This window comes from Anabrus simplex, chromosome 2, assembly GCF_040414725.1.
Source record: "Anabrus simplex isolate iqAnaSimp1 chromosome 2, ASM4041472v1, whole genome shotgun sequence".
Lineage (NCBI taxonomy): Eukaryota > Metazoa > Arthropoda > Insecta > Orthoptera > Tettigoniidae > Anabrus > Anabrus simplex.
This window is the reverse complement of record NC_090266.1, coordinates 1006645337-1007798769: the sequence shown is the minus strand read 5'-3', so window position 1 is coordinate 1007798769 and position 1153433 is coordinate 1006645337. Positions and strand designations below refer to the sequence as shown.

At 40.8% G+C, this 1153433-nt stretch overlaps 1 protein-coding gene across 3 annotated transcripts; it reads right to left on the bottom strand.

The window, feature by feature from the left end:
- Nucleotides 1–183772: 183772 nt before the first annotated feature.
- On the bottom strand, nucleotides 183773–1126596 carry tay (tay bridge). Of its 3 annotated transcripts, none has more exons than XM_067141886.2 (17): nucleotides 1125980–1126596; nucleotides 912773–912889; nucleotides 743894–744013; nucleotides 713623–713658; nucleotides 627388–627414; nucleotides 411147–411189; nucleotides 383037–383701; nucleotides 365904–366003; nucleotides 350964–351132; nucleotides 330374–330538; nucleotides 319520–319740; nucleotides 282833–283038; nucleotides 267549–267710; nucleotides 251649–251681; nucleotides 233774–234041; nucleotides 186234–186381; nucleotides 183773–186107 (listed from the first exon to the last, which is right to left on the bottom strand). In XM_067141886.2, the coding sequence occupies exons 1-17, from the start codon at nucleotides 1126217–1126219 to the stop codon at nucleotides 185159–185161; spliced, it is 3669 nt and encodes a 1222-aa protein (XP_066997987.2). In that variant the 5' UTR covers nucleotides 1126220–1126596; the 3' UTR covers nucleotides 183773–185158. The 3 variants fall into 3 exon arrangements, with proteins under 3 accessions (XP_066997987.2, XP_066997988.2, XP_066997989.2); XM_067141887.2 differs by having other exon boundaries at nucleotides 251649–251678; XM_067141888.2 differs by lacking the exon at nucleotides 251649–251681.
- Nucleotides 1126597–1153433: the final 26837 nt, after the last annotated feature.

The following is a 1153433-nucleotide window of genomic DNA, read 5'->3' as shown; positions in this document are numbered from 1 at the left end:
TTAACTAAGCTATGGATGTCTGAACGGTAAACATGCGTTGAACAGGTGTCTTAATTGGAAGTTACCTTGCTGTAGGGTGGTAAGTTCCTTTCTACTCCCCTTACTAGACTATCACAGATGTTTTTCATGTATATAAAAATTGTATAACGAGAAACTTCTAATTACGCTCTTAGACTCAAAAGACTCTTACAGACACTTGAAGTGCACCTGCGCTATGAGTTGAATGTATTTTCTGTTTGAACATTGGTTGTTCTCCCTCCTGTCCCTTCCCCTTCCCTTCTCAAGCGTAGTCTTGGTGGCTGGTTGTATCCAGCGTTTGCTCCTCATTATGTATTTGTTGCTCTACCAGAGCATCTACTTTGGGGTTCCTTTCGAACCCAAGGCTGCTAGGCTGCGAACATCGGAGCGTAAGTCGTGAGTGAATGTTGCATGTGTATATTGAGTGAAAGGTTCATGCTTGTGGCTGCGAATGGGTGTGTAATTGGGTTTGAGTTGTACTTCTGTGTGTGCTGTGCTGTGTGGATGTGCGGGGTTCGTGGCCCAGGGGCCTATGGCCAGTTGAAGGCCGTTTCTTTTTCTTTAATGTTAAGGTTTAATATTACATTCTAGTACTACTTGTTTTTCTTTAATATTTCCTGGGGGTAATAGATCTTCTGTTCTCTCTTGTATATACGAGGCCAATAGAAGTTTATTGGTTTACTTTTGAAAGAGTGCTCCATTTATAATGTTGTAAATATGTTGTTACCATTGAATAAAAGACGTATGAATTTACGGATGGAAGGCTCCCTAACCACGGTCCACCTAGCTCCCTCTCTGGGCATGTTCCTGTTTCCGTAGGCCCTAATGCTTGCACCTTCTCAAGACTTAAACTACATATATCAACAAAATGTTTTGCATCACGTTGGTGCTAAGAGGGCCTAAAGCTTTTCATATAAATGGAACAGAGATATACACTATGAGCATTTTAGTTCTCTTTTTGTTCATGGAAACCACACAGCTACCCTTTCTGAAGATGTGGTCAAGATTAAACCATACACCAGTACCTCTAATATCCAGTGGCACGTCCTCTTGCATTTATGCATACCTGTATTCGTCGTGGCATACTATCCACTAGGTTATCATGACACTGTTGGTCCAGAATGTCCTACTCCTCAACGGCGATTCGGCGTAGATCTCTTAGATTGGTTGGTGGGTGATCTAGTCTAAAATAATCCCTTTTCAGTGTATCCCAGACATTTTCGATAGGGTTCATGTCTGGAAAACATGCTGACCACTCTAGTCGAACGATGTCGTTATTATGAAGGACCTCATTCACAAGACGTGTACGATGAGGCGAAAATCTTTACCCATGAAGACGAATGCCTCTCCGAAATTCTGCTAATATGGTTGTACTATAGGTCGGAGGATGTCATTTCTGTATTGGATAGCCGTTTCGGCGCCTTTCATGATCGCTAGTAGCGTACTTCGGCCCCACATGATGCCACCCCGAAAACATCAGGGAACTACCACCTTGCTGCACTCCCTGGACAGTATGTCTAAGACGTTCAGCCTGACCAGAGTGCCTCCAAACACGTCTCTGATAATTGTCTGGTTGAAGGCATACGCGACACTTATCTGTGAAGACAACGTGATGCCAATCCTGGCGGGGTCCATTTAGCATGTTGTTGGGCCCATCTGTACCGCGCTGCATGGTGTGTTGATTGCAAAGGTGGACCTCGCCATGGATGTTGGGAGTGAAGGTGCGCATCATGCAGCCTATTGCATACAGTTTGAGTCGAAATGCGATGTTCTATGGCTGCACGGAACGCAATATCCAGCATGATGGCGTTGCTTTTAGGCTTCCCCCGAGCTGAAATCCGTAAGTAGCGGTCATCCACTGCAATCGTGGTCTTTGGGTGGCCTGAGCGAGATACGTCATCGATAGTTCCTGCATATCTGTACCTCCCCCGTGTCCTAACAACATCGCTTTGGTTTACTCGGAGACGTCCGGAAACTTTCCTTGAAGACAGCGCCTTCTGACACAACGTACTGTAACAATGCGGATACGATCAAACTGCGGTGTTGACCTTCTAGGCATAGCAGAACTACAGACAACGCGAGCAGTGCACTTCCTTCCTTGCGGAATAACTGGAAATGATCGGCTGTCGTACGCACTCCGTCTAATAGGACTTGCTCATGCATGCTTGTTTACATCTTTGGGCAGGTCTGGTGATATCTAGGAACAGTCAAAGGGAGTATGTTCTTGATGCAATATAAACATTCAGTGTCAGTGTTCAGGTGATTTTGGAACCGAGGTGCTACAAAACTTCTTTTGGTGTATGTATTTTCATAAAGATTTACAGAGTTGGAATTTAAAACCAGATCCATCATCAGGATATTGTAAAATAAGTCCGAACCGTGACATTTTGAATATATATGTTCGTAGGACAACCAGGACGCTAGAAAATAAAGACAGCCATAAACATCACTGCAAGGGTTGTAGCCTTGCCTTACCAAGATGTAGCCAGTTCTTTATAACCCTCACTGAGGGCTCCAGCATCAACTACTTAAAGCGAATATATCAAACAAAATGTATACTGAAGATAAGCTCCACTAAGTTAACTATACTGCTGTACGTAAACTCCCATCATCAACATACCGGCGATGTTTGCAAGCTCGGATTATAAGTATGTCTCAGGGGTCTACTCTCCCTTCGTAATGGGCACCGCGCAGTCCAGTTAAGCTTTAGAGAAGCAAGCATTTTGACAATTATTCTAAGTCCACAGTAATTTAGAAGGGAAAACATTCGACGACAATACAAGTTAGGTTCAGATGAAAGAGGATGAAAAGTTACGAATTTTGCACTATATACAAAAAAGTTGTTTTTAATTATTTTAAGTCCCCAGTAAGTTCGAATGGAAAAGTTTGACGAAAAATATGCGTTAGGTTCAAATGAAAGGCAATAAAAAGTTATGAAGTTTGGGCTATATATGAGAAAAAGATTTTTTAATTTTTCTAAGTCCCCTGGTAAATTAAAAGGGAAAATGACAACAAAAGTAAGTTAGCTTCATATGAAAGGGAATAAAACGTTATAAAATTGGGGCTGTATGTGAGAAAATGATGATTTTTTAAAATTATTCTAAGGTCCTCTAATAAATTAGAGGGGAAATGATGAAAATATAAGTTAGCTTCAGATGAAAGAGAAAAAGGTAAATTTTTGAAAATGTTTCTAAGTCCCCTGGTAAATTAAAAGTTATGAATTTTGCACAATATCTTTGAAAAAGTAGCCTTCTTAAGAAAATTATTCTTAGTCGCCGGTAATTTATAGGAGAAAAAGTTGGTTGTACTTCCTCTTAAAACAATAATCACCACCAGTAAGCAGGCACTATGTTAGCATGCATTATAAATAAGGTTATTGTATTGTACTTACCTTTAGAGAGAAGCTTCGTTGTTGACCACACGAGATCAGTGATGAGGGCGGAGCCCAGATCCTTTGAGCATATTAGCCCTTCGGCCTTGTGGGCCTTGAGTGCTGCTTTCGGCAATATGGGGTTTGGAACAGAATGGTTTTAAGGGATGGTGGTACCTTAGAAGAAAATCAAATTGGCCAGAATATGGCCTGCACCACTAGGGGTGAGAGGTGGCCTTGGGACGTGCCCAAGGTTGTCATAATTTGCCGTTGGGGGATGTGTAATTTGGAAATTTTGGTATCTCTCTGCAAAGGTAGAGGAGCAGATGGAAGGTGAATGGTCACCCATCCAAGTGCTGACCAAGGCCAATGTTCTTCGCAGACTTCGGGCTCTTCTTTGCTGTCTTCTTTCAGTTGATCTTGTGGGGTTGGGGAGGTGGGTGCTACAGTGGGAGGGAGGGGCAGTTTTGTCGGTTTTCAATCTCGTAGAAAGTATAACAGTCATCAGGGTTAAAAGGAAGAATAAGGATATCATGATTGGATTCTTTTTCAATACTGTGGATTAAGTGGGTAACTGGGAAGAGTGTAGTAGCAATAAATTGTCTATAGTTGAGGAGATAGGTTGGGGATGTGTCTGAAACGGATCGCGCCGGGACAAGACACGAACAGGCAACTGTTGTAACCAAGGTTGAAGTTTACAAAACACAACTTTTATTGCTTCACTTTATGATATTTACACAAATAACTGAAATTTATTTTGAAGCAAAAAGGAATATTGAATCTTGAGAAAAGTCTGTCTTTATACAATATGTACAGGTTTGCAGTCTTTATATACACTTCTATCTTGAAAAGATAGTCTTTGTGAACTGACACGTTGATAGTCGAGAACTATCTGGCACACTAACATAAATGTTCATGAGAGTCCTTGTTTGTTGAAGTGCCTGAATTCCTAAAAAGCAAGTTCAATTGATTGAAGAAATTCCACCTAGCGAAACTAAGGGAGCTTGCATAAGTTAGGGAATGAAAATGGCTTGTAAAAGAATTACGGAACATAGGCAGCGGAAACAGGTAAGGGAGCGGTGACCAGAGGTGAAACCTCGTACTGCCAGAAATTCAGTCCACCTGGTCGAAGCACATTTTCAAGAGGAGTAGCCTCCGTGCTCGACGTAGGGTGTATTCTGGAGCTGGACACCGGGGCAAGTGGGCAAGTGAGCAGACAGGGAGCTCCTATTTATAGTACACTCGATGGTCAGGCACGCGCACTGAGGGCTGCGCGTCGAAGTTAGCAGAATGATACACAGGCGCGCGTGCAGCTGGCTGGCGGAGCGAGAAGGGAGCGCCGGACATACGACACCCTCCCCTCCTAAATACGCCGGTATGGCGTGAAACGGCGGCGGCGCTGGCGGCGACTGCGATGCTGGGGCGGAGCTGCGGATATCTCGGTTGTATTGTCCGGAGCTGGAACTGGGCGGAGTGGCGCTGTCTCGTCCTGAAAGGAACCCATTGTTATTAAATGATCTAAAGCGCGTTCAGCAATAGATTTATCTGGTTTAGCAATAGCATCAATAGCTGGACAGGGGCGGTAGCGCAGACGTATCTGATCTTGATGGCGGCAGATACGTTTCTCCGTAGTCTGTATCTCGTAGAGACGATGACCCAAAGATCTGCAGATGACTCCAGGTATCCAGAGTGGGTTGGATTTGAATGTCCTGGTGTAGACCTTGTCGTTGAGGGAGAACTTCGTTGGTGAGGTCTTATGCTGGGCCGGAAGAGGCTGTAACAGAGAAAGTAAAGTTCTGTGAGGTCGTCCATGGAGCTTCTGTGCAGGAGTGATATTATCAGCGCCTGGTAGAGTTCTGTAGTTGTTTAAGAGTTGGAGCAAGGCTTGGTCTTTAGTTAAGCCTGAAGAGACAGCTTTCTTCATACTTCGTTTAAATGTTTGTACGAAGCGTTCAGCTTCACCATTAGATTGAGGGTGAAAAGGTGGTGCTAGGATATGACGAATGCCATTATGTGTACAAAAGTTCTGAAAAGCAGTAGCTGTAAATTGAGGTCCGTTGTCCGAAATGAGTACTTGCGGTAAACTTTCTGTAGTAAAGATTTTCTGGAGAGCACGAATGGTAGCTTCGGTTGTAGTAGTCGAATGCATATCCACGACATATGGAAAGTTTGACAGTGAATCGATGACTATTAACCACATGGAATTGAGGAAAGGACCTGCGAAATCGATGTGAACTCGTTCCCATGGAGTAGTAGCAGGAGGCCATGAAGCAAGATCAGAAGACGGGGCGTTCTGATTCGTTTGACATTGCTCACAATGACGTATTAGCTTTTCGATGGCGGCATCAATACCGGGCCAGTAGCAGTGTTGACGGGCGAGTTGCTTTGTTCTGGAGATACCCCAATGGCTTTGGTGTAATAATTCGAGAACTTGTTTCTGTAGGCTAAGTGGGATAACCACTCGGAAGATGGTGCCTGCTTCTAGTAGTACAACTCCGGCACGAGTCGTGAGACGATGCTGCATACGATGATAAGGTGCCAGGTGGGCAGGAAGTGTGCTCTGAAGAGGCCAACCGTTGCGGATGTAAGTACGTACAGTAGCAAGTGTACCGTCCTTATCCGTAGCTTTAGCTATGCAGGTAGCATCAATAGGAAAACTGGATACAGTATCTTCAAGTTCTATGTCCAACTGAAGACATGCAGATTCTTGAGAATCGAAGGCAGTATCAGGACCAACGGGTAAGCGGGAGAGGGCATCAGCATTACAATGCTGGGATGTGGCTCGATATACAATCTGATAGGAATAATCAGAAAGGAACATGGACCATCGTTGAAGCTTTCTGAGGGAATTCTCTGGGATCTTATTACCAGGATGGAATAAGTGTACGAGAGGCTTATGATCGGTAATGATCAGGAAATGGTTGCCATAAAGATATTCATGGAAACGGCGAATACCAAAGATGATGGCTAAAGCTTCTTTCTCTATCTGTGAGTATCGACGTTGATGGTCATTAAGTGTTTTCGAAGCGAAGGCGATGGGGCGTTCTTGTCCATGACGATCCTTCTGGGAGAGAACGGCACCGACACCGTAGTCTGAAGCGTCAGTAGCTAGCGTGATGATCTTGTCGGGCTGAAAATGAGTGAGTTGTATAGCTTGAATTAAGGCGTTGTTGATTGTTTTCCATGCCTGTTGGCATTGCGGAGTCCACTGAAACTTAACACCTTTTTTACGTAGAGCATTTAATGGAGCTGCTACTGTAGCGAAGTGTGGAATGAACTTATTATAATAGTTCGCTTTGCCGATGAAGGACTGAAGCTGCTTGAGGTTCTGAGGTGCTGGCATGTTTACTATCGCGGAGACATTCTGTATACTAGGACGAATTCCATTCTTATCAAGTATATGTCCGAGGTAGTGAACTTGAGGCTGAAAGAAGGTACATTTAGCGAGATTCGCTCGTAGTCCATTGTCTTTCAATTTCTGGAGAAGAAGGCGGAGATTGGTTAGATGTTCCGGATGATCTTTTCCAGTAACAATAATATCATCCAGGTAGTTAGCACAACCGGGAATGGAGGCGGTGAGTTGAGCCAAATAGCGCTGAAAAATAGCCGCTGAGGATGAAATACCGAATGGGAGCCGCTGGAGCTGGAGCAGTCCTAGAGGAGTGTTGAGTGTGAGAAATTTCTTAGATTCTTCGTCTAAAAGTAGCTGTAGATATGCTTCTTTAAGATCAACTCGAGAGAAGAATTGTCCACCAGAGAGACGACGGAATAAGTCTTCTGGACGTGGAATAGGAAAGATATCGGTTTCGAGTTGTGCGTTGACTGTAGATCGAAAATCGCCACAAAGTCGAACATTACCATCAGGTTTCTTGATTACCACGAGTGGAGTAGCCCATTGACTAGAAGTAACTGGTACTACAATTCCAGTTTGTATCCATCTTTCTAATTCTTTCGTGACCTGGACTTGAAGTGCTAGGGGTACTGAACGTGCTTTGAGGAAGCGAGGCTTAGCTCCGGATTTCAGCTGTATGTGGGCTGTATAGTCTTTTGCTGTTCCGAGCTGAGAGTCGAAGACTTCAGGAAACTGCGCTAGGAGAGCGGTAACGTCAGAAGTAGGATGCAATGTAGATACGACGTTAATGTTGTCATGTATCTGGAAACCAAATAAGTTAAATAGATCCATGCCCATAATGTTTGATGCAGTGTAGTTGTTAACTACGAGAAGAGGAATGGCCTTCTGAATTCCTTTATAACTAGCCTGGAGCTTAATTTGACCTTTGATGTCAATTTTCTTCTTGTTAAATGTCACGAGCTGGATGTCAGCTGGAGAGCATGAAGGTGAACCTAAGTCGTGGTAGGTAGTCAGGTTAATAATAGAGACAGGTGATCCAGTGTCTAATTGAAAATCGACAGATCGATCAGAGAATGAGAGAGGAATGATGATTTTGTGAGAATCCTTTGTGGGAAGAATAAGATTGATCTGATCAACTTCCATGTCTTGGCGGGGCTGTATATGCTTCCGGCGCGCTGCAGTAGTCTTAGCAGGGCGGGGCGAACTTTGACAGACAGTCTGAATGTGTCCAAGTTTATTACATCGTTCACAAGTAGCTTTGAAAAAACGACAGTCACGACGTTCATGATGCTTGAAACAACCTCGGCAGGAAGGCAAGAGCTTCGAGGTGCTTTTAGAATTGGGCTTCCGTGTAGCATTACGAGAGGGAACCTGGCGAGAATGCTTGGTTGAGAGCGCCTTATCCGTACGGTTCACTGTAGCAGAGGACTTGCGGGCCTGAGGCGAGACTTGTGCAACTTCGTGTGGAGAAGCTATGGCTGCGGCAGTCTTGGTAGTAAGCTCATAAACCGTAGCAATACGCTGGACGTCTTCTAATGAAGGGTTACTGTGCTTGACAGCGTCAAAACGTATTTTATCTTCAGGAGTATGTAAAATTATCATGTCCCGAATGAGAGAATCAGTGTAGGATGAACCACAACCGTCCTTGGAGCAGATGAACTGGCAGGGTTTAGCTAGACCACGCAATTCAGTTATCCATTCAGTATGTGTCTGATGGGGTTGCTTTCTGCTCTGAAAAAATTTATAGCGAGCAGCCACTATGTGAGGAGCTTTGGCATAGTGTTCCGTGAGACGGGCCAAGAGCTGCGTGAAGGGTACCTCAGATAAGTGTTCTTCTGGACTTAATTTACGTAGTAATTCACACGTAGCATTGCCAACCGAACTAAGAAATAGTGCGCGGCGGCGTTGATCATCTGTGACAGAATGGCAGATGAAATGCTGTTGCAAGCGGGCTAAATAAACTGACCATTCTTCCTTAGCCGGATCAAAAGCAGAGAACGGAGGAATAGCTGATGGCTGTGTAGAGACAGAAATAGCTTGAATAGCCTGAATTAATGCTGCCTGTTGTTGTTGCATAAACTGTTGTTGTTGCTGCTGTAAGGCTTGGAGGACCGTAGTGAGTTGTTCCGCAGTAGCCATTGCGAGATGCGTGCAAGAAATAGTAAGGTAAGCTGTGTGTCAGAACTGGTTGGAGTGTCGTTGCTGTTTAGCACGTCGCCGTAGAGTTGACAACTGGGCCCGTTGAATTGTAGTGTTGGTTTCGTGTGTACCTCGTCGCTATAGAGTTGGCAACTGGGGCCGAAGAATTGTAGTTTCGTTGCTTTTTTTTTACCTCGTCGCCAGAGAGTTGGCGACTGGGGCCGATGAATTGTATTTTGGTGCTTTTTTACCTCGTCGCCATAGAGTTGGCGACTGGGGCCGAAGACTTGGAGTTTGTGGCTGTTTTTACCTCGTCGCCATAGAGTTGTGTTGTAACCAAGGTTGAAGTTTACAAAACACAACTTTTATTGCTTCACTTTATGATATTTACACAAATAACTGAAATTTATTTTGAAGCAAAAAGGAATATTGAATCTTGAGAAAAGTCTGTCTTTATACAATATGTACAGGTTTGCAGTCTTTATATACACTTCTATCTTGAAAAGATAGTCTTTGTGAACTGACACGTTGATAGTCGAGAACTATCTGGCACACTAACATAAATGTTCATGAGAGTCCTTGTTTGTTGAAGTGCCTGAATTCCTAAAAAGCAAGTTCAATTGATTGAAGAAATTCCACCTAGCGAAACTAAGGGAGCTTGCATAAGTTAGGGAATGAAAATGGCTTGTAAAAGAATTACGGAACATAGGCAGCGGAAACAGGTAAGGGAGCGGTGACCAGAGGTGAAACCTCGTACTGCCAGAAATTCAGTCCACCTGGTCGAAGCACATTTTCAAGAGGAGTAGCCTCCGTGCTCGACGTAGGGTGTATTCTGGAGCTGGACACCGGGGCAAGTGGGCAAGTGAGCAGACAGGGAGCTCCTATTTATAGTACACTCGATGGTCAGGCACGCGCACTGAGGGCTGCGCGTCGAAGTTAGCAGAATGATACACAGGCGCGCGTGCAGCTGGCTGGCGGAGCGAGAAGGGAGCGCCGGACATACGACAGCAACCGCTCTGGTGCAAGACAAATTTGCTGTTTTCCTGGTCTACTGAGTGTGCCCGCACAAAGGCAGGCTGGCTGTGGTTTGGCTGAACGTCTCTGGCTGGGCTGACGATGAGGCTGGGACGGTGTCGTTGGAGTGACTGGCGAAGGCTGCTGGCTGTCCGCTCCGAGGATATCGAAGAGGACGGACCGCGCAGGGAAATCTTGGCAGGTGGCCTATGTAGGCGAGTACAGGGGCTGGCTGCGACGACTGGCTACTGCCTTGGCGGGATCACTGATGCTGGTGTCGGTGAGCGCGATCTTTTATAGTCGACAGAGTCGAGCCCCGCCCGAGCTCGTTTTAAGAGATTTATCCAGCTCTAGCCAGTTTAAGATGTCTAAATATTTTCTTTATCACCGCACATCGATCCGGCAAATACATTGTCTTCATGATAACATATTTTCCGCAAGCTAATATAATGATCATAACAGTAGTTTGTCCTTTTACTTGCATTTTGTTTTACAGCATTCCCACATTCTTCACTTGTTAGTTTTATTTTAATTTATTTAGTACATGGCGTTTTAAACCACGAGTGTCCGAGGATATGTTCGGCTCCCCTGGTTTAGATTTTCTATTTGACGCTACAGGGGGACCTGTGCATCTGAGTGTGGGATGATGACATTGAGGTACAGAGACGGCGAAAGTCGGTGTCGGCACATAGCCTACTCGTGTGGAAATAAAGCAGGCGGTCTCTTCAAGGTTTAACGTCTCCATCTGACGGTCGAATCACCATCAACAGTGTCATATTCCCTCACTCCATATGAAAACTGTGGAAATGTTTGGAAATGAATCGAAGCTTTTGACACGCAATCTAGTGTGATGGTACATATCACAACCGCACACTGGATTTATTAAGACATATTATTATTATTATTATTATTATTATTATTATTATTATTATTATTATTATTATTATTATTATTATTATTACGGAAATTCCGTGGTTTACAGAGATTTAAGAAGGTGCCAGGGTGAATGAGTGGACAGCGAAAATATCAATGCATAATTTAAAACACTAAATTCTGAAATGTTATTTCTTTTCCTTCTTTTCTCTGGCTTTAAACGTTGATAGATGATCTGAATCAGCAACGACAAATAACAGTAAAGAGCTCGTCAACTCAGATAACAAGGGTGGACTATAAGTCCAAAAATCAGGTACAATACAGAAAATTGTCGACACAATAACTTACAAAGAAATTATCTTTGTAGTTCTAAAGTTACACGCACATTCCAAAATTTTACTACAGTCCAGCCTCTCAGGGGCACAAGATTTCTCGAAATGTTACTCTAGATAAACTTCAAAACAGTGTTTACTGTCATTTCTGCTCGACAGTCTGTTTCACGCTCGCCTATGAATAAAAAAATGTTTTTTGCTATTTTTCTTTACGTCGCACCGGCACAGATAGGTCTTATGACGACGATGGGACGGGAAATGTTTAGGAATGGGAAGGAAGTGGCCGTGGCCTTAATTAAGGTTCATCCCCAGCATTTGCCTGGTGTGAAAATGGGAAACCACGGAAAACTATCTTCAAGGCTGTCGACAGTGGAATACGAACCCACTATCTCCCTGATGCGAGCTCACAGCTGCGCGCTCCTAACCGAACGGCCAACTCGCCCGGTTAATAACAATTTAACAGGGGCAATGAGTGCCTGTACTAAATGGCCTAGAAGTACAAAGAAGAGTTTTAAGAGGATCGGCCATGAACAAAACGCTAGGAGGCGGAAGACTTGTACTCCTTTTGAAATACTCTTTAAATTCTACAATGGCCTATGGCCTGAAGTTACACAGGCTAGTCCTATACTACAAAGGGGTGACTAGATGCGAAATATTAAATTCCACAATGGTTTGAAAAATTTAGAATTTTAGAAAATCATAGTCACTCCCATATCAAGTTGAATGAGAATTAATAGACGGTTAACCCTCTTTATTCCCTAAGTTACATATTTCCCAGTAGGGATTTAATCAGTGTCCTTAGATTTGCCTGAAAATATACATTTAAAAGGTGATAACAAACCTTAGAAATTTACATTAACAAAGAAGTTTGAAATCTTTCCCTCAAGTTCACTGTCTGGAGCTATCACATATTTTAAAAGATGTCATTACATTGAGTTGTTGGGCCTTCCGACGACGGCAAGGCTACCCCTGCCCCCAACTATGCCGCACACACAATTAGACCGGAGCGATAAAGATGACAAAATGGCCTTTTTTCTAGTGAGATCAAGTACATGGGAGCCCCAGGGCGAAACAATATGCCCTCTTACTCATCTGTTTCCGTGGTTACCTGATGAGTCAGAAAAAGTCGCGTGTTACCTACACTGGTGGGAGAAAAATCACTCGTTCCCACCGGAGAAGGTGGATCAGAATTGAAACCCCTCATCGCTGGGCCATAACATGATTTCAACTAGGAAGTGGATCAGTCTTATAGAAACAGAATTTTGTACCTTTTAGTGATTACCTGAAATGTTGTCAAATTTGGAAAAGGCCGAAACTACAATTTGGAATACAGGAGCCAAGGGCCGCGGATTCGGTAACGTGTTGTTGGGTTCTTGGTCCTGATGACCCGTTTAAGCAAGGAAATACCCTCATCATTCGATTGCGCCAGGGTGATCCGAGATCTTGTCATCCCTACCTGCTTGAATAACTGCTGCTGATCAGTGGGGATTTGAAGATTCTGACGAATCTTTAGATTGGATGTGTACCACGGTGAAGCGGTCATGCGCCGCAGCACCTTGTTCTGGAACTCCTGGAGTCGCCGAATGTGCGTCTTGGCAATGTAGCACCAGGCCTCACAGCCGTAAAGAAAGATGGGTCGAACGCACGCAAGGTACAAAAGACCTCTTGATACGTTCGCCGAGATGCCTATTCAGTAACAGAGGGCGCAATGCTACTGTTCTGGCGTTGGCTCGCTGTAATGCCTGGTCCACATTCCATCTCCAGGTTAGTGCTTTGTCCAGGATCATACCAAGGAACTTGACACGGGTCAACCATGGCAGCTCGGTGCGCCGGATTTTAAGATGACAAAACCTCGGTCGCCGCTTCGAAAAGAGGGTCGCCTGGGTTTTGTCCGGGTTAATTTTGACCTTATTCTTGGTACACCAGGATAGAAATTGGTTAATCCAGGCTTGCATTTTCGCTGTGGCATCACAATATCTTCGCTGTGCGGTATAAACTGCAATGTCATCAGCATATTGTTGAATTTCTATTTCCGCTACCTTGGGGAGATCGTTCACATATAGGGCGTACAAGGTGGACGATAGTGCTCTCCCCGAGGCACTCCTGCCGATAAGCGCCGAGGAGTGGAGTTTTCACCATCGCAAGTGACAAAAAACTGTCGATCTCGAAGATAGAACTGACTAGTTTTGACTAGGTAGAGGGGTACTTTGTATAATTCCCCCAGTTCCACGATTAGATTATCGTGCCAGACGGTATCGAAAGCTTTATCGACATCAAAGAAGACCGCTGCCACGCTACACCGTAATGTGAACGATCTCGTAGCATATTGGACCAGGCGCAATACCGCCAATGGAGCTGAGCGTTTGGCCCGGAAACCAAACTGCTCCGGTCTCAATATCCTACTGGATACAAGGTAACAACTGAGGCGTTTGAGAATAAGTCTCTCGAAAATTTTGGACAAGTGGGAGAGAAGGCTGATAGGGCGGTAATTCTGTGGAAAAAGTCTGTCTTTCCCCGGCTTAGGAATCAGGCAGAAATTTGCCGTCTTCCATGCCGTTGGGTAGTAACCCAGGGAAAGGCAGGCCGTAAAGAGGGCAGCTAGGAATACCGCAGCCCTGTAGGGGAGGGACTTGATTTCCTTAACGGTGACCTTCTCAGCCCCGGGAGACTTATTCTCACTAAGTCCTTTGATACACCTGCGGACCTCCGCAGGTGTGATGTCAGTCACTGTGTCCCTTGCGGTCCTACTGAAAGATGAAGCTTTTTGTTCTATCTGTCGGTCTGTACGGTCGTCATCGTGGCGGGTGTAATGTACTACACACTGACTCTCAATTGAGTCAGCGAAAGCTTCAGTTTTCTCCAGAGGGGAGAAAACGAGACCCCGTTGGCCATGAAGTGCACGACGGGGTTCTCGTGTTCGAGTCAGACTACGAGTAACCCTCCAAAACTCGCGGTCTGAGTCGTTTTCTGTGAGAGTGCGACAGAGTTCTTCCCATTTTTCAATCTTGTGTTCCAGCAACCGTTGGCGGACGACGCGGGCAAGTTCCTGGTATTCTGCCTTGTCATCTGGGTCGCGGTAGAGTTGCCATCTCTTCCAATATAGATTTTTAATCTTGATCAAATTCTTGAGGAGATCCGGAAGACCCTCCTCAACTTGTGGACCGCGGGCCGAACGAGAATTTCGGGCAGCTTCCTGGATGTGTTTCCTTGCATTGAGAATCTTACGAGTAAGATGCTCAACTGCCCTGTCAACGTCATCCCGGGTGCGTATTTCGAAAGGTTTAAAATTTCTATCCACATGTTTCCTAAACTTGTGGTAGTCCAAGTTGACATGAGGGATCGAACGAGATGGCCCCTCCAGTCACTCCCAGACAAGATTGAAAACAATGGGAATGTGATCAGAGTTTAGCTCATGGGGAACAACAAAGTCAATTGTTGTGTTATAATATTTGGATACGGTCACATTAATGACGTCAGGTAACCCATTAGCCGGGTATATTGTGGGCTCCGTGAGAGCACACACCTTGACGTCACTGTCTCTCATGTAAGCACTTAATATTCTCCCCCTAGGATTGGCCACCCTAGAGTTCCAGTCTTGATGCTTGCAATTGAGGTCACCAGCCACTATAGTGGGTACGTGGCCAGGGTTCTCCAAAAGAGCATTTAGTTCCACCAGATTAAAGGGTACATTAGGTGATAGATATGCTGTAAAATACGATAATGGTAGTCCCGATGTCGGATTCCAATCCCGAGGGATTCCAGTACGAAGTGGTGGAGGGAGTCGAGGACGTGATGGGTAAGGCTTGACTTAACCAGCACGGGAAAACCCCCACCCTTCATCCCGACTCTGTCTTTCCGGTAGACTACCATGTTCTTAATTTTAAAAGGCAGATGCTCTTTTAGAAACGTCTCACCCAGTAGCATGATGTCTAGGTTATGGTCAGAGATAAAAGCCTCAAGCTCATACCTCTCACCGATAACACTTTGACAATTCCAAGCACCAGCCCTTAAGTCCATAGTCCGTGGCGTCAGTCTAAGGGGCTGAGAAATACCGCATAGCGGCATCAATCAGCACCATGATTTTGTCGAATGTACCAGTGCACGTGCTCAATTTAGTCAGAGTCTCCCTCAGGAGAGGGATGAGTCTGGAAAAGTTGATTTGCCGTAGCAAAGCAACGATGTCAGCTAAACCACCGAGGTCGGGGAAGGAGTGTCCGGTACTACTAGGGGAGGGAGTGGGAGCTGGTGAGGGGGCAGCAGCGCCACCGAAGAGGCTCGCGAACGAGACCCCCTCGGTCACAGGTTTCGAGGGTGGCAGTGCACTCTTCTTCTGGGCTTTGAGTTGCACCGCGGTTTTCTGTTTAGTAACAGCCTCCCGAAAGAGTTGGCACCCTCTCCACGAAGCTGGATGTTCCCCCTTACAGTTCACGCACTTGGCGGGAGCCTCCAGTTTGAGCGGGCAGGCCACAGCCAAGTGGTTCTCTCCGCACTTAACACATCTCAAGGGCATCTTACAACAGTTGGCAGTGTGCCCCAGACTCTGGCACTTGAAATATTGGGAAGGTCCTTCCCTGCCTCGGACCCACACAAGTAGTGAACGGAATAAATTGTTTCTGAAAATTCCTCATTTGGAAGCGTCGCACTGATCACGCTAAGAGGGATATCCTTTTTGGTGGTGACATCCCTCCTGGTGTATTGATAAATATCCTTAGGTTGATAGCCTAGCGCAATCAGTTCTTCCCTGACCCAATCGATACCAACTGTTGATACGATATTCCGAATTATGACCTTCAACAGCCGCTGAGAGGGCAGCTGGTGAGTGTAAAAGTTAGCGTTAGCTGCATCAAAATATTTTACCAACAGTTGGTAGTCCTGCTCGTTGTCGAAATGATACTTAAGGGCTACCCTAAGGTCACCAGTGCACCGCTGTTGCAGATACCAAAAATGCTGCTGGTAGTTAGTCCTGTCAAAGACAACTACCGGCGGCAGCGACTTTTTCTTAGCAGGGGGGGGGGGCGTGGTATCCATATGCTCGACCTCTCCACCAGGAGCGGTTGGCATGGCAGTCCCATTCCCGTCACACACAGACGGTGGTTGCGCCGAACGGGAGGCGCTGGTCGAGGGGGCGGCCGCAGTCACCGTCAGGGGAGTAGGCGACTGGGCAGGCACTAGTGCCTCTGGCCCGTTGCTACCACTGGTGGGTAGGGCCGAAAGGGGTGCGTATGAATTTAGATCTTTGTTATAAATTAGCGTTTGGCCGTTAGAAGTCCGTTTCTTAAGTACATAGCGGGCTCTAGACTTGCCCTTCACAATCCGAACCGTTTTCCACTGACTCTCTTCAGCAGCTGTAGCACCGGCAAAGGAAGCCAATAATCTAGCCTGGTCTTCTAATGTAGTGCCTTCTGGCAGAAGAGTAATAGTGGAGGTGCTGGTTGATGGACCAGCAACCTCCGTCAACTTTACCGAACCGTTGTCCTTGTCCGTAGCAGGGGTCGTCATCGAAGCCGGGGCCCGTGTCCTCTTGGTATCCCCGCCACCAGGCGGGGGACCAGCCGTGTCCATGGTTGGGTCGCTCGGTCGTACCAGATATCCAATGGCAGCGCGGGGTGACTATCAAGCAGGCAACCCGCAACACACCAATCTCGTCCGTCAATACAGCTCCCACTCTGCGCACTCACCAATTACACACGTACAGTAGATACGCTCACTTCAAAAGACAGATCTCGAATCGCTGGCTGACAAAATGGCCCAAATGCGCTCAGCTTATATAGCAACTCAGGGGGAAGGCTCTCGAACTCTCTTGAGCCAGGAAGAATACCTGCACATACCCCCAATTTTAATTGGTTACAAAAATATATACAAAAATTTCTTATTGGTCCATGACATAAGGAAGAAGGAAGCCACAGTATTACTGGCAACTTCAGCACATACAGAAAAATTTACAAAAAAATAAGGTTTACAACCATATAGAATAGACATTTCCCTTGAAAAGTTAATAGTCCGTCCTCCCGACAGAGGGGGACATAAGTCGATAGCAGAGACATCTAACGACTAAAGGTCTAACCTTCTTCAGATACATAATTCAGGGTTCACAGTACAGATATCCTTCCAGAAAGTGCGTAGTTCAAATGAACGGAGAAGGTGTACCCCCTGTACATTTATTATTATTATTATTATTATTATTATTATTATTATTATTATTATTATTATTACCGTGTTTTGGTGGATCAGCAGAGGTGAAAGAAGGTGCGGGCTGGAATGGATCTAACTACAAGGCCGAAAGATGAATTAAAATTTCAATAAATGTTATATTTTCAAAACTTAACAGTTTTCACATACAAAATTTTTCGGATTTTTAACAAATAACAACAAGTCAAATCAGGTACAAGACCAAGAAAGCCGAGATTAGCCCTAATTGTTACAATTCCTGAGCTCTCAGCTCACAACCAACATATTACCAAAGAGCAGAAATTCCCTCAATACAATGGAGCGTTTGCTCCCACCTTTAAATCTCAAGCCTCTCTGAGGCACATTACCACAAGTGAAAGAGCTAACCCGCTCTCAATTTTCCGAGCCTATCAAAGGCAACAACCAACATTACTATCAACTGCCCTCAAGGCACACCTACAAAGAAACAGGGGTATCTAGTACCCAATCTACTGGGCCTTCGTTGAAAAGGAACAGACTAATTAAATGGCCCCAAAAAATATCAAGATGAATGGAGGCGTGTACTTGCACTCCTACATGAAAGCATGTTAAAAACCTAAGTGGCGCTAAGCCGATACACAGGGGCTATTCCCATACTACAGAGGTGACTCGTATAAGAAAAATGTTAACACATTAGGGAAAAGTAGAAAATGAGTTACGAAAACATAGTCACCTCAATTCAGAAATGAAGGGGAGCTCGAGAGTGTAAAGCACTCTCTATCCCCGATTTACATTTAAAGATATATGAAGTCTTACAAAGATGGACAAAATTTACATGTTTTAAATTATATGTTACATATTAAAGGTTTCGGGCCTGCCCCGCGGGTTAAACTGCTGAGCTAGCAAGGAAAAAGGAAGATGTTAAACGGCCATTACCTTGTTGAAGAGCTGCTGGCGGATGAAAGAGGCGCTTCCCGCCTCCTGCTATACACTAAGCTAGATGTACGAGTGGCCGAGAGCCCGGAAAATCAGCAGTTTTTATACTCTCGGGGAAGATTCGAGACCTTTCATGAATAATTAAGACACACCCACATGCGTTTATTGGTCGGCTAAAGTTTACACATCAAATATGAAGAAGAAGGACACGATTGGTCCAAAATTAATTAAAGAAATTCGGAATTGGCTAAGTTCAAAACTGGCGGAAAGAAAGATTAATATTGCCAACCTACAAATGAAAGAACGAAATTTAGTTATAGGAAAACTTATGAAGATAAAATATCTTCAAGAAAAGTTTCATCACTTCGCACCAGGGTGCATGATCATAGTTTTTGGTAGAGACATCTGTGAGAAAATGTCCACACTTCTTGATAATTAGTAAACAAAAACAATTCGAAATTAACACAGTGACATCTTCAGATAAACGGTTGAATTAATTCAGTTTTAAAGTTCAGAGTTTCAGCTGTAGAGGAGTACTTTAAGGCGGAAAATTCAAATGTGCGGCGTATAGGTGTACCAACCGGTACAATTATTATTATTATTATTATTATTATTATTATTATTATTATTATTATTATTATTATTATTATTATTATTATTATTTCAATGGTGTATTAATATCAGAATATTTGAAGCTGTAAGATCTCCATGCTGGATATTAGTCATTTACACTGACTGACAGAGCAAATGCAACACCAAGAAGGAGTGGTTCGAAAGGGATGAAAGTTGGGGAAAAAACAGAGACGGCACGGACGAATAATTGATGTTTATTTCAAACCGATATGCAGGTTACACAATGCGCACGGCATCGACTCAGTAGGATGTAGGACCACCGCGAGCGGCGATGCACGCAGAAACACGTCGAGGTACAGAGTCAATAAGAGTGCGGATGGTGTCCTGAGGGATGGTTCTCCATTCTCTGTCAACCATTTGCCACAGTTGGTCGTCCGTACGAGGCTGGGGCAGAGTTTGCAAACGGCGTCCAATGAGATCCCACACGTGTTCGATTGGTGAGAGATCCGGAGAGTGCGCTGGCCACGGAAGCATCTGTACACCTCGTAGAGACTGTTGGGAGACGCGAGCAGTGTGTGGGCGGGCATTATCCTGCTGAAACAGAGCATTGGGCAGCCCCTGAAGGTACGGGAGTGCCACCGGCCGCAGCACATGCTGCACGTAGCGGTGGGCATTTAACGTGCCTTGAATACGCACTAGAGGTGACGGTGACGTGGAATCATACGCAATAGCGCCCCAAACCATGATGCCGCGTTGTCTAGCGGTAGGGCGCTCCACAGTTACTGCCGGATTTGACCTTTCTCCACGCCGACGCCACACTCGTCTGCGGTGACTATCACTGAGAGAACAGAAGCGTGACTCATCGGAGAACACGACGTTCCGCCATTCCCTCATCCAAGTCGCTCTAGCCCGGCACCATGCCAGGCGTGCACGTCTATGCTGTGGAGTCAATGGTAGTCTTCTGAGCGGACGCCGGGAGTGCAGGCCTCCTTCAACCAATCGACGGGAAATTGTTCTGGTCGATATTGGAACAGCCAGGGTGTCTTGCACATGCTGAAGAATGGCGGTTGACGTGGCGTGCGGGGCTGCCACCGCTTGGCGGCGGATGCGCCGATCCTCGCGTGCTGACGTCACTCGGGCTGCGCCTGGACCCCTCGCACATGCCACATGTCCCTGCGCCAACCATCTTCGCCACAGGCGCTGCACCGTGGACACATCCCTATGGGTATCGGCTGCGATTTGACGAAGCGACCAACCTGCCCTTCTCAGCCCGATCACCATACCCCTCGTAAAGTCGTCTGTCTGCTGGAAATGCCTCCGTTGACGGCGGCCTGGCATTCTTAGCTATACACGTGTCCTGTGGCACACGACAACACGTTCTACAATGACTATCGGCTGAGAAATTACGGTACGAAGTGGGCCAATCGCCAACGCCGTGTCCCATTTATCGTTCGCTACGTGCGCAGCACAGCGGCGCATTTCACATCATGAGCATACCTCAGTAACGTCAGTCTACCCTGCAATTGGCATATTGTTCTGACCACTCCTTCTTGGTGTTGCATTTGCTCTGTCAGTCAGTGTATTTTACACAGGCAGTTGGGAAGCACACAGCTATTTCCAGGTTTGGAAAACATCCTGTGAAACTTTGGTGAAATATACGAAGAGTCAAAGTCATGAGACATGGGCATCCTGAAGCCAGCCTCGTAGGTAGCTACGAACCCAATGTGAAACTTCCGGGCGTGGTCGGGATATAGCCACGTGTTACCATAGCACGGGAAATCTCTCGCTCATGATTGGACAGTCACTTCTGGATATCGAGACGGTATGGGGATAAGGAAGTCTACTTGTACTTCGAAAGGACGCGATACAGCGACTTTTACTCGGGAACATTACTATTACGGTGAACTTGAACGAGTGTACAATTGATTCTGGACGAACGGGGCAGTGGTGTTCTTTACTTGTTAATACTTATGAAACTATTGTACTAATGTACTGATCTAGTACATGTGCTCTGTTTTCTGTGTCTCCTGGCAACTTTCGGTAAAATATTGCCCGTTTTTAAGGTATAGAGCAACAGCATGCGTTTGTGCAAACGAAAATATCTCTAAATCTAAGTGTTAGTATCAGTGCTTAAAGAGGCACGATACCAAAGTGTTATACCAAATGTTGATGGCAAGTGACGGCAATTTGTTTGGATGCACAAAAACAGTGAAGGACAATCTCTATAGTGTAACTACTGGTCATCGGGTTCATTACAAATAGTAGTGCAGTCCATGATGTAAGTATAATGGTGTGTCAGTGCGCATCCAGTCTACCGCAGTGACGTCACGCTGGTAGCAAAGCAAGGAAGGCGGTAACCTTTCTCTCTCTATGAAGAGAGTGCATCGTTCAAAATGTATTCCTTTACAATCGAGAGACCACTAATATGTTACTACAGTCAGTTTATTATTATGTCATTAATATTATAAGTATTTTACTCTTACATTTATGTAATGAATGCCTTACACATAAGCGTTATACGGTAGCTCCAGCAGTTCATAATGTTTGACATTTTCTTGGACGTTTATCTAATTTTCTTCCTGTTTAACTGTTTCAAGCGAATAAAATATCTTGTGCGCGCTAAGGTTAAACTCACTTCTCGAGGAATTTTCACCGTTGGCGGTAATGGCTTCATGGTTCTCTCTGTTAGTTTGTCAAATATGTGGGGTTCCCCGCAAAGATAGTTACAGTGAAGGTCATTAAATTCTTTCTCCAGTATATTTGTAACTTTCAGTATCTCGTAACTGGGTCTCATTAAATTTCCTCTTGAGACACATTGGAGCCAGTTTGTTTGTTTGTTTGTTTGTTTGTTTGTTTGTTTGTTTGTTTGTTTGTTTGTTTGTTTGTTTGTTTGTTTGTTTGTTTGTTTGTTTGTTTGTTTGTTTGTTTGTTTGTTTGTTTGTTTGTTTGTTTGTTTGTTTGTTTGTTTGTTTGTTTGTTTGTTTGTTTGTTTGTTTGTTTGTTTGTTTGTTTGTTTGTTTGTTTGTTTGTTTGTTTGTTTGTTTGTTTGTTTGTTTGTTTGTTTGTTTGTTTGTTTGTTTGTTTGTTTGTTTGTTTGTTTGTTTGTTTGTTTGTTTGTTTGTTTGTTTGTTTGTTTGTTTGTTTGTTTGTTTGTTTGTTTGTTTGTTTGTTTGTTTGTTTGTTTGTTTGTTTGTTTGTTTGTTTGTTTGTTTGTTTGTTTGTTTGTTTGTTTGTTTGTTTGTTTGTTTGTTTGTTTGTTTGTTTGTTTGTTTGTTTGTTTGTTTGTTTGTTTGTTTGTTTGTTTGTTTGTTTGTTTGTTTGTTTGTTTGTTTGTTTGTTTGTTTGTTTGTTTGTTTGTTTGTTTGTTTGTTTGTTTGTTTGTTTGTTTGTTTGTTTGTTTGTTTGTTTGTTTGTTTGTTTGTTTGTTTGTTTGTTTGTTTGTTTGTTTGTTTGTTTGTTTGTTTGTTTGTTTGTTTGTTTGTTTGTTTGTTTGTTTGTTTGTTTGTTTGTTTGTTTGTTTGTTTGTTTGTTTGTTTGTTTGTTTGTTTGTTTGTTTGTTTGTTTGTTTGTTTGTTTGTTTGTTTGTTTGTTTGTTTGTTTGTTTGTTTGTTTGTTTGTTTGTTTGTTTGTTTGTTTGTTTGTTTGTTTGTTTGTTTGTTTGTTTGTTTGTTTGTTTGTTTGTTTGTTTGTTTGTTTGTTTGTTTGTTTGTTTGTTTGTTTGTTTGTTTGTTTGTTTGTTTGTTTGTTTGTTTGTTTGTTTGTTTGTTTGTTTGTTTGTTTGTTTGTTTGTTTGTTTGTTTGTTTGTTTGTTTGTTTGTTTGTTTGTTTGTTTGTTTGTTTGTTTGTTTGTTTGTTTGTTTGTTTGTTTGTTTGTTTGTTTGTTTGTTTGTTTGTTTGTTTGTTTGTTTGTTTGTTTGTTTGTTTGTTTGTTTGTTTGTTTGTTTGTTTGTTTGTTTGTTTGTTTGTTTGTTTGTTTGTTTGTTTGTTTGTTTGTTTGTTTGTTTGTTTGTTTGTTTGTTTGTTTGTTTGTTTGTTTGTTTGTTTGTTTGTTTGTTTGTTTGTTTGTTTGTTTGTTTGTTTGTTTGTTTGTTTGTTTGTTTGTTTGTTTGTTTGTTTGTTTGTTTGTTTGTTTGTTTGTTTGTTTGTTTGTTTGTTTGTTTGTTTGTTTGTTTGTTTGTTTGTTTGTTTGTTTGTTTGTTTGTTTGTTTGTTTGTTTGTTTGTTTGTTTGTTTGTTTGTTTGTTTGTTTGTTTGTTTGTTTGTTTGTTTGTTTGTTTGTTTGTTTGTTTGTTTGTTTGTTTGTTTGTTTGTTTGTTTGTTTGTTTGTTTGTTTGTTTGTTTGTTTGTTTGTTTGTTTGTTTGTTTGTTTGTTTGTTTGTTTGTTTGTTTGTTTGTTTGTTTGTTTGTTTGTTTGTTTGTTTGTTTGTTTGTTTGTTTGTTTGTTTGTTTGTTTGTTTGTTTGTTTGTTTGTTTGTTTGTTTGTTTGTTTGTTTGTTTGTTTGTTTGTTTGTTTGTTTGTTTGTTTGTTTGTTTGTTTGTTTGTTTGTTTGTTTGTTTGTTTGTTTGTTTGTTTGTTTGTTTGTTTGTTTGTTTGTTTGTTTGTTTGTTTGTTTGTTTGTTTGTTTGTTTGTTTGTTTGTTTGTTTGTTTGTTTGTTTGTTTGTTTGTTTGTTTGTTTGTTTGTTTGTTTGTTTGTTTGTTTGTTTGTTTGTTTGTTTGTTTGTTTGTTTGTTTGTTTGTTTGTTTGTTTGTTTGTTTGTTTGTTTGTTTGTTTGTTTGTTTGTTTGTTTGTTTGTTTGTTTGTTTGTTTGTTTGTTTGTTTGTTTGTTTGTTTGTTTGTTTGTTTGTTTGTTTGTTTGTTTGTTTGTTTGTTTGTTTGTTTGTTTGTTTGTTTGTTTGTTTGTTTGTTTGTTTGTTTGTTTGTTTGTTTGTTTGTTTGTTTGTTTGTTTGTTTGTTTGTTTGTTTGTTTGTTTGTTTGTTTGTTTGTTTGTTTGTTTGTTTGTTTGTTTGTTTGTTTGTTTGTTTGTTTGTTTGTTTGTTTGTTTGTTTGTTTGTTTGTTTGTTTGTTTGTTTGTTTGTTTGTTTGTTTGTTTGTTTGTTTGTTTGTTTGTTTGTTTGTTTGTTTGTTTGTTTGTTTGTTTGTTTGTTTGTTTGTTTGTTTGTTTGTTTGTTTGTTTGTTTGTTTGTTTGTTTGTTTGTTTGTTTGTTTGTTTGTTTGTTTGTTTGTTTGTTTGTTTGTTTGTTTGTTTGTTTGTTTGTTTGTTTGTTTGTTTGTTTGTTTGTTTGTTTGTTTGTTTGTTTGTTTGTTTGTTTGTTTGTTTGTTTGTTTGTTTGTTTGTTTGTTTGTTTGTTTGTTTGTTTGTTTGTTTGTTTGTTTGTTTGTTTGTTTGTTTGTTTGTTTGTTTGTTTGTTTGTTTGTTTGTTTGTTTGTTTGTTTGTTTGTTTGTTTGTTTGTTTGTTTGTTTGTTTGTTTGTTTGTTTGTTTGTTTGTTTGTTTGTTTGTTTGTTTGTTTGTTTGTTTGTTTGTTTGTTTGTTTGTTTGTTTGTTTGTTTGTTTGTTTGTTTGTTTGTTTGTTTGTTTGTTTGTTTGTTTGTTTGTTTGTTTGTTTGTTTGTTTGTTTGTTTGTTTGTTTGTTTGTTTGTTTGTTTGTTTGTTTGTTTGTTTGTTTGTTTGTTTGTTTGTTTGTTTGTTTGTTTGTTTGTTTGTTTGTTTGTTTGTTTGTTTGTTTGTTTGTTTGTTTGTTTGTTTGTTTGTTTGTTTGTTTGTTTGTTTGTTTGTTTGTTTGTTTGTTTGTTTGTTTGTTTGTTTGTTTGTTTGTTTGTTTGTTTGTTTGTTTGTTTGTTTGTTTGTTTGTTTGTTTGTTTGTTTGTTTGTTTGTTTGTTTGTTTGTTTGTTTGTTTGTTTGTTTGTTTGTTTGTTTGTTTGTTTGTTTGTTTGTTTGTTTGTTTGTTTGTTTGTTTGTTTGTTTGTTTGTTTGTTTGTTTGTTTGTTTGTTTGTTTGTTTGTTTGTTTGTTTGTTTGTTTGTTTGTTTGTTTGTTTGTTTGTTTGTTTGTTTGTTTGTTTGTTTGTTTGTTTGTTTGTTTGTTTGTTTGTTTGTTTGTTTGTTTGTTTGTTTGTTTGTTTGTTTGTTTGTTTGTTTGTTTGTTTGTTTGTTTGTTTGTTTGTTTGTTTGTTTGTTTGTTTGTTTGTTTGTTTGTTTGTTTGTTTGTTTGTTTGTTTGTTTGTTTGTTTGTTTGTTTGTTTGTTTGTTTGTTTGTTTGTTTGTTTGTTTGTTTGTTTGTTTGTTTGTTTGTTTGTTTGTTTGTTTGTTTGTTTGTTTGTTTGTTTGTTTGTTTGTTTGTTTGTTTGTTTGTTTGTTTGTTTGTTTGTTTGTTTGTTTGTTTGTTTGTTTGTTTGTTTGTTTGTTTGTTTGTTTGTTTGTTTGTTTGTTTGTTTGTTTGTTTGTTTGTTTGTTTGTTTGTTTGTTTGTTTGTTTGTTTGTTTGTTTGTGGCTGCCGAACAGTTGTACCTTTCTTTTTTCTTAATGTGTTTACCCTCGAGGGTTGGTTTTTCTCTCGGGCTCGGCGAGGGATCCCACCTCTACCGCCTCAAGGGCAGTGTCCTGGAGCGTGAGACAATGGGTCGGGAGATACAACTGGGGAGTATGACCAGTACCTCGCCCAGGTGTCCTCACCTGCTATGCTGAACAGGGTCCTTGTGGGGGTATGGGAAGATTGGAAGGGATAGAGAAGGGAGAGGGAAGGATGCGGCCGTGGCCTTAAGTTAGGTACCATTCGGGTATTTGCCTGGAGTAGAAGTAGGAAACCACGGAAAACCACTTCCAGGATGGCTGAGGTGGGAATCGACCCCACCTCTACTCATTTGACCTCCCGAGGATGAGTGGACCCCGTTCCAGCCCTCCTACCACTTTTCAGATTTCGTGGCAGAGCCGGGAATCGAACCCGGACCTCCGGGGGGGAACCGCAGCTAATCACACTAGCCACTACACCACAGAGGTGGATTTTATTTTATTTTCACGGTTCATTAAAAATTTTATTTGCCTTCGTGAAAAAAATATGTCCGAACATTGAAGTAATTATCTCAGAAATGCCATTTGCCTTTTTAGTTGCTGTAGTAATTAACATTCATTCTTCAGTAGCTGTTCATACTTTTCCTTAAGTCACTATTTTCTCTTTCCAACAGTAGGATCTTTCTTCTCAAATCATCCAACTCGTTAGTTCCATTTTCTCCGTTTTAGCCCACCTTTTCTTCAGTTTCATCTTCCCTAAAATTAACATGGATAAGTTATTTATTCCTTCAGTTGAAGAAAAATGGAATGTTATATAACATTTAAACATGTATTCATTGTGTTTCTTCACTCACCTGTTGAAATCAGCAGCCGGCGATCTTATAGAAGTTCAGCTACATCCTTGTGTCGATTTCTCTGTTTTTTCCTCTCAACCCTCCTGCCACTATTAGGAGTTAATATATTTCCTCCTAGTGGTATAGTCTCATACATCCGGTTTTAATTCACGGCTGCTTTTATTCCGATAATTTAGAAGTTGTTGTCTTAATGGGATTTCAAAGCACGTCATAGCGAAATAAAGCGAGCAAACTCGACCTAAAGTAATAACGTAATAACAAACTTTGTATTAACACAGCACGTATTGAATAAATACAATAATAATTTATCGTGTATTATAAATACGTACCGTGTTTCACACTAAATTTATCATTGCGCCGAGAAGCATTTTCCCACAGTCTGACAAGATCTTCGTTTTTCGGGAATAAAAAATACTTTGTGTATGATCCTTTGGTTTTCCTGTAGTAGTTTAAACAACCTGCTACTGCACAGCCCGGCGTTTTCAAAAGTGTGATCCGTGCAGATTAATGAAAAGAATAAAAGAGCTGCAACTTATGTACGGCACGTTTTTAATACATAACGCATGTTTAACACGTTAAAAATACAACCGCGACAAGCCATGTAGCCGCAGAGCCAGTTTCACACAGTGTTCCCCGCGTGACGTCACCTGCGCAGAAGCAACGCGTTTTCGTCTCTCTTACTGACACCCCATTATACTTCTCACATCACGGTGCAGTCCTCACTGTTGTTTCCTACTGCTTTTCTTTCTAGGATTATTGAATGTACGTAGGACGTCTTCGTGTAGTTGTAAATACTTGTTGAGTGTGTTGCTAATTTATATTTATTATGTGTTGATGATGTGCTAATGTACGAATTATGGTTAGGTCAGAATATAGATAGTGTATTTTCAATTATTGGAGAACCTAGGTGAAGTTCTTAACTGTTTGATCGTTTCAGAGTGTTAGGTAAGGAGGGAAGCAGATGTACCAGGTTTATGTAAACGCCTTGGGAGAGAGAATTATCATGCTCTTTCAAAATTCGAGGGATCAATTCTGGTGAACTCTGGCTCCCAAATACCGGACATTTCAGTTAATTATTTCACTTATTTTATTTTATTCATTTGTATTATTTATTAAATTAAAATTGACGCCCAAGCGTAGGCGTGTATTTATTCATATATTATTTTATTAATTATATTGCAAATGGCACCCAACATTGGGAAAATGGTTATTAATGGTTATTGGAATATTACACTAGTGATTATAAATTGTTTACCACCACTTCTACTACCCTGCCGGCCAAGATTCTGATAGTGAACATTTTTTCCTCCAATGGTACACTAACCAGCTAACCACGGTGTTAGATCATAGAGACCTGACGCCTTATCGATCATGGCTACCAGGCGAGCTCCGTAGCATACCGGTTAGCGACATTATCCGCCGTACTCGGAGGCGCGGGTTCGATTCCCGGTACTGCTAGATATCTAAGAATGGCATGAGGGCTACTATGTGGTTAAAATTGTACATGGAGTTGCACCACCTCCGGACTTGTTGGTGACAGTGAGTCGCACTTATTATTTTGATAAGCCATTTAAATATTTCAGAATTTAATAATGACATCCGTTATTATTGTTGTTTAATGAAAGGAGCTTGTGATTTCGTTATCATAATGATACCGTTATTTCTAGTAACGTCACTTCAATTGCTAAAGGTTTTAAGAGGTACGAGGAGTTCTTCAATGTGCCTATGGCCAACGACACGGAGTTGTCGCGTTGAATGTTCACCAAATGCCATCGACCTCAGGCAGTAAGTAACACGATACTTTGGGAAAAGAAAGACAACAAACTGATTGTGCCACTGAAATCGGCGTTCCTTGGTCAACAACGTCTTGTACTAAGAGAGGAGGGGGGGTAATAATAATTGTTGTTCTTGTTAATGATGATGATGATGATGATGATGATGTGTGTGTGTGTGTGTGTGTGTGTGTGTGTGTTTGTGTGTGTGTGTTTGTGTGTGTAATTACGCTAGGATTGGGATGAAAGCGGTCGTTGCCTCTGCCATAGGTCATATACATCCAAAGGCATGGCGGAAAGCCACACAGACAATATTCATGGAAGGCGGAGAGTGGGATTTTAGCTTTCATGTCATTTGAGCTATTTGGGGCTGAGAGCCGATCAAATCAGACTTAAATTCGTGCAGGAATCTGGAATCGAACCCAAACTAGTCATTCTTGCCCTTAGACAGCGGCCGTGAACTTCACGAACTGAAAATGAGTATCTGAGACACGAATTTTCTCTTAGAGTTCGTTCCTCCAATCACAAGCTCCCGCGACTGGCTGGCTGATGGATGCTTTATTTGTCCCCATTACCTCCATCCAAGACGGGTCTGCACAACATGCCATCAATTCACGTTCTTCCTGAATAGGTGGAACTCGTGCAGAGCGCCAACTAAATGGTCTCAGTAGTTCTACGAGAAGACGCGGTTAGTGAAAATAAATACTTACTATTTTGTATGTACACTTCAGACTCTGTCCCATACTTCGCTTTTATCGCGGTTTACATACTTAAAAGTCGAAAGTGCATTCAGCTAAATTTTTGTCCTTCTTCCTCTTTGTTAGTTAGTTAAGACATCAGAGAAAAATTTTTACCAGAGTTTCTCCAGAATCGATATTTATTTTAGGGATATCCGGTTTGTGCATTGGGCTATACATAATTTGAATACCACATTGTGGCGTAGTAATATTAAAGGGAATAAAATAGGATATGCCAAATTTCTCTTTTAATAATAGCTGTACATAATAAAAGTTGTGAAAATAATAATTCACTCGTTTATATTTCAGGCATTGTTACCGTACGAGGAATAATAACAGAGATATTCATGATTATTTCATTTTTTTTCATAAACCTCCAAATATCTCCAGAAACAGTAGTTCCATCCAAAAAGGGTAATTAGCAGAAATTATATGACCGAGCTCGATAGCTGCAGTCACTTAAGTGCGGCCAGTATCCAGTAATCGGGAGATAGTGGGTTCGAGCCCCACTGTCGGCAGCCCTGAAGGTGGTTTTCCGTGGTTTCCCATTTTCACACCAGGCAAATGCCGGGGCTGTACTTTAATTAAAGCCACGGCCGCTTCCTTCCAATTCCTAGGCCTTTCTATCCTATCGTCGCCGTAAGACATATCTGTGTCGGTGCGACGTAAAGCAAATAGCAAAAAAAATTATTAGAAATGTAAGCATTCAAGTTCTTGAGACGTTTTCAAACTTCCGGCGTTTCAGCCCAGTGTAGCAGAGGGTTTATCAGTTGGATTCTTAACATTATCCAAGACGGTGGTGGCTAGTGCGCCGGTGAGAGACCACTACAAGCCTCCTACGTGGGACTATGCTGTGACGGTGGATATTTTATGAATGAAACGGCCTACAGAGCGCGAATGTTTTTAACAATTGCACTCGATGAAATTAAACTATGGTTTCCTTCTGGAAACTTATTTTTGACATAAAATCCAAAGACAGGCATTTATACAAGCGGAGGTACATACTTACCCTAGTTCACCGTCACTCCATTGTCCTGCTTAGTAGCCTCGTTGTGGCGTCCCAACGGCGCTATAGAACCAGCGTCTTGGAAAGGTGTAGCAATCCACCTGATGAGTCCACTGCTACACTGTGGCAAAACGTTGGTGGTAGGTTAAATTTGGGGAGCCGACGGCCTCCCCCCAAGTAACTGGTTGCCCTTCCCTACGAAACCCGCGGTGGAGTGATGTAATAACTGTGGCTTGCTTTCTCTCTGTGGGTGGACGGGGTGGAATACTGTCGTAAGAAGCGACTAGAAGGGGAACTCGGAAACTTTCCTCTTCGGAGCGTCGGTTGGTGGCCACGAGACTTCTAGCTAAGTCTGGCATTGCTTTATTTGTTTAACCTTCTTTGAACAGAGTAACGAGGTTTTGGCTGGGTTGCAGATCTTAACATGGCGAGGATTTGCTGGCCCACCAGAAATTTTGGAGATGAATTACTAAGACAGTTAGTATTAGGAGGTCAGAGTATATGAAGAGAGTACTCGTTTGATTTGCAAGCTCGTCGCGATATCGGATACTCACCGCCAAGCGGTTTCAGTAATGCGCTGACGTATGTAGACAGAGAAGCAATGTCAGAATATCCTTGAACACAGCTGCCAGTAATAAAAACCTGGTGAGCATCGGCGCCCACAGGATCTTTTCCAGGGAGGGGGCACATCAACAATTTTCTTGAATATAAAAACCAATATAACGTCAGCAACATTAAATTGTTTACAGAAATTTCCGGTTATAACAGATGCTAGATGACCGTCAGTAAGTTCAGCTTATGAAATAATCTGGTATGATATAAAACAATTGAACATCAACCTTTTTAGAATTCCAGGGGTGGGCAAGCGTTCCCCCCCCTTGCCCCCTCCTTGCGAGCGCCCATGCTGGTGAGGAAGATAGCTAGTTCATTATTATTACCTTGCATGAGGTTACAATTAACACGAATGAAATCTCTGACCCGACCGGACATCGAGTCTATGTACTATGGACAATGGACGTGGAACACAACGCTTTGTAATATCACAGTATTTGTTGGTACGAAGGGGCCTATAGCTGAGCCTGGCATTACTTATACTTATTGTTTGCAGAGCTCTTCTCTTTTTGCATTTATCCTGTCTAACCTTGTCTGAATTGGTAAATGGCAGCTTCAATTCCTGGCCGGGTAACGGACTTTAACTCTTCTGACTCGAGGACTGGGGCTTTGGGGCTAATGGAAAAGATAGCTACCGCGCATAAATTAAATATCATTAGGTGTCTCACAACCTGTCACTTAGTATCTAATAGTACAGGGGCTAATGGCGATACATTACTCTTCAGGGGCCTAACTGTGGCGAGCTATTTTGAAGCCTCGGAGCCTTATTAGGTCTACTGAAGAAGATAGCTGCTATGTCTTGGTCTTACGGAACTAACTCCAGCGAGCTGGAGCATGGTCTAATGGATGTAAGTTGCTCATATGGAGCTAACTCTAGAGACCTAGCACAGTGCTAACTCAGGGTCTCAGAGCTGAGCTATGACTACTGACAATGATGCTCGCTATACATTGCTCTTATGGGACTTTCTCTGAGCAGCAAATGGTGATACACTGATCTCATGGGACTAACTCGACCTTAAGTTCAAAGTGTCGATTCTTGTATGCTTCAGCTAATTCTGTTACAGGAAGGGACTCTTGTTCGATCTTCGGCCCAAGTAATTCGTATAAGGACAAAAGACACGTATAGGCCGAAAGGCTACATGGCGCTTAATGGGCTAGAGGGCTAAAGGACACGTATAGGCTAAAGGGTTAATGGGCTCTAAATGGCTGAAGGGCATGAAAGAGCTAAAGGGCTTATACGGGATAAAGAGCTAAGGGATTCTATTGGGCCAAAGGGTTAAAGGGCTCTAATAGGCTAATGGGCACTAAAGGGATAATGGTCATAATGGGCTAAAGTATAATAAAGGGATAAAGTTTTTATATGGCAGCTAAAATGTTTATATAGGCCTAAGGGCTCATAAGGTCTCAGAGGTTCCAATGGGCTAAAGGACATGATTAGGTTAAAGGGATAATGGGCTCTAATAGGCTAAAATGCTTGTATGGGCCAAAGGGCTCTAATAGGCTAAATGGCTCTAATGTTCTAAAAGGCTTATATGAGCTAAAGAGCACTAAAAGGCTCATATGGGCTAAAGGGCTCATATGGGCTAAAAATCTATTATAAACTAAAGGGGACGTAAAGGTCGAAGGGCTAAAAGGCTGCGTTTGAACGTTTGGAAGTAGATCACTAGTGCAGATCAGAATATGTGGCGAGTTGCTCATTTTGCAAGGTCGTTGCAATGCCACCTGCCAGAGCACTAGCCCTAACTATCTGATGACCACAGTCTCACGAGAGGTAGCAGCTGACGTACGTAATTTCCATACCGTTAACATTTAGAATTATTATTCTCAAAGCAAGACATACTTAGAAGGCTGGGATTCAAGTCTCTAACTTGAAGATTCAGAGTTCGAATCTTAACAGCGGGTTGATTTTTATCAGATGGAGGGCATTTACTTTTAATCAGAATGGATGAGATATAAAGTTTAACAGCAATTCATTTCGGTATTCTTGAAAAGATGTAAGTTCGATTGTCTGTTAGGTAGTTACAGAGATATATCTGAGTTTTACCCAACCTTCAGCAGAAATGAGTACTAGGTTAATTTATGAGGACTGACAAAGACGGCTGGTTGAGGAATCTTTACAGTGTAATTTCTTAGATAGAACAGAGTAGGGGCATTTTAGTTGCGTTTGATACAGACCCGCCTGAATTTTTGGAAGTGAAATAACAGTAGACTCAAGCTATTTCATGAGTGAGTAACAGAAGAAAAATTAGGCAAGGAAGATAAATGTACTGTTTGAGATCAAAACGCAGGGACTACTACTCTAGGTGTCTTCACCTTATCAGTCAACGTATTGAAAACCACTGGGTCATCAGATTAAAAGACGGACACAGATGACATTGAAACCGAGCAGCTCAGCAGCTGATCAAGTTTATTCTAACACTGCAGTTAGTCAGTTCGAGTTCTTTGTTGGTAGAAAAATTCTTATCGGCTGGCAGGGTAAGAAAGTTACCTGGATTTAATTCAAAACTTCTCCGCAATGTCCATATAGCGCAGGGTCAGCCAACTACGAGTACGTGTGATGTCAGGTAACACGTCACACACTCTGCTCGGGCAGCGAAACGAAGTACTTAGTACTGTAACTGAGAAGTGATGGCTAGAGGGGCGAGGGGAAATGCAACTTCATTCGTAGAGGGAGGCCCAAGGGCTGCAGGTAGTACAATGCGGTATGTGTAGTACATATTTCTCTCCACATAATTTATTGTAACGTAACTTTGTTATGAATTAATATAAAAGTTATAAAGCAACTTTATTTCTACATATACAAACTAAACTAACTTTTTCCGGTGAATCTTCAGAATTGATATTGAACACAAAATTGCTGTGTTTTACAATATCACCCACTGTAAAAAACAGTGCTAATAGTAACAAATAGCAGAGTTTTACAACAAAAATAGTACAGAGAGTAATCTGTAAACTCGAAACATACGTTTTATCTCATGATATCGATACTCAGTTGCCACTCGTGGGTTTCTTTGATTTTTGTAGTCTTGTTTCGTTTATTAGTTTTGCAATATTTGGAGTTAATGTTTGAGGAAACACTAAGTTTAAGAGCACTCTTCAAATCGTGATCTGACAACTGGCTTCAATATTTTGGTTTTGTTGATTTAAAATAGAAAAGATTCGTTCACAGGCATACGTGGAACCTAATATACTCAACATTCCCGCTGCAAACCTATGCAATCGGGGAAACCTTTCTTTTTAATATTATGAGCCCAACTACTCCAGAATTGCGCCCTACCATAGAAGGTGCACCATCTGTTGCTATTGAAACTAGTTTGTTCCATGGCAAAGAAGCATTTTCAACAACACTTACAATGCAGTTGAGAATGTCGATGCCTTTCGTGGTATTCTTCATAGGCACTAAATCCAGTACTTCCTCCCAAATTGTTAAGTTTTTGTCAACCCCTCGTATGAAAACGGCTAGCTGGGCCGTGTCAGAAATATCTGTGCCCTCGTCAATTGCTAAGGAGTATGCCCGGAAGCTTTTTGTCAGTTCTGATAATTGTAGGTGGACATCATCAGATAGGTCTTGAATTTTTGTCGACACTGTGTGCACGGACAAGCTGGTAGCTTCGAACTCTTGAATGATATTTAGACAAAACTCCTCACCGGCTAGAATTAAACATTCCTTTATGAATTTACCACCACTGAACGATTTAAGTTTCTTTGTAATTAAATATGAAATTTTATAACTCATTCGAACTGCTGACATACTGATCGAATGCTCGACATGGTTATTTATTTTACCTTTTAGTTCTGTAATTACACGTACCCTTTCCTCGCCTTGATACTGATCATAATCTGCAGCGTGATACAAACTTTTAACCACGCCATTTTCAGTTGTAGATAACGTTGATCTAGACTTACAGTTAGAGTTATTAGATTTACAGTGTGATAGAGAACTAAGAGATAAATTTTTAAATAAGAAGGATTTGTGTGGCTTGTTGTGGAAAGTGTCTATAAAAGCCGCAGCCACCAGCATGTATGGCACTTCACGTGTTTACTGCAAAGCGAGGCTGTCTCTTCGTCTCCAGTCTACGATAGCGGCTCCCCACCTTCTGCGCTCTTACATCACATGGTCTCTCCGACGTCACACGGTCTCTCTTACATCACACGCCAGCCAGTCGGCCGAGCCTGATATAGAGTAACGCCGTTGATGATGATTCGTCTATCTGATGGGAGCATTAGTCCTTGAGCAAACTATTTAGTGCAATTCGACAGGTGTGCCAACACCGGATTTTACCCTCTCTGTACTTTATAACCAACATTTTACAATCGGAAGCGTATGAGAAAGAATAACACTAGGTTGCAGTCTACGATAGGACTGAGATGCTGCTTGTAATAGCAACTACTTGTTGACTAGGAGTTATGTACGCAGTTAAGCCTATGAGTTACCTGATGGTTTAGTGCACGCTTTCTGACCTAGAATTCAAAGGTTCAATTCTTGTTGGATTCAATCAATTTTCGATGATTCAGTGTCCGAGTCTTACTGGTGGCAGGGTTTAGCAAAAAGTTTAACAGAAGAAGAAATGGAAAAAAGGTATAAAGAGCGTACAAGTGCTGTTGCTAGTCGGAGTTTTGAAGGGTAAAATAGTTAGTTCACCTGTCCTTACGGTATATTAGCGTATAAGATAATAGTTTCTCGTTAAATATACGGTGATTTCATTCAGTGCCTATATGACTACGTTTACATAATATTCAATACTCAGCTTCACCCTTCAAAAATTATTTCGTGGGTTCTATCAAATTTACAGCGCGCATTTAACGCCTCAGAGCGCACAGCAGAGCGCACCTGCATGACGTATTACATACCCTTAGAGTGACCTTCAAGTAATTACACACGTACACAAATATTTCTACGCGAGATGCAACTTCTTGTGGTAGCTGACAGTTCCTAGTCTGGAAATGTATTGCTAATAATTCCTAATGCAGCCCTTGTAAGGTAGACCCTCCGATGAGCGTGGGCGGCATCTGCCATGTGTAAGTAACTGCGTGTAATTGTGGTGGAGGATAGTGTTATGTGTGGTGTGTGAGTTGCAGGGATGTTGGGGACAGCACAAACACCCAGCCCTCGGGCCACTGAAAGTAACCAATGAAGTTAAAATTCCCGACCTGACCGGGAATCGAACCAGGGACCCTCTGAATCGAAGGCCAGTACGCTGACCATTCAGCCAACGAGTCGTACAATGTATCGCTTAAAATATATTTATATATAGCCTTCAACCTTATAGCTCGTATGAAAAATGAAATCTAATTTGCTTGCTGTACTTACCTACAAGAGAATCTCCTCAAAGTGAACTGGCCTTAGATGACTAATAACCTGGATGCGGCACTTTATTACGAGTATTCCTATCTTTCTTACTTCTCATTGTAAAGACTAATACGATTCTTGTAATACTCACTATAATACATAATTAAAGAATTAATACGTTCTAACAAGGTTTCGCATTGTCCGGCTTCTAATTATCACTCTTGCTGAGTCCGACTCCATGGCTAAATGGTTAGCGTGCTGGCCGTTGTTCACAAGTGTCCAGGGTTCAATTTCAGCGGGGTCGGGAATTTCAACCATCATTGGTTAATTCAGCTGGCACAGGGACTGGGTGTATGCGTCGTCTTCATCATCATTTCATCCTCAACACGACGCGCAGGTCGCCTACGGGTGTCAAATCAAAAGACGTGCACCTAGCGAACCTAACCTGTCCTCGAACACTCCCGGCACTAAAAGCCATACGCCATTTCATTTCATTTCATTACTCTTGCTGAGATATGATTTTTAAAATTCTACTTCATACCAAATCTACCCAACGACCAGAGCACTCAAGTACCGACCTAACCGAACAGCATGTCTATACATATGACGTAATATGTCTGACTGCTTTGTAGCTGCGTGGTTGGCACACTTCACAAGACGTTCCTCTAGGTTTTTAGTTTACATTATTATTACTTTTGTTGTGATTATTATGAGTAGTAGTATTATCGTCATTATCACTGCACGCAAAACCTCATCGATCGGGGATACCACACACACACACACACACACACACACACACACACACCGTTGGTGTAAGTTATAAGCTCGTAACTCATTTGTCTCACCTACGTAATTAAAACATCACCTTGACATTTGCCTTCAGCGGCATTTTAACGTGCCTAAACATTTCAAAACTGTTATGTTAAAGGGTTTGCTCTTAGTTTGCTATTCAAAAGATTATTTTTACAAGTTGCTTTACGTTACACCGACACAGATAGGTCTTATAGCGACGATGGGACAGGAAGGGGCTAGGAGCGGGAAGGAAGTGGCCTTGGCCTTAATTAAGGTACAGCCCCAGCATTTGCCTGGTGTGAAAATGGGAAACCGCGGAAAACCATCTTCAAGGCTGCCGACAGTGGGGTTTGAACCCACTATCTCCCGAATACTGGATACTGGTCGCACTTAAGCGACTGCAGCTATCGAGCTCGGTATTCAAAAGATTAAGATAATTATTATTATTATTATTATTATTATTATTATTATTATTATTATTATTATTATTATTATTATTATTATTATTATTATTATTATTATTATTATTATTATTATTATTATTGTGCATAAGGCTATTTCCGTGGCTCACAGAAGAATGGGAAGCGTCTGGGTTAGATAATTATTATTATTAGTAGTAGTATTATTATTATTATTATTATTATTATTATTATTATTATTATTATTATTATTATTATTATTATTATTGTGCATAAGGCTATTTCCGTGGCTCACAGAAGAATGGGAAGCGTCTGGGTTGAAAGGCTGGACGGAGGATTACTTAGAGCAAATTTTACTTTAACAAATTTATACATTTTATTTCTATCCTTTCTTAAAATTCGGACAGAGAAATTTAATGGTATAACGAAGAACAGTTGAACATATTAAAAACGAGCTCGCCAGCTACAACAATGTATTGGACTTAGAAGTCCTGAATCAGGTACAAAATAAATTGGGAGAAACTCCCAGCTGTTAGATTACATAGGAAAGAGCATAATTGCTCCTGACAGGTACAATATTATTAAAAAGCATAGTTGCTCCGAACAGGTAAAATTTATAGGAGTATCAGCTCCAAGATAGAAGTGGTTAGCCTCAAACAGACAATCAGTTGCTTGTTACACTCTTAATTACACTAGATATCTCCTAGGGTGACTCCATTTCAAAGTGTTCATAAGCGGTTGCCCCATGGTGGGCTTATCTACTACTAGGTTCCATCGTTTTTTTAAGTGCCGATACTGTTCACAAAGGGGACCAAAACGCAGGCACAGTTACCCTCAGAACTATAAAGAATAAACAGGGGCATAATTACCCATACTACAAAGCCTTAAGAATAAAAAGGAAAGGGTACACAAAATAGGCCATTAACAAATGGCAAGGAGACGAAACACCAGCACTCCTTAAAGAACATTCTGGAAGAGACGAGAACCTAAGTGGGCGTAAGGCCCAATGACACAGAGGCTAATCCCGTACTAAAAGGAGGTGACTAACGGGGGAAATTTAAAAGCTGAGACAAGATTTCCAAAATTTAGAGGTTGAAAACTTTAGTCACCCAGCTCCAAAGTTGAAGGGGAGGAAACTGACGGTCACCACTCGTGCTCCCTTACATTAACTATTTTCCAAGTAGGGAATAGAAATAGAGTCAGAAGTCCGCGCAGAAAGTCCTACATTTCAACCTGAAAAGAAAATATTACATATTAAATATGAAGAAAACTGTTGAAGCCTTCCCCTCGAACTACCCCCAGGCACGAAATTACCTTGTAGCGCTAGATCTTTTTCAAGCCGGCCGCGCCCTATCCCCTAGCCCTCTATCGCCTAGAACTCTCAAGAACTGGAGCAATTCAGACAAGACGGCCCTAAAGTGCTTTTCTTAAATAGTTCCGTAGGGCAAATGTTCCAGATTAAATTACAATGCAAAACGGTTATAGGCTTGATTTCCATACACGCCAACAGAGGAGGAACCAGCTGAAGTGTTGACAACATCGATACAAAAAAGCAGTCGTTAGAAAAAAGGTTTACCAACAACAAAATCAAAATGTCTTCAGCGATTACTTGTGTCTAGCTAATAGATGTCGCTAGCAAATAGATGGCAGAGCTATCTAACCGTCGAAGAAGAAAGTATTTGAAGGTTTTTAAAAGTTCATGTTAGATGGCCATAGAGCAGGTGCGTAGTGTAAGTAGTCTGGGAAGGTGTTTTCGTGGTACAATTATTATTATTATTATTATTATTATTATTATTATTATTATTATTATTATTATTATTATTATTATTATTATTATTACTGTATTATTTTTACCATCAGGCGGCGGGAGAGGGGGAAGAAACGGCAGGGCCTAAGCACTGGGCAAAATCACACCAAGAAAAATGTTAGAGTGTATTCCCCGAATATCTTTTCTTTTCATTTGACTTTTCTCTCTTTTCAAAACCAACAACAATTTAACAAATTTTAACAAGCAGAATATAGCAAGAATATTTACAATATAATAAGCTTTAACAGAGTAGAGGAAGCTCCCATATTACAACACACGACTTTGTAAGTCTTCGCCGGACTAATAAGTCCACATAATTCTTTGGTTTGTGAGAGACAAATGAGCCGTTGTCCTCTACTAAGAAATTACGCTTCAGAAGGGGCAATCGAACGTTAAACTTTTTCCAAATAAGAAAGCAACAAGCTAGAGCTTTCAAAACAAGTTACTTATCAGAGGGGAATGGAAAACTCAGCTTCAAATAGTAACAGAACCGTGGGGAATCGAACCCTCTGTTTCAAGTAATGTCATGTCGGAGGGGTCTCAAGACCTGAACCACAACTTCAATTTTCAATGGCCTAACGGGCCTATGATTTACAGCAGAATACCTCTTATTACACCAAAAAAGTTCACTAGATTTTATGCCACGTGAATGCCCTTGCTTGATAGGGGAGCAACACACAATATGAGGATCGGAGGGATCCGGAAAACAGGAGCCGAAGCTCATACTGAACGCCCAAGAAAGGCAAAAACAAAAGGTAAATAGAAAGGCCGAGAACAAAATGGATCAGGATGCTGAACCTACTCAAGCAATTCCGAGACATTACTTGTCATAAAACCTAACGTGGCAGAAGGCCCGGTGACAAAGAGGATAAACCATACTACGTGATGACTAAGACAAGAAAGTTAAAAACCAAATCGCAGGATAGAAGAGGTATTTAAGAAAAGCTTAGTTCCCAGAAAGCAAACTGAATAAGGGAAACGAGGGTACACACTCGCACATTTTTAAATTATATTGCACCCACAAAGGGGATTAAAATCCGTCCACAGACAGCCTAGAAACGTACACGATACAACAAAGTAAACACTAGGAAACACTACATTAAAACCAAGGTAATCGCACACCGCATTAACTGTTACATGCCTGAGGTGTACGCTGCTTTCTTCATGTCACTACACGCAGATAATTTCACGTTTTAGTTCAAATAGCTGCCTACATTATTTCTGCCCCATCAAGTTCGTTGTCTCCTGGGAGAAGAACCTCATTTAAAGCCGCACAATTCATGATCCAGATAGATACATAAGGCTCAAGTTTACAGCGTATATAGGGAATAGCTGGGCACTGTTTACATAGTTTTAAATGAAGAGGCAGTAGTTGCAACATACAAACAAATGACTCAAGCCATCTTTGAGCCAACCCCTAAACAGAAGGCCGCTCATCCCACCGAGGAACCAGGTTGAAGACCCCCGTGTGGTAAAACACCGTGTCCTGCTGCGTGAAGAAAGTCCGTAACCGCCTGCTGCTCATCCCCGTTCGACAGGAAGTGTCGACCCTTCAAGGCCTTTTCGAAGGCGTGATAAACGCTGATGTCGAGATCCATTGCTAGCGCACGAATGGTTATGCATCGGTCCGCCCTTATCGCCTCATCCACCGCTCGCTTCTTGCTGTCCATAATGGATGAGGCTGCCTCGAATATCGACCGGCGTCTTGTGTCGAAACGCGAACCGCACGGAACTTGTTGCACCATTCCACAATGGTGGTTTTCGACAGACCTGCTGCCCCATACAGTCTTCATTCTCCGGTGGATATCCACCGGTGTTTGTCCTTCGGCAGCAAGGAAAGAAATAACAGCTCGTTGGTCCTGTTTGGACGCATTTGGTAATAATGTTGCCTTAGTTCACGTGACCGCATTTAAGACATGCACCTGCTGTCGTTTACCCTACTGATGGCCAGGTGTTCCAAACAGATAAGAAAATCAGACCTCGCTGCCAGCCTCCAGACTTCACTTTTAACAAATATTAAACGCACCTGATTGTAATACAGGGAGAAACTCAGCTACGTATTTTAACCAACTACCTAATACTTCAAAGTTATCATCTGCGGCAGTTCAGGAAAATTTCTAGCACCTTTTACTTTAATATTCCACTTGAACCATTGGCACAAATATGTAACAAGTTACTTGGAGAACAAAACCCCACACTTTCTTGCAGACAAATGACGTGGGCTTCGCTGTTCAGACCATCAGACAGAGGGTGTAAAATATGCGGAGGGAGATTTCTTTTATACCCTCTGGGAGGGACGCCACCCGCTCCACGAGGCTTGATTGCACAATCTGCTAATTCCACATCCCTTGGACCAAATTTCTTGAAATTTGTTCCATAACTTCGGACAGACTTACGATTCATTACGGTGTTAATTTCATATTTTCCCCTACTTGCAACGGGCGAAATGAGTTATTCTGGCCTGGCGTTTCGCGGTTATTTCGTCATCCATTGGCCTTGCCACGTGCCGCTAATTCGAGAGCCGGACGCAAACTTTCCTCCAGGCTTAACTGCATTGATATTTACCCTGGAGTTTTATCTTCACATGCGGTTTATGAATAATTTAGATCCTTTATTAGTCGATTTACCATGTCGTCAAAATCTCTCGTTATGAAGGATTTCTTGAATTTGACAAATTATCCAATACTCGAAGTCCACCGTAGTGTCCCGGCATTTCACGAGCTCGCGGCTCGCTCGTCACGGAGAGTTCGTTCCCACGAGACAGAGAAGCTCTTGAAATAAAAACATGGCTACTCTCAAAAACTTGTTTGTAGCTGAAATAAATATTTATTTTCATCGTAGAATTATGGGTTCTATATGTATAATTTATATGTAGCAACGATATTGTACAAATGTAGCCTATAGCCTAATGTGATGGTTTTTAGTAACCTGGTAGATAGCAAATGGTAATCCCTTCTGTTAGGAGCTTGATATTGTTGGAAATAACGAGTGAAAGATTAATAGCTTCCTAGTGTTGGAAATGCCGAGTGAAAGGTAGTTGGAACACATGAACATCCTGTCTTCTGATGAAATGGTAATTGCATGGAACTGTGTTTGGAATATATGTGGTAAATATGAAGAAGATGAGGAAGAGGTTGCGTCTGTTAATGCTTTATAAACAGCTGTCGTGAGTACACTCTTCACCAGTCACGTCCATATTACACTGACTGACAGAGCAAATGCAACACCAAAGAGGAGTGGTTCGAAAGGGATGAAAGTTGGGGAAAAAACAGAGACGGCACGGACGAATAATTGATGTTTATTTCAAACCGATATGCAGGTTACACAATGCGCACGGCATCGACTCAGTAGGATGTAGGACCACCGCGAGCGGCGATGCACGCAGAAACACGTCGAAGTACAGAGTCAATAAGAGTGCGGATGGTGTCCTGAGGGATGGTTCTCCATTCTCTGTCAACCATTTGCCACAGTTGGTCGTCCGTACGAGGCTGGGGCAGAGTTTGCAAACGGCGTCCAATGAGATCCCACACGTGTTCGATTGGTGAGAGATCCGGAGAGTACGCTGGCCACGGAAGCATCTGTACACCTCGTAGAGCCTGTTGGGAGATGCGAGCAGTGTGTGGGCGGGCATTATCCTGCTGAAACAGAGCATTGGGCAGCCCCTGAAGGTACGGGAGTGCCACCGGCCGCAGCACATGCTGCACCTAGCGGTGGGCATTTAACGTGCCTTGAATACGCACTACAGGTGACGTGGAATCATACGCAATAGCGCCCCAAACCATGATGCCGCGTTGTCTAGCGGTAGGGCGCTCCACAGTTACGGCCGGATTTGACCTTTCTCCACGCCGACGCCACACGCGTCTGCGGTGACTATCACTGACAGAACAGAAGCGTGACTTATCGGAGAACACGACGTTCCGCCATTCCCTCATCCAAGTCGCTCTAGCCCGGCAACATGCCAGGCGTGCACGTCTATGCTGTGGAGTCAATGGTAGTCTTCTGAGCGGACGCCGGGAGTGCAGGCCTCCTTCAACCAATCGACGGGAAATTGTTCTGGTCGATATTGGAACAGCCAGGGTGTCTTGCACATGCTGAAGAATGGCGGTTGACGTGGCGTGCGGGGCTGCCACCGCTTGGCGGCGGATGCGCCGATCCTCGCGTGCTGACGTCACTCGGGCTGCGCCTGGACCCCTCGCACGTGCCACATGTCCCTGCGCCAACCATCTTCGCCACAGGCGCTGCACCGTGGACACATCCCTATGGGAATCGGCTGCGATTTGACGAAGCGACCAACCTGCCCTTCTCAGCCCGATCACCATACCCCTCGTAAAGTCGTCTGTCTACTGGAAATGCCTCCGTTGACGGCGGCCTGGCATTCTTAGCTATACACGTGTCCTGTGGCACACGACAACACGTTCTACAATGACTGTCGGCTGAGAAATCACGGTACGAAGTGGGCCATTCGCCAACGCCGTGTCCCATTTATCGTTGGCTACGTGCGCAGCACAGCGGCGCATTTCACATCATGAGCATACCTCAGTGACGTCAGTCTACCCTGCAATTGGCATAAAGTACTGACCACTCCTTCTTGGTGTTGCATTTGCTCTGTCAGTCAGTGTATGTGTGTTTGAGTATTCTCTGTCAGGCTCCTAAGTGGAGCGACTTGAACAATTTCCCATTCGTCCCTCTATTTGTATCTATATCTGGCAAATCTTCAATAAGTACTCCAGCGAGACCGACCAGCCGTGTGCTTATCGAAAGTACACAAAGAGTTACATTCGCTTTTAACTTTATTAACATTTCTCGTGTCTCCAAATGTCCACACATACTTGCTGCAGCAACGAACGGTTATCAGCTTAAGATAAGTACGATGATGATGCTTGTTGTTTAAAGGGGCCTAACATCTAGGTCATCGGCCCTAAGATAAGTACAGAAAACATTCCCAAATTTACAAAGGTGACAGTGGAGGACTTTTGCATTCATAATTCTATCTCACTTGTTCATAACACCAATTCACAATCGTTGACAAATTTCTTTTCTTTCTTTCTTAATCCGTTTACCCTCCAGAGTTGGTTTTATCCCCTCGGACTCAGCGATGGAACCCACCTCTACCGCCTCAAGGGCAGTGTCCTGGAGCGTGAGACTTTGGGTCGCCCAGGCGACCTCACCTCCTACGGCGAACAGGGGCCTTGTGGGGGGAGATGGGAAGATTGGAAGGGATAGACAAAGAAGAGGGAAGGAAGTGGTCGTGGTCTTAAGTCAAGTACCACCCCGGCATTTGCCTGGAGGAGAAGTGGGAAACCACGCAAAACCATTTAGAGGATGGCTGAGGTAGAAATAGAACCCCCTCTACTCAGTTGACCTCCCAAGGCTGAGAGAAACTTGTTCCAGTCCTCGTACCACTTTTCAAATTTCGTGGCGGATCCGGGACTCAAACCCGGGCCTCCAGGGATGGCAGCTAATCACACTAACCACTACACCACAGAGGCGTTGTCAAATTTACGCAACGTAAACAATATCGTTCATATATACATACGCATGGTTAAAAGTAATATAATCTGAGAATGTTCTTGTATAACGAAACATATCATTCTTTGCTGATTAGTGTGTTATATTTTTATAAAGTTATATGCGATACAATGTGTGTTTCAACAGACTAACAAGCTGTAAAGTTAGATTACTGATAGCAAGTTGACACCGAAGAACATGCGTCTTAACCGAGTGAGTTGGCCGTGCGTTTAGGATCGCACAGCTGTGAGTTTGCATTCGGGAGATAGCGGGTTCAAATCCCACAGTCGGCAACCCTGAAGATTGTTTTCCATGGTTTCCCATTATGGAGAAAAAAAGAGAACCTGATTATAGAACTTCATTGTATCATACACTACCAACACCAGATGGCAACAAGAATGAACTCTCAAGGGCCAAAGATAAACAGGTACCAAGAAATCATCACGTAGCATAAGTCGGAAAAGGGGAACATTATCAGTCACCATACACACGCAGCACCTTACTCCGATTAGTGTAGCCGTACGCTCAGCATACGACTAGCATTCTTGAAGGCGAGAATCGAAATTTTCACTTCTTAAAACTCACGATGTTCAATCGCCAAGCACAATCCTTATGTCACCTCAACATACGATTATGTTTCCGCACCAACTCACTTTATTTTGAAAACTCAAAACATGGCTGCTTTACGTCGCACCGACATAGATAGGTCTTATGGCGACGATGCGACAGTAAGTGGCTAGGAGTGGGAAAGAAGCAGCCGTGGCCTTATTTAAGGTACAGACCCAGCATTTGCCTGGTGTGAAAATGGGAAACCACGTAAAACCATCTTCAGGGCTGCCGACAGTGGAGTTCAAACCCACTATCTCCCAAATACTGGACACTGGCCGCACTTAAGCGACTGCAGCTATCGAACTCGGTTCCCCTTTATGAACTTGCCTCCGGAAGGTGAGCTGATGTCAGGCATACAGCCCTTCTATGTTATTCTAGCTCGTTGATTCAGCGCTTATGTGCCCTCCCCCCCCCCTCCCACATCTCGCTGGAATTTCTAATAGGAGAATATATGTCTCAACATACTAGTGCACTTTCAAAAGAGTTGCCCTCTTTCTCTACTAGCGTAAACATACAGTACTTGTCCTGTAGCGCGAGTGTCGTTGAGCTGTACTTGTTTTCCTTCAGTTTGTTAGTGAATATGGCAGGGAAGAAACATAAAACTCTATCCTTTGCTCGTAGAAACAAATGACAGTCAGAACCACTCAGTGATGTGGAGAAACAAAGGTCTATGATACATTTTCTTAAGAGAAAGGAAGATTTTTTTTGCTAGGGGCTTTACGTCGCACCGACACAGATAGGTCTTATGGCGACGATGGGATAGGAAAATCCTAGGAGTTGGAAGGAAGCGGCCGTGGCCTTAATTAAGGTACAGCCCCAGCATTTGCCTGGTGTGAAAACGGGAAACCACGGAAAACCATTTTTAGGGCTGCCGATAGTGGGATTCGAACCTACTATCTCCCGGAGAAAGGAAGAAGGAGGAGAAATATATTAAAATAATGATGATGATGGTGCTTGTTGTTTAAAGGGGCTTAACATCTAGGTCATCTCCCCCAATGGTACGAAATGAGACGAAATGGAATGACAATTTTAAAGTTCAAAATCATCCACTGAGCAGAATAAAAAAACGTGATAATGAAGAATTAGTGGATGGATATGATATGAATTTAAAACAATCAGTGGATCCGATCCAAAAACTCTCATAAATAATAGTAATAATAAAGCAAAATCCTGAATCGAGGATGCTTGTTGTCTAAAGGGGTCCAAAATCTAGGTCAACGGCCCCCTCATAATGGTAATTATCGCTAGTAAAGTAGAACCATGGTATTTGTCATGTTGCAGTACTAATCAGAAGTACCGTAGACTCACGGTGTTCCACACATTATGGCACTACTCACAAGTATTGTACTTCGCACAGATAACGCAGACCTATGGTGTTTCTCACATAATGGCGCCACTCATAGGCAACGCAAACCCATGGTGTTCCTCACCTAGGTATACTAACAATGGGCTGTTCTTCATATAGTGGGTAATATTCAGAGGCAACGCAGACCCACGGAGTCGCTGATATAGTGGTACTAATCACAAGCAACGTTCAGACCCGTGGTGTTTCTCAGAATGGTACTGGAAAACCCATACCGTCTCGCCTTCTGTTGCTACTAATCACAAACCTATTGTGTACCTAACATAGTGGTACTACTCGCAAGTAAAGGCGAACCCTGGTGTTCCTCGCATGATGGTACTAATCACAAGTAATTTCATGGTTCTAATATAATCATCCCTTGGTCGCCCCTTTTAGTCACCTCTTACGACAGGCAGGGGATACCGTGGGTGTATTCTTCATCTACGTCCCCCACCCACAGGGGGTAAAGAGAGAAAAAAGCTTGTGGCTTTACGTCACACCGACACAGATAGGTATTATGGCGACGATGGGATAGAAAAGACCTAGGAGTTGGAAGGAAGCGGCCGTGGCCTTAATTAAGGTGCAGCCCCAGCATTTGGCTGGTGTGAAAATGGGAAACCACGGAAAACCATCTTCAGGGCTGCCGACAGTGGGATTCGAACCCACTATCTCCCGGATGCAAGCTCACAGCCGTGCGCCTCTAACCGCACGGCTAACTCACCTGGTAAGAGAAAAAAGAAGAAAAAGAAGGGATCCATGGCTTCGAAGAATGAAGTAACGGACGAAGAAAGTCAAGGGCCACGAAGGGCGTGAAAATGAAAGACTCCCTAGGCCTCGAATGCTCTAATAAGTTATCATCGCGGTCGGAAAAGAACAAGAGTTGGCCAAGGGAGGTCGGACAGGATCGAGGAAAGTAAGGAGCCTGGCACATGTAAGTGGAAGCAATGCCAGGACTCAGCTAAGGGCCCCATGGACGCCAACCCAAGTTGAGAGCCCCTAGGACCACTTTTAGTCGCCTCTTATGACAGGCAGGGGATACCGTGGGTGTATTCTTCTTCTGCGTCCCCCACCCACAGGGGGTGATATTAAAATAAATCGAATACAGTAGTACAATTCAACTCTCCAAATTCTATTTGAATTGAAATAGGAACACAGTAAGCTTAAAATATTGGTTAACCTTGCGTAGAACAGAAACCATCTAAACTTCTAAAATGGAAATACTTTCTGGTTCCTCACAATTCCAGTTTAGACAGGTTTTATTGTATCCTGGTTCCAGGAAAGAAGTGCAACAAGTATTTCTTTCTTCCTTTCTTTCTTTCTTTCTTTCTTTCTTAATCCGTTTACCCTCCAGGATTGGCTTTTCCCTTGGACTCAGCGAGGGATACCATCTCTACCGCCACAAGGTCAGTGTCCTGGAGCGTCGTACATTGGGTCGAGGTATACAATCGGGGAAAAGGACCAGTACCTCGCCCAGGCGGCGGGGGGGAAGATAGGAAGGGTAGACAAGGAAGTGGGAAAGAAGCGGCTGTGGCCTTAAGTTAGGTACCATCCCGGCATTTGCCTGGCGGAGAAGTGGAAAACCACGGAAAACCATTTCGAGGATGGCGGAACCCCCTCTACTCAGATGACTTCCTGAGGCTGAGTGGACCCCATTCCAGCCCTCGTACCACTTTTCAAGTTTCGTAGCAGAGCCGGGAATCGAACCCGTGTCTCCGGGGGTGGCAGCGAATCACACTAACCACTGCACCACAGAGGCGGACGGTTCAACAAGTATGACTCGAAAATTAGATTTTCTGAAACGGGAAGGGAAGAAACCTTCTTCATCGACCTCTTTTTCCCCGCACCTGTGGGGCCGCGGCTGCGAACTGCGCCGCACATGTGGATTAAGCCCTATTTTACGGCCAGATGCCCTTCCTGATGCCAACGCTATGCAAGGATATAAACACTATTGCGTGTTTCTGTGGTGGTTGGTAGTGTGGTCTGTTGACCAAATATGAAGAAGGAAGTGTTGACACAAATATCCAGTCCCCGAGCCAGAAGTATTAATGAGACGCGATCAAAATCCCCGACACGGCTGGGAATCGAACCCGGCACCCTCTGAACCGTAGGCCACAGAAAGGAAGAAAACTAACAATATATAACGCCATTAGAGTTAGAAGTCAACTATTAAAACATAATCGATTCAGTTGATTTTGTTTTCTGAAAGGCAATCACTCATGTCAGAAAAATACAGTTGTATTTCTACCTGAAGAAAGTTCTCTGATTTGTATCCCTAAGAGTTCATGTGGAATAAACCTTTACCTCTCTGTAAGTTATCAAATTAAATGAGGGAGATTCTATGGATGACTCCCTAGTTCGAGACCTTTTAATGTGATAATACTTTATGTTTTCTTTATTGACTCATTATTCAATTTGTATTATCATTTGGATATTTTTTGGACCGTTTGTTAATAAATTTAATGGAAAATAGATATCAGTCTATTATTTCAAGTAGTAAGGGAGTAGATAGGAACCCGCATGGCCCCTCTGAAGACGTGGCGGACGATGCACCCCCTGGGGAGACTCACAGGTAAGTAACTACCTACACCGGGAGAAAGGAACTTAACACAATCTACAGCAGTTCCGAGGGTACTGTAATATAATGTAATGTAATGTATGTATGTATGGGAAGGTGAGTGTTGCACATTGGAGAAAATTGAAAGTCATGACTGTACTTTCCCCTGTAGTCTTGCCTCTTCGAGAGCCGTTTGCAGCTCAATTGAAACACAAAAGTTGATGGCTTGGGCTGATAAGTCACGTTCTTCCTCAGGTCACGTGACAGTGCGATTTTTAACTGTCGTCTTTAGACACGACTTACTACTCAACATCACTGAGTGTCTCTAAAACAAATATGGCATATGCAAATCATTGCTCAAATTTCTCCTACTTTGAAGAGAAGACAGAATGTGCACATTAATTAAGTTCTTCATTCGCAGTCATCCACACTCCATAAAGGACCACCAAGCCAACGTCAAATGGCTTCATATCAAAATCACAAGGAATTCTAGCCGTTATCCTGGGAATATATTCCTGGTTTCTGCATATACGGGATGGTCGCAAACAACGTGAACCAGATATATGAGCGGTAAACGGTTGGTCATACTGATAAATACACTGGCGGAAAATGAAATCCCTACACAAAGAAGACATTAGTGTAGAGAAATGCAATTTAGGCTAAGCAATTGTCTAGCCAACATATTTACTTGATTAAAGATTCCAGGTGACAGGTTCAAGTATGTGCGAGAAGACATGTGACATTGTGGTACATTTACAACCACTGCAGTTGCCACGGTTTAGAATGCAAGCATGCAAACGTGTATGCATTGTGTGGTGCAGGTCCCGAATGTCATTTTGTGGATGGAGTTCCATGCCTGTTGCACTTGGTCAGTCAAATCAGCAACGGTGAATGCTGGAATTAGATGACGCTGGATTTATCGCCCCATAATGTCCCATACCTTCTCAACGGGCGATAGTTCTGCTGATCTCGTAGGCCAAGGCAACTGGTCCACACACTGTAGAGCACGTTCGGTGACAGCAACGGTAGGAGGACGTGCTTTATCCTGTTGGAAAAACACCCCACTGAAACTGTGAATAAATGACAGTAGTAGGACAATGTATGTTCTAAAACAATGGGAGCTGAATCAGCATTTTCCAACTAGGTCATTGACCCCTGGCAACGTCATTGGCCCCATGACGTCACGGCCACGTGCAATTGTTTACAAACAAGACCACGTGCTCGTGTTTTAACAGCTGTCACCCCACGTGCTTTTGATAGGTGTGAGGCGCGGAATTTGAAGAAGTGGGCGAGGCTAACCTCACAGCTGTTATCTTGACGGGACTTAGCCACACGCCACGTGCTCTTGACAAGTGTGAGGAGCGGAATTTGAATAAGTGAGTGAGGCTAACCTCACACCCTGTCATATTGACGGGACTTAACCACGTGCTGAGGCGCGCAAGAGTGCAAGGCAAACCTCACAGTATTTTTCTGCTTTGTTGATTTCGGGGGGAAGGGTAGAGAGGTAGTCCTCTCTTCCCAGCCCCCTTCCCAAAAATAGGGGATGGGTGAGTGAGAGATGTGCTCTCTCTCTCTCTCTCTCTCTCTCTCCCTAGAGGTCCACAGCCTTGACGATGAGTCCTCTACCAAAAATATTGCTCCGGCTAAGTTGCCAGAGCACAGCCGCCTCTCTCGAGGCGACCGAGTGTTTTCTGCCCGAGCATCTGTATTTATAGCATCGTAGAGTGGGTAAGGGTGCGCAGATCCGCAACCAGTAGAAAGGATAATGCGCGCGCATCGACTGACGATTGTAGCGCACTCTGGAAGAAGAGAATGTAAACTCATCTCGAAATTTTACGATAGTCGATGCGCGCGCTTCGACTGGCGATTGTTGCGCTCTCTGATAGAAGATAATGTAAACTCGTCTCGAAATTTTTCGATTGTCGATGCGCGCGCATCTTGACGGAACTTAGCCACACACCATGTGCCTTCGACAGGCGTGAGGCGTGGAAATTTGAAAAAGAGAACGACCCAAACCTCACAGCTGTTATCTTGACGGGACATCGCCACACACAACGTGCTTTTAACTGGCATGTGCTGCGGAATTTTGAAAAAGAGAACGATTCTAACCTCACAGCTAACCTTAGAGGGCTTTGTTTTACGGGCAGTTGCCCTTCCCGACGTCATCTTGCAAGATGTCTTTCCCGACGCCATCTTGGAGGGGCATAGTTTTATGGTCAGAATCATTTCCCGAGATCATCTTGCTAGATGCACTTTCCGACACCATCTTCGAGGGGCCTAACCTCACAGGGCCCTAGTTTTACGGCGAGATGTCCTTCTCGACGTCATCTTGCCAGATCTTCCTTCTCGACACCATCTTGGAGTCTTTACGTCTCCATCCGACATAGATGTGCACCTGTGTTATCGTGAGGTCTGCTTAAGGCTTTTCGTCTCCATCCGACAGATAGATACCCTCTTCGTCCTCATCGTCTAGCCCTAGTTTTACAGACAGATGCCCTTTACTTCTTCTCTTTATCGTCTGCCCCTAGTTTTACGGATAGATGCCTTCCCTCCTCCACCTCAACCTCATCGCCTGTCCTAGTTTTACGGATAGGCTACTGGATGCCCTTATGACGCAGGGAATACAAAAAGATGAAATGAATAACGCAAAAAACTGGTTCAATGCTCTTTTCAACTGTACGTTTCCTTGACGCCATTTCGTTTTTTGGTTCTATCCTGTTGCAGAGGACCAGAAATACAGGCCTACCATACAGCGCATTGTTTTATGGCGAGATGCCCTTCCAGACGACATATTGCTAGATATCTCCTTCCATACACTATCTTAAAGGCTGTTCGTTACTATCCGACAGACAAATAACTATGAACACTTCTCCTCGAGAACGCATCTGTGTTATCGTGAGGTCTGCTTAAGGCCTTGCGTCTCCATCCGACAGATAGATGCCCCTCCTTATCGTCTGGCATTGATAGATAAATAACATGTTGTAAGGGAGAGGTAGTAACATATACCCCTTCTCCTATCGAATAGCATTGTAAGGCTAGGACAAGGATTTACGTCCCCAGCCGACAAACAAATAAATATGAACAGCGTCCTCTCGCTGCGGAGAGGATTTTTAAAAATTTAATCATGACACACACAGAATGGTATATACTTACTCTGTTGCGCTGAATGGCTCGGATAACGGTGACCTTATCGTTGCAAGAAAAACTGGTCCAATCCTCTTTTCAGCTTTGTGGGTAGAAGGAGGGGAGAGGGACTATAAATGTATTCGGTAGTCTTAATTCGTATTAGCAGAAAGAAGATCGTCCGCTATTGTTACCTTAAGATTTAAAAAATAAAGCACTGATTGTAGTTATAGTCTGTTCTTACACAATCACATAGCCACTGAGCTTGAATAAAAAAAATCTCTATCACAGAACCTTAAACTCTCTTTGAAGTAAACAACGAGAAACTACCTTACTGATTTTCTTTGTATGCCTCTTCTGTGCTGCCTACACAATAAGAAAGCATTTTACTTACGCAGCTTGCAACCGGCTGTGTGGCAGCCAGAAAGAGGATTGTTGCCTAAAGATTTTAAAAATAAAGCATGATTGTAGTTATAGTCTGCTCTTATTATGATAAATATGTAAAAGAATCTCCTGTCAATATTCGTTTAGAATATAAAACATCCGAAAATATTCTGGATAACACAACAGCCTATTGTCTTATTATTCATTTCTGTGATGATACCACCTAACGAATATCGTTACAAGAAATTAAATAAGGCGATTCGAAATAGCTTCTTTCGCTACAGTAAAGAATTAGTTAAACAATGATTGCACTTTTTAACATAACTGAATGCGATTTTAACAATATCACCCCTGTCCTGACTGGGAATCGAACACGTGAATACTTTCCTACTTAGTTGTGCAACCACAACGCTGCAATAACTGACAGGAGGGCTGTGTGTGCAGGTAACCTGGCTGGGAATCTAATCCGGCCTCCGCGAACTAGCCCATAGTAAATACCAAGCAAATTCTAGGACTGTATAACACAGCACCCCGACAATACTGTTCCGTATCCTCTGTAAAATTATCAGCGACGTTACCATGCAAACGCTCCCTCTCCCTAATAAGGAAAAAATCCCTTTCGACTAAACAATCACATAGCCACTAAGCCTGAATAAAAAATATCTATCAAAGAACATTAAACTCTCTTTGAAGTAAACAACGGGAAACTAGCCTTATTGATTTTCTTTGTATGCCTCTTCTGTGTTGCCTACACAATAAAAAAGCATTTTACTTACGCAGCTTGCGACCGGCTGTGTGGCAGCCAGAAAGAAGATTGTTGCCTAAAGATTAAAAAAACACTGATTGCAGTTATAGTCTGCTCTTATTATGATAAATCCATAAAAGAATTTCCTGTCGATAGTCGTTTAGAATATAAAACATCCGAAAACATTCCGGATAACACAACAGCCTATTGTCTTATTATCCATTTGTGTGATGATACTTACCATCTTTTAACGAATATTGTTACAAGACAATAAATAAGGAGATTAGAAATATCAAGTTCCGCTACAGTAAAGAATTAGTCAGTTAAACAATTATTACTCTTTCTAACATAACTCAATGTGACTTTAACAATATCATCCCTATCCTGACTGGGAATCGAACACGTGAATACTATCGAACTTAGTTGTGCAACCACAACGTTGCAATATTTGACAGCAGGCCTGTGTGTGCAAGTAACCTGGCTAGGAATCGAACCCGGGCCCCGCGAACTAGCCCACAGTAAATACCAAGCAAATGCTAGGACTGTATGACACAGCACCCCGACAATATTGTTCCGTCTTCTCGGTAAAATGATCAGCGATGTTACCGTGCAAATGCTGGGGAGGTATGTCTGTAAAAATTAAGGGACCCACCTACCCTCCCTCTCCCTAATAAGGTTAAAATCCTTTTCGACTACACAATCACACAGCCACTGAGCTTGAATAAAAATCTCTATCACAGAAACTTAAACTCTCTTTGTAGTAAACAACGGGAAACTAGCCTTACTGATTTTCTTTGTATGCCTCTTCTGGTTTGCCTACACAATAAAAAAAGCATTTTACATATGCAGCTTGCGACCAGGTGTGTAGCAGCTATTCACAACAACCACAGTCGTGTGCAATAAAAATAATTCTACGTTTTTCTATATCGTATTGTGTTAAGGAGATGGATTTACTCCCATTTACGGTACGAATGATAATAAACACAGATATTAAACACATTACATAGCACACGTATTGGACTACGTAGATTTGCTCCTTTTGACGGTACTACACGGTTATATTAAACACACAACAATAACACACGCATCGGACAACGTCACATAATCTTCTAACGTAGTGAAGATATGAACGGAAAAATACACACATTTTCACAGCTTTTATGTACATGTTTTAATTCTGTACATAACATATACTTACATATAAAAAATAAAAAGAGGATTTATTCATGTTTTGAAATGATGAATGTAATCTCTGCATTGAGGTGGTCTTGTGTGTGCGTTGTCGTATCAAATGAATCCATGTGCCCCGCGCTGCTTGAGCGCGTGTCTCTCTGCTGTCCACAACAGGAAACAGGAAGTTTTAAATTTCTGAGGAAACAGCGCATACCTACATACCGCTGCTTGTTCGTTGTGTAACATTCTCTAACATATAGTAGAAAAGGGAATTATAAAATTGATCAGATACGATTTAAAAAGAAATGTGGCACCGGCCGTGTAGTGTAGGGGGTTGCGATTATTATCTAGAGGGCTCGGGGGTCGATTCCCGGCCAGATTAGAATTTTTAACCTGCATCTAAGGGGATAGTTCGTAGCCGGGAGTTCGATTCCCCGGTCAGGTTAGCGATTTTTCTAAGTAGTCTTCTCCGCGCAGAGTGGACTTCGAACCAGCCCTTAGAATCAGGCAAAAATCCTTGACCCCGACGGGAATGGAACCCGGGGTACTCTGGGTAAGAGGCAGAAGCTATTAATAATGACAATAATAGTATTATATTTGCGAGGTCTAGAAAGTCCTTGAATTTCTTACAATTCATACGCTTTGCTATTCTTTTGTACTTACTCTCGTTTTTCTTTCGTTTTATCGAAACACGTTATCTTCCCTGTTGGTAGAGACAAAGAATGTATTATCTGTACCCCCTGCATGTCGTAAGAGGCTACTAAGAGAGGAATAACCAAAGAATATGTTCTCGCTCTTTAGTCTTGTAAGTTCAAAAAACAACCACGATCCTATGATTTTCCACGTAGCGGGGGAAAACGTACGAATGCGAAGTATTTTTTCTTTTAAGAACTGGTTATGCAATAACTCTGCCTTTGTAGGGGTAAATAATTGAATGGTGTGTAGCCTCAAAGAAGGCCCGGCGAAGGTCTTTCGAGTTGACACCATATAGGCGACCTGCGCGTCTATGACAATGGCGCCCTACCTGTAATGTACACTGACTGACTGAGCAAATGCAACACCAAGAAGGAGTGGTCAGAACTTTATGCCAATTGCAGGGTAGACTGACGTCACTGAGGTATACTCATGATGTGAAATGCGCCGCTGTGCTGCGCACGTAGCGAACGATAAATGGGACACGGCGTTGGCGATTGGCCCACTTCGTACCGTAATTTCTCAGCCGATAGTCATTGTAGAACGTGTTGTCGTGTGCCACAGGACACGTGTATAGCTAAGAATGCCAGGCCGCCGTCAACGGAGGCATTTCCAGCAGACAGACGACTTTACGAGGGGTATGGTGATCGGGCTGAGAAGGGCAGGTTGGTCGCTTCGTCAAATCGCAGCCGATACCCATAGGGATGTGTCCACGGTGTAGCGCCTGTGGCGAATATGGTTGGCGCAGGGACATGTGGCACGTGCGAGGGGTCCAGGCGCAGCCCGAGTGACGTCAGCACGCGAGGATCGGCGCATCCGCCGCCAAGCGGTGGCAGCCCCGCACGCCACGTCAACCGCCATTCTTCAGCATGTGCAAGACACCCTGGCTGTTCCAATATCGACCAGAACAATTTCCCGTCGATTGGTTGAAGGAGGCCTGCACTCCCGGCGTCCGCTCAGAAGACTACCATTGACTCCACAGCATAGACGTGCACGCCTGGCATGTTGCCGGGCTAGAGCGACTTGGATGAGGGAATGGCGGAACGTCGTGTTCTCCGATGAGTCACGCTTCTGTTCTGTCAGTGATAGTCACCGCAGACGAGTGTGGCGTCGGCGTGGAGAAAGGTCAAATCCGGCAGTAACTGTGGAGCGCCCTACCGCTAGACAACGCGGCATCATGGTTTGGGGCGCTATTGCGTATGATTCCACGTCACCGTCACCTCTAGTGCGTATTCAAGGCACGTTAAATGCCCACCGCTACGTGCAGCATGTGCTGCGGCCGGTGGCACTCCCGTACCTTCAGGGGCTGCCCAATGCTCTGTTTAAGCAGGATAATGCCCGCCCACACACTGCTCGCATCTCCCAACAGGCTCTACGAGGTGTAAAGATGCTTCCGTGGCCAGCGTACTCTCCGGATCTCTCACCAATCGAACACGTGTGGGATCTCATTGGACGCCGTTTGCAAACTCTGCCCCAGCCTCGTACGGACGACCAACTGTGGCAAATGGTTGACAGAGAATGGAGAACCATCCCTCAGGACACCATCCGCCCTCTTATTGACTCTGTACCTCGACGTGTTTCTGCGTGCATAGCCGCTCGCGGTGGTCCTACATCCTACTGAGTCGATGCCGTGCGCATTGTGTAACCTGCATATCGGTTTGAAATAAACATCAATTATTCGTCCGTGCCGTCTCTGTTTTTCCCCAACTTTCATCCCTTTCGAACCACTCCTTCTTGGTGTTGCATTTGCTCTGTCAGTCAGTGTATTCTAATGATGAAGACGGCACTATTCAGCTATAGAGCTGGACGCCTTTGTATTGAAACCTAATATTTGCAGTGTACTACTTTTTTCTGAAACAGCCTCCGTGTCTCAGGCGGCAGCGCGTCTGTCTCTTACCGGTGGGTTCCGTGATTCTAATCCTGGTCAATGAATGTAAGACTTGTGCTGAACTAAGCGGAGGCACGAAGGTTTTTCTCCGGGTACTCCAGTTTTCTCTGTCATCTTTCATTCCAGCAACACTCTCCAATATTATTTTATTTCATCTGCTAGTCATTAATCATTGCCCCAGTTGTAAGCCTGCATGCGGGGATTTGAACCCTACTGTTGTTAGCTCTAAGGATAGATTTCCGTAGTTTCCTACTTCCACTACAGTCATATCATGATAATTAATTAAAAAGCAATTTCTAAATAATAATATTGGCATATAGCCTCCCCCTCGGAGAAGGTCTGGTGCAGGTCTGTTTTATTTAACGCCCTTGTAGGCGACGTGCATGCCGTGTTGAGGTTGACTCAACTGAGCGAGTAACTGAGTGTAGTTAGGCCCAGGTCTTTTAAAATGACGCCCCGTATGACGTCCTGCGCGTTGTATTAAGGAAAACACGGTAGGCTGTGTGGATAGGGGCGCAGCTATAAGCATGCAATCGGGGTTTCAACACTATTGTTAGGAGGAACATCGAACCATAAAACTGAGCACAAAATAGTAATTGAGTGTAGTTAGGCCCTGGTCCCTTGAATTGACGCCCGGTAACGTCCTGCGTGTTGTACTAAGGGAAACACTGTAGGCTGTTTATATAACCGTAAAAATTGTGGTCCCCGATCTCGAGAGCTAAGAATAACGGTCGAGAAGATTTGTCGTACTGACCACACGACACCACGAAATCTGCAGGCCTTCGGGGCTGTGCAGCGGCCGCTTGGTAGGCCAAAGCCAAGAAAGGGGTGTAGTACTATAGAGTTTGGCATTGGACATCACAATGTGCAGGTCGCCACGGTTGGGCAACATGCCTAAGGATTTATGAATACCAGAAGTTTCCGTTGCATGTGAGTTTGAAAACGGCTCGTAAGTTGAGGTGCGTCCTATTATTTTCTGCCAACAGTAAAGAATTAGAGAGTTAACAAGTATTTTTATGACGATAAGAGCAATTTCTAAATGACAATAATAATAATAATAATAATAATAATAATAATAGCATGCGGTCTTGGAGAGGGACTAGAGGGTCTGCCATACTTGAGATACAGTACCATAACAGTGACTACTCAGCTATAGATTTACCCACCGATAGAAAGTTAGCGATCCCGGTTAGGTCCCGGGTTTGATTCCCTGGGCAGGTAGGGAAAACTGAAAGGATACCCGATAGAGAGGTAATGGAAATTGAACAGTATCAGAATAGATTAACAATACAACATACAGTCATGTTGTAAATTTTTATGTTTTTCACATTTTTTTAACACTGCGACGCAAATGTAATAATTATTTTAATATAATTCTCAGTACTGTACAGAATCGCTACTGCGTGTGCGTATAACACTAAAGAAGTGTACAAGCGAAAATGAAAAGTGGTGTAGTTTCCTGACCTAATGCAGTGCGTTTGTTATCATGTATAGTCTGTTGTTATCTTACACATTCTTTACACATTGTTTTCCACTACACAACAGAGAGTTTCAGTGTTCGAAGTGAAAGATGCTGTATTTGCATGCCGAGTCAAACATCCGGTCTAGCCTCCAGCGACGCACAGGCAGACACAGTGTTCGCTGTATCTCGTTCATTTCCTTTGATGGCTTCGCTAAAAGCATACACCCTCAACAAAAATCTTAAAATTAGATTTAATATTCCCGTTACTTTTTCCACATGTAAGTATATATTGGTAATCTCAGGTAAACAAAATTAAATACAAAAAAGTGAATGAAGAATTAAACTCGTGTGTTTGCTATATCTAACTATTTTTGCTGCGCGCATGTGAATTAAGTGTGCAGAGAATTAAACTCGTGTGTTTGCTATATCTAAATTATTTTTACTGTGCGCCGTAATAAAATATGTACGTGTGTAAGGGCTAGCTCACAGAATTTGCTTGTTTTTTTCTATGTAACAATCAATTCCGTATTTTGTGACTTGTGTTTTTTACGTTAGAGAGTGCTAGCAAATTAAATGTCTGCGTGTGCGTATAACACTAAAGAAGTGTACAAGCGAAAATGAAAAGTGGTGTAGTTTCCTGACCTAATGCAGTGCGTTTGTTATCATGTATAGTCTGTTGTTATCTTACACATTCTTTACACATTGTTTTCCACTACACAACAGAGAGTTTCAGTGTTCGATTCCATGCGTGTAACAGTAACTTTTTATTGTCACGTTGACTATGTGTTTGTGCCATAAATCATGTGTAGACAGTTCGCGAAATAAAGAGTGAGGTAGTTTCAGAGATGTTTTATTCTAGCATTAAACAGAGAGAGATCAGGGTTCGAACCCATGCCTGTAATAGAGATTTTTCGTTACGGTCACTATGTGTTGCATGTAATAGAGATTTTTTATTTTGGCATTGAACAGAAAGATCAGGCATCGAATCCATGTCTGTAATATATTTTTTTATTCTGTTACTGTAACTATGTGTTAGTGAGCTCGCGAAATAAGGACAGAGATAGTTTGCCGCTCAGTTTCAGAGTTCGAATCTATGAAAGTAATAGAGACTTTTCTAACACTAAACAGTAAGACCAAAGTTCGAATCCATATCTGTAATAGCGATTTTTGACACGGTGACTGTGTGTTGTAATAGAGATTTTTAAATCTATCATTGAACAGTGAGATCAGGGTTCGAATCCATGTCTGTAATAGAGATTTTTTGACACGTTAACTATGTGTTGCATGTAATAGAGATTGTTTATTCACGCATTAAACAGAGAGATCAGGGTTAGAAACATGACTGTAATAGAGAGACAGCTCGCGAAATAAGGAGAGAGGTAGTTTGCCGTTCAGTTTCAGTGTTCGAATCCATGCATGTAATAGAGATTTTTTCTAACACTAAACAGTAAGATCATAGTTCGAATCCATGTCTGTAATAGAGATTATTTCTGACACAGTGTGACTATGTCATGCGTGTAATAGAGATTTTTTAATATATTCATAATCAAGGTAAGTTTTTCTGTTCAGAACACGAAGGAATGTATGCTGACTATTCAATTCTTTACTGTTTATTACAAAATACATGAATATTTGCAATTTATGAGTAAGGTAAAATAACAACAGACTATGTATGTTCTAAACACGAAATTGTTACCATATTGCTCTTAGTAGAGGGCACAGCACAAGCATTTCCAATCCTCTGTAACAGGATAGAACTTGTATAGTTTGCTTGAGCCTCGTCATTATGTTCAGACTTGTTTATAAGGAGAAGACAGGTCACGCTGTAATGTCACGTTATTTGTCCGTCAGATGGGGACGTACAGCCTAAAAACATGTCATCAACAAAATAGCGACAAGGATAGGTACAGCTGAAAACAGGATTGACCCAGTTTTTTGCGTCATTCATTTATTTCCCTGCGGGCATCCAGTAGCCTATCTGTAATACCTATATAGACGATGAGGAGGAGGGGAAGGCATCTATCCGTATAAAAACCAGGGGCCAGACAATGATGATGAGGAGGAGGGAGGGCAACTATCTGTCAGATGGAAACATAAAGCTTTACGCAGAACTCACGGTAACAAAGGTGCTCAACTATGTAGAGATGCGTTTAGGTAAAGGTAAAGGAGGTGTGATCATAGTTGTCTGTCGGATGGAGACGTAAATCCTCCAAGATGGTGTCGGGATGGGGAACTGGAAAGATGACGTCGGGTAGGGCATTTGCCCGTAAAACTAGGCCCCTCCAAGATGGACTCATGGATGGCATCTGGCTGTAAAATGTGCGCTGTGAGGATAGGTCCCTCCAAGATGGCGTTGGGACAGGCATCTTGCAAGATAGCGTCCGGAAGAGCATCTGACCGTAAAACTAGGCCTTTTAAGGTTAGGCACCTGCAAGATGGTAACGGGAAGGGGTATCTAGCCGTAAAACTATGCACTGTAAGGTTAGGCCCCCATGAAGACGTCGTGGAGGGGTCTAGCAAGATGGCGTCGGAAAGTGCATCTGCCCGTAAAACCAGGTCCTGTGAAGTTAAGCTCCAGCGTCTGTGAGGTTTGCCTTGCCCTCTTGGGCGCCTCAGCACGTGTTCGTGTTGACAGCTATAAATCAAAGAAAGCACGTGGTGTGAGGCTAAGGCCCGTCAAGATGACAGATGTGAGGTTAGCGTCCTTATCTTTTACAAAATTTCGCGCCTCATATCTGTTAAAACACGTGGTGTGTGTTTAAGTCCCGTCAAGATGACAGCGGTGAGGTTATAGTCGTTCTCTTTTTCAAAATTTCGCGCCTCAGATTTGTCAAAAGCACGTGGCGTGTGGCTAAGTCCCGTCAGGATAACAGCTGTGAGGTTAACCTCGCCCACTTATTCTTATTCCACGCCTCACCCCTGTCATAATCATGTGAGATGAGGTTAGAACCTGTCAAGATGACAGGTTAGCCTCGCCCACTTATTCAAATTCTGCGCCAAACACGAGCACGTGGTCAAGAGTGAGTGACGTTAGGATCCGTCATGATGACAGCTGTCGAAACACGAGCACGAGGTCTTGTTTGTAAACAATAGCACGTGGCCGTGACGTCATTGGGTCAATGACCTTGCCACGCGTCAATGAACTCGTGGGGAAAATGCTGATTCATCGCCCATTGTTCCAGAACATACATTGTCCTACTACTAATGACAGCACAACCAGTTCAATCACCAGTCTGAAGAACAAATCCGCTGTAAAGGTTCTTGGGATAACGACGAGAATGCTCCTGCTGTCAAACGAAATCGCTTCCCAGACGACAACTCCCGGTGCAGGTTCAGTGTCTGGACACCGCAGGTAGCTTTGTTCCAAGCGCTCACCTGGTCTCCTCCTGACCAACATACGGCCATCACTGGCACGAAGACAAAAAATCGGCTCTGAGATGAGAACACAACAGACATCCACTCCGCCCGATAAGGAGCTCTAGCTTCACGTCAATGTAGTCGCAAATGTCATCGATTCGGAGTTATTGTCATGAACGCTAGATGACGTCTAGCTCAGAGCTGTCCCTCAAACGATCGATTTGATACAGTTCGCGTGTTACTCTGGTGCCAACTGAACCTTTAATTACTGGTGCAGATGCAGTACGATCCACCACAGCTATGCGGCAAATACTGTGGTCTTCCCTCTCCGTAGTGGGCCGTGTGCGTCCGGAACCCGGTCCTCTTGAGAAAGTGCTTTTTCCTGACCATTGTTGCTAACACCTATGCGCTATGGATACATCCCTGCCATGTCCGTCTGCAATATTGTGGAAAGAACATCCAGCCTCTCGTAGCCCTATTACACGGCATTGTTCAACCTCAGTAAGCTGCTGACACTGCCTTCCTCGTCTCCTTAGAAGCATGCTTTACTCGCGCCTATCTCACAACGTCAACACCAGACGATGACTAACTCTCACGAAGTGTACAGCGCTTATAAAAAGCAGTCTTGCTTTGCAAGGTCACAGTAGCGCTAGCACCATTCTTCGTCAACTAGCGCGCAAATTTGAATAGGCGCTGTCTTTCAGATGTGTAAACGCACCTTCCGAATTTCGTTTAACTAGCACACTTCCTGGCTGATTTCACCAGTGTAATTTGAAAAAAACAACTCGATGTCTGGCGCTGTTGTCATTTTATCAGCTGGTGAAGTTAGCCAATCAAATACCGTCACGGGCGAATTAAAATTGGCTTTACGAGGCAGTATTGCTAAATCTGCGGAGAAAGCCGGTTTTAGAGCACCAATCGAAGGAAACTGCTCCAGGGGAGAAATTTGAACACGGATCATCGAGCTGAAAGAAACGCATCATAGCATGTACACTGCAGTGACACTGGCTGAAACCCACGGAATATTTGATCTAATTTCTCGGCATGGCTCTCACTACATCTTAAGCTACGTGGAGATACAGCAACACCACCTCGCAAAGCCCATTTGAATTCGCCCGCGAAGCAAACTGACTGGCTATCTTCCGCACCTGATAAAATAAAAACGGCCCAATATATGTAATGATATTTTTCGAATTATTCATCAGTGTGACCAACCCCTTAACCCTCATATACTTCGTCCACGTTGTTTCCAACCATCCTGTATACTGAACGCAATAGTTGATACTGCGTTCACCGAGCTCGATAGCTGCAGACGCTTAAGTGCGGCCAGTATCCAGTATTCGGGAGATAGTAGGTTCGAACCCCACTGTCGGCAGTCCCGAAGATGGTTTTCCGCGGTTTCCCATTTTCACACCAGGAAAATGCTGGGGCTGTACATTAATTAAGGCCACGGCCGCTTCCTTCCCATTCTTAGCCCTTTTCTGTCCCATCGTCGCCATAAGACCTACCTGTGCCGTTGCAACGTAAAGCAACTTGCCAAAAAAAAAAAAAAAAGATACTGCGTTCGTGCTTTGGGTTCACTACCAGCAGAATTAATTGTCAATAAGACAATAAGACAATACAACCTATATAGTTTCAAATCGCTAAAATATGTCCGATTACTTCGGCATGATGGTTCTAAAATTTAATTTACCACATTTTCTTTCCGTAATGTAATAGACACCATGGAAAACACTGATTTAACCTGATGACCGTGTTTTAGTCCATGAACAAAATAATTCTTAATTTATCAGATATAAATGAATGCATTGATGAAACATTGCAATTGTCTTGTAGGTCGTGAACAGATCAATGTATATGTTTATTAGACAGCTAGGATATCACCAATGTTACATTTTGATTATCTTGTTTACGAACTTAAATATACAGTAATGTATTATCGGCCCACTTTATCTTGGTGCATTTGTGTACGGGGGTGAGGAGTAAGGAGGGAGCTGTCCCGGTTCCGATAGTGCTGCCAACTGAATGAAAATGAATTCTGAATTGAATCGAGAATATGATCGAGCTATATGAAGTTTCTAAGCCGTTATTATCTTAAGACAACAACTATGTCACATACACGTTATACAACATTATATAACATTATATAACATTTCTAGATGCGAATCTTGTTCCTAGCATAAATTCTATAGTTTGACTTTGCTGTGTAAACAACAACAGTACTAGTACGTAAGGTGTACGCCAGATGTCGCACAACGATGCTTAAGCGATTCATAGTTTGATTTTCAAAGGTTGCCAGTACGAATCTCGAAGATTGTCGAGGTCGACCGATTCAGCACTAGGGTATAAATGCACCAAGATAAAGTGTGCCCATAATATTTATTTAAGAGACCACAGGAAAAACACTAATGTAATATTGCTCCGTATTTCTACCATTGTTTCTTCATGGTTTGAAGTTAGACTACAAGCGTGATATAGCCCATTTTTGCAATTACTATGCAAGATTTCAGAAAAAATTGTTTATACTGTGTGTCGGTAATGAGTATGGAGAAAAATCGGAGCAAATTTAGGTTAATAGTGTCCCCGTTTACCCGTATTAACTAAGTCGGGAGACACGAGGATCCCTTGATGTGGCCAACCCAAAATTAAGAACATAAGAAGATAGATAGACAAAAGCCTTTATTATCTTTGTCGAAGTTAGGTCTCCTGGCCCTTTCTTATACTTAACCACACCCATATTATTACTTATTAATACTTTGAAAGTGATAAGCTTATAAATACTAAGAACTACAAATAACACTAATGTTTAAGACAAAAATATGAATATTCCGGGCAAGTTGGCCGTGCGTTTAGGAGCGTGCAGCTGTGAGCTTGCATCCGGGAGATAGTGGGTTCGAACCCCACTGTCGGCAGCGCTGAAGATGGATTTCCGTGGTTTCCCATTTTCACACCAGGCAAATGCTGGGGGCTGTAACTTAATTAAGACCACTGCCGCTTCCTTCCCCTTCCTAGGCCTTTCCTATCCTATCGTCGCCATAAGACCTATCTGTGCCGGTGCGACGTAAAACAAATAGCAAAACAATATGAATATATACACACAAAGAAGAAAGAAAGAGAAAAGGAACTGCCTACATAAAACAGACTTGAAAAATTACCATTTCAATACACAACGAAAGAAATACAAAAGTAAAAATACTAGTGAACTTAATAAAAAATATTAAATGAAATTTAACTAATTGTATTCTTGCAATACTACATTTTTTTGCTAGTTGCTTTACGTCGCACCGACACAGATAGGTCTTATGGTGACGATGGGACAGGAAAGGGCTAGGATTGGGAAGGAAGCGGCCATGGCCTTAATTAAGGAACAGCCCCAGCATTTGCCTGGTGTAAAAATGGGAAACCACGGAAAACCATTTTCAGGTCTGCCGACAGTGGGGTTCGAACCTACTATATCCGAATACTGGATACTGGCCGATCTTCAGCGACTGCAGCTATCGAGCTCGGTATACAACATCTAAGTTAAATACTGCAATTACTACCAGCTATGTTTACTTCTAATTGGTAAATACAGTACGGATGTTTATAATTTAATTAAATTATTGATATATACTGTTAGATCAGAAAGTCATTAAGTCCAAAAAAGAGCTTGATAAACCTAGTGAGGATGAAAGTTGCAGATTGAAAAGTTACAGAACTTAATTTGAATTATCATATTAATCCAATATTTTATTTCATTGTACAATAATCTCATAACATCATTTTCACACACAATCACTCGTTCCACTCTTACAGGTACCTTGCTGGAAGCATTTAACGAGGAACTGCTGGTAAGAGGTTTTAAATATACTTTATGATGCAGCATCCTTGATGTCTTTGGGAAGAGCATTCCACCATCCCAAAGCGGTGACCGTGAATGATCGATGGTATGTGGTTGTTCAGTGGACAGGTATTTCTAGGAGGGACACTGAGCGAGTATCATGGAGATATAAAGAACCAAGGTGACGAAAATTTCTGGAGAGATAAGCAGGGATGTCTTCCCAAAGCACCTGGTACACAAGAGTAGTTACCGTAGTTAAAGTAGTTAACGTCTATCGCCTAGTCGTAGAGAAGATAATTGTTTACAGTAGAGAGAAGCTCGAGCGTCATGCCGTAAATTCATAGCATATCTAAGGCAAGCATTTTGAGTGCGTTATAGTTTTAGGTTTAATTCACTTTTATATCCGTAAAAATTACTTCACAGTAGTCGAGAATGGGAAGGAGTAATGACTGAACAAGCTGAATTTTTAGTGATCGAGGGAATACATTTCTTAACCGTTTTAAGGGGTGCAAGCCACAATAAACCTTTTTATAGATATTCGTAACTTGCGCTGACCCTTTTAGAGTTTCCGCTAAATAGTTTAAAGGTTATAAGCTGATTCACAATAAGGTATAACAGTGTTATTTAAATTTATGGGAGGAATGCAATTTTGTTTTAAAATGTGAAGATTCTTTGAAGTACCGATTATAATGGCTTGTATTTTATGGGGGTTTAATTTAAGGTTTTTAAATGCATAGTCATTAATTAGCTCAAGGTCAGCATTTACATTACGTATTGCTTGTTGTATATCGTTAGTTCTAGTGTGGTAATAAATTTGCAGATAATCAGCATAAAAATAGTACATGTGGTGCTTAATTGATCTGGTGATATCACTTATATATATATATATATATATATATATATATATATATATATATATATATAAAGTGAAGAGGACAGGGCCCAGAACTGACTCTTGTGGGACACCAAGATTTTTTGTTCGCCACGTTGATTTATTATTATTTGCAACCATACACTGCCGGCGGTTTGTAAGGTAAGTATAAAAGAATTCTAGCACTTTCTGGCTAAATGTTAAGGACTGTAAGTTGTAAAGAAATAAATGGATCGACAATGTCAAATGCGCTACTGAATCTAAAAGAGTAAGTATTATCACTTGCTTTTTGCCCATTGCATATCTAATGTCATCTGTCACTTTCAGCAGAGCTGTCGTGGTACTATGGTACTATGTTTTTCCTTAAAGCCCGATTGGTAAGAGTCGAGTAAACCATTTTTATGTAAGCACGTAAGGATTTGCTCGTGTACCAGGCGTTCCAGCACTTTGGACAGGGTCGGTAATCTGAAGGAATACTTGGTGCATCCTTCTTCGGGTTTGGGGTGTTGAGGGCATCCTTCCACGCCGTAGGGAAAATTCCCTTGGTAAAACATTAGTTAATAACGTGTGTTATGATCGGCAGAGTGGCGCCAATGATATATTTGTAGAAAGACGGAGGGAGGATAAACAAGGCATAAATAAAAATCACAAAAACAGTGGAGTGGCATTTATTACAAATCATCATCTTGGGTGCACAAACTAACTTTGAATACAAATCAGTTAATGTTGACGATTATTGAGTCTAGTTGTGATTGAAAACATCCCTTGAGTACTTCACACTCACCCCATTCACATTCTAGAATGCAGAACAGCACCGAATTAATTGGATAAATCGCACTATTTCAAAATAAGTGAGGGATGTCCATTTCATCTAATAAAGTCATTAATTCATTTCTTGAAACTATTCTCAAACTTCTAAGCACTCATTCTACAATAATATTCATTTACAGTACGGGCTAATTCGTAGGCTTTAAGTTTACCAAAACCCTCTCTGAGCTTGAAATATTAAATCATAATCTATAAAATTAGTTTCTGAGTAATCTCACTCCAAAAAAACTTTAAATTAACGAAATGAAACTTGTTCCACTTAAAATAAATCTTCCAGGAATTAATGTACTTGTTTGAAAAATTAATCTAATCGAGAAATAATTATTTTACAGAACACAGGGGTAAATCAATAACAGATAAATTATTAAACAAGAACAAATAACACAATAAATCAACACAAATCAAATAATACAGCACACAAACAATCATCAACCACACACTTTGACACAACTATTTACACGATCATTGCATCATTATTTTCAAGTTATGATTTTTATTTTATTGAACTGGGAAATGTCCATTAGTTGATCTTAACGTCAGCCTCTAAGTATGACAATTCACACGAGGAGCCGTGACTGAATTAACGGTAAGTCACTTAAAAGTCCTAATCACATTTAAATGACAACGTCGTATCCATGATATCCAATCTTGATGAAGGATAAGTTAATCAATGACTCATTCACGTTTCTGAAATTACATCTTGACTGGCATGAGTTTAAAGTTGTTAACATCATCTTGACTAAAGTTGAGTGCGATATAAATTCTACATTTAAACAATCACCATAAATTCACAACGTGGTTGTATTGCAACAATTTGATGAATACTAATAAATAAAATCATGAATAATATATAAATAAAATAAGTAAATATATAACATTACTTAAAACTTCATAAAATACTTTAAAATAATTAAATTAATAAAAATAGTTACTCGAAATATCCGTAGTATGGGCGCCAGTGTTCACCCGAATGGATCCCTCGAATTTTGATAGAGCATGTTAAACTTTATATCCCAGGGAGTGTACATAATGCTGCGTACTGGTACATCTGCTGCAGGCCTTACCTAACCTCCTGAAAACGACTAAATAGGTAGGAACTGCACCTAGGTTCATCAATAACTCCACTGATTCTAAAATAGCTAACTATATTATTAACAAAATCCGTGAATGAGCACCTCATCAACACACAAAATTATACATATAATACACACATAAAATATTGCTGTAAGACTCCATATTTACAACAACAACAATGAAAACAGTGGGAAAACGAAAGCGAGAACTAAACTACCCTTTGTAGATAGTCCGATGAACAATGCACATACATGTAGATAAATACCCTTCACTGTCTCTGTATCAATACTACTTGTCGATTCTCATAATCGGCAGTTATCACATCACACAGATACTGTACCTTGTAATACTGTGTTTACATATTTTAACACTTCTTGTAAAGATATATACATTTGAGCAACACACGCCTGTCGATCCTCAACATAAATTATGGAAAGTCTGAGATAGCTTTCACCAACATATAATGCCAGACCTCCACAAGTACTACAACACTTCATGCGTACGCCCTCCGCAATTTGTTGATCAGTCACTTTCCACGAACATAACAAGACTACGTTCCACGAACGTTTTATGTCCAGTCCATTGTAGTCGTGTCACTCGAATACCGTATATCAGCACTACTTCCTTCTCGTACAGTGTGTCAGTACTCCTTCTTGTCCGTACCCAGTGTGGTTCCCGCCGTTTGATCAACCTTTATAGGCATCAGCATTCCTCTTCCTCTCACATAATACGTCTGGATTGGTCCTTGGCAGCCAATCATGAGTGATCCACCGTTCAGGGTTGCCCTCAACTTCTTCATGCTCCCAAGACATAAACAAACGCTGGGGTATATCACATGAGTCATAACTTTCCTATTACAATAACATCAACAAACACATCTCATCAGACACTGGGATGCCCACATGAGTCATACGAATTACCAGAGTCCAAGATAGCAATGTTTTCCCACTCATGTAAAACAAATTACTCATACTACATATGTGGATATCTCCCAGCTTACAAATATAAATGACAAAATATACAAATGAAATACTGATAATAATAATAATAATAATAATAATAATAATAATAATAATAATAAATCAAATACTGACAATAATATCTCTCACTTCTACATATAATTCGAGGGTGTGATATATGTACTATCACAGTATCCACAACCATCGCATTGTGCAAGTGCTTCATAATCACATTCCAAGAGTCATCTACCGAGCTCGATAGCTGCAGTCGCTTAAGTGCGGCCAGTATCCAGTATTCGGGAGATAGTAGGTTCGAACCCCACTGTCGGCAGCCCTGAAAATGGTTTTCCGTGGTTTCCCATTTTCACACCAGGCAAATGCTGGGGCTGTACCTTAATTAAGGCCACGGCCGCTTCCTTCCCACTCCTAGCCCTTCCTTGTCCCATCGTCGCCATAAGACCTATCTGTGTCGGTGCGACGTAAAGCAACTAGCAACAACAACAAGAGTCATCTACTGTAACCGTATCTTCCACAGGCAAATTCATATAACATCAGAGCATATTTTGCATTTCAAATACATCAGCAAATATCACAAGTTTAAACACACAATCTCTCATTCAATACGGTATCTCATTTATTCTGGAGATTGGAAAGTTAAGTTCAAATAATTACTTTTATAATAACTTTATTGCAGCCAATGGCCATGATAACAATTAAACCGAGAGTTATTAGTCATCACTGGTGCAAAACTTCAACAGTGACACCGAGCGTTTCCTACATTCAAACACGTGATATCCCCCACATAATCTTCCACACAGTAAACACTTATATTCTTCATTTGGATCATGAAAACGGGCGTTGACAGGTATCTTGAAGTGGAAACCGTGTACTGCGAATCTGGTCACTAGATGTCTCAAAGTGAGTTGGTTCCTGTCTAGTCCTTCCTTGGCATAAAGTCCGTGATGTAAAAATCTTCCCATATTTCTACTTTTTTTAATGTTCGACAATGATGCTTTCGTATGCTGGTGTGGATAGTAATGGTAGCTGTAAGCGTAGGTCTTCCAGCAGCATAGGCTCACTGCTCAACTCATAGGTGATCCTCGAAGGCGAAAACCTCAACAGATATAGTGCACGCTTTAGGAACATCGATTTTGCCGGGCTGAGTGTCTCAGGCGGTTGAGACGCTGGCCTTCTGACCCCAACTTGGCAGGTTCGATCCTGGCTCAGTCCGGCGGTATTTGAACGTGCTCAAATACGTAAGCCTCGTGTCGGTATATTTAATGGCACGTAAAAGAACTCCTGCGGGACTAAAATCCGGCACCTCGGTGTCTCCGAAAAACCGTAAAAGTAGTTAGTGGGACGTAAGGCAAATAAGATCATCAACATCGATTTAACTTTTTCCAAGTCCTTAAGATTGTTGTTCGTCAGGTGTTCCCAGATATTACAGATTCCATATGTGAGGATGAGAATTATTTTAGCTTTAAAAATTTACATTGCCGTTGTCAAAGAAAGTTTTTTCACGGTTTTTATATCGTCCATTGCGATTACCGCAGCTACTACTCTGTCTCTCTGATATGGGCTGTGTATATGAATCCTTGTTGTTGCCGTATTATACCTAAGTATTTGAATCTCTTCACTATAGTTAGTGACTGACCTTCCATGAAGATTGAGTCGGATGCTGCTTGTTTGCCCCTTTTTTCAATGTCATCATTACAGTTTTCGTTCTGTTCAAACTTAGATCGTTGGGACGAGCCCATACTACTAGTCGGTCAAATGCTTCTTGTAGGGATTTCTGTGAGCGAGTTTCCATAACCATGTCATCTGCATACAGATATATGTTCACTTCACAATTAGATAGATTACGATAAGATGTTCACTTCATATGTTTTCGTTGCCTGTATTACATCATATGTTGCTATATTGAACAAAAGTGGCCTTAGGGGATCTCCTTGAAGTAATCCAGTTGTCTGAACGATTGGGTCAGATAACGAAACATCATCATCAATCTTAACACTGTTCTTTGCCATAATATATCTAAGTTAATAAATGACTCAATCACGTATCTGAAATTACATCTTGACTTACATGAGTTTAAAGTGATTGACATCATCCTGACAACCATTCACCAAAGTCAAAATTATGAGTATACTTTGATGATCTACAAGATATCTCATAATATATAATAGGCATTCTAGAAACGTCTAGCTTGCTTCCATTGACCTTGATCATGACAATCATCATATCTAAATTAAACTGCTTACTTCTCTATTTAACGTCTGCGATTACTATTATGTCATGATTTTTAATGAACAACGGTGACCTAAAATATACTTAATATTCCAAAACATCGCTCTCACATAATATGACATACAACTACGTCAAAATCAACCATAACCAAGATAATTTAAATGGAAAGAATACTATTATACAATGATAACTAATAGAATGTTAATCTACAAGGATCGTACTACATTCTAATAAAGTTTGGAAAGAGATTAGGTTTTACAATCGTACTCATATTTGCTGCCGATGAGGTTCGAACAAGGAGTCTCCATCCTTACGTTCCCGGTAGATCCATTCTAAGGTCAGAACTGCGCTTCCATTTAGAAGTTCATGTTGGAGATGGTTCAGTGACTTGAAATCTTCTCCGTCGAATGGTCCTCTCGATTTGCTCCATAATGAAAAGTGACGGCACAGTGGAATTCTTCTCAGTTCCTTGGAAGTACGCTCAATCACCCGCAAGCTGGGAACTAAAAGGGAGAATTACCATCTATTCACGACTATGCGTGTTCTGTTTCTGCGGAGCTATGTGAAATACTTAACTTGCTGTCTTCAAATGCTAGATTGCCAGTAAGCGGAAAAGGGATGTGAAATGTGTGATAACAAATGTGCGAGCTGCCAATAAATAATAAGTAATCGAGATGTGCTAGAACGAGGTATTTGGACATCAGCTTATACTCACTTCACTAGTTGGAGGAGTGTCCCAATAAAATGTGGTTGGTTGAGATAAGTCACTCGTAAAAAAATCATTGGTCCAAGACCGTGCTTCGAGAATATTCCAGTACAACACGCGCACATCGACTACAGCCTTGAAAATTTCAAAGTCTCTGCCACGTGCTAACTTCTCCCGTCGTAGAGTGTGATAGCATGACAAAACAACAAGCCACTGCGCTCGCCGAGCGAACTGGTTTTGAACACCTGCTCGAGTCGAGGTTATGCATTAAATACACACGTATAATACATGCCAATGAATGATGTCCCTGTGACAAATCTTACACAATTGGAACCCAAGCATGAATGCGACGGGGCATGCAGACTGACGGACGTGCGCGAAATCAGCTCTTTAGTTAAAGCGAATTAGCAGATGTTACTTCTCAGTAATACACGTCAAAAGGTGTGTTCAAGTACGTAATCACGGTCATAACGTGTTGGAAGTGCTTCCTAGACGTGGCTGTGTTTTCCTCAATCTATTAAAATATTCCACTATGCACCAAGATGACCAGGAGCAACAAGGGAAACAGCAAGGAAGCGAGCAGTAGAGCCAACATTGTGAAAGAGACCGTCACAAGGACCCTGACGGAGACTCTCCACTTGTGTAAGTTCCTGAATAAAATAATATAGTGACAATATCGGAACGAGCAACCTCACTTGTCATAAGAGAACTGGAGAACTGAACTCGTATCGGATTTAAAGAAGAAACTCGAGTGCCGAGATAAAGAAATACAGGCACTTAAGAAAGAATTTAAAACTAGAAGCGACTCTCTCGAACAATACAGAAGACGGAATAATATTCTAATATTAGAGGGCCGGGCTGAGTGGCTCAGACGGTTAAGGCGCTGGCCTTCTAACCCCAACTTGGCAGGTTCGATCCTGGCTCTGTCCGGTGGTATTTGAAGGTGCTCAAATACGACAGCCCCGTGTCGGTAGATTTACTGGCACGTAAAAGAACTCCTGCGGGACTAAATTCCGGCACCTCGGCGTCTCCGAAGACCTTAAAAAGTAGTTAGTGGGACGTAAAGCAAATAACATTATTATTAATATTAGAGGTGCAGGAGAGGAGCTCTGACGAACTGACTGCAAACGTCCTCAGAGAGATAGGATATGAATGACTTCGATAGAAGCCACTGTGTTGGGAAAAATCGGCCAATCATGGTTAAGTTTACTTCATATCGTACGCGCCAGGAACCATTCCGTAATAAATGAAGACTAAAAGCAGTCATGTAACCATCCACGAAGACCTCACAGCCTCTAGACCAGAGGTGCTCACGCAGGGTATTCCGTCCTGAGGGCGCCCAACACTGTAAGCGGGCGGCCAGGCAGGTCATGAGCATATGATATTCAACTGCAGTGAAGTTGTGGGCTTCGTCACAGGCCGTGAAGGTTGGGCGAAGTTCTCCCAGTCACTCCCGATCACTACGGCGATACCTGAGTTTGAAAAGGAGGAAGAAAATAATGAAAGAAAGAGGCCAGAAATCCACGTGATTTTCAATTAACGTTATAAGAAATGTTATTTACGTTCATTGCAGTTTAAGTATTTCGAACGGATACAATAGGCCTATAACCTCAAATATTTGTATAATGTACGTAATGAAATATAATTTTCACTATTAAATTTTAAGGGGTTCTTTAGAAACATGTCTAATATAATAAGGAGTTAAGGTGGATAAGCTGTGGCTTGTGGTTGCTTGGGTTTAAATTATCTGATAAACTCAACAGCAATACAATCATCCAATCAGCTCTACCGCCTCAAGGGCAGTATCCTGGAGCGTGAGACATTGGGTCGGTGGATACAACTGGGGAGAATTACCAGTACCTCGCCCAGGCGGCCTCACCTGCTATGCTGAACAGGGGCCTTGGTGGGGTATGGGAAGATTGGAAGGGAGAGACAAGGAAGAGGGAAGGAAGCGGCCGTGGCCTTAAGTTAGGTACCATACCGGCATTTGCCTAGAGGAAAAATGGGAAACCACGGAAAACCACTTCCAGGACGGCAGAGGTGGGAATCGAACCCCCTCTACACAGTTGACCTCCCGAGGCTGAGTGAACACCGTTCCAGCCCTCGTACCACATTTCAAATTACGTGGCAGAGCCGGGTATCGAACCCTGGCCTCAGGGGGTGGCAGCTAATCAGACTAACAACTATACCACAGAGGCGGACAACAATTATTTTACTTTTTTAATGAAAATACTGTCATGCCCATCTAAAGAATTTTAAATCCTACCTTGTACGATTAAACCCTGTACCTTTATAGATAGTAACAAAAAAGTATAACGAGCCAGTTTTCTTTGAATGAATAACAATATAAGAAAATAAAACTGAATGTTTATATCGAGAGCAGTATAAATAAATCCGGGATGTCTTGAAAAGGTCAGGTTTTCTTTCTTTTTTGCGATTATAGCGCTTTATTTTATATCCTGCATCCTAATCAGCATTTCGCTGAGTAGTGGTGTGCTTCGTAATCACAATTGAACGTCAATTTTCCCTCCCTTTTCCCGGGGCAATGTGTGTCCGCTCTCTCGCTTCACTGTGACGTATGCTGGTTACATAAACCGCCAGCATTTACGTCACGCCAGGCCGGTCGCACTGAAATAGCCTCAACGGGCGCCCAGCTGAGCACCGCTCCCCTACACAATCGCCCTATGTTAGGCCAAAAATATGTTGGAGTTGTTCATCTCGCCGCGCATCTCGCCATGCACCTCGCCTCAGCACAGAATACTGAAGCATTTCACCTCGCCACTCTTCCTGCTGTTAGTACTGTTACGGGGTTATCCGTGGTAGTTATAGGTGAAAGAAGGTGCTGGGATGAATAGGTCTCAACTTACGAAATTAAAGTTAATTTAAAACTTTAACAAAGGTTATATTTTCTTTTCAAGATCAAGAAATAACAAGAATAACAGGTACTCAGTAGCATATCAACAAGTTAAGGATGTACAATTACAGTTTATTAATGAATTTTGGGCTTCGAGCCCCAGATTCACAATCCCTGAGCAATGAGCTCAACTTTACTTATGAACAAGGTTCAACAAAGGGGCAGAAAACCCCAATCATACCAAGGAGCACTAGCTCCCAATTACCAGTTAAGCCTGCTCGAGGCACACAAAAACTAAATTTAAGAAAGAGCAGCCCGCTCTCAAAGTTCAAGCCTATTCAAAGGCCACACCAAACTCCACCTTTAAGCTGACCTCCAGGCACATAAGAACAGGGGTAATAATACCCAATCTACTGAGGCCTATTAAGTAAAGAAACAGGTCAATTACATGGCCCCAAAATACCAACTTGAGTGGAGGCGTAACTTGCACTCCTAATACACCTTTTTTAAAACCTAATTGGCTCTTAGACCGCTTATGCAAGGGCTAATCCCATACTACGGAGATGACACGATAGGAAAATTTATTACATTATGAAGCGAAGAAAAACGGTTATGGAAACGTAGTCACCTCAAACAATATGAGAGGGAGCTCGAGAGGTCCCGATTTGTAGTTAAAGAGACAGAATTTATACCAAGTATCTTTTACATTTTAAAGGAAGGCTACATGATAAAAGTTTCGAACCTGCCCCGAGGGTTAAACTGCTGAGCTAGCAAGCAAAGAAGTTATTAAAAGGCCATTACCTGATGGATGAACTGCTGCCTGAAGAAAGAGGCGCTTCCCGCCCCCTGCTACATAAACACACTAGGAAAGATGTTACTGAAGTGGCGAGGAGACCAGAAAATCAGCAGTTTATATACCCTCGCGGAAAATTCGAGACGTTTCATGAATGATTGCAACCCGCCCACAAAATGTTATTGGATAACAGCAAAAACTAATACACCAGACGAAGAAGAAACACCTTATTGGTGGAAAATTAATTACAGAAATTCCTGATTGGCTACATTCAAAACAGGCGGAAAGAAAGGATTATATTGCCAACCTACAACTGACAGAACAAAATTTAGTTAAGACAAAACTTATGAATGTTAAATTTCTTCAGGACAGTTCATTCCTTTACACCAGAGTGCGTTATTATAGTTTTGGTAGAGACATATGTTAGAGAATGTTCAAATTTCTTACTGCAGAGCAAACAAATACACATCGAAACAGGCATAGTTCAGAACACTTCAAAATTTACAGTAGAGACATCTTCTGAGAAACCTTAGAATTAATATGGTTGTTAAAGTTCAGGCTTTCTCCAGCAGAAGAGTATCAACTGGCGCAATGTTTGAATTAGCGGCGTGGAGGTGTACCGCCCGGTACAAGTACATTGAGTAATAATATGTAGTCAGACAGCGAAATAGGAAATTGGAGCATATACAAAACAGAGTGACGCTGGAACTTTCTGGAGCTCAGTAATTTACAAATTAATGGAATTTTCACTAAATATCCCTGCTGAAGAATTTCTCCCGCGTTCTAATATGAGCATTTTTGAAACCATATGCTCCCAAATATCTGGATGAAGAGAAGGGGCTATTTAATAAAATAAAAACTGTCGGTGGCGCGAAAAACGGTGAAATGCAACTTCGGAATTCTATCCGCGAAATGACAATATTGCACAAAGCAAGAGAAACTTCCTCGAACTGCAGAAGCTTTTGTTAAAGCTATTTGATTTCTCCATAATACAGTAAATGACAGAGAGAGAATAAACACATGACACTGCAGAGATCCCATCCTCCAGAGTGATGTCCGAGTTCGGATGTTTCAGTTCATTAATTTATTTCCTACTAAGTAAAAGTTACAATAATCAGGTGCAATTTTCATGAAGTTCTAAACATACAGTACTTTCGCAGGCATTTAAAAGTTTTTTGTGTTTGGCATTATCAGTGAGACCAAAAACGTAATCATTAATTATTCTATTATTTTGAAAAAGCTTGATGTATCGATTGTAGAAATTATAGGATGTAATAGGTTATATCATTACAGCTGATATTTAAATTATATTGCGTTCAATTTACATTTTCACTCAATTTCTCGTTTCATTTTTCCTTAATTGCGTGCATGAGTAAACTGAACGAAATAAATTCAAGCCAATATAGAGAACTGCGGCACTACAGTTGGCTGCAACCTCTTTTCAACATTTATCATGAACGCATCTGCTTTGGTACGAATTGTGACGCCAATTCAATTTAGTAGTTTTGCGGATAGTATAGTATCGCTTATTAATCGCCTCTTATCCACGGGTACAGTTTTACGACACAACCTGACCATCAATATGACAGCAATGCGTCATCGCATAGAGGAGACGATGACGTGACTTTGTGACAACCAATCACAACGCGAGTTCCAGGCACCTGCATCCTGACGTATCAAACCAATTGGATTCTTCGTGAAAGGCGAGGTGAACGGCGAGATGGTAGTGATGGGATATTCGATTCATTTTACTGAACCGATTCATTTCGTTCCATTCACGTTACTGAATCGATATAGTGAGCCGAGTCATGGCTCATTAGAGTCATCGATCCTATTGCATATGTGGAGTGTGTACTTATAAAACAGCAACAACAACATTCAATGCATTCTGCTGCAATCTAGTCTACATTCCATGAGCTGCTTACCTGTACGTCATCTAGCTTTCAGATTCTCGATCCCCTTGCAGCCACTTCTTCGCATCAAGTTTTGATGTTACAAAGCCTTCCCCCGAAAGTGACAACCCCGTTAAATAAATATATACAGTTAGATGAAAAATATTTGTACAAACATGATCTGCATTTAGAGCTGTCGCGCAGGTGGGAGATTCCCTATCAATTGTTTGCCTAGTCTTTTCTTAAATGATTTCAAAGAAATTCGAAATTTCATTATATTCTCGGTAAGTACTGCACCCTTGAAAATTGGTTATTGGTTTGCATGGGAAGAATATTTTATTTCTAGTGTGGAACCATGCATAAATTTATCATCCAGGAAGGTGATTTCAACTCTGCATTGTCTGCTAGCCAGCGAGGGGAACAGGTTTTTCCCGTGCCGTGCATACGAGTCTGGGTTTTTTTTTGTGCCTTGTTGAAGACAGCAGAAGGTGGCACGTGGACAGGAACTCGACCAGATTAAAAGCGATCAATACTTTGAGATTTTGACGTCATGATATTCAACCAATTGGACCGCAAGGTTAGCCTGATCGCAAAGTCTTAGCCAATAAAAATTAATTAACAGACACACCTACGTCTTGAAGGAATAAATACCCATGTACTTGAGGAAATCATTCTCTTTGCGCTCTTTTGCTTTCTTTGCTCATTTGCATTCGCTCAGTGCTCATTTGGTCTTTGCTCAGTTGTCTACGGGAAGAATTGTTCGAGCACATGTGTTACTGGAAGCGACGTATTCGACGTGGAATCTTACCAGTATTCATTTAAGGAAAGACGAGAAATTTTCTGCTTCCGAGGAAATTTTGGGACAAAAAAATATCGGAAACGCCGCAGTTCAGATTTCTTTAGTTTTATAAACCTGAAGAGAATTTATAAAGTAGGTAAAACTGTGCCATCTTGAAGAATCGAGTGTGTGTGGAGTATTTTTTCTAAGACATATCTTTTAGTTTCAGCTTCAACCAGAAGACGCAAGATCCTCAGCAACCCAAAAATAGTTTGGAAGAATGGAACTTCAGCGTTACGACGAAGTGTGTGTTTATCCTAAGTCCTCGCCTGCTGCAGCCATGTATCTTTAAAATGTGAGGCATAATTCAGCCCGGGAGAGAATAACATCAGAGATGGAGTTTGGTTAAATATTCATTGATCATCAGCCGAGTCCAGAAGTCAAGTCTACTACAGCTAAGATTTTAAATTATACTTTTCTCTTTTCTCTGTTGTAATAATTATGTAGACGTAGTCCTTGCTTGAATATTTAAAGTCATTTCTAATAGTCTTTGTAGTTAGAAATTTCACTCTTCTTTCACTGGTGTTGGTAGATTTGATGTGTGTGAGAGTGTATTTGGGACCTATAATTTGTTCTATGTGAGTGAATGCTTCGTGACATATTCTCACTGTCCCATGTTAAGTCTAGGGAAGTGTTAAAAATATTTGACCCACGCGATAATAATTTTCAATTTATAAATTAATGATGGAATAATTTTTGATTTATCTGGGACAGAATATCGACGTGTTCCGTGAATTTAGGATTTTTCCTTGATGTTTTGTGGTTTACCATAGATCCGAAATAGAATAGAGTCATCTATGATTTCCTTAAACCATAGCCTGCGATGACGCGACCGCGCGCGTATAATAATAATAATAATAATAATAATTGACATTATTACGGTCTAATAGAATATTTAAAGGTCATGAGTGTAATTATTGCTGTGCTTATAAGTGATTAATGTGTGCTATTTTGAAGTAGATGTGACCTGGAATATTGGTCGTGGCTTGAATGTCCACAGATTTTGCATTTACTGTTATTGGTAATTTTTGAGACTTGTAAATGGATCTTAAGATAGGATTTTATTTGTGTGTCCATTACATGAGTCAATTAAGGAAGAGAGTGTGTTTTTAAACATAATTTCTTCTTGTGCAGCACATGTTGGTCAATAATTGTGATAATGAGAGATTAAAAATAACGTAATCGTGACTCATAGACCGTATGCGCGAATGTGTATTTATCTGTGACTGTAGGCAGTTCTATGGAATTTTTAGTGACGATTTCTACTACAAAATTATTCTGGAACATCGTTGTGGAATTTATTTCATTGGAAAAGTGGTAATCCTGTCACGATCACACGTCAGACGTTTGTAATGGTAACCCTTGTCTGATATGGTCATCGAGAGAAGTTCTCATGTTTCAGATAAAATTTAAAAATAAAATTCAAAAGATAGGATTCGATAAATTTATTTAATAATATTAACGTGGACCAAAGCTTGAATGTGAGATGGATGAATGATTGATTTTATTTATAATTGTGATTTCCATGGTTATATTTCGTCATGTTGTGTGTACGCTGAGCGCGTAAAGTTTCGTTTATTTTGTTGTTTTGTGGCGAGCATATTTGGCTCAATTATGAATCTTTAAGTGATTTTATGACGAAATAAGATAGATTAGGATCTTTGCTTTGAGAAAAAATACTTAAGCAAGGATCGCGTCAATGAAATAAGCTCACAGAATGTAAAATGTTTAACGCTATAATGCGAGAATTTTAAGCCTTTATTGTGAGTTGTGCACAACACTAGGACAATTGACGTAAGAATAAGAATCAAATGAGTTAGATACTTGATTTCAAAATAATTTTGTTATATAATTTGAAGCTTAAATAATTAATTGAAATAATATTCAATTAATAGAAGGGAGTTATTGGATTTTTCGTGTGACGTAGAAATTTGACTCACAATTTAAATGAACCGCTAAGTATTGTCAATTTAAATTATTATTCAAGAAAAGGAGAAATAATTCATATTTTGAGATTTTGAGATAGGTTTTTCTCAAATAATAATTTGTCTAATTTCTTAGGACGATTTATTAAGGCTTAATTTCGTCTGTTTACAGAATTCAAATTAATGGAGAATTGCGGAAGAATTCCGGCAGGGAAGAATTATTTAATTTTATTTCAAGATTTTGAAAATATTTCTAGAACCTGGAAAGTGCTAATATTTTATTTAATAAATGTTAAAACCCATTTCTTTCTAGTGTTTTCATTTGTCGTCAGTCCTTAGATTGTCCCTGACCCCTATAATTTAGCGTCGCCTGTAAGCGAACGTTCCGCCTCTGGGAACTTTTGCTTACCGGCTGAGCTGCCCGGCAAAACGGGGGCAGGTAGTACAAATTTGGCGGCCGTAACGTGTTTGGCCCGAATTTAATTGACGACGCCAATCTAAGGACTCGATCTTGTAGTCCAAAATTTGGACATAAGCAAGATGCGGCGACAATAGGATTTTTGGGTTATTTGATAACATTTATTAGCCCAGATCTCTGTGGCAGAGAGCACTTTAGTTAAAGTTAGGAAGGGCCATGTTGAATGTTTGAAACAAAATCTTGGAGATTAGGAAAATTTCATTTTTTTTATGCGACTGCATTTGCGCAACATTTCGGATTTTAATAGTTAAGTATTATTGAAATGATATACAAATCTTCCCCTAAGGAGGTGAGCTTAATTCATTAGTAGACGTGGAACTGGACTCTGGTTTATACTCTGATATTATTCTCCCCGAGGTCTGAACTGCCGTTTCTTGAAAAGTTTATTGTTATTATGGATGAATGGCGTGCATTTTTGGAGAATGCGTTAGGGAATTTGAAGGATAGTTTGAAGCAGGATTTAAGTGAAAGTAGTGCTAAACTAAAGCAGGAACTTAGCGCTGAATTAAGTGAAAATAACGATAAATTAAAGCAGGAACTTAGCGCTGAATTAAGTGAAAATAATGATAAATTAAAGCAGGAACTTAGTGCTGAATTTAATGAAAATCAGGAGCGATTAAAACAGGATCTTAGTGAGAATAATGAAAAACTGAAATTAGAACTGAACGAGGGACAGGATAAATTTAAATCCGATCTTAAAAATGCATTGGAAGAAATACAGAATAGGACGGACGAAAACATTAATAAACTGCACATGGACGTGAAATTATTTAATGGGAAAATAGCATCCATTCAAAGTGAACTTGTAGCAGTAAAACAGAATTTCTCAGACTTTAAAGGTGAAATACAGGCGGGTATTACAAGTTCGTTAGCTGAGATGTCGAACGAAGTTAGTGAGAGACTCGCTAAAGTCCAGACAGATGTACTACAGGGGCTTGATAAATACAAAAATGAGGTGGAGAAAAACTTTCAGAATATCGAGGAGAAAATTGTGGATAATGCAGACGACCTTACAGCGACTAAGGCAGCATGGAGTAAGAAGTTTACCGGCCTTTACGAAACTTTGAAACAAGTGGAAAAGGGAGTCATAGCAGAGATAAAAGTTTCCCAAGTAACCACGTCAGAAAGGCTAGAATATTTCTATGAGACTATCGAAGAGACGCAGACAGGTCTCAAAGAAATAAAAACTGAAATGGACAAGGAAATTAGCGAAGTAAAAGCTGAGTCCGAAGCATCGAAGCGTGAACTTCAGGACGGAATTAAGGAGCTTGTTGAAGAGCTTAAGATAATTAAACTTCAGGGCGAGAGGCATAATATTGTCACTTCTGCATTATTGGAAAGGCAAGGTCAATTAGAGAAGCGGACGTCTGGTGAAGTCCCGTCTTCGACTCCAAAAGTGGTGGAAATGGCTAATCCCTTAAATAACACCAACCCTTACATAAATCAGGACAGTAGTGGGATAAATTCGGCAAATGTTTCAGGTCAGACTCAAATTGTTAATATTATTAAACTTCATGAGGAACAACCGAAGAAGTTCAATAACGTTAAAGGCGTTACTCCTAAAAGCTTCATTCGTGAACTTCAGGAATACTTCAGAGATAACAAGATACCTCCTGAACGCCAACTAAGGGTAACTGAACGCTATTTAGAGAATTCAGTATTAACATGGTATGAAGCATTCAAATATTCATTTGAAGATTTTGAAGGGTTCAAGAAGGCATTTCTGGAGAGATATTGGAACAGTGACCTACAGCATAATTTAAAAACAGAACTTTACGCTAAGAGGTACGCTTCTTCTACGCCCACACGCTACGCCGATTATTTTTCAGCCCAGCTACGTAAACTAAAGGAGCTTGATATGCCACCCTCAGAAGCTGAAGTAGTCCGTGTAATAATAAGGCAACTTCCAGCGGACATTCAACGTATAATGATTGCTTCGAACGCGCAGACCGCAATTCAGGCAGAAGCCGTGCTCCGACAGCTCGACCTAACTTCGAGAGAGCAACCAAGGCGTAATCTAGGTCAAGATCAACAGGTGTTACAAACTACAGTCGTCCGAGCCGACAGTGGAGCTTCGTTCAACCAAGGGAAACCTAGCGGTCGAACTACAAAGGAAATGTCATCGAGAGACCGTTCTCCTAGGTCAGGACACAGAAGTGACGAGGAGAGAGATTATTACCGAAGGAATGTACGACGCAGACCCTATGAAAATATTCGAGGAAGGTGGAGAAGAAATAGCGAGACTAACTATACGGGAGGAAGAAAAAGAAACTGGAGACAAGAAGAGAGAGAGAAATACATCCAGGAATTACGCAAGGAAAATCAGGAGAAATCCAAGTGGCGTCACGCGATTCAGGACCAGGACGTGAACCCAGATATAGTAGGAGCGGAAAGCTTAGAATACCAAAGGGCTAAGCAAGAAGAAAATCGCCAGCGCTATGAAGAGGTAGATTATAGCCAAGGGGCTATTAAAAAAAAAAACATCCATCCAACTAGAAAATGATAGTTCGAATCCTAACTCTTGTAATTCAGAGGTCCCGAAGGAATGGATTGTAGTTCAAATTGATTCATGGGTTACTAAATCTGATGATCTGTTAGAAGAGAATCTTGAGACTAGTAGAAATGATGCAAGGACATTACCAATAATATTAGCTAAAATTTGTGGCGTGAGAGTTAAATGCTTAGTTGACACCGGCTCCACTATTAGTGTAATATCAACATCATTTATGAATGACTTAAGAGAAAGGCATGAAATACCTATCATTCCCGTCTCACATGTTAAAATTAAAGGAATTATCCCTGACAAGATTGTGATTTGCAAGCAGCAGACATTTCTCGATGTGGAAATCGGAAACACCAAGTTCCCTAATATATTTTTGGCCATGACAAATATTAAATTTAATATCATTCTTGGAATGGATTTTCTTACATCATACCACGCAAACATTAGTTTGGACTCCAACCAAATAGTATTTCGTCTGGAGGAATTTTCAGAAATTACAGTCATGAATCCTGTTGATGTAACCGACCAAGAGGTGTTCCACATAAATTGCGCCTTACCATCGAGGGAGAAAGAAGACCATGAGGCCTTAGAAGAAATTCATCAGGTTCTGGATGACATCATTGAAGAGGGCGAAAATAGAACGCATCCCTTGGATCTTATAAATCAGAAGGTGAATTCAGCTCAGGGAAATGACAAGGAAAAGGAACAACTACGAAATCTATTATTAAAATATAAGAACTTGTTTGATGACAAACCGAGACAAATTCCAGATTTTAAATATTCATTGGTGGTAACTGACTGGACTCCTTTCAAGAAGAAGCCATACCCGATCCCGGAGAAATTCCATTCTAGAGTGGAAAAATTAATCGAAGGCATGGAAAAGGATGGGATCATAATGAAAGCTAGTACACCCTTTCTTAGTTCTTTGGTCATCGTAAGCAAGCCAGATGGATCCCTTCGTTTGTGTTTAGACGCTCGTGAGATAAACCGGAAGTTGATCCCTGAAAGAGACCAGGCACCTGCTATTAAGGAAGTTCTAAGGAAATTTCGAGGGATGAATCTCTTTACGTCAGTCGACTTCACTTCCTCATACTATCACATTCTCCTGGAGGAAAAATCTAGACTCCTAACTGGATTCATGTTTAATCAACAGACCTACGTCTTCCGAAAATTGCCCTTTGGCATATCTAATGCAGGAAGCGCTCTTATCCGAGCATTGGATCGGTGTCTTACGGAGGAAGTAAAGAGCTTCACGACTAAGTACATTGACGATTTACTGTTGACCAGTGAAACCTTCGAAGATCTCTTATCTAAACTGGAGAAATTGCTGGAGAATCTTTCTAGAACAGGATTCCACATAAATCTAGCCAAGTCAAAATTCTGTCAGACTGAAATTCTATTTTTAGGACATATAATAGATGGTGAAGGAATCAGACCTAACCCGGTCAAGATTGAAGCCATAAGTAAATTTTCAAGGCCCTTAAGAGTGAAACATGTAAGGCAATTTTTAGGAATGGCCAACTTTTTCGCCAACCATTGCCCTAATTTTACGCAGACTGTCGCACCTTTACAGGATATGCTAAAAAATGGAAACAGATGGAAATGGAATGATGAATGTGAGACAGCATTTAATAAGACCAAGGAAATGCTGATACAAAACGTCAAATTGGGATATCCAGACTTTGGAAAACCATTCATATTACAAACAGACGCATCAGGTACTGGGATTGGAGCTGTGCTATTCCAAGAAAATAAGGAAGACCCTGAAAGGAGAATTTATCTTGCCTTCGTCAGCAGAAAATTGAGAAATCACGAAAAGCACTACACGGTTACTGAATTGGAGATGTTGTCAATAGTATATGCTCTCAAATACTGGCAGAAGATAATATATGGTTATCAAATTATTATCAGGACTGATCACAAAGCTCTGACGTTCATGTTGAAAACTACCATGGCATCTGAACGAATATTCAGGTGGACGATGTTTGTCCAGCAATTTGACATCAAACTGGAGCACTGTACTGGGAAAAGCAATTTGTTAGCTGACTGTTTAAGTCGTAACCCGAATGCCGATATTGAGGAAATCCATCAGATTGAATTAATTCCAGAGGACCACGAATTTTTAAGAAAATTACGTTATATTCGGCAAGCCCAGAAGAGAGACAAAGATTTAAGAAACATCATAGACTTTTTGGAGAAGAGAATCAAACCTGGAGAACCTAATTACAGAAGATATAAGAGGAAAGCTTCACGTTACCAATATTTGGATGGAATATTATTTAAATTCATTGCTTCTGCAAAATCTGAACTTAGAGTTGTGGTGCCTCCAAAATTACAGGAATCCCTTATCTGGCATACGCACAGAATAACAGGTCATGGTGGTATTGACAAGACGGTTGCCACTATTCAAGAGAAATTCACTTGGGAGAAACTTCGAACCATTGTTCGTAATGTAGTCCGCACATGTGATACTTGTCAGCGAGTAAAACCCAGCTCTCATCTGCTTCAGCATAGTTCTATTCCCATATTACCTACAGGGCCTAAACAGTTATTTGCAATGGACCTATTTGGACCAGTCCCGATCTCTAGGAGGGGAAACCGACATGTAATAGTCACTATCGACGTATTTTCTAAATATATTGCCTTGTATCCTATCCAAAAGGCGAATTCAAAATCTGTAATCCGTCGGATAATCCGCAACCTGATACCTCACATGGGCAAGCCAAAAGCCATATTGACTGATCACGGATCACAATTTACCTCCGCTGAATTTCGTCAAGCTATGGAACAATTAGGCATTAAGCATATATTGAACTCTGTCCGCCATCCATCGAGCAATCCAGCTGAAAGAGTAATGCAGGAACTGTCAAAATTCTGCCGTATTTTCTGCGGAAATACACATTGGTTATGGGTAGATGTATTACCAATTATGATGGAATGCTTAAATAACACTGTGCACGAGGCAACATCTCAGATTCCAGTTGTTCTTCATTTTGACAGACGACCTTACCGACCTTGGGATAGTATCATTCAATGCCCAGGAAATATAAAACCTACCCTGGAGGAGAATATTGAGAAGGCAGCTAAATCTCTAAAGGAACAAGCTGAGAGAAGGCAACGACGTGTCAGAAACAAGAAGTTTCGTCGTCCATTAAAATTACATGAGCTCGTGTTACTCAAGAAACCAGCTTCCTCAGAAACCACAAGTAAATTTTATGCCAAGTTTGCACCATTATTTATTGGGCCGTACAAAATTATTAAAGTCTATGGGAACAATGCTTATCGCATACAAAGTCTTGATCAATCATACGAAGGAGTTCATAATGGTTCAAATTTGAAGAGTTATAACTGTCCTAAACAATCTGCTGTAAATCAAATAAACGTCATCTTGGAAGAGGAAACGTCATGGAACGAAGATGAGGATCCGATCTACCTTCATGCTTCAACGCAGGTCGATATGACGGAAGAAGTATGCAAAGAATGTCAGGAGTTACAAGATTCCGCCATGAGCCAATTACGCTTGCTTTGTGCTGCGCTGGAACTGGACAATAGTAGGCTACGTGCTGGAACGTCATCTGGAATAATTATGGAATAGTGTGACACAAAACTGTATTTCAAAATTTTCAAGGGACATGTTAATTATATTTCCAGATAATAATGATTTAATCTGCCCATCAAATCATTTTTTCAGCCACGGGAAAATATGCACCCTTGAAAATTGGTTATTGGTTTGCATGGGAAGAATATTTTATTTCTAGTGTGGAACCATGCATAAATTTATCATCCAGGAAGGTGATTTCAACTCTGCATTGTCTGCTAGCCAGCGAGGGGAACAGGTTTTTCCCGTGCCGTGCATACGAGTCTGGGTTTTTTTGTGCCTTGTTGAAGACAGCAGAAGGTGGCACGTGGACAGGAACTCGACCAGATTAAAAGCGATCAATACTTTGAGATTTTGACGTCATGATATTCAACCAATTGGACCGCAAGGTTAGCCTGATCGCAAAGTCTTAGCCAATAAAAATTAATTAACAGACACACCTACGTCTTGAAGGAATAAATACCCATGTACTTGAGGAAATCATTCTCTTTGCGCTCTTTTGCTTTCTTTGCTCATTTGCATTCGCTCAGTGCTCATTTGGTCTTTGCTCAGTTGTCTACGGGAAGAATTGTTCGAGCACATGTGTTACTGGAAGCGACGTATTCGACGTGGAATCTTACCAGTATTCATTTAAGGAAAGACGAGAAATTTTCTGCTTCCGAGGAAATTTTGGGACAAAAAAATATCGGAAACGCCGCAGTTCAGATTTCTTTAGTTTTATAAACCTGAAGAGAATTTATAAAGTAGGTAAAACTGTGCCATCTTGAAGAATCGAGTGTGTGTGGAGTATTTTTTCTAAGACATATCTTTTAGTTTCAGCTTCAACCAGAAGACGCAAGATCCCCAGCAACCCAAAAATAGTTTGGAAGAATGGAACTTCAGCGTTACGACGAAGTGTGTGTTTATCCTAAGTCCTCGCCTGCTGCAGCCATGTATCTTTAAAATGTGAGGCATAATTCAGCCCGGGAGAGAATAACATCAGAGATGGAGTTTGGTTAAATATTCATTGATCATCAGCCGAGTCCAGAAGTCAAGTCTACTACAGCTAAGATTTTAAATTATACTTTTCTCTTTTCTCTGTTGTAATAATTATGTAGACGTAGTCCTTGCTTGAATATTTAAAGTCATTTCTAATAGTCTTTGTAGTTAGAAATTTCACTCTTCTTTCACTGGTGTTGGTAGATTTGATGTGTGTGAGAGTGTATTTGGGACCTATAATTTGTTCTATGTGAGTGAATGCTTCGTGACATATTCTCACTGCCCCATGTTAAGTCTAGGGAAGTGTTAAAAATATTTGACCCACGCGATAATAATTTTCAATTTATAAATTAATGATGGAATAATTTTTGATTTATCTGGGACAGAATATCGACGTGTTCCGTGAATTTAGGATTTTTCCTTGATGTTTTGTGGTTTACCATAGATCCGAAATAGAATAGAGTCATCTATGATTTCCTTAAACCATAGCCTGCGATGACGCGACCGCGCGCGTATAATAATAATAATAATAATAATAATAATAATAATAATAATAATAATAATTGACATTATTACGGTCTAATAGAATATTTAAAGGTCATGAGTGTAATTATTGCTGTGCTTATAAGTGATTAATGTGTGCTATTTTGAAGTAGATGTGACCTGGAATATTGGTCGTGGCTTGAATGTCCACAGATTTTGCATTTACTGTTATTGGTAATTTTTGAGACTTGTAAATGGATCTTAAGATAGGATTTTATTTGTGTGTCCATTACATGAGTCAATTAAGGAAGAGAGTGTGTTTTTAAACATAATTTCTTCTTGTGCAGCACATGTTGGTCAATAATTGTGATAATGAGAGATTAAAAATAACGTAATCGTGACTCATAGACCGTATGCGCGAATGTGTATTTATCTGTGACTGTAGGCAGTTCTATGGAATTTTTAGTGACGATTTCTACTACAAAATTATTCTGGAACATCGTTGTGGAATTTATTTCATTGGAAAAGTGGTAATCCTGTCACGATCACACGTCAGACGTTTGTAATGGTAACCCTTGTCTGATATGGTCATCGAGAGAAGTTCTCATGTTTCAGATAAAATTTAAAAATAAAATTCAAAAGATAGGATTCGATAAATTTATTTAATAATATTAACGTGGACCAAAGCTTGAATGTGAGATGGATGAATGATTGATTTTATTTATAATTGTGATTTCCATGGTTATATTTCGTCATGTTGTGTGTACGCTGAGCGCGTAAAGTTTCGTTTATTTTGTTGTTTTGTGGCGAGCATATTTGGCTCAATTATGAATCTTTAAGTGATTTTATGACGAAATAAGATAGATTAGGATCTTTGCTTTGAGAAAAAATACTTAAGCAAGGATCGCGTCAATGAAATAAGCTCACAGAATGTAAAATGTTTAACGCTATAATGCGAGAATTTTAAGCCTTTATTGTGAGTTGTGCACAACACTAGGACAATTGACGTAAGAATAAGAATCAAATGAGTTAGATACTTGATTTCAAAATAATTTTGTTATATAATTTGAAGCTTAAATAATTAATTGAAATAATATTCAATTAATAGAAGGGAGTTATTGGATTTTTCGTGTGACGTAGAAATTTGACTCACAATTTAAATGAACCGCTAAGTATTGTCAATTTAAATTATTATTCAAGAAAAGGAGAAATAATTCATATTTTGAGATTTTGAGATAGGTTTTTCTCAAATAATAATTTGTCTAATTTCTTAGGACGATTTATTAAGGCTTAATTTCGTCTGTTTACAGAATTCAAATTAATGGAGAATTGCGGAAGAATTCCGGCAGGGAAGAATTATTTAATTTTATTTCAAGATTTTGAAAATATTTCTAGAACCTGGAAAGTGCTAATATTTTATTTAATAAATGTTAAAACCCATTTCTTTCTAGTGTTTTCATTTGTCGTCAGTCCTTAGATTGTCCCTGACCCCTATAATTTAGCGTCGCCTGTAAGCGAACGTTCCGCCTCTGGGAACTTTTGCTTACCGGCTGAGCTGCCCGGCAAAACGGGGGCAGTACATAGTGCAAAATAAATACGCTAAAAATTGAAATGCAGAAAAAATAGATACTTGTGCAATACTATACACGCTTATTACAATACAAAACTTATGTAGATAAAATTAATAATAATAATAATAATATTTCTACCGGGAGGTACACCTCAACGCCGTGCATTTAAATCTAGCGCCTAAATGAACTCCTCTGCCGGAGAAACCGTGAAATTGAAACTGGACCAACTTATAAATTTACTCAGACGATGTCACCACAAAAATTTGATGTAATTTTGTTATTGTGAAGTTTCCTGAACTGACTGCTTTTCTACTTGGTTTGTTTGTCATTCATCAAGAAGTTTGGACATTCTTCCATAGATGTCACTGCTAAAAACTATGATCATGCACCCTGGTGCGAAGTGAAGGAACTTTTGATTTAAATAAGTTTTGTATTCATAAGTTTTTTTTACTAAATGATGTTCATTTATTTTTGGGTTGGCAATATTGATCTTTTCTTTCCGCCAGCTTTGAATCTAGCCAATCCCAAATTTCTGTAATTAATTTTCAACCTATCACAGTCTTTTTCTCCGATTTTGAGTGTAACCTTTAAATTAACCAATAAATTGAGAGGGTGTGGCTGGTTTATTCGTGAAAGGTCTCGAACTTCCCCGAGGGTTTATAAACTGCGGATTTTCACGTCTCTTGGTCAATTGATTGTCAGCTTATTAAGTGTGTGTGTCAAGCAGGAGGCGGGAGGCGCCTCTTTCATCAGGCAGCAGTACACCGACAAGGTAATGGCCACATAACATCTTTATTTCTTGCTAGCTCCGCAGTTTAACCTGAGTGAAAGGTCAGAACCATTAACTATGTAACCTAGTTTTCCTAAAAATGTAACTTCTGCCGGCTTATGTAATAACTTCATAAAATCTTTAACTGTAAATCGGGGATAGAGAGAGTGATGTACCCTCTCGAGCTCCCCTTCATATTGGTTTGAGGTGACTACGTCATGTAACTGGTTTCTTCCTTTCTGTAATGTCTTAATTTATTCTTATACGAGTCACCTCCATAGTTTGGGAATAGACCCTGTTTCATCGGCCTAGTGCCCCTTAGGTTTTAAGAGTTCGTATCTAGGAGTGCAAGTACACGCCTCCATTCAATTGTGTTTCGGGCCATTTTCTTCACCTGTTCCTTTCCGCAAAGGCCCTGTAGATTGGGTATTAGATACCTCCGTGTAATTGATTTCTATTTGCAAATAGTGCCTTGTAAGGCCCGAGATGATTAGAGTTTCAGGCTATGTTGCCTTGAGTAGGCTTGGAAAACTGAGAGCACGTTAGCACTTTTTCATGTGTTGTAAAAGTGCCTGTGGGAGGCTTAATATTGCAATTTTGGGAGCAAGTGCTCCAGGTATTAGGCTGCCCTTTTGTAAATTTGTGCTCCGTTGTAAATTTGATCTAGGAGCTCGAGAATTGTAAAACTAGGGGCTTGTAGCCCGAGAATGTTAAAGTTCTGAAATCTTGGATTTTTGTAAGTCTTGTAGCTGAACTGTCATTGTTACCTCACTAAGTGAAAAGTTGTTAAGTTTGTTGTTTTTCAAAAATATAACCTTCAAATTCAGTTTTAAATTCTTTCTTGGCATTGTAGTTAGACCCATTCATCCCGGCACCTTCTTTCACCTCTTCTGCTCCACGGGTAACCCAGTAACAATATTAACCTCTATACCTCAAATGTTATATACTACATTAAGGCTTTCCACAGTTCTCTGAGTCGCAACTCTACTATATATACAGCATTAGATGTAGAAATACCTCTGTCCACAATAAGTAGCATAAATTTTAAATATAAATCAAATAAGTTGCTTTACGTCGAATCGACAGAGATATGTCTCATGGCGACGATGAGATAAGAAAGGGCTAGAAGTGGAAAGGAAGTGGCCGTGGCCTTAATTAAGGTAGAGCACCGGTATTTTCCTGGTGTGAAAGTGGGGAACCACGGAAAACTCTCTTAATGGCTGACGACGGTAGGTGTCGAACCTACCATCCCCCAAATGCAAGCTCATAGCTACGCGACCCTAAACGCACGGCCATTTGCTCAGTCGTCCTTGAAAATGTCTTTATCACCAAAGGATTTTCTAATTCGGCATATTTTGTACAAGGTACACGAGATGTACAGTGGCCCACTGGTTTTCTGATTAAACATTTTTTAAGCTATTGAATCAGTCGGCTCACTTACACACTGTCCACGTACACCGGTGATTTCACGATTCGATTATTGAAGTATTTTGCAATAATGCGACATACGAACTGAGAGAATACCGAGCGGTTCATTCCAAATATAAAACAGACAATTTCGAGTGGTCATGAGCATGACTCAAGAGTCACAGGTAGGCTAGATAATAATGTTGCAAAGTCTCGATCAAGTAAGCAGTGTGAACGGATAGCTAAGTGAGTGCAGAAGTATGGGGATATTGTTGGAGCTTTATCAAGTGAGGATTGGAAGTTGGCAGTGCAGGAGGAAGAACTCGAATTGTATATGAGGATGAAGGGAGAGAAAATAGAGAAGATGGCAGGGTTGGTTGGTGGTGGTGGTGGTGGTAGAGCTGCTTACAATAGTTGGTGTGGAGATAAACCCATGGCTTGGTCCAATTGGTGCCCTAGGGTGGGAAGAGATTGAGGCGTTAAAAGAAGTGGTGAGGGAGGCGTGTCAGACAGACGAATGAGGAAATGATAAGAGATCATTCCAAGGAGTTAACGGACTTAAGGCAGTGCGTTAAGAATGAGGTGGAAGAGGCAAAGGAAAACGTTGAGAGTAACGAGGAGGAGTTGGGAAAATGCAAAAGATAGTTCAGTTGCTGGAGGGGGAGGTGGCGAAACTGAAGAGAGAAGTAGCGGAAGGAGACCAGAAAAGAAGGAAGAATATGTTTATATAAATATGGAGTTGAAGAAGCTGCGAAGGAAGATAAGGTGACACTAGTTTATAACGTGGGTGAGATGGTACAGAACAGGTTGAAGATAAACTTTAGTGAGATGGATATCGATGATGTCCAGAGAGTGGGTAGAGTGAAAGGGAAAGGTGGCAGGCCTATTAAGCTTACATTAATATCTACCCCGATGGCTGGCATTGTCCTAAGGAACGCAGAGAACTAAAAGGAAGAGAAGATGTGGATGAAACAAGATATAGGCAGTGAAGCGAGCAGAGATTTTAAAGTGATAAGAAGACACATGTGGAGAGCGAGGCAACAAGGACTGAGAGCATTCCTAAGGGGCCAAAAATTGATGGTGGGGAATGGAAGATGGTCAAGAGAATGGTCTGCTGATAAGTTGCAGTAAATGGACAAAATATATCTTCAAGCTATTATGCAAACGGGGGCGGATGGTGTAAGAAGAGATGAGGGGGTTCGGCTGGTGATGACGGGGTAATGGCTGATGGTGAAGAGAGGAGTAAAGTCTAATGTGAAGAGAAAACAGTCAGCAATGAAGACCGCCGGGGATAAGAAGAGACTGATCAACGTGCAGAGACAAGTGGGGGCAGCCGTGCGTCACTGGCAAGTGCTACGGAGGTGGTGGAGGAGAGGAGCCGGAGAGAGGTAATGAGCAGGGTTGGAAATGTAAGTCTAAAGGATCTGTAGGGCCAGGAAAGCAAAGGGCAGTAGGAGAGGAGCCCAAAGAATTTGCTAAGACATCCAAAAAGGCAAAGAGCAAGGAGGAAAAGGAAGGAATGCGGAAAACTAGAACCAAAACGACTAATACAGCGGACGTAAATAGAAATAAGGGTGAGAAGGAGGGTTCGAATGAGAGTAGCAGGTAGCTAGGGAGTAAGATAGGCTTTGTAAATACTGAAGGGGTAGGAAGTAAGTTGGGTAATGTAAAAGTAGGTAAGATGATGGAGAGTTTCGATATATTGGTCCTTCTAGAGACATGGCTTCATGAAGGAAAAATTCTAATCGGAAAGGAATTCGTGGCGAGGAATAAAACGAGGAATAAACAGGGAAGGAGGGGAAGAAATCCAGGGGTATATCGTTATTAGTTAAAGAAGAGTTAAGTGACCGAATTATACAAATTGATAATGAGATGGAAGAGGTTATGTTGGTTAGGTTTAAGTTGGAGGGAGGTGAGAGGAAGAGTGTGTGCTTGGGTTTTATATTCACTCCACCTACGGGGGTCGATATATGCGAATCATTACTTTTTGAGGTTTGCTCGAGGAAATAAATATGGTTAGCGGGAAGAACGAAGAGGATGGATTAATTTTGTTAGGGAATTGGAACGCGAAAACTGGGTGCGCCAGCCCAGTGCATGGTAAAGATAAAACGGGAGTAAAGAGGGGATGTAGGAGAAGTGAAGGTAAACGGAGGAACGGCTACGGGCAGAAGTTGCTAGAATTATGAGGGGTGAGCAACTTGTACATTCTGAATGGATGGTGGAAGTGTGATAGGAAAGGAAAAATGACATATTACGAATGAGGGAGAAAGTGTTACTGATCTGGTAATTAGTTCGGAAGATATGTTAGACAGAATAAGCAGGATTGAGGTGGTGGATTGGGTGGAATCACATCATTCCCCGATACATGTAATCGCGAATAGGAGTGGGGTAGTGGGAGAAAATGGATTAGAAAGATGGGGAAGGAAAAAGGTCGCAGAGTTCCCAAGTGTATTAGGACTGAGGAGGGTAAAGTAAGTCAAACAACTACATTGAAGACACAGAATTTCAGATTATTAGGGTAGGGATCGATGTACCAGTTGAGGGTAATAATATTGATAGGGCTTTAGAGTTACTGGAATATCCTAGTAGGAGAGTGCGATGGAAAAAACATTCAGGAAGACGATTAGAGAATAGGGAAAGCGATGGTACAATAAAGAGTGTAAGGAGAAGAGAACGTTAGTGATTAGAGCGTTGGATGAGTACGGAAAACATGGTGGGAGGTGTTTAAGGGAACAGAAAAGAATTTAAGAAAATGTTAGCAGAGAGGAACATGGCATGGCAGAAGGCGCAAACGGAAGTGCTGAACAGGGAGTGTAAAGATAGGGATAGAGATAAGGTGTGGGAGAGGGTTAATAAAAGTAACAGGGGTGCAAGTAGAGTGACAAATCCTAGAATTGAGTATGGTACATCGGTGAAGTACTTCCAGGAACTATTAGGGGAGGAGGAAGGGGGCAAGGGCAGAAGGAGGCTATGGGGCTGAAAGGGGGATAGAAAGGGGTAGTCAGGAGTTGGATAAAAGAATAACAGGTGAGGAGGTGATAGGAGTGATAAGTAAATTGAAGAATAGGACAGCAGGATGGGAAAATAGGATAACGAATGTTTATTGCTTGGAAGTAGCAAGAAATAGACAGATGACAGAGAATTTGGTTACATTTTTAAACAAGGTATTCGACGGGGCAAATTCCCGAAAGAGCGGGAGAAGGGTATCATATGTCCTATCTATAAAAAACAAAGGAGCTAGGGCTAACCCAAGTAACTATACATACAAACCTCCTGGACTCCCAGAGCAAAGTCTACACGGGTATTTCGGCAATTAGGTTGAGGAAGTGGGCGGAAGTCTATTCTATTCTATCGATATTTCAGAATGGCTTCAGAAAAGGGAGGAGATTGTCGGATAATTTAATGGTTGTGAGAACAATAATAGATAAATGTGTTAGAAAAGAAGGTTCCAAAGTATTTATAGTTGCTATAGACTTTCAGAAGGCTTTCGATACAGTTAGCAGGGAGTCCTAGTTTGAAAGACTGGGGAGGGTAGGGGTGGGGGAGAAGATGGGAAGAGCGACTAAAAGCATATATGAAAGAGTCCATTGTACCATTAAGGTGGAGGTGAGGGTGGTTAGTAGATTGATTGAATCGAAAGTTGGGCTGAAACAGGGGTGTAAATTGTCCCCAATTCTTTTCCTAGTGTTTATTAACGACTTATTAGGTGGTCATGGGGAGGGAAATTAGGCCTGTCCGGTTCTAAGGCACAAGAAATTCCAGGGTTGATTCGTTCTGATATATTATTGTTGACGTTGACAGCTGGGGGTCTGGAAAAAGAGCTTGAACCAGGTTTGCAGCTTTGCGAAAATATGGTCATTGAGGATCAACACTGACAGGACTAAGGTGATGGTCTGTAGGAAAGGGAACGAAAAGAAACCGGGGATGAAGTGGACAATAAATGGGGAAGAAATAGAGGTGGAGGAAAAGATTGAGTATCTGGGGGTGATAAGCAGAAATGGTAGAAGGGTTGAGCAGATTAGGCGAGCGAAATAGAAAGGCCAAGCTACATTCCCGGTAACAAAGATATTGGAGAATAAATTTCGGGGTGTAGGTTATGATACACAAAGCATGGTGTTTAATGCCGTGGTGAAGAGTAGAATGCTGTATGCTTCTGAGGTTTGTGGGTTGAGAAGGAGTGTGGGATACTAGAATAAATAGCGAGTAAGTTCCGCAAGATTGTTATGGGGTTGCCATTGTGTGCCGCGAGTGCAGGAGTGTTATGTGTAAAGAGTATATTAAGATTGACATTTTAAAAAGAGGGCTTAGTTACTGATGCAGATTGAGAGAAGGCGAAGGGGGCCTAATTCTGTAGTCACCAGGCGAGTTGGCCGTGCGGCTTTGAGCTTGCATCCGGGAGATAGTGGGTTAGAATCCCACTGTCGGCAGCCCTGAAGATGGTTTTCCGTGGTTTCCTATTTTCACACCAGGCGAATGCTTGGGCTGTGCCTTAAGGCCACGGCCGCTTCCTTCCAACTCCTAGGCCTTGCCTATCCCATCGTCGCCATAAGACCTATCTGTTGAACCCATAATTCAACGATGAAAAGAATTCTAAATATTTATTTCAGCTACACACAACTTTTTGAGAGTAGCCATGTTTTATTTCAAGAGCCTCGCTTTCTCGTGGGAACGAACTTACCATGACGAGCGAGCCACGAGCTCGTGAAATGCCGGGACACTTCGGTGGACCTCGAGTAATGAATAATCCATCGATTTCGAAAAATCCTTCATAACGAGAGATTTTGGCGACATGGTACATCCAAGAATAAAGGATCTAAATTATTTATAAACCGTATGTGAAGATAGAATCCCCAGGGTAAATATCAATGCAGTTAAGCCTGGAGGAAATTGGCGTCCTGCTCGCAGATCTGCGACACGTGGCGAGGTCATTTTCCTGAAGAAAAGCCGCGAAATTGCATGGCAGAAATAATTCATTACGCCCGTTGTAAGGATGGGAAAAGTATAAAATTAACACCATAATGAATTATAAGTCTGTACGAATTTATGGAATAAATTCCAAGAAAATTGGTCCAGTTGATGTGAAATTAGCAGATTGCGCAATCGAGCCTCGGTGAGAGGGTGGCATCCCTCCCAGAAGGTATTAAAAAACCCTCCACCTATTTCACACATTCTGTCTGTTGGTCTGAAAGGTGAAACCCACGTCACTCGTCTGCAAGAAAGTGCGGGGTTTTGTTCTCAAAGTGACGTGTTATATATTCGTGTCAATGGTTTAAGTAGAATATCAAATGGAAGGTGATAGAAATTTTCCTGAGCTACCGCCGATGAAAACTGTGAAGGTTTAGATATCTGATTAAAATACGTAGCTGAATTTCTCTCCGTATTCCAATTGTGTGTGTATGATATCGTCAAACGGAAGTATGGAGGCTAGCCGTGAGGTCTGATTTTGTTATCTATTTGAAACCACCTGGCCAGCAGTAGCGTGAACGAAAGCAGGGTTCTGGGAAAACAGTGGCAGTCGCCATTTGAGAAGTGTGCTCGTCGCATGTTGAAACGTGAAGAAATTGTGTCATTTGCGGTGTTAACCGATAACGAGCGTAAAATTTAAGTTATATATATCAGAAGATGATGTCAAATGTAGCCATGAAAGGCTAAGCACGAGGGAAGCTGGCTAAATGTGGTCGGAATCTCCAAGATGACAACAATTACAGGTCTGTGTCTATATCAATGTTGTAGTTAGAATTTGTTTGTCCCAATAAATTTTCAGTGCGTGTGTCGAATTAATATTTAATAATGATCAGGCGAATGTGTTACATTTCTGGTCGTCGTGTGAAACTCTTCAGGGCTGTAAAATTCATGTCGAGAAACTATAAATTGCGAAGTTTAAATAATGTGTTAATATTCTTTGAGATAGTGTTAAAATTGAGTAAAGTTAGGAAGGTGACAACGATAACGTAGTCGTGGTGAATGTCTTAATTTCGAATATCGTATGTGTTCAGAAAATTTTGTCGGAATAATAATAATAATAATAATAATAATAATAATAATAATAATAATAATAATAATAATAATTGTTCCGAGGTATCTGTGGAACAGCAGAGGTGAAAGAAGGTGCGGGGGTGAACGTGCCTCAGAATACGAAATTAAAGTTAAGATAAAATGTAACAAGGTTATATTTTCTTTTCAAAATCAAGAAATAACAAGCATGGCAGGTACAGAGTAGCAAGGCAACAAAAGTACAATTACAGTATTTACAGGATTTGGGCTTCGAGCCCCGAACTCACAATTCTTGAGCAATTAGCCCAGCTTTACCCCAAAACAAGTTTCAACAGAGGGGCAGAAAACCCCATTCGTGCCCAGGAGCGCTTGCTCCAAATTACACAGTAAAGCCTCCTTGAGGCGCGCAGAAAACAAAATTTTCAAGAAAGAGCAACTCGCTCTCAAAATTTAAGCCTGTCAAAGACCACACCAAACTCCACTTTCAAGTTCTCCTCGAAGGACATGAAAACAGGGGTAAAAATACCCAACCTACTGAGGCCTATTAAGTAAGGAAACAGGTCAATTATATGGCCTCTAAAATATCAACTTGAGAGGAGGCGTACTTGCACTCCTAATACATTTTATATAAAACCTACTTTGCACTAGGCCGTTACTGCAAGGGCTAATCCCATACTAAAGAGGTGACTTTTAGAAGGAAACAGTTTACATTACGTTAAGGACGAAACGGTTGAGAAAATAAGTTCACCTCAATGCAATATGAGTGGGAGCTCGAGAGGGTTAAGCACTCTCTATCCCAATATGTAGTTAAAACAGAAAGAGTTGACACCGAGTGTCTTTACATTTTTAAAGGAAAGTTACATGGAAAAGGCTTCGGACCTGCCCCGAGAGTTAAACTGCTGAGCTAGCGAGAAAAGAAGTTATTAAAAGGCCATTACCTCGTGGTTGAACTGCTGCCCGAAGAAAGAGGCGCTTCCCGCCCCCTGCTACTTACTTTACACACTGAAAGATGTTACTGAAGTGGCGCGGAGACCCGAAAATCAGCAGTTTATATACTCTCGCGGAAAGTCCGAGGCGTTTCAGGAATGAGAACACCCTCCCACAAGAATGTTATTGGCTAGGGTTAAGCAACATATCCCCGTTGAGGAAGATACACCTGATTGGTCATAAATTAATTAAAGAAATTCGGGATTGGCTAAATTCAAAACAAGGGGAAAGAAAGGGTTATACAGCCAACTTAAACAATAACAGAAAGAAATTTAACAAGGAACAAACTTTTGAAATAAAAATTTCTCCAAAAAACAGTTCTTTCACTTCGCACTAGGGTGCACCATTGTAGTTCTTCAGTAGTGTCCTCTAGAAGAGAATGTTCACACTTCTTACCACAGGCAAAACAAAAATACATCGAAAACGACACAGTTCAGAAACTTCAAAATTTACAGGTAGCGACACCTTCTGAGAAACTTGAAAATTAACACATTAGATAAAGTTCAGACTTCCTCCAGTAGGGGAGTTTCAACTGGCGCAAAGTTTGAATTAGCGACGTGGAGGTGTACCACCCGGTACAATAATAATAATAATAATAATAATAATAATAATAATAATAATAATAATAATAATAATAATAATAATAATAATAATAATAATATTTACCGCGGGATAAAAATTTCCTATGTTAAAAGTATATTTAACAGATATGTTCAATAAGATTTGCGGTTGTCTCGAAATCCAGTGAAGTCTGATAAAGTCATTTGGGGGGGGAAGGTAATTTTGTGACATCGTGTATGTCGGTGATACGGGAAATCACGGTGTGTTATTGTATTCTTGAGGTACGAAAGTTGTAGTAAAAATAAATGAAAAGCATTCTTATAAAAGTTGTTTGTCACGGGAGGATTGAGGTGAAAATTTGAAACAGGAAGAAAATGGATTGTGCCGGTATGATATGTTGAGATAAGAGTTGTATAGATGTTGAAGGCAGAGGAAGCCTGTATTTCATGTGTGATGCCGCCGTGAGAGGCGATGAAGATGAATTTTGAGACAGGCTGTATATTAAATGTGATATTTTTGAGGCAGACTGTAGTGATATTCCGCTAACAATCCGGAACAGCTGACCGGGTGAAGGATGGTTCGAAATGAGTCCTCTCTGACGCATATTATTATTTCAAGTTAAGATCCCCCAGTGAAAAACAATTTCTGTCGAAGATTGTAGCTCTTGGCAGTTAAGTCCAAGTGACGATTATGTAAAGTCAGCATAATGAACATTATAGGCGACCTCAAGGGTAGAAGAGCATTCTGAATACACGGTTGGTGTCATTTGACTGTTATAACAAATTTCCACTCAGTAAATTTCATATATTATGAGACGATAATTTATCATTAAATCGGAAACATTGTGTGATGGGGTATTGGACGTTATTAAAGCGATAGTTTGGCTGTGTAGATTCACTGAATTTTGCTTCACTGGATAGTTATGGATACGATTTGTTTGGAATAGTGAGATGGTAGGCGAAGTTAGGGCCTCACCCTAGAATTATAGTGTGGATTTTTGCGGTGGTGGTGGTGATTACTGTTTTGGCGATATTCACGTATTGTTAGACGTGTTCTGAAATTCATTATTATTTTTTAAACTTCATTGCGCATGTCGAGATCGTGTTTGAGTTGTGGGTTTGTTTGTCACGCGTTATTTAGTTTCAATATCACGTTTTATTAACAAGATAGGGACTTAGTTGCATTTCCTGACTTGCGTTCATTCTGTGGAAAGTTTCATTGTGTGCTATCGTTTCGACAAGGTTTACAGCTAAAATATCTAAGAGTGTGTTTGAAGTTACGATTTCGTCTGGCATTCTAGAGGAAGCGTAGACAACCCAGTTTCCGCTCGACAATAGATTTAGGACGTCACATATTATCCTAGGAGTATACTGATGATAAGACGCCCCAGTTTACGCTCGACGATAGGTTTAGGAAGGGGTGGGTGGGTGGGTGTGTGTGTGTGTGTGTGTGTGTGTGTGTGTGTGTGTGTGTGTGTGTGTGTACATAGAGGTTAGTGTTAGGGTGTGTAGACGTCCGACTGCTTTGCTAGTGTGCGTGTGGACACTTAGTTTATTTCTGTGAGACTTGAGTTACGAATGCGGGTTCGATTCGTCAGCCGGGAATATATTTTAATTTCAATTTTTTCGTTCTTTCATTCTTGTAATAGTTGATTGTGGTCGATCAATAACTTTGTAGTTAGTTTGTTGGGACAAACAATAAGCAGATGGACCTGTAATGATAGTCGTTGTTGTAAAGGAAAGAATTCCTAGATTTTTTATTTTATTTTACCATGTGGACTTGTAATTGTATTAAGCGTAACGTAACCGTTTATAACTGAAAGTCGGTTTTATAATAATATTTTTAAGTAATTTACCACTTTTTATTTAACTTCAGTGTTTGGCATTTCTTCTAAGTGCATGATGAATAAGTATTTCCTGCATTTCGCAGTTTTGCTCCTTCAGAACGACGTAACGTAAGATCCTCTCGGATCGAGTTGTTGTTGGTTCTTCTGAACAGTTGTTTGTGTGATGCAAGTTTCAGCATCGGGATTATTCTATAACTTAAGGGTGTCACGAGATGACAATACATGGTGGAATTTTATTTTCAATTATGAATGCTGCTGTTAACTTGTAGTGAACACCATGCTTTCCAGTAGTATTTCGCAACCTATCCAAAGCAACTGAATGTCAATTTGGTTCGATTAAGGGTCCATTCAGCGGGTGTTCCCATATCCGACAGGGTATTTGACTAGTGAATAACCTTAGCTAAGAGTAAATCTGGAATTCTACTTGTTGAAGTTCAGATTTTCCACGGATCGTGTGGATTAATTCTCAGTTATCGTTTGGATCAATAGGTGCCCGATTTTCAGGTTACTCTTCATTTTTCTAGGTTTCGCTGTCCACTAATCTGTGATATATCTACTTTCCTCCGAAGAAAATTCTTCGATACTGTAACTAATAAAACTAACGCCATGCAATGTGACTGTGTTTGAAACATCAAATAATTAATTTTTTCTTGAGCAATGATTTTATATAATTAAATTTTTGCATTTAATTGATTCAATAAAAGTTAGTAAGCACATATTTGCTCCTCATTTCAAGTAGTTAGGCTCTCTTCTGAACCCCATCGTTTGGTTAAGATCGTGACCGAAATATTCCCGCTACGACCCCAAGATTTAAGAGTTCGATATTGCTCTACTGCAGCAGCTGCGGCCGACCAACGATGGAATGGTAAGTCAAGGGTTCACTGTGTCGGTGCGACGTAAAGCCACTAGCAAAAAAATTCTGCAGTCGGCTTACCAGTATCAAATGAAGTTCAATTATGGTGATCACTGGGTTGATAATGTGAAGAACGCTTTAGACCGTCTGGGGTTAGGTGAGTATTATAATAATGAATGGGGCGGAGAAGGGGTACTTATTGGAAACATGTGATTATGAGGGCAAGAGATATTGTGGAACAAGAGCTGGTAGCTGAATTTAGGAATAGGTCCACTCTAAAGATGTTTGAGGGTAAATCAGGTGTTTAATTTTGGTGTGCCAAAGGTGGATAGGGCGGTGAGAAGAGGTTTGATTTGGTGAGTTTTAGGTATGTATATGAATAGAGGTTGGACGAAGTTAAAAGTAAACTCGCTGTGTGTATTATGTGGTGATGAGAGAGAGGATTTTCATTTATTGACAGTATGTTTGCCTGATTCTCATTTGATGAGGTCTCTTGTGTTCCACCTAATGTGTTAACAGCTGTCTGTTGGTGTGCAGTGCCATAACGGTAGCGGCATCATTGATAAGTTTTTCCTTTATTTCTTTAAGTTTGCTTTCATCCTTCATAAAAACATACGTCTTAAATCTTGGATCTAAAAGTGTTGCTTCCCACAATGTATTTATATTGCGGTACGTGTTGCAAATTTTACTTGTCATTTCTTCATATATCTTGCCAAGGAGTCGAGAAATGGCCGGACTGTCATACTCCATCTCTCACAGCTGTTGGTAATGAGTTCGAAGGTTCCTACTCATCAATCCAATTTTTGAAAGGGTAACGTGCTTTTCACTGCTGACTTCCCTCGTCATTTCATCGATGCATCGTAGAATTTCAACTGATTTTTCAATTATGTACCAGTCTTCATTGTTAAAACTTCCACAGAATTATTGTTCATTATTGCAAGAGTACTTTGGAGTGGTTCATTGGTCTGAATGACTCTATTCATCATCTCGTATGTCGAGTTCCACCGTGTTGGACAGTCCTGCTTTAGGGTCAGAACAGGATAGCCCACCTGTTTTTTAGTGCTGTGAAGTTTCTCCAAGGATTGTGGGCTCCTTTTAAAGAATTCGACAATACGTTTTACCTTCTCTCGCGTTGGTTTTATTTCTTCCAGGCTTGATTGTGCTACGAGATTCAAACTATGCGCCAAACACGGAACGTACCACCAGTTGCACTTCTGAACCGCACTAACCATATATGAAGCATTATCTGTTGTGCAGGCCACGATTTTGTCCTGAAGATCCCATTCTATTAGCAATTTCTCGAGTTCTTCGGCAATGTTATCTGCTGTGTCTCTTCCTACAAACTTCGAGCAGGACAGAAGCTTTGAAGAGAGTGTGCCATCCTTTTTACATATGGAATGAGCAGCAACTGCTATATAGTTTTCATTTTTCAATGAAGTCCACCCATCTGTTGTGAGGGCTACATATGAAGCATTTTCTGACACGTTAGCCTTGACATCTTGCAATGTTCTGTCATCGAGTTTATTTAAGAGACTATTCGAAAGTGTTTTACGGCTTGGGAGACTATAATTAGGATTCAACATCGATAAATATTTCTGAAACTCCTCAGCCTCAACTAAATTGAAAGGTAAAAAATATTTTGCAATCCATTTCAACAAGTGTTCGTCAAGTTTCACTTTCTTAGTTGTTGACAATGGCCTGGATGAATAGGCTTGTATTCTATTTTGTTTCATCTTTGTACCTTCCCTCTGCTTAATATGTGCTTAACTCGAGTGTATGATCGGACGTATCTGTAGTAGTAGTAGTAGTAGTAGTAGTAGTAGTAGTAGTAGTAGTAGTAGTAGTAGATGATGAGACAGCTTCCATTAGCGACACAGGAAGATAGGTTTGTTCAGTTATTACTTGAACAGATGTGGCAGGCACAGGACTTGAAGTTTCAGTTGTTGCCTTTTCGTATTCTGAGTCATGGTGCACCGAAACGAACTTACTTCGGTAAATGTCTGTTGTGGAATGTTTAAGTCTGAAATGTATCGTCATTATGCCGGTTGAAGATCCCTTTGCATACAAAATAGAAAAACATACATTGCATTTCACTCTGTCGGGTTTTATTCTAGTAAAAATAGTCCCAAACAGCACTCCGGTGCGACATCATGGAAAGTTTACCGTCTTTTGTGCGGTATATATTCCTAGGCTTCAAGAAAAACACACGTATAGAACAGTTGAACACAAAACAGAACACATTAAGTTATTCGCATGTACCGATTTACTACTGAAGGCCAGTGGCCGCTGCAACGGAACTCATAGAAAAAAAGAGGATATGACAGAACACGGAACACTCCAACACGAGCAGCACGTGGCGGAACTGGCGGCGGCACGGGCACACTGCACTTCCGTTTAGCACCTGACAATCAGGAGCCGTCATCGGCTATATCCGCTGTCACTTGGCTCATGGTGCCGAACGCATCGTGTCGTCACAACTCCCGCTTACCTTTGATTACTTGCGAATCTTGAAGTGAAACCAATGAAACTAGTGTATTATTTAATTCTAAGATAGTCAAGAATAACTTCGTGTGCCCAGTATGTTCTACCCGTACTTCCTTTTATTGTAGAGAAGACTTTCTTTTCTTTCTTGTAGTGTACGCATTCTCGAAGGTCCCGCGCAAAAAGATCCTCTCAATCAGTAATCTGTAGCTTGCGGTAATGAGGTGAAGTTTGTTAAAACGTCGACTTGAGTTTTTCTTTGAGAATTTTCAGTGAAACTATTACTTAAGCTAGTGCATTATTTAATTCTAAAGTAGTTGTGAATAACTTGGTGGGCTCAGTACGTCATGTTCTACATCCTTTAATTACAGTATAGGAAAACTTGAATCGTCATTTTAAGACGAAACGTTCAGGTGAAGAAGTGATATTTACAAATCACTTCCTCACCTACAATATAACATAGGCCTCCATCGTAACGATATACCTAAATATGATATTATTAATATTTGTAAGTAGATGTGTTTCATAATAATATTAGCGACTTAGTTTCTCTTTAAGGTGTAAGAAATAATGAATGTGTACCAAGTAGCATTAGAACCGATTACAAACTGGGCACGCGATAGCATTGTGAGCGTTCAATTATATCACTGAGCCTGTAATTCTGTTCACAATACACTCTGAACTCGAGGAAAGTGAAAACACAAGTTCTGAAAAGCTCAAGCAGAGGGAGAATGTGATGGCTAAATATCCTGCTACGACGATCATGCACGAACTTAGCCGATGACGGCTCCTGAGTGTCAGGCGCCAGAACAAAGTGCACACTGCCGGTATCGACAGTCAGCTAGTAGGCGAAGGGGAAGGGCAGTGCGTAGTGGCGCCTCTGACGGGATAGCAAGTCAATATCTCGGTCTCGCTTGAGAATGTTTCGGAACCAGTGACACTCCGTGTTCTGGAACAGAGGAACATAACTGTGCACCGGCACAGTGTCCCGAAACAGGGACATAGTGCCCAACCCTAGTATGCTCAGGGTCAAGCCCGGGTATATAAGACGGGCCAATTTCTCCAGAAAGTCAGGAGGCTGCTTAAGTCGGATATAAATAAATTTTCTAATATTTTCATTCCTAAAAATATCAGTAATCCCACTACGCAAACAAACTCAACCACTCCTTATGCTCCCTCTAGGTAGCGACGAGCGCGACTGAAGCATGGAATCGAGAGCGTGTACTCCATCGACCCCGAACACCGGTCTCTTTTCGCATGAAGCCTCGCGACACCAAGCTAACTTGACTCTCATTGCGGGGCCGCTAGCGTGTCGAGGTGTGGAAAATAACATGAAATATCATACATGTTGCAGTTCATTCGCCCATTGGATTTTTAAAGAGTAATGTAGAATGAAGTACGGTATCGTTAACGAAGACGACGAGCGTAATGGTGTACCTGAAATAAAATTAAACGTGTCAAGTCAGAAAGTATCGGCATAGCAGACTACGGGCATTTAATTCTCGTCTTTATTTGTCGTGATCAGGAAACTGATAAACAGATATCGATGGTAAATCATTATGAATTGCACATGAACGATGAAAAAATCTAATATGGGTGAAACTACTAGCATAATTCAAACAGACTAAACCAGTAAAAGCCTCCATGGCTCAGGCGGCAGCGCGTTGGCCACTCACCGCTGGATTCCGTGGTTCAAATCCCGATCACTCCACGTGAGATTTGTTTTTCTCCGGGTAGACCGGTTTTCCCTGTCATCTTTCATTCGAGCAACACTCTCCAACATCTTTTTTTTTTTTTTTTTTTTTTTTTTTTTTTGCAAGTTGTTTTACGTCGCGCCGACACAGATAGGTCTTATGGCGACGATGGGACAGGGAAGGCCTGGGAGTGGGAAAGAAGCGGCCGTGGTATTAATTAAGGTACAGCCCCAGCGTTTGCCTGGTATGAAAATGGGAAGCCACGGAAAACCATTTTCAGGGCTGCCGACAGTGGGGTTCGAACCTACTATCTCCCGAATACTGGATACTGGGCGCACTTAAGCGACTGTAGCTATCTCATTTCATTTCATCTGTCAGTCATTCATCATTGCCCCAGAGGAGCGCGACAGGCCTCGGCAGCCGGTACAATTCCTATCCTCGCCGCAGGATGGGGGCTTCATTCATTCCATTCCTGACACGGTCACTGACTGGAAAACAGGCTGTAGGTTTTCATTATAATTCAAGGACCACGTTAAGTCTTGTTGCATTATTATTGTTATTATTATTATTATTATTATTATTATTATTATTATTATTTTATAATACATCAAAGCCCCTTTTCGCGACAGCCCTGGTGGCCTTGGCCTACCAAGTGACCTCTGCCCAGCTCGGAGGCCAGTAGATTACGAGGTGACTTGTATTCAGCACGACGAATCCTCTCGGACCGGGCGAGTTGGCCGTGCGCGTAGAGGCGCGCGGCTGTGAGCTTGCATCCGGGAGATAGTAGGTTCGAATCCCACTATCGGCAGCCCTGAAGATGGTTTTCCGTGGTTTCCCATTTTCACACCAGGCAAATGCTGGGGCTGTACCATAATTAAGGCCACGGTCGCTTCCTTCCAACTCCTAGGCCTTTCCTATCCCATCGTCGCCATAAGACCTATCTGTGTCGGTGCGACGTAAAGCCCCTGGCAAAAAAAAAAGAATCCTCTCGACCGTTATTCTCGGCTTTCTACACCCAATCTCTACCCCACCGTCATCACGAAACCTGAGATACAGGTAAAAATCCCTGACCTGGCCGGAATCAATCCCAGCGCCTCCCTAGACTGCGGAAGCGGCTATTATGACGCATAATGATTGGTAAAATACTTTTTGTAAAATCATACTCTAAGCACTCGCTTTTTTTCAGTTTTATGCCCCAGGCCAGGGGGTGTTAATCATTCACAATTAAACACCTGACCCGACCGGGAATCGAACCCAGGGCCGCCGGGTGACAGGCGGACGCGCTGCTCCCGGCACTGCGGGAATGAACTCGTTGACGCCAATATTGGCGATTATGTAAAAGTATACTGTCAGATTATCACTACTATTATCGTCATCATATCATCATCGTCGCCAAAATAGACCAACAACATTAACACTAACGATGATAAAATCCCGAAACAATATTTAATGTTTGCTGGCTAATAATCATCCTGTATTCATCGTATCACAAGTTACCAAGGGAGGAACGTGGAACTATATTTCCAAGCAGTTCCGACAATAGTTGCTAGATGGCGTTAGTGCATCAGTGGAGTCGACACTGGAGTCGAGAGTCTCGGTTCCAGGCTTCAATGCGCCGCCCACTTTCACTTCCCCTTCCCCTTACCACTCCCTACCAAAACGCACTCACTCATACAATACAAGGAGTGCTAACGGAGCGACAAAGGGGGTCACAACGCAACGCATAATTTTTTCTTCGGCCGGGTGACTGCTCACCTTTACTTATCACCCCGCCGAGACAACAAAGCATATAGGCTGGCACCACGTAGGAGGTCGGCCTACCCACAATGCTCTACACCTGCCTTGCCCGCAATGTTCCTCTCGTCTTCTCAGACCAAGATGTCCTCACTGCTCTTCGTCCGGCGGGTGCCTATGGTGCCTGCCGGCTAGTCGACGACGGAGCTCAACCACTATCCGATGTACTTCTCTATTTATCCACTCCAGCTGACGTCTCTACCATCATCAAGAATGGCGTACGCATCCACAACCATCTCTATGCAGTTGAACCTACTCCAGAGGATCTTTTGGCTGAGCTAACGGACATCGACGACCCTCCGCCTGGAACCATCGATCTGCCCGCTGCGACCACACCACCTCCCTATTGCTCCCCCCTCCCCCTTTGTCCTTCACTCCTGTTACCTCTGCCACGGCTCTAACCGCTGCTACCACCACCATTACCACCTCAGTTCACACCTCCTCTTCCCTTCCTATCACTACTACTATTACCACTCATCCTTCCCCTCTCATGACATTTCCTTTCCACTTACCTCCCTCCACTGACCCCACACACCCCCAGCGCTCATCACTTCAGTCATCTGAAGAGGGATATTCCCATCAAGATACTCCTGGCAACTTGGCACAGCCACCATTGGTCCCACCGCCTTCCACCAGCACTACCACTTTTAGCTGTGTCGCCTGCGGTGTGGAGCCCAGTCTTCCATCAGCATATATCATCCAGAAACTCCGCCAGACAGGGATACCAGTGCGCCGAGCCTTTAGGAGCTATAACTCCGCTGGACCCACCTATCTCGTCCGACTTCATCTCCCGACTGCTGAAGACGTTGAACGCCTTATCGCCACCGGGATCCACCTCAACGGCCGTCATCATCGCATAGAACCATCTCGCTCACCACCACAACCTTCATCTCATCCCTCCACACCTCGAAGTAGTCCCCGGCCGGCCCCACCTCCCTAACCACCTCATCCATCATTTCATCCTTATCTCTTCCCGCCCCCACCTCCTTACTTTCCCCCACCTCCCTCTTTTGATATCCTTCGCCTTCTTCTAACTTCCCTTGTTAGCTTCTCCTCCTTTTATAACAACCTTGCCCTTCATTTATTTCCCTCTCACCTTGTATAACCCCTCTCCTCTTTGCATCATTGTGCATAGCTCATTTCGACATAATCACAACTGTATTCTAACTTCAATAAAGAATAAATACTTAGGCATAGGCACAATTCCCCTCCCATCTCCTACATATTCACATCCTTTACCCACCTCCTTCTTCCGTCACATCTCCCCAACCTGCCCGTATCTCTTGGCCAGAGAGAGGGCGTTACCCTCTAGGTGGCCCGCCCCACCCCTTCAGGGTGGGGAATGAAAGCATTGTTAGTCTAGTTAGTCTAGCCTAAACGTCGAGAGCTCTAGTTTGGACACATTATACAGCTCTGGTGAATCCTTCTCATTATTTTTGATTCGGCCGGGTGACGTCACAACTTTACCATCGCACCCAACCGACCCAACAAGCATATCGGCCAGAGGCCTAGTTGGAAGTCGGCTATAGACAATGTTCACCTGTATTGTCCTGGTCGTCCACCATTCCATCTCGGAAGAAACCATCCTCTCCGACCTCCGCAAGACGGGAGTGTACAGCGCAACCAGACTCTACGAAGGCTCCGCTCCAGCACCAGAGGTCCTTCTGTTTCTCACTTCTCCGACCGACCGTGACCATCTTCTCGCCACTGGTGCCCATATTCGCAGCCGTCTTCATCGCGTGGAACCCACTCCTAGCCAAGCCCTTGGACAATTACCGGACTACTCATCTGATCTTCCTGCATCTGATGCTTCTACGTCATCTCCCTACCCCACCCCGCCACAACCATTGTCCTCTCTCTGCATCACTTCTACCGCCACGATCACCACCACCACTATTACCACCACCATCTCCTCTGTTCACAACCCCATCACAAACTCTCTCACCACTTCGGTTACTACCCATCCCACCCCTATAATGATTACTGTCACCTCCCCTCCCCTCCCAACCTTACCTCATCAAGCCAACAACCAGCATCTGAAACTGCCACCGACACGACGCCACCATTATCGCCAGCTTACACCTGCGTCATTCTAGGAGTGGACCCGCTCTTATCCACGGACACCATCGTCCAAGCCCTTCGCCAGACCGAAACACCAGTGCGCCGAGCAACCCGGATCTCCAATGCCTCAGGACCTACGCACCTTGTTCGACTTCACCTACCGACTCCGGACACCGCCCAACCCCTCATCGACAAAGGAATTCATCTCCACGGCCGCCTTCATCAGATTGAACCCTCTCGTTCTTCTCCCCAAACTTCCACCCGACCTCCCACACCTCGTCGTCGTCCCCGGCCAGCTCCACCTTTCCTTCCACCGAGTCCACACATCTGCTTTTACCCGCCTCCACCCGATCTCTCTCCCCCACCACCACCCCTATCAAACCCTCTCCATATCTTACTCACTTCACTGCATCATTTCTCTTGTATCTTCCACAACCTAGCCCATTCTTTCACCCCTCTCACACACCCCTCACTAGTCCCACAGCCTCTGCATTATTCCTTTACCCCACCATGCTTCCCTACATGTTTATAATGCAGTGCATAATCTTTGTAACATGCCCCAACCGAAATTGTAAATCTGTAATACCACTGTTGAAAAATTTTCTGTACTTCCTATTGTAAACCCCTTGATATAATAAAGCACCTCGCCATCTCCTACACATTCACATCCTTTACCCACCTCCTTCTTCCGTCACATCTCCCCAACCTGCCCGCATCTCTTGGCCAGAGAGAGGGCGACACCCTCTAGGTGGCCCGCCCCACCCCTTCAGGGTGGGGAATGAAAGCATTTGATAGATAGATATAGAGACAAGGACAGGGACCACAGCTGCTCTGGTTGGAGAGGGGAAAACGCATAACACACGCCCGAAATTTTTCGGCTGGGTGGCCATCACCTTTAATCGCCCACTCAGTGGGCCCAATATAACCATAAACAGGCAGACGCCTAGTTGGCAGTCGCCTACCCTCATCATGACCTACTGCCTCATCCCTGGCGTGGAACTCAACATTCCCGAAGACCACATATATGAAGACCTCCAAGCAGCCAACGTTCCAGTTCTTAACGCCTTCAGACTACTGGACGGCCAGATCGCAGCACCATCTACTCACGTTTTAGTCCACCTAGAAGGAGAAGAAGCCCAACGCCGCTTGTTCACCACCGGAGCAAACATCCATAATAAAACCTACGCAGTGGTGCCAACACCCCCCCCCCCCCGTGCATCCTGAACCAAATAAAAGCCGACCCTTATCACATCCCCATCATCCAGGTGCCCCCATCGTCCCTACCAACCTTACCCACCTTCGCAACAACAACAACAACTACAACTACCCTCACAACCATAACTCCGTCAACATGTACCCCCTCCCCAGACATAGTCACCACCGTCACAACTTACCACCCATCCCCAGTAATGTCATCATCCTGCCTGATATCATTATCCCAGCAGACAGCAGCCACCCCACCACCCCTATTTCCGCCGGACGCCGCTGTCTCACCACCAGAAAACCAACAACAGACGCCCCCACCAGCCGTCTTCAGCTGCGTACTACGTGGGATATCTCCAGAAGTCACCGAGCAAGACATAATCCAAGAACTACGGAAAACTGGAGTCAATGTACTTAGAGCCATAAGACTTCATAACAGCCATGGACCTACACTCATGATGCGCCTCCAGATGCCCAGCAAAGAAGACGCCCAGCACCTCATCAATACCGGCGTACAAGTCTATGGTCACCGCCATCGAGTAGAGCCCTGCCACTCCCCACCCAACCGCCAACTATCAAACAATTCACACCGCCGCCCCCAGCCAACCCTCCCCTGTATTCCCCCATATCCACAACAAACTCAGTTCCCTCTCCCAACTGGACCCATCCCCCTACCTCTCCAAACGTACGACATTCTTCGCCTCCTCATTCTATCTCTCCATTACGTCACCACCACCCTCCAGTTCCTAACCTCCCATAGCTACCCCGGACCCTACTTCCGACTGACTTAGGCATATCATACTCATCATTAAGAATTGTATCACCGCATCCATCACTCTGAATTGTAAAACTCACTAAAATCTCAATAAAGTCTTATATACAAAGCACTTAGACAAGACGCACATCCTCTCCCATCTCCTACTTCCTCACATCCTTATCCACCTCCTTCTACCCTCACATTTCCCCAACCCGCCCGCATCTCTTGGCCAGAGAGAGGGCGACACCCTCTAGGTGGCCCGCCCCACCCGTTCAGGGTGGGGAATGAAAGCATATGATAGATAGATAGATAGATAGACAGATAGATAGATAGACAGATAGATAGAGCGACAAGCCACAAGGACACAGCAACAGCACGCAACACAGATCGGCACACATCGTCTGTCTCTAGAGTGGACTGCATACTCCTTACCTCATCCCAAATTATTTTTGATTCGGCCGGGTGACGCCACAACTCTAACACCGCACCCAGCCGACCCAATAAAGCATATTGGCCAGACACCAAGTTGGAAGTCGGCCACCCCGACATCATGGATAACTGTGTGATCCTTGACGTTGACCCTGCTCTCCAAAACCACGTCATCCTAACACAACTCCAACGGAAAGGCGTCGCAGCTGACAGCGTCTCCCGAATACTGCAAGACAACGTTCCCACACGTCGTGTTTTTGTTCAACTCTACAGGCCAGGCAAACTTCAACGCATCCTCGCCAACGGAGTCTACCTCAACGGCCAGCACCACCGAGTGGAACCAATTCTTCCGTATGCTGATGACGCAGCAACCACATCACAGTCATCCCAACAAACGTTATTGTTCCCTTTCTTCCCTCCTACCGCCACCACCATCACCACTGCCGTTACTACGACCACCACAACATCCACCCCCTTTCTTCCTACGTTCCAATTACAACTGTTGCCACCTGCCATCCTTCCCCACTCATGAGTTCTTCCCTCCATCCCTCCCCCATTTCGGAACAACTCCCGCATCAGTACCTACCAGCTGAATCATCAGGGTCTACAAACGCAGCACCGCCTTCGTTATCGCCACCTGCCGATGAACTAGCAGCCTCCGCACCACCATCGCTGACGCAGCCTTCTTCAACTTGTCACACCATGTCCAATTGTGTGATCCGCGGTGTAGATCCTGACCTCTCCGACCGGGCCATTCTCCGTCACCTCCAAGCTGAAGGTGTCCCAGTTCGTCGCGTCTTCCGAATTAAGAACGCAGCCGGCCCAACCTATATGGTTCGCCTACACGTCCCGAGCGCCGCCGATGCCCAGCACCTAATTAACAACGGAGTTTACATCTATCATCATCACCATAAAGTGGAACCCTCCATCTCTCCACCCCAACCTGTTCGCCATCCCAACAAAAATTCTCATCGTCGCACTCGGCCAGCCACTTCTTTTCAACCTCGCCAATTCGTCAGTCCAGCCCTTCCCCCACCTAGATACATCCGCTATCCACCTACGATGCTTGAAATCCTACGAGCCTTAACATCTTCCATCCTCAACATCACAACGTCGCTGCACCTCCTAACCCTCCATTTTCATCCTGGTAACTGCTCTAAAACTTCTCTCCCAAGCAAACCCTCTCTTCTTCCTGTCACTGCAGTCAAGAGACCCCATCCTCGCCCTCATTCAGTCTGTCAAATCGCTTACCCACCTTCTTCATTTATCGCATCACACGGTTATCTTCACCTCTCTTGGCCCGAGAGAGAGCGTCACTCTCTAGGGGGTCCGCCCCACCCTTCGGGGGGGAATGAAAGCTTACTTAGTTAGTGACAAGCACTTACCGAGGACGAGCTTGACTGTGCTAGCGCGAACACGTACGTGTCTCTCGCTCCGCTGTCCCTCTCCTCGCCAGGCGCTCTGTACTTTTTAAGTATCAGTCAAGCAGTTGTACTTATTAGTACATTTTCGAAAGAGCATTTGTCGGGGCTGAGCACTTTTCAGTGCTCGCTTTCTCTCTTTCAGGATTTCTTTTCAGGAGGACCAGGATGGAGAAGCTATCTGTTCCAGCGAGACCGGCCGACAACTGCGGGAAAGCCGTAGCGAAACTACAGGCGGCGCTCATGGCTGCGGAAGCCCCCGATCTTCGACGCCCGGCGCTGTTGGTGTACGACCGGTGGGGGAAGCTCACCTACGAGGAGACGATTTACATAATTGATCTCCTTAAAGCGATCGAGGAGTTCATCGGAGAGTCGCTCTTCGAGATCATCAGCGAGGTGATCCCTGGCTGCGCGGTCATCATCCGCCCCAGGGATGCAACCAGCCTTAGGAGCTACGAAGAGCTGGCGTCCCAGCGGCACTAAGTGGTCCGACTACCAGGAATCAGGGAGCACCTGGACGTCTCAGACAACCGGGAGGCAGCCACCCAGGCGGAGCCAAGGACCACGACGGTGGCGCTCCCCGGCGCTGCGACGGCGCGCCCCCAGTTGGACCGCTGTACTTTACGAAGTACACGCAAACCAACAAGGCCGCCAACCAGGATCGTCGACCACCTGCCAGGGCGAAGGGGACGCAGACGCAGGCCTACCAGGAAGGTCCTGTTACCTGGGCGCAATCCAGGAAAGCGCCCGGGACGGCGGACGGCTGCACAGCAGTAGAAGAGGACGCCCCCTGGCGTTCTGAGGCTGCTGTCCAGGCCCAGCCAGCAAGTGCGACTGTCGAGCTGCAGACATCGAAGTGCGCCCCACAGGACAGGGAACGCAGTCGAGTGTTAGCACCGACCAACGCCACCGCCGCCAGCCAGGAGAAGGAAGAAGACGGCGACGCAGCGGAGCCACCCGCTACCCTAGGATCACCAGGCCGGGAGGAGGGCCACCAGGAAGAGGCATCTTCGCCTGCCGAGAAGAGATCCCCCGGGGGAAGAAGACGCCGCCCCAGGACCAGGAGGAAGAAGACGACGCTGGCCCACCAGGAGAGGGCCGCCCAGCCGCAACACAGGACTGGTCCCAGGACAGCAGCCGAGCGAGGAGCCAATCAGGAGAGGACTTCAGCGGGTAGCGGCTATCAGGTGAGATCTAAACGTTCCTCTCAACAGCTCTTGCAGTGTTTCCGCTGTTTGAGGTGGGGCCACCGGCAGGAGAGTTGTGGACTCTTAGTGAGGTGCAACCGTTGTGGGAGTGATGACCACTACACGGCCTGTGCAGCACGTAAAGAGGCGCCGGTGAACGCCAACTGCGCGGGGAGCCACCCGGTCTCCCACCGCAGTTGCCGTGTCTACCGGGCCATGGCGCGGGCAGAGAGGAAGGAGGCCCGGCGCCATGACCCACCCCCTTCCAGGAGGCCCCACCGCGGCGGGCTTGGCCTCATTCTCCGGGATCGGAGACTGGGTACGAGGGACCCCAAGGAGGCGGTGCTGTGCGGCGGGCCCTAGTGGTACTCGACGCATGGCTCCGCAGCCGGCAAGGCCCGCGCTAGTCACAGCAGTGCCCAGACGGACTGATCCCCTGGCAGATGGAACGGCGAGACGATGGATCATGGCTGGTGCATGATACCTCTTCTCAACTGACACTCTACCACTGGACCTATCCAGCCCACATCCTTGCATGTGCTATCACAAGATGTCAGGTTTTACATGTAGGCTCTTTTCTTTTCTGCCTATGTGGTTTTTCCCTGACCCTTCAATACCACACCTTCACACAACCTTACCAACACAAACTCTTGCCGTGGTAGCGAGTCTAACTCGGAAACCGACAGATAATCCTTGTATCACTTCCCACTCTTCCCTGCTATCTCTTTCTTCTTAGAAATAATAGCATGTCGGAGGCCATGTAGATTGAGTCGATGATCACGCGGGGGGAGCGGGCTTCGCCCCCCCCCCGAAAAGAAAGGAAAAAAGAAAAAAGGTACAAGCACTTGTCACCAAGCTGTAAACACTACCAGACATACAGGCAACAGTCAGTTGTGTAAGTGAAAATTCCTTTCAAGGCGAGGCTCAAACAGATTAATAGAAGATATTTACACGTAGTTTTCCTTGTTACAGATATATCAACTAGCTCAAGTCTAAATTTGGAGTGTTCACATCAAATTTCAACTTTAAGTTAGAGCGTCCCTTTAGACTAATGCCCCATACAAGCACATAACACTTTGGGAATAAACAACACACAGACTTCTGACATATACCAAGTCATTCCAGCATTAAGTCAATGATAGAGAGAAACTACAATATCATTTATGATAGACATGCTAAACCAAATTAGCTTTAATTCATAAGATGAAGAAGCATGAAGATTTAAAGACGCCTAAATGTTCTAATGAACACAAACGAAATATTTTAGCCAGATCTCAAGTAAAAATTTTAACGAGTTCATTAACAGAGTCTTGTTTATTTTCTGTATTTAAGAGACAATGTTATTTTCAAGATTTTAGACAATTAATGGTTTTAGCTTAAAGAACAAACTTTATTTGCTAGTTTTTTACGTCGCACCGACACAGATAGGTTTTACGGCGACGATGGGACAGGAAAGGGCTAGGAGTGGGAAGGAAGCGGCCGTGGCCTTAATTAAGGTACAGCCCCAGCATTTGCCTGGTGTGAAAATAGGAAACCACGGAAAACCATTTTCAGGGCTGCCGACAGTGGGGTTCGAACCTACTATCTCCCGAATACTGGATACTGGCCGCACTTAAGCGACTGCAGCTATCGAGCTCAGTAACAAACTTTTTAAGACTATAATAGATTAAATTGAATATGTATGAAAGAGTAAAGTATTTTAGATCCATAGCTAAGATTCATACTGGACATTCTAAGTAATTAAGATTCTCAAAGTATTTGGTAAAATAGCATATGTTTTTAAAGTAGCATCAATTATTTCGAAGTTCAAGGTCAAGATACTAATCATCCTAGAGTAACTATAGTGGCTGATGATGCTCAGAAAGAGAGCGAAACATGTATCATGTGTAACAATTTAGTAAGGATGTAATCCTAACTAGCCTAATTATGTATTGAATAGGTGGATTGTAATAAACCATTGTATTTTTACATCATAACTGATCTTCAATACGGGTTCTAAGATGAGAATAGTTACTTGTAACAAACCACTTAGTCGAGCAGCTCGTCTTCTTTCTCCCATTTCTTTCCAGCCCAAACTTTGCAACATTTTTGTAACGCTACTCATTTGTCGGAAATCACCCAGAACAAATCGAGCTGCTTTTCTTTGGATTTTTTCCAGTTCTTGAATCAAGTAATCCTGGTGAGTGTCCCATACACTGGAACCATACTCTACTTGGGGCCTTACCAGAGACTTAGATGCCCTCTCCTTTACATCCATACTACAATCCCTAAAAACCCTCATGACCATGTGCAGAGATCTGTACCCCTTATTTACAATCTCATTTATGTGATTAACCCCATGAAGATCTGTCCTTATATTAATACCTAGATACAATGATCCCCAAAAGAAACTTTCAACCCATCAACGCAGTAATTAAAACTAAGAGGACTTTTCCTATTTGTGAAACTCACAACCTGACTTTTAACCCCGCTGCTGTCCATCTCACAACATTATCGAGGTCATGTTGCAGTTGCTCACAATCTTGTGAACCCAACTGGGTCATGTCACTGGCATATAATTGTAAAAATTGTATAGATGTAATATTATAAGATGCAAAGTCTGTATGAGAACCCGGATGCATGTTGTAATCCAGCTTGCTAAATTTATAAGTCCAACAGCGCACGTGTCGAGTTTGGCGGATATTACACAAGAACGGAGGCAATGGAATACTCCACGCTAGACAGAGAAGTGTAAGAGTTGAGACAGAGTTATCCAAAATTAAGTTGGCATAACTTCTGAACCAGTGAATTGCAGGGGAGCGCGTGAGGAGCGAAGTGATGTAACTGCAGTGACACCAATATAAATGCGCTGTAATATTATCTGAAATCCACACAAAAATATTATAGAAGATGAATAAAATCTCTACATGGTTAGAAAATTAAACTGAAATGTCCTGGCTAATTCTTTAATTTAATTTAAGTGGCCACTGGACGCAGGATATGGTGAAACAGGTCAGGGAATTCCCCGGATGCTGCGCCAGGAGGAACGCGTGTGAAGGAACGCCAAGCTATGAAGAAAAGACACGTTCTCTCTCGTAACTTTGGAACGGGGCGGACATGCAAGTGTGATCGCCGTCGGAGGAACGCGGACCTGAGCATTCCTTGACTGAATAAATAATAAATTGCTAAAGTAGAATTTAATCTGCCGGGATTATACCCATGAGGGAATTTTATACTCAAATTATCATAATTTTGAAATATTAAGTAGCAAGCGCCGATAACCTATTTATCGTGCAGATTATAAACTTGACTATAAGTGAAGTTTCGGGACGCGTTTGGAGTGCAACTTAGTAAGACAAAGTCAAAATGATATTCTGTTGAATTAGTGTTCGAAAGTACTAATGGATCCGGAGTCGTTTTCACGTTCGTTGCTTGTAGATGTGAGGTAAAGCCACGAGGAAAGATAATGACGTAATATCGATGTATCAATTCATGTATAGAAGAACTGTGGTCATAATTGTTTGGATTGAAATGTCACTCAAAATGTAGTTGAGGTATATAAGTTAAACTACGTCAATGATATTTTTTTGAAAACGTTAATGAGTAAGTAATAATGAAATCCGATAGGTGATAATTAAAGGGATGAGTTAATTAAATTGATGTCTGTGGAATTTATTGCAACGAAGTTGTCAAAACAAATTTGTTAAGTGATAAAGTATTTCAACTACTTAAAAAATGCATTCATATGAACTTGGAGTTTACGAAGGAAGATTGTTATTTGTGTTAAAAAAAATATGAGTAAAATAGAATTAATCTGAAATTAAGCCGATTTATGAAATTCAATAAATGAAAACAATGGGGCTTACTTGGAATAAATAATAAGTAGACCTGATCAATTGTACGATACAAAATAATTAGTAAGGATTTCAGTTAACCTAGTGTGCGAGTGACAAATTTACTTTGCCAAAGTTTCTTTCATTTTTCTTTAAATAAATTAGTTTGCAACAAAGGTTCTCATTCATATCTTTTTATTTATTTTTTTCTTCTCTCTTATACTTCCTGCTCAGTAATTTAGGATTGATTATTTTTAGTCGAAGATATCTATGGCCATTACCCGTGTACGACACGGATGTTTTCCCGGGGCCATATTTCAAATGCTAGGGGGGGGGTACAGGGTTGACTTGTAACTTATTTATTACGTACTCTATACAGAATAATATCATCCGCAGAAATCCTTACCTATGATTCTACTCCTTTACTCATATCATTTATATATATAAGAAAATATAAAATCCAATAATACTGCCTTGAGAAATTCCACTTCAATTATTACAGGGTCAGATAAAGCTTCACCTACTCTAATTTTCTGAGATCTATTTTCTAAAAATATAGCAACCCATTCAGTCACTCTTTTGTCTAGTCCAATTGCACCCATTTTTGCCAGTAGTCTCCCATGATCCACCCTATCAAATGCTTTAGACAGGTCAATCACGATACAGTCCATTTGACCTCCTGAATCCAAGATATCTGCTTTATCTTGCTGGAATCCTACAAGTTGAGCTACAGTACAATAACCTTTTCTAAAACTGAGCTACCTTCTATCAAACCAGTTATTAATTTCACAAACATGTCTAACATAACCAGAAAGAATGCCTTCCCAAAGCTTACATGCAACGCATGTCAAACTTGCTGATCTGTAATTTTCGGCTTTATGTCTATCACCCTTTCCTTTATACACAAGGGCTACTATAGCAACTCTCCATTCATTTGGTATAGCTCCTTTGACCAAACAATAACCAAATAAGTACTTCAGATATGGTACTATATCCCAACCCATTGTCTTTAGTCCCCAGAAATCTTATCAATTCCAGCCAATTTTCTAGTTTTCTTATTGTAAATGCCATTGTTACCACATGTAAATTTTAATACTTCTTTAGCATTAGTCACCTCCTCTACCTGGACATTATCCTTGTAACCAACAAACTTTACATACTGCTGACTGAATACTTCTGCCTTTTGAAGATCCTCACATACACACTCCCCTTGTTCATTAATTATTCCTGGAATGTCCTCCTCGGAACCTGTTTCTGTCTTAAAGTACCTATACACACCCTTTAATTTTTAACTAAAATTTGTATGACTGCCAATTATGCCTGCCATCATGTTATCCTTAGCTGCCTTCTTTGCTAGATTCAATTTCCTAGTAAGTTCCTTCAATTTCTCCTTACTTCCACAGCCATTTCTAACTCTTATTTCTTTCCAACCTGCACCCCCTTCTTAGTATCTTTATTTCTCTCTTATAATAAGGTGGGTCTTTACCATTCCTTCCCAGTTTCCCACATACACACTTCATCATCTCATTTAAATCCCTAATCACCCTCCAGTCAGTATCCCTCCTACACAGTATTCCACTGATAATCTCCACTTCCTCAAACTTCACCCGTGCTGCATTTACCAGATCCCACACATCCCCAAATATGCTGGTAGGCTACTTATACCAGCTTGCCTTACGTTGTTGGTACCAACGTGAAACACTACCACTTTCTCCTTCCCCTCCTCCTCTTCTACTTTCCTCAACATCTGCCTCAACCTAACTTCTGGTTAACACTCTACACTGTGTAACCGTACAACTAGGTTACAGATTCCATTCAGTATTTATTATTATTATTATTATTATTATTACCATTATTATTATTATTATTATTAGTATTATTATTATTATTAACCAGATTCATTAGATTTTATATATTCTGTTTCTCATCATTTAGACTGTAATAATTAGGTATCGCGTATATTATTGGATTTAATCATAGGTTAAGTGAATATGTTTGTAATTATTCTGTATTGTAGTAAGTGAGATTTGTTGGTTTCATATTGTCATGCTGTGGCTTGTAACTTTGGCTAGATGAGCTGGCATAGTATTTTGCAATCGAGGCTATGTTTAACTGTGCAAGGAGATTTCCCGGTGACGCATTCGGCATAGTCATTCTCGGACCGCTTGGGTACGCTTAGACGACACATGACTGATGACATCAGTGCGTGGACACGTGATTGCGACCAAGTGTCAGTATTCGCCAGCTACTGTATGTGGAAGTGGAAGGGATGAACAGTGAGTGGGGAGATGAGTCGTCATCGCGAGGTAATATAAGGTGATGCTACGGTAGGGAGAGGTACTCAGTTCATCATATCTATTCAGTTGATGGTACTCAGTTCATAAGCAGTTGATATCGTGCAGATCATATGTAACAGTCAGATGTATCAAATGGAAGAAGTGGTCTTAGTGTGATGGTCAGAGCTAAGAGTTGTGTTTGAAGAGGTAATCATCGAGGAAGTCTACAAGTGGTGGTTGTATCCGAGCAGAGACGGGTACTATGCTGATAAAGAAACATCATCTTCTTGTGAGGATGGACTTCACAAGATGTTTCAATAATATTTTCCAATTATTTAAAATATTTTGAGTGGACGTAATTACATTGGAGCTCCCTACACGCGTACATGGTATGTAGGCCAACTCCTTGTTATATAAGAAGATTACAACAGACGGCTCCCGACTTCAGCTCACAGGTTTTCCCAAGAATTTCAAGTTCAACAGCGGTGTATGCAGACAACAGGTAATTAAAGCATCAGACATGTTATGCATTCATAACATGAAGAAGAGTGTAATCAGCGGCGATATCACATCTCACTTCAAGTTCATGCCAATAGCTTTTTTTGTTTAGATTAAATTTTCCTTTTCTTTGTACCGCAAATCTCACAATATATTTCTTTTGTTAAATTAAAAGACGTAAATGATTGTTCATTGTGACGTAAATTTAGTCATAAACTCAGTTTTATTTTTAATTATAATAAGTGATTCCAGTTCCATGTACAATCCTCAATTGTGGAAATGCAACAGTAATTTAATATTTTCCTGATCCATATCCCTGTATATTGCCAGATATGTGAGTTTATCACCTCACGCCTTGAGATAATTGATATAAGAGGTATGCTCTACCGAATTTTGTTGTTTTTCTTAAAAAAGCAACTGGCGCTCAAACAAATGTTATTTATATTATGTGGAAGATATGAAGGTATAAGAGTAGTGGTCGAGAGTAGCAACAAAGTGGCGCCCAACGTGGGGCTCGAAAGGTTCAGAAAAAGTGTTTCTGAATGGCAATATACATGGATCAGTTCTTTTAATAAATACGCACATGTTAAATTCACCGAGTAATGTTAGGAAGGTCATTTTGTTGAAGTTTGTATTTAAGGGGTAATGTCAGAGGAAGTGCAAGGGGAAATAGCTTTGAGATCGCGAAAAATTAGTAGGAAACCGAAGATGGACAAGGATAGCAATATGCAGTCAGGTGATGAGGCTGAGGTTATTGTGTCCAAGGAAATCCAAGGTGGTAACATAAATAGGAAGTTGGTGACTAAGTTGGGACCTGCTGAAAGTCAGAAAATAGTAGAAAGTGAGGAAAACGCTGTCACGCAAGATCAAAGTAAAGGGGTGATTGACCTGGGTTTATTTAATTTGCTGATGTCCAAAATGACTGAGCAGAATAATGCTATGAGTGAGAAAATTGAAACGGTCATTAGTGAGAAAATTGAATCTCAGAATAATATTATGAGTGAGAAAATTGAATCTCAGAATAATATTATGAGTGAGAAAATTGAATCTCAGAATAATATTATGAGTAAGAAAATTGAAGCGGTCATTAGTGAGAAAATTGAAGCTCAGGGTATTAGTATTAATAAGAAGATCGAAGATGTTAGTAATAAAATAGATCATAAGGTGTTAGAAATAAGTAAGCAAATTAATAATTTAGAAAGTAAGGTAAATAGGGAGTGTAGTGACATCAGAGCTGAGATGGAATTGGGTCGGAGCAATCTCCATACGGAAATAGAGCAAGTTAGTGAGACATGCATTAAACAAGGGCATAAGATTGATGAATTAGGTGCCAAGATCGAGTCTAATAAAGGAGAAATCAATGAGTTAGTAGAAGAAAGGTTTGAAAAGATAACCAATACAGTGGGGCAAGAAACTAGGAAATGTATTAGTAGGGTAGAACATGTGGAAAGAAAACTTGGAGAAGTAGGTGATCTAGAGAGTGAACAAAAATCATTATCACAGAAGGTGAGAGAATCGGAAGAAAAGTTGCAAGAGGAATTAAGAAAAATTCAAGAGAGGGCTGAGGAAACAGTGGAAGAAAAATTTCTGAGTTGCCAGAGAGTACTCCAGAAAGAAGTGCGTGATAGTAGAAATGTACGTGAAATAATTGTAAATAATGGTTTAATCACTAGAGATCATGACTTACCTAAGTTTTCTGGGAAAGAATTTAACCCGATGGAATTTATGAGAGTAGTAGAGAAGAAATTTGCTGTTCAATTAAGAGACAATATTATTAGCTGGGAAACTGTATTGGAGATCTTATCTAATGCTTTCGTAGGAGAGACTAAGTCTTGGTTTCAAGTATATAAAAGCTCGATGTCTAGTCTAACTGAATTTAAGGAGAAATTCATGGCTAAATTTTGGAGTGAAGGTGTTCAGAGTAGAGAGAGAGAGAGAGAGTAATGTTTGGCAGGTATAATTCTAACGAGGGTGTTAGAATGACTGAATACTTTTTGGCTCATGTTTTGGTGTGGAGAAATTTAGAATGTATTGGACCTGAAGCTGATATAGTTAGACTTATGGCTAAGCACTATCCCGATAGAATAAGAGAAGCTGTTTGTATGCAAAGAGTGGAGACTATTAAGGAAATGGAGATTTTGTTGGAAAGTTTTGATGCTTTAGGTAGTAGCTTGAATCATAGTAGGACACTAAATAGGAATGTAGAAGGAAGGGGTAACCAATCTAATAATCAGGACAGGACTATGAATAATCGTAACTACAGAAGAGAATATCAGGAGAGACCTAATAATAATTTCCACAGGGAGAGAAATTATCAGAATAGTTCGGAAAATTTCAGGACTGGGAGGCGTGATTATGGTAATCAACCAGAAGCTGGGAGGCGAGAGAATACAGGCCATAATAATAATAATAATGACGCTAGAGGAAATAGGCAACAGGGGAGGCCGACTGAGGTGTGTAACCAACAAGTCGTAACCGAACCAAGTACTTTAAACGCGCAACGGACTGTATAAACAGGTCACTGAGACAGTCCGTAAATGGTGAGTTCACGTATAAGGTAGATAAGTATGGCAATGTCGACCAGCCTATAGTGGTAAGTGAACATGATTGTGACCTAAGTAGCAATAATTCAAATGTTTTAAGTGACGACTTGATCGTAGACAATAAATTTTATAAGTGTAATTTAAATTTAGATATAAGGCAAGATTTGTTAAGTGATCTTATATTAAGTAATGAGGATAATTTAAGTAGTGTTACTGTTACACCGACGATTGAACTGCTGATATGGGGCAGAAAAGTTAAGATTTTGTTGGACTCTGGTAGTGAGAAGTCATGTGTAAATTCCAAGCTGTATGAGGAAGTTTTGAGAGAGAAGTATGAGGTAGCGGAAATTCCAGTGAGGAATACGTTCATCGTAACAGCTGTTGGAAACAAGTCTCAAAGAGTGAATAAACAAATAGCTGTCCCCATTAGCATAAGTGGAGAATGTATTTTCCAACCATGCTTAGTTGTGCCTAATTTAGTTTATGCCGTTATTTTAGGTACCGACTGGTTAACGTGTCACAAGGCTAAATTAAATTTTGATCTGTGTAATGTCAATCTTATTTGGGGAAAGAGTAGCAGGGAAGTCACTTTACCATATGATGTTTTGTCAGAAATTAGTGCGAATAAAGTGTGTTCTAGTACGGAAGGATCTTGTGAAATTACTAATATGAGGAAAAATATTGATGTCTGCCATGTGTCGATACAGAGAGATTCTAGAGATGAATTGTATGAGACCGTGGAGAAATGTAAGTTAGCGGAAAGTCAGAAGGACGAATTGTGTGAATTATTGATATCACATAGTGATGTTTTTAGCGATCGGCCTGGTAGAACACATCTTTACGAACACAAATTTAATGTTATTGATAACTCAACTTTTGTAGGACCGAAATATCCCATTCCGTTAAAATACGCTAGCGCTGTTGAAGAGCAGATTGACATTATGCTAGATTATAATATAATTGAACCATCATGTAGTCCTAATTTAAATCCACTTGTTATTATACCTAAGAAGGATAACACGGTAAGATTGTGCATGATAATTTTTGTAAGACTATATTGGAGGAATTTGAACTTGGTGACAAGGTTTTACTCAGAGTGCCACTCCCGTCATCAGCAGAAGCTGGTCAATTTTCTAAGTTTTTCTTGTTATATCAGGGATACTTCACCGTAGTGAAACGGATTGGGAAATGTGCTTATTCATTAGAAGACAAGGAAGGAAATATCGTAGGCACATACAATATAAGAAATCTTAAGAAATATATCATGTGAGTTTGTTGATTAATTTTCATTATTATGTTAATTCACCATATTTTATGAAGCTGGCATTGCGAACAGGACTTCAGTGAAATTAGCGTGTGTTGTGATAATAAGTGAGGCACGGCAGTGCAATAAACTCCAGTGCTTGGAGACAGTGTATATAATGAAATGTCTTCGAGAATTACTTTTGAACACTCAATGAACGTTTGAAACGACAGAAGTGAGAAAGAAATGTAATCTGTATGTAAATAATACTGTATAATCAAAGTGAAAATGATAATTGATAAATGTTTTATATGTGTAACAACGAACATCCAGATGGATGATACTATGTACCAAATTTGTAAAGGGCATTTTTATACATGTATCTATGGTGTACTCGATTTCAGGTGATTGTGTAGCTATTTCATGAATCAATCGATTCATTTAATCGATTATTTCATGAGGGAGGCGTTCTGTAACCGTACAACTAGGTTACAGATTCCATTCAGTATTTATTATTATTATTATTATTATTATTATTACCATTATTATTAGTATTATTATTATTATTAACCAGATTCATTAGATTTTATATATTCTGTTTCTCATCATTTAGACTGTAATAATTAGGTATCGCGTATATTATTGGATTTAATCATAGGTTAAGTGAATATGTTTGTAATTATTCTGTATTGTAGTAAGTGAGATTTGTTGGTTTCATATTGTCATGCTGTGGCTTGTAACTTTGGCTAGATGAGCTGGCATAGTATTTTGCAATCGAGGCTATGTTTAACTGTGCAAGGAGATTTCCCGGTGACGCATTCGGCATAGTCATTCTCGGACCGCTTGGGTACGCTTAGACGACACATGACTGATGACATCAGTGCGTGGACACGTGATTGCGACCAAGTGTCAGTATTCGCCAGCTACTGTATGTGGAAGTGGAAGGGATGAACAGTGAGTGGGGAGATGAGTCGTCATCGCGAGGTAATATAAGGTGATGCTACGGTAGGGAGAGGTGAGGACGAGTTCGACTGCGCTAGCGAGAACACGTATGTGCTTCTCTCTCCGCTCTCACTCTCCTCTCACCGGGAACCTCTAGAACTTCAAGTGGATACACTACCTGTCCTAATCGGTTACTGCCTCTCAGTACCTAGGGTTAGATAGGGATTCTGTGGCCCAGGGACCCCCGTAACAAGGGATAATCCCGCGTCCACTAGTTCGTATTAGATGCCCCCACATACAAACACACGGCGCCGGGCTCGAGAACTTCAAAAGAGCAATACGCTTAGTGAAGAGCAAATTGTCAGCGAGCCCGGTGCTAATACAGACACCAACGACGATCCGGAAGAACTGACGGAGAGTGAAGGGCTGCCGTTATTACGGCAAGCTACTCACTCCACGGCCGTCAGCCCACCAGCGGAGGGTATAGCGCTGTTGTTACAGCGCACCCCCCCGCCAACCATCATCAGTAGACATGGACTGACCAGTCCTATCTTTATGGGCCTAACCCATAACACGTCTACCAGGAGCCCAGCCCAGGCGGCCAACGGCCATGCTATGCTGAACACTTCGATGAAAATCCCATCATCGCAGTTAAGCAACATAGGCCTTGGTCAGTACTTGGATGGGCGACCACTAGCGCGCAGCTCAGAGCTAACGGCCCCCGCTACGGCCAAGGATCCGGCCGAGCGGGGACCGGTGGCTACCCAACACAGCGTGCCCCCCGTGAGCAGTGAGCGAAATGCGCCAGAGGAGCACAGAACAGTCACCCCTGATTCTGTGCAAGTAAACCTGGCGCACGAAACTCACGTAACGGAGTGCGCCATGCAGTACTTTGCGCTCACCACCACCACGAACACAACAACCACCACCACTACCAGGACAACCCCCATAGCCACCCCGTCAGTAGCCGCTGGCAAGCACATACCTGTGCAGCTGCTGCCCACTCGGCCGGCTGGCTCTACTCGAGCTGAGCCCCGAGAAAGGAGCGCGCAGCGCGGGGAAAGCGAACCATGCAGCCTGACGTTATGTGCGAGTGAACGGGAACCGGGGTTCGACCCTGAAGTGCCGGAACTCGCACTTGGGAAAGTGACTGGGGAGATACCTGAACACAAACAGGAGACTACTTCTCCCCCCAACACAAACCTTGCCCTCAAACCCAACCTAGTGGCAAGCCAGCTGGACGCCGGGAAAGCGGGACCCAGTTCCGCCTACCCGAGCGAAGAGGCGGCGCCCAAGGGAAGGAAAGAGGGCAAGAAAAGACGGGCTCGGCGGAAGGCGCCACGTAAAGTCCAACCCCCCCCCCGGGCAAGCCGGCGAATCGGACTCCGACCAAGATGAGGCAAGACTGGTGATAGATGTATCAAGTACATCCCAGGATGCCGACTCTGAAGGCACGGAGGGAGAGGAGCCGAGCGAGCGCGGGGTGACCGAAACCTTGGACCCAGCCACCCTGCCGGGAAACCAGGATGACGGTTTTAGGGAGGCCAAGAGCGGGAGAAGGAGAAAAGGCGAGGAGAAAGGAAAAGACACCAAGCCTATGAGCCGCAAGGCCCAACAGGGCGGGAGTCGGAAACCGAATACCCGAGCCGAAAGCTCCACCGACACCTCATACAGCTCGATCATGCCACCACCAAACACTAACACGAGACAGGCACAACAGATAAGACCTCAGCAGACACAAACAAGTAAACCAGCCACCCGTAAGGGGTCGACCCCCCCCCCACCCCTTACGGTCTACACTAACAACATTAAACTCATCGAAATTGAGCTTCTCAAAAAGCTGACACATGAGCAGAGAAATTATTATTTCTCCAAGCCGAGAATAAACGCACATGAAGCGATCCGGCTACATATGTCCAGCTTCGAAAGCTACGAAATCGCTATGAAAGTGCTGAAAGGGCTTAATATCAAGTTTGTACAGATATTGCCCAACTCAGCAGTAAAGCGATTTGTAGTGAGAACGCCCAATAATACGTATGTGCCATATGATATCGGGTTTGCCATGAGAGCCCAAGGTATCCAAGCACTTTCTGTACACAGGATGCGAACAGGAAACAGGCCAGCCAAGGGCTGCCTCTACCTAGTTGCCGTGGCGGATACCCCGGGAGCGGACAGCCTGCGGAAAATGCGGATGCTGAAAAACATGCTGGTGACAGTCGAACCGTACCGCCCGCAAACCACTGGCCCACAATGTGGGGTGTGCCAGAGGCATGGGCACTCAGGGGCGACATGTCAGCTGGATCCCAGATGTCGCAGATGCGCCGCCTCCCACCTGTCCCGCGACTGCCCCCACGGCAATGACCCAGCGTACTCAAAGTGCGCCAACTGCGAGGGGAAACACGCGGCTAATTATAGAGAATGCCCCCGCCGCAGGGACTACGAAGCCGCCTTTCAAGGCAAAGGGCCTAAGGGTAATAAGCGTGGCAACCCTAAAGCCCCAGCAGGCCCATCAGGCACAGACGCTTCACGTGGACAACAACAACAAATAGGCCCCTCAGGCAAAAAGGACCCATCAGGACCTACAGGCCATTCAGGCACCAAGGGCCGAAAGCTAGGCCCATCAGGCAAATTAGACCTTTCAGGTGGAGGCAAAGTAACCTTGCAACCCCCAAGGACGGAGGGTACACACAAAACCGGGCCCTCAGCCCAAGCACCCCCCACCTCCGTCCAAAGTAAGACCTCCGAAAATAAAAACAGGAAGAAGGCCCTACCCCAAAGACCCAACCTAAGGCAGGTCAAGTCCACGCACCCTCCCCCGGAGCAGCCTCAGGGCCCGCCCCAGAGCAGCTCCACCCCCCGCAAGGAACCTGCCGCTAATAAAACAGCATCCGACCCACCCCCCCCCAACCCCCACACAACAACAGTCACACCCATCTCACCACCTGCACATGTAACACTAACACAGGCTCAACAGCCAGAGGGAAACATGGCAGTAAAGGCGTTCAGGGAAAGGATAGAAGAAATCCTGAAAACCTTCTTTCCGAACCTGAACCTCACGGCAGCCATTACCACTGGGGTAATGATGGCCAACATGCTCCCATTTTCCTGGCTAAGGGATCTGGTTAATGCGATCGCTGACCTCCTGTCCCAAGATGCCTGAACAACACGGCGAAGACCACAATAATAATAATAACACGCAGGAGCTTCGAGTTCTAATATGGAACTGCCAAGGCGTCAGATCCAGGAAATATGAGCTTGAAGCCTTCCTAGCCGCGAACACCATACACATAGCTCTCCTAACAGAAACCTTCCTCCCACCGGGGAAGAAGTTCACCATAAGAGGCTATAAAATACACCGAAGCGACAAGGCCAACAGAGTCGGAGGAGTGGCAGTTCTGGTAAGGAAGGACATTAAACATATGGAAATTGACTTACCAGAACTGGTCGAGCTGGAGGCATGCGGAATTGCCATGCCAGTGCGAGGAACACTCGTCAATGTAATATCGGCATACTCCAGACCTAAACACCTTAACACACAAGATATAGAATCGGTATTAAGGCAAAATAGAAACACGATCCTAGGAGGCGACCTAAATTCGAAACACGCCAGCTGGGGGTGCCTGAAACCTAACGCAGACGGCGAAAGGCTGTACAACCACATGCTATCCCAGGACTATGTGGTAACAGCCCCCAGCGAACCCACGTTCCTGGCACCAAACGAACAGGTCGACGATATATTGGACATCGCCCTACTGCGAAATATTCCTCAAAGACACACTATAAAGGTCATTAATGACCTAGGGTCGAGGCATCAACCAGTAATATTTACACTGGAAGCGAATCCGGAGGAATACGAGAATAACCCCAAGCGCCGACTAAACTATAAAGCAGCCAATTGGGGTAAATTTGAAAGAAAACTCGATTCACTCCTACAGGGGACTGAGGACATACAAATAGTAAACCCAGCCCAAACGGATGATTCCCTTAAAACACTCATAAATGCGATCCAGGCAGCCACAACTGCGAGCATCCCGGTACACAAACCTAGACGAAACACCAACATCGAAATACCGGCCCACATTAAAGATCTAATACGCCAGCGCAACAGACACAAGCGCAATTGGGCCCGACACCACCGCGATGAAGACCGGATACGCAAAAATGAACTCAGGGTCGAAATCGAAACCGAGATAATGGAGTATAGGTCTCGGATCTGGAATGACAAACTCAGTACGTTTGACACAAATACCAGACCGGTGTGGAACTTAGCAAGATATTTCACGCGAGAACCACACGTGATCCCAACAATTAAGGGACCTAACGGACCAGTATATGAAAATCAAGACAAAGCAGAGGTGATAGCCGACTCACTCGAAGAGGCCTTTAAGCCCAATGACGAACCGTCGGACCCCGCCTTTATTAGGCAAACAGAAGCCAAGGTAGCGGAATTCCTAACAAACGCACCCAAGCCCGAGGTTAAGAAGACTAATATCCACGAAATTAAGTGGATAATAGATCACCTTAACCCGAAGAAAGCACCCGGCCCAGATGAGATTCAGAACATAATACTCAAAAAGCTAACCCCGAAAGCCCTCGCACTACTCACTAAAATATACAATGCAATGTTCCAATTGCAGTATTATCCCGAACAGTGGAAAAAGGCGAGAATCCTTGTATTCGGCAAACCAGGCAAGGACAAATCTAACCCCAATAATTACAGGCCCATCAGTCTCCTGGACGCCCTCAGCAAAGTATTTGAGAAAATACTGCTGAAAAGGCTCATAGCACATATCAAGGAAAGAGGAATCATTCGGAACGAACAATTCGGTTTCAGAAACGGCCACTCCGCCCCGCAACTGCTTACCCGGGTCCTAGAACAAGCGACCATCGGACTAAACAAGCGCAGAGACACAGGCGCAGTATTCCTTGATATCCAGAAGGCATTCGATAAAGTCTGGCACGAAGGCCTATTAGCGAAATTAATAGACCTCGAATTCCACCCAGGGTACATAAGATTAATTAAATCATACCTGGAAGGCCGAGAGTTCCAAGTAGATGTTCATAACACACTGTCAAGCACGCGACCAATTAGGGCGGGCGTAGCCCAGGGGTCACTAATAGGGCCAATCCTGTTCATTCTATTTACGAATGACATGCCGACAGCGGAACTTACTACCACGCACCTCTACGCGGATGACACTGCTATCACAGTACAACACTTTCAGCTAGCATGCGCCCGAAAGAGACTACAAGAAGCACTGCGAACTCTCGAGCCCTGGCTAACCAAATGGCGTATCAAGGTCAACGTTGACAAATGCCAAGCTGTGATGTTTACTAGGAAGAACAGACGCACACGCATGCCAGCCAATATAAAACCGCTCAAACTGTTCAATCGAGATATAGCATGGCACGACAAGGTCAAATATCTAGGAGTAGTCCTAGATAGAAAACTAACCATGCTATATCACGTCAAAGACATCCAGCGGAAAACAAACGCACGACTGGCACAGCTCTATCCGATACTGAATAAAAGATCCAGTATTAACAAGCGAGTAGCAATAAACATGTACAAGGCCCTAATTAGGCCGATAATAACGTACGCAGCTCCCGCCTGGGGCTACACTGCTATGACGAACCTGGATAAGCTGGAACTAATACAAAACAAATGCATTCGAGCAGCGGCTAGACTCCCGTATGACACACCAATTCGCCACCTACGCGCAATTGCGAAAGTCACCTCCATAAGGCAACACATACGTAAGCAAACACTCCGAATGTACAAAAAGTCATGGGGTAGTAAGGTCAACCCACTAGTCAGTGGAATAGGACGCTATGACGTCGACCTATACACCAAATACCCCACACCGAAACACATTCTGTTCAGGCACAGGGCCAGGAGGCCGGGGGCCCAAAACCGCCCTCGCTCCTAAACTGACACCAACGCAATAAACCGCACCACTTAACAATATGCACACACACCACAAAACCTGTATATATGTACATGCTTGTCTACTACCTACATCCTTGTCCTAGATTATGTTATTAATATGTTACAGATTTAGTCAAGCGAGGGAGGATTGAGAGAAGAAATACAACACGACGAAGGCAACACAGCCATGAAAGAGACGATCCAATCCAACCTCGCCCCCACCAGCGACAAAGGAGTGGACGAAACACCCACGCCTGCTAATACCACTAACTATTAATCTACTAATTGTAATTGTACTTGTTCTACAGGACACGAGAGCGGAAAAGCGGCCCGCACTCTACAGAAGAAAAGTAATAATGTATATATAATAGGATGTGTGTATATATGTGTATATATTTACAGAGACAAGTGTGTGACACCAACACCGCAAAGAAGGGACGTCATCAGGCGGGAAAGAAGATGCCCCTTACAACAAGTAAGGCTTGGCACTACTCCCCTTCTCCTTAAAAGGAGACTTGGCACCAGGGACTGCTGGCTGCTGGACCAAGGGACTAACCTGTGGCCCAAAGCCCAGACGCCAGCGGACCCGAGCCGCACCAGGCAGTGACAAGTAGGACTGATCCCCCATAATAATTGACAAAAGCTAGGTAAATGGTTATGATTGCATGACACATATTCCTAACTAACACAACCTCTGGTCTTTTTTCAGCCCACATCCTTGCATGTGCTATCAAAAGATGTCAGGTTTTACATGTAGGCTCTTTCTTCTTTCTGCCTATGTGGTTTTTCCCTGACCCTTCAATACCATACACCAATACCATATACCTAACACAATCTCGCCTGGTAACGTGTCCGACATGGAAACAGGCAGATACTCCTTGTATCACTTCCCACTCTACCCAGCTATCTCTTTTCTACTTAGAAATTAATAGCATGTCGGAGGCCATGTAGATTGAGTCGATGGTCACGACGGGGGAGCGGGCTACGGGGGCCCCCCGTAAAAAAAAACAAAAAAAAAAAAAAAACAGTAGGGAGAGGTACTCAGTTCATCATATCTATTCAGTTGATGGTACTCAGTTCATAAGCAGTTGATATCGTGCAGATCATATGTAACAGTCAGATGTATCAAATGGAAGAAGTGGTCTTAGTGTGATGGTCAGAGCTAAGAGTTGTGTTTGAAGAGGTAATCATCGAGGAAGTCTACAAGTGGTGGTTGTATCCGAGCAGAGACGGGTACTATGCTGATAAAGAAACATCATCTTCTTGTGAGGATGGACTTCACAAGATGTTTCAATAATATTTTCCAATTATTTAAAATATTTTGAGTGGACGTAATTACATTGGAGCTCCCTACACGCGTACATGGTATGTAGGCCAACTCCTTGTTATATAAGAAGATTACAACAGACGGCTCCCGACTTCAGCTCACAGGTTTTCCCAAGAATTTCAAGTTCAACAGCGGTGTATGCAGACAACAGGTAATTAAAGCATCAGACATGTTATGCATTCATAACATGAAGAAGAGTGTAATCAGCGGCGATATCACATCTCACTTCAAGTTCATGCCAATAGCTTTTTTTGTTTAGATTAAATTTTCCTTTTCTTTGTACCGCAAATCTCACAATATATTTCTTTTGTTAAATTAAAAGACGTAAATGATTGTTCATTGTGACGTAAATTTAGTCATAAACTCAGTTTTATTTTTAAATATAATAAGTGATTCCAGTTCCATGTACAATCCTCAATTGTGGAAATGCAACAGTAATTTAATATTTTCCTGATCCATATCCCTGTATATTGCCAGATATGTGAGTTTATCACCTCACGCCTTGAGATAATTGATATAAGAGGTATGCTCTACCGAATTTTGTTGTTTTTCTTAAAAAAGCAACTGGCGCTCAAACAAATGTTATTTATATTATGTGGAAGATATGAAGGTATAAGAGTAGTGGTCGAGAGTAGCAACAACTGGTTCCCTTTCCTTCACACACATTCCCCCACATGTCAATCAATCAATCAATCAATCAATCAATCAATCAATCAATCAATCAATCAATCAATCAAACAATCAATCAATCAAATCAATCCTGATCTGCATTTAGGGCAGTCACCCAGGTGTCAGATTCCCTGTCTGTTGCTTTCCTAGCCTTTTCCTAAATGATTTCAAAGAAATTGGAAATTTGTTGAACGTCTCCCTTGGTAAGTTATTCCAATCCCTAACTCCCCTTCCTATAAATGAATATTTGCCCCAGTTTGTCCTCTTGAATTCCAACTTTATCTTCATATTGTGATCTTTCCAATTTTTATAAACACCATTCAAACTTATTCGTCTACTAATGTCATTCCACGCCATCTCTCCGCTGACAGCTCGGAACATACCACTTAGTCGAGCAGCTCTTCTTCTTTCTCTCAATTCTTCCCAACCCAAACTTTGCAACATTTTTGTAACGCTACTCTTTTGTCAGAAATCACCCAGAACAAATCGAGCTGCTTTTCTTTGGATTTTTTCCAGTTCTTGAATCAGGTAATCCTGGTGAGGTTCCCATACACCGGAACCATACTCTAGTTGGGGTCTTACCAGAGACTTATATGCCCTCTCCTTTACATCCTTACTACAACCCCTAAACACCCTCATAACCATGTGCAGAGATCTGTACCCTTTATTTACAATCATATTTATGTGATTACCCCAATGAAGATCTTTCCTTATATTAACACCTAGATAATTACAATGATCCGCAAAAGGAACTTTCACCCCATCAACGCAGTAATTAAAACTGAGAGGACTTTTCCTATTTGTGAAACTCACAACCTGACTTTTAACCCCGTTTATCAACATACGATTGCCTGCTGTCAATCTCACAACATTTTCGAGGTCATGTTGCAGTTGCGCAGAATCTTGTAACTTACGTCAACACGGGTTACTTGGACCCAATTTTCAAGTTCTTTTCCACTTTGTTGTTTTATTAGTCAAGTAAAAATTTAAAATGGCCCCATAACTTTTATTTTATATAACTGTAGGTGTTATTTCATAGATGGGGAGTAGTTTTAATTGTATGTATTGAATACAAAGTACAGGAGAGTTTTTTGAAAATTGGGTCCAAGTAACACTCATGTTTGGGCTACTTGAACCCATATCATGTTTTCTCATAACACTATTGTGAGTTGCACTGGGTCCAAGTAGGACTTAGGTTCTTTAATAACACCATTCGCATACACTGAAAAACATACAGCAAGCATTTTAATAACCACCCGATGATAGGCACTAGACAACTTATTTTAGATTTGAACAAGATATTTTTGTAACAAAATCTTAATACCTCTGTGCTGTAGTTTGTCTGTTCTAATGTCACTAATCCATTTCAATCAACTAAGAGTTTAATTTTTATTTTAATACACGGGTTGCAAAGTCTTACAGCTGGAGTAAAAATAAACCTCTTTTAATTAATTTTTAACTTAATGTCACGCCATTTGTAAAGAAATGTGTTTTCCTCTTTTGGCCATCTCCAGGCTTTTTTGGTAGGCTCCATACAATTTACAATTGCACCATCACTGCGAGTACTCAGTACTAGACCTGGAAACTTTCTCATTCCATAAAACAAGAACAAAATCTCCTTCTCCCACATTCTTCACGCCCTGGAAAATTGTCTTTGAAAGCTGTTACAGTTCTATCATGCATAGCTAAGTAAGACTTCACAATAAATCTGAAATCAAATTCATCAACAGGAAATCCAAAACCACACACTTTGTCAAGGTGGTTAGCAAAGGCTAGTTCTTATTCTTCAGTAAACACTTTGGGATGACCCGGTTTCTGACTGGATTTGTTTTTAATCTCGTCTTGAAGGTTGATCAACTTATTTTAAAGACTTCTTCAGCTTGCCTTTGTGACATTTACCCTGACTGAATCATTGCTAAACATTCTTCAAGCTGTTGGTCAGTATAATTTGCATATTTTCAACTTCTAGGCAGTCTTTTATATTTGTACACCATAATGCTCAGACCCGTTAAGAAAAGAGAATGAAGCTACCTTTTAAAGTGTGCAAAATTATATAAACAGGTCAGTTATCACATTCTATAAATTAAATGTTGCGGGCTACTTGGACCCACGTCTAGACATGGGTCCAAGTAGCCCGGTTCTCGTGGTTATGTGTACTCACTCTATAAATCACAAATTTCTACAAAAACCTTACTACATCTGAAAAATATTCCTACAGCATGTTATTGCCATATATGTAATTGCTTACATGTTTGCTTACCAATGGTCTGAATTCCATGAAAATACAGTAGACTGATAAAAGTTTGCAGTGAACAAATCACGTCACTTTAGTCAAACCAGTGCACAGACCATGCTACCACTCAGTGGATTACTGCAAAACTAGTTCAAACATGCATAGTCCTATATTGTGATACCACCTAACGGAAGGAACAGCGAACTACTTGGATATCACACTGTATAACAGGCTTCAGAAGATGAAAACTTTCTTTTTATGTGGGTCCAAGTAACACCTTAAGGGTCCAAGTAGCCCATGATTACGGTATTTATCACTCTATAGAGAATAACATCATCCGCGAAAAGCCTTACCTCCGATTCCACTCCTTTACTCCATCATTTATATATATAAGAAAATATAAAGGTCCGATAATACTGCCTTGGGGAATTCCCCTCTTAATTATTACAGGGTCAGATAAAGCTTCACCTACTCTAATTCTCTGAGATATATTTTCTAGAAATATAGCAACCCATTCAGTCACTCTTTTGTCTAGTCCAATTGCACTCAGTTTTGCCAGTAGTCTCCCATGATCCACCCTATCAAATGCTTTAGACAGGTCAATCACGATACAGTCCATTTGACCTCCAGAATCCAAGATATCTGCTATATCTTGCTGGAATCCTTCAAGTTAGCTTCAGTGGAATAACCTTTCCTAAAACCGAATTGCCTTGTATCGAACCAGTTATTAATTTCACAATCATGTCTAATATAATCAGAAAGAATGCCTTCCCAAAGCTTACGTACAATGCATGTCAAACTTACTGGCCTGTAATTTTCAGCTTTATGTCTATCACCCTTTCCTTTATACACAGGGGCTACTATAGCAACTCTCCATTCATCTGGTATAGCTCCTCCGACCAAACAATAATCAAATAAGTACTTCAGATATGGTACTATATCCCAACCCATTGTCTTTAGTATATCCCCAGAAATCTGATCAATTCCAGCCGCTTTTCTAGTTTTCAACTTTTGTAACTTATTGTAAATGTCATTGCTATCATATGTATATTTTATTACTTCTTTGGCCTTAGTCTCCTCCTCTATCTCGACATTATCCTTGTATGATATAGATGTTGATTCCCATAGGGAATCTGAAATATTTGTTCCGAATGAGTAAATTTATAATACCAATATAAATGGTCCGTTATTGGACATTATAAATTTTCCAGCTAACTCATTCCTGGTTGCCAGCATTTCGCCCTCGTGTGCTAGGCTGGGCTCATCAGTTGGTACCTAGCACACCTACCAAGACGCTGGCTAGTGCATACCGTGGAGGCCACTGCGTAGGTTAATTGTATCCACCGGCAGTGCCAATGCACTATGAGACACTTTGTCCCATTATCAAAAATCAATGGGATCAACATCTATATCATCTGATGGCCAGGCAGGCATCAATTTTTGATAATGGGACAAAGTGTCTCATAGTGCATTGGCACTGCCGGTGGATACAATTAGCCTACGCAGTGGCCTCCACGGTATGCACTAGCCAGCATCTTGGTAGGTGTGCTAGGTACCAACTGATGAGCCCAGCCTAGCACACGAGGGCGAAACGCTGGCAACCAGGAATGAGTTAGCTGGAAAATTTATAATGTCCAATAACAGACCATTTATATTGGTATTATCCTTGCAACCAACAATCTTTACATACTGCTGACTGAATACTTCTGCCTTTTGAAGATCCTCAATCCCCCATGACCTGAGCCTCAATCCTACCCACCTCCTTTGATCCCCTCCCCTGCTGGTCAGCCCTATCTTTCCTGACAACTGCAGAAGCTACTTCCTCCTCCCTTTTCTCCTTTCCATGACCCTGTTCCACCTGGGTTTTCCTCTCCTCTACTCTACATTTCCCTTTCCTACCTTTTCCCTTCCTCTTACTTCTACACATCTCAGCAACAGTTCCCTGTTCCTCATCTTCCCACTGTTGTTCTACCTGGAGTGACTCGTACAAATTTCCCACAGGCACCTGTCCTGAATGCTGATCCTGAATAGAGCCCTTAGCCTGCAATCTCCTTTCCCCTTAGAACATTCGACCACCGGTCTTCTACAATTCCCCCCCTTTCCTTCCCATCCCTCTTTTACACCTACTGTAACCTGTACATTGTTTGAGAGAGGCCTACCTTCCTTCCTGTCTTCTGTGAGAATCCTAATTATCTCCCTCAAACTCTCCAACTCCTCCCTCATACCCCTCAATGCCTCGCCACACCCACAGTTCCTACACTTGCACTCCTTATCCACCTTTACAGAAAAAATGGAAAGTAAAGGAAAACTAATATAACTTATGTGCAAAAAAAAATGAACGGAAAGAAATATTGTCTAGGAAAGTAATCAAAGATCACACGACAATATGGTATTTAATATAATACTACACTACATTACTACTTAGTCGTACCCTATTTTTATCCTACAACACCCTAACAGGATAAAAACTGTTGTTAATTACTGAATACCAAAAGGAATACGCAAGAATTACACAATTCTAAATTGCAGTTAAGCCTATCCTAATTACAACAACAGAATTCTAGTAAGAGAGTTTCTACTGATACCTCTACTATACTACCCAAATATTTTACAATAAAAAAATAAGCACACTAATTTCTAACAAGATTTTACTCTTATACTACTGTACAGTACACTACACTAATTTTAAACTATGTTCAGACCTATCCTAATTACAATACCGGTACCGAATGTCACTACTAAGCACAAACAGAAAAGGTTGCCAACAAAGCTAAATGCTTAGACAGATTATCATTAGTACTATGCTGTAATAGATGCACACGAAAGATACACACACAAACACGAATATAGCAGGCAACATATGGTACTATCTAAATATACCGTATCTACACTACTGAAGTGTGGTTATATGATTTTTACCACTAGTGGATTACTATTACTTTCCCTACTACACGGGTCGGAGAAAAAAAAGTGTCCTTAAATGCTGAAAAATAAGAGGTTGTCTACAATAGTTTCTGTCAAAACTACGCCGGGGGCTTGAACTGCAATATTATTGGCATATAGGAATTTCATTATTAACTTTTACTCTATGAATAAACGAAGGATCAAAGTACAAAGTGTGCCGGGAATTTAGACTACAAATTATCGGAATAAAGTAATCAGTTGATTTTGTATTTGTTACACAACCACCATGTGCATGTAACCTACTCTTTGATCTCATCGGAATGCAGCAACAATCGCCAACAATCCAAAATCTGTTAAGTACCGTAATTATCCAGTGAAATTACCGTGTATCCACTTTAACTTCTTTTTTAAAATCAAAGTTTACAGTTAATTTAATAAATTATTACCTTCCAATCAATAAATGAAAAAAGGTTCCACCTAATCGATACTTTTCCACCTAATAAGAGACAAGTGACGGGGAAGAAAAACCAGAAGCTGTTTTAAGAAGACATAAACACTTCATAAACATTTCAACAGGAGCATTTTACCAAAAATCTCCAAGTTTTTAACAGCAAGTGATTTTATCAGAAAAGCTCTCAGGACTTAGGGTGAACCTAAGACATTTTAATCCAATAAGTGTTTTTAATATTAAGTTTAATGCCCAACTAACAACCGCCCTCAATGCACTCCCCCTCCCCCCCTTTCCCACATATACACTTCTGTTTTTAATGTTTTAATGTAAATTATGAGATTGATTTTATGCTATTTTTACCTAAGCTACATGTAAAACAGCTGATGATGATTGCTAAGCTATCGAAACATGTTCTGTGATTATTAATGTCTTTATAAATAGCCCAAGGCTAAATAAAAAAAGAGAAAGTATCGATTAGGTGGAACATTTTTTCATTTATTGATTGGATTACATTATCGATACGGGAATGAATTGGATAGTTGGTAAAATTATTACCTTCGCAATAGTTTGAACAGATGTCTATACAAAATACTGGAAAAGTTGCAGCAGAAGTTACAATTCCTTAATCTGCCTTTGTAAGTATTATACCAATGAACCTACAGATATTTAATTTTTTTTAGTTAATATTATTACCTAAATTATTCCCTAAACCTAAATTTGAAACAAAGTACACCTAGCTAGCCTACTTAACCTTGAAAATATAATCTACTGAACACCAACAAAATTACTTACTATAAAAATCAAATAAATATCACTACTCCAAATTTCTACCAACAAGCACTGAACATCAATATATAAATAGCACTAAATGGATCGCAAACACACAAAATTAAACAATTTCAATATGTTTTAACTACTTTATCACTACTATAATGCAAGAGCTCTCTCAACAGCCGACCGTTCACAAGCACATCCAACAATGGAATCCTATGTAGCCTATGTATATTCCCTCAGATATTTCGATTTTGTTCATCATTCTGGAACTAGGGTTCGAACACTCAATCCGTTATCTTTCTTCTGAGTTGAGCTGCAGGTGTGTTGTATGTATGTTGGGTATTCAACCCGAAGGCTGGTTGGATCCTCAACAGGTTCACCATTAGCTGTCAGAGATGGCCTAGGTGTCACTGAAGAGGCGTACTAGGGAAATGAGGAGTGAGGTAGTTTCCCGTTGCTTTCCTCACCGAGCCAAAAGTTGCTATTGCACATCAGTCTGCCAAGCCCACTGAAATGCCTGCACCAACCGACCCTATGAGCGACATTTTCACACCATTCATAGCAGGGACTGGCTGCATAAGGAATGGCATTACTAGCATCACTCATACCTCAGCCACTTTCATATTGTCAAAGCCAAGGAAGAGACTAAGACAGGTCAATGAAAGTAACAATTTTATTCTAGCCCAAACCAGAAGACATAGCGCACTGTAAACACTACATCTAGCCAGCAAAGGCATGAGCTGCAGGTATCAATCTTAAAATGTCGCGAGTGCTTTTCGACTTATTGTGCCCAGTTTTCTTATCCAGTGAAGTGGTTCTCATCTTTGCTGCTCTATTAAAATGGTGGGCAAGTAAAACCATAGTTTTTATTCGTTAAAAGATAAAACATTTTTTTAAAATGCTTAAAACGCTTGTATAGAGGCAAACAGGTTATGTCAGGAGAAATCTTGCTACTGTACGTGAGAGTGCATGGTACGACCAGTACCAAACCTGACAACCTAAGGGTGAACCAACGGCTATGGGTGGAAGAGTTTCCTTTAGGATGTTTGATGAAACCTTTGTGTAGGAAATGACACATAAATTCATCAATGAACTGCTACCTTGCAGATGTGGCAGGGGACTGCTAAATTCTAAGGGAGAAAAACACCGAAAGAAAAATCCTCTTCAGCGAGAGGCCTAGTAAGTCAACTGGAAGAGTGCTGTACAAATTGCTTTCAACCAAACGACAAGCCTCAGAGCGAAAAATAACTCAACTGAAGACCAAACTACCGGGAGAGTTGGCTGTGCGGTTAGGGTCGCGCAGCTGTGAGCTTGCATCCGGGAGATAGTGGGTCCAAACCCCACTGTTGCCAGCCCTGAAGATGGTTTTCCGTGGCTTCTCATTTTAACACCAGGCAAATGCTGGTGCTGTATCTTAATTAAGGCCACGACTGCTTCCTTCCAACTCCTAGGCCTTTCCTATCCCATCATCACCATAAGACCTATCTGTGTCAGTGCGACGTAAAGAAAAAAAAGAAAAAAAAGACCAAACTTCGAGTACTCTTGGAAATAATGACAACCCTAGCGAGTCTGAAGCTCATCCAAACAGTATAAGAAGAAACACAAAAAGGAGATGATATAACAGAAAAGCCAGCCTCTGAGTTGCTACCTTAAACATATTAACACTGACTGGAAAATGTAACGAGATAACAGATATGATGAAACAGATGCATTAACATCTTGGGTCTAAGTGAGTCAAAGTAGGATGCAACACAAAACTACTGAATGATGGATACAAACTGAACTGATGCAGAAATAAAACAGAAGCAAGAAATGGCATTGGTTTTGCTCTTGACAAGGACATTGACTGCACTTCTGATGTTACTTTCATATATGAGAGGATTATTAAGGGGAAGGTGGGTTTGGAAGGAGAATATCTAACAGTTGTGCAGGTCTATACCCCACACCAGGGTTGTAGTAAAGAAGAAAAGCTGAACTTCTTCCAACAACTAGAGGACAGTACGACTGCAGTATAGAATTGTGAAATTTTTGTGTATTTCTTTCGGTACTCAGTAATTAACAGTACAGTAGTTATTATCTGTTAGGGTGTTCTAGGATAAAAATAGAATGCGTCTAAGTAGTATTATAGTGTAGTAGTATATTAATTACCTAATTGTAGTGTGATCTTTGAGTACTATCCTAGACTATCTCTCTTTTCCTTCATTTTTTTGGCAAAAAGCAAGTTATTTTACTTTCCTTTTTTCTTCATTTTGTCCATAAAGAATGGCTAAAGAGTGCAAGTGTAGGAACTGTGGGGGTGGCGAGGCATTGAGAGGTATGAGGGACTAGTTGGAGAGTTTGAGGGAGATAATTAGGATTCTCTCAGAAGACAGGAATGAAGATAGGCCTCCCTCAAACAATGTACAGGTTACAGCAGGTGTAAAAGAGGGATGGGAAGGAAAGGGGGGAATTGTGGAAGACAGGTGGTCTAATGTTCTAAGGGGAAGGAAATTGCAGGCTAAGAGATTTATTCAGGATCAGAATATAGGAAAGGTGTCTGTGAGAAATCAGTACGAGCCACTCCAACTAGAGCAACAGAGGTGATGCTTGTTGTTTTAAGGGGCCTAACATTGAAGGTCATCGGCCTGAAGGAACAGAGGGAAGATGAGTAACAGGGAACTGTTGCCGAGTTGTGTGGAAGTAGGACGAAGGGAAAAGGTAGGAAAGGGAAATGTAGAGTAGAGGATAGGAACAGACAGGTGGAAAAGGGTCATGGGAGGGAGAAAAGGGAGGAGGAAGTAGCTTCTGAAGCTATCAGGAAAGATAGGGCTGACCAGGAGGCAGATGCTGAGAAAAGTAGAAGAGAATGAGGAGGAGGCAAAGGAGAACGTGGTAATACTTCACGTTGGTACCAACAACGTAAGGCAAGCTAATATAAGTACCAACATAGTTGGAGATGTGTGGGAACTGGTAAATGAAGCATGGGTAATGTTTAAGAACGTGGAGATTGTTATCAGTAGAATACTGTGTAGTAGGGATACTGACTGGAGGGTGATTTGGGAGTTAAATGAGACTATGGAGTGGGTATTTGGGAAACTGGAGGTGAAATTTCTAGACCCTAATGGGTGGGTAGGAGATAGGGAACTGCACTCAGATGGCCTTCACTTAAACCGCACTGGTACATATAAGTTAGGAAATTTGTTTAGAAGGGTAATGGGGTGGTACATTCAGGGAAATGGGGTTGTCTAGGGAGCGGTGATGAGGGTACAGAGACCTGGAGGTCAAGTAGAGATGACATAAACATGTTAGCGTTGAACTGTAGAAGTATTGTAAAGAAAGGAATAGAATTAAGTAATTTGATATATATATATATATATATTTACCAGATATTGTAATAGGAGTTGAATCATGGCTGAGAAATGATATAATGGATACAGACATTTTCTCACGGAACTGGAGTGTGTATCGTAGAGATAGGAAAGGAATGGTGGGAGGGGGAGTATTCATTTTGGTGAAAGAAGAATTTCTAAGCTACAAAAAAGTTAAATATGAGAACATTAAATTCTAGGTGTAAGGCTCATTTCTAAAGATAATAGGCAACTTGATGTCTTTGGAGTGTACAGACCGGGAAAGGGTAGCGCTGACATGGATTCAGAATTATTTGATAAGATAATCAGCTATGTGGGAAACAACATGGAAAGGAATGTGATTGTAGCGGGAGATCTTAATTTACTAAATGTCAATTGGGAAGGAAACGCAAACAGCAGAAAGCATGACCAACAAATAGCAAATAAGCTAATATGAGAACGACAGCTGATTCAGAAAGTGACAGAACCAACTAGAGGGAAAAATATATCCTGGACGTGGTGCTGATAAAACCAGATGAGCTCTATAGAGAAACCGAAGTAATAGATGGTATTAGTGATCACGAAGCTGTTTTCGTCATAGTTAAAAATAAATATGATAGAAAGAAAGGTTTTAAAAATAGGACTATTAGGCAGTACCATATGGCTGATAAAGCAGGCATGAGGCAGTTTTTAAAAAGTAATTATGATCGGTGGAAAATGTTAAATAGGAATGTAAACAGACTCTGGGATGGGTTTAAAGAAATTGTTAAGGAATGTGAAAACCTTTAAAAAAGGTGGTAAGGAATGATAAAGGCCCATCTTATTATAACAGAGAAATAAAGAGACTAAGAAGGAGGTGCAGATTGGAAAGAAATAGCATTAGAAATGGCTGTGGAAGTAAGGAGAGATTGAAAGAACTCACCAGGAAATTGAATCTAGCATAGAAGGCAGCTAAGGATAACATGATGGCAAGCATAATTGGCAGTCATACAAATTTTAGTGGAAAATGGAAGGGTATGTATAGGTACTTTAAGGCTGACACAGGTTCCAAGAAGGGCATTCCAGGAATAATTAATCAAGAAGGAAAGTGTGTATGTGAGGATCTTCAAAAGGCAGAAGTAATCAGTCAGCAGTATGTTAAGATTGTTGGTTACAAGGAAAATGTCCAGATAGAGGAGGTGACTAATGCTAAAGAAGTATTAAAATTTACACATGATAACAATGATATTTACAAATAAGATACATAAGTTGAAAACTAGAAAAGCAGCTGGAATTGATAAGATTTCTAGGGATATACTAAAGACAATGGGTTGGGATATAGTACCATATCTGAAGTACTTATCTGATTATTGTTTGGTCGGAGGAGCTATACCAAATGAACAGAGAGTTTCTATAGTAGCCCGTGTGTATAAAGGAAGGGGTGATAGACACAAAGCTGAAAATTACAGAGCAGTAAGTTTGACATGCGTTGCATGTAAGCTTTGGGAAGGCATTCTTTCCGATTACATTAGACACGTTTGCAAAATTAATTACTGGTTCGATAGAAGGCAATTTTGTTTTAGGAAAGGTTATTTCACTGAAGCTCAACTTGTAGGATTCCAGGAAGATATAGCAAATATCTTGGATTCTGGAGGTCAAATGGACTGTATCGTGATTGACCTGTCTAAAGCATTTGATAGGGTGGATCATGGGAGACTACTGGCGAAAATGAGTGCAATTGGAGTAGACAAAAGAGTGACTGATGAGTTGCTATAATTCTAGAAAATAGATCTCAGAGAATTAGAGTAGGCGAAGCATTATCTAATCCCGTAATAATTAAAATGGGAATTCCTCAAGGCTTTTATTGGACCTTTATGTTTTCTTATATATATAAATGATTTGAGTAAAGGAGTGGAATCAGAAGTAAGGCTTTTTACAGATGATATTATTCTCTATAGACTAATAAATTAGTTACAAGATAAGATACCCGTAAGTAGGCCTATACGATCACTATCACTACTGATCTGCATTTAGGGCAGTCGCCCAGGTGGCAGATTCCCTATCTGTTGTTTTCCTAGCCTTTTCTTAAATGATTGCAAAGAAATTGGAAATTTATTGAACATCTCCCTTGGTAAGTTATTCCAATCCCTAACTCCCCTACCTATAAACAAATATTTGCCCCAATTTGTCCTCTTGAATTCCAACTTTATCTTCATATTGTGATCTTTCCTACTTTTAAAGACACCATCCAAACTTATTCGTCTACTGATGTCCTCCCACGCCATCTCTCCACTGACAGCTCGGAACATACCACTTAAATGGAAATTCTAAGTTCCCGTGGAGGGAATTAGATATTTTTCCACCAATAGAGCATATAAAAAAATCAGACCAAAAACTAGATGTATGGCTTTTCAGGCATTGGCTCTATTAACCAGCGTTTCGTCTTAGGTCTGACACTAGACTCGTCAGAGTGGGATGTGTCAGACCCTACCCACTGACGCTGGGGTATATGCAGGTGAACTTATCAGAAGCCTATTTAAGAGGCACAGTCTGATAACTGCATACGGGAGATAAAACTCCACAGTGGAAGTAGGGTCTGACACATCCCACTCTGACGAGTCTAGTGTCAGACCTAAGACGAAACGCTGGTTAATAGAGCTAACGCCTGAAAAGCCATACATCTAGTTTTTGGTCTGATTTTTTTTACATACCACTTAGTCGAGCAGCTTGTCTCCTTTCTCCCAAGTCTTCCCAGCCCAAACTTTGCAACATTTTTGTAACGCTACTCTTTTGTCGGAAATCGCCCAGAACAAATCGAGCTGCTTTTCTTTGGATTTTTTCCAGTTCCTGAATCAAGTAATCCAGGTAAGGGTCCCATACACTGGAACCATACTCAGGTTGAGGTCTCACCAGAGACAAATATGCTCTCTCCTTTACATCCTTACTACAACCCCTAAATACTCTCATAACCATGTGCAGATATCTGTACCCTTTATTTACAATCATATTTATGCGATTACCCCAATGAAGATCTTTCCTTATATTTATACCTAGGTATTTACAATGATCCCCAAATGGAACTTTCACCCCATCAACGCAGTAATTAAAACTGAGAGGACTTTTCCTATTTGTGAGACTAACAACCTGACTTTTATCCCCGTTTATCATCATACCATTGCCCACTGTCCATCTCACAACATTATCGAGGTCATTTTGCAGTTGCTCACAATCTTGTAACTTATTTATTACTCTGTACAGAATAGCATCATCTGCGAAAAGCCTTATCTCCGATTCCACTTCTTTACACATATCATTGATATATATGAGAAAACATAAATGTCCAATAATACTGCCTTGAGGAATTCGCCTCTTAATTTTTACAGGGACAGATAAAGCTTCACCTACTCTAATTCTCTGAGTTCTATTTTCTAGAAACAGAGCCACCCATTCAGTCACTCTTTTGTCAAGTCCAATTGCACTAATTTTTGCCAGTAGTCTCCCATGATCTACCCTAGCAAATGCCTTAGGTAAGTCAATCGCAATACAGTCCAATTGACCTCCTGAATCCAGGATATCTGCTATATCTTGCTGGAATCCTACAAGTTGGGCTTCAGTTGAATAACCTTTCCTAAACCCAAACTGCCTTCTGTCAAACCATTTATTAATTTTGCAAACATGTCTTATATAATCAGAAAGAATGCTTTCCCAAAGCTTACATACAATGCTTGTCAAACTGACTGGCCTGTAATTTTCAGCTTTGTGCCTATCACCCTTTCCTTTATATACAGGGGCTACTATAGCAACTTTCCATTCATTTGGTAAAGTTCCTTCATGCAAACAAAAATCAAATAAGTATTTCAGATATGGTACTATATCCCAACCCATTGTCTTTAGTATATCCCCCTAAACCTTAACAATTCCAGCTTCTTTTCTAGTTTTCAACTTTTGTATCTTACTGGAAATGTCATTGCTGTCATAGGTAAATTTTAATACTTCTTTAGTATTAGTCACCTCCTCTATCTGGACATTATCCTTGTAACCAACAATTTTTACATACTGCTGACTGAATACTTCTGCCTTTTGAAGATCCTCACATGCACAGTCCCCTTGTTCATTAATTATTCCTGGAAAGTCCTTGTTGGAACCTGTTTCTGCCTTAAAGTACCTATACATACTTTTCCATTTTTCACTAAAATTAGTGTGGCCACCAATTATGCTTGCCATCATGTTATCCTTAGCTGACTTCTTTGCTAGATTCAATTTCCTAGTAAGTTCCTTCAATTTCTCCTTACTTCCACAGCCATTTCTAACTCTATTTCATTCCAACCTGCACCTCCTTCTTAGTCTCTTTACTTCCCTGTTATAATATAGTGGATCTTTACCATTCCTTACCACCTTTAAAGGTACAAACCTATTTTCACATTCCTCAACAATTGCTTTAAACCCATCCCAGAGTCTGTTTACTTTTTTATTTACCGTTTTCCACCAATCACAGTTGCTTATTGAAAACTCCCTCATGCCTGTTTTATCAGCCATATGGTACTGCCTAAGAGTCCTAATTTTAATCTCTTCCTTTCTTTCACTTTTATTTTTAATTACCACAAAAACAGCTTCGTGATCACTAATACCATCTATTACTTCGGTTTCTCTATACAGCTCATCTGGTTTTACCATCACCACATCCAGAATATTCTTCCCTCTACTTGGTTCCATCACTTTCTGAATCAGGTGCCCTTCCCATATTAACTTATATGCCATTTGTTGGTCATGCTTCCTGTCGTTCGCATTACCTTCCCAATTGACATTTGGTAAATTGAGATCACCCGCTACGATCACATTCTTTTCCTTATCGTTTCCCACATAGCTGATTATCTTATCAAATAATTCAGAAGCAGCATCTGCGCTAAACTTTCCTGGTCTGTAGGCCTACACTCCAAAGACATCTAGTTGCCTATTATCTTTAGAAATGAGCCATACCCCTAAAATTTCGTGCTTGTCATCTTTAACTTTTTCGTAGCTTACAAATTCTTCTTTCACGAGAATGAATACTTCCTCTCCTACCTTTCCTATCCTATCTCTATGACACACCCTCCAGTTCCGTGAGAAAATTTCTGCATCCATTATATTATTTCTCAGCCATGATTCAACTCCTATTACAATATCTGGTAAGTATATATCTATTAAATTACTTAATTTTATTCCTTTCTTTATAATACTTCTACAGTTGAGCACTAACAGTTTTATGTCATCCCTACTTGATTTCCAGTTCCCTGTTCCCTTAACATCGCTACCTAGCGCACCCTGTTTCCATGAATGTACCTCCCTATAACCCTTCTAAACAAATTTCCTAACTTATATGTACCACTGCGGTTTAAGTAAATGCCATCTGAGCGGAGATCCCTATCTCCTACCCGCCCATTAGGATCTAGAAATTTCACTCCCAGTTTCCCACATACCCACTCCATAGTTTCATTTAAATCCCCAATCACCTTCCAGTCAGTATCCCTCCTACACAGTATTCCACTGATAACAATCTCTGCTTCCTTAAACTTCATCCATGCTGCATTTACCAGATCCCACACATCCCCAACTATGTTGGTACTTATACCTGCTTGTCTTAAGTTGTTAGTACCAACGTGAAACACTACCACCTTCTCCTTTCCCTCCTCCTTCTCTTCTACTCTCTTCAACATCTGCCTTAACCTAATTTCTGGATAATACTCTATCCTGGTACCCTTTTCTCCACACACTTTCCCGACATGTCTAACGATAGAATCCCCCATAACCAGAGCCTCAACCCTACCCACCTCATTTGATCCCCTCTCCTCCTGGTCAGTCCTATCTTTTCTGACAGCTGCAGAAGCTACTTCCTCCTCCCTTTTCTCCATCCCATGACTCTGTTCCACCTGTCTTTTCCTATCCACTACTCCACATTTCCCTTTCCTATCCCTTCCGTTTCTCTGCAACAGTTCCCTGTTCCTCATCTTCCCTCGGTTGTTCTACCTGCAGTGACTTGTACCGATTTCTCACCGACACCTGTCCTGAATTTTGATCCTGAATGGAGCCTTTAGCCTGCAATCTCCTTCCCCTTAAAACATTAGACCACCTGTCTTCCACAATTCCCCTATTTCCTTCCAATCCCTCTATTACACCTACTGCATCCTGTACATTGTTTGGAGGCCTACTTTCCTTCCTGTCCTCTGAGAGTATCTTAATTATCTCCCTCAAGCTCTCCAACTCCTTCCTCATACTCCCTAATGCCTGGCCATACCCACAGTTCCTACACTCGCACTGCTTATCCATTTTTTACTAAATAATGAAAAGGAAAGGAAAAATAACATAACTTATTCTGTGCAAAATAAAAATGAAAGGAAAGAATTTAAGGAAAGACCTTCATTGGGGTAATCACATAAATATGATTGTAAATAAGGGGTACAGATCTCTGCACATGGTTATGAGGGTGTTTAGGGGTTGTAGTAAGGATGTAAAGGAGAGGGCATATAAGTCTCTGGTAAGACCCCAACTAGAGTATGGTTCCAGTGTATGGGATCCTCACCAGGATTACCTGATTCAAGAACTGGAAAAAATCCAAAGAAAAGCAGCTCGATTTGTTCTGGGTGATTTCCGACAAATGAGTAGCGTTACAAAAATGTTGCAATGTTTGGGTTGGGAAGAATTGAGAGAAAGAAGAAGAGCTGCAGACTAAGTGGTATGTTCCGAGCTGTCAGCGGAGAGATGGCGTGGAATGACATTAGTAGACGAATAAGTTTGAATGGCGTTTATAAAAGTAGGAAAGATCACAATATGAAGATAAAGTTGGAATTCAAGAGGACAAACTGGGGCAAATATTCATTTATAGGAAGGGGAGTTAGGGATTGGAATAACTTACCAAGGGAGATGTTCAATAAATTTCCAATTTCTTTGAAATCATTTAGGAAAAGGCTAGGAAAGCAACAGACAGGGAATCTGCCATGTGGGCGACTGCCCTAAATGCAGATCAGTATTGACTGACTGATATTGTCTAGGTTAGTTCACAAAGAACACACGACAGTAAGTTATATAGTAAGTAAATTAATATAGGCTACTACTACACTACAATACTACTCAATTGTACTATTTTTATTCCTACAACACACTAACACGATGAAAATTGCTGTTAATTGCTGGAAACAGAATAATACACAAGAATTACACAATTCTTAACTGCAGTTAAGTCTACCCTAATTACAACAACAGAATTTTTTTTTTTTTTTTTTTTTTTTTTTGCTAGGGGCTTTACGTCGCACCGACACAGATAGGTCTTATGGCAATGATGGGATAGGAAAGGCCTAGGAGTTGGAAGGAAGCACTTGCCTGGTGTGAAAATGGGAAACCACGGAAAACCATCTTCAGGGCTGCCGATAGTGGGATTCGAACCTACTATCTCCCGGATGCAAGCTCACAGCCGCGCGCCTCTACGCGCACGGCCAACTCGCCCGGTCAACAGAATTTTAGTAAGAGAGTTACTACAGATACCACAGAAACGGTACTATACTATACAAATATTTCACAGTAATAGAATAAACACACTACTTTCTAATAAGATGCTATAATACACTACAATAATTTTAAACTACGTTCAGACGTATTCTAAATACAACAGGTTATTACCAAGCAAAAACAAAAAAGAAAATTACCATTAAAGTTCGAAATTCGCAAAACTACTCAAAATTATAGAATAGGCACTCTAATTTCTAATAAGTTACCATACTACACTTCATTAATGTTAAAACGACGTTCGGACGTATCCTAGCTTCTTACTAAGCACAAATAGAAATCAAAATTCCAATTAGTCCTAAATTTAGATATTCCCAAGAACTACCGGTAGGTACAGTACTCAAAGATTACCAACAAAGTTAAACACGTATACAGATTTATATTAGTACTACTTTGTCCTACTATGCTTTAATAGAAATGAAACCTGCTGTTTGCACAAAAATACAAACGAATTTAACAGGCAACATACTATCTAATATACTGTATCTACACTACAATTCTCAAGTGAAATGCGGTTATGTGATCTTTACAGATGGTGGATTACTAATATCTTCCCTACTCTGCGAGTCGGAGAATAAAAGTGTCCTTAAATGTTGAAAAATACGAGGTTGTTTACAATAATTTCTCAAAAGTATTTCTGTCTAAACTACGCCAGGGACTTGAATTGCAGTTATTGGAATGTAGGAATTTGATTATTAGCTAACCGCTCATAAATACTGAAATGTCGGGGGTGTGAAATATAAATTACGGATACTTTAACTGCCTACTCAGAACTACAAATGATCGGAATACAAGAATCAGCTGATTTTTATTTATATTTCCTTGATACACTACACCCTTTGTTCACAGACTGTAGCCAACAATGCCAATATTTGAATAAGAAGAGCGACAATAATCAATAACAATTAAGACTGTTAACTATTTCGCCAGTGAAACACTGTCTATTCTGTTGAAATCCTTTCTTTAAACAAAATTTACAACAGTATCGCATTATTAAAAGAATGTATTACCTTTGTGATAGGTGGGACCGTTGAACTGCTATTTGAAATACCCTGTCAAATGCCTGCACTAATAAATATAACCGTTACCGAAGTTACGACTCTTTTTAACATCCCGTCTTTGTAAGTACCGTATTTTTATCAACTAACCTATTGATATTTTAATAATACTATTAAAAAGAAAGATATATTTCTTCTTTCACGCTGACCTAAATTACCAGTGGTAATCTAGCGAACGCCTAAGGAACTACTCAGTGTGAAAACTAAATAAATGCCACTAATCGCAGATTACTACAAATAAACACTAAACACAATTATTTATGGAGCTAAATGTATCACACACACACACACACACACACACACACACACACACACACACACACACACACAAAATTTGGTTAATTTCTACAATTATTAACTATTAATTATTAACAAGATTGTGAACAACTGCAACGCAACCTCAATAATGTTGTGAGATGGACAGTAGGCAATGGTATGATGATAAAAGGGGTTAAAAGTCAAGTTGTGAGTTTCACAAATAGGAAAAGTCCTCTCAATTTTAATTACTGCATTGATGGGGTGAAATTTCCTTTCGGGGATCATTGTAAGTATCTGGGTGTTAATATAAGGAAAGATCTTTATTGGGGTAATCACATAAATGGGATTGTAAATAAAGGATACAGATCTCTGTACATGGTTATGAGGGTGTTTAGGGGTTGTAGCAAGGATGTAAAGGAGGGGGCTTATAAGTCTCTGGTAAGACCCTAACTAGAGTATGGTTCCAGTGTATGGGACACTCACCAGGATTACTTGAATTGGAACTCGAAAAAATCCAAAGAAAGGCAGCTCAGTTTGTTCTGGGTGATTTCCGACAAAAGAGTAGCGTTACAAAAATGTTGCAAAGTTTGGGCTGGAAAGAACTGGGGAAAAGGAGACGAGCTGCTCGACTGAGTGGTATGTTTCAAGTTGTCAGCGGAGAAATGGCGTGGAATGACATTAGTAGATGAATTAGTTTGAGTGGCATCTTTAAAAGTAGGAAAGATCGCAATATGAAGATAAAGTTGGAATACAAGAGGACAAATTGGGGAAATTATTCTTTTATAGGAAGGGGAGTTAGGGATTGGAGTAACTTACCAAGGGAGATGTTCAATAAATTTCCAATGTCATTGAAATCATAAGAAAAGGCTAGGAAAACAACAGATAGGGAATCTGCTACCTGGGCGACTTCCCTAAATGCAGATCAGTATTTATTGATTTTTGATTGATTGATTGATGACTAATGGGTGACTGTAATGCCCAGGTAGTAGATACAACTGGATATGAAGGGATTATGGGGCCTTTTGAATATGGGAAAAGGAACATGGAAGGAGAACTTCTATTTGATTTGTGCTTAAGGAATAACTTGCTGATAAAGAACACATGGGTCCAGAAAAAATAAAGTCACAAGGTAAACCAGCACAGCTGGGATGGTAGCTGTAAGTCGGTAAAAGAATACATAATAACTGACCTGAGGTATGGAGAATACGCGCGGGGTGTGAAAGCTATTCCTAGCGATGTCTTGATAGCGAACTCAAGACTCTGGTGGCTGCCCAGACAAGAATCAAAGTGCAGAAGATAAAGACCAGGAAGAGGATACCAAGGATTAAAGACTGGAAGCTAAAGGAAGAAGACTATAAACAGAAGTTGCAAGAAATGATCAAGAGCAAGTTAATAATGCTCTGCTGAAGTTAAGTGGAATGGAATAATTTTGAAACTAGTTTCATCAGTAGTGAAGAAAAAGTGTGCACAACAAGCAGGAAAGTAATAAATCAAAGAATGGCCAAGAAAGTGAGGGATGTTGAAAGAGCCAGAAATAGTGACAAAGGTCAACTGAGAGTTGGGAAAAAGCAAAAGCTAGCAGGAAATTAGAAGAAAAATAGGACTGAGAGAGAACAGGAGAAGTGTTGGGGTGAATTTACCCTAAATCTACAGGAAGCATGGTTAAAAGCAAACAGGTCAACACAGCACAATCAATCGATCAATACTGATCTGCATTTAGGGCAGTCGCCTAGGTGGCAGATTCCCTATCTGTCATTTTCCTAGCCTCTTCTTAAATGATTTCAAAGAAATTGAAAATTAATTGAACATCTCCCTTGGAAGTTATTCCAATCCCTAACTCCCCTTCCTATAAATGAATATTTGCCCCAATTTGTCCTCTTGAATTCCAACTTTATCTTCATATTGGGACCTTTCCTACTTTTAAAGATGCCACTCAAACTTCTTCGTCTACTAATATCATTCCACGCCATCCCTCTGCTGACAGCTCGGACATACCACTTGGTCGAGCAGCTCGTCTGCTTTCTCCCAATTCTTTCCAGCCCAAACTTTGCAACATTTTGTAACGCTACACTTTTGTCGGAAATCACTCAGAACAAATCGAGCTGCTTTTCTTTGGATTTTTTCCAGTTCTTGAATCAAGTAATCCTGGTGAGGATCCCATACCCTGGAACCATACTCTAGTTGGGGTCTTACCAGAGACTTATATGCCCTCTCCTTACATCCTTGCTACAACCCCTAAACACCGTCATAACTATGTGCAGAGATCTGTACCCTTTATTTACAATACCATTTACGTGATTACCCCAATGAAGACCTTTCCTCATATTAACATCTAAATACTTACAATGATCCCGAAGAGGAACTTTCACGCCATCAATGCAGTAATTAAAACTGAGAGGACTTTTCTTATATGTGAAACTCACAACCTGACTTTTAACCCCGTTTATCAACATACCATTGCCTGCTGTCCATCTCCAACATTATCGAGGTCACGTTGCAGTTGCTCACAATCTTGTAACTTATTTATTACTCTATAGAGAATAACATCATCCGCAAAAATCCTTACCTCTGATTCCACTTGTTTACTTATATCATTTATATATATAAGAAAACATAAAATCCAATAATACTGCCTTGAGGAATTCCCCTCTTAATTATTACAGGGTCAGATAAAGCTTCGCCTACTCTAATTCTCCGAGATCTATTTTCTAGAAATATAGCAACCCATTCAGTCACTCTTTTTCAGTATTCTTTCTGATTATATTAGACATGATTGCAAAATTAATAACTTCATGGAATAACCTTTGCTATAACTGATCTGCCTTCTATTGAACCAGTTATTAATTTTGCAATCATGTCTAATATAATCAGAAAGAATACCTTCCCAAAGCTTACATGCAATACATGTCAAACTTGCTGGCCTGTAATTTTCAGCTTTATGTGTATCACCCTTTCCTTTATACACATGGGCTACTATAGCAACTCTCCATTCATTTGGTATAGCTCCTTCAACCAAACAATAATCAAATAAGTACTTCAGATATGGTACTATATCCCAACCCATTGTCTTTAGTATATCCTCAGAAATCTTATCAATTCCAGCTGCTTTTCTAGTTTTCAACTGACCGAGCTCGATAGACGCAGTCGCATAAGTGCGGCCAGTATCCAGTAATCGGGAGATAGTGGGTTCGAACCCCACTGTCGGCAGCCCTGAAGATGGTTTTCCGTGGTTTCCCATTTTCACACCAGGCAAATGCTGGGGCTGTACCTTAATTAAGGCCACGGCCACTTCCTTCCCATTCCTAGGCCTTCCCAGTCCCATCGTTGCCATAAGACCTATCTGTGTCGGTGCGATGTAAAGCAAATAGCAAAAAAAAAAAGTTTTCAACTTTTGTATCTTATTGTAAATGTCATTGTTATCATATGTAAATTTTAATACTTCTTTAGCATTAGTCTCCTCCTCTATCTGGACATTATCCTTGTAACCAACAATCTTTACATACTGCTGAATGAATACTTCTGCCTTTTGAAGATCCTCACATACACACTCCCCTTGTTCATTAATTATTCCTGGAATGTCCTTCTTGGAACCTGTGTCTGCCTTAAAATACCTATACATACCCTTCCATTTTTCACTAAAATTTGTATGACTGTCAATTATGCTTGCCATCATGTTATCCTTAGCTGCCTTCTTTGCTAGATTCAATTTCCTAGTAAGTTCCCTCAATTTCTCCTGACCTCCAGAGCCATTTCTAACTATTTCCTTCCAATCTCCACCTCCATCTTAGTCTCTTTATTTCTCTATTATAATAAGGTGGGCCTTTACCATTCCTTACCACCTTTAAAAGTACAAACCTGTTTCCACATTCCTCAACAATTTCTTTAAACCCATCCCAGAGTCTGTTTACATTCTTATTTACCGTTTTCCATCGATCATAATTACTTTTTTTAAACTGCCTCATGCCTGCTTTATCAGCCATATGGTACTGCCTAATAGTCCTACTTTCAAGACCTTCCTGTCTATGACATTTATTTTTAACTATGACTAAAACAGCTTCATGATCACTAATACCACCTATTACTTCGGTTTCTCTGTAGAACTCATACGGTTTTACCAGCACCACATCCTGGATATTTTTCCCTCTAGTTGGTTCCATCACTTTCTGAATGAGCTATCCTTCCCATACCCTACACTGCATGGTGGGATGATTTCGGCACATAATACATATTTCACTGTAACTATAGTTATGCAAGATAAAGTGAACCTCTATGGCTGATGGGACGAAGGATTGTGACATCTGAGTATGTAAGCAAGCATTTTCTATATATTTCATAAGGTTGGAAGCACAAGCGGAAGCAAATATTTGAAAGTCCTCCAGAGTGGGAGGGAGTTCATTATTCGCGCTAAAAATCACACACAATAATAGCACGTACTTGTATTCTTGTGCAAATAAGAAATATCATACTGTTACTGGTAAGTCTTCTGCTCATACTCAAATACATGAAAAACCATTTTGGTATTTGTTATAGATTTATTTTAGAAAAATAAATATGTGACTAATTCGTCCCATTATCCAGTCTGATCATGTGGTGGTATGATAACCTCAAACATGGAATGACATATGCTGCTTACCTACTTTATTGCATTTTATGCTTGTAAATGTCAACAAATATATTTATTCCATTTTGAAAAATATTTTAGGCAAGAAACATGATAGAAAATGTCATTCTTGAGAGAGGAGGTATTGCAGGCACTTGCATTGTCGGATGAAATTCCAGGAAGATTTAGCCCTTTCACTCAGTCAAGTGGGGTTATCAATCACCCCAAAGCGAGGACAGCCAAGTTTTGAAGTAGAAGGAGACCTCGTAAAGAAGAGGAAAAAGTCCTCAGCAGCAGTTTACCCTCCACAACCAGTCCGTCAAGATCGTTTGGAATACTGGCCAATTCACAAAGACACTCGACAATGGTGCAAATTTCCCTCATGCAAGGGGAAAACCCTTATATTTTGCAAAAAGTGTGTTGTAGCATTGTGCATTACAAACAAAAAGAACTGTTTCAAGAACTTTCACCTCAAGTGAGCAAGCTGAAAATGGGAAGTGAACCTTCAAAACAAATATGTCGACAATGCATGGTGGGACGAATTAGACACATGTTAGTTTTCATGCAATAAATCTCTCAAAATCATTTTAAGAATTTTTAAACTATTTTTCCCTTACTATGGAATAGATTATAGATGTCTGGAATTAAAATAAAAAGAAAATTAGAAAATCATGCTGTGTAGGGTTAACTTATTTGCCATTTGTTGGTCATGCTTCCTGTCATTCGCATTTCTTTCCCAATCGACATCTGGCAAATTCAGATCTCCCGCTACAATCACATTCCTTTCCATGTTGTTTCCCACATAGCTGATTATCTTATCAAATAATTCTGAATCCGTGTCAGCGCTACCCTTTCCTAGTCTGTACACTCCGAAGATATCAAGTTGCCTATTATCTTTAGAAGTGAGCCTTACACCTAGTATTTCATGTTTGTCATCTTTAACTTTTTCGTAGCTTACAAATTCTTCTTTCTCCAGAATGAATACTCCCCCTACCACCATTCCTATACTATCTCTACGATACACACTCCAGTTCCATGAGAAAATGTCTGTATACATTATATCATTTCTCAGCCATGATTCAACTCCTATTACAATATCTGGTATATATATATATATATATCAAATTACTTAATTCTATTCCTTTCTTTACAATACTTCTACAGTTCAACGCTAACATGTTTATGTCATCTCTACTTGACCTCCAGGTCTCTGTACCCTCATCACCGCTCCCTAGACAACCCCATTTCCCTGAGTGTACCACCCCATTACCCTTCCAAACAAATTTCCTAACTTATATGTACCACTTCGGTTTAAGTGAAGGCCATCTGAGCGCAGATTCGTATCTCCTACCCACCCATTAGGATCTAGAAATTTCACTCCCAGTTTCCCACATACCCACTCCATAATCTCATTTAAATCCCCAATCGCCCTCCAGTCAGTATCCCTCCTACACAGTATTCCAATAATAATCTCCGCTTCCTAAAACTGCACCCGTGCTGCATTTACCAGATCCCACACATCTCCAACTATGTTGGTACCGTAAAATGGGGTAACTTTGGCCACTTTCTCGTATAGGCCTATTTTTAAAATTTTCTAATTTTCTGAAAAATATAATATAAGTTCTGCCATGTTTGTTCTTCATTTCTAAATATGAACATAATTCTAATTGGTATTCAGTAATGAATTACAATTATCGAAAGAGTGGCCGAAGTTACCCCATGTTTTGGGGTAACTTCGGCCGCCATAAAAATATCTCTTAAAACGAAGTTTTCTTCGATGTAGTGTTATTTCGGCCACTGTGAATGTTTTTTAAAACCTGCAAAAAGCCCAGTATCAACAATTACAAACAAATTAAAACTATTTGTAGTGAAACAGAAGTATAGTGATCAAATTCACATTTTTCACAAAGAAGAAACTATTTTATTTAGCCTAAGCATACAAGCATTGTATGATATTACAAATTACGTGTTGCATTGCGTAATTATTCGTAATGGTACAAAAGATAATAAATAAAAAGTACGAAAATAATAAAGCTCAATAGTATGGAGGGAAAGGGAGATCGGAAAAGAAGCAATCTTATAGACTGTTCTCATAATACACTGTCTTTTAAATTAGAAAATATCTGGGCCGTAAATCAAGTTCTTAATTGCGCCTCGTCCATGTCAACTGATTTCCGTCTATTTATCATTGAAAATAGGAACCGTCTTTTTCCTCCCTGTCGCGATAAACTTCTCCATTTATTGTTAATGTGGCTATGTTAATCTCTTCTAAAGCATTCTTGAAGTAAACAGGCTCGTAATTACAAAACTCGCGGCCGCGTAATGTTTTCCTGTACGTTCTTGCTATGGCCGAAGTTACCCCGGAAGTGGACAACTTTCATCACAAAACTATTCCCTGAAGAACCTATTTGAATAAAATGCATCATATTAGGTTGATCAGTTACCACACGTACTTACATTTTGACCACATAAACCACTGGAATGGAGAATCGAATGCTGGGGCTACAGAACAGTTTGTTTTGCGCTGTTACCAGACACGACAATAGTCGGGGCTGCGAAAAAAAATGGATTGACTCAAAAATGAGCCCGCTAATGTTCTTTGGACTACCGAGTGTTAACAGAGCATTCTATCGTACGTGCATTTCAGTTGTTGCAAGTGGTTTATCTTTTTCAGTTTAGGAGGCAGGAGAAAATAAGTGTTGCTATTCGTCAGTGGCCGAAGTTACCCTGTATGGCCGAAGTTACCCCACTTTACGGTACTTATATCAGCTTGCCTTACATTGTTGGTACCAATGTGAAACAATACCAGCTTCTCATTCCCCTCCTCTCTCCCTTCTACTTTTCTCAACATCTGCCTCAACCTAATTCCTGGATAACACTCTACCCTGGTTCCCTTTTCTCCACACACTTTCCCCACATGTCGAACGATGGAATCCCCCATGACCAGAGCCTCAACCCAACCCACCTCATTTGATCCCCTCCCCTTCTGCTCAGTCCTATCTTTCCTGATAGCTGCAGAAGCTACTTCCTCCTCTCCTTTCTCCGTCCCATGACCCTGTTCCACCTGTCTTTTCCTATCCTCTACTCTACATTTCCCTTCCTCCTACTTCCACACATCTCACTAACAGTTCCCTGTTCCTCATCTTCCCTCTGTTGTTTTACCTGGAGTGACTTGTACCGATTTTGCACACACAGCTGTCCTGAATTCTGATTCTGAATAGAGCCCTCAGCCTGCCATCTCCTTCCCCTTAGAACATTAAACCACCTGTCTTCTACAACTCCCCCTGCTTTCCTTCCCCTCTTGTGCACCTACTGTAACCTGTACATTGTTTGAGGGAGGCTTATCTTCCTTCCTGTCTTCTGTGAAAATCCTAATCGTCTCCCTCAAACTTTCCAACTCCTACCTCATACCCTCAATGCCTCGCCACACCCACAGTTCCTACACTTGCACTCCTTAGCCATTCTTTACAGAAAAATGAACAGGAAAATAAAAATAACATAACTTTATGTGCAAAGAAAAAATGAACGGAGGGATATATTGTCTGGGATAGTACTCAAAGATCACAGGACAATAAGGTAATTAATATACCACAACAATACTACTTAGCCGTACTCTATTTTTATCCCACAACACCCTAAAAGGATAAGAAATCTTGTTAATTACTGAATACAGAAAGAAATACACAAGAATTATACATTTCTAAACTGGAATTAAGCCTATCCTAATTACAACAAAATTTTAGAAAGAGAGTTTCTACGGATACCTCTACTACTAAATAACGTTACTATATTTTTCTTTACCCACCTATTCAATACAATACAATCCTAAAAAATTAAGACTTTGTCCTTATCAAAATTGTTAACATAAAATTAATACATTGGATGGTACATCTTCCGCTTATCAATAGTAGGCATCATCAGCCATATTTTACCTTAGGAATAGATCAGGTATCTGATTGGAAATAACTTATGAATACTGTTAAAAAGTAACTATGTCTTGTAAAATGGATTAGAGATAGTTAAACAATTATTACAATCTAAAATGTAGTATACTATTACTTAATAATATTTGTGTTAATATTTTAGTCTAAAAACATGACAATTGTTTGAGAATTATGACATAGGTGGTTGATTCTTGATATTAAAAGATATTACAATAAAGTTCAAAATCGGAAAGCACATTCCAATTGATTGTCAAATGGCGTGTTGTTAAAAACTTGAGGAAAGTTGAGCATTGATAATAGTCCTTAGTTCTTGAAGTTGATAATTATTGATTTTCATTTGAATGTTTATAAATTTTGAAGAATTTTCATTTGATGTGGTTCCTTTTTGATATAATATTAGTTAGAATGCTGTTGTCTTGGGCTATATTGGAGTTTATGTAGACGTCATTAGGCCACCTTCTTTGATGTAGGATTTGTGGGAAGAATTTGTGATAGGTGTGGCTCTTTGTTCTTAGACGTGTTGAAATGAGCGTACTAGTCGAAAGGGAATTTTGTTGTAGTAAAAGTTGTTGTCAATCGGTGGGTAGCCTAGTGGGTGTTGAAATTCTGTAATTAAAGAGTAATTTTGAAAACATAATGAAGAATCATAATTGGAATTAGGGGGTTAAATAGTGGCGGTTAAATGAAAAGTGTTGACACTTACCCGTTCAACCGGTGAGATGTTATGTTGAGAGCTTTAGAGCAACTGGCAGTCGCTGAGCTCATACATCGCGTGTTGTTTTTGTGAAGTTTTGGTGGAGGGGGTTGAGCTTGAGAAGGCCTGGCTAAGGGCTTATTCATTGCGCGTGAAGGGGAGTTGCCAGCAGTGGGAGAAGGGGAGGGGTTGTGTGTGTTTGTTAGATTGGTGGGAGTGTTTACTGATTTGGTGCTAAATATTTTATAAAAATTACTATTCTGAAGTAATGGTTTTTGTAACAGAATTGGAATCTAGTCTTAAAGAGGACCTTTGTTATCTATTACATCATTTAAGTTTTTATCTTTGTTAAATTGTTGATCTAGAAAGATGTATAAGTTTTCACAATCCGTCATGAGCTTACCTTTTTCGATTCTTTTTTAAATTTGTAAATCTCGATCTATTGTAAATTTGTGACCTGCTTCCTTCATGTGGTTACTCATCGCAGAGAACTTGTTATGTTTTTGGGTGTTACAATGTTCTGCATTTCATATTTATGTGATTACCCCAATGAAAGTTTTTTCTTATATTAACACCGAGATACTTACAATGATCCCCAAAAGAACTTTCCACCCATCAACGCAGTAATTAAAACTGAGAGGACTCTTCCTATTTGTGAAACTCACAACCTGACTTTTAACCCCATTTATCATCATACCATTGCCCACCGTCCATCTCACAACACTATTAAGGTCACCCTGCAGCCGCTCAAAATCTTGTAACTTATTTATTACTCTGTACAAAATAACATCATCTGCAAACAGCCTTATCTCTGATTCCACTTCTTTACACATCTCCTTGATGTATATAAGAAAACATACAGGTCCAATAATACTGCCTTGAGGTTTTCCCTCTTAATTATTACAGGGTCAGATAAAGCTTCACCTACTCTAATTCTCTGAATTCTATTTTCTAGAAATATAGCCACCCATTCAGTCACTCTTTTTTCTAGTCCAATAGCACTCATTTTTGCCAGTAATCTTCCATGATCTACCCTATCAAATGCCTTAGATAGGTCAATTGCGATACAGTCCATTTGGCCTCCTGAATCCAGGATATCTGCTATATCTTGCTGAAATCCTACAAGCTGAGCTTCAGTGGATTAACCTTTCCTGAACCCGAACTGCCTTCTGTCAAACCAGTTATTAATTTTGCAAACATGTCTAATATAACTTGTGGAGGAACTGAGAAGTTTTATAAGTGGGACTGTTTCTGCTAATTGTGTATTTTGGGTATTGATCTTGCTGTAGATAATTTCGGATTCATTGTGATCATTTTCTAATGGTCTTGTTCATGTAGTAGGAATATTGGATTTTTAAGGACTGCTTTTAGATTGCCTTGTATTTTTACTTTGGGATCTTTGTTGATTAATGTGTAGGTTTTATCGGAGAAAAAATTTCTATTTCTTGATTTAATCTTGTTTATTCATTAAAACTGTTGTATTGCCCTATCAGCCTTTGTTACTATGATATTATTATTAATTTTACTTTTTAGTTTTATGTTTTGTTTAGAAAAGTTAGAATTGTTATTATATCGTTGAAGAATGTAAGTATTTTCTTCTTTATTTTGTATTTAACATCATTTTGTTTCTCTAAGGGAATCTGTTTGTTAATATTAGATTCGGTCTCGGCGATTGTAGTGATTACATGTTCGACCTTTTGTGGATTAGACCAGTTGTATTTTATGCCTTTACTGAAGAGATCCATTTCACTATCTGAGAAAACTGTGTGAGATAAGTAAATTGTAGTGGGAATGTTAATCAACGAAGGGGTAGAAAACCTGGTGTTCCTGTTCTGATTGAGGGCTTTGGGTTGGCTGATTGTAAACAAGTTAGCTTGTGGTTTAGCATCTTTTGTTTTCTATCTAATATAGCAGTCAGTTTATAGTCTGTGTACCTAAGAAAAGAGCTCCATTCAAGTGGAGATGAATAATGCGAGATGGTCAAATGCGTTCGGTTGAAATTGCAAATTTAGGAATGATTTTTTCTTGTACAATTGTTTAATTTCATTTCTCAGCCATATGTTGTTTACTGTATTTTGGATGCCGTTTGAGTTTTGGTATGAAATGTTTTTCCTTTGAAGTGGTTTAAGGAGCTTAGGTATTAGTCCTAGTTTCATGCAGTCTTTAAGAAACATTGTCTTATTCTAAGGTTCAAATACTTAATCATTGTTACGTTTACCTGGTTGGCTTTGATATTATTTTTGTTTTACATAATAATTGCTTTACTTTCAACAACAAAATATATAAACAAGAAGGCTTAGCTATGGGAGACCCGATCTCCGGCATTTTAGCGGATATCTTCATGGACAACTTATAACACAACAAAATAGTAAAAAACATTAACGGACTCAGTTTATGGCTCTGTTATGTTGACGACACATTAGCAATTATCGATAAACAACCCAACAATAGTGATAACATTCTAACCTTTCTACATAATTTAGACGATTATATAAAGTTCACAAAGGAAAACAAAAACAACAATTCAATCAATTTTCTAGACGTCAAAATCATGCAAGTTTTCGACAAACTTGATTTCCAAATTTACCACAAGCCTTCATTTACTCCAATAACTATAAAAAATGAAACATTAATCCAAATATCCATAAACAAGCCACTTATTACAGTTTAGAATACATGGCATTAAAAATCCTTCGTTCACCAAATAATTTAGAAAGTGAATTAGATTTCATAAAAGAAATAGCGAGATTCAACGGGTTCAATCCAGATATGATCAACAAAATCATTAATAAAGTTAGACTAAAATTAACCATAAACCTTTCTCCAATAAAACTGAACAAACCGAAATTCGCAAAGTTCACACTTACCAACCCAAAAATCCATCAAATTACCAATCCTTTAAAACAACACGAGATAAAAGTCGCTTGCACCACGCAGAATACAAATCAAAATTTATTTTTTAATCATAACTCAGTCATTCCAACTAATAATAAATATTCAAGCTCAGGTATATATAGACTCAGATGCTCAGTATGTAATTTTTCTTATGTTTACCACATTGGCCACTGTTTCTCAACTAGATATGCAGAACATTATAATGCCCAAAAATAACAAGTTCTCTGCGATGAGTAACCACATGAAGGAAACAGGTCACAAATTTACAACAATAGATCGGGATATACAAATCTTAAAAAGAATCGAAAAGGTAAGCTCATGACTGAATATGAAAACTTATACATCTTCCTAGATCAACAATTTAACAAAGACAAAAACTTAAATAACGTAATAGATAACAAAAGTCCTCTTTACGAACAGATTCTAAGTCTGTTACAAAAACCATTCCTTCAAAATAGTAATTTTTATAATATATTTAGCACCAAATCACTAAACACTCCCATCAATCTAACACACACACCTCCCCCTCCCCCTTTCCCACTGCTTGCAACTCCCCCTCACGCGCAATGAATAAGCCCTTAGCCACCCCTTCTCAAGCTCAAACCCCTCCACCAAGAGTTCACAAATAAAACACACGAAGTAAGAGCTCGGCGTCTGCCAGTTGCCCTAAAGCTCTCAACATAAGGTGGCACCTCAGCAGTCAAAGGGATAAGTGTCAACACTTTTCATTTAACCTACACTATTTAACCCCCTAATTCCAATTATGATTCTTCATTAAATTTTCAAACATACATACATACTGCCCCCTTCTTACAGGGCTTGCTCAGCCGGAGAACGAGAGTCTCACGGGTGGACCGTTCGTTGTCTGGCTTTGCTTATCTTTGATCACAGGGAAAGAGACAGGGACTAGCGACAATAATACCAAAAATATCAAACAACAGGTTTTTGAGATTTATTACAAACTAGCACTCAACAATAACAAATTAAATTAAACAAATCTTGATGGTTAGTTATTTTCTCTTCTCTGCAGTTTATTCAATACAGCACTTAATTTTCCAATATCCTTGATATCATTAATTCTGCAAATATACAGATGGATATTAGACTACTTCTGGCTCAACGAAACACACACAAAAAATAATTTTTCATGGGAGGACCTCCTCTCAATAATGTCGTTATTATTTACAAGCTGAAAGAAAATAAAAAGACTGTCTGATTCATATTTGCCTTGAACGCCTAAATATCAGATATATTTCTGTCTACATTCATTGTCTCAAAGGAAAACTTTACTCCTCTAACGTACTGAACTAAACATTATCTCAATTAAATTGAAAAATAAAGAAACCAAAATCTTATCGAAATATTACTCAAAAATGTCTCCATCGGACTTAATTTCACAAAATCGTGCTTATACAATAATTATTACTCTGAAACTTTCTCTAATATTCGATCAAACAAACGTGATGTCAATCTTTAGTATATGACACCTTTAAGAAAAATTTTAGCATCGTAGACTTTACAAAAAGAAATGGTGAACCTCGTCCACTGAAATAATTCTTTCTTATTCATTACTGTATGACACACTGAACCTTCCTCAACTTAAATTCAAAATAAAATTCACTAAAGGTTTAACTCTCAAAAAGTTATATCAACTCAAACAACGATGCTGATAACCAGGAACCAACGTAACGAACACGTGGCCGGGTCAAAACCATAGTCAAAGAAAAATATCACAATACACTAAAATAATTATCAATCACACACACAGCATTCACACTAAGGCACACGAGAATTATTTACATTATTTACAACGAATTCTAGTCTTTGAATATTATATTTGATTTTTATCCTACATATTTGAAATTTCTCGATGACGTTATCCGGTAAAGAAAATTCATTTACGTCCCTCAGAAATGTGATGAAGTCTGGATGATCACTTAGTTAAAGAAGATGAAATTTACAACGTTGGTCATCATGGTAACATCGGCGGTCGATATCTGGAAAAATTGTCGTCTACAGAAACACACAGAAACGAATGTTAGCATTCGCTTTCATGGTTGATGAGTCACAACATTATTATTACTCAACTCCACGTCTATCAATTAACACGAGCTCCACTTGAAGAAATTACATCCAACAACACGTATTCTTCAAATAAAAACTCAATAAATGGATTCACATGTCAATAACACACAGTAAATGATCCATTCTCAAGTCAATAAAATACAATAAATGATCCGTCGAGATTCTGCCATATTCCAGGCTAATATTCATCCTAATTGAGCACACATTAACATCTTACACACAAGATCAAGCAATATTTAAACACATGACCCTTATTCATTTATTTAACCCGAGATGAAGAATTATTATTATTATTATTATTATTATTATTATTATTATTATTATTATTATTAGATGTGCTAGATCTCAAATTCACGTAAACTAGGGTTCGACAATATGCCAGATGACACTAACACGCCTTAAATCAAACAGAAAGAAAATTTTATATAGAAATCTGGCGTGACAAAACATTGCAGGTTATAAACTTCATTTTCCTTTTCCGTATTGAAGATCTACGTGTGATACAATTCCTTTAGTTTTGCCAATTGCCACCTTTTCAATACAATAAAAATATATTACAATCTTACATATTTATTATGATGTTTACATGGTACATGTTACGCTCCTTTTCGTGAGCATCATCAGCCAAACTGTCATTAATCTAAGATTATAATAAGATCATAAAACAATTCTTTTGGTTCAAGATTACTCCTATAAAACTAATTGACGATCTTATAACATTTTAAAAATCACACAGCAATAAAATTATGTCTTAAGTTAACACTTTTTGTCTAAAATCTTCTTCAGTCCAAACATTTTATCGCCGAAACTCATCCGGTGAACATCTTTTAAAATTGTTTAAAAATAAGAATAAAAATAAAAAAACTTTTGAAATCTGGCTAGTTGTGTTGATTCCCGTTGCTTACCTTGCATAATTGTCATTAAAACTTCATAACAGTATTGAATATTTTCTGCACTTGATAATTGTCATTATGGTCGATAGACTTGTTCTCGTTGCTGGAGTAACATTTATAAAATGTATTGGTATTAATTTATATTATCAATGGGGTAAAATTGTTCGTGAACAAACTTGTTGATGAAACACTTTTTGATGTGATATTGGATTTTAAATATTCTCGAACGTTCCATAATGGCTCGTTGGTGTATTTTCCTTTCTGCTGCGTAATTGTTTGGTGTTACTCCTAGCCTCTTGAGAACTACTTGTTATCCTGTTTGCACTTCTTGTGTTGTATGAGTGAATGTGGATGAGTTTACGTCCAAAACGTCACCGGGGTTAAGAAATCCAAAACGGTGCATGGCCCATGAAATCTGGGGCCAAGCTTGCCCGCGAGAACAAAGTTTTTGACCATAACTTGGTCTCCTACCTTTAAATTGGTGGGCCTCCGTCCACGATCATATCTTTCCCTAACCTTTTCATGAAAAATTTTAAGGTTGGCCTTAGCCTTCTTCCAAAGATCTCTAATATTATCTGGATCTATTGTCTCAGATAGAATATCACTAAGAGACCAAAGGTTAGAGAGCGGCGTGTTGGGTACAAACTTAAACATCAAGGAAGCTGGAGTAAACTTATGAGATTCATGAACCGCCGAATTCAAAGCGAAAGCTAACGAATGCAAGGACGTGTCCCACCTAGAATGGTCATCATGATGATAGGCAATTAGAGCCGACCTCAGATTACGATTGACCCGTTCAGCCAAAGATGGTTGAGGATAGTACGCCGATGTAGTCACATGAGAGATGGACAGATCGAAACAGAATTTCCGAAAGAGATTAGAGGTAAAAGCTTTAGCATTATCAGAAACAATATAATGACACGGACCAATAGAAGCCAATATGGAATTTAAACACGAAATGGTGGACTGAGCGGTAGCCAGCTTAGTCGGAAATAACCAGGAAAATCTTGTGAAACCATCTACACACACAAGGATGAATTTGTTGGCGTTCCCCTTAGATTGGGGGAAGGGTCCTACGTAGTCGACGTAAAGACGTTCCATGGGGCGCGACGCTTGGTGAGAAGACAATAAACCTAGCTTAGTGGACTTAGTAGGTATACTCAGCCAACAAGTTTTACAGGTTTTTACCCATTCACGAATTTCACGGTCCATATCTTTCCAAATAAACATTTCTCGGATCTTTTCTCGAGTTTTGAAGATGCCTAAATGCCCCCCTAATGGGGTCTCATGGTAATACTTGAAGATCATACGTACAAGAACAGCTGGAACCACAACTTTCATCTTCTTGTCATGCCTCGACTGGCAACATAAAACACCATTCCTCAGCACATAAGGGAACTACATGTTCCCCAGAAGAAAGGGTTTCCATAATAGGAGCCAGCACTGGATCTTCACGTTGATATTTTTCAAGATCCCTAAACAACATGGGAGCATCCGTTAAAATGGCATTAACACCAGGAGATATGGACTCGGGAAGTGAAGAACTATCTTCCTGTTCAAGAGGCTCTACCTCATTGGAAAACATACGGCTTAGTCCATCTGCCACAACATTTTCAGTTCCTCTAATATGTCTAACATCAAATTGGAAAGCCGAAATCCTGATGGCCCAGCAGGCTATGCGACAAGTGCGACGCGGCCTACCTAAGACCCAACTTAAGGCTTGGTTATCTGTCTCCAAGTCGAACTTGACATCTTCCAGATAGAGGCGGAACTTTTCTAGAGCAAATAAGACTGCCAAACCTTCAAGTTCATAAATTGAATGCTTGGCTTCTTGAGCCGATGAAGTTCTAGACGCATAGGCGATGGGTCGTCTCCCTAGTTCAGTCTCTTGAAGAATGATTGCAGCCACCGCCGCCGACGACGCGTCGGTTTGGACGATGAATTTCTTCGAAAAATCAGGCATGGCAAGAACAGGGGCATTACACAGAGCTAATTTGAGATCTTCGAAAGCGGCTTGTTGAGAGGGCCCCCCACTCAAATTTGACGCCTTTCCTACGAAGTAAGTTCAAGAGCGCCGCTCTATTAGCGAACTTAGGAATAAATTTCCTGAAGAAATTCACCAAAGCAATGAATCTGGCAATTCCCTTGATGTCCTTAGGAGGTTTGAAATCACGGATGGCCTGTGTTCTAGAATGATCTAGATCGACACCATCGGGCGACACAATATGCCCTAGAAATGACATGGAAGGCTTAGCAAAAGCAACCTTGGACAACTTCACCGTTAACCCTGCCTTACGAAGGCGACTCAGGACCTCTTTCAGATGATTTAGATGTTCTTCAAAGCTCTCAGAAAATACGACATCATCAAGATAATGGTATAGATACTCAAATTTGATGTCTGAGAAGACCCTGTCTAGCAGTCTCGTAAGCACGGCTGCTCCCGTAGGGAGACCGAAAGGCACGCGGTTGTATTCATACAAATTCCAATCCGTGGCAAACGCTGTAAGATGTTTAGATTCTTCAGCCAGAGGTATCTGATTATAAGCCTGATTGAGGTCTAAGATGGTGAAGAACTTAGCTTTTCGAAACCATAAAAAGCAAGAGTGAAGGTCGGGAAGGGGCACAGATTGTAACACCACCTTCCGATTGAGAGCCCTATAATCAATCACAGGCCTGAAGCCACCTTGGGGTTTCGGAACTAGGAAAATAGGCGATGAATACGCCGACTTAGAGGGCCGAATTATACCATCTTTCAACATCTGATCTATGATTTCTTTCAGAGCCTTCATTTTAGGTGGAGATAACCTATAAGGAGGAAATTGGACAGGAATCGAATCCGTAACTTCAATCTTGTATTCAATAAGGTCAGTAACGCCAAGAGTCTCAGAGAAAACGTCTGGAAACGACTGACACACCTTACGAATACTTTCAGCCTGCTCATCAGGTAGATATCTAAGGTCTAACAACATCTCATCCTGGGTAGGCGAAACAGATGAACATGATACAGAATTACATTTAAGTAAGAGAATTTTGAAATTACTAGCAAATTTGAAAGTGCACGACTTGCTCTGAATGTCGAGCACTAGACCGGTGTGAGACATGAAATCTGCTCCCAATATAATGGGGCAAGACAAGTGCTTAGCCACAAACAGTTTAACTTTCCAAGTAAATTTAGCAATTCGAATTTTGGCATACAGAAAACCTAAAATTTCTAATGGAGAAGTGTTAGCCGAAATGCATTGAACCGAAGACGAACAAAAATAAGAAAATTTACAAACAGATTTTAATTTGGAATACTATTCAGCCGAAATAATGGAACACACACTGCCAGAATCTAATAGAGCAGTTACCGGTTCATTATTTAATTCAATTTTGAGAAATGGTACAGGAGCGGGGGAATCCGCCGCAATCCTAAGACATTCTTTAGGGCATTCAAATGCGGGGTTGGAAGACTTCCTACCTTGTTCTGAGCCTGAGATTTCGGCTGGTTTACTTGGGGCTGAGCCTCGGAAAAATGAGTTAGTCGACTCAGCCGAAGCCACTAGTCACTTTTGATTGTTGGTGGAAGTTGCACCCGAAGTTGAGCAGGAGGGAGTGCTATTAGAATTCGGGCAATTCTTGGCAATATGGGAAAAGGCGCCGCATTTAAAACAGCCTCGCCATGACCCTGCTCTATTCTTTGTCCCGTTGGATTTGATCAAAGGGCACTTGTTGTGGAGATGGTCTGCAGACCCACAAGCATAACATTTGCGAGTTACGATGGTTCGGCGAGGTGGAGGCCGAAGATTACCAGAAAATGGAAGGGGCTCTTTCGCGACACGTAATGTGTCCGCATATTTAACTCCCTCGGCTGAGACAGCCATAGCTTCTAATTCGGCAAAAGTTTGCGGACGCGACGCAAAACATAAGTATGACCCGTAAGATGGTGAAATGCTTTCCACAACAATAGCCTGTACAATTTTATCTTCAGGGAAATGTAGAGCAAATACCCTTGTGTAGAATTTAATGTCTTGGATGAAATCGGCAAGGTTTTCATCCAGACGCTGTACACGATAATAGTACTTCTTAATTAGAGATGACCTAGCTCGAGCTGGAATAAAATTATCTAACAGATGGGAGTGAAAGTTTTCTATAGATGATTGTTCAGCAATTGCTCTTCCCATCTTGTCTGAGAGAACACCAATGGAATAGGGATAAATAATCTGTAGGATTTGACATGGAGAAAGCGAAAACACTAGAGCGTGATCCTGAAACTCCACTAAAAACCTTAGGAATGAAATAACATCACTGGTGGAGTTAACCGAAAACTTAGCAATACCCCTGAGCAACATTGCTAATGGATGAGGCAAACTACTGAACCCGGGTGACATAGTAGGTAAAGGCCTAAGGGTCGGAGAAGCTGTTTCAGAGCGTGCAATATTCAACACCAAAGGTGGAATGGATGTGCGACGATCGGACTCAGTTTCTAATGGGGCAGATGTTTGTTGAGCTGCCACGGATTTTCTACTTCCTTCACCCGTGGGAGAGTGTTTACCAGAGTGGGTTGGTCGGTTTTGGGGGGTACTGCCCCAGTTAACAATAGGCTAACCTTACTGGACAATTTAGAAAGGTTTTCGAGGACAGCACTAGCCTCCTTCCCTTGAATGTCACTTAACTTAAGAGACAATAGATCAGTAACCCTATTGTAAAAATGGAACAATCTTGCTTGTACACCTTTAAGTTGATTAGGTGATGGATCATCCCTTCAAAAAAACTAACTACAGATGCTAGCTCAGTAGCATTATCAGTGATCGTGGAGAGAGCGTCGTCAATATCTTTCTCCCCCAGGATGGGGATACTAATCGGCAAATCAAGAGAATCTTTAAGCTTAGTAGTGTCGGCCGCAACCGTGCCTCCAGATTCAACATTTCTAATAGTTAATTCATAAATTAATTCCTCCTTGCGCAAATAGCCGGGATGGAGGACATCGCGAGGGCCGGACATGATGACAAAAGATTGACAAATTTAGAAAATAAGAAAGAAAATTCCAGCGACGGAGAAAATTGTTAGAGTTCAAAACAAAAGCAATGTTTAGCCGTCTAAATGGGCAAAATTGAGACCCATTCAACCACGCTCTGCTACCACTTGTTACCGTGTTTTGGTGGATCAGCAGAGGTGAAAGAAGGTGCGGGCTGGAATGGGTCTAACTACAAGTCCGAAAGATGAATTTAAAATTTAAATAAAGGTTATATTTTCAATAGACAACAAGATTGAACAAATGTTTACATAGAATTTGAAAACTTAACAAGTCAGTCAGGTACAAGACCAGAAAAGCAAGGATTTAGAGACAAATTAATGATCTGGGCTTCAGCCCCACCATTTACAATCTCTGAGCTCTCAGCTCACAACCACAAAATACCAAAGGGCAGAAAACCCCTAATTACATGGAGCACTTGCTCCCGCCTAGTAATATCAAGCCTCCTAGAGGCACCTTTCAAAATACCAGAAAGAACCAACCGCTCTCAATTTTTCAAGCCTATCAAAGGCAACAACCAACATTACTATCATCTGCCCTCAAGGCACACCTATCAAGAAACAGGGGTATCTAGTACCCAATCTACTGGGCCTTCGTGGAAAAGGAACAGATTAATTAAATGGCCCCACAAAAAACAAGATAAAGGGAGGCGTGTACTTGCACTCCTACACGAAAGCTTGTTAAAACCTAAGGGGCACTAGGCCGATTACACAGGGGCTATTCCCACACTAAGGAAGTGACTCGTATAAGAAAAATAATTTAACACATTAATGAAGAGAAGAAAATCGGTTATGAAAACGTAGTCACCTCAAATCCAAATTGAAGGGGAGCTCGAGAGGGTAAAGCACTCTCTATCCCCGATTTACAGTTAAAGTAATAAGAAAATGTTTACATAAGTCGGTCCTAAGTTACATTTTTAAACAGGTAGGATACTTTGAAAAGGTTTCGAACCTTCCCCGGGGGTTAAACTGCTGAGCAAGAAAGAAATAAAGATGTTAAAGGGCCATTACCTTTGCTGAAGAGCTGCTGCTCGAAGGAAGAGGCGCAACCCGCCCCCTGCTATACTTCCATACACTAAGCGAGATGATGTTGAAGTTTCTATAAAATAATTTTCCGCCTTGTCAATACTTTATACACTTTATTCTATTTAATTACCGTTCATGTACATGTTTCGAGAGCCTCTGGTCTCTTCCTCAGCGGTGCCAAATACTAATTATCTTAGAACTATGGTTCATTGGTATCATATTTCAATTATATATTAAAATATATGAATTTTAAATTAGTTACAATATTACTCTAAGTTTTTCTTTTGCCCATTTACATTGTCATTTGTCACATATTTTACCAGAATTTTACCAATCATAAATGATAAAATCTAATTAAATTAATCTCTCTATGTTAATTTATGTCCTTATTAATATCTGAAAATAGTAACTCTTTCTTCATCTTCTATAAAATCTATAAAATTAGTCTATGCTGAATTATAAAATAACAAATAATAAATAGCCACTTTGTAAATTAAATTAATAAACTACATTTATGAAGTTAGTCGTTTTTTAAAAATATTTCTTCTCTCTTCTTTCTTAACGTCTGCTTTAATTTTCTAGACTTCTTATGAATCAGAATTTTCTCCTCTTACTCTCTTCCAATTCCTTAAATAAACAAAACCAAACAAACTAAAATTTAGAGACATTTTACGAAAAAGAAAACGACGACTCAGACATTTGGAGAATTTTCATTTAGGTCTACTTACTTCATTCCTTTAATTTATCCGCAAATTGAAATGATGTGATGTTTGTCTGAACCCAAACAATATGTCAGGTTTCTTCTTCTTGCACTCCTCTTCACTGAATTGATTCACCTTGTTCTAGGTCTCCCTCTTGCTCTCTCTCCCTCAAATTTTTGGTATTTTTCTTCCCCTCCTCCATTCTCTTTACATGTCTAAACAATATTAGTTTATTCCTATCAATACTCTCATTTACGTTTTTTATTCTGACTTCCCTTCTAGTATCTTCTTTTCTAAATCTGTCTTTCCTATCATACTTCTTAGGTATTTCATTTTGCTGGCTTGAATTCTACTCACCTCCCTACTTGTAACTGTCCATGTCTCAGCTGCATAATACATTTTGTACATCATCTCTTTTCACCTCCTTGGTATTTCCTTATTCCAGACAAGATTTCTTACACTCAGGTAGAACAGCTTTGCCCTGTTGCACCCTCTTGCTAATTTCCATGTCCAGCCTTGTATTCTGAATTAATTCACTTCCAAGGTATTTGTAACCGTCCACAATTTCAAGGCTTTGACCACCAATTTTCGCAATGTCTTTCCCTTATCTTTCTCCTCTTAATATCACCATGGTCTTGCTTTTCTGTGCGCTAATTTTCATACCATAATTTTCAATTTTCTTGTTCTGTGCATCAAATTGTTTTTGTACTTCTTTGCTGTTTGTTCCTCCGACAGCAATATCGTCTGCAAATAGTAATAACTTAATCTCCCCATTTCCATATTCTTCCTTTGTCTCCTTTACAATTCCATCCATAACCAGTACAAACACAAGTAGTGACAGCACACTCCCCTGTCTTAGTCCAGTCTCATTTCTAGACCATTCCGTCTTTCCAACCAGGCTCTGTACGCTGCTGATGTAGTTGTTGTACATTGCTTCCACTATTTCTACAGTTTGTTTACCAAGTCTCTTTTTGACCATGGTTTCCCAAAACTCCTCCCTGGGAACACCATAATATGCCTTTGTTAGATCAATGAATGTCATGACCAGATGCTTTCCATATTCCCAAATCTTTTCCATTAATTGCCTCATGCTGAAGATTAAGTCCATTGTAAATCTTTGACTTCTAAAGCCATACTGTTCCTCTTGCAACTGTCCCTCTACCCTTCTTCTCATTTTCCTGTCTAATATCCTTTCCAGTATTTTTGCCACTTGTGAAAGGAGTGTGATTCCTCTAGTCATCACACACTTTGTGTCCTCCTCCTTAAAGAATAGTATTATTATCCCATTTTCCCAGTTTTCTGGCATATGTTTCTCTTTCCATATGAACTTGAACAATCTGTACACCAATTGTCAAATAGATCCAGCAGCCTTTATCATTTCTTCACTAATTTCATCCATTCCTGGTGCCTTCCCCCATTTCCATTTTACAGACTACTAATTCCACCTATAGCATTGTTATTTCATCACAGAGTCATAATACCTTCCCCTCTGCACAATTTCTCATATTCAGCAGCTTATCAAAATACTTCTTCTATCTTCTCTTCATTTCTCTGGATGTGTTATGAACTCTCCACTTTCCTGTTTTATCAGCTTTGTATAAAATCTGCTGCTGCTGCTGCTGCTGCTGCTGCTGCTGATGATGATGATGATGATGATGATGTTTGTTGTCTAAAGCAGCCTAACAGCTAGGTCATTGGCCCCTCATGGTATGAGATGGAATGAAAAGACATGATAATAAAAATTTTAGAATATATCCAATGACTAGAATTTAAAACAAATGATGATGAAAAATGATTATGAAATTAAAATAATCAGTGGATCTAATTTGCAATGCCTTATTTTCTGATAAAATTATAGATAATCTAAATTACAATGGAATAATAAGGCATTGCCTTGAAGTACAGAGATATATATTATTCCAATTTAGAAGTTAAAATAACACATTAAAATACACAAACATGAACTAAAATAGTCATTGGGATAAAAGCATAGTTATCAAAAATACACTAATAGATAATACACTTTTACACAGGATCAGATGAAGAGGCCTGCTGACTACTCGTCATCTCGTAGGATGAGGGAAATGGCAAATGTATGAACTTTCTTTCCTATTACTTAATGTAATTCCATACAACATTCTTTTACTGCAAGCTCCATCCATTTCCATCTTTTATGTAAATTCTTACCAAATTTTCTTCTCTTACTAATTTCTTACATTTCTTTTCATTATCAAGGTACTTCCTATTGCTTTCTTCTTTCTTACCTCTATTCCAGTCTTGCCATGCTTTCTTCTTTTCTTTCGCTGCTTGTCTCACCTTCTCATTCCATCATGGTGATTCTTCTTTCAACCACGGGCACTCTCGGCCCCTTTTACAGATGCCTCTTTAGCCCTTCAAGCCAGTATTAAAAGTTGGTCAAGTTTTACCCTACAGTGGTAATAAAATTTAAGCAATATATAACAATTTTATATGCTGTAACTCACATTGCCATAACTTAAAAATGACTTGTCTGATTTTGTTCAAATCAAGTAGATACTCAGTTCACATCATGTAGATATTCTATCTACATACAAAAAAGTGCAAAGTAAAAAAAACGCCTAATTACCTTCTTGTTGGAATAAAATTCGAATCAACAAATGTCCATGACCACTCGGATGAGCATTTACTTACATCACTATCATTATGTACACAGCATGTAATTTCTTGCTGTTCATAATCATCATCACTAACACTTTCATTATCACTCTGATTATTCTCATCACTACTTTCACCTACTATGCGTTCGAGAGCTGCATTAGATAAACACATACCATGCAAGGATGCCGTCATGCTGTTTACAACGATCGACGTTGATGAAAAATTATTTTTATGCCAACACAATGCCGCATTACGGTAGAAGATACTCCCCTGCATTAGGGTTGGGCAGACCGGAACATTCACTTGTTCCGCAACATTAGGAGCTTGAGGCGGAGTGTTTTGGTACAGAGTGCTGGGACACGGGACACAGGACTGTAACTGCCTCCTAGAGAGAACTTCGAGAGGCAACAGGACATGCTCCGCTTCAACTGGAATGTGTCTGAACTGAACGTGCTGTGCCAAGGCCGCACTAGATAGATTAGTTGGCCTTGGCTGTGTGCCTGTCGATACTGGCTGTGTGCCGCCCTGTGCTGGAGTGTCAACATTTTTTCATCCAGTTATATCTTTAATTCCAAAGCGATGACCCATATTTTTCTTGGGCTTAAAAGTTTCCTTAAAGTCCAAATTAATTTTTAACATCAATCCCTGAGAAAGTGTTGAGGGAAATTTGAGATATTGAAGAAAGTAAATGGAAGTTGAGAGGGAAGGAATTTGAAGTACAGAGAGCATAACAGAACGAAAGTACATCAATGTTTTCATCCAGTTATATTTTTAATTCCAAAGCAACGACCCATATTTTTCTTGGGCTTAAAAGTTTCCTTAAAGTCCAAATTAATTTTTAATGTCAATCCCTGAGAAAGTGTTGAGGGAAATTTTCGAGATATTTATTACTCACAATACAGGCCAATACATTCAACTGGTGAAAATATTCTTTAATTGGTTACTTTTAAACACCTGCACTGCCATTGTAACCGTGTTATGTGTATTTTATATTGACCAGAAAAATCTTAACCTAAAAGCAGCCTTTAAACGTGATTATTGGGCGTGAATTTCAGTGTTCCGACTGTTCGTTCACGTTCCCTGCAGCTTTATGCTGGACCATGGCCATAACTACACACAGGCACACACCACACAGCACGTTCCGTACAGGCATATTCCCACTGGCGCGGAGCATGTAATGTTGCCTTTCGAAGTTCTCTCTACACTGTGCAGTTACAGTCCCGTGTCCCGTGCGCCCGCTGCACAGTTCAGCTAGTAGGCGAAGGGCAGTGCATAGTGGCGCTTCTGACGGGACAGCGAGTCAGTGTCTCCGGCTCGCTTGAGAATGTTTCGGAACAATTGACACTCCGTGTTCTGGAACAGCGGAACATAACTGTGCACCGGCACAGTGTGCCGAAACAGGGACATAGTGCCCAACCCTACCCTGCATAGAATGACAATTATATTAATGTTTCTTCTATGTCAATTCAAGATAAATTTGCATTTAAAGAGGTTGATATAAATGACGTGAAACGAGTTATGTATTCTCTCAGATCAAATGCTGCTGGATACGATGACGTACCTCTGTCTTTCGACAAATATATCATTGGTGCCATTTTTCCAATCGTAACACACATTATTAAGTACTGTTTAACCCAAGGAATTTTCCCTACGGTGTGGAAGTCATCCCAATCCCGAAAAAGGATGCACCAAGTATTCCTTCAGATTACCGACCAGTTTCTATCCTATCACTCCTGTCCAAAGTGCTGGAACGCCTGGTACATGAGCAAATCCATTCTTACATAAATATGCTTTACTCGACTCTTACCAATCAGGCATTAAGAAAAAACATAGTACCGTAACAAGTCTGCTGAAAGCGACAGATGACATTAGATATGCAACGGACAGGACAACAAACGAGTGACAATACTTACTCTTTTAGATTTCAGTAGCGCATTTGATACTGTCAATCCAAGATTGCTTCTTTCCAAATTACCATCCTTGAACTTTAGCCAGAAAGTGCTGGAATTTTTCTATCCTCACCTCACAAACCACCGGCAGTGTGTGGTTGCAAATAATAATAAATCAACGTGGCGAACAAAAAATATTGGTGTCCCGCAAGGGTCAATCCTAGGGCTCTCTCCTGTTCACTTTAAAATAAATGATATCACAAGATCAATTAAGCACTGCAAGTACCATCTTTATGCTGATGATTTGCAAATTTATTACCACACTAGAACTAATAATACACAACAAGCAATATGTAATGTAAATGCTAACCTTGAGCTAATTAATAGCTAAGCAATTAAAAACAACCTTAAATTAAACTCCCATAAAACACAAGCCATTATCATCGGTACATCAAAGAATCTTCAAATTTTAAAACAAAAATGCATTCCTTCCATAACTTTACATAATACTGTTATACCTTATTGTGAATCAGTTTCTAACTTTGGAATTATTATAACGGAAACTCTAAACTGGTCAGCGCAAGTTAAGAATATCTGTAAACAGGTGTATTGTGGCTTGCACTCCTTAAAACTGTTCTGGAATGTATTCCCTCGATCACTAAAAATTCAGCTTGTTCAGTCATTATTATTTCCCATTTTCAACTACTGTAATGTCATTTTTACATATATAACAAATGAATTAAGCTTGAAACTACAACGGACTCAAAATGCTTGCCTTAGATATGCTATGTATCTATAGTATGGCACTTGAGTTTCTCCCTACTATAAACAATTATCTTGGTTATGACTAGACAGGAGTAAACTACATTAAAATACTCTTGTATACCAAGTGTTTTCGGAAGACATCCCTGCTTATCTCTCCAGCAATTTTCGTCACCTTGGTTCTTTACATCTCCATGATACTTGCTCGGTGTCCCTCCTAGAAAGACCTGTCCACCGAACAACCACATACCATCAATCATTCACTATCACTGCTTCAGGATGGTGGAATGCTCCTCCCAAAGACATCAAGGATGCTGCATCAAAAAGTATATTTAAAACCTCTTACCAGCAGTTGCTCATTAAGTGCTTCCAGCAAAGTACCTGGATGAGTGGAACGAATGATTGTGTGTGAAAGTGATGTTATGAGATTATTGTACAATTAAATAAAATATTGGTTTAATATGATAAGTTAATTAAATTAAAAACATCCATACTGTATTTATCAATTAGAAGTAAACATAGCTAATAGTAATTACAGTATTTAACTTAGATCTAGTATTGCGAGAATACAATTAGGTAAACTTCATTTAATATTTTTATTCAGTTTACTAGTATTTTTACTTTCGTATTTCTTTTGTTGTACATTGAAATGAGTATTTTTTAAAATCTGTATTATGTAGGCAGTTCCTTTTTCTTTCTTTCTTCTTTGTGTGTATACATTCATTTGTTTTAAACAGTGTTATTTGTAGTCATTAGTATTTTACGTTTATCAGTGTCATTGAATCAATAAGTAATAATATATGTGTGGTTAAGTGCACGAAAGGGGCAGGAGCCGTAACTTCACTACAGAAAATGAAGGCTTTATCTATCTATACCCTGTGCTGCGAGCCTTGCTAAAAGTTCACATTGACAACCAACAGATGGCATGCAGGTGTACATCTAAAACATTACTAGCCTAATCTGTACAGGTATACGTCCAACCACTCCTGGCTTATGTTTTGTAGGTCCGTACACATACACGTCAAATCGGCTTGAGCGGTTGAGCCGTTCTTCTTACACATTTCCTACTTCAGTAACTGGAATTTGTTTTATCAGTGTCTCCATAAATTCTTTCTGTACTTTCTCATCTTTTAATTTCCGCACATTTATTTCACAGTCTCTTGTCTCCTTAATTTACCCCAATCTCATTTTTGCTATCAAAACTCCATGATCTCTATGAAATGCTTTTCCTGGTAAATCTGTTATATCCATCGACTCTCTGCGATTTGTTCCTTCAACCAGAAGTAATCAACTACTGGTTTTATTCTTCTGTCACCCCAACTATATCACAATTTTTTCTGCTGTTTTTTGTCCGAAACCATGTGTTCCCACAATCATTCCATTCCTCTCACAAAACTGAACTAGTTTCCCTCCATTCTTTTTCCCATATCCATATGGGCCAATTTTTTTTTTTTCCTTTCTGTGTCTTCTGTTTTCCTACCCATGAATGTTATTCTCCCATTATAATCACTTCCACACAGGGCTGCCAAGTTCTCGAAATGTGAATAAGGGACAAGTCATGTCGGCATGACAAAACAACATTCGCTCAAGAAAACACTGATATATTATTATTTATTATACTAGGTACGACTACATCATAGGCACAAACTTGAGCAAAGTATTTTGCAGTTTCATTTTCTACATAAAAGTTTAAAAATTTAAAACGCATATTTTTCTCCACTTCCAGTCTTTTTCAATAATGCTGAATCTCCCATAAACACACTATATAACAACACTACAATGAACTGCTTTTTCTCACCACACCACAGCACAACACAAACTGCCAGCATAAACAATTTCTGCTAAAAGCATTTGAAAATGAAAGAATACAGTTTCGTTAATTGTTGATTGACATTAACCAGATGCCAGTGTGTTTCACTCTCACAAGTACCACGCTTAGGCTCGGCGCTGGCAATTCGCTCATCTACCATACATCACGATCATAGTGCAGAATATGTTCTAATGTGTAATATAAGGCCATTTTGGCTGGAAATTTCTTTGATAATTTTCCTTTCACAAAGTTTTGGGTTCAGATTATCCAGATTTTCAGACTGGTGGGGTTCAGATTAGCACGTCTCTGCTGTAATTTACTGTAACATAACAGTTCTCAGTAAAATATGCATTTTTTTCATTAAAAATTCAAAATGTTCATTTTACAGTGGAATATACAACAGTATGCACTATCCAATACCAGCCAAATTATCAGTGAAGGAATGACTTACAAAGTGTATCATTACTACTATGTACCTTGAAAAATATATATATTTTTTAAAAGAACAGTAGAAATTCAGTAACTGCATCCTAAGTTTTAAAACACAATGGATATGAAATAGTAAATATCTTATGTGGAATACCTTGCAGAGGGGAGAAGTGTTCACTACGACAGCCAGGAACCCACCCACCAGCCCCCAGAAGTACATTTACTTGTATGATCTAATGTAATTTAGCACAAACCAATCTACATTGCTGAAGCACGCAGTAGCATTTCCATTGGCTGAGATACAATTGGATATGATGTCATTCTCAGAAATCATGTCAAATGCATTCTGTTACTAACCTGCGCACAATAAAAACACAACTAATGGTTACGTCACTAGCCGGACCTAACCAATCCAGACCAATGGCTTTGTCACTAGCCTGAATGATAAATTAAAGTTAAAGAGTTGGCAGCCTTGCATACTGCACAATCATGTCGACCACGAGAAGTCTGCGAGAAAGAAACAAAGGACAGTGCAATCACGCCTAGATGTCTCCGCTGAAAAAGTGACGCAGTAATTGAACTTATGCCAAAAGAATATGCATTTCACATGCAAATCCAGGCTCTACAGTCATTGACATAGTAAAATGTGATTAATGAACAAGAAATTAAATTGCAATAAGTTTCTTCTTTATTATCCTGAAAGGCAAGGTGGAGTGGAGTAGACCTTGGCCTGTCCTACTACACATGTTGCTCCACTGAGATGAGATCCTAAAATACCTGTCAATACATTCAGTGAGGTACAGGATGCACAACTAAAGGTACTGACTGTATTAATGATACATACACTTAATAACGGAACTTCAGGGCAATAACATTGGACCACTTGTTCGTTATGAAAATCTCCCCTAACAAAAAACTTTCTAACTGTTACGGTTATTATAATTATTTGTTGGAATTGTGTGATCCTTTTACTTCACATTTTTATTCCTTCATCCAGGCATTGTTATATTCATTAGCAATTACTTCAATCCACGTCTTGCATAATATGAATTTGAGTTCAGTCAAAAAGCATGTAATTACTTTCAACTTACGACACCATTGAAACTCCTACTATGTAACAGTCAACATGGTACATGAATTCTTTGGATATACAGTATTTCAACACAGTTCTGGAGAAGAAATTTACTTACCGACAATACTATAAACTAGAACTTGCATAGGTATTATAGGAATCGACTGTGAATTGAAAATCTTTTGAAATATTCCCCCTAAGAGGAATTTCAAGCCATGGCTTGTGAAGTATCAAGGACAGGGAAAGGTTCAAGGCTTAAGATATGAATAATGCAGGAATACAAAGAAAAAAAAATCCACAGATTCCGTTACTTTTGAAACATCATTTTATGTTTCTATTTAGAGAAACGCTATACATCATTTGATCCCTTTACAAAGGATCACATTAAAAATTGCTCACTCGAAACCGCCGAGTTCATTTTTTCTTTTATGCGATTTCTCTACCAGAGAAAAAAATACAATTAATTAAAATTATCTACAAATTGTTGCTTTGAAATACGAAAAAAATTACAAGAATGTTCACATCAAGTCTAAGTCTTCTTTTTACAAGCATTCTTTGTTTGAAAACAATTAAGGGATGTTCAGGCAAGGGAATTTTTAATTCCTCTCCATACTGAGGTCCCAAACTTGTGTTGCGTATGTTGGTGTGTCTTTGTAAACAGCCAAATTTTAGTGATGGAATATAAAACAATACTTAGCTTTAATAACCATTTCAATTTCTAAATACAAAGCATATTACCGATTACTTCATTACATGTATATAACTCAAAATTTTCCTTGGTGAAAAATTCTTCTGTATGTTTACACCACTAGCAATATATGCATTTGGCTGTAAACAAACTGTACTGCAAGTGTTAATAGGTGTACAATTAATGTATGGACCACAGCCTCATTAAATGCTATTACTTTTGAATGTTTCTCGAGATTATAAAAATTGCAGGACGACACAACACAAGGCAGCACCTATTTAAGCAACTAAGAAACAATTTAACTCCATAATTCATGTATGAAGACCAAAAAGTCTTCATCTGAAGTTTATTATCTGAAAGATATTTCTATTATCTCCTTCAAGTCGTTCTGAAAGACATACAGTAAATCTGTGAACAAAAATTAACAATATTTCCGCTCAAAAATATGACTGAGATTACTCACTCGCTAAAAATGTTTTTTATCCTGTTTCTATTATGAACAGAAATCAATAACTATGTTTGAATTGATCGATTTGGTCGAGAAAAATTCAAACTAAAGATTTATTATGATGTATTTACGGGGTGCATAGACAAAAGTCTATTTAACTTATTTATATTCATCACAATCATTCTTCTCGTAGTAAAATAAATAAGCACACAGACGGACACGAGTTCTATTATGTCAGTCAAAAATCACACAATGACTTGGTTAGCACAATATGGGCTTCATGCGGCCCACAGGAAGAATTTGCTGGTTAAAAAAAAAGAAACAACAATAACAACAACAATACTTACTTTTTGTGATAATGATTTTATGGTAGAACAATGCTCGTATAAATAAAATATAAAAATAAATTAACAAAAATATGCTCAGTGGATACGAAATTCTGCTTGATGGCCTCATGAAGCTAAAGTGTGCACACATTCATGCACATACATACAAACAAACATACATACAAATTTGCGCGCGCACACACGCACACACGCACACACACATATTGGAGCGGTTATCATCGAGACTGCGAGGACTCCTCTTTCTTATGCAAGTCCACCACCACATGAGAAGCATCGAGTGGCCTGGCTGAAGGCGGTGTGGGACACGTAAGCTTGTGAGTCCCTGGGCCAGGCCCAGCACGATGGTGGAGATGATGGTTGTTTTGCAGTGGTCCCGATGGGCTTGGTGCCTTAGCACGAAGATGGGGTCCTGCGGGCGGCTGAAATGTCTGGAACAGTTTTGCTCTCTGCTCTTCTTCATCTGCCCTTAAGGCTGCAGCCATAAGTGGATTAAACCTTAGCATAGGCTCAAACCTATATGCACTGTCCCTAAAGGGGTCACTTGCAGGCCAAGTTGCACCAGGACCTGCAGCGAAGTGAGGGGGCATTGGTGGACCTGCTAATGAAGGAGGTACTGCTCTCGAGCGGTCCAAGATCGTGGGAGGAGGGGGGATACTATGAGGGTGGCGGGAAAGGTAATGGTGTGCGTGATAGCGGGCATCAGCTGGTGCAGCTGCCGTGGGCCGGCCAAGCAGAACTACATCATCCTCCTTGCCTGTGCGAGGTTCTTCTTTCACTCTCACGGCTTCGCCATCTGGTGTCGTCCCATTTCGTAGTGGTGATCGGTCACGCGAAATAGCTTTATTATTACTCTCAGCACGCTGCTGATGTAGCCTTTCCAGTTCACGTCTCTCGAGGTCACGTTTCTCCTTTTCACGACGTTCTCGTTCCCGTTCAGCAGCTTCCAATTTTCGCAATTTCTCTTCTCTCTCCCTTTCACGCTGCCGTTCTCTTTCACGTTCTTCTCTTTCCCTCTCCCTCCGACACCTCTCCCTCTCCCTTTCCCTCTCCCTCTCTCTTTCCCTCTCTTCAAGCTCTGCTCTCCTCTCCAGGGCACTAGGTTCAGGTTTTAAACTCCATGGACTTGCAGTTGAAGCTGGAAAACCACCAGCAGTGCGCTGAAGTCTGAAAGCAATTTATAAATTTCATTGTAATGGTCCATAGGTTGAAATCTGAAAGTACAATCATTCTTTATGAACTAAACTACTTTTCACCTATGTTAAAAAATATACATGTCCAATAAGTACATACCGACTCCACGGATCATGTACAGGACCCATTGGGCCTAGTGGTGGAATGTCCCTCGGAGGTGGAAAGACAGAAGCTCCAAGACCAGGAAATGCAGAATTAGGACCACTAAAAGCAGCCGGGTAACGACCAAATGGAGAAACTCCACTACCTGAAGAAAATGAAGATACAAACCATAAAAAAAATTCTTCAATACAGCAGACACACACTATAAATGACTGCATATTTTGCTACAATATCCACTGTTAACATTTGGCAGTTTAAGAGTTTTCTTCCTGTATGACCATTTGATGTGTTACAGACTAAATATGCTAGTTGTTTTACGTCGCACCGACACAGATAGGTCTTACGGCGACGATGGGACAGGAAAGGGCTAGGGAAGGAAGCGGCCGTGGCCTTAATTAAGGTACAGCCCCAGCATTTGCCTGGTGTGAAAATGGGAAACCACGGAAAACCATTTTCAGGGCTGCCAACAGTGGGGTTCGAACCTACTATCTCCCGAATACCAGATACTGGCCGCACTTAAGCGACTGCAGCTATCGAGCTCGGTACAGACTAAATAAATAGTGAGTATATCCCTGAACAACAGAAAAATAAAGTATGAGGAAAAAAGTAACTGTAAAGTGTATTTCTTATTAGTTATCCCCATGTATACTATGAAAGAGTACAAGAATTACCAGTATACAACACACATTGGTATTTGAAGTTCTATTAAAATGACCCATTGGAAATGTTGACTTTTCAGACCAAAGACCAGTTGGATCCTCAACAGCTATGCCATGAAATGAAATGTCTTATGGCTTTTAGTGCCGGGATATCCCAGGACGGGTTCGGCTTGCCAGGTGCAGGTCTTTCTATTTGACACCCGTAGGTGACCTGCGCGTTGTGATGAGGATGAAATGATGATGAAGACAACACATACACCCAGCCCCCGTGCCATTGGAATTAACCAATTAAGGTTAAAATCCCTAACCTGGCCGGGAATCGAACCCGGGACCCTCTGAACCGAAGGCCAGTATGCTGACCGTTCAGCCAACGAGTCGCACAGGTCTGCCATCAGCTGCCATAAATGGCCTAGGCATCACTGATGAGGCTTATGAGGGAAATGAGAGGAGAGGTGATGTACTGTAGTTTACTGCCGCTTTCCTCACCAAGTCAGAAGTTGCTACTGCATGTCAGTCTGCAAAGCCCATTGAAATACATGCAGCAACTGACCCTATGAGCAACATTTTCACATCATTTACAAATGAGATACTAGCATTGCTTGTACCTCAGTCAGTTCCATATCATCAAAGCAAAGGATGGAACTGAGACAGAGCAATAAAAGTAACAAATTTGTTCTAGCCCATACCAGAAGACATAGTGCTGTAAACACTAGGTCTCCCCATCATATTGGAAAGAATGCATTCATTTTAGAAGTTGACTTGCAAAAAGGCCTCTTTAGTGCTCCACATTTGAAATGCTCACAACACCTTTGATAGAAGTCTTATGCGCTATGGTATTACTACTACTACTATTACATAAAGAATGATGGAATGACTACGGTGTGAGTCTACTTCATGTGTAGATTTTGCATAAAATGAACCTGAATAAATTTATCACTGCTTTATTTCAAGGGCAAGAAGATAATTATGTGGTCATCAAACATCAACTTGCTTAGTATGAATACTGTTTTATATTCTGAGATAATATGGTATCTACTAAATTATAACAGTAATTACGTAGGGAAATAATTAGGAAATGAGTCCCTGGACTAGCGGTGCGGAATCACAAAATGCCTAGAGTGTGTTTGGATCAAACTTCTCATCTCAAAAAAAAGGTTGGATTTCTAATTTTAAACATATTTAGAACAGCGAAATACATATGAACGTACCACTTTTCCACTTGAACACTTATTTGCTGCCAAGTTCCAGTGAATGGGATACAAAAGACAAAATATTACAGTAGGTAAGCAGGGAGAAAATAACATTTCTTGTAAACTAAATCGTCCAGGACAGGTAAATATCATCGATGTTCACTTCCTGCAATATACTCACTTAAACCTCAAACACGCGCGTATGGGGTGGAATCCACCCCAGGCCATTTTATTTCCTTGTGAAATGTACAAATAACTTCTCTGCACTCTTTCTGCCCTTGTACCTCTCCAGCTGGTTCCCCACCATGTTTTCCAGTATCCAGTATTCGGGAGATAGTGGGTTCGAACCCCACTGTCGGCAGCCCTGAAGATGGTTTTTCGTGGTTTCCCATTTTTCACACCAGGCAAATGTTGGGGCTGTATCTTAATTAAGGCCATGCCCGCTTCCTCCCCACTCCTAGCCCTTTTCTGTCCCATCGTCGCCATACGACCATAAGCCAATAGCAAAAAACAATGCTTACTGTAAAATGAAGCGAATAATATTACCTGAGGAACTCCATTTAACAATTGAATTTTCTACATTAACACTAGAAGAACCAAACCAGTCATTTCGACAGGAGAGTTCTTTTCTCGCTGCAATAAATCCGACATATCTATACATATAATAAAGAATTTTGTCCGCACATTGCTCCGAAATTAATCGGTCGTGTCCACAGTCACAAGGAAATGCACTTTTTAATTTATTGTCATCTCTGTCTGCCTGTAAGTGAGTGACAAGAAAAGGACTGAAGATAATTTAATGAAAGTAGGTATGTAAAGCCAGGGAATAAGGCACTAAAATCTACAGTATAAATAATTTCATTCACGTTGAGTGAAATGGCAGTTTAGACGAAGGCCTAAAATTTAATTCTCAAAATCTATGTTATTAGTGGTCCTATCAATAAATACAAGTTACAAAGAATTAAATTTCTGATCTTTTATGTTTTATATTCTTTTTATCATACCAGCTATAATATGAGAGATTCACAAATTTCGATTTTTGTCGCTAAGTCCATATCAACAGTAAATCACAAGAAAATGGGTGAGCAGAATTTAATGAAAAGCAATATGTAAAGTCGGCAAATAGGGAACTACAGTGCAGGCTATAAATCATTTTATTCACACTGGATGAAATGGTAGATAAGGGGAAGGCACCTAAAATTTAATTTTTAAATACCAATGTTATTAGTCCTATCGAAAAGAACTACATAACAAAAGTTATAGAGAATCCAATTTCTGATAATTTACGTCTTTTTTGCAGTCGGTTTCACAGCTCCAAATATGATAACAGAATTCATGAATTTGGACTTTTGCTGCTTAGTCCATATCAATGTGGAGGATTGCTAAACATCGAAATATTGTTCAATTGTGTTAACTGCCGATGGTTTACTTTGTCATTCTGATGTTCAAAATAGCATTAGTGGTGGTAAAAGCTCTGTTAGCAATGGTAAATTGCAATTAGCGATGAGCTCTGGCATAATCAGTTCAAATAGTTACAAATTCTTGCAGATTCTTCTTGTCATTTTAGAGACAATAAACATTTGTATGTATTGAATAAGGTGGATATAAAAACAAGAATTTGTAACTATTAGTAGCAAGTTCAATACGGGAAAAAACATTAAATTGGTCTTATGCAATAATCAGTACAGTCGCTGTCTATCAATGTTACCAATTTATAATAAAATTTAAAAAAGAAGAGAATTCTGGTATCATTGTTGTCAGAATACAAATTTATCCTTGTTACATACCCAGTAGTTTGTGGCAGGTAACAGCAATAATTATAAGAAGGTTTTGGGAGGATATGAAGAACAAGAAGTCCAGTGCTAAATGATATTTCTACATGCTCCTTAGAGGGCAAAACTCATAATATGTAATAACCAGCAGTTACCCGTAGCTTTGCTCGCATGGATTTCGTAATTTGATAAAAGTAATTGTTCCTTTGCACTGTACTAACATATTATCTCAAAATACCTTAAAATATAGAAACTCATCAAAAAATTGAGTTTCATTTACCCCACAAACTCTTTGTAAACCATGTTTGTGGCATTGCCTATTGGGGCTAAGACGACCATGCGACATAGAACTCTACATGTGAAAAACAATCTTCTCTCGAAACGAAAAGAAAAAAAATGTTTCTTTATTTTTAAAGGAGATTCCAAATACCTATATCCAAATCTGTAACATCTTCAGCTTTTCAGATGTAAGTATCCTCATAAGAAAAATTCAACCCCTTTATCAACCCTTCCCCTACCCCCATCAAAGTGGATTTTCCAAAAACAAAAAAAGGCATGTTTCCTTATTTTTAAAGGATGTTCCAAATACAATATTTCTCGTCTATAACATCTTCAGTTTTTGAGATGTAAGTATCCTCATAAAAAATAATTCAAGCCTTCTTTTCACTCCCCCTCCCCCCACACCCCTGTGAAGTGCCTTTTCCAAAAACCAAAAAGTACATGTTCCTGTATTTTTAAAGGACTTTCCAAACACCAAGTTTTTGTGTGTAACATGTTAAGTTTCTGACATATACTGTAGAATTACCAGTACCCATTTTTCAATTCATTTCAGCCCCATAAGTGGATTTTCCAAAAACAAAAAAATACATATTTCTTCATTTTTAAAGGAGATTCCAAATACCCATTTTCACGTCTGTAGCATCTTCAGTTTTTGAGATATAAGTATCCTCATAAAATGAATTCAACTTCTTCAGTTCTTTCCACCTCTTTCCCCACTTAAGTTGAATTTCCAAAAACAAAAAATATGTGTTTCTTTATTTTTAAAGGAGATTCAAAATACCAACTTTCACATCTATAACAGCTTCAGTTTCTGAGATATAACTCCTGTACTTTACTAATTTTCAAACACCCACTCACCGCCACCACTTAAGTAGATTTTCTGAAAACAAAAAAATGCATGTTTCCGTATTTTTAAAGGAGATTCCAGATACCAATTTTCATGTCTGTAACATCTTTAGATTTTTTAGATATAAGTAATCTCAAACAAATAATTCAACTAATTTTTCAATTCTTCCCCCCCGCCCCCCAAGTGGACTTCTTTAAAACAAAAAAAATATGTATTTCTTTATTTTAAATGGAGACTCAAAATAACAAATATCATGTATGTGTGTATGTAACATTTTCTGTTTTTGAGATATCAGTATCCTAATAAAAGGGTTTCAATCCCATTTTCAGCCCCTTAAGTGGGTTTTCCAAAAACAAAAACAAAACTACATGTTTCTTTAATTTTAAATGATATTCCAAAATGCCAATTTTCATGCCTGTAACACATTACGTTTCTGAGATATACTGTAGATATAGTCTTTTTCTGTAATTCACTAACTTTGTCACTCCTATTCACCCCCATTAAATGGATTTTCCAAAAACAAAAAATGTGTTTTCCTTTAGTTGTTAAAGTAGATTTCCAGTAACAATTTTCATGTCTGTAACATCTTCAGTTTTTGAGATATAAGTATCCTCACAAAAGTCATTCAACCCCCTTTTCCCCTTTTATCACACCCACCCCCCAAATGGGATTTTCCAAAAACAAAAAAATATGTGTTTCCTCAGAGAGATTCCAAATATTGATTTTTTTTGTCTGTAAACTTTTTTTTGAGATAACAGATATTCTCGTTTAAAAAATTCACCCCCCCCCCCCCTTAGCGACGGAATATCCAGAGATCTTCCCTTGTGAGCACTTACACTCCAGTTTGTATCCCCAAAATTTCATTTCTTTATGTCCAGTAGTTTTGGCTCGGCAATGATGAATCAGTTAGTTGACACACACACAAAATAATTTTAATTTTTTTTTTTTTTGCATTTTGTTTTACATCGCACCGACACAGACAGGTCTTATGGCGACTTATAATAATAATAATAATAATAATAATAATAATAATAATAATAATAATAATAATAATAATAAAAAATTCCATAACATGAGAGCTAGAGAAGCGACTGGGGAATGAAGAAGCATCCATGGTAGGTTCAAGATGACAAGAAAAGTTGAATGAAAATCTCAATTCAACAAGCAGAATTAGCAAAAAATAACAATAATATTAACAAAAAGGACAAAGATTCAAAGTCTGTTCTGAATGATAAACATGTGAATCAAGTTACAATGAGTTAATATTAAGAAAAACCAGCCACGTATAAAAGCAATTATTAAACAACCTGTACGTTGAAAAAGATACAAAAGAAGGAACGATTAAATTTACACAAAATTCCTTCCAAATGAGTCAAAATAACAAAGAATGAACAGCCGGAAACAGTTCAACAAAATACTGAACCCTATAGGCTCTGTGCGCTGATGGGAGAAATGCACCACTGCGCTACGAGTGGCGAATATTGCAAGTTAATGCGTTTCACCGCGCTGTCGTCTCGCCACGTGCTGCCATGGCCGACTAAATATTAACAGTGGGATTTCAGAGTGTTTTATACAGCAAAAATTGGCCACATTATTCCAGACTAGCAGAAAGTGGTCATGTAATTTACAAGAAAAACAGTTCGCAGGAAAAGGCAACAGAGCAATAACTGCAAATGTGATCAGAAAGAAACATTGGCTCCCTAGATATCCTACCATTTCACAGTAGAGGCAATGTAGTAATTTATGTATTAGTAGTGGCGATAACGAGATTAGTGTTCATATACACATTTAAAAATGATGTCTTCAGAAAAATATCCTTGGTCTATTTCTAATACGATATCATGTTAGCATAGGTTAATGCTGCTAGGGAGGCAATTCATTTTAAATTTTAATTAACCTCAAACAGGGTAGAAATGAAAACTATTTATAAACTTAAAACTTGGAGCTGAAGGGCTCTGAGAATTTAAGTCCCAACACAACTTCTGATATTTTATAGCTTTGCTCACCCAGTAGCACAATGTAGCAGTCCAGATTGTCAGGATAAAATAAAAGCATATAAATATACGTGATGCAGCAGGAGCCCTCCATGCCAACACCGGAGTCAAAACTCAACTGAGGTGCAAGTGGAGCAGCTTGGTTTATATAGTGTCACTGAAGGAAAGCACTAGAATATGTCGAAGGTTAAAGTCTTTTTGAGAACATGCTGTGATTTCGGGATGTCATAGCAAGGAGCTTAGAGGAGAAGTGGAACATTCAGTTGATTGCTGGTGGCAATGCGTAGTGGTGCGATGTGTAGATGACAAGGTAATTGAAGTAAATTAGCATATTTTTCTGGATGTGGTGGGGAAAGGTTACAGCACGATTGTTTTAAGTCCATATCGAAAAGGAAAATTGTGAAGATGATTATAAAAATGGGAAGAAATTGTAAAGGAATTATCGCTTGGAAGAACAAGACAAGGAGGAGTCGTGAAAGAAGGAAGAAGTACTCCCTTTACCTTAGATGCTCTATATAGGAGAGTTGGAAGAAAACTAAATTTGAAAACATACAATATCGAAAGCTCATGTGACAATAGTAGATCACTCTCCGAGTCTGAACTCCTGCTTCATCAACTGACAGCAGTGTAATCTAAAGACGGCGGCTTGAAATCAATGATACCAACTAAGTTTTATATAACTTCACTAGATGTCTCCACTGTTGTATCACCCAGTGTATTGAACTGTAATTAACTTGGTCAGGAAATGCTCATGTTTTAGGGTTTGAAAAAACTGAACTCCTTCAGCTGATATTGAGTTGCCACTACTGTTTGATATGGTTATTTATTTTATTTATTTCCAAAGGGTCTATACAGAGGTCACCTCCAACTTGGACCCTGTGTTGTTAGTAGTGAACAAGACAAATATACAGTTAAAATAAACAAACATGCTGTGATAGGTAAAATAGACCCTCCATGCAGCGACCACTGCCTGGGGGGGGGCAGAGTATTGGGTCCCCCATACCCAGATTCTCAACATAGGTTTTAATTTTTGCCAGTCAACAATCATCACACATTCCTTTCAATTCTTGTTTGAATGTTTCCTGTGTCAAAATACCACCTCCTCCCCTTTTTTTTTTTTTGCTAGGGGCTTTACGTCGCACCGACACAGATAGGTCTTATGGCGACGATGGGATAGGAAAGGCCTAGGAGTTGGAAGGAAGCGGCCGTGGCCTTAATTAAGGTACAGCCCCAGCATTTGCCTGGTGTGAAAATGGGAAACCACGGAAAACCATCTTCAGGGCTGCCGATAGTGGGATTCGAACCTACTATCTCCCGGATGCAAGCTCACAGCCGCACGCCTCTACGCGCACGGCCAACTCGCCCGGTCCCTCCCCTTTTAAGTCTCATCCAATAATTCAATACTCTTAACGCAATCCACCTCTAGATACTCTCCGCATATTATTAATGCCCCCACATTAGCTGTACATTTCGGTAAACTCATAACTGTCTTACTAACTTTGACCCTTTTCTTTTTCAATCCCCCTAATTCTACCCCATATAGAGCTCTACTTAGTACTAATGTCTTTAACACTAATCTCAGTACGTTACAGCTTATCCCTGGGTATTTAGCCATGAGAATTTTTACTGCTGCAAGAGCTGTAACCCCTCTGAGTTTACACCTCTTGATGTGATCATCCCACCCTCCTCTGCTATTTAGCAGCACTCCTAGATATTCTAATCTCTCTACTTCCTCAATTCTTTCCCTCTGTATCATGCATTTCCTTCCTCTTTTCGTCCTCTTCCTCTTACTTATAATCATCACCTTTGATTTCTTACAATTAATTTTTAATGACCACTTCTTTGCATATTCTGCTAATTTATTCATACTTCTCTGCAATCCCTCCCCCTTGTTAGAATCATTAACAATATATCATCCGCGAATATCAAACCTGGAATCTCTATATTGTTCACTGCCAGTACAGCCCAATTTGCTCCTCCATGCCCATCCAGTATATCATTTATGAATAATAAGAATAATATAGGCAATAATTTGCATCCTTGTTTTAGACACACCTTGCATTCTATCGGCTTGGTAATTAAATTTTCCTCTAGTCTGACACTGCTAAATACTTTCTGGTATAACGCCTCAATCACTCGGATCATCTTTCTAGGAACTCTCAACCTCCCTAATTTTTGTGTTAACACTCTTCTACTCACTGTGTTAAAAGCTTTCTCAATGTCGATCACTGCTAGAAATACACTACCTCTTTCCCGATCAATGTATCTGTTTATCATCTTCACAGTCATGATGTTATCTATCGTTTGCCTCCCTTTCCTGAATCCTCCTTGAAATCTAGATATTATATCATTCTCTTCAGACCAATCCCTTAATCTATTTGCCAAGACTCCTGTGTAAATTTTGCTCAATGAGTCTAACAGAGTTATCCCTCAGTAGTTATTAGGGAGGCTTTTATTCCCTTTCTTTTTATATATTGGGCAAATAATCCCATATTCCCATTCTTTAAGTACCTTGCCCCCATTAAAAATCCTGTTAAATAATTTTACAATTCCCTCCTCCATATGACTGTATTTACTTATTTCTTTCCAAAATACATTGCTGATACCATTACCCCCCCCCCCCACTGATCTCCTCTTCAGTTTACCTATCACCCCCTGAACTACTACTATTGTAAATTCCCCATCTAGTTCTACTGTTTGATATGCAATGATCAACCTATCACCTTACTGCCTTATGATTTCATGTCATACCAATCAAACGCCTAACTACATCATTTTCTAGAACAGTCACCCAGCCCCTATATTATATTATATATGGGAATGTTTTAATTTTGAACTCAGTTTTCTGAGAATTTAAAATGTTCATAATCTAGGAATGTTTCCTCAGATTCTACTCACTCTATTCTTCTGAAATTTTCATAACATGTTCATTACAGTAGTCTAGATGTACTGAAACAGTTTTATTTAAAAATCTACCATAATTAGACTTTTAGGGGGGGGGGATGTTAAAAAAAGTGTTGAAAAAATACATGCCTGCAAAAAAAAAAAAATCTCGCTCAGGAATGGCACACATAACAAGCTACTGTTTCTGTACAGACAACATATGTTTGCATATAATTTATATTTACAGCTGTATAGGTTTAGGAATAAATGTTCCCTATGTTAGGTATAATTTAACATTGTGAAGATAGACAATTCATTTCCCATTAATGTAAATCCATGGACCCAATGTGAATCGTAGCTCATTAGGCCTATACAAACTGTAAATTGCAATTTGTTGTTCAGGGTTCTAGGCTCATCTGATATGTAACTTTGAATATGAGGGTTCGATTCCCTTCTTGCTCATATGATATCACTTTCTAGAAAGAATGCCTGTCTGATGATGTAACACCAAATTTCTTTTAAAGGTCATAATAAGACACATCAAAATTCATTCCGAACACGACTCGCACAACTAAAAACAAACAGAACCTGGTTAAACGATGAAATTGTACAAAACCCATTTGGAAGTCTCCCATGACTTACCCCATGCCTATTGGGATAACTTCCAGCAGCAAACCTACCAGAAACTAGAAATAAAAAAACTAAATAGGCTCAAGCAATCTCAATCTCATTCCAACTACATTAAAACTACCAATCCAATTTCTTAAAATGAATCTTCCAACCACGTTTTTGAAAGAAATTAGAATTTCATCCCTCAATCAAAAATTTATCAGATACAACATTCAATGAAACAGAACTCAATATACTGAGCAGAGGATCAAAGCACAATTGGACAGATACATCATTTATCAACAACCTCACCGTAATAATTATGGACACTGAACTAGCCATTAAAAAACTTCCAGTCAAATGATGCAACGAAGTAAGATACAAAGTAAAAAAACCTAACTATACCAATAGTCTGAATAATAATAATAATAATAATAATAATAATAATAATAATAATAATAATAATAATAATAATAATAATAATAATACCGTTAACAACAACCAACTCAAATAACAAAATCAGAAATAACGACAGCCGACAAAGAGAACACAACTGTCGTCATGGACAAAAACTAATACCTAACCAAAACTCAGCAATTCTTTTTGGACGACACATTCCAAATCATCAAGCAAGATCCTACCAATACCGGGCAAGTTGGCCGTGCGGTTAGGAGCGCGCAGCTGTGAGCTCGCATCCGGGAGACAGTGGGTTCGAACCCCACTGTTGGCAGCCCTGAAGGTGGTTTTCCATTTTCACACCAGGCAAATGCTGGGGCTGTACCTTAATTAAGGCCATGGCCGCTTCCTTCCCATTCCTAGGCCTGTCCTGCCCCATCGTCGCCATAAGACCTATCTGTGTCAGTGCTACATAAAACAAATAGCAAAAAAAGATCCTACTAATAAAGTTCGGAAAAATCTTAAAACAATGTGTTTAACTACTGTTCTAATGAAGAATCCACACATTTTGCCATGTGCCAAATTTTTAAGTTCATGGCGAGGATTACATTCTGCTTCAACACCAGTATATTTGCACAACCTCAAGTGGAACGTAGTGCCAAGTACCATTATCACTTTATTGACATCAGACAATTTGAGAAAAGTGGCCAACACCCAAGTACAAAACTGTACATGTTTGAGACAACAAATAACATGAAAGTGGATTCACAACTCAGTCAGCTGTCTTAATGAGCTTATGGTGGTGACAGGGTTAATGATTCCAGAAGATTATGTTAGTTAATACAACATTTATCTATTTTCCTTTTAGTATCATTATAGCGAGTAGAAAGCAAAGTGTGATCTCTCCCTTAATTCATCAATTCCTCCACTACGTGGCTCTTCCACCAGTAAATGAGCCTGAGCTTAAAAGTCAGCATACGAATAAAAGACAATCATTGCATGCAAAATACTATGCTTTTTCCTACCAGTATTCTCCCAAGAAATTTTTGTCAGCCGGGTGGCAGGAATGAGTAGCCGGGCAGGGAATACTATGTATAAAATGGATACAATAACATTTCCCCTCAGGGCATTAACAATAATATTGGACAGGTAAAAAATAATTGCAAAATTATACTATTTTAGTGTTAGCTTACCACTCGATTGCTGTGGAGTTCCATACGGGTTCGTGATGTCATGCGAAATCTAGTGCTCGCTTGCGATTCGACGCTAATCCAGATTACATGTGATAAATATCATTTTTGATCTGTACTGATGATATTTGATTGAAATAATAACAATAAGTAAATTTATTAATTTGACCACCTAATCAATACAATAAATCTTGTCTTTGTTGATTTACATTGACATGTTAATTAAAATGGTACATGTTTTGCCTTACATACAGGCATCATCAGCCATAGGTTTAACCTTGAAATAATATCAGGCACCTGACTTACATATAAATAAACAACAATTACTTCACCTTCAATAAGAATATTTACAAACAGGAAGGTGTGGCAATGGGAGACTCGTTATCTGGAATATTAGCTGATACAGTATATAGACAATCTCAAACACAGTAAGATAATTAATAACATCAATGGAATCTGTCTTTGGCATCACTATGTCGATGATACCATAGCAATCCTAGATAAACAAATCAACAGCAGTGATAACATATTATCATTCCTTAACAATTTGGATAACAACATTAAATTCACTAAAGAAGATGAGATCAATAGCTCTTTAAATTTCTTAGACATCAAAATCACAAGAGTATCAAACAAGTTTGACTTCCAAATATACAGGAAACCCACCTTTTCTCCAACAACCATAAAAAATGGTTCACTACATCCCAACTCACATAAGAAAGCCACTTATTACTGTCTAGTGATATGAACATGGCTGAGTAGTGGGTGTGTGACGGTAGTGCTCCTTAATATATTTTGATTTTGGTTGTACGTAGTTTGAATAACGAAGTGAAACCGTGTGCCTCTGGATTAGTAAGGTTTGAAGAATTGATGTACGTATTACATTTTTATTAGATCTTAGTGATGTATTACGAGCCAAGTTTAAATTATTTGAGGAAGAATATGTTAATGTAAACATTGAGGTGAAGTGCTACCAACTTGAACATATTTCCAAAGAGTAGTGAAGAGCAGTTACCGTCAACTTACACAATCGATTCTTATATCGATCGTGATATCATTCTTCGCCACCATGAGCTCTTGTGTAGCATGTCAGAAGGCTGTTTCTAAGCAAAATATAAATTCTAAGATTCAGTGCAGTAACTGTCAAGGTTGGTTACATTGCAAATGTGTTAATATAGGAGACGTTGAATTAAATTTCTTAAAATCTGAAAATCAAGTTTGCAGGTGTACTCGTTGTGAAAAGGAAAGACGAAATAGTGTACATGGCTTGGAACTAGCAACAGCACCATCTATTGGCGACATCTATCAGCTCTTACTTGAGTTGAAGAAAGAAATTGCAGAGGTTAAGAAATCAAGTATAGAGGCTGAGCGAGAGTTAGGCAAAAGTTTGGAGTTAGCTCATGTAAAATTGGATGAGAATGCAACATTCATTTAAAAGCAGTCGGAAGTAATAAATCAGTGCATGGAGAAAATGGAAAAATTGAGAGAAGAACATTTAAATCTTAAGAAGCAACTAAAAGACACACAAATACGGTTAGATGAACTTGATCAGTATGGTCGTCGTAACACGGTTGAAATTTTAGGCATATCTGAACGAGTTAATGAGGATGTTTATGAAATTGTTAAGCATGTAGGTCGAGTATTAAATGTGGAGATCAAGAATGAATCGATTGATGCATGTCATAGGTTGAAGAGGCAATTGCATCAAGCTTCAGGTGCCATTGTAGTGAAGTTTGTACACCGTAGTGTCAAGAATGAACTCATTCAAAAACGCAAGGTTAAAAGGGATTTAAATGCGTCTCATCTCGAATTTTCTGAGTATGAGACGGTGTATATAAACCACAGTTTGACGTCCCTATGAAGAAAGGTCCTTGGCCAAGCTCAAAAAAAGGAGAGAAATTATGCTTTTCTATGGGTAGATCATGGAGGTAACATTAAACTCCGAAAAAGAGAGGGTGATCGGCAGGTGTTTAATCTAAAAACCCTGGACGATGTGAATGGTTTAAATGAGACTGTGTAACTTTTGTGTTTTGAGAAAAATGATTTTTAATGCAATTAATATTTACTACCAGAATGTAAGACGGTTAAACACTAAAATTTCGGAGTTTTATGTTAACAATAGTGAATCAGAATATGATATTCTGTTGATTACGGAAACATGGTTACAATCTCATGTTGCTAACAGCGAACTGTTTAGTAGGGATTTTAATGTGTATAGAAAAGATCGTGGAGGTACAAGGAAAGGAGGAGGCGCATTAATAGCTGTTAAAGGTTCTATAGTATCAAGACAAATAACATTAGATTTTGGTGATACTGAAGCAGTTTGTGTAAAAATTATAATGGTCACAGTTATGTAATAATGTCAGTGTATTTTCCACCTGCAACCAAACTGGAAGCATACTTGGAATTCTATAGATTGTTTGAAGTTAATAAGGACCTTTCCAATTTAGATCTTATTATAGCTGGTGACTTTAATTTGCCATTAATTACTGGTGAGCAAAGTAATCTTGTAAATTTTGGACCTGCATATAGATCCTTAGCTGAGTTTATGTCACTATCAGTTACACTTGGTCAATAATATTCTTAATGCAAATGGAAATACACTTGATCTTATTATTAAAAATGTTAACACATTAACAGTATATAGAGATGAGTGCCCCTTAATTAAGGAGGATAGTTATCATCCTGCAATTGCAGTCACGCTACTATTAAACAGAAAGCGTAGCCATGTTTCACAACAACCTGAACAACCTAAGCAGTTATTTGACTTTAGAAGGGCTAATTTCTTTCAAATGTATAAAATGTTCGAGCGAATGGATTGGTCTAGGATTGTAGAATTTACAGACGCTGACCGGGCTGTTGAGTATTTTTATGCTCAGGTACACTCTGTATTTTGTGAAACGGTACCAATGAAGAATTTTCACACTAAGAAAAAGTATCCTCCATGGTTTACTAAAGACATAAATAACTTGAAACTAAAGGAAATCCACAGAAAGCAAAGGAAACATTCAGAGTATAGCAGGGTAATATTTAACCAGTTAAGGAGAGAAACGAAACATATGATTAGTAAAGCGTATAAGAATTACATTTCTAGACTTTAAGAGAATATCAAAAGTGATGTTAATCAGTTCTGGAGCTATATGAAATGCAAAAGAAATACCAAGGAGGGTCTGCAACAGGGCATGAAATTTAACAATATCTTACTTAATAATAATAATAATAATAATAATAATAATAATAATAATAATAATAATAATAATAATAATAAAAGTATAGCTGATGGCTTTGCAACCTTTTTTGGATCGGTATATTCGAAACCTCCACCAACCTATGATATTCCTGATTCATCTGATGTATATGTTAATTATCCGTTATCTTTAGAATTAGTGGATGAAAAGGAATATATGTTAGCTATTAAAAAATTAAAACCTAAAAGGTCATGTGGTGTTGATGGAATACCGCCGTACGTACTGAAAGCATGTTCGAATGTGTTGGATTTTCCCTTACGAGCCTTATATAACATTGTGGTAAAAACGCAAACCTTTCCAAAAGTATGGAAGATAGCGAAAGTGTGTCCAGTTTTTAAATGTGGGGACAGTAAAAATACTGAAAACTATCGCCCTGTTTGTATTTTGTGTGCACCGGCTAAAGTATTAGAGCAAATAATGTACACGCGTATATTTAATCATGTGAGGGTCGATATATATATATATATATATATATATATATATATCAATCAGCATGGTTTTATGCCAGGTAGATCAACTACGACTAATCTATTAAAATTTATACAATATGCATATGCCGTTTTGAATAATCAAGGACAGGTCAACGTAATATACACAGATTTTTGCAAATCCTTCGACAAATTAGATCACGGCGTTTTAATGAAAAACTTGTCATGCTTTGGTATGACCCCTCCTTGGTTAAAACTGGTTGCATCTTAGTGCACGGAAACAATATGTTTACTATCATCAACATGAGTCTTTCGCATACAATGTTACTTCTGGTGTACCACAAGGGTCTAACCTTGGCCCTTTATTCTTTATTTTATATATTAATGATTTGCCCACTAGAATTAGGTTTTCTCAGTGTTTATTATATGCTGCTGATGTCATCCTTTATAAAGAGATAAAAGATGTTGTTGATATGTTGAAATTACAATATGATTTGGATTACTTATACGCATGGAGTATTGAAAACTGTTTGCAACTTAATATAAATAAATGCTGTTTCCTTCAGATTTCAAAAAAGAAAAATACATTGAATTATAAATATAAAATTAATAATGAAGAACTCAAAGTTGTTCACTCTGTTAATGACTTAGGGGTAATTGTTACAAGAAATTTATCTTTCAAGAAGCATATTAATACAATGGTTAATGATTCCTATAAGAAATTGGGTTTTATAATTAGAAATTCAAGAGACTTTTCTAACATGTATGCACTCACCTTATTATTGAATAGTACTGTCCAATCAAAACTTAAGTATTCATGTATAATTTGGACTCCATGTTATAAATCTTATCAAAATCAAATTGAAAGGGTGCAGAAACGCTTTTTAAGATATTTTTATTATTAAAAATATAGGATATAACCCTTTAGAAATTATGTTTCATATGGATTTTTGTTGAATGAATTTAAATATGCATCGCTAGCCAGTAGGCGTGCAATAGCTCAACAAATTTATCTCTATAAGATGGTTAATGCATTAATTGACAATAATAGTTCGCTTCACGAGTTATGCTTTAATGTTAGAAAAGGAAATTTAAGATTTTGGCAATTGTTTATTATTCCAGTCTCCAAAACTGTATTTTTTAAGAACTCTCCGTTTATCAATATGTGTGAAACATACAATAACTTAATAAGTATCATGTAGATCTTGACTTTGCTTATGAATTTGACACACGCGTAAATATATTAAAAGAATTTTTCTCGTCGAAGTGATTTGTTTATATGTATAATATTTACATGATTTTGTTACAATTTTTTTGTTTGATTTATTAACAGGCTTCTGTATATGATATATTGTTTCATCCATTTCATACTGAGCATTATCATCTCATTTACATAGCGTTTTCACAATTTTTTCTTTTTGGTATTTCTATGTTATTTGTTCAAATAATTTGTAAAAGCCACCTATAATTGGAGCGTGTCTCTGTTGATGGCACATTTATTAAATAAATAAATAAATAAATAAATAAATAAATAAATAAATAAATAAATAAATCCTAATATATATGGCATTAAAAATTCCTATTTCTTCTAGTAATTTAAAAAAAGAATTACAATTCATTAAAGAAATAGCTAAATTCAACGGATTTAATACAGATACAATTAATAAAATAATCAACAAAACCAAATTAAAACTAGCTACAAATTTAACTCCATTTAAACACGTCACACCAAAATACGCTAAATTCACGTTCACTAACCATGGTATTTATCCGATAACCAAGTCCTTAATGAAGCACGATGTAAAAATAGCCTATACTACAAAAAAACACTAATCATAACTTCTTTAATCATAACTCTATTAATGTCACAGACAATCACTACTCTGGATCAGGTATATATAGATTAAAATGCTCTAAATGTAATTTTTCTTATGTTGGCCAAACTGGCTGCAGCTTTTCAACCAGATACGCCAAACATTTCAATGAACAAAGACACAATAAATTCTCTGCAATGGCCAACCACATGAGGGGCACAGGGCATAAATTCACTACAACAGAACAGGACCTTCATATCCTCAAAAGAATCGAAAAAAGTAAACTCATGACAGAATACGAAAATTTATTCATATTCCTCGACCAGCATTTTAACAAAGATAAGAATTTAAATGATATCATTGATTTTAAAAAAGGCCCTTGTACGAACAGATTTTATTACTATTACAAGAATCAATTCCCCTCTCCAATATATTCTTAAAAATTTTCAACATTAAATTAACAAGCACTCCCACATCCTCTATAACTAACACACTCCCCATCCTCTATAACTAACACACTCCCCTCCCTCCCTCCCCCCCCAGCTAGTACCTCCCATACAACCAATAGACCCATAGCCACACCCACTCTAATATCGCTCCCTCCAATGGCATCCCACCGCTACAATATGCGCAGCAATACACTTTCCTCTTTCTCCCCCACGGATAGTAGCTTCCCTCCAAGTGCTACAAACAAGCCCATAGTCACGCCTTTGCAAACAGATCCCCCTCCAATACAAACCTACAGCTATAACACTCGTAGCAAGAGCTCGACAGTCGTCAATAACTTTTAGCTCATAACATAACAAGTTACCCTCACCGTTGTCAAATGGTAAGTGTACAAGATTTCCACCTAATAAATTTATTACGATTTTTTCATACAATTAACACCACGCTTCTGGTTTCCTTTTACAGATTGTACTTCTGATCCAACATTCAACACGTTAGCTACATTCAACTGTCACATTGCCTTTTCGACCAGCATTCAATAAACCCATATTCTCAACAACGTTATAGCATCATATCAAATGAGATGGTCCATAGAGGTCCAATATAAACATCGTATGGTAACCTTCAACTACAACCTCGTACCTCATCAAAGTGAACCACAACTTCACCATATGCTATTGGCTTTTATCTTACGTAAACAAATAATTACAGGTCACTTGACCATCTGTGAACATTATTTTATTCAACATTATGTTTTAAAAAATACGATTTTGATAGTCATTCTCGTCATTATCCAATTCTAATTGCTAGTCGGTCAACATCATTTTATAGCAATTTTACCACTTGTCTATAACAAACTGTTGCTTTATTCATTTTACTTACAATAGTAGCCTTCCAATGTCAATATTGGAAATACTTTCACCAATACTGTCAACTTCTCACTCATAGCAATATCTTTAAAACCAACATTGTACTAGTCTTTACCATATGTTAATTTTTTTCTCTTTGAGGTTTTTTATAAATTAGTTTTATTTTATTTATATGTAAATCAGGTGCCTGATATTATTTCAAGGTTAAACCCATGGCTGATGATGCCTGTATGCAAGGCAAAACATGTACCATTTTAATTAACATGTCCATGTAAATCAACAAAGACAAGATTTATTGTATTGATTAGGTGGTCAAATTACTAAATTGTTATTTCATTCAAGCTAATCCAGATATCGGTCACACATGACACTACCAGACAGTCAAGCTAAACATTTACACTCTAATGTAATTGATGCAATAATGCTGACAATAATGAAGATTTATCATTGAAATAAACGTTTCACAGTATTTTTTTTTGCTAGGGGCTTTACGTCGCACTGACACAGATAGGTCTTATGGCGACGATGGGATAGGAAAGGGCCAGGAGTTGGAAGGAAGCATCCGGGGCCTTAATTAATGTACAGCCCCAGCATTGCCTGGTGTGAAAATGGGAAAACCATCTTCAGGGCTGCAGACAGTGGAATTCGAACCCACTATCTCCCAGATTCAAGCTCGCAAAAGCGTGCCTCTACCCGCATGGCCAACTCGCCCGGTTTTTAGTATTTATGTTTTAATTTGGAGCACCCAATGACTCAAATGTATTAATATTATGTAACTAGCACATATCTAGGTTATGTTAGCCGGACAGTCTGTATAAACTGCAGGGCAGTGCGCCCATTAAAAAGGACCTACGGAGAACACTGCTTACTATTCCAGAAGTCATTTATCAGATAGTTTAGATAGCTTCCGGGTAGACTTTGTGGTCTTAGAAGATATCAGTTCCTTTCACATCAGTTGCTTTGTTACAACATTAAAAAAAAAAAAATAATAATTATATAACGTAACACAAGTTTAGGGATAATGTCAACAACATGGTCATCACAGCACCCTAATTCCTTTGAATCAGTAGTAATTCTGTGTAAACTATCCAAATGCCCATAAAATATCTCACCCCATAGACAATGTTCACAGGAGAGTTTTTGTTTCACTACACTTTCAACTTGCACAACCACATTATAAACTGCTTTTGAAGGATGGGTGAGGAGAGTGCTGTTAATGCTGTATTTATTGTTATAGTCCCTAACAAACATGAGGGCTGTGACAAGAATTTCTTCCATAGGCTTTCCATAAAGCAGGCTGACACATTTATGACATTTTGTGACCTCGGATGAATTTCATACTATATATCCTCCTATATAAAAAAATCAAACGTTCCATAGCAAGACTGTGGCTATCTGTATTAAGTAGGCCTAAATTGTTCTCCCAGTAAAATCTAGTGCTTGCCTTATTTTTTTTGGTGCTTTTTCTGCTACAGCCTTATTTGTCTCTTCTGCCCCTTAGGCAGTGTTCTCATTTGACTAGTGAATGATGTCAATGTCAATTCAAATTTGAGCTCATATTTACAGTGGAACCTCAATTATCCGTTCCTGGAAACGTTTTTCCAGATTATTCGTTCAAATTATGTTGTCCTGCAAGCACCCTAATTAAAACATATTTTTAAAATCCTGGATTATCCAGTCCTCGAAGAAACTAACGTACAAGACTGACTTTTACATTTATATTTTTATGTTAAAATGTCCTTATAAAAACCACAGTTGTTTTATATGTGCAACGTAACATTTAAAAAGATTGTATCATTTCCCACTTATACTGGCTTGTCCAGCAAGAGTCACAATGCAATTTTTCAGTTGAGATCAAGGTCATGATTAAACTGAAATTTGTAAGTTTTGATTATTTTTTTCTCATTCCAATTTGCTTGTGATTACTGATGGGCAGAATTGAATATAATGCATTCACAAACTTTTGAGAATTGATACTTACATTCGAAACCATGTTCGAGTCCAGCATAACCATCAAACGTTGTTGCAGGCCTAATTTAATGGTAAAGCACTTCCAAACCAGTGACCAAATTACAATGAAAAATAAAAAAGAACGGATTTCATTATCATGCATTTTGTATCGGGTGTGCTTTATTTAATTAGGTTTGAGTATTGAAAACTACTCATGATCAATTATTGTTTGGCTTGGTGTTATTTATTAGATATTTTTTTATGAGCTTGGCAAATCAAAGTTGCTGACCTGAAAGAAGTTTCCCCGGCAAAACTGAGTCTTCAATCCACCAAAACTAATTTTGAGTAATAAGTTTATAAACTACCTGAATAAGGAAACATATCATCCCCACTATGGCAGACTAGCGAATGTGCAAAGAAAGTTTGACTGCTCACGTAATATCCATTTTTGTATTTACAATTTTGTTTATTTGTGAAATAAATCTTATTTACCATCATCCATCATGCTTATGGGTAGTTTTGCATTTTGTGCTTTTCTTAATTTTTAGGGCAGAAAAAGCAGTTTTGTTACTTTGCCTGAGTGAGTTTATTAAACTTCTTGTTGATAATCAGTGTAGTAAGGCGTTCATTCTGCACTAAAACTGTTCCTGTTTTACTAATATTGATCTATTAGGTAGATGCAATTGTACTTAAGAGTAAGACAATATGAAGAAAATAAGATGTGTGATTAATATATTTGAACATTTTTACATTAGGAATTGAAGGCACTTTCAGTAGTAACAAAATAATTAAGTAAATATTTGACAATTATTGTTCTGATAAAACACACTTTTCCAATCTATTCAAAGTCGGACTCCTCTGAAATGTTTGGCTCAGGTAGAGCATCTCTCGCTGTTGCTGATGAGGAAAGATTTTCATAAAACCCATGGTATGCCTTTGGGATTTGCAGGTCATCGCAAAGTTTTAGAAGATCCTTCCGTCTGGCATCAGAAAAGGGGAATCTTGAAGAGTAAGGTTTCACTGGTTCATACTTTGATGGGCAGACCTTTTGACGCTTGAAAGTGAACTTTTTGAAGTTGCTTTCTGCATACCCAGTCTTTATCTGAACCGTACATAGTTCATCCTTTGAGTAACAAAACCACACTGTTTGTCGAAAAGCCAAAGAAGTATTTTCGTCCTCAGCTGTAAAATTAGCCTTCTTTGGGTTGAAGTCAATGAAGTCGTCGTGCACAAATGCAGAAACATTGTAGGGTGCTGGAATCTTGCGTGCATTTCTTATCTGTTGAACCCACCCTTTTGGAGTGTGTACTGGATTTTTTTTTTTGGCAGACATGAATGGTTTTATGGTTCATGTTTGTGGGTTACTGTAAACACATCCTAGTTCGTGAACTATGGGCAACGGCCGAGTGGCCTAGTAAGTGGTCCTGAGAGTCGGGATACCAGTTGCTATGGAATGGGAGTGGGCATTTCGGACATATTCCGAGTCATGGCCCTCATTGTACTCAGGCGGCTAGGACTATACAATCCACCGGTGGTCCATAACCCGTTAGAGGAGATCCTAACTTTTTTTTTCCAAAATGGCGCCCAGTAATGACAACGTAGTGTTTTATCCTCCGAGTAAATTAACCGTAAAATGCGACGAAAAGTGCGGAAAATGTCGAAGATTAGTGAAAAATGGAATGTTGTGCGCTTCATGTGATTGACGGTGGCATTATAAGTGCGGAAATTGCCCTAGAGACGTAAAAACTAATGAAAATGTTGACTGGATTTGGGAGCTGTGTGTTCGGAATGTTGTAGTTCGCGACGGCGTTGACGATGAAGCACCGAAAACAATCGATGAGGAATATAAAAGTGCATTAGAAATTATAAACATTCTACGAAAGGATAATGAGGCTCTTAAAGTTGAAAATCAAGAATTAAAAGAAAGACTGCGATCGCTAGAATTTGGGACTGACCATTCTTTGAGTGATATACCGGTACCAGTAACAAACTCGAGCACGTGGTGTCAAGTAGTACATGGATGGCCGGCTAAGAAGAAATCTACAACTGAATTTCCGGAAATAAACATCAGAAATAGGTTTTCTGCCCTAAAGAATTTAATTCTGGAAGAAAGTGATCGCGCGCGTGAAACCAAATCATCGCGATCCGCTGCCGTTGCCGTGCCGAGGTTAAAATTTAGGCCTAGATTTCAGATTCAAGACCCAGTTAGGCCTAAATCAGCAAAGGTAGCTAGCTGTGTTTGGTGATAGCCAAGGAAGGGGAATTGCGGGAGTGATTAACAACGAGAATATAGCAGCAACCGGAGAAATATATCCAGCAGCTTCTATCAGCAGTGTCCTGGAAAACGTAGAAGAAGCAACTAGGAACTTCGGCAGCGGCGATGCAGTGCTCATCATCGGTGGGACGAACGACGTAGCTCACGACGATGCCAAGAATGTAAGATCACAACTTAAACACACACAAGGGAAGCTGACCCACACTAACGTCTTTGTAGTGAACGTGCCCCACAGGCATGATTTGGGTAGAGACTCGTGTGTGAACATTGAAGTGGACAAGGTCAATACAGATATTGTTAAAATTTGTAAACATTTTTGGAATACTCAGGTTATTGAATGCAGCAGTTTCGAGAGATACTGTTATACAAAACATGACTTCCATCTAAACAATTCAGGTAAACGAAAGATAGCAAATATTGTTCTAGATTTTATTAATCTTAAGATATGTACTGTAAAACAGGCAACTCCCTTGAGTTATAATACTGACCAGGAAAACTAGTAGAAAGAGCCAGCTGTACTTCAAGCTGGCTCAGTCAACTAGAAAATGAAACTCAGGAAAGTAAGGAATTTCAAGTTACCCAATTGCAAGAGTCAAGTTTTAGGGAGGCAGGGGGTCTGATATTGCTCTTGGTAAACTGTCAAAGTGTAGTAAATAAACAATTAAAATTCGGTACATTGATGGAAACTTATGAGGCTGATGTGGTGACAGGAGTGGAATCGTGGTTGAGAGAAGGGGTGGGTAATAGAGAAGTATTTCCAGAAGGGTACACAGTCCATCATAGAGACCAAGGAGATAAAAAGGGAAGGGGGGGGGGGTGTTTATTCTGGTGAAGGAAACTTATTGTTCACATGAATGGTTTACCGATGAAAGGGATGAAATATTAGGGATAAAATTAGTTTGTGATAATATGAAGGAGGTGGGAATTATAGGAACATATAGGCCTGGAAGAGAGGAAAGAGACATGGAAATATTTGAGAAAATAATAGATTATACTCATAAAGACAATAATAATGATATGGTAATAATTGGGGGAGATCTAAATTTGCCTGATGTTGAATGGAATGGAGCTGCAAGTGAAGCCCATGAACAGAAACTGGCAAATAAGTTAATTGGGAGGGTGGATTTACACAAGTAGTACAAAAACTGACTCGTCTCAATAACTTACTAGATGTATTCTTGGTTAAACCACAGGAAATTGTTGATAAAACGGAGGTAAATGAAGGAATAGGAGACCATAAGGCTGTAATAATGGATGTAGGACTCATACCCAAAAGGCTTAATAAGAGGGTTACACAAGACAAGAAATTGTACAGAAAAACTAAAGTTGATGAATTTGGGACTTACCTTAAATCACAATTCAGTTGTTGGATAAGTGAAGGGAGTAATGTGGATACACTTTGGGCTAAATTTAAAGGAATCATTTGGGAAGGAGAGAAGAGATCTGTACCTGTTAAGAAGGGTAAAATGACCTCAGACCCTGTTTATTATACAAGGGAAATAAGAAAATTAAAAAGAAAATGTAGAATAGTAAACAGGAAAATCAAAGAGGGTAGGGAGAGTAGAGAAACTAGAAAACAGCTAATGAGGAAACTGAATAGAGTGAAAAAGGAAGCAAAAGAGAATTATATGAATGGCATACTTCAAGAGGGTAATGACCACAAAGTGAAATGGAAAAAGCTGTATTCATATATCAGGAATCAAAAAGGAAAAGGAATCCAAATTCCTACAATGGTGGGAGAAGGGGGTGAACACTATTTAACAGATACTGAGAAAGCAAACCTATTTAGTAGGGAATTCAGAGATTCAGTAGATGATTGTCAGGAGTTGGAAACCGAAACAGAAGATAGAAAGGGAGAGACACAGAGGGAAACAAGAAGCTTCTCATTCACAAATGAAGATATTTTCAGAGAAATCCAACTGCTTCAGCAAGGAAAAGCAGCAGGAAGTGATCAAATTACTGGGGAGGTATTTAAGACAATGGGGTGGTACATAGTGCCTTATTTAAAATTTCTCTTTGACTATTTATTTATTTATTTATGTCTTTCTGTATATGGCGGGGCTCAGGCTATGAAGCCTGCTATTATGCCAAACCATGTAATTGTACACCTGTGTAAACAGAACATTATAACTACTTAAAATTAAAAATAAGTTTAATATAATTTAAAATTAACATGAAATGTAATTTAACTGAAAATGTAAAGTATCATAATTTGTTTTTAACATTTTAAAATGAATTTATAGTATTTACTATTATTAAAACTCTACCTCGAAAATTGTCAATGTTACTAATCTTACACTTACATTTTATTCATTTGACTTAATCTAACATTTGAGGGTACTTCTTGGAGTAAATTATTCTGATTGTAAATAAAAGTTCGAGCACATTCTTTTGAATACCTTTAGGTTGCTTATGTCTTTAATTTCAGCCGGGAGGGAATTCCAGGAACGTATGGTCCTCGGTACAAAACAGTTGTTATACATCCTACTGTGGTGAATGGGGATGGACAACAGGGATCGTGTTGATGACCTTGCTGGTGTTCTGCCTGAGGGAGAGAGGTAGCTGAAATCTATTCTCAGGTAGTCCGGTTTACCTGTTCGCAGTATTTTGTGCAGAAGAGAAAAAGCATGGTGCTTGCGTCTATCGCATAATCTTAACCAGGACAGCTGATGGAGGAATGGGCTGATGTGGGAATGGAGCGGAACATTTAGAATGAATCGAATGCAGGCATTATGTGCCCGTTGAAGTTTGGAACCAAGTGAATAACTCATGTTGTTATAGACTACGTCACCATAATCAAATATTGGTAGAATTAGTCCTTGAACGAGCAGTTTCCTCGTTTTGACAGGAAGAAAGTCCCTCAGTTTGTGCAGTGAATGTAATGAGCCGAATACACGCTGACAAATTTTTGTTACGTGCTCTGACCAACTTAAATACTTATCAAAAATTATTCCAAGGTTCTTAACGGAGTCTTTCAGTGTTATAGGTGTTTCATTGATCTTGACAACCGGTATATTGATACTTTCTAACTTGGCATGCGCTTTTTTAGATCCTATTATGATGGATTGAGATTTTAATGGGTTTATCTTCAGGCAGTGGCTACTAGTCCATTCGTTAATGTTAAATAGGTCTTCGTTTAGTTTCATGGTTGCTTCCTGTATGTCATTCGGCTTGGTATGAATATACAACTGGATATCGTCAGCATATAAGTGATATTTACAGTTTGTCAGTTGTTCTGATAGGTCATTCATGTATAGGGAGAACAGAAGCGGTGATAACACCCCACCCTGTGCTACCCCCATCTCAGTATTTAGCCATCTAGACATATTGTCTCCCACTGATACACATTGTTTACGTCCACTGAGATAGGAACGTACCCAGCATAATACATTATTAGAAAATGTCATCGCTTCTAATTTGGCTAGTAAACTGTCTTTGTCTACGCAGTGAAATGCTTTTGTAAGGTCGAGAAGAATTAGAATTGTCATTTGTCCGTTATCCATTGCTAGCTGAATGTCGTTAGTTACTTTTACCAATGCTGTGTTGGTACTGTAATTCGATCTGAACCCTGATTGATATCTGTCGAGTAAGATAGTCTGTCATTTGTTTGTGTACTAGTTTTTCCAGTACTTTTCCTAGTACAGGGAGGATACTAACAGGCCGGTAATCGTCAAAGGTTATAGGGGTACTATTTTTTGGCAAGGGTCTGATGATGGCATTTTTCCAGTTCTCAGGAAAGATTCCCGTCATAAGAGAGGTGTTAATAATGTGTGTTATTGTAGGAAGAATGATGTCTAGAATTTTTCTTAAAAGCGACAGGTTTATTCTGTCGTGTCCGGTAGACCCTGATTTTATGTCATTGAGGGCGCTCTTTACATCACCTGGAGTCACATGAGAGAAGTAAAATGTTTCTCCACCATGCTTTCTCTTTGAAGATATTTTGTCAATAGTGGCTCTCTTGGTATTTCCGTTCGTCTGGACGTTTCTTGAGCTAAAATAATTATTCAGATCGTCCAAAGGTACATTACAGTTACTATCCTTTGTCTTTGTTTTATTTAGACCCATGTCGCGGAGAGTTTTCCATACAGCTGCAGAGTTATGTGTATTTAAAACTTCGTACGAGCAGCGTATTTTAGCGTTTCTTATCATCTGCGTTGTTTTATTTTGGAGTCTTTTATATTTCTCAAAATTGTCTTGTGTTGGATATTTCAGATAGTAGCTATAGGCTACGTCTCTGTCTTTCATTTGATCTCTTGTATAAGAGTTGGAAGGAAGCGGCCGTGGCCTTAATTAAGGTACAGCCCCAGCATTTGCCTGGTGTGAAAATGGGAAACGGAAAACCATTTTCAGGGCTGCCGATAGTGGGATTCGAACCTATTATCTCCCGGATGCAAGCTCACAGCCGCACGCCTCTACGCGCACGGCCAACTCACCCGGTCAGTTGTATAGTATCATTTGAAGTAATTCCACATACTGTATATCAGTTGACTATATTTGTAAGTAGTACAGAGATATTATAAATAGAATTTTGTAAACAATATAAATTTATTAAGGATGAGCTGTGTGTTTAATAGAAAAGGTTGTTAGCGTGAATTGTATAATATTGTATTACAGGAAAATTTTCTTCTCACTTGCAAATAACGGCTACATTAATGCAACTAGAAACTTGGAACAAGAACGTACAATTTGTTTGCAAGATCTAGGCATAGAAATGAACGATCGAGTTATGTCCAAAAATAGCCATCTTCCCAACGTAAGAAAGGTCCGACAGATACTACGAGACAGAGAAGTTCAGTCATGGACGAAGTTGCCGCACAAAGGAAAGGGTGTTGGACTCTTCCAGGAATACACGCCAGGGAACAAATGGATAAGAGATCACCGAGGCTTATCCTGTGCGGAATGGAGAGAGGCCATCAAGATGACAGCGAATGTGTGCGCCGTTCGCTCCGTGCCAGGAAGGTCCCAGGACAACACCCTCTGTCGACGTTGCCACAGAGAGCACGAAACTCTTGCCCATGTCTTGGGAGCCTGCCCTCACGGGGAGGTATTGAGAATTCCCGCCATCACACAATACGACACATGATTGCGACCTCGCTGAGGGATCACGGTTTCACGGTGCACGAAGAGGTCTCTGGCCTAGCTTCCGACGGGAGTAACAGACGTATTAACATGATAGCCTTTCAACCAGCTAGCAAGCAAGGACTAATCTTAGATCCCACAATACGCTTCGAGTCGCACGTTGGCCAGGCCGAAGAGGTGGACGCCGAAAAGAAGTCAATTTACCAGCCAACTGTAAACTACTATAAAGATAAATATCACCTAGACAATATTTCCGTCCATGGATTCATGATCGAAGCTCGAGGCACAATCCCTAAATTTCTTGTACAGCTATGGGATTCTCTCGTTTCAGCTGGACACGACTTCACGGCATCGCTATCGCCGCAATACGAGGTTCAGTGAGCATACTCCGCCATCATCTATATAACATCTGAAGAACTGTATTGCAAATCTATTCCTGAGCCTTTTGGTGAATCTTCTACCCGGCACACTAGCAAAGTCAACAGTAACTTAGAAGACAAAATACTGTGTAGTCGACATACTTTGTCCTTGTGGCAGCCTCCGCATGGGGAAATTGTAATAATAATAAAATAAAAATAGTGCTTAACAATAGTGTATTTTAGTGTACCATTTGCCACCGAGGTGGACACCTCATTTGCAAATAAAGAGATTTTGATTTGATTTGATGAATTTACCGAGCTCAGAACATTTTAAGCAAGCCTCGGACCTATGGGAGTAACGGAGTCCCACTCCCATTTGACAGGCGAGAGACTCCTTGGAAACAACTTGGCGAACAAAATGGAATTCGATGGGGAGCTATCAATATTAATGGAGCTTATGGAAGAAAGGAAGTAGAACTGGCTGAGTCAGCAAAGAGGATGTATCTGGATGTGCTAGGAGTAAGTGATATTCGGGTAAGGGGAGGTAACGAGGAAGAGATAGGAGATTATAAAGTGTACTTGACGGGTGTTAGAAAGGGAAGGGCAGAGTCTGGGGTAGGGCTCTTTATCAGGAATACCATTGCACGCAACATACTTTCTGTTAGGCACGTAAATGAGTGAATGATGTGGGTAGATTTGTCAGTTTGAGGAATTAGGACAAGAAATGTGTCCGTGCATTCACCACGTGAGGGTGCAGATGAGGATGAAGTTGACAAGTTGTATGAAGCATTGGGTGACATCGTGGTCAGGTTCAACAGCAAGGTTAGACTAGTGCTAATGGGCGATTTCAATGCGAGAGTTGGAAACAGAACTGAAGGATACGAAAGGGTGATTGGTAAATGTGGGGAAGATATGGAAGCTAATAGGAATGGGAAGCGTTTGCTGGACTTCTGTGCTAGTATGGGTCTAGCTGTTACGAATACATTCTTCAAGCATAAGGCTATTCACCGCTACACATGGGAGGCTAGGGGTACCATATCCATAATATACTACATCTTAACCGACTTCGAATTCAGGAAATCTGTCAGGATTGTACGAGTTTTCCAGGGATTTTTCGATGATACAGATCACTCTCCGATCTGTAGTGAACTAAGTATATCTAGGCCTACGGTAGAGAAAGTGAAATCCGTCTGCAAATCAATAAGGGTAGAAAATCTCCAGGACGAGGAAATTAGACAGAAGTACATGGATATGATTAGTGAGAAGTTTCGAACAGTAGACAGTAAGCAGGTTCAGGATATAGAAAGTGAATGGGTGGCATACAGGGATGCTGTATAGAAACAGCAAGGGAATGTCCAGGAACAACTGTGTGTAAAGATGGAAAAAGGCGAACATCTTGGTGGAATGATGAAGTGAGAGCAGCTTGTAAACGTAAAAAGAAGCCTTATCAGAAATGGCTCCAAACAAGGGCCGAGGCAGACAGGGATTTGTACGTAGGTGAAAGAAACAGAGCGAAACAAATAGTTGTTGAATCCAAAAATAAGTCATGGGAAGATTTTGGTAATAACGGAGAAGGGCTAGGTCAAGCAGCAGGGAAACCTTTCTGGACAGTAATAAAGAATCTTAGGAAGGGAGGGAAAAAGGAAATGAACAGTGTTTTGAGTAATTCAGGTGAACTCATAATAGATCCCAGGGAATCACTGGAGAGGTGGAGGGAATATTTTGAACATCTTCTCAATGTAAAAGGAAATCATCCTGGTGGTGTTGCAAACAGCCACGCTCATGGGGAGGAGGAAAATGATGTTGGTGAAATTATGCTTGAGGAAGTGAAATGGATGGTAAATAAACTCCATTGTCATCAGGCAGCAGGAATAGATCAACTTAGACCTGAAATTGTGAAGTATAGTGGGAAGGCAGGGAAGAAATGGCTTCATAGAGTAGTAAGATTAGCGTGGAGTGTTGGTAAGGTACCTTCAATAGTCTACCTTTAATGGACAAAAGCAGTAATTGCACCTATCTATAAGCAAGGGAACAGGAAGAATTGCAACAACTATCAATGTATCTCATTGATTAGTATACCAGGCAAAGTATTCACTGGCATCTTGGAAGGGAGGGTGCGATCAGTCATTGAGAGGAAGTTGGATGAAAACCAGTGTGGTTTCAGACCACAGAGAGGCTGTCAGGATCAGATTTTCAGTATGCGCCAGGTAATTGAAAAATGCTACGAGAGGAATAGGCAGTTGTGTTTATGTTTCGTAGATCTAGAGAAAGCATATGACAGGGTACCGAGGGAAAAGATGTTCGTCATACTGGGGGGGACTATGGAATTAAAGGTAGATAATTAAAATCAATTAAAGGCATTTATGTTGACAATTGGTCTTCAGTGAGAATCGATGGTAGAATGAGTTCTTGGTTCAGGGTACTTACAGGGGTTAGACAAGGCTGTAATCTTTCACCTTTGCTGTTCATAGTTTACATGGATCATCTGCTGAAAGGTATAAAATGGCAGGGAGGGATTCAGTTAGGTGGAAATGTAGTAAGCAGTCTGGCCTATGCTGACGACTTGGTCTTAATGGCAGATTGTGCCGAAAGCCTGCAGTCTAATATCTTGGAAGTCGAAAACAGGTGCAATAAGTATGGTATGAAAATTAGCATCTCGAAGACTAAATTGATGTCAGTAGGTAAGAAATTCAATAGAACTGAATGTCCGATTGGTGATACAAAGCTAGAACAGGTCGATAATTTCAAGTATTTAGGTTGTGTGTTCTCCCAGGATGGTAATATGGTAAGTGAGATTGAATCAAGGTGTCGTAAAGCTAATGTAGTGAGCTCGCAGTTGCGATCAACGGTATTCTGTAAGAAGGAAGTCAGTTCCCAGACGAAACTCTTTACATCGGTCTGTTTTCAGACCAACTTTGCTTTACGGGAGCGAAAGCTGGGTGGACTCAGGATATCTTATTCATAAATTAAAAGTAACAGACATGAAAGTAGCAAGAATGATTGCTGGTACAAACAGGTGGGAACAATGGCAGGAGGGTACTCAGAATGAGGAGGTAAAGGCTAATTTAGGAATGAACTCGATGGATGAAGCTATACGCATAAACCAGCTTCGGTGGTGGGGTCATGCGAGCCGAATGGAGGAGGATAGGTTACGTAGGAGAATAATGGACTCTGTTATGGAGGGTAAGAGAAGTAGAGGTAGACCAAGACGACGATTGTTAGACTCGGTTTCTAACAATTTAAAGATAAGAGGTATAGAACTAAATGAGGCCACAACACTAGTTGCAAATTGAGGATTGTGGCGACGTTTAGTAAATTCACAGAGGCTTGCAGACTGAATGCTGAAAGGCATAACAGTCTATAATGATAATGTATGTATGTATGTATGTATGTATGTATGTATGTATGTATGTATGTATGTTTTTTGGTGGATTGAGTCGCATCCCATCAAACTATACGCCGATTCAAAATAAATATGATCAATCTGCTGAAGTTTTGGGAGTTTTTGTACTGCTTCTATACCCATACACACTAAATTAGTGTTATTTTGCTGTCCTCCACAGCTGTCTGACATCATAATTACTGTCTCCACAATAGGATATTTCATTAGGTAAGCGTAAATGGTACTTGAAATTTCTATGCTTCCTCTCTTTCATTCAGTCTCGTCCCAAATAAAATTTTCCTCTGAGGCGTCACCAAAATTGTAAGCTGGTAAATTATGAACAGCCAGCTTCCGTACATAGAAAAAAGGGCCTTGAGCTCCTTTGGGGGTACTCAACACAGCTTGCAAATCAAATTGAAATGCCAACATTGTCTTGTCACTCTTTGCTTTCTCTTTAATAATATATTTCAAATTTCGGGCCGCTTCTTTCCTTGTATGATTCTTTCTCATCTTCAGTTAATTCAGCTGTTTTTTATTTCTTGATATACAATGTTTTGGAAATTGAATTTTTGTAAGGGAACTAAGAAAGTAAATAAATATAATTATAGAAACTTACCATAATTAATTTTGATGAACTTGGACATCAGCTACTTCCTGGTGACTGAACGTAATCATTTGATGTGTTATTACTGCAGAAGGTATTTGATAAGATTTTCACATAAGGCAAGTTGTAGAAGTGTTCTGCAGAAGGTATTTGATAGAATTTCACATAAAGCAAGTTGTAGAAGTGTTCATCCCCTCCGTATGTGGGTACCTATCCATTTGTGCAATGTCCGCCTCCATGGCTGAATGGTTAGCGTGCTGGCCTTTGGTCACAGGGGTCCCGGGTTCGATTCCCGGCAGGGTCGGGAATTTTAACCATCATTGGTTAATTTCACTGGCACTGGGGCTGGGTGTATGTGTCGTCTTCATCATCATTTCATCCTCATCACGACGTGCAGGTCACCTACGGGTGTCAAATCGAAAGACCTGCACCTGGCGAGCCGAACATGTCCTCGGACACTCCCGGCACTAAAAGCCATACGCCATTTCATTTGTGCAATGTCAGTCTTTCATCACGCGACTGTTTGTAAGAGCTCCGTGTTACAGACTCTTGTCTCCTTGAGGGTGGCGACAGAAAGCAGCAGGTGGTTTTCGTCTCCTAACAAGTGGACAGTGCTACTGCAAAGAAGCACTGTCCTAATCTGTCCTCTGGTGAGGGCTTGCTAAATTCAGGTGAACAAAGCGGCAAAATTAATTCTGGTACTAGTAATCAAACATTCTACTATGTAGAACACAAATGCTTTTAATTCTAAATAAACTGTATATAACCTAAGCTTGGTAGCAGTCCTCACGCATCCAGAAATAAAACGCGGGAAGCAGCGCATTGTTTCACCGCACACCTGGCACTTTCGTTAGTTTGCCGCAGTGAATGTTCCAAACCTCAACTATGGTGACAACTGCAAACTAACAACAATGCCGATTCGCTACTTCTGCATAGTGGACAATACTAACAACACAGGTTAGTGAATTCAACATAGTTGATTATGGCCATATGGAATATGATACAAATACAATACTTTGCCAGAGTGTAGATCATATACCGATAGTAAAATTTAGACCTTCAATCCAGATTCGCTATTTTTTCACTTTTGCTAGTTTGCCAGAGCAGGGACGATGTAACCTGACAAACCCCGGTCAGATATTATTATTATTATTATTATTATTATTATTATTATTATTGTACCGGGCGGTACACCTCCACACCGTTTATTTAAAAGTTGCGCCAGTTGAAACTCCTCTTCTGGAGGAAGTCTGAACTTTATCTACGGTCTTAATTTCCAAATTTCTCAGAAGATGTCACTACCTGGAAAATTTTGAGTTTGTGAACTGTGTCATTTTCGACGTACTTTTGTCTTGCTTGTATTAAGAAGGGTGAATTTTCTCTTCTAGAGGACACTACTGAAGATCAACAATAGTGCACCCTAGTGCGGAGTCAAAGAACTATTTTGTTGGAGAAAATTTAATTTCAGGAGTTTGTTCTTTGTTAAATTTCTTTCTGTCATTGTTTAAGTTGGCAATATTTACCCCTTTCTTCCCCTTGTTTTGAATGTATCCAATCACGAATTTTTTCAATTAATTTCTGACCAATCTGGTGTATCTTTCCCCAACTTGAATCTGTTGCGGGGTCCTACCCAATAAAATCTTTGTGGGAGGGTGTTTTCTTTCCCCTAACGCCTAGAACTTTCTGCGAGAGTATTTAAACTGCTGATTTTAGGGTCTCCGGGCCACTTCTGTTCCATCTTTCAGTGTATTAAGTACATAGCAGGAGGCGGGAAGCGCCTCTTTCCTCGGCAGCGGTCAACAATAAGGTAATGGCCGATTAATAAATTTTTTTCTTTGCCAGCTCAGCAGTTTAACTTTCGGGGCAGGTTCTAAGCGTTCCCCTATGTAACCTTTTCCTAAAATGTAACTTCTCTTTTCTTCTATTCTCTTGTAAAGCGACATACTGGGATAGAGAGTGTTAACCCTCTCGAACTCCCACTCACATTGTTTGAGGTGAACTTATTTTTCGCAACCTATTCTTCAGTAATGTAAGTTAGTAGTTTCTTAAGTCACCTCTGTAGTATGGGATTAGCCCTTGCATCCGTGGCCTTAGAGCCAAAATAGGTCTTAAAGACAAAGTGTATTAGGAGTGCAAGTTCGCCTCCTCTCAAATTGTTTAGAGGTCATGTATTAACTTTCTTGTCATTTAACAGACCTCAGTAGATTGGGTATTTTGCCCCTGTGTATAGGTCCTTTGAGGACGGCTTAAAGGTGGAGTTCGGAGTGGCCTATGATAGGCTTGTATTTTAAGGGGAAGTTGCCCTTTTTGAAAATTGTGTTTCTGCCTCAAGGAGGCTTTTGGATGTAATTGGAAGCCGGTGTTTCTGGCATGTTTGGGGGTTTTCGGCCCCTTTGTTGTATGGTGTTCATTGTAAGGTTGGGCTCATGGCTCAAGAATTATGTTTCCGACTTTTTGAAGCCCCAAATGGGGTACCTATGTAAATGTATTTGTCAATCGTGTTTCGGCTACTAAGTACCTGTTCTATTTGTTGTTACCTAATTTTGAAAAGAAAATATAACCTTGTTAAATTTTAAAATTAATTTCACTTTAGTAGCTTGAGACCCCTTCACCACCCAGCACCTTCTTTCATGCATAACTACCACCAAAACACGGTAACAAGTGGTAGCAGAGCGTGGTTGAATGGGTCTCAATTTAGCCCCTTTTGACGGCTAAACTCTGTTTTGATCCGAACTCTAACCATTTTCTCAGTTGCTGGAAATTTTTTATTGAGGTTTTTTTTTTCTGTTATCATGCCCGGCCCTCGCGATGTTCTCCTCCTTAACTACTTGCGCAAAGAGGAGTTGATCTACGAATTAACTATTAGAAACGTGCAATCTGGAGGCACGGTTGCTATCGACACTAACAAGCTTAGAGACTCCCTTGATTTACCCATTTCCATCCCCAATTTGGGAGAGAAAGAAATTGATGACTCTCTTTCCACGATCGTCGAGAACATTACTGGGCTAGCATCGGTCGTTAGTTTTTTTGATGAAAATGATCCGTCCCCTAATCAAATTAAGCGTGTGCAAGGCAGGCTATATCATTTTTCAAATAGAGTTAATGATCTGTTGTCTCTAAAGGTGAATGACGTTCAGAGGAAGGAAGCTAATACGCTCCTTGAAACTATTTCTGAATTGTCTAGTAAAGTCACTTTATTGTTAACTGGGGAAATTCCTCCCAAATCTGATCAACCCACCATAGTGAATGTAGGTAGCGAGGAAGAGTCTCCTAAGGGAGAAGTAAATAGGAAAACCCCCACTGCTCAAACTATTTCTGCCCCATTGGACAACGAGTCTGAACGCCGTGCATCGTTGAGTAACATCCGTTCTGAATTAACTTCTTTGCCCCTGAAACCTCTACCTACTATGTCACCCGGGTTTAGCAGCTTGCCTCATCCATTGGCAATGTTGCTAAGAGGTATCTCTAAGTTTTCTGTCAACACCACCAGTGAAGTTATTTCATTTTTAAGATTTTTAGTTGAATTTCAGGATCACGCCCTTGTGTTTTCTCTTTCCCCTTGTCAAATTTTACAAATAATCTATCCTTATGCTATTGGTGTTCTCTCAGATAAAATAGTAAGAGCTATTGCTGAACAGTCATCTATTGAAGATTTTCACGCACACTTGCTTGCAAATTTCATTCCTGCCCGCGCGAGGTCATCTCTGATTCAGAAATACTATTATCGGGTACAGCGCTTGGATGAAAACTTGGCTGATTTCATACAGGACATTAAGTTTTATACTAGGGTGTTTGCCCTTCATTTTCCTGAAGATCAGATTGTGCAGGCTATTGTAGAGGGAATTTCACCTCCCTATAGGTCATATTTGTGTTTCGCGGCGTGCCCGCAAACCTTCTCGGAACTGGAAGCGTTGGCCGTCTCGGCGGAAGGAGTTAGATACGCCGATTCTTTGCGTGTCGCGAAAGAACCCCCGCCTTCCTTTAGTAACACTCGGCCTCCACCTCGCCGACCAGTCAATCCCCGTAAATGTTATGCGTGCGGGGCGCCTGACCATCTGCGCAATAAGTGTCCTCTGATCAAGTCTAGTAGGGCAAATAATGAAGCTGGTTCATCACAAGGCTGTTTTAAATGTGGGGCTTTCTCACATATCGCCAAGAATTGTCCCAATTCGAATAGCACCCCCTCCTGCTCAACTTCTGGGGTAACTTCCAACAACAATCAAAAGTGACTAGTGGCTTCGGCTGAGTCAACTAATTCATCTTCCCGAGGCTCAGCCCCTGGTAAGCAGATCGAAAATTCTGGGAACGTTCAATCTGCTAATCTGTCCTTTGAATGCCCTAAAGAGTGTCTTAAGATTGCGGCGGATACCCCCGCACCTGTTCCTTTCCTTAAGATTGAGGTAAATAACGAACCTATAACAGCTCTATTAGATTCAGGCAGCGTTTGTTCCATTATTTCGGCTGAATGGTACTCGAAATTGAAGTCTGTTTGTAACCTACCTGTCTATGACTCTTCTCCTGTGAAATGTGTTTCTGCTAATACATCTCCATTAGAAATTCTAGGTTCCTTACTGGTCAAAATTCGTATTTTTAAATTTACATGGAAAATTAAATTGTTTGTGGCCAAGCAATTGTCTTGCCCCATTATATTGGGAGCTGACTTTATTTCTCACACTGGTCTTGTGCTCGATCTCCAGTCTAGGTCGTGCACATTCAAATTTGCTTCTAGTTGTAAAATTCCACTATTAAAGTGTAATTCTGTGTCATGTTCTCCTATTTCGCCTACCCAGGATGAGATGTTGTTAGACCTTAGACATCTACCTGAGGAGCAGGCTGATAGTATTCGCAAACTGTGTCAGTCGTTTCCCGAGGTATTCTCCGATACTCTTGGCGTTACTGACCTGATCGAATACAAAATTGAGGTCACGGATTCGATTCCTGTCCGTTTTCCACCGTATAGGCTATCTCCACCTAAAATGAAGGCTCTGAAAGAAATCATCGATCAGATGTTGAAGGATGGTATTATTAGGCCCTCAAAGTCAGCGTATTCTTCGCCTATTTTTCTAGTCCTGAAACCCCAAGGGGGCTTCAGGCCTGTAATTGACTACAGGGCTCTCAATCGGAAGGTGGTGTTACAATCTGTGCCCCTTCCCGACCTTCATTCTTGCTTTTCATGGTTTCGTAAGGCCAAGTTCTTTACTATCTTGGACTTGAATCAGGCCTATAATCAAATTCCCCTTGCTGAAGAGTCTAAACACCTTACAGCGTTTGCCACGGACTGGAATTTATACGAATACAACCGCGTGCCTTTCGGGCTCCCCACGGGGGCAGCTGTGCTCACTAGGCTACTAGATAGGGTCTTCTCCGACATCAAATTCGAGTACTTATATCACTACTTGGATGATGTCGTCGTGTTTTCGGAGACCTTCGAAGAACATCTAGATCATCTGCGAGAAGTTCTGAATCGCCTTCGTAAGGCTGGGTTAACTGTCAAGTTGTCCAAGGTCGCTTTTGCTAAGCCCTCTATGTCATTCCTAGGGCATATTGTGTCACCTGATGGTGTAGCAATCGATCATTCTAGAACACAGGCCATCCGTGATTTTAAACCTCCCAAGGACATTAAAGGTATCGCCAGGTTCATTGGTATGGTGAATTTCTTCAGAAAGTTCATTCCTAACTTTGCTAATAGAGCGGCGCCATTGAACCTTCTTCGTAGGAAAGGCATCAAATTCGAGTGGGGACCTTCTCAACAAGCCGCTTTTGAAGATCTGAAATTAGCTCTCTGTAATGCCCCTGTCCTTGCTATGCCTGATTTCTCAAAGAAATTCATCGTCCAAACGGACGCGTCGTCGTCGGCGGTAGCGGCAGTCCTTCTTCAAGAGACTGAACTAGGGAGGCGACCCATCGCCTATGCATCTAGGACTCTATCGGCTCAAGAAGCCAAGTATTCCATCTATGAGCTCGAAGGGTTGGCAGTCTTATTTGCCTTAGAAAAGTTCCGTCTCTATCTGGAACATGTCAAATTCGACCTGGAGACAGATAATCAAGCATTAAGCTGGGTCTTAGGTAGGCCGCGTCGTACTGGTCGTATGGCCCGTTGGGCCATCCGTATTTCTGCCTTCCAATTCAATGTCAGGCATATCCGAGGTACCGAAAATGTTGTCGCTGATGGACTCAGCCGTATGTTTTCAGACGACGTTGAGAAGCATGAACAGGTCGACAGTCCATCACCTCCCGAGTCCATGCTATCTGAGGTTAATGCCATCCTAACAGATGTTCCCATGCTGTTTAGGGATATCGAGAAATACCAACGTGAAGATCCGACGCTGGCTCCGATAATGGAAACCCTTTCTTCTGGGGAACATGTTGTCCCTTATGTTCTGAGGAATGGAGTTCTATGTTGCCCTTCGAGGCATGATAAGATGATGAAAGTTGTTGTTCCAGCGGTTCTTGTACCTATGATCTTCAAGTATTATCATGAGACCCCATTAGGAGGGCATCTTGGTATCTTTAAAACTCGTGAAAAGATTCGTGATATGTTCATCTGGAAAGGTATGGACGGTGAAATCCATGAATTAGTAAAGGCATGTAAATCCTGTTTGCTTAGTAAACCGACCATGTCCACTAAGGTAGGTCTTTTGTCTTCTCATCAAGCGTCGCGCCCCATGGAGCGCCTGTATATTGATTATGTGGGACCCTTCCTCCAGTCAAAGGGGAATGCCAACAAGTTCATCTTTGTATGTGTAGATGGTTTTACTAGATTTTCCTGGTTATTTCCGACTAAGCTGGCTACCGCTCAGTCCACCATTTCTTGTCTTAATACTATCTTTGCTTCTTTTGGTCCTTGTCAATACATAGTTTCCGATAATGCTAAGGCTTTTACATCTAATTTATTTCGTAAATTCTGTTTTGACTTATCCATCTCTCATGTAACTACTTCTGCTTATTACCCTCAACCATCTCTGGCTGAACGGGTTAACCGTAATCTCAGGTCCGCACTCATTGCCTATCATCATGAAGATCCTTCCAGGTGGGACACGTCCCTGCATTGGATAGCTTTTGCTTTGAATTCAGCGGTTCATGAATCTCACAAGTTCACTCCAGCTTCTTTAATGTTCAAGTTTGTTCCCAACTCGCCGCTCTCTAACCTCTGGTCTCTGAATGACATTCTACCCGAGATAATAGATCCGGATAACATTAAAGATCTTTGGAAGAAGGCTAAAGCCAATCTTAAAGTGTCTCATGAAAAGGTTAGGGAAAGGTATGATCGTGGACGGAGACCCACCCCTTTGAAGGTAGGTGACCAGGTTATGGTCAAAAATTTTGTTCCCGCGGGCAAGCTTGCCCCCAGATTTCATGGGCCTTGTATCATTCTCGATTTTCTTACGCCGGTTACCTTATTGTTAAGTAATCCAGCCACCGAGAGGATATTTAGGGTTCACCTGTCCCAGGTGAAACCGGTGTAATTTTGTGTTAACTTGCTTCATATTATTTTGAAAGGTTATGAAGGTTATATTTTTTTTTGAGTTTCACTTTTATGGCATTCTGCCCCTTCTATAATATTTTGGTTTTAGATGTAAGCCTTTTGTAAAACCCGCCCCGATCCGTTAAACTGCCATCCTGTTCTTGCCACGGCCATTACCACGCTCCCGTCTCCTGCTCCACCTTACACTGTGGCTTCATAAGATTAAATGCAATGGATATCTACACGCCGCTGGCCCCTCAACCTCTCCATAATGCCTGTGCCTTCAAAAAGACGATGGTCCAACACAATTCTGCCGCCTAGCCTTAATGTTTCAGTGCCCCCGCAGCCGCGCAGCGCCGTGCAGCAACTGGGGAGGGGGATGGGCCCCCTCCTCTCCAGCGAGGACGACATGTGCACGGCGAGCCGGAGCTCTCCTCCCGGCCAAGGCTGATGTGCGGCGCACGACCTGCTACTGGCCCGCAACCTGTATATGTTCACCGCGGGCGCGGCATGTTTCAACACTCTGCTCCCCTCATAGTGCGGGCGAGCGGTATCTCAGGGTACTTAAGGGGTCCGAGCGGCCTCCTTTTGGACGCAAGCTGCAACGGCCGGTCCGGCCATCCAACTTCATCAACATCAACTACATGGACAGTTACTATAAGAGATAACTACATTTGGGAATTCAACAGCAATATCTGATGGACATTGCAAATTTTTCCTTCACTTTTAAGTAGTAAAAGCTTATCTTCAGACATTCAACTTCTATAAACCTAAAGACTTCACATCACCTCCAACAACAAAATTTTGGAACCGAATTAAGAAATTTCTCAAATACTTCTGGAAGTTATCTTAATATCAACATCAAACTTGGAACTTATTTTCAAATAAAAGTTTATGTTCTTCTGTGTTACCCCGTGGAGGAACTTTTGGGGGGGGAGGTCTGTACCGGGCGGTACACCTCCACACCGTTTATTTAAAAGTTGCGCCAGTTGAAACTCCTCTTCTGGAGGAAGTCTGAACTTTATCTACGGTCTTAATTTCCAAATTTCTCAGAAGATGTCACTACCTGGAAAATTTTGAGTTTGTGAACTGTGTCATTTTCGACGTACTTTTGTCTTGCTTGTATTAAGAAGGGTGAACTTTCTCTTCTAGAGGACACTACTGAAGATCAACAATAGTGCACCCTAGTGCGGAGTCAAAGAACTATTTTGTTGGAGAAAATTTAATTTCAGGAGTTTGTTCTTTGTTAAATTTCTTTCTGTCATTGTTTAAGTTGGCAATATTTACCCCTTTCTTCCCCTTGTTTTGAATGTATCCAATCACGAATTTTTTCAATTAATTTCTGACCAATCTGGTGTATCTTTCCCCAACTTGAATCTGTTGCGGGGTCCTACCCAATAAAATCTTTGTGGGAGGGTGTTTTCTTTCCCCTAACGCCTAGAACTTTCTGCGAGAGTATTTAAACTGCTGATTTTAGGGTCTCCGGGCCACTTCTGTTCCATCTTTCAGTGTATTAAGTACATAGCAGGAGGCGGGAAGCGCCTCTTTCCTCGGCAGCGGTCAACAATAAGGTAATGGCCGATTAATAAATTTTTTTCTTTGCCAGCTCAGCAGTTTAACTTTCGGGGCAGGTTCTAAGCGTTCCCCTATGTAACCTTTTCCTAAAATGTAACTTCTCTTTTCTTCTATTCTCTTGTAAAGCGACATACTGGGATAGAGAGTGTTAACCCTCTCGAACTCCCACTCACATTGTTTGAGGTGAACTTATTTTTCGCAACCTATTCTTCAGTAATGTAAGTTAGTAGTTTCTTAAGTCACCTCTGTAGTATGGGATTAGCCCTTGCATCCGTGGCCTTAGAGCCAAAATAGGTCTTAAAGACAAAGTGTATTAGGAGTGCAAGTTCGCCTCCTCTCAAATTGTTTAGAGGTCATGTATTAACTTTCTTGTCATTTAACAGACCTCAGTAGATTGGGTATTTTGCCCCTGTGTATAGGTCCTTTGAGGACGGCTTAAAGGTGGAGTTCGGAGTGGCCTATGATAGGCTTGTATTTTAAGGGGAAGTTGCCCTTTTTGAAAATTGTGTTTCTGCCTCAAGGAGGCTTTTGGATGTAATTGGAAGCCGGTGTTTCTGGCATGTTTGGGGGTTTTCGGCCCCTTTGTTGTATGGTGTTCATTGTAAGGTTGGGCTCATGGCTCAAGAATTATGTTTCCGACTTTTTGAAGCCCCAAATGGGGTACCTATGTAAATGTATTTGTCAATCGTGTTTCGGCTACTAAGTACCTGTTCTATTTGTTGTTACCTAATTTTGAAAAGAAAATATAACCTTGTTAAATTTTAAAATTAATTTCACTTTAGTAGCTTGAGACCCCTTCACCACCCAGCACCTTCTTTCATGCATAACTACCACCAAAACACGGTAACAATTATTATTATTGTTATTATTATTATTATTATTATTATTATTATTTATTCATGTATATATTTCATTTATGTGTGTATTTAGCCGTCGCGGCTTAGTAACTCTTTTTGGAACTCTCGTTATTATGGATACTCTCTATATTTTATTTGGGACTAGTGTGTTTCGATCACTCAGTTTATCTCCCGGTTGTGTACGTGACGAGTCTCCGAGCGGGGGTTTACGTGTTGACGGAGCTGAGGTGGAAAATTCCAGGAACTGGGCTATTTTAAGATGCTGTTGTGTTGGCTTGGGCTAGTGTGGTGCAAGCACGCGTTGAGAGTTGGAAGTTGCAGCTTGCAGATGTGATACTGGTGGTAATCGGAGAGGTGTTTTGTACGAGTTGTGGGAAGATGTCCCCTGCCATGTTGGGAGTTCGAGATCTGCTGTTGAAGGAACCAGGGAGAAAGATGCTGGAGTGTAACAACATTCTATGGTTATGAATGTTAGCCATATATAATTCTACGGAGAGTCTATGTAAGGTAACGTGTTGGGCCTTTTCAAACTATACCAACGCCATCAGCAAAGTGGAGTCCATTCTTGAAAAATGAGTCATGACTGCGTGTGAATATTTTGCGTTGCGGAATAAACTGAGTACCAGTTATTGAGAGAGAGTTATTTCATAAATTAAGACATTTATTATTTATATCAATATTCTCTTTATTTTGTTATATATGTTCAAGGGTGTATCACGACGAGCTCTGCTCGGATTTCTAGGTAAATACAGGTTTAATTGACAAAGTATATTGTATGAGATTAATATATATTCTGTTTAATTTCTATGGGTTGGGGAAATTACCAGATGGACTCCTTTTCCAATATTAATTTTTTAGGTATCAAGTGATTCAGATCTCCTTGTCACAAGGCAACGACCCTGAAGATGAGTTTCAATAGCCGGCAAAGTTTAAGAATTATTTATTTGTATATTTATGGCTCCCAAATTCCATTAGTCATTATTATTTATATTTATATTTAATAGAGAGATTTCAATGTCGCTAGCAACGTGGGGCAAGACTGATCTGAGTCACGATAGGGTATGCACACAGAAATGGTATAGTTGCTCTCAGATTTCATGATATGTACAGTTGTTGTGGAGATTTCTTGTTCGCTGTGGAGTGTATAATATGTCTTGTGGAAATTTTGCGTATGTGGGAAACGCAAGGTGATGAGTTGGACGAGAGAAAATATTAATCTGTTAAAAATAAGAAATAGGAGTGTGGAAAGGAAAGTGCATATTAATTGTAGTACAGGGGGAGCAAACTATACCGTTGACATGATTAATTCAGAGAGTGAAGCCACAATGGGCGATAATAATTTAAATGTTGTGTTAGATTCGATGGTAACCGGGGACAATGCTTCATCATCTCTATCAGAGCAGAGTAGCGATAATAGTGACCAGCAGCTAGACCAATTAGTTCATATTTTGAGTGAATTTACTAATAAACTTGAAAGTAAACTTAGAGAGCAGAATGATGAGTTAACACAGAAACTTGAAAGTAAACTTGAGGATAATAATCAGAAAATGGAAATTAATGTTGCTAAAATTGAAAAACAAGTTCAGGAAATTAGTGATAGGATGGATAATCAAGTAAAGAGGTTAAGTGAGAAAGTCGATTCAGGTATTATGGAGATGAGGAAGGAATTAAACTATCAATGTGTAGAAATTAATGGTAAATTGTCTGAGCATGATAGGCAAATTGAAGAAATTAGGGGTATATCTGAATCAAATAAAAGTGAATTTAACCGAGTAATTTGTAACGTTGCTAATAATCTTGAAGCTAAACTTGTTGAAAATAATTCTAAATGTCAGGATAAAATTTTAGATAACTTTAACAGTATTCACAATGTGATAAGTAAACAAGGTGTAAATGAACATCAGGTCAGAGAGAACGCTAGTCATATTGATGTATGGAAGGCAGATGTATTATAGAGGGTTGACGAAAAGATTCAATCAGTCAGGTCCTCAGGTGATGTTCAGAGTTCTAGCATACAAAGGCATATTATTAAGGAAATTGAGCTGCCTAAGTTTAATGGTAAGCAGTTCAACCCTCTGGAATTTCTCAAGGTAGTGGAGAAACGTTTTACTACGAGCTTGGAAGAAGGTGTGTTAGAGTGGGACTTGGTAGATGATATGTTAGCAAGTGCGTTTACGGGTGAAGCTAGGAGTTGGTATGATGTTTATAGAGGTCATATTAAGGGTTTAAGGGGATTCAGGGAGTTGTTTATGGATAAGTTTTGGGATGAGAAGATTCAGGGTAGGGAAAGAGATAGGATTATGGCTGGGAAGTATAAGGGTAATGAGGGTATTTCTCGTACGGAGTATTTTCTTGTGCACGTGGCTATTAGTCAGAACTTAGAAGAGAGTTTGCCAGAGCAGGATATTGTTAGGAGGATGGCTAGACATTTTAATGAAGATATTCAGTTGGCCATGTGTATCCAGCAGGTTAAGACCATTAAGGGAATGGAAGGGCTGTTGCAACGTTTCGATTCTTTGGGTAGGCAGGTAGGACATAGGAGTGTGGGGGAAAATAATCACAGGAGAGGAGTAGCATTTGAAAGTAATCGTAGGAATGGGAATGACTATAGCAGAAGGGATCAGGGTAATGGGAATAGGCAGGAAGAAACCAGGATTAATTTCAGGAATCAAGATAGTAGGAATTTTAATTCTAGTAATCAGTCTAGGGATTTGAATGATAGGGGGAGAAGGGATGAGAGAGGTAATAATAGTGGTAATCAGCAGAATCAGAATTTAAACTCCAACGGGATGTCCTAAATAGGTCCGTTAGGAGATCCCCACTTGATGTGCAAATCCATGTTATCAGGGAGGCTTTTGAGATTGATGTTGGTAAGGATTTGTTGTGTGACCAGGATAGTGCTAAGGAAGGTGGTTCGTCTGAATTATTGATCAACCCAGCTATGGAGGCTACCATATGGGGTGTGAAGGAGAAATTGCTTGTAGACTCGGGGAGTCATAAGTCTTGTGTAAATTTTAAATTTTGTGAGGAAGCTCGTCGCAGAGGTGAGATTATTGAGGAGATTCCTGTGAGGAACACATTTATTATCACAGCAGCTGGTGCTAAGAGTAATCGTATTCGTAGTCAGGTTATTGTTCCTATTGAGGTTGGTGGTCAGACCATGTTGCAATGTTGTCTTGTTGTGCCTAATCTGGTATATTCCGTTATACTGGGGAATGACTGGCTATCTGAAACCAAGTGTGTGATTGACTATGATACTGCTGTTTTGAAATTTCTTGTTGGTGAAGAACGTAAACCGATTAAGCTTAATTATCAGGTGGATAGGAGTAGTTTTGTGCTTGATTGTAGTCATATTCAGGTTCTCGAGGAAATTGTTGAGGATGAAGTAAATGTTAAAGTTAATAGTGCAAGTATCAGAATTAATGACAGTATGGTATCGGAAAATCAGGAGTTGGCCAATGAGGTGGAGAAGGCAGTACAACAGACATGCCTGGAAGAGCAGCAGAAAAGGGAACTCTTGAATGTATTGAAGGAGAACGAGGAGGTGTTCTCTGGTGAATTAGGATGTACTACTGTGTACGAACACTCATTTGATATTTTAGATAGGTGCTCTGATAGTTTAGAGGTAGGAGATGAAGTATTGTTGCGAGTGCCTCACCCATCTAACGCTGAGGATAAGACCATGTCTAAGTTTTTTCAATTGTTTAAGGGTCCTTTTATTGTTGCGAGAAGGATAGGGAGGTGTGCATATTCCTTAATTGATGCTAATAGGAAATGTATTGGAACTTATAATGTGTTCAATTTGAGGAGATACCATCGGGATCCCTAATGTTGTATATTGTATATTTGATGGGTAGTTTGAGGAGCTGTCCTTGGGCCATCAGCCACCTGATTTGTGTTGTTTTGCCAACATTTGCATCTGTTGGAAAACAAAGGGGGAGTATTGTAACCTGACAAACCCCGGTCAGATATTATTATTATTATTATTATTATTATTATTTATTCATGTATATATTTCATTTATGTGTGTATTTAGCCATCGCGGCTTAGCAACTCTTTTTGGAACTCTCGTTATTATGGATACTCTCTATATTTTATTTGGGACTAGTGTGTTTCGATCACTCAGTTTATCTCCCGGTTGTGTACGTGACGAGTCTCCGAGCGGGGGTTTACGTGTTGACGGAGCTGAGGTGGAAAATTCCAGGAACTGGGCTATTTTAAGATGCTGTTGTGTTGGCTTGGGCTAGTGTGGTGCAAGCACGCGTCGAGAGTTGGAAGTTGCAGCTTGCAGTGTGCAGATGTGATACTGGTGGTAATCGGAGAGGTGTTTTGTACGAGTTGTGGGAAGATGTCCCATGCCATGTTGGGAGTTCGAGATCTGCTGTTGAAGGAACCAGGGAGAAAGATGCTGGAGTGTAACAACATTCTATGGTTATGAATGTTAGCCATATATAATTCTACGGAGAGTCTACGTAAGGTAACGTGTTGGGCCTTTTCAAACTATACCAACGCCATCAGCAAAGTGGAGTCCATTCTTGAAAAATGAGTCATGACTGCGTGTGAATATTTTGCGTTGCGGAATAAACTGAGTACCAGTTATTGAGAAAGAGTTATTTCATAAATTAAGACATTTATTATTTATATCAATATTCTCTTTATTTTGTTATATATGTTCAAGGGTGTATCACGACGAGCTCTGCTCGGATTTCTAGGTAAATACAGGTTTAATTGACTAAGTATATTGTATGAGATTAATATATATTCTGTTTAATTTCTATGGGTGGGGGAAATTACCAGATGGACTCCTTTTCCAATATTAATTTTTTAGGTATCAAGTGATTCAGATCTCCTTGTCACAAGGCAACGACCCTAAAGATGAGTTTCAACAGCCGGCAAAGTTTAAGAATTATTTATTTGTATATTTATGGCTCCCAAATTCCATTAGTCATTATTATTTATATTTATATTTAATAGAGAGATTTCAACGATATGTTAACAGTATATACTTCAGCTTCGGCAGACTGAAGAACCTAACAGTTATAAATTAAGTAAGTTGAAGGTAAAAAGAGATGGCTTCAGATATTACACAAAAAGAAAGTGACTATGTGTCTTGGGTATTGCCCATAGTGCATACTGAATACATGATTGAGGTACTATAACATATACCATGTGAAATCATAACATGCAAAACTTCTTTTTAAGCATCGTGTATATTTTGTACATGCATGATTACATGCTCTCCACTCTCCTAATCAGCATTTCAATATACAGAGATACTGAAATTGTATCCTTATCTCTATCAACAATAGGTAAAAATATATGAAAGAAAAATACATAAAACTATTCCACAAATTATAAATACCTACCCAAATGGGGCCCTGGTGGATTGAGGAAACTACTAGGATGTGGAGCAGCATCAAAAGGAGGGCCTCTATGAGCTGACAATGATGTTGCAAAGGAAGGCAGTTCATGTGGGCGTGGTGGAGGAGCCAGTCCCCCAGGAAACAGGTGATTTGGTGGCCTCAGTAAGTCAGCTTTCCCTGCACCTGCCTTGGCCTCTGCTTGTTGCTTTTGTTGATGATGGTATATTTCCCAAGCTATTCGAACATGCATGGCATTCCAGCGGCCTGTTTTCTGCAACGAGCAAAATATATATATAGAGAGAAAGAGAGAAAGAAAGAGAGAGGGAGAGAGACAAACAGAAAAGCAAATGTAGTACATATAATTTCAAAAATGATTTCTTTTTGAGAACCTGCTCGAAAAGTTCTAGTAATGAAAGAAAGAAGTTCAGCTTTACGACAGCCAGCCAAAAACTGATCATCATTAGTAAGTACCAAAGTTTAAAAAAAGTATTTATTTAAGTGAAAGGATAAAAGATAAGAAAATTTGTAAACTTCAGTAACAAATACATTCTGAGACCTCCCTAATCGAGCATTACATTATTTCCCTAATATAGGAATCCCTAATGTGCACTATGTTTACTATACACAATAATCACAACTATCACTACCTTCTACGATGCTCTTTTTCTATAATGTTCAATTTGTAACCTGGTACACCTTGATTTTGATGCAGGTCTACACATTTACTGATTCCAGGAGAAAAAAAAAAAAAGGTACACATATACAATAGAACCCTGCTTGACAACCTAAAGGGGGCAGAGCCATTTCAGATATAACATGTTTTTAAAGAACAATGGAAACTATTTTTAGAGCAGAAGGGACAAAAATTTCTATGCAGTTGCAATATTGTATGTACAGTATTTAGACAAATTATTTCATAAAATCAGAAATTTTCTTATGAACTGTATTGTGAACGCTTGAGAGCAGATATATCACGCAACCGTCTTATGAGCACTATATCACCTGGTGTGGATTAGCTGCTTTGTTCAATGAACAGTAAAGCAACCTGAAACAATGAAGAAATTCCTGTTTTTGTTGTTTTGATTCTATCGTAATAAAATCTCACGTTTTATCCTCATAAGATTAGAGTAAAATCATAAAAACTTTCTTAAGAGTTCTTACAAATGAGCTTTTTTCTGTCGTCGTCGTTGACCACAAAAAGTTGTTCATGTGTAGTTTGTTACAATAGAGTAAAATAATATATTATTATTGGTCCACCTTTTCAATATAAAATGAAAATTACATAGGGACTAGTTTCGACCTAGTAATAGGTCATCATCAGCCTGAAGTAAATTAAAGCGTAAATATCGAAGAAAACATAAACAATGTAAACACAAGTACAGTCTTTTTAAAGGTACATACCATGTGGGAAGTTGAGTAGAGATATATTAAAAATAATAACTCTTCCAATTGACGAAGCACTGAGCGGAAGTTATGTAAAGTTCGGTGCGCCGTATATTATAAAAGACCACTGTGCACTAAATGATGTAATAAAGAAGAATAGTAGGTTGAATGCTGGCTTCTTCTTAGCTGTTGTATATTCGAAGAAGATTACGTCGTATTTTATAAGGTATTGATAGACGTCAAAATACATGGATGTTGGAAAGGCTCTTCAGTTTTTTGGAACAAGGCAATTGTTGCGCGTGGAGGCTTAGGAAACCAGAGAAGCGCTATATTATGTTAAAAAATAGAGATCCTTAAAAAAGTCCCGTGCGTCGTAATCTTCTTCGAATATACAACAGCTAAGAAGAAGCCAGCATTCAACCTACTATTCTTCTTTATTACATCATTTAGTGCACAGTGGTCTTTTATAATATACGGCGCACCGAACTTTACGTAACTTCCGCTCAGTGCTTCGTCAATTGGAAGAGTTATTATTTTTAATATATTTCTACTCAACTTCCCACATGGTATGTACCTTTAAAAAGACTGCACTTGTGTTTACATTGTTTATGTTTTCTTCGATATTTACGCTTTAATTTACTTCAGGCTGATGATGACCTATTACTAGGTCGAAACTAGTCCCTATGTAATTTTCATTTTGTATTGAAAAGGTGGACCAATAATAATATATTATTTTACTCTATTGTAATCACAGTTCAATACGGATCGATCATTATGAAACTTATTTCTTTTCATTACTTAGCCAACCAGGCAAAACGTAAAGCCTATTTATACTTAGGTTTAAAAGTTAAAATAGCCAAATTAGGCAACGATATCGAGTTTCTTAAACAATGTATTACGTATAATTTGACACCTAATTTTCTCAAAGGCAACTTAAAAAGATTTCGACCTTCACCTCACATTGCTAAGACCCAAATTAAAACGAACAAAATTTGGCTAAAAGAAGAAATTAAATTCCTATACAAGAAAAAATCTTTCTTAAATCATAGATTATATGAAACTCACCTCGTAGCTGCAAATTCACTTTCAAGTGTTCAATGGAATTTGTTTCAATCTCTAATTGATAATAGACTTTTCAACATATTAGCTAAGAAACAGAAAACCTTGGATAAGAAACTTAGTATACTAAAAGGTTCTAAATCTAATAACACCCTTGCTACTAATAATAGAAATTCCTCTAGCACAACGATTCAATTTCATCCACCAATTATTAATTTATCCAATGTTCCTCTGAATGATGATGATAATTCAATTTTAGCCAAAGGTCCTAATCACAATTGGCCTAATCTTAATAAACTTGACAGCTCTACTACTATGATCTTAGAATCTGAACTAGCCATCAGTAAATTACCTCTCGAAAAACAGGATGAAGTTAGGTTCGAAGTTAAATGTAAAATTAACGACATTCTTAACTCAGGTATGAACCCCAACATCCCTATCGACATTAAAGAATCATTCATTGATCAAAAGTGATTACGCGCTCTCAAAAAGAAGATTTCTGATAATAATCTTATTGTCACTAAGGCCGATAAAGGCAATACCACTGTTATAATGGAAAGAAACAATTATATTAATAAGACTAAAGAATTCTTTTCTGATAGTTCGTTCACTGTTGTTAAAAAAGACCCTACTCAAAAAATCCAACGCCTTCTTAAACAAACTCTTAAAAATACTTCATTCCTTTTAACTGAACAAGAAAAAACTAAATTTATTAGCATGAATCCAAGTCTTCCAACCGCTAAAGCCCTTCCTAAGATTCACAAACCCGGCATCCCTATCCGCCCGATCATCAATTAAAGACCAAGTCCTCTTTATAATGCTTCTCAATTCATTCAAAAGTTTCTAAGAAGATATTATCATTTTTTGTCTAAAAAATCTATTAAAAATACTACAGAGTTGATCGAAAATCTTAATAACTTTCATATCCAACCTAACCATTCCCTTCACTCTTTTGACGTTGTTAATATGTATCCTAGTATTCAAACCTCTAAATTATACCCTATAATTGAAAACAATTTAGGCAAATACAGCCACCTAAGTGCTTTAGAAATACAAGACTTTATGTCTATCTTGAAATTGGTTTTAAACAATAACTGTTTCACTTTCGACGGTATTATCTACCAGCAGGAAGGTTTGGCCATGAGATCGCCGGCTTCGGGCATCTTAGCTGAAATCTACTTAGATTTTTTAGAACATACTAAAATTGATAATAATACTAACTTCATTAATATTCTTTTTTGGGCTAGATATGTTGATGATACTTTGGTAATTCTAGATGAAAGCACAACAGACGCAGCTTCTACTCTTATCAACCTTAATAATATCGACCCACACATAAAATTTACGCTCAAATCTGAATCTGAACAAAGAATAAATTTTTTAGACTTAACCATCATTAGGCAACTATATTCCTTAAAATTCAACATCTTCAGAAAGCCTACCCAAACTTCTTCCACTATTCATCAAGTTTCCTCTCATCCACAAATCCATAAAAGAGCGGCTTATAACAGTATGGTTCATCGAGCCTATACAGTCCCAATGTCTGAATGTGATCTTAAAAAAGAATTAAACAATATCCGTATGATCGCTAAACTCAATGGTTATAATAGTTCTTTCATTGAAAGTATTATCAATAAATACAAACATCGTCCTATAACCACTCTGAAAAAAGAAAAACCAAAAATTTCTTCATTTTCTACCTTCACGTTCAATAAAGATATTTACAAGGTCACTAACGTTTTTAAAAAACATGATGTTAAAATCTCCTTCAGAACCAACAATAATAACGCTAATGTCTTACACAACTCATCATCTATTAATAGAACTGATCCTTTTTCAAAATCTGGTGTATATAGGTTCAAATGCAACAGCTGCAATTCTTCTTATATCGGACAAACAAGAAGAAGCTTTAAAATATGATACCTTGAACATGTCAATGCCCAAAAACACAAATTTTCTGCAGTTGGTCAACACATGAATGATTATAATCATAAATTTACTGACATTAAACAAGATATGACAATTCTCAAAATTATGAATAAAGGACCCCTCCTTAACATAACAGAGAATTGCTTTATAAATTTAGACCAATATTTCAATCCCAATTTCAATCTCAATGACATTTCCAAAAAATCAAACATTCTTTTTGACCTGCTAATTCAACTTTTCAGACAATCAAAATCTAATATTAAAGGTCCGATTGTTCATTCTATTTTTACTACTTTTCTTAATCATTCTTCCATATGCCCACATCCCTCAGCCCCACCTTCAAAATAAAAAATAAAAATAAAAATCTCCTTCCTTCACCTCCTCAAAAAAAAAAAAAAAAAAAAAAAAAAAAAAAAAAAAAAAAAAAAAAAAAAAAAAACCTTTGATCCTTTCCGTTTCTCTCTTCAGCTAAATATATATATATTTTTAAAAAATCTCATACCTTTATTTTCCTTCCTTCACCTTCTCAAAAATTTTCCTTTGATCCTTACCTACCTCCGTTTCTCTCTTCAGCTATAAAAAAAATAAAATAAAACAAAATATATATATATATATATTCTTCTCCTTCCTTCATTTTTCTTCCCTCACCTCCTCAAAATTTCCTTTGATCCTTTCCTACCTCCGTTTCTCTCTTCAGCTCATCACATCATGCTTAAATTTTCCTTTTGACATATTTATTAAAAAAAAAAAAATTCTTACCGTCTTTTATTCAGAATCAAATTTATGGTCCGCATTGAACTGCGAATTTATATCCACCTTTATTTAACTCCATATATGTTATTCCACCTCGTGAAACATCCATCGTCCTTCAAGATTCCAGAAGCAGAAGAGCTTTCTCCTAGTATCATACTTCGCATCGTCTATTAATTCTAGTTTATAAACATCTTGAGAAGACAATGTTACGATTCTTTATTTTCAACTGATCTCTGAATGAACAACATTATCGCTTAAGAACCAAGTTTTTTCGATTTCCATTTCCACAATTTATACGACGCACGGGACTTTTTTAAGGATCTCTATTTTTTAACATAATATAGCGCTTCTCTGGTTTCCTAAGCCTCCACGCGCAACAATTGCCTTGTTCCAAAAAACTGAAGAGCCTTTCCAACATCCATGTATTTTGACGTCTATCAATACCTTATAAAATACGACGTAATCTTCTTCGAATATACAACAGCTAAGAAGAAGCCAGCATTCAACCTACTATTCTTCTTTATTACATCATTTAGTGCACAGTGGTCTTTTATAATATACGGCGCACCGAACTTTACATAACTTCCGCTCAGTGCTTCGTCAATTGGAAGAGTTATTATTTTTAATATATCTCTACTCAACTTCCCACATGGTATGTACCTTTAAAAAGACTGTACTTGTGTTTACATTGTTTATGTTTTCTTCGATATTTACGCTTTAATTTACTTCAGGCTGATGATGACCTATTACTAGGTCGAAACTAGTCCCTATGTAATTTTCATTTTATATTGAAAAGGTGGACCAATAATAATATATTATTTTACTCTATTGTAATCACAGTTCAATACGGATCTATCATTATGAAACTTATTTCTTTTAATGCGTAGTTTGTTGTCGCTGCTTTGCCCTCACCATATAATGCAATGGGAAGAATGCTTCCCCTCTACAGACATTTTCTCGACCACAAGTGAACCACTGTCAAGAGCTGTAATCGATCCCGTCTACTGACCACAACCCGGCTGCAGCGCTTTCCTTTTCACACGGGTGACATTTCAGCCACATCGTGACAGCGGCGACAAGTTCCAGCTGGCATTTCTCATGCTGGAGCCTTTCACTACGGACACATTTATTGCCGACATTCAAGCTTATCCCACTGTATGGAACTAAACCAGTGATACGTACAGCAACAGAATTGAGAAGGTTAGAGCATGGGAGAAGATTTGTGAGGTCTTTCATGGTAACTTCCAGGAGTTAAGCACAAAGGAGAAATATTAAATAGATAAGATTTATAGGCCTACATATATTCACTTAAAAAAATGTTTAAGTATTCTCACATATTCTAGCAGGCTTAAAGCTAGTAACAGTAATTGCTAACTTCAAACATACATGACAAACTCACTGTCAACGCAATTTCAGTCCTTTCTGACAAGTGCATTTCAATCAAATTCTTCTCTATTGTCAGACAACTTCCCCCTCAGCATACACAAAGTAATTCACAAATTCCTCAAGCATAGTGTTCACAGATCTTCTGCTTATAGTGGGACAGTGTCTCACGTCCAGAATCCTTCACAAGTGATGAGGGTGTCATTGTAATTGTACCCATCACAATCCCTTATGAAATTATTCAATACACAACATGCCTTAACTTTAAACTCAGCAAAACAAATTGACACATTTAGCGGCATATGGAACACACTCCACTTATTCGCTAAAATTCCGAAAATGCATTCTACTGTTCTCCTAGCACTAGATCAACGATGGTAGAAGACATTTTTATATTTAAACAAATTTTTCCTTGCATATGGATGTAAAAAAATATTTGAAAGAGCAAATCCCTCATCCCCAATTAAAACAAATGGTAGCTATTCCATCAGGATGCAGGCTTGCAAAGGAACTGATACAAGGACCAAACAAGAAGCATACTAAAGTACTGTTGAAACTCAGCAGAGAAATATAAATGGGTAGTAGGACTGTTGACAGGACACTGCCATCTGAAAAAACACCTACACAGAATAGGAGTAATAAGAGACAACATATGTACGAAATGCAATGAAGCAGAGGAATCAGCTGAACACATACTTTTCGAATGTGAGGCGCTGGATAGAATCAGACTCTCCACTCTAGGACTACCAGGTGAAAAGAGAAAAAAATCCAAGAAGACCCAATAAGAACAATCTGCAGCTTTGTGAAGAGAGCAGGTATATCTAGGTGGGAATGAAGGAAAAACATGGTAACAAAAGATCATAGAGGTCGATGTTAACTAGGAACTAATATTTAGAGGCCCCATGAAGAAGAAGAAGAAGAAATAATTTCTTTCTCTGTAAGTAGTTTGGAGTTTGGAAGATGAAGTTCATTGTTTTGCATTTTATTGTAAAGTGAACTGTTAGAATAAACTGTTGATTATGAGGATCTCCCATAGGATCCTATGTCAATGTAAACAAAGTTACAATTTGAATCGGCAATGGCTAAAAGAAATGCTTGTAATTAAAAGATAATGACCCACTCTCTGTTGGTTTTATTATATGAACGTACTTGCCTTCTATAGCTCCAAGACAGTTAGGAAAATGAGTGTGCGCGCACACACACTCTCTCTCTCTCTCTCTCTCTCTCTCTCTCTCTCTCTCTCTCTCTCTCTCTCTCTCTCTCTCGTCCTAAAGTTAAGCATAATCACTAAACGAGGCCATACCGCCTGATAGGAATATCCTCGTACTGGCCTTCGACTAACATCTCCTGTGTCTTGAAATCATCTCCAAAGCCTGGAAATGGCACTTTGTGGCACATTCAAGGATACGGCGACTTCGGTCTGTGTCTGGCCTGCTTCCAGGTGGCCGAGCATTCTATCTTGCAAATAGAGGTCCAAATGGCGACGTTGTGCCATTACTTTGTCACGTTCACCACGAGACTACACTCTGCACACTATGACAGGGCAAACACGACTAAGGGAATATGGCGCGCAGGCGCTGGCTGTGTTTACGTTCCGGTTGTGCCGCTAGTCAAAGCAGGACACACTCCTTTCCTATACAGAGCGAACACGTAAGGTTGGTAGGTGCAGACGTCGTGCGATTCGCGGTCTATTTCCTGTTGCCCTGCTTACTCGTAACTTATGCTTAACTTACACACACACACAGTAATTTTTTTTGCATAGAGACGTTAAATGGCTACCATCCCTAAGTGAGACTACACATGATAATTTGGAATTATCAAAATTATTTTTTCCCTTAATTTTTTATTTTATTTTAGTTAGTGACTTTTAGAATTTCAAATAATATGCCATTTAGGCATACTTTACATATTAATTGGTTCTTCGCATTTGCCAGCCCTGCAGGGGTGCTTGGAGGAATATCTGTGTTTAATTTTACCCATGCAGTGGTGAGTATTGTAAGATAAGTGTGATTTCTTTGGATGTACTGACGAGGTAAGAAGGTATCTCATCCAGCACTGGTGAAACTACTGGTTCTGCTGTAGTAGAACTAAAAAAGTTATCTTCATCATCACTGTATTTTTCCCCATTTCTGCTTCCATGCAATGTAGTCTATATCAATTACTAGAAAGTAATGATAATTTTATTTCAAGAAGTAAATCACGAGTAAAAATTACATTTTGTAAAAGGAACAATTACAAGAAAAAATTACTGAAAAAGTATTTGTTACAAGTAATTCGATTACTTTTACTCGATTACTACCCGACCCTGCTTGTAATGCACATTCACTACCAGAAACCACTAACCCAGAGCCTTTAAAATGTCAAGTGTTTACCTCTATTCAAATAGATGATAAGCACAATGCAAATCGCAAACCCAATCCCCTTATTATGTTTAGTCACCCAAGTAATCCTGGTCACCAAATTAATCCAACAATTAACATTAACAATAATATATTCTATTCAGTTTTCACAGGTATCAATGGTTGCTTTTCAGTATCGCATGACCTAACTCCTTTGCTTCTTCTTCTGCTCCTCTCTGGCCTTTTCTGTTTTTGGAAACCAATAAACATTAATGCCGGAGGAAAAGCATGGCATACTTTGGGTACCGGTAACACAGTATTAAGAGGTTTTCCATCTTCTCTTTAAAATTTCCACTTATTAAAAGGAAGGAAAATTAACAACTACCATATTTACTCGCGTATTAGACCTCTCTCCCCCCCCCCGTTCTTTTACACCCAAAAAAGTAAAGGGAGGTTCAATATGCGATAACCTCAAATTTTGAGCAGTGAACAAATGACTTCTAGGCTATAAAGAGCTATAAATCGTACATGTAAATATTCTACACTGTTCTTTAACAAACCTATGAATGTATTTAAGTTATACAGACTATTTTTGCTGGAAGGCAGTATTCCTAAATGTAAAAAGTCAATAAATGGCGAGCACAACTTTTAGGGCAGTATATAAAGAAAATATAATCTGTTTTAGTTACTCAAACCACGTCATTGTTTCATCTCATTAATTCCTCTGATGAGGTCGACGTCAGGAAGGGCATAAGGTCGTAAAAACTCGCTACAAAGATTTGTCTCACTTCATGCTCAACCCCGTAGAGAAAGGGATAAGGGTATCATATCGTATTATCATATTATGCAATATTGATACAAAATAACTCAATGGCTAGTCATTTGTCTCTGTCAGTTAAGCAGTAGGCCTACCACACAGTAAACCTGATCACTGATTTTATTTTAATTGTCTTGTGCCGCTAACGTCCCTGCTACTGACATGTCGTCATTCCAAGTGACATCTTCACTCTCAACTCCTCAGCCATGCACTGCAACGGAGACCAAGAGCATTTGAGGTCCCGTCTGTTGGAACCTTTTAAAAATAGTTTTGTTCCTGACTATAGAGTCCAAACTGTGGGAAGCTATTCCCAAATGGTTTCTGAAGATGATCTCTGATATTCCCAGCTGGTGTATGTGTAGCAGAAGCCACTCCTTCTGAATAAAGCCGTGTTGTTGAAAGCGTGCCAAACCACCAGCTGATAACTAGTGTAGGCTATGTTACAAGTTGTATTTCCGAATGTAGTACATAGTATGTGGAAGCATTCTTTCGATAACTGTGGCTGTTGAAAGCAAGAACCTGATTTTTAAGTATATTTCATGCTTGTTCACTACATTTATCACATCAGGATTTATCTAAACAGCTGTAAATGAGATAAGAGAGACCACATTGTTTAAGTTAGGTATGGTATTGCCCTGATAGCGCCAAAAGTTCCACGACGGAAAGAATAAAAATAAATAACAGGAAAGTTTGCCGCATTTATGGCTATCTACAGGTGTGGTGGCAAAGTGTTTTATTATCATAATGTTTAATTTCATACTTTCGTTGTCTCCCATTTTTTATTAATGCATACCCTAATATGTTTTGTTTGGAGTCTCCGAAAGTCGTTAAAAGTAAATGAGGACATTAAAAAATCAATATTATCTTATTTCTTAGGTACGTTTGTGAGTAAAACAAGAGTGACTGGACTGTTTTTATCATGTTTTAAACCCACTTCTCTCCCAAAAAAACCTATATTGGCCTGAGTTAAGAGATATTAAACGATCACTTTGTTAATGATCTTGCCTGCGTATATTAATCGTCCTATCAAAATATCATAAGTACCGTTACGGAAACAGAACTTGCCTTACAGAAAATCCCATATGATATACGAGATGAAGTTCCGACACGAAATCAGTAAAAAGATCCCGCAATACATCAATAACATTCATAATAATAATAACCTAAACATCAATACCACCAATAAATTGCACCTAATAAACTCAAAAACAAAATAAAACAGGACAATCTACTAATAACAAAAGCCGACGAAGGCAACACTATGGTCATTATAGATAAGAATGAATACATAACAAAGACTAAAGAATGTTTCCAAGACAACACTTTTTCAATCAAACGCAGAGATCCAACCAATAACATACAGAGGAATTTAAAATACCTACCGAAGAACACACACTTTCTTTTCACCGAAATAGAATCTGCTAAACTTATAACAATGAACCCTCAATTACCAACCGCAAAAGCCTACTCTAAAATAAACAAAGGAAATGTACCCATGAGACCGATCATAAACTATAGAGCCAGTCCAACCTATAAACTATTGCAATTCATTCAAAAATTTCTGAAAAAGTATTTATTCATTCTTAGCAAACAAAACAATACAAAACTAAATAGATTTTTGCAACAGAACCAAAGAACTAAAGATTGAACACCACCATACCCTTGCTTCATTCGATATAACAAACATATACCCTAACATTCCTATCAAACAAACAATCAAAATAATAGAATCCAATTAAAAAAAATACAGCAAGTTGAACACCTTAGAAATAGATGAATTCATTAATTTACTTGAATTTGCCATAAACAGTAACTACTTCAGATTACATGATACTATATACCAGCAAACAAGGCCTATCTATGGGATCTCCTGCCTCTGGAATATTAGCAGAAATTTATATAGACTACCTAGAACACACGTCAATCAGTAAAATAGATAATATATATTTTTCATGCAGATTTGTTGACAACATCTTTGTAATCATAGATAATAGATCCACTGACGCAAATACTATACTAGACAAACTTAACACTTTCGACCCCCAAATTAAATTCACCAAAGAGACTGAAAATAACCGTACCTTCAATTATTTGGATTTGATAATAACCAGACACGACAACCACTTCTCTTACAAAATCTATAGGAAACCCAAAACACACCTTAAATACCATAAAAATCGATTCAATTCATCCCAACACACATAAAAGAGCAGCCTATTATAGCATGGTATATAGAGCCTTTAATATTCCAATGACCACAGAAGATCTAAATAATGAATTAAAATTAATCCACGACATACCCAAACATAACGGCTAAAGCAAAGAAATGGTCAACAAAATCATCCACAAAAATAAAATCCCAACCTAAAACCAAGTTAACAAAAATAGTCAAACGCAAGAAAGATTATGCCTTATTTACCTTCAACACTACCCACATATATACTATAACTAATATTTTCAAGAAGCATAACCTGAAAATAGCATTCAAAACCGCACACAACTGCACCAACACCATACACAACACCAGGGCAGTCAACAATAACAATAAATATAACCAATCAGGTGTTTACCGTATCAAATGCAAACGCTGTGACACAAGTTATATTGGACGCACAGGCAGAAACTTCGCCATCCGCTACAATGAACATATAAACGCAGTTTAATTTCGTGTGGCTATTTCTAGCCGAGTGCAGCCCTTGTAAGGCAGACCCTCCGATGAGGGTGGGCGGCATCTGCCAGGTGTAGGTAACTGCGTGTTATTGTGGTGGAGGATAGTGCTGTGTGTGGTGTGAGAGTTGCAGGGATGTTGGGGACAGCACAAACACCCAGCCCCCGGGCCATTGGAATTAACCAATGAAGGTTAAAATCCCCGACCCGGCCGGGAATCGAACCCGGGACCCTCTGAACTGAAGGCCAGTACGCTGACCATTCAGCCAACGAGTCGGACATAAACGCAGTAAAACACAACCATTTTTCATCAACAGGCCAGCATGTAGAAGAATTCAAGCATAGTTTCACAGAATGATATGACGATATTAAATATAAACTCTAAGGGCCCCCTAATCAACATAACCAAAGATTTCTATATTTCCCTGGACTAATACGCCAACCCAATCACAATAACAAGGACATTACAGAGAAAACCAGCACCATCATTGATAAAGCCATTCCTGCATTAAAAAATGACTATCTCAAAATAGTAAACAAATAGAACATAGCACGCCTCAAAAGGCCAATGAATCACAAGCCTAACCCCACCCCTACCCCTATAATAGCCACTCCTCCTATCCTTCATATCCCTCTCCACAGCTAACATAAGTCCCAGACACTCGCAGTAGTACACAGCAAGCTTCCAAAAAAACGCTACACGACCTCCACAACAACAGTAAGTACCCTTTTCACCTCCATACACACCTCAGGCATTCCTTCATCCTCAAACTATACTTATACTAGCTTATCTTTACAGATAACAGCAATTTCTACAACATGAATACAGACGAGAGAGAGGTCGCTACCAACAGCACCTTTAACCAAAATTTTTAAAACTCAAGACTTTGCAGTCTGTCATAAAACTTACTGAAGTATATCAACGGTTGAATCACAATAGTACTTGAAAAAAATTTTACAAGGGTTTTCACCACGAATTAACATGACATATATTATCCAAATTGAATATTCTCGAAGATCACTTTATGCAACTAAATTAACATAGACACAGAAGTGCAAGAACTATCAGGAAGCTTGAAGAAGGAACTCCACACAACACGAACTCTCAAATTTTAACAAGTGTTTTAACATACATGTACCTCATATTTTAGTGTATTTAAACTTATCAAGTGTTTTATACTGTGCTTTATGTATTTTAATATGTTTAATGTGCTCAATATGTCTAATGTACACTTAACAAGTTTTAGCTTACTGTAGCCTTCACTGCCACATTGATCATAGATACTATTTTAACCCCACATAGACAAAAAATTACTATAATATATTTTATTTTTAACCCCATTAGACATCTGGATGATCTAATCATAATAATATCTTTCTGACATATGTCTAATGGCTACAATATTGTAATATACCAGCTGATGATTGCCATGGAAGGCCGGAACCGGTGGAACACATTTCTTGTCTGTATACGTGCATCCAATCGATACGGAAATTAAACTTATATATAATAATTAGTATGAATATGTGATTTTGGTGTGAATTCTGCGAAAATGTGCTATTTTACTGGCAAAAACAACATATTTCGGCAAAATTGTCAGAAATACTCAAAATATGATGCATAAATCTTTCAACCGTTCCGATCAATGAAGAAAAGTAGCTGATTGATTGATTGCTGACTTTAATCAATATTTACAATGGGAATAGCAAGGGGAGTAAGATCTGTGTCACCGGGCGAGTTGGCCGTGCGCGTAGGGGCACGCCGCTGTGAGCTTGCATCCGGGAGATAGTAGGTTCGAATCCTACTATCGGCAGCCCTGAAGATGGTTTTCCGTGGTTTCCCATTTTCACACCAGGCAAATGCTTCATCATCATTTCATCATCATTAATTAAGGCCACGGCCGCTTCCTTCCAACTCCTAGGCCTTTCCTATCCCATCATCGCCATAAGACCTATCTGTGTCGGTGCGACGTAAAGCCCCTAGCAAAAAAAAAAAAAATCTGTGTCGATTATTATCGAAATGTAAATTGAGCGTCACGGAAATAACGAGATAGGTGCAGTGTTGTTTTCCTGTTGTTCAAAATTGAAACTAGTGAAGAGTAGAAAGTTGAGGCGATCGTTTAGGTTATGGGGCGCACAACAAAAACTGCATACGAAAGGTCTCAGCAATATGCAAAGATGGTTTATATGCCACAGATTCAATGTCAGTGTTTTGCAAGTATTGTAATTGCCGAGTTGGGTGGGAAAAAAAGATAGCATTGTGAAACATGTTAAATCGGAAAAACACGTGGGTAAGCGACGCGATAACGAAAGTTCAACCCCTGCTGCTAGTACATCTCAAAGAAAGCAATCTTCTGTGCTTACACAGTTAGATAGTTGTAAATGACGAAAAATTTCCAGAGATAACTTCTCAAAACGCACAGTTGAAGTATTTGCCAAAGCAAATAAACCTCTGGAAAAGCTGGAAAGCAAAGAGCTAAGAGCCTGGATTACAGAGTTTTCAAATGAAGAGCTGCCATGTGTGGGAACTACGTGAAGTATATTTACCAGGTAAGTTTTAATTTTCATTGATCGGGTACGTTTTAGGTATTACGACATCGAAACCACGAGCAAAATTGAAGGATACCGAATTTGAGTGTGATTTCCATATCGAACTATCTTACCCGTACCCAACTGATCCAGTAATTTTAAATTATATTGTAACAATTTGAGGTCTTTCTTCCTTTCTAGAAGTTGCATCTGTCCACTAGAAAAGAACAGCAGAGGCTCTAGTGGGGAAGAACATCAACATACTCTGTGATGAAACTACAGATAGAATGTCCGGCTCGATGGCTACATGGTTCGCAAGCTAGCCTTCGGTCACAGGGATCCCGGGTTCGATTCCCGGCAGGGTCGGGAATTTTAACTATAATTGGTTCATTTCCCTGGCACGGGGGCTGGGTGTATGTGTTGTCTTCATCATCATTTCATCCTCATCACGACGCGCAAGTCGCCTACAGGTATCAATTAAAAAGACCTGCGCGCCTGGTGAGCTAAACCCATCCTGGGATATCCCAGAACTAAAAGCAATACGACATTTCATTTTACAGATAGAATAGGCCGTTGTGTTTTTATCATCATATTCCCAGCCGGATCGAAAAGAGAGCTGCACATTGTTTCTGTGAACTATCTCGATGCATGAAATGCTACAAACTGCTCTCGTGCTGTTTTACATGACCCGGTGTTATGATGATGATGATGATAATAATAATAATAATGTTATTGGCTTTACATTCCACTAACTACGTTTTTAGGTTTTCGGAGATGCCAAGGTGCCGGAATTTTGTCCCGCAGGAGTTCTTTTACGTGCCCGTAGATCTACCGACACGCGGCTGACGTATTTGAGCAACTTTAAATACCACCAGACTGAGCCAGGATCGAACCTGCTATGTTGGGGTCAGAAGGCCAACGCCTCAACCGTCTGAGCCACTCAGCCCAGCTCCGGCATTGTGAAACATTAAGTGTGGTCATAGGGGATCATTTAATGCATGTACAGTGCTGGGCACATAAGATCGGCTTGGTTGGCAATAGTTGGGTCACAGTGATGACAGATTTAAATCATGTGGTTGCGATGATAAAATCTGCATTTTTGAACACAAGAAGGCGAAAATATAATTATTTAGAATTCTTAACATCAAAGTATGGTGCTTCAAAGGAAGCAAACCTTTTTCCTGCACCTGTCATAACCTGATGGAATAGCTGGTTTCAGGCTGCATTCTATCTGAGTGCTTACTTTCTTGATGATGTTACATTTTTCAAGATGTCTGACATGAAAGACATCAACAACTGTGGTATTAAGTACCTGACTGATATGAGTGACCGAGAAGTGAATGGGCTTCACTCCCACATGGTTTTTATCACAGATCATGCAGCTGAACTGGTTGACCTCCTTACTGAAGAAGGGTCTCTGTATCCTACCTCTCATTTACTTTACCCCAAACTGCATAACCTTCATGCAGTTTTACCTTCATTTGTGAGGGAAATTTTTCTGCAGCAACTAATGATGCTTTGATTAAGCTCACTCCTCTACAGCAGGCTGCATGTAGACACACATTTGTCAAAGCTGCTCATTCTTCGCAGTGCAAGCTAGCCACACTGAAAGCTAAAGATCCTAACCATAAGCAATTTGTGTCAATTTCTCAAGCTTTGTATCAAAAAATATATAATTTTCAATAACACTAATAAATTAGATGAGCATGAGAAATTGTTTGGAGTAACAGATCTCTCACGAATCTGGTCTGGTTATACTGTTCTCTGAAACATGCAATTCAAACCCAGGTGAATGAAAGTGAAAAATATGTCATGCTTGCATTAACTGCAGTTCAGACAGAGTTCAGCATAATTGCTAAATACTGTCTTGAGTTGTTGTGGACACCCAATGAACAATGTACATAGCGAGCGCATGTAGTCGTGTTACAACACAGTGATTACAGACAGACGGTGCAATGTGGAAAAAGCAATGCCGAAGTACTGACAATGCTTTCATTTGAACAATGAATTTGTATTGTATGTGAACCAAGGACAATAATTGCACTTCATAAACTTGGAATCGTTAAAATGAATAATACCATGCGATTATTTTAACTTGAAACAAATAGATGCTAGTTTTTTTAAGTCCCTATTAATAAGCTTAACAACAACCGTGAATATTGCTTAACTAAGGTAAACTCGTTTCCTCATCCCGAGGTGGTGCAGCTCTTTTCTAGACAGGCCCCCAGTGGAAGGGAGTTACATGTACCATTTTTGCTGCAAATCAGCCTTCCTGCCATTCATAAATCTCCAGCAATACAGTACCGGGAATCGAACTCAGGCCCCTGAAAACGGCAGCTACAGTAATTATGCTAACCATTACGCTGGCAGACATTCTTAACTACAAAACAGAGAGATATATAGGCCTGCATGACTGATGTGTGCTTGTAATGTGCGGGTCGGATACAAAACTATTTGACTATTTGTGAGACGTCATCAGAGCTGCAGTAGGCCTATGCTATGGAGGCGGACATTTCTTAACTACAAAACACAGATGTACCGCATGACTTCAACGTGTTTTCATTGTGTGGGTCGTACGGACGAAACTATTCACAAATTTGTGTGAAGTCATCAGAGCTGCATAAGGCTTGTAGCCACTTTGAAGTGGAATTGTTGTTCTCTGACGAATTACATTGGGGGGTGGGTCCTGTATCTCGAAAAGCCAAGGGGGGTCTAATACACGAGGGAGTCTACTATACGAGTAAATACAGTATTTTAGTCCATCCACTCTTCAATTAAGACCTCAGGAAATAGGTAATTTTTTTATAGTCATAATACAACATTCCAATGTTTCGGTAATGCTGATCAGTCACTTGTCACTATTATTAATGTGTTACTCTTCTAAAAAGAAATCTGAAATTACAAACTATCTCTACCAAATCTCTAAAAAAATGTACAAGTAAACTAGAACACTAACAGAAAAAGGGTACAATCCTTTGGTAAGTAAGTGGCTATGAAAAAGCAGGAATGGAACACCTACCACTGGCTTAGGTTTCGAGGGGTCACCCATCTGCTGCGAAAAAAAGAAAACAAAGCATTACTTGCTGGATATAAGCAACATGCACAGGAATCACCAGAATGATTTCTGGCTAATAAAGGTACAGGCAAACATGATGCAAGAAAGAATGGAGGAAGGTTTTGAAAAGTCATCCGATTAAAACAAACATGCACAAAATAATATCATTAGGAAAACAACCCAAACTTAACAAAAGGTAACATTCAACTATATAAGGAAAATTAGAAAATTTAAAAGTCACCAATTGCAAACAAAACATGTAGCTGTTAAAAGATAAGAACACAAACAAAACATGAAGGAAAAAAACTTCCTATCCAAATGATGTATTCTGTTACAAACATAGAAATACTCAATATTCACCAACACTGCACACCTTGCCGTCGGTATAGTCAATAATACATCATATGGAACATCCTTTAACTCGCACTGTCTACATTTTAGCATATATTAAAACTTATATACGACATTTAAGGCACCAGTTAATACACAGATATATTACAACATATGTTTGCCATTCATACTGTCTGTAGCATACAAACACGTAAGAAAGAACCAGAAAATTCCTAATCTACAGCTTGCCTCGTCCTGAAGCAGAGACCTAACAATAAACAAATGACATTTCCTCCTTACTGTATATCGAAACAACTGTGTAGTTCTCATTTAGTCACAACCAAAAACTGCAGAGTATACTGTACTACCATTTTTCACGAGATGACACAAACTTTCTCTCTGCCAGTGTTAACTAAAATAACCAAGTGTTAATCCACAGAACAAAACTGCTTCCTTCTTCTCAGAAACAAAAATATCCAAGTTACAGCTACCATTCAGTCACCTTACAGGATTATTTTAACTGCAATTTTATTTCCTTTCCTTTCCTTTCCTTTCCTTTCCTTTCCTTTCCTTCTGATATTAACTAACGAACCATACAGTATGATAAACAAGTATGCCCTACTGCTGCTTTCAGTTTAATTTAATTGTGTGTGGCTACTGCTAACCTGGTACAGCCCTTGTTACGCAAACCCTTTAATGAGGGTGGGCGGCATCTGTAGTGAATAGAAAACTGCGTGTTCTTTTGTTGTAGCAAAGTATTCTGTGTTGTGTATGAGTTGCAGGGATGTTATGGACAGCACAAAACAGTCAATCCCCAAACCAATGGAATTAACTGTTTAAGATTAAAATTTGACCCATCCGAGAATAATAATCATATCAGAATCATATCCAGCCCATACACAATAGGTTGACAGTGTACTGGAAAAAAGCTACAGAATCATTACTGAATGCCTGAGGCCTACTCCTGTTGAGAAAATCCACTGCTTAGCTGGTACTGCTCCTGGAGAGATACACTGAGATATAGCAGTGAACAAGAAAATATTTAAGGTATCCACATCACAAACACATCCCACTACAGTAAAACCTCGTTAATTCGAACTCATTTGGACTCAAAAATCAGACTTCGAATTATGTGATTTCGAATTAACCGCCAATTCGCAATTCACAAGTACCAACCCTTGCCGCGTTACAATATATTCTAAGGCCCGTTACTGCATGCATTTAACCCCTTCAGTGGCACGCCCGAGAAATTCTCGGGTGGCGCACGCCTGCCCATAACGTCACCGCCCGAGAAATTCTCGTTTAGCTGCAGTGTTCATTTCGCGATCGCCCAATAATTTCTCGGGTACTCTAATCGTTTGGGAAAATGTTTTCAAGTATTCTCAACAGATGGCGGGAGGATTTCCAGCTGTATTCACGTAGCGTCTGGCTTAAAATATGCCTTATCTTCTCTACTTTACATATACAACCTCTGGCCAACTGACGATGTAAGCAGAAATGGCGAGCGCGAAACGGAAGAGAAGTTTGTCTGAAGACAAAATAAGGAACTACATCAAAGATGAATCACTAAGTGACATTAGTATTTCTGATAGTAGCTATAATGATTCTATTGATTCTTCAGATGATGACCTTAGTAATTCTAGTGAAAGTGAAGAAGATATTACGTCAGACGCTAAGGTGATGGTAGATGTTGAATATACATTCGTTTGGAAAAAGTGTAAGCCTGGGGATAGTGTGTGAACTAATTTTATTCAATTTACGGGAAATCCTGGTGTGAGGCTTAGCTTATTACCAGAGATGAGTGCGATTGACTGTTTTGAACGGATTCTAACAGATGAAGTTGTAAATTTGACAGTGACCGAAAAAAAATTCGTTGCCCCTATGCTAAAAGTGCATTGAAAACCTTGTAAATAAATCTCCGCATGGAAGGGTACAGTTTTGGAAAAAAGAAGCTCTTACAAAATTTGGCAATTTATTGCGTTATTATTGCTGATGGGAATAATACAAAAGCCTGAAATAAAAATGCACTGCTCACAGGACAGTATAGGCCCTACTCAAAACACCAATATTTTATGAAACTATATCACAGGCCTACTCTAAGAAGTGTAAATAGAGTGTAAAGTAAGTTTTTATTAACCTTGAATAATATATGAATGTGTTCCCTTAATAATTGTTACTCATTCCTTGCTTCCTAAAAATAAATAAATTCCTCCGAAAAACCTCACTTTTCTGGCACAGGAGGTCTGCCAAAACCCGCCACCGAAGGGGTTAACCTTGATTCACAGTTTATACCTTTCAAATGCCATGAAAAAAGAACTGTTTCCAAAATATATCCAAGAAGGTGCATTTACAGTATTCAAATAATACACTCGGATATCTCACTGGTAAACATAACCTCACGCAACGAAAGAAAGAAAAAAAAAAAAAGCATGATTCAAAGACGAGGAGAAATCTATGCTCGCTCCCATGTGCAAGTGCTTTATTAATTGGATTACTATACTGTATGCGAAATCTATGCTCGCTCCCATGTGCAAGTGCTTTATTAATTGGATTACTATACTGTATGCATTTTAGATGCCTTGTATTTACACAGAAAGTACCCAATGCCCTTAAAATCGAACTTTCCTATGACTCTATCCTTGTACGATTTCCCGCCATGGCACTTCTCTCGTACTTCAGAAATGTAAACACTTGACGCGTCACGAAGTATTCTAAGACCCATTAATACATGCAATCACCTCGATTCACAGTTTAAACCTTTCAAATGCCATGGAAAAAACTATTTCCGAAATGTATCCAACAAGGTGCATTTACAATGTTCAAATAATACACTTGGATAAATCACTGACAAACATAACCTCGCGCAACGAAAGAAAAAAAATTGCACAATTCAAAGACGAGGATAAATTATGCCGGTTCCCCTGTGCAAATGCATTATTTTTTGGATTTCTTTACTGTCTGCATTATTATAGATGCTTTGTACTGGCATGGAAAGTGCCCGACGCTCTTAAAACATTGTGGCTTATCGAAGTTTCCTATGACGAGGGAATAAAGTATCTCGCTTCCATGTGCATTGCAACGCACTACTATGACCCCCATCCCTCACACTGTACGATTTCCCGGCTGGCAATTTATCCTTTAAAACAATAAGACCGTTTGAGCTCGCATTAAAATAAAGCAATGCAGTTTCACCGGCAATGTCAATATTGTTCGGTGCCTACGAATTTATTATATTTGCCACGTTTTTGCGTCAACTGTCGGCATCGCCAGTGTTTGCGGATTCTGTTTTCCCGTACACTGCATGTTGCGTGATATTATGGCGTTCCTTAAAAGGTTGAACACACAAGAATTATGATTTCATTCAACTTAGCAATCATGAAGCGCACTGTAGACCCACCGAAGTGAGTGTAAGTGCGGAAAGCTACCCCTCCACGTTCTGGAACACGCGTTCTATTATGACGCAGAGCGGATAAATTTAGAGTTGAAATTACTATTGTTTTAAAATGTAAAGGCAGTTTCGAATTAAAAGTCTGAATTTTGGTAATGGGGCCGACATTGTACTTCGAATTACGAATTATCCGTATTTCGAATTAAACAATTGAAATAACATGCAAAACTGTATCTCATGTTTCCGGGAACAAGAGCTTCTTCGAATTAGGCGGGATTTTGAATTAACCGATTTCGAATTATCGAGGTTCTACTGTATTTGGATATTCCCCCAATGGTGTCGACATGAATGCTGATACCACTAGAATAAGAATGTGGAAGGAAAGACCTGGTCATCTTTTTTCTTTGCTAGGGGCTTTACGTCGCACCGACACAGATAGGTCTAATGGCGACGATGGGATAGGAAAGGCCTAGGAGTTGGAAGGAAGCGGCCGTGGCCTTAATTAAGGTACAGCCACAGCATTTGCCTGGTGTGAAAATGGGAAACCACGGAAAACCATCTTCAGGGCTGCCGATAGTGGGATTCGAACCTACTATCTCCCGGATGCAAGCTCACAGCCGCGCGCCTCTACGCGCACGGCCAACTCGCCCGGTGACCTGGTCATCTCTCCAACTGGATGACCCCAAAGGAAAGCCTCCCTCCTGGTCACAAGGAGGACTGGACGCTCAACAGACTATGAACTGGAGTTGACAGAACCAAACTGAACCTGCAGAAACGGGGGCTTTCAAGCAACTCTCCCTTGTGATTGTGGGGAACTACAGACAGCTCAACACCTTTACTAATGCCCCTTGTGTCCACACAACAGAATATTTAATACTTGCCAACCCTATTGTTATTGATGTTGCCCACTAATGGACACGGAACATTTAACAGGACAAGGGTTACCTAGCGATCAGATTTTTTTTTTTTAATGGTTCAGTTGACTTCTATCTCTGTATCATAAATTTATAATGTTAGTTTTAAAATATTTCAAATACTGTATTTTTATTAATAATTCACAGTACTGCATTTTTATTTATGTGTTTTACTTCGCACTGTCCATCATCTGTGTTGCATTTAAAAACAGTGCTTCTGATATGAATAAAGAAAAAAAGATCTGTCTGATTCTCCACAGCAATGCCTATTTCCTGCGAGGAAATATGTTGTATGTTGTTGCTGTAATACTTGTGGGTCTTGTCATACAGGAAATTATATTTGCGAATTAATTTTTTATCAGTTTATTTGTGTCCATTAATCATTAGGTGGATAACTACCACAAAACAAAAACTTCCTATCTCCATACAAGAAACAGCCCAATTCCTCTGGTGATAACCATTCGCTGCCGAGCAGCGCTACAAAGGATTCCGATCGTCAATGAAGTTGCACGGATGTTGATAATTCTGTTAGCATCCTGCTAAATAACACAATGGGTCCACCCTGACTATATTTGTTACATACACAAAAATAAAAGTTAATCTACATTATTATTATTATTATTATGCCCGGCTCCATGGCTAGTTAGCGTGCTGGCCCTTGGTCACAGGGGTACCGGGTTCGATTCCCAGCAGGGTCGGGAATTTTAACCATACTCCGTTAATTCCCCTGACACGGGGACTGGGTGAATGTGCCGTCTTCATCATCATTTCATCCTCATCATGATGTGTAGGTCGCCTACGGAAGTCAAATCAAAAGATCTGTATCAGGCCTCTCCGGAGGCCACACACCATTTCATTTCGTCATCATCATCATCATCATCATCCATTTATTCAAAGAAGGTAGCCCTATTTTACCTAAAAGTATGTATGTTAGGGCTACAGTTTATAACAATACAATAAACAGTTTCTGCAGCATGTCCCGGTTATTTCTGGGGTCGCTGGAGCCATCCAGGCTGGTGGTTTAAGACCAGATGCTCTTCCTAACGTAACGTGATTCTTGAGATGAAAATCTTGACCCAAGATTGACCGGGATATGAACCTCAGCCTTCCGGGTGGGAAGCCAGCAGCTAAGCCACTGACCTAATCACGCTCCCCTTTATAACAATACAATATTAAATGTTACTATAGTGGAACCTCAATATATTTAATCATCTCTGGACCCAAATTTTATTTTTATAAACTGAAATTTTGAGATATAGAGAATATTGTTTTTGAGCATGTGTAGCACATAACTGAATCATATGTATATATGGGCTTATACTGAACACAGCATTCTTGCGAGTATTTAAAAATATACAACCTCCTATTTTACGGCATCATTTTAATTATAAACTTATATTATAGTTAACTTCTTAGAAGACAGAATACAGTACATACAGTAGTGAAACAAGAAACATACTGCCGTTTCCTTTGGAAAAAAATTCTCTTAGCCTCTTCTGCTTTTTAATGGTAACCTTCTTTTCTTCCACATACTTTTCAACAATTATTGCTATGAAAACAACATTTATATTGGTATTATAAATTTACTCATTCAGGACAAATATTTCAGATTCCCTATGGGAATCAACATCTATGTCATCTGATGGCCAAGCAGGCATCAATTTTTTATAATGAGACAAAGTCTCTTAGTGCATTGGCACTGCCGGTGGCTCCAGTTAGCCTACGCAGTGGCCTCCACAGTATGCACTAGCCAGCGTATTGGTAGGTGTGCTAGGTACCAACTGATGAACCTACCCTGGCACACGAGGGCGAAACGCTGGCAACCAGGAGTGAGTTAGCTGGAAAATTTATAATGTCCAATGACGGACCATTTATATTGGTATTATAAATTTACTCATTCAGGACAAATATTTCAGATTCCCTATGGGAATCAACATCTATGTCATCTGATGGCCAAGCAGGCATCAATTTTTGATAATGAGACAAAGTCTCTTAGTGCATTGGCACTGCCGGTGGCTCCAGTTAGCCTACGCAGTGGCCTCCACAGTATGCACTAGCCAGCGTATTGGTAGGTGTGCTAGGTACCAACTGATGAGCCTACCCTGGCACACGAGGGCGAAACGCTGGCAACCAAGAGTGAGTTAGCTGGAAAATTTATAATGTCCAATGACGGACCATTTATATTGGTATTATGAAAACAATGTCATTTACATGGAACTGACTCTGTATGTAGGATCGAAGAATTGCCACTGCACTTAACACCTGGTCTGCTGACTGTACAGGAGAAGGCTGCTTCTCCTCTTGCTCGGCAGCAGCGTTGACGGTATCCATAGGAGGCTCGGTCACTCTGACGTCAGAGTCCACATTTATGTTTTTTTTTTGCTAGGAGCTTTACGTCGCACCGACACAGATAGGTCTTATGGCGACGATGGGATAGGAAAGGCCTAGGAGTTGGAAGGAAGCGGCCGTGGCCTTAATTAAGGTACAGCCCCAGCATTTGCCTGGTGTGAAAATGGGAAACCACGGAAAACCATCTTCAGGGCTGCCGATAGTGGGATTCGAACCTACTATCTCCCGGATGCAAGCTCACAGCCGCGCGCCTCTACGCGCACGGCCAACTCGCCCGGTCCACATTTATGTAAGCATCTTCACAGTTAAACTGCTGTTCAGGTAAAATCCTGCTTTGCGGAAGCAGTTTCATTGTTTCCTGCTTCTCATCGGCCCACGAATTGCTCAACAGGTCTGAGGTAGTTATCTGCGACCCATCAGTGTATATGAAGCAGTGATGTATACTGTTGTAGAGGGTTACCTGCAAGCACTCATCGTACAAGCCAGGATGGTCCCACACCAAAGTGTGACTTCTTTTCAACATCATAGTAAGGCACTTAAAGAGAACCGTTGTAACCTCTGCTTAAATTAGTAACTTCTGCCTTAAACACTGTTGTCAGATAGAGTAGTTCAATTCCAGCGATTATCAGTGCTGCGTCAGTAGAGATTGTGCGACAGACACAAATGATTCAGAGTATGAAGCCTCTCTGAATCTGGCATAGTCTCATTTGAGCCCACTATTTATAAAGGACATCTTGAAAAACTCAGATTGAATTTGTTCTTATGTATGTAATAAATATTGACCCACTAAGAACCCATTGTGTTATTTAGTTGTCACAATTAATATGGACCATATAGGACCAAAAATGGTCAAATTAGTTAATTCCACTCTGAGCTGCAAAAACTGTAGATAAATACTATTCAGTTCAATTCCATTCCATTCCATTCCATTCCATTCCATTCCGCTTGGTGGAAACAGCCCTTTACTCATTCATGCAGAGTAATAATAATTCTGTTTTTCTTTAACCAGAATGGACTGAAATTGACAATAATGTAACTGATAAAGTGCCTCTAGAAGGGACTCTACTTATTGACACCACATGTTAATATGAAAAAAAATTTGCAATTTTTAGACAAATTAAATTTAATCATTTAGAATACAGTATCAACATAAAATATTCATTATAATTAAAATAACAGTGAATTATATCATCAAAATATTAATTTAAAAAATATAATTTAATAATACAAAAAACATTTAAATACTTCAGCTGTAAGCCTTGTCTCTAACTTACATTCTGGTTGTATTACACATACAGTAGTCATATCGGTGAGTCAAACCTTTGTCTCTTTTTTATAAAAAAATATTTACTTTCATACGCTTAATATCTAATAATTATTGTTTAATATTGTACACGCAAATGTTTTATAAGCAAATTACAGAAAAATTTTAAAAAAGGCTGACTTTTTTAAAAAAAGTATACATGTAAACAAGTAAACAAAGCTACTATGTGTATAGTTATTGACAAAAATGCATTTCTTCTGCTTTTTCTTTGACCGCATAGGATCACTTTAGTCAGTCCATGGTTCAGGTCTCTTTGAAGGGATTGTTCGGGCTTTGCGGTCCTCCCAGTACTTCTTCAGACGCTTCGATCTTCATGCCCTTTCATCAGTTGAAAATATGCGTGTTGCTGGTTTGTTTCATATAAGGGTAAAGCGGAGGTTTGTATTCTTGAGATTTGTATTCAATTTTATCTTATTTGTGGTGTCTTCTGTTGTAAGGCCTATTCCCTTCAGATCCTTTCTTACTCCTCTGATCCATTTACATCCTGTTGTGGTATTTTTTGAGACAAGATTGTGTTGTACTAGCTGTTTCAGAAGTCTGGAATCCTGCAACCTCAAGATATGTCCAAAGAATCCCAGGCTCCTCTTACGCATAGTATCTGTAATGGGTTCTAGGTCTTTGTACACAACTTTGTTAGGTTATATCCACCACTGTCCATCTTTCTGGTTTTTGTTGATGCACGTTCTTTCAATCCTCCTTTCAATTTTCTGAAGTTTTTTTTTTTTTTTTTTTTTTTTTTTTTGCTAGGGGCTTTACGTCGCACCGACACAGATAGGTCTTATGGATGATAGGATGATAGGTCTTATGACGACGATGGGACGGGAGAGGGCTGGAAGTGGGAAGGAAGTGGCCGTGGCCTTAATTAAGGTACAGGTGAAAATGGAAAACCACGGAAAACCATCTTCAAGGCTGCCGACAGTGAGATTCGAATCCACTATCTCCCGAATACTGGATACTGACCGCACTTAAGCGACTGCAGCTATAGAGCTCGGTATTTTCTGAAGTCTGTCAGTCTTTGATTATTCAGGTGAAAAAGTGTTTCTGCTGCATATGTAGCTATCGGTTTTATAACTGTGTTGTAGTGTTTTATTTTTGCATTTATTGATAGATATTTCTTTTTGTAGATATCCCATGTTAATTTTTGTGCTATAGCTAATCTATTTGTTCTTATTTGGATTGAGATTTTTTTCATTTAGGTAATGTGTTATACTTCTCCAAGATATTTAAACTGAGTTACTATTTTGATTTTATTACCATTTATGGTAACATCTTTTAGTTGTGTTGGTTTTTGGGGCATAATTTCTGTTTATTTGAATGATATTTTGAGGCCAATTTTATTTGAAATGTTTTGAAGTTTTGATGTCTGGGTTTTTGCTTCTTTTATGTCCACTGCTAGTAATGCTAAATCATTGGCAAAACCCGGGCAATTTGTTTTGATTTTTCGGCCAATCTATATTTATGGGGGACATTTCATAAACCATTCCCTTATTACCACTTCTAGAGCACAATTAAATAATAGTGGTGAGAGCCCATCTCCCTGCCATAGTCCAGTTTTAATTTCAAATGTGTCTGACGTTTCACCCCTAAATTCACTTTTGATTTGGTGTTAGTGAGAGTCAATTTCATCATGTTTATTAATTTGAGGTGTAGTCCAAGGTGTCTTAAAATTTTAAACAGAGAAAATTCTCAGTATTTTGAGCAAATTTAAGGTTTTCCCCCAGTTATTTCCATAATTTTCAAATTGCTGACTTTTTCCCAGTTTTCAAGGTTTAAAACTTTTCTGGCCACCCTGAACAAAGAAGCAATTCAACTAAAGTGATATTCCTTGCATTTATTCAGTGCTTTGTAAGGCTCTCCTAATTCAGAAGAACTCGCTCAACACAAGATCAACTTAGTTTTCCTTCTTATATTCCAAAACCCATTCCCAAGAAGAATTGGGACAGTTGTTGTTTGAGTCATCAGTCCATAGACTGGTTTGATGCAGCTCTCCATGTCACCCTATCCTGTGCTAACTTTTTTTTTTTTTTTTCATTTCGACGTAACTACAGCATCCTACATCTGCTCTAATCTGCTTGTCATATTCATACCTTGGTCTACCCCTACCATTCTTACCACCTACACTTCCTTCAAAAGCCAACTGAACAAGTCCTGGGTGTCTTAAGATGTGTCCTATCATTCTATCTCTTCTCATCAAATTTAGCCAAATCGATCTCCTCTCGTCAATTCGATTCAGTATCTCTTCATTTGTGATTCGATCTATCCATCTCACCTTCAGCATTCTTCTATAACACCACATTTCAGAAGGTTCTATTCTCTTTCTTTCTGAGCTAGTTATCGTCCATGTTTCACTTCCATACAATGCCATGCTCCACACGAACGTCTTCAAAAACATCTTTCTACTTCCTATATCAATATCTGAAGTGAGCAAATTTCTTTTCTTAAGAAGGCTCTTCCTTGCTTGTACTAATCTGCATTTTATGTCCTCCTTACTTCTGCCATCGTCAGTTATTTTACTACCCAAGTAACAATATTCATCTACTTCCTTTAAGACTTCATTTCCTAATTTAATATTTCCTGCATCACCTGCCTTTGTTCGACTGCACTCCATTACTTTTGTTTTGGACTTATTTATTTTCATCTTGTACTCCTTGCCCAAGACTTCGTCCATACCATTCAGCAGCTTCTAGAGATCTTCTGCAGTCTCCGATAAAATAAAAATATCATCGGCAAATCTCAAGGTTTTGATTTCCTCTCCTTGGATTGTGATTCCCTTTCCAAACTCCTCTTTGATTTCCTTTACTGCCTGTTCTATGTAAACACTGAAAAGGAGGGGGGACAAACTGCAGCCTTGCCTCACTACTTTCTGGATTGCTGCTTCCTTTTCAAAGCCCTCTATTCTTATCACTGCTGACAGATTTTTATACAGATTGTAGATAATTTTTCGTTCTCGGTATTTGATCCCAATCACCTTCAGAATCATAAATATCTTGGTCCAATCAACATTATCGAATGCCTTTTCTAGATCTATGAATGCCATGTACGTGGACTTGTCCTTCTTGATTCGATCCTCTAAGATCAGACGTAAAGTCAGGATTGCTTCACGTGTTCTTACATTTCTTCTGAAGCATAACTGATCTTCTCCCAACTCAGCCTCAAATTGTTTTTCCATTCTTCTGTAAACAATAAGTGTTAAAACTTTGCAGGCATGAGATACTAAACTAATGGTGCGATAGTTTTCACACCTGTCAGCACCGGCTTTCTTCGAAATAGGTATAACAACATTCTACCAAAAATAGGATGGGACTTCTCCTACCTCATACATCTTACACACTAAATGGAATAACCTTGCCACGCTGGTTTCTCCTCAGGCAGTCCGTAATTCAGAGGGAATGTCATCAATTCCAGGTGGCTTGTTCCTACCTAGGTCGCTCACAGCTCTGTCAAACTCTGACCTCCAAATTGGGTCTCACATTTCATCAACATCAAGAGACTCTTCTTGCCATACCATTCAGCAGCTTCTAGAGATCTTCTGCAGTCTCTGATTCTACATCTCCACCTAGATACAACTGTTGGATATGTTCCTGCCATCTTTCTGCTTTGTCTTCTTTCCCTAGAAGTGGCTTTCCATCTGAGCTCTTAATATTCATGCACCTAGATTTCCTTTTTCCAAAGGTTTCCTTGATTTTCCTGTATGCAGCATCTACCTTTCCTAGGACAATACAACCTTTGACATCCTTGCACTTCTCCTTCAGCCAGTCTTCCTTAGCTACCCTGCACTTTCTATCCACTTCATTCTTTAATCACCTGTATTCTTTTCTGCCCTCTTCATTTCTAGCATTTTTGTATTTTTGTCATTAATTTATTATTTTATTAACAGACCTAACTTTCTCAGTTTATTTCCAAATTTTTCAACAAAATTAAATCTGAATTATTTTCTATAATCTGTTTGGGCCTGTTCAACTACACCACAAACTGCTCATTCACAAAATTCCTGGTTAGAAACCTATTTTGCATGCTTTCTTACTATATTAACATGTCTTGACTACCATTCCACATGGATACAAGTACTTTTTGTTTCAAAACATCTTATTAATTCTAGTACCATATCTAATGTCCAAATAAATTCATTTCAATACTTTACACTGATCTTATCATCCTTTCCTTGGAATATTTTCATGATTATGCCCAGATGTCAATTGGGAAGGAAATACGAACGACAGGAAGCATGACCAACAAATGGCAAATAAGTTAATATGGGAAGGACAGCTGATTCAGAAAGTGACGGAACCAACGAGAGGGAAAAATATCCAGGATGTGGTGCTGGTAAAACCAGATGAGCTCTATAGAGAAACCGAAGTAATAGATGGTATTAGTGATCATGCAGCTGCTTTTGTTGTAGTTAAAAATAAATGTGATACAAAGGAAGGTCTTAAAAGTAGGACTAATAGGCAGTACCATATGGCTGATAAAGCAGGGATGAGGCAGTTTCTAAAAAGTAACTATGATAGGTGGAAAACGGTAAATAAAAATATAAACAGACTCTGGGATGGGTTCAAAGCAATTGTTGAGGAATGTGAAAACAGGTTTGTACCTTTAAGGGTGGTAATAATTATAATAATTTCATGTGGCTATTTCTAGCCGAGTGCAGCCCTTGTAAGGCAGACCCTGCGATGAGGGTGGGCAGCATCTGCCATGTGTAGGTAACTGTGTGTTATTGTGATAGAGGATAGTGTTATGTGTGGTGTGTGAGTTGCAGGGATGTTGCGGACAGCACTAACAACCAGCCCCCGGGCCATTGGAATTAACCAATGAAGGTTAAAATCCCCGACCCGGCCGGGAATCGAACCCGGGACCCTCTGCACCGAAGGCCAGTACGCTGACCATTCAGCCAACGAGTCGGACTTTAAGGGTGGTAAGGAATGATAAAGACCCACCTTATTATAATAGAGAAGTAAAGAGACTAAGAAGGAGGTGCAGACTGGAAAGAAATAGTTAGAAATGGCTGTGGAAGTAAGGAGAAATTGAAGGAACTTACTAGAAAATTGAATCTAGCAAAGACGGCAGCTAAGGATAACATGATGGCAAGCATAATTGGCAGTCATACAAATTTTAGTGAAAAATGGAAGGGTATGTATAGGTATTTTAAGGCAGACACAGGTTCCAAGAAGGATATTCCAGGAATAATTAATGAACAAGAGGAGTGTGTATGTGAGGATCTTCAAAAGGCAGAAGTATTCAGTCAGCAGTATGTTAAGATTGTTGGTTACAAGGATAATGTCCAGATAGAGGAGGAGACTAATGCTAAAGAAGTATTAAAATGTACATATGATAACAATGACATTTACAATAAGATACAAAATTTGAAAACTAGAAAAGCAGCTGGAATTGATAAGATTTCTGGGGATATACTTAAGACAATGGGTTGGGATATAGTACCACATCTGAAGTACTTACTTGATTATTGTTTGGTCAAAGGAGCTATACCAGATGAATGGAGAGTTGCTATAGTAGCACCTGTGTATAAAGGAAAGGGTGATAGACATAAAGCTGAAAATTACAGGCCAGTAATTTTGACATGCATTGTACGTAAGCTTTGGGAAGGCATTCTTTCTGATTATATTAGACATGTTTGCAAAATTAATAACTGGTTCTATAGAAGGTGGTTCAGTTTTAGGAAAGGTTATTCCACTGAAGCTCAACTTGTAGGATTCCAGCAAGATATAGCAGATAGTTTGGATTCTGGAGATCAAATGGACTGTATCGCGATTGATCTGTCTAAAGCATTTGATAGGGTGGATCATGGGAGACTACTGGAAAAAATGAGTGCAATTGGACTAGACAAAAGAGTGACTGAATGGGTTGCTATATTTCTAGAAAATAGATCTCAGAGAATTAGAGTAGACGAAGCTTTATCTGACCCTGTAATAATTAAGAGGGGAATTCCTCGAGGCAGTATTATTGGACCTTTATGTTTTCTTATATATATGATATAAGTAAACAAGTGGAATCAGAGGTAAGACTTTTTGCAGATGATGTTATTCTGTATAGAGTAATAAATAAGTTACAAGATTGTGAGCAAGTGCAACGTGACCTCGATAATGTTGTGAGATGTATAAATTAATTATATGTGTGAATTTGTAATGGTTTGGACTTATCTGTTACAGTAAGAAGTTACTATAGTTCCATTTAAAGAAACACTGTAGGAGCAAATATCTTTGTCATTAATAATTATATGGAGAAACGTAGCACAATGTTTCAAGATTCTCTTCAAACCATTTAAGAATACAAAACATTCGTTCTTTTTATAGTTAAATTCCTAATCAGTATAAAAATCTGTTGTCCACACAGAACTAGAATGGGACTGACAGCTGTTTCAACATGTGTTCTCCAGCTGTGATGGGAATGGAGTTGGAAGAAACCATTAGCAGGTAGTTTTCGCAGCCCTGAATTTGACCAATCACATGCGACTAACCACAAAAGAGTACGGGCTAGCAAAGAGAAGGGAGGGAAAGCATATAAGAAGGTTGTCATTGTCGTAACACATGTAGTGAGAGAGAGCTTTCCCCAGCAGTGTTCACTGTGCTATCAGTTTCTCAACAGTGAGGGTTACTTTGTGTTTGTATTTGTGTGTCCGCATTTATAATTGTACTGTTATTCAACAGCATCTCTAAAGATGTGTGCGTGTCTGTATAATAATAGTGTAGTCATACTGTAGTTGTGCAATTAATTTTTTTAATATTGCTTGTGTATATTATATGCCTAGATTGCTGTAATTTTAATCCAATGGCGGGAAGTGAAGAGAGGAAACGTTTCAGAAAAGGCAACCCTATAAACGTGCAAACTCAGGACATTATTTGTTATGTATGAGAGTACTCTGGATGGGTGAAAGGTAATAATGGTCCTCTAATTTCTGTAAATAAGATGTTATATAGAACTCCAGCTGCAGCTAGAGTAAGCAAAAAACTGTAGTTAGAATAGGATGACACATGTGATTATTGTAAACGGCCAATTGTCATACAGGAATTATATTTATTGACATTCATAAATATTTGCTCTTGCCGCAAATAATTATTTTAGTTATGCATTACATACGTTTATTTTTAAATTTTACATTGAATATCTGCTTGAATTCTTTAAAATACATTTTTAATGTACGGTACTGACTTTGCCGCTAAGAGGCCTTCGGTGAGTAACACAACATGACAACACCAAGCATTTTGCTCGCTTAAAATTCAATCCTATTCTAATTCCATGCGAACAATAATGAAAATGGCCCATTCCTCCTAGTCTGTATTTTGATGCCGAACTTCTGTTTGTTTTCCATTTTATTTCTGTAAGTACTGGATGGGAAGAGAAAGCACAAACAAATTGCTAAATGGAGCACAATATGTGTCAAAACTGTTTAAGATGTGGAGAAACATTTAGAACAAACAACGTAAACAACTCAGTGTATATTATACGCTTACGTTTAGCAAACAATATGTTTGTTCCCACTTAAATATCCATGTTCAATGAAAACTGTACCAGTTTCAGATTCCTTCTGTAACAGTAAAACTTACCTTTGGTGTAAATGTTGGGAGGTGATTTGGTGGTGCAAAAGGGGTAGAACCCCCAAGACTAGGATGAAGCAGACCAGGCGAGAAGCCAGGGTAACTTGTGAGACCCAGATTCTGGCGGTAGAAAGGAGAGTCCACACCACCCAACTTTGGAATATCCTTAAACTGAAATACAGTATTCTTTCTTGAAATGACATACATCAAAGAACTGTACCATTAAATATGAGAATTAAATTATAAATGTAATGTGCATGAAGAGAAAAATACAACTCAAACACAGTAATTCAAATTGTTGTTCAGAGTCTAGTTTACTTGCCATAAAATTCATCTGATCACAAGGATAAGCCTTTCCTACATTGTAATTTGATAAATTTTAAGGAAATTAAAATATTAAGGACTTCATAATACAACTTTATTATAATCAGTATCATTATTAATGATGCAAGGTATAGCTGATACATAACTTGGGTAATTCTTCACAGAACATGAAAATATGTATTAAAAAATGTATCAAAAGCTATAAAAATGTAATGTGGAATGAAACCTTTCCTCTATCAGAGATTTTTCACAGAACTATAAAGATGTTCAGAAAACACAAGCACTATTCCACATTAGTATCGTGCATTACCCCTTCCAATTCAGATGGCAGTGTGCATTCTGTACAAACTTTCAATTTACCATCCAATAATATCCTCATGAAAGTCTTCCTATTCCTCCAAAATACCTGTTTGGAATTCTATGCTTTGTGAGCGACACTGTGTAGCTCTTGGATTTGTTCCAAGCATACCCTAGATCAGGGGTGCAGAAATCCTGGGTGCCAGGTTGCCATGGCGACTGTGTTTTTAATACTGGTGCCTAAGTTTCAACTCACAAAATAATTCTGTTTTCCATTTTTTCATACTTTCTGTTCTCTTACCCATCAATCTGCAACAAAAGGCTCGCCCTAAACATATGACGAGATGTCACTGAACAAGCTTAAAACCATACTACGATCTTCTCAAAAATAAATCTTCTCAAAAATAAATAACTGAGATGAAAGAGAATATATATTTGTCTGCACAGGAGCATGGATGTATATCGATGAACGAGAGTCTTCGCACCAATGCTAGTGGATAGTCAATGTGCATAATGCAGCTGGCCCTCATCCGTGACAAGTAGAGCCATTGGTGGAAGAAATGAGAACTAATAACTTCACAGTCACGTGTAGTCAAAACACCGCCATCCGAGATGGCTGTAATTCAAAAGTACAATGAATCTGTGGTGGTGCAAGTTCAAAGTTTTTGGAAGAGAAAAACAACTGTTCAAACTGTTGGAATTGGCAAACAGTGACAGATTTTCTATTCTGCGACAGCTACAATCTATTGTGTGTGTTCTTCCAGTCTCTACAGCACCATGTGAGCGATATGGAAAAATTGCTGAATGGTATGGACACAGTCTTTGAGGAGTAGTATAAGAAGAAAATAAATCCAAAACAAAACTAACTGAGTGCAGTCGAACAAAGTCAGGTGATGCTGGAAACATTAGATTAGGATATGAAGTTTTTGAGGAAGTAGATGAATATTGTTACTTAGGTAGTAGAATAGGGGCAAAAGACCCACATGGGTCGACTCCCAAAACAAATAATATTTTAATAAAAATTTTACGTAGTAGAATAACTAACTAAGGCAGAAGTTAGGACATAAAATGCAAACTAGCACAAGCAAAGAAGGTCTTTCATAGGAAGATTCCTAGTTCAACTACTATTAATTAATTTGATTAGTAATACACACCAGGGCCTTGTGGCTAGACTTTTATCTAATCTACGCAATTCTGCAATGAATCGCAAGGAACAGTTTCCCCATGAGACGAAAGGAAAATAAACCAAATACTACGGCACGTAAAAGGTCATTTGAAGAACATGAAGCAGCCACCAGTGGCTTCATCAATATTGCTTCAAAATTTTCCTTTGCATAGGAAGACATAGGAAACCTTTATATACAGGGTTAGTCGAAAGTCCCTCTGATGTCTTAGAAATCTGCAGGTCAGTAACCAAAACACACCGAGTGAAAGAAAGGAGTCTATGTCAAAAACAAAAAGTGCACGTTTCTTTCATATTAGGTGCCATGATGTTGTTGTGCATTTTCCTGCTAGGGATCAGTACTTCCAAGAGAACAGAAAGTATTTTGTGGGTTGCAGTTTGGTAAAAGTGAGTTTGTTGTAACAGTTCAGCACACGTTTCAAGCTAAGTATCATACTAATCCTCATATGGATAAGAAGAGTGTGGTACAGGAAATTCATACTGACTGGCGGTTTGTTTGACATTTAAAAGAGCAAAAAGGACAGGTCCATCACCTGAATCTGTGGATAGCATGAGTAATTCTTCCTCTGTAAGTCCTCAAAAATATAAACAAACTTCACACACAAGCTCGGAACTACAAATGTCTAAGAAAATTGTCTAGTGCATGCTCCATAAAAATAAAAAATAAAACCTTGGTCTTAAGACTACCAGCTGAAGCTAATGCAGGCACTCAATCCCCAAGATAAAAGATTGCGTCATCAGTTCTGTGAAGAACTTCAAGAGAGGTGGGAGGACGAGGATGTCTTTGACAATAAACTTGTGTTCAGGGACGAGGCAACAATCCACATTTCCAGAGTGGCCAGTCAGCACAATGTGTATATTTAGTGCTTGAAAACTTGAGACAATTAGCACATAAATTCAGTTTAATCTACAGAGTAAAGTGAAATAGCAGTCAAACCAGTTTCGGCCCTGGGAAAAAAAATTAGTTTATGATAAATAGCTAGACCTTTGACGTGACCAAGACAAAATATTTTTGACTAGGACAAACTACTCTATTATCTCAGTAGTCAAATACAATAGACTGGCCTAGAAGAACTAGTTATACCTAAAATCGAGTTTGACCAGTAACATACTGTACATATTAATTTCTTAATTTTTGGAGATAAGGATTTCAGGATTATTATTATTATTATTATTATTATTATTATTATTATTATTATTATTATTATTATTATTATTATTATTATTATTATTAATTTTTAATAATAATACGTCCCAGGCATGACGTTAAACTGCGTCCACAAACTGAGTGACCACCGGTATAAGTGGTCCTCCTCTACCAAGTGCCAACGGCCTCTTTGGAGGGCGGATGAGCGGGTAGAGGTTCAGGGCACTCTCCTGCCCTTGGGGTGGGAAACTGACCCTAAAGGCAGAAGAGCCACTAGATGGCAAACGGCATAGGATAATAATAAATCCAGTAGCGTCTGTTCACCTATTTGGTGCGGCAATTGGTCAGCGTCTGTACTCCGAGTCAGAGCGGCTGCCTCAGAAACTTTCAGGAACTCACCCACCGATTGTACTCCCTCAGGATCAACCCAGTCGCTTGACAACAAGCACACCATTAATCATGCAAGTAAGAACAACATTACTCCAGGTGGTAACCAATCCACCCGCCAACTGAAAACGAAGGGGGTAACTGGCCACTCGGATTCTGGAGGAGCCGGGCTAACACGAAAGAGAGAGTCAGAGCTCTCTGGCAAACTTCCCACTAAGAGACCCTTCTACATCAGCAAGCTAAACATCAATACGCTCCTGCAAGAAAGCAAACTTCTCAGATTAATATCAGAATTAGATCAGCAAAAAATCCAGCTACTTGCCATACAAGAGACCAGACTCACTGAGTGAGAGACATCACAATATGGTAACTACAGCATTTTCAAGAACAAAACTACATGAACAGTAGGAAAAGCCACATCAATGTTAGGCATGGCCTTTTTTTGTACACAAAAAGATCGTGAACTCCGTAGAAGAGATCACACCCATCAACAACAAACTAATGACCTTGCGACCTTGCTGTGCAAATCACCACTACACCTTTGTAAATGCCCACGCACCCACCAACGACTGCAAAGATCAGAAACAAATAAAAAACTTCTGGAACAAACTTGAAACCACACTCATCAAAATCCCTGAAAAAGACACAATCATTTTCCTCGGTGATTTCAATGGTAAAATTGGTAAAGAAAAGTGCTACAGAAAAACCGCAGGAAGATTCTCAGCACACAAAAAGACATGAAATGGCAAACGCCTCATCAAGCTCTGTCAACAACACGACCTGAAAATCATGTCAACATTCCTACGGAAAAACCCCAATAAAAGTTCTTCACATGTGAATCGCCCAACATCTGCTGCGGCAAACACCAGATCGATCATGTCGCCATCTCCTTCCCAGCATAAAAAGAAGTACACAACGTCCAAGTTCGCAGAGGAGCCAACATTGACTCAGACCATCATCTGACGAGAATCAAAGTGAAATTTACCCCAAAACGCTTCTACCAGAAATCCAAGGCAAACAAAAAATTGGACACAACGCAAATAAAAACATCAAATCTCAGGGAAACGTGGGAAAAAATCCCAGCCAAAACTTGTAACTAATTCTATGACAAAATCATGAAGAGTGCATCAGAACACATCCCACTACAGAACAGACACCCTTTTTGGAACACCGAATGTGACCAAGCCATATTGAATAGAAAAATTGCATACCAGAAGTTCATCAGCAACCGTACACCTGAAAACAAAGAGGAATTCCGTGAAGTCCACAGACAGACCTCGAAACTCAGACAAACCAAGAGGAAATACCTGGAAGACCAACTGAAGTCGGCCGAACAGAACTTCCGCAACTACAACACCAGAGATTTTTACAGCGTCTTCCACAACAGATTAAATGGGTACACGCCCAAGAACCTCTGCTTCAGAAAACAAAATGGAAAATAGGCACTCAGCAATGACGAAAACACCAAGGAACTTGCGAGATACTTCGAGTCACTACTCAACTGCCCAGAACGAACAGAAAGGTTTCCACATAAACCCACCCAAACTCAAACTCATCCCCACCTACACAAGAGGAAATACACCGACACATACAATGACTGAAAAACAACAAGGCATCCGGAGACGATGGAATCGTAGCAGAGCTTCTTAAACATCTAGGAAAGAATTCACTCCAAGAACTCGCACAAATCATACAAGAAATTTGGACAACGGAAAAACTACCAGAAAATTGGACAAATGCCCTCCTCATTCCACTTCACAAAAAAAAAAAGGTGACCGAACAGATGTGAACAATTACAGGGGAATTTCCCTGGTGCAAGTCGCATACAAAATCCTCTCCGCAGCCCTCCTCCAAAGAACACAGGGACAACCAGAACCACTCGTAGGTGAATACCAAGCGGGCTTCAGGCCCCACAGATCCTGTGCAGAATAGATACTGAATCTGAAAACCGTCTTGAAACTACGACACCCCAGGAAACAACCCACAATCTGCACCTTTGTGGACTTCCAGAAAGCATACGACTCCATTGACCGGCAATCCCTCTTCCAAACACTGAGTGAATACGGACTGGACAACAAGACTCAAAAAAATCATCAGACTAACTCTCATCAACACAACCTCCCAAGTAAAATTGATGGGAAATATATCTGAAAAATTTCAGATAAAAACTGGTGTCCAACAAGGAGATGGACTTTCCCCACTATTCTTTAACATAGCCCTGGACAAAATCATGAGAGACTGGGAACAAGCTCTAAAAGCTCAAGGAAATTGGCAACCATTAAGTATGACAAGAAAACATGTAAAAATATCCTGTCTCGCTTTCGCAGATGATCTTGTGATCCTTGCAACAAATGAACAACAGGCAATCAGCCAAATCAAAACCCTCAAGGAATGCTCAGAAAAATTCGGCCTACAAATCTCCTTCTCAAAAACCAAGGTCATGTGCAACTACTGCAGCCTCCAGAATTTGAACACGAAATTTGGCACAATCGAAAAAGTAACTTGAGTTCCGATATCTCGGAGAAATTGTAGTACCAACAGGAAAAGAACAGAAGGCCCTCGAGGTCCGCATCCAGAAAATGAAGAGAGCCCTCGACCGAACGCAGAACATTTCCAACAAAAAATGCCTTTCAATCTTCACCAAAATTCAACATTACAACACTGTGATCAAACCTGAAATACTATATGTGAGTGAAACACTGGATCTCCACAGGAAAACAATACTCGAAGACATCCTGAAAGAGGAACGTAAAATCATCAGAAAAATTCTTGGCCCAAAACTGTCTGACGAAGGATACCGACTGCAATCTCATACAAAAACGACGAGCTCTCAAACCTTGCGGCCGACATCAGAAAAAGACACCTGAAATTTTACGGACACACATCAAACGCCTTCCAGAAAACAGACTGACAAGAATCTTACTCGAGGCAACAGAAAACATCAAAACAAATAGGTGGACAATGGAAATCCGCCAAGACGTGGAAAAATCAGGAATCAAAGTGGCAGACATCGCTGACCGAACCTACTACAGAATGAAAATCAGCAAGTGGAAAGTAGAGTCAAACAGAAACCACAAGAAGAAGAGAGGAGCTAAGTGGACAGAAGAACGAAGAACCACGACGAAAGAAAAACTGAAGGCTGCCTGGCAAAGAAGGAAATGCACAACTTCGAAGTAAGCTTTGCATGATCAGTTTTCTGGTCTTTTTTGCATATAATAATAATAATAATAATAATAATAATAGTTTCAAGTCCTGCTAACTACTTTTGCAGACTTTGGTGGCGCACACCTACTGGAATTTTGTTCAGGAGGAGTAATTTAACATGCCCATAAATCTACTGGCACAAGACTTACATACTTGAGCACCTTCAAACAACACTGCGCTGGTCCCTGCCAACTTGAGCTCAGAAGACCAGTAATCTACCCATCCCCACCTTTCCTCTATTTATTATTTTAACAATTTGCTTAATATCACACTGACACAGATAGGTTTCATAGCAACAAAGGGATAGGAGTGGGAAAGAAGCGATCATAAATAAAAGCCTTACATAAAGTACAGCCAATGCATTTGCCTAGTGTGAAAATTGGAAAATATAGAAAACTATCTCCAGGGATGCTAACAGTAGAGTTCGAATTCACTATCTTTATTTACCTGGTATCGGTAGCCGTCAACCATGAAGAAAATCACTTGTGCAATTGCACGACCTTGAGTCAGTTCGCTTTAATGGCTGGTATTGTAAAGCATAAAGTGAGGGAAAACTCCGAAAAGTGGAGAGGAGACTATTGTCCTAAATGTATTTAATAAGTTTATGAGAACATATCACGAAAGTTCAATTGATGATACCGTGAAATTAACATACGAATTCACTGGTGTGTCTGTTTCAAGTGTTTATAGTGCACAGAAAGAAATTTCTAGTATCGGCAGTGTTACCACATCGCGTAAAAAGAGGCCATGTGTTAGAAGTGTTTTGGACATGGAGTCTGATGAATTTGTTCATTCAGCTATACGGAGGAAAAATGCACATATATTTTAAAAACAATGAATGCCCTACAATTGACGAAGTGTTATCGGCTGTAAATTTTGATCCCAAACTCCCTGATTAAAAAAAAAAATCCTCCCTTCACACGCTATTGAAAGAAATAGGTTTCAAGTTCATCAGTAGAAATCGAAAAAGCGTCGTAATGGACAGAGATGATATTATATTGTGGAGTAGGTGTTATATCTGCAAGATAATAGAATTTAGACAACAGTGACGGAAATTTTACTATTCAGATGAGGCGTGGATAAATGAAGAGCACACAACATCAAAGGCATTGAGACACTACTGTAAAGTCAAAGAAACAGGCATTTCTTTCGGGTTTAGCCACTGGGCTAAAAAATGCAACAGGGAGGGTTAAGCAACTGATAGTGTTAAATACTGGAAGTCATGACGGTTTTATGGAGGGTGGTGATCTTGTGTTCCGAGTCTAAGAAAAATCATGATGAAATGATTGGTGACGTACCTAAATCGTGGTTAGAAAGAATATTACCAAAGCTGATGCATGGTAGTGTTACCGTGTTAGATAATGCTCCTTATCACAGTGTGAAATTAGAATGGATCCCAAACAAATCCTGGAAGAAAGCTGAAGTAATTTCCTGGCTGGGAAGTAAAAACATAACATGCGACGGAGGACTTGTTAAAGCTGAATTGCTGGAATCGGTGAAGACTCACAGGCCTGAGTTCGAGAAATACGTAATAGATTATTTAGCTGAACAAGTGGGCCACACTGTGCTCCGACTGCCCCTGTATCACTGTCAATTAAACCCAATAGAGATACTGTGGAGCCAGATCAAACTTTATGTTGCCAGCCTAAACACCACTTTCAAACTCTGTGAGGTGAGTAAACATACTGACACGGCATTTCATGACGTGACAGCTGATCAATGGCATTCGTATGTTCAGCATGTGGTGCGCGAAGAGAAAAAGATGTGGGACATGGAAAGTGCCACATATACCGTAGTTGAAAAAATGGTTATCAATTTGGGAGAGGATTCTAGTGATGCAAGTCACAGCGAATCATCCAATCTACAGGGAATCGAGCCTCTTGCAAGTTCAAATTAATGAAATGCAGTGGAACCTCTATTATCTGTTCCCGGAAACTAAGTTTTCCTGGATTATTCGTTCAAATTATGTGATCCTGCGAGCATCACAATTAAATCACGTTCAAAAATCCTGCATTATCCATTCCTCGAAGAAACGATTTCCTGGATCAACCGTCCAGAAATTTCAGTCCCATCGACGCTAAAACCTCGATCAAGCGTTTTTCAGGAAACTGTATCTCACGAAAGGACTTGTAAGGCATACTTACACATCTTGGTGTTAACTCCCCATCATTACGATAATTAGAGCAAGTTCTGTACTGGAAAAAACGGGTGAGTTGGCCGTGTGGTTAGGGGCGCGCAGCTATGAGCTTGCATCCAGGAGATAGTGGGTTCGAACCCCACTGTCGGCAGCCCTGAAGATGGTTTTCCGTGGTTTCCCATTTTCACACCAGGCAAATGCTGGGGCTGTATCTTAATTAAAGCCACGGCCGCTTCCTTCCCAATCCTAGGCCTTTCCTATCCCATCATCACCATGAAACCTATCTGAGTCGGTGCGACATAAATCCAATTACAAAAAAAAATTTTGGTGGTATTGTTTAGAGAAACCTCGGAAATCAAAGCAGAGGGTGGCCACAACAATTGGAAGGAGACAGAGCGCATTTCGACAGCTCTACCTGAAGACGAAACGAGTTTCATCAAATGTTTGTACTTGTAAAATATCCACATTAAGTCCAGGATCAGATGTTTATATTTTTACTTCTTTCAATTGTATCGCTGAACAGGTTTTCAGCACTTCTTTCAGGGCACTGTATAGTCACTGGGCTTTCAGGCAGGAATCAAAACTGCTCCTCCTTAACACAAATCTAGTATTTTAATATTATCGTATACGATTATGTTATCGAGACCAGAATAGATGTTGCACCTTACATACATAAAGCCATGAGAGATCGTGGGATTGCCTATTACTGTTCTAGTCCTAATACAAGACTGGGAACTTTACGTTTTTGTGTTAAAATGTCATAAAAACCGCAGTCATTTTATTTGGGCACGTTACATTTGAGAAGTCTATATTTGTATCATTTCCAACTCGTACCAACTTGTGCAGCTTAGCTCAAGGTCACGAATAACCGTAATTTCTGAAGTTTTGATAATAATTTTTCTCTTTTCAATTTGGTTGTGATGAGTGATGGGCAGAATATTGAATATAATGCATTCGCAAACTTTGAGAAATGATACTTACATTCGAAACCATATTCTTGAGTTCAACATAACCTGCAAATGTCTATGTAGGCCTAATTTACGTGGTACAAGATTTCCAGAAACTGACTATGAACAGTATACCGGTGACCAAATTACAATGGAAGATTAAAAAAAGAAGGGATTTCGCCATCATGCTCAGCGCTTTTGTATCTAATGCGTTTTATTTTATTAGATTAGAGAATTAAAATCTACTTGTGGTGGATTGTTGTTTGCTTGGCGTTATTACATTTTTCGAAGAAGTTGGCTGATCAAAGTTGCTGACCTGAAAGAAGTTTTCATGGAAAACTAAACGAAGATTCCCCGGTAAACTGAATATAAAGTATCCAGATTTTTAACTCACGTACCGGTAATTAATGTTTGAAGCTGGTCCCGTGGTCTAACTTGCCTGCCTCACACCCGGAGGGCCTGGTTTGATTCCCGGCCAGGTCAGGCATTTTTACCTGGGTATAAGGGCTGGTTTCAGGTCCACTCAGCCTATGTGATTACCTTTAATTGAGGAGCTATTTAATGGCGAGATGGCGACTCCTGTCTAGAGAGCCAGGAATAACGGCCGAGATGATTCGTCACGCTGACCATGTGTCACCTCGTAATCTGCAGGCCTTCGGGCTGAGCAGCGGTCGCTTGGCAGGCAAAGGTCCATTGGGGCTGCAGTTTGACTTTATAAGTGTTTGTATGATTATAATTATACATATTTCATTTTTGTAATGTTCAGCCAAACTGTTGAGAGTTTTCATTTATTCCCAGATTTTCCATTTTCCCGTGCTGTACAGTTTTTTTATTTCATGATCCCTCCAAAAACGGAGAATCACGGTTCCACTGTAATGAAATGTCATGTAAAAAAGCTACTTTATAATTTTCATGGAAAATATATTCTATAGCAATGAGTATTTTTGTTACGTTATCTCAAATATGTTCGTATGTCTACATCCATCCATTTTCATTTATGTTCATAATGGCGTAAAGAGCAGGCAGCAAGACACGTGGACTGATACAAAATGTTTGTTTATGTTTACTTTTTTCTTTCATTGGAAATAGTTTAGTAAGTGGTCCTGAGAGTCGGGATAACAGTTATTATGGAATGGGAGTGGGTATCTCGGATATAATGAGTCATTGCCCTCCTTGTGCTCAGGCGGCTAGGACTATACAATCCGCCGGTGGTCCCAACCCGTTGCAGGAGAGGTCCTCACTGGGACTATGCGTAAGTAGGACAGCATCCTGTTACACAGGATTTACTGAGCTCAGAACACACCAAGTAAGTCTCGGACCTATGAGAGTAGTGGAGCCTCACTTCCATTTAACAGATGACGTAAGGGGACAAGGGACTTGATGTGAAAAAGGGAAGGGCAGTGTGGGGTAGGACTGTTCATTAGGTATACTACTACAGGCAACAATTCTTGTTAGGCCCATAAACGAGTGAATGATGTGGGCAGATACAGCTTTTGGAGGAATTAGGATGAGAATAGTCAGTCTACTCACCATGCGTGAGAGTGCAGGTGAGGATGAAGTTGACAAGGTTCATGAAACACTGAGTAACATCGTAGTCAGGGTCAACAGTTAGGATAGTTTTTTTTTTTTTTTGCTTTACGTCGCACCGACACAGAAAGGTCTTACGGCGACGATGGGACAGGAAAGGGCTAGGACTGGGAAGGAAGCGGCCGTGGCCTTAATTAAGGTACAGCCCCAGCATTTGCCTGGTGTGAAAATGGGAAACCACGGAAAACCATTTTCAGGGCTGCCGACAGTGGGTTCGAACCTACTATCTCCCGAATACTGGATACTAGCCGCACTTAAGCGACTGCAGCTATCGAGCTCGGTAGTTAGGATAGGATAGTGATAATGGGTGATTTCAATGCGAGTTGGAAAGAGAACTACAGGATGCGAAACGGTGCTTGGCAAATATGGGGAAAAACATGGAAGAAATAGGAATGGGAAGCATTTACTGAACTTCCATGCTAGTATGGGATTAGCAGTTATGAATACAGAGCTGCCAACCTTTGAAATGGGTAATTAGTAATTCACCCATACCCCTCACAAAAAGTTAAGAGTCAAATCCAAAGCATGCTCCTCTCCTCTCAGTAATGACACGCCCTTTGCCCTTTCTGACAGCAATGTGTTCTAACGTATATCATATTACACAATAAAATTTGCACATTACCCGTTAATTCTGTTAAAAAGAAAAAATATGTGTAGCTTAATTCACATCCCGCAGCTGATTTTCAGTGTACGCATCCTTCCCCTGCAATGACATTTTCATATTTTGGACAATAAGCGATTCCAGTGTAGATGTCCTTAATATAGCCTGAATTCTGTGTGATTTTTCCTATCAACATTGGAAACGCCTTCTGTGGGAAAGTTACTGTGAGGTACACCACAGTACTGCAAATACAGTACATTACTTTCTACAGTGGAGAGGAGCAGAGTACAGATCCTTCATTTACAATGAATTTCAAAACACTCACAGGTAACAATAGGAATTGAAGATCGAATAAGTTTAGTAGCCATCCCACAAGTATTGAAACAACGAGGGTTCAGCTGTAATGCTCAAAAGAATTTAACTTTTTGTTCTTCTGCAGAAATTTGTTTTGTGATACTGTTGTTTTTCCATAATAATTTCCCCTTTGACCGTAATGCTGTAATCGTGAGATGAAATCCGTAATAATTACACACAATCCAAAAGAGTTAGCACCTCTGCGAATAGATTATTCATGCATAAAGGTATTCACAGCTACACATGCGAGGTTAAGAGCACCAGATCCATAATAAACTATATCACAACAGACTTTTAATTCAGGAAATCTGTTAGGAACGCCCGGGATGATGATAATAAAGACTAGATTCCAAAACTAGTGAAGTGAGTGTCTCTAGGCCTAGGATAGAGAAAAGTGAAATACGTCTGCAGACGAGTAAGGGTAGAAAATCTCCAGGATGAGGAAATTAGACAGAACTACATGGATATGATTAGTAAGTTTTGCTAGTTGATTTACCGACACAGATAGGTCTTATGGTGACAATGGGACAGGAAGGACTAGGAGTGGGAAGGAAGCGGCCGTGGCCTTAATTAAGATACAGCCCCAGCATTTGCCTGGTGTGAAAATGGGAAACCACAGAAAACCATTTTCAGGGCTGCCGACAGTGGGATTCGAACCTACTATCTCCCGAATACTGGATACTGGCCGCGCTTAAGCGACTGCAGCTATCGAGCTCGGTATATGATTAGTAAAAAGATCCAAGCAAGAATGGGTGGCATACAGGGATGCTGTAATAGAAACATCAAGGGAATGCCTAGGAACAACTGTGTGTAAAGTTGGGGAAAAAGAGAACATCTTGGTGGAATGAAGAAGCGAGACAAGCTTGCAAACAGAGAAGGCGTATCAGAAATGGCTTCAAACAAGGACTGATGCAGACAGGAAACTGTAAATAGATGAAAGGAATAGAGTGAAACAAGTAATTGTTGAATCCAAGAAGTCCTGAGAGGACTTCAGTATAACCTGGGAAGTCTATATCAAGCTGGACAGTATTAAAGAATCTCAGAAAGGAAGGGGGAAAAGTAAATCAACAGTGTTTTTGGGCAAATCAGGTGAACTCATAACACAGTATATCTCAGGAAACCACTGGACCTGTGGAAGGAATGTTTCAAAAATCTTTTCAACATAAAAGGAAATCTTTCTGGCGACGTCGCAAACAACTGAGCTCATGGGGAGGACGACAATGATGTTGGTGGAATTACACTCAAGGAAGTGGAAAGGAAAGTAACAAATATTGAGGTATTTCATTGATCAGTATACCAGGCAAGGTGTTCACTGGAATTTTGGAATAGGGGGTGTGATGAGTACTTGTGAGTAAGTTGGATGAAGGGCTGTTAGGATCAGATTATAAGGTAACAGAAAAATTCTATGAGAGGATTAGACAGTTATGTTTATTAGATCTAGAGAAGACATATGACAGAATACTGTGGGAAACGACGTTCACTGTACAGGTGGACTATGTATGTTAATCAGGGTAGACTATTGAATGTGATCAAAAAGCAATTACGTTGATAATTGGGCTGCAATAAGAATTGATGGTAGAATGAGTTATTGGTTCAAGATACTTACAGGGGTTAGGCAAGGCAGTAATCTTTCACCTTTGTTGCTCATGGTTTACGTGGATCATCTACTGAAAAGCAATAGGTGACGGAGGGATTCAGTCAGGTGGAAATTTAGTAAGCAGTTTGACCTATGCTGACAACTTGGTCTTAATAGCAGATTATGCTGAAAGCCTACTGTCTCATATCTTGTAACTTGAAAATAGTTTCAATGGATATGAGATGTAAATTAGCCTTTCCAAGACTAAAGTGATTTCAGAAGGTAAGAAACCTAAGAGAATTGAATGTTGGGTTGAGAACACTAAGCTGGTATAGATAGATAAAAGTATTTAGGATGTGTATTCTCCGAGGGTGGCATTTTTGTAAGCGAGATTGAGTCAATGCAGTGAGTTTGCAGTTGCAATCAGCAGTATTCTGTAAGAAGGTAGTCAGCTCCTGACACCGGTCTATTATCAGACCAATTTTGCTTTAAGGGAGTGCAAGCTGGGTGGACTCAGGTTATCTTGTTCATAAGTCACAGACATGAAAGCAGCGAGAATGACCACTGGCAAACAGGTGGGAACAATGGCAAGAGTAGTCAGAATGAGGGGATAACAGCTAAGTTAGGAATGAACTCAATGGATGAAGCTGTACACATAAACTGGCTTTGGTGGTGGAGTCATGTCAGGCGAATGGACAAGGATAAATCACCTAGGAGAATAAAGAAGTATGAGAGGGAGTCCTAGATGACTATGGTTAGACCCAATTTCCAATGATTTGAAGATAAGAGGTACAGAACTAAACAAGGCCATAGAGCTAGTTACGAACAGAGGATAGGGGCAGCATTTAGTAAATTCACAGAGGCTTGCCAGACAATGTTGAAAGGTATTATAGTCTATAATGTACTACTACTACTACTACTACTACTACTACAGAATGGGCTGAGTGAAGAGGGCAGGGGTTTTTAGTTGGTGAAAATCCAACTCCCACACAGAGTGGTGTCTTTAAAAGATTTTCCCCTGCCATAACAAAAACTACTACTACTACTACTACTACTACTACTACTACTACTACTACTACTACTACTACTACTACCACCACCACCATGGTTCGAAGTCCATGCAAGCAAGGTGTTCAAAGGTTTGGATTCCATGTTGAATGACAGATCCTAAACCTAAACTTCTGGGGTCAACGATAGTGCAGGAGGCAGCATTGATGATGTGTGTTGGTGTAAGTGAGTATGTTGATGTTGATAGATCTCTGTGCGTATATAAGGTGGAGGTCCTACGTTCAGCCTGTTAGGTTTGTATAGCGAGAATGTGGGAAACAGTTGAGAGCCAGACAGTGGGGAACTTTGTTCAGAATGGCAGCCATTCTTTGCTGTGGCCAAGACAAACCACTAACCAAGGGTTTCAACCTACATTAAGTAATATGCAACTTATTTACACAGGTGACAGTAATCCTTCTGACATAAATAAATAAATTTGCAGACATCTTTAACACATTATTATGATTAATGTAGCTAATATAATTGAACTTAAAAAACTTACAAGTGGAGGTGGAAAGAGCGAGGGTCCTGGAGGCAACGATGGTGCAGGAGGCAGCATTGATGTTGTGTGTTGGTGTACGTGAGTATGTTGATGTTGATGGTGATGCATCTCTGTGCGTAAATAAGGCGGAGGTCCTACGTTCAGCGTTCGATCCTGCGAAGCTAAAAACCTGTTATCCAACTCTCGTCTCAACAAGTCAGCTTGATCTGGAACAAAGCAATTGTAGAAATAACAAGTTAACAAGAACGTAACATTTCAAATCCACTGTCTGTCAATGCTATAACAAAAACAATATTAACTTCCTACCAAATCTTCCTGGATTTTTTCAAGATACTTCTCAATTATATATTTTCATTGTCTCACAGATTTGTATCATGATATATCAATAATTCTTGACAAATACATATTAAACTTTAGTTTTAATAGAGACCATTTTAGCATTCAGTCATCAAATCTTTGTTTAAAAACAACTTACATCATAGATTCTCATCTCATATCATGACAACAAAAAATTTGCCTTCCATCCATCAGCTATTACTGTCCACTCCCATTTGCCATTTACACTGGATTGCTTGTACTACACTGGACCCACCCCGAGATTAAACACGCCACAAAAGGTGAAAGAGAAACATAAATGGGAAGAAACCTTACAACGCTTGACTTGAGGCAGGCGCAGAACAACCTGAAATCAAATTCGCCAAACCTTACTGTGAAACTTCTAACTACTGGAACAATCTTACAAGTGAAAAATAATAAAAGGTAAAACTCCATGGTTTTTTATTATCAACATTAACTAATAACAAAATTAAGTAGGGCAAAAGATTGCAAACAGGAGGAAAGAAAGTTAATGAGATACAAAGGTACAATATCAATGAGCTAAATGAATATCAACAACAGCACCTCACAGACATTCTTGCAAGATAAAAGAGACAAACAAGGGAGTCAATATTAAAAGACATCAACATTATAAATCATTGATACATTGACTCCTTTTTTTTTTTTTTTTTGACAGATAAGCAGTACATTGGTTCCTTGAATAGATTTAAACAAAACCAAAGAGTAAAACTATGCATTGCAGTAGCTTGTTCCTGTACTACTAATTCCTTTGACCAAGAACGCCGTAACAATCATACTCTACAAAAATTTGAGGATACAGTCCTCCTTACTCTCTCACAAAATGTTCCAGCCACACAACAATTTAAAACTCAAAGAGAAGAGAAACGACCCCTTGCCCTAGAGAAAATAAATGATTTACTGTAGATATTATAAATAAAAAGGAAAGGGCCAAAATGAAACAGAAAAAAAAGATGGACACACGTGGAAAGAAAACAGCTCCCCTCTTATACCGGTGTCTGATGCAAATAAGCAAAACCAAACTCACACAAAAAGGGGTCCTGCCATAAAGTGAAATATTCCCCCCCCCCCCCCCACACACACACACACAGCAGAAGCTCCCAAGCAGTGCGGCAAGAGAAAATGCCCCCATACAATAGGGCATAATCCTATTTCTCATGTATAATCCAGAGCAGGTTCATGTAGCGAAGCAAATGGCAATCAAAATCGTGCCTCCTCCCGGAGACAACATCCTTTTCGTAACACCATTGACAAAACATAAAAATCACAATCTGTCTTCCAAACCATCTATTGGTGCCTTCTGCAAAAACTGAAGAGGGATTACTCACAAATATAAGCAATCAAGGATCGTTACCTTCATTATGCATAGCTGTATGAATTTAAAAAACCTGTCATAGTGAGGAACAAAAATAAACAAACAGAGCACACTTGTAAGCAAACATTGAACCACACAACATGCACACTACTATATTCTGCTCTATGTCAGGAGAGGCAAGACCAACAACTACCCTACACTCATACAAAGTTACGTGAATAGTACCAAAAGAAAACTAAAGTATAAGGTAATATAAACGGGAGAAAATTAAAATTAAAAGCATCTACCCCCTCAAGGCAGTAACAAAAATATGAATAAGGCAAACATAATAATCTCAGACACCGAGTACAAGTTTGAGCTAGGTTAGCATACGTCAGCAAGTAATTACATAATGGTTATAAACATATCTTACGGCATCACCCAAAAGAAATAGCAATGATTAATTAGCACATAGAAATGTAATAACTCAGGTTTGAACAAATCTGGCCATGTTTTCTCCAGCTATCTCTTGACAAGTCTCCCACAGAAAAGTGAAAGCCAAAGGAATTAAGGAAGATACGTCACGGGATACAAGAAGTGAGCTCCTGCAATCTTGTGCCTAAATCAGCAACTACAGTAGAAGTCCACTCTAACTAGTACAGCATATAAGGAGAACCCCGTTACAACAGCAGTTCCTGCATTTCCCTTCAAAATTCCTATATTAAACTGTGTATTATCCTTCAGTTACAGCGAGAGCCCTGTCACTAAGGCATCCGTTATTACAAGCGATTAAGTGTGCGTTAGTTTTATCTCTTACTGATATTTATGCATCCCAGCCATTATGTTGCATGCAACTGATCACCTTCGGTATCGTTTCCTAGCTATATACACTAGCGAGCTCTCTTTTCGATATTCGAAGGCAATGTCAGAGTCCATCAGTAATACCCGCCTACTGGTGTTCCGTAAAGAAAACTTGAAATGAAAGAGAACGTTTTCATTATAAATGCGTAAATAACGTGTCCGGTAACAGCTGTTAACTCGTTAAAAATAAAGGCTGAATAAACGAACGCTTAATTTTAATGCTACCCACTACATTTAAGTAAGAATGAGATACACGTCAAGATATGGCAGAGTGCATCGTTGATTTCAGAGGTTAATTTATACTTTCTCGTGTCCGGATAAATTTTGGAAATTTATAGTGAGAAGGTTATATCATTTCTTAATGGTGCTTGAAGTAGGTTTTCATCACACATATACTACGTTTAAGTTTGCCACAAAATGCGATTGATCATCTTAGCTATGTATCGTTTTCTCACTGTGTGCACTTGCGAACTCTCTCGTCGACATTTGAAGGTGATGTCGGAGACTATTAGTAATACCCATGAACAGATGTTCTGTAAAGAAAATTAGAAATGAAAAAAGAGAATATGTTTTCGTAATAAATACATTAATAATGTGGTCGATAGCAGTCTGAGTTGTTAACTCCTCATAAATAAAGGCTAAGTAAACTACGGTATTTCGCGGCATAATCGTCGCCACCGCGTAATCGTCGCATCCTTATTTTCAATACAAAAATCGGACTTTAAACCTTTAATTACATAATCGTCGCACGTCCAAAATTTTGTTCACTAATCTGGTTAAAAGGTAAATGGAACTGCAACGTAAGTTGCACATGAATGCGCAATTTAAATACGTGTATGGTTTATGGGCAATTTGGCAACACAGTCACGTTTGCGACATGTTGCACAACGTATAAATAAATAATACCGGTATATGTACGACGCATGGCTTACCGGTAGACTATCGGCAGTTTGACAACGTGGTCGCGAGACAGTGTACTATTTATTCACCACCTACATATTATGAGTTCCCATTTGAAATACGTAAGGCTGTAAGTTATCGCTTATCGGCAACGTCGCCAGGAAATACCGGCTAGGTAGGTTGAATGGACCTCGACCCAGCCCTCAGATACAGGTAAAATTCCCTGACCCGGCCGTGAATTGAACCCGAGGCCTCCGTGTAAGTGGCAAGCACGCTACCCCTACACCATGGAGCCGGCTCCTGTGTTATTGCGCACGAAGTGAAATCCAAGACGATAACGCAGATTTCCACGGAATTATTCAGCCGAATTATTTACGATGTCTCAGTTGTCATCGCTAGACTCTTATCTTACAACTACGTCATAAGTGTCCGGGCATGGGATGAAAACTTTTATCCAAGCAGTCAAGATAATTATTATCCAATGCTATTAAAGTTTTATTTTATAAACTCGTCAGTAATGTAATGTAAAATCATCAATAACTGGGAAGAAATATTAACCTAATTACCGTATGTTTAAAAGAAATTGAAAAAAATGAATGTTTGTTACTGACGTCTCGGAATACAGTCAACTATACAGTAGATCTACACCGCGCTAGCTAGAGCTCCGGTTTGCGAGCTTTGCGCAAGCGCAGTAGTGTGTCGCAACCAACGAGCTAAACTGATAAATTGTTGCATGCTTCCTTGCTGCCTAACAGTATTGGCTGCTCTGGAATGGACAGATCACAGATGCATTTATTTGTTTCAGATTTACGTGATTACTGTAGACATGTGGGCGTGAGAATTTAAGTTTTTAATTTGTGTTTTGGGTGTTTGCAGAAATAATTTGTTTTAATAGTGAACAATTACGGAAAGTCATTTATATCGCAAAACATTAACGTGTGAAGAAGCATTTATAAGCGATTATGGGTAAATACAGAAACTATTCTGCGGGCTTCAAGCTAAGCGTAATTGCCTTCGCTGAACAGCACGGGAACAGAGCTGCAGAAAGAAAATTTTCTGTGAGTGAAAAGTTGGTGCGTGACTGGCGGAAAGTAAAAAACAAGCTAAAAAGCACAAACCCTTCTAGACGCGCGTTTAGAGGTCCTAAAACAGGGAAGTTTCCTATAATTGACGAAGAAGTGTTTAGGTACGTCAGTGAAATACGTAACAATGGCTGCAGTGTATCATATGAAATGTTACAAATTAAGGGATAGGAGGTAGCGCGCAAACACAACATACCCGTAACTCAGTTTAAGGCGACTCGTGGGTGGATTAAGGGGTTCATGCGACGACACAATCTGTCAGTGCGAAGGAGAACAACACTAAGCCAAAAGTTGCCTGCTGATTACACGGACAAGATTGTAAATTTTCACCGATTTGTCATACGTTTGCGCAAGGAAACTTCGTACTTGCTTTCTCAAATCGGTAATGCCGATCAGACTCCAATCTTTTTTGATATGCCTCGCAACAGCACTATTGCGCTAAAAGGATCACGGAGTGTATTAATGAAAACCAGCGGTAGTGAGAAGTTGCAATGCACGGCAATGCTAGCCATTAGGCCTACAGCTGACGGGAGAAAGTTGCCGCCTTACATCATTTTCAAGAGGAAAACGATGCCTAAGAATATACAGTTTCCCCGTGGAATTCATGTACGAGTGCAACCAAAGGGTTGGATGGACGTAGAACTCATGCTGGACTGGGTTAAACAACCAGCTCTGCTTGTTTTAGATAGTTTCCGAGGTCACCTCGTGAACGAAGTGAAGCAAATTCTCACTACAAATAAGACACGATAGATAGTCATTCCTGGTGGCCTAACATCTGCTTTGCAGCCACTAGACGTATGTGTTAATAAACCCTTTAAAGACCACTTACGTCGATTTTACAACGAGTGGATGATGAGCGGCGATCAGCAATTGACGCCCGCCGGAAATATCAGGCGTCCACCGTTGGACTTGTTATGCTCGTGGGTGAAGAAGAGTTGGGATCTTATACCACCTGAACTAGTCTCCAAGAGCTTCAAAAGGACTGGGATTTCGAATGCACTAGACGGTTCCGAAGATGACGCAGTGTGGCAGGGAGACGAAGAATCTGATACGGGTATTAACAGAGGCGAGGACGGCGCATCAGATAGCGAAACCTGCGATAGCGACACCGAAGATTTGGAATAAATTGCGTACCGGTAAGTCCGCATTTCACAACAAAGCGATAATTTTTTGCAAGTGTAATATTTTAACTTAATACTCAAATTAATGACAAATTAACTTAATACGTTCATTTTTATTTTCAGGTTGGAAAAACGTTCGCCGAATTGTTGCGAAAAATTATGAATTTTGTTTTAGACTATTTTAATTATTTTGATGTATAAACGCGAGTATTACGTGTGCATCTTAAATTTGTATCAAATACAATTTAGTTACAAATACATTTTTTGAGTAATACAAATACTGGTATCAAATATTCATCGTATAATGGTCGCACCCTACAATTTTTTTCGAAAATTTTGGTATAAAAAGTGCGACGATTATGCCGTGAAATACGGTATTACTTAATTTTAATACTATACTGTACACCGATGCCTTTGCTGGCGAGATGTAGTGTTTACAGTGCACTATGTCTTCTGGTATGGGCTACATCAAATTTGTTACTTTCATTGACCTGTCTCAGTCTCATCCTTGGCTTTGACAATATGAAAGTAACTGAGGTATGAGTGATGCTAGTAATACCATTGCTTCTGCAGCCAGTCCCTGTTATGAATGGTGTGAAAATATCACTCATAGGGTCGGTTGGTGCATGCATTTCAGTGGGCTTGGCAGACTGACATGTAATAGCAACGGCTGGCTCGGTGAGGAAAGCAACGGGAAACTACCTCACTCCTCATTTCCCTAGTATGCCTCTTCAGTGACGCCTAGACTATTTATGACAGCTGTTGGTGGAGCTGCAGAGGATCAAACTAGCCTCCGGGCTGAATACCCAACACACAATGTACACTGAATTAAGAATGAATGTGATGCACCTCAAGATATGGCAGAGCGCATCACTGATTTCAGAGGTTAGCTGTATTTCCTCTTGTCTGGTTCAATTTCGGAAAGGCTATTTCCACGCAAATTTATAGCGAGAATGTTATCACTTCTCTACATGCACTTGACATATGTTTTCATGAAACATATACGGTTAGGTTAGGTGACTATGTCTGAAGAAGAAAACTGAAATATTTGCCATAGAAGTCTCTGGAGTGATACTATAATTCTTTCAGAATGAAATTAAACATATTTTCATGTAGTATCGGATTTAGAAAAATAACGAACAAGTAAGCCATAGAGTGGATGTCATCCGTGAAAATGCAAGTTTTGAACAAACTGATTACTGTTTTATACCAATCTTAATGTCTATGGGGGATTTTCCCAAATTTTACAAAAAAAGTCTGACAAAATGACAATCCACTATAGCCAGTAAATTAAAGAATTCTCGCTATAATGAACTTCTACTTGTACTTAACCGTAGAACTGCTGCAGGTTTATCTGTCAAATGCTGCAATTATTTTCAATAATAAAACCATGCCTGTAATCACATGTTAATGCTAATAAATCCATATTATACACCATTAGAAATCTGAAAGATACATCTACATGAATATGACAGAAATAACAAAAAATATTGTTAAAATTTCTCACTATCGTAAAATACTACTATATATTTTTTGAACAAAGGAAACTGTTGAAATATTTTGCTCTAATTAAAGAATTTTTAATATATGTTATTATGACACCAGGTTTCTGTTTGTAGTAGAGTTTTGAAGCTAATGTTCTAGGGCATAATAATACACTTCAAAAGTTCACAGTGAGGACAAACTTGTCACTTGCATTATTCTTTGCTGCACGTTTACAACACACCATTCTTAGTACACGTTGTGCATATTATACATGTAAAGAATTCACTGAAATGTTGATTCATTGTATATCTTGTATACAAGTATGGCTGGGCACTCTCAGGAGACAGTCCTGACCACCTCTATACATGTTTGATTTCCTCATTTTTTCAGTCTTTTCAAACTGTCACAACTGCATGTGGTAGATTTTCTATCATGAAGAATGTGTGAAGGACAAGTAGGAGCTTGATTATGTCCTCCCTTGGGAATACAGTTTGTCACCCACGTAAGAGGTTTTCTTTATCATATGAAGAAAAAAAAATCTGAATCGTTTGGAACCAAAATGTCAAAATCCACTTTAAGGTCACAGGAGAGGTTGACTATCATTGACGATAATGTTGGTAAATAATGAGGTGGGTCAGCATTTATCACTGTGCCACTGACTTCTATGGAAAGTTATATGATACTTTTGAAAGGTAGGTAGGCAAGTGTGTTTACTTATTTATGTATTCAAGCAGACCTGGCGAACAGCTGGAAACTGCACATGATGATGATTTATTCATGTCAGAAGGGATAAATGAAAATACATTTACAGCAGACAAAGTAAACATATTTATGCATTAAATAAACTTGCATATTACATACATGTTTACGTAGTTGTTCTGAGTTAAATAGTGTTAAATAGTGTTTTATATAAATTATGAACAGTCTGCTGATGATGCACTTTTCTTTGTCAAGGCGATTGATGTACCCCTACTCAATCTGAGGTTATCAGTCTCCCTAAGCTTCGATGCTTATAGATTCAGCTTTAAAACTGGAGTTGCCGTGGGTGGTGGAAGCGATTACCTCAGGCGCATTGACAAAGAATACTGCAATGTATTTGAAATATTGCTCAACTGTACATAAGGTACATAAAACAACAGCATGGTTTAACCCGAAAGAAGAACTAAATAAACAGACCGTGGAAGCTTCACATATAAGAAACAATGTTAACTACCATAACTAAAAGACAAAGACATTGTATTAACAATCATAACAAAGAAAAAAAGGAAGAAAAAGTGACAAACCAGTGGCTACATAGAAGTACATAATCATTTACATTGTTATTTATATACAAGAGTACACAATCAATTACATGTACTTTAATCTACACCGCCTTCATCCAGAAACAGGCAAGAGTTACAACATTGTCATATGCCTCAGGGTTTCATCTTCCTGGTGTATAATAGAACATTCTATTTATAGTGGTATTATTCCAAAAGTCATAAAATGTAAGCAACTGTAATGTGCTGTTTGATGAAGATCAGGCAGGAAACACACAAGCTGGGTGCCATTAAGCATCACACACAGATGAGTCCATATAAAAAAAATCTGAAAACCCCCTTTTGTATAAATCAGTACAGTTTTCATCTACATCAATCTCTGCTGATGATCACACTCACCCTTCCACAATCTCAGAAAAGATACAAATTCTTAAAGTTATTTCAATATGAATGCTTCATTGGTCCACTCATTAGTACAATTAATGAATTTGTTCAATCAAAAAGTTAATCTAGTTGAAATTCCATTCTCTCTTTAGTTGAGCAATTTCAGCTTCAGCGAGTCCACAATTTGCTTCTCAAAACTTAGTTTTACTGCTGGAACAACACAGTAATTCATCTCTGAAGGGGCATTTTACTACAGTAGTTAAAATGGAAAGCTGCTCGTCCTTCGCATGTCTGCTGAGTTCTACTATATATGGTGTTTTGTGTCATGGCTTGAAAAGCTATTCAGAATCAATCACTGGAAATAAAGAAAATGTCCAAGTACAGGAAGTAATTAGTATTAGCAAAGTACTGAACTGATAATAAAGATATTTACAAAAATATACAAAAGGTGAAAGCTAGAAAAGCAGCTGGAATTGATAAGATTTCTGGAAATAAACCAAAGGCTATGGATTGGAATATAGCACCATATTTGGAGTACTTATTCGTTAACTGTTTGTATGAAGGAGACATCCCAAATGAAAGCAGAGTTGCTATCTTGGCCACAGTGTACAAGGAAAGGGTGATAAAAAGTGGACAATTACAGGCCAATCAGCTTGACAACTCGGGGAAATCATTCCTTTTGATTATATTAGTTACATTTGCTAAATAAGTAACAGGTTTGCTAGAAGGCAGTTTGGGTTTAAGAAAGGTTATTCCAGTGAGGCTGAGCTTGTTGGATTCCAGCAAGATATACCTAATATTTTAGATTCAACAAGTCAATGGACTGTATCACCATTCACATCTCTGAAGCTTTTGATTGGGTAGATCATAAGAGACTACAGATGACAATGAGGGCTAATGGACTAGGCATGAGAGTGATTGAATGGGTGTCTAAATTTCTAGAAAAAAGAACTCGGGAATTAGAGTAGGTGAAGCATTATTTGACCCTCTGATGCTTAAGAGGAAGGGTCATGCAAGGCAGTATTGTTGCTAGTGGCTTTATGTCGCACCGACACAGATGGGTCTTATGGCAACGACGGGATAGGAAAGGCCTAGGAGTTTGAAGGAAGCGGCCATGGCCTTAATTAAGGTACAGCCCCACCATATGCCTGGTGTGAAAATGGAGAAACCACGGAAAACCATCTTCAGGGCTGCCGACAGTGGGATTCGAACCCACTATCTCCCAGATGCAAGCTCACACCCGTGCGCCTCTAACCACACGGCCAACTCGCCCAGTCGCAGTACTGTTGGACTTTTAAGTTCTCTTATACGCCTTAATAGAGATGATATGAGCAAAGAACTGGAATCATAGGTAAGGCTTTTTGTAGATGATGTTAAACTGAATAGAATGATGATCAGTAAATTACAGGATTATGTAGGACTGAAGAAAATGGGGGGGCGGGGAAACAAACAATATTGTGAGATGGACAGCAGACAATGGTATGATGGTAAATGGAGTGAAAAGTCACATAAGTTTTGCCAACAAGAAGGGTCCCCTCTGTTTTAATTGTTGCGCTGATGGGGTAAAAGCACCTCGTGGAGATTGCTGCAAGTACCTAGGTGTTAATACACTGACTGACAGAGCAAATGCAACACCAAGAAGGAGTGGTCAGAACTTTATGCCAATTGCAGGGTAGACTGACGTCACTGAGGTATGCTCATGATGTGAAATGCGCCGCTGTGCTGCGCACGTAGCGAACGATAAATGGGACACGGCGTCGGCGAATGGCCCACTTCGTACCGTGATTTCTCAGCCGACAGTCATTGTAGAACGTGTTGTCGTGTGCCACAAGACACGTGTATAGCTAAGAATGCCAGGCCGCCATCAACGGAGGCATTTCCAGCAGACAGACGACTTTACGAGGGGTATGGTGATCGGGCTGAGAAGGGCAGGTTGGTCGCTTCGTCAAATCGCAGCCGATACCCATAGGGATGTGTCCACGGTGCAGCGCCTGTGGCCAAGATGGTTGGCGCAGGGACATGTGGCACGTGCGAGGGGTCCAGGCGCAGCCCGAGTGACGTTAGCACGCGAGGATCGGCGCATCCGCCGCCAAGCGGTGGCAGCCCCGCACGCCACGTCAACCGCCATTCTTCAGCATGTGCAAGACACCCTGGCTGTTCCAATATCGACCAGAACAATTTCCCGTCGATTGGTTGAAGGAGGCCTGTACTCCCGGCCCCGGCGTCCGCTCAGAAGACTACCATTGACTCCACAGCATAGACGTGCACGCCTGGCATGGTGCCGGGCTAGAGCGACTTGGATGAGGGAATGGCGGAACGTCGTGTTCTCCGATGAGTCACGCTTCTGTTCTGTCAGTGATAGTCACCGCAGACGAGTGTGGCGTCGGCGTGGAGAAAGGTCAAATCCGGCAGTAACTGTGGAGCGCCCTACCGCTAGACAACGCAGCATCATGGTTTGGGGCGCTATTGCGTATGATTCCACGTCACCTCTAGTGCGTATTCAAGGCACGTTAAATGCTCACCGCTACGTGCAGCATGTGCTGCGGCCGGTGGCACTCCCGTACCTTCAGGGGCTGCCCAATGCTTTGTTTCAGCAGGATAATGCCCGCCCACACACTGCTCGCATCTCCCAACAGGCTCTACGAGATGTACAGATGCTTCCGTGGTCAGCGTACTCTCCGGATCTCTCACCAATCGAACACGTGTGGGATCTCATTGGACGCCGTTTGCAAACTCTGCCCCAGCCTCGTACGGACGACCAACTGTGGCAAATGGTTGACAGAGAATGGAGAACCATCCCTCAGGACACCATCCGCACTCTTATTGACTCTGTACCTCGACGTGTTTCTGCGTGCATCGCCGCTCGCGGTGGTCCTACATCCTACTGAGTCGATGCCGTGCGCATTGTGTAACCTGCATATCGGTTTGAAATAAACATCAATTATTCGTCCGTGCCGTCTCTGTTTTTTCCCCAACTTTCATCCCTTTCGAACCACTCCTCCTTGGTGTTGCATTTGCTCTGTCAGTCAGTGTATATGGAAAGATCATTGCTGGGGTAATCACATTAAAGAGGTTGTAAATAAAGGTTATAAATATCTTCATATGGTTATAAGAGTATTCAAGGGTTTTACTATGGATATGAAAGAGAGGGTGTATAAGTCACTGGTAAGACCCCAATTAGAGTATGGTTCCAGTGTATAGGGACTCTCACCAGGATTACTTGATTCGAGAATTGGAGAAGATCCTAAGGAAAGCAGAACAATTCGTTCTTGGCAATTTCTGACACAGGAGTGTTACAAAAATGTTGCAAACTTTGGGCTGAGAAAATTTGGGAGAGACTAGATGCACTGCTTGACTAAGCAGTATGTTGCACGTTATAAATTTCATTTCTAGTCCGTATTGATCTACTTGTGATACAAAATTATTATAATTTTATTATAGACCACCTATTCAATACATTATAAGCTAATATGGAATTACATCCTTATCAAATTGTTAACATAGTACATATTTTGCTCCTTTTAGTGAGCATCATCAGCCAAATAACATTTACTCAAGGTTTAGTAAGATCATGAACATATTCTATTGAGTTAAAATATGCTTTACAAGCATGAGTGACTAGTCTTACGATATTTCACTGATCATGTAAAAACTAAAAAGTTATCTCTTAAGCTTAAACACAATTGTCTAAAATCTTGGTATTAACATTGTCATTAAAACTTACAGATGAAACTCGTCTATTAACCGTATATTTTTTTTTTTTTTTTTTTTTTTTGCTAGGGGCTTTACGTCGCGCCGACACAGATAGGTCTTATGGCGACGATGGGATGGGAAAGGCCTAGGAGTTGGAAGGAAGCGGCCGTGGCCTTAATTAAGGTACATCCCCAGCATTTGCCTGGTGTGAAAATGGGAAACCACGGAAAACCATTTTCAGGGCTGCCGATAGTGGGATTCGAACCTACTATCTCCCGGATGCAAGCTCACAGCCGCACGCCTCTACGCGCACGGCCAACTCGCCCGGTAACCGTATATTTAAAACCTTTGTATGAGATCTGGCTAAATGTATTGATTCAATATTCTTGAATTGTATAATTGTCCTTGAACCTTCATTGTATGTTTAGCGATTTCATGAAGCTAATAGTATCTTGTAATGTAGACCTTTGTCTTACTCCCAATATACTGGAGTAACACTAGTGCAGTATGTATTGGTTAAAATCCAAATATTTGTCACTATGTCAGTCTTATTATTCTTAAAATGAACTTGTTAGTAAAATGAAAACATTCAGTGTGAAGTGGAACTTGAATGAACACGCAGATTTGTATAATAAAAGGAGCACTAAATGGAGCAACAAGCAGTTATCATGAAGTTGTAACACTAGACAATTACACAGCAGCAGGAAGGAAATATCAACAAGCTCAATTCAAAATCTGTGGTCGTCAAGTGTAATAGGCAATCATCTATCCAGATCATCACACAGGAATTCCAAACTGCATCAGGATCCACTCCAAGTACTATGACAGTTCAGCAGGAGGTGAGAAAACATGGATTTCATAGTTGAGCGGCTGCCCATAAGCCACACATCATGCAGGTCAATGCCAAACAACGCCTTGCTTGGTGCAAGGAGCGTAAACATTGGACGATTGAACAGTGGAAGAACGTTGTGTGGAGTGACGAATCACGGTACACAATGTGGGTATGGCGAATGCCCGGTGAACGTCATCTGCCAGCGTGTGTAGTGCAAACAGTAAAATTCAGAGGCGGTGGAGTTATGGTGTGGTCGTGATTTTCATGGAGGGGGCTTGCACCCCTTGTTTTGTTTGGCACTATCACAGCACAGGCCTACATTGATGTTTTAAGCACCTTCTTCCTTGCCACTGTTGAAGAGCACTTCAGGGATGGCGATTGAATCTTTCAACACGATCAAGCACCTGTTCATAATGCACGGCCTGTGGTGGAGTGGTTACACGACAGTAACATCCCTGTCATGGACTGGCCCGCACAGAGTCCCGACCTGAATCCTATAGAACACCTTTGGGAGGTTTTGGAACACCGACTTCGTGCCAGGCCTCACCGACCGACATCGCTACCTCTCCTCAGTGCAGCACTCCATGAAGAATGGACTGCCATTCCCCAAGCAAACTTCCAGCACCTGATTGAACGTATGCCTGCGAGAGTGGAAGCTGTCATCAAGACTAAGGTTGGGCCAACACCATATTGAATTCCAGCATTACTGATGGAGGGTGCCACGAACTTGTACGTCATGTTCAGCCAAGTGTCCGGATACTTTTGATCACATAGTGTAAATGTTATAATAAAACGCATTACAGTCATGCCTGTAGATACCCATTTATTTTTTTATTTTTATTTTTTGGGCTAGTTGCTTTAAATCGCACCGACACAGATATGTCTTATGGCGACGATGGGACAGGAAGGGGCTAGGAGTGGGAAGGAAGCAGCCATGGCCTTAATTAAGGTACAGCCCCAGCATTTGCCTGGTGTGAAAATGGGAAACCACGGAAACTTGATACTGGCCGCACTTAAGCGACTGCAGCTATCAAGCTCGGTGATATCCATAAATTTGACAAGCATTCCTGTTATTTATTTTTATTCTTTCCATCGTGAATTTTTTTTTTTGGTTCAATCACTACTGATTTGCATTTAGGGCAGTCGCCCAGGTGGCAGATTCCCTATATGTTGTTTTCTTAGCCTTTTCTTAAATAATTGCAAGGAAATTGGAAATTTATTGAACATCTCCCTTGGTAAGTTAATTCCAATACCTAATTACCCTTCCTATAAACAAATATTTGCCCCAATTTGTCCTCTTGAATTCCAGCTTTATCTTCATATTGTGATCTTTCCTACTTTTAAATACACCACCCAAACTTATTCATGTACTTATGACATTCCACGCCATCTCTCCACTGACAGCTCGGAACATACCATTTACGGCAAGAAATCTGCTTCATTTCCCGTATCAAATCCGGTACAATGAATCAATAACAGTAAATTTCCACCTTTTTGATACTTATATTAGCATTAAGTCAATCAATCAATCAATCAATCAATCAATCAATCAATCAATCAACCAAAACATATACAGTACATGTTTCAATCCATTTGGAACATCTTCAGCTGTATTATGACGCTTAGGTGAAATTACAAAGTATTTACCTTCTTAAAAACATCTTGATAAGTACCTTGTTTTACTGAAAAGCTATGTGAATTTAAGAAATTGAAATAAATTAAAATCAATGTGGATGGTTGAATGGGGTGTTGAAATGGGAGGGAAATGGATTTACTTATTTTAGCCTATTTTAAAACTATCCAGTCATTGGAACAGATGTTATAAAAATGTTTCTATTTCCAGCACTTTTCACTGTGATATATGATATTCTGCTTGTCTACTAATAAAATGTTTTTGATAACTTTCCTTTAAATAACTTTCCTTTGTCACTGTTCTGTATTTTACAAGGGTGTTCTCTTCATTTGCTCCTTCCAAGGTGATTTTTTTTTATTTTTTAATTTTTATAAAAGTGTCTCTTGAATTCAATTAATTCAGGATCAATGAAGCTGATTGCTGTCCTACTATTATTAAAAGAGCTTCCCCAAAATGTGAAAAGAAATAAAATGGGGAATTGCTTTTTTTTAAACGTGTTTTAACTCAGCACAAAGAAACCTAGTATATAAAAGTGTGGTTTCATACCTTGTTGTTGACAAAATCTACTGTGTCCTCAGAGGAGCGACGGCTGATGCAGCCTTCAGTCTTGTGAAGTAATGATGTGTGTGTTCCAAAGCTTGCTCCGCCTTCGGGGGAGGCAAGGCTATGGAGTGGGGTGGAGGCGTGTCGTTTACGGTCGTGGTTTTGGCTTTAGAAGAAGGGGGAGGGGGAACAGACATACAGGTGGACTGAAGTTTGTTCATTTTCTTTCTTTTATTGTCTGTATTGTTTTTTAATGCCTAATGCTTCCAGGTGTGATAATATCCTGTCGTATATAGGGTTCCTATTATCAATTATATCGTTCAGGTTATTATCCTGATTATTTTGTTGATCTAAGTAAATGTACATATTTTCTAGTGAATTTAAAAGACCATCCTTATTTGTTTCAGGTAATATTGTTAAATCTTGCTCTATAGTGGTTGCACTCATATGTTTGCCCATCGCGGAAATACTTTTATGCCTCTCGGCGTTGACATGCTCTAAGTATCTTACCGTAAAACTGCGTCCAGTTTGCCCAATGTACGATTTTTTACACTGATGACGTTTTAATTTGTAAACCCCTGAATCTAAATGTTTGTCTTTCCCTAGGGAATTAACGCTGTTGTAGTTTAAAAAAATGTTGCATAGTATTATTACTGGTTGAGTAGTCTGGCTCCATGGCTAAATGGTTAGCATGCTGGCCTTTGGTCACAGAGGTCCTGGGTTCGATTCCCAAGAGGGTCAGGAATTTTAACCATCCTTGGTTAATTTCGCTGCCATGGGGGCTGGGTGTACGTGTCTTCATCATCATCATTTCATCCTCATCACGATGCGCAGGTCGCCTACGGGAGTCAAGTCAAACTCCCAGCACTAAAAGCCATACACCATTTTTACTGGTTGAGTACGCAATCTTATAGTTATATTTTCTGAACAAATTCATTACTGCATATACATTAGGATTGTTGAAAGTGAACCTGACATATTTATCTTTCTTCTTTATTTCGGATGTTAGATTAGTATGAAACTTCTGTTTGAATTTTCTAATTATTTTATTTACCATATTAAGTCCAAAACCATTATATTGGGCTTGTTTACAGATAAAGAGCAATTCTTTTTCTTGTTCTGCATGGGAGAGAGGTATATTAAATGCTCTGTATATGTGACTATAGTAAGTTTAACTTTGTGTGATTCAGGATGTAATGAGTGGTTCTTTATCATAATAGGAGTAAAAGTGGGCTTTCTATGTATCTTAAAAATAAACTCTTCCTTATCCCATCTTATATTTATGTCTGAAAATTTTATGCAAACTTCTTTTTCTTTTTCTACATTAAACTTTACTCTGGAATCTAATGAATTAAAAATATTTAGGATATTATCACTATTGTTCACTCCTTGATCTATTACTATAAACGCATCGTCTACAAAACATATCCATAGATTTAGACCCTCTATTTGTCCTATTATTTTGGTCTGTTCAAGATGATCCAGATAAATGTTGGCTAAAATGCCAGAAGCGGGAGCTCCCATACGGGAGCCTTCTATTTCTGGTAGGCAAAGTTGTTTGTGTTCATTTAATTCTTCCTAATGATTTATATTTCTTCATCTACTGGGATATTTGTATACATGTCTTTGATATCAAAAGAACATGTTATATGATGTGGTGTTAACCTAAAATTCTTAAGTACTTGACAGAAATGTACTGAAATTTTTATTGGTGTCTTATTGTGAAAAATGTAATGATTAGTTAAGAATGTATGTATGTATGTATGTATGTATGTATGTATGTATGGGGATGCTTTGCAAGTAGGACTGCTACCGAAGTTTATAACTGATCTTATGGGCATTCCTTCGTTGTGTAACCTGGGTAAGGCCCTTGCAGTTGGAAGACCGGGATTCATATTAAACAGTTTCTGGACATCTTGCTCATTTAAAATGAAGGCTGTGCTTCTTAGTATTGCTTTTTAACTTTTTCTGAGTACATATTGTAAGGTCTCGATCTATTTCTAAAAAAGAGCTATTGTTGAAAAAATTCAGTTTTCCTGATATATTTCTCCTGATCTAAAACTACTATTGTCCCCCCCTTAACAGGTTTAGTAATTACTACTACTTCTTGTTTTATTTTGCATGATTAACTCATAGTGGTTCCATCTTAACTACTATGGAACTACTATGAGTTAATCATGCAAAATAAAACAAGAATTAGTAGTAATTACTAAACCTGATAAGGGTGGGACAATAGTAGTTTTAGATAAGGAGAAATATATCAGGAAAACTGAATTTTTTCAACAATAGCTCTTTCTTAAAAATAGATCGAGACCTTACAATACGTACTCAGAAAAAGTTAAAAGCAATACTAAGATCGAACGACGTGGGATATGAATGAAAAAAAAAACTCATAGTGGGTTTAATCCTACTTTTACAAGGCACGGAATTTTCTTTTTTACTTCATGTCTGACGTCATTTTGGACCTCGTTAGGGAGTTTTTGTATAGCAGTTTCTACTTCCGCAATGGTAGTTATTAGTTTTTTTTTCCTTGTTCGTTCCTATCCAATTGAAATTTGGGCCTTGACTTAACGTTTTCTTTTCCTCCTCAGAAATGTTCATGACGGGAGAGAGGTATTCATTTAAATCTGTTTCTAAACTTGTAGATTGAGATTTGCCCTTTCTTTCAATTGACCTGGCATTTTTTTTCTAGTTGCTTAACGTCGCACCAACACAGATAGGTCTTATGGCGACGCTGAGATAGGAAAGGCCTAGGAATGGAAAGTAAGCGGCTGAGGCCTTAATTAAGGTACAGCCCCAGCATTTGCCTGGTGTGAAAATGGGAAACCATGGAAAACCATCTTCAGGGCTGCCGACAGTGGGGTTCGAACCCACTATCTCCCAGGTGCGAGCTCACAGCTGCGCGCTCCTAACCGCATGGCCAACTTGCCCAGTCCTGGCATTTTTAAGCCGTAATTATTTGTTATTAAGGGTTTCTTGCTTCCTACTTAGAATGATATCCATTCTTTCTTGGGTATATCTTTTCAATGAATCCCACTCCAAGGGCAACAGTAGTGTTGATGTTTGGAGATGTGCTGGATACATTTTACCATTAAGAAACGCTTTCTTCCCATAAAGGTATTTTATTTCATTTTTCAACCAAATTCGATTCATTCATTTTTGTGTATCATAGGTGATAGCTGGAGGGCGTTTACTTTGGGTTTTATTTCAACATTTAGGTACTAGGTTATCCTTGAGACAGTTCTTTAAGAAAACGATATTATTTGCTAACTTTGCTACTTTCACTTTAGGTTAAAATAGATGTTGTCATGTTTATTTGCCTGGTTGGCCTTAAGATTGCAAGAAATCAGCTTCATTTCCCACATCAAATCCGGTACAATGAATCAATAACAATAAATTTCCACCTTTTTGAAACTTATATTTGCATTAAGGAAATCAGTCAATCATATACAGTACATGTTTCATTCCATTTGGAACATCTTCAGCTGTATTATAATGCTTAGGTGAAATTACAAAGTATTTATCTTCTTAAAAACATCTTGATAAGTACCTTGTTTTACTTAAAATCTATGTGAATTTAAAAAACTGAAATAAATGAAAATCGATGTGGATGGTTGAATGGGGTGTTGAAATGGGAGGGAGACTGATTTACTTATTTTAGCCTATTTTAAAACTATATCTATTCATTGGAACAGATGTTATAAAAATGTTTCTGTTTCCAGCACTTTTCACCGTGATATATGATATTCTGTTTGTCTACTAATAAAATGTTTTTGATAACTTTCCTTTGTCACTGTTCTATATTTTAAAAGGGTGTTCTCTTCATTTGATCCTTCCAAGGCGAATGTTGTTTGTTTTAATTTTTATAGAAAGTGTGTCTTGAATTCAATTAATTCAGGATCCCAAAGCTGATTGCTGTCTTACTATTATTAAAAGGGCTTTCCTGAAATCTGAAATGAAATAAAATGGGGAATTGCTTTTCAAAAATGTGTTTTAACTCTGCACAAGGAAACCTAGTATATAAAAGAGTGGTTTCATACCTTGTTGTTGACAAAATCTACTGTGTCCTTGGAGGAACGACGGCTGATGCAGCCTTCCGTCTTGTGAAGTAATGATGCGTGTGTAATACATTACTTCATGTAATACATTTCTCAACACTAGCCGGGCACTTAGTAGCATACCTAACCAAACAATGTGGTCTCTCTTATCTCAATTACAGCTGTTTAGGTAAATCCTCATGTGATAAATGTAGAGAACAAGCATGAAATTTATTTAGAAATAAAGGTCTGGCTATCAATAGCCACAGTTATCCAAAGAATGCTTCCAGTCACTATGTATTACATTCAGAAGTACAACTCGTAACATACACTAGTTATCAGCTGGTGGGTTGGCAAGCTTTTCACAGCACAGCTTTATTCAGAATGGGTGGCTTCTGCTACATATACACCAACTGGGAATAACAGAGACCATCTCCAGAAACCATCTGCGAATAGATTCTCACTGTTTTCGACTCTATAGTCAGGAAGAAAACTATTTTTTAAGTTGCAAAAAGACGGGATCTCAAGTACTCGCGATTGCCGTGAAGATGACGTCATTTGTAATTACGACGTGCCGGTAGCAGGAATGATCAGGTTTACTGTGTAGTAGGCCTTCTGCATAAGTGACAGACAGAAATGACTGCCATTACGTTCTCGTGTATTAATGTTGCATAATACGATACCCTCATCCCTTTTCTCTACGGAGCCGAGTATGAAGTGACGCAAATCTTCGTAGCGAGTTTTTACCACTGCACGCCCTTTCCGACGTTAACCTCATCAGAGGAGTTAAGGAGATGAAACGAGTGACATGTTATAAGAGTAAATAAAACTGACCATATTTACTTTATATGTAGGCCTAAAAGTCATGTGTTCACCATTTATTCTTTTTAAATTCAGAAATACTGCCTTTCAAGAAAAAAAGCTAGTAAAACTCAGGATGCATTTGTAAGTTTGTTAAAGAATAGTTTTGAATGTTAACATGTACAATTTATAGCTCTTTATAGCCTAGAAGTCATCTGTTCTCTGCACAAAATTCGAGGTTATCGCATACTGGACCCTCCCCTTACTTTTCTTGGCTGTAAATGTGGACAAACCGGGCGAGTTGGCCATGTGTGTAGAGGCGCGCAGCTGTGAGCTTGCATCCGGGAGATAATAGCTTCGAATCCCACTATCGGCAGCCCTGAAGATGGTTTTCCGTGGTTTCCCATTTTCACACCAGGAAAATGCTGGGGCTGTACCTTAATTAAGGCCACGGCCGCTTCCTTCCAACTCTTAGGCCTTTCCTATCCCATCGTCGCCATAAGACCTATCTATGTCGGTGCAATGTAAAGCCCCTAGCGCAAAAAAACAAAAAACAAGGGGGGGGGGGTCTAATACACTAGTAAATACGGTAAGTACCTTGGTTGGGAAATATTTTTTAATGATGATGATGAGGTGAAGAAGCTTCATCGATATCAATATACAGTCAAACCTCCCTTCTGCGGACACCTTCGGTTCCGAGGGAAAATGTCCGTTACGAGAGGTGTCCGCTAAAATAAGTTTGTAAAAATAATCGAACATTTTAACGGCAAAGAACATCCACCTTAAATATAAGCATACATATCTTTATTATTCGAAGTCATTTCTGTGTTATTATTTCATAGAGAGTTATTATAAGTGATTTTACATCATTTACAAACATTACAGCTTCGTGAAGTAATCGTGAAGCTTCATCTGTGTTAATTTAGCACGTTTTCTTAACTGCGATATTCTTGGAAATGGAATAAAGTCTGTTAAATGGTTCCATAGTGTTCTCGCCATACTCGCGGTCCAGCGTGATACACAAATTCTTTATCTGTTTAAGCATATTTAGTCCCTGCTTCATTGTCAGAACTTCTTGTTCTTCTTCTGCCTCACCGTCATCGTCACTTTTCGTTCCTGATTTGGGCTCTGTAAAACGATAAAAAAAGTTTTATTCAAAATGGTCCTTTTGTACGACTAATGAAGACAACTGAACTGCTACGGTATTTCTGTCTCACTAATTAGCGCCTGTACTGTCTTTTCCTTCTCAAGTTGACTACCTGAGCTCGACCTTATTAGTGACAATCCGAGTTATGAATAGAACAATGCAAGAAGGGACAAAAATCCCCAGGTAACTTGTGATCAGGGGCGTAGCCAGGGGGGGGGGGGGTTACTGGGGGTTAGAAACCCCCCCCATGGAACTTTCACAAAAAGAAAATAAATATAAACTGACAGTTAACAATAAACTAAATAAACATTGCTTAAAATAGATAGATAATAGATAATAGATAATAGAAAATAGATAATGTCTATTAACTGTTGGAATATGCAAAGTCAGTATGGAGGTGTCTGCATGACTGCCGCGCCGGCTCTTTGGTCGTAGTGTGTGTGAGTTTCGAAACACCGCCGGCTCAATCAGCTGTCTCGATGCCTCGACACCACAACGTTTCGTGTACCGTGTGTTGCGTGAACAGAAGCTCAGTCCTTCCGTACATGTCAGCTACATCGATGCTTTGAAACAGAAAAGATTTTTGAAATGGTGACGGTGGTTTGTTTATCTTCTCGCCTCAATAGAAACACTCCGATTGACATTGTCCTGAAGTTGAACTGACACTCGTTAATAGACGCTTCATATTCCGCACCGCAAATCAAGTTACTAAAAGAACAATGTACTCCGCATTGTAAGGTATTTGTTGTACATAGAAAAAGGACATTATTGTTCTCAAAGCAGGGTCATACTATGCTCCCATTTGTCAAGTGCAAACGTTTCGAAAATTATGTTTTTAAACTTCAAATTGAACTAGATTTTAAAGCTGGATTAGGCCAAATCTGTTACTGTACGACCAACCAGATGAAGTAGACAGAGAAAAGAAGTATATCTACCTGCCTACAGAGCCATATAACAACAATAAATACGAGCTTGACGACGTAGAAGTGAGGGGTCTCATGATCGGTGCAAGAGGGACAATTCCTAAGAAGACGAGTTTCAACATCAGTACCAAGGACCTCAAAGCGCTCAGGGATTCTCTTCTGACACTCATTCAGACACCACTTATATTCGCCAGACAAAGATCATGGATTTATCATTTACAAAAAAAAAAATCCTTATATTTAACGAAGTTGTTATAGTGTATTCTTTGTCTTTACACAGCCACCAAGTGGATTTTGAAAATAAAATAAAAATAATACCGATATTCGACTCTTCTTAGATGAATTACTCATTTTATAATCATTCAAATTAGTTCACTTAGTTGTTAACTATCTTACCATGCTTTCGTAACTACATGGTTACATGTACGTAAAACCGAGCGAGTTGGCCGTACAGTTAGCTGTGATCTTGCATTCGGGAGATAGTGGGTTTGAACCCCACTGTCGGCAGCTCTGAAAATGGTTTTCCGTGGTTTCCCATTTTCACACCAGGCAAATACTGAGGCTGTACCTTAATTAAGGCCATGGTTGCTTCCCTGTCCCATCTACGTATCTACCTATCTACGTCGGTGCGACGAAAAGTAAATTGTAAGAAGAACATGAAAAAGGAAATTGAAGACAACAGAAAGAAGATTATTCCTATTATCGAAACTATCATTTTGTGTGGACGCCAAGGTTTACCCCTTAGAGGACATAGAGACGATGGACCCATTATATTGAATGATGAAGAGCCTACTGAAAATGATAGAAATTTTAGTACTTTCCTTCATTTTCGTGCAAGAAATGGGGATAAGGATTTAAAAACTCGTTTGCTTACAAGCAGCCGCAATGCTATGTACATTAGCCCACAAACTCAAAACAAGATCATTCACGTATGCAATTACTTTATTGTTGAAAACATTGTGCGCAGAGTGAACAGATCACAGTGTTTCACTATAATGGCCGATGAGACAAGTGACATTTCTGGAATGGAACAAATGTCACGTTGTGTTCGGTATGTCAGACACTCAGGGAGGACTTCCTCCAGTTTGTACCGATCACTGACGCCACTGGAAGGTGTTTGGCTGCCAAAATAACTGATGTGCTTCAGAAGATAGGAGTCAACTTAAATTATATAAGAGGACAAGGATATGATGGAACTAACGCTATGAGTAGGCAGTTTAATGGCGTCCAAGCGATAATAAGGGAGACCTACCCGTTGGCTTTGTACGTGCACTGCAGTTCACATGTTCTCAATCTTGCTATAACCCATGCATGCTCAATCCAAGGAATCAGAAACTGTTTGGGTATTGTGGGAAATATTTGTTCATTTCTTAGTTTTCCTAAAAGGTTAAATGCATTTAAAGAATCGATAGATGCCACTGTTCCTGAAAGTGACAAAACGAGGCTTAAAGCATTGTGTCTAACAAGATGGGTGGAGCGCCATGACTCAATTGCAGTATTTCTAGAACTGTTTGATGCCTTCGTTGCAGTTCTTGAAAATATAGTACAATGGAATAATAAAGAAGCCTGCACTAATGCTCTACATATACTAAATCAAGTATTTAATGTAAGTGCTCTTCTTAGCAGATTTTTTCAAAGTGAAGAGTTGGACATTGCAAAAGCATTTTCATATGCTAATGTTGTGGAGGACAGAATTATCAAGATCAGAGGAAACGCAGAAGAGGAGTTCATAAACATATTTATGCAAGCAAGCAAGAAAGCTTCTCAATTGGACACACAAATTACCATTCCTCGTATAGCAAAGCGCCAAAGGTAATGAAGGTATCGGCCAAAGGAACACAAGGGCCACGAAGGGCGTGAAAATGAAAGACTCCCTAGCCCTCGCAAACCTAATAGCGTTGGGGTCGGAAAAGAACAAGAGTTGACCAAGAGAGGTCGGATAGGATAGATGAAAATGAGAAGCCTGGCACAAGTAAGTGGAAGCAATGACAGGACTCAGCTAAGGGCCCCGTGGTCGCCAACCCACGCTCCAAAGTTCAGAGCCCTTGGGGCGTATCCTTATGACAGTCATACATGCGCGTACCAGACACGCACAAGCAGTTTCATTATGTTATATCTTAATTTTGTAACTGTAACCCCCCCCATTGGGCGATCCTGGCTACGCTACTGCTTGTGATTCAACAGTCTCTGGCAGCATTTCTGGGCAATTAGAATTCTCAGAATAGGCCTATACACCACTAGGTTGAACTGCATTCTGATGTACACCCTCTCCCCTTGCACTCGAAATAGTACAAACATTCAAAAGGGATTTCCTTATGACTGAAGAATGGTTTTAAAAGAAAGAAAGGCATGTGGTCTGGCATAATAAATTGTCCTGCAACATGTAATGTGTCCACTTAAGTGAAGTGGACGGGACAAATGGCGCTGTATGCTGCCTGGAGTTCAAGGTGCCCGCTTAAATGAGGCCAATTTAACACCTGTCTTATGTAAAATAAAATCGGTTCCGCGGAAAATTGTCCGTATAGGGAGGTGTCCACTGAATAAGGGTGTTCGTTAGGGCAGGTTCGACTGTATGTGTGGGACAATTCGATGAAGACTGAAAGGAAAAGTAAGAGAAGATCCTCCATTTACATTCTATAAGACTATGGCTGTACCAACTTTGTTATATGGAAGCGAGACAAGGGTGGATAAAACAAGCTACAGGAACAAAATACAATTATCTGAAATGAGATTCCTAAGATCAGTGAAAGGATACTCCCTAAAAGATAAAATACAAAATGAAGGGATAAGACAACAAATATAATCTCAGTGAATGAAAGAATATTCCAAAACAGGATAAATTGGAAAAACCACGTTCTGAGGATGGATAACAACAGAATCCCAAAACTTGCCCTGGAATACCATCCCACAAGAAGAAGAGATATTGGTCGTCCCATGAAGAGATGGAATGAAATCTGAGGTTGGAACAGTTTATTATAGCCTAATGCTTGAAGTAAAAAAAAAAATCTCCAGCAGCAATTCATTGCCAGTTCAATGAAGCCTATTGTTCCTAGGTATCGCTATACTCACGTTGGAGGCAGCAGACCTCCAAGGCAACATAATAATGCATTTTATTTTGGCCTGAATCGTGAAGTAGTTCATGTTTGGAAAACATGTTTTTTAACACCCTAGATATTAATTATCGGCCAATCAGAACATTTCTGGAGAAAGGTAATAAGTCACGGAGAATCTACTTGAGGCAGATAAAAGGGGAAAACATGGCAAACGGAAAACACTAGATCCATGTATACGTGCAGGTATTCGGCAGCATATTGAAGGTATACCTAATACTGAAAGCCATTACATCTGTGGTAACACTTCAAGGCAATTTATAGATGGAAGCAGGTCACTTGCTGATATTCACAGAGATTATGTTGCTGTCTACGAAGCAAGCAAGGAACCTTATTCAAGCTATGCGCTGTTTCATTGTGTGTTCACGCAAGAGTACAATTTATCTTGTTTTGTGTCCAAGAAGGATTTATGTCAAATATGCGTTGCCTACGAAAACTCTTGATGATCAAGAAAAGGAATATCTGAAAGCGAAATACGATGAACGTTTCGTTGAGAAAAATTTGTCTAGAGCAGAAAAGAAATGTGACAAAGACGTCAATGGTATAGTAGCAGTATATGACCTTCAGGCTGTTGTGCAGTTGCCAAAGGGTGATGTTTCCACATTTTATTATAAATCAAAACTGAATGTCTTAAACTTTACTATTTATGACCTCAAGACAAATTCATGTGATTGCTATCTGTAGGATGAGTCAAATGGTGATTTGAGAGTGAATGAATTAGGTTCATGTATGTTAATGTATTTACCATCAGTTGAGTTAGCTTTCTGCTCTAAAATTACCTTCTACTCTGATAACTGTGCTGCCCAACAAGAAAATTTATGTTGGGCCTGTGTTTTTATGTTGTTTGTTCTCATGGAATAAAGTCCATAACCCACAAATATCTCATAAAAGGACACACTCAGAATGAAGGAGACTTGCCTCATTCCCTGACAGAGACAGATTAAATACTAATCGAGAGGTGGACCTATCTATACCACTGAAGAGTTTATAGCTGTTATTCGAGCTGCAAAGAAACAGGGTGAACATTTTCATGTGCAGGAATTATACCATGAGGATTTTTCTGATGTGAAACACATTGCTTCTATGGTCAGTCCCCTTAATCTGACTGCAGTGAAACTGACAGATTTGAAAGTTGTCAAAGTTAAGTGTGATTCTCCGTATGCTATATTTGGGAAGAAGTCCTACAGTAAGGATTTTCAAGAAGTGTAATTAAGAAAAGGAAGATAATTGCAGACTTTCCTCTGAAACCAGCATTTTTTTACAAACCGGACCTAGTTCCTAAGAAGAAGGAAGACCTTCAAGATTTACTGGCAAAGAATTTCATCCCAAAGGCTTACACACAATTTTATATGTCTTTGTAATCTGAGTGACAACATGAAAGCACTGACATCATCTTTAGTTCACTTCTGATGACCCTCAGCAGATGCCTGTGTTGTATTGCATGATATTATTTCAGTATGTTAGGAGACATGGTCACCCATGACATAACTATCGCCAATATGATTACAATTTCGTAAAGAATGTCACATTTTGATTTATGTCATACTCTAAGCTTAATGTTTGTAGCAACAATGACTTAAGTATGCATGGGGGTTTCCTCTGAGGCTCAAATTGTATTTTTGGTAACAGCTAAAATAAATTTGATACACTCATAATTACTGCAATCATTTATTTTGTCACACATTCAAACATGATGTTTATAAATATATTTGTTTTGAAATGGCAGCCCTTTAAATTTTTAAAACGCTCCTCCTGAAAACTAACGGTTTTTGAGTTATAACATTGTTGTATTTGATGAGCAAAATATTAAATCAATATATTCGGCCCAGTTCGATATATCCCCTATAGTGTGCCCGCTTACCAAATATCCAACGTGGCTTTTTTTTTTTTTTGCTAGGGGCTTTACGTCGCACCAACACAGATAGGTCTTATGGCGATGATGGGATAGGAAAGGCCTAGGAGTTGGAAGGAAGCGGCCGTGGCCTTAATTAAGGTACAGCCCCAGCATTTGCCTGGTGTGAAAATGGGAAACCACGGGAAACCATCTTCAGGGCTGCCGATAGTGGGATTCGAACCTACTATCTCCCAAATGCAAGCTCACAGCCACGCGCCTCTACGCGCACGGCCAACTCGCCCGGTACATGGCTTTCTGGAAGACATTGATAAGTTATTCAAAAGTGCTGTGAAAGAAATAATAGGAATACCGAATGACAGCCTGGATTCAATGCTGTATTCACCTAGAACAGTTTGCAGTTTGGGTGTTATATGAAGGCTTTGTGGGAAGCATTTCTTCAATATATGCAAACGCCTGAAGCACAATGGAAATTTACTTTTACAACGTTCGAGAAATTTCAAAGGAGAATTTCACAATAGTTTAAAACATCTTAACCTAGAAACTGATGAAGAACTCAAAGTAAAGAAAATAAGAAAGAAACTTTGCAATCAGGAATATGAAAATTGGAAAAGGTGTATCACTTTACTCAGACAGGAAGAAATCTAATAGCTGGATGTCAACGAAGACTGGCATATCTTGTTCTCAATGGACGAATGCTATAAAAATGAACTGAAATGTTGTCACAGTTCATAGTATTCCCGGCTGAAGTCTAGATGCCCGCTGCCGTGAATACGAGATTGCAACCCTTCTGCATGTTCTTGGTGTTTTAAGAAACAACAAACCCTATAGACCAAGAAGGATAGCTGACTGCTTTCAAAAACAAACCAGTGTGAAGTTTGAAGTTGACCTGTACGTCAACTGAAGGGTCCATTATACGAGCGGACATTGTAGTCATTGATAGCAAATCTAACAAAGGTATCATTATTGATCCAACAGTGCAGATTTGAGCGAGATGAAAAGCAGTCCAAAGAGACTGATACAAAAAAGTAAAGGCACTATGAGCCTTGCTTTTGTGACTTGAGACACAAGTATAAAATTAACAAGTGGGAAGTTATTGGTATGTTGATTGGTGTACATGGAAAGATCACAAATTTCTTTGTGAATGTTTACAAAAGTTTTCAAGTCCCTACTAATGCTCTACATGAAATGCACATAATTTTCATTGCAGATGTTTAAATATCTCAAAATTTATTAATTTTTGGGCAGGTACCCCCGATGGATTCTATTTATTCAAACAACTTTGACACTATACAGTCTATTTTGTACTATTTATAGTGAATCTCACCTCTCCTGCTCCTTCTCACCTGCCCCTTCCTTGATCCTCACTCCCCCCACCAACCCCTGCTCTCACATTGCATTGAGTCCGACAAAAGCTTCTGTAGCTTAACGACACATCAGATGCTGTGCATCAGGGGCGAGTCTCGTGCAGCTTCATGTTTTGTTTCTTCCCTTATTCTACACTGTCTCCTTGAACATTGGTCCCTTTTTCAAATCAAATATTTATCTTTCCTCTTTCAGACATCTATTTCACACTCGATCCATTTGACAATCGCAAAGACTTTTTTTGACTGGACCAAACAGCCCACTAATCTAAGCTGTGTATCTCTCCCTCAGCCACATCAATAAACATGTAAACTCTGATTGTTTACTCATCAGTGAAATAACTCACTTCTACTCACGCTGCACATTCCGTAACTGTGTTGTTTGAATGATATTATCTCAAGACAAGAATCAATAATAATGTTATTGGCTTTACGTCCCACTAACTACTTTTACGGTTTTTTGAGATGCCGAGGTGCCGGAATTTACTCCCACAGGAGTTCTTTTACGTGCCAGTAAATCTACCAACACGAGGCTGACATATTTGAGCACCAGGATCTGAGCCAGGATCGAACCTGCCAAGTTGGGGTCGAAAGGCCAGCGCCTGAACCGTCTGAGCCACTCAGCCTGGCAGAGTGACAAGAATTAGGAAGCATCATATGCAAGGACAATGTTTTTAATTTCAAAATGATTATTTAACAGAAATTGAAATTTTTAATGTGTTTTTCATAATTTTTAGATGTATTTTTCCAATGTTCATGTATGTTTTTATTAATAGTTAACTAAATCATTCCCCAATGAGGAACTAAACCGTCATAATAAGCCTCATTTTAAGTTTGCAATAATCAGTTGATCAATATCAAAATATGCATGGTTTATTGCTTTCAACTTCTATGACAACATAAACACAGGACATATAAGAGCTTCAATTTTGTACTCTAGTGTGTGCTTCTGATACTTTTGATATTGTTCTAATCATACAGTATTACGTTATGGCTGAGGATGAGCTCACAATATAGAGAGCAAGCCTAGTCCCATTAATGTATCAAATTTAATATAATTTTAATTTTTTGTGGCTATTTCTAGCCAGGTGCAACCCTTGTAAGGCAGAGCCTCCTATGAGGGTGGGCGGCATCTGCCACGTGTACGTAACTGCGTGTTATTGTGGTGGAGGATAGCGTTATGTGTGGTGTGCGACTTGCAGGGATGTTGGGGACAGCACAGACACCCAGTCCCTGAGCCAAGGGAATTAACCATTAAAGGTTAAAATCTCCGACCAGGCTGGGAATCAAACCCGGGACTCCTGTGACGAAAGGCCAGCACGCTAACCATTCAGCCATGGAGCCGGACAATAAAATATAATTACAAAATGTAAACATATTGAATAGATGGAACCTTTCCCACTTTAACTTGTTATTAATTGTCAAGGGATCAAAACTGAAATTCATTACTTATGATAGCTCTACTTGAAGTCGGAACAAGTTTCCTCAAATATTTGTACTTTTAAAACATCTACGTTACGTCTAGCATTAGATGTTTATTTTCGACATTTTTCAGTTGTATACCCGAACAGGTTTCCGTCACTACTCCCAGGGCACTATATAGTCACTGGGCTTCCAGACAGGAACTAAAATTGCTCCTTCTTAACATGAATCTAGTAAATTAATAAGATCGGATACAATTATGTTCTGAAGAACATAACGGATGTCGCATCTTACATACACAGAATGTCTCAAACCTTTTGCGTCAAATTGAAACAGGCGATAGTGGGTCCACAACAGATTATATTGAGATAGGGAACCAATGGTTGGAAATGCATATTTATTGTGTTATGGACATACACAGCATACACCGCATACCAACAACGCAGCTCATAGTAATTGTTCAAAGTGACGACCACCAGTCTCAATGCACATATTGCAATGGTGCAAGCAGTTCTGCTGCACTCTCACAAAGATCCTGGGAGTCTGTTGTACACTGGAACAGGCAGCAGGTAATAAACAGCGTACATCCCTGACCACCAAACAGACGTACTGCACACAACTCAGCTCATAGCATGTGTGTATTGTGACGACCGCATGAATCGCACTGGCACATTATCCTGTGCCGCACGCACACCACTGCCCTGGTGTCAGTTGTCCATTACATCAGACAGCTTATGTGTCCATGGTGAGGCTTGTAATCAAAGAAGGAACATTATTCGTCACAAGTTGGCAGACATGTATTTAATGCATGGTGCAGCAGGATGTAGTGCCCATAGAGCAGCACGAATGTACAGAGAATGCTTTCCCAACAGGCATCATCCTAACTGGAAGAAGTTTATCTCTGTGGATGCCAACTTAAGAGAGACAGGATTGTTCACGCCACACCAGACTTTGAGGAGATGGTGTTCGGTCGTGAGGCCGACTACGCAGCAATAAGCACAAGTCAACTTGCCTGTGAAATGCACACTTCGAAGGATACAGTGTGGAGGGTACTTGCGGAAGAGGTATTACACCCGTCATAAAGAACGTGTGCAAGCACTGGGACCAATGGATTTTGAGCCCCGCGTTCACTTCTGTAAAAGGATTGTCCACCGCAGTGCTGTAGTGCCGAACTTTGTACAGTTTGTATTATTCACAGATGAGGCCTCATTCATCCGTGATGGTATTTTCAACAGCCATGTCTGGAATGAGGACAATACCCATGCCACCCACATCGGTGGCCAGCAGCAACGAATCTATCAACCTATGGGCGGTCATTTTCTAAAGACACCTAATAGGCCCTTATTTGCTGCCTCCCCATTTGATTGGTCCACGTTACCTGGTGTTCCTGAGTAGATGTGCTGCCACAGTTCCTCGAGACTATACCCCTAGCTGTCCGCGTAGGGATGTTGTTTCAACACAACAGTGCACTAGCCCACTAAGATATTAATATCCGTGAGACATGAACAACACCTACCCTCATTGTCGGAATGGAAAGGGTGGTCCTATCCCATGGCCAGCGCGATCACCGGATCTCACATCTCTCGACTTTTTTTCTCTGGAGCTACATCAAACTGTTGGTGTATAAAACTCCCATAGAAATGGATGAAGGCCTGCTTGCTAGGGTCCAAGCTGCCTGTCTCCTGGTACAACAAACACAAGGGATCTTTAAGAGAGTGCGGCAGAACCTCATGCTATAATACCAATAATACCAATATAATGGTCCGTTATTGGACATTATAAATGTTCCAGCTAACTCATTCTTGGTTGCCTGCGTTTCGCCCTCGTGTGCTAAGTTAGGCTCATCAGTTGGGACTTAGCACACCACCCAAGACGCAAGGCTAGTGCATACCGTGGAGGCGACTGCATAGGCTATTTGAAGCCACCAGCAGTGCCAATGCACTGTGAGAGCTATGTCTCATTTCCAAAAATAGATGCCTGCCTGGCCATCAAATGATGAAGATGTTGATTCCCATAGGGAACCTAAAATATTTGTCCTGAATGAGTAAATTTAAAGCAGTGGCCTCCACGGTATGCACTAGCCTTGCGTCTTGGGTGGTGTGCTAAGTCCCAACTGATGAGCCTAACTTAGCACACGAGGGCGAAACGCAGGCAACCAAGAATGAGTTAGCTGGAACATTTATAATGTCCAATAACGGACCATTATATTGGTATTATAAATTTACTCATTCAGGACAAATATTTTAGGTTCCCTATGGGAATCAACATCTTCATCATCAGAACTTCATGCGCCGTTAACATGCATGCATTGATATTGGCGGTTGTCACTTAAAAATTACTGAGCTACATTGTTGTTATGCGGTGTACGCTGTGAATATCCATAACACAATAAATACGCATTAAGGACCATTGGTACCCAATCTCGATTTAATCGGTTGTGGACCCACTATCACCTGTTTCAATTTTACCTAAAAGGTTTGAAACACCCTGTATAGCCATGGGATGTCTTGTTTTGGTCCTGGCAAAAGATGGGGAATTTTTATGTTTACATTTTTATGTTAAAATGTCCTCCTGAAACCACAGTCGTTTTATATGCACAGATCTAACATTTAAAAAGTTTCTAACATTTCCCACTCGTACGGACTTGAGTAGCCAGTGTCTCAATGCACTTTCCACCTGAACGCAAGATCACAAATAAACCAAAATTTCTGGAGTTTTGATTTTTTTCCCTTCTCTTTTCTCCCCCCCCCCCCGTCCCTTTTCCAATTTCCTTGTGATTAGTGATTGGCAGAATTTAATATATGTAATGCATTCGAGAACTTTTGAGAACTGATACTTACATTTGGAACCATATTCTCAAGTTCAGCAGAACCTTTAAAAGTCAATGTAGGCCTAATTCATGCACTATAAGACTTCCAAAAACTTACTACAAACAGTGTATGATGACCAAATTACAATGGAAGATAAGGAAACGGGGGAATTTTGCCATCATATTGGGTGCTTTTTTATCAGATGCACTTTATTAGATTAGAGAATTAGAAACTACTTGTAATCGCTTGTTGTTTGGCTTGGCATTATTTATTAGATATTTTTTGGTGAGCTTGGCTGATCAATGTTACCCGAATGAATTTTTGGAGGAAAACTGAATGTAGTAAAGTATCAAGATTTTTAACTCAAGGAATTAATGTTTAATGCTGGCCCTGCAGTCTAGCATCCGTACCTCTGACACAGATGAACCAGGTTTGATTCCCGGCCAGGTCAGGCATTTTTACCTGAATATGAGGGCAGGTTCTAGGTCCATTCAGACTATGTGATTACAGTTAACTGAGGAGCTATGCAACGGCAAGGTGGCAACTCCAGTATAAGGAGCCAGAAATAACAGCCGAGAGTATTCCTCACACTGACCATGTGTCACCTCATAAGCTGCAGGTCTTAGAGCTGAGCACCAGTGATGTGGTTGACCAAGGCCCATTAGGGCTGTAGTTTGGTTTGGTTTGGTTTGGTTTGGTTTGGTTTGGTTTGGTTTGGTTTGGTTTAGGGGTGTTTGTAAGATTAGAACTATACATATTTCATTATTGTAATGTTAACAAATTGTTGATGGTTTTCATTTGTTCCTATGTGTTCCGTTTTCCCGCATTTTACTTTTTTTCCCGTTTTTCCGGTTTAATTGTCTTTAATTGGTCTGAATTGTACTTTGCCAATATATGGATCAGTATCAGCTCTGCAATCACAGAAATTAAATGAAAGCCCATTCGATCCAGATATAAAATGTCTAATTTAAAATATTCAGAGCACAAATGTCCACTTCCCTTACTGTCCAGTATGTATTATAGTCCACTGTTATAACATATCCCGAGTTTGATGCTGATCTAATGCCCATAATTCATAAATATACAATGAAATTAAATGTCGACCAATGCTATAAATGAAGGATCCTTTTTTTTTCCCCTCAATATTTTCAAGAACTGAATATAACTCGTTTCATTGAAAGATTCCGCTGATCATCTTGGATTTGAGGCTGGACATTGATTTTTAGACGATGTGATACGGAACGCAACTACACCTTAAAATTATTGTTGTCCTTATATTCCTGGTATCTTCGCACAATATTTTCTGCTCTTCTTTGATTTGTTACATCTCTCCTGCTGACTGCTTGCGAAACCATCTGACGTCCAGTTTGAAGCTGGATAATCACGTTCTCAGTATCATACTCTTATCTTTGTAAATTTTCTAGAAATTGCCATATCCCTACATGGTATACAGAAACCATTCTCTGGAATTTTGAGTGAAATCCTCCCTTAGCATTGTTAGTTCTGTGTAACCCATGCAAGGTTTGTTGATACATATTACACTAACCCAGATGGAACCAAGGTGGAACAGCTCTATGCCCAGCACTTGCTTGCTGTCCTCTTTATGTACTTAGTCTCAATATATTCAGCGAATTCCAGGTGGTCATTATGGAGCTAGTGGCTTCACTTCGCACCGAAACAGATAGGTCTTATGGTGACGATGGAATAGGAAATGCCTAGGAGTTGGAAGTGGCCGTGGCCTTAATTAAGGTGTGAAACTGGGAAACCACGGAAAATCATCTTCAGGGCTGCCGACAGTGGGATTCGAACCCACTATCCCCTGGATGCAAGCTCACAGCCGCGCGCCTCTAACCACATATACCAACTCGCCCGGTGTCACTATAGATAATGTATAATTCATCATAGGTAATTTCAATATCCTCCAATGGTATGAACGGCAATGTCATGAGTTCTTGCATTTCCTGTCTCATTTCTGATTCATTAACATTCACATTAATTTCCTTTAGCTCCAAACTAACAATTTGTCAGTATCGTGATTGTGTGAAGTGAAATAAACAAGCTTTAATATCTGTATTTGGAAAATTTATCTGTGTTGCATTCATACTACTAAGGTCGGAGTCCAACATTATGGACATTGGTGACAGTCCTCAACCTTGAGTCTGTACCTTTGTTTTTAAAATAATGTAAGTTTGATAATAAAAATTTTCTGTTTTTCTTATCATTAGGCAAATTTTAAAGGAAAAGCCCATTCGTGAATCATGCCATTGTACTGAAAACCATTGCATGAATTGATGTGGCACTGTACTGAATGTGGCATCAGTAAACAAATATTCAGATGCATAAAGGAATTCAATATTTCTGTTTGTGCAAAACATTATTATTCCTTTAAGATCATCTACACTACGCTCTTGCAATTAGAAAAGTCTTCTATAATTGTGTGTGTATAAGGATATACTACAGTTATATCCCGCAAGCAATTTACATTTTGAGCCCAATGACGATTCCGCTCCTTATTTATCATTCATCAGATGTTGTCCCGGGGAAGTTTTGCAAGTACTTCCTCATTTATGTTTTCATTAGTTACATTCCAGAATGATTTGTAATGGGCCTTCATAACACCATAATTAAACTCCCATCTTCATTTTGTTCGTTAATTATTTCACTCATACTTCATCATCATCATCATCATCATCATCATCATCATCATCATCATCATCATCAAGAGCATGTAGGTGATTTCAATCCCCAACATGTATAATGTCCAAATTTGTATTCGTAATCCACTGTGCACTGCAATGAACCTCTTCTATTATGACCCCTTCAATATAATTTGGCATTATTCCTATTTCGTGAATTTATAACTTGCCCCATAATTTGTACTTAACATACCAAACCTTTGGAGATTATATTACTTGGAGGAAAAAAAAAACATACTCTCTCTCTCTCTCATTCTGCTGAGAATTTTAATATCAATATAAAATGTGGACATACCTGTAGTGGACCTTATTTGCAGCAGACCTCAATGAGTGAATTATTAATGCTATTGAGGTTCTCATTAGTGGACGTAATGCCATGGATATTTTATCCCGGGTGCATCCATTCACATTTTCCTTTCAGTGTGCATTTATTTCATACAATGTGTTACCTCATTAAAAATACATGTGTAGTATTACAATGACTAATCTTTTAGCTTTTGAGAGTAACTACACTGAATTTTATCAGACTGAGGCAATGGAAATGTAAACCAGGGGAATATTCTCAACTAGACTTCACATAACACAAATGAAATCTTGTTACTTCCCTTGGAAGTCTCTATTAGTCAAGGGCGCCTATATCCGGGGGCAAGGTGGGGCCACGAACACCCCCCCCCCCCCAGCTCTCAGAGAAAGGCAAAAATTTAGTGTAGTCAGGTGTTTTCCTTTCAAGAAAATTATTTAAAAGTCAGTATTAAGTAGAAGCGGTAGTGCCACCCCCCACCAACAGGCAGGGGATACCGTGGGTTATTCTACCGCAGAATACAAGTCGCCATTTATCTTCCAAAATATTAAAAATACTACGTCCCCCGGGTCTGCCCCCCCCACCCCACCCCCCGTACAAACTGTCATATGGGCGCCCATGCTATTAGTGCATAGTTTCAAAGCACTAGTACATGCATATGTACTGAGAGAAAAAAAAAAAAACCAAACAAATATATTCCTTTTAAGTAAGATTAAGTATAAAACAAAACACCTGTGGATGCAACTAAATCATCAAATACAGGGGCCTACCCTTTATACTCACTTGACTGAAAGAGCGACTCTGCAGAAAAGGGATTCGGGTTTGCAGCAGCTGGCAGACTAAGAGGGCTGGCAGTAGCAGTTGGTGGTGGCATTGGAGGAGCGAACATAGGCGGCGGAAATGAATGTGAAGAAGGATGAATGGGATGGGCTGCCGGTAGGGGCACTGGGGGTGGAGTGGGCCGCGGAATCGATGCAGCCGGTGATAGTTGAGCTCCCGTTGAGCTGTGAAGAATGAAAAGAAAACCTTCAGAAACATTCTGTGAAAAAATCATACTTCGGGACAAAACATGATGACCTTGTCTCACACCACCACTCTCCTGCTTATTATGACATATAATATGTCATTTCTCAATTAATCATCACTTTGGATTTGAAGCCGCTGCATGATATTGACATTTTGTCAATGTAGTATGATTATTCTTATATATTTCTATCTACTGATGGGGAAGATAATTTATTATTTATTTAGTATATAAGTACATTTGACTTCCAATCAAAAAGATTGATTAATTGAAAATAAATAATTTGAATTATATTTATCGTTTCATCATTCACAATTATTCTTACATCAATCGTCATAACTTTGGCCTCAATCCTTGTCCATTAGCGGCTTACAGGATTTACTATGTCTACTGTAGCCGGAGTTGTCAACTCCCCTACTGCACTCGACAAGAAGAAAGGTAAAAACTGAAGAGAGAGTGGAAAAAAGTGGTTTAACAACTTCTCCACACCAAACAACGATCACTTAGAACTCATTAACTTAGAAGCATGTAGGGTGTGAATGACTGCTAGCTTCCAGCTTGCTTCCAGGAACTGAGGCCATCATGTGTTGTCCTCAAGTATAAAAATAAATTTGAAACTGTAGTTATCTGAATGTGCATATATTTTTGCAGAATTAAATGCAAGTACCAATTTCTATACACACCATTGACCTCAGTATAAAGGAAATTCCCATAATGAAGAGTATATTGTAGTTATGGCAGATATAGACTATTCTGTACAACCATTCTTGTTGGTATATACTGAAAATGATATACATCAAGCATTGAGTGAAAAATGGATAGAGATAGTTATGAATGCCAAATTTAGAGACAAAATGGATCATAGTCAAAAGGATAATATTGGCACCTCCAACACAAACTATGCTCCTCCAAAGGTAAAAATGAAAAAAATCATACTGCTGTATGTAAACTGGAACGTGTTTCAAGCAAGAATAACATACTTCATATTTGAGAGCTATTTGGAGAGTGGAAGTGCTAAAATGATCTAAATGCCAAAATAATATTTTTTAAATGTTTTCTGCTTGAAGTTGGTGTGACAGTAGAATAGCAAATTTCACTGATGACATAGTAAGACATTTTGTTTTGTCTTTTTCAGAGATTTTGGACATCGTTACATATATTACTCTTGGTTAGCCACAGTGTTTTGTTGTCAGACAAAGACTTTGCTCTCATTGAAAAATGTGCAAAACATTCAAAAAGGCAGATGGTAAATGTAATAAGGTGTATCTACAGCAAGACCTACCCAACCATACCTGATATTAGACATGAGTAAATAGTATTTATATATCAACAAAGCATCAACAATGTATGTAGACACAGCAAAGTTAGGTATTACTCAAGTTTGGAATCTGCAAGTGACCAAAGATCATCCTGGTTCCGTTATGTACAAGAACACCTTCACTGACTTAGTGAAATGGAAACAATGCTATTTGTTAAACAGGGGAATTACAGTAAATGATGATGTGTCAGCCAATTTGACAGCTTACTTAAAGTGCAACTATTCTCCACTTAGTTCAACTAACCCATAAGGGGTCGCGTCAAAACAGTTGCGTGATGGTCCGTGCATGGTTGATTTGACCGGGGAGAATAAAATACCAATTTTTGTAGCAAAACACATTGTGTTTTTAAGGAAAAAGTGTCCATGAAACTAAATATCACTTTTTCTTGCAAAACACATTGTATTGTGTAAGAAAAGTATATCTGTGAAACAAAACACTAGCTTTTACAGCAAAACAAGCTGTATTATTAAACAAAAGCATTTACATGAAACAAAATACCAGTTTTTGTAGCCTAAAATATTATTAATGAAAAATATATCCATTAAACAAAATACCCATTTTTGTAGCAAAGCACATGTATTATTAATGAAAAATATATCCATTAAACAAAATATCAATTTTCTTGCAAAATGCATGTATTCTTAAGTACAAATATATCCATGAAACAAAATACACAGCAAAACACATTGTATTAAAGAACACATTAAAGAAAAGCACATCCATTAAACAAAGTTTAAAGTTTCTTTCATCTTAAACTTCAAAAGTTCTTCTGAGCAGTGAATAGGTGCTTTTATCAATAAGACTGAATTAATATGCAAATATATATTTCGTAACTGTGATTAAATGGTGAAGTGAAAAATGTTGTTTTAATTACAATATTTAGCTGATGGTGCAAATATAACTAGGAAGATACCTAGTTTTCAGTCCAAAACACACATTATTAAGGAAATATATATCCATGAAACAAAATATGAGTTTTTCTAGCAAAACACGTATTATTGAAGAGCAATATATCTGTGAAATGAAAAACTAGCTTCTGTAGCAAAACACATTGTATTACTTAGGAGAAATATATCCATGTAACTCACATAACACTTCTATACCGACAACAAAGACCGCAGGCGGCGAACGTCAGGAGTCGCGCAGGGTGGAAATGACCAGGCTTACAGAACATGCTCGCCACTAACTGACTGGTGATAAAACGGGGAACAGCAAACGTAAACACGTGTAGTGGACGAGTCCATTGAAAGGTACAGGAAGGGAGAGAGCTTTACACCATGAAACTATTTTGAAAGAGTAAAAATTGTATGCACCCATCTTAAAAGACCGTGACACGACGCCTCACGCATTAACAGGAAATAACTGGACAGGCAGACCATTTTCATTTTTCATTTTTATATTTAATTCCTTTTTGTTTATTGAATTGAAACTATAATACATTAGATAATGCTGATGTACATGTTTTCCAAAGCTATCACAGCTAAATAAATTTATAAAAATTTTGTTCTTCACTAGTGCACTGTTTTCATCCTTTTACTAAATAGCTTTTTTTTGGGACTTAGATCATTCAGCACTTCCACGCTACATTTGTTATAACAATACCCTCCCTATGATGACCATCCCTGAAAACCAGATGACCCACTGGTGATAGTAACAGGGAGCATAGAAATGAGAGTATCAGCCAACCATATAGATTACCTCTTGCTCGCATCACTATGAATCGCAGAAGACAGCACAACCTTCGTATTTTATGGTTGTTTACAAGCAGAACCTGATTAAACCAGTATAAATGTACTAAAAAAAAATTGCCTCCATACCTGTTAGTAACGCTGAGTAACGAGAAAATTTGGAAACCTTGCCTGGATAAGTCATGCTACTTATCTACATTTCCTTGCTCCGCAGTACTATGCTGCCCGTATTCTGTTTAGATACAAGTATTTCATACCCACTTGTTTATCATTTAAGAAATAACTCATTCCTTAAACCACAATATTAAAATTGATAACACAGTTATTTAAAGTTTCTTTCATCTTAAACTTCAAAAGTTCTTCTGAGCAGTGAATAGGTGCTTTTATCAATAAGACTGAATTAATATGCAAATATATATTTCGTAACTGTGATTAAATGGTGAAGTGAAAAATGTTGTTTTAATTACAATATTTAGCTGATGGTGCAAATATAACTAGGAAGATACCTAGTTTTTAAACAATTAAGTGAGGAAATTAATAGATGCAGCACTCAGATCTTGAGTACACAGTGAACTATCTTCCACAAGCTCTTACAAAGTCTCTTAACAATATTAAAAATATGTCTGAATACTTTTTCATGGCTACAAAATTCAAAGCTACAAAAAGTAAGCTTACATGTTTTTGACTCAGCACGAAAATGATACTGCAGATTTGCTGCACTTCATACTGTAAGAGGGATACAAGTGATTACAAGTAATGAATTGTAAGAGGGTGTCGTATTAGTATTAGTTTCCTAGTTTAAGAACGACTGAATTAGGATAAAATTAACAAAGGAAAACTACAAAAGTTAATGTAGAACAGACATTCATTAACAAGTTCCATTAAGATAGACATTGGTAAATAATAATAATAATAATAATAATAATAATATAAAACATACATAATATAATATATAATATAATATATATTGTAATAAATTGTTAAGAGACTTTGTAAGAGCCTGTGAAAGATAGTTTACTATGTACTCAAGATCCGAGTGCTGCATCGATAGCTGCAGTCGCTTAAGTCCGGCCAGTATCCAGTATTCGGGAGATAGTAGGTTCGAACCCCACTGTCGGCAGCCCTGAAAATGGTTTTCCCTGGTTTCCCATTTTTACACCAGGCAAATGCTGGGGGTGTACCTTATTAAGGCCACGGCCGCTTCCTTCCCACTCCTAGACCTTCGCTGTCCCATCGTCGCCATAAGACCTATCTGTGTCGGTGCGACGTAAAACAAAAAAAAATCCTCGCTTAATTGTTTAAAAACTAGGTATATTCCTAGTTATATTTACACCATCAGCTAAATATTTATTTAAAATATAGATTTTATATATATATTTATTAATAATAATAATAATAATAATAATAATAATAATAATAATAATAATAATAACAATAACAATAATAATATAACGTGTTGGTGTGGTAAATAAATGAATACAGAACCTGGTAGCGTCCTATTTCTAAGATTTAAGCGTGCGCGCGCGTGTGCGCACACACACACACATTGATTATTTACACTGCACATACTCGTTAGCGCTGTCACAGTCCACAGCCTACACGTCAGTCTCGCAGATCGGGATAGTATCCGCTGTTCACTCAACCCATAGAACTCCGTTCGCAGTCTGCAAACGTCGGCACCCAGTGTTTCCTTCGTGCTGCTCCAGAGCACACTAGGTTCTTCTCCAGCAGCCGGCCTCAAGGGAGTCACACACACGATGTCAGGGAAACAGGAACAAGTCCTCGGCTCCAACAGGCAAATACTCCATCAGGCTGACATCTCAGCCCAGGCTATCACTGACTGCGCTCTTCCCTAACTCACGCCAGCGAACTCAATCTCACACCTCACTCACTCACTCACTCACTCACTCCGTCTAACTCTCACTAACTCTCTGTCTAACCCTCACTGACTGCAGGCAGGTCGTTCCTCTCTTATATACCTGCGCTGGCCCTTCTAGAACAGTCCGGATGCTAGATGTATCCAGAAACCTCGCGAGATAGAAGACTCCAGATTAATAGTCGAGTAATTTCCGTCGTCCAATGCGGCGCAACTACAGATAGAAGAGAGAAGGGCTGGCCCAGCACTTAAATGTTGCTCGCGATTGGTGCGGTCGAGCGTAAGGGGGGTGGGGCGATGGGTGACGAGCCCGGCCCGTAGCAAGGTGGCATGGCGGACGCTATAACCATTACAATATTATAACACAACCCAGCATGATTTTTGCAGCAAAGTACCTGGTAAGTGATTTTAACTAAATAAGGTCTCCTGATATCAGAAATGTCATTGCTTCTTTTGTATAACATCTAGTTTTCGTGTTAACTGCCATTTATTATCTAAAAATGTGTTATCGCCGCTCAGTGCTGCTTTTTGATAACAGCGAATAGCCTGTTGTTAGTGTGGCAGCAATTTGTTTTGTTATTGTTGCGTGTGTTTTAGGAACTGGAAAAAATCCAAAGAAAAGCAGCTCTATTTGTTCTGGGCGATTTCCGACAAAAGAGTAGCGTTACAAAAATGTTGCAAAGTTTGGGCTGGGAAGACTTGGGAGAAAGGAGACGAAATGCTCGACTAAGTGGTATGTTTCATAAAGAAATAAAGGTGTTTTATAATCCACCTATTCAATACTTTTATTTTCACTTATAGTGGTTACATAAACAGACTATCATAGGACCATAGCAGTGACTGTTACTTTTGCCTGTGTAAAGTAGCAGGATTCAATAAGAGAAACAAGGACAGCATTGTGCGCCCTACTTTAAAGTTGGCAATGAGATCTGTTCCTTATGGACTGGAAATTCCAATACCTTCACCTCCTACCAGTTTACCTGGCTCTAATACTGATGGTTGCTCAAATTCCGATGATGAGCAAGTTGATATGGATTTTTCACCAGCCGCAGGTGCAGTAAGTCCACAATTGTTTAAACAGTCCAAGTTGAGTGATCTGATACAAGACCTTGGCCTCAAAGGAAAATAGTGAACTGCTACGGTCACAATTGAAAGAAAAATTCTTCTTGCGCCTGAAACTAACTTTTCTTGGTATAGACATAGAGATAAGGAGTTCAGGAAGTATTTCAAGGAGGAAGATGATCTGACCTATTCCTGTGACATTCCAGGATTGCTAGAACAGCTAGGGAGGGATTACAATCCGGAAGAATGGAGATTGTTTGTGGATTTCTCTAAGAGGAGCATAAAGGCTGTACTACTTCACAACAGAAACATTCTAGCTCCGATTCCTGTGACAAATTCTGTTTCACTAAAAGAAAATTATATCACAATGAAAACTATTTTAGACAAGATCACATATTATGAGCATAGGCAGGATGTGTGTAGTGACTTGAAGGTGGGTGGTATTCTATAAGGACAAAAAGCAGGCTTCACTAAATTCTGTAGTTATTTATGTGAATGGGACAGCAGAGCCAGGGACAAACCCTGGTCTACACCATCCTGGCCCAAGAAACAAGTTTTGACACCTGGTGTAAAAGAACGTTATAAATGCTGCCTTAGTTGATCCACAAAAACTTCTTCTGCCACTGTTACACATCAAACTGGGAGTCATGAAGCAGTTTGTTAAGGCCTTGGACAAAAGTAACCCCTGTTTCAAGTACATTGCAAGCAATGTTTCACGTTTACCAGATACAAAGGTCAAGGAAGGCATTTTTAATGGACAACAAATTAGAAGGTTTCAGAAAGATAGAAACTATGAATAGACGATAAATGCCGTGGAACTTGCAGCATGGATTTCAATGAGGGACGTCATGACGTAGTTCCTAGGAAATGTAAAGGATGAATAGCACGAAACAATAGCGAAAATAATGTTCGATCACATGAAAGAGTTGGGATGTAAAATGAGTCTCAAACTGCACTTCCTTCATTCTCATCGTAATCATTTTCTGGAAAATCTTGGTGCTGTTAGCGAAGAGATGGGAGAGAGGTTCTATCAGGACATCAAAGAGGCAGAAAGAAGATATGAGGAGAGGTGGGATGTACCATTGATGGCTGGCTACTGTTGGTGTTTAAAAAGAAAAGACAAACATGATGCAGTCAGATACTGGGCAGCCAAGCATTCATTCCAAGGGGACATCTAGGTCTGTTAAAAAATTTTGGTTCACATTTATGAATTCATAAAGATACTGAATAAAAGCTATATTTGTCACTTGTAAATCATATTGAATTGTCAAAATAAATTGCTGAAGTGTCATTGTCTCACAGTTGTTTATGTGTTTTTGTGTAAATGCTAAATATTTCATTGTAATTTTATACTCAATAATTCTTCATTTTATATAATAATTCACAACAATATTAAACTATTTAAAAATATCAATAATATACAAAAATTATAAATATTTCCAAAATTATCAATTTTTTCAGTACTTTTTGTATGTAATATTCAGGTATACCTCTTATTTTGATTTACCTATTGCAAGAAAACATGTGATACGCAGAAATGTACAACGTATTAGGTTCAGCGACCCAAAATCCATTAAGATCACCTCTTGCCGCAAAGAATATTATTTAAAATGCTGGGTTGTGCAATAATAATAAGACAACGACATCCATCCACCCCACCCTTTTTCTAAAGCCGAAAGGATAAAGGTCTGAGATGTACAAGCGTATTAACTGGCAAGGGTCATTTGGAACCTTCAGAGCAATGACAAGTAAACATCTGGAGCTTTTCTGGAATGGAAGAGATAGGACAAACCAAAAGTTTCCATGGAAAATTAGCACAGCTTTCCTTCATCATTTTTTTACATGCAATCACCATGAACTGAACAGAAAATTGATCAGGAGTACAAAGCCAGATGACCTCCCTAACAATGTAAACTTTTTGAAGTGAGAATCAACCACATGATCAACAGAAATTTATAATGGAAGAGGGAAACTGTTATGTGATTAAATACCACAATGTATATCAACAGAAAATAATTAGTGTTAATGGCCATAAGAAGCAAATTGCAGATAATAAAATTTATTATTTAATCAACCTGCATAAAGTAAACACAGAAGAAAAATGACTTGTCTAACCCAAATAAAAGAAACATTTGATTTAACTGTAGCCGAGTTTTCATTAACTAGGAAGGAAGAGAAGTTGAAGTGATAGTATCCTTGCCAGCATGCTCATATAATGTATTTAGGTTTCTCGAATTGTTGTGTATGCAAGTTTTTTTTTCCGCTCTATATTTTCCTTATTAATGTTGACTTTGTAGTTGTCCTTTATTAAATTATCTTAACAAAAGTATATTCTCTCCAAGTAGACAGACAGAAAGTTTCCCTATTTCAGTACGCATCTATTCAAATGAAAGGATCTGTACAACTCTTCATATAAAATAACAATTTTCCAAACATTGATTTACTACTACCTCCTTGAAATCAATGTGAAAAATTATAAATAAGTTGTTTTTAAATGCTGACCTGAAATTAACCTTACAGGTATATTCATCATTCATCAGAAAAGATGCTTTGAAAACTTTAAAATATACTTATTTAAAAAAATGCCAACATTTCTTTTACTACATTCCCTTTTACCAAACCAATCAATATCTTTTAGGAGTTTTTTTGTTTACTAGCAGCTACCCGCGGCTTCGCTCCTGTGGATTTCGTAATTTGATAAAAGTAATCGTTCCTCGGTACTGTACTAATACAATACTTGGAAATTCCTAAAGCATAAAAACTCACTGAAAAACTGAGTTTCATTTACCCCAAAAAATCTTTGTAAACAACATATGTGGTATTGCCTTTTGGGGCTAAGATGACCATGCGACATAAAATTATACAAGTGATAAAACACCCTTCTCTCAAGTAAAATCAAAAACAAAAAACACCACATGTTTCTTTATTTCTAAAGGAGATTCCTAATACCAATTCCACATCTGTAATATCTTCAGTTTTTGAGATATAAATATCCCCATAAAAAGAATTCAACCCCTTTATCAGTCCTTCCCCCATCCCCACCTAAGTGAATTTTCCGAAAACAAAAAGTACATGTTTATTTATTTTAAAAGGAGATTCCAAATACCAATTTTCACATATAACTTGTTACGTTCCTCAGATATACTCTAAAAATTTACCCCGTTTGTCACTCCTGTACACCCCCCATTCATTGGATTTTCTAAAAACAAAAATATACGTGTTTCTTTATTTTTAAAGGAGATTCCAAATACCAATTTTTACGTCTGTAAACTTTTAAGCTTTTGAGATATAGATAATAGTAAATTATGCAACAAGCCTATACCGGCAATAATTATAGGCGAGTGGCATACGACTGTTTATGCTCGATGATAATTATAACTCTCTTTTTTAAATATTCATACGTTTCTGTCAAGATGTCGCTTGACAGTTGAGTTTACTGAACAGAGCGCATGTGCTGGATTATTGATTCTCTGTGAGCGGATCAGAGACCTTGGCAATACCATATGTTTTCAAAGCTTTGATAGAAGGTTATCATAACCTACCTTTATTTCAAATACAAATTGTTTATTGTAGAGTTGGTGAAGTGAATTTGCACAAATGTGCCATGTGGTTGCAGAATATTGGAAATAAAAGGTGCATTGATGTTAATATGTGTGTCCAACATATTTGATTTTGAAAACAAGCGCGAAGCTAGTGCGTTGAGTGCAGGTGGGATGCTATCCTTACATAATTGGTCAAACAGTTGTATCGTAATGAAAATATGAACTCTGATTGGTGGACAACCTGTATCATAATGAAACTAATTATAATGAGCCTCATTAAGATTCAGTTTTCTGGCATATAATTTATATTTCGGCATCGTCGAGCATAAATTCATTTAAACAATTCACCTTCCTTTTCGACGGTATATCCAAAAATACTCCCTTAGTGAGAATCTACACTCTAATATAAATGTATTCCCAAAATTCCATTTCTTTATGTCCAGTAGTTTTGGCTCGGCAATGTTGAATCAGTCAGTCAGTCAGTCAGTCAGTCAGGCACGATATGTTATTTTATATATTTAGATTTTCTCCTGAATCCAAAGCAGTCACGAAATTATACAACCACAGCAGAAGCTCCCTATTTTCATTTTAAATCAGCAGTTATCAAATAAGCACCGATTATTCTTGCTATGCTGATAAAACTACAACACATTCATGCAAAACTATCTCCAAAGAGCGAATTTCATAGGCTTGCAGTTTGTTGCGAGTACATTACAGTCTAAATATGCCCAGCAATTAGGTAACTGAGTGCAGGATTGAAACTGAGGATGGTCCATTGGCACTGGATTGTCCTTAAATAGGACAAACCCTTTTCAGTAATTTACTAACATACAAAAAATATATATTTTGACTAAACAATTGCAACACTCTGGCAAAACACTCGAGTAATAGCTATATTGTTACACTTCCAATGTGCTTAATATGTTAGTAGCTCATGTCTAATATTGCAGAGAGCTGTACTTTTTCCAAACCTGCTTCTTAACACTAATTCACATTACACTTGGAGCTAGGCATTTACCTATCCTATGTCAGCACTACGCTCTTGCACTTTGTCTTGCTCTAGACTCCTCTTCCTTATTATTGATAAATATTATGAACTTCCCTTTCCAACAAGCTGTAAACATACCTGCCCCATACTTGCGTCTTGGTGAAAGTAAGACTAGAAGACACAACAGCTGGGACAGCTGGCGTGGAACTAAAAGGAGATGAGTTGGAAGTTATTACACTGTTCGAAAGGGCAGCAGCACTCACTGGTGTAATACTGCTACGACTCAGACTGCTCACGTTACTACTGCAATCAGAAATCGCAAACATATGACATCCATAAGAGAATACTATTTTTAAATATAATACTGAAGCAGTTGATTAAAAATCATGAAATAAATTTAAATGTATAAATAGCACTACTTATACTTAAATCAATGTTTTTAAGCAGAAGAAAATAAGTGGGTGCATTTTAAAATATGAACACAAGGGTCAACAAGGTTAATACTGATCAGAGTTGGCAAGTAACTGAGTAAAAGTGATCAAATTACTTATAACAAATACTTTTCTAGTAATTTTTACTTTTAATCATTATTTTCACACAAAGTAATTTTTACTCTAAATTTACTTCCTGAAATAAAATTTTAGTTACATTCTAGCAATCGTTACATTTTAGTAACCTATATAAATCACATCCGAGGTTTTGCAATACTGTAGTCCAGCACACATAAGAGATCACATCATGGGTATAAAGCCAAAAATACGATGCGCGCTCGTTCAGTTGCTTGAAGCTTGTAGTAGTAAATGGTTGAAATTCAGATAATCGTGTACCATGACACTATGAGACGATAATGAAACCGGAATAAACATTTGATGGCGAAGGGGTCAAGGAATTCTCATGCCCCTATTTGAATAAATAGGTAATTTTAATTAGTTGGCCTAACAATAAGAAGGTAAGTGTGAAATACGAACTTTGGTTGAGAACAATCATTTTGAATATTCCAGGTATTGTATTTGGTCTCAATTTAAAGTCTCTATGGCCAAAAAAAGACAAAAATAGTGAAGAAATATGTTTTTCCTTCCTAAGGACTTTTTGTGAAGTAGAGAAATTTTAACTTTTCTGATTACTTCTTGAAAAAATAATTTATAATTAGTAATTGAGTGAAGTATTTCTCATGTAAATCTAATTCAGCCCAATTACTTTTATTTTGTACTTTTCCCATCAATGGTATTGATCTACATTATGGTTGGAAGTAATGACCAGTATTTTTGTAAAAGCATTTCAGTGAGAAAGAAAAATTTTGGTAGGAGTAGGAAAATAATTGATGATGATGATGATGATGATGATGATGATGCTTGTTTAAAGGAGCCTAACATTTAAGATCATCGCCCCTAATGGTAGAAGATGGACGACATGATATGATAATTAAAATTCTAAAATTTTAAAATGTATCCTCTGACTAGAGTTTAAAATAAATGGTGATGAAAAATGATTATTAGGTTAAAACAATCAGTGGATCTAATTCACAATGCCTTATTTTCTAATTAAATTATAGAAAATACAGGGAAAAATGGAATAAGGCATCGCCTGGAAGTACAGATATATAATTTAAGTTAGAAGTTAAAATAACACATTAAAATACGCAAACATGAACTAAAAGAGAGTCAATGGGATAAAAGCACAGTTAACACAAATATACTAAAATAAAGGACATTATGATATATGATTTTAAAAAAACACTATCCCACATAAAACAAATGACGAGGTCTGCTGACTGCTCGTCATCTCCCAGGATGAGGGAGATTGTACTCGGGAGTTTTAGCCTACAACACAGATCGATCAGGTCCACGCACTCCGTAAGGATGTGTACACGGTAAGATGGTCACTGCAAGTACATACCAGAGGAGGTTCTCCTTTCAGTAAATAGGAGTGCGTGACCATACCGTGGCCGATCCATAGACGACATAATACCACTGCTTCCTTCCGAGAAACCCAAAGGGAAGTCCTCAATACCTTTGTTGTACCTTTAATCGCTCTCAACTTATTTGGAAGAGGAGTGGCCTGCCATTCCATCTCCCAGTGGGGCATAACCAAATATCTCAGCTGAGAGCGAATATCACTTGCTGGAACCTTGTAAGGCAATGGGAGCAGTGTAACTGCCTCCTTGGCAGCCTTATCTGCTAACTCGTTTCCCTCTACACTCATGTGGCTTGGGAGCCACATGAACGTGATTCTGGTGCTGGCATCCCAACACCCGGCCAGCAAGTCCTTGATACGCTGCAGCAGAGGGTTCCGAGGGAAACTTGTATCAATAGATTGTAGCGAGCTCAAAGAGTCGGAACAAAGCAGAAGGTGTCGGCGCTCATCGGACAGTACGTACCGCAGAGCTTAACAGATAGCATAGAACTCTGTTGTGTACACACTACAGATTTCCGGGAGAGCAAAAAGAAACCTATCATTGTCAACAACGAACGCACAGCTCACCTTCGTTTCTGCCCTCGAACCATCCGTGTAAACGACTACTGAACTTGGATACCGGCCAACAACGGACAGGAAGAGCCTCCGATAAATTGAAGGGTTCGTGTTTTCCTTCTGGCCAGTGTGCATATCCAGGATTATTTTAGGTCATCGTATTATCCATGGAGGTACCCCACTTGGTTGTCTGATAAAGAAGGGAATCGAAGGTACATCAAACAATCTGTAACTGCTCTCTAAGTGTATTCCAACCGGCCGCGTTGCTCGAGGTTAAGCAGCGTACAGCTGATGGTTTCCATTGTGGAATATGCAAGGATAGCTTGGGTAAAGTGGCATCTGTCACAAATTTGCAGCATAGGACAGAAGCATTTGCTGGCGCCACAGGTGTAAAGGCGGCACACCAGATTCAGCAAGCAGGATAGCAACGGGGCTTGTACTAAAAGCTCTGTTCACCAACCTAACCCCGCTGTGGTGGATGCTATTCAGTTTCGCAAAGACGCTTCGCCTTGCTGATCCATATGAGACACTACCGTAGTCTAACCTGAATATGTGTGCCCTATAAAATTACAGGAGCACCGTGACGTCAGCACCCCCAATTAGTGCTCCTAAGAGACTTTAAGATAATCAACTTCTTGGTGCATTGCACTTTAAATTGCCGCACGAGGCTCCCACGATAATTTGCGATTGAAAAGGAGCCCAAGAAATCGGTGTCAACTATGGGAAGAGCGATATTTCCTAAATAAAGATCAGGACGGGAGTGAAAAGCGTGCTGCCGGCAAAAGTAAAAAACAGAGGTCTTTGTGGTTGAAAACCGAAAGCCATGTTCTAAAGTCCACTGTTCCACTCTCCTAATAGGTTGCTGTAATTGTCGCTCTGCGACTGCCATATTACACAAGCTATAATGCAGAGCAAAATAGTCTACATATAGCGACTATATTACTGCTGAACCAGCAGCAACAACAATACTGTTTATGACAATTGCGAACAGAGTGACACTAAGAACCGATACCTGTGGGACTCCATTGTTTTGAACGTGGTATTGCGAATATGCCCTCCCAACTCCGACATGGAATAGACAAAGGGACAAAAAATTCACAATAAATACCAGCAAGTTACCTCAGAATCTCAAATGATGCAGGACTGAAAGGATACCATATCACCATGTGGTGTCATAGGCCTTTTCTAAGTCAAAGAAAACAGCTACCAAATGCTGTTTGTGAAGAAATGCATTCTGGATAGAATTCTCTGGGCGTACCAGGTGGTCAAAGGTCGAGCGTTCGGCTCGAAAACCACACTGGTACGCAGACAAAAGTCCTTGTTTCTCCAGACACCACATAAGTCGGCGATTTACCATCCTCTCAAATAGCTTACACAAACAGTTAGTGAGAGAAATAGGTCTATAGCTTCCTGCATACTTGGAATTTTTGTCAGGCTTGAGGACGGGAATGACTATGCCCTCTCACCACTGAGACAGAAATTCACCTTCTATCCAGATTCTATTGAACACACGAAGGAGATATAATAGACTGTCCTCACTACGGAGTTTCAACATCTGGTTATGGACATTGTCTGGCCCAGGAGGCGTGTCTTTGCAAAGCACCAAGGCGTTGCGGAGTTCCCACTCGTAAAGGGCACGTTAAAGTCCTCTGAAGCTTGAGTGGCAAAACTAAGGTGATGACTATGCCTCAGATGTTTAAAACTTAAAACTAGCCCAAATAAGCAAGCAAAGATTACTCAAAAGTAACAAAATATGACTTCTAAATTACAAAATATGACCCAAAAATGATTAATCTAAATATGGCCATTTTAAAATACAGTAAGTTATAAATCAAAACTGCAATCCCTTTGATACACATTTGTTAAGTAAATTCTTTATTTTCACTCTCATATTAATTTTCTGAATATACATATTCAGCAATTATTCACAGTCTACTGTCCTATATTCTCTTACCAAACATTTGTGAATACATACTTATAAAGTACTAAGTTTACTAAGATTATCAGATCACACAACATTTTGAAAGTCAAAACATGTTTGCACCCTTCATTGGTGGTTTGAAATATGAGAAAACCAGAAATCAACCTTTTTTTTAAATTTTAATATTTAGGAATGTTTAAGCCCAGATTACATTAATATTATGTACTCAAATGCGTTCAAGTTTAAATTGAGCACAACGAAACGAAGTAAGTAGATGTCTTTCAATACATTATGGTAGGGCGGCAGGGCAAAAGTGCAAACTCGCATAAATTTTTCATTCTTTTCCACGAGTGGTGTTGAAGTGTATGACAAGATTCATCTTCAAAGCATCAGCTGTGAAAGACCTCCGATTATCTCTTAACATATTCCTGTTAGAAGAGCAGCTGCTTTCTACGTCACAAGATATTATTGGTGCATATTTAAATAATATTAAATCACTGCTGTTGAGTATACACTCATCTTGAAATGTAGTGGTACCTTCTCCTCTAAGATCATCATTTTATCTTACACACACAGCGAAAACCATTATTTCGATTAAGCACGTTTTGAAGTTTCTGTTTTACACTGACGCTAACTATTCCATGTGCTTGTTGTGCTAAAAGTTCAACACTTCTCATAATTTCAATGCTTGCATGAATTTCTAAGCTACCAGCTTTAAAACGAGTAATTGCAATTGATATAATTCGAAAGTTTGACAAAGCTTTCCGACAAACTGTTGGAAAACCTTGATAGAAGAGGCAGAGTATTCCACTTGTGTTAATTACAGATGTGATACGGAAAAGCAGTTCTGTGAATACTAGTTCTCGTTCGGAAAGTTAACGATGATTATGCACAGCTACAGCTGTCGCTAAAACGCCGAAAAATGACCGAAATGTGTAGTTTCTATGAAAATAGCTCAAAATATGACCTTATTACAAAAAGTAGCTGAAATATGCATTTATATGACAAATAAAAATCACTTAATTGTGATGATAATCACTTGATTTTCACCAAAATCCAATCAGGCAAGAAAATAGAGACAACAAAAAATATGACTTTTCCTAAACAACCGAGACCTAGTGATAACCTTCTGCCTCCTGCTTCAGAACAAGGAAATCACTATGGTTATTCCCAGAGCCGGACACATCCCCGAAATGACTAGCAAGATGGTTAGCAATCGAGAGTTGTTCAGTGACAATACTGCCTGCATTGGAAATTCCTGGTACAGAAGATGATCCTTGGATACCTGAAATATGTTGAAGTTTAGTCCACACTTGAGATGGTGGAGTATGTGATGTCATAGACGACAGAGTATTTTAAATGTTACCAAGCTGGCCACAGTAGGCTGCCTATGATAACGTTTATGAGCGTGACGGCATTCTTTGATAGCTGCTGCAATTGCTTCGTTCCACCAAGGAACGAGTTTTCGGCGAGGACTCCCTGAAAAGGAGGGAATGGACTCCTCAGCAGCAGCAAGAATAACTTGTGTTATGTAATTGATATCGCCGTCTACTCTCCGTCTGGTCACGTCGTTAAAAACAGCTAGAGATGTGAACTTTGGCCAATCAGCATGTTTAAGAATCCATCGAGGAGGAGCCTCGACAGATTTCTGTTTCAACAAAGTAAGAACAATGGGAAAATGGTCACTGTCACAGAGATCATCGTGTGTATTCCACTGAAACAGCGGAACCAACGTTCGGCTGCATAGACATAAGTCTATGCAAGGGTATGTGCCGTAACGTACACTGAAATGAGTTGGTTCTCCTGTATTCAAAATACATAAATCCAGCTCTCTTACCAATGTTTCCAACTCCCTTTCCCCTGTGACAAGGCACTTCAGAGCCCCATATAGGGTGATGGGCGTTGAAATCGCCCAATACGAGGAAAGGAAGGGGAAGCTGATCCATAAGATCAGTGACATCATTTATAATAAGAGGCTGGCCTGGTGGAAAATAAACATTACACACTGTTGCTATCACAGGCAGCGGAATGCGAACGACTACAGCCACCAGTGGGGCTCTTAGTGGAATATGTTCGCTGTAGGTATCACAACGAACAAAATTGCTAACGCCACCGGAAGCCCGGTCAGCATTATGTCGTTCTGTCTAATAATATACTTGCCAAATACTCGCTAATACGCTGGCGCAACTCAGCAAGATGCCTATCATAACCGTTACAATTCCATTGTAACAGTGCCATACTGTGGATGTGGACTTTTTTTTTTTTTTTTTTTTTTTTTGGGCTAGTTGCTTTACATCGCACCGACACAGATAGGTCTTATGGCGACGATATGTGGACTTCTGAGGTTTAGGTTAGAAGCAGCGAGATGCTACCTAACCTACACTCACATCCCCATCCGAAGATGGAGATAAATGCTCCATGTACATCACCTTATCACCCGACGAGGTGATGCATGCCTTGAACTTCTTTGATGTATTCCGGGGGCGGGGTTTCTTCTTACGAGGGGAGCACGTAGGTTTTCCAGGAGGAAAACCTGTTGGCGCAGACTCAGACCCTCTGGCTGGAGGGCATGAGAACCCATTCATAGGAGAGGTGGAAGAATGCCTTGTAAGGGTGCTCTTCTTTCCCGGTGGAAGCTTTTTTTCCTCAATCATGAATCTGGAATATCATGGACAGCCCTCAAATTAAACCTAAAATTGCCAGTGATACTAGATGGTTGTCTTATGACTTTGCTGTGCAGTCTCTAATAAGATATATGGTGAGTGTTGTTGCTGTACTTGAAAGAGAGGCCACTGAAAGGAATGACATTACAGCTGAAGGCTTAAGCACGTGCATGAAGACATACAATTTCTTAGCTGCAACTATGATGCTTTCAGATCTTACCTCTTCTGTACACACTATATAGAGCTTGGCAAATGCAAGATATTGACTTGACAGAAATTGAGCCAATCTTAGAAGCAAAAAAACTCAGCGTCTTACAATTGAAAGACATTCCAGGGAATCATTTTCAAAGTTTCAATCACCATCTTGCAGGTGAATGGTCAGATTTCCACATCACTTATTCAAATATCGATGTTGTGACCTTCAAGACAATTTATGACAAGTACATAGATACTTTTATCCAACATCTAGAACACAGATTTCCACATTTGCCCATTATTTCCTGCTTTCAAGTGTGTTTAATGCAAAGAGTCAAGATCAGAATGAAGCTTCTGAGTTGCTTCTTGGTTTCTACTCTAGAATGGGAAGCCCTCCAGTCATATATTACAATAGCACTAAACTGGAATAGTCTGTTGCAACAAGATGGCAGCTAGAGTAGACACACGCAAGCTTAGTGCTGCCGCAGTTTCTGTTGTTTGTGTGGTAATAATCAGAGTGGCGCGTTACGGTTCTCTGCATGGGTCTATTCGAGTTAAGGAATCCTTGTGTGCAAGTGAAAAAGTGAGTTCTCCTTTTGCATGGCTACTAGCAGAGAGAAACTACTACATTCTGGCATTCTCTTTGACTGGATGAACCATTTTCCAGACTTACAGGCGCCTCCCTACTAGCTCTGAACCGAACAAGCCTAGGCCTGGTCGCTCAGCGATTAGGGGCTTGCTTTGCCTCCTACTACTGGCTGGAGATGTCCACTTAAACCCCAGTGCCACCACTTGTGAAATGAAAACAGACATAAACATCCATTATCAGAATGTGCAAAGCATAAACAACAAGCTGTCTGATTGTGAATTATCCCTGCCAGACTTAAGAGAAGTCAACGTGATCGGACTTACTAAAACATGGCTCTTGTGGGCTAGTGACAGTGAACTACCACTCAATGCTAATTACAGCATATTCCGTCGTAATAGCGCTACTCTAGGTGGTGGAGTGATGCTAGCAGTGAACAGTGCGTTACCATGTAAACGAAGGACAGATCTCGAACGGAACTGTAAGTTAGTGTGGATGGAGCTACTCTTTCTTCGACGTCCTGTACTTGTGGGATGTTAATACAGACCACCAAACAGCCCATTCTGTGACCTTGAACAGTGCCTGGACTCAGTCATTGCAGCTCTCCCTCATAGTGAAGAAATTTTAATGGGCAACTAACCTGTCTATAAAGTGGTCTTCTCCAACTACCGGACTGTCAGCTAACAACTGTGACACATACTTTATAGACAGTTTTATTAATGGCCTCGGACTGAAACAGTTTCATATGTACCCAACCCGTGGACCTAACACCCTGGACTTCATACTCTCCTCATTAGAACTTAAAACAATAACTCCAGGCAGAAACCTTTTCCTGTGCGACCACCAGTCCCTCGATGCTACATTCCTCCTTCCCCACCCCTCCTCAGAGCCTCGCAGCAGGACATCCCACCGCCCTACCTACAACTGGCGCCGTGCCGACTGGCCTGCAATGTGTCGTGCCCTGGAATGCCTTCCCTGGAGTCCGCTCGAAATAGCTGATATCGAATCGGCTCTTGACCTGCTGTACGACTGGCTGCAAGCTGCAATTAAAGACTTCGTACCTGCACAACGGGCTACTACCAGCAAATATCAACACTGAATATCACAAGAGACAAGACTTATACTATTTAATAAGAAGAGAGCTTGGCGCCTGTGGAAAGACTTCCCTAACCCACACACTCACAATACCTTTGTTAAAATCCGCCGCCACGTGAGGTTTATGGTCAGAAGAGACTACAAAACACACGTAGACACTGTCACTGAAAACATCCGCAGCAATCCCAAGCGCTACTGGAGTCTCATCAGCACACGGAGAAGGACGGAGAAGGACGGAGAAGGACGGAGCGGATTCCTGTTAGCGTGAACCACAACGATGCAACAGCAGACGGTGCCGATCGCAATGAACTGTTCAACAGTTATTTCTTCTTCAACTTCTCCCCTCCCTTACAAAACCAACCGCTCCCTCCCGTTGGTACAGCTTCAAACAGAACCCTACCAAGCATAACTACCACACCAAGTGAAGTTCATAACCTTCTTCAAACTCTTCGTACCAACAAAGCTACCGGTGCCGACACCACAGGTCCTCTTTTCCTAAAAAATACTCCCAGCACTCTTTGACTCCCTCTCTCTAAATTATTTAACAGATGTTTTGCCGTGGGCTATTTTCCTATTACCTGGAGACAGGAAAATATTGTTCCACTTCTCAAATCAGGCAACAAATTGAATGTTTCATCTTACCGACCAATTTCTATTCTCCCCACACTATCCTTTATCTTTGAAAAAATTATACACCAGTGTCTCCTCGCATTCACTTTCCCGTATATCTTAACCAAGCAGCATGGTTTTCTACCAGGTGGCTCTTGTCTAACAAACCTGGCCACTCTGCATAGCATTGCATCACACGCCATTGCAGCTAAATCACAGCTGGATATCTGCTACGTAGACATTTTGAAAGCCTTCGATTCTGTAGACCATAATCTGTTGTTCCATAATCTCTCCGAACGATTTAATATACATAGCAGTCTTCTGACTCTTCCTGCTGGCTTCCTACATAACCGTTGGCAAAGAGTGGTAATATCAGGCACTTCATCCTCATGGTTACCAGTCACCTCCGGTATCCCACAAGGCAGTACTCTTGGCCCCTTGCCGTTTTCTTTGTTTATGGACGATCTGCCATCCGAACTCGACGAAACAGCGAATACCCTACTCTCTGCTGACGACTGCAAGATATTTAGGGAGATCAGGAATCCAGCAGATGCAGCTCTGCTACAGTCCTCACTTAATGCCCTCTCAAACTGGTGCCGTACTTGGAAACTTATCCCCAATCCACAAAAATGCAGCCACATGACCATAACACTACATAAATCTCCTCTATCGACATCATATTACCTATTACAAGTGATGAAAATCATTTTTCGTCCGTATTGAAAGTTTCATAAACTATATATAGGATAATATCTTTCGTTTATTTCCACCTATTCAATACATTACAAGAAGTTGGCATTTACTTTAAAACATTATTCAGATGAGACATGTTTCGCCTCTCACTGTGAGGCATCTTCAGTCATTATCAAAAATAGGTGGAAATAAACAAAAGATATTATCCTATATATAGTTTATGAAACTTTCAATACGGACGAAAAATGATTTTCATCACTTGTAATAATAAAGCCAACCAGGCTAATAAAAACAAGTATCTAAACCTTAAAACAAAAATTAGCAAGATCTCAAAAGATATTCAATTCCTAAAAGAATGTGTAAGATCCAATCTAGTGCCGAAATTTCTAAAATCGACTCAAAGGAAAAACATTCCGAAACATAAATCTATCGATATTCAAAACAAAATCAACAACCTTTGGCTCAAAAATGAGATAAAACTATTGTATAGAAAGAAATCCTTATTAAATACACAACTTTATCGCGAACATTTGATTCTCGCGCAATCGTTATCACCGCTAGAACGGCTTTCTTATCAACAACACATTACATATAAAATACAGATTGCATTGAACAAAAAACAAGAAACACTAAATCGTAAATTGACACACTTAAAAGAAGAAAAAGCAAAATCAATGAACCGGAACAGTAATATAAAAAATATCCCCCTCTCCTTGGAACAATATTCCAACTACAATTAATCTATCCGACGTCACCTTTACAGATAAAGAAACACGTTTATTCAACCAAGGCTTAAAACATAATTGGCCCAACCCACATAAAGCAGAAGATATAATCACTACAATAGCCGAAGCTGAAACAAACATAAACAAACAAATTCCAACAGACAAACAAAACGACATAAAATACGAAATTAAAAAGAAATTACCTGCCCTTGTAAAAGAAATTTTTAACAAAAATAACTCGTCCTCACTAAAACAGATCCAAGAATTAAGGAAAAAGTGGACACTAATAACATAATAATAACTAAAGCCGACAAAGGCAATACTGTAGTCTTAATGAAAAAACAAGATTACATTCATAAAACAGAGGAGTTCTTCTCTAATGAGACCTACACAATAATCTCAAAGGATCCCACTACAAAAACTCAACGTAATCTAAAAACACTTTTAAAAAACTCTTCATTTTTATTTAATGAACATGAATACCAAAGTCTCATTAATATGAACCCCAAACTACCCACCGTCAGATCACTACCGAAGGTACATAAAAAGGACGTTCCCATTCGACCAATCATAAACAGCCAAAATAGCCCGACATATAAAACTTCACAATTCCTCCAGAAATTTCTCAAAAAACATTTCAAATTCCATAACAAACACCCCAAAAATTCTATAGAACTATGTGAAACTCTAAAAAAATTTAACTTAAAACCTAATCACACATTGTGCTCTTTCGACGTTATTAACATGTATTCAAACATTCCCGCTAAAAAAACTATAGAAATAATAAAAAGCAATCTTTCCAAACATAGCAATTTAAGCAAAATAGAAATAGAAGAATTCTTAAAAGTACTAAACTTCGTCTTACAAAACAACTTTTTCACTTTCAACAATAAAATATACAAACAGGAAGGCCTGGCCATGGGAGACCCTTTATCCGGAATACTTGCTGAAATTTATATGGAAAACCTCAAAAACAGCAAAATAATAAATAACATCAATGGATTAAATCTCTGGCTACGCTATGTTGATGACACGCTAGTAATAATTGACAAAAACCTCAACAATAGTGAAAACATATTAACTTATTTAAATAATCTGGATAACAATATTAAATTCACTAAAGAGGACGAGAACCACAAATCAATTAATTTTCTTGACATCACAATAACAAGAACTTCCAATAAGTTTGATTTCCAAATTTACAGAAAACCCTCATTCACACCTATAACTATTAAACAAAGTTCCCTTCATCCACAATCACACAAACAGTCCTCATTTTATAGTATGGTGTACAGAGCTCTAAAAATTCCCCTTTCAGCGACCAATTTTAAAAAAGAAATAAATACAATAAAAGAAATAGTCACTTTTAATGGATATAATCCCTCTATCATAGACAAACTAATCAATAAAGTTAAATTGAAACTATCCACAAACCTCTCCCCAATAAAAAATTATAAATCAAAGTTCGCAACCTTTACATACACCAACCCAATCATACACCAAGTAACCAACACCTTAAAAAATCAAGAGATCAAAATAGCTTTCAAAACTCAAAATTCAAACCAAAAAATGTTCTTCAACCATAATACAATAAATTCAGAAAATAATAAATACTCAGACTCCGGTATCTATAGATTAAAATGTAATGAGTGCCTCAGCTCATACATCGGACAAACAGGAAGAAGCTTCATAACTAGGTACACAGAACATTTCAATGCTCAGAAACATAATAAACACTCAGCAATGAGCAATCACATGAAAGAAACGGGGCACAACTTTACCACAATTGAACAGGACCTTCAAATTTTAAAAACAGTAAAAAAAGGTAGACTTATGACCGAATTCGAAAATTTACACATATTTTTGGACCAAAAATTCAATGCTAATAAGAATTTAAATGATCCAATAGACAATAGAAGCCCTTTATATGACCAAATAGTAACATTATTCAATAATGTAAACCTTCAGGACAAAAAGTTTTTTAATATTTTCAAAACAGTATCAACAAACACCCCTACGTCAACAAATACATCATACCCCCCTCCCCCTCCCATCTTACGTAATTCCCCTCCACGCGCCATTCATAAACCAATAAATGATACACGCCCCTCCGCTTCCCCTACCATTCACAACTCCCTCCCGTTCACGAATCGCAAGCCTACAACTCCACCCCCTCCTACCCACCCCCCTCTAGCCAGACGACATACGTACAACACAAGGAGTAAAAACCGTTAGTGACCATTAGTATCCTAATAGTGCCTCACACAGCTTGTTAAATGGGCCTACAACGCCATAGGTAAGCACCAACATTTTCTCACTAACAACACTTAAACAAAACCTTCCCATGTTTTCTTTCATTTTCGTCAAAATTAACTACAGTTTTTTCTTCATTTCAGAACCATTCTATAACAACAATAATTCAACAGCTTCATCAAACTTCCATAATACTCTTCAATAGTATAAATTATTTACAATCAACGTTTTATAAAATATATTGTCATCGAAGAAGAACACAACAGCTCTCCAACCTTCACATCAAAAAAACCATACCAACGTTGAGAATTTCCACCCATCATCATCTCTGCAACTTTCTTTTTACAAATTAGGCCAACTATAAACATCTGGTGAACTTCATGTCAACGCAATCTTGCCGAATAAATCTAAAATAACCTACAAAATGTTGACCAATAAATATCACGGACATACGCATGCCAACGTCAAGTAACTTTTGTCAAGCAATTGGAATGTTTTTCCTTCATATTTTTTATACTAAGCTGTATATTTTGACTTATATCTTTTTACCATATATTTAGCAGTTATTTGACCTACATTTCAAACTTTGACTACGGCTTTAAGCCATCAACTGTCTTTTATAGTCACATGACGCCTTCATTTTTAAATGTACCTCTTATGAATCTACCAGTTTTTATGTATCAATTGTTTGTATTATATATTCTCATTGAACTGATTTCATATGCCTTCCACTATGTATTAGACATCTATTAATGACTACGGCTTTAAGCCGTACAATCTTACGACGTCCTAATTAACAAAGAACTACATATGTGTTTATCATTTTATTAGATCTATAGTTATTTCATTGAACATTTTATATTTACTACCTTTGAATCCACCAGTTTTTAGTATCATCTGAATGTAATGTATATTCTCATAGAACTGATATTTTATGCCTTCCACTATGTATTAGACATCTATTAACGACTACGGCTTCAAGCCACCTTCTCTTACTATAGTAGAATCAAACAAGTCCTATTCAACAAAGAACTACATATGTTTTTATCAATATATTGGATTTTTAGTTACTTCATGAACATGTTTATAACTAACGTAAATCTTACCTCTCTTATAATCATCAAACACATTTTTGAATATCTTTAACCAGATGCCTGGTAAAATAATAAGGTTTTTGATAATGACTGAAGATGCCTCACAGTGAGAGGCGAAACATGTCTCATCTGAATAATGTTTTAAAGTAAATGCCAACTTCTTGTAATGTATTGAATAGGTGGAAATAAACAAAAGATATTATCCTATATATAGTTTATCATATTACCTACTCGACAAGCCACCACCGTAGTTGTGCAACAGCGTGACCTAGGTGTAATATTCGATACAAAATGACAATTTAAGACCCACATACAAACATATACAACCAAGGCTATGAAATTACCAGGCATTCTCTACTGCTTCACAGAAATTTCTGACCCCATTGCTCTTCGTCACTTCTTCCTCAACCTCTCTTGAACTACTGCTCTCCTAATTGGACAACAGTCTCCCCCTCCAATACTAAGCAGTTAGACAGAGCAGTGTCCTTCTTTAGCTGCAACTGTAAGGAACAGAAACCCCAAGCTCAGAAATCTGTCTACGCAGCAGCTATTAATGGCAATTAATATGTCACCGCTGCACATCAGGCGACAGGTAGCTGACCTGAGTTTCCTTCACGGGATCTTAAATGGGCATTACCGCTCGGAACATCTTGTCTCACTCTTCTCTCTCCATGTTCCTTCCCGCTCTACCAGAACCAAAGACCTTCTCCACATTCCCCACGCTCAGCACTCAATACTTCAACGATCTTTCCTAATCCGCCTCCCAACACTCTTTAACAATATTAATAGGAGACAAGAGCTTGATATAGCATCAAATAAAAGTGTATTCGAGAGGTGTGTAAATAGTCTCTTAAAGATGAGTTGATGTGAAGGGATTATACCGCCATCTTGACCCACGACGACTTGGCTAAGGACATGGACATTCTCATGGTCATGGAAACAAGCACTGACCTGTTGTAGAAAGCAGGTAATGGAAACAAAGGAGACAGGGAGAGGAAGGGGGAGGGGGGGGGGATAAAGAAGGGAGGGAAGGAAAGGGGAGGGAGGTGAAGGGAGGACGAGAGAAGGGGTGTCTAAGCTGGGCCTAAAATATGCGGAAAGAAAGACTGCTCCTGAGAGGGGACTTTAAAGGTATTATAAAAGAAAATGATTTTTATCTAAGATATCATTACTAAAGATGTCCACCTCTGTAGCGTAACGGTTAGTGTTATTAACTGCCATCCTCGGGGGTCCGCGTTCGATTCCTGTAACTGCCAGAAATTTAAGAATGGCAGGAGGGCTGTTATGTGGTTGAAATGGTACATGCAGCTCACCTCCATTGGGGCTGTGCCTGAAAAGAGCTGCACCCCCTCAGGATGAGGACACGAGTTTACTTATTACTAAAGATAGGAATTAAAAGGTCGAATAAAATGTTTGATTACCGTGAAATTTCATTTAGATTGAAGTTAAGACTGATAAACTGTTCCAGATGGATAAAACAATTTTCTATCACATTGAGCAGGGGGCATTTTTCTATAACTTTGAACACACCAAAATTAATAATAACATCTTAAGTAATATTACTTTTTGGACAAGATACGTGGATGATACACTCGTGATCATGAACTAAAGTGCAATTGACGCCATCACCACTCTATCCAGTCTTAATCACATTGACCCATATATCAAGTTTACACTAGAATCAGCTAACGATAAAAACTCGATTATTTAGATCTAACGATCATCAGACAACCTGGTTCATTGAGCTACAGAACTTTTAGAAAACCAATGCAAACTGCTAACACAATCCATTAAGATTCCATACATCCTCATGCCCATAAATGTGCAGCATACCATACTATGGTACACTGTCCTTTTAGCATCCCGCTGTCTAAAGAACAACTTAAAAACAAAAACACCATTCGCAGTATCGCTAAATTTAATGGCTACAACATCTCCTTTATAGAGAAAATCATCAATAAACATAAACACCAACCTTCAACCACCTTAAAAAAAGATAAAACTCACAACAATTTATCTACTTTTATGTTTGGTAATAAACAAGTCTAGAACCTCCGTGGCTCAGGCAACAACACGCTGGCCTCTCACCGCTGGATACCATGGTTCAAATCCCGATCACTCTATGTGAGATTTGTGCTGGACAAAATGGAGGCGGGACAGGTTCTTCTCCAGGTACTTCGGTTTTCCCTGTCATCTTTCATTCCAGCAACACTCTCCACTATCATTTCATTTCATCTGTCACTCATTAATCATTGCCCCAAAGGAGTGTGACAGGCCTTGGCAGTCGGCACAATTCCTACCCTCACCGCAAGTTGGGGGCTTCATTCATCCCACCCCTGACCCGGTCATTGACTGGAATACAGGTTGTAGGTTTTCATTCAATAAACAAGTCTACCAAGTCACAAACACATTAAAAATCATGTCAAAATAGCCTCCAAAAGTTGTAACAGAAACACACATTTTACACAATACCAATTCTATTAATCATAACAACAAGTTCACCAAGTGAAGTGTTTATAGACTCAATTGCAATAATTGTGACAAGATACTTAGAGCATGTTATCGCCCCGAAATACAACAGATCGGCCATGGGATAGCACATGGGTGATACTAACCATACGTTCATTAATATCAACCAAAACATGAAAATTCGTAAAGTTATAGTAAAAGGCACCCTGCTCAATATTATGTAAAATTGATCCATCTGGAACAGTTATTCAATCCTTACTTCAGTCTCAATGAAATTTTAGAGAAATTGAACACTTTACTTGACCTTTTAATTCCTTAGTAATCATGTCCCAGATAATAATCATTTCTTTTATGATCTCTTTAAATTCCCCTCTCAGCAGCAGTCTTTCTTTCCACATCCTTCAGCCCCACCTTAAGACACTCCTTCTCTCCTTCTCCGCTCCCTCCCCATTTCCACCCCCACCAGCCCGTATCCCTCCCCTCCCTTCCTTACCCCCTACACCCTCTCTCAACCCTGCCCCCCTTCCTCAACCCCTTCTTTTCCCCCTCCCTTCCTCACCCTATCTCCTCTGTTCCATTGCCTGATTCCTACAACAGGTCAGTGCTTGTTTCCATGAGCTGCCTGCTTCATCCAACAGCTCAGTGTGTGTTCCACATGAGACAATAGATGATGATGCTTGTTGTTTAAAGGGGCCTAACATCTAATGTCATCGGCCCTCAGACATTAATTAGATATACTGTACATTTCACTATAGAGGTGAGTCTCATAAATAATATTTATCTCCTTTTTAAATTTATTTTCTGTTTGTTTATCATTTCCAGATTTACTTCACTGCCTGAGATCCTAACTCTACTTAAAAACATCATACTATGACAAGAAGATCACAATCATAATTTTGTTTTATATGTATTTTAATGTTATAATTATTCCTGCAACAATGTATTTGTCGTGTATACATATGTCTTAGTTAGCACAATCTAGTTGTAAGATGTCAGCTACAACGGACAGGGCATGTAGCACGCATGCCCAACAATCACATTCCCAAACAAGTGTTTTACTCTGAGTTAACAGTGGGTAAAGGTTGTTTGGAAGGTCAGAGAAAGTGATTTAAGGATGTACTTAAGACCAACATGAAGATGTGCCACATTGATGTTAACAACTGGGAGACCTTAGCCCTCAACCGTTCATCCTGGAGATCTTTAGTTCATTGCGGCATACTACTTTTTGAAGAAAACTATAGGCAAATAGCGAACAATAAGAGGCAACAAAGGAAGGAAAAAGAGCAAAACAGGAGAACAACAGCTGCTCCACCTGGAACTATCTGCCAACTCTGAAGAAAATTATGTGCCTTCAGTATTGGGCTGTTCAGTCACCTACAGACTCACAGATGAAGAAGAGTTCTGATGGGAAGACCAACCTATTCGTTTTCGAGTGTTTGCTACTGAATCTGTTTAATTTTATTTTGGCTGAAGTTGGCCACTGAAATAAAATGTCGTATGGCTTTCAGTGCTGGGATATCCCAGAATGGGTTCAGCTCGCCAGGTGCGGGTCTTTCTATTTGACTCCCGTAGGCGACCTGCGCGTCGTGATGAGGATGGAATGATGATGAAGACAACACACACACCCAGCCCCCGTGCCATTGGAATTAACCAATTAAGGTTAAAATCCCCGACCCAGCCGGAAATCAAACCAGGGACCCTCTGAACCGAAGGCCAGTACGCTGACCGTTCAGCCAACGAGTCGGACATTTGGCCACCAAGTGGCTGAAACTAGTCCCAAGACCGATTTAGTATTATTTACTTGATACATTGTAATTTATTTCTTATAATTGTACTTTAATACGGAACAAAAATGATATTTATAGCTTGTAACTCGTGGAATTGCGCAATCAAATCCTCAGCGAGTGGCTTAACCTGGATGCAATGTACCTGCACAACCATGTGGACTTGCTTCCTAACAGAATCCAGGCAGTTATCAAGTCGAGAGGCGGAGTTGCACGGAATTAACTGATACTTGTAATGATTTCTCCATGTGCGACTAATTTTTTAGTCTGATGAGCTTATTACAAAGAATCCTCCGTCAAATATGGGTTAGTTTTAAATCTATATGATTGACTCTCTAATTTCTGCAGTTTACAACAAAACAGTATTAGGCGACTCTATGGAACTATCTCCACTGACATGGGAAGTTTAAAGACAAATCAGTAAACTTTTAAAACACAAAGCCAAAATGATAGCAGACCTTCAAATATTATGCACTCTTCCACACGGTCTTCAAAGTAGCACTGGATACATGGTATGAATTGTCATTTCTTGCTATGAAAGAATAAACCATCAAAAATTACAATGGTATCTCTCATTGTCCCTCGTGCTTCTACTTGAACACAAACTTTGCAAATTCAGTACAGCCTATATTTAGTTCTACAATAACAGCAATAGGATCAGAAAGTGGCATTTGAGGCTGTGATCATGCTCGAGTTGTAATTGTTACAATATTTCCTGTTCCAAACAAAATTATACATAGAGAATAGCCCGTTAGAATAGAATACAATAGAATTTATTGGCATGATACTATATAGGCGATTTTCTTCTGATGACACAGAGCACAGTTCTCTGTGAAACGTAAAGAATTTCACCTTATTTTCTCGACACGGCATAAGACCAAAAGCCTATAGAATGTCATGTATATAAGTACGGGCCGTGAAAGCATCAATGGCAACAATAGAATTTGTCATTAAACAATGTACATTGTAATAGACAAAAGTCCAACATTCCATAACAAATATGTTCTTAAAAATCATGACTATACATATGCTACACTATTAAACATTGTTCATTCCCTGGAAGATATACTGTACTATTTTATGCTATACTACAAGTAATATATCCACATGTTTATATATTTACTAACATATTTACCCACACATTTATATATCTCTAATTCCAATGGGAGCTTGTTAAGGAGTATCATTCCTGTGTAGTTATGATATTTTTGAGTTTTCTTTAATCGAACATGAGGAGTGTCTATATCATTTCTTCTTGTATTATGTTGATGTAACTCCTTCCTTAATGGGTAATTAATCAGGTTTTCTTTGATATCCATTATGCATTGGTAAGTATATGCTGAGGGAAGAGTTATTATTCGCAGTTCTTAGAAAACAGCCCTACATGATCACTTGTCTGAAACTCCCTATATGCACACGATTGCTTTCTTTTCCCATATAAAAACATCCTGAGCGCCTGTGGAATTCACCCACAACTGTTCCATACAGTACATGTGAATGAAAGAAAGCATAGCAAGAAAATATTATTTGAGGTTTGCTAACACATTTCTTCAGTTTTCACAATAAAAATATAATTTGGGACAGTTTCTTACATAGTAGTTTTGTATGAACATTCCAGCACAGTTTTGAGTCTAAATGCAATCCTAACATTTTCACTGACTTGTTGCTGTACTCTCTAGTTGTATCGCTTAGACGAAATAAAATTTCTTCAGTTCTGTTGCAATTTAAGACCAATTTATCTCCCTTCAACCATGCCTGACTCTTGAAACCTCTCCCTGTTATTAGTAACTACATTTTCCAGTTCTGCATCTTCTATTATAAGAGTACTTGCCTGATAAGCTCCCAGGAAAGTCATTAATGTATACAAGAAAAAGGAATGGCCCGACTACTGACCCTTGCTGGAATTTGCTACAGTTGGATTGAATATACTATGCACAAATAACTAGTCATACAAAATACATTAGTGATAATTTTCTGTTAGCTTCCAAATGGTAAAATTTACCAGATAACCTTCTCTACAACAGATCATATATGGTCCAATACAACATCTATCATGTTATCCAAAAATGATTGGATAATACTCTTCATTAATGCTTTTCCAGCTATGAAAATGAACTCTTGTATGTATTCTAAGAACAGTCAGCGAAAAATAAACTGATGCTATTACATTACCTGTAGCTGTCTCGTTCCCGATTGGGACTATGGCCACGAGGAGAATGGCTTCTGCCAACCATAGGAGTTGTTACAATGTCACGGTGACTCGTAGTGGTTGTCGTCGTAACCACTGCAGTAGCTGTTGTTACTGTTGGAGCCGTCGTCGTCGTAGCTATGGGAGCTGAAGCTGTTACAGAAATAAATTATTGTTCTAAGAAATCAATGTAAGAGAAATCAGGAATATCTTTGGAGAATAGCATTTCTTCAGTTAATTTTCCTTCAAAATCACCAGACACCATGAGTACATGTCTTTCATCAGTGACAGAAAATGACAAACTGGTACAATAAAACTATGGAAGACAAATAACATGTAGCTGAGATGTTTGCACCAGGAGCCATTAACTACAGCACATGAATACATATCACCATTGCACCTGCAAAAACTACTATGTAAAATATTTCAGCAGAGAACAGCCACCTAAGGTTCACTATTGTTAGTTATACCGAAGAATTCTCATTCTTAATGACATACATGCTGCGAGTCAGTATTTCTCTCACTATATCATCCAGAGTGGTTTTCGCAGGTGCAACGACCATATATTATGCTTAAGAAGAATCTAGAATGAAATGGTCACAATGCTTTAAAATTAAATAAGCATTAACACACACATTTCCCAAGTGGTGTACTTTGGAAATCTTTGTGCCTATGTAATAATTATCACCAACTTTACAACAAGCTAGAGAGCCAAAACTTTTGTTATATTCCTTACGTACTGCAATCCTGCTTACAATCTATAATAGAATAAGAAAGAAGTTTATAGTAAATCTTCTTTCTTAACCCTCGCACCTCACTCTGCGGTTATGTGGATCCATGCCTGCTCTTGATTATGTATCACAATAAGAATGTTGATTATACATTATTGCAACTCTGTGGATATTTAGTTAGTAGCTCCATTTACATGTCTGCACTACTTAACTGCTTAGTGGCACTGTTGTGATGATACAGTCAAATCATGATTATCTGCTGGGGTTGCGAAAACCGTGACAGTTTCACGTTGCTGATTTATGTGAATTCAAAATAAATGAATATGGTAAGTTAACAGTATATTAATTGCCTTTGTTTAGAAACTATTCGGGTTGAACATTTTTTTTTCCTTTTATTAAGGTATACTGATGAATTCCTTTATTTTTTTCAGCTATAATGGATAAAAGTCAACAGAGATCAGAGGACGACATTCACTTATGGATATATTTGACGAGGAGGGAGATGCTTTTGGAAGGCTTGATTCTAACGAAGATCCCACTTTTGTAGTAAGGCACCGGGCGAGTTGGCCACGTGGTGAGAGGCACGCGGCTGTGTGCTTGCATCCGGGAGATAGTGGGTACGAATCCCACTGTCGACAGCCCTGAAGATGGTTTTCTGTGGTTTCCCCATTTTCACACCAGGCAAATGCTGGGGCTGTACCTTAATTAAGGCCATGGCCGCATCCTTCCATCTCCTAGGCCTTTCCTATTCCATCATTGCCATAAGATCTATCTGTGTCGGTGCGACGTAAAACGACTTGAAAAAAGAAAAAAAAAATTTAGTAAGGCAAGAGTCATCCAATACTGAGGAAAGTGAAGATGATGCTAGTGCTGAAGATTTCCCGTCCACCTCAAATATATTTCTAAGCAAGAATAGCTGCAAATGGTCATCAAATGTACCATCCAACAGTTTGAGGGGTGGGGGTGGGGGGGCACAAAATCTAGGAATTTAGTTTGTCATCTCCTAGGACCTAAGGGAGTAGCAAGAAACATTTATAGCCCAGTTGAAGCATGGAATCTGTTAGTGACTGACAATATTTTTGATATTAGTGTTACTCATACAAATGGGGAAATTGATCACAGATTTACTCTTATTGAAAACCGACAAAGTTATCATAACAATATGAATATTTAAAAAATGAGCGCTCTCATTGGCCTCGTGTATCTTTATGGGGTAACAAAGTCTGCTCACACCAATTGAGAGAAACTATGGTCTCCTAAATATGGACATTCACCATTTAGGGCTACTTCATCACAAAGACAATTTGAATTTTTGACAAGTTCTCTCCAAGATTTGACGATGAAACAATCGGGGCTTGTTAAATTTACAAGTTTACAATGTTTATTTTGTATATTATAAGTACATGTTTTGTTCTTCACAGAGAACATCATCAGCTTAAAGCCAAATTATTGTTAAAATTGAAATCAAGGAACCATTATTGGCAAAATATAAAAAATTACAGTAAAAATATACTTATATTAATACATTGAATATTTCAAATACATTCACAGATTTGTATTATGTTAAAGTAACATCTTACAAGATTAGAGATGTTATATTTCAAACAACCAGGTGGTATACGTTGAAATGTCAAATATGAAGAAAGTTCTCTTATTCAGGACTATACACTTAATTTAAAACTTGCACAGGTACTTCGTGAAATAGCGTAAAGTTCACATTACATGTTCCATGAATACAAATAAGAAAATTAAAGTTTGAGTTATGTCTAAGGATTGGCACTATATCTACTGTTATTGAAATAATCCTTGACGTGGGGCATTTCATGAAGTTGCAAATTAAGGCCGGAGTGGTAAATGTTATGATGTTAAATGTAGTTTTAAAAAACCCTAATTAATATTTTATCAGAGAAGAAGATAAAGAATCTGAACGTAAATTTAAAAAAACATAACACGTCCTCATCGGCCTTATGTTACTTGACCTGTATCAAGATGCTGCAAGTCTGACACTAGCTGACTGATGCTGCATGTGCAAGTTTTTAATTAAGTATATAGTCCTGAATGAGATAACTTCCTTCATATTACACATTTCTACAGACATCACATGCTTATTTGAAAAATAACATCTCTAATCTTGTTCGATGTTACTTTAAAGTGGTACAAATCTGTGAATGTATAAATAAATATTTTATCTATTAATATAAGTACACTTTTAAAATACTTTTAATTTTTTATATTTTGCCAATAATGATACCTTGATTTCAATTTTAACAATAATTGAGCTTTAGGCTGATAATGTTCTCTACGAAGAACAAAACATGTACTTATAATATATAAAATAAACATTGTAAACTTATTTTGTATAGGTGGGTTTTTCTGTAATTTAACAAGCCCACTAAGATTGACAATACAGACCAAATATGAAGTTTGTAACTTGACAAAACAATCCGCATGCAGAGGAAGGAATTTCATAAATTTGCACCAATATGGGAGATATGGAATAAATCCTTTGACAAGTGCAGATCCCAGTATACTCCACATGAGTATTGAACAATCGATGAACAACTCATGGGTTTCTGGGGCAATTGATCTTTCAGGGTATGTAACCAGATGAAAACTTACCACCTGTTTTCCAGTCATTGACCGGGTCAGGGATGTAATGAATGAATCATATAAAGGCTATTAGCACGATGGGGTCGCCACTCCCAAAGTGATTTAGTCATGACTGATGGATGCTATGAAATGAGAATGGAGAGTGTTGCTGGAATGAAAGATGACAGGGAAAACCGGAGTACCCGGAGAAAAACCTGTCCCGACTCCGCTTTGTTCAGCACAAATCTCACGTGGAGTGACCGGGATTTGAACCACAGTATCCAGGGGTGAGAGGCCGACGTGCTGCCGTCTGAGCCATGGAGCTAGAAACCATATTAATATGGAATCAAAATACTGATGCTGAATGATTCGAAGACTTATTATATGGCAAATGCTATTCCACACACTGGTAAGGTAGGACTGAAAAAAATGAAGCTGTCCCATCATAAGATAGTTATCAGAATCTATTCATGGGACTCAAAGGAACTTGAATATTGACAATTGTTGTTTGGTATTTTTTAATTCCTCTTTTCCAGTCAACGAATAGAAATGAAATGAAATGGCGTATGGCTTTTAGTGCCGGGAGATCCCAGGACGGGTTCGGCTCGCCAGGTGCAGGGCTTCAGATTTGACGCCCGTAGGCACCTCGTATCGTGATGAGGATGAAATGATGATGGAGACAACACATACACCCAGCCCCAGTGCCAGGGAATTTAACCAATGATGGTTAAAATCTTCGACCCTGCCGGGAAACCAACCTCGAACCCGTGACCAAAGGCCAGCACGCTAACCATTTAGCCATGGAGCTGGACAACGAATACAAAATATGGCTTGACAATGTTGGGAACTATATAACAAAAATAAACATGAAATACCTCCACAATTTTTGAGGTTTCAGGTTGTTGGAAAAACAGAATTCATCTCTGATAATAATTAGATATTGGATCTTTCGGTTTTTACCTATTATTTTCCGTAAGACACTATCAAGCCTATCTGTGACAATTATCCATATCATACATCTACGGCTACAGTGCCTATATGCACCTATTTTGACATTATGACCACTTTTTTACTTTCTGAGCCTATAAGAACATTTCTTCGTTCTAAATCTTCTATATTTCATAAAATGAGCAGTAATAACTACCGCAGCATTAGTTTAGTATCTCGTGCCTGCAAAATTTTAACACGTATTATTTACAGAAGAATGGAAAAACAAGTTGATGCTGAGTTGGGAGAAGATCAATTTGGCTTCAGAAGAAATGTAAGAACACGTGAAGCAATCCTGACTTTACGTCTGATCTTAGAGGATCGAATCAAGAAGGACAAGCCCACGTACATGGCATTCGTAGATCTAGAAAAGGCATTCGATAATGTTGATTGGACCAAGATATTTATGATTCTCAAGATGATAGGGATCAGATACCGAGAACGAAGAATTATCTACAATCTGTATAAAAATCAGTCTGCAGTGATAAGAATAGAGGGCTTTGAAAAAGAAGCAGCAATCCAGAAAGGAGTGAGGCAAGGCTGCAGTTTGTGCCCTCTCCTTTTCAATGTTTACATAGAACAGGCAGTAAAGGAAATCAAAGAGAAATTTGGAAAGGGAATCACAGTCCAAGGAGAGGAAATCAAAACCTTGAGATTTGCCGATGATATTATTATTTTATCTGAGACTGCAGAAGATCTCGAGAAGTTGCTGAATGGTATGGATGAAGTCTTGGGTAAGGAGTACAAGATGAAAATAAATAAGTCCAAAACAAAAGTAATGGAGTGCAGTCGAACGAAGGCAGGTGATGCAGGAAATATTAGATTAGGAAATGAAGTCTTAAAGGAAGTAGATGAATATTGTTACTTGGGTAGTAAAATAACTAACGATGGCAGAAGTAAGGAGGACATAAAATGCAGACTAGCACAAGCCAGGAAGAGCTTTCTTAAGAAAAGAAATTTGCTCACTTCAAACATTGATATCGGAATTAGAAAGATGTTTTTGAAGACTTTCGTGTGGAGCGTGGCATTGTATGGAAGTGAAACATGGACGATAATTAGCTCAGAAAGAAAGAGAATAGAAGCTTTTGAAATGTGGTGTTACAGAAGAATGCTGAAGGTGAGATGGATAGATCGAATCGCGAATGAAGAGATACTGAATCGAATTGGTGAGAGGAGGTCGATTTGGCTAAATTTGACGAGAAGAAGAGATAGAATGATAGGACACATCTTAAGACACTCAGGACTTGTTCAGTTGGTTTTTGAAGGAAGTGTAGGTATTAAGAACTGTAGGGGTAGACCAAGGTATGAATATGACAAGCAGATTAGAACAGATGTAGGGTGCAGTAGTTACGTAGAAATGAAAAGGTTAGCACAGGATAGGGTGGCATGGAAGCTGCATCAAACCAGTCTATGGACTGATGACTCAAACAACAACAACAAACAGTAATATTATTCAGTTTTCACAGCACACATCTAAGACAAAGATGCAAGCCAAGCAGTAATATTATTAATCTATATATATAAAATAACTTTCCCTGACTGACTGACCGACTGATTCATCATCGCCGAGCCGAAACTACTGGATGTAAAGAAATGAAATTTTGGGGATAAATTCATATTAACATGTAGGTGCTCGCTAAGGAAGGATTTTTGGATATTCTGTTGCTAAGGAGGTGGAAATGGCGGTGAATTTTTAAAATGAGGATATCGATATCTCAAAAACTTTACAGACGTAAAAAATTGTATTTAGAATCTCCTTTAAAAATAAAGAAACGAGTATTTTTTTGTTTTTGGAAAATCCCAATAGGAGGGGTGAAAAAGGGTGAAAAATTGGTTGAATGCCGTTAATGAGGCTACTTATATTTCAGAACCTGAAAGTATTAGAGACCTAAAAATTGGTATTTGGGATCTACTTTAAAAATAACGAAACAGATATTTTTCTGTTTTTGGAAAATCCAAATAATGGAGGGTGCAAAGGGGGGTGAATTTTTAAAATGAGTGTATCTATATCTTAAAACTTTGAAAGTTTACAGATGTAAAATTGGTACTTAGAATCTCCTTTAAAAATAAAGAAGCATGTATTTTTTTGTTTTCGGAATATCCCAACAGGAGGGGTGAAAGAGATGTTGAATGCCTTTAATGAGGATACTTATATCTCAGAAACTGAAGATATTACAGACCTGAAAATTGGTATTAGGCATCTCCTTTAAAAATAAAGGAACACGTATTTTTTGGTTTCTGAAAATCCGAGTAGGAGGGAATGAAAAAGGGTGAATAATGGGTTGAATGCCTTTAATGTGGATACATATATCTCAGAAACTGGAGATATTACAGAACTGAAAATGTGTATATGGGATCTCCTTTAAAAATAAAGAAACACATATTTTTTTGTTTTTGGAAAATCCAATTAATGGCGGTTAAACAGGAGTGACAAATTGGGGTGAAGTTTTTGAAAGACAAGATCTACAGAATATCTCAGAAACGTAACATGTTACAGACGTAAAAGGTGGTATTTGGAATCTCATGTAAAGAAACATAGGCGATTTGTCTTTGGAAACTCCACTTAAGGGGAACTAAAAAGGGGGTGAAATTTTAAAATGAGAATTTCTACAGTTTATCTAAAAAAAAATTAACATGTTACAGAAGTGAAAAATGGTATTTTTATCTCTATTAAAAATAAAGAAACGTGTATTTTTAGGTTTCGGAAATACCACTTGGGTGGAGGTGGGGAAGGGGGTAAAAGCGACTGAAAATGGTGTTGAATTATTTTAATTAGGCTACTGATATCTAAAAAACTGAAGATTTTACAGACGTGAAATTTTGGTATTTGGAATCTACTTTAAAAGTAAAGAAACACGTATTCTCAGAAAATTGAATGAAGCGGGGGTGAAAAATTGACTTAATTGTATGAGGATACATACATCTAATAAAAACTAAAGTTGTTACAGACTAGAAAATTGGTATTTGGATCTCCTTTAAAAAGTAAGAAAACGCGTTTGTGGGGGGGGGAATCATCTTGGGAGGCGGGAGTGAAAAGGATTTGAATTCCTTTCATGAGGACACATAAATCAAAAACTGAAGAAGTTAGAGTCGTGATAATTGGTATTTAGAAAATCCTTTATTATCAGAGAAAATTCACTTTGCGGGGGGGGAGGGGTTGAAAGGAAGTGGCCTTAATTAAGGTACAGCCCCGGCATTTGCCTGGTGTGAACATGGGAAACCACGAAAAACCATCTTCAGGGCTGCCGACAGTGGGGCTCGAACCCACTATCTCCCGATTACTGGATACCGGCCGCACTTAAGCGACTGCAGCTATCGAGCTCTGTGATTCTACTGTTAATAATGTACTTATAAGGAGCCTCCATGGTTCAGGCGGCAGCGTGCCGGCCTCTCACAGCTGGGTTCCGTGGTTCAAATCCCGGTCGCTCCACATGACATTCGTGCAGGACAAAACGGAGCGGGACAGGTTTTTCCCTGGACACTCCGGTTTTACCTGTTATCATTCATTCCAGCAACATTTTCAAATACTATTTCATTTCATAGTCATTCATTAATCATTGCCCGAGAGGAGTGCAACAGGCTTCGGCAGCCGGCACAATGTCTATCCTCGCCGCTAGATGGGGGCTTTATTCATTCCATTCCTGACCCTGTCCAATGAATATAAACAGGCTGTGGATTTTCGATGTACTTATTCTGATCATAAACCGATCATTTTTAATCTTTCCTGAGTTCGTTTCCAAGAGCCACTTTATCCTTCGGAGAACGTTCTTAAAATTAAATTTTTAATTATATGCCAGGAGAATCTACTGTAAACACATTTGAAATAAACGATAGGAATGAGATTGACCGTCCAATTGTGCACCTCTATAATAAGGTCAATAATGCACGAAAGTATGTCATTCGTATTGCCAGAAATCCCGCGCACTTGCCTACGCGCGACAATGGTCCTGGTCACATTGTCAACAATGACAATGGCAGCAGATATAATTCATAATTTACCGCCAAGTAGCGATCTTGCATCTTGCTGTGGGGTCCAGAACATCTATTATAATAATAATAATAATAATAATAATAATAATAATAATAATAATAATAATAATAATAATAATACATTATCAAAATCCAACTATTATCACCCACCCTAATAATAATAATAATAATAATAATAATAATAATAATAATAATAATAATAACAACAATAATAATCTGGACCGTCGTCAAATGTGCGGACCGCGCTGGAAACGGATCCTGGACGGGTAATGACTACGAATGCAGTCCGGCCGCGGGTTCAGTACCGCCAAGGCACCCAAGACAACACCACGCCGGATCCCCTCAAGGATTTGCTCCATATTAAAAATGCTTATAGGAAAAGATGGCAAAGATTTAAGACCCAACTGACCGGGTGGAATACCTGGACCTAGCCCGGGAAGTACGGAATCAATTGCTGGAAAGAAAGATTGAAAAACAGGAAGAAACTTGCCGTAATCTCTCAGAAAACGAGTCAGATCGCGAATTTTGGCGGATTCTCTCAGAAAACGAGTCGGCGGATTATATATAAAACAATAAGCATTCAGTTATAAATTTCAGTATAATACCGTAGCGAAGCACGGGTATCTTGCTAGTTTATTATATTTATTAACTTTCCACGGTACGAATCTAAGACAAAGATCCTAGCCAAGCGCCCGAGAGGGTGGGTGTGGGAGTTTTGCGGCAAGTGTAGTATGGAATTAGGCAATTTCCTAGAACCCATATAATCGGCATAAACGACTTCGTTTTCTTGACAGTTCCGACCAAAACAGTTAAAGCTAGAAACTCAAATGAAGTGCTGGTACTGTGCTAGTGTTTCAAAATGTCTAAAATATTGAAATTGTAAGTCTGAATAAATAAGATAGTGGATTGCATATTTCCCGTGCTTCATGAGAGAGGGGACAGTAATTTTCTGCCAGCTGTGCAACAGAGATGCAAATAACTTTTTAAATTGTTCTTACTTCATAGATTAAGGAAATGTATGTTTCTTCTCCTTTTCACAAATTACACCAACCTTACGTTTCTGATGCCGTTTATGGAGTTTATTTTTCCACCGTAATATACGGCCTATGCAAATGTAAATCAGAGCAGTAAAAGGGCATTTATCAGCTACCAGACTCAACAGTCAACTACATTTAAATACATATTTTGCCATATAGTTTAACCTAGCACATCAGTATATCTGTACATTCTAGACCTATCATTTGTTTACTTTTACAATATTAAATTGTAGTTTTGGCAATTTTATATATATTCGTATAACATATTTCTTAAACCTATAGAACAGCTCAATTTATGTACTGAAATTCAGTTAATTAACATCTTTCAATGCTCATTGAACCTGAATTTAAAAATGAATTTGAATGCACCTCAGTAGAAACTTATTTCAGGACATAGCCTAACAAATGCTTGCAGTATGTTAAAATACAAAAATGCAGGCATAGTGCTTGACAGAAATCTGGAGTATACAGTATTGTAAAGTGTGTCAGGTTTTTTAATGGGTGTAACGCAGACCTGCCAGAAGGATTTAACCTTTTCAGTGTTCAAGTACGTTCTGGTCACTTCAGCAGATGTTCAAATTAATCCTGTCCAGCAAAAGACAAACTTATGCCACATCATTTGGAATGTTGTTGATTTACTGTGCACAGCATCATGGCAGAAAAGACAGTGAGAATGAAAATCATGCACAAATAAATTTACTGTTGCAGTGATCAGTTCTTTGCCACCTTTAGTGATTTCATCTCAACTTTTGTACACAAATGCTACATTGCATGCTCTTGTATATTTGCTTTCAGTGTGTTCTCTGGTTATGACCTCTTAGGTCTACTCCTTGCGTTCTTGTGTAACATATAATTTCTGCTTGTACAGTATTCCTTCAGATGTATTTCATTAATTTCATTGTGCCTATTTTAGACCAATAAGGACATATTCTATACATTTCTACTGCCTATATAGGTGCCTAAAAATAATTTTTTGGGACCTAACGATCTAATGTCTAATAATAAGACATTCCTGTCAAACTCTGAAGGATAACAAAATTGTGTTGTTGCTCTCTCAACAATGAACTACTCAGGGGATACTAATGAAACAACTGGAACTACTCACAAGATACTGATGAAATAACTGGAAAAGCTGAAATGATAATGAAGTTCAAAGGGACAAAAAAAAAGGAACAGATACTTTCAGTCAGCTATGTAAAACATACACCACTGCACGTGCAACAAGAAGATGGCTTATGAGAGTTTTTGCATATCAAAGTGGTATAAATGTCATGGTCCTGTTCACCCATGAAGTCAAGTGGACAAGAAGGAAATTTCTTCATGACCTCTCATGGAATCTAATTGACCATACCTGAGAAACAAGCTGCCTGAACCCACACTCACAAAGGGCCTGAAGAGAACTCTACAAGAAATATTGCAAATCAACAATGTTGTTTCCGACACACCAGAACTGCTAAGCAAGAAAGTAAGATGTTCGTAGTACCCGAGATAAAGTAACAGAAACAAAAATGTGTTTCATGATTTGTACAGGGACAATACGGTATGTGATGAGTATAGAGCAGTTCTTTGTTGCAAGTGCACTTACTGATAATGTAAACAGTGATCAGTATAATTTCTAGCAATGAATGTATGCATTACACTAATTTTTATACATGCTGTGTTGTTCTTCATAAAACTGAAACCAAACATTACTGTCTTCCACAAACAAACATTGTTGAGGTTCAATAACATGATAATCACCGGGACTTGTTTCCACTCATTTAAAATATGACACTTTCATACACAGGTTTAATAGACCCCTGTGTGAGATGCAAGGTTACATAGGTTAGTATGTGGAGGCAGTATTAAATACAGTAATTTGTAAAAGATTGCTCCCAATTGCTCTTAATATCTAATAGATTCAAAATTAAAATGTTTACTGTATGTCAAAAATGTCTCCATTTTCTGGGAACAAACCCACATTTTGGTTTCCGTCCCCATAGGAATTTTTTTACTTGGAAAGTCTCCAGATTTAATCACTTGTCCCCAGAAATATGGATTTTTAGTGTTCATTATTCATTATTAGTATAGTTTTACATGAAGAATATTATTCTATAACTTTTTGACTCATCGCTTTTATAAAAAAATACAAGAGTAATATTTATTGTTTTGCTTTCAGTGTGTTCTCTGGTTAAGACCTCTTTGGTCTACTCCTTGCACTCTTGTGCAATGTGCCTTTTTTTTAAATTCAAATGAACGTCAGTTCTGCAGCATGTAGCTTCCACTCAGTTTACAGTGTCCACAAGCACATGGTATGCCTGCATGGTGATGAATGTTATTACAATAGTTTATACAGTTTCAAAATGTCTGAAGAAACCAAGGAATACATAAATGATTAGATAGTGATGGAATTTCCCTTTTCCCCATCGAGACATAAATTAATTTGCTGCCGTTTGTACATTATGCTAAACCAGCTTTTGTGCCATGAATGGCGGGAAAACCACTGTTGTAGAACATGTGGGAATGGGAAAGCAAGAAAGTGCTTTGTCGTGGAAAAGGTAACATGAAGTAAATAAGTCTACAGCAAAAGAAAAGAAAAGAAAAGAAAAGAAAAGAAAAGAAAAGAAAAAAGTCATTTTTTGTATGTTCATACCTTCATAATATGCATACATACTGAAATGAAAACAAGCACAAGCACAAACATAGTGGAAACAAAACTTCTTTGCAACAATTAAGAACTAAAAGCATTCTTTGGACACACTATACACAACATATCATAAATAAAGTGGATCCTGGTTATACACCAAAATAGCACCCTGATAATACTCTATAAGAAACATTGCCACCCCTTGTATGGATAAAAGCTTCGTAACACCTTCTCATGCTTCTGACAAGGCCCTGCACATCAGTCGAGAAAGACATCCCCACTCTTCCATAACAGTGTCTTCAAGCGCTTGTAGCAGTATGGGTGTGTGCTTGTACGTGCATGTGCATATGTGGGTGTGTGTGCTTCTTGCTCAGATGCTTTGTTCCAGTTGGTCCCAGACTTGTTCAATCGGATTCAAGTTGAGACTGCCGGATGGCCACTCCATTCATTGCAGATGGTGCTCTTGCAGAAATCTCGTAACTATGTTTGCGTCATGTGCTGTAGCATTATCATGCACGAACACTAACTGTGTTTTCTCTAAGTTGCCACACAGGAGGAATCACATGTGGCATTAAGATCACATCACTGTACCATCAAGCAGTTAAAGATCCATTGTGAATGATCTGAAGATCGGTTTTCGTGTCAAGACTTATGCCTGACCTCACCATAACAGATCCATCTCCATAACCAACAGCAGATTGTACAGCTGTTGGATAAAATTTTTCCCCAAGTCTTCTCCAGACTCGCAGACAACCATTTGAATGATGTAACATGAAATGGGATTCACCCGAAAGCAACACAGGACATCAGTGTCTTAACTGCCAGTGAAGACGATTTCTAGCAAACTGCAGCCTCCTGCTACAATGTTATCTGTATCGCGCAGGTCATCGGGATTTTAAGTTGGCCTCCAGAAGTGTGTTTCTGCCTGTTTGGTCACTAACTCGTACTAAAGAAGCCTACAGTATGTCCACCTGGTAATACTTGTGCTGCAATTTTGTGGTTTTGGATATGATCATGTCCTTTAGTGCCCCATGCCAGGGTGCCTGGCAGCATTTCCAGTCTTCTGGAGATGTTTTCCATATACCACCAAATCATATGCTGAGCAATCCTAGCATTCTGGCAGCAATGTACTTCTTGAAGCTTTTAGTGCCAGGAGTGTCCGAAGACATATTTGGCTCGCCAGGTGTAGGTCTTTCAATTTGACTCCCGTAGGCGACCTACGCATCGTGATGAGGATGAAATGATGATGAAGATGACACATCCAGCCCCCGTGCCAGAGAAATTAACCAATGAAGGTTAAAATTCCCGACACTGCCGGGAATCAAACCCGGGACCCTGTGACCAAAGGCCAGCACGCTAACCATTTAGCCATGGAGCCGGCTTCTTGAAGCAGTGTAAATGCACAAGTGGCTTCATGCAATGACAACTGCTTCCCCTGTTGCCTACCCCATCCACATGATCCGCTATGATCCACACAGACCACCCGCACTCTGAAGTGAGGCAGTCGTACCTTTCACCGAAATTGACACCTTTCAAACATCCGGATTACAGTGGAGTCTTCCATTATTTAAACAGGTCATGTTATTGGCATGATCACAATCGACTTGACGCGTCACTCTAGCCATCTCCTTCACCAGACTTGACAAATGAGTCTCCGCATTGTAATCAGAGTAGTTTCATATCTCGACACATGGCACTAGCTGTCAATGGTTGGACAGTAAAAATTTAATACTCCTCTGTGGAAAAGAATTCTAGTATATAGTAGCAAATGATTAGTGCAGAATATGAATGAAATGTAGAGTTTTACATAAAAGTACACTAAAAGAAAAGCATTTTCATCATTGCAGTGTTAGCTTTGTCATTGTCAGACTTGAAGAAAACTGCATACTTCTATCTTCACAATTACTTTCAATACCAGTTGATGCAATTCTCATCCTGACAACTCTTTTGTGAAGAAGAAAGCGTATGGTATTTGATAGTTTGTAGAAAGGCTCCGTAACAGAGCACTCGACTGGCAACGCTCTGCTCTTTGGGTTTGCTGTCTTAATTTGATTGTTCTGAAATTGTTTCTATATATACCCAAAAGTAACAGTCAATTTACCATACCAAAAACCCAAACCCCATGGCACTACAGCCCTTGAAGGGCCTTGGCCTACCAAGTCAATTTACCCATCATAAATGATGCTAGGACTGATTGCTGCCTCATCTAGAATCAATGAATTCAAATTCAAAATTCAATTTCATGTAGATTTTTTATCTTTATTTTCAGTCTATCTTTAGTCAATTTAGTGAAGCCAGTGTCACAATCAATCACCATCACCGGCATACCTAAAGAGAGTTCTCCTGGATGGTAGTTTTAAGAACCCCTGGTTAATAACCTACAGGGAAATGTACTGAATAACAATATATTTCCTAATTATATCACTACTGCAACTCTGCCTGTGTTTATTGAACAAAAGAACGTGTTCTAAAATGAAATTAGCAGTGTCTTTCTTCGACACCTCTAATTCCCAGTAGAAAGTACTGTTTTCGATGTCATTAAAATGTATTTGTACATTTGTTGGTTTTTCCTGCTTCTTTAGTAAAGTACTGTTCAGTCAAGTTACTTTCATGTGCAACCAGTTTACAATTCTTTTCATTTCCTCAATATTTGTGGCAAGAGTCTGGGTTGAATGTATGACTTACCCCTATATCAATTTTAGATTTGAAATTGCCAGGACGTTGGTTATTGGATGTTGAACAGCCTGCATCGAGATTTTGAAAATCTCAAGCAGCTTCAAATCTTGCATTTCTTGGTTGAGGATGGTGTGGTTTCAGAATTATGATTTGTGAAAATACTCTGGTAACCTTACTCTATGTAAGAATTAGCCAAAAAGAATCCCTATTGTTGATTCTTTCTCAAAAAATTAAAAAAAATAAACAGTTCTCTTAACCATGTGTAAACAAGTGATGAGATGAGTTTACCTGCAGTAGCTGGAGTGGTGTCACGTGGGATCGTTGCAGAACCACCTGAGAGCTGAGGCTGCTTGGTTATCAGAGGGCACGATGGTGATCTCGCTGACCGCTAAAGGGACAAATAGCAAGTATCGTTTACCACAGAGTATTTTTGAAAGTTTCTGATCAACTATAACATAATGATCATGTGAAGTAACTTGAAAAACTATAATCCTCTAAGCTTGATATTCAGTATCTGTGCTTGCAAAGTGATATGAAATATTGGGCTGACAAGTTTAAACTATTAGCAATGTGTTCTTGTCCATTTGAAAAAAAACTGGTTCAAACTAGTTTTCCTTCATGGTTATGTTTAAAATATTTATATTTATAATTAGATATTTATATATCTTTCATTTTAGATTATTATCTATTGTACATAGCTCAGATCTTTGTAATTCGGCATTATGCTGTTGCTGATCCTCAATAAATAAATAAATAAATAAATAAATAAATAAATAAATAAATAAATAAATAAATAAATAAATAAATAAAATTAAAATGTAACCTCTAACAACAATCATTTTATATGTGTGGATATGTCTACAGATGATTTAGTGTCACATTTGAATACTCTGCAATTGTATCACTGAACTACTTAATTAAATATTATTCTACTCACAGGTGGTGAATGCATTGTAAAGAAAATTATCTTCCTGTATTTTCAACACTCTTGGAATAGTATTAAATAATAAAAAATTTTTAAAAAAGACTATGTTGCACAGATGTGCCTAACTACAGCAATTTACAAGCGGTGACGGGTCTGAAATTTTTAGACTGTTGAGTTCAGGTAAAATGAATGACCCTCTTTTACATTTATACTAGTTCTTAACATAAATATAACATTTTGAAAAATAGATCAACTTCTACACTGCGTTCACCCATTATCAAATACAGTAAAACCTCAATAAACTGACAACCTCTCTAATTAGAAGTTCTAGTCTGTTCCCTTCTGCTCCAGGGAAAAATGCCTCGATAATCCGAAAAGAATAACAGTACGGTAAGATACACCTATTTTTTGGAGGATGTCAAGCAGAAATTTAACCTTAAATTCTGACAGAATGTCAGAACTTGAAGTCAAGGCAATCAAACCTCCACAAATAAAATTTTCTCGAGCTGGACCAGTATAAATCGAACAGAAAACAGTTCGTATATGATTGGGTTTAAATGTTTCGAATGGGACAATGCAAGTTTGGCAACAAGAAGAACAAACAATTTTCACACTTTCAGTTCTTATACCTAATGAAGTGGTAAAATTATGTTCTGTACCAAGAAGTGCCGACATTGGACTTTTCGTCCCACGGGCACATAGCACAAAAGCGATCGGGCGAACTGACTGATAGCTGATGGATGTATGTGCCCCCGCTTAGTCCCTATTCTCGCCACCACTAGTACTTTTCAGTATAACCACGGCTACACCTCTTAGTACAAATATAAAAACATTTGTCTACAATGTGAACTTCTAAGTACACACCAAAAGCATTGTCTTAACACCTGTATGTGCTGCTTTTCTTATAGATTTTATTACAGGTTTCACCAAGAGAGATGATGGATGACAGGAGTACCACTCACTACGAGGCCTTACTGGCGATGTTCATCTAGCGGCTTAACACCAAGACCATATCTGCAAACAGGGCACTTAGAGTGCTGATGGTGTACCAATGCTGCGCAAGCATAATCACAAGGAAACTGTCGATATGATCAAATTCCTGGCAGTGCTAATGAGATGTCATGGCGATGATAACCGACTGCACCTTCTCCAGGATGTCCTATCCTGGGCGATTATCATTCGTCCCAAGGACCAGGAGATCATCATCTTCTTCAAGAGGCACCTCTCTAGGCTTTTTCAGGTTGTCCAGCTACCAGGTATTCAAGCAAGCCCAGACGAAAATTGCACATACAAAACAGCCACCCACACTGCCAGGAGGCAGAAATATTAGCAGGTTGGCGCATACATGTGCCCCTTGGCAGCCACTGAGGCCACACACACGAGGATTGCATGGTATGGCAACGCCCCCAAGCATCGTTATGGTGCAACCCAGGTCGTCCTGCCCTGCTTCCCCAAGTGGACACACACAACTAAGTCTGCCACCGAACATCCAGGACCTGTACAGGCCACCCAGGATAGGTACATCAGACGGGCGTAGACAGGGATGGCACTCCAGGCTAAGGACAGCATCATGGAGGTGGAGACAGATGCCCCTTGGCGTTCTGAGGCTGCCACCCAGGCCTCTTGGCCTGCCAATGCCTCCTTCACGATGCAGACATCCACGTGTACCCTACAGAACGCCGCCGCTAGCCAGGAATAAGCTGGTACCGCAGCAGGGCTACCCGTGCCTTCTCGGTCCGCAGGCCGGTAAGAGTGATGCTGCCCAGGCGATGCCCCCTCCCTGCCGAGCAGAGACCAACGGCAGGAAGGAGATGCCATTCACGTGGCAGGAAGAAGATGACGCCGGCCCAAAATGAGAGGTCTACCCAGCCACCATCTGTGACTGCATCCAGGAAGGTAGGCAGTCCACAGACCAATAATAAGAGGCCACCAGCATATAGCAGAAATCAGGGGAGATCTGCAGATCTCACTATGTTTTCACTGTATGAGGTGGGGCCATCGTCAGGTTAGCTATAGGCTCTCAGTGTGCTGCAAAAGCTGTTCTGGTGACCACTACTAGCACGCAGCTTGCTTGGTACCTAGGGTGACGCAGGTGTGTGCCAACTGTGTGGAGGGAGCATCCGGCCTCACATCGCAGTTGACTGGTATATAAAGCCATGGCTCCAGCAGAGAGGAAGGCCCATCGCCATGTGCCTGCCCCCTCCACTAGGTCCCCACATCAGACGGCGTAGCCATATCCTCCGGGATTGGAGACTAGGTACCAGGGATCCCATGCATATCAGCCTGTGCAACAGGTCCTAGGATTTCTCATGGCATGGGTTGGTGTGCAACAGGTCCTAGGATTTCTCATGGCATGGGTTGGTAACAAGCAAGGCCAGCGCTAGTCACAGCAGTGCTTAGAAGGACTGATTCCCTGAATAACTGGACTGGCTTGGAATATGTTACTGACCTGTGAATGATAAACATTCCTAACGAACGATATTGCCTGGACTTTTTCAGCCCAAATCCTTGAACGTGCTCTCTACAAGTTGTCAGGTTTTACATATAGGCACCTCTGTAACTGTGTCTATATAGGTATTCTCCTGACTTACTATGTTGTTTCACTACTATTATACCTCATCACTTTGTCTGGCTTGGTAGCATACAGAGCATGGGGACATGCAGATACTTCCTACCATATCAATTCTTTCCAATCTTCTCTGCTACCTCTTTCTCTTCTTAACAGAATGTTATTGGCAATGCCCTCCTCTGCGAACCATGTGACCTTGCTGCGGTGGGGAGGCTTGCGTGTCCCAATGATGCAGATAGCCGAGCCGCAGGTGCAACCATATCGGATGGGTATCTGTTGAGAGACCAGACTAACGAATGGTTCATCGAAAGGGGGGTAGCAGCCTTTCGGTAGTTGCAAGGGCGGCAGTCTAGATGATTGACCGATACGGCCTTGTAATAATACTCAACATGGCTTAGCTGTGTTGATACTGCTACACGGCTGAAAGCAACGGGAAACTACAGCCATAACTACCTCCCGAGGACATGCAGCTCTCTCTGTATGAATGATGTACTGATGATGGCTTCCTCCCGGGTAAAATATTCCGGAGGTAAACTAGTCCCCCATTCGGATCTCCGGGTGGGGACTACACGAGAGGGGGCGATCATCAGGAAGATGGATACTGACATTCTGCGAGTCGGAACCAACGTTCAGTTGCATAGACTTACATCTACGCGAGAATATGTGCCGTAACGTACACCAAAGTCAGTTGGTTCCCCTGTGTTCAAAATACATAAATCCAGCTCTGTTACTAATGTTTCCAGCTCTCTTCCCCGGGGGCAAGGCGTCGCAGAGCCCCATATGGAGTGACGGGCGTTAAAATTTCCCAATAAGAGGAAGGGAGGGGGAAGCTGACCTATAAGACCAGCGACATCATTTATGCTAAGAGGCTGGCCTGGTGGAAAATAAACATTACATACGGTTGCTATGACAGGCAGCGGAACGCGAACTGCTACAGCCTCCAGCGGAGTTCTTAGTGGATTCTCTTCGCTGTAGGTATCAAAACGGACAAAAATGCCAACGCCACCGGAAGCCCGATGAGCATAATGTGGTTCTGCCGAGTATAGTCAAAAATTTCTCAAGACCGTATGATGACCTGTTCTGCAACTTGTTTCCTGAATACAGACTATACTTGCCGAATACTCGCTAATGAGCTGGCGCAGCTCAGTAAGATGCCTATCATGACCATTACAATTCCACTTTAACAGTGCCATAATGTGGGTGTGGACGTCTGAGGTTAGAAGCAGTGAGATGCTACGGACTTCAGATCTATCCATCTTTACTATCTGCTGTCAACTGACCACCATCGTGTCTCCTGACGTCATACGATACTGTTTTGTTTGCTGCGCATGCTCCCGTAACATCCGGAATATTCCCCGTGTATTTCTCCTCAATTGTTTCCCCTCTACTCTAGCATATAAAAACCAGGCCTTTCCCCGGATTAATTGAGATGGACTTTGGCCTATGTGGAGGGTGGAACACTAAACGTCGTCTCCGTCATTTGGGGACCTTGTGCACATGAGTGCCTTGTCTGTGCCAGTACTACAAACATCGAGATGAGGTATGACATACAAATTATTTATTTCCTGTAAAAATTTCCAGCTTCAAAAGGAACGATTTTCCTTTGAAATTGTAATAGGGAACATAGCATTTCCAGACCAAGATTCTACCTACCTTCAAACTACTTAGCGTTTCCATTCATGAACTTAGTTGCAACTCCCTTTCGAGCTGTGCGCGTTCGGTACTTGGCAAGCCGCGAGTCCTACACACGCTTATACGTGAACAGTGCTTCGCATTCATGATTATAATTGTTTATGTTTGAACGTGACTGTCCTGGAACAGCTTTCTTGGATAATCGTGATTTCGGCCTGGTTGATAATCTTACTTAGTATGAACTCACGTTGTGACTGACTGGTAACTGATGCAGTTCTGATTTATATATATTGACTTCACTTCGAAGCACTTTGGTGTTGTACCCTGAGCTTCTAATCATGTACTTTTTATTTATTCATATTTCTTGTTACTCTTGACTTCTCAATAGGTAGGCGTATTTTCCCGCTTTCCTGCTTTTCCCTTTCCATTCCTGCTTCACTCTTCCTCATTTGCTTGCTTTCTTTCTTTCTTGTATCTTTTATCTTGTATAACGTTCCGAATTTTAAGGTTAATGGTTGGGAAAGCACCATATTTGTATGTTTCTTGCTCTTTGTGAAAATTTGTAAAACGTTTGGTTTATTTCAATACATCTGTCCTCAAAATTTATCATGCTTCTCTCTTATTTCCTGATCTTGCCCTATCATGTTCCTAACTTGACTTCACACTCCCTGTTTTTCTAATACTCATATGCACGTTTGCACTGCGCTATTTCGTTTGTTGGATGTGAATGTAATCTATCTTGGTATAGTGATGGGACTATCGAATGAAAACTACCGAATTATTCGATAGTTGTCAACTACCGTTACAACCGATTGTTTCCGTTTGCATTCGGTTTTTCATTCGGATCGCAAATTCCAATTGTTTCCGCTAGTTAGCGCTGAAATCGCCACCTCTTTCGTCACGGAGTGGTCAGTCATTTATGATAAAAATGGCTGCGGTAGTTTTCAACATATAAGTGTACGCGCCAATTCACTCCGCTTCTGTGTATTTCAAGACGGTAATCAACCAAATCTCTAATGAAAATAAAATGCAATTACTAGTATATAGGCCTACTTATACGCAGGTTTATGAGTAAATTAATGAGCACTTACTTCGAGTAACACTGATAGCGCAACGGTTAAACCAACGAACTGCAAACAGTGGGGATTCAGGTTCGAATCTTCCTCTTGGCGACTGTTTTTAACATAGGAGTATTGTTTTATCAAGGAGAATTATTACCGTTTTATATTTCGTTAGTGAGTTATGCAGCCGTTTAAAGGAATTATTTATTCCGTACAACTGGTAACCAGTTCATCCCTCATTATGACCGGCGCGCATGCGTCATTAGCAATCTTTTGGTGCTAAACAAGTCATCCATCACGGCTTTATGCCAAATTTCAAGGTATCGTATCGTAATCTGTTTACCCTCCAGGGTCGGTTTTTCCCTCGGACTCAGCGAACGAACCCACCTCTACCGCTTTAAGGGCAGTGTCCTGGAGCTTCAGACTCTGGGTCGGGGGATACAACTGGGGAGGATGACCAGTACCTCGCCCAGGCGACCTCACCTGCTATGCTGAACAGGGGCTTTGTGGTGGGATGGGAAGATTGGAAGGGATAGACAAGGAAGTGGGAAGGAAGCGGCCGTGGCCTTAACTTGGGTACCATCCCGGCATTTTCCTGGATGAGAAGTGGTAAACCACGGAAAACCACTTCGAGGATGGCTGAGGTGGGAATCGAACCCACCTCTACTCAGTTGACCTCCCGAGGCTGAGTGGACCCCGTTCCAGCCCTCGTACCACTTTTCAAATTTCGTGGCAGAGCCGGGAATCGAACCCGGGCCTCCGGGAGTGGCAGCTAATCACACTAACCAGTACACCACAGAGGCGGACAACTTTCAAAGTACAAGCTCAAATTTATCATTCCATAGGCAGTCTATTGCCAAATGCTCATCAAGATCCTGAATTTTTACAGATTTACTTTGTTGGTGAAGATGAAAGAGAAGCACTAATCTGACTCAAAGTTATATAATGATAAATGCAATTTTAATATTGTGCACTTTATCAATAGATAATAATGTTATAGTTTATATAAATACTTCCCATATACGAACCATGAACCTCTAATGATTGAACATTAACCTTACATGAATGGAATTATTTTAAAATTATATCCACTATATTTGTTCCTAGGAAAATATGTTGTCTTTTCATTTAGTTTAGTTTGCTGCATTCATATTACTTTAATATGTGGTGTCGTTACAATAAGGACATAACCTTCGTCTGAAATTACCTAGCATTTGTTATGAACAGACGATCTTACATTCATTAACTTGTGGTTAGGGACACAAAAATACATTTTATATAAAATGAAGCATAATGACCACAATTACTTTAATCGGGACATTTTATCTTATTTTATAGAACAACGTATTTCAGTTTCCAATTACTTCACTCGAACATTGTGTAACGTTGCTTACTAGTCGTAGTGTCTATATTTCCGCTTATATTAACAAAACAAACATCTATACAAATCGGTAGTATAATACAACAATCCACATTTCGGTAGTTACTAGCAAATGACTTATTACTAGTTACTAGTACTACCGCAGTACAAAACGTATAGGCTATTACTACCGATTTCAAACCGAATGAAAACATTCGATAGTCAAGCCTCACAATCGGTAGTCTACCGATAGTTTAAAACATTCGATATTCCCATCACTATCTTGGTATTAGAAAATTGCCATTATTTCCACGGTCTCTATTTATCCATCTGGCATAACTGGATGGTGTGAATTCTATAAACATACTGATCTCGAAACTTCTCGGCGTTGTGAATATATGGGGAATCTTGCCTTAGTATAATTAATAATTATTATTATCATTTGTCCGTATGTATGCCCCATCAATTACACGTGTGACAATAAAGAGGAAATAAGTAGCGATTTCCAGGAACTCATTCACTGCTTGGGTAGACTACTCGAGTTAATGAGTGGATCTCTTCTTAATAAGTAATGGTGAAAACGTACAAACAGTTTTCCACTAACAATTATTCCCGTTTGCCCATGTGTACGTGAGTGTTCATCAAACCTACGAGTGGCCGATTAGAACGCGCTGTGTGCATGAATCTCCAGAATTAGGAAGAGACTAGAACGCGCCTGTGTGCCTACGACCCTCAGAGACAACCCAGAACTTCCACGGCAGTTTGCAGATCAAGCCATCATGAATGGCACCAAGCAGATGACGAACCGAGGACTTTCCACAAACGAGGCTGCAGTGATGACGGCTCCATTAGTGCATGAAGTTAATGTGTTGTGTTTTATTTTAATTTAATTACATATTTCTACTCTTAATAATTGCAGAAACACGTTCCAACAATCAGAAAGTTCATGCAAGTGATAGTTTTATTAACACAGGCCGTCCGATATATCGGACGCTATGCACTCAGGTCAGTACAACAACACTAGTTACTCAGCATTATTTTGTACGATAAAGTTGCAAGCTGGGTAGTGTTAGGCCGGCCCCGCGGTGTATGGGTAGTGTGCCTGCCGCTTACCTGTAGGTGCCGAGTTCGATTCCCGGCCAGGTCAGTGATTTTTACTTGCATCTGAGGGCTGGTTCAAAGTCCCCTCAGTCTATGTGATTACAATTGAGGAGAGATGGCGGCCCCGCTCTAGAAAACCAAGAATATTGGCCGAGAGGATCCGTCCTGCTGACCACATGACACCTCGAAATCTGCAGGCCTTCGGGCTGAGCAGCGGTTGCTTCGCAGGTCATGGCCCTTCGGGGCTGTTGCGCCGCGGGGTTCGGTTTTTAGGTAGTGTTAGAGAGTTGGATTACCCTATCCAATTTACACTGTAAAGTAGATCTTCAATTTCCACGAAAGACTTGTCATAATACTGTAAGCTCTCTTTACGGTTATGTATTTACTGATTATGATATCCAGGCGAAGTCCAAACTGGTCAAGTAGACCCACTCTTCAGATGCCACTATACGACTTGAACAGCTTTCATTGCTGGACAGACATTTTGCATGTTTATTTTTACGCTGGACCACCTTGGTGTACTGCTTATCTCCATCTGTTTGTAGTTCGCACCAGCAGTGACAACACTGTTGTGATTCCAATGCACCAGCAACGCACGACCGAAACTCCTGCAGTCGTATGATCCCCTTCTTTTTCCTGTCCGCCTTTCTTTGAAGGGGGCACTTCTCTCTATGGTTTTCTTGAAATGTCCCTGTTGCAATTATTCCCTTTGAAGCAAGATGTTTTACGAATTTCAGGAATGTAAAGTAGCAGTCAAAGAATATTGTATGCCCCCAGTTTGATTCAGTTCCACCTGCATCAATGAGAGGTAGGACTACACTTTCTCTAAGTCCAAATCATTTCAGTCTTTCATTTTACATTGCTGTACACACTTGGAAAGGTGGAAAGGTATTCTATAACCACTGGCAGAGAAAGAAATCTATCGGAATTTCACAATTTTGCTCATTTTTGGGGGAGGGGGAGAGGAGGAGGAGACAGGAAAACAGTCAGGTACTAATTGAGATGTTGATTGTGATCTTGTCCACAAGGGGGTTGCCTCTTTTGTGTTACAGTTTGACCTACTAATGCTTTTGAATTTTCCATCAGGGATATCAGAAACAGTGGGTACTGGCCCAGTGTTACGTATGACTCTCTATTATTTTCGTATGACAGCTTCCTTTTGCACGTTTTTCTGGTTTTTCAGTTCTATCTGTAAACTTTCAGTAACATTTTAACTACCACTGGACCTAGCCTTCACTTTTTCATATTATGTTGAAGCAATTTGCCCTTCATATTTACTCAGAAGTAGGTTCCTACGAAGTTAAATTAGATTACCCTCATACTCATCTTTCATTATCATCAACCGTTTTACACCCGTCATCAGGTGATTTGATGCACTGCTCCTCTCCAAACGTCAGTATTTCACTCACGTTAACTGCCTCTACAACTTCGGCATAGCTAACCTCGAGAATATTCTCCCAGACTGCATGTAAACGGAAGTCGTAGTACGCGTTTCCAACCGAACTTCCAGATAATTGTGCAAACTGCAACATAAATTTAAACCGCACTTTTATCTGTCGTAGTACAGGCCCTTAGTCTTGTGTCCAGTGGCGAAACTATTTGGAGTTATTTGAGGCAATGCCTACCCTGAGAAATACGATTAAATATAAATATCGCAACAAATAAGTCTCCTGTTGTTACTGTGTTAAAACTAGAATAATCTATTTGATATGTGCTACATGATGACAGCGATGATAGGTCAGCGCCAAAAGAGTGTTTTGAAAGGATATAAGATTTTTATAAACAGGTTTTATATGGGTTGTCTTCTGTGCTTTCTACTGTTGAATTCTATAAGATTAAAATGCTACAATCAAAAATTCCGTGTTCTAAACACAAAACACCTGTTGTAAGTAAGGGTGTCGCCAAAGTAGCCATCCGAGCTATTCGGCGTAACAGATTATTAGATTTATAGCTAGATTACATTGTGGTATCGCCTTGCCTGACGTAAGTAGTGACTAAAATAATTTTATAAACAGGTTAAGTTAACATTAGCTTTCCGATCCCTCCCACAGCTGACGTAAAATAATTTTATCTGCAACGCGATTATTGATTTAAAGCATACAACAGCGGGCCGAGGGAAAGATGTTCACCATACTCGGAGACAAATTTATTTTCTGTTGCATGCGTTAGTGCTTCAATAGATCAAAGATCGCATCCCATGTTTTTTAGTGTTGTGTTTGCGTTAAGAGAATAGGGTCGATGATTGTTTTACTGTTGCATGTGTTAAGTGTTCGAATCCCCCGCAAAAATTCATCTTCTTAACATAGGACAAAGATTCTTCAAGGCATCCCCTGCTAAGTAGTGGTAGTGATTAAGAGGAAGTACACTTTAAAATCGCATCCATCAACAAGAAACCGCGCGTCCTCCTTCAATCAAGGCAAGTTTTTCTGTTTAGGAAATGTATGCCGTCTATTCAAAGATAACAACTGTCCTCTGTAACAAGATTGAACCTGTTTTATCTTGTCGAATGGAGACATACAGCATTTGCTTGTCCTAATATCAAATCTATATCTTTGCTTGTGTGCTGATTGCATTCTGTAACAGGATTGAACCTGATTTGTCTTGTCGGATTGACACATATAACATTTGCCTATCCTACATTCAATTCTATATTTTTGCTGATTGCATTCGAAAAGGAAAAAAGTATTACTTTCTCCTTCTACCGCTTCCTCCTCAATCGAAAAGGGTAAGTAAAAAAACTTATGCGATGAGGTAAATAACAATCCCTTCTCCATGTAAGTATTGTTCATCCCACGTAAGCATGCGTGTATCTACGTTTGTAATGCAACGCAAGGGTCACGTCTTATCAGAAGGGCAAAACGACTCATCTTCTTCCTCCTCCTCCTCATCACCGCACCCTGCTCCTAGGGATGGAGGGCTAATAGGCTAAAGGGCAAAAGGGCATATACTTTTGTAGTGCCTCTCCCCTCTTCATCCGGCCTTGAGACCGGCTCTACATCTATTAGCGGAGTTAACACCCTAAGGAACGGAGAATGTTAGAAAATAATCTAGCTACTCTCTCCACTACAGAAGGATTTATTATTATTATTATTATTATTATTATTATTATTAATAATTTCGTGTGGCTATTTCTAGCCGAGTGCAGCCCTTGTAAGGCAGACCCTCCGATGAGGGTGGGCGGCATCTGCCATGTGTAGGTAACTGCGTGTTATTGTGGTGGAGGATAGTGTGTGTGGTGTGTGAGTTGCAGGGATGTTGGGGACAGCACGAACACCCAGCCCCCGGGCCATTTGAATTAACCAATCTCCGACCCAGCCAGGAATCGAACCCGGGACCCTCTGAACCGAAGGCCAGTACGCTGACCATTCAGCCAAAGAGTCGGACTACGGAAGGATAACTTCTAGGGATGATGTCAAATGCCTTTCCTAAGCGTATCAATATCATTACTATATACTTCCCATATTCATGGCTCTTTTCCATTATTTGTATCAGAATGATGTTTTTAAATGATAAAAACAAATATCAACAGAAGTTACAGTCGCAGCATTTGCTTATGTCTCCAGCAGAAGATCGTTTTGTCTTGCGTTTAGAAGATAGTATCATCAAGAAGGTCAGCGCCGTTCATCAAGAAGGTCAGCGCCGTTCGTACTATTCAGCGTAAATGTATTCTAAAGAAAATCCTCTCCGCAGCAAGACGACGCTGTTATTTGTTTGTCAGATGGGGACATAAAGCCTTATGCTAACCTCACAATGCTATTCGACATGTAAGGGGCTACCTCACAGCATTTGCTTGTCCTAAAATAAATTCCATATTTTTGTGAGTGATCAGTTAGAGAGCAATAGGTGCGTATACATTAAAGAAGTAGTGTGCTTGTTATAAACTGTTGTTATCTTACACATTAGAGAGTTTCAGTGTTCTATTCCATATACGTAATTCTTTTTGCAAAAATAAGGAGTAAGGTATTTTTATTTCCCGGTCGTAGATTTCAAATTCCGCGCCCCGGACAGCGTAGTTAAGTTGTTGATTGATTGATGTTTGTTGTTTAAAGGGGCCTAACATCGAGGTCATCGGCCCCTAATGGTACGAAATGAGACGAAATGATATGACAACATACCAGTCCAAAATCCTGCATTGACCAGAATTCAAAACGTGAGGACGAAGAATGAATGGATGGAAGGGCGGATACGAATTTAAAACGATCAGTGGATCCGACCCACAGTGCCTCACATGCACAGAAGATGGCACAAAACAATAGTATTACTGACCAAGGGACTGCTTCTATAGCACGATGCTGAATCGATTATGCTTATAGTCGAAACGGGTCCAAAACCCAGGTCATCAGCCCCTCATAATGGTATTTATCCCTAGGAAAGTAGAAACATGCTATGTGTAATTTTGCGGTACTAATCAAAAGTAGCGGAGACTCGCAGTATGCCACACATTATGGTACTATTCACAGGTAGTGTAATGCATACACGTAACACAGACCTATGGTGTTTCGCACATTGCGGCGCTATTTGCAGGCAACGTAAACCTATGGCGTCCCTCACATAAGTGGACTAACCACAAGGACTCGTACTATCCCGTGGAATTTCTCACATAGTTGGAGTGCATAGGTAAGGCAGAACCATGGTGTCGCTCATATAAGGGTACGAATCACAGGTACTGTAGGACCCACATCCTGATTCACACACTGTCGTTACTAATCACAAACCTATTGCGTACCTAACATAGTGGTACTACGCGCAAGTAAATGCAACCCATGGTGGTCCCTGCGTGATGGTACTAATTACAAGTAGTTTCATGATTCTAACTGGATCATCCCCCTGGTCGCCCCTTTTAGTCGCCTCTTACGACAGGCAGGGGATACCGTAGGTGAATTCTTCGCTTGCCTCCCCCACCCGTGTGTGTGTGTGTGTGTGTGTGTTTGTGGTCCGCGGTCCGCGAGAGGTATTTTATTTCCCTCAAGTCCGCCAGCAAGCCGGTTAGGACCCCCCTATCCGCCACCAGGGACGCGCCACGTGGGAGTACACCTCCCTATGCTACGCCAGCGTAGCAGGTTCACGGAGTTAAGTTTTTAGCAGTGAGGTTAAGGTCCGAGAGTGTCAAGAAGGGTAGCTTGATTTAAAACTATGTTCTCGAAGATGGTAGTATGTCGAGAAGGGCAGTTTGGTATCAGATGATAATATCCCGATAAGGGCAGCTTGTCATAAGACAGATGTATGTCGAGAAGGGCAGCTTGCTTTAAAACTATGCTCTCTAAGATCATTGTATATCGAGAACGGCAGCTTGCTGTAAGATGGTAGTATGTCGAGAAGGGCAGCTTGTCGTAAGATGGTAGTATGTCGAGAAGGGCAGCTTGTCGTAAGATGGTAGTATGTCGAGAAGGGCAACTTGCATTAAAACTACGTTCTCTAAGATGGTAGTACGTAGAGAAGGGCAGCTTGCTATAAGATGCTAGTATGCTGAGAAGGGCAGCGTGTCATAGGATAGAAGTATGTCGAAAAGGGCAGCTTGCGTTAAAACTATGTTCTCTAAGATCGTGGTATATCGAGAACGGCAGCTTGCTATAAGATGGTAGTATGTCGAGAACGGCAGCTTGCCTTGTCGAGAAGGGTAGTTTGCCTTAAACTATAGTCCTTAGGCACCCTCCAATGTCGAGAAGTGCAGTTTGCCTATGGTTAGGCCCCCTGGCTATGTCCTCATATTCCGCGGCGTGGCTAAGTCCCGTCAAGACAAATTTAAATTCCACGCTTCGCAGTGAGGATGCGACCTGTCAAGATGGCAGCAGTTCGAAACAAGTGCACGTGGTTAGGACCTGTTAGCTGTCAAAAAGCACATGGATTTTAAATTCAGGGCCTTCGTGGTTAAAGGTGGCAGCTGTCATCTTGACAGCTGTCAAAGAAGCACGTGGATTTTAAAGTTCGTTTTGCTAGTTGCTTTACGTCGCACCGACACAGATAGGTCTTATGGCGGCGATGGGACAGGAAAGGCCTAGGAGTGGGAAGGAAGCGGCCGAGGCATTAAGTTACAGCCCCAGCATTTGCCTGGTGTGAAAATGGGAAACCACGGAAAATCATGTTCAGGGCTGCCGACAGTGGGGTTTGAACCCACTACCCCCCGGATGCGAGCTCACAGCTGCACGATCCTAACCGCACGGCCAACTCGCCCGGGGGATTTTAAATTCCGCGCCACTACGTGCATAAGGTGGCAGCAATGAGGTTTAGCCCCGTCAATATGGCAGCAGTGAGGTTAGCGATGTTCTGTTGTCCTTAAGAGTGAGGTTAGGTCTGTCAAGAGGACAGCTGTCACCTTAGCAGCGGTCAAAAAACGACGTGGTTAAGCACGTGGCTTTGTTTACAATGTGACGTCATAACCACGTGACAGTGACCTTGGCCGGGGTCAATGACCTCGTGAGAAAATGCTGACGCAGCTCCCATTGTTTTAGAACCGGCCCAGCCCCCCTACTCTCGTTACCACGTTAGTACGCATCACTTGCATGTGTGTAGTTTCTCCAACTTCGAAAACGAAGAGATACGAGGTTATTTTCCAATTCAATTTGTGGTAGGAAACTCACGGTCAGTAGAATACTACTCGTATCTTTATACACATCATTTTTCAGAGTGTATTCGCCTCCCATATACTGACTCAATTCCTAGGTGTGGGGCACAATAAGCTAAAAATGCTTATTATTACCATTGGTGCTTGTAGTGTGTCCATGAAATAGTACAAGGTAATCCAGAACACTGTTCGACACATCCAACAGCCATTTTTTTTACAATTTGTTTTACGTCACACCGACACAGATAAGTCTTATGGTGACCACGGAATGGGAAATTCCTAGGAGTGGGAAGAAAGGGGCTGGGCCTTTATTAAGGTACAGCCCCAGTATTTGCCTGGTGTGAAAATAGGAAACCACGGAAAACCATCTTCAGGGCTGCCGACAGTGGAATTCGAACCCACTATCTCCCGGATATAGGCTCACAGCTGCGCGCCCCTAACAGCACGGCCAACTTGCCTGATCAGCAGCCATTCCCGCAACAGGAAAGTGATCTGATCTACTTTTTCAGCAGGATATAATGCTCGTACACAAACTGATTACTACTACGCGACGTGCTCTTCGTGGTATTCGACAAATGCCCTGGCGAGAACGATCTACACAACTTTCTCCCACAAAACATGTTTCGGACATGATGGGACGACTTCCGACGCAGTCTGTAGAGCTAGCTGCTAACCACAATTGCGACAACAGGTGCAAGAGGCTCAGTACACTATACCGAAGGATGATATTCGTCACCTGCACGATCGTCTACTTGTGAGAATACAGACATGTGTGGCGGCCTGGAGAGAGAGAGAGAGAGAGAGAGAGAGAGAGAGAGAGAGAGAGAGAGAGAGAGAGAGAGAGTGTACACTGTATATTGATGTGGTACTAAGCACCTTCAGTACTTGGCGGCTATCGCTTGGTTTGTTATGTAGTGCTGATCATGTAATAGAACGGACTGGCGAATAGCTTTTAGTGCCGGGAGTGTATTAGGACATGTACTGCTCGCCAGGTGCAGGTCTTTCGATTTGACGGCCGTAGGCGACCTGCGCTTCGTGATGAGAATGAAATGATGAACACCACACATACACCCAGCCCCCGTGTCAGAGAAATTAACCAATGTTGGTTACAATTCCCGATCCTGTCGGGAATCGAACCCGGGACCCCTGTGACCAAAGGCCAGCACGCTAACCATTTAGCCATGGCGCCGTACTTGATCATGTAATCTCGTTGGGCTATACAGAGTGTTCCCAAACATGTGGGAAGTAATCGGGGATTGGGGTCGATAGTACACCTCAAAACAAAAAGTCTATGAACGTATACCCTATGGTCGATCGTGTAAGAGCTATGCCTGTTTTGGTTATTAGCTGAAATGGGCGAACAGTTCGTATTTAGATTAAAGTTTATAGTAGACATGCCGTTAAGGACATTGCAGTATTTCGCCAACGTGTGGAACCAGGTTGCCATCGACGCCTGGAGTATTCGAACGTGTACGACAATCAATAAGGTGGCGTGTTCGCGCCTTCATTCAGGCGCATGGTGAAAATTCTGAGAACTTTCGTATTAGAATGCAGTATCTCTGCTAGTAAACCAACATGGCGACAGCTACTCGAAACGGGATGAGCAAGGCAGGGCTATTACACTTCTCGTACAAAGTTGATAAGTTTGTAACTCGTAAAATATCGACCGTAGGGCATATGTTCATACGGACTAACGGTATTGTTCTGGGGCATACTACTATCCACCGCCGATTATTTACCACATGTTTGGAACAAGCTGTATGATCTCTACGTTAAATCGTGAATAAAGTGACATACGCAGTCACTGCGTTGCATGTTTACCGCCAGTGTACTACCAACCTTGTGCTGAAAGAAAGAAAGAAAGAAAGAAAGAAAGAAAGAAAGAAAGAAAGAACCTGAACGAAAATCAGGACGGTTCAGCGTAACTCACAATTGGGTTCACCCGATAGAGCAACATTAGCGTATCCAGTGCACAAACACTAAGTTGGTGTGTCTTGGTATGGAGTAGTTGAGATTTTTGGCCTTGAAGCAATTCCCAGAGTAACAATACATCATCGGAACAAGGACAGATTGCGATTACTTTTAGTGATGAAAATTTTCAACCGCGAAGCAAAAGTGATACACAATTTTTGGTCGTTTGTCAATATTCTTTACCTGGTCAATTGAAACATATCTATGGACAAAAGTAATTCAAACAAAATTCACACTTACCGTTACCGTGTCGTTGCGTGGGGAAGCCAGAGGCGATGCGGTAGGCTGAGGCAGGTAGGGGCTATGCTGCAGAGTCGCTGAATACGGTGCGTAAAGGGGTGGATATGCTGGATGAGGGTGTGGATGGGAGTGAGGGTGAGGGTGTGAATGAGGGTGAGAATGACCCGCGGGATGTGCATGAGGGTGTGCGTGCGGGTTGGGATAGGCTGCTAGAGGCAGTGGAGGATAGCTGTTGGCGGCAGATGGGACAGGAGGCACAGCAGGACTGCTAGTCCTGCTACCCGTATGCTGCTGCTGCTGCGGTGGTGGTGGTAGTACAGGAGGCGGCGCAGTAGTAACAGCAGCAGCAACAGAAGCAGCAGCAGTCTGCGGCTGCATAGGAAGAGGGAGAAGTGGAGGTGGAGGAGCTGGAGCCGGAGCTGGTGCTGGAGGAGATGCCGGCATTTGAATAGGCGGTGGGCCCACACGTGACGGAAGTGGGCCGTTAGACACAGCACATGGCTGCGTAGGAGGTGGTGGCGGCGTAGGGCTGTGGGTAGGTGTGGGAAGCCGTGGTGGAGGAGGTATGGGAGGTGGCGGGCTGGGGACAGGACTCGCTGTGCCGCTGCCCCCTCCAGGTGAGCCTGTCCCGTTGTTGATCGGGGGTGGGTTACCTGGTAACTCGTCTGTGGAACACAAAAAACAAGATTAAAACTGGAAAAGAATACTTAAAAGAGCAAAGCAGATTTTGTTATTAAGCAAGCATGAATATGTAAGTCCGCATTAAGTTAAAATATCCCCTATGAAGCTGCAATGAACCATTCGTCTCCCAATAAACAATTTATCAAGAAACCATTAAGTGTATGAAATGGTAATGTTTGATGATGTCTGTTGTTTAAAGGGGTCTAACATCGAAGGTCATCGGCCCTAATAGAACGAGATGGACGACATTATATGGTAGAATTAAAATTTTATAATGTATCCAGTGACTGGAGTTTATAAAGTGGATGAAAAATTGTTATAGGATTAAAACAATCAGCGGATCTAATTCACACAAATACAAGTGAAAAGGAATAAGGCAATACCTGGAAGTAAAGATTCAAGTTAGAAGTTAAAATAACACATTAAAATACGCAAACACGAACTAAAATAAAGTCAATGGGATAAAAGCGCAGTTAACACAAATACACTAGGACAAAGGACATCATTACAAACGAAAAAAAAGACGACTATCCCTCATAAAACGGATGACGAGGTCTGCCGATTGCTGGTCATCTAGCAGGATGAAGGAGATTGTACTCAGAAGGTCAAGCCTTCGGCTCAGATCGACGAGGTCCACACACTCCGTAAGGATGAGTAGCAAGCTAAGATGGTCGCCGCTAATACACATCGTAGGGGGGTCCTCCCTTCAGTAAATAGGAGTGCGTTAGTATACCCTGGCAGATCAGAAGACGACATAATACCACGGTTTCCCTTCCTTTGACCGCTCTCAGCTTATTTGGAAGTGCAATGGCCTGCCACTCCACCTCCCAATGGGACATAACCAGATGCCTCAGATGAGTGCGAATATCACCTGTAGGGACCTTGTAAGGCAACGGGGGCAGTGTAACTGCCTCCTTGGCAGCCTTATCTGCTAACTCGTTTCCCTCTACACCCATGTGGCCAGGGAGCGACATTAACGTGATTCTGATGCTGGCATCCGAACACCCGGCCGGCAGGTCCTGGATCCGCTGCACCTGATGGTGCCGAGGGAAACTAGTATCAATAGACAGTAACGAGCTCAAGGAGTCAGTACACAGAAGTGTCGGCTCTGATGGGACAGTGCGTACCGCAGATCTTCACAGATGGCATAGAGCTCCGTTGTGTACACATTACAAGTTTCCGGAAGAGCAAAAAGAAACCTATCATTGTCGACAACGAACGCACAGCCCACCTTCGTTTCTGTCCTTGAACCATCCGTGTAAACTACGACTGAACCTGGATACAGCCCAACAACGGACAGAAAGAGCCCCCGATAAATCGGAGGGTCCATGCTTTCCTTCGGGCCAGTGTACAGATCCAGGATTAGTTCAGGTCGTCGTATATTTTTCTGCTACTTGCTTTACGTCGCACCGACAATGGGACAAGGAAGGGCTGGGGGTGGGAAGGAAGCGGCCGTGGCATTAAGGCACAGTCCCAGCATTTGCCTGGTGTGAAAATGGGAAACCACGGAAAACCATCTTCAGAGCTGCCGACAGTGGGGTTCGAACCCACTATCTCCCGAATACTGGATACTGGCCGCACTTAAGCGATTGCAGCTATCGAGCTCGGTGGTCGTCGTATTATCCACGGAGGTACCCCACTTGATTGTCTGACAAGGCAGGGAACCGAAGGTACATCAACATTCTGTAACTGCAATCCAAGAGTGTTCCAACCTGCCGCGTTGCTCGAAGATGAGCATCGTACAGCGGACGGTTTCCATTGTGAAATACGCAAGGATAGCTTGGGTGAAGTGGCATCTGTCGCAAATTTTCAGCATAGGATAGAAGCGTTTGCTGGCGCCTCAGGCGTAAAGGCGGCATACCAGATACAGCCAGCAGGCTAGCCATAGGGCTTGTACGAAAAGCTCCCATCGCCAACCTAACCCGCTGTGGTGGATGCTGTTCAGCGTCGCAAGGACGCGTGGTCTTGCTGATCCATATGCTGCACTGCCGTAGTGTAACCTGGAAAATTTATGTGCAATATAAAATCGTAGGAGCACCGTGCGGTCTGCGCCCCAATAAGTGCTGCTAAGAAACTTCAAGATATTCACCTTCTTGGTGCTTTGCAATTTCAACTGCCGCACATGTCGCTCCCACGATAGTTTGCTATGGAAAAGGACCTCAAGAAATTGGTGTCAACTACAGGAAGAGCAATATTCCCTAGAAAAAGCTCAGGATCCAGTGGTCTTCTCGCTTGAAAACTGCACGCCATGTTCTAAAGTCCACCGTTCCACTCTCCTGATAGCTTGCTGTAATTGCCCCTCTGCGACTGCCATAATATGCGAGCTACAATGCAAAGCAAAATCGTCCACATATAGCGGCGGTATTACTGCAGAAACCGCAGCTGCGACAATACATTTTATGGCAATCGCAAACAGAGTTACACTAAGAACCTATCCCTGATTTTCTTAAACGTGGTATTGCGAATATGCCCTCCCAACTCGGACACGGAATAGACTGAGGGACAAAAAATTCGCAATAAATACCGGCAAGTTACCTCGAAATCTCCATTGATGCAGGAGTGAAAGGATACCATATCGCCATGTGGTGTCATAGGCCTTTTCTAAGCCGAAGAAAATACCACCAAATGCTCTTTGCGGAGAAATGTATCCTGGATAGAACTCTCCAGGCGTACCAGGTGGTCAGTGGTCGTGCGAGCGGCTCTAAAACCACACTGGTACTCCGACAACAGTCCTTGTTTCTCCCCAGACACCACACAAGTCGGCGATTTACCATCCTCTCAAACAGCTTACACAAACAGTTAGTGAGAGAAATAGGTCTATAGTTTCCTGAATATTGTATGTATTTGGGATTTTTGTCAGGCGTGAGGACAGGAATAACTATGCCCTCTCGTCACTGAGATGGAAACTCCCCCTCTATCCACATTCGGTTGAGTACTCAAAGAATATATTATAATAGACTATCCTCACTAAGGTGTTTCAACATCTGGTTATGGACATTGTCTGGCCCAGGAGACGTGTCCTTGCAAAGCGCCAAGGCACTGCGGAGTTCCCAGTCCGTAAAGGGCATATTCTAATCCTCTGAAACTTGAGTGGGAAAATTAAGGTGATGACGTTCTGACCCCCGCTTCAGAGCGAGGAAATCACGATGGTACAGTAATTCCCGGAAACAGACACATCCGCGCAATGACTTGCAAGATGGTTAGCAGCCGAGAGTGGCTCAGTGACGATACTGCCTGCAATGGAAATTCTCGGTACAGAAGATGATCCCTGGATAACCGAAATACGTCGAAGGTTAGTCCACAGTTGAGATGATGGAATATGTGACGTCATAGCCGACACATATGTCTCCCACGAAGATTTCTTACTTTGGCGAATAGGAACTCGCGCCTTGGCGCGGAGATTTTTAAATGATACCAAGTTGGCCACAGTAGGCTGAATACGATAACGTTTATGAGCAGCAGCAGCAGCAGCAGCAAGGATAACTTGTGTTATGTAAGTTATTTCGACGTCTACGGTCCGCCTTGTATCGTCGTTAAAGAAAGCTCGGGATGTGAACTTTGACCAATCAGCATGTTTAAGAATCCATCGAGGAGGAGCCTCGACGGGTTCTTGTTTTAACAAAGTAAGAATAACGGAAAAATGGTCACTGTCACAGAGATCATCGTGTGTATTCCACCGAAACAGCGGAACCAACGTTCGGCTGCATAGACATAAGTCTATGCAAGGGTATGTGCCGTAACGTACACTGAAATGAGTTGATTCTCCTGCATTCAAAATACACACATCCAGCTCTGTTACTAATGTTTCCAACTCCTTTCCCCTGAGGCAAGGCGCTTCAGAGCCCCATATGGGGTGATTTGCGATAAAATGCCCAATAAGAGGAAGGGAGGGGGAAGCTGATCTATAAGATCAGTGATATCATTTATGTTAAGAGCCTGGCCTGGTGGAAAATAAACATTACGCAAGGTTGCTATCACAGACAGCGGAACGCGAACTGCTACAGCCTCCAGCAGGGTTCTTAGTGGAATCTGTTCGCTGTAGGTATCACAACGGACAAAAATGCCAACGCCACCGGAAGCCCGGTGAGCATAATGTCGTTCTGTCGAGTACAGTCGAAAATTTCTCAAGACCGTACGATGACCTGGTCTGAAATTTGTTTCCTGAATACAGACTATACTCGCCAAATACTCGCTAATAAGCTGGCGCAGCTCAGCAATATGCCTATCATAACCGATACAATTCCACTGTAACAGTGCCATAGTGTGGGTGTGGACTTCATAGGTTTAGATTAGAAGCAGCGTAATGCTACCTAACCTAAACTCACATCCCTATCCGAAGATGGAGATAAATGCTCCATGTGCATCACCTCGTCACCTGACGACGAGGTGATGCATGCATTGAATTTCTTCGATGTAGTCCGGGGGCGGGGTTTCTTCCTACGAGGGGAGCGCGCAGGCCTTCCAGGAGGAAAACCCGCTGGCGCAGACTCAGACCCTCCGGGTGGAGGGCGTGAGAACCCATTCGTAGGAGAAGAGGAAGAACGCCTTCTAAGGGCGCTCTTATTTCCCACCGTCGATTCTTGTTTAGACGGGATGGGAGATTTCCCAGCACTGGTCGACGATGCCGCCTCCGTAGGCTTAGGCGCGGCTTTCGCCGACCTCGTGAGGGAAGGAGTCGTTGTCGTCTTCTTCCTCTGCTGTGCCGGAGTAGGTTTCTTAGCCGGCACAGGCTTGTTGGTGGTCGAGGGCCGGGATGAACCCGCCTTCGAGCTCTTTCTCTTTGCGGCGTTGCTCACAGGAGCAACTGCCGCCTTGGGCGCAGCGATCTCCTGGGAATGTGTTCTAGTTGTAAATGACGAACCTGGGAGAGACTGTGCTATCATCCTGAATTCTAGTGTTTTGGCTAGTGCATTCAGAGAATTAAACTTACGAAGCGCTTCCTAGTAGGAAATACCATCCAGGGTCTTAAACTCCTGGATCTTCTTCTCACTCATGTATACCGGACAGTTCCGATCTCGAAGACAATGAAGACCAGGGGCAGTTAGCGCACCTATATGGAGTTGTGCACTCCTCCGCGCCATGAGCTTCTCTTCAACACGTACCACACACAGATGGATTCGAACAACGAGATACCATGTGTCCGAATCTCTGGCATTGATAGCATCGCATAGGATGCGGGATGTACGGCCTCACATCGCAACGATAGGTTGTTACCTTGACTTTCTCTGCCAGCACTGACAATTTGAAGGAGACTTTCAACGCACCCGTGACAACGTCTTCACCATTGACTTTGCGCGTGATGCGCCGGACGTGTGTCGCGCCATGGTGCTTCACGTCTTCCATACATTCATCGTCCGTGTTCAGAACGAGATCACGGTGGAAAATAACTCCACGAATCAGATTCGAAGTTTTGTCTCTTCCACTTTGACGGGGATTTCGCCAAAGTGGTCGCAGTTAAGCAACCGATCTGCTTGGAGCGCAGTGCTCGTCTTCAGAAGCAAACTGCCATTGCGCATTTTCTTAAGGTCCTTAAGTTCACCGTATACACCTTCGATGTATCGACTGAAAAGAATCGATTTGACCAGCTTGAAATCTTGCCCATCGGTTCTGGTAGCAACCAGGAACCTAGGGAATCTGGAACCCACACTAATAACGTTGCGCTTGTTCCCAAGGGGTTGCCGTCCCCCCCTTAAGGGAATCAAATGTTAAAGACTTGGGTAGCGAACTACCCGAGGAGGCAGGCGGAAGTCGTTTAGACGGTATGCCCGAAATCATCCTCCTCGAATGCCACCCACTCCGATCAGGGGTCTCTGTAGCTGCTCCAAGCTGCCACGCCAGTACCCACCTGGTCGTAGCCGGTATTGCCCAGGTTCCGATGTTGGACGATGCCTAATATGGAATGACCGAGTCAATGAGCGCTAGGACTCCCTTCCTCCAATCACCCACAATAGCATGTTCGCCGCTATGCTATATATCGCGCATCCCCTGCCTGTGCGCCCGCGGGACGAAATGCCCAGCGTGAGCACCTCTGTTCTCTAACATCGGCGGAAGAGCCTATCTTAGCAAAGGTGACATACTTGTTAGCATTCAGTGACCAGTCTATGAATAACTGCCCTATCAGATAATGGCCCACTATTACGAACTCCATGGACGGTGACGTTCTACTTGGCGAAGTCACCGAGGATTGTTTAGTGACCAATAGTGCACGTTTCTAAAGTTGTTTTGACCATGGCATTTAAACGTTGTTTCTTCCAGAAAATATATATAAACTCCGTTGCCTTAATACCCGCATATATATTATACAAACTGGCACGATTTTAGAATTGCTCCCGCGTAGCTCTTGATGTACAGCGACATGTTACGGAAGGAAACTGACTGTACAGAATACGTAGTATACTAGCCTAAATTAATGCCACTTCCCCTCGTAATAAACCAGGGAGCTAATGTGGGGATATACAGCAAAAGCTGTTATTACATTGAGTTTACTCCGAAAACCGTCAAAGTAGTTAGTGGGACCTAAAACAATAACATAAATAACATTGAGTTTACTCCAGTCACTCGTTTGTTTCGGGAACTTTTCCGAGGTTTAACAATTCCAGTTGCACGCAGTTCATTAAAGAGATTCTTAAATAGACGTCGAGAATGTAGGCGTGTTATCAGGATCTCTCTCAGTGTACTCATTCCAAGAAAGCACGGCTTTTCTGCATACATTAGGATCATGTCGGCTTTTACCGCATTACAAACAATTACCCTAGCCCACCCTGTACGACTTACTACTACACAATACCACAAAGTACTGACTAGGAAGTCGCAATATAATCAGTATTACCACACAGAAAACGTAACCATTAACGTCCAAGCATACATTAGTAAAGGCTGTCAACTGGAGCAGACAACATTCCTAAACGAAAATGATATTTCCTTAACTACAGTACAACCTCGATAAGTGTAACCCATTTATTACGCTATCCCGGGTACTACGCCCTTCTTCACCCGGTTCCTAGATATGTTCCATAGGAAGTCATAACACACCCCATTACTTTTTTTTTTTTTTTGCTAGTTGCACCGACACAAACAGGTCTTATGGCGACGATGGGACAGGGAAGGGCTAGGAGCGGGAAGGAAGCGGCCGTGGCCTTAATTAAGGTACAGCCCCAGCATTAGCCTGGTGTGAAAATGGGAAACCACGGAAAACAATTTTCAGGGCTGCCGACAGTGGGATTCGAACCTACTGTCTCCCGAATACTGGGTACTGGCCGCGCTTAAGCGACTGCAGCTACCGAGCTCGGTCCCCCATTATATCGTGCTTCGCATGTACCATTTTAACCACATACCGGTTCCAGGCATCCTGCCATTCTTAAAATTTCTGGCAGTACAGGGAATCGAACTCGGGCCCGAGGAAGAAAACCAATATTTCTACCCGTTACACTACGGAGGCAGACAAAAGCATGATGAAAACACTAATCCTAACCAAAAAAGCGCACCGCTTCTTTAGGAATTCCATCGCATACGTTAAGAAAAATATTCAAAATTGGTGATTTAATCACCATAGACGCGACATCAAGAGAGTAAAATTTTCCATTTCCTCTGTACCTTACAGAAAATTACGCGAAGAATATTCCCTTGAAAAGAAGCGTTTTAAACGGGAACGAAGCGTGACAAAAGACCTAATTTCACCTATTCCTGCTGCTTTGTGACAATGGAGTTTATTTAACAAACCTGTCCACTTCGTCAATCCTAAATTCACTAACACCAATGATAGTTCTCCGAGTTCGGTTGTTCGCGACCTCAACACAAATATTTCCTTTTATGTTGAGTTCTTCAAAATATTCCTTCCACCTGTCCAGTGGTTTCCAGAGATCTGCTATGAGATCACCCGATTTACCCAAGACACTTACTGTTGGCTACTGAGTGTATGATTCGAAGCAGTGTATCGATTCATTCAAGTGTCCGAGTGAATTAATTCACAGGAACGGTGAGCTCACGGCACACGATTCAGCTGAATCGTAGCATAGCAGACAGTGCTCAGTGACTCACTCACGGATCAGTGAGACAACACACGCGTTTCATTACCGGCACACACGACATTAGCGGGGAGCCAAACTTCCGCTCCTGCGAGACATACAGAGCCATAGCGCACTGAAGGAATCGTACGCTGTAACGGACTTTCCTTCTCAGCTCATTTGAAAATAATACCTCTTTCATTCACTGTAATCTTCTTACAGCGAGGTTTAAACAATAGATGGATTTATTTGCAGTGTTAAAAAGGTAGTCAATCACTATTCCAAAGTACCTAAGCTAGTAAGTACACTAGTGTCCAAAAGTTAAGCATCATCACTAAAAGAGGCCACACCCCTGATAGGAATGTCGGACGGATTGCTGAACAAACGGATGCTGAATCACACACAACTTGTCACACAACTTGTTTAAAAAAACTGTCAGAAAGGTTCTGATAGCTAAGCTACACTTTTGACAACAACTAACAAAACTTGGCAATGTTTTCCACAAGAAGATGTGCTGTTAATATGATGTATGGTTACCCCTAACGGCCGCAGATGCTTCGCAGCGACGTGGTATGCTGTCAATCAAATGGCCCAAGAGCTCTTATGGCAGTCGATCCCATTCCCCCGAAAGGGCAATGCGAAGGTCCTGGAGGGTCCTTGGTGGTCTGGCGGGAGCAATTCGCCTCCCCAATGCATCCCAGACATGTTATACAGAATTCAGATCCGCAGACTTCGCTGGCCAGTCTATCTGATTAATGTCTTCCCCAGGCAGAAATCCATCCACCAGAGCAGCGCGGTGCGGTCGGGCATTATCGTCCATTAAGAGAAAGTCTGCACCAACCGCACCTCTGAAGAGTCGAACATGTGGTCTCAGTACCTCATCCCTGTATCTCCGAGCGTTAACAGTGATCCTCGGACCACCCATGAAGATATGCAGGTCCGTACGACCATTCATCATGATGCCGCTCCATTACTGGTCCCGTTCCACGATGTTCCTGTGGTTGAAATGGCTACCCGGTTCTCTCCAGATGAATGTGCGACGGGAATCGTTCAGCAAACTGAAGCGGGATTCATATGTGAAGAACACATGCCTCCATTCATTCATGGTCCAGTTTCGATGTTGACGGGTCCACAGCAAACGGGCCCGTCTCTGTGCTGGAGTGAGCGGGACGCACACCGCTGGACATCGGGCAAACAGCCCTGCTGTTCTGAGCCTCTGGTACGCAGTTTGCCGGGAAACGGCAACCCCTGAGACGGCTGTAAGCTCCGCCGACAATTGTCTTGCAGGTGCACTCCGATTTCGTCGGGCGGTTAAGGCCAGGTATCGGTCCTGCTGTGGGGTGGTTACCCTTGGTCGACCTGTTACTGGCCTACAACTAACAACTCTTGTGTCTCGAAATCGTCTCAAAGCCTGGAAATGACACTTTGTGGCACATTCAAGGATACGGCGACTTCGGTCTGTGTCTGGCCTGCTTCCAGGCAGCCGAGTATTCTACCCTGAAAAACGGGTTTCAAATGGCGTCGTTGTGCCATTATGTTGTCACGTTCAGCACGAGGCTACAGTCCGCAGACTATTAGAGGGCAAACACGACTGAGGGAGTAAGGGGCGCAGGCACTGCCTGTGTTTACCTTGCGGTTGCGCCGCTAGTCAAAGTCCTTTCTTATACAGAGCGAACACGTAAGGTTGGTAGTGCGATTTCCAGTCTATTTCCTGTTTCCCTGCTTACTCGTAACTTATACTTAACTTTTGGACACTACTGTACGTAGGCAATTAGGTTATTCTATTTATTAGCTTAATAAATCAGTATTTTTATAACTTAGTCGACATTCGACAATTACTGTAATTCGACTCAGCTCTCTAGACTAACCTATGACTATAAGTCATGCTCATGACCACTCAAAATTGTCTGTTTTATATTGGGAAGAACCGCTCAGTATTCTCTCAGTTCGTATGACGCCATCATTTCACGATACTTCAATAATCGAATCACGAGATCACCCGTGTACGTCGACAGTGAGTGAACTGACTGGCGCAATAGCCTAAATAAAAGTATGCCGAATCAGAAAACCAAGGGGCTACTGTACACCTCGGGTAGACTATACAAAATACGTCGATTTAAAAAGTCCTCGGGTGATGGAAAAAAAATACATTTTGAAACATAACCAAGTGAGTTGGTCGTGCGGTTAGAGTCGCCTAGCTATGAACTCGTATTCGGGGGAAGGTGGGTTCGAATCCTACCGTCGCCAGTCGTTAAGATGGTTTTCCGTGGATTACAATTTTCACACCAGAAAAATCTTGGTGCCGTTCCTTAATTAAGGCCACAGTCGCTTCCTTCCCACTCCTAGCCCTTTCCTACCCCATCGTCATCGTAATACCTATCTGTGTCGGTGCGACGTAAAGCAACTTATTTGATTTATGTTTAATATGTAGGCTACTCATTGTGAACACAGGTACTTTTATATCTAACTCTGTATAGATAATATAGTTGCGACCTTCAGAGAACTGTGGAAAACCATAAGTTAGAGTATGAAATCTGAATTACGTCAGTTATTATTATTAATAATATTATTATTATTATTATTACTATTATTAATCTGTACGTAATTTTTGTACTGTAACGTAATAAGGAAGTACTGATGCACCGCAGATACAATAATGACTCTAATGTGCCGTGAATCGGATCACTGTATCGATTCAGTAACGTGAACTGAATCAAATGAATCGATTCAGCACAATGAATCGAATATCCCATCACTACAAGACAACACTATGCATTTCCTTTTTACCCATCGTTTCTAAGATTCCTTATTACTGTCCAGCAAAGTCTAGCTTTAGCAAGCACTGAGAGTGGACATGTTGTGTCGTGCGTGTCGTGAAGCATGGGGGAGTGGAACAGTACCGGGCCGCGATTGGGAGGATGCAGTGGAAGTAGGCGAAGAATTACAAGAATGGTTTGGAGAAAAAAGAAGAGCTGGGAAAGATGGGTGAGGCGGTAGTGGTTGCAGCAGTGATAGCTGTGCTTCTAGTCAATGAGGAGGGGAGTGGGAAAAAAACCCGGCCCGAAAACCAGTGGAAACTTCATATGGGAAGATTTGGCAGCAATCAAGGAGATAGTGAGAGAAGTCATACAAGAAACCTGCTCTTGGGACCAGATGAAAGAAATAAAGGATATGATGAAAGAGTAATCAAAGGAGATAGGAAATATGAAGAAATGGATAAAAGCAAAAACAGAAGAAACGATGAACAGAACGTGTAGTAATGAGATAGATGTAGAGCTGTTTAAGAGGGAAAATACAATATCTAGAAGAGGTGCTGAAGATGAAGAAGGAAGCAGAAGTGTGCAACCAGGAGAGGATGAAGAAGTCCACATTTGTATATGGTGCTCAGGAAGATGAGAAACAAGGCAAAGTGGACATAAGTTGCTGGAGGTCATACAGAACAAGATGAAAATAAATTTTAGTGAAGTGGACATACACGATGGTGGAAAGAGTGGGTAACGCTAAAGGTCGCAGACCAATTGGAGTAAAGTTATTGTCTACTTTAATGGCAGAAATAGTGTTAAGAAACGCCAACAACTTACAAGGACAGACATTCTGGCTAAAGAGTGATAGGGGTAAAGAAGGAAGTGAAAACATGAAAACTCTGAAGAGGCATCTTTGGAGGGCGAGACAAGTGCTGAAGGCACACACAAGGGGGCAGCGGCTAACGGTGTCGAATGGAAAATGGTTTAGAGAGTGGACAGTGGGAAAATTGAAAACGCTGGACGATCAGGACAGAACGGAGGTGGAAGTGATGGCAATGCAAGATGGAAGGAAGGTTGCAGAACAAATTTTGGATCGAGTGGATGTAAGGGAGGAGAGCAACCCAGGAGGAAGCGGGCAGCGTAGTGCGGATGTGGTAGAAGTGGGTCGGGAAGTGATGAGCGAGGGAGAGTCTCAAGAATCGTTAAGACCAGAGTGCAGTTGACAAGGGACCAATAAAGGTGGTGAGACCCGTGACGAACAGAAAGGAAAAGGAGCTATGAGCAAAGGAAGAAGTACGAGTCTACAAGACTTGTGGGGTAAAAGGTATAAAGGTTTGGAGGATAAAGGGGGAAGAGAACGACAAAAATGTTAGGAAAAGGAGAAATGGAGGCAGAGAGTGTCAAGGCTATGTTAACAAGAAGTAAGAATATAGGAGGTGATCTGGAAGGGGGAGGGTTAAGGTATAACAAAATTGGAAAATAGGATTTGTGAATATTGAAAAGCTATTGGGTAAATTAGGTAATAAAAATTAAAGAAGTAGTGGAAAGTTACGATATTGTGGAACTCTTGGAGACTTGGCTTGAAATAGGGAAGGAGATAACATGAGAAGGGTTTGTGGTTAAATATAAATACAAAAGAAAGGAGAGGAATAAAGGAAGAACCCCAGGAGGAATAGTGGTTCCAATACAGGCAGAAATTAGCGGACTAGTAGAGGATATTGAGACAGAGATGCAAGAAGTGATCTGGATTCGATTTAGTATGGGGAGGGAAGAAAGGAGGGTTAAGAAGGTAAGTTTAGCATTTGCAAATTGCCACCCTAGGAGTTCGTTTTACACAAATATATATTGTTTGAAAAGTTATTGATGGATATTAGTACAAGAGAGAAGTTTGCAGAAGAAGATGGTATGTTGTTATTTGGAGACTGGAATGCGTGAATAGGGTAACAGAGCCCAGTGTACAGTAGAGAAGAAGGAGTGGTAATGAGGAAAAGTGTAGAAAATTAAGATAAAGGCATAAACAGTTATGGAGATAAACTCTTAGAAATGTGTGCAGGGGGAAATTTATATATTCTATACATATGGAAGGAGGGCGACAGGATTGGAAAACTGACTTATGTTACAGAACAGGAAGGAAGCGTGATTGACATACTAATAAGCTCCGAAGATATGTTGGAGGAAATTTTAAGGATGGATGTAGGAGATTAGATCGAATCACATAATTTTTCAGTGTGGGTGTTGTTAAAAATGAGGGAAGGGAGGCACAAGAAGATAGGCTAAGAAGAAAACTGAACTGGGGAGAGGATATATTAAATATAAATGGACATAGAAAACAGAACGGTAAATGGATAGATCATAAAAGAAGAGTTACAATTAGTAAGGTATGGATGGGAGGTTGCGTTGGAGGAAAAAAACAAATAGAGCTTTGGAACTGATTTTACATCCAATCAAGAGGATAGCACATATTGGCAGAGGCAGGAGGAGAAAAAAGAGAGAGGGGGAAGGCTGGTACAATAAGGAGTTTGAGGAAATGCGAAACAGGGTTATGGGTGCGTTAAGGGAATGTAGAAAAAAAATGGGAGTACAGAAAGAGAAGTTTTCTGTAATTTAAGGAAAGACTTCAAAAGGAAAAACAGTGAGAGGAAGTCATGGATGAAAGAACAAACGGAAGCGATAAATAAAGAGTGTAGGACGAATAAAATGGAAAAAAATTGGGAGAGAATAAACATAATAGTCAAGGGTGGAAGGAGATTTGTGAAACCAAGTATTGAGGATGAGCAGTGGGTGAATTATTTTAGTGAATTACTCGGGGAAGGGGAGGAATGTTATAGAGAGAAGGGGGAAGAAGTTATCTGGAGAGATAGGGGGTATCAATATTCGAACTGTACAAAGAAATTTCCAGAGAAGGCGTTATGTGAGTGATAGGTAAAATCAGCTGTAGGTCTGCGGGAGGATGCAATGGTATTAAAAATAGGTTTTGGAAAGAAGTAAGCAAAATTGGGCTGATAATAGAGGGCATAGTGAAATTATTTAACAAGATTTTTGATGGGGGTACCCTAAAAAATGGGAAACAGGAATTATACGTCCAATATACAAGAAGAAAAGTAACAAAAACACGAATAATTATAGGGGTATATCTGTTAGATTCCCTAAGTAAAATGTATACAGGAGTTTTAGCTAACAGATTAAGTGACTGGGCGGAAAAACTCTGTATTTTTCACCTTACCATTAGAAAAGGAAAAAGAACAGTAGACAATACAATGAGAATGTATTTTGGAGAAATACATGAATATGGGGAGAGGCAAAGTGTTTGTGGCGGCAATTGATTTTGAAAAATCGTTTGATAAGGTAAACAGAAGTGCGTTAGTAGAAAAATTGGCTAGGTTGGGGGTTTCGGGAAGATGATACGTGCAGTGGAGGTGATATATAAGGAGGTCAGGTGATGTGTCAAGCTGGAGGAAAACAGGTTGAGTAGGCCATTAGAGTGCAAAATGGGTTTAAAACAATGGTGTAAAGTATCCCCGATATTGTTTATTTTATTTATTAATGACATTTGGATGGACACGGCGGGAATAAATGGGCGGCACCGGTGCTCAATTGGTTGGAGATACAGGGACTGATTTTTGCAGACGACGTGGTTTCGTTGGCATTAAATGCAGGTGGGATGCAGCTAAGTTTAAATGCAGTTTAAGAATATGCAAAGGAATGGGCACTGAAAATTAACGGGGAAAAATCTAAAGTGTTAGTAACGCACAAAAAAATAAAGGTAGACAGAAAGGATGATTTGGATGGTACAGGGAGAGAGGTTGGAACAAGTAAATAAGTTAGAATATCTAGGAATGATTTTAAACAGAAGAGGGACATGGGAGGATCAAATGAAATGAGAAATGAGTAACGGGTTGGCAGCCTTAGCCTCAGTTCAAATTTTGGTGGCTAAATTTCAGGGAATTACCTATAAAAACTTGAGGTTAGTCTTAAGATCAGTAGTATTCGGTAGGATAATGTACGGGATGGAAGTATGGGGGATGGAGGGAAAGAGACTATATTTAAGACAAATGATTAGTAAATTTGGTAAGGCAGTGATGGGGTTCCCTCAGTGCACAGCGAATGCTGGGATGAAATTAATGTGCGGGGAAGAAATAGAGGTTGAGTGTATGAAAATTGTAGTCAAATACTGGATGGGGTTGAATAGAGGGGAAGGAGGGATGGTGCTCCAGACTGCGTACGAACAACAAAAGAAAAGTATGTACAACCTGTGTCTGAAAAGTTCGGTGAATGGTCGCCTAATTTGTACACCGTGCTAGTTCGGACGATGCGCTTGGCATACGCATTGCGAGACGTGACACCAAGTGCCCCCTATCGGTCAACTCAACACAGTTAAACGGAGTTGAACGCTGCAACACATCGCGTGGAGACAGTGTGAGGACTCGTGTCGTTGCAAAATGGAGTGCAAAACGGAGCAACGCGTTAACATGAAGTTTTGCTTCCATCTAGGCAAAAGGGCAACGGGAACACAAGCAATGTTAATGCAAGTTTACCACGCTCAAGCAGTGATTAAAAAGTGCGTTTTTGAGTGGCTTAAACGCTTTCGAGGTGGATAGGAAGGTGTTGAGGACGAGGCGTGTTCGGGTCGACCAACAACAAGCACATCTCCAGAAAACATCGAAAGAGTGCGACAGATGCTTACAATGATAGCAGATGAAGTGGGTGTAGGCAAGGACAGTGTAAGTACCATTGTTCACGAACATTTGAAAAAGCAGAAGATTTGTGCCCGGGTTGTACCGAACAACCTGACAGACGAGCAGAAGCAAACTCGGATGGAAACGTCGGGAGATTTCATTGACGTTTGTGACCAAAATCCGGAGGTGTTGAAAACCATCATTACGGAAACGAGTCGTGGTGCTAACAGTATATTCCGAAAAGAGACAGTCAATGGCATGGTGTTCAGAGTCATCTCCGCCTCCCAACAAAAGTTGGCGCACAAAGTAGAAGATTAAGGCAATGCGGATCTCCTTTTTCGACAGCAATGGTGTCATTCATTATGAATTTGTACCCAGGGTGCACCTGTCAACGCGGAATTCTACGAGGGAGTTTTGAAACGGCTACTGCAACGTATCAGACGGGTTCGGCCTGAACTGTACCGGAGTAGACAGCGGAAGCTCCTCCACGACAATGCCCGTCCGCACACCGCGATCCACGTGACCCAGTTTTTCGCTGAACGCCAGGTAACTGTTCTTCCACACCCTTCGTATTCTTCCGATTTGGCGCTTTTGCTCCCCCGTCTTAAATTAGCCCTGAAAGGCCACCGGTTCGACAGTGTAGCAGGTATCCAACAACGCGTGACAAGGGTTCTCCAGGAGATTCCAAAAGAAGCGTTTGCTGCCAGCTTCCAGCAGATTTACAGGCGATGTCAAAAGTGTGTTGTAGCTAACGGAGATTACTATGAAGGCCAGTAAGGGAGTTTTGTGCGTAAACGTTGTCTTTGTTTCATTAGACCATTATCTGAACTCTTCAGACACAGGTTGTATAAGTGGTGCTGGCTAGAAGAAATTGAACTATATTTGGAGAGGGTGGGATTGGGGTACATGTGGGAAGAGGTTTGGGAAAAAGAAGCTAGGGGTCAGGTGGTGCTTTCGAGGAGGATTAGAGATATTCAAAGCCAGAAATTGATAGACGAGTGCAGGAACAGGAGTCGCTTAGTGTGTTTAATAATGTAATGCAAGTTTTTTTTGCTAGAGGCTTTACGTCGCACCGATACAGATAGGTCTTATGGCGACGATGGGAGAGGGAAGGGCTAGGAGTGGGAAGGAAGCGGCCGTGGCCTTGGTGTGAAAATGGGAAACCACGGAAAACCATTTTCAAGGCTGCCGACAGTGGGGTTCGAATCTACTATCTCCCGAATACTGGATACTGGCCGCACTTAATTGACTGCAGCTATCCAACTCGGTAGTAATGGAAGTGACAGGGTTAAATATTACGAACGTAGATAGGTTAAACAGAGGGATTACTATGGTGGCTGATGGGGCTGTACAAGAAACAGGGATGGACGAAGGGTAAAGATAAGATATTATGCGTACTGTGTGGGATATCAGGCAATTATCTACACTTAATAGGTATTTGTAGAGATACGGAAAAGGTAAGAAATAAACTTTTGAGTGCCAATAATCGGGAATTATTAGAAAAAGGGAATGAGGATAACATCGTACAGTGGATTATCAAGGAATGGGAGAACGGAGGAGAATTAAACAGGTAGTTATGTGCGGTAAGGACAGTTTGTGAAATAAAGCTAAAAGAAGAAAGTTCATTGAAAGAAAGTCCATAGATGAGAAGGAATTTGAGGAGTATGTGTGAGTTATAAGCATAACTTTTAGATATAAGGATCTGTACGTTTAGAGTTGATTAGTGCGGTTAAGTAGGAAAAGTTGGTTACAAATATATTTGAAGAGTGAGTGAAATATAGTTAAGATAAAGGCAAAAAGTTAGTAGGTTCTGTTGAATCTGATTGTAAACGTGGAATTACATGGTGAATGTGAAAGGTGTGTGAAGTGTAAATAAGAGTAGGGCAGTGGCAAGATATTGTAATTTGGAAGGTGAAAGTGTTAAAGATAGGCCATGTTTATGACATGGCAAGACAAGGTCGTATAACTGGAAAAGTAGTTGTAAGGAAGTTAGATAAGGAAAATAATGACTCAACCGTTGACTCACAAGTGATCTGGAATGTACTAGGAAGTAGGTTAGTGCATATGTAATATTAAGAACTGCTAAGTCAGTATGTGAATAAGGCGATTAGGTAATAAGAATGTCGCCATAAGACCTATCTGTGTTGGTGCGACGTAAAGCAAATAGCAAAAAAAATAAGAATGAAGGCATATGCGTAGCGGATAACAGAATGCTACGTAAGCGGAGCTGGAAAACAGTGTTCTGCTGAGGACGAAATGCTGATTTTAAAAGGATTGAATATAATACGGGAGGTCTTGAGATCTATAGTAAACAAGTGTGTATAAGAGTTAAGGTAGAGGAGTTTAGAATAAGTTAGGCGTAGGGGTGGCGCTTACATGAGGATTGGCTTCCGCCCATGTGAGCTTCCACATAGTAGACTGTATATTTGTATTTTTTATTTTTGTTTTTTATTGTAGGAAGGGGGAGGGATGGAGTGATACAAGAGAGAGGGAGAGGGTGGGCCTATCTCAAATGTTAGCAGAGGTGAATAGAGGGAGGTAGAAAGGGAGACGGGGAGCATGGGGTGCTGGATTCCAGCACGCGTGTAGCCTGTAAGCAAACGGAATGTTGAGGATATAGCTTTGTCAACTGTGTAGAGGGCCGGACGTGTCGTTCCAGGGAGGGCGGCTGCGTTTTCTCCTCACCAGGGGGGACGGCACGGCCAGACAATACGGTAGTTATAAGGGTGGCGCTTACATGTGGGTAGGTTTTCCGCCCATGTGAGCGTCCAAACAGTAGACTTAGTTTACTTTTCTTTTATATTTTTTTCATTGTAACGGGAACAAGGTAGTTGTAAGGGTGGCTCTTGCATGTGGCCCGGTTTTCCTCCCATGTGAGAGTCCACATGGTAGCTTTAGTTAATTTGTTTTTTCTTTTTTCTTTTACATTTTACATATATTTGGGCCGAAAGCCTGTAATGTTCATCAATAAATACGTAAATATTTCGTCTTATTACTGTCCTGAAATTTTTCCCTAGCGCTTGAACAAGCCTTCCAGGTTATTAACGAAATCTTCAGACGGCCTCTTATTGAATTCAACAATTGTTTGCTTCGCAGCATTTCTTTCATAGCGTACGATTCTCTGTCTGCATCAATCCGTATTTGGAGCTATTTATGATATGCCTTCGTTTTACATTTACAAGCTACAATAACTTATTCCATCAACACGTTCGTTTTTATCTTCATCTTTACAGACAGTTGTTCCTACGCATTCAATTCTTGTTTCTACTACAGCATCCCTGTATGCTACCCTTTCCATTTCTCCATCCTGAACCTGCTTTTGGAACTCTTCCATGCACTTCTCTCCCCTCGTCCTGGATATTCTCAACCTCTGTTCGTCTGCGGACAGATTTCACTTCCTCTATCCTAGGCTTAGCGATACTTAGTTCATTACAGATCAGATCAGGTCTGTATCATCGAAAAATTCCCGGAATACCCTCACATTCCTAACAGATTTCCTGAATTCGAAGTCGGTGATAATACAGTTTTATTAATCTGGTGCCCCTACTTTCCCATGTGTAGCGATGAATAGCTTGAAGAATGTAGTCGTACCCGCTAATCCCATACTAATACAGAAGTCCAGCAAACGCTTCCCATTCCTATTAGCTTCCATATCTTCCCCACATTTACCCGTCACTTTCTCGTGTCCTTCCTGAGAATTATTTTGTAACTGAGTGTATAAATGTCAGGTTCTGCAAGTTGGAGAGCTTACTGAGCCGATAGGTATGACATCTGTCGTTCGAGAAGGCTGCATTCTTTCTCCAACATGCTTCCTACTTATCTTGGAAAGTGTGATGAGGGGAGTAAATAGAGATCGAAAAAGGAGGATTCAGTGGGTCTTACAAGACAGGCTAGAAAACCTTGGTTATACAGATGATATCTCACTGCTAGCTCAATGGTTCAGACACATGGAAGAGAAGATTAAGCTGTTGAAAGATGAGGCAGGACTGGTGTACTTAAATTAAATATCTATAAGACGAAAGTGATCAGGGTTAATTCTAAGACTGATGATAAATTGCCTATACAGTACATGATAAACATATAGAATAGCTCGACTCTATCCTATATCTTGGGAGTGCTGTTACTGTTCTACAATTACAGGAGCGGAAGAAGACATCAAGAGCCGTATCAGGAAAGTGAATGGTTCCTTTGTTCGACTTTACCCTACTTGGCGGAAGAGGAAAATTTCTAGACGGAGTAAGTCACGACTTTTTAACACTTATGTTAAGTCGATTCACCTTTACGTTTGTGAAAAGTCGCCCAGCAGAATACTAAACTAGTCTTCATGAATCGTTCTATAAAACGTACATCAACAGAAGATGGCCGGGTGTCTTATCAAATTAAGATCTATGGAAGGGATCGAATCAGCAGCCAAGTGAAATCCAGATAAAAGAGAAAAAATGGCACTGGATAGGCCACACTAAGAAAGACCACTGGCGCCATCGAAAATACATCAATCAATTGAGGTCGAAAACGCGTCCGTCCGAAGACGACTTTAAAGACGACGATTGAGGAGGAGTGCCTAGGAATGGGAAAGTCTTGGAATGAAGTGAAGAAGCTGGCCACCAACAGGACCAGAGGAAGTGTTTCACGGAAGCCCTATGCTCCAAGCGGACAAACAGGATAAGTTCTGATACCCTTTAGTTATATTTCCGATTCTCGCATTGAAATCGCCTATTAGCACTATACTAACCTGCTGCTGACCATGACTACTATATCACTCATTGTTTCATAAAACCTGCGAACTTCATCCTTATCTGAACCCTACTTTGTTGAATACACAGAGAGTTAGTACAGCCAATATTGTCCCTGGCACCCCTCCGCAGTAGAGAACATGACGAAATTAGAGGGAGTTAAAAAAGGACGACTAATTGCTCAACACGGTCATTTAAATACAGCCAGGTCACTGCCCCCCAAAACATGTCTGTATACAAATTGATATTGCTTTTCTGAGAAATCCCTCTCAGGCAACATTCACATCAACCCTTTCAACCGCTTAAGACCGAATTATCGTTCCGCTCAAAAGAAGTCGAGGTATGTCCCTTTTCCCTCAACTTGCTTGGTCAGCATTTTATCAAAGTGGTGATGATGCTTGTTTTTTAAAGGGGCCTATAATCTAGGTCATCGGCCCCTGAAGGTACGAAATGTAATGACAATTTAAAAGACCAAAATTCATCCACTGACCGGAATTCAAAACGTGATGATGAAGAATGAATGTAAAATTTGAATTTAAAACTATCAGTGGATCTAATCCGCAATACCCCACCTTCCCAGAAACTATCTTAAAACAATAGTATTACTGACCAAGGCACAAATCTAAAGCACAATCCTGAATCATGATGCTTGTTGTCTAAATGGGTCCAAAATCCAGGTCAATGGCCTCTCATAATGACACTTATCGCTAGTAAAGTAGAACTATGGTATTTCTCATGTTGCGAAACTAATCAAAAGTAGCGTAGACTCAATGTGTTCCACACATTGTTTTTTTTTCTTTTGGTATTTTGCTTTACGTCGCACCGACACAGATAGGTCTTATGGCGACGATGGGACAGGAAAGGCCTGGGAATTGGAAGGAAGCGGCCGTGGCCTTAATTAAGGTACAGCCCCAGCATTTGCCCGGTGTGAAAATGGGAAACCACGGAAAACCATCTTCAGGGCTGCCGACAGTGGGATTCGAACCCACTATCTCCCGGATGCGCGCTCCTAACCGCACGGCCAACTCACCCGGTCCACACATTATGGTACCACTCACAAGTACTGTACATCGCATAAGTACTTTTTTTTTTCTAGTTGCTTTACGTCGCACTGACTCAGATAGGTCTTATGGCGACGATGGGACAGGAAATGGCTAGGAGGGGGAAGGAAACGGCCGTGGCCTTAATTAAGGTACAGCCCCAGCATTTGCCTGGTGTGAAAATGGGAAACCACGGAAAACCATTTTCAGGGCTGCCGATAGTGGGGTTCGAACCTACTATCTCCCGAATACTGGACACGGGAGATAGTAGGTTCGAACCCCACTATCGGCAGCCCTGAAAATGGTTTTTCCATCGCATAAGTAACGCATACCTATATTGTTTCTCACATAATAGCGCCACTCATAGACTACGCAAACCCGTAATGTACTTATCACGGGCGCCATTATTCCCTAGTTTAAGTAGGCTGTATGTGGAGATTCACGAGTATGAAAGAAGAATTACTGGAATGTCATGTAAATAATACGTCTATGTAAATACGGTAACTGCATATAAGCACGGTCAGTAGCATAAACTTGTAATTATTTCATATTGTAATTTTAAGTGGGGATGGAGGCACCTTCATTTTTGTGCGGTTATGCCCTATCTCCATTCACCATTGAATCTACAATTTGTGTAAAATAAATAAATAAATAAATAAATAAATAAATAAATAAATAAAATAATATCTCCTAATTCCTCCAACTTCTAAATCCACCCATATCATTCGCTCATTTACGTGCCTAACAAACTATGTTGCGTACAATTCCTGATGAACAGTCCTATCACACACTCTGCCCTACCCTTCTAACACTCGATAAGAACACTTTAAATTCTCCAATTTCTTCCTCGTTCTCTCCCCTTACCCGAATATCATTACACCTGACATATTTAGGTGCATCCTCTTTGCAGATTCAGCCAAATCTATTTTCTTTCTTCCATAAGCCGCATTAATATTGATAGCTCCCTATAAATTTCCATTTCGTCCAAGTTGTTTCCAAGAATTCCCCAGCCTGTCAAATGAATGTGGGAGTTCATTACTCCCGTATGCCCGAGGCTTGTTTAAAATATTCTGAGCTCAGTAAATTCTGTGAAGCAGGATGCTACCTTACATAAGTTCGCTGCGAGAATCTCTCCTCTAACGGGTTAGGGACGATCGATGGATGATATAGTTCTAGCCCCTGAGCAGAAGGAGGGCTATGACTCAGAATATGTCCGAGATGCCCCACTGCTATTCCATATCAACTGGCATCCCAACTCTCAGGACCGCTTGTTAGGGCACTCACCCATTGCCTGTGGTTTACGAAATAGGACGTGACTAGAGTAACCCACACCACGAACTACTTATGGTGTTATAGGCTAGAACTAATTTCTAAAACTGCTTTTATCGACATGTCCGAGGCCGATCTTCAACAATGTGAATATGACATGTGTAAGGGGTTCTAAAGACATTTTCAATAAAATGATGCGTCAGTTTATAGTCTCCTTTACATTGAGGACCATGCGCATTGCGTAACTGCATTTAGCTTCTCTCCGATCATCACGCGGCATTAATGTTATCCATTGGACAGCGCCTTATAGAGGTTTTATTGTATTTGCACTACGACCCTGCAACAATGAAGCCATTATGATTCTAATCGTCTCTACTTTATTTTCTTCTTGTTAATGGGCATTGTTCCATTTAAGAAACAAACTTGGAAATGGAGAAACACTTTCTGAGCACCGTTGGAATCGCTGTATGGACTATATTTATGAGCTCCTGTACGTACTCCCATTCTCTGAAATCAGCGCATCAATTACTCATCTCGATCGGAAATATTCGCGGTGGCAATTTTACATGATTCGCCCTGAATATGATATTTGATAAGAACATACAGATTCCACAGGTTGCGACCAAGATTTACTGTGAAACGCGGCCACTATGACCTTTATGAGTGTTTGCAACATACCGCGTGCTTACAAACAATACAACTGCAAACGGTACGTTAAAGTGTGCGGCTGTCAGAAATACTCAGACCCGTCCGGACAAGGGCATAATAAATTACAAGAAGGATAACTACCGTTGACAAATTTCGGGATCATGCGTTTAAATCTCTTGGACACCTGGGTGTTTCGTGGAACTTCCAATTGTATTATTTGTATTAATAGCCATTTGTGGCCTAAATTTTCTGAAGTCAATTTACGGAGAAAGGATAGTCTGTCAACACGCTGTAGTGCGACATGAGCTTTACGAAATATTGTAACGTGCTAAGTTGCAAATGCCAAAGTAATGATGTTCACTTCTCATCGCGCTGAAGACTGCATTGTTAGATCGCTGACTTCATTACATTTCTGGTCAGGGTATATAGTGTACCGGTTATGAGCGGTACATGCCGTACATTTTTACGATTAATTATATTTCCATCTTCACGCAAGACATTCACTGTGAACTTGAGTTTGTTTACGCTCGGAGAAGCCAGCCGGCTTGAGCCAGCGACAGCTGTGTGTGTGACGTGGCTGCAGGAACAAGACAGGCCACCCGCCTGACGCCACGTGTAGCCTACCTGACAGAGTCAATCTTCGAATTGTTCAAAGTCTTCGTATTGGATTTAAACTCTGACAGTCGAGTTGAACTTTGAATTTGTGCGCGTGTTGAAGTTCGAATTATACGAAGTATTTGTAGTGGGCCGGCCCCGTGGTGTACGGGTAGCGTTCCTGCCTCTTACTCGGAGGCCCCGGGTTCGATTCCCGGACAGCTCAGGGATTTTTACCTGGACCTGAGGGCTGCTTCGAGGTCCTAAGTGATTAGAATTGAGAAGCTATCTGACGGTGTGATGGCGGCCCCGGTCTAGAAAGCCAAGAATAACGGCCGAAAGGAATCGTCGTGCTGACCACACGACACCTCGTTACCTGCAGGCCTTCGGGCTGAGCAGCGGTCGCTAGGTAGGCCAAGGCCCTTCAAGGGCTGTAGTGCCATGGGGTTTGGTTTGGTTCTTTGTAGTGGACTTGGATTATATCAGTCAAGTTGAACTTTGAATCCGTGCGCGCGTTGGAACTCTAATTGTGACAGGTCGTGTATTGGACTCAGGTGCTAACACTCGAGTTGAACTTATAATCTGTGCGCATGTAGAAACTTCTCGAGGTGACCTACTTTCGTGAATGTGCAATTTAGTTTATTACCACGTTGTCATTGTGAAACTTGTCTCTGAACAAATATTATTAATTTCAATGTGACACTACTGCGATATACTATGAACTGTGACATTCTTTTAAAAATCTCAGTCGGCATAATTTCCTAATTAAATAAGAGAGTTTATTAAAGTGTTCAAACTTTCCCACTAATGTTAATGCAAGTGATTACCTATTGTAAATGGTGCTTCGACACAAGTGGTGTGATGTTTGGAACATCACAGCATGTTATAAATTATTGAACTGTCTAATTAATTGATAATATGTATAAATTTAATCACTGATAGGTCATTTTTAAATTAATATGTATATATAGGGTTTTAATCATCCATTTTACATCATTTCATTTCTTTATATCGCGGCTATAACGTATTCTAAACGAACCACATATTGGGTAAAGTATTTCAACATCATTCATATTAATAGCTTGCAGTAAATTTTCCAATAGCCGTTGTGAGCTGACCAGAGTCAGCAGGCTAATTTCAGCCCATTTTCAGGAAATGTACGTCATCAAGGTTACGAGAGACCTTACCCTCTCCACCTTCTGAGGAGACAGTTGAAACATTATGAACGCCACTTTTCGAAGTTCGCTACCTGACGCTTTGATTTCGCGGGAAAGTTCAGCCTATGTGAATGGACGCAATGAAGCAACGTGATGGATTCACAGCAATACATAGGAGAAGGGATGAGACCTCGAATCATACTGGACCATGTGATATGGGCTGATGGAGGGAGACTTTTGAACCTATATACTTCGAAGACAAGAGCTGGAGAGGACATTCTCATTCTGACTCTTAGACACAGAGACACTCTTGGAAGACATTCTTACTACGATTCTACGTCTGCACATCGGAGAGGATTTTAACTTAGTTCACTTCGCATCTGAGTATATACTACTCAAAAGTTACTCTCATTGGGACCTGTTATCTCAATGACGAGAGGTAGTCAACGGGAGACCGGTTTTGACTAGTATAGGGGAGGAGAGCTTTTATTATGAATTTAGTTACGCTACTGTTCCGTAATACGGTAGAATACAAGTGTATTCTCTCCATGAACATAACTCAAGGTGGTTTTGCTTTTAAAATTAGGACTCATTACGACTTTATGTAAGGAGTACAGTAGGAGTGTTAAGGCAGGAAAGTCATATTACAGCTAGTGTATTATGCACGAAGAAGAAGTAGGACTGGAATCCAACAACAGATGACGCAGGCGGTACGAGAGATCCATCATCAATCATCAGCTTCCAGATAAAGTCTACAAATGGTGAGCTATTAGCTTAAATTACTGCAAGTCTACGCGTTACAATTCATGCTCTTAGAGTTCATTTCATTTAATTTTTCTTTCGCTTTCGTAAGTTCAGATTTCGTTAATACGCCGTTACGTCACGTTTTTCATCCTAATAAATAGCTGTTTTAATTTGTATTTTCTGAAATTATTATTAATGATCCTTAGATTCCAAGTTAGTGTACTTAATGATTTGTGTTCCGTCACCTCAACCCTGGGAGTTTTTTTTTCTTGCTAGGGGCTTTACGTCGCACCGACACAGATAGGTCTTATGGCGACGAGAAACCCTGGGAGTTTTTTGAGTCTCATTACGTATTATTATTATTATTATTATTATTATTATTATCAACTTTCGTTTTCAAGCCATAAGCTTGAAGGCTGGCGCCCATGGGATATTGTTTATGGAGAAACAATGAGATATCATTTATTTATATTAATATTAAAGCGACCCGCCACGTTATAATTTTGTCACACATCTGTGGCCCGAGTGGGTACGTCACAGTGGTTCATTCTGAATTCAAACTGTGTTAATGTACAACGGTTCTTGCCAACTTTCATATTTTTCAATTTATGAATTGAAGTGAATGTTATTCGATTCAAACTGAACTACCTTCTGAACTGTGTATTATTTCTTCTTCAAAGTGTTAATTATTTGTGCGTTGCTGTCAGCAGTATCTTTTGATAAACTCATGAGCAGTCCCTTATTTTACTTTACTTCAAGTGCGCCCATCTTTCCGTGGAGTGTAACCACGAACTGTGCCTAATCATTTCAAACATTATTTTTCATCGAAGTGTTTATTAGTGCATGACTGACAGCAGTGTCTTTGATAAACTCTAGAGCAGTCATACATTTCTTTAAATGTCAAGTGCGATCTTATTTAGTGGAAAGCCACCACGAACTGTGCCCAATGCGTGAACAATTTCAGTTTCATTATTTCTATTCATGAACTGTGCTTTATTTCTTTCCAAACTCGATGTTATTCGCATCTTCATATTTAATATTTTATATAAATTCTATCTACAAGGGATTAAGAGAATTCGACTGCACATCACGACAATATTAAGTTAGACAGTTCTGTTAAACAAATGTGTCGGGGGACTGTGCAATTGTGGACACTCGTGTGAGTTAAGTGACGAGTAAATACTCCGCAACATCGTCTGAGAACGTCGGAGACCGCCCAGAACATCAAAGATTCGAGCTCAATCCCATGTCGAGCCGACCCGGGTGTTCCAGCCTCATCTCATCGTAACGTGAGCAGCCTGTAGAACGAGTTCCAGTCCATTTCAGCACGGTGACCTGGGTGCACACGTCATCCGATAGGCGATACTGAAGAGAGCAAATATCTACAGTAAGGTGATGTGCACTTCAAACATGCATTTTTCTTAATGAAACTCTAATCTTCAATATATTTTAACTTTTTCTTGTAGATAGGACCCTTCCTCCTCTACCAAGCCCTAGCAAGAAATTACCTGGTATTGCCCTGAGATATACTGTTATTCATGCCAATTTAAAATAATTGATAAAGTCGGGCTATAATTAGTGGTACAACAGGTAAACTTCAACAAAATATATTCCCAAATTCTCTGTTCCTGTTATATTGTTGTCTCGACGACTTACAGTTAATAGGCACATAACTGGAAGAAAATATATAAGTTAATTAACCTTACCCGTGCTTTTGAATTGGTTTGAGTAGATATATTACAAAATCAGTATCTTTTTCACGCAAATTCTTAAACTAACAGCGTTTAAAGCACAGTAATCTGCAATGTTTTGATTACTTACGTTTACGAGTCGTGGTGAAGAGATCGGACCCAGCATCGGACCCCTGAAACAAAGAAAAGATATAATTATTCCTTTTTCTGATACAATAGTGCAGGCATACATAAACCAATTTATTCAATGAAAGTTGCAATATAGATTTTCGGGACAAGAATTACTTCCTTTCACCCATAAAGCGGGTGTTCCTAGCCGGGTACCTTACGGATCTACTTTCAGCAGTAGAATACTTCAATCAATAAGTGCGGATTTCAAAGACACTGCATATTCCAGAGTGGAAAGGGTAGAAGGGTCTATTTTTAGATACCAGGTTAACCTGAACACTTGAGCTGTACGAACGTACACAAAATGGAACGAAAGATTGAATGAACTGAAATTAAACAGTAATGTCCTGCCTGCTGCCAGTTCTATATTGATTCGAAATGTTTTCACGAGAGAATACGATAAAATACCGCTCCATAAATAAATAATATAGGCAAGTACGTACCCACATTTAGAAAAGGAATATAGTAGATTAAAAAAGAATCCTGCGCCCTGCCAAGACAACTACCCAGCCAGATGGCTTGCAGATATTGGTCACTGTCATGATATCCTCAGCCATCGAGCATAGCTTTCTTGATCGTGTTCACTGTATTTCTTATCAGACAGTTCTTCAATTAGTCTCACGAACCTTAGTGAACCCCGTTCCGGACCTCAGTCCAATATTGAAATATTTGGACAAGCCTGGAATCACATCCTAGTCTCCCCTCACAGTAAGAGGCAGGCATATTACCCCTACACTACGGGGCTGGCACCACTGAACACAGCAACCCAAAATCTTACTGACACAGGTGACGAGGAGTAGGAGTACATAACGAAAAACCGAGAATAAATTATTTCACCGCAAATGGACATAACTACGCTGCTTATTGGGCGTGCTCTTCCTTAAACTCGGCCGCCACCTTCTGTTCTGTCAGTATAAATATGAAGATGAATACACTCACCTTTTGCCACTGAAGCCTACGGCTTCTCGTCCACTGGATGCGTACATCTGCGAGTGCGACGTTGAGCGTGTACGCGCGACGTGAAGCAGTCCAGTGTCGTACGACAGTGCATCATCCTTTGCACGCGTTTTTCGTCTGTTAGCAGCGGAGTCAATCTTAGCTCTGTGATGTGATCATGGCCTTCCATGATGATGCATTTTTACTGTATGCTTTGGAGATGCCTTTGCTTGCGAGGCGAAGAGCCCGAAAGAGGTAAAAGGAGTGAGTAAATGAAATTTTAAGCAAAGGGGGTCGATTTGGTGAATTTTCCCACTTATATGACGATCTCCAAGTTAATGAAACTCAACCATTTTGGTTATTTTCGGATGAGGAAAGAAACTTTTCAGTACATGTTATCCAAGGTGGAGGATCGTCTGCAGAAGTACAGTAATTTCAGGGACATCATTGCACCCGCAGAACGTCTAGCACTAACATTAAGGTAGGGATAATTTAAAAGTATTTATGCAAGACAGGAGAAAACTAAGTACTTGGATTACAAATCGGAATCATACAATAAATCATTACAAGATGCAATTAATGCGGTAACTAATACATTAATTAAGAAAGCATATCACTGAAAAATAAACAGTTGAAACAACCAATGCCCTATTGCCGAAGATGAACATTCTCATAGTACGAAGCAGTGCTAGAATCAGTGAAAGTGAAATCATTAATTTGACATTATGAAGATTGAGATGATGAACCTGTTGAAGACGGATTACGTCTCTGTCTTTCTGCCTGTTCTACCAAGAGAACATTAATTCCATCCGTATACGTAACTTGTTTTCCAGTCGTACTTCACGTAAATGTGGGAGAAGACTAACCAAAAACTAGTAGTCACTGTCTCCATTGTGCTCTTGTCTGAAAGAAAGACAGTTTCTTGTTTTCAATCTCAAGAAGTTTTTCGTCGTAATTAACCTTTTTTGTTATTCTTCTTAACGAGGGCTATGAAATGTTCTATTTCCTGTAATTTTCTTAGTTTCTTTACTCGACTGTGAACATTCCCCTTCGCGATCATTGGCACCCGGTTGTGCATTATCCTCCTGATTTGAGTCTGTATGGGCTGTATTGGAGGTACTAGGACAGTCTAAAATTTCATCTATTGTGTTGTTTGTAATACCAGGAACGCTGCTTTGCATGCTTTTTGGTTGCATAGTGTAAGTAAGAAAAATCATTTGGTTGAAGAAAGCCCATGTATCTGACAATTCTCTACCACTGCCAGATTTTGTTTCGTTCATTTTTTTTCAATTCCCTCCTAAGCGAATCCCTGAGATTCCACCATAACTTCCTCAACTGCAAGAGAAAGGAAAACGCAGCGAAATTATACAACAGTCAAGTGAAAAGATAAGGAACTGTTGTAACAGATCCTTTGAGGTCCTGAAATTTGCTTTACTACAATTCGAACTTCTATGCTAATCCTCGACACAAAGAAAATCAAATAAATTAATTTCATTACATCCCAACAAAAAAAACATGAAAATTTTGAACATACTAATTTTTAAATAATAGCCGTTAAGTGTTTTAAGTAAATCATGTTGTAACTAGCTCACTGTGGATGCATTTTATTACAACATAACCACGTGCTTTGTATTTTGCAGGTACTTAGCAACTGGTTCATCTTTTGAAGCATTGGGTTATTCTTATCGGATATCAGATGATACAGTCGGAAGAATTATTCACGAAACGTATTTTTTGTTATGGGAAACATTACACAGTGACCATATCCCATTCCCTGCTGGCGAGCAAATTGATGAGATTGAATCACAGTTTTGGAGAAAATGGAAATGTCCGAATTGTGTTGGGTGTATAGGCGGTAAACACATAAGAATCAAGAGTCCAAAGCATTCTGGAAGTATGTATTACAACTACAAAACATTTTTCTCTATCGTACTGCAAGCAGTGGTAGGAGCAGACTACAAATTCACTTGCATATACGGGCCTATGGAAAACAGAGTGATAGTGGGATTTTCGGGTACTCAAACTTAAATAAACAGCTGGATCATGGTGCGTTAAGGGTGAAATGCTTGAAAGAACTTTCTGGTAGTGATGTAACTGTCTGATAGGGGACGGAGGATATCCCCTGAAGCCCTATTTGATGCGCCCTTATCCTATGAGACATTTAACACCCGAACAAGACAGGTTTATCTCATGCAAGGCAAGTGGTCGGGTGTGCCTTCGGTATAATAAGCAAAAAATGGCGCATATTAATGAAAGCAATAGAAGTTACCCCCGAGAGAGCGGAAAACGTTGTGAAATGTATTTGTTTATTACACAATGTGATAATAGACAGAAGGCTCACCAGAAATACATCCTTCAACAGAATCGACTAAAATCCACTCTAGGTTTGCTAGCAGGGGTGAGAATAGGAGTTGTCTTAAAGCTACTGATGTGAGGGAAAAATTAAAGAACTATTTTGCTAATAATCCGTAATGATCATGAATGTTAACAAAAACTGTTAATCTGAGGACGCAAATATATGATCGCAACTGTAAGCCTAGTTGAATCAGAGTTGTTAAATACAAACATAATAATGTAAATAAATATAAATATGAAATTAATAACATGGTAATTACATAATATAATGTACCTGATTCTTCCATTTCAAGTGCAACTTCCTTCCACAACTTCAATTGTACATTCCTCGTGTGATACTGAGGCTCCTTATGGTCCCACATATATTTTCGTTTTTGAATTAAATTAATGAGTTTCTCACAATCCATTGCTGTCGTGTGTTGTCGCACAGAAAATCCAAACTGGACTGGATGTAATGCGGCGTCGCACGTGTACGTATTAGGCCTCTCGTCCTTTGGATGCGTAATCATGCGACAAGTAGCGATGAAGTGTCGTCTGTATACGCACGACAACGCAGGACTGTTCCAAACAGATGGAGAGGGGTGGGAGCTCGTCCACTGGAAGCGGGGTGGTAGTACGTACACGTGCGACGCCGCATGTCATCCAGTCCAGTTTGGATTTTCCGTGCGACAACACACGACAGCAATGGATTGTGAGAAACTAATTAATTTAATTCAAGAAAGGAAATGTCTGTGGGACCAGAAGGAGCCTCAGTATCACATGAGGAATGTGCAATTGAAGTTGTGGAAGGAAGTTGCACTTGAAATGGAAGAATCAGGTACATTATATTATGTAATTACCATGTTATTAATTTCATATTTATATTTATTTACATTATTATGTTTGTATTCAACAACTTTGATTCAAGTAGGCTTACAGTTGCGATCATATATTTACGACCTCAGATTAACAGTTTTTGTTAACATTCATGATCATTATGGGTTATTAGCAAAATAGGTCTTTAATTTTTCCCTCACATCAGTAGCTTTAAGACTGCTCCTATTCTCACCCCTGCTAGCAAACCTAGAGTGGTTGTTAGTCGATTCTATTGAAGGATGTATGTCTGGTGAGCCTTCTCTGTCTATTATCACATTGTGTAATAAACAAATACATTTCACAATGTTTTCTGCTCTCTCGGGGGTAACTTCTATTGCTTTCATTAATATGCGCCATTTATTGCTTATTATACCGAAGGCACACTCGACCACTTGTCTTGCATGCGATAAACGTTTATTAAACATGTCTTGTTCGGGTGTTAAATGTCTCATAGGATAAGTGCGCATCAAATAGGGCTTCAGGGGATATCCTCCGTCCCCTATCAGAAAATGTGGTACAGTTACATCACTACCAGGAAGTTCTTTCAAGCATTTCACCTTTAACGCACCATGTTCCAGCTGTTTATTCAAGTTTGAGTACCCGAAAATCCCACTATCACTCTGTTTCCCATAGGCCCCTATATCAATACAAATGAATTTGTAGTCTGCTCCTACCACTGCTTGCAGTACGATAGAGAAAAATGTTTTGTAGTTGTAATACATACTTCCAGATTGCTTCGGACACTTAATTCTTATGTGTTTACCGTCTATACACCCAACACAATTAGGACATTTCCATTTTCTCCAAAACTGTGATTCAATCTCATCAATTTGCTCGCCAGAAGGGAATGGGATATGGTCACTGTGTAATGTTTCCCATAACACAGAACACGTTTCGTGAATAATTCTTCCGACTGTAGCATCTGATATCCGATAAGAATAACCCAGTGCTTTGAAAGATGAACCAGTTGCTAAGTACCTGCAAAATACAAAGCACGTGGTTATGTTGTAATAAAATGCATCCACAGTGAGCTAGTTACAACATAATTTAACTAAAAACTTAACGGCTATTATTTAAAAATTAGTATGTTCAATGTTTTCATTAGATTTTTGTGATTCAATGAAATTAATTTATTTGATTTTATTTCTGTCGATGATTAGCATAGAAAGTTTGAATTGTAGTAAAGTAAATTTCAGGACCTCAAAGGATCTGTTACAACAGTTCCTTACCTTTTCACTTGACTGTTGTATAATTTCGCTGCGTTTTCCTTTCTATTGCAGTTGAGGAACTTAAGAAAAGATGGAGGAATATCAGGGATTCGTTTAGGAGAGAATTGAAAAAAATGAACGAAACAAAATCTGGCAGTGGTAGAGAATCGTCAAATACATGGGCTTTCTTCAACCAAATGAGTTTTCTTACTGATACTATGCAACCAAAAAGCATGCAAAGCAGCGTTCCTGATATTACAAACAACACAATAGATGAAATGTTCGACGGTCCTAGTACCTCCAATACAGCCCATACAGACTCAAATCAGGATGATAATGCACAACCGGATGCCAATGATCGCGAAGGGGAATGTTCACAATCGAGTAAAGAAACAACCAAAATTACAGGAAATAGAACATTTCAGAGCCCTCGTAAGAAGAAGAATAAAAAAATTAATTATGACGAAAAACTTCTTGAGATTGAAAACAAGAAACTGTCCTTCTTTCAGACAAGAGCACAAAATGATGGAGACAGTGACTACCAGTTTTTGGTTAGTCTTCTCCCATATTTACGTGAAGTACCGCCGGAAAACAAGTTACGTATACGGATGGAATTAATGAATGTTCTCTTGGTAGAACAGGCAGAAAGACTGAGACGTAAACAATCTTCAACAGGTTCATCATCTCAATCTTCATATTGTCAAATTAATGATATCACTTTCACTGATTCTAGCACTGCTTCGTACTATGAGAATTTTGATCCTAGGCAATAGGGCATAGGTTGTTTCAACTGTTTATTTTTCAGTGACATGCTTTCTTAATTAATGTATTAGTTATCGCATTAATTGTATCTTGTAATGATTTAGTGTATGATTTCGATTTGTAATACAGGTACTTACTTTTCTCCTGTCTTGTATAAATAGTTTTAAATTATCCCTACCTTAATGTTAGTGCTAGACGTTCTGCGGGTGCAATGGTGTCCCTGAAGTTACTGTGCTTCTGCAGACGATCCTTCACCTTGGATAATATGTACTGAAAAGTTTCTTTCCTCATCCGAAAATAACCAAAATGTTCAGCTTCATTAACTTGAAGATCGTCATATAAGTGGGAAAATTCACCAAATCGACTCCTTTTGCTTAAAATTTCATTTACCCACTCCTTTTTCCTCTTTCTGGCTCTTCGCCTCGCAAGCAAAGGCATCTCCAAAGCATATAGTAAAAATGCATCATCATGGAAGGCCATGATCACATCACAGAGCTAAGATTGACTCCGCTGCTATCAGGCGACAAACGCGTGCAAAGGACGATGCACTGTCGTACGACACTGGACTGCTTCACGTCGCGCGTACACGCTCAACGTCGCAGTCGCAGATATACGCATCCAGTGGACGAGAAGCCTTACCAACCCGCTTCCAGTGGACGAGCCTCCATCCCTCTCCATCTGTCTGGAAGAGTCCTGCGTTGTCGTGCGTATACAGACGACACTTCATCGCTACTTGTCGCATGATTACGCATCCCAAGGACGAGAGGCCTAAGAGGTTATTTCTGTAGCGTGTACATCGGATACAACATACAGTGATTTAAAAACAAATTGAATGAGAAACACAAAATAGAAAATCTGCAATATTAACTAGTTAAAAATTATATGTTTAATCATCCAGCAATCATTTAACATGAACATAAAAGAATGGGACTTCGAGTTGAACAACAAGATTTTTTTTTTTTTTTTTTTTTTTTTTGCTAGTTGCTTGACGTCGCACCAACACAGAGAGGTCTCATGGCGACGATGGGGCAGGAAAGGGCTAGGAGTGGGAAGGAAGCGGCCGTGGCCTTAATTAAGGTACAGCCCCAGCATTTGCCTGGTGTGAAAATGGGAAACCACGTAAAACCATTGTCAGGGCTGCCGACAGTGGGGTTCGAACCTACTATCTCCCGAATACTGGATACTGGCCGCACTTAAGCGACTGCAGCTATCGAGCTCGGTAAACAAGATATAAAGTACACACAAAGACGAATTAAAACGGGTTAATTTCTGAAAGGCTAAATTGTTAGCAATAAGGAGCTATAATGTATGACGACGATGGTGGATGGGAAGGAGAAACTTCTGAAACATTTCTGAACTATTGCTGAAATTAAAGAATTAAAAGGAATTAAAAAGAAATGAAAGCTGAAGGAATAATTAACAAAGAACGTGTAAATTAAGTCGTTTTTAGACCACTCGACTGTATACATAAAAAATAATTATTAATGGACGTTGTACATGCCACGGACTTGGAAAATACGTGGTACATTAATTTACTACATTTGTTGAGAGCCATTGTATCCCTTGTTTTCAACGACATAAACAGTGGTGAGATTTTCCCCTATTTATTCCTGTTCAAGACAACGTAAGCTTTTAACATATAAATCCGTTTTAGACTCTTTTAGCAACGATGTGTTGGTTTTATAGTGCATATAAATGAATATAGCAGGGATATGTGCCTATTTGGAGTATAATTGCTTATTTAATGAATGTTGGCAGTCTTAAATACAATGTTCTTCCAATGTCGTCCACACCAGAAGTTACTACTCTAGCTGGTGTGGACAACAGAATTATTTTTCTGTTTCTCAACATCTGTTTGTCCCACTAACTATAAGGAGAATTCTCGTATGTCTCCAGAAATAGCGCTTGGGGAATTTGCTTCAGTACAAAGAAGAACAATTTGATCACAAAGCCTCCCACTCCTCCCACCTAGTAAGATACGCAAGAACTTTTTTTTTTGCTAGGGGCTTTACGTCGCACCGACACAGACAGGTCTTATGGCGACGATGGGATGGGATAGGCCTAGGAGTTGGAAGGAAGCGGCCGTGGCCTTAATTAAGGTAGAGCCCCAGCATTTGCCTGGTGTGAAAATGGGAAACCACGGAAAACCATTTTCAAGGCTGCCGATAGTGGGATACGAACCTACTATCTCCCGGGTGCAAGCTCACAGCCGAGCGCCTCTACGCGCACGGCCAACGGCCCGGTACGCAAGAACCAATCAACGTCGAACTACGTTGTACCCACGCACCTTCCCCTCGCTGCAAGTTGACGGACGCTTTGTCTTGAGATCTTGTTAAGATCTACTTTGAAAAACTGATGATGATTCTTGTTTAAAGGAGCCTAACATCTAGATTATCGGCCCCTTTGAAAAAGTGTATTTGGGAATGCCTAAAGAAAAATCTTGCAAGTCCTACTGGCTGAAACAGTGGATCACTGGAAATCCCGACTTCCATACCGATGGAGCCAAACTTGGGATGGTACATATATCACATTTCCACACTGTGTTTATTACAACGTATTATTATTATTATTATTATTATTATTATTATTATTATTATTATTTTATTGGTGTATTCATGTAAGACTATTTGAAGCTAAAGTTTTCCATGTGCAATACTAGTAATGTATTTTGTACAAGCAGTTAGGAAACATACACCTATTACCAGATTTAGTAAACATCCAGGGAAATTTCTGTGAATAATACGGAGAGTAAGTCATGACACATGGAAAACCCGAAGTCATAGGTTCGGGCGTGATCGGGATATAGCGAAGTGTTACCACGGCGCAGGAAATCTCTCGCTAATGATTGGACAGAAACGCCTGCACGAGCTTAGACATAACGAGACGGAGTTAGGATGAGGATGTCTACTTATACTTCGGAAGGACGCGGTCGAGCGAACAATGTACTATCACTGTGAACATTATCGAGTGTACGATTGATTACTGACGAACGAAACAGTGTGGTAGTTTACTTGCTAATAAACAACTCTTGTGCTGGTGTACTGGTCTAGTACATGTACTTGGTCAATATCTCATGGCAACTTTCGGTAACGGCGTGGTTTCAAGGCATAGACCAACAGCGTGTTTATGAAAGCTAAAGTGACACACAAAAACAGTGAAGGGCAATATAACATAATGCGTTGTAACTTTTGGTCATCGGGCTCACTGCAATGGTAGTTCAGTCCTCGTTGTTTCTGACTGCTTGTTGTTCTAGGAGAATTCAATGTAAATATGGAGTCTTCCAGCAGTTGAAAATATTTATTGAGTGTGTTATTCTATATTTATTGTGCCTTGATGAAGTCCTAATGCGCAGATTATGATGAGGTCTGAAGATACGAGGGCTGTAAATAAATGACAACGTAGTACAGACCACTCGCAGGAGATCGGGCATGCGCAAACAGGATATGACTGTCAGGTGGCGTTGTTGTCGTCGACGTGTAGTATGCATTTGACGGGCATCCAGTTAGAAGTGTTGCTGCTGTGTGGCGTTTAAGTGAAGAGTGTAGAATTCAGCGCTCTAAAGCATGTAATCCAAGAACTGAGTTAGGCAAGGAAATTCATTATCATACCTTTTGTTCAATATAGCTTTGCAGAAAGTTGTTAGAGATGCGAGTATCAACACACGGGAACCATATTACATAAATCAGTTCGAATTTTGGCATGTGCAGATGATATTGATTTGATCGCAAGAACACCAAGAGCATTGAAAGAAGCTTTCACAAGCCTCGAAAAAGCAGCAAAAAAGATGAATTTACAGATAAATTAAGGAAAAACTAAGTACATGCCCGTAACCAAGAAAGACTACCCTAGTGGATCTACATTCATAGAAAAATGAAATGGCGTATGGCTTTTAGTGCCGGGAGTGTCCGAGGACATCTTCGGCTCGCCAGGTGAAGGTTTTTGATTTGACTCCCGTAGGAGACCTGCGCGTCGTGATAAGGATGAAATGATTATGAAGACAACACATACACCCAGCCCCGTGCCAGATAAATTAATCAATGATGGTTAAAATTCACGACCCTGCCGGGAATCGAACCCGGGACCCCCCTGAACCGAAGGCCAGTACGCTGATCATTCAGCCAACGAGTCGGACTACATTCATAGAAATTGGCTCGTATAAGTTTAATGTTGTGCGTAACTTCACCTACCTTGGATCAGAAGTTAATTTTAGAAACAATGTTAGTTCTGAAATCCAAAAACGTATACTGTCTGCTAACAAGTGCTATCATGGCCTCAGAAAACATCTGAAGTCTAAGCTGCTGTTCAGGAAAACTAAAGTATTGATGTATAAAGTTATAGTAAAGCCTGTATTAACAAATGGTGTTGAGACCTGGATACACTCAAAAGCTGATGAAAGGCAGCTCGGTATATTTGAAAGAAGGATTCTGAGGCAAATTTTTGGGCTAGTGGAAGAAAATGGTGTCTGGAGAAGATACGTAGGTCGAGTCATAAGTCACGGCAACTATTTTTTTCTCGCGAACAGGAGACAACACGGAAAATCTAAGATATGCATTTGGAAGCGCACAGTATGTACTTGCGTATGATGCCACTAGATGGTGTATGTAAACAATAGTGTGGGTCTAAGCAGGTTCCCCAGTTCAGTGTGTGAGTGAGAGCGTCACAAAATGGAAGTCAACAAGCAGGAGCAATGATCGTATATTAAAATAGCAGTTATCTTCGGCAGAAATGCAGAGCTGCGGGAAGCAATTGGTGTGCATGCCATGCCCTGTAGAACAGTGGCGAGGTGGGTGGAGACGTTCAAACGGGGTAGAGTATCAACTGCCGATTTGCCTCGCCCAGGCCGTCCAGTGTCCATGGACCTTGGGCGATTATTTCGAAGGTCTGTAACCAGTGGAGTCCTGTCCTTTGTACGTAGTCTTCTGTATTTGCTGTCTGTACCATAATAAAACAATGTTTTCCAATGACCTGTGTTCTGTCACTTTCCTACGATAATCTCCTGAAGTCAGAATTTGTCTTCAGGCACTATATATAAGTACATGCCATATATTACCACATGCATATCTTAGATTTTCCGTGTTGTCTCCTGGTCCCGAGAAAAACAGTTGCCATGACTTTTGACTCGACCCTCGTATAATCATGAATTGTATAATTTATATAACGAACCAAACATTGTTAACTGTATAAAGATCAGAAGGTTGGAGTGGGCAGGGCATGTACTGCGTGCTAATGACAGAATGATAAAGAAGATATTTAATGCAGTGCCAGAAGGAATCAGGACAGTAGGCAGACTAAAGTTAAGGTGGGAGGAAGGGGTGAGAGAGGATGTTAAGAAAATTGGAATCACGAACTGAAGGAGCTCTGCACTTAACCGGAAAGAATGGGGAACTTCAGAAGGCCAAGGCCCACAAAGGGCTGTCGCGCCAGTGATGATGATGATGATGATGATGATGATGAAAGCATGTATTCAAAAGGAGATCAGCGTTCGTGGATTAAAATTGAGGTTGTTGAGGTTGCCCGTCGCAAAAAAAAAAAAGAAAAGCATCAGAATGCTATCGAGGATCGCCTGTGGCGAGAATGCATTACCGTAGAGGACGGTTGCACGATGGGTCAAGGTGTTTGGTGAGGGTCGGAATGAGACTGTTGATTTGCACCGCTCAGGTCGGCCATTCATTCCTCAAGATCAGATTGACATTGTGAGTAGTCTCATTTCCGTAGACCATCGATGGACTGTCCGGGAATTACCCGTAGAGGTTGTTCTCAGTCATCGAATGGTGTAACACTTAGTGACGAAATGTCTTAACATGAGGAAAATTGCGTCCCGTTGGGTTCCACATCAACTCACCGACGTACAGAAATGGCACCGGTATGCACCGGCTGACATCACCTGGACAGATGCTGCAACTAAGGAGACTCATTGCTACAGCGTATTTTCACAATTGACGGGACGTGGGCACAAGCCTACGACCCTAAATTAAAGCGTCAATCGAATTAATAGCATCACCCAGGTTCGCCATGTCCACGGAAATTTCGACAGGATCCCAGTCGTGTGAAGCTTATGCCAATTATGGCATACGACTACGAGGCTGTTATTCTAATGCATGCTGTGCCTGAGAGACAAACCGTAAACAGTGACTACTATTGCCGACTTCTGGAGCGATATTTGCGTCCGACTATCTGCGCAAACGTCCATGTGTATTACGAGACGATCGCCATATCGTGTTGCATGACAACGCACGTTGTCAGTCATGTCACAAACAATGTCAGGAGCGTATTGAAACGGTGGCACTGGGAGGTCTTAGAACACCCTCCGTACTCGCCAGCCATGAGTCCTTGTGGCTTCGATCTGTTTCCGAAGTAGGACACTTCCGAGGCCGCCGATTCCTAACGTGGCATCTGTACTCCGCGCAGCAGGGCGCTCCGGCGCTGTTATTAACAGAGAACGCCTTGCCAACGGTCCCCACCGGTTTCCCGACATTTGGCAAAATGTAGTAGACTTTGTGGATGACAATCAGGTGTATGCATTAAGTTTTTTCCGGATTCTGTGGCAAAGAAAAAACGTAATTTTCAACGGAAATTCATTTTCTGTTTATTCAAAATATTGGCCATCGGCTTCTACAAACTTCACCCATCATTCAGGTGGGTTATGAATATCATGCCAGAAAAACTGCTTGTCTTTTGCTGCAAAACCATTCGTCGAACCATTTTCCACCTTCCTCGAAATTCCTCCAGTGCTGCTCTGCGAGCGCCGTGCTCCATTGATGCGAAGAGGTGATAGTCAGATGCCGCTAGGTCGGGGCAGTACGGCGGGTGCGGAAGGATGTCCAATCCGAGCTATTTCAAGATGTCTTTCACTGGTTTTGCTGTGTGAGATGCTGCACTGTCGTGTAACAAAATCACTTTACCATGACTTCTGGCCCATTCCGGTAATCTTTCGATCAATGCGAGGTTTAAATTTATCATTTGTTGGCAATAGCGTTGAGTTTGAGTTGGGTCATCATCCGGTAATGCCTTCAATTGCCCGTCTGCGCACGTTTGTGGTCTACCAGAGCTCACTGTCTTTCACATTGAAATCACCACGTTTAAATTGTCGAAACCACGTCTCACATGCACTAATCGATGGAGCGTGTTCACCATATGTTTCTACCAGCAATCGATGACTTTCCACAGCCTTTTATTCTTTTTGATAAAATAAAAGAAGCAATGCGGCCGCAAACGTTTTTTTTCAGGCACAAACTTCGACATGATCACTGCACGATCCAACAAAGACGCTAGTATTTGGCGGACACAACTTGTGTGTGTTGGTTGGGTAAATGTCAGACGTACATGAAAAATTCATACGCTGCGTGCTGTTCGCTGGCGCTATCTCTTAGTGAAATCGGAAAAGACGTATGCATACACCTGGTACATTGAAGGGAGTATGTAATGCAATCGTACTTGTTAGTTCATCAAATACTGCGTTCAATCAATATTGCCACTACTTTATTTACAGCTCTCGTAGATAGTTATTTTAAATTAGTGGAAAAGTTATTGGAGGTAAGGCCCGAAGCAGATGCACCAGTACGTAGGTTTATGTAGAGACCCTGGGAGAGAGAATTATTATGCTGTATCAAAATTCGAGGGGTCCATTTAGGAGAACTCATCTTCAGGTTTTTGCATTGGGTTTCTTCAAAGGAGTCATTTCGTGTATGCCACACAACTTTCGGCTTTAGTATCTAACTCAGTTAAGTGTAAATTGCAGTATATTTGTACACTAAATATAGAGAAAATGAGATTTTATTTTCCATCAGTGTACACTCTTCCTGCTGGTTGTGTCGTGAAACAATTCATGGATCTCCTTATTCTTATTCTTCACGGTGAGGCCTGCTAGGGATCGCGTGTCAATTTCATTTCATCCTTCTTTGTTGTTTCCTCTTCCGTCCTTTCCAGTATTCCTTCATTATTGCACTATGCTTTATTCTTCTCACCTCAGATCACTTTGGATCGGATTTCCTTTTCATTCTTCCTTGGAATACTTCCATTCTTGAAACTTTCTTTTTAAAGCTTCCTCTTATTTTTTCGTTCTAAAATCGTTCTTGGCCTCTTGTATCCAGTTCGTTGTTGACATTTAAGTTAATTATTCAATTTATTTTATTTCATATTAGATGTAATTATAATAAGAATTCAATGACGCCCAAGCGTGAAGCGTGCATGTTTTTTTGCTAGTGGCTTTACGTCGCACCGACACAGATAGGTCTTATGGCGACGATGTGATAGGAATAGTCTAGGAGTTGGAAGGAAGCGGCCTTAGCCTTAATTAAGGTACAGCCCCAGCATTTGCCTGATGTGAAAATTGGAAACCACGGAAGACCATCTTCAGGGCTGCCGACAGTGAGATTCGAACCCACTATCTCCCGGTTGCAAGCTCAAAGCCGCGCGCCCCTAACCGCACAGCCAACTCGCCCGGTAAGCGAGTATTTATACACTACAAACATGAAGTAAGGAGGTTCCTTATATCTTTTCCCGACAAGAGGACTACGGGCGCATTTCGTTGTACCATTCATGGGCCTATTAATTTATGTATTGTGGCAAGTTGTTTTGTTGCAACGCTATACAATAATTCAAGCCATGGACGATGAGGACGCTGTCTATATAACAATAAGCCGAAAGAAGTCATGTCCTGCCCATCGGATCCATCAGTTGAAGGAACCTGCTGAAACAGATACTTTTCTGTACAGATAGTGATTAGGAAAAATAATGTTCGTAGCACCAATGTACGAACACAACGGAGCGGAAATGTAAACATATAAATTGACAAAATCATACAACAGTTTGAATGCGAAATTGTTTAAGTCTGCTTGGGTAACGACTACCCCATAACAAACTTTATAAATTAGTAATACAATAAATGCTGTACTGTCTGTCAGGTCATCAGCCCAGAGGCAAATTGGAACCTCAAACAGCGGTTATAGGGAAACAGCAAAATCCGGGGGCAGCGCCACGATGAGGCGTACTAGGCAAGATGAGTGAGGTAGTTTGCCACTGCTTTCCTCGCTGGGCCAGAAAGTGCTATTGCAACACAACGGACCCGATCAACATCATCATAACAATCAGACGCACTAGCCGTGGTCCGAATGCCATTACTCAAATGCTACACTATACAGCATAAGTAGCAGAAAATGGCAGCTAATTTCTAAATGCTATAAAAATAATAGGAATTCAACACCACATGTATTATGAAACTCGTTCATTCCAGAATTAAAGAGATTATAAAATACTCTGTAATTAATAGTCTCAGAAGATAAGTGGTTGTTAAATGGAATTTAATGGGTCATTATGTGTGTATTTAAGTGCTGTTATGGCTTCCTCTGTCATCAAATTTTAAAACTACAGTAAAAGACACTAAAACGAGCTTTAATTATGATTCCCCTGAACATTTTCATTAAGTTTAAAAGTCGAAGGTATTTTTTATGATGGCTAGAATATAAATGAAAACTTTATAGCTTTCAAGAACAGCACGAAGATTTTAAAAAACTTGACTCCCTAATAAAACTTTCCAAGCTACCCGTGCTTTTCGCTTCTCTTATTAAAAAAAAAAATCCATCTGCTAAACTCCCTAGGGCGTATCCTATATTACATCTCGTAGCTGGGAGGGAGAAATGTTCATTCTGTTTGATGAAAGTTAAATGATTTAATTATTGTTGCCGAGGTTGGGAAGTAGAGAGTGCAGATAAGGGAAGCGAAGGGGACGGTCGGGAGTTAATAGGAAGGGAACGATGCAGATTGCAGCCTCACGCGAGAACCAACCACAATTATTTGGTCATTTCCCGCTAAAATAATACATTCTAGAACAAAGAAAAATCTACTTTTTAAGTGAAATGGCCCGTACTAGAGTAAAACTTAAGTAAAATGGCTTCCACTGCCCATAACCTCCGCACATCGTACATCACCCTATTCCCAGGAATTAACCAAATACTAATTTCTGCTGTAGGCTGAGAGATCTCCGGTGTCCTTACGACTCTCCAAAATTGAAGACATGGTTTCTGAAGTTCTGGACTTCCTAACAGAAGAATCAAACCCACGCCCTTCTGGGTAAAATGATAACTTCTTTCTTGTCTCGTCTAAAAATTGAAAGCTCTCGGAAAATTTTAAGTAAAATTTATATGGGATAATGTGACAAATATCGCTGTTTCTAATGAACCTGCTAGGTTGTTCAGTAGGAACGTACAGCTGAAAGCCAGTAAAATGACGCATGAAACTATTCGGAGGAGCCTTTCCGAATCGAACAAACCAGTAACACATTACAAGCATCAGCTATACCAAAATTCTCGCCGTCTTAGGTTAACAATTAAGAAAATTTACAGAAAATATGCAGATACAGTATATTATACTACTGGGTGTCTACAGATTACAGCAAACCATTTTTCAGGCCTTTTAGACCTATTTTTATAGCATTTCATGAATCGATCGAACCAAAGAATCGGAAAGACTGCCCACACTCAACCCTACGGCACTTTCATCAGTGCCCCCTCTTGCATCCTGCCTTTGTAATTATTTTCGTTTCTTTACATTTACGTACGTTCTAAAACATTAAGTGTACTATGAATTATACAACAGTCTTGCATTTCCAACCATGATGAGCATTATTCAAAAGTCTAATAATGTTATTTGATTTACGTCCCACTAATTACTTTTGGGGTTTTAGGAGACGCCGAGGTGCCGGAATGTAGTCCCGAAGGAGTTCTACGTGCCAGTAAATCTACCGACACGGGGCTGACGTATCTGAACACCTTCAAATACCACCGCACTGAGACAGAATCGAACCCGCCAAGTTGGCGTCAGAAGGCCAGCACCTCAACCGTCTGAACCGCTCAGTCCGGCTATTCAAACGTCCTACTCGTTCAAAAGTACATGATAAAATAAAGGATGTTATCAAAAGAAGCATGGCACTGATTGTTGTTGTTTAAAGGGACCTCCATTGATTATTCGCCATACGTCTATTTTTTATGTTTTCTGTGCTTTAGAAATTGCTTCATGGATACAATGTAGTTCTTCTAGCAGGTTTATTAATATTTCATTCTGATGACGAAGGATTTTGTAATCTACAACAGCTCTTTTCCTGGCATTTTCCTCTTCATCCTTAGTTTATTTTCTTCCGGAGCATTTTTGCCGTTTGGTAAGGCTCTGCGTACATCAGAGATCATCAGTTTTGTGTTGGAGACATTCCTTACGCTTCCAGCAATTGAAACAGCTCCAACTACAGGCTGAGCGACGAACTCTCATCGTGAAGATTCTCAACGAGACAATTTAGAGTGTATCCCTTTGCAGAGAACTACAAGAGAACATAATTAATACACACTGCGGTCCAAACAAATATCCCCACCTTCGATTTCCTGCGTATTGAGCAGGTAAATTACTTTTAAAATAACAATGGTCGTGGCAATAATGTTCAATGAAGTAAGTTAATCCTTCGTAAATTTAGATTAATTTACCTCACAAATATCAACAGTTTAATATTCAAAGTACTTCCCTTGGGCTTTCTAGATAAACTTAATCCATCTTGGCACTGAGTGAACCAAACTTGCACACAATGTAGGCTCACTTTCGTGGTATCAGACATAAAAGATCATCTCGATCAGCTCAATTTTGGATGCACAGCAATACTGACTAAACCTTTCTGACACCACTTAGAGGATCTCAATGGGGGTTCATGACTTGAGAGTTTGTTCGCCACCACAGTCTCTGGAAATCCAGATTAGCCAATTATTGCTGCGCAACCCTTGATCGGTGGCAACCGACGTTGTCGTCTTGAAAAATAAACGGTCCAAGTTTGTACCACCGAAATGGTCCATAGCTGTATTAATTACTTCCTTCAATGATTTTGCAATACTCCACAAAAAATATTGTAGGCCTACTTGTATATATACCGACCCTTCCAACCCCTTATGAAGAAAATGCACTCCACACCATAACACTTTCAGAGAATCGTTTGGGTTTTTTGTTAGTAGTTTAAAGTCGCACTAACACATTAAAGGTTTCCGGCAACGGAAGAACGGCTAGGAATGGGAAGGTAACGGCCGTGGCCTTAAAGTACGGCCTGGTGTGAAAATGGGAACCCACGGAAAACCATCTTCACCGACGGTGGGATTCGAACCCACTATCTCCAGAATGTAATCTCAGAGCTACGCGACCCTAATCTCACGGCAAACTCGCTCAGCACTTTACGGTTTGAATAACGCACTCACTGTTCAGCTCTTCGCCTGTCTCAAGTTTCAAGCGAGCATCTCTACCACACACGTGAACTTTTCGTCAGAGAATATCACCCTGTCCCAGTCTTCTGCGGCACAATCCCCATACACATTTACAAACTGAAACGTGCGCCTGATGTGTTTCTTAGTCAGCACAAGTTTCTACCAGAGAATCGACTTCTTGATGTTCATCCTTGAAAATCATCGAAGCACTGTCTGATGTGATATGCTCGCCTTAAAATTTTGGAAGCAAACTGACATGAACTCATCTCCTTTTCCCACTTTGCCAGTAGCTGTATTGAACAGCGTAGCCTGAGACTTGTGCTCTTCTTACGACATCTGTATCGCAAGCTCGATATTCCAGACTCGCTCTGTTTTACTTTTGTTTTTGTTTTCCCACTATTTTGTAGTCAATTAACAATTTTCTGGCAATTCCCCAATTTGATACTACATTTCTGAAGGCTAAAACCATCCCTTGCTTTCTCGGCGATATATCCTCCTTTCTTCCTACAACTTGAAATGGATATTTTACATTACATCTTGTACAGAGACCATTTACAAATATTTGAAGACAGGGTGACACAAGAACAATTCCTTTCAACGACAATTAACACCAAAAGTCATTTAATTCACAGTAAATTGTTCTCACTCCTGATCTAAAGGAGAAGTCCTTTCTAAATTACAGCAACTCCTAGCAGGTACAAAATAGCACAACAGAGTACTATGGTAAGTTACAGCAACAGGCGCTCTTCTCAAATTATTTAGAAGTTGATCAATTAAACCGATCTTGTCACCAAACTTTCCGGTCGAGTTGAGTTCACTGTATATTTAAAATATATATATATATATTTTTTAATTACATTTAGAAAAATAATATTTTAAATCATCGAATTAATGCTTTTAACTGATACAAGGTTGTTTCCAATTTGCTTTACGTCGAACCGACGAAGATAGGTCTTTCCGGCGACGATGGGATAGGAAAGGGCTAGGAGTGAGAAGGAAGCGGTCGTGGCCTTAATAAAGGTACAGCCTCAGTATTTGCCCGGTGTGAAAATGGGAAATTACAGAAAACCTTCTTCAGGACTGACGACAGGAGGGTTCGAGGCCACAATATTCCGAATGCATGCTCAAAGGTGCGCGCCACGAACCACACGGCCAACTCGCTCGGTGTCTTAAGGTTGTAAAAACCAGAACAATTAAGTAAAACTATGGGTACAACAAAGTGAAATGAGGAAATCTTGTGATAGAGCAACGAGGGGATGTTAACGATGTTGTCGTGCGGTTAATATCGCGTGGCTATGCGCTTGCATTCGGGGGATGGTGGGTTCGAATCCCACCGTTGGCAGCCGTTAAGATGGTTTTTCCGTAGTTTCCCCATTTTCACACGAGGAAATGCTGGGACTGTACCTTAATTCAGGCCAGAGCTGCTACCTTCCTAACCTTTCCCACCCTGCGTCGCCGGAAACCTTCGATGTATTAGAGTAACTAGCATTTTTTTCTAAGAAAGGAGTTCATTGTATGAAGACCAGGTGGCAGCTGCGAGCACTGAATGCTGTTGCTGCTGTCTTACCAGCACATACTACACAGATGCAGTAGTAGCGGTGACCAATGAGCCGTGAATCGGATCACTGTATCGATTCAGTAACGTGAACGGAATCAAATGAATCGATTCAGTAAAATGAATCGAATGTCCCATCACTAGTGTAGTGCCTTTTGCTCATGAGTTTAACCCAGTGACTCATCCAACATCCCCGCTTCAAGAATAACTTTTCCGTGTACACAAGTATGAGATGAAATGACAACAACTCTGTCTCAACATTGACCATATTTACAGTACATAATGAATTCCTATCTTACATAATATAATAATTTGAATAATAAATGATGTTATAATATATACAATATGATTCCAAAAGCCTTATTTACAAATGATTGAAGTTAAAATAAATATGTCATAAATAATTGCCGATGGCAGATAATCTTGATATCGAGTGATATCGCGTAAAAGTATGGCTGGAGAAGCCTGGACGGTTACACTAGGTGTTGAACAAATTCAGATATAGAGGAGCCACAAAGAATTTGCCAAGGAAAGCAAAAGGAAAGATACTGAATACGCGGAATGAACGTTATATTGTGAAACAAGTAAAACGAATCCACAATGAAGTGCAACAAAGATTCACGTAATCCTGGAAGGACGTACGGAGAAGAAAATATCAAGTCAGACAATTCGTAGGATATTGTGGAAATATTATCACGGTAGACGACCGCAGAAAAGGCCGTTTGTTGCTAAGAAAAATCGACGAGCAAGAATGAAATTTTGCAGAGAGTTTGAAAACAAAGATTGTATGTTCTGGAACAAAGTTATTTGGTCAGAAGAGATCAAAGTATCTCACGGTTCGGATGGAAGTTATGTATGGAGAAAAGTAAATACAGCCAATAAACCTGCAAATAAGCTACCGAGCCTAAGTCATCGAGGTGGATCAAATATGATTTGCGGGTGCATATCTTCTTGTGGAGTGGGAAATATCAAAATCATCAATGGCATCATGGACAGATGGGGTTATTTAAAGATTTTAAAGAACACTGTCAAACAGAGTGCAGTAAAAAGGGGGTTGGGGTCTTGTTACACTTTTCAGCACGATCATGGCCCCAAGCACACAGCTGGTATTTGCAAGCAGTGGCTGATATGGAACGTACCAACGCAACTGCGAACTCTTGCCCAATGCCCTGATTTGAACCACATAGAACATTTGTGGGTCGATCTAAAAAGAAGGGTTCATGCAAGGAAACCACTATCACTTGAGCAGTTAAGAAGAATAGTCAACAAAGATGCGATAAACTGGTTCATTCCATGCAGCGAAGGTGCCGGGCAGCTTTCAAGGCCAGAGGACACTCATCTGGGTAATTAAATACAAGGTAACAAGTGTTTTAGAATGAACTTTTCATTTTCTTTTGTAAGTGTACAAACAATATTGTTGCACGATGAAACGTCCAGTTTTTGGTACATTGCTTGTATTTGTGTTAAATTGTAAGATCACAGATCTGTGTTTTATTTTTTACATTGTTTATTAGTGTATCTATTACGATAGGAGCAATAAAATACATCACAATAATTGTATACAAAAATTGAACCATTATTTCGTTGCAATAAGTTGGTGTACAGACAAGACTGTTACGCACTGTAAATGTGGACAACAATTTATGTTCGCATTATATGTGTGGAACAATAAAGGTATATCTTGAATTATTAAGTCACCACAAGCGTATCCATTAACTTATCAAGATATAACGGATTCTTTGTCTATACGTTGCTGGGGCACGTCAAAATGAAACTCATACAGTCCTACATGGGCAGATAAGAGGGCAGTACAAATGCTTTATATTTGTGTTTCGACACCACATTCAGTTTGATGTGGACAGTTATGAAGTACAGACAAGTTCCCGCGCTGCCATGGGGCATCAAAGAGGACAACCTTTGAAAGAAGAAAGAGAACTGATGATTTTTCACCATAACAGAGGAAAATCACTACCAGAAATTGGTAAACTTGTAAACAGGAGTCACGCAACTGTACATTGCGTTATAAATAGATATAAAAGTACACGCAGTATTAAAAATAAAGACAAAGTGAGTGGGAAAAAATGTCAACTTCAGGGAGGAACGTTGAATAGTAAGACAAGTGAAGAAAAATCCAGCGATTAGTGATCCGAGACTGGCTGCGATGGCTGAGGAACGTACCAACAAGAGAGCACATCCAGAAACTATTCCACTTATCCTAAGGAAAAGTAACAGCCAAGGATGAATAGCTAGGGAAAAATACATGTTTAGGAAGATTAATAGGAAGAAAATAGGAATATAGAAATATATAAAATATATAAAAAATATAGAAAAAGATGCTGACAACTGGAAGACCGTTATTTTTGTAGATTACATCCAAGTGTCCAAACATGGTGGAGGTAGTGTAACTGTCTGGGGGTGCATGTCACCTAGTGGACCAGGAGAGTTAACTTTTATTGATCGGACCATGGATCAACATGTGTATCTAAACATACTGAAAGAATATTTACGACCTAGTGCTGAAAAGCTTGGAATTTTGATCGATTTAAGTATTACCAAGATAACGACCCGAAGCACAAAGCTCATAAAGTACAGCAGCTGTATAATTGCCCAAAAAGTACTCGAGACACATCCAGTTATCATGATAGAAAATCTATGGCATTACTTGGAATTAGGGATAAGAAAATCACCAGATTTCGAACAAAGATGATCTGAAAATGGCTTTATGTGAAGAACGGGAGAAAATAGATCCATCCTACTGCGAAAAGTTGGTGCATTCAATGTCTAATCGGTTTTTTTAGAAGTTGCTTTACGTTGCACCGACACAGATAGGTATTATGGCGACGATGGAATAGGAAGGGGCTAGGAGTGGGAGGGAAGCGGCCGCAGCATTTGCCTGGTGTGAAAATGGGATACCAAAAAAAAAACCATCTTCAGGGCTGTCGACAACGAGCTTCGAACCCACTATCTCCCGAATACTGGATACCGGCCGCACTTAAGCGACTGCAGCTATCGAGCTCGGTCTAACAGTTTAAGAGCCGTGAAAAGTGCTAAAGGATATCCTACCAAGTATTGACTGTTAAAAACATTGTGTTATTAGAGATCGCTCAGAAACTATCTGAAGATGTATGAGTTTTACTTTGACCTGTTTCGTGCATGTTTAAGAATAATGTATTAATTTTCTTTTTAAGTATAAGAAATAGGAGTTGATTAAGTATAAGAAATAGGAGTTGATTTACTTTGTACCTTAGTAGAGAAATGTGTATTTGTTAAATCAGAACGAAGATTTAAAATAAAGTAACAGTTATAGTTTTCGTTGAATCCAAATAAACAAGATTTACTCTAGTGTGTGAGTTTTATTTTGACTCATTGTATATTTATTACAATTTTGCTGTACGTCGCACCGACACAGATGTTCTTATGGCGAAGATGGGATAGGAAAGGGCTAGGAGTGCGAAGGAAGCGACCGAGGCCTTAATTAAGTACAGTATTTGCTTGGTCTGAAAATGGTAAACCACGGGAAACCATGTAAAACCATCTTCACGGCTGCCAACAGTGGAGTTCGAACGCACTATCTCCCGGATGTAAGCTCACGGCTGCGCGCCCCTAACCGCAAGGCCAACTCGCCCGCTCCACAAAATTTAACCTTTAGAATACCAGAGAGCGCAAAAGCTTTCCTCGGCGAGCGAGCGAAAATTGCCGGGAACGCAATAGCGCTCCTTACGCAAGCAGTTTTGTATTTGCTTTTAGTTCTTAGTTTCCGGACATACAGCAGCACAATGCAGGTGATCTAGACTCTTCGGAACCTGTAGTTTCTAAATCTACCACAACTATCGCGCCAATCGCTTTATTTACGGAGATATTATTTTATCAAAGCGACCTATATTCTGTACACTGTAAAAGTTTGTGAGTAGGAAAATGGCCGCCTCTGTCGCGCGCTAGCGATGACATTCCACAGTACAATAAACCTCTTGGTATTGTCATTAGTGAAAGTGACAGTGATGCAGATTCGGAAAGTGACGGAAATGAAGACAGTGTAGGCCGTGATGCAGGCAGTAATGGCAATGCCTACATGCATAACACAGTGTTCAGGGAAGTTTCAGTTGGAAATGACACACGGTTCGAGCCCTCCCCACTGTATCTCGAAACACCCGGTCATAAAATATTTTTAAAATTCGAAACTTTAGTGCCTAGGTTATTGAAATTTTGCAAATAGTGAACCAAGAGCATGTATCTGCAGGCAATAATATTTTTCAGTGCATACTTTTAATTTTGATTTGTGTTTCTTTATCTCAATTATGACTTTTCAATTTTCATTTTGATAATTGTTAAACTAATAATTTTTTATATGTTATAGCGTTAATATAACATAGCTTGTGAATTTAAAAACATGTAAAGAACCTCCTTTCTTCTGTTAAGTTAAAATGTCGGAGGCATATCTTCAATAATAAAAAAGTTATAATGATTTTACTGAAATATTGCAATTTCTTAAAAATAAGCCTGGTATTCTTCGCATACACCACCTATAAGTGACTGGTACTAAAAGGGTTAAACCGCACTTTTATCTGGCTGTCGTAGTACAGGCCCTAAGCGCAACGGTTTTTTGTGTACATTTTCCATTACCTGGAAACATTATTCCTGATTATGTCAGGACATTCAAAAATTTGTGACCTATACACACCCTGCCAATCAATCAATCAATCAATCAATCAACCAACCAACATACCAGTTGGATTAACCCGTCTTTTCAATGTATTATACAATATAAAGAGCAAGGCACATTTCGCAAGATGTCAACAACCGAAAATATCGATTATCTACTTTTATCGTGGTCAGATAACATTCTTCTTCCAAGATGTTAAATTCAATCATTGTTTGCACCGGTAAAGGCTGTTGTAATTACGTGAGAATAATCACACGTCCAGAAATCACTCGTATTAATAACGCTGCACGCTCGAAATTGTTCTCGTCAATTCTCAAGTCCTATACTTGTGCTCTACTTTAGAGGGAGTCTTAGATCAGTAACCTCAACGCTTGACCCATAATACATCACCACCACCATCATCCCACCGCCCGCAAAGAACCCGTAACAAAAAATGATCACGTCAATGCCAATCTCAGCGGTGCTTCGCTCAATCGATTTCCGTTATTTTTCACGATAGCAACTTCGATACCAGCTAAGGTCGGCGGCATTTGAGCATACTTAAATGCGACAAGTCCATGCGCTAATTTCGTCGGCAGAATTCCGACATCCTGGCATCTGTTAGTATCTGTATCATTTGAAAAGATATTAAACAACCAACATCTCTGAAGTCCCATCATCAGATATTCCAGAGTCCTTCATACTCAGCAGTGCTCAGATCTGGTGTTCTTGCTGAACAACCAAGGACCTCTATGCCAGTGTGTTCCAAAACCAAGGCTACAACTTTCACGCCGGTGAAGAATGGCGAATAATCTTGCTGAAACTGAAGAACATGATACCGGTAACGTTCTCAGGGGTTAATACCATTATTCTTGGCGTCGGTTCGGTGAAAATTTATTTTCAGAAAATATTCACCCCCAGTATGAACAGAAGTGTGACCACTTCGCTAGGAAAAATAAGAGTATGTACTGAAGGTTGAACAGGGCTCCTCAAGACCTATACACAGCCATAGGGCCTCCCTTTGCCGAATTAACTGTAGAATTTTCACTGAACACGCACGGTATGCACTTACAGTATACTTAGGACACGACAAACTCACGAGGATAAATGACCGAGCTCTGCACGAAAACACCTCAGCTTTTCCTTCTTCAATCCATCATCTAATTATTCTAATCGATATGGTATGGCGTTACGTCCAGGCAGCACGCGATGCACAATATTCAGCCTTAAGAAGATCCTCACTTTGTCTTCTAGTATGAGCTAGAACAAATTTGTTACTTTCATTGACCTGAATGTCTCAGTCCCATCCTTGGCTTTGACGATATGAAAGTGACTGAGGTATAACCGATGCTAGTAATGCTAATGCAGCCAGTCCCTGCCATGAATTGTCTGAAAATGGCACTCAAGAGTTTGTTGGTGCGTGAATTTCAGTGGGCTTGGCATACTGATATGCAATACCAAGTTCTGGGTTGGTGAGGAAAGCAACGGGAAACTACCTCGCTCCACATTTCCCAGGAATGCCTCTTCATTGACGCCTATTAATAATAATAATAATAATAATAATAATAATAATAATAATAATAATAATAATAATAATAGTTGCTGTAAGTCCCACTAACTACATTTTACGGTTTTCGGAGATGCTGAGGTACCGGAATTTAGTACCGCAGTTCTTTTACGTGCCGGTAAATCCAGCGACACGAGGCTGACGTATTTGAGCACCTTCAAATACCAACGGACTGAACCAGAATCGAACCTGCCAAGTAGGGATCAGAAGGCCAGCTACTCAACCGTCTGAGCCACTCAGCCCGGCAGTGACGCCTAAGCAGTCTATGACAGCTAACGGTGGAGCTGTTGAGGATCAAACCAGCCTTCGGGCTGAATACCCAGCACAACTCTGCCATGTGTCAGTTTGTCGCAGAATGAGACATGGCGGTTGTTGGTATTTGCGCGCAAAGGGAAGTTTCCTTATCAGTTAATATAAGAGGAAAAATAATTGTCCCATCGTCGCCATAAGACCTGTGCCAGTGCAATGTAAAGCAAGTTGTAAGAGAAAAGAAAGCTGCTGTTATTACTTGGGTGTAGGTCTGGGATTGGTTCTTTGGTACTCTAAATGTAGCACTAACCAAAAATTTCCCTGGAATATGGGGGAAACCATGTGGAATTATCACACTGGTAGTGGCTGGTGTAGGTGTCAAGATTCGAACTCCAGACCTCCATACAGTATGGTGAATAAAGGCCTTAGTGGGCTGAGTGGCTCAGACGGTTGAGGCGCTGTCTTTCGTCAGCCTCGTGTTGGTGGATTTACTGGCACGTAAAAACTCCTGTGGGACAAAATTCAGACACCTCGGCGTCCCCGAAAACCATCAGAAGTAATTAGTGGGACGTAAAAACAATATCATTATTGAATAAAGGTCTTAACTGAAGAAGTAAGGAAAACTGCTCTGAACCCAGCACCATGAGAACATAAGTCTTTTAAGTGCCATAGAATAAATTATTCAGGCTCTCGCGCAGGAGAGTATGCATGGAAATGTGTGCTGTTATTACTTGGGTGTAGAGCTAGGATAGGTGCTTTCGTACCCAAAATGAGGTACTACTGAAGCATTTGCCTTGAGTACGGGGAAAAAAGCTAGGTAGACAATTGGTAGGGAATCTGCCACCTGGACAACAGCCCTAAATGTAGATGATGATGATAAATGATTGGTTAAACCACATGGAATTACCACACTTGCAGTGACAAGTGTAGGCGTCAAGATTCATACTCCAGGCCTGCAAATGGTATGTTGAATAAAGGCCATAACTGAAGAAGTACGGAAAAATGCTCAGTATCCAGTATTATAAGAACATCAGTCTTTGAGTGCCGTAGAGTGAGTTTTTGAACATTGTCTGCATGTTTTCACTCGGTTACACACTGTTCATCAATGTGTAGCTGCTGCTGGGCAATGTCTGCCAGGACTTTGACTGTAAAACATTCCATGAATATCTGCTATATTATTCCTCCTGTCAAAAAAGTGTACATGAAAAAGTTTTAGAAATAGATTTCCATTAAAGTTGGTCATGGGTATTTTGTGGGAGAGTGAATTTGCTGATTTCATCTTCCTATAAACCCCCAATCCATTCAGGAATTTAGAAACAGTATGAACCCTAAAACCTACCTTTGGATAGATGGATTTAATTTTGAAGTTTGGCTAAAATATGTCCAGTAGTTTTCCAAGTATAAGAAATCAGACTGCAAAGTTAAAACTACTTGTAGATGGTCCTAAGGTACGGGTCTTCTTGGCCCCGCCATCCGGTAAGCACTTTATTATTTTTCACTTTTCTGGTATTCAGTTTTAAATGTAGTGTTTCGTTTAATTTTCTTTGCCGGAGCGTACCCGTGTTTCCTTTACCTACCGAATTTAATTAATATGACTTACCCATTTCGTTAAGTCCCCTCACCTTTGCAAAGAGACAGTTCCCGTTTCGTTGTTCTGGTAAATTAAATTTTGTACGCCGTTCGATGTAATCTCTAAATGTAAATTCTCCTCGGGACTGTCTCGTTCTTTCTGCTTCATCGTGGAGTATTCCCCTTTAGGTCCGGTACCCTTTCTCAGAAGTGTTTTTGAGGGGGCTACCCACTGAAGGCGCTCTGCTCCATGATTATATTTTAAACGTTATTTCCTTACATGTACATCTTCACTTTAATGTAAATTTAACTTTCTCTTACTTCTTTCAAACTGCTTTGGTTTTTAAAAGTATCGCTACAAACAGTGGAACATCATGTGCAGTGTTCCGGTGAAAATTTACATAACTTATATCTAAACTCATGGTATACTGTAATAACAGCTGTAATAATGTCGTCAAATTTTAATGGTGTATTTGTTATTGTTTTATATTTGAATATGCATCGAAATTGTTAAGTAAAGTTTAGGATTACATTGACTTCGCTTCTTCAGTATTACCAATACCTTCCACTCCCTGGATATGGTTCCCAGCCGCTTCCCTGTTATCCTTTCGTAGCCGTCTTGTTGGTTATCCTGTTCGTTTTAGTTTATGTGGTGGTTGTTGTTGTTGTTTGAGTCATCAGTCCATAGACTGGTTTGATGCAGCTCTCCCTGCCACCCTATCCTGTGCTAACCTTTTCATTCCTACGTAACTATTGCATCCTACATCTGCTCTAATCTGCTTGTCATATTCATACCTTGGTCTACCCCTACCGTTCTTACCACCTACACTTCCTTCAAAAACCAACTGAACAAGTCCTGGGTGTCTTAAGATGTGTCCTATCATTCTATCTCTTCTTCTCGTCAAATTTAGCCAAATCGATCTCATCTCACCAATTCGATTCAGTATCTCTTCATTCGTGATTCGATCTATCCATCTCACCTTCAGCATTCTTCTGTAACACCACATTTCAAAAGCTTCTATTCTCTTTCTTTCTGAGCTAATTATCGTCCATGTTTCACTTCCATACAATGCCACGCTCCACACGAAAGTCTTCAAAAACATCTTTCTAATTTCGATATCAATGTTTGAAGTGAGCAAATTTCTTTTCTTAAGAAAGCTCTTCCTTGCTTGTGCTAGTCTGCATTTTATGTCCTCCTTACTTCTGCCATCGTTAGTTATTTTACTACCCAAATAACAATATTCATCTACCTCCTCTAAGACTTCACTTCCTAATCTAATATTTCCTGCATCACCTGCCTTCGTTCGACTGCACTCCATTACTTTTGTTTTGGACTTATTTATTTTCATCTTGTACTCCTTACCCAAGACTTCCTCCACACCATTCAGCAACTTCTCGAGATCTTCTGCAGCCTCAGATAAAATAACAATATTATCGGCAAATCTCAAGGTTTTGATTTCCTCTCCTTGGACTGTGATTCCCTTTCCAAATTTCTCTTTGATTTCCCTTACTGCCTGTTCTATGTAAACATTGAAAAGGAGAGGGTACAAACTGCAACCTTGACTTACTCCTTTCTGGATTGCTGCTTCTTTTTCAAAGCCCTCGATTCTTATCACTGCAGACTGATTTTTATACAGATTGTAGATAATTCGTCGTTCTCGGTATCTGATCCCTATCGTCTTCAGAATCATAAATAGCTTGGTCCAATCAACATTATCGAATGCCTTTTCTAGATCTACGAATGCCATGTGCGTGGGCTTGTCCTACTTGATTCGATCCTCTAAGATCAGACGTAAAGTCAGGATTGCTTCACGTGTTCCTACATTTCTTCTGAAGCCAAATTGATCTTCTCCCAACTCAGCTTCAACTTGTTTTTCCATTCTTCTGTAAATAATACGTGTTAAAATTTTGCAGGCATGAGATACTAAACTAATGGTGCGGTAGTTTTCACACCTGTCAGCACCGGCTTTCTTGGGAATAGGTATAACAACATTCCTCCGAAAATCGGATGGGACTTCTCCTGTTTCATACATCTTGCACACTAAACGAAATAACCTTGCCATGCTGGTTTCTCCTAAGGCAGTCATCAATTCCAGGTGCCTTGTTCCTATTGAGGTCACTCACAGCTCTGTCAAACTCTGACCTCAAAATTGGGTCTCCCATTTCATCAGCATTAACAGCCTCTTCATGTTCCAGAACCAAATTATCTACATCTTTACCTTCATACAACTGTTGGATATGCTCCTGCCATCTTTCTGCTTTGTCTTCTTTCCCTAGAAGTGGCTTTCCATCTGAGCTCTTAATATTCATACACCTAGATTTCCTTTCTCCAAAGGTTTCCTTGATTTTCCTGTATGCAGCATCTACCTTTCCCAAGACCATACAGCCTTCAACATCCTTGCACTTCTCCTTCAGGCATTCTTCCTTAGCTACCTTGCACTTTCTATACACTTCATTCTTTAATCGCCTGTATTCCTTTCTGCCCTCTTCAATCCTAGCATTCTTGTATTTTCGTCGTTCATCAATCAGGTCTAGTATCTCCTGAGTTATCCACTGATTCTTAGTTGATCTTTTCTTCCTTCCTAACATTTCTTCAGCAGCCCTACTGACTTCATTTTTCATGACTCTCCACTCTTCCTCTATAGTGTTTCCTTCAGCCTTTTCATTTAGTCCTTGTGCAACATGTTCCTTGAAGCAATCCCTCACACTATTTTCTTTCAACTTGTCTAGATCCCATCTTTTTGCATTCTTTCCTTTCTTCAATTTCTTCAACTTCAGATGGCATATCATGACCAACAAGTTGTGGTCAGAGTCCACGTCTGCTCCTGGGAAAGTTTTGCAATCCAACACCTGGTTTTTGAATCTCTGCCTAATCATAATGAAGTCTATTTGATACCTTCCAGTGTCTCCAGGTCTCGTCCACGTATACAGCCGTCGTTTGTGGTGTTTGAACCAAGTATTGGCAAGCACTAAATTATGATCAGTGCAGAATTCAACCAGCCGACTTCCTCTTTCGTTCCTTTGTCCCAATCCAAATTCTCCTACTGTACTACCTTCTCTTCCTTAGCCTACCACTGCATTCCAGTCTCCCATCACAATTAGATTCTCATCACCTTTTACATATTGTATTAAATTTTCTACCTCTTCATATATTCTTTCGATTTCTTCATCATCCGCTGAACTAGTATGCATATAGACCTGCACTATTGTGGTGGGCATTGGTTTGGTGTCTACCTTGATGACAATAATTCTTTCACTATGCCGGTCGTAGTAGCTTACCCGCTGCCCTATTTTCTTATTCATTATTAAACCAACTCCTGCATTTCCCCTGTTTGATTTTGTGTTGATAATTCGGTAGTCGCCTGACCAAAAATCTTGTTCTTCCTGCCAACGTACTTCACTTATACCAACTACATCTAACTTCAGCCTATCCATCTCCCTTTTCAGATTCTCTAACCTACCACAACGATTCAAACTTCTAATATTCCACGCTCCGACTCGCAGAATGTCAGTATCCATCTTCCTGATGATCGCCCCCTCCCGTGTAGTCCCCACCCGGAGATCCGAATGGGGGACTAGTTTACCTCCGGAATATTTTACCCAGCAGGAAGCTATCATCAGTACATCATTCATACAGAGAGAGCTGCATGTCCTCGGGAGTTAGTTACGGCTGTAGTTTCCCGTTGCCTTCAGCCATGTAGCAGTATCAACACAGCTAAGCCATGTTGAGTATTATTACAAGGCCGTATCAGTCAATCATCTAGACTGCCGCCCTTGCAACTACCGAAAGACTGCTACCCCCCTTTCGATGAACCATTCGTTAGTCTGGTCTCTCAACAGATACCCATCCGATATGGTTGCACCTGCGGCTCGGCTATCTGCATCATTGGGACACGCAAGCCTCCCCACCGCGGCAAGGTCACATGGTTCGCAGAGGAGGTTTCTGTGGTTAAAGTGTTTATAATTTAATTTCGTACATGTTGAGATGCCTCGTATAGAGTACATATTTGGTAAATGCACAACGGTAGCAAATATTTTCTCCTTATTATTTCTGCAACCTCCCCTTGGGGTTACAAGTTACAGAAAAGGACCTAAAGGGGAATACTCCACGATGAAGCAGAAAGAACGAGACAGTCCCGAGGAGAATTTACATTTAGAGATTACATCGAACGGCGTACAAAATTTAATTTACCAGAACAACGAAACGGGAACTGTCTCTTTGCAAAGGTGAGGGAGGGTACTTACCGAAATGGGTAAGTCATATTAATTAAATTCGGTAGGTAAAGGAAACACGGGTACGCTCCGGCAAAGAAAATTAAACGAAACACTACATTTAAAACCGAATACCAGAAAAGTGAAAAATAATAAAGTGCTTACCGGATGGCGGGTCAAGAAGACCCAGACCTTAGGAGGCGACTGTTCCCTTCAATGGTCCAACAGCAAAAGACGCCTTCGCACAGCCAGGCTCTAGCGACAACGCTTCTCTCCGGAAATGAGAAAATCTCACAAATGGCCAATGAGCGTCCGATCTCTTCCTTCACCTACCAATCACATTCACTTTTATTTTCTCCAATTGGAGCACAGAAATTAGTGCTGACCAAGAACATTTGGGAATCCTCGAGAAATTACGAAATTGATGCAACTTTACGAAACCGGAAATCTCCCACGCCGATGTAGCGCGTGTGGTACAGTATGCACCAGAATTACCATGACGATTGAATAATTTTAAAAGCATATTAACATCAAACAAATTAAACAATTCCAAAATTCACATACCGAGAAGAGACAAAAGGGAAAACAAATGAACAAATGCATTACATATATACAATTTCATCGCCATTTTCCGAGTCCAAATAATAGAATCCCAATAACCACAACAAAAAGCATTCACCAGAGTTAATGACATTCAGAATACAACTAGCGTGCCTGATTGTTATGAAAGGTGTTACTTATGGTGCCGATCGTGCCTCAATAGTACTTTTCTTGGCCCAGCGAGGAAGGTAATGGCGAACTACCTCACGCCTCTTCATGCCAAGTATGCCTTGTTGTTTTTGCTGTCTCCCTACAAGAGCATAACCTTCGGTGGCGCTATTTGAGAATCCAACCAGCCTCCGAGCTGATTAACTTAACAGAATATTTGTTACTGATGCTCCATATTGCTTCATCAAGAAGAGGTGGCCTAGATTAATTTCTTAAGTGTATTTCGTGCCACTAAGTGTATAGATTACATCACAGCAATCATTTAGCGGAGAGAACTGTGCAGTTATAAAGAAATGTAAACACATTTACCTGAAATTAATATAAAACAAAACATACAAAAAAGTCCTTGAAAATTAAACAGCCTACGTAATTAATTCCAGACAATTATGAATAAGGTTTTATAACAATTTTTGTGGAAAAAGAATTAATTCAAACGGTACTGGAGAAAGGCTTTATAGCCAAGTGATACGCTTCACTGGTATATCATCAAAGCGGCTACGGTTAGAATTCCAGGAAATGTACGAGCTATTTTTGAAACGTAAAGTCACACATACCGTGGTTCAGATTACAAGAACTGGGAGAGAGGATTCTAGTGACTTCGGCAACGATAACACCAGGCGTGTTTTACTTTTTAGTCTAAGTGGAGGCACCAATGAAAAAAAAAACACGTGGGGGGGGGGGACAATCGAGTGGCACTGTCAGTGGATTCACACCAAGGAGTCCGCAGTTTGAATCCCATCGAATACATGTGGGATTTTTGAAAAGAAAAGTCACGTTCCTATATTTTCAAGCTTTGGCTATACGTCGCACCGACACAGATCTTATGGCGACGATGGGATGGGAAAGGGCTAGGAGTGGGAAGGAAGCAGCCCTGGCCTTAAGTAAGGTACATCCCCAGCATTTGTCTGGTGTGAAAATGGGAAACCACGGAAATCCATCTTCAGGGCTGCCGACAGTGGGGTTCGAACTCACAAACCCACAGCTGCGCGGCCTTATCCGCACAGCTCAATTGCTCGGTCCTCCTATATTTTGAAAAGAAAAGTCATGTTCATATAATTTCATATAATTTGGATTCCACGTAAAACTGAATGGTACGTGGCTATGATCATAATATCAACAGCTACGTAAAACTACTTACTTACCGTACTTGTAAAAACTAGCTCCGCTGCTTTGCTCATCGGAAATGTCCAATAAATTAACCTATATTTGAATTCAACCTGAATGATACTTCCTCTTTGCATACGCAATTTTACGATCCATTCCCAATAAATTAGGATGAGCAAGAATAAAAGCGGTAGACCTTACCACTTAACAAGAGGGCTCTGAAATTCATTAATTTTGAATATGAGAACGAGCATGCATTTCGACTCCAGATGTTTTCGTCTTCCAGCCCCCCTGCCTGCAAGCCCCAGTGACAAACTAGAACTCTGCAACTCCAAGTGAAATCCCGCAAGAAATGCGAACTTGGAATAACTCCCGCCTGCTCTTTTGTCCCTAGTCATGCTTTCCAATCTGTACAGGAGTGTGTCCCGTCACGAGCCTGTCGAAATGAAGATTGCCCAATGTAGCCGAATAGTGACCGCCGGTCAGTGCTCGCCTAGCCCTGAGGGGGAAGTTTTGGAGTGCACTAGTTCCATGCTTTCACAGTCCCTTCGCACGGCTTGGCAACACAGAGGCCTAAATAGCGAGTGCTGCCAGCTCTCGCACACTGAGAGTTGCAATGTATTGAGTGTGAGATTTTCGCTGACGCATTTGTTGGAATATGATATTTTAACCTATCAGAAATATACTCCGAGTGTTAAGTAATGGCAAGTGCTAAAATTGTTCGTAGTGACGGGAGACACACAACAACAGCGCATTCGCTGTCTACTCTCTCATACTTGCCCTGTTCTCTCTGTCACACTAGCTGACGGAACTAGTGCTTATATCGCTTAGCTTCCGGGGTCTTGCTTCGACTTGTACTATACATGCCTGTACAATCGCGATCACAAGAATTCCGGATGATCTCATCGTGAATCATGATTTATTTTGAAGTGGCAAAATAAGGGCAAAATCACATTTACGTGCTTCTCCCACAAATACTTTTTTTTTTTTACCACTGACAGGATGGAACATGCGCTACTGACGAGAACGAGCTCCTCTTACCACTTAATTAATATTCAACCGCTTTATTTTTATTGTCACTATCTTAAGTGCCCCCTGGTTGGCTATTACCTTCGTCATCAAGATCACGTGACGTCATTTGAGGCAAACGTGAGATAAGATTTGCTGCCCGCGAAAACGTCATCATTTTGGAGGCAGTCTGATGATTCCAGTAAATATCTGTACCGAATGCAAAAAAAAAAAAAAAAAAAAATGAACACAAGCATTGTTTTAAACGTATGCACACCAACAAATAAACAGACCCATTAATATACCGCACATCATGTTCTTGAACGCTTTGAAGCTCAATAGCTCATGTTCTTTCTTCAAATGCAAAAATAACTTTGCTTATGTTGATTGCCATTATACAAACAACCCGCCCCGAATAACTAGAAGCGTACGTCAAAGTGGTCTCAAATCAGCTGTTCAAACATGCAAACTTTAACTCTTTCTGTAGTTCACATGAGCAAATTTTCGAAAGAAATGTTTTGGCCGTTGGGTTACTCTTAGCTCGTTTAACTAATGTGCAAAATTTACGTGAGATCAACGATTCGCCGGTACGCGAACATCCCTCGTTAGTTTTTGTGTTATCACTGTATCCTTTACTTTTTTTTTCATTTTTTTTTTTTGCTAGTTGCTTTACATCGCACCGACACAGACAGGTCGTATGGCGACGATGGGGTTCGAACCCACTATCTCCCGGATGCAAGCTCACAGCTGCGCGCCCCTAACCGCACGGCCAACTCACCCGGTACTTTTTTCTATATCAGAGATACAGGTTGTATTGTATACTTAGAAGACCGATGTTGATTGACAGCGAACAAAACAGGACGCTTCGAAAATGTTAATACAAACATAATGCAGAAAGTTCTCCGAAAGTAAACATTATTACTGACGTACGGGATGTTCGCATGGATCCCATCAAGTGCAACTCGACAGCCAACCAGCTAGCAAAAGATCTTACAACGAGCGGAAAAGTGATCAGTCTTCAAACATGTAATGATGGAAGCAAACTTCTAATTTAACGTGACCGTTTATACAGGGAACCCAATTTCGGGACCTACAGCACAGTGTGAAATACGAACCAGATCGACGTAACTTTTATTTCAAAATTAGAATCGTCGCCGTCTTTGTGCGAAGCCACTGAATATGCCACTCGGCTGTTACGCCCCACCATGTAATAAAATAGGAATTACTTCTTTGATTAGTTAAAAACATGGGTTATATTTTTATGCGATTTTATTTAAAAGGTGCGAAGCGTTTCATATGGGAAAAATACATGAGAAAACAACAAAATATCACACAGGATTGAGTTCAGACCCTACAAGATAGACGAAAGGCCTATTCACAGTACTACCCATTTGTCAGAATTATTCACTATTTAAATTAATATTGAACAGTCATCATTCTTCACAGTGTTGTTCATCGAGATTTTTTAAATACTCGACTTGCTGTCGGCAGCATGTAGACAAAATGTACAGCACCTTCCCGTACCAAGGATTGAAACGGTACTGCCCCTTTTCCCAACTACAGCAGTGCATATGTGGAATCGTTGTGCTACGACAGAATCTTGACAGCGGGTGTTATATACGGTATAGAAGTGTTAGTTGGTGGAAATACTCGACCTTGCAATTTTATTCAGTTACAGTGGCTCAAAAAAGTATTGGTCTGTCGAGATACGCTACATGTGAGGACGAGGAATCGAATGGAACGATGATAAAAATTGACATATACTAGAATCCTTGATTGCTTATCATCTTTGCAACATGCGCATTGTAGAAGAACATAATTCTTCCATGTCAATATAACTAAAAACCCATAACTTAAAACAATAATTTACACTTACCACCAAAAAAGTACTGGTCTGAATTAACATAACGCAGTTTCTTGATCCTTCGTGAATGTTTCAGTACTTGGTAGGTCCTCCTTTCCTTTTTATAATATCATCTAACTTATTTGGCATCGATCGTACCAAGGTTTCCATAGTTTCCTTTGGTATGTTATTCCATTTGGTGAGAAAGGCTTCTTTCAGGTCAGCTTTGTTTGACATTGCATGCTTTCTCGCGTTTTGCTCTAAATAGTGCACAATTTCTCGATGAGGTTGATGTCGGGAGATTGTGGTCGAGTTTCCATCCAACGCGGTGTATTATATAACAGCCATATCGTCGTGTTCACGGCAGTGTGTTTGGGATCGTTATCTTGCGTAAACGTATACTTTGCTGAGAGTCTCATTTTGTGTACACTTGATGGAAGATGTGTCTTGAGGATGTTCATGTATGCTTTGTGATCCATAGTCCCTTCAATAAAGGCTAATTCACCTACGCTATTCGCACTCATACAACCACACACCATCAGGGAACCACCTCCATGTTTCACAGTAGCTGTCAGATTCTTCTCTTCAAGTTCAGAATTCGTCTTCCTCCACACAGTCACTCGTCTGTCTGACCTGAAGAGGGTAAATTTACTCTCGTCGGTAAAAACGACTGTCTTCCAATCCTCACAGCTGTAACTTTTGTGCTCTTTAGCGTACGCAAATCTTTTCTTCCTGTTAGTCTTACTGCTGCACGGCTTTCTACGGGCTGTTCTGCCCGCATATCCTCTTTCAAGTAGCACATTTCGGATGGTTTAGATGACGCTTGCACTTCTACATCTTGTTGTAACGCATTTGTTATCTTCGGCGCACTTATTTGAGGATTTTGGGCCACGCACAATTTGCCGTTTGTCTTGTGCTAATAACTTCGAGGGGGCGGCCACTTCTTGGTCTATTTTCTATTGTCTTTGTTCTTTTCTATCTGTACACAATATTTTTAACAGCTGTAACAGATCTTCCAATAAGTTTACTCATGTCTTTGAAAGATTTACCTTTTTGAAATAGACGCACTGCAATCCTCCTTTCTTCAACGGTTGTTTCTTTCATTTTCCTTCTCATTGCCAGCTGAACGTGGAAACAATGCTGAATATTACCTTCCAATGTGTCAGCACAGACATACTGAGCCCGAGTTGCGGCAGACAGCACGATGTCACGGCGATATTGTTTACAAGGCCAATAGTTATTTGGCGTGTAATGACGCACGCCGTTGTATTACCGGTCAGTTTGCAAACAGCGTGAATCTCCTTGGCTCCGTATTCAACCTACAGATGTACTTTACTGTCCTACGTATCTACACACGTGTAATTCCATTATATGAACCATTATTTGCACTATACTGTTCCGTTCATACCACGGCTATGGGCAGACCAATACTTTTTTGAGCCACTGTACATTAGTAGTTCGAAAGTATGATCATTGAAATATTATATATATTAGTTTGGACAAAAACAGGCGTGGTTCAGACTAAACACCACCACCACCAACGTTAGCAATCCAATGGGCCGAAGGAAGCGAAGATGCTGTGAATGGTGACGCGCTGCTTGGTTATTGGATTACCACATCACCAGTACACGAGCCAGCCAGCGAGCCGGCTTTTTGTAACTCGCTTCGCCAGCTCGCTTCGCTTTTGTGGCTGCTTCATTAGTTTTCATTACCCTTCTCCCTCCACCCACGGCATCGGGTTCATGTTTTATTAAAATCAGTCCCGGTAACATGTAATAATAATAAAGGGAACGTGCAATCAATTCTGCTGATGCGGTGTATGGCGGTCGGACGGGACTGAAGTTATTGTTCTCATAAATGTTCCCATTAGCAGAGTAGTAATCGAGTACAGCTCGCATATTTTGTATTGAGCGCTCCATCGCCAGTATTTCTACAGGACAAACTAGCAGCAATGTCTAATTCAAACTAAATCGGTATATAACTGCCCATTTCGGTTCCCTTGTTTTGACATCAAATCCTCTTCACTACTGAATACAAGTATTAAGCGAACGAATATGTTTGTCCATTAGTCATACATCTGAGTAAATATCCGTTCACTGACTCCAGTGATTAGCGGTGATTACTGCTTTAAGAGGAACTAAAATTGCATAACCACCACAAACACGCCTCTCAGAGAGAGAGAGAGAGAGAGAGAGAGAGAGAGAGAGAGAAAATTGAAATATTATACATAACAGTTTGGACAAAAACAGATGTGGTATCCTTATATGCACAGCATACAAACAATTATATACACTGAGCGAACTGGACGCGCAGTGTGGGCCGCGTTTTCTTTTACTTGAATCTGGTGGGAGATGGTTCGAACCCCATCCACGGCAACCATGAAGATGATTTCCCTTTATCACTCCACGCAAGTATCAAGGATGTTCCTTAATTAAGGCCACGGTCTGTTCCTTTCTACTCTTAGTCGTTTCGTAGAGTGTCCGAAAATATTAATGTGTTAGTGCGACGTTATGCAAGTAGCAAAAATGTAAGAAAAACGAATGAGTGTCTGTTGTTGTTTGTCCAACCCTTGTCCCGTTTCCTTGCGGGGTCGGGTATGAGGTGAGATGTATCTGTCGTGGCGGGTGTTTATGACCGGATGCCCTTCCGGACGTCAACCTCATCAGAGGAGTTAATGAGATGAAATGAATGACGTGATATATGATAGTAGGGAGAGGGTGAAACCCGGTGCCGGCACTTAGCCTACTCCTTGCGAACAGCACCAAGGGGTCTGCTCAAGGCTTAACGTCCCCATCCGACGGACGAATCATCATCAACAGCGTCATATGCCCTCACTCCATATGAGCACTGCGGAGAGGTTTGGGATTTAATACAGGCGTTAGGCACGCAATCTAGTGATTATTGGTATTGTCAGCCGCCAAGTGCTCCTAGCATGGGACCTTTCAACATACTGGCACGGTTATCTCAAACTGAATAGTACCTAATACAAACAAATGTGTGTGTTATTTACTTGTAAGCGGTGTTTCATTTCACTCCTCCGAGTCCTTCGCTGAATGCTCAGCGTAAATATGCAAAGGGTCCAGGGTACGATTCCCGGTCGGACTGATGATTTTAAGTCCTCTGACTCGAGAACTAAGTGTTTGTGCTTGTCACACACACACACACACACACGCCTCCACTGACAATACACCACACTACCACGGAAGGACATCCGGTCGTAAAACAGTGCCAAGGCCAAATAGGTGACAACAAGCGAACGGCGTGGTAAAAGTGGCAGGGAAAGGAGCAATACTTCAATTTCAACCGAGTGCCAGAATTCAATCTCGTAACCTCGAGTATTGAAAGTGAGCGCTTAACGAGCTGCGCTGCTCAGCTAGCCAATGTATTTTCAATTATAAAACCACAAGAACATCAAATGAATATCTGAAATTTCATTAATCTTCTTCTTGTTCTCCTCCTCCTTCCACCGCATTTCCCCACACCTGTGGGGTCACGGGTGCGACCTGTGTCACATGTGGATTTGCCCCTGTTTTGCGGCCGGATGCCCTTTCTTACGCCAACCATGTGGTGTGTCTGAATTTGAAGAGAATAATGTTGGGACAAATACGAACACCCAGTCCCCGAGCCAGAAGAATGAATCAGATGCAATTAAAGTCCTCAACCCGGATAAACAATGAGTTTATTAAAAACAAACCAGAGAGAGAGAGAGAGTGAGAGAGAGAGAGAGAGAGAGAGAGAGAGACAGACACACACTGACAGGATGTGTTGATTTCGCCTGCCGCACTTGGCGCAGCAGTTTCGTATCTTACCTCGTAGTCCCGACTCCCGTTTCCTGCATTCCTTTTTATGCCAAATATAGATGCTTGTCGTCGTCTGTTATCTCCTTTTCCACTCCCCTTCGCAAAAGGCTAGGAATTTTTTCTTCCCCTCTTTGCACTCCCTTTTATGACACAGACAGCATACTGGGCGGAGATTGCTTCATCACTTAAAATGATGCAGTGCACTTGTCGAGTATTAGGTTGCTGTTAAAAGAGACGGTAAAACTTTATGGCATGGAAGCTTGACTTTTATTCGTCCAGGGACCTCGAGAGGGACTGCGAACGAAAGAACACACGGCTATTCCCATGGTGACTACAAAAGATGGATAAATGCCATGTAAGCTCAACACTACACAGAAATCTGGAAGAGCCAAGTTTATAACCAACGGCAATTAGAGCGAGAAGAGTACCTACATTAAGACGTTTGTGACACTATAATTCCTTCCATTACCGCTCACATACTTCAACTTTTCATGGTTATTGAATGCACGGTATACAAATTGCCATTAATTTTAGGCCAAATGAGAAATTCCCTTAGACTAAGAAAAAAACGAAGTTCTGTCAAGGATATTACAAATGCACTTCCACTGAGTGCATGAAAGTAGTCAGTTCTACCCAGTGTCAGAAGCACCCGAAAAAGTGTGGATCATTTTAGCGGTTCATTCCAACTGTACGTCAGGGTCATAGATTTCGTTGAAAATCGATTGCAATGATTATTTCACAGCCTATAGAAACTGTGCCAAGTGTACAGCACACCTGGATGTAAAACATGCTATTTTCATTCGTAATGTTCTGTGAGACCACAGGGACGCTTCCGTCTTTCTTCCTTAATCCGTTTACCCTCCAGGGTTGGTTTTCCCTCGGACTCGGCGAGGGGTCGCACCTCTACCGCCTCAAGGGCAGTGTCCTGGAGAGCGAGACTCTGGGTCGTGGGATACAACTGGGAAGGAGGATCAGTACCTCGCCCAGGTGGTCTGACCTATTATGCTGAATAGGGGCCTTGTGGGAGGGGGGTGATTGGAAGCGATAGACAAGGAAGAGGGAAGGAAGAGGTCGTGGCCTTAAGTTAGGTACCATCCCGGCATTTGCTTGGAGGAGAAGTGGGAAAACACGGAAAACCACTTCGAGGATGTCTGAGGAGGGAATCGAACCCCCCTTAATTCAGGTGACCTCCCGACGCTTGAGTGGACCCCGTTCCAGCTTCCGTACCACTTTACAAATTTCGAGACAGAGCCGGGAATCGAACTCGGGCCTCTGGAGGTGGCAGCTAATCACACTAACTACTACACCATAGAGGCGGCCCTACAGAGACACATACCACCAAATTTGCTTTGTTTTATGTATGATTTGGAATGAAATAGCTGCAGAAATGAAGATATGTAAAACAGTATAGAGATGTAAGGGACTGAAGCCTGGAATCGAGAGTGCCGACTCATTGACTCAGAACACCGGGGCCGGCCGGTTCGCATGAAGCCTCGCAACATCAAGTTAGCCAGGCGTTCATTGCGAGGCGCGGAAAGATAACATGAATAATACGATGCATGTTTATGCTATCGCCGTAAGACCTATCTGTGTCGGTGCGACGTAAAACCAATTGTTCATGCTAATTTTCCCGGTGAAGTTATAAGGGTGTTGTAGAATGAAGTGCCGTTAACGAAGACGACGACCGTAACGGTATAGTTAATAATAATAATAATAATAATAATAATAATAATAATAATAATAATAATAATGCCTTTACGTCCCACCAACTACAAATACGGTCCTCGGAGACGCTTAGGTGCCGGAATTTTGTCCCGCAGAATTTCTTTTACGTGCCTGTAACTTTACTGACACGAACCCGACGTATTTGAGCACCTTAAAATACCACCAGACCGAGTAAGGATCGAACCTGCCAAGTTGGGGGCAGAAGGCCAGCGCCTCAACCGTCTGAGCCACTCAGCCCGGCAATGGTATAGTTTAAATATAACAAAATGAAATTTATAAGCTGTGTAACAACTCAAGTCAGAAAGTGTCAGCATAACAGACCACTCACATTTAATTGCATGTCTTTACTTGTCGAGATCAGGAAAATGGTGAACATACATCGATAGTAAATCATGAATTGAACATGTCTAAAACTATGAAAGATGAAAAAAAAATTAGTACGGTTAAAACCATGAGATATAAACAAATTTTTAAAAAAACTCTCCTCTAAAATGAACACAGGGAATGAAGCTTTAACCAAACTCGCCAGTGTTGGTGGCTATACATCGTCCAACAAATTAAACCGAAACAATGAGCACCATGAATTTCGTCCCGTAAATTAGGTTACGTAAATGAGCCATACGCAGTCACGTAGCTATTGGTTTGCATTTGGGGGGATAGTGGGTAAGAACCCCACTGAAGATTGTTCTCCGTGGTTTCCCATTTTCACGCCAGGAAAATGCAGGGACTATACCTTAAATAAGGCCACGGCCACATTCTTCCCACGCCTAGCCCTTTCCTATGCCAACGTCACAGGGAAGACCTAACTGTATCGTTGCGACGGAAAACAAATTTTCAAAATACTCTTTTCTGTAGGCGAGTTGAAAATAATCGCAATGTTGAAAATTAGCCAATAATGACTGATACAGTATTTTAAAAAATAGGAATTCTTATTGCCACCACATGCATCTCGTGCAATTCTAACATTTTTCATCCCATTTACCCTATGCAAAACAACATATCTACTCTATCACGGGCTGCCTAGCCGAAGCGGCCAAAGGCCTGCTCGATTCCTTTGGAAGGACGTGGGTTCGATTCCTTGCCAGGAAGCTGAAACATTGAGAAGGTATATTTCCACTTCTGGAGAGACAAATAGCCCATATGCTCACTCAGACTACACCAAAAGCGAGTTAATTCCTGGTGGCAAAGGCGGCTGGAATAATATTTCCTCTACACCAAATTTCACTGCGTGATCTTACCTTCTCGAGCAGCGTGTATTTCTATAAAATCCCATGCTTCAGGTAAAGGCCTTTCATGTACAGCTCACATATTATATCGCAGATATTTCAAGAGAAATTTGTTATTTCCACGGAAAGGTTTTCTTGTTTGTGCTAGTCAGTAATTTAAATCACTGCTTCTGCTTTCATAGATTACTTTACTACTTGTTTAGGTTAATGCAACCTACTTCGTTTTTTTTTTCTTTTTCGAATGTGATTGGTTGCATTATTCGACTTCCTTACAACTTATTTCATCATGCATACACGTGTTTACATTCATACAGTATAAGAAATGTCTCAAACCAAGGTATAAAATCTTACATAAAGGAAAAACTATTACAATCGAATAAATAATCGTAGAATCTAAAAGGAAATCGTCGGAGGATTTTGGAAAGAACCGTGGAATGTTAGGGCAGGTAATATGCAAACATGGGCTTCGAAATCATGACCATGGAGTTCCTGGTGTAAGTGCGGACGGTACGGCTGAAACCAGTATGTATGCAATATCCGCATAACATCCGCCCGGCTGATGTTCGTCTCTGGTCCAATGGCCCGTGTGTTATAAAGGTTATGCCGGATAGCGTCAAACACAACATCTTCCTTGCGAGCAGGCGTCACGGGATGATCTCGAACATACCGTGCCCTTCCCAGAGACGCAGTACTCCCCAGACGTCTTTCCACACTCCGAAATGTCATGCGTATAGGCTGCCACCTATCCGGATAGCGTTCTTGGTACAGGCGCTGTGCCTGGTATGCATTCTGTCTAGCTTCTGCATTGATGAATAACATATCCACATACCAGTCGCTGGAATACATCACCACGCAGTGACTAAGCTTTGTGTTGTGTTGTGAACTGCGTCGAAGGAAGTAAGTTCGCTCAACTACATACTTGTCTGCCATCGCATATTGTTATCATTCCAACGGTGCACATTTTGCCCTAACTCTGATCTACGAAGCTTGGAACATACAGTTTCATATTGCGAAAAGAGCAGTATATTTTGGACATTCAGATACATGTTAAAGTAAATGTAATTTTTATAACATACAGTACAAAATACTCGAGAATATAGCAAAACATGACGTTTTCCTATGTCACATTTTTATTCATACAGATGTCAGTTCTTCAACTAAACATATGAATGAAATGAACCATAGCACTAATCCTAGTACTTTGTGGAGTAACCCTTGGCTTTAATGACTGCTTGACACCTACGCTGCATGGAATTTACTAGCCTCGCAAACGTTTCATGGCTGATACTGTACCATTCTTCGGTCACCACTCGTTTTAATTCATCTTTAGATGAAACCTTTCTACTGTGAACCATAAGACTTCAAAAACGCCCATAAATGTTCAATAGGGTTTAAGTCAGCAGACTGAGGATGTGTTTTTAAGTGTTTTGGAACGTTCCAGATTAACCACTCCTTGTTCAGAGCAGCGGTATGTTTGGGGTCGTTATCCCGTTGAAACATGTAGGTCGGTAGCATTACCAATTTTTTTGCACTTTGTATAACATTGTTCTTAAAAATAATATTGTACACTACTTTGTCCATGGTGCCTTCAATAAACTGAATATTCCCTACACCGCGTGCCGAGATACACCCCCACATCATAACCGATCCACCTCCGTGTTTCACCGTGGGAATTTTATTGGCCACATCGTCGTCCATATTGGCCTTTCTCCACACCCTGCGGGCACCATCGGAACCAAACAGGTCGATTTTAGTTTCATCGGACCAGATGACATTATTCCAAAACTCCTGGCCCTTGTTTACGTGTTCTTTCGCAAAGAGCAGCCTTGCAGCACGGTTCTTCTTACTAATATAGGGCCTCTTTCTTGGTACACGGCCATGGTAACCGTGTCTGTGTAAAACTCGCCGGACCGTCTGGATACACATTTTCTTTCCAGTAGCAGCTTCCAGCTCTGCCCGCAGCGTTGGAGCACTTTTGAGAGGGTCGGATTTCACTCGCCTCACAATAAGCCGTTCTGCTTGTGGACTTAGTTTCTTTTGTTTGGATTTTCTTGGTACATTCTTCACTGAACCTTCGTACTTAAACTTATTCCCGACATATTGAACAGTGGCATGACTTTTCTTCACCATAAGTCCTATTTTTTCGCCGGGAGTACCCTCTGAGCGCTAAGCTGACAATTGTCTGTTTCAAGCTCATAGCCAAGCTCTTTACCTTACTCATTTCTGCCAGCACTCTCACAAGTCTAAGACGAACACAACCAGCAACACCTCTCCTCGCACCACACCAGCTAACGTATGCTCCGTTCAATATTGTCAGACGACGCCATGTATACTAGTGTATGAATAACAAAGTGACAAAGTTTTGGAGGGTATGCAGTTTTTATTTGTTTAAACACAAATTATTTGCACTCAGAAAATATTTGTGCATTGAGTGTTTACGTCTTGCTATTACATTCACGACACACAACTCTAAATTAATAATTTCCATAACTATACAGGCACATGGAACGCGTTATAAAGAAATGGGTTGTGTATGAATAGGAAAGTGTAGCTAACCGGTTGCGTGTGTCCTAGCCATAGACCATCACCTCCTCATCCTCGTTCAACCCACCACCATGCCATATGCCACGATACTAACGGCCCTCTGCAGGGCCAAATGAATTAAGCAGTCCTTGGAACTTATGTTTGCAACCTTAACACATCCCAGGCAACTGGCTGTTAAGAAAAATAAAACTTTGCGTGGGATACGAACCTTCGAGCACTATCCACTATCACGTATCCCACCGCTCTCTAGCCATGTGAGCTACTGCGAGGCTCGACATGCAGCGCAACAGTTCCCAGCCTATACAATACCTGCTCCTGGTCTGTGCGTGCACCTCCTGTTGTAAGGTACGTGTTCTTCGTATCTGTACTTGTTTTACGGGTTCATTCGAGGTACCCATAATGAATTAATAGTGGTACTCATGATTCTTGCTGTCTTCTAGCCCGTAAACACATATCTATTTATATTACCCCGGTTAAGGGAGAGGTACCTGTGTATTTCAGAACTGGAGACAAAGCGGCGGGATGCACAAAACTAAATCGCAAGGGGCTGGTGAATCACTCAGTATAATAATCTCACAAACAGGACCAAAATGGAGAAGAATAATCTACACAGACCAGCAAAAAGAGCATCTTTTTAGAGAAACTGAATAGGAAAAACCAACAGAGATAGTTTCAGTTTACGGGGGTTCATGACGTGGAAAACGTCTGTTCAAGAGTTTTAGAAATAAGAGATCATAAATGCCCATTTTCAGTCCTCAGTGCCAGACTCTGTTTTTATTGCACCCGCGTGCAATAAAATTCCTAAGATATAAAAGCTTTTGCTACACCGGAGAGGTAGCTATTAATGGTTTATCAATATATGGTATAGTTTATATCATAAGTTGACCTGGGATTTTAAGGCAAATGCCTATTTTATTCCTTAAGAAATAACATGAAAATGCTTAAATACGTTGACGTTTCATGATAAATCCCTTACATTTATAGAATTTGATAGTGCCCTAAAATGCCTGTTTAGACCTTTAAAGCCTATTTTAATATTTTAGTGCCAAAAATGCCTATTTTGTACATTTGAAATAAAAATGAACTATAATTTTTACAATCATATAATGGGCATCCCTGCATGAAGGGCATAACAGGAGAGGGTGGGTTTTCACAGAAACTTTATCTTCTCAGACTACTGTCGCCAAAGGAATTATGAGTGTGGGGTTGAGAGGGAAGATTAGCTCAGAAGAACAAGGAACAGGTAGTAAGAAGGGACATACTGTGTCATATCGCCAGTGAAAGAACATACGTTTAAGTGAATATAGTTCGTCACGCCTAAAAGTAATCTAAGAGTGCACTTACGGAACAATGGCTTAAGCCTGTACAATTTCCAAGGATGACTTTTGATGGCAAGATTATTTTCCGCCGATGCTGCCATAAACAGGTGGGGGCATATGCCTTAAATTTCATATTAATCTAAAACAAAGGTTTCGATACTGGCTACTCTAATTCTAGAGACCTCATCCGGACGGCCTGGGTTCGATTTCCAGTACAGAGAGTAATTTAGGAAGCTACGAGGTCTGGAACTTGGAACTGCGACGACCCAGCGTCGTGAGGACAACTGGGAAGCTACAGTGAGCAGCGGTCACGGAGGCAAGGTAACGGCTGAGGGACGTGTCGTGCTGACCACATGACCACCCAATCTATGCAGGACATGAACTGGACAGCAGCCGTTACTGAAAATTTTATTCAATAGCTGTTCACCTTTGTTATTTCTCACCTTAGGCTGAATTTTTCATCACTCTTTTGTGTTTTAGATTTAACAAGAGAATAATGCCACTTTCAGCAGCATGCAGATAGTACGAGAGTCACAAAGCAAAACCAGTCATGAAAAGTAACAGACAGATTCTGCTCACAAACTGTATTTCCCCACAACCCATAATGGTTTCTATGCTCCTATGTGTTGCAGCAAATATCCCCTGGAATGCTGTGCATAATCCGGTTTTCAGAGATTTTTTTTTTAATACAGAAATACACTAAGCAGCACATACCATCAGCATCTACATTAAAGAAAAACTACTTAGATATTTGTCACATCGATGCTTTCACGGCCCGTAATTTTAGACATGATAAATAGGCCTTAGGGCTCATGCCGAGCCATGAAAACGGTGAGCATAGTCCTATGCGAAACGTAAAGAGTTTCACTTTGTTTTCTTAACACGGAACAAGCCCAAAAGCCAATATCATGTCTATTTAGATATTTGTTACAATGAGGTCATTTTGTCAATCAGGGAGGGTGATGGGGAGTCTCGCATATGGTTGTGTGCGGACGAAACCACCGACTCGGTGGGCAGGTGCATTGCTAATCTTATAGTAGGAAAACTGGAACGCAATCAGGCATCTACTGCCCACCTTCTTTGCTCTAAGCAGCTTGAGTAAGTTAATAGTTGAAGCATAGCGTACTTCATCAACAAGAGGCTACGATTGTTGTATCCGGGGGATTATTCCAGTGTTCAGAGACACATTGCCTTTATTCAGGCATTTTGTTTTCCATTTCTCTCAGTCACCATTACAAAAACTGAGGAAAAAGGAAACAGTCACAAAAGCAATTTTCTGTAATTGGCGAAAGTGAGAATATACGAAGTGCTAGGGGTAAGGTAGGGGATAAAATATGGACACGTGGGCTAGTGTACTGCAGAGGAATGCAGGTTATTTAGTGCTGAAAACTGTACATCAGGTAATGGACGGGGAGAACGTAGACTTATCTAGTGAAATTTAACTTGCAAATGTAGGTAAATTTTCCCTATGCCCCTCTTAACATCTGTGAGTGTGGAGCGCTCTTTTTTCTCTGTTTTCAAACAGGCTTTAACAGACAGAAGACAACCTGACTATGGAAAATTCGGAGAAGATTATTGTTATGCACTGTAAAGCAAACTAGGAATGATAGTGCTTTAGGAATGTTCCTCGCAAATACATAAACAAATGCTCCATTCGCGTTTACACCATTACTGGATACCTACAGTTCCGCAATTGTGTTCATTGAGTTTATTATTAAGATTTTCGTTCAGTACTGATGATTTTTCATATAATACATAGCTGTTTTTGATACATGTCTTTAATTCTGTCTTAATTTTAAGAGCCCAAAATTCCAAGTCTAGTCGCAAGGTATCAGCGTTTTTTTCTGTTTTTCCGTTCACATTTGTTGAGTAATGATGCTTCTTAGCCAAGACGGCACTACGAGACCTATCGCATTAATCGAAAATGGATGATCCATTAGTTATGTAGCTAATGTGATATAGACATCACCGGGAAGTGTCCAACATGCTCTGAGACGACTCCATGAACTCTGTGCTTATTAGACATGACTTGGGTGAGACCGTCAGGGGACTACAACTGCCAGAAATGACACGTTCCTGGTCCTTCAGGTCTTGCGAGATAGGCACACTAGCGCGGGTTGAGGACTATCAGACGATTTCTGGAAGCCAAACTGAAGTCAAAATAACTCACCAATATTAGGCAGATAATTCCTCAGCAGCAAGCAGCACAATTAGAATTTGCGCGTCAATACTGGAGCTGGACTGTGGATCAGTGACCAACTGTGCTCCTCACAGTTCAATTCGGGAAGTGGAATGCAGATCAGTGGTGATTTTCACAATTGAGCCGCAATTTTGTCTCCGGTCACCTGATGGTACAGAAAGAATATGGACAAGGACTGAGGAGCAATACTCGCCCTGTAATATCTCCGAGAGGACGGCGTTTGGAGGTGGCTCCGTCATGGGTGGTATCAGCTTTGAGCCGCGGGCGGAGCTTATCATTGATTGAGATGCTCTGAGTGCACACCGACATACTGAGGTGGTGTGAACAGCGAATATACCACCGGAAACTTCAGGCTGATGCACGACAACGCCCGCCCCTATGCCGTTCTTTGTGTCTGAATTCCTTCACGACGACGGGATTCAAACTCTTAACTATCAAGCACGTAGCCCACACGTCAATCCCAATACAACTGAGCATCTATGGAATATGCTTGGACAAAATCTATTTTTCACACCTACCTTTCTTCACCCCTACACTTCAACTTCCATTCACTAGCATAAATTAGGCTGCAGTGAGAGCTAGTTTGCAAATTATCGATGTAAATTACAACGTTGATGGTCAGTAATTCAAGGCTTACCTTGTCTTGTTGAGCCAAGAACAAGAATCTGCCGCAAAGGGTAATGAACATTATCATACAGTGAAGGCGGAGAAGAAGAATATGATGACCAAACGCTTCGCAGTTCAAGCGTCTCCTAGCACCCCGAAGGAACGATCGTGGTACTACGAAATTTGCGGATATATTAAGCCATAATTCGCTAACTTCATCACCACAAAACCGCTTGTAGTGGTATTCTAAAAATGCACTCTATGTTCAGTAAGAGCAATAAAGCAAGGTTGAAGGGATATTAGACTTCGTAATCCATAAGATGTAATTTACATCGGGTGCGTCATGATTACAGCATTAGCATGGTGACAAGGGACCACTCTGAAAGAGATGAACTGAGCAGGCCACGAGTCACGATGAGGAACAGGAAAATAACTCCCGGGGACAATATAATTCATGATGCAAGAATATGCCCATTGAACGTTCTAAGGCTCTCTATTAATCTCCGATTTAAAATAAGGAAGGGAATTGAGAACAGTGCTGCCATTTCAAAGAAAGAAACTTCTTAGATTTTATGCTCAAGCCGAAGGTTTTCTCGATGACAACAAACGTTAAAGGAATGGCGGAAACGTGAACGGAGAGGAGCGGAGAGGACGTGCGAGAGTTACGGACATTAATCGCAAGAAAGAGGGAATCAGTAAAATGAATAGCCGGGCTGAGTGGCGATTAAGGCGCTGCCTTTCTGAACCCAAGTTGGCCGGTTCAAGCCTGGCTCGGTCCGGTGGTATTCGAAGGTGCTCAAATACGTCAGCACCGTGCGAGTAACTTACCGGCTCACTGACGACATCCTGCGGGACAAATTTCCGGCACCTCAGCGTATCCGAATGCCGTAAAAGTAGTTAGTGGGACGCAAACAATGTATAGCATTATTATTAGTAGTAAAACATAATTAAGAATACACTGCATGGTTCATATCATGTATACGTAAAGACTGAAGTGTCAGGCGTTAGGTAACATCGAGATACAGTTAAAATAGCAGGTACGTACAGAAGAGGGGGGAGGGACGGAAGAATAGCAAAAATTAGGTCCAAGTCTCGAAAGTAAGCAAGAGCAATACGATACACACACGTTTTTTCCCCCCAATGGACGAGCCTGATGACCCAAATATAGCATACGAAGATATCGATCGAAAGATTTTTATTATTTTAAAGAAATTTGTTTTACATCGCACCGACAGAGATAGGTCTTATGGGGACGATGGGATAGGAAATGGCTGGAAATGGGAAGGAAGTGACCGTTGCTTTAAGGTACATCCCCAGCATATGCCTGGTGTGAAAATGGGAAACCACGGAAAACCATCTTCAGAGCAGCCAACAGCGGGGTTCGAATCCATTACCTCCCGAATGCAAGCTGATAGCTACGTGACCCAAACTACGCGGCCACTTGCTCGGTTTGATCGAAAGAGGAACCACTATTCTACCATACATATTCCAACCCATTCTGTATTAAGACATGACTGGAGTTGTAAAGAGAAGACTTTCGATTATCGTAAAAACATCAAAAATAAGATTAATTTTGTTATATACACCGTGAAAAACAAAAGCCAAAGTACGCAATTTTCCTAGAGACAGCAATTAGTTATTTCTGGATCAAGGGCCCCACTCGGCTATTCTAGGAGTGAGCAACTGCCAGCACGACAGGGCGAACTTTTATTTCTGCTACAGAGCGATGCCAGAACTTCCACGCCAGATCTCCATCTTGATTCAAATACCGTATTAGATCAGAGTAAGAAGAGGTTAAATCTGTTTCCAATCTAATCTGCAATTCATAAACTTAGTAGGGGTGCGGACGCTCTTCGGCTTCTGATGCTCAAAGGAGGAGGACTTTCCACGAAAGGATAATGAAAGTATTGTATGTGAAAAAATCAATCAATCACTACTGATCTGCATTTAGGGCAGTCGCCCAGGTGGCAGATTCCCTATCTGTTGTTTTCCTAGCCTTTTCTTAAATGATCGCAAAGAAATTGGAAAATTATTGAACATTTCCCTTGGTAAGTTATTCCAATTCCTAACACCCCTTCCTATAAACGAATATTTGCCCCAATGTGTCTTCTTGAATTGCCACTTTATCTTCATATTTTGATCTTTCCTACTTTTAAAGACACCACTTAAACTTATTCGTCTACTGATGTCCTCCCACGCCATATCTCCACTGACAGCTCGAACATACCATTTAATCGAGCAGCTCGTCTCCTTTCTCCCAAGTCTTCCCAGCCCAAACTTTGCAACATTTTTGTAACGCTACTCTTTTGTCGGAAATCACCCAGAACAAATCGAGATGCTTTTCTTTGGATTTTTTCCAGTTCTTGAATCAAGTAATCCTGGTGAGGGTCCCATACGCTGGAACCATACTCTAGTTGGGGTCTTACCAGAGACTTATATACCCTCTCCTTTACATCCTTACTACAACCCCTGAATACCCTCATAACCATGTGCAGAGATCTGTACCCTTTATTAACAATCATATTTATGTGATTACCCCAATGAAGGTCTTTTCTTATATTAACACCTAGGTACTTACAATGATCCCCAACAGGAACTTTCACCCCATGAACACAGTAATTAAAACTGAGAGGACTTTTCCTATTTGTGAAACTCACAACCTGACTTTTAACCCTGTCTCCTACCCACCCATTAGGATCTAGAAATCTCACTCCCAGTTTCCCCACATACGCACTCCATAGTCTCATTTAAATCCCCAATCACCTTCCGGTCAGTATCCCTCCTACACAGTATTCCACTGATAAACATCTCCGCTTCCTTAAACTTTATCCGTGCTGCATTTACCAGATCTCACACATCCCCAACTATGTTGGTACTTATACCTGCTTGCATTACGTTGTTAGTAGCAACGTCAAACACTACCACCTTCTCCTTTCCCCTCTTCCTTCTCTTCCACTTTCCTCAACATCTCCCTCAACCTGATTCGTGGATAACACTCTACCCTGGTTCCCTTTCCTCCACACACTTTCCCCACATGTCTAACGATGTCTACCCCACAGTCCCATTTCCTGATACGGGGGTCAGGGATAAAGCGAGAAGAAATTAAATGGCATGCTTTTACACCGTATGCCCTTCCTGACGCCAGCCTCAGTTGAGAACCTAATAAAAATTAATTATGGTGAACGAAATTGGTAAGGTGGTGGGAGAAATCGGCTGTGGCCACTTCTTTTGTAACACTGAATGACTGCTCTCTACTAGCATTTGATGGGAGAATACTCATAAGATCTTGGAAAAGAACTGCTCTATGCTTATCACGAATAAGCTCTAAATAATAGCCAACAGAATTCACTGCATCATCATTAGCAGCAGCAGCAGCAGCTTCAGTTATTCAAAGCCTCTTGAAAGTTCGCACATTCTTCTCCTGGTTCAGATGCTACATCTTCTGGATAGGTTTCAACAAACCTTCCAGTATATTTTCTAAAATCTTCCGAAGATAGAGAGTTTATAACCAATCCAGGAAGCCAAAGAGGGTTTCCAGTTAATAATAATAATAATAATAATAATAATAATAATAATAATAATAATAATAATAATAATAATAATAATAATAATAATAATAATAATAATAATAATAATATAGCTATTCGTTTTACGTCCCACTAACTACTTTTATTGTTTTCGGAAACGCCGAGGTGCGGGAACACTTTCCTGCAGGAGTTCTTTTGCGTGCCAGGACACGAGGCTGACATATTTGAGCACCTTCAAGCATCACCGGACTGAGCCATGATCGAACCTGCGAACCTGAGATTAGAAGGCAAGCGATCCACCGACTGAGATATTCAGCCCGGCAATTCTATTACTAATATTTTAACTACTACTAGAAAAGTACCGTAGTAATGTTCGTGACCGATTTCCCATCAAATTCTACATACTATGAATCTCCTTTTATTCGCCTTTGTTTATTTAGATGGTAACACACACTCCGATATAGTTTCACCCGCTTTTCTTCACAAAATTAAAATCGTTTCCTAACACCTCCAACGTGAATTATACAAACTTATAACGCTGTTCAAGGTAGCCGTAGCACTTTACAACGGCTCATTCATATGTTGAACGCACTCCAAAATATACTTTAGCTAAAATGGCTATTTCAAGTCTCTGAAAATACTTGGCTGGAATCTGACCTTTAGTTTATAAGTGGAATCTTAATAAATGTCTTCTATGTGTCGACTATATATCAGTCACTTTGTTTTACATCATTTTGAAGTTTCAGCCAACGAGAGGGAGACCCACGAAGATATACATATACTTCTCGAAGAAATGTGAAAACAGCAGACTGCTTCTCATCTTCAAGATTTAATGAGCGTTCTGAACTAGGTATGGACAAGACTAATATATTGTGAGACTGAATTCAAGCTTGTAAAACTGTGAATACTGTCCTGCCATTTTTGATGCATTGTAGTAATACCTCTGTGGTAATACTGTCTCTACGCGTCTCTGTGGGATTGCTTAAGGATAAGAGGGTGTTTAAAACGGGTTTCTCCAGTTCACCTGCTGTGTGACCAGACATTCGGATAAATGTTACGAATATCTCTACAGAGGTTCCAGTCTCTCAGATGTACCTGTGTACATGGCCGCCCGCAAGGGAGGGGCAAAGGGGGCACTTGCCCCCCCCCCCCCATGAATTCTAAAGATGTTTATGTTCAATTGTTTAATATCATATCAGATTATTTCATAAATTGAAATTACTGACAGTCATCTAGCATATGTTATAAGTGGAAGTTTCTGTAAACAATTTAATGTTGCTGACGTTATATTGGTTTTTATATTAAAGAAAATTGTCACTGCCCCCCCCCCCCTTGGAAAAGATCCTGCGGGCGCCCATGCCTGTGTACGTATTTTTATTTTTTCGTCGCACCGACACAAACAGTTCGTATGGTGACTATGGGATAGGAAATGACTAGGAGTGGGAAGGAAGCGATAGTGTCCTTAATTTACCGGGTATGAAAATGGTAAACCACGGAAAACCATATTCGGGACTTACCGACAACGGGGGTTCGAACCCAGTATATCCCGAATGCAAGCTGTCAGGTACGTGACCCAAACCGCATAGCCACTCTCTCGGTTGAGTATAAGAAAAAGCTAATCAGAATTTGTACTATCAGGAGTTGAATAGACCGTAATCGAGTAGTACTTGGATCTAATTTCTACCTGCACAATTACCTTCAATACGTTTTCCCGCAGTAGATCAATAAATTCTCTGCCAATTGCTTTCGACATGTGACTTGTTTTCGACTTCTCTAAGTTACTATGTGCTTCCGTATGATCATTCATGAACTCTTCTTATTCAGCTGAGTATTCTAAAAGTTCCATTAAGTTCCTAAATTCGTTTAGACCAAACATTTCATTGTCTTCCACACCATGTAATGGTAAACCATCAACAAGAAACTTAATGATGCTAATTACTCGACGTAAAACTAGTTCCCAGTAATTACACTCCTGTAAGCACTGTTGATGCAAAGCAGAATCAATATTGCCATACATACAGTATGCAGCAAAACTAACGACATGGAAATGTTATTTAATTGCGCTGGTACAGGAAGTGTTCAAAATGTGTCCCGTCACGTGCAACGCATTTTTCATAACGTTTCTGAAGATCATTGAACATGCTGATGAACAAAGGATGTTGCACGGTCGTAAAATTGACTTAAGAGTACCTAACAATAGTTTAATACCATCAGCAGAAGTCAGTTAATGAACTTCTGGTCCTATATTTACTGTACGGATTGGTCTGCAAAATAGTTCGTGGCTTATTCGTGTTACTATACACATTATGAAAAACAGTCCTTGAATTATCGAAAATGAAGTTTAAGAGTTACAATTTTTCAAACATTTTGAGAACCTATAAAAACCTATGAAGACCATCTTGTCCCCTACCCTGTCGAATAAGAACTCGCACCTAAACGCGGAGTTTCCTAAATGTTACCAAGTTGGACACAGTAGGCAGCCTTTGATCGAATTTATGAGCGCGAAGTCGCTCCTTTAGAGCTGCTGCAATTTCTTCGTTCCATCAAGGAACGAGTTTTCGTCGCGGAGCTCCAGAAAAAGATGGAACTGACTCCTCAGCGACAGCAAGAATATCTTTTGTGATATAAATCACATCGTCGATTACGCTCCGGCTATTCGAATCGTTAAACACAGCTAGCGATGCGAACTTTCGCCAATCAGGACGTTATAGAATCCAACGGGGAGGAGACTATTGATTTCTGTTTCAACATACCAAGAACAACGGGTAAATGATCACTGTCGCACAGATCGTCGTGCACATCCCGCCCAAGCAGCTGCACAGAAAAAGTTAATGCGAGAGAACGTTCAGTGGGCAACGCTAAAGTCTGTTCGTTCCCCTGTATTCAAAACGCACAGATCTAGCTTTCCTATCAATTTCTCCTAGTCGCTTCCTCTGGGGCAAGGCATTTCAGAGCCCCATAATGGGCAATGGGCGTTAAAAATCACGTAAGAGGAGGAAGGCGGTGGCAGCTGATCTATAAGATCAATTACCGTACATCAATGATGATCAGAGGCTGAGCTGGTGGAAAATAAACGTTACTAATAGTAGTCATGACAGGCATGAGACGTACCGCTACAGCATCCATCCCGGTTCTTGGAGAAACCGCTTCGCTGTAGGTATAAGACCGAGCGATTATACCAACGTCATCAGAAGCCCGGGTGGCATAATCACGTTCTTTCGAGTAGAGTCTAACATTTCTCAAGATTAGTTTCTTGAATACGGGCTGCACTCCCTGACAACTGACTGATCAGCTGGCGCAGCTCGGCAAGATGCTTGTCATAACCTTACAATTCCACTGTAACAGCGCCCTACTGCTGACTTGTTTAGGTTATAGATGGCGAGATACTTTTTAACCTAAACATCAACGTCTCCATCGGAGGATGGAGACGAACTCTCAACGTCCATTACCTCGTCACCAGACGAGGTTGCGGAGGAATAGAGGGTCCCGCAGTGGATCTTCGACGCTTCTCGATGGCGGGGATCCTCCTACGGGGAAATGCGCAGGTTATGCAGCAGGTGCTCCTGCTGACTCTGGCACATACCCCCCGGATGAAGGGCATGTTTTGCCTTATAAACGAGAAGTTTTTCCCCGCCTATTGTTCACGTTTAGACGGGCTGGGAGACGAATTTACAACCCTGCTCGACGATGCCTCCTTCCGCCGGCTCAGAGCCGCATCACACTAGGCGACTGGAATCGGCGACCAGCCGCCCGTGTTAGTGGAACATTGTTTTAAATGGAGCCCTTCACACTGGGCAACTCAATAGCCGAGCTACTCGTCCTCTTTGCGTTCCATTAAAAACACCCTTCAGTGACATTGTGCATTTCAAGTTCCTTCCCATTACGTATTCCGTTTCAGAATATTATATTCTGTACTAAATAAACATACTACAATCAGTAATTATACAAACTGAGCAGCGTCCATCTCGAACTTAAATTGGGACGAGTAGACTACAGTAATGAAGCTGAAAAGAGAAATGCATACTATGAAGTAATGACACAGTTCTTCAGTGACTTTAAAGGAAGAATATCCCAGGAAAGAAACGAGCTTGGTAATTAGAATATTACAAATATAAGCGACATCACTTTTATAAAATGCTCAATATAACTTAACTGAGATTTTGCTGTCCGACTCGTTTGGCTGTATGTACAGCACAGCGTCCTTCGGTACAGAGGATCCTGGGTTCTATTCCCGAACGAGTCTTTTTTACAATTTGCTTCAGGTAGCACCGACATAGATACGTCTTATGACGACGACGGTGTAGGACAGGGATAAGAGTGGGAAGGAAGCGACCTTGTCCTTAATTAAAGTACAGCCCCAGCATTTGTTTGGTATGAAAATGGAAAAAAAAAACGGAAAACCCTATTCAGGACTCCCGACAGTGGAGTTCGAACTCACTATCTCCCGAACGCAAGATAACTGCTACGTGGGCAAAACCGCGCGACCGTTTGCTCGGTCCGGGGATTTTAATGTCATATGGTTAATGCCACTGCCTCGGGAACTGGGTGTTTTTTTTCGTCTGTACACACAACATACTACACTACCAACCATCACAGACACATGCAATAGTGAATACATCACTCCGTAAAATTGGAACAGACCCACATAAGGTGCCGACCTCAATCGATTGTGAAAAGGCCCGGCAGAATAAGAAGATACACTGACTGACAGAGCAAATGCAACACCAAGGAGGAGTGGTTCGAAAGGGATGAAAGTTGGGGAAAAAAACAGAGACGGCACGGACGAATAATTGATGTTTATTTCAAACCGATATGCAGGTTACACAATGCGCACGGCATCGACTCAGTAGGATGTAGGACCACCGCGAGCGGCGATGCACGCAGAAACACGTCGAGGTACAGAGTCAATAAGAGTGCGGATGGTGTCCTGAGGGATGGTTCTCCATTCTCTGTCAACCATTTGCCACAGTTGGTCGTCCGTACGAGGCTGGGGCAGAGTTTGCAAACGGCGTCCAATGAGATCCCACACGTGTTCGATTGGTGAGAGATCCGGAGAGTACGATGGCCACGGAAGCATCTGTACACCTCGTAGAGCCTGTTGGGAGATGCGAGCAGTGTGTGGGCGGGCATTATCCTGCTGAAACAGAGCATTGGGCAGCCCCTGAAGGTACGGGAGTGCCACCGGCCGCAGCACATGCTGCACGTAGCGGTGGGCATTTAACGTGCCTTGAATACGCACTAGAGGTGACGTGGAATCATACGCAATAGCGCCCCAAACCATGATGCCGCGTTGTCTAGCGGTAGGGCGCTCCATAGTTACTGCCGGATTTGACCTTTCTCCACGCCGACGCCACACTCGTCTGCGGTGACTATCACTGACAGAACAGAAGCGTGACTCATCGGAGAACACGACGTTCCGCCATTCCCTCATCCAAGTCGCTCTAGCCCGGCACCATGCCAGGCGTGCACGTCTATGCTGTGGAGTCAATGGTAGTCTTCTGAGCGGGCGCCGGGAGTGCAGGCCTCCTTCAATCAATCGACGGGAAAATGTTCTGGTCGATATTGGAACAGCCAGGGTGTCTTGCACATGCTGAAGAATGGCGGTTGACGTGGCGTGCGGGGCTGCCACCGCTTGGCGGCGGATGCGCCGATCCTCGCGTGCTGACGTCACTCGGTCTGCGCCTGGACCCCTCGCACGTGCCACATGTCCCTGCGCCAACCATCTTCGCCACAGGCGCTGCATCGTGGACACATCCCTATGGGTATCGGCTGCGATTTGACGAAGCGACCAACCTGCCCTTCTCAGCCCGATCACCATACCCCTCGTAAAGTCGTCTGTCTGCTGGAAATGCCTCCGTTGACGGCGGCCTGGCATTCTTAGCTATACACGTGTCCTGTGGCACACGACAACACGTTCTACAATGACTGTCGGCTGAGAAATCACGGTACGAAGTGGGCCATTCGCCAACGCCGTGTCCCATTTATCGTTCGCTACGTGCGCAGCACAGCGGCGCATTTCACATCATGAGCATACCTCAGTGACGTCAGTCTACCCTGCAACTGGCATAAAGTTCTGACCACTCCTTCTTGGTGTTGCATTTGCTCTGTCAGTCAGTGTAATTGAGATTTTGCCAATACAAGAACAGGCAGGCATTTTTTATTATTAAGTTGTGGGGAGAACGGCATTTAAGGCACCTTGTTGGGAGCGTTCTTGATTTTACTTTAAAATGAGAGTTGTAGGAAATCAATCAATAATTTTCAAAATGCGACTGTGTGTACTAACAACTCTACAGTACCATCTTCTCAGTAGTCTACAGAAAAAAAGGAAGTACCGGTAACGGAAAAAATTTGTTAACATAATCACATAAATTATTGGATAGTTTATAGAAAAGTACATTTTTCCAAACGATCTTTCAAAATAGAATGTGAATAAAACCTACGAAGCTTTCTTTCCGAACTTTTGGCAGCTATAGCACTGCATGGATGGCCGAATACACGACCTCACATCGCAACGATTGGCAGTTGCTTTACTTTCTTCGGTAACACTGACCACTTAAAGGAGATAATTAAAGTACCACCCACGTTTTCACCGTTGACTTTGCGTGTAAAGCGCCGGACGTGTGCCACACCACGGTTTTTCACGTCTTCCAACAGCTCATCGTCAGTGTTCAAGATAAAGTCGCAATGGAAGACGACTCTGCGAACCAGATTCAAGGATTTGTGCCCCGCTTCCACTTAATTGGGAATTTCGCCAAACTAGTCGCACTTGAGCAACCGATGAGCCTGTGCTGCGGTGCAAGTCTTGAGCAGCAAACTACCATTGCTTATTTCTTCAGATCTTCACGTTCGTCGTAGACACCTTCGATGTGTCTACTGAAAAGGATCCATTTAACCCAATTGAAGTCATTCCCATCGGTTCTGGTAACAATCGGGAACCTAGGAGAGCTTGACTCCATAATTTCACACTGCACGTGTTCCCACGGGGTTGCGCCCCGCAGGAAATAAGTTCAAGGCTTGGATGGGGGACCTACTGTATTTCTAATAAACAAGCGCAAGGAACAAAGTCTTACAGGAACACGGGACAGGACCACGGAATTCAATTCAAACACAAATAGCACAATAGGAACTATCGCTTGCAATCGATGCGAGTTCGAACGAGGTTCATCGATTGGGTGAACTCGGATGCAATCTAACAGCATTACCTCCACAATACTTGATGTTATACGATTAATTATTTGCCAGAAGGGGCCACTGATTGAGGATAAAGTTTGAAATATTTAACCTGGAGTGAAACAGACTCTCAGAATTAAAATCTCGCATTTCAAGCCTATTTCCCTGCCATATAAGAACCTATCTACAAGCATCTACATCTACAAGCATCTACACGCTGTGAACGATCTCCAGCGTGATCTAACAATAATGAGACACTATCTGAAGTTAGCTACACACTGGTACCAAAAGCCCCATTAGAGATTCACGGGGCCGACCATGTGCCTCAGGAACTGTGTAGACAGTACAGAAGAAGGACAAATGAACGCGCGAGACCATAGTGACAGCTAGCGGTCAGCTCGCAATGTACAGCTGATGAAGACTAACGTGATGGGCAACGTACCCTACGGTATAGTACGTAACCGGGGTCCGTACAGCAGTGTCGCTATCTCCGTGCAACGTGGTAAATGATAATGGCGAACTTCAAGGTCTAGTCGAACGAGTACTCAAATCACTCTGAACCCTTTAGCGGCTAAAAACGGACCTTGCTCACCGAGATTGGTTAATAGCTGACCTCAAGAAAGAATTAAACAGACTGATGATATTAAGTAATATGAGCTTCGCAGCAGTCTGACTATTTTTGGAATACCAAGTATTCCCGGCGAGAACACCGATGTATTTTGAAAATGAATGTTCCCGTTGATCTGGCTAAACTATATAGGCCTATATATCCCATCGCGTTGGTATCCGGGGTAGCGACATGTATTGAATGCCCAACCCTCGCCCTGTTTCTCTACCAGGTCGGGTATGAACTGAGATGAATCTTTGTAGAGTTTCTTCGACCGGATGCCCTTCCTAACGTCAACCTCATCAGAGGAGCTAGTGAGATTAAACGAATGACGTGATATATGACAGTAGGATGGGAGAGGGTGAAACCCGGTGCCGACCATAGCCTACTCCTGTCGAATAGCACCTGTAGCTTTACGTCTCCATTAGTGTTGGCTACTGAATGCATGATTCGAAGCAGTGTATCGATTCATTCGAGTGTCCGAGTGAATCGAGTCACAGGAACGGCGAGCTCTCGGCACACGATTCAGCTTACTCCCAGCGGACAGTGCTGAGTGGCGCACTCACTCGACTTTGACGGGGAGCCGAGCTTCCGCTGCAGCGAGACAGTGAATCATGGCAAATCGAAAGAATCGTGAACAAGCACGGCTCAGTGAGACAAGATACACACGGCTCCTTATCGACTCACTGGATACTGGCGAGAGCCGAGCTTCCGCTGCAGCGAGACATACAGTGAGCCATGGCACACCGAAAGAAACGTATGCTATAATGGACTCTCGAGCTCATCTCATTTGAAAATAATACCCATTTGCAGCCACTGTCCTCTTCTTACAGGGAGGTTTAAATAATAGATGGATTTATTTGCAGTGTTAAAAAGGTAGTCAAATCATAATTCTGAAGTAGCTAGTAAGTAGGTAGGTAGGCTATTAGGTTATACTATTTATTAGTTTAATGAATCTTAGTATTATAACTTAGTTGACATTTGACAATTAAACTCGACTCTAGCCTGCCCTATGACTATGAGTCATGCTCATGACCACTCAAAAGTACCTGTTTTATATTGGGAAGAACGGCTCAGTATTCTCTCAGTTCATATGTCACATCGTTGCACAAGACTTCAATCATATGTGGACAGACGCAATAACTTAACCAACAGTATGTTGAATCAGGAAACCAGCGGGCTACTGTACATCTCGGGTTGCCTATACAAAATATGACGATTTAAAAAAATCCTCAGCTGATATAAAATTACATATTTTCAAAAATGACTGAGCGAGTTGTCGTGCAGTTAGTATCGCGTAGCTATGCGTTTGCATTCGGGGGATGGTGGGTTCGAATCCCACCGCCGGCAGCCGTTAAGATGGTTTTTCGTAGTTTCCCCATTTTCACACCAGGAAATCCTGGGACTGTACCTTAATTCAGGCCATGACTGCTACCTTCCTAATCCTAACCTTTCCCACCCTGCGTCGCCGGATACCTTCGATGTATTAGAGTGAGTAGCATTTTTTTCTAAGAAAGGAGTTCATAGTATGAAGACCAGATGGCAGCTGGGAGCACTGAATGCTGTTGCTCGCTGTCTTACCAGCACATACTTTACAGATGTAGTAGGAGCGGTGACTAATGTGCCGTGAATCGGAGCACTGTATCGATTCAGTAACGTGAACGGAATCAAATGAATCGAATGTCCCATCACTAGTCTCCATGCGACGGACGAATCACCGACACAATCATACAGTCGGTAAAATAAGTATGCATACACTGCATGTGCGGCTTGCCACATATCTTTAATAAAAACACATATACTTAATGACCTAGTGCAGGAATTACATTTCTTAATGAAGTGTGAAGAACCACCTACGGATATACATTATGCAGTCTTTACAACAAAACAAAAACGAATATAATTTTCTGTTTGCAAAATTAATATTCATACATGTTGAAACACTGACAGTTTGACAGCAAGTACTTCGTATACATTCCCTGGGCATTTATAATTCCCTGAAGCCTTCGTGACATAAAGCTTAAAAGTTCTGATGCGGTTTCGAAACCATTTTCGACCATTCCTTCTTTAGATGATCAATGAAATCATCTTTTGACAAGCATGTCCGTTTCCTTACTCTCCGCTCCAACAATGCCCACAGAGTTTCTATGGGATTAAGGTCTGGGGATTGTGGAGGCGTTGGAAGTTGCTCGCGAACATTATACAGTAGGCATTCTTTAGTTATACGAGCCGTGTGCTTCGGATTGTTGTTCTGTTGAAAAACAAACGAGTACTCAAGATTTAATTTCGCAGCAGTGGCCAGCAAATTATCACGGAGTATATTTACATATGCTTTGGTAGTCAATTACCCTCAACAATAACCAGTCCTTCCACCCCAGGGTAGCTCATGCACATCCTCACACCATGACGTGACCTCCACCATGATCGACAGTTGTACAATGTTCTAAGGATCAAATTCTTGATTTGGTTTACGCCACACAAATTCGCCCATCAGATCCAAAAAGGTTAAACTTGCTCTCATCCGAGAATACACGCTTTTTCCAGTATTCCATGGGTTTGTCCAAATATGCGCGAACAAAGTCAAGTCTCTTCACCCTACTGCGTTGACAAATTATGCCTTTCTTGCCGCTCTGCCTTTAAAGCCAGCTTCGTGAATATAATTCCTTATGGTCTGAGGTGTTCCGTCCTTGCCTGTTGCTGTTGCTACGTCTTCAGCAAGCATTCGGGCGCTCACGCTCGTTGTTGTTGTTGTTGTTGTACTACATATTACATATCACCACTCTCGGTCCGTTAAGAGCTCTAAGACGTCCAGACCTTCACACATTCGCCGTACATCATCTTCGTCGGTATTTGTTCACAAAATACTGGATAGTCGCATGTGAGAGTTTCAGGTGGTTGTTGTTGCTTTTGTGGCAATGCTTCGGTAACTAAATCCCACCTGGCATAAGAAAACTAATTTTTTTCTACCACAACTGTCTTCAACGCACACGATCGACGTCGCATTCCTGTACACTCGTAGTTCCGGGCACTAATACTCACTGTTAAACCGGGCACTCAATGAATGAAATGAAATGGCGTATGGCTTTTGGTGCCGGGAGTGTCCGAGGACATGTTCGGCTCGCCAGGTGCAGGTCTTTAGATGTGACGGCCGTAGGCGACCTGCGCGTCGTGATGAGGATGATGAAGACGACACATACACCCAGCCCCTGTGCCAGCGAAATTAACCAATGATGGTTAAAATTCCTGACCCTGACCCCTGTGACCAAGGGCCAGCACGCTAACCATTTAGCCATGGAGCCGGACACTCAATGAATGATTTGTTTGGAGCCGTCAGTCGGCGACATTAACAACAAAGTAATTGGCTTTACGTCCCTCTAAGTATTCTTGCTGTTTTCGGAAATGCCGAGGTGCCGAATTCCCCCCCCCCCCCCACATAGTTATTTTTCATGCCAGTAAATCTACCGACATGAAGCTCACCCACCAACTTGAGCTCAGAAGGCCAGTGCTCTGCTGTCTGAGCTAATCATCCGGGCAAACCTACATTTTCATGGGGTCCGAAGTCCTGCTCCACAGCTAAATGGAAGTGGTCCCGGCTTCGAATAATTACCGGAGCGTGGAATTTAACCTTAATTGGTTGATTCCTCTAGCTTCAGAGCTGAGTGTTCGTACCGTTCTTAACATTAGAATGTCCTAATGTTCGTCAACTCGAAAGACCTGCTTCAGTCCTCTACGGAGGCCACACGCTATTATTATTATTATTATTATTATTATTATTATTATTATTATTATTATTATTTGTGGCTAATGCAAGCCTGGTGCAGCGCATGTAAGGCAGAACCTCAGATGAGGATGGGCGGCATCTGTCATGTATGGGAAGCTACGTGTTAGTGTGGTGGTTACCGTTGTGTGTGGTGTATGAGTTGCAGGGATTTGAGGGTGGCAGAAACACCCGCTCCTCGAGCCAAAGGAATTAACCATTTAGAGTAAAATCCCCTACCCGGCCGGGAATCGAAACCGGGGCCCTCTGAACTGAAGGCCACTACGCTGACCATTCAATCAAAGAGCCAGGCATCTTCACGAATAAAGGCACCTGAATATTCCGGAAATTGCCAATACCAGGCTCTTCCTCTCATTGTAAACAGCAATCCATTATTCAAATGCTGCAACTGCCCCTTGCATTTAAATTGAAATCTTGCTCTGAGAGCCCTATAAAATTACAAAATAATAACATTTTCATTATAAGGGCCCACATAAGGACCTGTGGATCCTGGCATCATTTGATGCCATCATGCATCTGATAACCAAGACATTAAATAGGTTTGTTATTTATATGTAAGATAATTCCTTTATACACTTAACTTATCACATTACTACACTAGGTATTCTCAATACTGAAGATCCAAGATCAGGAAACAATGCTTTTCAGTGATAATGGAATCTGTCCATACATTCCGGGCACACAGGTTCCTCACATTTCTTACAGATGTATCTGGTACGTTTCTTGCAGAATTCATCATGGCATCTTGGCGCTTGTTTTGCTGTTAGGGTAGAGTCAAGTTACTCCGTGATATCAAGTAACTCCGCGATAAATCTTATTTCCTGTATCACTACGTAGCTTCAGTTCGAAAGGTTACAAAATTTTGCCAGTACATGGCAGAAGAATCCAGGAGTCTAGCAAACCCTCGCGCTCCATCTTTGGGCAGCTCAAAGAGATTTTAAGAATGTATTCCTATTATGTTGTTATGTGAGCAGGTCGTGCACAGGCAGTGAAATCAGTAGTGAACATATTAGTTTCTTACAAACAGCTATTCTAGTGTATAAGCTTCATTTTAACACCAGTCACAGGTAAGATACAGATCATTCACATACAAAATTTGCATGCACATAGTATCACGCGTTGAAGGTGTGTGACCTTAGCAATAGGTTCGTTTTTCTTAGGTTGGACGCTGAGTTGGCGCCAAAGCGGGATAAAGTGGCGCACTCTTACACATCTGAAACACTTAAAGAAGCGTTGCGGTTGGTGAAAGAAGAAGGATGGACAGTATACAAGGCTAGTAAACGATTTGATATCCCGTGGAGTACACTTAAGGATTACTGCAAAAAAAAAAAAAAAAAAAAAAAAAAATAGACGATCCAGGAAGCGCAACTCTTTCAAAAATTGGAAAGCCATTTGTTATGCCACCTGAACTTGAAGTGAAGATAGTGAATTACATAACAATGATGCAGTCTTTGGCAGCTGAGAATGATGTCCACATTGTGACATTCCCTGCCCACACAACTCACCTTCTACAGCCTCTGGACGTCGGGGTTTATAAACCTCTTAATGAATCATGGAGAAAAGAGTTGGCTGGATTTTTGGTTGATCATTCTGGAGAGAAACCAGTTCGCTATGATTTCAACAGACTTCTGGTTACAGCTTACCAAGACGCCTTTCAGACCACCACTATCTGCAGCAGCTTCGCAAGGACTGGGATTTTCCCCTACAACAAAGATGCTGTTTCCGAAAATGCTCTTGCTCCTTACTTTGTTACACAGGGTCAGAGGCAGGAATCATGTGAAAAGTTGACGGCTACTCTACAAGACATTTTGAAACTCCCTGCGTGCCAAACAGAGTGTAAAGAAAGAAAGAAAGAAAGAAAGAAAGAAAGAAAGAAAAGAAAGAAGTGACCTTTCTACGAAGATAATTTCGCCAAACCACAAAAAGCCAACGACGCCAGGAGTGGGCAAACCCATGAAAACGATAAATCAGTCTAGGCCAGTTCTGTAATGACTGGTACCATGTGAAGTGCCAGAAAGTGTTAGATAATGTCTATTTTATGTGTGATGGCTGTCAGGAATCAGATAGTGACTAAGAACAGTCAAGCAGACTGAAAACAAGAGCAGAATTTTGTTTGTGCATATTTTTTGTGGAATATATTTGGCTCTTTTTTCCTTTATTACTATTTTTGTATGATACAAAGTTTCAATATGGCCAATAAAAGATAAACTTATTCGTATTAATTGAACACTTCCATTACATAAAAAACTAGGTTCCATGATTAATAAGTATTCTTAATGGTAAGCAGCGTACTATCACGGAGTAACTCGAACACTATCACGGAGTAACTTGAATATCACTGAGTTACCTACTTTTACTACCAATATTTGTAAGGTAATTCCTAGAAATAACATGTAGATATTTGTAACATGTATGTAAGAAATGCTTCGTGGGACATCCCTCTTTCACATGAAACAAATGAAAACAACCGTAGCCTAAAGTTTCCGAATCCCTAGCAGAGAAAGCTTAGTATCACGGAGTTACTTAACTTTACTACTTTCTTTGGATAGTGTCCTCTGCCATCATACCGTACCTGTCCATCAGCTCTTTTCACTGGTTGCCTCTTCTTGGCAACTGGTCCATCTACCCCCTCAGAATAAGAGATGTAGCAACAGCAGCCCTGAATGTAAGTACAGTGATCTTTTCAACTTTTTCCCTGTAACACAGCCATGAATTCACAATAGCCATATTTAGGTGGTGATAAAACAGTCTTAGATACCATGTTTTGTTTTTAAACCTATGGGGATAGTGGTTAAACATTCTGTCCATCATGTCTCCACCACCCATGAATTTATTGTACTCTCCAACAGCAAAAGGGCTTGCAATGGATACAGTTCTTTTCTCCTTCCACTCCCATCTTTCCACTTCATCCTCTGGTTGTGCACCAGCATATGTTGAGAGTAAGTGCACCTCCCTCGTGTCTTTCCAGCGCACAACAGTCATGTTGTCACAGGACGTTGCAAATGAGCACGATTCTCTTGGAAGCTGCTTCCCATCCACAAGTTTTGTCTGAATGTTGGGAATTCTATTCAAACGCACAATTCCTACAACATAAATCTCTTGCGATTTCAAGTGTTCCAGCAAAGGGACTGATGTAGATAAATTGTCTATGAATAATTTGTGATTCTTCCTTTCAGTTCCATGGCAGAGCCTAACAACAGTGTCACCAATAGGTCCTAGTGCACTCCTATCTTGTTGCTTGGCTCCTTCATAAAGTTCAAAACAGTGAACATAACCATCCATACTAGCTCTTACCCAAATTTTGAAGCCCCACTTTTTTGGCCTGCCCTTCAAATATTGTTTCAAATGTCTCCTGCCTTTGAAAGGTACCAACATTTCATCCACACTCTGATATTCTTTAGGATTAACAGTTTCATGGAAAGTTTGATGCAAGGTGGAAACAATTGGACGTACTTTCCAGAATTTATCGGGCATCTGATCATCTTTATCGTCATTATTCACAGAGTGGATGTAACGTTTTATTTCCTCAAATCTATTGACTGCCATGCTGTCTGCAATTAGATCCATTCGAAGACCTTTCACTGATGACCCATACATCCTTGATAGCGGATATTTAATGAAAGTCATTATAATATTAATTCCAGGAATATTTTTAGTTCATTTTCTGTAACCCTGAATGACATTTTCCCATTCTGAAAGGCATAACGGTTAGTCTCGTACACTATATCAGCAAATAATCTCTCTGGAAACAGATGAATGAAAAAATCGCATGGATCATTTCCATCTATTTGTATACTGTAGGTATCGAGGAACTGAGGGATTCGGTTGGTGTAGTCATTGTCCTTCCCTTGAGAACCATAGTTTGGGTCTTTGCTTTACCTTATCAGCGGTGGATAATGGAGTGACCCTGTTTCCTTGGGCGTTAGTTTTAGAACTAGTGATAAATGACATGTTCCAGATGCTTTTTTTTTTTTTTTTTTTTTTTGCTAGTTGCTTTACGTCGCACCGACTCAGATAGGTCTTATGGCGACGATGGGACAGGAAAGGGCTAGGAGTGGGAAGGAATCGGCCGTGGCCTTAATTAAGGTACAGCCCCAGCATTTGCTTGGTGTGAAAATGGGAAACCACGGAAAACCATTTTCAGGGCTGCCGATAGTGGGGTTCGAACCTACTATCTCCCGAATACTGGATATTGGCCGCAATTAAGCGACTGCAGCTATCGAGCTCGGTATGTTCCAGATTCAAGGTTACGTGTTCCAGTATCAATAAATGGAGGCAGTTGTGTAGAATTTTGGTCATTTTGTAGCTGTGGAAAATTATCATCGTTATCACTATCTAGAAATATGTGATCACGAATGCTTCTTTGAATGACTTCATATTCATCATCGCCATCACTACTCGAAAAGCTGGCATCAGAATCTAGGGGGAGGGAATCTTCCAACAAGTGTTCGTCGATTTCATCTGGATCCAGAAACTCAGTCATTAGGAATTTGTTATGAAATAATGGGCTCATTAGTAATTTTTAACAATCATCACATTATAGGCGCCCTAGTCTTATTATAGGCTGCTGTATATAATAACCTAGGAAGAACGGCACCTAAAATTAAATTGAAAGCAACATCGGCGTAGTAAGAAATATTTCCGGACCACTTACATCATAGTTCGTAAATTAACAATAATGTAAACTCCCAATTTCGACCTAAATCAAATGGTTTTTTTTGTTGTTGTTACCATAACCGGCCAAGACTTAGAGGTTATGTGTAACATTCTGCATACTGGCCTCATTATGATGCCACATGTGTTACGCTTTCTAGTACTACTCCGAATTATTATATGTATATTTTCATACTATTGTATAACGCATTCAATACTGCATATCCCAGTATTTTACTTACTTTCGGAAACCAATACTGATGCGTACACGAAGGGAATATATTCCTAGCGCAAGCGGACTTGAAAACACATGTGCACTCGTGGGAATAAGCAGTTGCAACTCAAAGTGGGAATAAGCAGTATCAATGCTGCTGCTACCTGTCTGCAAGTACAATAACTTACAGATGGCCTCCTCTGATGCCACCATGCACGTTAGGTACCTAGAATGATTTTCGTAACTAACAGACGAATAGTTATCCGGCATCATGTGTTACCTCTATGCGAGAAGAGGTTAAAATAACTATTTTGGCTACCCCTGATGTAGAAGTTCTGACACGAGCGTTCCCTAGCTGGCTCTTGGCCAGTCACCGCCTTATAGCAACCCATTCTTCAGCCGCCTCAAATGACGTGTCTCTTCACGGCCTATTTGTCTTGGCAAGGGCATCTTGGTTGTAAGCGATGTGTCCACAGTCCCAGCATAGCCACTACTATTTCCAGACAGTTAAGTCTGCTGCTCCAACTATATATATAACATCACGCCTTACGTCTTGTACAGTCACTAATCGATAGACAACACTGCAGACACATGACCTAAAGAACCAACAGTATCGGAAGAAGGAAACTGAAATGAGAAGCTCTGCACATGAACAAACCAAGACAATACATATTCTATATTTGGGTGGTTTCTAGAAGCGAATCTTTATCTTAGTCAAACTCAGTTTCTAACGATACAATTTTTAACGATAAAGAACTAAGCGAGACCACAGAACTAATTAAAAATAGAGGATCGTGGCCGCCGATTAGTAAATTCTCAGACTTGCACACTGAACGCTGCAAGACATAACAGTCTATAATGAAGATGTATATACTGTATGTATGTATGTATGTATGTATGTATGTATGTATGTATGTATGTATGTATGTACACTATCTTAACACTGTAATATAGAGAGAAGAGGAGGCAATTCGATGTAATGAGGACAAAAGCGCTGAAATTCTCCAGGTGCCTCAGCAAGAAAAGACGATGACAAGTTATGATGATAACGATGATCGATTCATGATGTTTTAACCGATTTATAAATAGAGTTCCGGGTCATTCTTCTTATTTTCCAGACTAGATGCAAAACACAATCACGTAGGTGTGTATGTGTTTGCAAACCGTTTTACTGCCGAAGTGGGCTAGGTAAATAGCACGAGGTATGCGATAGGATCGGTATCAGCGCACACCGCTGTTCGCACAAGTAAAATTATAGCAGCGAACTTGAAAATATTACACTACGAAACCAGCCAGTCTGAAACGTAATAAACTACTCCCAAATAAGCTATCCATAATGGAAGGCATGAAAGGATGCAATAAGAATAGCGTGAACATGATGGAAGTTAGCTAAACTGAAGTACGCTACACAAATGAAATCAGAAGTTCCAGCGTTCAGAAATCAGATTCGAATCACAATAACAGTGCCCAATTCTAAATATCTACTCATGTTTTATTTTAATGAAGGATTCTTTCGTCATGATATCTACGGGTATCGGGAGCATCAACTATGATCATCATATTTTAACGACTGATTTACATCTTTGGAGACAAAATTGAACGATGTCCAAAAAACAGACTGCCTTATTCTTTGGCACAGCCATGTCAAAAGCAGGAGACATCCAGTTCGTGACGGACGCAATACCACGTGGTGACGTCAAGAGCGGCAAACAGATAACGTGATGACCTCTCCTCTGCAGGCCAGGCGGTAACATTCGACAGTCATGGTTTCACGTGGTGACAAAGGATTTTGACCGCATGCAGATAACTGGGGTCAGCAAGTGTGGTACCAGTAGTCCGTCTTGTTGATATCGAGAGTATACCAAACGTGAAGAAATCATGGTCAGACAGCTAGTAGAAGACCAAAATGCGGCCGACAGTGAGTGATTGATCGATCAGGGAGAAGAGTGTCGGGTGTCATGACGCCATGACATATCACAGCAACAACGCTCCGCAGTGAAAAAATTTGACCCCCTAGTACAACAACAGGCAGGTACGTCTAGTTTCCACAATAACCATGCGACGAACCTTGCGTCGACTGAGGTTCGAAAATCGTAGACAAGCAATGGCGTTCTGCTTGACCCCATGTCATAGGGAACAGCGCCCAGCTCCATGACTAAATGGTTGGCATGCTGGCTTTTAGTCCAATGGATACCGGGTTCGATTCCCGACGGGGTCGGGGAATTTAACCTTAATTGGTAAATTCGTCTCGCTCTGGGGCTGGGTATTTGTGATGCTTTCAACATTAGAAATAATCTTAGATGAGACCCCATCCTCAAAGACATGCAGGTTACCTGTAGGCCGTCTACTAGAAAAAGACCTGCACCAGTCATCTCCGGAAGCCATGCACTATTATTATTATTATTATTATTATTATTATTATTATTATTATTATTATTATTATTTATAATAAATAACGCTTTACGTGGGCCCTAGAAAGGCGTCAGTGGGACCTTGGATGTATAGAAGAGATGTCTGTAGTGACGAGTCCCATTGCCTGTTGCACCGTACCGACGGGCGAGTCTGCATCTGGCGTGAACGGTATGAGACGGACTTCCTTGTCAGTCCCACGGGCGTCAAACAGACCGATGGTGGTGGTGTCAGTCTGGTGAGCATTCTCCAGGCATACCCTACGGCCATTGTTAATCGTATCACACATTTTAAGTGGTGAAGACGACAGGAACCTGTTAACCAACAATCAGCACCCGTATTTCCGGTCTTTCCCGACAACAATACCATATTCCAATAGGAGAATGCACTGTGTCACTACAGTCACTACAGACTGATTGGAGGAAATGGCAATGAATTCACCACTCTGACATGCCCCTGAAATATTCCGGAGTATAATCCCATCGAACATATGTGGGATAAGCTGGAACGCGCTGTGAGGGCTATTCCAACGCCTTCACAAAATGTGCGTGAACTACACAAAATGCTGCAGTAGACATGGCTTGGACTGGAAATGGACGCCGTGCATCACCTTGCGAAATTTGTCACCCAAAGTTTGCAAGCTGTAATCGCCAGTGAAGGGGGGCGCAACCCGTTGTTAGGCAGGATTCCTAATAAAGTGATCGTTCAGTGCAAATTCCGACTACGATTTCAAATATGAGTGGTGATTCTTTAATGTACAGGAGGGCCAAGATCACGAAGTTTTATTACACACTCAAATGTCAGTAACATCACCTGTGATCGAACCCGCTGCCTTGCGAACATCAGATAGGCTAACCAAACTGCATCATTCCGGTCGGGAGAGATAAAGAGAACATTTTTACGCTATATTAAGGCAGTCATGATAAATTTCGTTACTTCTACATTCGCGAACACATCCTTATTGGTACTGTAGACATCAACTCTGTTGCCCAGAGCCAAAGAAGCGTAACTCCATTTCATTTTATTTTTTATTATTTTTTATTAGTGATTCTGTTACATCTAACTGAGGTATATTATACGCAGGAAGTAGTAAATCCAAACAACATTAATAACGAAGTTTCCTAGAGTCAAAAAGTAGTAACTCCGACTCTTCATAGAGCCAAATGGTACTGAATGCCACCAGATTCTGTTTGGTCCTACGATGTGAGAACAAGGAAGACTAACTCCACATTGGTGTGAGTTACTTCCCCTTTGGCTCTGAAGTATGGAACAACATAGTTCAATTAAGTCCACTGCGAGATAGCATTGTGCTCTGAAACACAGTATTGTTCAAACAGTGAATTATTGCTCTCCACAAAGACATAATACGTTGTTGCCCTGTTATTTTCTTGTGTAGATTCCAGACTAGAATATATTCTTCCAGATATTTTGGAATGTGTAAGACTGGACAGTCAGAATGCAGAAGAAAATCCAGTTTAATATACGTTCACAGATCTGAAGGGTAGTTCCAATCCATTAGGTTTCCTTTACGGTAATAAATTTGTTTTTCAAACTTTATAATATACAGAAAGAAAGAAAGTTTTGCCTATCCTTTTAACTAAAATTTCAATCGGTAGACGCTATTGTACATAATTGTGTAATACAATATCGTAATTTGATAACTATTCCGAACCATTTATCCAATTTGTAGGCGTTTGGCCCACAATGACCTCTGAGCAATGCTCAAGAATACTCCATGCTTCTGAATTACGAGACGGTGTCTGGTTTTTATTATTCCTTGTGTCCACATAATAAAAACACAACAGGTATCCAAATTAAAACGACAATCATATGTGCAATACATACCCTTTTTCTTCAATTGTGCGGTTGCGGTTGCAAGTTAAGAAAAATGAACGGGGGAAATTATACTGCAAAACAGATTTCGCCAAAGAGTTTAATATAGTAGACCTGAGGTGATGCAAAAGGAAACCTACTGCGCTTATTAATCAACAACCGATCTTGCGGACTGAAAGGAAGCGTATCAGCAGCGCTAAGTATAGTGATCTCATGACGATGATGCCATGAATAGCAGACCATACACACTTCATGCAGCTCTCTCATGGGGACATTGAGCCAGATTATCTTGATTCTCAATGATTTAGACAGACGACACATAGGATTATATTGATATCAATTTTGTGTGAATAATGGTGAGCCTAATGACTTTTCAGCGTTTCCTTAATTGTGGGAATGTTCCTATTTCATATTTACCATGAACAAGAAACCATCCAGATGTATATCTGTAATAATTGTACGCTTACTTATGATTTTTTTTATTATTGTTAAGTACATCTACTTATCAATGGCTTTCTTTTGAAACCTCGTATATCCCAATGCTCTTCTTAAACATTATTTTACTTAAGAATGGTCACACCTCCCAGCCACATATTTATATGCAGTCCACCAGAAGAATTTTCGTTGTGTTCATGTTCCTATGCTGATGTGTAAAGGAAAATGGACCTTAGATCACCATACTGTAGGGATGTTGTTTGCATGACGTATTTAAGCGCTCCTATTAAAATGTATTTAATGTTCAAGCCACTAGATTCGAAGGTTCGGGGGAAGGTACAACGGTCGAAGAGTGATGTGATGAACCACATCTCAAGGGCTGCCTACAAAGACTAAAAATTCGCACATGTGGCCAAGAAGACGGGACCTAGATAAGTTGAAAAAATTCCAGTGTGAGGGATTCTTTCAAGGAATATGTCGCACAAGGACTAAATTAAAAGCCTGAACGAAACACAAAATATGAAGGGTGGACAGTCGTCAGTAGAGCTGCTGAAGAAAGGTTAGTCAGAAAAGTAAGATCAAGTAAAAACCAGTGGAAAACTCGGGAGATTATATATATATATATATATATATACCAGCAAGATACCCGTGCTTCGCTACGGTATTATGCTGAAATTTATAATTGAATGCTTATCGTTTTATACATAACCCGCCGATATTCACGAACTGACTCGTTTTATGAGAGATTACGGCAACGTTCCTCCCATTTTTCAATCTTTTTTGCAGCAATCGATTTCGTACTTCCCGGGCTAGGTCCAGGTATTCCACCCGGTCAGTTGGGTCTCTAAATCTTAGCCATGTTTTCCTATAAGCATTTTTAATGTGGATCAAATCCTTCAGGAGTTTCGGCATGGTGTCCTCTTGGGTGCCTTGGCGGTACTGAACCGGCGGCCGGACTGCAATCGTAGTCATTACCCGTCCGAGACCCATTTCCAGCACGGTTCGCACATTTTGACGACGGTCCAGAACATTATTATTATTATTATTATTATTATTATTATTATTATTATTGTTCTGGACCCCACAGCAAGATGCAAGACCTCTACTTGGCGGTAAATTACATCTGCTGTCATTGTCGTAGATAACAGTATGACCAGCACCATTGTCTCCCGTAGGCAAGTGCGCAGGACTTCTGGCGATACGAATGACACTTCCGTGTATTATTGACCTTATTATAAAAGTGAACAATTGCATTGTCAATCTTATACCTATCGTTTATTTCAAATGTGTTTAAATTTTTATTTATATGCCAGAAGAATCTACTGTAATCTAAGAAGGTACTCCAAAGGAAAATATGGCTCCTGAAAACGAACCCAGGAAAGATTAAAAATGATCGGTTTATGATCAGAGTAAGTACATTGAAAATCCACAGGCTGTTTCCAGTCATTCAACCGGGTCAGGAATGGAATGAATAATTCCCCCAGGTAGCGGTGAGGATAGGAATTGTGCCGGCTGCCGAAGCCCGTCGCACTCCTCTTGGGCAATGATTAATGAATGACAAATGAAATGAAATTGGAGAGTCATGCTGGAATGAATGATGACGGGGAAAACCGGAGTACCCGGATAAATACCTGTCTCGCCTCCGCTTTGTCCAGCACAAATCTCACATGGAGTGACCGCGATTTGAACCACGAAACCCAGCGGTGAGGGGCCAGCGCGCTGCCACCTGAGAGACGGAGGCTCCTTATAAGTACATTAGGAACAGTAAAATCAATTGGTCTCACCTCCGTTTTCACCCCACCGCGGTTAAGTTGATTTACCCACCCCCACCCCCCAAGAAAAAAGGAGGCTTGTTTCTTTATGTTCAAAGGAGATTCCAAATACCAATGTTCACGTGTGTTACCTTCAGTTTTGAAATATAAGTATTCCCATAAAAATAATTCACTTTTTCACTTTCACACTCCCCCTCCCCTAAGTGAATTTTCCGGTAAAAAGTATTTGTTTCATTAATAGTAAAAAAATCTTCTAAATACCGATTATGTTCAGTTTTTGAGATATGTGTCCTCATGAAACGAATTCAACTCCTTTTCACACCCGCCCCCAAAGGTGATTTCCCCCCCCCCAAAAAAAACCGCGTCGTTTTATTTTTAAAGAAGATCTAAATATCAATTTTCACGTCTGTAACAACTTTAGTTTTTATTAGATGTAGGTATCCTCAAACAATTAATTCAATTAATTTTTCAATTTCCCCCCCCCCCTGGACCCTTCATTGGATTTTCCGAGAATACCTGTTTCTTTGCTTTAACAGGAGATTCCAAATACCAGTCTTTACGCCTGTAACATTTTACGTTTCTGAGATATACTGTAGATATAGTCTTTCTAAAAATTCACCCCAATTCGTCACTCCTGTTTAACCCCATTAATTAGATTTTCAAAAAAAATGTTTCTGTATTTTTAAAGGAGATTCCATATAGTAACTGTCTGGTCTGTAATATCTTCAGTTTCTGAGATATAAGTATCCTCATTAAAGACGTTCAACCCCTTATTCACACTTTTCAGCCCCCCCTATTGGGATTTACAGAAAACAAAAAGATGCATGTTCTTTTATTTTTAAAGGAGATTCTAAACATCAATTTTACATCTGCAAATTTTTAAAGTTTTGAGATATAAACACACTCATTTTTAAAATACGACCCCCCTTTCACCCCCCCCCCACTATTTGGATTTTCTAAAAACAAAAAATACATGTTTCTTTATTTATAAAGGAGATCCCAAATACCGATCTTCAGGTCTGTAACATCTTCAGTTTCTGAGATATAAGGATCCTTATTAAAGGCATTCAACAATTTTTCACCCCTTTTCACCCCTCCTATTGGGATTTTCCAAAAAACAAAAAACAAAAAAAAGTGTTTCTTCATCTTGAAAGTAGATTCTAACTACCAATTTTTACATCTGTAAAGTTTGAAAGTTTTGAGATTATTTGCTATTCGCTTTACGTCGCACCGACACAGATAGGTCTTATGGCGACGATGGGATAGGAAAGGCCTAGGAAGTGGAAGGAATTGGCCGTGGCCTTAAGGTACAGCCCCGGCATTTGCCTGGTCTGAAAATGGGAAACCACGGAAAGCCATCTTCAGGGATGCCGACAGTGGGACTCGAACCCACTATCTCCCGATTACTGGATACTGGTCGCCCTTAAGCGACTGCAGCTATCGAGCTCGGTAGACGGGAGATATTAGACCTGATAGATGAACGGCGAAAATAAAAGAATATAAAAATGAGGAGGGCAGAAAAGAATACTGACTATTAAAAAAAGTAGTAGACAGAAAAGTGCAGGTCACCTAAGCAAGAATGGCTGAAAGAGAGGTGCAACGATGTTGAAGGTCGTACGGTTGTAGCATGACGAATACAATACCATGTGTGATCACTCCGCTCTCTTAACATTGTAGTTGGTGGTCCTGTCAGAGTGTGACGTGCAGTCTCAACGATCCAACTGCAACGACACGTGCGCCCAATTGCCGGCAAAGGTATAGCGAGCGTGCGTGAAGTTGTGGTTATAATTTTAACGCCTATTAGTTTGTTTTAATATTTTCTGAAAGTCCGTGTTAGCATCTGTGCAGTGCTTTGTGTGTGCAATCAACCCGTTTTCTATTATTTCGAGAAAATGTAGTGTTTCGTTACTGGTCGTAAATCTGGTTACGGAAGGAAGCGTGATGGTAGACTATATTTTACACCGCCAAAGGAAAATAATCTGTTTACGACGTGGGCTAGAGTTATTCCGCGGAAAGACAAGCAATTGTCGGTCCAAAGCAGAATATGTGACCTGCATTTTTCGGCAGATTTAATTATAAAGGCGGACTGTTTCGTTGTGAATGGTGAAAACGTTGAACTTCCTCGTGTGAGGTGGAAAATAAAACCAGGAGCGGTGCCTCATATTTTCAAATTTACCGAAATACCTATCCACTGAGGTAAAATCGCGAAAGGCAGCCAGTAACAAAAGGAGTGAGGACAGTATTAAGAGGATAAGGAACGAGAATCACGAAGTGAGTGAAGCAGTGATGACAACAGTAGGCGGTGAAGTTTAAGTTCAAGGTCAGCCTAGTTGTAGTCAAATTCATAAAGTAACTAAAGAATGCAATTCGTAATTTCATGCGAGCTAAATGCAGTCTTTCCTCAGCCAAAGCTAGGATTAATTTCCTACATGGGCAGATTAAGAACACCGAATTTCAATGTATAGATTGTAAATTTCTTAGTAAGACGCAGAAAATTATTACACTGTAGGTTAAAGAAATGTCAAGTAAAATCTCCCAATGGTATGAGTTACAGTAGTCATTTCCTTTCAGAGAGTTTATTACTTAGAATAACATCACCTAGAGCAGGGATGGCAAACCTATGCCACGCGTGTCACTAGGTGACACGCGAACAGGATTTCGGTGGCACGCCACATGGACATATTCAGGTTTTTATATACGTCTTGTGCTACAGACTATACAATATCACATGGTTCGTATAGTCATAGTGTTTCAAATGTAAGAAATAAATATCGAAAACCTGGCCGTCGGCCAGTCGGTGAGTGAAATTTGACGTGTGTGTGGTAGCCAGTAGCGCGTAGTTATTCGTTGTGTGTTACTGTTTATTGAATGTCGTTTGTATACGGACCTCACAAACATGTTTTCGGTGCGGAAAAAACAGAAACTTAACACAAGTAGTAACTGGTTTCTTCAAGAACAGTGGACAACGGAATTCAGAGTGACAGAAGTAAGCGATAACGTTTTGTGTTGCCTGTGACTGAAAACCGTCGTGTCCAGCACATTTAATGTAGGCCAAAAGCACAATTTCCAGACGAATCATTTAAATGTTCACTCCATGTCAAATGAAGAAAGAAGAGAGCTCGTTTCACAGAAAATCGAAGAATACACAAAGCAAACTATTTTTTTGTATCATCTTTCATGCCAAGGAACATCAGTGCGGTTGTTTCCATCTGTCTCACTGCTTATTAGAGCATGGGAAGCCGATTTTAGACGCTGAATTCTTGAAAGAGATTTTCTTATCGACGTCCGATACATTAATTAAAGACTTTCCTAACAAACAGCAAATAATTAGCAGAATTAAAGAAATGCCAGCCAGCCGAAATACTGTCAAGGGTAGAATAAGAATGAGTGAAGATGCTTCGGAGGATTTGAAAGCTGATTCGGATAACTCCCAGATGTATTCAGTATGTCTTGATGAAAACACGTATGTGACCTTACAAGAAAGGATTGCTGTTTTGTCTGATTTCCTTGTGAAAATATGATGAGGGGAGGGAGGATTTAGTAAAATTATTAAATTTACGAAATACGACAATAGGTAAGGATATAATGAAGGATGTGAAGCAAGAACTTGTATTAAAAATGGGCTTTGACTTACAGAATAGCCTCAAGTATGAGGGTATTCATAATGGGTTTGTCCAATTTCTTAAAGACGTTAAACACCCTACAATGAACGTTGTCATGTCAACAGTTAGAATCCGTCTTGGTTCAGACCTATGTGTTTCTTGTGTGTTACTGAAGGCAAGAAGTTATGAACCTAATATAAATGACGTGGGTACTAAATGTGAGAACGCTATTTCACTCGAAGGTCATTAGCAATATTAGTATTTTATTTGTTATATCTAATAATATTTAATGACGAGGTGTGTTACAATGGGAGCTTATTATATATTTTTACAAGTAATGTTAGGTATTCTCGAAATACTTAAAAATGTATTTTTGACGTTTTTGCAAAATACAACCACGAAACATGCAGTCAAATGTATTTACAAGTAAATACATCACGAAAAGAATAACTAACATATTATGAAACATAACTGGGGTATAGCCATTCCTTAAAAGAAAATAACAAGTGGCACAGTAAACAGTTGAGAATAATAAAACAGACTTAAAATGGCACACTAGCTGGAAAAGGTTCGCCATCCCTGACCTAGAGGATGGGATATGGGCATAATTTGTTACCTCTTCCCCCACAAAGCCATATGAGGAAACTGCAAATGACTTAAATGTCCCTATGGTGGAAATCCTCATTGCTTAAGTGCTATATCAGATTATTTTAAGGATGAACTGAACGAGAATAAACTGTACGGGATAGTTATATTCGATGAGGTTAAACTAAGAGAAGAGATTCAGTTTAATGTGGGGAGATATTTTTTACGAGTGTCTTGATTAGTTGAGGCGATTTCAGTTGTGCCATCAGGAGCTGGCTGTAGTATTGAACACACTTTGGACATTGTTCCAAAACTGGCCTCCCACTACAGTGCTGATTCTTCTTCACAGCAGAAGAACTCCGCAGAGAAATGAAAGATCGACAATCTGCTAAGTTAAACTATCGAAATTGGCCTCAAATTTGTTTTGGTGAGTAATTTACTTCATTTAATTTATTTGAGAAAAGTGTCAGTGTTATATACAGTCTGGTGTACTGTATGTTTAACTTGGTCTGTTTAAAAAGGATTCTTTAAGTATGTAAAGTACAATATTCCTTTCGCTTTTCGTAATGTTTCATTTCATTTCGCGAGTTCTCTTATTAAAGTTCAAAGATATTTCTTCGTGCGAACTGATAATATTATTTATCTCTCCAACAGTGTTATTCATGTGTTGTATTTGATTATTTGCGTATCAGTGTAATTTCCATTACATCAGCTGTCCATGTAGCGTTGGTGTTAAGGCTCAACTAGCGCCGCTCTGCGCTTGAACTCTGTGAGTGATCTCACTTGGTATTCTATTCGTCATGGTTGTAGGGCAAGATAGATGCTGCGTACGGGAAAATCAGGAAACCACTGGAGAAAGGAAAACTAGGCGTACGAATATTAATAGCTCAGATGGAAAACCACTTATAGGGAAAGAAGAGAAGGCAGAAATATCACAGGAACATACTCAACAACCGTATCAAGGGAAAGAAGTAGATAAGGTTCTGCAACAAGAAGAGGCTGTTGATGCTAATTAAATGTGAGACCCAATTTTGAGGTCAGAATTCGTCAGGGCTTTGAGAGGCGAAAATAGGAACAAGGCACCTGCAATCGATGGCATACCCTCAGAGTTACCGAATGTCTCGGGAAAAATCAGCAAGGCGAGGTTATTCCATTTAGTGTGTCAAGATGTATGATACAAGAGAAGTGTCATCCGATTTTAGACAGAATGCTTGCCATACTTATTACCAAGAAAGCAGATGCTGACAAGTGTTGAAACTACCGCACCACCACTTCAGTATCTCACGCTCGCAAAATTATAACACGCATTATTTACAGAAGAATGCAAAGACAAGTTGAAGCTGAGTTGGGAGAAGATCAGTTTGGATTCAGAAAAAGTGTAGGAACTCGCGAAGCAATCCTGACTTTGTGTCTGATCTTAGAGGATCGAATTAAGAATGACAAGCCTACGTCCATGGCATTCGTAGATCTAGAAAAGACAATTGATAACGCTGACTGCATCAAGCTATTTGAGATTCGGAAGTTGATTGGGATCAGATACAGAGAAAGAAAAATTATTTACAATTTGTACAAAAGCAATCTGTAGTGATAAGAATGGTGGGCTCTCTCCTTTCCAGGGTTTATTTATCAGTTTTATATAGAACAGACGATAAATAAATATAAAAGGCATTTGGAACAGGAATCACAATCGAAGGAGAAACTCCGCGATTTGCAGATGATTTTGTAATTTTATCTGAGTCTGCAGAAGATATGGAGAAATTGCTGAATGTTATTGACAAAATCGTGGAGAATGAGTACAAGATGAGAATAAATAAATCCAAAACAAAAGTAATGGAGTGCAGTCGAAGGAAGTTACGTGAGGCAGGAAATATTAGATTAAGAAATGAAGTCTTAAGGAAATGGATGCATCTTGTTACTCGCGTAGACTAATAACTGCTAATGATGGCAGAAGTAAGGACGACATAAAATGCAGACTAGCATAGCCTAAGCATAGTAGGTATTTCTTAAGAAAAGAAATTCGCTTATTTCGATCATTGATGTTGGAATTAGAAAGACGTTTCTGAAGACTATCGTCTGAAGCGTTGCATTGTATGGAAGTGAAACATGGATAAGCTCAGAAAGAATGAGAATTGAAGCTTTTGAAATGTGGTGTCGCAGAAGAATGTTAAAGGTGAGAAGGTAGACCGAATCACGAATGAAGAGAATGAAGAGATACTGAATGGACTTTGTGAGAGGAGAATGAATTGGCGAAATTTAACCAGCAGAAGAGATAGAATGATACAGCACGTCTTAAGACACCCAGGTCTTGCTCATTTTGTTTTTGAGGGAAGTGTAGGCGGTACAAACGGCGACGGTAGACTAAGGTACGAATATGACAAACAAATTAGAGTAGATACCGTAGTTATGTAGAAATGGAAAGGTTACCACATGATAGGGTGGCATGGAGCGCTGCACCAAACCAGTCTGTGGACTGATGACCCAAACAAAATGAACAGGATAGCTATTTGTTTAACATTAAGTTTTGAACTGGACGCACAGTATACAATAACACACTAGTGTCCAAAAGTTAAGCATAAGTTGCGAGTAAGCAGGGCAACAGGAAATAACCCGCAAATCGTACGACTTATGCACCTACCAACCTCACGTGTTCGCTCTGTATAGAAAAGGAGTGTTCCCAGCTTTGACTAGCGGCGTAACCGCAAGATAAACACAGCCAGTGCTCGCGCCCCATATTCCCTCAGTCGTGTTTGCCCTGTTATAGTGTGCGGACTGTAGCCTCGTGGTGAACGTGACAACATAATGGCACAACGGCGCCATTTGGACCCCGTTTTGCAGGGTAGAATACTCGGCCGCCTGGAAGCAGGCCAGACACAGACCGAAGTCGCCGTATCCTTGAATATACCGCAAAGTGTCATTTCCAGGCTTTGGAGACGATTTCGAGTCACAGGAGATATTAGTCGCAGGCCAGTACCAGGTCGACCAAGGGTAACCACCCCACAGCAGGACCGATATCTGGTCTTAAACGCCCGACGAAATCGGAGTGCACCTGCAGGACAATTGTCGGCGGAGCCTGCAGCAGTCTCAGGGGTTGCCGTTTCCCGGCAAACTGGGTACCAGAGGCTCAGAACAGCAAGGCTGTTTTCCCGGCGTCCAGCGGTGTGCGTCGCGCTCACTCCAGCACAGAGACGGGCCCGTTTACTGTGGAGCCGTAAATATCGAAACTGGACCATGAATGAATGGAGACATGTGCTCTTCACAGATGAATCCCGCTTCAGTTAGCAGAACGATTCCCGTCGCACATTAATCTGGAGACCATCGCGTAGCCCATACAACCACAGGAACATCGTGGAACGGGACCAGTATTGTGGTGGTGGTGGTGGTGGAGGCGGCGGCGGCGTCATGGTAAGAGGCGGCATCACGTTGAATGGTCGTACGGACCTGCACATCTTCATGGGTGGTCCGAGGAACACTTAACGCTCGGAGATACGGGGGTGTACAACGGTCATCGAACGTATTCATGGAACAAAAGTATGCCATCGAAAGTGAAGGGTGAGGTACTGAGACCACATGTTTACTTTAATATCAACGTTGGAATGTACTTTCCTTATTTAGGTTGTATACTTCGCTCAAGTTACGAGAGGATAATGTATGACATCAAATAACCTTACGCTATTTGAAAGAAATAATGCGAAGAGGAAACAAAGGTCTAATGAATTAAAAGTAAAGGCATGGCATTAACTCTTTATTTAATTGCGTATTTTGAAGTTAATTAAATTTAATCATAGCTTCTTGCAAAATAAAATGAGTTCAAAATTATTATTCGTTTTTTATTTCGATATCATACACGTTGCAACAGACAGATTTAAAGTGTGAATTTGAACAATACCTTTGCTGCTTGTTTGACATGTTCATTGAAGTCACATATCCGATAACGGTTCATCATTGACTAGACAATAAGGTTACCTATCCACATATTACGGATAAATATATTATGGACATTATTTTCAAATCAGAATTTCTTGTAACGGGAGAATAATGTGTTTCTTTTCGTTGAGTACGTAGATCTCTAGATGTCCATCCAAGTTTTATTTAATAATTTTTTTTCTATTTGCTGTACGTCGCACCGTCACATATAGGTCTTATGACGACGATGGGATAGGAAAGGCCCACGAATTGGAAGGGAGCGGCCGTGGCCTTTATTATGGTACAGCCCCAGCATTTGCCTGTTATGAAAATGGGAGACCACGTTGTATCTCTCCCCCAAGCATAATCACGATCGTGTCGTCATTCAGATGTAAGTCTATTTAACTCATTTAACATACGATATTATAACTACCGCGTAAATATGCTTCGCTGCGAGGATGGGAATTTGTGCCGGGGCCGAAGCCTGTCGCACTCCTCTGGGGCAATGATTAATGAATGACAGATGAAATGAAATTATATTGGAGAGTGTTGCTGGAATGAAAGATGACATGGAAAACCGTAGTACCCGGAGAAAAACCTGTCCCGCACCGTTTTGTCCAGCTGAATGTAAGGTACGGTATATTGAAGTTTAATTCTTGCTACAAATTATTATTATATATATTATATACTTTTTAGTAAGTGCCAGTAGATACTACAGTACGGAAAGTACAGTTTCGTTGCTGCCTATACAGAGTTCAAATTTAAACGTATGCTAACAATACAAAGCGTCTAGTATATTGCAGAATACCAATACTTGCTTCAGAAGTACACTAAGTTGAAGTCGTGATGCTCAGTCTGCGATTGCCTGCAACTGCTTATATCCGGTTGGTAGCTGTAAAGAACAGATTAATTTTTGCGGCGAAAAAGCCTGGGAGAATGGTCAGAGCTCGTGTCAGACATACGTCGTCGGATAACTTGAAGAGATGCCCCAATTGTTCCCATTAGTTTCCTCTAAAATGTGTATAAAGGTGATACGGTTTGTAGAGCAGCAGTTCGAATTCAGGAAACGGTACTGAAATGACCTTTTTGGGATGCAGGATGCTTCCGCACTACGAAAAAGACGAGGGGACGTAGCGCATATTTCGCAATTCACATATATCCCATGTACCCGAAAGACCAGCAGGAAACGAGGGAGTGCGGAGTGGCTGGTGGTGAACGCTGTGCGGAAGAGTCGTAAATAAACAGTTTTGCGTTCTAAAGGCGCCGTGTTTCTTTCCAGCCAGCTGCTGCTGCTTCTAGGTTCTGTTAGATACGCAGGATCGTAGGATGAGGCGATGCGATTGAAAATTTTAAATATAATTTGAGGTTCGTTAGTTTGAAAAAGACCTGCCGTTATCTAATGGAATTAACTTTTTCTTCATTTTAGAGCAATTACACTGCACAGCCGCGATAACATCGTTGCGATTGCTACTGGTATATAGTATTTTCAAATCAGAATTTCTTATAACGGGAGAATGATGTCCTTTTCCTTTTCGTAGAACACACAATACGTAGATCTCTAGATGAACGAGAAAGAGGGACGTCCACAGCTGACATTGCTCGTGCAGTCAAAACTTCGGGTCATGAACGGTTGAACTTCACTCGACTTCCATTGTAAAATGGCTATATTATAAAGCCGCTTCACTCAACATACGTGATGTTCATTCACACATTACTCCGTGAGAATTTTCTTTCAAGCTGATGTTATAATTATCAGTACATCCTTGTCACATAGTCTACTACGTAAAATTTGAAAAAGAGAATATTTGTAAGAACTCTATCTCCTCAGTTACGTAAGTAATGCAAAGACAGTCGCTTCACTTTTAGTTAGTAGGCGAATGATTAAACCTATCTTAAAAATGGAAAGGTGGACCTGAACATTTCGGAGGAACGATTTTCATATAACAATTTCTACAAAAGCTATGCAGAGAGTACTTTTCCTCAGGTTTCTCCTCGCACTCCCAGCAGATCCTTGGATAATATACGAATACTTTATTCTTGCGACCAACCTGGTTTTAGTGACAAAATGTTACTAATATACTGCAGAGATCCTACTTTACACAGATTATGAAAACTGCTTACAGCAGCCTGAAGTTCCTCAACTATGTAAAAATGTCTGGTCTAATTTACAGACTAGATTTTATTCTACGGACAGGTAACGGGAGATAATTTTTTCTTAACCTTTTTATGTACAGTGTTCGTTATAGAGATTAATATAAAACTGTATACCCATGTTAATTGTTACTCATTTGTTTGTTTTACGTGTGCAAATGGTATCCTTGAGCAAGATTTACTTTGAGGTTCAGTTATAAGTAGACCTGGGATTTTAGGCTCTAAAAAAATTAGTTTCAGGCGCCTAAAATAGGCTTTTAAAACAAGTAAATAGGCTCTTAAAAGAAAAAAAGGCACTTAAAATATGTTTCAAATATGTGTGGATAGGCAGGAGATAGAGTGTAAAATATTACAATATACACTTAAACTGTAACGCGATACTTTTTTACTTTAACAAACGTGGTATCCCTATTCTTAACCGAAATAATTGCAAAATTAAGACAGAATAAAAAAGAAATTTATCAAAAACAATATTAAAAAGTCATGTGTCAAAAAATAAAAAACGCGAATGGAGTAAGTGTTTATTATTTGTGAGGGACATTCCTACTGTACTTTCATTCGTAGTTTGCTTTACAGTACATAACAATAATCTTCTCCAAATTGTCCACAGTCAGGCTGTGTCTTTTGTCTGTTAAAATCATTTTGAAAGCAGAAAAACGAGCGCTCCACACTCACAGATGTTAGAGGGGCATAGGAAAATTTACCTACATTTTTCAATTCAATTTCACTTGGTAGCCTAAGTCTACCTTTTCCCCATCCATTACCTGATGTACCCTTTTCAGCACTGAATAACCTGAGTTCTTCTGCAGTACACTAGACCACTTGTCTCTTATTTTGTCCCCTACCTTGCCCCTAACTCATGGTTGCTTGTTGTTTAAAGGGGCCTAACACCGAAGGTCATCGGCCCCCCTAACACTTTGTATGTTATTCTCACTTCCTCAATTACAGAAATTTGCTGTTTGAGACTGGTTCCTTTTTCCTCCAATTTTGTAATGGTGACTGGGAGAAATTAAAAATTTGCCTGAATATACGCAATGTCTCTCTGAACACTGGAACAATCATTTAACAGCTCTTTGACAGACGACACACATGCAGAGTTGTCCGTTAAAGGCAAATTGTCTATCACAGTCTTGATTTCCTCAAGATGTTCTGCATAATACAGGGCAGCTTCCATCCAGGAACCCCAACGGGTGATGATTGGCTGTGGTGGAAGGGGAATAGAGGGGAGTTTCCCTCAAAAGATGGCTATTCTTGATGGAGCCTTACAGAAAACTTTCTTCATTGTTGAAATGAGAGTATTTACTGCAGGAAACTCGGCCCTAACTGTTTCTGCGAGTCTATGCAAGGCATGAGCCATGCAAGTAACATGAATTAAAGAAGGATAGAAAGTTTTGAGGAGAGGTGCAGTGGCAATCATGTAGGAAGCAGCATCGGAGACAAGGAGAAGGAATTTAGAATCATCAACACTCCCAGGATACAACAATTGCAACCCCTTGTTGATGAAGTATGCAATGCTTTGACTATTGACTTACTCAAGCTGTTTAGAGCAAAGAAGGTGAGCGGTAGATGCCTGATTGGGTTCCAGTTTTCCTACTATAAGGTTAGCAATGTACCTGCCCACAGAGTCGGTGGTTTCGTCCACACACAACCATATGCAAGACTCCCCAATATCCTCCCTGACTGACAAAATGACCTCATTGTAACAAATATCTAAGTGGTTTTTCTTTAATGTAGATGCTGATGGGGTGTGCTGCTTGGTGTATTTTTGTAAAAAAAAAAAAAAAAAACACCTCTGAAAACCGGATTATGCACAGCATTCCAGGGGATATTTGCTGCAACTAGGGCTCTACACATATCAGCATAGAAACCATTATGGGTTGTAGGAGATATAGTTTGTGTGAGCAGAGTCTGTCTAATGTTACTTTTCATGGCTGCTTTCGCTTTGTGACTGGCAGTATCTGCATGCTGCTGAAGGTGGCATTTTTTCTCATGTGAAATTTAAAACACAATAAAGTGATGTCAATTAGAGACTAAGGTGAGGAATAGAAAAGGTGAGCTATTGAAAAAAAAGTTATAATTTTGAACTATTTAAATTAAGCCATTATTACTCTAAAGTTAATTAAGAACAAGAACACTACAGTCCCCGAAGGGCCTTGGCTTTCAATAACGGTTGCTGCCCAGCTCATGGCCTGCAGATATTGGGTGACGTGTGGTCAGCACCATACATCCCTCAGCCATATTGCCTTGCCTCCGTGACCCCTGCCCACTGTAGCTCCTCAATTGTCCTCACGATGCTGGGTCAACACCGTTCCAGACCTCATAGATTTCTAAATTACTGCCGGTACTAGAAATCAAACCCAGGTCGTCTGGACTAGGTCTCTACAATTAATTAGAGGAGCCAATATCAAATCCTTAGTTTTAGATTAATATGAAATTTAAGATATATGCACATACCTGTTTATTGCAGTACTGGCAGAAAATAATCTTGCCATCAAAAGTCATCCCTGGAAATTGTACAAGCCATTGTTGTATAAGCGCACTCTTAGATGATTTCGTTTTAGGCATGATGAACTATATTCACTTAAACAGATTTTCTTTCACTGGCGACTTGACACAGAATGTCCCTACTTACCACCTGCTCATTGTTCTTCCTAGATAATCCCCCCCTCCTCCCCATCACGTCACTCGACACAGTACGTCCTTTACTGCCTGTTCGTTGTTCTTCTGAGCTAATCCTCCACCTCCACCCTTCACTCAGCATTCCTTTGGTGACAGTTGTCTGGGAAGAGCAGATTTCCGTGGAAAAACCCACCCTCTGCCCTTCTGCTCGTTCCAGGGATGTCCATTGTGTGATTGTAAAAATTGCAGAAGTTGAATTTTATTTTAAATATAGAAAATAGGCATTTTAGGCACTAAAATAGTAAAATAGGCTCTAAAGGTCCAAATAGGCATTTTAAGGCACTATAAAACTCTATTAATGTAAGGGATTTATCATGAAACATCAACATGTTTTAAAAACATCATGTTATTTCGTAAGGAACGAAATAGGCATTTGCCTTAAAATCCCAGGTCTAGTTATAAGTGAACTCGAGTTACATATTATGTCCCCGAATTATACTGGACTAGAAAATAAACCCGGAGTATTATCTGCTGGCAAAAAAAAAGAAGATATAATTGCCGTGTAGCCAAACACACTTAGCGTTCTTGCTGTGCTTGCCAGGTGTGAGTTAATCTACCGTGTGGAAAAATACTGGCACATTCGGATCCCGAAAAGAAGAAAATAATATAGGGCACACTGCAAGTTATGAACAATGCGCTTACTATGCAAATCAATTGAAATGCTGCGGAAATAATAATTTCGGCATACATATTCCCGTGAACAATTCTCTATACGTTTAATGCAAAGAAAGATAATCGTTTCCGACTTCAGAAAGATACTTTCGGTATGCTCAAGTCATTACCAGCCATTATCGGAGATACTGCCCCACAAACTTATTTTCTTACACACATACATACATACATTACTTCATTAGTGTATGTTAAACCTTTCAGCGTTCAGTCTGCAAGTCCCCCTGGATTAACTGAAGGTCTCCACACTCGTATTTGTATCTAGCACTGTGGCCTCGTCTAGTTCCAACACCTCTTAACATTAAATCATCATCTAAGCATGGTCAGGACCATACGGTCCTGAACTATGGTCACCTTAGTCCCCTTCCAGTTCTCTTCCCCTCCATGGCCAAGCACATTATTATCCTAGGAAACGCATCTTCCTCCATTCGCCTCACATGACCCACCACCAAAGCCGGTTCGTAAGTACAGCTTCAACTATCGAGTTTATTCCTAACTCTGTCTTTATCTCTTACTTCGACTATCCTCCTGCCAACCCATGGTGTTCTCACATAGAGGTACTAACCGCATGTTAAGTGAACCCATGGTGTTCCCCGTGTGATGGTACTAATCACAGGTAATCTCATGGTTCAAAATCCATCATCCCTTGGCCGCCTCTTACGACAGGCAGAGGAAACCGTAGGTGTATTCTGCATTTGCGTCCCCAACCATCAGGGGGTCCAGGGGGTAAGTTTTGTTACTGATAGATTTCATTTGTAATACGTTATGAACCTAAACTATAAATAATCATAATTATCAATTACCTGAGAGTCACCACAAGCTTTTCTTCATCACCGATTGGTTGGTTATGTATATTAGTGTACACTTTTTCGATTCCAAGTTCTACTAGCTTTAGTATATAATTAAAAAACGATTGAATCATCCTTTAAATAGTTATAAAATCTATACATGCACATTTTAAGCTAGTGATACAATTTATAGAATTCTCCCTGTTCGGTTCGTTCCTCACCGACTCGATATACGTACGATGTATTTTATTCTCGTACTGGAAAGTAACCACCACTTTACTGCACCACTTGCAGATAAATCATTATCGCTGTTAGAGTCTGTAAGCATCTCAACGTTACGGCAGAACAGATCCTTTAGTGTTTTCTGAAAGCAACTCGCTCACTGACTCAACGACGAGAAGAGTTGGCGAGGAGAAATGTTTCAGTACGTATGTTGTGCTTAGGCGAGATATGTGGAGAGATGAACAGCCATGTCAACTTTCAAAAGTCGAAAATTGGAGAACTTATTACGGCATATCGAGACATGTTACGACACATCCTTGACGACGTAACTTGAACCAATTAAAGAATAGTTAACACAGTATACTACTTTATTACGCAAATTCTCTTATTTTGTTTTATAAATACTAAAATGTGCATACATCAGTTTTAGAACACATGCCATTTCATCGTAGCTGCCATAGGCCTCTTCAGAAGCTCTGAACTAAATTAATGCTCTAAGCACTAGCCTTGCTGGATAGATTTTAAGGTTAAACGATTTTTCCAGAATTCCTTTTAGGGCAGCATTGATCTGAACTGTGTTTTTGTCTTTGTAAATATGCTAAAATAGTTTCACGGTCGGTACTGTTATGTGGAAATGATAAAATAAAAAACATTCATTACGGTACGCTAGATATTCTGACATATTTAAGGTCACCGCCAGCTGATTGTATCTGTCCTGATCTAGAAGGTACACGCATGCCTTCCAATGTTCAATAAGAGTATAATATTACGGCATTAAATCCCGTGATCTGGTGGGCCAAGAGACAGGTCCTACTCGACCTACCCATTTCCCTGGCAGTTCCTCGTTCCGATGGTTACGAACGGGTAAAGTCGAATGTTGCGGAGCTCCAATGTTGCAACCACATAGTCAAACATCATACAAGAGAACATCCTCCAGCAGCTGTGGGAGTTCCTGACGCAGAACGTGCAGGTAGCGTGGGCCCGTCCAATGGCCCTCATAGATATAAGGTCCACTCAAGCGATTCTCCAATATTCCTAACCACACATTCACTCCCCATCGTACTTTGGACCGCCTGTCGCACCTGGTGAAGACTGCCTGGACTCCAGTAGTGCATGTTGGAGCGATTGACGTTCCCATTATTGTGGAAGCACGATTCGTTCAGGAACAAGATATGCGATACACTCCTGTCCGAACACCGTTCTTGGTACAGACGTAGTAGCTCGCACGCGTTTTGTCTTGCTTCCCCATAAATGCTGCAACATTATCCAGCCTGCCTAATAGCCACCGAGAAAACTCCATTCGAGCTTCGAAATCCCGCCCATGGACCTCTTGGCGTAACTCAAGATAGCACAGGTGAAATTTGTGTTCATGCAGTATTCGCCAAACGGACGATTGGCTGGTGTTCACCTGTTGTGCATTCACCCTTTTACTGATGTGTGGATTATTTCGAGCTGTCTCCAGAACGGCCTCTTCTGTTTCACCCGATGTAACGGGCCTATCGCGGACTGGTGACCGCTTGGAAATCATGCCTGTTGCCCTTGGGTGTCTTTCAACACGGCGGAATGTCGTAGCAGCCGGGTGTCGCCTGTCGGAACATCGTTCTTGGTACAGACACAGTGGCTCGCACGCATTTTGTCTTGCTTTCCCATAACTGAGGAGCATGGCAACGTATTCCTCTGTGGAAAACATACCGAATGATTGCAGATATTACATTTAGGCCCTAACTAGCGGAGTATGCACAGGGCACAAGATGACTAACAGCGTCGTTCTACTGTTTGAATGTGGCAAACGTGGGCCTGTGTTTAAGTATTCAAATATCGTACCGATGCAAACGTATTTGAACGATGCAGGATTCGAACCACCGATGGCACATTCCGTCGATTGCTAGGCTAACGCCTAACCACAACCGCTTCGCTACACTGCTGGGAAGATGCTGGTAGTACGACGAGAGTAGAGTACATACGCCATCGCACTATCTTCTATCAAACCGGTTAGTAATTTCGCAAACGTGTCTCATATAACCACAAAGAATGTTTTCCCCGAGATTACAAACGATACATATCAAGCTCAATGAAATGTAATTTTCAGTTTTTTCTCACCCTTTCATTTTTGCACTAGAGTTACTATTACAACTCTTCATTCATTTGGCACCACTCTTTTATGCAAACGGTAATAAAATAAATATTTCAGATATGGCACTACATCCCAACATATTGCCTTTTATTCCCAGAAATCTTATCAATCCCAGATGCGTTTGTGACTTTCAACTTTAGTACTTTTCTTGTTGGTAAATATCATCCTCATCATCATCATCATCATCATCATCATCATCATAGGTGAATGTCAATAATTCGCCAGTATTAGTCGCCTCCTCTATCTGTACCTTATCCTTATACCCAACTGCATTTACATACTACTGACTGAATAACTCTGCCTTCTGTAAGTCCTCACATATACACTCCCTCTATTCATTTATGATCACTGGAATATCCTTCCTGGATCCTACTTCTGCCTTAAAATATCTAAACATATCCTTCTATTGGTCCGTAAAATTCGTACTGCTGCCAATTATCACTAGCCAACATGATTTTGCGGTAAAATAGAAAATATGTAATTCTTATAGAAATCGCTGCCCTGATTCCGAAAATGATGCTATATTTTTCCTATCACGTCTAGTTTTGACGCAATTCAGTGTTTTAGTATCTGCATGAATTCGTAAGATGTTGAGAGATGTTCTCGCGCAACATTTTTTTGGAATACAATTATGTGATTTGATTTGTTATTGTTTGCATTTTATTATAGGTTTATTGCTGTCTAAATTTTCATTTTGTAGTTGAGGTTTCCTGGTAAATTCATAACAAACTCCCCCAGATACGCAATAGACCGCGAGGTACGTAGGATTAAAGATAAGACAGTTGAGCGTTTGTCTTTCATCTTAGACCACTTGAATGAACAGACGTGTTAAAAGCCTCAGCCCTTATGCAATGTTTATGATGGACTAATAAAGCAGTTTCCTTGCAAAGATAACAGTCCGAAAGTATTATACTCACGAAGACGAACTTGTATTTTTTACGGATGTTTCAAATCATCTACGTCAACTGGGAGTGAAAGAGTATGATCCTAGTAACTGGCGTGGTTTTATTGACACTTCCAAAATAAGTTTAAAGGCTGTTTTGCTTCATAATACAAATGTTCTGGCATCCGTACCACTTGCACACGCCACAAAAATGTCTGAAACATACGAGACCTTGAAGTTGGTGCTTGAAAACATTAAACATCACAAGCATGGGTGGCAAATTTGCGGTGATTTGAAGATCATTGGATTGTTACTGGGACAACAAAAAGGCTATACAAAATTTCCCTCTTTCCTATGCGAATGGGATAGCAAGGCATGGGATAAACATTGGGATACAGTGAATTGGCCAGAAAGGAAACAACTACAACCAGGATCCAAAAATGTCTTGAATGTAAGTCTTATTGACCGTGAAAAAATTCTACTTCCACCCTTGCACATCAAATTAGGATTGATGAAACAGTATGTCAAGGCATTAGATAAAAGTAGCCTATGCTTCCAATGTTTATCCATTAAATTACCCTCATTATCAGATGCAAAAATCAAAGAAAGCTTATTTGATGAACCACAGATTCGTGAACTGATGAAGGAAAAAAATTTCACGGACACGATGACCAAAATCGAGAAAGAGGCATGGACCGCATTCAAAATGTAGTGACTAAATTCCTTGGCAACATTAACGACCCTCAATACAAAGAAATTGTAAGGAAAATGTTGGTAATGTTTAAGGAACTCGGTTGTAATATGAGCCTTAACCTACATTTCTTAGCTTCGCATCTGGATTATTTCCCTCCAAATTTAGGAGCTGTCAGTGAAGAACAAGGTGAAAGGTTTCACCAGGACCTCAAAGATGCAGAACGACGCTATCAGGGACGTTGGGATGTGAATATGATGGCCGATTACTGTTGGTCGATTGCACGAGAAGGCCCTTCTAGAGATCATTCACGAACTTCAAAAACTCGGAAATTCAACGGAAAACGGGAAAAGACGGAGGTGTGAATCTAACCTGCACATAATGTAAGTAAAAAACTATGTATGTTTAACCATGTAACTTTTATTCAAGGCACGGTTATATTAATTTAAAAGAAACTATACAGCCGAAACTAAAAAGGCGCTTTATGCTTCAGTTTCACGAATTTCAATATACATTCAAAATAGAATACAAACCATCTACTTACTTACAAAGCAGCATTTATGTGTATTTAATGCATGCAAAATATGATTACGTTTTGCAAGCTGAAATTTACATTAATACATCAAATTTAATCAATACTAACTATCAACAATTTTACGTAAGAACAAAATAATGTTTTGTAAAATTGTCACTAAACCAGACGTGATACGCCAAAACGAATTTTTCTCTCGAATTTTGCGTAAAGACATTCATAAAACCCACCTATTTTCTTTTTTACCGCACAAAAAAAGTTTTTTTGCAGGCTAGTGTAATATTTGCCATTATGATATCCCTCGCTGACCTGGCTAATTCAATTTCCTATTAAGTTCCATCAATCTCTCCTTACTCCCGCAACCATTCCTATCTCTGTTTCTCTCTACTATGCCCCTCTTTCTTAATGTCTACTTCCATGTTATAATACAATGGGTCCATACCATTCTTTACAACTTTAAAAATGCATACCAGTTTTGACACTCCTCAACAATTGCATTAAACCCATCCCATAGAATGTTTACAATTTTATTTATCATTTTCCATTTCCATAACTAGTTTTGTTAATTTCCCCACGCCTTTCTTATAAACCATATAGTAATGCCTAATGCTCCTACTTTTAGGGCATTCCTTTTTATCACATTCATTTTTAACTATGACTATTACAACTTCATGGTCACTTCTACCATCTATCACTTCAGTTTCTACATAGAGCTCATCGAATTTTATCAGCACCACGTCTAGAATATTTTCCCCTCTAGTTGGTTCGTAATTTTCTGATTCAGCTGCCCTTCCCGTATTAACTTATTCACCATTTGTTGGCCATGCTTTCTGTCGTTCGCATTCCCTTTCCAGTTCGCATTCCCTTTCCAGTTAGCATTTTCTAAGTTTAGATCACCCTCTACAATAACGCTCCTTTCTGTACAGTTCTCCACATACCTGTTTAGGTTATTATTTTATCAAATAACTCCGCATCAGCGTCAGCCTTTCCAAGTCTGTACACCCCAGAAACATCAAGTTGCCTATTATCTTTAGAGATGAGTCTTACGCTTAGAATTTCACGTTTCTCATCCTGAACGTTTTTGTATTTTCCAAACTCTTCCTCCAGTATGAATGTTACCCATCCTATTGTTCCTAACATGTCCGTTCGATGAACACTCCAGTTCCGTGACAAAATTTCCGCATCCATAATATCACTTCTCAGTCTACTGTATCTGAAAAATATATACAGGTTGTATCAAAATAGCGCAAACTGAAACAGCTAATAGTACACGATGTTATAGGAAAACGTACAAATACAACATTAATAACAGTTATTAGACACTTTGGTAGAAGTGCAGTTGTTTTTAATGAACAAGATAACTGTCTTAGTATGTTACAATGACTATACAGTGTACTTACTTGTAGCTAAAGGAAGTGTTCCAAGTGCCGTCCTTGTACCCGGATACAGGCAATCCTGCAAGCTGATGCGGCAGAAAGCGGAGGTAACTCCGTCCATTGAATTTGTTTGGTAAAATGTACGACCCAGTACGACGATCAACTAGTACCACTGACCACAAATTCAATGAGAAACGTCGCTGATGTGGTGAGTCATGCACAGCATGTACGTTTAAGCTTAGAAGACTCACAAACGTGAGAGTACCACTCATGTCAGTTGTTTGAGGACCGTCAGGTGTGTTGTTTACTTCTTGAGTAGTAGGAACGGTCCGTGGTACGGTCTTTGCTTGCGCAGGTGAACAATTTCGAGACGCGGAGTTGTAAAACTAAACCAGTTTGTTGTACGAGTGTTGCACAGTATGTAATATGTAAAATTACAGTAATGACGAGTATGCGGATATGCATTTCATGTATGGAAGTGCTAACGGCAATGCACGGGAGGCTGCGCGCTTGTACCATGAAGTACCCTACTCGAAAGCACCCCGAGAGTCGAACGTTTACAAGGGTGCATCAATGCCTCAGAGAAAATTAGAGCTTTGCACATGCTGCACAAATTACACCTGCGGTTGAAGATATGGTGCTGGTAACAGTAGACAACTCTTCATGAATCTCAAAGAGATTTGCCGCAAAACTTCCGGGAAAAAGCCACAGTACTGTTTGGAGAATTGTACATCGCAATTCATTGTGCCCTTGCCACACCACCTCCAACGAGTTTAGTGTTTCAGTAAGCCGAAATTTAGTCCTAGAATAACGTTCTATCAGTGGTTGCTATAACAATTTGTAAGCAACCCTAAGTATAACAAAAAAAATTTATCTGCAGATGAAGCAGGGCTTATTCGTGATAGTATTTTTAATTATCACAATCCTAACGTTTGCGGTCATCGAGGTTTAAACCCACATGGTGTGCGTGAGTCACCACATCAGCGACGTTTCTCAATGAGTGTGTGGTTAGGGGTACTAGGTGATCGTCTTATTGGGCCGTACACTTTACCTAACACAGTGGACGGAATTACCTTAAATTTTTGCGGCATCACCTTCCAGGTTTGCTTGAGGACGGTTCCTTGGAGCTGCACAGGCACATTTTACTGCTATTGTGAGAGCACTTCTAATGAGTCGATATGGCCAAAGATGGGCTGGGCGAGGAGGACCTGTACCGTGGCCTCCAAGATCACCTGATCTAAACCCTTTGAATGATTTTGTTTGCGGCCTCCTTAAAGCTGTAGTGTACGACTCTCCGGTTAACATGGTTGAGGAACTGAAGCAGAGTCTTGTAAATGCTTGATTGTTTGATTGATTGACTGATTGATTGATAGATGTTTGTTCTTTTAAGGGGCCTAACATAGAGGTCATCGGCCCCTAATGGTACGAAATGAGACGAAATGAAATGAAAACTTAATAGTCTAAAATCCTCCACTGACCAGAATTCAAAGCGTGAGGACGAAGAATGAATGGATGGACGAATATGAATTTAAAAGATCATTGGAAATGACCCACAGTGCTTCACATGCACGGAAGCTGGCACAAAACAATAGTATTACTGGCCAAGAGACTGATTCCATAGCACGATGCTGAATCGATTATGCTTGTAGTCGAAACGGGTCCAAAATACAGGCCATCGGCCCCTCATAATGGTATTTATCGCTAGGAAAGTAGAACCACGCTACGTGTAATGTTGCGGTACTAATCAAATGTAGCGGAGACTCGCGGTATGCCACACATTATGGTACAATTCACAGGTAGTATAATGCGCACACGTAACACAGAGCTATGGTGTTTCGCACATTGCGGTGCTATTTACAGAAATCGCAAACCTATGGCGCTCCTCACATAAGTGGACTAACCACAGGGACTCTTACTATCCCGTGGAATTCCTCACGTAGTGGGAACTGAGCCTAGGTAAGGCAGAACCAGGGTGTCGCTAATCCCATAGTGTCGCTCATACAGGGGTACGAATCACAGGTACTGTAGGACCCACCTCCTGATTCACACACTGTCGCTACTAATCACAAACCTATAGCGTACCTAACATAGTGGTACTACGCGCAAGTAAATGCGACCCACGTTGTTCCCTGCGTGATGGTTCTAATTGAATCATCCCTTGGTCGCCCCTTTTAGTCGCCTCTTACGACAGGCAGGGGATGCCGTGGGTGTATTCTTCCTCTGCGTCCCCCACCCACAGGCGGATGTAAATGCTTATCAGTACAGTAATTAGAAAATGATCCAGGCATTTTTGAAAGATTTCAAAATTCGTGATGATGATTATGATGCTTGTTGTTTAAAGGGGCCTAACATCTAGGTCATCGGCCCGTAATGGTACGAAATGAAACGAAATGCAGTGACAAATCCTCCACTGGCCAGAATTCAAAACGTGAAGACGAACAATGAATGGATGGATATGAATTTAAAACAATCAGTGGATCCGACCCGCAATGCCACACATTCACAGAAACTGACGTAAAACAATAGTATTACTAGACCAAGGGACTGCTTCTATAGCACAATACTGAATCGATGATGCTTATACAGTAGTCTAAAGGGGGCCAAGTTGAACCACGGAATTTGTCATGTTGCGGTACTAATCAAAAGTAGCGTAGACTCGCGGTATTCTACACATTGCGGTACTACTCGCAGGTAATGAAATTCGCACATTATATACAGACCTATGGCGTTTCGCACATTGCGACGCCATTTACAGGCAACGTAAACCTATGGTGTTCATCACATAAGTGTACTAACCACAGGGACTCATACTATCCCGTGGTGTTCCTCATATAGTGGGTACTAATCATAAGCAAGCCAGAACCGTGGTGTCGCTTACGGTGTTCCACACATTATGATAATACAAGTATTGTACGTCACACAGGTAACGCAGGGCTATGGTGTTTCTCACATAAGGCGCCACACAGGCAACGCAAACCCAGGGTGTTTCCCACATAGGTGTACTCATCACGGATGCCGGTATTCCCGTGGTGTTCCTAGCATAGTGGGTACTAATCACAGACATACGGTGTCGGTTATATAGTGGTACTAATAACAGGCAACGCCCAAACCCGTGGTGTTTCTCACATAATGGTGCTGAAAATCCACAGTGAACCACTCTCTCCTGCTACTAATCACAAACCTAGTGTGTACCTAACACCCACATGGGGGTATTTCGAAATTCAATGCGGCGACGAGTACAGGCCTGCATCCTAGTACAAGGTCGAACCTTTGAATACTTTAACTACGAGTAAGTACACTGTACAGTCATTGTAATGCGTAACTGTAACATACTAAATGAGACTGTTTTCTTGTTCATTAGAAACAACTGCACTCCTACCAAAAGCATCCAGAACACTTTCTTAATGTTGTATTAGTAACTTTTCCGATATACGATGGCGTTTATGCACAGTCAAGTCAGTGGTCGCTGGTAACCACAAATTCTAAATTACGTCGAAAAGGACTCGTTTGTGGACCCATATTTACAAAGACCTTTTTGTTTGTAGTATCGTGTACACACTGCTGCTTCAATATGCGCTATTAATCATGACACACCATGTATATTAAATTACTTAACTCTACTCTTTAGAACACCAGCAATTGTATACCATCCTAACTTGACCTGGTTCCTATACTGTCATCACCGCTCCCTAGTCCAGTCAGTTTTCCTGCACGTACGATCATATAACTCTTCTAAACAAACGCCATAGTGTATATGTACCATTGCGGTTCAAGTGATAAATGAACTTATTTATTAACTATAAATACATTTTTGAAAGACATGTTTTGTATACATGTTTGAAATTGTTGCGATCAGTAGTGGAAATTCGTCGTTAAATTAGCTTCTTCTGTCCCTTATCGCTTAATTTTTGTTAGGCTTCTGTTGAAGCATCATCGGCTACTATGCACTATACGCCCTCCCCACTCTACTATCCACGCTCCCTGTGCTTTCGAGAGAACAAGTGACTGCTACAGCATTTACCGCAGGAGCGCTAGCACCATGTCGCCTCACTGAGTGCCGCTGAGTCCATGGTTTTTCAACTGTAGTTAGCTGGTGTTTCGTACTGTAATAGTACGTATTACGTGTGGTTTGGTGTGAAATACTGCAATGCTCGTTGTCTTCAGAGTGGTATGTTCGAAATTGAAACATAATTCCGGAAATAGTGAAAGGTACATATGTATATTTAAAATTTTATGTTTGTGGGGATCTACAACGGCATGTCCGCTTAAGGTCGTAATTAATTCACACGACGTTTACTTTAACTGAATTAAGACCACAAAAAAGCCCGTCTATTATATTTTGTACTGAAGTAATGCAGTATTGCCTACTTATAAAAATAAAGCTGCCAATTATTGAAGTAAGTTTTTCACTTGTAGGTACGGGTATATTATTTCCACGGTGGTTTATTGCTGTGTGCCGTATTGCAAAAGCCAGAGCGGACCGTGTAAAGGCATTTCATTTCACGAATTCTCATGCGATGCGGACCTAAGACAGAAATTGCTAAAAAACGTGTCACGGTACAATTTTATTCTAAATCGTGAATACAGAACATCCTTTGTGTGTAGTCAGCATTTTGCACAAGCAGATTACCGTCTAGGGCTGAAAAGGAGGAAATTGGAAGAAAATGATGTTCTTTCCGTAATTAAAGATCATCCCCAACATAAAAAGCCAGAAACAAACACCGTAGAGGCGACCGATAAAGAAACAATAACTCGATCAGGACAATGGAAAGAAGAGAGGGAAAGAATTTCCATGATGAATTAGCTCTTTACATTAACAATGCATATGTCAGTCAGCTGGCAGATTAATTGTAAGTACCGAGGTGTTAATATAAGAAAAGACCTTCATTGGGGTAATCACATAAATATGATTGTTAATAAAGGGTACAGATCTCTGCACATGGTTATGGGGGTATTTAGGGGTTGTAGTAAGGATATAAAGGAGAGGGCATATAAGTCTCTGGTAAGACCCGAACTAGAGTATGGTTCCAGTGTATGGGACCCTCACCAGGATTACTTGATTCAAGGACTGGAAAAAATCGAAAGAAAAGCAGCTCGATTTTTGCTGGGTGATTTCCAACAAAAGAGTAGCGTTAAAAAAATGTTGCAAAGTTTGGGCTGGGAAGAATCGAGAGAAAGGAGACAAGCTGCTCGATTAAGTGGTATGTTCCGAGCTGTCAGTGGAGATATGGCGTGGGAAGACATCAGTAGACGAGTAAGTTTGAGTGGTGTCTTTAAAAGTAGGAAAGATCACAGTATGAAGATAAAGTTGGAATTCAAGAAGACAAATTGGGGCAAATATTCGTTTATAGGAAGGGGAGTTAGGGACTGGAATAACTTACCAAGGGAGATGTTCAATAATTTCCCAACTTCTTTGTGATCATTTAAGAAAAGGCCAGGAAAACAACAGATAGGGATCTGCCACCTGGGCGACTGCCCTAAATGCTGATTAGGAGTGAGTGAGTGAGTGAGTGTGAGAGTGAATTTAGATCATGCCAGTGCGTCCATTGGAGAACAAACAATAACAGTTTTGAAGCCGACAAAGAAAAACACCGGCTGAGATTGAAATTATGACGCACCAAACAGAAAATAAAAAAGCTGGAAACTGATTTGGAAACAGAGAAAGCGAAGATTGGTGAGTTCAATTATCATCATCATACTACTTTGAAAAAGACAATATTGGACACCTACGAGCACAATCTTTAAGACTCGGAAGACCTCATTTACAGTGGACAAATTTTTTTAATTATAACTAGCTCTCACCCCATTCGTAAGAATACTGTATGAAACAGTGCGTTAACCACGAATTTATTTCTTTGAAGGGTTATGCTCACGCACGAAATAATTTATTCGTGTTGCCTTCTAGGAGCACATTTATTGGGTGATTACCTAGGAGACATCGTGTCAAACAGAAGCGGCAGATTCCCTCAAAGAAAGGCTTATCGGAGAAACTGAAAGAATGAATGAAGCCGAAAAAGTGTGCTCCCCCATTACTGATGAAATGCCAATAAAACAGCAATTGCTATATGACAAGAAATTGGACACAGTTGCTGGTCTCAAGGATACATCAACTCGAAATGTTGACACTTCTGGCAAAATGTCCATTTCGAGAGAGCAGTGGAAAAGAGCCAGCTTTCGCCAAAAGTTTATTATGCTTTCTCACATGTGGCGCATCAACCTCTTACAAACTTCCCGTTTAGTATTTCTTTACCAACAGGCTGTTTGGTGATGAACTATATAATTTGACGTAGTTAGTCATCAAACAGGTTGAAACTATTGGTACTGTAATTTTAGGATTGGTTAGAGATAATCAGATGACAAAGCTGAATATGATGAATATGAATACCCAATGGAAAAGCATTTTTGTCTAAGATTGCTCTCCCTACCAATCAAGACCGACATCTATCCCTAGCCTTCAACCAGCGAGACATTCTTAACCCTAGAACGGTAGTGCTTACTCGCAATGTTGTTATCGGTCAGTTATCGGTAGCGTTTCGTCGGGGCGACGACTCGTAACACTTTTGATAGTTTTTATGAATTGTTACTTCTTATTGTTTAAATAATTTTTACAGTCCGTATAGTAATGGTAATATCAAAGATGTTTTATTTTGTCATTTGATATGAATAAATAACAATTAAAAGTGAATCTCAGATTTAGATACGAGCAGGAGCGGAGGAGCAATATAACATTTACTCGAAACATTTTATAATAGACAATTAATAATAGTGCATGACATACTATTCATTTGTAATGTTGGTCATTATGATATCTTCATCTTCTTCTGTGTACGGCTCCGTAGCTAAATGGTTAGAGTGGTGGCAACGGGGTCCCGTGTTCGATTCCCGGCAGGCATTTTCATCTTCCTCTGCATCAACCTACTGTCCATCGGGTATGAAGTCTGGATCTAGGTCACTTCTTCAAAATAGTCATCTTGTTCAACATAGTAGATTTCTCCTTCGTCATCGAAAGGTTCAACGAGAATATTCTGGATTTCTTCTTCCGTGAGATCTCCATCCATTTCAGACTCTTGACCAAATATTAAAAACCTATAAGATATAGATACAGAGTCCCGGTGTATATTTCTACAGAACTTCTACACAACTACTAAGTGAAATATTCCACTTTATGTAATTAAATGTAAATTGTACGGTGATAATTAGTAGCAGTTCGCCTTGGAGACTAAGGAAATAGTAAACGTTTATATGTAGCGCTTCGTATCGGCGAAGACTACGATTTTAGAGACTGATCCTAAACAATACTTACCTCAGCTTTCCGTTCAATCTTTCTGCTAACGGGAAGGAGGCGAAACATTGCGCTATGCACTGCCAGACGTAAGTGCGGATAGAATAAAAGGGAGAATTGGGGGAAGCTGAAGTGTATCACGTGTTCGTCGCGGAGGCGAACGCTACCGTTCTAGGGTTAAAAACGTCAGAACATCACTTTTAGAAAAGGCCATGCACGATGGGGAAGAAGAAATTAGTGAGTGGCAATAATACCAAAAATGTATAAAACATGCAATCCAAAGAAGTGATTAAACCAGTTCCTTTCTTAACTAGAAAGCACGTGACACCTACAAATTTCGATAAAAATTCATATGAAACGGGTCAAGGATATATTTTCATCGAAGATCATTACTCGTCTTCAATGGAGAATCAAAATTAACGTGAATAAGTGTCACGCGATCCTATTCACAAAAAGAACTTCGAGACTTGAAGCCGGTCTGAACTACTTCGGTGAAGTAATCAGATTGTCTCCATGTTTGAAGTACCTGAGGGTTACTCTGAACCGAAGGCATACGTTCGTCAACATATCACCCACATTTCAGCCATAGTCTACAATTTGTTCCCATTATTGGACGCTTATAACAGCTTCTCCACAGAAGACAAGCTCGTACTGTTTGTCACTATAAGTAGTCCACTTCTCGCGTATACAGTAACTATCCTATGTGGCATTGCTGCCGACAGCCAATTAAATAGGGTGCAAGTTGCCCAGAACCGGGCACTTCGCCTTATCACGGGGGCTGATCGGTCCACTAGAAATGCCGACATTCATGAGGAATGTCCTGAAGTAAAGACTTAAGAACTTGGCTAACCAAACTACATAAGAGACTGCCTAACGTAGGCAACCAGCTAGTCAGCCAAACTAGGGAACTATGAAACCCAAGGCCTCAAATATAAGAGGCCAAAGATCATCTTGAATATGTCTGTGCCTAGCGCCAGGCCAGCCATGACCGCTCGTCCGAATTCAAACCAACACCAGCAAGCAATGCAGGCCAGGAAATTAACACAATGGGTGAAGTTAAAAAAAGGTGTAGATTCTAATGCCTAGATTTAGCGTCAACTAATTTTGAGGTGAATAAACAGAAGCTAAGCCTAGTAGTTTGGTGGTATACATTTGTAATCACTAGATTGCGTGCCAAAAGCCTGGATTCAAATCCAAACCTCTTCGCATTGCTCAAATGGAGTGAGGGAATATGATGCTGTTGATGGTGATTCGTCCGTCGGATGACGACGTAAAGCTTTGAACAGACCCCTTGGTGTTATTCGAGAGGAGTAGGCTACGTGCCGACACCGGGTTTCACCCTGTCCCTAACTCATTATCATAAACTCACATCCAGCAGCGCAGGCCGCCCATGGGTGTCAGGTAGAAAGACCTGCACCAGGCGAGCCGAACACGTCCTCGAACACTTCCGGCACTAATAGGACACGGTAAGTAAGTAGGCCTAGGTCATAAATAATTTCAGAGAATTAGAAAATTTATTGAACGTCTCCCTTGGTAAATTATTCCAATCCCTAGCTCCTCGTCCTATAAACGAATATTTGTCCCCATTTGTTGTCTTGAATTCTAACTTTTTCGTCTACTAATGCCATTCTACGCCATCATCCACTGACAGCTCGGAACATCCCGCTTAGTCGAGCAGCTCGTCTTCTTACTTCTAAGTCTTCCCAGCCCAAGATTGGTAACATTTTCGTAATGCTACTCGTGTTTTGTTACCAAACTTTATCGATTGTTTTCTTTAAGGGTTTCAACCTTAATTTCGGAGTCCCCGGTACAGCGTAATTAGATTCTGAAACAAATTTAGATATGACTAGCTGATGTGCCCGCTCTTCGCTACGGAATCCTACATTGTTTACAGAATTCTAGGTTAAGTACTCTACACGTGTGAGTAAGATTAGGCTATATTAAATTGCACAGTTCTTAGTTACCCAGAAAAGCGACGGGAAAGTCACCATACGTCTTTTCTCATGTGAAGACTGGATTAGGGAATTATAATGGCAGCTCGCCTTGCCTACTATCAGTCACAATGAACTTGGGGAATTTTCAGTCGAGTTCGACAGTTTGATGACAATGACACTCGCTCTCCACCTGCCTTTTCACATCCTCAGAAAAGCTGCCTTTGTGGTTTTCCCAACTGAAATCATCATAGGTAATTTCAATGAAATCAGTAGTAGTGTCGCTATTACAAGCAATGTTATCATATGAAATACTCAATCAAATAGAAAACCGCACATTTTCTCATTTTTTACGAACAGTGCTATGCTGCCAATCTAACAATCCAAAGTCCGACCTGGAATGACCAGGCCGCAGACGGCCGTGAACACTCCTCTGCCATTATTCCTTTAAGTGTGCACACTGCTCATTCCAATCAGCACCTCAGAGTAGGGACCAAATGCGTGGAATACTACGATAAACCAGTGTGTTACGTACCAGTAGTATCAGACAATCGATGAACCAGAGGAATGTCATGCTAAGGAAGAAAGTTATCTAACTCTACATCCCCCTGTGGGTAGGGGCAGCAGAATAACACCCAAGGTATTCCCTGCCTGTCTAAGGGGGTTCTCAACTTGGGAGCGTGGGTTAGCGATCACGGGGCACTGAGTTGAGTCCTGGCACTGTTCCCACTTGTACCAGGCTCCTCACTTTCATCTATCCTATCCGATCTCCTTTGGTCAACTTTTGTTCTTTTCCGACTCCGACGGCATTACAACTTTCTAGGCCTAGGGCGTCTTTCACTTTCACGCCCTTCGTGGCCCTTGTCTTTCTTTCGCCGATATCTTCATTTTTCGCAGTGTCGGATGCCTTCCATTTTTCTCTCTGATGATCACAACCACCACCTTTACACATAGCATTTCTCCTCTAATCGTTGGCGTCAAGAAAAACATCCAGCCGTAAAAGTCTGCCAAATCTGCTACATACCTTGACCCGCAGTAAGAACAGGATAAGGTGGGGAGTAATACAAACGAGCCCAGTGGCATCACTGTTCACTTCTCACCAAGGCAGTCCGGGTTTGATTCCCGGCCAATACGTGTGGGATTTACGAAATGAAATGCCACGTCCTATGGGTTAGATTCCGTATAAAAATGCGAGGTCCTGTGCCTTATGATCACAACAGTGAAGCTAACGTAAAACTCTAAGCGTATTTACTTTTGAATATAAAAACATTAAAACAACGACAAAGCGTGTGTGTACCTTTTAGAGAATACCACACTTGATTGGCCGTGGGAAATGGATTTCATTGTTACAGCAGTGTTCGAAAACACCATCGGCGGTAATATATGCTCGGTACCTTCCGAGAAAATTCTCTTGAACCCGCCTCAGCACCTCGATGTTTTGACTGATGTCCTGAGCAGCTTCCAAGACACATTCCCGGAACTCTTGCAGAGTTTCCACATCTCTGCGATAAACTTTAGATTTCATGAACCCCCGAAAGAAGTAATCTAAGGGGTTTTGATCGGGACTTCTTGTCGGCCAATCCATCGCTGCGGATAGGCGGCGTCCAGGTGACGGCGCACTACGCGTGGTGTGCGGGGGTACTTCCTCATGTTGCAACCACAGATGCCGTCGGGTATGGAGTGGAACATCATCTAGTAGTAGTAGTAGTAGTAGTAGTAGTAGTAGTAGTAGTAGTAGTAGTAGAGTGCCTTCTAGAAACTGCAGAGAAGATACGTTAGCCATTCTACGAGGTAATATCACAGGTTCTCTGATAATGCTCCACAAAATCCCTGTCCAAACATTAATGGGAAAACCGAACCTGGTGGTGGGAACGTCTCAGAGCATGGGACTTGTTTGTTCTCCGACTACACATGCGTGCTGTCAAAACTGGAGCTGCCATTCCTCGTAAACGAAACCTAATTTGTGAACAAAATGATTCATGAAGTCTTTGGGTTGAAGATGGACCTATTCACATAAGGCTATCTGTGGTGCATAATTTCTTTCCAATAGTGCTAAACACACTGCAGATGATACCGATGTTGCCGGTCTTCCCGTTATGTTCGTAGGACGGTCCACTCCTACCACTACCGTGATTTGGCGAGTACTCCTGCTGGGGGTCCTCTGCAGTAAATTCTAATATGCGGTCCTCTATACGAAGATCAGGCCTAGGCCTACCAGCTTCACGCATGGGCATGACGTTTCCAATGTCGGCTATTCTCTGTACGGCCTATACCTGCTACAACACTCCTCACTAGAAGACACAACAAATCACTGATTGAGTAACATTTAAATTTTTAGCATCTGGCTTTCAGTGCCAGGAGTGTCCGAGGAGGTATGCTGTGTGAGGGTGTTGCCTGTGAGTGTACGTGTAATTGCAATGGCTTGAAATTGGGAGGAAGGGCAGTGGCCTTGAGGAAGGTGCCATCAAGGCATTTTCCTGAAGATAATGGGAAACCACGAGAAACCATTTTCGAGGATGGCTAACGGGGTAGTCCAACCCAGCAGCCTACCGAAGTAGCTGTAACTATCGTGCTGCAACGCACTGACCTACCCTGCTTGGTACCTTCTCCCAGACATGGAAACGCAGCTCCATATATATGGGCATATTTTAGGAAAAGAAGTAAACGCATCACCATATTTCGTGTTGTGAGACGAGTTTCCCCCAGAAGTGTTACGTAAAGTAGGGACAGTAGCTGCTGTTGAAATGGCATTGCATTTCGTACTGGTACTTCACAGGAAAGTTCTTGAAAAGCAACTAAAGAAGATTCTGCTCTGTCATATGCGTTTCCTGAAACTTCAGGGACTGATCCTGATGATCCCCAAGAGCTGTACTTACAGATCAGTTAATTGTAAAACAAATAACCCTTGTTAAAATGTAACCGAACTTGTGTTATTCTAGTATTCAGTAGAAGAATACCTGGTTGTACATTTCCCCCAAATTTTTAGGATTTTCTCCTTAAAGTATATCTTGCGTTATGTTCATCTATGATCCATCTATGTTTTCTTTGGGGAAGGAATACCTCGGTTTATGGCATTCCAAATTATACATTAAGCTGATATATTTCAACGAGTTCTTGAATTGGGTTTAGATAAAAAAAATTGTAACTTGCTTTACGTCGCACCGACACAGATAGGTCTTATGGCGACGATGGGATAGGAAAGGCCTAGGAGTTGGAAGGAAGCGGCCATGGCCTTAAGGTACAGCCCCAGCATTTGCCTGGTGTGAAAATGGGAAACCACGGAAATCCATCTTCAGGGCTGCCGACAGCGGGATTCGAATCCTCTATCTCCCGGATGCAAGCTCACAGCCGCGTGCCCCTGACCGCAGGCCAACTCGCCCGGTAGGTTTAGACATTACGTGTGTGTGTGTGTGTGTGTGAGGTAATGTATGTTTTATTTCAACTTTCTTAAGAAATGTACTCAATCATTATTATTTGTGAGCCTTTCATGCAATCGTTCGAATTGTTCTCCGTAAAGAGCTGTATAGGTTGTATTTCCCGATGACTAATTCAGTGTACATTATGTTGTGCACAGTTTGCGATTTAGTAATTGAACAGAACATTTTAATTCCCCACCCCTCAATTTTGGGCCATTATTCTAACTTTCTATGGTTCGGATTTAGCTTACCTTATCTTGGGTGATGACACAGCTTATCAAATGACAATTTGCTTGTCAACGCCGGTGCATCCGGCACGGTTACAGATTATGCGGTCGCTAGTGGCACGGGTCGCATGCGGCACGGTCGCATCTGGCACGACACCGTTGACAATTCACGTGGCTGGGATAACACACAACACGCAAATTTACAACTGCAGCACGTCGTCCAGTGAAGGTGAAGATTATGATAAAAACTATGGAAATAAACAATTATTTCTTAAATTATTACCAGAACATATTGTTATTCTTGAAAAATCTATAGAGTACCTAAGTTAGTCAAAGGAAAAAGAATGCATGGGGTGGCATTGCGACGGGTAAAAACGTTACTGCTGCTCAGTTGATTGAACTATTCATAAATATGAAGAGCTAGATAAAGAACAAAAACGGACATAAAGGCAACCGGCAATAAACCAATTAAGGTAAAGGACTGGGAAAAAGACCTTTTGCCATTACTTCTCAAAGAAGAAACCCCTGTGTTCAACGAAGTGCCAGGAAGTGCTTCAGTAGGTGCTAAACAAGATTCAGTAACAGACGTGATCAGTCCTGGTGATGCAAACGAGCAAAGTGATGATAGTTTATCAGTTGATACGGTCGTATTCACATCAACATCCAAAACCACGTCTACAATAAACTCATATGATAAGCCTGGTGTAAAAAAGCTAATGTTCAATGAAACAGACGAAACAAGAGATTTGTCACTTCCTCAGCTGCAAAGGCTTGTGTTACTTCAGCAGCTGAAATTGCAGGAAATTCAAATTAAAAGAGAGACAAAAGAGCTTGAGAAACTGAGTAAAACTTTAGTGCACAGCTGAACTGAAACAGATGATCGTTGTTATACCTTATATCAATTGTAGATTGCACTGTATTTGTTACTTGGATCGTAATTGTATTGTATTTTTTACCCCTGTCTATGTCCACGTAAAATAAATTAAAAATGGATGATATAGAAAAGAAAAAAGAAAAGAAAAATACAATTGAGCTCCATACAGTACTACAGAAAGACGTGCACAAGGTGAGGCACCCGTTCGTCGTAAGTGAGCAGGGCCTACCAACCTGTCACGCATAAGGCGGCATAGCTCCTGTTATGAGCCAACAATCGTGATGCCACAACTTCAGTGCGCCGTGGAATTGGAAGGATGCCTTTTTAAAGTCTGATTTTTATTTTTATTTAATTTATAATCGTCCTTCTTTCAGCACATGCGTTAAATTGTAAGTTTTCTTTATTGCACTTTTTTCAAATTAATTCATTACTTTTTATTTATAAACGGTTTATATTACTTCTTAGCATTACCATCGAACTGAGAAATGATGTTTCTAATTGGGCTAGGTCTCCATATCCTAGCATCGTGCACGCTATCAGGCACTCTGCGCTTATGCTTGTAAATTTGCCATCGCCATTGACAGTAGCTTGTATACTGATACTGACACACCCTTTCCGATTTATGTACTCATCGTCGTGCACAAATGGTTTCTTTATTTCTACTTGAGTGCAATCCAATGCGCCTACGACGATTGGCAAATGAAAATGAGTTTGCCAGTGTAACTTAGCATTATTCATTTCCTGCGCTGTGGAAGGAAATTTTATCCAATTGTTAACTTTTACACACAGTTGTTCGATCAACACCGCAGTCCTCTGCTACTTCACCCTGGAAGCCTGTATCGTCTATATAACGAAGCAGTATCTCCATCCGTTTTCCGGAGTATAGAGCTCCCCCTCGCGTTTCTTCAGTTACTGCCAAAAATTCCGATGTCAAAAAGTCTATATTTTCGCTATTGAAACGTAACAGTTCCTTACATTTGCCCATACCTCTTCGAACACGATATGTTTCTCCTGCCTAACCGGCATGAACATCGCATGACCCAACCTAGTCTTATAAAAATTAAGATGCATCTAAACAAAATAAGAAAAATCTATTCTTTGTTCACACCAAAATAAAGATATATCCAGCCTATCCGGAAAAAGCAAGATACATCTATTATAGGTGTAGTAGGTTCTAGCCTTTTTATTCACATGAAACAACGATACATCTCAAAATGTTTAACTCACGTCAAATAGCCGGCGAAATATCAGTGTGGGTGGTTTTCCCAATGATTCTAGGACATTTCGTACCACGGAAATTTTGTATCAATTTTACCACTTGAAAGAGTGGGAAGTTTTGCGAAGTAACAAATATATCCTAATGAATGTATCCATTTGTATATCCATAATCCACCACTGGCGTAGAAGCCTCCGCACGGTGTGACCACTACTGATGTTAATCTTCCGTTGGGCCCAAGTGATCTGATTGGCACACGTGTTATTATCTCGTATTCGTTCGCGAGGACCTAGCTACTTCCACCTTTCAGTAGTTTCTTGTTCCCGCGTGACCATCAAGCTCGCGTCTACCAGTTCATCAGAATATTTTATTTCACTTACTTCATACTGAAATAATGGAGTAATTTACAAATATTCACAATAATAGTAATATGATCCATCCTTATGCTCGTCAGGCACATTGCGCCCGAAACGATGCATATTTTATTGTATATTTTGTTTCAGGATTTATACTTTAAAGACTTTATGATAAAATGAATGTAAGCATAAGTGATAAGTATAGTTTAAAGGGCAATTATTAACATAATAAAGATGTTTTCTTTAGTAAATATTTTAAATGATTTATGTTTCTGATTTCTAAAGTGTGTCTGTCAGGCTCATTACACCCGCTGGCGTGGAAATGGAATTCCAATTTGACATCAAATGATACGGATTGTCCTGGCGTAAATACTTGGGGATTACGGGAAAACCGTTCGCAGGTAGATAAAGACCTAGGTGGTACGAAATGTCCTCAAAAATCAAGTGGTACGGAATGTCCGTGGTACGAAATGTCCGGACACCGTTCCCAATCTCTTTCGCACGGTATATTCATTAGCACCGCTCCTGAAACCTGATAATCAGGTATACAAGCTTGTGACAACAGCAGCGTATACAATTAACTCTCAATATAGAGGAATGTCTTTTAACAATCCGGAAGAAATGTAAACGTCTTAAATTAGGAAATTAATAAGTATAGTGTGACCTGCAATATTTCATCCGTAAGAGCGTAAAATAATTCCCTTACATTTTCCCTATCTCCAGGATACTGACCACTCACATTCTGCTATAGACCGTGTACAGGATACTAGGCGTAATAAAAATGCTTCCAATGTCTCTTCTTATTCATTCTTTCCAGGTTGAGAATAAAATGGCTTTTGTTTTAACAGTCCTGCACCATTCACATAAAACGTCTGAACTACGGAGGTTTTATGTATATAAGCCCAGTCGGTGATGGTGGGGTGTAATGACCATTCAAAATGACGGAACGAATGATGCAGCGCAGATTATGGCTCTCACGGTCCACTGCACGTGCGTACGACGACTCTTGTTCCGAAACATTGCTCGTTTACGATGTGCCATGAAAAATCCCGAGCACACTCAATGCTATTCTATATAGGGCATCTAGTCGCCAGCACCGCTCCTGAGGTTTATTTTTACACAATTTCACGTTTAACAGGCTGGTATACACATAGTTCACAATTTTAACTAAAGGATAACAAGCACATCTCTTGATGTACAGTAATAAAATGGATTAAAATCGATCGTTCGGGACGAGGAACCTTTGAAGATTTCACTCCTGCTCATCAGTATTTAATGTTATTCTCCTTTAAATAACACCCCACAATATACAGAACGGTCCACCAACCCCACAACATTTGTGAAGATATGCAACCTATCTAACACTGTTAGTCTTTAAGATTGATATTGCTCTGCATGTCAGCAATATAAAACGAGCCAATAATATTGCACAGGATTGCGTGCTGATATAATACATGTACCGCTTAATACGATCTAGCTAATGTAAGTTGTGCGAAGTGGTCTATTGTAATGGAACCGAAAAGAATGAGAGATATAACATGTACATTAAATGTCAAGGTGAAAGAGGCACGCATTAGTGGCGTGCCTCCTGCGAGCCTGGAGTGCGTCGTTATTGTGGATAAATTGGTAAGTCATCCAAGATCTGAAAATGGAACAAAGTTTCCAAATCTGTTCTATGCAGATATTTTTGAAATAATTCACATTATACCAATGTACGGAAGAGTGCATTTTTGACACAACACAATGTAACGTTAAGCATTTGTTCGGCCCGAACTCCAAACCCATAATAATAATAATAATAATAATAATAATAATAATAATAATAATAATAGTTAGAAAAAAGTCACAGCACAAAGCATGTTCATTCACTCGTTTAAAGTAAGTGAATAAAACTGTTTTATCTTATGTGTACTTTCGACATAAGCTCACCGGACAAAAAATTAGTCACCCTAGTACGCACGCACAGAGGGAATTTTAAGCCTGTACAGATGGCACAGCGAACGAATCCTGTGCTTAACCGCACGTGCACTGCCTTAACATGAACATAAAGCAGTAGCGATTAGTGAGATATTGATGTTTCAAGCGGACAATTTACAACAACATTGGGTAGATGTAAAGGATGTGACATAGGCAAAAAGGGACAATCGTGTTTGGCCGTGCCCATGGCCATACGGTACGTGAAGTTGCTGGATTTGTTGGTGTTTAGCAACGGACTGTTCAACATGTCTACAAGGAGTGGTGTAGAACACCTGGCCTCAAAACACGTCAGAATTGTGGTCGGAAAAAGATTCTGACTGAGAGGGACCGGAGACGTGTTTCACAGCTTGTGAATCAAAATCGCTTCGAAACCAGACAGGAATTGCTGCAGTCAGTGACTAAAAGTCCACTCCAACCTGTTAGCGAGAGAACATTGCGACGGGAACTGCATGCATTGAACATTTGGAGTCTGTCAACTCGCAAAAGGCCAGTGCTCACACAGGCACATAAAGCTGGGCATATTCAATGGGCTAGAAATAATCGAAAGTGGACAGCAGCTGACTGGCGAAATGTAACGTGATCTGAAGAATTGCGTATTTGCCTGTATTACAATGACGCACGTCGTCGAGTGCACCGAAGGCCAAATGAAGCAATTCACCCTGGATGGGTGCAGGGTCACGTTCAAGCGGGAGGTGTGTCTGTGATGTTTGGGGGATATTTTTCGTATCATGGATTGCACCCGCTCATTGAGGTGACCACTTACAGGAACGAGCATGCTTATTTGAACATTCTGGATGATCAGGTGTTTCCTTTCTGTCAACATCGGCATGATGAGTATGCTATTGATACCCCGATTCAAAACATGCTGAATGAATGGATGAATATGAATTTTAAACAATCGGAGGATCCGACCCGCAATGCCACACATTCCCAGAAACTATATTACTGACCAAGGAACTTGATTCCATAGCACAATCCTGAATCGATGATGTTCGGTGTCTAAGGGGGTTAAAAATCTAGATCAACGGTTCCTAATAATGGTACTTATCGCTAGTAAAGTAGAACGATGGTATTTCTCAAGTTGCGGTACTAATCAAAAGTAGCATAAACTCACGGTGTTCCAAATATTATGGTACTGCTCACAAGTAGGCCCTGCTGTACGTCGCACAAATAACGCAGGTCTATGGTATTTCTCACATAATGGCGCCATTCGTAAGCAACTCAAACCCAAGGCGCACCTCACATAGGTGTACTAATGACAGGGACTCGTACTATCCCATGGTGTCCCTCACATAGTGCCTGCAGATCATAGCCAACGCAGACCAATGATGTCGCTCATATAGCGGTACTAATCACAGGCAACGCCCATACCCGTGGTGTTTCTCACACAATGGTACAAAACACAGGCAACGTAGGCCGGTGATGTTCCGCATATAGTGTACTAATCACAGGTACTGGAAACCCACAGTGAACCACTCTCTGCTGCTACGAATCACAAACCTACTGTGTGCAACATAGTGGTACTACTCGCAAGTCAAGGCGACCCATGGTGTTCCCCGCGTGATGGTACTAATCACAAGCAGTTTCATGATTCTAATTAAATCATCATTTGGTCGCTCCTTTTAGTCGCCTCTTACGACAGGCAGGGGATATCGTGGGTGTATTTTTCGTCTGCGTCCCCCACCCACAGGGTTCACCTGAACTGAAACCCATTGAAAATCGTGGGACATGTCGGAACAGCGGGTAAAACGCCGACATCAGCATCGCCGTAATTTGGTGGAATTGCGCAATCAAATCCTCAGCGAGTGGCTTCACTTGTATGCGACGTACAGTACTTACCTGCAAATTCAGGCGGTTATCAAGTCCAGAGGTGGAGTTACACGGTATTAAATGATGCTTGTAATGATTTATCTGGGGGTGACTAATTTTTGTCCGGTGAGCTTATTACAGTGACGAATACGCTGGTATGTATAGAGATACATGACAGGAGATAGCATGGTTGCAACACCAGTATCACAATAGATTTACCAGGAGAATAACAAAGGCAGTCAGTATGCTCCAGAGCCTTAAACTCCAGTTGGAGATGCTTCTACAACTCTTCTACAGCTTTTCCCACACCTGCGAGGTCGCGGGTGCGAACTGTGTAGCATTGTGGATTTGCCCCTGTTTTACGACCGGACGCCCCTGACGCCAACCTATTGTGAATGCTAGTAATCACGGTTGCGTGTTTATGTGGTGGTTGGTAGTGTGGTGTGTTATCTGAATATGAAGACGAAAGTGTTTGAACAAACGCAAACAGCCAGTCCCTGAGCCAGAGGAATTAATCAAACGCGATAAATATCACCGACAAGGCCCGGAATCGAATCCAGGACTCTCTGAACCGAACGCCTCAACGCTGACCATTCAGCCAAGGAGTCGGACGGAGACTGTCCTACAACGTCTGATCACACTGAAGAGGCCGTTTTAGACACTGTCCGGAATGACCCTGATATTGGTATATAGGCACTTTTACAACAGACCAACATCAACCAGTTATCTGATATACGAATCATCTAAAGCAAGAAATATCATTCCCATCCTCTGTAATTACATCGGTACCCCACCGCGTAACAATAGGCAGAGGAGGAAGTGCAAGATCCGGGTTTTTCTCTTTAAAGAGATCGATTCTTGAGGGTGCTTTTACGAAGACTTTTTTGCCATTAGACACTCATTTATCCACTTGAGGATACTGAGCCCGCACAGTTTCACATAACCTGTGTAGAGCATTAACAACGCAAATTACGTATATCATTTTCGGAAAGCTCACAGAAAGGCCTTCGGCTGCCTTTTTCGTGTAAGCTGCACTGTCAGTAAGGAAAAGCAATACATGGTCGTATTTTATACCTTTTGGCCAAAGTAAGTGCATGGCTTCATTGAATAACCTAGCTACAGTGACGGTTTGCAGCAAGCATTTGTTTACACGCTAGCAAATAAGAATGTTCGCAAGCAGTTTTGTCATTCTTCAACACACCAACTACAACATTTCCTACTTTTTTGCCACTTGAATCAGTGGTTTCGTCAATGCTCACCCACAGTTTTTCGCTATCACATACTGCCCGAATTCTCTGTAAAGTTTCTCCTTAACATTTTGGGAGATAGTTTTTCCTTAATGTGGATTCGTCTGGAGGCTCAAAATTAATGCACTTGTTAGGAAATTTCTCAGTCTCGAATTATTTATTTTACCAAGAGGAATGTCGGTGCAAACAAATGCTCCGCACACATCTAAATAATACTGGGAATATTTAGATGGGCCTGCATTTGAAGTAGCTGGTTCAGCTATTAGTAATTGTCGCGAACGCACACGCGAAGCAGCCGCAGTATGCTTATTTCCAGACAAATGCTGGATTACTTGAGAACGTTGATCTGCACGCACTGTTTTACCACACGGTTGACAAAATAATACTTTTCCATCGGTAGTGAAAATGCTTTTAAATTCCACTACATATTGTTGAAGACGCGACCTTGTACTCGACTTCTCTTTTGGCAATATTTTGCAGGTTACGACACACGCATTTACGGTGAATCACTGTTTCAATAAAAAGAATAGCAGCGGACACTGAAAGAAATATTTCTTATAAATCCATACAAAATCACACGACCACGGGAATGATATATGGACCCGAACAGCTAACCTTACTCTTAGGAGTGATGAAATTCCACTACCTAATGGTGGGGCAATATTCTTCCGAGTCTCCCATGTCGTAACGGAATTACGTCACCTTATCTCTCCGTGATTGTCTTTCGCTGATATTCCACAAACAAAACCCGAGAGGGCTGACTCATAAAGAGTTGGAATGACATCATGCAAGGAAACATATTGTGCAGCAAATCAAATCGCTGTCTAAATGTAACGACGTAGCCAGTGACCAGCAAGTTTTAGAACTTATGGAGGGAAGTCCATAAATAGCCGAAACATTCAGATACATTATGTTAAATACACTGTTAAAACAATACCGTAATCGTAAAATGAAAATATGAGCATTGTTTTATAACACAGAAGCATTTTAAATTTTATTGATCAACAAATATTGGCGATTTATGTGCTTATTATAGATTTTCTTAAAATATGTATTTACGTTTAAAAAATTGTGAAAATATGTGTTTTTATGTGAAATAAAATTCAGTTTTTACGCTTGGGGATGCACAATAGGAATAATGAACTTCGTAACTTACGTTAAAGCTTACGCAAAAAAATATGTAATTACATAAAAATCCGCTCCCTATTCATCACATACACTGGCTCAAAAAAGTACTGGTCTGTCGAGATATGCTACATATGAGGACAAAGGAATCTAAGGGAATGATGATAAAAATTGACATATATTAGAATTCCTGATTATGTATCATCTTGTGTAACATGTACATTGTAAGAAAAACAATTCTTCCATGTCCATATAACTAAAACGCCATTACTTAAAACAATCATTTTCACTTGCCACCAAAAAAGTATTGGTCTGAATTACCATAACGCTATTTCTTGACCCTTCTTGAACGTTTCAGTACTTTGTAGGTCCTCATTTCCTCTTAATCTCAGCTAACCTATTTGGCATCGATCGTACCAAGGTTTCCGTAGTTTTCTGTGGCATGTTACTCCACTCGGTGAGTACGCCTTCTTTCAGGTCAGCTTTGTTTGATATGGTATGCTTTCTCACGTTTTGATCCAAATAGTGCCACAAATTCTCGATGGGGTTGATGTCGGAAAATTGTGGTGGAGTTTCCATCCAACGCGGTGTATTACATAACAGCCATAGCTTCGTATTCAGGGCTGTGTGTTTGGGGTAGTTATCTTGCGTAAACGTATACTTCGCTGAGAGTCCCATTTTTTGCACACTCGATGGAAGATTTGTCTTGAGGATGTTAATGTATGTTATCTGATCCACAGTTCCTTCAATAAAGGCTAATTCACCTACACCATTCGCACTCATACAACCCCACACCATCAGGGAACCACCTCCATGTTTCACAGTAGCTGTCAGGTTCTTCTCGTCAAGTTCAGAATTAGTCTTCCTCCACACAGTCACTCGTCTGCCTGACCTGAAGAGGGTAAATTTACTCTCATCAGTAAAAATGACTGTCTTCCAATCCTCATAGCTGTCATTCCTGTGCTCTTTAGAGCACGCAAGTCTCTTCTTTCTGTTAGCCTTACTGATGTACGGGTTACTATGGGCTGTTCTGCCCGCATATCCTCTTTCGCGTAGCACATTTCGGATGGTTTCAGACGACACTTGCTCTCCTACATCTTGTTGTAACGCAGCTGCTATCTTCGGCGCACTTGGCTGAGGATTTTGGGTCACTTTACGCACAATTTGCCGTTTGTCTTGTACGGATAACTTTGAGGGACGGCCATTTCATTTGTCTATTTTCTATTGTCTTTGTTCGTTTGTACCTGTACACAATATTTTTAACAGTTGTAACAGCTATTCAATTAATTTCACTTATGCCCTTGAAAGATTTACCTGCCTGAAATAGTCGCACTACAATCCTCCTTTCTTCCACGGTTATTTCTTTCATTTTCCTTCCCATTGCTAGCCGAACACGGAAACAGTACTGAATATTACCTTCCGACGTGTCAGCACAGACACAATGAGCTAGATGCGGCAGACAACACGATGTCACGATGATATTGTGTACTAGACCAATACTTGCTTGGCGTGTAATGACGCACGCCGTTGTATTACTGGTCCGTTTGCAAACAGCGTGAATCTCCTTGACTCTATATTCAACCTGCTGATGTATTTACCTGTCTTACATATCTGCACATGTATAATTCCATTGTCTGTCTGTTAGGTCATCAGCCCAGAGGCTGGATGGATCCTCAAATAGCACCACCAAAGGTTATGCGGTTATAAGGAAACCCCAAAAGCCAATGGCAGCACCAAAATGAGGCGTACTAGGCAAGATGAGGAGTGAGGTAGTTTGCCATTGCTTTCCTCACTGGGTCAGAAAGTACTATTGCAGCACGACTGACCCTATGAGCAGCACCTTTCATAACACTCAGATGCACTAGTCGTGCTCTGAATGCCATTACTCAGCACTACCCATACCCCAGTAATTTCCATATTGTCACAGCCATGGATGTTGACTGGGACTTCGGTGGAAGCTACACTTTACTCTGGCCTGAGCCAAGAGATGGATGCAAAAGTACTGCATCCATCAAGAAATGACAGCAGGCAGAATTCCATTATATGCACCATACATTTCCGTTCATGCCGCGGCTATGGGCAGACTAATACTTTTTTGAGCCACTGTAAGTGTACTAACCACAGGGTCCCGCACTGTCCCGTAGCGTTCCTCATATAGTGGGTACTAATCACAGGCTAGCCAGAACCATGGTGTCGCTCATACAGTGGTACTAATCACAGGTACAGTAAAAGCCGGCAACGCACTCTTTCTTTTTTTTCTTTTGCTAGTTGCTTTACGTCGCACCGACACAGATAGGTCTTATGGCGACGATGGGACAGGAAAGGGCAAGGAGTGGGAAGGAAGCGGCCGTGTCCTTAATTTTGCTACTATTCACAAACCTATTTTGTACCTAACATAGTGGTACTACGCGAAAGTAAAAGCGACCCATGGTGTTCCCCGCGTGTTGGTACTAATTACAAGTAGTCGCATGGTTCCAATTCGATCATCTCTTGGTCGCCCCTTTTAGTCGCCTCTTACGACAGGCAGGGGATACCGTGGGTGTATTCTTCGTCTGCGTCCTCCACCCACAAGGGGTTGTGTGTTTGCTCCGTGAGAAGTGTCAGACCGTTTAGACTTCAACGCCTTAACGATCGTGGCCACCAGGCGGGCTTTGTTTATAAACTACTTCTTATTTCTTGTATCACCCGCATTGCCACAAATGTTGGGATTCATGTACTTCAACTGATGCAATATGGATGTATTGGAAATTATACTGAAAAATAGCTGATGGCAAGATGATAGCTCAACCCCCTGACCGTTCGGGCAAGTCTCCGCCAGAGTGCAGCACCTACTATTCGCACGCAGCCAACTGGAAGAGGCTTTAAAAGGGGTCCAATTGTTAGAACTTCTTACTTGCTACTGGCCTGCAGGCTGAAAATCCTTTCAAAGCCATACTAGATACGAGCATGTTTACGGTTAGTTGTCCTTGAGCAAGAGGAAATAACTAGACACGATTAAAATCCCGGCCTGGCCCGTAAACGAACCCGTGACCCTCTAAACCGAGGGCCTCAACGATGACCTTTAAACCAAGGAGTAGGACTTCAGGGCGGCCATCCTAAATTATTTATTTCGTGGTTGGGTCAGTCCATGGAACGTATTCCTCCTATCATTTTGGGAGTCCAGACTTGTGGCTGACGGTCATATAAGAAACCGACCATGCTTCGCAATGTCTCGATAGCCGTTATATCGTCGTTCTTATGCCAAAACCACAAAAGTGACAATGCTCTTCCTATTCATTATTTCCCTTCGGACTGGTAACGCCTCCAAGCCATATATTGATATGAAGTCCATCAGAACAATTTTCGTTGAGTTCATTTTCTTACGCGCGTGTGTAGGCTAAAGGAAAATGAACCTTAAATACATCATACTCTAGGAGTGGGCAACTATGCAAACATCCATTCCTACAATACGGTACAGTAAGGTTCATCAGCGAGAATTGTTCGGATGGACTGTATATCAATATGTGGCTGGGAGGCGTAACCACCTTAAGGGAAATAATAGAAAGGAAGAGCATTGTCACATACGTGGTTCTGGCATAGGAGCGAAGATATAAGCCGTTTTGCAGGACTGTAATGAAGTTGAAATTTCTGGATTTTTCAAGTAATAATAATAATAATAATAATAATAATAATAATAATAATAATAATAATAATAAATGCCGTGTGGCCTCCGGAGAAGGTCTGGTGCAGGTCTTTCGAATTGACGCCTTATAGGCCACCTGTGTGACTAAGATGATTTCTAATGCTGAAGACGGCACAAATACCCAGTCCCCGAGCCATAGAATTTAACTGATAAAAGTTAAAATCCTCGATCCGGCCGGGAATCGAACCCGGGACCTCTGTGACAAATGTTTAGTTATGGAGCCGGACTTTTTCCAAATCTAGATATTTTACTCGATCCCATTGACACACACGGTCACAGAAAGAAGAAGAAAAATATGTCGGAAGGGAAATATGGAGGGCCTTAAAGGTGATAAAGGAAATTGAAATGTGGGGTGATGACGAAGATGATTGTTATTTAAAGGGGCCTAAGATCTAGATCATAACAATAATAATCACTAGTAAACTTAAATGATTGCTTTTGTTACTGCTACAGGAAGGAGTCTGCAAAGATCTGACGCAAAGACCAAAAAATGCTGGAGGTTTCTGTGCATGCGTCGATGATGTAAGATAATACTATTAGATCTCTTAGTAGGTGAAATAATTGCCTTATTGGCAAGGAAATTGTAATAGTGCCGGAGAAAAATATTTCAAGAATGACAAAGAAGAGTTGCACGCATGCACAAAATATTAATCTTCAGCAAAGCAAGCCACTATAATAAGAAACAGCAATTAACATGTCGAAATAATGTAGTAAACTAGAACCATAGATATAGAGCATGAAACCATGACGAATAGAATACCAAGTGAGATCACTCATCGAGTTCAAGCGCTCTCCCGCAGTGCGGCGCTAGTGGAGCCTAACACCAACGCTACACGGTCAGCTGATTTAATGGAAATAAAACTGATACGCAAATAACCAAATACAACACATGAATAACACTGTCAGAAAGTTGTTATCAGTCCGCACGAAGAAATATCTTTGAACTTTAATAAGAGAACACGAAATAAAATGAAACATTACGAAAAGCGAAAGCAATATTGTACTTTACATACTTAATAAGTCCTTTTTAAACAGAGCAAATTAAACATACACCAGGCTGTAAATAACACTGACACTTTTCTCAAATAAATTAAATGAAGTAAATTACTCACCAAAACTAGTTTGAGGCCACTTTCGATAATTTACGAGTAGACTTAGCAGATTGTCGAGCTTGCATTTCTCTGCGGATTTCTCCTGCTCTGAAGAAGAATCGGCACTGTAGTTGGAGGCCAGTTTTGGAACAATGTCCAAAGTGTGTTCAATACTACAGCCAGCTCCTGATGGCACAACTGAAATCGCCTCAACTAGTCAAGACACTCGTAAAAAATATCTCCCCACATTAAACTGAATCTCTTCTCTTAGTTTAACCTCATCGAATATAACTATCCCGTACAGTTTATTCTCGTTCAGTTCATCCTTAAAATAATCTGATATAGCACTTAAGCAATGAGGATTTCCACCATAGGGACATTTAAGTCATTTGCAGAGTTTCCTCATATGGCTTTGTGGGGGAAGAGGTAACAAATTATGCCCATATCCCATCCTCTAGGTGATGTTATTCTAAGTAATAAACTCTCTGAAAGGAAATGACTACTGTAACTCATACCATTGGGAGATTTTACTTGACATTTCTTTAACCTACAGTGTAATAATTTTCTGCGTCTTACTAAGAAATTTACAATCTATACATTGAAATTCGGTGTTCTTAATCTGCCCATGTAGGAAATTAATCCTAGCTTTGGCTGAGGAAAGACTGCATTTAGCTCGCATGAAATTACGAATTGCATTCTTTAGTTACTTTCTGAATTTGACTACAACTAGGCTGACCTTGAACTTAAACTTCACCGCCTACTGTTGTCATCACTGCTTCACTCACTTCGTGATTCTCGTTCCTTAATCCTCTTGATACTGTCCTCACTCCTTTTGCTACTGGGTGCCTTTCGCGATTTTACCTCAATGGACCGGTATTTCGGTAAATTTGAAAATATATGAGGCACCGCTCCTGGTTTTATTTTCCACCTCACACGAGGAAGTCCAACGTTTTCACCATTCACAACGAAACAGTCCGCCTTTATAATTAAATCTGCCGAAAAATGCAGGTCACATATTCTGCTTTGGGCCGACACTTGCTTATCTTTCCGCGGAATAACTAGCCCACTTCGTAAACAGATTATTTCCCTTTGGCGGTGTAAAATATCGTCTACCATCACGCTTCCTTCCGTAACCAGATTTACAATAAGGAACGAAACACTACGACATTTTCTCGAAATAATAGAAAACTAGTTGATTGCACAAACACAAGAGCACTGCACAGATACTAACACGGACTTTCAGAAAATATTAAAACAAACTAATAGGCGTTAAAATTATCACCACGACTTCACGCACGCTCGCTACACCTTTGCCGGCAATTGGGCGCACGTGTCGTTGCAGTTGGATCATATGACACTACACGCCACACTCCGGCAGGACCACCAACTACAATGTTAACAGAGCGGAGTGGTCACACTTGGTATTCTATTCGTAATAATAATAATAATAATAATAATAATAATAATAATAATAATAATCGTATGGCCTCAGCTACCGTGTGCAGACCTTTCAATCTGACGCCATCTGGCTGTCTGCTCGTCAATTTCGACGTTCCGTTTTACTCCAGGCCCCCCACTAGATGGCAGACCGAGTAAACCGAAACTGTCTTGGGCGTCTATGGTTGAGATTTAATGAATTTTGTCGGGTGAACACCAAATGTGTCACCAGAGATCTTTTACATGCCGACATCGTACGACATGGAGTGTCGAATGGACTTTTTATCGCCCTTCAAAAATCCGACTACCTCTACCGGGTTTGAACCCGCTATCTTGGGATCCGGAGGCCGACACTCTACCGCTGATCCACAGAGGCATTCGTCATGATGAAACTGAGCAGTACAGTTGGCTACAGCGTAAATGTCTCTCCATAAAACAAAGTCTCAGTCAATCTTCTGGTGATCCAGATACATGTGAAAATGCACGAAAATGTAAACATTTGTCACAAATCATTTCTTCTTTAGAAAAGTAAAAACATATTTAATTTTGAGATCTACGACAGGAACTCTTACACATTCTCCAAGAAAGTTTAAAAATAAAACAAGGTGCTTGAAATTAATACCATAAATTGCCATCAAAGAGGCTAATTTAATATATAACTGTAGTAACTCATGGAGGGAGGCCCAAAATCTATATCGCCCCACCATGTAGAACTTTCTAACAATAACTAATATAGATATTTTACTCGATCCCATTGACACACACTGTCACAGACAGAAGAAAAGGAAAGGAAACATGGAGGGGTCCATTATCCCATATCTCCGCCATGTAGTTTAAGCGAACAGGATGCACAGCAAAGAGTGATATACAAAGTTTAATCGACAGTTTAATCGACTCAATACTTTGAATGAAAAATATTTAACAAATAACAAATGAAGATGGAGAATACGTGGCGAAAGTTTAGTACATGCACATAATGACAACACGTAACCCTTAGACGGCGGTCCAAACCACCTTCATGACAATACTCTAAACAAGCAACTGATTCTATGTGCCATTAGGGCTGCGTTCACTAAATACGACTCGGAGTAGAGTTGGAGCAGAGTAACGCGGAGTAACTAGCAAGGTTAAATCTGAGTAACGGTATTTCATGAACGACTGGAGTGAATACAGAGTAACATAACATGGCTAATCAATTAAGGAAGGTTATTTGTTTTACCATAACCTCATTTGCGAGGAATTTAATGTCTAATTTCCAGGTGAGTTTCTTCATAGCAGCATGCTGTATGAGTTATTACTACTTTCCTCGTGAAGTTGTGCTTTAAAACAGTATCCGTTATTCTTTATCTCGTAGGAACAATCTGATTACATTGATGATAAATACCAATACAACCGGGCGAGCTGGCTGTGCGGTCAAAGGCACGTGGCTGTGAGCTTGCATCCGGGAGATAGTGGGTTCGAATCCCCATTGTCGGCAGCCCTTAAGATGGTTTTCCGTGGTTTCCCATTTTCACACCAGGCATATGCTAGGGCTGCACCTTAATTAAGGCCACGGCCGCTTCCTTTCAACTCCTAGGCCTTTCCTATCCCGTCGTCGCCGTAAGACCTATCTGTGTCGGTGTGACGTAAAGCAACTAGCAAAAACAAATACATCGGCTCCACACTGGTGCACGATAAGCCATTTAGGACAACTAGCTGTGTGGATTGTGTCAACAACTACGACGAAACTGAATTTAAACAACATTTCCGACTTCCGGGATCAGCATTCGGAACATCTACTCAGAGTCATTGGCCCTAAACTTTCTATATCCAAAATCGGGGAACGAGGAAGACCATTGCAAGACCCATGAAAGCAACTTCTGGTTGTAATTTGGCTCTTAGCACCTGAATCGTACAGATCCGTTTCGTGAGAGTGATAAATGCACTGTGTGGTATTTCTGATCATATAATTAAATGGTCTCAGTCAGAAGATCATCTAAAATAAAAAAGTTACGTATTATACATTTACCAAGGAAATCCTAGAAAGTTGAAGTTAATAAATCAGCTGATCATTCATAACATGGGTATTCTTATAAAAATTCAATCATGTTATTTCCGCCGATTATTAGAACTGGTACCAATTTTTCTTGTTTTAAACTAAAATATCTCCTGCTTTATTCAATACATAACGCCCTTTTTGTTAACAACTAGAAAATAATTTGAATTCATTGGCATGCCAATATACTCGCATTTTAATATTTTTCAACGCCACCAACGAATGTCGAGTTAAATCTACCTACGTATGTACGCGGAGTAAAAAGAGTATACTGTGAGTTAACACGAATGCATTTTCTGAACACCTTGCAGAGTTAACTCTTCTTTTGTGAACGGATGGAGTGAACTCTCGAGTTTTCTCGGAGTTGGAGAGTAGTATTTTGTGAACGGAACCCAAATGTAAAATCATTTCCGCCTACTTCGTAACGGAAGCAAATAGTTGGATCTCAACGCAACAAATCAAAGTGATCCAAACAAATTTTAAAAAACGTCGAAATTCTCTAACTGTATAGGGCGTCTAGCATATCTTAACTCTCACAATTATGATTGTCTTTATAAGAGAAGTAATTTATGCATAGCAAGAGTTCCAAAATTTGCAATTGTTTTCGCGCTAGAAAAGAAACACACACGAAGCATTCCGGCAAGTTCAATGCCTCGTACTTCTAAAGTATCAATACAATCATAGATCATCTGCTGCCAGAACTCGACTGGAACTTCTCTCATCAACGCAGGTACACCAGGGACAGTATTGGATCCTCATGACCAAACCATGATTTGCTTAATGTCAGGCTGCAGGTAGAATACCCGTGGTCGCAGACAATGATGGCAGCGGTGCCATTAGAACACCACAACCATTATCATAGAGCACTGAACTGTAAATTCAGCTGGCCTCGCTGGAAATGATTCTTTCAAGCAAAGCGAGGTTCAAGACAGTGTAGGCCACAGAGAATTAACACGCTATCGTAATTCCACTCCGTAATTACTAACCCATGGAAACTTTTCAGAACGTAGATGGTACGTATCGAGGTATTGTTCTACAAAACTCAATTTCGATTATTATTATTATTATTATTATTATTATTATTATTATTATTATTATTATTATTATTTTATTCTACATCAGACTGAGACTTCGGATTGAACTCCCACTAGTTAACTTAAATCCTAGAAAAACGGCTACAGGGGAAAATTATATTCCTCAATTTCGCTTGCTTCCAAATTGCATGTCATCCAAATGTTTTGTATGGTATGTTTATGAAAGCCGAATAAAGCAGTAGCTCAGTGCCTCGAAGCACTAGCCAATATAACTAGTGTCTTAAGTGTCTGTAGAATCGAAAAGAGGTAAGAGTGTAAACACACACCGTCCGAAATTCTAAAAATGCATGGGTTCTCACTTTCACATCCAGTTTAACAATCGGGCGTTAACTTTATCGCCCTCTCTATCAGCCCAAGTAGTAACCCAGTCAGAAGGAATGATAATAATAATAATAATAATAATAATAATAATAATAATAATGAATAATAAGGCAGCATGAAGAACATGAACAACTACAGAGGAATATCTTTGCTACCCGTGACTTACAAAATTCTATCACTTGTCATCCTGGAGCGTTTGGAAGCACAAGTCGAACATCAAATAGGTGAATAGCAAGGAGGGTTCAGAAAAGGTCGCTCAACAGCCGAACAGATCCAAAAATCTCAAAACGATCATCAGATATTGTACACTAAGGTCCAAGCAGTATGTATCCGTCTTTGTGGATTTCAAGAAAGCGTACGACTCCATTGACCGGGAAGTACTGCTAAACATCTTAAATGAATTTGGAGTTTATTTGAAACTGCTGGCATTAATTAGAGTCACCCTGACCGATACAAAATCCAAGGTGAAGTTCTACGGATGTCTCTCGCATTCCTTTGACATCAAAACAGGAGTCCGACAAGGTGATGGGCTATCCCCCATACTCTTCAACTGTGTTTTTGAAAAGATCATCGGAACCTGGCGGGTGAGATTACAGGAAACCAACTACAGTCCATTAAGAATAAGAACCAAATCCAAGGGAATCGCAACAGACAGCTTAGCATTTGCCGATGATATTGATGTTCTCTCAAACGACATAGAAACCGCTAGAGTTCAAGTTGAAATTTTAAAGGAAATTGCCGAACAAACTGGTCTGCAGATATCGTTTGAGAAAACAGAAGTAATGACTAACATCAAAGAGGCTCCACCAAACTCCATACAAAATACGGGGACATCACCCGAGTAGACAAATTCAAATACCTGGGCGAGATCATCATGAAAAATGAACTGGACAAAGAAGCACTTCAGGAGCGAGTACGCAAACTGGAAATAGCCTACCAAACATTACGCACAATCTACAACAAAAAATGCCTTTCCCAAAACACCAAGATACGTCACTATGAAACACTTCTGAAGCCAGTAGTTCTATATGCAGCCGAAACCCTGTCTTTAAATGCCAACAAAGGACTCCTTGAAGAACTGGAGAGGAAAGAACGCAAAATTTTGAGAGGAATCTTGGGATCAAAGTACAGAAATGAAATCCATCAAAAGAGATCCAACGAGGAAGTCTACAGCAAAATAGAGAAAATTACTGACACAATCAGAAAAAGACAGGCACGATTTTACGGTCATCTGAAAAGAATGGACGGAAGAAAGTTAACTACAGAAATCTTTCCCTTTTTTTATTCAAACCCTAAAACCACAATTCCCTGGTTTAGAAATACCAAAGAGAACCTGCAAATGCTACATATCTCAGCTGAGGACGCCCTTAAGAGATCTCGTCCGCAAGAAAATATTGACGAACGGGCTAAACCGAGACGAGCAACCGAAAAGACAGGAGCGTAAGCAGGCCCACTCACAAAAAGTGAAGGGAAATTTGTGCTCTAAAGAAGGCGAAGTTCAGTGTGAAATGCAACAAGACTTAACGTGGTCCTTGATGGCCCCAGCGAATTTTATATATATATATATATATATATATATATATATATATATATATATATATATATATATATAAAATGAATTGCACTTCAGTACAGTAGTAACAACACTACAATATAAGTCGATTTCATTTTTTCAGAATTAATACGTAATGGACGTCAAAACAAAGGAAAAACCAGTAGAATACTACTTTCTTAGCCCGTCACAAGACATGCAAGCACTCTTTCAGAGAGTAAAATATTTGAAAATTCTGAGCTACGGAACGCGTCTAATCTCATCCCAGTAATGTCTGTTCGGAACAAATAGTTCAACTACCTTCATAAACCGTAAAACCCGTGACAATACTGGGAACCGAAATCGAGGTCGATACCATGCTACATCAGGCGTTACAGCTTGCAGATGATCGCTTAGAACAAATGAAAGATGTAATACTGAAATATTAGAAAAATAACTATTGAATTAGAAATCAGTTCCGAACCATTTTTTGTTGTTGTTGTTGTGTTGACACCGTTTTATCTGCAACTCTGATAAGTTTTTTCCCCTGGGTCTACCACGTTGTGTATCGTCCGCTGTAGCGCAGTGCGCTAATGGCACCACCGTTTATACAGCAATTAGAAATGAGAACGGTGTAGATATGTTCCAATCAGACCTTGATGATGTAGCTGTGTTGTGCAATGTAGATACCGCATGCGGCAAATCAAACGACACTAACATTTATTTAATTGCGTTGGTTCAGTATGTGTTCAAAATTAGTACCAACACGTGCCACACATTGCTCATAACTTTTGTGAAAATCAACGGATAGGTTGATGAGCAAAGATTGCTCTAAGGACAAAAACTGGCGTTATCCATTCGCGTAATTCGGGGATATTTGTAAGTGGGTGATATGTCTTGAAAACTGATCCTTTCGACATCCAACATATGCAGGCATCTTGGGCCTTGAGTTCCAGGGAGCAGGAAGGGTACATGAATAGTTTTTCTGATAAATTACGCGATCACCAAATCATCGTTGTAGGAGCGACTCTCCAGCGTAATGTCTTGTAGCTCCACCATACTGCAACCATTGTCGTTGGAGAGGTAAGTTTCTGGTACGACAAGGGCTGCATAAATCCCGCACGAATGAGGTAATAACGAGGTATCTGTAGACTACCTGATCCATTGTTTTAGGGTTCTGTGCAGCATCCCCGACGATATGTGGTCATATAATCTATGACCGAACACCGCGCACCAAATCGTAACCCGCCCACTGTGTAGTGGTTACTGTATAACATTAGGCCGTTCAAATTCTAAAAAGGGAGTTGTTTGGCGGTTGATATAGCATCGAGTTGAGTATGGCTTTCATATGAAAATCGTCCGGCTAAGTGGCTAAATTGTTAGCGTTGTTTGCCTTTGGTCCAAGGGATCCCGGTTTTGATTCCCGGCCGGGTCGGGAATTGTCACCTTAATTGGTTCTGATAGCTCGAGGGCTGAGATGTGTGTGCCGTCTTCATGATTACAATTCATCACAGGTAAGGCCCCATCCTCACAGACGAGCAAGTCGCCTATACGGCGTCAACTCGAAAGACCTACACCACGCCTCTCCAGAGGCCACAAGGGAATTAATTATTCTGAAAACCGCAAGCTGCAGAAGAAATCTGGGTCCTCATACGTCATAAACAACACTAGGCTTCAATACTGTGATCGGGTTCATTCATCCCGTTCTGGTTAGGTCGCTGAGCAAATTGAACGTGGTGTGCAAATCCATCCATTTCCTTAAACATCCGCGGAACAGACCTATCGCTCAAATCGAAATTCAGCGATGTTCATCGCAGACTACGCTTTGTGGACTGTTAACCCGGGATAGATAACTCGTCCATGATTGTAGTTGGTGGTGACAGTTCTTGGGCGCCCTGTTGTCCAATTTCGTTGAAATAAGACCCATCCCGTATGACGGTTTTGTCAAAGACAGCTTACATTTTTCTGTAATTTCGTGCCTCATTATTAAATTACTCCTACTATTCTTTAACGTGAAGAAAAGTAGATCCATTCTGTCGCCCTACCAGAGTATGACCGGAAATACTGTTTCGTGATAATTACAATAAATAAATACTTCGTAGGGAAACGTGGACAGCAGATAAGCAATAATTTCAGTCGTTAGTTTTGCCGCATATGCTGCCGTAAATTTTATTTAAATATGCGGAAGTGCAAGGTATCCTATTTTTCCAGAGCCAGAACAGTATAACTACATCAAATTCCACTGTGTGCTAAGAACTTGATGCCTTGCGCCTTAATGAACTGCTTGGTATACACATTCGCAGCAAATGAAACGAGCATGCGGAGGATATAAGGTGCAAAGCATAGAGTGTCCTAGGATAAATCCGCATATCTCTACTAGGTGCTAGCGAGAAAGCAATTAAAACGGCCCATTTCACACCAGCAGGGCCAATATTATTGTACAGTAACAAGACGAAACTAGAGGGAGTTCACCGCCGAGCAGAACGACACTGGTGGAGACAGATGCGCGTAGACACGCGTGTAGTGGGGATGTTTGACATTTGGGGACAGAAGGACAAGGGACTGCAGCGTGGAGCACGAACCTAATAATACTTTCGTGTGGCTATTTCTTTCTTTTTTTTTTACAAATTGCTTTACGTCGCACCGACACAGGTAGGTTTTATGGCGACGATGGGATAGGGTAGAACTAGGAATGGGAAGGAAGCGGCCGTGGCCCTAATTAAGGTACAGCCCCAGCATTTTCCTGGTGTGAAAATGGGGAAACCACCGAAAACCATCTTCAGAGCTGCCGACAGTGGCTATTTATAGCGGGTGCAACCCTTGTATTGCAGACCCTCCGACGAGGGTCGGCGGCATCTGCCGTGAATGGGAAACTGCGTGTTATTGTAGTGGGGGCTAGTGTTTTGTGAGTTGCAAAGATGTTTGGGACAGCACAAAGACCCAGTCCCGAACCAAGGGAAATTAACCATTTAAGGTTAAAATATCCGACCCGGCCGGGAATTAAAACCGGGGCCCTTCGAACCGAAGAGCGCTACCCTGACCATTCGGCCAAGGAGCCGGACAGTACAAAGCTGAATGGCTACTTTCTAGGATAGCCCTTGTTCTCTCGGCAACGCTTCGATTTCACGTGCAGTCGTTCTGTCCGTGTCAAGATCACGAATTTAATTAAACAGAACTGTAATTGCCCAACGTAGTCATTTAAACTCAGCCGGGTCAGTGCCCCTCACAACCACTCTCTGCAAACAAACAGATATTGCTTTTCTGCGAAAATCCGTCGCAGATGACACTCACATCAGCCCTTTCAATCACTTACAGCGGAACTACCGTTCCTTCTGAAGAGGTCTGTGTATATCTCTTTTCCCTCCACTGGCAAGAACAACGTCTTATCGAAGTGACTTCTTTATTCGTTCGGCTCGGTTAAGGAATGAACTCGCACCGCACGAAAAATTCCCTATTTCAAAACATTGTGAAGATTTAAAAGGAACGTATATTTAATAAAACCTTTTGAGCATAACGTAAGTTTTCTTATCTGCGTAAGTGTTTCTGTAAGCGCAGGAGGCCAGATAAATATTAACAAGATTCGGAGTTGGAATGAGTACGTGAAAATGGATGATTCGTCCTAGCTGGAGTACAATAGGCCTATATACGGGCATCCGCGTGTAAGCAGAATCATTCGCAATGTGTAACACATCCTGTGAATACCTTAAACAATACTTCTACGAAAATATAGTGATTTCATTACATATAAGCCGCTTTGTCCTGTAATGACAATTATTTAAAATGTGAATTTATGTGCAGATGGAGGCTCCGTGGTGTACGTGGTGCCATGCCCTTTCTCCAGTCACCATCCCAAAATTGTAATGAACAATTTATGGAAAATAATAATAAATAAGAAAAAGAAGAAAGTGGCTGCAATCTATACATTGGGCAATCAGTCTAGTAGTTTTATAGAATATATATCAAGAATTGTCAAATACACTACGCAGCCATTCGAAACATGACAAATGCTCTAATTTGCACAGAAACCACATGATGTGGCATACCAGCAACCGACAATAGTCGTATCAATCTTGCGCACGTTTCCACACATGCTTTCCTACAATAGAAATAATATGAGTACACACGACTGTAAAATAATAAATTAAGTAAATGCCAAGTGTGTGGCAAGTGTTGAATTAAATGTTACTGTCTACAGTATCGAAACACTTCCTTTGCTCGAGAAACATTCCTGTAGCGCAGTTGCTAAGACACTCCGGCGTTCACGGTAGGGGATCAGTGAGATGCAGCAAGAGAATACAAGCACTACCGAAGAATCTATTCCTACAACATACACCCCACAGTAGCATACAGTTTCGATTTATTAGCCACGCAGCAAGACTGGCTTGCAGTCCAGCCCCGCCTGTCACCCGGCGGCCGCGGATTCGATTCACAGCCGGGTCAGGGATTTTTAATTGTAAATGATTAATATCCCTGGCCTGGGGACGGGGTGTTTGTGTCGCCCTTAACGTTCCTTTCCTCACATTTAACACTCTACACTTCAGCAATTCCACTTACACGCAGGTTCCTATCCTATGGTGGAAGTAGTGGCAAAATGGTCTATAGAGGTCGACGCCACGAACAAATATCATTAAAAAAAGATTGTCTTGCAAGTACATTCACACTTTCCCATAACTGCGACCAGAATTAGGATTCAACTTTAATACTTTAAATTAATAACTCGTGTTCGACAGAGAAAATATGTTTCAGATTCTGTTCAGTCCATAGCACACTACAGGAAGTGCAGAAAGTGTCGTACATTCAGGTAACAAGGAGACAGAATGTTGCGACTTTAGCTTCTCGAACTTACAAAACTACCACGTAATTAAAAAAAAAATGCAAAAAAGTTAAAGCATCAAAACGTAAACTGAAATATACGGGACATATCTGTGAGAAAAGTTTACAGTCAACAGTCGTTTGGCCACTATGTTGCTTCCGTCTCGTGGGCTATATCCTCATATAACTTACCGGATCCATTTAGAACAGGTAGTGGTACATATTACTGGCATGATTACGACAGTTTCGGTATGTAAAACCATTTCCCCTAGGAAATTATTAGTCTTGTCACTTGAACGGGAAGGAATTCTTAAGGAAATTTATGTTACAGTCAATGAGGGTCCACTGTAGCCGCGATTCGTTCACTCACTCTTCGTCGCAAACTGTTTTTTTGGCTATTTTGCTTTACGTCGCACTGACACAGATAGGTCTTATGGCGACGATGGGACAGGAAAGGCCTAGGAATGGGAAGAAAGCGGCCGTGGCCTTAATTGCCTGGTTTGAAAATGGGAAACCACGGAAAACCATCTTCAGGGCTGCCGACAGTGGGGTTCGAACCCACTATCTCCCGGATACGAGCTTACAGCTGCGCGCTCCTAACCGCACGGCCAACTCACCCAGTCGTCTCAATCGTATCTGAGTCCTGCCTATTCATGGACGGCCATAAAATGTGTCAACTCGCGAGCCATACATATCTGTAACTAGTTGTCTGGAGTCGACGGCCAACCTGGATGTGAATTGCGCCAGTTGCCCCAAACTCATCCACTTTCCAGTACCGGTAACCAATTAAGGCCTGTTTTCATATGTAGGACTGTGCTTCGGCTGTGCTTCGACCGTGCTACGGCGGTGTCGCCTACTGCGTCTTTTCACATGTAGGACTGTGCTGTGGTCATGTGGTCCTTGTTCATTGCATCTGTGCTCACAGGTTGGAGACATGGATCCGAACGAAGAAGACGTAGTTATTGCCTGCGCAGCGTAAATTGTTTTACAACAAAAGAAGAAGAGAAATAAGAATTATAAAGGCATTCATGTTGTTGAACTAAAATTATCACTTGTTCGTCTATTTTTAAGGAAGACAACTGCGCCACCCTACTACTGCAAACTATCACACAATGTATCTCAACCAACGAGCACAGTACTCAGACAGTGCATTGCGCACTCTTATGTCATTCTGTGCTCGTCGGTTACTGGATCACGTACGACCGAGTGCTTCCGATTACCACCGAAATAAGACGGAAGTCCGGCATGGCGACACTAGGGCGACCGTTTCTAATTTTCACATGTGGTACTGTGCTGAGACCAGGCGACGACTGTGTGGGCCGTAATCGCTCTGCTTGGCGATCCATGACAGCACGGTACCAACACGGTAGGGACACAGTCCTACATGTGAAAATACTCAACTGCTGTTCAATGTAAATGGAATGGTTTATACTGTTTGGCGATTGCGGACGACACAGCACGGTCGAAGCACAGTCGCAGCACAGTCCTACATGTGAAAACAGGCCTTTTGTTACACTAGAAAATACATCGTTAACAAACAGGGATATCGGACGAAATTAATGCACAATTAAGTAGTACAAGGAAATTATAGTCATGCTATTAGACCCTAAAACTGCGAAAATAAATTAAACTTTTTTACCCTTCAAGCAAAGCAACTGAAGTGTAAAATATTTTGAACAGTGAATTACTGTACACCTTGAAAATGCGGATAAAGCTACCCGGTGACAGAAACTGGCTAGTGCATGCAAAACAAAAATTAAATGCAGTCACAAAATAACGTGCCAATATTAAACATCCGATTACGTCACAGAATTGCATTCTGTTAGATCATAACGTCGAAAAAAATTGTGTGCAATACGAACTGTACAACGTTCGTCTTCTGCTCTGCTACGAATTTAAGTGTGTTCCGAGGTTCTCGAATTGAGTGAACTCCCTCTCGTGAGGCCAAGTAAGAAGAGAAAGTGGTCCCAAATAAACTCACGGAAACATTTTATTGTGGTTTCCCCCAACCATATTCATAATGAAATTGAACCGAACAGAAAATGCCACGGCCACTCCAGCACTGAAACAGCAGTCCCACTAGCTATCAGACACTAATCCATACCGGTTAAATTTACGTAGGCCTATCTGTCAAGTGTCTAGTATCTTTATCGTCCCGGGACCTGACTTTAACTTCAATTTCAAGTAACAAGGAAGCAAATGCCTTTAAAGAAGAATTACCAATAAGAAAGAAAAGAACAACGGACCAACAGGAATTATCCATTTCATACAACGATATTTTACATACAGTAAATGCAATTACAGAATAACTTCATCAAGAAGAGATAACAGCAAAACTGCCAGAAAAGAATGTCGCGCGTGTTAAACGTCTCTTGAACTACTATCGGTCTTAAAGAGCCGTACTTCACAGCCGTTCCTCCGAGTTTTAATGAACGCTAGAATTATTGCAGCTGACAACAATTATCTCCTTGAAAGTACATTTTTGAAACTGCACAGGTACGTGTACTACATAATTTGCTACACTGAACTACGGTACGGGCCTGCTACAATGCCCATATCAGTTCACGTAACGAAGCGACATGAAAAGAATCGCCCGCAAAATTGGCAGTTGCAATACCTGCGTAACAGGAATTCTCCGAAACTTTTTAAAGAGATAAGCATGCTTTCAAATGCAACTTGAAAACAGTAACTCGTAAAATAGTACCATCTTAAGTGAATAAGAAAGCAACGAGTCTGCTACAAATATAATTTTTTGGTGCACGACAAATTCACAACTGAGAGAAATCTAAAATTAGGCAAATTTATTTTTTCTCAAAAATATATGAACTTAATATGGGCAAACATATATGGCAGAACATTACCCCATGAGAACCAAATCCCCCTGATATAAAACACACAATTGTCGCAGATCTAACTAAAAGGAAGGAAAATCTACACAAATCGCATTAACTTCACGGACATCAATAGAATGTATGGATAATATTCCGTGTTTATACGATTGAAACGTAATGCACTACATTCCACTTTTCTGGCAACTGGCATTACGAAAGATCATATAAACAGATAACAAAATTCCAGCTTGATAAACTACCACAGAATGAGTTACACTTCTACCTTCTGCACATTCTTATAACAAACAGTTGGTTTCGTTTATTTCTCGAAATACAGGGCAATAAATGCCTACGACACTCGTATTAGCTATAATGATGAGCCTGCTTAGCCGAACGTGGTATTAGGGTTCTAAGAAAATCAAACAAAGCTATTCTTATACAGTAAAAGTTGAAAGAATATGAAAATGTACCTGTTTCTCCGTCGTGGTGGATGGTTGATGGAAGAACTGCCTTTTGTGTCGCTCCCCCTCCCGTTTCAACTCACCTACACCCACGTTTTCTGATATTTCTTGTAGTTTCACCGTTGGAAAACCTGGGAAATTCTCTGCGAAGACTTACTGGCGACACAATCTTCTTAACTACCACTAAGCACCAATAAAGCACAGCACTTCATTTCAATCTATACATTGTCACTCGATTTTGTTTAAACCTATAAACAACACAGGGGATCATTCAACTTATAATATTATTATTTCAAAGTATTCACAATACATTCGAAATGCAGAGTCTTTTAACACTTCTCCACTGCCTCACAAAGCAGACAAAAATTAGTATTGATTTTTTAGAGAGAACAAATTCCAAAGAAAATTCAACTGTTCTTTTCCTTTTATCTTCATAGCATATTCACCAAACCACATATAACATATTTGTACACTGAATCTGAAGCTTCCAAGAGTCTTTATAGCAACAACATTCATGATGTACGAACGACAACACAGCCAACGACCCTCGCTACATCATGTACACGCCAACACTGAAACCAGCAGCGCTTCCCTGTGCGAGTCGCGAGAGAAGACCAACCCAGCCAGCTCCAGCCGCCGAACCTTGTCAGCGCCCGCGCCGTACCTAAACTCGCGCCTAGCCCTGTTGCCCTCTACTTCCGGCGCAACTTGATTCTCAATTCATTTCCTGATCTGTCTTCGCAATTGAATTTTAGTATCCAGAGTAATAAAGAATTTTTTTCTGCAGCTGGAACTACAAAACATAAACACACGACGAAAAATAAATTAGCTATTATTACGCATATAAGGACACCAGTGCTTTAAATTAGTATATGATAATATAAATTAGTGCGTTTATGTATACAATAATGAACTAAAGAGATACAGCTCTAGGTATCTCATTAAGAATTTAAGTGCATAACAAAAGAATTCAAGAATAGCCAGAGAAAAACGTGTCTACTCTACGAAATTATAGCGCCAACTGGTAATGCAAAGCTCGGTTGAAAATACAACGGGAATTCTTATTTGTGTAGATAGCCCTACATGTGCTCTTTTCAAGCTTTGCAAACGAAGCGTCTTGAATACTGATGTCAATTTGGACTTTTAAATTTTTTTTCAATCAGTAGTTAAGAAATCATTGTTTACAAGTCTTATAAAAAACATACGTAGGCATATCTGTACACATCACACGAATTTCCGATGTACAAGATTATTCACCAAAGATGTTACACGGAAATAACCTCTAAACCATTAAAAGATACCGGTATCCTGTTTTCATATTCGTAAATGATACCCAGGGGCTTATCCTACTTATTCTTATGGGGTGGTTAATAACCGAGATATTGATACTAACTCCATATTGTAAAATGGAACGGCACGAATACATACAGGTGGCCTAAACGTTCAACTGCGAACAAGTTCAAATATGTAAGTATTTTCAAAACCGGACAGGGTCGGTTGGTGTGGGCATTTCAGTGGCTTGGCAGACTCAGATACAGTAGCAACTTCTGATTCAGTGAGGAAAGCAACGGGGAAACTACCTCACTCTCCATCCCCCTAGTAGGGCCTATACTTCTTCAGTGACGCCTGGGCCACCTAACAACTGATGGCAGAGTTGTTGAGATCCAAACCAGCCTCCGGGCTGAGCACTCAACAAACGTACATACATACATACATACATACATACATACATACATACATACATACATACATACATACATACATACATACATACATACAGTTACTGTACGCGTAAACTTATCATTCCGAAGTTACAAAAGCAGCAGTGGTTTAAAAAACCCAGCATCTATCATTCTTTTATATTGTACTGTAAGCTTACATTATATTATATATACATTACATATAGTTTTATATTTTAAAGGAACATGAAATTCATTCTTTTAACCTTGCACAAGTACCTTGTAAATATATTCTACTTTGAGACTGTTTCGTGAGCGCCTTATGCAGTAGGCTACCTACTGTATATTGCAGCGCAGGATAAAGGGTTTTATCTCTCGGAGAAGTATACCATACATCGATCTGTTGCCAATGCCCAATGAGATGTATACCTCTCAACTGAAATCGTCAAGCCTCAAATGACTTCGATATTTGCACCGTATCCAGAAGGTAGAAATATTTTAGCCAACAACCTTGGAAGACCACAATGAATACCTTGCTGCTCTTGTTAAGAAAGTAAGTAATTCTCAGTTCATCGTAGAACAGCTGAACATGATTAGTCCACCGCTAACTAGTTTTCGTATCACCAATTTACGTAGTCAGACCTCGTTACAGTAATACTGGGATGAAGTATATCATAAGGTATTGTAATGCAATGAATACTGATGTTACCGGGACTTGAAACATATTTTGCATCGCCCTCGTGTACTTAGGGTCTGTGAAGTTTCGTCTGATAACACTAGCCAACATGATTTTGCGGCAAAATAGAAAATATGCAATTCTTATGGAAATCGCTGCCCTGATTCCGAAAATGATGCTATTTTTTTCCTATCACGTCTAGTTTTGATGCAATTCGGTGTTTTAGTATCTGCATGAATTCGTAAGATGTAATGGTGAGAAATGTTCTCGGGCATCTTTTTTAGAATACAATTATGTGATTCGATTTGTTACTGTTTGCATTTTTTTATAGGTTTACTGCTGTCTAAATTTTTATTTTGTAGTTGGGGATTTCCTGGTAAATTCATAACAAACTCCCCCAGATACGCAATAGACCGCGAGGTATGTAGGATTGAAGATAAGACAGTTGAAAGTTTGTCTTTCATCTTAGACCACTTGAATAATCAGACGTGTTAAACGCCCCAGCCCATACGCAATGTTTATGATGGACTGATAAAGCAGTTTCCTTGCAAAGATAACAGTCCGAAAGTAATATACTCAAGAAGATGAACTTGTATTTTGTACGGATGTTTCAAATCTTCTACGTCAACTGGGAGAGAAAGAGTATGATCCTAGTAAATGGCGTGTTTTTATTAACTCTTCCAAAATAAGTTTAAAGGCAGTTTTGCGTCATAATACAAATGTTCTGGCATCCGTCCACTTGCACACTCCACAAAAATGTCTGAAACATACGAGACCTTAAAGTTGGTGCTTGAAAATATTAAATATTTTGAGCATGGGTGGCAAATTTGCGGTGATTTGAAGATCATTGGATTGTTGCTGGGACAACAAAAAGGCTATACAAATTTCCCTGTTTCCTATGCGAATGGGATAGCAGGACACGGGATAAACATTGGGATACAGTGAATTGGACAGAAAGGAATCAACTACAAACAGAATCCAAAAATGTCTTGAATGTAAGTCTTATTGACCGTGAAAAAATTCTACTTCCACCCTTGCACATCAAATTTGGATTGATGAAACTGTATGTAGAGGCATTAGATAAAAGTAGCCTATACTTCCAATATTTATCCAATAAATTTCCCTAATTATTATATGCAAAAATCAAAGAAGGCGTATTTGATGGACCACAGATTCGTGAACAGATGAAGGATAAAAGTTTCACAGACACGATGACCAAAACTGAGAAAGAGGCATGGAACGCATTCAAAGATGTAGTGACTAAATTCCTTGGCAACATTAAGGACCCTCAATACAAAGAAATTGTGAGGAAAATGTTGGTAAAGTTTAAGAAACTCGGTTGTAATATGAGCCTTAAGCTTCATTTCTTAGCTTCACATTTGGATTATTTCCCTCTAAATTTAGGAGCTGTCAGTGAAGAACAAGGTGAAAGGTTTTCCCACGATCTCAAAGATGCAGAACGGCGGTATCAGGGACGTCGGGATGTGAATATGATGGCCGATTACTGTTGGTCGATTGCACGAGACGACCCTTCTAGAGATCATTCAAGAACTTCAAAAACCCGGAAATTCCACGGAAAACGGGAAAAGACGGAGGTGTGAATCTAACCTGCACATAATGTAAGTAACAAAACTATGTATGCTTAATCATGTAATTTTTATTCAAGGTACGATTATATTAATTTAAAAGCAACTGTACAGTCGAAACTAAATAGGCGCTTTATGCTTCAGTTTCACGAATTTCAATATACATCAAAAATATAATACATACTATCTACTTGCTTACAAAGCAGCATTTATGTGTATTCAATGTATGAAAAATATGATTACATTTTGCAAGCTGAAATTTACATTAATACATCAAATTTAATCAATACTGAGAATCAACAATTTTACGTAAGAACAAAATAATATTTTGTAAAATTACCACCAAACCAGACGTGATTCGCTAAAACTAATTTTTTTCTCGAATTCTGCGTTAAGAAATTCATAAAACCCACCTAGTTTCGTTTTTACCGCACAAAAAAAGTTTGATTTTGCAGGCTAGTGTAATCTGCGCCGATGGGGAGTCTTACTTTAGTGTGTACATTTGTAATGGGATGCGGTTAGAATTGGAAAGGAAGTAGCTGTGGCCTGTCTGTTAGATACCATTCCCGCGTTAACTAGAAGTTGAAGACAAAAGAAGTCTAGAGGTCCGCAAGTGTCTCACTACCCTGCTCAGTTGTTACCTGAAGCCGACTCCACACTATTTCCACCCCACAAAAAACGCTGCAGAGTTAGGAATCGATCCTGTGCTAGTCATACGACACTTAAATTGTTGGACCAACAAAGTGGACGTAATTCACAGATGGCGAAAACTTAACGAGAGGCAAGGCTACTGAACACCTTAAAATAAGAGAATGGATTGTAAACAGAACAGACGGACGTTCGAAGAAGGCAGGACAGATATGAAGAGAGTAGATGAACTACTGCTTCGCATATTTTACTCTGGGAAAGGAGTTGCAATTGAATTCTAGTAAGAGATCATAGTTAAACTCGTTTCTTAGGTCTCATGCACAGTGAGAATCAGAGCACTCCCGTCAGCAGAACGTCGGAAATCTCGTCTATGTTTATGGAAAAGGGGGAAGAAAAGAGATTGAAAGTTACCAACTTAGCCTTGAAGGCCTGAAATATACCGCTTAATTAGTTATTTCCGGTAAGATATTGGTGTAGGCCTATTCTGAGAATTTTCATTAATTCATTAAAATGCAGGACACTTTTGCTTCCTATTTGTGATTCTCAAAGTAGCAATTTTGTTTCGAAGGTCTTCATGTGGTCGAACACAGCAGTGCTCAATTAATCTTCATCTTGAAGACGTGAGTTAAGTTCGTTCAACTGAGCTATAATATTTACTGGAAGGCAAAATCCCACATCCATTCTGAGTATTTAAATTTCGCAATACAGTATTTCTTTCCCTTCTTCTCCGCGAATGTTTGTATTCATCCTCGAGATTAAATGCTCGCTTAGACATTTTGCCATGGCTCAGCCATCCTATTTTGGCGTTAAAATGTTTTTTTTTGCTTTACGTCGCACAGACACAGATAGGTCTTATGGCGACAATGGGATAGGAAAAGGCTATGAGTGGGAAGGAAGCGGCAGTGGCCTTAATCAAGGTACAGCCCAGCATTTGCCTGGTGTGAAAATGGGAAAACACTGAAAACCATCTTCATGGCTGCCGACAGTGGGGAGTTCATGTGGAGTAAGCGTAAATAAATTTAAAAAATAAAATAAACATTGGTAGTTTCATGTTCGGCATTTATGCTTCAATTTCCAATCATAGAAAAGTATTTCATCAGTTCAGATAATTTGGGCTGTAAAAGGTTAAGCATTTCTTAAATGACTGGGTGACCAGCAGCGAAGCCCACAGATTAGGCAGCACAAACATTCTCCGCTATTACCAGCAATGAATGGACAATAACACCAAAGTTCCATTCAAGGCGCACACAATACTTAAAAAAGCGCCACAGCTCCCTGATGGGGCAAGAGGAAAAATAATAACCATAGTCATATCCATCATTCGGCGATGAAACATTGTCACCAAAGTCCAGCGATCATCACTGAATGTTAATATGTGTTTATATCTACTCCTTAGTCCTGTTTCTTGATAAGGGGCCGGGGATGAGGTGAGATTAATTTATATGGCATGTTTTATGGCCGGATGCCCTACTGACGTCAACGTCAATTGAGGAGTAAACGAAGATGAAATGATGATGACGAATGAAACTGGGTAAGGAGGTGGAAAGAATCCGCTGTGGTCTATAAACAGGAACCGTCACGGAACTGGACTGAAAGTGAAAAATGGGAAACCACAGAAAACCATTCCCAAGACACGCATCTCCCGAATGCAGAACTTAGCTCCATAGCCGTAGCGCGTTAACACGCGCGGCCACTCTGCTCAGTCCTCGCTAAATGTTAATAGGAAAACCAAATCTTATGACAGGCGGAATGCACATTTCTAGTGCTTATCATGCACTAGACTGGGGATTCCCAACTTTTTTTGACTGAAGACACTTTAGCGAATGCCCACGATATCGCGACACTACTACTACTACTACTACTACTACTACTACTACTACTACTACTACTACATTTTCTTCTTATTATCATCATCACTATCACCATCATATAAACTTCTGTGTAGTGTCGGACATCCACTGTTGTAGATTGGCCGACGATAACAAGTAAGATCCGGTCTGAGTGGCTTAGACGGTTAAGGCGCTGGCTTTCTGAGCCCAAGTTGGCACGTTCGATCGTGGTTCAGTCCAGTGGTATTTGAATATGCTCAAATAAGTCAACCCCGTATCCGTAGATTTACTGGCACATAAAAGAACTCCTGCGGGTCAAAGTTCCGGCACCTCGGCGTCTCCAAAATCTGTAAAAGTAGTTAGTGGGGCGTAGAAACATTATTATTATTATTGCTAGTTGCTTTACGTCGCACCGACACAGATAGGTCTTATGGCGACGAGGGGACAGGATAGGGCTAGGAGTGGGAAGGAAGCGGCCGTGGCCTTAATTAAGGTACAGCCCCAGCATTTGCCTGGTGTGAAAATGGGAAACCATGATTATTATTATTATTATTATTATTATTATTATTATTATTATTATTAACAAGTAAGCGGGCGCATTCTTCTATACACAAGGAGCATATCGCTTTGCGTCAACGAAAGATAAAGTGCTACAACCTGCCACTGGATATCCGGTAGAATATATTTTTAAATATTTTTTGATAACTCACATATTAAAATCCGTCGATTTGTTTTGCTAGTGGCTTTGCGTCGCACCGACACAGATAGGTCTTATGGCAGCGACGGGATAGGAAAGGCCTAGGAGTTGGAACGAAGCGCCCGTGGCCTTAATTAAGGTACAGCTCCAGCATTTGCCTGGTGTGAAAATGGGAGACCACGGAAAACCGTCTTCAGGGCTGCCGACAGTGGGATTGGAACACACTATCTCCCGGATGCAAGCTCACAAACGCATGCCCCTGACCGCACGGTCGAAAAATTTTTAAGGCCCTCTGTGCGATTGTGGGATACTTACATCACGTGGCATCGGTAATGAACTCAATGGATGAAGCTGTGCATATAATCCGCTTTAGAGGTGGGTTCAGGTGAGGAGGATAGATTACGTCGGAGAAACGGTTGGGAACACCTGTACTAGAATGATAACGTGGACGAAGAAGACCACGCCACTTCATTCAAACTTACGTCGCCTCCAATCTCCAAAAGCAAGAAGTTGTCCGAGGGACCTTGGAAGTTCCTAATTTCCCGTCTGATTGTACCGATCAGTTTTCCCTTCCTTAATGAATTAATAGGTCCTTCCCAGTTTTCTGCATCTCTGTTCTAATGAGGCACGAGCTACATTAACCGGATAATCGACTTAAAAGGATTTAATCTCGTGCGGGATGTAGGTCGCTATTGGTAATAACACTGGGTTGCTCGAAATGTTGGTTTGCCTTCAGATTTCTAATGAAGCTGCGGGATGACTAGGGGCTGGCTTGTCTGAGTTAAAGACGTCCGTGTGGTGGTGTCCTAATACGACCCACGGGTTTGTACTGTGGCCAAGGAAAAAAAAATAAACCTGCTCAGCTACGAATTGAGAGTGAAGAACTGTTTGCAACTTGCCTGCAACAATGTTCCACTTATTAATTACATGTACTTCTACAAACATGACCTCAGTAAGGATTTCATTAATCGCCTTCACCACCACCACCACCACAGACTAAGGACTGCACAAATACATGAATACAAATCTCAAGCAAGGGTTATACTGTAGTTAATTTGCGAAAAACAAATTTTCATAACCCACGTAATACATTTTATCGCAGCGTATGCCCTACTGACGTCAACGTCAATTGAGGAGTAAGACAGGTCTTTATGGCATGTAAAGAATTTTCAACATTTCTCATAAAATACTCTAATTTTACAGCATTTTATTTATAACTTTATACAGGAAATACACTTCTAAGACACAAGAGCTATTCCGAACTTCTTAATTATGTTTTTAACAGCAGCAATAAGCGACTCCGTTGCAACTATGTACAAGCTCCATGTGAGTTATCTACATCACCATATCATTAAAATATTTTATGTATTTATTTACGATGAAGTTATTCCGTCGTATAATCTCATAATAAGCTGTTTTTATTGCCACCATTTTACGAGACTCGCATATAAAAAGAGAAGTAATGGCACATCCATTACTTGCCATATAAGTTTTAATGCGAGGGCTTCATGTTTTACAACCAACATGTGCAACACGCCAACGAACTGATGTTATCGCATTAACGACGATATGCCGCAATAGCACTAGCTACCGGTCACCCTGTGGGGACCCCAACTCTGTCATTACAGCGACCTTATGGTATTACGGTCGAATAAATCTGGATAGAGAACGAAAAAGAGACCGACTAATCTGTCTGGCTCATGAATGCAAAATTTAACTGTCGCATACAAAATGAATATTAATTATCCATACACAATTACACTAACTGAAAGCAGAAGAATGATCAATAAAACAAGAAATTAAATTACATGAAAAAAAATGGTACATCTATCTTTTTGTGTTACAAAGACGAACCTCTGTCTAGGGCACACACGATGTCAAGGAGATTTTAGTTAGAAGGTGACTATCCTATACTGGTTGTCGAGAATAACTGAGGGCTTACACTTTGTTACAAGAAACGCGATACAGTTTTGACCCATTAAAGAGAGAATACAGTGAGTTTTCTTTTAACCTCGCCTAATAATTCATGTAGTATAGTATTCTCAAAGCAAGTTTTAACAATGTAATCTCCGCCGAGCGAGTTAGCCGTGCAGTTAGTCGCGTAGCTGTGAGCCATTCGGGAGATGGAGGGGTTCGAAATCCACAGTCGGTAGCCCTGAAGATAGTTTTCCGTGGTTTCCCCTTTTCACATCAAGGAAATGCTGGGGCTGTATATTAATTAAAGCCACTACCTTCCCAATCCTAGCCCTCCCATCTTTGAGTCGCCGAAAACATTCGATGTGTTAGTGCGAGGTTAAACTACCAGCAAAAATAAAATGTAATCTCCATACATAGAGTTTCTAGTTGAGTAAAAGCAGTTTCTCAAAACTAGACATTTAGAGCATAGTTTAAACGTGTAAAACGTGTATAGGTCTACTGCAAGTACGCTATGGAGTAGAGTGGCATAACCCATATCATAACTTTTACACAGCTAAACATATATATATAATCAAAACACTTATTTTGTAGAACTTAAAATACTTTGGCCAGCAATGACCTCCATACACCGAATTTACATCTAGGCCTAGAATTCCCTTAGTTATTGGTTACAAGAAATGGGACATTCTTGTATTTAAAAGAACACAACACTCCCGCATTTAAGAACTTCGAAAAGCCAACCGCCTGAGTCGGGATTCCATACGACAACCTTGGCATTAAAAATGAGCGCCCGACCACCCATGTGATGTGGCGGCACGATGACGATGACGCTTGTTGTTTAAAGTCCACAATCATCCATTGACCAGAATTCAAAACGTGACGAAGAATGAATGGATGAATATGAATTTGAAACAATCAGGGGATCCGGCCCCCACCTTCCCAGAAACTATCTTAAATTAATAGAATTATTGACCAAGGGACTGTTTCTAAAGCACAATCGTGAATCGATGATGCCTGTTGACTAAACGGGTCTAAAATCCAGGTTACTGCCCCTCATAATAGTACTTATCGCCAGCAACGTAGAACCCTGGTATTTGTCATATTGCGGTACTAATCAAAAGTCATGTAAACTCACATTATGGTACTACTCAAAAGTATTGTACGTCGCGCAGGTAATGCAGACCTATGGTGTTTCTCACATAATGGCTCCACTCATAGGCAACGCAAACCCATGGTGTTCCTCATCTAGGTGTACTAATTACAGGGACCCGAACTATCCCGTGGTGTTCCTCACATAATGGGTACTAATCGCAGGCAACGCAGACCCACGGTGCCGGTCATATAGTGGTACTAATCACAGGCAACGCCCAGACCCGTGGTGTTTCTCACATAATGGTACTAATCACAAGCAACGTAATCCCGTGGTGTTCCGCATATAGTGGTACTAATCGCAGGTACTGTAAACCCACAGTGAACCACTCTCTGCTGCTACTAATTACAAACCTATTGTGTACCTAATATAGCGGTACTACTCGCAAGTAAAAGCAACACATGGTGTTCACAGCATGATGGTACTAATCACAAGTAGTTTTATGGTTCTAATACAATCATCACTTGGTCGCCCCTTTCAGTCGCCTATTACGACGGGCAGGGGATACCTTGGGTGTACTCTTCGTCTGCATCCCCCACCCCGGGGGGTTCTGGGTGTGTGGCGGTTCACTAACCAGAATGAAGAAGTTAAAATATTTCCTGGAAGCAATTCTAAACACAAATTCGAAGTCAGAATATTTTATTGGCCTTAGATCACAACAGAGATGAAAACTCCCATTGCTTACGCCCACAGAGAAACCTGCAGACCGAAGGAGTTAGCTACGCAGTACGGTTCGTATGGCAGTGAGCTTGCATTCTAACCCCACAGTCGGCGGCCCTAAACATGGTTTTCTATGCTTTCCCCTGCCCCCCCCCCCCTTTTAACATCAAGCAAATGCTGGTGCTGCACCTTAATTGAGGCCAAATCAGCCACCTTCCCAGCCCTAGTTCTTTCCTTTTCTATCGTCACAGAGCCGTATAACTACGAGTGTAAGTGCGACGTTAAGCAACTAATAAAAACGGTACCCAAGGACAAACTTGTTAAATATTCAAAGATCTGAACAAGAAAACCGACCATGCAAAATTTGAAAAGTTATCTGCAACAAGCCTAAGATAGAGTGTTTTACCAAGAGAATATTCTATAACAAACTTTTCGAGAGTCCACAAACAGGTAATCGGTCAACAGAGAACGTTTCTACAAAAACGAACTCATTTTGAACAAACATGTATGCTTAAATAATTGAGTCACGACATAATAATTGCAAAACACATAAATTAACTTTATTGGATTTATGTCCCACAAACCACTTCTACGGTTTTCGGAGACGTCTAAATGCCGGAAATTTGTCCCGCACGAGCAGTGCCTGATTAAGGTGTTTGGAGGCCCTGGGCTATTTAAAAATGTGCGGCCCCTTCTTCGTAAGCAACCCCCCCCCCCCAACCCCAGGCAGCGCTGGGGAAGGTACCTGGGTCTTCGGGGGTGGCAGTCATTATTGTTACCACTACACCAACGAGATCGGCAATTTATTATTTACGACTCCGAGTATTCCATACAATGTGACTGAAGTTTAAAATACACATTAGGATTCCCTTTCTTTGTTCTTAAAACCATCTTCCCAATGTTCATGCATTCCAATTCCGTGAAGGCCTAATTTCTCTTGAAACAGCAGACTTAGATATTATACTATTCGCTTACCTGTAGAAGATTCCAATTCACCAGTAACAGTCTCTTCAGTCGTCGATGCACTTGTAGACTTCCTGTCAAAAAATGTTGATATTTTTGGCAACTTTTCAATTTCTTTCGAATGTTGCTCTTTTAATTTACGTTTTTTGGCATCACTAGGATATTTTCTATCCATTTTACAAGAACATTACAGTTGTAACCTACGAATGGTTCAATAATCAGTGGTGAACTGGAAATTCTCTTCCTGATGCAAAGATATAGTATAGCATGCGCATTCCACCATGCTTCCCCTGTCCCCTCCCGCTCAATTCCTAGACATCTTCCCCCATCTTCCCGTACTCGCAAGCTGCCAGATTTAAATATTTGTCAAAAATAACCTTTACAATAATTGCAGTGCGTAAGTAGAGAGGATTCGTGTCTCCGGACGGTAATTGATTCTAGTAGTGATGATGAAATACTAACGCGGACAGCTGGTTAGAAGGAAGGAAGAGTAATTATGTGATGTTATGTTATTAGTAATAATACGTTTGTTGACCCATTATTCAACTATAGCCGGACTGAGTGGCTCAGGCGGCCCTCTGACCCCTACGTGGCAGGTTCGATCCTGGCTCAGTCCGGTGGTATTTGAAGGTCCTCAAATACGCCAGCCTCGTGTCGGTAGATTTACTGGCACGTAAAGGAACTCCTGCGGGACTACATTCCGGCACCTCGGCGTCTTCGAAAACCGTAAAAGTAGTTACTGGGACGTAAGTAAATAACATTATTATTATTATTATTATTATTATTATTATTATTATTATTATTATTATTATTATTATTATTATTATTATTATTATTATTATTATTTAATATTTAACTATAAGGTTTTAAAGGACAAATATCCTTTTGAGGAGCAACAGTAATTACAAATCTTTTATCGGCTGTTCACTATTTAGGTACTGATCTAGTACAGTGTGTTTGAGGTGGATACGTGTTCGATATTTATGCGAGCGTAAATATTCACATACATGCACAGAGGTGGAGCAGCAGGCATTTTTATACAATTTTAGTTTCGGCCAAGGGCCGGGGCCTCTTGGCACTTTACCGAGCTCGATAGCTGCAGTCGCTTAAGTGCGGCCAGTATCCAGTATTCGGGAGATAGTAGGTTCGATCCCCACTGTCGGCAGCCCTGAAAATGGTTTTCCGTGGTTTCCCATTTTCGCACCAGGCAAATGCTGGGGCTGTACCTTAATTAAGGCCACGGCCGCTTCCTTCCAACTCCTAGCCCTTTCCCGTCCCTTCGTCGCCGTAAGACCTATCTGTGTTGGTGCGGCGTAAAGCAACTAGCAACAAACAACCTCTTGAAACGCGGGGCCCGGGGCTGCAGCCACTTTAGCCCCCTTCCCCCTTTATCCGGCTCTGCGCACGAGTTATTGTACATCCCGATACACACACCAATAAGAGACTGGAGTATCTGAGCATCATCAAATACCACCGGGATCGAGCCCGCCAACTTCGGCCAGGCAACGTAGGCTCAGAAGGCCAGCGCTCTATCACCCTAAGCTACTCGGCACAGTTATTTGAATAATACAACTGTCCTGTTCATGCCACCTATCTTCCGATGACTTTGTGTGCCTATGAGGTGACAAATGCTCATGATCACATTTTTCAAGTCCGTGTACTTCAGTAATTGGCAGCTTCACATTTAACGATAAGACATACTTAAACAGACTGAAAAGTAAGATCTGGATCATCCTTAGCCATTTCCTATTATATAGTACTGGGTTATAAATGGTTTAACATATCTAATGATTTGCTGTCTTGAATTCATTAGGCTGTTTTAATAGCATAGTCAATGGAAATTAAACTGACGATAGCAAATGCAATCTTAGGGGACGAAATACTGTGCTCTAAAATATCACAGTATCTTCACGGAGAAACGCTCTTTACCATTAGGTATTACGAGAGTCCATGCCGAACTGACAAATAATTCTATACTCCAGCTATTCGCCCGCTCTCCTCCTGTTAACGCAGGAATCTTTCGAACACAAGTAGGGTCGTACAGCATATTGCAAGTTTGAAGTTGTATGAGACTGTTGGCATAGTCAACACAGCCACTTGGAGGCCGCAGGACCAATAAATAATAATAATAATAATAATAATAATAATAATAATAATAATAATGGCGTATGTGAATGGCTCCGGAGAAGCCTGCTGCAGATCTTTCGAGTTGACTCCCATGGGCGACCATCGATTCTATTTAATCGACGCAAATGCATGGCACTTGCCCGAAGAGGCAAAGGCTCACCACCGGCTTCAATATCTTACGTGATACTAAAACGTTTAAAAGTTATGAGTACACTGTTCAGCAGGTGGTCACGGCACGGAAGACGTTTCAACAAATGTATGTTCCTTGAATAGCAGATTATGTTTTTTAATGCTAGTGGTTTTACGTCGCACCGACACAAGATTGGTCTTATGGCGACGATGGGATAGGAAAGGCCTAGGAGTTAGAAGGAAGCGGCCGTGGCCTTAAGGTAGAGCCCCTGCATTTGCCTGGTGTGAAAATGGGAAACCACGGAAAACCATCTTCAGGGCTGCCGACAGTGGGATTCGAACCCACTATCTCCCGGATGCAAGCTCACAGCCACGCGCCCCTAACCGCACGGTCAACTCGCCCGGTAGGTTATGTTTTAAGGCGATACTTTGCGCGAGCTTCAAAGTATTAATTAAACGCTGCTTCGAGGCACTGAACTGTTATAGTCGTTCTATCCTTGGACTACCAACCTCAGTAGCTTTGTCGGTTATTGGGTGTCCTTCAGTTATCAAGATAAAGGTTTCGGTTCCATCTGAAATCGATATAATTCGACGGAATATAAAAGAGGAAAGCCTGTCACATTGTACTTTTTTAATATTACAGAAATCCTGTGAGACAAAACTCTCAAGACTCGGGCGTCTCCTTAAAATCGACAGCAACTGAAAGATTATTATTATTATTATTATTATTATTATTATTATTATTATTATTATTATTATTATTATTATTTACATAGAGGATCAGTCAGGGCTTAGGCTGAATCGTCAGCATACTGGCCTTCGATTCTGAGGGCCCTGGGTTCGATTCCCAGCTGGGCCCAGGATTGTAGTCGCATCTGGTTTATCCCTTTAACGCATCTTATTACACATGTTTATATAACAACATATCACACGACAAACCACCACAGAAATCCACATATGGTTGGCGTCAGGAAAGGCATCCAGCCCGGAAAACTAGGTTAAATTAATTCAAGGTGCCGATATCAAGTAACTGGGGAAAAAGGCCGAAGAGAAAAAGTGAAACGAAAATTATTTATACAAATCTTATGAAATATAAGTCCCACCGCAACTGACATCTGCAGGTAGCACTGCCTTAAATTGCCAAGTCAATGTTTTTCCCGGTATTGGTACTACTTGAGCTAGTCCAAGAAGTCCTATTTCTCGAAAGGAACACCGCAAACTATCAAAGAGTGTGGAGCTGATCTACGAGTATTAAGATCAGCATTCTATTGCGCCAGGGCCCGGTTGTATAAAGACATCTGACTGGAGATCAATTAAGAACTTAGTTCTGAAGATGAACTGAGATTACGACTTCATCGCGTTGTATAAAACTGAACTCGGTTTACACATGTGTAGTTCAAATGTAATCGGAGTTCAAAAAATTGGACGTGGCAACACCGCAAAACAAATGAAATACGAAATGTCTCGGCCCGTTGGATAATACTTAAATAGTGGGATTGACCTGGCCGTGACTGTCAACAAATGAAATACGAAATTGCCGTGACTGTCGAAGAAGGAGAAGAAGATAATATTGTAATCTCGTGAAGTAAACATGGAAGGAACTTCACACAGAAAGAAAAGTGCGATCTGGTGGATATTGTACTATCAAGGTACAAACATATAATATAAAATAAAAGAGCCTATATGGTGACATCAAAGTAGAAAGAGAAAGCCGTTGACTTGTCAATGTTAAAGAACTCTCCAACAACCATTTGAAAACTTACTGTAGCATAAAACCTAGGAGTTGTTAGGAACATACACATGGGTGACAGGGGATAATTTATTTGACCAGGTTTTTGTAGTGTTTCCCTTAACTTTAGTTCCAGTCGTTCCACAACATCTTTCGATAAACGAAATCTTATTTTGAACATTTCACACAATTCAATAATCGGATTCCGTCTGTGCCGAAAGACGCGAGGAGCTCGTTGTAAAATCAACTCTTCTTCATCAGACGAAAAGTCGGAATAATCTGACATCCCTGCTAAAGAAAATATATATATGCTTTGTTTTTTGAACTTGAAACATAATAAAAAACTAAGTAACAACATGTTGGTATAGCAGTAGGCTATTATTTATATGAAATTCACATAACCTCACTTCTGAAAAAATCGAGCGATCTTTAGCAATATTATTTAACTACTAGCATTCAATATATTTATAACGCACCTCGATATTATTAAGGTACGGTATTCTTACGCAGATACGATACAAGGAAACACTTCTCAAGTCTTTAGGTCTAGTTCAATGTTTAATGTGAATGATAATGATCTAAGTTCAAGGAGATTAACCGACGAATATTCGGCAGTCAAATCTGAACTTAGATCAAGACGAGATGATCTTAGATTAGCGTTTATACAACGGAAAATCGAAGTTCAACTTGACTGGCAGCCATTTTTCCTCTTTAAACTCCGATCAAAAGTTTTATACAACCGGGCCCAGGTGTGCTTAGTAAGATCAAAATCATTCGCCAGTGTTGCTTACACCTTTCAGGTTATGTTGCTTCATTATGCGCGGGCACCTATATGACGGCATTCTTAATATCTGTAAGTTAAAGAGAAAACACCGTACGGCAAGTCTGAACATACCATGTCCTGTAGGACTTCCACGTGTATTACTACCGTACTTCAAGCGACGCAAAAAAGCCAACCCTAACCACAACGAACAACGAACTAGAGCACCGCACAGGGTGGCTCTTTTCATCTGAAATGTTTTCTGACCGGTTGAAGATAGCGATAAGCTGTTTTCGCCTAGGTGAATATCAATGAGGGACTCATGAAAGAACGTTCCATTTTCAAATGTGGTGCCATCAGGCGTTAGTAGCCCATAAGTCAAGAAGATGGGGGCTGCGTACGACCCATACCAGTGTTGATGTCACCAGGGAGAGTGAGCATACAACCCCTGACGCATCACCTTCACCACATCTTCAACGTTCAGTGTGTTGGCACAACATTTGAAAATGTGCATATCTCCTTTTCACCAGTGGTGCTTTGTATGAATGTGGAAATAATTTGATCGCTAAATGTAACTGCTCGTCGCCATAAGACCTATCTGTGTCGGTGCGACGTAAAGCCCCTAGCAAAGAAAAGACAGAAATGTAACTGCCTAGTACCAACTACAAAAGCGAAAGGAATGGGTACAGTAGAGGAGAAGTTGTGGTTATGGAATAGGTAGGGGGTTTTTGGAATACCATGATATCTACAAGGTCTATATACATAGGTCAGGACACGCACAAGTAGCCGCCGTATTGGGACTAAGTCTGGGCGTTCCCCACAGTATTTCCGTGTTGGATACAGGCGAGTTTCGGATTTTAAAATGGATTTAAGAAAAAGAGCTGTTAAAATTAGTTTTTGCCTTTGATTACATGTAATTAATAGTTTTACCATAACATGCGAATTGTGAAATAATGTTAATTTATATATTTTGTCATCTATAAGCACTCAAGTGTTCATATATTGTGAGCAGTTGCAATGGCATTAAGAATAGACTATATGACAAAATTATCAATTTTTCAGCCAGTAGGCCTAATTTAGAGTAGGGGAGACCGGGGCTAGTTGTTACAGGGGCAGGTTGTTACAAACATCTTTTTGAAAAAACCAATAGGAACAGCGCACCCCTCTCCATATAATGTGTTGACCTTGCCGTCCCTCACAATCCAAGGGAGTCGCAGGCTGCGTGTGGATCTGTGAAATTATAAAATGGAAAAGTTTATTTTCGCTGTGTGTTTAGGCAGCGTCTTGCACCTTTCCGATCTTTAACCACGTGATCAAATATACAGGTAAACAGATTTTTTCTGTTTGTGATTTAAACCCTCAGACATAAGCCTTAGTTTTCTAATGTAAGATAATTCTATCTTTCCTCTGTGATTAACTGTAACACAAAATATAATATGGCGGCTACTGGGGCTAGTTGTTACTTACCACGCGGGGCACGTTGATACATGTAACGATTCTTCGTGGAACAAGCCTGGTTCAAGTATATCCACAGTTACCATTAGCACAGATAGTCTCAAATTACCAGAAACATTAGAAGATGGAAATTCAGCATTACGGCATGTTTGCGACATAAATAATTTTAGAGGGGCATTTTTTCATATTTTTTGTCTTCACTGTAGGCTACGTGAATAAACTTCAGCTCATACCATTATAAACTAGTAGAGTATTGGTTTAAAATGATGTTAATTAGGTCATAGGGGCAGGTGATAACCAATGATATTAATTGTATGTACGGTCAGTTCTAAGCCATAAGCCTGGTTGGATCCTCAACAACTCCGCCATCAGCTGTCATGGATGGCCTAGGCATCACTGAAGAGGCGTACAAGGGAAATGAGGAATGAGGTAGTTTACCGTTGTTTTCCTCACCGAGCCAGGAGTCACAAACATATCAGTCTGCCAAGCCCACTGAAATGCATGCACCAACTGACCTGATGAGCAACATTTTCACACCATTCATAGCAGGGACAGACTGAACCGATAATTATGTTATATTTAATGAATGGGCTAAACATATTTTGAATTTAAAATGAAAATTATAAATATTTATCATATTTTCAGTGACATTTTACTCTATGTAACAAAGTGCCCCTCGCATGTAACAACCTGCCCCGCTGTGGGGCATGTTGTTACAGAATACCTAATCTGATAATAATGTATCTTATTGACAAATGAGTGCATGTTCTAGAATTTTTCAACTGCTATTCTTATGATAAAAGTTTGTTCCTTCTATCAGCAAAATTGAAATTTCATTTACTATTCACCTTAAAATTTTAAAAAATGAAAACCAAAAATTGTACCAACATGCCCCGGTCTCCCCTACCTAAGCATGAACAAAGTAATATAATGAACAAAGTAATATAATGATCAAAGAAGTGTGAATGCTTAAAATTAAATAATTATATATAGGCTAAGGCTGACGCACGTGGGATAAACACATACTGTAACTTGAAAACAATATTCTCTCGCCCATACGTAAATAATGCAAGTATCGAGCTCGAATTATTATTTTTCGATTATTATTATTATTATTATTATTATTATTATTATTACATCGTTGTACATACGATACGATCGCGTTATTTGTGAGGTAATGTCATGTAACATGTGCTGTTCATAAATATTTATACGAGTACAGTTAGTGTAAATACCTGTATTTTTTAATGATATTTGTTTTTGGCGTTGACCTCTGTAGATCTTTTGCTACTACTTTCACCACATGAGAGGAACCTGCGTGTAAGTGGAATTGCGGAAGTGTAGTGTGTTGAATGAGAGGAAAGGAACGTTAAGGACGACACAAACACCCCGTCCCCAGACCAGGGATATTAATCATTTACAATTAAAAACTCCTGATCCGGCCGGGAATCGAACCCGGGGCCGCCGGGTACCTGTAAATTAATATTATATAATTTATTAATACATGTATATGATTTGTAAACCACTACAGAATTGTGGAACACACTGTACATCCAGAATGGTACTGGATAGACGAGAACTCGGTGGAATATTCTATACATTATATCTGGGCCTTAAGCACCGCAAAATTTACGAGGAAATGTATCTTTCTAGAAGCCTGGCCAGGCATACATAAAGAGGTGGTCTTGGTGGTAGAGACGAGTTATTGTTTAGTAGAGTTATGGTGTAGCAGGAGTATACTTGTGACCACATGTTGTAGGCGACATGCTTGTAAGCAGTCAACTGTTTCAATTGTTTTAAGGTTGCGACTTCCATGTGGCCTTTGCTTAGTGATAGGCAGTTGTTAAAATGGCGGCTTTGTTGATGTGTGTATTTTGCTAGTGACAACAGTGATTGCTTGCTTGTTGTTTAAAGAGGCCTAACATCGAAGGTCATCGCCCCGACAGCAGTGATTAAGGTTATGTGTGTGTTTAATTTGTAAATAGATGTGAATAAATAACTGTACCAAATGACAACATTTCGTGTGCGTCTTTCTGGATGCATTAAGTCCTAACAGAACATTAGGCCTGTTATAATAAATATTAAAGTCAGCAATTTAGGCTACATTTCTAGCAACAGGAATAAACGCGTATATTAGAGAACTGCCTTCGTAGTGTAACGGTTTATGTAATTAACTTCCGTGCTCGGGGTCCGGGTTCGATTCCCGGTAATGCTGGAAATTTAAGAATGGTGTGTGGTCGTAATAGTACATGCAGCTCACATCTATTGCGGGTGCGCCTGAAAAAAGAAAGAGCCGCACCGCTAAGGGATGACGACACAAGGTTTACTGTTATAATGTAATACCTTTTATTACAATTCGCTTTACGTCGCACCGACACGGATAGGTTTTATAGCGATGATGGGAGAGGGAAGAAAACGACCGCAGCCTTAATTAAGGTACATCTACAGCTTTTGCCAGGTGTGAAAAAGGGAATCCACGGAAAACCATCCTCAGGGGTGTCTACAGTGTGGTTCGAACCCACTATCTCGCGAATGCAAACTGATAATTACGTGACCCAAGACCCGCAGCCGCTTGCTCGGTGGAGGTCGCGGACAGAGCGGTCGGTGGCCTGGAGAATGCCATCCACTGGGCGGAAGCGGACCCCTCGGAGTGGTGCTCTCATTTTAGAAATGGTATCGTAGTCGCAAGGGCTGAGATCTGCAGAAAAGGGCGGTAGTGGTAGTGGTGGTGGGGGGGAGGGCGTGATAAAGCAATTGCCAGCCCAGTGCAGAACGATGAGTGGGTTATTCAGGAAATGTCCTAGTTTTCTTCCTACAGCTGCTACCACGTTCGTTTGCAAAAATGCACAGTAATACTCTGCATTAATGATACGTCATCGGGGAAGGGTATGCTTTATGATAACACCATCCCAGTCGTAGGCAACGATAAGCATGGCCCTCCCATTCGTTCCGGTCGGCCGAACCGTTACTTTTCGCGGTTACCAGTGATGACGCCACTCGTTTGATTGGCGTTTCAGCTGCGGTTCATAAGCTCTGAGAAGTTCTCGTCAATAGTGATTATCCGCCGTAAGAATGCCTCACTATCGCGTTCATAGCACTCCAAGTGCGTACGAACTGCATCATACCGCAACCATCTTTGATGTTCGGTAAAATCATGTGGAACCAATTTGGAGGCGATTTTCCGCATTCCCAGTCGCTTCTTCAGGATTTGCAACAAAGTTGAAAGCGCCAGCCCTGTATCGTTGGCCATTTCACGAATTGTGGTGTTCCGATCCGCCAGCATTAACGCGTTCACATTCTGCACATCGTCATCATATACTGCAGGATGACCAGGTCGCGGGATGTCCCTCACCTTTTTGTTGTCCGTTTTTGAAGGTCTTGACCCACCGTGCTACATTACGATAAGCCCCTTGCAATCCTTCGTAATAATGCCTAGCGTATTAAACTATGAACCAGCTCCTTTGATCTTGCTTCGAAATCATTACAGCTGTACTCCACGATAGCGCCGTGAAGAGGAGGCGGACCTCCGGTGATCTCCGGTACTACCGACGGAGGCAAAGCAGTTACGAAGCTCCGGAGGTTAACCGGAGGGCCGCCTCCTATTCGCAACAGTAGCTCCGAGTGTAAAGACGTAGTGGGCTGTAATTTCAAACTTACGTCCATGAATGTAGGCGCCCTATAAAAATCGTTACCTACATATACAAAAATTGATCTATATCACCATATATTCCATACAATACCCCTTAACAAAGAACGTATAGTCATTCAGAATAATTAATGAATCCTCTCATTTGTTATCAAGAAAATGCAATTATATCGACTTAATTATAATACATACCCCATATACCTGTAGATACAACAAACAATATATCTGAATAGGTTCAGTTGTTTCTCAGAAAAGTGCAGGCCCTACCTGTGCAGAACTTACACAGTACACTTCGTTTATTATTATTATTATCATTATTATGGAAATATTCCCATTATATTGGCGCTAGAGTACAGTAGTTTCAAGTTCAATTTGAATTCGCTTTTAATTTCTGTACATACGTAAAAATGCGAAAGACGTGCAGAAGTAAGGGGTGATTATGTACGAGCGGACGGAGGAGTTCAAGCGGTTCAAGTCTGTAAGTGCTGCGCTGTAAAACATGGCACAAATGACTCGTAAACACCGGCCTCGCGGTGTAGCTGGCAACGCGTCCGACTGTCACCCGGCGACCCCGGGTTCGATTCCCGGCCGGGTCAGGGTTTTTATTTAAATTATTAATATCCCTGGTCTGGGGACTGGGTGTTTGTGTCCTCCTTAATGTTCCTTTCCTCACATTCAACACTTTACACTACCGCCCTTTAGGCCTACATAATACACGCAGGTTTCCTCACATATGGTGCAAGTAGAGACAAAGGATCTTCAAAGGTCGACGCCGCGAACACAGAGCATCAAAAAAAAGTTACAGAAGGAGTGTAGTTTCGCGCAATAATAGCGATAAGTTATAAATTCCTGTGAAAATGCTCGTTCATTCCTCCCGTATGAAGTTCACACTACGCGCTTGTCATTCAATGTTTTTTTTTTGTTAGTTGTTTTACGTCGCACAGACACAGATAGGTCTTATGGCGACGATGGGACAGGGAAGGGCTAGGAGTGGGAAGGAAGCGGCCGTGGCCTTAAGGTACAGCCCCAACATTTGCCTGGTGTGAAAATGGGAAACCACGGAAAACCATTTTCAGGGCTGCTGACAGTGGGGTTCGAACCTACTATCTACCGAATACTGGACACTGGCCGCACTTAAGCGACTGCAGCTATAGAGCTCGGTCATTCAATGTTTGTACGTAAGAATGCTATCTGTAATATCGTCCAATAATAAGGGTACCAGTATAAAATGAGGGGCCTAGTTTCTCACGATAATAGTGACAAGTTATAAATGCCTGTGAAAATGCTCGTTCATTTCTCCCGTACCAAGTTCACACTACGCGCTTGACATTCAATCAGAGGTTCTGATACATAATTACGTTTGTACGTAAGAATGCTATCTGTAATATCGCCAAATAATTAAGGTATTAACGGAGGGGCGTAGTTTCTCACATTAATAGCGACAAGTTATAAATTCCTGTTTGCTCGTTCATTTCTCCCGTACCAAGTTTAAACTACGCGCTTGTAATTCAATCGGAGGTTCTCCGGAGGCACCGATTGAAATCGCCCGGAGCCTCCGCTCCGTAAACAATCGCTCCGTTAACAGCGCTACTCCACGAGCGCGCGCTTAAAACTGCATTCTTGTTGTCGCTGCACACGTGCATGACGTGTGGAGGGCGAGTTCATTTACGCTGAGGGAGGGTGGGTATCAGCAGCAGGACCGTCTCATTGGTGCAGGCAGGGACCTGCACCGTGAGGATTATAGCCTATCAGCCCGTTGGGGCTTTGAGCGCTTTTTCTTGAGGTTTCTTCTTTTTCCAAACTTGGCGTTCTGTTGCGGGTGGTCGATCTTCTATTTACATCCGAACTGGACAGAATATGCCCTGCGCCAGGTGGGTATCTAAGCTACCTCAGGCATACATTATATTGCCTGGCTACCAACGAGCTAGAATAACAGAGGCGGAAGCTAGTGGTGGGGACGGAGCGGTTCGGTTCGGAGCAAGTACTGTGACGTCATTACTCGGTTAAACCGAGTACAACTTTATAGCGGTAAATTTAAAATTTATATTGACCTTCTAAGCTACAGTTTACATTCATAAAGAAAATTATCAATTATTATCAGTGGTACAATGCTCCGTACTATCTGTTATTGGTTATTTGCACAATTTTTATGATGTAATATAAATTTAACAGATAACGTAACAAACAGTGTAATTACAACCCTGTGCTTAATATGAGGCATTTCAAGTAGACATAAATAAAGAAATAAACCTACAAATTAGTAAATAAATAAAATAAATATAAATGCATATGGATAAACGTACCGTATTCCATTATGTGATAATTGACGAAACTAAATCTAGTGCTTTGAAATGTGCCTAATCTCATATAATGTCAAACATTTCATTTATAACTATGTGGTAAAGAGTTAAATGAAAAATCTGTTAAGATAACATCAGTAATGGAAATAAGTAAAGTATACAAATGAACGCAATTCTTCATCTTGTGACAAGCATTAAAATCAAGACACAATACGTTGTACACAGACAGTATGGGAAGTACCGTTAGTGTTCTGTATTGCATGGAACAGGCGTTATATAAGAGGAATTTCCATTCAGAAATATCAGAGTTTCAGCTCATTTTGCAGAAAGTGACGACATTCGTTGTTTGTAAATGTGAATGAAAATTAAATAGGGTGGGAACGGCATTTGCCAGTAATCGCCGTTGGTCATTTGTTTCATACTGAAACAGGAACGCCCGTACTTCAGTTTATCGGAGAGCATGAGGAACGACAAGGCGTGTACGGCCCATGCTAAGAGTGAGAGAGAGAGAAGGGTAGTGAAAAAAAAATTTCATGATTAAGTGGATCCTTCAGTTTATTCAATAGATATGCAAAGAATTGTCACCTTTTACAGCTGAATTGTGGAGTTGTCCCTGAAGGCGTGGAGAGGACGTCGTCCTGCGGCGGCTGCGTCGTCTTGCGGTCGGCGTCGGCGTTGTCTTCCGTCGTTGGTGTTTTCTCTGTCTAAGTGTTGATGACTCGAACCTGAGGCAGGAACGGGGAAATGTGGAGCTTCCACATTGGACGTCAGGGGACACTGGTGTGACACCTCTCTAAGGCGAAGCACGCCGAAATAGTTCCCACAGTCAATGATGTTGAACGCACTTTAGCAGCAAGGATAAAGTTAGAGTCACAGTTCCACGAGGATAAGATGGAAGGAACTATCGTATTTGGTATAATAAATAAACGAAAACAATCTAGGACCTTCCGAGGTGCAGTGATTAAGCACTTCATAAAGAAAATTAAATTTACCGGGTACAGTCTCTGCACTGTACTCCATGAGCATAATATTCACACACTTGTTGAAATAAACGACAGTCCAAGTTCTGTTACGTCGTAATTTTCAGAAGATTATCACTGGCACTTTAGATCATACGTGATTCTGAACAGGTTATGATGGGAATTGGCATGGTTCCTCGGAAAGAAATCACGATACTGCATTCCACTGTCTTTAAGAGGGAATGTTGGCACAGTTTATTACGAACATAGTTCAACGGATAGACACAGTCTTTAAATGAAATGAAGGTCGGCACAGTTTTATTACGAACACAGTTCCAAAAAAAAAATAAAAAAAAAATGGATAAACACAGTCTTTAAATGAAATGCAGGCTGGCACAGTCTGTGCTAGAAACACTATCGCTGCTTTCACACAGTCTTTAAATGAAATCGAGGTTGGCACAGTTTATGCTAGAAACACAGTCTGTAAATGAAATCAAGGCTGGCACAGTTCATGTTAGAAACACAGTCTTTAAATAAAGTCAAGCCCACGGAGAAAGCTTTTAACACGAACGTTCTGAACTCAAATATACAGCCGGACCGAGTGACGAATTATGTCGCGACGTGCTTACTTGCACACACACACACTGAACTCACGGCTTACTGCCGACTCCCCTCACTCTCTGCCTACAGCACACTGCAGCTGCACACAGCACACATTCTGCTTTACCCCAGGCTGGCGACTCGCTTATATTGCCGAAGGTCGGTGGGCGTGGCTACACATGTGGGCCCCAAGAAAATTTTATATCTTGGCCATCTTTACAACGATTGACACGAAATGTCGGCTAGCAGCGTTTATTATTCCTGCCTGCAAGGTGACGTTATTGAAATATTGATATTACATTTCGTTCATGCAGCAATGCTATGGAACACGAAAGAACCTTCTGCGTGACGTCGCTTGTCCTTGGCCGGTGTTCTAGAACATCGCGAGCTTGCTTGCAGTTCCCACTATGCCTGTGCGCTCGGCGCAAGTTTTAAATGCTTACGGCCGGGTGTTAGTGAGCTCCTCTTAATAAGAGAATGAAACGTGAATGCTCGTAGGGCGTTCCCGTTTCAATACATGTACTTATCTTCGAAATGTACAGAGCATAAGCGACTGTATTGAGTGGGATACCATTTACCTCAACTGGTCCTCACAACGTATTGTTACGCTAATTCTTTGTTCTTTGAAGGAAATCTGAAACATAATCCGACAAACAATTACCGTGGCTATCCGTACTTTCGCTGTGTAAACAATAAAATGGGTTTAATTACAAACAGAAATTACAAAAAGGAATCTCGACTATCATTAATATTTACTTAAAATACGATATATATTTGGTTTTATTACTCCGATTAGTACAACCGTGCGCTGAGTATACGGGTGGCATTCTTGAAAGCGAGAATCTATCTTTTCACTTATTAAAACTTACGAAAACTTAGGAAATTAAATTGACATGCACTATCTCCCTCTCACCTCAACATATGCTCTCACGCCAATTCGCTTTATTTTGAGAACCCTTAACATGGCTGCTCCTTATCAACTTGCTTCCGCAGGAAGCGCTGATGTCAGGCATACAGCCCCTGTTATTCTAGCTCGTTGCTGGCTACGTTTCACGCCATTGTTACACCATAATTGCCACAATTAAAAAATCAACCCATGTATAAGGAAAGATCTCCATTGGGGTAATCACATAAATGGAATTGTAAATAACGGGCACAGATCTCTGCACATGGTTATGAGGGTGTTTGGGGGTTGTAGTAAGGATGTAAAGGAGAGGGCATATAAGTATCTGGTAAGACTCCAAATAGAGTATGTACGGGACCCTCACGAGAATTACTTGATTGAAGAACTGAAAAAAATCCAAAGAAAAGCAGCTCGGTTTGTTCTGGGTGATTTCCGACAAAAGAGCAGGTTTACAAAAATGTTGCAGAGTTTGGGTTGGGATGACTTGGGAGAAGGGAGGCGAGCTGCTCGACTAAGTGGTATGTTCGGAGCTGTCAGTGGAGAGATGGCGTGGAATGACATTAGTAGACGAATAAGTCTGAGCGGTGTCTTTCAAAGTAGGAAAGATAAATTTTGAATTCAAGAGGACAAATATTCGCGTATAGGAAGGGGAGTTATGGAATGGAATAACTTACTAAGGGAGATGTGCAACCAATATCCAATCTCTTTGAAATCATTTAAGAAAAGGCTAGGAAAATGACAGATAGGGAATCTGCCACCTGGGCGACTGCCCTAAATGCAGATCAGTAGTGACTGATGAGTAAACTTCTCTTTACAACTGCACGACTGGGATGGATTGTTCGTCCATATCCTGTGTACAGCCCGGGTCTGGCACGCTCAGATTACCATCCTTTATGCCTCTTGAAGGAAACAATCTGTGGTGTCCATTTTACAGATAACTAAGAATCGAACGAAAGGGTTCATGGAGATATCGGGAAACGCGGCAAAATAATGTTACGAGGTCGGTATGCAGCGTCTTACTCACAGGTGGTAAAAGTACATAGAAGCTAACAGTGACAATGTGGAAATTTTAAAGCATGTTCATAAAAGATGCAAGAATATTTCACATAAATGCACTAAATTCCTTTAGGGAATACTTTCGTGCCGCTGTAAGAGAGACAGAATATTCATATTTAACACTCGACACACTCTAATATCGTTTCCGTGTTTCCTCTTTTCGAACTTTCGAAAAATGCTGGGATCGAACATCCCTTCGAAAGACGAAGGCACCTTCCTCCTCCCCAATTCCAGTGCCGATTTAATGTACACGCCACAGCACAGCAGCATCAAGTACATCTTACACTTGCAGAAATTACATTGTGTAATTCCACGCGTATTAGTAAATTCTGACCATATATGTATTAAAGTGTCTGCAGTAAGCTGTACTCTGTAAGATCGCATCCTTCGTTGTATCGGGCATGTGTAACGTATACTTTCATTACGATATCGTATTTAATTTCACTTCAAAAGTGGACACTAAGTAAATGACGGTCGATTTTACGTGACCAGCAAAGTATGAACACTTCAATAATAATAATAATAATAATAATAATAATAATAATAATAATAATAATAATAATAATAAAGACATGGGTATCCCCGATCCCGAACTATGCGAATTCCAATTGGACCACGTACCGATAACAGGGAAAATCTCAGAACATCAAAGTGATTAGGAAGGGTGAATTCGATTCAGACCACTATCTCTCCAAAGTTAAAATCCGCTTTCTCCCAGTAGGACAAAACAAGAGGCCCACTTAAAATGATGAGATGCAACACACACCCAATGAACATCACTGAAGAAATCGTTAGAAGCGTCAGGGACGAAATCCGCACCAGCAGAAAGGGCAAATGGCAAGAACTATGGACGGGAATCAATGAAGCCGCGAAGAAAACACTCGGGCAGTCTAGGAGGAAAAGAGAAGTATGGTGGAATGAAGCAGCTCTCAGGGAGAGGTCAAAGACATGGAGAAAATCGAAATGCTCCAGAGAAGAGGAACACCTGGAACAATTCCGAGAACAGAGGAGAGAAACATCCAGGGTATTTCGAAGAACTAAATTGCCATTTGAAAGCGCTCAACCGGAAAACCTCCACACCGACTTTGTCAAGAACAATTCCAGACTTCTATCAGACTTTCAAAAGCAAACTCAAAGGATACCAAGCGCCAAGTTTGAGCTTCAGAAACGAAGGGATAAAATCGGACTGAACAACCAATAAAACTGCGAGATATTACCCAGATACTTCCACAATCTCTTGAACTGTCCTTCCCCAACGTCCAAACTAGAATTTCCAGACATGACAGAGAACTCAGAAGATGACGAACCACCAAAACAGGAAGAAGTCAAGGAAGCCCTAGAAAGCCTCAAACAACAGGGCAAATGTAGAAGACTCGATAACAACAGAAATGTTGAAATGGACCGAACCGGAACTTTTAGATGATCTCCACCAAATCATCAACGAAATCTGGGAGGAGAAATGCCCAGAAGAATGGAAAACAGTACTTATCCATCCGCTGCATGCGAAAAGGGGACAAACAGGAAGTCAACAACTACAGGGGCGTGTCCTTTCTCCCGATCGCCAATAAAATCCTCTCAAAACTGCTTCTTAATAGAATAGAAGCTGAACTGGAAGAACTAGGGGAATACCAAACAGGGTTAGGAAAGGTCGCTCCTGTACCTAACAAATATTCAAGTTGAAGTCAATGCCGCCACAGAATGGTGAGGGGTAATAAAATTGTGGTGTCGTTTATAGACTTAAAATAGCCTTCGATTCGGTGGACAGAGAAACATCGATAAGGTTAACAGGGAATTTGGAGTCCAAACCAAATTGGCACATGTAATTCAAGAGACCCTAACAGACACAACCTCCAAGCTAAAATTATTCGGGCATCTGCCGCAATCATTTGAAATCAAGACAAGCGTGAGGCAAGTCGATGGACTATCCCCGCTCCTTTTCAACTGCGCCCTAGAAATGATAGTGGGAATATGGAATTTCAAAACTTGATCATCAAGGGATAATCACGACCTGTCTAGTGAGAAAATCAGGAGGGATTAAAGTCACCTGCCTGGATTTCGCCAACAACTTTGCTATACTATCGGAAAATGCAGAGGTCGAAAGCATCCAGATTAACCTCCTGGAAATAATCGCCAGCCAAACAGGACTGAAAATCTCAGCAGAAAAGACCAAATTCGTGACTAATATCAAATATGAGCCAAAATTCATGGAAAGAGAGAAAGGACGGATAGAAAAGGTCAAGAAGTCGAAGTACATTGGCGAGACCATACAGGAGAATGGACTAGAAAAAGCTGCAATGGATGATCAGATCTCAAAAACGGAGAGAGCATATGGCTTGATAAAAACATCTACAATAAGAAGTGCTTATCCTGGAATGCCAAAATAAAACATTACAACAACATGGACAAAACAGAATGGCTATATGCTAGTGAATGCCTGTCCATGAACTACAAGCTGGAGAAGCTAGCGGTCTTGGAAAGAAGAATCCTTACAAAAATTATGGGAGCTGTCTAAACTGAAAGCGGATGGAAACCTTGGAGCAAGAAAGAATTTTACCAGAAGGTGGAAAGAATCGTGGACACCGTGGAGAAAAGGAGACTGGCGTTTCTCGGACATCTGTACAGAATGAACGCAAACAGACTGGCCAAACAGATATCTGATTACTTCTGGAGAAAAAAGACCACTACATTATGGATCAAGGAAACGGAGAAGGATATGGAAAGGCGAAACATCTCGGAGGGAGAACTGTTAGAAAGGAAAATATTTAAAAACACAGTGAAAAAAAATCGGAAAGGTGATGAAGCCGCAGGAAGAAATAAGAAGACCGGAATAGCCTGGACAGATGAAGCAGGCCAACGAACGCCTGGAGTATTGGACACAGTGAAAAATCCGCGCGAAGAGAAAGACATGAAGTTGTAGGGTGATCCTAAGTGGTCCATTCGCTTGTAACATAATAATAATAATAATAATAATAATAATAATAATAATAATAATAATAATAATAATAATAATAATAATAATCAAATCATGGTTGCAATAACTCAGGTTTCCAGCAACGCCGGGTTGAGACAGGAATGGCAAGGTGGTAAGAGTGGCCTTCGTCGAGGTTGAGCCACAGCATTTCCCGGGAATGACAAGTGGGAAAACTATGTTCGCCGCCGTTTTGCTATTCAAATCCACCATCTCCAGAATGCAAGCGGACAGCAATATCAAATATACCGTACGGCCAACTCCACTAGTGGTTCAGTAAATATCTTTTACAATAATTGTCCCACCATACGCACATTAACGCGAAAGGCGGCCATACACGAGCGGGATTTCCTCAAGGTTCCGCCTGAACAGTCCAATCCGTGAGGAATTCCTCAACGTGTGTGGTGGCGTCTTTGAGGCCGCGTTGGGTGCGAGAGATCCAAAAATCCCGAACAAAATTCAATTATTTTCTGCCTTGAGGCCAAGCAGGCCGGATTTCCCCAGTCTCTTGCTGCGTGTATGCGTTGACGGCAGTAGGCCTTGAGGATTTCTGAAGTGAAGTGATTGTCGGGAGTGTCCTATAATGTCATGTCTCGAGAACTTTTAAGAGAATTTATACAAATATACCAGAATGAACCTTTCTTGTGGCAAGTGAGTTCAAAAAATTACCATGATGAAAATTACTTGCAACACCACGTGAACAACCAACCACCACCAGTCAAACTGGAGTTGAACCTTGAAAAAATCCCCAAGGCCATTTCCTTAAGGATTTCCTTGAAGATATGTTCTCCGTGTGTGGGCGAGAGTTCGGTTGAGGAAATTCCCAAGGAAATCCCGGAGGCATTTTCCTTGAGGATTTCCTGTACGTGTATGGCTAGCTTAAATGTTGTCACATTCGTCGATAATCCACAGCTTCCACATTGGGTCCTGTACTAAACACTAACGTCAGTTGTAGCAGCTGATGCCCCTCTTGAAGGACTATGGCATCATTGGACATCAGCCAGGCTACTGTTCGATGAACAGTGCAGATTCGAGTAGTACTTTATTTATTCTGGTAAGGTAAATGCTCTATACTCTTCCCTTACTACGTATTATGTAACCACATAAAGGGCTACATTAATGAACCGTTTCAATGAATAGACCTACTGTTTCTGTATGCACATCTAATAAGCAGGATCGAGTGTTTCTGACGGTTGAGTGCTGGCTTTCTGAGCCCAAGTGCGCGGTTTCTATCCCCACTCAGTACGAGGCCATTTGATGGTGCTCAAAAATGCCAGCCTCGTGTTGGTAGAATTATTATTATTATTATTATTATTATTATTATTATTATTATTAACTGTCTGCAAACGAATAAGGGTAGAAAATCTCCAGGACGAGGAAATTAGACAGAAGTACATGGATATAATTAGCGAGAAGTTTCGAAGAGTAAACAGTAAGCAGGTTCAGGATATAGAAAGTGAATGGGTGGCATACAGGGATGCTGTATAGAAACAGCAAGGGAATGCCCAGGAACAACTGTGTGTAAAGATGGGAAATGGCGAACATCTTGGTGGAATGATGAAGTGAGAGCAGCTTGTAAACGTAAAAAGAAGGCTCATTAGAAATGGCTCCAAACAAGGGCCGCGGCGGACAGGGATTTGGTACGTAGATGAAGGAAACAGAGCGAAACAAATAGTTGCTGAATCCAAAAAGAAGTCGTCGGAAGATTTTGGTAATAACCTGGAAAGGTTAGGCCAAGCAGCATCGAAACCTTTCTGGACAGTAATAAAGAATCTTATGTAGGGAGGGAAAAAGGAAATAAACAGTGTTTTGAGTAATTCAGGTGAACTCATAATAGATCCCAGGGTATCACTGGAGAGGTGGAGGGAATATTTTGAACATTTTTCTCAATGTAAAAGGAAATCATCCTGATGGTGTTGCGAACAGCCAAGCTCATGGGGAGGAGGAAAATGATGGTGAAATTACGCTTGACGAAGTGAAAAGGATGGTAAATAAACTCCATTGTCATAAAGCAGCAGGAATAGATGAAATTAGACCTGAAATGGTGAAATATAGTGGAAAGGCAGGGATGAAATGGCTTGATAGAGTAGTAAAATTAGAATGGAGTGTTGGTAAGGTACCTTCAGATTGGACAAAAGCAGTAATTGCTCCTATCTATAAGCAAGGGAACAGGAAGAATTGCAACAACTATCGATGAATCTCATTGATTAGTTTACCAGGCAAAGTACTCACTGGCATCTTGGAAGGGACGGTGCGATCAGTCGTTGAGAGGAAGTTGAATGAAAACCAGTGTGGTTGCAGACCACAGCGAGGCTGTCAGGATCAGATTTTCAGTATGCGCCAGGTAACTGAAAAATGCTACGAAAGGAATAGGCAGTTTTGTTTATGTTTCGTAGATCTAGAGAAAGCATATGACAGGGTACCGAGGGAAAAGATGTTCGCTATACTGGGGGACTATGGAATTAAAGGTAGATTATTAAAATCAATCAAAGGCATTCATGCTGACAATTGGGCTTCAGTGAGAATTGATGGTAGAATGAGTTCTTGGTTCAGGTTACTTACAGGGGATAGACAAGGCTGTAATCTTTCACCCTTGCTGTTCGTAGTTTACATGGATCATCTGCTGAAAGTTATAAAATGGCAGGGAGAGATCCAGTTAGGTGGAAATATAGTAAGCAGTCTGGCCTATGCCGACGACTTGGTCTTAATGGCAGATAGCCTGTAGTCTAATATATTGGAACCTGAAAATAGATGCAATGAGTAAGGTATGAAAATTAGCATCTCGAAGACTAAATTGATGTCAGTAGGTAAGAAATTCAACAGAATTGAATGTCAGATTGGTGATACAAAGCTAGAACAGGTCGATAATTTCAAGTTTTTAGGTTGTGTGTTCTCCCAGGATGGTAATATAGTAAGCGAGATTAAATCAAGGTGTCGTAAAGCTAATGCAGTGAGCTCGCAGTTGCGATCAACAGTATTCTGTAAGAAGGATGTCGGCTCCCGGACGGAACTATCTTTACATCGGTCTGTTTTCAGACAACTTTGCTTTACGGAAACGAAAGCTGGGTGGACTCAGGATATCTTATTCATAAGTTAGAAGTAACAGACATGAAAGTAGCGAGAATGATTGCTGGAACAAACAGGTGGGAACAATGGCAGGAGGGTACTCGGAATAATGAGATAAAGGCTAAGTTAGGAATGAACTCAAAGGATGAAGCTGCACGCATAAACCGGCTTCGGTGGTGGGGTAATGTGAGGCGAATGGAGGAGGATAGGTTACCTGGGAGAATAATGGACTGTTATGGAGGGTAAGAGAAGTAGACGGGAGACCAAGACGACGATGGGTTAGACTCAGTTTCCAACCATTTAAAGATAACAGGTATAGAACTAAATGAGGCCACGACACTAGTTGCAAATCGAGGATTGTGGCGACGTTTAGTAAATTCTCAGAGGTTTGCAGACTGAACGCTGAAAGGCATAACAGTCTATAATGATAATGTATGTATGTTATTATTATTATTATTATTATTATTATTATTATTATTATTATTACTGTATAATATGTAAGTGTATTAATGACGCATCGACTCAATCTTATGGCGAACTTGTGATAGGTATGGGCTAATACTGGGAAAGAAACGGTCGTGACCTGAACTAACGTTAAGTCCAACAATTTGCCTGATAAACCACAAACCTATATTTAGGGCTGCCGATGCTGGGGTTCGAACCCACTATCTCCCGAATGTAAGCTCATAACTACGTGGCCCGACCGCTAAGCCAATTCGCTCATTATTATTATTATTATTATTATTATTATCATAATTAACTTATAGCAATCTATTTTGTTAAGAAGGAAGCCATACTTTTCAGTGTCGACTCAGTTGATGTAACTTTAACACTTTTCACTATAAAATACATGTGTTCTTTTAAGAGATATGTTATAGTGTTATCCGCTCTAGAAAGGCAAGAATAACGGCCGAGAGGATTCGTCGTGCTGACTACACGACACCTGGTAATCTGCAGGCCTTCGGGCTGAGCAGCGGTCGCTCGGTATCCCAAGGCCCTTCAAGGGCTGTAGTGCCATGGGAAGGGGGGTTATAGTGTTACAGATCTTACAGTTAGTGTTCGACAGACTGAAAAGCGTTGAAGCTACATGAAATTATAATAGTTGAGATGGCTTGCTGATGAAATATGTACAGTATGTCATATCTTTACGTCAGAAACATACAAGAGAAAGCATTTTATAAACTAAAACTCTTAGCAACTTTGGTCATATTAAGATATGATGAACATACGAAGAATCGTACGGCGCTGCTTCTCCATGTATGGGACTAGGTACATCATAAGACGACTCTGAAGTATGTGTCATAAAATGGAACAAACTGAGCTGCCCAGTCGGTCAGGAATCACTACCTGGGCATATGATTGTGGGGTCGAATCATGGCACAGTAGATTGGTATTTACGAGTAATCTACATGCAAGTAATAACTATCAGTACTATGCTAGGACAACATTTCTGCACTTCCGGCGTCTCTTTATACCAGTAGTATTTCAAAATACATGAAACACGTTATTATTATTATTATTATTATTATTATTATTATTATTATTATTATTCGACCACCAATCGCTTTCCTTGGTCCTAATTATTCGAAGACCCAACGGTGTGGAATATAATGGATACATTAACCAGATATAGAATATGGTAGGACTTTATTTCCCATTCGTTACCACAATACATTGGATGATTACGATAATATAAAAATGAATCCAATGTACAGTACTTAGTTTAATATTGATCACCGGTTACTGTATACTTCAAGACAAGCGCTGCGGGTACATTTTTCCTACCCAAACTCTATTCCCCAGTTTTGTTTGAACGAGTAGAATTCGTTCTAGCATCAACGCTGTGTAATAAAAGCTCCGCTCAGTTTCCCATAATTCCCTCTCTCCACCCCATGAAAAGCCTCACATACATCCCTCCTCATACCCTGGGTAACATTTTAGTGGCAGCAATAAACAGAGTTGATGCGTTTTCCGTCTCTTTCCTCCCGCATGCGAATGATCTTGGTTACAGCGACATAAAAAAAGACGACACATCCTAGCCGCCTCCCAGAGAGAGCAAAGGAAACAAAAGAGTCGCGAGAGAAAGATGGAAAGAGAGCTACTGTGTTCAGCACTGTGGGTGGTAACAAAGAAAACTAAACACCATAGTCATCGTCTGCTGTGCCAACACACCCGCGGAGATGAAGTACATGGGATTGGTCGAGGGACAGAGTGAGGGAAGTTTAAAACAAATACAGCCCATTATTTTCAGAATTAAACAACAAAAATTTAGACATTTAAAAAACGAAGAAGATGGAGGCAATTAGAATAAAGATTTTCGCAGCGAAAGCAATAAGTACAATGCTAAAAATATTTTGAGTGTGTTCTTTCATCTCTTATAACAGTCGACACATTATCTTACTGCAGATGTTATATACTTATGGGCTTATGGGGTGCTGGTTCATCCAACTGAATATTTCACGTGAATCTAATGAGTATCTATGTCGCACGTTCGCTGCTCGTTACCGCCAGGATATGACACACGAGCTCTTCAATCACTCGAGTTTCGAAATAGCCTAATACAATTTACCGTAAGACAATAATGAAAGATCACGTGATAGGAATCCGAGATGTTGCTTAGAACCAGAGAAGAAAGCAAATTCATCTGCTACATAGGTCCAATTGCGCTCCTTAGTTGGCACAACGGTGTGAATAAAATAATAATACACGGTGTTGACTAAAACGTACCTCGTTGATGAAACAACAATATACTTTGTTCCCAAGAACAACTGCTTACAAGGCTTCATTCCAAGATAACACGCAAACCACTGTGCATCTAACGTAGGTACGTAAATTTAAAATAAAACACCACTGTATACAACATTAATATAACAAAGCGTACTGTTTCATGGATGAGGTACGTCTTGGTCAACACCGTGTATTATTTTATTCACACCGTTGTAACGACTAGGGAGCGCGATTGAACTTACTTAGCAGATGAATTTGCTTTCTTCTCTTCCCAGAATCTCTTCATCCTCTATCTAAGACTTTTCTTCCGTTCTTCCATCCAAGCAGTGTCGGATCTCATCTTGGACTGTGCCATATAATTTCGTATGTTATGCTGATTTCTTGAAGGCCATTTTCAATTTCGATTATACAATTATTCCTTTAGCGAGTAGGAATGGTTAAGTACCCTTTTAGTAAGTCTTACACGATAAGGCTAAATACCTTAGTTGTACTACGAGATAGATTAAAACCGACCTCTCGCCTTTCTTTAACTCACTAACACCGTGTATTATTATTATTATTATTATTATTATTATTATTATCATTAACTACTGGAATTTTGTCCTGGAAAAAGATTACTTAACGTGAAGATTAAAATAGTGACACGAGTTCACGCAATAAGCACGCTCAAATGCCAACCGACTGTGCAATGATTCGATCCTTTGATGTAGAGCGCAGAACAACAATACTAGGCAACCTTTCGCGTCTTATATGTCTCACACTCGGATCCATAATGTTTTCTGTGGACATCCATCCTCCAACAGGACACAGAGATGTGGCCAATGCGAGAACGTAGCAGAGAACGTTCATTCAAGGGGAGATGCAACGAAGTAGCATTTCCATCTTAATACTAAACGTACGAGGAAAAGGAAGGAGTCGGACACTTCTTCGAAGATAGAGGGTAACGGCAAAAAAACGGAAGGACCATGAAAGGCGTGAAAATGAAGATGGCTTTGCCTTCGAACACATGATACCGTCGAGTTCAAAAAATAAAAACTGGCCAAAGAATAACACAGAGGAAGATAAAAGCCACGAGCATAGCACGTTTACGAGGAAGCAATGATAGACTCAACTAGGGGCCCTATGGTCGCCCTTCCTAGCTCTTGGACGAGTGGAAACGAAAACTGAAGTTGTGCCAAATACTCTTGGTTCGGTTGGGCTCCCCGTGTCCAGCAGACAAAATACCGGCCAATCATTTGTTATCTTAAAAAATGGCGTGCTCGAATCAGATTTATTATTTTTACCAGCCCTGGAGCAACTCTGGTTGGTATCATGTAACCAGCTGCAAGCAGTCTGAGACTCGGAAACCGGCGACTTCCTTGAGCTGGATTGTGTTTAAAAGAATTCTCCTCAGGGGCGATAATCGACTAGTTCTCCGCCACAAGACAAATCCTTCTTTCGATACCCGTCTACTGCTACCGCCTCATACGTACCTGGGTGTCGCAAGTCGAAACGGCGAATCGGCCTGCAGCTTTACGTACACTGAAACCAATTGCTCTGAACGAGATCAAGAATATGCTCCTGCTAGTGTATAGTGAGGCACTGTATCAAGAACTGACAATGTTTGTGTTCATATTACCGAGATCTGTACGACAGTATTCGCCCGTAAAGGTGTCAGCTTAAACATTTTTAAAAAAAATCCTGGCCTGTACGCAAACGACGACACCAGAAGTCTACAAAACATAATGAAGTTCATGTTTGTCCGAGTGTACATCAAGATAATTCTTCCATAATCCCTTCAGTCATTTGGCACTGTATCAATTAGTCAAACGTTCAGGAGTAATATTTATGAGTGCATACACACACTTTAAAAAAACTAAAACCTATGACACTACGCCGCTGATGGCCTTTGTCTACCAAGCGACCGCTGCTCAACCCAAAGGCATGCAAATACCGAGGTGACACGTGGTCAGCGCGACGAATACTCTTTACCGCTATTCTTGGCTTTCCAGACCGAGGCCGGCCGCTATCTCACGGCAGATAGCTTCTCAATTGTTCTCGCGTAGGCCGAGTGGATCAATAACCAGCCCTCAGATCCTGGTTTAAAGAAATTCCTGACTTGGTCGGGAATCGAAGCCGGGACCTCCAGGTAACTGGCAGCCTCACCGCTCCTAGACCGCGGACGCGGCTCACACTCAATTAGATCACGGTAAACGACACAGAGGAACCGGAGAATGTGTAAATGCATTACTATATATCAAACTTTGAAGAAGAGAATGAATTAAACTTAACGATCTCGGACGCTTTTAAAGATAAAAGTGTTAAAATAATTACAGGACAAAATCGCATAAAACATACTAGACTAAACATGAAGATATTTTAATTCCACGGACAAAATGCACGTACAATACACACCGCTTTGACATACTTGCTATACAGTGCCACAAATAAATAATGTAACTCACGAACTGCCGAGGTCTCAGATATTAGACAGTGCGCATGCATTAAAAAGGAAACCGGTTCTTTCTTGCCCAATCTAAGGCTGAATTAAATACTTTTGTCGGGTAAACTTCAAACTTATCACCAGAGGTGTTTTACACGCCGATATCGTAGGACATGTAGCGTCGAATTGACTTTCTCCTTGCGTTCAAAATTCAAACCACCTCAGCCGGGTTTGTACCCACGATTTTGGAACCTGGAGTCCAACAATCTACCCCTGATCCACAGAGGGATCAACCGTTTGTGGAGTCACAGTCATCGGAGTCGAGGGGCAGTTGGAGAGGAGGCCATGACATTGGAGCATGCTGTGGATAGTGAGGATTCTGTCGTCAGTTGAGAGAAAGTACAGATTGAAGAAACGTCATCATCTCCGACGAAACATGCATCTGAAATGACTCAACTGGCAAGGGCCCTATCAGACTGTATCGTGATCCAGGTACCAGACATGACCTACGCTATGTAAACAGACGTCAAAGATTGGGACACCTTAGGGTATCGAGATGGAACTTTCGTGATGGCACAAGAGTGTTCCAGCGCATCCAAGGTCGGTTAATCGTTCATAAATATCAGTGGCGTATATTGAGGGCTACTAAGGCTATCGGTGAAGCCCAAACCTCAAATGAGAACGATGGAAATCTAAAGCACATTATAATGTAAGCATATGACACATTCTTCCATTTACAAAACTTCAATGCAATGAGAAAAAACGTCGCACGTATTTCTGACAGCAAGGCATCGGAGAAAGATATTGCAGCCCAGGCTCTGCGTCCCTCTCCCCTCGCCTCATCTTGCGCGGCTTGCTGATGTATGATCTATAGGTGCGGGGACCGTGGGATAGGTATGCCAGGTTTCGGTCTATCAGATCGCTACTGCTAACTAGCAGCCATGCGTTCCTCACCGTATATACTTCCTCACCTTATAGGCCTACTTATAGATAACAGGATGCTGGCATTTCACTCCCGTTACTTCTACATCCTTATAGGAAGAAACTACAGGGCTGCTATTATAAGAGCAATACAGTTTTATTTTCATAGGTACATCTGCTAAAATGAAATGCAGTCTTTCAGGTGTAGTGTTCTCTTTTGTTGGTTGGAATCGAACCCGCGATCATGGGTCGGACACCGCCACTGATCTCCAGAGGAAGCTACTAAACCAGTGAAAGATGCGTACGACCTCTGGTAATGCTGTAAAATTCAAAATTTGTATTTAATAATAATAATAATAATAATAATAATAATAATAATAATAATAATAATAATAATAATAATAATAATGGTACATAGCATCTGTATAGGCTTGGTGGTGACCTAATGAGGATGAAATGAATGGCGAAGCGTCATAAACATCCAGTCCCCAAGCCAGGGGACATGATGAACATACGAAGAATCGTACGACGAGGGGGTTGATTCTGAGAACTGAACCGGGACCATCGTACCAAAGGCAAGCATTATATCCATTTAGCTACAAAGCCGGACTTAAATTTGCTAAACCTCAGGCTACCATCTCCACTGATCAGGCGTTCGGCATTGCTACTGTCAAAGGCTAGGACAGTAGCTTCTGAAACAGCTTTGACGACGCAGCAGGCTACTCCGTTGGCTATTGGCTACAGCTCAAAACGCTGAAGGCTTGACGTTCACTAAACCAACGATCGGAAAGGGGTAACCTAAGCCTAGTGGTAGCCCACGTCTTGGACTCAGCATACGCCACTGATAAATATATTGATATTTTGGAGGTCATATAGCTTTCGTCCCTGAACGATAAATCACTGGATCCGTTTTCCAGCAGGATAGTATTCCGCCATACCAAGGCGAAGTCGTTCAGGTGTGGTTTTTCGGAGGAAGCCTAAGATCAAGGTTTCAGATCGGCCTCCGAAATCACAGGATCTGAACGTCACAGAGAACGTATGAGCGATGTTAAAACGAAGGAGCCTTGACGTCTATACAGACCATCCACCGCCACCTAGGAATGCAGACCAGTAACGAGATCAAGTTCTCAGGGTCTGCCTGTGCGAGGACTATTTTAGCATCTTGGTGAACTACATCCCACGAAGAATCCAAAGAACTCTGGACACCCAGATCATATGCACAAAACATTAGGTTGGCATGTCTGCTACCTACGCTTTATGATTTTTTCCTCATTATAGTGTGGAAGGAAGGCGGGGTTATCCTCTAAACAATCACATTCTTTCGTGTTAATTTCCATTGTGCCATGGACGAGGTAAGGTCTAAAACCAGCCTAGGGGTAGTTGGGCACAAATATTTCCCTTCCTTCCTACGTCGCACCGACACAGTTAGGTCTTATGACACTGATGGGATAGGAAAGGGATAGGATTGGGAAGGGAGCGGTCATGGTCTTAATTAAGGTACAGCTCCAGCATTTGCTTGGCCTAAAATGGGAACACACGGAAAACCATCTTCAGGGCTGCCGACAGCGGGGTTCGAACCCACAATCTCCCGAATGTAAGCTCACAGCTACGTGGCCCGACCGCTAAGCCAATTCGCTCGGTATTATTATTATTATTATTATTATTATTATTATTATTTTATAGCAATCTATTTTGTTAAGAAGGAAGCCATACTTTTCAGTGTCGACTCAGTTGATGTAACTTTAACACTTTTCACTATAAAATACATGTGTTCTTTTAAGAGATATGTTATAGTGTTATCCGGTCTAGAAAGCCAAGAATAACGGCCGAGAGGATTCGTCGTGCTGACTACACGACACCTGGAAATCTGCAGGCCTTCGGGCTGAGCAGCGGTCGCTCGGTATCCCAAGGCCCTTCAAGGGCTGTAGTGCCATGGGAAAGGGGGGGGGGGGGGGTTATAGTGTTGCAGATTTTATAGTTAGTGTTCGACAGGCTGAAAAGCTTTGAAGCTACATTAAATTATAACAGTTGAGATGGCTTGATGAAATATGTACAGTATGTCACATCTTTACGTCAGAAACATACAAGAGAAAGCATTTTATAAACTAAAACTCTTAGCACTTTGGTCATATTAAGATATGATGAACATACGAAGAATCGTACGACGCTGCTTCTCCATGTATGGGACTAGGTACATCATAAGACGACTCTGAAGTATGTCTCATAAAATGGAACAGACTGAGCTGCCCAGTCGGTCAGGTATCGCTACCTGGGCGTATGATTGTGGGGTCGAATCACGGCACAGTCGATTGGTATTTACGAGTAACTTACATGCAAGTAACAACTATCAGTACTATGCTAGGACAAAATTTCTGCACTTCCGGCGTCTCTTTATACCAGTAGTATTTCAAAAGACATGAAACACGGTATTATTATTATTATTATTATTATTATTATTATTATTATTATTATTCGAATGCAAGCTCACAGCTGCGCGTCCCTACCGCACGCCAACTAGCTTGGTTACGTTGTTAGAAGAACGGCCGTTAAGACGACAACCACATATCTGTAATGATATTTTACTAATGGAGAATACAATAACCAGTCTATTTACCTGAGTTATCAATGTAAGATACTTTATTATACAGCAGACTTACTGCGAGAGTAAATATCGTTATAAAGCAACAAGATTTATATACACCAAGGAAACTAAGTTCACTGGACGTTCATCGTTATTCAGCACCAACATCATCACCGGGTGCATCATCACTTTCAGTTGAAACTATCTGGTTGTAGAACCACAACCAGTCAGGTGGAACATATTTCGAAGCTATATCTTTAACATCCATTGCGTTATTTGCATTGACTTTTAAGACACTGCGATGTAGAACACTTGATGTGTCTGGTGAAGAAAGAGTAGCTCCTGCTTTCTTCAAAACAAAGACTTCCCTTACCACGGTAATCAACTGTCAACTGCTGTTGTATTCAACGTATCTATATTTTGACACTGTCAACGTTGCAACTTTAAGAGGATAGACGTTTGTTTTGAAGAAGGTTTGGAAGTGAGTTATGCAGTCCAAAACCACTGTTCGTGTTATATCATGAACAATGAACTTGCGACTCGCATTCTGTACCAGGGCATGATAATCTTGTGGGAAATATATTCTCTCTAGCTTTCTTTTTACCTTCTCGATTACACCAAAGGTCCGGTCGCAGTGGTCGAACATTGAACTCTAGCCGCTGCAAGAAACAGACAACTCCAGGAGTTTTTTTTCTGATAGCTTACAGCAAAAATAACGAAGTTGACCAAAAAGAGGAGCTGTCTGATCCTTGCGCTGGGTTCTTCAATTACTTACTCGACATGTAGGGGTTGATAGGAAACAGGTCACGCGGGGAAATTCCATGTTTCGGTTGTCCGGCCCCGCGGTGTAGCGGTCAACGCGTTCGCCTGTCACCCGGCGGCCCCGGGTTCAATTTCTGGCTGGGTCTGGGGTTTTAAATTGTAAATGATTAATATCCATGGCCTGGGTGTTTGTGTCGTCCTTAACGTTCCTTTCCTCCATTCCAATTACACGCAGGTTCATATCATATTGACCGGGCGAGTTGGCCGAGTTGCATGATCTCCATAGGGCACATGCTATTGAATCTCCAATCCCGGAGGGTGATGCCACCCCCGCCGAGGCGAGGCCTAATGGCGGTGGTGGGCATGTGGCGGCGGGCCTCCTTCCCCTCTGTCCGTGCCATGGCACAGTAAACGGGGCAACTACGCTGAGAGGCCTGGTGACCTCCGGCGCTTGCCTAGGTACCGAACAAGCTGTGCGGTGGTGGTGGTCAACATAACAGGGGTTACAGCGTACTAGCAGCCCACGGGTAACCTGACGGCGGCACCACCTCATACTGAACAGTAGGAACATTGCAAGAGCTGCTGAGGAGGACATTCATCTCCCACATGACTATCGCTCCCTGCTGGGGTCCTCTCCTGGTTGGTCCCTCGTTTGACCATTTCCATGGGTGGGGTCGTAGGCTGAGGTTGTGTAGTCCTCCCCTGGTGGGCCAGCTTCTGTGAGCTTGCATCCGGGAGATAGTGGGTTCGAATCCCACTGTCGGCAGCCCTGAAGATGGTTTTCCGTGGTTTACCATTTTCACACCAGGCAAATGCTGAGGATGTGCCTTAATTAAGGCCACGGTCGCTTCCTTCCAAATCCTAGGCCTTTCCTATTCCATCGTCGCCATAAGACCTATCTGTGTCGGTGCGACGTACAGCCACTAGCATATCACATGGTGCAAGATGAAAAACTTACTGCTAAATTTGGGAGCGAAGCAAGTCAGGAAAGGGAAAGGGTGAAGGTAGGAATAATGGAAGTAATGGGAGACACGGTAATCAAATAGAGGAAAATAAGAATAAACAGAACATTAATTAGTCTAGGCAGGGGAATCAGGGTGGAAATTACGGAAGGGAAAACAGACGGTATAATCAGGGTGGGAATCAGCAGGAGTTTCAAGGGAGAAGACGGAATCATGGGAAATTAGAAAATAGGGGGCGCACGTAACCGAGAATTCAGGACGAGGTGAACAGGGGCAATAATATAGATCAGGCCACTAAAAATATTTAAAGAGGAATCAAGACGTCTTAGTTGGGTCAGATACGCAGTATGACGGCCTCGCAACATACCAACATTAAACATTCCAGATTTCGAGTCATTTCCAACTCCTTGAAGATGAAAAAAGGAAAGGAGCAGAGCTATACATGTAAGAAACTGGAAATAAAGTTATTCTCTATCCCTTACAGACCTGAATGGTAACTAATTCACATTTTAATATTATTTTCTGTGTTGTGTGTTATTTCAATCTAAACTGAGTATAACTGAATGATTTTTGAAATTTAAAGTACAAACTTCGGGCGAAAATGAGCCGTCAAAATTGTGAGGTTGGGTCTCAAAAATTATAAAAATGAAAGCTCACAAAATTCATTTGAATTTAATCATGTTAAAATGTATAAAACTAAGTTTTTCTCCATATTGTCGCTGTATTGAAGTTCACCTACGTATTGTAGCATAACGGTTAACGCTATCAGTTGCAGTCTTCCGTGGTCGTAGTTCGATTCCCGATACCCCCCAAAAATGTAAGAATGGCACGAGGGCTGGTATGTGGTTAAAATTGAACATGCAGCTCACCTCCATTGGGGGTGTGCCTGAAAAGAGCTGCACTAACTCGAGGCAAGGACACGAGTTCGCTTTGTCCGCCTCCGTAGCGTAACGGTTAGCATTATTAGCTGCCATCCTCGGAGGCCCGGGTTCGATTCCCGGTACTGCCAAACAATTAAGAATGGTACGTGGCTAATATTGTACATCCAGCTCACTTCCATTTGGGATGTGCTTGAAATGAGCTGCACCATCTCCAGGCGAGGAACGAGTGGCTAAATTACTGCTTAGTTGAGTTCGTATTTTCATATGAACATCATCCTCAGTTACATGTATATCTTATATGAAATATAAAAAAACACTTAAAAGCATAACAGGTTACCTTTGAAAATCACCAAGAAAGTATTTAAAGATTAATCAAAAGCTTGTGAGTTGTCATACCACCATAAAACAAGTGCAACACTCAAATATTTTACAGTAACAAACCCCCATACACAAAAACAACAGCCACCATTGAAATGCACTGCATACCTGATCCTTGGAGCCGTCACTATCATGTGAGACCGATCGTAACTTCTCGGCAACTAAACCCTAATGTAAATTAAATTTATAAAAGACACTCACGAACTTGAGTGCCTGGCCTGTAAGGGCTATAGCAAATAAAAACAACCATGATAACTCAAATCGAACAAGCTGATGAATAAAACACAAAAGAAAGATAATTTATCAATTAAATATAAATATTATACATGAAATGTATACGTACTGTATAATTCAAAGTTCATGACTGAAATGATCGGCAACACACATGGACACTGAAACACGACTTGCACCAAAGTACAGATACAGACAGAAATTATCAACTAATTTTATTTATCTCACACATGCTGTATACGCTGTTTCAGTAATAAAATAATAAACGCGATAATTTTCATGCCCCTTCAATACTGACCAGAAGTCGGTCAGTTTAATTCCACACGGTCTTGGACAAACACTGGCTTTCAGTCAAAGCACGGAACGAAGGGTCAGGCGAATAAAGCGAGTCACGTGTCGCCTTGTGGTCTTCCTTTTTCAATTGGACTTCAGCACACGTATCGGCGGAAAACAAAACAACTCGGCAACCCGAGTCGACGTCTAAGAAAACCGCATTAAGGTGAAGGGGGGATCGAAGGGAAGGAAAAGAAGACATTATCGCCTTTTGAATGTCAAGGCAAATCTGGAAAGAGCCAGCGGGAGAATTTGATTTAATGAGATATAGGCCCTATTACATTGGGGAGTTGTCATGGGAACCAAGACTAGCAGAAACAGGAAGACTTTTTTTAAGTTAGTGGCTTTAGGTACCAGACTAAACAGCCAGCTAGAAATACATTAGAATACAAAACATATACATTAAGTATACACTGAGAATACATATACACATATGAATCTTCCATAATGTTGTACTGGGATTACGTTCTGAGTCCTTACAGAATGCGATCACACACATACACAGAGAAAAAGAACAAATTGGGACACTGCAACTGTAGGATGTTTACGTATTTTTTATGAAGTAGTATCACGTCAAAATTTATAATCTTAAATCGGTGTCTTTTAAGAATGTGACGATTGCATTATACACCTCCGGTTGTTGGGATGAAAAAATGCAGTGGATGTTGAGTAGTAGTTCAATTAAAGTAAAGTTGTTAGGAATTTTTTCCGCTGTACATTATAAAGATGGCACGAGAAGAAAATGTGGGTGAGGTCAGCGATTGCTTAGCGGTCACAGAAACAGTAAGGTGAGTTTAGGACTCCTATCCGGTAGAGATGATTTGCAAAACTGCCGTGATTGAACCTCATGCGAATAAGAGAAGTGATGTATCGGCGACAAGCATTCCATTTGGAGAACCAAGGTGAGTGAGGAGGGTATGGTTGGACTGTAGCGTATTGTTTTCCCCGTTGCCCTTTGTAGTATACCATTCTTCTTCAATTTGCGTCCGTGAACGCTGCTTGATACGTGGCACATAATCTCGAATAGACACTGGTGAATCTAGTCGTTCGCCCAAATGCGTTGCTGCTCTAGCGAGCCGGTCAACATATTCGTTGTGTTTGATACCTTTACGGCTAGGTATCCAAAGAAAGTGCACAGGAACATTAAGAAGTGTAAGTTGTCGAATTCTCTGAATGATCTGAATTTGATGAACCGTTAGTTTATATGTAGCAGGTGACTGTAAAGTCTTCAAGACACTGAGAGAGCCAGTAATTATAATAACTGCAGAAGGTTTAACTCTTAAACTGTATGCTAGAGCTTCGGAAATAGCGACAGCTTCTGCTGCAAAAATAGTCCAGTCATTTGGTAAAGCAAATAAACGAAGTTCTTCAGTTGCGGGACAGTAAAAAGCGCATCCCACTGCAGGCGGTGAGGGTATGTTTGAACCATCCATGAAGATTTGAAGAGCATTGGGCCACTGTCTTTGAGTGTATTCTACAAAGGTAGACTGAACTCTGGTTAGAGGAAGTAAGTCTGTTGTAAGAAGGTGTACTGGAACACAAAACAATAAGTAGGAGTACGGAATCTCAAAAGCAGGGCAAGACTTGTGGGGTGTTGACGTATGGGGCGTAGAAACAGAAGACTGTTCAGAAGGCATATATTTTTCATCCATTTTAGGTGTCCGTACTTTCTCATAACTGCTTCTAAATCAGCCAGACAGCTGCAGATTGGTGGTTCATTGTAGTACATCCTGGCTAATACAAATTTGTCTGCTAAATACTGTCGACGTACAGCAAGAGGAGGTTCGGCGCACTCTAATAACAACGCATTTGTTGGGGTCGAAGCCATTGCTCCAATGCAGGTTCTGACACAGTTATATTGTATTCTGTCCAAATTGCGCAGAGCGATTTTGCTTTCGTTATGATAAAACGTACTCCCATAATCCATTTTGGATCGGATCAAACTGCGATATAGGAGGAGAACACAGGGATCAGCCCCCCACCATGTTCGGGTGAGAGCACGAAGAATATTCAGAGTTCGTTCCAGTTTTGGCGTAAGCTCAGGTATATGTGGCGACCATGTCAGTCGAGTGTCATATGTGAGACCTAAAAACCTTGCCTATGGTTTGACTCTGAAGTTGTACGAAGAAAGATGAGACAGGGAAGGGCCAGGAGTGGGAAGGAAGCGGCCATGGCCTTAAGGTACATCCCCGCATTTACCTGGTGTGAAAATGAGAAACCACGGAAAACCGTCTTCAGTGCTGCCGACAGTGGGATTCGAACTCACTATCTGCCGAATGCAAGCTCACAGCTGCGCGCCCCTAACCGCACGGCCAACTCGCTCGGTCATCCATACCCGGTCTTCACGTTGACTGAAGAATCACCGTGATACTTCCGAGTACATGGCAAGAGCAATCTGGGGTTTTCTAGGAACTGTCATTACCCATCTCGCCTTAAATGACATAGTGATATGGTCTGCGAGAAAAATTACATTCACTGCCCTCGAGAAATAAACAACAAGCGAATGACAAATCTCATCTGGATATTTAATATCTCAGAAAAGAAATTACGGAAGGTTAATGGATTTGAAGCTATGCCCAAAACGTAAATACGTAATAAATCATTCACAACAGCACATACAAGGAAAAAATTAACACCATTTTGTATTTCAATAACATTGAATTTTAGAAGGGAATATTTAAGAAAATTTAAAAACTAACTTCACTTACTAGTATCTGATAAACGACGAACTCCTTCCAAGTCAGATTCATCTTTCTTCCTACTCACTACTGCTCGTATCTTTCGGATTAATTGAGAAAACGGTCGACAGCCATATCGCATAGACCGTCCGATTGCCGGAATATGAGCTCCTCTGCCACCACGTGACAGGGCCGTAGCCGGGAAGGTGGGGGGGGGAGGAGCGTACTGGGGGTTAGTACCCACACCCATGGAAATTTTACAAAACTAAAATAAACAGAAACTGACAAATAATAAACTACATAAACATTCAAAGAGATATAATTGTAAAATCAACAGATCTGTTGAATCTCTTTTCTAAAGAAGCCCCGAAAGTTGGATTTTAGATTGTAAACTGAACGAACCGTTCACTGTAAAATTCTTGACCTTGATCCTATTTTTCTTGCTCTGTACTTAAATGTAAGATTTTATAATGCACTGCAATCTGAATATCAGCATAATTCAATTTTATCATTGTCTTTATAATGACGGTCATGCATTCATTATGTTCTATCATAATGTTGTAACTATGACTCCCTCCCCCCGTCCGCCACCGTAGCGTAACGGTTAATGTTATTAGCTGCCGTCCTCGGGGGCCCGGGTTCGATTCCCAGTACTGCCAGAAATTAAGAATGACAGGGGGGCTGGTATGTGGTTGAAATGGTACATGCAGCTCACCTTCATTGGGGATGTGCCTGAAAAGAGCTGCACTACCTCGGGATGAGAACACGAGTTTACTTTAACTATAGCCGCCCCTGTCATCGCCAATTCGGGCTACACTACTGCCACGCGATGAATCAAGGCGGGAACATACCACTGTCACCTCACGTGAACTCACGCCGAGCTGAGACATCGTAGAGGGGAGATTGATGATGTCGCTGCATGTCACTGTTCTCAAGCTCCGCTTCATCAGATGGCAAGTTAGAACAGCATATCCACTTTATCTTATTCTGATGAGCTTTAAATTGTCTGTGCTGTTTCTGTTGCCATTAATACTGTCATCAAGGATGAAATTTTATACACAATTTCGAGCACAAAATAAATAAATAAATAAATAAATAAATAAATAAATAAATAAATAAATAAATAAATAAATAAATAAATAAATAAATAAATAAATAAATAAATAAATAAATAAATAAATAATCGCATGTCCTCAGCTACTGTGTACAAGCATTTTAATTTGACACTATCTGGCTGTTTGCTCGTCAGTTTCAACGTTCCGTTTTACTCTGGGCCTACTAAATGGCAGAATGAACCGAATCTCTTTTGGAAGTCTATGGCTGACGGGGGGAACTCACCAAGTGTAACAACCCCATTTCCCGGAAACTTCGCTCAGTGAAAGAGGGCTCGAAATAAGCGAATACATGCATCTGCTAATAATAATTTCGTGTGGCTATTTCTAGCCGAGTGCAGCCTTTGTAAGGCAGACCCTCCGATGAGGGTGGGCGGCATCTGCCATGTGTAGGTAACTGCGTGTTACTGTGGTGGAGGATAGTGTTATGTGTGGTGTGTGAGTTGCAAGGATGTTGGAGACAGCACAAACACCCAGCCCCCGGGCCAATGGAATTAACCAATGAAGGTTAAAATCCCCGACTCGGCCGCGAATCGAACCCGGACCCTCTGAACCGAAGGCCAGTACGCTGACCATTCAGCCAACGAGTCGGACATGCACCTGCTTATCTGTAGACACTCTACCGTTTCCAAGAAAGTGACGGTCGAAGTTTCCGACGAGCTATGCCTTTTAGCGCGTAACGAGTTCATCCGACGCGGCTTCATACTTTTTCGCCTCGTGTTCAAATCCCAATTAATTGTGGGTTTTCTCGTTTATCTCCTTACGTCCATTGACGATTATTACACAAATGTTTATCAAGTTAGTGAATACAAGAGCGTTATGTTGATTGTACAATTACAACTGAGTTTCACAAAAAAGTGTTACGGCTTTATTATATATGGCCTATATATACAGGACTGGTCGGTTCTTAAGAACCCTGTCCGGAAATGCACGGTTTGGGCGCTGGAGAGCATCCAAGTCTGAGAACGGATGTGACAATTTGTTCCGATTTGGTGTCTTAATACGGGAGGTATGCAACCCTTTAGCCATCTGTGTGTTGCGAATGGACGACTTCAGCCTAGTAACATTCCTGCGCATGCGCTACTTTCCTCCACACAGTCATTGACGCGTATCCTACTGCGTTACTTGTGTACTGTAGTCTGCCAGTGCAGCAACGTTGTTAAAAACAGTGCGACATGTACCAGTTCACAGCTGCGGAAATGACTGTCACGGTGCTTGCATACGGCAAAGCGGACTGCAATGGTACAGCTGTTGCATGATTGTATGCGGAACGTTTTCCAAACAGACGTACCCCACATCATTCCACGTTCGCGGCCATCGAGAGACGACTAAGAGAAGCCGGTCAGTTCCACGTAGGTAGTATAAAGAGTATGGTGTATGGCACTCCTGTAACGTCAGCGGAGGACCTTATTGCTCGAGTCCACGGAGCGATTGAGATTTTTCAAAGACAACCGCGCGCATTGCGTCATGTGCGAGAGGCTCAGCACCGCCGATGTAGACTCTGCAGTGATGTAGGAGGTACACAGTTCGAACCCCGTCTGCTATGAGCCCGATGTGCTACTCATGTTGGGTTTATTGACGACATGCGGAACGCACACCCATCTCACATTTCGATGCGCTACAGCGTCCAAGCCGTGCATTTCTGGATATGGGTTCCTTTTTGAAAACTGATCTGTTTGCCTTCCAGCACAACATACTAAGTGTTGTCGGTGGTTTTTTTTTTGGACACCCTGTATATATGTGTGTTATTTTTCATGGATTACGATGTTTTGGAAGTTAATTCTTATATTAATGCTTCAGGGAAATACGGTGCATTCCCTGGGATGATTGCGGCGCAGAGACATTCGAAACCTAAAAATTTCGCACACCACTAGCAACGCGTGGAGGTAAGATTGCCAGAGTTATATTTCTGGGTGGGAATATTGCTCGGGAAAGAAATCCACTGCGTCACCAGGTCGGTTACCTTGCTTCACGCTAATAGGCACGTAAAACACGTCGGAAACTTTGACCATCATTTTCTCGGAAACGGTTGGGTGTCTACGGATAGGCTGAAACATGTGTTCACTTATTTCGACCCATTTTTCAATGAGCAGAGTTTCCGGAAAATTGGGTTGTTACACTTCGCGTGTTCCACTCGCGAGTTTTAATTAATTGTGTCGGGTGAACACCAAATTTTTCACCAGAGATCTTTTACGTATGGCAATGGGCACGGCCAAACACGATTGCCCCTTTTTGAAACTCTGTCACATCCTTACATCTACCCATGTTGATGTACACTGCCCGCTTGAAACACCAATGTCTCACCGATCGCTACTGCCTTATGCTCACGTAGAGTGCGCGTGCGGTTGAGCACGTTCGCTACGCCATTTGTACAGGCTTAACGATCCATCTGCGCACTAGGGTCTCTAATTTTCTGCCCAGTGAGCCTACATGCTTATATTAATGACAATGAATACAAATCGGTTCTTACAATATATATTGTTCTGACTAAAGTATTTGATAAATTATATTTTGGGCACAATGCATGCAAACTCGCGTTATGTTATTACCTGGCTAACAAACTACGTTGAAGTATAGGCCTATGCGTAATTGTTCTGCAGAAGCATCAACCAATAAACGTTAACCGAAGCACGTGCTCATGTTTACAGCAGGTCTGGTTTTCTCGATGACGTCAGTAAACTTTTTACGGTTTTCGGAGAATCTGACTTACCTGAATTTTATCCCGCAGGAGTTCTTTTACGTGCCCTAGCTCTACCACATGTATTTGTAGCGCAATACACAAGTTACAATTTTTTTTCAACCACCCCAAAAAAACTTATCATTTTTCTAAAGCAACTCTTTCTCAGCCTAGGATAAACATACAACAAGAAACTTGGACTTGTTTTGAAGCACTCAGTCATGGTTATCAGAAACTATAACCACTGTAACCATATAGTGTGGTCAGGGGCGAAGCGTCAGGGGAGACAGGGTAGACAGCGAAATCTTATCTAGTCAACTTTTTATAATAAGTATTTCCACATTCATGACGTTATTGTATTCCCCGCTTTACTTATTTTCGTCAAACTTCGGCAATACTAGGGCTCGCGTCAGTTACACGAAGCACGTAGGCGAAAGTAGACGCTGTCCATTCCGTGTATGTTCCCTTTGATTTTCAAAGCTTTCAGAGAGAGCAACACTAACGCTATATGTAGCAGCTGACTGTGCAACTATGACTTTCCTATAGCGAGTTTTCTCCGCCCAGTAGACAGACTTGCCAGCGTCTCTTGTTGCTCTCATTGGCTAGTATTTGGATCTCGGGTATAAATGTGCTCTTATTGGCTACCATCTCAGACATGCTTTTAATGTAATTAATTTGAATTTTCTTCATTATAAGACACGTCTCAAAATAAAATAATAATATTCAAATACGAAATATAGCACACTTACACCTAATAAATGAATGACAGCATGAAAACCTTTCAAGTACATTCATTTTCTTGCCCACCAATATTACTCACGTTATTATAACCCCAACAACTATTGGCTTACACTCTTAATAATGAACTCCAGAGTGTACATAAGGAAACAAGAAAATTGCTTAACTTGATGCCGTATATTCCGTTACTGTCAGTTTCTAGCGATCACGCAATGGGTGCCTTCAAACGAATTAAAACCTATTTAAGGAATTCGATGACCAACCATAGACTGTCTAACTTGGAAACTCTAGAACGAGTTGTTGTGGCATCTTAGCAAGACCCCGGACTTCAAAACGAGAGTAATAGATATATTTGCTGAAATGAAGAACAGACGGATTGAACTCATTTACAAGAATATTGTTTAAGGTGACTTGTACGAGAGCCTATTTATTTCTTATTTCTCTTATTAAATCTACATAGAAATGATTTTTTTTTGCTATTTTGCTTTACGTCGCACCGACACAGATATGTCTTATGGCGACGATGGGGTAGGAAAGGCCTAGGAAGTGGAAGGAAGCGGCCGTGGCCTTAATTAAGGTACAGCCCCGGCATTTGCCTGGTGTGAAAATGGGAAACCACGGAAAACCATTTTCAGGGCTGCCGACAGTGGGGCTCGAACCCACTATCTCCTGATTACTGGATACTGGCCGCACTTAAGCGACTGTAGCTATCGAGCTCGGTTAGAAATGAAATATATTGCTATTTTTTATTCTAAAAGTATGTTGTTATTTGACAACTCCCGCTGCCTATTTAGTCTATATTTAAAATAAAACGAGTGCACGTAGGCTTATAGTTTGTTATAGGATTTGTCTTATTTTCAGTCATTAATATAATATTAAATATAGATCTGTATGCGTCGAAAACAAAATTCAGTATATAATATGAGTAAAATAGTTTAAAGTAAAAAATCTCTGTCTACCCCTTACTGAGTTCACGCTTCGCTACTGACTGTGGTACTGAATTTATGAAGAGTAATATTGAAAGGAGGTTTTGTGCAGCACGCCGGAGCGTGCGGTTAACAGCAGACTGGGTGGTGAAAACGGGCGCAGTGTTGCCGCGTTCAGTAGTAATCACGCACGCAACGAACACAGCTTTTAGTTTACTTTCAACCTTTAATTTTATTTCCTCTTATAAATTCCACTTCCTATCAACTTTTCTGATAAGGACTTTGAACATTCAATGGCAGTTTTAAAAATAGTTGCTTCCTAATTCAGAAATATCGCACTGTAGGCCTACAATTTTACAAGGGTTATTTACATAATTATTTACATTTATTTAGGCTACAATATTTAATTGTCAATTTTCCTCGTCTGAAAAATCTCCGTGTTCCGATGAATCGGTGCTGCTGGCATTCATGTTGATTATGACTGGCTCGAAATAATGGACATTTTCAGACAGTCCATCTTTCTCCCAGTAGTGGTATTCAGTTTTCTTAGTATGTTTAATACATTGTTTTCAGAGTTCAGAGGTCACTACGTAACGCTTCTCGGCATAAAGCGTTAATTGCGTCCATACCTCTACCATTTTCTAATGTGTTAGCCATATTTGTTTTTGCTATTTACCCTATTACGTAAGTCCAAATGAGCTCGACTGGATTAAGCTCGCAATGGGTTCCTGGTAACCAAACAAGCTGTATATTTATCTGGTCGAAGTCGTTTAACAGTTGTTGCATCTTCTTTACCGGTGTTTGAAAATAAGGCCTGGCAAAACAATCAGCTCTGATTTAGTTAATTTCTTATAATCGTCAACTTCAGGTTGTAGTGAAATATTCTTTGATGTTAACCAAGATATAATTCCAGGTTTCAACCATGACATGCTCGGGTTTTTTGTTGAAGAATTAGCCATGGTATGATATGGAGCTTGATCTATAACGACAGCCGACATTTGAGGCAAAAACTAAGGACTTTCGTGAAGCATTCTTCATATTGAGTCGAGTTCTTTCATTGCGGTAATAAGCACTCCCTTTCTTTCCAATAAAACAAAGTTCTGCACCGTCAAGAAGTCGTCCTTCACTTACGATGTGTAAAATTATGATGAGTTTCCCCAACTTCAAACGGTGTTTTAAACCCTCCACGCCTCCATAAATTTGTTGAATGTTCCCTCTGTACAGATTATGGTTGTCGAAGTTATTTTCTAAAGCATCAACCACGTTTTCTTGCCACCCATATTTCATAGTATAGTTCTGTCCATACCAGATTTCGACTGTAAAGATCTTGCAGCCCTGTGCTCTTAAGTCTCTAATTCGTCTAAGGTAGGCATTTCAGGATGTAGCAACTGTCTCAGATTCCATTAGCACTGGTTTTCTGTTGAGCTTTTTGAATCTGAATCCCAAGCTTTTAACTACTTTCAAAAGTGTAGAAATTGACATATCAGGAAAATCCGCCATATTTTCTAAAAGTTTCATGCGGAGGCTTGTAATTGTGGGGAATACCTTATCCATACAAAAATCGTGTATATTTCTTCGTATTGTGCCGGAAGTAAAATCATCGAGATGTTTTTTTGTTGTTGTTGTTTTTTTTTTTTTTTGGACGCCCCGGTCTCGTACACTGCTTCTTTCTTGACATGAATGACGTAATTCCATCACTTTCTTTTGAAGCGGCTCCTACTTTCTCCACGGACGACAGCGATAATCTAAGACAACCTGCCACTTTCTGGTACACAGGGAACTTCTTGTCCCCTACTTCCCCCCACCCCCTCACTTTGAAAGAAATAAATAGCACTCAAAATCAACGCAAGTTCAACCATGTTAACGGGCATTCCGTTTCACAAGTGCCAGGGACGAATGTACACGGCAACACTGCGCCCGATTTCTCCACCCCGTCTGCTGTTAATAGCACGGACCGGCGTGCACAAAACCTCCCTTCAATATCATTCTTCATAAATTCGGTACCACACTGTATGGTTACAGTGGTTGTAGTTCCTAATATATTTTTTTAATAACCATGACTGAGTGTTTCAACACAAGCAAGTTTCCTGCTGTATGATTATCCTGTGCTGAGTAGTTGCATTTGAAAAAAGAATTTTTTTTCGGTGTGGTTGACAAAAATTGCAACTTGAGTATTACACTACAAAGAGATGTGGTTATAACATATACAATTTCAAATACCTTAAGATAAGTAGTTTTCTCTCTACCGTATATATTCCTAAACGAGCGCTTCCTAGAGAAGAAGCCAAAAACCCGGACAATATTTACCACAACCGCAAATAAAAAAAAGTTTAATGAACTTCAAAAACAATGTGTCTTATATACCCTAATGCAGAATTAAACAAGGAAAATATTGGTATTACTCACTTTGCAATAGGTCTATCGTTTCGTTTGTAATTAAAGCCTAAATTCGACTGATCATAATAAGAAATCCGACAGTAGGCTCTACCGTTTGAGCCGCTCAGCCCGGCTTCGTTATGTAAAGATGTTGGAGAATCCCTAATATTGTATAATGAACGAAAGCAGAGTTTGATTTTGGTCTTTCTCCCTCCTGAAAAGATATGCTTACGTCCCGTTACGGGTACCTCTCCAATTCTAGTGAAGAAATGTAGTCTAATGTTCAAAAAGTTGGATGCAAAGTCGAAAGATGCCTATCCCTTCCCGTGGAGCAATAACTACCAGCTCAGACATCATCTACCCCAGAATTGTACGAGATCAGTTTATGGTACTACTATGTACTTCATCCGAAACGATGAGCTAGCATACAATGGTCAATAAAAGACATCATTAGAGTGGCACGGGAAGATATATAATTTCACTGCTCCGCAATTAAAAAAACCACACTTATTCAATATTCGCCACGATAGGTATTCTACCCACGTGTCCAGTAGTAGGCCTACAGTACTTCCAAGAACAATTCTAAACTACGATGCAACAGGGAGGCCACTTCATCTTCGAGTTGCTACTGTAATGTATTTGCATCCTTCCATCTAAATCTAAACGTCACAAAGTCCCCTACAAGATAATATTACATTTCAATATAATCTCATGGGTACTTCTTCAATCCCTAATATCGATAAAATAAAACGCGCTTATCGGAAACCGTGCGCTGTCAGGTAAACAAGGCAACTTAACGGATGTAACCATTCACTTTGGCTCCCATTCGCGGACAAGGGAGAAAAACGGGAAGGAAGGAGAAAACTGGAGAGAACTCAATTACATAGCAAGATGCGGGTAGACGCCGAGGAACACAGGCAGAAAGCGAGAGAGAGAGAGAGAGAGAGAGAGAGAGAGAGAGAGAGAGAGAGAGAGAGAGAGAGAGAGAGAGAGAGAGAGAGAGAGCGAGCAAGTCTCTCAATTTGCTGATGATGAGGGGCCTACGGGGGCATGATATCTACTTTCTTCTTTCCCCATCACTACTCTCCCCTCACTCGTCACTCCACTTCTCTCCCTATGAGCGATAAAACAATTTCAAGGCTGGAGAAGAGATGAGAAAATCCGATATCTAAAAAAAGTCTGTAACGTAGTGAGAAGACGACAGTTTTTTAAAAAACTTCCATCAACGTGACACTGGCTTCAGAAAGAACTCAGTCCTAACCGTATCTTCAAGAAAGTACAAAGCAGTGAGCAGATGAAATTATTCAAGCGTCGTCCCAGGAAAGCAGAAAACTAAAGAACCCGTATTCTACTTGGAGATCAAACAGTAACAATTCTAGATAAACATTAAACGAACCACGGATTATCGGTTCAAATTATGACAAGAGATTATCATACGGTACATACATACTTCATTATAGACCGTTATGCCTTTCAGCGTTTAGTTTGCAACCCTCTGCGAATTTACTAAACGCCACCCAATCCTTTATTTCTAACTAGCTCTGTGGCTTCGTTTAGTTCTATACCTCTTATCTTTAAATCGTTAGAATCTAAGTCTAACCATCGCCGTCTTGCTCTCTTTTACTACTCTTACCTTTCATAACAACGTCCATTATTCTCCTAGATAACCTATCCTCCTCCACTCACCACCGAAGCCGGTTTATACGTACAGCTTTATCCATCGAGTTCATTCCTAAGAGCCTTTATCTCCTCATTCCGAGTACCCTCCTGCCATTGCTACCACTTGTGTGTACCCGCAATCATTCTCGCTACTTTCATGTCTAACATATTAATGAGATTGCCATTGATGCTTTCACGGTCCGTACTTACAGACATGATATAGGCTTTTGGGCTTACGCCGTGTGAAGAAAATAAGGTGAAATTCTTTACGTTTCGCAGAAGACTTAGCTCTGCGTCATCAGAAGAAAATCTTGACTGCCCGCTAGAAAGGCTTCTCAAACAATGAGGTTTGAATTTAGACGTTATAATGGAAGAGGAAATGGTACGTTCATTCGTCACCAGATGGCTCCTCGGACGCGGAAAAGCGCTAGCGTTCGAAACGGAAGCTGACGGGACCTTCAGAATCAGTCTGAGAGGGTCACACAACATAACAGGTGTATGCACATATCAAGGTATGACATTGATACAAGCCCGGAATGAACACCTGGCGATGAAGAAGTTCTCATCGAAGCGTAAAGAATTTCATTATTTTCTTGACACGGCACAAGCCCAAAAGCCTATATCATGTCTATATTAATAAGATATCCTGAGTACAGCTATCTTTCACTTCCGTAAAGCAAAGTTGGTGTGAAAGCAAACCGATGTAAAGATAAGTTTCGTCCGAGAGCTGACTTCCTCCTTACAGAATACTGTTGACCGTAACTGCGAGCTCACTGCATTAGCTTTACTGCACCTCGATTTATTCTACTATACTACCATCCTGGGAGAATACTCATCCTAAATACTTGAAATTATTTACCTGTTCCAGCTTTGTATGCCCAAACTAACATTCAATTCTCTTGGATTTCTTACCTACTGACATCAATTTAGTCTTGGAAAGGCTGATTTTCATACCATCACACCTGCCAATTTTCCAAGTGACCTATCAGTAAAATCCCCGTACGTCAAAATATGCGGGAACCCAATGCACAGAAATGAGGTAAAACATGACAAAATTCATGTATTTTCTTCACTTCAGACATTTACGAGTTGGGCAGCATTAATATAAAACACCACTTGTAACCGACAACGTTATACGTGACAAAATATTTCACCTCGGTTAAACTACCTCAACCGTTTGAGCTACTCAGCTCGACTGTCTGTAGATTTACTGGTAGTTAAAAGACACCTGCAGAACAAAATTCCGGCACCTACGAAACCCGTATAAGTAGTTAGTGGGACATAAAACCAGAAGCATTTTATTATTAGTATTTACTGAAAGGGATCAAATGGCAGTGCAGAAGGTCGACAATTTAATTTTTTTTTTTTTTTGCTAGAAGCTTTACGTCGCACCGACAAAGATAGGTCATATGGCGACGATGGGATAGGAAAGGCCTAGTAGTTGGAAGGAAGCGGCCGTGGCCTTAATTAAGGTACAGCCCCAGCATTTGCCTGGTGTGAAAATGGGGAAACCACGGAAAACCATCTTCAGGGCTGCAGATAGTGGGATACCGACAATTTAATATCTTGGAGCTAGAAGAGAGATGCAGTGAGCTTGATATGAAAATTAGCATTTCCAAGAGTAAAGGCATGTGAGAGGGGAACAAACTTAAGAGGATTACATTCAGTTCAGCAATACAAAACTGGAACAGATGTATCGTTTCAAAGACATCTGTGTTTAAACCGGGCCGCATTGAGAACTGACAGCAGAATGATGATGATGATGATGATGATGATGCTTGTTGTTTAAAGGGGCCTAACATCTAGGTCATCGGCCCCTAATGGTATGAAATGAGACGATATGAAATGACAAATTTAAAAAAGCCCAAAAAACATCCACTACCCGAGCTCGATAGCTGCAGACGCTTAAGCGCGGCCAGTATCCAGTATTGAGGAGAAAGGTTCGAACACCACTGTCGGCAGCCCTGAAAATGGTTTTCCGTGGTTTCCCATTTTCACACCAGGCAAATGCTGTAGCTGTACTTTAATTAAGGCCACGGGCGCTTCCTTCCCACTCCTGTCCCATCGTCGCCATAAGACCTATCTGTGTCGGTGCGACGTAAAGCAACTAGAAAAAATCCATTGACAAGAATTCAAAACGTGAGGACGAAGAATGAATGGATGGATATGAATTTAAAACGATCAGTGGAACCGACCCACAGTGTCTCACATGCACAGAACCTGGCGTAGAACAATAGCATTACTGACCAAGGAACTGCTTATATAGCACAATACTGAATTGACAATACTTGTAGTCGAAAGGGGTCCAAAATCCAAGTCAGCGGCCCCTCACAATGGTACTTATCGCTAGGAAAGTAGGAACATGCTATTTGTCATGTTCAGTACTGTACCAGTAAAAGAGCCCGACTTTATGATTTAACTTAAACGTTAGCATGAAGTAGTCCTCAGGGCAATACTGGGTGGTTACTAGCTAGGGCTTGTTACAGGAGGCAGGGTCCTATGTACAAGAAAAAATTTAATCAGATTGAATAATAGTTTTTTATTTAGGAAATGCATATCAAAGTGCACATCACCTTACTGTTGATAGTCGCTGTCTTCAACATCGCCTTTTAATGATCCGTGCTCCCAGTTCACCAGGCTGAACAGGGCTGGAACACGTTCTGGAAGTTGCCAATACTTCGTTGAGATGAGGCCGGAACACCCAGGTTGGTTGGATATGAGTGAGTCTCGAACTTTCGATGTTCTGGACGATCTCCAACGTTCTACGACGTTGTCCGACGTCATATAACTTATACGAGTGTCCAGAATTACACAGTCCCCCGACACTTTGGTTTAACAGCACTGTTTCATTTAATATTGGACGGATATACCGTCGAATTCACTCTTAATCTTATAGATAGAATTTAAAAGTTCACTAACGATGTAGATGCGCACTTGGCACAGTTCGTGATGATTTTCCACTAAATAAATTAAAAGAAATGTATGACTGCTCTAGAGTTTATCAGAGACACTGCTGTCAGTCATGCAATAATACTAAACACTTGGACGAAGAAATAAGGTTGAAATAAAAAGCACAGTCCGTTGTTAGGCGCACTTGACATTGAATAAAACAAGTGACAATTCGAGAGTTTATCAAAGATACTGCTGTCAGTCACACACAAATAATTTCCACAATGTTCAGAAGAATAATACACAGTTCTATTTGAATTGGATAAAAAAACCGCAGTTTGAATTCACAGTGAAACACTTGTGTCGCAGCACACGATTATACCTTTATCATATTAATCATTAGCAGTAATATTCATGGGAAAGTTCGAACACTTTCATAAATACTCGTGTCTAAAGAAATTATGCTGACTGAAATGTAAAGAAAAAAAATATCACAGTTCCTAGAATATTGCAGTAGTGTCACCTTTAAATTAATATTGGTTCGGAGATTAAGTTTCACACAAGCAACGTGGTAATAACTCAGTTCTACAAGAACGAAAGTAAGTTATCGAGAAGTTTCTATAAGCGCACAGAACATAAGTTCAACTGAACTGTTGTCACTTAAGTCCAATACATGACTTGTCATAATCAGAGTTACCACACACACAAAATTTCAAATAAAGACTCGGAATAATTTGTTCTTCATCACTCGCAAAATTACAAGTTCAACTTGACTGATAGACTCAATGTCTATTATAACGACTTTTAATAACATTACAGTTCACGCGCGCACAATTGATAAGTTCAACACGACTGTCAGAGTTTAAGTCCCACATGACGACTTTAAATATTCGAAGATAGCCTCTGTCAGCACTTCGACGAACACTGCAGCGTGGAGAGTCAGGCTGAACACTCAGCTGTGACTGTCTGATCTGGGTTAAGTGAGCTCTCCTTATATTCGATTTGGGGGCTCCTACGTCATCATATAACGTGATCCCTTGAGGCTGGTTATCTCACGAATCCCTCGACGGATTTCCTTGAGATTCACAATTTGAGACGTTTATGTTATTCTCTTCAAAACGACGTATCGCTCAAGTCGCTGCGATAATTATTAGAGAAGTTTTGAATTTTTTTTTCAATCGAATGTTCGCGAAGGTGTGACGTTCATATCCAGAACATACCAGGTCAGGCAGGCTACACGTGGCGCGTCAGGCGGGTAGTCTATCTTGCCCCTGCAGCTACGTCACACACACAGCTGTCCTCGGCTCGCCTGCTCGTTCCTCCGAACGTAAACAAACCAAGTTCGCTCTGAATACCTTGCGTGATGATTGAATACAATTAATTATTAAAAAATACGCATGTGCAGGTCGTAACCGGTACAGTACTAATCAAGAGTAGCGTAGACTCGCGGTATTCCACACATTATGGTACTACTCACAGGTAATGAAATTCGCACGTGTATTACAGACCTACGCTGTTTCGCACATTGCGGCGCCATTTACAGGCAACGCAAACCTATGGTGTTCATCACATAAGGGTACTAACATAAGGGTACTAACCACAGGGACTCGTACTATCCCGTGGTGTTCCTCATATAGTGGGTACTAATCATAGGCAACCACAATCATGGGTTCCCTCATTCCATGGTGTCGCTCATATAGTGCTTCTAATCACAGGTACCGAGCTCGATAGCTGCAGTCGCTTAAGTGCGGCCAGTATCCAGTATTCGGGAGATAGTAGGTTCGAACCCCACTGTCAGCAGTCCTGAAAATGGTTTTCCGTGGTTTCCCATTTTCACACCAGGCAAATGCTGGGGCTGTACCTTAATTAAGGCCACGGCCGCTTCCTTCCCACTGTCGCCGTACGTCCTATCTGTGTCGGTGCGACGTAAAACAACTAGCAAAAAAAATCACAGGTACTGTAAAAGCCGTCTTGCTCTCGTTTGCTACTGATCACAAACCTATGTGGTACCCAATATAGTGGTACTACGCGAGAGTAAAAGCGACCCATGGTGTTCCCCGCGTGGTGGTACTAATCACAAGTAGTTTCATGGTTCTAATTTGATCATCCCTTGGTCGCCCCTTACGACAGGCAGGGGATACTGTGGGTGAATTCTTCGTCTGCGTCCCCCACCCACAGGGGGTGACAGCAGAATGAGTTCTTAGTTCATGCATATTCCCTCAGAATGGTTGTAAACTAAATAAAATTGAATCAAGGTGCAGTAAAGCTAATTCTGTAAGAAAGAAGAGAGTTCTCGGACGAAAATATCGTTATAGACAGAGTTCACTGTAGGAGAGTGGAAGCTGGGAAGACTCACGACATTTTCTTCATAAGAGAGAATTATGATGTTGATCGTGCTTGTTGTTTAAAGGGGCCTAACTTAGAGGTCATCGGCCCCTAATGGTACGAAATGAAGTAACAAAAATTCAAATTAATCCACTGAACAAAATAAAATTAAAAAATGTCATGAAGAATGAATGGATGGATATGAACCCTACAAAAAATCAAAAAACAAACAAACAAAGAAAAACAGTGGATCAGACACAAAAAAAAAAGGTCGTGAATAATAGTATTACTGACCAAGCAACCATTTATAAGGCACAATGATGCTTGATGTCTACAGGGGTGCAAAATCCACGACTAAGGCCCCACAGAATGGTACATGTCGCGAATAAAATAGAACCATGGTATTTGTCATGTTGGGGTACTAATCAAAAGTAGCTAAGACTCACGGTGTTCCACACAAGATGGTACTACTCAGAAGTATTGTACTTAGTACAGGTAACGCAGACCTATGGTGTTTCGCACACAATGGCGCCACTCATAGCCAACGCAAACCGGTAAGGTTCCTCACCTAGGTGTACTAGTCACGGGCGCCGGTATTCCCGTGGTGTTCCTCACATAGTGGGGTACCAATCACAGGCAACGCTGACCCACGGTGCCGCTCACATAGCGGTACAACTCACAGGCTACGCCCAGACCCGTGGTGTTGCTCACATGGGTACGACGCACGGGGGCCAGGCTTTTTACTGCAACTAATGACAAACCTATTTCGTACTAACTTAGTGATACTACTCGCTAGTACATGCAACCCATGGTGTTCCCCGCACGATGGTACGAATCAAGAGTAGTTTCATGGTTCTAATTCAATCATCCCTTGGTCCCCCTTGTAGTCGCCTCTTACGACAGGCAAGGGGTACCGCGGGTGTATTCTACATGTGCTTCCCCCACCCGCAGGGGGTAAGAGGGAATTATCACACATAAAGATAGCGAGAATGGTTGCTAGTACAAACAGGTGGAAACAATGTCAGGAGGGTATTCAAAATGGGGAGATAAAGGATAATTTAAGAATACACTTCATGGATTAAGCTGTACACATAAACCGGCTACTATGGTACGGTGACGTGAGGCGAATATAGGACAGGTTACCCAAGACCACGCTGAACTCGGCCGTGGAGATAAAGAGAACAGAAGTAGAGGGCGGCTAAGACGACGACGGGTAGACTCTCTTTTTAATTATCAAATGATAAACGACGCCACAGAGCCGGCTACCAATAGAATGTTGTGGAGGCGCATAGTTATTTCGCTGAGGCTTGCTGACTATAGACTCAAGGGCGTAACCGTACTTAAACCTGTCAAAAACGTACACTATGCGACAATTAATTCTAATTATATTTAATTATGTGGTGAATTGTAAGTGCACATATAAAAAACGTTTTACCATCACCTTTGAGAAGAGAGTTCCTGACTATCTACAAAGAAGAAAAAAACGGAAGAGACGTAGGCCTACATAGGTACTAAATCAGCGTTACTTATTTCTCAGCAATACAACACATGAGAGCCTGTACAACAATATACAGCTTTGCTGTCTCAATATGAATTACTCATGAGGAAGTCTATGGAATCGTTGTGCAATAGAGCATGAGGCGAATAGATATCATAGCCTTTAACGCCGACTCTAAAACTGGCTATATACTACATCAGAGGTGCTCAGCTGGGCGCCCGTTGAGGCTAGCCCAGTGCGGCCGGTCTGGCGTGACGTAGGCTAAATGCCGGCAGCTTACGTGGCAAACATACGTCACAGTGAAGCGAGAGAGCGAGCGCACTTTGAAGGAAGGGAACGGTGAAGTTCGATTGTCATTGCGATGCTCTCCCCCATTACTCAGCGAAATGCTGAATGGGGTACAGTGTAAAGAAAAAACGCGGTAATCGCAAGAAAACCGACCTCTTCAAGATATTCCTGTTTGATTTATACTGCGCTCGACGTAAACCGTCTGTTTTATTTCCTAATATGTATACACTCGAAGAAAACTAACACGTTGTAATTTTTGTTTTACAATTTACAAAAGGTACGCGTTTTAACCGTACAAGCTACGATTTACAATTCCTTGGATGGGAATGACAGTATTTCCGGTTCTTAAAAAGTAAAACTCCTGTTATTCATTCAGCAAAATGTAACATATTTACACAATTCAAAAAGTTTACCGTTTGATTTTGCACCATGTTGTTGTGTTGAATTTCCCTGTTCACTAAATTTGAAAATAGTACTTAAAACTTACCAGGCGTCCGATGATAATAGGGCGTTTCAACTCGAGTGGGGACATAGATATTTACTATCCAAGATTAAGGTACAACAACAATGTAAATGTGTCTACCAAATAGATGTACCTAGGTATAGTATGCCTTAAAATAAATAAACTAACTCATGTTATTCCCGGTAAGCATGATTGGATTGGTGGTGAGTTTATCAGATAATTTAAATTCAAGCAACCACAAGCCACAGTTTTTCCACCTTAACTCTATTATATCAGAAACGCTTCTAAAGCATCTCTTAAAATGTAATAGTGAAAATTGTAATTCAATACATACATTACACAAATATTTGAGGATGCAGGCCTCTTTATTGCATCCGGTCAAAATATGTAAACTACAATGAACACAAATAACTCATTTCTTCCAATGTAAATTGAAAATGACGTGGATTTCTGCCCTGTTTCTGTCATCATTTTCTGACTACATTTCTAACTCGTAAATTGAAAATGACGTGGATTTCTTCCCTCTTTCTTTTATAATTTTCTGCCTACATTTCAAACTCGTGTATCGGCGCAGTGATCGAGAGTGACTGGGAGAACTTCGCCCAACCTTCACGGCCTGTGACGTAACCACAACTAGCATATGCTCATCGCCTGCCTGCCCGCCTGCTTACAGTGCTGGGCACCCGCGGGATGAATTTTTTTTTTTTTTTTGCTAGTTGCTTTACGTCGCATCGACACAGATAGGTCTCATGGCGACGATGGGATAGGAAAGGGCTAGGACTGGGAAGGAAGCGGCCGTGGCCTCAATTAAGGTACAGCCCCAGCATTTGCCTGGTGTGAAAATGGGAAACCACGGAAAACCGCAGCTATCGAGCTCGGTGCTGGATGAAATGACCAGCGTGCGAACCTCTTTTACTAGATCCAACAGTGTTTGAACTAAATTCAGACCAGCCGCAGGAGTTTGGCAACGAAGAGGAGGCTATCTCTGGACCTACAGGGCCTACTATAAAAACAATAATAATGGCATTTGCTTTTTAAGTCCCACTAACTACTTTAATGGTTTTCGGAGACGCCGATGTGCCGGAATTTAGTTCCACAGGAGTTCTTTTATGTGCCAGTAAATCTACTGACACGAGGCTGATGTATTTGAGCACCTTCATATACCACCGGACTGAACCAGGATCGAACCTGCCAAAGTTGGGGTCAGAATCCCAGCGCCTCAACCGCCTAAGCCACTGAGCCCGGAACTATAAAAACAAGTACAACCTTGAATGTATTGAGGTGACTGGATTGATGGTGGGTGCTTTTTTGTGAAGGCCTACAAAATGCTAGGCATCCTTAACTACCATAAAAGATATTGCCATCTCGGCAGATAAGGAATTTGTCACGATTTTACAAAATCACATGCTATATAACAATGTGTATATAACAATAACAGAATAATAGAATCTCTTCTACTATTTTCCTATCTTTTATCAGCAATTGTACAACCATAGTTTGCGTCTTTGTTATGCTTTGTCCCTGTGGCAGCCTTAATAATTTACAGGAAGCTAATAAAACAAACACAGCACACACCTATACCTTTAATACTGGGTGACACGTCCCCTTGGATTGATGAAAGCCTAAATTAGTCTTGGCATACTATCCACTAGTTCGAGGTGATGTGGTCCAAACTGAACCCCTCTTCAACGGTGATTCGGCGTAATCTCGCAGCGTGGTTGGTGAGTCGTGACGTCCATAAACAGCCTTCGTTAATTTATCCCATGAATATACAATAGCGTTCATGTTCGGACAACATGGCGGCCACACTAGTCGAGCGACATCGTGGTCAAGGAGGAGGTCATTAACGGGAACCGCACGATGGATGCGCGCATTATCGTCTCGTAAGCCAAATTTTCCTCAAAAATGCTGGCGGTACGGTGTCACTATGGGTCGTAGGATGTCGTCGCTGTGCCGTACAGCCTTGACATTGCCTGCATCACTAGGAATGGTGTGCGGCGGCCCCACATAATGCCACCGCAAAACAGCAGGGAATCACCACCTTACTGTACACGCTACAGTAGTGATGGTTCGAACTAGCTCTTTCGAGGGAGCTAGCTCATTCGCTCCCGCTCCTAACTGAGAGTCGTTCAAAAGAGTCGACTCTTGAGAGCGGGTAGGTTGGAGCGAGCCGAGGAAGTCGGCGCTCTCCGCCTCCAGGTTCGTTCGTTCATTCGTTCTTCCGGTTTAGGGCAGACGGCTCTTTATGACTTCCGGTCGCTATTCATGACTTCCGGCCGCTCTGTATGATTTCCGGGAACGAACGAGATAGCGCAAATAGTTTACACTTCCCACAACAGATGGCAATACTATGTCCAGTTTAGAACTCTACTCTTGAAATAAAACAAATGACAACTAATATATGCACTACTGGCAACATTGGCAATTAATCTAATGATAAAGCTTTATATACAGTAACGAAGAAATGTATCACAAATATATACAGTATTAATTGATGACATCTAATATTACTTTACCTAAGTTCCATTATTCTTAAAATGATGTCTTTCACGACTGAATGCACCGTAACGACACATATTTTCGAGATATTGGCACTACTTGCACGTTAATAAATAATTGTTTAAAAATGTAAAGCGATGTAAGTTGCTATAGTATATACTAAGGTATGAGTTATTTATTCGTGAAAACCCAAAGTGTGTTATTTTACATTTTCTAGATTGCTCATGACTTCCGTTTTTATTTGTAGGAACGAGATAGCGCGAGATAGTTCACCTTTCGCATAACAGATGGCAACACAATGTCCAGTTTGGAACGCTCCTCTTCTGGAAATGAAACAATTTATATATACACTGCTGGCAACATTGGCAATTCATCCAATGTTAAATCTTTATATACAGTAACGAAGAAACGTATCACAAATATACATTGTTAATGGATGACACCTAATATTACTTTGACCGGGCGAGTTGGCCGTGCGCGTAGAGGCGCGCGGCTGTGAGCTTGCATCCGGGAGATAGTAGGTTCGAATCCCACTATCGGCAGCCCTCAAAATGGTTTTCCGTGGTTTCCCATTTTCACACCAGGCAAATGCTGGGGCTGTACCTTAATTAAGGCCACGGCCGCTTCCTTCCAACTCCTAGGCATTTCCTATCCCATCGTCGCCATAAGACCTATCTGTGTCGGTGCGACGTAAAGCCCCTAGCAAAAAAAAAATATATATTACTTTGCCTAAGTTCCATTCTTCTTAAAATGATGTCTTGCAAGATTGAACGCACCGTATGGGACGTATGGTCGAGATATTGGCATTACTTACGTTCGATCCCGGCAGTCTATTAAGAGGAGTCTCTGTTCCTGTTCACGTAGTTTACATTTAACTCAACAGATGTCGTCAGAATATCCTCTATCGACTGGAGCTACAGAAAGTTTTTCGCTCGCGTTGGACAGATTCTTTCATTCAATAATGCAGCGTAGGAAACATAACTGATTAAATGCGATCAGCACAAATGTACATATTACCATGTATAAAATCTCTTAGTACGGTACGCACAGGACTTTTTCCTTTTTTCGCGTACAGTATGTCACACTCTTTCTAATTTTTTTCCAAGAACAATTACACAGTAGGAGACGTATATGTTCGATATATTAGCACTCCTCACACGATTACACTATTTCTTCTTCTACCGCTTTTCCCACACTTGTCGGGTCGCGGCTGCGAACTGTTTCGCACATGCAGATTTGGCCCTATTTTATAATGAATAATAATGTTATTGGCTTTACGTCCCACTAACTACTTTTACGGTTTTCGGAGACGCCGAGGTGCCGGAATTTAGGCCCACAGGAGTTCTTTTACGTGACAGTAAATCTACCGACACGAGATTAACGTATTTCAGCACCTTCAAATACCACCGGACTGAACCAGGATCGAACCTGCCAAGTTGGCGTCAGTAGCCCCACGCCTCAACCGTCTGAGCCACTCAGCCCGGCTGGCTCTGTTTTACGGCCGGATGCCCTTCCTGACGCTAACCTTATGCGGAGGGATGTAATCATTATTCCGTGTTTCTGTGGTGGTTGGTAGTGTGGTGTGTTGTCTGAAGATGAACCATCAATGATATGTTCCGTTAACTGCTAGGCTAGCATATATAAAAGAGCGTCCCAACCTTAAAATGCAGTACAGCTACAGTCTAATATATACAGTCGCGAAGCTCTAATAAGACACTAGCACCTGTAGCGGCGAATAATGTCCTGACAGGGTTATTGTAATCCTTACGAAATAGTGGAGGTCAAACAAGTTATTTCGATGAGGAGTTCGAGGATAATATCGAAATATTTATTTAATCTTAAGGAGTTATTTTTTTACCGCGGACTATAACATAAAATCGCTTCTAGAGGGCAGCCGGTTCGAAATAAGTAAATACCATCCCGGACTTTTCTGTAGAGGTTTCTATGCTCTACAATTCTTACGCTTACACTTGAGGTCTATCGTTGGCGGTTCAGGCAGCGTAAACCAAGAAAGCAAGTGATCCACCATGGTAGAGCGCTGGCCTTCTTAGCCCAACTTGGCAGGTTCGATGTCGGTCGGTCGGTCGGTCGGTCGGTCGGTCGGTCGGTCGGTCGCATGAATGGTTCAGAAGTTATGACCATTTTAGACTGTAGTGGTAATTCGTTCCCTGTTGTCTTCTAGCAAGTTGCCTCTACCTCGCCGCTTGGAGCGCTGTAGTCGCATCGGATGAAAAATATCATCAGAGCTTCGCGACTGTATGTATTAGACTGTGGTACAGCAGTAATGGGATAATTCCGTCTCTTTCCTTCTGCCATGTTTTGCGGGTAGCGCTGTCCTACTCTAATGCAGCGGGTTTGCCAAATATCCGTAAATCAGAATGTTATCGGTTAAAATGGGTGAATATCGTGTTATGGACAGAATTTCAAGGCGCATTTGATGCCGTTAACAAAACAAATTAACATAATTTAGTGTGAAAATTGTAATATAATGGAAAGTTTCGCCAAATGCAAAATCTTCATTGCATAGAACTTATCATGTCATTATATTCATTATTTTCCTAATTTTTTCACTGTTGGTAAAGAAACATTTCAGTTTGATGTAGATAAGTTTATTTTGAAATTTAAATGATAACAAAATGCAGTATATGCGTTTATTTTCAGTCATGTTCAGGGAATTTTTTGTGAAAGTCATTCGCTGGCCAGCGTCTTTCCTATTGAATTTGCATGGGGGGGTCAAAGCGAGGCAGATGGTCTTCAGATATGGAAGTTATTTTAAAAATAAACCCGAAGTTCTTATCTTGCTTAGTTCTTAACTTGTGACAGGAAGAATATCTCCTTGAATTTTGGTTTCGCGCGTGACTCGGCTGTCTGTCTGTCTGGCTGAAGCACCGGTAGTGATCTCCCAAACATGCGCTTTTAACATTTCCAGACAGTCGCATGCAGTGCAGTGCTCAATTTCGTCAGTAGTATGTATAATAGTGATTAAATACATATCAGTGACATATGTACAATTCTTGAGGAAAGCGTATTTCGTTTCTGTGTGGTTCGTGAGTTCGTGCTCGTGCGCGGGGATCTAATTTCGAAGTAAACGTGCAGAAGGATCATGGCGTGATTAACCCTCAACTGGTGACGTATTCCGGAAGGAACATAACTGGTGACATGGTGTCTGAGAGACGTCTATAATTTGAGCATTTTTAATGGAATCACATTTCATTAAGGCGAGGTTTATTCATTTTATATTGAAAAGGCATATCTTGACGAATGGTTTAACACATTTTATTACCAACTCCATTGCACCAAAAAATTTAAAAAATTCTGAATCCAAGTGTATGTCACTTTATGAAGAAGAAATCTAGGTTTCAACTTAGATTGCATCATAGTCCCTCATATGCATCCGAATGGCTCAAAAACTACTTTCCTACACAGACTGAAACATAATCATTTCAGAAAACTTAAGTTTATAACACATTCGCTGAAACAACAAAAACCTGCAATGCACTAATTTTTGCACTTTCAAAATATTTAAAAATATTACAAATATTTGTAATTTGTCTTATTTGATTTCTTTTTCGTCCAATACACACCCAAATCACATATTATATTTGTTTGCATGTTTTCACTAATCTCAAGAAAATACATGTAGGGTCTATCCTTTTCTGAACCCTCTGGGGCAAAAGTGGCCTAAGTGTTCAAATTAAGAAGTGATCAGTATACATGCCATACATATCTTGTGAAACTTCGTAAACGAACAGAAATATTACTTTTGATAACTGGTTTACATTGCAGAAATATCTTCATTGTTTGATTTGAAAGAAGCAGTGTAGAGAAGTAATATTAAAAGAGCTTCAAATTCCATGTCATCAGCGTCGTCAATTTCGGAACGATCCATGCGTTTGTATTTCTATCTCATATTCCACATTTTGACATTAGTCTATTGAACTATAAGTTGCACCATCTCCCTGGAAAATATAAAATTCCAGGCAGTTTTAGGTTCTATTTGATTGCCAATTCTTGCTTGAGCACGTAACGCAGGTAACCGAATTATGTTGTGACTTGGGGTGCGTACATTTCTAGTAGGTTCTTTAGCGGACCATTTATAACGGGTTTTTTTACCCTAGTAATATTGCTGTTCTGTGGATTCTTGATCTTCACCTTCACTACCTGTGCCTTCTTCTTCCGAGTCAGTACAATGATCACTTTCAATAGCAAAGTCACTGTCCACACCATTTTCAACATCACTAAATTCTGTATCTAACCACTGTGCTACCTGATCTTCGAACCCAGGACCTTCAGGCCTTATAGGTCGAGATGGACCAGCACGGTCTGCCATTGTTGAATTACGAACAAAAATTAAAAAGCTATGAGTTCACTTCGTACAACTTAAGAAACCACACATTAAAATGTTACACAACTGGTGACGTGGTGTCTACGAAGCCACTTGGAAACTTGTCTACACTCTGAGGAGAGAACGATAATACTGAGGGCGAATCTCTAATGATGAAACGTTTGTTGACAGAGAGATAAAAATGTACTGCAAACCAAAAGTCTCACTTCCGATTGTGTGCTTAAGGGTGTACATGTATCTCCTACAAGGAGTCTGCCAGACACCACGTCACCAGTTGAGGGTTATAGCGAAGCAAACGGTCTTCGGATATGGAAGTTATTTTTAAATCATACCTCAAGTCCTTATCTCGTTATCTCTTAATTTATGACAGGAAGAACTTCTCGTTTGTTTACGTTTCACGAGTGACTCAGCTGGCTGAGCTTTTAAATATACTGACAACCGTGTGCAGTGGTATTCATTTAATCAGTATTATAAGATTGATTAAATAAAGATCAGTGATATATATATATAAAATATTTAATGGCGTGTGGCCTCCGAAGAGGCCGAGTGCAGGTCTTTCGAGATGACGCCGTATAGGCGACCTGCGCGTCTATAAGAATGTGGCCCTACCTGTGGTGAATTCTAATGTTGAAGACGGCACACACACCCAGCCCCCGAGCCATTGGAATTAACCAATGAAGGTTAAAATTCCCGACCCGGCCAGGAATCGAACCCGAGGCCCTCTGAACCAAAGGCCAGCACGCTAATCATTTAAGCCATGGGGCCGGACAAGATCAGTGATAAATGTATAGTTTTTGAGGACAAGTGGATTGTGTTTGTTGTGTTTGTGTAGTCTGTGTAGTTGTCAGTTCGTGCTCGTGCGGGGAGTTCTTAGTTCGAAGAAAAAGTGCAGAAGGATGTACAATGGATCGTCAAATTAAAAAGAAACGTTCCGTAGGTAAACTCAGGGGAAAAGAACGCAATATTATGAGTGTCCTGGATTATTTTTAAAGACTATGAATATGAGCAGCGCAGTCAGTGAAACAGCTAAAGCTACAGGTTGTTCCGAAAGGACAATCTATGCTATAAGGAAGGAACACACCCACGGTCCTTTGCGAACTCCCGCAAAAAAAGAGCAAAAAAGAGAAGAACGGCACAAAAATGCAAGGAAAATTAAATATGATGAAATTGTGCGAAGTGGAATGCGTCGGGTGGTTCAACCTCTTATTTGCTAACATACAACCGACATTGAACGTGAATTTGAGTCGGATAAATGGAGAAGATTCTTTGCCACGATTTTCCAAAACTACGTTGTATCGCTTTCTTACATGCTATAAACAGCTTTCATTGAAACCGATGAAATTATTAATTGGAGGCACAGATATCTCAGGGAGGTAAAACGTTTGAGGGCACAAAATAAAGCTATAATTTACACAGATGAACCGTGGGTAAATATTGGGCAGACAGTGACAAAAGAATGGAAGGACATGACAGTGAAAAGTGCACGGCAGGCCGCCAATGAAGAGGTGAGTTCGGGACTTAGGCCACCGAAAAGCCGAGGACCGTATTTGCCTTAGTCCACGCGGGTAATGAACATGCTGAACTAACTACCCCTTACAGTAAATTGTTAATCTCCCTTTTAGTCTTGATAACCAAGTATACTACCTAGTGGAATAGATTTTATACCATCCATGTTTTCATACTATCCCCTGAAGTTGTTCTGCATGTAGCGTGACAAATTAATCAAAGCCACTGTCAAAATAAATATGTCGCCTTCATCTCATTTTAACATAAAACATAGCATGTAACCTATATTGTGACTGTCGACCAAAATATATGTGCATTCAAGTTTGGGAGGTTGTTTATCAAACAATCAACAGGCCTACAGAAAACCGAACATCACAATTCTTCTAGTTTCATTTCACGTTAGGTCATGCAGGTTTGGAATCTTTAATGTATATTTTAATATGTTTTTATCGCAGGTGGATCGTATTTTAAAATCTGTTTCAACCACGCATTCACGTGAAGGGAATATTTCTCAAAAACCCGTTATCCATATTTTTAACATAATATAAATTTGAATGTTTTATACATAGTTCATACAATGCAGAATTTTACGTTTCCAAGGAAAAAAGTCATTATCAATTTTGTAAGGTAATTTTTACTCTGTTCGGGGTGGTTGAAAAATATTGTGTTCTTGGTCGCGTAGTAATAATTATATCTCAAATGGTTTTGCTTATGGCTGTGGAATACGTAAATGAATTAACTTTTTTTAAAATACCAGTTTGTATTTGTATGGAATAGGAAGCCACGGGACGGTGCCGCGGTTGCTAGGGACGCGTGGAACACGCCGTATTTACGTGCCAGTCCGACCTCTCCCTGCCATATTCTTTAATGCTTTTTCACCTCCTTGCATTTCCTCGTATGTGTCAATGGCCTTCAGACGTTGTCGCTCCCCACAATCAATCAATCAATCAATCAATCAATCAATCAATCAATCAATCAATCAATCAATCAATCAATCAATCAATCAATCAATCAATCCCCACTGATCTACATTTCGGGCTGCCGCCCACGTGACAAGATTCCCTGCCGTTTGTTTACCTAGGCTTTTCTTAAACGATATCAAATAAATTGGAAATAAATAATTAAATAAACACACTTTTTCCGTTTTGTATCAACTAAGTTCAGTCTTGTTCAGTGTGTTGGCGACTGCAGATTCATCCAAGAAGCCTCACAGACCTCCGTTTACTGAATTTGAGTTCACAAAAACGCAATTGCTGTTTGTTCTTATTTTATTTTACAGGGCGAGAAGCAAGGTGAAAGCGGTTTCCAATTTATCAACTAACACCTGCCCGACTCGTTGGCTGAATGGTCAGCGTACTGGCCTTCGGTTCAGAGGGCCCCGGGTTCGATTCCCGGCCGGGTCGGGGATTTTAACCTTCATTGGGGGCTGGGTGTTTGTGCTGTCCCCAACATCCCTGCAACTCACACACCGCATATAACACTATCCTCCACCACAATAACACGCAGTTATCTACATATGGCAGATGCCACCCGCCCTCATCGGAGGGTCTGCCCTACAAGGACTGCACTCGGCTAGAAATAGCCACACGAAATTTAAAAAAATAACAGCTGATTGGCTTTCAATATCATTTCGGCCTGTAGGAAACGTGGTGAAGAAGAATAAAGCAAATGGCTGCAAAGCAAACATTGAAGAATCTCCCTCGCCCGTAAAGAAGAAGCGACTACCAGCAGAAAAACCTTGCAAACGTTGAAGAGAAAAAGCGTGAATGCGACAAGAGACCTATGCCAAGAAACCTTGTGTCCTGGAAAAATGTATAAAACTTGCCACAGAAATCAAATGGAAAATAATTATTGAGAAAAAGACCACCATCCTGAAGAGATTCATGACAGACTACATCTGGCTGGACTTGAAAGTCCTGATTCTCACAGCGATTGGCATGAAATATAACATCATGAAATTTGTGGTGATGATCTGTAAGCTGACTAAAACCAATGTATCTGTCAATACTTAGATATTCACAAATAAACAATTTAATAAATTCTTAAAGCTGTCACTGGATGTCCAACCCCTCATGAGGAAAGCAGATGGGATTTTTTTCATGACCTCTTAATCCAATTTGTTCTTATTAATGAAGCTTATCACAGGTAATTATTAAATGCCGGAGGGAAGTTTTAACCAAACGGCGAAGTTAATGTTACATGCAAACTGCAATTCAATTCCCAGAGAGGCGCAACGTGGCGCGATGTACCGCTCCATGGCATTACAATCCCGAAAGGCCATTGCCTACCAAGCGACCGCTGCTCAGTTCGAAGGCCTGCAGATAACGAGGTGTCGTGTGGTCAGCAGAACGAATCCTCTCGGCCGTTATTCTTGGTTTTCTAGAGCGGAGCTGCTATCTCACCATCGGATAGGTACTCAACTATAATCAAGTCGGCTGAGTGGGCCTCGAATCAGACCTCAGATCCATGAAAAATCCCTGACCTGGCAGGGAATAAAACCGGTGGCCTCCAGATAAGCAGCAGGCACCCCTATCATTATACCCCAATTCAAATACAAACTGATAATTTTAAAAGTGAATTAATTTATGTATTTCGTAGTAATACAGCATAACCATTCGATATATAAAGATAAACGCAACGAAGAACACAATTTTACAACCATCCAGAACCGAGAAAAGTTACCTTACAAAACTGTTAACAACTTTCTTTCTTCTTGGAAACATAACATTCTTGCCTGTATAAACAATGCATAAAACATTTCAATGTATAAAAATGGCATGGCGCAAGAGCCACGAAGGGCCATTGCCTACCAAGCGACCGCTGCCCAGCCCGAAGGCCTGCAGATTACGAGGTATCATATGGTCAGCACGATACTGTGTTCAAAATTGGATTTGATCAAATAACAGAATTTTGAGAAACAATTTCTTAAAATTGACGCATAAACACATTTCAAAACGGGGAGATTTTGTGTTCCACCTGCGATAAAAAATTAAACATTCCTAACCTACATGGCTTACTGTAACGTGAAATGAAATGAGTGCACATAATATGGTCGTCATTAGTTCTCAAAAATTATATGGACTAAAAGCACTTTAGATATGCATGTGAATATGCCCCTGTAAACTTCGAAATATGAGCTTCAATAAGCATTTAAAACTGGAGCATCTCACTGTAACATTGAATTCTTTTGCGCTATACTTTTACAAACCCGACATCGCAATGTCACTTCTTATACGCCTAACGGATTGAAATTGTAATGTTTTATAAAATAAATATTTTACAAGCTGACTTCTATATGTAACCAACCAAAACGAACGAAAGACTGTCGAGAAACATCAAAATATTAATAAAGAAATGAGTAGGCCTACATACCTGTTACCGGGCGAGTTGGCCGTGCGCGTAGAGGTGCGCGGCTGTGAGCTTGCATCCGGGAGATAGTAGGTTCGAATCCCACTATCGGCAGCCCTGAAAATTGTTTTCCGTGGTTTCCCATTTTCACACCAGGCAAATGCTGGGGCTGTACCTTAATTAAGGCCACGGCCGCTTCCTTCCAACTCCTAGGCCTTTCCTATCCCATCGTCGCCATAAGACCTATCTGTGTCGGCGCGACGTAAAGCCCCTAGCAAAAAAAATACATACCTGTTTGTTACATACTTCCATCATTTTAAGGGACCGGCTCCATGGCTAAATGGTTAGCGTACTTGCCTTTGGTCATAGGAGTCCCGGGTTCGATTCCCGGCAGGGTCGAGAATTTTAACCATCACTGGTTAATTTTGCTGACTCGGGAACTGGGTGTATGTGTCGTCTTCATCATCAATTCATCCTCATCATGACGCGCAGGTCGCCTACGGGAGTCAAATCAAAAGCCCTGGACCTGGCAAGCCGAACATGTCCTCGGACACTCCCGGCGCTAGAAGCCATACGTCATTTCATTTTTTCATCATTTTAGGGCATGAGCATTGCGTAATTGACGGCGATATGAGCGTTTTCTTAGCACATTCATCATTTGGCATCTTAGCTTCACTTCTTGATTGACATGGTAAGTTTGCAGGTATCACAAGGCACTAGCACGAACGACAGTGATGCATTCTTAACTTTTTCCCTTGTTTATTGGACGATGAAAGGGAGAGGGTTAGAGGCACTTAAAAACGAAGGAACTCTGGTATGTCTTAATCTCATCCTGTTAGTATGACATTTCATGCAACGCCACAAATACCTACGGTCTTCCCTTCCTTCGCAAACTTACACGGGTGGCCGAAGTTAGCTTACTTTCTGGGCGACAAGAATTTAAAAAAATGCAAATACTGTAACAGAATGTGCAAAAAATATACACTTTAGTCCTAAATATGCGCCAACGTCCAAATACGCTCAAAAATGCACTATAAAATTTTTGTCATATGCCTTTAATTTCGCAATATTCGTCAAATCCCAACATTTGGCTGAGATGTCGCTCAGTAAAGAAATGAATCTGTATACAATACCCATGTCTACTTATGACCCTGCCTCCGCAGTGTCGCACACTTCGAAATTCGAAATGGCTCTCCCAAATTGGCAACTTAGTAATTAATTACTCATATCTACCATCCTGCGGCATACCATATTACATCATAACCTTGGATCAATTCTATTCATTTTAGTGTTTTGGAGGCACAGGGAAAAGTTGTGTACAGTAATCCAACTACTTTAGAAGAAAATTAGTGCTCAAGTAATTAAGCAAGGGAGGGAATGTATTTGGAAACCTTAAAATGCTGAGATAACTTCTTTGACTGAGAGCCAAAGGTAGCTCATTATACCATATTAAAGGATTGTGTACGAATAGGGAAAATGCAACTAATTTATCATAGAAGTTCAATATACGGAAACTGGGGTAAACTTACCTTATCGTCTTCGCCTTCACTATCACACTGAAAAGAAAAGAAACATGGTGTTTAAGGAATATTTTAAAAAACTATAAAATACCATATTATATTAAAAATAAACTAATAAACATATTCCACTGCATTTTGACAGTAATTTCATCTACCTTAGGTAGGAGGACACTCTTCGAAATGAACAAACATTGCAAGTAAGAACAAACGGTTAAAAATAACAATAGCGCGAGAGATCTGTTTAAGCAATTGAATTTTATTTACATGAACCTCCTCTCGTCAATCCAATAGGGTTGCGTAAATATATCCGTCACAAAATCGAACATCAAGACTTCTGGTGAGAATAATTCCCAAAAGGGCCGAAGCCACTTTCTGTTTCTCTGCGAGTGTAGCTTGTATTATAATAATAATAATAATAATAATAATAATAATAATAATAATAATAATAGTAATAATTTACGTCCCATTCACTATATTTTTATGGTTTTCGTAGATGGAGAGGTGCCGGAGTATCGTCCTGCAGGTATTTTACATGCCATTAAATCTACCGACACGAGGTTGAACTATTTCAGCACCTTCAAATACCACCAGACTGAGCCAGGATCGAACCAGCCAAGTTGGGATTAGAAGGCCAAAGATCTACCATCTGAGCTACTCAGCCCCTAGGTTTGTCTAAAATCAGTAATCAATGATCTTTCATATAAATCAGCAAATAGTCACCAATCATATTCGATAGTATATTAATCCACAATATACTGTTCACAGATATAACTCGCGACCTGGGACGAATTTACCGAATATATACAATATAGAGTAAGGTTTACAAGTACAACAACCGACTCAAAAAATAGCCTTAACGCATAAAACAAGACTAAGGAATGAATATATTAAGGAATTGAATTTTCATATACGAAAAATATTTTTTTAAATGTCAGATTCATAAGGTGCTAAGAATATGGGTTATCAGAAGATTTTAAATAACGTCATGATATTTTAAAAATCAATTTTGCTATTTGTTTTGCGTCGCACCGACCCAGAGGTGTTATGGAGATGACACGATAAGACAGGGCTAAGACTGAGAAGGAAGCGGCCATGGCTTTAATTAAAGTACAGCCTGGTGTGAAAATGGGAAACCACGGAAAACCGTCTTCATGGCTGCCGAAAGTGGAGCTGGAACCCACCATCTTCCGAATGTAACGTAATAGCTAAACGTTTTGAACCGCTTAGCCAACCCACTCAGTATCTCCTAGAAAATATCCATGCGTACAGGTCAGGGGAATGATTAACAAGAACTTCAGGAATTATGCTCTCCGACCTATTAACTCAAGTCAGTTACAATCACGGTTGCTACCTGTCCCGAACTTCACGGGACTTACCCGAATCAGAGCAAAATTTCCCGCGTTCCGGATAAATGTATTCCGGGACGCGAAATGGCCCGAATTTTGCTTGCTGTCCGTGAATTAATGCTATACCAAGTACTGGATATTAGTAGACAAAATCTACCGAGTTCAGTCAGCGGAACACTTTTCACATTCTGCAAACATATTACTTATTCAGCGGTTGGTACTCGTATTCTGTTAACAACGGCTGCTGTCATCAGCCCGTTTTTTATAAGTTTTTATTTTACTATTTGCATTACGTTGCAGCGACACAGATAGGTCTTATTGCGACGAATGGATGGGAAAGGAGTGGGAAGGAAGCGGCCATGGCCTTAAGTAATGTACAGCCCCAGCATTTGCCTGGTGTGAAAATGGGAAACCACAGAAAACCATCTTCGGAGCTGCCGACTGCAGGGTTCGAACCCAATATCTCCCGAATGCTAGCTCACAGCTGCGCGCCCCTAACCGCACGGCCAACTCACCAAGTGGTTTAACTTATCGAACGAGCGTGGTATTATTCTGTCCAGTTCATAGCTCGTGATCCCTGCCGGCAGGGGAAGGGTGAGGGAGGGAAAGTGGGAGTGGCGTGAGCGTTTCTGAATAGTAGACGAGGAAAACGTTCGCTAATGCTGTTGTGAATGCATACGGCGCGAAGGAGGGATCGTGTGAATTTACTGGCTGTTGTTATGTTACTGTATAAGCCCATAAGACGTGCACGAGTACAGTAATTTTTACCAACTACGCGCGTGCGTGTTAATGTTTTTATCTTCATTAATTCTGTGAGCTTATGCATATCCACTTTCCGCATTTTATCATCCGCCGGCATTCCATTCTTCCCTTACAATTCCGTCATCTAGTGCTTCACAGAATACTTCCATGGTGGCGTGTTTACCTGTATTCAGTGATACCAGGCGTTGTCCATCACAACTACAGAGTTTTTCGGTAGGTTTGGTAGAAGCTTCTCCTTAACACATTTTTCGAAGTAACAATTATGCATTTGCCCTTTTCAATCCATAGTCGCATTTTTTTAAATCATGAGGTTACCCATATTTTGACCACCTTATGAAGAACTACCAATCTGGCATTTTTGAAAAGTATTGTTTGTATATGAAAGTGCTATAATACCGGGTGGTACAGCTGCCCCTATTCACTCAGTTTTATGCAACCCGAAGATTATAGCCTAACCCAAAAAACTGACATTACCTACTCACAGCAATGCCTGGTCTTACTGCGCTTTCTGTAATTCGTTTATTCTAGTCAAGGAAACCAACATTAATGATAATACACCGAATGATGGTAAAGAATCGTGAACATTCTGTATCACGTCATGCACATGGCTGAAAGTCTAGAAGTAGTATTGACATAGTAACAGTAAATGACAACTCGTGATAACCAAGCGTGCTAAAAGTTAGAAGAGGAAACCGGTGCTGCTGTTTTTTTTAGCTCCTAAAAGAGCTATCTGCAGTAAACTAAGCTATTACCGACAGAGGTGCAATAGGCTTGTTTATGGCCATTCGATAAATGAAGCAAATGTTCAAAATAACCACCTTCTTCGTTAATCCAAATCTGAGCACGGTGGAGGAGACATTCATGCTTGCTGCACATATGTGGTGGAAACAGCCTGCAGACTTCAGTGATGAGCCGCCGTAAATGACTCGAGCTCTCTGGCTCCTGTTCATAGACTCTTTCCTTCAAATAACCCCAGGGCAAATCTAGTGGAGTACGATCAAGTGATCTAGGAGGCTATGTAATAGGACCCCTCGTTCAATCCAACGTCCAGGATATGTCCTATGCAAGTGGCTCCATACTTCCAACGACCAGCGTGGAGGAGCTGTCATAAGGGGCACATTATTCAATAAGAGCGGGAGGTATTCACGAAGAAACTGTAGACAGCGTCCCGTGAGATTTCCGTTGAAGGAATGCGGTCCAGTTTAACTTGCCACCTGTTATCTCGCATCACACGTTGACGCCTCACTGTACCTGAAATCGAACTCCCCGCATCCAGTGAGGATATTGTTCAACGTTCCAGTAACGGAAACTGTTCTTAATGCGATGGATGCTTAAGGCTGAGGTAAGGCATTTAAACATTTCACTATCGAACTGCCTTCCACGATCTGCTGTGATTATCTGAGGTACCCCACAGCGAGATATCCATACACATAATATCACTGATCAAACTGTCTCTGCGGTAATATCAGCGAGTGGTACGGCATCAGGCCACAGTGAGAAACGATCGATAATCGTTGGAAGATACCGATATCCATGTAATGTTGGTAGAGGCCCAATGAGATCTCATTAATATGACTGAATCTGGAGGTTACTTGTGGATAACGTCCAACTTCACTGGTAGAATGTCTCCAAACTTTGCTACTTTGACATGGGATGCATGCTGTTGCCCAACATTTGACGTCCTTCTTGAGAGATGGCCAACAAAATCGTTTCCTGACCATATCGACGGAATATTTTATGTCTGGATGGGGCAGGTGATGGGTTGAATCGAAAATCGTTCGGCGATGTCGTTGAAGTATGTATGGCCGATTTTGTCCTCGTGATACACCACACATGAGTTCCATACTTTTCAGTAATGTGATTTGTCGCAATTCGAGGGAGGAGAATTGCAGTAGGTTGTGCAACTTTCCATCATTCTGTTGATCTTGGGCAATTTCGTCCATACTGACAGACGAATGTATCTCGATAAAAACTGTTGTGGGAATATTCTCCTTACCAAGGATGCAACGTGTATCAGCTGTGAATCGACTTATGAAACTGATGTGCCACATCTGTCGTTGTGAGGCTTTATCCGGACTTCGTTGGAACATGAACATTAACGATTTATGATCAGTGTAAATTGGAAAATGTCGTCCTTCAAACATGTAACGAAAATACTTGACAGCAGAGTAAACAGCGAGAAGTACTATGTTATATGCGGAGTAATTTCTCAGCCAACGCCTTAAATTTTTTGAGAGGAATTCTAATGGTTGTAGGGTGTCATCCCTGATTTCATGAAGTAAAGCACCAACTGCTGAGTTACAGGCATCAATCATTAACACCAAATGTAGATGTGAGGACGGATGAGCTAGAAGTGTTGTTTCTGCCAGGATATTGAAGGAATTTTTTGTGTCTTCTGTCCTATTTAGCTTTGTAGAATCATTTATCTTTGTACCAGGTATCATATTCAAGACAGCAACTATTTTGCAGGTCGAATCTGGGAGTGTACGACGATAAAAGTTGATGTACCCTATAAAACGGCGAAGGTCCTTGACCGTTGTGTGTAGAGCGTAGTTGGTTATCGTCTGGACTATTTCTGGGAGACGCCATATGCCTTGTTCATTCACTAGATATCCAAGGAAAGGTACTTCAGTCACACCGAAAATGCATATACTGAAGTTAATGTTGTGGTCACTGAAGCGCTGGAACAGCAAACGAAGATGTCTGTGTTCTTGTTCATCCTCTGACGCCACCAAGATGTCTTCGATGTAAGAGAAAGCAACGTTGAAATCCCTTGTTATTGAATCAATCACTGAAATGTCTGGGCCACATTGCGGAGACCAAATGGAAACCGTAAAAACTCAATGAAAATGGCGTGATTACGGCAGTTTTGGGAATGTCGTCTGGATACATTGGGATACGATGATATGCTCGCACGAAATGTATTTTTGAGAAAATTTTCTTCCCGTCGTCAAGCTGGGTGTTGAAGTCCTGTATACAGTAGGCGCTGGCTAATCGGACGTTCAATAGTCCGACATTTCCAGTAATCGGACGTTTTGAACGCTTTTCGTGTGGGAATGGTCAGCTCTATAGTCGGAGGGTTTTGATAGGTGACCGCTCGATAATCGGACAAAAGCAAGTTCACTGCACTCCACCCCTTCTGCTCATGTTGCTGAGCGCAAATACAGATAGGTCATTAACATAAGGCAGTGTCAGTCAGTCTGAACGAAGTGTAGCATCATAACCTTAACGCGTGTGTACTTAATTGTTAAGTGATTGTGTTACAGTTTAGTTCAGTGTGTTTAGTGTTGACGGGAGTTTACGTAAATAAAAGTACAATATACTGTACAGCTGCCTGCTTTAATTTCTTCATGGATGCAGTACTTCTGCACCCATCTCTTGGCACAGGCCAGAGCAAAGTGCAGCTTCCACTGAAGTCCCGGTCTCATCAATGGCTGTGACAATATGGAAGCTGCTGGAGTATGGGTGGTGCTGAGTAACGGCATTCAGAGTACAACCAGTGCGTCTGAGTGTTATGAAAGGTGTTGCTCATAGGGTCAGTCGTGCTGCAATAGCACTGCCTGGCCCAGTGAGGAAAGCAATGGCAAACTACCTCACTCCTCGTCTTGCCTAGTACGCCTCATTTCGGTACTGCCATTGGTTTTTGCGGTTTTCGTATAACTGCATAGCCTTTGGTGGTGCTATTTGAGGATCCAACCAGCCTCTGGGCTAATGACCTAACAGACAGACAGACAGACAGACAGACTGTACAGTTAAAGTAGATTTTTGTGAAATGTCAACGGTCAAACGTAAACATGAGACTAACACCTGAGTGTTAAAATGGAGATTTCAAGGAAGTTGGACAAGGGAGAGAAGGTTGACAAGATAGCTCGAACGCATAATATTCCGCACACTACCATCTACTCGATCAGGAGTAACGCAGAAAACGTTCAGAAGTTTGTAAAAGATGCTGAAAGTAGTTCTTCCTTACGGCAAACTGTGAAAGCAGGTGAATTTTCTAAGATGGAAGAAGCACTTTACTCTTGGTTTATAAAATATCGTGCTCGCCACACCCCCTTTAATGGTGAATTGTTAAAAGAAAAATATTTAATTTTTCATAACAAAATGTATGGAAAAGATGATTTTAAAGCAAGTGATGGTTGGCTTGCAAAATTTAAAGTGCGATATGGCATTCGTCTGTTGACTGTGACCGGAGAAAAATGGTCTAGTGACGATGCAGCTGTAGACCCGTTTATTAAACTTTTTCTAGAACATGTAGATGAACTAGGTCTTACAGGTGACCAGGTGTACAATGCAGATGAAAGTGGATTTTTTTGAAAATTATTCCCACGAAAAAGTTATGTTCATCAAAATGAAGCTTGTGCACCTGGTTTCAAAGTTCCAAAAGACTGAATAAGCATTATACCGTGCTCAAATGCCACTGGAACACACAAAATGAAACTTTTAGTTCTTGGTAAGGCTAAGAATCCGCGGTCATTTAAAAATGTTAATTTGCCTGTCGACTTTCAAGAGGCAATAACAAATGATGAAATTATAGCAGAGCTAGATTCATCAAACCGAGAAGAAGCTGAAGACTCATTCGAGGTGTTACCGAAGACAACTATAAAAAATGAAGATGCGCTCTCTGCCATCAAAATCTGTATCAAATGGGGAGAAGAAAACCCCGCAACAACCAGCACTTCAACTGCATTACGAAAATTGAAGAGTGATGTACTTGTAAAAATGTATAAAGGGAAGAAACAATCTACAATAGATATGTTTTTTCATTTACAGTAAAATTAAAACATGTGAGAACAGTACATACAAATAATACATATTATTATTTTAATTTTAAAAATAGAGCTTTTCAGTAAATGTACCCTACTTTATATTTACTCTATAGCCTAATCAAACTGTGTGTGTTTAAATGCCAGACTCTGATATTTTGGATTAGTCCCGAAAGTCGGACACTTCCAGTAATCGGACAACTTAATGGTCTAAGACATGTCCGATTAGAGAGTGCCTACTGTATTGGAAATAGGGTGTCTGGTGTCGTAACACTGAGAGCCCCGTAACCACCAAAAGGGCGCCAAGGTCCATCCTTTTTGGGGACCAAATGGAGAGGACTGGTCCAGCTACTTTGAGATGGTTTACAAACTCCCATACTAATTATTTGCTGAAATTACCGCTTGGCAGTTTGCAGTTTGTCAAGAGGTAATCTCCTTGCAATTCCTGTTACTGGATGTCCTTTGGTGATGATTGTGTGACACGTTGGTGTCAGGAAGTAAACACGTGACGTTTTCCCGTAGCAAGTTTGGAAATTCCTTCAGTATCTCTGCATATTTTTGGCCTGGTGGTACAGTGTGTAGCCGGCCCCGTGGTGTAGGGGTAGCGTGCCTGCCTCTCGCCCGGAGGCCCCGGATTCGATTCCCGATTCTTTCGACCTGAGGGCTGGTTCGAGGTCCACTCAGCCTACGTGATTAGAGTTGAGGAGCTATCTGACGGTGATATGGTGGTCCCGGTCTCAAAAACCCAGAATAACGGCCGAGAGGATGCGTCGTGCTGACCACACGCCCCCTCGTAATCTGCAGGCCTTCGGGCTGAGCAGCGGTCGCTGGGCCGGCCAAAGCCCTTTCAAGGGCGTTAAGTGCCGTGGGGTTTAGGTCTTGGTTTTTTTAGTATAGTGTATACTGATACTATTTGCTTAGTTTTAATTAATATACCTGATGATGTTATAGCGGTGGAGGGGTCAATGAGACATCTGTGATTCAAGTATATTAGTAAGTTATAGTGATGGATGAAATATGGTACGACGATGGGTGTCAGCACGTCGGCAATAATGAAAATCCACGGCATGTTACGCTGTAGTCCGAGGTTAGGTTGAAGAAGTTGCTCGCCAGAAGTATTAATGGTTATTCCATTTGCAACATGAAGTTTACGACTAGATGCTGTAGGCCTTCGGTAGTATTTATTTGTAGGTGGTATTGCAGAAATGTCAGCGCCTGAATCAACTAGAAAATTGTAACCACTGGAGTTATCGTAGAAGAACAGGCGGCGTGAAACAGAGTTCCCATTACTGGCCGCCGAGAACGTGGGAGGTTTTAGTTTAAATCACCATCAGGGGTTTTGGGCTTAGATGGCCGGTATCAGCATGAGCTTTTACACATATTTGCCCGGTGACGGTATCTGCAATGTTATCAGCAAAGTGAGCCACTAGGGTTAAAACGCTGAGTCATACTTGCTAGATTCACCTCTTGGTGTGACTGACCTGTTCCGTGAAGAACGAGAAGTCTCGACTTCATCTCGTTAATTGCTGTGGTCAGTTCAGCAATCTGAGCTGATCCAGAAAGATGATCGATACTCGATCCTGATGGGTTATCTGCTTCCATGGGCGTTTGCTGGTGGTTGTGTGCTTTGTGTGTAAAAGCCACGGCCTGAAGATGAAAAGTGGGCAATTTTATTGGCCATAACTGTCAATGTGTCGAGACCATCCAAGCTACTAGCTAAGATAGAACGTGTTGTGACCGGCAGTCCTTGAATGAAAAATTTGTTTTAAGGAAGTCATCCTTAACCTGTGAACCCGTTAGTGTGCGCATTTCCCGTAATAACTATAACTGCTTCTTATCACCGAGTTCTAGTTCAGTCAATAATTTTGTTACTTTTCGACTTTCTGACTCCTCGAGCCCCTGAATCCACCGCTGTTTTAGGTTTGTGAATCTTGTAAAGAAGGGAGGCCGGATTTTTAAAAAAAACGGAAATTGATTCTGAAACTTCAGGCTCTAATTAGCCTACAACGTGGTTAAATTTTGTTGTTCGGCGTGTTATTCCCACATTTTCAAATTGTGCTACAATTTGTAGAAACCATGCCTAAATGTATTTACGCCAAACTGGTGAGATTCTTCGCTGCCAAACGGGACTTACATTGGTATGCGTGCGATTTCTGCTTCGTTAACTCTAGTCTTGATTTCTTGACGATGTCAACTGATGGTGAGTTTCTTCCATTTCAGTTCGTTTTAATACCAATTAAGTTACTACAGGATAACGTCGGGGTCACCAATTACAAATGGAACAACACACTATATGTAGGTATGTAATTAAGCACTTTTTATTAGATAATGGATAGGATGACTGATGAGATTAATATGTTGTTTCTTTTTAACAAAGAGTAGAACAGAAACATACAAAATAAACACAGCAAGAAAATAAAGCATGGAATAGATAAATTCATGAAATGGAGAGTGCAGCACTAACCGCCACACGATCATTCCAAGTATGTTCAACGTCACCAGTTCAACTGGATATACTGTACATGGTTCTGTTGGTAAATAAAGGAAGTTCTTTGCCTGCTAATTCTCCATTGCACTGTTAGCAATTATCAAACTATTACGAATAATCAGACAGAAAAGAAAGGTATGATATTAGAAGAGGAAATGTACTGAAAGATAAAGGTCATAAAGTCTAATTTTTAATCTGCAAGACGTCCACAAATCATCAAATTCTAAAATTTGCTGAAATTGCCCTGGACTATGTGAATGTTTATACAACGCTGATTTAAGGAGAGCCATTGAATACAAAACTTAAGACATTTAATTATTTATTGTACAATATAGTACGTATTCAGAGAGAGGTTATTTTCGCTTTACGCCTCACCGACACAGATAGGTCTTATGGCGACAATAGGATAGGAAAGGGCTGGAAGTGGGCAGGAGCAGGCCGTAGCCGTAAGGTACAGCCACAGCATTTGCCTGGTGTGAAAATGGGAAACCACGGAAAACCATCTTCAGGGCCTCCTAGGCCTTTCCTACCCCATCGTCGCCATAAGACCTATCTATGTCCGTAAAGCCACTAGCAAAAAAAATACATTCACTCGAGCAACACACGCTTGTTGTTCCAGACCATAAATTATGGAAAGCACCCCACAGTTCTCACCAACATATAAGACACCAAGCCGCCACAAGTGATAAAATACCAAGTGCCTAAGCACTCCACAGTTTGTAGGTCAGCCACGTTCTACAACACTTTAAGGCAAGCATGTTTCACAAAAGTTACCTCTCCTCTCACGTTCCACCAAAGATTCAAGACAACTCTCCGTTGTTTTCTTACATGCCTATACAGGGCTCAGCTTCCCCTTACTCGCACATGATGCGTCTATATGGATCCTGGCCATTCAATCACGAGTAGAAGATCCTCTCACCGTACCAAGACAACGCCCTGAACCACTTCCGGGTCACAAGACAATATCAACGGACTCTGGGCAGTTCCATATGACTCATGCAAAGTACCCGAGTTGTGAATAGCAGTTTTCCCATCCGTTTGTACAAAACAAATTAATAATATCACATATGGAGACCTTCCAGCTTAAAATATTACGAATTAATATACAAATGAAAGGATGATGATAATACGATTAATGACAATATCTCTACCGGCCGAGATGGTCATGTGGTTACGGGCGCGCAGCTGTGAGCTTGAATCCGGGAGATAGTGGGCTCGAGCCCCACTGACGGCAGCCCTGAAGATGGCTTTCTGTGGTTTCCCATTTTCACACCAGGCAAATGCCGGGGTTGTATCTTAATTAAGGCCACGGCCGCTCCCCTCCCACTCCCAGCCCTTTCCTATCCCTTCGTCGCCATAAAACATATCTGTGTCGGTGCGACTTAAAGCAAATAATTAAAAACAAATCTTACTTCTGAATACAGTGCGAAGGTGTAACATATGTACTATTACACTTGATGAAGCCTGCCCATCTATAATAAACAATATACACTGGTAGACAAAGAAAGTGGATCACTTTAAGAACAAAAAGTGTATTTATTTATCTTAAGCCTTGCTTTTTCCTTTGTTCCTACATCTTATTTTAAAATGAAGTTAACCAGTGCTCTGCATGCTTCACATTGAATATTGAAGTTCTTTTTCGAATATTAACCAAAAATTCTTAGATGTTGTAATTTATGAAAATGTCACTACCTTAAATCAACGTTGCATTACACTGAGCAAACTTATGATCATACCACTGAGAGTTTTCTTGACGACACTCAACATTTATCTTGCCTTAGTATCAGGTGTTACCACCTCTGGCGATGATTACAGCCTCCTTCCTTCGCTGCATGCTAGCTCGAAGATCGTGGATAGTTTCCTGGAGAATGCATGCCCATCCTTCCAGTAGAATTGCCCGCATTTCGTTGAGGGTGTCAAAGTTGCGACGCCGGACATTTCGGCCAAGCATATCCCACAGGTGTTCTGTGCGACTGAGTCTGGACAATCAGCTGGCCAGTTGAGGGTTCGTATCCTGACGTCGCGCAGATATTCCGGCAGGCATCGAGCGGCATGGGGGCGTACATTATCATGCATAAGGATGACATTTTCACAAATTAAGGTAGCATAGGGGATTACACGTTCAGCTAACACCTCTACGAGGTAAAACGGTGTGCATCCAGAACACCTGCATCGTTGAAAAGAATTTTCATTCGTGCCTGAAAGCTGATACCAGCCCATATTATGATGGAGTTACCCACAAATGGTGACCTTTCGGAGATGTTGCAAGGTGAATATCGGTCCCCACGCCTTCTCCACACTTTCTCCCTACCATTAGGACCAGAAGCATAACCGTGACTCACTGACACTGCTCCGCAGTCCAATGCCGATGTTGACGCTCAAACTGGAATCGAGCTGCTCTGTGGTGAGGGGTGTAAGCTGTTGCCCAATTTGAGGTCTTGGTGTTTTTGTCTGACAGTCCTTGCAGTCACAGTGATATTTCCTACTGCCTCGAGTCAATTTATGGCTTGGACGGCGGTAGTTTGGCGTTCGCTGAATACTTAGATGACCTGAACCCTATCGTCCCTAGCAGATGTAGATCTCCGACGGCCTGATCGCGGTTGTCTGTGGTAGAAATCTTCTTAGAACACGCTGGACGCTTCCATATGATGCATCATCTACCAACGCCATTGCTGTTGTAATGTCATCTGGGCTAACAGGCATATTAACTTGTCAAATGTGAAAGAGAAACTGAAGGAATCTGCTCACTTGCGATAGATATTGTCACACACTGATAAACCATCAATAGCTTCCACCACACTATCGAAAAACGTCAATTGTGTTATTGCTGGCGCTGCAATAAAAGTGAGTTTCCTAGCACTTAGGGGTGAAAAATGGCTCCGTAAGTTTATTTATGATCTCTAAACATCATATTCCTCTCCAAAACTGCAGAATACACGTTATAAACTGCCTTAATGTAAACATGTAATTAATTAGTGGAACAATACCCGCTAATAATCGATGTTTAACAATTACGATTTCGTTTTTAAAAAGTTATCCAATTTTTTCCGCCAGTGTACTTAATTCAATTGATGTGGGAACATAATCTATGCGGTTTCCAAAAAATGACCGATAAATTTTCGATTAGAAACAGTTCATTGTAAATTTGTTGAACGAGGCCCTCAAACAATTGGCTTAACCAGCTACAAATTTCCCTATACAGATGACGGAAGACATTTCTCTCCGAAATGTTTTTCTTTAATGTACCACGGGGTGAAAAAGTAAAAAGGCGATGGTTTTAGCACAACCAGTCTAAGAACAGGTTGGTTTATTTCCTTTGCCTTTGTTTTTCACAAGACGCCAAATACCCATTATTCGAGTTTGAAAAAGAATTCAATGACAGGAAACACGAACTCCTTCATTCATGTTCACGAAACACCGTTAAATTACCGACACTCATACGTCGAATGGACAGATTTAGATATTGATACAGACTTCCAAAACTGCATAATATCTGGAGTAGGAAAGTGGCGCAGGGTTTTCAATTGTAGCATGAATTTAATTCTCCGTTGCGCCAGGAACAAACTATAAGAGGAGGTCTCAATTCGTTCGACTACAACTGTGGTGTATTTTTTTTAGTACAATGGAGCTTATTAGTCACTACAACCTTGAACTGAATGAGAACACAGAAAATGTCAACAGTAGAAAAACCTGTTCGAAGCCATTTTTCTCCTAAAATTCAGAGCGAGGTTACAGAAATCTTTGGAAATATAGTTCGATCCGAAATAATGAGCAAGGTAAAATGTGGTAAGTACTTCTCTATTACGTTTGACAGTACTCTGGATACGGGGCATTTAGAATATATATATATGAGTATATGTCGACTTCATCGTAAGTCATCAGAAAACCGGAAAGGGCTTATAGGAATAAATATTGCAAGAGCTGAGCTGTGACGGCTTGGACATTGAGAATTTAAGTGGCCAGGGCTTCGATAATGGCTAGAACATGGCAGGCATATACGAAGGCGTTCAAGCACATAAATGCGAAGAGAAACCTTGCTAACATTGTGTCTTGTGCAGAACATAGTCCAAACCTGATTGACGTGCATATCGCGGAAATGTCAGTTCTAGTGATCACGTCTGAAAACTGTTGCAATTTATCAACTTCTTCAGTAGCTCTACTTCGTGGCAGGAGGCTTTCCCAGACTCTCCTGAAACGACTCTCAAGAGACACTGCGATACAAGATGGTCTTCAAGGCATGAAGCCGTGGCAGGTGTTCAGAAGAACTTAGAGCATCTGTTCACGAGGTGTAAGAGGATAAGATCAATGCATACAACAATTGGGCCATCGAAACAGTATCAGATGCTAGGAAACTTCTCATACAAATTGATTACGAATTTGAGTGCCTTTCAGAGACATGGTATGTTGTATTAATAAACTGGAGTGTACTAACAAATCACTGCAAGGAAATAGTCCTACCCTTGATGTAGCATCGAGTTTGCTATCTGGTTTGATGAAAAACATTCAAATATCTACGGGAAGAAGGAGTTCAGAAATATACGGTCAATGCCAGAGATGTCTGCGACCTTTAAGTCCATCCAAGAAGGTTGAGAAATATGAAGAGGATGGCTGGAAGGATGGCTGAAGAAGAGCAACACTTTGTCTACAGAAAGAAGAGCAACACCACTTCGTCTACAGATAGTCGCAAAAGTATCCGTCCACCAGCTAGTATGATAAACACTTTGGTAAAAGGACATCCAAATGCTATCACAAAGCTCCGAAGATAGTATCTAGCAAAGCAACATGAAGGCGGAATATAATGGTATTCATAATATAGTATGTGCGCTTGCGTTTGTGTTAATAATCCATTAATGTACGAACGTAGCGTAACAAACGGCAACGCAAAAGTATTCGTCCGCTACGTTATCTGTGATGTCAAACATCATAACATGGGAAAATACATGAGTCAGGGTTCTTGCGAGCATACGTGCTGGTCATGCAATACCTAAACACCGCGTTGAGAGTTAGAATAGTAAGACAAGGGAAAACACTCGGTAAACGGGAGCGAATCGTTCAACTCTATAAAGGACATTTGCAACGATAAATTGCTCAGAAGACAGGAATACCAAGATCGACAGTAGAAGGCATTATTCACAGGTTCAAAACCACTTCGAAAGTGATAAATAAACCACGAACAGGACACCCTAGTAAGCTCACACAACGTGAAGAGACACGCAGCCTACGCACCGTGTCCCACACTTCGCACGTTTCTGCTCCTGTACTGTGAGTAGATGCAGAATCGTGAAGTGGGACGAACATCAGTATCGATACTGTAAGAAGAATATTACAAAGAGCTAGTATGAAAGGCCGTATAAGCAAAAAAAGAAACCCTGGATAAATTTCCAAAAACAACAGTTAGCAAGTCACTTAATTCTGGAAACGAGTGTTATTTACGGATGAATGTAAATTCGGCTTGTTTGATACCTCCGCAGAGCGTCGTGATTAACATAAACGAGGAAGTCCGCAGTAAAAACCTTCAGCCTACAATTAAATGTAGGGGAGACCATCATGATATCGGGGTGTATGTCGGAGGCTGGTGTATGCAACATCTGCATCACACCTGCAACAATGGGTAGGATAGCGTATTTGGACAATTTAAAGCAGCATCAGAATCCCAGCGTCGAAAAATTAGGGACAACTGCTGCCTACTATATTCAAAAAGATAATGACCCGAAACATACTGCCTGGGTCGTTAAGCACTGGTCGCTTTACAATACACCTTATGTGCTGCAAACGCCCCTCCAGTCGCCAGATTTAAACCCCACACAGCATTTATTGGCGTAACTAAAAGAGAGAAGCCAGCAAAAAAGGAGAAAGTAAGGAAATATGAAAGGCAACATTTCTCGAAGAGCAGTAGAAGATAGACACAGAAATCACGGCAAAACTAGTCCAGTCCATGCCGAAAATGTCTCAGTCTGGACGAATACTTTTGCTACACTACTTGTTGGAACAGCTACAGAAGCCACGATTTTTAAACATGTTGCTATTATTATTTAATTTTTATGGTTCATGTTTGTGGGTTACTGTAGTCACGTCCTAGTTCGTGAACCATGGGCAACGGCTGAGTGGCCAAGTAAGTGGTCCTGAGAGTCGGGATACCAGCTGCTATGGAATGGGAGTGGGCATCTCGGACACATTCTGAGTCATGGCCCTTCTTGTGCTCAGGCGGCTAGGACTATACAATTCACCGGTGGTCCATAACCCGTTAGACGAGAGATCCTCACTTGGACTATGTGCAAGTAGGGTAGCATCCTGCTTCATGAATTTACCGAGCTCAGAACATTTTAAGCAAGCCTCGGACCTATGGGAGTAATGGAGACCCACTCCCATTTGACAGGCGAGGGACTCCTTGGAAACAACTTGGCGAACGAAATGCAATTCGATGGGGAGATATCAATATTAATGGGGCTTATGGAAAAAAGAATGTAGAACTGGCCGAGTCAGCAAAGAGGGTGAATCTGGATGTGCTAGGAGTAAGTGATATTCGGATAAGGAGAGATCATGAGGAAGAGATAGGAGATTATAAAGTGTACTTGACAGGTGTTAGAAAAGGAAGGGCAGAGTCTGGTGTAGGGCTCTTTATCAGGAATACCACTGCACGCAACTCAGTTTCTGTTCGACACGTAAATGAGCGAGTGATGTGGGTAGATTTGTCAGTTGAAGGAATTAGGACAAGAATTGTGTCAGTGTATTCACCATGTGAGGGTGCAGATGAGGATGAAGTTGACAAGTTGTATGAAGCATTGAGTGACATTGTGGTTAGGGTCTACAGCAAGGATAGAATAGTGCTAATTGGCGATTTCAATGCGAGAGTAGGGAATAGAACTGAAGGACACAAAAAGGTGATTGATAAATGTGGGGAAGACATGAAAGCTAATGGGAATGGGAAGTGTTTGCTGGACTTCTGTGCTAGTATGGGTTTAGCTGTTACGAATACATTCTTCAAGCATAAGGCTATTCACCGCTACACATGGGAGGCTAGGGGTACCAGATCCATAATAGACTATATCTTAACAGACTCTGAATTCAGGAAACCTGTTAGGAATGTACGAGTTTTTCGCGGATTTTTCGATGATACAGACCACTGTCTGATCTGTAGTTAACTAAGTATATCTAGGCCTAGGGTAGAGAAAGTGAAATCTGTCTGCAAACAAATAAGGGTAGAAAATCTCCAGGACGTGTTAATTAGACAGAAGTACATGGATATGATTAGTGAGAAGTTTCAAACAGTAGACAGTAAGCAGGTTCAGGATATAGAAAGTGAATGGGTGGCATACAGGGATGCTGTAGTAGAAACAGCAAGGGAATGCCTAGGAACAACTGTGTGTAAAGATGGGAAAAGGCGAACATCTTGGTGGAATGATGAAGTGAGACCAGCCTGTACACGTAAAAAGAAGGCTTATCAGAAATGGCTCCAAACAAGGGCCGAGGCAGACAGGGATTTGTAAGTAGGTGAAAGAAACAGAGCGAAACAAATAGTTATTGAATCCAAAAAGAAGTCATGGGAAGATTTTGGTAATAGCCTGGAAAGGCTAGGTCAAGCAGCAGGGAAACCTTTCTGGACAGTAATAAAGAATCCTAGGAAGGGAGGGAAAAAGGAAATGTACAGTGTTTGAGTAATTCAGGTGAACCCATATTTTGAACATCTTCTCAATGTAATAGGAAATCATCCTGGTGGTGTTGCAAACAGCCAAGCTCATGGGGAGGAGGAAAATGATGTTGGTGAAATTATGCATGAGGAAGTGGAAAGGATGGTAAATAAACTTCATTGTCATAAGGCAGCAGGAATAGATGAAATTAGACCTGAAATGGTGAAGTATAGTCGGAAGGCAGGGATGAAATGGCTTCATAGAGTAGTAAAATTAGCGTGGAGTGTTGGTAAGGTACCATCAGATTGGAAAAAAACAGTAATTGCACCTATCTATAAGCAAGGGAACAGGAAGGATTGCAACAACTATCGACGTATCTCATCGATTAGTATACCAGGCAAAGTATTCACTGGCATCTTGGAAGAGAGGGTGCGATCAGTCGTTGAGAGGAAGTTGGATGAAAACCAGTGTGGTTTCAGACCACAGAGGGGCTGTCAGGATCAGATTTTCAGTATGTGCCAGATAACTGAAAAATGCTACGAGAGGAATAGGCAGTTGTGTTTTTGTTTCGTAGATCTAGAGAAAGCATATGATAGGGTACCGAGGGAAAAGATGTTCGCCATACTGGGGGGCTATGGAATTAAAGGTAGATTATTAAAATCAATCAAAGGCTTTTATGTTGACAATTGGGCTTCGGTGAGAATTGATGGTAGAATGAGTTCTTGGTTCAGGGTATTTACAGGGGTTAGACAAGACTGTAATCTCTTTCACCTTTGCTGTTCGTAGTTTCCTTGGATCATCTGCTGAAAGGTATAAAATGACAAGGAGGGATTCAGTTAGGTGGAAATGTAGTAAGTAGTCTGGCCTATGCTGACGGCTTGGTTTTAATGGCAGATTGTCCCGAAAGCCTGCAGTCTAATATCTTGGAACTTGAAAATAGGTGCAATGAGTATGGTATGAAAATTAGCCTTTCAAAGTCTAAATTGATGTCAGTAGGTAAGAAATTCAACAGAACTGAATGTCAGATTGGTGATACAAAGCTGGAACAGGTAGATAATTTTAAGTATTCAGGTTGTGTGGTCTCAAAGGATGGTAATATTCAGTAGTAAGTGAGGTTGAATCAAGGTGTAGTAAAGCTAATGCACTAAGCTCGCAGTTGCGTTCAACAGTGTTCTGTGAGAAGGAAGTCAGCTACCGGACGAAATTATCTTTACATCGGTCTGTTTTCAGACCAACTTTGTTTTACGGAAGCGAAAGCTGGGCGGACTCAGGATATCTTATTCATAAGTTAGACGTAACAGACATGAAAGTAGCAAGAATGATTGCTGGTACAAACAGGAGGGAACAATGGCAGGAGGGAACTCGGAATGATGAGATAAAGGCTAATTTAGGAATGAACTCGATGTATGAAGCTGTACGCATAAAACGGCTTCGGTGGTGGGGTCATGTGAGGCGAATGGAGGAGGACAGGTTACCTAGGAGAATAATGGACTCTACTATGGAGGGTAAGAGAAGTAGAAGGAGACCAAGACGCCGATGGTTAGACTCTGTTTCTAACGATTTAAAGATAAGAGGTATAGATCATGGAAGCCAGTTCACGTCCGCAGAGTTCCAGGCGGCTATAGAAGAGTTGGAAATTCATCACATCATGAATTCCATTCGTCATCCAGAAGCCAACCCTGCTGAGCGATTGATGAGGGAGATCGCCAGATTCTGTCGGGTGTACTGCCAAGAAGAACACTGGAAATGGATTGATGTGCTTCCAGTTATGCAGAAGATAGTCAACTCCACTGTCCACGAATCTACTGGAGATATCCGAATGTTGGTGCATCATGGACATTTTCCTCATCGTCCGTGGGATGCTATTCTCCCTGCTTCGCCGGATGCAGCAATTGATCAAGAAGCGGGAATCGCTAAAGCCTTAGGGAAATTGAGACATGCTGCAGACATCAGACAACGAATGAACAGGAATCGTAAGTTTAGACCACCATTACGAGTGGGAGACAAGGTGTTAATTCGAAAACCTGCGATGTCTCGTCCGGAATTGAGGATCTACGCAAAATTCTGTCCCTTGTATTTTGGCCCTTTCAGAATTTCTGAATCTTTGGACAACGGTGCCTATAAAATCACAAGACTAGATGGCAGCCTTGAAGGCATCTACAATGCTTTCAATCTCAAAAAATACTTTGAGTGAAAAGAGACTAAAAGAAAATCCTCATAGTATTTTCTTTTTCCCTGAGAAGGAGGGATATATACCGGTTACGACGTGTACCTGCATATTTTTTGAGAGTTTCTTGTATCTAATTATCACGCGTATTACTCCGTGCAAACCTGGTTTGTTTACATTCAGCGGGACGAGCGAGCAAGCTGAGAACAGCTGTGTGTGTGACGTAGCTGCAGGGGCTAGTTAGATCGCCCGCCTGTCATGCCACGTGCAGCTGGCCTGAACTCGTATATTCTAGATTCAAGCGTCACACCTTCCCGAACATTCGACGGAAAAAAAATTAAAACTCCTATATTAATTATGGTAGCGACTTGAGCAACATATCATTTTAAAGGGAATCACATACACGTCGCAATGCTTGAATTTCAAGAAAATCCGTCGAGGGATTCAGGAGATAACCAGCTTCACGGCATATGTGACGTAGATGTCCCCAAACCGAATATCAGGATGGCTCAATATAGCCTGATATCTCAGTCAGTCAGTCAGTCAGTCACAGTCGATTAGTCAGCGTGGCTCTACTCGCTGCCATAATCGTCGGAGGCTATCTTCGTGTGGTTATAGTCTCACTGAGGAACTCTGAATTTGCTCGAAGTCTTTATTTACGAGTGTTGATGAACGAATTCTTCTAAGTCTTTATAAATGGGACTTGTAATATTTACGAGCGATGGACTCTAAATTTTCACCAGTGCTTTTTCAAAGACTTGTGATATTTACCAGTGATGGACTTTAAATTTTCGCCAGTTATTATTCAAAGACTTGTAATATTCACGAGTGAGGAACTCTAAATTTATTCGAAGTTTCCATGAGCATAGACTTGTGATTTTTGCCAGTGATGAACTATAACATTATTGAAAGTCTTCATGAACATGGACTTGTCATTTCCATGAGTCTTACAGTGAATTCTTGAAAGTCTTTATGAACATTGACTAGTGATTTTACTAGTGGTGATAAAACTAATTATTCAAGGTTTTCATGAACTTTGACTTATACATTCAGCGAGTGACGAAGAACACATTTTCGGAGTTTTGTGGGCATTGATTCTATCAACCTCATTGTACTTGGGTAATGTGATTACCTGCAACATCGTCAGGAACCAGCAGAGGTCATCCAGAGCATCGGGAATTTGAGGCGTATTCCATGCAACCAACCTGGATGATCCGTCCGCATCTTGACGGAGTACTTGGACATCTTCTGGAACGTGTTCCAGCCGGTGCGGCCTGGTGAGCTGGAGACCCGGGCCATTCGAAGGACAATGTGGAAGACAACCCCTATCTACCATGAGGTGATGTGCAATTTAATATGCATTACATGAATAAACTCTTATCAAATCAGATTCAAACTTTTCTTGTATATAGGACCCTGCCTCCTGTACCAAGCCCTAGCTATTATTCATCCAGTTTAGCCCTGAGAACTATTCCATGCTTGCGTTGAAAATACATCTCAAAGTCGGGCTCTTTTACTGGTACAGTATGTATGTATGTTTTGTATATTATCACGTCCTCATTCTCAAATCAAAGGTAAATAAGTATTACAACATGGATTTGATTGCTATCTTTCCGTTACTGACAGTTATCTTCGGTCGCGCCAGTGACTGGACGGATATTTTTGCGGCTACCTGTATGCTGATAAATCGGTTGACCTAGCTGAAGTGCTTCGAAGTATTTGATAGAAAAATAAGTGGAACGAGAAACAGGTCTCACATATATCACGCCACTTCATCTGACTTCAGTTTCCTGCCAGAAAACTCAAATCAAGGCTCTGTATATTACCTTCAAAAATATGCAGCTGATTTCGGGGCCAAGTATAGGAAAGGTATTGATACCGCGGAGCTCGTTAACGAAGTAACCGCTTTCATATAATTTGATTTACAGTGCATAACAATCTTGTTTGTACACCAACTTACTGCAACGAAATAACGGTTCAACTTTTGTATACAATTATTGTGTTGTATTTTATTGCTCATATCATAATAGATACACTAATAAACAATGTAAATAATAAAAAAACAGATCCGTGATCTTACAATTTAACACAAATACAATCAATGTACCAAAACATGGCGTTTCATCGTGCAACAATCTCGTTTCTACACTTACAGAAGAAAATCACAAGTTCACTAAAGAACATTTGTTACCTTGGATTTAATACACCTATGGGTATTCTCTGGTCTTGAGAACTGCCCGTCACCTTCGCATCATGGAATGAACCAGTTTCTCACATATTTTTGGATCGGTTTTACCGCATTCTTCGTTGACTATACTTCTTAAATGCTCAAGTGATTGAGGTTTCCTTGCATAAACCCTTTTTTAGATCGACCCACAAATGTTTTATGGGACTGAATTCAAGTATTGGCCAGGAGTTCCCAAATGCGTTGGTACGTTCCATATCAGCCACTGCTTGCAAATATCAGCTGTGTGCTTGGGGTCATTGTCTTGCTGAAAGATGTGGCGAGACCCCAACCCATATTTACAGCACTCTGACATTGCTCCTTAAAATCTTTAAATAACCTCATCTGTCTATGATGCCATTGATGATTTCGATATTTCCCACTCCACAAGACGACATACACCCCCAAATCTTAATTGATCTTATCTCCATGTTTTATGGTGGTTAGCGTATTTGCAGGTTTATTGGCTGTCTTTACTTTTTACATACATAAACTGTTTCCATCCGAACCGTACAGAAATATTTTGGTCTCATCGGACCAAATAACTTCGTTCCAGAACGTACAATTCTTGTTTTCATACTTTCTAATGTTACTTGCTTTACGTCCCACTAACTACTTTTACGGTCTTCGGAGACGCCGAGGTACCGGAATTTAGTCCCGCAGGAGTTCTTTTACGTGCCAGTCAATCTACCGACACGAGGCTATCGTATTTGAGCACCTTCAAATACCACCGGACTGAGCCAGGATCGAACCTGCCAAGTTGGGGTTAGAGTTCATACTCTCTCTGCAAAATTTAATCCTGGCTTGTCGATTTTTCTTAGTAACAAATGGCCTTTTCCATGGTCGTCCACCGTGATAATCATAATTCCACAATACTTTACCAATTGTCTGACTTGATATTTTCTTCTTCGGACTTCCTTCCAGTATTACGCGGATCTTAGGGGCAGTTAACTGTGGATTCTGTTTTACTTGTTTCACAATATAACGTTCATATCTCCTATTCAGTATATTTTCTTTTGCTTTCCTTGGCAAATTCTTTGCGGTTCCTCTATATCTGAATTTGTTCAACACATAGTGTATTGTGGAATACGGTATATTTATTTTGCGTCCAATTTCACGCAGATAATACCCTTGCAATACGAGAGATACAGTTACATTTTTAGTTCGTCACTTACCTCCACTCTTTTACCGATTATGTAACACACCGCCTCGTGCACTAACACACCAGCACAGCACAGATACACACCAGGTATTAGGAGTGTTCCCGAGCGAATACGAGGCAGTGAACGTGTACAAACAAGACTGTTGCAAGCAAATAGGCCCCTACACAACATATTTCACTCCTATTCCTTTAAAATGATGTACCGAGACTTTTGATCGCTAACATCAAGTTCTCAACACCTTGTGTAATAACTTATCCAAGTCTCGTGCATTGGTTATGTACTATTTAGAAATGATAAGGACATTTTATCTGCTAAGTGGGGTGTACAAAGAAGACTGCTATGTAATGTACGTCGCACTGACATATATAAGTCTTATGGCGACGATGGGACAGGAAAGGGCTAGGAGTGGGAAGGAACCGACTGTGAACCATGTCAGTGAGAGCTGAAATACGCTCAAATCGTATAGTACAGGGTGCGTGGTTTAGCGGGGGAAATGAAATGTATACATTTGTAAAGGTCCGAAACATTATTACAATTTGGAATACAGGAGCCAAGAGCCACGAATTCTGTGACGGGTCGTTGGCTTCTTGGTCCTTATCACCCGTTTAAGCAGGGCGATGCCCTCATCGGTGGTATTTGACTGATGCCAAAGTATGAAAACCACGAGTACGTTGATGTGCTGCTAACGTATGGGGAGGCATAACGGAAAACGTGTCGTGCTACGTGAATCTATGGAGAAAGGTTTCCCCACAGACGGATGCAGGATTCAACTCTACTAGCTTGTTCGCGATACTAGTTGTGTTACATCACGTTAAGAAAATAGAGGGCCTGAACAGACACGTACAATCGTAGGCGCAGAAGAAGATACCCTGGCAATGGCAGACGATGATCCTGGGCGCAGTATGCGTATTATAGCACGTGCCACTGGTGTATCGACTTGCACCGTGCACAGGACACTGCATGAAGAGTGAACGCGCCCTTAACACTTTCAACGCGTGCAGTCTCTCTCACCAGCTGATTACCAACCAAGAGTGCATTTCTGCCCCAGGTTAATTGATCAAGCACGCAATCCAGACATTCTGTCGAGTGTATTAGTAACAGATGAGACAATTTTCACACGACAAGCAGTGTTTAATATGCGCAGTACTCAATCACGGGATGTGGTACATCCCCACGCAGTACGCCATGGCAACTTCCAGCACCGCTTCTCAATATCTGGATGGGTATAATAGGAGATCGGTTAATTGGATCAATCATCTTATCTGCACGGTTGACTGATGTGGCTAACCCAGAGTTTCTCACAGGTACGTTACTGGAGCTCTCAGTGGACGCATCGCTTCAACTACGCAGAACTCTGTGGTTCGTACGTAATGGTGCATCACATCATTTGGATCAGACATTTTCTCATCGGTGGATAGGACGACGTGAACCCATCAATTGCCCCCCCCCCTCCCCCCGGCGATCTCCAAATCTTAATTCAGTGTATTTTTATGTTTGGGGAGACATTAAAAACGTATATCGAACTGAAGTAACCACCTTGAATGACCTCCAGGAACATAATTTTCAAGAAGCAGAGGATATTCGGAACAAACCTGGTGTCTTAGCTCGAACGCGTTGCAAGTATGTTCGGAGAAGTGAAGCCTGCATACAAGCGCAGGGTGGTCGCATTGAACCATTGCTGTGTGTTTCATTTTGGTATGTCACATGGTACGCCATAGCACTACATTTCTGCAGCGTATTGACTTGGAAGTACTGTAGAGTGTCGGTGTAGTCTTTCTAGTCTCGGTAGTTCGATATTCCCATAAATCTGAACAGTAAAATGAAGTAACAAAAATTACAAATCGTCAGTTTTAACATTGACCTTGAACGCAGTTCGGAATTTCCACAATCCTTCACTGCACATGGTTCTGGTTCATTACGTTTATTCGAGAAGTTTACGTTTTGATTTTTAATTCATTATGAGTTACAACAGAAGACACTTAAAATTTTAAAGGGCTGATAACCTTAAAACATCAATCATATTTTTAAATGCAATGAAATGTGTTGTTTTATACATTACTACTGAAAAAGGCACTACAATGTTTAACTTAAGTAGGCAGTGTATTTTATTTTTTATTTTTATTTTTTACAAAAGGCAATTGAAACATTCTTCTAATGCAAGACAATCTGTGTGTTTTTGCTTTCTAAGCTACTGTGCTGTAATGTTTAACGTAAGTAAATGTTTCGTATACAGTAATTTATTTGTGTAATTTCTTTAGTCTGCGTTCTTCTATTCGAGGTAGTCTCGTTACCGTCCACCTGGAATTACCAACCCCCTACTGTACGATAGTTCATTCTTTTCTATAACAGCGTGTTACTATTACGACTTAGCTCCTACGGCAATGCCACTTATATCTGCGTTACTACTGTGAGCCTTGCTCGGCTGTCATGCTTGACTGTGGGGCTACAGTTACGTTTCCCTTCTTCTTCTTCTTCTTCTTCTTCTTCTTCTTCTTCTTCTTCTTCTTCTTCTTCTTCTTCTTAGGTGAATTCTACCGGCATCGTCTTAATACGCGGCAATGTAATCTGCTGCAATTTATTAGGGCCATCAACGTAAGAATGTAGGACCTAGTTGTGGAGGAACCTTCTTAGATACGTTGAATACCTGTGAACTGTTTATCATTTGATAACTCACGAAAGCGATCGCCGGCCAGGCATTGGCTTGATGACATGTTTGTAACGCGTAATCTTGTTTATGTTTCTCAGATTTGTTGATGTGTGCGTTTGATGTTCTTACACAAAACCTATTTGTCACACTTCGTCCTTTCGTGCTAACCAAAATACGAGGTTACTCATGACTGGTGCCCAAGAGGCTCTTCCTGGTTCTGATCTTACGTATAGTACTCAAGTTAACTAATGCAAATGATGTTGCCACGTTTCATGTTATTTTCTCCTAAACCACGCATCATCTATTATATTATTTTCGCATCTTTCAGAGCTTAATGACCTAGGGCATCGTGTGTTCGCAGCTGCCTACTTATACCCCACCCACCATGTATATGCGTGTATTACATAAGTCATCCTACATTACATTAGATCGATAAAACAGACAGTGTTCTACTCGTAACATCACCAGTGAATCTACCGCCCCAGGTGTATCATACGGAAGCACATTTAAGCCAATGCGCTCGCATTCGAAACCGTGATCTTACACACAAGGGCGAGTGCCTAATCAGCTCCGCTACCCAGTCGGCTAGTCTACATTTAGTTCCTAATCAATGTTCCTGTTCGAAGTTACACATTTCAACTAGCCAGATGAGCGAAATAAACAACGAGCTTGTACGTCAGGCTCGCTGATACCATGCAGGCTACAGCCATAACTGCTCATATGGTCCTAAAAGAATGGAATCAATACGGCACGAGACTGTCAAAGATGTTATCACGTCCCGCAGCAGTGCCAGTAAACACGCCGGGTCCTGCATTATATATCTTCCTTTGCTAGCAGTTTAAGGTCGCTCTAACACATCGAAGGTTTCCAGCGACATAATGATGGGAGAGGGCAAGGATTGGAAAGGTAGCAGCCTGGCCTGAATTAAAGTACAGACCCAGCATTTACATGGTGTAAAAATGGGAAAACCGAGCTCGATAGCTGCAGTCGCTTAAGTGCGGCCAGTATCCAGTATTCGGGAGATAGTGGGTTCGAACCCCACTGACGGCAGCCCTGGAGATGGTTTTCCGTGGTTTTCCATTTTCACACCAGGCAAATGCTGGGTATGTACCTGTACCTTAATTAAGCCCAAGGGCGCTTCCTTTCCACTCCTAGCCCTTTCCTATCCCATCGTTCCATAAGACCTATCTCTGTCGGTGCGACGTAAAGCCCCTAGCAAGAAAAACTTAAAACCGGTTTAGAAGAAAGTTCCTCTTCAGGTGCTGGTGAGCCTGAAAATATAACTATCAACGGGAATGGAAATATCGTTATTATCAACATCATCATAGCTGGGGTATATTCCGCGCACTCCCGATAATCGCGTTAACCCATTTCGCTACGACGGCGGGAAAAAGCAATCCTCCTCCTCCTCCTCCTCCTCCTCCTCTCTCTCTCTCTCTCTCTCTCTCTCTCCAGGCTGAAATGTGAAAATATGCGGGAAATCTGAAAACGCGGTCTGCACCGTATTTGGAGTATACAATCCAATCCCCTCTCCCCACAACAGTCAATTTATACTAGCACTGCACTAATGGATTACTGAGCAAGTACACCTTCACGTCAATCTTCAGGAAGAGCTTAGCATTGAAGTGAGACATGGGACAGGTTAAGGTGGAAGGCGGTGACGGTCCATGCTCATCAAATACGTTGAGACTTACACTTCTAGGCGAGGGTACTGGTCATACTTGATGAGATAATTTCCATCATCGGTCACTTCAAGGGCCACACTGCAGTTTCATTACCTTCATTGTCAAACCCACGGCATGTATAGCCTGAACACTGCATTGCTCCGCCAACCGATAGCTCGTACCATTCATCTCGTTTCTGTGGGCATTATTTTGGGGAAGTGAACGCACCTCATTCCATCTTTTATAACAGAAATGAAGAATCACGGTTCCATTGATGATTTTCAAACTACTGCAGTTTCCTTCATTCTAACGTACAGCCGTTTCTCTGACATTCTTGAATCATCAGCATGTGCGACAAGAGTTTAGAAAATACAACTAAATAGAGTCACAGCTCTGAAATCGTACGTAATTCGAATTGTAGGCAAAGCAATTTAGGTTTGGATCGTGTTGCAGAATTGTTTGAACTGATCCCATTGGCAAACGTTTGAAGATGTATATATCCATGTAATTTAAAGTATCATTTATCACTAAATAGTCTTTAACAAACCGTTTCTCCGTCAAACTAACTGTAAATAATCTTACCTGGTTATTACTTACTTTCGCATACACATTTTCTACTTCAGATGCACACTTTACTGCAAAACTCCTTGTTATTTCTTGGAAACCATTAATGCGTTTTAGTAGTTCCTCTTCTTTCTTGGAATTCTGAATGCGTTTTTCTATTTCCTTCTGGCTTTGTTCGGGATCTTTTCTTGAGACAAAACTTTCTATAGATATGCCGGCAAGTTTTCGAAATTTGTGGGTATGGCATCAGTCATCGAATCTTCCCGCACTACGTACCTTTCATCAAATTGTTTGATGCATACCTTTGACGAATCCACATCCTAAAAACTCGTAAATGATTTCAGCTATAGCTTTTTATGTCAGGATTTTCCAGTCCCAACGCCAAATACTGTACGTTGAGTGCATGCTGCTTCATGTACTTATTTCAATTGCAAAGACATTCTAATACAAGAGCATCCAGCAATAAAGTATACTGTCACACATGATCTTTTGAATGTCATCTTATGCGTTCAGCAACAGGAAAGGGAACGGAATTGTTACCGGCTTGGAGCAATGATCCATACCTGGATTTTTTGTCGAATGCAGCCTAGCACTATATACAGGGTTATTCACCTAACATGTTACACGCAAATAACCTCTAAACCATTAAAGATATCAGCATTCTGTTTTCATATTCGTAAATGGTACGGAGGGTCTTGTGTAAAATAACGTGCTACTTAATCTAATGGGGTGATTAATAACCGAGATATTGATACTAACTCCATTTTTTAAATGGAACGGCACAAATTTATACAGTAGATTTAAAAGTTCATCTGCGTACAAGTTCAAATATGTAAGTATTTTCTAAATCGGACAATTACGTTTTGAGATATAAATAAGAACAGCATGCGCGGTTTTGCATGCCGCATCAGACGGCGTGAAGTCGGGCAAGGACATATTGAGGCGCAAGCTGCTCCCTGGCCTTGATTCCAGCCACAGAACGGATACCAGGCATGTACTCTAAACATAATGTGATGTACCGTAACATACCCTGGGTGTGCAACGTTATTGTATGACTGGTGAACACACAACGGGGAAGGGAGATTAAAGTTGTATTGTTTTGTTTTGAAATGTAATAGGCTGCGCTCAGTTTAGCGTTTTTTCTGACGGATGGGAATGGGAAGGATATGGAAAGAAAGTCGGCCGTGGCCTATCACAAAGGTACCTATCCGGTATTTGCCTGGTGTTGAACATGGGACACCATGAAAATCAATGTCAGGTTGGGCGAGGCAGGACTCAAACCTACGCTCTCCCGAATGCATGCTACTACAGTCGCGCTGGAGCTTGCGGAGATTAATGCGTGTAAAATAAAACATAAATAATAGTGTTGTTGCCATCTCACTACGATCATCTCTGAATATTTGCTTTTCTAGGAGCAGCTCTTCCCGTGTTTTGTGTTATGTTTATTTCTCAACTCAGAGTAGTATGAACGGTACACTAAAACCAGTAACAATTGTAGCTTTCGTTATGTTCCTTTCAAGGCAAAGTACTTATTTTAATCGTTTTAAACACATCAACCCTTCCTGTCCTGTCATGTGTTCGCCTGTCATACTTTGCAAAGCCATCACATGTGTACGAGGTGCTTACATGCCTGGTACCCATTCTGTGGCTGAACTCACTCCCAGGAAACTGCTTACGCCTCAATATGTCCTTGCTCGACTTCACGCCGTCTGATGCGGCATGCAAACCAGCGCATGCTGTTCTTACTTATACCTCAAAAAGTAATTGTCCTATTTTGAAAATACTTACATATTTGAACTTGTACGCAGATGAACTTTTAAATCAGCTGTATAAATTTGTGCCATTCCATTCAAAAATATGGAGTTAGTATCAATATCTCTGTTATTAATCACCCATGAGACTAAGTAGCATGTTATTTTACAAGACCCTGCGTACCATTTACGAATATGAAAACAGAATGCTGATATCTTTAATGGTTTAGAAGTTATTTCCGTGTAACATGTTAGGTGAATAACCCTGTATATTGTTGTTTGGGTCATAAGTCCATACGCTGGTCTGATGTAGCTCTCCACTTTGATGTATGTCAATCATGTGGCAAGGATTTAAATACGCTTGAAAGAGCGTATACTTACGTTTTGTAATGTCTTATTGAACCAATGATAATAAGTTAATAAAGCACAATTTAGGTGATAAAGGCAAGAAAGCCACAAAAAGAGAGAAAATTTGACAAGCTTAAAGGAATAAATGAAAATTGGAGACAATATTAGATTACCACTAGCAGCTACATTATGTGTTGATATTCAAAACATTATGTTATTCATTCATGGTATTTTCAGTTTTGATATTTAATGCGAGATAACTGCATTTATACTGATGGTGTTTTGATTGTGTTTAAACCTATAAAACTGTACGAGAGTAAAATAATGTGAATACGGAATTATAATCAGTAAACTAACTCAGTGTCCGGCTCGATGGCTAAATGCTAGCGTTTGGTCACAGGGGTTCCGGGTTCGATTCCCGGCAGGGTCGGGAATTTTAACCATCATTGGTTAATTTCGCTGGCACGGGGACTGGGTGCATGTGTCGTCATCATCATCATTTCATCCTCATCACGACGCGCAGGTCGCCTACGGGATTCAAATCAAAAGACATGCACCTGGCAAGCCGAACATGACCTCGGACCCTCCCGGCACTAAAAGCCATACGCCATTTCATTTCAACTAACTCAGTATGAAAAGTATAATTTCAGAGATGTCAGCGTCAGTCACCACACCACATTTTTACCTATAACATCCTTATAAATTGAGTTTCATATACGTTCATTTTATGAAGGAGCACCTTGAACCTTCCTCTCCAACCAATATTTTGGAAAACAGTATTCCAAATAAACTTTCAGAGAAATATGCAAAGAAACATATTCACGCGATTAGAGAGTTGACAGTTACGTCAGCAAGTCAGTCACAGAAATTTTGTTACCAAGTATTTAGATTATTTTTATTTTTAAGTCATGTTTTATATATCACAGTGATTGCCCAGTGCTCCTTTATCCTATCCTGTTATTAGAATTTTTAATTTACACCCACCACAACGTTTATGTAGATATTTTCTTGCTAAAGTGCATTGTAAATTCAGTCAGTCACATATGGATTGCTCTATTATACTGTATTTGGGGTGAATTTGTGATTAAGAAGCATCAAGGGAACATAACAGAGTTCGTTAAAGAAAAAGCATACTTCTCATACTCTAGAACTAAACTTTGTGGTCAGGATAAGTCTTGGGTACCACACAAGGTATGCTGTGTTCAAGATCTTAGAAAGTGGTCAAAAAGAAGTAAAATCTTTTCGATTTACTGTTCCAATGACATGGAGGAGGCGAACGACCATTCTAATGATTGTTACTCTTGTAGCTTTGATGTTGTCCGTTAGAACTCAAAAAATAAAAAGTAATAGTGTACCCTAATCTTCCGTCTGCCATTCGGCCAGTATGCCAAGATCCTTATCTTCCCATCCCTGAACCACCAGAGGGATTTGATGATGTTACCTTGGATGTGTCTAGTGATGCCCAGTCTGATGAATATGATGAACATGCTGATAAATTTGAATGTACTGTTTACTTAAATCAAGCTATATTATTTGGTTAGGGATTTGGGCTTAACGGAGGAGAAAGCTGAACTGCTTGCTTCTAGACCCCAAGGACTTTTTTTTTTTTTTTTTTTTTGCTTTACGTCGCACCGACACAGATAGGTCTTATGGTGACGATAACCCAAGGGAAATAACTTGTTGACAGAAGGAACCAACATTTATGTATATAGGGGAAGAGAGCAGCAACTATCTCAATGTTTTCAACAAGCTGATGATTTAGTATACTGCTCAGATATTGCCGGTTTGATGAATGAATTCGGTATAGAATACAAAAATGATGAATGGCGGATTTTTATACAATCTTAAAAAAACCAGTTTAAAGGCTGTTCTATTGCACAATGGTAACACTTCCTGTGTTCATATTAAGGAAAGTTACGGAAACCTTGATACAGTTTTATATAAAATCAACTATTCCGCACGTGGTTGGAAGATATGTAGCGATTTGAAAGTGTGCATGTTCCTTGGCCAACAAAGTAGCTTTACCAAATCCCATTTTTCTTATGGGAATGGGACAATAGGGCAAGAGATCAGCATTAGTCCAGGAAAAACTGGCCTGCAAGAAACGTTTCAAAGCCTGGAGAGAAGAACATTGTGCACAAGAACCTCGTGTATTCGGAAAACATTCTGCTGCCACCTCTATACATTATATTAGGCCTAACGAAACAGTTCGTGAAAGCCTTATCCAAAGATAGGCAATGTTTGAAGTATCTCTGCGAGAAGCTTCCTCATTCATAAAAAGCAAAATTGAAAGAAGGCTTGGTTGTTAGACCTAATATCCGAAAAATTATGATCGAATGTCCATGAAAGAGGCTGGTTGTTTACGAAGTTCTTGGGCAACAAAAAGGACCCATGTATTTCTATTGTAGCCAACATGCTGAGTAAGTTCAAAAGGTGTAGGGGGCAACGCGCCTGCCTGCCACCCGGCGGCCCCGGGTTCGATTCCCGGCCAGGTCAGGGGTTTTTAGTTGTAAATTATTAATATCCCTGGCCTGGGACTGGGTGTTTGTGTCCTTTCCTCACATTCAACACTTTACACTTCCGCCATTTCCAAAATACACGCAGGTTTCTCACATATGATGCTACCAAACCAAACCAAACCAAACCCCATGGCACTACAGCCCTTGGCCTGCCCAAAGGCCTGCAGATTACGAGGCGTGGTCAGCACGACGAATCCCCTCGGCCGTTATTCTTGGCTTTCTAGACCGGGGCCGCTATCTCACTGTCAGATAGCTCCTCAATTATAATCACGTAGGCTGAGTGGACCTCGAACCAGCCCTCAGGTCCAGGTAGAAATCCCTGACCTGGCCGGGAATCGAACCCGGGGCCTCGGGGTAAGAGGCAAGCACGCTACCCCTACACCACGGGGCCGGCTATATATGGTGCAAGAGGGGCAGAAGATCTTTCTAGGTCGACGCCCCGAACAAATAGCTAAAAAAAAGAAGTTTGATGAGCCTGAAGATTCACTTTCTGAACAGCCAACTTGATTTCTTCCCCGACAATTTGGGGGATGTAAGTGAAGAGCAAGGTGAGCGTTTCCATCAAGATATCAAAGTGATGGATAGAAGGCATCAAGGCTGCTGGAATACCAGTATGATGGGAGACTACTGCTGGTCAGTGCACCGAGAAGTTCCGCAAGCGACTCACAGAAGATAAAGCAATACCAGAAGCTCTAAGGAGAAGAGAGAAAGTGCAAGAAAATGGACACGTAAGCCTATGTAATAGGGATATTTTCATGTTTAGGTTTAAATAAAAGCGTTGCAGATATTGTAACATTAATTTAGTTTTCATTCCTGTAGTATGTTACGCTGATTTTCTGGTTTGTAACGAAGTCATACTGCGACGAAATTGTTAGTTAATAATTAATGTTATTTGTTTTACGTGCCACTAACTACCCTTTTTACGGTTTTCGGAGACGCCGAGGTGCCGGAATTTAGTCCCGCGGGAGTTCTTTTACGTGCCAGTAAATCTACAGACACGAGGCTGACGTATCTGAGCACCTTCAAATACCACCGGACTGAGCCAGGATCGAACCTGCCATGTTGGGGTCAGAAAGCCAGCGCCTCAACCGTCTGAGCCACTCAGCCCGGCACGACGAAATTGTGGGCGATAGAAAACAACTGAGGGAATCAGTAACAAGATGACCATAATAATCACTTACTAAAGTGTAATCAATGTCGTAAAAATAACATACTCGGCCTTCAAAAATATAACATTTGTGTTGCAGTTCAAATGGAACATGGTACATCGGAGGCATCGACTGCAATGAAAATTAGTAGGACGACCAATGGAAACATCAGAACATCGTTGAACGCCAGCTGTTATTACATAGGTTTTTCACAGCATGCCAAATAAGTATTTCTGAACAAGAATCCAGCAAGTTTCTTCGTTTGTGCTGAAAGCACTTTATATATTGATCAAGATTTCATGCTATACAAAGTGGACCTAAATTATACCGACAAAGTAATCAGGGATGATCTTCGTGTTATATATATAAATAACAATGGCGCAATCTGATTAGCGGAGAAAATTCTTCTTTTCGAGAAAATATTACTTTGTTACATCTGGGCACGCGATTAAAACTGACGAGCTCGCTGTATTTGCTGTTCCAGAGCGCAAACTGCTGCCCGCTGCTGTGCTTTTACGGAAGGGAGGGGAAGTGGGGGTGTATGATAAACGGAGACAGACATAATGCTCGGTGTTAACGCTTAAGTTTCTTCGTTCGACTCGCGTAGAATTGGCATTGTCTCATAACGGCAATATTCAGTTTGTTTAGTAAGCAGCCGTAATTGCATACACAGTACAAACACACACAGTAATTAAGACACTCTTGTCAGTCAAGGAATGCAACCGATCATTAATTTCTCTCCTCGACTGTTGGTCTCAGTAACGTTCTTTACTATTTAAAATGCGCGAAGCTACATCGTTGCCACCACACGACCACAACATAGTAAACGGAATGAAATACTGAACGAAAGAACCAATACGCCCAATGGTTTGTTTAGAGTAAATTTTCAATATCTCCCCCTTTTACAGTACTGCAATCTTTACGTAACAAGTCCATGGGAGTTAAATCGGTCGAGCCTGAAGGTCATCTAACCTCCTCACCAGGGCCTACCTATCCTCCTGGATTATGATAATTTATGCGCAGCGGTGGAGCGCCATTATGACATAGCCACATTCGCTGCCGAACACCAGAGGAACAACTTCCAGTAATTCAGGCAGTGATTCTACCGAAAAACGGTACCATTCCTTGCCTATCATGAGAGGAGGCAGGATAAACGGCCCAAGTAAATAGTTACCAACAATGAAGGCCCAAATATTGACACTAAACTGATACTGACATGTGCGCGCTATTGTTACATGAGGGTTTTTTTCTCGCCCTCCTTTACGCAGTCGCTTGTCAATATACGCGATGGTTGAATCATAAGGTTGGCGGCGATTAGGGTGCCCGACGCCACAAATCAGTGCGGCTTCTTTCCCGTTGCCATTTGCGGCGCCAAAGGCTACGTGCATATCAGCCATTTCTTCATTGGTGTACCGAAACGTAGCCATTCTCACTAATTTATACCGAAAATTCAGTAGCCAATATGGACAGAACAAACTGTACAGGTGACTATTGGGACTGGGAGGCAACTGCGCAAAACGAACGAGAAGCTTGTGCATTCGCACCGAACATTATCTCTGCCTACACCTCAATTCCTCTACCTTCCCTGAAGCAAAGCAGCGGGCAGCGGTTTGTGCTCTGACACAGCAAATACGGCGAGTTCGTCCGTAAATAACAAAGTAATCCCATTTTCTCGAAAAGAACAATTTTCTCCGTCAATCAGATTTCGTCATTGTTCTTTATATAACAGGAAGAGCATCCCTGAATTTTTGTCGGTATCTTTTACTACTACTACTACTACTACTACTAAACGCCTTCACTCCTCCCTTAAGGGGGAGGCGGGCCACTTAGATGGTGACGCCGTCTCTCAGGCCGGGAAATTTGTTACGGTGAAGATGTGCGGAGAATGTGAGGGGGTGGGCGGCCGTGGCCTATAACTACGAACTGTCCCGGCATTCGCCTTAGTGCAGGAGAATGGAAAACCACGGAAAACCATTCTCAGGACAGCCGACGGGTGGAGATAGGCGTGAAGTTCGGCACTGTGCCCCAGGCTCGTCTCCCGAATGCAGAGGCGTAGAGTCACGGTAGAGCCGTGGCCAACTTTCCTCTGCTCGGTTGACAGGTCAGAGTACAGAGCTGTTGGACCACGGGCAAGCCGTGGCATCTTAAGGGACGAAACCCAAGGGCCGAATCCCACTCTGCTTCCACCAACAGGTATCTTTTAGATACAGCCTGTGTAATATATTAGATTACATTACAGACGATACACGAGTATTAGGACCCTAATATTTTCATATATTCATGTACTGAATTTGCTACTAAAATAAATTTGCTGCTCATGTTGTCAAATTCTCATGTTCGGTACTTTTTTTTTTTTTTTTGCTATTTGCTTTACGTCCCACCGACACAGATATGTCTTACGGCAACGATGGGATAGGAAAGGCCTAAGAATTGGAAGGAAGCGGCCGTAGCCTTAATGATGGTACAGCCCCGGCATTTGCCTGGTGTGAAAATGGGAAATACCGAGCTCGATAGCTGCAGTCGCTTAAATGCGGCCAGTATCCAGTATTCGGGAGATAGTAGGTTCGAACCCCACTATCGGCAGCCCTGAAAATGGTTTTCCGTGGTTTTCCATTTTCACACCAGGCAAATGCTGGGGCTGTACCTTAATTAAGGCCACGGCCGCTTCCTTCCCACTCCTAGCCCTTCCTTGCCCCATCGTTGCCATAAGACCTATCCGTGTCGGTGCGACGTAAAGCAACTAGCAAAAAAAAATGGGAAACCACGGAAAACCATCTACAGGGCTGCCGACAGTGGGGCTCTAACCCACTATCTCCCGATTACTGGATACTGGCCGCATTTAAGAGACTGCAGCTATCGAACTCGGTCAAAATCATCTTAGAAAGCGAACAATGCCAATGTACAACAAGTCGTAGGGTAACAAGATCAATCCCCTAGTGAGGAGCATTGGACGCTATGAAGTACCCCACGCCTTAAAACATACTGATGCCTGTTGTTTAGAGAGGCTTAACATCTAGGCCACCGACCCTAAAGACGTACTATTCAGCCACAGGATTAAAGGTAACGGGTCCAACACTCTTCCTTGGCACCCATCTCACCAAATTAAATTTTAAATAACATACACCACTACAAGAAAAACATCGGGTTTATTTCGCATGTATGTTGTTGTTACTCCTTACTTCACTAAACGGGGCATCCTGACTCGGGTTGTGCTAGAAACACAAAGGACAGTTAGTGTGAAGTGGTACAGTGAGATTTTTCTGCCTCAGGTTATCCAGGCTCACAAACAGCTCCGTCTAAGGTCATTGTTACTCCTTACTTATCCCTCTAGAAATATAGTCTAGGTTTTTCACTGCGACATGAGAGTGGAACTCAGAGCCCAACTCGGTAAAATGTACTGTACATATGTAATCATTTCTTTATGCATGCACGTTTCTCCATGGTACCATATACCTAGAATTACAGCAACATGAGTGTACATCACTGCTACACACAGTGGGCCAAAATGCAATTCCAGCGGAAGAAAATTACTAAGTATAAAATATAAAGGACACTAGGAAAGTTTTACAATGTGAGTGAACGCTATAAACTTTTTCAAAATAATTTCCACCACAATCAATACACTTCTCCATACGTCGAAACCAGTCATTGAACCATCTCTGCCACTTTTCTTCGGTTACATTTTCAACACTCTTGCTCCCATACTGCCAGAAGCTCTTCGTCGGATGCAAAACACCGCCCTTCCAGCTTCATGTTCACTTCTCGGAAGAGTGCGAAGTCACATCGGGCAAGATCAAGACTGTATGGAGGGTGATCAAGCACAGTCAACCCTGATCTGGCAAGAAAAGCCATTGTTACATTAACACTATGTGCTGGAGTATTGTCCTGATGCAAGAGCCAAGTGTTGGGTCATGACCTTGGACGGAGCTGCTTGTGAGCCTGGATGACCTGAGGCAGACAAGTCTCGTTGTACCACTTCGCAGTAACTGTCCTTTGTGTTTCTAGCACAACCCGAGTCAGGATGCCCCGTTTAGTGAAGAATACTGCAATCATCCTTTTCTTCACTGACCTTGACTTTCGCACAGTCACAGGAGTACCCTCATCTTCAAACAGCCGCACCTTGCTCTGGAATTTTGTTGGGACTTTGTAATAAAAAAAGCCAAGTTTCGTCACCTGTAACGATTCTATTGACGTTACGCGATGTCCCTTTTTCAAACTGTTTTAGCATTTTTCGGCACCATTTCACTCGATGTGCCCTTTGTTCCTCAGAAAGGGAATGGGGCACCCGAAGGCAACAAACCTTTCTAACATGGAGATGGTCGTGTATAACTGAATGAATAGCTGGTGCAGGGATGTGGAGGGTCTCTTCTACCTGCCGATATGTCAACCGCCTCTCTCGCTGCAACATTTTCCTCACAGCTTCAATGTTTTCCTCAGTCACCGATTCAGACGGTCACCCAGAACGAGGATCGCCTTCAAACCCCAAAATTTCCCCTCTGGAACTCTTAGTACCAGCGGAATATTGTTGTCCGATGTGGACAGTCTTTCCCCAGCACGGGAGTCATTTCCTCCAGGCACTGCTCAACAGTTAATCCACGAGCAAAATTGTAGCCGATAATTGCGCGATATTCACCTTTAGACAACACTGACATCTTAACTTGCTTTCAATCCCACTGCTTGGTAACAACTGGTGTGAAGGTCGCGCCTTGCTGTCTTCTAGACCGGTTTTCACCCCTCTTTTCATCCTTCACCATAACAGGGGTGTCCAGCCAACCGTTTTTGCGTATTGCACAACTTTCCTAGTGCCCTTTGTACAATATACATAGATACTAAAATGATTTAATACTGTATGATGTGATTAAATAAGACAAGTTGACATTAAAGTCATGCAGAAAAGAAAAAGAAAAGCAACAAATTTTCCTGAACACAGTGGTCAGCCATCACAAATATTACGTTTTAGAAGCACTGAAATTTCCTATTTGGAACTGTGGTAGTCATCTGGTAAACTAGCCATATGTAGGAAGATCATCTTCCTCATCATCACTGTCCTGGTCATTTTCATCATCATCATCATCATCATCATCATCATCATCATCACTATGCATGCACCTTCCTGCTCAGATGCGGCACTGGTTACTCTTCGTTCCTTCAGCAAACAACGGACGTCCTCTGGTAATGATCCCTTCTTCTTGCTCCTTGATACAGCAGTTAGCTGAGAAATTACGGGATCAGTAATAGTAAGAGATTAAAAATACTCAGTTCAGTAGAATTTCGCGACCGAGCTCGATAGCTGCAGTCACCTAAGTGCGGCCAGTATCCAGTATTCGGGAGATGGTAGGTTCAAACCCCACTATCGGCAGCCCTGAAGACGGTTTTCCGTGATTTCCCATTTTCACACCAGGCAAATGCTGGGGATGTACCTTAATTAAGGCCACGGCCGTTTCATTCCTAGTCCTAGCCCTTTCCTCTCACATCGTCGCCGTAAGACATATCTGTGTCGGTGCGACGTAAAGCAAAACAAAAAAAAACAAAAAAACTTCGCGAGAAGTACCATCGTAAGTGCTTATTTCTTGCTTCTAGATTTTCTTGCGATGGCATTCCCGTTCGCAAAATAGCGGCTTGTGTTACTTTTGCGCCATTAATTATCATTTTCTGGACATGTAAAACCATGACTAATATATAATCTTGCGGTTTCCAGAGCATATTTGTTGAAAGCTTCTACGTTTACTTCGTAATCACACGATATGGTCCGTAATATTGTGGAAAAAAAACCTTGATAAATTCTTCTGCAATACCTGTATTTCGGCCAATAACGCATAGTTCTCAAAAAGAAATATAGGCGACCTGTGTTTCCGTTGTTTGAAGTGGCACGGCTTCCTGCTCTTGGTTCATCAATTATCAGTCCCATTTCGGATCGAAATCTCTGTTGAATTATGCGCTTTTCCTCTCCAACCGTTGCTTGTTGTTCGGTGTTCCTTGATTGCCACTTTGGCATATCACTCCCGCATGCAATGCGTAAAATGCACTCAAGCAATCGGATCCAAGCATGCAAAGGAGAAAGTCCAAAAGAGTAAATCGTAGTGTCAATGCTACTGCAGTCCGCTACATTTGTTATTCACTGACATTTGAAGATCAGTTCTGATTGTTATATTAGATAATACATAACCCACTAGCTAGTATCAGATCAGTTTCCTGTCCCGCCATACTTCACACAGCTCACGGTGTGTTATTACGTACGTACCGCGGGGAAGTATGCGCCACTGCAAATACGTTTAGTTTAGGAAGAATAGTGCAAGAAAGTGCACGTACTGAGACTTTGGCTTTAATATTAATGCATTACTCTATACTATGGTACCAAAATGTAGGCAGGAATGTTCGGATACATTTTTATAAACTCTATGTAAATGTTAAAAAGTTGGAATTTCACTCTGTATTCACATTAGATAAGCTAATATAAGACTTTGGCGTGAAATAGTGATGAAAATAGTTATGTTTCAATGAAATTAATATGAAGTTGCGTACTTTTAACTCTTTTTTCCATACTTCAGATATTCACTATTGTCCTCTGATGATACGTTCGAAGAGATACCTAGGCCCTTCAACTCTGAAGGCGAATGGAACTGGACTATTTCTTTGGAGATGTACTTTATGTACTTATTCAAAAGTATGTAAATACCGTACTTCGCTAGTCAATTGAAAGTTTTAGAAATTTGGGAAGAAATGGAGGCAAGAAAATGTTTTTTTTAAATAATTTTGTCCCGCTATACAGTATTACGCCTCCCATCCATGTCGTGGGAGGTGGGTAACTGCATGAAGTAGGGGATTGCCTGTAGGGGTGATGTACAGTGGGGACTGTGTGTGCCCCAAGACCACTACGGTAGCTGTGAAGGCCCTTCAGGAACCCTGAAAAGTGACGGCTGACGGGGCTCTGGTGAAGTTCTCAATGGCAGATGCGGCGGAGAAGGAGACCTCTGGAACGGCAAATCTGGCAGGCGAGGCAACCCTTTTCCCTTGGGGTTGAAGAATGGGGAAAACCACTGCCTTGTGGTGAAGAGGGATCTTCAAAGGCTAAGGGAGACAACCCCTAGAGAAAACGGCAGGCTTGGAGGCTCAGGTGACAGCCCCACCACCAAGCTCGGGTGCTGTGGGCTAAAAACTCGCACATCTTAAATCCACTTATTAAAGAAACTGAAGTGAAACGAAACCGGATGGATACCTCGATGACGAACTTTGGCCCAAAACGGAAAATGAGAATTGGTTGTTGGAATGTTAGAACTTTGACAGAGGAAGGTAATGTAAAGCAGGTTGAGAAAGAGATGCAAAATTATGGCTTGGAAATTCTTGGTTTAAGTGAAGTGAGGTGGTGCGATTTTGGAGAGATCATGACGCAAAATGGGAATACATTTATTTATTGTGGACAGTCTGGGGAGGATGGGAATACATTTATTTATTGTGGACAGTCTGGGGAGGATGCTGAACGGAGAAATGGAGTGGGTATGTCGCTAAATAGGACATCCAAGAACAGTTTAATTGAAGGGAGGCCCATCTCAGACAGAATGAAGACGGCTAGATTTCAAGGTAACAATAGTAGTTTGTTACGCACCAACAGAAGTATCTGATGCCAACATGAAGGATCAATTTTATCATTTGAATGAAACTATGAAGAATATAAATAAAAGAGATATTGCTATTATTATGGGTGATATGAATGCGAAGATTGGATCAAATAATGAGGGACTAGAGCACGTGATAGGGAAACATGGATTAGATGAAATGAATGATAATGGAGAAAGATTTGTAAATTTGTGTGCCAGCCAGGAAATGGTGACTGGAGGGACAATCTTTCCCCACAAAAGGTGTCATAAGGTTACATGGGTATCGCCAGATCACCAAATAGAAAATTAGATTGACCCTGTAGCTATTAGCAAGAAATTTAGATCATTGACAGATGTGAGGAATATAAGAGGAGCTGATGTTGGTAGTGATCATCATTTATTAGTAGCTGAGTTCAAATTGAAAATAAAGGCTGAATCGAAGAAGTTTGCAACAAGAAAAAAGAAGTTTGCAACAAGAAAAAAGAGGTTCAACATACAAAGGTTTGAAAAGAGGAGGAAAGAATTTAGTCTGGAGTTGAAAAATCAGTTTGAAGTCCTTTCAAATCTCGAAAAAGAGGTAGAGTTGGGTGAGGAAAGAACTTGAGAAAATGTTAAGAACACTTACATACAAACATGTGAAAAAGTAATTGGTTATATGAGCTAACAACAGAAAGACTGGATGTCTGAAGAAACATGGGACTTAATTGAAAAACGAAAAGAGGCAAAAGCTATAGCAAACCAAAGCAGAACAAGACAGCAGAAGTCAGAAGCCCAAAGGAAATATTCGGAAATTGACAAAATGGTTAAAAGGAGTGTGAGAAGCGATAAAGGATGGATTGACCAGCAGGCACAAAGCTGAGAAGAAGGGTGATATGAAACAACTCTATACTATTACAAGGAAGTTGTCAAGAGGAGGTTATAGGAAGAGTAAACCAGTGAGGGATAAACAAGGAAATATGCTGTTATCACAAGAAGAACAACTGAGAAGATGGCAAGAGTATTTTTTTAGAAATTTTAAACAAAGATGATGGAAATGAGCAGGAAATTCTTGAAGTAAATGAAGGCTTAGATAGTGAAGACTCAAGAATAAAGCTGGATCCCCCAACAAGGCATGAAGTTATGTTAGCATAGAAACAATTAAAGAATGGTAAAGCAGCAGGTATAGATAATATAGATCCAGAAATACTAAAAGTTGATGAAGAGGCCACCATTAATCTGCTGCTACCATTACTGGGGAAAATATGGAAAGAAGAGAAAATTCCAACTGATTAGAAAGAGGGCTTGATCGTGAAACTCAAAAAAGTGACCACAGTGTGTAAGAATTGGAAAGGAATAACACTCCTGAGCATACCAAGTAAAATTCTCTCTAGAATAACCCTAAACAGAGTAAAGGACTCAATTGAGCAGAGTCTTCGAAAAGAACAAGCTGGTTTCCGTAGACAACGCAGCTGCGTTGATCTAATAAATACGCTTAAGAATAATTCTAGAGCAAAGTAATGAATGGCAGGCCACATTGTACTTGACATTCATAGACTTCGAAAGAGCGTTTGATTCAGTAAATAGGACCGTACTGTGGAAGACCTTGGTGAAATATGTAGTACCAGATAAGATCTTGAATCTCATGAAGGCAATGCATGAAGGGTATGTATGTAAAGTAGTACATAAGGGAAAACTCTCAGATTATGTGAACGTCACAAGTGGAGTTCGCCAAGGATACGTTCTTTCACCAACAATCTTTTTAGTGGTGCTCGATGATGTTATGAGAAATATGTTGAGTGGAAGAAAAAGAGGAATACAATTGGGGAATGGGGGAAAGACGAAGATTTAGAATTTGCAGATATTTGTCTTTTGCCTTCAAGAATTAGTGATATGAAACACAAGTTAGAAGGATTACTGAAGGAAGCAGAGGCTGCAGGACTCAATATAAATGTTGTTAAGACCAAGGAAATGAGAGTAAATGCTAAAATTGATGAAATATTTTTGTGGCACGAGAAGAGATTGAAGAGGTTAAAACCTTTACCTACTTGGGGAGTGTACTGACAAGAGGAGGGGCGGAAGAGGATGTGAGAGCGAGAATAAGGAAAGCAAATGGAGCCTTCATGCAGCTGTATACAATATGGAAGAATAAGAACATTTCAAGGAAAAAGAAAATAAAAATTCGCAATACAAATGTTAAATCAGTCCTCCTATATGTTTGTGAAACTTGGAAGGTTAAACGAACTATCACTAATCTCTTGCAGACATTTATAAACCGTTGCTTACGGCGCATCATAATCAACAGATGGCCTGAAATTATATCCAATGACGAGCTATGGAGAACAACAAACCAAGTTCCAGTCGCAGTGGAAATCAAGAGGGGGAAATGGAAATGGATAGGGCATACTTTGAGGAAGCCAGCGGGATATATAGAACGCACAGCATTGGAATGGAATCCGCAAGGTGCAAGGAGGAGAGGTCGTGCTAGGAAGACCTGGAAGAGGACTGTAGAGGAAAAAGCTCTTGAAGCAGGGAAGACTTGGAAGGAAGTTAAAGCATTGGCAAGTCGACGACCATAATTGAGACGTTTCACGGATGCCCTATGTTTCAGTGGGAACGAGAGGAATTAAGTCAAGTCAAGTAAGCCATACAGTATTACAGTTCTGGCCCACTGTGCAACGCCTGGAAACCTAAGGGAATAATAATAATAATAATAATAATAATAATAATAATAATAATAATAATAATAATAATAATAATAATAATAATAATACAGTCCTGCATCGTTACAGGCTTGAATAGTAGTAGTATTCCCTTCTCCGCCTACAGAGGCTTGGCACCAGGGAGCACAGTCAGCTGTAGCCGCGTTGTCCGGACGCCACTGAACCCGCGCAACGGAATCCCGCAGTGCCAAGACGGCTGCTCCCCCTAACAAACGAACATTGCAGGAAAATGGACATGACTTGTGCATGATACATACTCCTCAGTAGTATTACCTGGATTCTACCAGTCCACACTCTTGAATGTGCTATCTACGGTTACGCCTTTCTTATTTCTGCCTAAGTGATTTTGTCCTGGCCATTTCTACCAGACTACAACACTATCTTAACCCATCACCGCATCTGCTTGGTAAAACGCTGACCATGGGGCCAGGCCGATATTTCTTGAGTATCACTTCTTCCTAATCCTCCCTGCTGTCTATTCTCTTCTTTGAATTAACAGCATGTCGGAGGCGATATAGCTTTTGTTGATCGCCACGAGAGAGAGAGAGAGAGAGAGAGAGAGATAGAGAGAGAGAGAGAGAGAGAGAGAGATAGAGAGAGAGAGAGAGAGAGAGAGAGAGAGAGAGAGAGAGAGAGAGAGAGAGAGAGAGAGAGAGAAAGAAAAAAAATTATCGGAATATGCGACATTGGATGCTCGATTCGACGAATTGCCCGTAACCTGGGCCTTTCTGATTACATCGTTAGGGCGTGTTGGAACCAGTCGAGACACTCAGCTGGGCTCAGACACCCTCAACAGTACACCAGGCCAACGAACATAAGCAGATCAACTGTTTACGGTGTCCACCATCCAGGCACCATCGCTACAGGCCCCTGTGTCTGCCCGAACCATTTCCACGCGCTTGTCTGAAGGAAATTTAGTCTCACGGCGCTCAATCCGTGTGGCTATTGACATTTCAAGAGGCATTTTCCATCAGGATAGGTTAATAGATAAATAAATAAATTAATTAAATAAATAAATAAACAGAACGACGACACTGTCCAACCAGAACGAAGAATGTCAGAGTAGTTCAAGGAAGTTTATATTGTATATTTGTATATATATATATATATATATATATACATATATATATATATATGGATAGATAGATAGATAGATAGTTACATACAGTGCGTAGGCCAAAGTGTGTACTGTACTCTACTACTGTACTGCAAATACATTCAGTACATCGTAAATGTCAACGAAATTTGCACCAATCTCTATACCTCTATCTCAAATAATCATGATGTACGCTATGCATCCGAAGTGTACAAGTTCGATCACATTTACTCTTCAGTAACATAATCATAAATATAATACCAGGTCAGGTAACCAAGTCGATGTACCTCGTCATAGGTTACAAAAGACGGCTTCAAGCCATTTCATTGCTCGGTTGAAGATGTTTAATAAACTGCCTTCAGATTTTAAAAGAACTACCATATAATATATTCAGAAATAAGTTTAGGAAGTGGTTACTCATGCAACCCTTTTACTCAGTGCAGGAATACAATGAAATTAATGAATTTGATATAGTGTATACTGAAATTACAATTTGTTATTCGTTTGTACTGTATATTACGATTTTATTTTTTGACAATGTCTATATGTAATGACTGAATACAATTATATTGTACTCTATCCAATTAAGCATTAGCAGTATAGCCGCAAGTAACGGCGAATCACGAATTGAATGACTAAATCGGAAGGAATCTTGGTTATCGAAAATATTCATGGAGTTGTTACGTTATAACATCTCAAGAGTTAATGCGGAGTACGCAGATATTCTATTAATGACAACTACAAAATTCTGATTAGTTAGAAGATGCCATATTGTGATGTTTCTAAGGCAACGAGGTGATAGTTGAACATATCAGTTTGAAAATATAAAGAAAAATAGCATTATTTCAAATTCAAATAACGACACTTACACTCTTATCCTGTCGATAAAATTCCCAATGTTATGTACGAGAATCAGCTAACATTGTTCACTTCGAAAAAAGATTGTCCCTTAATATTCACCATATACTCTTTTTTACCTTTACTTGTTCCCTACGGCAATATTACAGGTTTTAAATCTTACAGTGTTATGATAGCGTATTTGCGGACACAGAAGAACGAAGAACTAGCTGCCGGGCTGAGTGGCTCAGACGGTTGAGGCGCTGGCAGGTTCGATCCTGGTTCAGTCCGGTGGAATTTGAAGGTGCTCAAATACGTCAGTCTCGCGTCGGTAGATTTACTGACACGTAAAGAACTCCTGCGGGGCAAAATTCGGCCCCTCGGCGTCTCCGAAAACCGTAAAAAATGTAGTTAGTGGGATGTAAAGCAAATAAATTATTTTTATGAATACCTAGCAGTCAGAAGAAGGTGACAATTCAGGTATAATATTGTTAACATACATTTTCTTTTGCAGCTAGCTTATATATGTATTACTCAACATCCGTTATGACAGAATGAAGAACCTAAAAGATAAATTAACTGAGTCGAAACTGAAGTGGGATGACTTCAGACATTACAAAATATTTGTTCATGGCAAGATTTTACTACTACTACTACTACTACTACTACTACTACTACCACCTGCGAATAGCATTCAATATCTCCACAACATAGCCCAATGTTAGGTAAAAGTAAAAGCCCGCCATAAAACGTTTCGTATACCGTAGTGAAGGAAACAATCTTACGAAGTAAAATTTATTCAATAGTCCGTTTTGTAGGCTCGCATAACTTTTCTCCCTCCATCGCCGCACACAGCGGGGCAGGACGGTAAAAGAGAGAAGGGACGTGTGTACTGCAATACTGGCCTGCCATCTTTGTATTGGACTGGCAAACAATTTGTCCCGGCATGACAAAAGGAACATAGCCACGGCAGTAAAACAAGCTATTACTTCCTGGTTATTGATCGTAAGCACTACTCCTCCCCCATACCGTTACTGCCCTTCATCTCATTATTCAAAAAGCCCTTGGGAACCCAACAAAGGCTATTAAATGAGACGAAGAAGGGAACAGTGGATGAAAGAAAGAACACACTTCCGAAATATTAAAAAAAAAGATGAAAGGAGACGAGAACTGTAAAATACACACGGCGACAATACAGAGAAGTGAATTTCATACCTACAAGATGATAATACCAATTAGTAAAATAATACTAGAAGAGAAGTCATGCAGTGTATCCTAACAGATACCAAAAACCTCTCTTTAATATTTTGTGATATCTGAAGTCATCTCTCTTCAGTTTCGACTCTGTTAATTTATAACTGTCGTAACTGTACGGTCTCCTAACTTCACACTTGAGGTGACGAAAGTTAATACCTGGGAACACATGAATATAAATATAAACTATATGTGGCTTGCCCACAATTGCCACGCAAATAGAATTAATTAACATTCCATGGTTCCCCATTTCTCTACGTAATGTTTGGGCGCCAGCGTAAAACAAAATTTATATTTACTAGCATAGAGACGTATACTTAAATCACAGGGGTAGGATTTTAAATAATTAACCATTAAGTATCGCTTAAGAAAGAAAATTAACGCAATATAAAATGCAAATGAATTTATTATACAAAAAATGAGATGAATCGGAAAAGTTCCTTTAGGGGTGGAGGGATTTAATAATTTACGTTACTGAAATTAACTGTTGCTTGCTTTATCTAATTGAAGCTCACGAATTGCAGCTTCCGTTGAGGTCATCTATTTTCCGTGGTTACTCGTTCCCCTCTTCTTGTTGTAGAATTGGCTCCATGGACATCCATCCATCCATCCATCCATCCATCCATCCATCCATCCATCCTTCCTTCCTTCCTTCCTTCCTTCCTTCCTTCCTTCCTTCTGTGATGTGATTTGGGCTATCTGGACTAGCACTCCCTAATTGCCTAGTCTTTAAATTAGACACTGGCCCTATACTTGTGAAAATTGATCAGCGTTGATCGTAGGAGGAGAAAATTCAGAGACATGAATTTTTCCATGTTAGCAGAAATCTCAATCCAACTTAGCTAATCTACTGATACTATACAGACTTGTACCAAATGCCATGGACTTGAACTAAACGTAGTTCTTCATCCAGAATAATTACTGAATATATCACAAGCCGTAAGCTTGTTTCATCTCACGCAGATCCGACAGCATCACAGCAGCTAAGTACTGTGTCGAAGCGACAACACACTGCACGAAAATAACGATGTATAGGAGCGACCACTCACTGTCTCAAAAATCAATAAAGTAGTTGAAGTTCTGGTAGTGATGTGTGATGTGTATCTCGAGGGTTGCTCCGCGCTAGACAATATATCACTGGGCTCTCCCCACTCTTGATCGAGTCCAAGCGTCACTCGCGCACATCACTAGGTTGTTGAGGGTTGGGCTCGAGGTTGGGTCCGTGTTGGCGGTTCGACTGCTAAACCAGCGAACCCGACCGGTTCGCCAACCCGTCAGTGTGTGTATGGTCACTACCTGACCGGCTCACTGTGGTTTCGTCTGTAGCTTAATTTGGTTTCTGTGTGAGTTAATTAGGCCTACCTCAAATAACAATGACTTTTGAGAAGAATAAGCAACAATAATAGTAATAATAGTAATTTGAAGAAGAATCCATGGTGTCCCGATACTCTCGTACAAATAATATTAGCCTATAGACCATTGTGCTATGACATATATGACTCTCGCGCCTCTGCACTTAAATTGTTAATACTGTAAGTATGTATCATACATTACTACAGTAGTGGAATTTTCTGTATTTCATAAATAGTAGTGAAATTACATTTCCCAAACTAATCACTTTCAAAAGTATATTACGTTTGTTTTATAAAAACGATCTTATAATACATCACAATCAAAATTGTGTAGGCCCACTTACGTGCAAATATTCCGACTGCAACGTATCGAAGATTGTCCAACACGTCTCAGGAATGATTTTTCCAAGTAGCTGAGGAGATATTACACTAAATTTCAGGAGTAGTATAATAGGCGGATTCGGGCGCCACCTCCTCCTCCGGCTCTCGGGAGAGGCCTCCACCTCCCGCGGGAAATTTTAATTTTGGCGGGAAATTTTAATTCTGGCGCGAGATTTGAATTTGTAAACAAAGCCACGTGCTTTTTGACAGCTGTCATCGACAACAACGCATCGCTAACCTCAGTACTGCCATCTTGACAGGCCTAAACCTCAGTGGTACCAACTTAACCTAACTAGCGCGAGATTTGAATTTGTAAACAAATCCACGTGTTTTTTGACAGCCACGTGCTTTTTGACAGACAACAACGTATCGCAAACCTCAGTGCAGCCATCTTGACGGACCTAAACCTTAGTGGTACCAACTTAACCTCACTAGCGCGAGATTTGTATCGGTAAACAAATCCACATGCTTTTTTGACAGCTGTCATCCACCATCTTTAATCCATAGAGCACAGTGCTGCCCTCTTTAGCTACTTACCTTTGAAATGTGGTGGCGGATAATTTGAAAAATGCTTATTGACAGCAGCCATCTTTGAGCACCGTGCTGCCCTCTTTAGCTAGATACCTGTGAAATGTGGTGGCAGGCACTTCCACGTGACAGCAGCCATCTTTAATCAAGAGAGCACCGTGCTGCCCCCTTTGTGGCGGTGGCAAATTCCACGTGCTCTTGTTTGGAAACAAACTCACGTGCTTTTTTCTGACAGCTGTCATCCGCCATCTTGCATCAGAAACCTCAGTGCTGCACTCTTTAGTTGAAATGTGGTGGCGGCAAATTCCACGTGCTCTTGTTGGGAAACAAAGCCACGTGCTTTTTTGACAGCTGTCATCCACCATCCTTAATCCACAGAACACCGTGCTGCCCTCTTTATGACATGTAGTAGCGGGCAATTTGAAAAGTTCTGTTAGCTGTCATCCGTCATTCTTTAATCAAGAAAGCACCGTGCTGCCATCTTTAGCTAGATACCTTTGAAATGTGGTGGCGGCAAATTGAAAAATTCCACGTGCTCTTGTTTAGTAAACAAACTCACGCGCTTTTTGTCAGCTGTCATCCGCCATCTTACATCGCAAACCTCAGTGCTACACTCTTAAGGTACATACCTTTGAAATGTGGTGGCGGATAATTTAAAAAAAAAAAATCTACAGCAGCCATCTCTCGATGCTAATTGCAGAAGGTGGTGGCAATACATGACTCCTTAAAGGTGCTTATGCAAGATGGCTGCTATACATAGGTTCTTATGAGACTCCCTTGGGTTGCTTGCGCAAGATGGCGGTTATACAAGGCTTCTTATGAGACTCCCTAGGGATGCTTGCGCAAGATGGCAGTTGCTCTTATGAGGCGGGTTAAGGGTCCTTGCACAAGATGGCTAGAGACACCCTAAGGATGCTTGCGCAAGCTGGCGGACGCAAGATGGCGGCTATACACGACTCCTTATGAGACGCATTAAGGGTGCTTACGCAAGATGGCTGCTGCTCTTATGAAGAAAGCTAGTTTAGAGGCTAACGTGTCGTGCTAGTTCGATTCATTAAATTTAGGGCTTAAATGCAAAATGTTAAATATCTCTAAAACGGTGCACCGTAGAGCAGAATAGACAAAATTTTTCTGCCTAATACCTAGGTTCGCAGTATGAGGAACATGATAGCATAAGAAAAACATAGTCTAATGATGGGATCAACGGTTCGGTTCCTACTTAGGCCCTTTGGCATTTGCTCTGTTTTAGCTTGTATTGAAGCGAGTCTTCGTCAACATGATCAGGTCTAGCTATGGTACAGAGTATAACGTACCGTGCTGGTTCGATTCATTAAATTTGGGGCTTAAATGCAAAATATCTCGAAAACGGTGCATCGTAGAGCAAAACGGACAAATTTTTCCGCCTATTACGTAGGTTCGCAGTACCAGGAACAAGAAAAACATAGTCTAATGATGAGATCAACGGTTCGATTCCTACTTAAGCCCTTTGGCATTGGCAGCTATCTAATTCTACAAGATGGTGGCTGCTCTTATGAGACACAAGATGGCTTGAGACGTCCTAGGGATGCTTACGCAAGATGGCGGACACAAAATGGTGACTATACATAGCTCCTTATGAGACAGCCTAGGGATGCTCGCACAAGATGGCGGCTACTCTTATGAAGAAAGCTAGCTTAGAGGCTACTGCGCAAGATAACGGTTGCTGTTATGCATGCGGTGGAGAGCAATTTGAAATTCTATGTGCTTAATCAAACAGAGCACCCTGCTGCCCTCTTTAGCTGAAATGTGGTGGCGGATAATTTGAAAAATTCTTTTGACAGCTGTCATCTTTAAACAATGGCGACTATACGTAGGCTGTTAAGGCCTTATCATTCTCCTCCTCCTCCTTCTTCTCTACCTCCTCTTCCTCCTCCTCAACTTCTTATGTCAAGGCATAGCTTTATATCGAACAAGTTTAAACCTGCATCGCGAAGGCAAGCGTGTGCAGCGATAACATTATTGTGCATGTTTAGACTTGCGAAACATAAGAAGAGTAGAATCAAACGCTGTACTCGATACAACATGTGATCAGAATATTGACTGATGTGTTCAGAACACGAAATAAGTGATCAAGACTAGAATCGAACACTGTACTCGATACAACATGGGATCAGAACATTGATTGATGTGTTCAGAATACAAAATAAGTGATCAAGACTGGAATCGAACACTGTACTCGATACAACATGTCAGGGGATACCCTTGTTCTAAGAAGATCAGATTGAAACATAACAAGACTAGAATCGAACACTGTAATCGATACAACATGTTAGGGGATACCTTTGTTCTAAGAAGATTAGATTGAAACATAGCAAGACTAGAATCGAACACTGTACTCGATACAACATGTGATTAGAACATTGTTTGATGTGCTCAGAGCAAAAGTACAACTTCAATGATTTACCTAGTGTAAAAATCAAAAACACACTTTGCGCATGTTGCGTAGCTATCTCGCTTAGTAAATGATAGAACTTTAATGGTTTGCCTAGTACAAAAAAAAAAAAAAAAAAAAAAAAAAAAAAAAAAAAAAAAAACAGTGCACATATCGCGTAGCTAACTCGGCAACACTTCAAATGATTTGCCTAGTGCGAAACGTAGCTAACTTGTTCACCGCACTGCTAAGACGCTCAGTAATTGCAAATACACTGATATGTGTCATGCGAAAATCAAGAAAGCACACTGGCGTAGCCAACTCGCTCGGTCACACTGCAATTACATTACAATACGTCACTCCTTTTTTCGAAACACACACGGATAAGAATGTAGCGAGATACTACATACTTACATGTTTTTTTAAAAAAAAATAGGGGGGGTTAAAAATCATAAATTATTTCTACACATGCTGTCTCCTCCAAGTTGTAAGACCAAATAGATGCAGTACTGCGAGTTTCTGCTATAGCTAGCGAACGGAAGTAGCATGATATCTCAGAAAAAAAACCGCGTGAGCTTGCATACACGCAAGTCAGACACAATGATGGATATCGCGATTCAAATCCTGGCAACTTATGCCGTCAGGAAGGGCATCCGGCTAGATCATGTAATTACACGTTATGACGATCGCGCAGATCCCTCGCCTAGCATTTGCTATTTTTACGGCTTCCGACAGTAGGGGTTCGAACCCGCTATCTCCCGAAGTAGCGAGAATGACTGCGGGTACAAGAGTAGGTCTGTCCAATATCTTAAGGTAGTTGTGTTATTCTTTCTCCGTGTCCTTGGATGGTCGGTCCTGGTTCAACCGAATTGAAACCAGTTGGCAATGCGTTGAAGGAAGAGGAGGAGGAGGAGGAGGAGGAGGAGGAGGAGGAAGACAAATGCCTCGAAAATTGTTACTCGTAGTCTTGAATCTCATCTGCTTTCCACAGATCACTTCGATTTTCTTTGTGCAGTACACGTAGTTTGCTCAATTTTGTATTGTCACGTGTTGGTATGCAGCTAAAGTTAAACTCATCTAAGTTCCTTTTTTTAATGAGCCGTCGTTCATTTTTATACAGTTCTTCACTTGCGCCCATGCCGTTTTGATAAGATCGCAGTGGTATGGTGGCTAGCGAAGAACATGTTTTGAGTCACAATGAAAAGAAGATCCTGTTTCAACATATTTCGAAAACGGGATTTTTTTTTTAGTGAGCCAGTTTGTAACCCGGGTTTTCTCCATGAAGTTGTAGGTAAAATTTCGCTTTTCAAACTGTAATAGCCTTCATTGTCTATTACCAGGACAAATCCTTAGAGAACAATGCGCAACAATTGCTCGGTGAACCGTTTTTTATACAGTTCACCTGTCATTCCATCGTGTGCACCTGCGTGTTCTCTTGGCACAGAAATTTTAACTCGGCACCATTAACAAACCATTTTCCATTCCCGGCATAAACCAAGGCAAACCTTGATCCACGAGCCCTAGGTGGCCTAAGACCTCTGCTAATACTCTCAATTGCTGCCTGACGTGCACTTTTAATTTTTGTGCCTCTACATTCTTTTGTCACGACGTGTCCTATGTTTACCCAAGACTTATCTGTAAAATCAATAGTTTTCCCTTCATTCCTTAATTTTTTCAAATCCTTGAGATACCTATGACGCCATCTGATTATATCATTCCTTTCAATAATGCCACATACGAAATGTTGGCCCTTCTTACATATTCAAACTCTGTATCACGAAGGAATATATTTAAAGTGGACCTCGAAGAAGTGGTAAGGTATCATCACCAGTTAGCCTGTTCAAAAGTATAGTTAATGTTGGTGGAATGTTCTCAGGGACCGAGGAAGATACGATGCGACGGACGACACCGATTGGTACTATTCCATCAAACTTAACCTAGCATTTGTTTGCATGCTCGCTCCTTTCGGTTTCTCTTTTTGCTGGCGTTTTCAGAGGACCGTTCGTTTTCTCCTTTCTTATTCTCTATATTAAACTTTTTGAACACCTGATAGCTTCTTCTGTCGGTAACGTTCATTATTTTTAAGATATATTAAATATATGCGGCACAATAATTCGTTCTTTATTGAGCAATTTGCCAATACTATGCTTTCCAGTTTCCGTATTCATAACATAATAAAACAATAAATATAAAATTAACAATTTATAAAGAACACAAAAAAAAAACACTTCACGGTTGATATATATATAGCCCAAATTTCCCTCATTCTTTGTGAGTGGGCCTGCTTACGCTCCTCTGTCCAAGGGGCACCGTGTCTTCTCTTCGGTTGCTCGTCTCGGTTTAGCCCATTCGTCAATATTTTCTTGCGGAAGAGATCTCTGTTAAGGGCGTCTTCAGCTGACATATGTAGCATTTGCAGGTCTTCTTTGGTATTTCTAAGCCAGGGAATTGTGGTTTTGGGGTTTGAATCAAAAAAGTGAAAGATTTCTTTAGTTAACTTTCTTCCGTCCATTCTTTTCAGATGACCGTAAAAACGTGCCCGTCTTTTTCTAATTGTGTCGGCAATTTTCTCTATTTTGCTGTAGACTTCCTCGTTGGATTTCTTTTGATGGATTCCATTTCTGTACTTTGATCCCAAGATTCCTCTCACAATTTCGCGTTCTCTTTTCTCCAGTTCTTCAAGGAGTCCTTTGTTGGCATTTAGAGACAGGGTTTCGGCTGCATATAGAACTACTGGCTTCAGAACTGTTTCATAGTGACGTATCTTGGTGTTTTGGGAAAGGAATTTTTTGTTGTAGATTGTGCGGGATGTTTGGTAGGCTATTTCCAGTTTGCGTACTCGCTCCAGAAGTGCTTCTTTGTCCAGTCCATTTTTCACGATGATCTCACCCAGGTATATGAATTTGTCTACTCGGGTGATGTCCCCGTATTTTGTATGGAGTTTTGGTGGAGCCTCTTTGATGTTAGTTTTCTCAAACGATATATGCAAACCAGTTTGTTCGGCAATTTCCTTTAAAATTTCAACTTGAGCTCTAGCGGTTTCTATGTCGTTTGAGAGAACAGCAATATCATCGGCAAATACTAAGCAGTCTGTTGCGATCCCCTTGGATTTGGTTCCTATTCTCAATGGACTGTAGTTGGTTTCCTGTAATCTCACCCGCCAGGTTCCGATGATCGTTTCAAGAACACAGTTGAAGAGTATCGGGGATAGCCCATCACCTTGTCGGACTCCTGTTTTGATGTCAAAGGAATGCGAGAGACATCCGTGGAACTTCACCTTGGATTTTGTATCGGTCAGGGTGGCTCTAATTAATGCCAGCAGTTTCAAATCAACTCCAAATTCATTTAAGATGTTTAACAGGACTTCCCGGTCAATGGAGTCGTACGCTTTCTTAAAGTCCACAAAGACAGACACATACTGCTTGGACCTTAGTGTACAATATCTGATGATCGTTTTGAGATTTTGGATCTGTTCAGCTGTTGAGCGACCTTTTCTGAACCCTCCTTGGTATTCACCTATTTGATGTTCGACTTGTGCTTCCAAAAGCTCCAGGATGGCAAGTGATAGAATTTTGCAAGTCACGGGTAGCAAAGATATTCCTCTGTAGTTGTTGATGTTCTTCATGCTGCCTTGTTTGTGTAATGGATGGATCAAAGCTATTTTCCAATCTTCGGGCAGGGTCTCCTTGTTCCAAATTTCTTCTATTTGCTTTTGCAAGATATCAAGTGATTCCTCTGGGGCATATTTCCATAGTTCTGCTACTACTGAGTCTTCCCCCCGGCGCTTTGTTATTTTTGAGACGGGCAATGTGGCGCTTGATTTCATCTCTGTCGGGTGGTCTGGAATCTGGGTACCTGAGTAAGGGTTCCTTGGTCTCAATGGCGCTTTGCGGTTTAGAGCAATTAAGTAAATTCTTGAAGTAATCTGCCAGAATGCTGCAATTTTCTTCATTTGACGTCGCCAGTGTGCCGTCCTTTCGCTCAAAGCATAGAGATGGTGGTTTATAGCCAGTGAGTTTGCGTTTGAAGGCTCTGTAGTACTCTCTGCTTTCATTCTTCCTAAAGTTTTGTTCTATATTTTCAAGGAGAGATTTTTCGTATTTACGTTTCTCAGTTCTGAACACCCTAGCTGCTTGGGCACGTTGGGTTTTGTAGGTTTCCCAATCATTTACTGATTTCGTAGAGTAGTACTGTTTCCACGCATTGAGTCTTTCTTGGAGGACTGATTCGCAAGTACCATTCCACCATGCATGCCTCTTGTTTCTCTTGATTTCTGCAACGTCTTTGGCGGCCTCAACAAGGAGACTTTTGGCGTTGTTAAAGTCACAGTCATTTGGTCTAGCCTTCTCCTGGAACTCCTCGACCCTTTGCCGAAGTTTATCATTGTCGAAGCGTGTGATCTGTTTGGTTGTCTTCGTGTGTTTGCGGGTATTGGTTTGAATTTGATAAGAGACATATAATGAACTGAGGCCACATTGATGACTTTCTTTACATTGACATTCATAATCTCAGGGCTGTTTCTCCTGGAGATTGTAACATGATCAATTTGGAACTCTCCGAGAGCTTGGACGGGAGAACGCCAAGTCATTTGCTTTCTGGGTAGATGGGAAAGTGAGTCGACAATACCTGCAGGTTGTGATTTTCGCAAATGGACACCAGTCTTTTGCTGTTGGGATTGGTTCTTTTGTGAACAGGGTAATTTCCTATAACTTTCTTGTACTTCTGTTCACGACCTAGTTGGGCACTGAAGTCACCCAAAAGAAGCTTGACATGGTGTTTGGGGATTTTGTTTAATTTTTCATCCAGTAGGTCCCAGAAATTATCAACTTCGTCTGGATCAGACTTGTTCTTATCGTTTGTAGGAGCATGTGCGTTAACTAGGGCGTAGGTTTTGTTCGCGCATTTAATTGTGAGTATAGACAATCTGTCATTCACAGGTTCGAAACTTGCAACCGATTTAAGGATCTTGGTTCTAACAGCAAACGCGGTTCCAAGCATCACAGCTCCATTGAGGATTCCTCTTTGCGCTTTGCTCTTGAAAAATCGGTAGCCTTCGGATTCAAAAATCTCTTCATCTGGGTAACTTGTTTCCTGTAGGGCCATTATGGATATCTGATTTTCGTGAAGAGCTTTGGTGAGGGTTTTCAGCTTGCCAGTTTGTGTAAGTGAATTTATGTTGAAATTTGCTAGAAGGGTTTTAGATTTTGGCCTGAGTTTTTGACTCTTCGGGGTACACCGAGATGCTCCGACTCGTCTCTTGCATGATGTCGAGTCTCCCCCAGAATCCGAAAGAGACTCGTGCGCCGTGGCGTTCACGACGAGGGATTTATCCGAAGATTTACCCCCTGGGGTATGTTTCGTGAAATGTTATGCCATCATGCTTTTTGACTTGACTTTGGTTTGGACGGGTACCCATCCTTTTACAACTAGGGTTGTTAGCCCTAGAGGTTGCCTCAAGATGTTTTCTGGCTTCTGGTCATTTACCAGTCTTCGCCGTAACCCTGGCAAGGGACCAGTTTTTTTTCACGGTGGTATTTTATTTCCCTACTACCCTCTGACTCTGCTGGCGGCAGAGCCAGCGAGCTTCCCCAATTCCAATGGGACGCGCCCGATGGAGGTAACCGGTAAATCCCCAAACGGGGATATATATATATATTGCAAGTTGCCTTACGTTGCACCGACACAGATACGTCATATGGCGACGATACAGTTGAAATTAACACCACAACCAATATAACAGAGCTCTGATGAAGTACTTAACCATCCCCTTCCTAGTCCGAAGCACTGGGCAAAAGTGCTGTAACTTATAATGATAACTGAAACCGAACTCTGGTTTGTTTTAAAACAATTTCAGACATTTATAAACATTTGTTTCCGCTTAATTATCAACGTACAATCAATTAAAAAACAGGTTAGTCGCAACCTAACTTCTCTCTGATACCATCAGAGAATTACAAGTAGCATGTAACAAAAAACATTATAGCTTTCTTCTTATGTAAAATGTATTGTCCCGGGAAAGACCGTGTTTTGTATCAAAAAAAGGCAATCCAAGAAATAAATATTCGTGTTTTTACCGTTGGATTTTTATCTATCGCGCGACAAGTTAATTATCCGCAAAAATATAGATTCGCAAAAACATAACGTAATTGATAAGAATAGGCCTTGTATTAATAATTTATTACTACATTTGACATCAGAAAGAGCGGGAACATTCTTTCTAAGACCACGCAATCATTTTATTAGATTGATCACTATAAATTATCGGGAAATGGCAATATCGCGGGGTTATAAAACAACGAAGCAAACTGCAGAACAAACGAGTGCTAATTGGAGGCAAATAATCTAACTCCATGCTCTGTTAAGGCATAGACGCGCTACGGGAGGCCCGCCGTGCCCCTTCAGGGAGCGGAAAGCAAGCTTGCTAAAACAAAAGGGAAAAACAAAAGGCAACTGACGGCTGTACCATTGCATAATTGATTTTGCAGGTCGTTATACAGCTCGAAAACAATAATGCAAGGGTAGTTTCGTTCACTTGTGACGGTCGTCAACCAAAGTAGCAGCCCTGGAAGGAACTTCGTATTTCAAGACAGGTGGGAAATGTGAAAAACTATATATAAAGTCAGTGTGACACACGTAGAAAAATCTTTTCTGTGGGTGATAAGTGATATCTCTCACGAGAAAAAATGTGTGCGAAATCATTTTCATAAGATCGGAACCTCCGCTGTGAAGCTGTGAACCATATGACCTTGCCGCTGTGGGGAGGCTTACTCGTCCCCATGAAATAGCCGAATCGTAGGTGCAACCATAGAGGATGTGAATCTTTTTTTTTACACGTTACTTCACGTCGCATCGACACAGATAGGTCTTATGGCGACGATGGGACAGGAAATGACTAGGGCTAGGAATGGGAAGGAAGCAACCACGGCTTTAATTAAGGTACAGCCCCAGCATTTGCCTGGTGTGAAAATAGGAAACCACGGTAAACCATCTTCAGGGCTGTCGAGAGTGGGGTTCGAACCCACTATCTTCCAAATACTGGATACTGGCCACACTTAAGCGACTGCAGCTATCGGGCTCGGTAGGGTGTGTATCTGTCGAGAGCCCAGGCTTTCGGAAGTTGCAAGGGCGACAGTCTGCATTATTGATTGATATGGCCTTGTAAGGATATTTAACATGGTTTATCTGTGCTGATATTGCTACACGACTGAAAGCAACGGGAAACTACAGCTGTAATTAATTCCCGATGACATACAGCTCTCTCTGAATGAATGATGGCTTCCTCCCGGTTAAAATATTCCAGAGGTATTACAGTGCCCCAAATGGATATCTTGGTGGAGACTACAGAGGAGGGGGCAATCATCAGGCGGATGAATACCGACATTTTGGGTGCCAGAGCGTGGAATGTTATAAGTTTGAATCGTCCTGGGAGGTTAGAGAATCTGAAAAGGGAAATGGACAGACTAGGATTAAGAGTAGTTGGTATAAGTGAAGTACGTTGGCAGGAATAGCATGATTTTTTGTCAGGCAACTACAGAATTATCAACACAAAATTAAACAGGGGCAATGCAAGAGTTAGTTTAATAATGCGAACAAATGGGGCAGAGAGTAAGCTACTACGGTCAGCATAGTGAACGAATTATTGTTAAGATAGACACCAGCCAATGCCCACCACAATAGTGCAGGTCTATATACCTGCTAGTTCAGCAAATGATAAAGAAGTCGAAATATTATACGAAGAGATGCCAGATTTAATACAATATGCAAAAGGAGACGAGAATCTAGTTGTGATGGGAGACAGGAATGCCGTGGTAGCCCAACGAAGAGAAGGTAATGCCGTAGGAGAATTCGGATTGGGACAAAAGAACGAAAGAAGAAGTCGCCTAGTTGAATTCTGGATTGATCTTAATTTGGTCCTTGCTAATAGTTTGTTCAAACAACACAAACGACGACAGTACACATGGACATGACGTGGAGACACATGAAGGTATCAAATACAAAGGGCACTAGGAAAGTTTTGCAATACGCAAAAACGGTTGGCTGGACACCCCTGTTATGGTGAAGGATGAAAAGAGGGGTGAAAACCAGTCTAGAAGACAGCAAGGCGCCACCTTCACACCAGCTGTTACCAAGCAGTGGGATTGAAAGCAAGTTAAGATGTCAGTGTGGTCTAAAGGTGAATATCGCGCAATTATCGGCTACAATTTTGCTCGTGGATTAAATGTTGAGCAGTGCCTGGAGGAAATGACTCCCGTGCTGGGGAAAGACTGTCCACATCGGACAACAATACTCCGCTGGTACTAAGAGTTCAGGAGGGGAAATTTTGGGGTTTGAAAGCGATCCTCGTTCTGGGCCACCGTCTGAATAAGTGACTGAGGAAAACACTGAAGCTGTGAGGAAAATGTTGCAGCAAGAAGGCGGTTGACATATCGGCAGGTAGAGGAGACCCTCCACGTCCCTGCACCAGCTACTCATTCAATTCTACACGACCATCTCCATGTTAGAAAGGTTTGTTCTCTTTGGGTGCCCTATTAACTTTCAGAGGAACAAAGGGCACATCGAGTGAAATGGTGTCGAAAAATGCTAAAACAGTTTGAAAATGGGACTTCGCGTAACGTCAATAGCATCGTTACAGGTAACGAAACTTGGCTTTATTATTACGATGTCCCAAGAAAATCCCAGAACAAGGTGTGGCTGTGAAGATGAGGATACTCCTGTGACTGTGCGAAATTCAAGGTCAGTGAAGAAAAGGATGATTGCAGTATTCTTCACTAAACGGGGCATCCTGACTCGGGTTGTGCTAGAAACACAAAGGACAATTACTGCGAAGTGGTACAGCGAGACTTGTCTGCCTCAGGTCATCCAGGCTCTCAAGCAGCTCCGTCCAAGGTCACGGCTCAACACTTGGCTCCTGCATCACGACAATGCTCCAGCACATAGTGCTAATGTAACAATGGCTTTTCTTGCCAGAACAGGGTTGACTGTGCTTGATCACCCTCCATACAGTCCTAATCTTGCCCCAGGTGACTTCGCACTCTTCCCAGAAGTGAACATGAAGCTGGAAGGGCGGCGTTTTGCATCCGACGAGGAGCTTCTGGCAGTATGTGATCAAGAGTGTGAAAATGTAACGGAAAAAAAGTGGGAGAGTTGGTTCAATGACTGGTTTCGACGTATGGAGGAGTGTATTGAGTGTGGTGGAAATTATTTTGAAAAAGACTAAAGCGTTCACTCACATTGCAAAACTTTCCTAGTGCCCTTTGTATAATTCATTATGATTAGGCAGAGATTTAGAAATCAGGAGTTGGATTGAAAGACATTCCCAGGAGCAGATGTGAACTGACCACAACTTGGTGGTCATAAAATATCATTTGAAGTTGAAGAAATTGAAGTAAAGAAGGAATGCAAGGAGATGGGATCTAGGCAAGTTGAAAGAAAAGACTGCGAGGAATTGTTTCATGGAACATGTTGCGCAAAGACTAAAAAAGGTGAAGCAAACACTATAGATGAAGAGTGTACAGTCGTGAAGAAGGAGATCTGCAGGGCTGCTGAAGAAAGGTGAGACTAAGTACGAATCAGTGGATAACCCTGGAGGTATTCGGTCTGATTGACGAATGAAGAATGAAGTAGGTCAGCTAAGGAAGAATGGCTGAAAGAGAACTGCAAGGATGCCGGAGGTTGTATTGTTATCGGAAAGGTACGAGAGCGAATCAAAAAGTAAATTTCACGTCTAAGTTATGGCAATTTATGAAACGAACTACACACAGCCAAGACGGTTATGACAACATACAATGTAAGTCCACTTTTCGACATAGTCCCCAAGAGACTATAAACATTTCTCGGAGCGGTCAACCAACTTTTCGATTCCGGATGCAAAGAAATCACGTCCAGCGTTATGTAACCACCTGGAGACGTTCCTACCTTCTCATCGTTTCGGAATCGTCGTCCACCGAGATCCTTTTTCAGCTTACCGAACACATGGTAATCACATGGCGCTAAAACTGGACTGTACGGAGGATGTTGCCATACCTCACACTTAAATCGCTGCAGCAGTTCGGAAGTTTGGCGGGCGTGTGAGGTGTTGCGTTATCCTGCAACAATATCACACTGGCACTCAATTTTTCCCCGCCGTTTCTCTTTAATTGCCTTACGACCCGGTTCAGCGTTTGACAATAGGAAGCCGAGTTGCTTGCCGTGCCTTTCAGCATAAATTCCTCGAACATCACACTCTCCATGTCGAAGAACAGTCGCCATTACCTTTCCTGCTGAAGGTTGGACCTTGACCTCCTTTCGTGGTGGTGATGTGGTGTGCACCCTTTCCATTGATGTTCTCTTTGTTGCGGGGGTGAAGTCGTGGACCCACGATTCATTGCCTGTGATGATCTGCCGCAGAAACTCGTTGACCTCCACAGAATACCGTTGCAAAAATGCCAGTGACGATTGGAAACGTTGTCCCTTTTGAACATCGGAGAGCAGACGTGGGACCCATCTTTAATACCATTTACGAAATCAAGTTGCTGGTGAACAATGGAGAACACGCTGCCATACGAAATGTTCAGCATGTTGGCAATTTCCTGGAGTGTTATACGCCGATTCTTTCTAGTGATCCCATCCACACGGTCAACATTTGCAACGGGGCTGAACGTTGCGGGCCTGCCTTTGCGATATTCGTACGTGAGAAGCGTGCGTCCGGTGTCAAATTGCTTAGACCCCTTTACAATACCTGGGCGAGAAATTGCACGCACAATATATACATGCGGTGATTTCACGATGAATGTCCATGTAATTGAGCCGTTTAGCCCGTCTAAACCTGATCGTTGCACGCACCTCCAATTTGGAGTGAACATCCAGTTGACGCGCCATTGAGCCAAACCCTCTCCGCACACACACCACAACAGGATACCACACCAACATTTCTATCACACGTGTCAGCAGTTTCTGTAGCTTGCACCGCACTAACCACGGTCACGATACCCAGCGTGCTCTCACGGCGAGCTAGTGTAACTTAATTTTTGATTCGCACTCGTAGATGCTGCATACAGGAAAATCAAGGAAAATTTGAAGGAAGGAAAACTAGGTGTACGAATACTAAGAGCTCAGATGGAATACCACTTGTTGGAAAAGAAGACAAGGCAGAAAGATGACAAGAACGTCTTAAACAATTTTTTCAAAGAAAAGAAGTAGATAAGGTTCTCGAATAAAAAGATGCTGTTGATGCTGATTAAATGGGACACCAAATTTTGAGGCCAGTGATTGACAGAGCTTTGAGAGACCTGAAGAGGAACAAGGCACGTGAAATTGATGATATACCCTCAGATTTACTGACCGCCTTACGAGAAACCAGCATGGGGAGGTTATCCCATTTAGTGTGCAAGATATATGATACAGGAGAATTGCCATCAGAAATCCGATGCTCACAAATGTCAAAATTACCGCACCATTCGTTTAGTATCTCAGACTTGCAAAATGTTAACATGTATTATTTACAGGACAATAGAAAGCCATGTTGATGCTGAGTTGGGAGAAGATGAGTTTGGCTTCCGCAGAAATGTATGAACACCCGAAGCTCTCCTGAATTTACGTCTGACCTTAAAGGATCGAACTAAGATAGACAAGCACACGTACATAGCATTCATAGATCTAGAGAAGGCATTCTATAAATTTGATTGGACCAACATATTTGAGATACTGAAGGTGATCGGGATTAAATGCCGAGGCAAAAGAATTATCTGCAGTCTGCACAAAAATAAGTATGCAGTGATAAGAATCGTTGGCTATAAAAAGAAGCAGCAGTCCATAAAGGAGTGATGCAAGGCTGCAGTTTGCCCCTCTCTTTTTCAATGTTTAAATAGAACAGGCGACAAAGGAAATCAATGAGGATTTTGGAAAAGAAATACAGTCCAAGGAGAGGAAATCAAAACTCTGACATTTTGCCAATTATATTCTTATTTTATCTGAGGCTGCAGAAGATCTAGAGGAATTGCTGAATTGGAGAAGGAATAGAAGATAATAGTTAATACATCCAAATCAATCGTAACGGATTACATTCGAATTAAGTCACATTATGCCGGAAATAATATATTGCCCCTAGAGACGTAAATGCCGTTTTGCTTGTAGAAAACGCTCCAGCACATCCAAATGCCAAAATGTGTAGCAGTGATGGAAAAATTAAGTGCGTGGCATTGCCTCTCAATATGAAATGAAATGTCGTATGGCTTTTAGTGCCGGAATATCCCAGACGGGTTCGGCTCGCCAGTTGCAGGTCTTTCTATTTGACGCCCGTAGGCGACCTGCACGTCGTGGTGGTGGTGGTGGTGGTGGTGGTGATGATGATGATGAAATGATGATGAAGACAATACATACACCCAGCCCCCGTGCCGTTGGAATTAACCAATTAAGGTTAAAATCCCCGACCCGGCCGGGAATCGAACCCGGGACCCTCTGAACCGAAGGCCAGTACGCTGACCGTTCAGCCAATGAGTCGGACGCCTCTCAATATCATCCCGCATATCCAACCATGGACCAAGGTGTTATTTTGCCATGCAGAAGATTTTACAAAGAGGAAGTTTCTTGACGAAGTGGTGATTATACTGAAGGAATCTCAGGACAAAGAAGACACGTGAGGGCAAAGAATATTGCATAAAATTCGTACCTACAATTATAAGTCAACAACTTATAACTGGGGTATGAATTAAGTAAAAATTTCTACGTTTGCTAACTGCTGGAATAAACCTGTTTTTGACACAGACGTAGAGGATAATTTGGAGGAATGAGAGGCCACTAATTACGTTCAGTCACTGTTGGCGTCCGGTGAAACAGGGCCCACTCTAAAAGACATTAATGAGTTGTTGGATAGAGAAAATGGAGACCCAGAGGAGGATGGAAAGAAGAAGAGATCACTCATGATTCCGTGTCTCATACCACCAACCAGTGTGTAAGTGTTAGGAAAGGTGTTGTTCATAGGGTTAGTCGTGCTGCAATAGCACTTTATGGTCCACTGAGGAAAGCAATGGCAAACTACCTCACTCCTCATCATGCGTAGTACGCCTCATTGTGGTGCTGTCATTAGTTTTTGTGTTTTCCTATAACTGTATAGCCTTTGATGGTGCTATTTGAGGATCCAACCAGCCTCTGGGCTGAAGACTTAACATACACAGACCACCAAGGACGAGAGTATGGGAGAGGAGGAAGAACAACAACAATTGCCTACAGTGAAACTGTCAAGTGCTCATGATGCTCTGAAAGCACATATTTGTGTTATAGACCCGACTGCAGACCCTGAAACACAGCCATTCTATAGACATTTCAGGACTGCACGAGAGATAATTGTCCGCAGAAAACAAAAGAAGCTCGACAGCGTTTTCAAACCTATCAATATGGTGGCAGTCCTATCACCATCATGCTTTTATAATAAGACTAGTTAATGCACTTAGTGTTTGCGTTTTACAGTACATCGTGTCTATTGATAACATTGTTTCATTAAAGCACTCTCTTTCATGTTCATAAAAACCAGAAGACCTTGAAAGACTAGAGATAGGAAGTTCATATTCACAGGACATGTGCATTAGTATGTTCTGAAGAAATGATTAGCATTGGAATCATGTCGGCCCTCAGGTTCAAGGTCCACATCGATATCTAGGCGCACCACCACCGACTGTTAAAATGTGCCTGCAGCTCTCAGTGTCGCTATAAACCGAAGATAATGGATTAGTGTGACTTGAGCAGGCGTGCTGGGTGCCTCGCAGACATATACGAGAACCGAAACATCAAATGAGTGAGTTTGAAAGAGGGCGCATTATTGGCATGAGAGAACGTGATACATCTCCGGGAAATTGCTTCTCGTGTGGGACGAAGTGTGTCGGCAGTGCAACGGGTGTGTACAGAATGGTTCACAGAAGGCCGTAGAATACAAGATGGGTCGCATCACCCAGCTCATCCCCCGAGAAGATAGACACCTCATCGGAATGCCATTACAGGACCGATCTGCGTCCTTTTCCGCTCCGGCGTAACAGTGGAACAGTGTAACACATCGTACACTATCAAGAGTGACAGTCCGTCGCTGTTTATTAAGGTCTGGGTTACCGGGGTGTCGTCACTTCCCCGCCACCTTTGACTAATGTGACTAAACATGCTAGACTGCAATTGTGTATGGAACGACGTCACTGGGGACAGGAATGGCAGCAAACAGTGTTTTCGGACGAATCCAGGTTCTGTCTCTTTGAAAATGATGGCCGCATTTTGGTTCGCCGCAGACAAGGGGATAGGCATCACATTGACTGGATGCACATAAGACATACAGCGCCAACTCAAGGCCTTATGGTGTGAAGTGCTATTGGGTAAAACCACAAATCACAGTTGGTGGGTGTCCAGGGGCACTGTGACCAGTTTGACCGACGTGAATGACATCCTACGACCCGTAGCCATACCCTTTCTGCACGATACCCCAGACGCTATATTTCAGCAGGAGAATGCGCGACCACATGTTGCTGCACGAACACGTGCCTTTTTGTTGTCACAGGATGGCAGACTGTTGCCCTAGCCCGTCCGATCACCGGACTTGTCGCCAATCGAAAATGTGTGGGATATGGTGAAACGACGGGTGCGGCGCTGTGACCCAATGCCAACCACCAAAGATGAAATGTGGAATCAGGTGAACGTAGCATGGATGGCTATACCTCAGGACGCCATTCGCGCCTTATACGAGTCTATGCCATCAAGCATGAAACAAGTTATCAGTGCCTATGGAGGACCAAGTGCCTACTAGGCAACAGGACACATGCTGAACCTAGGTGACTGAGATGCTAATAGTTTCTGCAGAACATACTGGTGAACATGTCCTGTGAATATGAACTTCCTATCTCTAGTCTTTCAAGATGTTCTGTTTTTTTATTAACACGAATGTATTACTACAGTATAGGTTGTGTACGGTGTTAGTTTCAATTCCTTAGGCATAACTTATATCCTTTCGATGACACGGATTTCGTAATTCGAACAGATCTCCGGCCACTTTGGTCCGAATTATCGAGAGTTGACTGTATTTTATAAACACGTAACCTGAGGCAAAAATGTTAGACACCACTTCAATTTCATGGGAATGAGAATAAAAGCAAAATACAATTTCTGGGATGGTGATGGATTTGACGATTCACTGATACACACCTAATAAAAACTGCTCATAATGAGCCAATCTTCTGAGAAAAATAAACCCGAGGAAATATTCTTTGTACCGGTACATAACTTTCAATTCTACAAATACAGAAAAATCGATGTATCTTCCCTGCCAGCTATATCCATAAAACAAATATATATATAGTATCAGGAAATGATTTGAGGGCCAGAGCATGGGAAGGATCTCAGGTAGTGTTCGGTTTCTTATTGGAACAGGTACAGAGATGGATAGTATCGCAGGGCGAATAATAGATGGTAAACCTTTCGATAGAATTTATTGAAAATATTCATAGAAAAATCACCCTGCAATTGGAATTTCAGACTCAAATTTTCCAGCCAATATTTTCCAAAAAGTGCAAAATAAAGATCGATGTTATTATCTTCTGAGACGTCTACCTGTTTAGGTATGTCCAAAATAAATATCACTCTTTTATAGATATCATATACACCCTACAGTTCATCTAATATGAATTCAAGTACAGAAATATAACTTTGCACCTTGAATTTCATCAAGCCCATCACTTATGGTGCTGACCTACAGTCTTTCTAATATTTTAAACACACACTGTCATGAATAAGGTGATAGTTTAAATGAAAATATTTTATCAATTGCTGTATGTCTCTACAGTTCATTTAGGTTGAAAAATAAAATAAAATAGTGCACTTGCAAACCTAAAGTTCATCTATGTAAAATTAATTCAATTTCTGAATGGTTTTAAAAAGGAATTTACAGTTTAAAAGCAAGATATGAACCTTTCTTGAATGGTTATAAATTACAAGTTGAAATTCACACGGAGCACTTGTTGGAGCACTGTAATTAACCGACTGCTTTGTTAAAAGTCAGTCAGTAGGATTACTCTCTCAGAATATGAGAAGATATCACCTGGAATCTGCTTACAAGTGATGGTGTTGTGCTGTACTGCGACTTGGTGCCTGGGAAATTCCGCAGCGTGCAGCCAGGGCTCGAACTTAGCACCCGCCGCGTTCAGTGAAGATACCACGTTAATCTCCCTCGTCGACCTCCCTCGATGGGTACCATAACTGATGAAACCACGTAAATCCCACGTTGGAAGAGACGTTCCACGCAGCAGAATCTCACAGCACTTTGCCAAGATTTCCGTCGTTCTTTGAGGTAATGTCGGAAAACGGAAAGTTCAATTGGCACTACAGAGCTCTCGAATATCACTAATATTAATATTATACACCGACACAGGTTGTAATACACAGTTCTATTCTCATATTAATTTTACGGAGTTGAATGTGTGACTTAGAATTCACAGTCCACGCTACCGTATGGTTTGTAAGTCAGGTTAATGAAGTAAGGACTTACAATCGTTTCCACTACGGAAAACACAGTTTTTATATACGCACAGTTTATGGAATTAAGATTTAACACTGTCACAGTTCATAATTGTCAATAATTATGTCCGAGGTTCGACCGTAGAATAATAATCACAGTCCATAGGCACTCGAAAAAAATGTTATTAACGACAGTCTCTACAACAGTCTCTGAAATAATACTGTTCATAGATCAAGACAATTTTATGGCTGGATTTGCAACACAAGAGTCTGTACTACTTAATATTGTCATAAAAAGTTCTTAATGTTCACCGAGGTTCTCGTAGTAGCGATCGAAAGATCGAGAAAATGCACATAGAAATTAGTCACTTCTAGACCTGTTATTGGACGTCTGTCTAAAGAAATAATGTCTCACACAGTTCACAATAGTGCTATTGTGGGAGAAATACGTCTCAGAATGATTGAAATGGTCTCAAATTAGGATTTTAGTTCACCACACGCAATGACTTAGAATATTGTCACAGTTCAAAGATACAGTTCGGAGTTACGTAAAAATAACAAAGTTCACAATGTCGTAGACTGATAAATACTTGACACTTCAATTCACAATTTCTATTATTACCACACTCAGTTAACACAATTCTAAGTATTACATAACGACGATTTAGTCGGAGAAATTTTTAGAATATTTCCTACGTCGCGGCGCGGCAGAAACTTGACTTACGAAGTCTTCGTACTATTTCAAAGTGTTCAGGTGTGACCACTACTATGTCCTCGCGAATCGCGACGGAGCAGACTGTCCTTCATAATTGCAGAACACACTTACGGCACAGTTACTGCACACTAGGCATAACCTGGGTTCACTGACCTATTTATACCTGTCTGCGAGCAGCGCTCGGAATCAGGTGATGAAGGGGTGATAATTCCTTCCAAACTTTAACTTATTATATTTCAAAAACCACTGGACGGATTGATCTCAAACCTGCAGGGTGTCACTTCCAGAATATTGGCTAAAATTCAGCGTTGGTCTCATGTTAACTGGTCCAGGCGTTAAACAGTTCATAAAATAATTTTCGGGAGAATTCTGAAGGGGAGGGAAGCTACAGGCAGTTGTGACGTCACTTGACCTTGCTTGACTTGCGCTCTCCCTCACGCAGCGCAGTGAGAATTAGAACAGTCTCTCACACAACTGTTCATGCATCGGAACTTAACTGTACGCTCATTAAAAAAAATTATAACTCGTATGTGCCAGGGCCTATGCCTTCCTGGTACAATATATATCTTCATTATAGACTATTCTGCCTTTCAGCGTTCGATCTGCAAGCCTCTGTGAATTAATTAACCGCCGCCAAAATCCCGCTTGTAATTTGATCTGTGGCCTCGTTTTGTTCTATACCTCTTGTCCATAAATCGTTAGCAACTGAGTCCAAACATCATATTTGTCTCCTCCTGCTTCTCTCAACCCCCCCCCCCCCCCCACAACAGAGCCCATTATTCTCCGAAATAAACTATCCTCCTCCATTCGCTCGCATAACCCCATTACCGAAGCCGGTTTACTGATACACCTTCATCCATGTTGTTCATTCCTAATTTATCCTTTATCTTCTTATTCCGTGTTCCCTGCTGCCATTGTTCCCACCTGCTTGTACCTGCGATCATCCTCGCTTCTTTCATGCCTGTTACTTCTAACTTAGGAATATGATATCCTGAATCCGCCCAGCTTTCACTCCCATAAAGCAAATATGGTGTGAAAACGGACCGATGAGAAGTTCCTTTCTTCCGGGAGCCGACTTCCTTCATACAGATTACTGTTCATCGCAACTCCGAGCTTACTGCATTAGAGTTGATGCACATTTATTCAAACTCAATTACTATACTACCAACCTGGGAGAACACACATCCTAAATACTTGAAATGATTCACCTGTTCCTGTTTTGCATCCTAAATCTTACATTCAATTCTCTTTGATTTCTTACCTACTGTCATCAACTTAGTTTTGGAAAGGCTAATTTTCATCCCATACTCATTGCACCTATTTTCAAGTACCAAGATATTATATTGCAGGCTTTCGGCACAATCTGTCATTAAGACCAAGTCGTCAGCATAGGCCAAACTGCTTACTACATTTTCACGTAAATGAATCCCACCTTGCCCCATACCGTAATACATTTCAGCAAATTGATCAATGTAAACTATGAACAACAAAGGTGAAATATTAGTCTTTTCTAACCACCTGAAACAAGAATTCATTCTACCACCAATTCTCACTACAGCCCAATTGACAACGTAAATACCTTTGATTTGTTTTAATAATCTACCCTTAATCCCATAGCCCCCAGTACGGCGAAAATCTTTTCCCTCGGTACTGTCATATGCCTTCTTTAGATCTACGAAATATAAACATAACTCTCTATTCCTCCCGTAGCATTTTGCAATTACCTGGCGCATACAGAAAATCTGATCCTGACAGCCCCTCTGTGGTCTGAAACCACACTGGTTTTCATCCACCGAGCTCGATAGCTGCAGTCGCTTAAGTGCGGCCAGTATCCAGTATTCGGGAGATAGTAGGTTCGAACCCCTCTGTCGGCAGCCCTGAAAATGGTTTTCCGTGGTTTCCCATTTTCACACCAGGCTAATGTTGGGGCTGTACCTTAATTAAGGCCACGGCCGCTTCCTTCCCACTCCCAGCCCTTCCCTGTCCCATCGTCGCCATAAGACCTATCTGTGTCGGCGCGACGTAAAGCAAAAAATGGTTTTCATCCAACTTCCTCTCAACCAGTGATCGCACGCTCCCTTCCAAAATCCCAGTGACCACCTTGCCTCGTATACTGATCAATGAGATAGCTCGTAGTTGTTGCAATCCTTCCTGTTCCGTTGCTTATAGACAGGTGCAATTACTGCTTTCGTCCAATCAGAACGTACATTACTAACTTTCCATGCTAATCGTGTAATTCTATGAAGCCATTTCATCCCTGCCTTCCCGCTATATTTCACTATTTCATCCATTCCTGCTACTTTACGACAATGGAGTTTATTTGCCAACCTTTCCATTTCCTCCAGCGTGATTTCACAAGCATCATTGCCCTCACCATGAACGCGGTTGCTCGCGACGTAACCAGGAAGATTTCCTTTTACGTTGAGATGATTTTCTAAATACTCTTTCCACCTATTCAATGACTCCCTGAGAGAGACTGTGTATTTATTAATAAATTTTATGTAAAACGTACATCAAATTATTTTCTATAGATTTAAATTTTGACGGGAAAAATTGGGCGTTTTTCTCAAAACATTAATTATTCGACTTATTTGATTAGTGCACCAACCCCTTCAATTACGCTACGAGATTTTAGTTCATTTTCCTTTCAATGGTTTGGGAGTTTGGTACTTTTCGATGTCAAACATTATTTTAAACTTTCTTAAGAACCGATGTCTTTGAAGTTAGTGTTCTCAGTTTGATCAGCTTACTTATTATGGTTCATGAAAAACGAGTATTTATCTGTTACGTCAAAACTGAGCAGAGGAATATTATTATTATTATTATTATTATTATTCTTCTTCTTCTTCACAAACTTGGAGTTTTAATGTTGTTCCCACGTACTAGTAAGGCTATACAAAGATAACCACAAAAAGTCAATCTTCTGAAGCTATGAGTACTCAAGGATAATTCCTTTCATTTTGAAATATTGGTCATTCATATTTGAATACTACGCAGTAAAAATACCCTGGTAAAGCGATCATTCCAAATAGTGGATAGATCACTGTTGACAGAAATATGTAGGCACAAAAAGTGTAATTTTACTCTGTTCTTGGTCATATTAGAAGTTTAGATCATCTTATCAGGTAGGGGGTTTGTACTTGAGGCTCGAGTATCTCTGGTCGTAAGGGTCAAGACGTTTTGAGTGTTGACGCTGTCTTGTGTCAATGAGGGTGCATGAAAATAGTATTTAAATTAAATCATGTGTGTATAAAATACGGCATGTGTTGTGGAACTTAAAATACATACCATCCCAAAATTTTATCTGGAATGACTATAGAATCTTGCACGGATTATCACATTTAGAACAGCTGCTATTAGCGGTGGGATCCAAACCTCAGCTCTTCAAAAACGCACCTTACATTCCAGTCCAACCTAGGAGGTTGAGTTATCGTAAGCATTCGTTCCTTCCATTCGTTCCAGCGATTGGAGTATATCACAGAAATTGCTCAGGACACTGTGATATGTCCCGTTTTACCTCTACAAGGAATGTATTGCAACTTACCTTAAAGCAAACCCAACAGGAAGAATACATAAAATTCCACGAAAAGGACTGACCAATGCCACTGAAATACATCGGAATTAGAAGTATTTCACAATATTACAATTATCTTCTTCATGGCAAAATGCAAAAGGAAAGGAAACTCCACACAGGACTTGCAGGCACTTGGAAGGTTGGGAGGCAAATGTTCCCTCATTCGTAACCTCGGCAATAAGTGGAAAATAGGGGTTAGCACTATGCTCGTCCGCCTTTCGTCCCCAATATGGTGCAGGCTGAGTGAATCCCAGGGCCAAGTGTCTCGCCAGATGTGGAAATCTCGTTTCTAACTTGTTCGATCCCCTAAAGGAAAATATGTACTGCACTAAGTACGACAATGAATTTCTAGAAACCCAAAATTCACCCGAAAATCTGCAAATTAAGGAGTATACAACAATGTCGCTAACTGGCGACGCAAGTTTCTAAATTTTGGCAACTGCGGAATCCACTTATTCATGAAGCTGGCCGCAAAAACGTAAGTTGATATGACATTTATTCTCCTTTCTACCATTGCACGTGCAGCATCTTTCTCTGGTGAAATCTTACAGTCATTCGATGCACAGAGAAACAGCGGTCGTGCCAAAATGGTACTCATCTGAAGCTCAAACCGCGAGAAAACAAGGCCAGTGTAGTTGAAGCTCCCAGATGAAATATGCATGACTCTAGAAATGGGAACACCTATAAAAATTCCTAACAAACAGTATAATCACCGGCTTTAAAGTTTTACGAGTTATACCGCGTTCCGCGGGGGAACCGGGGGGGGGGGGGGGAGGAGGAGGTGAGGGCAAACGGGGAAAATGGCATCTAAAACACATCCCACTTCATAGCGAGTTATCAAGAATTTACGACGCATAAAAGTTTCAATATTCTCTCTCTTTTAGCATCTGATGGGACGACTTTGTTTCTTCGAGAGCTTTATCGACCACAGCCGGCTACATTCAGCCGCCTCACCACAGTAGCCACCGCACAATAGAAATCCAGCACATTACCTACTTTACCACATAATAGCACAATTGAAAGGGCGATTTACACCACGTAGCTCTGCCAAGATTGTTACAATCTAACCATTACTAATTCCTGAAATCATTATGTAGGCTACAGCCCTAGAAATTAGTAAAGTAACACAAGAAGAATTAAAAAATCCCAAGATGATGAGAATTCACCACTGCCACTGAAACACGTTGGAATTCGAGGTTTTTTGCAGTACAACGATTACTTATACGTCAGAAAGAAACATGGAAACAATCTTCTGCTTTACTAACTATGAGTTAAAGCAGTTCCGACGTACGTATATAAAGAGAACCGATGATAATGAGTGCTGCTGTCTAAGGGGCCTAATATCTAGGTCAACGGCCATAACGGTATGAGATGAAACGAAATGTAATAATTAAAATTTAAAATGTACCCATTGACAAGAATTTAAAAGATGAAGACGAAAATTATTATGAATTTAAAATAATCAGTGGGTATAATTCGCAATGCCTTATTTTCTTATAAAATGATTTAAAATAGATTTAAATGTACAAAAATGGAATGAAGATTTGTCTTTGAAATGAAATCATAAATTTAATTACAAAAAAGTTTAAAAACGCATTAAAAATTCACAAGAACAGACTAAAACAATATAATAAAAAGTAGTTAACAATAAAACATAAAATAAAAACAAAGAGAACATTTACTTTTAGAGACGGTACAACAGCCACTATCTCCCATAAAAAGTATGACAAAGTAAACTGACTGCTCATCATCTCGTAGAATGATTTAGATGGTACTCGGCAGTTATAGACTAGAGCGCAGATCGGCCCGGTCCGAACACCTTGTAAGGATGTGTACTACGGTCAGGCAACTGCCACAAGTACACACCGGGGGAGGGGGGAGGCGCTTCTACCGGCAGTAAGTAGGACGACGTTGATATACCATGGCCGATCCAAGGACGACATAATACCATTGCTTCTCTCCGAGAAGCACGAAGGGAAGTCTTTTATGCCTTCATAGTTCCTTTAATCGTTCTCAGCTTATTTCAAGAGGGGGCGGGGGCGGTGTCCTGGCACTCCATCTCCCAATGGGACATCACCAAATGTCTCAGCTGAGAACAAATATCGATGGCTGGAACCTTGTAAGGCAACAGGGGCAATGTGACCGTCTCCTTCTCAGCTCTTTCAGATAACTCGTTTCCCGTTACACCGCTGTGGCCTGGGAGCCACAAAAACATGATTCTGGTGCTACACTCCAGCACCCGGCCATCACGTCCTGGATCTGCTGCACTAGAGGGTGTCGCGGGTAACATGCCAATAGATTGTACCGAGCTCAAGGTGTCCGTAAACAGCAGAAAGTACCGACGTGCACTGGACAGCGCATACCGCAGAGTTCAAGGATAGCACAGAGTTCTGCTGTGTACACTCTGAAGGTTTCCGACGAAGAAAAAAAACCCTCTTATTATCAAACACGAACGCACAGCCTATTTTCACGTCTGCCCTCGTACCATCCCCGTAACTAACACTGGATAACAACGGACGGGACGAGCCTCCGATAAATGGAGGGGTCAGTGTTCACTTTTGGGCCGGTGTACAGATCCAGGATGATTTCAGGTCGTCGTATTAACCACGGAGGTACCTTACCTGGTCGTCTAACAAGACAGGGAACTGAAGGGACACTCAACTATCTGTAACTTCTATCTAAGCATATACAAACCGGCAGCACTGCTCGTGGGTAAGCAACATACGATCGACGGTTTCCATTGTGGAATACACATGGATAGCCTTCGAAAGCGCCTCAGGGCTTCTACGGAATGCTCCCGCTGCCAACCAAACTCCGCTGTGCTGGATGCTATTCCGTTTCACAAGTTCGATTTGCCTTGCTGGTCCATGCACTGCACTGCCGTAGTCTAACCTCGATAAAATATGTGCCCTATAAAATCGTACGAACACCGTGCTGTCTGCCCGCGCCCCACGTAGTGCCGCTGACAAAGTTCAAATTATTCTGTTTCTTAGCGCATTTGGCCTTCAACTGACGCACATGTGGCTCGCACCACCCTTTGATATCGAAAAGGAGCTCACGAAATCGGTGTCAACTACAGGAAGGGCGACCCCCGACCTAAATAAACCTCAAGATGAGGGTAAAAATGACATGAAATGGCGTATGGCTTTTAGCGCCGGGAGTGTCCGAAGACATGTTCGGCTCGCCAGGTGCAGGTCTTTTGATTTGACAACTATAGGCGACCTGCGCGTCGTGATGAGGATGAAATGATGAAGACGACATATACACCCAGCCCTCGTGCCAGCGAAATTAACCAATGGTGGTTAAAATTCCAGATCCTGCCGGGAATCGAACCCGGGACCCCTGTGACCAAAGGCCAGCACACGAACCATTTAGCCACGGAGCCGGACACCTCAAGATGAGGGGTGAAGAGTGCGCTTCCGGCAGAAGTGAACAAAGGTCCTTGGAGTTTAAAAGTGAAAGCCACGTTCTAACGTCAACTGTTCCACTCTTCTAATAGCTTGCTGTAATTGTCGATCCGCGACTGTCATATTTTGTGAGCTATAATTCAGAGCAAAACCATCTATATAGACCGACGGAACTACAGCTGAACCAGCAGCAGATACAATAAAGTTTATGGCAATCGCGAACAGAGTGACACTGAGAACCGATCCCTGTGGGACTCGATTTTCCTGAGTATGATACTGCGAATTATGCCCTCCCTACTCGGATAGGGAATAGACGGAGGGACCAAAAATTCGCAATAAAAACCGGCAAGTTACTTCGGAATTTTCACTGAAGCAGGGTTGAAAAGATGCCATATCACCATGTGGCGCCATATACCTTTCCCAAATGAAAGAAAACAGCTACCAAATGCTATTTTAGGAGAAAAGCGTCCTGGACAGAATTCCTCAAGCGTGCAAGTAGTCAGAGCTGAAGGGAGCAGCACGAGCGAAAACCATACCGATACTAGGACAAACGTCCTCTTTTCTCCGAACACCACACAAGTCGTGTCACGTAAGATTATCTCAACTGAGGAATTAGCTGACACTACCCCCAGTTAATCCACCACTTGTGAAAAGAAATACAAATCCTAACACCCAAAGTAAAGATGGGCTGTACGTTAATTGAGTCCCGAGAAGGATTGCTAGTCAACTAAAAATTTTGATTCCTATAGGAACAGCAATAATTATGGTGGCAGACGTGAAATTGGCCCGTGTGCCTACATCCATTACAATCATACTACATTTAAAAAATGTCAGTATCAAACCCAAAATGCTGGTTGATAGAAAAATTATGTATCAAGTGTCGTATTGTCATGCTTGAACACCCCAAGAAGGTGTATTAAGCTATCCTAGTTGATGTGTTTCAACATCTGGTTATGGACATTATCTGGTCTGGGAGCCATGTACTTGGAAAGCGCCAAAGCGCTCCTTAATTCCCACTCCGTAAAGAGTTCGTTATAATCCCCCGAAGCTTGAATGCGAGAACATATGATTTTGGCGTTCTTCCTTCCGCTTCAGAGCAAGGAAATGAGGATGGTCATTCCCGGAATCAGACCCATCTACAAAATTACTCGCAGAATGATTAGCAACCGTAGGTACATCAGTGATGATACTGCCTGCAATGGAAATTCCCGGTATAAAGGATGGTCCTTGTACAACCGAAGTGTGTCGAAGTTTAGTCCACAGCTGAGATGACGGTGTATATGACGTCATGAATAATACGTCTTTCCCATGAAGCCTTCTTACTCTTTCGAATAAGAACTAGCTCCTTAGCGCGGAGTTTCTTAAATGTCACCAAGCTGGCCACAGAAGGCTTCCTACGATGGCGTTTATGAGCGAGGCGTCGTTCTTTTATAGCTGCTTCAATTTCTTCCTTTTACCAAGGAACGAAATTTTCGAGATATTGCAATGGACTCTTCAGTAGCAGAAATAATATATTTTTTCATGTAAGTAATATCGTCCACGCTCGGGGTATTCGGGTCGCTAAAGGCAGCTAGTGGTGTGAACATTGACTAATCAGCACGTTTTAGAATCCATCGGGGATGAGCTTTTATGGATCTCTGAACAAAGTAAGAACAACGGGGAAATGTTCACTATCACAGACGTCGTCGTGTACATCACATCGACCTTGAATATGCGCTAAAGAGGGGAATGAAGGGAGGAACCACAAGAAATCGTATGCCAATTCATTGGAGGTTAAATCTCCCATTTATTTGTAATTCTTTTGTGCGAAGGCTGGCTGAAATGTTAGCAGTCTCGGCCATGGCATCGCGGCCGACCATTGTAACAAAGAATGAAACATTTCCGTCTATACAGGCCAAATTAAACTACACTACATTAATAACTTCGCAAGCACAGTCAAAAGAATTCATATATACAGCACTAAAATATGCAATCAAATTTGGAAGCAAGAAATTAAGATGAAAGAATCTAACCTTCCCTATGAACTTAGTAAGGTGATTATGTTTCATTTAAAAACCTATGGTCTACTCATTTGCTGAAATATCATACCATGCTTTTCTTTAATATAATTATGGGAAATAAGAGAAAAATTAAATGAGATAAAATGTAGTATAAAAATAAAACACACAGAATACTTACATTTAAAACACTTGTAAATGTAGAAATTTATTCACAATCCAAAATAAAAGAATAATGCTAGGTGAGTTGTATAAATACAAATAAGATATTCTCATAACATCATAGTAATATCATTGTAGAAAGAAAGGACAGCATTTTGCAAGAAAATGTGAATACATAAAATGAACGCATCCTGCACACGTAAATCATTGTATTTGTATAAAACAAAACATACATAATCATTAAAGAATGTTATGCCTTTCAGCGTTCAGTCTGCAAGCCTCTGTGAATTTACTAAACGTCGCCACAATCCTCTATTTGCAACTAGCGCTGTGGACACATTTAGTTCTATACCTCTTATCTTTAAATCGTTAGAAACTGAGTCCAACCATCGTCGTCTTGATCTCCCTCTACTTCTCCTAACCTCCATAACAGTCCATTATTTTCCTACGTAACCTATCCACCTTCATCCGCCTCACATGACCCCACCACCGAAGCCGGTTTATGCGTACAGCTTCATCCATCGAGTTCATTCCAAACTTGGCCTTTATATCATCATTCCGAGTACCCTCCTGCCATTGTTCCCACCTGTTTGTTCCAGCAATCATTCTCGCTACATTCATGTCTGTGACTTCTAACTTATGAATAAGATACCCTGAGTCCACCCAGCTTTCGCTCCCGTAGAGCAAAGTTGGTCTGAAAACAGACCGATGTAAAGATAGTTTGGTCTGGGAGCTGACTTCCTTCTTACTGAATACTGTTCATCGCAACTGCGAGCTCACTGCATTAGCTTTACTACACCTTGATTCAATCTCACCCACTATACTACCATCCTGGGAGAACACACAACCTAAATACTTCAAACTATCGACCTGTTCTAGCTTTGTCTCACCAATCTGACATTCAATTATGTTGAATTTCTTACCTACTGACATCAATTTAGTCATCGAAAGGCTAATTTTCATACCATACTCATTGCACCTATTTTCCAAGTTCCAAGATATTAGACTGCAAGCTTTCGGGACAATCTGCCATTAAGACCGAGTCGTCAGCATAGGCCAGACTGCTTACTACATTTCCACCTAACTGAACCCCTCCTTGCCATTTTATACCTTTCAGCAGATGATCCATAGAAACTACGAACAGCAAAGGTGAAAGATTACAGCCTCGTCTAACCCCTGTAAGTACCCTGAACCAAGAACTCATTCTACCATCAATTCTCAGCGAAGCCCAATTGTCAACATAAATGCCTTTGATTAATTTTAATAATCTACCTTTAATTCCATAGTCCCCCAGTATGGCGAACATCTTTTCCCTCGGTACCCATCATATGCTTTCTCTAGATCAACGAAACAAAAACACAACTGCCTATTCCCCTCGTAACATTTTTAATTATCTGGCGCATACTGAAAATCTGATCCTGACAGCCCCTCTGTGGTATGAAACCACACTGGTTTTCATCCAACGTCCTCTCAACTACTGATCGCACCCTCCCTTCCAAGATGCCAGTGAATACCTTACCTGGTACACTAATCAATGAGATACCCCGATAGTTGTTGCAATCCTTCCTGTTCCCTTGCTTATAGATAGGTGCAATTACTGCTTTTATCCAATCTGAAGGCACCTTACCCACACTCCATGCTAATTTTACTACTCTATCAAGCCATTTCATCCCTGCCTTCCCACTATACTTCACCATTTTAGGTCTAATTTGATCTATTCCTGCTGCCTTATGACAACTGAGTTTATTTACCATCCTTTCCACTTCGTCAAGCGTAATTTCACCAACATCATTGTCCTCCTCCCCATGAGCTTGGCTGTTCGCAACACCGCCAGGAAGATTTCCTTTGACGTTGAGAACCTGTTCAAAATATTCCCTACACCTCTCCAGTGATTCCCTGGGATCTATTATGATTTCACCTGAATTACTCAAAACACTGTTCATTTCCTTTTTCCCCTCCCTTCCTAAGATTCTTTATTACTGTCCAAGAAGGTTTCCCTGCTGCTTGACCTACCCTTTCCAGGCTATTACCAAAATCTTCCCACAGCTTCTTTTTGGATTCAATAACTATTTGTTTCGGTCTGTGTCTTTCATCTACGTACAGATCCCTGTCTCGGCCCTTGGTTGGAGCCATTTCTGGTAAGCCCTATTTTTATGTTTACAAGTTGCTCTCACTTCATCATTCCACCAAGATGTTCGCCTTTTCCCATCTTTACACACAGTTGTTCCTAGGCATTCCCTTGCTGTTTCTACAACAGCATCCCTGTATGTCATCCATTCTTTTTCTATATCGTGAGCCTGCTTACTGTTTACAGTTCGAAACTTCTCAATAATCATATCCATGTACTTCTGTCTAATTTCCTTGCCCTGGAGATTTTCTACCCTTATTCGTTTGCAGACAGATTTCACTTTCTCAACCCTAGGCCTAGAGATACTTAGTTCACTACAGATCAGATAGTGGTCTGTGTCATCGAAAAATCCCTGGAAAACTCGTACAATCCTGACAGATTTCCTGAATTCGAAGTCGGTTAAGATATAGTATATTATGGATATGGTACCCCTAGCCTCCCATGTGTAGCGGTGAATAGCCTTATGCTTCAAGAATGTATTCGTAACAGCTAGACCCATACTAGCACAGAAGTCCAGCAAACGCTTCCCATTCCTATTAGCTTCCATATCTTCCCCATATTTACCAATCACCCTTTCGTATCCTTCAGTTCTATTTCCAACTCTCGCATTGAAATCGCCCATTAGCACTATTCTATCCTTGCTGTTGAACCTGACCACGATGTCACACAATGCTTCATACAACTTGTCAACTTCATCCTCATCTGCACCCTCACAAGGTGAATACACTGAGACAATTCTCGTCCTAATTCCTCCAACTGTCAAATCTACCCACATCATTCGCTCATTTACGTGCCTAACAGAAATTATGTTGCGTGCAATGCTATTTCTGATAAAGAGCCCTACACCAGACTCTGCCCTTCCCTTTCTAACACTCGTCAAGTACACTTTATAATCTCCTATCTCTTCCTCGTTATCTTCCCTTACCCGTATATCGCTTACTCCTAGCACATCCTAATGCATCCTCTTTGCTGACTCAGCCAGTTCTACTTTCTTTCTTCCATAAGCCCCATTAATATTGATAGCTCGCCATCGGATTCCATTTCGTTCGCCAAGTTGTTTCCAAGGAGTTCCTCGCTTGTCAAATGGGTGTGGGACTCCGTTACTCTCATAGGACCAAGGCTTGCTTAAAATGTTCTGAGCTCGGTAAATTCACGAAGCAGGATGCTACCCTATACTTGCACATAGTCCAAGTGAGGATCACTCCTCTAACGGGTTATGGACCACCGGTGGATTGTATAGTCCTAGCCGCCTGAGCACAAGGAGGGCCATGACTCAGAATATGTCCGAGATGCCCACTCCCATTCCATAGCAACTGGTATCCCGACTCTCAGGACCACTTACCAGGCCACTCAGCCGTTGCCCATGGTTCACGAACTAGGACGTGACTACAGTAACCCACACCATGAACCTGAAAAGTAGAGTATAATCCTCAACAATGCACTAGTTTTTCAGAAAAATAATAATTTTATAACCATTCAAATAATTGGATGAAACTAGTCAGGGGAAACGGAAACTGAATGTTTTTCATTACTTGGTTCATAGAAAAGGATTTCTATTTCTGGCTTCTAAAATAGCTGTCTTGCCCCCTAGTGTTCTTGTTACGTTGCCCCGATTTTCTGCGAGTTTTAAGACCCTCCGTGCCCTCATCCTGGTATCTTCTTTTCAAAAAACCAACCTGTCTTCCGAATGACCGTCCGTTTCAGCAATATTTAACATCGGACGACCACATTCCCACTTATCTACAATGCGTCCCTTGGGCACCTCCGATGTAGGCTTGTAAGGCATAAGGGATGATGTGTGGGAAGTGGTAGGTGTAACGCATGTATACTACATTCACATGAAGGAGGTGGGAGTGTTATTTCAAACCTCAATTCTTTGCGGGGCAATGATTTGTTCATGCACTTTTCTAGGGTCGGTTGTGTCTGTGCCTTTCCACACTCCTTTGCACCTGTGCACAGACTTTGGAGAAAGATGGCAGTAAGACGTTAGAGCGAAAGCATTGAAAACGTGTAACAGTCGACGACTACTGAAGCACAGTAACGTCTGTATGAAACTCCATTGTTTTAGCTGTTCGGAAACAATGAATTACGTGAGATATCCGTATTCATGCGAGATTGATTATGATTAATATTCGAATGGGTCGAGGTGCTGTGTGCTGTTTTATATTGCCGAAAACACATTACGGGTCCAGAAGTTATTCACAGGAGAAAACGTGGTAACTAATTCACGAAATGCCGTGTGGTATAACAATATTCCTTCTTATGACAATTTTTTCCGCCTGAGTTTACTATCTATATGGTGCATTAATAATAATAATAATAATAATACATTTTATCTCAACAACCAAAGTTGAAATAATCTGGCATTAAATACTTATGTTCATCAGAGACACAAGGGTGTTTGAAAAACCATTCGTATGGAATAATTGTGAGCGCTGATCAAACATTTAAATGCCACACGTATTGGGACAGGATTATATCGAGCACAATTCTTCATAAACACTAGTGTGCAAAAGTTAAGCATGATCACTAAACGAGGTCATACCGCCTGATAGGAATGCCAGACGGATTGCTGAACAAACGGAAGCTGAATCACACACCATATGTGTCACAATTTGTCCAAAGAAACAGTGTCAGAAAGATTCTGATAGCTATGGTACACGTTTGACAACAACTAACAAAACTTGGCAATGTCTTCCACAAAAAAATATGGTGTTAATAGGGTGTATGGTTACCTCTTAACGGCCAAACATGCTTCGCACCGACGTGGCATGCTCTCTATCAGATGGTCCAAGAGCTCTTGTGGTAGTCGATCCCATTCGTGAGGCCCCTTCCCACAGGTGGTTAATCAGGAGGGCACAAATTTACAAGTAAAAGGCAATGCCGGTGTTCGATGGGTGGCACTACTTAAACCTGCAAAACCACAGGAAACTAATAACATTTATAAGTTTGAGCATTTCAGGGGGCAATGTCCTTGTTGAGTTTTCTCTTTGATGAGTGCAAAGCGGACAAATTGCAGAAATATGTGTCGTGTCCGATTGATTAAAGAAGCGCTTCATGTCACGATCAACTTCAATATGATTTGCAAAGAATTTTTTGCGCATATTCAGAATGACAAAATGTTCCTGAAATAAGCAAAACTTTTGTGCAACGCAGGATTTATAGTATCTGTATGCTTTTATTTTCTTCTGGTATTATGTCTTTGCCTCCTCAGTTAATTTACCATAATTTTTCCATCACAATTGTGTAGCCGAAAATTCTCCGGACATTTTGTTTCCAAAAGTTGGCAACCCTATCATTTAGCCGAATATACAACAAAAACAGCTCAAATGCTACGCATTCCATTGTGACACCAAACTCTTAATTATCATTTATAACTGGCGCTGCGTAGTTTTTGAAACCATTAACGTTTAGCAGTAAGGTACTCATACTGCCAATACATAACATCCGAATTCTCACAGAGACGCAGATGACAGTTCGCACATTAGTGAACCAATATTGTCATACACACATTAGTGCACGTATCATTTAGTGCCTGAAATACAAGTAAGTTCATTCCACACCACCACTAATATTCGCCTGATGAAGTTGCCCTCTAGCTATACGGCCAAGGAAGGAAAGTTGGAGGGATCACCACAACCAAGGATGGAACTGCATAGCTGTTAATTCGGTTTGTAACAGTGATATCGCAAGCATATGTGTCTTGCACGATGATTTCGTTTCCACTATGTTATCACAAATCATCTACTTTCGTTTCAAGAAAGGATCATGTTCAACGAAGATCGTTGAAAGATACGTGCTGAACCAAATTCTGTTGACTTAGTTCATGTGATACCCAAATATCAAAGCGAACAACGTAACCAAGTAAGTCTCTTCAGATTGTTCCCCACATTACAAGATGATATGTCAATTCGTTGTTTTCCTTTGATTGTTTTCTAGCAACTCGATGAGGCTTTATATGCGAGGACTCATAGGTCTGTCGATACGAAATCTGCCTTTTAAAGAAAAATTTTCGGACAGAAATTTTGAAAACCATTACTAGCAAGATCGACCAGTTACAATATCTTCGCCGTAAACAGCACAAGTCCTCCTCTGGGTCTGCACAGAATTTATACACTTGCGATATTGAAAGAGTACACTGAATGGCCAAAAGTCATGGGAAGACATTGAATGTTATGTTAATAACGACTTGCTCCTCCGAGAGCCCTAATAACGGCAACAATACGGCGACGCATCGACTTTACAAGGTGTTGGAATCGTTCTGGAGGGATCTGGACCCACGCATCTTGCATTGCTACCCACAATTGTTCGTATGTAGTTGGTGCAGGGTTCATGGAGCGTACACCAGCATCGACAGAATCCCATAAATGCTCGACTGGATTAAGATCGGAGGATCTGGAGGGCCAATCCATGGTCGTAACTTCACTGGAGTGCTCCTCCAACCACCTGGATGCCACTACAGAGCGGTGACATGGCGCATTGTCCTGTTGAAACATGGCATCTCCATAGGGTACTCAAGGGCCAGAAACGGATGCAGTTGGACTGAAGGAATGGCTACATAACGTGCACCCATCAGCGCTACCCTCAGCCGAAAAATGGGGCCTTATTGCGACCATGAGAACGCCGCCCAGACCAGAATTGAGCTACCTCCCACCTGGACACTACCTTGTTGACACGCAGGGTCCATAGCTTCATTGGCCATACGCCACACTCTCGTGCGCTCATATGCTCGATACAACTGGAACCGGGATTCATCGGACTACACCACACGCTGCCACTGTTACATGGTCCATCGCCGATGTTTGCGGGCCCATGCATGTCGTTGAGCTCCGTGTCCAGATGTCAGCAAAGGGGCACGAGTTGGTCGTCGACTGGCGAAGCCTATGCGGTGCAGCTGCCTCCTTACAGTCCTGGTAGAAATGTGTTCCTGACTCCCAACATTCAACTGGGCGGTGATCTGACACACAGCATTCCGTCGAGCGCCCAGTATGGTTCTGCGGAGGCAACGTGATGTCCCTTCGTTAAACACCTGTGGTGTTCCCGAGCAGCGTTTTACGCGGGTGGTAACATTCTCTCTGCGATATTGAAGATCCAACCTCGACACTGTTGACCTCGGAAACCTGAATTCGCGTGTAATCTCCGCAATGCTATGACCCATGCGCCTTGCGTCGATGATAATCCAACGCTCAAAGTCGGTTAACTCGCGATGTGTTGCATTGGTGCCTGTGACAGACTGCTCAGCTGCGCCGCAGCTAGCCGCAACGCTCATGGGTCATACACGGCACAATGACACCCCTTCCCGTGATTTTGGCCAGTCAGTGAATAGGGGAGTGTCTAGAATGCTCTTCCATGTTTTCCATGTGACGAACAGTAGGCTGTTTAGTGGGTGTGCAGGCTCGTAAGGTGAATAATCGTGAATGCGCGGAATGTACTTACCTCCACATCCAATGCAAATTAAACATTAAAATAAATAAACAAATACCCTACGCTTGTGAAGCGGAGAGCTTCCTCGTTATGCTGCGTGTTCGCGGTGGGGAAGCGTCGGGTGCCGGTCTTGTGGAGCACTCTCGAAATACTCAAATTCCGTTTTCTTGGAACTGGGAGTTGCGTCTTGCAATTTCAACCGGTGTAAGTTCTCGTCATGGCCTATAAGTATATTGAAAATTTACCTTTTTCTCATTTGCAACTGGTTTAACGTCGCACTAACACATCGAAGGTTTTTGGCGACGCAAGGATTGGAAAGTGATAGAATTGGAGTGATAGCGTCCGTGACCTTAATTTAGGTACAGCCCCGGCATTTGTCTGGTGTGAAAATGGGAAACCATTTTCAGGGCTGCCGACAGTGAGATTCGAACCACCACCACCCCCGAATGCAAGAAAATGGATCCTATCGGTACGGACACGTTTGTAATGTCCCTTTTTAAATCTAGTTCTCTAATAAACTTCAGCGGAATTAGTAAAACTTACTTACCTAAATAATAATAAAGCCCCTTTCTGTGGGTCGTTATGTAACCGACTGTTCAGAAAATAAGGGGAGATTTGGAGATGAATATGAAATAGAAATATATCGTACACAACAATATTTCATTCGTGAACTACAAACTTTTAACAGCAACTGACAAATTCAAGCTACTGAACTTCTCAAACTACAGACGATCAATACCTTCAGTGGTCGCTTACTCACGCTGTGCTTCCACCATACTAGTACTCAGTATGAACCTGTGAAGCAGAATCACCCACAAGTCTCTCCGAACATAGAATTCGCTCGCATTCGAGTTTATTTCTAAAACCGTACAATTCCTCAACATATTATGGCATGTCGACGGTGCAATCCTCAACTTGCACGAATGGCTCTACTGTTCGACTAGAGGTGGGCTAGACGACTGTCGCAACAAAACCCGTCCTTTTCACTGAACGAACAGTATATTAAATCAGTGTGGGGTGAAATTAAATGAATACTTACGATATAGCCTTTTCCTGAGCTGCAATGACTGCTCGCCTGGAACAAAAGCAGAATATACACATTAGGAAAAGAGGAACAGCAGAATAATTTAAGAGGTCCTTGTAGAGTCAAGACACGGGGGAAACAAACAGGGGATTCAATTTATCCGAGAACAGAGAAGAACATTGGCATGGAAATGCTGCAAGAAAAAAGTCGAAGTATTCTGTATTTTAAAAGCACCCATGAATCAAGTTATTGATGAAGAAACCCATTTTATGCAAATTACGACTTTTCAACTTTTACCTACGTTATCCACTCTAAAGGGTGGACGGAATGTAACTAGGAAATAGAATATGAATTATATAATTGTAAAGCTAAGTGACAAAACAATGTTACGTGTACACTGTTGCCTGGGAATACAAATGAATCTCTTAAAATTGTAGGCATCTATGGCGTCTACCAATTTCCCTCAAACGGCCGAGAATGGAATACACAGTCTTCTGGAGGAAGTCGCGTGTGACGTTGGTGATAATCAGACGCGGCACGCTCTATATGTCCAGTGAATCCCCTAGAATCAGATAACTCTTAGTAAAATGGTTTATCTAGGGCCTATTCCTTTATTAGCTCTGTGTATTCGCACACGTAGCATTAATTTTGTCATCAACACTCGGTTGCTCTCTGAAACCAGCAAGGAAATTCAATTTCTGGAAAGAAATTAGGACTGGAACTGTGGGACTCAAAGAATGAGCGCAAAGCATGTGGCTATGAGAAGGCAAGGAGTTAAGGCCGAGAACATAGCTCCGGTATCGCCGGTGAGTGGACCAGCGACAGATACGAGCTGTAGAGGGCAGCCCCGAAATTAGGCGAAGCACTGTGTCAAAGCGTGCGGTTAAAATTTGCCGTTCGTGGTAGGTTTTGACGGGATTTTAATTTCACGGTTTTGCCTTTTTTCTATAATTAACCGCAATGAACCAGAATATTTTGGTAGCTATGATTTGTATAGTTATCAACAGGTGTACTGAGTTTATGTAATTTATCTTCGTCAAGACAAGTGCATAAATAACAATAGTAGTCTACCTAACATGTTCCTGAAGCAGTTATTCCAATGCCAGCAACTTTAACATCATACGAAACTGCAGCAGCCTAAGGTAAGTACACCTCATATCCTCCCTGTTTTGGTAACCTTGTGCTCCAGCCATGCGCCTTCAATGGAAAAGTCACGTGGCTAATCAAGCAATGTGACTACTGTATTTTACATCTATGTTAACATCAAGTAACTATAAATTTGAATAAAAACAGTGAACTCCCAGATGGTTTATCTGCGCTCCGCCATTAGTGATTACGTCCCAGGTACGTGCTTCAAATTCTTACAGTGCGAGGTTTCGTTCGGTAGACACCATTCTTCGCCCAACCCCACAAGAAAACGTCACAAGGTGCGACCTCTGGACTTCTTGCAGGCCATTCGTGAGGTCTGCATCGCCTCAGCCAACGTCTCGGAAACTGCTCAAGTCATTTGCAAGAGGAGGTGCAGCGTCCTACATAAAAATGTTACGGAGACGAGTAGCTCAGACGGTATAGCGCATGGCCTTCTCGGGTCAAGTTGGCAGGTTCGATACTCGCTTAGTCCAGTGGTATTCGAAAATGCTCAAGTACGCCAGTCTCGTATCGGTATTTTTACTAGCACGTAAAAAACGCCTGCGAGACAAAATTCCTAAGTCCTCAAAAACAGTAGGAGTAGTTAGCGGGTCGCAGAATTATTATTATTATTATTATTATTATTATTATTAAAAATATAGTGTCGAGGTTTTCTTATGCCGATACCATGGGTCATATGTAATCTTCAAGCATCTCACGGTAGCATATCGTGTCCATGGCGCCAAACATGAGATACGGCCGTATGACTTTTGTAGCCGTCATTCCGCATCACAGGGTGACTTCAGGGCGACTCACCATCACCTTCTCCACCATACTGGAATCGTGTTCCGCCCAATAATGACAATTTACTGTGTCTATTGACGAAACGTCCTCGTCACTCCAGAGGATGTTTTGAAATGGTTGAGGCCAGTCCTCGTGCCAACCCAGCATCAACTCTCCATACTCTATTCTGCGGCCCCAATCTTCCTGGTATCAGCTGCTGCACGTTACGCAGTTTTCAATGGCGGAAATGCATACCTTCTTGTAACACTTTCCGTACCGCTAACATTGTAAGTCAGCATTAGTGAGCTGCCCGACGTGCTGATTTAGCCGGGCTGCGACTGAATACTTCCCTCATATTCGTCGCGTTCTCCTCAGTTTGGGACGTGGATAGACGACCGCTTCTTCTTACATCCATAACCGAACCCGTGGTCAGTAGTTTCGAGTGACAATTCTTTATTGTTGTCTCGGGACGGACTGAGACATTCACTTTCCTTCATTGTTCGCCACCATCTCTGAACAATGGAATTTCACACTTCACAGCTTGCGGCAATCTACGCTCGAACCCAAGCAGACAGACGAACCACCATCTCTGTTATTGTTACTCGTAGCCCCTCTCACAGTCAACGGCAGTACTTCTGATGCACGAAAGTTCAAGTCCTATTTAAATAACGTGCATGCGTACATGAAAATATTATTTTCATTATGATTCCAGTGATATTAATAATTCGATACAACCGGGCGAGTTGGCCGTGCGCGTAGAGTCGCGCGGCTGTGAGCTTGCATCCGGGAGATAGTAGGTTCTAATCCCACTATCGGCAGCCCTGAAAATGGTTTTCCGAGGTTTCCCATTTTCACACCAGGCAAATGCTGGGGCTGTACCTTAATTAAGGCCACGGCCGCTTCCTTCCAACTCCTAGGCCTTCCCTGTCCCATCGTCGCCATAAGACCTATCTGTGTCGGTGCGACGTAAAGCCCCTAGCAAAAAAAAAATTAATTCGATATCAATTAATTAATACCTTCTTTCCGCACACCTATAGATCGGAAACTTTTCTTATCTGATAATGTATCAATCTCCTTCGTCAGATGATTTATTATAAAAGCCGCTTATGATACAATTGAAGGCCTAAATAACATGAAATTCGTCAGACCAGTGCAATACTATCCGTAAGTAAATGCTACCAGGAACTATTACATGAATCGGAAATTATTTAGTGTGGATTATAAGAAATCAAGAATGTTCAAATTATGTCCCACTTCGGTATAGGTTACATGTGATTGAGAAAACCCTACATTCATGTTGATCGCCGTAATTGACTTAGCTCTGGTTCAAAATACGATTATCCTACCACGAAACACAAGTGCACACGAACGGCTGTGGAGAACTCGAGAATTAACCAGGCTTCGCAAGTTACTAATAAGGCTTCATAATGCGTGACAAATAATCTAATCATGGGTCATTCCATCCCAAAATCGCAATCAAAATATGACCGGCGATACACGCTGCTTAAAGAATAAGGCTAATATTTTTAAAATGTAGCTCGAGGCATTGGCTCGGGAAGACAACGCAGTGACATCGCCACAAGCCGAACAGACAGACCACGCGTCTCAATGGATATGCGGGCGGGAGCCCAGATCCTTTGAGCCATTTTAGCCCTTCGACCTATCCGGTCTTGAGTGCTGCTTTCGACGAATGAATTACTGGGCTGCATTGATGTATGCGGTGGTGGTGGTGGTACCATGAACGGAATCGGACTGGTCAGAATATGACCGGCACCCCTAGGGGTGAATTACACTAGGATGGACTTAGGTCTTTTGTAGCAAAGACCAACAGTTTCATAATTTCCTAAAGAGGAGATGAGGGGATTTGGGTTGGATTTAAGACCTGAATAGAATTTCTTGGCGGATTTTAGGATCCTCGGATAAACTTCCTGAATGTTAAGATCAGAGTGAATGTAACGATTCCGTTCAAACCACTGAGCACCTGAGATCATGCGGAGAGCACGATTTTGGAATCTCCGAACTTGTTGCAGGTGCGTATTGGCTGCGATCCCCCAAACGGGACTGGCATACTCGAGGATAGGCCGAATGGAGGATTTATATAACAGGAGCCTGTTTTCTAAACTGAGCCCATTGTCGGCTTTCATGAGAGGGACAATTTCATAAAGACGGCGATATGCCTGGGCCGAAATTCTGGCGACATGATGTTTAAAAGTTAGACCTCTGTCAAGGGAAACACCCAGGTATTTAGTGACATCAGATCACCGAATCACTTCACCAAAAAAGATCAGTGGTTGAGGGTCAGTCCTAGAACTTTTAGAAAAGAGAGTGGCACAACTCTTATTGACATTAATTTTGATTCTCCGCTGTCGAAGCCAAGGTTCGATAGTGGAGAGGGCTTCTTGGAGATAATTTTGAGCTGTGGTGGTTGCCAGGAGACAGCAGAAATAGCAGTGTCATCTGCGTACATATAGACATTCACGCGCGGAGCACGGGGTATGTCGGCCATGTATAAGTTGAACAGCACAGGAGAAATAACCCCTCCCTGGGGGACCCCAGCACAGATAGGGCAGGGGTCCGACAAGGAGTGGTCAACTTGAACCTGAAATTTCCTGTTAGAGAGAGAGCTGTGAAGGAGCTGGACCAAGTAGCCGGGGAAGCCGAAGAGTTTGAGTTTGTAAATAAGTCCTTGGTGCCATACCCTGTCGAATGCCCGTAAAATGTCTAGAAAACAGACTCCTGTATGCCTCCTGTGATTGAAATTCTTGGTGATTTCCTCGGTGATCCTTACTAACTGGTGTGTGGTAGAGTGATCACTTCGGAATCCAAACTGCTCATCATTAAGATGATGTTTATCATCAATGATTGTCTGAAGGCGGGTGAGTAGGATCGATTCGAATAATTTTGAAGGGATGGATAGGAGGGAGATTGGTCTACAATTTTGTGGAAAAGTGGGGTCAGAAAGGGGTTTGGGGATCATAATGACCTTGGCTAATTTCCAGGAGGAGGAGAAGTGGGCAAACCTGAATATTGCATTAAAGTGTTTGGTGATACAGGTTGGAGCTTTCCTAGGAAGGTTTTTGAGGAAAGTAGCGGAAATATTGTCAATGCCAGGGGTTTTTCTGTTTTTGAATAGCGGCCATTAGTTCGATTGCTGACGCGCAAGAAATACTACAGGAGGAGCGTGTGTCAGCGGTATTGCTGCCAGCTACACAGACCGAGGGCATTGCCATCAGCGGCGAGGAACAACCTAAGTGCTTGTCACCTCATGGGTTGGTGGATGTAGTATAAGACAGGGTGGCCACGGCTGGTACATGGCTCTAAATTCCAACGGACAACCGAGCAGAGGAGCGGTGGCTAAGGTTCTACCGTAGATCTACGCTTTTGCATTCGGGAGACGGAGAGGAACTGGTCCCCACCGTTTGGCTGTCCTGAGAATGGTTTTCCGTGGTTTTCCATTCTCCTGTACTAAGGCAAATGCCGGACAGTCCCTAGTTCAGGCCACGGCCGCCAACCCTCTCGCCTTCACCACTACAAATCTCCTGGCCTGAGAGACGGCGTCAACTTTTAAGAGGCCCGCCATCCCCTTAAGGGGAGGAATGAAAAAGAAGTAGTAGTAGTAGTAGTAGTAGTAGTAGTAGTAGTAGTAGTAGTAGTAGTAGATGTCGGCACGGAGACCGGTACCAGTACAACCCCTGCAGATGTAAGGAACAGTAAACTTGAGGATCCGAAGATAAAGAAATAAGGACAGAATCTGAAAGACATTTGGGCCAAGAACTGAGATCCCCGAGATGCAAAAGGAAACAAACGGGAAGGAAAGGTGGTAGGGGAGATATATAGCTCTCCTCATGGAAGTATGATTCAATTTGAGGAGCCTATAAATACAAGTACAGCAGGAACTGTGACAGGTAACAAAAAAGCGAAATAACTAGAATGGAAGGTTGCCTTTCTTCATATAGAAGGTTTAAAGTAAGCTGGGGAGTAAGAAAGTGTCCGAACTTGATGATATTGAGACATTTCCTTTTTTGGAGACATGGATCCCTGAAGGGTGGACACAATCGTAGAAGGGGTATGGTACGAGAAATACAATATAAAAGAGAGAAACACGAGGCAGAAACCCTGCAGATACACCACCTCTAACAAAGGAGAAGATTAGAAATCAGACCTAAGAAATATCTAACGATACGGAGGGTGTAGTTTTTCGGGGAGTCAATCCCAGCAAATAATAAAGAAGGAATGGGTCTAATAACAGGAACAAAAAGAGCCAGGATAAAGAATGGAATAGATATGAGGAAAACTGTTAGACGTATGTGCTGCAGAAAATCAATATTTCTTGAATGGGTGGTGACGGGATGAAGGTGGGGGAATGAAATAAGAAAGCTGCCATATATTATAACGCATAGGGGTAGTGCAACTGATTTGGTTGTGGGCACAGTACATGTTCAAGAAATGATAAAGAAAACAGAGATTACAGAGTGGGCTGAATCGCACTGTTCTGGGATATGAGGAGCAGGTGAATATTATTAAAAAAGGAATAATAGATTAATCGAAAGTATAAGCGGTGCGGTAACACATCTAAAATAAATAGAGGAGAATAATATAAAATAACTAAGAGTGGAATAGAGGTAGCGTTAATGTGCAATCATGTAGATCTATCAGTAGAATTGGTCGAAAAACCTTTTAAGACAATAGTTCACGCGATAAGAAATCAGAATAAAAATAAAGAAAAGGGAAAGGATGGTATAATGAATTGTATAAAATTATAAAATTGGAAATGATTAAAGCCCAAAAGATATTCAGGAAAGAGGGCGATCCTCAGGTACGAGCAATGTTTTGTAATCTAAGAAACGAAGTGCTATTAGCAGAACAGAAGATGATCCGACATCAGGAGCAGATGAAATTAATGAATAATCATTACAGATATAACAAAAGTGATACGACAAGGAATATAATTAATAAAATAAAGGCAGAAGATAAAGGAAATGTTAAAATTACCAACGAAATCTGGGTTGATTATTTTCCAAAATTATTAGGGCTAAAGGATACTTGGATAAACAATGGAGCGACTGTGGATATCTCGAGGGGTATGGAGATAATTATCCTCTGCGTAGATCAAGAAATATCAGAACATGAATGGAATAACAAACGAGTTTTTGAAAGAAGCATTTTTAAAAAAATCAGAAAACTTTGGAAACATTAGTCGAATTATGCGTTAGGATATCTGAGTCTTCGAATTTCGTAAGACATGGTAGATGGGTGTAGTAGTAGTATAATTGGACAGTTCGGCGGCCACCGCCACCGCAGGCACCCAGAGGCCACCTCCACCACCACCACAGCCAGAGGTCTCCTAGAGGCCTCCTCCACCACCACCACTGCCAGAGGCCTCCCAGAGGTCTCCTCCACCACCCGCGGGAAATTTGAATTTGTAAACAAAGCCACGTGCTTTTTGACAGCTATCATCGACAACAACGCATCGCTAAACTCAGTACTGCCATCTTGACGGGCCTAAACCTCAGTGGTACCAACTTAACCTAACTAGCGCGAGATAAACAAATCCACGTGTTTTTTGACAGCCACGTGCTTTTTGACAGACAACAACGCATCGCTAACCTCAGTACTGCCATCTTGACGGATCTAAACCTCAGTAGTACCAACTTAACCTAACTAGCGCGAGATAAACAAATCCACGTGTTTTTTTGACAGCCACGTGCTTTTTGACAGCTGTCATCCGCCATCTTTAAACCACAGAGCACTGTGCTGCCCTCTTTATCGCAGTAGCTGCAAATTCGTCACCTGTCATCCGCAGTGCTGCCATCTTGGCGGGCCTAAACCTTAGTGCTACCAACTTAACCTCAATAGCGCGAGATAAACAAATCCACGTGCAGCTGACATCCGCCATCTTTAATCTATAGAGCACAGTGCTGCCCTCTTTAGCTACTTACCTTTGAAATGTGGTGGCGGATAATTTGAAAAATGCTTTTTGACAGCAGCCATCTTGCATCGCAAACCTCAGTGCTCCCCTCTTTAGCTAGATACCTTTGAAATGTGGTGGCAGACAATTCCACGTGACAGCAGCCATCTTTGAGCACAGTGCTGCCCTCTTTGTGGTGGCGGTAAATTCCACGTACTCTACAAACTCACGTGTTTTTTTCTGACAGCTGTCATCCGCCATCTTGCATCACAAACCTCAGTGATGCACTCTTTAGCTAGATACCTTTGAAATGTGGTGGCGGCAATTTGAAAAATTCTACATTCTCTTGTTTGGAAACAAACCTATGCGCTGTCATCTACCACCTTTAAACCACAGAACACCGTGCTGCCCTCTTGCGTCAGCTGTCATCCGCCATCTTTAAACTACAGAGCACCGTGCCGCACTCTTGCGTCAGCTGTCATCCGCCATCATTAAACTACAGAGCACCGTACCGCACTCTTGCGGGCAATTCCGTCAGCTGTCATCCGCCATCTTTAATCAAGAGAGCGCAGTGCCGCACTCTATGTGGTGGTGATAAATTCCACATTCGCCATCTTTAATCTACAGAGCGCCGTGCTGCACTCTGTGGTGGCGGCCAATTTGAAAAGCTGCCAAGAGAGCATCGTGCTGGTATCTTTATTCTTTGACATGTGGGCAGTAGCTGCAAATTCGTCACCTGTCATCCGCAGTGCTGCCATCTTAACGGGCCTAAACCTTAGTGCTACCAACTTAACCTCACTAGCGTGAGATAAACAAAGCCACGTGAATTTTTTTAACAGCTGTCACCAGCCATCTTTAATCTATAGAGCGCAGTGCTGTCCTCTTTAGTGGCGGTAAATTCCACGTGCTTTACAAACCTATATGCTTTTCTGACAGCTGTCATCCGCCATCTTTAATCTAGAGAGAACAGTGCTGCAATCTTTAGTTTGAAATGTGGTGGCGGCAAATTCTACGTGCTCTTGTTTGGAAACAAATCAACATGCTTTTTGACACAGATTCTTGCGATTTAAACTCTTGCGTCAGGAGGGGGCACTCGGCTGTAAAACATATTTTTAATCCCAAGAGAATCGAACCCGAGACTGCCGGGTGAGAGGCAAGCACACTAAACCAAACCGTAGGAGCTGGTAATTCTCTTTCTATATAATAATTTCGTGTGGCTATTTCCAGCCAAGTGCAGTCTAAAAAAATAAATCCTAGTCTTGTTACATCAGGAAGGGTAACTAGCTAAATCCTAGTCTTTCAGCGTCAGGAAGGGCAACCGGCTGTAAAACAGATTCTCGCGTCAGGAAGGGCATCTGGCCGTAAAATAGGTTCTTACAATTTAAAATCTCATGTAAAACAGGAGGAGAGCAGCGGCTAGCTGCTTCCTAGTGCATTTCAGGTGTTATGTCTTACGAGTAGCTATGTACTAGCACCGGATTTAGAATAAGCAGACTCTAGATCGAGAAAAAATATCTGGGATGTGTTTTTGAAGCATGCCTACACACACGCGCGCACGCAAGCTGCATCCGGCTAGCCAGCTCCTACCTGGAATGCGTTTGCCTCAGCAGGGTACGAAGTCCGCTACACGCGTACAGTTCACATTAAAATTATTAGCAGCTTCTCGAGCTGAGCTCAAACCTTCCCGTTTAATCATAGTACAAATACGTCTGCTTGTAGAACTTGTATATTTCGGTACCTCAGCGTTTCGTGTTGTTGCTAACAGGTAGGGGGTACTGTGGATGTAGACTTAGCTTAACTCATGACAATGTCCGACCTCAGTAGGTTGAAACTGGGTTTCTTCTGAACATCATAACATTTAGCTAATTTCTATTGATGACGAGGTCCTTAGTTTTGTCCTGGCATTGCTTCTACTTACTTGTGCCAGGATCCTCACTCACACATATCTACTCTAGGATTAGAAGGTGTTGACATGACAGAGGTTAATCTTGTAATTTCAAACTTACAGCAATGCCTGACCTCTATATGTTGAAACTTAGTTTTTTCCTCAAACATTGCAATCACGTGCTAACTTTCCAAGGCTCGATCCACTGCAGAACTCTTAAATTCTAACACCTCGGCATCAACAGCAGGTTCGATCCCGGCTTAAATACGTCAGCCTGCAGAACTCAGCGTAAGGCACTCAGGAAAGATCTTGTTGCATAAACATTTCGTTCCGACTGTACCGCAAACGTCTGCAATTCTTGATATCCGCTTGGTAACAAGGAGCATATTTACTCGCTGCAGTCTGCGTGAAGCGCTCACAGTTCTTTGTATGTGTTTATTATGTGCACATCTCCCGTCTAAGTACTGTCCGCTGTGAATATTATTCTTCAGCCTTTAGCTTAAGGTAAGCCTGAACTGTTAGTTACTGTTTGCAAAGCAACTTCTACGCTAGGTAATAGACATCTACATTCATATATGTTTAATCTTTTCTTTTTAGGTACAACTAGAATATTATCATTCAAGTTACAGGCTTGAAAGTACGCATTTTATTCATCCGAGTAACAGTCTGCAACACGTGCATTTTTAAGGTATGTTTTCAAACTTTGAGTTGTAAAGATAGCTAGGCTAGCTGATGTACCCTACACTACATTCATATATATGTTTCTTCTTTTTTTTTAGGTACGACAAGAATATTATCATTCGAGTTTCAGGCTTGAACGCACGCATTTTATTCATCCGAGTAACAGTTTGCAGCGCGAAGATTTTAAGGTATGTCTGACCTCAACAGGCTGAAACTTGGTTTCTTCTAAAACATCGTAACTTTAGTCTATTGATAAATAGTCGTTCTCTTCAATCCTCATGGTATTGACGAGGTTAATTTTATAATTTCAAACACACACATAGCTATGTCTGACCTCAACAGGCTAAAACTTGGTTTCTTCTAAAACATCGTAACTTTAGTCTATTGATAAATAGTCGTTCTCTTCAATCCTCATGCTATTGACGAGGTTAATTTTATAATTTCAAACACACACATAGCTATGTCTGACCTCAACAGGCTGAAACTTGGTTTCTTCTAAAACATCGTAACTTTAGTCTATTGATAAATAGTCGTTCTCTTCAATCCTCATGCTATAGACGAGGTTAATTTTATAATTTCAAACACACACATAACTATGTCTGACCTCAACAGGCTGAAACTTGGTTTCTTCTAAAACATCGTAACTTTAGTCTATTGATAAATAGTCGTTCTCTTCAATCCTCATGCTATAGACGAGGTTAATTTTATAATTTCAAACACACATAGCTATGTCTGACTTCAACAGCCTGAAACTTGGTTTCTTCTAAAACATCGTAACTTTAGTCTATTGATAAATAGTCGTTCTCTTCAATCCTCATGCTATAGACGAGGTTAATTTTATAATTTCAAACACACATAGCTATGTCTGACCTCAATAGGTTGAACATCGCAACTTTAGGCTAATCTCTATTGGTTGTTCTCTTTTCAGATGTTTCCCTGCTCGCAGTGCGATGTAACTTTTACAAGACGAGATGCCCTTACGCGTCATGTAAAATCGAAACATCGTGAGGCGTCTGATACGTTCTCCTGCGAGCAGTGTGAGGCGACGTTTACGAGGGTAGATACCCTTACGCGTCATGTTAAATCAAAACACCCTAGCATAACATCCGCTTTATGTGATGTTTGCGGGCTGTACTTCGCTAATGTAGAGCAATATCAGACTCACTTAGCAGAGGTACATCAAATATCTTCTTGCCCTCAGGTAGTAGGGAAAAAGCGTGCAGCTACTGATGTAGCTGTAGAAAGTACTAGTAGTAAAAAACCTAGGAAAAATGAACTTCAAACTATTCACTGCGAGCACTGTAACACTGATGTACCATCTTCACATTTTCAGGGACACTTACGGAGTAATGCACATAAAAATAATGCGTGTAGAAGTGGTAGTAACGCAAACATCGAGGAAATTAATACAGCATTTAAAAGTAGGATTTCTAGTTACAGAATTCGCACCAGTCAAAAGTTTCAGAGCACTTCAAACTTTTTAAATTGTGTTCAACCGGATGTACAACAGCTTCTTGCTAAATCTTTGTCCAATCATAATTTATTTAAAGTTAATTTTGAACTTTTCGCCTTGTACATTAAAAGCGCGGATGAATCCGAAATAACGGACATTAAATCATTTAATACGAAGAATTTTGTCATAAGTGAGTCGACTAATTTTGGTGATGTACTTATGGATATCTCTAACATTATTTCAACTAAGAGCGAGGAATTTCAGGAAAAGGAATCAGGGTGGGCTTTAGTTGAAATAATGTATCTAGAAGTTAACATCAATAAGTACAATCCCATGCGAGGTTCATCGTACATCGAGCTGCCGACATGGATTCAGCGAAAAGAAGCTGTTGTAAACATCCAAAACAATGACGAGGTATGTTTTGCATGGGCGGTGATGTCGGCTTTAAATCCTGCTAAATCAGACGTAGCTAAGAGAACATCATCGTATCCACACTATTCAACGCACCTAAATTTCGATAGTATAGAATTTCCTGTGCAGATAAAGGATATTAAGCGCTTTCAGGAACTAAATAACATATAGCATTAATGTGTATGGTGTAGAGAAAAAGTCTGTAGTAGGTCCTCTGTATTATACATGTCATAAGAAGAGTACTCATGTTAACTTACTCTATTGAAAACAGTGAGAATAGCCACTTTTGCTGGATTAAAAATCTGAGTAGACTTGTTGGTAGTCAGTTGTCAAAACATGATGGTAAAAAGTGGCTATGTGATGGATGCTTGCAGTATTTTAGAACTGAAGATCAGTTAACGAAGCATTCCAAGAATGACTGCAATCATGTACGTACAGAGATACCTACTACGGGCAATAATGTTTTAAAATTTACAAATTTTCACAAGCAGATGTGGGTACCGTTCGTGATTTATGCAGACTTTGAAGCCATCCTCACGCCATGCAACACATGCTCACCTAATCCTGACAACTCTTTCACTAATACTACGCACGTGCATGTCCCGTATAGCTTCGCGTATTACATCAAGTGTAGTTATGATAGTACGCTTAACAAGTTAGAGCTGTATCGAGGACACGATGCTGCTAAAGTATTTTTAGAAAGACTTGAAAGTGATGCAGTTCGTCTTGGTCGTATTCTAAATAGTAATATTCCTATGAAGCCACTCACCGAAATTCAGTTAAATGATCATGAACGTGCTACAAAGTGTAGCATTTGTGATGGGGAATTTTCCGAAAATGACCCTAAAGTTTTTGATCATGATCATTTAACTGGTTTCTACAGATGTGCCGCTCATTATAGCTGTAATCTTAAGTATAGAGTTCCTAAATTTATCCCCGTAATTTTTCATAACTTATCTGGTTACGACTCTCATTTCATCATTTCACAATTTGGAGCTTCAGATGAAAAAGTTGATATAATCCCTCAGAACAAAGAGCGGTACATTGCGTTTGCAAAGTCTGTAAAAGTAGATGCGGAGCATTCTATAAAACTGAGATTCCTTGACTCGTTTCGCTTTATGCCGAGTAGCCTCGATAAACTTTCTAGTCATTTACAGCTAGAACAATTTACAGAAATTCGACGCGTTTTTCCCGAAGAAGCGCAGTTTAATTTACTTCGGCGTAAGGGTGTTTTTTGTTATGAATATCTTGACTGCTTAGAACGCCTCGAAGAACGTGCCTTACCATCGAAACAATCCTTTTACAGCTCGCTGAATTCAGCAGATATTAGTGATGATGACTATTTACATGCACAACATATCTGGGAGCAGTTCCACATTCAAACGCTGGGTGAATACTCCGATTTATATTTAAAGACGGATGTACTTTTGTTAGCTGATGTTTTTGAAAATTTTCGCTGTGTTTGTAAGAAAACCTACAGCCTTGACCCATGTCAGTGTTTTACTGCGCCTGGGTTAAGTTGGGATGCGATGTTAAAATACACGCAGGTGAATTTGGAACTGCTAACTGATATTGATATGGTGCACTTTATAAAATCATCTATTCGAGGCGGTCTAAGTCAGTGCAGCGGGCGGTATTCCAAGGCAAATAATAAGTACATGTCGAGTTTCGATTCTAGTCAGGAATCTCAGTATATCGTTTATCTCGATGCTAATAATCAGTATGGGTGGGCGATGAGTCAGCATCTACCGGTGAGTGGTTTCCGCTGGCTAACGCAGTGCGAAATTGATGCTTTACAGCTGCACGCCCTATGCGATGAAGCTGATAAAGGCTATTTCCTCGAAGTTGACTTACAGTATCCTAAAGAGTTACACACTTCTCATAATGACTTACCGTTCTGCCCTGAAAATATGAAGTCCCCGTACATCGCATCGACGACGAAAATCCTAATTGCTAATTTGTGTGATAAATCTAAGTATATCATTCATTACCGAAATTTAAAACAGTGTTTGCAGCATGGTTTGAAGTTATCCAAAATTAATCGCGTACTAGAACTTAATCAGTCACCGTGGCTAAAGCCATATATCGATCTGAACAATAATTTAAGAACGAATGCGGTTAACGAGTTTGAAAAAGATTTCTACAAGCTCATGAATAACAGCGTGTTTGGTAAGACCATGGAAAATGTTGACAAACGCGTTGATGTAAAATTGATTACAAACTGGGAAAATATTAAGAAAAGGTATGGTGCTAACTATTTAATAAGTAAACCAAATTTCCACAGCTGCACCATCATACATGAGAATTTAGTTATTATACAGATGAATCGTGTTAAGGTTAAGTATGACAAACCTACCTACGTCGGCTTTGCAGTACTTGAATTGGCTAAAACACTCATGTATGAATTCCATTACGATTATATGATGAAGTACGCGCATAATGCGCAATTGCTCTACACAGATACCGATTCGTTTATTTATCAAATCAAAACTGATGACTATTACAATGATATAAAGTCAGACTTGGGTAGGTTTGATACAAGTAACTATCCTGCAAATAATCAATATCATCTACCGCTAGTGAACAAAAAGGTTCTAGGTAAAATGAAAGATGAATGGGCTGGGAATATTATCGATTCATTTGTAGGTACTAAATCCAAGTCATATTGCATAAAACTCTTAAATGAACTACAAATAGAGAGATTGAAGGGGATTAAAAAGAATGTAGTTCAGAATCAGCTAAGTTTTGAAAACTATAACAATTGCATTAAAAGTAATCCACCTATTTTGCATAAGCAAATGTCTGTCATTAGAAGCAAGAAGCACCAGTTGTACACTCATTTAATTAGTAAGGTAGCCCTTAATAGTGATGATTGCAAACGGTTTGTCATTCCAAATTCTACCAACACTCTAGCCTGGGGGCATAGTAGTATTGATAGGTACTACTTTACATAAAGCAGATGTGTGTAAACATTAGAGGTGTGTACGTACGTTACGCTGTCTTACATCACAATTCACTGTACATATTGTAGGGAGAGGTACGCTGAGAGCGTAGTACGACAAGTTTAAACTTGTACATACAAGAATTGCATCGAGAATGGGAGAAGTACGCAAACATCACTATGGTAAAACGATTCGAGATAAAACTTGTACATACAAGATGTAAATAAATAATGTAGAATTGGCATATTCTTTTATTTTAGATTAGGTATTACCTTCCTCCCGCTCCTTATTTGCAAGATAGAGTTTTTGTTTATTACTCATAGAAGAAAAGCAAGAAAGAAGGTGTTGAGCAGATTCGTAAGTATAGTATCGTCTAGTTCGGTAAGTATGTCGAGAACAGATTTTTTTCCTCAAAAGTGTTTGATTCTAGTCTTGCAATGCAGTGTTCTACAACATCGAACTATGAACAGCAGTATGTGTTCAAGTATAAACATGCAGGTACGCGATATGTGCACTGCCTTATGCATAAGATTGCGTTGTATGTTCGATAAAGCTATGCCTTAGCAAAGTAAAGGAAGTTATAAGAGTTGCTATCTTACGCAAGCTGTCCAAAATTTTAGTCTTACTTTTTCTCTTAGAACAAAGGTATACACCAGATATGTTGTAAACACATCAACCGATGTTCTAATCATATGTTGTATCGAGTACCGTGTTCGATTATATTCTTAATCACTTCTCTTGTAATATCTTCTTAGAACAAAGGTATTCCTTGACATGTTCTTTTAAATTGTCTACCGCTACCACAAAGAGTGCACAGCACGGTGCTCTGTTGATTGAAGATGGCTGCTGTCAAAAAGCATTTTTCAAATTATCCGCTACCACATGTCAAAGAATAAAGATACCAGCACGATGCTCTCTTGGCAGCTTTTCAAATTGTCCGCCACCACAGAGTGCAGCGCGGCGCTCTGTAGATTAAAGATGGCGAATGTGGAATTTGTCACCACCACATAGAGTGCGGCACTGCGCTCTCTTGATTAAAGATGGCGGATGACAGCTGACGGAATTGCCCGCAAGAGTGCGGTACGGTGCTCTGTAGTTTAATGATGGCGGATGACAGCTGACGCAAGAGTGCGGCACGGTGCTCTGTAGTTTAAAGATGGCGGATGACAGCTGACGCAAGAGGGCAGCACGGTGTTCTGTGGTTTAAAGGTGGTAGATGACAGCGCATAGGTTTGTTTCCAAATAAGAGAATGTAGAATTTTTCAAATTGCCGCCACCACATTTCAAAGGTATCTAGCTAAAGAGTGCAGCACTGAGGTTTGTGATGCAAGATGGCGGATGACAGCTGTCAGAAAAAAGCACGTGAGTTTGTAGAGTACGTGGAATTTACCGCCACCACAAAGAGGGCAGCACTGTGCTCAAAGATGGCTGCTGTCACGTGGAATTATCTGCCACCACATTTCAAAGGTACCTAGCTAAAGAGGGGAGCACTGAGGTTTGCGATGCAAGATGGCTGCTGTCAAAAAGCATTTTTCAAATTATCCGCCACCACATTTCAGAGGTAAGTAGCTAAAGAGGGCAGCACTGTGCTCTATAGATTAAAGATGGCGGATGTCAGCTGCACGTGGATTTGTTTATCTCGCGCTAGTGAGGTTAAGTTGGTAGCACGAAGAATTAGGCCCGCCAAGATGGCAGCACTGCGGATGACAGGTGACGAATTTGCAGCTACTGCGATAAAGAGGGCAGCACAGTGCTCTGTGGTTTAAAGATGGCGGATGACAGCTGTCAAAAAAGCACGTGGCTGTCAAAAAAACACGTGGATTTGTTTATCTCGCGCTAGTTAGGTTAAGTTGGTACTACTGAGGTTTAGGTCCGTCAAGATGGCAGTACTGAGGTTAGCGATGCGTTGTTGTCTGTCAAAAAGCACGTGGCTGTCAAAAAACACGTGGATTTGTTTATCTCGCGCTAGTTAGGTTAAGTTGGTACCACTGAGGTTTAGGCCCGTCAAGATGGCAGTACTGAGGTTAGCGATGCGTTGTTGTCGACGATAGCTGTCAAAAAGCACGTGGCTTTGTTTACAAATTCAAATTTCCCGCGGGTGGTGGAGGAGACCTCTGGGAGGCCTCTGGCAGTGGTGGTGGTGGAGGAGGCCTCTAGGAGACCTCTGGCTGTGGTGGTGGTGGTGGAGGTGGCCTCTGGGAGCCTGCGGTGGCGGTGGCCGCCGAACTGTCCAATTATACTACTTGTAGTATATCCAGTTCACAAAAAGCGCGGTGAAGAAATGCTCCAAATAATTACAGGACTAACAAGGGATGTATCAGGTAAGACAAGTCAAAATATATCCCGACTTTTGACACAATCATTGTACTATGAAATGACAACGTGTGGATCATCCTCCAGGTGTAACTACAAGTCTCCGAAATTATGTGGCGAATCTCTCATATACATCAATGAGTGGTAGTGCGAGTACCGTACATGTTGGTTGGAGTGGACAGCCCTGACGTCCCAGGTACTCGAGAGCACTGATAAGCAGAGCCACACACGCTAATCAGCTGTGGGATGTTTCACTGCATACAGCAATAACATAACTTTGATGGTAGTTTTAAATAAAGCAAGGCAGTGAAAATGTGTTCCTCGGAGGCCCTTTCCTCTAGCGTGTACACATGTGGAGGCATTATGAAAATTATACCCCGAAGCAACACTTCACAACTCGGGAACAGTTGGAGCGACAGATCAACACTTAATACACACTCTAAGCACAGCCTGAACTGCGAAGTGCGGGCATTTCTGTGCTGTCGCTGCGCTGTGTAACGAGAAGTGATAGCTCAAAGGGCTGTAGATAAGTTGGGCGCGCCAGCTGGCCAGCCGATAAGAAACGCACTGTATTAGTCCTTGTATGCAGAAAATTCGTGAAATGATAGTGTCCATTTGCATTTTTTTCTGTTCGAAGTATAAAAAGGCACACAACCATAATACATGGGCCTATTCAAGGATTTGTAAACATAATTAGAAAAGCCAAATCACTACGGCGCACTAAACAATGAAAAAAACAAACAAACAAATCAGCATAGAACTATCAACTCTCAATAACAAAAACATCTAATTACCAGCCCATTAGCAACACCAACGACAACAAAATAATGTCCGAAACTTGAAATACGATAATTTACAATACATTGCTTTCCGTCCATATCTTGGCTGCCAGCGGCAGTATGAAGAAACTTTCCAATTACAATTTATGCTAGGTTCCGCAAGCGATTGTCAAGGCCGGTCAAGGAGCTAGCTAGAACGACGCATCTAGTCGGCCGACGTTGACCGGTTAAACGCATCGCTTTGGCCTAAATTTTATTTCGGAGAGGATTTTGCGACACGAGTAGGCTAAATACGTACATACGTACACACATTATCATTATAGACCGTTATGCTTTTCAGCGTTCAGTCTGTAAGCCACTGTGAATTTACTAAACATCACCACAATCCTCCATTTGAAACTAGTGCTTTGGCCTCTTATCACTCAATCGTTAGAAACGGAGTCTAACCAAGTCGTCTTGGTCTCCCTCTACTTCTCTTACCCTCCATAACAGGGTCCATTATTCTCTTAGGTAACCTATCCTCCTCCATTAACCCCACATGACCCCACCACCGAAGCCGGTTTATACGTACAGCTTCATCCATCGAATTCATTCCTAACTTAGCTTTTATCTCATCATTCTGAGTACCCTCCTGCCATTGTTCCCACCTGTTTTACCAGCAATCATTCTCGCTCCTTTCATGTCTGTTTCTTCTAAATCTATATATATAAAATAACTTGTCCTGACTGACTGACTGACTGACTGACTGACTGATTCATCATCGCCGAGCCAAAACTACTGGACATAAAGAAATGAAATTTTGGGGATATATTCATATTAAGATGTAGGTGCTCGCTAAGAGAGGATATTTGGATATTCCGTCGCTAAGGGGGTGAAAAGGGGGGTGAAATTTTAAAATGAGTGTATCCATATCTCAAAACTTTAAAAGTTTACAGATGTAAAAATTGGTATTTAGAATCTTCTTTAAAATTAAGGAAACACGAATTTTTTTGTTTTCAGAAAATCCCAATAGGAGGGGTGAAAAAGGGTGAAAATGGGGGAAAATGGGTTGAATGCCTTTAATCAGGATACCGGTACTTATATCTCAGAAACTGAAGATATTACAGACCTGAAAATTGGTACATTTGATCTCTTTTAAAAATAAAGAAACACGTATTTTTTTTGTTTTTGGAAAATCCAATTAATGGGAGGGTGAAAATGGGGGGGATTTTTAAAATGAGTGATTCTATATCTCCAAACTTTTAAAGTTTGCAGATGTAAAAATTGGTATTTAGAATCTTCATTAAAAATAAAGAAACACGTATTTTTTTGTTTTCGGAAAATCGCAATAGGAGGAGTGAAAAGGGGTGAAAAAGGGGTCGAATGCATTTCATGAGTCTACTTATATTTCAGAACCTGAAGATATTACAGACCTGAAAATTGGTGTTTGGGATCTCCTTTAAAAATAAAGAAACACATATTTTTGTTTGTGGAAAATCCAATTAATGGGAGGGGAAGGGGGTGATTTTTTAAAATGGGTGTATCTATATCTCCAATATTTTAAAGTTTATAGATGTAAAAATTGGCATTTAGGATCTTCTTTAAAAATAAAGAAACACGTATTCTTTTGTTTTCGGAAAATCCCAATAGGAAGGGTGTAAAAGGGTTAATAATGGGTTGAATGCCTTTAATGAGGCTACTTATATTTCAGAACCTGAAGATATTACAGACCTGAAAATTGGTATTTTGGATCTTCTTTAAAAGTAAAGAAACACGTATTTTTTTCGTTTTTGAAAAATCCAAATATTGGAGGGTGAAAAGGGGGGGTGAATTTTTTAAAATGAGTGTGTGTACAACTTAAAACTTTAAAATTTACAGATGTAAAAATTGGTAGTTCGAATCTCCTCTAAAAATAAAGGAACATGTATTTTTTGTTTCCTGTAAATCCTAATAGGAGGGGTGTAAAAGGGTGAAAATGGGTTGAATGCCTTTAATGAGGATACATATATCTCAGAAACGAAAGATATTACAGACCTGAAAATTGGTGTTTGGGATCTCCTTTAAAAATAAAGAAACACGTATTTTTAGTTTTCGGAAAATCCAATTAATGGCGGTTAAACAGGAGTGACAAATTGGGGTGAATTTTTTGAAAGACTATATCCACAGAATATCTTGGAAACGTAAAATGTTACAGACATTAAAAGTGGGTGTTTGGAATCTCCTGTAAATGTAAAGAAACATAGGTGATTTATTTTTGGAAACTCCGCTTAAGGGGAACTCAAAAGGGGTGAAATTTTAAAATGAGAATTTTTACAGTACATCTAAAAAAACTTAACATGTTACAGAAGTGAAAAATGTTTTTTTTTAATCTCTATTAAACATAAAGAAACGTGTATTTTTAGTTTTCGGAAATACCACTCGGGTGGAAGGGGGGGGGTAAAAGTGACTGAAAATGGTGTTGAATTCTTTTAATTAGCCTACTGATATCTCAAAAATGAAGATGTTACAGACGTGAAATTTGATATTTACAATCTGCTTTAAAAGTAAAGAAATACGTATTCTCGGAAAATCCCTTGAATGCGGGGGGGGGGGGGGTGAAAGAATTGAAAAATTAATTGACGTAATTCTATGAGAATACATACATCTAATAAATATAAAGTTGTTACAGACGTGAAAATTCGTATTTGGATCTCCTTTAAAAACAAAGAAAAACGCTTTTGGTGGGGAAACCATCTTGGAGGGCGGGAGTGTAAAGGAGTTGAATTCCTTTCATGAGGACACATAAATCAAAAACTCTGAAGAAGTTAGAGTCGTGATAATTGGTATTTAGAAGATCCTTTACTATTAAAGAAACAAGTATTTTTTGAGGGGAAAATTCACTTCGGGGGGGGGGGGAGTATTGTGAAATGAAGTGAAAAAAGTAAATTATTTTTATGGGGATACTTATATCTCAAAACTGAAGGTAATAGACGTGAACATTGGTGTTTGGAATCTCCCTTAAACATAAAGAAACAAGCATTATTTTAATTTTTTTGGGGGGGGGGGGGGTGGCGGTAAATAAACTTAACGGCGGTGGGGTGTAGAAGGAGGTGTATCCAATTGATTTTACTGTTATTAATGTACTTATAAGTATCCTCCGTTGCTCAGGCGGCAGCGCGCCGGCCTCTCATAGCTGGGTGCCGTGGTTCAAACGGAGGCGGGACAGGTTTTCTCCGGATACTCCGGTTTTCCCTGTCATCAGCCATTCCAGCAACACATAGTAATAATAATAATAATAATAATAATAATAATAATAATAATAATAATAATATTCCGGACCGTCGTCAAATGTGCGGACCGCGCTGGTAACGGCTCCTGGACAAATGACTAAGAATGCAGTCCGGCCGCGGGTTCAGTGCCGCCAAGGCACCCAATATGACACCACGCCGGATCTCCTGAAGGATTTTATCCATATTAAAAATGATTATAGGAAAAGATGGCAAAGATTTACGGACCCAACTGACCGGGAGGAATACCTGAGCCTAGCCCGGGAAGTACGAAATCGATTGCAGGAAAGGAAGATTGAAAAATGGGAGGAAACGTGCCGTGGAATAATAGAAAACCAGTCAGATCGGGAATTTTGGTGGATTCTCGCAGAAAACGAGTCAGTTCGCGAATTTCGACGGATTATATATCTAAAACAATAAGCATTCAATTATAAATTTCAGTATAATACCGTAGCGAAGCACGGGTATCTTGCTAGTTATGAATATGATATCCTGCATCCACCCAGCTTTCGCCCCCGTAAAGCAATGTTGTTCTGAAAACGGACCGATGTAAAGATAGTTTCGTCCGGGAGCTACAGTTTCGTCCGGGAGCTGACTTCCTACTTACAGAACACTGTTGATCGCAACTGCGAGCTCACTGCATTAGCTTTACTACACCTTGATTCAATCTCACTTATTATATTACTATCCTGGAAGAACACACAACCTAAATACTTAAAATTATCTACCTGTTCCAGCTTTGTATCACTAATCTGACATTCGATTCTGCTGAATTTCTTACCTACCGACATCAATTTTGTCTTTGAAAGGCTAATTTTCATACCATACTCATTGCATCTATTTTCTAGTTCCAAGATATTTAGACTGCAGGCTTTCCGCAAAATCTGCCATTAAGACCAAGTCGTCAGCATAGGCCAGACTGCCTTACTACATTTCCACCTAACTGAATCGCTCCCTGGCATTTTATACCTTTCAGCAGATGATCCGTGTAAACTACGAACAGCAAAGGTGAAAGATTACAGCCTTGTCTAACCCCTGTAAGTACCCTGAACCAAGAACTCATTCTATCATCAATTCTCACCGAAGCCCAATTGTCAACATAAATGCCTTTGATTGATTTTAATAATCTACCTTTGATTCCATAGTCCCCCAATATGGCGAACATCTTTTCCCTCGGTACTCTGTCATATGCTTTCTCTAGATCTACGAAACATAAACATAACTGTCTATTCCTCTCGTAACATTTTTCAATTACCTGGCGCATACTGAAAACCCGATCCTGACAGCCCCTCTGTGGTCTGAAACCACACTGATTTTCATCCAACTTCCTCTCAACCACTGATCGCACCCTTCCACAAGTAGGCTAACGTAAAAAAATCTGAAAGTAAGATACGCCACATTCAAAGAAACACACTAGCATTTTTTTTACGTTATTACTTTATCTTAGGATGAAGCACAGTGCTACATACAGCTTTGTGCTTTGGATGTCCATGGCAGTTATTATGTAGGTTCGCATAGTTGCGGTAGATGGACTATCCTTATTGAGAACTTGCACTGAAATATTCATCAACGGTACGTCACTGACGAGGTTATATGCATTATATATGCAAGTCACAAAATCTTTCATTATGTCTTAACATAATATTTAATATTTGTTTCCTGCACTTTAGTGATTATCTCAACAAAATACTCTTCATTATTAAACAATGCTTTGTACTATGTGTTCTAACACTTTTAACACTTCAGGTCTTCAGTAACTATGGGTTAAGGACAGGGGCAGGACTGGGAAGGAAATGACCATGGCGTTATATAAGGTACAGCCTGATGTGAAAATGGGGGCAATACCCGAAAACTATCTTCAGTGCTGCCGACCGACGGGTTTGAATTACCTCCCGAATGCAAGCTAACGCCTCGAACCGCGAAGCCAACTCATCAACAAACGCATTATTATTATTATTATTATTATTATTATTATTATTATTATTATTATTATTATTATTATTATTGTTCTCTAGCTGTAGTTGCTTTCTTCAGTTTGCGATTAATTATATTTAAATGAGTGTATTATCGATGTAATGACGGGTTGATTAAGACACAGTACAAGTAGTAGGCCCTTCTAATGAAAAATACAAGAGAAGTTCCAAGGATACATGTTGTAGTGTAGGCTATAATCCTGTGGTGTCTACTGAGTAGTCACTAGAGGAGATTCCTATATTCTGGCCTAATATAGTCGTTTTTTAACGACACAAGTCAGTGTTTCGTAAGTTTTTTTGAGTGGTAAGCCTTCTTCACGAAAATTAAGAGTCTAGTACACATGGACCTATGTGCATATTTTTCTTACTGTGTAGAGTATTCGATGGTACAGACTCAGTGGTCTTTTCTTACATGTTCAGTTTACCCTTGCAGTGCACCAGCGTTGGTACGTTCGTCATTCGACATCAGTATATAAACACATAAAAAAAGTTTTGCATCACCTTGGTGCTTTGATGTCCTGAACCTTTACAAACAAATGGAAAAGAGATATACACAAACTACATTTCAGCTCTCTCTATTGCTCATGAAAATCACATATTGCAAGTTGTACAATCATACAGCTAGCCTTTCCGGAGTTGTGGTCCAAATGGCAGCATTCACCAGTACCTCGAATACCCAGTAGCACGTCCTCTTGCACTGATGCATGCCTGTATTCGGCGTGGCATACTATCCACTAGTTCATCAAAGCACTGTTGATCTAGATTGACCCACTCCTCAACGACAATTCGGCGTAAATCTCGCCGATTGGTTGGAGGGTCATCTCGTCCAGAAACAGCCCTTTTTCATGTATCCCAGGCATGTTCGATAGGGTTGGTATCTGGAGAATATATTGGCCACTCTAGTCGAGCGATGCCGTTATCATGAAGGAATTCATGCACAAGATGTGCAGGATGAGGGCGAGAATTGTCGTCCATGAAGACGAATGCCTCTCCGAAATCCTGCCGATAAGGTTGCACTATAGGTCGGAGGATGTCATTTCTGTATGGCATAGCTGTTTCGGCGCCTTCCATGACCACCAGTGGCGTACGTCGGCCCCACATGATGCGACCCCAAAACATCACGGAACCACCACCTTGCTGCACTCGCTGGACAGTGTGTCCAAGACGTTCAACCTAACCGTACTGCCTCCAAACGCGTCTCCGACGACTGTCCGGTTGAAGGCATATGCGACACTCATCCGTGAAGACAACTTGATGCCAATACTGACGGGTCCATTTCAGCATGTTGCTGGGCCCATCTGTACCGCGCTGCATAGCGTCTAGGTTGCAAAGGTGGACCTCGCCATGGAGTCGGAAGTGACGGTGCACATCATGCAGCCTATTGCGTACAGTTTGAGCCGAAACACGACGTCCTGTGGCTGCACGAAACGCAATATTCAGCATGGTACGGTTGCGTTGAGGGTTCCTCCGACCTGAAATCCGTAAGTAGCGGTCATCCACTGCAGTCGTGGCCCTTGGGCGGCCTGAGCGAGGCATGTCATCGACAGTTCTTGTATCTCTGTACCTCCTCCATGTTCGAACAACATTGCTTTTGTTTACTCGGAGACATCTGGAAACTTCCCCTGATGAGAGCCCCTTTGACAAAATAACAATGCGGATACGACCTAACTGCGGTATTTACCTTCTAAGCATGGCAGAATTACAGACAACACGAGCAGTGTACTTCCTTCCTGGTGCAATGACTGGAACTGATCGGCTGTCGAATGCTCTTCGTCTAATAGGCACTGATCATGCATGGTTGTTTACACCTTTGGGCACGTTTAGTGACATCTAGGAACATTCAAAGGGACTGTGTTCTTGATGCAATATAAACATTCAGCGTCAGTGTTCCGGCGATCTTGGAACCGAGGTTATGCAACACTTTTTTGATGTGTATATATGTATTTTCTCCTGCTTCTGGAAATTTTCCCCACACCTTGGTGAGATTGCGGGTACAATGTATGACATACAGAATTTGTTCAGTTTAATGGCCGGATGCCCTTCCCGATACGAACCCTATGTGGAAGAATGCATTCCACTATATTTACTAATGTGTTTCTGTGCTGTTTCATGTGTATTACGACAAACACAAACGCCCAGTCGCCGAGCTACAGGAATTAAGACTGTAAAAATCCGAGGAATAGAACGCCCGATTTAAGGTCACTACGCTCATCAATCAGCGAAAGAGCTGGAACTTTAAGTTACGCACATCTATTGTTCCTTCAGGACACGTGAAGAAAATATCTTTTTTTAAAGATAGGAACTGATGTTCAACGCAATTAACGATTTCTTCCTTGAAATAATTCTTTGTAGCCTTTAATACTAGGTAGGCTACACAGGATTCAGACCAAATTGGATGTTGTTGGGCGTGTGACGTCACACCGTGGGCGATTTGAATTGTGAGCGCGGTTTCCGAGTGTGTATGTCCGTGTGTGACAGCTGTCACGACATGTGGGGACGTGTGCTGTGCTCTGGTGGGGTGTCGTTAAAACTAGCCGTTTTCACGTGAAGGCCTGCTAACATGATGGAAAGCACGCGGACCCGAGTTCGATGTGTATAAGAGTGCAAAGGGTCAATCGTACAGATTTCGATTTGACTTTGGGGCTTAATTTGGTTATATAAATAGGACATATTGAAGTTTTTACAAGAGTGTTGCTTCTGTAGAGGTGTTTGGAGTGCGCTCTAATGACTAAAGTAAAACAGTAGTGTCCTTCACCACATAGTGCTTTGGTGGCGATTTAAACAATAGGCAGCAACGCATTCAAGCTTGCTAACATGAAGGATGGTACGAATGAAGCGTACAGATCCGAGTTTGATTGTTTACATGAGTGCAAAGCGGTGATCGCACAGGATTGGAGTCACTTTAGGCTTATTATTAACTTATTAATGGGATTATAGTATATATTAACACCATGCTTAAAACTTCTTTTACAAGAGTTTTACTCCTGCTGGGCGTGTATGCATATATGCAGCACTCTAGTAGACAATGCGCGTATTTAATTATCGGATGTCATTTTGTTTTAAAAAATATTTTTTATGCATTTTTATAAACTAAGATAGGTGCTGTAACCTGTTTATGCTTTAAACGTGGATAACATAAAAATAGTTTAGACTATTTTAAAAGAAATCTGCCTAATAAAAAAAACATAAGCACATAAAAGCTTTTTGTTTCAATGACAGCAACTTGTGCTGTGTGGCGAGTGAAGGAAGGACAGGAGTGTGGGCGAGAAAGGCGCGACGTATTATCAGCAAGACAGATACACGCCTGTAGGAGGGGGAGTGGTAGAAAAGGCGGCCATGCTAATATAATAACACGTGGTACGGTATTTATCAACACGACTGATTTAACGTGAAGCAACTGCGTTTTGAACTAAAATACGTTACTCAAGCTAAATAATGTGCTTTTTCTTTGTGTTTGGTAATAATAATAACAAATTGCCAACTTTCCAAAAGACTTATCAGTAATATCCCCGTACGTCAAAATACGCTGCAATCCGATGCACCAAAATGAGGTAAAACATGACAAATTTAATGTATTTTCTTCACTTCTGACATATATTTTCCTCGTCATCACTGTTTTATTTCTAAAATGTAAGCTAAGGGAACTTCTAGTCTTTTCCCAATCACCTTTTCATTGTTCGCCTCCTTGGCTCGAGTGGTTAAAGGATACATATTTTGATAAATATTAAGCTAAAATCAGTTTTCTAAGACCATCCGTTTGACAGATATTGAATTTTAAATACCAGCTATAGTTACTTCTTGCTTTCATCCTACCTTAACTCCAAAACCTTCACTGTGATGTAAAATTATTATTATTATTATTATTATTATTATTATTATTATTATTGCCAAACATAAAGAGAAAAAACATAATTTAGCTTGAGTAACATTTGTATTTTAGTACAAAAAGACAGTTGCTTCATGTTAAATCTGGCATCAAACCACGTGCACTTGTGTTGATAAACAAATACCATGTGATTTTATATCAGTATGGCTGCCTTTTCTCGCACTCCCGCTCCTACAGGCGTATCACTTTTCTTACTGATATAACACATGTACATACCTTCTCGCCTACACTCCCTATCCCTCCTTCACTCCCCGCACCGCATAAGCTGCGGAAATTGTAACAAAAAGCTTCTGTGTGCTTTTCTTTTTTATTAGGCACACTTCTTAATAAAGCACACTTAACTATTTTTATGTTGTCCACATTTAATGCAAAAACAGCTTACAACGTCTATAATTGTTCATAGAAAGCATAAAACAGATTGTTTTAAAACAAAAAGGCATTCCATTATTAAATGCGCGCATCATCTACCAGAGTGCACACACGCCTAGCAAGAGTAACACTCTTGTAAAAAAAGTTGTAAGCATGGTGTTAAAATATACCATAATATAATCTTATTGATAACATAATAATAGGCCTAAAGTTGAAATCGAACTTGTACAATTACCCCTTTGTATTCTTATACACATCGAATTCGGGTCTGCGTGCTTTAGCGTACCATCCATCAAGTCAGCAAACCTGCACATGTGGCTATCTAGTTTTTAAGTTAACATCAGAGCACCACGTGGCGAATCATACTACTTGTTACATTAGCCACTACAGCGCACTCCAAACACTTCTATAGGGTAACACTCTTCTCCCTCTTCTTCTAAATGTTTAAGTACAGTGTTGAATATTATATAATAATATTAATATATCCTGTTTACAGTATAAAGCCATATTAAGCCCCAAAGTCGAAACCAAGCCTGTACGATTACCCCTTTGCAATCTTATACACATCGAACTCGCGCCCACGTGCTTTCCATCATGTTAGCAAGCCTGCGCACGTAAACAACTAGTTTTAACATCACCCACCAAAGCATAGCACACGTCCCCATCGCGACGGATGTCACACACACAACTGCGCCCACTATTTAAATCACCCGCGGTGTGACGTCACACTTCAACATGAAACAGTTTGGGCTGCATCAAGTGCAGCCTACCTACTTATAATTAGTGTTTTAGGGCATATAGGAAAAAAAAACTGACAAATGACATTTTTGAGGAACTGTTTTAACATATTATTTAAGGTTTGTAAAATGCATAGAAAGCTTCGCTTCAAAAACGTCTCATTTTGTGAGGTGTAGAGATCGCCAGCTACCAAGTGGAGGTACAGTCCTTTGGTAACGAAGGCAGGAAAATGCTAGATCATGAAGCGAAAATCATTAATACAATTATTGCTTTACATCTTGCGCTGCAATATAGGCCTACAGTATCTGATTAAAAGTATCTAGACATCCCTCTTTTCATGTAAACAAGATCCCACATACAAACCACCTCTACTGCTATAAAAAGCGGGCGAGGGCTCGATCTTCAGTACTGGGAGATACCCGCAGAATGATTGGAGCAAAGCAGCTGTTTTACTTCAAACGTGGGATGGTTATTGGTTGATACATCAGTAAGCAATCAGTCAGGGCCATTTCCCCTTCTCAGATCGCTCAGGCCCACTGTCGGGGATGTGATTGTTACGTGGGAACAGGACGACACAACCTCAGCTAAACCACGACCGGGTAGACCACATGTGTTGACCGAAAGGGCCCATCGAACATTGAAGATGGTACGGGGAAATCACATGGCATTATGCGGTATCATCACCAGTGAATTCCGGAGTGCCACAAATTGTGCAGGATTGAGCACCAGGATGTACGGGGGCTAAGGTTCAGGGCTCAGGCACTCACTTATACATCGCACATTTCGCCGATGAACGCGAATCGTCGCTTCAATAGTGTATAAATCCTCCACACTACTCAACCAAACATACAACAGCGAACAACAAACATACAAATTATAAACCACACTGCACCCTACCCAACCAAACAAGCAAATATCCATCGGTGTATATCGGAACATTCACCTCAACGCGACCTGTACAGTCCTAGTCATGAGCGACGTACCTGTTTTTAATGTAAGATAAGAAAATAATTCTCGAGTTTTCCATAATCGTTGTTTCAATGTAACCACAGAAAATAAAGAGGAGCGTGGGGTGAAGAAAAGGCTGTGAAAATTGAAGTAATTCACTCATTTCATCACCTTAAAAGAGGTGAATGGGAATGACATCAAAAACTACCTCAGGACGAACGAAGCAAAAACATTAAGCGATTTGCTGGGAATGGTGAAGAGTTATATACAAAAGCAAAATTCACATTTTAGGGAGTCAGTCAGCCCAGATGAGAGGTAAATCGTAACTAACCGAGCGAGTTGGCCGTGCGCGTAGAGGCGCGCGGCTGTGAGCTTGCATCCGGGAGATAGTAGGTTCGAATTCCACTATCGGCAGCCCTGAAGATGGTTTTCCGTGGTTTCCCATTTTCACACCAGGAAAATGCTGGGGCTGTACCTTAATTAAGGCCACGGCCGCTTCCTTCCAACTCCTAGGCCTTTCCTATCCCATCGTCGCCAAAAGACCTATCCGTGTCGGTGCGACGTAAAGTCCCTAGCAAAAAAAATCGTAACTATACGGCATTTGGCTATTGGATGAACAACGAAGGAAAGAATGAAAGCAGGTATGGGCCACTTGTCGAAAATGCTTGGGGGCAAACACCGCTCCACATGCGCCAACCTCGCAAGTGGCGATGATGGAGACGTCCCCTTCGTTGGCATGTTGACTGAACTCTGTGCGATGCAAAACAAGTGATAAGAAGAGATGCGAATTTATGTATTTTTTAGCAGTCGATAAATACATCGAGAATAATGGATGGGTACTTACGTCGCTGAGCCTGTCGTGCGAGCTATCGCGATCTCTGGGCACTCCGGGCCCGTTGAGCCGCTCGGACGCTCGCCCGCTGTCATCGCTTGTCCCAGCATCGTGGTTCAGCAATAATACGCCCTGCAGAAAAGAAAAAATGAATGTGAGATGAGCAAAAAAATACACAAGATATTCTATACACACATATACATGACGTTCCAGTTACAGAAAATAAACATTTTAACACCACATTTACCATAGCCACGAAGCACCTTATAAGTAATATTTTATTTCTGTGAAGAGTGAAGATCAACCTTATTCCTCAACAGAAGTTACCCGTTCATTTACACAGCAACTAAATACAGTTCAAGGCTTATACACGGACGAGTTACATTCAATTCGAAGGCAATGCTATGATAGTCCTGATGATTCGGAGAATAAAAAGCTGCGCACAAAGTACTTGAAAAACCTAAATTTCTCATTCGCACTGAGCACAAACAATTCGAAACTGTTTATTCGCATTGAACACAGACATCTCAAAATTGTCTATTCGCATTGGATAAAAAGAAATTGACAACATATTTAGGACAGAGAACATTAATTTATAAATACAGGTATGATTAAAATGTTCACCTGAGATGCCGTCAATGTTCATACCAACGAATGGTTCACATAAATCGTCTACATTTTCATGTAGCTTTGGAAATTTAATATATCTAGCAGTGTAAGCATATTGTTTAATCCAGAGCAAATGTTCCTTTAACAAGTGTTGAATGACACTAGAAAACGAACGAACTCGTTTCGAATCACGAATTAATTTAAATCGCACTTTCGTATCACTTTGCACCGTTTGAAATTATTTGCCTAAATAAATTGCTGATTAAGGCATAACCGCAACTGTCGAAATACACATATGCAGGACAATTTCCAACTGTATATCGCCATTTTATTTTTTAGTTGTTGAAATGTACTCTTTTTTTATATACTGTGTATACACTCATGATAACAGAACACCTTGAAAGACTAAGATAGAAAGTTTACATCCACAGAACATGTGCATTAGTATGTTCCGCAGAAACGATTAGCATTTCAGTCACCTACTGTAGGTTCAGCGTGTGTCCTACTGCCTAGTAGGCACTGGGTCCTCCACGGGCACTGATAACTTGTTCCATGCGCGACGGCATCGGCGCGTAAGGCGCGAATGGCGTCCTGGGATATAGCCCATCCATGCTGCATTCACCTGGTTCCACACTTCATCTTTGGTGGCTGGCATTGGATCACAGCACCGCACCCGTCGTTTCACCATATCCCACACATTTTCGATTGGCGACAAGTCCGGTGATCGGGCGGGCTAGGGCAACAGTCTGACATCCTGTGACAACAAGAAGGCACGTGTTCGTGCAGCAACATGTGGTCGCATATTGTCCTGCTGAAATATGGCGTCTGGGGTGTCGTGCAGAAAGGGTATGGTTACGGATCGCAGGATGTCATTCACGTAAGACAAACTGGTCACAGTGCCCCTGGATACGCACCAACTGTGATTTGTGGTTTTACCCAATAGCACTCCACACCATAAGGCCTTGAGTTGGCGCTGTACGTCTTGTGCGAATCCAGTCAATGTGATGCCTCTCCCCGTGTCTGCGGCGAACCAAAATGCGGCCATCATTTTCAAAGAGACAGAACCTGGATTCGTCCGAAAACACTATTTGCTGCCATTCCTGTCCCCAGTGACATCGTTCGATACACCATTGGAGTCTAGCATGTTCATGCACATTAGTCAAAGGTAGGCGGAGAAGTAACTGGACTGTCACTCCCGATAGTGTACGATGTGTTACACTGTTCCACTGTTACCCCAGAGCGGAGGACGACGCAGATCTGTCCTACAATGACATTCCGATGAGGTGTCTATCTTTTCGGGGGATGGTCTGGGTGGTGCGAACCATCTTGTCGTATTCTACGGCCTTCTGTGAACCATTCTGTACACACCCGTTGCACTGCCGACACACTTCGTCCCACAAGAGCAGCAATTTCCCGTTCTCTCATGCCAATCATGTGTCCTCTTTCAAACTCACTCATTTGACGGTTCGGTTCTCGCATACGTCTGCTGAAGTCACACTGATCCATTACCTATGGTGAATAGCTACAACAAGGGCCATGGAGGACGTGAAAATGAAAGATTCCCTAGGCCTCGAATGCTCTAATACCGTCGGGGTCGGAAAAGAACAAGAGCTGACCAAGGGAGGTCGGACAGGATAGATGAAAGTGAGGAGTATAGCACAAGTAAGCGGAAGCAATGCCAGGACTCAGCTACGGGCCCCGTGGTCGCCAACCCACGTTCCTAAGATTAGAGCCCCTGGGGCCCACTTTAGTTGCCCCTTACGACAGGCAGGGGATACTGTGGGTGAATTCTTCATATGCGTCCCCCCAACCACAGGAGTCGACGAAGTGATCCTACACGGATTATGGTTATATCAGAATATAGATAGTTTGCTTTTAAATTAGCGTGGAGGAGTTACTGGAGAACCTAGGTACAGTTACCACTCGTTTAATCGTTTTCAGTGGGTTAGGTAAGGGCCAGTAGAGAACGTACTAGTACACAGTGTCATGTGCACGCTCTGGGAAAGAAGAGAAAATTATCATGCTCGATCTTTATTCAAGGGATTTTGTGAAATCTGGAGCCCAAATAACTGGCATATCAGTTAATCATTTCATTCACGTATTTATTTCAAGGCAAAGTAAAATCAATAATATTACAACTGACACCCAATATGTAGCTAGTAGACTAACGTCTTACTAATAAAAAATCCTTATACAGGTACGTAACACTTGTATAGCTAATAACTACATTGAATAAACCATGTATAAGCGTTGCATATTTTTCTTACTAATAAACGTATACACTCGTTCGAAGCCGTAGGAATCTCTTCTTGCAGTTCACTGACGTAGCCTATTTCTTCACGTTCATGGTCGCTTTTGCTGGTTAGGCTATCTGTATATAAATGTGAATGTTATATGTACAGAATTTCAAGCCGCACCTAATGCCGATAACAAACATTTAAAAATAGTAACACAATGGAAAGTTACGCCAAATAAAGAAACCTTCATTGCATGGAGCCTATCACGTCGTAACTCTAATTTCATTTTCAATGTTTGTAATTTTTTCACTGCTGGTAAAGAAACATTTAGGTTCAACGAAGATAAGTTTGATTTTAAATTTGAATGATTAAAAAAAATCAGTAGTTGTCTTTCCTTACAGTCATATTCAGAAATTTGTGTGCACAAGCACGAAAAATTCAGTCGCTGGCCAACGTCTTCACTATTAACTTTACACGGGGGGTCAAAGCGAGGCAAATGGTCTTTGGATACGGGAGTTATTTTTAAAACAAACCTCAGGTCTTTATCTCGCTTAGTTCCTAATTTACTGTATGACAGGAAGAACGTCTCGTTTGTTTAGGTTTCACGCGTGACACTCTGGCTGGATGATTCGCCAGTAGGGATCTCCCAAACAGTGCGCATTTAAATCTCCAGACAGTCGTATGCAATGCAGTATTCATGTTATCAGTAGTAAAATATTGATCGAATAAAGATCAGTGATAAATGTACAATTCTTGAGGACAAGTGGAATGTGTTTGTGAAGTCTGTAGTTTGCTAATGCGTACTTGTGCGTGGGGGTTCTTAGTTCAAAGAACAAAGGCAGAAGGGTGCACAATGGATCCTCAAATTAAGAAGAACGTTCCATACTAATAATTGTCCCTGAAAATAATTACTAACCTCTTTCCGCGCTTATGTCCGTAGTGCTGTGAGAAATTGAAGTTCCCAAGATATAAAGCCACCTCTAGGATATTTTATTAAGTCATTTCTGACTGTGTTAACGACAATTCGAGCATACTCCTTCGTAAATCGATATTTAACGTTAAAACTTCCGTCAACTAAGAGAAATAGGTTACTCCGCCTCTTAATGTGTTCTGTTTTACGAACATTTCCAGCCTCCATACTCTCAAAATGTTCTGTCTTCTACTGTATGCTAAAAATATCGTGGAAATCATCAACGTTATTTTCCGTTCTTTCAATGTGTGCTCAATTGATGACGGATATTTCACCACGATTATATTACTGCAGACAGTAAATGCTACTAATATAAACTGATCACTCGTTTCCTTTTCGTCACTCGCTGTTACACAACGCTTATACAAGGGTCCTGCTCTGTATAAGTAATTCAGTGAATAACTATAACAGATGTGTACACACAGGAGGCTTATATACGGTTTATCAGTAACAAATTGAACACAAACGGTGTATAAACCTTGTATAAAAGTTGTACACCGTTCATTAGTAAGACTGATATATGTTATATACAAGTATCCCGTCCACGGAGTCTGCGAATTCTGTGAAGTAGGTCCGCCAATCTCAATAGCGTGGATGAAGCAAAAGAGAAAACGCGATGGGTGGAGCCAAGTATCTGAAGAACTACTGAACAAATGCAGAAAGCCAAGCCAAGCCAAGCCAAGCCAAGCCAAAGTCGCGCCTCTCACCCGCGCAACTCTCTAAATAAAGTCTTGTGCCTCATTGGACAGGCTGCCGACACCCTTTTATGCATGGACGATACGTTTTCATACTGGCACTATGCAAACTCCGTGGATTGAGGGCGAGTAGGCCTATATCATAATTATATTACAGTAAAGCAAAAGCAAAAGTCACCTCCGCACAGGCCATGAAGCCCCTTGAAGGAGTGGAAGGTAAAGGCTTCACCATTATTAAGCTCGGCACGTGATGGGGTAGAGTGGTTAGCTCTACGCCCGGCCGCCTTTGCCCCCAGGAATTAACCTGGTACTCATTTCTGGTGTAGGCTGAGTGAACCTCAGGGCCATATGCACCTCCGGAAGTTGAAATCTCGTTCCTTAAATGTTACGACTTCCTGACGGGGATTCGAACCCACGTCCTTTCGGGCAAACCGAGCACGCCTTTACCGCCTCGGCCAGGCAGCCCCTAACTATATTACAGTACCTTAGCTGATCAGTAGAACAGGCATGTCAAGGTCACGAGCTGCTAGTACTGCGTGCACGAGAAACGACTGTCTTAACTGACGTGAGAACAGTCTTAATTGTGGACACAAAATATATATGGGAAGCATTATTATTATTTCAGTGTTTCGATTGCAGTCACTATTACGTACAGATACGCCTGCCTGAAATAAAGCATGTATATCGTACTTCTATTATATGTGCAAGTGCGTCCAAGGTTCATGGTTAGCGCCAACCGGGACTGCATACCTTTTTTTTCTTCAGAGCACCTCGCTTATTCTTGACGTAGGTCTGCCGTATGGTTCCGCACACGAAGCCAACAGCAGGGGGTCGGACGGCACACGAACGCCATGAACACGCACGGGTAACCGTGCTCGGCCCTTAAAATAAGATTTTTCGCCTTGTCAGAATAACCGTTTCCAGTTAGACTCCTTGGATGAATGGTCAGCGCTGAGGCCTCCGCTTCAGAGAGTCCAAGGTTCAATTCCAGGACGAATCAGAGATATTAATCGCATGTGATTAATTCTTCGGGAATTAATGCCACGACCGCTTCCTTCCCACTCCCAGCCCTTTCCTATCCCAATGTCACCGTAAGACCTATCTGTGTTGGTGCGACGTAAAGCCAATTGTAAAAAAAAAAGAAAATCTTCTGGCTCGAGGACTCTTCATATTCAAACAACACACCACACTTCCAACCGATAGAAACACGCAATAGTAATTACATCCCCCTCATAAGGTCGAGTCAGGAAGAGCAGCGGGCCGAAAAACAGGACCAAATCCACATGTTCGACACCGTTTGTACCCGCGAAAGCACAAGGGTGGGAAAAGCGATAGAAAAAAATTAACTGCACTTTAAATAAAAAGTTTGTCGTTTTTACTACGAATTATTTACGTATTAATTTGGGCTTTAACTTATTTCTCATCCATAAGATACGTCCCATTTAAAAAATACATACAGCTAACAATATATCTTAATTTAACCGACAAAAATCATGGATGTCCTTCGTGTAATGTAAAGAACGATGCCGCAAACGGATTACAGGAGAAAACATTTCGTTTCGAGAAAATGAGGTTACTTTTTTTTCCGGGCGTTCGATTCAAATCGCAACTCACCGTATCTGCTGTGCCAGAATGCAAGCCGTTACCCGTTGCTGAGCTTCAGGACACCACGTACTCTTACACGATGAAAAAGTCTATTCTCTTTGGGATCAATTTACTAAGTATTTTCTGGGTTTATGCTAAAGGTACAGCTATGATTCTTGTAACATATAAAAAGCAGTATATTCTGAGTTGTTTATGACCATGTAGTACTATTATTCTTTTATAGGATGTGTGAAATGTATTGAAATTTGGACAGATATATTTTCAGAATAAATGTATAAGTTACTTCAGGTACACATTACTCAGTTGTTTTCAAATCAAATATACTGGGAATAGATCATGGCATGTGAGTAACCACTTTGTTTAATTATTATTGGGACAGAATGCAAGAAAAAAATCCGAACGCTTTCTTTTTAAACTTATTAAAAAATATGTATCAATTTTTCTCTTCCTAATCTATGCCTACTATTTTTTGGAAACGAAAATAGCTTAACATTCATGTACTCCATTAGGCAAGTTGATGTACAAGAAATTAGCCCTCTATCTTAAATGGTTTCCTAGTTATTGGTACCTAAATCTGAAAATGAGTATTAAGGGGAAACGGCTGGCAAAGTTAAAAATACATTTTTCAGAGAGTTACTTGTATTTTAGAACATCCCGGCTGCATAACCATCATCTTTCTCCAGTTCTGATTCTTCTCTCTTCCTCTTTATATTCCTATTTCTCATCCTAGCCTCTTTGGTCATCTGTTCAGTATACTTTTCGGCATCCCGTACTCTCACCTTGTCAACAGTGAAGAGACTATTTTTCATCTTAGGTCCACATTTTATTCCCAAGTTCTCCAAGACATTCATTCTAGTTGTTACACCTCCATTGAAACAGATTACTGCATCTAAAACACTCATCTTGAGAGTATTATACCCAGAGAGATCATTTTTTGGGTCTCTTTTACAAATACAATGGTTTAAACTTTCATTAGGATTCTGAGTGCCACCATGTAAGCACTTGGCGATGAGTTTTGTGTCACTCAGATCTCTGTAAATTGGTTTAATGGCAGCGATTACCGCTGCAGGAAGAGAATGTTCATGAGTGTAGGGCTCAACAGATACCAGTGCTGTTTGATAACCACACCAAGAGTCACTACCCTTTGGACAGAGCTCGTGAATTGGGTGATCATCTGTGCAGCACTTATGAAAGAATGTGGCCCACACTGCCCTTCTCATTACCTGTACATCATTCGATGATTCAGTTCTTCTGATATCTAGACCATAATAAATTTGATGTAGATCTATTTCCGCACCAGTTAATCTACCTCGTCCTTACAATGGATTCCCATCTGAAAGTTATTTCTCTTTTATGTCCTTCCGCAGCTTCCTGAGTCTCGTACCCATCCTCTTCTGAACATGCTTAGCTTAGTGACAGCAGTGTCACCATACACTTTAGCATCATTTACCTTGTAGAAGGCTTTGGAGTCCCTATCACCTAGATATTTGACATATCTAACATTGCCTCGTGCCACTGACCTTTGACAAATTCTCAGAGCACCCTCAGTTTCCATTCCTCCACTGTACCAATCAGTTTTTAGCACACTCATGATCACTATTTGTTTCTTTATTACCATGACAAATATGGCAATACTTAGATAAACATTCCACATCTATTACTTTACCATTATCTACAGAGGTGGCAGTGACAACGCCATTAAGCGAACGATAACCTCTACGCTGCCATGTCCCATCAATGGCTACAGGAATATCTCTGGATGATTCATTCAAAACCACTGCTTCCTCAATTGTTTGCTTCATTGAGGCTTCAGATACTTCAGATAAACAAGGGACCTCCTGTGTTATACCTAATGATGACCAACAGCACACTGATGACATTTAAAGTGGGCGTGACGCACGGGACGCAAATTAAAAAAAAAGAATTTAAGGTACTTTTAGACATCCAAACCCCCAACAAATTATATATATTTGGATTCAGAAAAGAATGACGAATGTTATGGCGCCAAAATAGAAAAATCTATTTTTTTCATCGTGCAAGAGTATGTGGTGCCATTATACAGCTAACAATATACATATATATATACATTTAACCGACAAAAATCATGGATGTCCTTCGTGTAATGTAAAGAACGATGCCGCAAACGGATTACAGGAGAAAAGATTTCGTTTCAAGAAAATGAGGTTACTTTTTTTTATTTCCGGGCGTTCGATTCAAATCGCAACTCGCCGTATCTGTTGTGCCAGAATGCAAGCCGTTACCCGTTGCTGAGCTTCAGGAAATGTAAGGGAAGCGGGGTGTATGATACACGGAGACAGCGATAATGTTTACCAAAAAAATGCTCGGTGTAAATGCACAAATTTCTCCTTCGACTCGCGCAGACGCTGCTCAGCCCCAGTAGACAGTGTACAGGTTGTTCTGCAAACATTAGCAACTAAGTTTGAGGCAAAAGTTGGTGAGAATGGCCCTGTTTCGGTACACCGACAAAGAAGTGGCCGATATGCACCTAGCCTATAGCGCAGTAAATTGCAACGGGAGAGAAGCCGAACGGATTTATGGCGCCCGGCACCCTAATCGTTGCCAAGCTCATCAATCAACCTTCTTGACCATTACAAGGCGACTGCGTAAAGGAGGGACTTTCGTGCCTCAGATGCACGACACTAGCCGAGCGCCACCGGTACGGAACTCGAAGTTTCAAGAGGCTGCTTTAGAAGAAATAAACGATAATCCACCAACCAGTACGAGGTCTGCCGCGAGGAATGTTGCCACTTCTCATATGATGGTGTGAGAAGTAGGAACGACCAACAATTGCACCCTTATCGACATCGATCTGTGCAAGAACTAACACCGCTGGATTACCCACAACGCTTAACATTTGCAAACCGAGTGAGTTGACCGTGCTGTTAGGGTCGCGTAGCTGTGAGCTTGCATTCGGAAAATGGTGGCTACGAATCCCCACCTCGCCAGTCCGGAATATGCTTTTCCGTGGTTTCCCATTTTCACACATTGCAAATGCTAGGGCTGTGCTTCAACAAAGACCATTACCGCTCCCTTCCCAAGACAAAACTTGCGTCCTTCAAAACCTTCAGTGTGAGAGAGCGACGTTAAACCACTAGAAAAAGACCTCATTTGCAAAGCGGGCCTTAAAAATCTGCGGGAATATTTCACACTTCTTGTCGTCGCTACTTTTCAATTATGAAGCTATATTTACGAGAGGTGTGACAAACTCTAGAAATCGGCATTTTTGGACGGACGAAAACCCACAAGTAAGAGTAGTGTGTACATTTCAGTATCAGTTGAGTGTCAACATCTGGGCCAACAATGTTGGTTACTTTACTTGGACCGTATGTCCTTCCTCCTAGAGCGAACGGTGAGGAATACTACCGTTTCTTCGTACAATCACTGCCTGGATTGTTGGAAGGTGCTCCTCTGGGTATTGTCACGGTGGCACTCCACTGCATTTCACTCGCCGTGTCACGCAGCACTTGAGTGATCATAACCCAGGAAGATGTATAATGCCGTGGTGGGCCAGTTAAACGACCTCCGCGCTCGGCCGTTAGCTCCCATTGACTCTTTCTTATGAGCAGGAAACGGATTTAAATGTAAATACATCTCTCTTTAGGAAGCTAAAATTAATTATATTTTGCATTATCTTTACGAATCATGTTCGACTCGTTGGCTGAACGGTCAGCGTACTGGCCTTCGGTTCGGAGGGTCCCGGGTTCGATTCCCGGTCGGGTCGGGAATTTTAACCTTAATTGGTTAATTACAATGGCCGGGGGCTGGGTGTATGTGTTGTCTTCATCATCATTTCATCCTCATCACGATGCGCAGGTCGCCTACAGCAGTCAAATAGAAAGACCTGCACCTGGCGAGCCGAACCCGTCCTGGGACATCCCGGCACTAAAAGCCAAACGACATTTATTTTACGAATCATGACGTGTGGAGTTGAAAAATGGAGTATTCATTTCCCATATTTTTCCACATTTTGGAGTTTAGCACATATGTTCTATATTCTTCGTCATTAAAATCACTATAGTCCCTATTTCGACTAAAAAGTATTAAATTATATTAAATTAGCAGTCCTCTCAATAATGGAAAAATAAATTAAAATGTATATTCGAAAAATTAATATTTTAACTTGTGTGCAGGTCATCATCACGCCTCTCCACGTCAGGGCTGATAAAATAAGCTGATAAGCTGTGTGAAGAAAGAGAGAGGTTGAGCCCGGAAGTGGTGGAGATCAGCCGGTCAGTACCGTGACTATCTGAATCACACTTACAGCACTGATAAGCTGCATTACATAACATCGACTGTGTCTGTGCTAGTGGTTTCCGGATTAGTTCGTAATTCGGCCATTCCCTTTGATTGCTCCATAACTTCATCTAGTTCACTACCAGTCATTCACACAGTTTGAATCAGCAGTGAGAGGAATCATATTGTTCTTGTACGTTCAGTGTGTGCAGTTGTATATTGATATTCACTGAAGACATTAACGTTGTTACAATATGCCTACAGTAGGTCAGTCAACCTGTTTAAAATGGAAAAGTTACGTATCAGAATTTAAAGAATATGGTTTATCAACTTACAGTAAGATATTATTTTGCAATTTGTGTCATTGTACAGTGACATCTCATCAAAGGTTCCTTGTGCAACAGCACGTTTCAACCAGTAAACACCAGGCTAACAAACAACGAGATTCCAAGCAGAGAGAGTTGTTTCTAACACAACCAGCAACTTCCAGTGTAACGTCCGAGTTCATCACCGATCTCTGCCGTGCTCTCATCTCTGCTGACATACCTCTCTTCAAACTGAATAATCAGTGCTTCAGGGAATTCCTAGAGAAATATACTAAACGATCCATCCCGGATGAGTCAACGTTCAGAAAAACGTACTGTTCAGCCATATACGATGAAACTGTTCGGAAGATGAGGCAAGAGATTAAAGACGGTCCAATTTGGATTTCCATTGATGAGACGACAGACAAAGAAAGCAGGGTAATTGGCAACGTAATCATTGGTTTGTTAAGCGAACATTATTGTAAACGGATTCTCTTACACTGTGATGTTCTAGAAAAGTGTGATAACAAAACTATAGCAAAACTCTTCAATGAGGCTATGGGTACCCTCTGGCCATAGGGCGTTAAGTACAATAAAGTGTTACTTTTTATTAGCGATGCCGCACCTTATATGATAAAAGCCGGAGAAGCATTATTGTGCCCTTTTTAAGGCAACAACTGCGGTGATCTCTTCTTTCTTCTGTGCGCCGGCTGCTCCTGTAATAAATGACATGTGAATAATACTCACCGCTGCATGTAGACTCTTCTCTCTCAGTCGTGCCCGTCCGTTATCCCCGGAGAGGCCACCCGCTGATCAAGGAGTGAGGAAATGAAAAGAGGGGGGGGGGGGGGGTAAGCTAACTAAAATGACGGTACCCAAGACTGAATTAAAATTTAAAATAAAAGACTGATTTATTCAAATAAAATGCAAAATGCTAAAAATGAACGTAAACTGAACTAGTGAAAATGTAAAACAAAAATGAAATAAAAGTGACTGATAAAATTAAGATTGAGGATCTGCCTTACAAAAAACAATCATAATCTGCCTAATAAACTGACTGAAGGTCAAACACCTTACTTAAAATATTCCAGACTATCATGACACTGTCTTCAAGTTAAATAACATGACTCAGTTCAAAACTCTGGTCAGAAAGACCACCTTCTTGAAATACAAAATTACATTACGGAGAAAATATCTCTCAAAATAAATTTTAAAGTAGTTAAGTCACAATAAAGTAAGTTTGATTCTGTTACGTCAATCAATCCACTGATTTATAAGAGTTATTAAATGTTTATCACATGTAAGTCATTTGGTAAAATACCCAAATTTAAATAATCATGGACTGCACTAAGTAAGTGTATCACTTAAGGAATAATTCGAAGAAAAACAGAACAGCCATGAACATCACACTTCATTTCCTACATAACCATTGTCTTATTCAAACACCTCATGGTTAAACAAAATTAATTATCGAAACATCACTCTGAGTGTATCCAACCACTCATCTAAATTTTAAACTTCATTTGCATGTCTGTGATAGACTGGACTGCTTAAAAAATAAACCAAACATTTAGGCCAAGTGCCTGATGTTAACATTATCGAATGATAGCGATCCTTGTACATTAAAATTTCTATTGACTTTGCCGCTAACTGCATTTCATTATCAATTCATAGATTTGTGGTACCACCACTAGATGGAGGCAGATGCCATCTTATTTACCATTCATTGCGGCAGTTTTATACAATTGGTTTATTTAAAGATCGCTTCATTTCTAAATAAAAATGTAGTGGATTTTGAAAGAAAGTTTGGTAATTACTTAAATGCCTGGTATGAGCATACCACTACTATTGTTTCGACTGTGACATACTCGATGATTCATAAACCTAACATCTGAAATCTTATTTACAACATTACATTAATTAACGGAGACACTGCTCCGACAAAGAAAATACAGGGATCAAAACAAACTAGCCTATCTACTCCTATCTATTTACATCACAACAAATATAAATAATTCACATACGCTTGCGTCCTACAAATACACGGTAAAAGTACAAACAAAAGAAAGACAAATAAGCAAAACTAGATCCCACCATCGCGGCCTACTGGAAATTAACAAGGGTGAAATGCGCAAAATAAAATCGGAGTCCCTGAAAAATATACCCCGCTGCGAGTAGCAAAATATTGCGAATTTGACGGCAATCTCAAACCTCAGACGATAAATGTCTGGACATGGTAACTATTTAACCTTGATGGACAAATTACTGTTATTTCACGTCATCCGTGACTCTACATAATTATTCAAAACACATTGACTCGTCGCTCTGTTCACATTGTACACTGGCTAGCATTATCTTTCGAGCATCTACTCTCCCTGGAATTATTTAAACAAATACAGGCTTCTGCCTACTATCATAACCCATGTCGTACCACATTTAACACTCGTGGTTAAATTCTTCATTTCACAATTCTATTTACTCATTAATTCTCGACGTCATTATTATTCATTAATCTCACAATACAGCCTCGCTCGTATCCGGCGGACAAATATCTGTCGTGCACATTACGGCTTCTTACGACAATTCAAGACATGGTCCAAATATCATATTTCCATCATCAACGTAGATCATCAGGGATATTAATCATCTAGCTCGATCTCTCGATCATTCACTGCTTAACATATCACAAAAATCTCAGAGCTGACTCATCAATGGCGCTCACTGTTTCTTAAAAAAAATGACGAGATTGCCTCTCAAAACACAAATGTTGAAACATGCGTAACCGCAACTACACAGAAATAAATACTCGCGTCTACCAAAAATCGTCGCAAAAATACACAGGATAAGTACAATCAAAACCGGTCATCTGAAGGATGATTCCCCAACATGAAACAAGCTGAATGCGCAAAAATAGTGAAATAAACATAGAAATCGCGGCGGCGTCTACAAGATCAAAATTACAACAAAATATGACTCAAAACCATCGATCTAAAACATGATGAAAATAATAATAATAAAACGGCCTTACACTCAAAGATCAAAAATCACAGCTGCCTAACTGTCAAAGTGACATATTACAGAAAATAAACCGTAAAAACACGCAAACAAACATCTACTTAAACAAAGTGCACACATAATCCTAGCTGAAAGTGCAACATAAACATTATTATTATTATTATTAGCAGTATAATCAAACTGTGAATTATTTACAACCCTACCTAGTACTCTAAACTACATTGATCATCGATTTGCCACGGTCCTACATATTTATTTACATTATTTAATGATGCTCATACCTGTGATGGTGGAGGCAGGCTGGCTCGCCCTCCGGCCCCGGTCATGTTGGAAATTAGAATTCCATCTTCAAGCTGATGTGGTATTCCAGATTTTTACACACGCAAATTTGACACATTTTTGCCATGCCGTGACACACGTTTATATTAGCACAAAACACTCGCATTTCTCTCACTCCAGTGAAAGTTAGAAGATGCCCCTGCAGACTCCTGCCGTGAAGCTGGACGGTCGCCTCGCTATCTACCTGGAAATCACCTGTTGGTCTGCTCGCCTCTCTCAGCTTTGTTTACACTCCCGCTCACAGAACATTAACCCCACTGGGACATGACTGTTTCCTCAAGGTTGACTACTGCGGCCTTCATTGAAGAAAAGCCACTCTCTTCCCTGTCTGTCTTTAGTAGTTTCTGCCCGTAAATATCTCGCTTGCCAAAACAGTTTATAGAATGGTAGAAGCAAGCTAAAATACAGTTTATGTTGTGGAGGAAACTTTATGCTGATAACACATGTGAAACTACCAGTTGGTTAGAAATGTTTTTATGTAAATATGCTGAAAACATGGACTTGTTCCTCTCGACTAATAATGTGAGTTCATTTAAGTTGAAAATGTAGCTCTTGCCTACTCCCACTGCATTTACAGTAAAAGTTTGTTAAAGTGTTCATTTTCTGAAATGCTATTGTCCCAAGTAAATAATACAAGGCTTTCTAAAATGCCTACAAGTGTCTAATCGCTTTCTTACCAGCCAAAAGCAAATCTGACTAATAAAATTAGCTGACACACTCTGTCACTCTGTCACACGAAGATTCACTGCGAATACTAACGTAACACTAAGAGTACTCACGACAATAACTGAGAACTGAGAACGACTGAGAACTTGGAATGACTGAGAATTCGACCCTCTGGTCGCTGGGTTTTTGTAAAGAGCTCTCCCACCACCTAAAAAATTGTTCCGTGGAAGGGATGTGGCGTAATGATCTAGTCCTCGGGAACGCTTTCTCGTACATCCGTAGGTCATGGTTTTCAAAATTCATATGCAAAACTTCCTAAATTTTGTCTGACTCACATGTGATATTGCGCCGCGGGAAATGATCACCGGATAATCCACACGACGGCGCGCGTCACTGGTGTTATTTTCTTCCGGTGGATGGCTCCATCCTGCCATGACAGCTCCTCCTTCCGGGTCCTATTACTCCTCCGTGTGAAGTTGAATTTTATCAATTAGGCACTAATTTACCACAGATTCGCACTGATAATTCACCAAATATTATAAAGAAGTCAGGACACTGTTTTTCACTACCACACCGGGCTTCAGATCGCGGAATACTGACTGTAGATTTCCCGGTATGACAGCTCATTCAAATTTAGAATTTTCTGATTGGCTGAGACTTTCGCGCCCTTCCAAACGTGGGTGCATCCACTTCCTCCCAAGAATTGGCGGTTATTGTCGTTGTCCCCTATTGTCCTAGCTAAGTAGGTCAGGCTTCAACGCGTGCTTTTCTCGTGAGAACGAACAGCAAGTCGCCGCTCCTAGGCGGTGTCATAAAATTTATTGGAAGGAGCCCTTAGGATGGTTTACAAGTTGGTCGTGCTTAGAGAAGAGTTTCATGGATTCTCCTCGCCGTCAGGCTGGCGCCAGAAAGTTCCTTTGTGACTGCTAGTTTCACAGCCTCACTGTGGTATCTCATATGTGAAATATTCAATTTTTTTAATTGTAAATTAATTAGGCAAATTCGCTTATGGGTGCATTATGTACTATATATCCTAAGATGACTCATTTAACATGTGTTGCACATGCCTTTCATCGTTTGGCAGAAGTGGTAAGAGGCAGTTACCCCAAAGTAGATTTATTCATTTCCTCAGTGAAAAAAACTTTTTCTCAAAGCCCACAGAAGAGTTCAACTTTTGAAAGAAATGTACCCAGAGATTCCATTGCCGCCTAAGCCGATTCTAATTTGGTGGGGTACGTGGCTGCAAGCGGTTGAATATTACTTTTAATATATAGACTGTATTAAGACCGTTCTGCATGCCATGGACTCTGAAGATGTAGCCTCAATTGAAGCCGCGAAGACAGTTTTCTGTGATACAAGTGTGAGAAATGACTTATGTTACATTCAGCATAATTTTTCATGCATCACAAAAAACTGAAAAGACTCCAAAACTCGCATATCTCACTTTCTGAAAGTTGTGAAATTGTGAATAAAATGCTGGAACAACTAAATCGTGGTACAGGTAAAGTTGCAGATGTAGCAAACACGAAGATGGCCTCTGTACTTTCAAAGAACCTTGCGTATGAAGAAATGACAAAGGTTGCTGCAATGCTGTGTGGAGATTTAAGTGTAAAATTCACATTGGATTTAACCCCAGCAGATATTGTGAAGTTGAAGTATGCCCCCATTACCTCTTCCGATGTTGAACGTAGTTTCAGTCAATATAAAAATGTCCTTAGAGATAATAGAAGATTCACTTTCCAGCACTTAAGAGAACATTTTGTAATCCATTGTTTTGGTAACAGAGAATAAAATATTGTGTGTTCTTCAAATATATTAGAGTGAGAAGTGCAACATTATGTTGCATATAGATCTACTTTGTTTAGCTTATTTGAACTTGGATATTAAAGAGAAATTAATGTTATATGTGTAATTTTAAGTCCATATATAATTCCATATTTGAATAAAAATAACTAAATATATATGTACATATTTCAATAATAATTATTAGTACATATAAATCCGTTCCCTGGTCATTATATAGACTGGTGTTATTCTACTGAATTTCGTTTTGCTTTTAGTGTTATCCTGGGCTATTTTATTTGCCCACTACATTATAATCAGCTACATCTTTAAGGATGTATAATTTCCATCTTTCAGGTTTACTCCGAAGAGCTTTTCAACTTAAGTTTGGGGCCACACGAGCAGTTTTACCGCTCGCACCAAATTAGAATCGGCTTAGGCGGCAATGGAATCTCTGGGTACATTTCTTTCAAAAGATGAACTCTTCTGTGGGCTTTGAGAAAAAGTTTTTTCACTGAGGAAATGAAAAAATTTACTTTGGGGTAACTGCCTCTTACCACTTCTGCCACACGATGAAAGGCATGTGCTATACACATTAAATGAGTCATCTTAGGATATGCAATACATAATGCTTCTCCGGCTTTTATCATATAAGGTGCGGCATCGCTAATAAAAAGTAACACTTTATTATACTTAACGCCCTGTGGCCAGAGGATACCTATAGCCTCATTGAAGAGTTTTGCTATAGTTTTGTTATCACACTTTTCCAGAACATCACAGTTTAATAGAATCCGTTTACAATAATGTTCGCTTAACAAACCAATGATTACGTTGCCAATTACCCTGCTTTCTTTGTCTGTTGTCTCATCAATGGAAACCCAAATTGGACCGTCTTTAATCTCTTGCCTTATCTTCCGAACAGTTTCATCGTACATGGCTGAACAGTACGTTTTTCTGAACGTTGACTCATCCGGGATAGATCGTTTAGGCCCGGTTCCATCAACACGTGTTAAATATATACTAACAAGTAGTTAGTTAATACGGAGTTAGAAATTTAACATCTTGTTAGGTTTCTTGCGTTTCATCAAACTTTTCTTGCGAAATGACAACTAATCGACTGTTAACTCTCCCAATATTGCGAACTGGTGCGAATCAAGGAGGCAGTGGTACGAACATGCTGTTTTACAACGCGCTCCGATGCGCTTTTGTTTTAGCACAGCTGTAAAATATGGCGCGTGAAGTGAAACGGAATCGTAGTTCTAATTTTTCCTCCTTCGAAAAAGAGTTGTTAATTGAATTCGTTAGTAAATATATATAAGTTATTGAGTGCAAGCGCACAGATGGCTTGACGATAAAAGAAAAGGACGAGGCGCGGGAAAAGTCCGCGAGGGTTTCAATGGGGTAAACAGATACTTTTTTTAGCGGGTATCCGCTGTCACCTAACAAAATCACTTCGTTAATTGTCCCACTTCAAACTGTGCTCCGTTTCTTACATGTGTCCAATCTATTGCACGTAGAACAAACACCAGGAAAACGGCTTATTTCATAGAAGTCGCGGATAATTTGCTGACGCTCTTCTACTGAAGGGAATGTTATATACCTCCTTCTCATGGATGCTATTGCTGCAGACACTCGACAAACAACTCTATTAACAGTGGCTTCAGAAATTCCAGCATTGTCTCCGGCCATTATGTGAAAATAACGAGTAGCAAAAACTCGTAATATTATCAGTACCTGCAACATTGGAGAAAAAGGTAAGTTTCTCTTCGTAGGATATTCTAACCTCACTTGAATTTCGTCAACAACCTTAGCAACGACTGTTTTCGATAACCTGTATCTATGAAGAAATTTCGGACCCGTCAAATTTTCAAAGTCATTACGTCGCTGAACTCTTCTTCGATCAGGATTGTTTTGTAAAAGATCTAAATAGAGCAATTCCGCCTCGAAAGCGAGATTCACAGCAGCCATTTTGGAACAGGTTGCTAAATGCTAATGTTAGCCATTTAACATTGGAAATGGCTGATGTTAACTTTAATACGCAGTTTAACATTTGTTAATGTTTAACATTTGTTGATGAAACGAAAATTTCCTTAAATCGTATGTTAAAATGATTTAACACCTTGTTAAGTACTAACATGTGTTGATGAAACCGGGCCTTAGTATATTTCTCTAGGAATTCCCTGAAGCACTGATTATTCAGTTTGAAGAGAGGTATGTCAGCAGAGATGAGAGCACGGCAGAGATCGGTGATGAACTCGGACGTCACACTGGAAGTTGCTGGTTGTGACAGAAACAACTGTCTCTGCTTGGAATCTCGTTTGTTAGCCTCGTGTTTACTGGTTGAAACCTGTTGTTACACAAGGAACCTTTGAGTAGATGTCGCTGTACAATGACACAAATCACAAAATAATATCTTACTGTAAGTTGATAAACCATCTTCTTTAAATTCTGATACGTAACTTTTCCATTTTAAACTGGTTGACTGAGCTACTTTAGGCATATTGTAACAACGTTAATGTCTTCAATGAATATCAATATACAACTGCACACACTGAACGTACAAGAACAATATGATTCATCTCACTGCTAATTCAAACTGTGTGAATGACTGGTAGTGAACTAGATGGAGTTATGGAGCAATCAAACGGAATGGCCGAATTACGAACTAATCCGGAAACCACTAGCACATCGTCGACGAATGAGATTTCCCTAGTTACGAAATTATTGCACAGACACAGTCGATGTTATGTAATGCAGCTTATCAGTGCTGTAAGTGTGATTCAGATAGTCACGGTACTGACCGGCTGATCTCCACCACTTCCGGGCTCAACAGCTCTCTTTCTTCGCACCGCTTATCAGCTCATTTTATCAGCCCAGACGTGGACAGGCGTGATAATGACCTGCACACCAGTTAAAATATTAATTTTTCGAATATAGATTTTTAATTTATTTCTCCATTATTGAGAGCGCTGCTAATTTAATACTTTTTAGTCGAAATAGGGACTATATTGATTTTTTTTTAAGTTGCTTTGCGTCGCACCGACACAGATAGGTCTTATGACGACGATGGGACAGGGAAGGGCTAGGAGTGGGAAGGAAGCGGCCGTGGCCTTAATTAAGGTACAGCCCCAGCATTTGCCCGGTGTGAAAATGGGAAACTACGGAAAACCATTTTCAGGGCTGCCGACAGTGGGGTTGGAACCTACTATCTCCCGAATACTGGATACTGGCCGCACTTATGCGACTGCAGCTATCGAGCTCGGTGACGAAGAATATGGAACATATGTGCTAAACTCCAAAATATGGAAAAATATGGAAAATGAATACTCCATTTTCAACTCCACACGTCATGATTCGTGAAGATAATGCAAAATATAATTAATTTTAGCTTCCTAAAGAGATATGTATTTACATATAAACCCGTACCCTGATAATAACTTGTTGGCTGAATGGTCGCGGGTTCAATTCCGGCCTGGTCGGGGATGTTAACCTTCATTGGTCAATTCCAATGGCTCGGGGGCTGAGTGTTTGTGCTGCCCCCAACACCCCTGCAACTCACACACCACACATAACACTATCCTCCACCACAATAACACATGGCAGATGCCGCCCACCCTCATCGGTGGGTCTGCATTACAAGGGCTCCACTCGACTAGAAATAGCCACACGAAATTATTAGTCTATATAATAACACACTGATAAGTATGCGCCATAAACACTAGTTTAAGTATGAAGTAAGTATAACAAACCGAAAAATAAAAGTTTTGCATTGGTTGAATAGTCCTCCTCAGACAGTTCACTGCAATAAATTCCCGTAACACACCTAAGATGCGAGAAATGAATGCGAGATTACAATCTTTTTTTTAAGTCTTTTCCCAATTTCCTCGGGTAGGTACTTTGTATGAACTGAGCCCCATTTATTCGTCCGAATTACATTCCTAACGACAACACTATGTGGAGGGATGTGTTCGTTATTTCGTGCTTCTGTGGTGATTTTTAGTGTCATTTGTTTCATGGAAATGAAGATGACTACAAAAGTAGTGGACGCTGTGTATGATATGCCACAATGGGTGCCGAATCAGAACTTCCCCACGCTTTTGGCAGGAAATATGAATATTTGTTGAGTCAACATTTTTTGGGTGCAGACAAGGTCAATGACCTGGGGGATACTGACACCTAGGTAAGGCTAGGATGTCCTTGTAACTTCTCAAACGTACTTACGAGCAAGTACCTAACCTCACTGACTCCCACTGGAAGAGCCGTATCGGTTAGATGGTTCAAAGGTAAGGTTAGAACGTCATTATGACATCTTAAAAATCCAACCACGCACACGTGCGCTAACCTAACCTTACACAGGCTCCCTGTGCAGGAGACTTATCGGTCAGGTCAGAGACCGAGGTTTTCGAGAGAGAGGTATCTTTCTCCGCTGGCTCATCTCCCGAACCGACCCAAAAAAATGCCGGTCTCTCTCGGGAAGGCCCGGGAGACCTGCAGGGTTCACTCCAGCCGCACAGACCGGAGTGAACTTGGAACAACTGCTACTACTGTTTTCATTCCTCCCCTGAAGGGGGAAGGGGGAAGCGGTCATCCTAGACGGTGACGCCGCTTCTCAAACCAGGAAATTTGTATCGGAGATGTGCGGTGAATGTGATAAGGTTGGGGGCCATGGCCTATACAAGGAACTGTACCCGCATCTGCTTTTAGTGCAGGAGAAGGGAAAACAACGGAAAACCATTCTCAGGACAGCCGACGGTGGGGATCACCCCTCTCAGTCTCTTGAGTACGGAGGCATAGAGCCGTGGCCACTTCTCTGCTCGGTTGGCCGGTCGGAATGCAGAGCTGTTCGACCACGAACCAGCCGTGGCTATGTATGGGCCGAGACCCACTCTGCATCCGCCGACCTTTGTAACGAGTTCACGCTCTGTTTTTATGACAGCGTGGGATGGAGAGGGAAGCGGTAATGGCTGGGGACTTGGGCGCTACGTGTGGAGTGTCCTAGTTTAGAAACAGATGGCGGCAGTGGTTATGCAGTTAGTTGTGTCCCTCCGCTATGTTGCATTAGAGAGCAAGATGGCGGCATGCATGCAGCACATAAAATACCTGGCAACATACCACACACTCTTACAAGCCCCATGTCCGACTGTCGAGCGCCAGGAAGCCTGGCGTTTCGCCCCCTATCGGTAAACTATTACCGGTTGAGAGTTGGCATTTTTTTAGGTAGAGGGAGAGGTTAGCCCACACTTCCTAAACAATAAAACATAATCGGTTACTGCCCTCCCTGCGCAAGAGTTAACAGACAAGATAGTGACTCTTATGAGACTAACTGTAGGAAACTGGCACAGGGCTACTTCCTGGTCTCGGAGCTGAGCTAATGTTATTTTAATACGGCCGCTATATATCGCACTGATTAGCCTAACCATAAGGACTATTTTCGCTCCTCGAAACTGATGACTAAATGACCTTTCCTGTTCAGTCTTTATTAACTCGACAAGCGTAAGCTGAACTCCCGGGCTAACCTGATAGTTTCGTGTTCGACTCTGAAATCATAAACTTTGCAGTTTTACGGCTAGACGACCTTCTCTGTTTGCGTTAATTAACTTAACATGCCAAAATTCGGCTCCCCTAGCTGAAGTTACTCCGGACACTGGAGCTGTTGTAAGATTCTAGCATACGGTTACTTTCGGGTCTCGGAGCTGATCGTTCATAGTTTTATGAATAGACGCCCTTCTCTGTTTCATGTTTAGTAACTTGAGAAGCATGTTGAATACCCCGACAGATTAGTATTCGACTCTGGGATCAGAGGTATTTCCAGTTTTGTGGTAGATACCCTTCTCTGTGTAAGGAAAAACGTGTGAGTGACAGGTTGTGTATCCTGTTTGTGCGCGCGTTTCTTTAGGGTACGTTCATGCTGCAGCTTCGCTGCTGGCACATGGATGCTCGCCCTAACATCTCGCTGCTGACTATAGCCAGGCTGCTCGCCATGGAGCTTTTACCCTGCAGCAGCCCCGCGCGCACGCTGCTGGCAGCTCTCAGCTGTAGTCGAAAATTCAAAACAGAGGAACTGATAGTTAAGGCGGTTTGTATTTTACATAATTTGATTATAGATATCGAGGGCATGAACACTTAGACTACGAAGACGTACTACCAAGAGCTACCCCGTCGGGGAGAAACAACACAGCTCCAGCTGAAGCTTTTGAAGTGCGGAATAAATTCAGACATTTTTTAAACGAGTGAGTCCCAGTTCTGTTGGCGAGTGTATCTGACAATAATTTGGTGTACTGAACGTGAAATAAAAAGTGTAAAATGCTCCGCCTGGATTTTTCAGTGCATTTCTACTGCGGGAGTTGAAGAATGAAGCTGCAAATGCTTCATTTCGTAATTTAATAAGTGTACTTTTGAATAATGTAAAACAAGGGGTTATGGAGTATCTCATTTTGACTTTTGTTAGGTCTCCTAAACAAAATGTGTTTACAGTTTGAAAAAATTACTGTCGAACTTTCCAAGTAAAACGAGGTACTTAATATAAATCATCTGCTTTTAATGATAGAGGTCCCCTAAATGGCAATAATAAAAGAACAAAGTTGACGTAATCGTTCCGCATTCTTTTGCCACGTCATTCCATAGTTTGATGATGATGCTTGTTTAAAGTGGGCTAACATCTAGGTCATCGTCCCCTGATGGTACGAGATGAGACGAAATGGATTAAAAATGATAATGAGGAAAATTATTATGAATTTTTTTGTTATTTCCTTTATGTCGCGCCGACACAGATAGGTCTTATGGCGACGATGAGGCAGGGAGGGGCTAGGAGTGGGAAGGAAGCAGCCATGGCCTTAATTAAGGTACAGGCCCAGCATTTGCCCGGTGTGAAAATGGGAAACCACGGAAAACCATTTTCAGGGCTGCCGACAGTGGGGCTCGAACCCACGATCTCCCGAATACTGGATACTGGCCGCACTTAAGCGACTGCGGCTATCGAGCTCGGTATTATGAATTTAAAATAAGTAGTGGGTCTATTTCGCAATGCCTTATTTTCCTCTAAAATTAAAAAGAGTAAAACGTAACAAAATTGAATAAAACACTGACATAGAAGTAAAATAATATATTTAATTGAAATTAAAAAACACAAAGATAAACACATAGTCAATAGAAAAAATAGCTCTTTTTGCTATTTGTTTTACGCCGCACCGACACAGATAAGTCTAATGGCGACGATGGGATAGGAGAGGCCTAGAAATATGAAGGAATCGGCCATGGTCTTAATTAAGGTACAGCTCCAACATTTTATTGGCGTGAAAATGGGAATCCACGGATAACCATCTTCAGGGCCGCCGACAGTAGGGTTCGAACCCACTGTCTCCAGGATGCAAGCTCACAGCTGCACGCCCCTGATCGCACGGCCAACTCGCCCGGTAGAGTAAAATGGTAGCTAACAATAAAACAATTGAAACGCAAATAAAAACTTCTCTTTTAAACACGATAAAACAAGCCACTCTCCCTCATAAAACGTAGAAAGAGGTCTACTGGCCGCTCGTCATCTCGTCACTCCTTTTATCCCATATGAGCCTCTTATGATGATCCGCATGCCGCTGGTTCTAAATCGCATTGCGTTCGAAGACAGATTCAGATAGCAAGTGGGCAAGTGATCACTGAACGTGTGTACAGAGTCAAGGCCGCACTAGATAGACAGGCCACAAGGCTCGGACCGTGACGTCACGCGAGTGGCTGGCGTTCAGCATGGTAGTATACGGCCCGCTCTCACTGTCTCCATGATATTATCAATTTATTGAACCTTAACGATATAACTGAACACGCCTTCAATTGTGGCTTTATTTAGGCTTGTGCACTACACGAGTTTTATGCGGGGGAAAACTAGCGGAACAGTTTATGTACATTTATTTACGTAAAATTAAACTGACATCTGTCATTTGTAACGGAACACGGTTTCATGCAAAAGATTAAAACCGATAATACGTATAAAAATAGTTTTAATGTTACTATGCAAATACATGATAGCAATTCACAACAATAGTCTGGAACCTTTCTTAGAAATTAGGCTTCAACTTAAAACTTATCTAACAATTCCTAAGGTTTCAGTTTATCAATTTTCCTTTTCTTTGCCGATTTATGGCTATCCTTACTTGAGGATTTCTTCTTCTTAGCCACGAGTTTGTCTGCGATAACTTTTCTATAGTTATTCAATAATATATTACAAAATATGTATATACATTTGTCAACGTAATCTTTAAAACTACTTGTACAATCACTGCATGTTTCAAACATGACGTTTTCATTTTCCAGAACTTTGTTGACAAGCAAAATCAGAATGTTTCTTTGAGAATCACCATGTAAAAACCTCGATTCAAATTTATCTCTTATAAGTACACTAAATAATTTAAACTGTGTGATCAAAATGTTAACAATAAAATCTGATGGATATTTCAAAGCTCCCCTGTCAATTATATTGAAATAAAAATTGTCCTCCGGCTTTAACACATCTGACGTTACGTTATCATTATTTAACAATAAAACATCCTGACAATTTATACATGTGCAATTTTTCATAATTATTTTACAAATACCAATATAAACTAGAACTAACAAAAAAATTTCAGATACAATAACATCATTTAACTCAACTACCACATTTTCAAAATGTGAAATGTATGTTGGTTTGAAGCTTTTACAATCTGAGCTCTTGCAATCCACATACTTACTTAATGAAATATCACTAATAGGGATGGCTGCATGTTTAGCAGAGTATGCATTTATTACCGTCAGGGCTTTCAATTTTCGTTCTGACTCAAGGATTTGCTTGACTGAAATATGGTAGCAGGCACCACTCATTTCCCTGTACTGCCCAAATCTTGCTTCCAATTCGTCAGTTTGAAATTTCCGTAACAATACATACTTGGATCCTAAACTTGTTTTCAAGAAATTTATTAACTCTAAAACAGTTTTTGTAGTGTGAACTAAGGCTGTTTGGAGTTTCATTAGTAAGTTTTCCATGACGACTCGCTCCTTTTTGTGTAATCTCCCCTTGAACAGACAGATTATCCAATCTAATTAACCATGTTAAAAACTTGCGCAGAAATAAAACATTGTCGTCATGAATTGAAAATATTGCGTTACAATGAGGGTCGTTAAACCTGTCACCTTTGAAAGCATGCTTAACATTAACAATCTTCCACCACTGAAGAATTATTTCTAAGAATACAGCTGTGCTTTTAAAACCATCTCCATTTTTTATTTTATCAAAGTGTTTTAAAGCGGCGACATTTTTCTCATCGAAGAGCTTAGAACAAAGGTTTACATTTTGTCACTCTAATGAAGCTGGGTACACACTTTTTGGTTCAGGGCAGGAGCAAGCTTAACTGCATCATTCTCTTCTCTTCTGTGGAGCTGTTTAAGGTGACCAACACTAGCAAAAAATGTTTTGTCTGACTCAGGGTTGTCAAAGTCAGGAAACACGAAAGTTTGTAAGTTATCGGCTTGATTAAGCCAGTTATTTCTTAAGCTTTTAAATAAATGAACAGTATCGAACATTACAAAAATCTTTTGTGTTTCGTCAAATGGATTTTGAAAAGTGCTTTGTAAATTGCTTTTGCACAGCTTTTCAAACATTTTTCTATTAACACTGTTATTATCAGAAATTATGCATACTACCTTATAACCTATAGTTGCTTCTACAACCAGGTACACAACACGACGTGGGCATAATTCACAATGTTCACACAAGTTTAACTCATTCAACAAAATTGATAACCTTACTGCTGCGAGGTTCATATCAGCCTACAAGTCACTGGCGAAAAATGAAGCGGATGGCTATTCGTGTGACGTAGCGCCGGAAGTGGCCTGTATATCTAGTTGGCCTTGATAGAGTGCGAAGAGAGGAAGAGTGGGAGAGCGGGTGACCTTGAAAGAACCAATTACAGTCCAAATTACAGGACAGCCGGAGATGGGCCAGTGTTTAAGAACCTTGATCAAACGTGTTTGAGACCATGGATGTGGCGAGAATAGCAGCCAGCAGCGCAGCTATGAGCCGGGCTCCAGGGTAAAAGCACCGATTGAGATCCATAGCTTTGTTTCATCATCGCTTAACATCGAGCAGCGAGGCTGGCTGCAGCATAAACGTAACCTAACGCACAGAGAGAGCTCTTGCTGCGCTAGCTTCTTAATACTGCCCTTCACGTGTGGCCCTACGTGTCGTTTCGATGACTGGAACACCCCATTTTAGATAGCAAGCGTCGGTCTTACAGGCTTGATCACTAGTAACTTCTGGTGGCCTATAAAATTTTTACAACAGTATGAGACAAAGCCTTGTGGTAAGGACTGAAAACCGTTCACGGTAGTTTCTTTCTAGAAGTGGTTAAGACCTGCCGGATATTAAGATAGCAGGAGGCGATGTATTAATTTCTGGCTATGGTAACGTGTTTCGAAATGCGATAATCGCGTGGACAAGATTGTGCAAGTTTAGCCTTGTTTACTATTACGCTCTCTCTCTCTCTCGTACACTCATGTCTTTAAATACGCTAGGCTTATAAGAAATTTTACTTACGGCCGGTTCTACCATCTGCTGGTAAAGTGGCTGGCAGCTGTCCGGGAGGCAAACTATTGGGGGTGTAAATCGGCTGCTACTTTCGCTTGCGTGCAAACACCTCTCCGCAAGCGCTAGGTAGCTACCCGGAGCTAGACACCGATATACGAAGTTGGCTAGACTGATTTTCAGCGACTTCTCGCTTTCGAGTGTGGTGCTATCTATCTTCAGATGTGTGAAACTCGTTTCGATTGTCTTATTTTCCTGTGCTTGCATCTGCTGATTATCATCAAAAAGCCTAATAAGGGGAGTCGTAAGAGTTATGGAGGACGATTTATGTCAAGCCTTCGTGATTTTAATCTATGAGCTTCAATATCAATACCTAATTGGGATTAAAATATCGAGATTACGTTTTCTTACGCCAGTTATATCCTGTCATGTAAGGCAGCGTTTTTGAAAAGTATTCTCGTAGTAGATTGGTCAAGTCGCTCGCTCCGTAATAGAAGGTACGCAGGTTTTCATCGTATTTTAATTTACGTTTAAAAGTTTATTTTCGTTCCCTGCCGTTGTTCATAACTCTCTTTTACGCGCTTCCATGTACGCACACACACACACACACAATCTTCCTTACGGAGTTATTGCCTCTGAGGATTCTATCTGCAGGCTTCTGTGCATTGATTAAGTTTCTCCACAACCCTCTATTTGCAACTAGCTTTGCGACCTCGTTTAGTTCCACGTGCTTTCATTTGTTGATGAAGCAATTCATTCTAATGTTTAACTTTATGAAGATAAAGTTGTAAGATTCTGTAAATGCAAAGAACTAATCGGGCTAAATATCCATTCAGAGGAAGAGGAATTCGGGAATGGAATTATTTCCAATTTCTTCGAAATCATTTACGAAAAGATTATGTAAATAACTGATAGGGAATCTGCTACCTGGGCGACAGTCCTATATGATATTAATCATAACATCACTTTCTATAAGTAGCACACATATAAAGCACTTTCCTAGTAGACATAATATTGTGACTAAACATTTCAATGAAATATATTATTAACAAAGGAACGTGTGAAAAGAGGCATACAGATTAACACAACGCTAATAATGGAAATGCGTGTTAGCCATTACCCTACGAGAACGCCTGCGATAATTAAGATACATACAATAAGTTATACCTCGTGTCTGAAAACTAAAAAAGTAGAAAATTAAAGCCCATTTGAAATGATTTCCAAATAGATTTTGATTTTATATCCTTTAAACATTTTCTTACGAAAGCTTGACATATAAAATGTGTTCCCTACGCTACCGATGCGAGAGGCTGGTGTGACCGTTCCAACTCAAGGGAAGCATTAATGTTCAAAATCCTGCATATAATATCGATCACTGTTACAGTATCACGCTTTGTTCAGTACACTAAGATAATTTAAGTTGTATGTCACCAGAAATACAGCTAATAATATTCAACTCTCAAAACTTGCCCAGCAGGTAACGTCTTATCGGGCCCTCTAAGTGGCCGATAAATTACGCGCCGGGTAACTACGATTTATGCTGCCGATAGTGCTACCTGGGAGTGGTCGAAAGGAAACATCCTTTTACGCGGAGGGCAAGTTACGCGCTACTTTACTAGTAGGTGGTAGAACTGGCCCTTAGTCGATAAGATATTGTGTTAGAAAGTTGAGTGATTTTTATTTCATCACGACAAGAACAGTAATAGTACATGTTCAAGGCTTTAAAGCAAACGGGAACAAAGTGGTGTTTAAAGAAGTAGCTGTGTTAGATTGCACTGTGTTGTGAACTCCAAAAGTCGTGTGTTTAGTATTTAGCCCACCTTTTCCTTACTGTTTGCAAACAGGTGATAAAAGGCAAACGTTTTGGCTCAAGGAGAATTTGGTGTTGCGGTGGGAAAAAATATATTCCTTATTCTTTTCTAGCTATGACCATGAACGCTTATTTGTTTGGAACAGATCTAGCGTTTGTGAAGGGTTGTGAAAAGAAGGAATGGTAGCGAGAGAATCTACCATTAACATGTAAAGTTATCGTCGTGAGTTAGGATGTCTACCAGTACAAATTCTTCTCAAGGAGCAGAGTGAGAAAACTAGTAAAACATTTCTAATCATGTGTGCGCGCTTTTTGATTGTTTGTGTCGCAATGCATGCCTGGAGGTGAGCCATATGTAAGTTGCAGTGTTCAAATCTCGTCGGTGAGAAAGAAACATTTGTAAAATAAAACCATGTCATTTCTATCTAATACTACAGTAAGTGTAACGCTGATAAACAGAGGATCGTGAAGTTTTTTTATGAGTTGTTTTTCTTCTCACCAACACAGATAGGTCTTATGGCGGCGATAGGACAAGAAAGGGCTAGAAGTGGGAAGGAAGGGGCCGTGGCCTTAGTTCAGGCCTGGTGTGCAAATGAGAAACCACGGAAAACCATCTTCAAGGCTGCCAACAGTTGGTTCGAACCCACTATCTCTTGGATGCAAGCTCACAGCTCGTGAAGTTTTATGCCTTCAGTAAGGAACTAAACTCTTTTACTGAAGAAACGCTGAAAACATTACCACAGACATTTCTAGTTAATGTACCTACGAATGCTGTAAATATGATTTGGAAGTGCCTCGTGAGAGGACGCAAGATCATGTTCTGTCGGAGCTTCAGACGTGTAGTCTACATCATCAACAAGAGAGTTTAGCTAGGAGACCATCAGTGAAACATTGTCGTACACGTCACCTCGTTAAACTGTATCACGCACCTAGAAATAACGACTCGACTTCGTTTATAAACACTTATCATGGCTGCGATGAGAGCAACCAAGCAGACGCAGAAAAAGTGCAGAGAGGTACTGGGAGAAAGGTAAGGAAGCATGCTGGGCGTGGACTCATGAAGAAGGTGATTGATCATCTACCTTTTGAGCTTCACCTTCCTGGCTATCGGTACTGTGACCTTGGCATTCGACTCGATGTTCGCTTGGCGCGTAGTGAAGTGATCCTTGTATTAATACGTTGGATGATGCTTGCTAACAGCATGGCATTGCTTATCACGAAAACAACCCTGATGTGAGAGGTGTAGCTGATAAAAAGTTTCTTCGTAAGGCATTGCAGTGTGTGACGTTACGTGAAGCTACAGTTGCACAAAAGATAGCAGCGCTTGTTTTCGCTTGTACAATGAAAGGGAAACCGATGGTAGGAATATTAGAAAACAAAGAAAGGAGAATAAAATTCATGAGAGATTGGACGAAACAGATTTACGTAATGGAAAAAGAGGGAACTGTATACATGCAGAAATAAATAGGATTTGTGTAACATGATGCAACTGTTCCTTGATTATTTTAACTTGTTACGTTAATTCTAGTCCAACCCTAATCCTAACTTAACTAGTAGTAACCATAGTAGAGGGGAGAGGTAGAGGAGCTTGTTTCTCTGTCAAAAGAAAGTGCACTAATTTTTAAGTACATCCTCTTTATTAAACCAATAATTGAAGGAGTTACTGAAACCATGCCATGTGACAGTTTATTACCGCGAAAGCGGTTTTATTAAATGGTGGTTAGGATATTTAGTATTCTGCAGCTCTTCGATGTAGAATCTCCCTTCGATAGGCTGTCCTGAAACATCGTGAAGTAAATAGGTAACCGTATTAGTAAGCTTGACTCTGCCGATTTCAAAAATTCCTGCTCTCCATTTAGTGGTGCATCCATTTGAGAAGACAGACTTGCGTTGGCTAACACGAATAAAATCACCTTTTTGGATGCAATGACTCCGTGGATCAAATGTTTTGATTACATGAACAGCATCTACGCGTGGTGTATTCCTGCTAAAAAGACGTGGCATTGTGTCGATGGTGCGATGAGGCGTATCGTTTTAGATAGACCTACGTAGTAGATCAATCCAGCGACAATAGCCTTGCGCTGTAAATTCTCGCGACAGCATTGTGTTGAGTGAGTGATTAAAGCGTTCTACGACACTTGCTTTGAGATACCTATATGTAGAATAGTGATGAACGCCAAGTGACTTGAGATAAGAAGAAAAACGCGGTGGAAATATTCTTTAACTTCATCAGTTTGAAGAAGTGGGCAGCGTTTTGATTACCTGAACAATGCGTTTGCCGGGCGAGTTGGCCGTGCGCGTAGAGACGCGCGGCTGTGAGCTTGCATCTGGGAGATAGTAGGTTCGAATCCCACTATCGGCAGCCCTGAAAATGGTTTTCCGTGGTTTCCCATTTTCACACCAGGCAAATGCTGGGGCTGTACCTTAATTAAGGCCACGGCCGCTTCCTTCCAACTCCTAGGCCTCTCCTATCCCATCGTCGCCATAAGACCTATCTGTGTCGGCGCGACGTAAAGCCCCTAGCAAAAAAAAAAAAAAGTGAACAATGCGTTTAAAAGCGTCTCTGACTTTAGCTGCTATCTCAGAATGCACAGGTTGTGCAAAAGCAAACTCAGAGTACACATCGATGACAGTACGTTAACACATATTATTTAATGCTAGAGGCATAATGAATAACTTCTACTTAGTTAGCTTGCCATAGATCGTATTTTCCAGGTGTGATGAGCTGGTTTACGTAACTCGTGCGCGATGCTTACCTTTACATGAGAGGTCTTGCTTTTAAAAGCCAGTAGTCAATAATTCCAGCATGACGTAATTCTCTCCCTATTCGCTGATTGCAGACTTCTGCGACCGGCATCTTGAGAAGTTATTAGAAGTCGCAGAGGTTCTATGAGTCGTTTAGGGTTGTTCCAGTATCTTAAGTCTACGTGAGGTAACAGAGGCTTGTAAATGACATTAAGACCACGGTGCAAACAGTTTATGTGAAGGAAACAGCTTATAAATATAATCACGATACTTGTGACCCTTATTTCCATTTACATATTATGTCCTCCTGTAATTACGTCGAGTAGCATCAGTAGCAAAACTAATTGATTTATATTTTTTTATAATCTGGCGAAATTATGTTCCTATTAAGTATTCCTGGAAAGGGGAGTTCTAAGATAACTTTAGTAGGTTTGTAAGTCACACCTTTCAGGATAAGACTGTTGGCATCAATCTTAACATCAGCACTACCTACACAAAAACAGTCTTCCTCAAAGCGAATACCATAAGTCGTGTCGGTTTTTCCTTCGAAGAACTTTTCTACGCAAGGAGCAAAGAGTGAGCCACACGCGTTTTGAATGAATTGCGTTAACTGATTACGATGCTCCGTGTTACCATAACCTCAGGTAAGATTGGTAAATCTTGTTTTGGTGCGGTAGGTGTTTCCGCAATGACATCTGTAGTTAAAAAACCTAACATGCTTTGATGGTAAAGATGCACTGAGATCTTATTCTTTTTTCGTCACCCTGCTTCTCTTCTACTTTCTTTACCTCATCTTGGGGTGTCTACATAACAGAACTAGTAGAAGGCTTAGACAGTGAAGTAGAATTAAAAATATTTTCTAGTTGCGTTTTCAAAAAGAAATCAGCATCTGCTTGAATACGTTTAAAGCACTTTAAATTTACTTCGAATACCGTTTCGTCACGGATGGTAAGTTGTGTAATCTCTTTGCTTGATACTGACATGATGACCGTTTCAGAGTAAGCGCAGTCTGTAACTGCCATGTTGATGTTTTTAAGATGATCAAAGCCAATGCTATACGGTACGTGATGAACACTTTATTTACCGATAACAAACGCCGTAACGTTGAGATAACCAATACGTAGCACACCGGCGTTTCAAACCATTGAATGCCTTATCAGTAGGGCCCGGACTTTTATGTAATATCTAAGCACGAAATATGTAAACAACAATATACTAAATATCAGTGAGATATGTAATTAAATATGTAATATTCGCACAATATGTAATTAATTATTCATAAAATATGCAATTAAATATGTATTATTCATAAAATATGTCAGAGTATTACTGTACTAAATTTACAAAAATGTTCGTATACTCCCTTTATTATGACTTATAGTTATGAAATGAAACAACACAATTGTTTTAAGTACTTCCATATTTTATGATTATGACAAAGTCATTGTTGTTGCTTTCGATAATTTATATGGTCTTCTATGGTCTACTTTTGTCAGAATTAAATAATAATATTAAAGGCATAATCAAAGTACTTCAAATATTTACAAATAATATTATGCACAGTAAATCCTCGAATATATTAAACAATGTATTGTTATAGCAAATTTCCTGTTACCCTCATGCCCTGAAAATGAAACAAACGGAAATTCTGCAATTTGTATAAAGTCGCACCGACACAGATAGGTCTTATGGCGACGATGGGATAGGAATGGGAAGGAAGCGGCCGTGGCCTTCATTAAGGTACAGCACCAGCATTTGCTTGGTGTGAAAATGGGAAACCACGGAAAACCATCTTCAGGGCTGCCGGCAGTGGGGTTCGAACCCACTATCTCCCGAATACAGGATACTGGCCGCACTTAAGCGACTGCAGTTATCGAGCTCGGTAAATAAATATGAAATTGCGAAACTAATGTAAGAAATACACTTGCGCAAGCCGTATACCGTATTGGAATTGAGAAGCTTTGAAGTACTAATTTTATAATATGAAAATATGTAAAAAGCTAACAATAAACACAGAATGAAAACTACAGTGAATATTAAAACAAAATTAAACATAAATTAAATTAATAAATACAAAATTACCTGAGCATTAAATCGGAGAGATACCAGCAAGATCTTCTTCTCCGTCATCGTAGTCTTCACTTCCACTTTCTTCGTCACTATCTTGGAGATTGATAATGAAGGGCTCCATTACATCATCCCTAGGAATCTCTCGCGCATGATCTTCCTCTTGTAATTCCACCGCGTGCCGTACACATTTTTCCCATGCCTCAGTTGATATGCTTGCAATAGCCTCATATGTCAGTCTTCTCAACGTCGGCGATTTTAAAATTGCTGTTTTTGTTGGCAACATATCCTTTCATTTGGGCCCAAATGAGCTCAATTGGATTATAATGGCAGTAGTAGGGGGGGCGGGGGGGAGGCGAATTACTTGATGGCCATGTTGTTCGGCAATGCTGTCTATTTCATATGATACTGTCTTTGATTGAAATAATTTTACCACAGCGAGTAATTCTTCTCTTGTCTGCGAAGAAGTGTGAGGAATACTGCGCCTCGAAAGCCAAGACAGTATATCAACTTTCCGGGTATTGGTGCATGGAGCTCGGTCGAGTTGAAAAGAATGAATACTGGCATTGTCCATTACTATTGTGGAATTGGGTGGCATGTTAGGCAATAATTTTTCCACAAACCATTTCTTGAAAAGTGAACAGTTCATATCTTTATGGTAGTCCTTTTTTTTTTTTGCTAGTTGCTTTTACGTCGCACCGACACAGATAGGTCTCATGGCGACGATGAGACGGGAAAGGGCTAGGAGTGGGAAGGAAGCGGCCGTAGCCTTAAGGTACAGCCCCAGCATTTGCCTGGTGTGAAAATGGGAAACCACGGAAAACCATTTTCAGGGCTGCCGACAGTGGGGTTCGAACCTACTATCTCCCGAATACTGGATACTGGCCGCACTTAAGCGACTTCAGCTATCGAGCTCGGTATATGGTAGTCTTAATTTGTCTTCTTAGATTTCGAGCGTAATACTAATTTGCACTGCGGGACGAATCCAGTAGCAGATGAACCGGCATGGCAAACAATGAGGCGTCCTCCCTTACCAACGGGTACCCTCAATCCTCCAGAACCATCACTCATTTTCCAACAGGCACTTTTGGTGTGGTTCTGATTCACCCACGTCTCGTCTAGATAGAATATTAAAGACTTCCCGGCTTCTCTTATTTTATAAATTGTTCTCAAGAAGGTTATTCTAGCTGCAACAATGTCAACCCTCTCCATTAGGAATTTCCTCCCGCCATTGGATTTCTTAAAGAAGAAACTCATTTTTTTCAAAATCCGCAGTATAGAATCTTTACTGCCTTTAAATCCCACTGCTGACTTCATTTTCCGGGCCAGTTTCAATGCCGTAGGATATTCGCCGTTTTTATACATATCAAATATTGTTGTACGCAGAACTTTTTAATTGAAACCATCGAGGTCCGTCACTGGCTTCTTTCTCTTCGGGTTCTTCCCTGGCGACCTGAACACTATATTATTTTTATTTTTATTTCCGTAGCTTGTTATCCTCTGTACTGTTCGTAGGCCGATACCACACGCGAGTGCTGTCTTCTTTTGCGGCGTGGCAACATCGCGTTCTTCGCCTTCCCCGCCGCTGAACGCCTGCTGCAGCATGCTTACAAAGTACAAATACACTCTAAACACTATTTCCCTCGCCTGTCGATACAATACTTGTCTCTTTGCTCTTCCTGGATCCATCTTACACACACAAATAATTCCCTAAATTCGCTGATTATGATATTTACAAATAAAACTCGAAACATTCACTCCTGACCCGCACAAACAGGTAACTCTTACTGAAATGATTCTATTGGCTCAGCGGAGAACACGTCATACTGCCAAGCGCGCGAATGTTACTGCGCAACCCTCCTCAAACCGCCTTCCCAGCTGCGTTCTACTCTAGTAGGTGAAACGGTGTAGGAATTGGTACTTATTGTATCAACTCTCACGCTATTTCCACGCATGAGATCTGGAATTAGTCACAAGCAAAGAAAGTACTTATACATCTGATTCCTGAACAAACTACTACCCCGAAGAACACATAGGTTAATATTCAAATTATAGTCTATCTTCGTAGTAAGCGTCTTTCTCGACGACCGGAGGTGTGGCCTGGCCTCGTGTGCGAGGAACTATGGGAGCGTTCGCGCTGGTGGTGGGGGAAGAAATTGAACCTTTCCTCCAGCTGACACAGTCGAGTTCAGGCAGCGGACGTAGCCCTGGGAACTGACTGAAATAGTGTGGAAAGCTTAGGCGCGAAACGTTCCCGGGTCGGCGTGGTCATTATGCAATGGCTCATCGGTGTACATACATCACACTAACTCAAAGGTGTAGGAATTACTTAATGTGATAAACTAGTGAAAATAAAATAGTACCGTACATTATACAACTCGAGTATTACATTTCGATTGTCTGCGTTAAACCTTGTCAATTAACTACACAGGCCTTTGAGCATAACATTCTAAAATTTCAGTTTTATTCCAGTACGGAAATACTTCGTAACTTTCGTCGTAAATGTTGGTGACATCAAGAAATCAGAGGGTCATGCCTAAAAGAATTCATATCGGATGATGCTTTCGATACAACGTGAAATAAATCTCGGTGTATAGCAAAAGAGCAGGTCAATATTTTGGCACTCTGTAGCCTTTAATTTATTCTTGTGCCATTTATTATTATACATTCTTACGAATATGAAATCTGTTATATAAAATTGAAAGGTTTGAACCATTTAGTAGAAAATCAGTTGAACATAAGACAGTAACTTGCAACTGGTAATACTGCGAATAAAGGAAGTTCGTTTGAAACTGTACTGTATACCAAGGAAAGGCGCATCGGTACGCGCGATCAGTTCATCAATCGCCTAACGAATAGGAGGAAGTTGTTTCCACTGACAGCCCGGAGATATAATCTACTTAACGTGATTTCTAGTGAAATACGTATAAAAGAGATTAATTAATGCGAAATTGTCGGGAAAATGCAGAGAAGAAGCATTAGTAGAAATACTTCAGCTAATTTCATAATAACATTAACAATGTCTACTTTTCTTGTCCATCAGAAGAAATATAATAATATATAATACTCTTGAATAACCTGCTGTTGTTATGACTGAGAGAACAGGTCTCCTACAGCAGCAGCAACAACAACAACGACGAAAACAGCAACAAAATGCTCCGGAACAATAGACAATATAAATCAGTCTCATAAATTCAGAGCAAAAATATTATCGGACTTCTTACGTGTTCTATGATCACGTTTGTTTAATATTCGGAGTTCAGGGATCTTATTTACAAATTATTCAGAATAATCTTTACTCTCGTCTGAATCAGTGTCACCGAGCTCGATAGCTGCAGTCGCTTAAGTGAGGCCAGTATCCAGTAATCGGGAGATAGTGGGTTCGAGCCCCACTGTCGGCAGCCCTGAAGATGGTTTTCCGTGGTTTCCCATTTTTACACCAGGCAAATGCCGGGGCTGTACCTTAATTAAGGCCACGGCCGCTTCCTTCCACTTCCTAGACCTTTCCTATCCCATCGTCGCCATAAGACATATCTGTGTCGGTGCGACGTTAAGCAAAATAGCAAAAAAGAATCAGTGTCATCTGAAGATTCACCGAGGTTGATGTCGGACTGGTCTAATTCTAATTCCTTATGCATGGTGTTGTCACGCTCCCAGTATTCCTGCTCAGTGTCTTTTACGTGGTCGCAACATTTTTTCCGTTTGTCTTGCGAATACTCTGCAAGCAATATCCGCAAACAGCTTCCTTTTTGTCGAGTGTGTCTGCTGTCAAGTCACGAGTGATCTATAAGACATTGAAATATTTCGTACAGAACTATCATTTTTATTTATATTGGGAATAGGAACGCCTCATTTATGATCAGTGAAGGCATTAGAGATGCTATGGCATACATTTTTATGCTAAAAAACTAATTATGCTGTATTACTATTAATTGATATATATTCTTATCGCGGACCTCTCCTTTGATATCTCCCCAAACCGACTCAGTGTGATTGAGATCTGGATGATATGTTTCATATGTTCACTCATTGTATAAACACTTTCACGTGCCTAGCCTCGCAGTGGTCTCCCAGATTTAGAAGAGGACCTAGAAGTAATTTCAACTCAGCCCGCACGTAACAACACGCGCCGCTTGAGAGACGTTTTCACTTCAGGCTAGCGCTGTGAAGAGGAGGCGGTCCTCCTGTTGATTGAATCGGATGATACGATTACAGCGCTCCTCCGGTTATCTCCGGTACTACCGACGGAGGCAGAGCAGTTACGGAGCTCCGGAGGTTAACCGGAGGGGCCGCCTCCTACTCGCAACAGTAGCTCCGAGTGTAAGGACGTAGTGGGCTGTAATTTCAAACGTCCATGAATGTAGGTGCCCTATAAAAATCGTTACCTACATACACAGAAATTGATGTATATCACCGATATTCCATATAATACCCCTTAACAAAGAACGTATAGACATTCAGAATAATTAATGCATTCTCTCATTTGTTATCAAGAAAATGCAATTATATCGACATATAATACATACCCCATATACCTGTAGGTATAAACCCTGTAGATACAACAAACAATATATCTAAATAGATTCAGTTGTTCCTCAGAAAAATGCAGGCCCTACCTGTGCAGAACTTACACAGTGGTTCGTTCATTATTATTATTATCATTATTATGGAAATATTCCCATTATATTGGCGCTAGAATACAGTAATTTCAAGTTAAATTTGAATTCGTTTTTAATTTCTGGACATATGTAAAAAACGTGAAAGACGTGCAGAAGTAAGGGATGATTATTTACGAGCGGAGGGAGGAGTTCAAGCGGTTCAAATCTGTAAGTGCTACTCTGTAAAACATGGCACAAGTGACTCCTAACCACCGGTCTTGCGGTGTAGGTAGCAACGCGTCAGCCTGTCACCCGGCGGCCACGGGTTCGATTCCCGGCCGGGTCAGGTATTTTTAATTGTAAATTATTAATATCCCTGGCCTGGGGACTGGGTGTTTGTGTCATCCTTAACGTTCCTTTCCTCGCATTCAACACTTTACCCTACCGCCATTTACATAATACACGCAGGTTTCCTCATATATGGTGCAAATTGGGGCAAAGGATCTTCATAGGTCGACGCCCCGAACAAATAGCATTAAAAAGTTAAAGAAGGAGTGTAGTTTCGCGCAAAAACAGCGACAAGTCATAAATTCCTGTGAAAATGCTCGTTCATTCCTCCCGTATGAAGTTCACACTACGCGCTTGTCATTCAATGTTCTTTTTTCTTTGCTAGTTGTTTTACGTCGCACCGACACAGATAGGTCTTATGGCGACGATGGGACAGGAAATGAATAGTGGTGTGAAGGAAACGGCCTTGGCTTTAAGGTACAGCCTGGTGTGACTGGTGTGAAAATGGGAAACCACGGAATACCATCTCTATTTTTGCTTATCGTCGCACCGACACAGATATGTCTTATGCGACGATGGGATAGGAAAGGTCTAGGAAGTGGAAGGAAGCGGCCGTGGCTTTAATTAAGGTACAGTCCCGGCATTCTCCTGATGTGAAAATGGGAAACCACGGAGAACCATCGTCAGGGCTGCCGACAGTGGGGCTCGAACCCATCATCTCCCGAATACCATCTTCAGGGTTGCCGGCAGTGAGGTTCGAATCCACTATCTCCCGGATGCAATCTCACAGCTGCGCGCCCCTAACCACACGGCCAACTCGCTTGGTCGTGCCGACTGTAACAGCCTGCCTGTATATTGGTGGGAAGTAGCTGGGGTGTAAGATAACTTTCTTCTTTAGCATGCCATTCCTCTGGTTCATACATTTTCTGATATATCTGGTACGTAACACACTGGTTCATCATTGTATTCGAGCCACTGATTGGAATGAGTAGTGTGCATATTTAACGAAATAATGACAGAGGAGTGTTCACGGCAGTCTGCGACCTGGTTATTCCAGTTCTGGAACTTTGGACTCTTAGACTCTTAGAAAGTGAGAGTGTGTACGGTTTTTCATTTGATCGAGTATTTTATATGATAACATTGCTTTCAATCGCTACATTCCTACTGACGTTTTTGTAATGACGTATGTTGAATTCAGTTAGGAAAACCACCAAGTCAGTCTTTCTGAGAATCCCGTAGCGAAGCACGGGTACATCAGCTAGTAATAATAATAATAATAATAATAATAATAATAATAATAATAATAATAATAATAATAATAATATTGGCTTTACATCCCACTAACTACTTATAAGGTTTTCGGGGACGCCGTGATGCCAGAATTTGGTTACGGAGGAGTTCTTTTACGTGTAATTAAATCTACCAACACGAGGCAGACGAATTTGAGCACCTTCAAATATCACCGGACTGAGCCAGAATCGAACCTGCGAAGTTGGGGTCAGAAAGCCAATGCCTCAAACGTCCGAGCCACTCAGCCCGGCATGCAGTGATAATAGTATTAATTATTTCATAACGAAGTAATTTACAGTCACGGACAAGGCCTAAATTATAACATGTTTATATTTAAGAAAATGCATAATTATGTTTGTACGTAAGAATGCTATGTGTAATATCGATAAATAGTTAAGGTATTAACTGAGGGACCTAGTTTCGCACAATAGTAGTGACAAGTTTTAAATCCTGAGAAAATGCTCTTCCATTTCTCCCGTACCAAGTTCACACTACGCGCTTGTCATTCAATCGGAGGTTCTGTTACATAATTATTATGTTTGTACGTAAGAAAGCTAGGCCTATTTGTAATATCGCCAAATAACTGAAGTATTAACGGAGGGGCGTAGTTTTTCACATTAATAGCGACAAGTTATAAATTCCTGTACAAATGCTCGTTCACTTCTCCCGTACCAAGTTCAAACTACGCGCTTGCAATTCAATCGGAGGTTCTCCGGAGGCAAACGATTGAAAGCGCACGGAGCCTCCGCTCCGTAAACAACCGCTCCGTTAACAGCGCCACTGGCGACTGGACCTGCTGTAGGAGTGGGGGGACGATAGCTCCCACTAGTGATGAGCGATACCGTGATTTGTGAGTTACAGCGTGATTTGATATCGTGATTTTCTGATATCAATGATTTTTAGTCGTGACGTGATCACAATCACCGCATCGTCCGTGCTGCTTGGTGCTTGTTATTTGTAGCTTGTGATCAAGAGAATGCCTTGTTATTGTGACTAGGCTATCTCTGTGTAAACATTTATAAGAAAATCAGCAACCTAAGGGTTTGCATTTAATAAACAGCCTACATTTCCGTTTTGGTTGAAAGCGTCCTGCGCGAGAAATGGTTGCGCATGCAGTGGTGGGAGCTATCGTCCCCCCACTCCTACAGCTGGTCCAGTCGCCAGGCTAGCGCTGAAGTGAAAACGTCTCTCAAGCGGCGCGTGTTGTTACGTGCGAGCTAAGTTGAAATTACTGAAGTGACGAGCATGGCTTCTAGGTCCTCTTCTAAATCTGGGAGACCACTGCGAGGCTAGGCACGTGAAAGTGTTTATACCATGAGTGAACATATGAAACATATCATCCAGATCTCAATCACACTGAGTCGGTTTGGGGAGATATCAAAGGAGAGGTCCGTGATAAGAATATATCTCACCGGGCGAGTTGGCCGTGCGCGTAGAGGCGCGTGGCTGTGAGCTTGCATCCGAATCCCACTATCGGCAGCCCTGAAGATGGTTTTCCGTGGTTTCCCATTTTCACACCAGGCAAATGCTGGGGCTGTACCTTAATTAAGGCTACGGCCGCTTCCTTCCAACTCCTAGGCCTTTCCTATCCCATCGTCGCCATAAGACCTATCTGTGTCGGTGCGACGTAAAGCCCCTAGCAAAAAAAAAGAATATATCTCAATTAAAAGTAATACAGCATAATTAGTTTTTTAGCATAAAAATGTGTGCCATAGCATCTCTAATGCCTTCACTGTTCATAAATGGGGCGCTCCTACTCCCAATATAAATAAAAATGCTTATTCTGTACGAAATATTTCTCTGTCTTATAGATCACTCGTGACTTGACAGCAGACACACTCGACAAAAAGGAAGCTCTTTGCGGATATTGCTTGCACAGTATTCGCAAGACAAACGGAAAAAATGTTGCGACCACGTAAAAGACACTGAGCAGGAATACTGGGAGCGTGACAACACCATGCATAAGGAATTAGAATTAGACCAGTCCGACATCAACCTCGGTGAAACTTCAGATGACACTGATTCAGACGAGAGTGAAGGTTATTCTGAATAATTTGTAAATACGATCCCTGAACTCCGAATATTAAACGTGACCATAGAACACGTAAGAAGTCCGATAATATTTTTGCTCTGATTTTATGAGACAGATTTATATTGTCTATTGTTCCGGAGCATTTTGTTGCTGTTTTCGTTGTTGTTTTTGTTGCTGCTGTTGCTGTAGGAGACCTGTTCTCTCAGTCATAACAATAGCAGGTTATTCAAGAGTATTAGATCTATATATTATTATATTTCTTCTGATGGACAAGAAAAGTAGACATTGTTAATGTTATTATGAAAGTAGCTGAAGTATTTCTACTAATGCTTCTTCTCTGCATTTTCCCGACAAATTTGCATTAATTAATCTCTTTTATACGTATTTCACTAGAAATCACGTTAAGTAGATGATATCTCCAGGCTGTCAGTGGAAACAACTTCCTCCTATTCGTTAGGCAATTGATGAACTGATAGCGCGTACCGATGCGCCTTTCCTTGGTATACAGTACAGTACAGTTTCAAACGAACTTCCTTTATTCGCAGTATTACCAGTTGCAAGTTACTGTCTTATGTTCAATTGATTTTCTACCAAATGGTTCAAACCTTTCAATTTTATATAACAGATTTCATATTCGTAAGAATGTATAAGAATAAATTAAAGGCTACAGAGTGCCAAAATATTGACCTCCACTTTTGCTATACACTGAGATTTATTTCACGTTGTGTCGAAAGCAACATCCGATATGAATTCTTTTAGGCATGACCCTCTGATTTCTTGACGTCACCAACATTTACGACGAAAGTTACGAAGTATTTCCGTACTGGAATAGAACTGAAATTTTAGAATGTTATGCTCAAAGGCCTGTGTAGTTAATTGACAAGTTTTTTTTTTTTTTTTTTTTGCTAGGGGCTTTACGTCGCACCGACACAGATAGGTCTTATGGCGACGATGGGATGGGAAAGGCCTAGGAGTTGGAAGGAAGCGGCCGTGGCCTTAATTAAGGTACAGCCCCAGCATTTGCCTGGTGTGAAAATGGGAAACCACGGAAAACCATCTTCAGGGCTGCCGATAGTGGGATTCGAACCTACTATCTCCCGGATGCAAGCACACAGCCGCGCGCCTCTACGCGCACGGCCAACTCGCCCGGTGACAAGGTTTTAAGGCAGACAATCGAAATATAAGACTCGATTTGTACAATGTACGGTACTATTTTATTTTCACTAGTTTATCATATTAAGTAATTCCTACACCTTTGAGTTAGTGTGATGTATGTACACCGATGAGCCATTGCATAATGACCACCCCGACCCGGGAACGTATCGCGCCTAAGCTTTCCACACTATTTCAGTCAGTTCCCAGGGCTACGTCCGCTGCCTGAACTCGACTGTGTCAGCCAAGGCCGCACTAGATAGACAGGCCACAAGGCTCGGACCGTGACGTCACGCTAGTGGCTGGCGTTCAGCATGGCAGTGTAGGGCCCGCTCTCACTTTCACCATGATATTGTTCATTTATTCAACCTTAACGATAAAATTGAACACTCCTTCAATTGTGGCTTTACTTAGGCTTGTATACTACAGGAGTTTTATGCGGGGAGAAAACTGGAAGGGCAGTACATGTACATTTCTTTACGTAAAATTATGATGACATCTGTCACTTGTAACTCAACACGGTATCTTTAAAAGATTAGAACGCATAATACGTATAGAAAAAGTTTTAATGTTACTAGGAAAATGCATGATGGCAATTCACAACAAAAGTCTGAAACCTTTCTTAGAAATTAAGCTGCAACTTAAAACTTACCTAAGAATTCCTAAGGTCTCAGTTTATACATTTTTATTTTCCTGAGGATTTCTTCTTCTCAGCGATGAGTTTATCTACGGTAACTTTTCTATTGTTATTCAATAATATATTACAAAAGATGTATATACATCTGTCAACGAAATGTTTAAAACTATTTATTTAATCACAGCATGTTTAAACATTTTCGTTTTCCAGAACATTGTTGACAAGCGAAGTCAGAATTTTTCTCTGAGAATCCTCATGTAAAAACATTAGTATACAGGTTTACATTTTGTAGCTCTAAAAGAGTCTGGTACAACACCTTTTGGTACAGGGCAGGAGCAAGCCAAGGCCGCACTAGATAGACTCAGACATTTTTTTGTCTGACTCAGAGTTGTCAAAGTCAGGATAAGTTGTCAGCTTGATTAAGCCAGTTATTTATTAAGATTTTAAATAAATGACCAGTATCAAACAATTTTGTGTGTGTGTGTGTGTGTGTGTGTGTGTGTGTGTGTGTGTGTGTGTGTTTCGTCAAATGGATTTTGAAAAGTGGTTTGTAAATTGCTTTTGCACAGCTTTTCAAACATTTTCCTGCTATTATTAGAAATTATGCATTCTACCTTATAAGCTATAGGACTATCTGTTAATACTTTAAAGACTTGCAAAGTTAGTTCTTCTAAGAAATGTCATATTAGGTTCTTACATGGAAACAAATCAACAACGTCTTTATTTTTTTCAAGACTGGATGACAACATAAAAGTTTGTGCAGTTGTAGCTAATGTAGTGTTATTTTCTCCGCTTTTACTACTAAAAGCAACTCCCTCTACCTTTCCTCCTAGCGGGCGATCTGGCCGTGCGGTTAGGGGCGTGCGGCTGTGAACCTGCATCGGGAGATAGTGGGTTCGAATCCCACTGTCGGCAGCCCTGAAGAAGGTTTTCCGTAGTTTCCCCATTTTCACACCAGGCAAATGCTGGGGCTGTACCTTAATTAAGGCCACGGCCGCTTCCCTCCAGCTGTTATGCCTCTCCTATCCCATCGTCGCCATAAGACCTATCTGTGTCGCTACGACGTAAAGCCACTGGCAAAAACAAAAATAAAACCTTTCCTCCTTTATAGTTCAGCTCACGTTTTATGTAGACTCCATTCAACAAGTTACAAAATATTTCATGCTCCTTTAAGAATTTTAGTTTCTTTTTTCAAGTAATTCCAATGTGAATCATCAATACCCGAATTTCCCGTGCCTAGTTTTGCAGTAAAAGACTGTGAATAACCAAGTGGGGCATTGTAAGAAATGTTGACTGTCTTATCTTCTTTTACGCCCCAGGAAATGCGAAAAATATTGAAGTGAACCATGTTATTAGAATACAGGAGTAAGATACTTTCTTTGCAAAGGCTATATTTAACTGTTCCTTAAAAAAATATAATTTATCAGTAATGATACACTCATTAACTTCCCTTTCAATTTCATCGATTATTTTGTGTACAGATTCTATTTTGTCGTGGACAGTCACTTTTGAGTTACGAGCAGGTCTAAACAGGAAGTTATAAATACTTTTCTAATTTGACCATTTTAATATCTTGCCCCCATCACCTAATGCACGTATATCAGGGTTATAACTCATGAAAATATCATGTTTAATGGATTTAAAATCAAGAGCCTCGGTTAATGTTAAGGAAGTACCAATTTTCGGAATATTTTCCTCAGTCACATACATTTTGAAAATACAGACTTTGGCTGTTAAAGTTGACGGAAACTTTGTCCAAATCTAATTTGCGTTTAATACTGAAATTACCCTGAACGTCGTTGAAGTCCTTGATCCTGTCATATTCTTCCTCAGCTTTCTTTCTTTCCTTCCTCTTCCCGTTTTTCAATTTCTTCTTGTCTTTGAATAGGATTTTTGCTCGTTGTTGGAAGATTTTTTATACAGATAGGCAGGCACATTTTAAAACTTAGGAATAGCATCGTTTGAGAGTTTTAAATGGTTAGGTTTTACAGTTAAAAGAGACTCATCAGGTCTTTTAACGGAATCGTCCCTAATTACGAAACTTCGTCGAAGTGTATTATGAACACAACTGAGCTTGCTGAAGGGATGAATTCGGTTCGATGGATAGCTATGATCCACTTTTGTTTCCGAAACACGCCAGTAGGAAATTTAAACACTGAAATATTAGGCTGTTTTGAACTGTAGTTTATTCTACAACCAGGTATACAACACGACGTGGCCATAATTCACAATGTTCACACACGTTTAAATCATTCAACACCATCGATAGCCTCACTGCTGCGAAGTTCAGATCAGCTTATAAGTCACTGGCGAGAAGTGAAGCGGCTGGCGACTAGTGTGACGTAGCGCCCGAAGTGGAGGGGGAGCCTTATGGCCTGTATATCTAGTTGGCCTTGTGTCAGCTGGAGGAAAGGTTCAAGTTCTTCCCCCACCACCAGCGCGAACGCTCCCATAGTTCCTCGCACACGAGGCTAGGCCACACCTCCGGTCGTCCAGAAAGACGCTTACTACGAAGATGGACTATACAGCGTGATTTGATATCGTGATTTTCTGATATCAATGATTTTTAGTCGTGACGTGATCACAATCACCGCATCGTCCGTGCTGCTTGGTGCTTGTTATTTGTAGCTTGTGATCAAGAGAATGCCTTGTTATTGTGACTAGGCTATCTCTGTGTAAACATTTATAAGAAAATCAGCAACCTAAGGGTTTGCATTTAATAAACAGCCTACATTTTGGTTGCATTACAGACACGGTCGTTGCCAATTTACTTCTAGGCGTACAAACATAATCATTTTATTATTTACATTCGTTTTTTGTAGACATGCCGAAGTTCAACCAATATGTCAAGGAAAAAATAGGATCAACATTGGTAACAGTCGTGTTTTATACTGTAACCGATTATTTGGTATGTGCTAGGAAATGAAATTCTACACATTTATCTGGCACAAGTGAAAAATATAATGATGAATGACTATTCCCAGCCACCTAATGTAAGGTTAACGATACCAGTGCACCTTTCCCTAGATACCAGTACCGGCAGTAATTTAGAAAAATATATGGTATGGAAAGGCGTTGACCCAGCTGCGTGAGGGCAATTGGGAAGCTACAATGAGGAGCGGTCTAAGAGGCACGGCAATACACTTGAGGGATGTGACGTGCTGACCACACGGCTATCTAATATCTGCAAGCCTAGAGCTGCGCAGCAGCTGTAAATGAAAGCCAAGACCTTTCGAGGCCTGGAGTGTTCTTGTTCTTAATTAACTTTAGAGTAGTAGTGGTTTAAATGAAATAGTTCAAAATTACAAAATTTTATTCATTAGCTATTCTTTATCTTAGTCTAATTTTCATCACATTATTGTGTTTTAGATTTCACAAGAGCATGCTGATAGTGCTAGTCACAAAGCAAAATCAACCATGAAAAGTAACACTGGACAGACTCTGCTCACACAAAGTATACCTCCCACAATCCACAGTAGTTTCTATGCTCATATGTTTAGAGCCCTAGTTGCTGAAAATATCCCCTGGAATTCTGTGCATAGTCATGTTTTCAGAGATTTGTTTACAGAAATACACCAACAACACATACTTTCAACATCTACATTAAAGAAAAACTACTTAGATATAGGAGGTAATTTTGCCAGTCACAGAGGATATTTGGGAGTCCTTACATAGGGTTGTATGTGGACAAAACCAGCAACTCTGTGGGCAGGTACATTGCTAATCTTGTAGTAGGAAAACTGGAACCCAATTGGCATTTACTGCTCTCCTTTGTTCTAAGCAGCTTCAGAAAATAGAGCAAAGCATTGTGTACATCATCAACAAGGGGTTCCATTTGTTGTATCCTGGGAGTGTTGATGATTATAAAGACCTTCTCCTTGTCTCCAATGCTGCTTCCTACATGATTGCTACTCTACCTCTCGTTAAAACTTTCTACCCTTCTTTAATGTCCATGTTACTTGCATGGCCCATGCCTTGCACAGACTCACAGAAATAGTTAGGGCCAAGTTGCCTGCAGTAAATAATCTGATTTCAACAACAAAGAGAGTGTTCTGTAAGCTTCCATCAAGAATAGCCATCTTCTGAGAGAAATTCCCCTCTATTCTTTTCCACCACAGTCAATCATCAGCCGTTGGGGTTCCTCAATGGAAGCTGCCCTGTATTATATCGAACATCTGTGATAGACAATATGCCTTTAACAGACAACTCTGCATGTGTGTCGTATGGGCAAAGATCTGCTGAAGGATTATTCCAGTGTTCAGAGAGACATTGCATATATTCAGGCAAATTTTTCATTTCTTCCAGTCAATCATTACAAAAATAGGAAAAAAAGTAGAGCCTCAAACAGATATATTTTGTAATTGAGGAAGCTGAGAATATTATACAAAGTACTAAGGGTAAAGTAAGGGATAAAATAAAAGACAGGTGGGCTAGTGTATTGCAGAAGAATCTAGGTAATTCAGTGCAGGAAAGGATATATCAGGTAATGGATGGGGAAAAGTAGACCTACCTAGTGAAATTGAACTGAAAAATGTAGGTAAATTTTGCTATGCCCCTCCAACATCTGTGAGTGTAGAGCACATTTTTTCTGCTTTAAAAATTGTGTTAACAGACAAAAGACGCAGCCTGACTGTGGAAAATTTGGAGAAGATTATTGTTATGTGCTGTAAAGCAAACTACGACTGAAAAGTGCAGTAGGAATGTTCCTCACAAATAAATACGCATACCAGTACTACGCATTTAATTTAATTTTAGTACAGTACGGATGAAAATTTTTTGTTTCCTAATCCATAGCTGTTTGTAATAAACGCCTGTTTAATTATGCCTTCATTTTGCAACTATTCCTATTTAGAAAGGGTAGCCTATACCACATTACTGTACTTAACGTAAAAAAAAAGTATCACATTACAGTGTAGGTCTATATTGTCATATTTTAAAGTCGATTTTCTGCCTATTTTTAAAGCATAAGAAGTGCCTATATTCTCTTTTAAAAACCTATATACTTGTTTAAAAGGCCATTTTAGGTGCCTAAAACATTTTTTTAGAGTCTAAAATCCCAGGTCTGTATCATCAGATACATGCCGATTGTTGACTACTGCTTTCTGGCAAAGCAAGTGAGAGGTGCTTGTATTCCAAATGATTATTCAGATTTGAAGTACTTCTTTTTAAGACAATTTCTGTTTGCTCATATTACATATTGTGAAATTTTCATCCACTTCTTTAAAGGACTGCTACAGGTCACTGTTCTTCCTTTTTCTAGAAAACGCCATTTCAGTCAACTTGCCTCCTAATACTGAGCTTCAGTGACAATATGCCCCCGGGAATTCCAAAATACAGGAGAAATACATGTTTGTTACTATTCTGGGAGAGTCCCGTGTACCACGATTTTTTTGAACGCGCGCTTAAAAATAATACCAGACTGCGAGTCAACTAACAATTTCCTTAAACTGATATTGCAAGCGATGCCGAGGATTATAAGTGTTTCAGTTGTTAATATATTCGGGAGGAATGTGCTCAATTCCCACAAATACATTATATACTGAACGATATGTTGACGTCCTTAAAAAATTAAATCATCAAATGTCCATACTGTTGGTAATCATGGCGATGCTGCTTCCTTGAACGCATCGCTTCGCATGGATACCGTTGCGGCAGCACATGTCGTGATATCACGACTGATCACAACATCGATCACAGTCACAGTTTAGGTAGCAACATTCTAGTTCTGTATATGGAGTTAAGAGGGCGCACGATGATCACTTTAAGTGAAATCACGACTGATCACAGTGATAGCGTAGACAGTAACAGTCGTTACTCGTGATTTCTTGATATCAGTGAAAAAATCACAGTTCGTGAAATATCGCCCATCACTAACTCCCACCACTGCATGCGCAACCATTTCTCGCGCAGGACGCTTTCAACCAAAATGGACTATAGTGCATCACGTGTCTTACCTCCGCTGTTACATCCCATCTGTCATTGTTAGATATAATTTTCAGATGGCGAAATGGTGCCGACAGAAACGTCGCCACCTTATGATACTTATGAACGATTAACTTTTCCTCCATATAAAATTCGATGTGGTTCCGCAAAAGTTCTATTTCCGAAGCTTCCCCGGTATTAGGTTTCTGAGTCTGATGCTGTAGGAGCGTCATTTTCTATGGTAAGACAAGGTGAAGTGTGAGTGACTTTTCGCATTCCAATTCTTTTGATGCTTCCCCGAAGGGTTGTAAAATAGGCTTACTTACAATGTGTATTATGATCACCAAATGGAACGAATTTAAACTACCCGGTATTTCAAAACGCAAATCAAAAGAATGTAGAAGGCTACATAACATAACAAAATACATACCTGAAGGAGTGCGATCACTTCGTTCATCGGCTTGATATCGATTCCATTCATATAATTTGCCTGTCCTTTTTCAGCTAGTTTTTCCCACAAAGCCGAATACTGACATCGTACAGATTCTAGCATCGTTAAACGAGTGTTCCAGTGAGTGTCGTTGGATTGTTGTAATGATTTTTCAAGAACGTTTAACAGGCCACTTTGTTTTACGTACGTAACAAGTCCTTTCGTCGCAGACAGAAGGGTATCGATGTGAGGGCAACGAACTGACAAAATGGGTATTAAACACATTTCTTAACACCGTGTTGAGCATATGACAGGCGCAATTCAGCCTCGTATAATCACACAGTGCGGCAATTATGTTGGCACCTTGATCAGTTGTAGGGATGGACTGCAAATGGACTCGCGAAAAGTCGAAACTGCTGCCTCTGGAACCGACTCTCTCGACTCGTGTCGACTCCACAAGGTCTGTCTAGGGAGGTCTGGTCACGCTACCACAATCCTTTGCGGTGGCGACCATATTGGGTCTCAAATATCGTTGTTACGTGGGCGTGCCCGGTGTAATGATGTGAGTTATTACTTGTATTTTGAAGGAAAACGGGATACTGCGCTGCACCAAATTGTCAAAATAAGACGACTAACTGAATTAGAGTGTTTCGCTTCCCGAGAGATAAGCAAAGGAGAGCTCAGTGGGTACAAAAATGTAGGCGTGATAAATGGCAACCTTCAGATAATTGCTTCTTGTGCGAGGTTAGTGAAGTTGTTAGTGAAGTTATACATTCGTGTTATTCCTGAATAATAGCATGTTTATATGAACGATGTTTTATATTTATAGGTCGAATGTATTTTCTTCTAGCACCATTTTGAAGAATCGCAATTTGAACTAAAGAGTGCAGAAGGACGGAAACTACTCAAGTGGAATTCCATCCCAACAATTTTCAACGTCCCTAATCCACCTAAGTCTTTGACATATGATAGCAAAACTCCCAAAGAAAGAGAATTGTCTTTCAAAACAAGCAAGAAAAGTAACAGGAAGTGTGTAATAGTAGTACTGATGTTTATGAAAATTTCCTTTTCATGTGCCCGGCTCCATGGCTAAATGGTTAGTGTGCTGGCTTTTGGTCACAAGGGTCCCAGGTTCGATTCCCGACAGGTTCAGGAATTTTAACCATAATTGGTCAATTTCGCTGGCACGGGGGCTGGGTATATGTGTCGTCTTCATCGTCATTTCATCCTCATCACGACGCGCAGGTCGCCTACGGAAGTCAGATCAAAAGACCTGCACCTGGCGAGCCGAACTTGTCCTCAGACGCTCCTGGCACTAAAAGCCACATGCCATTTCATTCCATTCCTTTTCATTCAGTCTATACTACAGACAGTATCATTCTAACCCTACATGCAACGTAGAAATGTTTCACAGATATTTGAAATGCTTGTTCCTGTTCATTTACCAATTATTATCGCAAACAATAGGCCTATCACTTCAACTAACAATTTATATCCAACTGGCCATCATTACAACAATTTTATTGATAATAGCAGTCTTATACTGTACTGTAGTTATTATTTACATCTAAATTTCATTCATCTTAAATGCTCTATAGAGTACATTATATGGCTGGACAATTACTTAAAGATCACAACACTCGCACTAACCAACTACTGTAATTTAATGTACCGTAGCCTAACATAATATCCTAATGTAATCCCTAAAATAGCCTAACCTAGTTTAATTCAACTTAATAGTGACATAGTGACTGAATTTCTATTTCTTATGGAATCATGTCTACCAATGGCTTTAATTTTATTATTATTAATATTATTATATGCATGAATATTAGGACTCAGCTAAGAGCCCCATGGTCGCCAACCCACGCTCCCTAGTTAGGAGCGCCTGACGCCCCTTTCAATCGCATCTTATGACAGGCAGGGGATACCGTGGGTATTGTTCTAATGCCCCTACCCACGGGGGGAAATCTATTTTGGGTTGTGACTACGAGGCCCTTAGCTGAGTCTTGACACTGCTTTCACTATTCTACCCCATCCGACCTCCCATGGTCAACACTTGTTCTTTTCCGACCGCGACGGCATTAGTGCATTCGGGGCCTAGGAAGTTTACATTTCCACGCACTTTGTGGCCTTCATCTTTCTTTTGCCGATACTTTCATTTTTCGAAGTGTTGGTCCCCTTCCATTTGTTTTCTTCTCATTAGTGTTTATAGAGGATGGTTGTCCAGTTGTACTTCCTCTTAAAACAATAATCACCACCACCACTTTGTACTATATAACTGCATGGGTTAACAATAAACTAGTTAAGAGTAGCTAAGAACATCACTCTTGTTGCATATGTGCAGAATATTTTTGCCTTAGAACCCAAAGAAATACCACATGAATGGATAACAACAGTTACCATACATAATTTAATGCACTCAACTCAAGAGGCATTCAGTGTTTGTCAACATACTGGGGTAACCTTTTAGAAACGCAGTCTCGAAAATTACTTTCTTAATAAAGAAAACGCTGAAGGTAATTTATTACAATCGTCGTTTAGTACCGTACTTTAAATACAGTACTTCAAGTTCAGTATTTCATGTACTGGTAATCATAATTTGACACAGGTACTGTACAGATGATATTATTAAGAAACACAGTAAGACCAAGTTGTAAGGAAGTAAAAGAGAAGAACATGAGTTTTTCTGTTGATTCTTGTTTCTCCAAAGAGAAAAAAGAATTTCAGGCTCTGTTAATTATCTTCCTATTCAAATAGCTGTGAATGTATTCATATCATTTAAGTGTTATACAGTTATATATACATGACCAGTAGATGCCCAATTAAATTCTTTATGAAAAATAGTTGGTATTTTGTTTTTATTTCAATGTACGGTACCGAAATCCTCTAAATTCTAATACACTTGCCTTTGGTTATGCTCGCTTAAAGACCCAATATGGCGGCTCCATAAGTAGCATTCGTGACTTGACCTCCCTAGACAGACCTTGACTCCACTGATGCACTAACGCCATCTAACAACTGTTTTCAGAACTGCTTGGAACTACAGTTCCACGTTCCTCCCTTGGTAACTTGTGATTCGATGAATACAAGATTATTATTAGCCAGCAAACATTAAATATTGTTTTGGGTTATTATCATCGTTATTGTTAATGTTGTAGGTCGATCTTGCTGACGATGATGATGGTGGTGGTGGTGGTGGTGGTGGCGATAATAGTAGTGGTAATAATAATCTGACAGTATACTTCAATAATGTTATTTGTTTTACGTTCCACTGACTACTCTTTTACGGTTTTCGGAGACGACGAGGTGCCGGAATTTTGTCCCGCAGGAGTTCTTTTACGTGCCAGTAAATCTACCGACACGAGGCTGACGTATTTGTGCACCTTCAAATACCACCGGACTGAGCCACGATCGAACCTGCCAAGTTGGGGTCAGTATACTTTAAAAGGCGATTGCTTAGAGTATGATTTTACAACAAATATTGTACCAATTATTGTGCATCATATATACCACCTCCGCAGTCAAATGGACGCCCCGGGATAAATTCCGACCAGACTAGGGAATTTTACCTGTATCTGTTTTCGTGATGATGGTGAAATATGCGCGAATTACATACCGTACGGGCGTCATTTGTATAGTTCATTCGTGAAACGTCTTTTGTAGGACGAATATTATTCAGTGTTCATTGTCGTACTGTATAGCCAGCAACATGTGTGGGAGACAACATTGGCGATGTTTATTAAGGCTTCGTTCACAGTGTTTATTTTTAATGGTTTTATCTATGTTCTAAATATGTTAGTGGCTTTACCCATATTAGATTTGTTTCCATCTTTCATATGCAATTCATAATGATTTACCATCGATATTTGTTTATCAATTTCCTGTTCACGACAAATAAAGACGTGAAATGAAATGCCCGTGGTCTACTATGCCGATACTTTTTGTCTTGACACGTTTTATTTTATTTCAACTTCACCATTACGCTCGTTGTCTTCGTGAACGATACCGTACTTCATTCTACAATACTCTTAAAAATCCCAATGGGAAACTGAGCAGAAACATGTATAATGTTTCATGTTATTTTCCGCGTTTCGAAATGCTAGCAGCCCCGCAACGACAGTCAAGTTAGCTTGGAGTCGCGAGGCCTCATGCGAAGCCACCGTGCAGCCTCGCAATGCGCATCAGGTTAACATGGAGCCGCGAGACTTCATGCGAAACGAGTCCGGTGCTCGGAGTCGATAGCGTCGACATACTCGATCCCTAATCAGTCGTAAAAGGCACGTTTTTAAGTACGGTCTCGTTGACACCCAGGACCATAAATCGTCTCACCAATTCTCTTTTAATATTATCACCTGTTTTAGGCTCGTCTGGAAACCTGGTCGTGAACAAGACAAGAGACTTGAGTTCCCATTCAACAAAATAAGAGATCGTGCACGTTACGTTACGGTTCCTTTTTGCGCTACATTTCCACATATCCGTGGTGGCTGCGTGTTCCCGTCTACTTATAAGGTAGAGTACCTCCGGCATAATTGAATCACGCAGACGTTTAGCGCTTTCTGCTATGTGTCGGGACACGGTTGTTGGATGAGGTATGATATCTGTTACGGATACCTTTCCTTACATCGATCCAGTGCCAACCAATGTCTGAGCGAGATCCAGAAAGCTATCACCTCCAACTGTCTCATACGACCTTAAGACCTTAAGACAGAGCAAATGCAACACCAAGAAGGAGTGGCTCGAAAGGGATGAAAGTTGGGGGAAAAACAGAGGCGGCACGGACGAATAATTGATGTTTATTTCAAACCGATATGCAGGTTACACAATGCGCACGGCATCGACTCCGTAGGATGTAGGACCACCGCGAGCGGCGATGCACGCAGAAACACGTCGAGGTACAGAGTCAATAAGAGTGCGGATGGTGTCCTGAGGGATGGTTCTCCATTCTCTGTCAACCATTTGCCACAGTTGGTCGTCCGTACGAGGCTGGGGCAGAGTTTGCAAACGGCGTCCAATGAGATCCCACACGTGTTCGATTGGTGAGAGATCCGGAGAGTACGCTGGCCACGGAAGCATCTGTACACCTCGTAGAGCCTGTTGGGAGATGCGAGCAGTGTGTGGGCGGGCATTATCCTGCTGAAACAGAGCATTGGGCAGCTCCTGAAGGTACGGGAGTGCCACCGGCCGCAGCACATGCTGCACGTAGCGGTGGGCATTTAACGTGCCTTGAATACGCACTAGAGGTGACGTGGAATCATACGCAATAGCGCCCCAAACCATGATGCCGCGTTGTCTAGCGGTAGGGCGCTCCACAGTTACTGCCGGATTTGACCTTTCTCCACGCCGACACCACACTCGTCTGCGGTGACTATCACTGACAGAACAGAAGCGTGACTCATCGGAGAACACGACGTTCCGCCATTCCCTCATCCAAGTCGCTCTAGCCCGGCACCATGCCAGGCGTGCACGTCTATGCTGTGGAGTCAATGGTAGTCTTCTGAGCGGACGCCGGGAGTGCACGCCTCCTTCAACCAATCGACGGGAAATTGTTCTGGTCGATATTGGAACAGCCAGGGTGTCTTGCACATGCTGAAGAATGGCGGTTGACGTGGCGTGCGGGGCTGCCACCGCTTGGCGGCGGATGCGCCGATCCTCGCGTGCTGACGTCACTCGGGCTGCGCCTGGACCCCTCGCACGTGCCACATGTCCCTGCGCCAACCATCTTCGCCACGGGCGCTGCACCGTGGACACATCCCTATGGGTATCGGCTGCGATTTGACGAAGCGACCAACCTGCCCTTCTCAGCCCGATCACCATACCCCTCGTAAAGTCGTCTGTCTGCTGGAAATGCCTCCGTTGACGGCGGCCTGGCACTCTTAGCTATACACGTGTCCTGTGGCACACGACAACACGTTCTACAATGACTGTCGGCTGAGAAATCACGGTACGAAGTGGGCCATTCGCCAACGCCGTGTCCCATTTATCGTTCGCTACGTGCGCAGCACAGCGGCGCATTTCACATCATGAGCATACCTCAGTGACGTCAGTCTACCCTGCAATTGGCATAAAGTTCTGACCACTCCTTCTTGGTGTTGCATTTGCTCTGTCAGTCAGTGTATAATGCTTATAGTCCTTATAGAAGACCTCACAGTTACAAATTAATTTCATAACTTCACAATTTGGTTTCTTTAGATCACCCAAATAAAATAAAAAACGGATGTTTCAGAGCTTGAGTCAGAATGCTCATAGTTTAAAACCTGCCGGCATATAGGTCTACCACAGATCTTGGTTTTCAATCATGCATTTGTTGTACTACCACCAATGTTAAACAAATTATTTCTATCATATGAAGTTAGTTTTGACAAATATTGTAACTATGGTGTTTGGATGTTGAACTCCTGTTGCCAGACTTTGGGGCAGAACTGAATACTGAATGATCAATGTGACTGAATTAAGGGGTGTAGTAATGTCAGTGCGAGCTGGATGCAGGATTAAGTCAGCAGTTGAAGTAGAAGGTGTAGCAGAGGCAGTGGAGGCATAATGCAGATCTAAGGGAATCTAAACAACCTCTATTCCGCGGTAGAGACATTACTACAATTAGGTGCAGAACAACCCACCATTATGTAATAAATATCCACACAAATATAGCACTATTCGGTCCATGCACTCGGTGATTAAAGCAGTATGTTCAACGTGACGAAGCGAGCGCTCGTAGGAGAAACCAGAGTTTGATCCCATGGCCCACTGCACATGTATGAACCAAAATGGCGGCTAAGCATACCCATCTTAAAGAGCCTTAGCCCGTGCGATGACGTCACGGGCTTTGTATGTTCGAGCTTTCTAAAGCCCATTGCCGTTTATTACCGAATCAGCTGTCCGGCTCCATGGCTAAATGGTTAGCGTGCTGGCCTTTGGCCACAGGGGTCCCGGGTTCGATTCCCGGCAGGGTCGGGAATTTTAACCATAATTGGTTAATTCCGCTGGTCCGGGGGCTGGGTGTATGTGTCGTCTTCATCATCATTTCATCCTCATCACGACGCGCAGGTCACCTACGGGTGTCAAATCAAAAGACCTGCATCTGGCGAGCCGAACTTGTCCTTGGACACTCCTGGCACTAAAAGCCATACGCCATTTCATTTTTTTAGCGAATCAGCTCATGAGTTGGGCCGCTGTGCAGGACTCTGTTATCGCCTACAAACAAGCAAAGCTGGCTGTAAAAATATAACTTTTAACTGAAAAACCACTGTACATTATTTACGGATTTCAAACAAATCGTAAATTAAATCGCAAAAAAGACAACAGTCGGTTTCATAACTGCAAATTAAGAAATATTAGACTATACCTTAACGGAATTACTTACCCCTAAGAAAACACGGTCATTAACTTTGAGAAAAATAAATTTCGTTTGCTATTATTATTATTATTATTATTATTATTATTATTATTATTATGGTATTGGCTTTACGTCCCACTAACTACTTTTACGGTTTTAGGAGACGCCGAGGTACCGGAATATAGTCCCGCAGTTCTTTACGTGCCGGCGTATTTGAGCACCTTCAAATATCACCGGACTGAGCCAGGATCGAACCTGCCACGTTGGGTGCTTGCAGCTGCGTACTCTCTACAACGCATGCCTGGGATTAGAGATCAGCAGTAAGCTGTCTCAGGCTCGACTGGGCGCGTACGTGTGTCTGCCAGCTAAACTAGGCTTGCATCGTGCGACAGCACTACACAATGACACTGGGCTTATGTCACGAGGGCCACATCAAGGCAGCTCCTCTGCAGACGGCTTGCTAGGGCTAGCGTACCGGCCAGGCTGGCTGAGCGGCCGACTGCTGCCATATTGCGTTCACTAATAGTTTGCATCGTTCACTTCTGAGTTAAAAGAAAGAGATATTCAGTATTGAAAATAATATAGTTGTAATAATCCAGATTGACCACGGCCGTAATCTCAGGATAGCGTTCTAGCTCCTCACCCGCGACCAGGTTCGATTACCAGTACTAGATGGAACCAAAGGTGGACGTATTGTGTTGTTGGACTGCTGGTTCCTTCTAAATCATCCGTATCGGACCTCAATCATTTTACCGTACTCGTTATGTACAGATTTTAGCATGATCAGCTTAGTATTCCAGCTTGTTTCTAAATTCTGATACAGAGTATGCTCGACACGACTAATCCTGTACGTTTGAAGTAGGCCAAAGCTTTCTGTGTTTCCGTAACTGTGTAGTAAGTCATATTTAAATGTGTTCAGCAAAACTGTATTTAAATAATGCCCTACACAAGGTACACGCATAAAGCCTCTTTTTTCAATTTGTTTTACGTCGCACCGACGCAGATAGGTCTTATGGCAACAAAGGGATAGGAGTGGGAAGGAAGCGAAGCGGCCGTGGCCTTAATTAAGGTACATTCCCAGCATTTGTCTGGTGTGAAGATGGGAAACCACGGAAAACCATCTTCAGGGCTGCCGACAGTGGGTTTCGAACCCACTATCTCCCGAATACCGGACACTGGCCATACTTAAGCGACTACAGCTATCGAGCTCGAAGCACTCATCTCACTCGATGGAAAATGAAATGGCGTATGGCTTTTAGTGCCGGGAGTGTCCGAGGACAAGTTCGGCTCGCCAGGTGCACGTCTTTTGATTTGACGCTCGTAGGCGACCTGCGCGTCGTGATTAGGATGAAATGATGATGAAGGCCACACATACATCCTGCCCCCGTGCCGGCGAAATTAGCCAATAATGGTTAAAATTCCCGACCCCACCGGGAATCGAACCCAGGACCCCTGTGACCAAAGGCCAGCACGCTAACCAATTAGCCACGGAGCTCGATGGAGAAAGAGTGCAATAGTACCTTGCTAATTTGCTGGCATTTGAGCTTCGTACGAGGCGCTGTCCTATTCTGGATTGCACAAATTCTTTTTTCTGTCTCCTTGGAATCAATAACATAAAATCGTTATTATACTTCACTCTTCCCAACACTATTTTATTTCAATGCATTCTATTTATCCTTTTAATTTTACTCTGAACTTCACTTACAGTATCCATGCTCAACGAGTACTAACCGCATTGCACTGAACACAGGTGTTCTGGATTCCTCCCTAAAGTGGCCCAAGATATGTTGACTTGACCTTTGTGAACCGCTGAGCTTCCTCACTACCTAGCGAGAAACACTAGGAAGCTTGCATCGGTCAGCCGGTAACATCCTCTACCTACCTTGGGTAAATTCATCGCATCGTGTTTAGGCTGGCAGCTGGAGATACAGGCAATTTCCTCGGCTTGACATGGACTTCTTGTCATCTCTACCAAGGATCTTCGAACGTATGCAACAGGCAATGGCACTCAGTTGCAGAGCGCGTGTTAAAGCAGGAGGAAGCACTTTTTGACATTTTTTGTATATACATAACTTTTTAAAAAAATATTGAAGTGACAGTTTCTCATAAATCACCTCAAAATGTATTCCATTTATTGATTTCCGACCAATGGTTATTTAATAAAAATATCTGCCACGTCTCTTTTATCATCCCCAGAAATGTGAGCACTGAAGTTTAATATTTGCACATTCAGTGGGAATATAATACTAAACAACAATAGGCTAAACGCTGAGCGCTTACATTCCAATTAAAATCCCAACATATAATTTACTGCACAACTTCATAAATCAAGTACTATACATTTCGCTATCCTTTTGAATAAGCAAAATTCTTCCATCAATACATTCTCCTCCGTCCCCACCCATCTTTCACCGGCATTATGGGGTTAACCACAGAGCCGTGAACTTTTGGCTTGTCGACTGATTGCGACCTATGGGATTTTTAAGTAATTTCATGAAATTTTTGGGCGCAATACATTAGTGACTCGATACATTAGCCATAATTTGTTACGTTAATAATGCACTGCGAGACCGAGTGAAAATACGCTAGGACCTGCGAAGCAGCAAATGGGACTAGGGTGGGGAAGAGCTTGCTCACTACACTACCGCTGCACGGTGCAATTACCCCACAATCATCCAGTTAAACCAATCAGAACGGGTCGGCAATTACAATATCGCATTAGCCAACAGCCTATAAGGTTCACTGCGGGCGGTTGATAAAAGCTTCGTTACAGGGGGTAATTTAAATGCAAAAAAAAAAAAAAAAAGAAAGAAAAAAAAGGCGGGGGGCAGGGGTGCCCAACATTTGACTAGTCAGACTCAGCAGATTTCAAATAACCTCTCTTGACTGTATGCCATAATTTCACACTAGCCTCAGCTTGTGAAGTGATTTATACCAACATTATTGAGCACCATTTCAAATGACAAATCAACAAATTTTAAGATCAGGGCTTTGAAAAGCTAGCTGCTTATATTTTTATGAAACTACCCGGCAACAGAAATAAGTCAAGACTGTTGTTATAAATTAAATACGTGTTAAAATGTTCCTTGGAAAGAGATCAGGACCGTGGTAACCTGAAAGGGAAGAATCAGACGGGAAAGGTTGTCTGAACATTTACGTGTATATACAGTGCTGATATAAATAGATATTTCCACGGATGTTCAAATTAACCAATTTTAGAGAACCATGCGCATAATGTACTTTTCACACAAATTTCTGAGCATTGTCCTCAAAACGACTACAGCTATCGAGTTCGGTAGTCGAGTTATTACTAGCTCTATAAAACATTAAATAACAGAAGCTTGTGTTAAAATGTATGCCTTAGACCTACGCTTCTTCAATGTTGTGTCAGATACAGGTTTAAAATGGTACAACAAGATTTAATGTGGAAAGTGACTTTGGTAAAGTAAATGTTTCTGAGGTGCTATCGCACCGGACAATAGTTCGCGGCGAAGTCATGAAGTGGCCGATGATATTCGTCGCTCCATAATACCGGACGTTCGTGACGCAATGCAGCATTATTCTCGTAATGCAACTACAGACATGTGGACGGATTGTTGCAAAAATGATAATTTTATTTCCCTTACGGTCACGTACAGCAATGTGATCCTAAGAAGACCACAAATTCTCTCGGTCCAAATTAAGGAGAAATTTCGTTGTGTACGAATGTTTCTTTCTAGAGGAGAAAACCTACGGAATAAACTTGCAATTTTACATGGATCTCTATCTAGCTATGAGATGATGCATTAAAAATTCGTAACCATACAAAGGACACAAACCTGACGTAAATGCGGGTTGCTTACGTAGCAATCATATGTCACAGTGAAGGGAGAACTTCACGTTAGCATGGAAGATGCTCAGCTACAACTACGAAGAATATCGACCAATGTTAAACATTACTCTGTAGAATACGTAAGGACCCTCTGAGGTGCCGACTCCCAGTAACAGAATAACTGTCTATCAAGTGTAGTTACACCAAGATACAACAAACAAGACAAGTTCACTCATTCTTAGGACATCAGCTCCCAAGATGGCAAGAGAAACAAAAAAAGAAAACAAAAAGAGTCTTTTGACTACATCGGAATTTCAAGCAATGTCCGTACGTGCAGCCAAAATACTACCACTAAACGACCGGGTCACACAATGGATGGGTCCATCATATACCGCTCCCGAAGAGCAACAATCTAGTGTTGACACGCAAGAAGTTGGAATCCCCTAAGCGTGTTTGGAAGCGCTCGTTGATATAGTCCTGTGGTAGGATTATTGTTTAGAAACTAACGTGCACTCAGCAGCCGGCTGAAGTTTCGTCTCGGGCACGGGTGAGATATTCTCTTAAACTGTATGTTTGGCCCAGCGGTGCTAGCTGGGCGCCCGCTGAGGCTAGCCCAGTGCGACCGGGCTGGCCTGACGTAAATGCGGGCTGCTTACGTAGCGTGCATACGTCACAGTGAAGCGAGAGAGCAAACACTTGGCAGGGACGTGCAGCAGTGTCGTTCGACTGCGTCTACGTAGATCTCCTCCACTACTCAGCGAAATGCTGATTGGGGTACAGTGTTAAAAATAAAAAAAACGCCATAATCGCGTTCCAGCACATTTATTGTATAACATAACTAGAGGGGTAGTTATTTATGGTGGATTAGAGAGAGTTGTAGTATTAATTGGTTATTATTATTATTCAAAATAATAAATAAGTGAAAGAGTCAGTTTATTTGGTAACAAGTGGGTTTTTCTTCCAAGCTTTTAACTATTTTTTGCTGCCACAATCCACCTAGGTAAGTAGCGTGACATATATAAAATGATATATTCTTGCTCATTATATTCTCGATTAAGTGCCTCTACTTTATGCCTGTCCGAAATCTGGACTAATTAATGTGTGTCAAACCCAAATCATCCCCTTCAGGTACCCACTTGTCCGCAATCTGGACTGTTCGCAATCAGGACGACACCATAAAAACATGCATAAGCATTTTAAGTTGTACACACACAGTTCCTAATCCCAGCAACACTACACCCTTTTGAAATGGCCAGGTTTAGACAGTGAGCACCTCAGTGCACATACTAGGCTTTGAGAAACTGTTTTCGTACTAAGGTACAGTATAAGCACCTCATAAGGATCCATTCATCGCACTCGCCCCATCGTATTCTTCGCCTATGGGATTTCAGTCCCACTTCTTTCAACGCAGACAAAATGTTATTTGCAAAACTAACCCAAACCCTCTCAGTGCCGCGCGTATTTGTTACTAGCCAAGAATGCCACCCACATTTTGTCAGATTTGCAACTCGCTTGAAAAAAATGCATTACTCTCTCAATGCATACCCATTTTCAGTGAAACTATTTTGTATTACGTAAAAGGAATGCCTCTTAGAATTAATGGTACTTTATACCTCAAAACATTTATAGTTAAAATTAAAATAAATGATGAATTTCATCATTTAAAATTCAGTTAATGAAAATCTACATTTTAAAGCAAATATGTAGTTCTAAAATCAGTACGACACACTAATTGACGGTATTTCTCTTAGTACAACCTCTTGACTGTAGTTTTGGATAAAATTATGTTTTTTTGAGTGATAATATATCATAAAAATCAAAATATAAGCTATAGGTTCAGCACCATAAGGAGAGGCATGGTTCGGTCAACGTAACTAGAGGAGACGGTGAGATGGTTGGTGTGGTAAATCACTATGGGTAACTTCACTGATTAATTGCAACGTGTGATATCGTTAATACCAAAATTACCATGGAAATCTTCGTTACTTTCCGAATTATCTCTAACCTCGACAATTGGCGGTGTTCCACTTACAAAATAGCATTACTCTCACCGACTATAACCTCACTAGAAGTGTTTTCAACACTATTATGAAGTCCAGTTCACTTTTTGATTCAACACAATCATCTTCATTCCATGAACTATGTATGCGATCAGTTACATCATCATCGTTTGTAAATACGTCGTCCCGTAAGTCCGCCATCATTGTTGATATGTGCACAAGATGTGCGGACACGGCCTTGATATTTATAAATATTCGTCACAAGAAAACAAATAATGGTATGCGGTTCCTAGTCGTAAATTTAGAGACTACACACCTTCCTTGATAAGAATATACTGATATGTGCTACCACCTAAAGGAAAAGGAAGAACTACGACGGTTTCTAAAAGAGTCTCCATGAGGGATGAAATATCATTCCTGGCACTTTCGGCGAGTCTACGGAGGAATGAAAAATCATCCCTTGGCGCTCAAAGGGTTAAGTATACACTCATGGCATTCGCCCCATCGTATTCTCCGCCTAAAGGATTTCAGTCCCATATCTTTCAAATCACACAAAATGTTATTTACAAGAACTAACTCAGAAGCATCAATGACAGGAATGAATGGCAGAAACTCTTCATTTAGCGAAATTTTGTTCAACAAAACAGGCACACAGTGACATCTGCTGTACATCGCTGATCTCTATGGCTCTGTCAACAAATACAGAACTATCTTTTTCAACACAATGTCGTTCAAAGATGATATAATTTCATTCTAAATCCGTGGGCATACACATGTTCCATTTAAGGATGCTGTCCTCAATTGTTGTCCCAATACCACATCAACAGCTTCTGCTCGAAACTTGAGAAGAGATCAACAATTTCCATCCAGTTTCTTGAGGGTCAGTTTATAGGTCCCGCGTCCCTGTGACCACGGAAAGTAATGCCCAATCGAGCAAGAAAAATTACAGACTGAGTTACAGATTTGAGTTTCTCCAAGTTGTACAATTTGTTTGATTGAACACTCCTATCTATGCCCACATCAACTGCAGGTTTTGTACCCATGTATGCCGCGAGAAAGTTCGCATCCCTTTCCATGCATGTAATATGATACCGAGTTTCCCCTTGCTTTTTTTAAATTCTCCTTCGCATTTTTGCAGTTGTATGGAGATTTGACTAATTTATCTGGCAATGAAAATGGTTTACCGACAACTGTGGAATATAATGAACAATATTTGCAAGAGGTCCGTTCTTCGCAGGAGAATAAACCAGCCATTTCCTCCCTAATAACCACTTCAACTGTAATTTGAGATTCCTTGGACTCGAAGAAAAATTGAAAGAGCAAACAGGCGTCCAAGCATTTTCCAACAGCTCCCTTTTCAGACTATCTTCAATATAAAGGGGAAGTGACCGGTACGTATACAAAAATGTCATAGGTAGAGCAATAAAAATTAAACCAATTACAGAAATGAATAACTATGTACCATAAATGCTATTGTAAACAAAGCTGTTCGCCTGCATAAGCTCCAGTCTGTTCGGTGAATCTGGCCGCGAACTGGCGTGGATGTCCGCGGTAACTCTACATTTTGAACGTTTAATTATGAAATACTTACAATGGCAATGTTGAAGATGTCTTCTACGGTAGGCTTTTTAATACGAAATCGATCCATCACAGATTACAAATAAACTCGGAAAGAAACAGCGTGAGCCGCGACCTGGAAGTTCACGCCCGAAGCAAGTTGGAGTGTTTTCTTAACAATTCGCTTTACGTCGCACCGACGCAGATAGGTCTTGTGGCGACCATGTGGCAGGAGCGGGAAAGAAGCGGCCATGGCCTTAAATAAGGTACAGCCCCAGCATTTGTGTGGTGTGAAAACGGCAAACCACGAAAAGCCATCTTCAGGGCTGCCGACAGTGGGGTTCGAACCCACTATCTCCCGAATACTGGATTCTGACCGCACTTAAGCGACTGCAGCTATCGAGCTCGGTAAGAAGGAGTGTTATCAATCGAACAACAATGAAACGGCAAAATTGATCTGTGCTAGCGCTAACGCTGGATGACTTCTTAATTTATCTATACAGGAGTACTCTCGTTGCGGGTAGACAGTAGGACATTTACCAAGTGAAGAACGTGATCAATCATATTTTAAATCATACACAGGGGTGGGGGTCTCTTTTCTTTCCTCCTATTGTTCTCTTCGATCTTCTGAAAGGCGTAACCAGAATGTTATCATTTCGCCCGTACCCCGAAAAGTCTGAAACTTCATCACCAGTGATTTAACACAGGCCAGCCGCGAACAGACTGTGCAGGGGAATTGGACAACTGTAGTGCCGATAGTCGTCGGTTGTTGGTGTGGTAGGTCTCCCACCCGAGTCAGTATCAGAGTATCGTCGTGTTAGAGTAATGAATGATGTACTGTGTGGGTACTTGCCGTGGAGTACTGAATAGTGTTTGTACCGACATGGAATCAGTGCGTGGAACAGTTACAATACAATACAATGGATTTATTTTGTCTGGCAAGATAAAGGCCATTACGCCCTCTCTTCCATTTAACCAGAAAATACAGTATCTACATATGCAAAATAGAAATAAATACACTTACAATTGAAATATCTTGCAACTACTGAACAATACAATATTATGATAAAAAATAAAGATAGGAAAAAAATAGGATGATGATGATGATGATGATGATGATTTACACAATTATGACATGATTAGCTAATTTCTATTAACCTTGGTAATAACAGTCCATCGCATTGCGAATGTCGTCCGTAACCTTAAGTAGTGCAGTACTAGTGCTGTGGTTACGTCGAAAACTAGACTGGCGTTCGTCAAGAATATCGTGTATTTGCAAGTAGTTGGAGACTTGTTGGTGTACAATGAATTCTAGGGCTTTTGAAAGAACCGATAATATGCTCACAGGTCTACAGTCGGTTACGTCTTCAGGCGGTGATTTTTAGCGAGCGGGACGACAACGGCAGCTTTCCATAAGGAGGGATACGTGCCAGTCATTAGTGAATGTTTAAAGATGTAAGTTATAGTAGGTAAAATTATGTCAATTATTGTCTTAATAAGTTCTATTTCTATGTTATCTATCCTTTTTGGACTTCGATTTTATTCTAAATATGGCTTGTTTAACTTGCAAAGGTGTTACATGTGAAGAGTAGAATTTTTCTCTGTCAGGTGCAGGGGAGTTGTAATTGCTGTATAGTGTTCTATGTTTCCTTTCTCTGTCAATGGTATGTCCGAGAGTGGTAAAATATGTATTGAGGGAGTCCAGGGATATGTCAATAGAATGATCGTCTCTTTGTTCATCTATTCTCATGTGTCTTAGTTCCTTCCAAGCCATAGAAGGTCTGGTATTTTGTTTTAGCAGGGTATGTGCAAGTCTAATTCTAGCGTTGCGTACTGCCTGCGATGTTTCATTTCGTAGCCGTTTAAATGCGTCAAAATTGTCTTGTGTCGGTTGTCGCTTAAACTTTCTATGTGCGGCATCTCGTCTTGTCATTAACTCCTTTTAACCACGTTGCTGGGGCTCGTGTTACTCGTACGATTTTCGGCGGGGCGTGTCGATCACAGATCGCTGTCAGATATTCGTTAAATATGTTTACTTTAATGTCAATGTCGTCAACTGTCAGTATATGGTGCCATGGAACATCTAGTGCGTCTTCAGTGAACATACTGTAGTCAGTTTTAGAGAGATCTCGGAAAGTAAGAGTCCTTTGTTTTGTCTTTCGGGTCTTTAAGGAGTAGGATATGTATATTAGGTCATGAGCTGAAATTCCTGGTACAGACGTCTGTCCGTGTTGTAGTACTTTGTCTTTATTCTTGACAATCACTAAGTCGATTGTCGTGTGTGACGTGGCGGTGTGGTGAATAGGGAGTGTTTGCAAACTGCTCATATCGCAAGACGTAGTAGTCATGTTTATAAGCTGCCGATATTCGGCATTGTTGTTTCCGGTGTCTGTGTTGAAGTCGCCCATGACAATTACATGTTCATATTGCGGGAGTACGCGTAACAATACGTTCCCTACGTCCTCCATATGTCCAATCGCAGGTGGCTTGTACACCACACAGACAGCACATTTCTGATGGGCTACGATTATTTCCAAGAGCAGGAACTCGGGTCGTCTATTGCATTCGCTATCCTAGGCTTTAAACTGGCTTTGACTATCGCCGCTAGGCCTATACCTCCTCCCCTCTTTCCTGCTCCGTTGTTCCGAAGTAAACGGTAGCCAGGTATGTTGAAAGTCTTCGAAGGGATCAGCCCATGAAGCCACGTTTCAGTGAGAAGGCAAACATCAAATACGTCCGGGACAAGTTCTTTAAGCTCGTGGAAATGGGCAGACAATGAATGTGCATTTAGATGAGCTATATGGAGACCTTTAGGCCAGGGCTCCACTGGCAGTATTTTACTGCTTCTGCGAGCAGTATTATACTGCTTTAAAATGGGAAGCAAGCTTTTTACTCAGTGTGGCTACAAGGGCAGTATTTTACTGCGGCAGTACGAATGGCGGCAGCAGTTTCAAGGTCGTACTGCCGAGAAATAGGACGGGTTCCATTTACTTGCAGTAATTTCCTGTCCGTGCTCTGGCTCCACTGGCAGTATTTTACTGCGAACCTCGCTGTTGGACACTGCGCTCCTCTTCAGTTGTGTTGTGTTGTGTTTAGCTGTGTTTGCTTGTTTCAATGGAGGTTGATGGTGAATTACTAATAATGGAAATTGAAAAATATCTTGTTCTCTATAACCCTGCCAATGACGAGTATAAGAACAGGAGTGCAAAAATTGAAGTCTGGAAGAAAGTCACTGAGGCCACCGTCGGTGAATTGTACCAGACATTGGATGGCAAGCAACGAAATGACATAGGTAAGTAAATAAGAGAACATTGCATGCTATTCTTAAGAATTTACTAAGAAATTACATCCGGTAAATTCTTTAACCTCACTGTTTACCTTATATTAAAATGTGATCGTTTGATCTACAAATTTACTTCAGTATTTTGTTTTTCTTCATTTCAACCTTAACACCACAATTTTAATGTATAGTCCTAAACTAACAATGTCTCCATTTATGTTTATGTTTCTACAATCTTTAACTTAGGCATACTTGTTTGGCCAAGGAACTGATCCCTCATCAGAAGAAAAGTAATTCATAAACGTGTTCCTTGTTTAATACCATGTGTTGTAGCTCTCAGACCTTGTGCGGGTATACTTTCCATTTCACACGTCAAACTTTCTTCAAAATTGTATCCATCTCTTCGTCTAACAAAGTTATGCAGAATACAACACGCTTTTACAATACAATCAGCAAATTCAATGTCAACATCCAAAGGACGATGTAAAATTCTCCATTTATTAGATATGATCCCAAATGCATACTCCACATAACGTCTGGCTCTAGAGAGTCTGTAATTAAAGATCCTCTTTTCTGCAGTAAGTGATATTTTAGGAAATGGTCTCAATATGTTTGTGCTTAGCGCAAAAGCTTCGTCAGCCACAAAAACAAAAGGGCAAGGGACTACTGAATTACTTGACAGTGAACTTGGCTTAGTCATATTTAAATTACCTAAGTACAATTTTTGCCCAAAAGTTGTGGATTTCAGTACATTTGAGTCATTTAACCTTCCGTAAGATCCGACATTTATGTAAAAAGGCAGTATTCTGCATCTGCCACAGCCATTAACACTATCGAAAAATAACTTTTGTAAAAAAAAAAATTGCTTCCCTTAAAGATGTTTTCACTAGAAGAATATGCTTTCCATAGATTGCACCCAAGCAATATGGAAAATGATCCTTTGTTTTGAACTTTTGTTCTATTTTAATCCAGTCGTCTTCTGTTGGTTGTTTCGTATAATCACTAACTAATCTGTTCCATAACGCCTCACACGTGTCTTTAACAATGTTCCGTGCGGTATTGGAAGTGCAGTGATCGAAAGGAACATCCTGTAGCCACATATCTGAAAGTAATTAAACACTATTACTTTATTTATCCAAGGAAACGGCATCAGCTCATACGAAATGAGTGACCACAGGGGTCCTGAAATAAAATAGTAATTTCTTTCCCGTGCTAAAATAATTGAAAATATTACTTTCCAAAACATAGAACGAGAGCTTGCTTAAGGATATTGGAAATACAAAAAATTCCTACTAAAAAACGTTAAAATTGGAAGCCTTGATATTTCATAGATTCAATTGAAGTAGAGATGATCATGATGATGCGGAATACTGAAAAAGTCTTTGATAATTCCTATCAGGACATGCTTTAAGGAATTTTGGGCAATCCCAAGATCTTTTTAGTGGTTCTTTATAAACTTACATTCGCCAACATTATTGTAACTCGGTGTATACTTATTACTGTACTTGTTTGCTTGATGTTTTAGGTAAAGAAATTTAAGAAATAGAAAAACCATAAAGTATACTTATTTCAGATCCCTGAAAACCAAGGTATTGAAAAGTGGGAGTAGTGCTTCAAAGAGAAAGCCTTATGTTTATCATCAACAGATGTCATTTCTTCTTCCCACAACTGAAAATCGGAGGTAACTGTCGGCAAAAATGTATTGAAAAAGCACATTCTTTTATATATTTATTTTCATTATTTACTAAGGTGTTGTACTTATTCTTCTAGGACCACTGGGCCAAAGGAAGGAAATAATGCCGAAAGAAATGACAATGGTGAGCAAGATCCGGAAGATAACTCAGTACCCGCAGTAATGCCAAGAGTCCCACGTGCCATAAAGGAGAGTTTTGAAGTATAAATGATCAACTTGTTAAAGAACCAATCAACTAATGAACCTGAAATGCCGTCACAAGACAATTATTTTTACTGTCACTTCTGCCCAAAATGAAAGCGTTAAATCCTTTTGCGTCATTGGCTTTCCAAATTCAAGTCATGCAGTTACTGCAAAGTTATCTCTCCGATGGCAAAAACTTAGTCAACCAACCACATGTAAACCAGCCTTCTGCGTATCATGCAATAAGAAACCTTCCCTCAACTTCACAAGGTCCAATGCAGCTGATTTTACCCGAAAGAAATTTGAACCCCGTGTCCGCTATATCTCCATCGCAGTCAACTAACCAATCATTGTTATCTCCAAGAAGTGATACTGTATTTTCTCCAGCTGACACTGAGGGTATTTTAAGTTCCGGCGATTCTGTGCTCTCATTCCATCAATTGTGATTTATGAAAGGACACTTCGTTTAATGTATGCTAAATATCAGCAAAGCTGGATTTTTTCTTTAATCTTGTATTTAATGAATTATAAATTATAAATAAACTTACCTTAGTGTAACAGATAGCTTTTCTTCAACTCCTATACATTCTCTTAACTGGGTATTTTTCTTCTTAATACTGCCAGATAAATTGACAAAAGGTAGTCAAACGACGTTTCAGACATTCGGTAATACTCAAAAAACTTTTCAGGGTACTTTCTAAGTTTGTGGTGTAAAGTGAAAAACATTTCTTCATTCTTTCTACTAGTTAGTAGCGGATGTATCCACCATTTTTCTGATGCAATCTTCTCCGTCTAACTACTATCAAAACACACAAAATAACAGTTACAAAAAAGGTCAGCCGTGTCATTTTTACGATATAACATATAACTTAAACGAACAATATAATATATTGATAATATCACGTTTTGATCGGCTTGCAATGCACTTCACTCCACAGTGTATACAATACTGCTCGTAGAAGCAGTAAATTACTGCTAGTGGAGCCCTGGCTTTACTGCAGTGTAGCCGGGACCTCTGTCGTAGCAGTTGTTTAAAAACGCAGTAAATGTAGCCACCCTATTTTACTGCAGAAAATATGCAGTAAAATACTGCTCGCAGAAGCAGTAAAGTACTGCCAGTGGAGCCCTGGCCTTAGGGAAAAAGGAAACTTTAGCTAGGAGCTGGTCTCTAGTTGTGTGAGAAGGAAGGAAGGGGTGGGGTGGGGGTGGGGGGTAATTACAGGAGGGGTCAGTGGACAGTTGTCACAAGGTCGTGTTGTGTTTGTGGAGAGTGGAGGGGTGAGTGAGGCCTTGAAAGAGATTGTGGCTGGGAAGGAATGCCCGATACTGTCAGAGGAGAGTAACCTATTAGTTCTCGTAGCCACCTTATGAAAAATTAATAATTATGTGAATGAAATAATCTAACTACAGTGAGCCAATCTAATTAAATTAAACTAAGGTGGTGTTTAAATATTTTTTTTGCTAGGGGCTTTACGTCGCACCGACACAGATAGGTCTTATGACGACGATGGGATAGGAAGCGGCCGTGGCCTTAATTAAGGTACAGCCCCAGCATTTGCCTGGTGTGAAAATGGGAAACCACGGAAAACCATCTTCAGGGCTGCCGATAGTGGGATTCGAACCTACTATCTCCCGGATGCAAGCTCACAGCCGCGCACCTCTACACGCACGGCCAACTCGCCCGGTGTTTAAATAAAATAGAAATCAGAACAGTCAAGTGAATTGTCCGTTTAGTTGCTATCTCTATCCTCCGGTAAGTCACACAACCGGTTAATGCGCACTTTACCCCATCGGGTTTCTTAATGATGATATCACCGTCTGCAGTTGGTGTGAGCAAAGTTGGATTAGTGTTAGCTGTCGTGGTTGTGAGGAGCATTGTAGTGCCGGTTAGCACTATTGAGTTGTTACTATCATGCGGCCGCTGTTTAGTTGTCAGTGTTTAGTTCACTGTGTGCAACAATCACGTTGACTCTGAGTTAATCGAGTTGACTGTGTTGATTGTGTGAGTTACCGGATTCACCTGGAGTCGAGCCAAGGAACAGCCGTCGTGCGTCGTGATTGTTAAACGGTCTGTGCGTTAGAACCTGACTGCTTGCAGCTGTTGTGTGAAGTAACTGAACGTGAGGAGCAAAGTGAAAGTAAGGCCTGTCAATCAGATTATCGCCCGTCTCCGGTAATACCAGTGAGCCGGACTACCTCCTGTGAGGACAGACACTGTGTAAACAACCACTAATGAGGGAACTGTTATGATTCATTCTAAAATACTGTAGGATAGTGCGTGTATGTGTGTGTACCATTGGGGCATCCTAAATTAAATTAGATCGATTAAAGAGACACGTGTTTTATTCGTAACAATGCGTCTGGAAGGGGGGTTAAACCGTAACACGCACACACGTCGGTACGCTACTGGGGATATGAAAGGAGCATCGCATTGTATTTGGGTGAACATGCTGGAAAAAACGTACTATAATATTAATAACTGAATAACATGCAAGGTATCCACCTCTCTCTCTCATCGTGAATGTTTGTATGTATTAGAACCCAGGAAAAGAAGCAGTCTTTTCACTTTCCCGTAGTTCGTCAAACAGACTATAAAAATAAATAAATAAATAAATAAATAAATAAATAAATAAATAAATAAATAAATCCATCCATCCAATCCAATCCAATCCCATCCATCGAACCAAGCGAACCGTAAATATCTGAGTTATGGGATACAGATTTGAACCCCAAGCATGAATACAATTATTTATAGCCTACGCGATAGCACTTTATTCCTAACCTTTACATTGAGAGTTTTTTTTTGTTTAACTTTCTGTTCATTCATTGTCCTGTAGACCTGTGTTCAACACTAACTTCTGTATAAAGACTCTTGTTTGACCCTAGTTCGAACTTCTATGAGCTCGTCCTTTAGCCTTTTAGCCCACTGCAAGAGTCAGCAGATTCCTAAAATTCGCTTGGCATATTTAACTTTGCCCGCTATTAGTCTCATTTCTTTTCTCTTACACTCCTCCACCTCCGTGTCCTTTAATTAGTATGACACTTATTCAGCCCCACGCGTCAGACATAGCTGTAGATTAATGTTTCGAGTATGACCTCCACCTTCTCCACCTGTATGCCCTTTAGTGCTGTTCTTTAACCTTTTAGTCCTTTAGTGCGCTTTAGCCCTTTAGAACCATTTAATTAGTATGGCATGTTCAGAACCGTTATCTTCTCCCACGCGTCAGAGATAGCTGTAGATGAACGTTTCGAGTGTGACCTCCACCTTTTTCACGCCCTTTATCCCTTTAGTGCTTTTTAGCCATTTAGAACTCTTTAGGACTTTAGTGCTCTTTAGAGTCCTTTAGAAAGCGCTAACCACTAAACTACTTCAGCGTGTGTCAAACTCGTTCTTGTTAGGTTAAGGTTAACCAAGGAGTCTAACTCTAGTCTGTAAAATTAGCTAAGAAGAGCCTGTAAAGTTAGGGTTAGTCAAGGCGTCGAACACGAAGTTACAAGTTGTGAACCCTTGAGGTAGCTCTCAATACTTAAGCCCAAAAGAATAGTGTATAAGCAGCCCGTCTTGACTGATAACCCTTGCACCAATTCCCAAAAGTCAGGCCGATAAAGCTGATAGGTCCTAAGTTACAAGTTCTAAGCCTCTGAGGTAGCTGTCTACACTTAGGTTCATAAGAATAGTGCATAGCCGCCATCTTGCCTAGTTAGGTTACGCCTAGGATCGAATCAGAGTGTGTTAGGTTAAGATTACACTCTTGGCTATTGAGGTTAAGCCTGCAGTTGTACGCGTCATGTCAGATTAAGCTTGCACACGTAGCCAGCGTTAGGTTATGACGTCATGTGAGGTTATGCATGCACTCTTAGCCAGCAGCCCGCATTTGAAATAGAAGGCGCTGTGGCGTCACAGGTCCGAGAGGACGCGGCCTCTTCCTCAGCGCGTGAGGATGAGGACGAGGAGGAGGAGGCTGCCGGAGCCCTACCAGTATGGCCTATGATTACAACCTTTAGAACATAAATATCGCACCGCTCTGATACTCTAATGTCTTTCTTGACATCATCGTTAGAAAACAGATTTGAACTAAATAATATAATCATCGCTAGAAAACAATTTGAACTAAATAATATAACTACAGTGATGTAGAAATTAACCACACCTAAAACTGATGTACGTATTTTAGCGATCAAAATTTTCTTACCTTTCGTAACTAAATTAACACTTTCAGCCCCACGGGTATGGAAAGCACATTCCCTCCCAGCCCACGATGTTTTAATTAGCACTTGCTCAGCCCCGTGTGAATCATTCTGATACACACCAAGTTAGGCGCTCAGCCCCATGTGCATCATATTGACACACATGACAGGGCCTTGTTCTTCAAAGTGTGAGGCTTTCAGATTCACACGTACATTGAAATAGCATAGTGTCTTCTTCTCCCTGGGGCTGTGGGACCACAGGACAATGCTGGGTCGTATATTGGTTTAGGGTTGGCAGCACTGCATAGCCTTTTCTTGTCTGCCAGTCTTGCCTCCAAATAATATTGTTTACTTTCAGTGCTGGTGTTTTATTGCAGGGATATGGATTCTGATGAGATAAGAGACGAAATAGAAATGTATTCAGACAGTAGTGGTAGTGAACTTCGTATTTTTAGAAATATGAGTGACTCAGAAGATCCGACAGTGTACTTGTCAGACCTTGATTTCGACAGTAGTGATAGTGATAACGGCATTTTAGATCTGTTGATCAAGGAAACTAATAGGTATGCTGAGCGAAGTATTGGTGATGCCATATTGAAGTAAAAAAAGGTTCTGTTTTAGAGAAATGGTATGATGTTACAAGGGATGATATGCTAACTTTTTTAGGTTTAGTATTATGGACGAGTCTAGATAAAAAACTAAAACTAAGGAACTACTGGTCTAAAAATGTAATTTACAAGAGTACATTATCCAAAGCTATTAGTCGTAATAGATTTGAAATGATTCTTAGTTACTTATACATTTCCAACAACTAGATTGCCCTACCAAATGACCGATTGGCAAAAATAAGACCGCTGGTCAGTGCACTAAATGCTAAATTTCAAAATGCTATGAACCCGCAGGAGGAAATATGTATTGATGAGTCAATGATTCCGTTTTGTGGTAAGGTCAAATTTTGCCAATACATCCCAAACAAAAGGCATCGATATGGGATGAAGTTATACAAGTTACGTCTGGCACTTGAAAGTATATGCTGGAAAAGAAAACATCCCACGTGGTCAGTTAGATTCTGCTAATACATTTATGGGATTAGTGCGTCCACTGTTAGGAGAAGGACGTACTTTGTACACTAACAATTTTTATACGAGTGTCCCACTGGCCCACCAGCTACGTGATAAACAGATACATCTAGTTGCAACACTTTGTAAAAAAATGAAAAAGAACTCTAAAGTAGTCGAGAAAAGTAAACTTCACAGAGGACCGATGATTGTCAAGGAAAACAACACAGGAGTAACAATGGGAAAATGGAAAGACAAAAGGGATGTGATGTTCTTAACAACAAAACATGTTCCTGAACTGGCTGAAACTACTACCAAACAAGGTGTTACAAAGAAACCATACACAGTTTTGCAAAACAATGGAGGAAAATCATTCATTGATGTTTCAGATCAGCTATCATATTATGGTACATCCGTACGTCAAGGTGTAAAATGGTACAGAAAAATTATGTTTGAGCTCTTGACTAATACAGCTGTTGTTAATGCACACGCAGTTTACAAGTCTACTGTTTTTGCACCAAAGGACATTGTATCATTCCGAGAAGAACTTGTAACTTAACTGCTTTTGGAACGTATTCACAATAATGAGAAAGACGACCTACCGAAGAACCACAAACTCAAAACCATTGAAGATAGGCCCAGAGGTAGATGCACTTCTTGCTACCATCCGCACGTGAGGGGAGGAAACTAGTTGCTAAGAGATGCTGTCAAGTAAAAACAATGTGCTTTGGTTGCCCAGAATTCAAGTACATGTTTATGGACTGTTTTTTCAAGAAACATAGATATGTAACGAAGTAGCACAAAGTAAAATATTGCTTTTAGTAAAATGTAAAAGAAATCAGTTGAAGGAATCTACTGATCTAATCTAACCTAGCCTATTCCATCGTAACTTATCCGAAACCTAGTAACATAAAACAATGCCCAAATCTGTATGGAAGTGTTTGAAATAACATGAAATTAGCAAATAATATTTTGAAACGTATTTTTGTGTGTGTATCCAAATGACACAGGAAAAGTGTATACATAACTTACTCATAGCCCATGTTCATCTTATTGACTCACACCTTATTTAGGAGAGTTGAAGATGGGGAAATGTTTTTATTTGTTTTAAAACACCCGTAGGCCACCAGAATAACGAGTTCATGCAATAGTAAGCCTTGGTCTGTGGGTGAATTTACCAACTTTCTGGCTCGGTTTAACGGTGTATCAATTTGATACACATGGGGTTGAGCTCATAACTTACCATGTATCAAATTGATACACATGGGGCTGAAAGTGTTAACTGCTCTCGACCCCTTCCCAGAAAGTCCTGGCGACATTTGAAAGATGTGAAACATCTCTAAATAGTTTTTGCAAATTACAAAACCCTTCATCAATATCATAACATTCCCTTGCAGCTTGTATAAAGAGGTCGATGTATAGACCAAGGTTACTACTAGTATTGATTGTTTCGGCACAGTTTTCACTACTTCACTAAGTTCTCCACAGAAACTGTAAATATTACATCTTCTTAAAATGGAATACGTTTTAATACAGTTTCTTAAAATTTCGAATGAGTTAAAAAGCGATTAAGTGCGGCGCAAAGTAAAACGTACGATATTTTGCTATTTGAGGAGAGACGGAAGGCAAAACTATAAAGTGACCGTTGTAGTATTTTCTTTAAAATTCTAGGGCTAGAATGATTAGAGGCAGTTTTAAAATTGCTGCCTTGCATACAGGGAGATAGTGGGTTCAAATCCCCCTGTCAGCAGCCCTGAGAATGGTTTTCCGTGGTTTTCCATTTTCACACCAGGTAAATGCTGGGGCTGTACCTTAATTAAGGCCACGGCCGCTTCCTTCTAACTCCTAGGCCTTTCCTACCCCACCGTCGCCATATGACCTTGTGTCGGTGCGACATAAAGCCACTAGCAAAAAAATAGCTGCCCCCAGTTCCTAACATAATCTTCATTAATAAGATGGCCCAATTAATCGAAAAACAAATTGGCAACACCACACTTCGCAAGTGTTGAAGGAAGAGCTGTTGATCACACTGGTCGGGGTGAGTTATTAATGACAGAGCAGAAGCATATTCGAAAGTGAAACTGGAGAATGGGTAATAATACGCTACAAGTAATTACCGGTATACTACGTATTTTGCTTTCCTGTAAGTGCTTCTAAGAGGCACACAAAGCAAGTTTTACTCCATTCTCAGTTTCCCATGTTTGTTTCTGGTTGTTGTGTACATCCAATTGTGTCAGAATACCGACGTGGTAGTTCTGTAATCAATTCGTATTAGTGTTGTTTTGTCGAAGTTCAACTGAGTATGTGTACCTTGCATTAGGCTATCGTTTGGATTTGCGTAAGATTTACATTCTAGTGTAAATATGAACTGCGGAATATACACAGCAGCAGCTGTGGGCGTGAGCTAAGTTTTAGAAAATCAGTGCGTTCCCATCACCCTTAACTGCGAATTGACTTGATTGGTTCTAACCCAATTCCATTTTGATCCATGCCTTGAACCAACAGGTGAGTACAGAATTTGTCTTGGTCTTCTTCACTTATGAAATATGCATTTATGAGTGAATGCGAGTAAAAGAAAGAATATGCAAGATTTCATTTACTTCTTCAGTGAAAGAATGCCCCCATGTACAGACAAAGATTTCGAGCCTTATTTGCGACTTACTCTACTCATCATAACTTGTCCGTTATAGTCTTCTAGGTTTGTTCTTTCGGCGACGTTGAAGGAGATGTGGCGTTTTAATGCATTATGGTCATTATTGTTTTGGGCCTCATTTCGTTCACTCGTTCAATTTCCATGGCCTTCGCCATGCCTGTGGAAATGTTTATCAGTACTGAAGCTCACGGGTAAGCTGACTGCGTGTATTTTCAATTTGATTGTAATAATATTAGCTCTAGCTGAGTTTTCAAAAATGCAAGCTCACTCGTGTGCGAAGCACATGACTAGCTGCGTTGAGCTTCCGATACCTATAGTGTTATCTGACAGGATTAATGTGATGGAATGACATTAGGCGGAATAAATACCAAAGCAACTTCCGTCAATGAATTATACTTCGATATCTATTTTTAAGACTAAACCAGTTCCATGCTGACCTTGTCAAAAAATTAAAACCCGCTGAATGCACATACTACTCTACTTTTGCTGGCCTCCTTTCTGTTTAAATACCATACTATCTGAGCCATTAAGTAAGCACTTCTTGCTCTTCCGAATCCTGATAATTTCGACACTTATATCTCTTATCTCTAACCAACTATGTTAGCATCCAATACCCTTCACTTTCTTTATACACAGTTTTTTTTACTGAACATAAAAATTTATTCAAGTTTGCTTCACTGCTCCATAGTAACATTTTTCTCTCATCGTTCTGACTACACATCTCCTGCTCCTTAGTATTAACCTCAACTTCTCTGTTTCCTTACAAATCACTATTAAATGAAAATCATCCGTCTTATTCCCACACAGTATACACTGTGAACTCTCTTTGCATCTAATCCAACCGTTGTTCTTATACGAACACATAAGCCACCATATTAAACAGCTTTTCTTACATATATCCCCATATCTTATGTTTATATTGGAGACTTTGATTACCTCATAGAACACAATGAGCGAAGCTCTATCTCTGCATTCTTCTACCAATCTTTGCTTCTGAATGTTCTTTATTCTCGCTATCATCGCCCTCTGCCTTATGCTATCCTTACCCTTCCAAATCTCCAGCCAAAAATGACCCATGCACAAATTCTCGACATAGGTTTTAATTTTTGACAGCCATCAACCGCTATACCTACCTGTACCACTTGACTCCCATCACCTCATTTCAGCCTCATCCAATAATTCACTACTCTTCTGCCGCATTCCTCTTCTAGATACTCACCGCATAATAATAACGCCCCCACATTCGCTGTACACTGTGGCAGACTCATGACTGTCTTGCTGAAAATGCATATCATTTGAATTAAAACATCTCTTTTTTTCTCTAAATCCCATAATTCAAGCCCATATAGAGCTCTACTTAATACTAATGACTTTAACACTAATCTCGATAACTTATAATTTATCTGTGGGTTTTTAGCCACTAGAATTTGAACCACCGAGAGAGCTGTAACCCCTCTTAGTTTAGCCCTGCTGATGTGATCATCCCATCCTCCTCTTCTGTTTATCAACACTCCTAGATATTCTAACCTCTCCACTTCCTCTATTCTCTCTCCCTGTATCATCAATTTCAATCCATTCTGCATCCTTTTCCTTTAGCGTATAATCATCACCTCTGATTTATTACAATTAATTCTCAATGGCCACCTCTTTGCGTATTCGGAAATCTCATCCAAACTTCTCTGTACATCCCCTCATGTTAAAGCCATTAATATATCGTCCGCGAATATCAATCTAGGTATCTCTAAATTGTTTGCTAGTGGTACAGCCCATTTTGTTCCTCCGTGTCCATCCAGTATGACATTTATAAATAATGAAAATAATATTGGCGATAACTTGCAACCTTGCTTTAATTGGACCTTACACTCAATCGGCTTACTAATTAGATTTCCCTCTAATTTGATAGAGCAATATATATTCCGGTATATCGCCTCAATCGCTCTGATCATCTTTATTGAAACTCTCAACCTCCCTAAATTTTCTATTAGCGCTTTTCTACTTACCGTGTAGAAAAGCTTTTCAAAATCAATAGCTGCTAAAAATATCCTACACCTTTCCCTACTCATGTATTTGTCTACAATCATCCTTACTGACAATGTTATCTATTGTTTGTCTTCCTTTCCTGAATCCATATTGAAATCTGGATATCATGTTCTTTTACGACCAATCTCTTAACCTATTTGCCAAGACTCCCGTATAGATTTTACTCAGTGAGGCTAGAAGGGTTATTCCTCTGTAGTTATTCGGTAGGTTTTTATTCCCTTTCTTTTTATATATTGGGCAAAAATCCCAGTTTCCCACACTTTTGGTACTTTGCCACCATTAAAGATCCTGTTAAATAATTTAACTAATCCCTCCCCCATCTGGCTATATTTACCTATTTCTTTCCAAAATAAATTGTTGATGCCGTTACTCCCACCTGCCGACCTACTCCTAAGTTTATCTATCACCTCCTGGACTTCCTCTATTGTAAATTCCATATCTAGTTTGTCTATACCTATTTCTACATTTCACCATATGACCTACCCCCTCCTCTATCCCCCATTTGTCTCTTCCTCCTAATAACTCACTGAAGTATGATACCCATTGATTATGATCGATATTTGGTTTGTCGTATCTCTTCCCTCGCTCGTTGATTATATTTATTCTTTCCCATATTCTCTCCGTTTGGTTTATCCTGCATTCCCTATTTATTAGTTCAGATTGTTCCTTCATCCTTAACTTCTTCCTCTCCGCAATTTTAAGTTTGTACACTTTTCTTAATCTACAAACAACTTCTCTTTCTTTGTTCCCTCCTTTTACTCTATAATCTTTTAACGCGCTCATAACCGCTCTTCTAAGATGATGATGATGATGATGCTTGTTGTTTAAAGGGGCCTAACATCTAGGTCATCGGCCCCTAATGGTACGAAATGAGATGAAATGACAAATTAAAAGTCCAAAATCCTCCACTGACCAGAATTTAAAACGTGAGCACGATGGACGGACGGACGGACGGACGGATGGATGGATGGATGGATGGATGGATGGATGGATGGATGGATGGATGTGAATTTAAAACGATCAGTGGAACCAACCCACAGTGCCTCACATGCACAGAAGCTTGTGTAAAACAATAGTATTACTGACCAAGGGACTGCTTCTATAGCGCGATACTGAATCGATGATGCTTGTAGTCGAAAGGAGTCCAAAATCCAAGTCATCGGCCCCTCATAATGGTACTTATTGCTAGAAAAGTAGAACCACGGTGTTTGTCACGTTGCGGTACTAATCAAAAGTAGCGTAGACTCGCGGTATTCCACAAATTATGGTAGTCTACTACTCACAGCTAACGAAATTCGCACATGTATTACAGACCTACGTTGTTTCGCACACTGTGGCGCCATTTACAGGCAACGCAAACCTATGGTGTTCATCACATAAGTGTATTAACCACGGGGACTCGTACTGCCCCGTGGTGTTCCTCATATAGTGGGTAGTAATCATAGGCAAGTCACAACCATGGGTTCCCTCATCCCATGGTGTTGCTTATATAGTGCTACGAATCACAGGTACTGTCAAACCCGTCGCACTCTCGTTTGCTTCTAATCAAAAACCTATTTGGTACCTAACATAGTGATACTACGCGCAAGTAAAAGCGACCCATGGTGTTCCCCGCGTGGTGGTACTAATCACAAGTAGTTTCATGGTTCTAATTTGATCATCCCACGGTCGCCCCTTACGACAGGCAGGGGATACCGTGGGTGAATTCTTCGTCTGCGTCCCCCACCCGCAGGGGTTTGTGTGTTTGGTCCGCGAGATGGATTTTATTTCCCTCAAGTCCGTCGGCAAGCCGGTTAGGACCCTTTTATCCGCCACCTGGGGCGTGCCACGTGGGAGTATCACCTCTCCCCCTGCTACGCCAGCGTTGTAGGTTCGTGGGCGTTTCTAAGAAGCTCACGTTCCTTATCATACCAACTTCCATCTTTTATAGTTTTTCTTCTGCTCTCTTGATCTATCCGTGCCACTCTCTTTATTGGATATTCAATTAACTCCAGTGCTCTATCAATGTTCTTTTCCCTCAGCGCTACTTCCCATCCGCATCTAATTGATTGAATATCATGTTTCATAAAGTCGTCTAATTCCTGTTTTGTATTCTCTGTCCACTTATATTTAACGTAACTTCTACCCCTCTCTGTCGACCTTATTGTTTTTCCCACCTTTAACTCCTCCCTCCCTCTCCCTAATCTTACCCATACGGGTGCATGATGCGACTGAACCCAATCCCCCACCGTTATTCCGTTAATTTTCTGTAACATATCTTCCGAGCTCATTACTACGTTCATAACACTACTTCCCTATTCCGTAATATAGGTCAATTTTCCTTCTTTATCACCCTCCCAACAACAATTTAAAATGAAAAACGTCCCTACTTCGCAGAATTCCAGGAGTTTTCCCCATAACCATTGATTACTTTATCTTTAGTTCTTTCTTTTCTTATTAACATCTCGTCTTCATTACTGTATAGTCGACTTCGCTCACCTATTCTGGCATTCCAATTGTCACCGGTCGGTGGGACGGAGAATTGGAACTACAGTGTATTTAGAAATATAAATTTTAAAGTTTTTGTGTAACTGAAATATGTTTGTAAATTTTTTTAAATATGGAAACATCACGATAATATGGAACTGTACGAACATTGCAACATGCGAAAGTGTTTTGAAGTGATTTTTTTAAATGTAGTTTTTATGTAATCTGATGTAAAATTTGTGAGGTGATTTATTTTGGAGCATCCTGTACCTGTACCACACGTGTGGTTTCCTATGATGAAATTTTGGTGTTGTAATTGTAATGTTCCAGAACTTGTGCAGTTGCTAACGATGTTAAAATGACCATATATGGACACAAGATTTCCTATTGGCAAAAAGGTCCAGGAATCTAGGGTAAGTTTGATCTTATTGGTTGATTGTAATCGGGCCGTTTCCGGCCTTGTGGCCGGCTTCGAATTATGATGCGTGAGCTCGGCGTCAATTTCCATCCGACCGCCCTCGCGAGCGTTCGCGCTCGAGGGCTACCCTCCGGAACTCCTGCCTTTCCGAAGTAAGTGTTATTTCAGTGTTTTTGCAATGTTATTCTCAATGTTTTCCGGTTTCGTTTCACTTAGTTTAAATCCTTTGGTGTTTCATTATTTCTTCGCTTAATGTCATCTTAAAAGTTTCATTTGATGAGTCCGAGTTTACCCTAGGTTCCAATTGCCGTACTTTCTATTCTTTCATCCCTTAAATACTTTCGCTTTAAACTATACCTTTAATGTAGCATTACCTTCATTGTTAAATCAAGTTTTATGTTAAGTTACTTAAGTATGTCTTGTTTCCGTGTCGTGGAACTGTATTTTGTAAAACTTTTGTCATTTTTAATATAGTTGAGCTAGAGGGTGTTTCTTATAAGTCTTTCTCCCCCATAACGTCATACGTTCCATGTACCTCGATAAGGGCTTCCCGCAGCTTCCACATACTGTCTTAGTTGTCATTTTTAGGCCTGTAAGTGTTCCCTGTTTTGGTTTATATGAATTCTCCGCCACTGCGTCATATTTCTACCTCCTTATTCATTTTATTAAGTATTATCCTATTTACTACAAGTATTATTATATTATTTACTACTGGTATTGTTTTCCTATCTCATTATTATTTTATTACTTCATTATTATTATTTTTATTTATGTACACGCTCGAAAGTGCGGTTACACCAATCTCCAAATAACAATATTCTATCCTCTTCATACATCCCTCTAACAATACTAGTTTCTACTAGTAACTCCTCAAAACAATCATCATTGGCATATAAGGGTCCCTTGGGGTGACAGTAGGCAAAGGCCATAGACACTTGTTCCTCTCTCCCTTTCTCCCTCCCCATGTTAAATCTTAACACAAAAAAAAACTTCTTCCAAATCGCTCTCAATATCCTCTACTAATCCACCGATCTCTTCTTCCAAATCGCTCTCAATATCCTCTACTAATCCACCGATCTCTTCCTTAATTAACACCACAATTCCTCCGGGCGAACGCCCTTTATTATGCAATTTTTTCCTTGACTTATGTCCCACTGTAAAACCCCCACCAAGTTATTTACTTGCCTACCCCTAGCCATGTTTCCAATAGTGATACAATGTCAAAACTTGCTAGTATATTTTTAACTTCTTTGCCCAATAAACCTTCGAGGTTTACAAAGCCTATCTTCCAGTCAGGTTATTGCTGTTTCTTGCTACCTTCTCCACTTCCCTCTTTATTTTTGCTTCTCGTCACTCTCTCCCTCTCTCCTTCTACCTCCATTCCATCGTACATTATGGTACGCTCTTTCCTTCCCTTTTCCTCTATACCTTTGTTTTTTCTACCCCCCCCCCCCTCCGGTCCTTGAGGCTTCTGCTTCTCCGTTTCATCATAGTCTCACATCCTTTCTTATCTTCCCTCGAACCATCACACACCAAATCTGAATTTTCTTGATGAGCACTATAAACCACCACTTCCTGATCTCGAGAACTCGAATCTGAACCCTTACTATACCGCACTCTACTGTCCATTTGTCTTGGCTCTTCGTTAGTTCTTACCACGTTCCCTCGCTCTTCTTGGACATCATCCTGCCCTCCCTCATGCGGTGATGTTAGGTTCCCTTCCTCTTTGAGCTCCTCTTCCATAATTTTTAATTTTCCAACCGTCCAAACACGCCACCATTTACTGTTAGAAACCACCAAATTTTGCTCCTTTATATACGCTGCAATCTGGCCCTCACTAAATGTTTCCTCAGAATTCTCAAATTCGCACTCCCTTCTCTTGCCAAGTGCCTCTTGACCCAAATTTTTATTCCTTGTAAGTTACTTGCGTTCCTTATTACTATATCCGCCATTATGGTAGATAATAACTTCACTTTGACTGGTCTGTAACCTTTCACTTTTCCTACCCTCTCCACATCGTTAATGTCCACTTCGCTAAAATTGATTTTCATTTTGTTTTGGATGACATCCACCACTTTCAATAGAATGTCCAATTTCTTCATTTCTTCCTGCAACCCGTATAGGAAAACCCATTTTTTTCATCCTCTCTTGTCTGGTGATTTCCGACTCCATTCTTCAAGCTAGAAACCTCCTTTTCCAGATTATTAACTTTCTCTCTCAACCTTTCAATTTCATTATCATTGCTTCCTACCTTTTTCACAGAGTCTCCCATTTGCTCTTGGAAACATACCTTCATATTTTCGAATGTCTTCATTTGGTCTTCCATAATCTCCTTTAAACTCTCAAGCTGGCTTAGTCAGATGAATGTTACGAAGTAGTACGACACCAAGTTGCATTTATTTGCAAACATTTGACATGTATTCATTTCCCACTAGTAAGAATCTTTTGTATGGTACGAGATGGTAGGGAGAGATGAGAAGGGGGAGGTTAGGACATAACCGTATGAGGACGGGATAGGACGGGCCTATCCCAAATGTATGCAGAGAGTCTGGAAAAGAATGACAAGAGACATACGTTGAGAGAGAAGAGAGGGAGGCGGGGCACATGAGGAGATGGATTTCCAGTACGTGTGTCCGGCCGCAAATGGAGAGAAATGTGCACTGTCAGCTGGGAGGGGTGGTGGGGTCTGCCCTTTGGGCCCCACGGGTAGGGCCCGGCGTGTCATCACTAGACCTGGGATTTTAAGGCAAATGTCTATTTCGTTCCTTACGAAATAACATGATTTTTGTTGAATATGTAGACGTTTCATGATAAATCCCTTACATTAAACGAGTTTTATAGTGCCCTAAAATGCCTATTTGGACCTTTAGAGCCTATTTTACTATTTTAGTGCCTAAAATGCCTATTTTCTATATTTAAAATAAAATTCAACTTCTGTAATTTTTACAATCACCCAATGGACATCCCTGGAATGAGCAGAACAGCAGAGGGTGGGTTTTTTCGCAGAAATGTCGTTCTTCCCAGACAGCTGTCACCAAAGGAATGCTGAGTGAAGGGTGGAGGTGGAGGATTAGCTCAGAAGAACAACGAGCAGGTAGTAAAGGACGTACTGTGTCGAGTGACGGGGTGAGGGGGAGGATTATCTAGGAAGAACAAGGAGCAGGTAGTAAGAAGGGACATACTGTGTCAAGTCGCCAGTGAAAGAAAATCTGTTTAAGTGAATATAGTTCATCTTGCCTAAAACGAAATCATCTAAGAGTGCTCTTATACAACAATGGCTTGTACAATTTCCAGGGATGACTTTTGATGGCAAGATTATTTTCTGCCAGTACTGCAATAAACAGGTATGTGCATATATCTTAAATTTCATATTAATCTAAAACTAAGGTTGTGATATTGGCTCCTCTAATTAGTTGTAGAGACCTAGTCCTGGCGACCTGGGTTCGATTTCTAGTATCGGCAGTAATTTAGAAATCTATGAGGTCTGGAACGGTGTTGACCCAGCATCGTGAGGACAACTGAGAAGCTACAGTGAGCAGGGGTCACGGAGGTAAGGCAATACGGCTGAGGGATATATCGTGCTGACCACACGCCACCCAATATCTGCAAGCCATGATCTGGGCAGCAACCGTTATTGAAAGCCAAGGCCCTCCGGGGACTGTAGTGTTCTTGTTCTTAATGAACTTTAGAGTAATAATGGCTTAATTTACATAGTTCAAAATTACACATTTTATTCAATAGCTCACCTTTTCTATTCATCATCTTAGTTTCTGATTGACATCACTTTATCGTGTTTTAGATTTCACATGAGAAAAAATGCCACCTTCAGCAGCATGCAGATACTGCCAGTCACAAAGCGAAAGCAGCCATGAAAAGTAACATTAGACAGACTCTGCTCACACAAACTATATCTCCTACAACCCATAATGGTTTCTATGCTGATATGTGTAGAGCCCTATTTGCAGCAAATATCCTCTGGAATGCTGTGCATAATCCTGTTTTCTGAGATTTTTTACAGAAATACACCAAGCAGCACATCCCATCAGCATCTACATTAAAGGAAGCTACTTAGATATTTGTTAAAATAGGGTCATTTTGTCAATCAGGGAGGATATTCAGGAGTCTTGCATATCGTTATGTGTGGACGAAACCACCGACCCTGTGAGCACGTACATTGCTAACCTTATAGTAGGAAAACTGGAACCCAATCAGGCATCTACCGCTCACCTCCTTTGCTCTAAACAGCTTGAGAAAGTCAATAGTCAAAGCATTGCATACTTCATCAAAAAGGGGTTGCAATTATTGTATCCTGGGAGTGTTAATGATTCTAAAGTCCTTCTCCTTGTCTCCGATGCTGCTTCCTACATGATTGCCACTGCACCTCTCCTCAAAACTTTCTATCCTTCTTTAATCCATGTTACTTGCATGTCCCATGCCTTACATGACTCGCAGAAACAGTTAGGGCCGAGTTTCCTGCAGTAAATACTCACATTTCAACAATGAAGAAAGTGTTCTGTAAGGCTTCATCAAGAATAGCCATCTTTCGAGAGAAACTCCCCTCTATTCCCCTTCCACCGCAGCCAATCATCACCCGTTGGGGTTCCTGGATGGAAGCTGCCCTGTATTATGCAGAACGTCTTGAGGAAAACATGACTGTGATAGGCAAATTGCCTTTAACGGAAAACTCTGCATGTGTGTCGTCTGTCGAAGAGCTGTTAAATGATTGTTCCAGTGTTCAGAGAGACATTGCGTATATTCAGACAATTTTTTTCATTTCTTCCAGTCACCATTACAAAAAATGGAGGAAAAGGGAAACAGTCTCAAACAGAAATTTTCTCTAATTGAGGAAGTTGAGAATAACAGACAAAGTGCTAGGGGCAAGGTAGGGGATAAAATAAGAGACAAGTGGTCTATTGTACAGCAGAAGAACCCAGGTTATTCAGTGCTGAAACGGGTACATCAGGTAATGGATGGGGAAAGGGTAGACTTACCAAGTGAAATTGAATTGAAAAATGTAGGTAAATTTCCCTATGCCCCTCTAACATCTGTGAGTGTGGAGCGCTCTTTTTCTGATTTCAAAATGATTTTAACAGACAAAAGATACCGCCTTACTGTGGAAAATTTGGAGAAGATTATTGTTATGTACTGTAAAGCAAACTACGAATGAAAGTACTGTAGGAATGTTCCTCACAAATACTAAACACATACTCAGTTCGCGTTTACACCGTTATTGGATGCCTACAGTGCTGTAATTTTGTACAGTGATTTTAGTATTAAGGTTTTAGATCAGTACTGATAATGATATATCACATAATCCATAAGTTTTTTGACACATGACTTTTTTATATTGTTTTTGATAAATGTCTTCTTTATTCTGTCCCAATTTTGCAGGTATTTCGGTTAAGAATAGGGATACCACGTTTGTTAAAGTAAAAGAGTATAACGTTACACTTTAAGTGTATATTGTAATATTTTAAAGTCTATTTCCTGCTTATCCACACATTTTAAAAACATATTTTAAGTGCCTATTTTCTCTTTTAAAAGCCTATTTACTTGTTTTAAAAGCCTATTTTAGGCACCTAAAACTATTTTTAGAGCCTAAAATCCCAGGCTAGTCATCACTGAGAGGGCGGTTCCTTTTCTCACCAGGGGGGATGACACGGCCGGACAGTAGTAGTAGTAGTAGTAGTAGTAGTAGGTCATCTGATTATTATTATTATTATTATTATTATTATTATTATTATTATCTTATTTGTATTAATTCAGTGGAGACGATGGAAGTGGCATGCAGGGCCTGAGGATGACTACTGTGGTGACACTCATTACGGTGTTTCACGTTTCCGGAGTATCCGATAAACCTCATGGAATGTCCAAGGAATCTCGTGTTTCCTTTTCGTTTGTGTTTTGCTTTTAAAGTTCCATTTATGACGATATTATTATTATTATCATTATTTTGTTTTGTGCATGTAATCTGGCAGTGTGAACATGTATCTGTGCTAAATGCCTATAGAGTTCAATAAATTAATATACTATTTTTAAGAACACATATTCAGTGTATTTTTCTCCGCGACAAAGGGTACTCGTATCTGTTCCCTTTACGTGGACAATAGTGGATGTAAGGGTATCTGAGGAAATGGCGACCTTGGAATGAATGCTGAAGTCTGGAAGCTCCAGGAATTAACACGGAAAACAACTTTGTAAACTGTTACGCTGGAAGAAACGCAGCAAGCAGTATTAGACAAACAATAGGGATGTATGCTGTTTCAGATCACACGTCTCCTTACATGTAAAGCAGTAGCAACAATATATTTTCATGCTTCAACCATGATCCTACAATCCAAAAAAGGAGCCTATTCTCTGTAGAATATTCCCAAATGAAGGAAAAGCAGTATCTCAGACGGCAGTCAATATTTGGTCTAAGCATAGTGTGTCCCACAACCCCATCGTGTGCACAATAGGCAAAAGTTGATATGAAAATATTGCTGATGAAACTCCTTTCGACGAACTGTATAACGTAATGTTTTGTTGTTTAATTCTAACAAGCAGTCCGGCATGAAGACTGAATAATAATAATAATAATAATAATAATAATAATAATAATAATAATAATAATAATGGCGTATGGCCTCCGAAGAGGCCTCATGCAGGTCTTTCGAGCTGACGCCGTATAGACGACCTGCGCGTCTGTGAGGATGGGGCCCTACCTATGACGAATTCCAATGATGAAGATGGAACACATACCCAAGCCGCGAACCACAGGAATTGACCAATGAAGGTAAAAATCTCCGACCCGGCCGCGAGTCGAACCCGGGACCCACTGGGCCAAAGGCCAACACGCTAACCATTGATGGAGCTGGACTGAATTTTGATGATACTGGCAGAGTAAGCCTCCGAGTGATGTAAAAGGGAACTTCCACACGAAAGTTACTTATAACATTGTGTTGCCTTTTTTGTACACTAGTGTCCCATATGGACAGCGGACACTCCTCTAGATCACCGCTGTAGCTGTTCAAAGTTACCCCTCTCTGCAGCCGCAGAGGTTTTTCAATTGTCGGTTATATAAAATTAATACAATGCAATGGTTCATCTCTACTGTTACTATGACTGTACGGTAGTACGTTGAGTCCTATCTCGACGCTGGTTGGATCTCCAACAGCTACACCATCAGCTGTCGACAGATAGCCTATGCGTCACCGAAAAGCGTACTGGAGAAATGAGGAGTGAGGTCGTTTTCCGTTACTTTCTTCATTTAGCCACAACATATTACTGTGACGGTGTCCGCCATTTTATTGTAAGGCTTTGGGAGCAGCAACTTTGCCAGGCCTCGGTCACGAGTGACGTCATAAACTTAGGATCTCACGGCTAGCCGCGCAGCCACCAGTCAGGAACGAGCCAGGCGCACAAGGCCAGTACCCTCTGCCACCACTCCGTTATCTCACTGGAGGCCTCCCGACGGTGAAAGAAAGAACTATCAGATGAACCCAGATTATTCAGAATCGAGAGAACTCTGGAGACTTTCCCTTTCACGAAGTATCAGGAAGGGTCGGCCGCCATACTTAAGGCGGGCTGGACGAGGTCATGTGGTTCAGGTTTGAGGTGAGGAGTGCTGCTGTAGAGCACTTGGTCAGTCAATAGACAGTGACGGCTGAGTGCTCTCAGTACTGTGCGTGTGTACTGACGACAGGGTTGAGTTGTGTCAGTCTGAGTATGTCAGTTCTTGTGTGAGGTTCAGTGCTGAATGCCAGTGTGCTACTGTGAGTTCAGGGTTCAGTTCGGTTCGGTTCAGTTTGAGTTGAGGAGTCGGTGCAACGAGTCCAGTTCAGTCTGAAGCGAGTGTTCGTTGTGGTCTGTCTGTCGTCGGAGAATTTAGTCTCTCGCGTCCAGATGCTGTGTCTGAACGTGCATGTCCCTGGTGCAATGTGAGAGTGGTCGGTAAAGGAGAGTGAACGAAGTCTGTTGTAAGGTTACGGAGAGTGTACGACATACAGGATTGACAGAAACTGTTGTGCGCGAGCTGTGAACCAAGTGGATATGATAGCGTACAGCGAGAACAATTGTGGAACTGGCTTAGAGTATAAATGGCAGTACCGCAGTGGAAGAGTGTGTAATGTAATTCTTTTAGTTTGTAGGCGATAGAGTGAACAGGTAGTGTGACTCAATCAGTGCGAGTAGAGTGAGCGCAACTGGTGTAGTAGTGTGTACTGTGTAATGTACACTTACTGACAGAGCAAATGCAACACCAAGGAGGAGTGGTTCGAAAGTGATGAAAGTTGGGGAAAAAACAGAGTCGGCACGGAAGAATAATTGATGTTTATTTCAAACCGATATGCAGGTTACACAATGCGCACGGCATCGACTCAGTAGGATGTAGGACCACCGCGAGCGGCGATGCACGCAGAAACACGTCGGGGTACAGAGTCAATAAGAGTGCGGATGGTGTCCTGAGGGATGGTTCTCCATTCTCTGTCAACCATTTGCCACAGTTGGTCGTTCGTACGAGGCTGGGGCAGAGTTTGCAAACGGCGTCCAATGAGATCCCACACGCGTTCGATTGGTGAGAGATCCGGAGAGTACGCTGGCCACGAAAGCATCTGTACACCTCGTAGAGCCTGTTGGGAGATGCGAGCAGTGTGTGGGCGGGCATTATCCTGCTGAAACAGAGCATTGGGCAGCCCCTGAAGGTACGGGAGTGCCACCGGCCGCAGCACATGCTGCACGTAGCGGTGGGCATTTAACGTGCCTTGAATACGCACTAGAGGTGACGTGGAAGCATACGCAATAGCGCCCCAAACCATGATGCCGCGTTGTCTAGCGGTAGGGCGCTCCACAGTTACTGCCGGATTTGACCTTTCTCCACGCCGACACCACACTCGTCTGCGGTGACTATCACTGACAGAACAGAAGCGTGACTCATCGGAGAACACGACGTTCCGCCATTCCCTCATCCAAGTCGCTCTAGCCCGGCACCATGCCAGGCGTGCACGTCTATGCTGTGGAGTCAATGGTAGTCTTCTGAGCGGACGCCGGGAGTGCACGCCTCCTTCAACCAATCGACGGGAAATTGTTCTGGTCGATATTGGAACAGCCAGGGTGTCTTGCACATGCTGAAGAATGGCGGTTGACGTGGCGTGCGGGGCTGCCACCGCTTGGCGGCGGATGCGCCGATCCTCGCGTGCTGACGTCACTCGGGCTGCGCCTGGACCCCTCGCACGTGCCACATGTCCCTGCGCCAACCATCTTCGCCACAGGCGCTGCACAGTGGACACATCCATATGGGTATTGGCTGCGATTTGACGAAGCGACCAACCTGCCCTTCTCAGCCCGATCACCATACCCCTCGTAAAGTCGTCTGTCTGCTGGAAATGCCTCCGTTGACGGCGGCCTGGCATTCTTAGCTATACACGTGTCCTGTGGCACACGACAACACGTTCTACAATGACTGTCGGCTGAGAAATCACGGTACGAAGTGGGCCATTCGCCAACGCCGTGTCCCATTTATCGTTCGCTACGTGCGCAGCACAGCGGCGCATTTCACATCATGAGCATACCTCAGTGACGTCAGTCTACCCTGCAATTGGCATAAAGTTCTGACCACTCCTTCTTGGTGTTGCATTTGCTCTGTCAGTCAGTGTAATTTGTAGTCCTGGTGTGTCTGAAGTGAGTAATCAATTAGTAGTAATGTATAAAACGTAGTCTTAAAAATGTAACGCTACCAGTGTTGTGTGTTTAATACCTACCCGTCGTCACGTTATAACGTATTAGGTATCAGTAGAGCTCGGATTTCTATCCACTATAATATCTCAAAATATACATGCATTTATGCCCTATCATATGGCAAAACATGCACAATAAAGTGGAAAATATGCACTATGAAAATTCAGTTATTTTTTGAACATTGTAAACTACATCTCCAAATTGTCTTGATGTAAACTCATCCGTTTGGAAGAACAGGCACTGCACCTAGGTGTAGTGTTAGACAAAAATCTAACCTGGAATACACATATAGAAAGGAACATAACCCGGGCCAAGAACTTGCTGTATGCATGTAAAAGAACTGTTGGGAAGACATGGGGCCTAAGACCATCTCTGATCTGCAGGAATAGCCTTCTAGTCGGCGATCTTGCACTCCAGTATAGCGAAATACAGTAAATATAGATCATACAGCAGGACACACTATGAGCTAGATCGCGAGTCATACTACAGTAGAATATCCGTCATACCCCGACACTGCTCGACCGAACCTCATCGCATTCCACACGAAATGCGTAACTTGTGTAAGTACTGTTAGCGATCATTTCGACGATGTGTGTGGTCTAGTCCTCAAATATATCGTAAGTGCAATGTTGCCGAATCGGAAAACGATCCGTGTAGTCTTCGCACATAAGTTGCTATGATTAACCGCTTACAATGTGTCGTGGGCAGAATATTTCGACATAAAATGTGAGCAAAAATGAAAGTTCTCATCGACAGTCACAACCGAAGACAGGGTGGGGTGGTAATCATCATACTGTTACATACTTCCTACTTTTCAACACCCAGAGCCAAGGAATCGAAATATATACATACACATGTCTCCAAGAAAACGCAGTCCGGTGAGTTTAAAAATAGCTTAATGGTACTTCCCGCAAACGCAGGAGCAACAGCAGTCGAGAATACAGTGTATCTCAAAGAGCGGCGTTAAAAGTAGCCGCAGAGCAGTTGCTCGGGCTCAAGACTGAGACATCACGAGTTCAAATTCTTTCCGTGATCCTTACTTAAATTTCCCGTGGCACGGATATATATATATATATATATATATGAAGAAATTGGGGCTGCTGTCGCTCCTGTTCGGTACCCTTCCGCGTCTACGTAACAAATACAACTTGCCATGGTGACATCTGTTCATCGAACGGGAAATGCTCACTCTCGGCAGAAAGCAGTGGCCCCGAGAAAAAAAAGGGTGTGTCCTCGGAAGCAGGCCAATTGGTTATATTTTGCGACAAGTGCGAATCTTCCTCTGTAAACGATGGGACGGTAAACGTGTTTCGACCTTCTGACATCGGGCGCAATCCGTAATACAGGGCTGAGAGTCTATTATATGTTGGGTATGGATGAGCACATGCTTGTACGACTGATGCACTGAATCATACAAAGTTAAGGTAGAAAGAAGCACAAGCATTCTTATCACTGGCATTTCCACATTCTAGACAATGTCATGGTTCCTTCCAAAAGTGCCATTAGTTCCATTCGTTTCCGCCAGGGCCAGACATCGATCCGCAAGTCCGATTTAATTTGCAAACCACGAGGAATGTGAACTTTTCGATTGGCGCCTTGTAGGGCAGACTTGTGCCGAAATACTTTTATACGCTAACTATGTCTCAACTACGAACGTGTGCACTGCGCAGTTTGGACCATGTAACTGAACTTGCAATAGGGAGATGGTTGGTTCGAACCCCCACTGTCGACTGAAGACGTTTACCGTGGTTTCTCATTTTCACACCAGGCAAGGCCACAGTCGTTTCCTTCCCAGTCCCACCCCTGTTCTATCCCATCATCGCCGAAAGACCTGTCTGAATCGGTGCAACGTAAAACCAACAGAAAAGTCTATGTCCACGAAATGGTTAAACCCCACCAACCAGCCGCCAAAGATGCGTGGGACGATACTGCACTTTTGAACTAACGGCAACTATCAATCACAACCGATACCAAAGTGATACCTCTATAAAACGTCTACAATCCCAAAGTGCAATCCCCAGTATTGCCACAGATGTGGAAGCCGCCGTATGCCTGAAGTAGCACCTATTCTCTGGATGGTGTGAATGAACAATATTTAACACGTATACCTTGAAATTACTTTTAAAGTGATTTTTTCGTTGTATATAACAAACTTATAGATACACTCATAATGGATAATGGTTATACCTTCACGATGAGTATATTCATGGAAATATTACTTCGTACGCTGAAAACAAGTTAGTGTTCAAACACTTTATGAATGTTTATTGTTAATGTTACAGAGCGTATAGGATTGAAGTTTGTGTTTATTTGCATTCTCTGTTTCAAAATGGAGATAAATAGCACATGTCAAAGCGACTAGATCCTTTAATACTTGTAAAACTAAACAATAATTAAACAATATACCCGACTGCCTCATTTCCTGTCTGCTAAGTGTGCGCAATGATTGATCCAATATATTTCGATTATAGTGAAATATCCAGTGTCATTCTTACACTACTCGAACAGAAATCAATCTAATGTTACTTCAATCCGCGGGTAGGCCATTACTTCATGACGCACTATATGAGTTTTGAAAAGCTTTCAGTATGTGATGCTGCAGTGGCTAAATGTGAATGTTCGCGCTGAACTAAAATATTTTATATTTGTCGCATTATTTCGCTCTTGCACATGGGTAGTCAAACTGTATAGTAAATTAAACTCCTTTGGTTGCGAAAGAGGTTCGTCCCGCGCTCGATTCCCGACTAGGTCGGGAATTTCACTGCACATAGTTGATTCCTATAGTTCGGAGACTGGGTTTTAGTGTTCGTCTTAATATACATCTCTTCATCTAAAAACAACACAACAAACCACACTATAAACCACCAAAGAAGCACACAATAATGAATACACTCTTTGACATAGTGTTGGCGTCGGGGAGGGGCACCCATACGTAAAACTAGGCCTTAGACACTACGTGCCGATCGCAAGAAATGTAGAAAAAAGTCCAGGAAAACTCATGCACGGAACAGCTAATTATACACGTGTACCTGTCTGAAGTACCTCTTCACTCTGCGAATTATAAAGGTTTATAGCTATTCTTGTGAGTTCACAATCTCTGACGGTAATTCTTTGCGATTACTGTTTCTTCCAACACTTCATGCTGACAGCATTCTGTCTTGTAATATTTTAGGGAAATGGTCGTTCGAAATTGAGACGGCGTGTACTTAAATATAGAGAGCTAGAGTGTGTGTATCAAAAATCGACGGATAAAGTGCAGGGATAAATTCTTTATACAGCGTGTATTTGAGTGCACCGCCGAGAGGTCCTGATTGCCAGAATAAAATGCAAGACGTCTGTTGGAATTGATATACAAGCAATAGTGGTGTGAATGAATTTGATGTGGACCCAGATACCTGTAGGTCCCCGCATCGTGATAGTCTGTTAAGACGCACTGCACCAGAGATTTCTGATCGTGTTCGGCACTCAATGCGAAGACGAGCGGTGGTCTGTATTCAAACAAGAAGAGGTCACTTTGAATATTTCATCTGATACGTGAATCAACTGGTGTTAAAAACGTATTCATTGCAACAGTGCTGGGAGTGTCGGAATGATGATGATGACGATGACTGTTGTTTAAAGGGGCCTAACAGCTAGGTCATCGGCCCTTAATGGTACGAGATGTAACGAAACGATATGACAATTAAAATTTTAAAATATATGATAAAAATTATTATGAGATTAAAATAATCAGTGGATCTAATTCGCAATGCCTTATTTTCGAATAAAATCATAGAAAAAATAGATTACAATGGAATAAGGCATTGCCCTGAAGTACAGCTATATAAATCATTCAAACTAGAAGTTAAAATAACACATTAAAATACGCAAACACGACCTAAAATAGCGTCAATGAGATAAAAGCGTAGTTAACAAAAAATACACTAATGCAAAATACATTATTACACACGATAATAAAAGGCCACTATCCCTCATAAAACGGATGAGGTGGTCTGCTGACTGCTCGTCATCTCGTAGGATGAGGGAAATGGTATTTGGGAGTTGTAGACTACGGCGCAGATCGGCCAGGTCCACGCACACCGCAAGGAGGTGACCACGGTTCGATGACCGCCGTAAGTACACAACGGGGGGCGTTCAGTGCAGCCTTTAGTAGGTAGGAGTGCGTTACCACGCCATGGCCAATCCGAAGACGACATAACACCACTGCTTCTTTCCGAGAAGCCCGAAGCGATGTCTTCCATACCTTCGTAGTTCCTTTCATCGCTCTCAGCTTATCTGGGAGAGTGGTGGCCTGTCACTCCATCTCAGTCTCTGCTGAGAGCGAATGTCACTGGTAGCAACCCTGTAAGGCAACGAGAGCAAGGTAACAGTCTCCTTGGCAGCCTTGTCAGCAAACTCGTTTCTCTCTAGTACACCCACGTAGCTGGGGAGCCATAAAAACGTATTTCCGGTGCCGGCATCCGAACATCCGGACAGCAGGTCCTGGATCAGCTGCATCAGAGGGTGCCGAGGGAAAATCTATTTATAGATTGTAACACGCTCAAGAAGTCGGTACACAGCAGAAATTGTCGGCGCTCATCGGACAGTGTGTACTGCTGAGCTTCACAGTGGCATAGATTACTGCTGTGTACACACAACAGATTTTCAGTAGAGGAAAAATAAACCTGTCATTGTTAAACACAAACGCACAGCCTACTCCCGCTTCTGCCCTCGAACGATCCGTGGAAACAACGACCGAATCAAGGTACCGGCCAACAACGGACAGAAAGTGTTTCCGATAAATGGAGGGGTCCGTGTGTTCCTTCGGGCCGGTGTGCAATTCTAGAATGATTTCAGGTCGTTGTACTATCCGAGGAGGTACCCTAATTGGACGGTTGACAAGACAAGGAACCGAAGGTACATCAAATCTGTGACTGCTATCCAAACGTATTCCAACCGACTGCATTGCTCGAGGGTAAGCAGCGTAGAGCTGACGGTTTCTATTGTGGAATACGCAAGGATAGCTCGGGTGAAGGGGCACTTGTCGCAAGTTTGCAGCATACGACGGAAGCATTTGTTGGCGTCTAAGGTGTAAAGGCGGCACACCAGATTCAGCGAGCAGGCTAGCTCCCGTTGCCAACCTAACTTCGCTATGGTGAATGCTATTATGTTGGGCTAGGACGCTTTGCCCTGCTGATCCATATGCTGCACTGCCGTAGTCTAACCTCGATAAAATATGTGCCCTAGAAAATGGTAGGAGCACCGTGCTGTCTGTCCCCCAACTAGTGCCGCTAAGAAACTTTAAGATAGTAAGCTTCTCAGCGTATTTCGCTTTTAACTGCCGCACGTATGGCTCCTACGATAATTTGCTATCGAAAAGGAGCCCAAGAAAACGGTGACAACTACCGGAAGAGCGACATTCCCTAAATAAAGGTCAGGGTGGGAGTGAAGAGTGCGCTTCCGTGGAAGCGTACAGCGGAGGTCATTGCAATTGAAAACCGAAAGCCATTTTCTAAGGTCCACTGTTCCACTCTCCTAATTGCTTGCAGTAATTGTCGCTAAGTGACGGCCATGTTCTGTGACCTATAATACACAGCAAAATCGTCTACATGTAGCGATGGAATTACTGCTGAACCAGCAGCAGCGACAATGCCAATTCCGGCAATCGCGAACAGAGTGACACTAAGAAACGATTTCCTGCACGTGGTATTGCGAATATGCCTTCCTACTCGGACACGGAATAGGCAGAGGAACAAAAAATTCACAATAAATTCCTGCAAGTTCCTCCGGAAATTCCATTGATGCAGGATTGAAAAGATGCCGTACAGACATGTTGTGTCCTGGGCCTTTTCTAAGTCAAAGAAAACAGCCACCAAATGCTGTTTTCGGAGAAAAGCGTCCTGGATAGAACTCTCCAGGCGTACCAAGTGGTCAGTGGTCGAGCGAGCAACTCGAAAACCACATTGGTATTCGGACAAAAGTCCTCTTTTCTCCAGGCATCACACAAGTCGGCGATTCACCATCCGCTCAAAAAGCTTACACAAGCAGTTTGTAAGACAAATAGGTCTGTAACTTCCTGCATATTTATTATTTTTGTCAGGCTTGAGGACAGGAAATACTGTGCCCTCTCGCCACTGTGATGGAAACTAAACCTCTACCCAGATTCGGTTGAACACACGAAGGAGATATAAAAGACTATCCTCACTAAGGTGTTTCAACATCTGGTTGTGGACATTATCTGGTCCGGGAGTCGAGTCCTTGCAAAGCGCCAAGGCGCTGCGGAGTTCCCACTCCGTAAAGGGCACGTTATAGTCGTCTGAAGCTTGAGTGGCTAAAGTGAGTTGATGACGTTCTGCCTCCCGCTTCAGAGCTAAGAAATCACGATGGTAAATCCCGGAACCCGACACATCCGCGAAATGACTGGCTACATGATTTGTAATACAAGGTGAATCTGAGGCTATACTGCCTGCAATGGAAATTCCAGGTACTAAAGATTTACGGCAAATTGTATACTCGAAATTCGTCGAAGTTTAGTCCATACTTGAGATGACGGCGTATGTGACGTCATTGACAACACATATCTCTCCTACGAAGCTTTCTTACTCTGTCGAATAAGAACTCGCGCCTCAACGCCGAGTTTTTAAAATGTGCCTGCGACAGCGTTTACGAGCGCGACGGCGTTCTTTTATAGCTGGTGCAATCTGTTCGTTCCACCAAGGAACGAGTTTTCGACGAGGAGTCCCTGAAAAGAATGGAATTGAATGGATTCCTCAGCAGCAGCACGAATAACTTGAGTTATGTAAGATATATCGCCGTCTACGCTCCGACCAGTTGCGTCGGTAAAGGTAGCGAGTGCTGTGAACTTTGGCCAATCAGCACGTTTAAGAATCCATCGAGGAGGAGCTTCGATAGACTTTTGTTTCAACAAAGTAAGAACAATAGGGAAATTGTCACTGTCACAGAGATCAGCGTGTACATTCCACCGGAGCAGAGTAACCAGCGCTAAATGAGTTGGTTCACCTGCATTCAAAATACATAAATCCAGTTCTCTTAGTAATATTTCCAACTCCCAACCCCTGGCACAAGGCGTATAAGAACCCAATATAGGGAGAAGAGCATTAAAATCGCCGAATAAGAGGAATGGAGTTGGAAGCTGATCAACATAATTTATATTAAGAGGCTGGCCTGGTGGAAATTAAGCATTACACATTGCTGCTATGACCGGCAGCGGTACCCGCACCGCAACTGCTTCCTTGGTGTTCTTAGAGGAACCTCTTCGCTATAGGTATCAGAACGAACAAAAATACCAACGCCACCGGACGCCCGGAGAGCATAATATCGTTCTGTCAAATATAGTCTGAAATTCCTCAAGACCGTATGATGACCTGGTCTGAGATTGGTTTCCTGAATACAGATTATACTCGCCGCTAACTCACTAATGAGCTGGCGCAGCTCATCAAGATGCCTGTCATAACCGTTACAATTCCACTGTAACAGTGCCATAGTGTGGGCTAAAAGAGAGTGTGTTTGGTTAGGAACGATAAGATGCTCTTAAACCTGAACGCTGTCAATATCAACACCTACATCCGTAGATGTAGATGACAGCTAACGTCCATCCCGTCATCAACAGACGGTGGGAGTGGCGCAGAGAACTTATACGTATTTTGGGGGTGGGATTTCGTCCTACGAGGGGAGCAAGCAGGTTTAGGACCAGGCGTATCTGCTGGCGCTGATTCATACCTTTTAGATGGAGGGCATGATCTCCCCTTCGCAGAAGTGCGGGACCGCCTGGAACGGGCGCTCCGCTTCTCCGCCTTCTTTTCTTGTTTAGACGGGCTGGGAGATATTTTCCTAGCCCTGGTCGTCGGCGTGATAGCGGCTTTCGCCGACCTCTTTGGGGGGAGACTTGGCCTTCCCCCCTGCTGCGCCGGCTTAGGAGTCCCAGACGGCACAGACTTCTTTGTGGTCGAAGCTGGCGTGGTCCCCCGTTCGAGCTTTTACTCTTTGCGGTTTTGCTAGCAGGAGCAACAGCCACTTTGGGCGCAGCGATTGCAACAGGTTTAGAAGATATAAACGACGAACCTGGAAGACTTTGTGCTACCCTCGTGCAGTCTGTCGTCTTGGCGGGAGCATTCATAGAAATGAACTTACGGCGCGCTTCCTGGTAGGAAATACCATCCAGAGTCTTGATCTCCTGGATCTTCTTCACACCGAGATATACCGGACAGTTCCAATCTTGGGGCGAATGAAGACCAGAGCAGTTAGTGCACCTGTAAGGAGTTATGCACTCTTCCGCGCCGTTAGCTCGTCTGCCACATGTACCACATACAGACTGATTCGAGCAACGAGATACCATGTGCCCGAACCCTCGGCATTGATAGCAACGCATGGGAGGCGGGATGTAAGGCCTCGCATCGCAACGATACGTTGTGACCTTGACTTTTTCCGGTAACACTGACAATTGAAGGAGACAATTAACGCTCACGTGGCAACGACCTCGCCGTTGACTTTGCGCGTAATGCGCCGGACGTGTGTCACGCCAAGGTGCTTCATGTCTTCCATCAACTCATCGTCAGTGTTCAAGATGAGATCGCTGTGGAAGATAACTCCACGAACCAGATTCAAGGTTTAGTGCTCCTCCACTTTGACGGAAATATCGCCAAAGTGGTCGCACTTGAGCAACCGATCAGCTTGCACGGCAGTGAGCGTCTTTAGCAACAAATTACCGTTGCGCATTTTCCTCAGATCATCCAGTTCGCTAGAGACACCTTCTATGTGGCTACTAAACAAAATAGACTTTACCAGCTTGAAGTCACTCCCACCAGTTCTGGTACAACCAGAAATCTAGGGAAGCGGGATCCCACTCCGTCACGCTGCGCTTGTTCCCAGGGTGTTGAACCCCTCAAGGAATAAAAAGTTGGACTTCGGCGGGTGACCGCCTTGGGCAGGCTGAAGACGTTTCGAAGCCATGCCCGAAGTCATCCACCCCGAATGCCACCCAATCCGATCAAGGGCCTCTGCAGCCGAACCAAGCAGCCAAGGCAATACCCACCTGGTCGTAGCAGGTATTGCCCGGGGTCCGATGTTCGACGATGCCTGGAATGATTGAGGCAATGAGAACTAGGACTCCCTTCCTCCAATTACCCGCAATAACATGTACCCCATAGCGTGTACAGAGAAATAAATATAGAGAAAATAAATAAATAAATAAATAATATGCCCTGGTATTCGGCTGTGCGGGGACCTGTGTTGTCAGGCGGATACTACTGCACGGGTACATGGCGCTCCCACCCGCAGGATTCTTGGGCGGTCATGAGCGGGATTACGGGCGTAATCTCACACGTCGCATCTCCCAATAGCACGCACATCAAGAATTATGAATCAGTCTACAACTAACCCTCAAAACAAAAAGAGGGAACATGGCCACATGACCCTTTTAGTTGCCTTCTACGATAGGTAGGGGTTATCTGTTAATGTATTCAGCCCCTTGAAGGTTACAGACGTGAAAACTGGTATTTGGAATCTCCTTTAAAAATAAAGAAAGACGCATTTGGGAAGTGGGGGGATCAACGGGGGTGGGGTGAAAAATGAGGTGAATTCCTTTTATGAGAATAATTATATCTAAAAAACTGAAGATGTTACAGACACGAATCTTGGTATTAGGGAAGTCCTTTAAAAAACAGAAACACATATTTTTTTATTTCGGAAAAGGCACTTAACGGGGTGTGAAAAGAAGTGAAAAATGTTGAATACTCTTTTATGACGATTTTTATGGAATTAGGTATTTGGAATCTCCTTTAAAAATAAAGAAACATGTGAATTTTTTCGACCTGAGAGAAGACTTTTTCTGTTTAGTACAGTTCTATGTCGCATGGTCATCTTAGCTCCACAAGGCAATGCCACAAACGTTGTTTAAAAAGAGTTTCTGGGGTAAATGAAACTCAAATTTTCGGTGAGTTTTTATACTTTAATGATTTTCAGATAATGTCTTAGTATAGTATCGAGGAACGATTACTTTAATCAAATTACGAAATCCACGTGAGTGAAGTCGCGGGTAACTACTAGTATGACAATAAACTTAACTTGGCCCATTCCAATGATGATTCCTGCCCCTTATTTGTACCCTGAAGGTAAAAATGGGAAACCACGAAAACTATCTTCAACAGGACCGGCAATAGAATTCAAACCACTCACTATATAATTGCAGCGAACACGCCGCAGTAGCGTGCCGCTGACAACTGCGCTATGCTGATCGGCCCGTTAATAAATAATACTAGAATGAGAACACAAGTGTCGGGCTGTATAGCTAAATGGCTAGCGTACCGTCCATCCGTCCTTGAGGTCCCTGGGTTCGACTCCCGTCCCGGCCAGGGATTATTACATCAACATGTGCAATCCTATAGCTCGGGGACTGCAGTTTCTGTCGTCTTCAACACTTGTACGCAGCACACAACAAACAACGACACTCGCCACCACCAAATCATCACGCAGATTTCTCCTTTAATGGTTGGTGTCAAGAAGGGCATCTTGCCGCAAAACTCCACCAAATCTTCTACAAACTCTGACCCCGCAAGAAACACGGGACGAAATGGATGTAACAGAATCAATCCCAATGGCATCGCTCGTCGCCTCTCACCAAGATAGTAGGGGTTGATTCCCGGCCAATGCATGTGAGATTTAAGAAATATGTCACGCTGTAAGGCTCGGATTCTACATCAACATGGAGATCCCATTGTTTATGATCACAAAAGTAAAGGTAATCTAAGGCGTTTAGAACGGGGCTTTCTCCCGGTCGAACGATAGAGCTCAAACGCCCAATCCATCGCTGCGGATAGGTGGCATCCCGGTGGCAGCATAATGCGTTGGTAATCTGCGGCGTTGTTGAAACAACATGTGCCGTCGGGTATGGGGTGAAACATCGTCTAGTAGTAGTAGTAGTAGTAGTAGTAGTGCCTTGCAAGAACTGTAGATAAGATACGCCAGTCAGTCTATGAGGTAATACCACAGGTTGTATGATGACTCACAATATACCTGACTAAACATCAATGGATAACCGAAACTGGTGGTGGAAAAGTCTCATAGCATGGGGATAGTTCTCAAACCACACATACGTGTTGTCAAAACTGAAGATGCCACTCCTCGTAAAAGAGGCCTCGCGCGAACAAGATATGATTTAGGAAGTATTCGTGTTGACGAAGGGTTCATTCACTCATTCACAGAAGGCAATAAGCGGTGCATAATCTCTCTCAGACGTTCGACCATATATCCATAGATGGCTGATGAGGTCACATTCTTGAAGCAGAGATCTCAATCAGCTGACTGGTGGGTAGCGCGAGAGTTTTGAACATTGTGTTATAGGCGAGAATACTAATCAGCGTACTTAAAAGTGACTTTTAGCTACTGTTAATGAAGCGATGGTGCACTATTGCGTAGCGTATGGATGCAAGGAGACCTTCAACAAAGAATCTGGCATTTCCTTTCACTGGTAAGTTGGTTTCTTAGACAGTCACAGACTATGATGATGATGCAACGGGATTCATACAGTTGTTGTCAGGTGTCTGTAGAATACGTACAATTACAAGTAATTTATTTTATTGGTTACAGTTCCAGTTTCCCGGTTACAGCAATTTTGAATATTGTGCTTTAATTGATTTCAGTTTTCCTGCTGATGAGACATGAAAAGAGCAATGGGTAGTTGCATTAAGAAGAGAGAATTTCTTGCCTGGAAAGCATTCAAAATTATGCTCTAAGCATTTTTCAACGGAATGTTTTGATAATGAAGCATTTGGTGTGGGAGTTAAACTGAAGCCAAATGCAGTCCCACTTATTTTTTAATTTCCAACCCACGTTTTACCAGCAGAGAAGAGGAGAAAACCTCCTGTGAAGAGAAAATTTCAAGTGGATCCCGTTGCATCAACAAGTTGTGTGTGAACAAATTTTCAATTACTATTGCATCAATCCTTGACCCACCGTTGAGCTTATCCGATTTATCTTGACACACGGAACAGAGCTGACTTTCGCAGGAGAAGCCTTTCCAAAAACCACGCTGCCCCTTAAATATCATTCCAGAAGAGTCCCATTTTAACCTCAAATAATCTACTATTAATTGCTCCATTTGTTTGCATACGATTGACGTCAAACTTACCGGCCTGTGGTTATTCAAGTCGCTCTTGTCAATCCCGTTGTGAATAGGAACTATAATGCCCGATTTCCAGTCTTCTGGAACCTTCGAATTGTTCAATGATATATTAAAGATTCTTATTAAATGTGGTAGGATCCCTTCACCCACGAATTTAAGTGTCTCTCCGAAAATAGGATCTGGCCCATAAGATTTACTTCTGAGTTTAGAAAGACCTTTACGCAATAATGATGCTTTCATTTGGAAATCATTGTTAGTTTTCGGAAAATTGTCCCTGAATAACTGTGCCGCCAATAAATCGCCTCCTGTACAAAGAGAAAGAACTGACTTGTTCTCTCACTTCAATCTTCGGATATATTTAAAAAGGATTCCAGGAATTCCGATTTTCATTTAGGATATTGTCAAGATATTTCTCTTCAGCCATTTTCTTTTCTGTTAGCAAAAGCTTCACAAAACGTCTATACTCCGCTTTGCGCGCATCGTTATATTTTCTGTTGAACGATCTCCAAGTCTTATGTTTAAGCTTCCTAATAGTTGCGGTGTAGTACGGCGGACCTGAATTTTCCCTAATTATCCTTTTGGGAACGATTTTATTCAGTCCGGTATTTAAAATGGTTTTGAAGTTCTCCCAAATGTCATCCTTCCCCTTGCCCTCCTTTAACCAATTAGTACAGCACAACCTCAGATCGTTTTGGAAACCTACGGAGTCTCCCCTCGCATAGCACCAAATAGTCTTAGAAATTCCCACATACCTCGTATTACAAGTTTCCCTAGAGAGATCGAGTACCACTGCACTTTGGTCACTATTCCCCTGAATTACGTCACAATATATAACTATGTCATCCGGTCTGACTAGAAAAACATCCAAAAGTGCTCGTTTACTGTTCATTGTAACGACTTGAGAAAAGCATTATTCCACACTAATAAGTTAACTGTTCCCTGTGATAGGCCCTACGTAGTTGACTCAGCCCAGTTTAGATTTAGATCCCCTGCAATTATAGTTCTTTTCCCGCAGCTTATAGCCTATTAGCACATGACATTTTTGAAAGACGAGTGATCGTGTTTAAACCTGATTTCCTCGCGCGATAAGCTCCTAAGTCATTAGTTCCTACATGGAGAATTACTACTTCCTCATTCCCGGCGCATTCGTCTTCTATTTTCCTGTTCAACTGTTCCGCTCGAATTCCCGGCATGCACATTACTTTCACCGACCTATTTTCCTGTCCTATATGCCGTACGATAGAATCGGCTATCACCACACAAATTCACAGGTTTCATATTCTCCACAGATGGATGAGTGCCTACGTTTCCCATATACACTTCCTGTAACTTCTTTTGTAGCTCTGCAGTCATGATATTTGCTTCATTTAATTCCCGTTGTCACTATCGGCAGCCCTGAAAAGGGTTTTCCGTGGTTTCCCATTTTCACACCAGGCAAATGCTGGGGCTGTACCTTAATTAAGGCCACGGCCGCTTCCTTCCAACTCCTAGGCCTTTCCTATCCCATCGTCGCCATAAGACCTATCTGCGTCGGTGCGACGTGAAGCCCCTAGCAAAAAAATCCCGTTGTAGCTCATTAATTCTTGCTTTGTCACTAGTCACATTTTCATTCATGAAACACTTGCTACATGCCTTCCTTTCCTTATCACTGTCCAGGGCCTGTAGCTTACCACACTTGAAATGAAACCACATTCCACACGTATCACACTTAGCACCAGATCTTAAGTTCCTCTTACACCCCATACACTTCACGTCCAGTACCTCTTCTGAAGCTGGTTGAACAGGGTCCGGGTTTAACTTCAAGCCTGCTATAACAAGTAATGTGGTAATGATTGCCAACGATACAACACTCCCCGGGTAACTGCCTGCTGCAGGTCCGCATTCCAGCACGCACTCCGCAGCTCCCTGCCTGCTTGCCCACGTCCCGATTGCTGCTCAGCAAGCTGATACGGAAATACCCATCGTTGCACAAACACGTCTGCTCCCTTCAACAGTTAACTAGCAACTCTCAACCACTCACAACAGCTACACAAGCTACTCGAGAGCCATGTCCTGGTTGTAAACATTACGTCACAGGTCGATCCTCGATCTTCCCCTCCCAACGAGGCGGCCGACGTTGCGCATAGTTCGATTCACCCAAGCTTCGTTGTCATATGTTCCTTGCTACCATTCGTCATAACTTTTAATTTTTTACCGCTAAACGCATTGAGATACAGGACAAATAACTAGAGCCCTGCAAGGATATACAAAATAGCATTCGCATCTGCGCCGCATCCGCACTTTCTTCATCTGCACCCGTATCCGCGAACGGTTATCCGCATCCGCAAATGGTTATCCGCGGATATAAATATTTACCCACAGTATATTACACCCAATGTATTGAAACGGATAGATCAGTTACAATCACAGATTTATGAGGGATTTTCTCTTGCGACATCTACCGACGTATTGCACTGACGTTCTTTCACTAACTGCACGCCGAAGCCAGTTACGCTTAGGTCAGATTAACGGCTTTATGATCTCAAGGCTCTGTATATCACCTTTCCCCCATACCAATGCCAAGGGTTGCCTAACTACAAGCTGAAGTAAGAGTATACTTGAGTGAAAATCAATAAATTATCAGCAAGGTTATCCGCACTGACATACAGTTTGTATCCGTCAAAACACTAACTTCCTGGATATCCGCGGATTTCTGGCCTACAGTTCATATCCGCCAAAACACTAACTTCGCGGATATCCGCATCCGTGCAGGGCTCTACAAATGACACTTATTGTTCGTACATTCCACTGCCTTGCGTTTCGAATCATTAATCCTTTCCATCACTGATTTCAACGTGATATTAAACCGTAACGGTACAAACTACAAGATTTGAAAGTTGCGACAATGCTATCCTCTCGATCCACTATTTGTGCTAATTGGGTGCACCTTTACCTTTACAGACCTATAAAGAATGCATGTAGTTCGATTACAGGATATCTATCGATCTACTTGTGGTCTACGAAGTATCGGGCCAACATGGTCAGCGTAAAGCACCTTCAACCAATAAATATGACATCGGTGAGTGGGGTAGGAAGTCGAAGAAATATTTACGTACTGTATTTTAACACGGTAGTTTATATTCTTAGAGACTTAGATAAGAATAAAAATGAATAGTAGATTGTAATACTAGGCAATCATGAAACAGCGTTTTGAAGGCAGGCTCATTCGGGCTTATTCTCAGTATTTCCTCTTGTAGCCATTGGCCCAAATACACAGTGATACACGTCTCCTGGGAATGGTCAATTTATTGTCAGCTAGGCTACATGTAATCACTAGGGAACTAAATCTGGACGCCAAAACATTGCCCAGAGGCAGCTACAAGTTTGGAGAACGTTGGCTGTAGGATGGTGTCGGTTGTTTACTTCAACTTTGTACCTTCATATTCGTATGTGGCATGAACGGCACGTTCATTCGAAGTTTGCACATAGCTGTACACTGTAACGAAATTAGTGACCTAACAGTGAATCACTCACTTTTGTTTAAAGTGTATCACCAATTTCTACAAAGAAGACCACGAAGAAAGTAACTTTCGCAAATGTGTGCTGTACTCAATTTATTTTACTCATATGATCATTGCCAACGGCCGTAGCCGTGTTGAAACACCGGATCCCGTGAGATCTCCGAAGTTAAGCAACATTGGGCGTGGTCAGAAGTTGGATGGGTTGCCACGCGCTGTTGGTGGGGGGGGGGTAAAGGGAATGGAGGAGCGGAAAGGAACTGGCCACCCTACCGCACGTAAACTCCGGCTCAGGAACACCTCTGCGGAGGTTCGGACCTGCCTTCGGGCAGAATAACAAAAGGAAGAAAGAATATGATCATTCAGTATTTTAGTTTACTATATACGTCTCACTAACACATCGAAGGTTTCCGGCAACGCAAGGACGAGAAAGGGATAGGACTAGGAAGGGAGCAACCGTGGCATTAAGCATTTTCCGGGGTAAAAATAGGAAACCACGGAAAACCATCTTCAAGTCTGCCGACGGTGGGATTTGAACCTACCACCTTCCGATTGCAAGTGCGCATCTATGCGACCTTAACCGCGCAGTCAATTCGCTCGGTTTACTATATACCGACCAAGGTTTTGATTCAAACATGGCAGTGCTCTATATAGAAATACCCTGTTCCCTGAGCTGATGTAAACAACGCGACTGGCGTAACACGCAATGTAGTTAACTTCCTACGTTCGGTGTTCGGACTCCTATATCTAGTGTACACCTAAGTACGGAAGGTTGTACAGAAGGTCAGTATGCCTTTATATTAACTATGCTTTAGACCTTGCAAATCATTGTATGTACATTCCAAAAACATCCTCATTCAAAGTTCACTGTCCCTTTGACTTCTCTTAACGACACTGCTGTATGACGTCCGATGGCACGCTACTGTGAATTGAGTTTCTTGGCAAATAGGGAATGTTACATAACAGAATCTACTCTACGGTATTATTCCACACTTTCAATGTGTATATTTTACTGGCCACAGCTATTTTAAAAATTCCAGTGCTCTCCGATGAAGTAAAAAAAGAGTTCGTTTAGCATTCTGTATGAACTTCGATTTATTGGTGCTTTCGACGTTACTGCTCCGTGATATACGCCGCGGAATCTGACGTTAAAATAGGTTTTCTTCGATTTTCCTCAGGGTTACCAGTACTTACGCAGGAAAGGATTTACGCCGAGAAACTTATATAATTTCACTTATTCCAAGTATGCGTCTCTCGTGCCGCGTTATTACAACTTACTTATAATAATAATAATAATAATAATAATAATAATAATAATAATACGTCCCACTAAATAAATTTATAGTTTTCGAAGACGCCGAGGTGCCCGAATCTAGTCTCGCGGTAAATCTACTGACACGAGGCTGACGTACTTGAGCACCTTAAAATGCGACCGGGCTAGTGATTATTGTTTTAAGAGGAAGTACAACTAGGCAAAAGGCTAGCGTCTCAAACGCCTGAGCCACTCAACCCGGCACAGCTTTCTTTTATGAATGGAAATATATTGCAAAGCTAGACGGCTTGGCTTAATTTCCTGCGTAAGTAATAGTAACCCTGAGGAAAATCAAAGAAAAAACTATTTTAAACGTCAGATTCCGCGGCGTATATCACGGGGCAGTAACGTCGAAAGCAGCAATAAAAATCGAAATAACACGCCAAGAAACTTAAATGTTGATGATCAGACTTTAGATTAGGTTGTAACTTACAAAGATCGTTCTGGTTAAGAATATACACTAAACCGTGGTACTATATGTATCAATAAAAGAGCAACAAAAGGACTCGTAAAAATGTGGCACTAAATGCTAGTAGGGAATAAAAGCTCCCAAAGTTGTAAAATAAAGATGTAAAATAAACACCGCTGCGCCAATACTCGATTTTAATATAGGATTATAATTTGAAACTGTGAACCACAAACACAACACAACATGGCAAAATATGTATTCCTTGAAAAGTCATCAAACATCCTGCCAAGGTGCAACGCGAGTCGTTAAACGTAGTACAGTACATAAATCTAGTTCGTAATGTGTACATGCTACACCAAAGCACTGGACTCCAGTGATGTCGGTAACAGCAATACAGTAGTCCCACAACGACTTTATCACGGAACATTTACACTGAAAATTAATCACCTGTTGTAAATTTTGCTGAAAATGATGGAATAATGAATGTTCAAGATTCATAAGAAAGTTTTCTAGTTCCTCTTAGCCAGCCAGCAACTATTCAGCACAAATCTCAGACATTATACCAGAGAAACCTAAGAATGGCGATTATCGGAAGTATGAAGTGCTGTCAAACAACGCTGCAAAAAAAAAAAAAAAAAAAAAAAAAAAAATCCTTAGGGTTCGATTGGTAAATTAACCGACAATGCACATTCATCAAAACTTAGTTCCTGAGAACTTTTCACACTCCGTTTATATCAAATCACGAGAGAAAAAAAAACAAAAAGTAAAAAAAAAATATATCGCTTGTTCAATACGAAGAACGTGGGTCTCATCCCAATTCCTGAAGAACCTACATTTCCTCGTAACTCAATCTGTAAATCTGACTCAATTCAGATTGCATGAGAACTGTTCGAACAACAGAAAAATATCAAGTTTATAGGGATACTTCTGTTTCTTCAGCGTATTCAGGGCATTTCTGAGGCCGCAAGAGCCACCGTGGCTCATTACGTTGATCTATTTAACGACACACTATAATATAGCAGTCATCGAGAGTTGCTAGTTGACTGTTGAAGGGAGCAGACGTGTTTGTGCAACGATGGGTATTTCCTTATCAGCTGGCGAGCAGCAATCGGGACATGGGCAAGTAGGCAGGGAGCTGCGGAGTGCGTGCTGGAATGCGGACCTGCAGCAGGCAGTTACCCGGGGAGTGTTGTATCGTTGACAATCATTACCACATTACTTGTTAGAGGAGGCTTGGAGTTAAACCCGGACCCTGTTCAACCAGCTTCAGAAGAGGTATTGAACGTGAACGTGAAATGTATGGCTTCCTTACCTTTATTTAGGTAGAAATCCTAAGAAAGGAGGTAAACCACCAAGGGAAAGAAGAAGGAGGAATAAACAAGACTTTGTAATTTGGTTGTTAGTTATTGTTACTCCTGCTAATCCTCTAGTTACACCTGTTCACATTCAACCCGTGCAATTTTACGGTCTATCCCTAATAAGTTAGGTGGAGTAATTGCATTCTTAGCAATTTTCTCTCTCCACTTAGCATCAATTCTCGGAGCCGTTAATTTTATTACCACAACTATTAAAATAGCAACTATAATGATGAACCCAAAAATGTCCTTAAAGAGTTCATTGGAAGCCAAACTAGTGATGTAGATAAAAAGGACTAATATACCTCCTAGGAAGATTAAGAACAGGATGTAGGAAAATCAAAAGGAGGAGGATGTTGATGCTACCCCAGGTCGATTAAACCAAACAAGTTTTTTTATAAATCGACCTGGATTATTTTGTGGAAGAACCTTCATCTTCATTTCATTATTCTCACTTATTTTATTTAATAATTTCCTAGGATTATTCCCCTATATTTTCACTTGTAAATGAAGAGACGATAAATATAATTCAGATTATTTATTTTGAATTAATCAATCTTTTTGAGGAACTTAAGATCTGGTGCTAAGTGTGATACGTGTGGAATATGGTTTCATTTCAAGTGCGGTAAGCTACAGGCCCCGGACAGTGATAAGGATAGGATGGCAAGTAGCCAAGTGTTTCATGAACGGAAATGTGACTAGTGACAAAGCAAAAATTGACGAACTACAACGGGAATTAAACGAAGCAAATCTCATGATTGCGCAGCTACAAAAGAAATTACAGGAAGTGTATGTGCGAAACGTAGGCACTCATTCATCTGTGGAGAATATGAAACCTCTAAAATGTGTGGTGGGAGGCGATTCTATCGTGCGTCATATAGGACAGTGAATAGCTCAGTGAAAGTTATGTGCATGCCGGGAATCCGTACGGAACAGTTGAACAGGAAAATTGAGGACGAATGCGGCGGAAACGAGGGAGTAGTAATTCTCCACGCAGGAACTAATGATTTCAAAAGGCAACGGACTGAATATATATAATGGAGGATATTTATGATCTAGTGAACCAGACTAAGAAAAAGTTCCCGAAGGCAAATTATGTGATTAGTGGTATTCTAAGGAGACCAGATGTAACATGGAAGAAGATTGGTCTATTGAACAAAGAGCTTCAGTGGGTGGCCGAAAGTTCCGGATCACTCTTTGTAGACGGCAACAGTTGGATCGACGACAGGGACTTCAGCAGGGATGGTCTTCATCTGAACCAGCGAGGAGTGGCGAGACTAGGTGAACTCTTTTCGAGGGTTACCGACTCCTTTTCCACCCAAACGGATAACAGGGCAGAACGGGCAGCCGAATGACGATTCACGACGGGAGCAGATTCGATGCACCTACAACGACAACGGGGCTACCAGCAGGACACTGTGAGAGGCAGTGATACCGGATCGGATAAGTTTCTTAGATTGTTGCAGGTAAACTGCGGAAGTATAGGTAATAAAACCTCAAAATTCTAAAATGTAGTTGATGCGAGTGACCTTGATATAATTGTAGGAACGGAAAGTTGGTTATCGGATAATATATTGTACCGGGAACGCCGCTACGAGAGAAGTCCAAGTATGTTTGTTGAACTTCGCGCGAGGTGGAGGGTAGGCAGCCCGCCGAACGCAGTGACGTACCCAGCGAGTGACGTGGCCGCCGTAAGCCAGCTATCCGCGAACATATATGGTAATGTTCCAGCTTACCCTCAAAAGTACAATTTGCGCTACTTTATCGCTATTTTGACACTGCCATCTTAAAAAACTTTACAATGGACGTCATCTGTCAAGATTTCAAGAAAATCCACCGAGTATCATAGGAGTTATAAGGGTAGATAGTACCCGAGTTCTAGACACTTCCATGCGAACGTGTATAAAAGGAGGACCACCCGACCTACGAATTCAGTATCTGTCACTCCGTCGTCTCTATGACACGGGTGACAGGAAGAGTAGTAGTAGTAGTAGTAGTAGTAGTAGTAGTAGTAGTAGTAGTAGTAGTAGTAGTATTTATTCATTCATCTGTTTTATATATACATAACTCTTCTAATAACATTATTACTTGAGAAATATTAATCTTATAACTAAACCACATATATTACAGAAGTAGTAGTATTATTATCAACATATTAATACTTAAAATAAATTGAACTTCTAACTATCTCTTGCACACATTCAATATATTATTATTATTATTATTATTATTATTATTATTATTATTATTATTATTATTATTATTATTATTATCATTATTATTATACAAAATCACACCAACCTCAACAGAGTCGAGTAGATATCAGTAAAATACCACGTAAGGTGAAACCTTGTGTGTGGTAATTTAGAATATTAATTACATAGTGAGAAATACATTTTAAATGATGCCTGAAATACGAGTATGGGTATGAGTGAATGACGGATATGATCAACAGCACATGGTGGAGCATTGAATAGAAATTGGATATGGTGACGTGATATTCTCATTTAGTTATTTCTTCCATTACAGTTTTATTATCCCTGACAAAGGATTTAAGACACTTCAGACTCATTTTCTGACCTAATAAAGTAGTTTGTAAAGAACCGGGAAGGACATTAAAGAATTTTGGAATGAAGTACAAGAAATTGCGCTTTGTTATGCTAAGTTTGGGTTTGTATAACATACAACGGTGGTTCATCTTACTGCGTGTTGAATATTCACGTTTAATGTTCTCAATTATATTTTTGTTTTTGTTAATATATTTGTATATTTCAAGGGCATAGAGCTGTTTTACATTAAATATATTTGCTTCAGCATATAATTGACTACTTGGGTATAATCTTCCTTTCTGGTACATTATTCGTAATATAAGGTTTTGAACAACCTGTATTTTATTGATTACATTTTTGTAGGCTCCTCCCCATGCCAAAATTCCGTAGCTAAGAATAGACTGAACTAAAGCGTAATAAACCTCTGTTAACAATTTTATACTGGATATGTATTTTAAGTTATGAAATATATAAACAGTTCTTCTGATTTTCTTTCTTAAATCGGTAATGTGACTTTTCCATTTCATGTTCGAATCAATTAATAATCCCAAATACTTAACATTATTTACTTTATAAATTTTGTAGCAGTTACAATTAAATTTACAGTTGATGTTCTGTACAATTAATTCATTAAAATCGTTTCGTGTATCTGTTACAGAAAAATTCATAAATTTTGTCTTTTTAATGTTTAGAAATAATTCATTATTATCTAACCATGCTTGAACTTTAAGCAGTGCTCGAGTTGCTCTCTGTCTGACGAGATTCCAGCTATCACCCTCAACATAAATGACTGTATCATCTGCATATGTATTGTATTGTATTGTATGTATGTATTGTATTGTATTGTATTGTATTGTATTGTATTGTGTGTGTGTCGAACTTCTAGTTGACAGTCTTTGAAATCCAAGTATTGGAACTTCGGTATTTTCTCTAAGTGTTGTTCGCGACTGTCATATTCTTGAAGTCCCTGATCGGGACTTCGTTATTTTCTGCGAGCATCGTGTTGGAACTTTGTCATATTGACACATTGGAACTTTGTTCTTTTTTTGAAGTGCCACATAGGTACTTAGTTATTCGACGACGATTGAAAGGACTTTGAATTTTCACGAGTGTTGTGTACCACACTGAACTTACGTTTCGAACTTATTCGAACTTGTATTTTGCGGATCAATATCTGGAACATCGAAATTTTCCGAGCGTGTAGGATGAACTTGTGCCCTACCGACATAAACTTTCGTGTGAACGATATGACTTGTTTTCCCAAGTGCCTCATTGAACTTACGTCTTGTAAAAACTGTGGAACTTAGGGGACGTTCAATATTACGTTTAACTGTGAAATATGCAGTATTTCCGAAGTGCTGCACGGGGACTTGTGTTTTGATTCTTATCCTCATTAAAGACTGTGACAATTCAGAATACGCATGTCGCGTTCCCAGAGAGCCTAGAACTTTCCAGTATTTTGAGTGAATCCATAATTTATGAAATCAGACTTTTTCTTTCAAATATTTTCCTTAATAGCTATTCACTTCGCCTATCGACGGAACAGGACAGTTTCCGAGTGCTATTTATTCAGTTCATTGCCAATGAATGTTTTTTAAATCTTCAGAACTATGCATTTAGAACTGTAGTGACAGTAAGCCTCTAGAACATTCTGACTTACAGTAAGCTTGTGTTATGAACTTGCATTTCTACCTGTACAAAGTCAAAATCTTCTTGTTCTTCGAGTGATTATTCCAGAACGTTTTGATTTAATATCCAGAGTGCAGTAACAATCATTAAAAGGTTATATCTGTTCAGACAGAGCCATGAATGTGTGGAGTGCCATGCAGAAAACTCAAGTGTGAATTACGTCTCAAATCGAACCCAGGAACGTGTGCCAATCTTCGAGACATTCCAGAACTCCTCATCCGAGCAGGTGTGGTCCCTGCCCAGGCGATGTCCAGCGCCATCCCAGGACTCGGAGGTACCAACGAGCCGCGACACTTCCATGCTGCTGTACGAAGGTGATATGAACTTGCTTTTGATGATCAATAAACTCAATTTATCAAAAGAGTCTCTAAAATTGATAACTATACCCCTCTCTGTACCAACTCCAATGATAAAGCCACTCCCTAGGATAAGAACCATGCTCGTAAATTTAGTATCAAGCGCCTTAAAGATATGAACACATTTACGGGTACAATATATAATTCAGAAATATTCCAGTCAAAATTTCTAACGTTAGACGGGATAGAGGGTCGAAAGGAGGGGGAATATTCATTTGTGTTGGGTCAGAGCTTAGCAGTACATTAAAATGTGCTCTCGATGACAGCGAAATAATTGGGGTAGAGGTCAATAATGCACACAAACAAAATATAATCATTATTGGAGCTTATCGCCCGCCAAAAAAACGGTTTAAACACGATCACTCGTCTTTCAGAATTGACATGTGCAAATATAAGCTATGGGAAAAGAACTGTAATCGCAGGGGATCTAAATCTACCGTCAGTAAACTGGGCTGGGTCAACTACAGTGGGCCTATCACAAGAAGCAGTTAACTTATTGGTGTGGAATAATGGCTTTTCCCGAGTCGTTACAAAGAACACACGTAAACGAGCACTTTTGTATGTTTTTCTAGTCAAAACGGACGACATAGTTATACCCTGTGTGACGTAATTCAGGAGATTAGTGACCATAGCGTAGTGGTACTCGATCTCTCCAGGGAAACTTGTAGTACGAGGCAAGTGGGAATTTTTAAGACTATTTGGTGCTATGCGAGGGGAGACTACGTAGGTTTCCAAAACGATCTGAGGTTGTGCTCTACTAATTTGTTAAAGGATGTGACGTACCCACTCGGCCAACAGATGTTTGACAAAATTATAACGTGGCGGGTCACTTTAATATTAAAATAAATAAATGATCTCATTGTTTCTCCATAAACAATATCCCATGGGAGCCAGCCTTCAAGCTTATGGCTTGAAAACGAAAGTTGATAATTAATGATGATAATAATAATAATAATAATAACAATAATAATAATAATAATAATAATAATAATAATAATAATACGTAATGAGACTCAAAAACTCCCAGGGGTAGGGTGACGGGACACAAATCATTAAGTACACTAACTTGGAATTTAAGGATCATTAATAATAATTTCAGAACATACAAATTAAAACAGCTATTTATTAGGATGGAAAACGTGATGTAACGGCGTGTTAAAGAAATCTGAACTTACGGAAGCAAAAGAAAAATTGAATGAAATTAACTCTCCGAAAATGAACTGTTGCGCGAAGACTTGCAGTAACTTATGCCTTTAGCTTACCATATGTAGACTCCGTTATCTTGAAGCTGATGATGGGTGGATCTCTCGTACCGGCTGCGTCATCTGTTGTTGGATTCCAGTCCTACTTCTGCTTTTCCTGGCTTTAACACTTCCTACTGTACTCATATAAAGTCGTAATGAGTCCTAATTTTAAGTGCAAAACAACCATGGGTTATGTTCATAGAGAGAATACACTTGTATTCTTCCGTATTACGGAACAGTAGCGTAGCTAAACTCATAATAAAAGCTCTCCTCCCCTATACTAGTCAAAACCGGTCTCCCGTTGACTACCTCTCGTCATTGAGATAAGTCCCAATGAGAGTAACTTTTGAGTAGTATCCTACGGTACTACTCAGATGCGAAGTGAACTAAGTTAATATCTTCTCCGATGTGCAGACGTAGAATCGTAGTAAGAGTGTCTTCCAAGAGTGTCTCAGTGTCTAAGAGTGAGAATAAGAATGTCCTCTCCAGCTCTTGTCTTCGAAGTATATCGGTTCAAAAGTCTCCTTCCATCAGCCATATCACATGGTCCAGTCTCATCCCTTCTCCTATGTATTGCTGTGAATCCATCACGTTGCTTCATTACGTTCATTCACATAGGCTGAACTTTCCCGCTGAAATAAAGCGTCAGGTAGCGAAGTTCGAAAAGTGGGCGTTTATAATGTATCAACTGTCTCTTCTTGAGGTGGAGAGGGTAATATCTCTCGTAACCTTGATGACGTACTTTTCCTGGAAATGGGCTGAAATTAGCCTGCTGGCTCTGGTCACCTCACAACGGCTATTGGAAAATTTACTGCAAGTTGTTAATATGAATGATGCTGAAATACTTTACCCAATTATTTGTTCGTTCAGAATACGTTATAGCCGCGATACAAAGAAATGTTGATTGAAATGGATGATAAAAAACCTATATATATATTAATTTAAAAATGACCTATCAGTGATTAAATATCTACATCTTATCAATTAATTATATAGTTCAATAATTGAAAACATGCTGTGATGTCAAAAAACATCACAAGGAGGGCAAGGGGATGGATGACATTTGGGGGAACTTCAAAACCATTTTAAATACCGGACTGAATAAAATCGTTCCCAAAAGGATAATTAGGGAAAATTGAGGTCCGCCATTCAACACCGCAATTATTAGGAAGCTTAAACGTAAGACTTGGAGTTCGTTCAACAGAAAAAATAACGATGCGAGCAAAGCGGAGCATAGACGTTTTGTGAAGCTTTTGCTAACAGAAAAGAAAATGGCTGAAGAGAAATATCTTGACAATATCGTAAATGAAAATCGAAATTCCTTGGACTCTCTTTTTAAATATATACAACGATTGAAGGGAGAGATTAACACATGTCCTTCTCTTTGCATAGGAGGGGATTTCTTGGCGACAACAGATAAAGATAAAGCGGAAGCATTACAATAAGGACCACGGAAAAGTTTTTAATCCGGCGGCACAGTTATTCAGGGACAATTTTCCGAAAACTAACAATGATTTCCAAATGAAAGCATCATTACTGAGTAAAGGTCTTTCTAAACTCAGAAGATGTAAATCTTGTGGGCCAGATTCTATTTCCGGAGAGGCACTTAAACTCGGGGGATCCGGGAAATAGCGGGTTCGAATCCCACTGTCGGCAGCCCTGAAGATGGTTTTCCGTGGTTACTGGTTTCCGATTTTCACACCAGGCAAATGTTGGGCCTGTACCTTAAGGCCACGGCCGCTTCCTTCCAAATCCCAGGCCTTTCCTATCCCACCGTCGCCATAAGACCTATCTGTGTCGGTGCGACGTAAAGCTAATTGCAAAAAAAAGCTCGGGGGAGAAGCGATCCTATCATATTTGATAAGAATCTTTAATATATCAATGAACAATACGAAGGTTCCAGAAGATTGCAAATCGGGCATTGTAGTTAATATTCACAAAGGGATTGACAAGAGCGACTTGAATAACCACAGACCGGTAAGTTTGACGTCAATCGTATGCAAACAAATGACGCAATTAATAGTAGATTATTTGCGGTTAAAATGGGACAGTTCTGGAATGATATTTAAGGGGCAGCGTGGTTTTAGGAAAGGCTTCTCCTGCGAAAGTCAGCTCTGTTCCGTATGTCAAGATATATCGGATAGTAACTGATTTTGCTAAGGCATTCGATCTTGTGCCATATGACATCCTCGTAAACAAAGTTAGCGCGAACGGGCATTGACATCTGAGTTGTGAAATGAATACAACTCCTCAATGGAAGAACTCACAGGGTGCACGTGGGACAAACGCTATCTTCCCTCAATAAGTGTTACGTCTGGCGTGACTCAGGGTGGCGTTATTGGGCCAATTCTTTTCATACTTTCCATAAATGATACGACTGATTCAATAAAATCGAAAGTGCACCTCTTTGCCGATGATTGAGTCATATATCGGGAGATAAAGACAGAGGAGGACGAACTATTGCTTCATCAGGATTTAGATACGATTGAAAACTGGGCGCGTGAATATCGAATGAAAATCCACAGCGGTAAAAGCAAGAAATTGTGCTTCAGTAAAAAGAAAATTACAGGAAAGAGGGATTACGAAATTGGAGGGGAAAGCGTTGCTGATAGTCGAAATACATAAGTGTTACTATTAGAAAAGACTCAAACTGGTCAGAGCAAGTGGAAAATGTAGTTAAGAAATCCTGGAGATCGTTACACTTTATTATGCGGAATCTCAAGAAAGCTAATTCTGGTGCCAAAAGTAAGGCTTATAAATGCTTGGTAAAACCGATTCTCGAATATGGATCTGCGTGCTGGGACCCGTACAGCGTGGGTTCAATAAATTCCCTAGAAAAAGTTCAAAGAAGAACGATGCGTTTTGTAAATGGGAATACGAAGAATACCATTAATTGGGAAAGTTTTGAATCTAGAAGAACTAAATCTCGCCTGTGTGGTCTTTATAAGAGCTGTACTAGAAGGGCTGCCTGCAGTAGTATTAGGAATATTCTGGAACCTCCCTCATACCTATCGAGAAATGATCATAAGCATAAAATTAGAGCTGGAAACCAGCACACGGACGCGGGCAATTTTTCCTTCGTTAACAGGACCATAAGGGATTGGAATAATAGATTCCCTTCCGGTATCAAGTCGTTTAAGAAGACCATTGGAGCTAGTGTAAAGTGAAGAGTAAAAGTTGTAAATTACCTACAGTGAATTTGTGATTTTCTGCTTGGTTTAGATTGTGAAATTAGTAGTTCTTCTTGTGGTATTCTCTTTCCAAGGAACTGCTTGTTGTACTCATGTTCTTGTAGTTGGGCAATTACCAATGTTTTTAACTTTACTTTATTGTCACTTGTAATGTTACGCTAGTAGTAAGCTTAACCTATGGTATTGTAAGCCGTAGTGTTAAGTACTGGAAATTCTTGTGTGTGAATTTGTATATAATGAGGCTGGATTTAGAAAGTTACACAGGTAGTATTTTTTTTTTCTATTTGCTTTACCTCGCACCGGCATATATAGGTCTTATGGCGACGATGGGATAGGGAAGGGCTAGGAGTGGGAAGGAAGCGGCCGTGGCCTTAATTAAGGTACAGCCCCAGCATTTGCCTGGTGTGAAAATGGGAAACCACGGAAAACCATCTTCAGGGCTGCCGACAGTGGGACTCGAACCCACTATCTCCCGATTACTGGATACAGGCCGCACATAAGCGACTGCAGCTATCGAGCTCTGTAGTGGTATTTCTTGTCATGCTTTCCTTCCATGGAATTGCTTGTTTTACTCTCGTTGTTGTTGTTGTTGTTGTTGTTGTTGTTGTTGTTGTAGTAGTAGTAGGGTAATTATGATTTAACTTCACTTTATTATCACTTGTAATGTTAAGCTGGTAGTAACCTCAACCCAAAGACTTTAAATATTACTTATCTAGACTCTCAGAGCGCGCTGATGCTATGAGGAATATTTAACACATTCGCGTACCGCCATGTTGTAGACACTTCTGCTTTGAATGCATAGCTAGCACGTGTTCATGTTTACAGTTCCTTGCGTGCTTTCATACTGAATCGTATCGGTTAGTGGATCTGTTCTAGTATTTAAAGTGATTTCTTTTTTTTCTTTTTTTTTTGCTAGTTGCTTTACGTCGTACCGACACAGATAGGTCTTATGGCGACGATGGGACAGGGGAGGGCTAGGAGTGGGAAGGAAGCGCCCGTGGCCTTAATTAAGGTACAGCCCCAGCATTTGCCTGGTGTGAAAATGGGAAACCACGGAAAACCATTTTCTGGGCTGCCGACAGTGGGGTTCGAACCTACTATCTCCCGAATACTGGATACTGGCCGCACTTAAGCGACTGCAGCTATCGAGCTCAGTATTTTGTGATGGAATGATAATACATTGCCAAACGTTTTCAGTGAATAAGTGAAAGCTTTTGTATTACCGTAGTTAAATTGATGGGCAATATCAAAGGTTCATGTTTGTGGGTTACTGTAGTCACGTCCTAGCTCGGGAACCATGGGCAACGGCTGAGTGGCCTAGTAAGTGGTCCAGAGAGTCGGGATACCAGTTGCTATGGAATGGGAGTGGGCATCTCGGACATATTCTGAGTCATGGCTCTCCTTGTGCTCAGGCGGCTAGGACTATACAAGTCACCGGTGGTCCATAACCCGTTAGACGAGAGATCCTCACTTGGACTATGTGCAAGTAGGGTAGCATCCTGCTTCATGAATTTACCGAGCTCGGAACATTTTAAGCAGGCCTCGGACCTATGGGAGTAATGGAGTCCCACTCCCATTTGACAGGCGAGGGACTCCTTGGAAACAACTTGGCGAACGAAATGGAATTCGATGGGGAGCTATCAATATTAATGGGGCTTATGGAAGAAAGTAGAACTGGCTGAGTCAGCAAAGAGGATGCATCTGGATGTGCTAGGAGTAAGTGATATTCGGGTAAGGGGAGATAACGAGGAAGAGATAGGAGATTATAAAGTGTACTTGATGGGGTTTAGAAAGGGAAGGGCAGAGTCTGGGGTAGGGCTCTTTATCAGGAATACCATTGCACGCAACATAGTTTCTGTTAGGCACGTAAATGAGCGAATGAGGTAGGTAGATTTGTCAGTTGGAGGAATTAGGACAGGAATTGTGTCCGTGTATTCACCATGTAAGGTGCAGATGAGGATGAAGTTGACAAGTTTTATGAAGCATTGAGTGACATCGTGGTCAGGGTCAACAGCAAGGATAGAATAGTGCTACTGGGCGATTTCAATACGAGAGTTGGGAACAGAACTGAAGGATACGAAAGGGTGATTGGTAAATGTGGGGAAGATATGGAAGCTAATGGAAATGGGAAGCGTTTGCTGGACTTCTGTGCTAGTATGGGTTCAGCAGTTACGAATACATTCTTCAAGCATAAGGCTATTCACCGCTACAGATGGGAGGCTAGGGGTACCAGATCCATAATAGACTATATCTTAACAGACTTTGAATTCAGGAAATCTGTTAGGAATTTACGAGTTTTTCGCGGATTTTTCGATGATAAAGATCACTCTCCGATCTGTAGTGAACTAAGTATATCTAGGCCTACGGTAGAGAAAGTGAAATCCGTCTGCAAATCAATAAGGGTAGAAAATCTCCAGGACGAGGAAATTAGAAGTACATGGATATGATTAGTGAGAAGTTTCGAACAGTAGACAGTAAGCAGGTTCAGGATATAGAAAGTGAATGGGTGGCATACAGGGATGCTGTATAGAAACAGCAGGGGAATGTCCAGGAACAACTGTGTGTAAAGATGGAAAAAGGCGAACATCTTGGTGGAATGATGAAGTGAGAGCAGCTTGTAAACGTAAAAAGAAGGCTTATCAGAAATGGCTCCAAACAAGGGCCGAGGCAGACAGGGATTTGTACGTAGGTGAAAGAAACAGAGCGAAACAAATAGTTGTTGAATCCAAAAATAAGTCATGGGAAGATTTTGGTAATAACCTGGAAAGGCTAGGTCAAGCAGCAGGGAAACCTTTCTGGACAGTAATAAAGAATCTTAGGAAGGGAGGGAAAAAGGAAATGAACAGTGTTTTGAGTAATTCAGGTGAACTCATAATAGATCCCAGGGAATCACTGGAGAGGTGGAGGGAATATTTTGAACATCTTCTCAATGTAAAAGGAAATCATCCTGGTGGTGTTGCAAACAGCCACGCTCATGGGGAGGAGGAAAATGATGTTGGTGAAATTATGCTTGAGGAAGTGAAATGGATGGTAAATAAACTCCATTGTCATCAGGCAGCAGGAATAGATCAACTTAGACCTGAAATTGTGAAGTATAGTGGGAAGGCAGGGAAGAAATGGCTTCATAGAGTAGTAAGATTAGCGTGGAGTGTTGGTAAGGTACCTTCAATAGTCTACCTTTAATGGACAAAAGCAGTAATTGCACCTATCTATAAGCAAGGGAACAGGAAGGATTGCATCAACTATCGAGGTATCTCATTGGTTAGTACACCAGGCAAAGTATTCACTGGCATCTTGGAAGGAAGGTTGCGATCAGTCGTTGAGAGGAAATTGGATGAAAACCAGTGTGGTTTCAGACCACAGACAGGCTGTCAGGATCAGATTTTTAGTATGCGCCAGATAATTAAAAATGCTACGAGGGGAATAGGCAGTTGTGTTTGTTTCGTAGATCTAGAGAAAGCATATGACAGGGTACCGAGGGAAAAGATGTTCACTATACTGGGGGACTATGGAATTAAAGGTAGACTAATAAAATCAATCAAAGGCATTTATGTTGACAATTGGGCTTCAGTGAGAATTGATGGTAGAATGAGTTCTTTGTTCAGGTTACTTACAGGGGTTAGACAAGGCTGTAATCTTTCACCTTTGCTGTTCGTAGTTTACATGGATCATCTGCTGAAAGGTATAAAATGGCAGGGAGGGATTCAGTTAGGTGGAAATGTAGTAAGCAGTTTGGCCTATGCTGACGACTTGGTCTTAATGGCAGATAGCCTGTAGTCTAATATCTTGGAACTTGAAAATAGGTGCAATGAGTATGGTATGAAAATTAGCCTCTCGAAGACTAAATTGATGTCAGTAATAAGAAATTCAACAGAACTGAATGTCAGATTGGTGATACAAAGCTAGAACAGGTCGATAATTTCAAGTATTTAGGTTGTGTGTTTTCCCATGATGGTAATATAGTGAGATTGAATCAAGGTGTAGTAAAGCTAACGCAGTGAGCTCGCAGTTGCGATTAACAGTATTCTGTAAGAAGGAAGTCAGCTCCCAGACGAAACTATCTTCATATCGGGCTGTTTCCAGACCAACTTTGCTTTACGGGAGCGAAAGCTGGGTGGACTCAGGATATCTAATTCATAAGTTAGAACTAACAGACATGAAAGTAGCAAGATTGATTGCTGGTACAAACAGGTGGGAACAATGGCAGGAGGGTGCTCGGAATGAGAAGATAAAGGCTAATTTAGGAATGAACTCGATGGATGAAGCTGTACGCATAAACCGGCTTAGGTGGTGTGGTCATGTGAGGCGAATGGAGGAGGATAGGTTACCTAGGAGAATAATGGACTCTACTATGGATGGTAAGAGAAGTAGAGGGAGACCAAGACGACGATGGTTAGACTCGGTTTCAAACGATTTAAGGATAAGAGGTATAGAACTAAACAAGGCCACAACACTAGTTGCAAATCGAGGATTGTGGCGACGAAATATTGCACTACTGTAAGTGACCATTGCCACTGGGACTTTTCCCATTTGCGATGCATTTGTTAAAAAATAAAATAAAAAACAGCACGTGCTTACGCTAACGCTTATTGGCTGAAGCTAACGCAGAACACCTACGCATATACAACAAAGTAGTTCGTTAGCCAGGTCATGAATAATATGACCCTACATGCAAAGTGTCAAAAATTATTTGAGAAATTATATTTTGGAGTCACAGAAGTATGCAAGAACCGATTTGTATTCCCTATAATATAAGCAAGCAATTCAAACTGGAGAGTGCCGGGGACGCACGAGCTCATGCTTGACCCGCCATGTTGTATCTCTAACCTCTGTGATATCGTCGGTTCGCACCATATTGTCACTAATCTCTGACATCGCCCGTCCGCTCACGAAGGCTCAACGGAAGCTTTACACCGACTGGATTGGTGTGGAGACTGCTAACTGGATATGTTGTGCGTAATAATAAAACCTGATTTTTACTAGTTGCTTTACGTCGCACCGACATATATGTCTTAAGGCGACGATGGGATAGGAGAAAACTAGGAGTGGAAAGGAAGCGGCCGTGGCCTTAATTGAGGTACAGCCCCTGCATTTGCCTAGTGTGAAAATAGAAACCACGGGAAACCATCTTCAGGGCTGCAGAGAGTGGGGGTTCGAACCCACTATCTCCCGGATGCAAGTTCACAGCTGCGCGCTCCTAACCGTACGGCACACTCGCCCGGTAATAAAACTTTTAAACTCGCAGACCTTGGGGTATTAATGCAGCTCTGGTGAGCGTAACAGCTGATATGTGCCGTGCCTTTATTCATCACGTGGTAGCAGAAGAGCTGAGATTCTGGGAATCTGACGATCTGTGCGATATGACTGTCGACTATCTTTTCATTAGCCCTGATGATACGAGCAGCTGTGAGAAAGAGAAGAGAAAGGAATCCGACTTGGAAGGAGTTCGTGCTTTATCAGATTCTAAATATGTAAAGTACTTAAAGCATTGCCTTTGCAAAACTATATTTCCTTTCTAGAACGTAATTTTACTGAAACATTATATATTTAATGCGTGACGTTTTTCTTATATGTGCTGTTGTGAATGATTTACTACGTACTTACGTTATGGCATAGCTGAATTCATCAACCTTCCGTAATTAATTTTCTGTGTGTGATTTGTCATTCGCTTGTTTACTTCGCGGACAATGAATATAATTTGTCTCGTAATTCTCATCACCAGGGCATTTCATCCAAATGTTAACATCAGTGGCATCCAGCAACAATCTATAAATAGCTAACTCTGATGTAATTGCGGCAGTCTGGCGAGGTGGCGAGAGTTCCTAGAAAACCCCACGTGGCTCTTGCCATATGCTGGGAAGTAGCCCGGTGATTATCCAATCAACGTGGTGACCGCGGATGGATGCATGATGTTTTTTGTTTGAATCAGTTTCTGTTCTCTCGATGACGTAGTATACCTTGAAGAGATTTTCGGCAACGATAGAGCAGGAATGGGATAGGTCTGGGAGGGAAGCGGACGTCGTATTTATTTAGATACATATCCAGGATTTGCCTAGTGTGAAAAGAGGAAAACTCAGAAAATCCTGATGACTGCTGAGTGTGGATGGAATTCGAATCAGCCACCTTTTGAATCTAAGTTTACAACTACAAGAACCGTGCCGCATAGCCAACTGGCTCAGTCGTTTCGGGTTTTAATCGGGTGGGAGGTGGGGGTTTAAACTGGGTGGATGCCCCTCTTGATGCCACGTCATTTTTAGCTAAACATTCCAGTACTGCATAGTCCGACTCCTTGTCTGAATGGTCAGCGTTGAGGCCTTGGGTTCAAAGGGTCCCGGGTTCGATTCCCGGCCGGGTCGGGGATTTTAATCGCGTCTCATTAATTCTTCTGCCTCGGGAATGGTTGGTTGTGTTTGTCCCAACACTCTCCTCTTCATATTCAGACAACACACTACACTATCAACCACCACAGAACACGTATTAGTGATTACATCCCTCCATATATGGTTGGCATCAAGAAGGGCACCCGGCCGTAAAACAAGGCCAGATTCACGTGTGCTACACAGTCCACACCCGCGACCCCAGAGGTGTAATAGGAAAAGCGGTAGAAGAAGAAGAAGAAGAAGAAGAAGAAGAAGAAGAAGAAGAAGAAGAAGAAGAAGAAGAAATTGCAGTAATGCATAGACCGGGATTCGAACGTCGGCCGTCCATGTGTAAAGAGAGCAGGTAAACCACAGCACTAATTATGCCCCCACACAAATTAGGCTACCTGGCAAAAAAAGTACCAACTGATTTATTAACGAATTAACAATCCCATCGAAGCAATGAAGATCCATTTCCACATAAAAGAAATAAGCAGTCCGTTTTACCGATAGATTTGGCAGTAGAAAGAATAAAGAGTAGGAGTATAATTCGGATGTCGGAGAACACCACAACGGCACGATAGAACAGATGAGGAATAGGCTAAGTAAGTTGCATCTCATACACTATTTTATTTAATTACTAGCTGTAACCCGCGGCTTCGCTCGCGTGAAACTCGTAATTTGACAAAAGTAATCGTTCCTCCGTACTGCACTAAGACATTACTTAAAAATCTATAAAGTAAAACACTCCACCAAAAATGAGTTTCTTTTACCCCAGAACAGCTTTGCAAACCACGTTTGTGGTATTGGCTTTTTGGGGCTAAGATGTCCAAGCTAACTCTGGAACATGAGACACAGAACTGTACATGTGAGAAACAGTCCTCTCTCGAGTCTAAATAAATAAATAAATACCGAGCTCGATAGCTGCAGTCGTTTAAGTGCGGCCAGTATCCAGTAATCGGGAGAGAGTGGGTTCGAGCCCCACTGTCGGCAGCCCTGAAGATGGTTTTCCGTGGTTTCCCATTTTCACACCAGGCAAATGCCGGGGCTGTATCTTAATTAAGGTCACAGCCGCTTCCTTCCAATTTCTAGTCCTTTCCAATCCCATCGTCGGCATTGGTGTCAGAGCGAAGTAAAGCAAATAGAAAAAAAAAATCAATCAATCAATCAATCAATAAATAAATAAATACGTGTTCATTTTTAAAGGAGATTCTAAATACCAATTTTTATGTATGTAACACGGTAAGATTTGAGATATACTCATTTAAAAAATTCACCCCCTTTTTCACCCCTTACGTAGATTTTCCGAAATCAAAGAAGATACGTATTTATTTTTGAAGGAGATTCCATGTACCAGTTTTTACGTCTGTAACATCTTCAGTTTTTGAGAAATAAATATCCTCATAAAAAGGATTCAACCCCTTTTTCACTTATTTTTACTTCTCTTAAGTGGAGTTTCCGAAAACAAAAAAAATACGTGTTTAGTAATTTTTAAAGGAGACACCAAATAGAGGAGAATCGGGTAATATGGAATAGTCGGTCAATATGGAATACCACAATATCTTGCCTGTAAGGTACTCCTCTCAGGTGGAAACTCGTCGAATTACGGTAAATGTTCTCATGATGCTTTGTATTCAGTTTCGACATGCTCGTGAGTGAGGTTAGTGCGTGGAGCAAGAATATTTGTTTTTCATATTTGAAAAACTTCTGCAGGTATTTTTTTTAATACTTGTATTAATTACCAACACTGAGTTTAGTCCTGGGAAATCCAATGTTACATATTGTACAAGAGTTGCTTATATTGCTACACCAGTGTAACTACCTTGTTGTGCAAAGTTTATGGCATGACGAATCCTTTAATTCAAACATGCTGTGTCGGGACATATGGAATACTGTTTTAGCTTCAAAGTAAAATGACGTTTAAAATTAATTAAAATTAATTGCATTAATCCTGGTATATTATAACATTTAACTACCTATAGATCTCAGTTTCTGCATCTGTGACTTTTGTCACTGAATGAACAAGTGACTGTAAAAAGAAAACTCTGAATAGTTAGTGTATACAGATTATCATTTAAGTTAATTACCAATTTTATTCTTTCGATTTTTAAAAATTTCTGTACGTCCACCTGTAAGAACGTTCCTTAAATATAACTGAAAGAATTTATTGAAGCTGATTGAAGCTGTATTTTAATTTACATATTATTTGCCCTACTATTCCATATTAGCCGACTATTCCGTATTACCCACCAAGTGCAACTTTTTGAAAGAAATAATTTTGACGTGAAGACATAAACAATTTACAATTTAAAAATATAGAGAATCTTGGCTAATTATTTGAATTTTCAAACCATATTTATTTATATTTCATAACTGATTTCAGTAAGAAGTTATACTGCCAAAAGTAAATGGTATTCCATATTATACGACTCTCCTCTACTATTTTTCACTTCTTTAAACTGTTAAGGTTTTGAGATATAGATACACTCATTTCAAAATTCATCCCCCTTTTCACTCCCCTTAGCGAGGATATATCCGAAAATCCTTCCTTAATGAGAGCACCTATACTTTAATAAGAATGCATCCCCAAAATGTAATTTCTTTATGTCCCGTAGTTTTTGCTCGGCGATGATGAATCAGTCGGTCAGGACATGTTATTATTAGACCTGGGATTTTAAGGCAAGTGCCTACTTCGTTCCTTACGAAATAACATGATTTTTTAAAACTATGTTGACGTTTCATGATAAATACCTTACATTAACAGAGTTTTATAGTGCCCTAAAATGCCTATTTGGACCTTTAGAGCCTATTTTACTATTTTAGTGCCTAAAAATGCCTATTTTCTACATTTAAAATAAAATTCAACTTCTATAATTTTTACAATCACACAATCGACATCCTGGAACGAGCAGAACAGGAGAGGGTGGGTTTTCCACAGAAATGTGCTCTTCCCAGACAACTGTCACCAAAGGAATGCTGAGTAAAGGGTGGAGGTGGAGGATTAGCTCAGAAGAACAACGAGCAGGTAGTAAAGGACGTACTGTGTCGAGTGACGGGGTGGGGAGGGGGGGGAGAATATCTAGGAAGAACAAGGAGCAGGTAGTAAGAAGGGACATTCTGTGTCAAGTCTCCAGTGAAAGAACATTTGTTTAAGTGAATATAGTTCATCATGCCTAAAACAAAATCATCTAAGAGTGCACTTACACAACAATGGCTTGTACAATTTCCAGGGATGACTTTTGATGGCAAGATTATTTTCTGCCAGTACTGCAATAAACAGGTATGTGCATATATCGTAAATTTCATATTAATCTAAAACTAAGGTTTTGATATTGGCTCCTCTAATTAATTGTAGAGACCTAGTCCAGACGACCTGGGTTCGATTTCTAGTACCGGCAGTAATTTAGAAATCTATGAGGTCTGGAACGGTGTTGAACCAGCATCGTGAGGACAATTGAGAAGCTACAGTGGGCAGGGGTCACGGAGGCAAGGCAATACGGCTGAGGGATGTATCGTGCTGACCACACTCCACCCATTATCTGCAGGCCATGAGCTGGGCAGCAACCGTTATTGAAAGCCAAGGCCCTTCGGGGACTGTAGTGTTCTTGTTCTTAATTAACTTTGGAGTATTAATGGCTTAATTTAAATAGTACAAAATTACAAATTTTATTCAATAGCTCGCCTTTTCTATTCCTCATCTTAGTCTCTAATTGACATCACTTTATTGTGTTTTAGATTTCACATGAGAAAAAATGCCACCTTCAGCAGCATGCAGATACTGCCAGTCACAAAGCGAAAGCAGCCATGAAAAGTAACATTAGACAGACTCTGCTCACACAAACTATATCTCCTACAACCCATACTGGTTTCTATGCTGATATGTGTAGAGCCCTAGTTGCAGCAAATATCCCCTGGAATGCTGTGATAATCCGGTTTTCAGAGATTTTTTAGAGAAATACACCAAGCAGCACATCCCATCAGCATCTACATTAAAGAAGAACTACTTAGATATTTGTTACAATGAGGTCATTTTGTCAATCAGGGAGGATATTGGGGAGTCTTGCATATGGTTGTGTGTGGACGAAACCACCGACTCTGTGGGCAGGTACATTGCTAACCTTATAGTAGGAAAACTGGAACCCAATCAGGCATCTACCGCTCACCTTCTTTGCTCTAAACAGCTTGAGAAAGTCAATAGTCAAAGCATTGCATACTTCATCAACAAGGGGTTGCAATTGTTGTATCCTGGGAGTGTTGATGATTCTAAATTCCTTCTCCTTGTCTCCGATGCTGCTTCCTACATGATTGCCACTGCACCTCTCCTCAAAACTTTCTATCCTTCTTTAATTCATGTTACTTGCATGGCCCATGCCTTGCATAGACTCGCAGAAACAGTTAGGGCCGAGTTTCCTGCAGTAAATACTCTCATTTCAACAATGAAGAAAGTGTTCGTAGGGGACAAAATAAGAGACAAGTGGTCTAGTGTACTGCAGAAGAACTCAGGTTATTCAGTGCTGAAAAGGGTACATCAGGTAATGGATGGGGAAAAGGTAGACTTACCAAGTGAAATTGAATTGAAAAATGTAGATACATTTTCCTATGCCCCTCTAACATCTGTGAGTGTGGAGCGCACTTTTTCTGCTTTCAAAATGATTTTAACAGACAAAAGACACAGCCTGACTGTGGAAAATTTGGATAAGATTATTGTTATGTACTGTAAAGCAAACTACGAATGAAAGTACTGTAGGAATGTTCCTCACAAATAATAAACACATACTCCATTCGCGTTTATGCCGTTATTGGATGCCTACAGTGCTGTAATTGTGTACAGTGATTTTAGTACGAAGGTTTTAGATCAGTACTGATAATGGTATATCATATAATCCATAACTTTTTTGTCACATTACTTTTTATATTGTTTTTGATAAATGTCTTTTTTATTGTGTCTTAATTTTGCAGTTATTTCGGTTAAGAATAGGGATACCACGTTTGTTAAAGTAAAAAAGTATCACGTTACAGTTTAAGTGTATATTGTAATATTTCAAACTCTATTTCCTGCCTATCCACACATTTTTAAAACATATTTTAAGTGCCTGTTTTCTCTTTTAAAAGCCTATTTACTTGTTTTAAAAGCCTATTTTAGGCGCCTAAAACTAATTTTTTAGAGCCTAAAATCCCAGGTCTAGTTATTATATAACTTATATATTCCTTACGCAAAAATTTTACCAGCTTTATTATAAGTATGAACAAACTATAGTCATAAAATATTTGATGTGATATTTTCCTGGGTTTCGAATATAAGGAGCGCTTTATTCTAATAATATTTTTAATTTGAATTTTCCACTTCTGGAACTTATTTGTCTTCCCAAGTACTTATGTACACACTAAATATGTCAATAAATTTGGTGTACATATTTGCTAGTATGAAAGCACACACGCATAACTTACAGAAGTTTTCTTCAAAGGAACATTTATAGATTGACTACAAAATTCTCATTACATGTCCAAAACTCCCACTGGTGGTTCTTTTACTTCAATATATCTCCCATTAGATTTCACTTTACTGTGGGTGTAATAAATACGTTCACATATGGTCTTCTAATGGCAGATCTGTTAGTGAATTGATAAAAAACTGAAGAAACTAGAATAATTAGTCTTATTTCCGTAAGTTATGTAGCCATGAAATCACTTAATAAATTACTATGCTCCTCAACCTTACGGTATCGGTCAATCTCAAACCTGTCATTATCCTCTTACACGTATCACGCCCACCCTGTTTTAAAATCGAACGTGCGCGCCAGAGAAAATAACAAAGGATCCCTGAATGTACAGCAAAATATTTCATACGTCTCATCCATTCCAGTCCATTGTTTAGTGTATGTTAAATTGAGATTCGGTCTTCGTGGCCTTATATCCAGCTGTATAGAGTATTGATCATTCATTATTTTCTCGATTGTGTGAAACATATTTAAAGACCACCAAGCGCATCCATGCAATAGGCAATATCTACGCAATCTCGGTCATATTCGGCATTATGAAACACGGGCTCGTGGATTAGGTAACGAGAGAAAACGTGTTCCTTGATTTCTTACCCTTAATGTATTTTTTTATTTAGTTAGTCCGCTGGCATTTACATTCACAATATGTGTTAACTGAACCACCTCGACTACTTAACGGTCAACATTAATTTTCCACCGTTGCTTGTATTTAATAACTCGGGCGACAAATACATGTATTCGGGTCTTGCTGTTTCTTTCTGTGCACCCTATATTTCCTCTGCATCGCGTACTGTGGTTTATACAAACTGGCTGAGAAGGCAGTTCTTGTTCACAGAAAACGCTGACCAGAAAAACGTTATAAGACATATCCAATTGTCGCCGACGTCGTTTTTTTCCTCCTGCCCTCTTCCTTGCATCATCAGACAAGAACGTTCACGGGTGCATAAGTACATGGCTTGAAATACTACTATTCATTGCTGACAAACCAGCAGTACAGAAGTAATAATCAACGAACGCACACAGCCGTACTACGCGTATGAAAGGAATGCTCCATGCTGACCAGGAAGTACAGTAGGTTGACGCTGATTGTGAGATGTTGGGGTATAAGAATAACTGCAAAAGATGTCTCCGTGGCTAACAACTAACGGTGAACACATACCAGAAGAACAGGCAGGATTTAGGCCTAATCGAAACTGTTGCAACGAGGCGATGGCACTAACCAATCGCATCGAATGGAGTTTTCAGAACAAAAAAGACGACCAAACCAGTGTTCCTAGGGAATAATTCTGAAATTTCTCAAAATAATTCCTTGTCAGACCCTTGTATATTTGCTCAGTAACATGCTGTAATAATAATTTCGTGTGGCTATTTCTAGCCGAGTGCAGCCCTTGTAAGGTAGACCCTCCGATGAGGGTGGGCGGCATCTGCCATGTGTAGGTAACTGCGTGTTATTGTGGTGGAGGATAGTGTTATGTGTGGTGTGTGAGTTGCAGGGATGTTGGGGACAGAACAAACACCCAGCCCCCAGGCCATTAGAATTAACCAATGAAGGTTAAAATCCCCGACCCGGCCGGGAATCGAACCCGAGACCCTCTGAACCGAAGGCCAGTACGCTGACCATTCAGCCAACGAGTCGGACAGTAACATGCTGTGCAATAGATATATAGAAGTGCATCTGTAGTATAAGCGAATGTTTCAGACTAAACGGTGGTTTGCCACAAGGTTCAATTCTTGTTCCACTTCCTTTTAACCTCTGCACTGCAGACTTACAAGCTACGGCCTCTAGAAATTTCATATAATGCTGATGACAGACAGTTCAGTCAAGCTATTTCAAAATAGCTGAAATTGAACAGCTATTTCAACATCTGGTGTCTTAAACATAACCCAAACAAAACTCAGATCAGTTGTTTTCACTTGGACGACAGGCAGGCCAAATGCACGCCTTAAACAAAATTCAGAGGTCATCAACTGAATTACAATTCCCCAGCGACAGCAGTAGGGACAAATATAATTTTTACAGTACAGCAACATTTAATAAAATGATTAGAACAGTGGACTCGGCTCTGCATTAAACGGGAACGGGACATTTTTTTTTAAAATGGGCCTCACCCGCTACGTCTTTTACGTTTTCTGCATTGTATGGGTAGGTTATATCAGGCTATATGTATAATCGCTCGAAAAAGTGAATGAGAGCTATGTATTGTATATTCCTCTCATTTAATATTGTAATTAATACCAAAATATAATATTTACCTCCCGTACACATATAAATCCCGTGGATACCCACAACCAACACTCCGTCTACAGGTTCAATTGTCTCTAAGAAAAGTGTACCAGAGAGGAACTTGCACAATACCATGCGTTCATTTTTTAAAGCGATTGTCGATATTAACATAACCAGAATTGTATAAATACAAGAAAAGTACGGCAGACCACAAAATTTATTTTTGTGATAATAATAATAATAATAATAATAACAACAAGAGGAACCAAATAAGGGGTGAATTGAGACTTTAACCGATTTCAGTTCTAAAGAGTGGCATTTGAAGAAAGAAAGAAAGAAAGAAAGAAAGAAAGAAAGAAAGAAAGAAAGAAAGAAAGACATGCTAGCAGTTTACTTGACTGTCAATGTGGATCGTGGTCATAATAACGGGACCTCCAGTTTTATGTAGAATCTGAACCATAGGGACGTGAATTTTCGTTATAATATCTCGCATGTGTTGGCCACGATTCGAATCGCGGCCGCCTTGATGAAAAGGCAGTGGGGATGTAACTCCGTTATCATGCCGAACTTGAAAAAAGGAGAGAAATATCCATGAGATCATCAGTGAAGTAGCACGAGTGAAGCAATCCGTTCTGATGTTACGACTTTCATTCATTTCATTTCTCCACAAAATATTCTGTGATCAGCGTGTCTCATAATAGGCTACGTGCAATTTTGTTGTAGTCACCTATATGTGAACATAGTGGCTTTACCATCACAGTGACCTGGAGTTGTAAAGCGACTTGTGCAACGAATGGAGCAGGGAGCACCCGAATTTGAGAACTTCAATTAGAAGAAATGTGAGTTTAAATAATCGTGCTCTCAACTAGCGTACAAGTGATTTTCTGTGTCTGCGAACCACCATAAATTTAACTCCGAAAGTGTGCTGAGACAGTATCCTACCTCACACACATCACGGCTGCCTCCTTCCCAATCCACAGCCTAAGTTCAGTTCAAATACAAATCGGGGAATTTTTCCACAAAATCACACGCGCCGCTGACTACGTTGTCACAAGCATCAACTGCAGGAAATGAAAGCTTGCAAGGAAATCAGTTCACTTTTTCACAGCATTCGTAAGTCCGATTACGACATTCAATAGCGTAGCCAGGATCGGCCAATGGGAGGGGGGGGGTATAATTACAAAATGATAGAGCACAATGACGGTGCATGTGCGTATGTGATGGACTTTTAATTATAACGACACTGATGCAAGTGAATTGTGTTTATATTCAGATTGCAGTACACTACAATATCTTATATTAAACTACAACTTTAGAGGCTTCTTAGAAGATATATTTAACAGATCTGTTGGTTCTACAATTATGGCTATGAATGTTAGTTCAGTTTATTGTCAGTTTCTGTTGATTTTCTTTTTGGGGTGTCTAACCCTCCAGTAAACCCTCCTTGACTACGTCCCTGACGACACTACGTAGAACGTAAACAAAACTCTTTAACAGCTGACATGGACGTTAGATAATTGCCCTTTTCCTTTAGAAAATTACTTTGTTAAAAGCAAGCTTGAGACGAAAAACTATCCCATGAAGTGAGGAAAAGAACACCTGTTTTAGGTTATTTCTTCATGAATAACCGATTATTCTAAAGATGAACAGGTATTCCCCGTAAATGAGCGCTTAACGCTTCTATATAGATATTAAAAATAGCATTTACTTTGTACGAATTGATACGCTCACGATTCCACTCAGTTCGCATCTCCTGCCATCTTGTGAACGCTTATTGAACTAGGATCGCTGTGAGTACCGTTTTTGCCTGCCACCTGGTGGCCATGACATCTACTATGTATCCGATCAGCAACAGAATAATTTGTTTTGACACTCGTAAGCACGTGCCTTTAATGGCAGCTACGCACACCCTCCTCGAGGTCAGGTAAAAAATAAAAGAAATAAACAGTGATTAAATAAAACGGACTGTCATTGACGGGTCGGAATAAATATAATAATATAATAGAAGCACGGTCCGTCCCCGGGATGGAATAATTCCAACTTTTCTCCCCTGACTGGTATTTCTATTTATTTCATGAAAGCAATGCTGCTGCCGCCACGGAAACTCGCAAGGGACGAAGTTTTTATTTCTACTTTCGAACCTAAGTGACGTCTAGCCAATGAGATATTCTGTGGATTATGGACGGGAGGGGGGAATCCACCCAATGTCATAATAAACTTCCTTATACGTATCATTTACAGGAATATTTTTCAAGAGTGAAGGTGCGATATAGCGGCTATTTCCTTCGTGTTTAGCTTATATAAACTGCTGATCGAAAACTAAAGAAATACCAGGTGTGTAGGAGAAGAATCTTCTTTCTCTCTTTCTTGGGCTTAGAAGCGCTCAGCTCAGCTCAGCTCAGTGTCATTTATTTACCATTTACTTGTACTGTACACTACGTCCGGCTCCTTGGCCGAAGGGTCAGTGTCGCAGCCATCGGGTTCGATTCCCGGCCGGGTCGGAGATTTTAGCCGCGGTGTAAATTCATCTGGCTTGGGAGCCAAGTACTCGACTCAGCACACACAACAAAACCCAACCACGACAGAAGCAGGCAATAATAAATACATCCCTCCAATACCGTTGGCTTTAGGAAGAGCATCCAGCGTTAAAACAGGGCCAACTCCATATGTACAACAGAATTCTCACCACCACCAGCAGCAGCAGTAGTACAGAGTACTAGTAGTGCACTTACATACTACGTGGGAATGAGTGTTGTAATAGGAAACAACCGCTGATAGAAACGAAATGTGAGAGTTAAAAAAAACACCACAAATAGCTTATTTCATCTGAACAGGTAAGTAAGGTGATTTGTAATAACAAGTTTCGCACACTTCCGAAGGCATTATCACACCTGCGGTTACCATAATGTAAATTAGGATGGGTTATAATCGACGATGGTAGGCATCACACTATCATTTTTTATTAGAGCTGCAGCAGTATCAGAACCGATAAGTATTTTAGCGACACGCTATGAAATATTCAGTTCATCTAGCCGTACGAAATATGTAGTTTCATTAAGGACTTAGAAACACGATAGTCATTAGCCCGATGCATCTTCTACGTGCGTGAATTTCGCATTTGTGATACTATGATGCCTGTACTACTGTCAGCAGGCGGACCGTATTGTGTATATAATTAACAGGAGCTCCCACTCTATCAGAACATGAGGAAAGTATCATCCCAGTACGATCCCGAGGCTGAAGCCGAGAAAAGATGGAAAACTACGGTAGGTTTTTTTTTAAAAATTTGTTCGTGGCGTCGACCTCTGCAGATCTTTTGCCACTACTTTCACCATATGATAGGAACCTGCGTGTAAGTGTAATTGCGAAAGTGTAGAGTGGTGAATGTGAGGAAAGGAACATTAAAGACGGCACAAACACCCAGTCCCCAAGACAGGGATATTAATCATTTACAATTAAAAAACCCTGACCGAGCCGGGAATCGAACCCGGGGCCGCCGGGTGACAAGCAGACGCGTTGCCCCCTTTTTGTGTAGGTTACTCAGGTTGTGAAATATTACTACGATGAAAAATCGGCTTGATGTACGTTATAAGGAGAAAGCGAAGATGTTTGTTCGACGACACGTGAATTAAAGTAGCCTACCTTGCACTAAATCTGGTCTTCGCGATAGAGATCGTCCTAGTTTATCACACAAATTCGCAATGACGTTAAGGTAAGACCATTGAGGAAGCGGTAAATCCCTTTGGACGGTTATACAAAAACCAATGATGTGCTGCTTGATGTAAGTGCCTGGTGGCCACTTAAGGTTAAATAAAAACCCCACCGAGCAAGTGGCCGTGGGGTTAGAGTCGCGCAGCTATGAGCTTGCATTCGGGTGTTAGTTCGAACCCCATTGTCGGCAGCCCTGAAGATGGTTTATCGCGGTTTCCCATGTTCACACCAGGCAAATGCTGGGGCTGTTCATTAGTTAAGGCCATGGGCGCTTCCTTCCCACTCCTAACCCATTTCTATCCCATCGTCACCGTAAGACTTATCTGTCTCGGTGGGACGTAAAGCAAATTGTAAATTTAAAAAAAAATGAAAACCTATCGAGAATACGCATGAAATTACACTTTTACTTCGAGGTGTTCTAGTACAAGTACTCCTCTTAACTGGGGACTATTTTGAAAGCCGTAATTGCCAACGTAGTACGGTCCAGTCGGAGTATACTCGTGGCATGGGTGAACAGACGACATTGGTTTTTAAGGCTACCTGTCTGCGACGCAAATAGCACAACTGTTACATATTTTATGTATGTATGTATGTATGTATGTATGTATGTATGTATGTATGTACAGCCTACAATGGATCACTGAAATACCGAATATTTAGATTTTGTGTTTAGTGTGATTTGGAAGCCAAATGATAACAGCAAGTTTCTTACTCTCGCAGATAAACGGCTACAGATTTTTCTAAATTTACCCAAGAATAGTCAACAGTTGAAATCCTGTAACGGTTTGGCAACTTGCACAGTATAGTTCTAGCCGCCAGAGCATATTACGCTGACAGCTGAGTAGCTGGTTAGTCGTTAGCCTTATAGCGCTAAGCCAGGGGGATTTATCATGGCTGGATTCGATAGCGTCTCAAGATGTTCAAATGCAACGTCGTAAATATGGGCTTATGGCACGTTAAAAAAACTCCGACGCGACTAAATTATGACACTTCGGTGTCTTAACATCGTTAGTATTCAGAACAGACGTTAACATTAAATTAACTGGAAAAAGACTCGAGACCTCTTACTAAGCCAATCGTTTCTTACGGCTACGGTATTAGGACGTGGCTACAGAAATGGGCAGTTTTCTTATAGTTTGACTGTGTTGAGTGCGACGAGTGAAATAATAATAATAATAATAATAATAATAATAATAATAATAATAATAATAATAACACACCCACTATTCGGTATTGTTACATTTCACTCGTTGATTTTTGTTGGGCAGATCTTTTCCTTTATATTTCTATCTCTAATTTCTCTAATTTCGCCCAAAATTGACGAGTTGTAAACTTGCAGGCGAGTGATTTATGTAGCATATTTTAGATTGGAAATAGCAATAGACCTATCATTTACGAAGTCGGAGCCGTAGTCTTGACCATGGCGACAGACCCATATGACAGAGCACCAAACGTAAACAAGCAGTAGTTCCTGGCATGGCCGAATGCAATCATACTTTGAACACGTAGTACAACCGCAGCAAGGTGATGTGGGATAATGACAATCACCAATGTGTTGTCGATTTACGTCGCACCGAAACGAACAGGTCTTAAGGCGACGATGGGATCGGAAAGGGTTGGGAGTGCGAGGGAAGCGGCCGTGGCTTTAATTAAGGTACAGCCCCAGAATTTGTCTGGTGTGAAAATGGGAAACCATGGAACACCATCTTCAAGGCTGACGACAGTGATGGTCGAACCCACTATCTACCGAATACAAGCTCACAGCTGCGCTCCCCTAACCGCACGCTCAACTCGATCGGTGGGTCAATGGCAATACAATTCAGTTCTCGCAGTCTGGAAATACAACAGTCCCACAAAAAATTGCGGAAAACCTCACTTGAAAAACAGACCAAGTTAATAAAACAGGCATTTAAAAAAAACTAGGGCATAGTACAAGAAAATGGACGGGGCTTGTCTTACATTCCTGAGATGTGCACCAAAATTATTTCGATCATATTAGTCTGTTACGCTCTCAATATAGAAATAAAACCGTACGTATGAATGTCTACCCGTTAGTCCCGTTCCTTGATGCGGGGTCCGAGATGAGGCGAGATAAATTTATATGGCATGTTTTACGGTCGGATACCCTTCCTGACGCCAACCTCATTTGAGGAGCTACTGAAGATTAAGTGAATGATGGGTAAGGAGATGGAAGGAATCGGCTGTGGCCTATGAATAGGTACTGTTCCGGCATTTACCTGGAAGTGAACATGGGGAAACCACAGAAAACCACTCTCAGGACAGCCGACGGTAGGTGTTTGAATCCCTGCGTCTCACGAATGCACAGCTCGGCTCCATGGGTGTAGTAGTACGTTAACACACGCATGACCACTCCGCTAAGTAACATAAAACTATCTGGGTTAAAACATTTTATGTCAGCGGGACTCAAACTTTTTATATTTTACGCTGTTTGCACAACAATTCAACGCCATACCACGTCTCCAATGCGGACACCATTTGTGTTCACGTTTATTTAATTTCTGAGATCACACTTGCATGGCGTGTGCCGGATATGTGGCAGTGACAATGTTCAGTCCTGTGCGCAATCGAAGGCACTACTCCACAGCACATGGAAATTTGTGTTTGTTCCGGAATACAATGGAAACTCATCAAAAATATGATTTTTAACGGCGAAGATTTTGTATTTTGCGCATTTTACCTCAATCCCACGATTCAATTTAAAATACAGAATGGGTTTCTGACAACTGATTAGGACTCCCTGTTTTTCAACACTAAGTGAACAATAAGATGTACAGAGCACGATACCATTTCAAAAAACGTATTAGTCACAATTCTTGGAACGTTTCACGAAGTAACAACTAATTACGTCAAATACTATTAACTTAAACATACTGTATTCTCAACCAATGTGGTTCAAAATGCATTTCAATAAAGGGAAATTCTCCAAAAACTTAATGGGTATTGACAAAGAACATTCAATATTTCCACCACTCATGTTAGCACTGATCAGGTCAGATTACAGTATACATATTATTAAGTTTCAGAATTGCATGCCCTTCATTTAAAATGCTGATAGCTCACGTTTTATCTTCCCTTCCAACCATCCAATCACTTTGCCAGCCAGTTCTTTGAGAGGAAGATTCATGAATGGCATAATGTGAATATGCAAGTAATCTTCGTGAAATTGTACCTACATCGCAATTTATCCTCTGAAATTTCAAAAAGCGCGCGTAGGTAAATCATGATTTGTTAAAAATACATCTTTCAGAAGACACGAAGTGATACAGTATAGAGCATTCATTATAAATAGCATCCACAAGAAGTGTGATGTGTACTGGGTTTATTATTATTATTATTATTATTATTATTATTATTATTATTATTATTAGGATTGCAACAACTATCGAGGTATCTCATTGATTAGTATACCAGGCGGGAGGGTGCGATCAGTAATTGAGAGGACGTTGGATGAAAACCAGTGTGGTTTCAGACCACAGAGGGGCTGTCAGGATCAGATTTTCAGTATGCGCCAGATAACTGAAAAATGCTACGAGAGGAATAGGCAGTTGTGTTTTTGTTTCGTAGATCTAGAGAAAGCATATGATAGGGTACCGAGGGAAAAGATGTTCGCCATACTGGGGGGGGGCTATGGAATTAAAGGTAGATTATTAAAATCAATCAAAGGTATTTATGTTGACAATTGGGCTTCGGTGAGAATTGATGGTAGAATGAGTTCTTGGTTCAGGGTACTTACAGGGGTTAGACAAGATTGTAATCTTTCACCTTTGCTGTTCGTAGTTTACACGGATCATCTGCTGAAAGGTATAAAATGCCAGGGAGCGATTCAGTTAGGTGGAAATGTAGTAAGGCAGTCTGGCCTATGCTGACGACTTGGTCTTAATGGCAGATTTTGCGGAAAGCCTGCAGTCTAAATATCTTGGAACTAGAAAATAGATGCAATGAGTATGGTATGAAAATTAGCCTTTCAAAGACAAAATTGATGTCGGTAGGTAAGAAATTCAGCAGAATCGAATGTCAGATTAGTGATACAAAGCTGGAACAGGTAGATAATTTTAAGTATTTAGGTTGTGTGTTCTTCCAGGATAGTAATATAATAAGTGAGATTGAATCAAGGTGTAGTAAAGCTAATGCAGTGAGCTCGCAGTTGCGATCAACAGTGTTCTGTAAGTAGGAAGTCAGCTCCCGGACGAAACTGTAGCTCCCGGACGAAACTATCTTTACATCGGTCCGTTTTCAGAACAACATTGCTTTACGGGGGCGAAAGCTGGGTGGATGCAGGATATCATATTCATAATTTAGAAGAAACAGACATGAAAGTAGCGAGAATGATTGCTGGTAAAACAGGTGGGAACAATGGCAGGAGGGTACTCAGAATGATGAGATAAAAGCTAAGTTAGGAATGAATTCGATGGATGAAGCTGTACGCATAAACCGGCTTCGGTGGTGGGGTCATGTGGGGTTAATGGAGGAGGATAGGTTACCTAAGAGAATAATGGACCCTGTTATGGAGGGTAAGAGAAGTAGAGGGAGACCAAGACGACTTGGTTAGACTCCGTTTCTAACGATTGAGTGATAAGAGGCCAAAGCACTAGTTTCAAATGGAGGATTGTGGTGATTTTTAGTAAATTCACAGTGGCTTACAGACTGAAAGCTGAAAAGCATAACGGTCTATAATGATAATGTGTGTACGTATGTACGTATTTAGCCTACTCGTGTCGCAAAATGCACTAAGCTCGCAGTTGCGTTCAACAGTGTTCTGTAAGAAGGAAGTCAGCTACCGGACGAAATTATCTTTACATCGGTCTATTTTCAAACCAACGTTGCTTTAGGTGAGCGAAAGCTGGGTGGACTCAGGTTATCTTATTCATAATTTAGAAGTAACAGACATGAAAATAGCGAGAATGATTGCTGGTACAAACAGGTGGGAACGATGGCAGGAAGGTACTCGGAATGAGGAGATAAAGGCTAAGTTAGGAATGAACTCGATGGATGAAGCTGTACGCATAAACCGGCTTCGGTGGTGGGGTCATGTGAGGCGAATGGAGGAGGATAGGTTACCTACGAGAATAATGGACTCTATTATAAAGGGTAAGAGAAGTAGAGGGGGAACAAGAGGACGATGGTTAGACTCAGTTTTTAACGATTTAAAGGTAAGAGGTATAGAACTAAATGAGGCCACAGCACTAGTTGCATATAGAGGATTGTGGCGACGTTTAGTAAATTCACAGAGGCTTGCAGACTGAACGCTGAAAGGCATAACGGTCTATAATAATAATGTATGTAATGCATTTATTCTTATTACTATTACGTCCAACTAGCGACTTTTATAGTTTTAAGAGACGCGGACGTGCCGGAGACTTGTCCCGCAGCATTTCTTTGGCATGTCAGTATTTATCGACACGGAGCTGGCGTAGTATTTGGGCACCATCAAATACCACCGAACTGAGCCGAGATCGAACACTACAACTTGAGTTCAGGAAGTCCGCTCTCTTACCTTTTCAGCTACTGAGCCAGGCGGGTAATGAAGATTTAATCCCCCCCTCCACAGTGGTCAGTTTGCTTGGGAAGTCGCAGATTATCAACTGTTACATTTCTTTTGTTCCCCGCTGAAGAGTAAACTAAAACATTTGATCACTCGTAAGAATTCACTGAACTGTGGCTTCTGTGGCTATGCACTCTGGACAATGGAAGCAAGTTTTAATAATAATGTTATTTGCTTTACGTCCCACTAACTACTTTTACGGTTTTCGGAGACGCCGAGGGCCGCAGGAGTTCTTTTACATGCTAGTAAATCTACCGACACGAGGCTGACGTATTTGAGCACCTTCAAATACCACCGGACTGAGCCAGGATCGAAACTGCCAAGTTGGGGTCAGAAAGCCAGCGGCTCAACCGTCTGAGGCACCCAGGCCGGCGAAGCAAGTTTTATTCAGAATGTACAAGATATTACTATAAATGTTATTCCGACAGTCACCAGCAGATGAACTTCCATCCCAAACCAAGAATATTTCTAATAGAAAACGAAAATTCCGCCAATGCTATGCCAAAAATCAAATAACCCATTTTGTTTACATATTAGAATCGTAGAGCCGCTACTCCTTGGCTGAATGGTCAGCATACTGGTCTTGAGTTCAGAGAGCCCCGGGTTCGATTTCCGGCGTGGTGGGGGATTTTTTTTTTGATAGGGGCTTTACGTCGCACCGACACAGATAGGTCTTATGGCGACGATGGGATAGGAAAGGCCTAGGAGTTGGAAGGAAGCGGCCGTGGCCTTAATTAAGGTACAGCCCCAGCATTTGCCTGGTGTGAAAATGGGAAACCACGGAAAACCATCTTCAGGGTGGGGGATTTTAACTGTGTGTGGTTAATACCTACGGCTCGGGGACTGTGTGTTTGTGTTTGTCCCAATACATTCCTCTTCATACTCACAAAACACATATTGCCAACAACCATAGAAACACGTAATAGTAAATACATCTCCCACATAGGTTTGGGGTCAGGAAGGGCTTCCAGCTTGTAAAACAGGCCTACAACCACACGCGCGACAGAGTTCGCACCCGCGACCCCACCAGTGCGGGAAAAGAGGTAGAAGAGTAGAGCCGTTAAATTTTCTATCCAACATAATAAATAGCATTTTAACATGTTTACGATAAACCCTGACCTTCGAGGCCATTTATATTCTAGTCAGGAATAACGTCTTCCTCGAAAACAATTTGCAATACAGCGATGAACAATAACTTACTATGGAATAAATGAATGAATTAATGTCCTCCTTCTACAAGTTTAAATTATGTATGAGTTACGCGTAGAACATTTTCCTTATAGAAAACCACATTTTACTAGCAGATATGAAGGTTGCAGATTTTGTTACCTATGTGTTCATTTTTTACTTATTTAAATCTCGGCAACCTAATACAAAAATTATTTGAACATTCCTTGTCCTAACTTAAAAGAAACTGTCTTCTGCTTATCCCAGGTTTTACTGGGGTCGTTGGAGCTATCTAGGCTCATTTTAGCTTTGTCCGGGGGTTTGATACTTCCTATCTTGGAAGTACTTTGAAGTACCATCTCAAATTTTAGCTCTATACAAAAATCATAGAATGTTTGAACAGTAACACAAGAGTCCACACGGTACTCTGTAGTACCTAATGAAGACACTGGAGACATATAGAAGTTCCGATTCCTGAATACTACATGAGAGTACAGCAGTGACTTTTCATGTGCTACAAAAACATGCATTTCAGTTTCATTTCATATCATTTTAAAATGGCCTCAAAATGGTAATGTCTTTCATGCCGATGTGTGAAACACGTCGGAAACCCAAATTAAAATGTTAACCCACTCTTAGGTAGTTCACTGAACTGTAACTGGTACTTAAAATTATCTACAGTACTGTACGTGTTCCACGCTGTATGTTCTCTTTGACAGCTGTGACTGTTAACTTTGAAGTTTTCCAGTGTGCTGAAACTAATGTAAGATTAATGAAACTATAAAATATCTGAAAAAATAATTTTTATTTTTACAAGTTGCTTTACGTCGCACCGACACAGATAGGTCTTATGGCAACGATGGGACAGGAAAGGTTAGGGGTTGGAAGAAAGCAGCCGTGGCCTTAGTCAAGATACAGCCCCGGGATTTGCCTGGTGTGAAACATTTTATTAATGGCTAGGTTGTTTTCGGAGACCGTTACACGTTGTATTCTTTTCCAGTGGTGTACGTGAAGATGGTACTTCAAAGCACCATATGAAAACAGGATATTTCGGATTGTAGGATTTTAACAATATTTGAAGCGTATTAAAATATTTAAAAAGCTCAAAAGACTTTTTTTCCCAAAAAATTTTCAAACTTTAGATTTCTAAGATTTAAGCCGGGCTGAGTGGTTCAGACACTAGAGCGCTGGCCTTTTGAGCTCGAGTTGGCAAGTTTGATCTTAGCTCAGTCCAGTGGTATTTGACGGTCCTCAAATACGCTAGCCTCGTGTCGGTAGATTTACTGGCACGTCAAATAACTCCTACGGGACAAAATTCCCACACCTCGACGTTTCCGAAAACGTAAAAATAGCGGGACGTAAAACCATCATCACCACTCAACGTAAAGGGAAAACCAAACAGACTTGTTGATTTCCAAATTAATGTTTTTTTATATACTCCTAATTGAATAACTGGCAGCGTACCTGAATACGGGCAACTCATGCTCGTGGGCTAGCGTTCTTAACGTCACATACTTGCCAGCTTCGAAGGCCGTCATGAAGCAGAGTTTAATATGCTAAGGAAGTGCATGAGTACGGACGAAGTAATAGTTTACACAATGACCTGAAAGCGGTTCTTGTGTTAAGGAATAGCACAGTACACGACTCGAAATAGCAAACGGCCATTTGATGGAAAAATAAACTGTTGCCAACTGATCAAGTATAACAAAGATGATTGTTCCATACTGAAAATATATGCATTTTTAAGTTAACTAATGATAAAGCTAAGCAGTGAGAAATTAGTGAATACCAAAAAAGTGACTGCTGTAAGTTATACAGTGAATATTTTCTTTTGCTAGTCTTTTAATGTCGCTATCGCCTGAGGCGAATATGGAAAACCACGAAACACCATTTTCAGGGGCTGCAGGTGGTAGGATTCGAACCCACCTTCTCCCGAATGCAGCTCACAGCTACGCGATCCAAACCGCACGGCCAACTCGCTCGGTGCAGTGAACAGTTTTAAGCTATATTTTCTTTTCGCGCTTATGCAGATTCCGATTGTTTTGAAGGCAATAGCACTTTTTAAAGTCTCAGTGTTTGCAAGCACATTCAGGAATGCAGACTTTTCTTGTGAATTTAACAATCTGAGACATCACACACATCCTAACATAGGCATTACCTCGGGGAATAATGGACTTTGTTATGGAGGGTAAGAGAAGGAAAGGGAGACCAAGACGATGATGGCTAAACTAAGTTTTTTTTTTTTTTTGCTATTGGCTTTACGTCGCACCGACACAGATAGGTCTTATGGCGACGATGGGAGAGGACAGGGCTAGGACTGGGAAGGAAGCGGCCGTGGCCTTAATTATGGTACAGCATTTGCCTGGTGTGAAAAATGGGAAACCACGGAAAACCATCTTCAGGGCTGCCGACAGTGTGATTCGAATGCACTATCTCCCGAATACTGGATACTGGCCACACTTAAGCGACTGCAGCTATCGAGCTCGGTAAACTAAGTTCCTAATGATTTAAAGATAAGAGGTATAGAACTAAACGAGGCCACAGAACAAGTAACAAATAGAGGATTTTGGAAGAGGTTAATAATTTCACAGAGGCTTGCAGGCTGAACGCTGAAAGGCATAACAGTCTATAGTGAAGATGTATGTATGTATGTATGTATGTATGTATGTATGTATGAATGAATGAATGAATGAATGAATGAATGAATGGACAAGGTTAGAAGTATAATTTTCATTGTTGGATCATCACAAACAATACAAAGTTAATTTGCATGGAATAGCACAAGGCACTCCAAACAAAGCGCGACCTCGCACTGAGCATACGAGTCTTTTTTGAGCTAAATGAGTAAAATGACCACAGAGCCTGTTACTACCTCTCACAGGCACAAGCTCGTCTACAAAACATGAAAATACAGCAAAAAGCAAATGTAAGATTATGCTCCGCAATCTGAGTAGTGGTGTGATTATTAATGAAAATGTCATCTACGCGGTTCAAATACTATTTCAGTAATACATAAGGTTGATTCGTCATTTAGTGCCTTATTATTTGCCTGACTGCAAATTCATAAAAATTCGGAAGTTACCATTTTACGCATAATGAAGTAAATGAGAACACAGTACTGACCAATGCAAGGCCCAACTAAACATTTCAGTAAAATAATAAATATGCAGCTGATCAGCTTATTTGAGGCTTTTGATGTTGGATGAATGTTGGACGATAACAGTAAACATACATGTAAATAGAGCTCAATAATTCAGTCGCATCCACCAACGAAATAGATTCAGAACGGTTGTAGTGAAGAAAATGCATTTTTAACAATACATCCCAAACGGATGGAGGCTAAATCCTCAGCCATCTTAATCTTCATACTCTCCTAACGATTCACCTCAACCTTGTAAATCCCATTATGTCTTCTAATATTGTCACAACATATTCAGCGCCTTGATTCATGCATAAAGATGAGTCATTCAGCGTAATTTGTAACCAATAAAAGCTAACGTGTAGAGTGGTTAAATATTTAGCCACCATCCTATAAAGGGGTAGGGGTCGATGTAATGTTTTCACCGTAATGGAAATATTTACCGATCTGCACACGTAGCCTTCTCCCAACATAGAGAAAACATACGATAATATGGGTTCAATCGTGAAATTGATTAATTATTCAAAATGCAAGCGGAAAATAACCGGAGATTTGTGAGAGAGTGGCTTCCTTTTAGGAAGGCAATCAGGTTATACCGAACTCAGTTGCTTTCTCAGTAAACAGTACAAGCAAGCGAGAGTCAAAGGCTGCAACAGAACGAACAGACGTATGAGAAAAATTTACTCCAGGGGAGATGCGTTTCCGAAACTATAGTAATGTTGCGACCTCTACAAATTAGAGGATTTAAGAATATTCTTGAAAAATCCTTGGGCAAATATTGCCAAATAATTTAAGAACAATATGTCCTAAATTTACTGGTAAGTTAACAGAGAGAGAATGCTATCGGGCTTTAAATCCATGCGATCATTTGATAACTCCTTTGTTAAAACTGATGGCTAGCTTCCCGAAGTGAGTGAACTTGTTAGTGACTAGTTGTAAAGATATCAGCAGCAGATAACAGATTCCATCAGATATTTCTGCAATTAGTACTACATTTTAGACATTTCAGCGTCTTTCAATGATTCGTTAAGAATAATGATGACTTAAACGAATCTAATTCACGGAGGATTGAATATCTCTCGCACAGTATATGTCTATACCTAGTTATTCACCTAAGATATTACACGGAAATAACTTCTAAACCATTAAAGATATCGGCATTCTGTTTCCATATTCGTAAATGGTACCCAGGGACTAGTTACATAATGTTCTACGTATTCTCATGGGGTGATTAATAACCGAGATATTAACTCAGTATTTTAAAATAGAACTGCACAAATTCACACAGCTGGTCTAAAAGTTCAACTGCGTACAAGTTCAAATATGTAAAAATTTTCAAAATTGGACAGTTAGTTTTTGAGATGTCAATAAGAACAGAATGCGCTATTTTGCAGGCCGCATCAGACAGCGTGAAGTCGGGCAAGGACATATTGACGCACAAGCAGGTTCTTGGGTGTGATTCCAGCCAAAGAATGGATACCAAGAATGTAAGCATATTGTACACATGCGATGGGCTTGCAGAGTGTGTATGACAGGCTAACTCATGACAGGACAGGGAGGTGTGATGTTTTTAAAAGGAATAAAATAATTACTTTGACTTCAAAGGAACCATAACGAAAGCTATAATTGTCACTGGTTTGAGTGTACAGTACATACTACTGTATGAATTGAGAAACAAACATATTACAGGACACCGGAAGAGCTCCTTCCAGGAAAGAAAATGAATAATGTCCGAATAATCTTCCTTCCCCGTTGTGTGTTCGCCAGTCATGCAATAACGTTACACACCCAGGGTATGTTACGGTACACTTTCATATAAAATGCTGTCGTGGGGAAAGCCAAACTAATTAATATCTACCGATTTCTCCACGCGAATATGGTTCAGGATTAAGAAGCTACAGGAACAGTCACTCATGTTCCATATCTAATCAAATTCTGTCAACCTGGCTAATTTGCACTGGTCAATTAACTGCACCGTAGCGAAAAAATCATCAATCTAAACATTATTTACCAAAGCAATGATCATCACAATACTGTTAGAAGATCACTTGAATACTGAGTTTCTGTTGTTCGCTAGTGTGAACCATTGATCCATTAAAGTATCACAAACATGTTAAAATAACGTTCAAGTACTGCAGTGAGGCGTGCCACAAGACAAGGCCAAGCACACCAAGGCCATTTGGAAAGTTCAGTGTCTCTGATATGGCCCCAGTCCATCATCCGCTGAGTTGTGTGAGAGGCTGAACGCCATGGTACTGAACAATGTACAGTAGTTTCGTTATACTGTACTATCAACAAGGTATTATTAAGTAAGGGGGTGTAAACAGTTATACGGCCAGAATATGATTAAGTTACAGTATGTTGTATAATCTCGATCTCTATTGCTATTCGTTACGAAAGATTACGAAAACGAATAACCCAAGTTCATATTTTTCCTGGGGGTTTAACGTTACACTAACACATCAAAGGTTTACGGCGAGGGAAGGATGGGAGAGGGCGAAGATTGGTGAGGTAGCGGCCTTGGCCTTCATTAAGAAAATGGGAAACCACGGACTGCCGATGGTGGGATTCGAACCCGAATGCAAGGTTACAGCACACGTTCATTGTTAGTAAAATTCTAGTGTGTTGAAATGAAGGAAAATGACACACTGAATACAATTAAGGCTGGTCCAAAATGAGACTGGGAAGTTCCACCATCCCGACATCTCAAGTCTGAATTCCTGTAAAGGCAATGGCTACCTTGAGTGTTCTCTTGCTGCATTTATCAGCACAAAATTCAGCCAAATGCCTTTATAGTAGCCTAGCTTAAGTCTCAGGGCAATAAGTACAGTCTTCCAAAGTCTCTTCATGAGTTTTCACACGAGAATAATTACCAACGATACCCGAAGACCCGAATAGGAATCGACGATTTGACAGATCATTTCGGCACTGATACTATTATGACGACAGACAATTTTTGCATAATATATTTATAGACTAGTTACCTCTGTGAATACTTCTGAACTACGTCCGGTAATTGAAGTTAACTTGCTGTCGGACTAAGTCTCCACTTCCTATAATTATCTATACGTGCCGCCATTACTTTTTAATCCAGATGTAGTCGAACAAGGCCACTTTTAATTTGCTTACATTTCCATTGCTGCATTGTCGGGTAACCGTGTTACTAGTTTTAAAATGAGGAATGTTAAATGTCTTGCTCGTCACCTGGTTGGAGATTATATACCAGAACCAACTTTTAATTCCAGGAAACAAATAATGGTGTTATTCGTTTTACATTCCACTAACCACTTTTTGACGGTAAGGACTGAGGTAAACATGGCAAGAGTACCCATTTCTACTACTGACCGCAGCAGAATTGTAACAGAGTTGCTCTAAGAAGGATAGTGACAAGTAGATATCGCCACTCGGATGGAGCGATTCAGAGTCATGTCTCCAGAGTTCGCAAATAGCTTTTCAGCGAGAGACAATCTGTTACTCATCGACAGCGGACGCCCATGCAAGGCAACTCGCAGGGAGGATTGGTATTTGTCGATTTCAACACGTCGTAGCCCACTGCTGCTGCCACGATCTTTGGAGGGCCACCGGAGTGAATGTTTCAGATCAGACAATGCGAAATCGGCAGTACAAAGGAGGACTGATATCTAGGAAGCCTGCGACAAAACCTCCTCGTAAACCACACCACAGTAATACCTGCTGGGTAGTTCATTGTGTAGAGCGGCCACGTGAAATGATTGTGTAAGTAGCGGACTTCTCTGGAGCCGAGCCAAGGAATAGTAGTCGTGCGTCGTGATTACTGACAAAATGTGTTCGAATCTGTGTGCGCGAAGTTGCTGAGTGGAGTGACTGAGCGTGCGAAGGGAAGTGAAATGTGAGCTGTCAATCCAGATTACGGAAGGGTCTCCGTTTCAGGTAAAGACTGCCCAGTTGGAGACGTGCTGTGAGGACTTATGACTTTGTAAATAGCCACTAATTTGGGAACTGTTGTAATCCGTGTTTTGTTTTTAACAATAAGTTTAACAACCCTTGAAGCGACAACGATGTTCAAGGGAAGAAATGATGCCAAAATATATCCTCAGACAGCACCACACGGAGCGGTGAGAAGGGTACAGGGAACTTCAAGTCAAGTAGGGATGACATAAAAATGTTAGTGCTCAACTGCAGAAGTATTGTAAAGAAAGGAATAGAAATAAGTAATTTAATAGATATATACTTACGAGATATTGTAATAGGAGTTGAATCATGGCTGAGAAATGATATCATGGATGCAGAAATTTTTTCACGGAACTGGAGTGTGTATCGTAGAGATAGGATAGGAATGGTAGGAGGGGAGTATTCATTCTGGTGAAAGAAGAATTTGTAAGCTACGAAAAAGTTGAAGATGACAAACATGAAATTCTAGGTGTAAGGCTCATCTCTAAAGATAATAGGATACTTGTTGTCTTTGGAGTGTACAGACCGGGAAAGGGTAGCGCTGACGCGGCTAATAAAACAGGCATGAGGGAGTTTAAAAAAAGTAATTATGATCGGTGGAAAACGGTAAATAAAAATGTAAACAGACTCTGGGATGGGTAAGCAATTGCTGAGGAATGTGAAAATAGGTTTGTACCTTTCAAGGTGGTGAGGAATGGTAAAGGTCCACTATATTATAACAGAGAAGTAATGAGACTAAGAAGGAGGTGCAGGTTGGAAAGAAATAGAGTAAGAAATGGCTGTTGAAGTAAGGAGAAATTGAAGGAACTTACTAGGAAATTGAATCCAGCAAAGAAGTCAGCTAAGGATAACATGATGGCAAGCATAATTGGCCATCAAACAAATTTCAGTGAAAAATGGAAGAGTATGTATAGTTACTTTAAGGCAGAAACAAGTTCCAAGAAGGACATTCCAAGAATCATTAATGAGCAAGGGATGCGAGGATCTTCGAAAGGCAGACGTATTCAGTCAGCAGTATGTAAAGATTGTTGGTTACAAGGATAATGTCCATATAGAGGAGGTGACTAACACTAAAGAAGCATTAAAATGTACCTATGATAACAATAACATTTGCAGTAAGATACAAAGTTGAAAACTAGAAAAGCAGCTGCGATTGGTAAGGTTTCGGGGGATGCACTAAAGACAATGGGTTGGGGTATAGTATCATATTTGAAGTACTTATTTGATTATTTGCATGAAGAAGCTATACCAAATGAATGGAGAGTTGCTATAGTAGCCCCTGTGTATAAAGGAAGGGGTGATAAGACAAAGCTGAAAATTACAGGGCAAACAGTTTGACATGCATTGCATGTAAATTTTAGGAAACAGTTCTTTCTGATTATATTGGACATGTTTGTAAAATTAATAACTGGTTTGATAGAAGGCAGTTTGGATTTAGGAAAGGTTATTCCACTGAAGCTCAACTTGTAGGGTTCCAGAAAGATATAGCAGATATCTTGGATTCAGGAGGTCAAATGGACTGTATCACGATTGGCCTATCTAAGGCATTTGATAGGGTAGATCACAGGAGACTACTAGCAAAAATGAGTGCAATTGGACTAGAAAAAAAAAGAGTGACTGAATAGGTGGCTATATTTCTAGAAAATAGAACTCACAGAATTAGAATAGGCAAAGCTTTATCTGTCCCTGTAATAATTCAGAGGGGAATTCCTCCAGGCAGTATTATTGGACCTTTATGTTTTCTTACATATATCAATGATATGTGTAAAGAAGTGAAATCAGAGATAAGGCTTTTTGCAGATGATGTTATTCTGTACAGAGTAATAAATACGTTACAAGATTGTGACCAACTGCAAAATGACCTCAATAATGCCGTGAGATAAACGGGGTTAAAAAAGTCAGGTTTTGAGTTTCACAAATAGAAGATGACCTCTCAGTTTTAATTCCTGTGTTGATGGTGTGAAAGTTCCTTTTGGGGATCATTGTAGGCCTAGGTACCTCAGGTGTTAATTTAAGGAAAGATCTTCATTGGGGTAATCATATAAATAAATAAAGGGTACAGATCTCTGCACATGGTTATGAGGGTATTTAGGGGTTGTAGTAAGGATACAAAGGAGAGGGCATATAAGTCTCTGGTAAGACCCCAACTAGAGTATGGTTCCAGTGCATGGGACCCTCACCAGGATTACTTGAGTCAAGAACTGGAAAAAATCCGAAGAAAAGCAGTTCGATTTGTTCTGGATGATTTCCGTCGAAAGAGTAGCGCTACAATAACATTGCAAAGTTGGGCCTGGAAGACTTGGGGGAAAGGAGACGAGCTGCTCGACTAAGTGGTATGTTCCTAGCTGTCAGTGGAGAGATGGCGTGAAATGACATTAGCAAACGAATAAGTTTGAGTGGTGTCTTTAAAAGTAGGAAAAATCACAATATGAAGATAAAGCTGGAATTCAAGAGGACAAATTGGGGCAAATATTATTTTATAGGAAGGGGAGTTATGGACTGGAAAAACTTACCAAGGGAGATGTTCAATAAATTTCCAATTTCTTTGCAATCTTTTAAGAAAAGGCTAGGAAAACACCAGATAGGGAATCTACCACCTGCATATCAGTAGTGATTGATCACTGAAATAAAAAGTAAAAAAACAGGTATTTCATATCTCAACACCTTAAATAATATAAAACAGGATAGGCTAAGGTCTGATGCCAGCAAGTAATCTATTCTAACCAGAAGACATGAACGAGCACACATCAAGTGATGGGGTAGTCATAAGAAGAGCAAGTAACCAACTAAATTATGGTCCCCATTCGATTTGTGCGCTAGAATTGTTTCGAATTGTGGAACGATTCGCTTTCTCCACCTATGACAATGATTTAGAGAAGGTCATAATTCCGCTGATGCAATGTTCCCTTAGTCCGCAGGACTGCACGACAGAAGCTTTGGTTTAAAAATGCAATTCGCACGTGCTTTAACAATCGCTAGAACACTTCGCCTGCAATTTCTTATGTTTCAGGTGCACTCAATTCGAAACGTGCTCTTTCTTGGAGCAATATTTTGAGCAAAATTAAACTGTAATTAATAATGCTTAACTGACATTGAATGAATGAGCGTCACCTCTAAAGTGTACAAATCATGGCATTTAACACGAACAATGGCCCTGATTTATACAAGAATACGTTTTCAATGGTTCCTGCTCAAGAAAGAAAAATGAAAACATATCTGTACAAGATTATATCACGTTACCGAGCCAATCTGAGCGCAATCCGTTCCATTCATCACTGTCGATTCTTTATATTACGGGGTCAATCAGTGCGTCCATAAACAGCTCGTTTCAATTTATCTTAGACTTTATCGTGCCTGGAAATACTCAGGTCAGCCCATTCGGATGATACCAACACGAAGAAGGAAGGTATTTACTACTACCGCACTATGGACACTCAAGTTATCGCCCAATGCGACGAAGTCTGCTCCGAAATACTGGCGATATGATTTCACTATTGGAGAATGTGGTCCGTGTACTCGGAAACACTTTTTTTACAATTTGTTTTACGTCGCACCGACACAGATAGGTCTTATGGCGACGATGGGATAGGAAAGGCCTACAAGTGGGAAGGAAGCTGCTGTGGCCTTATTTAAGGTACAGGCCCAGCATTTACCTGGTGTGAAAATAGGAAACCTCGGAAAATCATCTTCAGGGACGCCGACAGTGGGGTTCGAACCCATTATCTCCCGGATGCAAGCTCACAGCTGCGCGCCCCTAACCGCACGGCCAACTCGCCCGGTGGTACCAGTTTTAAGATGGCAGTTGTAAATGTGCATCACAATAGGAAGAATGGCACCCATAATATTATGAATGAAATGTAAATGGATGTTATCTACACCTACTGCTTTAGATTTAATTGAATAAAGTACTCTCTTAACTTGGCTGTCAGAGACAGCTTGGAAATTAAAACGCGGGCGATTGTGATGGGGTGGATGATGTGGTACGCATTTACGTCTGGCTAGTTAACTGGGTTAGCGGTATTATGTCTTCTGAAAAATATGTATTAAACTCGTCACAAGGAAAAATTTGTTCCGTCTGTTTCTGCTGACCTTTCACAGTACCCAGTGAACAAAGATGTTTCCAAGAGTTACTTGTGTTGGAGAGCTTAAGTATTTATATTTCTGATTTCTAAGGACTTGTTTGACTCTGTTCCTAAGTACACGGTAGTTTTCCAAATCACGTTCATTGCGAGTTTTCTTGTATTTTCGGAAACATGCGTCACGGCGGGCCATCATTTTTAATTTCGTCATTTGATGATGATGCTCGTTGTTTAAAGGGGCCTAACATCTAAGGTCCTCGGCCCAAAGTCATTTAACCACGGGCAGGGAGGGAGACTAACTTTCATAAGTCGTTTGGGAGCATGCTTGAGAATTAAATCAGTCATTTTTGAGTCGACTGATTGTTAGTTATATGGTCGGTGTGTGTGTGTGTGTGTGTGTGTGTGTGTGTGTGTGTGTGTGTGTGTGTGTGTGAGAGAGAGAGAGAGAGAGAGAGAGAGAGAGAGAGAGAGAGAGAAAGAGAGATTACTTGTAGTAGGTTTTGAAGGAATGATAGCCAGGTTACAAGAAGGCATCATGTCTACTAATTTTTCAGTCCGGGCTGATTCTTTCATTAGGTTGATATTAGTCATCTGCGATTATTACATGTTCATAGGTAGGCATGAGTTCGAATCAACACTCTTCGAAATCTGTCATGTTCATTATGCCAAGAGGTTTATAAACAACTGTGAAAAAACTTTCGCCGTGGTAAATGTTCGAGCATGAACTCAGGTAATGCCAAAATGGTCCCTAGCTGCGTTTAATATTCCCGTACGTGGTTTTGTAAGTGAATCTGTTAACAGTGTTGTACCCTTGAGAAGCCTCTTCGCTCGCCACACACGATTGCGTTCAATATAGGGCGTAAACTTAACTATTATTTGGCAGCTGGAGGGGCGAAGTCTTGCAATTCTAAGGCAGCTTTCGGTATTGTCCAGTGTAACGTCATCAATATTTATATGACATTTAAATACGTCTGTCACTTTAGAGTACAAATCTTCTTTGAGATCCTCACTCACCCTGTGAATTAGAAGACAGTTTCTCCGACTGTACTGCTCGGCTTCATCTAGGCAATGACGTTGTTCAGAAAAATATTTTGAGAATCTTTGTGGATTTTGAGGAATGTTTAAACGTCCTACTAATTTTCTACATGATGCAATGAAATTCTCAATATTCTGTGAACTTGAAAGTCTCTCTTTCAGACTAAGGTTTAGTGTATGGGCTACACACGGCAAATGGGGAACTTTTCCGATAGTCTTGGCACCGAGTTCGAACCCCACTGTCGGCAGCCCTGAAGATGGTTTTCCGTAGTTTCCCATTTTCACACCAGGCAAATTCTGGGGCTGTACCTTAATTAAGGACACGGCCACTTTCTTCCCACTCCTAGGACTCTCCTATCCCATCGTCGCCATAAGGCCTATCTGTGTCTGTGCGACGTAAAGCAAATACTTAAAAACTTATACCTTTCTATCTCTCTGGAAACGCGCAAACGTTATTCCAGTACCTAAGAAACCTTCTAATTATCGCCCTGCCTCTATTCTCCCGGCTCTTAATTGTGTAGGAACACACAATTCAATATTTAATTGATCATTCTCTCCTTGACCCCTTACAATAAGACAACTGCTCTCCTTAAAGTGACAGAAGACATCAGACTCGCTGTGGGACGTCAAGTGACTGTTCTAACGCTTTTGGATTTCAGTGGTGCTTTTGACACAATAGACTTACAATAATTACTTAGGAAATTTGAATATCACTGGTTCGACTCTTTAACGTTCAAGTTCTTAACATCTTATTTAGACGATCGTTGGCAGCGGGTAACAACTCATGACAGCGTTTCAGACTGGCGACCTAGGAAAGTAGGCACCACGGAGGGCAGTGTTATGAGACCACTATTTTTTCTCTGTAGGCCTACATCAATGATGCCCCGTCTATACTCAAAATCATGTAGTTACCACTCATATGCAGAGGACCTTCAAATACATGGCCGCTTTCAGAATAAGCGAATTATCAGACGCAGTGCAAAACATAAATGATGACTTTAAACAACGAAGCGAATACGCACGATCAAACAGGCTTCTCATAAACCCCATCAAAAACACAAGCAATCATTGTCGGTTCTCGGAAGTTACTACGCGTGATCAACAGTGCACGTACTCCACCTCTCGCTAGCAAACGAAAAAATAATTCCTTACAGTACAACAGTGAGAAACCTTGGCGTGACTATGATAAGCTCTTAATTGGACGGAACATACCACAAATATATGCCAGAAGGGTTTTGCTTCGCTTCGTCCATTGAAAAGAAACAAAAATGTCTTACCACCGGACATGCCACAAAGACTGATTCAGACTTTAATTCTTCCTATCCTCGACTCCGGTAACGTCATCGTTGTTGACGAAACTAAGGAACCAACGATGAAGCGAGCTTTGAATTGTTGCCTCAGATTCATTTTTAACTTGAGATGTGATGTGCATATTTTTATTTTTATGTCCTTATTTCCATGCCGTGACCCCGGCTATGAAGCATGCTAGTCTGCCAGACCATGTCTTACAATGTACATACGGTTCACAATATATTACACACAAACATACACAGTATGATACTAAACTGTACACATGGTTATAAAAAATTAAAGGAAAGAAAATAAACGCATCTAAAACAATACAGAATAAATAAAATTGTCCTAATGCACCAATAAAAACAAATTTAGTAAAACTTAGTGACACACGGAATGAAATAATAAAAACAGGAAATTAGAATTCATGTATTTACACTCAACTTGATCCGTCCAAGTACCGCTGCCAATATTTCTTTTTAAATACCGGTTCAGATAGCGTGTCCCTTAGGACTTAAGACAACGAATTTCATGTTCGAATTTTACTGACAACTGCTTACTATCAAGAACTTCATCTGGCTAAAACCTGACAGAAGACGTAAATATAACGTACTTGTATTAATACATAAACTCTTATACAGCAACTCGCCTTAGTACATTTAATATAAATTTCACTTTCTTTCCTCCTTTCATAACCGTAACACTCGCGCTGGTTCTCCCTTGCAATTCCTCTTCACCATTCATCTACGTATAACAATTCTTTTACTGTGACCGGTTCCAGACTTTGGAATTCCTGATCAGTCTGTATCACGGACAGTGATTAACTAAATTCAAGAGATTCTGCCGAGATTACCTGTTGAAAGCTACCTACTGACGTGTGCACAGTACATCTGACGAGTGTGTGAATGGCAACAGACCGAGTCTCTCTCTTTTATATGTAGAATTAGACGATAATTGTGTAATGTGCTCATTTATCGTGTGTGTGTGTGTGTGTGTGTGTGTGTGTGTGTGTGTGTGTGTGTGTGTGTGTGTTTGAGCAATATCATTTCGTACTGGTTAACGCACAGTATATTCATTTAATTATTTTATATAATACTCCCATTCCCTAGTTCCGGATCGGCTGGAACTGGAGAGAAGTAATCATTTATTGCAATTCATATTATTCCGGTACTGAATGCTGTTCATATTACATTTAAGTTTATCTACTACTACATTAAACATTACACTTACACCTAATTACTATCCCCACCCATTTCTAAACTGTAGTTTCAAAAAAAGGAAACTATTTACTTTTGTTCTACGTATTAACAGTGTTTTTAACTATTTTATATACGTGAGAGTGAGATCGTTTAGCTTAATGCAACTCTGCTAAATTATATGTTAATGCATCTGCAAAAAACGTGTAGAAAATGTTTGTAGGTGTAAGAAGGGGTCAAGCGCCCAACTTCAGCACTTGAAAGAAGCCAAATAAATATATTTGTTCAAGTTGTTTTAGGTCGCGCCGACACAGGCATACCTGCCAACTTTACAAAACCAAATATCAGGAGATTTTTATATTAAAATCAGGAGAAATCAGGAGATACAATTGGTCAAAACTGCTTATTCTACATGTCTTGCACAATACATAACTTACATTATCCTAGAAAGCTCAATGCATCATGTCGTCAAGTCCACATTTAAATTAACACACATTTCCAGGGAAACTGAGTGGAATCAAAATCCACAAATATTTTACTCTCATATGTATTCATATTCAGTGATATCTAAATACTTGTATACAACAACGGAAAATTTATAAGATATATGGTATGATAGGCCTACCTTCCTTCCATCTTACTGATTTACAGAAACTTCTCCATCAGTAAAAACGTTCCGTTGATTAAACGAAGCAGCAGTGGGAGATTTTGCCTGTTTGAGAAAACCTCTGTCAAAGGTCTGTTGAAAGCAACTGCCCTGTAGCCTTGATTTTACTTTCAACAACCTCTCTAAATTTTCATCACCAATAGATGACTAGAACTGTGTTCGTGTTTTAGTCACCTGACTAAATATTCTGTCGCATTCAGCGTTACTGTGAGGGATTGTTAAAATACCAAGAATAACAAGAACTAATCTATCAGTGAAGTACGTTCGAAATGTTGAGAAAAATTCCTCCTTCTCGCCATGCTTCAGATGCTTTACGAATTGAAAAGTGCAACTACAAATGACCAAGTCACAAGCATTCTTCTGGTTTCCCTGCTGTGATAATTGACTTCCAAAAAAGAGGCGGATTTATTCACTGAAGGTTGTACAAATTTTGATATCAAATTCCATAATGTACCCAGCATCAGATCTTGCAGTAAATGGATGTGAGGCACACTTGACCGCAAAATTAAATTTGATTCATCAAATGTAGGTACACGAGAACCTCGTTTATCCGTATTAAGTGGGATCGGAACTGATATGGATTATCGAAAATCCGGATAATTCGGAAAAAAACAAAAAAACAAATACAGTACATGTTATATAATCCATTGACGTATGTTTTACAATAATACCCTTTTTTCAATTGTACAAAACAATATCAGAACACTTTTCGTACATTTACGCCTCTCTTTTATGCAATAAAATAATGTGTGAGATTTTTTTTCTGTTTTACATTTTTATAGCGTTTGCGCGCAGCACGATCACCAAGACGTTTTACTAACAACAGTTCTGCCGGTGTGGTTTCAGTCAAGGATTCTAAATAGGCCATCAGTTTGTTCAGCTGCATTGTTGCCTCTCCATGTGTCATTGTTTCTTCTGATGGAGCGCCGGTTTCATTTTCGAATTCACCATCAGGGAATTAATAGTGCGTTGCATTCAGAAGAACCTAGGTTCGAATCCCACTTCGGTCATCCTCAGAATGGTTTTCCGCGGTTTCCCATTCTCAATTCTGGGCAAACGCCGGGACGGTACCTTTGATAGACCGTGGCCGAATTACTTCCAATTCCTGTCCTTAACTATCTTTGGCGGAAAAGACATTCCAATTTCCACGCAATATTAATTTCTGAATATTAGTTAAAACCACACCATGCAATACAAAGACTGCACCTGGCGGGTTACACATTGCTTAGATCCGACAGATTAAATAAGCTTCCGGGGTACCGCCGCATATGTTATGACTAGCCTACGCCCTAAAATAATATGTAGGTCTCCAGGTCCGTACGAGCGAAAACCTGAGTTCATGCTCCTGGAAATAACTATGAGTGAAATAAAATGTCTTCTGGGTGTATTATATAAGCCACCGAATGCGGGTTTTTTATGCGATCTAGAGACTCAAATACAAGATTTAGTCACTGATACTCAAATATAATTATAATGGGCGACTTCAACATAAATCTTCTTGAACCTAACTCTCCTCAGACAACCCAACTTTTAACTTCTTTTAAAGCTTGCAATTTAACGTTTCTCCTTCTCAATGCTACACATCACACACCTTAATTGATCTCATTGCCACTAACCAACCTGAATTAGTTCTTCATCACGGTCAAATTAGTCTCCCAGGTATATCGCGGCATGATGCTATATTTATGGCCTATTCTATTAAAAGTCCCAAGTTCAAACCGAAAATAATTTCATATAAAGATCTACGAAGAACTGATAGAATAAACTTTTACAAGATATAAATGAAAAAGTGACTCTCTTCAATCAACATGTAGCTGAATTGTACGACAGGCATGCCCCTGAAAAGAAGTCTCGAGTTCCGCGGCTGCCTGGATTTCAGATGAGATTAGAGCACTAATGGCTGAACGCTATGCTGCTTATAGACGAGTTAGGAAACATTGCACTCCTGACAATCTACTTAACGATAAGAGACAGAAACGCTACGACCCAACAGATTAGAAACGCGAAACTACGACACGCTCACAGTTTAATTCAACCAAATGTTTCATCAGCTGTGTTGAGGAAATCCATAAAGATCTTTGGAATCACCAAAGGACGAGACGACGACGAAATAAATATACCCTTGGAAAAACTGAACGATTATTTTTCATCTAATTGCAAATTAAATGCAGCCCTGAAACAGGAAGTTCTAGACGGGAATTTTGCAAAGACGCGAACAGATAGAGAAAACTTCTACTTCCGTCCAGCAACCCACTCACAAGTCAGGCAAATCGGATAACATCAACGGCGAAAGGAAATGGCAGTATAGGATTTGAGATGATGAATATTATTCTGGATGTGATGTTACCTGCACTAATTAACATATTTAACTCTTCCCTTGTAGACAGCACATTTCCCGAAATATGGAAAGCGGGCATTATACGTCCTCTAAAAAAAGCAGCTTCCCCTTCTGAACCATCTGACTACAGAGCCATCTGCATACTTTCTGCTTTATCCAAAGCGCTCGAGTTCATCGCTCATAGACAAATAACAGACTACATGACGACTTACAACTTACTTGACCCACTACAATACGTTTTTTGTCAAGCACACAGAACCACAACGGCGCTATGGAAGGTCTCGAAGACATCCAAGAAGCTGTGGACAACAAGGAAGTGACAGTTTTAATACTTCTAGACTTGAGCAAAACTTTTGACTCTGTTGACATTGACATTTTGCTCTAGAAATTGCATTCCCTCCATTTCTTGGACAGTGCCCTCCTTTGGCACTCTGTGCAGTGTGGTGTGCCCCGAGGGTCGGTGTTTGGACCCTTCTTTTTTCTATTTACATTAATGCTGTCTCACCAAATCTAACGAACTGCAAATACCATATTTACGCTGATGATGTAGAAATGTACCTCCATACATCTCCAGATCTAATATTTTCTGCACCGAGCTCGATAGCTGCAGTCGTTTTCCGTGGTTTCCCATTTTCACATCAGGCAAATGCCGGGGCTGTACCTTAATTAAGTCCACGGCCGCTTCCTTCCACTTCCTAGGCCTTCCCTATCCCATTGTCGCTATAAGACCTATCTGTGTCGGTGCGACGTAAAGCAAATAGCAATATATATGTATATTTTCGGCTATAGACAAAACCAATCCAGATCTAACATAGTTTTCTTCTTGGTCTTTGAGATGTGGTCTTCCGTTAAACCCAGCAAAAACGCAAGCCATCATCCTTGGATACCCGAAACTACTCGCGAAAGTCAATCGACCAGAGATTCCATCTATAAGGTTGTGTAATACTAACATACCATTCATGTCATCAGTAAAAGTCCTAGGCGTTACTTTCGATGATTGCATGTCATGAAAAACGCATAATACGAACATCACCCAGAAAACATTCTCTGCATTGCACATTCTGCGCGGGCTTAAAAACTTATTTCCAGAAAAACTCGAAAAATGTTGGTAGAAGCTCTGGCTTTCCCTCATCTTGGATATTGTGACGCGATTTATAGATACGCTCGGGGCAAGTTATTGAGCAGATTACAACATGGTCAAAATGCATGTGTGAGATACGTCTGTAACCTACGGTACTATGACCACGTAACTCCTCCATATAACCGCCTATCTTGGCCCCGACTAGAAAGGTAAGGTAAGGTAAGGGTGTATTCTGCCCGAAGGCAGGTCCGAACCTCCGTAGAGGTGTGCCTGAGCCGGAGTTTAGATGCGGTAGAGTGGTCAGTTCCTTTCCGCTGTGTCATCTCCATAAAATCCTTCATTCTTCACGGCCATTTTACCTTACTTCATATTTCAAATACCTATCCTCTTATCACAGTTTTCACACCAGATCTGCTAATAATTCCATCCTTGCTTTACCTGCCCATAGAACTGCTATCTACAATAAATCATACACAGTAATTGCCTGCCGTGAGTGGAACCTCCTTCCCGAAAGTATCAGGGGGTTGAGCGCTATTCGCACTTTCAAGGAAGCACTTTGGAGACATTTTATGCACCAGTAAGGATCATCTGTAAACTTGATACTGCTACTCACAAGCGAACAACAGCGCGCCCTTAACCGCACGACACCAACTCACTCGGTCCGATTCCTTGGCTTCGTACATATGACGGCTTCCCCATAATCACACATTAAATTCAATAACACTTCTAATAACTATCAAGAACACTGCCACTACAACTTCAAACAATACAGGAGTACTATGGTATATACTATCAGACTTATTTTCTCAAAACCTGATTACTGCTAATTGTAAATGATCTTATGAACTTGAGAGTGTGTGTATATGTGTGTATTTTCGTACATATTTTGTAAATAGTTGATATTCCTCCTTTCATCATACGATAAATAATAATAATAATAATAATAATAATAATAATAATAATATTAATATTAATAATAATAATTGTACCGGGAGGTACACCTCCACTCCGCTAATTTAAAATGTGCGCCAGTTGAAACTCCTCTGCTGGAGGAAGTCTGAACTTTATCTACGCTATTAATTCTTTACCTTCTCAGAAGATGTCACCACGTGGAAAATTTTGAGTTTTTGAACTGTGTCATTTTTGATGTGTTTTTGTTTCGCTTGAAGTAAGAAGTGTGAACTTTCTCTTCTAGAGGACACTACTGAAGATCAACAATAGTGCACCCTAGTGCGGAGTCAAAGAACTATTTTGTTGGAGAAATTTTTATTTCAAATGTTTGTTTCTTGCTAAATTTCTTTCTGTTATTGTTTAAGTTGGCTGTATACCCCTCTTTTCCCCCTTGTTTTAGATTTATCCAATCCCGAATTTCTTTTAGTAATTTCCGACCAATCCGATGTATCTTCCCCCATCTTGGATATGTTTCTGTACCCTAGCCAATAAAGTAATTGTGGGCGGGTGTTTTCATTCCCCTAACGCCTAGAAACTTCCGCGAGAGGATTTAAACTGCTGAGTTTAGGGTCTCCGGGCCACTTCTGTTCCATCTTTCAGTGTATAAAGTACATAGCAGGAGGCGGGAAGCGCCTCTTTCCTCGGCAGCGGTCATCAATAAGGTAATGGCCGATTAATAAATTCTTTCTTTGCTAGCTCAGCAGTTTAACTCTCGGGGCGGGTGCGAAGCGTTTCTCCATGTAACCTTTTCCTAAAATGTAACTATCTTTTCTTCTATTCTCTTTTAAGCTGCATATTGGGATAGAGAGTGCTAACCCTCTCGAGCTCCCACTCTTATTGTTTTGAGGTGAACTTATTTTCTCAACCTATTCTTCGTTAATGTAAAACAAATTGCTCTTTTCTAAAGTCACCTCGGTAGTATGGGATTAGCCCTTGCATTAGTGGCCTAGAGCCAGATTAGTTTTTTTAAAAAACAAGTGTATTAGGAGTGCAGATTGCCTCCTCTCAAATTGTTATTTTAGAGGTCATGTAATTGCCCCTTTTCATTTAATAGACCTCAGTAGGTTGGGTATTGTACCCCTGTGTCTATGTCCAGTGAGGACAACTTGAAGGTGGAGTTTGGTGTGGCCTGGGAGAGGCTTAAATTTTGAGAGCGAGTGGCTCTTTTGAAAATTAAGTGTTGTATGCCTCGTGGAGGCTTTTCTGTGTAATTTGGAGCAAGGGCTCCTAGGTATGAATGGGGTTTTCTGCCCCTCTGTTAAAACTCGTGTTTGGGGTAAAACTGAGCTGATTGCCCAAGCTGTGTAAAATCAGGGCGCGAAGCCCAATTCCTGTAAATATTGTAACTACCCTTTTTGACTTGCTACTTTGTACCTGCCATGCTTGTTATTTCTTGTTTTTGAAAAGAAAATATAACCTTGTTAAATTTTAAATTAATTTTGCTTTCGTAGCTGGAGACCTATTCACGCCCGCACCTTCTTTCACCTCTACCTACCACGGAAAATTCCGTAACAATAATAATAATAATAATAATAATAATAATAATAATAATAATAATAATAATAATAATAATTGCTACAAGGCTAAAAATTACACATCTCTATTCCCTCACAGGAAGTATGCGAGTGAGACGATCGGTCTCTAATAAGCCTTCCGAAAATAGTATAAACTCATGCCCCACACACGTGAATCACTCATGCACTTAGATGCCATTACTTAGCAAATGCATAGATTAATATATTGCATCACGCTCCCATGCGATTATGCGAAGCGCAATGCTATTTATCTGTATATATAAAATAACATGCCCTGACTAATTCATCATCGCCGAGCCAAAACTACTGAACATAAAGCAATGACATTTTGAGGATACATTTGTATTACATTGTAGGTGCTCAAAAGGAAGGATTTTTGGATATTCCATCGCTAAGGGGATGAAAAGGGAGGCTGAGTTTTTAAAATCTGTAGATCTATATCTCAAAAACTTAACAGTTTAAAGACGTCAAAATTTGCATTCGGAATTTCCATTAAAAGAAACGCACTCTTTTGTTTACGGAAAATCCACTTAAGGGGGGTAATAATAAGTGAAAAGGGGGTTAAATCCTTATGAGGATACTTATATCACAAAAACTGAAGATCCTACCGACGTGAAATTTGGTACGTGGAATCTCCTTTAAAAGTAAGGGAACACGTGTGTTTTTTGTTTTCTGAAAACCCACACAAAAAAGGGGGGTGAAAAGAAGTGGAAATGGGGGTGAATTCTTAAAATGAGTAGCCTATGCCTCAAAACTCATTATGTAAAAACTGGTATTTGCAATCTCCTTTAAAAATAAAGATACACAAATATTTTTGTTTTCAAAGCATCCACTTAAGGGGGTTAAATGAATTGAAAATTGGGTAAATTTTTGAAATTAGTATATCTCAAAAACTTAATATGTTATAGACGTAAAAATTGCTATTTGAAATCGTCTTTATAATGTAATAATAATAATAATAATAATAATAATAGTAATAATAATAATAATAATTTCGTGTGGCTATTTGTAGCTGAGTGCAGCCCTTCTAAGGCAGACCCTCCGATGAGGGTGTGCGGCAACTGCCATGTGTAGGTAACTACGTGTTCTTGTGGTGAAGGATAGTGTTGTGTGTGGTGTGCGAGTTACAGGGATGTTGGGGACAGCACAAACGCCCAGCCCCCGGGCCAGTGGAATTAACCACTGAAGGTTAAAATCCCTGACCCGGCCGGAAATTGAACCCGTGACCCGCTGAACCGAAGGCCAGTACGCTGACCATTCAATCAACGAGTCAGACATCTTTATAATGAAACACGTGTTTGTTTGCTTTTTGGAAAATCCACGTAAGGGGTGGGGGGTGAAAAGGACTGAAGAAGTGGTTTAATCTTTTAATGGGGGCAGTTACATACCAAAAACAGAATAAGTTACAGACGTGAAAATTGGCATTTGGTACCTCCTTTAAAAGTAAAGAAACACGAATTTTTTGTTTTTTTGGAAAATCCACTTAAGAGGGATTAAAAGAAGTGAAATGGGGTGAATTTTTAAAAAGAGTATCTCAAAAACGTAACATGTTACAGGAGTAAACATTGGTATTTAGAAACTCCTTTAAAATAAACACATTTTTTTGTTTTCATAAAATGCACTAAAGGGGTGGAAATAATTGAAAAATAGGGTACATTTTTAAAATGAGTGTATTTACAGTATCATATCTCAAAAACGTAACATGTACCGAAAACTGGTACTTGGAATCTCCTTCAAAAATAAAGAAACATGTATTTTTGTTTTCGGATAATCCGCTTAAAGAGGGGAGAAAAGAAGTGACGGACGAGTTGAATTCTGATACATATATCTCGAAAACTGAAAATTTTACAGACTACTTTGGGGATTTTCAGATAATGTCTTAGTGCAGTACCGAGGAACGATTACTGTTATCAAATTACGAAATCCACGCGAACGAAGTCGCGGGTAACAGCTAGTGTAGTAATAAATTAAACTTCGCCAGATTTGTCTCCAAATGACTCCTAAAATATCTAGAAAAGTACTAGTCGCTATCTTTGAAATTCTGTCACTAAATTAAAAACTTAAAATCTAGCGACTAGTGTCTAGAATCGAATGAATGCGAATGAACACGAACAAGACCATCGTAGTTGGTCTTGACACGAACATAGCACGCGAGAACGAGAGATTGACAATCGATGAGCGCGTCGCGATATAGAGGTTTCAATAAACACCGCACATTCGTGTGCGTTTCTCGTGTTAATAAACGTCGATATTTAATTTGAAAGCGGTCAAAGACTGAAGGACTTCCAGGAATTGGCGTACCAGGCTAAAATGACGGGATTTGATTGTTTGAAGTTCACAAAAAAAAAAAAAAAAAAAAAAAAAAAAAAATCTAAAATCGGGAGAAATAATAGAATAATCGGGAGGCGGGAAAAACTGTCGAAAATCGGAAGTCTCCCGCCTAAATCAGGAAAGTTGGCAGGTATGCACAGGTCTTATGGCGACGATAGGACAGGAAAGGGCTAGAAGGGCTAGGAGTAGGAAGAAAGCGGCCCTGGCCTTAAGGTACAGCCCCAGCATTTTCCTGGTGTGAAAATGGGAAACTACTGAAAACCATCTTCAGGGCTGCCGACAGTGGGGTTCGAACCCACTATCTCGCGAATACTGGATACTGGCCGTTCTTAAGCGATGGCAGTTATCGAGCTCGGTAAATAAATAAATAAATAAATAAATACATAAATAAATAAATAAATAAATAAATAAATAAATAAATTGTGTAAAGGACACATCGCAGTTTCATAAAGAAGCAAATAACGCCTTTGATAAACTGTAAATTTTGATCTTAGAAGCACCTGATACATTCCATTTCCTTTCGTAACAGTCATTTATCAAAGAGTACGGGCGCTAAATGACAGGAAGCACACTTCTCTAACTTGCCTAGACATGATCATTATTCTGTGGACTTTTTTATTGTGACTATGACAAACGACAGATAAAGGAATGCACAATCTGCTAGACTGAATACAAGCTTCACTAACCTGAGCGGGACTAGGGGCGATGTGGTTGTTATTGCGCTGGCCTGTATCCAACTTCGGCTTGTCGTCGCCAACCATTACCTTCAAGTTGTTGTTCTTCCCAGCATGTTTCATGACGCTCTGAAAAAATACAAAACAAGAGAATATACGTTTAAATCGAAATATGACAAGGTCTTGTGGGCGAACAAATACTGTAGACATATCTATGTAAGTAATAAGGACCGTAAAACATTGAGATGCCGCAGAACGAGGTTCGGATATTTCCCTTTCTTTCTTTCTTTCTTTCTTTCTTTCTTTCTTTCTTTCTTTCTTTCCTTCTAAATTACAGACAGTACATATCCATACATCTAGGCCTACCTTGGTTATGAACTACTAGTAGTATTGAATGGAAGAAAGTAGTGATGATGATGATGATGCTTGATGTTGGAAGGGGCCTAACATCTAGGTCATCTGCCCGCAACGAAGAGACTACGAAACTGGAACACACCGATCATTTCGGCTTAGGATACTTTTTCTCCCAGGATGGCAGTATAGAAAATGAAACTAACACAGCAGTGCGCAGTTTTGATTAACAGTATTTTGTAAAACGGAAGCAAGTTGGCAGAATAATTATCGTTACATCGCTCTGAATTTGCTGAACAGAGGAAAAACTTGATGGACTCAGGTTATTTAACCCATAAGCTGGAGGTAACACGAAGTAGCGAGAATGATTGACGGTACAAACAAGTGATTACAATGCCAGGACTACACCAGGTATGAAGAGATAAAGGCAAGTAGTAATGAACTGTTAGGGACGACGCTGTGCGTATGAACCGGTTTCGGTGTTGGGGGTTATGAAAGGTAAATTGACGAGGACAGGTTACCTAAGAGAGTTATGGACTCCGAGGGTAAGAGAAGCAAATGACGACTACATTTTTATCATGCTTTTTTTTTTGCTAGCGGTTTTACGTCGCACCGACACAGATAGGTCTTATGGCGACGATGCGATAGGAAAGACCTAAGAGTTGGAAGGAAGCGGCCGTGGCCTTAATTAAGGTACAACCCCAACATTTACCTGGTGTGAAAATGGGAAAGTACGGAAAACCATCTTAAGGGCTGCCGACAGTGGGATTCGAACCCACTGTCTCCCGGGTGCAAGCTCACTTTTTAATTATGAGGTTGGTTCAAAACGAAACGAGCCGGAGGCTATAAAAAGAAAACCGCTAAAAGGATCGTAATGTCATTGCCTGCGAAAGATGGTGCTGTCCCTATAAGAGCGCTGAGGTCCCAAACTCGCCCCTGGAGGGACAAGTGCGCACGCCCGCGTGACGAGAGCGACCACGCGCACGCGTCGACCGTCCACTGCACTCAGTCGTGCTAAAGAAAGTGAAACGGAGGGTGTTAGTACGTTTCCTGATGGCAGAAGGAGTACGGGAAACGGAAATTCATCGAAGAATGGCACAACGGGTGCCTCACAGTATTCAATCAGTACAAGAAGCATGTCGAATTGGACTCTCTCTTGAACATCTGCTACACTATGACAAGGAAGGGAATGAATTCCTGTCAAGAGTGGTCGTTGGAGACGAGATGGTGTCATCACTTCGAACCCGAGTCAAAACGACAGCCTCCAGTGAAGTGTGTAGGGTCGCCACCACCCAAAAAATCGCAGGTGAGCTGAAGAAGTCTCTGAGAGGCAAACGATTCACTTCGGACGACAACGTCAAGTAGTACGTTCGGAACTGGTTCACAATGCAGGCCCAGAAATTTCACGAGACGGTCATTCACCGCCTTATGTTGGAGTTGGACAAGTGCCTCAAATTGCTGGGCAATACATTTGAAATAACGGTACAGGTTTTCATTTTATAGCCTCCGGCTAGTTCCTTTTCGAATGGGCCACATATTTAAAGGCAAGAGTTGTAGAAGTACAGAGATTACAGCATTAGTTATATAGAGGAGGTTGTAGAGGCGCACGATTCATTTACAGGGGTTTGGATACTCAATACTGAAAACCTTTACAGTCTGTAATGAGGATAATAATAAATTATTATTCTTTTTACATTGCAACAGTCCCGTGACTCACATTACACACTAGCAAAGATAAGTGATAACTAGAGTTTGGATTTTAATGTAATATTAATTTGTGGAATATGTACATGTGTACATATTATGTAACAAAAACCTCAAAATATGTACCAATTATGTAACATCAAAATTACAAAAATGTTTCAAAAATGCTTTAAGCATGAAAATAAAACACAGGTTCATTTTACACAAATTACAATATTAATAGTTATTGCACATTAGAAGGTGGTGCAAAAGTCAATCGATGTGCGGAACACAATATGACACAAGGAAGGTATTTCTCCATATTCTCAGGTGTCAGGTCTCGTCAGCGATCGGAAAACATTTTCTTGTACACCGAAAATGATCGATCGACATCGCATGAGGTCACTGGTGCATACTTAAGTAAATGGATGTGTTTGGGAGCGATGTGTGTTGACGGTTCATCAGACTCTCCGCTGAGGATCTGGCTAACAATAAATTAACTGGTGTAACCAAGATTTCTCTCGAAAACCTACTGAAATGTTTTCATGACTCTTCACCTACTGACTCACGAACAGCATTCGAATTACGTTTCACGCCAGAGATGAGGTCCGTAGATACCATGAACGATAGTCTGCAAGTTTCCCACTTTTCGGTGTTTTCAGGAAATCAGCCGAAGTTAATTTGATGTTGTTAACATCGCATGCAATTTTAGGATTCTGCAAATTGTTGCTGTTGGTTTTTTCGTTATCCCTCACCGATACGGCTGACTCAGGAGGGAAAGAGTCAACAACAGTCAAAAAATCTTGAAGGTTTACACTATAGAAATGAACTGTCTGTCCAAGTGCCCCAACGTGTTAATATGGGCTGTAGTGGAAGTGTCGCTTGCGGTAGTCTGTCTCACCATGTCTGAGAGCCGAAAAAAGCAATCGCAAGCACGTATACTCTGAAATATTACCTGTTCCAAAACATTTCTCTTTCGTTCACTAGAGTGATTCGTCTGAGCATATCACGCCAGCCACAATGCGCCCGATTAAATATACGAATTCAATGAAATAACAGCTGCCTGTTTGAACAGAAACATAATACAACAACAAATCCAAAAGCCGTGGCCTCAATTAAGGTACAGTTCCAGCATTTGCCTGGTGTGAAAATGGGAAACAACGGAAAACAATCTTCAGGGCTGTCGAAAGTGCGGCTCGAACCCACTCTCTCCCGGATGCATGCTCACAGCTGCGCGTCCCTAACTGCACGGCCAACTCGCCCGGTAATTTAAGTGGAAGCATTAGAGGTGTATTCTAAGCAGTGAAATGAGCGTCTAGGACGGAACGACGTGCAATGTTGACATGTGAACGTGTACGCATAATCACATTTTGTCGAAGGATGGCCAGAAGGGGCAGTTGTTCGACTTGTGGGCCGTAAGTGATGCGGTTCGAACATGAAAGCTGTACAGGGAAGCAGAAACTGCTGCCGACTTGTCTCGCATCGAACGCCACTCCCAGTCATACATGGCAATGTCACGGCTGTTCGATACAGCGACGACAGCCTCCGATCCATAGTGACAGAGTATCGCCTTAATGCACGACAATGCGCGTGCGGTTCTCGTCAATGACTTTCTTCATGATCACGGTATCACTAGAGTGGCCGCCGTGTTGTCCGAACACGACCCCTATCGAATATGCCTGGTATAAATTAAAGAAGGCTGTTTACACACGACACGAACCACCAAACACTCTGAGTGATCCACGTCGAATCACCACCGAGGAGCGGGACAATTTGGACCAACATTCCCTTGATGAACTGGTGGACACTACAGTACGCCAAGACGAATTCAAGCATTCATCAACGCAAGGGAACATGTTACCCGGCATTAAAATAGTAAAAGTATTGATGTGTGCTCCATTCAGTAATTCAAATCGAGAAAGCAAAGCTGTCTTTTTCTAGAGGCTTACATTTATTGTTTTCTTGGGCAATGAAAAACGCTGATATGGTACCTCTATTATGTCTCTGTTTCTTGTAAGGGGTCGGGAACTCTTTGGTCCGAGGTGATTAAAATCTTTCTCTTTTTATGTGTACAATTCTCTCTCTCTACCAGGGCGTGTACATGAGGCTGTGTACTGCTACATCCGCTACGGGCCTTACAAAATTCACTGACCACGGTTAAATGGGTGGGAAGAGCACCTAGGTTCTTCAATAACTTCTCCACGCAGATTTAAAAAATAAACTACGAGGGATGATTCGGGACTCAATGCCAGTATTTCTCTTATCATAAAAAATCTCAAACACAGGAAATGAACTAAGTACATTTGAAAGTGCATGACAAGGACGTTTTAGATGTGACACGACAAACTGGGGATTGCTGGAATCTCTGGTAAGTAAAAAAGCAAACATAGCATTTTGAAATCATCGTTTTATTTGTTGTATTCTCGTACATACAACCTGTATACAATCGTTTGTACTTAACTTGCAAGCTGTTTAACATCCTTCGAAGTAGTCTCCTAGGTTGCATATGGTTTGTTGCCAACGATGAGGAACGCTGAAAATGCCATCGACTGCACGAAATTCGTCATCGTGTACCACCCAACGTCGAAATGCTCGTACGATCTCTTGTTTGTAGGCAATGCGTTTCCCGCATAATGGCTCATTCACTTTGCGAATAAGACCGAATTCACACGGACTAAAATGTACAAACGCTTTTCGACTTTGGTTACAGACATTATGCCCGCTGTCGTCAGACAAATGACATAGGGAGCGTGATCACGGCCGGATTAATGCACCCATGTCCCATCTGCTGGCAACACTATTTATGTATTTATTTGATTGAGAGATTGATTTGTTGCTCAACAGGCACATCCGCCCACTTATAGAACATTTCCCTTTCTTCTATACTTATGAAACTATGTACATGGTAAGTGTGTGTTTCAAGTTAATATTTTAATGTATCCTAAAAGATATTATACCGGGAACAGCGGTACAGATCTAAGTTCACGCAATTAAAACTTAAAACTTCGCGCTACGCGCCGGCGCAACAGCAGACGACAGCCAGAGACAGCGAGCAGCTGGTGTGTTTGACCTGGAGCGGGTTGACGTCACAGCCTGCCTCCCCGTGACAGAGAGAGCCTACGTCAGCATGGAACATTCGAAATGTTCTTCGTTTAATAACTTTTCATCCATGAATGGTTGGATTAAATCAACAACATAATCGGGTAGCCACATATTCTACCTTCATTTCCACAAAGTTTGATAGAAATCCGTCAGGAGACAACGAAGTTATTAAACGAAATTTGAAGACAAATTTTGGCTCGATTTGAGTATAAATGGAGAGCCGTTTCCCTAGGTAGATCAGGAGGACGAGCTTGACTGTGCTAGCGAGAACACGTACGTGCTTCTCGCTCCGCTGTCCCTCTCCTCGCCAGGCGATCTGTACTTCGTAAGTGCAAGCCAGGCAACTGTACTTATTAGTACTTTTCGAAAGGAGCATTTGTCAGAGCTGAGCACTTCTCAGTGCTCGCTTTCTGTTCGGGAGGACCAGGATGGAGAAGCGAGAGAAGCTATCAGTTCCAGCGAGACCGGCCGACTACGACTTCAGGAGAGCCATAGTGGAGCTACAGGCGGCGCTCAGCTCGCTGCCCGCCCCCGACTACAGACTCCCGACGCTGTTGGTGTACAACCGGTGGGAGAAGGACCCCTACCAGGAGACGGTCCGCATAATCGATCTCCTCACGGCGATCGCGGAGTTCATCGGGGAGCCTGTCATCGAGATCATCAGCGAGGTGGTCACTGGCTGGGCGGTGATCATCTACCCCAACGACGCACACCGCTTCCTGGTCTACGAGGAGCTGGTATCCCAGAAGCATCAGGTTGTCCGGCTATCAGGACTCAGGGAGCACCTGGACGTCTCAGGCTACCAGGAGGCAGCCACCCAGACGGAGCCGAGGACGACGGCGGGGCTCCCGAGCGCCGCGACGGCGAGACCCCGGTTGGACCACTGTACTTTACGAAGTACACGCAGACCAACAAGGCCGCCAACCAGGAACGTCGACCACCTGGCAGGGCGAAGTGGACGCATACCCAGGCCCACCAGGAACTGTAAACCGGGCGCAAACCAAGAAAGCGCCGTGACGGTGGATGCATCACAGCAGTGGAGAAGGACGCCCCCTGGCATTCTGAGGCTGCTGTCCAGGTCCAGCCTGCCTGCCTGCATGTCTGTCGAGCGGCAGACCTCGATGTGCGCCCCACAGGACAGGAAACGCAGTCGAGTGTTAGCCTCGACCGACGCTACCCTCGCCAGCCAGCAGGAGGAAGAAGACAGCGACGCAGCGGAGCCACCCGCTACCCCGGGGTCACCAGGTCTGGAGGAGGTCCACAAGGAAGAGGTCTCTTCCCCTGCCGAGAAGGGACCTCCGGGACGAAGACGTCGCCTCAACACCAGGAGGAAGAAGAAGACGCTGGCCCACCAGGAGAGGACCGCCCAGCCGCAACCCAGGACTGCTCTCAGGACAGGAGCCGAGCGAGGAGCCAATCAGGAGAGGACCTCAGCGGGTCGCGGCAGTCAGGTGAGATTGAAACGCCCCCTCAGCACCTCTTGCAGTGTTTCCGCTGTCTGAGGTGGGGCCACCGGCAGGAGAGGTGTGGGCTCCAAGTGAGGTGCAACCGCTGTGGTGGTGATCACCACTACACGGCCTGTACAACGCTTAAGGAGGCGTCGGTGTGCGCCAACTGCGCGGGGGGCCACCCGGCTTCCCATCGCAGTTGCCCAGTCTACCGGGCCATGGCGCGGGCAGAGAGGAAGGAGGCCCGGCGCCATGACCCACCCCCTTCCAGGAGGCCCCCGCCTCGGCGAGCTTGGCCTAATTCTCCGGGATCGGAGACTAGGTACGAGGGACCCCAAGGAGGTGGCGCTGTGCGGCGGGCCCTAGTGGCACTCGACGCATGGCTCCGCAACCGGCAAGGTCCGCGCTAGTCACGGCAGTGCCCAGACGGACTGATCCCCTGGCAGATATAACGGCGAGACTATGGTTCATGGCTGGTGCATGATACCTCTTCTCAACGAACACTACCACTGGACATTTTCCAGCCCACATGCTTGCATGTGCTATCACAAGATGTCAGGTTTTACATGGGGGCTCTTTCTCTTTTCTGCCTATGTGGTTTATTCCTGACCCTTCAATACCACATCTTAACAATATCCAACCAATACAAACTCGCCTGGTAACGTGTCTAACATGGAAACAGGCAGCCGTGGTAGCGAGTTTACTCGGAAACCAGCAGATACTCCTTGTATCACTTCCCACTCTTCCCTGCTATCTCTTTCTTCTTTAGAAATTAATAGCATGTCGGAGGCCATGTAGATTGAGTCGTGGGTCACGCGGGGGGAGCGGGCTTCGCCCCCCCCCCCCGATAAAAAGACTAGGTAGATCAGAGAGAGAGAGAGAGAGAGAGAGAGAGAGAGAGAGAGAGAGAGAGTCTGTGTGTGGAGTGTGTGCGGCGAGCAGCGGGCGTGGGCGCGGATCTTCAATGCCACAGTCGAACCCGTCGGTCGGCTCGTGGGGACCGCCGGGTTCGAGACAAACTCCACAGTACCGAGTTAGAACTTATAAAAGTTCCTGCGATTCACAAGTGATAGTCGCATTTCGGCGAGTCTCAGACTTAAACTTGTAACACTGTGTGTGGACTAGTAAATTTTCCGTGATTCGCTGGTGATATCATCTAGCCTCAATGAAGAGTGGGTTTTTGCCATAAATTTTCCAAGTGATTTATTATTCGAACGAATGTTTCAAACTTATATTTCTTTTCAAGTGCTTATAACTCAAGGTTTATGAGACAATTCGAACAGTGATGGATTGTGCACGATATTCGCCTTACCCAATAATTGAAATAATATCGAGAAATTTTCCAAACGTAGAATTTCTCAGACTGTGACTAGTGATTGATTAATGGACTAGTTACAATTTGTGACTGTCACCAGACTTATAGAAATCGTGTGATTTTCCAATATCTTGCTAACATTCGTAGTAGACATTGGACTGTAAATTAATTTCATTTTATGAACTACGTATCTGAACTGTGTGTTAATAATAGACTGTGAAACATTTATTTGAACTGTGCCTTCATCGTAAACATTGAACTGTGTGTCAATGAAAGACCGTGAATTTCTTATATGAACTGTGTATTCTTGATAGACATTGAACTGTGTTTAAGATATGCATTTACAATAAGTAATGAACCGTGATATTAGACTGTGTGTTCACGACAAGCAGTGAACTGTACATTTGAACTGTGTGTTTACAATAGACAGTGTATTTCCGTATAATCAAACCACGGACTGTGAAGGAATAGAATCCGATTCATTTAATTTCAAGTTTACATTAATGAACCAAATCGGTTTACGAATGAAAGACTTTTTATTTTCAAGTGATTGAGTTGAAATTGCACAGAAACTTAAAAAAATATTTCGTGTGTGATAATTTCAAACTGTTTTAAGTGTCACATTTTTGAGTCAATTTTATTGACATATGACGACACTAAATTACGAGTGATTCTTAAGTTCAACATTCAAATCTGTTCAAGAAACTCTTTCCGTGTCACAGGTGCGAATGTGTACAGTCATGTCATTCTTCGTGCAACCAAATCTTAACGCTCACATGACTACGTTATCTCGATCTTCTAGACGTCGTATGGATATTCGAGAACTTCTAGAATTTCCATCGTGGGAGGAATCGTGGTTGTATGGTGCAGAGAGGAGACCGATGACAGTACGAGGAGAGCAGCCGGATTTCGAGTACATCACCAGCCTGGATGAGGAAAGAACCTTTACCTGTATATCTGCTGTATGAAGGGGATATAACTTTGAACTTTGTTAATAAATTCAGAATTTTTTACAAACTTAAGAATCATTTCACGAAACCCTCTCCTCCTCTGTAAGCACTTCAATCAGAAACTGCACACGCCCTACGTCTAGTTTCATGCTCGTCAAAGTACTGTATTTACTGTTACAATATATTTTAATCTAAATTAATCTAAGGACTAAAACTATTCGTACACAAATATAATGCTCTATTAAATTGAAGTGTTCTCTCTGTGCGAGTTCCCTTCTGACTAACCTTAAGAGGACACACTTCTCGTCAAATACGTCCACGTTTGGCATTTTATTAATTGATTAAAATATGCTGTTTAAAGGTGAGTTCATATGGTGATTTGTGTTTGACCTTTTATTTAATAATGTTAAATTATTTCTGTTACTTCCAAATGGTGTATTTATTTGTTGAAGTAACTCTCGGTTATCTGCTTTACCTTTGAGAATTCTATGTAGGTATTTTAGACTCGTTAATGTTCTCCGAGGAAGCAACGTATCTATACCAAAATTTGTTGTTAGGTCATTACATGCCACATATTTTGCTTTAGTTTTAGAGATACAGATATCCTAGGAATTTAGCTTCAACATTTTCTATTTCTTACATGATATATTCCAGACACTGTATGCTTATTCCATTACTTTTCTAACTAGTGAATTGTATACCTCTATAATGGCTTTCCTGTTTTGAATTTGTTTGTGAAGTTCCTGTACCGTACTTTCAAATGTATATGCGGCCACTCGCATAAGTATTCGTCCGCGCACGTTATGTAAGGACAATAGCCAACAGCACCATTGCCATAAAGAAGTGAACTGTAAACAAATAACAGTATGTCTTACTTGTCATCTGAACACCTGGAAACATAATGCATAGCACTCTAAGCACTGGCATTTGGAACGAATAAAAAAATAATCGCACTGCTCGCAGAGAGGTAACTTTGCAAAAGTATTGGTCCACAGTAAGAATTCAAGGAGTGTACAGTCATTTCCTAAGAATCAATAGCGCGTTGAAAGTCCTTTGCAAGCAATCGCGGCTTGAAGGCGTTTCGGCATGGATGTCGCCAGTTTTTCTGACACTTCCGGGCCTATTTTGTGCCATTCTTCCATGAAGTATTGCTTCGGAGATGCTGTATTTGTAATACACTGCTTGCTCAATTTACATTTTAATTTCGCCCATAAATGCTCTATGGGGTTCAAGTCTGGGGACTGGGGTGGTGTCTGCAGCACACGAGGTGTATTGTAGAGAAAACATTCCCCAACAACCCGATCAGTATGCTTAGGGTTTATCATCTTGCTGGAAGAAGTACCCACCATCAAGACCTAATTTTGCTACGCTGGTTGTTAAGTGTTGCTTTAATATATTCAAATACAGCGTCTTATCCATCCGTTCAGATATTATATGGCAGTTACCTACCCCAGCCACCGACATACACCCCCATACAACCAGGGAACCTCCACCACATTTTACGGTTAGTTGCAGATTTTACTTTAGAGCTCGGCGTTCTTTTTTCTCCATGCACGTCGCTTTCCAAGCAATCAAACAAAATTTGCCCGCTTCAGTAAACAACATGCGTTTCCAAAATGCCGGTGGCTTCCTAGCGTAGTCTTTGGCGAACGCCAGCCTCTTCTTACAGTTTATCTCACTCATCCAGGGCTTCTTCCGTCTTGTACGCCCCTGCAAACCAGCTTTGTGTAAAACACGTCGTGCGGTGTCGGTGCTAATGTTCTTCCCAGTGGATATGTATACATCATCTCGAAGCACATGCCCAGACACATGGGGAATTTGCTGGACAGTGCGTATAATGCTTCGCTCTTCTTGTGCTGTCAGCTTCCTTGGCGCCCAGTTCTTCTTCTGTTGAGTACAGTTGCACTGGTCCTGTATTGCTGAATGATAGTTGCAACTGTAGTTCACTGTATTCCTGTTTTGTCAGCAATTAATCTTTGAGTATCGCCAGTTTGGTGGATTTGGATGATTCGTTCGCGTTCAACAAGTAGTTTCCTTTTCTTACCCATTGTACTCTGAGCATGCATTAGCTGGTGACTCAATGACACTGTCCGTATCACTGATTGACTGAGCTTGGTGATGTATCTGATTTCCTTAATGCTGTGATAGTTATACAAGACAGTACACAAGGGGGACGAATATTTTTGCGTTGCCATTTCCTAGCCCAACCACACCCATTACTTTTATTAAAGAGTACTGACGTGCAAGAGGGTGCATTCTGCCGTTATTATTGTACGTATATATTGCATATCCATTGGGTATTTGTTTTTGAACATATCTTAAGCTTTGTAATGCATTTTTGGGTGTTCAGTATATGAAAAGGACAGATGGACTAATACTTATGCGAGCGTCTGTACAACATGGTTACCGTTGGCATATTTTTTGGAACTAAAAGATCGTTGCCATAACTTCTGAATCAACCATCGTATATTCTGATACAAGCATAATCCATGCATGAGCACTTCATCGACACACAACAAATATAAAATAGATACACACTCAACAAAAGTTAACAAATGCTGGAAGATTCTCCGTATGATCCCGTAATAAAGGAATTTGGGAAATAGCAGGAAATGGACCACCATTTGTAGCGAGACGATCGATAATATGCAATATGTATATACAGCGCCCTTAACTTGTTTTGTGTATAAACACAAGCTTCAGAACTTCAACACATGGTATAATGATTTTAATACATTCACTGTAATATTGTATCTTTTTATCTATGCCGTGGAACCGTGCTACATATTAAGCACTTTTACCCTCTACAACGTAGTTATTGCTATCCACAGGTAACAGACTGTCTACCTACATAAGCCTGCTGTAGAATATTCTGAAAGAAAGCACGTGATCTACAACATGATAAGCGACGAAATACAAATAGCACGCGGCTACAATGTCTCAGCGATACAACGTAGACGATATTCAGTAATGGATGTGAAACATTGGAACGCGTCCAATCACACGTTAAGGGCCCCATAGACGGTCCGTCTTACTGTCCGTCTTGCCTGCGCAGTTCTAAGATGAGAGGTAAGACGGAACACGGAAGAGGACACAGACGCTCCGTTTTGCTGTCAGACTTGCGATCAGTTTTCGCTACTCGTGCACGGATAACTTGCTAGAGGAACTTCTAATTTACACCGCTCTAGCATTAGCTTTGAGATCAAAAGCTAAGAAGAAAAGGGCTTGATCAAAATGGGCAAAAGCTTGGTTAGTTAAACGAGATACACTGTCGCATATAAATTTAATGAAAGATTTAACTATTGAACCAGGTGGCTGGTACAATTATTTGAGGATGGACAGTGAAACGTATTTATACCTTCTTCACCTGGTAGCGCCCCATATCAGAAAGAGTGACAATGCAATGAGACGGGCAATAACACCGCATGAAGACTTAACGTCACACTTCGTTTCCTAGCAACCGGTAGAAGTTACGAAGATCTGAAATTTTCCGCTGCAATTTCAGTCCAGTCTTTGGGAGTAATAATTCCTGAGACTTGCTCTGCAATATATAAGGTGCTCAAGAATCAGTATCTCAAAGTAAGTAAAATTTATTTATAACTTTCTTGCACAAGGTAAAAGGAAATGTATTTCATGTTAATTTAATATAAAACAAGGTATAATGTATGCTTAGAGTACAATAAGAAACAATTATATAACGGAGTGTGAAAATTAACAGTCATCGTCCAACCAACCTAAAAACAAAAAATATAATTAATTACATTGAGTTAAATTATATTTTAGTTGCATGATTTAATAATAGTAATAATAATAATAATAATAATAATAATTGTTACCGTGTTTTAGCGGTAGTTAAGCATGAAAGAAGGTGCTGGGTGGTGAATAGGTCTCAAGCTACTAAAGAGAAATTAAATTTTAAAATTTAACAAGGTTATATTTTCTTTTCAAAATTAGGTAACAACAAATAGAACAGGTACTTAGTAGCCGAAATACAATTTGAAATGTACAATTACAGGGATTAAAGAATTTGGGCTTCGAGCCCTGAAAACACAATTCTTGAGCAACTAGCTCAACTTTACGATATACCAATTTCAACAAAAGGGGCAGAAGACCCCACTCAAACCCTGGAGCCCTTGCTCCAAATTACACAACAAAGCCTCCTCGAGGCATACAACTCTCAGTTTTAGAAAAGAGCCACTCGCTCTTAAAGTTAAGCCTCTTCCAGGCCACACCAAACTCAACTTTCAAGTTGTCCTCAAAGGACATATACACAGGGGTAAAATACCCAACCTACTGAGGTCTATTAGGTGAGAAAAGATTAATACATGACCTCTAAAATACAACTTGAGAGGAGGCGAACTTGCACTCCTAATACACTTTGCTTTTAAAACCTAATCTGGCTCTGGGCCACTAACGCAAGGGCTAATCCCATACTACAGAGGTGACTTAGAGAAGAACACTTTACATTACATAAACGAAGAAAAGTTTGAGAAAATAAGTTCACCTCAAAACAAATGTGAGTGGGAGCTCGAGAGGGTTAGCACTCTCTATCCCAATATGTAACTTTACAAGAAAAAGAAGAAAAGAGTAGTTACATTTTAGGAAAAGGTTACATGATGGAAAACGCTTCGAACCCGCCGCGAGAGTTAAACTGCCGACCTAGCAAGAAAAGAAGATATTAATAGGCCATTACCTGGTAGTAGATCGCTGCCGAGGAAAGAGGCGCTTCCCGCCTCCTGCAATGAACTTAAAACACTGAAAGATGGAACAGAAGTGGCCCGGAGACCCCAAAATCAGCAGTTTATATCCCCTCGCGGAAGATTCTAGGCGTTAGGGGAAATAAAACACCCTCCCACAAAATCTTTATTGGTTCGGGAAAAGAAACCCCTACATAGAGGAAAAAGAAACACATTATTGGTGGAAAATTAATTAAAGAAATTCGGGATTGGCTAGATCCAAACTAGGGGAAAAAGAGGGGTATACAGCCAACTTAAACAATAACAGAAAGAAATTTAACAAGAAACAAACTTTTGAAATAAAAATTTCTCCAACAAAATAGTTCTTTGATTTCGCACTAGGTTGCACTATTGTAATACTTCAGTAGTGTCCTCTAGAAGAGAAAGTTCACACTTCTTGCTTCAAGCGAAACAAAAACACATCAAAAGTGACACAGTTCAAAAACTCAAAATTTTCCACGTGGTGACATCTTCTGAGAAAGTAGAGAATTAATAGAATAGATAAAGTTCAACCTTCCTCCAGAAGAGGAGTTTCAACCGGCGCAACTTTTAAATAAACAGAGTAGAGGTGTACCGCCCGGTACAATAATAATAATAATAATTTTATTTTGTCTCAGTTTCCAACAAAAGAAGATGAATGGATATGTATTGGACAGCAGTTTGAAAGAAAATGGAATTTTCCAAACTGTCTGGGTGCGGTTGATGGAAAACATGTAAAAAATAACCCTGTACCGTGTACTCTTTACTTTTGATTTTCCACAAGCACGGATTACAACGGTATAGTTGTATGAATTCCATTAGAAACGCGCGAGGCATGATTCTTAAATCCGACGTTATGTCCTACGAGCGAACTGCACTGTAGGAGCAATTGGTTAAAACTGACGCTAAGTCTGAAGACCCCACACACGCTCCAACTTGCTCGCCGACTTACCTGTACACGCACAGAAAAATCAGGCGCTGCCAGATTCACTTCGAGCCAAGCCTAAGACGGTACAGGGATGAAAATTCTACCACACACGGTCCGTCTTACCTGTCGTCTTAGAACTGTGCAGGTAAGACGGACGCTAAGACGGACCGTCTATGGGGCCCTTTACATATGCCTCCACCTTCCCCTTCAACTTGTCATGGCGTAACCCACTAGGGCTGTGGTTGTCCAATCTACAACGTAAACGTCCCGCCAGGACACCTTGAAATAGAACTTTTCAGTCCGTAAATACCCCACTCACGTCATCGTTCTGGTTATGTTATAATAATACCAAAGTTATTTGCTTTATGTCCCATTAACTACTTTTACAGTTTTCGGAGACTTCGAGGTGCCAGAATTTAGTTCCGCAGGAGTTCTTTTACTTGCCAGTAAATCTACCGCCACGAGGCTGACGTATTTGAGCAACTTCAAATACCACCGGACTGAGCCAGGATCGAACCTGACAAGTTGGGGTCAGAAGGCCAGCGCCTCAACAGTCTGAGCCACTCACCCCGGCCTTCTAGTTATGTTGTTGACGCAGACTTGACTCAAAGTTTCTCATGATATAAACAGCTCTGTAAATAGTTGCATTTCTCAACAACACTACAACATAAAATACGTACAGAATCACGTGACCCGAACTCGCAAGCTAGGGAAGCTAGTAAAGCTCAGCAAGACAAATTTCACTAGCCGCAAGTAAAACACTCTCTAGCCAGCACTAGCACTAGCATTTTTGGGTGTCGGTCGCACTTGGCTAGTAACCAGCGAGTGCTCCCAGCTAATCACTAGCTGCTAGTAAACTTCACACATACGGCTAATGCTAGCAGATAATTACTATAATTACTCGCGGTAGTAACCCAGTTGTTCAAGAAACACTGGTGTGAACGTGTTTATCCCGTAACTGGGGAAGTCGGGTTCGTTGGACCTGAACAAATATACAAGCCACTATTGTTCGATGAATAATGTGGTGGGGGCAATGATAGTCCACGTAGCTTTCAGTCAGTATATTGTCAATCGCCTGAGTGGATGAATTGCTTTTTTTTTTTTTTTTTTTTTTTTTTTTGCAAGAGGGTTTCGCTAAAAACCAGCTCACTGGGAATGTAGCACTTTTATGTCTGAGTAGTTAGATGTATTAATTTTTATATTTTATGCGGATAGTATTTTAGATTATAAGCCTTTTGACCGTTCAACATGTGTTTGTATTTTATTAATGACGTCCTCGTAAAACAGCATTGAATTAATTAGTTCTTGGTAGGAATTCAATAGTAGTGAATTTATCCTAAATGATTTGAAATATATAATATTTATGAACAGAAAGTGTCTTTGGTGACATTTCTCCGGTATCTGCATTTGAAATTACAGTATGTTTGAATTATTACTATAATTACTCTTTTATCAAACCATTTAGGGGAAATTCATTGCTATAGCATTTATATCAAGAACTAATTAACATCAATTCAGTATTATAATGGGAGATAAATGTCACTCTTTTATAAGAAGACGTGTTTAGAGGACACAATCAGCGTATAATTTCACTGAACATGTACCACAACCTGGTGTTTTACAACCAGAGCATCTGATGATTCCTCCCCTGATTCATCCTCTCTATTGGATATATCTTGTTTCGTTTCGATATCATGATCGCTTTGAAAACGAGGTGCAATCGGGTGCATTTCCAATATAATAACTCCCTTCTGCGTAGATATTTTCTCAAACGCCAAACCAAGGATCATTCGCATTCAAAGGTGTTTTGGAGGACGGCATTAACCAAATACAAAGAAACGCTGAAGGTCAAAATGTCATCCCCATACAATATCCGGAATTACATCAAACTACTCTGATATGAAAGTGTGACACTCCTGGTAAGCTGGGGTTTGATACTCAAAAAATGACAATAATACTGAAGGAACGCTGCGGTATTTCTCATCCAGTCACTTAGACGATTGGCAACAGATTGACTGAAAGCTACCTGGGCTATAAATATCCCCCTCACAGTACTTATCGAACAGAGGTGGTTTGTGTATCTCTTGAGATTCAACAAACTCCACCTTCCAAGTTAAGGGATAGACACGACCATACCAGGTGGGACTCTGTGAAATTAAAATGGCTGGTGGTGCATTAAAGTGGAATGGAAAACAATTTATGAACTTCTTACACATATTCAGAAAGAATGAATGTTTTTGGAATCCCTCATGTGATTTGTATACGAAGAAGAGTGCAACAGATGCAGCCATGATAGAGTTTGTTCAGCAACTGGGTTACTAGCCGCGAGTAATTATCTACCAGTACTTGCTTTGTGTGATAGATTTACTAGCTCCTAGTGCTAGCCACAAGCACTAGCCGCCCATATTATCTCCTAGTCAACTAGCGTAGTGGCACTGCCTTAAAAATCATCTCTCTCCTTTCCCGTAGAGACTTCCTCTTTCTAGTCAGTCGCAACACCGATTTTGACGCTACCAAGCGGTGATAAACTGTATTACGAATGGCTCGTTGTAACCTCGTGCTCAATGCAGGCAAGCCAAGTGAAGCTGAGAACTACTTCCGGCCGTGGGCGGTGCGGCGGGCCGCGATAGCGCGACTTCTTCCTGTCTGAAGAATATTAGAGACGACTTGGCAACAGACAAGATCGGTAAATCCTTTTAAAAGCCAAAGGTATAAAGAGCATCGTTCCATCCTTGTCTATCTTTAAACAAGAAATAGTTTCATACTTTGTCATTAGATCAAACGTAAGCAGTCGTTGCAGTGCTGCATGACATTCAACCTTGCGACTTCAGTCATAGGTTTTATGCGGAAAAGAGTCCGATGAATAATCTTAGAGTTAAATTTCCTTTTCAAGAATAAAAGTCTAACATTTTTAAAGCGGTCTACGGGCATTTGATGTTTAATAAAATATGCCATGAATGCATTTTTCACCAATTAAGTTACATGCAGGATAATTAAGACCCATGTTCATCAAACCTGCCAACAAATACACACTAAAAGCTAGGCATCATAAGATCACTAAATGTGCATTCAATTTAAAAATGTGAATAATAGTACTATATGTTCTTCCAACGAGCGTTGCCTCTTTCTAATTCCTTGAATATTTCCATTTCCGGGGAGAGAAAAATTCTTTAATACTAATATTGAGAAAAAATATCTGTCCGGATATTACTTTTAACATAAATCATGCCTATGTGGGGTAGTTCCATATTAATAAAAAGTAAGGATGTATCAACTAAGAGAAGTATTATATTTATTCAGTCCAAATTAGGAACAGGGCTGATTTCGTGGCCCGAAAGAACAAAGGCGTTGTTCTATAGCAAGAATATTACTTTTATATACAAGCTTAAGATACAACACCCAAACGAAAGTAAATATGGACAAGATGGGGTTCTGAACTTCCCTTGACTGTCACAGTCTAACCAAAACGGAACCAAGTTATAATAAATAGTTCCCGTCAACTACTGAAAAGATATTTTTTTCTCTCTCTCTCTCTCAATTCTGAACTTGTGCACGAGCTACGAGATGAAGCCAGATATGGTATTAAAAAAGGCTCCCACAATATATCGACAAAAATCACAGTAACTTCCAAAACAATAACTCTGCCAATAAAACGCACATAAACTCAGAGACAAAATAAAACAGAATAATCTACTCATAACGAAAGCCGACAAAGGCAACACCACTGTTATTATCGACAAAGAACAATACATATCAAAAACTAAAGAATGTTTTCAAGACAACACTTCAAACGTAAAGATCCAACAAATAACATACAAAGAAACTTCAAAGCCTTATTAAAAAATACACACTTTCTTTTAACTGAAGTAGAACCCTCAAAACTTATAGTAATGAATCCGCAATACCAAGTGCTAAAGCTTATCCCAAAATACATAAAGAACACATACCAATGAGACCTATTATCAACTACAGAGCAAGCCCAACCTATAAACTTTCGCAATTTATCCAAACATTCCTTAAAAAGCACTACGTATTCTCAGCCAACAAAACAATACGGAATTCAATAGATTTTTGTAATAGAACGAAAGGATTAAAGATTGAACAACACCACATTCTCGCATCATTCGACATAATAAACATGTACCCCAACATTCCCACAAAACTAACAACAGAAATTATTGAATCCAATCTAAAAAGTCACAGCACTCTAAGCACTTTAGAAATAAAAGATTTCATTAAATTACTTGATTTTGCCATTAGTAACAACTACTTTAAAGTCCACGATACTATTTACCAGCAACAAGCCTTACAGATGGGATCCCCCGCCTCTGGTATACTCGCCGAAATTTACATAGACCATTTAGAGCACACATCAATTAGTAAAATAGACAATATATTTTTCGTGTAGATTTGTTGATGACATTTTCGTCATCATCGATAATAGGTCCACAAATGAAACCAATACATTAGACAAACTCAACACAAAAGACCCCCTACCGAGCTCGATAGCTGCAGTCGCTTAAGTGCGGCCAGTATCCAGTATTCGGGAGATAGTAGGTTCGAACCCCACTGTCGGCAGCCCTGAAAATGGTTTTCGTGGTTTCCCATTTTCACACCAGGCAAATGCTGGGGCTGTACCTTAATTAAGGCCACGGCCGCTTCCTTCCCATTCCTAGCCCTTCCCTGTCCCATCGTCGCGATAAGACCTATCTGTGTCGGTGCGACGTAAAGCAACTAGCAAAAAAAAAAAAAAAAAAAAAGCAACAATAGATCCCCACATAAAATTTACCACAGAAACTGTAAACAATCGCACTCTGAACTACTTGGACATAACGATAGCCAGACATGAAGACCACCTTTCTTACAAAATATTTAGAAAACCCACGCATACCTCACACAATTAGAATAGATTCCGTTCTCCCCAACACACACAAAAGAGCAGCTTACTACAGCATGATACACAGAGCATTTAATATACCGTTAACAAAAGAAGATTTAAATAAAGAAATACAACTAATTTATGACATAGCTAAAAACAATGGATACAAGAAAGAAATGGTTAGCAAAATCATTCACAAAATAAAATCCCAACCCAAAACCAAATTAACAAAAATAGACAAACCCAAGAAAGATTACACATATACCCCATAACTAACGTTTTTAAAATACATAACTTAACAATAGCATTTAAAACTACACACAACAGTACCAATATCATATACAACGTCAGGGCAATAAACGGCAACTATAAATTCAACCACTCAGGGGTATACCGTATTAAATGCAATAACTGTGAGACAAGCTACGTCGGACGCACCGGTAGGAACTTTCTAACCCGATATAATGAACACATAAATGCTGTAAAACACTCATTTTTCCTCAATAGGCCAACATATCGAAGACTATAAACACAGTTTCACGAACATCGAGAATGACATGCAAATCCTGAACATAAACATCAAGGGCCCCCTGCTCAACATAACAGAAGAATTTTACATTTCTCTAGATCAGTATACCAATCTAAATTTCAACATAAATGAAATTAACAGAAAAAACTAACATCATCTTCAATAGTCATCCCCGCCCTAATAAACGGTTACCTTAAGATAATCAATAAACAAAACAAGACACACAACAGAGAAACATCAAACGACACACCTAACTCCACTCCTACCCCCACAACAGCAACTCTCCCTCCCCCCGTTTCCCTTCCTCTCACAGCAGCTAGTATGAGGCTATGAGCCCAAGACGGACATGAAGCAAGACACAACGAGCTCACATATCAAACGCAACTCAACCACACCAATAACAGTAAGTACATATTCAAACTAGCACACACAATCCTTAGACATTCCTCCAACATAAAATATCACTCACAGCTCAATCTTCCACAGATAATTATAACATCACTGCACAGCTACAGATGGGAAAGGAGCCACCACTTTGAATCCAATGCCACTCAAATTTTACGGATGTCACAGGACAACATGATTCAATTTTAACATAAAACAACAAGATTCAACATACAGCAGAGCTGAATATACATATTTTATCCTAATTGTATCCATACGCCTGCCACTGTTTTTAAACTTGGAAAGTGTTTTATTCTACGTATGTACTTAATGGCAAAATCTTTTACACATATGTGATAATTTTCCAAGCAAATCATATCACACAAGCTCCAAAAACATCAACCAAGTGTACAACTACGAAAATAAGACTTGTACACAGAAGTCAACCGATGAACTGAATAACATGCAAGAGACGAACGCTCATGTGCATGAGGTGTTCCTACATACAGTCATAGGAAAAAGTATTCGTACACTTAATACTGAAACAAAAAATACTTTATTTAGTGCACATATTGCCATGTACGTTTTATAACATAAATAGGTTAGCTTTCTGTACACTATGTAAAGACATATACACCATAAAACATACAATTGATGGACGTCCCTGCCATTAATACATAAATAAATGAAAATACCTTGATTTCATACTCATAAAAAGTATTCGTACAGTCCGGTTTTACTTTCATTCCCCACTGATTTTAGTGCATATTTAGTATTTGTTGGCAATCCTTTTGATTTTACAATGGCCTCAAGCCGCCTAGGCATTGAATGAACTAGCTTGGGGGTGAAGGTGGGGTCAATCTTACCCCATTCTTCCAAGAGAGCTATTTTCAAACCTGGATTTGATGAAATATTAATTGTGCCCAGTCTCTCTTTACGATAATCCCGCACATCTTCAATCGGATTCGTATTCGGGGATTGGTGGGGGGGGGGGGGTTCCATATATGTGGGTGTGTTTTATAAAATCCACAGTCGTGTATCCAGGGCCGTATGGTTTGGATCATTATCCTGCATGACTACATAATCATCCATAAGTCCCATTTTTTCGGCACTAGATACTAGACGTTTCTTCAAAACTTCAATACAATGTTTACGGTCCATCTTTCCATCTATGAATTCTAAGGAACCTACTTCAGCTGAGCTCATGCACCCCCAAACCATTAAACAACCTCCACCATGCTTCACTGAAGGAAGCGATTTTTTTTCTTCGAGTTCTGTGTTCTTTTTCCTCCGCCCCTTTTTGCAATGTTCTTGAAAAATAGTGAATTATTCTTTCATCCGTAAATATAACTGGATACCATAATACTAGAGAAGCATGTTTGTAGTCTGTAGCATATTGTAGTCTTTTCTTCCCGTTTGCGGGGGTAATTAAAGGTTTTCGCCTGGCACTTCTACAATGATAGTCATTCGTATATAAAATATTTTTAATTGTGGAAGCACAGATATGAAGTTTTAAATCATTTCCTAGTTCAGACCTCAATTTTGCAGCACTGATTCTAGGATTTTTCTTAAGTTTCCTGAAGTTTAGTCTTTCAGTTCGTTCGTCTAGTTTGCAGGGACGTCCACATCTACGTGCATTTTTGAAAGATTTTCTCTCACCATACCTGTCAATAATTCCCTGAATTGTAGATCTTGGTCTCTTCACAAATTTAGATATTTCCGAGAGAGATTTACAGGAATTATGAGCCCGAATTATAATCATTCTCCATTCTTGTGTTGTTTCTTTCATTTTGCGGCCCATCTTACTGATAGACTGTATCACTTGTTGTTTACAACGATTGAAGCACAACTGACTTGGTAAAAGACGTGACTTTTACTGCTTACCTGCGTTGCAGGTGATGTCATCAAGGTTTTTGATCTGAAGATTTTCCACCTGTACGAATACTTTTTATGCATCTATATTTCGAAATTACTAGATGATATGCTTGTTAAAACAAATATTACCAAAGTACTATTGTTATTTCCGGTACATATTCATAGTCATGTTTCGTGAAATACCGAAATAGAGGAAAGTGGTGAAATTTCTAGCGGCCTATGGACAATGCGTCAATTACAAACGACAATATTGCTTAACGTTTAAGGTGTACGTATACTTTTTCCCATGACTGTATATTGTTTTTATCCTACATACTTATAAGTTAGTTTTAAGTGGAGATAGTGTTTTATAAACTAATTTTTAAGACCTAAAGCATATCATTATAGACATACAATTGCATTGTCATACATAGTGACATAGGGGCTGCCTGGCCGAGGCGGTAAAGGCGTGCTCGGTTCGCCCGGAAGGACGTGGGTTCGAATCCCCGTCAGGAAGTCGTAAAATTTAAGAAACGAGATTTCCACTTCCGGAGGTGCATATGGCCCTGAGGTTCACTCAGCCTACACCAAAAATGAGTACCAGGTTAATTCCTGGGAGCAAAGGCGGCCGGGCGTACAGCTAACCACTCTACCCCATCACGTGCCGAGGTTAACTATGGTGGAAGCCTTTACCTTCCACTCCTCCACGGGCCTTCATGGCCTGTACGGAGGTGACTTTGCACTTTGCTTTTACATAGTGACATGCACGCCAGTTCCCGTTTTGACATGCCCCATTAGAACGTGACCAAGTATTTGCTATCATATGGCATTCCCCAGACAATGTAATCTTAATCATAGCTTCATGATCTATATGTGACCTTGCCGCGGTGGGGAGGCTTGCGTGTCCCAATGATGCAGATAGCCGAGCCGCAGGTGCAACCATATCGGATGGGTATCTGTTGAGACTCCAGACTAACAAATGGTTCATCGAAAGGGGGATAGCAGCCTTTCGGTAGTTGCAAGGGCGCCAGTCTAGATGATTGACTGATACGGCCTTGTAATAATAGTCAACATGGCTTAGCTGTGTTGATACTGCTACACGGCTGAAAGCAACGGGAAACTACAGCCGTAACTACCTCCCGAGGACATGCAGCTCTCTCTGTATGAATGGTGTACTGATGATGGCTTCCTCCCGGGTAAAATATTCCGGAGGTAAACTAGTCCCCAATTCGGATCTCTGGGTGGGGACTACACGAGAGGGGGCGATCATCAGGAAGATGGATACTGACATTCTGCGAGTCGGAGCGTCTAATGTTAGAAGTTTGAATCGTTGTGGTAGGTTAGAGAATCTGAAAAGGGAGATGGATAGGCTAAAGTTAGATGTAGTTGGTATAAGTAAAGTACGTTGGCAGGAAGAACAAGATTTTTGGCCAGGCGACTACCGAATTATCACCACAAAATCAAACAGGGGAAATGCAGGAATTGGTTTAATAATGAACTAAAAAAATAGGGCAGCGGGTAAGCTACTACGACCAGCATAGTGAAAGAATTATTGTCGTTAAGATAGACACAAAACCAAATGCCCACCACAATAGTGCAGGTCTATATGCCTACTAGTTCAGCGGATGATGAAGAAATCGAAAGAATATATGAGGAGATAGAAGAGTTAATACAATTTGTAAAAGGTGACGAGAATCTAATTGTGATGGGAGACTGGAATGCAGTGGTAGGCCAAGGAAGATAAGGTAATACAGTAGGAGAATTTGGATTGGGACAAAGGAACGAAAGAGGAAGTCGGCTGGTTGAATTCTGCACCGATCGTAATTTAGTCCTTGCCAATACTTGGTTCAAACACCACAAACGACGGATGTATACGTGGGCGAGATCTGGAGACACTGGAAGATATCAAATAGACTTCATTATGATTAGGCAGAGATTCAGAAACCAGGTGTTGGATTGAAAAACTTTCCCAGGAACAGACGTGGACTCTGACCACAACTTGTTGGTCATGAAATGCCATCTGAAGTTGAAGGAATTGAAGAAAGGAAAGAATGCAAAAAGGTGGGATCTAGAAAAGTTGAAAGAAAAGAGTGTGAGAGATTGTTTCAAGGAACATGTTGCAGAAGGACTAAATGAAAAGGCTGAAGGAAACACTATAGAGGAAGAGTGGAGTGTCATGACAAATGAAGTCAGTAGGGCTGCTGAAGAAATGTTAGGAAGGAAGAAAACATCCACTAAGAATCAGTGGATAACTCAGGAGATACTAGACCTAATTGATGAACGACGAAAATACAAGAATGCTAGAAATGAAGAGGGCAGAAAAGAATACAGCCGATTAAAGAATAAAGTGGATAGAAAGTGCAAGGTAGCTAAGGAAGAATGGCCGAAGGAGAAGTGCAAGGATGTCCAAGGCTGTATGGTCCTGGGAAAGGTAGATGCTGCATACAGGAAAATCAAGGAAACCTTTGGAGAAAGGAAATCTAGGTGTATGAATATTAAGAGCTCAGATGGAAAGCCACTTCTAGGGAAAGAAGACAAAGCAGAAAGATGGCAGGAGCATATCCAACAGTTGTATCAAGGTAAAGATGTAGATAATTTGGTTCCGGAACATGAAAAGGCTGTTGATGCTGATGAAATGGGAGACCCAATTTTGAGGTCAGAGTTTGACAGAGCTGTGAGTGACCTAAATAGGAACAAGGCATCTGGAATTGATGACATTCCCTCTGAATTACTGACTGCCTTAGGAGAAACCAGCATGGCAAGATATGCAAGTGTGCAAGATGTATGAGACAGGAGAAGTCCCATCCGATTTTCGGCAGAATGTTGTTATACCTATTCCCAGGAAAGCCGGTGCTGACAGGTGTGAGAACTACCGCACCATTAATTTAGTATCTCATGCCTGCAAAAATTTTAACAAGTATTATTTACAGAAGAATGGATAAACAAGTTGAAGCTGAGTTGGGAGAAGATCAATTTGGCTTCAGAAGAAGTGAAGGGACACGTGAAGCAATCCTGACTTTACGTCTGATCTTAGAGGATCGAATCAAGAAGGACAAGCCCACGTACATGGCATTCGTAGATCTAGAAAAGGCATTCGATAATGTTGATTGAACCAAGCTATTTATGATTCTGAAGATGATAGGGATCAGATACCGAGAACGAAGAATTATCTACAATCTGTATAAAAACCAGTCTGCAGTGATAAGAATCGAGGGCTTTGAAAAAGAACCAGCAATCCAGAAAGGAGTGAGGCAAGGCTGCAGTTTGTCCCCCTCCTTTTCAATGTTTACATAGAACAGGCAGTAAAGAAAATCAAAGAGAAATTTGGGAAGGGAATCACAGTCCAAGGAGAGGAAATCAAAACCTTGAGATTTGCCGATGATATGGTTATTTTATCTGAGACTGCAGAAGATCTCGAGAAGTTGCTGAATGGTATGCATGAAGTCTTGGGTAAGGAGTACCAGATGAAAATAAATAAGTCCAAAACAAAAGTAATGGAGTGCAGTCGAACAAAGGCAGGTGATGTAGGAAACATTATATTAGGAAATTAAGTCTTAAAGGAAGTAGATGAATATTGTTACTTGGGTAGTAAAATAACTAACGATGGCAGAAGTAAGGAGGACATAAAATGCAGACTAGCACAAGCAAGGAAGAGCTTTCTTAAGAAAGGAAATTTGCTCACTTCAAACATTGATATCGGAATCAGAAAGATGTTTTTGAAGACTTTCGTGTGGAGCGTGGCATTGTATGGAAGTGATACATGGACGACAACTAGCTCAGAAAGAAAGAATAGAAGCTTTTGAAATGTGGTGTTACAGAAGAATGCTGAAGGTGAGATGGATAGATCGAATCACGAATGGAGAGATTCTGAATCGAATTGGTGAGAGGAGATCGATTTGGTTAAATTTGACGAGAAGAAGAGATAGAATGATAGGACACATCTGAAGACACCCAGGACTTGTTCAGTTGGTTTTTGAAGGAAGTGTAGGTGGTAAGAACGGTAGGGGTAGACCAAGGTATGAATATGACAAGCAGATTAGAGCAAATGTAGGATGCAATAGTTACGTAGAAATGAAAAGGTTAGCACAGGATAGGGTGGCATGAAGGGCTGCATCAAACCAGTCTATGGACTGATGACTCAAACACACATGTGAATGTCCTGTTCAGCTGAAGATGACCCTATGCAGGGGGTCGAAACCGGTACTGTAGCATAATAAGTGCAATAGTAGTGATAGATGGAAGTCCTTTCCTATTTCTAATTGTTAAGCAGAATACAGCCGACGGTTTGTTTCCATTGTGGAATACGCAGGGATAGCTTGGGTGGAGTGGCATTTGTTGCAAATTTGCAGCATAAGTCAATAATATTTGTTGGCACCTCAGGTGTATAGGCGGAACACCAGATTCAGCGAGCAGGCTAGCAATGGGGCTTCTACGGAATGCTCCCGTTGCCAACCTAGCTCCATTGTGGTGGATGCTATTCAATATTGCAAGGACGCTTTGCCTTGCTGATCCACATGCTGCCAATGCCGTAGTCTAATCTGGATAAAATATGTGCCCTATAAAAATGTAGGATCACTGTGCGGTCTGCCCCCCCCCCCCCGTAGTACCGCTAAGAAACTTCAAAATAACCAGTTCCTTTGTACATTTGGCTTTAAATACCACACTTGTGGCTCCCACGATAATTTATTATCGAAAAGGACCCCTAGAAAGTGACGGAATTCGTACCGCAGGATTTATTACGTGCCAGCAACTTCAAATACCACGGGACTGAGCCAGGATCGAACCTGCTGAAATGGGGTCAGAAGACCAGCGCCTAAACCGTCTGAGCTACTCAGCCTAGTAGTAGTAGTAGTAGTAGTAGTAGTAGTAGTAATGGGCAATGCTCTCGCTCGAGACTAACGTCACAGATCTCGAGACAGATTCTCCTGTGCTGCGATATGTGCGACGTCCCGTTAACTACGAGCGTAAACTTGACAGTATATCATCAGCAGTTATTGCGTGAAATAAAATTCTCTTATGGAAACGTGTGTGCCGATACGTTTTTCAAAAGCCTGGAAAAGTACAGCATGTTCAACTATGAGTCCCTTAATACCATTAACGAAAGTGAAAACAGAATGTCAGTATCCTAAACGGTTCACGAATTATTTGAGGCGGACCTGTTGGCTGAATAACTCGGTATAATTTGTGAGTAACTGTAGATTGGATTTACACAGGTTGACCAACCATCTTGTATATAAGGTATTTTGGAAATGTCCCGCGCGGGACGTCATTTGTTCCGCATTTGTTTCGTTTTCTATCTGAACGAATTTTCGTGTTACTGTCATCGGTACGAATTATCATAATACGCAAATGCCCTGCCATCTAGCTTCAACTAAACATACCGTAACCATGGCCAACAGTGTGCTCTTTGAAAGTGCAAAGAAGCAGGTTATAGCATTTTTGGAGAAGCGTTCCGGATGTACCTTCCGACCGAGTTACCGCTAGTCCGCGGCATGGTATGTGTATGGCCATTCTGTAGCACGAAGCGCATCAACATAGACGTGTTTTATTAACTGGTGTTTTTCTGTATGTTTTTTTTTTATTTTTGAAAAGGATACGACGTCAAGTAGTGATGACTGAACTTCTAATTCAGTCACAAAAAATAAGGCCATCTTTTAAGCCCGAAAAGGCAAAAGGGAAAATTAAACGCTTATGTGCATAATGCGAAGGTTGGAACTTAAATAGTGGCAACTATTTATTTACAACAGATACAAAAGAGTTACGTGTTAGCAACCTTTACTGTCCTTCAATGCAGTCACCAGCGTTGTGTATAACCCGTTGACAGCGATGTGGAAGTCGTAGTATACGTTTAGCAGAGCCTGTTCTGTCGGTGCAAATGGAGCGGTCTACTGCCTGTCAAATCTCTGGAACAGTTCTGAGCTCACGAATAGTCTGGTTTCGATCACTGTCCAGTAATGCGGCAAGAGCATGCACTTCTTCACTGACGCTCGTAGGACGACCTGCCCGATGTATGTCCGCCACTGTTCTGTAAGGCAATGCAGATTTCCCGCAAGCCTCTTGCAGACCTTGATGACAGTGTCGTGCTCTACGACCTCTGGGATATTCAATCTTGATCCAACTCCGCTGTTCCTGTTTGGAAAACATAGTGACAACGTTTCGTTAGACCGCTAACTCACAAGTAGAGCTGGGAACGGAGCTGTTGCTCCTATGATTGCAATCGGTAGTGCGAGTGCAGCGCTCCCTCCGGTATTCTCCGGTAGTCAACTGTTGCTTGGAAATCAATCGGAGGTTTCGGAGGGCGAGCGGAGGACGAGCGGAGAACGGAGCAACAGTACTGAATGTGTGCTCGCTTGCACTTCCAGTAGTGGAGCGCAACGGATGTGGTAGCGACGTAGTAAATACTGCTTTATAAGTATGAAGAAGACTAATATATGAAATAAATACATTTGCATTTATCGTTAACGTTTAATAATATATATATATATATTTCCAATAAAAGCCCATGCAAATAGAATAGACCTTTTTCATTATATTACCTTTGAAGTGTAATATATATGATAGACTATAAGAGCTCTCGTATGTCCCCGCGGCGTTGGCCCCGGGTTCGATTCCCAGCCGGGCCGGTGTTTTTTTAATTGTAATGAATACTATTCCAGTCCTGGGGACTGGGTGTTTGTGACGTCCTTAATCTTCCTTTCCTCACACACAACATTCCACACTACCGCCATTCCAATTACTCGCAGGTTCATACAATATGTTGCCTGTAGGGGCAAAAGATCCGCATGGGTCGACGCCCCGAACAAATAGCATTTTGAAGAAAATAACCAGTGTTGAAAAACAACGCGAGAAGCGGGACTCGATTCAGTAAACCAGCGCTTTCGGAGCTTGAACGCTAACCACTCGACCACCGCCGTTTCGTGCACGTGAACCCAAAGCATCGGTACATATTCGACGCGAAAGGTTATCTTGCGATTTTCTCGAGAACGTGATCCGAACGTCATGGTCTCCCCTTGTAAGTGTATTGTACCTGTATTCAGTCTGTGCGTATTAAATTTGCGTCTATATTTCCTCTGTTTGTTGTGTTGTGTAGGTAATGCAAAGTATATTAGAAAATAATTGTGGTATTGGTTTGATATTTAATCCCGTTTTTAGATGGTATTCGTGTTTTAGAATATTTAAAGGCATTTAATAAATTTGTACAGAAATTTGTACCACAAATGCCACGAAGGCCGTCTGATGCATGGCATTTCTTTGAAATTACCGATGATAAACATCAGCAAAATGCACAATTTGCGGCCGCAATTACGCGACGGGTGGTAGTCGGCTTCAGCAGAAGAAAACACCATTGCTGTATTAAGCGAAACAGTTATGTTGTGAGAAAAGGGCATTGAATATACGGGTGAAATACCTTTACGTTGTCATGCCGCTACAGTACATGCAATCGGTAGTTTACTCGGTATAACCGGATGATGACGTCACAACAACTGCACCGCTCCGTCCCAGCCACTAGCCAGCGCTCTACCGTCTGAACTACTCAGCCCGGTACAGCATATAAACAATTCCAATCACTTCATTCTCTTCAGTAATAAATGATCTTTCTTCCTTTCTTAATCTGCTTACCCTCCAGGGTTGGTTTTTCCCTCGGACTCATCGAGGGATCCCACCACTACCGCCTCAAGGGCAGTGTCCTGGAGCTTCAGAATCTGGGTCGTGGGATACAACTGGGGAGGATGACCAGTACCTCGCCAGGCGGCCTCACCTGCTATGCTGAACAGGGGCCTTACGGGGGGATGGGAAGATCGGAAGGGATAGACAAGGAAGAGGGAAGGAAGCGGCCGTGGCCTTAACTTAGGTATCATCCCGGCATTTGCCTGGAGGCGAACTGGGAAACCACGTCCAGGATGGCTGAGGTGGGAATCGAACCCACCTCTACTCAGTTGACCTCCCGAGGCTGAGCGGACCCCGTTCCAGCCCTCGTACCAATTTTCACATTTCGTGGCAGACCCGGGAATCGAACCCGGGCCTCCGGGGGTGGCAGCTAATCACACTAACCACTACACCACAGAGGCGGACGCAAACTGAATTTCAACAGATCAAAATCTGTTATTCACAGCGTAACAAAATAATGAGGCAATCTTGAAACGACTGCAGCATTCGAATGACAAACGTAGAAAGACACATGCATCTGTGGAATTGATATTGAAGCCTAAATTGTAATTCCACACAAGATCACCATTACTACATTGTTCACATTGAAGTATTTGAATTTTCCGCCAGTGAATTCAATCGGAGGACTATCGGAGGTCTCCAGAGGAAGAGCGAAAACAATTGCTCCGCTCCGCTCCGCTCCTACCGTTCTCAGCTCTAGGCAGTCTGTCTTCATCTTAGCTATGTCATGTTCCACAGTTTCATCTGAGATTGCATCGGTTCGTCATTGGACGTAGAGCTGAGAACGGAGCAGTTGCTCCTGTGATTGCAATCGGTAGTGCGAGTGCAGCGCTCCCTCCGGTATTCTTTGGTAGTAAACTGTTGCTTGGAAACCAATCGCTGGTTCGGTCGGCGAGCGGAGGACGGAGGAACAGTATTGAATGCGTGCTTCCTTGCCGTTCCATCCGTGGTGCGCAACGGATGTGGTAGCGACATGGTAAATACTGCTTTATACGTATGACGAAGGCGAATATATGAAATACATACATTCTCATTTATCGTTCGTGTTTCATTTGTCGATTACTTTTGTAACAATTTGCTTTACGTCATGCCGTCTTATGGCGACGATGTGATAGGAACGATTAAGGAGGGCAATTTCTAGACGTGAAAATGGAAAACGACGTAAAACCATCTTCAGGGCTGCCGACAGTGGGGTCCGAACCCACTTTCAACCGGGAGATAGTGGGTTCGAATCCCACTGTCGGCAGCCCTGAAGTTGGTTTTCCGTGCTTTCCCATTTTCACACCAGGCATATGCTGGGGATGTACCTTAGTTAAGGCCACGGGCGCTTCCTTCCCATTCCCAGACCTTCCCTATCCCATCGTCGCCATAAGACCTATCTGTGTCGGTGTGACGTAAAACAAAACAGAAAAGTATCCCCGACCGAAAGTCTCACGCTCCAGGACACTGTCCTTGAGGCGGTATAGGTGGAATCCTCTCTGCGAACGAGGGAACACCCAACCCTGGAGGGTAAATTGATAGAAAGATTATTATTATTATTATTATTATTATTATTATTGTTGTTGTTGTTGTTATTGTACTCCCATATCCACTTCTGTGGTTTTCTGCGACGTTAAGGTGCCGGTATTTTGTCCCACAGCAGTTCTTTCATGTGCCGGTACACCTGCCGACATGCGACTCTCGTATGTCAGCATCTTTAAGTACCGCCGAGCAAAGTCGGAATTGAAACCGCAGACTTGAGCTCAGAACGCCAGAGCTCTACCGTCTGAACTACTCAGCCCGGTACAGCATATAACCAATACCAATCAGTTCGTACTCTTCATTAAAAAATGAAATGGCGTATGGCTTTTAGTGCCGGGAGTGTCCGAGGACAAGTTCGGCTCACCAGATGCAGGTCTTTTGATTTGACACCCTAGCGTCATGATGAGGATGAAATAAGTATGAAGACGACACATACAGCCAGCTCCAGTACCAGCGAAATTAACCAATTAAAATTAAAATTCCCGATCCTGCCGGGAATCGAACCTGGGACCCCTGGGACCAAAGGCCAGCACGATAACCATTTAGTCATGGAGCCGGACGTACTCTTCCGTCATAAATGAGCTACACGTATAACACAATGTAAGAGCATCGTATATAATACATGTTTACATGCACTGGAATACACTTATTGCTTAAACTGTTTTACTATTAATAATATTGTAAATGCATTTGCAATGGTATTATATGTGCCAATATTCAATCTACAGTATTCTATCCACCTGCACCTACTGCAAACTGAATGTCAGTAGATCAAAATCTGTTGTTCATAGCGTAACAAATAATGCGGCTATCTTGAAACGACTACAGCATTTGAATGACAAACGTGGGGGAACACATGCATCTGTGGAATTAGTAATGAAATTTAAATTGTAATTGTAATTCCTCCTAAGATCACCGTTACAACATTGCCCACATTAAAGCATTTGAATTTTCCGCCCGTGAATTCAATCGGAGGACTACCGGAGGTCTCCGGAGGACGAGCGAAAACAACTGCTCCGCTCCGCTCCTACCGTTCCCAGCTCTACTCACAAGTGACTCTGTTTTAGTGATGGGTCGTTCATGAACGAACTGACTCTTTTGAACGACTCATTGGAGAGAGCTAGCTCAGAGCTAGCTCTCTCAATGACAGTCGACTCTTGTAAGAGCTAGCTCCCTCCTTGCTCCTTGAGAGCTAGCACGAGCCGACTCTTATCAACAGCTAGTCGTTCAATTACGAGTCGGCTCTTGCATGAGCTAGCTCCCTCCTTGCTCCCTGAGAGCTAGCACGAGCCGACTCTTTTATCAGCAGCGACTCCAAGAAAGAGCTAGCTCGTCACATCGACTCTCGTTCATTTCTAGCCAATGCCATGCCTCAGATAATCACGTGACGTACTGAAGCCGCTTTCTTTTTTATAGGCTGCCCAGTCTAGCCTCTTCCCGCATTCAGTCAGTGCTCTGAGTGCAGTGGTTCTGGTCTGTTTGTTAGGTACGTTTTTGTGCCATAGTTCTGGCAACTTGCAACGTAACGAAACAATGAAATGAAATAAACAACATGTTATTGAGCAATACTTACCTGTTCACTTCCTGTATGCACTCATAATCTATGAAGGATGTAGGGCCTAGTATAGATCCAGTAGGTTAGGAGCAAATAAACGACACGAAGTTCGGGTTAACTAACCTCAACTAAGCACGAACAAACAGTCGCTATCCAGAATACTGAATATACCACTCGGCAAGTGGAAACGGCGTAGTTTTATTCTGTCTGAAATAATTAAGAAATACGCTGACAAATCCTCATCTGTTTCTTAAATGAGTTCGTAGTTATGAATTAACATATTGCCAAAATCTTTCGGTTTTACGGTACAGTGGATAAAATAATATACCGTAGTTTTAAATCGAATTAAGGCAAATAGAAAATAACACTAGTTTTGGCTTTAAAATATAGGCTAAATAACTCATACCAACGTGTATACCGCAGTACATTTTCAAATTATTACATTATTTATTGACGTGTAAGAAGTCCGACTCCTTAGCTGGATGGTCAGCATTGAGACCCTCGCTGCAGAGGGTCCCGGATTCGATTCTCGGCCAAGTCGGGAATGTAATTCTTCTGGCTCGGGAACTGGGTGTTTGTGTTTGTCCCAACACTTTCCTCTTCATATTCAGACAACACACCTCAATACCAACCACCATAGAAACACGCAATATTGATTACATCCCCCCGCATAAGGTTAGCGTCAGGAAGGACATCCGGTCATAAAACAGGGCCAGCCGGGCTGAGTGACTCAAACGGTTGAGGCGCTGGCCTACTGACACCAACTTGGCAGGTTCGATCCTGGCTCAGTCCGGTGGTATTTGAAGGTGCTCGAATACGTCAGCCTTGTGTCGGTAGATTTACTGTCACGTAAAAGAACCCCTGCGAGGCTAAATTCTGGCACCTCGGCGTCTCCGAAAACCGTAAATGTAGTTGGTGGGACGTAAAGCCAGTAACATTATTACTTATTAAAAAACAGGGCCAAATCCACATTTGCGGAACAGTTCGCACCCGCGAACCCACAAGTGTGGGAAAAGTGGTCGAAGCGGAAGAAGAAGAAGTAAGTTTAGATAGTGTAAGGAATGCCAATATATCGAACATATACGAGTCATACGGTTTAATCGTTCTTGAAAAAAAAAATAGAAGAGAGTGTGACCATACTGTACACGAAAAATAGGCAAAATGGTATGCGTACTGTAGTATACTTGGTTATATGTACATTTGTGCTGATAGTAGTTTCCATTATTTTCGTTAAAGATCGCGTTTAATTAGTTATGTTTCCTACGCTGTATTAATGAATGAAAGAATCTGTTGTCCCAACGCGGAGTGTTTTAAGTGAGAAACTTTCTGCAGCTCCAGTCGAAAGAGGATATTCTGATGACATCTTTTGAGTGAAATGTAAACTACGTGCACAGGAATATTCTTCTTATGCTTATCTGGATTGCCGCGGTCGAACGGAAGTATTGCCAATATCTCGAACATACGTCCCGTACGGTGCATTCAATCTTGAAAGACATCATTTTAAGGAGAATGGAACTTAGGCAAAGTAATATTAGATGTTATCAATCAACACTGTATATTTGCGACACGTTTCTCCGTTACTGTGTATAAAACTTTATCATTGGATTAATTGCGAATATTGGCAGCGATGTACATTTGTTTTATTCCAAGAGTAGCGTACCAAACTGTACATTGTGTTGCCATCTGTTGTGTAAAAGGTGAACTATCTCGCGCCATCTCGCTCCTTCAAATAAAAACGGGAGTCATGATTAATCTAGAAGATGTAAAATCACGCTATTTTGGACGTTTCTGAATAAAAAACTCATGGCTTAGTGTATACTATAGTAACTTACATCCCATTACATTCTTAAACAATTATTTATTAACGTGTAAGTATTGCCAATATCATGAACATACGTCTCGTCACGGTGCATTCAGTCTTGAAAAGCATCATTTTAAGAAGAAAGGAACATGGGCAAAGTAATATTAGATGTTATCCATTAATACTGCATATTTGTTAATCATTTCTTCGTTACTGTATATAAAGCTTTATAGTTAGATTATTTGCCAATGTTGCCAGGAGTGAATTTGTTTATTTGTTTTATTTCAAGAGAAGCTTTCTGAACTAGACGTTGTGCTGCCATCTTTTGTGGAAAATATAAACTATTTGCGCTATATCGTTCGTTCCCGGAAGTCATACAGAGCGACCGGAAGTCATGAAGAGCGACCGGAAGTCATAAAGAGCCGTCTGCCCTAAACCGGATGAACGAATGAACGAACGAACCTGGAGCGGAGAGCGGCCTCTGACTTCCTGGCTCGCTCCTACCTTTCCGCTCCCAAGAGTCGACTCTTTTGAACGACTCTCAGTTAGGAGCGGGAGCGAATGAGCTAGCTCCCTCAAAAGAGCTAGTTCGACCCATCACTACTCTGTTTCGCTTGTGCGCACGCAGGTGATGTGGGAAGGGCGAGTCCATTTGCTTCACTGTTGCTTGGAGGTAAGGTATGTAACCAACGTGTGTTATCAGCGACAATTTTAAATTCCGTTGGATAGCGTCTCCACAGCAGTGTTGCCACTATTTAAGTTCCAACCCTCGTATAATGCAAAGTGGGAAACCAACACGCCATAGTTATCTCTTGATCGAAGTAACGTCCACATGGCGTTTCGTAAACTTTGCAGGAAGACGTTAAGTATTTCTCATGGATGAAGGGTCTTCAACCCACAGACTGGAACAAAATTTTAAAGATGAGTGAAATGTACTTTTCTATGTTATTACTCCAGTAAAAGTACTACTCTTGGTAAAAGTACGAGGGAAACTGATAACACAGTGCTTTTGAGAGTGTTAAAATTTTTGTCGTTTTAAAATTACAGCTAAAAATGTAGCTGTCCCCAAAAATTGTGGAATGTCCCCCCTCTTAGACTGTCTTATCCCTCATTCCTTCCTTCAACAGCTGGTCACTCCAGTCACGTACACCTATCTGGATAACTCGCAATTCTTGTCGACAGGGTAGCTTCTTGTAATGGATACCGGGCCGGAGGTGTTCTCTGTAGCGATTCCCCTTCAGCGATATTACTGTGCTTTTAAGTAGGGTTGGGCACTATGTCCCTGTTTCGGGACTCTGTGCCGGTGCACAGTTATGTTCCGCTGTTCCGGAACACGGAGTGTCAATTGCTCCGAAACATTCTCAAGCGAGACCGAGATATTGACTTGCTATCCCGTCAGAAGCGCCACTACGCACTGCCCTTCCCCTTCGGCTACTAGCTGACTGTCGATACCGGCGGTGTGCACTTTGTTCTAGCGCCTGACACTCAGGAGCCGTCATCGGCTAAGTTAGCGTGCTGGCCTTTGGTCACAGGGGTCCCGGGTTCGATTCCCGGCAGGGTCGGGAATTTTAACCATCATTGGTTAATTTCTCTGGCACGGGGGCTGGGTGTACGTATTGTCTTCATCATCATTTCATCCTCATCACGACGCGCAGGTCGCCTACGGGAGTCAAATCAAAAGACCCGCACCTGGCGAGCCGAACCCGTCCTGAAATCTCCCGGCACTAAAAGCCATACGCCATTTCATTTTTATCGGCTAAGTTCGTGCATGATCGTCGTAGCAGGATATTTAGCCACCACACTCTCCCTGTGCTTGAGCTTTTCAGAACTTATGATTTTCACTTTCCTCGAGTTCAGAGTGTATTGTGAACAGAATTACAGGCTCAGTGATATAATTGAACGCTCACAATGCTATCGCGTGCTCAATTTGTAATCGGTTCTAATGCTACATGATACACATTCATTATTTCTAACACCTTAAAGAGAAACTAAGTCGCTAATATTATTATGAAACACATCTACATGACTTGTAAATATCACTTCTTCACCTGAATTTTTCGTCTTAAAATGACGATTCAAGTTTCTCTATAATTAAAGGATGTAGAACATTCTGACATACTGAGCCCACCAAGTTACTCGCAACTACTTGAGAATTAAATAATACACTAGCTTAAGTAATAATTTCACTGAAAATTCTGAAAGAAAGAAACTCAAGTTCACGTTTTAACAAACTTCACCTCATTACCGCAAGCTACAGATTACTTATTGAAAGCATCTTTTCACGCGGGATCTTCGAGAATGCGTACACTATAAGAAAGAAAAGAAAGCCTTGTGTATAATAAAAGAAAGTACGGGTAGAACATACTGGGCACACGAAGTTATTCTTGGCTATTTTACAATTAAATAATACACTAGTTTAATTGGTTTCACTTCAAGATTCGCAAGTAATCAAAGGTAAGCGGGACCTGTGACGACACGATGCGTTCGGCACCATGAGTCAAGTGACAGCGGATATAGCCGATGACGGCTCATGACGGCTCCTGAGTGTCAGGCGCTACACGAGACGGAAGTGCAGTGTGCCCGTGCCGCCGCCAGTCCCGCCACGTGCTGCTCGTGTTGGAGTGTTCCGTGTTCTGTCATATCCTCTTTGTTCTGTGAGTTCCGTTGCAGCCTGCCACTGGCCTTCGGTAGTAAATCGGTACATGCGAATAACTTAATGTGTTCTGTTTTGTGTTTAACTGTTCTATAAGTGTGTTTTTATTGAAGTCTAGGAATATATACCGTACAAAAGACGGTAAAGTTTCCATGATGTCGCACAGAAGTCCTGTTTGGGACTTTTTTACTAGAATAAAACCCGACAGAGTGAAATGCAATGTTCCCGCTTTGGATGAACCGGGTTCGGGAGATGAACTTGAGAATGATCCGGACGATGAAGAACGTCGTATTAAAAACTTTTTATCGTCGACATCGTCCTGTAATTCGTCTGCTTTCCACAGATCTCTTTCATTTTTCTTTACTTCCTTCACGTAATTTGCCCAGTTGTCTTATGTTTTTATGGCATAAAAATGTTAGTTCAGCATTTGGAACAAAACCATGTTCATTACCCGCGTGGACTAAGGCAAATCACGGTCCTCGGCTTTTCGGTGGCCTAAGTCCCGAACTCACCCCTTCAATGGCGTCCTGCCGTGCACTTTTCACTGTCGTATCCTTTCATTCTTTTGTCACTGCCTGCCCAATATTTACCCACGATTCATCTGTGTAAATTATAACTTTATTTTGTGCCCTCAAACGTTTTATCTCCCTGAGATATCTGTGCCTCCAATTAATAATTTCATCGGTTTCAATGAAAGCTGCTTTATTACCCCGTCTTAAATAACGGAAGCCTATATCATGTAAGAAGCGATACAACGTAGTTTTGGAAAATCATGGCAAAGAATCTTCTCCATTTACCCGACTCAAAATCACGTTCAATGTCGGTGGTATGTTAGCAAATAAAAGAGAGTGAACCACCCGACGCACTTCACTTCGCAAAATTTCATCGTATTTAATTTTCCATGCATTTTTCTGCCGTCCTTCTGTTTTTTTGCTTTCTTTTGTTGTTGCGGGATAGACTATAAAAAATAATCCAGGACACTCATTAAAATATTGCGTTCTTTTCCCCTGAGTTTACCTACGGAACGTTTCTTTTCCATTTGGCGATCCATTGTACATCCTTCTGCACTTTTTCTTCGAACAAAGAACCCCCCCGCACGAGCACGAGCACGAACTGACAACTACACAGACTACACAAACACAACAAACACAATCCACTTGTCCTCAAGAACTATACATTTATCACTGATCTTGTCCGGTTCCATGGCTAAATGGTTAGCGTGCTGGCATTTGGTCCAGAGGGCCCCGGGTTCGATTCCCGGCCGGGTCGGGGATTTTAACCTTCATTGGTTAATTCCAATGGCTCGGGGGCTGGGTGTGTGTGCCGTCTTCAGCATTAGAATTCATCACAGGTAGGGCGCGATTCTTATAGACGCGCAGGTCGCCTATGCGCGTCAACTCGAAAGACCTGCACTCGTCCTCTTCGGAGGCCACACGCCATTAAATATTATATATATCACTGACCTTTATTTAATCAATCTTATAATATTGATTAAATGAATACCACTGCACACGACTGTCAGTATATTTAAAAGCTCAGCCAGCCGAGTCACTCGTGAAACGTAAACAAACGAGACGTTCTCCCTGTCATAAATTAAGAGATAACGAGCTAAGGACTTGAGGTATGAATGGTATGATTTAATAATAACTTCCATATCCGACGACCGTTTGCTTTGCTTTAACCACGCCATGATCCTTCTGCACTTTTTCTTCGAAATTAGATCCTCACGCACGAGCACGAACTCACGAACTACACAAACGAAATACACTTTCCCTCAAGAATTGTACATATGTCACTGATATGTATTTAATCACTATTATACATACTACTGACGAAATGGGCACTGCACTGCATGCTGCTGTCTGGAAATGTTTAAAGCGCATGTTTGGGAGATCACTACCGGTACTTCAGCCAGACAGACAGACAGCCAGCTAGCCAGCCGAGTCACGCGCGGAACAAAAATTCAAGGCAGATATTTCTCCTGTCACAAATTAAGAACTAAGCAAGATAAGAACTTCGGGATTGTTTTAAAAATAACTTCCATATCTGAAGACCATTTGCCTCGCTTTGACCCCCCATGCAAATTCAATAGGAAAGACGCTGGCCAGCGACTGACTTTTTCGTGCCTGCACATAAAATTCCTTGAACATGACTGAAAATAAACGCATATACTGCATTTTGTTATTATTTAAATTTAAAAATAAACTTATCTACATCGAGCTGAAATGTTTCTTTACCAGTAGTGAAAAAATTAGGAAAGTAATGAATATAAAATAGGAGTTATGACATGATAAGTTCTATGCAATGAAGATTTTGCATTTGGCGAAACTTTCCATTATATTACCATTTTCACACTAAAGTATTTTTTTACATTTTGTTTGTTAACGGCATCGAATGCGCCTTGAAATTCTATACATAACACGATATTTACCCATTTTAACCGATAACATTCTGATTTACGGATATTTGGCAAACCCGCTGCATTAGAGTAGGACAGCGCTATCCGCAAAACATGAGAGAAGGAAAGAGACGGAATTATCCCATTACTGCTATACTGCAATTTAAGGTTGGAACGCTCTATACTGCGCAGTTACAGCCCCGTGTCCCAAGTGCCCACTGCACACAGCCAAGGCCAACTAGCTTATCTAATGCGGCCTTCAACACAGCACGTTCGGTACAGGCACATTCCAGCTGACGCGGAGGATGTCATGTTACCTCTCTCTCTCTCTCTCTCTACTATGCAGTTACAGTCCCGCGTCCCGTGTGGCGGCACTCTGTACCGAAACGCTCCGCCTCCAAGCTCCTAATGTTGCGGAACAACTGAATGTTCCGGTATGCCCAACCCTACTTTTAAGTGCCGGATGTCCGGCTCCATGGCTAAATGGTCAGCGTGCTGGCCTTTAGTCCAGAGGGTCCCGTGTTCGTTTCCCGGCCGGGTCGGGGATTTTAACATTCATTGGTTAATTCCGATGGCTCGAGGGCTGGGTGTGTGTGGCGTTTTCAGCATTAGAATTCATCATAGGTAGGGCCCCACTCTCACAGACGCGCAGGTCACCCATACGGTGTCAACTCGAAAGACCTACACTCGCCCTCTTCCGAGGCCACACGAAAAAAAAAAGTGCCGGATCATCCCAGAAGTGTTTCTGCTGACGTAGTTTACTTCTTGTGAACAAACAACACAGCGGGCATCTCTTCAAAATAATCCCACGTCCACGACCTACGTTGCGTTTCAGATATCGCGTACAATTAGACACACTTACACCTTGCACTGTCATATACCGCAGTACCTAATTATGACGCGAATACTATATAACACAGTAAGAAAGAATTTCCTTCGTCACCATAATACTGGTAAACACAAGCACTGGTCAAATGGATACTGAATGTGGGGTCTGATAAATTATGAGTGATAACGACTTACACCTATATTAGCCGTCAGTTTCTGTACTTAGCCTACTCATTCGTGTCAGAATGCGTATCCTTTAAATTATTATTTTTTTTACAACTGGCTTTACGTCGCACCGACACAGATAGGTCTTATGGCGACGATGGGACAGGAAAGGCCTAGGAGTGGGAAGGAAGTGGCCGTGACCTTGCGGCCTTAATAAAGGTACAGCCCCAGCATTTGCCTGGTGTGAAAATGGGAAACAACGGAAAACAATCTTCAGGGCTGCCGACAGTGGGGTTCAAACCCACTATCTCCCGGATGCAAGCTCACAGCGGCGCGCCCCTAACCCCACGGCCTACTCGCCCGGTTTTAATTACGTTATTCTGCGTCAAAATAGACCTCGGTAGAAATGAAAGAAATGAAAGAAATGAAAGGCAGAGTCACTTGTTGACACGTATTTACGGAATGGAGAAGACCCGTGGTTGGCTATTCGCATAATCTGCACAAAAATCATTCAACTCCACCTACCTGTAGGCCTCGCCGCACGATGCGGGGACAACACTCTCGAGATTTCTCAAAACTCTACTCGAGATAGAGGTGCTTGCGTTAGTATCGAGAAATCCGTAAAAAGCAGCGTGATATCTCACATTGGCAGGTTACATGTTAATTTAAGGTAGCAATTTTTGGTAAGCTAATATTGTATATTAACCTTAGAATGTTAATATTATTCCATCTTCCCATATGTATTTTTTAAAACGATACGCCTCTGTTACAGTAATTTTTATCAGTAACTACTTAACTTTTAGAGGATGGTTATCTAGTTGTACTTCCGCTTAAACACAACTGCCAACTTCGTAGCAACATGATTAGCCTGATCCTCAACAGCAATAGGAACCCTTTGAGGTGTCTGAGGTTCGAATCATGCCACTGATAGCACCTATCTTTAAGTGTGATCTCCCTGGATAGTACATTACTGAGAGTACTGGAATGTCCACCCTATCCTATGATCGAAATAATTAGTTCCATTCCCAACCACACGCCCCACAATAACACGGTTCAACGGTCTCTATGCAAAAGTACGTGGGGGTATGATCAGATATGTCCCACGCCGTTAACACTGAACATGAGAACAAGCGTATCTTCACCAACCGTATTTGCATGCTCCACCCTCAACCGAATACCCTGTCAATGACTCTAGTTATTTCAGTCTATACGTTTTTGGTTTCAATGCTTCACGACCGTTTATAAGCCATATGACCTGCAGATATTGTAGTGACACGTGGACAGCGTGACAAAATTCACAGTCGAGTTGCCTGACTATATTAAAGAGTCCGCTGACTAATATCAGACGGTCCCTAACACGGTCTCAAGAGGCTGAGCGTGCCTGTTGCAGCCCTCAGTTCAGCCATTCTGTTAAAAATCTAGTCGCGCATTATCATTATGATGATTGTCGTTTAAGGGACCTAACAGGTCACCTTCTACAACATAGTTTAATTCTAATCTGTTGCCGATACCGAACCGGTCAGTAAGTCACTAACTAGTGTACGTATAAATCAATGTAATACTGCTGCACGTGTTTTATTTATTTCCACTAGTATAATCTTACTGGAGGATTCCAGAACGTGCCAATAAAGCAAAATATTTGGTATCTAAATGCCAGGTTCGCGAACATAATTCGCAACCCAACACACTGTGAACACTGAACGGCCCACAACACTACAGAGGGGTTCTATCCATTCAAGGATAGGACTTTGAAACTATGCGGTTCGGTAATCTTAGGATCAGCTTGTTGACAGAGGCTATCCTGAGAGTGGCTGTAATTCATATCCGTCCCCTCAGTACTTACTCCGGTCAGTCAATGCTGGGATGATAGCTACTTCAGTCCTGGAGCAGCTCACCCAATTCCAGACATATAATTGTAGCATTACCGTATACCCCAGAATTAGATGGATTATACCAAAACACACATACAGTGATTACTGATATATGGTGAAGGTATATTTCAAATACACTGGTGAACAACTGAAATAGAGATAGCTGCCGTTCTGGCGAAATGGTGTTTTGGTCTGCCCAGCGAATATAACAGTTAGTGATGGGATAATCGAATATAAAATCGCTTGTTCGATTATTTCATTTTATTCGATTATTCGATTATATTTCCCATTCGATTATTTTTCGATTATCCATTCGAATGAATGAGGCAATTGAATATTCAATATTTTTCCATAGATTATTTTTTTCGAATTTTCATTCGAAACTCCATTCGAATCAATGAGGCAATTGAATAGTGAATGTTTTCGAAATAATCGAATGAAAATTGATATTATTAAGGCACTTAATTCACTCATTCAGTTTCAACATTTGGACATACGTTTGGAAAAAGTACGTATTTCTGTTTTTCATAAGAGTTCGTCTATTAGCTTTTTTCTATCGATAATCTATCCGACACACTCAAACCGAAAAATTGATTCGTGACGCATCCGAATAATCTATGCGATAAACTGAATTATATTTAAAACTCATTCGATTATTTTATTCAATTATTTATTTGATTATGTAAATAATCAGATGGAGGTTATTCTATTATTAAAAGTATTCGATTATCCCAACGGCGTTTTACGGGAGTACAATGTCGTACTGGCCGTGTGAATAGCAGCTGAAAAGATGAGCAAGACACTAGACCAGGGATGGCGAACCTATAACAGGCGTGCCACGACTTCTGTGACACGTCAGACAACATACTAACATATTTTGATGTTTTTAACACATAACAGGTCGAAAATCTAGTAACATTTCATTGTTCATATTACAGTTTAATAAAGAAGTATGTTTTAACTAATTCTATGGCCATAACTTTTACAAATGTTATTAGGTATAAGAAGAAATATACCTTATTCTTAAAACTGACATGATCATCATCAATGGACTCTCAAAGCATGTAAAACAGATCACCTGGACTAACGAGCCGAGACACCAGTTTATACAAGATGATGGCAGGTTACGAGTTCGTTGCCAAGAACATTAAGCAATAGATCCCTCTTGCCATAGGATACAATTCAGGCGGCGTCGTTGGTATCCACGTACGGGACTGTTTACGTGGGATGAAATGGGACCCCGTGTACATATGTGAACGTCCATTACCGGAGAATGATACGGGAACCTGTTTCCAGGCCATGGCTACCCATTTGTTTCCATTTAGTACCTTACAGGAGATTTACACATATAAGAAGATAATGCAGTGGCCTATGGTTCCTCAATTTGGGTCAATTGGCAGACGAACACTACTACTACTAAAATGTTTTCATTCATCCCCTGAAGGGCGGAGGCGGGCCTCTCACACGGTGACGCTGTCTCTCAAGCAGCGAGATTTGTTACGGTGAAGGAGATGCTCGGAGAAGGTGAGGGAGTTGGCGGTCGTGGCCTATACTAAAAACTGTCCCAGCATTCGCCTTAGTGTAGGAGAAGGGGGAACCACGGGAAACCATTCTCAGGACAGCCGACGGTTGGGGCCAGCCGTGAAATCCAGCCCTGCCCCGTCTCCCGAGTGCAGAGGCGTAGAACCTCTGCTTGGTTGGTCGGTCAGAGTGCAGAGCTGATGAACAATATACAGATATGAGAATGCTTGTCTGGCGCCAAAAGTTGCCCGACCGAAATCCTATTGCGCTCATCTAGAATGCTGCCAAGATGAGTGTCGAACCCTGAACGCTGCTTCGAGCATAATGAGAGGCTGTGCAACGGTCACGGATCAGTATGGGTCCCAACCTCTGCTGGTGTCCTGTGGAGTCTAGTGTTGGCTACTGAGTGTATGATTCGAAGCAGTGTATCGATTCATTCAGTGTCCGAGTGAATCGATTCACAGCAACGGCGTCCTCACGGCACACGATTCAGCCGACTCGGAGCAGACAGTGCTGAGTGGCGCATTCACGCATCAGTGAGACACAATACTAGTGATGTGTGCGAGTGACGCTTGGACTCGCGAGAATCGAGTCAGGCGAGTCCGAGCCTCTCCGAGTAACCCGTACGAAGTACTCGAATCTCCACGGTGACGTCACGATCCGTTACTGCGACCTGTTGCCGAGCAGTCTGAATAAATACTCCCATCATTAAGTATTATTACAACAGCTAAGAATTGATGACCATAACGTGAAACACGCGACTGTAAGACCGTAAATATTTGTTTCGAAATACCATTCGTTTAGTTCGTCACACAATGGCATTCTTCGTTTTCTCTTCCGTCTACATTTTGTTGGGCTCTGTCATTACAGCGCATCTGTAGCGTAACGGTTAGTGTTATTAATTGCCATCCTTGGGCGCCTGGGTTCGATTCCCGGTACCGCCAGAAATTTTAGAATGTCAGAAGGGCTGGTATTTAGTTGAAATGGTACATGCAGCTCACCTGCAATGGGGGTTTTCCTGAAAGGAGCTGACCACCTCGGGATGAGGACATGAGTTTGCATATTTGCATTATATCGCCCATTAGGTAACTTGACATACGGAGTAAAGATTAGGAACATAATTGAACTATTCATTGTAGGTATTACGTACTTCCCCCAGAGTGGTGATGATTCTTTTAAGAGGAAGTACAACTAGGCAATCATCCTCTATATAACACGAATCGGGGGAAAAAATGGAAGGGATCCGAAACGTCGAAAAATTAAGGTATTGGCGAAAAGAAGTCAAGAACGTAAAATAATACCAGTTGTAATAGAAATAGATTAGTTGAAAATGTACTTTTGTCCTGCCTGATCTCTGAAATTTCACACTGTGCGCCGGAAAATTGAAATGGCGTATGGCGCATAGTGCCGGGAGTGTCCGAGGACATGTTCGGCTCGCCAGATGCAGGTCTTTCGATTCGACACCCGTAGGTGACCTACGCGTCTTAATGAGGATGAAATGATGATGAAGACAACACACACACCAGCAAAATTAAACCATGATAGATAAAATTTGCGACCCTGTCGCGTATCGAACCCGGGACCCCTGTGACCAAAGGCCAGCACGCTAACCATTTAGCCATGGAGCCGTAGATACTGTGGTACATAAGCACCTGTGTCCACACGTTCCTTAGTTTACGTTACAATAAGGTTTTGTTGTGTAGGCCCATACATTCATGAAAATATGGCATAATGTACATGTTCGGCTGTATATCTTATTATGCAGTAGAAAAATGTATGCCCTAGTTGAACGTCCACAACGTTCACTTGAATGAAGGAATGCTCGGGCATTTGATGAGGAATCCAAGAATAACAGGTGCGGTTTGGAGCGCGCAGCTGTGAGCTGGCATCCGGGAGATAGTGAGTTCGAACCCCACTGTCGGCAGCCCTGAAGATGGTTTTCCGTGGTTTCCCATTTGCACACCAGGCAAATGCTGGGGCTGTACCTTAATTAAGGCCACGGCCGCTTCCTTCCCTCTCCTACCCCTTTCCTATCTCATAAGACCTATCTGTGTCGGTGCGACGTAAAGCAACTAGAAAAGAAAGAATAACGTAATTACACTGTTTCCACTTCCGGTATTTTGTCCTGCCATATAATATCATACTTACGTTTTCGGTAAGGTACTGTGTGTATGCTTTGGGATTAACGACTGTTTCAAAGGGTGACTGTACACACTTCTTTGAAGTGATGTTCATTACCGCATCGCAACATTAGTTTGTACATTATATCACTGTGCTTGATTGGGAAACGGAACCAATACTTGTCCTTGGCCTACCTACAATGTTATGCATCGTGTTGTTTCCATACACAGCTCGCAGATAACTCTACCAGCGTCCTCGGCCTCGAGTCCCTCGAGTTTTACGGTCCCAGACTCGATTCTTCGCGAACCCATTCGCAGCCCATCACTACACAATACACACAACTTGCGCCTAGTGACAGCATCGATCAAGTCTTCACGTACGTATTTGCGCGTGCGCACAGGCTTCGGAAAAGTTGGTGTGCACCGTGCCACCTCTCGTAATCTTTCGTATGACTGTTCGTGTATAGCAGTGATGGGCTGCGAATGGACTCGCGAAGAATCGAGTCTGGGACCGTAAAATTCGAGGTACTCGAGTCCGGGCTCGAGGCCAAGGACGCTGGCAGCGTTATCTGCGGGCTGTATATGGAAACAACACGATGCATAATATTGTATACGTGCGCACATTAATGGTGCCACGGTATAAACAATCAACACTACCCCACTCCAGTACTGGAAAGGAGGGGAGGGAGCGAAGGGGTAGTGTTGAAGACCACTCCAGTACAAAACATGAGAGAAGGGGTAATGCCGAAGGCACAGTGACCCACCTTCTCGCTTAACGCACGCATTGCTGCATGTGGACAGCCCGCTACAGGACTGTTGTGATTGAAATGGGCACAGCGGCAGATGTATTGAAGTAGAGTATTAGGTAACCGCCGGGCTGAGTGGCTCAGACGGTTGAGGCGCTGGCCTTCTGACCCCAACTTGGCAGGTTCGATCCTGGCTCAGTCCGGTGGTATTTGAAGGTGCTCAAATACGTCAGCCTCGTGTCGGTAGATTTACTGGCACGTAAAAGAACTCCTGCGGGACTAAATTCCGGCACCTCGGCGTCTCCGAAGACCGAAAAAGTAGTTAGTGGGACGTAAAGCAAATAGCATTATTATTATTATTATTAGTATTAGGTAACCTACTCTGATAATTACAGTATGAAGAGGTAAATAATGTTTTAACCGAAAATTATTTGATAAATTCTATAAATAGAAAATTAGTATACTAAAATAAGATGTTGATGTATAAATTATTATAACCGTGTAAGCATTTCTTTATAGAAATAACTGAAGATACATTTTACTCCTTGAGCAATAAGCAAATACATCTGAAAATAATTTAATATGATTAAATTTCAATTTCCATAAAATACAAAGTCTTGTCTTAAAATAAACAACAAAAATGCTGTTATTGCAACATCTAAACATAATTTTTTTGCTAGGGGCTTTACGTCGCGCCGACACAGATAGGTCTTATGGCGACAATGGGATAGGAAATGCCTAGGAGTTGGAAGGAAGCGGCCGTGGTCTTAATTAAGGTACAGCCCCAGCATTTGCCTGGTGTGAAATGGGAAACCACGGAAAACCATTTTCAGGGCTGCCGACAGTGGGATTCGAACCTACTATCTCCCGGATGCAAGCTCACAGCCTCGCGCCTCTACGCGCACAGCCAACTCGCCCGGTCTCAACAGAAATAATTATTATAAAATTAAGAGATTTTTACAGAAATATCTTATGAAAAATAGGAACGTATCGCACCTTGCTAGAAAATATATAAATACAAAAAACGTACGGTAAAGTAATAAACATAATCCACTGTCCATAATTACATAATTTCAGGAAAAGAAAAATGGAAATCAAGACTAACTGTGAAATGGGTATTAAATAACTAAAGAGTTGGGTCAAATACTGACTTTACAACAAGTGTAGGTGACGGGTTCATCCTCCCTTCCAGAACATTAATAATCGGACCATGCCCCGTTCCTCTTTATCACTTGCTCTAGCCGCTTGGGAATGAAATCTGTTAGATGTTAGAAAAAGCCTGGTTCATTCCTTAGATACGCCCAAACTTGATGGCAGTGCATTAACAGAGCCGCCCTTGTCCTCTCCTGACATGGAACCCACGTGCCTACCATTCTTGCCCAAACATGTTCTATTATGTTTAAGTCAGGCGACTTAGGAGGCCAGTGAAGCAGGTGAACGTCGGGATGCTGTTTAAGAAATCTTCGGTTACATGCTCAGTGTGAACTGAGCAGTTATCTTGCAAAAACCTGATAACGGGAACTTCTTCTACGGGGTAATTAGCTCGAACACTAAGAAGAACAGCACCTTCTAAAACGTCCACATATTCACAAGCAGTCATATGTTGAGTGACCCCTATGAACTCCCCTGGACCGGCACCACTTATCCACCCCAATGCGCACATGTGACGCAACCCGATTGATTACCTGGACAAAGGGCTCTTCATAACGCTTTTCAACTGGACGCATGCACTTCAGTCATTTGCCTGGATCGGAGCAAAATACCTTTTCATCCAACCAAATGGTAATTTCCCATTCCTGTCGTGGAGTAACACTTTCTTGTAGTGCAAAGCCTACGCGAATTTCTCTGTGGATAGGAAGAAGTCGCCCCGTTTTCGCAGCTCGGCAATTGTGAATACATTCTGTGTGGAGCCGACGACTCACGGTAGTCCGGCTTACTAGCAATTCCAATGCAGCAATCGCATTACCGATAGTTGCAAACGGAGAATTGTTCATAGTTTGAACGATTCCAGCATCCTGTTCTGGAGCAATTCTTCTTGCTACTGGCTTTACGTCGCACCGACACAGATAGGTCTTAGGGCGACGATGGGATAGGAAAAGGCTAGGAGTGGGAAGGAAGCGGCCGTGGCCTTAATTACGGTAGAGCCCCAGCATTTGCCTCGTGTGAAAATGGGAAAGCACGGAAAACCACCTTCAGAGCTTCGAACCCACTATCTCCCGGATAGTAGTTCTTCTAGGAGCCTTGTTATGTGTATTATGAACTACCAATCTTTTTTTGCTAGTGGCTTTACGTCGTACCGACACAGATAGGTCTTATGGCGACGATGGGATAGGAAAGGCCTAGGAGTTGGAAGTGGCCGTGGCCTGAATTAAGGTACAGCCCCAGAATTTTCCTGGTGTGAAAATGGTAAACCACGGAAAACCATTTTCAGGTCTGCCGACAACGGGATTCGAACCCACTATCTCCCGGATGCAAGTTCACAGCCGCGCGCCCCTAACCGCACGGCCAACTCGCCCGGTCAAATCTTTCTTCACCTCGTTCTTGCCATATTTCTACCCACCTCCAAACTGACTTAAGACTGCATGGTATTGCTTCACCTATTGCTTAGGGGACCTTGCGAGCCTCCCAAATGCCAATAATACGGCCTCGGTTTACTCGTGATAAGATAGGAGCCATCTTACAGTGTTACATAAAACGAAGTGTAGGTCGCCACGCATTACACACAATGTGCCTTCAGCACTATCCGTTCACTCCCTTCCCCTCCTTTCCAGTACTGGAGTGGGGCAGTGTTGATTGTTTATATCGGGACACCATTAATGTGCACGCCTGTACGTAGGCCATGGACAGGTATTGGTTCCGTTTCCCAATAATGCATAGTTATAATATAATGTGCAAACTCGTGTTGCGATGCGGTAATGAACATCACTTAAAAGAAGTGTGTACACAGTCACCCTTTGAAACAGTCGTTAATCCCGAAGTATACATGCAGTACCTTACCGACACAATAAGTATGATATTATACGCCAGGTCAGAATACCGAAGGTGGAAACAATATAATTATGTTATTCCTGGATACCTCACAAAATGCCCAGAGCATTCCTTCAATCAATTGAACGTTGTGGACGTTGAACTAGGGCATGCGTTGCTCTGCTGCACAACAAGATATACAGCCGAACATGTAGATTATGCCATATTTTCATGAATGTATAGGCCTACACAACAAAATCTTATTGTAATGTAAACTAAGAAACCATGTGGACACAGGTGCTTATGTACCACAATACCACCGGCGCACAATCCGGCTCCATGGCTAAATGATTAGCCTGCTGGCCTTTGGTCACAGGGGTCCGGGATTCGGTACGCGGCAGGGTCGCGAATTTTAACAATCACTGGTTAATTTTGCTGGCACGGGGGCTGGGTGTGAGTGCCGTCTTCATCATCATTTCATCCTCATTACGACGCGCAGGTCGCCTACGGGAATCAAATATAAAGACCTGCATCTGGCGAGCCGAACATGTCCTCGGACACTCCCGGCACTAAAAGCCATACGCCATTTCAATTTTCCAGCGCACAGTGTGAAAGTTTAGAGATCATGCAGGACAAAAGTACATTTTCGACTAATCTATTATAAAGAGCATTATTTTACGCTCTTGACTTCCTTTGGCCAATACCTTAATTTTTCGACGTTTCGGAACCTTTCTATTTTTTCTCCCTGATTAGTGTTAGTGAGGCTATCGATGGTGTTGAATGATTTAAACGTGTGTGAACATTGTGAATTATGGCCACGTCGTGTTGTATACCTGGTTGTAGTAGTGATAGGACATTCGATTCATTTTACTGAATCGATTCATTTGATTCCGTCCACGTTACTGAATCGATACAGTGATCCGATTCACGGCTCATTGGTCACCGCTCCTACTGCATCTGTGTAGTATGTGCTGGTAAGACAGCAGCAACGGCATTCAGTGCTCGCAGCTGCCATCTGGTCTTCATACTATGAACCCCTTTCTCAGAAAAAATGCTAGTTACTCTAATACATCGAAGGTTTCCGGCGACGCAGGGTGGGAAAGGTTAGGAAGGTAGCAGCCATGGCCTGAATTAAGGTACAGTCCTAGCATTTCCTGGTGTGAAAATGGAGAAACTACGGAAAAACCATCTTAACGGCTGCCGATGGTGGGATTCGAACCCACCATCCCCCGAATGCAAGCGCATAGCCACGCGATATTAACCGCACGACAACTCGCTCAGTCTTTTTTTAAAAGTATTTTTCTATCAGTTGAGGATTTTTTTCAATCGTCATATTTTGTATAGGCTACACGAGATGTACAGTAGCCCGCTGGTTTTCTGATTCAACATACTGTTATTGCATCTGTCCACATATGATCGAAGTCTTGTGCAACGATGTGACATGAACTGAGAGAATACTGAGCCGTTCTTCCCAATATAAAACAGGTACTTTTGAGTGTTCATGACTCATGAGCATGACTCATAGTCATAGGGCAGGCTAGAGTCGAACTTAACTGTCAAATGTCAACTAAGTTATAATACTAAGATTCATTAAACTAATAAATAGTATAACCTAATAGCCTACCTACTTACTAGCTACTTCAGAATTATGTTGTGACTATCTTTTTAACACTGCAAATAAATCCATCTATTATTTAAAACCTCCCTGTAAGAAGAGGACAGTGAATGCAAATGGATATTATTTTCAAATGAGCTGAGCTCGAGAGTCCATTATAGCATACGATTCTTTCAGTCTAGCATGGCTCACTGTATGTCTCGCTGCAGCGGAAGCTCGGCTCTCCGCGTGTCCAGTGAGCCGATAAGGAGCCGTGTGTATTAGGGTTGGGCATACCGGAACATTCAGTTGTTCCGCAACATTAGGAGCTTGGAGGCGCAGCGTTTCGGTACAGAGTGCCGCCACACGGGACGCGGGACTGTAACTGCATAGTAGAGAGAGAGAGAGGTAACATGACATCCTCCGCGTCAGCTGGAATGTGCCTGTACCGAACGTGCTGTGTTGAAGGCCGCATTAGATAAGCTAGTTGGCCTTGGCTGTGTGCAGTGGGCACTTGGGACACGGGGCTGTAACTGCGCAGTATAGAGCGTTCCAACCTTAAATTGCAGTATAGCAGTAATGGGATAATTCCGTCTCTTTCCTTCTCTCATGTTTTGCGGATAGCGCTGTCCTACTCTAATGCAGCGGGTTTGCCAAATATCCGTAAATCAGAATGTTATCGGTTAAAATGGGTAAATATCGTGTTATGTATAGAATTTCAAGGCGCATTCGATGCCGTTAACAAACAAAATGTAAAAAAATACTTTAGTGTGAAAATGGTAATATAATGGAAAGTTTCGCCAAATGCAAAATCTTCATTGCATAGAACTTATCATGTCATAACTCCTATTTTATATTCATTACTTTCCTAATTTTTTCACTACTGGTAAAGAAACATTTCAGCTCGATGTAGATAAGTTTATTTTTAAATTTAAATAATAACAAAATGCAGTATATGCGTTTATTTTCAGTCATGTTCAAGGAATTTTATGTGCAGGCACGAAAAAGTCAGTCGCTGGCCAGCGTCTTTCCTATTGAATTTGCATGGGGGGTCAAAGCGAGGCAAATGGTCTTCAGATATGGAAGTTATTTTTAAAACAATCCCGAAGTTCTTATCTTGCTTAGTTCTTAATTTGTGACAGGAGAAATATCTGCCTTGAATTTTTGTTCCGCGCGTGACTCGGCTGGCTAGCTGGCTGTCTGTCTGTCTGGCTGAAGTACCGGTAGTGATCTCCCAAACATGCGCTTTAAACATTTCCAGACAGCAGCATGCAGTGCAGTGCCCATTTCGTCAGTAGTATGTATAATAGTGATTAAATACATATCAGTGACATATGTACAATTCTTGAGGGAAAGTGTATTTCGTTTGTGTAGTTCGTGAGTTCGTGCTCGTGCGTGAGGATCTAATTTCGAAGAAAAAGTGCAGAAGGATCATGGCGTGGTTAAAGCAAAGCAAACGGTCGTCGGATATGGAAGTTATTATTAAATCATACCATTCATACCTCAAGTCCTTAGCTCGTTATCTCTTAATTTATGACAGGGAGAACGTCTCGTTTGTTTACGTTTCACGAGTGACTCGGCTGGCTGAGCTTTTAAATATACTGACAGTCGTGTGCAGTGGTATTCATTTAATCAATATTATAAGATTGATTAAATAAAGGTCAGTGATATATATAATATTTAATGGCGTGTGGCCTCCGAAGAGGACGAGTGCAGGTCTTTCGAGTTGACGCGCATAGGCGACCTGCGCGTCTATAAGAATCGCGCCCTACCTGTGATGAATTCTAATGCTGAAGACGGCACACACACCCAGCCCCCGAGCCATTGGAATTAACCAATGAAGGTTAAAATCCCCGACCCGGCCGGGAATCGAACCCGGGGCCCTCTGGACCAAATGCCAGCACGCTAACCATTTAGCCATGGAACCGGACAAGATCAGTGATAAATGTATAGTTCTTGAGGACAAGTGGATTGTGTTTGTTGTGTTTGTGTAGTCTGTGTAGTTGCCAGTTCGTGCTCGTGCTCGTGCGGGGGGGTTCTTTGTTCGAAGAAAAAGTGCAGAAGGATGTACAATGGATCGCCAAATGGAAAAGAAACGTTCCGTAGGTAAACTCAGGGGAAAAGAACGCAATATTTTAATGAGTGTCCTGGATTATTTTTTATAGTCTATCCCGCAACAACAAAAAAAAGCAAAAAAACAGAAGGACGGCAGAAAAATGCATGGAAAATTAAATACGATGAAATTTTGCGAAGTGAAGTGCGTCGGGTGGTTCACTCTCTTTTATTTGCTAACATACCACCGACATTGAACGTGATTTTGAGTCGGGTAAATGGAGAAGATTCTTTGCCATGATTTTCCAAAACTACGTTGTATCGCTTCTTACATGATATAGGCTTCCGTTATTTAAGACGGGGTAATAAAGCAGCTTTCATTGAAACCGATGAAATTATTAATTGGAGGCACAGATATCTCAGGGAGATAAAACGTTTGAGGGCACAAAATAAAGTTATAATTTACACAGATGAATCGTGGGTAAATATTGGGCAGACAGTGACAAAAGAATGAAAGGATACGACAGTGAAAAGTGCACGGCAGGACGCCATTGAAGGGGTGAGTTCGGGACTTAGGCCACCGAAAAGCCGAGGACCGTGATTTGCCTTAGTCCACGCGGGTAATGAACATGGTTTTGTTCCAAATGCTGAACTAACATTTTTATGCCATAAAAACATAAGACAACTGGGCAAATTACGTGAAGGAAGTAAAGAAAAATGAAAGAGATCTGTGGAAAGCAGACGAATTACAGGACGATGTCGACGATAAAAAGTTTTTAATACGACGTTCTTCATCGTCCGGATCATTCTCAAGTTCATCTCCCGAACTCGGTTCATCCAAAGCGGGAACATTGCATTTCACTCTGTCGGGTTTTATTCTAGTAAAAAAGTCCCAAACAGGACTTCTGTGCGACATCATGGAAACTTTACCGTCTTTTGTACGGTATATATTCCTAGACTTCAATAAAAACACACTTATAGAACAGTTAAACACAAAACAGAACACATTAAGTTATTCGCATGTACCGATTTACTACCGAAGGCCAGTGGCAGGCTGCAACGGAACTCACAGAACAAAGAGGATATGACAGAACACGGAACACTCCAACACGAGCAGCACGTGGCGGGACTGGCGGCGGCACGGGCACACTGCACTTCCGTCTCGTGTAGCGCCTGACACTCAGGAGCCGTCATGAGCCGTCATCGGCTATATCCGCTGTCACTTGACTCATGGTGCCGAACGCATCGTGTCGTCACAGGTCCCGCTTACCTTTGATTACTTGCGAATCTTGAAGTGAAACCAATTAAACTAGTGTATTATTTAATTGTAAAATAGCCAAGAATAACTTCGTGTGCCCAGTATGTTCTACCCGTACTTTCTTTTATTATACACAAGGCTTTCTTTTCTTTCTTATAGTGTACGCATTCTCGAAGATCCCGCGTGAAAAGATGCTTTCAATAAGTAATCTGTAGCTTGCGGTAATGAGGTGAAGTTTGTTAAAACGTGAACTTGAGTTTCTTTCTTTCAGAATTTTCAGTGAAATTATTACTTAAGCTAGTGTATTATTTAATTCTCAAGTAGTTGCGAATAACTTGGTGGGCTCAGTATGTCAGAATGTTCTACATCCTTTAATTATAGAGAAACTTGAATCGTCATTTTAAGACGAAAAATTCAGGTGAAGAAGTGATATTTACAAGTCATGTAGATGTGTTTCATAATAATATTAGCGACTTAGTTTCTCTTTAAGGTGTTAGAAATAATGAATGTGTATCATGTAGCATTAGAACCGATTACAAATTGAGCACGCGATAGCATTGTGAGCGTTCAATTATATCACTGAGCCTGTAATTCTGTTCACAATACACTCTGAACTCGAGGAAAGTGAAAATCATAAGTTCTGAAAAGCTCAAGCACAGGGAGAGTGTGGTGGCTAAATATCCTGCTACGACGATCATGCACGAACTTAGCCGATAAAAATGAAATGGCGTATGGCTTTTAGTGCCGGGAGATTTCAGGACGGGTTCGGCTCGCCAGGTGCGGGTCTTTTGATTTGACTCCCGTAGGCGACCTGCGCGTCGTGATGAGGATGAAATGATGATGAAGACAATACGTACACCCAGCCCCCGTGCCAGAGAAATTAACCAATGATGGTTAAAATTCCCGACCCTGCCGGGAATCGAACCCGGGACCCCTGTGACCAAAGGCCAGCACGCTAACTTAGCCGATGACGGCTCCTGAGTGTCAGGCGCTAGAACAAAGTGCACACCGCCGGTATCGACAGTCAGCTAGTAGCCGAAGGGGAAGGGCAGTGCGTAGTGGCGCTTCTGACGGGATAGCAAGTCAATATCTCGGTCTCGCTTGAGAATGTTTCGGAGCAATTGACACTCCGTGTTCCGGAACAGCGGAACATAACTGTGCACCGGCACAGAGTCCCGAAACAGGGACATAGTGCCCAACCCTAGTGTGTATCATGTGTCTCACTGAGCCGCGCTCGTTCACGATTCTTTCGATGTGCCATGATTCACTGTATGCCTCGCTGCAGCGGAAGCTCGGCTCTCCGCGTGTCCAGTGAGCCAATAAGGAGCCGTGTGTATCATGTGTCTCACTGAGCCGCGCTCGTTCACGATTCTTTCGATGTGCCATGATACACTGTCTCGCTGCAGCGGAAGCTCGGCTCCCCGTCAACGTCCAGTGAGTGCGCCACTCAGCACTGTCCGCTGGGAGTAAGCTGAATCGTGTGCCGTGAGCTCGCCTTTCCTGTGAATCGATTCACTCGGACACTTGAATGAATCGATACACTGCTTCGAATCATGCATTCATTAGCCAACACTAGGTTGTAGAATCAACTACAGTTCAAAACAGATAAGACAGTCAACGTTTCTTACAATGCCTCACCCGGTTATTCACAGTCTTTTACTGCAAAACTAGGCACGGGAAATTCGGGTATTGATGATTCACATTGGAATTACTTGAAAAAGAAACTAAAATTGTTAAAGGAGCACGAAAGATTTTGTAACTTGTTTGATGGAGTCTACGTAAAACGTGAGCTGAACTATAAAGGAGGAAAGGTCTTATTTTTTGTGTTTGCTAGTAGCTTTGCGTCGCACGGACACAGATAGGTCTTATGGCGACGATGGGATAGGAAAGGCCTAACATCTGGAAGGAAGCGGCCGTGGCCTTAATTAAGGTACAGCCCCAGCATTTACCTTTTGTGAAAATGGGAAACTACGGAAAACCATCTTCAGGGCTGCCGACAGTGTGATTCGAACCCACTATCTCCCGATGCAAGTTCACAGTCGCACGCCCCTAACCGCACGGCCAAATCGCCCGGTAGGAGGAAAGGTAGAGGGAGTTGCTTTTAGTAGTAAAAGCGGAGAAAATAACACTACATTAGCTACAACTGCACACACTTTTATGTTGTCATCCAGTCTTTAAAAAAATAAAGACGTTGTTGATTTGTTTCCATGTAAGAACCTAACGTGACATTTCTTAGAAGAACTAACTTTGCAAGTCTTTAAAGTATGAACAGATAGGCCTATAACTTATAACGTAGCATGCATAATTTCTAATAATAACAGTGTTAGTAGGAACATGTTTGAAAAGCTGTGCAAAAGCAATTTACAAACCACTTTTCAAAACCCATTTGACGAAACACAAAAAATAAATAATTGATAATGGTCATTTATTTAAAAGCTTAATAAATGGCTGGTTTAATCAATCTGGCAACTTATCCTGACTTTGACAATCCTGAGTCAGACAAAAAGAATGTCTATCTGAGTCTATATAGTGCGGCCTTGGCTTGCTCCTACCCTGGACCAAAAGGTGTTGTACCAGACTCTTTCAGAGCTACAAAATGTAAACCTGTATACTAATGTTTTTACATGAGAATTCTCAGAGAAAAATTCTGATTTCGCTTGTCAACAATGTTCTGGAAAACGAAAACGTCATGTTTAAAACATGCAGTGATTAAATAAATAGTCTTAAACATTTCGTTGACAAATGTATATACCGTACATCTTTTGTAATATAATATTGAATAACAATAGAAAAGTTACCGTAGACAAACTCATGGCTAAGAAGAAGAAATCCTCAAGGAAATAAAAATGTATAAACTGAAACCTTTCGAATTGTTATGTAAGTTTTAAGTTGCAGCTTAATTTCTAAGAAAGGTTTCAGGGTATTGTTGTGAATTGCCATCATGTATTTTCAAGGTGACATTACAACTATTTGTACACGTATTATGCGTTCTAATCTTTCACATGATACCGTGTTCAGTTACAAGTGACAGATGTCAGCATAATTTTACGTAAAGAAAAGTACATATACTGCCCAGCCAGTTTTCTCCCCGTATAAAACTCGTGTAGTATACAAGCCTATGTAAAGCCACAACTGAAGGAGTGTTCAGTTATATCGTTAAGGTTGAGTAAATTAGCAATATAATGGTGAAAGTCAGAACGCGCCCTACACTGCCGTGCTGAACGCCAGCCACTCTCGTGACGTCACGATCCGAGTCTTGTGGCCTGTCTATCTAGTGCGGCCTTGGCTGCATGTACCATTTCAACCACATACCAGCTAAAATTTAAAAATTTAAAATTTCTGCCCCCCCCCCCCAGGATGGCAGCTAATAACATTAACCGTTACGCTACAGAGGCGCTGTAATGAACGAGCCCAACTAAATACACACAAAGGAGAAAAAGAAGAATGTAATTGTGTGACAAACTAAACGAATGGCAATTCGAAACAAATATGTTACTGTCTTACAATCGCAGGTTTCACGTTATGGTCATCATTTACTTAGCTGTTGTAATAGTACTTAATGACTGGAGTATTTATTCCGACTGCTCGGCAACAGGTCGCAGTTACGGATCGTGACGTCACCGTGGAGACTCGAGTACTTCGCACGGGTTACTTGGAAAGGCTCGCGCTCCCCAGACTCTATTCTCACGAGTCCAAGAGTCACTCGCGCACATGGGTACGGCCATAGTGCACGGCTTCCCGCTCCCTGCTTTATCGCGGCGGGAGAGCGGGATAGAAAGGATAGTGAAAACTGATTGGGGCGGCCATAGTGCACTCGCCTACCAGTGCTGCCAACTTATATTTTCAAGATCCGCTAAATACTACTAAAATCCGCCAAGAAATCCGATATCAAAAATGAGCAATAATAATAATAATAATAATAATAATAATAATAATAATAATAATAATCATAAAAGTAAATATCTGCACTCACCTGATCTGTGAGTTTCACTGGGATTAACCCCCTGCCTGCGAGCCGGCGAGTTAAAACTTGTAGGCCTTTTACTGCCGGGTACAAACTAGGTGAATCCCCTACCTCAAGGGCCACACACAGAACAGGCCAGTTCATTAAACCGTCTTCCTTCATAGCATAAAATTAATATAAATGCTACTCTCTCTCAGTTTCATTATCTGTCGTCATTCGTCAACTAAGAGATAAGTAACCTTTCCCCACGCATTAAAAATTTATGATACCATGATCTCACATCATCAAATTCAAATAACATGTTTTCCTCATGTGACTGCTAGCTCCTGACAAGAAATACGGAATAGCTCGGAGACAGACTGGAGTGCAAATTTTTTTTAAAAACGTAAAATGGATAAAACACTAAATTCCGCTATAATAAATCTAGAATTCCGCCAAAAAATCCGCTGTCCGCTAAATGATATATTTCTCCGACGATAGTCTTCTAATTCCGCCAAATTTAGCGGAAAATCCGCTAAGTTGGCAACACTGTCGCCTACCTGCGTTAACCAGCTCAAACCGCTTCTACCCGCTTTAACAGGAAATAATTATTATTTCTTTTCCCCGCTTGAACCGCTTACCGCCCAACACGCCCGGTCCGACTGTGAACGTTGTTCTCACTCTTGCTTTTATAAAATGAAAGCGGATAAAGACATTTTAATCTCCAAAGTATTTATGAAAAGTGTAATTTGGGACAAAAGGTTGCAAACCCATGCCAACGTTGTTGAGAAAGCATGGGAGGAAATAGCTGCTGAAATGGGTGTTGAAGACGGTAAGTGAGAAATAGACAGTTCTTTTATTATTAATATTATTATTATTATTATTAATAATAATAATAATAATAATAACACACATTAAGTCGTCGTTATTATATCGAAAAACTACATTAGTAGTTACTAAATATTACTGCATTTCACAGTAACGTGTGTTCAGGTTTTTCCTAATGGTTGAATAGTTTTGAGCGGGACTTCAGATGATCAGCGAGTTATTAACAGTATAAAACTAAGTAAATCATCAATCGATAAACTTATCATTCTGTTTGCTTTCTCAGATGGGGTTTGGCGGGAAAAGTGGAAGTATCTGAGAGACCAACTCGCCATAGAAATGGGAAAGTTCCCTCCCTGTCGTTCAGGTGATGCTGGCGGTCATCCAGAATCCAAGTGGCCATATTCTAAATTACTGATGTTTTTAGTGGGCATCGTCAACCCAAGAACTACATCGAGCAACTTGAAAAACAGTAAAACTCCAGCTTATCAGGAAAATGAGCAGTCTGAAATGGTTGCTCACACTGCTGCTGGGTGTTGAATTGAACTTACGGAGGGTGTTCAGGAAGTGGAAACACAACACACAGCTCAGGATACATAGCAGGATGAAACCATAGGCTTGCCAATAAAAAAAAAGGAAGCGAGACGAAGTTCAATGTATAACCAGAAAATGATACTGACTGAGGAAAAGAAAAGGCTTCGTTGTTGGAACGCGTCATACAAGAACGCAGATGTGACGACAATGACGATGCATTATTCTTTCGAAACCTTTTGCCTTATGTAAGCAAAATACCGCAACATTTGAAACTGTGGTTCAGAAATACGGCTCAGCAATTAGATGACGAGTTCGATATTTCACACATTCCCAGCCGTAATTCCATTCGGTGGCATGCCAGATGCGACCGTGCCGCATGCGACCCGTGCCACTAGCGACCGCATAATCTGTAACCGTGCCGGATGCGACCGGCGTTGACAAGCAAATTGTCATTTAATAAGCTCTGTCATCACCCAAGATAAGGTAAACTAAATCAGAACCAGAAAAAAATAGAAAAAGGTCCAAACATTGAGAACACTGCTTACGGGGTAGGGAATGAAATTGTCTTTGTTCTGTTCAACTTCTAAACCGCAAACTGTGCACAACATTAATGTACACTGAATTACTCATCGGGAAATACAAGCAATACAGCCCTTTACGGAGAACAATTCGAACGATTGCATGAAAGGCTCACAAATAATAATGAATGAGTACATTTCTAACGAAATGTTTAAATAAAACATACATTACTTCACACACGCGCGCGCCTAATATCTAAACCCAATTCAAACACTCGTTAAAATATGTCAGTGTAATGTATAATTTGGATGCCATAAACCGAGGTATTCCTTCCCCAAAGAAAACACAAATGGGTCATAAATAGGCATAACGCAAGAGATATTTCAAGGACAAAATCCTAAAAATTTGGGGGAAATGAACAACCAGGTAATCTTCTGCTGAATACTAGAATAACACAAGTTCGGTTATATTTTAACAAGGATTATTTGTTTTACAGTTAACTGATCTGTAAGTACAGCTCTTGGGGATCATCAGGACCAGTCTCTGGATTTTCGGGAAACATATGACAGAGCAGCATCTTTTTGTTTTTCAAGAACTTTCCTGTGAAGTACCAGTACGGAGTGCAATGTCATTTCAACAGCAGCTACTGCTCCTACTTTACGTAACACTTCTGGGGGAAACTCGTCTTACAACACGAAATATGGTGATGCGTTTACGTCTTTTCTAAAATATGTCCATATATGGAGCTGCGTTTCGATGTCTGGGAGAAGGTACCAAGCAGCTTAGGTTAGTGCGTTGCAGCACGACTAGTTACAGCTACTTCGGTTGGCTGCTGGGTTCGAATACCCCGTTGGCCATCCTCGAAAATGGTTTCTCGTGGTCTCCCATTTTCATCTTCAGGAAAATGCCTTGATGGCACCTACTTCCAATTTCTAGCCCGTGCAATTACACTCACAGGCAACACCATTACTAGACCTGGGATTTTAGGCTCTAAAAAAATTAGTTTTAGGCGCCTAAAATAGGCTTTTAAAACAAGTAAATAGGCTTTTTAAAAGAGAAAATAGGCACTTAAAATATGTTTTAAAAAACGTGTGGATAGGCAGGAAATAGACTTTAAAATATTACAATATACACTTTAACTGTAACATGATACTTTTTTACTTTAACAAACGTGGTATCCCTATTCTTAACCGAAATAACTGCAAAATTAAGACAGAATAAAAAAGACATTTATCAAAAACAATATAAAAAAGTCATGTGTCAAAAAAGTTATGGATTATATATCATTATCAGTACTGATCTAAAACCTTATTACTAAAATCACTGTACACAATTACAGTACTGTAGGCATCCAATAACGGTGTAAACGTAAATGGAGTATGTGTTTATTATTTATGAGTACTTTCATTCGTAGTTCGCTTTCCAGTACATAACAATAATCTTATCCAAATTTTCCACAGTCAGGCTGTGTCTTTTGTCTGTTAAAATCATTTTGAAAGCAGAAAAAGAGCGCTCCACACTCACAGATGTTAGAAGGGCATAGGGAAATTTACCTACATTTTTCAATTCAATTTCACTTGGTAAGTCTACCTTTTCCCCATCCATTACCTCATGTACCCTTTTCAGCACTGAATAACCTGGGTTTTTCTGCAGTACACTAGACCACTTGTCTCTTATTTTATCCTCTACCTTGCCCCTAGCACTTGGTATGTTATTCTCAGCTTCCTCAATTACGGAAAATTGCTGTTTGAGACTGTTTCCTTTTTCCTCCATTTTTGTAATGGTGACTGGAAGAAAGAAAAATTTGCCTGAATATACGCAAGGTCTCTCTGAACACTGGAACAAACATTTAACAGCTTTTTGACAGACGACACACATGCAGAGTTGTCCGTTAAAGGCAAATTGTCTATCACAGTCATGATTTCCTCAAGATGTTCTGCATAATACAGGACAGCTTCCACCCAGGAACCCCAACGGGTGATGATTGGCTGTGGTGGAAGGGGAATAGAGGGGAGTTTCTCTCGAAAGATGGCTATTCTTGATGGAGCCTTACAGAACACTTTCTTCATTGTTGAAATGTGAGTATTTACTGCAGGAAACTCGGCCCTAACTGTTTCTGCGAGTCTATGCAAGGCATGGGCCATGCAAGTAACATGAATTAAAGAAGGATAGAAAGTTTTGAGGTGAGGTGCAGTGGCAATCATGTAGGAAGCAGCATCGGAGACAAGAAGAAGGACTTTAGAATCATCAACACTCCGAGGATACAACAATTGCAACCCCTTATTGATGAAGTATGCAATGCTTTGACTATTGACTTTCTCAAGCTGTTTAGAGCAAAGAAGATGAGCAGTAGATGCCTGATTGGGTTCCAGTTTTCCTACTAAAAGGTTAGCAATGTAAGTCGGTGGCTTCGTCCACACATAACCATATGCAAGATTCCCCAATATCCTCCCTGACTGATAAAATTACCTCTTTGTAACAAATATCTAAGTAGTGTTTCTTTAATGTAGATGCTGATGGGATGTGCTGCTTGGTGTATTTCTGTAAAAAAAAATCTCTGAAAACCGGATTATGCACAGCATTCCAGGGGATATTTGCTGCAACTAGGGCTCTACACATATCAGGATAGAAACCAGTATGGGTTGTAGGAGATATAGTTTTTGTGAGTAGAGTCTGTCTAATGTTACTTTTCATGGCTGCTTTCGCTTTGTGACTGGCAGTATCTGCATGCTGCTGAATGTGGCATTTTTTCTCATGTGAAATCTAAAACACAATAAAGTGATGTCAATTAGAGGCTAAGATGAGAAATAGAAAAGGTGAGCTACTGAATAAAATTTGTAATTTTGAACTATTTAAATTAAGCCATTATTACTCTAAAGTTAATTAAGAACAAAAACACAACAGTCCCCGAAGGGCCTTGGCTTTCAATAACGGTTGCTGCCCAGCTCATGGCCTGCAGATATTGGGTGGCGTGTGGTCATCATGATACATCCCTCAGCCGTATTGCCTTGCCTCCATGACCCCTGCCCACTGTAGCTTCTCAACTGTCCTCACGATGCTGGATCAACACCGTTCCAGACCTCATAGATTTCTAAATTACTGCCGGTACTGGATATCGAACCCAGGTCACCTGGACTAGGTCTCTACAATTAATTAGAGGAGCCAATATCAAAACCTTAGTTTTAGATTAATATGAAATTTAAGATATATGCACATACCTGTTTATTGCAGTACTGGCAGAAAATAATCTTGCCATCAAAAGTCATCCCTGGAAATTGTACAAGCCATTGTTGTATAAGCTCACTCTTAGATGATTTCGTTTTAGGCATGATGAACTATATTCACTTAAACAGTTGTTCTTTCACTGGCGACTTTACACAGTATGTCCCTTCTTACTACCTGCTCCTTGTTCTTCCTAGATAATCCTCCCCCTCACCCCGTCACTCGACACAGAACGTCCTTTACTACCTGCTCATTGTTTTTCTGAGCTAATCCTCCACCTCCACCCTTCACTCAGCATTCCTTTGGTGACAGTTGTCTGGGAAGAGCACATTTCTGTGAAAAACCCTCCCTCTGCTGTTCTGCTCGTTCCAGGGATGTCCATTGTGTTATTGTAAAAATTACAGAAGTTGAATTTTATCTTAAATGTAGAAAATAGGCATTTTTAGGCACTAAAATAGTAAAATAGGCTCTAAAGGTCCAAATAGGCATTTTAGGGCACTATAAAACTCTATTAATGTAAGGGATTTATCATGAAACGTCAACATATTTTTAAAAAAAATCATGTTATTTATAAGGGACAAAATAGGCATTTGCCTTAAAATCCCAGGTCTAACCATTACACAACATACATCCGCGGACACTCCTGGCACTAAAAGCCAGATGCTAAAAAATAAAATGTTAATCAATCAGTGATTTGTTGTGTCTTCTAGTGAGGAGTGTTGTAGCAGGTATAGTCCCTACAGAGAATAGCTGACATTAGAAACGTCATGCCCATGCGTGGAGCTGGTGGGTCGAAGCCTGATCTTCGTACAGAGGACCGCATATTAGAATTTACTGCAGAGGACCCCCAGGAGGAATACTCGCCAAATCGCGGCAGTGGTAGGACTGGACTGTTCTACGAATATAGCCGGAAGACCGGCAACATCAGTATCATTTGCAGTGTGTTCAGCACTATTGGAATGAAATTATGCACCGCATATAGCCTTCTGTGAATAGGTCCATCTTCAACCCAAAGATTTCATGAATCTTTTGTACACAAATGAGGTCTCCTTTACGAGGAATGGCAGCTTCAGGTTTGACAACACGCATGTGTAGTCGGAGAACAAACAAGTCCCATGCTCTGAGACGTTCCCACCACAAGGTTCCGTTTTCCCATTAATGTTTGGACAGCGATGTTGGGGACCATTATCAGAGGATATTTGATAATATCTCATAGAATGGCTAGTGTATCTTATCTACAGTTTCTATAGACCGTTACAACCTTAAATTGCAGTAGGCCTACAGCGTAGATGGAGCGCGCTGTTGCGAAATCGACTCGTGAAGATCACGCTGGAATGTGACTCAAACAGGGAGTCAGAGTTCCACATTTTTCGTTTGTAATTTTGTAATTTTAAGTTCATTCATTCATAAATTAATATTTGTAGGATGGTAAAATAAATACAACATACCCTAAACACTGGCGTTGCTCTCAGACATGGTACGTACACCTTCTATCATTTCTGCAAGGCCTAATGTTGGATGAACCGGGTTCGGGAGATGAACTTGAGGATGATCCGGACGATGAACAAAGTCTTATTAAAAACTTTTTATCGTCGACATCGTTCTGTAATTCGTCTGCTTTCCACAAATCTCTTTCATTTTTCTTTACTTCATTCACGTAATTTCCCCAATTGTCGTATGTTTTTATAGCATAAAAATGTTAGTTGAGCATTTGGAACAAAACCATGTTCATTACCCGCCCTCAAACGTTTTATCTCCCTGAGATATCTGTGCCTCCAATTAACAATTTCATTGGTTTCAATGAAAGCTGCTTTATTACCCCGTCTAAAATAACGGAAGCCTATATCATGTCTCTCTCTTTTTTTTTTTTTTTTTTTTGCGGGAGTTCGCAAAGGACCATGTGTGTGTTCCTTACTTATAGCATAGATTGTTCTTTCGGAACAACCTGTAGCTTTAGCTGTTTCACTGACTGCGCTGCTCATAGTCTTTAAAAAATAATCCAGGACACTCATTATAATATTGCGTTCTTTTCCCCTGAGTTTACCTACGGAACGTTTCTTTTTAGTTTGACGATCCATTGTATATCCTTCTGCACTTTTTCTTCGAACTAAGAACCCCCCGCACGAGCACGAGCACGAACTGACAACTACACAGACTACGCAAACACAACAAACACAATCCACTTGTTCTCAAGAACTATACATTTATCACTGATCGTGTCCGGCTCCATGGCTAAATGGTTAGCGTGCTGGCCTTTGGTCCACAGGGTCCCGGGTTCGATTCTTGGCCGGGTCGAGGACTTTAACCTTCATTGGTTAATTCCAATGGCTCGGGGACTGGGTGTGTGTGCCGTCTTCAGCATTAAAATTCATCACAGATAGGGCCCCATTCTTATAGACGCGCAGGTCGCCTATACGGCGTCAACTCGAAAGACCTGCACTCGGCCTCTTCGGAGGCCACATGCCATTAAATATTATGTGTATCACTGATCTTTATTTCATTAATCTTATAATACTGATTAAATGAATACCACTGCACACGGCTGTCAGTATATTTAAAAGCTCAGCCAGCCGAGTCACTCGTGAAACGTAAACAAACAAGACGTTCTCCCTGTCATAAATTAAGAGATAACGAGGTAAGGACTTGAGGTATGATTTAAAAATAAGTTCCATATCCGAAGACCGTTTGCTTTGCTTTAACTACGCCAAGATCCTCTTGCACTTTTTCTTCAAAATTAGATCCCCACGCACGACCACGAAGTTACGAACCACACAAACGAAATACACTTTCCCCTCAAGAATTGTACATATGTCACTAATATGTATTTAATCACTATTATATATACTACTGACGAAATGAGCACTGCACTGCATGCGACTGTCTGGAAATGTTAAAAGCGCATGTTTGGGAGATCACTACCGGTGCTTCAGCCAGCCAGCCGAGTCACGCTCGAAACCAAAATTCAAGGAGATATTCTTCCTGTCACAAATTAACAACTAAGCAAGATAAGAACTTCGGGATTGTTTTAAAAATAACTTCCATATCTGAAGACCATTTGTCTCGCTTTGACCCCCCATGCAAATTCAATAGGAAAGACGCTGGCCAGCGACTGACATTTTCGTGCCTGCATATAAAATTCCCTGAACATGACTGAAAATAAAAGCATGTACTGCACATCGAGCTGAAATGTTTCTTTACCAGCAGTGAAAAAATTAGGAAAATAATGATTATAAATTAGGAGTTATGACATGATAAGTTCTATGCAATGAAGATTTTGCATTTGGCCCAACTTTCCATTATATCACCATTTTCACTCTAAATTATTTTTTTACACTTTTTTATAACGGCATCAAATGCTCCTTGAAATTCTGTACATAACACGATATTCACCCAGTTTAACCGATAACATTCCGATTTACGGATATTTGGCAAACCCGCTGCATTAGAGTAGGACAGCGCTACCCGCAAAACATAGGAGAAGGAAAGAGACGGAATTATCCCATTACTGCTGTACTGCAATTTAAGGCTGGAACGCTCTATAGAAGGCACTCTACCACTCCTACTACTATACTAGAGGATGTTCCACTCCATACGCGACGGCATCTGTGGTTGCAACACGATGGAGCACTCCCGCACATTACCAACGTAGTGTGCCGTCACCTGGACGCCGCCTATCAGCAACGATGGATTGGCTGACAAGAAGACCCGATCAAAACCCCTTAGATTACTATTTTCGGGGGTTCATGAAATCTAAGGTTTATCGCAGAGAAGTGGAAACTCTGCAAGAGTTCCGGGAATGTGTCTTGGAAGCTGCTCAGGACATCAGTCAAAACAACGAGGTACTGAGGCGGGTTCAAGAGAATTTTCTCCGAAGGTGCCGAGCATGTATTACCGCCAATGGTGTTTTCGAACACTGCTGTAACAATGAAAACCATTTCCCACGGCCAATCTGGTCAAGTGTGGTATTCTCTAAAAGGTACATAAAGGCTTTGTTGTTGTTTTAATGTTTTTCTATTAAAAAGTAAATACGCTTAGTTTTACGTGACTTTTCAACGTTTGTTACCATAAGCCACAGGACCTCCATTTTTGTGTGGAATCCGACCCATAGGACGTGGCATTTCATTTCGTAAATCCCACACGTGTTGCCCGGGAATCAAACCCGGACTGCCTTCGTGAGAAGCGAGCAGTGATGCCATTGGGCTCGTTTCTATTACTCCCCACTTTATCCGGTTTTTACTGCGGGTCAGGGTTTGTAGCAGATTTGGCAGACTTTTACGGCTGGATGATTTTCTTGACGCCAACCATTAGAGGAGAAATGCTATGTGTTAATGTGGTGGTGGTGATTACCAGAGAGAAAAAATGGAAGGCATCCGACACTGCGAAGATATCAACTAAAGAAAGACAAGGGCCACGAAGCACGTGAAAGTGAAAGACTCCCTAGGCCTAGAAAGTTGTAATACCGTCGAAGTCGGAAAAGAACAAGAGTTGACGAAGGGGATGTGATAGGATAGATGAAAGTGAGGAGCCTGTACAAGTAAGTTGGAGCAGTGCCAGGACTCAACTCAGTGCCCCGTTGTCGCTAACCCACGCTCCCAAGTTGAGAGTCTCTTACGACAGGCAGGAAATACCCTGGATGTTGTTCTAGTGCCCCACCCACAGAGGGATGTGGAGTTAGATAACTTTCTTCCTTAGCATGACATTCCTCTTATTCATCGATTGTCTGATACTACTGGCACGTAACGCACTGGTTTATCATACTATTTCACGCATTTGATCCCTACTCTGAGGCGCTGGTTGGAATGAGCTGTGTGCACACTTAAAGGAATAATGGCAGAGGAGTATTCACGGCCGTCTGCGGCCTGGTCATTCCAGGTCGGGAGCTTCGGATTGTTAGATCGGCAGCATAGCACTGTTCGTTAAAAATGAGAAAATGTGCGGTTTTCTATTTGACTGATTATTTCATATGATAATATTGCTTGTAATCGCGACATTCATACCGACTTCATTGTAATGACCTATGATGATTTCAGTTGGGAAAACCACAAAGACAGCCTTTCTGAGGATGTAAAACGACAGGTGGAGAGTGAGTGCCATTATCATTAAACTGTCCAACTCGACTGACTGGCAGTAGAAGGTGGGCCATTATAATTCCCTAACCCAGTCTTCACGCGAGAAAAGACGTATGGTGACTTTCCCGTAGCTTTTCTGGGTAACTGTAAGAACTATGCAATTTAGTATAATCTTAATCACAACGTATAGAGTACTTAATCTAGAATTCTGAATACAATGTAGTATTCTGTAGCGAAGCACGGGCACATCAGCCAGTCATATCTAAATTTGTTTCAGGCATCTTACCCCAGTCATCTGTTCAGACTCAAAGTCATAGACTCCCCAAATTGTCCCTCTGACCCCAATCAAGAAGCAGACTTCAACCATACAATTTTAGGATGCACTAGATACAAACCACAAGTGACCAATTTATATCAAACGCTTATACAACTGAAAGTTCCACTTCCCACTTCCGTTTCGTCGTTGTTCAGCAGCTATGACATCCGTATATATCAAGCAATAGCCAAATTTTTAAGTGAAGCCAATTTAACATTGTGATATGTTTGTTCTGTAGTCTGTAGTTAAACTGTTCTCATCCAACCAAAGTTCCTGTACCGTGGCTTTCCATCACCAATTAGTCACAATGCCATTAACGGTCCCATGTTGTAAAGCTGTTGCTCTTTGACTTTCCTGTTTTCTAAATGTACAGAGCTGGCAGCATGGTCTTACGGACCAAATGCCAAAATGCTAATTTAAAAAAAAAATGTTTCAGAATCGAATTACGCTGTACCGGGGACTCCGAAATTAAGGTTGAAACCCTTTCAGAAAACAATCAATAATGTTTGGTAACAAAACACACGAGTAGCGTTGTCTCGACTAGGCGGGATGTTCCGAGTTGTCAGTGGAGAGATGGCATAGAATGGCATTCGTAGACGAATAAATTTGAGTGTTTTTAGAAGTAGGAAAGATTACAATATGAAGATAAAGTTAGAATTCAAGACGACAAATTGGGGCAAATATTCGTTTATAGGACGAGGAGTTAGGGATTGGAATAATTTACCAAGGGAGATGTTCCTAATTCTCTGAAATTATTTATGACTTACGCCTACTCACATATCGTGACCTATTAGTGCCGGGAGTGTCCGGGGACGTGTTCGTCTCGCCTGGTGCAGGTCTTTCTACCTGATACCCATGGGCCGCCTGCGCTTCTGGATGTGAGATTATGATAATGAGGTACGGAGAGGGTGAAACCCGGTGTCGGCACGTAGCCTACTCCTCTCGAACAACACCAAGGGGTCTGTTCAAAGCTTTAAGTTTTCATCCGACGGACGAATCACCATCAACAGCATCATATTCCTTCACTCCATTTGAACAATGCGAAGAGGTTTGGATTTGATTCCAGGCTTTTGGCACGCAATCTAGTGATTACAAATCGTATACCATCAACTTTCCTACCCTGCCGGCCTACATTCTGATGGTGACAATTTTTTTCATCCAGGCAAGTGGTTCAGACGGTTGAGGTGCTGGTCTTCCGACTTCAACTTGGCAGGTTCGATCCTGACTCAGTCCGGTTGATGTTTTAAGGTGCTTCAAATACGTCAGCTTCGTGTCGGTGGATTGACTCGCACGTAAAATAACTCCTGCGGGACTAATTTTCGGCACCTCGGCGTTTCCTTAAACCAGAAACACAGTTACTGGGACGTAAAGCTAGCAACAATATTATAATTACTTTTTCGTCTAACGACACTCGAACCGGCTAACCACGGCGTCAGACCTTTATTTTACAAAAGACTAAGTAACTGATAAGCAATGTACTACTTGGTGACAGCCCTAAATGCAGATCAATTGTTAGTGATTGATGGGTCGCATGCGGCACGATAATGGCCGGGTCGCATCCGGCACGGTCGCTTCTGGCACGTAACCTTCCATTCATGGTGGTACTTCATATTCAAATGAACAGACCGTTCAGACCGCACTTAATGGTGATGCATTTGAGACACTGCGCACTGCGTCAAACGAAACTGTTTGGTGAATTTTTTTTTACGTTAAAAAGTGTAATGCTAAACATTTTCATTAATATTTACTTCGTATTCTTTCTCTAATAAAATTAGTTTCGAAAAAGTGTGCGTTTAACGCTTCCACCATTAATTTATCGTTAAATTAAATGTTTTTTATTTTATAAGTTGATTTACGTCGCACCGACACAGATGGCGAGGATGGGAAGGAAATGTCTAGGAGTGGGAAGGTAGCGGCCGTGGCCTTAATTAAGGTACATCCCCTGCATTTGTCTGGTGTGAAAATAGGAAACCACGGAAAACCATGTTCAGGGCTGCAGACAGTGGGGTTCGAAGTTATCTCCCGAATACTGGATACTGGCCGCACTTAAGCGACTGCAGCTATCGAGCTCGGTAATTAAATGTTTATAACTATTGTTATAAAATCCTGTTGAAAATTACCACACCATCTCATTTTCTTTTTCGTATAAATAAAACAATCAAAACAAAAAATTCAAAACTACTTTCCTCAAAGTTACCATAAGACGTTCTTCTGGAAGAATTTTCTGTTGATGAAAGTTACACCATCCTTTTCTTATCCGGTATTCGATTTTGTTCAAGATGTAGTCTGTTCATCCATTCGGAAATAGACGTAAAATTTCTCGCGGTGAGCTTTCAGTTGAGGTAACGAAGTATGGTATTCCCCTACTTTAAGGCGAGTTCTGTTCATTTCGTACCGAGCGAGTTGGCCGTGCGGTTAGGGCCGCGCGGCTGTGAGCTTGCATCCGGGAGATAGTGGGTTCGAATCCCATTGTCGGCAGCCCTGAAGATAGTTTCCCGTTTTTTCCCATTTTCACACCAGGCAAATGCGGGGGCTGTACCTTGATTAAGGCCACGGCCGCTTCCTTCCAACTCTTAGGCCTTTCCTATCCCATCGTCGCCGTAAGACCTATCTGTGTCGGTGTAACGTAAGGCCACTAGCAAATATATATATATATATATATATATATATATAGTATACGAATGTTCACTTCGTGGACGTTTGTAATTCTTTCTTGTTTAATTTTATGATAAAATATCATCTGTTGTCGACAACATACACATTAGATCCTCGCGTGACAGCTCCATGATGCTTACTGACAGATGCCTCCGCGAGCGGTTCACTATAAACACCACTAGCTAGAATAGCGCGGTTCACCTCTCTGCTTGCAACTGGCGCGGTTTACGCGACAAAGCGAGAAGCGGTGCACTATGGACGTACCCAATCATCACTAGTGTATAGCTCTCTTCCCGCGCGCATGAGCTTTCCGGACAAGTTCGTGTGGACTGTGCCAGCCCTCGAAAACTTTCGTATTACTATACATGTATGGTTCTCTTCCCGCGGGTGTTTATGTGTGTTTTACAACTTGTGTTCTAATCAAGAACAGTAATAGCGCCAGGTCTCGAAAACTTTCGTAATATTATCTTTCGGTGTTGATGTGTCTGTGCTGTCTCTAGTCGCACGTATACACACACGGCTCACTAGCGGGACACTGGACATTTGCGGGGAGGCGAACTTCCGCTGCAGCAATACATACAGAGCCATGGTACACTGAAAGAATCTTTCGCTATAACGGACTCTTCGCTCAGCTAATTTGAAAATAATACCCACTAAATAATAGACGGATTTATTTGCAGTGCTAAAAAGGCAGTCAAAATATGATTCCAAAGTAACTAGCTTGTAAGTAGGTAGGCTATTAGGTTATTCTGTGTCGTATTAGTTTAATCAATCAGTATTTTGATAACTAGTCGACATTCGACAATTAATTAAACTCAGTTCTCTAGCCTATCCGCCTCGCTGAATGGCTCAGACGGTTGACGCATGGCATTTTGACCCAAACTTGGCAGGTTCGATCCTGACTCAGTGCGGTGGTATTTGAAGGTGCTCAAATACGTCAGCCTCGTATCGGTAGATTTACTGGCACGTAAAAGAACTCCTGTGAGACTAAATTCCGGTACCTCGGCATCTCCGAAAACCGTAAAAGTAGCTAGTGGGACGTAAAGCCAGTAACATAATTATCTAGCCTATCCTATGAGTCATGCTCATGACCACTCGAAATTGTCTGTTTCATATTGGGAAGAACCGCTCGGTACTCTCTCTGTTCGTATGTCGCATCATTACACAATAGTTCAATATTCGAATCACGAGATCACCGGTGTGCGGGACAGTGAGTTAGTGAGTCTACTGATGCAATAGCTTAAATAACAAAATGTTTAATCAGACAGCAAGTGAGTTACTGTAGGCCTACATCTCGGGTAGCCTATACAAAATATAACGATTTAAAAATCCTCTGCTGATAGAAAAATACATTTTTCAAAGACCACCGAGCTAGTTGGCCGTGCGTTTAGGGTCGCGTAGCTTGCATTCGAGGAATGGTGGGTTCTAATTCTACCGTCGTAAACCGTTAGGACGGTTTTATGCGGTTCCCCATTTTCACACCAGGCAAATGCTGGTGCTATACCTCAATGAAGGTCACGGCCCCTTCGTTTCCACCTCCAGCCCTTTCCTATCTCATCGTCGATATAAGACCTAACTGTGTCGGTGCGACGTAAAACAACTTATTTCATTTATATTTAATATGTAGGCTACTTATTGTGGACACAGGTATTTTTACATCTAATCTATATATATAAAATAGCTTGTCCTGACTGACTGACCGATTCATCATCGCCGAGCCAAAACTAGTGGACTTAAAGAAATGAAATTTTGGAGATACATTCATATTAACATGTTGATGCTCGTTAAGAAGGGATTATCGGATATTCCGTCGCTAAGGGGGTGAAAATGGGGGTGAAGTTTTAAAATGAGGATATCTATATCTCAAAAACTTAAAAGTTTACAGACGTAAAAATTGGTATTTTGAATCTCCTTTAAAAATAAAGAAACACGTATTAGTTTGTTTACCGAAAAACCCATTATGGGGCTGAAAAAGGGGGAAAATAGGTTGAACACCTTTTATGAGGAGACAAATCTCAGAAACTGAAGATGTTACAGACATGAAAATTGTAATTTGGAATCTCCTTTAAAAATAAAGAAACACGTATTTTTGCGCTTTTGGATAATCCGATGAATAGGGGGTGAATAGGAGTGACAAACGGGGTGAATTTTTAAAAAGACTATATCTGCAAATTATCTCAGACAAGTAACATATTACAGATTTGAAAACTGGTATTTGGAATTTCCTGTAAAAGTAAAGAAACCATAAATATTTCTTTTCGGAAAATCCACTTAAAGTGAACTGAAAAAGGGGGTAAATTTTTAAAATAAGCGTATCTACAGAATATCTCGAAAATTTAACATGTTGCAGACGTGAAAATTGGTACTTGGAATCTCATTTATAAATAAGGAAACACGCATTCTTTCTTTTCGAGGAAAAACCCTTAACGAGGGTGTGAGGGTTGAAAGAATTGAAAAATTACTTGAACTATTTGTACGATAATATATATACCAAAATATTCCATGGTGTTACAAACGTGAAAACTGGTATTTGGAATCTCCTTTAAAAATAAAGAATTACGCATTTTTGGGGTGGAGGAAACCAACTTAACGGGCGGGGGTGGAGTGAAAAAGGAGTTGAATTATTTTCATGAGGATACTTATATTTAAAAAACTGAAGATGTTACAGACATGGACATTTGTATTTGGAATTTGCTTTCTAAGTAAGGAAACAAGTAATCCTTTGTCTTTGGAAAATCCACTTAAGGGGGTGAACTAATTGAAGAATTAGTTGAATATTTTGTATGAGGATACTTAGGCTATATCTCAAAACTGAAGATGTTAGAGGCATGAACATTTGTATTTGGAATCTCCTTTAAAATTAAAGAAACACGCATTTTTTTTTTGGAAAATCGATGTAAGTAGTGTGGGATTGAAAATAAGTAAATAAGTAGTTGAATTATGTTTATGAGGATACTTTATCTTACAAAACTGAAGCTGTTACAGACGTGAAAGTTGGCATTTTGAACTTCCTTTCAAAATAAAGAAACACGTATATTTTGTTTTCGGAAAGTACACTTAAGTGTGGAGAGTGGTGGAAAGAAATTAAGAAGAAGTTGAATTCTTTTTATGTGGGTACTTATATATCAAAAACGGAAGATGTTACAGACATGAAAACTGGTATTTGGAATCTCCTTTAAAAATAATGAAACACGATTTTTTTTGTTTTCAGAAAATCCAGTTAAGGGGCTGAACATAATTGTTAAAATGGGTGAATTTTTAAAATGAGTACCGGTATATCTACAGAATATCTCAAAAACGGAAGATGTTACAGACGTGAAAATAGGTATTTGGAATATCCTTCAAAAATAAAGAAACATGTTGGGTTTTTTCAACTTGAGAAGACTGTTTCTCACATGTACAGTTCTATGTCGCATGGTCGTCTTAACCCCAAAAGGTAATACCACAAACATGGTTTACGAAGAATTTCTGGTGTAAATGAAACTCAATTTTAGGGTGAGTTTTTATACTTTAGGAATTTTCAGATAATGTCTTTGTACAATGCCGAGGAACGATTATTTTGATCAAATTACGAAATCCACGCGAGCGAAGCCGCGGGTAATTGCTAGTTCTGTATATACCGGGTTATTCACCTAATATGTTACACGGAAATAACGTCTGAACCATTAAAGATATCGGTATTCTGTTTTCATATTCATAAATGATACCCAGAGGCTTGTAAAATAATGTGCTATGTATTCTCCTGGGGTGATTAATAACAGAGATTTGATACTAACTCCATATTTTTTAATGGAACGGCACAAATTCATACCGCTGGCCTAAAATGTTCAATGGCGTACAAGTTCAAACATGCAAGTATTTTCAAAATCAGGCAGTTACTTTTTGTGATATCAATAGGAATAGCACGCGCGGTTTTGTATGCCGCATCAGACAGCGTGCAGTCGGGCAAGGACATATTGACACGCAAGCAGTTTCCTGGGTGTCATTCCAGCCACAGAACGGATACTAGTCATGTAAGCATACTGTACACATGTGATGGATTTGCAAAGTGTGTATGACAGGCGAACTCATGAAAGTGATTTTCATGATGTCCCGTGTTCAACACCAGGTAAATGCCGGATTGGTACCTTTGAGATAGGGCACGGCCGACGTCCTTTCCAAATCCTTCCCATTACCATCTGTGGGGAAAGACGCCAAAATGAACGCAACCTGTTACACATGGATTTCAAAACAAAACAAAGCACACAAACTTTAATATCCCTTCCCCGTTGTGTTCGCCAGTCATACAATAACGTTGCACACCCAGGCTATGTTACGGTACATCACATTATGTGTACGACAGTTTACAGTACATGCATGGTATCCGTTCTGTGGCTGGAATCCATGCCAGGAAACAGCTTGCGTGCCAGTACGTCCTTGGCCGACCACTCGCTGTCTGATGCAGCACGCAAAAGACACAAATGCGGTTTTTATTGATATCTCAAAAAGTAACTGTTCGATTTTGAAAATACTTAGATATTTGAACTTGTACGCAGTTAAACTCTTAGGCCAGCTGTATGTATTCGTGCCGTTCCATTTAAAAATAGAGTTAGTATCAATATCTCGGTTATTAATCACCCCAAGAGAATAAGTAGCGCATTATTTTATACGCCGCTGGGCATCATTTACGAATATGAAAACAGAACACACATATCTTTAATGGTTTAGACGATATTTCCGTGTAACATCTTAGGTAAATGAAATGGCGTATGGCTTTTAGTGCCGGGAGTGTCCGAGGACAGGTTCGGCTCGCGAGGTGCAGGTCTTTTGAATTGACACCCGTAGGCGACCTGCGCGTCGTGATGAGGATGAAATAGGGATGAAGACGATACATACACCCAGCCCCCGCGCCAGCGAAATTAACCGATCATGGTTAAAATTCCCGACCCTGCCGGGAATCGAACCCGGGAACCTTGTGACCAAAGGCCAGCACGCTAACCATTTAGCCATGGAGCAACATCTTAGGTGAATAAACCCGTATAATAAGAGTTGTGACTTTCAGTGAACTATGGAAAACCATGAGGTAGTTTATAAAATTTGAGTTAGGCCTATATCAATTATTATTATTATTATTATTATTATCATCTACATAAGTTTTGTTCTGTAATAAGCGTGTATAGTATTGCACATGTACCTTTTTTTCCTGAATTTCAATGTTTAACGTATTTATTTTGTATTATGCACTTACCGAAAATATAATGAAATTTCCAAGTTCTTTGAAATCATTTAAGAAAAGACCAGGCAAACAACTGATAGGGAATCTCTCACCTGCGCGACAGCTCTAAAAGGAGATCATTGATGATTGTGTGCACAAATATTTTTTTCATCCAACTCTATATTCTTATTTAATGGAGTTGTCACTGTCGGGGGAAGGCTTTGAAACATCAAAACTTGATGCGAAGAATTGGCTGCAGGAGGAACGGGAATCTGAAAGCTAGGTGAAGTAAGGGTGTATTCTGCCCGAAGGCAGGTCCGAACGTCCGCAGAGGTGTGCCTGAGCCGGAGTTTACGTACGGTAGGGTGGCCAGTTTCTATCCGCTCCTCCATTCCCTTACCCCCACCAACAGCGCGTGGCAACCCATCCAAATGTTGACCACGCTCAGTGTTGCTTAATTTCGGAGATCTCACGGGATCCGGTGTTTCAACACGGCTGCGGTCGTTGGCAAAGCTAGGAGACGCATAGGAAAGCAGTTCATGGAATGAAGAACAGATGGCAGCAGCAATCATTGAATTTTGTTGCTGCTGTCTTATCAGTACACACTACACAGATGCAATAAGATCGATGACTCTAATGAGCCGTAAATCGCCTCACTGTATCGATCCAGTAGCGTGAACGGAATAAAATGAATCAATTTAATCAAATTAATCGAATTTCCCATCGCTAGTGTATGCTATACCGCATTGCCAACGTAATCAGAGCGAAAGGGGTAAGCCTACTACATGTTACTAACCAGGTATTTCTGATTCAATTGCTTATCAGCGTACATTATCTAACCTAAGCGCATTTACTGGCGTGTAGGTTCTCTTTGCTGGTATGCAAAGCAGTAGACGGAGTGTGGAGTATTTACTACTCATCACACATGGAAGATCAATACCCAGATAAACAACAACAAAAACAACAACAACAACAACAATAATAATAATAATTTCATTTCTCTTTATCATATTACGTGTTTCTCAGTTATTAGTGTGATATGTTGTGTGTAAATGAAGATATCTATTAAGACTATCACAAACACTTAGCTAAATGTATAACATGAATCAGACGCTGACCATTCAGCCAATCAGCCACACTATAATTAGAGCCCTGCGCGGATATCCGCAAAGTTAGTGTCTTTGCGGATACAAATTGTATGCAGAGCGGATAATTTCACTCAAAATTTCTAAATAATGACGTTTATTTATTTTCACTCAGGTATAATCTTATTTTTGCTTGTGGTTAGGGGTCTCTTGACAGTGGTATGAGAGAATGGTGATATATAAAGAGCCTTGAGACCATAAAGCCGTACATCTGACCGAAGACTAACTGGCTCCTCTCAGCAATTAATGGACGGAGGGAACAAAGGTCAATACATCGGTAGTTGTCACAAGAGAAAATCCCTCATAAACCTACGACTGTACGGGTTCTGATGATAGGTGCCAGGCCTATTGTATTATGTTAATATATCTATCCGTTTCAATACCTTGGACGTAATATACTTAGTTAAATATTTACAATATCCGCGGATAACCATTCACGGATGCGGATGAAAGAAGTGCGGGTGCGAATATTATTTTGTATGTCCGCGCAGGCCTTTAACTGTAATACCCGAGTTTAAAAAATGTAATTTTAAAGAAACCAACAAAGGTTAGCTTCACCTCATTTATAACACTCAAGACTGGCCCCGAAGTTCAGCAACAAATCTTGCTTGGTACGTATATCTACGGCTGTCATTAGAAAAACAAAACCAAAAACTGCAAGTTATGTGGTTAAGCTTATTTTTAATATGTATAACTTGCCTTCTCAACGATGCATGTGTTTCTACATTCGTCCCTGTTTTTATCTCCTCGTAAGATGTGTATTATTTAATGCAACACCTTGTATTAAAAAACTGGGTTATATGAAGGAGTTATATCATGTTCAAAATCATGCTTTCACGTCTCTGCACAATATTTAAAATAAAAATTTTACCGTTGGTCTTTAGAGCTATTGTTGAGAGTGAAGGAGATTTTCCTGTTGTGTATGTTTATCAGAAACTCAAGGGAGACTTCATTAGTTAGTCGGAACATAGAAAAAATGAGGAACTCTTCTCAGAAGAACTCTTAAGGTTTCACTTTACTTTGTCCTGCCTGCTGGCTCTCCAGAAATGTGTGCGCGTGTGTTTTTTTATATTCAGGAATCATTCAAGAAGAACACTTTCGCACTGCAAGATATGTGGTTAAGGTTATTTTTAATATGTATAACTTTTGTTTTCTCAACGATTCATTTGTTTCTACATTCGTCCCTGTTTTTATCTCCTTATAAGATGTGTATTGTTTAATGTAACGCCTTGTGTAATATAAATGCCTACATCTTGCCTATTTCCCACATTTTGGCTGATGATGACGCATACACAGCGTCGAAACTAGTTCCAAGTGCAAATACATGTTATAAATAAATATAACATTTTTGTATTGAAAAGGTGGACCGTTTTAAGTTTTTCCTAACATCCTAAACCTCACCAGTTGCAGCTTCAACATTCTACCGCGTGGCTGCGCCATCCAACTTTTCTGACGTCAATAGGCAAGAGTATGATAAAACACGCAGATTGATGACATTTACAGTCCTGTATTATCCTAATTTGTCGTGAAAGAATGTGACATTTTATAATCGCTGAGTGTCCTAATTTCGTGTATACTGAATTTTAGACATACGTGAGAGGAAGGTCTTTACCACACTACTGTAATTCGAGCATCAGTGCTCTCTTTGAGGTTTCCTGTTGTAAGTGGTAAAGCAGGCCTACAAGCAAAGAACACTCGAAACTTAGACTGGACGCCCCTGCCTGCTTACCCCAAGGTCACGTGGGGTTGGAGAGAGAGAAGCTTAGAGATCGGAATGAGCCAGTCGTGTTGACATTTGATTTAATGCTAGCGAATGTATTTATGATACACATTTTGAGGGTAGTTTGGAAACAGACAGGACAGTCGCAATGTGTTCCAGTGATTGTGAACGGGAGATTCTACGTCCTGTTAATATCGCTGAGATCGTGTTGAGTTTTTTCTGTGAAAGAAAGTTTTTTAAACGGAAATATTAACACGAAAGGGAAGAAAATGTACCAATATGTAATAGACCTGACTGAAAATAAGTATACAAGAGTTGACCTTTTTTTTTGTTTCCAGACGTGTACAACGTATAGTCGCTCCAAAAAGAATGAGCACATGTTCCTCGCGTGTATTATTCTAACAGACTCAACTTTATTATCAAAATATAGTTCACCTACCATGTGGATATCCACAACAAACATAATTATAGGTTCAACCGTTTCTGATAAAAGTGTACCAGCGTGGATCTTAATACCATGCACTCATTTTCAGAAAAAAATGTGGGACTATAATTATATCCGTACTACAAGTCTTCGAGATGCACATGAACAGTTCTACTTCCACCACCAGCGCTCTCGGAATGAACCACGTCTAGCTGTGCATTTCATTTTAACTTCAGCCTCCAGGTCTCGTCTTATTTTTGGAGGGAGTCCCATAAACGTAAACCAACGGCGTTTTTATAGGTTAACATTTGATTACTTAATTTTTGTGGGCGTAGTTTGTCTTAATGGCTTTGCTGCCTTTATGGTGTCATAATGCACGGCCGCCAAAGCTTGCCCGTTCACGGTCGATCTTGAAAGCCTACTGCCCCTATGCACCATTATTTTTGAAAACATTTGCTTACAAAGCAGCGTGAAAGACTCTCCGGATGTCCGTTACGCCAGTCTTGTGCTAGAAGTGGTAAAAGTCGGCACTTTATTTCACCAGCGATTTCTGTTCTGCCACATGCTACCAACCATATGTATTAGAGCAGGACCGATGCCTTTGAATGCAGAAGAGTTTTCGTGTGAATATCTTCAGAGTCGACAACTACCTAATATTGTGATCTGGAAGGAACCAAGTTCAGTGCGTTTTAATTCTTCACTCGGCCTACATAATACAGCCCCAAACAGCCGTAACTTAGTGCATCTCAGGCAAAGGATCACTACTGACATCGCAACTGTCACCCCAGCCATGCTCCCGCATACGAAGCAGGCAATTAATTATGGATTCGATATCTGCCGTGCCACTAATGTGGTATGTATGGAAATTCATTAAGGTATGTAAAAAATCTATCTTTCCTCTTCAGTTAAAGACCATATTCGCCTCAATATGTTTAACCTACTTGAAGTAGCAATTTTTTAAACATGGATATTCTTTATCGACAACTCTGTATTTAGTTAACAGTTGGGAATCATCTGCGGTATGCTGCGAAAAGTATGAATTGCTGAGCTATATTCGGAGCTCGGGGAACAGCTTTCAAGCACGTGGTAGCCATCCTAAAGGAACTCGGCATTACCGAAAAAGGATGGATGACATCTGTATGAATAGTTTGAAAGATTCACTTAATATTTTTCATTATCATTTATATGACCATTTTTTAAAACTAATGTGTCAGCGTATAAAAAATGGAAAGTTTAACTTTAGGTATTTGTGCCAGTTTCTTCACTTTCGTGGTCTATCCGGGATGCCAGCCAAATATTTTGTTTGGATACATATACACGGTTCATGATCAATTGAAGGAAAGGAGCAATATTTTTTGCTAGTTGCTTTACGTCGCATCGACACAGATAGGTCTTATGGCGACGATGGGATAGGGAAGGGCTAGGAGTGGGAAGGAAGCGGCCGTGGCCTTAATTAAGGTACAGCCCAAGCATTTGCCTGGTGTGAAAATGGGAAACCACGGAAAACCATTTTCAGGGCTGCCGACAGTGGGGTTCGAACCTACTATCTCCCGAATACTGGATACTGGCCGCACTTAAGCGACTGCAGCTATCGAGCTCGATGAGCAATATTTTAACATGAAATAATTTGTTATCGATCTTAATAAACTTCAATTTCAATGGGTGGTAATTGTTCGCAAGAACAATCGATTGAAATGTTTACGTGCTTTATGAGTAGGCCTACATGATGTACAGATAACAACACAGCATCAGGTAACTTCCTGTAGGCTTAATACAGAAACGGCACTACCTCAGTACTATTTACCAAGAAGACTAACAAATAAATCACATAAATCCAATTAAGATGGAAACAAAAATAGTATCCCATTGTAAGATAAGTTGGGGTAATTTGAACACAGTGGGTTAATTTGGGTACAAGTTACAATTCATTGAAAAAACTTGACGTAATCTTTAAACATACAACAATTTAATACACTGCAACAGTACATAGTCTATAGTTTGTCAGCAAATTATAATTTACAAACGTGGGGTAATTTGGGAATACCATATTGAGTGTGGCCTCCCACAAGGCCAACTCCTAGTCCACGTCGTGGGAGGTGGGCAACGGCATGAAGTAGGGGAATGCCTGTAGGAGTGATGTACAGTGGGGACTGTGCGTGTGCCCCATGACCGCTACGGTAGCTGAGAAGGCCCTACAGGAACCCTGAAAAGTGACGGCTAATGGGGCTCCGGTGAAGACCTCAACGGCAGCAACGGCGGAGGAGGCAGTCCTTCTTGTGGATAAACAAAGAAGAAACCACTGCCTTGTGGTAAGGAGGAATCTTTAAAGGCTAAGGGAGATAACCCCTACAAAAAAAATTCCTGCGGTCTAGCGCAGACAGGAGGCAGCCCCTCCACTGGACTTAGGGTGCTGTGGGCTGAATTAAACTCATTACAGAAACCGGACGAAATTTTTGCCGGCCGGATTTTATGGAGACGACTTTTGCAATGATATACAGGACACGAATCGGATTCTGGAATGTGAAAACTATGTTTGAAACTGACAGATAGAGCAGTAATGGCAGAAATGGAAAGGTATAAACTGGAGATACGTGTGTTCAGTGAAACAAGATGGACAGGCTACGGAGAGGTAAGGACAGAAGAGGGCGGTGTCTTCACTTACTCTGGAAGAGAATGATCAATAATCAAGTGAAGTAGGTGTCTTATTCACAAAGAAAGCAAAAAATAGCATAATGGAATGGACCCCTTTATCACACAGGATAATTACGGTACGAATAAGAACCAAAGTTAGACCTGTGACCATAGTACAGTGTTACGCGCCAACAGCGGTAGCAGAAGAGGAAGAGAAGGAGTTTTATGACAGGCTGACATCAACACTGGCAGGGATAAAGACGGACATTGTGATATTGATGGGAAAGTTAAATGCAAAAATCGGTAGTGAAAATGAAGGAAGAGAAATCATCACGGGTAGACATGGAATAGGAGAATAAACTAATAATGGCCACAGATTCATAGACCTATGCAGTAATTTTGGATTGGTTATAGGTGGATCATTGTTTCCACATAAGAACTGCCACAAGATCTCGTGGGTGTCACCTGATCTCCGGACAGAAAACCAAACTGATCACCTGGGAATAAGTAAAAGATGGAGACATTCACTTCTGGATGTGAGGAATAAACGTGGAGCAGATGCAGGGAGCGACCATCACCTTATGATTGCTGATATTAGGTTGAAGGTGGCAGCACCAGTAAAACAGGCAGCAGTACGAAAGAAACGTTTCAACTCCGGGACATTTGGGAAACTTGGGGTGCAAAATGAATTTAAGATACATTTTAAGAACAGGTTTGAAGCCCTCGCCGAACAACCAGATGAAGAGGTAAATACTAAATGGAACATAGTCAAGGAACTCTTTCATGGCACATGTGAAGAGATGGTGGGCTACAGAGAACCAGGTAGGAAAGAATGGATATCGGATGACACTAGGGAATCAATCCAAAAGCGAAGAGTGTGCAAGGCACTCGTCAACTCCAGTAGAGCAAGAAACCAGAAAGCAGTAGCAATGGAAAAATACAGGGAGGCCAACAAGGAGGTTAAGAAGAAAGTGAGGTGAGATAAACAAGTGTTTACAGACCAACTGGCAACACAAGCAGAAGAAGCAGCAAGAGTCGGCAACAGAAAAGAAGTATATGCCATTACGAGAAAGCTTTCTAGGAGGAAATTTTCAGGGCAGAAACCAGTCACACCACTCCTACAAACAGAGTAGCCTTAACATCTGAGACACAACAATTGGAAAGATGGAGACATCACTTCATGGAAGTACTCAATAATCTTAGTGAGGAATCAAGAACTGAGGAAGTTGAAACCATTTTGGAGGATCCAGACATCTCGGTAGAACCACCAACACGACAAGAGATTGCGCAAGCAGTGCAACAAATGAAGAGTGGCAAGGCCCAGGTGTAGATAACATTATTCCAGAAGCCCTAAAGGTAGATCCAGATTTAACAGCGGAAATCATGGAGCCACTCCTAACACTAATATGGAACGAAGAACACCTTCCTCAGGAATGTAAGAAGGGTGTCCTCATCAAGATACCGAAGAAGGGTGACCTCTCAGATTGCAATAACCGGAGAGGAATAACGTAGCTCTCATATGGGGGTAAAGTGATGTCAAGAGTCATACTGAACAGAATAAGCATAGCCGTTGACAGGAAACTACGTCAGGAACAGGCAGGTTTCAGAGAAGGTCGATCTACTGTGGATCAGATTAACACGCAAAGGCTAATCATTGAACAATTTTCTGAGTATCAGACATCTCTGTATATACGTTTCATTGATTTTGAAAAGGCCTTTGACTCTGTCAACCGGAGGAAAATGTGGAAGGCTATGCGAAAGTTCGGAATTTCAGAAAAGATAGTCCGTCTTACTCAGGCAATGTATGATTGATATACGTATCAAGTAGAACATAAAAGGAAGCTGTCTGAACCTTTTGCTGTAAAATCTGGAGTAAGACAAGGATGTCTACTGTCGCCAATCTCGTTTATCATGACATTGGATTGTATGCTGAGAGAGGCAACGACTAGAAAGCGTAGCATTCAGTGGGGATTGAATAACCGATTGGAAGAACTGGTTTATGCGGATGATCTCTGTCTTCTTGCAGAATGTTTTCGGGACATGAAAATCAAACTGAATGACTTAAAAATAGAAGCTAAAGAAGAAGGCTTAAAGTAGGCTAAATAACAAAAAGACTAACGAAATGCGCATTAACCATCGTAACAATTTTAGCTTGACTCTAGATGGAATGGATATAGAAAGGGCAGTGGAATTTTGCTACTTAGGAAGCATGGTAAGCCAGGATGGAGGTGCTCTGAGAGATGTGGTGAGTCGTATAAATAAAGCCAAAGGAGCTTTTGTACAGTTACGACCAATATGCGGATCCCCTCACATTCGTATAAAAACGAAGCTAAGGATATTCAACTCAAATGTTACATCTGTGTTACCGTATGGAAATGAGACCTGGAAAGTGACCGACGACATTACCACATGGTCACAGACTTTTATAAATCGGTGTTTGAGGTATATTATGAGAATATGGTGGCCAAAGACCATCTCAAACAAAGACCTTTGGAAGGCCACAAGTCAAAGTCCCATACAGGAACAGATAATGAGAAGAAAATGGATATGGACTGGGCACACCCTGAGAAGACCACAAGGCAGGCATTGAGATGGAATCCACAAGGCAGTCGCAGGCAAGGCAGACCGAGGATTACCTGGAAGAGAACCATAGACAATACCGTTTATGGCAATCGCGAACAGAGTGACGCTAAGAACCGATCCCTGTGGAACTCCTTTTTTTTAACGTGGCACTGAGAATATGCCCTCCCTACTCGGACACGGAATAGACGGAGGGCCAAAAAAATCGCAATAAATACCGGCAAGTTACCTCGGAATCTCCACTGATGCAGGACTGAAAGGATACCATATCGTCATGTGGTGTCATAGGCCTTTCCTAAGTCAAAGAAAATAGCCACCAAATGCTGTTTGCGGAGAAATGCATTCTGGATAGAACTCTCCAGGAGTACCAAGTAGTCACTGGTCCAGCGAGCGGCTCCAAATCCACATTGGTTCTCGGACAAAAGTCCTTGCTTCTCCAGACACCACACAAGTCGGCGATTTATCATCCTCTCAAATAGCATAAACAATTAGTAAGACAAATAGGTCTGTAACTTCCTACATACCTAGGATTTTTGTCAGGCTTGAGGACAGGAATGTAGTATAAGTTACGGGTTCGGCGGCCTCCACCTCCACAGGCCCTCCGCAGAGGCCTCCTCCACACTGACTGCGCTGGCTAAGACTGCATGCTTAACCACACATCCACCATCTTGGATAGGCTTTTTTTTTTGCTAGGGGCTTTACGTCGCACCGACACAGACAGATCTTATGGCGACGATGGGATAGGAAAGGCCTAGGAGTTGGAAGGAAGCGGCCGTGGCCTTAATTAAGGTACAGCCCCAGCATTTGCCTGGTGTGAAAATGGGAAACCACGGAAAACCATTTTCAGGGCTGCCGACAGTGGGATTCGAACCTACTATCTCCCGGATGCAAGCTCACAGCCGCGCGCCTCTACGCGCACGGCCAACTCGCCCGGTTGGATAGGCTTAACCTAACTTCCGACGCGTAAGAGAGTAAGCCTAACCTCAGTTTTACGGCCGGATGCCCTTCCCGACGCCAATTGTACAAGATGGCGGCTATACACAGCTCCTTATGAAACGGCTTAAGGGCGCTTGCGCAAGATGGTGGCTATACACAGGCTTATATGGAGAAAGCTACCTTAGAGGCTACTGCGCAAGATGGCGGCTATACACAGGCTCTTATGAGGCTAACTCCTAGAACGTGGGTCAGAGCACGATCGCACCTATACATAGGCTCTTATGTAGAAACCTGGCACGGGGGTGACATAGGAATTACGGTGACGGCCTAAGGCTGATTGCGCAAGATGGCGGCCGCGTACAACTTCCTAGTGCCAGGTATCCCGAAGCAAGATCGTCTCTATACATTGGTTATATGGGACTAACTTTGGACTAGGAGCTACTGGCGATACATTGTTTTTATATGCCTAACTCTACAGAGCTGTCTCAGGGGCTCACAACTTGTAACTTATGACCTATTAGTTTTATCAGCCTAACTTTCAAGCGACTGAGGTAAGGATTACTATGCAAGATAACTGCTATACTCTGTTCGAATAGACCTTAACTAGAGGGTCGCCTCAGGGGCTGACAACTTGTAACTTATAACTTATTAGTTTGATCAGCCTGAAATTCGAGAAATGAGGCAAGGGTTATTATGCAAGATAGCAGCTATACTCTATTCATATAGACCAGATGGCGACTGCTCTTATGCAGAAAGCTGGCTGAGGAGGCCTACTGCAGAAGATGGTGGCTATACACAGGCTCGTATGAAGAAAGGTAGCTTAGAGGCTACTGCACAAAATGGCGGCTATACATAGGCTGTTATGACTCCCTCTTCCTCCTCTGTCAAGGCATATCTCTATCAAACAAGTTTAAACATGCATTCTACTGCGCAAGACGGCGATTGTACACAGGCTCTTATGAAGAAAACTAGCTTAGAGGCTACAGCACAAGATGGCGGCTATACATAAGCTGTTATGACCTTCTCCTCTTCCTCCTTTATCAAGGCATAGCTTTATATCTCTATCGAACAAGTTTAAACATGCATCGCGAAGGCTAGAGTGAGCACGTGCTATTAACCTGCAGCGATGAAATCATAGTTATACATGTTTAGCCTCGTTCGTTTTCTCAAGCCTTAATAGATAGAATGAGTAGGTGTAAGGAGGCAAAGGAATGCAATAAGTACAACATTTTGAATGCAATAAAATATGTATTTACAATGTACTACAACAGTTTTCGTTTTGCTGCTGACAAGGTTACTATGCTTCTTAACAGCTTTCTGCTTCCGAAATTGTAATACCTCCCGAAACTTTGATTTATCAAGACAAGTTACAATTAGCACACACTAGAATTGATTATAGAACAAGACGAAACATGTTGGCTATCAGCGTTCAGAACAGAAAAACTTAAAACGCACTCTTATGCAATCAGCGCGCACACACAGAACTGCAAATGTTGTATATCTCCATCCGACCATCCGACATACTTCTTAATCACTGCAGATAAAATTATTTTACTACTTTGCAGGGGGGGATGCATTTGTCTTAAGGAGATAAATTTTGCGGGATTCGAACACATGCGTCAGAAAATAATCTGTATAGATTTCGAACTCTGATTTAGTCACAATAGAAAGAAAACATAGATTCAAATCCTGTTCTCTTATCGCAGACACGGAAAATGAAATTAAACAGAACGCTAGTGCTATACAAATTATACTGCTTAAATTTAAGCCCCCTAGCAGTCGAACAAGTTATCGCATAAACATGTAACATGAAATATCAGTTCGGAAACATATTATTTCAATCTGTTGGCACGGGTTGCAAGCATGTAGCTCATGCGGAAAGTGAAATTAAACAGAACGCTTAGTGCTATAAGAAATACACTGCTTACATTTAAGTCCCTAGCAGTAGAACAAATTATCGGATAAACATATAACTTGAAAATTCAGTTCGGAAACATGTTATTACAACCTGATGATATGGGTTACAAGCATGTAGCTTGTGCAGGAGAGAGCTACTATGCAAGATCATTCTAAAATGTTGAACCGAAAAAAATCTTGCTACACACATGATAGGGAATGGAACCCAGGGGTCACGTCTTATCAGAAGGGTAAAAGGATGAAATGACTCTTCCTCCTAGGGCTAATGGGCTCCTCCTCTACCTTACCGCGACTTCTTCCTCTCAGAGGGAGTTAGCTGAAGTTGGTACATTTTTGACAGCAGCAACACACTCGTCGAATGGTATCTGCAAGAACGCTTCTACTTTGTTAGATGTAGCAAATTAATCTCTATTGGTAAATGGTTTATCTCTTCTAACTTTATACTCGCGACGATGTGTAACTTCTATTGTTCATGATCAATAACTGTTTACAATGTATCTTACAGTAATGTAATCTATTCGTGTTGTGTATATCTGTGGTTATTCTTCAATAAACAACTGCACTGAATGATCTACCAGACTTATGGTTTTGTTATAGCCCTTTTACTATGAATGGTTATAACCTGCTTAACATTTGTATTATTCTTACTACAAGTACGCGAAAAATGATAACTGTTTCGTCCTAAAAACGAAAAGGTTACCGTGTTAATGATCATGAGTTTAAACTTTGTGTTCAGAACCGAATAAATTTATGCTACACATAACAGGGAATGGAACTCAGGGGTCACATCTTATCAGAATTACCTAATAAAGAATCAAATCCCCGACTTATTAGTGGTGCACTGAGTTGCGTTTTTTCTAACAGAAATCAGTATCTGCTTGATAGTTTTTAGTGTTTGGAACACCGAACTTCTGATTTTAACATTTCATGCTTATAGATTTGAACTCTAGAGAATTTCAATGTTGACTTCACTTAGAGATTAAAACTTTGTGTTCAGAACAAAAAAATTCATGCTACACAAAATATTGAAACGGAAAAGATGGCTCGCGACCGGAAATAAGCGTTAAATTACTAATGACACAGCAGTGTGCGTCGACTGCATGTCATGGCTTACAGAGGAATATTGTACCGAGTTAAGATTACGTGGATTTTTTCAAATTGTCCGCTACTACGTGCCTAAGGTGGCAATAGTGAGGTTTAACCCCGTCAAGATGGCAGCAGTGAGGTTACCGATGTTCTGTTGTTTAAAATTCCGTGCTACGACTTGCATATGAGGTTTAGCACCGTGAAGATGACAGCTGTCAAAAAAGCACGTGGCTTGTTTACAAACAAGAGCACGTGGTCCTGACGTCACAGTCACGTGGTATGCTACGCCAGCACGCGAAGTTCAAAATCCATGCCCACGTGGTTAGAACTCGTCAGCAGCACGAAGATTTTAAATTCAGTGCTCTACGTCGTTAACAGCAGCATTAAGAATAGCCATGTTTAAAAATCTTGTGAACATAGCAGCAGTAAGAATAGCGATGTTTAAAAATCTTGCGAACATAGCTGCAGCAAGAATAGCGATGTTTAAAAGCGTGTACGCATCACCTATCGATGATGCATGTATCGCCTATCGTACTAAACTTATTCCGCTAGAATGTACAACGTTAGCATGCGTGTATATGCTGCTACCTTAGCATGGCCTATGTGCACTAACTGAACGACATACATCCAGCTCTGTTACTAATGTTTCCAACTCCCTTCTCCTGAGGCAAGGCGCTTCAGAGCCCCATGTGGGGTGATTTGCGTGAAAATTGCCCAATAAGAAGAAGGGAGGGGAAGCTGATCTATAATATCAGTGATATCATTTATGTTAAGAGGCTGACCTGGCGGGAAATAAACATCACACACTGTTGCTATGACAGGCAGCGGAACGCAAACTGCTACAGCCTCCAGCGGGGTTCATAGTGGAACCTCATCGCTACAGGTATCAGAATGAACAAGAAACGCCAACACCACCGGAAGACCGGTTAGCAAAATGTCGATCTGTCGAGTACAGTCTGCAATTTCACAAGACCGTAATATGAACGGGTCTAAGATTAGTTTCCTGAATGCAGACTATACTTATCGAATAATAATTAGCTGGCGCAGCTCAGCAAGATGCCTATCATAACCGTTAGAGTTCCACTGTAACTATGACATAGTGTGGACTAAGAGTTAATTAGGTTATTTAGTTTATACTTAAAAGCTAAACACTGACATCTACATCCCTACATGTAGATGAAAGCTCGACGTCCATCCCGTCCTCGGACGAAGGACGGACGCCCAGAACTTCGACGCTATCGGGAGGCGGGATGTCCTCCAACGAGGGGAGCGCGCAGGCTTTGGAGTAGGTGTACCTGCGGGCGCTGATTCATACCCTGCAGATGGAGGGCATGATTTCCATTTCTCAGAAGCGCCTGATAAGAGCGCACCTCTTCTCCGCCTTTTTTCTAGTTTACACGGGCTGGGAGATAATTTCAAAGCCCTGGTCGACGATCCCGCCTCCGCCGGCTTGGGCACGGCATTCGCCGACCTCTTGGTGGGGGGAGACTTGGCCTCCCCCCCCCCCTGCTGTGTCGTATTAGGAGTCCTAGCCGGCACAGACTTGTTTGTAATTGACGGTGGGGTGGTCCCCACCCCTCCCGTCGAGCTTTTACTCTTTGCGGCTTTACTCATACGATCATTAGCCGCCTTGGCGCAACGATCGTAACAGTTTGAGAAGATGTAAACGGCGAAACTGGAAGACTCTGTGCTATCATCGTGTAGTCTAGTGCCTTGGCGGAAGCATTCATAGAAGTGAACTAACGGCGCGCTTCCTGGTAGGAAAGACCATCCAGGGTCTTGATACCCTGGATCTGGATCTTCTTCTCTCCGAGATATACCGGACAGTTCCGATGAATGAAGACCAGAGCAATTAGTGCACCTGTAAGGAGTTATACACTCTTCCGCGCCGTGATCTCCTCTGTCACATGTACCACATACAGACGGATTCGAGCAACGAGATACCATATGCCCGAACCTCTGACATTGATAGCAGCGCATGGGAGGCGGGATGTACGGCCTCGCATTGCAACGATAGGTTGTTAACTTGACTTTTTCTGGTAACAATGACTATTTGAAGAAGACAATTAACGCATCCGTGACACCGTCTTCGCCGATGACCTTGCACGTAATGCGCCGGACGTGTGTCACGCCACGGTGCTTCATACCCTCCATCAACCCATCGTCAGTGTTCAAGATGAGATTTCGGTGGAAGATAACTCCACGAACCAGATTCAAGGTCTTGTGCTCCTCCTCTTTGACGAGAATATTGCTAAAGTGGTCGCATTTGAGCAACCGATCAGCTTGCACGGCAGTGCGCGACTTGAGCAACAAACTATCGTTGCGCATTTTTTTTAGATCTTCCAGTTCGCCGTATACACCTTCTATGTGTCTACTAAACAGGATAGACTTTAACAGCTTGAAATCACTCCCATCAGTTCTGGTAGCAACCAGACACCTAGGGAAGCTAGATCCCATTCCTTCACGCTGCGCTTTTTCCAATCGGGCTGAACCCCTCAAGGAAACTAAAGTTAAAGACTTCGGTGAGGGACCACCTTAGGCAGGCTGAAGACGTTTCGAAGCCATGCCCGAAATCATCCTACCCGAATGCCACCCACACCGAACAGGGGCCTCTGTAGTCGAACCAAGCAGCCAAGGCAATACCCACCTGGTCGGAGCAGGTATTGCCCGGGGTCCGATGTTGGACGATGCCTAATACGGAATGATTTTGGCAATGACACTAGGACTCCTTTCCTCCAATCACCCGCAATAGCATGTACCCCACTGCGTGTACAGAGTAATAAATATAGAAAAACTATATAAAAATAACAACAACAACAATAATAATAATAATTATTATTATTATTATAACAAATTAAGAGGGTACTGATGGCCACAAGACCCTTTTCATCGCCTTCTACGACAGGCAGGGATTACCTGTGAATGTATTCAGCCCCTCCTATCCACCGCGGGTCCAACACAACACCAAACCGCAATACATGTTCGCGCCTAGGTCGCCCCTTTTTGTCGCATCTTACGACAGGCAGGGGATACCGGGGGTGTATTCTTCGTCTGCGTCCCCCATCCAATAGGGTTGAGGAAGAACGACACTTAAGATTGTATAGGCCTACGCGCTTAAAAGCAGGACAGCCGCACGAAACATTGGTTCGGCTGAGGCAGCTGCCGTAGCGCAGAGTGTAAACACCGTGCGTCCGGTCTTAGTTTATAAGAGAGACCCTGTATATCCTGGCCGCATGCGCCAGGGCGTTTTAGGTGAAGTTTATACAGATGCTCCATTTTCAGAGCAATAGTGACACCGAGCCAGGCTAGAACATTGCAGGCATATGAATGGAACATAACTCTGTATCATCCGATTAGTACAGCTGACGTCCTCGGGATAGAATTCCGGCGCAATCGAATAATACATCAGAGTGCCTAATTGTGCGAGATCTGAATCAGTAAATTTCCTATCACTCAGCGTCTCTCGTAACAGAGCAACTGAAGAGTGTTAAACACAGAACATGACAGTTATAAAACTCGTTGCCAATGTTAAGTACTCTCCCGGGTGAGAGCCAGAAACAAGGTAGCATATTTTAAAAAAAACATACTTTTCATCGATAGGTAGATGGTGCGTGGCTGTTGTAAACATTACCGAAAGAAAGTCTCCTATCGTGTCAAACGTCATTATTTATTTATTTATTTATTTATTTATTTATTTATTTATTTATTTATTTATTTATTTAATGTCCCTGTATGTACAGAAAATGATTACAAATCAGTGCTGAAATAAATGTGCCGCGATAAATCGAAGACCGCGGAAAAAACAAGACAAGATCTCCTGTGCACATGCACGAACCAAAATTTGCACCCCGGATGCAGCAGTGAAGAGACTAGAGAGAGATGTTTATAGAGCAACACAATAATTTAGTCATTTAATTTCGCTGTATTTAGGAGGAAAGTAAAAGCCAACCATACCGTGAAACAGTCCAGCAAGCCCACAGCGCACTGGAATGTACGGGCATGCAGGTAGCCACTCACGGCTCACGCCGGTCAAGGTCTCACGACAGCAGCATATTGACTAGCAGCATCGTTCCCACAACTCTAAGATGACGGACAAAGCCCTCTCCAACTCGCCCTCTCGCACTTCTGCCAACGAAACGGGTTCTCTTACGCTTCGTGATCTTGCTGGAGAAAAGTTGTTCCTCAAGGTCAATGTTTTTTATTTGGTTTAAACAAGGCAGACCAAGTACAGTATTAAGTTCCCTAGAACACAGGTTTCCTGAACTACTGTAACTAGTGTAGTTAATATCTCTTCTAACTTAACCTTCCACCTTTCCTGCTTTTCTACAGTACACTCGTGACTATAGACTAAATAATAATAATAATAATAATAATAATAATAATAATAATAATAATAATAATAATAATAATAATAATAATAATAATAATAATGTTATTTTCTTTACGTCTCACCAACTAATTTTACGGTTTTCGGAGACGCCGAAGTGTCGGAATTTTGTCCCGCAGCATTCTTTTACCGACATGAGGCTGACGTATTTGCGCACCTTCAAATACCACCGAACTGAGCCAGGATATAACCTGCCAAGTTGGGGTCAGAAGGCCAGCGCCTCAACCGTCTGAGCCACTCAGCCCGGCGATTATACACCATCATGAATACTCTCACTCTTTAAACAAGATTTTCCACTTTGTCACTATCTCTCAGCACTTACACAGTTATCTAACAATCATAATTTTAACTTATACTTTTACACATCTGTTCCTTGCATTACCGTATTGGGTGCACTAAAATTACATTTTCGTGTCTCCTTAATATTCTCAGAAATATTATTAATTCTACTTTTCCAATCATTTTAAATCGTTGCTGTGAAACTGGAACATCAGTGTTCTTCCAATTATTATAGGCTACGTAGATTTATTTTGAACCTATTGCAACTAAGTTCCTTATCTTACCAGTCCAACATGTAAACTCTGTAGAAGTCGATAACGTACAATAATACAAATAATACAATACAAATATCCCGTCTTTTTTCAATACACAGCAGCAGCTGATTCTGTGTTCGCGAGCATATGTACAGCCTAGTACACGAAACCTTGCCGATACAGAAACAGTGATGTTGTAATGGAATGTTACAGCACCTCTGCCGCACCCACGACCATCCCCTTACCCCTTATATGGTTCTAATAATTCCTTTAAGGGTAGTCTATTCTCACCGTTGGGTCGAAGCTTTTAATGAGATTAAGACAGCTAAACTATCACGATGCAGTGCAGTCCGTTTCAACCATTCAGGTTCACATTTTCTTTTCTCCTCCCTTTTCCACTTCTTACCTACAACAGATCTTTGTGCATAGGTTAGTGTTTGTGAGCCGGTGTTTACTTCGAAACAGTCTTTGCTGAGCTGAGCTGAGCTGAGCTAGTGAACAGACGTGCGTGGTCGATCCGGAAGTGCAGGAAAAGCAGTATGGGCGTAACAGAGCAGCAGTATAGGAGTGTGATAGGGCGATGGCACAGCCGGGTCAAGTGGATCAAGACGGAGTGCAAATTAGGAGTTAATAAAAGAATAGGGCTGACAGAACTGTTGATGGCGGCAGCTATGGTGGCTACTCTATTAGTCATCGGAGGCGTCGGTATGAACCCAGGCCAACTGACATGGGAGGACATGGAAAAAATCAAGGAAGTTGTGCGCGATGCTTCTCAGGCTGACCAGACCAAGGAAATGTTCGAGGTGCAGTATCAACAAATCAACGACTCCATGGCTAAATGGTTAACCTGCTGGCCTTTGGTCACAGGGGTCCTGGGTTCGATTCCCGGCAGGGTCGGGAATTTTAACCTTAACTGGTTAATTTCGCTGGCACGGGGGCTGGGTGTATGTGTCGTCTTCATAATAATTTCATCATCACGACGCGCAGGTCGCCTACGGGATTCGAAGCATAAGAAAAGACCTAACAGAAATAAAGGTGAAGATAAGAAGACAAGGAAGAAAGAGCGATACTAAATCAGAGGATAAAGACGCTAGAAGAACAAGTTCAGGTACTTCAATGGCGAGATAGCAGAAGAACGGAGGTGGAGAAGAGAAGAAATAGTATTATTTACGGCCTGGAGTAAACGGAAGGAGAGTCTACGGTGGAATTGATGAACTCAGTCTTAAAGGTAATGAGTAATGAGTGAGAATTTAGGCATTGACTGTACTGAAAGGGTTATAGATGATTTGTATAGGATGGGAAAGAATAGGGGAAGAAAACCTGTTACAATTAAATTTGTTTCTTTATTAATGGCAAGCCGAATTTTGAATAGTGCGAGGAACTTGAAGGGCAGCCGGGTTTGGATAAAAAGGGATATGGATAGAAAAAACCTCCACGAGCAAAGAGTTCTACAATTCCATTTACGACAAGCAAGAAAGTAGAATCAAAGATCATTTATAAGAGGAAACCGCTTGCATGTGATAGGAGATACCTGGGCGAGAACGTGGACGGTCAGTGATCTGGGTAATTTGTTCAAAGAACGATGTAAGCAGTTTGGGTCATCAGCGGAAGTAAATGGGGTAGGAGTGATGACACAAGTGATTCCAGAGTCTACGTGCAGTGCTGGTGTTGATACCCCTGGACAGGTGATTCACCGGTCTACGTCAGATCTTCCAGTGGAGTTAAATACAGTGGGAGGAACGACGAGGCGAGCCGGATGTCAACAGCGGCGCCGCGTGGAGGAGCTGAGGATACTTCAGGCGTAGGTCAGTGAGTCTAAAAGACTTTTTTCCAGAAGAAGGGAATGGGTTCAGGTAGTAGAGTAAAAATCATAGAAGAACTAGGCTATCTGAGAAGGACGTTATTTGCTCTCCGGAGGGGAGTATAATTGAAGTGGAAAGATCTAGAATGACTAGAAGTAAGTCAGGGAGTTTAGTAGAACACAGAAGCAAAAAAAAAAAAAAAAAAACTAGAGTTAAAGGTATCATGTGTTAATATCGAAGGAACATGGAACAAAATAGGTAACGAAGACTTTTAAGAGCTACTGGAAGAAATGGACATCCTTGGGCTTGTAGAAACTTGGTTTGATTACAAGAAAGACTTAAAGATAGAAGGGTATATTGTATGGAGTCAGCATGGATCAAGGAGTTCCATTAGAGCAAGGGTTCCCAACCTGGGGGGCGTGAAGTAATTTCCGAATTAATTTTTTAAACTCGAATATTACAATTTTGTGTAATAAACATTTTTCGAATCTCTCCAAGTGATTGTCACGCCAAGTCAATCGTTCAAAAGCACTGGTAATTGCCAACTGTCGGCACAAACCTCTGCGGAGCCGCGAGGTTGGAGGTGAAATAAGGAATTTGCTGTGTTGTGAGGAGCAAAATGAAGCACGTTTAATTGCACACTTTGTGGACCTACTTGCGAGAAAGTAAACTATGACCATACGCGACATGTTTCAACTCATCAACGATGTAGTAGTTGCTTTCATTTTCCAGTATTATTGGTACATACTGTACAAGGTTCTTCTCATAAATAAAATATATTACATGAAGGAGGTACTCGTATAAATGTCGGTATTATATCAAATTGATCTAGTAGCGAGAACAACAGGAGATAAGGCAATAATAGTAGGCTAAATTATAATAAATTTATTTCAAGATTCAAGATACCCGTCTCCCTTAATCTCGAAAATCATAGATTAGGGAGAGGGTATTATTTATTGTAATCGTATCATAATTTCATAATTTGTGATACATGCCGTATACAAAATTAGAAGGAGTAACTTAAATAACTATTGTGAATAGTGTTAATAATTGGTACATGCGATGAATGTTCATATAAATCAGGTGCATAGAAATTGAACAGAGAAAGAATACTATAAACTGAATGTTGGAGTTCCATTCATATATAGTATTATGGCAGGAAAAAAACCAAAACATCTGTTTATAGTGATATCTTTTCAGATTATCAAAGATAATATTGCCTTTGCAGGCTGTTAAGAAAAGAGAGAAAACGGAAATTATTACTCGACAATCATAAAACTAGTAGAACTACTGTAACGAGGTAGTTCCATGCTATCCCTTAAGCCTATGTACCTAATGGCTCTAGAATTCAACGGAGTTATATTGTCTAGGTTACGTTAGGCACAATTCGGTTCCTGGCTGACATGTATCACATCCTTTCCTTCCTTCAATTTCCTGCTCCACCTTCCCCTAATAATGTTAAATAATTTTGCAATTCTATCCGGGTGCATCCATTCTCTGTTCAATAACTTTACAATTGTATACAACTGATTTTCGTTCTCAATTTTCTTTACATCCTCATCGTCTATGAATTTTTCTCGTATTTCCTTTGTCATAGGGCAATCTTTTATAAGGTGTGCCCATCCCATCCCTGCAGAGCATATTAAACATTTATTTTCATCCCTGTTCCTTTTATATGCTTTATTTTTATGTATCCCCATTAACCACCATATTATACCCCTCATTCTCTTTTTTGTTATAAACTCTACATTTATTCTCATTCTCCCATATATATTACAAAATTCTTCTAATGACCTCTTACTTCTACATTGTGCATCAATGTCTTGTTTTTCAATATCCTTAATTCTTAGAACTATTTTTTACATATTTTCCACTTCTCTATACATTCCTTTTCCCAGTAACATCCCATTCCAATCGTTTCTAAAATATTCCGTACCCCATCCACCCAGTATCCTTGGTTCTGATGTTTCATTTGGTGTTGATATGCTATCTGTAAAATTTCGCCCCCTTCTCGCAACTTCATTCTCAACCAATACTTTATTATCCTTTTAATAATGTCCACTCGCAGACTTATATCTTTGCACATCATTCTCACTCCACAATTAGCTGTACAGCTGGGTAGACCCATAATTATTTTCCCAAATCTACTCGTAATTGTATCAAGTGAGACAACTCCTTCTTCAACTCCCCAAATTTCCGCTCCGTACAACACTCTAGATTTAACTACTGCATTAAAAATATTTTTATGCACTCTGTAGTCTGTGTTAGGCATCTTCTTAAATAATAAATTTATTTAATATAACATGTTAGGCTTTCACGACTAGCGCGAAATTATATGTAGGCCTACTGGTATTTTGGGCTACAACTAATTGATGTTTAACCACAGCATTTAATGAAACAGTGACAATTTCTCACCAAAGATCTTAACTGGCAATAAGTTACTACAGTCAGGAGTCGACATTAACTCTGAAGAACAAAGAATATCGGAGTTTCAGAAGCAACAAATGAAGTGGAAGTTCCTCCTTCCCTCTCACTCTGCGGCATATAGACTCGTTTTGAGGGTAGCTCGTCCTTGAATGCTCTGTTCCCACCCCTACACATTCTTATTCTTCCCTTGCAGTCAAATTGGCAAGAGCTACATATTACAACTCTCCCATCAGAGATGGCGCAGTAATGGCCTTGACAACACATCGCCGATAGACCATCAGTGGCCAGGCCCTTCGACTGCTGATTCTGTGCCTCGTATACTTTCGCAGTGGACGTGTCTGTCAAGTTGTTTAGTGTTAGTGTTGTGTATGCTTCGCTGTAACAGTGCGACTGTGTGAATTGTGTTATTTAATATTGTGACTTTAAAAAAAATTGATAACGATGTCCAAGAAGAGACTGTACAATGGTGACTACATCAAATATGTCTTCACAGTCGTTGAACGGAACGGAATACAACAGCCTCAAGGCGTAATCTGCCACTGTGTTCTGCGTAACGATGCGATGAGGCCTGTGCGTTTGGAGAGACATTTAAACACGAATCATTTAGCCTTAAAAGACAAACCCACGGAATTTTATTGCAACTAAACTCAACTCAACTCACTAAAACGTATGAAATTAGATTCATCGGGTACTTTTAACCAAGAAAATGAGAAAGTAGTGGAAGCATCATATGAACTAGCTCTTCTGATTGCCAAAGACAAAAAAAAGCACATACAATTGGGGAAACATTAGTAAAGCCATGTACGTTATTAGCCGCAAATATAGTTCTGGGTGAAGGGAGTCTGCAGAAATTCTCTAAAATTTCTTTTTCTCGTAACACACTGAAGTGCAGATTTCAAGAACTGTCAGAAGACATTAAGATGCAAATTTTGGAGAAGGTGAAAGCATCTTCAGTGTTTTCAATTCAGTGTGATGAAACAACGAATGTGGCCCATTGTTGTCAACTGATTGTTTATTGTCGATTTGTCGACAGTGGAATTTTAAAAGAAGAATGGTATTCTCCCAATGTTTGAAAACAACTTCGAAAGCTTGTGATGTGTTTACTGCCATCGATAGTTTTTTCTGGGAAAATGTAGTGGGTTATGTACGGATGGTGCAACTGCTATGACTGAGTCACGTTCTGGGTTTCTCAAATTGGCCAAAGATAAAAATCCAAACATCATGGGAACCCAGTGTATAATTCACAGGCAGGCTTTGGCGGGTAGAACCTTGCCCCAAGATTTTAATAACACTCCAAATGTCGCTATAAGAACTGTGAACTCTGTGAAGACAAGTTCATTACAGACAAGATTGTTTGAAGCCCTTTGTGTAGACCTTCAACCCGATCACAAATCCTTTTCCACACAGGGGCTCGCTGGCTATCAAAAGGGTACATGTTGGCTCGGCTGTTTGAATTAAAGTGTGATGTTTATGTTTTTCTTCCTGGTGAAGGTAAGAACGATCTGTACGAAGTGTTTACTGATGCCAATTTTATCGTCTCATTGGCATATCTTCGCGATTTTTTGGAAGCTTTGAACAGTTTGAACTTAAAGCTCCAAGGCAAAAACTCAAATATTTTGCTTGCTTATGATGCCATCAGAGCTTTTCTGAATGAAAGAAAAAAACAGTTATGGAAACGCCGGCTTCAGTTGAACAACTTCTCATCATTTCACCGCCTTAATGAAATAATGCCGGAAGATGAACGTGTCGTAATAAACTTAAGCTGCAAATTCCGTCACATTTGGATTCCCTGGCACAAGAATTCAATTTCTACTTCCCTGATACCTTGTCAGATGTATGGTCCTGGATGTTAACAAGAAATCCGTTTGCCATTGACATTGAAGCACTGCCAGCAAAACTTCAAGAAGAAGCCATAGATTTGAGGTGTCATTCAGAGCTAAAAGATGATTACACAATATTAGGACTGGGCGACATTTGGGTAAACTGTCTTGCAGTGTATCCTGAAATAGCCAAAGTAACATTGCGTGTGATTGTCCCATTTTCAACGACATATTTATGCGAGTCAGGATTTTCAACGTTGAGTGTCATAAAAACAAAGCAGCACTGTCGGCTTGATGTTGCAAGTGATCTCCGCTGTGCTCTGTCAAACATCAAACCAAACATACCGAATCTTATCAAGAGAAAACAGTGTCAACCCTCTCACTGACATTTGTTGACTAATTTAAGGATTTATTGTTCTTTGTATTGTGCTAAAATGAAGTTAGTATGTCATAGATACAAAGCGCGTACTTCATATTATTTTTTCATAAATAATTGGATACTGGAATAATTCATTATGTAGTGTCATTAAGTTAGGTCTATATCCTCCACGTCAGTTTATCAAAGAGGTTATAGAAGCGACGGGGAGGGGGGGGGGGGCGATGACCACCCGTATTTGAAAAGGGGGGCGTCAGCTGGCAAAGGTTGGGAACCACTGCAATAGAGGAAGGATATCGGGCGGAATTTCGGTGGTAATGAAAGACAACTTAAAAGATAGGATAAAGCTCTTAGAATCTGAGTTTAATGAATTAATCTGGATAAGAATATTAGATAGGGTCAACTGGAGGAATGAAATATGTGTAACTTTTATATATAATCCACTTTTGAACTCGCCATTTGCGCAGAATGAATTTTTTGAGAATTTAGCGACAGACATTAGACGAATGAGAAGTACGTATGATCAGGCAAGCATTATAATTATGGGTGATCAACAAAGGAAAAATGTATCTTGAGGGAGTAAATCTGGAAGTAATTAACAAGTTAGCATATTTAGGAATTATAATATCAAGAAATGGAAAATGGTCTGAACACATCAAGAGGGCAAAAATGATTGGTGCAACAGCCCTAGCTAGTATACTAATATTAGATAACAGGATGCCTAATATTGATTTTAGGTTACAAAGAAATGAATGCTGTGATTAAATCTAAAATGGCCGAGCTCGATAGCTGCAGTCGCTTAAGTGCGGCCAGAATCCAGTATTCGGGAGATAGTGGGTTCGAACCCCACTGTCGGCAGCCCTGAATATGGTTTTCCGTGGTTTCCCATTTGCACACCAGGCAAATGCTGGGGCTGTACCTTAATTAAGGCTACGGCCGATTCCTTCCCACTCCCACTTATCTGTGTCGGTGCGACGTAAAGCAAGTTGGAAAGAAAGGAAATTAAATGCGGCCATTATAGCATTGGATTATGTTTTCAGCTAAAGCATAATCTCTCTGCCACGGTACAGCTCCATTTCCGTTGAAATAATCCGTCAAAATGTTTCTAGTTTATATCGCATCTATCTCTACTGTGCTCTCTTTCTGCGGCGATTAGGCTCACCTGAATCGATTTCACGTTGAAAATCGTTCTATATTTCTTGAGGGAACTGCGGTCCTTCATGTGTCATCACTCGAGATGGGAATTTGCCCATTTGCCTGTTTTATTCCTGTTTGTTCAGAAGCGCAGGCTTTTGAGATATAAATCCGATTTAGGATACTTTTAGCTATATTTTGTTGATTTTATTGTGCCTATAAATGCCTATTTCAGTGGTTTGTTTCTATTTGGAGCATAATTGCCTATCTGATGCCTTTTGGCAACATTTTAAAGACGCCGATTTAATTCCAGTGCATTATATTGTAGCTGGTGTGCTCCACAGAATTATCTTCTCATTTCTCAATATCTGTTTAACCCACGAACAAAAAAGGAATTCTTGCAACTCACCAGAAATAGTGGATGGGAAATTTCCATCAGGAGAAACAAGGAAACAAGGAAACAAGGAACAATTTGATCTCGAAGCCCCTCCAACCTCAAAGATATATGCGAGAACCAATCAACGTCGAACTATGTTGCACCACCCATATCCCCTATACCCCCCCTCTGGATTCGAGCTGTTGTACGCGTGCGCTTTATCTTCAGAACGTGTTGTAATTTATTGTGAAGAAGAAGAAAAAGATGTGTCTGCGGCAATCCCCAAAGAAAAATCGTCGAAGTCATACTGGCTGAAGCGGTGGATCACGGGGATTCCGAATTTCACTACGGATGGAAGGGTAGTCTTCCGCCAAGCTTGCTGTAAGCAGTAAGTTCGTTTGTTCCTTTTATTATTTTTGTGATTGAGAACTATGATCGCGTTTCATCGTAGCATTTATAGACCTATTAATTTATGTACTGTAGCAAATGGTTTTGTTGCAATGCTGTGTTAGTCGTGAACTTTCAATCATTTATATTGCTAAAATGTAAATAATAATTCCATTCCTGAATGAGGAGTTCGAACCCCAACTGTCGGCAGCCCTGAAGATGGCTTTCCGTGGTTTCCCATTTTTACACCAGACGAATGCTGGGGCTGTACCTTAATTAAGGCCAGGCCGCTTCCTTCCCATTCCTAAGCCTTTCCTATCCCATCGTCGCGATAAGACCTATCTGTGTCGGTGCGACGTAAAGAAAATAGAAAAAATGAGGAGTAAGAACGTCGGTGGTCTCTTGTTACAGAGTGGATGAAAATTAAAAATCGGTATTTTGAACTGTGATTCATTTCCTGTGAAAACAGAGATTTACAACTGAAATGCATTTTTTTTAAATCGTGAGTAACTTTCACCAGCGCTATGTGTAGGATCTAGTGAACTCTATTACGCTCCGCTAAGCCTTCGCGAAACATAGGTTGCAGATCCAATGTGGCGCGGCTAGGACGATGTCACAGCGTGTTTTACAAGGCCGCCAAGACTATCTTTACAAGACCAGGCCAGTGGAAAGACCGTTGGTCTGGATTGGTGAGGTCCGGTTAGTAACCGTTGTACTGAGTGTTGTATGTCCGGCGCTCCCTTCTCGCCCCGCCAGCCAGCTGCACGCGCGCCTGTGTATCATTCTGCTAGCTTCGACGCGCAGCCCTCAGTGCGCGTGCCTGACCATCGAGTGTACTATAAATAGGAGCTCCCGGCCTGCTCACTTGCCCACTTGCCCCGGTGTCCAGCTCCAGAATACACCTTACGTCGAGCACGGAGGCTACTCCTCTTGAAAATGTGCTTCGACCAGGTGGACTGAATTTCTGGCAGTACGAGGTTTCACCTCTGGTCACCGCTCCCTTACCTGTTTCCGCTGCCTATGTTCCGTAATTCTTTTACAAGCCATTTTCATTCCCTAACTTATGCAAGCTCCCTTAGTTTCGCTAGGTGGAATTTCTTCAATCAATTGAACTTGCTTTTTAGGAATTCAGGCACTTCAACAAACAAGGACTCTCATGAACATTTATGTTAGTGTGCCAGATAGTTCTCGACTATCAACGTGTCAATTCACGAAGACTATCTTTTCAAGATAGAAGTGTATATAAAGACTGCAAACCTGTACATATTGTATAAAGACAGACTTTTCTCAAGATTCAATATTCCTTTTTGCTTCAAAATACATTTCAGTTATTTGTGTAAATATTATAAAGTGAAGCAAATAAAAGTTGTGTTTTGTAAACTTCAACCTTGGTTACAACACTGAGGGGCAAGCAAAGAGAGTATTAGGGGGGGGGGGGGTGCGTAAGCTCCCAGGTTAGGGCCGCGAAGCGGCAAACAAGCCTCCAGGCAGGGCCTCTCAGGATGCATGCGCCCGTGCACTGCACGGCGCAAGGTGCAGGAGACGACTTCACTAGGTTGACCGGAGTGCAAATCCCCACTCCACTTCCCCATCACCTGTCTCACCCGTTCGGTCTGTATTCGCCTTTTCCACCTTCCCTGCTGATTCTCCCCTCACTGCGAAATGTGCGGTGACACTGTTGTATGGGACAATGTTACCGGTGTTAAAACACTCTTTTTTCAATTTGGTTTGAGCAGACAATTTATCTTCTCTAGCTCTTCTTTTCCTTTATCTTTGCAATGATACCAGTCATGCTTGGAACAAGGGACCGGCTGACAGCAATTCTGAGAGCCTTCTTTAAATTACAATCAGAAATAGGCCTACTCGCACGCAATCTAGTCTTCGTACAAGTCAAAACAGGAAAAAATACCTTTCACATATGCATGTGGAACCAAACATAGAAATAATCTTAGCTGCTTCTCGATGCAGCTTAGGAAAATCTAACTTCGACAAATTCTCGTAGAATTTGAGCAAAGCCTTTGTATTGGAAAAATAGATATTTTTTATTAACTTATCGCATAATTATTGTCCCACGGATTAAGCATTTGGCTTTGTCGCCACGACTGAAGAAAAAATACGAAAGTTCCAAGTTCGATTGAAATGTACTTTCGGAAGTCTTTGCTTTCTTCGAAACAAGTTGCTCGATTATTATGTTGTTGTCTTGCGCTTATCTATTTCACTGATAAACTAGCCGTCTATCACCGAACGCTTCGTCGCTCTCAGCATACTACACCATCCGAGTCAAGCCGAGTTGAGCCGAATGGGACCGATGCACAGTGGACGGAGTCTCTGCGCCTCGATTTGCACGCGTGAGATTTTGGGCGTTCGAGAGGCCTTGCTCCACAGTTTTGCAAAAATTGCGACAAAAAGTAAGGTTATTGGCGTATGACACGAAAATTTCGAATTACGCAGCTTTCTAATTTTCAATGAGGTTGGTAGCCTTGTGGACACACACATGATGCAGGATCTATTGCAGGCAACAGTAAATAGTCTTCATGACAGCTGACCTGTCTGACCAAAGCCGGCGATTAGCAACAAATAAAATGTTCACAAACCTGAGATTTATAGCGCCTCCGTTTTAATACTTCTATTTTAGTAAGAATGCTGCTAGGGACAGCTTGGTGGGTCCCTAGCAAGCATAAGGGAAGGATCTCTCCTCTACGCTACTAAGGTGCCGTTTCACGTCATTTTTAGAATTCTTTTCACCCGGTGAACTCGACATGATACTACCAAATTATAACTGAAAAATCATTGAGGACACAGGTTACTTCCATGTAAATAACGAATTCCCTTGTTACTCCTTTAAAGTTCTGTACTTCTGGAAACATCATCTCTAATAATCTTTTTTTTAAACAAGCATTATTGCCAATTAGCCCAAGTGTAGAAATTTTATATGAACAAGTCCATTTTATTATTTTTCAGATCAAATGTGAAAAAATACCATATAGATCAACATAGAAATACTGCTATGCATCTGACACGAGTACAGAAAGCTGTATCAACGCAGCCTTTCTACCAGCCCACTGTGAACAGCGACCAACAATATGTTTTTCAGACCTATGCACTGCAATGGTGGGAGCTAATATCCCCCTACATAAACTGGAGCATCTTCAAACTTCAACAAGCTGCCGGGAGCAATCACCGAGTTGGAGAAGAGTGGCATGCCCCTGGTGGAGTCATTCAGGATTGTGGAAGAAGTCAGGGGAAGTTTTGACCGAATCTCTGGGAAGGTAGCCGCTGTCAGCGAAATGTTCGCTGGCTTCATTGAAGTTTTGTCGAGACACTCCATGTGATGTTGAGAGATCATTCTCTCAGTACAAAAACATTCTGCATGACAAGAGAACAAGATTGTTACCGAAAAACATTAATAAAGTTGCTTGATGTAAATTCCTTTTATAGTAATTGAGTGTGTTATCAAATTATAAGTAATTTTTTCATGTTTATTTTGTTGCCTATTTTACACGTTAGTGTCTATTTTGGCTCATTTAAGAGCCTATATGCCTGTCTATTTTAACTGCTTTTAATATCTATAATTCTCATCTCTAGTCATCACGAAGCTGTGGAGAATGCATATTGATTTTACAATTTCTCAAAGAGTATTCTTCTTCGTTTCGATAGGTTTATGCAAAATTCTCCATTTCGCTATAATTATACCGAAGCAACACTCAACATTTTTGCGAGCTCTTGAAGAGGCGATAGTTGCAGATAAAAAAATTGTCATCAATATTTTTCTGTCAAACGGTCGCATCAAGTAACGTAAAAGTGGATAACCAGCATCATCAACCAGTGCGAATTGGATCTTAATATTCGTACTCGGAATTTCTCTCTCTCTGTTGGAACATTGAGGCCACTTTTCTCTAACATTTAGAACAATGAACTACTTTTAAAATGTCCAGAATCGCTGTGGCGCTCTTCTGTGCTGCAGCCCGCATCAACTACCACTTGTAGGAGAACTGAAAAGTATTGCTTGTAACTGTAACATGTAGTCCCATATTTAGACGGACAAAATGTTCTAAAGCGCCTTCCATCTATCGCTCCAATGCAATTCAGGAAATTCCACTTTGTGGAGAATGAGTAGGCAGTACGATATCAGGTATCAGTAGTTGGAAAGGTTAGATATTCATCTTTTAACAAGCATGGCAAGTTTGTCCCACTATCTCATAAACCGTAGTCCGGTCCCGACGAATATGTAGAGCAAAAAGTCGAAATGATTCCCGGTGGCCTAAAACCTGATACATGAAGTATTCACACATCATATTGTATATTATCTACCTATATAAAATCGTTTTGTCTGTACATTGCTCATAATTTGAAAATAATGGTATATCTGTATCAGTCGTGACCACAGTAACAAGGAAACGCACTTTTTTTTCCTTTTCCGTCATGTCTGTTTGTCTGTCTGTCTGTACATGCATCACGAGAAAACGGCTGAAGAGAATTTAATGAAAGTCGGTATGTAACGTCGGGGAAAGAACCGCTACAATCTAGGCTATAAATCATTTTATTCACGCTGAGTGAAATGGTAGTTTAGGGGAAAACCTATACGTTAATTCCCAAATATTTATGTTATTAGTGGTCCTATCGATAAATACTGCATAACCAATGTTATGTAGAATTAGATTTCCGATCATTTATGTCTTATAGATTTTTACCGGACCGGCTATTATAACACATATATTCATGCATTTGTATTTTTGTTGCAAAGTCCATATCAACGCCGAGCCATGAGAAAATGGGTTAACGGAGTTTAATGAAAATCGGTATATAAAGTCGGGGAATAAGAGACTACAGTCTAAACTATACACAAATGTATTCACCCTGGATGAAATGGTAGTTTAGGGGAAGGCGCCTAAAATGTAACTGTTAAATAGACAAATACCTATGTGTCTGCTTCTGTGGTGTAGTGGTTAGTGTGATTAGCTGCCACCCATGGACGGTCGGGTTCGATTCCCGGCTCTGCCACGAAATTTGAAAAGTGGTACGAGGGCTGGAACGGGGTCCACTCAGCCTCGGGAGGTCAACTGAGCAGAGGTGGGTTCGATTACTACCTCAGCCATCCTAGAGGTGGTTTTCCGTGGTTTTCTACATCTCCAGGCAAATGCCGGGATGGTACCTAACTTAAGGCCACGACCACTTCCTTCAATCTTCCTTGTCTATCCCTTCCAATTTTCCCATCCCCCCGCAAGGCCCCTGTTCAGCATAGCAGTGAGGGTGCCTGGGCGAGGTACTGGTCATCCTCCCCAGTTATATCCCCGACCCAGAGTTTGAAGCTCCACGACACTGCCCTTGAGGCGGTAGAGATGGGATTCCTCGCTGAGTCCGAGGGAAAAACCAACCCTGGAGGGTAAGCAGATTAAGAAAGAAAGAAATACCTATGTTATTGGTCCTATCGAAAAGTAGGCTACTACTTAACAGAATTTATAGAGAATACAATTTCCGGTCATTTATGTTTTATGCAGTGTTACCGTACCGACTATGATAAGAGTGGTACTTGAGAGTAGGAAGAAAACAGAATGTGAAGGCCTACAATATCGAAAGCTCATAAAATTGATCAACAATAACAGTACGTTAACCCTTGTCTGTTGTGATGTTCTTTGTCTCTAATGCTGCCACTTATATCCGATAGATGGGGTTACCGCGCGTACAGAGTATAACAGCCTGCCTGAAAATAGCAGGGGAGTTAGATAACTTTCTTCTCTAGCATACCATTCCTCTGGTTCATACATTTTCTGATACTGCTGGTACGTAACTCGCTGGTTCATCATAGTATTCCAGCTATTTGATCCCTACCCTGACGCGCTGATTGGATTGATCAGTGTGCACTAGTGATGGGACATTCGATTCATTTTACTGAATCGATTCGTTTGATTCCGTTCACGTTACTGAATCGATACAGTGATCCGATTCACGGCACATTAGTCACCGCTCCTACTGCAACTGTGTAGTATGTGCTGGTAAGAAAGCAGCAACAGCATTCAGTGCTAGCAGCTGCCATCTGGCCTTCATATTATGAACTCCTTTCTTAGAAAAAAATGCTAGTCACTCTTATACATCGAAGGTTTCCGGCGACGCACAGTGTGTCGAATCCCATATCTAGGTGGAAAAAATTCACTGTCGCCAATCAAAGCGCAACCTGGCTCATTCGATAGTAAACAAACCAGATGTTGACCTTCAGTCTTTCTTTTCGCTTTCTGGTACGTAGGATGGAGGGGACAGGTGCTGAAACATCTTCCTTGCAGTTATCAACTCAGTTGATAGGAGGTGTCGGAGAGAAGCGAACATTGTGTTTCTAGTAAGTTCAACGAGGTGTTGTATTCTGTGGTTCATGGAATAGTGAAAAGAGGTATGTGTTCTCATTTTAAGCATAATACAAGCGTTCTGCAGTAAACTAGTTGTTTACAGTGCGTTGTAAAAGGAAGCAGTTGTAGAAAATTAGATTGTTTTTACGATTTGCTCGAAAAAAACTTTATGAGTGCCTCATAGTGCCACTTTACTTTAAACGTCATTCGATGGGAAATTTAATGTAGATTCAGGATCTGTAGTGGTTTGGTTGCGCACGAATGTGCATGATGGTTTATTTTCTTATTTTCAGTGACTATGTGGGCGTTACCGCGAGAAGAATATTTCAACGCGTGGCGGTCCTGTCGTAAAAAGGGGCATTTAGAAATCATATTTCAATATGTTATGGATAAATTAGAGCCTACAAATCTTACTGACACTCAATTTCTGGACCTAAGAAACAAAATTAAATTGATATCCCGTAATATCAACAAAAATGGGAGAGTGCAGGAAGAAGAGAACAACGATTTCGAGAAAAATTCGGTGATTAGGGAAATGTGACGGATTTCATCGTGTTAAGTGAACAAGACGACATTGATCCAGCGTATGATCCAAAAACAAGTTGTGTACCTAACAAAGCCGGCCAAGGACTCTTCCATAAAGACGAAGAAGCAAAATGTTTGAGATATTACCGAATCGCGTAGTTTGGAGGAAGTCGTGTTTGCTGCTGAAGATTCTTTTCGATCAAGCGGGAAAATATGAAGGCTTAATAAAAAGATATCGTGTATTACTAGCTGCTCTTTCTTCTGGCTCTGAAATAAATGTGAATAAATTCAAAGAATTTCGTGCGCAAACTGCGGCTTTGTATGTCAAACTATTCTATGGAATTATATGCCCGTAACTGTGCATACCATATTAGTACACATTACTCAAGTAATTAAACATTTTCTTGTGCCAATAGGAACTTTATCTGAAGAAGCTCAAGAAGCTAGAAATAAAGATTGTCGGAGGTTTCGTGAACTTCATACTCGAAAATGTAGCAGCTTAAGATGTTGTTGATTACATCAAATCCCTTAATAAACAAGTACCGAACAATGCCACGTAAAACTCCTGGTAATCTACCTATGGAAGCTATTGAGTTACTTACTGACTCCCAAGATCCTTTCACATCAAATGAAGAAGACCAGTATAGCAACGACTACGATTCTGTGGACTCTGCAGACGAATCAGGGGACGATTGAACATTGGACATGTTATTATGAACAGGATGAGATTGATGAGACAATTACTTGCAAATACTGTAATATGATCCTTTCACGTTTTTTATGAAATGTTTCTGAGTGTAATCTTAAACTTTTTTATATGGAAATATAATATATATAATATTGTTTTCGTGTGTAAGGTGTGTTTTACTAAAACTACGTATTTAAAATACGTTTTCAATCTGGAAGAATTTACATACAATGCCTTCGTCTATTCCCTCAAATAAGGTGTAACAAGAATACTGAACTGAAATTCTCATTGTTATTCATATTTTATCCAGTTTTAAATAGTATGTTTACCACTGTTATAAACTATAATATACACATCCAAATCGTGTTTTTACTCCCGTAAGTGGACGATTCTTTTGTTGCTTTCGGTCATTTTTTAAATCTCCCCTTGCCCCTCACCCCTATATATTTACCCCCGAACATCGTACACTTTAGACGATGCCAGATATGAATTCAACGACCTCGAAAACGGTATAGTGCCAACTTTTAATAGAATCCCAGGACTATTAACGACGTTATTAATTTTTTCCACCTAGATCGGGGATTCGGCACACTGTGCGACGCAGGGTGGGAAATGTTAGGATTAGGAAGGTAGCAGCCATGGCCTGAATTACGGTACAGTGTGAAAATGGGGAAACTACGGAAAACCATCTTAACGGCTGCTGACGCTGGGATTCGAACCCACCATCCCCCGAATGCAAGCGCATAGCTACGCGATACTAACCGCACGTCAACTCGCTCAGTCATTTTTGAAAATATGTATTTTTCTACCAACTGTGGATTTTTTTAAATCGTCATATTTTGTATAGGCTACCCGAGATGTACAGTAACCCGCTGGTTTTCTGATTCTACATACTGTTGGTTAAGTTATTGCGTCTGTCCACATATGATTGAAGTCTTGTGCAACGATGTGACATATGGACTGAGAGAATACTGAGCCGTTCTTCCCGATATAAAATAGGTACTTTTGAGTGGCCATGAGCATGATTCATAGTCATAGGGCAGGCTAGAGTTGTGCTTAATTGTCAAATGTCAACTGTTATAATACTAAGATTCATTAAACTAATAAATAGTATAACCTAATAGCCTACCTACTTACTAGCTCCTTCAGAATTATGTTTCGACTACCTTTTTAAAAGTGCAAATAAATCTATCTATTATTTAAACCTCCCTGTAAGAAGAGGACAGGGAATGCAAATGGGAATTATTTTCAAATGAGCCGAGCTCGAGAGTCCATTATAGTATACGATTCTTTCAGTGAACCATGACTCGCTGTATGTCTCGCTGCAGCGGAAGCTCGGCTCTCCGCGTGTCCAGTGAGCCGATAAGGAGCCGTGTGTATCTTGTGTCTCCCTGAGCCGCGCTCGTTCACGATTCTTTCGGTGTGCCATGATTCACTGTCTCGCCGCAGTGGAAGCTCGGCTCCCGTCAACGTCCATTGAGTGCGTCACTCAGCACTGTCCGCTGGGTGTATGCTGAATCGTGTGCCGTGAGCTCGCCGTTCCTGTGAATCGATTCACTCGGACACTTGAATGAATCGATACACTGCTTCGAATCATGCATTCAGTAGCCAACACTAGTGTGCACATGTTGTATGTTGGGTATTCAGCCCGAAGGCTGGTCTGATCCTCTAGAGCTCCACCAACAGCTGTCACAGATTGCCTAGGTGTCACTGAAGAGGCATACTAGGGAAATAAGGAGTGAGGAAGTTTCACGTTGCTTTCCTCGCTGAGCTAGAAGTTGCTATTACGTATCAGTCTGCCAAGCCCACTGAAATGCATGCACCAACCGACCCTATGGGCGATATTTTCACGCCATTCGTAACAGACTGGCTGCAAAAGGAACGGTATAAATAGAACCCCTTATACCTCGGTCATTTTCATTTTGTCAAAGCCAAGGATGAGACTGAGACAGGTCAATGAAAGTAACAAATTTATTCTAACCTATACCAAACGACATAGTGCACTGTATACACTACATCCCGCCAGCATAGGCAAGAGTGTGCACAATTAACGTAATAATAGCAGAGGAGCACTTATGACTTGGTCTAGAATTACAATTTCGACCTATTCCAAATTATAGCACCACAATTCTCTAAATAACTCAAAATTCAACCCTGATAAGAGCAGTTTCTTAAATAAAATAAAATAATAAAAAAAGCTTCTTCCTCTTCACTTTTATTAATTTCCACATCCATTTTATTCCAAATTACTGTAGCAGCCAAGAGGGGGTTTCTCCTGGGAAACAGAGTAAAAGGGCATAGTTTTTGCCCTGGGACTCTCTGCCCTTCACCCCCCTTCTCCCGAAAATAAAAGTGTGTTCATGGCTAGCGGCTGTTTGCGGCCTGGTCATTCCAGCTCCAGAACTTTGGACTGTTAGATCGGCATTGTACTACTGTTCGTTAAAAGTGAGAAAATGTGTTGTTTTCATATGAATAATAAATAATAATGTTATTTGTTTTACGTCCCACTAACTACTCTTTTACGGTTTTCGGAGACGCCGAGGTGCCGGAATTTAGTCCCGCAGGAGTTCTTTCACGTGCCAGTAAATCTACCGACACGAGGCTGACGTATTTGAGCACCTTCAAATACCACCGGACTGAGCCAGGATCGAACCTGCCAAGTTGGGGTCAGAAGGCCAGCGCCTTAACCGTCTGAGCCACTCAGCCCGGCTGTTTTCATATGATCGAGTATTTCATATGATAGCATTGCATATAATCGCGACATTCCTACTGGCGTCATTGTAATGACCTATGTAGATTTCTGTTGGGAAAACCACTAAGGCATTACAATAAAAATTCCCTAACCCATTCTTCCCATAAAAAAAGAAGTTTAGTGGCATCCCCGTCGCGTTTATAGGGTAACGTCAAGAACTATGCAATTTATTACAAACTTACTCGCAACGTGTACAGCACCTAACATAGAATTCTCTATACAATGTAGAATTCCGTAGAGAAGCACGTGTACATCAGCTAGCAAAAGATATAAATATAATTATTATATTTGTAACTTGGATTTCAAAATATGAACTGCATTAGAAAGAAACACATTTTTTAAATACTAGCTTTACGTCGCACCGACACAGATAAGCCTTAAGGCGTCGACGGGAGAGGAAAGGCCTATGATTTGGAAGAAATCAGCCATGGCCTTAATTAAGCTACAGCCCCAGCATTTGTTTGGTGTGAAAATGGGAAACCACGGAAAACTACCTTCAGTGGGGCTTAAACCCACTATCTCCCGGATGCGAGCTCAAAGAAGCACATTTAGGGTAGCTGATAGATTACTTTTGAACATTTCTATGTTGCTGAACATTTCTACTATTTTTATTGTTGTTTAGTTTGTTTCAGTTAAGTATCTCCAAGGAAAGTGGAAGAATGTGAGAGCTTTTTTCAAAAAAAGAGGGCCGGGCTGAGTGGCTCAGACGGTTAAGACGCTGGCCTTCTAACCCCAACATGGCAGGTTCGATCCTGGCTCAGTCCGGTGGTACTTGAAGGTGCTCAAATACGACAGCCTCGTGTCGGTAGATTTACTGGCACGTAAAAGAACTCCTGCGGGACTAAATTCCGGTACCTCGGCGTCTCCGAAGACCGTAATACTAGTTAGTGGGACGTAAAGCAAATAGCATTATTATTTTAAAAAAGAGGACCGAAAAGTATGGAGATCTTCGACCGGTGACGAGGTATCACGTTATGTTTGGAACACACAGCACCTATATGATCTGCTGATAGCGGCTGTAGTTTGATACTAGACGACGACGACAACGCCGAGGAGAACGTTTCGATTTCAAGTGAACTGAAAGTATCACTATAACAACTTCAATCCCCACCACTAATCTCGGACTCGAATTCAGGTGTCAATTAACCAGCCAGGAAGAAAAATCGTTCCGCGAAATACAAGGTTATTACAAATGATTTGAGCGATTCCAAAGCTCTACAATAACTTTATTATTAGTTGACATATTGTCACAAGGCTTTGCACACACAAACTCAAAAAGGTTTTTTTTTTTGGACACTTACAAATGTTCGATATGTGCCCCTATAGTGATTCTGCAGACATCAAGCCTATAATCATGTCTGTCCCACATTCGGCGCAGCAAGTCCCTATCAATGGATTCGAAAGCAAAGTTGATGCGAGCTCGCAGTTCTGGCAGGTTTGTTGGGAGAGGAGTGTAAACAATGAGTGACGTAGCCCCACACAAAGAAATCGCATGGGGATAGGTCAGGAGAGCGTGGAGGCCATGACATGAATTGCTGATCATCAGCTCCACCACGACCGATCTATCGGTTTGGCAATCTCCTGTTTAAGAATTGGCGAACATCACCATGGAAGTGGGATGAAGCCCCATCCTGTTGGAAGACGAAGTCCGGGCAATCTCCTGTTTAAGAATTGGCGAACATCACCATGGAAGTGGGATGAAGCCCCATCCTGTTGGAAGACGAAGTCCGCGCTGTCCTCCAGTTGCGGCATGAGCCAACTTTTCAGCATGTCCAGATACACGTCTCCTGTAACGAATTTTTCGTAGATTGAAAGGGGCCGTACACTTTAAACCGTGAGACTGCACAAAACACATTAACTTTCGTTGAATTTCGAATGTGCTGCAGAGTCAGGGCTTGTAGTAATTGTAAGCGGTATGGCTTCTGCTTTAGTCGTTTCCGTAAGATTTTTCAAACGGTCGGCTGTGGTACGTATGTTCAGCTCTCTGCTTGCTCTCTCCGTCAACTTCTATGGGCTACGCGTGAAACTTACCCGCACGCGATCAACTGTTTCTTCAGTCACTGCAGGTCGACCCGTTGATTTCCCCTTACAGAGGCACCCTGAAGCTTTAAACTGCATCGCGGAATGGAGTTAGCAGTTGGTGCATCTTTATGGTACTTCGTCCTGAAGTGTCGTTGCACTGTTATGACTAGTGCTGTGCGCGAATGACGCCTGGAATCACGAGAATTGGTCCCTACGACTCCGAAGTCGCACTCAATGTCGCATACGAGGAATCGGTTCCAGATGACGTCACCAGAATGTGCTGGGCGCACTCACTAGGAGTGAGAGTCTTCTGTATAAAAGTGGGGCAAAATCGAACGTGCAATATTTACTACTTCTTTTATATACAGTGAAATGTCTTTTTGTTTTTCATGAATCAATTATGCCACATAATAATGAAATAACAATTTATCCTCGTAGTCTGGAAATAGCGTTACACATTTCGACACTGGGTGTAGCAATCGAGATAGTTATTTATGCTGATACTGTGATTTTCAAATATCACTAGTATACACGTAAATAGTCTGTGGAATTGTTTCATTTTTAATAAGTACACAACTTGTTTCGTAGCATACCGGTCTCTCGTTACATTTTATTTGCAATGAGCATTTCGTGCTCCTGTCCGACTCATTGGCTGAATGGTCAGCGTTGATGCCTTGGGTTCAGAGGGCCCCGTGTTCGATCCTCGGCCGGGTAGGGGATTTTAATCGCCTCTCATTAGTTTTTTTGGCCCGGGGATTGGGTGTTTGTGTTTGTCCCAACATTTTCCTCTTCATATTCAGACAGCACACTACCAACCACTACAGGAACGCGCAATAGTGATTACATCCCTGCGCACATGGTCGACGTCAGGAAGGGCATCCGGTTGTAAAACAGGGCCAAATCAACATTTGAGATACTGTTCGCAACCGCGACCCCACAGACGTGGGAAAATTGGTAGAAAAAAGAGAAGAAGAACGTTTCATTCTACTGCTAAATATTATTATGAGAAACTGTCAGAATTACTATTTTTGTTTTCATCACTGCTTAACATTAGTTAAAGGTTATCTCTTTAGTAAAATTGTATTTTGTTGAAATAGTAGTTTTATATTGTCATATATTAATGAGAACCTACAACCTGTTTTCCAGTTAATGACCGGGTCAGGGATGCAATGAATGAAGCCCCCATCTTGCGGCGGGGATAGGAATTGTGCCGGCTGCCGCAGCCTGCCGCACTCCTCTGGGACAATGATTAATGACTGATAGATGAAATGAAACGATAGTGGATAGAGTTGCTGGAATGAAAGATGACAGGGAAAACCTATTCCGCCTCCGCTTTGTCCAGCACAAATCTCACATCAAGTGACCACGATCTGAACCATGGAACCCAGCGGTGAGACGCCGATGCGCTACCGCCTGAGCCACGGAGGCTGTGGCTTCAATTGCAGACTAGAAATACTTCCAGTCAGTCATCCCCGAGTTACGTCAATAAATGATTATATTTCTGGTTGAAGTCAGAAAAAAGCGGGTCACAAATATCTGCATACGGTACTAAGTTACAGGAAATTGTATTTCCATACTTACTTAAGTACGGAGAAATTATGAAGAGAAAATAAGTTACAAAATTACAGGTAAGTGTGAGATTATATCTTTCACGAAACTACATGTTAACCTACCAGTAACGATTTCAGTCAGAAATAACTCTTGGAGATTATGACAATCTTAGCAAGTGCTACTGTTGATCTTATTGGGTCGATGCATAAGTTCGTGCGGTATTCTTTTCGGTTGGCAACAATGCGGAGTGAAGGGATTGCTTATCGTTATTCGGTTGTTTTAAGTGAGTTTGGAGTTTGTGTGTTGTGAAGCGCAGGTTTTCTTGATTGTGAACGTATTATTTGTGTAAATTTCAGACAAACGGATATAGAATGTCAAGCTGAGAAAAGTGAGCATTTCGGACACATTTTACTCTGAGTTTAACCGAGGACAATTTGTGAAGTGTACGGGAATGAAGTAATTGCTGAATGAACCGCACAAATATGGTTTTCCCGCTTTCGAGCAGGACGGTTTGATTTGTCTGATGATCCACGTTCTGGAAGACCTTCAGATTTTGACGAAAATCGCTTGAATGAGTTGCTTCATGAGAATCCTCGTCAAACAACGTGGGAAATGGCGCAAGTTTTTGAATGTGATCAGTCAACTATTGTACGCCATTTGCATTCGATGGTTAAGGTACAGAAATTGGGTATATGGGTACCACATGTGCTAAGTGACAGTAACAAAAATCAACGAGTAAACATCTGTTCGTCATTGCTTGCCCGAAACCGGTCGGCGTGTGATAGGCACGAGGCATTCCTTCCGAACATTGTCACCAGTGACGAGAAATGGAGCCTGTATGTCAACATGAAGAAGAGGAAAGAGCGGCTCAGCCCATCAAAAGAAAAGCAACTCCCTGTGCCAAGGACTGGAACAAAGATGGCATTCTGCACCATAAACTTCTTCCGAAAAACGTAACGATTACCTCTGCTGTGTATAGTGACCAGCTAAGACGACTTGCCGTTGCTACCTACAACAAAAACAAAGACAACAACCAATCTTATTGCTCCATGATAAAGCTCGTCCGCATACAGCGCAAATGACCAAAGGTGTGATTGCTGAACTTGGATGGGAACCTCTTCCTCATGAATGGATATGAATTTAAAACAATCAGTGGATCCGACCCGCAGTGCCTCACATTCACAGAAACTGACGGAGAACAATAGCAGTACTGACCAAGGGACAGCATCTAAAGCACAATACTGAATCGATGATGCTTCCAGTCTAAAGGGGTGCAAAATCCAAGTCATCGGCTCCTCATAATGGTACTTATCGCTAGGATAGTAGAACAATGGTATTTGTCATTGTATGTATGTATGTATGTATGTATGTATGTATGTATGTATGTATGTATGTATGTATGTATGTATGTATGTATGTATGTTTGTTTGTTTGTTTGTTTGTTTGTTTGTTTGTTTGTTTGTTTGTTTGTTGGGTATTCAGCCCGAAGGCTGGTTGGATCCTCAACAGGTTCACCATTAGCTGTCATAGATGGCCTAGGTGTCACTGAAGAGACGTACTAGGGAAATGAGGAGTGAGGTAGTTTCCCGTTGCTTTCCTCGCTGAGCCAGAAGTTGCTATTGCACATCAGTCTGCCAAGCCCACTGAAATGCATGCACCAACCGACCCTATGAGTGACATTTTCACACCATTCATAGCAGGGACTGGCTGCATAAGGAATGGCAATACTAGCGTCACTCATACCTCAGCCACTTTCATATTGTTAAAGCCAAGTATAAGACTGAGACAGGTCAATGAAAGTAACAATTTTATTCTAGCCCATACCAGAAGACATAGTGCACTGTAAACACTACATCTTGCCATTATGCGGTACTAATCAAAAGTAGCGTAGAGTCGCGGTATTCCACACATTATGGTACTACTCACAGGTAATAAAATTCGCACATGTAATGCAGACCTATGGTATTTCGCACATTGCAGCGCCATTTAAGGCAACGCAAACCTACGGTGTTCATCACATAAGTGTACTAACCACAGGGACTCGTACTATACCGTGGTGTTCCTCATATAGTGGGTGTTAATCATAGGGAAGCCAGAACCATGGTGTCACTCATAGTGGTAATAATCACAGGTACTGTAAAAGCCGACAGTGCACTCTAAGTGGGGTGCTGACCGCACGGTGCTCCTGCGAGCACAACCCTATTTGGTACCTAACATAGTGGTACTAAGCGCAAGTACAAGCGACCCATGGTGTTCTCCGGGTGGTAGTACTCATCACAAGTAGTTTCATGGTTCTAATAGTCATACCTTGGTCGCCCCTTTTAGTCGCCTCTTACGAAAGGCAGGGGATACCGTGGGTGTATTCTTCGTCTGCGTCCCCCACCCACTGAGGGTGATTTATTTCTTACAATAACAAATAATATATTAGTGAATGTTAACACGTTGTACTGACTGCTTCTTGTACCTCATGGTTATGTTAGGTGATTGTGCTATTCATTCAAAAGTTATTAGGTCTTAAAATAGCAGTCTTACCACTCTGATCATGTCCAGAGGTCAACGAATTACGACGTGTGTGAAGATGAATGTGAATGGAAGAGAAAAATTACGCCATATCAGAAATTATTATGTAAACTTTCACACGGCAACTCTGATGTTGAAGTTCATTGTCCAGAAAGTGAGAATTACTTGATTCTCTTTACAACTGAACCTGAAACAAGATCTGACAATGTGTTCAATTCAATGTCAGAAAGTGATACCACTGAATCTGATAAACATAGTGAGGCTTTCAACAACTCTCTAAATATTGGAAGCACTTCAAATGTGAAAAACGATGCTGTGTTTGAGGAAGAAGTAGGCACTTTCCAACCTGATATTTGTAACATTACCAGAGCAGTTAGGGTCAATAATATTCTAGTTATTGGGAAATGTTCACTGGATGGTGTTCTACAGATGACTGGAGCGGAAATACCAGGAAAAAATCTTCATGTTTTGAAAAATCGTCTTGTTAATTATTCTAGTAGTAATGTTCCTGACCGAGCTGAATGACGATGGTTCTGATGGAGGTTCTGAAGTGGACAAGATGTACAACCAAATGAAGAAAATGACGACGTGGAAGGGAAAATGGGGATGTGGAAGAAAAAGGAAGAAAGCAGCCATTAGCAGATCAGAGAGAAACTCAAGGACTGTTAAAAAAATACTCGTAGGTTACAGTAAGAAATGAGGAACATGTACAACCAAATCCCTGTGTAGATAAACAGTTCGTTTTTTTCAAGCTGCTTTTTTTTTTTTTGCTACTGGCTTTATGTCGCACCGACACAGATAGGTCTTATGGCGACGATAGGACAGGAAAGGCCTCGGAGTTGGAAGGAAGCGGCCGTGGTCTTCAGGTAAAGCCCCACCATTTGCCTGGTGTGAAAATGGGAAACCACGGAAAACCATCTTCAGGGCTGCCGACAGTGGGATTCGAACCGACTATCCCCCGGATGCAAGCTCATAGCCTCAAGCAGCTGTATGTTGCGTGGTGTGGAAATAGGAAACCACGGAAAACCATCTTCAAAGCTGCCGACAGTGGGGTTCGAACCCACTATCTCCCAAATAATGGATACTGGCCGCACTCAAGCGACTGCAGCTACCGAGCTCGGTGGTAAACATAGTCCAAACAGCAGTTTATTACTGACAGATTACCACTGTTTAATGAGTATAGGTCTCGAAGACCAGAGAGGCTGGTTGCTGTAGTATGTAAAAAGTGAACCAAATACAAGACGATGGGCAGATGATGTAAAAAAAAACAAAGGAATTTTATGGAGTACTTTGCAACCGTCAATGAAAACACGATTTATTTAAAATTGTCTTTGAAAATCGCTTGCTGAAATCTCTCGAGAAAATTTAGACTTAAGTGTCAAGAAAGCAACTTTGTTTTGACAAATGTCTTCTAAATAATTTGGAGGAAGTGTTATAAAGGTTATAACATACTTATCCATGCGCCAAAATAAAGAAGAAGTGCACTTTGTAACTTATGAAAAGAAGCCTATTAGAGGGAGAGGTGGAAAAAGAAATCTGTGCATTGTACGTCATAATACAGAAAACAACCTATTTTGGACAAATGTTTAAGTGATCCGAAATCCAGAGGGAAATATTGCTTTGTGTTGCTTGTTTGGTCTACAGATTTTTTTACACAAGTTGCTTTACGTCGCACCAACAGAGATAGGTCTTGTGGCGACGATGGGACAGGAAAGGGCTAGAAGTGGGAAGGAAGCGGCCGTGGCCTTAATTAAGGTACAGCCCCAGCATTTGCCCGGTGTACTTTAACATTATTGTAGAAATGTATTGAAAAATATGTCTGTCCCAGCTGAAAGCCATCTTCAGGGCTGCCGACAGTGCGGTTCGAATCACTATCTCCCGAATACTGGACACTGGCCGCACTTAAGCGACTGCAGCTATCGAGCACGTTGCAGAAGGTCTTGAACTTTCCTAATGGAGACAATCAGTTGTCATACTACGCCAGAAAATGAGTTATGTTTGGAGTGAATGCGATGCTAAAATGGAGGGAAATTAAATAGCCACCCAATCTTCTGAAAATTGAAAAAATAGGGGGATTAGTTTTATTTGCTTTGTATTATGGCAATAGCCCAGGCCAGGATAAAAACCACCTTGTTCTCTCCATGAACAAGCATTTTCTAAACACTGCTCTTTGTGTAAAACGATATCAACTGTTAGTGTTACGACACTCGTATATGCCTGTGGACTCTGAACATCTCAATATTGGAAAGTATGCGAGAAAAAAGTTATCTGGGTTCCTTCTGAATGGCTAACGTGGACAGAAAATTCAAGAGTGGTACCTGGGCCATACAAAGGTAAAGAAAGAACTCACAAGGACTTTCTTGCATGGGACATATTAAAGAATTAACTTTTCCCAAAACTTTGTTAAGATGGCTCAAAACTGCACATTACTAACATAAGAAGCACGAGTTTTAAACAGGGTGATGATACAATACCACTTCAGCATTCCAGGGCCCCGTGCACTTAAGAATGCTAGGAAAATACAAAGGCTAACCTCGGCTGTCCTCCCAACCAGTCGGCCCAACAAAACTTGACATATCCAGCTTAGCGATATCCTAGGAAAAATATACGGATCTGAAAGGATTATGTGTGAAAGTAATCATACCACAGAGATAATTATTCAAAATAATGTTATTTGTTTTACGTCCCACTAACTACTGCTTTACGGTTTTCGGAGACGCCGAGGTGCCGGAATTTAGTCCCGCAGGAGTTCTTTTACGTGCCAGTAAATCTACCGACACGAGGCTGACGTATTTGAGCACCTTCAAATACCACCGGACTGAGCCAGGATCGAACCTGCCAAGTTGGGGTCAGAAGGCCAGCGCCTTAACCGTCTGAGCCACTCAGCCCGGCGAGATACTATTCAGAGTATCTGGGGTTGCCAAATAAGTCTACAGTCAAAGAGGTTTTACCCGACACAGATGACGAAGACTGATAAATTAACATTGTAAGAGCTCGTACAATATTGCCTGCAAAATTATTACAAATGGTTATTTAAAATTTTAGTGCCACGTTGCCTTTCTTTTTCGTTTTTTATTTTTTTATTTTTAGAATAACTGGGCTCACGAGACAATCTATTGTGACCTAAGGAATCCATTGCTTCTTGAAAAGGTTCAGTTGAGTAACCAGGAAAGTATTCTTTTCTCTCACTGCAGTGTGTTTTACATAATAAATCCAAATAACCAGTTTTACTTTACCATTCACCTCTTAAAAACTCAAACCTAGGAAAAAGGGCGGTATCGACAAACGCTCACACTTATCAGGATATTACTAATTTGTCATATAATTTATCCTTTTAACGTTAATACGAATGAACTTCCCGCAAACTTCTGCAAACGTTGATGTAAAGAAAGTTGGTGAAATATCAAAAGCTGGATTTTAAAAACATGTTTTTCACGTCATGAATAGTTGAAATTTTGTTGTTAACGACCTTTTTGCAAAACGCCATCGATTTGCTTACGATGGTTACTCTTTGAGGTAACTTGAGTATACGGGAATTATCTGGTAACATGTGCTTTTCGTGGAATCTTTTTTTAACCTATAATTGAGGGCTTGGATTCCAAGTCATGCTAACTCCAATTTTTTTAAATCAGGAAAGAGGAAAAACGTAATATGTATGTTGTGTTTATTTATTTTGACCGAGTTTTTTACATGCGTTATTAATCATAATTGATTAATTTAAGGTAACACATAGATTTCTGTTTCAATAATTGCATATCTAAAAAAGGTAAAGAATGGAGTTAGCATGGTTTAGCAGCAGGCGCTTACAAATTTAAATAAATTTTGTAAGAAATATTATCATAAAAACTAAGTTGTGTATTTGTTATATATACTTATTTATGACAGTGGTGTATTGAAGAAAAAAAAGGCAAAGGCCGACTGGGCTTAATTCCAGAAGGGAAAAAACAGGCAAATCCAAGACCAGCCACCAGTCGTACACCAGAATTGGTGACGAAAGTGAAGGCCCTTTTCTCAGGTGGTAACCTTGCCCAACAAAGGACTATCGCACGTAAGTTGGGGATGTCTGTTTCAACAATTAACAGCATAATCAACAAGGAACTGCAATTAGAAAAGCAGCATAAGCGCCGAGAGTTCACAAGCTGTTGCGCGTCATATTTCGAACGTCGTACTAACGCAAGACAGCTGAATGTGGGCTATCTAGCAGGGGGACATATGGAAAATTCTGGTAACATTCGACAAAGCATATGTGTACCTTAGTGACTGTAAAAAAAACTACCGCCCTAGAGACAAAAAAAAATTATCAAACATTGCATAAAGAATGCCAGGAAAGTTTTCCAAGGGGTTTCATTCTCATTGCCGGGTATTGCTACAATGGCAAATGTATAAATCGCTGCGTCGCTAATAATGTGCAGGTGAACTCTGAACTCTACATACTATCAGCAAGGGGTTTTAACACCCATTTACAAAGACAGATATCCCAGCACCGTATAGCAGGGCGAAAAATCAGGTATGGGTACATCAAGATAAAGCATCTAGCCACACCCCTTGTTCCACTCGTCCGTTCTTACAGAGAATGGAGATGCAAACTGGAATCCGTGCAATTCCTCTACTAACATTCCGATGAAGGCACCTGATGGGTCACCCATGGGCTTCTGTACATTTCGACTCCTCAAATGGGCCTTCGGAAGTAGACTTCCACGCACTATCAATTGGCCTCTCAAAGCCAAGCAGGAGAAGTGGGATACGATAGACATGCTAGCTCTGCAAAATGTCTGCTGCAATGGAAATTACGTTATCGGGCTATAGCTAAATATGCTAGCTTTTCAACTGAGGATGATCGTTGGTGGAGATATGGCTTTTCATAATCTAATTACAATTCAAACATCGTCCCCAGACATCCCCAACGACTTTCTTTGTGATAAAGCGAACCAGGTTGTCAGACACTGAAAGAATTACGTTGTTGAGTTTTCTGCGTTGCAGAAAACGCAATCCCAGCTTGGTCTGAACAAAGACGGGGTTATACGAAGTTATCCTACACGACAGGATTCAAATTTCATGATATGCAAACACTTTCCAAGCAGTCGCAGTCCAATTAATGTCATCCTGGCAGAAAGTGCTGAAATCACAGTCAAACCTGAACTCTATGAACGCTATTCGTCTCTGCTGGAAATGAAAAGGGGTATGGCTTTTAGTGCCGGGAGTGTCCGAGGACATGTTCGGCTCCCCAGGTGCAGGTCTTTTGATTTGACTCCCGTAGGCGACCTGCGAGTCGTGATGAGGACGAAATGATGATGAAGACAACACATACACCCAGTGTCATATATCCTACGATTAAGCAGATATCAGATATCCCCTTTATGCTTTTTCTATAAACTATACTTTATTATTCCGTCCCATACTATGTGAACAGATCTTCAAAAATATACAGGTTTTTAATATAAAGGAGATTACACACCGAAACAAAACACACTAGCTCCTCCCAAAGAGGTCCAAGAAGTACAATTAGTTCTGTGATTCACGCTGGTGCTGCCACATCCTCCCACCTAATTTTCTGAAATGAAAATTACTAAACATAGTGACAAGGTATCTTCCTTTTCTGCAAGTCTAAACGATGCGGCGCTTTCACCAGTCTTCCAGATCGAGTAACTTGAGGGTCAATACTAAGACCTGGCGGTATCTAAACGACACTGGTGACTCAGTATGATCACAAGAATCTGAACTAGAAGCCGCAACAGGATCCATCACCTCTTCACTATCCTTGGTAGACTGGCCTTCTTCCTCCACGTATGTACAAGATGACAGAGGCCAAGAATCGTGATTTTGTCTCAACCATGGGGGCCGATCCCACTAATGTGAAGCGACGAGATGCTCAATTGTACATCCTCTAGAAGGGAGGTAAGCGGGATCCAAAGGTCCAGGAATGTAGTTCCACTCAACCTCCTGAGTTAATTTTCGTATCTCCTTAACACGATTCCTGACAAAGACTGGCCACTCTTCTTCTCTTCGGATCCAGGCAAGCACCGTGCTCGAATCACTCCATGCATGAATAGGTTCAGTGGTCCAACCAATGACATCTCGAACAGAATTCAACAATCTCGCCCCGATGGTAGCTGCCATCAACTCTAATCGTGGCATCGTAAGTTTCAAGGATGGCGCAACCCTCGACTTAGACAGCACCATATTGACCTTTACATCTCCCCTTTCAGCTTCACTGCGCAAAAATACGCACGCAGCATACGCCTTGTAACTTGCATCAACGGAAAGGTGCAGTGAACGATTGTGAGAAGTCCCAATATTTCGAGGGATGTTAATTTCTTTGAGTAGAGGAACTCGTTGAAGCCAAGCTTTAAAAATATTTTCGTTTTCATCATCTATAGGGTCATCCCTGTCCAATTTCTTCTCCCATAGGTTCTGTAACATCAGCTTCAAACTCCAAGTTGCAGGTCCACTAAAGCCAATTGGGTCGAATATTCTCTGTGTCGTAGAGATAACGTTCTTCTTTGTAAGACAGCCCATCTGAGTAGCTTTCTCCCACCAAATGATGTTTAGACTGAGCGTGTCACTCTTACGATCCCATTTCAGTCCTAGCATAGGAGCCGACTCTTCAGAAGAGTCACCTAAGAGCTCCCACCCTCTGAGATTAAATCCTGCTTTAGCCATAACACATGTAGCAAGAGTCGGCAGATATTCAGCCTCTGAAGGACTGTCTACACTCGCAGCTAAGTTATCGACATAGAATCTGGTCTTCAGCTTGTTCAAAACTGCACCATCTTCTATAGGATAACTCTTAACACATTTACTGAGATGGTGATCAAGAACTGCGGCTAAAATGAAAGGGCTACAGGTCATCCCGAAAACCACGCGGGAGTGTCTCAACGTCATTAACCTGCTGTCACTGTCCCACCACAGGAACTTGAGATAGTCTCTATCATCAGGATGAATCGCAATCTCTAGAAAGTCTTTCTCTAGGTCCGCTGAGACACCCACGGTTTTCTTTCGAAATCTCATCAAAATGTCGGGTAACAGTTCAGTGAGATTCGGTCCTTGTTCCAAGTATTCATTAAGAGAAGGAAAACCAGCAATTTTTGCAGAGGCGTCAAAGACGGGGCGCACCTTTGTGGTATCACTAGTCTCTTTTATCACTGGACGATGGGGCAAGTAGTGTCCATTACCATTCTCCTTCGCCTTTTCAAAGTTGTGAAGCTTCAACCTTTCACGAAATAATGAATCGTAATCTTCAAATAAATTGTTGGAACGGCGCATCTTTCTTGTTGTTCTCACCAGCCGACCCTCTGCCACTTCAAGATTAGAGGGCAATTCTGAAACAAGGGACCACGGAAGTCGAACCTGGTATCGACCGTCCACATATTCAACAGTACTCTTAAAATGTTCCAAAACAGTTAATCGCTTAGCTTTTCGATCTTGCTTCTCAGCTGTGTCACAAATACCAATGGCCTCAATTTTCCACGGATCAGCAATGTCCCCATCAACAACAGTTGTCATAGTGTAAGTTGTGGCAAGATTGGTACAGCAGCTGGCAATGGGTGTCTTCTTCTCACTGCCCATTAGAGTCCAACCAAATAAAGTTTCAACAGCCACAACACCAGAAGAAAGAATTACTCTGTTGCCTGACCAGATCTTGCCCGCTATATCAGCTCCTATCAGCACATCTATGGGCCCAGGCATGTCTTCAATGAGCTTGAAACCTAATTGTTGCAGCTCTTCCTTCATTTTCGTGCTGGGACTGGCCAACGGGATAAACGAAGCGATGCTGGCTTGGTCCAGTACTGAAAACCTACAGGCGAAGTCTCTATCTAACCCTCGTAGATGAGCTTTATAACATCGGTGCCTCACCAATCCGAGGTTACAGCCTTCAAACAGAGAATGAATCAGACTTTCTTCACCAATGACATTATACTTCATTTCTCTCGCCAAGCTACTTATGATATAGGAGCGTTGTGATCCACTGTCTATTAAAACACGAACCCTTCGCTGCATATCACCATTGTACAGAATAGCAGCGAAGGACTGCAAGAACACTTCATTTGAGACACCAAACATCAAGTTATGATTAGTAGCAAGGAGATCTAATTCCGAAGAAGGACGTGCCACAACGTTTCCCTTTTCTACCTCTGAACTGGCCGTGACTTTGCTACACATCACCAGAATATGTCGGCCTCTACAAGAACTACACCTCGCCCGACATCGATTTGCAAGATGGCCCTTCTTGGTGCAGGCGAAACAACCAGCCTGAGCCAGAAGCTTCCTTTTCTCATCAATAGACATGGTCACGGCCTTCTGACAGTCAGTGGTACTGTGTTTGCCTTCACAAAATAGGCACTGATTCGTAAGACTGAGATTGGCTAAGTCAGCTGCGGTAGCACATAGCTGAGTCTCACAAGAAGAAGAATTTCCTCTATCCATCGGTTGCGAATTAGAAGTACCGAAACGAGTATTAGCAAGGGCCACACGCTCTTCCGCCTGTACTTCTCTCTTGACAAAAGTAATTAAATTATCCATCTGTTGCTCTAAGGTCCTATCACAATCTCCATTGGTACGCTCCCACTGCTTCAACGTTTCTAGTGGCAAACATGACTCGACTAACGGGAAGAGAATGGCAGCGTAATTATCGGATTTTATCTGCAACGATTCTAATGCACGTAATTGTGTTTCTAATCTGTCATAAAGTACTGACAGTTTCATATTCCTATGATCAGTAACTAGTTTCAACAATTCCCTAATGTAATGTTGTACCAAGATATCCTTACGACCGAACCTCTCCTTCAGTGATTGAATCGCTTTCTCATAATTCTCGCCTGAAGGCGGAAAACTTTGTACAATGGACCTGGCCGTAGATTTAGGTACTGTAGCCTGCAACCGGTATTGGAATTTTTCCTCGTTACTAAGTTCCGGGTCGCTATCAATATGGGAAAACTGTGCCCAGAATCCAATCCACAGGGAGATCTCGCCACCGTATCTAGCCAATTCCAACTTCGGTAACCTAAGCCGATTTCTTCCCGAATCACATGACTCGGAAAGAGATCGTGCCACATTTACTTGGGACTTCTTCAGTTCATCAACCTTGCCTTTCAGTGTACAATACTTCTCTTTGTACTCATCAACTGTCTCAAACTCTTGAAAGATTTCCTCGTCGGTACACTCATTTAAATCAAGTAAATCCTGTATATCATTATCGAGGGCCACAATATCGTCATACCTGATCTCAAGTACAGAAAACTTAGAGACAACTTCGTCTACAGCGACTTTCTTACTAATCATTTCTATGACGGCGTTATAGTGCTTCGTGAATACTGACCTTAAAATTCTACGCTTCTTCAAGGCCGATTTCCAAATGTCTTCTTTTTCCACAGTCGTCATCGCGATGGTCGCAAAATAAAATAAAAACTACTCCGGAAGAATAGAGGATATTCAATAACAACCGAACCTGATAGCACAAACAAGGTTCAGTGAAACATCAACTCCAATACAACAGACAGGTCCTGTCACGGTCGCCAAATGTCATATATCCTACGATTAAGCAGATATCATATATCCCCTTTATGCTTTTTCTATAAACTATACTTTATTATTCCGTCCCATACTATGTGAACAGATCTTAAAAAATATACAGGTTTTAATATAAAGGAGATTACACACCGAAACAAAACACACTAGCTCCTCCCAAAGAGGTCCAAGAAGTACAATTAAAGTTCTGTGATTCACGCTGGTGCTGCCACACCCAGCCTCCGTGCCAGAGAAATTAACCAATGATGGTTAAAATTCCCGACGCTGCCGGGAATCGATCCCGGGGCCTCTGTGACCAAAGGCCAGCACGCTAACCATTTAGCCATGGAGCCGGACGTCTCTGCTAGAAAAACTCCCTTCTGAAGCCTTTGGAAACTGCAACCAATATACCATTCAGCCGAGCCCGACGTTCTCAGACCAACAACAGAAATTATGAATTTTATTGGAGGAGCGACAAGCTCACCACTTTACAAGGAATTAAATTTCGACAAGTATGTAAATCATACTGTACTTCCTTACTACTCATACGTTTGGTGGTTGTCAAGAGGAAATGTGACAATTTCAGCTTAGAAACTAGTCATATTATCCTTTTGAGGTTCAGTATATGGTGGAGTATTCTACTTGGTTGGAAAACGAATACAGACACGCACCTTGCACATCATGTCGGTACCTTCGAGCATCCCAAGAAATAATTTTTCTAAGGTAAGAACAGAATACTTAAACATAATATTACTTATTGTTTTGTTGAAGTCCTTATCAATAAATTGAAATACTGGAAAGAAAGGTCAGTATCAATAACTACGCGACTTTTTGGAAACTTCCATCAGTTTTCAATAGTTCGAAGTACAAAAAATGAAATTCGCACCGTTTTACAAGTGGAAAACTAATTCACAATATTATTTTCCTAAAAGATATGGCACTGTATACAGTGTGAAATACAATGAAAAGACCAGTTGATGATTGTTAAGATGATGTTTCTGATATGAGTGTTTCTGAAACAATATATACAGTGTTTCGAGGAAAACCAATCAGAATTTTGTCCTAAAATGTGTGATTAAGCCGTAAAAGTGTTAGAAATAGCCATCTACGCTATTCTTCCATTGTGTTGCTGTTGTTCTTGTTGTTATGATTCTGTTGCAAATTAAAACGAAGCAATGATGTAAACTGTATAATGAATGAATGAATGAATGAATGAATGAATGAATGAATGAATGAATGAATGAATGAATGAATGAATGACCTGCATTGGGCCCTTTCAGTCCTCTGTGTTTGTTGATGATGATGATTGTTGTTTAAAGGGCCCTATCAGCTAGGTCATCGGCCGAAGTCCTCTGTGTATCTGCCATTTAACTGTAAACCGATTTGAATATTCCAGAATTCCATTATGCCTTTTTAGTTTTATTTAATCAATCTGCCCAAACCCATCCCTGGTGAGATATAGTAGTTATAGTGCACTGTATCTCCTGGTATGCACTGTAACAAGTTTGTTCCTTTCATGGACATGCCACAGTCTGATTTCTCGATCTGACAATATAAGAACGTGTCCGAGATATGAGCGGAGCTAGTAACATACGTATACATTTCTCATGTGATCAGTACCCGTGACAAATGGTCTAGACGTATGGCTTGCAGAGTCAGTTGGTGTGCACATTTTAGTAGGCTTTAGCAGATGGATACACACTGGCATCATCTGGCTCAGTGAGGAAAGCAACGGGAAGCCGCTATGATCCTCACAGTAGCCATTAGGTGACACCTGTGCCCTCTATGACTACAGCTGGGAATCCAACCGGCTGTGTCCTATTTGTCATCAGTCCCATTTGCGATCACTCTCATAACAGTGGAAAAAAATAATGCGAAGAAAGACCTGTCCGTACCCCATTTGTGATCACTAGAGCCCGGATTTCCATGGACTATCAAATCCCAAAATATGCACAATAAACTGGAAAATATGCACTATCAAAATTCAGTTCCATTTTGAAACATTGTACAAAATCTAATTTCTGCACAGTGTCTTCATTTAAGCTCATTCTTTTATCTGTCAGCACATTTTTAAGCACAGAAAATGACCTTTCCACGTCACAAGAAGTGACATCTGGGGCAAAATGAGGTCAAATTGTACGTCTTTGCATTTTTCACCAAAATACTGTACGTCGTTTATAAGCTTGACGAATTCAAAATCAGCTTATCTGTAGCTGCCATAGCTACTTCTCCGTGCGATGATTGCATATGATGATGTCTTCAAAAACTGCGATAACAAAGACGTGTAACGAGTGAGTGTTCTGGGTAGGAAATTACAGAATAACAACGGGGGTACAGTGTAAAACCAAGGTTTGTACAAGCTGGTATCTCAGTATTTCGTCTAACATAGATAAATCAGCCATCATTTAGTAACGTTCAATGTATAGCATTTTTTTTTTTAATTTCCTAGGGCTATTTCTAGCCGGGTGCAGCCTTTGTAAGACAGACCCTCCGATGAGGGTGGGCGACATTACCATGTGTGAGTAACTGCGTGTTATTGTGGTGGAGGATAGTGTTATGTGTGTGTGTGATTTGCAGAGATGTTGGGGACAGCACAAACACCCAGCCCCCGAGCCACTAAAATTAACCAATGAAGGTTAAAATCCCCGACCCGGCCGGGAATCGAACCCGGGACCCTCTGAACCGAAGGCCAGTACGCTGACTATTCAGCCAACGAGTCGGACATTTATAGCAATTCATAACTGGGACACCTTATTCCTAAGAATGACAGAGATCGACGTGGGGCCTTCCGCCTTACGTCAATGTTTACTCAAGCGACAGATAAGAAAGTGCTTGGTTAATTGTTTTATGGGACCTCTACCGTATGTATGCTACTAACTGGTTGTCAGATAGGATGCCAGGAATACATTCTCTCCGTCTCTCAATAACAGACATACTGTAAAACATGGAAAAAAACTGTCCCAAATTCTGCAAACCATCATTCATAAAAGACACTATCATGCAAGTTAATTATATATGCGCCAAAGTCAGAAGAAAAGTGATATTATGCAAAAACGTCCAAATATTCGCTATTAAATCCGAAATCCTCAAAATATGCATTATGCATGAATTTTCTCCTAATAGCAAAAGCGCAACAAGATCTTCAACTGAAGTTCGAGTACGGTGACGTGTGCGGGGCCATGGTGTCCGTGGGTCACTTAACCGCCTATCTTGGAGCTGGTGCGAGGAGATAAGACACTCACCTCAAAACAGTTAAGATGCCTATTTACAAAATATCATTTTATTGATATGGGTAAAAGTAGGCTGAGTGGCCGCGCATGTTAACGGGCTACGGCTATGGAGCCAAGCTCTATATTCGAGAGACGCGTGGGTTCGAAACCCCACCATCGGCTGTTCTGAGTGGTTTTTCCGTTGTGGTTTCATATTTTCACTTCCAGACAAATGTCAGAGTAGTTTCTACCCATACGCCACGGCTCATTCCTCCAACCTTCTTACCCAATTTCATTAACCGTAACATTTCATCTTCACACGCTCACAGCAGAGATGAGCAAACCAGATCTCTTCGTGGCACGTGAAACAAGAGAACAATGCAAGACGAGAGTGGTAAGAGGAAAAGTTACGATAGATTTAACCCGGAATGGTCACATTGTATCGTAAGGGTTGTGTCCCATTTGCGATCACAGCAAAATTTGTTCCATTTGCGATCACTCCCATTACAGTAGAAAAAAAAAAAAGAATGAGAAGAAAGACCAGTTCGTGTCCCATTTACGATCACTGTAAAATTATCAGCAGCCTATCAGGGTTTTCCAACGTCCATGCAGAAGGGGGACTGCTAATTAGGGCGTACTCCACGCAACCGTGTGATATGGATTCTCCCAACCCGTCCCCTCTCTCTTGAACGTTTTTTGAGCTAATATTAGTCTACAGTTTTTAACATACTGTAATTATTCCAGCTGTAGACATCCATCGTTAATGTAGCTTTTGTTGTTATCTGCGTGCTTACTTACGACATGCAGGTCATTGAGACGAAGAGAGGCAAGCCTTGTGCTTTATATTATGGATGCTCTTTCAGAAATTTACGGAAAAGTCAGGGATGTATGGTGACATGGGTGTTTTTCTTTTTACCGCTGGCTTTACGTTGCACCGACTCAGATATGTCTTATGGCGACAATGGGATAGGAAAGGGCTAGGAGTGGGAAGGAAGCGGCCGTCGCCTTAGTTAAGGTACACTTTCTTGTTGTGAAAATAGGAAACCACGGAAAACCATCTTCAGGGGTACCGACAATGGGGGTCGAACCCACTATTTCCCGAATGCGATCACATCTTTTCACGCTATCATTATAGAATTACGAGTTCTTCAACTTTTTAATCTAAACGTTTTCTTTATATTAAGTTCTGGAATCTTGTACATCTAATCCGAGCGTACAGACAAAAATTATCATTTTATTTATATAGGTCAAAATAGGCTGAGCGGCTGCGCGTTTTAACGCTCTACGGCTACGGAGCCAAGCTCTGCATTCGGGAAACGTGTGGGTTCAAACCCCACCGTCGGCTGTTCTCAGAATGGTTTTATGTGGTTTAATATTTTTACTTCCAGGAAAATGCTGGGACAGTTCCTATCCACAAGCCAGAGCTGAATCCTCCCACCCCCTTACCCAATTTCATTCACCATAACACATTTCAACATTAGCTCCTCAACTGAGTTGTCAGGAAGGGCATCCGGCCGTAGAAACATGCCGTATAAATTAATCTCATCTCATCCCCGACCCGGTATCAAGAAACGAGACTAAGGGGTAGACATACATACAGACAGATGAAAGCAGGCAAATTATATTTTGAGCAGCTGTTTACTTAACGTGTCAGTATGAATATTTGAACAGTTTGAGCATTATTTAAGCAGTAATTTACCAGGCGAGTTGGCCGTGCGGTTAGGAGCGCGCAGCTGTGAGCTCGCATCCGGGAGATAGTGGGTTCGAACCCCACAGTCGGCAGCCCTGAAGATGGTTTTCCGTGGTTTCTCATTTTCACACCAGGCAAATGCTGGGACTGTACGTTAATTAAGGCCACGTACGCTTCTTCCCATTCCCAGGCCTTTCCTGTCCCATCGTCGCCATAAGACCTCTGTGTCGGTGGGACGTAAAACATAAATAAAAGCCGTAATTTAATAGTGTCTCCTACTGTATAAGAAAGTGTAACTTGACTGCTAAGTTTGAAATAAGCTATAATTTCTTTTTAAAAAGGGTAGCACTTTCGAAGAAGCAAAGTGTTACAGCAAAATCCTTTGTTTTGAAATTGGAAAGTGTAAAATTAAACGGTTTTAATACGCCCATCTTTTGACCTACTTCTTAAAACTCATTTAACCGCCTTTACACCCACAATCATCTGGTACTCTAAATAAAATGTTCATTTGAGCCCTTTTTACTATTTGTCAGTCCCAGTATTAACGCATGAGTCTCAGACGGTAAATATAATTAATATAATGAGTTTCAACATACGATTCCTAAAAATCCTAGAAAGTAGTTTCGCCAGTTATTTGAGGGATGTCTTCCTGAACCAGTCCTTCAGCAGGGAATTCCCTCACATCAACCTGACTGTATGTCACTGATAAGAGTGATCGCAAATGAGACTGATCGCAAATGGGACGACACCATACTAAGTCGCGAACATGTAGGAGAAGCTCAGTGCTTAGTGTGTAAAAAGCATGTCATCTGAACAAAGTATAATGCTGGGCGTCATTATAACTATCATGCACATCAGTACAGGACAGGAGGTTTGCTTTACTCGCTTTACGTCGCGCCGGCACAGATAGGTCTTATGGCGACGATGGTATAAGAAAGGCCTAGGAGTGGGAAGAAATTGACCGCGGCCTTAATAGGGATGTACTGAAACACTACCGATAGATGTCTCACGTGTAGTACCCGGTATGCGCTTGTCGATCGTCATTTGTTTGTATGTGTTTTTAACGGAAGTTACCTAGTTAAATGCTGAAGTTATAGATTTAATATATCGTTACGACAACAAAGACGACAAGAAAATTGTGATGCCTGACTATTACTGTGTCGCAATACCCCAAAATCAAGGTCGACCGAATTCATGCCATCAATTTCCTAAACAAGATGCTTTCCGTAAAAAGTGGTTGCGTGCGATTCGTAGGCAGGCCCTACGTAATAAAAATATGACTCCTAATATCAAAGTCTGCTGGAAACATTTTACAGTTGAAGATTATGTCATTAATGAAACTGGTAAGCCAATTAGTACTAATTAAGAAATAATTTTATAATAAGGTAGTACATTCTGAAAAGTTAATATGACCTATTTCAATAATTTTAGGCGAAAGACGAAGACTTAAAGAGGACGCCGTACCTTCGATATTTGCATGGTGTAGCACACGTACCTTGGAAATAACTCAGAGAGCAAGAAGATATAGAAGTGGGAAAACAGCCATAACACCGTGTGCGGTGCGGTACCCTGAATCACACAGTGACCTATAATTTGACACTGGAGCACCATCAATTTCAGACTTCCTGAACAGGAAATAACTCATTACTTCCAAATTTGAAATTTTTAAACTTATGGTCCGAAACAAGATCCTGAAACTCGTGCGCTACACGGAAATGAAGTTCAGTTGTAAGATACTGGATGTAGCCCCAGGCACTGCTGTCATACCAATGTCGTGCCTTATGCACGCCTATAACCGGCAAAGAAAAGAAAAAATACCGTATTAGGAATGTTTTCAAAATGCTATTTGTACATTAAGAATTCAATCTTAACAAAAACGCTAAAAGAAGGAGTTGCTGCATTTATTCCTTACTGGTACCTTTCAATCAACTCTTGCATTTTTTTCGCCCCTTTTCTTCAATTCTGTTTCCAAATCCGCAATCGTCATTGCACGTATACCATTTCCCGTCTTGTTGAAAACATTAGCAGAATATGGTAACTCCATTTTAATGCATTTAAAGCAAAAGTTTCGTTTCGATGATCGCAGATGTAGTAATACTCCATATAAGTCTCATGTAAAACAATCGAGCAGCGGAAAGCGCATACCGGGTATTACCATCACGCTGCCTAGCGGACAAGTTTTGCGTGATACATCCCTATTAGGGTATAGCCCCAGCATTTGCCTGGTGTGAAAATGGGAAACCACCGAAAACCATCTTCAGGGCTTCCAACAGTTTGGCTCGTACCCACTATCTCCCGGATGCAAGCTCACAGCTGCGCGCCCCTAACCGCACGGCCAACTCGCCCGGTCGTCGGGACCTTGATGTTAGGAATGGAAAGTTGCAGCTCTTTTCCGTGCCGTTTAGTGTTAACCAAAACCGGCCCCGCGGTGTAGGGGTAGCGTGCCTGCCTCTTACCGGGAGGCCCCGGGTTCGATTCCCGGCCAGGTCAGAGATTTTTACCTGGATCTGAGGGCTGGCTCGATGTCCACTCAGCCTACGTGATTACAAATGAGGAGCTAGCTAACGGTGAGACGGCGGTCCCGGTCAAGAAAGCCAAGAATAACGGCCGAGAGGATTCGTCGTGCTGACCACACGACACCTCATAATCTGCAGGCCTTCGGGCTGAGCAGCGGTCGCTTCGTAGGCCAAGGCCCTTCATGGCTGTTGCGCCATGGGGTTTGGTTTTAGTGTTCAACCGGAAGACGCACCCCAGAATTTACAACTGGAACTTACAGAGTTAATATGTGACACGCGGCTAAAGTACAAAGAAAGGAAAATTATTAACTTTTACTGAACACTTGTCCCATTACGCTTCCCGAAACTCCGGAAGTTTGCGGCAGAAATCCTCTCAATATTTGAAAGTACTTACAGAGTTGAACAGTTGTTTTCCAAGATGAAGATCAACAATTCCCGATTCCAATCTCGGCTAAAAGACATAGATCTCAGTGCAGTAATGAAAATAATGTCTGCCAGCACTATCAAGTCCAACAATGACCGAAGTATTGCCAGCAAACGTCAGCAAGGCTCAGGAAATCAGTCAACATAAATGGGTCGCTTGTAGGCAACTCTTTTTTATTTTCAAAGGAAGCGAAATTACGATGCCCAGGCTGTAGACAAGTGCTCACCCGAATGCTTTTTTAAGTTACTGTTCTGTCAACTAGAATACCGTTAAGTGATTAATTTAATGTATCTTGAACAGGTCAGAATTTGATTGTTCGTTTAATATTTGGTTAAAGTGTGTGGCATAAACGCTGCAAACTACAATTCTATTGTGTTTGTATATATCAATATCGTGTTTATTATTCTTTAATGTAAATTAAAAAATTACGGTGCCTTATTAATGATACTGGTGAAGGACAGCTGTCATGTAGAGGCACTTCGTTCGCAATGAAGGAAGTAATACTCTGCACCCCGAACGAATTCTCCTTCGAATTTCTCCGCTCGAGTCAGCCTGTCAGCCGAGACCGTACGGGAGTACAGACATCCTGCACGCAGCTCGCCAGTCGTGCGCTTGACCTCGACATGCCTGTGTTACAGCAATAATCATTGTTTTGAAATTGAAAAGTGTAAAATTCAACGGTTTTAACACGCCTTCCATTTGTCCTGCTTTTTAAAACTAATTTGACCGCCTTTACATCAACAACAACCTGCTAATCCTAAATATAAGGTCCTTCGAGTCCTACCTGGTCTCTGTCAGCCCTGATATTAACTCATCAGACTCGAAGGGTAAACATAAGTAATTTAGTGAATTTCAACATCAGAATCCTAGTAGGCCTACGTAGTTTTTGTTGGGGACTGTCTCCCTCGTACCAGTCCTTCAGCAGGGAATTCCCTCAGAGCATACTGAATGTTTGTAAGTCATTACGTTCTCACTGATAAGAATGATCGCAAAATCGACAGTGCTTAAACACGCCAAAAATAAATTAGTCTAGTGTTCTACCCGAGTGATCGCAAATGAGACTACACAATCCAACCAGCCTTCACAGTCTGAGATTTTTTTTCTCTTGCTATTTGTTTTACGTCGCACCGACACAGTCTGAGATTTATACATACATACATACATACATACATACATACATACATACATACATACATACATACGATAACTTCACTGACTTTTTTTGCTAGTTGTTTTACGTCGCACCGACACAGATAGGTCTTATGGCGACGATGGGACAGGAAAGGGCTAGGAGTGGGAAGGAAGCGGCCGTGGCCTTAATTAAGGCACAGCCCCAGCATTTGCCTGGTGTGAAAATGGGAAACCACGGAAAACCATTTTCGGGGCTGCCGACAGTGGGGTTCGAACCTACTATCTCCCGAATACTGGATACTGGCCGCACTTAAGCGACTGCAGCTATCGAGCTCGGTCTTCACTGAATTAAGCTTCAGTATAAAACGTGTTACGATACAATACCAAATGAGTTTCTTTTCAAATTCCAACAATGACTAACCTTTTAATTATATAAACCGATGGACATGTTTTTATACGAAGTACGTGTGTATTATTTTTGTGAAAATAGAGGGAGAGTAAAATGGCACTGTTATGAATAGAGACAGGAATTTGCCTATTTTATTCCTGTGTTCAGAACGTAGGTTTTTGAGATATAAATCCGCCTTAGGGTCCTTTAAGCTAGATTTCGTTGGTTTTATTGTGCCTATAAATGCCTGTTTCAGGGGTTTGTGCCCATTTGGAACATAACTGCCTATTTGACGCCTTTTGAATCTATTAAGAAGCCGATTTTCTTTAGAGCATTATATTGTAACTGATGTGCTCGACAGTAATATCTTCACATTTCTCAAGATCTGTTTACCCCACGAACAAAAATGTGAATTCTCGGAAGTCACCAGAAATAGTTCGTGGGAAATTTCCGTCAGGAGAAACACAAGGAACAATTGGACCTCGAAGCCTTCAACCCCTCCAACTCCAACCTTCTAAGACATATGCGAGAACCTATCAACGTCGAACTACGTTGCACAACCCATATCCCTTACACCTCCTTCTCGATGTTGTACGCGTACGCTTAAGGGCGCGCAGCTGTGAGCCTGCATCCGGGAGATAGTGGGTTCGAGCCCCACTGTCAGCAGCCCTGAAGATGGTTTCCCGTTGTTTCCCATTTTCACACCAGGCAAATGCTAGGCCTGTACCTTAATTAAGGCCACGGTCGCTCCCTCCCACTTCTAGGCCTTTCCCATCCCATTGTCACCATAAGACCTATCTGTGTAGGCGTGACGTACAAAAAATGTAATTGCAAAGAAAAATTGTCCTACTGGCTGAAGCGGTGGATCACAAAGGTTCCCAATTTCACTACGGATGGAAGCGTAGTCTTCTGCCAAGCTTGCTGTAAGGAGGGAAGTCCGTTTGTTCCTTTTTTTTGTGTGACTGAACTACGGTTGCATTTCATTGTTGTATTTATAGGCCTATTAATGTACGTATTCTGGAAAGTTGTTTTGTTGCAATGCTGTATTACTTGTTAACTTTCAATAATTTATATATCTGAAATCTAAATAATCATTTAATTACTGAACGAAGAGTTAGAACGCCGGGTCTCTCGTCACAGAGTGGATGAAAATTAAAAATCGATATTTTGAACTCTGATTTATTTCCTGTGAAAATAGAGATTTACAACTGAAATATTTTCTTTCTTTCTTTCTTTCTTTCTTTCTTTCTTTCTTTCTTTCTTTCTTTCTTTCTTTCTTTCTTTCTTTCCTTCCTAATTGGATTACTGCTGCATACCGAGTTTTTTTTAATTTGCTCTACGTTCCGCCGACACAGATAGGACTCATGGCGACGATGGGATACGAAAGGGCTAGGGGTAGGAAGGAAGCAGCCCTGACTTTCATTACGTTACAGCCCCAGCATTTTCCTGGTGTGGAAATAGGAGACCATGGATAACCATCTTCAGGGCTGTCGACAGTGGAGTTCGAACCAACTACCTCCCGGATCCAAGCTTACAGCTATGCGCCCCCAACCGCACAGCCAACTGACCCGGTCGTACCGAGTATAACAGCCTGTCTGAAAATTGGCGGGAAGTAGCTGGGAAGTTAGATAAATTTCTGATACTACTGATAGGTAACAAACTGGTTCATCATAGCATTCGAGCTATTCAATTCCTACTCTGAGGCACTAATTGGAATGAGCAGTGTGCAAATTTAACGGAATAATGGCAAGGAAGTGTTCACGGCTGTCTGCGGTCTGGTCATTGCAGCACTGGAACTTTGGATGGTTAGATCGGCACCGTAGTACTGTTCGTTAAAAGTGAGGAAATGTGCGGTTTATTAATTTGATCGAGTATTTTATATAACATTGCTTTTAATCACTACATTCCTTCTGACGACTTCAAGTAGGAAAGCCACAAAGGCAGTCTTTCTGAGAATCCCGTAGCGAAGCACGGGTACATCAGCTAGTTAAGAACAAAAGAGAATTAGTAAATAACACATCACTGTCCGCTAATGGCTGGCACAGGAAGGAGGTTATGGCCTACAAAGGAAACACTCCACTTATCTCAGAGTCACTAGAACCCTTCAACAATATGAAAAACAGACTAATTACTGAAGGAAAATACGAAAGATCGCGAAACGTACCGAATACCAGACACGCTTTTTTTTCGTGTGGCTATTTTAGCCGAGTGCAGCCCTTGTAAGGCAGACCCTCCGATGAGGGTGGGCGGCAACTGCCATGTGTAGGAAACTGCGTGTTATTGTGGTGGAGGATAGTGTTATGTGTGGTATGTGAGTTGCAGGGATGTTGGGGACAGCACAAACACCCAGCCCCCGGGCCATTGGAATTAACCAATGAAGGCTAAAATCCCCGACCCGGCCGGGAATCGAACCCGGGACCCTCGGAACTGAAGGCCAGTACGCTGACCGCAACGAGTCGGACACCATACACGCTCAGGAGATAGGTTAATCACGTGGTGAATGTAAATATTAAAGAGTTGGCAACTAGGTTTCGAGATCGTGCTCTGCCGATATAAATCGATATGAATAGTAGCTTGGGATTGGTTGGATGCCTATGCTTCAGCGCATAACCACCTGACAAGAGCCAAAATCTGCCAAAACGTCAATTTAGAAGTAGAGCCGTGCGGAGTATAAAAGCAGATGAAGTGGCTTCATTGAAGTTTTATCCAATCACTTCCTGTGATGTTGAGAGATCTTTCTGTCAGTACAAAGCATTCTGCCCGACAAGAGAACAAGATTGTTACCGGAAAACGTTAAAAAGTTGCTTGTTGTAAATTCCTTTTATAGTAATTGAGTGTGTTATTAAATTATAAGTATTTTTTCACGCCTAATTTTTTTGCCTATTTTACACGTTAGTGCCTATGATTATCATATCTAGTTATGAATTATGAGAAGCACTGTCCTACCATGAAACCTGTCTTACACATGAAAGTAATGTTACTTTCAAAAATCTTCTCCAATAGGCAATAGTTTCCGAGAAATCATTTCGGTAACAGCCTGAAATCCACAGAAGCATTACTGACGAATATAAATGTATGGTGTAATCCTTATGTAGTCTACTGTAAGGGGCAATGGACATAAAACATCTAGTTGTTATAATAATAATAATAATAATAATAATAATAATAATAATAATAATAATAATAATAATAATAATCACCTGCCGACTCTTTAACACGTATCGATCTAGAAAAGCGAGATTTAGCCCTGGAAAGGGAATCTACACCTTGCCGCGAAGTCCACTGAGACATGCCTTTTGCAAGTGCCAATTGCGTGCACCGGGATTCGATTCCGCAATTCTCAACACAGGATACAAGCAACTTACAAATTGTACAGTATTAGACAGTTTGTTTCCGCTCGTTTCTAACGAAAAATGTTATGTACATTTCTATTTCATACGTGAAAGTTTCATCACGATCCTGGGCAGGAACTTCCTTATAAACTGACGGTATATTGCGACATCTATCTTGGCAATTCATCAGGGCCAAGCGTTTCCTGTCAGGACACGACGGCTAGCTGAATTTCACCATTGGTTCCTACTCCTGTTCCATCTAGATGTTCTTCAACAGTCCTAAAAATTGGATATCAGTCGGTCAAAAGCCAAAAATGATAGCTAACAACCTCCTGAAAGCAACGCTGCACCAACTTACAAGTGCATTTGGTGAGAATGGCAAAGTATTATTGTGCAGCAATGATGTCATGATTTTCAACAAATGGATTTCTGCATTTCTAACAATCCCCTCTGAGGAAAGACGTAGGACAGAGAGCTTTACGACGGTGAGAGGACGGGGGAAATTGGCATTGTTAAAACACAAGAGTGCTTCGAAATTGCAATACACTGCGGCTCACAAAAACTTATTTCATACGACAGTGAAGAAATTCGAAACTTGTACACCCTACAGAGTAGATGAAGGTGATTTCGTAGCTTCATGGTAAGGGAATGTGACATCAAAACCGCGTACCTACCACATGAGAAATCCGATAATCTGTCACCGTAAGTGCTTCGAATTTGTGCCGGAGCCGAGAATGGAATTTCGGTCGACAGATCCGGGAGTTCTAGCTCATAGCGGAAGGTAAGTTTGAAAAATTGCTCAGGTTCACTCTAGATCTCTGCAGTTTCCCAAACACATTTTTGGAAACTGATAGACCTGTCTTATGTTAGATTTATATTTTGGTTTAATATTCTGCTTCGTCCTCTTTTTCTCTCCAATAATTGTTCTGTGTATTGTTTCAACGTAGATGCAACATAAAGAGGGCTCATTAGACTATGTGGCAAATTGTAACTAATAAATTCAATGCCACCTTCTGATGTTTCAAACTGTATCAAGATAACACCTTAAACTCAGGTAGAAATTAGTCACAGGATTCGCAATATTAATTAGGCAATACAATACCAGGGAAAACATACAGTATATCAAATTCATATTTCCAGCCGACAATACAATAACAGTTAAAAATTATGGAACTACAAGAGGGCGAATATGTGAGCAATATCATATCATAATCAGTGAGAATTATGACCTTTTATCCCTTCCTCTGATTAACATTCTGTACACTGGTATGGTATTCATAATTCTCCCACAATACATGACAAAGCAACGACCAGTTTTCCAAAACGTACTACTCTACGCTTTCAACAATTACCGAAGTTGACTATTCCATTGTGTACATCGTAAATCATAAATAAACCAGCATAGTGAGCTTGCATCAACATGCAGTATCAGATCACTGACTACATAAACGAACAGAGTGGCAAAATACAATGGGCCATAAAACTCACACTATGGTTTGGCTATCGTTGTTTACTACAAAGAGGCAGTAACGAGACGTGGAGCGTAGTAACAACCACAGTCCCAATTAGCTAAGTGTGCTTGTCCCATACAAATAGTACTATAATTAAATTTGTCATTCAACACAAAGTAGAACATTATACCTAATGAAAACAAACTTATTAATTGTATTTGGTATTCTTACAATAAAGTACAATAAGTTACACAAATGCTTGTAACGGGAAGTCAACCATCAGCGTCTTATTTAGGAGAGAGTTTTCCAATAGATTTACAAGATCACCAAGTTAACACTCTTCACGTTATCAGCATTGTAAATATCCTACATACGAATTCAAAATAATTTATTGACTATATCAACAACTTCCCACATAAACGGGTTGCCAAACTGACAAAGTAATACATTAAAAAATAACTAATATTATTCGTAAGAAACCAATAATATTAACTAATATCAGTAGTATTACATTTCATAGAGTTATTAGCTAATACGAAAATACACAGCCTGTTACCTGTCATTCGACCGGGTCAGGAATGGAATGAAGCTCCCATCTAGCGGCGAGGATAGGAATTGTGCCGAACCCTGTCTCACTCCTCTGGGGCAATGATTAATGAATGAAATATGAACTGAAATGATATTGGCGAGTGTTGCTGGAATGGAAGATGACAGGGAAAACCGGAGTACCCGGGGGAAAACCTGCTCAGCTTCCCCTTTCTCTAGCACAAATCTCACATGGAGTGACCGAAATTTGAACCATGGAACCCAGCGGTGAGAGGCAGGTGCGCTCCCACCTGAGCCACGGAGGGGTCCTTATTGCATACATAAATACATACATTATCATTATAGACTGTGACGCATTTCAGCGTTCAGTCTGCAAGCCTCTGTGAATTTACTAAACGTCGCCACAGTCCTCTATTTGCAACTAGTGCTGTGGCATCATTTAGTTCTATACAGTACCTCTTTATCTTTAAATCGTTAGAAACTGAGCCTAACCATCGTCGTCTTCATCTACACCTACTTCTCTTACCCTCCATAACAGAGTCCATTATTCTCCTAGGAAACCTATCCTCCTCCATTCGCCTCACATGGCCCCAACAACGAAGCCGGTTTATGCGTACAGCTCCATCCATCGAGTTCATTCCTAAATTAGCCTTTATCTCCTCATTCAGAGTACCCTTCTGCCATTGTTCCCACTTGTTTGTACCAGCAATCATTCTCGCTACTTTCATGTCTGTTACTTCTAACTTACGACTAAGATATCCTGAGCCCTCCCAGCTTTTGCTCCCGTAAAGCAAAGTTGGTCTGAAAACAGACCGATGTAAAGATAGTTTCGTCCGGGAGTTGACTTCCTTCTTACAGAATACTGTTGATCGCAACTGCGAGCTCACTGCATTAGCTTTACTACACCTTGATTCAATCTCACTTACTATATTACCATCATGGGAGAACACACAACCTAAATACTTGAAATTATCGACCTGTTCTAGCTTTGTATCACCAATCTGACATTCAATTCTGTTGAATTTCTTACCTACTGACATCAATTTAGGCTTCGAAAGGCTAATTTTCATACCATACTCATTGCATCTATTTTCAAATTCCAAGATATTAGACTGCAGGCTTTCGGCACAATCTGCCATTAAGACCAAGTCGTCAGCATAGGCCAGACTGCTTACTACAATTCCACCTAACTGAATCCCTCCCTGCCATTTTATAGCTTTCAGCAGATGATCCATGGAGACTATGAACAGCAAAGGTGAAAGATTGCAGCCTTGTCTAACCCCTGTAAGTACCCTGAACCGAGAACTCATTCTACCATCAATTCTCACTGAAACCCACTTGTCAACATAAATGCCTTTGATTGATTTTAATAATCTATCTTTAATTCCATTGTCCCCCAGTATGGCGAACATCCTTTCCCTCGGTAACCTGTCATATGCTTTCTCTAGATCTACGAAACAAAAACACAACTGCCTATTCCTCTCGTAGCATTTTTCAATTACCTGGCGCATACTGAAAATCTGACCCTGACAGCCTCTCTGTGCTCTGAAACCACACTGGTTTTCATCCAACTTCATCTCAACGACTGATCGCAACCTTCCTTCCAAGATGCCAGTGAATACTTTGCCTGGTGTACTAACCAATGAGATACCTCGATAGTTGTTGCAATCCTTCCTGTTCCCTTGCTTATAGATAGGTGCAATTACTGCTTTTGTCCAATCTGAAGGTACCTTACCAACACTCCATGCTAATCTTACTACTCTATGAAGCCATTTCATCCCTGCCTTCTCACTATACTCCACCATTTCAGATCTAATTTGATCTATTACTGCTGCTTTATGACAATGGAGTTTATGTACCATCCTTTCCATTTCCTCAAGAGTAATTTCACCGACAACATTTTTTTTTTCCTCCCTATGAGCTTGGCAGTTTGCAACAACACCAGGAAGATTTACGTTGAGAAAATTTTCAAAATATTCCCTCCACCTCTCCAGTGATTCCCTGGGATCTATTATGAGTTTACCTGAATTACTCAAAACACTGTTCATTTCCTTCCTAAGATTCTTTATTACTGTCCAGAAAGGTTTAGCCGCTGCTTTACCTAGCCTTTCCAAATTATTACCAAAATCTTCCCAAGTCTTATTTTAAGATTCAAGAACTATTTGTTTCGCTCTTTTTCTTTCATCTACGTACAAATACCTGTCTGCATCGGCCCTTGCATGGAGCCATTTCTGATAAGCCTTCTTTTTACGTTTACAAGCTGCTCTCACTTCATCATTCCACCAAGATATTCGCCTTTCCCATCTTTACACACAGTTGTTCCTAGGCATTCCCTTGCTGTTTCTATTACAGCATCCCTGTATGCCACCCATTCTCTTTCTATATCCTGAACCTGCTTACTGTCTACGGTTTGAAACTTGTCACTAATCATATCCATGTACTTCTGTCTAATTTCCTCGTCCTGGAGAATTCCTATCCTTATTCGTTTGCAGACAGATTTCACTTTCTCTACCCTAGGCCTAGAGATACTTAGTTCACTACAGATCAGATAGTGGTCTGTATATCGAAAAATCCCCGGAAAACTCGTACATTCCTAACAGATTTCCTGAATTCGAAGTCGGTTAAGATATAGTCTATTATATACTTGGTACCCCTAGCCTTCCATGTGTAGCGGTGAATAGCGTTATGCTTGAAGAATGTATTCGTAACAGCTAAACCCATACTAGCACAGAAGTCCAGCAAACGCTTCCCATTCCGATTAGCTTCCACATCTTCCCCACATTTACCAACCACCCTTTCGTATCCTTCAGTTCTATTTCCAACTCTCGCATTGAAATCGCCTATTAGCACTATTACATCCTTACTGTTGGCCCTGACCACGATATCACTCAATGCTTCATAAAACTTGTCAACTTCATCCTCATCTGCACCCTCTGAAACAACATAAGGACATTTTGCCACAAGACGTAAAGATAAAACTACTCCAAACTTTGATACTATCAATACTTGACTACTGCGACATTGTCCTCATTGATGCAACCCGTGACCGAACTATGAAACTTCAACGAACATTGAACTCTGGTCTTCGATTTGTTTTTAACTTGAGTTACGATGCTCATATAACCCCTAGCTACACATTTCTTTCCTGGCTGAAACCCGAGAGGCGACGGAAATTCCACGTACTTACGTTGATATATCGAACTCAGAAGGAAAATCTATCCAAATACATCTCTTCAAAATTCCATTTATTATCCTCATTCCATAATTGTAACACTACATCTGGCACTTCCCTCGCTATTTCCGTCAACCACTCTTCAATATATAACAGATCCTTCGTTGTGGCTGGGTCACGACTTTGGAATTCACTCCCAGCTGCTGTCAGGAACTCAATATCGAAATTTAAGACTGGATGCAGAGACTACCTGCTGAATACCGCTGTTTCGTGTGATTGCTTCGTGTGTATGATGACGTATGATAGGCTGTGTGATTATTATTATTATTATTATTATTATTATTATTATTATTATTATTATTATTATTATTATTATTATTATAGTGTAATGTACATAATATTTGGCTTCTCAGTCATGTACATGGATCACTTTTATGGCCATACTTATATTTCCATTTACTTTACTTATTGTGCTCTCTTTACGCATTGCTGATCTTTTCCAGTTTGTATCTTACTTTTTCATTATGACTTGTCTCTTTCTCATTATCTATACGCTCCGAATTTTATTCTATTTTACTTGTTGAACTCTGCTTTCTTTCTTCATTATATGTTGTCCAAATCTGTAATTTTTAGCTTATATTTGATTTTGTGATAGAATAGTACATTTCTTTTATATATGTAATTATCTGTAGATTAATTATGTGGCTAAGTGTAAGAGAGGGCCACGAGCCCTAACTTCGCCACTGCTGAAGTAAATAAATAAATAAATAAATAAATAAATAAATAAATAAATAAATAGATAAATAAATAAATACAACAAGCAGCGGAACAAACAATCCTACGAAGTAAAAAGAAGAAACATCCGTGGTGGAATGAAGTTTGCGAAGAAGCACTACAAAGAAGGGCTCAGACATGGAAGAAATGGAACTCAACTAAGAAACCAGAAGACTGGGAGGCATTCAAAGCACAAAGGAAAACAACAGCTAAAAACATAAGAGGTGAACGGAAACATTATGACACACAGCAACTAAAGAAACTAGAAGAAGATTTCGTGAAAAACAATACACGTAATTTCTACCAGACATTCAGGAGGAACTTAACAAGATACAAACCGCCAACCCTATGCTTCAAAGATGACGAAGGAAATCTAATCACTGGAAATGAACAGAATTGCCAACACCTTGCAAATTATTTCCAGAAAATACTGAACTGTAAAAAACCTGAGGAAACTCTAATGTTTGAGAAACCCAAAAACCAGACACCGGACTCAGAACCACCTAATAAAGAAGAAATCAGGGGAATAATAACAGGACTGAAGAACAATAAGACGTCAGGTGAAGATTCAATAGTTGCAGAGTTATTGAAATATGCCGGAGAACACTTAGTGACTCAGCTAGAAGCACTGTTTGAGGAGATTTGGCATACAGAGAGCATCCCAAAGGAATGGAAGACATCATTAATACACCCGCTGCACAAAAATGGAGACAGAACAAAACGTTAACAATTACAGAGGAATATCATTGCCACCAGTTGCCTCTAAACTTATATCCAAGGCACTACAAAACAGGACTGAAGGGATAATAGAAAAAGAACTTGGTGAATACCAGGCAGGATTCCGGAAAGGGAGATCATGCAGCGAACAAATTTTCAACCTAATCTCCATAATACAACTGCGTGCACTCACAGCCAAAAATCTAGTGATTGTATTTGTGGATTTTAAGAAAGCCTATGATTCAGTCGACAGAGCAACCTTGATAAGCACGTTAGAAGAGTTTGGGATAGATAAAAAAAACTAGAAATTTAATCAAAGAAACCATCACTGACACTACATGACAGGTTAAGTTTATGGGTATGTTGTCAAAACCATTCAAGATCGAAACAGGTGTCCGACAAGGGGACGAGATGTCACCACTCCTGTTTAATGTTATACTTGAAAAAGTGGTCAGAGAGTGGAGGAAGAGACTGACGGAATTAGGGGTGGAAAATGGAATATCACTGGGAAGATCTGGAGTCAAAAATTGACTGTCTAGCATTCGCAGATGATATGGCAATACTGGCAGAAGACACTGAAACAGCCAAGGTACAAATTGAAACACTTCAAGAGACTGCTGTAAAGACGGGACTTCAGATATCCTTCGAAAAGACGGAACTAATGATTCAGGACAAAAAGGATCCGACACAAAATATTGTCACCAAATATGGAACAATTAAAAGAGTACAGAAGTTTAAATATCTAGGGGAATGGATAACCCCAACAGGACTACCAGGAATAGCATTACAGGAAAGGGCAAGAAAGATGGAAGCAGCATACCAGTTATGTCGAAATGTCTACAATAAAAAATCAGTTTCATTCACTGCAAAAATCAGACATTTCAACACTGTCATTAAACCAGAAAGTCTATATGCGATCGAATGTATTCCACTGAAAACATTGAAAAGACAGAAAGGAAGATCTTGAGGAAGATACTAGGGCCCAGGAAAGTGGGTCAAGAATTTAGACTGCGACCAAATGAGGAACTATACAAAAGGACCGAAAAAAATCACAACATCCTTCAAGAAGAGAAGACTCTGCTTCTACGGACACATTAAAAGAATGCCACCAGAGAGAACAGCCAAGCGAATTCTGGAATACATGGAGAACAGGAAGACACAAACTAGCTGGCTTAAAGGGGTCAAGGAGGATATGGAGGAAAATAATATATCACAGCAGGTAGTATATAACAGACAGAAATACAGAAAAATCATCAACAAAATTAAGGGATTCCAAGATCAAAGTAGCAAAAAACGGACCGGCAACAACTGGTCACGAGAACGTAAAGAAGCTCACTCCGAAAGGATGAAGAAGTACTGGGCCGATCGAAAGAGGAAGAACCGTAAATGAATGATGCTCAACGTGGTCCATAGTAGACCCATTCGAAAACAAGAAGAAATATTAGCTAATAATATAAGTAATTAGTTTATGAGTCAAAGTTATTGGTAGATATCCCGAATTATATTAGTACACTGTTTCATAGACAACACGACTAATAAAAGTTACTCATATCATTGGGATTATTTCCACAAGTGTATTTTGACTCTTAATCCATATTATTACAGAAACCAGAATGAACGGTATTTTAATATTTTGGCATAAAATTGGGAAGATCAGTGAAATGGTCTACTCTGATTCATATAGTGAGGAGGAGCGAGTGTAGGTATTTTTTTTTTTGCTAGGGGCTTTACGTCGCACCGACACAGACAGGTCTTATGGAGACGATGGGATAGGAAAGGCCTAGGAGTTGGAAGGAATCGGCCGTGGCCTTAATTAAGGTACAGCCCCAGCATTTGCCTGGTGTGAAAATGGGAAACCACGGAAAACCATCTTCAGGGCTGCCGATAGTGGGATTCGAACCTACTATCTCCCGGATGCAAGTTCACAGCCGCACGCCTCTACGCGCACGGCCAGTGTAGGTATTAACCGTCCAATAAATTTTAGTCCAAAAACAGCCTGTACTGATATGTAACAAACATATGAATACAGTAAGAGATTTACGTTAGATTACAGAACTTGAGTATTTTCTTGATAGGATTGGTAATAGAATGTTCCCCTGCAAGGAATGAAGCATTAACCTTAAAAGAGCAGCTTCAGAATGCCCTCCATGGACTGGTGATGATATACAGTATCACTGTGTTTATGATGTGCATGGTAATTCAAAAGTGACAGTCAGCAGAGTTGTGACTGCGATAGATTACACCCTTCTTCGGAATGTTGTATGTTGTGAAGTATTTGCCACATTCACTGAACTTGGAGGTACTCCTTAGTTTGTGGAGTACTTAAATGGACCAGCATTTGTTGATCGATATGGGAAACATTCCTAATGCTTAATGGTCGTATGTGGACCAAATTTAGAATTCTACTATATTTGTGCGAATTGACCACGCAGCGTTCTAAGGCTAAGTGACTTGAACAATAAAACGGCTATGTTTGGAGACCTTTTTCTGGTGCAGTTCTGCTCGATGACTACATCTATCCTTTAAAATACATGCATATAGGCCTACCACCAGTAAACCAATATTTTGATGATGATGATGATGATGATGATGATGATTACTGCTGATTAAAGGGGCCCAACATCGAGGTCATCGGCCCTTAATGGTACGAAATGAGACGAAATGGAATAACAAATTAGAAGTCCAAAATCCTCCACTGACCATAATTCAGAACGTGAGGACGAAGAATGAATGGATGGATATGAATTTAAAACAATCAGTGGATCCGACCCTCAATGTCTCGCATTCACAGAAACTGACGTGAAACAACAGTATTACTGACCAAGGGACTGCGTCTATAGTATAATACCGAATCGATTATGCTTTTAGTCTAAAGGGGTCCAAAATCCAATTCATCGGCCTCTCATAATGGTACTTATCGTTAGGAAAGTAGAACCATGGTATCTGTCATGTTGCGGTACTAATCAAAAGTAGCGTAGACTCGTGGCATTCCACACAGTATGGTACTACTCACAGGTAATGAAATTCGCACATGGAATACAGACCTATGGTGTTTCGCACACTGCGGCGCTATTTACAGGCAACGCAAACCTGTGACGTTCATCACAAAAGTGCACTAACCACAGGGACCAGCACTTTCGCGGGGTGTCGCTCATCCCATGGTGTTGCTCATATAGGGGTACGAATCACAGGTACTGTAGAAGCCGGCACCGTACTCCATTGCTACTAATCACAAACTTATTTGGTACCTAACACAGTGGTACTACGCGCAAGTAAAAACGACCCATGGTGTTCCCCGCGCGGTGGTACTAATCACAAGTAGTCGCATGGTTCTAATTTGATCATCCCTTGGTCGCCCCTTTTAGACGCCTCTTAAGACAGGCAGGGGATACCGTGGGTGTATTCTTCGTCAGCGTCCCCCACCCACAGGAGGTTAACCAATACTTTGTTAGTCCATCTCAGATTTTTAAGAGCACATAAAATAAAAGAATAAAAAAAACAAGGAGGGTTATAGAGCGTGCAATTGGCGAGTACTTGACGCTTTAACTCAGCACTTTCAACATCAAAAAATCTACCTCCGTTTGTATCAGCTGACTAATGAACTAATATTCTGAGTTAAGGCATTTTATTAATCATGTGTAAATATTTATGAAACAGAATTTGGTTAACTAATAATTATTTTATGAGTTATAATATTATTAGGTAATATTAGTTAGTTTTATGAAACAGGGCCCAGCAGGAACATTCGATGTCATTTCGACTGCAGCTCGCCATTCGCTTCACGAGAGTCCCTGATGATGAAGAATCCAGTTGTTGGCAAGGAGATATTCTTATGGAGCTCTACACCAATCCCTTTCTGTGATAAAGAGCACCATGTTGCCAGTTCCTGATTCCTCAGTTCTTGGCGGATTTTCCTGGGGTTACGGAGACCGTTTCATCTACTGTCGAGACTGTTCGCAACGGTAATGTTAAGAACCTGTAAGCAGAGTGTACTTTCCCTCATCAGATCGCGTTTTTTTGCAATATCAATGTTTTCCCACCCTACAAAGAACGTTACATGCGCTAATTTTCGGAACTTCCCACGACACTCTGGAAAAGACCAAACCTTTATATTTTAGGTCAGAGAAAAGCGCGCCACCGAGAGTGTCTGTGGGTAGCTGTAGAATTTATTTCTGGAAGCTTTTGATGATTTTCTCAGCTGCCTGCATAAAATTAAGTGGAAGCTGCTGTATTTCCACGGTCTGAAAGGTGTAAACAAGGGCGGGACAGACTGCGGGACAGTACATTTCTGATCCGATTTGAGTAATGGTGAGGCTGTTAGCGGGTCTAGTTCGTTATGCAGGCCTTTGAATGACGACATACAATACAAAAGTGAGTGTACCATTAAAGAAACGCCGAGATATTTCATTTCTTTCTGCAATGCTGTTTACTTCGAACTACTCATGAATGTGGAGCACATAGTACACTACCTTCCCGTTTTCGATACAAATACCGTGCATTTGTTCAGATTTATCTGAAGGCCAATTTCTTGATATGATCTGACGGCTATACGTGTTAATTCAATAGATGTCACCTTGCTTTTACCAATGATAACCGTGCCATCAGCGAATCCCATTATGCTCACAATCTGAAGGAGAGAAAGGGCAATTCTGGAGAAAGTGGTTTCCCGTATTCCTGCGAAAGGTTTTCTTAGGTTAGTTTATCAAAAATGAAATAAGTGTCTATATTGCGTAGAGCAGGAGATAGCTGTGATCCTTGCATTCTACTCGCATTTAATGTTTCTATGATTCGTTAGAGTATGGGTCTTAAAGTTGTTCATCTGGTGCGTTATTCGAAAGGTTGGGAGAGTGTTAGACATGGCATTCTCATCGGAAACGTGGGTGATATTCTATCTACAGAAACAACTGATCTACTCGTTTCGAATAGATTTGAACAAAACTGCAATTGAACTTAAAATAAAAAAACTCAAACCCATTCACGAGTTAACGAACATTTGAAACTGCAGTTCATCAGAATACAGCAGACACACCTAGCTTACTTATAAAAGCTTATTTTATTCTAAAAGAAAAATCTCATTTGCTGTCAGATACTTGACACAGCATTCCATCGATGAGTGTACTATGTTGCAAGTCGTATGACATTACTCTTACCATCAAGCAGGAAGTCAGGTAAACTAAACTCATGCATTTATATTAATCGTGGTGATGGTATTTTCAGTTACACCCTCCAGGGAAGTGTTATGTATGTGCCTTTTTATAAACCACATTCCAGCCTTCCTGCAAATATGAAATCTCTGGCAATATCGGAAATCGAAACCGGGCCTCCAAGGATGGCAGTTATTAGCACTAACCGATGAGTTTTTATTGCTTTCATAGCACATAACTCGTACTCACGTAATTATGAAGAAAACTCTATATTCAGAATATTATTCACACAATTTTTAGAATTCAGAATATTACTACTACTCCTTTTCACAAATAAATGCCACAACACAAAGTCACAACGTTTTATACTTCTCTGGAGTCGTCTCCTATTGAAATATATTTTCAAACTGAGCAACCATGCAGACGGAACTCGACTTTCTTAAATGGAAAAATAATGTAAGTCATAGCGTCTTCTAATTAGGAGAACTGCAAAATCCTTTTCAAATCCCGTGTGCAAATCATCGTAATCCTCCCCTTGGAATTCTTTACCATCTACAGAACCAACATGACTTTGCTTTCTTCCTCTTGGAGCTAAATTTTCTGACTTCCAGTTTATCGGCGATAAATGTAAACACTGTAACGTTATCTCATGTTTTCAAAAAATTTCCCATTTCTCCTAAAACATATGGTATAAGTGCGCCACCATACATGTGAGCGAACCAGGAGATCTCCACATTCTTCGAACCAAGTTAGAAACTTGTCCGATTTATAAGCTCCTGGCACGAATCAAGGTGAAAATATTGAATGCTGAGATTATAACCTCACCTGAACCCAAACATTTTGTAACACACCACTTGATTATGAACGATACAATGTCATTTTGTAAGTATGGTATATAATCTTCATCCTTGCAGGGAATAATGAAACACCTTGATTTCCAAACATAACTGGTGCGCAACCTTTTGTAACAGATGCCAACTCGCCTATCGAAACACATGCGTGCGTAAAATGAACATTTAAAATCATAGTCTCTACTTTGTATCCTCAAAGAAGTATGGTCAACAATTCAACAAACTCGAAAGATGCGTCTACGTAGAGACAAAGGTACATTTATGTAGATCTTACTACAATTAGTCCCACCTTCTTTCCACAATGTTCCGTGAAAGAGAAATGTTTTCTCACAGATATTTCACTATACTTTTAAAATCAGAGGAAAGTATTTATCCAGATTTCCAAAACTCTTATTTAACGACCTCTCCATCTTAAAAAGTGTATTTTTCGCTTAACGAGAATTACAATATTAAGGATGTTAATGTTTCGCTTTTAACTTAATCCAACGTCAGCATAAGTAAAACTAAACTTAATATCAAACCAATTGGCCTTTCGAAGTTCTCCACACAGGAAATTTTGTAGTGAGTGGCTGGTGAAGATTCGAAATTACCTTCCTAGATAGAGCTCCTTAGGACAATTGAGTTACAAATAAAAAGAACGCACTTATCTTTAACAACAGCAAAATAAGAACTCTCCCTCCCATCCTCCAATAACAGTGGTAAGACTGATTTCCTCTTAAAATATCATTTGTGGCAATGTTCGTGTTATTAACAATAACGTAAAACTTGTTTTGCTAGTGGCTTTACGTCGCACCGACAGATTGATCTTATGGCGAAGATGGGGTAGGAAAGGGCTACGAGTTGGAAGGAAGCGGCCGTGGCCTTAATTGAGGTACAGTCCCAGCATATGCTTGGTGTGAAAAATGAGAAATCACGGAAAAACATCTTCAGGGCTGCCGACATTGGGACTCGAACCAACTGTCTCCCAGATGCAAGCACACAGCCGCGGGCCCCTAACCGCATGGCCAACTCGCCCGGTAAACGTAAAACTAAAAGCTTGTTTGTTTGCTTTTCTTCTCACTGCCTTCTGACCGATTGATACAGACTATAACTTGTACAAAGCTAGCGGGAATGTAACTATCAACATAACGTAACATAATCCATCCAAACATAGGAAGGTACAGTAACGGAATAAAGACTGCTCAATCACTAGCGAGTATTATTATTGAATGTTATTAATCAATTTTTAATTGGTTTACTTCCCACTAACTGCTTTTACGGTTTTCGAAGACACGGAGGTGCCGGAATTTTGTCCCACATAAGCTCTTTAAAGTGCCGGTAAATCTACTGACAATAGGCTGACGTATTTGAGCACCTTCAAGTACCATCGGACTGAGCCTGTATAGAACCTGCCAACTTGAGCTCAGAAGGCCAGCGTTCTATCGCCGGAGCTCCTCAGCCCGACTCATGTTCTTATAGGCTGGTTTACATTAGACTGGTATCAGAGAGGCTCTCTTTCTAACCACAAGGCCAGCTACTTTTCCCATGTAAACCCCTGGGACACTACTAGACACGGTACTCGCCCTAGCGTTTGGGAGAGGAGAGCAGATCTGAATGCAGACTAATTACTTTTCCAGTACTACCCCCACCACTATATTTTCGCTCTGCTGCGCACTCTCCTGCGTACTATAGATCATACAAAAGATTGAAGGGAGGGAGAGAGAGAGAGAGAGAGAGAGAGAGAGAGAGAACAAGTCAATTCCTTCTCTTGGTATAGGAGGGGATTTATTGCGGACAACAGATATAGATAAAGCGGCAGCATTAAATAAGCACTACAGAAATGATTTTAATCCGGCGGCACAGTTATTCAGGGACAATTCTCCAAAAACTAATAATTATTTCCAAATTAAAGCTTCATTATTGCGTAAAGGTCTTTCTAAACTCAGATGAAGTAAATCTTGTGGGCCAGATTCTATTTCCAGAGAGGCACTTAAACTCGGAGGTGAAGCGATCCTACCATATTTAATAAGAATCTTTAATATACCACTGAACAATACGAAGGTTCCAGAAGATTGGAAATCGGCCATTGTAGTTCCTACTCACAAAACGGGGTGACAAGAACGACTTGAATAACCACAGACCGGTAAGTTTGACGTCAATCGTATGCAAACAAATGGAGCAATTAATAGTAGACTATTTGAGGTTAAAATGGGAGTCTTCTGGAATGATAAGGGACAGAATGGTTTTAGGGAAGGCTTCTCCTGCGAAAGTCAGCACTGTTCCGTACGTCAAGATATATCGGATAAGCTCGACAGTGGATCAAGGATTGATGCAATAGTAATTAATTTTGCTCAGGCATTCGATCTTGTGCCACATGACATCCTTAACAAGTTAGCGGGTACGGGTATTGACATCAGGGTTTTGAAATGGATACGAGAACTCCTCAATGGAAGAACTCAAAGCTTATAAATGCTTGGTAAGACCGATTCTCGAATATGGATCTGCGTGCCGGGATCCGTACAGGATGGGTTTAATGAATACCCTGGAGAAAGTTCAAAGAAGAGCGATGCGGTTCGTAACCGGGAATAGGAGGAATACCATTAATTGGGAAAGTCTTGAATCTAGAAGAACTAGAGCTCGCCTGTGTGGTCTTTATAAGAGCTATATGGGAAGGGCTGCCTGGAGTAGAATTAGGAATAGGTTGGAATCTCCCTCATACGTATCGAGAAATGATCATAAGCATAACATTAGGGCCAGAAACCAGCATACGGACGTGGGCAAGTTTTCCTTCGTAAACACGACTGTAAGGGATTGGAATAAATTACCTTCAGCAGACTTTGATAGACTTCCTTCCGGTATCAAGTCATTTAAGAAGACCATTATGCTAGTGTAAAGTGAAAAGTAAAATTTGTAAATTACCGACAGTGAATTTGTGATTATCTGCTTGGTTTAGATTGCGAAATTAGCAGTTTTTCTTGTTGTATTCTCTTTCCAGGGAATTGCTTGTTGTACTCATGTTGTTGTCGTTGTTGGGTTATTAACAATGTTTTTAACTTTACTTTATTGTCACTTGTAATGTTAAGCTAGTAGTAAGCTTAACCTATAGTATTGTAAGCCGTAGTGTTAAGCACTGGAAATACTAAGTTGTTTATGAAATTTTATACAATGATGCTGGATTTAGAGTGCTAAACTAGTAGTATTTTTGTAATACATTTCCCGTGGAATTGTTTTTTGTACTCAAGTTGTTGTTGTTGTTGTTGTTGTTGGGTAGTTATGTTTTAAATTTGCTTTATTATGACTTGTGGTGTTAAGCTAGTAGTCAGGTCAACCTATAGTATTGTAAGCCGTAGTATTAAGTACTGGAAATACTTGAATTGTGTGTGAATTTGCATATGATTATGCTAGATTTAGATAGTTAAACTAGTAGTATTTCTTGTAATATTTTCTTTCCTTAGAATTGCTTGTTGTGCTCTTGTTGTCTGTTTGGTTGGTTGGTTGGTTGGTTATTGTTGTTTAATTACCTTAACTTTACTTTATTAATACACTACTGTAAGTGACCACTGCCACTGGGATATTTCCCATTTGCGATGTATTTGTTAATAATAATAAAAAATCATTCCATGTTAAGAAAAGAGTATTGCTCTTATGACAACAATGTTGCCATTTCGAACGGCTCTGCTCAAAGGCATCATGAGAAAACCGTGGCATATAATTAGATTGGTGAAACTCAATAGGCCTACTTAAGTTCAAAATAAAAGGAAGAAAGTGAGCTGCATTTCTTTTTAAATCTAGGGTACAGGGGTTGGAGGCTGAGGGGAGGGCATTTAGATTTTTACAGCAACATGGATAAACTACTGCACATACAAAACCTCAGTATATAAGTTCAAGGCAAACTGAGAGAAAATATACAACATATTTTTATAGGCTCGGGGTGGGGGGTGCACTGCACCTAATAAATTTGCCCAGGCAACGCCGGGTACTACTGTGCCATCATATCACCCCACGAAAAGAATGGTAACAATTACAAGCGCTTGTGAAAAAGTGGTAAAAATGTGGCCCATATAAATAAGTAGACGACTTCTCTTCAACAGTGATAAGCTGCCGGTGATTCACAGCGTAACGGATTACGCGTAACATGTAGCGTACCAGAGCAACTCGGAAGGAAAATTAAGGCAACAAAGCGATGGCTGCTGCCGCCATTGTGCTGACGCCCTGCCAATGTATTAATTAGATAGAGAATGTTAAGTAGTAATTATTTTAATAACTCACGGGCAAATACGTGTCTTATAAATTTTCTTTGATAATACAATATAAAGTACATTATTATATTATTTAATCACGAGGAATTATGAATGTCTAAGAGGGGACGTGTTCACTCTTTGTAGGTCCATAAGAGCAGTACTGTTTTCTTAACATGGAAAGAGCCATGGCCCATGTAAACGGGAGGTGAGAGCATTGCGGAACTACGAGTAGAATGGGATTGACGTTTACGAGAGCGAAATGCTCCGTGTTGCCACGTCGTATTAGACAACGAAGGCCTCTTCGCGGCAAAGTCAATACAGTGCTTTAAAGACGTATTTGTCGGGCTGAGTGACTCAAACGGTTGAGGCGCTGGCCTTCCGACCCCAACTTGGCAGGTTCCATCCTGGCCCAGTCCGGTAGTATTTGAAGGTGCTCAAATACGTCAGCCTCGTTTTGGTAGATTTACTGGCACGTAAAATAATTCCCGCGGAACTAAATTCCGGCACCTCGGCGTCTCTGAAAACCGAAAACGTAGTTAGTGGGATGTAAAACAAAATAACGTTATTAAAGACGTATTTTAAATAATTCAAGCATATATTCAAAGTAAAATATAAAAATACTCACATAATTAAAATCAGTATTTGCGGCAAGAACAAATATTTATCAATGTCAATAAATATAATTACCCTACGACAGTTGCCCGTTTACAATAACCATATTTGTCTTTTCCTACTTGAACTACAGTGTTTTTGCTTACTTTAACCGCAGCTGCAGTTCTATATAACACTTTATCTACAGAAATTAGAGGACCATTATTGCCATCCTTTCATTCAAAGAACCCTCGTACAGAACAAATAACGCCCAGAGTTTGTCCCTTTATAGGAATGCCTTTGCCGAAAGGTTTTTTTCTATTTACTTTCCGCCATTGGATTAAAATTAAAAGATGCTAGACAAATAATATAAACTATACATATAGATCCCTGGACGGCTCGTATATAATATTGCATAATCTTACCTTTTAACGCTTCTAAATTCGGCTTACAGCGCTTTTTCCATGTCGAAAAGGAAGGAAAATTGCGCATAAATTGTAAAAAAAAAAAGCAATGTACTGTATCTGAGATGCTTTAAGTGGCGTGGGGAAAAACTTGTTGGTCTCCCTGTACTGGAGGTCATTATAGTTCGCGTAGCTAAAAGGAATTCCACACCCTAAGGCTAGGCACGCACTTGCGATTTATAATCGCACGATTGTTTAGCCGCAAAAATGAAACACATTGCTACAAATAAGAATGCACATACATGCGACTGTAAAATCGCAGCGATTAAAAAGAAGCAACCCGACCTATTTTCTTCGCGACGCGACTGTCGCGCTCTCGGAATGAGTCGCATAAAAAGGAATGAACCTGCGCGCACAAGCGACCATTCGCCGAAGTTCAAGTATGGAAGGTAGAAGCGCTTCGTCTACACTGTCCCACTGCGTGAATTTAGAATTTAGCCGAAAATGTCTGACAACGAATCAAACGGTGACAATGATCTCATAAATAATGTCACTGATACGGGCAGATTGATAATGGAGATGGAAAAGAGACACGCTCTTTACAATAAGGAACTCACGGAATATAGGGATCGTAACTTCAAAGAAAACTTTGGGAAGAAATATGTGCAAATGTTTATCGAAATTAGATAAGAAAAATAGTTACTTAATACTTAATTACATTAGTTACAGCATTTTCATGAACTCGCTGTTCCAATGTGTAATAACCACGTCACTTAACGAAAAAAAAATTAGAAATTGTCCCCATCGGCCCAAAAGGCAGACCAGTTACTTTACTTACATTTAGTTGTATTTATGTATTTCTTTCTTTCTATTTTATACTTCTTTATAAATAAGATATACGTCAATGACCGAATGTAGTAATATACGACGGTACGCACCTTCTTCTTACACACACCTGCGTGAACAGTGCTGCACTTCATATGCTATTTGCTTACTTGCACATTCGCGCTGTAGCCCGAGTCAGACTTCGCCTTCGGTCACGTGACTGCTCGAGCTCGCTTCGAACAGGCTCGAACCTAGGCGCGTATCGGGTCACCTCGATCCCGCTCGAACACGGATATCGTTTGCCCAACACTACGGTTTCGATCTACACGTACTTGTTGAAACATACAACTGCGCAGGCTGTGGCATAAGGACTGACAGTAATATGTTAGCGCGTGTTTGCATTTGTGTACTTTTGTATTAACATGGTTGCTTGAAGAGATGCTAGTTTTATCATATATTATTTCATTTTGTTTAAGTTTATAACAGCATGACGTTTATCTACAGAATCGATATAGTAGCGGCATAATATTTGGTATTAATCTGCTTCATAACTGTACGTAGGAGAGTTAAGCATGTTAATCCCCCCTAAAGAGTAAATGACTCTTATTTTGTATTTCATTTCTTATGACAACCTTCAGAGTAGTACACCCCTTCAGGCTTGCGCTATCTGATAACGTCCTGGGCCAGCCCTCGTAACAGCTGTTTATCGTGCACGCAGAGTTGTCTGCCACCTCGTGACAATGACATGCCTGCTCTACAGATATATATATTTACTAGCAAGATACCCGTGCTTCGCTACGGTATTATACTGAAATTTATAATTCAATGCTTATTGTTTATATATAATCCGCCGAAATTCGCGATCTGACTGGTTATCTGACAGAATCCGCCAAAATTCCCAGTCTGACTCGTTTTCTAATTGATTACGGCAAGTTTCCTCCCATTTTTCAATCTTTCTTTCCAGCAATCGATTTCGTACTTCCCGGACTAGGTCCAGGTATTCCACCCGGTCAGTTGGGTCCCTAAATCTTTGCCATCTTTTCCTATAAGAATTTTTAATATGGATCAAATCCTTGAGGAGATCCGGCGTGGTGTCCTCTTGGGTGCCTTGGCGGTACTGAACCCGCGGCTGGACTGCATTCTTAGTCATTACCCGTCCAGGACCCGTTTCCAGCGCGGTCTGCACATTTGACGACGGTCCAGATTATTATTATTATTATTATTATTATTATTATTATTATTATTATTATTATTATTATTATTATTATTATTATAGATGTTCTGGACCCCATAGCAAGATGCAAGATCGCTACTTGGCGGTAAATTACATCTACTGCCACTGTCATTGTTAACAATGTGACCAGCACCATTGCCGCGCGTAGCCAAGTGTGCGGGATTTCTGGTAATACGAATGACATACTCCGTGCGTAGTTGACCTTATTATAGAGGTGAACAATTGGACGGTCAATCTCATTCCTATCGTTTATTTCAAAGGTGTTTAAATTTTTATTTATATGCCAGGAGAATCTACTGTAATCTAAGAACGTTCTCCGAAGAAAAAGATGGCTCTTGAAAACGAACCCAGGAAAGATAAAAAATGATCCGTTTATGATCAGAATAAGTACATCGGAAATCTACAGCCTGTTTCCAGTCATTCGACAGGGTCAGGAATAGAATGAATAAAGCCCCCATCTGGCGGCGGCAATAGGAATTGTGCCGGCTGCCGAAGCCTGTCGCACTTGTCTGGGGCAATGGATAATGAATGACAAATGAAATGAAATGATATTGGACAGTGTTGCTGGAATGAATGATGACAGGGAAAACCGGAGTGTCTGGAGAAAACCCTGTCCCGCCTCCGTTTTGTCCAGCACGAATGTCTCATGGAGTGACCGGGATTTGAACCACATAACCCAGCTGTGAGAGGCATGCGCGCTGCCACCTTAGCAAGGGAGGCTCCTTATAAGCACATTATGAACAGTAAAATCAACTATTCTCACCTCCTTTTACATCCCACCGCCGTTAAGTTTATTTACCCCCCCCCCCCCACAAAAAATAACAGAAAGGCATGTTCCTTTATGTTTAAAGGAGATTCCAAACATCAATGTTCACGTCTATTACCTTCAGTTTTGAGATATAAGTATCCCCATAAAAATAATTTACTTTTTTCACTTACTTTCACACTCCTCCCCCCGCCCCAATTTTATTTTCCGGCAAAAACCTTGTTTCTTTAATAGTAAAGGATCTTCTAAATACCAATTATCACGACTCTAACTTCCTCAGTTTTTGATTTGTGTGATCTCATGAAAGGAATTCAACTCCTTTTCAATCCCGCCCCCCAAGATGATCCCCCCCCAAAAACACGTTTTTCTTTGTTTCTAAAGGTGATCCAAATACCAATTTTCACGTCTGTAACAACTTTAGTTTTTATTAGACGTAAGTATTCTCATACAATTAAGTCAATTAATTTTTCAATTCTTTCACCTCCCCCTTTCCCTTCATTGGATTTTTCGAGAATACGTGTTTCTTTACTTTTAAAGCAGAATCCAAATATCAAATTTCACGTCTGTAACATCTTCATTTTTGAAATATCAGTAGCTTAATTAAAATAATTCAACACCATTTTCAGTCACTTTACACCCCCCCCCCCCATCCAGCCAAGTGGTATTTCGGAAAACTAAAAATACACGTTTCTTGAATTTTAATAGAGATAAAAGGTACCATTTTTCACTTCTGTAACACGTTAATTTTTTGAGATATACTGTAGAAATCCTCCTTTTAAAATTTCACCCCGTTTTTAGTTTCCCATAAATGGAGTTTCAAAAAAAATCACCTATGTTTCTTTACATTTACAGTAGATTCCAAATACCACTTTTTGCGTCTGTAAAATTTTACGTTTCTCAGGTATTCTGTGGATATAGTCTTTCTAAAATTTCACCGCAATTTGTCACTCCAGTTTAACCGCCAGTATGGGTGTATGTGTTGTCTTGAACATCATTTCATCCTCATCACGACGCGCAAGTCGCCTACGGGAGTCAAATAGAAATACCTGCACCTGGCGAGCCGAACCCGTCCTGGGATATCCCGGCACTAAAAGCCGACATTTCATTTCAACCGCCAGTAATTGAATTTTCAAAAAAACATGTTACTTTATTTTTAAAGGATATCTCATGTACAAATGTTCAGTTCTGTAATATCTTCAGTTTCTGAGATATATGTATCCTCATTAATGGCATTCAACCCATTATTCACCCTTTTACAGCCCTCCTATTGGGGATTTTCCGAAAACAAAAAATGCATGTTTCTTTATTTTTAAAGGAGGTTTCAAATACCAATTTTTACATCTGTAAACGTTTCATGTTTTAAGATGTAGATACACTCATTTTAAAAATGCACCCCCCTTCTCCCCCTCCCATTAATTGGATTTTCCAAAAACAAAAAATTACATGTCTCTTTATTTTTAAAAGAGATCAAAAGTACCAATTTACAGGTCTGTAATTTTTACAGTTTCTGAGATATAAGTACCGGTATCCTGATTAAAGGCATTCAACCCCTTTTTGCACCCTTTTTCACCCGTCCTATTGAGATTTTCTGAAAAAAAAATACGTGTTTCTTTATTTTTAATGATGATTCTAAATACCAAATTTTACACCTGTAAACTTTCAAAGTTTGGAGATATAGATACACTCATTTAAAAAATTCACCCCCTTTTCACCCCCCGATTAATTGGATTTTCCAAAAACAAAAAAAATACGTGTTTCTTTATTTTAAAAGGAGATCCAAAACACCAATTTTCAGGTCTATAACATCTTCATTTTTTGAGATATAAGTATCCTCATTAAATGCGTTCAACCCTTTTTGACCCCTTTCCCCCCCCCCCCCTCCTATTGGGATTTTCCGAAAACAAAAAATACGTGTTTCTTTATTTTTAATGAAGATTCTAAATACCAATTTTTACATCTGTAAACTTTCAAAGTTTTGATATATAGATACACCCATTTTAAAAATTCACCCCCCTTTCCCCCTCCCATAATTGGATTTTCGAAAAACAAAAAACACTTGTGTCTTTATTTTTAAAAGAGATCAAAAGTACCAATTTTCAGGTCTGCAATATCTTCAGTTTCTGAGATATAAGTACCGGTATCCTGATTAAAGGCATTCAACCCCTTTTTCACCCTTTTTCACCCGTCCTATTGGGATTTTCTGAAAACAAAAAAATACGTGTTTCCTTATTTTCAAAGAAGATTCTAAATACCAATTTTTACGTTTGTAAACTTTTAAAGTTTTGTGATATAGGTGCACTCATTTTAAAATTTCACCCCCACTTTTAACCCCCTCAGCGACGGAATATCCAAAAATCCTCTCTTAGCGAGCACCTACATGTTAATATGAATGTATCCCCAAAATTTCATTTCTGTATGTCCAGTAGTTTTGGCTCGGCGATGATGAACCAGTCAGTCAGTCAGTCAGTCAGGACAAGCTATTTTATATATATATATATATATATATATAGAGAGAGAGAGAGAGAGAGAGAGATTTATTCCTATTTGCTTTACGTCGCACTGACACAGATAGGTCTTATGGCAACGAAGTACAGAGAATCAAGACGTAATGCATGAGAAGCACGATGCTTATACGAAGAACTATTTCCTGGACGAAGACTACCGGCTTCGGGTGTGTTTCAATGGGTTCGGCCACGTGAAACGATGTCCTTTGGAAAGGAACTCTACGGGATGTGCCAGGAACATCCAATGATAGCGAAGTTGTGCACAATGCAATTGAGAACAACCCGCACACCAGCTAATGAATGAGCCATAGAATACGTGAACATCAGCCGGGCGTCTGTACCGCGCATATTGCATCGTAATACATTGTGCACGTCGAAGATGATCATAATTACTATTGGTCTTAATTATAGCAGGTCATGCAGGATTGAAATGAATGCATAAAAATATTCTACTAGCACCGGGTTTGAATCCTCGAACGCACGACTCAACATTGGGCCATTTACGCCCTCGGCCACGGAGGATACCCTTGAAGCTGTTCTTATACCATAATATTTCAGTGTGAACGCAGTTTCTGATCAACAGAGAGTGTTCCCTTCATAGTTCTATGAGTTCATTATTACCTCTTTATTACTGGATTGTCAACAACGACCACACGTTTCTTTAAATTTGCTTTACGTCACACCGGCACAGACAGGTCTTATGGTGACGATGGAATAGGAAGTGGCTGGGATCGGGAAGGAGGAAACCGTGGCCTTTAGGTACACCCCCAGCATTAGCCTGGTGTGAAAATGCGAAACCACGCAAAACCATCTTCAAAGCTGCCGACAGTGGGGTTCGAACCAACTATCTCCCGAACGCAAGCTGACAGCGACGTTACCAACACACACACGTATTTCAAGCCCTGTGCCTACATAAGAATTTATTATCGAACACGGGAGATGTTTTCACGTCAGGTTATAAACTACGGTTTGTATAAACCCGACGAAGTAGGGACGGGTGATTTACTCGTTATATCTTAAAACTAATGGTGGGGGGAGACCGTTCACCAACTGACCCACGGCTATCTTTATTGAGGCAGGGATAGGTGTATCGGAATTAACACGATGCTTCGCACCGTCGTTTAAAACAGTTCACTTTATCGAGACTGCTACATTTTGGATCAGATAGATAGCTCAGGAAGAGGACGATCACCCATATCTATAAACCTGTCTTTTTATGTTCATATCTAAACTGCGAATCAAACTCTGAATCTCAAGCACAGTACCCTGGAACATGAACAGCTAGGCCAAGGAAATGTATCTAGACATCCTAATACTGCTTTATGATAACTCTCATAAAATATACTTCCACCGTCCCTTATATGACGCATCGGAAGTCAATGACACACATTCTACAGTGGGAATGGTGGGAATCTACAGCTAACTAACTCCGGAAAGGTAAAAAGGAAGGTACCGTGAGCAGAAGCTTTAGAGCGAAATTTTATCATTAAAAAAGCAGTCGCACATCAGTCTTCTCTTATGCCTATGTTATGTGCGAGACTAAATGTATCCCAGATGTAGAAATTTATCAAGAGTTTTAACAAGAAAATCTACTAGGAGCTAACAGTTTAGACATTTCACTTAAATATCCTGAAAATCAAAAGCTAAAACAACAAAATCTACATGAAATTTAATACAATCGAATGTGCTCGACGAAATTAGATTTCCTCGTGCTGAAACTCAGTGCACGGATTCAAGTGTAAACCACCTTAACGAATTTGAATATAATTTACACAAACATACATCATATAGACTGTCAGAGACTTACCCTAAATTGATAGTTACATATACCTCGACTTGTAGTAGGATCACGTAAATCTGAAAAAGTGAATTAACGGATAACTCTTAAAGCAACGTAAATGGCAAATGAGTCAAATTTCTTCAATGATAAAAACTTTACTGGTTAATAGGGGTATTCGAAGAATAAAGGCAATCAGCTCATTAAAGCATGACCAACCAATTTATTGGTGTTAATATACAGGAAGATGCGCAATCAAATTTCTCGAATCAAATCACTCTCCAAGCCATACACTCTAAGTTAGGCTATAAATGGTTTTAGTTGAACGTGGACTATGATAATATAAAACTAATTAGTAAACTGTTCACAATTTATATTAATGAGTAAAAGAAGGGAAGAAATAAATGTTGTAGTCTCACGTGACTGTTTATATCGTAATCACAGCCACGAGTCCTCGAGTTGAATATGGAATTCGAAACTGTGGCCGTGACAGCCGAGTGGTAAGACTTCTCACCAAGGTAACCGCAGTTTGAAGCCCGACAAATTCATAAGATATTTTTAAATGAAAAGTCACGACCCTGTGATTCGGACTCTATGTAAACCTGAATGTCACTACGATATGACTACGATCACGATATCAACTGTCAACGTAAAACTAGAGACTCGCTAGCTTCCTTTGCTTAAACTGCGGTCGCTTTGGTAATGGAGTTATTACATTATCGCACCCCCTAACGAAGTACAATCAATTAGTTCAAGTTCTTTGGAATCCTCAAATTGGAATGAACGATATATAAAAACCAGACTCACAAACTGTACATTTAGGTTGTTACAGTTATCATTAAGACTTTCTAACTACAGTGCACATCTAGCTTATCAGCCAATTTCATAATCTTGTGACGTTTAGACGTTTAGTCGTAAATTAAGTCCACAAATAAGGTCTCATTTTTTCAATTAACCCAGTAATCCCAAGAAGAATGCAATGCTACTTTCGTGTAATAATTTCAGATTGTACTCGTTTATGAGGCTTTAGAAACTAGAGACGTGGGAAACAATCTGGTCACACCTAAATTCAAGAAGAGTACATTTCGGAGTGCAACAGAAATACTCCCATTATTAATTACACTTGTATTAGGCAGGATAGAAATCAAGGAAAAAAATGAAGTGGCACGGAGGAGGGCTAATCATCTCTTTCCTCCCGCATGCAAAAAAAAAAAAAAATGCGCATATGCAACGTCAACTGAGAACTTTGCCAAGCTACATGGAAGGGGCCATTATTCATATCTCCTTCCAGATGTAACTGTAATCAAAGGACACAAAACGTACATCAATTACCGCAGGCAAGCGCGAAAGAATCCGCTGATGAGGTTCGTACACTGTACTTTAACATGTGAAGGATCAGAACGGCCGCACAGAACCTTATGCAGACGACACACACACACTCACTCACTCACTCACTCACTCTCTCTCTCTCTCTCTCTCTCTCTCTCTCTCTCTCTCTCTCTCTCTCTCTCCCCTTAATAAGTATACCAAGTACAAATCTAATCCAATGGATCATATGCATCCCGGAATACTTTTAAAATATCACGCGCTGTAAACCATACGTGTAACTCGAGGTCACTCAAAAAACCATGACAGAAGGTATGAAAAATATATTTCCGTCCGTGAAATGTTATATTACACCAAACGTGCTTTATTATAAAATTGCATGCATATACATGCCCAAGCATAACAATTTGTAAAATAACAACTGCAAAGGCAACAATATTACTAATATCCTCACATCAGCTCCAGAATTAGGCCCTAATATCAAAAATGTTGAAACACGCTCGCAAAAAATTACTAGGTGTGCACGAGAGGTTTGCACTTCCTAAGCGTACTTCATCCAAGGTAATCTATAAACATTTAGTTCAGTAACTTGCAATAGAAATGCAGTATCTTCACGAATATTTTTGATATTCATTCCTTCAATCACAAGGTCTTCAGCAACATTTTTTGAAAGTAATTCAATGGATATAGGTAAGCTCATCAAATATAACTTTCTCAGGCGCTAGATAAGGTACAACAAGTACATTTAAAAGCTACCACGAATCGAACTACGCAACTGCAAGTTCAACGAATTACTCAGCATGAACTGAAACAGTACCAGAGCTTCTAATTCAGCATTTCAGAAGAAATTCAATCACGCCATGTTGCACCGAGGGGCAAGCGAATAAGCTATCAGGAAATTGTTAATTTTATAATGACATTAAATGATAAATCCTTAATGAAGAACGAGCTTAGAAGCATGTGAAGTCATAATGTAGTAATGTATGGCAATGAAATAACATACTTAATGCATCCGGGAGAATGTTTCTCATAAACCACGAATGGGAGGGTGATTTAGACATTAGTGTATTCTCGCTACTACAAATCGATTATTAAAGATTCCACTTCTGCCCACAGGTTATTTCGAAATACATGTTCAGTAACATCATGTGAATGTGACTTCAAATGAGTACACAAATAATCATGTTTAACAAAACCACGATACGGCAAACCGTATATTACTAAGAGCTTAAGTTCTCACACAACGAGGTTAGTATGACGGAGTTTGCATATAGTAAACATAAACAGTTTAAGTGGAAATAATATCTACACACAATTCTGCATGAAAACTTAAGATAAACTGTTTTCAACAACATTAAACGCAATTCTAAATATTGAGCAAAACCAGACTAAGTGCACAGAAGGTGGCCAGAATAAAAAAAAGCAATATTTTAGCAAGAGAATCAATCTTCTCAAGTGTAGTTTCTACATTCAATATTTTACACCTGAAACCAATGCACAATCCCATTTTAGAAAGCCACTTGCAGCATATGCCTCCTTAGTTACCTAATCAGATACGTTTGCATGGTAAAATAACGTCGTGATGTCCATCAGTCTTCTCTCGGGCAAACGAAAAACGTCCGGTTGCCCCGGCATTGTGCTCTCGTCTGCCCAACAAGTAGCAAGGGACAGCACTTTCCATAACATCAAGCTCGCCTCAAGAGCCCAGTAGTGACCCGAGCCCAGATGACTGTTGTCCAATATTAGCTATTTCTTTACAGGTACTTACCAATTATGAGACGAAAATCCGAACAGTTACGGTACGTACCTAAAAAACAGGGAGGTCATTATAAAAAATGTTAAAAAGAATAAACAAACTCGCTGAAAAACAAATTCCACTCGCCTTAGTGTGATTTATTGAACATGTGAACCTGAATTAACAAAGCATACATATTCCAACAACATGAAAAAGAAACCATGTCGGCTGAAAAAAAGACAGGTAGTTCAATTAACTTCCTTCTGTCTTTTGAATAGCTTGTTAACCTAGAGGAATTAATCAAACGCGGTTTCAATCCCCCGGGAATGGAACCTCGAGCCCTGAAGTCAATAGCAATTATATTTTTCTTAGAAGGAATCAATCGGAAATATCTTAAAAGTAATACATCTCCTTACCAAGAGTTTCAACCTGACATGCATCTTGCAACAATTTCGAACAATGGAGAATAAAGAAATATCAATGGTTCATCCAGTAAGTAAAACTGAAATTTTTAAGACAATATCTAACAAACTACAAAGGATACAACCAGAAAGAAATGCACAATGCAAACTGTAACTTTCATGCCATATAAAAGTCTTTGTATGGAAACGTTTCCTTGTGGGATATTCTCCACAACTGTAATTAAAAGGACGTACTGAGGGAGCGGACAGAGAAGGATAATTCTGACGAAGTTATGTGCTGAGAACTGAAAAATCCTTACAACTACTGCATCGAAAAGAGGTTAGAAATGAGGGTTTCGCTTCATTTTCAGATTGATAACAATCCCTCCAGTACTTTTAACGTTTGCGATAGTTTTGCATATACAGTACTAAACTGCAAGGGCCATACACATTTACTTCACTAACGCGAGCAGCAAATGCTAAAAAAATCGTAAGCTAACAAATTCATAGAAAGAAATGTATAAAATAAATGTCTTGGTTTTCGAATTTAATCATCTTTCCAGATACTACTACTACTAAACCGACATTAACGGTAAGTATGGCAATATTAATAGTACCGAGCTCGATAACTGCAGGCGCTTAATTGCGGCAAGTATCCAGTATTCGGGAGATCGTGGGTTCGAACCCCACTGTCGGCAGCCCTGAAGATGGTTTTCCGTGGTTTCCCATTTTCACACCAGGCAAATGCTGGGGCTGTACCTTAATTAAGGCCACGGCCGCTTCCTTCCCACGCCTAGCCCTTCCCTGTCCCATCGTCGCCATAAGACCTAACTGTGTCGGTGCGACGTAAAGCTAATACATATATATATTAATAGTGATACGCATTTTAAGATCTATTCAGTGTATTAATGGTCCCGATGACCATGATGGTAGAATGTAACACATCTGTTCCAACTGTAATAGTGTGAAAATTTCGTTCCTTAGGAATTATTTACCATGCTGGAAGCTAAGAACACTAAGTTGCCGCATAACAATGTCTACAACACTCCGTACTTATATCCAACATGCACACTGGAATATCAGTCCAGGAAAATTATTTTGAACTTCGTAGACAATGTATTGCCGGGGTAAGTAGCTCGGAGTGTAGAGCGCTGGCCTTCTGAGCCCAATATGGCAGGTTCTACCCTGGCTCATTCATGTGGTATTTGAGCCCAGCCTCGTGAAGGTAGATTTAATGGCATGTAAAGGAACTCATGTGGGACAAAATTCCGGCACTCCGGAGTCTCTGAAAACCGTAAAAGTAGTTGGTGGGACGTAAAACCAATAACATTAATTCCGGTCTAGAAAGCCAAGAATAACGGTCGAGAGGATCCTTTGTGCCGACAACACAAAACCCCCAGGCCTTCGGGATGAGAAGCTGTCGCTTGGTAGGCCAAGGCCCTTCGGGGCTGTTTCGCGATGGGGTTTGGTTTGGTTTAGGCCATTTTATTAGCGCCAAGCAAATACCTACCTTTGTCACTGAGAATTCTAGGAACAATTTGGATACAATCGTACGGGCGAAATAGCGAAGCTGCTTCTCACCAAGACGGCCATGGTTGGAATTCCCGCCAAGGAAAGAGGTACTTTTAAAATGAAAAATCACGTCCCTGTGTTTCGGACTCCATGCAGAATTGGAGGTCTCGTGACTACGATATCAAGAGTCACGTAAAATTACAATCTTGCAGCTTACTCTGATACGATCGTTTAAATGTAAAAGCAAGGGAGCTATGTAACGTGCTGCCATTTATTTGTGTGCGAACAATCAAGAAGAAATGCATTGCAAGTAAGTTTGGACAGAAACATTCTGAAGCAACGTGCTGCTAGACAGTTCACGTACTGTATCTACACGCTTAAAACAAGGTCGCTTTACAGTCCGGCAGAAAGGTTAATACAGGCTGCCCGACTATCTAGGGTGGGTGACAGTTCTGCTATCACCGAGCAAGTTTGCCGCGCAGTTAGGGGCGCGTTGCTGTGAGCTTGCATTCGTGAGATGGCGGGTTCTAATCCCACCATTGGCAGCCCTAAAAATAGTTTTCCATGGTTTCTCATTTTCACGCAAGGCAAACGCTGTTGCTGTGCCTTAATTAAGGCCACGGCCACTACCTTCCCAATTCTAACCCTTTATCATCCTTGCATCGCTGAAAACCTTCGACGAGTTAATGCGACTTAAACCACTAGTAAAACAAAGTTCCGCGATTCATGAAATAATAATAGGCCTAGGTCTGCAAATCTTAAGAAAATATTTAGGTATACATGAAACGTATATAACATGCACAAATTACAAGTTGATCATGAAACAAACCTACTCTAAGTAGCAGCACTTATATATACACACACACACGACTTTTTATGAACAGTATGAGGAGGAAGTTCTCAATCAGGTCTTTTCTCGGGCAAATATATCTAACAAACTGCTGGGTTTTTTAAGTGTACAAAAACAGGAAATAACATGGAATAGCTACACAAAAAAACTGGGTTATTGTCCGCGTTTGCTATCGGACACTTCTCTGTCAAGATATTCTCTTAAGGAATATATTCACAATAAGCCGTGAAAAATATTCTTAACTTAGTGGAATGAATACAGTTTACTTTTACCACCGAATTATCCTTCTTAATTTCCTGTATGCAGAAGATAGTTTAATCTTAACGTCAAAACAAATTACATAGTCTAGTAGTGATCGGCCTCGAGTTGAACGTGCACGGCTACGATGCTGTGTTATAAGCTTATAACGTGCAATGAATATCTTTAATCGATAATAGTAATCTGTGAGTGGTCCTATAGTTTGTTAATTCAATTAGTCAAGTGCATCGACGAGCCAGGAAGTATAAGACAACGTGAAATGCATCGCAAGAGTAATGCAAAATTTCCTGTAAAAATTATCACCGGCGACTCGAAGTTGTGACACTTGCGCGGACATGGAATGTGTTGACATTTGCACGGAAAGCCAAAAATTCCCGGAAATTACTAGGCATGGCTATTTCAAACAGTGACACTTGCACGGAGGCCCAAGGAGGGTTGGAATGCAGAAACAGGGGAGGGGAAAGCCCACCCGGTAAGTGGAGTTCAATGCTACAGTTCATACATGTGTGATAACTAGTGTTCCGTGTTGAACTGGTGATAATTGCTCTGCAGCTATGGAGTTCACTGAGACCACCAAGGGAAAGCCATTATTGATTTACAACTGACATCAGTATATTGTGGACTATACCAAGAAAGTTCAAATGACTTATTGGCGGTGCGCATATTTCATGAAAAGTAAATGTAAAGGAAGAATAACAACGAAAGATAATACACTTTTAGGCGAGACTAGTCATGTTTGCATTCCGGACGACGCGGCGAATGAAGTGAAAAAGAGTGTAGTAAAATGAAAAAAAAACGTGCAAGGGAAACAGACAGTATGATTTCAACAATTTACACCGAAGAAGTAGGCCAGCTCTTCAATAGAGGCTATGACCTTGTGGCATCGCTGTCATCACACAGAAGTGCCAAACAATTACTACATCGCATCCGACGGAAAAGAATGGGACCTACAAAAGACCCAATCGATTCTGGATGTGTAATAATACAGAAAAGACACATCACAATGAACAACGGTGGAAAATTCCTACTAGAAGACAACAGGGGGCCTAATGACAGGATATTAGTGTTTGCCAGCGAGAAAGGAAAATCTATGCTCTTCATTCTTTGTCGACGGGACCTTCAAAAGTTCAAGCAAGCAGTTTGGGCAGTTAATTATCATCCACGCCGATCTTGGACGTTCTTGGAAAGAAACCAACACGATACCAGCTGTCTACGCGCTGTTACCAAACAAGAAACGGGAAACATATGCTCATTTCTTCGAAGCTGTTAAAAACAACGTACCAGGACGGAACCCTGTGCACTTATTATGGACTTCGAAATCACCATCGTCCAATCAGCTGTTTCCTCAAGCTGAGATTTTTGGTTGCGACTATCAAGTGTCTATGGAGGAAAGTACAAGATTGTGACCTTGTTACTGCGTACAGGGAAAATTAAGAAATTAAGACTTCATATTCGAATGTAGTGCGTACTAGCGCACATTCCCCTAGGATTGATTGATGATGGTGGCTATGTACTCAAGAGAGCACGCCTGAAAATCAGAATCTACAGGTGTTTTACGACTATGTCTTCGATCAACGGCTGGATAACGAGCACACGCCAAGGAATATGTGGGGAACTGTTGTGGAAGGCGGCATCGGGCCAACAACGTTTCTGAAGGCTGGAATCAAAATATAAACAGTTTAATTTCGACAGCGCACCCGATTGTACACTGACTGACAGAGCAAATGCAACACCAAGAAGGAGTGGTCAGAACTTTATGCCAATTGCAGGGTAGACTGACGTCACTGAGGTATGCTCATGATGTGAAATGCGCCGCTGTGCTGCGCACGTAGCGAACGATAAATGGGACACGGCGTTGGCGAATGGCCCACTTCGTACCGTGATTCCTCAGCCGACAGTCATTGTAGAACGTGTTGTCGTGTGCCACAGGACACGTGTATAGCTAAGAATGCCAGGCCGCCGTCAACGGAGGCATTTCCAGCAGACAGACGACTTTACGAGGGATATGGTGATCGGGCTGAGAAGGGCAGGTTGGTCGCTTCGTCAAATCGCAGCCGATACCCATAGGGATGTGTCCACGGTGCAGCGCCTGTGGCGAAGATGGTTGGCGCAGGGACATGTGGCACGTGCGAGGGGTCCAGGCGCAGCCCGAGTGACGTCAGCACGCGAGGATCGGCGCATCCGCCGCCAAGCGGTGGCAGCCCCGCACGCCACGTCAACCGCCATTCTTCAGCATGTGCAAGACACCCTGGCTGTTCCAATATCGACCAGAACAATTTCCCGTCGATTGGTTGAAGGAGGCCTGCACTCCCGGCGTCCACTCAGAAGACTACCATTGACTCCACAGCATAGACGTGCACGCCTGGCATGGTGCCGGGCTAGAGCGACTTGGATGAGGGAATGGCGGAACGTCGTGTTCTCCGATGAGTCACGCTTCTGTTCTCTCAGTGATAGTCACCGCAGACGAGTGTGGCGTCGGCGTGGAGAAAGGTCAAATCCGGCAGTAACTGTGGAGCGCCCTACCGCTAGACAACGCGGCATCATGGTTTGGGGCGCTATTGCGTATGATTCCACGTCACCTCTAGTGCGTATTCAAGGCACGTTAAATGCCCACCGCTACGTGCAGCATGTGCTGCGGCCGGTGGCACTCCCGTACCTTCAGGGGCTGCCCAATGCTCTGTTTCAGCAGGATAATGCCCGCCCACACACTGCTCGCATCTCCCAACAGGCTCTACGAGGTGTACAGATGCTTCCGTGGCCAGCGTACTCTCCGGATCTCTCACCAATCGAACACGTGTGGGATCTCATTGGACGCCGTTTGCAAACTCTGCCCCAGCCTCGTACGGACGACCAACTGTGGCAAATGGTTGACAGAGAATGGAGAACCATCCCTCAGGACACCATCCGCACTCTTATTGACTCTGTACCTCGACGTGTTTCTGCGTGCATCCCCGCTCGCGGTGGTCCTACATCCTACTGAGTCGATGCCGTGCGCATTGTGTAACCTGCATATCGGTTTGAAATAAACATCAATTATTCGTCCGTGCCGTCTCTGTTTTTTCCCCAACTTTCATCCCTTTCGAACCACTCCTTCTTGGTGTTGCATTTGCTCTGTCAGTCAGTGTATATTCGCTGATCAAGACTCTTCGAGATGACTCAGAGTACCACGGTCACCAATTTGACAGGATAGTTTTGAATATCGATCGGAAGATAAGAAAGAAATCAGCAGTGAAGATCTATGAGAGGATTTCAAAGGCCTTAAAAAGACTTGAAGTTGATGGCAAACTAAGATTATTCCTAGTTTGTGTTGCTTACGCTCAGAAATTGCAGTGAAACTACCCTGAAATATTACAGGATTTGTAAATCATGTAAATAATTAAATATTCTGAATCATAATTAATAAAGAAAAAACGTGACAATGGATAATCATGCAAATATGATGAATCGGCACTTAAAATTGACGAACTTGCATAAAGTGAAAAAATATATCTATGGGGAACGCAAAGAGACTACCTCCCGGGATGTTCCCTGGAAACGACGCTAAGTCGGCTAAATGCCTCTTACAATGTATAAAATTAACCAGAAAATCAAAGCCCACGGCGCAACAGCCCGTGAAGTGCCTTGGTCTACCAAGTGACCGCTGCTCAGCCCGAAGGCCTGCAGATTACGAGGTGACGTGTGGTCAGCACGACGAATCCTCACAGTAGTTATTCTCGGCTCTCTAGACCAGCGCCGCTATCTCACCATCAGATAGCTCCTCAATTCTAATAATCACCTCGAACCTACCCTCAGATTCAGGTCAAAATCCCTGACCTGGCCGGGAATCGAACCTGGGGCTTCCGGGTAAGAGGCAGGTACGCTACTCCTACACCATGGGGCCGACATTTATAAAATTACCAGTTACTTATAAATTACATCTAAATTCACTACCGTGATTACCAGAACTAGGATTTTTGATAACATGTCATCTTTTAATTGGTTCTAAATAGACATTGCTAACTTGTATAGAAATCCTCATCATAGTTCCCACATTGTAGAAATGCTAATTACCTAGCAAGTGGCCGTGCGGTTAGGGTCGCGCAGCTGTGAGCTTGCATTCGGGAGATAGTGGGTTCGAACCCCACTGTCGGCAGCCCTGAAGATGGTTTTCCATGGTTTCCCATTTTCACACCAGGCAAATGCTGAAGGCTACGGCTGCTACCTTCCCAATCTCCCACCCTTCCGTCGCCGAAAACCTTCGATGTGTTAGTACGACGTTAAAAAAAATAGAAAAAATGCTAATTTATTAGGTCATTTGTAATTTTTTGCCATTTTGTATCATTAGGTCATTTTATAAAGTTGTAAGTCATTATGTGGTCATTTTAAGGAATTTACTGTCCGGCTCCATGGCTAAATGGTTAGCGTGCTGGCCTGTGGTTACAGGGGTCCCGGGATAGATTCCCGGCAGGGTCGGGAAGTTTAACCATAATGGGTTCAGGGCTCATTCCGCTCGCACGGGGGCTGAGTGTACGACCCGCAGGTCGCCTACAGGAGTCAAATCAAAAAGACCTGCACCTGGCGAGCCGAAGAATATTTTATACTTTGTGAGTCATTTTCTTACATGCTGAAGCATTTACGCGTGTGGTATTGGATTTCCAGGAGAGGCCAGTATTCATGTGCATGTTCGTCAAAGTACCTATCACATAAGATTAGGTATCCAAAATTTATGTTAATATGACCATCCTACTTCTGACTCATGTTAGTTAGTGAAAGTCTCCGTGCAAGTGTCACCATCCTACTTCTGACTCATCGGGTAGAGTGAAAGGCTCCATGCGAGTGTTTCAACCCCGTCGACTCTTCGGGATATATGAAGGGCTTCATCAGAGATAGTTACACGTCACACTGTGAGTGCTAGTAAGTTTTATTAATGGCTGTGATGCTTTTCAACATACGCCTCTACATACATATCTTTGGGTAACATTTGGTGGCAAGTAAAGATATAATATTCCAAAGTTTTTATCTGCTATCCTGCTTGCCGCTCAATTTTAGGAATTTATCAAACTTTGAAAATGTTCTCATGAAAAAATAGCATGTGTGGCTTATGACTATCTCTGACAGAATCCGTCATATCTTACCTGGCAAGTCAGCGGCATATTCTTCTTAAACGATATGAATTTGAAAACCATCACTTCACAATCAAAACTGACGATTAAGGATAACATTGGTTTGAATTCTTTATAAGGAGAAAGAGCTTGGCTCATACGGCTGCATTAGGTTTCCACATTATACACTCGACATGTCCTGCATTTATTCTATATGATAGACGAAAAAAAACTCTTGTTGGACTCTAACGTCGAAGGTTTGCCGAAACTACCCCTTTCCTACATTCGACTGAAGCACTAAGTCACGATCTTATTATCATGAAGCAGTTGCATATACCAGGGACAATGACTTCCCAACAACATCGTGTCTCAATCCAGACTGCAGCCCTGTAACAGGTCACCAAACTATTTAAAAAAAAAAAAAAAGCGGAGGGAGTCTATCGCGGTGAGAGATACATCTGACTACTGCATCAGTGAACCACGGTTAGAATCGAGCCGACGATAAAGTTCTCCATCTCTAGCATTACATGGCCGAGACTGATCGGAACCCAAATAACTGGCCACCCTAACGAGATTTTATATAATTATTTTATTAGGATTAAAGAAAATATATCCCAATTCTGATATGCAGGCTACTGTGGAGACATGTAAGAAACAATGTAAATCAGACTCATCAAATTTATTTCTGACCCTGTTAAATGGCTTTTTTAGTCAAGCACTGAATATCACAAGGCAACCTGGACTGGCTAGTAGCAGTAAAAATTCTTGCAGAAGTAAGGAACACCGTCAAATGAGCTTTCGCGGAGAAAATATTTCACGAATGAAGTCAACGGGGATTTGAAACCTGGAGAACGTAGTTGTTTCTCTGAAATAGAAAAAATATGAATAAATTATGTTATTATGGAAATCAACTGACGCAGGTGCCATACGAAAAAGGAACATTCACAACTGATGTAATTATAGGTGAAGTATTTATTTTTATATGCTACAATCAAAACAGTGTCACATTGTCTGTCTGTTAGGTCATCAGCCCAGAGGCTGGTTGGATCCTCAAATACCGAGCTCGATAGCTGTAGTCGCTTAAGTGCGGCCAGTATCCAGTAATCGGGAGATAGTGGGTTCGAACCCCACTGTCGTCAACCCTGAAGATGGTTTTCCGTGGCTTCCCATTTTCACACCATGCAAATGCTGGGGCTGTACCTTGATTAAGGCCACGGCCGCTTCCTTCCCATTCCTAGGCCTTTCCCATCCCATCGTCGCCATAAGACTTATCTGTGTCGGTGCGACGTAAAGCAAATAGCAAACAACAACAAAAATCCTCAAATAGCACCACCAAAGGTTATGCGGTTATAAGGAAACCGCAAAAACCAATGGCAGCACCAAAATGAGGCGTACTAGGCAAGACGAGGAGTGAGGTAGTTTACCATTGCTTTCCTCACTGGGTCAGAAAGTGCTATTGCAGCACGACTGACCCTATGAGCAACCCCTTTCATAACACTCAGATGCACTAGTCGTGCTCTGAATGCCATTACTCAGTACCACCCATACCCCAACAGCTTCCATATTGTCACAGCCATGGATGAGACTGGGACTTCGGTGAAAGCTACACTTTACTCTGGCCTATACCAAGAGATGGACACAAAAGTACTGTTTCCATCAAGAAATGGCAGCAGGCAAAGCGTCACATTAAATGAAATAAAGGAGGAAATCCTTAACCCTCAAATGGTCAAACGACGATGCATCGCCCTTTTTGTACACGTTGTTGTGGTCAACGACGATACATCGACTGTTTTGCAGCCGTTCATTAGACACGCTCTCGTTATGCGTAGTAACACACAAATGTGCTCTATGTAGTATCATTTTAAACAGCAGATTACAGTCTCTCTTGTTACTCTAGCTGCTAGGTTGTAGTACTGCACAGCCTTAAAATTCAGTCGTTAGGCTCGCTACCTTAACTGCGCAGTACAATACGGCGCCTTGCCGCGTCACGGTGTCGTTCTGTTGTACGCACTGTTTTTATCAGTGTTTTGCGGAAATGGCGAGTAATTTAGTTTCAAGTCCCAAGAAATTTGGGTTTAAGTCCCATTCGGAAGATGCTGGATGAAATTATGAGTGACGCGAGTGATATGAATGATGATGACAGTGACATTGACAGACTTCCTGGAAAGCTGGAACGTTTATGCGTAATCTGTGGACCAACAAAAAAGAAGGACCCGGCATTTGTGCCCGGGTTGTAACTGTGCAGTTCACAGGGGGTGTTACCACAATTTACAGCACTTTTGGAGGCCTGAAAAGAGAGGAAGAAAAAGGAGAGAGCAGTCCAGTTCTGGTAGCTCCGCTGAGTGACTTTGCGGGGGCGTTCTAGTGCTTGAGTATGTGTATATATATCTTTATTTGTGCATATAACATCTAAAGTGTTTATATTTTTTGAAGTGCATAAAATTGTGTACAACATTGTGATTTGACTTTCTCGGGTAAGTCGAGTATTTTAGTGTCTGGTATGGGCGCAAACATTTTGATAATATCACTTTGGAACACTTTTTTGGAAATTCAGGATGGCTGTAAAGATATAATGAAAGGTACAAAACAAAAATATATTTATTTCAATAGCCTATGATATTATGATTTAATAAAATGTATTACACTGCATGATTTCCTTTTAAAACCAAACCTATTTTTAAGAATTTTTAGTGAAAGTATACAAAAATCCTGAAAATCGTGTGACTGTAACAGTCGTTTACATAGACTATTTGAGGGTTAAACTTCGACAACGAACATTTGGAGAAACCACTCAAACACGCTGCATACTGCTTGGGTTCATTGCTTCACACTGATGTTTATTTTGAGCAGCTGTATACCATGCGGCACAGTCACGAGATATTTTCGGAAATCCCTTCTCCCCTCAGACTGGAATATGTAGGCCATATGACTCAATCTGGATTCAACGAGGTTCAGTTACTCTGGCCCTATAAGGCCAAATTCTGCATCAATCCGAGAAATAAATCTGCAAATCGCAATGGTTTCCAAGACAACATAATTCTAACACCAAGACAGTGATACACAACACCTGAAAATGTTCAAACTTCAGCAATAATGAACAGCAAATTCAAATGAAGCTCATTCAATATTGATTTATAACTGGCTTCAAACTCGACTCTACGGGGATGGAATTTTTCCCCACAGATCTTTTTTTCTTCGGTTTTTTTTCTATTTGCTTTACGTCCCACCGACACAGAGAGGTCTCATGGCGACGATGGGATAGGAAAGGACTAGGAATGGGAGGGAAGCGGCCGTGGCCTTAAGGTACAGCCCCAACATTTGCCTGGTGTGAAAATGGGAAACAACGGAAAACCATCTTCAGGGCTGTGCAAGCTCACAGCTGCGCGCTCCTAACCGCACGGCCAACTCGCCCGGTCCCACATATCTTTAATGTACCATTAAATCTACCGGCACGATAGAAGCGAACTCAACTTCCAGTGGTTATATAATTTATTATTGAATACATTTAGTTACCTTAGAGTAAATAATGGCTGAACATACATACAGTATCATTATAGACCGTTATGCCTTTCAGCGTTCAGTCTGCAAGCCTGTGAATTTACTAAACGTCGCCACAATCCTCTTACTTGCAACTAGTGTTGTGGCCTCATCTAGTTCTATACCTCTTATTAAATCGTTAGAAAGTAGTCTAATCATCGTCGTCTTGGTCTCCCTCTACTTTTCTTACCCTCCATAACAGAGTCCATTATTCTCCAAGGTAACCTATCCTCCTTCATTCGCTTCACATGACCCCGCCACCGAAGCCGGTTTATGCGTACAACTTCATCCATCGAGTTCATTCCTAACTTAGCCTTTATCTCCCCATTCCGAGTACCCTCCTGCCATTGTCCCCGCCAGTTTGAACCAGCAAACATTCTCGCTTCTTTCATGTCTGTTACTTCTAGGATATCCTGAGTCCACCCAGGTTTCACTCCCGTACAGCAAAGTTGGTCTGAAAACAGACCGATGTAACGATAGTTTCGTCCGGGAGCAGACTTCCTTCTTACAGAACACAGTAGATCGCAACTGCGAGCTCATTGCACCTTGATTCCATCTCACTTACCATATTACCATCCTGGGAGACCACACAACCTAAATACTTAATATTATCTACCTGTTCCAGCTTTGTATCACCAATCTGACATTCAATTCTGTTGAATTTCTAACCTACCAACATCAATTTAGTCTACGAAAGGCTAATTTTCATACCAAACACATTGCACTTATTTTCAAGTTATAAGATATTAGACTCCAGGCTTTCGGCACAATTGGCCATTAAGACAAAGTCATCAGCATAGACCGGACTGCTTACTACATTTTCACCTAACTGAATCGCTCCCTGCCGTTTTATACCTTTAAGCATATGATCCATGTAAACTACGAACAACAAAGGTGAAAGATCGCACCCTCCCTTTCAAGGTGCCAGTGAATACTTTGCCTGGTATACTAATCAATGAGATATCTCGATAGTTGTTGCAATCATTTCTGTTCCTTGCTTATAAACTAGTGTCCAAAAGTTAAGCATAATCACTAAACGAGGCCATACCGCCTGATAGGAATGTCAGACGGATTGCTGAACAAACGGAAGCAGACTCACACACCATGTCACACAACATGTCCAAAAAAACAGTGTCAGACAGGTTCTGATAGCTAATGTACACCTTTGCAACAACTAACAAAACTTGGCAATGTCTTCCAAACAAAATATGCTGTGGTGTGTGGTTACCCCTAACGGCCACACATGCTTCGCAGCGACGTTGCATGCTCTCTATCAGATGGTCCAAGAGCTCTTGTGGCAATGAAAAGGTTTGGTGGGGTTCCTTGGTGGAGGCTGACGGGATGCAATTCGCCTCCCCACTGCATCCCAGGCATGTTCTATAGGATTCAGATCTGCAGATCCCAGGCATGTTCTATAGGATTCAGATCTGCAGACCTCGCTGGCCAGTCCATGCGATGAATGTCTTCCCCAGCCAGAAATTCATCCACCAGAGCAGCGCGTGCGTTCAGACATTATCATCCATAAAGAGGAAGTCTGGACGAACCGCACCTCTGAAGAGTAGAACATGTGGTCTCAGTACTTCCTCTTAAAACAATAATCACCACCACCACCTCATCCCTGTATCTCCGAGCGTTAACAGTGTTCCTCGGACCACCCATGAAGATTTGCAGGTCCATACGGTCATTCACATGCCGTCCCACACCATGACGCAACCACCACTATACTGGTCCCGATCCACGATGTTCCTGTGGTTGCATCGGCTACCCGGTTCTCTGAAGATTAATGTGCGACGGGAAACATTCTGCAAACTGAAGCGGGATTCATTTGTGAAAAGCACATGCCTCCATTTATTCATGGTCCAGTTTCAATGTTGACGGCTCCACAGTAAACGGGCACATCTCTGTGCTGGAGTGAGCAGGACGCACATCGCTGGACGTCGGGCAAACAGCCCTGCTGTTCTGAGCCTCCGGTACACAGTTTGCCGGGAAACGGCAACACCAGAGACGGCTGCAAACTCCGCTGACAATTGTCTTGCAGGTGCACTCCAATTTCGTCGGGCGGTTAAGGGCAGATATCGGTCCTGCTGTGGAGTGGTTACCCTTGGTCGACCTGGTACTGGCCTACGACTAACATCTCCTGTGTCTCGAAATCGTCTCCAAAGCCTGGAAATGACACTTTGTGGCACATTCAAGGATACGGCGACTTCGGGTTGTATCTGGCCTACTTCCAAGCGGCCTAGTATTCTACCCTGGAAAACGGGGTCCAAATGGCGTCGTCGCGCCATTTTGTTGTCACGTTCATCACGAGACTACACTCCGCACACTATGATAGGGCAAACACGACTGAGGGAATATGGGGTGCAGGCACTGGCTGTGTATACCTTGCGGTTACGCCGCTAGTCAAAGCAGGGAACACTCCTTTCCTATATGGAGCTAACACGTAAGGTTGGTAGGTGCATATGACGTGCGATTTGCGGTCTATTTCCTGTTGCCCTGCTTACTCGTAAATTATGCTTAACTTTTGGACACTAGTGTAGATAGGTGCAATTACTGCTTTTGTCCAATCTGAAGGTACCTTGCCAACACTCCATGCTAATCTTACTACTCTATGAAGCTATTTCATCCCTCTCTTTCCACTAAACTTCACCATTTCAGGTCTAAATTCATTTATTCCTGCTGCTCTATGGCAATGGAGTTTATTTACCATCTTTTCCACTTCCTCAAGCGCAATTTCACCTACATTGTCCTCCTGCTCATGAGCTTGGCTGTTCGCAACACCATTAGGAAGGTTTCCTTTTACGTTGAGAAGATGTTCAAAATATTCGCCCCACCTCTCCAGTGATTCCCTGGGATCTATTATGAGTTACCTGAATTACTCAAAACACTGTTCATTTCTTCTTTCCCTCCCTTCCTAAGATTCTTTATTACTGTCCAGAAAGGTTTCCCCTGCTGCCTGACCTAGCCTTTCCAGGTTATTACCAAAATCTTACCACGACTTCTTTTTTGATCCAACAACTGTTTATTTCGCTCTGTTTCTTTCATCTACGTACAAATCCCTGTGTGCCTTGGCCCTTGTTTGGAGCCATTTCGAACAAGCCTTCTTTGTACGTTTACAAGCTGCTCTCACTTCATCACTCCACCAAGATATTCGCCTTTACCCATCTTTACACACAGTTGTTCCTAGGCATTCCCTTGCTGTTTCTACTACAGCATCCCTGTATGTCACCCATTCTCTTTCTATACCCTGAACCTGCTTACTGTCAACTGTTCGAAACTTCTCACTAATCATATCCATGTACTTCTGTCGAATTTCCTCGTCCCGGAGATTTTCTACCCTTATTGATTTGCAGACAGATTTCACTTTCTCGATCCTAGGCCTAGAGATACTTAGTTCACTACAGATCAGATAGTGATCAGTATCATCGAAAAATCCCCGAAAAACCCGTACATTCCTAACATACTTCCTTAATTCGAAGTCGGTTAGGATATAGTCTATTATGGATCTGGTACAGAGTCCTGGAGAGAGGCCCAGCCCATGAGCTACTTCGGCAGTAGACTGCAATGGGCTCTGAAAGGCTCGAACATACGAAGCCCGTGACGTCATCGTACGGGCCGTTCTGGGCAGCGCTCTGTCATTCGTACGCGGTGAGCCAAGGACAGCGCGTCAGCGGAGTGCGTTACATTACGGTCGAGTGGGGCCGATCAAATTTGCTTTGGTTTTCAGTTTGACTTCTCCGTCTAACCTGTTGTCGGAAACGAATATGGACTGTAGTTCCAAAAGAAAAGAAACCGTGGCAAAAAATCGTGAAGTAAAAAAAGAAGCAACAAACGAACTAAAAACCGCACAATACAAGACTTCTGAATCGGATCCTAGACTTAAAAGTCGTATTTGTTTGATATTCAAGTCTGCAGTTGACGGTGATGGGAAAGACTTTAATTTTGTGTGCTGTACGATTAGCGGTGAACTTTATGTACACACTAACAGTTACCCGCGGCTTCTCGCGTGGATTTCGTAATTTGATAAATGTAATCGTTCCTCGGTACTGTACTAAGACATTATCTGAAAATCCCTGAAGTATAAAACCTCACTGAAAAATTGAGTTTCACATACCCCAGAAACTCTCTGTAAACCAAGTTTGTGGTATTGCCTTTTGGGGCTGATATGACCATGCGACATAGAACTGTACACGTGAGAACGTCTTCTCTCAAGTAAAAAAGGGTCTATTTATTTTTAAAGGAGATTACAAATACATATTTCCACATCTGTAACATCTTAAGGTTTTGAGATATAAGTATCCGCATAAAAAGAATTCAACCTCTTTATCAGCCCTTCCCCCACCCCCACCTACGTGGATTTTCCGAGAAAAAAAGTCACACGTTTCTTTATTTTCAAAAGGACATTCCAAGTACCAAGTTCCATGTCTGTAACATGTAAAGTTTTTGACATACACTGTAGATATAACGGTACTCATTTTAAAAATTTACCTGCTTTTCAAATTCTTTTCAGTCCCTTAGGTGGTTTTCGGAAAACAAAAAAAATACGTATTTATTGATAAAGGAGATGCCAAATACCAATAATCACGACTGTACGTATCATCTTCAGTTCTTCAGATGTTTTTTATCCTCATGAAAAGAAATCAATACCTATTTCAACCCCTCCCCCCCCCCCCTCCGAAGTTAATTTTACACCCAAAAATGAGTGTTTTTTATTTTTAAAGGTGATTTCGTATACCCATTTTCACGTCTGCAACATCTTTAGGTTTTATAGATATAAGTATCCTCATACAAATAATTCAACTAATATTTCAGTCCTTTCATCCCCCTTAAGTGGATTTTCCAAAACCAAAGGAATACGTATTTCTTTCTTTTTATATGAGACTCTAAATATCAATTTTTACGTCTGTAACAACTTCAGTTTTTGAGATATCAGTACCCTAATAAAATGAATTCAACCCCCTTATCAGTCCCTCTTACCCTCCCACGTTAAGTGTTTTTTTAAAAACAAAATAATACCTGTTTCTTATTTTTCAAATATTAAAAATATCAATTTTCACATCTGTAACATATTAAGTGTTTGAGATATACTGTAGATATGCTCATCTTAAAAATTCACGCCAACCCAGATTTCAGTCCTTTTTACTCCCCCCCCCCCCTTAAGTGTCGTTTCCGAAAACAAAATAATACATGTCTATTTTTAAAAGGGATTATAAATACCACTGTGACATGTTAGGTTTTTGAGATACATTGTAGATATGCTCAGGGATTATGTGTACAAATTCTGGTTGGCAAGCATGACCAAACGTACACGCATAATCTCGGTGCTGTAGAATCCTGAATTTGGCGTTGCCATGGTTCCGCCAGTTCATTTTCTTATCTGATTCCGAGAGCAGGAGTAGTGTGGTGCCAATACCTCCATAACGGCCGGTTTAGGGCCTTAAAACATGGTTTTCGGGCCCGCAGGGCTTACCGAGATTTGTTCTTTGGATCAAGTGGCTTAAAATGAGTGTCGTCCTTGCACGACAAATTCGATATTTCGCCTATATTAGCCCATTATATTTATATCTCCCGCGTCGCCGCCCCCCACCTAGAACTGTTTTGAAAATAAAACACAGCCCATGTCCCTCAGGGATAATGTATATTTACATTAGTAAAAGGATTTTTAGAATCGGTCCAGTAGTCTCTGAGATTACCCTCCAGATATACACAAACTAACAACATTCGCGCTCTCTATTATATTAGTATAGACTAAAGGAGTCGGACTGATTTTGTCTTTTTACGATTAGATACAAAACTTACGATGAATGAGGTGTGCTTGAATGACGAGCATTCTAATGTTTCCGTGTCATCAGTCTCCATGACTATGCCACAACCTGCCAAAGTAATGAAGTTTTTGTTCGTGGACTGACGTTAATGATGCTCCTATTCCAACAGATGAGCTGGAAAGATATTTGATGTAAAATTGTGGAATGGAAGAAGATAGATATAGCGTCCTATTGGAGAACAAATGGACAAAACTATCCAAAATTTCACCAGATCGCTAAGAAAGTAATATGTATGCAAGCATCAAGTTCAGCTTCAGAGAGAAATTTCAGTTCAGCGGGCTTCATTCTCAACGCACGACGGACGATCTCTTCTACAACCAGACAATGCTGATGCTCTTCTTTTCATTCACAGTAATTCCATTCCACCACATTAACAATGACCAATAAACTACGCACACTAAGTAAAAACTATGTTCAGGTTTGTTTTTGTTGTTGGCATATTGCACGTCATTTCTGTTTGTATTTTATTTTGAGATAAACGCGAATTAAGTCCTATGAATATGCTTCGTGTTATTTATATTCATTTTCAGTTAACTTGATGTCAACTGCAAACGAATATTAGTTTTTAATAATGTTTCTGTTTGTTTTCAGTTATTATTATTATTATTATTATTATTATTACAGTGCAGGATAAATCTCTACCGTTTAATTTCAAAATGCTATTAGCCTACTTTAAAATATGTTATTAGCGTATGGGAATTCGTAGAGTGAATGATCCGAATAGCAGTGTGACGTGAACATTTTGTTGTGCACGGCGCACATGTGATTGTGGAGAAGTACTCATGGTTATTCAAATGAGCCCGCCCAGTGCGGTGGACTGCGGTGGGCTGTATGAGACCAGTGCTGTGGGCCAGTACGCTGCCGAGTCAGAAGAGAACGGCACTGCACGGGCTGGACTGCCGGAGCCCGTGGGTTTGAAGTGCTGAGCGGTGGGCCTGGCTGCAGGACTCGGATCTGGTACCCCTAGCCTCCCATGTGTAGCAGTGAATAGCTATGTACTTGAAGAATGTATTCGTAACTGCTTCCCTCATACTTCAGTCTAGAAGCCTCGATGTATTTCAACAAAAGTACGAACTACTTCTCTTTAACCTTTCGATATTCTTTTTATCATGCTTCATTACTAACAGTGTTTCTAACAATGAAAGTGTATCAGCTTTCTCAATACCACCTGGCCCAATTTTTTTCATATTTATACTGACGACAGGCAAGGGTAATGCATTCTTCTGTGTTGCATCTCAGGTGTCAAAGAAGTACTCCTTACCTCAAGAGACGTCTATTGTTACTGCAGAAATTTTAGCTATCCACTCAGCCATTAGCTATGGAATTCGTCACTTCCGCAAAATTCTAATACTTTGACTCACAATGTGCCCTTCAAAAGCTCCAAAATTCTCGTTGGGACATGTCTAAACATCAGTATTTATTAGACATTTTGAACTTAATCTATATCGCGCAGGAAGCAGCTCAGGAAATGCATCTCCTATGGATTATAGGCCAAGCCGGTATAATGATGAACGACATAGTAGACCAGCTAGCAAAGGAAGCCACAACTTATGAACTCCGCCTTTATAAACAGTTACCATATTCTGATATCCTGCCCATAATCAAACAACAGGTCTACAGGGAATGGTCTGAGTACTGGAAAATATCACAGCTTACAAGAGCAAAGCACTACGCTAAAATTCAGCCAACGCAAATATGGTTCAAGAAATTGAAACTAACTCACAGACACCTTTTATCTTTAATTAGAATGCGTCTGGGGCATGGATGCTATCCAAGTCATCTTCACAGGATCAAGGTTTTCGACAACCCTCACTGCCCAGAAGACCGTGGAGAAATAGCCGACTTGAACCACATCATACTGTCCTGTAAGAAGTACTCCCAAAAGCAGAACCATCTGTACTCTTCTTTGGTGAAGTTAAATACCCCACAGCCAACTTCAGTTGCCATCCTGTTATCAAACCTTACTTCACAATTATGCGCTGTAATTTGCCAATATTTATCCGACTGTAATATTAATTTATAAGACATGACTTTCTTTTCAACCACGAAGTGTATGTACCATAAATGTATGCTCACTCTGTAAATGCTGGCTGCACGGTCTTCCGGGGCCTAACGCCAATATATATGTAACTGCTAAACCCATACTAGTACAGAAGTCCAGCAAACGCTTCCCATTCCCCTAATGGCTGAATCACAAATGAAATTATGTTGTAGATGCAACGAACCATGAAATTCTGACTTTATGCATGGTAAAATCTCGGCAAAACGTTTCACAAATTGCGTGAAAATAAAAAGAGGGTGATCGTGTTAGTGATGCGCTGTAGTTTCCATTGTGGAGTATATATCTCCAGTGCAATGCACAATCGCCCCTGGGCTTGAGGAGCGACAAAATTGTAGTCGTTTCAACACCGTTACCAAATGGGATAGGGAAGCAAACAAAAGACGCAAGATTTGAGTACTTGAATCACTTATCGCAGGATGACAGTGGAACGTAAACACCGAACAAATAGCAAGTAGGTGCTGTAAAGACTATGTGGTGAACTCTCAGAGAGATTGACGATAATCTACAAATAAAAAATTAGTTGCGGAAGCATAATTTCCACTAACTGCCCAGTATTTAGACCAAGTACAGTAATTTAGAAGTGGCAGTTAACAGTTTAATAAACAAGCTTGATTGGTTAAGTACCATATAAGGGTCTAAGGGCATCTTTGCTAACGCGCCCCGCATTTTACCTTTGATAGGGGTGTTTGAGGTCGGATGTCTTCTAGACACCACGTAAATTATTAGACGTAAATCATACTCCGTAATCCGAAAGTGGAAAAAATAGTCATGGTTGCTTGTGCGGACGTACACAGTATCTGCTACAGAAAATGTATTAGTAACAATATACGGCCTAATAAAGAGGAAGTTGTGTAACTAACTGTTAAAGTGCTATCATAATATTGGGAAAACTTGACGCTTTACATACATCTACATGTATGTATTCCTTAGCGTCTTCGCAGCTGGGGTAAGAATGTAGAAATCAATGTTAGGAATGATGTTCAGGACAACCGAACAAACTACCATTTTCCTTAAATCAAAATGAGTAAGAATACATAAATTTGGTTTTTGCCTTCGTCATGTATTCAGACCTTGAAAAATAAACAATCAGTGATTTTAACCAGTGACATTCACTAGGCACTAAACATAGTCATTATAGTAATTATAAAATTCGTACAACAAATTAATTTGAAAATCTAAAAGTGCAGAGAAGAACAAATATGTGTTTTCTTTTAATGCGTTTCCAATTATTGACCCATGTACAATCTACCTAGTGAACATCAACTCGAAAAACGGTACCATTTGTACACACTACTTTCTGTACTTGCTACTGTGTGAACTTGCAATGCAATGCCTTCGTTTTCATTTTTCTGTATAAGTAATAAAATAATAACATTTCTTGGAGTGGGTCGGTGGGACCCTGGCCAGCATAAAGGAAGGATTTCTCATCCCTGCTGGTTCACATGTCATTTCATATCGTTCGTACTTTCTTTCCTCATTCTTAAACATGCACCCGCGTTCGTAAAATGCTCCATAATGATCGGACGCTCAAACTGTATCGAAGCGATCTCTCATGTTTTGTTGCTTTGTTTTTAATTTCCAGTATGTTGAAGGTTTCTTGTGATTTCTGTGGTGAATTCAAAAATTATCAGTGATGTGAAGTGAGCATTTTCTGCTGTAGCACATGGTGTGCTTAGTTTGTGTTTTTATGCAAATATAAATGTCAGATGTTGGCTCGTGACGTCATAGTTTTATCATAGCTAGCGTATGACGTCATAAACATGGCTACCATGATAAAAGAGTCTTAGCGCTTGTCAAATATTTTCATTTTTCATTTTCAAGCACTTACGAATTACGAGATCATAATTTTCACATCTCCTTCTTTGGACATAATAGAATTCGCCTTCAAGTTTTAAAAAAAATCTGAAACCCACTCAGAGAATTCTACTGCGCCTCTTCACTAGTGCAGGAATTACTTGAATCTACATCAATATACAGAAAATTTTCAAATATCACGTAATAGTACTTCATATTTCAATAAAATCAAAAAATAATAAGAATGTTGTTGATTTTACTTCCCACTGACTATTACTGACGGTTTTATGAGACGCCGAGGTGCCGGAATATTTCCCCGCAGGAGTTCTTTTACGTGCCAGTAAATCTACCGACACGAGGCTGACGTATTTGAGCACCTTCAAATAATACCGGAGTGAGCGGGATCGAACTTGCCACCAAGTTGGAGTCAGAAGGCCAGCATCTCAACTGTCTGAGCCACTCAGTTCGGGAAAATTGAATGTAACAGCATTTATAATCACATTCACTTACGAGCGTTGATTTAAATGACTGTCCGAAATTAACTGAGAATCAGCGGATTGTGCGAAACGACAAGAAAAATGTACTAATTCATGACGCATCCCGTTGAATCTTTCACGCAAAGACGTACCAATATCGGCCTAATTATAAAATATCCACACACAGAAAATTAAAGAGGAAGAGGAACAGAACTCTAGAACTAAAATAGATGGCATATGACTCCACAAAGGAATGGTGGTGAATTATTGGTTCATTTCAAGATTTCTCCTTACGGGAGCGAACCTTCAATTATCTTATTTAGAGTGCGCAAGCACGTAGTCGCATATTCAACATGGCATGGCTATCCAACAGACCTCGCACTCTTCTTCTGTAACAATACAAATTGGAGTACACACTATTATCATCGTCGTCATCATCATCATTAGACGTAACGAAGGAAAACTAACCGAAGGCAATTCTGCCAGACATAACAATACTGACAATATACAGCATTTTCTCTACATCTGAAAGCTAATGTATAACTTTTAAGGATTCCACAATAATTTTCCTGCTAGATGAATCTGGAGCTAAGGAAGGGAATGAAATCAATGGAACGAGCGTGTCTACATTCTTTAGCTTGGGATTATACACATTGAAGTAACTAGTATGCATGAGGCCCTCTGACAAGCGCGACAGCCAACCACTATTGGAGTCGCTGAGTCCAAGCGATGCGAGAGTAGCCGAGTCTCCAGCAGAGGCGAGTCGGGTCTGTTCGGCCAGAAGGATGGGTAGGCAACTGCTGACATCTGCGGCTCTCTACTAGCAGGTCGAAAACTATGTACCACGTGCCAAGCTCTCCGTTATTATGCAACTGCCGCTCCACTTCACTAAGCCAGAATGCTACACAGCAGCTCTCAATACACACAATGTTGGCAAAGCTACTCCGAGAAATATACTTAATCACACATTAAATGATGTTCTTATGATTTTCTCCATCCCTGCCAATAAGATATTTAAATATTAGTCCACTGGTCTAAAAATTCTAGATTTGGAACCCACAACGCTCACTTGAAATTATCCGGAGGCCATTAACTTCGACTTTTAGTAACCATGCTCACATTATATGGCACTTATTGCCTCAACCGAACAAGGTTGGTTCTAATTTCTTAATTCCGGAGGGCATGGAGGCGAAATCCACAACTCCATATGAGAATCAACTCAATTTTACACCGCCTCCGACATTGTAATTCCGATAGCAAAGGCAGCTGCGGGAACTGGGTGCTCATGGAGCATTAAGTCGGCTTGTATCTTATATATATCTTGTAATATTTTCCCGTATGGCTGAAAAATATAGGACACGCAGATAAAAGAAATGTATGATTATACCATATATCCTATCTGCATTAAACTTGTACACAGATATATGCATATAGTGTTCAGAAAACTACACTTATTTAACACACATACATCGACTCTTCCAACTAAGAATATCGTATCTGCATTGAATAACTAATGCAGATACGATGTTCTTAGTTGGAGGGGTCGACATCTTCCTTTCAGCGTTGTCAGCAAGCCATTGTGAATTAACCAAGCACCTCCACAGTACTATGTCTGCAACGAGCTCTGTAGCAGAGTTTAGTTCCGCATCTCTCCATTAAAAACAGTCTAATCATCGTCGCATTGATCACTTCCTACTTCTCTTACCCTCCACGGCTCATTCAATTGTTCTCCTATGTAACCTATCATTTTCCGTTCGCCTCACATGACGCCACAACCGAAGCCAGTTTGTAAGACTTCACATCCATGGAGTTTATTCCTGACTTAGCCTTTACCTCCTCATTTTGAGTATTCTCCTGCCACTCTTCCCACCTGTTTGTACACTCAATCATTCTCACTACTTTTATGCCAGTTTCTTTAAGGTATCTCGAGTCCTCCCAGCTTTCACTCACGTACGGTAAAGTCGAGCTGAAAACAAACCGATGTAAAGATAGTTTCGCCCGGAAACTGACTTCTTTCTTACAAAATATTGTTGGTCGCGACTGCGAGCTCACTGCATTAGCTTTACTGTGCCTTGATTTAATTACCATCTTGGGAGAATACATATCCTATGTACAGGAAATGGTCCACCCATTTCAGTTTCGTATTCCCTACCTGGCATCCAGTCCTCTTAGGTTTGTTCCCTAATCACATCAACTTAGTCTTGGCAACGCAAATTTTCTAATCATACTCCAAACTTCAATATATTAGATTGCAGGCTTTCTTTCAGCACAGACCGCCATCCAGACAAAGTCGTCAGCATAGGCCAAACTGCCTACTACGTTTCCACCAAAACGAATCCCTACCTGCCATTTTATGCCAGTCAGTAAATTATAATTATCCATGCATACTATGAATAACACAGTTGAAAGATTACAGACTTGTTTAATGAAAACATCGGCTCTGTAACCGAGCTTAGTCCTGCACCTCTCTTCATTAAAAAGTCTAATCATCGTCGCATTGATTACTTCCTACTTCTCTTACCCTCCACTACCCTCACATGTCAGTGTCATTCACTTATTATCAATTTCAGAGACAGAATGTTTTGAAAATGTAATCAAGTACAATTCAGCCCGAAGGCTGGTTTGATCCTCATAGCTCTGCCAACAGCTAGAATAATAGCCTAGGCATACTAGGGAAATGAGGAGTGAGGTAGTTTCCCGTTGCTTTCCCCACTGAGCCAGAAGTTATTACATATCAGTCTGCCAAGCACACTGAAATGCATGCACCAACTGACCCTATGAGCGATAATTTAACACCATTAATTACAGGGTCCGGCTGCATAAGGAATGGTATTACTAGCATCGCTCATACCTCTGTCACTTTCATATTGTCACAGCCAAGAGTGAGACTAAGACAGATCAATGAAAGTAACAAATTTATTCTAGCCCATACCAGAAGACATAGCGCACTGTAAACACCACATCTCGCCAGCAAACGCATACAGGATATGTACATTTTTAAACAAGACAAAGTAATTGGTAGCCAAAGTGTATCTGAGGCAGTTTTTTTGAAAATGTATTATTAGATTACTATGACTAAGCCATGACAATGATTTTCTCAAAATTACTCGTTAAATAAATTTACTGTCGTAAAGGGCAATTAGACAGATATAATAGCAATCCATCAAAAGTTATAAATGTGCAAGAATATAACACTTTCATTGGTTTTTCTAGATATCAAAATGGATTAAAATATTATTATTTGCAGTTGTCTAATGTTAAGATTATGGTCAAAAGTAGACCTACATTTAAAAATGAAAGCAAGTATCAATCTACCAACGGAAACAGTTTTCATAAAAAATTCATGAGTTACATTCCCCCGGTTATTAACTCTCGAAAGCAGCAATTCCTCCTCGCGTCTCAGAACAGCAGTCTCTGAACAGAACCTTGTTATCAAATCAGTAATACATATCATCAAAACAAAACATTTTTAATAATATTTAGGAAGTAAATTTAATGGTACATTACGTATATTCAACATTCCGTATTCTACCCCTGGATCAAATCAAAACTTGCTTCCGAGAAGAAACATTGTCCGTAATAAGGCCTACTACGTTTAGAGTTTAAAAAACTGATTTCATGCATATAACATCATTATAAAGCGTTCTAAGTAGCGTGTTTATTATACATTATAATACTATATACACTCAACCGCACAAAAATTGGCCAGCAAAGAAATATTCAATTGTATACATTCCCGAAAAGCGAGGATATTCGTAAACCGTGGATAACCGATGGCCGAAGAAATGGTAATTGGAATCCTACCACCTGCACAATATATTCATCCTATTTCAAACAAGAGGATTTTTAAATCTTCTGCGACGTACGATTTTTGTGCGATTGGGTGTACAGTCACCAACATGCTCTAGAAATCCCCCTTTCATAGCCAAGTACGATAACTCAAACTCCGCGATAGGACGAAAAAGCTACATTCAGAAATGTGTATCCTGACAGGCAGCGACTATTCTGACTGTTTCCCTTAGATATTTCTCTCAGTCAAGGAAATGTATCACAATACCTTTTCTTTTTAAGTCTCGGAGCATTTTTCCTAGTCCTACGTCGAAATAATCTCATGTAGCCTACACCTCTACAGACACCAAGAAACAGATCGAACAATCTCTACAAACACATAGGTCTACACTGACCATATGTATAAAAAACAGCCCGAGATTCTAATTTGAAACTATCCTCACAAATTCTGGAAGCAATGGTACAATATCGACACAACATTCATGTAAATGGAGTTCTATAGCACGACACATCCGTCTTCGTAACTGCGTGTTTAATAATGGCTACGGAAACCAAACTTCGGCTAGTAGCGATTGCGCAAGGATTCAAAGAGAATGATAGGACCACCTTCCTTTCCTTATCGTGGAGCGGCCGTATTATCTACACAATAAAAATGAGACTACGCGTATGAGAAAGGTGCCTGTTCATCATATTTACCGCGGCAGGAACTGGGCAACACAGCAAACAAGACACATTGTATTCGAAACCACATGTCTCCAAATTTAAGAACAGCTGGCAAAAAGTGATGTGTACATTCCGTGACAAAAACTGAGTGGGCTCCAGTACGGAAGAATCAATGTCAAACTTTGCTTACCTCGTCCCATGCTATGAGTTCATAAAACGTGTATCCAATATGTATTTGTCCTTAATGTTAAGAAAGTGACAAGCGTCATTTACGGCATTTTATATGGAGTTTGTTGTGCTGGCCTAAATTATTCCCAAAAGCACGAAGTGAAACTTATTTTGGCAAAGCAAAAATTAACCTCCGTGTATAATCTAGCCAAGAAATCTCTGACAGTCTACTCCTTCCTTTCGATCGTGCTGTGCTTGTATTCGGAGACCTGCAGGGCAGAGGGGCATAGACGGTTGATGCGCTGACCTCCTTCATTCCCTAATTAAATTAAACCATACTAGTAGTACTACGCTCCGATCATGTTTAATTGGTAGGCCTATTTGGAAATACAATATTATCCAGTCACTTCAAAGAATACCGGTTTTGCTACTACGATGTAATCCTAGAACGACCGTAGGTGCAACAGTCATTCTCGGTTTTTCGAAACGTAGCTTCAGGAAAATGGGATCCCTGCTCTACCGCATCATAGCGATACAATAGGTTAATCCTTTAGCTTCTATTCCCAACATAAGGGGTTCGATCTTCGTTTAGGTCGGTTTCATTTAACGGTATTTACATTATTTTTTAAGAAAATCTGCTTTACGTCGTACCGTCACAGATAGGTCTTATGGCGACGATGAGATAGGAAAGGCTTACTAGTGGGAAGGAACCGGCCGTGGCCTTGATTGAGGAACAGCCCCAGGATTTGCCAGGTGTAAAATGGGAAACCACGGAAAACCATCTTCAGGGTTGCCGACGGTGAGGTTCGGACCTCACCAGCTGCACGCCCCTAACCGCACGGCCAACTCGCCCGGTAATGGTATTTAAATAATACGTCCGATTCGTTGTCCTCCGTAGTCATCAACTCCATAAGGACAAAATTCCGACACTCTGTCATTTGGTACGACCGTCAGTACTTACACTGGACGTTAAATAACTAATTCTCCTTCGATCTCTAAACAAAGCTTCCGAGCCCTTGGCTCCTGAAATAAACAATGAAAACTGCAATCAATAGGTAAATAGTTATTTCTGCAAAGATTTTCCTACAGTACCTCCCACGGCAGAGTATAAAAATTAGCGGACTGGGTGGAAAACGCAAGATTCGTGAGAGGAATCATATCATTGGCTAAAAAAAATGTTACTTGTGAAAAATTTCATTTTTTTCCCTAATGCTAAATATACTGGCAATAAACTTCACGAAAGATACTACACAAAACCATAGTTTAAAAATATAGCCTATACGGTATGATCACATTTTCAGGAAACTACGTTTCCACCAACAAACTGTTCTCTTGACGAGTTGGGGCACCTGAAACTGGCATATGGCTACGTCAATGAGGAAAACTGTTATCCAGAAGGTGCAAAGAGAATATTATAATCAAGCTGCGTAAGTCTTTAGAAATATACGAACATATATACAATTTTAGAACGAATTTAACGTGCAACGAAAGTCCTTTCTCCACACATGCAGTAGGCTGGCCTTATCAATTATAATGCGGAAAATATTGCTTTGCAAAAGCAGACTATTAAACAAAAGCAATTCCTTTGTGTGAAACTTCCATATCTCTGAGCCAGATATTTACTGAAAAGCTCGTAGTGGCATAGCCCACTGACTGATCGATAGCTTAGCTAACCTGGCCTACACACCCCATACAAGCAAAGCCTCCCCTAACCCCAAACCAACCCGAACTGCACCCCGCACCCCCCTCTGAAGTCGGCACTTCCCACTCCACCCCTCCCCATAGCTCGCTAAACATACAGCTCAACGTGCCGTATGGAGCTGACGGGATACTGGCTGGCACTATAGAAGAGCAAAGCACCGACTACGTGTGTGCACTACGTATTGGACGTGATCATGGAACAAAATGTGCAACAATTTATGATGCGAAGATTAAAATTAGTCATCTTATCAAAGGCATATTATTACAATTATAAATTTCAATACACACACTCAGCAATATTATTCGGACACGGTGCATTTAACGTACCGGTGCGTAAAACTAGAACGTCCTCCGAGTACAAGCACAACCAAAATGAATGAGCACATTATCATCCAGATTTTTGGCTAGTTAATACAGGGAAGTTCATTTACTCTTTGCCAGTAAAAGGTTGCTCTTTTATGCTCTTAGGAGATTACGTGACGAGATTCGCTAAAATATTATCCTAAACGCTTTTTTGTCACTTTCCGAACATATCGAAACTATGCAAGCTTATTGGCAAAGTGCGTGCTGGAGGAATTCATATTAGACAAGAAGTGTTATTACAAATGACCGTAGAACGGGCAAAGTTTACAAAGTCTGACGTTGATTCTTCCGTACAAGAGTCCGCTCGGCTTTTGTCAGGAAGTATACATTCCGTTTAAGTTCATTCATATCGCAGGAAGGTAAATCCGCAAGTGGTGATAATTTTCCGAGTTTCAAGAATGATGGCACTACTGAAACTAACAACTTTCCTGTTCATCTACTAATAGCAAGGAATCTACTACATTAATATGTAGAGTATTAATACTGCACTTGCAATTTAGTTCGAATCCTGAAGACTACAGCCAACCAGGTCCATCGAAACTTCAGCATTTTCTTTCTCATATCTGCAATATCTAACTAATGATCACCTAGCATTTCCCGAGTGTCAGATGTAAAGCGAATTCCAAAAGTTCGACAAAACTTCAAAACAATCTTCTTTAAACCGCACCAGCTCAGACAGGTCTTACGGCGACGATGGGATAGGAAAGGGCTAGGAGTGGGAAGGAAGCGGCCGTAGCCTTAATTAAGGTACAACCCCAACTAGCATTTGCCTGGTGTGAAAATGGGAAACCAGAAAAAAGCATGTTCAGGGCTGCCAACGGTACCCACTATCTCCGGAATGCAAGCTCACAGCTGCGCGACCCTAAACGCACGCCAGATCGCTCGGTCGATAAGACTTTAACTTAGTAAGATACTACCCAACGATATCCGGCGTGCCTAGAAAGTAATTTCAGAGCGAAACAGACTGGTTTTAATACGAATTATGTAACTTTCTTGCAGATTTCCACTCCATTCAAAGCAACCATGCATTGGACTACTGTGTTACACTTCATGGAATTTCTATAGCCCGTGTATAAATCTATCACTAATAACATTAACTAGAACAGATATTCGCACACAAGTGCACCTGTCTGAAAGTTCCTCCATCACAAGCTCCTGTATAAAAACTACTTCCAACATGGAGCAAACTAATTAAAAGATGGTAAGAACTAAAATTCCAATTTCCCGTTGATAAGGTAAACAGCTCTGTTTCTAAAACGATGTAAGGATTATTTGTCAAGGTCTACTGAATACTAACATACAATATGAATGTTCACTCTTCATTGAGTTACCTAGTTTACTTCTGAAACAAAATTCAATATGACAATGACTCTCGCTTTAAGGGGACAAACACACAGGTGTCATCGGCCCCAAGGTCAATCTTAATTAAAATAACCAACTGGCTGTCACGTTACTGTCTATGATCCATTCAGACTGACCTTCAACAATTACTGAATTTATATTTCTTCCCCAAACTATGTCAGTACAGTATATTAATATCTCAGAAATACGGTAAACCATGGTAATTTTGTGATAACATGGAAATTATTTAAATACCGTATCATCGTGCGAATATTTAAATAATTACCAAGTTGTATTTCATTAGACTGAAATTTCAGACGTTAATATTTGTGGATTAAATAATAGTTTACCTTACCTGTTTTATGTATCTACGCCTTTTGTCACAACTGCCATTTGTTATTCTGTGATATCCTTGGTAATTCCGTTGTAATAGCCTGATAAGTTGCGTGATACTTATGTGCTTAATAATAATAATAATAATAATAATAATAATAATAATAATAATAATAATAATAGCTATTGGCTTTACGTCCCACTAACTTCTTTTAGTGTTTTCAGAGACGCCGAGGTGCCGGAATTTGGTCCCGCAGGAGTTCTTTTACGTGCCCGTAAATCTACAGACACGAGGCTGACGTATCTAAGTACTGCCAAATACCACCGGACTGACCTAGGATCGATACCTGTCAAATTGGGGTCAGAAGACCAGCACCTGAACGGTCTCAGCCCCACTATTGAAATACTGTTAAAACCGTTATTTATTACATAAAATTAAGGTATCCCTTATTTTATCAAACCAACATTAAAAATTCGTTAACAGAAAATACAGTTTGCAGGGGGTGAGAGGAATTAACGATTATAAAACAGCTACCCGTCACGAACATCATGATTTCACGGTATTCTTGAATTCATCACACAATAGATGACTTTTGGTATTTGCAGAACTGTCAAACCGAATCTCAGTTCCTGCATATGTTCCATCTCCAGTGACAAATCAAACGGTTTGTCTAGTTAAGGATGCAGTGCCTGACATCGTCTTCACCTTCAGTCAATTTAAAATATATATATATATATATTTTTTAGAGTGGACCATGGCACCTCACAATCTTTCCATGCTTTACAAAAAGAGTAGTTTTGCTTCTTTACCAGTTTTCCTGATTTAAACAAGTTTTCGTTTTCGTATTGGCGGTACTTCGGAGGTATCTAATATGGGAGAGGATATCGCGATATCAGGGTTAATTCGTGATAAATATTATGTTTAAAACATAGTATATTAAAGCCATTATTTATGTAAGAGTCAAACATGGCAAAATTATGGAACTGTATTAAATGTACAAAAACCGAATAACGTTTTATTAAAACCAGGCCGGTTAAAAATTTCCCGCAAAATACTACAATTCCCATCTGGAAGCTAAGGATATTAAATACAAACCGATTATCATAATAAAATTAAAATGTGTTCAAATTGTACGGTAATGTTGAATGTACCCGTCTTACCTTTCTTCTCTTTGTGGATCCCTGTTATTCAAATAACATGAAAATTTCACAGCACAAAAAACAACCACCTTCTCCCACGTGGTAATAATTCTGCGACCCACGCTGGGTGAAAGAAGAATGCCTAAGGAGGCTTTTCTAGAAATCAGACATAAAGCACTCGCTGTGAGCGAAAATTTGTACTTCTAGGACGAAGGATTACCGGTACTTCGAAAGGGGAATTTCAAAAATTTGTCACGAAATTACCAAGGTTTACCCTATTACAGCTCAGAATCCCATTTAGCAATAAGTTTACATCCTGCAGTATATGTAAACACGGTTCCCACTTCCCTCACAGGGATGAAAAGAGAACCTGATATAGCAGTTGAACGGCTAGTACGCCAACAGATTCCGCATATTTGACCCGAAATATGGTTGCATTCAAGTTATTTCTCTGAGAAACTTGTTTACAGAACCAACCTCCTGTCCTCGAAATTATATAATCATAGAATTCAAGAAGAATTCTGGTGTTAATTCCAAATGACGCATGAAAATAATAAATATTTTGCTTGAATGGAATACACGAACTTGAGGGAGAACAGGAAAGATAGCTCTTCGTAACCGGTTTATTTCATTTTTAATATATCCTTTTATAGTGCAGACAATCCTACCAATAAAAATGTCCAGCATGAATCCCAAGTACAGCCGGACCCAGGCATTCCAACTGTAGCCATTTAACTGAACGATGAAGTCCGGGTTAGATTTCACCGATCAATTAGAAAATGTCGCCCTATATTATATCAAGTCACTGAATGAATAATTTTCATTCTCACTTTTCCTTCCTTTCATGGTGAACTCCAAAGCTAAAGTTGTGCAGACTGTTTTTCAACCACTCCTTGTACGTACATTAACATATTGCATTCCAAGAGAAAATGCCGAATTAATAAAAAGGACCCGACGCATTGTAACATAGTTAACAGAGGGTGGAACACTTATTACTAAAGCATTCAAGAGACTAATTAACAAATTAGTCACGCCAGTCTTGAGTTTTACGTGCCTTCATCCTGCAAGTACAGTCGCTAAAAAAGAATGGACGCATGGTATTGTGAAAGTCCGTCGCAGGCGCACTTTCTCAGAAACAACTGAACGTTCAAATATGTTTTTTAGGTATCCACAATGTTTATATCAACACGGAAGGTGAATCATACTCTGATAATAATTAAGCTGATAAAATATCACATGTGAAGAACATACTACACTATGCGCTATTCTCTTTTTGTGCGATGTACAAGTCACACGACTTCATGCCCGACATTCTTCATTAAATTTGAAGTTCAAAAACGGAAAGCCTTGTCAGTACTCGAAAATACCAACCGAATAACTACTGAGTGCCGCTTAAAGAGTATATACATCACCAAACCTAAGTGTTAATATGCATTCATGTAAGTAATATCCAGTAATAAGGAAATATTTCTTCATTTATCTGACGGACTGAATTTGCTGGTTGGCGAGATAAACTTAGTGTCAGCGCTTGCAAGAAATCTTATTGATGTCTTGATTAAGCTCGTTGCAAGGAGCCGGAAAGGAGACGAGGGTTTGAAATCACTATTGATCCACATGTATAATACTTTTATGGGAAGTGTGGATAACAAGTGCTTTTACCAAGTCCAGGCCAACTAGAAGGTACTGGAAGCAATTTCTTTCCCTATCTTTATCAAGGTGAGACTTCATTGTCAGTACAGTTAACAGGTTTGGTAAACAAACCCATCCCAATTCATACACCAGTTGTGGGACCAGCAGGTCATGCAGGATGCCCATCTCATGTCCTCTAAAAATGGAAGAAAAGTAATCTACATACTGCTGCCCAGCGTGTAATGGTGTGATTCATCAGGGCTGTTATCATAAACTAGTACACTTGTGGAGGTCCGGCAATCGTGGAAGAAAAAGTAAGACCCACCCAAGCAACTCTGAGCGAAGTGGACAAGTTGTGGTGTAAACTTGCTTATGAACTACACACGTTTCAATTGAGAACAGTGCACTAAACTATTTAATATTTTTATTTGCTATAAAACATTGCTCCTCTTGCATACCTCATCCATATACCTATATAAAAACATCCTGGCTGACAGACTGACTCATCATAGCCGAGCCAAAACTACTGGGCATAGAGAAATGAAATTTTGGGGATACATTTATACTAGAGTGTAGGTGCTCAATGAGGGAGGATTTCTGGATATTCCCTCGATACGGGGGTGAACTGTGTAAATTCGTATATCTATATCTCCAAAACTTAAAATGTTTACAGGCGTAAAAATTGATATTTGGAATCACTGTAAAAATAAATACGTATTTTTTGTTTTCGGAAAGTCCCATTAAGGGGGTAAAGAAAAGGTGAAAAAGGGGGTGAATACCTTACAGAGATGAAAATTGGTATTTGGAACACCCTTTAAAAATAACGAAACACGTATTTTTTGTTTCGGAAAATCCAATTAATGTGGAGTGAACAGGAGGGAAAGGGGGTGAATTTAAAAATGGACTAGCCTATATCTAGAGTATATCTCACAGACATGTTACAGATGTGAACATTGGTATTTTAAACTCTTTTAAAAATAAAAAAACAAACCAAACCCCATGGCACTGCAGCCCTTGAAGAGCCTTGGCCTACCAAGCGACCGCTGCACAGCCCGAAGGCCTGCATATTACGAGGTGCCGTGTGGTCAGCACAACGAATCCTCTCGGCCGTTATTCTTGGCTTTCTAGACCGGAGCCGCTATCTCACCGTCAGATAGCTCCTCAATTCTAATCACGTAGGCTGAGTGGACCTCGAACCAGCCCTCAGGTCCAGGTAAAAATCCCTGACCTGGCCGGGAATCGAACCCGGGGCCTCCGGGTAAGAGGCAGGCACGCTACCCCTACACCACGGGGCCGGCTTTTAAAATAAAGAAACATGTATTTTTTTGTTTTCGGAAAAAATCACTAAAGGGGAGAAGTAAAAAGGACTGAAAGGGGGTTGAATTATTTTTATTAGGATATTCATATCTCAAAAACTGAAGATGATACAGACGTGAAAATTTATATTCGGAGTCTCCTTTAAAAATAAAGAAATATGTATTTTTTTGTTTTCGGAAAATCCACCTAAGGGAGTGAAAGAACTGAAAAATTAGTTAAATTCTTTGTTTGAGGGTATGGTACTTGTATCTCAAAAAATAAAGATGTTGCAGATGTGAAAATTGGTATTGGGAATCTCCTTCAAAATAGAGAAACACGCATTTTGGAGAGGAGGATCAACTTAACGGGGGTGGGTGGGTGGGTGGGTGAAGAAAAGAGTTGAATTATTCTTATGAGGATACTTACATCTCAAGAACTGAAGATGTTACAGACATGAACATTTCAATTTGGAATCTTCTTTCAAAGTAAAGGAACACATTTTTTTTGTTTTCGGAAAAATACGCTTAAGTTGGAGGGGGCGGGGTGAATGAAATAAAAAATTAGTTGAATTATTTTTATGAGGTAGGGCCTACTTATATCACAAAAACTAAATATGTTACAGACGTGAAAACTGGTATTTGGAATCTCCTTTAAAAACAAAGAAATACGTATTTTTTGTTTTCGGAAAAAATGATTTAAAGGGGGGGAGGGATAGAAAATAAGTAGAGGAGGTTTTGAATTATGTTTATGAAGAAACCTATATCTCAAAAACTGAAGATGTTACAGACGCGAAAGATGGAATTTTGAATCTCCTTCAACAATAAACACGCATATTTTTCTTTTCGAAAAATCTACTTAAGGGGCTGAAAAGAGCTGAAAAAGCGGGTGAATTCTTAAAATGAATGCCGGTATATCTACAGTATATCTCAAAAACTGAAAATGTTACAGACGTGGAAATAGGTATTTGGAATCTCCTTTAAAAATAAAGAAATAGGCTATGTTGGGTCTTTTGAACTTGAGAAGACTGTTTCTCACATGTACAGTTGTATGTCGGATGGTCATCTTGACCCCAAAAGGCAATACCACAAACATTGTTTACAAAGAGTTTCTGGGATAAATGAAGGTCAATTTTTTGGTGAGTTTTTATACTTTAGGGATTTTCAGATAATGTCTTAATACAGTACCGAAGAACGATTACTTCCATCAAATTACGAAATTCACGCAAGCGAAGCCGCGGATAACTGCTAGTTCCCTATATTTCGCCTAAATATAAACACGTTACATACAGTGAAAGTTTTCCAAAAATAAATAACTTTCTTTGTAAGGTAAATAAATGTTTTAGTAGCATTTAGCTTATTCCTTGTAATTTCTGAATAAAATTATGTACTGTTTGTGGATAAATAACTTGTGAATGACTTTTGACATAATTTATACTTCGAGTCTGCAATGTCAGTTAAATATCCCTGCCACTGCAGGATAAATGAACGACAGTTCGAATGTTAACACAACTCCCTTTTTCTCAAGAAACTTCATAATCATCAATCTGCTGTATGCGCAAGAAGCGAACTTTACAATAAATAGGTGACTAAATATGTCGCCACATCAGGAACGGCCAGCCTTGTGTTAAAATCATATCCCATTCCTTTTCACTTGCAGTAGTTATTAATCCAAGTCTGCATTAACAAATTTTTAGCTGTCAAACACTGAAGTAGCTGTTTTTTTTTTTTTTTTTTAATCTGTATTTCTGCTCTCCGCGAACGCAATTGTGGACGACCCTTGGACAGAGCAGTAGAGGCGATAAACGACTGGTCTTGCCAGCAGTGAAGGTCGCGTGAGAGCAGCATTATCCCGATTGTATCACTGCATTCCTTTTTACGGTTTTGTCGTCTATCCATTTCGTTTGTATTTTACAACAGTATATGTGAAATACTAGGAGCGGATACATAATTTGGCGAGCAGATTCTTTGACAAAGTACTCAATCACTACGTCCTGGAGTTTTCCCTTTTTCTCGTCTTTAATAATTTTTTTTGTTGCTAGTTGCTTTACGTCGCACCGACGCGGTAGGTCTTATGGCGACGATGGGACAGGAAAGGGCTAGGAGTGGGAAGGAAGCGGCCGTGGCCTTAAGGTACAGCCCCAGCATTTGCCTGGTGTGAAAATGGGAAACCACGGAAAACCATTTTCAGGGCTGCCGACAGTGGGGTTCGAACCTACTATCTCCGAATAGCTGATACTGGTCGCACTTAAGCGACTGCAGCTATCGAGCTCGGGGTCTTTAATTCTAAAATACATATAATCTTACCTGCAAATCTGAAAATTTATTAACGTAACAACGATGTAACGTATCTAACAAATTAAAACAACAGAAAATGTATTAAGAAAATGGCATAATTATGGTTCCTAATTACTGTGAGAGGTAATGAAACTGACCAGTGAAATCCTGTCTAATATTTAGAAACAATAATAATGCATCATACGATAAACAAAATTCAGACATATCGTCGCCATAAGACCTATTTGTGTAGGTGCGACGTAAAGCAACTAACAAAAAACAAAATCAGATGGACAGGATTTTCTTACAAATTTGCATCCAGATAGGCAAGTCTCACAAGCAGATGTGAAGTAGACTTCATTTGGTCAAACAAACCGCTACCAATGCGGAGTATCAGGGCCTGTCAACAACTCAGTTCATAACACAGAAATCTTGCTGAAAAATTAGGGGTTCTTTTTTAAGCAACTACCAGTGAGTATTGGCACCTACCATTTCGATTTTCATGGTAAATAATAAATGTAATTCTTTTTCCGTCCCATTAACTACTTTTTCGGAGACGCCGAGGTGCCGGAATTTAGTCCCGCAGGAGTTCTTTTACGTGCCAGTAAATCTACCGACACGAGGCTGGCCTATTTGAGCACCTTCAAATACCACCAGACTTGAGCCAGGATCGAACCTGCCGAGTTAGAATCAGAAGGCCAGCGCCTCAAACGTCTGAGCCACTCAGCCCGGCGATATTCATGGTATTCATTATGTAAGTTATTTCCCAACTACGATTCCTTTAGATGTCATGTAAGGTAATGAAATAAAAAAATTGACTGCAAAGAGTATAGGCTACTCTACGTGAAACACTATAGCACTGAAGCTACACAAACTACATAATGGCTTCATCATAATATACTGTAAAGGAAAGTTAACAGGATTAGTGTACCCGGTATTACGATTTTTCACGTCGCATATAAAATCTTCTAACAAAACCACCAGTATTTAAGAAAAAGACAAAAAGTGTTAAACTAAGAAGAACATCAGGCTACTGATACTTTACCGATAGAGCTGAATTCGAACTTGCTATTCCTAAAGCTATCTTGACACATAACAGAAAATTATAATCACTCAAATACCTCACATAATAATGTACCATTGTAGAAAACCATCAGCATAAGCAGAATAAATCCAGTATTTACAACCAAGAAAATAATGGTTTTATTGGAAAATCAGCATGTTTATCTGTAGTAAACAGACAATATTATGGGAGAGAGATAATGGTAATGTTATCAGTTTTACGTCCCAATAACTACTTTTACAGTTTACAGAGATATCTAGGTGCCGGAATTTTGTCCCGCAGGCGTTCTTTAACGCGCCGGTAAATCTACCGACACAAGGCAGAGATAATACTACTGTGCCCATTATTATGCTCATTGTGACAGGGTGCAACAATGCATTGCCTATTATGTGTAGTATCACATCACCACCTGTAAGCATTAATGGCACATGGATGTGGTGTAGATAATTCAAGAATTAACACCAACAAGGTATAATTCTTGTCTGCATGACTGTAATAGTGTCTATGCTGGACTCATACCTGTACATACCTATCTAGTTGTGCAATACCCCACCCTATATACACTAGCATTAGCTACTTCTCATATGCCATTAATGCTTGCAAATAGTAGAACACAGCATAAAATTGCGACTTTATAAATAGACACAAAAACAGTACCGAAAAGGTAACAAGTACAGAATTGAAAATAGACACATGACTTAAAACTGAAGGTAGGCCCCAATACGTCAAAAGAACTACACTTTATCAAAACTGAGTCAAAGCAGAAATGCTCCATACAGCAGGTAGGCTACGCAACATGTTCACATTAAGTAACTGACTCAGTGAAGGAAAATTTACTAAACAATGAGCAAAATTTGGGGGCATTACTGCAATATTTTATAACAATAAATTGCAATCACAGTGATACAGCAAAGAAAAGAACACTACCAATACAATCTTGATTTTTGTTACAACTGTCGACTCATTTAAATGGACAAAGGATATAGTGGATTGTCAACCCTGTCAACATCTCTAACTGGTGTGGCTGAGAAAGTCTAAGATTGCAAGCAGTAGGATGGAATGGATTATCAGTTCCTTTTGTGCTCTTCTACTTGACAAATAGGTTCCCAATTCTTGTCCTTAAGTTAGAGAAACCGCCAGAATCAAACCATTCCCAGACTTTAATTCTATGCCGAGTTAGAATTAAACCTGAAACCTCCTAGTTAGCAATCCTCTTACTGCACGCACTACACGACAGTAGCCTACACACACATTAACAGCGGGCCTTGTACACATGTCTGCCTTGTATACGTAAAAAAAAAGTACAACAACAACAACATGTACCTTCAACGAGGTTACACTTGGTTTTAATGTTATTTGCTTTACGTCCCACTAACTACTTTTTAAGGTCTTCGGAGACGCCGAGGTGCCGGAATTTAGTCCCGCAGGAGTTCTTTAACGTGCCAATAAATCTACCGACACGGGGCTGTCGTATTTGAGCACCTTCAAATACCACCGGACTGAGCCAGGATCGAACCACACTTGGTTTTAACAGAGGCCGGAATAACGGAATTTTGTCCTAAAAAATGTTCTGTAACATACAAGTCAATGTATTGTTTCGTATTTCTCGCATTTAATCACGTTCAAATGCCAAATGACTGTCGAGATTTGGTCTCGCAACGGTGAATCAGAGAGACATGCAGCAAACTATTCTACTCTGCTACGTCACATGTAAAAGGATGTCCCCAGCAGCAGGCAACACCGCAACGTATAATGTTTATATAATATATTCCAGAAAGAATTATAAAGATACACTGACTCAACTGTGTTCCAAAAAGTCTCGCGTATCACATCGGAATAACATGTCAAACGAGAAATCACCATCCCACGTCCTCGTACACAACTGCTTTCCTTCCAGCTTCACCTAGGCCGTACAATCCCGAACAAATCTATAGTTACAAATCGACCGGAAATTCTTGTCTTCAAAACGAGCATTGATATTAGAAATGTGCAACAATAACCAGCTGCAAAATACAGTCGAATTTAAAATATTCCTACCCTGGAAATGTACATGAAAACAATGAACAAATGTTACACGTCGCTTAAAACCTCCATAAATAACTAAGTAGTCGAGTTTAATGTTGTATGGCTCCATGGCTAAATGGTTGGCATGCTGGCCTTTGGTCATAGGGGTCCCGGGGTCGACTCCCTGCAGGGTCGGGAATTGTAACCATAATTGGTTAATTCCGCCATCATCACCATTATCATCAGCAGCAGCACCGCGGGCGTCAAATCAAAAGACCTGCATCTGGCGAGCCGAACTTGTTCTCTGACATTCCCAGCACTAAAAGCCGCACACCATTTCATTTCTTGTTAATGCTTTGCATCAGGATATTACAGTGGTCGGCCTTGATGGAATGTTGGGTCAGTTTTACGGCAGAATGCCCTTCCTGGCTCAAATACAGGAGAATTTGTATCGTTAAAAAAAGCAATCTTGTGACTGTTGGTATCGTTATAATAGCCACGGGACCTCCAGCTTTACCTCGAACCCGAACCACGGACGTCACTTTCCGAATAAAAATCACACAAATTGGCCGGGATTTGAGCAACGGCCGTCTTGTAGACAAGCCAGAACAAAAACACCAAAACAACTGCTGAACAACAGCACAGATGAGAAAGTCTGAAATGCAGGATGCCCTTCTTGGTGCAAATACAGGAGAATTTGTATCGTTAAAAAAAGCAATCTCGTGACTGTTGGTATTATTTAGTTAATGTTCATGTCACTAATACAATCAAAGAAGAATGCTTAATTCCCAGATAGATTTGACTGCACACAAATTCTTCATACATGTTCATTTTTAGATTCTGCACAGAGCTGATAAGAGTTTACAACACCTTTAACTTTAGTCTTTTGTTTAAACAATAACTTATATAAACTGTATGCTTTTATGGAGGCCATGTCCTCACAGACAAATTTTAGGGCTAGTATGAACATTAATTATGTATATAAAATAAATACAAAATGTACAAAAATATAGCTGCCTCAATAATACTTGCTCTCTTGTCTCTCTCAACATTTTGCAGAACCTGGTCAACTGATGCACCCAAAATTTCTAGGTATTGATTCAAAATGATATTTTTTAAATGTTAACACTAAATGGATGAATATGTAGAAATATCTTGGCGAATTTATTTTGTCAGTATGATTACTTTCAGAAAAACAATCATGTTGACCACTACATAACTGCTAACCTTATTTATAAAGGATGAAATTCTTCTCAATAAACAGAACAGAATATATATTAATTGTATCACCTGAACTACAATAAAGCTTTCAAGTTCTGATTTCTCTCCTGGGAAAGAAACACATTAGGCTATATTTTCCATGTAAATTCAGAAACGTTATCCCAGACTTTTTGTTTTGATCGTTTCTGTTTATTTTCAAGAAAGGTAGGGCTTATTGAATACGATGCTTCCTACCAATATCGTTAAAAATATGTGGATACGTGGAGATAACATGACTTTATGTTTAGTAACATGTGGAATATCAGAACAGCATATTATCACCCAAAATTCAATAATTTTTTCTGTATTTTTTAAAAGTCCATTAACAGTTTTCCAATCAGGACAGTGGATTGCTGAGTTGAGGTGTCAATTTATAACATTTTTTTCTAACCAGTAATGGAAAATAATGAAGTATTCAGAGACAAAATATCAGATGATTCAACAAATGCCCAAATCTAACATTTACAATAAGGTACACATATTATATCAGTACTAAAGTGGACTATAAAACATTGCAGACAAGTGTATTTTTAATAACGTACAAAACAGATCACAGAAATAATGCAAGAAAATTAACAAGTGAAAGTGCGACTTCTACTTGCTTACATAAGAAGCCAAGAAATAACATTTCAGCAAGTATTAACAACATTCAAATAGGTTTAAGTAGGCAACTAACTTACAGTCTATTGATTAACAGAATTAACCTCACTTCAACGCCACAGAATAACATTTTAGCATGTATTATGAACACTCAAAGGTCTAAATGGGCATATAACTTACAGCTGATTGATTAATGAAATTAACCTCACTCCAAGGACAAACTTAACGTTGTTGTTCTACCTACATTGAGATCAGCCTCAATTTCTAATAATCCTTAATTATCCGATATCAGTCACGTTTACTGTTAAAAAAATACACGACGATGAACATTTTATCTCTCGTAAAGATATTCGTAAATGCGATTATAATATTAAGGCATAGCCTGTACTTTGATATTATTTCTAAAAAAAAACAAAAACAAAAAACGAGTTTCATGGACCCTCACATCAAAAATGCAATCAGAAGAGATGACTGAGGAAGCAGCTGTCTTGTAAATATACTGACTGGTACACGAACAGAAACAAAGAACAGGCCTAGCATACTATTAGTAATAGTCAATAGTGAGTTTATTTAATATAAAATGCAGACGGTAAACTACGTGCCGGGCTGAGTGGCTCAGACGGTTAAGGCGCTGGCTTTCTGAGCTCAAGTTGGCAGGCTCCATCCTGGCTCAGTCCGGTGATATTTGAAGGTGCTCATGTCAGCCCCGCGTCGGTAGATTTACAGACACCTAAAGAACTCCTGCTGGACAAAATTCCGACACCTCGGAGTTTGCAAAAACCGTAAAAGTATAAGTATTATTATTATTATTACTATTATTGTATCGTATTTACCATATTCTCACACCTGATGATCATCATAACAAAGCGAAAGAAAGCGGATTATCAGCATCGGGCGATATTTCAACCCACCAGGAATAACATTCATTTTCACAGTATGCCTTATTTACAACGTGCAAAAATGATCAAATCTTTCAGCACCCCACTGGCAAAGGCTACAATATTAATTTCAGGACGACACGGTTAGTTAATATTTGTTTTTACGTCGCACCGACACAGATAGGTCTTAAGACGACGATGGGATAGGAAAGGCCTAGCTATTGGAAGGAAGCGGCCGTGGCCTTAATTAAGGTACAGCCTCAGCATTTTCCTGGTGTGAAAATGGGAAACCACGGAAATCCATCTTCAGGGCTGCCGACAGTGGGGTTCGAACCCACTATCTCCCGAATGCAAGCTCACAGCTGCGCGTTCCTAACCGCACGGCCAACTCGCCCGCTGACACTGTCTGACGTTATATAAATGACAACAGACTTCAGTACTGAAGAAATGTCAGACGACATCCGAAGTACTGCCCATTTATCGCTTGCAAAATGAATTGCTTCCCAGGTGTGTGTGTGTGTGTGTGTGTGTGTGTGTAGGGGAGAGAAAGAGGGAGGGAGGTATTAAGAACAATGTATTTACTACGAAGAACATTGTATTTACTACGAACTCTACACTGGCTAAAAAGCATATACCAATGCACCACTTTAATGGATACATAGTATGAAAAGTGTTTTAGGAATCCATGTGGTTATCAATGAATCACAACACGGAATTCAGAGAAAGCAAGTACCGGAAAGGTAGTGTGTAACATGTACTCAGTGAAAAAGTTTCCGTGAACGAATTTATCATATTTTCACATCTGATGACCATCGTAACAAACCACAACAAAGAAAGTGAATAGTAAACATCGTGGGAAATTACGATGTGTTCGACCCACCAGAAATAATAACATTCATTTTCACGGTATGTCTCATTTACTTGTACATGATTGAATTAAATTTTTATTACTACACTTATAAGTATTATTCTCCCAATCATTTTTGAACATGTCAAATAATCTAAGACAGTAAACAAATGAACCATCAAAGTAACTCATTTTACCCCTAGTTTCTTTCGTCTTTCGGCAAGGAGAGTACACGCAAATATATTCCAGTATGTAAACAAGTTCTCTTTGTTACAGAACAATAAGGAAGCGCTTACATGAAAGGCAACAATGAAGGTATTTCCATAACAAATATGCTTTATTGCCACCTTATAATGAAAGACTACTATCGTAATTAACGCTTCTTAAATGAAGAGATGAAGTGACATTTGCGCTCCACAGGGAAGTTTGTTATTTCATTGTTGTACCAAGGACTACTGCCTGGTCTGGTTGATAAGATCACATGTCAATAAACCCTACATTTAGCGACAAATACACGGAATAAAACAGATCAGCAATAAGGCCCTACTGGAAAAATATATCTTACATGAATGTCATATTCAATATTTCATAAATTACAAATGACAACAAAAATGTATAGAAGAAACAATGGCCTTACCTCTAATTCTTCGTACGTGCGGAAGGCTAAGATGGAAAATCCATCAATGATATCCTCCTCAAAAGGTGGTTCTTTCGACTTCTTTCTTCTATTCGGTGGTCTCTGAGGCTTTTCTCTAGCCGGAGATTCGTCCTCGGCACTATCCCCATCTTTCGCCTTGCTTTCTCTCTGTGCTTGCATGCGCTGAGCCCGTTCACGTCGACGATTTCTTTGATTCCTCTGCTTCACTTCGCTTTCCATCGCTCTACCGCATTATGTATAGCACTAAGAAACGAAATTTTCACTTCACTGTAATCCTAAGAACTTCTTCATTGATCTTGATATATCACATGACACAGATTTCATATATACCACAAGGTATTCACCAAAATTCCAGGACTTGCACCTGGTGAAAAACACTTTGATTGTTTCGAATGGCGGAATATACACGGTTGCCGCATCGCCTACTAAAATGGCCGCGTATACATCCGCCAGGAGCAATCTAGTCTTTATATAGATAGAAGAAATAGTATCCTACATCACTTATCACATAAACTTCTATTAAAATGTGTATATATCGTATATCCTGAAGGAAAACGATATAAGGAAATGCCTGCTCGCTTTTCCCCTCCAGTCAATACAACACTACTGCTCGATGTAACAGAGTGCACACAAACAAGGCTGTGGCAGCAGTAGTAAACATGAGTGCCAACCTGACGGTTGCGAATCGTCGTCAAGCACTGAGTAGATACTAACAAATGGCCGGATAAGTACATTGAACACAACAGACGTTACAGCTAAGTGTACACATATACCTGCAACGTTACGAAGAAATGTATTGCTCAAATCGTGATATAATACAAAATATGAAGTCAGTTATTTAATAATCGACCTATATGGTACATCAGAAGGAAAGTTGATTGTCGCTCATTCATTTAACTGATTCACCTCAATTTAAACTGTGCATAAACATTTATCTACAGAATTACGCATACCTACATTACACAGTGTTCGCATTAACACTATCGCATCAGCTCCGTAGCTAGGCAAATATCACAGAAATATTATCCGCTATATACAATGGTCACATGTACACGTGAACGTGGAACTTGTTAAATTGGTAATGTTTTGGGATATTTCCCATGTGATACTGTTCTATTTCTATGACATCGTTGATATGTCATCAGCTGGAGGCGTGCGGACTCCGTTTGGTTGGATTTAAGTTTGGATTTCGGAGCTGTTATTCATGAATGTCGTGGTTTGTTATTCAGTTGAGCGTAGTTCTGTATTATTCATCTGTGATTGTAAATTCCATATGCATATGTAATTGCACAAAATGTCATATTCAATATTTGTTTGATTTGTGTGGTGTACCGGTATGTGCATAAGAACATGTGATTTCCAGCGTACTATAGAAATGTGCTTACAAATTATAAGAAGAGCATCTAACGGAATTGTGTGGGTTATCTTCATTGGCATATTGTTTTCTGCCAAGTGCAGTGTAATTATTTCTTTCATTATAATGCAATATTCCTGGACATAGTACATGCATCAACGAGCCACACTTGTTTACACATGCCTGTACGGTAAAACTCTCTCTGTTTATTATTATTATTATTATTATTATTATTATTATTATTATTATTATTTAATGCGATTTTTTTGACTAACCTACTCAGAACGACAATGTGAATGTTCTGTTTGCTTGGAAGTTTCAGGACCTAGGGTAACCAGATCATTTCTTCCACACATTCAAGTGTAGGCGTAAAGGTGTACGTGCAATATTATTGAAAGTAGTTTATCCGTGTATACTGTATGTTGAAAAACCGAGCGACGTTTCCGTGTAATAGATGAATCGTCAACAGTGCAGCCATTTAAACCCAAGACGAAGAGATTTTATAATCGAACTTATGATCGAATAAACATTTACAGACTAAACTCTGCCACTTTTGTTATCCTGGGACGAGAACTATAAATATTATTATTTGTTTTAAGGGCTCTTCAATGACTGTAGACTGTACATCTTAACATCATCGGAGGGTGTATTTTTAGCTTGTTGATTTTCAAAAACGACACTCCCTTTTCAGTCTTTTATGTCGTATTTACCAGCTGCGATCATCCACGAGAGTAGGTTATGCACTCGTGTGCTGTCGTCGTCATAAGGCTTTTTATTGTCCGGGGTCGTCAACGCATTATTATTATTATTATTTTTTTTGCTAGTTGCTTTACGTCGCGCCGACACAGATAGGTCTTATGGCGACGATGGGACAGGGAAGGGCTGGGAGTGGGAAGGAAGCTGCCGTGACCTTAATTAAGGTACAGCCCCAGCATTTGCCAGGTTGAAAAATGGTAAACCACGGAAAACCATTTTCAGGGCTGCCGACAGTGGGGTTCGAACCTACTATCTCCCGAATACTGGATACTGGCCGCACTTAAGCGACTGCAGCTATCGAGCTCGGTGTCAAGGCAATTAAGCTTTGGAGTTTTATGCGACTGTGAAGCTTTGTGTCCAATATTTCACGTGCTTTGACAGGGAGTTCTAACCGCAACTGTCTTGGTGAAGAGCTAATCACTATTACTAGAATGCCTGGAACTGCTTTGCCGGAAGGAGTGCACAAAGAGACTGAAAAGAATGTGAACATTGAAATTTTCGTAAAGGAAGAAATATTTTGTAGAACCTTTAAGAGCTGATATTATCTAACATGTGTTAATCTGCGTTTTGTACAGTATCTACTAGGAAGCTTTGCGCGGGTTAGGTATTACTATTGAATAAACTTTTGACCACAAGACAGGTGGACTTGGCTGAGTATAAACTCACAACTTTGTGTTAATTCAAGCCTGTGGTAATGTTTGTAATTGCAATGTTTTAGGCCCACGACTCTGGAAATACTATGATTTGATTTATGTGCAAATAGCAAGGGAAAACTAATACATTCAACATCGCTCTGTTCATCGTTGAGAATCGGTAATATCCAAACATACCAACTTCCTTGGGACCGATGATCTAGATTGTATGCTCCTTAGAACAACAATCACCATCAGCTTTCTAGGCCAGACTTTTGAGTGTGATTGATCGGCCTCATTTTAAAAAGTGAGGGTTTAAATTTATAATTTTTTTCTCATTGTTGTAATATGGAAAGATACCGGTTCCTTGGATGAATGGTCAGAGTAGTGGCCTTCGGTTCAGAGGACCCCCGGTTCGATTCCCGGCCTGGTCGGGGATTTTAACTTTGTCTCGTTAATTTCTCTAGCTCTTAGCCCGGGTGTTTCTGTTCCTCTTAATACAAATCTTTATTTACATACAACACATTATTTCGCAAACCACCTCAAGAAAACACAATTGCGATTGCATCCCTCCACATAGGATTGGAGTCGGGAGAGATACCAGCCCGTAAAACTGGGCTAATTGTGCACGAAGTTCCGACTGCAGGTAATTGGGAAAAGGCCAGAAGAAGAAGTTGATAAATGTGGAAAGAATATATATCAAGTCTGAAGTTCTTTATTTTTGAACTACCGAGCCATGCGGCTAGAGTCGCGCAGCTGTGAGCTTGCATTCGGGAGATAGTGGATTCGAACCCCACTATCGGCAGCCATGAAGATGGTTTTAGGTGGTTTCCCATTTTGCATACCAGGCAAATGCTGTGGCTGTACCTTAATATAGGCCACGGCCGCTTCTTTCCCACTCGTAGCCCTTTCCTCCTCCATCATCGATAAGACCTATCTGTGTCGGTGCGACGTAAAGCAAATTGTAAAGGAATAAAGAAATAATCTTCAACTAAAGTAGGAGATGAAGTATCAAACATTTTAAAGTAACTCGTAAGTTTTTAAAACTCTTGCCTTTACATCACACCATTGTTTAAGTTCCATGATAGACTATGGGCGTTGGGTATCCTTATAGTAAACTACTACTACTTTTTCCAGTTGCCTATGTGGGTGTTTCTTGGGTGGTGGGTAGCATGGAGTGTTATGTGTAAATTATAATTTCGTGTAGCTATTTCTAGCCGAGTGCAGCCCTTGTAAGGCATACCCTCCGATGAGGGTGGGCGGCATCTGCCATATGTAGGTAACTGCATGTTATTGTGTTAGAGGATAGTGTTATGTGTGGTGTGTGAGTTGCAGGGATGTTGGGGACTGCACAAACACCCAGTCTCCGGGCCACTGGAATTAACCAATGAAGGTTAAAGTCCCCGACCCGGCCGGGAATCGAACCCGCGACCCTCTGAACCGAAGGCCAGTACGCTGACCATTCAGCCAACGAGTCGGACTTATGTGTAAATGAAGAGGTGTACATTAAGACGCACAGAAAAACCTAATGCCTGTGCCAGAGAAAATAACCAGATTCGACTAAAAACTCCGGCCCCGCCGGAAACCAAACCTCAGACCTTTCGAAACGAAAGCCGTTATTCTGACCATTCACCCAAATGCAAGACCATACTCATAGTAAACATTAATTATTTATTGCTGCTAAGTTTATGACTTTGAGGCCGAGAAAAATACATGAAGAATCAATTGAGGTGAAACAAGTTAATTCTTCCAGTAGCAAGATTTGAGATGTGTATCTCGGATCTCGCCCACAAATGAAGCTGTAAACATTGAAATAGTCGAAGTAAGCAGTGTGAGCAAGTTTGTAATTTTTCATGATTAATGATTTGTGATCATAGCCACAATACCTCTAGTTTCATTTGGCATCCGAATCACAGGAATGTGACTTTTCATTTCAAAAATACCTCATTCATTGATTGGGATTCGAACTGTTATCGGCTTGGTGATAAGTCAGTGACTGTGTCATACGGCTGCCACAGTCCCTAAAATAGCCAAAATTACAGTGGTTCGGAATCCACGTGAAACTACAAACTGAGTTGCTTGCTTTCAAGAATAGCCAAAGCAAACATGACAGAAATGTAGGCTAATCTTGCAACAAAACAGACTAGAAATATGAAGGACTAGAGACTAGATTTTCGCACTCCATGCACACTTGAGAAGGATTACTCGCATCCTCAGTGATATATACTAATTAAAACTGCATCTGATAACATCCTTGAACTATAAAAAAGCTGTGTTGTGTGCCTGTGTGAACACGCAAAGGTTGTAAATTATATTAAATATTATATTCGTAAATTTGTAAAATATGCTCCGTCCTAAATGTAAAGCAAAGTCGTTTGACGTTGTTTCACATGTTTTCTATTACTGACCAAACAGAGGACTTAATATTGGACCCTTAGGGACATCAGATCTTACCTGTTAATGAACAGGTGTGCGCGCGCGTGTGATATTTTTTTAAATGATGATTGTTGTTTTACGGTCGTCTAGAAACATCTTTACTTTTCTTCTTTTTTGACTGAGACTTTTTTGCTCAAGGGCCTGTAACTATGCAGTATGTAATAATTATTTTAAGGCTGCGCTTGAATTTAAAATAGGTATTATAGAGTACCAGCAAGTGGGTTAACTGAAGTGAATGTGGAAAGATTTGAAGGGGAACTGTACTCTGAAGAGTCACTGACAGGGTGGAGATTACATCTCTCGTATGCGGAAGTGGATTTTTTCTTCTGTCAGTTTAACTTTGCACTAACTCATCGAAGGTGTTCGGGGACGCAAGGATGGGGGAGGGCTAGGATTTGGAACGCCGTGGCCTTAATTAAGGTACAGCCTCTACATTTGCCTGGCGTGATGTGAGAAAACAAAGTAAATCACCCTCAGAGCTGTTGCTGTAGTGGTTTGAACCCAGCACCTCTCGAATAAAGCTTAACAGCTACATGGACCTACCGTGTACAGTCAAATGACAGTGAAGTAGAACCATGAAGTACGTATCAAATCATGTTAATCTTTAAAATGAGGTATGCGTTTCAGGTGGAGAAAAGGATTATTAAAAGCTCCATATAGGCCTACATTAACCACTTAACTTCCTAGAATTTTCAGTTCTAATTTGTCTTACAACTCATTTACACTGCTGTAGGATGATCGCCTATATGTGTAATAATTGAATACACACTATTCTTGAGGTGTTTTAGGCTACATACTGTATCCAAATTCACGCCACTGTGTACCGTTCACTGTTCTGTATTTCGTTAAATCGGTGCTTCTTTCTTATTGTCTGTGTTTATATTTCTTCATACCTTTGTGGAGAATCAGTCACGGAATTCGTCATTCTCAATAATAAACATTGCATCGTGCAGCGATAAACCTGAATTCTTGGTCACATCAACTGTTGGGCTTATTAGTGTGCATTGCATATGTGTTATGAATTACTGCTACAGAAAAACGTATAGGTATCGAATAGTTAAGTTTTTGTGCAAATGGCACTTGCATGCAACGTGTTCTATAAATCCAAGTACACTACAAGTGTTCCTGGTGTTAAAACAACTTTTGTGTGAAAACATCTATTTTTCTACTCTGCTACATGTTTGATATACCGGGCGAGTTGGCCGTGCGGTTAGGGGCGCGCAGCTGTGAGGAAGATAGTGGGTTCGAACCACACTGTCGGCAGCCCTGAAGATGGTTTTCCGGCTCAGACAGATGGCAACATTGGGTTAGGACTGAGAAGGAAGCGACCTAGTCTTAATTAAGGTAGAGTCGCAGCATTTACTTGGTGTGGAAATTGGAACCCACGGAAAACCCCTTCAGGGCCACCAGCAGTGGGGTTCGAGCCCATCACCTCCCGAATGCAAGCTGATAACTACATATTCTCGAAACGCGCAGCCAACTTGCACAATATACCGTATTGTGATTCTCCTCAATCACCAAAATATTAAGCAGGTCTATATTTGCCGCCAACGGCCGTAGTCGTGTTGAAACACCGGATCCCGTGAGATCTCCGAAGTTAAGCAACATTGGGCGTGGTCAGGAGTTGGATGGGTTGCCACGCGCTGTTGGTGGGGGGTAAGGGAATGGAGGAGCGGAAAGGAACTGGCCACCCTACCGCACGTAATCTCCGGCTCAGGAACACCTCTGCGGAGGTTCGGACCTGCCTTCGGGCAGAATAACCCTTACCTACCTATATTTGCCTCAATTAATTTATACGTAGAGTAAATCTATAAGTGAGAGCGATGTTAGTCTGTAGGTTTGTTCCGCTGTTACTGGGAAGGCTGGAGGTGGTCTGTTTGTACGGACAATGTATAGGTGCATTCTTAATTTAAATGGTATGTTATGTACTATAAAGGTGACTTAAACTAGGTGTGTGTAATAAAAGAAAACGTAAAGTCAAAAAAAAACATGCTTGACCTTGACTTTTAAAGGCTCTGGCATTCAAAAAAGATTGCAAATGGAGCAAATACGCTAAGGAAATAATTTTTATATCTTAACTAGATCTACAAAAATGGAGGGGGAGTGTTAGTGTTTAGTATCATATGCCTTTATCTCTGAATTTCTCTGCGCGACCAGGCACCATCAGCGCTGGTGCTGGCAATATCAGCTACCACATCCGTCACTACACACGCACTTCTTCAAAATTACGAGAAGGATGACAGTTAAAACAAAAGTTCAATGATGTGATATACTGTGTATTGGTATCAAGAGATGAGAAGGGTAATTTAGTGTGAGGAATGTGGCAAACATGTCAGGTGTCGTCGTCCTATTTGCAATCACTCAGGCAGAATGCAAGACTAATTTATTTTTGACGTGCTAAGCAGTGTCAAAACTCACGAGTCTCAAAATTCACGGTCTAAAATTAGTAGCAAATAGTATCAAAAATCACGGCTACAAACTAGTAGCTAAATTAACATTCTGATGAGTCTCCAAATTCACGGCTCCGGACAGCAGGTGTTTCCGATTATCGCAGGAGGGATGAGGTGCGCGGTGATTCACGCACCAGGCCTCTCCGAAGGCCACACGCCATTATCATTTTATGTCAAAGGGAAAATGCATTATATTAGTTTTACGACCACAGCAAAATATTTTGATAATAATAATAATAATAATAATAATAATAATAATAATAATAATAATAATAATAATAATACATCTGTCTCTTCCATTCACCAATCGCCGTGCAGTTAGGAGCGCGCAGCTGTGAGCTTGCATCCGGGAGATAGTGGGTTCGAACCCCACTGTCGGCAGCCCTGAAGATGGTTTTCCGTGGTTTCCAATTTTCACACCAGGCAAATGCTGGGGCTGTACATTAATTAAGGCCACGGCCGCTTCCTTCCCATTCCTAGGCCTTTCCTATCCCGTCGTCGCCATAAGACCTATCTGTGTCAGTGCGAGGTAAAACAAATAGCATTCTTCTTCTTCTTCTGCTTCTTCTTAATCTGTTTATCCTCCAGGGTCGGTTTTTCCCTCGGACAAAGCGAGGGATCCCACCTCTACCGCCTCAAGGGCAGTGTCCTGGAGCTTCAGACTTGGGGCGGGGGATACAACTGGGGAGAATGACCAGTACCTCGCCCAGGCGGCCTCACCTGCTATGCTGAACAGGGGCCTTGTGGAGGGATGGGACGATTGGATGGGACAGGCAAGGAAGAGGGAAGGAAGCGGCCGTGGCCTTAAGTTAGGTACCATCCCGGCATTTGCCTGGAGGAGAAGTGGGAAACCACGGAAAACCACTTCCAGGATGGCTGAGGTGGGAGTCGAACCCACCTCTACTCAGTTGACCTCCCGAGGCTGAGTCGACCCCGTTCCAGCCCTCGTACCACTTTTCAAATTTCGTGGCAGAGCCGGGAATCGAACCCGGACCTCCGGGGGTGGCAGCTAATCACGACAAATAGCATTCACCAATCATTATTTTCCCCTGTGGGTTGGGGTGGCAGAATAACATATACAGTATCCCTTGCCTGTTGTAGAAGGTGACTTAAAGGGCCTCAGGGGCTCCTAAATTATTTAAGTAAAAGGCTAGGTAGACAACTGATAAGGCAATATGCCACCTTGGTGACTGCCCTAAATGCATATCAGTGGTGATTGATTGATTGATTGATTGATTGATTGATTGATTGATTGATTGATTGATTGATTGATTGAGTTGTCTGTAAATGAATGGAGATAGGTAAATTTAATTTCCCTGTGATGAGATTGATGAGTTACTAACAACATTAGGATTACTTTTCATTCGATTGTTTCGAAAGTATTCACTATTTAATTGCCCCAACCATTCGAATGGGATTTCAAATGAATAATCGAAAAACAATCGAATGGAAAAGAAAATCGCTAACCGAAAAATAATCGAATGGAATAATTAATCGAATAAGTGATTATTTTGTATCCCATCAAAGGTATCTCCAAATTTTGGAACTATATGAGTGAATTAACTATCCTAATCGCTGCTCGTAAAACTGGTTCCCGCTCGGGCTCGTGAAACGCATCGCTTTGCCGCTAGATGCGCTCTTCTTAGTCGTAAATTGCGCGGGTGAACATTCAAATATTCACGAGCATGTCAGGACGTATTTTTGTACTTTATTAGCTTTATTGTGCTAGTGAAGGTGACTAAAATTTAGTGACTAAAATTTATGACCCTTATTTAAGTACATGTCGCATCCTGGTTGCATAACGGAACTAAGCCCCATTACTACCAAGTGGCAATATTTTTTTACTAGCAGCAGACAATTTAATTTAATTTCATGTCGTCCGGCTCCATGGATAAATGATTAGCATTCTGGTCTTTGGTTCAAGGGATCCGTGAGGTCCCGGGTTCGATTCCCGGCAGGGATTTGAACTTTCATTATTTAATTAACATGATTCGGGGACTGGAATTTTTTCTCATTATTTAATTCGTATGACTCGGGGACTGGAATTTTTCCCAGATTGAAAAAAAAGGCGTACTTCTATTTTTCGTAAGAGTTCATCTATTCGCGTAATCTATTTTTTCATGACGCATTTCATGATGATATTTGAAACTCATTTGATGATTTTATTTGATTATTTATTCGCTCATTAAAAGTAGTCGGTTATCGCATCATTAGTAGGTTGACCGAGCTCGGTAGCTGCAGTCGCATAAGTGTGGCCAGTATCTAATATTCGGGAGATAGTGGGTTCGAACCCCACTGTCGGCAGCCCTGAAGATGGTTTTCCGTGGTCTCCCATTTTCACACCATGCAAATGCTGGGGCTGTACTTTAATTAAGTCAACGGACGCTTCCTTTCCACTCCTAGTTCTTTTCCTTGCAAAAAAAAAAAAACAACTAAAGAACTTGTGATCGTGAGTTTTGAGACTGGCCCAGATAGAGAAACCTACTCTTACTAATTTTGATACTCCTGAGTTTTAAGACTCGTGAGTTCTGAGACGACACGGTTCCATTTGAAAGGGCAGTGTCCTGGAGCGTCGGGGCATACAACTGGGAAGAACGACCAGTACCTCGCCCAGACGGCCTCACCTGCTATGCTGAACAGGGGCCTTGTGTGGGAAGGTCGTGGCCTTAAGTTAGGTACCATACCGGTATTTGCCTGGAGGAGAAGTGGGAAACCACGGAATACCACTTCCACGATGACGGAATTGGGAATTGAACCCACCTCCCGAGGCTGAGTGGACCCCGTTCCAGCCCTCATACCACTTCAAATTTCGTGGCAGAGCCGGGAATCGAACCCGGGCCTCCACTACACCACAGAGGCGGACACGTTTTTGTACAAAGCTGGGAAATACGAGGCCTCGCTGCTCGTGAAACTGGTTCCCGCTCGGGCTCGTGAAACGCATCGCTTTGCCGCTAGATGTGCTCTTCTTAGTTTTAAAATTGCGGGGGCGAACACTCAAATATTCACGAGCCTGTCAGGACGTATTTTTGTACTTTGTGAACTTTCTTGTGCTAGTGAAGGTGACTAAAATTTAGTGACTAAACTTTATGACCGTATTTACGTAATGCGAACATTGGATAATTCTTTAAAAAAAACATGGTGTACTGTAGTGTTCCTTACTGTAAATCAAAGACAACGAAAGGATGTGGTATTTCATTTCACAGATTTCCGAAGGACGAGGAACTTAAAAATAAATGGTGTTAGGCATTTTCTCATCAAGGAAATAGACTGGGATCTCTGTGGAAACCTAGTGTGCATTCTACTGTTTGCAGTAGGCATATTACGGACTTATATTAGTGTAAACACAGCACTATAAATCCTACTTTCGATTTTCAATCTGTATTTCATGTTTTTCCCGGACACAAACAAACACAATCACATACAGGAAGACAATATAAGAGGAAGGCTACAGAAGTGGGAAACGAAGCCAGGGTGCGAAATTAGAAAGAAATGGTGGGGGTGGGGGGTGGGGGAAGGAACATAGGGCTTAAATTTTGGTGTTTATTTCTGGTAGTATCCGGCGGGGGAGGGGGTATAAAATTCTCCTGTGAATAAAATACCCCCTCCCTCATGACAATGTAAATTGTAGATCTTTCTGTTTGAATTTTGTCGTGATAACAAGAATAATAAACATTAGAAAGTTATTCCAACCAGCTGAGAAATTTATGATAGACTGTCCCTTTCTTACGAAAGGCCAGACGAGGCGCGATTTGTCCTGACTTAATTGCTGTATTAGCGGAATCTTCGTCTACCAGGGCTAAGCACAGACAAAACAAATTTATTGGTTTGTACACACCTTAAGTGAATATTGTTCTAGTGATACCTATCGGAAACACGCCCTCTCCAAGAAGTAGAGGAGTGGTGTAAGCTCGAGCTACTTACAGCATTGACAAGGTAGGAGAGCTTCAGGAAATTTACATATTTGCCCGCGTTTCAGATGGACTTGCCAGAATGAAACATGAACAATAGGCTGCAGGTGCGGATTGCCATTCCTGCGATGTTTTCTTGCTCAAGGTCTGGCAGTAATTTGATTTATTGCTGATGTTTCTATGAAAATATGCAAAGTAAAAATCATTGATTTCAGTAATAAACTATACGTGTTCTACATTTTTCTCATTATTTTGTAATGAAAGAATCCCCCCGGGCAATTTTAGTGTGGGGGAACCTTTGAGATAAAATCGTCGGTGGGGGGGATCCCTCCCTTCCCCCCCGCGATTTCGCACCCTGAACGAAGCTAAACTCTACAAGAAAATTGAACTTCACGTAGAACCAATCACATCTACAGCCAGCGAAGAGGAGGGCCGTCCATTTGTAATTATCAGTGGACCATTATATAAAACCACGGCACAGAATGTTCTATTAAACTTAAATTATACAGCACTAAATTAAGTTTGAAACTGAAAAGAATAGTCAGAAAAAGTAGAAAACAAGCAGCACTTATAGTGAAGCAGTCAAATATTATTACCACTTTAAAAGAAAGGATGAATCAACTCAAAATGGAAAAAATCAACATGGACTTGAGAGTCAACTAAATAAACTTACAGAACTATCTGAACAAGGTGATTTGAAAGCAAATTTCTTGTTTGAGCAGATTCAAGCTTTTCCTAAACAGAAGTATATATTCAGAGAGAATACTATAAAGGTCTGCATATTACTGTCCAACAGGTATCCACAGGCTACAGGTTCCTAAGACCTCTTAATATTTTGCACCTGATACACCAAAAATCTTTATAAACTTACATTGGCCATTCCAGAGGAGAGATACTTCTTTGGTATGAACTCGTCTGATTGCAGAAAATAAATATTTACAGCACGGTAATGAAAAGGTTGCTTCTTTCATCATAGATGAGATGGCAATAAAATCAAGGCTGGTCTATGGCAGGAATTTGGATAAGCTTCTTGGAATGACTGATGTATTGTAGAGAGAGATCCTGTCGGTACTGAAGACAAGCTTTCTAATAAATTGCTCTGAATTCTTTCAAAGGTCTTACCACACATTACAGGATTCCTGTGTCATATTATTTTGCACACAGCAAACCTTTGAACAGAAAAGTGTTAAAGCTAAGTTAGGCTGGCCATTGATGTGAGATTCAAATATTGACTCTGAATTGGAGACAATCAATACTGATCTGCTTTTTGGCAGTCGCCCAGGTGGCAGATTCCCTTTCTGTTGTTTTCCTAGCCTTTTTTTAAATGATTTCAAATAAATTGGAAATTTATTGAACATCTCCCTTGGTAAGTTATTCCAATCCCTAACTCCCCTTCCTATAAATGAATAATTGACCCAATTTGTCCTCTTGAATTCCAGCTTTATCTTCATATTGTGATCTTTCCTACTTTTAAAGGCGCTACTCAAATTTATTCCTCTACTAATGTCATTCCACGCCATCTCCCCGCTGACAGCTCGGAACATACCCCTTAGTCGAGCAGCTCGTCTTCTTTCTCCCAGTTCTTCCCAACCCAAACTTTGCAATATTTTTGTAACGCTACTGTTTTGTCGGAAATCACCCAGAACAAATCGAGCTGATTTTCTTGGGATTTTTTCCCTTTCTTGAATCAAGTAATCCTGGTGAGGGTCCCATACACTGGAACCATACTCTAGTTGGTGTCTTACCAGAGACTTGTATGCCCTCCCCTTTACATCATTACTACAACCCCTAAACACCCTCATAACTATGTGCAGAGATCTGTACCCTTTATTTACAATCTTCATGTGATTACCCCAATGAAGATCTTTCCTGATATTAACACCTAGATACTTTCAGTGATCCCCAAAAGGAACTTTCACCCCTTCAACACAGTAATTAAAACTGAGAGGACTTTTCCTATTTGTGAAACTTGCAGTCCGACTTTTAACCCCGTTTATTACCATACCATTGCCTGCTTCCCGGCTCCATGGCTAAATGGTTAGCATGCTGGTCTTTCGTCACAGGGGTCCCGGGTTCGATTCCCGGCAGGGTCGGGAATTTTAACCATGATCGGTTAATTTTGCTGGCACGGGGGCTGGGTGTATGCGTCGTCTTCATCATCATTTCATCCTCATCGTGACGCGCAGGTCGCCTGTGGGAGTCAAATCAAAAGACCTGCATCCGGCGAGCCGAACTTGTCCTCTGACACTCCCGGCACTAAAAGCCATACGCCATTCCATTTTTTTCATTGCCTGCTGTCCATCTCACAACATTATCGAGGTCACGTTGCAGTTGCTCACAATCTTGTAACTTATTTATTACTCTATACAGAATAACATCGTCCGCAAAAAAGCCTTACCTCTGATTCCACTTCTTTACTCATATCATTTATATATGTATATAAGAAAACATAAAGGTCCAATAATACTACATACATACATACATACATACATACATACATTATCATTATAGACTGTTATGCCTTTCAGCGTTCAGTCTGCAAGCCTCTGTGAATTTACTAAACGTCGCCACAATCCTCTATTTGCAACTAGTGGTGTGGCCTCATTTAGTTCTATATCTCTTATCTTTAAATCGTTAGAAACCGAGTCTAACCATCGTCGTCTTGGTCTCCCGCTACCTCTCTTACCCTCCATAGCAGAGTCCATTATTCTCCTAGGTAACCTATCCTGCTCCATTCGCCTCACATGACCCCACCACCGAAGCCGGTTTATGCGTACAGCTTCATCCATCGAGTTCATTCCTAAATTAGCCTTTATCTCCTAATTCCGAGTACCCTCCCGCCATTGTTCCCACCTGTTTGTACCAGCAATCATTATCGCTACTTTCATGTCTGTTACTTCTAACGTATGAATAAGATATCCTGAGTCCACCCAGCTTTCGCTCCCGTAAAGCAAAGTTGGTCTGAAAACAGACCGATGTAAAGATAGTTTCGTCTGGGAGCTGACTTCCTTCTTACAGAATACTGCTGATCGCAACTGCGAGCTCACTGCATTAGCTTTACTACACCTTGATTCAATCTCACTATATTACCATCCTTGGAAAACACACAACCTAAATACTTGAAATTATCGACCTGTTCTAGCTTTGTATTGCACCCTTGCAGTGCTTCTTCGGTGTTGACCTGATGTCCAATGTTGCCACGGCTGCCCCTGAAAAGAATATACTTTCCGAAGATGTGAGATCTCTGTCCCAAGACGCGCTCAGTCCCCGTCGTCGAATAGGGATGCATAGGGATACTACACTAGGATAATCTACTCACTATGTAAATCCTGACACAGACTGATTTTTAAAGAATTTGTGTATACAATTTTATTAATCAAGATCAAGAAAAATGAAGAATATAATCCATTGAATGTTAATTAATGTAAGGTAAATTGTAAAATGATATCACGTTGTTACATTATTTCAATGTCCAAGAATGTTATTTTTAGAATAAAATGCGTTATCACATCATTGATTAATTTTTGGAATAATTAATTAAATAATTATCTAATTTATATAATATTAATTACCAGACTTGTTCTTAACAATGTAGGAATACCAATGTAGGTGTACACATCATTATGGTATTAGTGTTCAAATAAAATAATAGGTGAACCATAATAATAATAATAATAATAATAATAATAATAATAATAATAATAATAATAATAATAATAATAATAATAATAATAATAATAATTTTATTTATATGAATGAAGTTGCGGTGGCTAATAAAAATCAATCGTCGGAATACTAATAATTACCCATCAAACTCAATAGAAGACAATACTCAGATATTTAGAAATTTTGTAAATAAATAAATATGTTACTCTTTTAATTAATTAAATAATAATTATATTTATAAAATGCATAATTAAGTTATTTAAAGGATTAATAACATGCCTCCTCATTATACCAGGTTCACATATTGTTTTGGAAAAACTCTATTGATACCATAATAAATAATAATAATAATAATAATAATAATAATAATAATAATAATAATAATAATAATTTTTATCAAATAAATATTTAGTGGCTATCCACAAACCAATGGTCTGAAATACTAATACTCATTTACCAAATAAAATTTGATAATAAAATATTTTAAAAGTTACCAAAAAAATATAAATATAAATAATTAATTAGATCACAATTAATTTAATTCATTTAATACACCAGTGACTATTTTAAATGATTGCTACCATGGCTAATTATATCTTCCAACCAATCTATAAAGCATACTGGTGACGTATTAAAATAATATAATAATAATAATAATAATAATAATAATAATAATAATAATAATGACAATAATAATAATATATTATCATCATAATGAAATATAACCACTAATGTCCACCATCATTTATTACCATTGTGTATATGTAGTTTATAACTCAGAACACTCACATTTTAGTAATTAATATCATTAATAGTTACTTTTACTCTCATTAACTGAACTTATTGAACTTCTTTGTTAAAAAATATATTTTTAATGACATTTTACAATTCAAAAGAATAAACTTGCTCACTGTGTAAAGGAAGAAACATTAACTGCCTGAAACATGTTTCTCGAAAAAAAAAAAATTTATCAAATAGTTACTGAACTTCCCAAATATAATTCATATCAAAAGAATGAACTTACTCCATCTAATTTATAAAATACATAAATGTTAATTTAAATCTTACAGTTCAGTAATATATTAAATTCCCGGATGTTGTTGTTGTTGCTTTAGAATCTAAAACTTTCCTTTATATTATGCGCGAGTCTCTACCCTACCTTACTCTACATTACACCGAAGAGAATATACTCTCCCACTTAAGAAAATTATATAAAAAATAACTCCTAAATTATTCTACTATTTACACCAAGCGAGAGACAGAGCCAAGGGTAATAGCCTACCATGAAAACTAACATTAGTTATGTACAAATATATGCATTAAAGATTGCTGTCGAACATAAATTTAACCAGAAAAACATTACGTTATCTCCATTGGTTTACTTCAGCGTCCAAATAGTATTAATTCGCTGAAAGTAATCCAATATCCACAACCATGATTATTAATTTTTGTGGCTTACTCACAGATAAACACGACAGCATGAAATACACATCGGGTCGTTAATAAGGATACTAAAAAAATACTGTTGCCGCCTCTGTGGTGTAGTGGTTAGCGTGATTAGCTGCCACCCCCGGAGGTCCGGGTTCGATTCCCGGTTCTGCCACAAAATTTGAAAAGTGGTACGAGGGCTGGAACGGGGTCCACTCAGCCTCGGGAGGTCAACTGAGTAGAGGTGGGTTCGATTCCCACCTCAGCCATCCTGGAAGTGGTTTTCCGTGGTTTCCCACTTCACCTCCAGGCGAATGCCGGGATGGTACCTAACTTAAGGCCACGGCCGCTTCCTTCCCTCATCCTTGCCTATCCCTTCCAATCTTCCCATCCCCCTACAAGGCCCCTGTTCACCATAGCAGGTGAGGCCGCCTGGGCGAGGTACTGGTCATACTCCCCAGTTGTATCCCCCGACCAAGAGTCTGAAGCTCCAGGACACTGCCCTTGAGGCGGTAGAGGTGGGATCCCTCGCTGTGTCCGAGGGAAAAGCCGACCCTGGAGAGTAAACAGATGATGATGATGATGATGATGATGATGATGATGATGATGATAATTCTGTTCATGCTGATAGAAATGGTGGTTTAGGGGAAGGCCTAAAATTTAATTTTCAAACATTTATATTAGTTGTCCTATCTTAATAAAAATTGGTATGCAAAGTAGGGGAATAAGTCGCTACAATCTAACAAGGGGGCATTCCCTACTCGTCACCACCGATTTTGCTCAAATTTATGGAACCTGCAGGGCTTGGCTAGAAATGAAAGTACCCGAAATGGGAACTCCAGATGGCCAAGCGTATAGAAAATAAAAATAAAAATGTTGACGCGCCTCTGGCACCGTATAAGCTACTTACGTTATTGTGCGCGCCGAGCAGTTGTTGGCGTAGCGGTAAGAGCTTGTACTAGTAATTCGGTGGTCGTGAGTTCGACTCCGCGTGTGGAGACTGGTTATTTCTGTCAACTTTATATTATTCATTTTTCAATTAAGAAAAGAGGTGAATAAGTCATTTTTTATTTATTTATATGCAAAAGGCATAGAAGGGGTAAAAAATTGGGATTTAATTGTCAGACTTTTTTCTGCCTGCGCCAAGAATCTATTGTTTGTATACAGCCGCCAGGAGCAACCTTCACTTGTCAGGTGAAAACGAATCTTACAGCGAAACGACTATTCACGTTTATGGCAAATTCCCTAAGGAGGGGAGATGGCCAGTAAAGGAGACAAAAGAAGAATTTCTGTTTGAACGCGTTGGGAAAGTTCGCAACTACAAATTTTCTACAATTGTGCGCTCTTTAAAAAAATGATGTCCTATTTGCCTTTTGCATACAAATAAATAAAATAAATGAAAATAAACGAATAATATAAAAATTAAAAAGTATTCTCCACACGCGGATTCGAACTCACGACCATCGAATTACTAGTCCAAGCTCTTACCGCTACGCCAACAACTGCGCGGCGTGAACTCTAACGTAAGTGGCTTATGCGGTGCAAGAGAGCCGCGTCAACATTATTATTTTTATTTTCATTTTCTATACGCTTGGCCATCTGGAGTTCCCACTTTGGGTGCTTTCATTTCTAGCCAAGCCCTGCATATTCTATAAATTTGAGCTAAATCGGTGGTGACGAGTAGGGAATGCCTCCTTGTAAGCTATAAATAATTTTATTCACGCGGAGTGAAATTGTAGTTTAGGGGAAGGCCTAAAATTTAATTCTTAAATATTTGCGTCATTCATGGCCCTATCTAATTGAAAACTGGCATACAAACTCGGACAATGAGCCACTACAATCTAGGCTATAAATAATTGTATTCACGCTGAATTAAATGGTAGTTTAGGGGAAGGCCTAAAATTTAATTCTCAAAAATGTATATTATTAGTGGTCGTATCAATGAATACCTCATAACCAAAGTTATATAGAATTAAATTTCCGAACATTTATGTCTTATACATTTTTACCATACCGACTATGATAACACAGATATTCATGAATTTGTATTTTTGTTGTTAAGTCCATATCGACGCCGAGCCACGAGAAAATGGGTTAACAGAATTTGATGAAAATCGGCATATAGAGTCGGGGAATAAGAAAATACAGTCTAAGCTATAAACAATTTTACTCATCTTGGATGAAATTGTAGTTTAGGGGAAGGCGCCAAAAATTTAATTTTTAAATGCCTATGTCCTACCGAAAAGTACTACATAACAAAAGTGTAATACAATTTCTGTTCATGTATGTTTTATTCAGTTTTTGCCGTACTGACTAAATGAGTTGCATTTCAGGGTCGGAAGAAAACTAATATCGAAAGCGCATAACATTGATCAACAATAACATTACATTGACCATTGTTTGTTGTGATATTCTTTGTCTCTTATGCTGCCTCTCAACTCTCAACTCCAACGGAATATAACAGCCTGACTGCATATTGGCGGGAATAAGCTGGGAAGTTAGAAAACTTTCTTCTTTAGCATGTCATTCCTCTGGTTCATACATTTTTTGATACAGCTGGTACGTATTACACTGGTTCTTAATAGTATTCCAGTTATTCAATCCCTACTCTGACGCGCTGTTTTGAATGAGCAGTGTGCATACTTACGGCAGAGGCTGACGTAGTAGTAGTAGTAGTAGTAGTAGTAGTAGTAGTAGTAGTAGTAGTAGTAGTAGTATGGCCTGGTCTAGAAAAACTCTTTAGGCCTATTCCAAATTATAGCACAACAATTCACTAAATAACTCAAGAAACAACCCTAAAATGAGCTATTTCTTAAGAAAAGGTTCTTCCTCTTCACTTTTATTAAATTCTACATTCATTTTATTCCAAATTATTAGTGAAGAGGAGGTTTCTCCTCTGGCTTGGAGGAAAAATTTGTCTCCAAGTCAGATAGATTTTTCCGCCATCGCCAGTGTAGTGAATTGATATTTTCTGTCTCATCGGGTACTCCTAGGAAACAGATTAGTAAAAGGGCATAGTTTTTGCCCTGGGAGTCTCCAATATTCGACCCTCTCCCCGCCGAAGAAAGACGAAGAATGTTGACGAATCACGGCTGTCTGAGGCTTGGTCATCCAAGCTCTGGAACTTTGGACTGTTAGATCGGCAGTGTAGTCCTGTTCGTTAAAAGTGAGAAAATGTGTGGTGTTTCATTTGGTCGAGTATTTCGTATGAAAGCATTGCCTTTAATCGTGCCATTCCTACTGACGTCATTGTAATGTATGTTCATTTCAGTTGGGAAAACCACTAAGACAGTCTTTCTGAGGATGTAAAAAGGCAGGTGGAGAGTGAGTGTCTGCCATTATAATGAAAACTCCCCAACCTGATTGTAACTGATTGTATGCAAGCTGGTCTACCATTACAGTGAAAATTCCCTAACTCAGTCTTCATATGAGAAAAGATGTTTTGGTGAGTTCCCCGTCTCGTTTCTAGGGTAACGTAATTTAATACAATCTTGCTCACAAAGTGTACACTAGAATTCCGTAGCGAAGCACGGGTACATCAGCTAGTTTATATATATAAGAAAACATAAAGGTCCAATAATACTGCCTTGAGGGATTCCCCTCTTAATTATTATAGTGACGCCTACTCTAATTCTCTGAGATCTATTTTCTAGAAATATAGCAAACCATTCAGTCACTCTTTTGTCAAGTCCAATTGCAGTCATTTTTGCCAGTAGTCTCCCATGATCCACCCTATCAAATGCTTTAGACAGGTAAATCGCGATACAGTCCATTTGTTCTCCTGAATCCAAGATATCTGCTATATCATGCTGCAATCCTACAAGTTGAGCTTCAGTGGAATAACCTTTCCTAAAACCGAACTGCCTTCTATCGAACCAGTTATTAATTTCGCAAATATTATGTATTCATGTTTTTCCTGGACACAAACACAGTCACATACAGGAAGACCACATAAGAGGAAGGCTACAGAAGTGGGAAATGAAGATAAACTTCACGTAGAACTAATCACATCTACAGCCAGCAAAGGGAAGGACCCTCCATTTGTAATTATCAGTGGACCATTATATAAAACCACGGCACAGAATGTTCTATTAAACTTAAATTATACAGCGCTAAATTGGTTATGAAACTGAAAATAATAGAAAGGAGGAAGAACAGCACTTGTAGTGAAGCAGTCAAATAGTATTACCACTTTAAAAGAAAGGATCCATTAACTCAAAAATGAAAAAATCAACATGTACTTGAGAGTCAACTAAATAACATAACAGAACTACCTGAACAAGGTGATTTGACAGCAAATTTCTTGACTGAGCAGATTCAAGCTTATTCCTAAATTACCAATCACAAAGTCGATGTTTTTTTAATTATTAGTATTATTACGTGTGTATAAACTGACTATAGATTATCACATACACTTTAAAACACCTTTAAAAATGTGTATAAATTCGTGTTGATTATGGGTCCATGCTACGACGACATACAAACTCAAAACACTGATATAAACAGGTTTCCAAAAAGACATGTTAACATCATATTGATGGACTAGCAAGATACCCGTGCTTCGCTACGGTATTATACTGAAATTTACAATTGAATGCTTATTGTTTTATATATATGATTCGCCGAAATTCGCGATCTGACTCGTTTTCTGCGAGAATCCGCCAAAATTCGCGATCTGACTCGTTTTCTATTAGATTACTGCAAGTTTCCCCCCATTTTTCAATCTTCCTTTCCAGCAATCGATTTCGTACTTCCCGGGCTAGTTTCATGTATTTCACCCGGTCAGCTGGGTCCCTAAATCTTTGCCACCTTCTCCTATAATCATTTTTAATATGGATAAAATCTTTCAGGAGATCCGGTGTGGTGTCGCCTTGGGTGCCTTGGCGGTACTGAACCCGCGGTCGGACTGCATTCTTAGTCATTACCCGTCCAGGACCCGTTTCCAGCGCGGTCCGCACATTTGACGACGGTCCAGAACATTATTATTATTATTATTATTATTATTATTATTATTATTATTATTATTATTATTATTAGATGTTCTGGACCCCACAGCAAGATGCAAGACCGCTACTTGGCGGTAAATTACATCTGCTGACATTGTCATTGTTGACAATGTGACCAGCACCGTTGTCGCGCGTAGGCAAGTATGCGGGATTTCTGGCGATACGAATGACATACTTCCGTGCATTATTGACCTTATTATAGAGGTGAAAAATTTGACGGTCAATCTCATTCGTATCGTTTATTTCAAATGTGTTAAAATTTTTATTTATATGCCAGGAGAGTCTACTGTAATCTAAGGACGTTCTGCGAAGGAAAAGATGGCTGTTGAAAACGAACGCAGGGAAGATTAAAAATGATCGGTTTGTGATCAGAATAAGTACATCGAAAATCTACAGCCTGTTTCCAGTCATTCGACAGGGTCAGGAATGGAATGAATAAAGCCCCATCTAGCGGCGACAATAGAAATTGTGCCGGCTGCCGAAGCACTCCTCTGGGGCAATGATCGATGAATGACAAATGAAATATTGGACAGTGTTGCTGGAATGAATGATGACAGGGAAAACCGAAGTATCCGGAGAAAAACCTGCCCCGCCTCCGTTTTGTCCAGCACGAATGTCACATGGAGTGACCGGGATTTGAACCACGGAACCCAGCTGGGAGAGGCCGGCGCGCTGCCGCCTGAGCAACGGAGGATCCTTTTAAGTACATTAAGAACAGTAAAATCAATTGGTCTCACCTCCTTTTACACCCCACCGCCGTTAAGTTCATTTACACCCTTCCCCGCAATTTTTTTTAAAAAAGAAGGCGTGTTTCTTTATGTTTAAAGGAGATTCCAAACACCAATGTTCACGTCTATTACCTTTCAATTTTGAGATATAAGTATCCCCATAAAAATAATTCACCTACATGTTAAGGTTTTTAGATATACTGTAGAAATTCTCATTTTTAAATTTCACACCTTTTTAGTTCCCCTTAAGTGGAGTTTCCAAAAACAAATCACCTATGTTTACTTACATTTACAGGAGATTCCAAATACCACTTTTCTCAGGTATTCTGTAGATATAGTCTTTCAAATAATTCACCCCAATTTGTCACTCCTGTTTAACCGCCATTAATTGGATTTTCTAAAAACAAAAAATACATGTTTCTTTATTTCTAAAGGAGATCCCATATACAATTTTTCAGTTCTGTAATATCTTCAGTTTCTGAGATATATGTATCCTCATTAAAGGCATTCAAACCATTATTCACCCTTTTACACCCCTCCTATTGGGATTACAGAAAACAAAAAATTACGTGTTCCTTTATTTTTAAAGGAGATTCTAAATACCAATTTTTACATCTGTAAACTTTTAAAGTTTTAAGATGTACACACACTCATTTCAAGAATTCACCCCCTTTTTGCACCCTCCCCATTATTTGGATTTTCTAAAAACGAAAAATACCTGTTCCTTTATTTTTAAAGTAGATCCCAAATACCAATTTTCAGGTCTGTAATATCTTCAGGTTCTGAAATATAAGTAGCCTCATTAAAGGCATTCAACCCCTTTTTCACCCTTTTCCACCCTTCCTATTGGGATTTTCCGAAAACAAAAAAATACGAGTTTCTTTATTTTTAAAGGAGATTCTAAATAACAATTTTTACATCTATAAACTTAAGAAGTTTTGAGATATAGATACACTTATTTTAAAAATTCACCCCCTTTTGCTCCCATTTTAACCAAAAACAAAAAAATACGTGTTTCTTTATTTTTAAAAGAGATCAAAAGTACCAATTTTCAGGTCTGTAATATCTTCAGTTTCTAAGATATAAGTACCGATATCCTGATTAAAGGCATTCAACCCCTTTTTCACCCCTCCTATTGGAATATTCTGAAAACAAAGAATACGTGTTTCCTTTTTTTTAAAGAAGATTCTAAATACCAAGTTTTACATCTGTAAACTTTTTAAAGTTTTGAGATATAGATACACTCATTTTAAAATTTCACCCCCCTATTCACCCCCTTAGGGACGGAATATCCAAAAATCCTCTCTTAGCGAGCACCTACATCATAATATGAATATATCCCCAAAGTTTCATTTTTTTATGTCCAGTAGTTTGGGCTCGGCGATGATGAATCAGTCAGTCAGTCAGTCAGTCAGTCAGGACAAGTTATTTTATATATATAGATTAGTTGCACTACAACAAAAAAAGATCATAACCATCATTCCGAACACGTAGCTTCTCCGTATCATAATTAGCTATACATTAGCCAAGTTTTACAAGCACTTGTCACAAGATCCATGCTGAACATAAGAAGACATTTGAAACTTGTGTCGTAGGAAGGCGATCTTAGTTGGAGAACTGAAAACTAAGTACATTGACCCCACTTCTCATTGCTCATTTCTCAGCCTTGTATAATAACGTAAGCAACGCTACGAACACTCAGGCTGCTGTGAGAGAATTCCCTACTGAAGGACTGGTACAGGGAGACGGCCCTCAAGTAACTGGCGACAGCTACGTGCTAGGATTCTGATGGTGAAACACATTAAATGACTTATATTTACTGTTTCACTCTGATGCGTGAATATCGGGACAGTCAAAGAGAGACTCAAAAGAGCCGGTTCTACCACCTGCTGGTAAAGTAGCGCGTAGCTTGCCCTCCGCGTAAAAGGATGTTTCCGTTCGACCTCTCCCATGTAGCGCTATCGGCAGCATAAATCGTAGTTACCCGGCGCGTAATTTATTGACCACTTCGAGGGTCTGTTAAGACTTTACCTGCCGGGCAAGTTTTGAGAGCTGCGTCGGGGGATACAACTGGGGAGGATGACTAGTACCTCGCCCAGGCGGTCTCACCTGCTACACTGAACAGGGGCCTTGTTGGGGGAATGGGAAGTTTGGAAGGGATAGACAAGGAAGAGGGAAGGAAGCGGCCGTGGCCTTAAGTTAGGTACCATCCCAGCATTTGCCAGGAGGAGAAGTGGGAAACCACGGAAAACCACTTCCAGGATGGCTGAGGAGGGAATCGAACCCCCCTCTACTCAGTTGACCTCCCGAGGCTGAATGGACCCCGTTCCAACCCTCGTACCATTTTTCAAATTTCGTGGCAGAGCCGGGAATCGAACCCGGGCCTCTGGGGGTTGCAGCTAATCACACTAACCACTACACCACAGAAGCGGACTAAATTAGCTTAGTATACTGAAAAAAGCATGATACCGTAACAGTGATCGATATTGTATTGCAGGATTTTGAACATTAATGCTTCCCTTGAGGGTTTTTTTTTTTTTTTTTTTTTTTTTTTTTTTTTTTTTTTTTTTTTTTTTTTTTGCTTGGAGCTTTACGTCGCACCGACACAGATAGGTCTTATGGCGACGATCCCTTGAGTTGTAACGGTCACACCAGCCTCTAGCATCGGTAGCGTAGGGAACACATTTTGTACGTCAAGCTTTCGCAAAGAAACTCTAAAAGGATATAAAATCAAAACCTATTTGGAAATCATTTCGAATGGGCTTTAATTTTCTGCTTTTTCAGTTTTCAGACACCAGGTATACTATAGTGTATGTATCCTAATTACCCCACGCGGCGTTCTCCTAGCGTAACGTCTAATGCGTTCGCTCCATAATACAAGGTATGCAGGTTCGAGTCTTCATTATGCCGAATCTGCTTTTATTTTCATTATTAGGGTTATAATAATCTGTATGCCTCTTTTCATGCGTTCTTTTGTTAATAATATATTTAATTGAAATGTTTAACCTAATCACAATATTATGTCTACTAGGAAAGTGCTTTATATGTGTGCTACTTATAGAAAGTGATGTTATGATTAATATAGCATAACTTATAGGACTGTCGCCCAGGTAGCAGATTCCCTATCAGTTGTTTACAAAGTCTTCTTGTAAATGATTTCAAAGAAACTGGAAATGATTCCATTCCCGAATTCCTCTTCCTATGAATCCATATTCACCCCGATTAGTTCTTTACATTTACAGTACCTTTCAACTGTATCGTCATAAAGTTAAACGTTAGAATGAAATGGATTATCAATAAATGGAAGCATGTGGAACTAAAGGAGGTCACAGAGCTAGCTGCAAATAGAGGATCGTGGAGATACTTAACCAGTTCACAGAAGCCTGCAGATAGAATGTTCAAAGGCATTAAGTTCGTAAGGAAGATGTGTGTGTACATAGAATACGTATATGGAAGCACGAGAAAGAGAGTTAAGAACAACGGCAGGGAACGAAAATAAATTTTTAAATGTAAATTAGAAAGACAAAAATTCCTGCGTACCTTCTATTACCGAGCGAGCGACTTGACCATTATACTACGAGAATACTTTCCAAAAACGCTGTCTTATATGACAGGTTGTAACTGGCGTAAGAAAATGTAATCTCGAGATTTTAATCCCAATTAGGTATTGATTTTGAAGCTCATAGATTAAAATCACGAAAGCTTGACATAAGTCGTTGTCCGTAACTCTTAAGACTCCTCTTATTAGGTTTTTTGGTGATAATCAGCAGATGCAAGCACAGGAAAATAAGATAATCGAAATGAGCATCATACATCTAACGATAGATAGCACCACGCTCGAAAGCGAGAAGTCGCCGAAAATCAGTCTAGCCAACCCCGTATATCGGTGTCTAGCTCCGGGTAGCTACGTAGCGCTTGCGCGGAGGTGGTTACACGCAAGCCAAAGTACCAGCTGATTAACACCCCCAGGTAGTTTACCTCCAGGGCAGCTGCCAGCCAGTTTACCAGCAGATGGTCGAACCGGCCCTACAGACGTGAAGAGTGGTATTTGGAATCTCCTTTAAAAATAAAGAAACACATAGACCTACTTTTTGTTTTCGGAAAGTCCGCTCAAGAGTGTGGAGAGGTGGAATGATGTGACGAAGGAGGTGAATTCCTTTTATGAGGATACTTATATCTCAAAAACTTAAGATGCTTCCGACGTGGAAATAGGTATTTGGAATCTCCTTTAAAATTAAACATTTTTTGTTGTTGTTTTCGACTTGAGAGAGGACTGTTTCTCACATGTAGAGTTCCATGCCGCATGTTCCAGAGTTAGTGCGCACCCACAGATGGATCGTTTAGCCTGTACAAATGGCGTAGAGAACGACTCCCGTTCTCAACCGCACGCGCACTGCCTCTACGTGAGAGTAAGGCAGTAGCGATCAGTGAGACATTAATGTTATATACAATTAAAAAGGTTACTTAACAACAACAAAAATACACAACAATTGCATGAAAACCAAACATTACAACAAATTATATCGAAACAAAAAATTTCACGATAACGAAAGAAAAATAAAAAGAAAGTACAGTAAAACAAGAAACAAAAAGTGGCGATTAGAAGTGACATAATGTAACATAATACTTAAAAGCTATTGCAAAGAAATACGACATTTGCGGAAAATAACTTAAAATATTCCCTTACTCGTAGCGTAATATAATTACAACGTAGTCAGAAAATGGTTAGCGTGCTGGCCTTTGGTCACAGGGGTCCCGGGTTCGATTCCCGGCAGGGTCTGGAATTTTAACCATCATTGGTTAATTTCCCTGACACAGGGGCTGGGTGTATGTGTTGTCTTCATCATCATTTCATCCTCATCACGACGCGCAGGTCGCCTACGGGAGTCAAATCAAAAGACCTGCACCTGGCGAGCCGAACCCGTCCTGGGATCTCCCGGCACTAAAAGCCATACGCCAATTCATTTTCATTTCAGCGTAGTCAGAAATTAATCCAAAATATACATGTGTGTGTAACAAGGAGTAGTAGTTACAAGGCAATCACGGATGACTTACTACTGTCTGCCTCA

Excerpts from the sequence above, each read along its gene's own strand:
- tay (XM_067141886.2), bottom strand. The coding sequence starts at position 1,126,219 with ATGGAAAGCGAAGTGAAGCAGAGGAATCAAAGAAATCGTCGACGTGAA. Across the intron at positions 186,382-233,773 it reads TCCACCAGGGCCCCATTTGG|GTAGTGGAGTTTCTCCATTT; the intron begins GTAGGTATTTAT and ends CATTTTCTTCAG. Across the intron at positions 186,108-186,233 it reads GTACATGATCCGTGGAGTCG|ACTTCAGCGCACTGCTGGTG; the intron begins GTATGTACTTAT and ends AATTGCTTTCAG.